The 1,053,414-nt window shown below is 35.7% G+C and overlaps 231 protein-coding genes, 14 long non-coding RNA genes, 6 other non-coding genes and 30 pseudogenes across 419 annotated transcripts in view; 149 read left to right on the top strand and 132 right to left on the bottom strand.

The window, feature by feature from the left end:
• The window catches only part of LOC104742860 (putative trehalose-phosphate phosphatase J), a 3,029-nt gene extending 148 nt beyond the window's left edge, over positions 1–2,881 (bottom strand). Inside the window, exons 1-11 of the mRNA XM_010463930.3 lie at positions 2,099–2,881; positions 1,857–1,997; positions 1,705–1,776; positions 1,519–1,614; positions 1,368–1,424; positions 1,166–1,267; positions 995–1,072; positions 821–890; positions 649–719; positions 446–538; positions 1–308 (exon numbers count right to left, since the gene is read on the bottom strand). The exon at positions 1–308 is cut by the window's left edge and continues 148 nt beyond it. Of these exons, the coding sequence (XP_010462232.1) occupies positions 258–308; positions 446–538; positions 649–719; positions 821–890; positions 995–1,072; positions 1,166–1,267; positions 1,368–1,424; positions 1,519–1,614; positions 1,705–1,776; positions 1,857–1,997; positions 2,099–2,377 (1,110 nt within the window). The 5' untranslated portion in view covers positions 2,378–2,881 and the 3' untranslated portion in view covers positions 1–257. The remainder of the gene's footprint in view (positions 309–445; positions 539–648; positions 720–820; positions 891–994; positions 1,073–1,165; positions 1,268–1,367; positions 1,425–1,518; positions 1,615–1,704; positions 1,777–1,856; positions 1,998–2,098) is intronic.
• Positions 2,882–16,316: 13,435 nt separating this feature from the next.
• LOC104757447 (PLAT domain-containing protein 3-like) lies at positions 16,317–17,154 on the top strand. The gene is made up of 2 exons (XM_010480192.2): positions 16,317–16,487; positions 16,575–17,154. The coding sequence occupies exons 1-2, from the start codon at positions 16,419–16,421 to the stop codon at positions 17,037–17,039; spliced, it is 534 nt and encodes a 177-aa protein (XP_010478494.2). The 5' UTR covers positions 16,317–16,418; the 3' UTR covers positions 17,040–17,154.
• A 367-nt stretch (positions 17,155–17,521) lies between these two features.
• LOC104742853 (inactive TPR repeat-containing thioredoxin TTL3-like) lies at positions 17,522–20,563 on the bottom strand. The gene is made up of 4 exons (XM_010463917.3): positions 18,999–20,563; positions 18,547–18,915; positions 17,973–18,306; positions 17,522–17,886 (listed from the first exon to the last, which is right to left on the bottom strand). The coding sequence occupies exons 1-4, from the start codon at positions 19,937–19,939 to the stop codon at positions 17,755–17,757; spliced, it is 1,776 nt and encodes a 591-aa protein (XP_010462219.2). The 5' UTR covers positions 19,940–20,563; the 3' UTR covers positions 17,522–17,754.
• A 1,459-nt stretch (positions 20,564–22,022) lies between these two features.
• LOC104742847 (succinate dehydrogenase [ubiquinone] iron-sulfur subunit 3, mitochondrial-like) lies at positions 22,023–23,601 on the bottom strand. Its single transcript, XM_010463904.3, has 5 exons — positions 23,372–23,601; positions 23,189–23,304; positions 22,873–23,111; positions 22,446–22,655; positions 22,023–22,366 (listed from the first exon to the last, which is right to left on the bottom strand). The coding sequence occupies exons 1-5, from the start codon at positions 23,550–23,552 to the stop codon at positions 22,180–22,182; spliced, it is 933 nt and encodes a 310-aa protein (XP_010462206.1). The 5' UTR covers positions 23,553–23,601; the 3' UTR covers positions 22,023–22,179.
• A 5,155-nt stretch (positions 23,602–28,756) lies between these two features.
• LOC104742836 (uncharacterized) lies at positions 28,757–30,303 on the top strand. The gene has a single exon (XM_010463895.2). The coding sequence runs from the start codon at positions 28,943–28,945 to the stop codon at positions 30,035–30,037; it is 1,095 nt and encodes a 364-aa protein (XP_010462197.1). The 5' UTR covers positions 28,757–28,942; the 3' UTR covers positions 30,038–30,303.
• Positions 30,304–33,024: 2,721 nt separating this feature from the next.
• LOC104742827 (uncharacterized) lies at positions 33,025–34,344 on the bottom strand. Of its 2 annotated transcripts, none has more exons than XR_760577.2 (4): positions 34,151–34,344; positions 33,778–33,943; positions 33,454–33,616; positions 33,025–33,209 (listed from the first exon to the last, which is right to left on the bottom strand). It is a non-coding gene; the product is annotated as an uncharacterized LOC104742827 (long non-coding RNA). The 2 variants fall into 2 exon arrangements; XR_760576.2 differs by having other exon boundaries at positions 33,025–33,206.
• Positions 34,345–34,578: 234 nt separating this feature from the next.
• Positions 34,579–36,430, top strand: LOC104742818 (uncharacterized). Of its 2 annotated transcripts, XR_015571983.1 has the most exons (8): positions 34,579–34,895; positions 35,094–35,156; positions 35,248–35,313; positions 35,441–35,527; positions 35,643–35,736; positions 35,833–35,928; positions 36,014–36,118; positions 36,233–36,430. XR_015571983.1 is itself a non-coding variant. In XM_010463875.3 (7 exons), the coding sequence occupies exons 4-7, from the start codon at positions 35,444–35,446 to the stop codon at positions 36,040–36,042; spliced, it is 303 nt and encodes a 100-aa protein (XP_010462177.1). In that variant the 5' UTR covers positions 34,579–34,895; positions 35,094–35,156; positions 35,248–35,313; positions 35,441–35,443; the 3' UTR covers positions 36,043–36,430. The 2 variants fall into 2 exon arrangements, 1 of the variants encoding a protein (XP_010462177.1); XM_010463875.3 differs by having other exon boundaries at positions 36,014–36,430.
• Positions 36,431–36,956: 526 nt separating this feature from the next.
• Positions 36,957–39,911, top strand: LOC104742792 (uncharacterized). Its single transcript, XM_010463846.3, has 8 exons — positions 36,957–37,238; positions 37,333–37,415; positions 37,645–37,892; positions 38,234–38,392; positions 38,502–38,658; positions 38,759–38,901; positions 38,979–39,014; positions 39,155–39,911. The coding sequence occupies exons 2-8, from the start codon at positions 37,340–37,342 to the stop codon at positions 39,647–39,649; spliced, it is 1,314 nt and encodes a 437-aa protein (XP_010462148.1). The 5' UTR covers positions 36,957–37,238; positions 37,333–37,339; the 3' UTR covers positions 39,650–39,911.
• LOC104742803 (U-box domain-containing protein 38 pseudogene) lies at positions 39,855–41,931 on the bottom strand (annotated as a pseudogene). The gene is made up of 2 exons (XR_015571980.1): positions 41,786–41,931; positions 39,855–41,675 (listed from the first exon to the last, which is right to left on the bottom strand). The product of XR_015571980.1 is annotated as a U-box domain-containing protein 38 pseudogene (transcript).
• A 366-nt stretch (positions 41,932–42,297) lies between these two features.
• On the bottom strand, positions 42,298–43,637 carry LOC104742783 (short-chain dehydrogenase RED1). The gene is made up of 2 exons (XM_010463835.3): positions 43,073–43,637; positions 42,298–42,982 (listed from the first exon to the last, which is right to left on the bottom strand). The coding sequence occupies exons 1-2, from the start codon at positions 43,413–43,415 to the stop codon at positions 42,468–42,470; spliced, it is 858 nt and encodes a 285-aa protein (XP_010462137.1). The 5' UTR covers positions 43,416–43,637; the 3' UTR covers positions 42,298–42,467.
• A 13-nt stretch (positions 43,638–43,650) lies between these two features.
• On the bottom strand, positions 43,651–44,094 carry LOC109129815 (uncharacterized). Its single transcript, XM_019238639.2, has one exon. The coding sequence runs from the start codon at positions 43,992–43,994 to the stop codon at positions 43,770–43,772; it is 225 nt and encodes a 74-aa protein (XP_019094184.1). The 5' UTR covers positions 43,995–44,094; the 3' UTR covers positions 43,651–43,769.
• Positions 44,095–49,857: 5,763 nt separating this feature from the next.
• Positions 49,858–53,291, top strand: LOC104742762 (transcription factor TGA1). 3 transcript variants are annotated; one of them, XM_010463814.3, is made up of 8 exons: positions 49,858–50,287; positions 51,308–51,492; positions 51,593–51,673; positions 51,751–51,810; positions 51,893–52,034; positions 52,121–52,392; positions 52,479–52,706; positions 52,818–53,291. In XM_010463814.3, exons 2-8 carry the CDS (start codon positions 51,319–51,321, stop codon positions 52,968–52,970), a joined length of 1,110 nt encoding a protein of 369 aa, XP_010462116.1. In that variant the 5' UTR covers positions 49,858–50,287; positions 51,308–51,318; the 3' UTR covers positions 52,971–53,291. The 3 variants fall into 3 exon arrangements, with proteins under 3 accessions (XP_010462116.1, XP_010462125.1, XP_087330437.1); XM_010463823.3 differs by lacking the exon at positions 49,858–50,287 and adding an exon at positions 50,789–50,950; XM_087474311.1 differs by lacking the exon at positions 49,858–50,287 and having other exon boundaries at positions 51,288–51,492.
• On the top strand, positions 53,264–54,908 carry LOC104742755 (large ribosomal subunit protein uL29c). The gene is made up of 2 exons (XM_010463795.2): positions 53,264–53,862; positions 54,548–54,908. Exons 1-2 carry the CDS (start codon positions 53,524–53,526, stop codon positions 54,728–54,730), a joined length of 522 nt encoding a protein of 173 aa, XP_010462097.1. The 5' UTR covers positions 53,264–53,523; the 3' UTR covers positions 54,731–54,908.
• Positions 54,909–55,052: 144 nt separating this feature from the next.
• Positions 55,053–61,739, top strand: LOC104742747 (transcription factor MYB53-like). 6 transcript variants are annotated; one of them, XM_019238637.2, is made up of 10 exons: positions 55,053–55,666; positions 56,554–56,635; positions 57,005–57,084; positions 57,468–57,594; positions 58,331–58,391; positions 59,016–59,231; positions 60,056–60,123; positions 60,258–60,578; positions 60,667–60,796; positions 60,887–61,739. In XM_019238637.2, exons 8-10 carry the CDS (start codon positions 60,446–60,448, stop codon positions 61,500–61,502), a joined length of 879 nt encoding a protein of 292 aa, XP_019094182.1. In that variant the 5' UTR covers positions 55,053–55,666; positions 56,554–56,635; positions 57,005–57,084; positions 57,468–57,594; positions 58,331–58,391; positions 59,016–59,231; positions 60,056–60,123; positions 60,258–60,445; the 3' UTR covers positions 61,503–61,739. The 6 variants fall into 6 exon arrangements, 5 of the variants coding, with proteins under 5 accessions (XP_019094182.1, XP_087330460.1, XP_087330467.1 ...); XM_087474334.1 differs by having other exon boundaries at positions 55,138–55,666; positions 60,056–60,578; XR_015571972.1 differs by lacking the exons at positions 60,667–60,796; positions 60,887–61,739 and having other exon boundaries at positions 55,158–55,666; positions 60,258–60,396.
• A 3,071-nt stretch (positions 61,740–64,810) lies between these two features.
• LOC104742741 (uncharacterized) lies at positions 64,811–75,812 on the top strand (annotated as a pseudogene). Its single transcript, XR_015571965.1, has 39 exons — positions 64,811–65,050; positions 65,149–65,505; positions 65,593–65,680; positions 65,765–65,813; positions 65,921–66,028; positions 66,125–66,214; positions 66,305–66,560; positions 66,691–66,712; positions 66,834–66,946; positions 67,028–67,324; positions 67,444–67,468; positions 67,542–67,655; positions 67,796–67,900; positions 67,981–68,181; positions 68,255–68,345; positions 68,414–68,499; positions 68,600–68,641; positions 68,743–68,790; positions 68,888–68,945; positions 69,115–69,196; positions 69,281–69,350; positions 69,438–69,487; positions 69,666–69,738; positions 69,876–69,924; positions 70,011–70,111; positions 70,198–70,279; positions 70,389–70,597; positions 70,719–73,111; positions 73,189–73,317; positions 73,413–73,538; positions 73,624–73,670; positions 73,755–73,906; positions 74,015–74,118; positions 74,247–74,458; positions 74,572–74,778; positions 74,860–75,007; positions 75,103–75,233; positions 75,320–75,409; positions 75,506–75,812. The product of XR_015571965.1 is annotated as an uncharacterized LOC104742741 (transcript).
• A 1,509-nt stretch (positions 75,813–77,321) lies between these two features.
• LOC104742730 (dof zinc finger protein DOF5.7) lies at positions 77,322–79,081 on the top strand. Its single transcript, XM_010463766.3, has one exon. The coding sequence runs from the start codon at positions 77,867–77,869 to the stop codon at positions 78,830–78,832; it is 966 nt and encodes a 321-aa protein (XP_010462068.1). The 5' UTR covers positions 77,322–77,866; the 3' UTR covers positions 78,833–79,081.
• Positions 79,082–81,649: 2,568 nt separating this feature from the next.
• LOC104742719 (pentatricopeptide repeat-containing protein At5g65570) lies at positions 81,650–83,917 on the bottom strand. Its single transcript, XM_087492503.1, has one exon. The coding sequence runs from the start codon at positions 83,915–83,917 to the stop codon at positions 81,752–81,754; it is 2,166 nt and encodes a 721-aa protein (XP_087348629.1). The 3' UTR covers positions 81,650–81,751.
• A 150-nt stretch (positions 83,918–84,067) lies between these two features.
• Positions 84,068–87,595, top strand: LOC104742694 (pentatricopeptide repeat-containing protein At5g65560). Of its 4 annotated transcripts, none has more exons than XM_010463729.3 (3): positions 84,068–87,039; positions 87,142–87,273; positions 87,369–87,595. In XM_010463729.3, exon 1 carries the CDS (start codon positions 84,068–84,070, stop codon positions 86,885–86,887), a length of 2,820 nt encoding a protein of 939 aa, XP_010462031.2. In that variant the 3' UTR covers positions 86,888–87,039; positions 87,142–87,273; positions 87,369–87,595. The 4 variants fall into 4 exon arrangements, with proteins under 4 accessions (XP_010462031.2, XP_010462046.2, XP_010462038.2 ...); XM_010463744.3 differs by having other exon boundaries at positions 87,142–87,308; positions 87,438–87,595; XM_010463736.3 differs by having other exon boundaries at positions 87,142–87,308; positions 87,396–87,595.
• A 308-nt stretch (positions 87,596–87,903) lies between these two features.
• On the top strand, positions 87,904–89,708 carry LOC147949347 (uncharacterized). Its single transcript, XM_087492490.1, has 5 exons — positions 87,904–88,003; positions 88,144–88,347; positions 88,466–88,864; positions 88,937–89,161; positions 89,246–89,708. Exons 1-5 carry the CDS (start codon positions 87,979–87,981, stop codon positions 89,524–89,526), a joined length of 1,134 nt encoding a protein of 377 aa, XP_087348616.1. The 5' UTR covers positions 87,904–87,978; the 3' UTR covers positions 89,527–89,708.
• Positions 89,709–89,766: 58 nt separating this feature from the next.
• Positions 89,767–90,978, bottom strand: LOC109131722 (uncharacterized). Its single transcript, XM_087492492.1, has 3 exons — positions 90,707–90,978; positions 90,336–90,584; positions 89,767–90,222 (listed from the first exon to the last, which is right to left on the bottom strand). The coding sequence occupies exons 1-3, from the start codon at positions 90,762–90,764 to the stop codon at positions 89,918–89,920; spliced, it is 612 nt and encodes a 203-aa protein (XP_087348618.1). The 5' UTR covers positions 90,765–90,978; the 3' UTR covers positions 89,767–89,917.
• Positions 90,979–91,153: 175 nt separating this feature from the next.
• On the bottom strand, positions 91,154–92,358 carry LOC147949346 (uncharacterized). Its single transcript, XM_087478574.1, has 3 exons — positions 92,097–92,358; positions 91,739–91,969; positions 91,154–91,629 (listed from the first exon to the last, which is right to left on the bottom strand). Exons 1-3 carry the CDS (start codon positions 92,131–92,133, stop codon positions 91,361–91,363), a joined length of 537 nt encoding a protein of 178 aa, XP_087334700.1. The 5' UTR covers positions 92,134–92,358; the 3' UTR covers positions 91,154–91,360.
• A 4,080-nt stretch (positions 92,359–96,438) lies between these two features.
• LOC104742686 (O-fucosyltransferase 38) lies at positions 96,439–99,725 on the bottom strand. 8 transcript variants are annotated; one of them, XR_015571947.1, is made up of 11 exons: positions 99,435–99,724; positions 99,257–99,350; positions 99,065–99,132; positions 98,697–98,785; positions 98,415–98,592; positions 98,184–98,312; positions 97,669–97,843; positions 97,335–97,548; positions 97,058–97,242; positions 96,881–96,976; positions 96,439–96,778 (listed from the first exon to the last, which is right to left on the bottom strand). XR_015571947.1 is itself a non-coding variant. In XM_087474287.1 (11 exons), the coding sequence occupies exons 7-11, from the start codon at positions 97,821–97,823 to the stop codon at positions 96,643–96,645; spliced, it is 786 nt and encodes a 261-aa protein (XP_087330413.1). In that variant the 5' UTR covers positions 97,824–97,843; positions 98,184–98,312; positions 98,415–98,592; positions 98,697–98,785; positions 99,061–99,132; positions 99,257–99,350; positions 99,435–99,725; the 3' UTR covers positions 96,439–96,642. The 8 variants fall into 8 exon arrangements, 7 of the variants coding, with proteins under 7 accessions (XP_087330413.1, XP_087330411.1, XP_010462011.2 ...); XM_087474287.1 differs by having other exon boundaries at positions 99,061–99,132; positions 99,435–99,725; XM_087474285.1 differs by having other exon boundaries at positions 99,435–99,725.
• Positions 99,726–101,409: 1,684 nt separating this feature from the next.
• Positions 101,410–106,029, top strand: LOC104742672 (putative inactive ATP-dependent zinc metalloprotease FTSHI 4, chloroplastic). Its single transcript, XM_010463693.3, has 17 exons — positions 101,410–101,931; positions 102,100–102,355; positions 102,591–102,966; positions 103,057–103,315; positions 103,419–103,550; positions 103,639–103,713; positions 103,786–103,911; positions 103,989–104,098; positions 104,187–104,265; positions 104,339–104,476; positions 104,562–104,673; positions 104,779–104,942; positions 105,033–105,138; positions 105,224–105,300; positions 105,387–105,530; positions 105,614–105,770; positions 105,867–106,029. The coding sequence occupies exons 1-16, from the start codon at positions 101,659–101,661 to the stop codon at positions 105,755–105,757; spliced, it is 2,571 nt and encodes an 856-aa protein (XP_010461995.1). The 5' UTR covers positions 101,410–101,658; the 3' UTR covers positions 105,758–105,770; positions 105,867–106,029.
• Positions 106,030–111,634: 5,605 nt separating this feature from the next.
• LOC104742662 (beta-D-xylosidase 4) lies at positions 111,635–115,786 on the top strand. Its single transcript, XM_010463681.2, has 5 exons — positions 111,635–112,641; positions 113,050–113,337; positions 113,569–113,738; positions 113,827–114,683; positions 114,817–115,786. The coding sequence occupies exons 1-5, from the start codon at positions 112,216–112,218 to the stop codon at positions 115,404–115,406; spliced, it is 2,331 nt and encodes a 776-aa protein (XP_010461983.2). The 5' UTR covers positions 111,635–112,215; the 3' UTR covers positions 115,407–115,786.
• Positions 115,787–115,933: 147 nt separating this feature from the next.
• LOC104742652 (magnesium transporter MRS2-2-like) lies at positions 115,934–118,882 on the top strand. Of its 2 annotated transcripts, none has more exons than XM_010463670.3 (12): positions 115,934–116,264; positions 116,359–116,659; positions 116,784–116,813; positions 116,997–117,150; positions 117,260–117,381; positions 117,455–117,529; positions 117,625–117,852; positions 117,926–117,970; positions 118,060–118,104; positions 118,202–118,231; positions 118,317–118,436; positions 118,544–118,882. In XM_010463670.3, the coding sequence occupies exons 2-12, from the start codon at positions 116,420–116,422 to the stop codon at positions 118,628–118,630; spliced, it is 1,176 nt and encodes a 391-aa protein (XP_010461972.1). In that variant the 5' UTR covers positions 115,934–116,264; positions 116,359–116,419; the 3' UTR covers positions 118,631–118,882. The 2 variants fall into 2 exon arrangements, 1 of the variants encoding a protein (XP_010461972.1); XR_015571938.1 differs by having other exon boundaries at positions 116,032–116,264; positions 117,455–117,537.
• A 1,710-nt stretch (positions 118,883–120,592) lies between these two features.
• LOC104742642 (uncharacterized) lies at positions 120,593–124,525 on the top strand. Its single transcript, XM_010463660.3, has 2 exons — positions 120,593–121,083; positions 122,046–124,525. Exon 2 carries the CDS (start codon positions 122,233–122,235, stop codon positions 124,159–124,161), a length of 1,929 nt encoding a protein of 642 aa, XP_010461962.1. The 5' UTR covers positions 120,593–121,083; positions 122,046–122,232; the 3' UTR covers positions 124,162–124,525.
• Positions 124,526–124,625: 100 nt separating this feature from the next.
• Positions 124,626–127,466, top strand: LOC104742631 (uncharacterized). Its single transcript, XM_010463648.3, has 5 exons — positions 124,626–124,756; positions 125,228–125,668; positions 125,968–126,042; positions 126,139–126,252; positions 126,344–127,466. Exons 2-5 carry the CDS (start codon positions 125,252–125,254, stop codon positions 127,259–127,261), a joined length of 1,524 nt encoding a protein of 507 aa, XP_010461950.1. The 5' UTR covers positions 124,626–124,756; positions 125,228–125,251; the 3' UTR covers positions 127,262–127,466.
• A 1,661-nt stretch (positions 127,467–129,127) lies between these two features.
• Positions 129,128–130,949, bottom strand: LOC104742620 (NAC domain-containing protein 104-like). Its single transcript, XM_010463638.2, has 3 exons — positions 130,641–130,949; positions 129,625–129,905; positions 129,128–129,503 (listed from the first exon to the last, which is right to left on the bottom strand). The coding sequence occupies exons 1-3, from the start codon at positions 130,786–130,788 to the stop codon at positions 129,366–129,368; spliced, it is 567 nt and encodes a 188-aa protein (XP_010461940.2). The 5' UTR covers positions 130,789–130,949; the 3' UTR covers positions 129,128–129,365.
• Positions 130,950–137,567: 6,618 nt separating this feature from the next.
• On the bottom strand, positions 137,568–140,194 carry XRCC2 (homolog of X-ray repair cross complementing 2 (XRCC2)). 8 transcript variants are annotated; one of them, XR_015585001.1, is made up of 10 exons: positions 139,738–140,194; positions 139,363–139,532; positions 139,200–139,267; positions 138,865–139,019; positions 138,463–138,600; positions 138,286–138,376; positions 138,137–138,173; positions 137,947–138,050; positions 137,806–137,849; positions 137,568–137,730 (listed from the first exon to the last, which is right to left on the bottom strand). XR_015585001.1 is itself a non-coding variant. In XM_010463621.3 (10 exons), exons 1-9 carry the CDS (start codon positions 140,069–140,071, stop codon positions 137,826–137,828), a joined length of 1,029 nt encoding a protein of 342 aa, XP_010461923.1. In that variant the 5' UTR covers positions 140,072–140,186; the 3' UTR covers positions 137,568–137,730; positions 137,806–137,825. The 8 variants fall into 8 exon arrangements, 4 of the variants coding, with proteins under 4 accessions (XP_010461923.1, XP_010461929.1, XP_087348610.1 ...); XR_015585003.1 differs by having other exon boundaries at positions 137,947–138,039; XR_015585004.1 differs by having other exon boundaries at positions 137,947–138,026.
• Positions 140,195–140,882: 688 nt separating this feature from the next.
• LOC104742588 (protein TUNICAMYCIN INDUCED 1) lies at positions 140,883–142,913 on the bottom strand. Its single transcript, XM_010463611.3, has 3 exons — positions 142,469–142,913; positions 141,966–142,322; positions 140,883–141,867 (listed from the first exon to the last, which is right to left on the bottom strand). Exons 1-3 carry the CDS (start codon positions 142,592–142,594, stop codon positions 141,058–141,060), a joined length of 1,293 nt encoding a protein of 430 aa, XP_010461913.1. The 5' UTR covers positions 142,595–142,913; the 3' UTR covers positions 140,883–141,057.
• A 157-nt stretch (positions 142,914–143,070) lies between these two features.
• Positions 143,071–143,144, bottom strand: TRNAV-AAC (transfer RNA valine (anticodon AAC)). The gene has a single exon. It is a non-coding gene; the product is annotated as a tRNA-Val (tRNA).
• Positions 143,145–143,344: 200 nt separating this feature from the next.
• LOC104742571 (uncharacterized) lies at positions 143,345–144,333 on the top strand. The gene is made up of 3 exons (XM_010463588.2): positions 143,345–143,430; positions 143,569–143,793; positions 143,880–144,333. The coding sequence occupies exons 1-3, from the start codon at positions 143,379–143,381 to the stop codon at positions 144,176–144,178; spliced, it is 576 nt and encodes a 191-aa protein (XP_010461890.1). The 5' UTR covers positions 143,345–143,378; the 3' UTR covers positions 144,179–144,333.
• LOC104742579 (uncharacterized) lies at positions 144,189–145,268 on the bottom strand. Its single transcript, XM_010463601.3, has 3 exons — positions 145,119–145,268; positions 144,753–144,974; positions 144,189–144,662 (listed from the first exon to the last, which is right to left on the bottom strand). Exons 1-3 carry the CDS (start codon positions 145,141–145,143, stop codon positions 144,352–144,354), a joined length of 558 nt encoding a protein of 185 aa, XP_010461903.1. The 5' UTR covers positions 145,144–145,268; the 3' UTR covers positions 144,189–144,351.
• Positions 145,269–145,443: 175 nt separating this feature from the next.
• TRNAV-AAC (transfer RNA valine (anticodon AAC)) lies at positions 145,444–145,517 on the bottom strand. Its single transcript has one exon. It is a non-coding gene; the product is annotated as a tRNA-Val (tRNA).
• A 129-nt stretch (positions 145,518–145,646) lies between these two features.
• Positions 145,647–147,546, top strand: LOC104742550 (soluble inorganic pyrophosphatase 6, chloroplastic-like). Its single transcript, XM_010463568.3, has 6 exons — positions 145,647–146,268; positions 146,361–146,521; positions 146,633–146,733; positions 146,817–146,998; positions 147,071–147,169; positions 147,251–147,546. The coding sequence occupies exons 1-6, from the start codon at positions 145,960–145,962 to the stop codon at positions 147,341–147,343; spliced, it is 945 nt and encodes a 314-aa protein (XP_010461870.1). The 5' UTR covers positions 145,647–145,959; the 3' UTR covers positions 147,344–147,546.
• Positions 147,456–151,040, bottom strand: LOC104742559 (putative sphingolipid transporter spinster homolog 2). Its single transcript, XM_087474241.1, has 14 exons — positions 150,819–151,040; positions 150,190–150,321; positions 149,923–150,024; positions 149,704–149,808; positions 149,541–149,616; positions 149,345–149,419; positions 149,149–149,251; positions 148,928–149,068; positions 148,760–148,836; positions 148,573–148,686; positions 148,327–148,446; positions 148,109–148,237; positions 147,877–147,955; positions 147,456–147,775 (listed from the first exon to the last, which is right to left on the bottom strand). The coding sequence occupies exons 1-14, from the start codon at positions 150,926–150,928 to the stop codon at positions 147,678–147,680; spliced, it is 1,461 nt and encodes a 486-aa protein (XP_087330367.1). The 5' UTR covers positions 150,929–151,040; the 3' UTR covers positions 147,456–147,677.
• Positions 151,041–151,514: 474 nt separating this feature from the next.
• LOC104757428 (pumilio homolog 18 pseudogene) lies at positions 151,515–152,546 on the top strand (annotated as a pseudogene). Its single transcript, XR_015570284.1, has one exon. The product of XR_015570284.1 is annotated as a pumilio homolog 18 pseudogene (transcript).
• A 189-nt stretch (positions 152,547–152,735) lies between these two features.
• LOC104742542 (uncharacterized) lies at positions 152,736–153,378 on the bottom strand. The gene has a single exon (XM_010463558.3). The coding sequence runs from the start codon at positions 153,376–153,378 to the stop codon at positions 152,818–152,820; it is 561 nt and encodes a 186-aa protein (XP_010461860.1). The 3' UTR covers positions 152,736–152,817.
• LOC104742527 (protein trichome birefringence-like 12) lies at positions 152,736–155,587 on the bottom strand. 2 transcript variants are annotated; one of them, XM_010463540.3, is made up of 4 exons: positions 154,870–155,587; positions 154,455–154,592; positions 154,118–154,367; positions 152,736–154,008 (listed from the first exon to the last, which is right to left on the bottom strand). In XM_010463540.3, exons 1-4 carry the CDS (start codon positions 155,433–155,435, stop codon positions 153,727–153,729), a joined length of 1,236 nt encoding a protein of 411 aa, XP_010461842.1. In that variant the 5' UTR covers positions 155,436–155,587; the 3' UTR covers positions 152,736–153,726. The 2 variants fall into 2 exon arrangements, with proteins under 2 accessions (XP_010461842.1, XP_010461850.1); XM_010463548.3 differs by having other exon boundaries at positions 152,736–153,985; positions 154,870–155,460.
• Positions 155,588–155,650: 63 nt separating this feature from the next.
• On the top strand, positions 155,651–158,740 carry LOC104742502 (phosphoglycerate mutase-like protein 1). 6 transcript variants are annotated; one of them, XM_010463515.2, is made up of 10 exons: positions 155,651–155,992; positions 156,380–156,449; positions 156,578–156,685; positions 156,790–156,869; positions 157,081–157,243; positions 157,500–157,574; positions 157,725–157,813; positions 158,062–158,181; positions 158,271–158,315; positions 158,402–158,740. In XM_010463515.2, the coding sequence occupies exons 2-10, from the start codon at positions 156,390–156,392 to the stop codon at positions 158,508–158,510; spliced, it is 849 nt and encodes a 282-aa protein (XP_010461817.1). In that variant the 5' UTR covers positions 155,651–155,992; positions 156,380–156,389; the 3' UTR covers positions 158,511–158,740. The 6 variants fall into 6 exon arrangements, 4 of the variants coding, with proteins under 4 accessions (XP_010461817.1, XP_010461825.1, XP_087330353.1 ...); XR_015571919.1 differs by having other exon boundaries at positions 155,756–155,992; positions 157,500–157,622; XM_087474227.1 differs by having other exon boundaries at positions 155,908–155,992; positions 156,310–156,449.
• On the bottom strand, positions 158,735–163,952 carry LOC104742517 (fatty acid amide hydrolase). Of its 2 annotated transcripts, none has more exons than XM_019238601.2 (21): positions 163,789–163,952; positions 163,501–163,635; positions 163,278–163,387; positions 163,138–163,198; positions 162,847–163,037; positions 162,639–162,768; positions 162,445–162,522; positions 162,222–162,369; positions 161,974–162,086; positions 161,820–161,895; positions 161,418–161,489; positions 161,170–161,221; positions 160,787–160,867; positions 160,618–160,701; positions 160,419–160,522; positions 160,203–160,295; positions 159,831–159,899; positions 159,614–159,678; positions 159,386–159,447; positions 159,156–159,251; positions 158,735–159,046 (listed from the first exon to the last, which is right to left on the bottom strand). In XM_019238601.2, exons 2-21 carry the CDS (start codon positions 163,577–163,579, stop codon positions 158,987–158,989), a joined length of 1,824 nt encoding a protein of 607 aa, XP_019094146.2. In that variant the 5' UTR covers positions 163,580–163,635; positions 163,789–163,952; the 3' UTR covers positions 158,735–158,986. The 2 variants fall into 2 exon arrangements, with proteins under 2 accessions (XP_019094146.2, XP_010461835.2); XM_010463533.3 differs by having other exon boundaries at positions 163,501–163,599.
• A 459-nt stretch (positions 163,953–164,411) lies between these two features.
• LOC104742494 (uncharacterized) lies at positions 164,412–165,464 on the top strand. 2 transcript variants are annotated; one of them, XR_015571906.1, is made up of 2 exons: positions 164,412–164,876; positions 165,065–165,464. It is a non-coding gene; the product is annotated as an uncharacterized LOC104742494 (long non-coding RNA). The 2 variants fall into 2 exon arrangements; XR_015571904.1 differs by having other exon boundaries at positions 164,460–164,876; positions 165,031–165,464.
• A 1,263-nt stretch (positions 165,465–166,727) lies between these two features.
• Positions 166,728–168,816, top strand: LOC104742479 (uncharacterized). The gene has a single exon (XM_087474201.1). The coding sequence runs from the start codon at positions 166,981–166,983 to the stop codon at positions 168,529–168,531; it is 1,551 nt and encodes a 516-aa protein (XP_087330327.1). The 5' UTR covers positions 166,728–166,980; the 3' UTR covers positions 168,532–168,816.
• Positions 168,817–169,854: 1,038 nt separating this feature from the next.
• Positions 169,855–174,965, bottom strand: LOC104742462 (uncharacterized). Its single transcript, XM_087474192.1, has 8 exons — positions 174,150–174,965; positions 173,948–174,073; positions 173,659–173,856; positions 173,349–173,576; positions 172,043–173,206; positions 171,655–171,942; positions 171,071–171,521; positions 169,855–170,971 (listed from the first exon to the last, which is right to left on the bottom strand). The coding sequence occupies exons 1-8, from the start codon at positions 174,774–174,776 to the stop codon at positions 170,121–170,123; spliced, it is 3,933 nt and encodes a 1,310-aa protein (XP_087330318.1). The 5' UTR covers positions 174,777–174,965; the 3' UTR covers positions 169,855–170,120.
• An 869-nt stretch (positions 174,966–175,834) lies between these two features.
• Positions 175,835–180,411, top strand: LOC104742451 (oligopeptide transporter 4). The gene is made up of 5 exons (XM_010463464.3): positions 175,835–176,546; positions 176,922–177,019; positions 178,552–179,115; positions 179,204–179,456; positions 179,530–180,411. The coding sequence occupies exons 1-5, from the start codon at positions 176,070–176,072 to the stop codon at positions 180,325–180,327; spliced, it is 2,190 nt and encodes a 729-aa protein (XP_010461766.1). The 5' UTR covers positions 175,835–176,069; the 3' UTR covers positions 180,328–180,411.
• A 2,103-nt stretch (positions 180,412–182,514) lies between these two features.
• Positions 182,515–183,802, top strand: LOC104757419 (F-box/FBD/LRR-repeat protein At4g26340 pseudogene; annotated as a pseudogene).
• Positions 183,803–184,240: 438 nt separating this feature from the next.
• LOC147949345 (uncharacterized) lies at positions 184,241–185,317 on the bottom strand. Its single transcript, XM_087478571.1, has 2 exons — positions 185,261–185,317; positions 184,241–185,167 (listed from the first exon to the last, which is right to left on the bottom strand). The coding sequence occupies exons 1-2, from the start codon at positions 185,315–185,317 to the stop codon at positions 184,241–184,243; spliced, it is 984 nt and encodes a 327-aa protein (XP_087334697.1).
• A 1,090-nt stretch (positions 185,318–186,407) lies between these two features.
• LOC104757410 (fructose-1,6-bisphosphatase, chloroplastic-like) lies at positions 186,408–187,952 on the top strand (annotated as a pseudogene). The gene is made up of 4 exons (XR_015570283.1): positions 186,408–186,467; positions 186,780–186,971; positions 187,056–187,452; positions 187,534–187,952. The product of XR_015570283.1 is annotated as a fructose-1,6-bisphosphatase, chloroplastic-like (transcript).
• A 376-nt stretch (positions 187,953–188,328) lies between these two features.
• LOC147949344 (uncharacterized) lies at positions 188,329–189,509 on the bottom strand. Its single transcript, XM_087470790.1, has 2 exons — positions 189,453–189,509; positions 188,329–189,357 (listed from the first exon to the last, which is right to left on the bottom strand). The coding sequence occupies exons 1-2, from the start codon at positions 189,507–189,509 to the stop codon at positions 188,329–188,331; spliced, it is 1,086 nt and encodes a 361-aa protein (XP_087326916.1).
• An 8,398-nt stretch (positions 189,510–197,907) lies between these two features.
• On the top strand, positions 197,908–199,085 carry LOC147949343 (uncharacterized). The gene is made up of 2 exons (XM_087474188.1): positions 197,908–197,964; positions 198,060–199,085. The coding sequence occupies exons 1-2, from the start codon at positions 197,908–197,910 to the stop codon at positions 199,083–199,085; spliced, it is 1,083 nt and encodes a 360-aa protein (XP_087330314.1).
• A 1,010-nt stretch (positions 199,086–200,095) lies between these two features.
• On the bottom strand, positions 200,096–201,627 carry LOC104742431 (uncharacterized). The gene is made up of 5 exons (XM_010463448.3): positions 201,515–201,627; positions 201,165–201,221; positions 200,998–201,084; positions 200,711–200,880; positions 200,096–200,405 (listed from the first exon to the last, which is right to left on the bottom strand). The coding sequence occupies exons 1-5, from the start codon at positions 201,534–201,536 to the stop codon at positions 200,307–200,309; spliced, it is 435 nt and encodes a 144-aa protein (XP_010461750.1). The 5' UTR covers positions 201,537–201,627; the 3' UTR covers positions 200,096–200,306.
• Positions 201,628–202,736: 1,109 nt separating this feature from the next.
• LOC104742425 (KH domain-containing protein HEN4) lies at positions 202,737–206,934 on the bottom strand. Of its 2 annotated transcripts, XM_010463434.3 has the most exons (7): positions 206,190–206,934; positions 205,019–205,972; positions 204,630–204,899; positions 204,041–204,469; positions 203,793–203,869; positions 203,596–203,707; positions 202,737–203,061 (listed from the first exon to the last, which is right to left on the bottom strand). In XM_010463434.3, exons 1-7 carry the CDS (start codon positions 206,781–206,783, stop codon positions 202,897–202,899), a joined length of 2,601 nt encoding a protein of 866 aa, XP_010461736.2. In that variant the 5' UTR covers positions 206,784–206,934; the 3' UTR covers positions 202,737–202,896. The 2 variants fall into 2 exon arrangements, with proteins under 2 accessions (XP_010461736.2, XP_087330297.1); XM_087474171.1 differs by lacking the exons at positions 202,737–203,061; positions 203,596–203,707; positions 203,793–203,869 and having other exon boundaries at positions 204,047–204,216; positions 204,290–204,469; positions 206,190–206,900.
• A 164-nt stretch (positions 206,935–207,098) lies between these two features.
• On the bottom strand, positions 207,099–208,848 carry LOC104742417 (fructose-1,6-bisphosphatase, cytosolic). Its single transcript, XM_010463423.3, has 4 exons — positions 208,489–208,848; positions 208,144–208,319; positions 207,663–208,059; positions 207,099–207,581 (listed from the first exon to the last, which is right to left on the bottom strand). The coding sequence occupies exons 1-4, from the start codon at positions 208,814–208,816 to the stop codon at positions 207,181–207,183; spliced, it is 1,302 nt and encodes a 433-aa protein (XP_010461725.1). The 5' UTR covers positions 208,817–208,848; the 3' UTR covers positions 207,099–207,180.
• A 28-nt stretch (positions 208,849–208,876) lies between these two features.
• On the bottom strand, positions 208,877–210,972 carry LOC104742408 (beta-ureidopropionase). The gene is made up of 6 exons (XM_010463412.3): positions 210,654–210,972; positions 210,385–210,492; positions 210,107–210,295; positions 209,792–210,019; positions 209,483–209,707; positions 208,877–209,395 (listed from the first exon to the last, which is right to left on the bottom strand). The coding sequence occupies exons 1-6, from the start codon at positions 210,768–210,770 to the stop codon at positions 209,030–209,032; spliced, it is 1,233 nt and encodes a 410-aa protein (XP_010461714.1). The 5' UTR covers positions 210,771–210,972; the 3' UTR covers positions 208,877–209,029.
• A 295-nt stretch (positions 210,973–211,267) lies between these two features.
• On the top strand, positions 211,268–213,592 carry LOC104742394 (uncharacterized). Of its 2 annotated transcripts, XR_760524.3 has the most exons (3): positions 211,305–212,631; positions 212,957–213,110; positions 213,330–213,592. XR_760524.3 is itself a non-coding variant. In XM_010463398.3 (2 exons), exon 1 carries the CDS (start codon positions 211,305–211,307, stop codon positions 212,625–212,627), a length of 1,323 nt encoding a protein of 440 aa, XP_010461700.1. In that variant the 5' UTR covers positions 211,268–211,304; the 3' UTR covers positions 212,628–212,631; positions 212,957–213,592. The 2 variants fall into 2 exon arrangements, 1 of the variants encoding a protein (XP_010461700.1); XM_010463398.3 differs by having other exon boundaries at positions 211,268–212,631; positions 212,957–213,592.
• A 143-nt stretch (positions 213,593–213,735) lies between these two features.
• Positions 213,736–215,212, top strand: LOC104742384 (peptidyl-prolyl cis-trans isomerase FKBP12). Its single transcript, XM_010463389.3, has 5 exons — positions 213,736–213,954; positions 214,276–214,309; positions 214,492–214,553; positions 214,660–214,712; positions 214,944–215,212. The coding sequence occupies exons 1-5, from the start codon at positions 213,867–213,869 to the stop codon at positions 215,043–215,045; spliced, it is 339 nt and encodes a 112-aa protein (XP_010461691.1). The 5' UTR covers positions 213,736–213,866; the 3' UTR covers positions 215,046–215,212.
• Positions 215,213–217,987: 2,775 nt separating this feature from the next.
• On the top strand, positions 217,988–219,427 carry LOC104742357 (transcription factor SAC51). The gene is given in 3 exon segments (XM_019238576.2): positions 217,988–218,128; positions 218,217–219,231; positions 219,233–219,427. Coding segments are annotated over 2 exon segments (1,050 nt in total). The 5' UTR covers positions 217,988–218,128; positions 218,217–218,259; the 3' UTR covers positions 219,311–219,427.
• A 395-nt stretch (positions 219,428–219,822) lies between these two features.
• On the bottom strand, positions 219,823–223,203 carry LOC104742367 (root phototropism protein 3). Of its 4 annotated transcripts, none has more exons than XM_087474157.1 (7): positions 222,823–223,203; positions 222,513–222,733; positions 222,353–222,422; positions 221,651–222,268; positions 220,710–221,558; positions 220,329–220,607; positions 219,823–220,243 (listed from the first exon to the last, which is right to left on the bottom strand). In XM_087474157.1, the coding sequence occupies exons 2-7, from the start codon at positions 222,650–222,652 to the stop codon at positions 219,944–219,946; spliced, it is 2,256 nt and encodes a 751-aa protein (XP_087330283.1). In that variant the 5' UTR covers positions 222,653–222,733; positions 222,823–223,203; the 3' UTR covers positions 219,823–219,943. The 4 variants fall into 4 exon arrangements, with proteins under 4 accessions (XP_087330283.1, XP_087330285.1, XP_087330278.1 ...); XM_087474159.1 differs by having other exon boundaries at positions 220,325–220,607; positions 222,823–222,977; XM_087474152.1 differs by having other exon boundaries at positions 219,823–220,239; positions 220,325–220,607; positions 222,823–222,977.
• Positions 223,204–224,588: 1,385 nt separating this feature from the next.
• LOC104742350 (pentatricopeptide repeat-containing protein At5g64320, mitochondrial-like) lies at positions 224,589–227,050 on the top strand. 2 transcript variants are annotated; one of them, XM_087474139.1, is made up of 2 exons: positions 224,630–225,954; positions 226,110–227,050. In XM_087474139.1, coding segments are annotated over exons 1-2 (1,239 nt in total). In that variant the 5' UTR covers positions 224,630–224,717; the 3' UTR covers positions 226,112–227,050. The 2 variants fall into 2 exon arrangements, with proteins under 2 accessions (XP_010461655.1, XP_087330265.1); XM_010463353.3 differs by having other exon boundaries at positions 224,589–227,050.
• A 399-nt stretch (positions 227,051–227,449) lies between these two features.
• Positions 227,450–228,253, bottom strand: LOC104742341 (classical arabinogalactan protein 1). The gene has a single exon (XM_010463343.2). The coding sequence runs from the start codon at positions 228,066–228,068 to the stop codon at positions 227,658–227,660; it is 411 nt and encodes a 136-aa protein (XP_010461645.1). The 5' UTR covers positions 228,069–228,253; the 3' UTR covers positions 227,450–227,657.
• Positions 228,254–228,989: 736 nt separating this feature from the next.
• On the bottom strand, positions 228,990–232,147 carry LOC147949342 (uncharacterized). Its single transcript, XM_087474120.1, has one exon. The coding sequence runs from the start codon at positions 231,886–231,888 to the stop codon at positions 229,609–229,611; it is 2,280 nt and encodes a 759-aa protein (XP_087330246.1). The 5' UTR covers positions 231,889–232,147; the 3' UTR covers positions 228,990–229,608.
• Positions 232,148–232,533: 386 nt separating this feature from the next.
• Positions 232,534–235,579, bottom strand: LOC104742332 (bifunctional riboflavin biosynthesis protein RIBA 1, chloroplastic). The gene is made up of 7 exons (XM_010463333.3): positions 235,063–235,579; positions 234,474–234,819; positions 234,147–234,368; positions 233,737–234,059; positions 233,509–233,638; positions 233,131–233,427; positions 232,534–233,041 (listed from the first exon to the last, which is right to left on the bottom strand). Exons 1-7 carry the CDS (start codon positions 235,119–235,121, stop codon positions 232,805–232,807), a joined length of 1,614 nt encoding a protein of 537 aa, XP_010461635.2. The 5' UTR covers positions 235,122–235,579; the 3' UTR covers positions 232,534–232,804.
• A 1,536-nt stretch (positions 235,580–237,115) lies between these two features.
• LOC104742327 (dicarboxylate transporter 2.1, chloroplastic) lies at positions 237,116–239,830 on the top strand. Its single transcript, XM_010463326.3, has 4 exons — positions 237,116–238,242; positions 238,561–238,874; positions 238,967–239,415; positions 239,511–239,830. Exons 1-4 carry the CDS (start codon positions 237,439–237,441, stop codon positions 239,624–239,626), a joined length of 1,683 nt encoding a protein of 560 aa, XP_010461628.2. The 5' UTR covers positions 237,116–237,438; the 3' UTR covers positions 239,627–239,830.
• Positions 239,831–239,893: 63 nt separating this feature from the next.
• LOC104742307 (dicarboxylate transporter 2.2, chloroplastic) lies at positions 239,894–242,398 on the top strand. The gene is made up of 4 exons (XM_010463303.3): positions 239,894–240,920; positions 241,038–241,351; positions 241,502–241,950; positions 242,056–242,398. The coding sequence occupies exons 1-4, from the start codon at positions 240,150–240,152 to the stop codon at positions 242,169–242,171; spliced, it is 1,650 nt and encodes a 549-aa protein (XP_010461605.1). The 5' UTR covers positions 239,894–240,149; the 3' UTR covers positions 242,172–242,398.
• LOC104742317 (uncharacterized) lies at positions 242,314–246,919 on the bottom strand. 3 transcript variants are annotated; one of them, XR_015571867.1, is made up of 3 exons: positions 246,693–246,842; positions 242,653–246,575; positions 242,314–242,538 (listed from the first exon to the last, which is right to left on the bottom strand). XR_015571867.1 is itself a non-coding variant. In XM_019238566.2 (2 exons), exon 2 carries the CDS (start codon positions 246,524–246,526, stop codon positions 242,741–242,743), a length of 3,786 nt encoding a protein of 1,261 aa, XP_019094111.2. In that variant the 5' UTR covers positions 246,527–246,575; positions 246,693–246,919; the 3' UTR covers positions 242,591–242,740. The 3 variants fall into 3 exon arrangements, 1 of the variants encoding a protein (XP_019094111.2); XR_015571868.1 differs by having other exon boundaries at positions 242,653–246,551; positions 246,693–246,799; XM_019238566.2 differs by lacking the exon at positions 242,314–242,538 and having other exon boundaries at positions 242,591–246,575; positions 246,693–246,919.
• Positions 246,920–249,087: 2,168 nt separating this feature from the next.
• LOC104742299 (protein EXORDIUM-like 2) lies at positions 249,088–250,201 on the bottom strand. The gene is given in 2 exon segments (XM_010463292.3): positions 249,088–249,860; positions 249,863–250,201. Coding segments are annotated over 2 exon segments (756 nt in total). The 5' UTR covers positions 250,128–250,201; the 3' UTR covers positions 249,088–249,369.
• Positions 250,202–254,476: 4,275 nt separating this feature from the next.
• LOC104757390 (uncharacterized) lies at positions 254,477–256,332 on the top strand. Its single transcript, XM_087474092.1, has 6 exons — positions 254,477–254,843; positions 254,941–255,153; positions 255,226–255,321; positions 255,409–255,554; positions 255,656–255,875; positions 255,971–256,332. Exons 1-6 carry the CDS (start codon positions 254,706–254,708, stop codon positions 256,160–256,162), a joined length of 1,005 nt encoding a protein of 334 aa, XP_087330218.1. The 5' UTR covers positions 254,477–254,705; the 3' UTR covers positions 256,163–256,332.
• An 83-nt stretch (positions 256,333–256,415) lies between these two features.
• LOC104742288 (metacaspase-3) lies at positions 256,416–258,306 on the bottom strand. Its single transcript, XM_010463284.3, has 5 exons — positions 257,654–258,306; positions 257,220–257,550; positions 256,998–257,115; positions 256,725–256,889; positions 256,416–256,651 (listed from the first exon to the last, which is right to left on the bottom strand). The coding sequence occupies exons 1-5, from the start codon at positions 258,063–258,065 to the stop codon at positions 256,592–256,594; spliced, it is 1,086 nt and encodes a 361-aa protein (XP_010461586.1). The 5' UTR covers positions 258,066–258,306; the 3' UTR covers positions 256,416–256,591.
• A 3,243-nt stretch (positions 258,307–261,549) lies between these two features.
• LOC147949341 (zinc finger BED domain-containing protein RICESLEEPER 2-like) lies at positions 261,550–264,024 on the bottom strand. Its single transcript, XM_087470789.1, has 6 exons — positions 263,869–264,024; positions 263,632–263,711; positions 263,382–263,520; positions 261,890–263,339; positions 261,767–261,800; positions 261,550–261,655 (listed from the first exon to the last, which is right to left on the bottom strand). Exons 1-6 carry the CDS (start codon positions 264,022–264,024, stop codon positions 261,550–261,552), a joined length of 1,965 nt encoding a protein of 654 aa, XP_087326915.1.
• Positions 264,025–274,837: 10,813 nt separating this feature from the next.
• LOC147949340 (putative LRR receptor-like serine/threonine-protein kinase At1g51820) lies at positions 274,838–283,132 on the top strand. Of its 2 annotated transcripts, none has more exons than XM_087492448.1 (17): positions 274,838–275,254; positions 275,637–275,694; positions 276,440–276,717; positions 276,870–276,945; positions 279,292–279,327; positions 279,441–279,965; positions 280,035–280,519; positions 280,594–280,738; positions 280,835–280,906; positions 281,004–281,075; positions 281,154–281,225; positions 281,317–281,504; positions 281,594–281,844; positions 281,933–282,059; positions 282,163–282,231; positions 282,323–282,509; positions 282,602–283,132. In XM_087492448.1, exons 7-17 carry the CDS (start codon positions 280,156–280,158, stop codon positions 282,963–282,965), a joined length of 1,911 nt encoding a protein of 636 aa, XP_087348574.1. In that variant the 5' UTR covers positions 274,838–275,254; positions 275,637–275,694; positions 276,440–276,717; positions 276,870–276,945; positions 279,292–279,327; positions 279,441–279,965; positions 280,035–280,155; the 3' UTR covers positions 282,966–283,132. The 2 variants fall into 2 exon arrangements, 1 of the variants encoding a protein (XP_087348574.1); XR_015584985.1 differs by having other exon boundaries at positions 274,905–275,254; positions 281,594–281,827.
• A 3,386-nt stretch (positions 283,133–286,518) lies between these two features.
• LOC104742264 (uncharacterized) lies at positions 286,519–290,135 on the bottom strand. Its single transcript, XM_010463256.3, has 5 exons — positions 289,979–290,135; positions 289,615–289,679; positions 289,244–289,308; positions 287,158–287,401; positions 286,519–287,066 (listed from the first exon to the last, which is right to left on the bottom strand). The coding sequence occupies exons 4-5, from the start codon at positions 287,388–287,390 to the stop codon at positions 286,742–286,744; spliced, it is 558 nt and encodes a 185-aa protein (XP_010461558.1). The 5' UTR covers positions 287,391–287,401; positions 289,244–289,308; positions 289,615–289,679; positions 289,979–290,135; the 3' UTR covers positions 286,519–286,741.
• Positions 287,644–288,618, bottom strand: LOC104757365 (glutathione S-transferase T2-like). The gene has a single exon (XM_010480102.2). It carries the CDS (start codon positions 288,616–288,618, stop codon positions 287,644–287,646), a length of 975 nt encoding a protein of 324 aa, XP_010478404.2.
• A 2,573-nt stretch (positions 290,136–292,708) lies between the features above and the next one.
• Positions 292,709–294,274, bottom strand: LOC104742256 (uncharacterized). Its single transcript, XM_010463243.3, has 2 exons — positions 293,379–294,274; positions 292,709–293,219 (listed from the first exon to the last, which is right to left on the bottom strand). The coding sequence occupies exons 1-2, from the start codon at positions 294,148–294,150 to the stop codon at positions 292,840–292,842; spliced, it is 1,152 nt and encodes a 383-aa protein (XP_010461545.1). The 5' UTR covers positions 294,151–294,274; the 3' UTR covers positions 292,709–292,839.
• A 265-nt stretch (positions 294,275–294,539) lies between these two features.
• On the bottom strand, positions 294,540–300,484 carry LOC104742237 (calmodulin-binding transcription activator 2). Of its 4 annotated transcripts, none has more exons than XM_010463221.3 (13): positions 300,085–300,484; positions 299,737–299,856; positions 299,495–299,610; positions 299,322–299,410; positions 298,865–298,907; positions 298,587–298,719; positions 298,335–298,457; positions 298,040–298,248; positions 297,368–297,874; positions 296,307–296,995; positions 295,508–296,090; positions 295,071–295,394; positions 294,540–294,975 (listed from the first exon to the last, which is right to left on the bottom strand). In XM_010463221.3, the coding sequence occupies exons 1-13, from the start codon at positions 300,122–300,124 to the stop codon at positions 294,838–294,840; spliced, it is 3,114 nt and encodes a 1,037-aa protein (XP_010461523.2). In that variant the 5' UTR covers positions 300,125–300,484; the 3' UTR covers positions 294,540–294,837. The 4 variants fall into 4 exon arrangements, with proteins under 4 accessions (XP_010461523.2, XP_010461536.2, XP_087330205.1 ...); XM_010463234.3 differs by having other exon boundaries at positions 297,368–297,862; positions 300,085–300,436; XM_087474079.1 differs by having other exon boundaries at positions 298,040–298,239; positions 300,085–300,436.
• A 497-nt stretch (positions 300,485–300,981) lies between these two features.
• On the top strand, positions 300,982–302,805 carry LOC104742221 (ubiquinol oxidase 2, mitochondrial). 2 transcript variants are annotated; one of them, XM_010463210.3, is made up of 5 exons: positions 300,982–301,287; positions 301,408–301,598; positions 301,677–301,805; positions 302,025–302,513; positions 302,639–302,805. In XM_010463210.3, the coding sequence occupies exons 1-5, from the start codon at positions 301,095–301,097 to the stop codon at positions 302,696–302,698; spliced, it is 1,062 nt and encodes a 353-aa protein (XP_010461512.1). In that variant the 5' UTR covers positions 300,982–301,094; the 3' UTR covers positions 302,699–302,805. The 2 variants fall into 2 exon arrangements, with proteins under 2 accessions (XP_010461512.1, XP_010461503.1); XM_010463201.3 differs by having other exon boundaries at positions 300,998–301,287; positions 301,405–301,598.
• A 165-nt stretch (positions 302,806–302,970) lies between these two features.
• On the top strand, positions 302,971–305,619 carry LOC104742204 (serine/arginine-rich splicing factor SC35). Of its 2 annotated transcripts, XR_760484.3 has the most exons (9): positions 302,971–303,170; positions 303,283–303,361; positions 303,475–303,554; positions 303,648–303,714; positions 303,970–304,110; positions 304,282–304,476; positions 304,565–304,838; positions 304,924–305,042; positions 305,224–305,619. XR_760484.3 is itself a non-coding variant. In XM_010463174.3 (8 exons), exons 1-8 carry the CDS (start codon positions 303,095–303,097, stop codon positions 304,927–304,929), a joined length of 918 nt encoding a protein of 305 aa, XP_010461476.2. In that variant the 5' UTR covers positions 302,971–303,094; the 3' UTR covers positions 304,930–305,195. The 2 variants fall into 2 exon arrangements, 1 of the variants encoding a protein (XP_010461476.2); XM_010463174.3 differs by lacking the exon at positions 305,224–305,619 and having other exon boundaries at positions 304,924–305,195.
• Positions 305,591–307,301, bottom strand: LOC104742215 (uncharacterized). Of its 2 annotated transcripts, none has more exons than XM_010463188.3 (2): positions 306,372–307,301; positions 305,591–306,255 (listed from the first exon to the last, which is right to left on the bottom strand). In XM_010463188.3, exons 1-2 carry the CDS (start codon positions 307,241–307,243, stop codon positions 305,616–305,618), a joined length of 1,512 nt encoding a protein of 503 aa, XP_010461490.2. In that variant the 5' UTR covers positions 307,244–307,301; the 3' UTR covers positions 305,591–305,615. The 2 variants fall into 2 exon arrangements, with proteins under 2 accessions (XP_010461490.2, XP_087330196.1); XM_087474070.1 differs by having other exon boundaries at positions 305,591–306,268; positions 306,372–307,274.
• A 1,139-nt stretch (positions 307,302–308,440) lies between these two features.
• On the bottom strand, positions 308,441–309,802 carry LOC104742194 (uncharacterized). The gene is made up of 3 exons (XM_010463168.2): positions 309,490–309,802; positions 308,845–309,001; positions 308,441–308,700 (listed from the first exon to the last, which is right to left on the bottom strand). Exons 1-3 carry the CDS (start codon positions 309,664–309,666, stop codon positions 308,558–308,560), a joined length of 477 nt encoding a protein of 158 aa, XP_010461470.1. The 5' UTR covers positions 309,667–309,802; the 3' UTR covers positions 308,441–308,557.
• Positions 309,803–309,955: 153 nt separating this feature from the next.
• On the top strand, positions 309,956–314,151 carry LOC104742186 (protein LNK1). 4 transcript variants are annotated; one of them, XM_087474044.1, is made up of 8 exons: positions 310,012–310,311; positions 310,757–310,853; positions 311,170–311,693; positions 311,804–312,113; positions 312,416–313,015; positions 313,176–313,309; positions 313,503–313,638; positions 313,732–314,151. In XM_087474044.1, exons 2-8 carry the CDS (start codon positions 310,830–310,832, stop codon positions 313,831–313,833), a joined length of 1,830 nt encoding a protein of 609 aa, XP_087330170.1. In that variant the 5' UTR covers positions 310,012–310,311; positions 310,757–310,829; the 3' UTR covers positions 313,834–314,151. The 4 variants fall into 4 exon arrangements, with proteins under 4 accessions (XP_087330172.1, XP_087330170.1, XP_087330174.1 ...); XM_087474050.1 differs by having other exon boundaries at positions 310,076–310,311; positions 311,174–311,693; XM_087474046.1 differs by lacking the exon at positions 310,757–310,853 and having other exon boundaries at positions 309,956–310,311.
• Positions 314,152–314,234: 83 nt separating this feature from the next.
• LOC104742175 (uncharacterized) lies at positions 314,235–315,664 on the bottom strand. The gene is made up of 4 exons (XM_010463146.3): positions 315,360–315,664; positions 315,057–315,174; positions 314,652–314,799; positions 314,235–314,553 (listed from the first exon to the last, which is right to left on the bottom strand). Exons 1-4 carry the CDS (start codon positions 315,564–315,566, stop codon positions 314,340–314,342), a joined length of 687 nt encoding a protein of 228 aa, XP_010461448.2. The 5' UTR covers positions 315,567–315,664; the 3' UTR covers positions 314,235–314,339.
• An 88-nt stretch (positions 315,665–315,752) lies between these two features.
• Positions 315,753–317,480, top strand: LOC104742166 (uncharacterized). Its single transcript, XM_010463140.3, has 3 exons — positions 315,753–316,524; positions 316,686–316,931; positions 317,154–317,480. Exons 1-3 carry the CDS (start codon positions 315,781–315,783, stop codon positions 317,286–317,288), a joined length of 1,125 nt encoding a protein of 374 aa, XP_010461442.1. The 5' UTR covers positions 315,753–315,780; the 3' UTR covers positions 317,289–317,480.
• A 90-nt stretch (positions 317,481–317,570) lies between these two features.
• On the top strand, positions 317,571–318,574 carry LOC104742158 (small ribosomal subunit protein eS28z/eS28y). The gene is made up of 2 exons (XM_019238524.2): positions 317,571–317,696; positions 318,168–318,574. Exon 2 carries the CDS (start codon positions 318,169–318,171, stop codon positions 318,361–318,363), a length of 195 nt encoding a protein of 64 aa, XP_019094069.1. The 5' UTR covers positions 317,571–317,696; position 318,168; the 3' UTR covers positions 318,364–318,574.
• Positions 318,575–319,789: 1,215 nt separating this feature from the next.
• LOC104742148 (uncharacterized) lies at positions 319,790–322,004 on the top strand. 2 transcript variants are annotated; one of them, XM_010463125.3, is made up of 7 exons: positions 319,790–319,959; positions 321,018–321,148; positions 321,242–321,304; positions 321,380–321,427; positions 321,517–321,570; positions 321,652–321,712; positions 321,799–322,004. In XM_010463125.3, exons 2-7 carry the CDS (start codon positions 321,059–321,061, stop codon positions 321,843–321,845), a joined length of 363 nt encoding a protein of 120 aa, XP_010461427.1. In that variant the 5' UTR covers positions 319,790–319,959; positions 321,018–321,058; the 3' UTR covers positions 321,846–322,004. The 2 variants fall into 2 exon arrangements, with proteins under 2 accessions (XP_010461427.1, XP_087348532.1); XM_087492406.1 differs by having other exon boundaries at positions 319,807–319,959; positions 321,380–321,570.
• Positions 322,005–324,952: 2,948 nt separating this feature from the next.
• LOC104742142 (peroxidase 71) lies at positions 324,953–326,655 on the top strand. Its single transcript, XM_010463115.2, has 3 exons — positions 324,953–325,436; positions 325,583–325,745; positions 326,012–326,655. Exons 1-3 carry the CDS (start codon positions 325,017–325,019, stop codon positions 326,413–326,415), a joined length of 987 nt encoding a protein of 328 aa, XP_010461417.1. The 5' UTR covers positions 324,953–325,016; the 3' UTR covers positions 326,416–326,655.
• A 3,658-nt stretch (positions 326,656–330,313) lies between these two features.
• Positions 330,314–332,045, top strand: LOC104742132 (peroxidase 70). Its single transcript, XM_010463106.3, has 3 exons — positions 330,314–330,959; positions 331,062–331,221; positions 331,559–332,045. The coding sequence occupies exons 1-3, from the start codon at positions 330,540–330,542 to the stop codon at positions 331,972–331,974; spliced, it is 996 nt and encodes a 331-aa protein (XP_010461408.1). The 5' UTR covers positions 330,314–330,539; the 3' UTR covers positions 331,975–332,045.
• Positions 332,046–335,566: 3,521 nt separating this feature from the next.
• On the top strand, positions 335,567–337,078 carry LOC104742125 (peroxidase 69). Its single transcript, XM_010463096.3, has 3 exons — positions 335,567–336,120; positions 336,229–336,388; positions 336,494–337,078. Exons 1-3 carry the CDS (start codon positions 335,695–335,697, stop codon positions 336,901–336,903), a joined length of 996 nt encoding a protein of 331 aa, XP_010461398.1. The 5' UTR covers positions 335,567–335,694; the 3' UTR covers positions 336,904–337,078.
• A 1,965-nt stretch (positions 337,079–339,043) lies between these two features.
• On the bottom strand, positions 339,044–339,529 carry LOC147949339 (calcium-permeable cation-selective channel WeiTsing pseudogene; annotated as a pseudogene).
• Positions 339,530–345,770: 6,241 nt separating this feature from the next.
• LOC104742115 (uncharacterized) lies at positions 345,771–347,615 on the bottom strand. The gene has a single exon (XM_087492385.1). It carries the CDS (start codon positions 347,300–347,302, stop codon positions 345,974–345,976), a length of 1,329 nt encoding a protein of 442 aa, XP_087348511.1. The 5' UTR covers positions 347,303–347,615; the 3' UTR covers positions 345,771–345,973.
• Positions 347,616–348,531: 916 nt separating this feature from the next.
• LOC104742106 (non-specific lipid transfer protein GPI-anchored 31) lies at positions 348,532–350,041 on the top strand. The gene is made up of 3 exons (XM_010463079.3): positions 348,532–349,110; positions 349,322–349,348; positions 349,679–350,041. Exons 1-3 carry the CDS (start codon positions 348,747–348,749, stop codon positions 349,834–349,836), a joined length of 549 nt encoding a protein of 182 aa, XP_010461381.1. The 5' UTR covers positions 348,532–348,746; the 3' UTR covers positions 349,837–350,041.
• Positions 350,042–351,378: 1,337 nt separating this feature from the next.
• On the top strand, positions 351,379–359,061 carry LOC104757356 (phosphatidylinositol 4-kinase beta 1). Of its 2 annotated transcripts, none has more exons than XM_087492379.1 (16): positions 351,379–353,712; positions 354,036–354,227; positions 354,336–354,384; positions 354,958–355,090; positions 355,232–355,679; positions 355,824–355,907; positions 356,002–356,121; positions 356,693–356,762; positions 356,887–356,984; positions 357,120–357,224; positions 357,528–357,581; positions 357,692–357,835; positions 357,931–357,984; positions 358,099–358,173; positions 358,285–358,368; positions 358,488–359,061. In XM_087492379.1, the coding sequence occupies exons 1-16, from the start codon at positions 352,156–352,158 to the stop codon at positions 358,587–358,589; spliced, it is 3,369 nt and encodes a 1,122-aa protein (XP_087348505.1). In that variant the 5' UTR covers positions 351,379–352,155; the 3' UTR covers positions 358,590–359,061. The 2 variants fall into 2 exon arrangements, with proteins under 2 accessions (XP_087348505.1, XP_087348508.1); XM_087492382.1 differs by lacking the exon at positions 351,379–353,712 and adding an exon at positions 353,820–353,864.
• Positions 359,062–360,158: 1,097 nt separating this feature from the next.
• Positions 360,159–362,635, top strand: LOC104742089 (NAC domain-containing protein 82-like). The gene is made up of 5 exons (XM_010463058.3): positions 360,159–360,318; positions 360,664–361,093; positions 361,192–361,469; positions 361,552–362,019; positions 362,103–362,635. The coding sequence occupies exons 2-5, from the start codon at positions 360,937–360,939 to the stop codon at positions 362,289–362,291; spliced, it is 1,092 nt and encodes a 363-aa protein (XP_010461360.2). The 5' UTR covers positions 360,159–360,318; positions 360,664–360,936; the 3' UTR covers positions 362,292–362,635.
• A 240-nt stretch (positions 362,636–362,875) lies between these two features.
• Positions 362,876–366,115, top strand: LOC104742081 (glutamate--tRNA ligase, chloroplastic/mitochondrial). 3 transcript variants are annotated; one of them, XM_010463049.3, is made up of 13 exons: positions 362,876–363,242; positions 363,321–363,439; positions 363,525–363,646; positions 363,736–363,918; positions 364,020–364,138; positions 364,234–364,282; positions 364,378–364,479; positions 364,583–364,685; positions 364,781–364,844; positions 364,952–365,066; positions 365,187–365,287; positions 365,407–365,563; positions 365,658–366,115. In XM_010463049.3, the coding sequence occupies exons 1-13, from the start codon at positions 362,992–362,994 to the stop codon at positions 365,889–365,891; spliced, it is 1,719 nt and encodes a 572-aa protein (XP_010461351.1). In that variant the 5' UTR covers positions 362,876–362,991; the 3' UTR covers positions 365,892–366,115. The 3 variants fall into 3 exon arrangements, 2 of the variants coding, with proteins under 2 accessions (XP_010461351.1, XP_087330151.1); XM_087474025.1 differs by having other exon boundaries at positions 362,932–363,242; positions 364,010–364,138; XR_015571818.1 differs by having other exon boundaries at positions 362,933–363,242; positions 365,182–365,287.
• Positions 366,116–366,563: 448 nt separating this feature from the next.
• LOC104742069 (photosystem I reaction center subunit N, chloroplastic) lies at positions 366,564–367,420 on the top strand. Its single transcript, XM_010463031.3, has 3 exons — positions 366,564–366,914; positions 366,990–367,115; positions 367,207–367,420. The coding sequence occupies exons 1-3, from the start codon at positions 366,615–366,617 to the stop codon at positions 367,294–367,296; spliced, it is 516 nt and encodes a 171-aa protein (XP_010461333.1). The 5' UTR covers positions 366,564–366,614; the 3' UTR covers positions 367,297–367,420.
• Positions 367,421–367,573: 153 nt separating this feature from the next.
• LOC104742060 (putative methyltransferase PMT26) lies at positions 367,574–372,009 on the bottom strand. The gene is made up of 9 exons (XM_019238501.2): positions 371,579–372,009; positions 370,032–371,130; positions 369,802–369,951; positions 369,336–369,606; positions 369,096–369,206; positions 368,841–369,015; positions 368,477–368,749; positions 368,155–368,349; positions 367,574–368,072 (listed from the first exon to the last, which is right to left on the bottom strand). The coding sequence occupies exons 2-9, from the start codon at positions 371,085–371,087 to the stop codon at positions 367,844–367,846; spliced, it is 2,460 nt and encodes an 819-aa protein (XP_019094046.2). The 5' UTR covers positions 371,088–371,130; positions 371,579–372,009; the 3' UTR covers positions 367,574–367,843.
• Positions 372,010–374,275: 2,266 nt separating this feature from the next.
• LOC104742043 (protein trichome birefringence-like 14) lies at positions 374,276–376,428 on the top strand. 3 transcript variants are annotated; one of them, XM_010463006.3, is made up of 4 exons: positions 374,276–374,547; positions 374,880–375,100; positions 375,217–375,412; positions 375,563–376,428. In XM_010463006.3, the coding sequence occupies exons 2-4, from the start codon at positions 374,935–374,937 to the stop codon at positions 376,197–376,199; spliced, it is 999 nt and encodes a 332-aa protein (XP_010461308.1). In that variant the 5' UTR covers positions 374,276–374,547; positions 374,880–374,934; the 3' UTR covers positions 376,200–376,428. The 3 variants fall into 3 exon arrangements, with proteins under 3 accessions (XP_010461308.1, XP_087330126.1, XP_010461314.1); XM_010463012.3 differs by having other exon boundaries at positions 374,290–374,547; positions 374,850–375,100; XM_087474000.1 differs by lacking the exon at positions 374,880–375,100.
• LOC104742012 (uncharacterized) lies at positions 376,377–378,290 on the top strand. Of its 2 annotated transcripts, none has more exons than XM_010462973.3 (7): positions 376,377–376,753; positions 376,858–376,972; positions 377,097–377,255; positions 377,481–377,518; positions 377,604–377,703; positions 377,838–377,901; positions 377,992–378,290. In XM_010462973.3, the coding sequence occupies exons 1-7, from the start codon at positions 376,559–376,561 to the stop codon at positions 378,041–378,043; spliced, it is 723 nt and encodes a 240-aa protein (XP_010461275.1). In that variant the 5' UTR covers positions 376,377–376,558; the 3' UTR covers positions 378,044–378,290. The 2 variants fall into 2 exon arrangements, with proteins under 2 accessions (XP_010461275.1, XP_010461283.1); XM_010462981.3 differs by having other exon boundaries at positions 376,453–376,753; positions 378,020–378,290.
• LOC104742027 (3',5'-bisphosphate nucleotidase 2) lies at positions 378,266–380,449 on the bottom strand. Its single transcript, XM_010462991.2, has 8 exons — positions 380,161–380,449; positions 379,951–380,026; positions 379,766–379,839; positions 379,467–379,672; positions 379,172–379,385; positions 378,998–379,087; positions 378,746–378,899; positions 378,266–378,554 (listed from the first exon to the last, which is right to left on the bottom strand). The coding sequence occupies exons 1-8, from the start codon at positions 380,224–380,226 to the stop codon at positions 378,391–378,393; spliced, it is 1,044 nt and encodes a 347-aa protein (XP_010461293.1). The 5' UTR covers positions 380,227–380,449; the 3' UTR covers positions 378,266–378,390.
• LOC104742038 (uncharacterized) lies at positions 379,913–380,654 on the top strand. The gene is made up of 3 exons (XR_015571816.1): positions 379,913–380,046; positions 380,128–380,243; positions 380,332–380,654. It is a non-coding gene; the product is annotated as an uncharacterized LOC104742038 (long non-coding RNA).
• Positions 380,655–380,986: 332 nt separating this feature from the next.
• LOC104742002 (putative 3'(2'),5'-bisphosphate nucleotidase 3) lies at positions 380,987–383,646 on the bottom strand. Of its 2 annotated transcripts, none has more exons than XM_010462962.3 (8): positions 383,158–383,646; positions 382,635–382,710; positions 382,464–382,537; positions 382,163–382,368; positions 381,838–382,051; positions 381,658–381,747; positions 381,420–381,573; positions 380,987–381,326 (listed from the first exon to the last, which is right to left on the bottom strand). In XM_010462962.3, exons 1-8 carry the CDS (start codon positions 383,221–383,223, stop codon positions 381,136–381,138), a joined length of 1,071 nt encoding a protein of 356 aa, XP_010461264.1. In that variant the 5' UTR covers positions 383,224–383,646; the 3' UTR covers positions 380,987–381,135. The 2 variants fall into 2 exon arrangements, with proteins under 2 accessions (XP_010461264.1, XP_087330112.1); XM_087473986.1 differs by lacking the exon at positions 383,158–383,646 and adding an exon at positions 382,830–383,069.
• A 1,006-nt stretch (positions 383,647–384,652) lies between these two features.
• LOC104741992 (3'(2'),5'-bisphosphate nucleotidase 1) lies at positions 384,653–387,018 on the bottom strand. The gene is made up of 7 exons (XM_010462950.3): positions 386,504–387,018; positions 386,184–386,259; positions 386,007–386,080; positions 385,700–385,905; positions 385,304–385,619; positions 385,065–385,218; positions 384,653–384,957 (listed from the first exon to the last, which is right to left on the bottom strand). Exons 1-7 carry the CDS (start codon positions 386,753–386,755, stop codon positions 384,788–384,790), a joined length of 1,248 nt encoding a protein of 415 aa, XP_010461252.2. The 5' UTR covers positions 386,756–387,018; the 3' UTR covers positions 384,653–384,787.
• Positions 387,019–387,180: 162 nt separating this feature from the next.
• On the top strand, positions 387,181–389,808 carry LOC104741974 (E3 ubiquitin-protein ligase RGLG3). Of its 4 annotated transcripts, none has more exons than XM_087473974.1 (11): positions 387,181–387,538; positions 387,634–387,711; positions 387,820–387,904; positions 387,988–388,128; positions 388,221–388,334; positions 388,410–388,587; positions 388,665–388,770; positions 388,854–388,972; positions 389,094–389,241; positions 389,352–389,408; positions 389,518–389,808. In XM_087473974.1, the coding sequence occupies exons 2-11, from the start codon at positions 387,643–387,645 to the stop codon at positions 389,599–389,601; spliced, it is 1,101 nt and encodes a 366-aa protein (XP_087330100.1). In that variant the 5' UTR covers positions 387,181–387,538; positions 387,634–387,642; the 3' UTR covers positions 389,602–389,808. The 4 variants fall into 4 exon arrangements, with proteins under 4 accessions (XP_087330100.1, XP_087330099.1, XP_019094035.1 ...); XM_087473973.1 differs by having other exon boundaries at positions 387,183–387,538; positions 387,615–387,711; XM_019238490.2 differs by having other exon boundaries at positions 387,186–387,538; positions 389,091–389,241.
• Positions 389,809–389,835: 27 nt separating this feature from the next.
• On the bottom strand, positions 389,836–397,302 carry LOC104741965 (DNA polymerase delta catalytic subunit). Of its 2 annotated transcripts, none has more exons than XR_015571799.1 (30): positions 396,733–397,302; positions 396,530–396,640; positions 396,345–396,451; positions 396,105–396,264; positions 395,824–396,019; positions 395,593–395,728; positions 395,366–395,503; positions 395,066–395,143; positions 394,797–394,888; positions 394,577–394,643; positions 394,417–394,488; positions 394,255–394,341; positions 393,661–393,780; positions 393,479–393,577; positions 393,257–393,364; positions 393,060–393,155; positions 392,860–392,925; positions 392,704–392,760; positions 392,478–392,576; positions 392,328–392,407; positions 392,117–392,230; positions 391,854–391,968; positions 391,619–391,791; positions 391,413–391,484; positions 391,092–391,166; positions 390,910–390,999; positions 390,664–390,824; positions 390,377–390,444; positions 390,209–390,296; positions 389,836–390,086 (listed from the first exon to the last, which is right to left on the bottom strand). XR_015571799.1 is itself a non-coding variant. In XM_010462914.2 (30 exons), exons 1-30 carry the CDS (start codon positions 397,016–397,018, stop codon positions 389,999–390,001), a joined length of 3,288 nt encoding a protein of 1,095 aa, XP_010461216.2. In that variant the 5' UTR covers positions 397,019–397,302; the 3' UTR covers positions 389,836–389,998. The 2 variants fall into 2 exon arrangements, 1 of the variants encoding a protein (XP_010461216.2); XM_010462914.2 differs by having other exon boundaries at positions 392,489–392,576.
• A 1,389-nt stretch (positions 397,303–398,691) lies between these two features.
• On the top strand, positions 398,692–405,045 carry LOC104741956 (protein CHROMATIN REMODELING 24). Its single transcript, XM_010462902.3, is given in 23 exon segments — positions 398,692–399,015; positions 399,114–399,239; positions 399,457–400,442; positions 400,548–400,678; positions 400,760–400,814; positions 401,043–401,171; positions 401,344–401,451; positions 401,544–401,599; positions 401,674–401,764; positions 401,893–402,024; positions 402,096–402,173; positions 402,418–402,627; positions 402,713–402,784; positions 402,886–402,966; positions 403,053–403,171; positions 403,504–403,615; positions 403,691–403,759; positions 403,850–403,944; positions 404,048–404,179; positions 404,284–404,352; positions 404,441–404,576; positions 404,687–404,801; positions 404,804–405,045. Coding segments are annotated over 23 exon segments (3,249 nt in total). The 5' UTR covers positions 398,692–398,903; the 3' UTR covers positions 404,839–405,045.
• On the bottom strand, positions 405,014–407,162 carry LOC104757347 (proline--tRNA ligase, cytoplasmic-like). The gene is made up of 3 exons (XM_010480078.3): positions 406,895–407,162; positions 405,446–406,799; positions 405,014–405,352 (listed from the first exon to the last, which is right to left on the bottom strand). The coding sequence occupies exons 1-3, from the start codon at positions 407,108–407,110 to the stop codon at positions 405,288–405,290; spliced, it is 1,635 nt and encodes a 544-aa protein (XP_010478380.1). The 5' UTR covers positions 407,111–407,162; the 3' UTR covers positions 405,014–405,287.
• Positions 407,163–407,380: 218 nt separating this feature from the next.
• On the bottom strand, positions 407,381–411,210 carry LOC104741937 (protein kinase STUNTED). 2 transcript variants are annotated; one of them, XM_010462875.3, is made up of 10 exons: positions 410,443–411,210; positions 410,262–410,344; positions 409,902–410,133; positions 409,213–409,812; positions 408,870–409,118; positions 408,615–408,778; positions 408,446–408,525; positions 408,225–408,372; positions 407,952–408,101; positions 407,381–407,848 (listed from the first exon to the last, which is right to left on the bottom strand). In XM_010462875.3, exons 1-10 carry the CDS (start codon positions 410,648–410,650, stop codon positions 407,615–407,617), a joined length of 2,148 nt encoding a protein of 715 aa, XP_010461177.2. In that variant the 5' UTR covers positions 410,651–411,210; the 3' UTR covers positions 407,381–407,614. The 2 variants fall into 2 exon arrangements, with proteins under 2 accessions (XP_010461177.2, XP_010461193.2); XM_010462891.3 differs by having other exon boundaries at positions 410,262–410,341; positions 410,443–411,146.
• A 1,351-nt stretch (positions 411,211–412,561) lies between these two features.
• Positions 412,562–416,501, bottom strand: LOC104741926 (uncharacterized). Its single transcript, XM_010462864.3, has 2 exons — positions 413,180–416,501; positions 412,562–413,091 (listed from the first exon to the last, which is right to left on the bottom strand). The coding sequence occupies exons 1-2, from the start codon at positions 416,109–416,111 to the stop codon at positions 412,718–412,720; spliced, it is 3,306 nt and encodes a 1,101-aa protein (XP_010461166.2). The 5' UTR covers positions 416,112–416,501; the 3' UTR covers positions 412,562–412,717.
• Positions 416,502–417,286: 785 nt separating this feature from the next.
• LOC104757337 (DNA topoisomerase 3-alpha-like) lies at positions 417,287–424,161 on the bottom strand (annotated as a pseudogene). Its single transcript, XR_015571789.1, has 24 exons — positions 423,730–424,161; positions 423,354–423,532; positions 423,177–423,249; positions 422,963–423,085; positions 422,736–422,857; positions 422,582–422,654; positions 422,363–422,482; positions 422,092–422,175; positions 421,823–422,002; positions 421,601–421,729; positions 421,330–421,404; positions 420,728–420,817; positions 420,494–420,598; positions 419,853–419,887; positions 419,499–419,628; positions 419,337–419,389; positions 419,160–419,259; positions 419,012–419,050; positions 418,756–418,834; positions 418,563–418,634; positions 418,393–418,464; positions 418,062–418,229; positions 417,813–417,933; positions 417,287–417,715 (listed from the first exon to the last, which is right to left on the bottom strand). The product of XR_015571789.1 is annotated as a DNA topoisomerase 3-alpha-like (transcript).
• A 651-nt stretch (positions 424,162–424,812) lies between these two features.
• On the top strand, positions 424,813–426,993 carry LOC104741908 (farnesylcysteine lyase-like). The gene is made up of 5 exons (XM_010462841.2): positions 424,813–425,386; positions 425,576–425,749; positions 425,875–426,234; positions 426,323–426,498; positions 426,587–426,993. Exons 1-5 carry the CDS (start codon positions 424,853–424,855, stop codon positions 426,846–426,848), a joined length of 1,506 nt encoding a protein of 501 aa, XP_010461143.1. The 5' UTR covers positions 424,813–424,852; the 3' UTR covers positions 426,849–426,993.
• Positions 426,994–427,190: 197 nt separating this feature from the next.
• Positions 427,191–427,979, top strand: LOC109129709 (uncharacterized). The gene is made up of 2 exons (XR_015571792.1): positions 427,191–427,437; positions 427,561–427,979. It is a non-coding gene; the product is annotated as an uncharacterized LOC109129709 (transcript).
• Positions 427,980–428,296: 317 nt separating this feature from the next.
• On the bottom strand, positions 428,297–430,089 carry LOC104741897 (increased DNA methylation 1-like). Its single transcript, XM_010462827.3, has one exon. It carries the CDS (start codon positions 430,087–430,089, stop codon positions 428,425–428,427), a length of 1,665 nt encoding a protein of 554 aa, XP_010461129.2. The 3' UTR covers positions 428,297–428,424.
• A 167-nt stretch (positions 430,090–430,256) lies between these two features.
• LOC104741887 (histidinol dehydrogenase, chloroplastic) lies at positions 430,257–433,056 on the top strand. The gene is made up of 13 exons (XM_010462817.3): positions 430,257–430,464; positions 430,599–430,711; positions 430,806–430,858; positions 430,942–431,014; positions 431,123–431,224; positions 431,320–431,421; positions 431,514–431,585; positions 431,667–431,729; positions 431,821–431,862; positions 431,951–432,010; positions 432,092–432,202; positions 432,320–432,490; positions 432,577–433,056. Exons 1-13 carry the CDS (start codon positions 430,389–430,391, stop codon positions 432,949–432,951), a joined length of 1,413 nt encoding a protein of 470 aa, XP_010461119.2. The 5' UTR covers positions 430,257–430,388; the 3' UTR covers positions 432,952–433,056.
• A 117-nt stretch (positions 433,057–433,173) lies between these two features.
• On the bottom strand, positions 433,174–434,944 carry LOC104741877 (vacuolar protein sorting-associated protein 20 homolog 1). Its single transcript, XM_010462807.2, has 6 exons — positions 434,621–434,944; positions 434,242–434,394; positions 433,991–434,143; positions 433,676–433,759; positions 433,440–433,581; positions 433,174–433,348 (listed from the first exon to the last, which is right to left on the bottom strand). Exons 1-6 carry the CDS (start codon positions 434,720–434,722, stop codon positions 433,323–433,325), a joined length of 660 nt encoding a protein of 219 aa, XP_010461109.1. The 5' UTR covers positions 434,723–434,944; the 3' UTR covers positions 433,174–433,322.
• Positions 434,945–435,058: 114 nt separating this feature from the next.
• On the top strand, positions 435,059–437,407 carry LOC104741868 (serine/threonine-protein phosphatase 7). Its single transcript, XM_010462795.2, has 6 exons — positions 435,059–435,231; positions 435,604–436,004; positions 436,098–436,592; positions 436,678–436,824; positions 436,919–437,026; positions 437,120–437,407. Exons 2-6 carry the CDS (start codon positions 435,609–435,611, stop codon positions 437,213–437,215), a joined length of 1,242 nt encoding a protein of 413 aa, XP_010461097.1. The 5' UTR covers positions 435,059–435,231; positions 435,604–435,608; the 3' UTR covers positions 437,216–437,407.
• A 2,254-nt stretch (positions 437,408–439,661) lies between these two features.
• Positions 439,662–443,594, top strand: LOC104741859 (ultraviolet-B receptor UVR8). The gene is made up of 12 exons (XM_010462782.3): positions 439,662–440,100; positions 440,293–440,479; positions 440,568–440,714; positions 440,804–440,885; positions 441,262–441,417; positions 441,772–441,945; positions 442,192–442,263; positions 442,441–442,512; positions 442,623–442,741; positions 442,931–443,016; positions 443,107–443,159; positions 443,293–443,594. The coding sequence occupies exons 1-12, from the start codon at positions 440,007–440,009 to the stop codon at positions 443,371–443,373; spliced, it is 1,323 nt and encodes a 440-aa protein (XP_010461084.1). The 5' UTR covers positions 439,662–440,006; the 3' UTR covers positions 443,374–443,594.
• Positions 443,595–445,193: 1,599 nt separating this feature from the next.
• On the bottom strand, positions 445,194–447,565 carry LOC104741852 (amino acid permease 4). Its single transcript, XM_010462778.3, has 6 exons — positions 447,269–447,565; positions 446,821–447,115; positions 446,645–446,738; positions 446,351–446,565; positions 446,136–446,275; positions 445,194–446,041 (listed from the first exon to the last, which is right to left on the bottom strand). Exons 2-6 carry the CDS (start codon positions 447,113–447,115, stop codon positions 445,385–445,387), a joined length of 1,401 nt encoding a protein of 466 aa, XP_010461080.1. The 5' UTR covers positions 447,269–447,565; the 3' UTR covers positions 445,194–445,384.
• Positions 447,566–451,619: 4,054 nt separating this feature from the next.
• LOC104741841 (putative glucan 1,3-alpha-glucosidase) lies at positions 451,620–456,241 on the bottom strand. Its single transcript, XM_010462767.3, has 6 exons — positions 454,050–456,241; positions 453,428–453,701; positions 453,213–453,348; positions 452,653–452,863; positions 452,314–452,520; positions 451,620–452,183 (listed from the first exon to the last, which is right to left on the bottom strand). Exons 1-6 carry the CDS (start codon positions 455,607–455,609, stop codon positions 451,815–451,817), a joined length of 2,757 nt encoding a protein of 918 aa, XP_010461069.2. The 5' UTR covers positions 455,610–456,241; the 3' UTR covers positions 451,620–451,814.
• LOC147949338 (uncharacterized) lies at positions 456,157–459,149 on the bottom strand. The gene is made up of 2 exons (XM_087473861.1): positions 458,046–459,149; positions 456,157–457,986 (listed from the first exon to the last, which is right to left on the bottom strand). The coding sequence occupies exons 1-2, from the start codon at positions 458,046–458,048 to the stop codon at positions 456,184–456,186; spliced, it is 1,806 nt and encodes a 601-aa protein (XP_087329987.1). The 5' UTR covers positions 458,049–459,149; the 3' UTR covers positions 456,157–456,183.
• A 125-nt stretch (positions 459,150–459,274) lies between these two features.
• LOC104741833 (uncharacterized) lies at positions 459,275–460,598 on the top strand. The gene has a single exon (XM_010462754.3). The coding sequence runs from the start codon at positions 459,378–459,380 to the stop codon at positions 460,401–460,403; it is 1,026 nt and encodes a 341-aa protein (XP_010461056.2). The 5' UTR covers positions 459,275–459,377; the 3' UTR covers positions 460,404–460,598.
• A 3,228-nt stretch (positions 460,599–463,826) lies between these two features.
• LOC104741822 (UPF0725 protein At5g63820-like) lies at positions 463,827–465,480 on the bottom strand. The gene is made up of 6 exons (XM_010462745.3): positions 465,344–465,480; positions 465,055–465,168; positions 464,760–464,958; positions 464,540–464,667; positions 464,361–464,438; positions 463,827–464,280 (listed from the first exon to the last, which is right to left on the bottom strand). Exons 1-6 carry the CDS (start codon positions 465,458–465,460, stop codon positions 464,050–464,052), a joined length of 867 nt encoding a protein of 288 aa, XP_010461047.1. The 5' UTR covers positions 465,461–465,480; the 3' UTR covers positions 463,827–464,049.
• A 106-nt stretch (positions 465,481–465,586) lies between these two features.
• Positions 465,587–470,181, bottom strand: LOC104741805 (beta-galactosidase 10). The gene is made up of 18 exons (XM_010462729.3): positions 469,616–470,181; positions 469,273–469,368; positions 469,071–469,183; positions 468,923–468,989; positions 468,741–468,833; positions 468,507–468,650; positions 468,249–468,337; positions 468,000–468,105; positions 467,826–467,913; positions 467,614–467,732; positions 467,361–467,525; positions 467,095–467,279; positions 466,900–467,009; positions 466,703–466,812; positions 466,488–466,595; positions 466,282–466,392; positions 465,976–466,196; positions 465,587–465,896 (listed from the first exon to the last, which is right to left on the bottom strand). The coding sequence occupies exons 1-18, from the start codon at positions 469,796–469,798 to the stop codon at positions 465,776–465,778; spliced, it is 2,229 nt and encodes a 742-aa protein (XP_010461031.1). The 5' UTR covers positions 469,799–470,181; the 3' UTR covers positions 465,587–465,775.
• Positions 470,182–471,706: 1,525 nt separating this feature from the next.
• Positions 471,707–477,964, bottom strand: LOC104741790 (beta-galactosidase 6). Of its 4 annotated transcripts, none has more exons than XM_087473830.1 (17): positions 477,626–477,964; positions 477,242–477,512; positions 475,537–475,632; positions 475,311–475,423; positions 475,059–475,218; positions 474,447–474,590; positions 474,269–474,363; positions 474,074–474,179; positions 473,918–474,002; positions 473,550–473,833; positions 473,271–473,452; positions 473,100–473,191; positions 472,798–472,907; positions 472,587–472,694; positions 472,375–472,488; positions 472,135–472,280; positions 471,707–472,031 (listed from the first exon to the last, which is right to left on the bottom strand). In XM_087473830.1, the coding sequence occupies exons 2-17, from the start codon at positions 477,500–477,502 to the stop codon at positions 471,890–471,892; spliced, it is 2,238 nt and encodes a 745-aa protein (XP_087329956.1). In that variant the 5' UTR covers positions 477,503–477,512; positions 477,626–477,964; the 3' UTR covers positions 471,707–471,889. The 4 variants fall into 4 exon arrangements, with proteins under 4 accessions (XP_087329956.1, XP_087329963.1, XP_010461014.1 ...); XM_087473837.1 differs by having other exon boundaries at positions 474,074–474,172; positions 477,626–477,730; XM_010462712.2 differs by having other exon boundaries at positions 477,242–477,732.
• Positions 477,965–479,821: 1,857 nt separating this feature from the next.
• On the top strand, positions 479,822–480,525 carry LOC147949337 (uncharacterized). The gene is made up of 2 exons (XR_015571762.1): positions 479,822–479,950; positions 480,276–480,525. It is a non-coding gene; the product is annotated as an uncharacterized LOC147949337 (long non-coding RNA).
• A 774-nt stretch (positions 480,526–481,299) lies between these two features.
• LOC104741758 (NAC domain-containing protein 102) lies at positions 481,300–482,717 on the top strand. The gene is made up of 3 exons (XM_010462676.2): positions 481,300–481,494; positions 481,598–481,887; positions 481,974–482,717. Exons 1-3 carry the CDS (start codon positions 481,335–481,337, stop codon positions 482,373–482,375), a joined length of 852 nt encoding a protein of 283 aa, XP_010460978.1. The 5' UTR covers positions 481,300–481,334; the 3' UTR covers positions 482,376–482,717.
• LOC104741768 (uncharacterized) lies at positions 482,687–485,651 on the bottom strand. 4 transcript variants are annotated; one of them, XM_010462693.3, is made up of 6 exons: positions 485,323–485,635; positions 484,631–484,697; positions 484,499–484,537; positions 483,198–484,329; positions 483,042–483,116; positions 482,687–482,952 (listed from the first exon to the last, which is right to left on the bottom strand). In XM_010462693.3, exons 4-6 carry the CDS (start codon positions 484,086–484,088, stop codon positions 482,833–482,835), a joined length of 1,086 nt encoding a protein of 361 aa, XP_010460995.2. In that variant the 5' UTR covers positions 484,089–484,329; positions 484,499–484,537; positions 484,631–484,697; positions 485,323–485,635; the 3' UTR covers positions 482,687–482,832. The 4 variants fall into 4 exon arrangements, with proteins under 4 accessions (XP_010460995.2, XP_087329934.1, XP_019093977.2 ...); XM_087473808.1 differs by having other exon boundaries at positions 484,631–484,700; positions 485,323–485,582; XM_019238432.2 differs by lacking the exon at positions 484,499–484,537 and having other exon boundaries at positions 485,323–485,651.
• Positions 485,652–486,662: 1,011 nt separating this feature from the next.
• Positions 486,663–490,823, bottom strand: LOC104741733 (diacylglycerol kinase 2). Of its 2 annotated transcripts, none has more exons than XM_087473792.1 (8): positions 490,701–490,823; positions 489,033–490,197; positions 488,446–488,821; positions 488,294–488,370; positions 488,033–488,152; positions 487,612–487,776; positions 487,320–487,457; positions 486,663–487,142 (listed from the first exon to the last, which is right to left on the bottom strand). In XM_087473792.1, exons 2-8 carry the CDS (start codon positions 490,143–490,145, stop codon positions 486,993–486,995), a joined length of 2,139 nt encoding a protein of 712 aa, XP_087329918.1. In that variant the 5' UTR covers positions 490,146–490,197; positions 490,701–490,823; the 3' UTR covers positions 486,663–486,992. The 2 variants fall into 2 exon arrangements, with proteins under 2 accessions (XP_087329918.1, XP_010460950.1); XM_010462648.3 differs by having other exon boundaries at positions 490,476–490,779.
• Positions 490,824–491,321: 498 nt separating this feature from the next.
• On the top strand, positions 491,322–493,469 carry LOC104741742 (putative E3 ubiquitin-protein ligase ARI15). 2 transcript variants are annotated; one of them, XM_010462659.2, is made up of 3 exons: positions 491,322–491,495; positions 491,593–492,501; positions 492,585–493,469. In XM_010462659.2, exons 2-3 carry the CDS (start codon positions 491,600–491,602, stop codon positions 493,306–493,308), a joined length of 1,626 nt encoding a protein of 541 aa, XP_010460961.1. In that variant the 5' UTR covers positions 491,322–491,495; positions 491,593–491,599; the 3' UTR covers positions 493,309–493,469. The 2 variants fall into 2 exon arrangements, with proteins under 2 accessions (XP_010460961.1, XP_087348493.1); XM_087492367.1 differs by lacking the exon at positions 491,322–491,495 and having other exon boundaries at positions 491,507–492,501.
• Positions 493,470–499,013: 5,544 nt separating this feature from the next.
• LOC104757327 (putative E3 ubiquitin-protein ligase ARI13) lies at positions 499,014–500,764 on the top strand. Its single transcript, XM_087478570.1, has 2 exons — positions 499,014–499,921; positions 500,021–500,764. The coding sequence occupies exons 1-2, from the start codon at positions 499,017–499,019 to the stop codon at positions 500,406–500,408; spliced, it is 1,293 nt and encodes a 430-aa protein (XP_087334696.1). The 5' UTR covers positions 499,014–499,016; the 3' UTR covers positions 500,409–500,764.
• Positions 500,765–501,872: 1,108 nt separating this feature from the next.
• On the top strand, positions 501,873–503,354 carry LOC147949336 (putative E3 ubiquitin-protein ligase ARI13). Its single transcript, XM_087478566.1, has 2 exons — positions 501,873–502,224; positions 502,321–503,354. Exon 2 carries the CDS (start codon positions 502,327–502,329, stop codon positions 503,254–503,256), a length of 930 nt encoding a protein of 309 aa, XP_087334692.1. The 5' UTR covers positions 501,873–502,224; positions 502,321–502,326; the 3' UTR covers positions 503,257–503,354.
• A 2,067-nt stretch (positions 503,355–505,421) lies between these two features.
• Positions 505,422–507,431, top strand: LOC104741726 (putative E3 ubiquitin-protein ligase ARI14). The gene is made up of 3 exons (XM_087492354.1): positions 505,422–505,578; positions 505,653–506,537; positions 506,647–507,431. Exons 2-3 carry the CDS (start codon positions 505,660–505,662, stop codon positions 507,311–507,313), a joined length of 1,545 nt encoding a protein of 514 aa, XP_087348480.1. The 5' UTR covers positions 505,422–505,578; positions 505,653–505,659; the 3' UTR covers positions 507,314–507,431.
• LOC104741719 (protein KOKOPELLI-like) lies at positions 507,384–509,162 on the bottom strand. Its single transcript, XM_010462626.2, has 3 exons — positions 508,958–509,162; positions 508,789–508,866; positions 507,384–508,693 (listed from the first exon to the last, which is right to left on the bottom strand). The coding sequence occupies exons 1-3, from the start codon at positions 509,057–509,059 to the stop codon at positions 507,395–507,397; spliced, it is 1,479 nt and encodes a 492-aa protein (XP_010460928.2). The 5' UTR covers positions 509,060–509,162; the 3' UTR covers positions 507,384–507,394.
• A 3,805-nt stretch (positions 509,163–512,967) lies between these two features.
• On the bottom strand, positions 512,968–516,900 carry LOC104741709 (putative LRR receptor-like serine/threonine-protein kinase At5g63710). 2 transcript variants are annotated; one of them, XM_010462614.3, is made up of 11 exons: positions 516,411–516,900; positions 515,677–515,832; positions 515,461–515,590; positions 515,302–515,373; positions 515,066–515,209; positions 514,904–514,969; positions 514,741–514,811; positions 514,522–514,665; positions 514,084–514,425; positions 513,599–513,993; positions 512,968–513,516 (listed from the first exon to the last, which is right to left on the bottom strand). In XM_010462614.3, exons 1-11 carry the CDS (start codon positions 516,421–516,423, stop codon positions 513,196–513,198), a joined length of 1,854 nt encoding a protein of 617 aa, XP_010460916.1. In that variant the 5' UTR covers positions 516,424–516,900; the 3' UTR covers positions 512,968–513,195. The 2 variants fall into 2 exon arrangements, with proteins under 2 accessions (XP_010460916.1, XP_087348474.1); XM_087492348.1 differs by lacking the exon at positions 516,411–516,900 and adding an exon at positions 516,069–516,367.
• Positions 516,901–520,509: 3,609 nt separating this feature from the next.
• On the top strand, positions 520,510–524,941 carry LOC104741698 (uncharacterized protein At5g08430). The gene is made up of 9 exons (XM_010462607.3): positions 520,510–520,768; positions 521,273–521,352; positions 521,889–522,079; positions 522,339–523,218; positions 523,449–523,552; positions 523,780–523,839; positions 524,048–524,098; positions 524,202–524,272; positions 524,400–524,941. Exons 1-9 carry the CDS (start codon positions 520,647–520,649, stop codon positions 524,575–524,577), a joined length of 1,737 nt encoding a protein of 578 aa, XP_010460909.1. The 5' UTR covers positions 520,510–520,646; the 3' UTR covers positions 524,578–524,941.
• Positions 524,942–525,434: 493 nt separating this feature from the next.
• LOC104741684 (uncharacterized) lies at positions 525,435–525,952 on the top strand. The gene has a single exon (XM_010462587.3). The coding sequence runs from the start codon at positions 525,435–525,437 to the stop codon at positions 525,861–525,863; it is 429 nt and encodes a 142-aa protein (XP_010460889.1). The 3' UTR covers positions 525,864–525,952.
• Positions 525,953–526,108: 156 nt separating this feature from the next.
• LOC104757317 (putative F-box/FBD/LRR-repeat protein At5g62970) lies at positions 526,109–527,805 on the top strand. Its single transcript, XM_087492344.1, has 3 exons — positions 526,109–527,038; positions 527,122–527,280; positions 527,377–527,805. Exons 1-3 carry the CDS (start codon positions 526,109–526,111, stop codon positions 527,677–527,679), a joined length of 1,392 nt encoding a protein of 463 aa, XP_087348470.1. The 3' UTR covers positions 527,680–527,805.
• Positions 527,806–528,621: 816 nt separating this feature from the next.
• LOC147949335 (uncharacterized) lies at positions 528,622–529,489 on the bottom strand. Its single transcript, XR_015574605.1, has 3 exons — positions 529,347–529,489; positions 529,132–529,226; positions 528,622–528,677 (listed from the first exon to the last, which is right to left on the bottom strand). It is a non-coding gene; the product is annotated as an uncharacterized LOC147949335 (long non-coding RNA).
• Positions 529,490–531,088: 1,599 nt separating this feature from the next.
• LOC104741674 (pyruvate kinase, cytosolic isozyme-like) lies at positions 531,089–533,724 on the bottom strand. 2 transcript variants are annotated; one of them, XM_087492316.1, is made up of 4 exons: positions 533,462–533,724; positions 532,845–533,115; positions 532,184–532,645; positions 531,089–532,099 (listed from the first exon to the last, which is right to left on the bottom strand). In XM_087492316.1, exons 2-4 carry the CDS (start codon positions 533,100–533,102, stop codon positions 531,287–531,289), a joined length of 1,533 nt encoding a protein of 510 aa, XP_087348442.1. In that variant the 5' UTR covers positions 533,103–533,115; positions 533,462–533,724; the 3' UTR covers positions 531,089–531,286. The 2 variants fall into 2 exon arrangements, with proteins under 2 accessions (XP_087348442.1, XP_087348445.1); XM_087492319.1 differs by having other exon boundaries at positions 533,384–533,509.
• Positions 533,725–533,844: 120 nt separating this feature from the next.
• LOC104741666 (transcription elongation factor SPT4 homolog 2) lies at positions 533,845–535,874 on the bottom strand. The gene is made up of 5 exons (XM_019238410.2): positions 535,637–535,874; positions 535,418–535,509; positions 534,695–534,750; positions 534,293–534,354; positions 533,845–534,184 (listed from the first exon to the last, which is right to left on the bottom strand). Exons 1-5 carry the CDS (start codon positions 535,724–535,726, stop codon positions 534,134–534,136), a joined length of 351 nt encoding a protein of 116 aa, XP_019093955.1. The 5' UTR covers positions 535,727–535,874; the 3' UTR covers positions 533,845–534,133.
• Positions 535,875–538,035: 2,161 nt separating this feature from the next.
• LOC109127608 (defensin-like protein 6) lies at positions 538,036–538,669 on the bottom strand. The gene is made up of 2 exons (XM_019232595.2): positions 538,511–538,669; positions 538,036–538,292 (listed from the first exon to the last, which is right to left on the bottom strand). Exons 1-2 carry the CDS (start codon positions 538,563–538,565, stop codon positions 538,129–538,131), a joined length of 219 nt encoding a protein of 72 aa, XP_019088140.1. The 5' UTR covers positions 538,566–538,669; the 3' UTR covers positions 538,036–538,128.
• Positions 538,670–540,542: 1,873 nt separating this feature from the next.
• LOC104741656 (serine/threonine-protein kinase SRK2H) lies at positions 540,543–542,831 on the top strand. 2 transcript variants are annotated; one of them, XM_010462556.3, is made up of 9 exons: positions 540,543–540,974; positions 541,165–541,239; positions 541,321–541,422; positions 541,519–541,572; positions 541,658–541,750; positions 541,844–541,936; positions 542,024–542,128; positions 542,221–542,319; positions 542,402–542,831. In XM_010462556.3, the coding sequence occupies exons 1-9, from the start codon at positions 540,855–540,857 to the stop codon at positions 542,732–542,734; spliced, it is 1,074 nt and encodes a 357-aa protein (XP_010460858.2). In that variant the 5' UTR covers positions 540,543–540,854; the 3' UTR covers positions 542,735–542,831. The 2 variants fall into 2 exon arrangements, with proteins under 2 accessions (XP_010460858.2, XP_087348431.1); XM_087492305.1 differs by having other exon boundaries at positions 540,590–540,974; positions 541,658–541,936.
• A 69-nt stretch (positions 542,832–542,900) lies between these two features.
• LOC104741641 (TOM1-like protein 5) lies at positions 542,901–546,895 on the bottom strand. 2 transcript variants are annotated; one of them, XM_010462535.3, is made up of 11 exons: positions 546,450–546,895; positions 545,681–545,740; positions 545,287–545,400; positions 544,988–545,066; positions 544,789–544,887; positions 544,593–544,706; positions 544,327–544,487; positions 544,167–544,242; positions 543,963–544,048; positions 543,584–543,877; positions 542,901–543,455 (listed from the first exon to the last, which is right to left on the bottom strand). In XM_010462535.3, exons 3-11 carry the CDS (start codon positions 545,385–545,387, stop codon positions 543,098–543,100), a joined length of 1,368 nt encoding a protein of 455 aa, XP_010460837.1. In that variant the 5' UTR covers positions 545,388–545,400; positions 545,681–545,740; positions 546,450–546,895; the 3' UTR covers positions 542,901–543,097. The 2 variants fall into 2 exon arrangements, with proteins under 2 accessions (XP_010460837.1, XP_010460846.1); XM_010462544.3 differs by lacking the exon at positions 545,681–545,740 and having other exon boundaries at positions 546,450–546,861.
• Positions 546,896–548,868: 1,973 nt separating this feature from the next.
• LOC104741609 (DEAD-box ATP-dependent RNA helicase 31) lies at positions 548,869–552,264 on the top strand. 2 transcript variants are annotated; one of them, XM_087492255.1, is made up of 10 exons: positions 548,941–549,086; positions 549,205–549,744; positions 549,899–550,005; positions 550,238–550,293; positions 550,387–550,611; positions 550,710–550,916; positions 551,022–551,204; positions 551,284–551,499; positions 551,605–551,787; positions 551,942–552,264. In XM_087492255.1, the coding sequence occupies exons 2-10, from the start codon at positions 549,608–549,610 to the stop codon at positions 552,167–552,169; spliced, it is 1,542 nt and encodes a 513-aa protein (XP_087348381.1). In that variant the 5' UTR covers positions 548,941–549,086; positions 549,205–549,607; the 3' UTR covers positions 552,170–552,264. The 2 variants fall into 2 exon arrangements, with proteins under 2 accessions (XP_019093943.1, XP_087348381.1); XM_019238398.2 differs by having other exon boundaries at positions 548,869–549,744.
• Positions 552,265–552,346: 82 nt separating this feature from the next.
• LOC104741618 (uncharacterized) lies at positions 552,347–553,683 on the top strand. Its single transcript, XR_015584923.1, has 2 exons — positions 552,347–552,923; positions 553,156–553,683. It is a non-coding gene; the product is annotated as an uncharacterized LOC104741618 (transcript).
• Positions 553,684–554,391: 708 nt separating this feature from the next.
• LOC104757287 (F-box protein At2g15640 pseudogene) lies at positions 554,392–555,324 on the top strand (annotated as a pseudogene).
• A 504-nt stretch (positions 555,325–555,828) lies between these two features.
• On the top strand, positions 555,829–558,106 carry LOC104741623 (uncharacterized). The gene is made up of 8 exons (XM_010462516.3): positions 555,829–556,283; positions 556,369–556,504; positions 556,590–556,659; positions 556,745–556,838; positions 556,923–557,136; positions 557,222–557,363; positions 557,451–557,621; positions 557,715–558,106. The coding sequence occupies exons 1-8, from the start codon at positions 556,019–556,021 to the stop codon at positions 557,904–557,906; spliced, it is 1,284 nt and encodes a 427-aa protein (XP_010460818.2). The 5' UTR covers positions 555,829–556,018; the 3' UTR covers positions 557,907–558,106.
• Positions 558,107–558,747: 641 nt separating this feature from the next.
• LOC104741632 (cyclin-dependent kinase E-1 pseudogene) lies at positions 558,748–561,284 on the top strand (annotated as a pseudogene). Of its 3 annotated transcripts, XR_015584717.1 has the most exons (3): positions 558,800–559,006; positions 559,368–559,435; positions 559,551–561,284. The product of XR_015584717.1 is annotated as a cyclin-dependent kinase E-1 pseudogene, transcript variant X2 (transcript). The 3 variants fall into 3 exon arrangements; XR_015584716.1 differs by lacking the exon at positions 559,368–559,435 and having other exon boundaries at positions 558,748–559,006; XR_015584720.1 differs by lacking the exon at positions 559,368–559,435 and having other exon boundaries at positions 558,829–558,879.
• A 1,033-nt stretch (positions 561,285–562,317) lies between these two features.
• LOC104741603 (putative flavonol synthase 5) lies at positions 562,318–563,991 on the top strand. The gene is made up of 3 exons (XM_010462490.2): positions 562,318–563,044; positions 563,151–563,478; positions 563,558–563,991. The coding sequence occupies exons 1-3, from the start codon at positions 562,629–562,631 to the stop codon at positions 563,804–563,806; spliced, it is 993 nt and encodes a 330-aa protein (XP_010460792.1). The 5' UTR covers positions 562,318–562,628; the 3' UTR covers positions 563,807–563,991.
• Positions 563,992–567,313: 3,322 nt separating this feature from the next.
• On the top strand, positions 567,314–568,820 carry LOC104741592 (putative flavonol synthase 5). The gene is made up of 3 exons (XM_010462480.3): positions 567,314–567,880; positions 568,012–568,339; positions 568,417–568,820. Exons 1-3 carry the CDS (start codon positions 567,465–567,467, stop codon positions 568,645–568,647), a joined length of 975 nt encoding a protein of 324 aa, XP_010460782.2. The 5' UTR covers positions 567,314–567,464; the 3' UTR covers positions 568,648–568,820.
• Positions 568,821–569,900: 1,080 nt separating this feature from the next.
• On the top strand, positions 569,901–571,372 carry LOC104741581 (putative flavonol synthase 5; annotated as a pseudogene). Its single transcript, XR_015574604.1, has 3 exons — positions 569,901–570,323; positions 570,469–570,796; positions 570,919–571,372. The product of XR_015574604.1 is annotated as a putative flavonol synthase 5 (transcript).
• A 1,124-nt stretch (positions 571,373–572,496) lies between these two features.
• LOC104741572 (putative flavonol synthase 5) lies at positions 572,497–573,987 on the top strand. Its single transcript, XM_010462460.3, has 3 exons — positions 572,497–573,072; positions 573,250–573,577; positions 573,672–573,987. Exons 1-3 carry the CDS (start codon positions 572,651–572,653, stop codon positions 573,900–573,902), a joined length of 981 nt encoding a protein of 326 aa, XP_010460762.1. The 5' UTR covers positions 572,497–572,650; the 3' UTR covers positions 573,903–573,987.
• Positions 573,988–575,322: 1,335 nt separating this feature from the next.
• On the top strand, positions 575,323–576,881 carry LOC104741561 (flavonol synthase 3). The gene is made up of 3 exons (XM_010462450.3): positions 575,323–575,837; positions 575,911–576,238; positions 576,421–576,881. Exons 1-3 carry the CDS (start codon positions 575,458–575,460, stop codon positions 576,637–576,639), a joined length of 927 nt encoding a protein of 308 aa, XP_010460752.2. The 5' UTR covers positions 575,323–575,457; the 3' UTR covers positions 576,640–576,881.
• A 1,022-nt stretch (positions 576,882–577,903) lies between these two features.
• Positions 577,904–579,890, top strand: LOC104741553 (putative flavonol synthase 5). The gene is made up of 3 exons (XM_019238365.2): positions 577,904–578,574; positions 578,755–579,082; positions 579,170–579,890. The coding sequence occupies exons 1-3, from the start codon at positions 578,159–578,161 to the stop codon at positions 579,398–579,400; spliced, it is 975 nt and encodes a 324-aa protein (XP_019093910.1). The 5' UTR covers positions 577,904–578,158; the 3' UTR covers positions 579,401–579,890.
• Positions 579,891–580,675: 785 nt separating this feature from the next.
• Positions 580,676–582,481, top strand: LOC104741542 (putative flavonol synthase 5). Its single transcript, XM_010462429.3, has 3 exons — positions 580,676–581,414; positions 581,562–581,889; positions 582,027–582,481. The coding sequence occupies exons 1-3, from the start codon at positions 581,011–581,013 to the stop codon at positions 582,255–582,257; spliced, it is 963 nt and encodes a 320-aa protein (XP_010460731.2). The 5' UTR covers positions 580,676–581,010; the 3' UTR covers positions 582,258–582,481.
• An 861-nt stretch (positions 582,482–583,342) lies between these two features.
• On the top strand, positions 583,343–585,050 carry LOC104741531 (flavonol synthase 3-like). Its single transcript, XM_010462419.3, has 3 exons — positions 583,343–584,040; positions 584,172–584,499; positions 584,621–585,050. Exons 1-3 carry the CDS (start codon positions 583,655–583,657, stop codon positions 584,837–584,839), a joined length of 933 nt encoding a protein of 310 aa, XP_010460721.1. The 5' UTR covers positions 583,343–583,654; the 3' UTR covers positions 584,840–585,050.
• Positions 585,051–586,670: 1,620 nt separating this feature from the next.
• LOC104741522 (putative flavonol synthase 5) lies at positions 586,671–588,922 on the top strand. 2 transcript variants are annotated; one of them, XM_010462409.3, is made up of 3 exons: positions 586,671–587,876; positions 588,005–588,326; positions 588,449–588,922. In XM_010462409.3, exons 1-3 carry the CDS (start codon positions 587,455–587,457, stop codon positions 588,701–588,703), a joined length of 999 nt encoding a protein of 332 aa, XP_010460711.1. In that variant the 5' UTR covers positions 586,671–587,454; the 3' UTR covers positions 588,704–588,922. The 2 variants fall into 2 exon arrangements, with proteins under 2 accessions (XP_010460711.1, XP_087348308.1); XM_087492182.1 differs by having other exon boundaries at positions 586,792–587,876; positions 588,402–588,922.
• Positions 588,923–589,024: 102 nt separating this feature from the next.
• On the bottom strand, positions 589,025–590,541 carry LOC104741513 (putative inactive flavonol synthase 2). Its single transcript, XM_010462398.2, has 3 exons — positions 590,050–590,541; positions 589,451–589,778; positions 589,025–589,356 (listed from the first exon to the last, which is right to left on the bottom strand). Exons 1-3 carry the CDS (start codon positions 590,427–590,429, stop codon positions 589,141–589,143), a joined length of 924 nt encoding a protein of 307 aa, XP_010460700.1. The 5' UTR covers positions 590,430–590,541; the 3' UTR covers positions 589,025–589,140.
• Positions 590,542–590,699: 158 nt separating this feature from the next.
• LOC104741497 (glutamate-1-semialdehyde 2,1-aminomutase 1, chloroplastic) lies at positions 590,700–592,851 on the bottom strand. Its single transcript, XM_087492178.1, has 3 exons — positions 592,498–592,851; positions 591,492–592,310; positions 590,700–591,380 (listed from the first exon to the last, which is right to left on the bottom strand). Exons 1-3 carry the CDS (start codon positions 592,675–592,677, stop codon positions 590,958–590,960), a joined length of 1,422 nt encoding a protein of 473 aa, XP_087348304.1. The 5' UTR covers positions 592,678–592,851; the 3' UTR covers positions 590,700–590,957.
• Positions 592,852–593,024: 173 nt separating this feature from the next.
• Positions 593,025–594,572, bottom strand: LOC104757277 (fatty alcohol:caffeoyl-CoA acyltransferase pseudogene; annotated as a pseudogene).
• A 1,941-nt stretch (positions 594,573–596,513) lies between these two features.
• On the top strand, positions 596,514–599,913 carry LOC104741488 (uncharacterized). 2 transcript variants are annotated; one of them, XM_010462368.3, is made up of 9 exons: positions 596,514–596,875; positions 597,243–597,634; positions 597,754–598,054; positions 598,144–598,374; positions 598,465–598,808; positions 598,902–598,979; positions 599,140–599,214; positions 599,414–599,517; positions 599,629–599,913. In XM_010462368.3, exons 1-9 carry the CDS (start codon positions 596,617–596,619, stop codon positions 599,630–599,632), a joined length of 1,788 nt encoding a protein of 595 aa, XP_010460670.2. In that variant the 5' UTR covers positions 596,514–596,616; the 3' UTR covers positions 599,633–599,913. The 2 variants fall into 2 exon arrangements, with proteins under 2 accessions (XP_010460670.2, XP_087348295.1); XM_087492169.1 differs by having other exon boundaries at positions 599,140–599,218; positions 599,418–599,517.
• Positions 599,914–608,048: 8,135 nt separating this feature from the next.
• LOC104741476 (nucleobase-ascorbate transporter 6-like) lies at positions 608,049–612,002 on the bottom strand (annotated as a pseudogene). Its single transcript, XR_015584881.1, has 14 exons — positions 611,878–612,002; positions 611,570–611,715; positions 610,995–611,093; positions 610,721–610,897; positions 610,507–610,607; positions 610,294–610,369; positions 610,121–610,182; positions 609,849–610,021; positions 609,607–609,702; positions 609,418–609,491; positions 609,269–609,330; positions 609,013–609,171; positions 608,522–608,563; positions 608,049–608,415 (listed from the first exon to the last, which is right to left on the bottom strand). The product of XR_015584881.1 is annotated as a nucleobase-ascorbate transporter 6-like (transcript).
• Positions 612,003–613,596: 1,594 nt separating this feature from the next.
• LOC104741467 (uncharacterized) lies at positions 613,597–615,027 on the bottom strand. Its single transcript, XR_002034098.2, has 4 exons — positions 614,846–615,027; positions 614,619–614,769; positions 614,008–614,530; positions 613,597–613,883 (listed from the first exon to the last, which is right to left on the bottom strand). It is a non-coding gene; the product is annotated as an uncharacterized LOC104741467 (long non-coding RNA).
• Positions 615,028–616,421: 1,394 nt separating this feature from the next.
• LOC104741402 (uncharacterized) lies at positions 616,422–622,024 on the top strand. Of its 11 annotated transcripts, none has more exons than XM_087492027.1 (17): positions 616,455–616,889; positions 616,989–617,114; positions 617,302–617,524; positions 617,609–618,015; positions 618,119–618,574; positions 618,762–619,088; positions 619,165–619,251; positions 619,336–619,381; positions 619,474–619,669; positions 619,783–619,877; positions 620,068–620,219; positions 620,357–620,409; positions 620,528–620,710; positions 620,787–620,948; positions 621,026–621,087; positions 621,178–621,280; positions 621,379–622,024. In XM_087492027.1, exons 1-5 carry the CDS (start codon positions 616,554–616,556, stop codon positions 618,305–618,307), a joined length of 1,281 nt encoding a protein of 426 aa, XP_087348153.1. In that variant the 5' UTR covers positions 616,455–616,553; the 3' UTR covers positions 618,308–618,574; positions 618,762–619,088; positions 619,165–619,251; positions 619,336–619,381; positions 619,474–619,669; positions 619,783–619,877; positions 620,068–620,219; positions 620,357–620,409; positions 620,528–620,710; positions 620,787–620,948; positions 621,026–621,087; positions 621,178–621,280; positions 621,379–622,024. The 11 variants fall into 11 exon arrangements, with proteins under 11 accessions (XP_087348125.1, XP_087348137.1, XP_087348122.1 ...); XM_087492015.1 differs by having other exon boundaries at positions 618,677–619,088; positions 619,351–619,381; positions 620,330–620,409; XM_087491999.1 differs by having other exon boundaries at positions 616,422–616,889; positions 618,119–619,088; positions 619,351–619,381; positions 620,330–620,409.
• Positions 622,025–626,455: 4,431 nt separating this feature from the next.
• Positions 626,456–628,639, bottom strand: LOC104741394 (protein LOWER TEMPERATURE 1). Its single transcript, XM_010462255.3, has 6 exons — positions 628,361–628,639; positions 627,566–627,611; positions 627,179–627,302; positions 626,952–627,016; positions 626,758–626,861; positions 626,456–626,656 (listed from the first exon to the last, which is right to left on the bottom strand). The coding sequence occupies exons 1-6, from the start codon at positions 628,475–628,477 to the stop codon at positions 626,621–626,623; spliced, it is 492 nt and encodes a 163-aa protein (XP_010460557.1). The 5' UTR covers positions 628,478–628,639; the 3' UTR covers positions 626,456–626,620.
• Positions 628,640–628,909: 270 nt separating this feature from the next.
• LOC104741379 (nuclear transcription factor Y subunit C-4) lies at positions 628,910–630,454 on the bottom strand. Of its 2 annotated transcripts, XM_010462234.3 has the most exons (2): positions 629,551–630,454; positions 628,910–629,170 (listed from the first exon to the last, which is right to left on the bottom strand). In XM_010462234.3, exons 1-2 carry the CDS (start codon positions 630,321–630,323, stop codon positions 629,167–629,169), a joined length of 777 nt encoding a protein of 258 aa, XP_010460536.1. In that variant the 5' UTR covers positions 630,324–630,454; the 3' UTR covers positions 628,910–629,166. The 2 variants fall into 2 exon arrangements, with proteins under 2 accessions (XP_010460536.1, XP_010460545.1); XM_010462243.3 differs by lacking the exon at positions 628,910–629,170 and having other exon boundaries at positions 629,547–630,429.
• A 25-nt stretch (positions 630,455–630,479) lies between these two features.
• Positions 630,480–631,875, top strand: LOC104741370 (mediator of RNA polymerase II transcription subunit 30). Its single transcript, XM_010462222.3, has 3 exons — positions 630,480–630,902; positions 631,219–631,311; positions 631,623–631,875. The coding sequence occupies exons 1-3, from the start codon at positions 630,528–630,530 to the stop codon at positions 631,719–631,721; spliced, it is 567 nt and encodes a 188-aa protein (XP_010460524.1). The 5' UTR covers positions 630,480–630,527; the 3' UTR covers positions 631,722–631,875.
• Positions 631,828–635,672, bottom strand: LOC104741360 (CBS domain-containing protein CBSCBSPB1). Of its 2 annotated transcripts, none has more exons than XM_010462211.2 (15): positions 635,265–635,672; positions 634,960–635,111; positions 634,653–634,824; positions 634,416–634,548; positions 634,164–634,334; positions 633,974–634,052; positions 633,748–633,861; positions 633,429–633,495; positions 633,153–633,258; positions 633,006–633,064; positions 632,808–632,917; positions 632,602–632,717; positions 632,433–632,518; positions 632,246–632,335; positions 631,828–632,136 (listed from the first exon to the last, which is right to left on the bottom strand). In XM_010462211.2, the coding sequence occupies exons 2-15, from the start codon at positions 635,100–635,102 to the stop codon at positions 631,948–631,950; spliced, it is 1,635 nt and encodes a 544-aa protein (XP_010460513.2). In that variant the 5' UTR covers positions 635,103–635,111; positions 635,265–635,672; the 3' UTR covers positions 631,828–631,947. The 2 variants fall into 2 exon arrangements, with proteins under 2 accessions (XP_010460513.2, XP_087348109.1); XM_087491983.1 differs by having other exon boundaries at positions 633,970–634,052; positions 635,265–635,670.
• Positions 635,673–636,568: 896 nt separating this feature from the next.
• LOC109129695 (uncharacterized) lies at positions 636,569–636,894 on the top strand. Its single transcript, XM_019238350.2, has one exon. The coding sequence runs from the start codon at positions 636,569–636,571 to the stop codon at positions 636,776–636,778; it is 210 nt and encodes a 69-aa protein (XP_019093895.1). The 3' UTR covers positions 636,779–636,894.
• Positions 636,895–637,035: 141 nt separating this feature from the next.
• LOC104741351 (gamma carbonic anhydrase-like 1, mitochondrial) lies at positions 637,036–638,815 on the top strand. The gene is made up of 2 exons (XM_010462200.2): positions 637,036–637,557; positions 638,197–638,815. The coding sequence occupies exons 1-2, from the start codon at positions 637,173–637,175 to the stop codon at positions 638,571–638,573; spliced, it is 762 nt and encodes a 253-aa protein (XP_010460502.1). The 5' UTR covers positions 637,036–637,172; the 3' UTR covers positions 638,574–638,815.
• A 411-nt stretch (positions 638,816–639,226) lies between these two features.
• Positions 639,227–639,682, top strand: LOC104741343 (uncharacterized). The gene has a single exon (XM_010462188.3). It carries the CDS (start codon positions 639,227–639,229, stop codon positions 639,590–639,592), a length of 366 nt encoding a protein of 121 aa, XP_010460490.2. The 3' UTR covers positions 639,593–639,682.
• Positions 639,683–639,721: 39 nt separating this feature from the next.
• Positions 639,722–641,122, top strand: LOC109129694 (uncharacterized). Its single transcript, XM_019238349.2, has one exon. The coding sequence runs from the start codon at positions 640,595–640,597 to the stop codon at positions 640,955–640,957; it is 363 nt and encodes a 120-aa protein (XP_019093894.1). The 5' UTR covers positions 639,722–640,594; the 3' UTR covers positions 640,958–641,122.
• A 456-nt stretch (positions 641,123–641,578) lies between these two features.
• On the bottom strand, positions 641,579–642,758 carry LOC147949334 (uncharacterized). 2 transcript variants are annotated; one of them, XR_015584878.1, is made up of 4 exons: positions 642,625–642,758; positions 642,462–642,543; positions 642,221–642,334; positions 641,579–641,714 (listed from the first exon to the last, which is right to left on the bottom strand). It is a non-coding gene; the product is annotated as an uncharacterized LOC147949334 (long non-coding RNA). The 2 variants fall into 2 exon arrangements; XR_015584876.1 differs by having other exon boundaries at positions 642,484–642,543.
• An 853-nt stretch (positions 642,759–643,611) lies between these two features.
• LOC147949333 (uncharacterized) lies at positions 643,612–644,219 on the top strand. The gene is made up of 2 exons (XR_015584875.1): positions 643,612–643,728; positions 643,936–644,219. It is a non-coding gene; the product is annotated as an uncharacterized LOC147949333 (long non-coding RNA).
• LOC104741322 (F-box/LRR-repeat protein At5g63520) lies at positions 644,151–647,492 on the bottom strand. Of its 2 annotated transcripts, none has more exons than XM_010462170.3 (10): positions 646,847–647,492; positions 646,535–646,639; positions 646,332–646,424; positions 646,116–646,238; positions 645,767–645,868; positions 645,620–645,659; positions 645,228–645,383; positions 644,929–645,116; positions 644,740–644,861; positions 644,151–644,659 (listed from the first exon to the last, which is right to left on the bottom strand). In XM_010462170.3, exons 1-10 carry the CDS (start codon positions 647,168–647,170, stop codon positions 644,263–644,265), a joined length of 1,650 nt encoding a protein of 549 aa, XP_010460472.1. In that variant the 5' UTR covers positions 647,171–647,492; the 3' UTR covers positions 644,151–644,262. The 2 variants fall into 2 exon arrangements, with proteins under 2 accessions (XP_010460472.1, XP_010460463.1); XM_010462161.3 differs by having other exon boundaries at positions 644,929–645,119; positions 646,847–647,289.
• A 3,570-nt stretch (positions 647,493–651,062) lies between these two features.
• Positions 651,063–654,291, top strand: LOC104741308 (heavy metal-associated isoprenylated plant protein 7). Its single transcript, XM_010462138.3, has 5 exons — positions 651,063–651,386; positions 651,497–651,797; positions 652,349–652,551; positions 652,896–652,986; positions 653,551–654,291. Exons 1-5 carry the CDS (start codon positions 651,378–651,380, stop codon positions 654,051–654,053), a joined length of 1,107 nt encoding a protein of 368 aa, XP_010460440.1. The 5' UTR covers positions 651,063–651,377; the 3' UTR covers positions 654,054–654,291.
• A 4,617-nt stretch (positions 654,292–658,908) lies between these two features.
• On the bottom strand, positions 658,909–662,448 carry LOC104741297 (recQ-mediated genome instability protein 1-like). Its single transcript, XM_010462116.2, has 8 exons — positions 661,814–662,448; positions 661,554–661,724; positions 661,243–661,388; positions 660,752–660,888; positions 659,905–660,413; positions 659,702–659,812; positions 659,485–659,616; positions 658,909–659,343 (listed from the first exon to the last, which is right to left on the bottom strand). Exons 1-8 carry the CDS (start codon positions 662,354–662,356, stop codon positions 659,194–659,196), a joined length of 1,899 nt encoding a protein of 632 aa, XP_010460418.1. The 5' UTR covers positions 662,357–662,448; the 3' UTR covers positions 658,909–659,193.
• A 1,519-nt stretch (positions 662,449–663,967) lies between these two features.
• Positions 663,968–667,527, top strand: LOC104741282 (DEK domain-containing chromatin-associated protein 2-like). The gene is made up of 11 exons (XM_010462103.3): positions 663,968–664,541; positions 664,645–664,678; positions 665,093–665,172; positions 665,320–665,379; positions 665,466–665,579; positions 665,656–665,736; positions 665,808–665,873; positions 666,118–666,541; positions 666,659–666,756; positions 666,852–666,882; positions 666,989–667,527. The coding sequence occupies exons 1-11, from the start codon at positions 664,194–664,196 to the stop codon at positions 667,195–667,197; spliced, it is 1,545 nt and encodes a 514-aa protein (XP_010460405.2). The 5' UTR covers positions 663,968–664,193; the 3' UTR covers positions 667,198–667,527.
• A 374-nt stretch (positions 667,528–667,901) lies between these two features.
• LOC104741271 (fatty alcohol:caffeoyl-CoA acyltransferase-like) lies at positions 667,902–669,027 on the top strand. Its single transcript, XM_010462087.3, has 2 exons — positions 667,902–668,511; positions 668,860–669,027. The coding sequence occupies exons 1-2, from the start codon at positions 668,077–668,079 to the stop codon at positions 668,932–668,934; spliced, it is 510 nt and encodes a 169-aa protein (XP_010460389.1). The 5' UTR covers positions 667,902–668,076; the 3' UTR covers positions 668,935–669,027.
• A 5,172-nt stretch (positions 669,028–674,199) lies between these two features.
• On the top strand, positions 674,200–676,300 carry LOC104741264 (glutamate-1-semialdehyde 2,1-aminomutase 1, chloroplastic-like). 2 transcript variants are annotated; one of them, XM_087492045.1, is made up of 3 exons: positions 674,200–674,505; positions 674,683–675,472; positions 675,584–676,300. In XM_087492045.1, exons 2-3 carry the CDS (start codon positions 674,852–674,854, stop codon positions 676,004–676,006), a joined length of 1,044 nt encoding a protein of 347 aa, XP_087348171.1. In that variant the 5' UTR covers positions 674,200–674,505; positions 674,683–674,851; the 3' UTR covers positions 676,007–676,300. The 2 variants fall into 2 exon arrangements, with proteins under 2 accessions (XP_087348171.1, XP_087348174.1); XM_087492048.1 differs by lacking the exon at positions 674,683–675,472 and having other exon boundaries at positions 674,217–674,505.
• A 289-nt stretch (positions 676,301–676,589) lies between these two features.
• Positions 676,590–678,130, top strand: LOC104741256 (putative inactive flavonol synthase 2). Its single transcript, XM_019238331.2, has 3 exons — positions 676,590–677,050; positions 677,376–677,703; positions 677,780–678,130. The coding sequence occupies exons 1-3, from the start codon at positions 676,671–676,673 to the stop codon at positions 677,852–677,854; spliced, it is 783 nt and encodes a 260-aa protein (XP_019093876.1). The 5' UTR covers positions 676,590–676,670; the 3' UTR covers positions 677,855–678,130.
• A 111-nt stretch (positions 678,131–678,241) lies between these two features.
• Positions 678,242–684,339, bottom strand: LOC109127154 (uncharacterized). 2 transcript variants are annotated; one of them, XM_087492035.1, is made up of 16 exons: positions 683,721–684,339; positions 683,215–683,437; positions 682,730–683,121; positions 682,485–682,655; positions 681,869–682,398; positions 681,693–681,773; positions 681,463–681,581; positions 681,092–681,277; positions 680,875–680,996; positions 680,655–680,761; positions 680,386–680,441; positions 680,075–680,292; positions 679,443–679,946; positions 679,097–679,138; positions 678,821–678,975; positions 678,242–678,694 (listed from the first exon to the last, which is right to left on the bottom strand). In XM_087492035.1, exons 1-5 carry the CDS (start codon positions 684,108–684,110, stop codon positions 682,294–682,296), a joined length of 1,281 nt encoding a protein of 426 aa, XP_087348161.1. In that variant the 5' UTR covers positions 684,111–684,339; the 3' UTR covers positions 678,242–678,694; positions 678,821–678,975; positions 679,097–679,138; positions 679,443–679,946; positions 680,075–680,292; positions 680,386–680,441; positions 680,655–680,761; positions 680,875–680,996; positions 681,092–681,277; positions 681,463–681,581; positions 681,693–681,773; positions 681,869–682,293. The 2 variants fall into 2 exon arrangements, with proteins under 2 accessions (XP_087348161.1, XP_087348160.1); XM_087492034.1 differs by lacking the exon at positions 679,097–679,138 and having other exon boundaries at positions 681,191–681,277.
• A 1,558-nt stretch (positions 684,340–685,897) lies between these two features.
• LOC104757248 (nucleobase-ascorbate transporter 6-like) lies at positions 685,898–688,628 on the top strand (annotated as a pseudogene).
• An 89-nt stretch (positions 688,629–688,717) lies between these two features.
• Positions 688,718–689,874, top strand: LOC104741164 (GDSL esterase/lipase At5g62930-like; annotated as a pseudogene). The gene is made up of 5 exons (XR_015570172.1): positions 688,718–688,735; positions 688,842–688,983; positions 689,094–689,150; positions 689,264–689,409; positions 689,535–689,874. The product of XR_015570172.1 is annotated as a GDSL esterase/lipase At5g62930-like (transcript).
• Positions 689,875–698,392: 8,518 nt separating this feature from the next.
• On the bottom strand, positions 698,393–701,179 carry LOC104757240 (arginine-specific demethylase JMJ20-like; annotated as a pseudogene). The gene is made up of 10 exons (XR_015584870.1): positions 700,874–701,179; positions 700,460–700,763; positions 700,235–700,379; positions 700,056–700,125; positions 699,907–699,973; positions 699,763–699,819; positions 699,557–699,668; positions 699,066–699,251; positions 698,755–698,901; positions 698,393–698,624 (listed from the first exon to the last, which is right to left on the bottom strand). The product of XR_015584870.1 is annotated as an arginine-specific demethylase JMJ20-like (transcript).
• A 706-nt stretch (positions 701,180–701,885) lies between these two features.
• LOC104741171 (uncharacterized) lies at positions 701,886–705,450 on the bottom strand. 4 transcript variants are annotated; one of them, XM_087491949.1, is made up of 10 exons: positions 705,148–705,450; positions 704,358–704,749; positions 704,114–704,236; positions 703,703–704,003; positions 703,374–703,604; positions 702,855–703,285; positions 702,661–702,738; positions 702,427–702,501; positions 702,138–702,267; positions 701,886–702,051 (listed from the first exon to the last, which is right to left on the bottom strand). In XM_087491949.1, the coding sequence occupies exons 1-9, from the start codon at positions 705,407–705,409 to the stop codon at positions 702,157–702,159; spliced, it is 2,004 nt and encodes a 667-aa protein (XP_087348075.1). In that variant the 5' UTR covers positions 705,410–705,450; the 3' UTR covers positions 701,886–702,051; positions 702,138–702,156. The 4 variants fall into 4 exon arrangements, with proteins under 4 accessions (XP_087348075.1, XP_019093841.2, XP_087348079.1 ...); XM_019238296.2 differs by having other exon boundaries at positions 702,161–702,267; XM_087491953.1 differs by lacking the exon at positions 704,114–704,236.
• Positions 705,451–709,617: 4,167 nt separating this feature from the next.
• Positions 709,618–711,328, top strand: LOC104741179 (cytochrome P450 94B1). The gene has a single exon (XM_010461976.2). The coding sequence runs from the start codon at positions 709,683–709,685 to the stop codon at positions 711,204–711,206; it is 1,524 nt and encodes a 507-aa protein (XP_010460278.2). The 5' UTR covers positions 709,618–709,682; the 3' UTR covers positions 711,207–711,328.
• Positions 711,329–717,613: 6,285 nt separating this feature from the next.
• Positions 717,614–719,316, bottom strand: LOC104741190 (UPF0235 protein At5g63440). 4 transcript variants are annotated; one of them, XM_019238336.2, is made up of 5 exons: positions 719,068–719,316; positions 718,362–718,476; positions 718,115–718,268; positions 717,938–718,034; positions 717,614–717,835 (listed from the first exon to the last, which is right to left on the bottom strand). In XM_019238336.2, exons 1-5 carry the CDS (start codon positions 719,180–719,182, stop codon positions 717,717–717,719), a joined length of 600 nt encoding a protein of 199 aa, XP_019093881.2. In that variant the 5' UTR covers positions 719,183–719,316; the 3' UTR covers positions 717,614–717,716. The 4 variants fall into 4 exon arrangements, with proteins under 4 accessions (XP_019093881.2, XP_087348200.1, XP_087348208.1 ...); XM_087492074.1 differs by having other exon boundaries at positions 718,362–718,468; positions 719,068–719,282; XM_087492082.1 differs by having other exon boundaries at positions 718,346–718,468; positions 719,068–719,260.
• Positions 719,317–724,644: 5,328 nt separating this feature from the next.
• On the bottom strand, positions 724,645–725,962 carry LOC104757218 (dof zinc finger protein DOF5.6 pseudogene; annotated as a pseudogene).
• A 145-nt stretch (positions 725,963–726,107) lies between these two features.
• On the top strand, positions 726,108–726,661 carry LOC147949332 (uncharacterized). The gene is made up of 2 exons (XR_015584879.1): positions 726,108–726,373; positions 726,503–726,661. It is a non-coding gene; the product is annotated as an uncharacterized LOC147949332 (long non-coding RNA).
• Positions 726,662–730,382: 3,721 nt separating this feature from the next.
• Positions 730,383–731,010, bottom strand: LOC147949331 (uncharacterized; annotated as a pseudogene).
• A 2,295-nt stretch (positions 731,011–733,305) lies between these two features.
• LOC104741216 (uncharacterized) lies at positions 733,306–740,266 on the bottom strand. 8 transcript variants are annotated; one of them, XM_087491959.1, is made up of 15 exons: positions 739,882–740,266; positions 739,610–739,738; positions 739,366–739,500; positions 739,001–739,289; positions 738,840–738,920; positions 738,696–738,752; positions 738,534–738,614; positions 736,088–736,356; positions 735,536–735,915; positions 735,111–735,411; positions 734,782–735,012; positions 734,275–734,693; positions 734,081–734,158; positions 733,847–733,921; positions 733,306–733,583 (listed from the first exon to the last, which is right to left on the bottom strand). In XM_087491959.1, the coding sequence occupies exons 8-15, from the start codon at positions 736,344–736,346 to the stop codon at positions 733,476–733,478; spliced, it is 1,851 nt and encodes a 616-aa protein (XP_087348085.1). In that variant the 5' UTR covers positions 736,347–736,356; positions 738,534–738,614; positions 738,696–738,752; positions 738,840–738,920; positions 739,001–739,289; positions 739,366–739,500; positions 739,610–739,738; positions 739,882–740,266; the 3' UTR covers positions 733,306–733,475. The 8 variants fall into 8 exon arrangements, with proteins under 8 accessions (XP_087348085.1, XP_087348084.1, XP_087348088.1 ...); XM_087491958.1 differs by having other exon boundaries at positions 739,415–739,500; positions 739,882–740,244; XM_087491962.1 differs by having other exon boundaries at positions 739,372–739,500; positions 739,882–740,230.
• A 181-nt stretch (positions 740,267–740,447) lies between these two features.
• LOC104741227 (uncharacterized) lies at positions 740,448–744,507 on the bottom strand. Its single transcript, XM_087491947.1, has 11 exons — positions 744,352–744,507; positions 743,830–744,109; positions 743,042–743,433; positions 742,798–742,920; positions 742,387–742,687; positions 742,058–742,288; positions 741,539–741,969; positions 741,345–741,422; positions 741,111–741,185; positions 740,845–740,951; positions 740,448–740,734 (listed from the first exon to the last, which is right to left on the bottom strand). Exons 1-11 carry the CDS (start codon positions 744,418–744,420, stop codon positions 740,731–740,733), a joined length of 2,091 nt encoding a protein of 696 aa, XP_087348073.1. The 5' UTR covers positions 744,421–744,507; the 3' UTR covers positions 740,448–740,730.
• Positions 744,508–744,678: 171 nt separating this feature from the next.
• Positions 744,679–750,116, bottom strand: LOC104741250 (ribonuclease J). Its single transcript, XM_087491944.1, has 17 exons — positions 749,825–750,116; positions 749,284–749,515; positions 749,053–749,176; positions 748,807–748,863; positions 748,410–748,601; positions 748,253–748,330; positions 747,939–748,121; positions 747,647–747,727; positions 747,472–747,537; positions 747,285–747,377; positions 747,053–747,178; positions 746,731–746,844; positions 746,375–746,470; positions 746,193–746,290; positions 745,684–746,108; positions 745,131–745,606; positions 744,679–745,023 (listed from the first exon to the last, which is right to left on the bottom strand). The coding sequence occupies exons 1-17, from the start codon at positions 749,991–749,993 to the stop codon at positions 744,931–744,933; spliced, it is 2,703 nt and encodes a 900-aa protein (XP_087348070.1). The 5' UTR covers positions 749,994–750,116; the 3' UTR covers positions 744,679–744,930.
• A 2,771-nt stretch (positions 750,117–752,887) lies between these two features.
• LOC104741145 (putative inactive leucine-rich repeat receptor-like protein kinase At3g03770) lies at positions 752,888–756,269 on the top strand. Its single transcript, XM_010461938.3, has 7 exons — positions 752,888–753,362; positions 753,550–754,709; positions 754,797–754,933; positions 755,025–755,268; positions 755,358–755,569; positions 755,670–755,798; positions 755,886–756,269. The coding sequence occupies exons 2-7, from the start codon at positions 753,602–753,604 to the stop codon at positions 756,093–756,095; spliced, it is 2,040 nt and encodes a 679-aa protein (XP_010460240.1). The 5' UTR covers positions 752,888–753,362; positions 753,550–753,601; the 3' UTR covers positions 756,096–756,269.
• LOC104741137 (adenylate kinase 4) lies at positions 756,218–758,359 on the top strand. The gene is made up of 6 exons (XM_087491935.1): positions 756,218–756,608; positions 757,073–757,218; positions 757,332–757,451; positions 757,544–757,711; positions 757,814–757,903; positions 758,000–758,359. The coding sequence occupies exons 1-6, from the start codon at positions 756,491–756,493 to the stop codon at positions 758,096–758,098; spliced, it is 741 nt and encodes a 246-aa protein (XP_087348061.1). The 5' UTR covers positions 756,218–756,490; the 3' UTR covers positions 758,099–758,359.
• Positions 758,360–758,748: 389 nt separating this feature from the next.
• On the top strand, positions 758,749–761,229 carry LOC104741128 (O-fucosyltransferase 37). The gene is made up of 6 exons (XM_010461916.3): positions 758,749–759,467; positions 759,550–759,718; positions 759,816–759,905; positions 759,985–760,268; positions 760,376–760,634; positions 760,737–761,229. Exons 1-6 carry the CDS (start codon positions 758,827–758,829, stop codon positions 760,971–760,973), a joined length of 1,680 nt encoding a protein of 559 aa, XP_010460218.1. The 5' UTR covers positions 758,749–758,826; the 3' UTR covers positions 760,974–761,229.
• A 1,786-nt stretch (positions 761,230–763,015) lies between these two features.
• LOC104741118 (4-coumarate--CoA ligase-like 9) lies at positions 763,016–765,663 on the top strand. Its single transcript, XM_010461904.3, has 6 exons — positions 763,016–764,188; positions 764,304–764,493; positions 764,610–764,755; positions 764,838–764,905; positions 764,991–765,093; positions 765,239–765,663. Exons 1-6 carry the CDS (start codon positions 763,130–763,132, stop codon positions 765,362–765,364), a joined length of 1,692 nt encoding a protein of 563 aa, XP_010460206.1. The 5' UTR covers positions 763,016–763,129; the 3' UTR covers positions 765,365–765,663.
• Positions 765,664–768,779: 3,116 nt separating this feature from the next.
• LOC104741077 (cyclin-dependent kinase G1) lies at positions 768,780–771,806 on the top strand. Of its 12 annotated transcripts, XM_087491896.1 has the most exons (5): positions 768,799–768,958; positions 769,245–770,843; positions 770,917–771,260; positions 771,442–771,494; positions 771,600–771,806. In XM_087491896.1, exons 2-3 carry the CDS (start codon positions 769,640–769,642, stop codon positions 770,922–770,924), a joined length of 1,212 nt encoding a protein of 403 aa, XP_087348022.1. In that variant the 5' UTR covers positions 768,799–768,958; positions 769,245–769,639; the 3' UTR covers positions 770,925–771,260; positions 771,442–771,494; positions 771,600–771,806. The 12 variants fall into 12 exon arrangements, with proteins under 12 accessions (XP_010460188.2, XP_087348012.1, XP_087348006.1 ...); XM_087491886.1 differs by having other exon boundaries at positions 768,796–768,958; positions 771,442–771,806; XM_087491880.1 differs by having other exon boundaries at positions 768,796–768,958; positions 769,245–771,260.
• Positions 771,807–775,785: 3,979 nt separating this feature from the next.
• LOC104741067 (uncharacterized) lies at positions 775,786–777,024 on the top strand. Its single transcript, XM_010461844.2, has one exon. It carries the CDS (start codon positions 775,849–775,851, stop codon positions 776,752–776,754), a length of 906 nt encoding a protein of 301 aa, XP_010460146.2. The 5' UTR covers positions 775,786–775,848; the 3' UTR covers positions 776,755–777,024.
• A 489-nt stretch (positions 777,025–777,513) lies between these two features.
• LOC104741039 (transcription factor GTE10) lies at positions 777,514–782,943 on the top strand. Of its 5 annotated transcripts, none has more exons than XM_087491833.1 (11): positions 777,552–777,838; positions 778,094–779,299; positions 779,391–779,439; positions 779,512–779,670; positions 780,068–780,138; positions 780,311–780,383; positions 780,468–780,548; positions 780,637–780,752; positions 780,844–780,910; positions 780,999–781,129; positions 781,219–782,943. In XM_087491833.1, exons 2-11 carry the CDS (start codon positions 778,097–778,099, stop codon positions 782,509–782,511), a joined length of 3,243 nt encoding a protein of 1,080 aa, XP_087347959.1. In that variant the 5' UTR covers positions 777,552–777,838; positions 778,094–778,096; the 3' UTR covers positions 782,512–782,943. The 5 variants fall into 5 exon arrangements, with proteins under 5 accessions (XP_087347956.1, XP_087347962.1, XP_087347959.1 ...); XM_087491837.1 differs by having other exon boundaries at positions 777,555–777,838; positions 778,201–779,299; XM_087491830.1 differs by having other exon boundaries at positions 777,514–779,299.
• Positions 782,944–782,956: 13 nt separating this feature from the next.
• On the top strand, positions 782,957–784,946 carry LOC104741019 (nucleoside diphosphate kinase II, chloroplastic). Of its 2 annotated transcripts, none has more exons than XM_010461782.3 (7): positions 782,957–783,359; positions 783,536–783,592; positions 783,691–783,777; positions 783,920–784,000; positions 784,098–784,210; positions 784,295–784,344; positions 784,655–784,946. In XM_010461782.3, the coding sequence occupies exons 1-7, from the start codon at positions 783,102–783,104 to the stop codon at positions 784,720–784,722; spliced, it is 714 nt and encodes a 237-aa protein (XP_010460084.1). In that variant the 5' UTR covers positions 782,957–783,101; the 3' UTR covers positions 784,723–784,946. The 2 variants fall into 2 exon arrangements, with proteins under 2 accessions (XP_010460084.1, XP_010460092.1); XM_010461790.3 differs by having other exon boundaries at positions 783,047–783,359; positions 783,539–783,592.
• On the bottom strand, positions 784,934–785,846 carry LOC104741032 (uncharacterized). Its single transcript, XM_010461797.3, has 2 exons — positions 785,342–785,846; positions 784,934–785,269 (listed from the first exon to the last, which is right to left on the bottom strand). Exons 1-2 carry the CDS (start codon positions 785,812–785,814, stop codon positions 785,131–785,133), a joined length of 612 nt encoding a protein of 203 aa, XP_010460099.2. The 5' UTR covers positions 785,815–785,846; the 3' UTR covers positions 784,934–785,130.
• Positions 785,807–787,695, top strand: LOC104741000 (uncharacterized). Its single transcript, XM_010461760.3, has 2 exons — positions 785,807–786,826; positions 786,917–787,695. The coding sequence occupies exons 1-2, from the start codon at positions 786,015–786,017 to the stop codon at positions 787,545–787,547; spliced, it is 1,443 nt and encodes a 480-aa protein (XP_010460062.1). The 5' UTR covers positions 785,807–786,014; the 3' UTR covers positions 787,548–787,695.
• Positions 787,603–789,894, bottom strand: LOC104741009 (uncharacterized). The gene is made up of 10 exons (XM_010461772.3): positions 789,723–789,894; positions 789,615–789,640; positions 789,375–789,465; positions 789,085–789,294; positions 788,859–788,981; positions 788,693–788,750; positions 788,492–788,565; positions 788,240–788,328; positions 788,073–788,146; positions 787,603–787,899 (listed from the first exon to the last, which is right to left on the bottom strand). The coding sequence occupies exons 1-9, from the start codon at positions 789,801–789,803 to the stop codon at positions 788,077–788,079; spliced, it is 822 nt and encodes a 273-aa protein (XP_010460074.1). The 5' UTR covers positions 789,804–789,894; the 3' UTR covers positions 787,603–787,899; positions 788,073–788,076.
• A 431-nt stretch (positions 789,895–790,325) lies between these two features.
• Positions 790,326–791,367, top strand: LOC104740990 (RPM1-interacting protein 4). Of its 2 annotated transcripts, XM_010461749.3 has the most exons (3): positions 790,326–790,585; positions 790,697–790,909; positions 791,003–791,367. In XM_010461749.3, the coding sequence occupies exons 1-3, from the start codon at positions 790,577–790,579 to the stop codon at positions 791,024–791,026; spliced, it is 246 nt and encodes an 81-aa protein (XP_010460051.1). In that variant the 5' UTR covers positions 790,326–790,576; the 3' UTR covers positions 791,027–791,367. The 2 variants fall into 2 exon arrangements, with proteins under 2 accessions (XP_010460051.1, XP_087347950.1); XM_087491824.1 differs by lacking the exon at positions 790,326–790,585 and having other exon boundaries at positions 790,676–790,909.
• A 407-nt stretch (positions 791,368–791,774) lies between these two features.
• LOC104740981 (zinc finger CCCH domain-containing protein 67) lies at positions 791,775–794,747 on the bottom strand. Its single transcript, XM_010461739.3, has 6 exons — positions 794,105–794,747; positions 793,780–793,848; positions 793,206–793,325; positions 792,821–793,120; positions 792,432–792,710; positions 791,775–792,213 (listed from the first exon to the last, which is right to left on the bottom strand). The coding sequence occupies exons 1-6, from the start codon at positions 794,516–794,518 to the stop codon at positions 792,049–792,051; spliced, it is 1,347 nt and encodes a 448-aa protein (XP_010460041.1). The 5' UTR covers positions 794,519–794,747; the 3' UTR covers positions 791,775–792,048.
• A 304-nt stretch (positions 794,748–795,051) lies between these two features.
• On the top strand, positions 795,052–795,685 carry LOC109127525 (major pollen allergen Ole e 10 pseudogene; annotated as a pseudogene). The gene has a single exon (XR_015584617.1). The product of XR_015584617.1 is annotated as a major pollen allergen Ole e 10 pseudogene (transcript).
• A 1,500-nt stretch (positions 795,686–797,185) lies between these two features.
• LOC104740972 (major pollen allergen Ole e 10 pseudogene) lies at positions 797,186–797,956 on the top strand (annotated as a pseudogene).
• A 1,276-nt stretch (positions 797,957–799,232) lies between these two features.
• Positions 799,233–800,101, top strand: LOC147949330 (major pollen allergen Ole e 10 pseudogene; annotated as a pseudogene).
• Positions 800,102–802,869: 2,768 nt separating this feature from the next.
• Positions 802,870–803,632, top strand: LOC104740955 (major pollen allergen Ole e 10 pseudogene; annotated as a pseudogene).
• A 1,276-nt stretch (positions 803,633–804,908) lies between these two features.
• On the top strand, positions 804,909–805,777 carry LOC147949329 (major pollen allergen Ole e 10 pseudogene; annotated as a pseudogene).
• A 2,765-nt stretch (positions 805,778–808,542) lies between these two features.
• On the top strand, positions 808,543–809,483 carry LOC104740965 (major pollen allergen Ole e 10 pseudogene; annotated as a pseudogene).
• Positions 809,484–810,563: 1,080 nt separating this feature from the next.
• Positions 810,564–811,424, top strand: LOC104740945 (major pollen allergen Ole e 10 pseudogene; annotated as a pseudogene). Its single transcript, XR_015584645.1, has one exon. The product of XR_015584645.1 is annotated as a major pollen allergen Ole e 10 pseudogene (transcript).
• Positions 811,425–812,207: 783 nt separating this feature from the next.
• LOC104740936 (major pollen allergen Ole e 10) lies at positions 812,208–812,725 on the top strand. Its single transcript, XM_010461685.3, has one exon. The coding sequence runs from the start codon at positions 812,268–812,270 to the stop codon at positions 812,604–812,606; it is 339 nt and encodes a 112-aa protein (XP_010459987.1). The 5' UTR covers positions 812,208–812,267; the 3' UTR covers positions 812,607–812,725.
• A 420-nt stretch (positions 812,726–813,145) lies between these two features.
• LOC104740928 (protein GET4) lies at positions 813,146–816,174 on the top strand. Its single transcript, XM_010461672.3, has 12 exons — positions 813,146–813,659; positions 813,827–813,906; positions 814,091–814,169; positions 814,323–814,404; positions 814,484–814,643; positions 814,762–814,852; positions 814,939–815,022; positions 815,197–815,243; positions 815,337–815,465; positions 815,552–815,636; positions 815,776–815,856; positions 815,936–816,174. The coding sequence occupies exons 1-12, from the start codon at positions 813,612–813,614 to the stop codon at positions 815,945–815,947; spliced, it is 978 nt and encodes a 325-aa protein (XP_010459974.1). The 5' UTR covers positions 813,146–813,611; the 3' UTR covers positions 815,948–816,174.
• Positions 816,175–816,224: 50 nt separating this feature from the next.
• On the bottom strand, positions 816,225–820,291 carry LOC104740920 (uncharacterized). Of its 2 annotated transcripts, none has more exons than XR_015584636.1 (11): positions 819,845–820,291; positions 819,280–819,496; positions 819,071–819,163; positions 818,890–818,991; positions 818,623–818,790; positions 818,458–818,546; positions 818,266–818,387; positions 817,913–818,123; positions 817,131–817,415; positions 816,791–816,938; positions 816,225–816,704 (listed from the first exon to the last, which is right to left on the bottom strand). XR_015584636.1 is itself a non-coding variant. In XM_010461661.3 (11 exons), exons 1-11 carry the CDS (start codon positions 820,036–820,038, stop codon positions 816,325–816,327), a joined length of 1,980 nt encoding a protein of 659 aa, XP_010459963.1. In that variant the 5' UTR covers positions 820,039–820,291; the 3' UTR covers positions 816,225–816,324. The 2 variants fall into 2 exon arrangements, 1 of the variants encoding a protein (XP_010459963.1); XM_010461661.3 differs by having other exon boundaries at positions 817,942–818,123.
• A 129-nt stretch (positions 820,292–820,420) lies between these two features.
• Positions 820,421–823,899, bottom strand: LOC104740909 (MA3 DOMAIN-CONTAINING TRANSLATION REGULATORY FACTOR 1). The gene is made up of 4 exons (XM_010461651.3): positions 823,382–823,899; positions 822,854–823,070; positions 822,566–822,663; positions 820,421–822,395 (listed from the first exon to the last, which is right to left on the bottom strand). The coding sequence occupies exons 2-4, from the start codon at positions 823,068–823,070 to the stop codon at positions 820,602–820,604; spliced, it is 2,109 nt and encodes a 702-aa protein (XP_010459953.1). The 5' UTR covers positions 823,382–823,899; the 3' UTR covers positions 820,421–820,601.
• A 1,850-nt stretch (positions 823,900–825,749) lies between these two features.
• Positions 825,750–828,143, top strand: LOC104740907 (putative pectate lyase 22). Its single transcript, XM_010461637.2, has 3 exons — positions 825,750–826,231; positions 826,476–827,222; positions 827,580–828,143. The coding sequence occupies exons 1-3, from the start codon at positions 826,107–826,109 to the stop codon at positions 827,944–827,946; spliced, it is 1,239 nt and encodes a 412-aa protein (XP_010459939.1). The 5' UTR covers positions 825,750–826,106; the 3' UTR covers positions 827,947–828,143.
• A 610-nt stretch (positions 828,144–828,753) lies between these two features.
• LOC104757199 (GDSL esterase/lipase At5g63170-like) lies at positions 828,754–830,509 on the top strand. The gene is made up of 5 exons (XM_010479929.2): positions 828,754–829,032; positions 829,145–829,275; positions 829,373–829,609; positions 829,708–829,954; positions 830,216–830,509. Exons 1-5 carry the CDS (start codon positions 828,795–828,797, stop codon positions 830,377–830,379), a joined length of 1,017 nt encoding a protein of 338 aa, XP_010478231.2. The 5' UTR covers positions 828,754–828,794; the 3' UTR covers positions 830,380–830,509.
• A 3,228-nt stretch (positions 830,510–833,737) lies between these two features.
• LOC104740894 (BTB/POZ and TAZ domain-containing protein 1) lies at positions 833,738–836,153 on the top strand. 3 transcript variants are annotated; one of them, XR_015584608.1, is made up of 6 exons: positions 833,738–834,099; positions 834,208–834,347; positions 834,663–834,969; positions 835,145–835,488; positions 835,778–836,056; positions 836,099–836,153. XR_015584608.1 is itself a non-coding variant. In XM_010461620.2 (5 exons), the coding sequence occupies exons 1-5, from the start codon at positions 833,965–833,967 to the stop codon at positions 835,962–835,964; spliced, it is 1,113 nt and encodes a 370-aa protein (XP_010459922.1). In that variant the 5' UTR covers positions 833,738–833,964; the 3' UTR covers positions 835,965–836,153. The 3 variants fall into 3 exon arrangements, 2 of the variants coding, with proteins under 2 accessions (XP_010459922.1, XP_010459926.1); XM_010461620.2 differs by having other exon boundaries at positions 835,778–836,153; XM_010461624.3 differs by having other exon boundaries at positions 833,824–834,099; positions 834,666–834,969; positions 835,778–836,153.
• A 3,241-nt stretch (positions 836,154–839,394) lies between these two features.
• On the bottom strand, positions 839,395–840,154 carry LOC104740883 (uncharacterized). The gene has a single exon (XM_010461612.3). The coding sequence runs from the start codon at positions 840,062–840,064 to the stop codon at positions 839,639–839,641; it is 426 nt and encodes a 141-aa protein (XP_010459914.1). The 5' UTR covers positions 840,065–840,154; the 3' UTR covers positions 839,395–839,638.
• An 84-nt stretch (positions 840,155–840,238) lies between these two features.
• Positions 840,239–840,310, bottom strand: TRNAT-UGU (transfer RNA threonine (anticodon UGU)). The gene has a single exon. It is a non-coding gene; the product is annotated as a tRNA-Thr (tRNA).
• A 223-nt stretch (positions 840,311–840,533) lies between these two features.
• Positions 840,534–842,437, bottom strand: LOC104740873 (putative inactive purple acid phosphatase 29). Its single transcript, XM_010461600.2, has 3 exons — positions 841,844–842,437; positions 841,206–841,606; positions 840,534–841,118 (listed from the first exon to the last, which is right to left on the bottom strand). Exons 1-3 carry the CDS (start codon positions 842,136–842,138, stop codon positions 840,642–840,644), a joined length of 1,173 nt encoding a protein of 390 aa, XP_010459902.1. The 5' UTR covers positions 842,139–842,437; the 3' UTR covers positions 840,534–840,641.
• A 274-nt stretch (positions 842,438–842,711) lies between these two features.
• On the bottom strand, positions 842,712–843,311 carry LOC147949328 (uncharacterized). The gene is made up of 2 exons (XR_015574578.1): positions 843,182–843,311; positions 842,712–843,051 (listed from the first exon to the last, which is right to left on the bottom strand). It is a non-coding gene; the product is annotated as an uncharacterized LOC147949328 (long non-coding RNA).
• An 813-nt stretch (positions 843,312–844,124) lies between these two features.
• LOC104740851 (uncharacterized) lies at positions 844,125–845,507 on the top strand. Of its 2 annotated transcripts, XM_010461578.3 has the most exons (3): positions 844,125–844,311; positions 845,075–845,261; positions 845,451–845,507. In XM_010461578.3, exons 1-2 carry the CDS (start codon positions 844,168–844,170, stop codon positions 845,228–845,230), a joined length of 300 nt encoding a protein of 99 aa, XP_010459880.1. In that variant the 5' UTR covers positions 844,125–844,167; the 3' UTR covers positions 845,231–845,261; positions 845,451–845,507. The 2 variants fall into 2 exon arrangements, with proteins under 2 accessions (XP_010459880.1, XP_010459871.1); XM_010461569.3 differs by having other exon boundaries at positions 844,126–844,311; positions 845,075–845,454.
• Positions 845,321–851,805, bottom strand: LOC104757169 (uncharacterized). 2 transcript variants are annotated; one of them, XM_087491751.1, is made up of 13 exons: positions 851,667–851,805; positions 847,845–849,758; positions 847,629–847,757; positions 847,434–847,544; positions 847,301–847,347; positions 847,097–847,215; positions 846,922–847,007; positions 846,588–846,788; positions 846,280–846,486; positions 846,041–846,188; positions 845,813–845,943; positions 845,640–845,729; positions 845,321–845,542 (listed from the first exon to the last, which is right to left on the bottom strand). In XM_087491751.1, the coding sequence occupies exons 1-13, from the start codon at positions 851,676–851,678 to the stop codon at positions 845,447–845,449; spliced, it is 3,291 nt and encodes a 1,096-aa protein (XP_087347877.1). In that variant the 5' UTR covers positions 851,679–851,805; the 3' UTR covers positions 845,321–845,446. The 2 variants fall into 2 exon arrangements, with proteins under 2 accessions (XP_087347877.1, XP_087347878.1); XM_087491752.1 differs by lacking the exon at positions 851,667–851,805 and having other exon boundaries at positions 847,845–849,552; positions 849,635–849,758.
• Positions 851,492–853,158, bottom strand: LOC104740863 (RAF-like serine/threonine-protein kinase PRAF). 2 transcript variants are annotated; one of them, XM_087491772.1, is made up of 3 exons: positions 852,870–853,129; positions 852,481–852,787; positions 851,492–851,860 (listed from the first exon to the last, which is right to left on the bottom strand). In XM_087491772.1, exons 1-3 carry the CDS (start codon positions 853,033–853,035, stop codon positions 851,803–851,805), a joined length of 531 nt encoding a protein of 176 aa, XP_087347898.1. In that variant the 5' UTR covers positions 853,036–853,129; the 3' UTR covers positions 851,492–851,802. The 2 variants fall into 2 exon arrangements, with proteins under 2 accessions (XP_087347898.1, XP_010459891.1); XM_010461589.3 differs by lacking the exon at positions 851,492–851,860 and having other exon boundaries at positions 852,168–852,787; positions 852,870–853,158.
• Positions 853,159–853,746: 588 nt separating this feature from the next.
• On the top strand, positions 853,747–857,330 carry LOC104740836 (DEAD-box ATP-dependent RNA helicase 30). Its single transcript, XM_010461549.3, has 10 exons — positions 853,747–854,015; positions 854,109–854,590; positions 854,672–854,851; positions 854,954–855,115; positions 855,206–855,360; positions 855,512–855,604; positions 855,698–855,783; positions 855,870–856,096; positions 856,589–856,816; positions 856,910–857,330. Exons 1-10 carry the CDS (start codon positions 853,960–853,962, stop codon positions 857,035–857,037), a joined length of 1,797 nt encoding a protein of 598 aa, XP_010459851.1. The 5' UTR covers positions 853,747–853,959; the 3' UTR covers positions 857,038–857,330.
• A 1,537-nt stretch (positions 857,331–858,867) lies between these two features.
• LOC104726917 (histone deacetylase 6) lies at positions 858,868–861,474 on the top strand. Its single transcript, XM_019238233.2, has 6 exons — positions 858,868–859,579; positions 859,912–860,352; positions 860,448–860,590; positions 860,761–860,851; positions 860,958–861,088; positions 861,177–861,474. Exons 1-6 carry the CDS (start codon positions 859,040–859,042, stop codon positions 861,247–861,249), a joined length of 1,419 nt encoding a protein of 472 aa, XP_019093778.2. The 5' UTR covers positions 858,868–859,039; the 3' UTR covers positions 861,250–861,474.
• A 30-nt stretch (positions 861,475–861,504) lies between these two features.
• On the top strand, positions 861,505–862,816 carry LOC104740827 (uncharacterized). The gene has a single exon (XM_010461537.3). It carries the CDS (start codon positions 861,612–861,614, stop codon positions 862,602–862,604), a length of 993 nt encoding a protein of 330 aa, XP_010459839.1. The 5' UTR covers positions 861,505–861,611; the 3' UTR covers positions 862,605–862,816.
• A 3,378-nt stretch (positions 862,817–866,194) lies between these two features.
• LOC104740803 (protein LATERAL ORGAN BOUNDARIES) lies at positions 866,195–869,135 on the top strand. 2 transcript variants are annotated; one of them, XM_010461518.2, is made up of 2 exons: positions 866,195–866,510; positions 868,336–869,135. In XM_010461518.2, the coding sequence occupies exon 2, from the start codon at positions 868,369–868,371 to the stop codon at positions 868,927–868,929; it is 561 nt and encodes a 186-aa protein (XP_010459820.2). In that variant the 5' UTR covers positions 866,195–866,510; positions 868,336–868,368; the 3' UTR covers positions 868,930–869,135. The 2 variants fall into 2 exon arrangements, with proteins under 2 accessions (XP_010459820.2, XP_010459810.2); XM_010461508.2 differs by having other exon boundaries at positions 866,195–866,514.
• A 4,039-nt stretch (positions 869,136–873,174) lies between these two features.
• On the bottom strand, positions 873,175–873,916 carry LOC109127520 (uncharacterized). The gene is made up of 2 exons (XR_002034090.2): positions 873,531–873,916; positions 873,175–873,409 (listed from the first exon to the last, which is right to left on the bottom strand). It is a non-coding gene; the product is annotated as an uncharacterized LOC109127520 (long non-coding RNA).
• Positions 873,917–875,181: 1,265 nt separating this feature from the next.
• Positions 875,182–875,300, top strand: LOC147949327 (5S ribosomal RNA; annotated as a pseudogene).
• Positions 875,301–877,626: 2,326 nt separating this feature from the next.
• On the bottom strand, positions 877,627–878,281 carry LOC147949326 (uncharacterized). Its single transcript, XM_087470788.1, has 4 exons — positions 878,199–878,281; positions 878,055–878,062; positions 877,764–877,936; positions 877,627–877,638 (listed from the first exon to the last, which is right to left on the bottom strand). Exons 1-4 carry the CDS (start codon positions 878,279–878,281, stop codon positions 877,627–877,629), a joined length of 276 nt encoding a protein of 91 aa, XP_087326914.1.
• A 1,807-nt stretch (positions 878,282–880,088) lies between these two features.
• On the top strand, positions 880,089–882,744 carry LOC104740796 (arginine-specific demethylase JMJ20). Of its 5 annotated transcripts, none has more exons than XM_010461495.3 (9): positions 880,089–880,466; positions 880,599–880,733; positions 880,840–881,002; positions 881,103–881,220; positions 881,330–881,399; positions 881,487–881,567; positions 881,657–881,713; positions 881,814–881,925; positions 882,240–882,744. In XM_010461495.3, exons 1-9 carry the CDS (start codon positions 880,257–880,259, stop codon positions 882,674–882,676), a joined length of 1,383 nt encoding a protein of 460 aa, XP_010459797.1. In that variant the 5' UTR covers positions 880,089–880,256; the 3' UTR covers positions 882,677–882,744. The 5 variants fall into 5 exon arrangements, with proteins under 5 accessions (XP_010459797.1, XP_087347776.1, XP_087347778.1 ...); XM_087491650.1 differs by having other exon boundaries at positions 880,101–880,466; positions 880,599–880,746; XM_087491652.1 differs by having other exon boundaries at positions 880,125–880,466; positions 880,599–880,752.
• A 4,655-nt stretch (positions 882,745–887,399) lies between these two features.
• LOC104740784 (small ribosomal subunit protein uS19v pseudogene) lies at positions 887,400–888,172 on the top strand (annotated as a pseudogene). The gene has a single exon (XR_015574576.1). The product of XR_015574576.1 is annotated as a small ribosomal subunit protein uS19v pseudogene (transcript).
• A 102-nt stretch (positions 888,173–888,274) lies between these two features.
• Positions 888,275–889,439, bottom strand: LOC104740767 (uncharacterized). 3 transcript variants are annotated; one of them, XM_010461463.2, is made up of 3 exons: positions 889,185–889,439; positions 888,604–888,787; positions 888,275–888,504 (listed from the first exon to the last, which is right to left on the bottom strand). In XM_010461463.2, exons 1-3 carry the CDS (start codon positions 889,381–889,383, stop codon positions 888,474–888,476), a joined length of 414 nt encoding a protein of 137 aa, XP_010459765.1. In that variant the 5' UTR covers positions 889,384–889,439; the 3' UTR covers positions 888,275–888,473. The 3 variants fall into 3 exon arrangements, with proteins under 3 accessions (XP_010459765.1, XP_087334648.1, XP_019088161.1); XM_087478522.1 differs by having other exon boundaries at positions 888,744–888,787; XM_019232616.2 differs by having other exon boundaries at positions 888,417–888,504; positions 888,577–888,787.
• A 502-nt stretch (positions 889,440–889,941) lies between these two features.
• On the bottom strand, positions 889,942–890,588 carry LOC104740761 (uncharacterized). Its single transcript, XR_760219.2, has 2 exons — positions 890,250–890,588; positions 889,942–890,147 (listed from the first exon to the last, which is right to left on the bottom strand). It is a non-coding gene; the product is annotated as an uncharacterized LOC104740761 (long non-coding RNA).
• A 2,008-nt stretch (positions 890,589–892,596) lies between these two features.
• Positions 892,597–894,606, top strand: LOC104740744 (uncharacterized). The gene is made up of 6 exons (XM_010461431.3): positions 892,597–892,930; positions 893,301–893,453; positions 893,578–893,724; positions 893,819–893,971; positions 894,061–894,183; positions 894,388–894,606. Exons 1-6 carry the CDS (start codon positions 892,793–892,795, stop codon positions 894,463–894,465), a joined length of 792 nt encoding a protein of 263 aa, XP_010459733.1. The 5' UTR covers positions 892,597–892,792; the 3' UTR covers positions 894,466–894,606.
• LOC104740753 (uncharacterized) lies at positions 894,595–897,280 on the bottom strand. Its single transcript, XM_010461443.2, has 5 exons — positions 897,013–897,280; positions 896,404–896,473; positions 896,105–896,238; positions 895,341–895,799; positions 894,595–895,191 (listed from the first exon to the last, which is right to left on the bottom strand). The coding sequence occupies exons 2-5, from the start codon at positions 896,428–896,430 to the stop codon at positions 894,777–894,779; spliced, it is 1,035 nt and encodes a 344-aa protein (XP_010459745.1). The 5' UTR covers positions 896,431–896,473; positions 897,013–897,280; the 3' UTR covers positions 894,595–894,776.
• Positions 897,281–900,654: 3,374 nt separating this feature from the next.
• LOC104740733 (uncharacterized) lies at positions 900,655–902,938 on the bottom strand. Its single transcript, XM_010461420.3, has 5 exons — positions 902,420–902,938; positions 901,953–902,022; positions 901,463–901,861; positions 901,032–901,366; positions 900,655–900,943 (listed from the first exon to the last, which is right to left on the bottom strand). The coding sequence occupies exons 1-5, from the start codon at positions 902,501–902,503 to the stop codon at positions 900,731–900,733; spliced, it is 1,101 nt and encodes a 366-aa protein (XP_010459722.1). The 5' UTR covers positions 902,504–902,938; the 3' UTR covers positions 900,655–900,730.
• Positions 902,909–904,601, top strand: LOC104740724 (glutaredoxin-C1). Its single transcript, XM_010461409.3, has 4 exons — positions 902,909–903,348; positions 903,891–903,979; positions 904,130–904,228; positions 904,319–904,601. Exons 1-4 carry the CDS (start codon positions 903,245–903,247, stop codon positions 904,402–904,404), a joined length of 378 nt encoding a protein of 125 aa, XP_010459711.1. The 5' UTR covers positions 902,909–903,244; the 3' UTR covers positions 904,405–904,601.
• Positions 904,602–907,280: 2,679 nt separating this feature from the next.
• LOC104740623 (uncharacterized) lies at positions 907,281–911,702 on the top strand. Of its 6 annotated transcripts, none has more exons than XR_015571750.1 (19): positions 907,281–907,421; positions 907,653–907,762; positions 907,887–907,945; positions 908,085–908,212; positions 908,295–908,343; positions 908,460–908,521; positions 908,608–908,738; positions 909,016–909,156; positions 909,250–909,382; positions 909,526–909,626; positions 909,792–909,911; positions 909,989–910,108; positions 910,216–910,301; positions 910,389–910,439; positions 910,534–910,603; positions 910,709–910,920; positions 911,070–911,145; positions 911,320–911,451; positions 911,525–911,702. XR_015571750.1 is itself a non-coding variant. In XM_087473762.1 (10 exons), exons 4-9 carry the CDS (start codon positions 908,201–908,203, stop codon positions 909,299–909,301), a joined length of 447 nt encoding a protein of 148 aa, XP_087329888.1. In that variant the 5' UTR covers positions 907,281–907,421; positions 907,653–907,762; positions 907,887–907,945; positions 908,085–908,200; the 3' UTR covers positions 909,302–909,341; positions 909,521–909,582. The 6 variants fall into 6 exon arrangements, 2 of the variants coding, with proteins under 2 accessions (XP_087329888.1, XP_087329892.1); XR_015571748.1 differs by having other exon boundaries at positions 909,521–909,626; positions 910,537–910,603; XR_015571745.1 differs by having other exon boundaries at positions 909,521–909,645; positions 910,537–910,603.
• A 533-nt stretch (positions 911,703–912,235) lies between these two features.
• LOC147949325 (glutaredoxin-C1-like) lies at positions 912,236–912,833 on the top strand. The gene is made up of 2 exons (XM_087473757.1): positions 912,236–912,548; positions 912,663–912,833. Exons 1-2 carry the CDS (start codon positions 912,374–912,376, stop codon positions 912,746–912,748), a joined length of 261 nt encoding a protein of 86 aa, XP_087329883.1. The 5' UTR covers positions 912,236–912,373; the 3' UTR covers positions 912,749–912,833.
• A 295-nt stretch (positions 912,834–913,128) lies between these two features.
• LOC104740664 (uncharacterized) lies at positions 913,129–914,375 on the bottom strand (annotated as a pseudogene). Its single transcript, XR_015571740.1, has 2 exons — positions 913,996–914,375; positions 913,129–913,803 (listed from the first exon to the last, which is right to left on the bottom strand). The product of XR_015571740.1 is annotated as an uncharacterized LOC104740664 (transcript).
• Positions 914,376–914,470: 95 nt separating this feature from the next.
• LOC104740674 (uncharacterized) lies at positions 914,471–916,056 on the top strand. The gene is made up of 5 exons (XM_010461354.3): positions 914,471–914,660; positions 914,888–914,992; positions 915,193–915,448; positions 915,570–915,647; positions 915,780–916,056. The coding sequence occupies exons 1-5, from the start codon at positions 914,622–914,624 to the stop codon at positions 915,905–915,907; spliced, it is 606 nt and encodes a 201-aa protein (XP_010459656.1). The 5' UTR covers positions 914,471–914,621; the 3' UTR covers positions 915,908–916,056.
• LOC104740684 (uncharacterized) lies at positions 915,972–916,631 on the bottom strand. The gene is made up of 2 exons (XR_760211.3): positions 916,533–916,631; positions 915,972–916,388 (listed from the first exon to the last, which is right to left on the bottom strand). It is a non-coding gene; the product is annotated as an uncharacterized LOC104740684 (long non-coding RNA).
• LOC147949324 (U6 spliceosomal RNA) lies at positions 916,521–916,623 on the bottom strand. The gene has a single exon (XR_015586408.1). It is a non-coding gene; the product is annotated as a U6 spliceosomal RNA (small nuclear RNA).
• Positions 916,632–918,987: 2,356 nt separating the features above from the next.
• On the bottom strand, positions 918,988–921,035 carry LOC104740594 (protein WHAT'S THIS FACTOR 1 homolog, chloroplastic-like). Its single transcript, XM_010461250.2, has 2 exons — positions 920,857–921,035; positions 918,988–920,592 (listed from the first exon to the last, which is right to left on the bottom strand). The coding sequence occupies exon 2, from the start codon at positions 920,563–920,565 to the stop codon at positions 919,087–919,089; it is 1,479 nt and encodes a 492-aa protein (XP_010459552.2). The 5' UTR covers positions 920,566–920,592; positions 920,857–921,035; the 3' UTR covers positions 918,988–919,086.
• Positions 921,036–921,124: 89 nt separating this feature from the next.
• On the bottom strand, positions 921,125–922,222 carry LOC104740587 (dihydroneopterin aldolase 2). Its single transcript, XM_010461238.3, has 3 exons — positions 922,095–922,222; positions 921,583–921,797; positions 921,125–921,499 (listed from the first exon to the last, which is right to left on the bottom strand). Exons 2-3 carry the CDS (start codon positions 921,786–921,788, stop codon positions 921,301–921,303), a joined length of 405 nt encoding a protein of 134 aa, XP_010459540.1. The 5' UTR covers positions 921,789–921,797; positions 922,095–922,222; the 3' UTR covers positions 921,125–921,300.
• Positions 922,223–923,747: 1,525 nt separating this feature from the next.
• Positions 923,748–924,980, bottom strand: LOC104757143 (putative F-box/FBD/LRR-repeat protein At5g62970 pseudogene; annotated as a pseudogene).
• Positions 924,981–928,818: 3,838 nt separating this feature from the next.
• LOC104757134 (uncharacterized) lies at positions 928,819–930,665 on the top strand. The gene is made up of 4 exons (XM_087470787.1): positions 928,819–929,101; positions 929,161–929,340; positions 929,413–929,834; positions 930,027–930,665. Exons 1-4 carry the CDS (start codon positions 928,819–928,821, stop codon positions 930,663–930,665), a joined length of 1,524 nt encoding a protein of 507 aa, XP_087326913.1.
• A 1,798-nt stretch (positions 930,666–932,463) lies between these two features.
• LOC104757123 (putative F-box/FBD/LRR-repeat protein At5g62970) lies at positions 932,464–934,027 on the bottom strand. Its single transcript, XM_019231451.1, has 3 exons — positions 933,116–934,027; positions 932,895–933,035; positions 932,464–932,796 (listed from the first exon to the last, which is right to left on the bottom strand). Exons 1-3 carry the CDS (start codon positions 934,025–934,027, stop codon positions 932,464–932,466), a joined length of 1,386 nt encoding a protein of 461 aa, XP_019086996.1.
• A 552-nt stretch (positions 934,028–934,579) lies between these two features.
• LOC104757113 (uncharacterized) lies at positions 934,580–937,949 on the top strand. Of its 2 annotated transcripts, XM_087491611.1 has the most exons (9): positions 934,586–934,906; positions 935,107–935,498; positions 935,618–935,918; positions 936,008–936,238; positions 936,329–936,672; positions 936,772–936,849; positions 936,993–937,067; positions 937,311–937,417; positions 937,643–937,949. In XM_087491611.1, exons 1-8 carry the CDS (start codon positions 934,648–934,650, stop codon positions 937,413–937,415), a joined length of 1,785 nt encoding a protein of 594 aa, XP_087347737.1. In that variant the 5' UTR covers positions 934,586–934,647; the 3' UTR covers positions 937,416–937,417; positions 937,643–937,949. The 2 variants fall into 2 exon arrangements, with proteins under 2 accessions (XP_087347739.1, XP_087347737.1); XM_087491613.1 differs by lacking the exon at positions 937,643–937,949 and having other exon boundaries at positions 934,580–934,906; positions 937,311–937,505.
• LOC104740573 (uncharacterized) lies at positions 937,899–943,743 on the bottom strand. Of its 3 annotated transcripts, XM_010461225.3 has the most exons (9): positions 943,496–943,743; positions 939,789–940,155; positions 939,219–939,252; positions 938,946–939,137; positions 938,760–938,849; positions 938,604–938,669; positions 938,419–938,510; positions 938,287–938,334; positions 937,899–938,175 (listed from the first exon to the last, which is right to left on the bottom strand). In XM_010461225.3, the coding sequence occupies exons 1-9, from the start codon at positions 943,500–943,502 to the stop codon at positions 938,058–938,060; spliced, it is 1,014 nt and encodes a 337-aa protein (XP_010459527.2). In that variant the 5' UTR covers positions 943,503–943,743; the 3' UTR covers positions 937,899–938,057. The 3 variants fall into 3 exon arrangements, 2 of the variants coding, with proteins under 2 accessions (XP_010459527.2, XP_010459519.2); XR_015584572.1 differs by lacking the exon at positions 943,496–943,743 and having other exon boundaries at positions 938,760–938,839; positions 939,789–940,895; XM_010461217.3 differs by lacking the exon at positions 943,496–943,743 and having other exon boundaries at positions 939,789–941,033.
• Positions 943,744–944,240: 497 nt separating this feature from the next.
• LOC104740552 (uncharacterized) lies at positions 944,241–945,790 on the top strand. 2 transcript variants are annotated; one of them, XM_010461187.3, is made up of 6 exons: positions 944,328–944,440; positions 944,575–944,638; positions 944,803–944,902; positions 945,011–945,128; positions 945,227–945,379; positions 945,506–945,790. In XM_010461187.3, the coding sequence occupies exons 3-6, from the start codon at positions 944,895–944,897 to the stop codon at positions 945,662–945,664; spliced, it is 438 nt and encodes a 145-aa protein (XP_010459489.1). In that variant the 5' UTR covers positions 944,328–944,440; positions 944,575–944,638; positions 944,803–944,894; the 3' UTR covers positions 945,665–945,790. The 2 variants fall into 2 exon arrangements, with proteins under 2 accessions (XP_010459480.1, XP_010459489.1); XM_010461178.3 differs by lacking the exon at positions 944,575–944,638 and having other exon boundaries at positions 944,241–944,440.
• A 3,565-nt stretch (positions 945,791–949,355) lies between these two features.
• LOC104740542 (dof zinc finger protein DOF5.6) lies at positions 949,356–951,312 on the top strand. Its single transcript, XM_087473707.1, has 2 exons — positions 949,356–949,610; positions 949,997–951,312. Exons 1-2 carry the CDS (start codon positions 949,563–949,565, stop codon positions 951,056–951,058), a joined length of 1,110 nt encoding a protein of 369 aa, XP_087329833.1. The 5' UTR covers positions 949,356–949,562; the 3' UTR covers positions 951,059–951,312.
• Positions 951,313–951,451: 139 nt separating this feature from the next.
• LOC104757104 (GDSL esterase/lipase At5g62930) lies at positions 951,452–953,207 on the bottom strand. Its single transcript, XM_087473719.1, has 5 exons — positions 952,948–953,207; positions 952,419–952,559; positions 952,246–952,322; positions 951,980–952,144; positions 951,452–951,860 (listed from the first exon to the last, which is right to left on the bottom strand). Exons 1-5 carry the CDS (start codon positions 953,125–953,127, stop codon positions 951,692–951,694), a joined length of 732 nt encoding a protein of 243 aa, XP_087329845.1. The 5' UTR covers positions 953,128–953,207; the 3' UTR covers positions 951,452–951,691.
• Positions 953,208–955,698: 2,491 nt separating this feature from the next.
• LOC104740534 (two-component response regulator ARR6) lies at positions 955,699–957,730 on the top strand. Its single transcript, XM_010461157.3, has 5 exons — positions 955,699–956,104; positions 956,214–956,290; positions 956,384–956,461; positions 956,558–956,628; positions 957,262–957,730. The coding sequence occupies exons 1-5, from the start codon at positions 955,954–955,956 to the stop codon at positions 957,455–957,457; spliced, it is 573 nt and encodes a 190-aa protein (XP_010459459.1). The 5' UTR covers positions 955,699–955,953; the 3' UTR covers positions 957,458–957,730.
• A 175-nt stretch (positions 957,731–957,905) lies between these two features.
• On the bottom strand, positions 957,906–959,705 carry LOC104740524 (uncharacterized). The gene is made up of 3 exons (XM_010461145.3): positions 959,325–959,705; positions 959,159–959,225; positions 957,906–959,076 (listed from the first exon to the last, which is right to left on the bottom strand). Exons 1-3 carry the CDS (start codon positions 959,403–959,405, stop codon positions 958,205–958,207), a joined length of 1,020 nt encoding a protein of 339 aa, XP_010459447.2. The 5' UTR covers positions 959,406–959,705; the 3' UTR covers positions 957,906–958,204.
• An 890-nt stretch (positions 959,706–960,595) lies between these two features.
• Positions 960,596–961,570, bottom strand: LOC147949323 (uncharacterized). The gene is made up of 3 exons (XM_087473730.1): positions 961,217–961,570; positions 960,865–960,995; positions 960,596–960,757 (listed from the first exon to the last, which is right to left on the bottom strand). Exons 1-3 carry the CDS (start codon positions 961,461–961,463, stop codon positions 960,653–960,655), a joined length of 483 nt encoding a protein of 160 aa, XP_087329856.1. The 5' UTR covers positions 961,464–961,570; the 3' UTR covers positions 960,596–960,652.
• Positions 961,571–965,280: 3,710 nt separating this feature from the next.
• Positions 965,281–969,849, bottom strand: LOC104740500 (nucleobase-ascorbate transporter 6). The gene is made up of 14 exons (XM_087473704.1): positions 969,068–969,849; positions 968,788–968,922; positions 968,193–968,290; positions 967,924–968,100; positions 967,725–967,825; positions 967,529–967,604; positions 967,359–967,418; positions 967,077–967,261; positions 966,835–966,931; positions 966,634–966,720; positions 966,489–966,547; positions 966,306–966,397; positions 965,978–966,216; positions 965,281–965,792 (listed from the first exon to the last, which is right to left on the bottom strand). The coding sequence occupies exons 2-14, from the start codon at positions 968,894–968,896 to the stop codon at positions 965,574–965,576; spliced, it is 1,599 nt and encodes a 532-aa protein (XP_087329830.1). The 5' UTR covers positions 968,897–968,922; positions 969,068–969,849; the 3' UTR covers positions 965,281–965,573.
• Positions 969,850–976,547: 6,698 nt separating this feature from the next.
• On the bottom strand, positions 976,548–977,433 carry LOC104757086 (rac-like GTP-binding protein ARAC10; annotated as a pseudogene). The gene is made up of 5 exons (XR_015570081.1): positions 977,406–977,433; positions 977,107–977,212; positions 976,916–976,979; positions 976,760–976,824; positions 976,548–976,667 (listed from the first exon to the last, which is right to left on the bottom strand). The product of XR_015570081.1 is annotated as a rac-like GTP-binding protein ARAC10 (transcript).
• Positions 977,434–981,869: 4,436 nt separating this feature from the next.
• LOC104757078 (F-box associated ubiquitination effector family protein) lies at positions 981,870–983,006 on the bottom strand. Its single transcript, XM_010479791.1, has one exon. The coding sequence runs from the start codon at positions 983,004–983,006 to the stop codon at positions 981,870–981,872; it is 1,137 nt and encodes a 378-aa protein (XP_010478093.1).
• A 2,903-nt stretch (positions 983,007–985,909) lies between these two features.
• On the bottom strand, positions 985,910–988,399 carry LOC104740489 (rac-like GTP-binding protein ARAC10). Its single transcript, XM_010461109.3, has 8 exons — positions 987,880–988,399; positions 987,337–987,424; positions 986,994–987,103; positions 986,819–986,882; positions 986,665–986,729; positions 986,506–986,571; positions 986,307–986,419; positions 985,910–986,210 (listed from the first exon to the last, which is right to left on the bottom strand). Exons 1-8 carry the CDS (start codon positions 987,982–987,984, stop codon positions 986,174–986,176), a joined length of 648 nt encoding a protein of 215 aa, XP_010459411.1. The 5' UTR covers positions 987,985–988,399; the 3' UTR covers positions 985,910–986,173.
• A 2,041-nt stretch (positions 988,400–990,440) lies between these two features.
• On the bottom strand, positions 990,441–991,323 carry LOC104740480 (uncharacterized). The gene has a single exon (XM_010461096.3). It carries the CDS (start codon positions 991,153–991,155, stop codon positions 990,634–990,636), a length of 522 nt encoding a protein of 173 aa, XP_010459398.1. The 5' UTR covers positions 991,156–991,323; the 3' UTR covers positions 990,441–990,633.
• Positions 991,324–992,266: 943 nt separating this feature from the next.
• LOC147949322 (uncharacterized) lies at positions 992,267–992,947 on the top strand. The gene is made up of 2 exons (XR_015574564.1): positions 992,267–992,559; positions 992,665–992,947. It is a non-coding gene; the product is annotated as an uncharacterized LOC147949322 (long non-coding RNA).
• A 953-nt stretch (positions 992,948–993,900) lies between these two features.
• LOC104740474 (bidirectional sugar transporter SWEET5-like) lies at positions 993,901–995,725 on the top strand. The gene is made up of 6 exons (XM_010461084.3): positions 993,901–994,271; positions 994,380–994,416; positions 994,526–994,742; positions 994,885–995,046; positions 995,135–995,254; positions 995,345–995,725. Exons 1-6 carry the CDS (start codon positions 994,229–994,231, stop codon positions 995,483–995,485), a joined length of 720 nt encoding a protein of 239 aa, XP_010459386.2. The 5' UTR covers positions 993,901–994,228; the 3' UTR covers positions 995,486–995,725.
• Positions 995,726–995,875: 150 nt separating this feature from the next.
• LOC104757066 (uncharacterized) lies at positions 995,876–997,414 on the top strand. The gene is made up of 4 exons (XM_087473693.1): positions 995,876–996,180; positions 996,504–996,749; positions 996,836–996,917; positions 997,024–997,414. The coding sequence occupies exons 1-4, from the start codon at positions 995,963–995,965 to the stop codon at positions 997,357–997,359; spliced, it is 882 nt and encodes a 293-aa protein (XP_087329819.1). The 5' UTR covers positions 995,876–995,962; the 3' UTR covers positions 997,360–997,414.
• A 964-nt stretch (positions 997,415–998,378) lies between these two features.
• LOC104740451 (CASP-like protein 4A2) lies at positions 998,379–999,828 on the top strand. The gene is made up of 3 exons (XM_010461054.3): positions 998,379–999,197; positions 999,287–999,422; positions 999,501–999,828. The coding sequence occupies exons 1-3, from the start codon at positions 998,602–998,604 to the stop codon at positions 999,693–999,695; spliced, it is 927 nt and encodes a 308-aa protein (XP_010459356.1). The 5' UTR covers positions 998,379–998,601; the 3' UTR covers positions 999,696–999,828.
• Positions 999,829–999,836: 8 nt separating this feature from the next.
• Positions 999,837–1,003,416, bottom strand: LOC104740444 (peroxisomal membrane protein PEX14). Of its 2 annotated transcripts, none has more exons than XR_015571716.1 (12): positions 1,003,144–1,003,415; positions 1,002,714–1,002,955; positions 1,002,576–1,002,615; positions 1,002,308–1,002,486; positions 1,001,736–1,001,925; positions 1,001,519–1,001,608; positions 1,001,284–1,001,357; positions 1,000,994–1,001,060; positions 1,000,833–1,000,903; positions 1,000,673–1,000,717; positions 1,000,513–1,000,581; positions 999,837–1,000,385 (listed from the first exon to the last, which is right to left on the bottom strand). XR_015571716.1 is itself a non-coding variant. In XM_010461044.3 (12 exons), the coding sequence occupies exons 1-12, from the start codon at positions 1,003,214–1,003,216 to the stop codon at positions 999,969–999,971; spliced, it is 1,536 nt and encodes a 511-aa protein (XP_010459346.2). In that variant the 5' UTR covers positions 1,003,217–1,003,416; the 3' UTR covers positions 999,837–999,968. The 2 variants fall into 2 exon arrangements, 1 of the variants encoding a protein (XP_010459346.2); XM_010461044.3 differs by having other exon boundaries at positions 1,000,994–1,001,039; positions 1,003,144–1,003,416.
• An 852-nt stretch (positions 1,003,417–1,004,268) lies between these two features.
• On the top strand, positions 1,004,269–1,007,383 carry LOC104740436 (1-deoxy-D-xylulose 5-phosphate reductoisomerase, chloroplastic). Its single transcript, XM_010461033.3, has 12 exons — positions 1,004,269–1,004,527; positions 1,004,666–1,004,865; positions 1,005,062–1,005,148; positions 1,005,359–1,005,484; positions 1,005,572–1,005,634; positions 1,005,732–1,005,881; positions 1,005,987–1,006,054; positions 1,006,154–1,006,268; positions 1,006,346–1,006,450; positions 1,006,540–1,006,652; positions 1,006,799–1,006,945; positions 1,007,026–1,007,383. Exons 1-12 carry the CDS (start codon positions 1,004,431–1,004,433, stop codon positions 1,007,192–1,007,194), a joined length of 1,440 nt encoding a protein of 479 aa, XP_010459335.2. The 5' UTR covers positions 1,004,269–1,004,430; the 3' UTR covers positions 1,007,195–1,007,383.
• On the bottom strand, positions 1,007,376–1,008,443 carry LOC109127151 (E3 ubiquitin-protein ligase SINA-like 11 pseudogene; annotated as a pseudogene).
• Positions 1,008,444–1,009,774: 1,331 nt separating this feature from the next.
• Positions 1,009,775–1,013,062, top strand: LOC104740429 (1-deoxy-D-xylulose 5-phosphate reductoisomerase, chloroplastic). Its single transcript, XM_087473684.1, has 12 exons — positions 1,009,775–1,010,122; positions 1,010,333–1,010,529; positions 1,010,726–1,010,812; positions 1,011,022–1,011,147; positions 1,011,237–1,011,299; positions 1,011,393–1,011,542; positions 1,011,661–1,011,728; positions 1,011,816–1,011,927; positions 1,012,017–1,012,121; positions 1,012,204–1,012,325; positions 1,012,478–1,012,624; positions 1,012,709–1,013,062. Exons 1-12 carry the CDS (start codon positions 1,010,029–1,010,031, stop codon positions 1,012,878–1,012,880), a joined length of 1,443 nt encoding a protein of 480 aa, XP_087329810.1. The 5' UTR covers positions 1,009,775–1,010,028; the 3' UTR covers positions 1,012,881–1,013,062.
• A 1,577-nt stretch (positions 1,013,063–1,014,639) lies between these two features.
• Positions 1,014,640–1,016,050, bottom strand: LOC104740422 (uncharacterized). Its single transcript, XM_010461008.3, has one exon. It carries the CDS (start codon positions 1,015,727–1,015,729, stop codon positions 1,014,947–1,014,949), a length of 783 nt encoding a protein of 260 aa, XP_010459310.1. The 5' UTR covers positions 1,015,730–1,016,050; the 3' UTR covers positions 1,014,640–1,014,946.
• Positions 1,016,051–1,016,701: 651 nt separating this feature from the next.
• LOC104740406 (uncharacterized) lies at positions 1,016,702–1,021,798 on the top strand. 2 transcript variants are annotated; one of them, XM_010460995.3, is made up of 12 exons: positions 1,016,702–1,017,628; positions 1,017,726–1,017,846; positions 1,017,943–1,018,055; positions 1,018,165–1,018,263; positions 1,018,349–1,018,418; positions 1,018,834–1,018,889; positions 1,020,063–1,020,113; positions 1,020,311–1,020,415; positions 1,020,570–1,020,608; positions 1,020,746–1,020,833; positions 1,020,930–1,021,132; positions 1,021,255–1,021,798. In XM_010460995.3, the coding sequence occupies exons 1-12, from the start codon at positions 1,016,951–1,016,953 to the stop codon at positions 1,021,504–1,021,506; spliced, it is 1,875 nt and encodes a 624-aa protein (XP_010459297.1). In that variant the 5' UTR covers positions 1,016,702–1,016,950; the 3' UTR covers positions 1,021,507–1,021,798. The 2 variants fall into 2 exon arrangements, 1 of the variants encoding a protein (XP_010459297.1); XR_015571712.1 differs by lacking the exon at positions 1,018,834–1,018,889.
• Positions 1,021,792–1,022,928, top strand: LOC104740400 (uncharacterized). Its single transcript, XM_010460976.2, has one exon. It carries the CDS (start codon positions 1,022,328–1,022,330, stop codon positions 1,022,691–1,022,693), a length of 366 nt encoding a protein of 121 aa, XP_010459278.1. The 5' UTR covers positions 1,021,792–1,022,327; the 3' UTR covers positions 1,022,694–1,022,928.
• A 1,077-nt stretch (positions 1,022,929–1,024,005) lies between these two features.
• On the bottom strand, positions 1,024,006–1,026,224 carry LOC104740391 (hypersensitive-induced response protein 1). The gene is made up of 6 exons (XM_010460966.3): positions 1,026,028–1,026,224; positions 1,025,351–1,025,556; positions 1,025,108–1,025,228; positions 1,024,933–1,025,024; positions 1,024,747–1,024,843; positions 1,024,006–1,024,648 (listed from the first exon to the last, which is right to left on the bottom strand). The coding sequence occupies exons 2-6, from the start codon at positions 1,025,537–1,025,539 to the stop codon at positions 1,024,281–1,024,283; spliced, it is 867 nt and encodes a 288-aa protein (XP_010459268.1). The 5' UTR covers positions 1,025,540–1,025,556; positions 1,026,028–1,026,224; the 3' UTR covers positions 1,024,006–1,024,280.
• Positions 1,026,225–1,028,094: 1,870 nt separating this feature from the next.
• Positions 1,028,095–1,030,413, bottom strand: LOC104757058 (protein NRT1/ PTR FAMILY 4.7). The gene is made up of 4 exons (XM_019238128.2): positions 1,030,263–1,030,413; positions 1,030,055–1,030,160; positions 1,029,709–1,029,926; positions 1,028,095–1,029,636 (listed from the first exon to the last, which is right to left on the bottom strand). The coding sequence occupies exons 1-4, from the start codon at positions 1,030,290–1,030,292 to the stop codon at positions 1,028,287–1,028,289; spliced, it is 1,704 nt and encodes a 567-aa protein (XP_019093673.1). The 5' UTR covers positions 1,030,293–1,030,413; the 3' UTR covers positions 1,028,095–1,028,286.
• Positions 1,030,414–1,034,921: 4,508 nt separating this feature from the next.
• On the top strand, positions 1,034,922–1,035,935 carry LOC104757053 (uncharacterized). Its single transcript, XM_010479756.2, has one exon. The coding sequence runs from the start codon at positions 1,034,922–1,034,924 to the stop codon at positions 1,035,933–1,035,935; it is 1,014 nt and encodes a 337-aa protein (XP_010478058.2).
• Positions 1,035,936–1,037,221: 1,286 nt separating this feature from the next.
• LOC104740381 (uncharacterized) lies at positions 1,037,222–1,040,579 on the bottom strand. The gene is made up of 5 exons (XM_010460955.3): positions 1,040,030–1,040,579; positions 1,038,719–1,038,852; positions 1,038,095–1,038,242; positions 1,037,502–1,037,608; positions 1,037,222–1,037,417 (listed from the first exon to the last, which is right to left on the bottom strand). Exons 1-5 carry the CDS (start codon positions 1,040,328–1,040,330, stop codon positions 1,037,376–1,037,378), a joined length of 732 nt encoding a protein of 243 aa, XP_010459257.1. The 5' UTR covers positions 1,040,331–1,040,579; the 3' UTR covers positions 1,037,222–1,037,375.
• Positions 1,040,580–1,041,895: 1,316 nt separating this feature from the next.
• Positions 1,041,896–1,045,524, bottom strand: LOC104740373 (LRR receptor-like serine/threonine-protein kinase FEI 1). The gene is made up of 13 exons (XM_010460943.3): positions 1,045,081–1,045,524; positions 1,044,832–1,044,967; positions 1,044,645–1,044,716; positions 1,044,470–1,044,541; positions 1,044,264–1,044,335; positions 1,044,109–1,044,180; positions 1,043,950–1,044,021; positions 1,043,741–1,043,847; positions 1,043,472–1,043,648; positions 1,043,055–1,043,387; positions 1,042,698–1,042,952; positions 1,042,468–1,042,601; positions 1,041,896–1,042,387 (listed from the first exon to the last, which is right to left on the bottom strand). Exons 1-13 carry the CDS (start codon positions 1,045,163–1,045,165, stop codon positions 1,042,160–1,042,162), a joined length of 1,815 nt encoding a protein of 604 aa, XP_010459245.1. The 5' UTR covers positions 1,045,166–1,045,524; the 3' UTR covers positions 1,041,896–1,042,159.
• Positions 1,045,525–1,046,485: 961 nt separating this feature from the next.
• On the bottom strand, positions 1,046,486–1,048,930 carry LOC104740363 (tubulin beta-2 chain). Its single transcript, XM_010460932.3, has 3 exons — positions 1,048,219–1,048,930; positions 1,047,858–1,048,127; positions 1,046,486–1,047,346 (listed from the first exon to the last, which is right to left on the bottom strand). Exons 1-3 carry the CDS (start codon positions 1,048,610–1,048,612, stop codon positions 1,046,655–1,046,657), a joined length of 1,356 nt encoding a protein of 451 aa, XP_010459234.1. The 5' UTR covers positions 1,048,613–1,048,930; the 3' UTR covers positions 1,046,486–1,046,654.
• Positions 1,048,931–1,053,414: the final 4,484 nt, after the last annotated feature.

The following is a 1,053,414-nucleotide window of genomic DNA, read 5'->3' as shown; positions in this document are numbered from 1 at the left end:
AAAGATAGAAGGCTACAAAAATATATATATACCCCCAAGTTGATAAAAGTTCCCTGTTTTTCTTGTTCATATAATCTCTTTTTCTAAAAGAAAAGAATTATGATGAACAAGATCAACCTATATGAGGATCTTGTACAATGTTCCATCATAGGTTAGGGATGTACATATTATCTATATATATATATGCACCTATGGTTACGATTATTATTTATTTAATTAAAAAGACTACTAAATGTACTCCATTGCCCCTTCCACGTTTATTGCTGCGTTTGTTTCCACTCCACCAACCGTCTCAAGAAATCCATCACCTGTACATATACATTACACGAAGGTCATTATAACTGCGTAACTCGTACGTATATACATACGGTTTGATACATCTATTATTTTTAGGTTAACTAAAAAAATCTATTTTGTTTTTGCATAATAGTATATAAGTACTTGCCTCAGGTGGGTCTTGCAAAGAATACGACGCACTGGTGTCTTTGGGGAACTTGGAGACAAGAATGCCAAAGCCTTGTTCTCTCTCTCGTAGCAGCTAATTTAGTTTAAAACGCAATTAGTGTATGACATTTGGTTATATATATCGGGAGTATTATTCACAATAACTTCGAATAATTACAACAACAACAACAAAAATTTGTATACCTTAAATGCATCTTCATCGGTTTTGTCATCACCAATGTAAATCGGAAATACTTCGTTACAGTTTTCAAATCCTGCAACATATACAGAGTTCTAAATTTAGAATTGAATATTCTAATTTTGAAAAAGGCACATTCATGAGCCATATTTATTGTTTGATGAAAAAGAGTCTCACCGAGTGACTCCAACAAAAACTCAAGAGCCTTGCCTTTGTCCCATTTAACCATAGGTCGGATTTCAAACACCTGTTTAAAGTACAAATTACTTTCCAAATCATATGAATTTAATTATAAAAACTAAGATACGTTAATCCAACATCCACCAACAAGAAGATGTCACGTCATAATACCTTTCGACCTTGAGACAGTTTCAACGTCGGATAGTTCTTTACCACCGACCGAACTTTTAAAGCCAGTTCGCTCCATTTCTGATTTTTAAAGAAAATTATTCACCGTATTAGTTTCGATTTTTTACAAACATACATTAATCGGATTTTTTTTTTCTACTTTTTTTCTCTTACCTTCTCGTCGACACAACGGAAGTGAACAGAAAGACAGAACTTGTTGTTCTCCACTTTGGCTCCTGCTGTTGATTTGGTTTTCTCCACTAATTGTTTATAAACCTGAAGAAGAAACTTTTTAATTATATTTGAAGTACTAAAAGATTAAATACACACAGAGAGATGATAAAACAAAATTTAATAATAACACAAATTTATTTACCTCATCTATCATGGGAAGAAAGTCACCGGCTGGTTGGTATAAAACAGATGGTTTATCCTAAAAGCCAAAAAGTAAATTTTTGATTAAACAAAACAAAACTAAGGGAATTCAGGATTAAAATTTAACTACTCATTGGTGTGTAAGAATTTACCTTATTGTATCTTGAGAAACCTTTAGTTGGCCCCTTAATGTCCATTCCATGGCTTCCAGCATAATACAGTTCTGCTAGCTTCACAAAGCTATAAACCTACAAAAATAAAACATATCAGATTTTAATTGGTTCATTAACAAATTTAGTAACAAAAATGAGAAATAAAAATATTTATACAAAATGTACCTTGTCAATGCATCTACCAGTGACTATAGAAGTTGGAAAAGACTTGGCCATTTTTTTCACTGTTCTTCTCATCTGTAAACACACAGAACAGATATTAATATCTACAAAAAGATAGAGAGTTGAGCAACAAAAAAAAGATTAATTATAACAACCTTGCTAGACATGAAAGCTCTGTCTGGATCATCGACGATGGGAGAAAGAGTACCGTCATAATCAAGAAACATGACGATTTGTTTTCCTCTTGCAGCTTCAGTGACACGCTCGAACATGTCTAGTGCTGATGGATGTCGTTTCTGGTAGGAATCAAATAATACTTATTTTTAGCAATTAATGCAAGAAACAGAGTTTTTTTTTTTAACGGACACCAAAAAAGTGTGTGAAGGAAGGAGCTTACGATCCAAGAATTGAGTTCTTCTTGTGCGGAGAGAGAAGGAAGTGATTTAAGATGGGTAGGAGAAGAAGCTCTCATGGAGTCAACCCAAGAGGTAAGTCTTTGACTTTGAGCTCCATTGATCTCAAGGTTTTTGAGGAGTTTTTTCTTGGAGATTGAGATGTAACCAGGAGCAGTCGGTGGCTTTTGAGCGGAAGGAGTAAAGACCGAGGAGTTGGACACTGTAGATACAGTTATGATCCCTGTCTTTGCGTCTGATACGACGACGTTTTGGCTCACCATTTTATAAAAAAAACTATGAAACAGAGGAAATTAAAACAGGGGATTTCCCGAACAGAGGAGGTGAAGTGAGATTGAGTGTTCTTCTCGACAATAATCAGAATCTTGAATTGAGAAAATCGGAGACTGAAGAGAAACGGTAGTTGTTGAGAACAAAGGAAGGAAGGAAGAAGAAGTGAAGTTGCTCTGTTTTGTTTTTAGGAATCTGGTAAGTGTTTCTTGAAGTGTTCGAAGAGACGAGAGAAAGAGATAGTGTGGGAAAGATGCGAGGACCAAGAGGTGGGTTTTATAGAAGAAGCACAAAGCCATCACAGAGAGAGAGAGTCTTGTATACAAGTTTACAAGTGGGAGCCATGGGACCGAGGTTCTTATGTGGGGGACCTACAAAGCCGGCCCAGGCTTGTTGAGCCTTGAGGGAGGAGGAGGAGGTGGTGTGACTCTTCTCTTTGTCTTAATGGTGCCTTTATAATGCCACGTGTCCCCAATGCAAAGGAAGCACCCACCTTCACCTCTCCCTCTCTCTGTGTCTTTTTATTCGTCTAGGTCGTATTCGTATAATATGTTTTTTAATAACCTCACGACGTCGAATCATATGATATAAAAATAAAACTGAAATAATCGAGTTGTTTTTTTATAATTTCACTAACCAATTAATGTCCACATCAACATAGATATCAACCGTTTTTAAAATTTAATGAGACATTTTTTATACCCATAATATACAAACCAAAAGCTTTCACGATCTACATATATTATTATTGTATTTATACACATGGATGGAACACATACTCTAAATTATTCCCCAAAACAAAAAAAAATTGCTTCGTTTTCAATAAATAATTTACTTTTTATGATACATTATTGAAATCCGAATACTAAATTATATACAACATATAAGTTGCCTTGGCAATAACCACACCATCTAAGCTTGACGACTTCACCGATTTCATAAACAAATCAAAATGACTGTATGAGCCGGACCCCTTGTGAAGTTGTGATGCATGATACAGCTACACGTACGATACTTAAAAATGACATTACATTTTATTAACATAAAATCATCATATTGTAATAAACCAATATCTCTCTCGAACTTTCTTTTATACCTAACTTTTGTTCACGAATTGACAGGAAAAATAGTTTATGGAAATTTTTTCAGAAAAGATACAAACATTTTTTTTCAAAAAAAAAATATTATTATCGTAATTATTGAAAATTTCGAACATACAAAATAAGTTTTTAGAGCTATCGAAGCAATCGTTCAATAGACACTAAACCTAAATTTATAATCGAGAAATAAAACTGTATCATCCTGTAATATATTTTTTTTAATGTGCTTCGTCATGGAATACGAATATATTTTTTTTTTACAGGATTAAGAAGGCTAATATCCATACAAAGATGCGAGAAACGAGCAATCCCGTGCTTTAATAGGATTGACCCTTCGAGAAAGTTTTAGTCGATCCGGGTTTCAGCATTGGTCTCAGAACAGTTTGAATTTGATTGTAAGTTGTAACGCTTCTTGTTTTTTTTGCACGTGGATATTGGACCGTTATCTGTTCATTGGATTTATCTCGCGACCCCATTCGGTTTTGGTACTTATCAAATTATGTTGTCTTTATTAGTGATAAGTTTTGGGTTTTGTTATAACATATCAGACTGTAACTGAAACGGTGTGTGTCATTCTAGTGAAATATACATGTGTCATCGCATGCATGTGTGTAAAATATGCAAATGTGTGCATTCACATCTACAATGCTTATTAGATGTTAGAAAGAAGCTTTATGAAATTTAGTAAGGGTGTAATTATTTGTATAATATATAATTAAAAAGTGTAACTCGAAGACGCCCCTTGTCTTTGAAAACCAAAAGCACCCATTTTTGTGCTAACCTCAAAACCAGCTGCGGCTGCAAAGCATATTATATCATTTACTAGTGATATAATTGCAAAATTTTCCACTATCTCCATTCATATTCAAATTAGTTTGACAGTATAACTTTTATTTCATTCCGTTTAATGCTAACAACATAAATGGACTATATATGTTTTTTTTCTTTTTGTCAACACAGCTATATATAGATATGGTTTTCTGCATACGAAAATAGTAAATCTGTACTAGTACTATTTGATATTTCGGTATATGTAAGTGTATAACTTGAAAACGAAAAAACAATACTAGTAGTCTTTTATAAATGGGTTATCCTAAATATATACTATATCATATACGTGTGTTTGCTAAACCTGTGGACTCTCTGTATTACTAATACGCATGTAATCAAATCGAACCCGTGGATCGCGTGGGAATATGCTCTTACTAGTTTACTACATCCCTATTATTGGATTAAAAATAATACTCGGTCAAAAGAAGTATGGGTTTGACATTGGAATGAACAAACTCGAATGTTTTTTTATTATTTCTAGAAACTCGGAGAAATGTAAATGTAAGTTTAAAAATAGAAAAATGGGCAGTAAATTTACTTAGGGGGGAGGAGGGAGAGTCGGTTGGTCAAGAATTCAATATCTTACGAGGAATCTGTGTGTTATTCAAGGAAAGTTCAGTCTTCTGTTTGATCACGTTTATGGTTTGAAGCTAGCTGGTCAATGGCACGATCACACGAAGCCAATAGACTATATTATTTGTTTGACTATAATGCCGAATAAGATACTTGGAGATGGGAAAGGAACGTTTGACTTTAATTCTGTTCAACACACTAAGAACATTTAAAGATACTACTAGCTTCTAACATTTTTATCAAAACCATTTAGTTTCAATTGAGTAATGAATCTTTATAACACCTCTTTTGAAGTTTTTATCTTCGGGATTAAGAAAAAAACCGAATTTTCTAATAAATGCTTACCAAACGCGGATTCATAATTCAACATAGCCAACAAACCTTTTTTGAATTAAAACTGATTGTTCAGTCAGATTGAAAATCTATTCGTTAGGGAACTCTTTTTCCAATAAGCTATATATATTCGTAATATACACCAAAATCAGAATAAACGGAACTTTTAATATAATTTCATCTAATGAACTTAAGATTCCGTAATATTTGCTTTATACTATATCATATACGTGTGTTTGTTTGAAGATTATATTATATGCATTATGAAAAAAGAACAGTCAAACCATCAGAATACTAGATGGACACATTGGACAGTCTCTCAAGGAATCATCTCTTAACAAGATTAATAAATAAGTATTTTTGATTTCTTAGGATCTTATTCGTTTTGCCATGTGCCTCTAATTTTTTTCCGATTCGATGTATGTTGAAAAAATTACTCGAGCCTGATGTGAACGCGATCAATTCAAGGATATATTTGTAAAAAAATCATTCCGGTTTTGGTTTAAAGCTAACATTCATAGAAAGTTTTTTCTTTTCTTTTAACAAGGCTTAAAATAGTTCAAAAGTTTAATGTGAAAAAGAGGGATATTATTGTTGATTATTTGAATTACTTGTCATCCAAGATATATAATTCAGATATCTAATTGACGATGACGTAAGCAAGTATGTAATGTTTGAAGAAAGAGGCTTCACGGGCGATCCTATTCCCATAGATTCGGATTCTTTCGATCCTTTGTTTCAATTTTGCTTATGGAATTACACTTTTACACATATTATATATCAAACTATTATTTGGTTTTTGTTAAGAAATCAAACTATATTTTTTATTAGTATAAGGACTAAGGTTCTGAGTCTTCTGACTGGTACCCAATTTATTACTAAGTTATAAAAACTGGAAAGCAAACCCGTGTTTTCCGGCTGAATCAACGCCTTTGAACATCTTCTTACATTGTTATTCGTTTAAATTTAGGTTTAATTGTTTTTCATTTAAACATCTATAATCTTTTTCGGCGACGATTCAACATATAACTAATGTCTCAAAAAGTTAGATTGTGAATTAGTTAGCTACACGTGCATGCACTTCCCCGAAGTTTACGAAACTTCTCTTGACCTTATAGATGGTGCTTCACTTATACTGATGTTTTTTCCTCAACAGAAATTTTTCTTATTTGACGAAAAATGTTTATTTAAGAAAACAGTTACCTCATCATAAATTGGGGTTATACATAGTTTTCAAGTTTTCTATTCGGTTGTATCAATTATTGTAACTATAGGTTGTTGTGGAAGTCAATTGAAGTGTCAGGATAAATCGCCGGCCATGGACCGGACCGAGAGTCCAAAAAGATTCAAAAAGGTTCATAACGTGTCAGGAGCTTGTCCCTCGCTGCCCAAACCATATGACTCGTCTGAATCTGTCCCTCTTTCTAAACCGACACCACACGTGTGGACCGTGTGGTCTACTTCGGTACGTGTCCCTATTGAAACACAAAGCCCTCTCTAGTGGTCGGCAGATTCTTTAGTTCTATTTTATTATCTTCACACAAGAAAAAAAAAAAACATAGCAAGTATAAAAAGTAATACTAAGAGATGCATTCATCGTACGTGCACGCACCAAGTCCACATGTTCGGCTCTTCCCGACTGATCCCATCAATAGGTTACAGACTTTGTTGATAGTTTTCCAGAGGGTAATAATTTTTCCCCCGAAAATAAGATGGTTTAGTTAAATTTAAATACTAGTGTTCTTTCATTGTAAAGTCAAATAAATTACTGTTTAGTCCATATCATGGAACTAATACGTAGAAAACAATATTTGAAAAACATTCTGAATTACATGTATTCAGTTGCCTACTTGTATACCCAAAATCCCTAATGATTATGGTACATGGAAGCTTAAAACTAGTGGCAATAATAGAAGGTCAAAATCAGTTGGGGACATTCAACGTGTCTAAATTGACATGAGGTTTTTGGCATATTGGCCAAGTTATTGCTATTTCCTTTTCTATGTAATTAAAAGAGAGAAAAGTTGATGTAAGAACGGAAGCTGAATTACCGGCTGTAGCAGTGGCTGAAGTACTACGTGACCGACTTCTTGATGTACAACCTGAAGAACTTCCCAATAAACTGTCTGAAGTACTTTTTGGAGAGAACCAGCTTGTACCAGTTGAGGAGAACTACGATATCCTTCCTATATGTACAAGAATCAGAGTCAAACATACTTTGGAGCTGACCACTGGAACTAGAAGTGATGCGGACCTTCAACGGGCTGAAAGATCATATCGTTGGAATGGAACCGTTGCACTCTTTTTCCCTTATCTAGGGTTTTTCCCAATGGGTTTACCTAGAAAGGTTTTTTCCAATGTGGAAGATCAAAGAAAGCCACCCTTGTTTCGAGCTAGTTCAAGGCATGGTTCAGGGAGCCCTTCCGCAAGTAAATCCTCACTCAAAATGGACCTTTCCATAAATGGCTCAAACCAAAGCATCCTTTGGCGTCCTGGAGAGCTTCTATATCACTTGGAGACTTCACCACACATCTTAGGATGCACCCCACCTCACTTGATTAGGCGGATCAAGTTAAACTGCAACTTTCCTTATTTGGATCTGTTTGTCTTTATGACACATCGGTCTTTTCCTTATTCAATGGTACGCCTTTGTGAGACTCTCAAGAGCATCCAGAAGCTTCCTAGAATGTATCTAAACGTCCCAAGAAACCACAACTTCAGCCCCAAGTTATCAAGACTCAAGGAGCATCACAGCTTTCCCAATGTGGCCGATATTCTCATTCAATTCCCAAGATCATGATTTTCATTAATTATTGTGATTTCTTTCTTTATTCTAGCATTTAGAAGTTGTACTCGAGCCCCTTTATAAGCTCTATCACTTTGTATTTTGGGAGACACGTTTTTGCATAATAAGAAATTTCAGTTTGCTTCAACACCTTGTGTTTTGAATCAAATCCTTGTTCCTGCGAGTTCTAGGTAGTTTGTGGAATCAAACGACTTAGGTTTCGTGTAGAGTCTCTGATCCTTGCGAGGAATAGCCCTTGGATCATATTCTCTAGCCCTCGGTGTTGTGGAATCAGCATCAAACCGGTTACTCTCCATCAGATCGCTTCCGCCCAAGCTTCTAAGTCTTTGAGTCCGTGAGTCTTGTCTTGGTGGATTCTGAGGCTTGTATCATTGGTATCAGAGCTTAAACGCTCCTATCTTACCAGGTTATTTCGTTCCTTGTTTTGTTTTTTGTTTTTATTCAGTTTTAAAATTTCATACAAAAAAAACCAAAAAAAGTCTGTTTTCGTCTGTTTTATTGCTTGAATTTTATAAAATTGAAAAAAAATCATAAAAATTATTTTCCTTCTGTTTTAGCTTATATAAAGTCTTAAAAAACCCATAAAAGTTTTTGTTATTAATTTTAAAATTCGTTTGCTATTTCTGATTTGAATTCTGTTCCGATCTGTCTCAGTTTTTGTTGTTTGACTTAGTTCAGATATCTATTGATCTCTCTTGTTTATCTTTGAATTTTGCAAGGAACTATGGGTGACGAAAATCCTATCACACTAGAGACCATCATGACTGCGCTCACTACTATGAACGTCAACATGACAACCATGTCAACACGGCTCACCCAACTGGAGCAAATGAATCAGAATGCACCACCACTTGGCCAAGGAAGGAACCTGCAGCCTGAAGTTCAAGGAGGCAACTATGATCCTCATCAAGAAGAGGAACCACCAGACTTACAACCTCAACAGCAGCACGTGGCCTTTGATCAACCCAATCGAAGAGCTCAAGGAGACCGAAACCGTGTTCGTGAAGATGAGAGAAACCTACCACCTGAAGTGAAGCTCACTGCACCTACCTTTGCAGGAAAAATTGATCCTTCAGCTTACTTGGAATGGGAAAAGAGGATGGAGCACCTCTTTGAGTATTATCACTACACAGAGCCAAAGAAGATAGCCTTAGCTGTTGCAAGTCTCACGGATCATGCACTAGCTTGGTGGGACAGAGAAGTAGCTGAGAAGAGGAGGCTTAGATACCAACAAATCACACGCTGGCCTGACATGAAGTTTGAGCTTCGCAAAAGGTATGTACCACCTCATTACTACCGCGATTTACTAAAACAATTTCGTGCTTTGTTTCAGGGATCTAGGAGTGTAGAAGAGTATTATGAGGAATTTGAACTCATAAGAAGCCATCTCGAGCTTGAGGAGACCGAGGAGTCTCTCATGTCCCAGTTTGTAGATGGCCTCCAAGATCGAATACAACGCAAAGTGGAGACGCAGCCCTACCACTCCCTACAAGAAGTTCTACACCTCGCCATGCAACGTGAGCAACAAATCAAAAAGAAGACAAATCCTCGGACTAAAGCCAAAGACACCTCGTGGAGCCAACCACAACCCACAACGGTTCAAGCACCACCTCCGCAAACTATAGACAAAGGAAAATCCATTGTTGTTGATTCTCGTTTCAAATCAAATGTTCACCGTGCTGAACAAGGTAAGTCCTCTAACCCTCAAAGATCACATGAAATAATTTGTTATAAATGCCAAGGCAGGGGACATGTGGCAAAAGAGTGCCCCAACAAGCGAGTCATGGTGATCACCACCGACGGTTATGACTCACAAGATGAAGTTGATCCATTGCAAGCCGATGCAACCACCATCTATGCCGATGAAGGCGAGCTGCTAGTCATACAAAGAGTACTCTCAGCCCAACAAACAACGAATGAGCCCGAACAAAGAGAAAACTTGTTTCATTCTCGTTGCACCATCAAAGATAAGGTATGTCACTTAATTGTGGATAGTGGTTCCTGCACTAATATTGCTAGTGTTACTCTTATTGAGAAGCTAGGACTCAACACCACTAATCACCCGAGGCCGTATAAGCTCAAATGGCTTAATGACAAAGAGGAGATAAAGGTGTCAAAACAAGTTGAAGTGCCATTCTCTATCGGAAAATACCAAGATCAAGTCTTGTGTGACGTTGCACCCATGCAAGCTGGGTATGTTCTACTTGGTAGACCTTGGCAATATGATCGTGATGTCCAACATAACGGGCGTACCAATCACTATTCGTTTTGCCTCAACAACCTCAAGTTTACTCTTGCGCCATTAGACCAAAAAGAAGTTCGTGCAATGCAAGCAAAATCAAAGGTATGTGCTAATACACGGTTTAGTTGCTATGTTGATAAGTCCTATTTTCCTCCAATCACGGATATGATGCACTTGTCTTTGCCAAAAGACCCACTTTCAGATTTTGGAGCTAAAAAGGAGCAACTTATAACACCCCATGGTGTATCTATCACGGTGAACCACACGCCTACACTAGAGTTGAATGCTGCAAAAGGAGTCTACCACTCAATGCTGCTCCAAGATGAACCACCTGATGCACCAATCCGCCATCAAACAAAGCAATACCAAGGTAAGACTTTAGAGTCCCAAAACCGCATGAAAGCTAACTTGCTTTCTCTTGGTGCAGATAAAATAGTTTCGAGGTCGAAACTCATTCAAGGGGGAGGGGATGATGTAAGAACGGAAGCTGAATTACCGGCTATAGCAGTGGCTGAAGTACTACGTGACCGACTTCTTGATGTACAACCTGAAGAACTTCCCAATAAACTGCCTGAAGTACTTTTTGGAGAGAACCAGCTTGTACCAGTTGAGGAGAACTACGATATCCTTCCTATATGTACAAGAATCAGAGTCAAACATACTTTGGAGCTGACCACTGGAACTAGAAGTGATGCGGACCTTCAACGGGCTGAAAGATCATATCGTTGGAATGGAACCGTTGCACTCTTTTTCCCTTATCTAGGGTTTTTCCCAATGGGTTTACCTAGAAAGGTTTTTAATGAGGCAACCTCCTTCCACATATCTTCCTACACATATTCCAATGTGGAAGATCAAAGAAAGCCACCCTTGTTTCGAGCTAGTTCAAGGCATGGTTCAGGGAGCCCTTCCGCAAGTAAATCCTCACTCAAAATGGACCTTTCCATAAATGGCTCAAACCAAAGCATCCTTTGGCGTCCTGGAGAGCTTCTATATCACTTGGAGACTTCACCACACATCTTAGGATGCACCCCACCTCACTTGATTAGGCGGATCAAGTTAAACTGCAACTTTCCTTATTTGGATCTGTTTGTCTTTATGACACATCGGTCTTTTCCTTATTCAATGGTACGCCTTTGTGAGACTCTCAAGAGCATCCAGAAGCTTCCTAGAATGTATCTAAACGTCCCAAGAAACCACAACTTTGGCCCCAAGTTATCAAGACTCAAGGAGCATCACAGCTTTCCCAATGTGGCCGATATTCTCATTCAATTCCCAAGATCATGATTTTCATTAATTATTGTGATTTCTTTCTTTATTCTAGCATTTAGAAGTTGTACTCGAGCCCCTTTATAAGCTCTATCACTTTGTATTTTGGGAGACACGTTTTTGCATAATAAGAAATTTCAGTTTGCTTCAACACCTTGTGTTTTGAATCAAATCCTTGTTCCTGCGAGTTCTAGGTAGTTTGTGGAATCAAACGACTTAGGTTTCGTGTAGAGTCTCTGATCCTTGCGAGGAATAGCCCTTGGATCATATTCTCTATCCCTCGGTGTTGTGGAATCAGCATCAAACCGGTTACTCTCCATCAGATCGCTTCCGCCCAAGCTTCTAAGTCTTTGAGTCCGTGAGTCTTGTCTTGGTGGATTCTGAGGCTTGTATCAAAAGTTGATGTGGATTTTTTTTTGTTTTTTTTGGAGAAAGAATTGTAGGTGATGTGATTTTTTGGGGGGAATTATAAGAAAGTAGAAGGAATGCGCTGTAAAGAGTTGCGATGAAGTGAGATATGAGAGTGTGATTACATGTAAAGAAGCTTATTCGACGTCGTTGGTTTAGTGTGTGTTTCTTATCACTTTCCTATCTTTTCTTTTTCTGTCGACGCATTATGGAGCTAACACGTTTCGATCCTTTGTTTCCCATGTATTATTATTGTAAGCTTTAGTTTCCTATAAACTATGAAATTCTATTAGAGTAAAACCAAAATCTGATAGTTTCATCAGTTTTATAAATGATAATATCACCGTATTTTAACTCGAAATCTGCTGGAGCAAGAACTAAATATCTATCATCAACTCGAAAAAGTTTATAATTATTGAAAAAAACATGCACACAAATAATAGAAAAGAATATCGAAAATCATAGCAGAAAATATATTCAAGCAAAAAAAAAAAACGTACATATATTCTTTACCAACAGTTTTAAGAAATAAATATTCGTGGACCATAACAGTTCCATATCACGTGGAATAGGAAAAAAATATACGACATGATATAAAAGAATTGTATTCCATCTATAGCGAAGAACTCTATTATGTGAAACAATACCTATTTGGAATCAAACTTGGTAGAATCCGTATACAAATATATCATTTACAAATAATTCTATTGTATTTATTTTTTACATTTATATCTCTTTGAACTTAAAAATAACTTTCGGTGTGTATTAATCAGTTTAATTCTGAATATTTATGAATTAAGAAGTAGAGAAGAGAAAAAAAAAAAAAAAAAGAAAGAACAAAGACAGGTAAACGGAAACAACTGCCAAAGCCTAACGGTATCGCTGCCTTAAAGAAAAAACGGTTACTTTCGGTCGTGGATATGGGCCCACTTTCCCACGGCTTTCCTACGCTTTCTGACTCACTTCCTTCATGGCCCACTGGCCCATAACCATTATTTTAGATTAGTATTTTTTATAAATACAAAATTTAAAGTTTTAAGTTTAATCAAAACAGATTGTTTTTTTTTCGTTAGTGGATTGAACAAGAAGACAAACAAACTTTAAGTATACAATCATCATATCAATTAAGCAGTAATACCAAATCTTTAATACATAATGTATATTTAACTAATGGCTTTTTAAGATGTTATTTTTCCCTCTTGTTAATTCTATCATATATTTTTAAAAAGAAACTTGCAAGAGAATGGAAAATGAATTGCCACTTATTGTCGGCCCACACATACACTGCTAAAAGAGAAAGAAAAAAAGTATATTGAAAAGAAAAGGTATGATTCTTTTGTCATTATATGATGAGTCGCTTTTTTTCTTGCTTCGTATATCATTTGCTTTATAAAATAACCTTGCTTTTGAGTAAATATATATAATATATGAAATTTCATTTACTATAACAAAAGGAAAAAAAAAAGTTTTTTAAAAAATCAGAACCCAAATATCTATAAAACCCGTAGTAAAAAAATTATAATCATTAATAACCATACAGTAATTACCCCTTATCCCTTTGGGTATAATTAGGGATGATGACAATCCAATGCAATGATAAAACATCGATACATTCCGCAATCCGCATTATCAACCAAATTACTTTATATTGTGGCTTATCCTATAATAAATTTTTAAAACTAAACTGGCAAATGCTTCCACAATGTTATTTACTATTTTGTTGTTGTTATTATAGTTTGTCTTTTTCATTTTATCCCTATACACTAAAAAGGAAAATTATCGACTTATCGTATATGCTTTTTGTTATCGACTTATCTTGTGATGACTGATGAGGCATCTCTAGTTTCTAACAAGTCTAAAGCTTCCATATCTTTATTTTTTTCTGTTTTGAAAACAAGCTCCCATATCTTCAAAGAACCTTATCTCATGATCAGAAGTAACATTTTTTAACCATAGTAGATGGAAAATAATGAAGTTAGATATATAATTAATTAATGTAAGTAGGTAGTGTCTTTAACTAATATTATAAGAATACAAATATAACCATTCTACCTTTAAGAATCTGAAGACGGCGTGATATATCTGAAATTAAAGAGACAATCTAGCATTACCACGCCCAAATCCGCATGGTCTTGCAAAAGTATTTGAAAAAGCTAGCATCTAATTTTCTTTAAGCCATCAGAATATTCGAAGAAAATCATGAAAGTAATCTGAACAAACGAGAAGATTTGTTTATCTTAATTAAGGGTAGAAGTAGAACATTATAAATTTTCAAAGGTCGTTGCATATTAAGTATGCATTACAAGTGGGTGTCTTTAAAACGATATCAGATTCTGATTTGATGGAATCCTCAACGGTTCACAAATCACCTCTTCGAAACTATTTTCTTCTTTTTTTTTTTAATAAAGAAAAACATTTAGAAAGGCATTCGAATATAATTTAATCAAATCTGATGTGTGCTTTGGGACAATTTAATATGGGCCGTGTAATTTGGTGGATGCACAGTTGCACACCCCAACTTGGTTTCAGTTGGAATATGCTCGGAGTTATATATATGATAACGAGTCCATATCGTAAATTTTTAAAAGGCATTCGAATATATATGATAACAAGTCCATATTGAAAATTTTATGCTCGGAGTTTCGAAATAAGAAACTCGTTTGGTGAATAAACTAATGTTTTCTGTTGACAAACAATTAATATCTTAAGAGCATATTGTAAGTGCAAATCATAAGGAGCATATGCTTTGACAAAAATTTGGCATATGCGATGTTTATTATAACTAATAATTTTTTGGGCAATATGCTATGTTTATAATTATTTTTTTTCAAAATTGATCTATTTAATAAGACATTAAAACTATTATCATAAAGTCCAAAACAAAACCCAAATTCTGATCTGGGTTATTAATATAAGCCCAATTTAATTTAAGAAATTGGGATACAGTTGACAAAAAAAAAAGGATAATTGATTTAAAAGGACATTTTTTCTTCAATTTGTCCCACTATGCTTTTTTTATTTTTAAGTTTGATAGAGTAGGTTTTAGAATACAGAAAAACTCAATTATACCCTTAATAACTCTATTATACTCTTAATTGTAGAAAAAACCAAAATTTCTTTTTTCTGTATTTTTTTTTTGTATACTTCCTATATTTAATCAAAAAATCAATTATCCCTTTTAAATCCATTTCCTCATTTTTGTATACTTTTTAATTTCTTTTTGTATATTTTTTTACTACTCGCCTACCAAAAAGAAAAAATATCTCGACATTATTCTCTCTCTCAGACGATATCGATCAATATTGTAACCCACCGGCGAGAATTGACTCCGGTAGCTTCTCCCACCGGCGAGGATCGACGACTCCGGCAGCTTCTCCCACCGGCGACGACTCCATTCATTTTGGCCGATACATTTCTATACACCACATGTTACATAGATTTGCAATATACTGCAAAATGAACTCTTGAATGAAATTTAGGTTGGAAAATGTTGAAAAACCTTGAACAAAATCGATTAAAAATGTTTAATGTTTTCAGAACACGTTTTCTAAACATGTTAGAACGTAATCTTAAGAATATATATGATTAGCATAATTTCGGGATTACGTAAATATTTTGTTTCCTTAAATTTCGGATTCAGTTTCCTTGTCTAACATAGTGTAGAATATACTTTCTAAATTATGAAGAACATAAAGGAAAGTGTAGAATTAGTGTTCTAATTTTCGCAGGACACATGATAAAATGTAGATTTCATATTCCGACTTCAGTAGAATATGTATAAAGTGAAGAAAACAAATTCTAAAATTTGTAGAATATAGAGTTATGTGTAGAATATATATTCTAATTTCTGTAGAAGAGATACAAAATCCGACTTCTAAAAGTTTTAGAAGATATATTTATTCTAAAGTTTTCAGAACAAGTAGAGTGCGAAGAATTTGTAATCTACATTATTTAGAACATGTACAGTATGTAGAATTTATAATCTAATATCTTCAGAATATATACAATTAGTAGAACATGTATTCTAAATATTGCAGAATAATTTTTTTTCAATGTTAAAACACCAAATTTTCATCAAAAACACCTTATGGTAACCTCTTTCTTATTTCTACAATTTGTTTTTAGGTGATTGAAATTTTAAAATTGCTTAAAAGTTAGTTTCATTTTTTTAAAGGGTAATTTAGGCATAGTGGCAAATTTAGCGTAGAAGGCATAATGGGACAAATTGAAGAAAAAATGTCCTTTTAAATCAATTTTCCCAAAAAAAAAACTATTTGTCGGAAAAAATCAAACAAGTCATTTAGTTCCAACTGTATATAGCTACACTATCGGAATATCCACAATTCCACATAAACTATTAATAACTGTATTAATCTTCGCTTAAGCGAACAAGTAAAAGATTTACAATAAATTTCAACGTTTACAACATTCTTCTATTTCATACAGTTTAGTTCTACGAAAACCAAAAAGAGACGATGTCACGGAGCAGCTCTACCGTCCTCCTCAGTCTCCTCCTCCTCACCGCCATCGCAATCGCTCTCGCCGTAAGTCTCGTCCTTGCAAAATGCAAATACGCACTAACGCACACACAAATTACATTTTAATGATATTGATGTGTTATATGTAATTAGTTGGACAATGATGAAGACAAGTGCGTGTTCACGGTTTACATACGAACCGGTACGGCATGGAAAGCCGGTACAGACTCGGTCATGAGCCTCCGTGTTTACGACAGTTACGGTCAAAACGCGGTTATCTCCGATTTGGTGTCATGGGGAGGTTTAATGGGTCCATTTCACGACTATTTCGAGAGGGGCAACCTCGACATTTTCAGCGGTTTAGGTTCTTGTCTCTCAGGTCCGGTTTGTGCGATGAACCTGACATCCGATGGCTCTGGTGATCATCACGGTTGGTATTGCAATTACGTGGAAGTTACGATGAGTGAGAGCCGTCGGAAGAAAAGTTGTTCTCAGGAGAAGTTTAAAGTGGAACAATGGCTGGCTCGTGATGCTTCTCCGTGTGAGCTGTCGGCTCTTAGAAATCATTGTTCGGACTTTGTCAAGAATCAGCGAGTCGTTATTCCCACGTTGATGTAATGCGTGATTATTAATTATTTATAACTTTGGGGTCAAAATGTGATGTTTCCGTGTGTGATTGAGAATTTGTGGGTTTTTTTTTTTCTCTCTCTCTAATAAAAAACATAAAAACGAATGTGTTATTGTACTACAATGCTTGACATTTTGAGTGATCAATGTAGTATATATTATAGGAGACGAACATGGAGAGCATGTTACATACATACAATATATTTGTAATTACTAGAGTGTTTTGAGAAATAGCAGTACATAGGAGTTATTCACGATTTTGGTATTGCAATAATCTCATGTTAGAAATCCTAACTGTTGATTTTTTTTGGTATGGGGTACATTGGTCGAGGTCCACTGTAAAGCCAAGTTTTAGGAGTCGAACACTCCAGTGCAAAGACCGGCATAGGTAGCTGTAACCACTTGCCTAGTCTAGGCATAGGAAAACTTTGGTATGTATTTTTTTTTTTTTGGTTTGTTACCATAGACAAATGTTTGATTGTTGTAAAGCTAAATACAGTATTCCCCACAATCTCATTCCTATACAAACAATTGAATCCATCCAAACCCAAAAATATAAAAATTAAAGAATCCACACAATTTTGTCATTTAGTTGTCCCTCGCCGAATAAAATCGAATATGCAATATTCCGGCCATTTTTTTTTCTCAGTCCTGCATATATATTATCCCTCACGGTGATTGATCTTTAATATCACCGCCAAAATTCTCAAGAGTCTTGTCCACGGCGTTTCATTAGTTGTTGTTGAGCTTCTGATAATCCTCTTGTAACTTGCTCATCCTCCGGCGTCTCTTTCCTCAATATCTCATAATCTCCCACCGCCAATTCCCACTTTCCGATCTGCACCCGAAATTATTTATAATTACACAAAAGTCCCAAAATTTTCTCATTCCTTTCAAATTGACCCCACTAGTTTTAATTGTTACCTTAGAGTTACAATCGGCTCTTCTGAGTCGAGCCTTGCCGTATCCCGGACGTACGGATAGTGCCGCCGTGCAGTCCTCGACAGCTTTATCGAATTGACCCAATTTTGTCCGGCAAGCCGCGCGGTTACAGAGCAAAACGGAGTTTCGCGGATCGTTGTCTAATCCTTCGCCGTAAGCGGCGCAAGCCTCCTGGTACCGCCCGGCTTTAAACAGCTCGTTTCCTCTGAACCTAGCTTCCGCAACCGCATGTGCTCGCCGTGATACCATGATCACCTCTCGGTTGTTCCCGTCCAGCTTGCCGGCGCGTTGGATCGCCTCCACCGCCTCGTCGAATCTGATTATAAAACCAAACATTAAACCAGGATTTTCAAATTGAAAGATTTAGTACCGGGATTCATACAATAAAACCAGTAATAAACCGGGATTTCTAAATAAACAGTATATAGATTTATCTGGTTATTACAAGAAAACCAAAACTTGTAACAGTAAACCGATACTTCAAATGTGAGACCGGTACTGGTTACTATCATAAGCCAAGAACAACAACTGTAGAGAAGAAGAAAATAAAACAAACCTGCCAGAGGCTAAGTGAACCTGAGCACGGACGACCAAGAAACCAGCATAACCAATGGGTCCATAGTACCTAGTACTGGTATCCACATCGAAAACAGGACATCTAGACAAAGCTTCATCAGCTTCTTGATGTCTATGCGTCTTCAACAAGGCTTCTGCTAGCAATGCATATACTTGTGGGGCTGCATCAGCTCCTGCAGAGATTGTTTTATTTGTCTCTGTGATCAAACCATTCCAATCTCGTAGTCTCTTAGCTTCTGTGCACTTGTTGAGTTTTGTTTGTACAGTTTTCGCCTTTGCAATGTCTTCAGTATCAGCCTCTGGACCAGAATGCTTAAAATGATATATTGATTTCTCCACCTCTCCTAACCTATAGGAATTTTGTAAGGTTTATTATATAGTGTTTATAATATACAAAAAAAGAGTTATGATTTGTGAGGTTTTTTGGCTTACCTGAGGTACAAGTTACCCAACCGATGATGTGCTCTATGGTAATGAGGCTCAATTCTGATTGCTTCTCTGCATTCAAAAACCGCATCAAGAATTCTCCCGAGTGCTGTCAAAGCTGCAGTCTTGTTGCTACGATAAGCAGCTGTATTGGGATCAATCGCAATGGCTGCATCATACAATGCTAACGCCTCTGCGAAATTCCCATTCTTGTAATCTTCATTCCCCATGATCTTCAACGTTTCTGGATCCATCCTTGTTGAGATTGCTCTACACAAAGATCCTGATTGATCTTGACTTTTTGTTGCAGCGGCCGACATCGTAGTCCTCTTTACGCCATATCCATTGTTATTACCGTAATGTACACCCGCCGTAACTGGTCCTGTCTGATTCAAATTGCCAAGGTTTCCATATAACATTATATTGCTAGAAGATGCACGAACCAATCCATTGGCTCCTCTTGCTTTCTGATGATCGGTGATCATGCTTTCAAGCTCACCCGATAAACCAATGGCTTCTCTCGGCACTTTCCTCTGCCCTCCTCCTCGGTATGGATCAACGCTATTACTATTGTTGTTATAACTACTCCTTTGTTGTTGTTGTTGTTGATGACTCTCGTAGCTCCCTAATTGATGGTTATTAGGGTATTGATTTGCCGAGGGTTTTGATGCAACTACGGATCTCTGGTTCTGGATCTTGTGATTCTGGACTGGCTTGGCGGAAACCTTCTTGTGATCATCGCGAGGCTTCTTTAACGCGGTTCCTGGAGATTTAGTGAATTGAATGTTGCTTGTGGCGGTCGCAGCCGTAGATGTGCTTTTCTGGCTACCGTTATCGGCTGCGGTAGATTTCTTGGGCCACAAGCCACGTCTACCAAACATTACAGTCAATAAACCACAACCTGATCTTCTTCTCTCCGCCGCAGCGGCCACCATGTTCTCCTCCATCTCAAGAACCGGCCTTGGAATTCTTAAACCCTATCCCTCCCAAAAGAACAATTAAATCAAGATTCAGAAATAAAAGAAAAAGAAGAAGACGATGGTGAGACTTGAAACAAAGAGATTAATGGCGATGAGAAGATAGAGATCTCATGTTTTTAAAAAGAGGAATAGAGGAGAAAGATGTGATTAGGCTTTTCTCGGCCGGACGGTAAAGAGGAACGAAGATTCTTCCGTTTCGTGTTTTTTTGTATTGGTGTGTCATTAATTTTATATTAAGTGTCATCATGATTTTTTGGTTTTACTATATGGAAAGGAAAAATTAAAAAAAAGTTAGGTGAAAAAAGAAAGGAAAAGAAACGACTGGATTACTATATGTTTATGCATTTTTTGTTATTCGATGTCAAAATGAGTTGGTAGTGAGTTTGAAAAATTGATGACAATTCATTATTGGTTAAATTCACCACAACTCTAATTCTGTTTTTCATTTTTTTTCTCTCTGTCAACTCTTTACTCTTTTTGTTTGTTTGTTTTTTTGAAGAAAAAAGAAAAGAAACTATGGTTGTTGCGTGCTGACTCGGTCGTGTAAGAGAGAGAGGGAATATTTAGAATGAGAGTGGGAGATTTGTCCGTAAATTAATCCGTGTTTTTCTCCAATTTATTCCACATTTAGATTTTATGGAGAGCACGTCTTTTCCTTTTATGCACCAAAACGTGTTTGATGATCTTTTCTAAAATGTTATATACTTCTATATATATAAAAAGTTAACTTTTCTATTTTATTTTCCCTCCACATCACCATCTACCTAAGGAATGTTATATATATTTTTTTCACTAAAAAGTACAATTTTAAATATTTATTTATTTCATATTTATTACTTATAATGAATAATAGCAATCAATAAATAAAAAACAAGTTAAGTAAACTTAATTAAATTTTAGGTAGTAAACCAATAATATAAATTTGTTTTAGTAAATAATATAAATAACTATATAAAAATGGATTAAGTAACATAAATGAAAATTTTAATATAGTAATAATAATACTATGACAGTATACTATGAATTTATTTTAGTAATAGTGTTATTACTAAAAATTATCATATTTCAAAAAATTAGAATGGATTAATGAGTTTTAAAATCGAAGTAAGATTGTAAGGCATAGTGGAGTAAAAAAAAATTTATGGAATTGTATCTATAAAATTATAAATAAAATTGAATCGAAACATTAGTTTTAAGAAACATATTCTACAAAGATTTAGTATTAAATTTTACTTAATAAAAAAAGATTAATTACTCAAACTTAATTTAAAATTTTTGATCTAAAACAAAGACATTATAAGGGTCACACTTTTTTGGGAAAACTACGAAAAATAATTTTGAAAAATAATTCATCTAAAAAAAATTAATGGTCTCAACTTATAGAACAAATGATATGAAAGTGTTACAAAAGTGGCATGTGATTTGTGTAACATATCTCATAAAGCATATCATCAACAAGCGCCACAATTCTATAATATGATAAAAAAAAAAAAAATATATATATATATATATATATATATAACAAATTTGAGATTTCATCAATTTTATCAAATACTTTTAACATAAAACACTGGCAGAAATAACATATATAAAGTACACTATAGTTTTTTAGAAGACAAAGCTAAGGTTGAATTACAAAATTAATATCTGAAACTAACATATGAGATTTTACAAAAATATATAACTTAGATTAGTGAACGGATATTTATTGTCGGGTTTAACCGTTTCACCATCTAAGCATTCTTGAGCTCAGATCTAAGTATTCATTGTCAATGTACACTATGTTTTGTCTGGTTTCCATTTTTGCAGTTAGTGGATTAGACCACTTATTATTTACTGTTCATCAAACAAAATCTACACTTGCAGTCTAAAAAAACATAAACGCAACGGACCAACTACAGACCCTTTTTGCATACAAATAAAACTAGAATGTATATCCACACAAAAACAAAACGGTCTAATTTATATACGAATTTGTCCGTCCCAACCGCAATTACCAGACTTTTAATGTGTATATAAATATATACTCAAAAGTTTGAATGATCATATCTGAGCTGAAAATTTTATATTGATAGCAAATATAACAAATTTTAGTATCAATAAAAAAAGAGACACGTATTGAACATTAAATTTTTATTGCATTGCATATAAAGAGAGAAAGCATTAACATATATGACCGGTCCGGTCCGGACTGCGTCTTGTTCAAGCTAGACACTCTCAGTTCTATCGACAGGAATACCGAACAAATGCCTAGACTTCATTCTCAGAATGGCACCAGCCGGATTAAGTCCTTTAGGACATGTGGCCGTACAGTTCTTGATTGTTCTGCATCTATATACTTTGGTTTCATTCTCTGTTATCGCCTGAAGCCTCTCTTGTGTAAACTCATCGCGGCTGCGATAAACATAGAAAAACGAAAATGAAGTCAATGGACCTGAATTTAATTTAGACCGTTTAACTGCAAGTTTTATACCTGTCGCTGATCCAACGGTACGCTTGTAGTAATGCCGCGGGTCCTGGAAACTCCTCAGGGTTCCACCAGTAAGAAGGACATGATGTGGTACAACACGCGCACAATATGCATTCGTATAGACCATCTAGTTTCTTCCGGTCATTTGGTGACTGCCGGTGTTCGCGTCCGTCTTTTGGCGGCTCCCTCGTCTTTAGCCACGGCTCCATTGATCTATAATTTCAAAGACACAACACAGTATAGTCCCAACATGCGTTACGTTTATGTAGAGAAAAAATTTAAAAGTATATACTAAGCAAATTCCTCATAAAAAATATATACTACATTATTTCGTATATGTTTTTAATTTGTCTCACATTTTCCACAAATTTGCGTCAACAAATCCAAAGACCAAGATCGATTAGAGATTCTAGAAAGTAGCTTCACTTACTTGTATTGTTGGTAAAAATTAGTGAGGTCGACGACTAGGTCTTTGATGACGTACATGTGAGGCAATGGAGTAATTATGGTGGGCTTCGACGTGTTGGGGTTTATGGGTTTGAGACATGCGACAGTATTGGTACCATCAATATTCATCGAGCAAGATCCACATATACCTTCTCTGCATGACCTTCTGTAACTCAAACTCGCATCTTCCTCTGCTTTTATCTTCTGCAACACGTCCAAAACCTATAGCAAGTGCAACACATATCAAAATGAATACTAATCCTATGGAATTTGATCAAAACAATTTTTTAGTTAAGTACCATGGGACCACAAGTGGAAAGATCAACGAAGAAAGATTGAAGAAATGGTTTGGAGTTAGGCTTATCAGGATTCCATCTGTAAATCTTGAACTCCTTCTTAACTTCTTTGTGTTGGCCTGTTGGATAAAATAAATCAACGATAAAGAATTGACCATTCTATATAGCTTTAGAGTTTAGTCATACCTTCTTTGTCTTTTGTTATTTCATGGGATTTTAGAGTATCTTTGGATAAATCTTGAGCCGCTTTATGGCCTTTTAAGATCGGAAAATCTCCACCGCCACCGCTTAAGCTACTGCTCAAACGTACTTTCACTGCTGTTGGACTGCAGATCCTCTGTCGCAGAATACGCAACACAGTCGACATTTTCTGTTTGCTTTTGATCAAAAGCTGTTTGATTTGATCAATCGCACGGAATTCGTTTCCATCAATGTGAGCAAGGAAAACAGAGACACACGGTGCATGGCGATATCGACACGTGGACAGCCTAGAGGATGTTGTTCAATGGCACGTGTGCGACAACGTGTTCGAGTACAAACTAAGCCCATTAAGATAAAGCCCAGTAATAATCTTAAATGATTTAGGCTTGAGGACCGGGTCTCGTATCGGTCGGATTGAGATGTGGTCCTCTTTAACTCTTAAAGACCCCCGTTACTTGAGGATTTTGACAAATGACAAATACTACTAAGGTCTTTAGTCTTTGTTGTGTGTTTGTTTGAAAACAAGGAGCATTGTCAATATGCATCGGATCGTGAGCTTTTACTATAACCAACAAAAACCAGACAAAGAGTGTATTGCAACAGAGAAAGTCAACGATCTAAATTTTAATCTTGAAAGAGAGGTGACACGTGGCATGTCCTCTTTGTCTGGAGCAGGACCACTACCTTTGACCAATCCTTCTTCATTGAAGATACATACTCACTTCTGTTTTGAATCTGCTCGTCTGCTTGTTTGAAATTTCATCGTACATAATGAATGTATATCGATACAATTGGTGTAATTTTTCAGTTAAACTATTGGTAAATTATATAGCAGATCTTGTTTATATACTACGTACTACAGCTGATTTGAATATAATTTGTTGAATTGGTCTCACGTGATTCGTAATTATATCAGCTATCATTAACAGTAACATACTATAACAATAACACTGATGTGCTCACGAAAAGTTATACTAATTTTTTTATTACAAATTAATTATCGCGTCGTCTCCAAACACCTTGTCTCATTTAGCTAGCTCTAGCTATAGTACTCGCAACTCGCCAAAAATTTAAAAAAAAAAAAAAAAAACATATCAGGAAAAATAAAGTTATAAAATAGATATTGTATGATCTTAAATGTACTTAATATTCTGTAAATTTAGATATTATGATATCAAGTGTGCAATCTAGGCGATTGATTGGATGTCAAAGAATAAAAACCAGTGAGGAAACCAACAAAACCTAACGGACAAAACAAAATATATTCTTATAAGTGGAAGCTAGGAATATAGTTTTTTTTTTTTTTTTTGCGTGAACAAAATAGTATAATTATATTTTGCTTAACTGTGGGCGACAGCTTATACATTCTCTTAAAAAGGAAAAACAAAAACATATACTTAACGTATACGTAAATAATTATTAGAAAATATAATCCTATATATATAGCCATTGTAGTTTTCATTTGTAGACTTGTAGTAGTGGGCAATTGTCGCTATAAAAAACAACAGTTATATAGATTTTACCTGGGGGAATTCAATATGGAATCAACAAGGCTATTATGGTTAAGAACTTTTTCGATAATATAATAAAAAAATTACGGTTCAAATTTTAGGGAAAACACATAACAGATCAACCATCACTGAAAGGTGAAAGCTAAACATGGATTAATTATATCTCAATAATACATTTATGTTTAATCCTGGGTAAAAAGCTTGAGATAAATAAAAAATTTAGACATGTGTTAGCACCGGTCAATATCAACTATCTTTGTATTAATTAATAATTTTTAGGGGACCATGCATAATAAGGTAACCTGTAACAGTGTCATGGGTTATGTTAAGTGTATTTAAATTGCGATATTATGGAGGGAAGGGTCTAATCAAATCTAATACTATCTCTTTTGACATGTCACGAAATCTTTATGAAAACTGTCCCTACAGCCACCGTTTCTGTATGTATATGTAAATTATGTATATTGCTTTCGTATATAGGTATATTTTTTTCAGTCTCGTCAGAAGTTATTATCATCATTCCAACTTCCAAACATTTTTGTTGTTTACTCTTTTTTTTTATATACTATAATAGAATATATACTTTGTATTAAAAAATATTCAACGGTTAGTATGGGTTAACTAGTTTAATTTGTTAAAGCAATCCAATAAACGGGATACAATTAGGTGAGTGATTTGATAGCTCTATCGCCACAAAAGTAAAGTTTATGGTCCGATTCAGATGTAACCTAACATTTTATGTTAAAACTGTATATATGTCGTGTGTGTGATGTTGTTGCCTCTAATCTCATATTAATTTAACTTTTGATAGAATTATATTTTATTCCATATCAAAGCTCGTTCTATAACGTAACTAGGTACTGAAAACCCCGATATGTTTCAGTCAATCTACATGGTCAACCAAACCATCGGACTACTTACTAAAATATGTAGTTGGGATGTTATAAAACTTCTATATGGTATTTTATACTCCCAACTACAAATTGTAAACACGTTTAAAGTAACGTTGGCACCGGAATAATAAATCTAGAAAGTGATTACTCAAGACAACATGTTTTGTCTGTTGACATATATTCATCAATAATGTGTTTAAGTTTAACCAAAAAAAAATCATTCAATATAGAAATTCGTTAGAACGTCGATAATACTATATAGTTTGATTATAAAAATCTTATTTTATAAAGTTAAGCACTAATAAATAAAGTTTTTTTTTCAAACAAATAAAAGGTACGTGGAGATGTTAGATCTCGGGATTTCACTCGAAGATATGGTCTTAAAAAAGGCAAATATAGGCAAGTAGACAACAGCTATGAAATAGTACGACAATGACCTCAACAAGTACACAGCCACCTCTAATTTATCTATAAAATTAACATAATAAGGTTGTGAATGGTTGCGGTTGGGGCAGACAAATCTATCTGCGGATCAAATCGTTTTTTGTTTACCATTCATTGTGTTTAGTCCGCAGTAGTGCGGTCTACAGAAAATAGAAACAAGACCGCAGCGGACCAACTGCGGACCGTTTTTCTCTACAAATAGAGTTAGACCGCAGCGGTCTATTGTCCACACTTAAAACAGAGCGGTCTGGTCCGCAGACGAATTTGTCCGCCCCGACCGCAGTTACCATTCACACTCTAAATAACTAAATCCGTTGTAAAAGAATAAATTTTCTTTTGAAAAATCTGCTGTTTTCGGGAAAAATTACAGTATTGAAACATAGATAAATAACATTAACACAAAACTGTATACTTTATTTGAATTATAAAAGAATTCATCGGCTGTATACAAAAAAAAAAAAAAAAAAAAAACTGGTTAATATTTTTAGAAACTAAAAGTACAGAGAAAAGGCTTCTTTGAAATTTCTTTTGTTTGTAAAGAGGAAAAAGTTTGCTGGATTTGCACCTTTGACTGTAGTTCGTAGGTGTGCGGTTGAATTATCCCCAAATTATCTATCTTGTTTAGAGAAGATGTCGCATACAAATAATAATATAGAGGACCTACCATTCCAAAACAAAATTGAAATTAAGATTTAATTGATATGATTATTATCAATTAATTTGAAAATTATATCTAAACTAACCTTTTTGCCAAACATAAAAACCGACTAATTTTTCAACGGGGTACAATCTACTGAATATCTCACCAATAGAAACTTATATTTATTTCCAGACATTACAGAATAAGAATGAACAAAAAAAAATACGATTAAATTAGAAATGCGAAAAAAAAAATTCAGGAAAAATACACATAATTAATCGGGTCTCACCGGTTATTGACTCGGTCAAAGGCTGTGCTCTCTTTGACAACTTCTGTTACATGTCTTTGTGTAAAACAATACCAAAACTAGAAGATACCCCGTGCTTTAAGCACGGATCAACATTTTTAAAAAAATTTATAATATACAATAAAAGTTATTGTTATATATTTTTAAAAAAGTTATTTTGTTTGAGATAATATTTATTTTTAATTTTTCTGTAAATCTTTTAGTCTATTTGAATACTAAGTATTTTGGAATATTATAATATTTTATTTTTGACGTATATTACAGTTTTATATTGTTTGTTTGTTGTATTTGCATCATTATTTTGTGAAATATAAAGTAGTAAATTTAATATTATAATTGTGAGAAAATAAAAATTATTAATTTATCATCTATATAAATTTAGTTTTACCAACCTGCCAATATGGAAATTAAAACATATATTTTTCATAGATTGATTAATATATCTTCGTTTTAAAAAATTCAAATCACAACATATATAGTTAAAATTTATTTAAATTAATTAATTAAGCTTAATTAAAGTTTTCTAATGGCAATTGAATGTAATTTTTTATCCATTTTAAGGTTAGTTTTATATTTGTACTTTCCAATTAATATAGTAGTATGTTGCTATTTCACATGTAATTACGCATCTACGATCGATAGTTTAATACTAGCCTCTCGTTAAAATTCTACTTTAGGAACACCTAGGCACAAATAATTCTCTTACATCTAAACATATGTTTTACATGTAATTTTTTTTTCAAACACAAAAGTATGAGAAGAAAATGAAAGAGTTGTTATCAAAAAACGAAAAAAAAAGAAAGGAGTTTTTTATTTTACGACTGTTACCATTTGTTTGTGTATAGAAAATACTATTAAATACTATATTTTTGTATAACGTTCTAATTTGTAAAACCCGATTAAATATTTAAATTCATCAGACGCTCCAATAATCAAATAATATAAATATTTTTCCTATTAGTCAATATTTGTTAACCCCGTCTACAATTCCTCTTATTCCATTCACATACGAAAACAACATTTCGAAGCACTCATTAAAAGATACCAATGATAATGAAACTGATTATATAAGTTTAATATATAAACAAAATTTTGTCGATGCTATACTGTAGTCTCAACTCTCAAGGCGAATCACCTATTTTTTTAAGAACATTTTTTTATATATGTAAACATTAACAGGATTGCCATTTGAACAACCCATCTATGAAAAATTTAGGTAATTCAATAGTATTTATGTGATGTAGTAAACTATAGTAATTATTTTTGTTGTAGTTTTTTAAAGTTACCCTAATTTCAATGGGTTAACACGTAATAGGTGTGTCAATTACGAAATTAAAAACTAAAGAATCTTGTGAACGATCAAAATCTTTACTATCACCTCCTCTCTCTCTCTATCTCTCATCAGTCGAATTTTTTATACACCAAAATGTAATTAACCCTAGTTGCATGTTTCAAAGTTTCAAAGTTTCAAGTTTCAAAGTAAGGAAAAAAAGTGGGAACAAAAGGTAAATAGTGAAAAAAAGTTTTAGAGTTATATAAAAAGATTTTGTTTTTTAAATATAAAAAAGCTGTCCACTTTTTATTGGCTTTTTCTCTCCCACACAACCATCAATTCCTTTCACACTCTCCTCCTCTTTTGAGTTTCTCTACAACCCAAAAAATCATCATAACCTCCTCCTTCATCATACCCATTCTTCTCTCTCTCTCTAGCTATCTCTCAAGTCACAACCATCACCTATCCTTTCTCTCTCTATCTCTGCCATGGATTCCGGCAACAGTAGTAGCATGCAATCATCAAGCGGCGGTGGTGGTGGGGGAGATCAAGATGAGTACGACTCACGCGCCGATCAATCACTCTCTGCTTTATTCAACCACAACAACACAACCACCGTCTCCTCCAACATCGCCGTTCCAACACAGCTTGACTCTCTTATAGCTAACTATTTTAACACTTCTTGGTCAACGGATAATCCTCTCTGGTCATCAACGGCTACAAAACCCACCGATGATGGCTGCTCTAGACCAGTACCACCACCGATCTCATCAGAACCAGTCTTCTTCACAAACCCACTCCAACAAAATCTGAGAACAGTTCCAAACACAAACACAAACACAAACACAACTAGTCCCAGTTGTTCCGTCCCAACCGACAAGAAAAACGGTCTTGCGACAACACGGGATCCAAAGAAGAGATCTCGAGTCTCGAGACGAGCGCCTACGACTGTTTTGACCACCGACACATCCAACTTCAGAGCCATGGTTCAAGAATTCACCGGTAATCCTTCAACTCCTTTCACCGGATTATCATCGTCTTCTCCGTTTCCAAGATCAAGATTTGATCTCTTCGGTTCTTCTTCTTCCTCGAGACCCTTGAAACCCTTTCCTCACAAACTCATCTCTCCATCGACGGTGAATCATCATTACCTTCCTCCTTCAGAGTATCATCATCATCATCAACAACATCAGAATCTTCTCCTTAATATGAACACGCAAAACATCGCATACCCTTTTCTCAACAACCAATCTCCCAACAACCCTTTACCGGATCAGTCCCTTCTATGTGAAAAGTCGAAACCTTCGAGCTTGAGAACGAGTAATGGTTTTGGACACGTGGACGTTGGTACAAACTTTGAGGGGCTTCACAACATTATCGTCTCGTCGTCATCGATGACACAGCCAACCCTAAATAATACTAATAATATCCATGGATCAGACAAGAATACTGAAGCCGAGAATGATAATGATCTGTTAAGATCATCGGATGGTTACACAGCACCTGTTGCTTCTGGATCGGAGAATAATCTAGCGGCGGTGAGAAATGAAGGTATGGTGGAATTATCATGGATCTCTTCTTAGGATTAGTTGTTTATCTAACTTTTTTTACATTATGGTCGTATTTATTTTATTACTTACCATAATAAAAAAAAAAGTTTTAGAAATCTTAGCCAAAAACATATGATGAATATTGGAAACATTAATTAGTGTAATGGAAAGATTTTGGAATCATTTATCATGTTCTAAAGCTTCTATGGTCTCTAATTAACAATGACTTTTTACATATTCGAACAATGTTTTTTTTTGTATTTTCTTATAAATGTTATATATCGGCTTTATTCCTTTTATTGGACTGGATGTTTATATATGTGATTTTGAACGTCGGCTCATAGTGGCATGAGGTATCATAATCAATGGCTTCATAAGTATTGATATTTTTTTCCTTTTTTTTTGTCAACAAGTATTGATATATTTGTAAATACAATTTGAAATTTGAATTACAATTTTAAAAAAAGAAGCATGTGCCTATGGAGGCCGAATTAATCTTACAAGGGACCCAAAAAAGATGGCATGCATCTACTTTTGGCAAAGAAAAATGTTGAAAGTTTCTTGTTACTAGGGCTACGTATGAACCCTAAAACAGAAGCTTGGACTGTTACTAGAACATGAAACTGCAAATAACTCAAACTATGAAACATTATTAATTTATTTGCCTATATAAAGTAAATATGTAGCGAGAGAGTGATTGGTGGCGAGATCTAGGGAATCGTTAGCCGCCGCTTATCCTAATTTCATCATATTTATTTGAAACTCACATGACACTTCTCGATATATTCATTCTTTTTTTTTTCTTTTAATATTTTGTAGTAATACACATAAGCTAAATAATGGATGTAAGAAAATAAATAAAAAATCATAAGCGAATAATGTAAATTCATCGTCATTATAATCCAATACGTCATTTATCCCTTTCAAAGACATCCGATAGAAAAACAAACGTCATTCGATACGTCAGACCGTCATGTCTCGTAATTTCTTTAATTAATATAATTGTCGCCATTATTAAAAAAAAAAATCCATCAAACCAAACTTCGATGGTTACATCTATTGGGAGATTTCACGTTACTAATCAAAATTGCTTCACACAGACACAAAATCCAAACTGTTTATTTGATTATTATGACTTCTTCAGCTTCTTCTCCTTACATTGTTTGTGCTCTTACAGAAATGGGTTAATAATTGCTTAATAATGTAATAATGTTTTTGAACTCATCATCAGTCTCTTATACATTATTTCGTAATGCTCCATCATCATGGATGAAATCAATACCCATTTTCCCGCCAATTTATTTTACCAGTTTTGTTTTGTTTTTTTTTTAAGTTAAAACAATATGTCAGTTAGATTTGCGCTTTCTCCACTAAGACGTGAAACGGTAGCGTTTCGAGAAAGTAAGCTTATATATATGTATGTAAATTATTTTCATGTTACAAAAATCCTTTTGGCTGATATATATAACAAGATCTTCTTCTTCTATTATTTCTGGAGCTTGTGGGATATATATATATACTTGGTTTTATTTTCGCTTCGCTAACTCATAATATCTCTGCCATTATTCTCCACTTAGTTATTTTTTACACACGCTTTTAAAAAGAAAAAATAAAGAAGCAACTCAGAAAAAGGAAAAAACCTTTTTGATGTATCTATCAATTTATGAATTATGAATACAAATTTAATGATTGATATATAAATAAACATGGATTTTTGTGAAATTAAAACTATCTTTATTCGTACATACATCTCTCCTTGTGGAGATTGGAAATCCAAATGATTAGGCAAAGGATTTTTAGAAGATTTAGGGGGCAAACAGAGATAGAGAGAGAGAGAGAGAGAAAAACAAAAGCAGTTTTGTTGTTTTGCAATGATGTTTCCACGTTGATATGCATATATTGTAAGTCGTATGAGTTTGAATCATATCGAAACTGTCTTCTATTCAAGAAATTATTGTTAATATTCTATTTCAAAATTATATAAATTACGTCATACGAGTAAAAACAATAATTTTTTTTTGTTTTTGCGATTACATATTTTCTAATTTTCGAACTAGGGATTCAAATTAATATTCTTTGTATTTTAAAAGAGTGGTTGTAGAGATTTTTGTTTTTTATTTTGTTCAAAGTGGAAGTAGAGTATATAATGCGTTTTCCATAGGCAAGACAGGACAGGCCTTTTTAGCAGTAGCTATGCCCCCACTATTTTTTACTTTACTGATTTTGTAATTTTGAAAAGGTGAAAACCTTTTTATTCATTACCATCATCGATCACACTATTTTTTATATATACAAGTATACACACGTATATATAAAAACCCCACTATTGATCAACTTTACGTGAAATTGGACCCTAACAACGTTTTAAACTTTTTAAATAAAGAGATTAGGATCGTTTTCGAATTTTGGTAATTAAGGGGGCCATTATGGTCGAAATCAGGTAAATTGGACAATCATGTCCATAAAAAAAGTAGGGGAAATGTCAACTCCGATGCTAGACAACGACAAAGATTTTTAAGCAGTATTCAATGTGTCATTGAAATAAACTAATATTTCCGAGAAGATGTTATTATTAATCGTGAACTTTGATTATACTTTCTCCCCAACTCTATAATCAGCTGCAGTATACAGAGTGCATATCGGTATTTATAGTTACGATTTACAGTTGTGCCGTTGTGGTGTTAAAAGTTAGCACACTGAAGAAAAAGTAAGATAAAAAAATAGGTTAAAATTGATCTGGTTTACATTTTTTTTTTGTCAGTTTTTGTCAGTTTTTTATAATTTTCACTTGCGGTTTTTTTGTTTGTTTGTTCTTCTATATTCTTTTAAAAAAATTTGACTATTTGAATTTTGCAGTATTTTTTTCACTTTTTTCACTTTATTTTAGTTTTAACATCCAAAATTTTATGGTCTGGTGAATGCGGTTGGGGTGGACTAAACCGATTTTCTTTCTGTATTTTTTTGCAAAATTTGTGAATGGTAAAAAAAAAAAATTTGTCACCGTCACCATTCAAAACCAATTTTTGTTGTTACCATGGTGAACCAGAAATGCTTTAGAATAACTAAATTATACAAAGAAAGTCCAAAACTAGAAAACTTCTTTGTACATGAACCAAAAAGTGTATTAAGTGTATAGAATGTTCGAGGTGTCTTTGCCACTTGCGATCCGGGTCCGGGTCAAAATTATCTTTCTTAATATAACCTGCTATATAATAGTTTGACGGAGAAAATGTCATTGTATGTTTCAACGTAGAAAAACCAAAGCTGTTGTAAACATATAATAAAGATGTGTATTTTTTTTGGGATCAATTGTAACCAACAGCATTCAAAAATAACTAGCCGAGCTTGGAATCGGAGAGTTAAAAAAAGAAAAAAACATCACAAAAATATAACGACAAAGGAGATCACGAATATCAAAGCAATATTATAATAAGAGAGATAAAATTTACCTTGAACATAAACTGAGGATAATGGCGGTGAATCTGGCCAAATAGCTTGATTTGCTTTTTCCTCCTTGCTGGATGGGTTGTCTTGCTTTCTGCCTTGATTGAGAACTTCGATCATTCATAGCTGGCCGTGAAATGTTTATCTCTGTTACTTCTCGTCGCCTTCCTGTAAATTGTAATTGTATTCAGACGTCAGATTTTTTCAAAGACCTCAACTATCTATTTTTTCATTATGAACCCAGTTTTCAATATCAACAACAAATAACCGGACATAGATAGGCTTTAACAAAAATACAAACAAAATAAAGGGACAAAACATCAACTTACTAATAATTCACCTCCGGTTCTCTTCTTGATTACGATGCATATATCACGCCAGAAATTTCTCTAAACTTTTTTCATTCTCTGTTTTTTCTTTTTTCTCCAGCGTTTATTGAACGTGTTGGTATATTGACGAGCCTTCGAATTCTGGTTTTATCCTTGCAGAGAGAACCTGCAAAAAGAAAAAACAGAGGAAAACAATGAGTTTAGACAAAAAAACTTTTATATTGCGTAGAATTGAAACTAGTCATCATGTTTTAGTGAGAAATAAGAGAACACGTTCTAATAATATAAGGTTCATAAAAACATTTAAAAAACAAATGCTTCGAGATACATGGCTCATAGAAAATATTAAAGAGAAACATCTAATAACTCTTACCAAATCTTGAAGCAGAGTTTGACTACGAGAGAGAGTAATCTTGGACGAAACTTTGCTCTCTCTTCTCTCTCTCTCTCTCTCTCTCTATTTTGTTAACCAATGAAATACAGAACTACAGAAGTCTTTCTATGAGAATGGTAAAGCGATAATACAGAACTACAGAAGTAAAGAGAACAAGAAGAAATAATTTTGTGAAGTAGGTTTATGGGCACGACTCACTTATATAGGCAGCTTGGCTTTGGTTCTTTCAACGGCTACTTTTTTTTACTAACGTCTATATTTTGTTACCGTTGTAATATCTGAGTCTGAAATATGTTACCGTTTGTAAGAGCATGATTACTGGGCATTTCTCAGAGGATTTCTTTAGCATTTGGGCCCAAAAAAATAATAAACAACCCATAAATGGGTCCATTAACAAGAGAGTCGGTTCTGTCGGAAGCATTTCGAGCAACAGCTTAAGAACGATACGTGGCGTCTCAAGAGTGGTTGGTGCGTAAATATTAAAGAGGGTTTTTTTTTTCTCATTTCTTTTTCTCTTTCTCCCCCACTGTCTCTCTCTTCTCTCTCATTTCTGAAGACGACACAAGATGCGATTCCTGATGAAATCGGAGAAATCGCCGATGGCTTCGAGATCGGCGAATGGGTTATTAGATCTAACAACGACGGCGGCTGTTTCTGATCGACATCAACGGTGGTGCCCTGAAGCTAACGGCGAGGTCCAACCCTAACGAATCGGAGGGAGAAGGTTCGTTTCTCTTGTCTGATTGATTGCATGTTTTTCTTTTAGCTTCGGGTGGTCTTTAATTGTTAGGGTTTCGGATTAATCCGATTGATTGTTAGGATTTCGGATTAATCCGATTAGAGTATCGATTAGGACGTAGCTAGAGTGTTATTGTTATTACTTGCTAAACATTTTGTTTGCTGGTTAAATTGATTGTAATAGGCATCTCAAGATAAGAAAAGCTTGGATGTTGGTGCTAACCTTTTAATTGGGAACCTTGACCCTGTAAGTATCTTGGCGGGTTACACTCTGATTTTTGTTACTCTACAAATGTAACTTATTCTCGTAGCTGACCAGGTTTTGCTTTGTTTTCTAGGATGTGGATGAGAAGCAGTTGTATGATACTTTCAGTGCATTTGGTGTGATTGCTTCTAATCCTAAGGTATTGTTTCTTATTTCTTTAGATTTCAGTTCATGATTCTTGTTCTCTTTAAGACATCATCGTTCCACTGCGGAAAATAATGGTCTTATGATTTAGAGACTCTCATGTTGGAATATTTTCATTTCAGATAATGACAGATCCCGATACTGGAAACTCACGAGGTTTTGGTTTCATCAGCTATGACTCCTTTGAGGCATCTGATGCTGCTATTGAGGTAATTATCTGCTTCTTTTATAACTCTCAGTTCTATGATATTTGCTTGGGTCCAATATATTTGTTCACTTAATCCAATGGTTGTATATTCCTCGAGCGTTGTCTGACTGTTGCAGGCAATGACTGGACAATATCTATGTAATCGTCAAATTACAGTCTCTTATGCATACAAGAAAGATACCAAAGGAGAGCGTCATGGTACTCCAGCTGGTTAGGCTCTTTATACTCTTCTCTTGTCTTAATTTTTGTATTCAGTTTCTTCTCTCCATTATTTTCAACACAACGCATTACTTTTGGGAAATGCAGAGAGGCTTTTGGCTGCCACGAATCCAACTGCCCAGAAAAGCAGACCCCATACACTATTCGCAACTGGCCCCCCATCCAATGCTCCTCACGTTAATGGTTATGCTTTAAGCTTTTTGATCTCAGTATCATTCTTTTTTTTCTCAGTGTTTTAATGATTTAACTATTTTTATCAATGTTTCAGATGCTTCCCACAATTACCTATTGAGATAATCTTTCAACAAGTGTTGCTGCAAAGTTTGTTCATACATCTCTAAACAAGAATCGTTGTTCAATCAACCGTGTATTGGTATATCCCTTTAGCAGCTTGGTGTTTCTACTATTATTCTCTATTTGCCATGTTTTCTTTACTCTATTATGTTCGACTTAAAGCGATCTTCTTCTTTTTTTTTTGCCTATGGAGTTTGGCCAAACCGAAAACTGCTTTTGGAGTTGTGATCTTCTGTTGTTGTGAATCTTATTCCAAATTCTATTTAATATGTTTAATATTTTGAGTTTTATAAAATATGTTTATTATTCTGAATTTTGTAAAATATGTTTAATATTCTAAAGTTTGTAAAATATTGTTTTCTATTTTATGTAATATAAAAAAATTAAATAATTGTTTTATCATTTTAGATGATTAAAGTTTGATAATTAATAAACATAAATTAAAAAATTATTATTTAAATCTTTAAGTAACTTTCTTTGGGTTTCTCTAGTAATAGGGTGATTTTGCTTAAGTTCTTTTAGAGTTACTTTACTTAATTTATGATTATTTATATAATAAATTAATTTGAGAGTAACTATGGTGGGTTACTCCACTAATGATGGTCTAAGTGACTTGACACCTAGAGTAAAAGTGCATCCCTACAAAAGAACGTTCACAATAGGCCTAAACGGCTATTTTCTCTAACGTCTATATTTCTTACTGTTGTGAAATTTGAGTCTCAAATATATTACCGTTTGATGTCAGTGACTTGACACCTACAGTAAAAGTGAATAAGTTATATACACAGCAATAATAAAACGCTCGCAATAGGCCCAAACGGCTAAAGTAATAAAAGGCCGAATACAGAAGAAGCCCATTAGATCAAATTGAGGCCCAAATTGATTTTATAGCTAATCACATTTTTTAACATCTGATCACATGTTTTAGGTTTTTGAATCATTTTTTCTTCTTTTGGACAAATATTTTTTAATTATTATGTTCTTTGTATATTACAATATTTTAATCAGTAAAATAAAAAAATTGAGTGGGAAAATGAAAAAATGAGATCGAGAAACAAAAGGAAATTGCGAAAAATGAAAAATTAATGGCAGACGACGGAGTTAGGACAAAGAGAACGCCTTCCTAGGGTTTGGTTCACGCTCCGCCGTAAAGATTTGTTCTCCGCCGCCGCGTCTTCCCGTCGGTTAAGTAAAAAAAGGTTCTTGCTTTGACCAATCTTGTATCAGTATCTATCCAATTCGTGTAAACACCATTCAGGGTTTCAGCTTCGTCCTTCCTTTTTTATCTTCTAGGGTTGGGATGAGTAGTCCATTCAGTGAAGAGATACTGATTGATAAGCTCGCTAAGCTCAACAGCACTCAGCAATCTATCCAAAGTATCCTTTTTTTTTTTTGAAAATTCTAATTCATTGCCCTAAAATTTCAATTTTGTTGTTTGATTATATCTGCGTGTATTCGTATTATGCAATTCTGATTGTTTGGTTCTTTTGAACCCTTTTTTGGATAAGTAAGTCTCTTTGTTGTTTGATTTATATATCAGGGTGTGTTTTGTATTTTGCAATTCTGATTGTTTGGTCCTTGACCTTTTATTCTCTCTGGGATAAGCTCTGTCACAGTGGTGTATCGTCCATCGTAGTGAAGCTGAGTTAGTGGTTACTACATGGGAGAAACAGTTTCACAGTACAGAGATAGCTCAGAAAGTGCCTCTCTTGTATCTTGCTAACGACATTCTTCAGAACAGCAAGCGTCAGGGTAATGAGTTTGTGCAAGAGTTCTGGAAAGTTCTCCCTGGTGCTCTCAAAGATCTTGTTTCCTTGGGAGATGACCATGGAAAAAGCGTGGTCTCACGATTGGTAATAATAATGATTATAGCGGAATTGGCCTTTTTGTTCTTTTGTTGCGTTTCTACTGCTTAATTAGCTTACTGATTGATGATTTTATGCTTTTGAATGGTTTTGATACTTAATATAGCTGGCTTAATCATCAATCTTATGGGGATTTGATGTTGATATATTTACTCAGGCGATTTGATTACTTTATAAGTTTGTCCAAAAAAAAAAAAAGAAGTGACTTGTGCATTGTTTTCTAGTACTGCTAAAATGCGTGAATCTGTTAAAAATGTTTGAGTTTTTGAGAGTCTGTAGCTGATTTAACCAGGTTTTGTTCATCGATCTTTTGTTTTCATGATTACTAGGTTACGATATGGGAAGAGAGAAGAGTCTTTGGTTCTCGTTCAAAGAGTCTTAAAGATGTAATGCTCTCAGAAGAAGCTCCTCCACCGCTTGATATCTATAAAAAACGATCACGGGGATCCAAATCTGCGAAACGAGATTCAAAATCTGCTGCCAAAACGGTAACAATTTTTCTTTCCTTGTTTCTCTCTAATCCATCCTGATTTGTTCAGGGGTCCTTTTCTGAGTCTTAATTAGATTCATTAGCTATTTGCCTTTCTTGGCTACCAGAAATTATCGACTGGAGGTGTGACGGAGAAGATAGTATCTGCATTTAATTTGGTTTGCGCAGAGAACTCAAACGAAGAGACTGAGATAAACAAATGCAAGTCTACAGTTAAACGTATCAGAACGATGGAGAAAGATGTTGAAGACGCCTGTTCCACTGGTAAAAACATATTAGCAAACATTTTGACGTTTTATGTAATCACATTTATCATTCGGGATTATTAAACACATACTGGTTCTCAATGTTGGATTGTCTTCAGCAAAAGACCCAAGGAGAAAAACATTGGCAAAAGAATTGGAAGAAGAAGAAATCACTCTCAGACAATCTGTTGAGAAACTCAAATCTATTGAAGAAAACAGAACATCCCTTGTAAAACATCTTAGGGAAGCGCTACGCGAACAGGTGAAGGTCTTTCACTCTTGCAAGCTCAATAGTTTGCTTAGACATTTCGCTTTCTTACTGAGTTTTGTGTGTGTCAGGAATCTGAATTGGAGAATCTTCAATCTCAGATACAGGTAATTAATGATTTCTGTTACCTTTATGCCTAGGACTGTCATGTCTGAATTCGGATCAGATCAATCTGCTTGTGCCTGAGAACTACTTGGTATTCTTTTCTTGAATCAAAACTTTATTGTGTTATGGCTTAATTCATCAGGTAGCACAAGTGCAAACAGAAGAAGCCCAAAACATGCAGAAACGGCTCAATAATGAAACACCGGTTAACAGTAACAACGGATCATCTGGCCAATCAGCAAAAGCGACTCCTGCCTCGATAGCTGCAATGGCAGAAATGCTAACTTCATCTACAAATTCATCAATGATTATGCATTCTGTTCTGTCTTCATTTGCTGCCGAAGCTACTACACAGACTTCTGGTTTAACCAAATCGAATAGTGCAGACACAAATGCATTTGCTCCTCCAAACCCCCAGTATCACATGATCCCAAATCCAGCCGCATCGCAGCAGTTTATACCATATGGATTTGGTAACATTCCGCTAATGCCACCTGGACAACTACCACCCCCGCCTGGATCACTGCCGCCGCATATGATGAGTAATCAACAAAACGCAGCTCAGCAACAATCGCAACAAGGTCAGAGTTTTCAACCACCGGGTATGATGTATTTTGGACCTCCACACCATTCTTAAGGTTAGTAGTAAAAAAACAAACAAAAAATCTTTGTTTTAGCTGTAGGTTAGTTTCTGACTTAGTCTCTTTGTTTTTTTATTTTGATGATGCAAATGTAGAGAGTAGATCTTTGTACCGTAAGCTGTTGAGTCGAATTTTACATCTTTGTAACATAATTAGACTTCAGTTGTTTATTGTCTGCGTTAAATTTATATTTTGTATGCATTTAGTTTCAAATGGATTCATAACCTTGAGAATTTTTATACAAAAATATTTACATCAGTCATGTTCTTTTCAATTTTTTTTCCAAGTCAAAAGTTACAAAAAATTTCAATCATAAACATTTTTTTCAATGTCTATACAAACAACAAATTGGAAATGCCACACTTAGAAGCCAGATGAGTTCTGAGTAACCATTCTGTTGCTACCACCAACTCGGAACCTAGACCGAATCGAACCATTTGAGTCGATAACTCGGTTCCAATCAACTGATCCTTCGCCGTCGTCTTCCTCATCTTCCGGCACTCTCTCTCTCATCAGCTGAAGAATCTTCTTCGCTTTCTCTCTAGCTCTCTCTGTTCCTCTCTCTTCCACTACCTTCAACACATCAACAGCTCTTGCCTCCTTCGCTAGTCCCTTGAACCGAAGACTCTCATGGCTTAAAGCAAACAATGCAGCCACACAATTCTCACGTGCCGAAGAAGAAGAACGACCCGCCCCCGCCCCCGTAGCCTCCTCTGCCTTCTCCTCCCGTAGCATCCCCACAAGAATAGCAACCGCATTCGCATCAAGCATCGCTGATCGTCCTTCGCTACAACAAGCTAAATTACAAATCACCAACAACGCTCTGCTCGCTGATTCACCAGACCTAACCATCGAGAAAAGCGCTGGAACAGCTCCAAGCCTAACGAGCTTCAACCTATTCGTCTGGTTCAAGGACAAATGGTAAAGCGCAAGAGCCGAATCATGCTTCGTTCTATCACTATCAGCAGCTCGTAACGCATGAAGCAATGGCTGAAGCGCTCCTAAAACCCCAATAGGCATTTTATTATCATCTTCAAGAGAGAGACTAAAGATTGTTCCAGCTGCATGTTCTTGAGCTTCTCTGGATCCTGATTTGAGAACATCAATCAAAATGGGAACAAAACCTAACCGAACAATGGTCAGTTTGTTCTTCTTGTCCAAAGATAGATTCACAAGCGAAGCTAACGAGTTCGTCTGCACTAGAGAGTATCTCGAAACAATCATAGTCTTCAGTAACGAAAGAATCCGAGGAGAACAGAGTGAAACCCTAGCTTCATCTTGAGTACGAGTCATCTTCCTCATCATAATCAAACCTTGTTCTTGATCAAATATATCACTACTCTTAAGCTTGTCGTAAATCACCTCGTCCTCTTCTGGATTGTGTGTTAGGGTTTCGATTTCGGCGGAGGAAGAAGAAGATGATGGAGACGGAGAGAAGCAAGCGGGTCGTGTCGTTAAAGGAAGAGGAGTGTGTGGGCTCTGCTGAGCGACGATTACAGATTCATCAGAAGAGCTTGTGGAATTGAAGTCTCTCCTTCCCATGAGTTCGGAATCAGCGTGGTGAGTTGTTATCATCGGAGCTCTGTGAGCTACAGCTCTGAGAAGCTCTTGCTCGGAGACACGAATCTCAACTTCCCGTGGAGGCATCTGTTGCCGTAGGTTTCTTTCGACGGTTGAGTAATCAGGTGGCTGTGGACGTGAGAGGCCAACGGTGTCGCACCAAGTATCGATTGTTGATTTCATGTTTAGATTAGAGATGATGTTGGAGAAATCGGGTTGAGAGTTAGAGTCGTCGTCGTTGCCGTTGAGTTTGGGGATAAAGTTTAGGTCGCGACAGACTTGAACACAGAGACGTTCAAAGGTTTGACCGGATGAGACAACAACTGGGTCAGACATTATTGATTTTGAAATCGGACAGAGGAATTCGACAGGAGGTTGTTGTTGTTGAGGTTCTTGTCGGGAAGATGATGATGACGATTTGTGGCTGAAAGGGTTCCATCTGAGCCGTCCGCTTTTACCCATCTGCAAAAATCAACGGTTAGAAATCGGTGTTAGTGAGTAGTGTTTTTTTTCCGAAAAGGGTTTTGTAGAGAAATTTAGGGATTTCAATTCATCATCCTTCTTCTTCTTGCCTTGGAGATTTTTCTGAGACGAAGAAGAGAGGAGAGAAGAGGAGGGTCGTCTTCTTCCTCCTGAACTGAAGGACTTTGTGGCCTACTGACTTTTTTTTTTCTTTACTTTTGTGTTTTTTTTTTTTTGTTTTGAAGTGATGATGATTAAAATTATAACTTGGACGTTATGAATATTTTTTTACGAAAATGTTGACCGTACATTATACATAATACGTGGACCCAAGTGAATTTCATTGTTCATACATTCTGAAAAAGCTTTCTTGCTTTCTTTTTCAGGCTAATTTGTTCACATACCTACTACAAAACATTTGTTTGGAATGTAATTTCTGTTTTTGGAATAATATCCCAATTTTTAAAAAGAGGTGAGAGAATAAAATGATTTGATTTTTCACTAAACTTGCCATTCTTGCCATTCTTAGCTTAAGGAAAGAAAAAGAGTTTCTTAATTTAGCAGGTAAGCTTTTTTACATTGTACTTCTGACTGATTGATGACGCATTGTTGCCTTGTTGGATTGCATAAAACATAATCTGATATTTTCCGTATAAATGTTTGTACCAAAGTATAAGGGTCTAGACGATCTTGGCTTCAGTGCTTTACGATATAAACATGGTTAGGCAACATATTCACTTGTTGGATACATTTCAAACAGTTTCTTTTATAACCAAGGACACTACTCTCTCTCTACTCAGGTTTGACACCCTTCTTCATAAAGCTCTTAGTCAACAGGAAATCTTTGATGAAGATCGGCATATGGTGCATGATCGCCATGACGGTCGACAACCTTCCTGTAGAGAACCAAGCCGGCGGATTATTCTTGAGCACAACGGAAACAGTCTGTTTCGCAAATGTCTCTGTAGGTATTGGCTTTATGTTTTGCGACAGAAACACTCTCTCACGGATAGCTTCCTCAAACGGTTTGTAGAGTTTCAATTCAGGTAAAATATTGAAACTCGATAACCCTGAGTTAGCTATGTTTGATTGAATACCTCCTGGAACAATGTTGATCACATCAATCCCAAATGGCTTAAGCTCCAACCTTAATGTATCTGTAAGAGCATGAAGAGCAGCTTTTGATGCAGTATAAACACCAGCCCATGGTCCTGGTGCCATTATGCTTATACTTCCTATGTTCACAATCTTTCCCTTTTTCTTAAACGCCATGTGAGGTACTACAGCTTGAGTCATCCTCATAGAACCTGCAAAATTTCATTAACTCATCACTGAGTTGAGTCAGGAATTTTAACAAACACCTGGTGAGCACAAATGAAGAAATGTTTAAAATTCACCGAAGACATTGGTGTTGAAGGTGTTAGCCATGGCTGAGATTGGCATCTCAGCGAGAGGTCCGATACACTGAACTCCGGCGTTGTTAACCAATACATCGATCTGACCAAATTCGTCGATAACTTTAGAGACAACTTTACTCACGCTCTGCTCCGATTGAACATCGAGCTCCTCCACGAAAAACTTGGGATCTTTCACCAAATCGATCATCGTGCTCTGCGATCGACTCGTCGCCACCACTCTACAATTCTTAGCCGAGAACTCACGCGCTAGCGCGTGGCCGATTCCTCCTTGAGAACATCCCGTGATGAGCACCACTGGTGTATCATCGCCGCTGCTTCCCATTCTCTCCCAAGGTTTGGATAATGGAGCAACTACGAAACTATGATACTTAAATTACGAGAAATCGAGAAATTTAAGGGTCGAATTGCAAAAATCACGCCAGGAGTTTCTCAACACAGTAAAAGTATGAATGATAGTTTCAAAATTTTAAAATTCTTCCCCAGAAGTTTGTCCACGTATGCAATTAAGTCCCTGAGATTTGTTTTTTAACAATTTTACTCTCAGTGAATCGCCCGAGAAGAGAAAAACATTTTGATTAATTCACATAGTCATACTTAAAGTTATTTACATAAAACTTCACAAGGCAAATAGATTAAGATTAAGAAAACGTAATTAGCTATAAACAAAACTTGAGAATCAAGCAGAGAAGAAGCCATGAGAGATGGCGAGAGCGAAGTCATGAGATTTAGCTTCAAAGTTGTTCTTCAAACTCTCAATCTTCATCTTGTTGATAGCTACAGTCATCTTCGCCGGAATTATTTTCTTCCAATCGAATTCCACCGGCGTTGCTGAGTTAGAACCCGTCGTAGGCCTCATCCTCCTCTCGTACTCCTCCGCAACCAAAATCGCTATATCCGCCATTAAATCGGTTTATCTCCGGTTATCTGATCACTTTAATGTTCGGTTATCTCTGGTTTTATAAATATCAGAACAAAGGGTTTATTTATAGTGCATTTGACGGGGGAGGTAATGGATAAGGTTGGGTCAATAGTTTCTCTCTAATGATAATATCTTTTTTATTAATTTAAAATTTTGGTTAATGGTTTTTTAAATAATGGGGCCGAATCTGTTGGTACAGGTAGTTTTCGTGAGAAGGTGGGCTTGGTCGGTTTTAGTTTATTAATAAAATATTGTTTTTTGTGTGGAAGCTTCTGTTGAGTGGTCTCCAAGTCCAAGGTCCGTGTCATCTACGTATTGATCTGATCACTAATTATGTTTAATTTAAAATATAAAATACAAAGGTCAATAAATCAGTCAAGCTGTTTGAAGTTTGTGATCCAAAGTCCAAACTTAAAGTTCCTTCAAGCCCAATAGCAAGATTAGGCCTAATAATACTTGCTTGTATTATTATGGGCCTGTTTTCACGAATATGTAACTTACAAAGATTTGCTGATTTGGTGCTGTTATTATTTTGTAATGTTGGGGTTTAAACAGAGAAGTTGTTTAATTATGATACTTCTTTTAAGAGAAATCGAGAATTATAAGGGTAGAATTTGCAAAAAATCAGAAGTTTATCAACACAGTAAAAGGTGATGATGAATAGTCCTTGAGATTTGTTTTTTTTTTTTTTACTTTTTACTCGCAGTGATTCGCCGGATAATACAGAGTCATTATCATAGTAAATAAACTGAAAGGTTACATGTTTTGATACATAGTCAATATTTTGCATAAGACTTTTCACAAAGCATAGATTAAGATTAAGAAGACGGAATTAGCTTTGAACAAAACTTGAGAGGATTAAGCAGAGAAGACGCCATCTCTGGCTGCTTGAGAAAACTCAGATTTAGCTTCGAAAATCTTCTTCAACCTCTCAAACTTCATCTTGTCAATTGCTGCAGTAATCTTCCCCGGAATTTGTTTCATCTTGTCAATTGCTGCCGGCGATGATTTCGAAGTTGGTATGTCCGCCATTGAATCGGTTCCCTCCGGTTATCTGATCACTTTTTGTTGTTTGGTTATCTTTGGTTTTGTTACAGTTCAGAAGTACATATATGATATTCAACTTGTAATAAGGGTTTTATTTTATAGTTGCATTTGTGTGGAAGCTTTGTGGAGTGGTCTCCAAGGTCCGTGGCATCTACGTATATAAGGATCTGGAAGCTGTTCACTTTTTAGTTTTTACTATTATGGGGGGTTTCAAATAAAAGTTTCCTAGTATATTTTTGAATTGTTGACCACATAATCTATTACAATTATCTGATTACTCCCTCTATATCATAAAAGTTGATGTTTTATGATTTTTTTTTCTTGTATCACAAAGGATGATTTCTTTAGTGTATTTAATGCATTTTTATTCTTAAAATCAATAACTAATTAATATTTTTACTTTTTATAATAAATAATTAAATATAACATGCATTTGAATGACAAGTGTAAGAAAAGTATGAGTAAATGAGTATTAAAAGGAATATAAAACAAAAGTAAATAATAATAATAATAATACAACATTTATTATTTTTCTTAATCTTGGTGAAATCCTAAAAAAAATCATCTATTATGATACAGAGGAAATATTTTATACTCATTCATAGTATCCTCACTTAATTTGGGGATTTGAGATTTTAAACTATAAACTGCAGTTAATTAAACTCAAAATACTTCTAGAAGTTAATTAAACTTAAAGGCCAAACCTAAGTTGCTCGAAGCCCAATATCAAGATTTAAGCCCAATATTACTTAATTCATTTTATTGTTTAGAGTATTATATTATGGGCCTGTTTGTAATAAGGAAGAGCATACATTCTTTGAAAATGGATATGTAAATAAATATATATGAACATAACAATTTATCATCTTCGAAGACGTTAAGGTTAAAAAGCTAACTTTCATGATGATATTTGATTACTTGACGAGTTATATCACTAAACTATATAGGGTCTTGGCGATTTATACACATATCATTATATCAAATTTTGAAATTCCTGGAATATTACAGTATTTAATCAATGAACATGATCTTTTCCCCAAAAAACAAAATTCGATGAACATGATCAATATACGAAGATATGTTTTTTTGTTCGACATAGTAGTAGTGTGACAATGTGTCGTATTTATGATACAACAAAAATAAAAATAATTCCAATGTAAAATACGAAAAAAGAAGAAAAGGTAAAGATAAAATTAAAAGGAAACAAAACGTAGAGAAGAAAACGAAGCAATCTTAAAACGTGATAGTTTCCAATTCCTTTGGTGTACTTTCACTTCTTTCTCTTTTTTTTTTGTTCCTGCGAAACTTCTCTTTGTTGTTTTTGACTATTAGTATGAAAATAAAGAAAATATTTGACAGCAGAAACAAAAAAATTGAAATTAGTATTCTGAAAAGTAGAACTGTACTATATCCCATTCTCTTTTCCAACCCACCTTTCCTAGTCAATTTTTTCTCCAATTTTCTCGAATTCTTAGCGTCTTTAGAAAAGGAGAAAACGATCTTTCAGAATTATCCGAACATATACTTTTGTATTATGATCGTGTTCGTGTACGTATCACGTATGAGTATTATTATCTGAATACTAGTAAATATATATGTTTCAAATACGATATTTCTAAAAAAGGATCCAAAATACATTGTCGATTTTTTCTTTCCCTTGGACAGGTCATACGCTGAGGCGATTAAGGAGTCTCATATTTGTTTTGTCGACAATTAGGAGTCGAATCTCTATTGGACAACAAGTACAGTAGCTCATGTTATTTAAAACAATAAGTATTATCTAAAAATATTCACTGTTAAATCCAACTTATTAAAGCACGACACCTTTACACCTAAGTGGATATGTGGGATCTACTTCTTCTACCCTATAGAAGTCTTTCCGAGCCCCGTAGGGGCATGGATCCCTTGACTTAATTTATTGTTAATCCCTTTTTAATATACTAATTTGTTGGGTAATCTTTCTTTTCTTTATCGAGAATCTCTTCTCGAATAATTCTTAAAGCACTCGAATTCTTTAACAAAGAATCAGATCTAGAAAAATGTGTTAATACGATTTGGTGTTTGTTTGCCAATACAAGGCAATGAAATATCGCAATGTTTATATTTACGTAATAGATTAATAATGTTTAAGAAAAAGTACTTAAAGAATATAAAAATGGCTAATCAAGATACATGGTCGTATGACGCAAACAATGATCCAAAACGTCTTCTCAATCACCAATCACATCTATGCATATATAATGAATGAATCAGATATGGTCTAATGATGGGGGCCAAAGGTTGCTTTACTTCTACGTTCTAATAACGTCCCTAACCAATTTTTTAAGAAAATTTGGTATGATTTCACATATAATATTTCGTTAATTATCCCATTAATAAAGTTTGCATCTCCTTTTAATCGCATCGCATGCACGTGCCATTGCATGGATCCAATTTTATCAACATGTACTCTCACAAAATCGTAAATTTCTGATTTAAACTCGACAGTCACTTCTGACAAAAGAAAATAAAAAAGCTCTAGTCTATCTATGTAAGTATAATTGTTAAATATCAATACAAAAAATGTATCGACCAAAATATATTACGCCAATATTACACCGTGAGCTATTTGTATTTTGAAGAAGGAAAAAAAAAAGCTAGTTTCATTCCACGATTGTTTAGTTACGTTACTCTAAATTTCCTTTTTTTTTTGGTTAGAATAATATAATATTGGTACACGTATGAAATATATATTGTTACAATGATATGAAATCATCGTTTATGCCAATAATATGAATAGAAAAGAGTGAAAATCCGAACACGAGGTAACCACTCGTGGTGGCAAACCACTTTATAGGATAGCACTAGAGAATAATTCTACAAATAGGCAAAAGCTAAGTGTTTATGCGTGACGTCTCTTTTTCTATTTTATCGAATTATAATGCCTATATGGTTTTGCATAAATCCAATTCGAATTAATATTGATATATTTTAATAAGTGGATAGAGTGTGAAATGGAATTTCACCAATATCAATCATTCACAATGGATCATACGTCTAAAAAAGCCACCATCACTTGAGTTGTGTAACTTTATAGACACATCATTTGCACTCGTAGTTCCACAAAAAAAAAAAAAATCGGGTTATTAAAAATGTTATTTACTTATTAAACTTATCTTGTTGTAGTTAGTTTCCTCCTACTAGACAATCCAATATTAGATCATGCATCTCTTTATTTGTTTTTAAATCATCTTTATTGTACCTAATATGTGGAGCTTATCTTCTCTCTTTCTCTATATGCATGTCCATGAAACATCTTACGTCATGTTATTGATCGTAACCCTTACTGCCATATACATTATTTCGATAAATTAATTCCGTTTACATAGAGACGGCAAGCATCTACAAGAAAATAAGTGAAACAAAGCTACACAAAAAGTAGATGCCTGTAACAGTTCGTCATCTCATTTGATTAGTTCTAATTCTAAGCTAAATCCAATTTATGAATACTGATGGGGTTGTTATGGCCTAAATCGATGTGTAGGAATCAACGAAGACATGTACAACTTTTCATTATGTCCACAACCATATAATTATTAATTAATGATAAAATTCATAATCAAAGATGCACAATGTCTCCTATGGAGCTTGAAGAGCCAATCTGTTTTAATAAAACCACTTAAAAGGCTGCAATATAAATATGAATTAGGTGATTCCTTCACCTAAATAAACTCTACTAATCTTAGCCTGTTTAAACTCCCAAAGGCTAATAATCGTTTAATTAAAAAATATGCTCGTATCCTACAGTTATGGTCTTTATTAATATTAACAAGAAGAATAAATGGATGGTTTTTTTTTGCATTTTCCACTAATTTGTCACAAACCCGGTTCGCTAGCTAATGAACAAATTGACCAATATCGTCTTGAATTTTACATTAAAATAAACGTTGCTTGTTTGAACTGTTCATTACTTCATTTGGGTCGGTCTTGCTTAACTAATATTAATATCATCAGCATGTAATAAACTATATAGCTAGTTGTTAATAAACAAATGTTATAAAATTTTTGTTTCTTAAAAATAATTTCCAAAAGAGTCTGAACATATTAAATGAGACAGCTATGATATTTGGATAAACATTAGTTTTTATTTAGTTTATAAATAGCTTGTTGGGGATAAAAAGGTTTTGATTACAGGATTAACTAGATTAATTAGAAGTAGCCGTTAATACGTCATTAGAATCGAAGCAGACTCTCTGGGGGTTCCTCTATACTCCTATTTGCGTTGCCCACGAGTAGACAAACACGCGCTCATCTCTTCTTTTTGTTTGGGTGTTTGTTTAACACGCACTAGAATTGAGCGCGTGTATTTTTGCTTACCGTCAAACGAATTTTAAGTTATCGCCGACGAATGCGTAGGTTAGAGAGAAGCATACATGCGCAAGATAAGCAACATAGAAAGAAATAAAAACAAAGAAGAGGAATACATTATAAAAAGTGAGAATTTTAGAAGAGAATAAAAAAATGGATCTACCTGGTGCGCAGCACATCAGCGTGCGAGGTAGTGGAGACATGACAATTTGTGTTTAGAAAATATATATATATATATAATCAAATTATTTTATCTTCAGAAAATATTAAGATTCGATTGGTATCAGTGTATCATACATATTAATTCACTGCTAATCAGAGTTTTCTTACAAAAGTTATTTGGGACCATCAAACAAAAGTTTTAATGTGAAAAAAACCGTATTATCTTTTCACAAACAGATAAGTTCGGTGTGTTTCTTTTATAAAATTGAAAGTGGCTGAGAAAATTAGTAAAGAAAAATGTAATAATTTAGTTTTGACTAAAACTGTAGCTGAGGAGTTATGCTTGAGGACAAAACTCACCGAGAAAGAAAGAAAAAAAAAATAGAGATAATATTTAAAATATAAAAATAAGAGCGTCAAAGGTCTTCTCATTTAAGTTGTCGTGATTCTTCATCTTTCTTCTTCTTCTTCTACTTGAAGATGATGAGACCTGAGTTTCTTACGAGACAGAAGGAAGAAGAGTTTTTAAAGTCCCTTCTTCTGTTTACGGTCGGGTTCCTACTCCAGTTCCAGTCTTCTTGGCTTTACGTCCGATCTTGTCGCTGAAAGAACCTTCTTTCTTTCTTTCTTTCTTCTTTTTCTTTCTTTCATGGTTTTTGCGACAAAAGTTTGCCTTTCTTTACAAAACTTTCTGCCTTGACGCCAGATAACATCACAAGGTTCGCCCCTTTCAGATCTCTCTTCTTATCCGTATTCATGGTTCTTGTGAAAGTGAGAGACATATGAGAAGTCAGATTTCTTGGCGTCGTTTATATGAATCAAAATCTCTTACTTTGACTTTTTACTCTGTTGTATTCTAATCTTGTTATATAGTATCACTTAAAAAGATTAGTTCATCGATGTGTATTATTAACTTGGTGTTCTTGGTTGCTTAATATTGAAGCTTGAAGGAACTGATTCGAATATTTCCCTAAAAATTGTAATTTTCAATCTTTCTTTTATCTTGAGTTCTAGATATGTGTGTGGTTTGACTTCATGATTGGTTTTTTGCTTCTTTTTTTCTTGATGTTATCTCTTACTATTTTGATTTCACCTTTCGTCAATCGTCACTAGTTGCGTACAAGAATTTAATAAAGCAATGAATGGAATTTTTCCTGTTTTTTTGGGGAGTCGTTTAACTGTTAAACTATATGTTTAGTTGGTCCACACATAGTGCTGTTATATATAAAGTGACATTCCAATAAGTGGAAACTTGACTTCTGAACTTTTTCTTTCTTTCTTTGTCTGCTTAGCAAAAGTTTTATCCATATTCTCTGTTTGACACCTTCCAAACACTATTGGATAGATTTGTAGGCGGATGATGAAGAGTTAGTTTTGATGATGTAAAAGTTAAAATCCTTTATGTTCTGTTAGCTGTCATTTCAACATATGTTTCACTTGTAATCTTTTGGTGTTCCCCTAGGTCTTAGGGAATCTCTTCATGCCCTCCTCTCAGATATTTCTTTCTTTGTATAAAGTCTTTGGAGGTGATTTTGTTATTCCTCATGTTTTCTTAGAAGAATTTGGTGAAGAAACGTTACAAGTTCTACTATTTGCTTTACTTGTTTGACTTTGTGTGTGATCTAACTTTTGATTGAAACCTAATATGCTTATCCTTTACGATTTTGTTCTTCATTTTCTTGGTTTAGATGCTTTCACACATTGTTTTTAAAAACTTTAATATTTTTCTTAATCTCCAGTTGAGGAAAACATGAATTCGACATCGACACATTTTGTGCCACCGAGAAGAGTTGGTATATACGAACCTGTCCATCAATTCGGTATGTGGGGGGAGAGTTTCAAGAGCAATATTGGCAATGGGAATATGAACACACCAAGCCACATTATAATACCGGCCAATAATCAGAAACTAGACAACAATTTGGTACTTCTTTTTACTTCATTCAATCTCTTTATGGTAAATTTTCTTGGTTTGTTATTAGAATTCTAAAAAATATTTCGTCTCTTGAAATCATATCTTCTAGTCAGAGGAAACTTCCCATGGAACAGCAGGAACTCCTCACATGTTCGATCAAGAAGCTTCCACGTCTAGAAACCCCGATAAGGTTAACTATTCACAAACGCTTCTCTTAATCACAATTTTTCTTCGGATTGTATAGACTGAATCTTTATATCGTTACAGATACAAAGACGGCTTGCACAAAACCGCGAGGCTGCTAGGAAAAGTCGCTTGCGCAAGAAGGTATGACATTACTATCTTCCCTTTAGTGATTTGTTTCTGTTTGTTTTATTCAGCTGAGAGATTTAAATGTTCTTTTTGGCAGGCTTATGTTCAACAGCTTGAAACAAGCCGGTTGAAGCTAATTCAGTTAGAGCAAGAACTCGACCGTGCTAGACAACAAGGATTCTACGTGGGGAACGGAATAGAGACTAACTCTCTCGGTTTCTCGGAAACCATGAATCCAGGTTTAGTATCAAGAACAATGAGTTTTCCTTTTCTTGATCGAGAATCAAGATTTTGATTGGTGAAACATATATATGATTTGTTGCAGGGATTGCTGCATTTGAAATGGAGTATGGACATTGGGTTGAAGAACAGAACAGACAGATATGTGAACTAAGAACGGTTTTGCATGGACACATTAACGATGTGGAGCTTTGTTTGCTAGTTGAAACCGCTATGAAACATTACTTCGAGCTTTTCAAAATGAAATCAACCGCTGCAAAAGCGGATGTCTTCTTCGTTATGTCAGGGATGTGGAAGACTTCAGCAGAACGGTTTTTCTTGTGGATTGGCGGATTTCGACCGTCGGATCTTCTCAAGGTAAACAAAGAACAATCTCACTCACGTAGTGTTGTTATTGTATCCGAGGATGACAATGTTTGGATGTTTTTATTTGGTTGTTATAGGTTCTTTTGCCACATTTTGATATCTTGACGGATCAACAAATACTAGATGTATGCAATCTAAGACAATCTTGTCAGCAAGCTGAAGACGCGTTGAGTCAAGGTATGGAGAAGCTGCAACACACACTTGCGGATTGTGTTGCAGGGGGACAACTCGGTGGAGGAAGTTACATTCCTCAAGTGAATTCTGCTATAGATAGATTAGAAGCTTTGGTCAGTTTTGTTAATCAGGTAAATGATCTAATCTGATCTCTTTTTTTAATATTATTAACCAATCAAACACATTTTAAGACACTAGTTAGTATTAGTTTCTTGATTTTGATTTGTTTGTTTGTTTATTAGGCTGATCACTTGAGACACGAAACATTGCAACAAATGTATCGGATCTTGACCACACGACAAGCAGCTCGAGGATTATTAGCTCTTGGTGAGTATTTTCAACGGCTTAGAGCCTTGAGCTCAAGTTGGGCAACTCGACATCGTGAACCAACGTAGATATGAGTTTTTTTTTTGAACCAAGAGAATCAAGAAAAATGAAAGAAAGACCTCAAGAATGAAGAAGATGAGTGCATCTGAAAACACACAAAACAGAGGATTGATTACTCTGAATAAATTAGGGGGGTTGCTGCTGATAATTATTTTTACTCTGCGGCCGAATCAGAAAAATTTGAAAAACAAAAAAAACAATGTATTGATATAAGTTGTAAATATCAGGAAAAGATGGGGTGCAAAAATTTGTACTTTGTAGCTTTTTTTAAAAGAGAGAATGTTTGTTTGATTGTAAACATTTCAGATTATCAAATATTTGATTCCAAATCCCCCCTATAATTTAGTGAATTACATAAGTGTGTGTGTTATGAGCTATTTGCAATTTAGAAACTTTAGGCTCCAAATTGAAATTTGAGATACTATTTGGAACGTTTTGTAATTAAAGGTAAATAGAGGGGCAAATAGAAAGATATAAGAAAAGCCTTATCCTTCTTCTCTTCATTATCCTCAAAATCGCTACAGAGTGAACTCATCTTCAACTTCTTCCGCCATAGCCACAATGCTTAGTCTCTCAATTGCAACGCCGGGGACGGCGGCGATTTTCCGTAGAGGAACTGCTTCGTCGACTTCAACTTCATCTTCGTTCCATGGAGTAAAGATCCAGCAGCAGGTTTCTGCTCGCGTGCCCGCGGCGGCGGCGGTGGTTTCGTCGTCTCGTAAACCGGGGGTGGTGATGATGTCGAAAAGAGAGGCGGAATTGAAAGAGATAAGATCGAAGACTACGGAGCAGTTACAAGAGGAGGTTGTTGACCTTAAAGGTGAGCTTTTTATGCTTCGTCTTCAGAAATCGGCGAGGAATGAGTTCAAATCTAGCGACTTTCGTAAAATGAAGAAACAAGTAAGCTTTTTTCTTTCTTCTGTTGGTTCGTTTCGTTTGTTAAAAAGTTCACTCTTTTATGAATAATGAGAGTCGAAATTGCTTGAAATTCACATTGAATTTGTTCGATTTTTGTATATATGGAATCGATTCTGCAGAGTCTTTGAAAGATTCAGTACGTTTGGGATTTGTGGTTTGTTGATGAAACATTCGAATTATCACTATGGAAACTGTGAATTTGTGTGTGTTCTGCAGATTTTTGTGAACTTGAAACTGTAACAATGGGTAACATTGCTAAGTTGTCAGGACAATATATTTTGTGATATGTAATACTGTGTTTATAGATTAGAGCCGAGAGATTTCATGTTCTTATGTAGAGAGTATTGTATAGTATAGAGTTTCTCCTATGTTCTTTAGACATGAATCTTGAGCTTGTTGCAGTGTCTTGTTTCTTAGACATGAATCTTGAGCTTGTTTCAGTGTCTTGTTAATGGACCAAATTAAGCTTTAGATGAAAATTACTTGGTTTGGGTTACTGATTACCGGGATTTCAATGAGACAAATGAATCCTGAAGCTTTGAGCTATGTTTTTGTTCAGTCATTTAAGTGGCTAACTAAATGCAGTAATGGCTTTACCTTTGTCTCTTTTTTTTTTGGTGGTGGTTCTAAAGATATGTTATGTTTGGTTGTGGGTAATAATATTCAGGTAGCGAGGATGTTGACAGTAAAAAGAGAGAGGGAGATCAAAGAAGGGATAAAGAAAAGGTTGTCGAGGAAACTTGACCGACAATGGAAGAAAAGCATTGTACCAAGACCACCTCCTTCTCTGAAGAAGCTTCAAGAGGAAGAAGCTGCAGAAGAAGCAGCTGAAGCTGCCAAATCTGCTTGATAAACCACACCACCATCTATTCTCTCTCTCTCTCTCTCTCTCTCTTGTATTTTAACCTCGAGATTGTTTGTTTACTCCCTGTTGCTGAACCATCTTGTTCTTTTTTTTGTTTGGTGTAAACATGAATGAAGTAGTTTACATGAATTTTCAGTAAGTTAAATTATCTTTTTGCGATCAATGTTTCATCAAGAGAAAGTTTAAATCCTTTTGGAATCACTATGTTGAACAAAATAAAAATATAAAATACATTTTAGTACCAAAACAATCGTGTTATTTTCTTTTGTCCTGTATAAATCCTGTTTCAACAAAAAAAAAAAAAAAAAGGTAAAAGTCCAAAGAAATTGGCGGGAAAATTAGGAATCAAGAGGGCGTGGCTTAGAATGCGAACAAGTTTATGGGGCGTAGATGAGGTATTCGGTGGTAAATTCCGGCGGGATGAGGTGAAACACGGAGGAGGTAAAGTGACCTGTCTTTACAGTTTCATTCTTAATAGTACGGTTATGTTTCCGAATTCCGATGATATTTGGGTGGGCATCGAACCCTAGATTTCACGATTGAACGAAACTCAGCGATTCACTGTGTAATTTTGAATCCGCGGGTTAGTACTTCGTTTATGCAAATCGAAAAGTAGTAGAAAAATCTCATCTTGGTTCGGTGAAATATGTATAGTCTCCTAGAGACTTCTTAGTTTTGCATTAGTCATGGGTTTGGTTTCTTGTTTACTGTTATTGCCCTTTTCCTTCATCGCCTTAGTTAGTATATATATGTATATTGAAGTATCACATTATTTCGGGAGTTGCAATTTGGGGATACTTCTCTGTGGGGATGACTGCCAGGGATGGAGCTGTTCTACCTTCTTTATTTTGGACTTCATATGGAACACATATGTATAGCTATCCATCGAGAGGACAAGGGCGGTATGAGTTCTTCTTACAGGTATGATCTTGTCGTTTTCAGGTATTCAAGAAACTTGTTTATTTGCTAGGTTGTTAGTTATAGATGTCTTTGATATGAGATGCTCTTGTTAACTAGCCGTGGTAGATTCTCACATGTTCTACTGATTTATCACTGACCATTTTAATGGGATAACAAAACTTGTTGAAATAGCAGTACATCTGGAGACCACGATGATAACACACCTAATATCTTACATCTAAGGGTTAAGTCAAAAGAGAGAAACATTTCTATCTGCCCACAATTATATTATATATGGTGACCAATGGTCAACACTGTTGATTTTTTTAATGCAAAGTTTATGATTGATTTCTCCGGTTCATCTTTGACAGCTGCACTGTCCTGTTCACACTCATCAGTTTACACTTAAAATTGATTTTTATCCTGCATTTCAAACCAACAAGTCGTCAACTTTTCAGCTTATTTTTTCTTTCTGAGAAACAATACAATAGGGTCCAATGTAGAAAGCTTTGTCAAATAGGCAGTGTTTTTAATGTTAAGTACAAGAGATTAAGACAAAAAATACATATCTAAAGGTGATTTATGAGGTTTTCATTATGAATTGCTTTGTATTTTTTTATTGGATCTGTTTTTATGAAGACCTGTATTATTACCAACTCCAGCCATGTGCTTTTGCACAGCTTTCTATAATGCTTTTGACACCCATTATTTTATTATGTTAGCGTCATACGTATAGTTTTCATGCAAAGATCTTGGTACTTCTGGATCACAACATGTGACTTGCTTTTCATGCTAAAAGCTTCCTCTGTGTTTGTCTTGATGTTATGCTTTCTGAAAAGTCCAAACCCTTTAAGCCTGTTTTACTTTAACTACTAATTCCTTAAAAGCATAAAATGTTACTTCTGCAGGGTCTTTTGGATTTTCTTATTGTCTTCTTCGTGATGCCTGTGAAAGAATTGATGAACACGATCGACTCTCTTAATCTCAGAGGTTTGTCAATGATTTTGCCAAGAAAAATTCTGTTCCTTCACTATTACTAGTTACAGTGCAAGTTTTGATTCTCTTCATAAAGTAACTGTGATTGCTTCAATAAAAGCAGTTATAACATGGTTTCAAGCTTGCTTTCCTTTCATAACTTTCTGGTTTTTGACTGGGTTTGAGCAATATACAGAATATTGATATTGATTGGAAAGTTTTCTATGTTTTTTCAGCTGAGCTTTTTTTTATATTCTCCTCTTGATTAATGTGAAACCTGGAACTCTTAGACTTGTTGTAAAATAAACTGTCAATGTAAATGGTCTTTTTCTTTCTTTGCTTTCTATCTTGTACTAACTTTGTCTCTTATTTGTGCCTTTTCAGCTTCTTGGATCTTCTGTAGAGAAATCCTTGTTCGGCTTTTATGGATTGGTTCTAAGAAATCTTATTTTGATAATGCAAAGGTACAACCTTCTACTCATGCTTTTCTGTAGCATCGTTATTATCTACAATTGGGGTGAGGTCAATACAGATTGATTTCATGACATGAGAGGATTATTAACTTAAAAAGTTTCGACTGCTGAAGAAAATATATCTCAGTGGCCATATATATGCCTCTTAGCCTAGAAATGTTTAATCTTGTGAATAGAGTTGTTTTTACCTGCATGTGGAATAGATCAAATCTCATAAGATATCAATAGGTGCTATGTGACACAGTCCAGTTGGCTAATTTAACTTGACCATGCGTAGAGCCATTAATAGTTAATACTGGGTTGGTAAATACAATGTTATACATTGTTTAGTGTTGCTTCTTCTAAATTTTGTTCTGAATACAGTGTTGTCTTAGGACCTGTTGCAGGTATAATTCATCAATCTCCGCATATGTTGATAGCAGAACATATTTGATCAAATGCACCTTTTAAAGCCTGATCCGATACAGGATCTCCCTCTGGTCTTCGAGCAACTCTGGTAACGTAAGTGATTATACTCATCTTTTCTTGAATTTATTGAAGATACTATTTCTGATGCATTTAGTTCATCCGAATTTGGCATCATAGGTATCCTAGTTATTTTATGTAATGGTAGATACTACTGATGCATCTAAATTGATTCTATATGGAGCTCTGATTAAGATAGCAATGCCATTGTCTACTTCTCTATCTTTCACTGTCTTGTAGCTGTAAATTGGTGTCATCAATGAGAGAACTTTAGCCACCTAAAACTACATGTAGTGGTTGATGCCTAAGAAAACAACACTTAAGGCCCACACAATTTGGTTGATATAATACTAGAGAATGACTTTAGTTTATAAAATCGTAATACATTGTTATTCTTCCTGTTATCTCTGTCCCATGTCATTGAGGTTTCTTGTGATGGTGTATTTCTAGCAAATGTAACGTTTGAGGAAAGTTTCAATGCTAGAAGATTCTGAGCGTTGGTTCTTGTCTGTATTTATTGATTTAATAATCAGATAACTTATATATAATAAATAAAGAATTTAAATCTTTAGATCAATAGCTAACAAAACAGAATGTTGAAATTCTCAACCATTATTAGATTATTGTATGATCGGAATTACCAAACAAAGTCTGCTTCCATGTGAACAGTAGGAAAAATCCTAAGCAGTTGAAAATTTTGTACTTGAAATTAGATTATACGTGTGTACACGTGTCTCATTTTGTTTTAGTCACTGGCTGCAATCTCTTTCAGGATCCTTACCGATGCTGATGAACCAAAACAAGCATCTTGGAATTCTCTTAATTGTGTAACTGTAAGTACCAACAGTTTAATAAGTATATCACTGTCATCCACAAAGTTGGATAGTGATCTCTTGGATTTCAAGTAGCAATTGGGTAGAAAAATACTTTGGATATACACTGTATATGACTGTATGTGTATCTGACTGATTATGTCCTGAGCTCGATGCATATACTCTTCACATTCTCAGAGAATATAGGGAAGAGGTGAAAGTTTTTTCAAACTTGGCTTTGAAAGTCAGGGTTTAGATGTGTTGGTTAGGAACTTAGGAGAAGAAGCAATTCATTTTGTTTAGCTGACATTTACAACTATTTCTTTTATATTAGAGGAAAAGAACGGTTTAAGTGACATAGCGTATCTCAAAATCTATTATTTTAGTATGCCTTACTTATTTCTTTAATATAAATACTGTACCTGCTGCCTCTAGTGAGATTGTGGTCCACTCTGAGAAACCCTAGATGAACAAGCAACTCAAGTCTTTCTTTTTCCTAGAATATTTTCATAGTCAACAACGCGAAAATAGCATCTGTTATATACATGGAAATTGACAGTTGATCAAAACGCTCTAGTCATGAAAGTTATTATCTAAGAATTTGTTTCTTGAGGGCCAATTGTTTTTCATTTGGGAAAATTACAGGAAACCCTATGATGTTACTTTATTGAAAAGACAGAGAAGAACAAGACAAGAAATGCCATTTGGTCCAATGCAGAGGCAGTGGGGAGAAAGGCTTGTAGGTTTCAAAGATGGTGGATATTTAGATCATTTTCTGCACCAACCTCTCCCCTAACAAGCTCCTTCCAATTTTCAACAAAACAAAATGTGTCAACATCAAGCCTGTCACCATTATCAACAGTAACTTCTCTTCTCATAATACCAATACTTTACATTGTTACTTTGTCGTTTATATATTTGTTTGTCCCCTGTTGCTGTATATGCATTTTCCGTAATTTTGGTTTCAGTGAAGTGCAAAATTATGTGCTTGTGATTGATCTGTAGTATGATAGGATTTTATGTAGAGCTTATATATTTGATCAAAAAATGGATACAAAAGTCAGCTAGATAAGCTCTCATGTATGTATCCTCATATTCTCTCTGAGTATCTGTTGCAGGTTTCTTTGTTTAGTATACTTTTTCTCACCAGAAAAGCATTTTTGAGTAGGAAAGCTCTGTAAGTATTACCTAATTTAGCTATATCAGGACTTGCTCAAGATCAAAAGAAATGTCGTGAACAAGACTTTAGGAGTACTTATAGTTTCCTCATTTGACCAATTTTGCTTTCTTTATTTTGTTTTCCAGTAAGTATCTTAAGACTCTTGGACTTCAGCTATTTCATTTCCAGAGACAAAAATTAGGGCTCATGGCTTGATACAAAGGAAATACAAAAAATTTGTTATATATTAGAGAATACCAAATACATAAATGAATTATGAAATGGATGACACAAGGAAATGTCTCTTTTGGCCAGCCTTGTGGTGACATCTGTTGTTTGCTTGATTAAAAAATCATTTATCTGTTTGTTTTGTCAGCGAATGATTATAAAAATGATTTGATTATGTTTGCTTTCTCGTCAAATTTCTATACCGTCCCTTGTTCTCCCCCACCTAAACCTTTCTGTAGAAACTTTGGAATCTTTTCTGCTGCAGGCAATGTGGCTGATCATGTTATTATGTTTGCAGGTCTCTAATTAATGATATTAACCTGAAGTCACAGGATCTCGGTATCTTGAATTGTGTCCGAGAAGAAGGTTGGTCGTGTTGCTTTTGAGTCAGGACTGCAAGTGGTTATGCCATACGTATATGTGTGAATAAAGAATAGAAAAGCATAGAAAATGGAATTTGAAGGGTGAAAGTGACATGCGTTGTTTTGTTATGCGAATAGGAAAGAACCACGTGGTGAATAGACATTGAAGAGAGAGGGAAGGTCGACTTGATATAAATATAGAAATAAGAAGCAGTTAGTGGTTGCGAAGAAAGGAGACAAGCGACCAAATCTTTGAAGAAGTATTAGTAAAGAGAAGGTAAAAAACAAGAAGGGAGACCGTTGTTAGATACAGAAGTTGATCAAACATGGGAAGATCTCCTAGCTCAGATGAAACTGGTCTGAAGAAAGGTCCATGGTTACCTGAAGAAGATGATAAACTCATCAATTATATTCACAAACATGGCCATAGCAGCTGGAGTGCCCTTCCCAAGCTCGCTGGTACTATCTTTAACGCGTTAATGAAACCTGGTTTTTTGTTTGATTATATATATGAGTCTATTGTGAATATCTGTTTCTATCTATGCAGGTCTTAACAGGTGTGGGAAGAGTTGTAGGCTACGATGGACAAACTATTTGAGACCAGACATTAAGCGAGGAAAATTCTCGGCTGAAGAGGAAGAGACCATCCTGAACCTTCACGCGGTTCTTGGCAACAAGTAAAAAACCCTTCTGATTCTTGATATTATATGGGATTATTCTTGCTTCGTGACACTCATTTAGAATGTTGCCGGTAATGATTATATAAGGTGGTCAATGATTGCAAGCCATTTACCTGGAAGAACAGACAATGAAATCAAGAATTTCTGGAACACTCATCTGAAGAAAAAGCTGATCCAGATGGGTTTTGACCCCATGACCCATCGGCCAAGAACTGATGATATCTTCTCAAGCTTATCTCAGCTCATGTCTCTGTCTAACCTGAGAGGACTTGTTGATCTGCAGCAACAGGTTCCAATTGAAGAACAAGCTTTACTGAATCTCCAAGCTGAGATGGCTAGGCTCCAGCTGTTCCAATACCTTCTTCAAACTCCTCCTCTTATGAGTAGTAGCAGCATTAACCCTAATGACTTAAACATTCTCAATCTCCTCATCAAAGAAAACTCCTCCAATACCAGTAATCTCGACCTCCGTGGCCTCACTTCTAATCTTCAAGACTTCAACAACAACCTCCCATCCCTCAAAAACATAGACGATAATCACTTCAGTCAAAAAACTTCTCCAATATGGTTTCATGAACCACCGAGCTTAAACCAAACTATGTTGCCTTCTCATGATCCTTGTGCTCAGAGTGTAGATGGTTTCGGTGGCAACCAGGCCTCCTCAAGCCATGACCAAGAAATAGCAATCACAGATGTTGTATAATGGCCTGATCAGCATCTATTTGATGACTCCATGTTTCTAGACATTCCGTATCAATCTTAAGTAAGGTATGCATGTATATGTTTCAAAAGAACCTTGATTGGATTTGTTTGGTACTGTTGTGCTTGTGCATGTTGGTTCAGTATCTCCACGTTAATTCATATAATGTAAAATTTGTGATAGTGTCTTAGAATGTACATGTTGTTTGTGTTCTTCATAAGAACATTCTATATGTTTGAATATCTATCGTCCTTGCCGTACGTATATAGTATATAGAGACCAACCAACGATTGTTCAGATGATTATTTCTAAATTCGTGTAGTAAAAAAGTTCTTGTTTTTTTCTTCAATTTCATAATCATTGAAAGTTTGTGTGTTACATTGAAAGTTTTGTCCAAAAATGTGATCCAAGTTTGCTGAGTCGTTTGACATCACATTCACAAATGCGACAGAAATAACCAGTCTGTTTAAGCTGAATCTTTGACATCACATTCCTAATAAACACTTGGGATAGATTCAAGCTGTTAAGTATGACTTCAGTACGGCCAACTTCCTCAAGCTAGCTTTCCATCATTTATCATCAGATACATGACAGCCATCGGATCACTTCAAGAAATGCATTTAACAGTTCAAATAATACCCATTAAGAATGCAATAGTTAGAAAAAAGGAAATAGCAAACTAATTTTTTTTTAAATAGGAAAAAGGGGAATATGTAATAAACTAATAATCTAAATAGGAAAAAGAAAATAAAAAAGAAATAGATGAAAAAGAAACAAGTAAATGAATCTAACGGTTCAAAATTTGCCAATAAAAGTATATGGAGCGTAAGAAAAAAAAAAAAAAAAAGGAAAATACTAATCAGGCGCCAGGTGGACAAAAGAGTCAACGTTGTGTTGTTTGACTACCGACTTATGACTTTAATCACAAGTGTTGAAACCTAAGATGATATCAAATCACGACCGTCAATAGCTTTTCTGACCTGATCTATAAGAGCATCATTAGTAAGGGGTACTCTCTAAGTTACTCTCAAATTATTTAAACATATAATTAATATTAATTTAAGTAAAGCAACCCTAAGAGTATTTTTGCAAAATCATTTTTTTACTAGAGAACCAAAAAAGGTTGCTCATTCTTAAACATATTTTACAAGTTTTGTATGTTCTTTAAACTATGTAATGTCAAAGGAAAAGAATGAAAAAAAAAACTGTTTCCCAAGTTTACATGTTGTAGCAGCCTTGGCACTTCACATCCTACATTAAAGTAAACAACAAACGAAACAACAATTAGACAGGTAAATGAAAATCAGACTGGTAAATGGTAGAGAAAGAATCATGCTTTTACGGGTGTTTAGAGATGATCACAGATTGCTTTTGTGAAATCTGTTGTGGTTGAGGAGCCTCCTAGATCAGCTGTTCTATACTTTCCCTCGGCTATTGTGTTGATGATGGCGCTGTGGATCTGCTCTGCTTGTTTGTTGAGTTTCAGATGCCGCAGCATCATCAATCCACTAAGTAAAGCTGTCGGGTTCGCCAGGTTCTATACAACACCATAAAAGACAAAACATCATACTTTGGATAATTAGCTTAGGATTGAATCAAGTCTTGACTTTCAAACATTGGGCTGATAAATCTAAATCCAATATGTTTGAAACTTGATGTGTAGATCAGACTCGTTAATCCTAAATACTTTATTGGCCAGTTATTAACATCATTCAAGTAACGATGATCCAACCAGAACCGTTCTACAATATAAACTAGACAGTAATCCAATCTACAATGAAAGTCTCAGCATCTGAATGTTCTACCAAGAAAATGAAGAGAAAGAGGTGACAAATCTTCTCTCAGGAGCACAAGTTATATCATACTAAGTTTATAGATAACAGTCAGACTAAACTCACTTAGTTTGTTTCACTACTTTTGATAACGAAAACGCAGAACCATATAAGATTTCTTATCATGGTTTCGAGGCAGAACAATATAGGAAGAAAAACCATTTGTGCTAATCTTTCCTTCTTTCCTTCTCAACAAACACAAACAGAACAACATAAACAAACACTAAGGCCATGAATGGCTACTGGTTTATAGATTTTGGTTTTTAGTTTTTGGATTTTAGTTTTTGATTTTTTTAGTTTTTTGATTTTTGGTGTAGATTTTAGTTTTTGCAAAATCTTGAATGGTAACTTGATTAGTTTTTGGTTTTTATGTATAATAATTATTTTTAAAATAGTAAAATAATAATTATAAACTTTTATTAAAAGATAGAAAAATATAATGATGTGATTTTTAGAAAGAAAAAAAAAGTGTCACACTAAAAAGTAAAAACCCACAAAATGTGGTTTTTAGATTTTATGAAAAAATTTGTAAAATCCACCAAAATCTGGTTTTCCTAAATTCTAGGAAAGCTATTTTTTCATAATCGTGAATGGCTTCAAAAATAGATTTTGCAGAATCTAAAGCCAAAAACTGATGCAAAATCAGGTGCCATTCAAAGCCTAAACAGTTGGGATCGGTTCTGATCAGAACAACATACATAAACACTAAACACTCTACTAATCTTACACAAACACAAACATAAGATAACAAGAACATAAAAAGCTACTCATTCATAAAAACGATATCATACAATCAGAGTAATTTAACCGTAACCCTCAATCCTCCAAAACAAAATTTCAAAAGCAAGTGAATATCAATTTAATCTCAAAAGCAATGAATCAACGCCTAATAAGTTAAATCGACAGAAAACTTTCCTCCACCGTCAGTTTGTCTTCAGAACCGAAGCGTCATCATCTTAGGGTTACACCGCTTGTTCTTCGCCATCGCCTCTGCTTGCCATCATCATCCTCCATATTTAGTCGGAAAATTCATCAGATTCGGTCTGAATCGATGGAATTTCCCGGTATTCGCAAGAATCGCCACCCAAATCGTCTTTCACCCGACAGATAAGAGAGAGAGACTCGGAAAGAAAAAAATTGGAGATAAAAAAAAAATTGCCTTTTATATTTCTTCTGGAACCAATGGCAAAACGCCACGTCGGGTTTCTCAGGGTGTTGCTTCAGTTACTATCAGAAGCAGCGATACTCACTAAAATGGACTCAAAAATGGGTTTAATATTCTGTTTTTGGGGCCCAACAAGAGAGTACTCCTAAGAGTATTCACCACTAATGATGGTCTAAATAATGTGAATCTCCTCCTCTGAAAATTGGAAAGTGAAAATAAGGAAAACCTAGGGTTATTAACATCTAACGGTCCAATAAATAGACCGACATATACCTTTGTCTATAAATAATACTAATGCGCTCCACACTACCCTTATAAGTTTTAACACATCTCATCATCACATCTTCCTATCTTTTTTTTGTTGTTGTTGTTCTGCTTCGTTAGTTAGTAGCAGTATAGGGTTTCTGATCGATGTTGTGTTTGTGTGATATTCTTCTAATTAAACCCGACGGGTCTCTGATGTTGTTGTTTCCAACTCGATCTCAACACCTCTCGTTCGGACTAGTGAAATCTTCTTCTAGGGTTTGCCGTTTGGGTTTCCGTCAATCGCATCAGTAGTAGCTTTTTAATTATTATTATTTCCCTCTGTTATATCTATCTTCTTCTTCACGAACGAGACTCTAATTTGTTTTTTCTTTTGTTCGTCTTGCAGGGTTTATTCAATCTATGTTGATCCGATCCGATCCGATCCGATCCGATCCGATCATCACCGATCGTTCTAGGGTTTGGTATTTTCTTTTACTCTCTGTTTTTCTTCTCATTACTTACTTGTTGTTGTTTTTTTTTGTTGCTTTAGGTTTTTGTGGAGGAGCGTCCTACGATTGATCGGTGATGGCTTCTAGGGTTTATTTTCGAAATTGTCATCAAGTTGCTTTTTTTCATAATGATATTGTTCACGTGAATTATGCTCTGTTATTTCAGGTTATGATTGATACTTTTGTCGATGAGGGTGATGTCTCAGGGAGACAAGGACACGCTTCGCTTCTTCTCTGTGGTAACGTCTTCAAGGGTTCTGTTCTTCCTCTTAACTCTTCTTGTATTTACTCTCTATTCTTCCTTAATTACATGTTATTTAGTTGTTGCTCTGTTATTTCAGGTTATGGTTGATGCTTTTATCGATGAGGGTGATGTCTCAAGGAGACAAGGATACGTTTTGCTTCTTCTCTGTGCTAACGTCTTCAAGGGTTTTGTTTCCTCTTTTATTTACTCTCTGTTTTTTTTTTTATTAATTGGTTCCTTACGGTGCTTTCTTCTTCTTCGTCTTGCAGGTGTTTCGGAAGCTAACTATGATCGGATCATTGCATACTCTTCTCCTGGGTACGTCTTCAAGCTTTCTCACGGGTTTTATTAACATGTGATCATTTTCTTTTGGTATTTATAGTTGTTTCACGTCACTCTATCGTTTTGGTATTAATAATACTCAGGTGTGGCTTCTCATGGCTATGCTTCAGATCGTACATGATGAGCAGCTAGTGAAATTTTGATGGCTGGAGAAGAAGAGCCGAGATGTATCTTGGCGGTTTTGCCAATAGGTGATGCGTTTTGGTGTTTGTTGTTGGTTTCACTCTATCATTACCTACTTATCATTTTGTTAAGTTGTTGGTTTACTTGTTCCTCTGTTATTTCAGGTTATGGTTGATGCGTTTATCGATGAGGCCGGTGATGTATCAAGGAGACAAGATACGTTTCGTTTCTTCTCTGTGCTAACGTCTTCAAGGGTTTTGTTCTTCCTCTTAACTCTTCTTTTATTTACTCTCTGTTTTTCCTAATTACATGCATGTGATTTACTTGTTTATCTATTATTTCAGGTTATGCATGGTTGATGCTTTTATCGATGAGTTTGATGTCTCAAGGAGACAATGATACGCTTCGCTTCTTCTCTGTGGTAACGTCGTCTTCAAGGGTTATATACTTCCTCTAAACTCTTCTTTTACTCTATGTTCTTCCTTAATTACATGTTACTATTTACTTGTCGGTTTTTGTTTTGTTGGTTTAGGTGCGTGGAGAAGGATCCTACAATTGTTCAATGATGGCTTTTGCTGAACGTTGTCACTCTCTTCTAAGGTTTGGTTTCTAAATCCGATATTTTTATTATGTTCTCAAGAAGAGATAAGGACACGGCTTTGCTTCTTTTCTATGCTAAAGTCTACAAGCGTTTTGTTCTTCCTCTGACACTTTCTTCTTCGTTTTGCAGGTGTTTTGGAAGCTTCTCCTGGGTAAGTCGTCAAGCCTTTTCACGGGGTTTGTTAACATGTTTTCAGGTTCTCTTTCTCTTTGTTTTTGACTGGATTGTGCAGCCACTGTATTTTGATTTGGACTTGTTCTTGGATGTTTCAGGTTCGTTTCATATATACGAGGGATTGTTTTGTAATGAAGCTGTTCACGAAACAGAGGAAAGCCCAATATCAACAATTCCAGCCCAATAAACAATGACTACCTACGAAGCCTTGGTATTTTATTTTTCTTTTTTTTTAATAATAATAATTTAGAAAATTATATATTTAATGGTTTTTTTTTTGTTCATTGTAAAGCGACGAAGAAGAAAAAGAAGAAGAAGGAGAGATGATAGAGTGGAGTGGAGACGATTCGTAATCGTACGGAGTTAGAAGAGCCCTTAGACGATTCGTAATCACATGTCGCCATGATGATGTTGGAGCTTCTTCTCTCCGGCGATAGATTGAGGAGAGGGGATCATCATCTCATCGGAGATTTGGGTGTGGTGGATTCGTTTTTTTCCCCGGCAACGGTGTTGTGTACTTGAGTGTATCACTCTAGGATTTGGGGGGTGGATTCATTCTCAGCGAGGCTATCAATTATCAATTCTACAGGTTTCTATTATATACATTTATCAATTTTTACCAAATCATGAATGTTTCCCTCTGTTGTGATGATATTCGTTTCTGTGTATTTCAATATTCCCTGATGATATGCTCTCTCTTTGTTTCAGGTTGGTGTGCCGGTTTATGCAGCAGGTAATTTTTCGTCTTCAGAAATGCTTCAGGTAACCTTTTGTCTTCCAAAGTCATTTGACTCTCTTTGTGACAGGTAGATAAAAGGCATGATGGACAAACTAAAAAGACAGTGAAGAAGTTTCTGAATCCAACACAAGTGTTACTAGTTGTTCATGCCAATGGCTACCTGGACAAGAAGCTTCTGCAGGTACGCTGTTTATTATGTATTCTATATTTTTCTAGAAGAAGATATTCGAAACATCCTGTAAACGAATTAGTTTCAGAGCCGGACCTGTATTAGTCATAATACTAATTAAGATGAGCTTATTTATTATGTACTTCCTACAGCTCTGGTGACAACATTCATTGTAGAGATAGGAATCACAGAAGCCATTCTGACTAAGCTAAATGGTGCTGCAAGAGGTGGTGACTCCTGCTTTGAGTGTCAAGGAGGTTTGTGTTCTTCTTCTTCTTTGATTAATTATGTCACAGAAAGTTACTTAATTAACGTTTTGCGTTTAATTGGGTGTCAGTAATAGGCATCTGGAAAGGCGATTTAAATAGTATGAAGAAGATTCAAAGCAGAGCAGAGCAGAGCAGAGCAGAGCTAGGGTTTATGATTGATGACCCAGAATTAGGGTTCTCTTTGTCTTCTAATTGATGAATGAATATGGTTTCCATAGCGTTTCTTCTTCTTCAACTTTCTCTCATCTGATTTGATCGACCAACTAAAGGTAATACAAATTCTAGGGTTTACTTTTAAGACCTCATTCTCGTGTCTTGTCTTCTAACTGTTTGAGTATCTAGGTTGATGAATTTGCAGGAAGATATTGGTGCCAAGTGATGATCGGAGGAGCCGGATGATGGCGTTTCTTCTTCTGATTTGACCGACCGCCAAGTACAGGTTTCATAAATTCTAGGGTTTTTTTTTTTGGTTTTAATCTAATTCTGGTATATGTTGTGCAGGTCACCGAGATGGATTGAAGAAGAATACTCAAGTCTGCAGATGGATTGAAGAGTGAGAAGAAGAAGACTTCAGCAGACTGCTTAAGGTAAGTTAACTCTGTTCTTCTCTCTTTCTTGCTTCTTTTCACTTGGATTTTCAGTTTTTTTTACTAACTTATACTAACCAGCATACACATAAATCTTCAGTGATCCTAATGGAAGTTATAAGAAGACACTCTGAATTCGGAGGTTTGTGTTACTTGCTCTTAGATGAAGTTGGTAATTTTATAATATTTGGTCTCACTTCACTTCTTCTGATTCTTGGATGCTTTTTTTTTTTTTTTTTTCAGTTACTGTTCGTGAATCTCCCATCATCTCCTCCATGGCAACATTTAAAGGTCTGATTGACAACTAATGTTTTTGCTGCAACTTTTTTGGTTTCTATTCTCTTGTCTTGTTTTTTTCTTTCTGATATGAAATCCATTTTTTTTGCAGGATCATTTGTGGAGAGCTGGTGACGTCTTCTTTAATCTGCTGAGGTCACTCGAGACAGGTTGTGTGTCTTCCTCCTTGTCCACTTCAAATTCTTCCCATCCATAAGTTTTGAGCCTAATTCAGTCCCGTTAAAGTTTATTCTTCGTTAAACTGACTAATATCTTCTTCTTCTTCTTCTTTTTTTTAATGGATTTTGTTGTTGCTTCTCCCTTCTCTAAATGATTCAGTCTTACACAACGATGGTCCAGTCCTATTCTGTAGATTGGATTGGGGTTTGTTTCTGGAGTCCAGAGACGACGACAATATTGGGTGAGATACGTTTCTCCACCTTTTTAATTCTCTTTAAATCTCTCTTGTTATGTTTGGTAAGTAACGAGTTTGGTCTAATTTTAGGTTTTAACAAGAAGAGCTAACAATCAGTATACGTGGAAAGGTCTTGCCTACAGCTTTGAAGGAGCTACAAGTGAGTTTTTTTCGTTTCTCTTTAAGTTATTGATTCAGCCTTGATAATTTAACTGTATGGTTTTAATCTAATTCTGTATATGTGCAGATCAGAGAGATGGATTGAAGAATGAAGTAGAAGACTCAAGTCTGCTTTAGGTATGTTAATTCTGTTCTTCTCTCTTTCTTCTTTTCTCTTGGATTTTCAGATTTACTAACTAATACTAACCAGCATACATTACACACACATGTACGATAATTTGAACTTTCTCATGCATACATTCTTACTCTTCCCTTTTTTAGCTTTGAGCAGTGTTTTTTTAAATTATATGATCAGGAACCCATGGTGTCGTCGACGACAACACCAGTTATGATGACATGAAGTATGCTTTGTTTGCTCTTGTGTGCAGGTAAATAATAACTATGCTTTCCCCTTTTTCACAATTCATTAAGCACGAGTATTAAAATCTATGCTATATTTTTGTCACCAGAGGCTCATCCATTGGACTCACATACATCATTTGTGTGATTTCATTCTCTTGTGCAGACTGTCCGTTTTAAGAATGAGAAATGCCCTAGACCAATGTGCTATACAAGTGAGTCCTTCCTTGCAACAGTGTTTTCTGTCTTCTTCTACTGTATATGCTTCCTGTCGTGGTCCAACAACTTTCTGCTTTTTTAGGGCCTACGGAAGTGAAAAGGAAGACACCCCAAATTGTGATGTCCCCGAATTTGAGATTCCATAGGAAGCTCGTGATGTGTGCTTCATGGCAAGATTTGAAGGTCTGATTGCCAACTAATGATTTGCTGCAACATTTTGGTTTCTACTCTCTTGTCATGTTTTTGATATGAACTCCATTTTTTTGCAGGATCATATGCGGGGAGATGGTGATGTGTGCTTTGCTGAGGCCACTCGAGACAGGACACGCTTGGATTCTTCTCCGTGCTAAGGTTTTGTTCTTCCTCTTAACTCTTCTTTGACTCTCTGCTTTTTTCTTTTTCCTAATTACATGTGTTATTTACTTGTCGTCTTTTTTGTTGTTTTGTTTTGTTGATTTAGGTGTGTGGAGAAGGATCCTACAATGGACTAATGATGGCTTTTACTGATCATTGAGCTGAGATGTTTCTTGGCGGTTTTGCTAACAGGTGATGCGTTTTGGGCTTTGTTGTTGTTTCACGATCTATCATTACCTACTTATCATTTTGTTAAGTTCAAGTCTCTCTTCTTCATCATATGCTCAAGTCTCTCTTCTTCTGCTACCTAAACAGGTTTGTCTACTTTTCATGCTTTGAGCCTTTGGCTTTACTCTATTATTGTTTAGCATTCAGTTGCTTGTTTCAGTTACAAGTTAGTGAGAATTCTTAGATTAATTTTATTATTAATTGATAGATACCTTTAGGGAAGGATGGTCTTACAACGTTTGGCTAAACCTCAAAGCTGAAACCTCTTGCGATTTACCAAGACCCCAACCATGAAGACGATTCTACTCTTATGCCATTTAAAACCCAAATTCGAAGCCTTTTTTATTGGTTTTCTTACCCTCCCAAACCATGAAGGAGCAGTTAAATCGAATGAGTTATGTAATTTTACTCAAAACGGAGAACGCCCCACAAGGTGCTCGACACAATTCCTCAATACCCAAAATGGGTCTCCGTTGTTTTTTTTGCAAAGACCCTGTCACGTGGCCTGTACTTGACATCTTCTTCTATACCTTACTCGGTTGAATTTTTTCCTTTCCCGCTTGTCCTCTGTTTTCTCTCGCCAAGAACAAAACCTCTCTCAGACTCAGTACCAAGAAAACGCAAGATCAGATCATAGAGAGCCCTTACTTGCTATTATTCTCTTCTCCAACATGGCGCCTCCTGTTCTAGGAGATGTTAACTGCGAACAAATCTTCAAACGCGCCAAAGATTCCTACTTTGCGAAAGATTACGTCAAGGCGTTGGAGGTAATAGAAGATCTGTCTTTTCGTCCAAGGGGAAGACAGGGAGCATATTAATGCGCTACAAGCTCACATCTTTAATGACCTAGGGCAAAAAACAGAGAACACTGATGTGAAAGCTGCATACTTCTTGGGTTGTGCAGAATGCGTTTCGATATCTCCTGGGTTGTCATCGTTGGCGGCAATTTCACTCTTCCTTCTGGCAGAACAACTTGGGTCATCCGTGTACTACAAGAAATCCGTGCGCAAAGCAAAAGAAACTTTGTACAATCCTAGAGTGAATTTGAATTTGCAGGAGGACCCAGAATTTGCCAAGAGAGAAGAGAAATCAATGATGTCTGTGATCCATAATGGAGAGTCAAGAATTGCTGAATCCAAGACCAAGACACGACGAGTAGGAGTAGCAAGGAAACAAGAAAAAGGTAGGGATACAAGGAAGAGCGAGCCTGATTTCATCAAAAGATTGATCTTGTATTGGGCAGGTTTGAATGTTGAGACCAAACGGAACTTTATGAAAGTAAGCACTGTGGAACTTATGAGTAACGTTGAGGGATTATATGGTAGTGAAGGACGATATGCGTTGGAGCAACTTCTTACTTTTGCAAGGGATGAGAGAAAATGGAGATTCTGGATGTGTCGTTCTTGTTCGACCAAGTTCTCTAGTGCTGAAGAATGTAAGAATCATCTTGAACAAGAGCATCGTGCAAAATTTACACCTGATTTGACAAAGTGTATGCCCCAAAGGATAAGTAAAGCCTGGGCTCGTAAGATATCTGTTGGAGGTTGGGAACCAGTGGATACAGCAGCTGCCATCGAACTGATCAAGAATCGTTTGGAAGATGTGAAAGCATTTGCCTATGAGAATGGATGGTCCAAGGGCTGGCCTTTAGCTGCAGATGAAGAGCGCAGTAAGTTACTCAAGGAAATTCAAATACTCCTTGTGTCGTTTTGGGACTGTAAGATTTTCTCTTGTAGCATTCGAGACTTGGTGATGCAATTTACGGTTAAGCATCTTGAAAAGCTTCAAGTTTCCAAGCATACTCTTACTGATTGTCACCTAGTGGAGACACCTCAGATTATCTGTTTTTGTGAATCTGGCGAACTCAACGAAATCCCGCAATTTCTTAAAAACATCAAGTGTGAAAGGGATGATGGTACAGATGTGGTTTGCAGAGTAGTCGACAATTTCTGGGATAGTACTCGAGTTAAAGAAAAGCTCGACTTTGACCCTCAGGTTTCAGTTCTGCTCCTGGATAAGAGACTGCTGCAATGCAAGATTGCTCGATTCGATGATGAAGGGACAATCAATGTCTTTAGAAGATGAAGGGACTATGCCAATGCACATGCTCAGGGAGGTTATATCTTATCCTGGTTAGTCGACAACTCTGTAGAAGATGAGATTTTTCGATTTCCCATGCCTATCAGGATGCACAATCTTGATATTTGGGTGGCTGTTCTGAAAGCCGTTCAGTTCACATGTAGGACTTTGACAACCCAATATGTAAAGAAGTGTCAGCTCCTAGATTATGATGCAGCTCTTACCACCGCCGAAAATTTGTGTATTGGCGAAGATGTAAAGAGGAGGAATTTACAGAAAGATCAATGGAACAGTTATGCATCTCTTCTATGTGATACATGTGAAGAGCATTTAAGGAGAGACGCTGGAAAATCCCTGGATACAGAAGTATTCTTGTGTGCAGTACAAGATGTTTTCAAAGGAGCAACATTTCCAACATTTGATTTTCGCATTTGCATGAATGTTATACGTGAGCATAAAGATCTTAGTGATGACATTGTGATGAAGTCCATAAACCTTCTGAAATTAGTGGTCACCAACAAGGTTCATTTCTTATCTGAATTTTAATTAACAACAGGATATCATAAAATTGTTTATCTTAAAGTGTCAATTGATTGCAGGTTGCTCTAAAAGATTCAAAATTTTTACTGGTTGAAAGTTCAAGGATTAATTTGCTGAATAGCCTCACCAGACTTTCTGTTTTTGACTATCGCTATTACATTCTTCGACCAGTAAAAGAACTCATCCTGGTTGGTTTGATTTTCTACAGAGAGCTTCATTTCATTTCATTTCTGATTGGGTCTTTCACATGTTCCTTATATTATATTTGATGTCTCGTGTGTAGGATGGTATTATACATATGGAACACAAAGCAAATTTAGCTGCAGCAGAAGCAGATCTTATATCCGAGGAAAAACAAGAGGAGAAGATGAAATTACCATCGAAGAAGAAGAAAAATAAAAACAACAAGGTCTTTGAAGTTCTAAATTTTTTATTTGCTTCGCTGACTTTTTGGTTATTCAATTGTAAGAAGGAATGTCTTCATGGTGCAACAGAGAACTTCAACGAGCATGCCTAGTCACCTTGATAAGAGTGTTGAACAGTAAGTACCTCACGATTCTTTTTTGTTATGATGATATATTGTTTTCTGGTTGTTTCTAAACACATTGTGTACTTACATCTCTAGTGAAAATTCTGTCAACCTTGAACTGGGAAATACACCTCCATCAGTAAAAGCGGCCGAAGAAGTTCTTATGGAACCAGATGATACTTTTTCAAGTGAAAGGGGTCTATCGGAAATGACATCCAATATTAACAATCAAGAGGAAGCTACCAAAGGTAACCTGGTTGTAAAAGAGCTTCTCAATTGTGAGTATTCTAAAAGCTCTATAGCCTATATTGTTTTGAGATGTATAATTCTTATTTCTTTATCTTGTCGTCTTCAAGATATGCAAATCATGCCTGGAGAAGATTCATCGTCAGAACACCTGGGCTCAGTACATGAAGAAGCTACAACAAGATATAATTCAGTTCTTGACATGGTTCTTAAGGTAAAGCAATCATCAACAAAAATAAGATTTCAAAACCTAAACTATGTTTAACGGATTTAGACCATTCTTTATTTTCATGTATTATCTCTTTACTTCCTTATTTTGTTTGAATTTGTGCTCTACTGCAGGCCCTCTGTAACATTAAGGTTCTTAAAGAGGATCTGGAGCACAATCGGCAACCATTTTCTGACAACTTGGAAGAACAAGTTCCTCGTGCATTACGAGATTTCTTTGCTGCTTTTGTCTCGGCCCGAGACTCTCGGGGGAGATAGAATACGAAGGACTCTACAGTTACCTTTCAAGCGACTTACTTGCTTCCCTAGAAGAAGTTCATTCCACGGTTTGTACGGAAGATAAATTTAAACATTGCATATTTTATTTTCCAAACAGCTTTGTTGTTATCTTAAATGCCATTCTAATATCTTTTTTTTTGTCCTTTTGTTTCCTATTTAGCTAAATGATGCTGGGGAGGTAGTCGTAGCCATCCTTGAGTTTTGGCAATGCTGGAAAAGTCCACAGAGAGAAAGCTTGGTAACTCGTCTTTTTACAATTGAAGAATATGAAAGAATGAAATGTAGCAAATGCAGAAAGATGCCAAATTATCCAGAGCAAAGGTCTTATGGCGTTGTTATGGCTGCAGATTCAATCAGAGACCTGAAGGTATATTTCATTTATTTCACTCTCTGTCTTTCCTACAGAAACTGGTACTACTTCTTAAGAAGTTGTGTTGTGGTTATGCAGTGTGCTTTTGGCAATATAAAGTTTGAAGACATCATTAAAGTGATCCGTATGGAAGATAAAATGTTATGTGACATTAAAACAAGAGGGTGTGGAAAGGCAAACTTTGTTCGTCATACTATAAGTAGATCCCCGCCTATCTTCACAATTGGTAACTTTTGAAGATGATTGTGATCTTATCTACTCATTTCATTTGTTGTGGTATGATTATATAATGTTGTTGTTTTTGTTGGTTTGCGACATTAGTGTTGGAATGGGAGAAGAATGAAACTGAAAAAGAGATATCTGAAACGCTAGAGGCTTTAGACTGGGAGATAGATATCAGCAGGCTATACGAAGGCGTAGAACCAAACACAGTTTACCGGCTTGTGTCAATGGTAAAATATGAAACAGGGTCACAAATGTTTGTGCTACTGTTCTTCTGTATCTCTTCTTCGTTACAGTCTTAAAATATGGAATGCAGATTGGTTGTGGTGAAGAAGGAGAATACAATTGCGTGGCTTATAAAAAGAACCGATGGGTCAGTCTCAGACATGAAACTCTAGCAGAAGAGGTAAGACGAAAGAGTTGGATTTGCCTTTTTTTTGAGCTGAAGTTAGAATTTTTATGGGTCATAAATGAGTGATATGTGGTGATGTTATCCTTATAGGTTGTCGGTAAGTGGAAGAGTGTGGTTAAATTCTGTGGAGAATGGAGGGTTCGGCCAGAGGTTCTGTTTTATGAAGTTGTCTGATCGATGGCTTTATAAAGTGACATAGGAACCCAACTTTGATGTATAAAACAGTGGCAAGTCAGAAGCTGTGTTCATCATGTGAATAGATCAGTTGAGTTTTCTTCTTTTTGGCCAGATTCTTATTAAACCGAAAAAGAAGTAAATGTTTTATATCTAGAGGGCTAACAACTTTTAGATGGGCTTCTAATAAAGCCCAATATAATTTAGATGGGCTTCTTCTTTCTGTTCTGTTTCAAGATCCGCGTAAATTATTATATAGTCTCGAGCGAGCTCATATAAATCTCGTAAAGTTATTTTTTTTTTTTTTGTAAAATAAAAACTGGCAAATTACGGCTGGAATAAATGGGAACAGCACGTAAATCAGGCGATATGCTTCTACGACGTTTTTGATAACGATATTACATTTGACCAATCTTTGATGGAAACTTCGTCTTTTACCTTAAGTAATTTTCTTGTCATGTCTCTTTCTCACTTTTAACCTATCACACATAAATATATAACCTAATATTTTTAAACGCCGTAATAAATTTACATAGTTATTGTATTGTTGGATTTTTCAGCAGTATATCTCAGTTGTTAAAATTATAAATTCGCTAGTTTATATAGTAGTTTTTTTTTTTTTTTTCCAATAGTTTATATAGTAGTTTTATTTCATTATTATAGCTAGCATGCATCTAGATTTTGTTAAAATTTTTTGTTGTTGTTGCATTGCATGTCTCAAGATTATTAAAGATTAACAAACAAAATCGGTGTTAGTTGTACATTTTGTGGATGATCGGTTTAGTCTCACGAGAGATCCATTCCTCAAGGGGCTCTCACATGTTTCCCATTTTGTCTTCTCCGTTCTCTCGTGTTTCTTCACAGATGGAGACGTTTAATATATCAATCATCGGAACACAATCTCCTCTCTTTTTCCATTTTTTTAATATAATATATACACACTTGTCTGTATTGGCCACATAACTAAAACCCAATTGAATCTGGCTTTGATGGCAGTTTACTTTGAACAAATGTCAATTACTTTTAGCTATAACTGAAGGGTATATATTAGCGATACAGAAACATGTCAGAGAGTTAATCTAACGTTACTTTCTTACTAAACCCTACTTCTTCTTCTTCTTAGGCCCTCTAGATTACAAATCTCAAATTAATTAACTTCCTTAAAAACATAACTTAGAAAAACTTCCTCAAATTTAATTATATATATTGACGATTTGGACTCATATAAAATCCAAAACTTTCAGCTAGCTTGTATGCACCCTGAATCACGCCTACATAATACGTATTGATACTTATCCATTTACTCGATTCCTTGGCTAACGCAAAATTTCTAGTTCTTATATATGTTTTGTTCCAATAGTTTTGGTTTCCTTAATAGAGTTGCATACGCTTGACAGCTATATATAAGTATAGCTGTATGTAAATGAAAGAAAATATTATTTGTGATTGTATATATAGTTTTTACGTATAAAGATGGTGGTGCAGTGCACACTTCACACATATAAAAAAACGTTACCTCAACAATAGAAACAAGACACATAACAAATTCTATCCGATTCGTTCCGATCAACTGCACAGTTTTATATGTTCTTCTGTCTTTTCTGCCACTTCATGTCTCTCTCTCATCTTCTCTTTTTGTCTCTATTATCTCTCACTCATGCCTCTCTCTCTCTCTCTCTCTCGCTCTTTATCTATATAAGTACAATGTACATATACAAACATTAACTACAAAGAGATTTTATGAAGAATTTAATTAAACAGTTTTAATAAAGGTGGCGGTTTACGATTATTCAAGTCTATAACTGTGCGAAGGAACAAGAACACCAAGACCAGAGTATACAAGTACAACAGAAATAATATTTGTATTCTCAATATGAAAACTATGATATACATGTTTTGACGCATTAGATTAATTTTATTATCCGTAATGATCATATCGAACACAATTATCACAGTTTTGATTAATAATAACATTTTCAAGACAAAATACATACTATAAATTTTTTAATTTATTTTTAAATATATAAAAAATGCCAAACAAAGTTTTCAAACATAAGCCCGACAGTATATATATCACCCATATACATATATGCTCACATATATATGATAATAATAATTTATCTATATAAATAAGTATAGAAGCATACGAAACCCTTTTACCGACTGTTGTTGTTGTCTCTCTCCTCTCATACTTTACTTATTACATTCAAAAGCAGGAACCCCCAAAGCTTTCTTCTTCCTTTCATTTTTGCTCTCTCCTCCCCCATCATCATCATCATGTCCTCCCATACCAATCTCCCTTCTCCCAAACCGGTTCCAAAACCGGATAACCGTATCTCCGGTACATCCCAAACCAAGAAACCACCGTCTTCCTCCGTGGCTCAAGACCAACAAACCCTAAAATGTCCCCGTTGCAACTCTTCAAACACAAAGTTCTGTTACTACAACAACTACAGTCTCTCTCAACCTCGTCACTTCTGCAAATCTTGTCGCCGTTACTGGACACGTGGCGGCGCCTTGAGAAACGTCCCCATCGGTGGTGGTTGTCGGAAAACAAAAAAATCCATCAAACCTAGTACTACTTCCTCCATGAACGCAGTACTCCCTTCTTCGTCTTCTTCTTCTCAGAGGTTCTTCTCTTCAATCATGGACGATTCTTCCAAATTCTTCCCTCCTCCGACGACTATGGATTTTCAGCTCGCCGGTTTATCTCTCAACAAGATCAACGATCTTCAGCTTTTGAACAACCAAGAAGTTCTTGATCTTAGGCCTATGGTCTCCTCGGGTCGAGAAAACACACCCGTTGATGTCGGGTCGGGTTTATCTTTAATGGGTTTTGGAGATTACAACAGTAACCCTTCACCGACGGGTTTCACAACCGCCGGAGCAAGCGACGGTAACTTAGCTTCTTCTATAGAGACTTTGAGCTGTTTGAACCAAGATTTACACTGGAGGCTTCAGCAACAGAGGATGGCTATGCTTTTTGGTAATTCCAAGGAAGAAACTGTTGTCGTCGAGAGGCCGCAACCTATTCTTTACCGGAACCTCGAGATCGTGAACTCGTCATCGCCGTCGTCGCCGACAAAGAAAGGAGATAATCAGACAGAGTGGTATTTTGGTAATAATAGTGATAATGAAGGGGTGATTAGTAATAATGCTAATACAGGAGGAGGAGGAAGTGAATGGAACAACAATGGAATTCAAGCTTGGACTGATCTTAATCATTATAATGCTTTGCCTTGATTCTTGGTAAGTCCAAGAAAACTATATATCTATTAATTTTATATATTTGTTTGTTATGTGTGTTGTGATGTAATGCCAAAACTATTTATGTTTGTAGTCTTTTTTTTTTTTGTTTCTGGTGTTCTTGTAGACAGCTTTTGTTGTTGTTGTTGGTTACTATTTTAGTACTTTAAGTTTCAATCTGTAAACAAAAAAACAAAATTGGGGGATAAATTAATTCAAGAATGGAGAGAGATACTTATATTATAATAGATTCTCTATATTGATGATTTGTCTACATTTAAAATAATTTAAAGTTTGGAACAGAATTTACTGTGTTTAATTATTGAAAAGCCCTTGGTTTGGTGGTGAAAATGTTCACTTAATGACTTATTGGATGGTTGTTATCCCAAGGATAATTATAATTTAAAATTTCTTTAAGAAGTCATTTTCACTAAATAGATAATGTCTCCTTGGGATTGGTCATAGTTCCTTTGAATAAGTCTACTTGAATTTTTTGTTTTAACTGAGCACAAATTATACAGATGACACAGACATTGAGCCAAGCAGAATAATTCACCATCATGTGTCATATACCCAAGTGAAAATAAAAATAAAACTCTTGTGTATTATTCGTTAAAACATCGATATTTGTGCGGTAAATAAAAATATAGATTGATGTTACATTAAAAATGTGTCAGTGAAGTGTGGTCTAATTAATATGTAGAAGCATATAGGATCTTAGGCGACACTGAACTATGTCGAGTCTCTGTGAAACATAGAGATCAGGCCTTAGCCATCTTTTGCAGTCTCTCGTTAGCATCTCTCTAGAATATAAATACATCTGAACACGCATATATACGTATATGTTTGTTTGTGTAGTAGGTATATGTACTATGTACATCTCTTATCACTGATCTCTATAGAGCAAGGCCTGCAAGAACTAAAGCATAAGTAGGCATGTGAGAACAGACTAATTGAACTTAGTTGTTTCAACTATTGCGCTAAGCTGTCAAAAGTATTCACAACTTTGGATTTTCTTAAACACTGTAGATGCAAATTAAAAATTGTAGAATGATAATGAGTCGTCTGGTTTAAAATTTTAACCTTTGATTTGATATTTTGGGGGTTTTTTTTTGTTGTTTTTGTCTTGATAATGGGGTCTACAAGTTGAACTTTGGACTATAAACGAGAAAAACACACATCTCTTAGTTCCCTTTTGTCATATTGTGAGTTCTAGAAGAATATTAATTTGTACACTAATAATCTATAAAGTTTCTACTTTACTTGTTTCATCTCTGTTTATTTAGCCATGCATGCGACTATGTAATTAATCTTCTGCCTTTACCGTTTAATGGTACAAAAGTTAGAAAGCTAAAATACAAAACAATAAAATATTTAGAGGACTATGTTTCTTTCAATTTTTGTTCTTCTGCTGAAGACTGAAGAGTGATCTATAATCTATATAAGAATTACTTTTTAGGTTCTGAACACTTTCTTTTTACAAAGTTTCGATCTCTTAAAAGCCAATGTTGGCACTTTGCATACTACAACATCCTTTAAAGCTTTTTAACACTCGCTATTTGTAGGTTTGCTTTATACGATATTTCATCCTAAGAACTATCTTTAGGATATCTTGACTTTTTTTTGTTTTCTTCTCTTTGACACATCTTGTTAATTATCCTTAAAAGGTAATATAAAAAGATCAAGAATTAACCTTTTCTTGCTTTTGGTCGACGGACGAGTGACGACCGTGATCATAAACAAGATAAATAAAAGGCCAGTGAGCTCAAATATGACTTTAAAAAGTGTAATATGATAAAATAAAACAAATAATAATAACAGAAATATTTTGATGATCATCATTTAATTAAACGGATAGATGGCGAAGGAGCATGATGAATGTGAATACAAGTGATATCATGTAACTGCCTTTTGTATCATACAATATGAATAGATTTAATATGTCGTTATTTCACGGCTTTGCCACAACAATCTAAAACCAATGGCGAGGAAGCTCACGATTTATACGACTCGTGATTGAAGGAGATAGTATAGTTTTATATTTTATTAGTTTACCAATGTATTTATCACCTCTATATTATTATTTAATCATTTACGTTAGATGGTTAGATATATATACGCCCTAGTTAAATGCAACATTTCAGGTTTTAATATACAAAATGCAACATCTATGTATCTATATATATGTTTACTGTATATGCATGTATCATGTATTGTGAAGTTTTGAAGTAACGTGGGGGAAAGTAGTAAATCAGTCCACTTGGCAAGATAGGAAAAAAAAGTGGAAAAGGTTTAGAATCTTTAGATTGTTATTTCAAACGAAGTAAACAAAACGGAAGAATATATGGATAACACCAAAGCCTTACAACTTTTTTGCTTTTCTTTAGAATCAAGTTTTTGTACATTTGGCCGTCGAACCGAACACCAATACAAAATTTGACATGGCCTTATCACACAATAACGTCTTCTTTTCTTCTTGGTCATGATGAAAAAAGATAAGACGAAAACTTCCAACAGAAAACGAGTTACATGTTTACTATCACATCATTGCCATTTTCTTCTTGGTAACCGATATTATTTAGTAATTTTATTTGGAGTTATGTATATAGGCAAGGCAACACAAAAACTCCAAAAAGTTAGCTTCAAAATTTATATATCATTTTATAGTATAAAATTCGACTTTGGTTCCAATACTCTCAATCCAACTGATTAAGTTATATAACATCTGACTTATCATTATTTTAAACGAGGACTTTTTTTTTGCCATTTGATCATAAATTACGTTTTCAACATTTTTTACTGATTATTTTCTGCTTTTGTTAAAGTATAACAATATTGTCATTTCATAGTTGGGCTTATGTTCATTTCACAGTTCAAATGAAATGTGGGCTTAGACCGAATACAAACCCGTACTTTTTACCAATAATCTCCACACGAACAAGACCCATCTCTGAAATGATGAAACCTCTTTGAATCTCTACAGATAATTTCTCTGTTGATAACTCTTGATACGATCTTGATCCAACTGTGACAATCAACACAAACTCTAAGGTTCTTTAGAATCCTTATATTTCCACCAACGTTTCTCCAAACTGCAAAGGCTATGGCCAGTTTCTCGCTATGTTGATGCAAAGATCTCTCTTTTGCAGTCTCCTCCATGTCTTGATACACACAGCTCTTGTCTTCAACATACCCGAAATCTTTAGCCTTCCTGATTAGCTCTTCAAGAGTTTCAAGAACCTTCTCCGAGTTTGGATGCAAAAACAAATCTCCAGCCATGAATGTATGCGTCTCCCTATCGACTTCAACCCAACTCATCGCTGGATTCTTCTTCAGCCTCATCTCCTTCATCTCACTCTTCATCTCAATCACTCTGTTCCACTTCCCCGTGGATGCGTATAGATTTGACATTAGAATGAGAGTTCCTTCATCTCCAGGTGCTATCTCAAAGATCTTTCTCGTTATCTGTTCTGCCATTTCTACCTTTCTATGAATCTTACAGGCGCTAAGCAACGTCCTCCAAAGAACCAAGTCAGGGTTTATCACCTCGTTTATTAGCATTTCAGCCTCCTCTAATCTCCCTGCCCGTCCTAGCATATCTACCATACAAGCATAATGATCATTTGTCAACATGATCTTATCTTTTCTGAAGGAGTCGAAAATTGCACAACCTTCCTCAATTAATCCAGCGTTATTACAAGCCAAGAGTACGCTCAAGACTGTTACATCATTCGGTCGCATTCCAAGATTTATCATTCTTTCAAACAACTCAAGTGCTTCGTGTCCAAAACCGTTCTGTGCATAACTATAGATCATTGTGTTAAAAGATATAACATCAACTTCACTCAAGGTATCAAAAACCAACCTTGCCATGTCTGAGTATCCACATTTCCCATATAAATCAATGAGCCCTGATCCAGCATACTTATCTCTATCAAAACCATATTTACTCACTATACCATGAACTTGTCTGCCTTCTTCAAACATTGCGAGATTCGAACACCCCCTGAGAGCACTTGACAATGTAAAAGAGTTAGGCTTCACTGAATCACGCATCATATTTCTAAATTCAGTAAGGGCCATTTCTTCTCTACCGTTTTGGACAAGCCCCGATATAAGAGACGTCCAAGTCACCTGATTTGGGTACTCAATACACTTGAAAACCCGCAAGGAATCATCAACTAAACTGCACCTCAAATACATTGTAAGAAGAGAAGTCTGTGAAGCAAGAGGAGACTCAAAACCAGACTTGATCATAAGTCCATGAATCAACTTGCCATTACCTATATCCTTCAAGTTCCCACAAGATATCAATACACTAGCGAAAGTATACTCATTAGGCTGAACTTTCTCAACCAACATACTTTGAAATGCCTTGACAGCTTCAGTATCCTCACCCTTCTGCGAGTAACCAACGATCAAAGCTGTGATCAAAACCACGTCTTTCTCCTCCACACGGTCCAATACTAACTCTGCCTCCCTCGTTTTACCAAACTTTACATACATATCTACAAGGGCACTTCCAACGAACACGTTTGAGACTTCCAAACCTAGAATCACTGCAAGTCCATGACTTCTCCGGGCTTCTTTCTCAAGACCCAAATCAGAAAAAGCCTTGAAAACACTAGACAACGTGTACTCATCTGGCAAAACATTATTCGTGATCATCAATCTATACAATTCAACAGCTTCCTTGCTTCTTCTGTGCTTAATGAAATAAGCAATTAGAGAGTTCCATGTTACAATATGTCTCTCACGCATTTCATCGAACACCTGACGTGCGTAACCGATCTCGCCACACTTTAAACTCGCGTCGACGAGTTTGCTGCCTGAGAGTTCGACCGGAAACCCAGATTTGAGCATCTGGGTTTGGATTTTCTTGAGCCCTGATATCGATCTTTCGTCTATGCATTGTCTGAGAAGCGGAGAGAAAGTGTGCGTCGTTGTCAAGGAGGAGTCACATGCGACGCAGAGAAGCCTAAACTGACTATGGATAGAAGATTCCGGCGAACAGCTTTTGGTAGCAAAGGAGCTGAGAAATCTAGAAAAGGCGATTAATCCGCCGTTATAATCTCTTCTCATCACCGGCGGCGTATTATTTCTCCGACCATCGCCTCAGTCTGTAGCTCATATCGGCCCATTAAAGCTCATCAAGGCCCATAAAGGTGTTTAAATTGAACATATATTAGGCCATTTAGGGCCCATAAGATAAACCCTCCCCAATTCTGGGAAATGTCCTCCTCCGTTCCTCACCCTCTGTGTTTTCATCACCGGAGAGATCCACAACGGCACGGGTCATCGATGATCCGTATAATACAACCACGGCGCGACGCGGGCTTGACTGATTCGATCTCCGCCGTCAAAATCCTGATGATGATGAGATTCTCGCCTGATGCTACGGTTCCTTCTCTTTTCACTCGCCGGCGGTTTTGCTCCGTGTCTCCGCTAATTCCAACACTTCCGGCGGAAGAATCTGACCCAACGAGTGTTCCACACCGTCTACTCTCAATTCTCTCTAAACCCAATTGGCATAAATCTCCATCCTTGAAATCAATGGTTCCTGCGATAAGCCCTTCCCACGTCTCCTCACTGTTCTCGCTCGATCTAGATCCCAAAACAGCTCTTAGTTTTTCTCACTGGATCTCACAGAATCCGAGATACAAGCACAGTGTATATTCATATGCATCTCTTCTTACTCTTCTCATCAACAATGGATACGAGGGTGTTGTGTTTAAGATCAGGTTATGGATGATAAAGAGCTGTGATTCAGTAGGAGACGCTTTGTTTGTTTTGGATTTGTGTAGGAAGATGAATAAAGACGAAAGCTTTGAGCTTAAGTATAAGCTTACTATTGGGTGTTACAACACATTGTTGAATTCGTTAGCTAGATTTGGATTGGTAGATGAAATGAAGCAGGTTTATATGGAAATGTTGGAGGATAAGGTTTATCCCAACATTTACACATATAATAAAATGGTTAATGGGTATTGTAAGCTTGGGAATGTGGTAGAGGCGAATCAGTATGTGAGTAAGATAGTTGAGGCTGGGTTGGATCCTGATTTTTTCACATATACCTCTTTGATTATGGGTTATTGTCAAAGGAAGGATTTGGATTCTGCTTTTAAGGTTTTTGAGGAGATGCCTTTGAAGGGATGCAGTAGAAATGTGGTTGCTTACACTCACCTTGTACATGGTCTTTGTGTAGCGAGGAGGGTTGATGAAGCTATGGATTTGTTTGTGAAAATGAAGGATGACGACTGTTATCCAACAGTTCGTACTTATACAGTGCTTATAAAGGCTTTGTGTGGATCAGATAGGAAGTCTGAAGCTCTTAAGTTGGTTAAGGAAATGGAAGAGAAAGGCATTAAGCCGAATATTCACACGTACACGGTGCTAATTGATAGTTTATGCAGTCAATGTAAGCTCGAGAAAGCAAGAGAGTTGTTAGGTCAGATGCTAGAGAGAGGGTTGATGCCAAATGTAATCACTTACAATGCATTGATTAATGGGTATTGTAAGCGGGGGATGATTGAAGATGCGCTAGGTGTTGTGGAGTTGATGGAATCACGTAACCTCAGTCCGAATACACGCACATACAATGAATTGATAAAGGGGTATTGTAAAAAGAATGTTCACAAAGCAATGGGAGTGCTTAATAAAATGCTGGAACGTAAAGTACTTCCAGATGTGGTCACTTACAATTCATTAATCGATGGGCAGTGTAGATCTGGTAATTTTGATACTGCATATAGGTTACTTAGTGTGATGAATGATAGAGGATTAGTTCCAGACCAGTGGACATATACTAGTATGATAGATTCTTTGTGTAAAAGCAAAAGAGTGGAAGAAGCTCGAGACCTGTTTGATTCTCTCGAGCAGAAAGGTGTAAACCCAAATGTGGTGATGTACACTGCATTGATTGATGGATACTGCAAGGCGGGTAAAGTAGACGAAGCTCATCTTATGCTTGAGAAAATGTTGAGTAAGAGTTGCTTGCCAAATTCGTTGACTTTTAATGCCCTGATTCATGGCTTATGTACCGATGGGAAATTGATAGAAGCGACCTTGTTGGAGGAAAAAATGGTGAAGATTGGTCTACAGCCTACAGTTAGCACAGATACAATATTGATTCATAAATTTCTAAAGGATGGGGATTTTGATCACGCTTATAGACGTTTTCAGCAGATGTTGTCCTCTGGAACAAAGCCCGATGCACATACTTACACAACATTTATTCAAACCTATTGTAGAGAAGGGAGACTGCAAGACGCTGAGGGTATGATGACAAAGATGAAGGAAAATGGTGTTTTCCCGGATCTGTTCACTTATTCCTCTCTGCTTAAAGGTTATGGAGATTTAGGACAGACAAACTCTGCATTTGATGTCCTCAAGCGCATGCGTGATACTGGTTGTGAACCTTCTCAACATACATTTTTGTCTCTGATCAAACATCTGTTCGAGATGAAATATGGGAAGGAGATAGGCAGTGAACCAGGACTCCGTGTGATGTCGAACATGGTGGAGTTTGAGATTATTGTTGAGCTTCTTGAGAAAATGGTTGAGCACGGTGTAACCCCCAACGCCAAATCCTATGAAAACTTGATATTAGGGATCTGTGAGATTGGGAATCTCAGAGTTGCGGAAAAGGTGTTTCATCATATGCAACAAAACGAAGGAATATCTCCTAGTGAGTTGGTATTCAATGCGCTTCTTAGGTGTTGCTGCAAGCTGGAGAAGCATAACGAAGCAGGAAAGGTTGTAGATGATATGATTTGTGTTGGTCACTTACCACAACTAGAGTCTTGCAAAATCTTGATATGTGGGCTGTATAAAGAAGGAGAAAAAGAGAGAGGGGCTTCGGTTTTCCAGAGTTTGCTTCAATGTGGTTATTATGACGATGAATTAGCGTGGAAGATCATCATTGATGGGGTGGGGAAGCAAGGGCTTGTAGAGGCGTTTTATGAACTATTCAACGTTATGGAGAAAAACGACTGCAAGTTTAGCCCTCAGACATATTCACTTCTAATTGAAGGACCTCCTGATAGCACATAAAAGGGGATGTGTTATATCAATTTGCCAGAGGATCATGCAAATTCTATGGAACTCAACTCAGGATCTTTTTTAATTTGATGCATGACTCTGACCTGAAAAAAATCTGCAAGTAGCCTTGTTTCTTGTGATATTGCTACAGGTCATTCAATAAGGTAGCGTACAGAACATTCATATGTGGTATTACTACCATTCCATTCAATTTGACGCTGCTCTAGTCTCTCGTTACTGACAATATGGTGTTACTTGGTTTTCAGGGTCAAACCATGGCATAGCCATTCGATGGAATCATCTTTGATCTTTTGACTCTGAGACACACAAAGGAGGAGGGAATATTACAGCGAAAGGCTCACTTGCTTGTTATTAAGGCACATCAGTGTTTTTTTAAAGTACAGAGCTTTCTTCTTGGTTCATCTTTGATTAGGTATGGGAACAACCTGACAGTTTAACATTTGTTTTTTGTCTTGTGTTGCTTATAATATAGGTGATCCGTTGATTCTCTCCTTTGCAGAGAAGATGAAAAACAAACTAATGTGGGCTTTAATTTTTGTAGACGTCCGAGGAGGAGACTGTTTATTTGATAATTTGTTTCCGCCCGGACTCGAGTAATTTTTTGTAGTTTTCCTTTGGTATTTTGTTTAGTCCTTTTTTACAATTTTATTACAAACAAACAACATAAAGAAAGATTCACACACTAATTAAATAAATAAATATATATATATATATGTATCTGTTTGTTAAAGTGTGATTCCAAAGACCCATCTACTCTGTTTTTTTGTTTTTTTTCAGTTCAAGTCGTGTCTTTGTAAATTGATTGTCAAGAAAATAAGAAAAACTCTTGTTTTCTATATTTTTATTGAAGAAACAATAAATAGATATAATAATAAAATACTATATAGATAGATGGATTACATTACGGCTCACAAATGGACTTATTTGACAACTAACAGGCCCAGCCCAGCCCAGCCCAGCCCATTAAGCTACTCTAAATAATACATGCAGCACAGATGAATGTAAAACCCTGGCGTGGCGTCTCTCTCTCTCTCTCGAAATTTTCTCATTAATCTTCGTCTCTAAAGATCACTTCCAAGTCAATGGAAACCACTAGGGATTTCTACCGTAAGATCTCTCAATCTTGCTCGAAATTGTTGTTATATATATATATATATATATATTTGGTTTCGATCCGTCAATAATTAAAATTTTAACGGATCGATGATCTGATTTTTTTTTTTTTTTTGCTAAACCTCTCTCGCTAGCGAAAAATACAAGGGTGTTCTGGGACGTAGAGGATGTCTCAATCCTTGATCATCTAAATCCTGGTTTGGTTTATAGTAATATCTACTCGGATCTTGAGGATAAGGGTTTTCAATGTAATGGCATCTATGCGTTCGTTGATGGTAATGTCTCGGAAACTTTGAGAAATTCATATTATATTTCCCGAATCTATCTCAACATTGGAGGTGAGAATTTCCTTTACCTTTTTTATTTATTATTGTTTTTACTTATATTATATGTGTGTGTGTGGTCTAGTCTACATCTTTCCGTTCCGTTGATATACAAATTATTTATGTATTACAGGAAGTAGATATCAGAGAGTTTACAACATGTCAGTGCGGACTCTTCTCTGGGCAGTGAGAGAGAGAGAGCATTTTATGGAATCAAATTTGATTATATTTTCAAAAAACATTGACGAGCAGTTGACAAGTCTCGTTGAGAGTATCAAAAAGAAAGCTGATTTCGATATTGTCTTCCTAGATCCTAGCAGCATATTAGAGAACAGTGCTGGAACCCCCCCTGTCTTCGTCGAGCATATCAAAGACGTTAGTTACCGTTGCGGCACTTGTAATTCTTCTTCTATAACCAACCCTAATTTTACAAAGCCTAGTCTCTCATCCAACCCCGTCGATAAATTACTCGATAGCCCCAACGTCGAAACATTTTTCAGCAATTTATCCCAGCCCATCGGAAAATTCGCTAGTAAGGACAGACCTCTAAATTTGTTTTTTTTTTTTCTGTGTATTGTTTATATATAATATTTCATCTTTGCAGACGCGTACACAGAAGTCTACTGGTTCGTCGATGATTCGTCAATCATTAACCAACTCGATCCTGGTTTGGTTTATCGGACTATCACATCCGGTCTTTCGAAAAAGGGCTATAAGGGAAGCAATATGGGAATGATCCACGCGTTCATTGAGGATAAGAATACACTCTCCAAAGAAGTGCTGGATATATATTTGGAAAACCTAATCTTTACCTTTACCTTTTCCAAAGGTGTGAATCTATCTTTTGTCTTGTTTTTTTTTTTCTTTTTTTTTAACGCCTTGGTCTTGATTGATTTGGTAAATACTATTTCAGGAAATAAATATGCAATGTTACATGAAATTCTTCCTTGGGCACTGACAAAACGTGCTCTACCAACCAATTTGGTTGTACTCTCAAGAAACATCAATGAAGAGGTCTCAAGGGTTCTTCAAAGTTTGAGAAAGGATGGTAGGTTCAATATTGTCTTTCATGATCCTACTACCCTGTTACTTGCATGTGTTGGAGAACCCATCAAGAAGGACTCTAGTTACCGCTGCCCCTCTTGTAATTCTATTATTGGCAGGGCAGGCCAAAGTAGCTCGCAAAACCAATAAGATCTCAAGAGGTGGAGAGAGTATTCTCCTCTTTAGACTCGTTTGTATTCATCAATGTTATGAGCTGTGTTGGTCTATGAATAAATTATTACTAAGTTAAGTTTGTATTCATCGTATGGTTTGACATCAATGTTATGAGCTGTGTTGGTTGAGATTAATAGAAACAAGTGTGTTCGATCAAATAACTGAGCTATATCTGATCATTCATCACCTGCCAGTTAAGGGCAAGATAGTCTTCAATAAAGAGTAAAAACGATATTTCAATTATTATTTTTGTTTTATGGAAGAAAAGACTACCAAAGATAATCCAATATCACAGTTCATAAACAACATTAAACATGATGAAAATACATTAATTAGTCTCCTCCTCCTCTTCAGAATTGCTTCCTAGCTAGTCCTCGGATGGACCAACAGCATCAGTATCAGCACAAGATTGTGAGCTTCCGCCTCCATCACAAAGCAACTCCCAAAGCCATGCTGAGCTTTCAGTAAAAGGCATCAATTCTGATGTACGCTCTGGTAAGACAACTTTGGCATCAAAACTCCCGAAATACAAACTTTCAATAATTTCGAGGGTCCTCTCTTCTTTGATGGCTCCTTTTGAGAGTATAATCAAATTTGAACAGGCAGGACTATTCACTGCCCACAAAAGAATGTCCACTAACATCTTATAAACTCTCTCATATCCATGTTCCTCTGCAACGGACATCTCTCTAGATTAGATTAGAGATCTCTATCTATATAAGCAGATAAGATATAAAGAGAGGACGAGGGATAAATTAGGTAAAAAGGAGGAATTCATATTCTACCTTTGGGTACGAAATTTAAACTGACCCCGGCAGCCTCGTATCTATCTATCAATTCTTGTTTCGTGGAGGGGGGAAGAAGGGTTTTCTCATCTTCGGTGTCGTACAACGAGATTGACAAAGGACCATTATAACAACCCTTTTCAGCAAGAGCTGATTTGATCTTCTTAGAAATCAAATCAGGATCACATTCAGCAGTAGGGATTGGGAAATCCACCACGTCCCAGAACACACCTGTGTTCTTGTTAACCTCTGCCCACCACGATATCAAAAATAATAATTCATTACAATCGATTCAAAATTTTACAATCAGATGAGAGATTCTAACCAAAACAATTTCGAGCAATACATAGACATAGATAGGGATCTCTTACTGACGTGACGATGATTCCAATGAGACCTGGCGGGTTCCTCGACGGAATCGGAAGACATGGTTTCGATCAAGAGACTTGTCTCAACAACAAGCCAGTACCAATCCTAGTAAAGAGACCTGTGCATGGCCGCATATCTTGAACCTCTCTTCTTATTAGGGTTAGTTCAGACTTCAGATAGTATCTTATTGGGCCTTGTAGATATCAGTTAAACCCTGTTGCCTTAATCATTGCGGCGTAAAATAATACACACAGTACTACTAGCTAGGGAGTACGTTGTGAATATAATGAGTCAGAGAGATGATAAACCCGTAACGATTTCAACTGCGTCAGGAATTTTAGATTGCATAAGAAAAGTGATAATCTTTTAGAAACTGGATTCCTCATAACATCTAACACACAAATCATCAGCTCACATATTTATAAAACAGCATCAGAATAACAAAAACGTTTTCTCTTAGTCCATAAAAGATTATTGGGATTAAACGATATTTCAATTGTATATATATTTTTCTGTTTTATGCAAAGAGAAAGACAAAATGATCAAAAAAGCAAAGAGAATAATTCAATCACAGATTATATAACTAGTCTCCTCTTCATATTGCTAATTGGCAAGGGCATGAGAATCACCACAACACTTGAGCTTAATCGTCAACACTAGAGTTGTGAGCTTCCGCTTCCTTGTGATGGTAGGCTTTCACAAAGCCTAAGCCAAAGCCATTCGGAGCGTTCAGTAGGAGGTATCACTTCAGATGCTTCAACATTGATACTGAAGGAACGCAAATAGCCAAGAAAAGCCAACATCTCTATCTCTTTGAGGTATTTAGAGAGTATAATCAAATTGGACCATTCACCCTTTTTCAGTACGCACAAACCAATGTCCAAGAACATCTTATGAACTCTCTCATATCCATGAGCCTCAGCAACTATATATAACAACGGAGATCTCTAGATTAGATTTAGATATATCTCTATATATCTATATAAGAGAGAGGAGGGATAATAATTAGGTAAAAGGAGGAATTCATATTCTACCTTTGGGTACGAAATTTAAACTGACTCCGGCAGCCTCGTATTTATCTATCAATTCTTGTTTCGTGATTTTGTCATCTTCGACGTCGTCGTACAACGAGATTGACACAGGACCATTATAACAACCCTTTTCATCAAGAGCTGATTTGATCTTCTTAGATATCAAATCAGGATCACATTCAGCAGTAGGGATTGGGAAATCCACCACGTCCCAGAACACACCTGTTTTACCCTCTGCCCACCATGGCAATCAAAAATATTTCAATACAATCCATTCCATAACTCGTTTTTTTTTACAATAAGATGAAATCATAATCTTCTTCTATATAGAAAAAAAAAACAATTTCGAGTCGGATCTTACCGGCGTGTACATCCTTAATCTTCCGCGTCCGCGACATGGTTCCGACCAAGAGCGAGAGGATGATGTTAAGAGACTTCTCAGTAAATAAAAACTAGAGTCCTAGACATCTGCGGCCGCAGATCTTAAACCTTTTCTATTTAGGGTTAGAAGTTAGACCCGATAGTAACATGACGTATGTGAAACTGTTTACAAGGGTGAAACTGCTTGTGCTAGTAAATATGTGAAACTGTTTTGAAATGTTTTGGTAAAAATTGTGAAACGTAGCGGTTGGGTATGGGTTCATCCAGCCTTAGCAGCCCCCACTCAGCCCATCTAAGAAATAATCAACAAGAGATTCCAGAAGGGTTGACCAACCAGATAGTTCCAATTGGGCCGCCCACTAGACGACGAAAGAAGCGGTCACCGACTAAATTTCGAGGTAGTATGCCTTGAAGTTGAAATGTCCCATCAACTATAAATAACGGGATCGATATACAAATAAAAAAAGCAACCGGGAGCAGGAGTCTGGATACAATCCGATTCTAGTCCTAAGTGTTGTGAGTCATATTTTCGAGAGTATAGTTTTGTAATTAGTTTATTGTACTAATTAAGTTATGAGTGTTTCTTTACTTGTGTTGTAATATGAAATGTGAAAGTGTTTATAATCTCGAGATTATTGTACTAATTAAGTTATGAGTGTTTCTTTACTTGTGTTGTATGTTTATTGTATGGCATTTTAAATTTCTCATCATTGTATTATATGTGTTTTTATAATAGCTATTTTTATTTCTTGTTTTTATTATTTGCAAACAATTTATATATTTTATTTGAAAAAAACAAAATCTCAATTTATTATAAAATTTTATTTAATTTTTACTATTTTAATTTCATTTGATATTGGTGGGGTAAGATGTTGTAATTTTATTAAACAAAACTATTGTAGAGGATAAAAATGATGTATGTGTTGAATTATGATGTGGAAGAGAGAAGATGATGTGGAGTGATAAAAAAAAAGTGGGTATTATAATATGATATGTGAAAGATATAAGCAATAAACATTACGATTCTCATGTTCAAATTGTTATTTCTCTCATGGTTCCAGCATCAATACACCTAGGACTATAACATTGTCGACTGAGAAGAATGTGTTATGTGGCTTTGTGGAAAGGCATCGCGGAGCAGTTTATAGATTGTGGATTGTAAGTGTAGTTTGAAATCTTGAGATTCTTGAGCGCAAATTTAAGGATTACAACGATGAGTGCAAATCCAGTTAACTTGATGTCCATGTTCATTCGGGGCCCTCCTCTATTTATAGCTGATGGGACGTATCAGCTTTTTGCCTCGGGATTGATGTGATGCTGTTTTTCATTCTAACCGCTAAGGCGGTGGTCGTTCGTATTCAAGCAGTCTTTTCAGAGCGGATAGAAAGCATGCGCGAGGAGGCATTTTCTTCATCACACTTAAAAACAGACATATATTACCTTAATAATATTAAAGTAAAAGTGTGTGTTTAATGTCCTACATCGGCTTAAATATTTAGATAATGATTCAGATTCATATTATATATAAGATCAAAATGAATCTAAACCCGAATGAGCATGAAGCTTCACTTAATAATCTAAATTTAAAATTTATATATGATTAGTTTGGTTTTCAAAGGTTGACTTTTTTAATTTTATAATTTATAATAAGAAGTTTAAAATATTATAATTGATATATCTAAACTAAATAAATTGTCTAAAATTATGAATATTTAAACATATTAAAAGTTAAAAATAACACAAACGGATTATATTACATGGCAGATTGTATGATGGAATGAGTTTAAATCGATATTATTAAAAATTAGCTTATCATTAATATGATACTTAAACACGGATTAAATCTTTATTTTACTATTTTTTAACAATATTAGTATAAAATAAGTTGGATAAACTGATTTAATTAAGATTAGTATATGCAATCACAAAAAAAAATTAAATAAACTCCAATAAATCAGTAAATTCCAAAAATAATTCTAAATTTAAAAGTAAATAAATAAAAGTTTAAAATCTAGTTTATGAATATCTTTCTCACATTTTCATATTTCTAAACGCTCAATTGAAACTCAATAAATCTGAGTCAACAAAAAATACAAGGAGGGGGGGAGTGAGAAGTTCTTGTAGGGGTCATAGAAACAATTTTACTAAGTTATGGTCGCGAAACAAAATTAGTGAAAAATAGCAACATACAATGAAAAAATTTGCATAAAAGTTAAAAGAGGGGTTATGGCTTAATTTATGTTGTAATGTAGGGGCGTCTCATTTTTTTCTTCTCGATTTCCTTTAGGGTTCATCATTTTTGCGGATTTCAATCTCTCTTTTTCTCATGGAACCCGTGGAAGTTGATGTATTTTTGGATGGGAACACACTCAAACTGGCAGATTTTCGATTTCAACAACCCTCTTACTTACCTGGTGTTATGACTGCGTGGCTTCAAACCCATAACGAGAGATTTGAAATTGATGTGCACTATAAGTACATTTGTGTGGATCAACACAAGGATTTCATTACTGAGGAGCAGTTATATTACTATGAGTTTAGCAATTACTCTGTGGATTGGACCCCTGTCAGACAGCATCTCTGCAAAGAATGTAAAAAATAAACAAAAATGAGGACCACTAGAACACATAATGCATTATTATTGGTTGTTAAAATTTTTTAATACTTTTAATTTCATCATAACTATTTAACCTTAGTTTTCATAGTTAGTAATTCATAGAATCGCAATATATGTCAAGTATATCGATAATATTTTGACATGTGTGAAAGGAAAATTTATTTAATAATTATAAGAAAATTAAGAAATCCTAAAAATAAAAAGATTACAATTAATATTTTTGAAAGTATATAAAACCAAAATTAATATATTATATTACTAATTCTAACAGGAAGTTATCTATTAAATTACTAATTTCAATAGGAAAATAAGTGCAATTAGTAAGGAAAATATTTGCAATTTAATTGCAATTATTATTTATTATAATCATATTGTAAAAATAATGTTATACAGAAAGTGATGAAAGTATGAAAAGATTTAATATGTGAAATTAGTGATTAACGTAATGTAAGAAAAATAAGATAATCAAAATAAGAAATTAATGTAATTTTATTAAGTTTTTTAATCGGTGAATGATTTGATAGCGTATTCAACATTATGTTGTTATATAAACCTTGTCATGTGTTATACAACAACTTTGTTTCAACATATTAGTAAATTATAAGAAATTAAAAATTAAAACAATTTAATGAATATAAAAAGATAGTTCATATATGTATATAAAAAATAAAACTAATTCTAATTTTAAATTACTAATTCTATAAACAAAATTAAGAAAATTATATAATTAATTACTATTATACCATAATTAAATAAATTATACTGTTAATTATTAATCCTAAAAGAAAAAAAAATTGTAGGTATTCACCTTTACATAAACAAATAATTTTCTCATAATAACGTCTTTGAATTTTTGGTTAATTTATGATAATGTTGGACAAGTAGTAAAACTATTACTTATGATTACAAAATATGAAACAAATATATTTAAGATATTGTTACTTTTTCAAATATGAGATAAAATTAATTTTCAGTTTTTTTTTGATAATGATGTTTTATGAATTTTAGTTTTTAAAAAATATTAAGTAAGATATAATTTTGATATAATGCACTTTTTTATATATGAAAATTATAAATGTTACTCATTGGGATTAATTGAGTGCATATAATTAAAATCTAATTATATTATCATGTAATAATATACAAAAAAATTGTATTGAAAGATAGAGTGTATGAATTCTAAATCCGGTTTTTAAAAAAATCAAATAAAATAAACTAATATTTTGAATACAACCTAAAATTTTACATATTTTTCTTATATCCATGCAGATTAGTATATATATCTATATATATTTTCTTTCCCCAAGATGAATATATATCAAGCTCTTGCTTGCCAATTATGACCCCGCAAGATCTTCAAATTGCGTGCAAGCTGCAACGATATAAAAAGGACAACTACAGCGATCTAAAATAAAGCTAAGAAGAATGTCTCCCATCATTCACCTATATTAATGCACCCATAGATGAATTATGTATTCAAAAGCAGACACACTTGAAATGAAAAGAAAAAACACACGTACACCAAATCCACATAAACGCAGATTTGGATCAGTACTAAACTATGATGTTTAGTAGATCTTCTAAGTTCTAACCAAATTTAACACGCTCTTCGTTCAGTAGATCTTGTAACACTAGAAATATTTTGTCTGGATCAGTACTAAACTATGATGTTTTGTTCTTGTTTCCATTATAGCTTACAATAGTCTGGAAGAAATTTTTGAATCTTTGTATGCCAAAGAAAAATTCCATGGCTATTGTAATTGTAAAATACATGATCTCGTACATGTCCCAGGATTAATCTGAGAAATATGTGGTAACTCTACCTACGGTGGCTATGCCCATCTAATGATACAGAACAAAAATTGAATGTTTTGAAGAAACCAAAAAAAAAAAGTTGGAAATATATTAGTTAGGGTTCTCTGTGCTGCTTTGAACTGCAAATACACTCTGGGTATGGATTCTCATAAAAGGCTTCTTCGGTTCTAAACCGCGCACGTCCTTTGATCCCCTGTGTTGGTCCTTTCCTTCTTCTCGGTGCACCTTGCCTGCAAAACCGATCAAAAGAATGTGTTTCTACATCAAAGATGATTTTTTAAAAAAGGTTTCTTGTCATTCTGACTTGTATAAGCAAACATATGATTTATTACCTGTCTTGAAGCATTTGCTTCACAAGATTGGACAACTTAGGTCCCTCTCTTGACTGTCCTCTCTCCATCTTACTGAAGAGTTTCACTAATCCTTTCCTGCATACAAGACGGAACTTGTCATGGGCTGTAACAACATGAGTAAAAAGATGAAAACAATTTCAAGGTAGAAGATAGAACCTGTCTGGAGTGATAGTCCTGCGATGACCTAGAAATCTGCGGTGACCTTCAACGGCTCTTGCCATGTTTCCAGAATGTGAAGGAACAAACACATCACTCTCAACTGAAATTATATAATCAAGAGCAGCCGTTTTAGTCGCATGGCCTGTGAAACCTTTCAACTCGCCTTTCACAGCTAGTGTTTCCTACAAAGTCCCGAACATGAAACAAAACATTATATCATCTTTAGATTGCCAGTAGAGTAACATGGAAGATTAAAGAGGTGGTTTGAACAGACCTTAAAAACTAGATTTGGGAAGCGCGACTTAAGCTCAGAGAGTCTATCATCACCCCCATAGATTTCCCCTGCTGCAATATAAATGACTGTTGACTGAGGATATCCCAGACCTTTCAGAAATATTCCCACTTCTTTTGGAGTCAACGGACAAAGGCCTTCCTCTCTCTGCTCTGTTGAGTTTATACTTTTGATCTTCCAATGGCTTGTACTTTCCCTGTGATCAACCAGTGATATTAAGCTTAAAACCCCGTAAATTTTAAGATTAGATGAGTATATATACTCTTGATCTTTCATGTTTACTGTTAAGATTAGATGCACAGAGTAATTTTATTACCGCATCACTCTTAGTTCTTCGGACTCAGCATCCGTGAGACCATAGGTACAACCAGTGAAAGCCAACATGTCTTTCTCATATCTCAGGTGCAATGCAATGTATCTCCCAGCACGTGCCTTGAGTCTCTCAACCAGCTTCTGTGGTGTCACCGTCATGATTGCTCAGAACCCAAAGTCTACAGGAAGCCCCATAGGACACCTCTTAAATGCATAAACTACTGAGACTTATGTATGATAGATAAATATGTGTTCACTTTTCTATCAAGCTTCTCTGAATAAGGCCTCTAACACATCCTACCAGTTATTGATATTTCAATCATTAGATGATGAAAACTCATTGATCCATACGATGGAGTACAGAACTTCTATAATAGCTATTTAGTACCCAAAGAGAAGATAAACTTGATTTTTTATTCTATGTATGCAAAGGAATAAGATTTTACTACAGCCAATCTATGTTGTGTGTGGATGATTACACAGAAGGGCAGTAAGAATTAACAGTAAAAGGGACCAAACCTGTCCAAGAGTTTCAATGGGAGGAGAGAAGCGGAGACCACGATAGAGTACACGGCATCTCAATCTCTGAATGTCAATAGGCAGGTCATTATTTGCAAGACGAGAATCTGATTTAGCGACATGTATGACCTGCATTTGTTGTTTTTCTGTCAGTTATTAATAACATGGCTATGCTACAAAATGAGTACAGAGGAGATGAGTGAAACAGTATGAGTCAAATATGCTTAAGACCTTGTAGTCCTTCCACAAGTGTGTCATTTCTTCATAATATCCAACACTAGACCAAGAAGTGAAATGTTTCCTTGCTCTAGGTAGAGATTCCACTTCCTTTGGAAGCTTCTTAATAACCTTCACATCTCTCTTCAGGGATTTGATGAAATGCTCCTCGTCAAAAATATCTGAGAAGACACTGAGGAATATTGAAGTGTAAGTTAGCAATACAGTAATAAATCTCATAACCGCTAACTTAGAGCCAGAAACAACAAAAAAGCTGAAATTTAAAGTTACAAAAACCTTGAATCTTGCCAAAACGAACGCTTATCCAGCTCAGGAATGACTAAAGTTGCATTCATGATGTGGGCAACAGCCACTATATCTGCTATCTGTACAATATATATATATATATATATATATATATAGTATGCTTATCGAATCAGTTGAGATTTGTCACAATCATTCAAATCTACTAAACAAGTAACATGAAAACATCAGCTCAAATGGTTTCTGTTTTGATATATGTGCCAATATAGAATTACTATATATGTACAATATAGTATGCTTATCGAATCAGTTGAGATTTGGCACAATCATTCATTTTCTACTAACACAAGTAACATGAAAACATCAGCTTAAAATAGTTTCTGGTTATAGTACTAACTTACACCAGTGCGCATTTGGTTTAGTCCACCATTACTTCTCACTGTTATATAGTGATCTGATTCTGAAAATTCTGCAAAAGATAACAAACAATCGTGTGGGAATTAAGATCAATAACACAAAGAAAGGACTCTGAAATCAAATCTCAATTCGAACAACAAATCTCAATTCATCATGTACAAGATCCATCAGAATACCTTTGTATTTAGGAGTAGGATTGGCACATGGATGCAAACCAAAGCTGAAAGGAGGATCCCAAAGTTGAGTATTTTCATTCGATTTCTGCAAATTCTGAAAGCTCAAAAAACCAAATCAAGACTCTTCATTTCTTCATTCAAATCCAAAACCCACGAAGAAACACTAATAAAAATTTACCTTCCTAGGAGGCAAATACGGTGGCGGAATCGATTCTGAATCGATTAGATCCCGATGATGTTGGTCATCGTCGGTTTGTATGTTTGTGGAGCTGAAGACAAGAACCCAGATGGTAAAAGCAAAGATAAAGATCAAGTAGAGAGATATAGCTTTTATAGAGAAGAGTCTAGTTAAAGAAAAAGATGAGACTATCGAACGAGATGAGCTTCTGTGTTTCACCATCTCACCCCCCGATGAACAAACAAAGACAGATCTACAAAGACTACAACGGTCTCTTTACTCCTCCGGTCCGGACATTAAGCTTTTTGCTCGTTTAAATCCGGTTTGGTTTCAAAATTGCTGTTTTACCGGAAATTTCGAATTTGACAGTGTCCGGTTCTTGCATCTACTTTAAACGGTGCGGTGCAATTCAATTACTGTAAAACGCACCGTTTGGAAATATCCTGAAAAACGTGGGTATCATGTACAAAAGGTACCATGTCTTATTACAAAAAATCTTTTTATTTTTAGGATTTACAAAAATATTAATTGTAACCTTTTGTATAAGACATGGTACCTTTTAGTGATATAATCTTTTTATTTTTAGGATGGTAATCTGGATATTTTTGAAAATAAATTCTAAAAATAAAAAGATTACAATTAATATTTTTGAAAGTATATAAGACAAAAAGTAATCTATTATATCACTAATTCTAATAGGAAACTTATCTATTAAATTACTAATATCAATAGGAAAATATGTGCAATTAATAAGGAAAATATTTGCAATTAATAAGGAAAATATTTGCAATTTAATTGCAATTATTATTTATTATAATCATATAGTAAAAAGAATTCTATACAGAAAAATGATGAAAGTATGAAAATATATAATGTGTGAATTAGTGATTAACATAACGTAAGAAAAATAAGATAATCAAAATAAGAAATTAATGTAATTTTTTTAAGTTTTTCAATCGGTGAATGATTTGATAGCGTATTCAATATTGGGTTGTTTATGCTCTTGGTCACGGCTGACAACGCGTTCGCTCCAACAATAAACTTTTTAACACAGAGTGGGTACAATGTGTATCTTATAAAATCTACACACTCGCTGGCCAAAGTGATTGGGAAGATCTAGATGATTAGTCGAAGAAGATTGATCTCTGCTATTTAAGAATTTTTGGTTGTCCTTTTTTAAGAGTCTGTTATGTTGTCTAGTCTTTGACTAAATGTTTAGAAATGTTTATAGATTGGTGGTATATAATTTATAAATACTAGTTAAAATCTTATGTTTTTTTAGTGATTTGTTTTTAAATTTCAAAATCTTCAATATGTTTGAAATGGATTTGAAAGTGAAAATATGATGATTTAAATCCAATGAGAAAACATGTTATTTCATAATTCATGTGTTTTGATTTTCCAATTATATATGAATTTACAATTTAATAAACCAATAACACCCCTTATTTAATTTATTGAGAAATCAGCAAATATTTTGAGATTTAAATGACATTTCGAAAGTTCGTATTTTTCCGTTCCAAATTTGAAAATTGATGTTTTTTGACAATTTTCCCAATTCTAAAATTACTTAAACTATATTGTTATCAGTAATTTAACATTGTTATATATATATATATATATATATCTGTTTGTGGATATATGTATAATATCCTATAAACACTTAGAACACTTCATATTCTAACTCTTTCTCCATTGGCAGAAGATCAATACTCGTTGTTAAGAAATTCAGTCACTGAATCAGATTAGTACTAATAATGTACATTATCAAAGCCAATGAACTTCTCGTTGGTATTATTTCTATATATTGATTTCGTATACTCCATTTGCAAAAATATATTGCAGTTCAGTGGTTACGAGAGTCTGTATCAGTTTACATTGTCAAGAGTTCGATTCCATAGAATCTCTATTCCTTTTTTTATAATTTATAAAAATGACGTCGTTTTAAAGTTTAAACAGTTTGAAAATTGTGCTCGGTTCGATAGCAATAACAGGTTGGGTATCAAAATTACTGATCAGTGTATCTCGGTTACGATAGAACCGGGTAATCTATTAAAAACGCACCGTTTTGATCGTCTCTTCCAATCTCCTCCGTGAAGAAGAACCCACCAGCTTCAAAATTTCACACCTCTAGAAATTTTTTTCTTTCCTATCGTTAGAAATTGAGGGAACAGTAAAGTGAGGAAATTTTTATCCTCTCTGATGATTTGATTTCAATCCAACAATGGCGTTTTATATCTCGAGTTCATTAGCTCCGACCCATTTCTCCAAACCCTTAAACCCTTCTAATACCCTCTTCCCCTTTCAATTTCGGGGTTCTCTTTCTAGCTTCGTCCGTCGGAGAAAACCAGCGGGAGCTAAATTAAACTCCAAAGTCAATACCTTTCCTTCACGTAGAGATGGGTTGTTGATTACTTGTTGCAGTACATCGAGCTTTGAGTCTACTGAGTCTTCAGTTTCACAGGAAGAAGATGCTGAGTCGAATCTCTTATTTGAGGTCTATCTCTTTCTTTTTTTTTATCTCAATTGCAAATCATGTCAAAGTTTAGGTTTTTCTAGAGTGGGAAGTTACAAAATCATTTAGGATTTGAATTGTATACTTTGTAGATAAGAGTGTATGTTGCATTCGGTTTAGTGGAGTTTTTTAAAAGCTTTGATTTTGCAGAGATTAAGGGAAGCTGAAGGAGAACGACTTAGCAACATGGAAGAGTTAGAGAGAAAGGCTAATGTACAATTAGAAAGGCAGCTTGTGATGGCTTCAGATTGGAGTAGAACATTGTTAACTATGCGTGGGAAGTTAAAAGGAACAGAATGGGATCCTGAAACCTCTCACAGGATCAATTTTAGTGATTTTATGAAGCTCTTGGATTCCAACAGTGTTCAATACATGGAGTATTCAAATTACGGACAGACCATATCAGGTTCCAAGTTACAGAATAATCTATAGTTGCAATGTTGGTCTATAGTTCTGTTTTCAGCGTTTCAGTGTGACTAGGCTCTTTAGTTGCTCTGCCAGATATAATTACTATGTGTCTTTCCGGGATGATATCAATATGAACTACGTCTTTGATACATTGCATCATGCCTCTCAAAGCTAGAATATGGTGTCAAATTTGCTCTTTGATACATTTTGCTTAAGTTTTGTTGTTGGTGCAGTGATATTGCCTTATTATAAAGATGGGGAGCCCCAAGGATTAGAAGAAAACTCGAACAAGGAGATAATTTTTCGTCGGCACATTGTGGACCGGATGCCAATTGATGGTTGGAATGATGTATGGAAGAAGTTGCATCAGCAAATAGTCAATGTGGAGGTTTTTAATGTAGATGTGGTTCCAGCTGAAGTCTATACTACAGTTGCCACTTTTGTGGTTTGGTCTATGAGACTTGCCCTCTTTGTTTCGCTTTACGTTTGGATCGACAGTATCACAAGGCCAATCTATGCCAAGTTAATCCCTTGTGATCTTGGAACCCCTACTAAAAAGATAAGGCAGCCCCTCAAGCGTGAAGCACTTGGTTCCCTAGGCAAGAGTCGGTATGTTTAGAAATGTACTACTTCCTTCGGTATTGACCACTTCTGCTCAAGTTTGTTGGATCTAAGATCATGTTTGATTCTCTCTGTCAGGGCAAAATTTATATCAGCAGAGGAGAAAACTGGTGTAACATTTGATGATTTTGCGGGTCAGGAGTATATAAAGAGGGAACTACAAGAAATTGTGCGGATTTTAAAGAATGATGAGGAATTTCAGAATAAAGGCATCTATTGTCCGAAAGGTGTTCTTCTTCATGGACCTCCTGGAACGGGGAAAACTCTGTTAGCTAAAGCTATTGCCGGAGAAGCTGGTTTACCTTTCTTTGCGGCAAATGGAACTGACTTTGTCGAGGTGTGTGATTGATTACGTCAGCATGTTTAACTGTGCTAAGTATCCTGGTTTCTTAAGGTCTTGGTTTTAAGGAGTTATCCTTATTTCTCTTTCAATCTCTCAGATGTTTGTAGGAGTGGCTGCTTCTCGTGTTAAAGATCTTTTTGCTAGCTCTCGGTCATTTGCGCCATCTATAATCTTTATTGATGAGATTGATGCAATTGGAAGTAAGCGAGGTGGACCTGATATTGGTGGGGTAAGAATGGCATGCTTTCTTTGTTCTGGAAATTAGAGCTTGCTTTAAGAAAATTAACTTTCTGTTAAAATGTGTTACTAACTGATAGGGAGGAGCAGAGAGAGAACAAGGTTTGCTTCAAATATTGACTGAGATGGATGGATTTAAAGTTACTACATCACAGGTAATGTTTTTATTTGCTGTAAAGTTTCTGTTCTTGTAAATATTTCGTGCTATTAATCATGGATCTTGTCAGGTATTAGTCATAGGTGCAACAAATAGGTTAGATATTCTTGATCCTGCTCTCTTAAGAAAAGGGCGTTTCGACAAAATCATAAGGGTTGGTTTACCTTCAAAAGATGGTCGATTGGCCATATTAAAGGTACTTAGTTTAGCTTTCCCAATCAATGATTTTTGGATTGCTTTGTGCTTTAGCTAAAGGCTTTCGTTTTGTGAAAGGTCCATGCTAGAAATAAATTCTTTCGGTCTGAAGATGAGAAGGAGGAATTGCTGCAAGAAGTAGCTGAGAACACTGAAGATTTTACTGGAGCAGAACTCCAGAACGTTCTGTAAGACATAATGCAGAACTTTTAACTGTGTTTAGTTTATTGCAGATGTAAAAACGCAAAACACTGATGTTTGGGTAATTGTTTACAGAAATGAAGCTGGAATCTTGACTGCTAGAAAAGATTTAGATTACATTGGAAGAGAGGAACTCCTAGAGGCGCTTAAGAGGGTAATTAGTGTTTAATTTCCAGCTTATCAACGCTTAAGTCTGCTTTAGCAAATGCTGATTCCACTAATTACAGCAAAAAGGAACATTTGAGACTGGACAAGAAGATAGTACTGAAGTTCCAGAGGAATTGAAGTTGAGATTGGCTTACAGAGAAGCAGCTGTTGCTGTTCTTGCTTGTAATCTCCCGGATCAGTACCGTCCAATTAGCGAGGTTGATCAAGAAACTTGATTTCAGTTTCTTTCATGTGTTATATTAGATTATAGTATAACTAAGACCATTGTGCTTCTCTCTGCAGACTGACATAAACTCGATCCGAAGCCAACCAAATATGCGTTACGCTGAAACTTCAGGAAGAGTTTTTGCGAGAAAGTCAGATTATGTGAACACAATAATCCGTGCATGTGCTCGTAAGTTATAAAGCCAAAAAAAAAAGTGAAGAATTTGCTTTCACGTTCCATTATAGATCACAAAAATCTCGGTCACTTACTTCATTCCCTTGTTTGTATACACAGCCAGAGTAGTTGAAGAAGAGATGTTTGGAATAGAAAACTTGTGTTGGATCTCTGCGAAGTCTACTTTAGAAGCTTCACAGCGAGCGGAGTTTCTGATTCTTCAGACGGGAATGACTGCGTTTGGAAAAGCTTATTACCGAAACCAAAGAGACCTCGTTCCAAACGTAAGTTTCATTTATGACTTTCTGCCTATTCATTTTAATTAGCTCTTGAGAATCTCATAAACCACCAATTTTGGATTCTCCTTCATGTAGCTTGTTCCGAAACTTGAGGCATTACGTGATGAATACATGAGGTTTGCTGTTGAGAAATGCTCATCAATCTTACAAGAGTATCAATCAGCACTTGAAGAAATCACAGGTTTAGAATATCAAATGTTTCTTCGTTATATTTACAGACATCATCATACACTCAACGATCTTAAAGATTGTAATAATATTTTCAGATGTGCTTCTTGAAAAGGGAGAAATCAAAGCTGATGAGATTTGGAACATTTACAACACAGCTCCACGGATTCCTCAAGTTAGTTATCTCTTCTTTCTCCCCCTCTGGCTCTTCTCTCCCTCTTTCGGTTTTTCTCAGATCCTTTTAATTCCTGTAAAAAACAGAAACCTGTGAGACCTGTCGATGAATATGGAGCCTTAATCTATGCGGGAAGATGGGGAATTCACGGAGTATCGCTTCCTGGAAGAGTAACATTTTCACCAGGAAACATTGGTTTTGCAACATTTGGAGCTCCTCGTCCAATGGAGGTAATGTAGTAAACAAATGAACTCATAGATCATAACAGCAAACGTTGTTTTCTCATATCCTCTTGTGTTTATGTTATATGCAGACCCAAATCATCAGCGATGACACATGGAAACTAGTGGATGAGATATGGGATAAAAAGGTTGAAGAAATAAGACAAGAAGCTGTAATTCAAGTTGAAGAAGAAAAGAAGAAACCTCAGATTTTGATGGCAACCCATTTCTTTTAATGAAATCCCAATTGTAAGTTTCTCAGATTCTCTCAGTTTCATTTAACATCGATGAGCATATTTCGGGAAATACTAACAGGAATTTACTGATTTGTCTCTGTTTGTTCAGTTCAGTTTTGCCGTTTCAAGAACATCATATGAACAAATCTCTCCAGGTGAGAGACTTTAGAGATTTGTAATGTATTCTGTAAAACAGAGGGATCTGTAGAAAACTGTTGTTGGAATCAACTAGTTCATTTGTTGAGAAATGTCAAATGTGATCATTTACAAAATTGATTCTTTTTTACTGTTTTGTTATTTATTTAGTTGATGCACTTTTGCTTGGATGTAGTGCATGGACATACCAAAACAAAATAAAAGTAGATACAATCTCATCCCATTAAAAAAGAGCAGATTGCTTTTTTTCTATTTTCAAATATGTTGATTTTTTTTTTGTGATGAGGAATTTGGATATCATTATCTGTATTAACAATCATAGAAACGTTGAAAGAGATTGTCAATTTGAACACTTACCTAACCAATGGCGACAATAAAGTCGCAGGTCGATATCAAAAGTTCGAAAACATAATCTTCTTCGTCATTATTTACATGTGATTTTTCCTTCTTTTTTCTCTTAGCTTTCTACATTTTTTAAGTTTTGCGATTCATTTTATATTTGTATACTGCAATTATGTTTTTGTTTTGGTGCGTTATATCAGTGTTGTTCTTCTCTGTTATGATTTGTTTATGTAGTGTAGAACTGTAGATGCATCATTTTTTTGTACGATATAAAACTTTTGTTTAATCTACTAAAGTTGGGCCAAAGATTGAACAAGTTGCTTAAATTCCAAGTTATCCATAATGAAAGCTTTAAACTCTTCTATGATCTTAACATGATAAGATGATAATAACTTTAAAGTGGACCATATATACGTATGTTCTTTTTTCACTTTAATTTGTAATCTCAATTTGGTTCGAACGGGGTCCATTCCATATTTGGGGATATGTTCTTCTTCACTCAATCGTATCGATCATATATTCTTACTACTCATTTAAATAGAAAATCAGGTTTTGCTGGAATTCCGAATTTCTTCGGATTGGTGTTAATAAGATTATCCATCAATCATTATCGATAATTTATTCACGTCCAACCAAGACTAACAAATTTGAACATCTAAATCAGGCCTTAATGAGTGCTCAGTGTAATTTACGTTTCTTAATCAAAGGTAATCAATTATAAGGAAAGAGATGGTTTCAATAGTAACGATTAATATATAATCACCGACATATATAAATTAGCAAGAAACATACATTAAAAAAATAAAAATCTTAACATACACATAAAAAAAAGGTATAGAGAACTTTATTTTGCGTCGACTGAGCAACCACTGCTAGGAGAACATGGTCATCTAGTGAGTGGTGACACTACTACTAGTCTTATTGAAGTTGTTAGTGTTTGTCCAAAAAAAAATGAAGTTGTTAGTACTTTAGTATCATTCATTATATGTTTAAGGACTATATTTTATACGGCTATGTAATTATTTTTTGTTATCATCATTGCATTATTTGAAACTAACATAAATTTATTGAGTGGGTGTGATTCTTTTTATTTCGTGGCAGGTTTGTGTTATATAACATACGTCTTTGTGTCAATCATATAATGCATAATCAAACAAAATTACGTAGGGTATATTTACTATAATAATCATACTGTTTAAATTAATGATCAAATAAAAAATATGAACGTTTTTGATAGGTAGACGACTTTAGAGTAACAACATCATAAAATGGCTGAAAAGTTTCAAACGGATTTTTTTAACAAATAGTAATATGTTATCCAATAACAAGCTTTATTTATCTAAAATGTAAAATATATGTTACTTTCGATGATATATTATTTTATCAAATATAACGTTATTATGTACAGTATAATCTATACTAGTATTTTTGCAGTTTTCTGCTCAAAAATACTTTTTGAAAAGTTTTTACATTTAATGCATTGAATTTAATATTAGTTACCAAATTTTCAAAATTAATTATAGGTAAGATTTTTAAAATAAGGAAATATTTCTACCTCATTCAAAAATAAATATATGATTCTCTTTCATTTTTTATTTGAATTTATATTTCAATTATCTTGAATTATTCTACAATACATTTAGTTAATAAAAATTGTGATTTTTTTCTGCATATGATGTAATACAAAACTTTAAAAACAAACATATATTACTCAATAGATGAATAAAAAAATACGGGTACAATATCTCACATCGTCTAAAAAAGTTGGGCAATGGTTCAGAGTCATACTATAAAAGAGACCAAAATGATTACGAATATAAATGAGTCGAAAAACTTGATTTATCAGGCATTAAAACTTTTAAAACTTTTATTTGGTTCATTCTGGTTCTTTATTTTAAAGATTTTTAAAAGATTAAATATGATAAATATTTAAAACTTTTAAAAAGTTAAATATGATAAATATTATACCGTAGATACACAATAAATATTAAAAATTAAGATGATATAGTGTGAGTTAAAATATCTCGGGACGAGATTATATAGCGGGACGGGTTTTATTGATATTTATATAAATTAAAAATATCATTAATTCGGTGTTACAGAAATAAAACATCATTTTATTATTTTGTTAACACTGTTAGTACCATAGAATAGACATATCTAATTAATTTTATTAAATAAATATTATGTAAAAATAAATTATTTTACAGTATGATATGGTTTATTTAACAATTATTATTTAATTATATAATATATTTAACCAACAAATATAACTTATAATTTAAATATTTTATTTATAAATAATTTTGCCTCGCGGTGTACCGCGGGTCCTAATCTAGTAATATATATAACCACTGCAAGTGTTATTGTACATAGATATATAGGCTTTATTAGATCATAACAAAGAAATTTAAATAATTATGATTATGAACAGGGTTACATAATGGGGGCATGCATCTTTCTATTTGATATTAAGAATATTTTGGGTATGTGAAATGCGACCAATTACAATAATTGACAGTAGTTATGTCTTCATCGATCACCTCACCTGCTCTAACTATAAATAATATTGTCTAAAAAGTCACATGTCGTGTACAATAACATCATCTACCTTAGTTATATTATTCAAAGAGTAGGTCAATTTTTGTTGTAATAAAATGAAAAATAAAATCTTGACGACGTCATAATATTAAATCAATTGTTTTTTATAAAGAATATAAATAAATAAAGAAAAAGTAATTTCTCCGACAAGTTAAGATTCTAGTGGTGAAATCATGCAAATTATTATATTACGCATAATACAATTCGTATAATGATAAGTAAAAAACGACAATATAATTGAATAGAGTTCTTAAAAATGAAACATGACAAAAGGTACACATTTGAATTTTTACCTAAGTTTGAAACTCGAAAATTACAAAGTTTATCATGAAATTAGTAAAATAAGTGAGCAACCAAGCGTATAAATCAATTTGTAAATCAATGTGTTTGTGTGTGTGTGAAATAACACATGCATTTCAAAAAACATTATGCGAAAAAAGTTTACAGAAATATATGAAATTAAATGATCGAGACATTTGTTGTAACGTATTTAAGACGTAAATAACCTAATTGATTTTCTTTATGTCCTCACAAATTGCTAACACGTAACCATGCAACTTTAATTTGTTTTGGAGTCAGTTTGTAATATCATCCTCAATATGTATGTCCCAAATGCCGCAAACCTAACTATATATCCATTATTAAATAAAGCGAGATTGATTTTGATTTTGATTTTGATAAGTATGGTGATTGGAATTCATAATCAGACCAGACTTAGCTTTATTGTAGCAAATTAGCAACTGACAGTAAACTAGTACTATAAAATTAACATACTCATTATTGGATTCTAATTATTTTAAAACCATAAAGTTTTCTCTAATAAAAGGAGAAGTATTCTAATACTTGCATGTTTCATGTAATATTAAACAATAATTAATAGCTGCAGACACTTAGCAATCATTATCTTTGTGAATTTGGTTTAATCTAACGAATAAAGTGTAGATGATCCCCTTCGTTACTTGTGAGTGAAGTATGTGTCCTACGCAAAGTGCAAACAAATAAATCTAATCATTTCTTCTTCATCCTTAATCTCTCTAATAATACTTGTTATGTATGTAGGTGGGTTTATACATATATATATATATATATATATATATATCTGTAAATCACTAATTTCAAAAACCTAAAAATAAGTTGTTACTACTTAGTACAGACAAATGACAATCATACTTGCAACTTGCAACGTTGTTTTCCTTTTTTTTTTTTTTTTTTTTTTTGATTTGGTTTTATGTGAATTATGGAAATTGTATGTTTCTTGGAATCTTGGTCAGCTAACAAAAATAAAAGCAGACATTTTGCCCCAAAAAAAAAAAAGAAAATAAAAATAAAAGCAGATGCATGCATTGGATGTCGATGTGGAAACTCGATCGTTTATTTGCTCTATGTTTTTGTAATACATTTTCGTACTAAAAAAAAGAGGATAATTTATATGGGGGTTTATTCCACTTTTGTAATTCGTTTCGTCCATTCTGTTCTTCAGATATAACCAAAATATATACATCTTAAACCGCAATCAAATTAATTTGAAGAGTTTACAACTTTTGGTGAATGTTGCAATGACCAGAAAAACGTGTTCAGTGAAATTCATATATATCGTAGACCCACATGATATGATGGTACTATCTCACTCATCTATAAAACTCATATACATACGTTAAGTTAAATCCAAGTGGTGCATATATACTTATTTCTTATATTCTTTATGAGAGTAAAAGTACAAACATTTGTTTTCGTATGTTACGTGTCAAATCAACTATTCGATTTAGTTAAGAAAAAACTTAGCCAAAAGTAATGAAATTGAAAACTATATAAACTACGAAGTAATAACACTATACTAAAGGTTTTAGGATTAAAGAATCTTCTATTACTAGATGGATAATTTTGTAGTAGATTTTATATCGTAGTTTATCTTTCAAAAGGTTGAAATCATGCATGCTCCCATGAAGTTTTATGTTATCCAAATGAGTAAATTAAAGGAACTATAAAAGTATAAAGTATTATAAACGGGGTTAACCTATATTATATGTAAAATGTGAGGCGAGTCACGCGCAAGAAAAAACCTTAATTAGTGACAGGCTGTCATGCAAATGAAAACAACTGTTTGAAAGTCGAAACCATTAAGGTTCACGGACTCGAAACAACAAAGAGAAGCGCAACTTGCTCTTTGCAGGACCTCGACAATTTTTTTTACCATTTGATTAGTCATACGACACCGTCACGGGTCACTACAAAACACTTTCTCCTTATTGGGATCTATGACTTTTCTTTTACTCTTTTGTTCAACCAAAACCAATACAAAAAGAAAACAACATTTTCCACCGTAAAATGGTGATGAAATTAATAGAAAACTAGAATTTGCACATTTAAATAGTGATAGTTTTTTTTAGGGGCATTTCACTGACTCACACTGTTATTATTAAAAGATGTGTTTATATGTGGGATCATCAACTGGACCACGTTAAACTAAGTGATCTCACATAAGTTTCAGTATTTCAAAGTAAGTCTTCAAAACATATTGTCTTTCTTGTTTACACGCAATAGCCAATAGCCTTGATCATTTTCAACCAAAAAACGACTTCAGCAACCTCTCCCATTCATATATGCACACGACAAAGTCCAAAGTTTTTGACTCTAATCGTCTTGAGTTGAGTATCCAAGCCACATATATCGAATTGACCATACCCCAACGCTTAACCAAATACAGTTAATGATCACCAATTTAAAAAGATATTGCTACAACCCTTCTTGATAAGAATCTAAAATGCTTTTGGACGTGAAGATATAGGCAGACCCAAAATCTAAAGATTATATTGAAAAAGAAAGCATTTAAATATGGGGTCACCTGAAAACGAAATTGTATATATACTTACAATTCATATTTATTTATTTTAATACCCAAAAAGGTAAGTTTATACGGTGAGACAAAAGGGAGAAGAAGTAAATTTATACGTAGAATATTCGATGTACAGCTTTACATAGAAAGCTAAAACCCCACTCGCATAGTCGCATGCTTTCTTTCTTTTTTGTTAAAACTGTATAAAGTAAAATCAGACGTATCATTTAACAAAAGACACAGAGGTCATAAATCCTAATACTATCCACAAGCTGCAAAACACCGTATGGTCCGTATCATTATTTCTTTCCTCGAGTATCGTATCATCTTTTTCACGTAATCTTAATTATAATAGAGCATGCCAAAAAAATATTAATAAATGTCGACAATAATGTATACTAACCACAGATTCTTTAGTGAAAGAGCGTAGCCTCCCTAGCGCTTTTATACCACTCTTTATTACTATAAAAACAGTATCACTAACCACAAAATAATATCCCACGAAACCTAAACACGCATTTACGCAATGGGCTCTTCTTCACCATCCTCTGTTTCCTCTGTTCTTCTTTCCTTTCTCTGTTTCTTCCTCTACGTTTTAGATTTATCAAACGCTCAATCTTCATCCCCTGTTTTCGCCTGCGACGTTGCTGCTAATCCTTCTCTTGCCGCTTATGGATTCTGCAACACCGTTTTAAAGATCGAGTACCGAGTCGCTGATCTGGTCGCTAGGCTCACCTTGCAAGAAAAGATCGGTTTTTTAGTGAGTAAAGCTAACGGCGTGACTAGGCTTGGGATTCCGACGTATGAATGGTGGTCGGAAGCACTTCACGGCGTTTCTTACGTCGGACCCGGCACGCATTTTTCCGGCCAAGTTCCCGGAGCCACGAGTTTCCCTCAGGTTATACTCACCGCTGCATCTTTCAACGTATCTCTCTTTCAAGCCATTGGCAAGGTAATAAAAGTTTATCCATTTTCGATTAAAACATTTTATTTTATTTTCGTCCTTTGCTTTTATTTTTCGTTTTGGATAATAGCAATATCTTACTTATTATGAAACTGGGTCACTCGTATTCTCTTTTTTTTTCGCTCTTTCGTTTGGTACAAGTTAACACTTTACAACACGTTATACGACGTCGTTTTCGTACTTATAACCAATACTGAATATCCCACATTGAATTGTTTTCAGTGCCCATGATGATTGTATGGTTAAAGATTCGGTGTATTTATTTTTTCTATTAAATCAACCGGATACGGTTTTTTGATTTTAATGTATCTATATTGGTTTCCTCAATACAATTTTAAACCGGATTGGATACACATGACTTGTTATGGATGACATTAGTATTACGTCTTTGTTAAGGTTGTCTCGACGGAAGCGAGGGCAATGTACAACGTGGGATTAGCTGGACTAACGTATTGGTCACCGAACGTGAACATATTCCGAGATCCTAGATGGGGAAGAGGACAAGAGACTCCAGGAGAAGATCCATTGCTCGCTAGCAAGTATGCTTCAGGTTATGTTAAGGGTCTTCAAGAAACTGACGGTGGCGACCCTAACCGCCTCAAAGTTGCCGCCTGCTGCAAACACTACACTGCTTACGACGTCGATAATTGGAAAGGCGTAGAACGTTACAGTTTCAACGCCGTGGTAAAATATCTAAAACATTTTTCATTGTTTTAAAACTGTTTTTGTCACAGTAAGAATTGGGAAGTCTGATAATTTGGTATGTTTGGCTCAGTTGTTGGTATGGTTTATTTGGTTAATCCGGTTCAATGGTACTAAATCCGGGTTGGGTACATCATTTGGTTAGAGTAGACTAAACACAATTTTAGTGTTTTAACTAACTGTTGTTTTGTGCTTTTGTTTGTGATGGAGTAGGTGACTCAACAAGATATGGATGATACGTACCAACCACCTTTCAAGAGTTGTGTGGTTGATGGGAATGTGGCGAGTGTTATGTGTTCTTACAATCAAGTAAACGGCAAACCGACATGCGCTGATCCGGATCTCCTCTCTGGTGTTATCCGCGGTGAATGGAAATTAAATGGGTAATGTTCTGTCTGATCCGATCAGTGGGTTTTTAAACTCTTTAAAGGTTTGTTTAGGTTTTGATTGTATCCTTTTTCTTTCTTATAGGTACATTGTTTCAGATTGTGATTCAGTCGATGTATTGTACAAGAACCAACACTATACCAAGACTCCAGCGGAAGCTGCAGCCGTATCTATATTGGCAGGTTTAGATTTGAACTGTGGTTCGTTCTTGGGTCAACATACAGAGGAAGCGGTTAAGGCCGGTTTGGTAAACGTGACAGCTATCGATAAAGCGATTACGAACAACTTTTTAACCCTTATGCGTTTAGGATTCTTCGATGGAGATCCAAAGAAGCTAATGTACGGAGGGTTAGGTCCTAAAGACGTATGCACAACTAGTAACCAAGAGCTAGCTGCAGAAGCAGCAAGACAAGGCATTGTACTACTCAAGAACAATGGATGCTTACCGCTTTCTCCTACATCAACCAAAACGCTAGCCGTGATTGGACCAAACGCTAATGTCACCAAAACAATGATAGGAAACTACGAAGGCACACCATGCAAATACACAACACCACTTCAAGGTTTAGCTGGGACAGTATCTACAACATATCTACCAGGCTGTTCCAATGTAGCTTGTGCTGTGGCGGATATAGCCGGCGCCACGAAACTAGCTGCGACGGCTGATGTGACTGTGCTTGTGATCGGTGCAGATCAGTCAATAGAAGCAGAGAGCCGCGACAGAGTTGATCTGAATCTTCCAGGACAGCAATCAAAGCTAGTGACCGAAGTGGCTAAAGCAGCAAAGGGACCTGTCTTGCTCGTCATTATGTCCGGTGGAGGTTTCGACATTACATTCGCTAAAAACGATCCAAAGATCGCCGGAATTTTATGGGTTGGTTATCCCGGAGAAGCCGGTGGTATCGCTATTGCTGATGTTATCTTCGGCCGTTACAATCCAAGTAAGACTCTGTTTCTATTAGCCTAAACCGGTGTCGATAACCGGTCTTGTAATTGCAATTTTGATAAACCGGTGATGATAACCGGGTACAGTAATTGCAATTTTGATAAACCGGTTTTGGTTTGGTTTTGTAGGTGGAAGGTTACCGATGACTTGGTATCCACAGTCGTATGTAGAGAAAGTTCCGATGACGAACATGAACATGAGACCCGACAAAGCAAACGATTATCCGGGTCGGAGTTACAGATTCTACGCCGGAGAAACAGTTTACGCCTTCGGAGACGGACTCAGCTACACAAAATTCAGCCACACCTTAGTCAAAGCTCCACATCTCGTTTCACTCCGGTTAGAAGAGAATCACGTTTGCCGATCATCGGAGTGTCAATCGCTTGACGCGATTGGACCACACTGCGAAAACGCCGTTTCAGGCGGTGGATCTGCGTTTGAGGTTCAGATCAAGGTAAGAAACGGGGGAGAAAGAGAAGGGATACACACGGTGTTTCTGTTCACGACGCCGCCGGATGTTCATGGATCGCCGAGGAAGCATTTGTTAGGATTTGAGAAGGTTCGGTTGGGGAAGATGGAAGAAGCGGTGGTTAGGTTTAAGGTAGCGGTGTGTAAAGATTTGAGTGTTGTGGATGAGGTTGGGAAGAGGAAGATTGGTTTGGGTAAGCATCTTCTTCATGTTGGAGATTTGAAACATTCCTTAAGCATTAGGATCTGATTCTTAATTATTTTATTTCTTTCTTTTTATTTTGAGAAAGAAAAAAATTAAAAGAATATGCTTAAAATTGTGCAAGTTGGAAAAAAGAGGAATAAAAAAAGAAATTGTGAATCTCTTATATATATTTTTGTGAATGTGTTTTTTTTCTTTCTTTTTTTTTTCAATTTCTTGGTCAAGCAAAAAGCTCATGTAACCAGAAAAAAATTAAAATTACTATTGGAAATATCTTAAGCACACAAAAAAAGTTAGATTTATATATTTGATAGTATTAATTTGGGGTAGTTTCTTTTTTTTTTTTTTGTTAAAATTTTGGGATAGTTTCAAATAATATTTGGTTATTTAACCTAAACTAACCTAAAATAATATTAGTTATTCAAACAGATATTTCGCAATTTCGAGTAATTATCCTGCTATTTTTTTTTATTTGTTAGGATAATTATTATGATTCAAGCGAATAATCTCTAAATTATTTATTAACCCAAAAAATCGGATATACCGGTCGGATACGGCGACATCTTGGGTGGTTCAGATAAATCAGACTCCAAAAACGCACAAATTACACCGGTTTACTTCGGTTATCTACGGTTTGAGTTGAACATAAGATTCACCTCTAACAGAAGATCTCACGTTTTCCTTTTTTTCTGAAACTGTTAAAAACTCGGAAAGCGAAAAAAAACACAAAACACAACACAAAAAAACCAAACCTAAACTAAACTAAAAACAAAATCTAGAAAGAAAGATTTGCAAAAATCTTATTAATGAAAAAAAAAAGAGAAGAGAGAACGAGAATTAGCTTTTTTGAATCCATTAGGGTATTGTTTTCTCCGTCGAATTCGCATGAACACTTGAGCTCAAAAGGTTAGATTCTTTCTTTATTTTTATTCCTTCTTTAACTTTTTTCAAAATTTGGGTGTTTTTTGTTTATGGTTGGTGGTTACTGAATTTGTATCAGAACGGCGTGGAAGTGGACGGTGTTGAAGAAAGTTTTTTTTTTTTTGGGGAGGGTAAGAGAGATGGCGCAAAACGGGTATGTGGTAGCGGCGGATCCTTCAGCGGTTGTGACGGTGAAGAAGAAAACGCTGAATTGGGCACTTATTGATGCTATGGGACAGAGCACATCTCAAGATTTCGATAAGTATGCTATCATGCACCGTGTCCAGATCCACGCTCGCGATCTCCGCATTCTCGACCCTAATTTATCTTACCCTTCTACTATTCTTGGCCGTGAGAGAGCCATTGTTCTCAATTTAGAGGTTTTGATTTCTTTATTTTTTTTGGTTCACTGTGTGATTACTTGTTTTTATTTTATTTTATTTGTTCCTAGTGTGATTAGTTTTTTCTTTTTTTTTTTTGGTTTGTGTTATTGGGCTGATGCAGCATATTAAGGCGATTATCACTTCCGACGAGGTTAGTTTACTCTGTAATTCCTTTTTCACTTAGATTTTATAGGGTTTTGCAGTTGAAAGATTTGGTCTTTGAGTTGTTTGGACAGGTTTTGTTTAATATCTCATAATACTGTAATAAGCCAAAATTTTGTCAATGGCAATGAACCTTTTTGTCTTCTTGTAGTAATGACTTGGTTCACTACAGGTTTTGCTTCAGGACCCGTCTGATGAAAATGTTATTCCAGTTTTGGAGGAGCTTCAAAGACGCTTACCCGTTGGCAATGCAGCACAGCATGGTCAAGGAGAAGGGAAAGAGATCTCAGGTGCTCAAAACGACGCTGATACTGGTGAAGAAGATGGTATTTTCTCCCTGAGACTCTTGGCTGCTTTTTTCTAAAACAACTAATGTCCTTCCTTAACTTGTTTTGCCTTTTCGTATATTGAAATGTCTGCTTGTTGCAAATATAGAATCACCATTCGAGTTTCGGGCGCTGGAAGTAGCTTTGGAAGCAATCTGTAGCTTCTTAGCTGCAAGGACAACAGAATTAGAAACAGCTGCTTATCCTGCTTTGGATGAGCTTACCTCAAAGGTAGGGACCTCATCATTTATTACTATCACCAGTGATTCAATTTTTAACAGCGATTTATAAATTCGTCTTGTAGATTAGTAGCCGTAATTTGGATAGAGTTCGAAAGTTGAAGAGTGCCATGACTCGGTTGACAGCTCGAGTTCAAAAGGTGAGCAGGTATCTTTTCTTTTGACTTTTGAGTATATGTAAAAAAGTTTGTAATAGGAATAAATAATAAAGAAGCTTTTCATCACCTTTTTGCAGGTAAGAGATGAACTCGAACAGTTGCTGGATGATGACGATGATATGGCGGATCTTTACCTTTCAAGGAAACTTTCTAGTGCTTCTTCACCGGTTAGTAGTGTTGGTGAACCAAATTGGTATCCTACTTCCCCAACCATAGGTTCTAAGATTTCAAGAGCAAGTAGAGCGAGTTTAGCTACAGTTCGTGGGGATGAGAATGATGTTGAAGAACTTGAAATGTTGCTCGAGGTTGGTTAATTCTCCACGAAACCTTTTATCTACATGCAAAGTCTTAAGTACTAACGTTTTGATATCTTTGCAGGCATACTTCATGCAGATCGACAGCACTTTGAACAGATTAACAACAGTTATCCCCTTGCTCCTTTTTCTTTCTGTTCTTTTGTCGCAGACTTTTTTGACTTATAAAACAATTCTTAATGTTTTATTCTGATGCAGCTACGTGAGTACATTGATGACACAGAGGACTACATTAACATCCAGGTACCAAAAAACGAAATCTCCAATCTGTTCCTGAAATATGAATACTCTCAAGTCATAGTAAATCTGACACCTTAAACTATCGGTTTTGTTTTCACAGCTAGACAATCATCGGAATCAGCTTATTCAGGTACGTGAATCTTGAAAGCTTGAAGCAGTTTTTTCTATGTCATGATCTTGAGCTTCTTTTCTTGATCATCTTGAAAATCTTGCAGTTGGAGCTTGTGTTAAGTTCTGGAACCGTTTGCTTATCAATGTACTCACTTGTCGCTGGAATTTTCGGGATGAACATTCCATACACATGGAACGACGATCATGGATACATCTTCAAATATGTACGAAACCAGAACTCGATTCCCATTAGAATAAAACGAAGAACTCTTAATATTAACTTATGTTGATCTGTTTTTTATTGTTGTTGTTGTTGGTGGTGGTGGTGCAGGTCGTGGGCTTGACGGGGACAGTTTGTGGACTCATGTTTGTCATCATAATGTCGTACGCTCGGTACAAAGGACTGGTGGGATCTTGAATATGGGTAGAGGAGAGAGAGAGAGAGAGAGAGATTGTGAAGGAGCAAGGCCAGATATTGTTTTCAATTATTATTATACTTGTGGTCGTTCTTAGTTTTGAACGAGCTTCACAATCGTTTTAGATCATTAAATTAAAAGAAACAAAAAAACATATTAAAAAGAAGAAAGGAAAAACGAAGAACACAAAAAAAAACTGCAGAAGCATTGTGACTTGTAAATTGTAAAGATAAGCTTTACTCTCGATTCCTTTACTATTAGAGCATAAAAAGCAAATTTAGTGGTTTTTATACATCTGAGTAAAGGAGTCGTAAACCAAATTAGTCGAAAAGGAAGATTAAGTTCTTAAAACTTTCTTCAAGCTTGGCAATGTTGTTCACTAAAATTGGCAATGTTGTTCAAGTCGTTAACTAAACTTGGCAATGTTGGCATGTTCTTGCTAATGTATTAGAGGGTTGGGGTGGGCTTGGGCCTTATGTTGTTAATTACCCAACAAATTTAAACTGAAAAAAAAAACCATCTATGAGCCTAGTAGAGTGATGTTATCAAGATACTAGTAGCCCCGTAGTAGGTATAGTTAAAAAAAAAAAAAAAAAAAAAAAAAAAAAGGTATAGTTTGTTCTGAAATAAAAATGTATGCATGCAATGCAGTGCGAAGGAACTACCTAACCTAAACCATCCCTATATGGCTAATGTGTGATGAAGTCAAAACCAAAAAAAATGGTCTAAAATATAGCAACAAGGCTTTCGTGTTTCCACATACACACAATTATTTAAGTAAAAAAAACAAGGTCGACGTCAGCCGTTCGCGTGGAGAGTTGAGGCCGAAGCTGACGGAATCGCCGACTCAACTTATTATATACTGTATAATATAGTAAAAGATTCCTTTTATTTTATTGTCTTTTTTTGTACTTTTTCTTTAATATAAAATTCGTTAAAATTAAAATATTATGATAGATTCTTCCACTCTGCAAGGAACCTCATTGGCTGACGTAATAGGATTTGCCTCTTGGAACAACATAAAAATCAAAATCAAATTTTTTTTTTCTTTTTAAAAAAAAAAATACCATTCGTCCGATGGTTGTGGTCCTTTGCGACAATGTTTTCATCACACCACGACAAAAAGTTTTATATCATCAATCGTATTAATACATGGTCCGTACTTTAAATAAAGTTTATATCAAACATAAAAATCATATTGTATAAATAAAGTTTCAGTGCTTTTTAGTTTTCGTTTTGTTAGAAAGTATATATATATATATATATATATATATAATATTTCTCTCTTTTTTTTTTTTAAGATAGTCATCATTTACTTTTATTTTCTCTCAGTTTTAATTACACATCATAACATAATTATGAACAGTCACATTGAACAGTCACATATGTTAGTTTTCTACTATACATAAAGAGGTTTAGCTATATGTCTTTTGCTCGAACAGAAATGTGAACATTTTTCACATATAGATGTCTAGATGTAAGTACAAGAATAAAAGTAAATAAGCCAAAATCACATAATTAGTCTTTAATCTCTTACAAACTTTACAAGTGCTTCGCATTTGGATAGTGGAATCTTAATTAAACTTTTTAATAATACTAGGTTAAATGATGCCAGCTAGCTAATTCTATAGTATATTTTTTTACTCCAAATCCATGGCACGAGAAAACAATAATCGTTTTCTTTTTCTTTGTCTCGTTTTTTCCACAAAAAGCGACACATAAAATGACAAATAAAATAAAATAATACATACATCATCAATTATAAGTTTGCCAAGACTGATTCAGCTGATATCATCATAATTAAAAAATTCCAAATTTTTAAAACCCCCAAGCTGGGTTCATATAAAAATGAGGATGACGTCATAAACAATTAAGAAAAGGAATCAGTTCTGACCGGTTAAGACGGTAACCGGTTGGTATATTGCTTTTAATTTATAAGAATCACAGAAGTGACTTGTCGCAACATCACTACCACTCAGCCAAAAAAAAAAAAACAAACAGGAAACGGAAAAGAGGGGCATAATAGACTTTTTCAGTATAAAAGACGGCGTCGTTTTCATCGAAAAGCAGTTTATAATTAGAATTTCCCAAAATAGAGCGTTGTCTCATCCAATCAGAACCGTTACTATCGACGGAGACAGAGGGTATTTTGGGTAATTCGTTTGGATTCCCTCACTCGCGGTTATAAACGAGAAGGGAAGGCATACAACAAACATAACACGCTCTCTCTACTACTACAATAATATCTCTCTCTCTCTCTCTCCTTCTTCCTTCTCTCTCTCTCTCTCTCTCTCTCTCTCTAGTTGTGTAGCCCGCTAATATATCGACACCTGTTTCAGTCTTTTTTGTTTTCTTTGGTTTCTTCTTCTTCGTCTTCCTCGATATTTTAGACGAAACAGCAGATTCTCAGTTTACGAGGCTTTTGCTTACGGAACCTCTCTCTCAGATCCATCAGGTTTTTATTTTTCCTTTCTCAGTACTTTTGTTTCTTTGTATTATTACTGATTGATGGAGTTGTAACTGATGAACCAGAATGCATGGTTTTTTTTTCTGCTGATGTTATTTGTGTGTGTAATTGTCGCATACTCTTTTTAGGGTTTTTTTTCCTTCACCTGCTTAAATACTTTAGAGTATGGTGATTTCTTTAATGATTGGTTATGTTAGTTTTTTTTTTTCTTACTTTGGTGGTTGCACAGTCAATTTTATATAGTTTTGTTAGTGAATTTTATATATTTTTCCTCAAAGTTGGAAACTTGTGTGTTGATATAGAGATTCAGAATCTTGTTGATTCAAATTCCATGGTGTTTTTTAATATAACAATTAGTATTTCCTTAGATCTTGTTTATTTATGTTTGGATCTTTTTGTTTACAATGGAAAAAAAAAAAAAAAATCCTGAGGGTGAGGGGGCATTGTTGTTATCACTTATCACTTATCAAAGTTGACTTTCCAATTTATATTACAAGGTTTCAAAAGTCTAATATATGTAATTCTTATTTTGAGCTAACAAAAATTATTGAGTTTCACTGTGTATATTTAATCTGTAAACCAATCTTATCTTATCCTTTCTGTCCCTTCTGCTTTTATCTTTTTTGTTTGTGTGGGAAATTTCGAATTTTAAGTTGAGCATAGAAAGATGTACTCTTCACGTTTCACTTTTTACCTATAAGGCTACAATGTTGCCAGCCACCATAAGTTATTTTGGTTGGTACTTGGTCCTTTTCAGACACAGTTGTACCCAATTATTGGTCTTGGTCCTGTACTTTGCTATCTCTTTTACTTCCTATACTTCAACTTGTGTTATTAACTCACATGCTTCTTTTTTGATGATTGATTAGTCTCATGTCATTTGTAGTGTTATTGCTCTTCTTGTTTCAAGCTTTCTTCTGCTGACTAGATGATTTTTTTAACTGCTGCAGGAAAGGTCTTGCTCTTAACACCATTCTTGAAGATGGACAGGGCAGATACATGGGGATTTGTCAGTGGTGGGAGATGTTTATATCTCAAGTTGCTTTTATGTTTATAGCTTCTTTACAAAAGGTGTTCCTAAGTATTTTGTTGTTTTAGTCGTCAGTTCTGCATCCTTCTTCTATATCTACTCTTCATATGGATTTAAACGAGAGTGTTGTTCACTATTCTCGTGGCAATGGTATTTCAAAGCTTGACAATTTCGGTGATACTGCTCTTAGCTTGAAATGTCTTGGAAGCAGTGCAGCAGGGAGATTAATTGGGAACTCTCACCATAACCATAAGCTTTGTTCTGATGTTTCTAATTGTCCTGATGGTGGCTGCCGGTTGGTTCTCGGTTTGGGTCCAACACCGCCTTCCTACTATTACAATGTCAAGGTTAATAATGATAGTAACAAAAGGTCAGCTTCTTCCGGGAGTGTTCAGGAACTCTCATCAGGAGGAGGTAACTCGATTCTGCAACTTGGTCCTCCCGCTGTGTCCATGGATACTTTCAGCGGACTTGATTGTTCGTTGTTGACATATTCGGATACTAATGTTTCCCAAGCTGTAGTTGATGAGGGTTCTACATCTGCAAGGCGATCAGGCGGCTATATGCCATCACTTCTTTTTGCTCCAAGAGCGGAAACTGTTAGAAAACCTTCAAGAATGCAAGAGTGTAGTACTAATTTTGGAACTGATGCCTATACTTCACAACTGAGCCATGAGTCAGAGTTCTCTATAGGAGCTTTCTCTGATAGGACGGCATCTGCCACGTCTTCTCAGCAAAGGATAAGCAACCCGAAGAAGTGCAAGTTCATGGGATGTGTGAAAGGAGCTAGAGGAGCTTCAGGGCTCTGCATTGGCCATGGAGGTGGGCAGAGGTGCCAAAAGCCAGGCTGCAACAAAGGTGCTGAGAGCAAAACTACTTTCTGCAAAGCTCATGGAGGAGGAAAGAGATGCCAACACTTGGGATGTACAAAGAGCGCTGAAGGGAAAACAGATTTCTGCATATCTCATGGTGGTGGAAGACGTTGTGGATTCCCTGAGGGATGTGCTAAGGCTGCACGTGGCAAATCCGGGCTCTGCATCAAGCATGGTGGTGGCAAAAGGTGTCGGATTGAAGGCTGTACACGAAGTGCTGAAGGACAAGCAGGGCTTTGTATTTCCCACGGTGGTGGACGGCGTTGTCAGTCTTCAGGCTGTACAAAAGGTGCTCAAGGAAGTACAAACTACTGCAAAGCTCATGGTGGCGGGAAACGCTGCATATTTGCGGGATGTACAAAGGGAGCAGAAGGTAGTACTCCGCTGTGTAAAGCACATGGTGGAGGAAAACGTTGTATGTTTGATGGTGGAGGTATTTGTCCTAAAAGTGTTCACGGTGGGACTAGTTTCTGTGTAGCTCACGGTGGTGGGAAGAGATGTGTTGTGACCGGGTGCACAAAGAGCGCTCGTGGACGGACTGATTGTTGCGTGAAGCACGGTGGTGGGAAACGGTGTAAGTCTGATGGTTGTGAGAAGAGTGCACAAGGTAGTACTGACTTCTGCAAGGCACACGGTGGTGGGAAACGTTGCTCATGGGGAGGGGACTGGAAATGCGAGAAGTTCGCTAGAGGAAAGAGCGGTTTATGCGCTGCGCATAACAGTATGTCTCAGGATAAAGCTGGAAGCAAGATTGGTTTGATTGGACCTGGACTATTCCGTGGCCTAGTCTCTACTTCTTCCCATACCACAACAACTGCAACTACCACTACTACTACTACTACTACTACTACTACTGATCATTCTCAATCTGGAGTCAGCGTGGTCTCTGATTGCACAGACTCCATTGATCGCCCTCTGCCACCACTGCATCATCAACCTGAGAAAAGACAGAAGCTGATGATACCAATGCAGGTTCTTGTTCCTCCATCAATGAAGTCCTTAAGCTTCTCAAACAGTGAGAGACCCGAAATGGAAACAAACAACAACAGTAGTGGCAGCAATGGGAGGAACATCTTTGACTTTATGATTCCTGAGGAGAGAGTTCACGGCGGTGGGCTAATGTCTCTGCTTGGTGGTAGCATGAAACAACAAACACTCCATTGATGGAATTTGTAAGCTTCTCTATGTGTGTAACAAAGCTAGAATCTGTGTAAAGCTTTATGTAATATGTATAGTTTCTGGGGTTTTTTTTTGGGTCCTTATGTACATTTCATGGGTCTCTGTTTTTGTTTGGTCCAGTCTTTAAGTATTCACTTGACCATCAAGTCGATGGCTCGAACCCTAGTCCTTTGTTTATTTGACTATTGTTGGGAATGTTGCAATGTAGTAAAAGTGTTCTATGTTTTGTTTTGTTTTCAAGAAAAAACCGGAGCTTACCGAAATCATTTCGGTTAAAATAGTATATTTTGGTTTTAGTTTATATCAACCGGTTTAGTAGAAAGTCAAAGAAACGCCGTTAAAGTTAAAATACAGTCAAAAGCCAAGTCAAGCCATGGATCACGGCACCTTAACTTCGCCGTTACCTTTTCCGTTAGCCTTTATATATACTCTGAGACGGTTAAGCTAACGACACTCGTCTCTTTGAAACTGATCTTTCCCTCTTCTCTCTCTCTCTCTGGAGATTTTTTTTTTCAGAGCAAGCTTCGTGATGCGATCGGATCAGAAGAGCACGAATTAGCTACTCGATCTCGATTTCTAGGTAAGCGATCTTGATTTCGAGCTTTGGATCTTAGCTCTATCGCGATTGAATCTGTGTTTTTCCCCCTTTCCCGATTCCGCAACTACTCTAGGTTTTGGTTTTACGATCGCGAAATTTTGGTTTCTTCTTGTTCGTTTCTACTTAGATCGTTCTCGCTTTCGATTTCGTCAAGTTGTTTGATGAAGATTTGGTAGATTTTAGCGTTTTCTCGTGAATCGTGAAAATTTGGCGGGAAAATGTTTCTGCGGTGGTTGCTTACGCTTGATTGAATCTGAAACTTATCGTCTTGTGCTCTCGATTACGTTCTTCAGATTGTCAAAGTTTTATCGGAAAGCTTTTAGCGGCAGGGAGAAACAGTGACGAAGTCAAGACTTCTCTGTTGATTTGTTGTTTGTTTTGAGTTAGATTGCAAATTCTCTGGTGATTTTGATTTTAGAATGTCTAACTTTTCAAGTCTGTTGATCCACAAAGGAATTCTCCTACTGTAGCGACGTGATGGACAAAGACGAGCCGTTTGTTTACAATGAGGTTGATTACAAGACGCCGAAGCAGAGCCCTCGGACTTGGCCGATGGATAAGATCCGGCAGGGACGTTTCCAGCATAAAATGTCATCGCTTTTGAGTCCTGCGACTCCTAAAAGGAATTACAACATTAGCAATACAAAGTCACTCCTGCTCCACTGCTTACGTGACGCAAAGTCAGATCCACTCCCTCGTAGGCGCTTTCCGGTTTCATGCTCAGATGAAGGAGTCTTGATGGATGGCGTTCTAGTCACATCAGCCACTAAAAAGAAGGTTTTAGAGTCTCCTTCCATCTCTCTTGGAGGAACATCACTTTCTTCAATCTCCCGGAGTCAGCACAAGAAGGATACAGAGTTTAGCAGTCCTATAAGCGATTCAGGAAGTAACCAGGTTCGTCTTTATTATGTCTCTGTTGTTTAAATACTCGTAAGAACATCACTGAGTTACTTAAGAAACATAGAGTTTGCTAGACGTCAGTGGTTTGATGTCTATTCAGGACTGTTTATAGATGAGAGGAAGCTGAATCAGATAAAGTTAGAAATATCTATTTGTGTTGAACATGATTACAAGTACAGAGATAATGTTGAATTACAATGCCTTACTATATTCAAGAGAAGCAAAGATTGTGTATCCCTTTAGGCTCATAGTTAGGTGTTGAAATGTATGTGTTTTGTTTGGTGATTTTGCAGGAAACCACTCTGTCTCAGCAACCTTCTTCAGCTGGCAAGGGAAAGATGTTGGCATATAGTCCTTGTACACCAAAGGTTTTTTACTTGACAACTCATTCTGTATCAGGATTTCTGAAGAATCATAAGCTCATATAACCAGTTCTCATTTGCTGTGATCTCTGTGTTTATTAGGCTGCTAAGCCATCAAAGCTGCAAGCTTCTGCTGAACCATTCATCCTCACACCAAGACAAGCTACTCCTTTTCCACTTCAGCAACACCCATTTAATCCGCAGTTTCCAAGAGCTGTAAGTTGATCTCAAACCCACACTTTTTTCTTCTAAGATAAACCTTTTTGTGTCAGAAACTAACAACTCAAGACTCCAATTTACTCTGCAGAATCCCCTGCACCTGCAGCCATACCCATACTTTCACCGGCCTCGACCTCTGATCTATCTTTATCAGAGACCACCACCACTTCTTCCGCTCCTACCCCATGGATCTGACCCTTATAAGCTAACCTCTGAAAAGGACTTTCCTCCAATTCTCTTTGCCAGCCAAACACCTACCAGAAGAAACCGCCGCATAGACTCATTTCCCACAACACCTTCCTCTAGCCAGCCCAACAACACCACCAGCGACCCAGTACCTGTACAAACTCCCATATCTACTACTGCTACAGCCAATCTCGGCAGCAGTACAACCACTGCGGCTCATGGCTCCTCACCTTCTGTTGACGGACTCGACACAGTGACGCAAATACCAGACTTGTCGTCGTCACCTTCTGATGGAATCGAAACAGTGACGCAAATACCAGACTTGTCGTCGTCACCCTCTGATGGGATCGAAACAGTGACACAGAATCCAGCCTTATCTCCACCGTCTGATGGACTTGAAACAGTGACGCAAATACTAGACTTGTCGTCGTCACCTTCTGATGGACTTGATACAATGGCGCAAATACCAGACTTGTCGTCGTCACCCTCTGATGGAATCGAAACAGAGACGCAGAAACCAGTCTTATCTCCACCGTCTGATGGACTTGAAGCAGTGACGCCAAAACCAGACTTGTCTTCACCTTCTGTTGGAGTAGAAACAGTGACGCCAAAACCAGACTTGCCTTCAACTTCTGCTGGACTTCTAACTATGAAGATAAACAAAGAGTGGTCACCTTCTGATGATGGACTCCCAACATTCACACAGGCTCAACTTGATTTCATGAAATCACATCACAGGCTCTTCCCAGATTATGTTTTCGGGGGCTACAAATACAAACAGAGAATGCCCTCTTTCAAACATCAGGAGGAGCACCAGTAAAACAGAAGGTAACATTCTCTTCATAGAACACTTCTATTCACCCCATATATTTCTTCCCATCCATCAAACTCTTTTCAGCTTTTCATATGATTGTTAAAAATTTACAAATAGCTATTAGATAAACAACATTCCAAAGAAAAAAACAAGTCCTTGAAAAATATATGCACTCTGTTTTTTAATCAGAAATGAATATTTCTATTAGTTCTATTGGTTTGCTATTCTCATTCCGTGAACCAACTAAACCCTGGCTTTTCGGCTGGGTAAGCTTCAAACCAATGAATGCTTGATCCAACCAAATGACCCCTTAAGAAATCCACACTTTTTGGCTAACCAGACTAGATCTTGATATTTGCTATGGTATGTAAATTTTTCCATACCCAATTATAATCGTCTCTGGTCTGAGACATACTGTTTTCGTTAGAAATATTCGGTTTTCTGATTATGAGTTAGGTATATTTAAAAACAGCAATACCATGAAAGTTCTCCACCCCAAACTATACAAAGTTTTAAATCCCAACTTGAAATCTTTTAAATCTTTTAGATTTTTTTATTCTTATCTTATTTTATATGTTCAAGGTGCTTGCATCATGCATGAGTCAGTGCTTGCTAAGCAAGCACCCATAAAAAAAAATATATATACATTTACTGGAAAGAATAAAAATTAATAGACGTAGAAAGACAATGTTGCTTGGCTCGGCGACACAAGACAACTACTAAACCCAATCAAAGATCTATAGAAAGAGACTATAACTTGGAGAAAAAGGCTCTCAATTGCCCAAACTCTCTTATATATAATAGCAATCCTACCCTAACCCGGATCAGGTGTAGGCCACACCGTATATCAAATTTTTAAGGCCACACTTGAAAAAATCTATGTACTTCAACATAATTTGCTTATTATATATTCAAATTTAATTTGTATTCAAAACCTTTTTGTTCTTTTTAAACTTAGGACTGACTCATCAAAAACAGAATTTTGTTCACTCTTATCACAAAAGTTACCTTTAGTTTATTTCTCACATCTGACTTCACAAAGAGATACTTCTCGAGTATTAGATGTTAGCTATGTATTAGAATATAACATCCAAAAGAAATCTGATTCTACGATATATTGGACACCTAAACTTACGGCCACAAGTTATTTTTGGAAGAATTATTTTCCAAGCTGCCTGTCCCCTTCCATATAAAATATAATTTGTATTTGTTGTTTTGTTTGTTGAGTTAGAAACTAGAATCATACTATAAACTTTCAAGAAAGAGAAAAAAAAAAAAAAAGGAAAAACCGAAAAGGCAGTTTGGTCTCTATAGCTTTATAAACACACTATTAGCCTTTCCCCATGATTATTCGCCAACATGGGGGGCTTATTTTTTTAAGTCTCATTTGCATGCATCCAGTGGTAACATAATCATTATTTCCCATTATATAAATCTTCTAGTGTTTTGGATCTTGTTAGTCAAAAACTCTAATCCGTTTCTACCAATAATAATATATATCTAATAATTATCATCGTTCAAAGGATGAGAAGTAGGCTGCAATTTTATCCCAGTCTAGTAGATGTGGTTTTTCTCCTAACCTTAGGTACAATATTAGGCAAAAAGACGAGATATATTCTAATTTTAAATTTTATTGTGAAGCCTACACAAACCAATCAGTTTAGGGTTATGATTGAATTCAGAATAATCTATAACATATTTTTTGATTGGTAAATCTTAAAAATACACCGATCGATGAAGGTATTTTTATCATACTTACAAGGATTTATTTGTAAGTTTCCATTGTAATATTTGCGATAAACTTGTTCACAATATAATTGCTAATTTCTCCCATATTATAAACAAAACGGCTAACATAATTAATTAGTTCAGTATCAAAAATAAAAAAGATATATTTGAATTAAAAAAATAAAAATACAACAAGACTAGAGAGCTTCTTCCTTTTTTCTCTTCTTGCTTGCAAATTGAGGATTGCTAATCTTACAACATATAACTTGTAAGAATGATGTCATTCTCATTCTCCTTTTCCTTTTCTTTTTTTTTGGTACAAAGATTTTAGAAATAATTGCCCACTAAACCTTTTCTTTTACTTTGGTGCTTCTGTCTTTTATTACGGTAAGCTTACTTCGTCAAGATCATCTAAAGACAAAAACACTTCATCCAAACATGAGAGTTCTGTCCCATCATCATCCTCTTCCTCGCTGCAATTTTGTTCATACACTCTGCATACCACCCACTTGCTATAATCCTGCACACAAAGATCCATGCCACGTGGATGTCAACTTCTTATTTTATGTTAAAAAGAAAATGTAAATTTGAAGTTACAAGAGTTGACAACTTTTAGGCTTATGAAACAAAAGGGTACTCACGGGTTTGTGACTAGAACTAGAAGAAGCACGGCTTGATCTCTTAGAAGATCGACTAGATGAAGAAGAGGAATCGGGGAGGGAATATTCTTGCATTATCCAGTTAGTCTGAGAATCTCCGAGATAAAATGTTAGATACTTTTTGATACCCACTTTTTTGTGTGTGGAGCTTGTGTATATTGGCTCGTCCAATCCCATTGATCCCCAGTACCCGTTGCTTGTTACCCTGTCTTGTGTCTTTCTACTATAGAAGTACCATTGTCTCCCTTCTCCCAAAGCTTTCCCTGTAGTTTATACGTAAAAAAAAAAGTTTTTGATAGCAATTAGCATATAGTTTTGACGATTTATCCACAAAATAATATTCGATGTTTTTAGGATATGCATGCTAGTGATCTAACTAGTTAAGTGTTTGATAAAACATCACTTATATTCCTAAATATGTGTATTTGTTTGTATGTATGTCTACGTACATATTTTGGTGAGTGTGCATAATATATATATGATTGATTGTGTTGGTGTATCATGAGATCGAATGATTGAAATTGGTGCACATGTATGACTAGTATGAACAAAGCAATGCTAATAATGGTTCACCAATTAATAGATTCCTTCCAAGAGAATAAAAAAGAAAGTTATTAGGTAAAGATTGGTACTATTAATATTTGTGTGTATGGCAAGATTTTGGAAACAAAAACAATCCTTAAAAAGAGCAACCCAACAAAAGTGTACTATTAAAAAGAAAGCAAAAAGACAGATTGGTTACTTAAGTTGGTGACAACAATCAATCTGTGTCCTTACATTTGGATCAACATATATATATAGCCAACTATACTTGTACATACATGATACACACTTACATGCATACTAAGCATAAATACGGATACATATTTGACAACATATACATGCATGTTTAGTAAACTATGGGGTGAACTATATGGGATCATTGTGATCATGTTGCATGATGCATATATATACATATATAGATAGGGAGAGGGAGAGAGATATGCGTATGTACATACCGGGAAGGTCCCAAGGATCGTAGGGGTAAAGATCGAGGTCGGGTATGACGTCAGGGTGACAAGGCAAGAGGGAAGCTTTCCGGTGGAGGAAGTGAACGACGAGCTCTTCGTCAGTCGGAAAAAACCTAAATCCCGGTGGCAGATCCATTGATGACGATATATATGTGGTTGCGTGTGTGTGTGTGTGTGTGTGCGTGTGTAGAAGAAGATTATATAGAGAAGATGATGTGGAACCAGAGGAAGTGTGTGAAAGAGATTGAGGTATATATAGGAGATATAGAAGACGCAGAAGGTGGAATTTGGAAGTCATGTACTTTTTTATATATGGCTTCTTTAATCCAGTTGCACACACACACAAATTAATTTAATTATCACCTTTAAATTTATTAATTTGAAATACGAAAATCAAAAAGAAATGATAAAGGAAAACAAAAGAGAATGATGGTAATTATAAAGATGAAAGCAAGCAAGTGTAATGGAACTAAGGGGGGGGGGGGGGGGGGGGGGGGGGGGGGGGGGGGGGGAAATGACTAATCATCGATGTCAAAGGACATTTGAAAGCTTATTTTCCAAGAAGTCGTCGGCTTAAGTGGATCTTACAATTTCGGCTGCCGTTTTTATTCTTTCTATTTTTGCTTTTCTAGAGTTATTCTTTTGTGTTTCCATATTTTGTAACAGTTTTTGGGTGAATAGGCCAAGGGTCTATTGAAATCGGACTTTGATGATGGAAAAGAAGAATTAATTCTCATTGATATGGTTGTATTTTTCTTACGGCTTATCATAAAGTATTCGTTTCCCCTAGATTTTAATCAAATACAGTATATAATCTGTATCTAATACTCTTTTTTTTTTGTCTATAACAAATTAATTGATCTATACATCGCTAGACTATGAATTTCGTTAGTGACAGCACAATGACTTATGCCTTGTTTGGCTGCCCATTCAAGTGGTTCATCTGAATCTAGTGAACTGGCCAGATGTTTTTTTTTTGAGCATCATCCAAAATTATTTTGATGAATCAAAATTTTGATTAATTCGATTAAAATTTTATAACTCTTTTAGATGAATTAAGTTAGACCATTTGGATGGAAATGGTTCATCTAAAAATATCAAATGACAAATATACTTTTATAATCCAAATAATTAATTTGTCTACAAAATTATAAATGATATAAATGATATTTATACAAAAAGAATTTCTCAAAATATCACACTTGTTATTTTTTTTTGTTCTTTATTTGTTAGTATCTACAAAGTTCATAAGATACCTCATGCATCCCATCTAGCTCTTATATTCGCATCATTCGCTAGATCTGCTGGTATATAATCTTAACTCCTTACAGATAAAGTGATGATGTCTCTGTCTATTATCAAAACTAAATTGGTTTTTTCATAGTAGATCCTTAGAGAATGTTGTTTCCCAAGCAAGTGCATCCATTGTGCCATCATATACTACAAATTGATCATAAACACACAAAAAAATTGATTTGTTTTTCCGTTTATTAAACGATAATCTCATATTTGGATTCAAAATTGTTAGTTTGATATATAGTTTTATAAGATTACCGCATGATAAATGAAAAAAACAAATCAAGAAAACGAGTGAAATACGTGGGAAGATAGTTAAAGGCAACATATTTACAAGATGTGGTTTTTGTTGTTGTGATTTTAGTTCTTTTTTATAGCTTTTTCGTTTTGTTCAATTTTTCTATAGTTCTAACTTTTTTGTTGACATGTTTTGATACATGTATAAACAAAAAAAATAAAGATTAATGCTGAAATTGGTTAGAACCTAGTTTTGGATATATATTTTTGGTTAATAAATTTTTTAAAAAAATTAATATGGAAAAAGAAAGATTGAACAAAAAGATAACACATGTGTTAAATTTACTAATTAATTGGCTGAAAAAAAGAAAGAAAGAGGTGGGCGGAAGCAAGAGAGGTGTTGAGGATTGGATACTTCCACGCAAAAAAGAGTGAGTATCTTTCTTTCTTCTTCATCTTCCACCACTATGAAGAAGATTCTTATCCACTTCCTTCTTCCTATATACTATTTCTGTATTTTTATATTTTAAGTTAATTCATTCCCAATTTGTATATTATAACAACAAAATTAAGGTAAATTTTTTAAAAGTAGCACTAACTATCTACATACACTTCCCCTCCAAATCGTGGTGGAGAGTATTCGTGGGGGACGCAGACAAATTTGTATTTTCTTATTAAGTCGGCTTTTTATCACCCTGGGGTCGTCATTAATTTGTTCTTTTTCTGTTTTTATTTAATGAGTGTATGTCAAGTCAGAGCACATATGTATTTTTGCTTGCTTTCATTGATAGATAGCTGCTAATTATTGAGGTATTTTGTAGTTATATTAATTTTGAAATAGAGTTTATACTACTAGTAAACAGTTTTACTGATACAATGTTTGTTTCCAAAGGAAAATTCATAAAACCATCTTTCTAATTTAATAAGTTGAACTAAAAAATTATGAAGAAAAATTAGTACTAGCTTGATTTAAAATACTTCATTAAGAAACCGAAGTACCTTACTATATAGACATAATAATAAAAGACAAGCATTAAAAATAAACAATCAAGAAGCAAACTAACGATTGCACATGCACTATTTTTTATCTAGAATTTTGTAAATTAATCACCATAATTAAAGGTCATTAGTAGGTTTCTTCGTTTTAACGGTTAGATTGCTATATCATAGTATATAATGTAGTCCACAGTTTACGCCAGAACCAGAAACAATAATATTTGGCTACAAACCAAAAACATTTTCAATTGAGAGAGGTCGAGGACGATGAGGACGAGGAGTGATGATGACACTTCATGCTGAGATCATGCACACCGCTGTGTTCCACGTGGCGCACATGAGAATGGGTTTGGTCGTCAACCATAGCTTTGTGGGGCTCCAACTCTCTCTCTCTCTCTCTTTGCCTTCATTTTGAGTTTTGTACCTTTCTTTGTACCCATCTACTTATTTTTATTACCTTTTTTTTTTTGAAAAAAAAAATCTTTTATACACATGAAATTTGAAGTATATAAATACATTCAAGTATTAAAATACAATTCGTTCGAAAAAAAAAACAGCAGTAGGTAAAACATTTTGGATCATATGATACTTAAATTCTCAAAATATAAACGCTAAACTATCATATAATTGCTGACCATAAAACCAAAAAATATATTCAAATGGTTTTATATAGTTTACTATCGCCGCCAGATTACCTCACAAACTCGACTATTAGGATAACACGTTTGTAAAGTATTGACAAAATCTCAATACTCTTATCATCGTATTACAAAAATTACTTCTATAGTTCATTTTATTGGCGATTACAAAAATTGCTTATAACTATTACAATTTAGATTTAGATATACTTTCAAATAACTATTATTAATATGTAACGTTGTTGAAGGTCTTTAATGATATTTTTTTTTGTTTTGCTGTTGAAGCATGTTCCATGTATGTATAATTTAAACAGAACGTTAACAGATTTTGGCTATTGAAGACATCATCTACCTTAACCATTTGTAAGGTATATAAAATATAGTCCATATTTAATAATACACATATGACGGTTTTTCTTTAAATATAAACTATAAATAGTCGTATGTATTCGAACTAAGATGTGTAATAATAAAACAAACAAAGTAATGCATATTTAAGCAATTAAAAACTAACACACTTGAGTTCACATCACATACATCCTCGTGAGATCGATAACTATATCAACTAATTCTCTTTAAAAGAAATAAATGGGTGCCTTGGAGGCAAGGCAACCTCAGATTCATCCAAGTAATTAACCCCCTATATATATTTCTATATAAATACTATATGTGTTCATTACTTGTACATTGAAGAAAACTTTAAAATTGATCAATCTTTTCTCATATGCAGTCTCCCTCAAGTAGCAATCAATGGCTTTTGTTATAAAATTGAGATCCACACAAACTCAAACACTTCCCAAAGATTGAGACTTGAACTGATTTTTTTTTCTTCTTTTTGGACCCACTTTTTCTCTTAAAACAATTGACCTCTTACTATTTACTTGCTTAAGATAGATAATTGACTTGTTGTTATTGCTATTACTATTATTCTATTATTGTTTTCACTGTTCCTTTTTTGCTAACTATTGTTTTCACCGTTAATATATACTATATTTCTTAAAACTTACTAAGCAATTCATCAGATTAATTAAAAAAAAAAAAGAAGAAGAAGAGCATAGGAGTGTAGGCAGCCCCAATGAATAGGAGGAGTGTGTGGGTGCTCCTCAACTTTGCTTCAGATTTCTCCAAAGGTTTTAAAAGTTAATTTTCAAATATGTAGTAATATATAACAAAATGTGAACATCAAATTTCTTAAAAAGGGCAAAATGGTCAAAACATATAAGTTGCATTGACGATGATCTATTGCTTACGCTTACGCACGCACATGCCCACCCCACACACACGCGTGATCTAAAGATCTTTGTCTTCTTATTTATAGTTTGTTTGTCCTCAATCCTCATTAACTTAATCGGACTTAATATTATAAATATATTCTCATTAGCCTTATTAGATCATTTTATGTTATGTTATTCCCACATACATTATGTTATTGCTTGCATTTTTATTAATCCACTAAAAAGCATATCAAAAGCTACTAAATTAAAGGTGGGTATTTAGTGATAGACTTCAAAAAGTATATCCAACATACAACGGAGTGAATTCGACGACAACATGTAATACAAACTGGACGATCATAGATTATTCATATACAGTACATGTTTTCTAAAGTAATTTACTATTTTTGTTTTAGCAAGGACTTGAATTTATTAGATTGAGAACAAAACATATAAAAAACAATAAATTCTGATTAGATTGCTTCAAAGACACCAAAAATTAGAAAAAAGTAAAACTTATTCTAATAGAAATAGACTAAGATCTAAACAAATGTGGTCATAACCTTAGGCCTTACTTGGTACCAGTCTCGTCTCGGATCACATCTCAGATATATATAGGACTTTTACGTATAAATTAAAGAGATACAAAAATCAAACAAATAACATATACAGGAAAAATACCATTATATATTTGTTAGCAACTGAACATAGTTTTTTATATGACCGATCAAGGAAAAACTTAAATGCTAATACAAACTGTTGCTTATATACATTTTACCAATACAAGCTGCTTTTTTTTTCTTTATAACACTCCCGAAAATTATTAGTTTTGTTTAATAGCAATCGCAAAGATAAGACATATTACAAACAAACAAATAGATAAATCTTTCTAATGGAGAAGTGTGAAAGAAATGTGTAACTAACGTCTTAGATTAACAGGGGGACTACGTGGTGTCTAATAATGGAGAAGTATGAAGTTGGTACAAACAATTAAAAAACAAAACAAGCAATGAATCAAATCAAACTTTGTGAGATAAATTGTTAAGTCTTATTTTAATAAAAATTTTAACTAATGGGTGAGAGAGAGGAAAGGAGGAGATTGGATATAATTTCGGCTAATTATTTGGTGTATAGACAAATTAGAGGTAAACCATATCAAACAAATAGAAAGTTAGGCAAGAGTCAAAGTCAAAAGCCTTTCATACCCACACACACCACATGCCCTATCTTTATTTTTATTTGCGAATTTGCTCTCATTCTTCTTATCTTTAATTTCACTCTAAAACACCATATCGGTCTTGCAAGTTTGTGCATCACCTTTTTTTCTTTTTTCTTTTGGTAATAACATTAGTAAGTTATCTTTATTGATGCTACTTAAACTTAGGAGATAAGAAGATAAAGACACCTGACTTCGCAAAATTGTTAGCTTCTTTATGAGGCCACGTCTCTTTTAAACGATAAAAGTAAACCCGTTTTACTTCTTTATCGACTTAATTTCAGCTGAAAGATACTACACATCTCCCAAATTTTGTAGACATGAGTTCCAGTATATGCATATACTAAGAAGAAATGCTCAACCAAAATTACGCCATGCGTCTTAGTTTCGATACATGTAATTTGTAAAAATACATGTTTTTGGAAACAAAAGTACATAACAAAACAAGTAAATTCATAATCTATCTGATTCACTAAATTATTTTTTTTTTTTAAATCGAGAAAAAGGATAAATATGAAGAATAATACCTGTGGAGATCAATCCACGCAATCTTAAAAGGAAGGATAGTTTTTTTGAGTTCCACATCACACATCATATCTAACACTTATAAGCTTTTTAGTGGAAGTCCTATGAATATGATTCTCATATTTAAATAAATATATATATATATATATATATATCAAAGTTTATTACTATTGTTTTTAACTCATCAAGTATCCCAAAAGATTTGACTACTCCCACTCCTTGTAAAACCTAATTATTACAGAAAACAATAATGATCCCTAAATCTAAGTTTATCATACTAATTAAGTATCCTTAAGATGGAGATAAAACATATATAATATGAGACAACAAGACTCTTATGATAATTGCCCATAGATAAATGCGGTGAAAACGAGATATAAAATTTGCGGAAAAAGAAAAGTAACCACCAAAGAAGACTGATGACTGTACAGAGTCCACAAGCAAAATGCTTATATAATAATTTGGATGTCGAAAAATTGTAACACGACTCCTTCCTATAGTGCTAAGACCTGTAGTGATGTCCCATTAAGGATCACTTTCAAGTTTGTAGGAAGGTAAAAGTTAAAAAGGAAAGTATGATTTTATCTAACAATGAGGTATAACATTAACACGTGCAGTTGCCATTCCAAAGACTTTGATGTCAAAATCATGAAATATATTTAGAAAGATATTACAATCCAATTCAATTCCAAAACGTGTGTGTGCGTCTGTAAGTATGATTTTCTTTCTTTTTCTATCCAAGATAAGGTTACCCGTTTATTGTAAAAATAACCTAATCAAGTAAAGATAAAAATAGAAAGACAAATTTTACTTTTAAAGATTCAACTTTTGCTGTCCTTATTTTTCCTCTTTCTGATATAAAAGATATATATAAATAACTTTACATTTGGCGACTTGCTGCATACCGCTCAGCTATTAGCTACTTTGAACTCACAATGGTTTATGGTTTCTACAAACTACACATCACAAGCATGTGTATTAGTAATTATGTGAGTCTCTAAGAGAAAGAGAGAGACAGGTTGGACGAATACCTGAATAGAAGAAATCTAAGTCACGAGACAATGACAATGCCAGACTGCATGAGACAATGAAGCAAGACAAAATTATGAGTAATGGTTAAGAGTAAAATCGTTTTGCTAGACTTGCAATGGTTGTGACAAGTTTTTACTTACATCGTCTACTATGAATTGGTCTATGCTGCTAAGTTGCGGTTGTAACCATTCAAGTGAATATGCCGACAAACTTTCTTGTCCTGTTTGCAAAGACTGATGATCAGCTGCACAAGTAAGTAATCTTTGGTTGTAATGTTAAACAATGTTAGACATAAGGAGAAAGCGAAAGCTAAAACAAAAATACTCTAACCTGATTGTCGTATGATTAACTTATGTGTCACAAATGCCTGCAATGGCCACAAAGGAGGGTAAGTGACGACGATCTTAAAATGGTTGTGTGTAAACAATGCAAAGCGTTCCAACAATAGGCTTTGTAAGGGTTCACATCAGAAAAATGACCTGCCAAGAAGAAGGCATGAATTCACGAAATGGAATTTGCTGAGCTTTACTTGCAACATTCCCTGACAAATCATCGTTTAAGGAGAACTTCCTGAAATTTGCAGGAAGTTAAAAGATGAAGCAACTATAACAACACAAAGGAAGCCGTAAACAAAGTGTGTGGTCAAACCAACTAACCGATTATTCTCATTTGTTGGGTATTTCTCTTCGTAAATTGTAGCCTTAGTGGCAATTACTACAAGTGAATGCACCTGCAGTAGCTTCTTCATCTCTTGCACTATCGTCTCCACCACATTCGTAAGAGAGAGACTTTTCCTATATAACAGAAAATATAAATGTACGTCTCACATATTCAGCATCAAACTTGAAGTTCCTCAAAGTCTCCAACAAAGTGAATTAAGTAAGCCAAAGACAGAATCTAACTAAAGCAACCGAAGTTGAATAGTAATAGAGAAGCTGTCTCTTTACATTGATAAACCATATGAATTTTTCAGATTCCACACTTTAAACTAAGCAGCTTCAAAAAGACTAGACTATAACCAGAGTCTCCTCTGGACTGTCATTATGTAGATATCTAACCTGTTATGTGTCTCCAACGCCAATAACGACGACAGACGATCAGTCCAGTGGAAAGCACCAATGCTGGTGAAAAGATTGCAAAAAAGTTAGCCCAATTCTCCATTCCGCTTGCTAGATAGTAGCATCACTAGCGTACATAAAACCCTACTACGCATCTGCGAAAGTAACATTAAACTAGGTTATCTAGCCACATGGCATCAATAGTAGCACCACCCATGTATACATTTTCTAACTTATGATGGATTTGTTTCAGCATGTAGCGAATAAAAAGTAATCAAACCGAATAGCATATGTAGATCAAACCGAATAAGAAACCAGCAGATTGTAAGACAAACCTGTCAATCATAAGCACTCCGACTTGACTACCACATGATTCCTGTTGTCGGATCCGATAATCCAATGTCTGCAACACAGTGGCATAACGATACAAACTTATTAACAGGGTCCAAGAATCCAACACAAACCACACAATGGATACTTCCAAACACAAAACACTACCTTGAGACAGGACAAAAGTTCAAGACTATCATAGCAGCGAACATACAGAAACCTTTTCATGCATGAAACATATAACTCCTCATCAAACGAAGTCTTTGACTTCTCATGTGCAGATCTGCAATCTCTTACATTTGACTCTTCAAGTTGCCACCATGTTCCATTGCCTATCCCTGATAAGCTAAAAGAACTTCATTAAACCCTTTTCGATTTATATAACATACTTTAACACTACACTAGAACCTAAACTACCAAACATCACACTACCAAAGCCTATATGACTCAGATAATCTCAATTTCATGAATATGGAATACTTGACTGCAAAATCCAAAGCATACTTCAGTAAGACTAACGGAAGAGTTTGAGAAATTGCATACGGTTAGCTTGAAGAAGACGATGCTTGAGCATTTGAGATAAACGGAGAACATCAAAGCGGCAATCCAAATCGAGGAACAAAACAAGTTTCCCTAATCCACCATAGTGAATGCCGTTCCACGTCTTAGGAAGAATACAAGTGATCGCAGCTTGAATCAGGATCTGAGTTTTCGCAGACGGTGATGCGCCGGTGACCTCGACTACGTTTCCGGCGCGTAGTGGCACACGGTGAAGTGGCGGGAGAAGCAAGAATGCACGGTCTTTGAGAACCCTTGATAGCATCTGCTTCGCTGTCTCGTCACCGCGAATCCAATCACGCGCTCCGTCTTCTCCCATCGCGCTCCGTCACGTTAGTCTCGGTCACACTCTTCGGACGTGAGAGTCTCGGTGACTAGACGACGGAGGTGATAGCAAATTTATATATGGGCTTTAAAAGAGTGATGAATGCCCATGGACTTTACCTAAATAAAACTTATATGAGCTTTATTAAAATATTATTTTAGGCCCATAAATCTATATTAATGTTTTAGTCCCCATAAAGCACTAGGCGGTATGTGAGCGGTAACCCAGCGCCTAACGCACGTCTAATCATGATTTTAGACGTTTTTAGGTGGTTTAGACTGTAAACAAACATTATATATATAATATTATATGTAAAATTATGTAAAAATATATGTTAGAAGAAATAAATAGTAATAAATCATAAAATAAAATTAATAAAAATACATTTATTTAATTTAGATTAATAAATTATAAACATTTATAAATTATGTATATGAATATAAGACTTAAAAATTTAAATATATATAGTTAAAAATAAAAAAATATACATCAAAATAATATTATATAATTTAGACGATCTAAACAGTCATTTAGGTGTCTTTCGTTTAAGCGTCTGTCGTTTAGGCGTTCAGTACGTCTAGGCGTTCAGTACGTCTAGTGCTTAGGCGGAGGCGGCCGCCTACACAGCTTTATTGAACACCGGTATTTTGGACTTTTAACTAAACAAAATTAATATGGGCTTTAAAATATTATTTTAGGCCCATAAGTCTATATTAATGTCTTACTTTTCAGTTTGGTCTCCATATTTTGTCATCATCCACATTTATCCATGAATTTAACGATATCATTATCAGAGAGGTAGAAATCAAATCAAATTACAGTATGTATTGAGTTTCACCAAAAAGGAATAATTACAAGTGGCAGTGAAGTTTATAACATACACTTCTTCTGCGATATAATAAGTAATGTACAAGAAAGACAAGACCAAAAGCTTAAATTTTTTTTCATAATACATGAACTACATATTATGTCCACAAGATTTACAAGGTGAAAGGGCTTGGAGGAGGCTGAAACGTATCCTCCATTGGTATCGACATAGTTACATTTCCTGCAATCACATTTTGTGCAACGGTATCCTCAATTGGTATCGGATCAACTCGCATTACGTTCTCTGGGATAACTTTCTCTCCATCAACTTTAGCAAGAACCTCAAAATGCATTCTCATTGTCTCAGGCTTTGTTCGCCACTCTGGATACCTTAAACCTTCAAGATCTGCTTCCTTGAGCTTCTTTTCTACACCAAAACCAATCTTCATATACGTTTGAGCTCCAACATCCGCTTTCAACACCTTAAAGGAACCTTTTTCCTGAGCTTTAGAACCCAAAACAGAGGTCAATAGCTTCTCAAATCCGAGTAAGTTAGCGTTGGAGCCGTTGATTGAAGTAACTGGCCACATGGTTGTAAACTCTCTTGGGGTAAGAACAATAGTCATGGCTCCGTCAACTGTTGAGAGACTGCTTCTGGTTTTAGACATGGAAGATAGTTCCACAAGTCCTGGAGCAAGACGTTTAAGTTTGAGTTTGTTGTCAGGAGATTGTGACGTTGATGCAAGAGAAGTAGGACCAACAATGCGGAGAGAAAGAAGTGGAGTTTCCTGATCACTACTTGAAGCACGTCGAAGCTGTTCAGCTAAAGACAAAAGACCAGAGGCAAACTCATTTGAGCTTTGATTTAACGGAAGTGACAAATCAATCGGATGACGCAAACTAACTGATCTAGCTCCTTTCACCGTTACCACAGCACCATCTGCTAATATAACTTTCTTCAAAACACCAGCATCCACATCATACTGCATAACACATTGACATATAAAATCAATAAACAAAAAAACCAATTCCATTTTGTTAAAAACATAACCAATGGAAAAAGCTAAGTCTTTTAACTTACAGGTAAAGAAAGGCGCATATTGTTAGCATCTTGGATCCAAAGTTCCATAGGACCAGCAAGTTGAAACGGAGCTAAAACAGGTAAGACATCATTAGACTTCTTCTTGTTCTTCACAGGAACTACACCATTCTCATCCCTAGAACCAACGGGTTGTTCTACATGGAAAATAGGGAGATCTACGTACTCCCATCGGTTAACATCTTCAAGAAGCCTAAAGGGAAGAACTTTGTTGTCGATTTCAAGATCAAACTCGTATGAAACAGCATGACCTACCAATGCATCCCTTACATCAAAACCAGAAATCTTCACTTCCTCCGATTGAAATCCAAATCCTTTTACAATTGATTCTTTCAAATCCTATTAACAAAAAAGTAAACATTTTTCAAAAGAATACAAAGTCAGCAAGGTGAAAAGGTCAAATTTTTCCTATTCTGATGAGCAGTAATAAAACTTTCTTCATCAATATCTATAAAAATTCAATAAAAAGATGGTAAATTTCTTACCGAGATAGCTTTAGGGTAAGGAGGATTAGACTCAGGAGACGAAATCAAAGCTGTAGAATATGGAACAATCGTGAATAAGATCAGAAACAGAGGTCCAACAACACAAACCAATGCTCTGTAACCCATTTGAACAAAGTAAAATAGAAATCAAGCCCACGCCTTAAAAAAAAAGACTAAACCCTCCTGGAGATGTATATGATTTACGAGACTAATTGCGATTTGCGAGAGAGAGAGAGAGAGAGTTATCACAAAGAATGAACGAAATTTGAAGCCTTTTGATTGCGCAAAATTAGAAAAGGAACCCAAATTTGGGATTTGTTGTGTTTGTATTGGTCTGAAGAAGGACGTAGATGGTTCTGGAGAGTCATTTAAAAATGGCGTGTTTGTTTTTGTTTCTCATGGAAGGAAAGAGATGATGACGTGGAGAGTATTAACCAATCAGAATGAAGAGAATGATGTGGCGCGAGATCAAACAATTGAGTTACGTGGTTGGTGGATGAGTCACGCACGAAAACGGTTTAATTTAATATAGCTGTAATAACCTAACGACGTCGTGCAGATAACTAAAAATTTACGTTAATTGAAAAAAACAGAAAAAAGGATGGCTTCGCCCGGGTTCGAACCGGAGACCTTCAGTGTGTTAGACTGACGTGATAACCAACTACACCACGAAACCATTGCGCAAGATGTCGTCATCAACAAATTTAGACCTTCAGTTTGTTCACAAAGCGACCTTTTTATGCTTCAATTTAGGCTTTAACGGTCTGTGCTTCAACAACAAGAGATGGCCTAATTGATATCTACAAGGCCCAGCCCAATAAGACACTATCTGAACTAACCCTAATTTAATAAGGTTTTTTTTTTATAACTAGGATTGGTTTATTGTTGCGACTTGCGAGAAGTCTCTTTCATGGAAACCATGACTCCCGTGAAGAATCCTTACTGGGACGGTGTACACGCCAGTAAGATCCCTCTCTGTATCTTGCTTGACTCTAAATTCTACGTTTGGTCTATATAGAAGATTATTTTTGATCTGTGTCTCATAGTAAAAACATTTAATGGATTGTAATTAATTGAACTTTTGATATCGTGGTGGGCAGAGGGTGACACAGGTGTGTTCTGGGACGTGGTGGATTTCCCAATCCCTGCTGAATGTGATCCTGCTTTGGTTTCTAAGCTGATCAAATCAGCTCTTGATGAACAGGGTTGTTGTAATGGTTCTGTGTCAATCCGGTTGTACGACGTTGAAGATGAGAAAACCACGAAACAAGAAGTGAAAGATAAATATGAGGCTGCTGAAATCAGTATCAGTTTCGTACCCGAAGGTGAGTGTGAATTCCTCTCTTTCTCTTTACTACTTATATAGATAGACATGTATCTTCTTAATCTAGCTCTTCGTTGATATGTATAGTTGCTGAGGCGCATGGACATGCTAGAGTTCATAAGATGTTATTGGACATTCTTTTGTGGGCACTTTCCAGTGTTGAAAACTCCAATTTGATTATACTCTCAAAAAAACTCAAGGGAGACTCGAAGACGGTCGGTGTTCTCGAGGGTTTGCATTTCGACGGTAGGAAAATTCTCTTATCAGAGTGTGCATCTAAAGTGCTATCTTCTACTGAAACCTCAGAATGGCTTTTGATTAGGCTTTGTGAAAGCCTACCATCACAAGCAAGTGGAAGCTCTGATGTTTGTTACCAATTAGTCTAGACTAATGTACTTTTGTGTTTTATGTTATATATTAAACTGTGATTGATTCTTTTTGGTTTCGTTCATTTAGTCTTTTCTTCACCTAAACCAAAAGATAAAATAAAAACTTATGTAGCTAGTCATTTATTCATAAAAGTCTAAAGATATTGGCCCCTTTTGTCTTTCTTGAGATCTTATTGGTTTCGGGAGCTACTTTCGCCTTCCTTGATTATAGACTTACAAGTACTGCAGCGGTATCTTCCGTCTTTGATTTGCTCGATGGCGACAGGGGTTCCAACACTGTTATCTAATATGCTGGTAGGATCATGGAAGACAATATTGTAATCACTACTTTTTTTCTTGATAGCTTCGATAAGACTTGTGAACTTCTCGTCTTTTCCCATGTCTTTTGAGAGTATAATCAAATTTGCTCGCATATTTTGCTCTCTCAATGCCCAGAGAAGAGTGTAAACTGACATGTTGTGAACTCTCTCATATTTAGTTCCTGGAATAATAATTAATACTCTAGATTAGATTAGTTTAGAGAGACACACACAAACCAAAACAAAAAGAGATTTAATGAATTCTCTCTCACCTCCGGGGAAGCGAATAAATCGGATTCCAGATCTAGAATATGAATCTCTCAAAGTTTCCGAGACATAATCATCAACGATCGCTACGGTCGACGACGTGTAAGGACTAATTGCAAAACCCTTATCCTCAAGTTCCGACATGATATTACCATAAACCAATTCAGGATCTAGGTGACTAAGGATTGAGACATCATCTACGTCCCAGAAGAGTTTTGTGTTTCCCCCTAGCGAGAGGTTTTAACAAAACAGAGAGACAAAGAAGTCAAATCCTCCGTTACATTTTTTTTAAATTGACAGATCGAAAATTACTACAACCCCCTAAATAAATGTAGACCAACAACAATTCGAGCAAGAGTGAGAGATCTTACCGTAGAAATCTCTATTGGTTCCCATCGACACAGAGCTGAGAGAGAGATCTTACGGTGGGATGCTTTAGTTGTTTTGCATCGACCCAGACTTTAGACGTGATCTCTTACAGATGAACAATAATGGGAAAATTTCTCAGCCTTATCAAAAATTAGGGTTTACTGATCTGTCTATTATATAAGAAAAGGCAGAGAGTAGCTTATTGGGCTGGGCCTGTCAGGTGTCCAATAAGTCCAGTATTGTGCGGCGTAATCCTCTGTTTGAAAGAGAAGCAGGACCAAGAAAGATCTTGCATCGGGCAATCCCTAGAAAACAAAAAAAAAAGGATGGCTTCGCCCGGGTTCGAACCGGAGACCTTCAGTGTGTTAGACTGACGTGATAACCAACTACACCACGAAACCATTGCGTTAGACTTTAACAAATTTGAATCTATTATATTCCAGTACAAACTGTGTATTGTATATTGTAGGGATTTGTGTGCAACTTTGTATCCGTAACTGATCTTGATATCAAGGGGAGTAATTAACTTCAGTATCAGTTTTGATTCAAAAGTTTTGGATAGGGGAATTAAAAAATGTAGTAAAAAAGCAGTGTAATGAATCATCGAGTTGGGTATTTGGTTTATACGCATACTTGATATAGTACTCCTAGTATATTCTTCTTTAAAACATAAAAACAAAACTTTATGATTCTTGTGTATGTGTCCTCTACGTGAAAAAATAAATAAATTAAAGGAGCTAGTCAGTGTAACGAAAGGCCACCCACTTTCTAGAGGAAAAAAAAAAGAATTAGATCAATCACACACACACATACACACAAAAAATAGTGGATTCCTCCACGAAAATGGCAGCCACTAGAGTGCTAACAACAGCTGCTGTAGTAGCAGCATCCGCTGGCCAAACAACGACGTCGTGTTTATTCACAAATCGACCTTTTCTTCTTCCGACAACAACACGTAAAGCTTACGGCTTTAACGGTCTCTGCTTCAACAACAACAACAAGAGATCATCATCCTTAGTGGTGGTGAAATCTTCTAATAAGAGACCCTTTTCTTGTAATGCCATTTACAATCCTCAGGTTCAGACAATCCAGGAAGGCCAATCTGATTCCCTAGATTACAGAGTTTTCTTTCAAGATGGCTCCGGTAAGAAGGTAATAATAATAATTAATCTCTCTGTTTTTAATTACGTTTTGTATCTCTTCTCTGTGTTGATCGATTTGTTATTGATGAACATTTTGGTTAGGTATCTCCATGGCATGATATACCATTGCATTTAGGAGATGACGTTTTTCACTTTATAGTGGAAATCCCTAAAGAGTCCAGAGCTAAAATGGAGGTTGCTACTGATGAATCTTTCACTCCTATTAAGCAAGACACTAAGAAAGGGAAGCTCAGATATTATCCGTAAGAATAAAAAAGAGTTCAACCAGTTTTTTGGCATTTGCATCATCTTGTGATGATTTGACTAGCTAAAAGGATTTTTTTCTTGTTTTTTGGTTATATTTATATACACAGTTACAACATAAACTGGAACTATGGATTGTTTCCACAAACATGGGAAGATCCAACTCTGGCAAACTCTGAGGTTGAAGGTGCTTTTGGAGATAATGATCCTGGTATGTTATAAGATTTATGGTTCTAGATGGGTATCATGCTCTGAGCTTAGCTTATTTTGGGTTCGTGTTTGTTTTTTTTGTAGTTGATGTTGTTGAGATTGGTGAAAGTCAAAGGAAGACTGGTGAGGTTCTAAAGGTGAAGCCTTTAGCTGCTTTAGCTATGATTGATGAAGGAGAGCTAGATTGGAAGATTGTTGCCATTTCTTTAGATGATCCTAAAGCTCATCTTGTGAATGATGTTGATGATGTTGAGAAGCACTTCCCAGCATGATCTCAAAGAACCTAGAATTCATTTCTTTATGGACTTTGTGTTTCTGACTCGAGATGTTGCTCTCAGGGTACTCTTACAGCTATTAGAGATTGGTTTAGAGACTACAAGATCCCAGATGGGAAGCCTGCTAACAAGTTTGGTCTTGGAAACAAACCAGCAAATAAAGTAATATCCTTGTCGACTTCTTTTCCTATTTGGTTTATAGATTCCAAGGAGCTTATTCTGGTCTTTATGTGTGTTTTATAGGATTATGCTTTGAAGATCATTCATGAGACGAATGAATCATGGGCTAAACTTGTCAAGAGATCAGTTTCTCCTGGAGAACTTTCACTTTTCTGAAACAGTTTCAAGATAATCTGAGTAATGTTCTCATCCTTGAGTGAAAACTTTTTCTTTCTTTTTTTTTGATGAAATTTGAACAATTGAGATGCTTTTTAGCTGATTGAACGAATGAGAAATAACATCAACATATCATATTTTATGTTCCTGAACTGAGTTGTGATTGAGACATATCAATGTGAATCTGAAAACTTACTAAACAACTACGTTTCTGTAGAGAGGAACAAGGTACATATATATATTTCATGCATATTTCTTTTGTACAAGTTTGATAAAAGAGATGAGAATATACCATAAAATTCTCAACAGTTACATTTGAGGTTTCTTTTTGGTCTCATGCTACCTCAAGAAGAGGTGCAACGGTTGATTCTCTGGTCACAGCCTCAGGCTCGGAATCTTCGTTATATCGGTCCACACTATTCAGGAAAATGCCTGTAGAGTCACAAACGCAACAAATCATTATTCATTACTACCACATTAAACTAATACAAAAAAGTTGAATTTTGAGTTCCTAGTGTGGCTAAAAACCGAACCTATGGACCAAATTGCAGCAGCTGGAAAGAGAACGAATGTAAGAACAAGAGCAGTTACTCTCCAATTGTTCACATGGTCCTGCATGAGGCAAAATGAGAAAACATACATAAGTCGGATACAGTGATGGCTCAAACTAATCTAGATGGAAAATTGCATTCATCTAAAGCTTAATTAGATTAAGACATTGGATTTGTTAATCATGATTTTGTGGATACAACTGAGAAACCAAACCTGAAGAACTCCGACGAGTGGTGAGGAAGGTACATCTCCAAAGATATGGATAGAGACAGTAGACATCGCCATTGCTAGTGGTCTCAAACTTGGTTTGACACAATGGAGAACTACGAAATTCACAGGACCCTATACAACATGAAACAAATCAGAAGAAATAGAATTTGTATAACATAACAGAATCAAGTAAGTATATGAATGGTTGAAATCGAGATTACCTGTGTGGCAAAGATGAGAAGTTCACCAATAGCAAAAAAAGCTAAAAATGCATACAAGCTCTTGAAACAGAAAGCAGAAAAGCAAAACAGTGCTCCTACAAATGTTGAAACTGAAAGAAGCTGCAAAATACAGAAACAAGCGATCAAGTACTAGTTTTCCAAGATCATAAGTTGTAGCATTTGTGTTCAGAATGTGGAATTTCTATCTATGTGAGGATAATATGTCTTCCAAGTTAAGGATCTTACCTTGAAAGCATTTGAAATTGTAGCATCCATGTAATCTAAAATCACTCCTCCTGATAATGTGCCAACGATTCCGCATATAACTGTGACCCCTCCAAATATCAGATCAGCGTTTTCCTGCAATGGGATAAAGGCATAAAGTGATATGCTTCTACACATGGAAACAACAAAAGCTCTGGTAATACTTTACCATCTTGTATATGTTATAACCAGCCTTTGGACCAAAATATGAATATGCGCCTAAAACAAAGTTGTAAGCAATATACCCTGAAGAAAATAAAGAAACAGTTACAGGTAATCGATAAATCATACAATTGACACATATACTTTTAAACACACGAGAAGGAAAAATGGTTACCAAGAATGTTTGTAACATAAACCTTATCAACCAAAAGCAATTTCAAATCTTTCAGGACAGATGAAAACCCATAGCTGACTGGCAAGACGTTTAAGTTATCTGTATCATCTGGAGCGAAACCTGTATCATCTGGAGCGAAACCTGAAGATACAGGATACATTAGAAATAGCTCAACTCCACAGGGACATAGGGTGTGTGTATTTGCAACTTCAAACACGCACCTTTCAAATGCAAGGGTTTGATAACAAAACCTAGAACAGCAAAAGGAAGCATAAGTATTGCTTCTCCCCAAAATGCTGCACGCCAAGGAAGGACATTCCCCACCTACAAGAAAACAGAAAGAGGTCACTGAAGGTGGTGTAAACCTCGAAAAATATGATCAGAAGAATCATGACATGAATAACAAAAATGACTCACCAGTCCACCATATACATAGCCAAAAGCATAGCCTGCCGGAATGCACATGTAGAATAAAGCAAGCCACGCTGATTTCTAGTTCAAACAAAAACAAAAGTGCCTTGTGAATAATCAGCTTCCTTCCTATAGACAATGCATCACCATCCTTTTCTAAAACCATGGATCGCGAGAAGAAATATATTCCAAAAGCAACTACCTGATCATGTGGAGCATTATCGTCGATATATGGGGCAGCGAGACTGACAAATGATGCCTCACCAACACCAACAAACCTGAATAAGGTGTAAAATGGAGATGTAGATGATTTTGGATATGTAATATGAAAGAAATAGATGAAAAGCTATAGAAACTACACCTACATGCGACAGATTGTGATGGACCAAAAATCAAATGAAAGACCGCAGCCAAGCACAGCGAGAGTCCAGATCGATAATCCAACTCCGATAAGTCTAAACGGATTAACTCTGGAACACATAACAGAAAGTGATATAAATAACCTTAGAGATAATGAAATGTAGATCCAAATTCAATAAAAATGATGCCTTTGCACTCATAAGTTTGGGGAATCCAGTTCACACCTCTTTGCTAGTGAAGCAAATATAGGAGAGGCTACAAGAAGCCCAACCATGAACGCAGATGACAGAACTCCATCTTCAAAATTGCTCAAGTTGAAATCCCCCCTGTGCAGGACAACCATGGGCATTATGACTAACAACAAAGAAAACCCAATACCAATATCCTCAGACTATCATATGTTTTCACACAATATGGATAGATGATCAGCTCGAGTACCACCTCTAGCTTAAATTAAACGGTAATGGATAGCAAACAAAAGGGAAACTTACTGAATTCCGGTGCCAGATGAACATGTACCAGTTGAGGTGCAAGTACCACGACTCCCATTGATACCATTACTTGCTATAGCTCCTCGATCTATATAATTGATTAAGTTGACAACACAAAACACAACGAGAAGCCTGCAGAGATAAACCACATAATAAGCACAAGAATAAGAGCAACTCAATGCTTATCAGTAAACAAAAACATTACATATTCAAACCTCTCTATTTCCTCAAAAGATCAACAAAATAGTAAAGTGTTATACAACAACAAGAACAAGAACTGCATCTCCATTCCCAATTAATAATAGCCAAATTCTTATTCTAAGCTGAAATTATCGATTTTTTTCACAATCAATCTAAACTTGAGTATGTATACGCAAATGAAAACAAAAAAGATCATGACTTTTTTTATTTCATCAAGACATCAAATGTTACAGAACTGCCTTAAATAGAACCAAAACCAATTAGACGATTTCAAGTGAAAACAGAAATGTTTTCCTAACAACTTCATTCACATCATCAACTACAAAAGCTTGCTTCTTTCAAACATATCGCCCAATTTTTTGCGAAAAAAGTTTGGATTTTTTTGGACCTGAGAAAACAAAATGCATACAATGGAGTAAAAATTTTACTTTTTGGGGGTAAACCATGAAGGCTCTGCGATCTGATCCTTGAGCGAATCTGAATCCCTCTCCATGATTCTAGGGTTTTTACCAAGGTCACCTTCTCCGTCAACATCCATGGGAAATGGGATAAAGCTCCTCCGTGGTTGTCTGAGAGAATTCCGAATTTTGGATATTCCATGCGGAGGGGTATTTTCGTAATAATCGTTTGAATTAATCAATAAGAAACAAACCAACAAAAAAAAAAATATACAAGTCGGTTTTTTTAAGTTTTGTTTTTTCCTCTAATTTATTTCTTTTTTTCTTCCCATTAATTCTTTTTGTAGGTTTTGTTTTTCAATTTAATTTTTTTTTTTCTTGTAATGATAAATCTTAGATCTAAAGCGTAGTATGTAATTTTTCAATGAAGGTTTAATTATTATCTTTTCCTAAAAAAAAATATAAAAAAATTAACGGCTAACTTGGATATTACTCCCACGTTCCATCTAAAAGAAATATAAAAAAATGATTTTATTTAGTTGTTAAAATTACTTTTTAAAATTATTTAACGATAATCTCGATATAATTTTCTTTTCCTACAAAGAATCTCTCAAGTCAATCTCTACTACATTCATATATTCTCCTAAAATCACACACCTACCTAGTCATGATAATCAATTCACTAGTATAACTTACTTAACATACCGAACGATTCCTTCTCACACGATGTCTAGACAAAACTATAATCTTCTACAGCTTCGCATGCGTTTACATACGTTACTCACATCCATGGAAGGAGAAGCCGGTCCCAATGAGTTTAACGATATGATCACAAGGAACAACGGAAGCGAGTTTAGTAGGTTTGTGTCATTCTTAACGTCACAATCCGACTACTTTTTCGAGATTGTCAATGATAGACAAGGATCAGGACGTGTAAGGAGACTCTTGGGAAAATTTCAAGAGACTGACGAAATCTTATTGAACGCTATCGTGCATAGGTTCATTGATATTATGACAGGGAAATATAGCTACCTCGTTGCGTTAACCGCTTTTAGAGTCTCGAGGAGCTTCGAGTTGTTTAGACGTACTCTCCGTGACGCTCTTTACTTAGCGAGCGATGTAATCGGGTGCATCGCACTTAACCAAATGATTACCGAGTCAAAAGGTTTCTTCAGAGATCAGTTGCTTCACGAAATAGCGGATAACGCTGATTGGCTAAGCATGGACGATTCAGGAAACTTTGTGGTACAACACGTGCTTAACTTGCGTGACTTGGAATGCACGAACCTTGTAGCGTTTCGGCTTTATAGTCACTACGTTGCGCTTTCGTCTGAGAAACGTGGTAGCTACATCGTGGAGCAGGTTCTTGAGTCTGGATCGATGATAGCTTTGTATTTGGTCGTGAGTAACCTTATAAAGTGTGGTGGATTCACGTTGTCGAGGCTGGCTCGGCATGAGTTTGGGAATTATGTTGTGAAAAAGGCGTTGAACGTCACACGGCGAGAGGGCAGGTTTGATTTGTTTTTGGGTCTCGTTAGGATGTTGAAGGTGAGTCCGTTTCTTGATCTCTTGCGTGTGTCTCAGCACGGAAGGAACATTGTGGCCATTCTCGATTCAACAACTATTATGTAATTTTTCAAATTTTCTTTAGTTTTGTAATAGCTAATATAGGGTTTGTTCGATGTTTAAGGATCTTATGTGATACGATGATATGTTATATGTTACACAACTAGTATGAATAAAATATCTTTATGCCTAGACCCAAGTAGAAGCTAGTATTTTGTTTCTCTTCTCTACTAACCAAAGACAATAGTGCTCTTGTCTCAAAATCATTCATCACCAATTAGCAATTCTCTCTGTTTTGTATATCACATAACAAAGATTTGGTTTCGTAAATCTAACAACATGTTGCAGTATCAGTCTTATTGTCAGCTCAAGACACAAATGTACTATGAAATGCCTTAAACGAAACTGATCAGACAAACGAAAACATAGATATTAAAAAACAGAACATTGGAGGAGATTCTTCCTACTCAAACCCAATGATTCTCTTCAATCCAGGAAACAACCCTGAAAACGAAGACATAGAAGAAGACATCGAAGAAGAATCGATGGTTTTGTCAGAATCAAAACACTCAAGTTCAACCATTTCTTTAACAGATCTAACAGATAAAGGCTGAAAATCACCAGCCCATTCATCCACAAACTCTCTAACAAGACTCAATCTCTCTTCTTCTCCAATCTTCCTCCATTTGTTCCTCATCTCATCTTCTTTCAAACCCATATGCTTACAAAACTCTCCCCAAAGAATCTCACCGCTCTTCTTCATCGCTTCTCGTCTCTGTTCCGAGGCTGTGTTCGCTTTCCCGATTTCTCTAGCTAAATCTTTCGCTAGCTCCGAATCGCTCATAATCTTCTTCTTCCTCTTGGGCCTCCTTAGCCGCATGTTGCTGATGATTTCTTCGTCTTCATCGTCTCTCCTTGCGCACTGAATTCGGGTTACGGGTCGGGTCAACCGAAGCTGCTGAACATCGAGATGCCGAGAAAAGCAAGTCTTTTGGGGAAGAAGGTGAAGTAATCTCAGCGACATCTTCTTTTGCTTCCTTCTCTCTCTCTCTTCTGCCCTCTGTGTCCCAAATCCTTAAATTTAATATTTTTATCGACTAATTTTATTCTTTTTAAGTCCAAAGGTTGAACCTTTATGCAGTTAGAAACAGAACTCTTTAACATAGTATGTATCACACAATACAAGTTAAATCTTTGTGTTTCGTGAAGGTGTGTGTCTTGGAAAATAAAGAACAAAGAAATCATACAAAATTTCATCAAAATATGAATCATTTACAGTTAAAACCAAAAAAGGTGGAACCTTTTGCGACGTTTTGAGCTTTCAATATGCCCAAGCAAGTCTCTGTTCTCTGACTCTGACAGGGTCTTTTCTTCACTCTGTTTTTAAGTTGGTGAGAATCAGTTCTGATAAGATATCGACCCATGTGTCCGGAACACCGGGTAGGCACCAATGCATACAGTCTTGTCCCCATATTGCCACCGCGTCCTGCTTCCCTAACCAGATAGCTGGATGAGCATCTGCTCTGAATTCACTTAGATGAGTCAGGTCAAGTAACTTGATCTTTTTGGTTTGCAACTCATTCTTGATGATTTGGTTAATCCTTCTTGCTTCTTTGTTCACTCCATTGTTCCTGGGATCAAACCACAAGTCAAGCTGTCTAGGTCTTAGCATCAACATCATTTTTTTTTTTTTTATCAGAATGCAAAACTATAGAATCCAGAGAAAGAAGCAAGGAGTTGCTCAGTTAAGCTCGTTGGCATACCTGGTTTTCTTCGAGTGGTTTCTCAAGTAAACAACTTCCATTTTGGTTCCAATCACCACCATAAAAGTGCCTTGGTGATTGCAAGCGCCAGAACTTAAGGGTCTTTTCTGGTACTTCTCTTTGGATATAAGAAACCATATGTTGAAGAACTACTTCAAATCCTTGCAATATATCAAGAGGAGGATTTATCGGCTTTCCCTTTCGATAGAAGACTAGAGGTGTCTCTTTAGGAAACTTATCGTACCCCCACCTAAACCCAAAAACCACATCCAACTACTCTGAATAATTTCTCCACAAAGTTACAAGCATTATAAAGTTAAGGAGATAATTATTTTACCAGTGGCCAGAGTTAAAAATGAGAACATCGTAGAAGCTGGTAACATTGATCCACTCATTTGCAGGAACATCAACATCAACTCGATAAATTCCTTTCACTCCATCTTGATTAGCTTCAGCAGATGACTTCGGCTGCCACCTTTAATCATATCAGTTTAGAAGAACTACAATTCAACATATAAAAGAACACATACATTATGCTTTCAACTTTCAACTCTAATAGATTTGAAATCTAAGAGCTTCACAATTCAGTAATGGCCAGTAAACTGGAGAAGTAATTTGAAGTTCCTCATACAATTCTACATATCAAGCCTACAAATTGGTAATCTAAAACCCAAAATCCTAAGACTGAATTCAATATCTAAATCAAAAGTGTGATCCTTGAAGAGCTAATATACAAAAGATTTCAATCTTACTGATATTTAGAGAGGAGAACAGATCTGTGATAAGCAACAGTGACATTGAACTTAGGGAAGTAAGCTCCACGCCAAGCTTTTTTCTTCTTCCACTTGACAGCACTTGGATCAGCCACTCTAAGTATACACAACCACGAAACCAAGAAGTTCTCATTCAGAGAATCCCCAACAAACCCAACATTCTTATTCCTCATCATCTTTAGAAACCGGGTCGGGTCAATTCGACTCAACCCGCAGCCATTGGGTACCCATCTCCATGAATTGATCACGTCCATGTTTTCCCGTTTGTTCCGTAAGCAATTCCAAGCGTTTCTGTGGAAAGGGCAAGTCTCGTCGTACAAAGGTTTCGGAGTTTCTGGATTGAAGACCCATCGGCCGGAGAAGAGATCGCACGGCGGAGGAGAGACGAGGTTTGAAGAAGCGATCGGACGGCGGAGAAGGAGTAAGGAATAGAAAAGGAGTAAGAGAAGAGAAAGGAGTAGAAGACGTGGAAGAAGTGATGATCGGAGCTTCGTCGGCATCGTCGTGTAGATTCGTCTGGATCCAAACTCCATCGATTCATTCATTCTTTCACACGAAGAAGACACACGCGGCTAAACCGGTAATTTGTTCCGGTTCGGTTTGATATAAATAAAATCCGGTTTAAATTCCACTTCCGGTTTTGGGTTTGATTTTTTACTTTGGTTTAGGGTTAAAATTGGGTTTAATTTAGAAGCTTATTCGATTGTGGTTATCAGTTATACTAATTAGTTAAAACTGAAAAATTAAAAAGGATAAAGATATGGATAATAATAAAATTTTGGATGGTTCACAAAGTTGGTATCTGATGAGTTTTGTTTTTGGCTTGGTTCGTATTTGTACCATACGAAGCGGACCCAGATTGGTTGGTCCGTATACGTGGTTAATACTGTATTATTATTATCGACGGCTCTCACCATTTTTATTAGTTTAAATTGTTTTCATTGGTCCAAATGATATTTTAAAGATTTAATTGATAAATTTATATTTATTAAAAAAAACTAATTACCCAACTAATCCAGTCTCCTCATACTTCTCCCATCATCATTCACATCTTCTTACTTTCCTCAGCCTCCTCTGGTTTACTTCTTTCGATTCTCCTCCTGTAAGTTAACAAATGTGTATATATATTCATATGCATCTGTTATATTCGTATTCATCTATGCGAATGATTAGTTCTGTGAAAAGTTTTTTTTTTTTGGGGTAATTTTTGGTAATTTTAATGGCTTGCATTGTCTCGCGTATGCTGTGTGATGTTTTGGCGTTAGATTTAGATTTGGATCTTGTACGATTTTGATTCAGCTGGTAGTTTCATCCATTGGCTTTTGGTTATCTTTCAATTCGATCTTGGTGTCCTGATTTTTACAATTTTATGTCTCTGATTCGAGTTTTGTCTGAAAAAAAACGAAACTTTAATTGTAGAGCAGTGCGCATTGACTTGTAAGAATTCTAGCAGAAGCTTTTTCATATCCTAGTTCCTGTATTGAATCAGTTTTGCAGAAATGGAGACTGGTGCTGGTATAGGTCTGTACCCTTTGCACCGTTGCAAAAACATTTACTTAGTGAGTGGTGTGTTTTATCTTTTTTGAGTCTATCATTTGGAAGTTTCGTTATGATGTTAGGTTTGTCTTTTGAGGTTTTGAGGATCAGAATTTTGGGGGGGATGACATTGAATACTTTTTTTTTTCAGGTGAGACATGCTCAGGGGATTCACAATGTTGATGGGGAAAAGAACTATAAGGCCTACATGTCTCAGGAGTACTTTGATGCAGAGTTGACCCAACTTGGCTGGAAACAGGTATGTAGAAAAAGAGCTGCACTTGCACCACTTTATCCAAAATGTAAATAAGATTCACCTTTCCAACTTCAGTTACTGAATAGATAGTTTCTCTTGGGTGACAGGTAGATGGTTTGCGTAAGCATGTTCATTCCAGTGGACTTCACAAGAAGATTGAACTGGTCATATCGTCTCCACTGATGAGGTATATTTGTGATTACAAAGGTCTTCGTCTAATTGATCTACTTGGTTAGGAATACTAACAGCGTAGTATGTTCTTAGACTAACAGATTTTGCTTCAGTTCATTTGTGTCATTATATTATAAAATGAACATTTTATATTTGAGCAGGAAACTTTATTTACATTAACCTTCGAAGATTTTAAAATTGTTAACGATGTTCTGTTTTATATGTAGAACATTGCAAACTGCTGTTGGTGTTTTTGGTGGAGAGGGCTACACAGATATGAGTGATGTACTACCTCTAATGGTAGCTAATGCAGGAAATAGTAGCCGTGCAGCTATATCGAGTTTAAACTGCCCACCAATTATTACAGAGGAGTCCTGCAGAGAGCATTTGGTATGCCTTTTCATTGTAATACATATATTCAAGAGAGAAACTAAAATCAGACATAATTGCGTTTATCTATCACTCCTACTCATCACTTGAAGTGACCATGAACAAGTTTTGCAGTATTTTTTTTACTCCCACTCACTAGTTTTGCTGTTCTATTCAAAATCTTAGATCTTGTCTCTACGAGAAGGGAAAGGATATAGATAATTATTCTTAGCTGCTTCAAGTTTTCACTGTTGTATTCCATTTTTTGTGGACACAGGGAGTGCATCCATGTGATCAGAGGAGAAGTACCAGCGACTATCAGTTTCTTTTCCCTGCAGTTGACTTTTCACTGGCAAGTATAATTGAGAGTCTTAGATGTGCCTGGCATTGATTATTACTTGTAATCTTCTGGTTGCCCAAATTGACTACTAGCAGCGTACAGCTACGCCAAGCAACCTATAAGTGCTTCCAAATGACTCCTCACATTTGAATTTGCCTTCAGATAGAAAGCGATGAAGACAAGTTATGGAAGGCTGATGTTAGAGAAACAATTGAAGAACTTGCAGCTAGAGGAAAAAAGTTCCTCAACTGGTATTTTCTCTTTTCCCTTATGTCCGGAACGTGAAAAACTTAGAGAAACATCCTCTTTGCTTCCTCGACACTGTTAGTTTGATAAGTAGAAGTTGGCATCAAATAGGATCAATCTCTGATGAAAGAAGATTCTTTCAATGTACTATTGTTCCATGTAGAATTTAAGTAATCTCCATTAGTCCTGTTTGACTTCTCGAAAATGCTGATGGAACAGAACTGCATATGATTGGCTGGTTTTGGATTTGTAGGCTATGGACAAGGAAAGAAAAAGAGATAGCTATTGTGACACACAGTGGTTTCTTGTTTCACACATTGAATGCACTACAAAGCGAGTGCCATCCAGATGTTAAGAAGGAAATTTGCGGCCAGTAAGATCCACACCCTTCGTGAGGAAATTATTATAAGTGAAGAATTTCAAATTATAATTGAGGTTTTCTAATTTGCATTTGATTTGCAGCTTTGCTAATTGTGAGCTACGTTCAATGGTCATCGTCGATAGAAGGTTTGGAGTTTCTTGATCCATTTTTTTGCCATGAGATTTGAAGATGTAGCCAATGATAGTCTAATTAGTTTTTCATGTATTCACAGTATGTTGGGATCGGACACTTCGGTGACTGATTATCCAGGAAAGATTCCAAAGGGGATTGACCTTCCAAGTGATGCTGTTGTAGATGATAACAACATCAAAGCTGAGTGATTCTTTATGGACACTTCATTTTCTTCAACTTTCTATCTATCTATATACACAAACCCCTTCTTTGTTGTATGCAACTCTCTTATTAGTCTTACTATCGACTTAAAAGATACTTCGCTAGTTCGCTTAATTGGGACTTGAGTGATAATTTTGTGTTTTGGGGTAAAACAATAACGAATGGAAATGTTTAAAAACGCTATTATATAGTATGGTAATCCACATTTTCATTTGTATACACACTTGTACCATTGCAATTCAAATATTTATAGCAAACGGAAATACAGACTTGATCGAAACCAATACACATCTTTTAAAACTATTCATAGTCAATGCAGAAAATTCCAACAGGGTTTACAGCACAATAATCGTCGATTTGTCGATCAATTGACATGTTAACTTGTATAATGCAAACATAAATAATATCCCACCAGCCAGAGACAATCCTTGCCTTTTCAGTTCTCTGGAAGATCCTTATGAATTCAGTTTGTATTGAGAATATCGTAAAAGACAGCAGGTTTCTTGGTAACTGGAGCCAATTCCTGAAATACCCAAAATCTATTCAAGATCCGGACCATAAGTGAAAGCTCTTTACTAGATCCTGTCGGCCTAATCTGCGTTCTAAGATGTGCAGAGAGAGAGAAGGAGTACCTCAACCGCAGCAGCTAAACCAAGGATGGTAGCTTCGGCCCAAGGTCTTCCCATTATTTGTAATCCTATCGGAAGCCCTTCCTTATCATAACCAACCTGCGTTGATTTTTATTTACCAATATGTTGCAAAAGAGAGTGATCAATCAGAAAAAAACATAAAGTTATTGCAAAAATGAAAAAAGTAACACGATAGTCTAAGCTTTGTTTAGAAAGATACAAAGATTGCTTACCGGGACAGATATGGCTGGGAAGCCCAGGAGATTCGCAGCTAGAGCGAAGCGCATTATATTAGCTAGAAAAGAAGCAATATGAAATATCATAAGTTGAAAACTCTGATATAAATGTCTATGAGATTCGCAGCTAGAGCTTTCCACACATTATATTAGCTAGAAAAGAAGCAATATGAATATCATATGTTGAAAACTCTAATAAGAAGTTAAGAGTTTTGCTTCACAAACTTGTCACTTGAAGATTGGTTTCTCCATTTTTGAGAGCATCAGGGGGTATCAATGGAGCTGTCATACTGTATGTACAAGACAACAGTTCACACGTAAAAGTGAGAGAAGTTTAAGCAGTAATTGTTTGTGAACACATTGGAAGTAATATAGGGATCTTCGATTCACTAGATGGTTTGATAAGATATGATTTATCTATGCATCAAATTATTTTACGAACCCAGCTGTAGGAGTCACAATGACATCAACGTCTTTGAAGATATTCATGTGAAACTCCATCAATCTTCGCCTGCAACACAAAATTTATCAATATTGGTATAAGAAAAATCAGGAAATGACGTATGTGCTCCCTGAAGCAAGCAGCCTCTAGAGTCAATCATCTAGTCATAATCCTACACTTCCAGAAATCCGACTTTTAGCTCGAGACTGGTGCGGAGTTTAAAACGAGTATAGTTACCACCAAGTGCTTTGTGGAAGAATCATATGAGAAATTTACCAAGAGAAAATCATTCTGTGCCACTTCAAGCAAAAACTTATTCCTGTGATTTTAGAAGCAAAAGTGAAAGCTCTACAATTTTCTATTGCCGTTTACCTAAGACATTGAGCAGCAATATAGTCTGAAGCAGAGAACGAACGGAAAATCGCAAAGCTGGTACGAGTGTCATAAGTTAGTTTTGAATTTTTCCTGAAACATTAGACAAAGGTGAGAATTTAGACCAAAAAACAAATTATTTTTGTAGATGATAGAAATAGAAAGGGGATATAGAGATATACTGCTGATGAAATCAGAGAAAGCCTAAAGACATACCCAGCCTCACAGTAAGAAGTAAGAGAAGCCAGTGTTGGAGACCCAATCGACATAACATGGGCTGCACGCATCTCTTCTAATTCAGGAACCACTATCTCCACCACCTGAAACAAAAGTCCATATAGAGATTGTAGCTAAAACAATATATTGATCGAAAATCCGTAGAGTGAGAGAGACAAAATAAAAATGATCAGCTTACTTTGCAACCATGATTGTTTGATAGGAGCTTAAGGATATCTTCACATTTGTCAGAGATGTCAGTTGAATTAACATCATTAAACCACTGCATGGATATAAAAAAAGCATTAAAAATTCCACTGAAGCAATTAAATCTAACTCAGATCAACTAGCAAGGATAGAATATTCACCGCTGTATATTTCCCTAGTCGTAGAGATCCTATAGCATTGCTTCCATTGTGAGACAATAACTTTGGGAAACAGGGAGGGGTCTACAGAATAATTGAAAAGACCAAATCATACGGGAACATATTGTAAGATTATATGCCATTATCAAATAAATACATACCACACCATTATCATTACATCTAGAAGTGCTTAAAACTATACTTTTATATCTGTAGTTATTTTTCTGAAATCCTTGTGAATACAGCAAGTAAAAGAGACATCATACTTTCTTGGGAACAGAAGATGTGTATAAACTGAGACATTTCTACAAACGACTATATTTCAATCTTTCTCATTAAGGTTTGATTGAGTGCTGTCTAGTATATATTATAGCTGGAAAAGTTACCGGTCTCAAAGTGATTCTATCATCAGATGAAGAACCCAAGATTGCAGCATACCTGTAAACATACACAAAGCTGCATTAATTAAAAATCCAGGTTTATCCGAAGATCTGAAGTAGATAATGTGTGGTTTTGATTTGAACAGATTTTGTTCGTTGGTTGTACCTCTACTCAGTTGTATTGTTAAATGCTTTACAAAGAGGCCAAAATTTGAAAGAATAAAACAATAACGTCTAAACAAAGTTAAACTTACACCAAGAAGGTATCTTCCAAAGATGAAGCAAGGGGACCAATAATTTCCACTGTTCCACCTTCACATAATGACCTGTAGAGATGACACTGGTCAAATCGGAAATCATATGCCATACATGCTAAATCTTTTTTTTTTTTTAACAAACTAGGCCATACATGCTAGATCTTTGTTCCAATCAATGTGCCAATATTTCATTCACGGAAGCATATAAGACTAGCCATACTACGTCTGACTTCTCATATTTTTAAACAACAAAATGTAACAAGACGTACATATATGGACGGTGGACACAAGAGTTCGAATAGATATTTACCTAGATGGTTTAGATAGCAACAAGATGAAAGCAAAAGTAGAAACTTGTAACACCCAAGGAAGGGAAAAGACGTAATGGTTCTCTCTTACCCTGTCATATCTGTCCGACCATATGTTGTTTTCAGTCCCGTTATACCACAAAGTGATGCAGGGACGCGAACAGAACCTACAATTCCAGAAATACTAAACCTAGTGGGTATGCAGATCATAGGTCAGATCAAACAAATAAAAATAACTTTGGTACCTCCACCATCTGTTCCTAGAGCAGCTGAACAGAGTCCAGAGGCTACAATAGCTGCTGAACCTGAGGAAGATCCACCCGTGTACCTTTTAGTATCATGTGGGTTTCTTGTGGTTCTGCAATGCCGCATACCAGAAGATAAAAGATATGTGCAAGAAACATGTTGAAAGTGAAACCGTATCAAGTAACAAAATAGTGTTATGTCTATCCGCAATAAATAAGACTTGTGTGTCCTCTGCTGAGTAGCTTACCCGTAATTTGAATTGTTCCCTGTGGTTCCCATGCCTAACTCATGCATATTTGCCTTTCCAAGTAAGATTGCACCACAAGATCGTAATTTTGAAACAACTGCTGAATCCTTCTCCACAGAACGACCCTCATGCAGCCATGTTGTTCCACCTTTAATAAAAACCCTATGACAGGTCTGCGGTATCTGGATTTACTTTCAATAACATATAAGAATGACATACTAACCATTTGTTGGATAGGGTAAGCAATCAATATCGTCCTTGATTGTCACAAAAATTCCATCCAACACAGATATTGGATTTCCTACACAGCTCAAACCCAAGATGATCAACACAGATCTCTACAATCACGTCTAAAACCTCACTGAAGATGAAAATATAAGCAGATACAAAATGAATCTCGGAATATGCATAGTTTACCTTCTTCAAACCTCTGTGTAGAAGCTTCAGCCTGCTTAATGACTTCATTGGCATCAAAGGTAATCAAAAATGGTGTTGGAGGCTTGTCATAGCTAAACTCCTCAATGATTGAAATAATCCTTTTTGCTACCTAGCAATCAGCAACAACAACCTCTATTTGTGCTAAAAAAAGAAAGAGTAGCAAAACAAAACAAAACAAAAGACTAACCAGCAAAGGAGTTGTCAGCTTAGATCTATAAGCATATGCAAAATCACGAATCTTCCAGTACCGGAAGGATAACATAGGATCAGCATGCAAGCTACGAGAAGGATCATATTGAGGAAGACACTTTAAGGCAGTTTCCAATCTCTCTATAGGACTTCCATCTTCTCTAACAACGACAACATCAAGCTCCGGTTCTAGATTAAAAAAAAATCAAAGACACAATCATCATTCTTTTTGAGGTTTATATAAATGATGATTACTAATTGACATAAGCATCTTTTTCAATTTATTTACCTTGAGATGGGAACTCAGGTCTAAACATGGGCTCTTCTGGTATAACTCTGTTGCGAAAAATCTACAAGGTCCCCAACACAGAAAAACACACATAAATTATGTAATCAAATACAAAAATGTCAGTCTGATGGAGAACAGACCTTAGTCATGCCATTGTCTTTTTTCAAATAATCTACAATCAATGAGCCAATGAGAGGTGCTTCAAGCAAATTAACAAACAACTTGAACTTAAAGCCAGTTAAATGAGGGCCTGCAAAAAAAAATACACAAGAAGCATATCAATCCATAATCAAACCAAAATTAAGCTAAACCCATAGAATTTATTTTAATCTGCAAATAAATTGTAATAGAGAGAAAGCAAACCTTTGATCTCTTCAGCTTTATATTTGACAGTAGAAAAATCAACCTCGCTTGCTCGTTTCATAACCTCATACTTACCCATCTTCTATAGACTATAGACCACTGGGGAAAAATTAACCAACACAATTGGATGAGAATCTGTTATCCAAACATCAAAGTGACGGTGACGAAACGGATGAAAAATTTTCGAGAATCCAATGTAATCAGAAACAAACGACAAGGCAGCAGAAACCAAAGAAGAATCAGGAGCGAAAAGGAACAAAATGGTTATAGAGGATTTGGATTGCGAACCTGAAAGGCGAAAGGGGAATCTGAGAAACACGTTTGATCTGATTTGACGGAGGATTATTACTAAATGAAGAATGGCGTGCAGCGGATGGATGAGCGGTGAAGTTGTTGGGAACTTGAATGTTGTATATACATACATATATGATATATCCTCTCCCCCCTTCTTTAACAAAACTGCCCTCTTATTCTGTACATATTATAACTTTGGCCCCTTAACTAATTGGCAATTTCAAATTATCGGTTTTGTATTCAAATTGGATTCGGTTTTGCTTAGTTTGATTCGGTTTTGGTTTCGATATGGTTCGATTTTATGAGAACTAGGCTTTTTTAATCTATTTTGTAAGGCAATTTTGGTTATGGGATTTGGTTTAATTAAGTTGAACAAAAGGTAAATTCGAATTTACGTTCCATTTGGTATATCGTTTCATATATAGAAAACAAATTCGATTTCCTTTTTTTCGTTTATTAGATTCTGTAAATTTTGATTTTTTAAAAATGTTCCAATATTATGGCAAGAAAAGTATCCCTAGTAGAAGAGGCTTTTCAAGTAATCACAAGTATGCTCGATTATCTAAAGAAACGTATAATGTCAATCATTTTATGTGTATAATGGAATTTTTTTGGCTGAGATGAATAAAAGTATAAAACACAGGTGTTGGACTATATGCATCTTTGCCAAAATTTGCTTGGTTGACTTATCTACAAACAGAAAGAGGACTCTCTCTCTTCTCTCTCTAAATTTTCCAGAGAGAGGAAGTCTTCTCCGATAATCTATCTTGGCTCCGGCAACGACCAGCTTTTTCAGTGGTGTTGGTCGGCTTTCTTCTAGCGTTGTTGGCTCCCATAGCAACGTCGGCTAGCTTTTCTACAGCATCGGTGGCTTTTATAGCACCGTTGGCTGGCTTAATTCCGGCATCGGTGGCTCCTTAGCACCATTTGGCGCGGCCCTTGGCTCCGGCATGCATCTGCTTTCTATGGGATGATGTCCGGCTTTGTTTCTCCGGCAACAATGGCTTCTTTAGCATCGTTTTGGTCGGCTTTCCTCCGGCAGCGGTGGCTACCTTAGCATCGTTTAGGCCGGCTTTTCTCTGGTAGATCTGCCGCCTCTCTTTCGACGGTGTTAGGTTTTATCTTTTTGTTGTCCCATCTAAATCGGTTCATCTTCGGATCTGCTTTTGATTGTTTCTTTCATTCACTTGGTTTGATTTGAAGTAATTGATGATGTTGCATGTTTCTATGCCGAAGTTTGATGGATCGGTGGAGTTTGTTTGGCTTGCAGATTTATGATATCGATTCTTCCTTGGAGATTGGAAAGCTTTTTACTGAAGACGAAGGTGATGAAACTCTGCCTTGGGGTCAATTTCTCAGCAAAATTGGAATCCGCTGCTTTTTCTGGGTGTAACTTTCCGGCGATTTCGACCGGAATCGAAGTTTTCCGGTTATACTTCCGTCTGCCGGTGATCGGAGACTCCATCCTTCGGCTTCCCACGTGTCAACTAACATGTCCTCTCTTGCCACGTGATCTGTGATTCACGATTTCTTCAGTCTAAAGGAAGAATTATATTTGGGCCTGTGGACTTTTAGTTTTAGTTTGGTTGTATTGTAGAATTGTTTTTTGGCTTGTAAATTTGGCCTGTTTAATAGGCTTTTCTCAATAATAAAGACTTATCTACAAACAACCACGAGAGACGACTTGATTTATGACTCATCGAGCAACATCGTACCGTGCCGATTAGTCCATATACAGTGTATGGATTATTAAATTCCGAGACATTGTTATTGGATGAAACTATATTAAACATTTATAGCACAGTACAATATCTAACATCAAATTCAGATGAACAGTGTGCACAATACTGGAATACGAATACTACTAATCAAGGCTGGCAAATAAAGTTTCTCGTATTTTATTGTGAATAATATACAGGGATTTTTTTGGGTAGGAATGTTAAGTAAATAATATACAGTTTATAAGAAAATAGTTACACTAGTTCAAAAACATAAATATTTGTTTTTCCTAGTACCACCATGATTGCACCTTACTTAGGCATGCTGGTGAAATTTCGTCTATTTTAAGTTTGAATAATTACAACAATTTAACCATATATAATAAGTTGCAAGTTGGCAATAAACTATGGTGTATATTAGCAAACAATCTGGCCAAAAACAAACAATTGAGAAAGTGGATTATACACGGTGACAAAGTTAAATTATCGTCTTTTATAGAGTTGATGTTTAGATTAGGAAAAATATCTAGGTCACATTATTGAAATACATACAGTAAAACATACTAAATTTTTGAACCTTTTACAATTACTATTATCTTCTAAACACACAAAGAAAAAATATCTACTTCTAGATAACCCAAAAAACACAATCATAAAAACAAATCTAAGGTTTGATCAGGCGAAAGATCGACGACAACGACTTTAATATTTTCCTTTTTCTTAAGTAACTATTTTATTTATCACTTAACCTTATAATATCTGCTTCACTAATCACTAGTGTTAAACTTAGGCCATGAATGGACACTGCTTTTAAATTGAGTTTTTGGATTTAGTTTTTAGTTTTTAGATTTTAGATTTTAGTTTTAGATTTTGGTATTAGTTTTTTAAATGAAAAATCTCAAAAAAAAAAATTTTGGTTTTTGAGAAAAATTAACGTAAAGAATCAAAAACTAGATTTCCTAAATTATAGAACAATTGAAAATCTAGAATCGTGAATGGAAGACTATAACAAAATAGTTTCCCTAAATTTTAGGAAAACTAAAATTTTAAAATCTTAATTGGTATAAAAATGAGATTTTGAAAAACAAAAACCAAAATCTCTTTCAAAATCTACAAAACATTCAAGGCCTTAGATTAGATTACCAATAAACAACGTCGAAGTATCAAAAAAAATTGGGTTTGGGCCCATCATCACAGAAACAGCGTCTCAAAAAAAAGTCATATAAATCCGTGGAGAGAGATTCAGCTAACGTTACAGACCGTCATATAAACTCTATACACCGCCTTAAAACTCATCAAATCTGACAGGCCACGTGTAATTAAGCAATAAGGTCACGTACACCATCCTGTCAACTAATAAAAACCATTTCATCACAGTACAGTCTTCTCCATTTCTTTCTGATTTCTCTGCTTCTTCATGAATTAATTTAAAAAAAAATCCATACCAAAAAAAAAAAAAAAAAGAGAGATGGAGAAATTCTCGTACAACTCGTATCCAGAATCAACCGACTCGTCACCAAGATCTCGCGAGATCGAATTCGATAACCCACCGCCATGGGATGATCAGAACCCGAACCAAAACCCGAACCAGAACCAGAACCAACAGAGCTACAAGGTGAGGTTCATGTGCAGTTACGGCGGAAAGATTCAGCCGCGTCCTCACGATAACCAACTCACTTATGTTAACGGAGAAACTAAGATCCTCTCCGTTGATCGCGGGATTAGATTTCCTGTTTTAGCTTCCAAACTCTCCGCCGTTTGCGGCGGCGGAGGCGGTGGTGATGATGTTACGTTTAAGTACCAGCTTCCAGGAGAAGACTTAGACGCTTTGATCTCCGTTACTAACGATGATGATCTAGAACATATGATGCACGAGTACGATCGGTTGCTTCGTATGTCTTCTAAGCCAGCGAGGATGCGTTTGTTTCTCTTCCCTTCTTCCGGTGGATTTGGTTCTCAAGGCTCCACTCACTCGGATCGAGATCGCTTCGTCGAGGCGTTGAACACTGTTCCTAGACTCTCTGATTCGGAGAAATCAGTTACAGCTCCTCCTCCTCCTCCTAATAATGCTGATTTTTTGTTCGGATCGGATAAAGTCGTAGCTCCGCCGCCGCCAATAACACCGCCTGAGGCAAAATTACCGGTTCCGGCGGTATTAGAGCCTCCGTTATTCAACGATCCGCGTGTGATTCAACCGGAGATTCAAAGACAAATGCAGGAGTTTCAGAGGATGCATATTAGGGATCAAGAACAACAACAACAGGAAGCTGTATACAGGAGGAAGAGTAACGAAGACGGTTTAATTGAAACCACCGGAGGAGGATACTTCTCTCCGCCGTACGCTCAAAATCCGCCGCCGCAGCCGATGATTACTCAAACGAATCCGCAAGCTCCTTCTCCTCCGATGACGACTTTCTGGCAAGGAAACCACAATCCAGGAGGAGTGTTTCCGACGACAACACCGGGATTAGGATTAACAGAGCAACCAGTGTACATGATTCCAACTCCGACTCCATCTCCGGTATACCACGCGCCACCGCAAGGCATGATGAGACCAGTAAACCAAGGCGGTTATTATCCTCCGGTACAGAGAATGGTTTCAGATACATACAGGGAACAACACCAAACACCACCATACAACGTGGCTCAGCTACCAATAGGAACGAAGGCACAACAACAACAACAACCTCCTCCGCCTTTTACTTCCGTTGGTGCTCCTCCTCCACCTTTTACTTCCGTTGGTACTCCTCCTCCACCGCAATACTCAGCCGTTCCACCGCCACGACAAGTCGTAGGATTACCACCAGATACGTCAGCTTATACTCAGGTGAGTTATGCAGGAGGAATGGGGAAACAAGTTTACTACACGGAGGCAGCACCACCACCACCGGCACAGTACCATGGGATTGGCTTACCTGTGAATGGAATGGGAGAGGTGAGAAGTGGACCGGACGGGAAGCTAATTGCTATGAACATGGCAACTAAAGTTTCATCTCAGAGTTCAGATTCGGCTGTTTGATTAATGAAAGGTATCAATCATCGTTGGAAATCAGATTATTGTTAATCCGTTACAAGTTTCCCATTCATCATTATCATATATATATATTATATTATAGTGTAATTGAGATCACTTTTGGAATTTGCATGTCTGATAAATAATGTTTTGTTTTTTTTTATCTATCTATATGCTTTTGTTTATATAAATCGTAAAATGTTCTTTGAATTCTGTAACTTCCATTAACTTTTTTGTTGTTGCTCTGAAACTCTGAAGTGTATTTTGTTGCTAAATCATGTCTCTTGTGCATTGGCTTGCGTTTATATGACAACCTTTTTTATGCCTTTCTTTACCTTTTTCCCTTTTGGCCTTTTGTCTATGACTTTGGATTTTATTTATTATGTTAAAAACAAATAAAGATATTTTCTACTATTTCTTTTCTTTTCTTTTGTATTAGTGGTATGTATATATTTTGGGTTATTATTACACATGAAGAGATTGATTGATGAGAAATGAATATCATTATGTTGTGGAAGTATGTATATAAACATTTCAAACTCAATAATTGGCTTCTTTATAATATACACACTCTGTGTGACAGGATTTTTTTTTAGTTAAGTGGTTTTATACTAGAAGATCTCAGCGACCATCTACGAGTTTTTCTACAAATATATATACTACTTAATGAGATTTAAATAGAAATGGGTCCAAGAAACTAAACTATCAAACTCAGGGACAGGTGTTGTGGGAAAGAAAAAGGTGCTGTGCTGAACCTTTTTTTTTTTTTAAGAATCCTTGCAAAAGAAAAGTCATAGCTTTAGGTCACGCACTTATCGCCATGTCATGAGCTTGTTTGTTGCATCCTTCCCGAATCAATAAACGACGACACCCAGTAATCAATCAGTATGTATCACCATCATCATCATTGAATCGAAACAGAAAACCCCCCAATTAAATTATATGATATTGATATCCAAAACAGGTGTCTCGTATGCACTAGTCTATGTCACTGGAAAGTCTTCACTTTATCATTTTTGTTTTTGTTTTTGTCGTCTAATAATCCACATTACTCTGTCAACGCATGAAATTCCTGAATTTTGTTTCATCCTAGATTAGAACCCTAACTGTGTACATTATACTTCATTGCAAAGAACAATCAAGCACCAATTAGATTTATAACTTACATATCCGATTTTATATCTTTCCAGCTCATATAAAACCAGAAACCCGTTAACATATGTATGTTCGAGATATATATATATATATATATATATATATGCTTCTGTACAAAACCCTTCATACAAAATTTTCATATATCCCCTCAATATGAGCACTTATAACAAAGAATGACTAACAAAAGCAAATATATCTTATCTTATGAAGAGAAACATATGAAATCCATAGTTTTAACATACTATTCTGAATCTGTAAATATAACCAACACAACAACTTGAAAAACAAAATTGATGAATTATCATATAACAAATCATCTCTTTAGGACAAAGTGACAATGTGAAATCTTTCGGTGACAGACCGATGTAGAGCTAAAAACTTGTGATTCAGATCCTTCAAGTTTTCTTCACCAGTTATGGTGATACTTGGATTAGCTTGCGTTAATGCTCCGTATTCTTGAAATTCAAAAACAGATCACCAACAGCAGTTTCACAAGCTGTCTGACCATCTGGTCCCAAAGACTTGAGGAGAGAGTTGGTGAGCTTCAACAAAGAGACCATTTGAAAGATCCTGGCACAGAATTTACGCACCTGACCTCGCCTTGCTTTGTTCTCGGGCATATTTGCAACTAGTTCTTTAATCAAATGACTCAGTTTCTTCAGATGGGTCTTCATTGTTTTTTTCGAATCTTCTAGGGCGGTTTCGTTTATAGGAACCAACGATCTCAGAGTTTCAGAGATCAACTCAAGAGCTTCCACTCTACGGAACTCAAACTTTGCATTCCCACTTTTCTCCAGCAGGAAACCAAACAGTTTGTGTCCAACCCATGGTCTCCTTCTAAACACTTCCTCAAGAAACTCTATCTTCATTTGAGACTTCCTGGTATCAAAGTACCCGGCAACGACACTGCGAAACAAATCCAAGATCTTCTCCAACTCAGTTTCTGAGAATTTTCTCGAGTCAATTATCTTCATAACCCAGTAAGTTGAGTTCTGGCCAAGGTTAGTGATCATCTTGTGTCGGTTCCACGCAGCTGACTGCTTCTTCTTCGAAGGATCAGCTACTGACTTACTCTTGAATGGTTTCACAGCCAGTTTAAGATTCTTCTCCAACAAAGAAGCAAGTGCAGAAAATTCCATAGATTCATCCTTGGGATACTCTTTAGCCTTGAAGATCTTCTTCTGGATGATACCCCATATACGTTGTAAAAGCTGCAGACTACTTTCTGCAGTGCTTGGGTTCACAAGTGCCTGAGCTAAGTTTACGTACACTGTCATAACTTGTGGATTATCTGTTAAAACATCACCAAAACCACAAAAGTACAGAATTTAGGAGAGACTACTATAGTGAATTTCATCATGCCAAATCATTTGTTTTATGATGCACGTACCTGGGTTTTCATGGAGATAGATTTCAAGAAGGGAGAGGACACGGAGTTTAAACAAAACAAGCTGGGATTGAGCAGTTTCGCCGCCAGCTTGATTCCTCTTCTCCTTGAATATCTGGGCAAGGTAAGTGTCCATGCGGAACATTGCATCATCATCCATTCCATCATCATCATCCGAATCATCGGAATTATCAGGACCTTCTCTGTCAACTGCCATAGGGACAACGCCGGTTACTGTTTCAGAATCATCAGTCTGCTCGTCACTCTCACCAGTCTCACCCATTTCCTCGATTTCTTCTTCTTCATCTTCAATAGCAAGACAATCTTCATCGTCATCAAGATCCTCAGAGTCTTGGTCCTCCTGATGTCTAGCCGGTTTTAGATCTTTCTTGATCACCCGCAACATTCTCAGCACTCCATCCGTGGTGACATCTTGACAAAAGTACTTGAAAAACTACAAGATACATAAAGTTGAGATTGAGCCTATCGGAAACAATAGAACCAAAGGATCCAATTGAATCTCATTTTAGCCCCCAAGGATCAGTTTGACTAAAAAAAAGAATTTGTTTACTTGGCTAGCTTATTACCTGCTCAATGGAAGATCGCATTGGAGCTGAAGAATGTGGCAAGAGAGAAAGTAATGTGTCCAAGAGGACATCCATGACTGCTGGTTCATCTTCACCGTCTGCCTCACCTTCCCCATCACTTTTCGGAAGATCAAGTGAACTGAAAGCTTTGTCACAGCATACTGAAAGTTCACTAGCAGCTTCTGAAAACTCTCCCGGATGGAGTAGTATTTGAAGCAACAGCTGAACGACCAAGTGCCTCAATGCATGAAATTTATTTGCATCACCAGATGATCCACAATCTTTTTCCTGCCACATAATAAGATTTCACAACTTAAAACTCAGAAGCACATCAACATTATTTTGGTAAGATTTCAACTTACAGTAGCAAAACGAGTAAGAAACTTACCTCCTTAGAAAGTTTACTTTCTGTCTCTTGTAATTTTTTGAATGCCTTTTCATCTGCTTCATTCAAGGAACGGAAGAGGGAAACTGAGGGAATATTCTGCAACGTGCTAAGGAATTTCATAAAGTACGAAACAGGATCATCGAGCTGCTCCAGGCCGTTTCCTTTAGATACTGGATTCTCGATCTTTTGAGAATTTGACAGCAATAGCTGAAGCTGTTCGATGCACATTTTGCAAAGAGCAGCGGGAGTAGCTGTCTTTGGCCACTTAAATTTCTCCTGCAACTCAAATGATGTAACTTCAGTGCCCAGAGAAGCCAGAAATAGACCTTGTACAGCAAGAAATTTCAGGATCTGCTTTTGAACTCGCAGTTTCGCCTCGGGGGACAACTTAGCATGTTTTAAGATGCCAGGGAGAGATTCAATGACCCAGCTTTTCAGCACATCCGAGTTTCCATTTGTTCCAACTGAATCCTTCTCCTCGTTTGAACCTATCTCAGAATTATCATCCGTTGTTTGACTCTGATCTGAATTCAAAGAGCAAGGCTCTAGGGACCATTTCATATTTGAAGGTTCCTCAGGAACATGCTGTTCATCCACAAACAAATTCATCAAGTTCTGGATAAAAAGTGTACAACCATCTTCAGTTTCGAACTCTGCAGCTAGACCTTTAACAGTTTTTGTACGCGTAATAGTATCAAATTTTCCTTCACTGTGTTTCTGAAGAGCCATTGTAACAGCCACCCTCTTGGTATCGTCTTTTACCCAATCCATTAACTGCACAAGAAAATTGGTTGCAACCTTATGCAACCATGATTCCTTTGTGGAGAGTATATCCATGAGGCACTGAACAAATTTGAACGATAATACATGTTGGACAAAACTTGCAGGAAGCTTTGGAAGAAGACGAAGCAGGATATCAAACGCCAAATGCTTGCGATCATGAGATGAAGGAAGTAGGACTCCATCCACAAAAAGTTCGTAAAAGTTCCTGATGTTATTTGTGGCTTCTTCTTCAACGGGACTGGACTTGCGGTTGCGTTTTTGCTTTTTAGAGGAACTTGAAACAGATGTGACATCTTCGCTTTGAACAACGGCTTCTGGTAAAAGCATATCGCATATCACAGACCATAAGCTATGAACACGAGGCTGGCAGAAAGTAGATTCCTGTAAAGTTCACAAAAATATCCCTTAATAGTGGAAAAAAGATGTTTTGATATTAGGATGTTACAAACTCATGAAAATCTCATGACAGGATCTTAATATGTTCAACCATTCTACATAGCAAAAAGATTGGCATGTGTTGTACCTTCAAGCAATTACCAATGGCAGAGAGATGATCAGCAGAAAAAAACTTCGCAGAACTGAAAGGAACTGGCAGTAGCTTGCTAAATATAGGATGATCAACTGAAATCTTTTCACGGAGTTTAAGCGCTAAGAGCAAAGCATCCGGGTTTCCCACCTCGGTGGCTTGTTCAAACCATTTATGAAGCTCTGGAGCTTCCATAACATGAGTCACGACAGGTTCAATAGGCAACTGCACAAACAAAAAACTTCACAAAGTGGAATAAAATTGCAATAAACTTTGCATGCACAGAAGAATGAACCTATTTATATACCTTATCAACAAGGTCTAGAAGAACATGAACAGCTGGTTCCTGCAAGTAACGCTTTTTTGCAGCAAGACCAATAAGAGCGTTGGTAAATTCTTTCAGAATCTGAGAATCGTTATCAGATTGCCAATCTTCAATCAGTCTTCCAGAACGTGCAAGTGCACCATAAGCAAACAATCGACCTAATAAGCATTCCTTTATATCCTGTCTCAATTGCAATTCAAAAGCATGTCAGTCTCCCTCTCTCTCTAACAAAAATCACATAAAACGAAGCACATAAAAAACTCATACTTACTTGTCCCTTCATGGATGAAGATATAGACAAAGACTCAACAATGAGGTTCAGCAAAGATTCCAAATTAATGCTAGAAATAACGCTAAGAGGTAATGTCAACCCCAAGGCAAATCCTTGTCTTGCGCACTGTTAACGAAAAACACATTAGCAAAAGCAAAAAGAGTCAATCAGTAATTGCTAGTGTAAGCAGAGGAAGAGATACCTCTCTTGAAGAAGAGACACCACGGATAAGCCTGCGTAGAGCATATCTAAGATGAGGAGCACAGTTATCCAAACCATCGTTTTTCTCAGCTTCAAGCATCAATTCACCATCAGCAGATTCTTTATCAGGTAACATCTCGTATTGTTTCTGAATCTCTTGCAACTTCAATACCAACGACTCAGCAGCCGCTTCTCTAACAGAAGCATCAGAAGAAGCCAAATCTGTAAAATAGTTAAGCGGCAACGAGGAAGAAGAAGAAGAAGCGGCGGCGGCGGCGGGAAGAGACTCGTCATCTGCTTCCGCTTCATCAGAGTTCGAATTAACAGCCACGGGTTTAGGATTAGGCCGCGGAGCTAGTAGTACACCATCGTTTTTCTCAAGAGCAGCTGCTAGTTTCCTCTCTTTATCAGAAGCTCTTCTCTTTTTCTTCTTCTCCATATCCTTACCGGAGCTCGCAACACCGGGAGCAGTATCAGCTTCCGCCGCCGCCGTCGCCGCCGTGTCGGAATCAGTATTCATCTTATCAGTCTTCTTGGGTTTTTTCGTCTTGACAATGGAAGAATCGGTGAGACTGTTGTTCTCCAACACCTCCGTGGAGTCGTCGCTGCTTCGCTTCTTACTACCCATTGGAAAAAAAAAAAAAAGGTTCGATTTTTAAGGTTTGGGGGAATTGGGGGAAGAAGAGGAAACCCTAGTCGTCAAGTGAAGCCTTTCGTTTTTAACGAACGACCGTCAACCAAAAGGGTTTTAGGGTTTAGAAATTAAATAAATTAATTAATTATATAACCAGTTAACCACGAAAAACCGGTTTCATTTGTTCTATTAATTTGTAATATATATATATATTTTTTTTTTTGTAAGAGAAGAAATTTAATTTAATTTTTTGTAAGAGAAGAAATTAAATAAAAAATATAATAGAAGAAATATTATTGAAGCCCAACTTCATTTGGAAAATTAAAGTCCTCGATGACAAAATTCACTAAAACTGGTATGAGCCCTAAGCCTTAAGCCCAATCCATGACAGGAGTTTATTTAAAGCCCATATTTAGCTATTTAGTATTATTTACTTACCGGGGTAATCATCATAGTCACTCGCTTGAAACAAAACCACTAGCATTGTTTGAATTGATTATAAAGATTTTGACTGCAGCATGGGTCACATAAACAATGAGTACTTTTGGTTGGATGATGAACCAAGTACTAATGCAGTAACCGAGGCCGAGATGGTGATATATACAAATTTTAAGTTTCAAATAATTGACAGAAAACTAAAACTAACATATTATTTCGATGAACGTTTGAATGATAATATTCATTCATGGATCATTCGATATATCAGATTGAAGAAAGAAAAGTTTGTTTAACTTTAACCTATGGAGTACTTAGCGAGATGGTGATATATACAAAATCAAATCCAATGTGAATCCTTGGAAACTTTTCATAGTTTTTTTGCCGTATTCTAAGATTCAATATCATCTATCCACATCAGAAAGGTTCCTTCAACTGTTATTATATCTTTTTAAAAAAATAATAATATTACAAAAATCATTTAATTTTACGTCATAGTATGAAAGCAGAATTTTGTTGTTTTCTCTTCTTCTTTTTTGCCACTAGTTTAGTACTACCCTACTAATCACAAAAATAATAACAAAAAAAGTCTAATTGGTCCAAACATCATATCATCTAACGATGTACATATAATTCATATAGTTGACTCATTAAAGATCCAAACAATAATAATTCAATTAAAATAATCTAAAACAATTTATCTTCATTCTCCAAAAAAAACAATTTGTATATATTATAAAAAGAGAGAGATATGGTTCTCTCTTGTCAGTCTCACACATAAAGATTCCTCGTCTTACTACTACCTCTCTCTTTCTCTCTTAACTCAAAGAAACACAGTGCCTCTTCGCCGGAATGGCCATCGCCGACGAATTCTCCGATGAAGACACATCGCCAATTGAAGAAGTCCGTCTAACGGTAACAAACACAGACGACCCAACACTACCTGTATGGACGTTCAGGATGTGGTTCTTAGGTCTAATCTCATGTTCTCTCCTCTCGTTCCTCAACCAATTCTTCTCGTACCGAACCGAACCGTTAGTAATCACTCAAATCACGGTTCAGGTCGCTACGCTCCCAATCGGTCACTTCTTGGCCAAAGTGCTTCCCAAAACCCGGTTTGGTTTACCAGGCTGTGGATCCACCCGGTTCTCGTTAAACCCGGGTCCGTTTAACATGAAAGAGCACGTTTTGATATCGATATTTGCGAATGCGGGTAGTGCGTTCGGATCCGGGTCGGCTTATGCGGTTGGTATCATCACAATTATTAAAGCTTTCTATCGCAGGAATATCTCTTTTGTCGCCGGTTGGCTCCTCATCATCACTACCCAGGTTTCACACTTTAATCATTTTCTCAACTTGTTTAATTATATAGTATTCTATAGTTAATATTACTTTACCGAACGTCACCAAATAATTTACAAGATAACAATAAAACGAGCTGATAGATTATGACATTTCAAGAAATTTACATGTCTTACTATTGATACTGAAATAAGTAACTTTTTAACTTCTTCAGCATGATTTCGTTAGGAAACAAAAAAAAAATTGCATGAAATATAGGTAGAGACTTTTTTGGTTTAAAAGGGAAATTTGTCGGTTTAGGGTTATATCATCAACGATGCCCCATTCTTGATTTGTTTATTTCATTATTAAAATGTTATGGATGTGTAATTGATGTGAAGTGTTGTTACACAAATATGGTAGGTGTTGGGATATGGATGGGCTGGTTTGCTTAGGAAATATGTGGTCGAACCAGCTCACATGTGGTGGCCTAGCACTCTGGTTCAAGTATCATTGTTTCGGTAAGTTTTCTACGTACTCTTTAATTTTCATTAGGTATATATATAGTTTACTAATTATTCCATTTAAACTGATAAAGCTACATAATATGCGGGAGAAAGCAACTCAAATACGATTACTTTTATTAGTTTTAGTCTTAACCCCAAAGTAAAAACATTTTTGTTCTTTGCATCACGGGGTAAAGCTGCATGCGTGTCGAATAGTATAAATAACAAGCCTATCCATATCTCATTTCCCCAAAAACATTCTAAAGATTTCTTCGACAAAATTTATAGCAAGATTTAGTTTTCCGAGTTCGGAGCATTCGAGTTTTGACTCCATTTGCAGGAGCGCTTTCATTGACTTTCCTATATTATTTTCCAATTTTCAAACTATTTTCTTTTGTAAATTTAAACTCTCTCGGAAAAATCATAAGTATATATGATGGTGTTCAGAACTTAAAAGAGTGATTTTTTCCATAATAGATCAATATAGAAAATAAATTGCTCTCTATAATACATTAATACTCCTAGTGAACACTAGCCAAAATTATGGTCCATGCTTGTGGGCTATCCTTTGATCGATCATGACCACTTCGTAGTTCTTATCCATTTCTACAAGATTGACCGAAGGCATAACATACACACTTAATGAAGTATTCAATATTTTCGTAGAAGATGGATATTGATATCTATCATAACTTTTCCTAATTAAGTGTTCAATATGAATCCACGTGATCACTACGTGAGTCAAGCTTTAGACATGGCGGGATTTTTGCGGCTATGTGAATATGAAACGTTGAAACTTTACTCCTTCACTCAGTGGTCCACAAGATTAATAAACACTTGCACATCTTTCATAACCATGACGAAGGAAAAGATGTATATATACGTTAAAGGTCAAAAAAAAAAAAAAAATCATGTTTAAGATGAAACACACGCTATCGTTTTATAATTAAGTCTTTTAATTCTTGTTTTGTCGACAAACTGAGTTTTTGAATTTACAATAACAATAAATGGAGTTAGTTGTTTAATCTGTGGTTGTAGTGGAGGTTGCACATGGTGGGTCTATGCGGTATGTATAATCTATGGAAAGACTTTGAAAATTTTAGATGTTGACATCTAATGATACTAGTGATGACTAATTAATTATATGTATACTGTAAATAGTAAAGTAGTTTCCACAAAACTAGGGAACAGTTTCTAATTCTAATCATAACTTAAGAAGAAGTAGAGTGACATTAAGAAACGTAGTCAAAGTCCTACTAACGCGTCGTAGACTTTCAAAACCCAAAACTTCCAACTTATCACACAATATGTCAATATCACCACACAGTGAATTGAATAATATTTCGTCACTAAATCAAAATATCCACGCCTGTAGCAGTATAGAGTAAGAAATCCAATTCTTTTTGGTTAATAAATTTGCTATAAGCATTTGATAATAATCCATATTTGCTTATAGATATTACAAGTGAGTTTACTCTCCATAACAGCTATATTATATTTCACATAGCGGATTGTTTTAAAATAAAAATTAAAAATTGCATGGATAGGGCATTGCATGAGAAGGACGACCAAAAGATGACGAGAGCAAAATTCTTTGTCATAGCATTAGTCTGCAGTTTTGGATGGTACATAGTCCCTGGCTATCTTTTCACAACACTCACAAGCATCTCATGGGTTTGTTGGGCATTTCCAAGATCAGTCACCGCTCAACAGATCGGTTCGGGAATGAGAGGTCTCGGTCTTGGAGCCTTCACACTCGACTGGACTGCGGTTGCCTCTTTCTTGTTCAGTCCACTTATCAGCCCATTCTTCGCCATCGCTAATGCTTTCTTCGGTTATGTTCTCTTGATCTACATCGTGTTGCCTATAGCCTATTGGGGATTTGATTCTTACAATGCTACGAGGTTTCCTATATTTTCGTCCCATCTTTTCACATCAGTTGGCAAAACATACGATATTCCTGCGATCGTGAATGATAAATTTGAGCTCGATTTGGCTAAGTATGAGCAACAAGGAAGGATCAACTTGAGCATGTTCTTTGCTCTTACCTATGGGCTTGGTTTCGCCACCATTGCTTCTACACTCACTCACGTAGCTCTCTTCTATGGCAGGTAAAGTAAGCAACATAGCAGTCTTTCGTAACTGCCTAAGTGATATATATGTAATCAAATCATTTATTTGTTTTCCATGCATCTACAGGGAGATTATAGAGAGGTTTCGAGTTTCATATAAAGGCAAAGAAGATATACACACTAGGTTAATGAAGAGATATAAAGACATCCCTTCATGGTGGTTTTACTCGATGTTGGCTGTTACACTACTTATCTCTCTTGCGTTATGTGTTTTCTTGAACGATGAGGTTCAAATGCCTTGGTGGGGACTTGTGTTTGCAAGCGCGATGGCTTTCATCTTTACACTTCCCATAAGCATCATAACCGCAACAACTAACCAAGTAAGCAATATCAATCCATGTGTAGCTTATATTGCAAGGAACGGCCCTATTCATTTGTTTATCTGTTTTGTAGACACCGGGGTTGAATATAATAACAGAGTACGCAATGGGACTCATTTACCCGGGACGACCTATCGCAAACGTATGCTTCAAAGTCTATGGATACATGAGTATGGCACAAGCTGTCTCTTTCCTAAATGACTTTAAACTTGGTCATTACATGAAGATCCCACCAAGATCCATGTTCTTGGTTCAATTCATCGGTACAATTCTTGCCGGAACAATCAACATAACGGTCGCATGGTGGCAATTAAACTCTATCAAAAACATATGTCAAGAGGAACTTCTACCTCCCAACAGTCCATGGACATGTCCTGGTGACCGTGTTTTCTTCGATGCATCGGTCATTTGGGGATTGGTCGGACCAAAACGGATCTTCGGTTCTCAAGGAAACTATGCGGCCATGAACTGGTTTTTCCTCGGAGGCGCGTTAGGACCAGTCTTAGTGTGGTCATTGCACAAAGCGTTCCCAAAACGTTCGTGGATTCCACTTGTGAATCTCCCTGTTCTTCTAGGAGCAACGGCAATGATGCCACCTGCGACCGCAGTGAACTACAATTCGTGGATATTGGTCGGGACGATATTCAACTTGTTTGTGTTCCGGTACCGGAAAAGTTGGTGGCAGAGGTATAACTACGTTCTGTCAGCGGCTATGGACGCCGGTGTAGCTTTCATGGCGGTTTTGTTGTACTTCTCGGTGGGGATGGAGGAGAAGAGTTTGGATTGGTGGGGAACAAGAGGTGAACACTGTGATCTAGCTAAGTGTCCAACCGCTAGAGGAGTAATTGTTGATGGTTGTCCGGTTAAATAATTTAAGGCTGGCATGGGTGTGTGGCAAGAATGTATGATACAGCGTAACATTAATAAACAAAGTAACTAAAAACTTCAAAACAAACGATATATATAGTCCAACTATAACCGTAGCAAAGAAATTAATTATTCTTACAAGATTTGGTTTCAATATACAATAGCAACTTCTCCTTTCTACATGGTTCAATTCAAAACAGAGGAAATTAATGACATAAGATACATACATGAGATCGAAGTGTAGAAAGAGATGCATCCATATATAATATTTAGATCAGTGTATATCGTTCAGGATTGATTTTCTAACTTCCTCAAGGCTTTGCAGTTTTCATATATAATCAATCATCTTACAGATGATTATAAACGGGATTATATTCAACGAAAACAATATGTAGTAAACCTATCTACATAATAACCAATAAAAACACATATATAAGATGATGAAGTAGTGAGATATACAATAATCAATACCGATAATAGATTTTCGAGTTCACTTCCTCCAGAAAACATCGAGTCTTGCTTCCTATGTGAAAATATGGCTAATTGTGACCCAATGGTTGATAAAAAAAAAATTAGAAAACCGATTTCAATTCACACAGGTCTTATAACTTATCTACACAATGTTTTTCTAAACAGCAGATGATTTCATATATGTTGTTGGCCTAAACCATTCGGTGTGGAATTCTACCTACCATATACCACATATCAAGATCAGGCTGGTAAAGCTATAAATGTGGACTTCGTAAGGGACCATTGGTTGGATTTTGAAAGCTTGCATAACCAAAATTTTTAAAAATAGAGTTTGATTGGTTCTTTGGTATATGCAGAAAAGCAAACCTATAGAAATACATTTTACTAATGCATATATCACATGGACTTGTCTTGTTTTTTATTTGGTGTGTTGTCTTTCTAATAACATCCAATGAGAGTTTGATGGATGAGACAAATAAGAGTTTTTGGAAGAACAGTACCTTTAGTTTTACGGGTATCAGCCATGTATGTGTCCGTAGTCACTCCCTCTTTGTTCTCTTAGTAAATGAATTGAAAATGAATCTTAACATAACATAATCACTAATATGGTATAACATTATCACTAACATAACATAATCTTAACGTAACATAGTCACTAACATAACATAACATTAATTAAGATTAATCTTAACATAATCTGAACAAACCATTCAATCACTAATATGGTATCTTAAATAAGTGTTACGGAATCTTAGCTATCCGATTACTATATCGACTGACTAATCTAGATCCTAAATACATGTGATCTTAATAATTCAGTGACTAATCTTTAATTATCAGTCAGATGGTTACCGGAGAGCCAGTGGAAGTCGCCTGAGACAATATCTGAAAATAACCAAAACCAGATCTCAATCGATAAGTAATCAATCAATATACAGTAACGAATCAAATCACACTAAGCACCAAAAGTTTTATATTACCGGAGATGGAGTTGCAAAAGGAGATGTAGCGGGAGGAGTGATGTATCCGGGGGAGTTGACCGGCGGGGGAGCAAGTGACGGAGGCGTCGAGTTTGTGGCGATTATTATATTGAATTCATATACTTTGTATCATTTTTGCACAACATTTGATCTGTTTAAATATCATTTGTTACAAAACACATTTACATAATAAATGGGGTTAATTTTTTCTAGTGATGGTTATGATATGAGAAATTAAAATAAATTTTATAATAATAAAAAATTACTAGCTTACTAGATTACAACAAAAAACATTTTTTTCCTTCAAGCAATAGACTTGACGTTAAAAGAAATTACTAGATTACAATTTAATTGTTTATTCCATTATAAAATTAATTTTAATTTAATTTAATTTAATTTATTGGAGTATAATTAAAAAAAATTATCTTAAAAAGATAATTTATCTAATATATATTTTAATTAGTTTTTATAATAATAAAAAATAACAAAAGCATTTATAAAAACTAAACAAGTAATAAAATTTCACAAATTTTGTTTTCTAGATTTAGTTAGTTTTCCTTATTTCCTTAAATATATATGTCTGGAAACATATCTTTTTATAATTAATTTTCCAATTTTGTTTAATACGTGTCCAAATCTGCATCTATCATATACCTTGAGTGACAAGGAAATTCGTATCTCCAAACAATTCCTGTAAGGTTTTCTTCTTACTTGTCTCGACATCGGCTTTATACGTTCTGGCAAGGCTTTATCTTTCCTTCTTATTTGGGTTTGCAGTTCCGGATATGGACATGATCAGTTTCCTTCCAGATGATTTGCTATTGCGAATACTGTGGCTTCTTCCAACAAAAGACGTCATGGCCACAATGCTTGTCTCGAAAAGGTGGCAGTCTCTTTGGTGTTTAGTGTCAAGGATTGTGCTCGATGATCTCAAGTATCATAATGATGATGCCGACTATAAGAACTTCACAGAGTTTGCTTACAGGGCTTTGATGAAAAACAAGTCGCCGATTCTAAATTGTTTAAATCTCTGCCTTGGTCCTAAGTGTCACCCTGTGGATGTTGGAATATGGATCGATACTGCGATTGCTCGCCGCATGCGTCGGCTCATAGTTAAAATCCGGCCAGGGCCACCAATCAATTTGCCGAGTAGCCTATACACATGTGAAACACTAGAGGACTTAAGGATCGCAAATTGCCTTTTTTCGGATGTTTTTTGCAGCCTTCCGTTTCTCAAGAGTTTGTCTCTTATGATGATGGGTTACACATGTCTTCATAAGCTTTTACACGGCTGTCCTAATCTTCAGTTTCTTCGAATGTCGGCTGTGATAGACGAAGAACACGAGGGTGAAGACATCACTATCGCTTTGCCTTGTTTACGACATTTAGATTTATGGGACTCGAGAGACAAGAGCAAGGGCGGTGTGTATATGATAGAATGCCCTCGTCTTGAGTACCTTAAGATTGTCGATGATGTTGTCTACGACTCTCGTCGAATTGAGAATATGCCCAATTTGAACGAGGCGCATGTCGACATCACTCAAGGAGTTACTCACAGGTTTCTGAGAGCTCTTGCTTCAACCCGCCGCCTTTATTTATGTGCATCACTACACTCAGAGGTCCCTAGTATGGTCATCTGCTTCTATAGGCTTGTTCATCTCGAGCTAAGTACATGTGCGCAAGGTTGGTGGGAGCTTCTCACTCAAATGCTCCAAAATTCTCCCAAACTAGCATCTCTCAAACTCACTGATGAACATGAGCTTCATTTTCCTAGTGAAGAAACTCCAGATTGTTGGAAGCAGCCGAGTTCTATTCCCGACAGTCTTGAAACTTTCGCATGGATCGGTTACAAAGGCAGACGAGGAGATTTAGAGGTGGCGAACTTCATCATAAGGAATAATGCTACACGTTTGAAGACTGCAACTTTCTTGCCACAATCCAATGATGTTGAAGCCAAATATAAGATGCTCAAGGACTTGGTATCTCTGACTACGCCTTCAATTCCGTGTCAGCTTCTTTTCGACTGAAAAATTACACAAGAAACAGCAGAACAAGTGCAAGACAATACTGACTCTCTTTATCTCTCTCTTATTTTTGGTTGTAAAGGTTTAAGAATATTCTAATTGTAAATCGCAAGCTCACAAAAAGATTTGTATAAAAGGAAACATATTCAAACACACCTGCTTAGACTATACTGATTTGTTAACAAACCTTGCATTATTTGACTAGAATGGGAAATAACCCCAAGTCTTACAAACGATTACCCTCAATAAGACTTCAAACATAGCTTCTTATATATGACTGACATTGACATATTTGTTCATGTAACTATGTAAGCTTTGATATCCCGTATCAAGAGCATATCAATCTTACAAAACCACAAAGAACCGAGTCAAACTAGCTCAAAGGTTCATATGCAAAGCCCAGCTAATATTACTACAAGTGCCAAATTTAGCAGCATTAGTATTAATCGCGCAGATAAACTAATCCGTAGTCGTCAATACCCCTGAAAAAGATGATGTTTGGATTTGTTTTTATATCCTCACATGAGCTAGCCTGGACACAAAAAGCTTCAGCCTTGGGGTTGGGGAGGAGCAAGATGCAGCGATCTCCAATGTCAGTAGTGTAGACCGCGTTTCCTTTCTCGTCTATTTTGAATACCATGAAACGTTGCGTTTCCACCCTCCCCTTCCTACGGCAATTGCTCTTGGTGTACCACTTAACCAGAAAAGTTTCACCGGTGGGTCCAAATTCAACTAAGTGTTCGCTCGTGCAATACGAATTCAAGAGCTCCCACTCTGATTGCACCATTTCAGGAATGTTCAGAAACCGCAACTGGTTCAGCTTGTGGTTGTGAGTGTCTTCTCCAAGATTCCATGATCCAATGTAGGCGCCTCCGGAAGCAGGCATGGAGAACATCTCATCTCTCGTGGAGTACATGACACGAGAATTGAAAAAAGACGGGTCTGTGATTCTAATGTTGGTCCACTCGGAGTTTTTACGAGCCGGTCTACATAGGCTGAGCTGAGGTCCCAAGAACTTGACAGCCACAACACAGTCCTCATCCTCAGGACAAGTGGAAGACATGGCCATGTTGGTTACAACTTGGGTTTGGCAATGAGGCAAAGTTACAAGAGGAGGCAGTGAAATGCGTTTTCTATTTGTATCCGGCTCATTTGGGTTTTGATCATCTTGGAGACACACTACACCTTCCTTCAACGTAGCAACCCATCCACTGGATGATCCTATCGGTCCCGGTTCCGTCACCAACTCACCGTGAGGATATTTAAAAATCTCGAGATGTCCGACATCCCCATTCCTCAAAGTAGATCTGGTGGAACTGGGAAGGGTTTTCATAAAGGAAGTTGAGAAGGAGCGAGCGGTGAGGTTTCTCTGCATAGTAAGTAATCACAAACATGAGAAGGATCGGAGTACTACTATGAGAGAACATTGGAGAGAGAAGAGAATAATTAAGTAAGAGCTTACGAGTGCAAGGGTTCGGAGGGAGGAAAGCTTCGAGAGGCGGCTGAGAAGCAGAGACATGGCTCTTGGTAGAACTAGGACGAAACCGTAGCTAGCTAGCTAGTAGTTATTGTAATCAATTAATGGACAAGATTATAATATAATCTTGTCCATTAATTGATACAAAGATATTGTCTTGCCCACCAAGTCTCCCAGCTTATAACGAGATCGGGCTCTCTACTCACTGTTGGATATGGGCTTTGCCCCCAACATTTAGGAAGGCCCAAGCAGAAGATTTCATGAAGATTTGGGCCTAAAGTCTTGGATTTAGCCCAACAGGCTGCAGGGGCAAAATCGTCATTTTACCAGGAGACAGAAGAAACCCTAGGTCAAGGTCTCACTATAAATACCTGACGTCATTGTCAGGAAAAGGGATCCGAAATTCTGGGCAATTAGGGAGAGAAAAGGCTTTTATTTTCGTATTAGCGTTTTATCTCTGTAACTGTCATTTTCCTGAGAACCCTTCTGTAAGATTCTTACGTTAAATAAAGGGCTAGTTCCGATTTATTCCCACAAATACTCGTATTATTTATACCGTTGATTTCATACATCAACAATTTGGCGCCCACCGTGGGACCATTGTTGGATATGGGTTTTGCCCCCAACACTTAGGAAGGCCCAAGTAGAAGATTTCATGAAGATTTGGGCCTAAAGTCTTGGATTTAGCCCAACAGGCCGCAGGGGCAAAATCGTCATTTTACCAGGAGACAGAAGAAACCCTAGGTCAAGGTCCCACTATAAATACCTGACGTCATTGTCAGGAAAAGGGATCCGAAATTCTGGGCAATTAGGGAGAGAAAAGGCTTTTATTTTCGTATTAGCGTTTTATCTCTGTAATTGTCATTTTCCTGAGAACCCTTCTGTAAGATTCTTACGTTAAATAAAGGGCCAGTTTTACGTTAAATAAAGAGCCAGTTCCGATTTATTCCCACAAATACTCGTATTATTTATACCGTTGATTTCATACATCAACACTCACTTTTCTTTTAGTATCGATCGTTTCTTGTTAATTTTGTTAATCGATCAATAGTATCATCAAGTTAACAACATTATTTGAAACTAAAGCAAAAAAAAAAAAGAAGCAAATGGGGATTTAGAATGACTGCAAGATATGAAGTCTATGCCGATCTATTTGGCTAAGTACATAAAGCCAGACTTCAAACCTCAAGTCGTCTCTGACCCATTGCTCCACAAGAATTCTTTATAAGAAGAATATTTCAAGTAAACTGTATGAATCTTCAAAAGAAGAAACTTTTCTATGTTTATAATCATTTGTGTAGCTGTAACAGAACAATCTGTTTGTATCTGAACATATGAATTGATATGCCAAAATCTCCTTTGCTCTGTCTGAGCTAACTTAGCACTGTTTCGATAATTCAAGTTAATTTTGGTATTCTTAAGTCTTGGAAACTCTCTCAGTGAGACTTATCAATGGATTTTGAGGGTTCCTCTGTACAATACAAAGACAGAGCTCTGATTGAAGATTGAATTTTTTGAAGGGGCAAATGTAGGAGATGATGATCTTGTGGTGTTGCTTTACCACTTAGAACATGCCTGCAAAAGAATCGCTTCTCTTGTCGCCTCTCCTTTCAACTTTTCACTCGGAAAGCTCTCTGTTAAATCCTCCTCTAGTGGGTCAGACCGAGATGCGCCTAAGCCGCTCGATATTGTCTCGGTCTGTATATCTCTTTACCCTTTCTTCCTTTGTCATGACTTCGTATATAAAGATCTTACAATTGTTGTTCTTCTGTTTTTGCAGAACGATATAGTCTTGTCCTCTCTTAGAAACTCTGGGAAAGTAGCAGTAATGGCTTCCGAAGAAGACGATAGTCCAACTTGGATCAAAGATGATGGTCCTTACGTTGTGGTTGTAGATCCTCTAGATGGATCACGTAACATTGATGCTTCTATACCCACTGGAACTATATTCGGAGTTTACAATCGCCTCCTTGAGCTTGATCATTTACCTGTTGAAGAGAAAGCTGAGCTCAATTCTTTGCAGAGAGGAAACAGGCTTGTTGCTTCCGGTTACGTACTCTACTCTTCAGCCACTATATTCTGCGTTACACTTGGCTCGGGAACACACGCCTTCACGCTAGATCACTCAACAGGGGAATTTGTCCTAACCCATCAAAACATCAAGATCCCTACTCGAGGTAAACAGCTTCTAACGGCACATGACTTCTACAAAATATGTATTGATCATTGACCATTTCTCCTTGTATCATCAACAACAGGACAAATCTACTCAGTGAACGATGCGAGGTACTTCGATTGGCCAGAAGGTTTAAGGAAAGTACATTGACACAGTGAGACAAGGCAAAGGTCAAAACCCGAAAAAATACTCGGCACGTTACATCTGTTCTCTAGTGGCTGATCTTCACAGGACTCTCTTATACGGTGGAGTTGCTATGAATCCAAGAGACCATCTTCGTTTAGTATATGAAGGAAACCCTTTGGCTTTTCTGGTAGAACAAGCTGGTGGCAAATCCTCTGATGGAAAAAGAGGGATACTTTCAATACAGCCAGTGAAGCTTCACCAGAGGTTGCCTCTGTTTCTTGGGAGCGTAGAGGATGTTGCTGAGCTTGAAAGCTATGGAAATGTGCAGCAGACTGTGAATCCTGGCTATGAAGTTTAAACGGTTCCTCTGTCACAGTCTCTATTAGATATATCTTGTTTATTATACATTTGGTATTAGGAAGGTTAGATCCTACCATATATCGAGGGTAGGAGATTTCAACGAGAGCACGTATTACATGGAAGGAGACACAGACCACCCTGTGTCTGAGACGGTGTTTGTGAAAACTGCATTCATTATATGTTTTGGAAGACATCATCCTCTAAATTGGTTAGATTTTGGTCTAAATGGTGCCGAGATTGTCTTCAACCCTTCAGCATAAACCCGGAGTCATAAGAAAAATAAATTGGAGACAAGACTGAAGAAGACTCATTAAATTATAACAGATGAGCCGGTTGGTGCTTGCTGCACCAACCTCCAAGAATATAATTGAAAGAAAAACTCAGATGATAACTAATAGTCTAACTTTGGTGCAGTTTGGGGTGGAATATAGTAAGGGGCAGGATAAGTGCCAAAATTAATAGACGGGTAGTAGTTGTGGAGATTGACTACTCCGCGGTAGTCTTGACCCAAGAAAAAGACGCAGTTTGGGTATTTCGGAGCCCGGAGACAGAAAGGTTCAGTATCGGAGAGGAATATGCTGAGATCTCCAATGTCGTTAGTGAACACCGCGTTTCCATCCTCGTCTATTTTGAATACCATGAAACGATGCGTTAGCATTCTCCCTTTTAAACGTATGCATCTCTTGGTGTACCATTTAACCAGAAAAGTTTCGCCAGTGGGTCTTGATTCCACCAAGTGTTCCCTCCTGAAACACGAATCCAACAACTCCCACTCTGACTGCACCAACTCAGGAAAATCTTGAAACCGCAACTTTTGAATCTTTGGGGTGTCTCCGTCTCCAAGATTCCATGATCCAATGTAAGTACCTCTTGAAGAAGGCATGGAGAACATGTCATCTCTTTTGGAGTACATGACATGTGAGTTGAAGAAGCTCGAGTCTGTGATTCTGATGTTGGTCCACTGAGAGTTTGTTCGTGCAGGCCTACATAGGCTGAGCTGAGGTCCCAAGAACTTGACAGCCACAACACAGTCCTCATCCTCAGGAGAAGAGGAGGACATGGCCACATTGGTTACAACTTGCGTTTGGCAATGAGGTAGAGTAACAAGAGGAGGCAGTGAAATGCGCTTTGGATCAATATCAGACGCACATGGGTTTAGATCATCTTGGAAACACACTACTCCATCCTTCAACGTAGCAAACCAACCATTTGATGCTCCGATCGTTCCCATTTCCTCGACCAGCTTCATAGGTACCTTCTTGTCCGTAAGAATAAACCCATCACTAGGATTCTTATAAATCTTGAGATTTCCGATATCCCCATCCCTCAAAGTAGATCCACAATGCTGAGCACCGGCGACGAAACATGGGAAGGTGGTTTGAGAAGAAGAAGTTGAGAAGGAGCGAGCGGTGAGGTTTCTCTGCGTAGTAAGTAATCACAAACATCAGAAGAAGGATCGGAGTACTATCGTCAGAGAACATTGGAGAGAGAAGAGAATAATTAAGAAGAGCTTACGAGTGCAAGGGTTCTGAGGGAGGAAAGCTTCGAGAGGCGGCTGAGAAGCAGAGACATGGCTCTTGGTAGGACTAGGACAAAACCGTAGCTAGCTAGTAGTTCTTGTTGGGGGATCGGATACGAAACGAGAGAAAGAGAAAAAAGGGAAAGAAATGATAGGGTCAATTACAATATAATCTTGTCCATTAATTGATACAGAGATATTGTCTTGTCCACCAAGTCTCCCAGCTTATAACGAGATCGGGCTCTCTAATCACTTTTCTTTTAGTATCGATCGTTTCTTGTTAATTTTGTTAATCGATCAATGTTATCATCAAGTTAACAACATTATTTGAAACCAAAGCAAAAAAAAACCTTAAAAGATAAAAGACTTATCGATAAAACTGTCATCAAGTGTTTTGCCGAAAAAAAATAATAAATAATATTTCTACCACACCGTCACAAGCTAACGGTAGTTGTTTTAGTTTTTAGACATGTTTAGAGTAAGATACGTGCTAGAGAATGGATTGAAATTCATTTTATTTATATTGTATTTTTTATATAAAATTAGATAAGGCTCATGTAATAACGCGAGTAAAAATTTAAAAAAATTATTGAGAACAATTAGATAGTAATATACATATTTTTAGATTTTATCTTGTAATATTTTAATATTGACTATGAATCTTTCATATTTCATTTTAATACTCTCTCAGTTCCATTATATAAGAGTTTTAAGGCTTTTTTTCTCTATTTTATTATATTTTCTCAAATTTCTATATACAAATTTTATTAATATAACAATTTATGACTATTTCAACTATATAGTATATTTTTGGGAAAATAATATATTTTCCTACAAAAAATATCACATCAACCTAGATATGGCTCAATCTTTAATCACGTGCTAGTTGTCCCCTGAAAATGTAAGTTCTCCATCTATCTCTCCCGTCCCCACATATTTGGATTTAATCGGTTTATGAACTAAATCCGAGAGAAAACCACTCAAACTGATACCAAACCAGTTATGTCAATTTATTGACTTTTTAATAATAGAAAAAAGACCCAAGTCCAAGTGCGTCCCTTTCTTCGTCTTCGTCATTCTTCTCCTTCCTACTAATCCTAGATTTTGTTTATTTGAAAAACAAAAATTATTAGTTTATGTCTCTCTTGAACTGTTATGATGAGTTTTGAATTTGTATCCTTAAAAGTTAATTCATGTCTCTCTTTAACGTTTGCTAAGAAAAAGAAGATCAAAGTGAGTTTTCGCAGAGATATTACAGTTCACAAAACAACAATCTAATCAGCCAGACCAAACATCTCGATTATTAAATTTGTTTTATGAACTCTTTCTATATTCATTCGATTATTTATCTCAAAATCAATTAAAAAAAAATATAAAACCCAGAAAAAAAATCAACACAAACCACAATAACAGATTTAGCGATGAATTCTCGATTTGGGTTTAATCAAAGTCGATGAAGCTCTGATTGTGAAGCAGATCAAAGCGTAGAGGTAGAAGAAGACAAAGAGATGAACCACTGCGAAATAGATCTATAGCCAGTTAGCCATCAATCAACATCACTGGTAACCATCATCGGAGAAAGCCAACCGAAGGAAATCATCATGTTTTTTTTCTTTTTTCTTTTAATTTGTTTTAATTAATTGAATTCGGTTTTAGGTTAGATCTGGTTTATTATTTTATTTAGTTGGTTCAGTAAATAGTAAACCGAGCAAAACCAATTTTTGTGGGTAATTAGGTGAAAACTATGTTTCAAAAGAGATATAGATCTTGAACTATGGAGTCAGAAAGACATAGATTGAAGAATATTTTCTCGGAGATATAGAGCGCGTGGTAATAGATTGAGCCTATCTTGCTTGATATGATACTTCTCTTGGAGAAATAGATCGTTTTCTCGTATATTTTCCTATTGGTTGAAATTTTATAAATGACATAATATTTTTTGTTTATTAATCTTTGTGTTTTTACCCAAAAATTCTTATAGAAAATAGAATACCATTTAAATATCTATACTATTTTAATAAAACATATCTTAAGTTTAATTATACATTTCATCTTAATGCATATAACTAAATATTTTATATCAAACACAATTAATAAATCATATGAAGTCTATATCTTAGTAAGAATTAAAAATACAAATAAATGTTTAACATAATTCGAAAAAAAAAACTGAATCAACATTATTTAAGATATATTTCTTATGTTGTTACCTCATAAGTACTAATTTTACCTCATGTTATAATCAATTTTAAATGAGTGAAATTTATAAAATAAAAAGATATAAAAAGATATAGAGACATCAAATAACTGAAAATTCATTCCTATATAACTATAATCTATTTCGAATTATCTTATTTTAACATATGCATTACAAAAATACATGTATTGAAATTATAAAATCAAACATAAAAAAATATTAAAGATATTCTTAAATGAATTTTAAAAATGATACATATTAATATTTGAAAAAAATTTAATCTAAAAATTTTATCGTTAGGCATTTAGTTTAGTAATTACATTTAACTATCTGTTTCATCAGAAAACCATAATTCACTTCTTCATGGATTAGAGTTAAAATTTAAATTAAAAAAATAATAATATGAGCATCATATGAGATAATATGTATATTGGTTAATATTTTAAATTTAACAATAAAAATAATCAGTAAAAAATCAGTTAACATCCATAAAAATTTTGGAAATCCAAAAATATCCTAAATATTATTCTTCTATATGTCATAATTTCATAAGTAATACTTTTGTCACTTTTCATTAATTAACCAAAAATTCATTCCTACAAACTCATTTTTCTAATTTTCTTTTTTCAGGTTTCTCATATTACTACATGAAATAAAATCTTTAAAATAAAACATGTAAAACTATACTAATACACATCAGGTATTGGAAATTTTTCTTTTTAAGTTCATTGTTCTTTTAAGGTTTTGTGTGCTTACTTAGAATAGAAATTTATATTATATTGGTAAGTACAATTTATATACTACTAAATTATGTTAAATAACTTATGTTATTTTTTTAAACTTTGTTATTCATTATTTATTGATTAATATACATGCTTAATTAATTTCATTTTTGCTTATACATGTTTTTATTGAGAACACATGTATAATATAATTAGCATACAATGAAATTTTTTTGTTAGTTTTCCTTTTTGATTTAGAAAAATAAAATTTTTAAAATATAAACATGTAAAATTCTGTAAATATAATTAGTTGTTCTAGTATGTTTAAAAAAAGGAAAAATTTGACACTTGTCATCATCTAATCAATATATTTGACACGTGTCACGATCTTTATTGAGAACACATGTATAATATAATTAGCATACAATGGAAAATATATTGATTTTGTTAGTTTTCTTTTTTGATTTAGAAAAAATAAATTTTTAAAAATATAAACATGTAAAATTATGTAAATATAATTAGTTGTTCTACTACGTTTAGGAAAAGGAAAAATTTGACACTTGTCATCATCTAATCAATATATTTGACACGTGTCACGATCTTGTTAATGAGTAATTTTAACATCAGACTTTATATAATAAGATGTAATTTATGTTATTGTTTTTAAAAGTTTTTTTGGATAAAACATTATATAATTAAATCATATGCTAAATATGAATGCTTGAAAAAAAACACATTTTTTGTAAGTTTTATATTGTTAATCATGTTAGAGAAGTACCTGTGCTATAACATTGGTTAAATTTATTTCGTAGTCTATCTTGTAACCCAATATTTAAATTGTAATCAATCAATCTATCAATTTCTTAATTTGTAATATTGTGTTTAAAGATCTTTGGAAACAATATGATATAGGACTAAAATCTTCCAAAAATACAGTTTGGAATATCCATGATTTTATTTGTCACCATTAATATATCAATTATCAATTTGGAATATCCCTAATATTTAGGTGTAACCATTAATATTAATGTATAACCTATTTGTAACCATTTGTAACCATTTATTAAAAATATAAAATTTACAAAAATTATGTTGTGTAATTCCCTTTTATTAAAAAAGATGATACAATTACAAGTAGTAATTAAGAATTGTCATGAATGATCCTCCTTTGAAAACATACGTAACTCTCAAAGGATACGAGAATGGAGGGCACAAGTCGACTCTCTTAATATTCTTTAATCCACGCCTTGTTTAAGATGAAAAGGATAATGAATGAATCACCGTCGTCCTCCGCCGTTTCCGCTTTCACATCCGCCGTTTCCTCATTGGCATCGTTATTCATCCAACACTTTTCTTTGGTTATATTCTTTTTTGTCAAGCTTGAGTATTAAAATTCATCTTCTTGTTATTAACTTATATCTTTTCAGATCAGTTTGATAGTGAATGCATGTAAGTGGAGCTAGAATCATATTTAGATATAAGGTAATCTCAAGGTCTTTTGTTGCTTGTTACTTGTTAGTACACTATTACTTGTTAATACCATTGATCGATTAACAAAATTAACAAGAAACGATCGATAGTGATATCAAAATTAACAAAATTAACTCATATACACACCGCCCTTGCTCTTGTCTCTCGAGTCCCATAAATCAGTGGCCACTTCGCACTTTCAAGTATGTAGAGGTTTCAGGTTCGATTTTCGGCTAAAAATATATTTTTAACAAAAAAAAAAAAAAAAAAAAAAAGGCAAAGCGATAGTGATGTCTTCACCCTCGTGGGCGGACCCAGCAAAAATAATTGATGGTGGCAGATTACTGCAAGGTGGTATCGAACCATCAACCTTGAGCATATTTTACTTTATTCTCAAACCATTTTACTACTTAGCCTTTTGTACATAGTGTAAATTCTTTTGATATTTCAATTTTATTGGTGGCAACTGCCACCACAAACCATAACGTAGGTCCGCCTCTTACCCATCTTCATAAGAGACAAACTCTTGAGAAACGGAAGGCTGCAAAAAAACATCCGAAAAAAGGCAATTTGCGGGCGTTAAGTCCTCTAATGTTTCACATGTGTATAAGCTACTCGGCAAATTGACTGGTGGCCCTGGCCGGATTATAACTAAGAGCCCAATTACTAGGCCTACCAATTACCATTAGCCTAGTTAGGTCTTATCGCCTCGGCGTTTTCAAAATGGTAGGATGGATTTTATTAGGGAAAAAATAATTTGCCAAATATTTTGACAGTTACTTCCAAATTGTAGATTTTCTTTTTCCCACACTTTCGAAATTATAATTTCTGTAACTTTTCTTTTCAAACCAATTGAAAATTTTATAGTTAAATTCTAAATAAAATTCAGTTTCTAATTCGAAATTAGAAATATTGATAGCTAATTAACTGAAAAAAAATGATACGATTAAAAAAAGGAAACAATGATGATATTTCACACATATATTATACTTTTCCATTTTCTATTAGAAAAGTCGAGTTACTTCGTACCTTGACTGAAGATTCCTAAAGGGGGCTGTAAACTGTAATTGTATAAAATATTATTAACAAAGCAACTGAAATAAATAAAATCATACGATTAAAATAAAAAACGATAAAGAGCTCTAATAATAAATTCTTTTTTTTTCTTTTTTTTTTCGCTAATTTTGTGAGAGTGGCTAAAACGCAGAGTATCGTATCGTATAATTCAGTCTTTTATTTATTTCCATAGTCAACTTCATCTAATTTGAATTTTGAAAGCCTCCGGACAAACAACATCGCAACCTACTACACCGGTGGTATGTATTCCGGCAATTCCTCTCGCTTTACACATATCTCTCTTCCCGTTATCTGAGATCTAGATCTGTGCGTTTTTCATGTAGAAAACGCCGAGATTCTTAACCAAACCATCGGCGATGTCTTTACTACTCCGCGTACTACACCGGTGGTAAAGATCTGGCGATTTCTCACTCTTTTTTTCACGTTAGGTCTTATCAGCCTCAGACGTTTTCAAAATAGCGGGATGAATTTTATTCGGGAGAGAATAATCTATATATACATTTTTGAAGTACATTTTGGGTTCTACCCTTTTATTTGTACTTATTTACAAAGTCAATATGGAAATAGAAATTATGAGATATTTAACCACACATTTTATTGTGTATTGAAGATATTCCATTTCTAAATCCTTTGCAAACAAATAAAACACAACAATTTGATTCTTATTTTGTTTTCCAAAACCTGTGAGCTTTGATTTTTAACGTAAGAAGAATTTCAATTCACATTTATTTAAATATTATAATTAATATATATAAATTTAATAAAATTTTAAAATATTATGAATGTGTAAAATTAAAAAACTATATAATATGGTTATACAGTAGATGAGTTATAAAGAGGACATGTTGGAATTAATAAAATATCATTAAACTTGTGTTAACACGGGTTAAATCCTCATTTTATTATTTGTCAACACTGTTAATATTAGAATATTTGACATATAAAAATTAAGTTGATTTAACTAAGATTGTGTAAAATAATTAAATCATTAGGAAAAATGTGACTTAATCATAGCATATAAATGACTTACTATGTATTTAGATCCCTTATTTTTTTGTTATAATAATCTATATTAACATTTTTGAAGTACATTTTATGTTATGCCCTTTTAGTTATAGTTATTTTAAAAATATTATTTACAATCTTAATCCTTAGAAAATTTTCCAAAATAACGATAACATCATATTTTGTTTACTTAATATTTTATATTCCATTCATAACACAATACTGCAATCAATATTTTATGGAAACAGAAACAATAATATATTAATGACACTTTCTATTATTTTTTGAATTTTTTGCTTCTATTCTATGGAAACAGAAAACTATAATATTTTATGGAAACAGAAACTATAATATATCACGTGACGGGTTATATAGCAGGACGGATTTGAGTTGATATAAATATAAATTAAAATATTATTAATTCTGTGTTCATCATGTTATTATTTTATTAACACCATCAATATTAGAAGATTTAAAATTTTAATTAAATTAATAAAATTACGATTATGTAAAAAAATATATCATGCAATATACCACGAATTAACTCTAGAATTAACAATCTAAATACAATTATACGATCTCAAACACTAAACAAAAATCAACAAACAATTATAACTTAAAATTTAAAAGTTTTAGTTTAATAAAAAATGGTTTCGCGGTGTACCGCGGGTAAAAATCTAGTTTGCTAAATATTTTGACAGTCACTTCCAAATTGTAGATTTTCCTTTTCCCACACTTTCGAAATTATAGTTTCCTTAACTTTTCTTTCCAAACCAATTGAAAATTTAAAGTTAAATTTTAAATAAATCCAGTTTCTTATTGGAAATTAGAAATATTGATAGCTATTAACTGGAAAAAAATATAGGATAAAAAAAGAAAACAAAGATGATATTTTCACACATATATAATATATTATACCTTTCCATTTTCTTTTAGAAATGAAATATTGTTAACAAAGCAACTGAAAAGAATAAAATCATACGTATTAAAAAAAGAAATGATAAAAAGCTCTAAAATAAATTCTCAATTAAAATTTAAAATCGTGACATGCAATTGTTTATGTCTTTTTTCGCTACTTTTGTGTGTGGCCTAAACTATAATAGATTACACATAGTTTAGTCAATATAGTTTAGGTATATCATAGTTTAGTATGTGAATTATAAAGAAGCAACTTACACAAAATATGTACCTGAACTATGCTCATTAGGTACATATTCATAGTTTAGGCCTACTTTTATTTGTGGCCTAAACTATAATAAAATTAAACTTTTTTTCCTATTTTGTGGAAGCTCCATATTTCGTACGGTAACCATCTCATTCATTCTTGATAATTAAAGATTATGAATCTAGCATCTAGATTAGTCACTGAATAGTAATTGAATAGCTAAGATTCTGTAACAAGTCATGACTTACGATACCATATTAGTGATTGAATAGTTAGGATTTCGTAACAATGATTAGTTAAGCTCTCATATAATTGCTCAGATTATGTCCCTTGACAGCATACTGTACACACATACATGCATTTTTAGTGAACAATGGGATCATTGTCATATCGAGAGAGAGAGATAGAGAGAGAGAAGAGAGTATGGATTACGTTAGGGTGAAAAGGCGTCAAGGGACAAGCTTTCTGGAGGAAGTGAACTCGAAAATGTATTAATGTATATTGGTATCTTTTAAGGTTTTTTTTTTTGCTTTGGTTTCAAATAATGTTGTTAACTTGATGATAACATTGATCGATTAACAAAATTAACAAGAAACGATCGATACTAAAAGAAAAGTGATTAGAGAGCCCGATCTCGTTATAAGCTGGGAGACTTGGTGGACAAGACATAATCTCTGTATCAATTAATGGACAAGATTATATTGTAATTGACCCTATCATTTCTTTCCCTTTTTTCTCTTTCTCTCGTTTCGTATCCGATCCCCCAACAAGAACTACTAGCTAGCTACGGTTTTGTCCTAGTCCTACCAAGAGCCATGTCTCTGCTTCTCAGCCGCCTCTCGAAGCTTTCCTCCCTCAGAACCCTTGCACTCGTAAGCTCTTCTTAATTATTCTCTTCTCTCTCCAATGTTCTCTGACGATAGTACTCCGATCCTTCTTCTGATGTTTGTGATTACTTACTACGCAGAGAAACCTCACCGCTCGCTCCTTCTCAACTTCTTCTTCTCAAACCACCTTCCCATGTTTCGTCGCCGGTGCTCAGCATTGTGGATCTACTTTGAGGGATGGGGATATCGGAAATCTCAAGATTTATAAGAATCCTAGTGATGGGTTTATTCTTACGGACAAGAAGGTACCTATGAAGCTGGTCGAGGAAATGGGAACGATCGGAGCATCAAATGGTTGGTTTGCTACGTTGAAGGATGGAGTAGTGTGTTTCCAAGATGATCTAAACCCATGTGCGTCTGATATTGATCCAAAGCGCATTTCACTGCCTCCTCTTGTTACTCTACCTCATTGCCAAACGCAAGTTGTAACCAATGTGGCCATGTCCTCCTCTTCTCCTGAGGATGAGGACTGTGTTGTGGCTGTCAAGTTCTTGGGACCTCAGCTCAGCCTATGTAGGCCTGCACGAACAAACTCCCAGTGGACCAACATCAGAATCACTGACTCGAGCTTCTTCAACTCACATGTCATGTACTCCAAAAGAGATGACATGTTCTCCATGCCTTCTTCTGAAGGAGACTACATTGGATCATGGGATATCGGAGAAGACATTCACAACCGCAAGGTACAGAAGTTGCGGTTTCGAAACCTTCCCGAGTTGGTGCAGGCAGAGTGGGAGCTGTTAGATTCGTGTTGCAGGAGCGAGCACTTGGTGGAGTCAAGATCCACTGGTGAAACTTTTCTGGTTAAATGGTACACTAAGAGAGACGACAGCAACAACGGGAAGATGAAAACAGAGCGTTTTGTGGTGTTCAACATAGACCAGGAAGGAAACGCTGAGTATACCACAGACATTGGAGAGATATGCATTTTCCTCTCAAAAGCTGAATCTTTTTGTCTCCCGGCTAGCTTGTATGACGGATACGATAACTATATCAATTTCTTTGGAATCGATCACTGCGGAGCATATGCTATCGACAATAGTTTTATAACTATTCAGGATTCTAGTCTTACGGCACCTTATTGGATTCCACCAAATATAGACTAATAGTAAGACCATCCTCCAATGGTAAGAACTCATGAGGTATTATTGTAAGACCAAATTTTCTATTATTGTATTATGTATTTTGTCAATGTTTAAGAATCCATGTGGAGTTGTTAAGAAAAACCTTCTCATTCATCTCAGTTTGAATGTGCATGTACATCTTAGGCTGGCTCTCCATTTGGTCAAGCCACTTAGCTAACAACTAGGGCACGACGACGAAGAAGGTAAGAGGAGCAGCCAAAAAGCCGCGATCTGCTATCATTAGCTTCTATCCTTCCATTAACCCTTCTTCTGATCAAATTCTAGCAATCCGCTATACCCAAAAATCGAACGATTCATGTTTTAATATATGTTTTTAATGTGAGGTTAACCACAGGTCTGAGCCTCATCTTCCCAGTTATTTACCTAGAAAGTTTGTTATTTTTACAACAACGAGTGGTCTATTCACATATGAAAACGCTAGAGAACTTAAAGCTCTTACATTGCCTTGTTTTGATGTTCCTTGTTGTCTCCCGCTTCTAAAGAGTTTGCGTCTTATGAAAATCATGTCTTAATAAGCGCCTTTTACCCGGCTTTTCTAATCTTCAGTTTTTTTCGAATGTTGTATCATGTGATAGAAGAAGAACACGAGGGTGAAAACAGCACTATCGCGTTGCCTTGTTTACGACATTTAGATTTGCGGGACTCGAGAGACAAGTGTAAGGGTGGTGTGTATATAATAGAAAGTGTAAGGGTGGTGTGTATTATAATAGAAGCTCCTCGATTGTTAATGATGTTGTCTACAACTCTCGTCGAATTGAGAATATGCCCAATCTAGAATTTGATTATGGTTTTATGAACTTAAAAATTATAGACTCACTTTTATTAAAATAGCTCAATTCTTAAGAGATATGTTATAAAAGACCAATCCTAATCCTATTAGAAAACACTTTAAGTTTAGATACCTCCTAAAATCCTTATCACTTTGAATCATAACTTAAATAGGATTAGTATAGCTTATTCCTCAAGCTAAGTTCAAACTTAAACCAACCTTACATTATTTGACTAGAATGGGAAAGAACCCAAGTCTTACAAACGATTACCCTTAATAAGACAGACAGACTTTCAAACATGCAGTTTCTGGTTCTGGAAAACAAATATTATTTGATAAAAACACCCCAAATTCTCAGCAACATCACAGCTGGATAAATTTTAAGATAAAAAACAAATAAGAAATGAGAAACTCTAGGCACCAATCCCGGAACCAGAGTTCTTCCTGCACTCTGCCAACATGTCCATGTAGAACTGGCATTTGCTAATCTCGCTTCCGTAGCTGCCGATGCACTGCATTCATATATTTTTAAAAGAAGAGTAATCAATGACTTAGCCTTAGATTTTATTCAATGCTCGAAAATAAAGTGGCACTAAAGGGAAACAAGCGAAGCTACATGCTTCACTTAGGAGTAAAATAAAAACACCAATCTTTTATGTCAAAGCACCACTAAACCCATAATCACTGAGCTATGTTATATGTTCAGCAAAGAACAAAAAAAAAAACTAATTTAAATGTTGCAAACGAACTAGAATCTAGGCAAAATCTGAACCTAACAGGATACAGAGAGAGAGAGAGAGAGAGATTAAACACTTACATCTTGGAAAGCCTTAGCATGGATGTCACAAGAACTAGAAAACATGTTGCTTCCAGCAGGGGCAGCAGATGCAGAAGCAGCCTCAACAGCTTCATGCTGAATGGTTCGTGGACCCATCACGGAATCAACAGCCCTGTGCGCAACAGCACTTCCAGTACCAAAAGCCATACCTAATCATCCCCAACAAACAAACAAACAAACAAACAGGTCACGAAACACTATTCCAGAGAAAATATAGACCTAGAAATGATGCAAAACAAAACTCAATAGACAAATCTGCGTCATACCCTGAGCAATGGTTGAACCAATGCCAGAGAACATGCCACCACCACCACCGCTCGCAGGGACTGTAGCTGGGGGAGGTGCACGGTTTACTGAAACAAAAAACCCAAAAACAAGTCAAATGGAATCGTCATAGTTAAGAGCAAAAAAGAAAAACAGACAATTATCATACCAGATTGAGGAGCTGGGCTGCGTGCAGCAGCAGGACGAGGGCGAGGAGCAGATCTTCCTGCAAGAAAACGAACGAAGACAAATATTATTATTAAAGAAAAAAAAAAAAAACCTTCCCCTATCTCGAAATTTCTATAAACTGTAAACCAAACAGAGGCCTACTAAATAACTTAACGATGATGATTTCATTATATCTAATAACAGAGAGGACAAAGGTAAACCCTAGATCGGGTGGGATAATACAAGCAGCACAAACGAGGACCAAAAACAGAAACACAAGAAGGTTTCGTAATTAACGAGAATGAAAAGTATCGGATTAGATCTGAAATCGGAAAGAAAAAGAAACATTACCTCCTGAGCTACGGCGACCCATTTTTTGTGATAGAGAGGAGAGAAATGAAAATGAGAAAGAGAGATTAAGGAGATTGTCAACAAATAAAGCTAGCTATTAGGCAACAATATCATGTGGAGGCGGGTTATTTATATATGAAGGAAACGAGACGAGGTCAAGACCACACGCGGATATGTATACGTGTTCGATTCTCATTGGTTGTAAGTTGATAATCTCGTCGTATGTTATATGTTTTGTTCATGTCCCAAACCTAAAAGGCTAAAAGTACATAGAAAGGCCCAATAGTTCTCATTTTTGTTGTTTACATGTCCATTAGAATTTACTATTATTCGAATGAATATTCGTAATCATCTTTTTGGGGCAGTCACACAAATTTTAACTTTCGACTTCAAGGAAAATCTAACATTTCAGAGTACACCAACCAATTGAAGCAAAAGATTTACACGTAATTTTGACAAGATATTATACAAAAAAATAGCGCATCGAAACAGGAAATAATAATAGCTTTGTCTTGAATGCTTTTTTTTTTGGCTCTCCCCATCTGGATTCTTTCTGAGAACCTGTCTGGTTGTTGTAATAACTCCATGGAAGATCTTCATCTTTTGGATGGTAACCAACAAATGTAGTGTATAATAAAACATACGAAACTGCGCAAACAAACACTCATACAGTCTAGATAGACCCGTCTGGTTACACTGGATTCTTTTTACCCATGAAATCTTTGTATTATTATTATCATTGATTAGATTACTGATTGTGAATAGAGTAGAGCAAATATGTTTAGAATCTTTAGATTCAGCTCATTTGGTAGTTTTGAACCAGAGAGAACTGAGAATGTGATTGCCTATAACGTGAAGGGTTTCACAATACCATCAGTGAGAGGTAACGGATAACAGTTTATTGGCTTAATTTGATTCTGGAACTCAATGTTATGTTTCTACCATTTTCAATTTTTCATAGCTAAAGAAGGTGAAACAAGCTTAAAAAGAAAGAAAAGATCAACTAAAAAGCAATTCTGCGCAAGTTTCCAACACTCCAGAGAGCAAAAACAAAAACACAACATATGAACCCCTTCATTCTCAAGTTTTCCTTTTGTAAAGATTATTCTCTACGGTATATTTTTGTGAAATTGCGGTTTCTATAGCAATGATCTCTTCCTCTATAGCTCATTTCATTCCAATCTCAATTCCATGTAGTAAAATGTGTGATACAATAGGAAAATTTTAGGCAAGGCATTGAACTGATTCCATCAAAGTACTTAAAATGATAATGATGTTGTACAAAGTGTTCAAGGATCCAAACGAACAAAAAAAAATAAAACAAGAAACATGCGGGAGCTCGTTTTTCTTTTTGTTTTCTGTATGATGACAACTATGTGGTTCTAGTTTAGGTTGTATTTTCTGGACAATGAGGTTTCCCCTGTAAGGATGAAGGCATGCAGGAGGTTTTGAGCAGCTTGGGTTTGATCAGGTGTCCCTGATATGACAATGATCCTGTCACTTGTTCCTAGAGAAGGTTCATGTACTATGACCCTCGCACCAGATATCTGATTGAGCAAACATCAAATGGTATAAGCTACGCTTAAGCTGTTATGACACTATCTATTTGATTTTGTAGCTGATCATCTCAGACTATATGGGCTTTATATTGTCTGCGAAGATTTCGTTTTTAAACAACGACCAAGTTGTAACACTTAATAGTGGGGTTATAAACAACGGTTGGAGAACTTCAGTGGAGTTTTCGTGACTTAAAACAGTTTTTTGAGTAAAGTTATCCATCAGAGAGGATAGTCCTATTGACCTATATTAGTGGTGGCAGGATTGTTTGCACCATGTAAAAAGATTTTACGTATAAGGAATTTCTTTTCTCATGCTTTCTTTTTAGTAACCCTAGTGTTCACTTCCGTTTTCTTCTCAGCCGTTCTTGATTCTTGGTATATGATTATAAGAAATAAGAGCAGCCAATGGAAGCTAAAACCTATGGCTGCTTTTGTGGAGCAAATAAATCATGGTCTAACCTTCCTTTGGATGACACTATGGGGCAAACCAAGAAATGATTTGTAAACGAAAATATGGCGTACCTGTTTCAGTTGCTCCAGATTGTAGCCATGCTCTCCATACACAAAGCTCATAGCATTTTCTGGAACTGTAATTTCCACGGTTGTGTTTGTAACGATGGCAGATTTGTGTCCACTAGAAAAGACCAAGACAGTATGTAAATTACACAAATATCAGGGTAATAATCTCACATAACTGTCTATAACTGTAGTGCTTTTACCTGCCAAGTGCCTGGCCAGCCCTTGCAGAAGATAATCCGCCACTGGCATCAGATATGCCTCTTGGAGCTACTGGTGGCTGCATAAAAACTATGTGTATCAGGTACAGAAGTTAAATAGAAGCACAAATGTCCAAAATCTGTGTGTGTAGGGGAAGAATTAACTCTCGAAATCCCTCAGTGAGTATCAACATGTATTTACGTACACCAGGAAATAGAGAATGGGAAAATACAGAGAGATGGAGACATACCGGGGACACCCACAAACGAGATGGGGCTTCAGTTAAGTGATGGGAGATATCACTGTGGTCCACGGTGAACCGCCGACCAAAATTAGGAGAATAGCCTGCTGCGGGATTAAACCTATCAGGAAACGGGTCTTCTGGTCTTATGTAAGGATCTATGCCAACAGGTCTGGAGTAGTTAACTGAAGAATGAGAGCCATTTAAATCCTCAGATCTTCTGTGCAGATTTGAAGAGATGGTAGGTGGATTACTAACGGATTGATGAGACCCAATAGACATAGGATTATCTGATTGTCTATGGTAGATTCTCTCTGTAGTTAAGGTGGAACTGCTCTTGGTTACCGAATTTTTCATTGAGTTCGAGAGAAAACTGTCTCGCAGCCTGCTCGTAATATGGAAAATGGCTTCTCTCACATTAGGGAACTCTCCTGCAATCTATTGGCCAACAAAGAATGAGTCTATGACAAACAACTTAAGAAAATGGTGCTTCGAAAAAGAATATTATGAAAATTACATTTCACAGTGTCCTTTAACATTCAAATGTTCAAAAAAGAGAGAAAATAAGAAGAAGATTAAGGTTCAAAGATCTAAGTACCTGCACAACTTGATCACTCTCTGAAACACATTTTGGGTTCTGCTCAACTTTCAAAATTTGAATTGTTGCCCCAGTCACTTTCCGCATTTCCGAAACAATAACACCTCCTTTTCCCAGCAAACAACCAATCTGGCTTGTTGGGACAACAAGCCGTGCAGTGATAGATGTCATTGGGCCATTGTCTAGGATTTTTTTAGTGGCAAGCTCAAATAATCTAGAAAAAACAAGCATAATAGCTTTCTGGGCTGGCGAGGTTTGACATTCAGGGTTCTACATGATGAACGAGCAACAATTATTAAAGAAGAATAGTCAATAGATAGGACAATATTACCTCAGCATTTACGAAAACGGGAAGAGATAAAAAAAAAAAATAGAAGAAGAAGACCAACCTCTGGTGCAGTTACTGCAATCAAACGTTCTTCGCAGTCAGCAAGTGTATTTCCCACATTTATGAAGGCACCTGTTTCGCTATGAAGCATCCTGATAACTTTACCCCCAGTCCCGATAACTCCGCCAGCATTTTCAGTGGAACAAAGTATCTTAAAAACCACATCTTGGTTCACAACATCCACTTCTGATAGAGGTGGCTTACTGGTGGCAGCGTTAGTCATTGGAGCAGACGTATTTATGCTGTGAGGATGTGAATCGAGAGTTGAATAACGATGTACAAGAAAATCAGCACTTGGCCGACTAAGAGTTTCTTGTGGGATTGTTTCAGTAGGCCTTCCAAAACCATCACGTGGAAATGACTCAAAAGCCATGCCCATAGTATCACGACGTTGAACCATCTCGAAAGGCCTATAAAAGAAATCATGAGAATCATCCCTCTCTCTATACTGTCGAGAAACATCTCCCCTGACAACATCAGAAGGCCTGTATAAAGCTTCTCGAGGATCCACATCAATATGCCTGCGTAAAGCATCTTGCCGGTCCGCCTCCATATGCCTGCGTAAAGCATCCTGTCGGTCTGCCTCAGCATGCATGCGTAAAGAATCTTGCCGGTCTGCCTCAACATGCCTGCGTAAAGTACCCTGAAGATTCACCTTGATATGCCTATGATGCAAAGCATCACGTGGAAGCGGCATCACATCATTAGGCCGACCTAAATTGCCCCGAAGAAACATCTCGTCTTTTCTCTGTCTATAGTCGTAAGGGTTAACATCAACGGACCTAGGAAGTGACTCCTGAATGATTGTTTCTATAGGCCTATGCAAAGATGCTTGGAACTCTTTTTCAAGGGGTCTGTTTCCAACCAACCTTATCTTTTCAACTGATTGGCAACTTTGCAGGCAGCGGGAGATAGATACAAGAGCTTTCTTCACAGCGATAGCACTTCCTTCAATCTGCCATGGTTGATGACTCAATATGAGAATACATTACAATCTGAAAAATCAAGCATCTATAGAGTGCTAAACCAACATTTCAGCTCAAATGCTCTAATGACTGATAAAACTTGAATCCAAATCCTAAACCGGAGAAGGGCAACTAAGACTCCAGAACTCAATATAGTAAATTACATAGCAAATTACGAAACTTTTTGTATCAAAATTGAATGCTTACCTCCACCATCTCGTCATCAGCGTCAGCGCACATCGGCAAATTCTCAGTGCGTATCGCAATTTTGCAGCCAGTTTCTTTCCTGATACTCCCAACCATTTGACCACCTTTGCCTATCACAGCACCCGCATGGCTAGACTCAGTCAACAATCGGCACACGGCCGTATCACTACCCGCTTCCGCCCCTATAAGTTCGAAAACTCTAATCAAAGCTCCTTGTGCTTTAGATACCTCAACTTCCTCCTCCTTCTCCGACACATTGTTATTAACACCAAATTTAACCCTAGATTTCGAATTCACTTGTGCGATGATCGTGATGACCCGATCCGGAGATCCAAACGGAGGCTCCTCGACCCGTATCTTAGCTCCGGTTGATTGTTGAAGCTGTTTGATTACGCTTCCAGATTTTCCAATCACCGCACCGACTTGCGGCAAAGGACAGAGCAATCGAAACGCCGCATGTCCCACCGGAACAATCAGAGGCGGGGGCGGCTGCGTGTGATGCGTTTTGACCCTCTTCGAAGATCCCAAACCTGAACCTGAATCGAACGCTCCAGATCTCTTCTCTGTTTGAAAATTAAAGCTATTTCGCTCCATGCTCTCAGATCTCTATCTCTCTCTCTCTGTATCTCGTCACGGCGGTTCCCGGCGCAGAGGGGGACTCGGGAGAAGTCTTCGGGCGGTCTTTAACGCTAAGTTGCTAACTTGCGCTGTATAACCGTAACGTTTATTTATTTATTAATTTATTGACAAACCGAACTATAACCGCATTATGTAACGAACGGTTATTTGTCGGCAAACCGAACCGTACTTGTTTAATCCTTCTCGCCAAGCTTAAACCGAAATCTATACCAGATTATCAGGTCGATCTTGGTACAATAGAGAGATACACGGATCTAAAACCATACCAAATGCTATAATCAAACAAGATCTTTAATCTGAATTTATTATTGTTTTTACTTTTTACACATACAGTATGAAACAGAGGAACCGTTTAAACTTCATAGCCAGGATTCACAGTCTGCTGCACATCTCCAAAGCTTTCAAGCTCAGCAACATCCTCTACGCTCCCAAGAAACAGAGGCAACCTCTGGTGAAGCTTCACTGGCTGTATTGAAAGTATCCCTCTTTTTCCATCAGAGGATTTGCCACCAGCTTGTTCCACCAGATAAGCCAAAGGGTTTCCTTCATAGACTAAACGAAGATGGTCTCTTGGATTCATAGCAACTCCACCGTATAAGAGAGTCCTGTGAAGATCAGCCACTAGAGAACAGATGTAACGTGCCGAGTATTTTTTTGGGTTTTGACCTTTGCCTTGTCTCACTGTGTCAATGTACTTCCTTAAACCTTCTGGCCAATCGAAGTACCTCGCATCGTTCACTGAGTAGATTTGTCCTGTTGTTGATGATACAAGGAGAAATGGTCAATGATCAATACATATTTTGTAGAAGTCATGTGCCGTTAGAAGCTGTTTACCTCGAGTAGGGATCTTGATGTTTTGATGGGTTAGGACAAATTCCCCTGTTGAGTGATCTAGCGTGAAGGCGTGTGTTCCCGAGCCAAGTGTAACGCAGAATATAGTGGCTGAAGAGTAGAGTACGTAACCGGAAGCAACAAGCCTGTTTCCTCTCTGCAAAGAATTGAGCTCAGCTTTCTCTTCAACAGGTAAATGATCAAGCTCAAGGAGGCGATTGTAAACTCCGAATATAGTTCCAGTGGGTATAGAAGCATCAATGTTACGTGATCCATCTAGAGGATCTACAACCACAACGTAAGGACCATCATCTTTGATCCAAGTTGGACTATCGTCTTCTTCGGAAGCCATTACTGCTACTTTCCCAGAGTTTCTAAGAGAGGACAAGACTATATCGTTCTGCAAAAACAGAAGAACAACAATTGTAAGATCTTTATATACGAAGTCATGACAAAGGAAGAAAGGGTAAAGAGATATACAGACCGAGACAATATCGAGCGGCTTAGGCGCATCTCGGTCTGACCCACTAGAGGAGGATTTAACAGAGAGCTTTCCGAGTGAAGAATTGAAAGGAGAGGCCACAAGAGAAGCGATTCTTTTGCAGGCATGTTGTAAGTGGTAAAGCAACACCACAAGATCATCATCTCCTACATTTGCCCCTTCAAAAAATTCAATCTTCAGTCAGAGCTTTGTCTTTGTATTGTACAGAGGAACCCTCAAAATCCATTGGTAAGTCTCATTGAGAGATTTTCCGAGACTTAAGAATACCAAATTTAACTCGAATTATCGAAACAGAGCTAAGTTCGCTCAGACAGAGCAGTTTGTTACCTGCAAAGTCAATGAGAGTACAGTAACCATCACCATCACCTCCGGTTATAGTCCGACCAACGGCGAGGGACTTAAATGAAGCAGACTCACGACCAGACGCCGCCATATCGCGACGGTTAATACCGGCGGTCGGAGTTGAAAGAAGAGAAACAGCGATTTGTCTTAGCGGGTAAAGATTGAGTCTTGGCGGGGAAATTGGAGTTGGGTACTGAGTTAAGGTGAGAGATTGCATTGTTCTTCTGCAATTAGAGCAACTGCGAAACTCAATCCCATCTGGGTACGCTTCAAAATCTCGGATAACTGATAAGAAAATGACGAATCTCTCCATAGCATCGACTTACGGTTATTTTTGGAATTGAGATTCCGGTTTAGTGATGAACCGGTTCGGTTATAAAAGCAAAGGAGATGCCTTTTTGGCATATCAACTTACTTATTCATATAGTATTCAGATACAAACAGATTGTTCTGTTACAGCTACACAAATGATTGTAAACATAGAAAAGTTTCTTCTTTTGAAGATTCATACTGGAAATTTTCTTTCTTATGAAGAATTCTTGTGGAGCAATGGGTCAGAGACGACTTGAGGCTTGAAGTCTGGTTTTATGTACTTAGCCAATAGATCGGCATAGACTTCATATCTTGATGTCATTCTGAATCCCCATTTGTCTTTGTATTGCCTGCAGAGATTGAGATCCATGTCTGAGATCATTAACCCATCTTTGTAACGGGACAGAGACGGAGTGCAAGAAGCATCCGGTGCAGAGAAATGGCTTGACCCATAGAAATGTCCGAAATCATTGTGTTGCGGTTTCTCATCGCCTGACGTAAAAGGATTGGGGAATACTTCGGTTCCAACTCTGTTAATGGATCCAACAAAGTAACTGTTTGCTATCGCCGCATTTCGTGCCTGAGATTTTAAGGAACATATTGAATTGTCAGACAAGTTTTTTTACAGAAATACTGGGATGAAAAGATGGAGAATCAAAAGGTAAACCTCAATAGGCCACATTGGTTCACTGAGACCACCAACAGTTGCAGAAGGGTTGAAGACAATCTCGGCACCATTTAGACCAAAAGCTAACCAATTTAGAGGATGGTGTCTCCCATAACATATATTGACTGCAATTTTCCCAAACACCGTCTCAAACACAGGGTGTCCTGTGTCTCCTTCCATGTAATACGTGCTCTCGTTGAAATCACCTACCCTCGGTATGTGGTTCTGTCACCACCGAGCAAGCCAATAGAAATTAAGCTGACTAAAAGAGAGAATAAGACGAAGCAAAACATGTAGGGAAAAGTTTACCTTTCGATGTTTGCCAATGATATTTCCATTATTCCCTATAATCACAGCGGTGTTCCACATCACTTCACCATGATCAATATCTCTTTCAAGAATAGGACTCACAATCACCATGTTATACTTTTTAGCGAACTCTTGAAGAAACTTTGTAGATTCGCCATCAACAGGCTCTGCAAACTCACACCATCTCTTCTCCCTAGTGCAAAATGCAAATGGCATGGTCCAAGCTTCCTAAACCATTCCTCCACCAAGACACAATTAGAAACAGTTAAAAGAAATAAACTTTTCTATCAAAAAGAAAGCAAATGGAGGGCAAACCTGCAAGCAGAGTATGTTAACACCAGCAACACCCGCAGCATCGATTATGGGCTTCAACTTGTCGAAAAGTCCACGTTTTTGGTCAGAGAATGGAGCAGTTGTGGGAAGAGCTACGGAGTTTTGAATGAGACCAACTCTGACCACTCGAGGCATTCTCATTTGCTCTTTATCAGCTGAAAAGCTAACAGCCTAGTAATCACAAAAGATCAGAATCAATAACATTTTCTCAACTTATTTAAGGTCAATGATTTGATCCTATAACAAACGAAGTAATCAACCTGGAGATCAAAATCATGTTTTGAAGATAAGGCTTTTGCAGACTCGGGGAGAACAATCTGCTCAAGAGATCCCCCACAGTTACGTCCAAGTAGCAATCGGCTAACCTCCTGCAAATCCAATCCAATTCATAAAACACTTTAAACCCACTACTAGTAATCCATATAATCATCAATCGAATCAGAGGCTAATCAAGAACCCTAATTTTAGTAACTGGAACAAATTTTCACGAGATCAATCATAAAAAGAAAAAGAAAGAAACACACTTCACCTGATAAAGTTCCGGCTTGAGATTCGCTGATAAGAGTTGATGCAGCGAATCATAGCCACAAATCGATCCGTCTGCAGTTGTTGTTTCTCCGTTTTCTGAGATCATCTTCTTATCCATTTCTCCACGAGTCTTTCTTTACTTTCAGGTTCGATCAAGATGATGACGATGACGATGACTTTTCTATGACAACAAACAATGATCAGTTTGGTCACTTTAATTTACTAATTTTCTGGGAATCGGAATCTAAACAAATCGAGTTTGTCACATGCGTGATTTGGCGTGGCACTGGCTTTGCAACGGCTGTAAGATTTATTTTGATGTACATATTATATTATTAACTTCTGAAATTTTACGAAGGATTCGGGCTTACATGGACCGCTGTAATCAACTCAATAGGCCCATATTAAAGATTTTATTTTTTATAAACATTAATTTGGGCTTTAAGGCAATGACGTATGTAAATACCAAAAAGACCAAAATGCCATTAACAAAATCGATCATGTGAATGTAGTAGTTGTTTCCGGCTCATGTAACGACGGTGGATTCAACTCAATTCCTTTGTTCGTCTAGATCTGTATTTTGACTTATTTTAGCAATAAGATTAATTTATTTTATTTTACCGGAAAGAAAAAAAAAAAAAAGAGAGAAGATATGGTAGGCGGACGCGGCGGAGCTGGTGGTTGTGGTAACAGAGCGGTGGCGGATCGATGGCTTGTTACATCGGAAAAACTTCTAGCGTCTAGTGATCTTCAAGGAGCGAAGACATTTGCGATCCGCGCATGCGAAGCTGACCCGACCCGAGCAGAAGCTGCTGACTACATCCTCGCAATCTGCGACGTTCTTCTCGCCGGAGAAACCCGTTTAGGTCATTCCAACTTGCCTGACTGGTACGCCGTGCTCCGACTCGGTCGTTTAGCTCAAAACCCTGAACACGTCGCCACTCAGTACCGTAGACTCGCTCTTCTCCTCAACCCTTCCGTGAATCGCCTCCCTTTCGCCGATCGGGCTTTCAAAACCGTCTCTGATGCTTGGTTCGTTCTCTCTGATCCGTCTAAGAAGTCATTGTACGACCGAGAATTGCAACTGAGTCAACTCGGCCAATCTGGTTTCAATCCCCAAACCCAACAATCTCAGTGGAACCCTAGCAATTGCAAGGCTGGGACCTCGACTGATCCTATGGCCACGAGCTTCTGGACCGCTTGTCCTTACTGCTTTGTGCTCTTTGAGTACCCTAAGGCTTACGAGGAATGTACTTTGAAATGTCAAGAGTGTAGAAGAGCGTTTCAAGCTGTGACTATACCAAAACCTCCAGTGGATGGGAAAGATAACGAAGATGTTTACTTTTGCTCATGGGCTTTGTTTCCATTAGGGTTTTCCGGTGAATTTAAGGCTCCGAGTTGGTCACCTATTTCACCTCTCTTTGCTTGCCCTCTGAAAAGGGTGGATGATGATGAATCAACACTGAAGAAGAGAAAGGAACCAGCTCCTCCTAGGGTGTATTATGACGATGATGACATATATGTGTCGATCTCGGATGAAGATGATGAAGATGATGATTGGCAAAATGGGGTACAAGTGAATAAGAAGGCTAATATTGGGAAAGGGAAAGAAACATTGGTGAGAAGTGACAAGAGACATCATGGAGTTGAGAAAGTCCAAAATGTAGAAAGTATCCGTAGTGCTGGGGCTGTTGGTTCCTCATCGGGGGTTATGTCTAAACCAGTGAATTACATTACTAGAAAACGAATGGGAACAGGAGCTAAGAACCTGGGGAGGTTGGATTTGAATGTGGAGTTCAGTAATGAAGTGGAAGAGCCTGCTGTGGCAGGTGGGAGAAACGAAGGCAATGGGGTGGGAAGTAACAGGGAGGTAGATCATATGGAAGGGATTGGGTTCTTTGAGGGGCTTGATGAATTCTTGAATAGTTTGCCCATACTTTCTGTTGTTGGAGATGATAAGATCAAGGCTACTTAGTGAAGTAAGGCTTTTTCTTTTTTTTTTCTTTATTGGTTTAGGTTTGCGATGTTCCCCTGTAGGCCTTAGCTTTTACGTTTCCTGTTGATGTTTAACTGTAGTTGAAATACTGGCATTTTGATTCCTTGGAATCACTGTAGTTTGAATCTGTTGATGTTATTTTGGCCAAAAATTCGAATGTTTTCTTCCCGGTATATATAGTTTTCTGCTTCTGAGTTCTGACTTCTGAGTATGGTATTAAGATACATATTTTTCTCGGTTTAGAGTATAAGATCTTATTAGCCAAGTGCTTTCTTTTATGTGAAAAGTGAGTTACTTATTCCATTCAGGTTTCTTTTGTTGCACAAGAATTTATGTTCCTCCAACTCAAAAGGCCATAGTGCAAAATATAGATGTTTACATGTCGTGGTTGCTGCTTCTGTCTGTGTTCATTCACTAGAGACATTTGTGAGTTCTTTGCTTTCTGGGCTGACAAATGAAGAGGTAAAGTGACGACACACACATTGCTTGCTTTTTTCATCCTCTTTTTCTATGCTATGCTTTGTGTAAGGGAAACAAGTAAGTTATTAAGCTCTTTGTTGATCATTTCTCGCTGGGGTCTAAGGTAAAGACCTAAATGGCTTTGTAGTGAGGAGTGACTCTTTCTGTGTAATCATTGTAGCTAGGTATTATCTCTTTCTTACCTGTAATGAGAGTATGCAGAAATAAGAAGATACAGAAGCTATTCAAGAATGCTATGCGCATGTTATTTGTGCTTATACTCGCTCCAGCTGTGCATTAGGGAAGGTTCTATTGTCATATTGATACAAAGCTTGTTGAAGCCATCAATGATGATGAAACTGTCAAGGCTACAATGACCACCCACACAACTACTACACAGTACACACATTAAAATATTTCTGTACAATCTTTTTTCCTCTAATTGTGATGAAGACAGGTTCGTTTTATCTATCTTGCCTTGTCTTCTTGACCATTGTTTCTTACTTAAATTAACATACAGATGAATCCGGATATTGAATCCGGATGTCAAAAACAGATATCGGTAGTATTGGGCTCGATTGTGCCTTTTTTAATTCGGGCCGAAATGTTGTGGAATTGGGCTTCTGATTATTATCAGGCCCAGAGCAATCAGAGCGGTGATAAATAAACCAAAAAAATGGCAAATGCTCACTCAGAATCAGACTCAGACCCCCCGAAGCTGAGACAAAAAGCAAAAACAAGTGTTAAAAGAGAGAAGAGATGGGTGTGGAGAAGGAAGTCATCAGACCCGGCAACGGTCCTAAACCCACTCCGGGTCAAACCGTCACCGTCCATTGCACCGGATTCGGTAACTTTCGTCTTCTGCATCATTTCTTTTTTGTATATTTCCATGGTAGCCAAAAAAAACCGATCTATACAAATCTGCTTAGGTGAAAGAGCTAATTAATTTGATGTGGTTGGTAAAGTCACCTGTTTTGTTTTTATCTGTGGTGAATTTGGATTTAATTTAGGGTTTATGTACTCTCCTCCTTGTGGGCGATGTGATTGAGTAACCCTTTTAGGTCATACTTAATCTGCAAATCTTGTTTGTTTTGCGATCTCTTGTTTAGGTTTTTAGGTTTAATGGAGAATCTTCTAAGAACCTTATCTCTGTTTGTTTCTTTTTCAGGGAAAGGTGGTGATCTATCCCAGAAGTTCTGGAGGTAAATGATTCTTCATTGTAATCCTTGATTACGTTTACTTGTTCTTGCATCGTTCCACACACTAGTTGCTTATTGTGTGTTGCTTTTTGGTATTGGATTAGTCTAATTTGTGTTTTTTGGCTTTTTGGTATTGGATTAGTCTAATTTGTGTTTTTTGGCTTTTTGGTATTATGATGATATAGTACAAAGGATGAGGGGCAACAACCTTTCTCGTTCCAAATCGGTAAAGGTTCTGTGATCAAAGGTATACTCTGTTTCATGGTTGATCATATCATATGGGTATATAGCTATGATTTCCTTTGTTGGAGAGATATAATCTGATTCCAACTTTTTTAATATTTTGCTTACAGGATGGGATGAAGGCGTTATGGGAATGCAGATTGGAGAGGTTGCTCGTTTGAGGGTATGTTTACCCCTTTTCTCATCATGTTCCTCTTTCCTAAGTTCTTAGATATTCATGTTCATGTTATGGATTTTAAGCTTTATGTCTAATGTTGAAGCATGTTTGTTTCTGACGATAAGCTCACTTAGAGATTGCAATAGTATATAGAAGTCATTTTTGTGTGTGTGTGTCGTTTATATATATTTCGTGGTTTCTAACATCTTTGGCTTGCTGTTTTATCTGTTTCTGCAGTGCACACCGGATTACGCATACGGCGCTGGTGGGTTTCCGGCATGGGGAATCCAGCCAAACTCGGTTCTCGACTTTGAAATCGAAGTACTGAGCCTGCAGTGATGATCTCCTCACAGCTCAAAAACTGTGGGAAGATTATTAATCTATACTTGAATGTTAAAATTATTGCTTCTGTGATCTTGAGAGACAAACTTTATGATGTCATTGCTCTTTTCTAAAAACTCTTGGATGACGTTTTATCTCAATAAAAGACCCGTCTCGTGTTTCAATCGAATGTTTGTATTACTGCTGTTTATGGAGTATGTGACTATTGTTGTGTGTCCTCTTTACATTTTCCTAATAAGTGTGGATGCTAAGGATATATTACAACATAATTTCAATTCTAATTATGTTGTAATAATTCATGTGTATGCTTTGAGTGTGGATAAATTGAATTACTCCAATAAAATAGAGATTTTAACTATATGAGTTGGTGAAAATTATATTATAGTATTTATTCAATCAAAATGCTAAATATAAAAAGCAGAAAAGAATAAAAACTAAAACATACTTTTCATTTAAGTATCAGATCCAAAAGACCAAAACAAGAATGGGTCTCAAAGATTGTAATAAAGTATAATCAAAAACAACGAAATTTGAAATGAGCACTTGTATAATTTCTCTTAACACAGTATAATTACTATTATTAAAATCAAATCAAAGGAAGAAAAAGACGAAAGTAAGAAACTTTATTTCAGACAGAACATATTATAAGTTAAACAAAAGAAAGAAAAAGAGAAATGGCGAGAGAGAGAGAGAGAGAGAGAGAGAGAGAGAGAGAGAGAGAGAGAAGTCGTGCGGGTAATTAAGCACTTAAAATTCCCGTGCATTTCTTTAATCATCACTTATTCTCACTTTCTTCTTCTTCTTTTTCTTTTCTTCATTTTCATTTTCATTCTCATTCTCTTTTTTACTTTTCTTTTTCTTTTCACCCACATTCCCTAATCACATAAAGACTTTTTTTATGATATTAGTATTTAAAAGAAATGAATTCTACATAATATATACTATATTATTAAAAAAAAACGAAAGTGTTGGAGCTAATTTTGGCGTTGTATAAGCTAGATGCTAAATAGTCAATTAAAATTAAATAATAATAAGGGTGGTTAGCTTTTATTCTTTTCCGCCACAATGGGTGTTTGAAAACACAACACGCACCTGAACATATGTATTTTAAAATCCTATAATTAAGGATGAGCTTGAGCACACACACTTTCACTAACTTAGCTTTCAATGAAATTAAAGATGGAGTAGTAACCTGAAAATAGTAGTAATTTATTTAGAAATTAATTAAGGATAAAAGCTCGACCATACACACTTTCACTAACTTAGCTTTTAAAATAAATAAGAGAAAACGTATGGACTTTTACTTTAACGAATAATCAAGAAAGTATATAAATAAAATAAAAAATTATATTGGTTAGGAACAAAATATATACTATTATTAAACCATAAAGTATAACCTGAAATTATGGACCGTGAGACTTTGTCATCATAAATACCATAATTACGTATATACACGTTCGGCCCCCTTGTCCCATTTCTTTCAAGCAAAGCACAATAAATATTTGCCACCGTTTTAATTTACAAGATTAATTTCCAAGTTAACATTATATCTCTTTTTTTCTTTTCTAAAAAAATGTTAAAATTTCCAATTTTATAACTCAAAATATGTAACCTTTTACGTATATTAATTCATTTTATAAAGTAAATTTAAATGTAAATATATTTCTGAAAATTGACTAGATACCGAACCAAACCAAACCAAAAAATTGTAGTATATAACGCACAAGATGAAGGGTGATTTAGGAAAAATAAAATATAGAAAAGGGTAAAAACGTCAAAAAATCTTTTTATAAAGCCTTGTTACTCTTGTTGCCACTCACCTCTTTAGAAAAAACATTTCGTAAAAAAAATAAAAATTTCGACGTTTACACATTATTGCTCGTTGGTCACTTTCATCTCTCTCTCTCTTCTTATCCCTTCCCTTTTCCATTGATTCAGCTCAAAACAAAAAACCCAAAAAGAGAGTCTCATCGTTTTCTCTGGATCTGAGCGAAAGATCGTTCCTTTCATCCTTTGTAAGGTATCAAAATTCAATCTTTCTCCTCTTTTATAGTCTGTCTCAATGTTTTCTCTGTTTGTACATCTTAGTGAAATGGGAAAAGTTCTGTAATTTAAGCTTAGAACATTGTGATTTGTGTATATTCTGAGCTGCCGTAGTAAAACGTAGCTTAACTTTACTTAGATTGAAGCCTTGATGAATACACTCTGCTTGCTAGTTTACTGGATGTGAATTAGGGGCCTTATACTATATTTTTCATCAGATACATATAAATCTCTGTCCTTTACTGTTGTGAATCTCTGGATTTAGCCTATTTGTGGTTGTTGATGAGATGCTTCCTTCGATTTTGCAGAGATACTAAAGCAGATTGAATACAAAACAGCATGTGTATTGCCTTATACCGTAAAGTTTTGAGCTTGAATCTATATTGCCGTGTGATTCTGTAAATTGTTTCACCTTTCAACCAAACCCTTCAAGAGTCAAGTCCTCTCTTCTTTCTTTATTCATCTTCCCTTTTGTTTTCCTATAAACGCTTTTGAAAATGGGATCCCAACATTTCTACGTGTACCATTGTGAACAAAGAATCAGCTAGACAAAAAACGCTCACTTCACTTCCACAACAAAAAAGTTTCCTCCTTTGGTTTGGTGTTCTGTCTACTTTTTTTTTTCATTCAAGATTTCCTCAGAGTTATGGTTTGTCAATCACCTGGTAAGACAAGATTTCGAGGATTGAAGTACGAGACAGGAAACGCTAACAAATCAACTATTGTAGTGAGAGTTATTGAATGCTATCAACCGATGGATAATTGTCAGGTTTGTACCATACAACAATGCTCTCTCATTCATCACACTTTTTAGCTTATAATAGTTTTGGTCTTTTAACACTGTCTGCCAATTTTTTGTGTGTGTGTTCCAGGCTGAATACTTCAGACTTCTACTTAAACCAGTCACGTAGTTGGTTCGTGATCCTTCGCCATATTTTCAATCTGAGTTTTTTTTGTTCGTTCGTCTTTCTTTTACTATCTTTTCGATAAGGGCACAAGAAGTACTGCATTCACCCAACTGAGCAACTTAACAGTCGGTATGCTAATTCTCCCTCGTTACTCCTCTTATAAAACTGTTAACTTTATCTTTCTTGAGCTGATTTTGGCCTCTTCTTTGTCCTGCAGTGTAGTACTTTTTACAAGTTCCCTTGAGTTAATCTGCAAGAGCATGCCTCTAGATACAAGGCAACGGGATTTGCCTCTAGGCTTAACTCAAACTTGCTTTGAGGATATAGGAGTTCGGTCTGTCCATCCTAGAATTCCTCTCCCTGAGCTAGGGAAACTATATGCAGCTGAGCTTCAGGCTCGCTGTTTCCAGCCACCGCCATTCCAGTCTTTACTGTACAGTCATGATAAGGAGTCTTTTGGAAAACGATTCTCACGGTCTGACATGCGGTCTTGGTGTGCTGCTGCTGCTGCTACTGCTACTACTACTCCACATGGAGCATTAGAGTCTTCTCAGAAAAGACTTATGATATTCGATCAGTCAGGAAATCAGACTCGTCTATTACGCTGTCCATTTCCTCTACGGTTTCCATCTCACGGAGCTGCAGAACCAGTCAAACTCTCTGAGTTACACGGTCTAGAGAAAGCTTTCAGGGAAGATAATGAAGAGTTTGATGAGAACCATTCAAATGGAAAAGAGTCAGAAATGCATGAAGACACTGAGGAGATCAATGCGTTGCTATATTCAGATGATGATTATGATGATGATTGTGAGAGTGAGAGTGATGATGAAGTAATGAGCACTGGTCACTCTCCTTATCTTTGCAACAAAAGGGAATTAGATGAAATCGATGGTCCTTGTAAAAGGCAGAAACTACTGGATAAGGATAACAAAATCAGTGAGTCATCATCACTTGTGGGCACTAAGAGTTCCACAAAACTCAATGGGTCGTCCTTTCTCAAGGACAAAAATCTCCCTGAATCAAAAAACATCTCGACCAAGGAAGACAGTGGTTCTGGTCTGAGCAGCGAGCAGTCGAAGAAAGACAAGATCCGTACAGCTCTGAAAATACTCGAGAGCATAGTCCCCGGTGCAAAAGGAAACGAAGCTCTCTTACTTCTGGACGAAGCAATTGATTACCTAAAGTTGCTGAAACGAGACTTAATCTCCACAGAGGTTAAGAACCAAAGCTCCCACCACTCACAAGCAACCAATCTTGTTGGTTAAAAAGACAACATGGGGAACAAGAAATCTGCAGACAGATAAGGCTTGAAGATTCTCACGAGTTAAAACGTGTGAAGTGGTTTTTGGGTACGTATCCTCTGCACCAGCTTTTCTAGCTGTATATAGTGGACTACTTTAAGTATATATGCTTGTGCAATTTCAAAAAGTTAAAGAAGAAAAGATGTCACTTTCTTCTTCTCTCTCTCTCTGTGGAAAGAAAAGCCAAAGTCGTCATGGTCATTGATCGACAATGATTATCTTTTTTGGCTGAGTGTGGATGGTGAAATCAAAAGGTAATATTCAAAGTCTCATCTCTCAAACTCGCGTGGTCTATGAATCTCCCCCTCCCCCCTAAGGTAATAAAAATTACTCTGACCCACACTCTCTTTTGTCCATATGATGACTAAATGGGTCCATGTTTTTATGAATATGTCATGTTCATGTCATTGGATTTTAATGTCTGTAATAATGCAAACTATTCCTTTGTCTTTTTGCTTCAACCCACATGTTACTGTGTGTTTTGTTGTATTCTCAAATGATTTTGTGTAATAAACCTGTGAGTTTCATAATCTTTGATGTCACTTATTCCATATTAGAAACCAAAAAGCATTACAAATTAGGACCAAACAAAAGCTTTTTCTTCCCAAAGAATCAAAATCAACAAGATACAAAACCCATCACTTCAAGAAATTGAGTTCCTCCATCGTCTTGGTTTCCTGATGGGTTGATGATCAACACCAGCTTGTTCTCCCCCGGAGGACATGTCATGGCTCTCATGTCCACTCATCTTAGTAAGTTTACTTAGCTTCTTCCAACCACTAGTCCACGCGGAAGAAGACGGTGTGTTCTTCACTTTCCCCGTCTTCTCAAACTGTCGTTGCATCACTTCCATCTCGTTCTGAAGCTCAACGTACTTAGTCTTCACCGTCTCTAACTCAAATTTCAAAGTGTTAATATCCTTCTTAGCCGCAGCCCACCCTTCCTGCTTTCAAAGTCACAAAAATAATTTTCAAAAAACATGGAATTTGTTTTGGAATCTTGATGAGTCTTTCTTTTCTCTTACTTGCCTGAAAAGATTGTGGTGTTGCGTCAATCAATGTCTTACGATTAGGGATCATTGGTTGATATGTTCCCATTGCTTCTCCTAACGTGGTTGACTCCTTGAGTGATGTATTGGCCAAGGCGTTGCTTATTTTGACTTGCTCCGAGAAGAGAACTTGAACCACCACTCGCAATGGCAACCTCTCGTTCTGAGCCGCGTGCATACACGCATCCATTGATAGCTTTTGACAGTCCATCACTCTGCATAACCGTTTCCTCTCGTGCTCCGACAATGTCGGATGCGCCTATCACAACAAAATACCAAAATTACTATTTTTAATTACAATTAGATATCAAAATTACAATTAAATTAGGAAATTTACCAAAATGACCTTTCGTATATATACCTTGAGATATGAATCGATAGCTCTGTAGAGTCCATCGTCACAAGTCCGAGCAGACTCAGGCAAAGCCTCAGCCAAAACCTGAAACTTCGTCAGCGGAAGATTCCGATCTCTAGCAACTTCAGTAAGATAACTATCAACAAGCCTCGCAACTCTCATCTTCGCGTTCTGAGTATTACTACCACCACCACCATTACTATTCCCTCTCGGGATACCGGCGTCGGCGTACATAGACTGCGACGGAGACGGAGACATTCGACTCGGACTCGACCCTTCTGTCTGTTCTTGAACAAGAAAATGTTCAAGCAATCTCTGAACAAGATCAACATCGTACATTGTTGTCTCTCCTTTGTTGTTGTTGTAACCAGGAATCAAAAGATCTTGAAGCGTCGCTTGTTCGAACTGCATCCCTACACGTTTCTCTAGCTCCGTGATCAGCGCCGGTGCTACTTTAAGCATGTTGGCTGCTCTGAGTAGACGGAGGAGGAAGCTACAAGAGACTGAATCTTTCTGCGGTGGGATTATACTTATTAAGGATTCGACGATCATGCGTTGGTCTTTTGGGGTGATTCCGAGTCCGGCGAGACACGCGACTGAGTCTTGATGTCCGTTTGTTTTTCCGGCGGAGAGAACCATGTGTAAACCGCCTTTCCAATCTGGACCAGAGCTTCCTCCGCTGCTGTTGCTTCCACAGCTTACACTCATTTCGTCTCCTCCTAAACCTAATCCTCCTCCTCCTCCAATGGTGGCTGGTGCTACTGCAACTCCTCCTTCTTTTATTAAACCCGGAAGCCATTTTCCGGCGTAATGCATTATTACAGCTCCGAGGAGTTCAAATCTCATACCTTTCACCTGTTTCAAGCGCCGTAGTTGGAGGATTGAGATATATGTGTTTGTGAAAATGCTTGTGAGAAAAGAAAATAATACATGTACAGGTACGTTACCTTGATAGCAGTGATTACACGAACGAAATGATCGATTCTTAAGATAGAGACATCTTCAAACCACCAATCTGGAGGAACAGGTTGGTTGTTGTTATTAGTGTTGTTCCTACTCGGACTACAGTAAAAACTTGAATCCTTTGATTCGTTCCATCTCGGACTTGAACTTGCGAAATTTGTTGTTGAGGGAGATGGAGTTTTCCCTGTGTAAGCCCATCTAATACCTTTTGGGTTACTACAAGCTTTCCAAGCAATAGATTCACTACACCTTCTTACAATCTGAAGATTTTCAGCCCAAGGTGAGAGTTTCTCACAGCTTTTTAGGACTAAGATCGAGTCTCTCCATGAAGACAGAACCACGTAGCTGAGGAAAGCTTCTGTCTTGAAGATTAGATTACCTTCTTCAAGATCCTCTGTCATCTCAAGATACTCTGCTGCACAACGCAATCCTGATATGTTAGTTGCCGTGAGATCCACGGGAACTCCGTAGCAGAATTTGGATGCAAGCTCAAATGCTTCTGGTCCTCCGGGTAGATCATCAAGAATAAGAATCGTCGGGTCAGGATCTCGTGACTCGTAGATCAATCTGTTCATCTTCCCGCTACGTGACAGCAACGGATACTGAAGAAATGAAAACAGAAACACTTTAAATCCATTAAAAAAAAAAAAAAATTCTGAAGTTCCAACTCAAGAACATGAATTTACCTTGTGTAGGTGGAAGTTTATGTCACCGATTTTAACCAGAAGATCGCTGGGGATATCCGTAGCTACAAACCTAAATCAAAAGAAAAGGTTTTTGATATAAATATTAACTTCCTTAACAAGGAAACATGTTGTTTTGCAGTGACTGTAGTGAAAGTGTTACCAAGATTGGCCTCTAAGCTCAAAACCATCAGTCTTGACGCCACCATGCTTGTTAGAACTCAAAACTCCATCACCTCCATACTCTCTTCCTCCTCCTCCTCCAACCCCAACCCCGCCGTCGCTCTCAGATTCCCACATCATTCACAAAAATTTACTCTCTGTACTCTGTAGTTGGAAGCAAGAGAGGATATAGAGAGGATGAGAAGATCAAAGTGAAACCAACTGTTCCAAGAGTTGAAGAGATTGATTAGTTTTGATTATAAAGATGAAAGAGAGAGAGAGAGAGAAGAGAGAGGAGATATTATCCCCACATGGGATGCTTGTAGAATTGGAGTTTTCTCTGAATAGTCTATTTTCTCAGAGAGATTATCAAAACCAAAGTCACTCATATATCTACAGGCTGTGAAGTAATGGGCTTAAAACTCTCTGCTTCTCAATTATCATAATTTTTTTTGAACTTTCATTCAGTAATACAATTTTTGCCCATTCTTATCATATAATTCAAGATATTATTCTATCTGTCATTTTTTAGAATATACATAACATTATTAGATTATGACAGTTGTAATATGTTATTTTTCAGTGAAGATATGAGTTGGTTAAGAGGAGGAAAACAAAAGAAAAAGAAAAACAAACAAATGGGAGGGACACAAGTTGGGGAGTGAGTGTCATTAACTATGACAAAGCCTCGTTCCTTCTTCTTTCCCTGTCTGTTTTTTATAATGTTGCATCCTCTCTATGTACAATGCATTTAACTTCCTTCTTTTTGTAACTTTGCTTCCTTTTCCTCTTTGAGGTTTCTCTTATGGGTCCATTTCCCTAACCTTCTCAATTTTGCATATATCTCCTCTCACTTTCTTTCAAGTTATTCCTCACTGTCCCTAATCTTCATGTGTTTGAATGTGGCTAGATAGAACAAATTTTTGCGAGTTACAAAAGTAAAGTTAAGACAAACAACACTTTAGTGACTTGACAATTTTATATCCAATCATCCAAACGCACTACTTGGTGCATCTAGTAGAGATATCAGTATCGTATTTCCGGGCTTACTTACCATATATCATACTATCAATTTTGAGAATTTATTACTTGAGATATTAACTTGACGAGATTAATATATATATTCACAATAGTTTCAATGGTTGTTGGTTGATGACAATAAAAAATGGAAGGAAAAGTTAGAGGAAAATTAAAAGAGAGCATTAAAAACAAAGGGTTGTTCATACATACATAAATGGGGAGATAGAGATAGAGACGAAGTGGTCCATAAGAATGTCAGCTATGTATATTTAGTAGCAATCCTTCTCATTGCGACTATATGTAGATAGAATAGAACCATGATTTTCATCAAATTAACTTAGCATTTTTTTGAATGGGAAGTTGTAGATATGTGTTAGATCTTATTAGTGTGATTAATATAAAATATCTAATTGTAATTCATTTGGCACAAATACTATCAAATTAGTCAGTTTCGAATAATATTTTTTTCCGAGTAGTTAGAGTAGAATGATTGAAGCACGTTTTTAAATAAAACTATTTTAGTCATTAGCATATTTTTGTTTTAAAGTGTTTTCAGTCACATAGTATGATAAGTACTATCAAGAAGAAACATTGACATATGATCATATGATTGAAGGTCATATTCAAGAACCAATCCAATCACCACGTTATAACTCTTACCTCCACATATAACCCATGGCCATAATTATAAAATGGCCACATATTGATTGGATTGTTGTTACGAAAGGTTAAAACATATAAGCTCAATATGTTTTTTTTATCTCTTAATAGTACACAAAGTAATAATGTGATCTTATTATATATATATATATAACCCACACATTTATTGGCATTACATAAACAACAAAAAATGCATTATTGATGATGGTAGTAGTATAGTAGTGGTGATGAAAAAAAAAAGGTGCCACATCGCCTTCATATGTTAAAAAGCTACAACTAAAATTGTCGGTTCCAATCGGACCGGCTCTACTCATCCTACGGCTGATAGAAACCATTTCTGATAAAATCTAACGGTCAGGATTTAAAGAAGAATATTCAAACCCTCCCATTCAGTTAGAAGGTTTCAAAGTCTATAAGGGTAAATTGGTAATACGAACTGTTCTGAAGTTCTTCTCGTCTCTCATCGGAACGGAACCTGAGAGAGTCTCTCAGTAAAATCCTCATTGAGAGATTTAATGTGGCGTTTATGGTTATGCTAACAAGATCAAAGCTTGCTCTAAGCGTGAGCAGAAGATCACAGTCTTTTCTGAGAGTCTCCTATAACACGATTCTCTCATCTGGAATCTGCGGCGGCGCCGACGACGATGGCGGCGGTTCCGATTCACCCAACGAATGGGAGAAGCTTCTTAAACCATTCGATCTCGATTCTCTCAGGAACTCAATCCAAAAGATCACTCCTTTTCAGCTCTGTAAGCTACTTGAGTTACCTCTCGACGTTTCTACATCAATGGAGTTGTTCTCATGGACCGGTTCTCAAAAGGGTTATCGTCACTCCTTCGATGTGTACCAAGTTCTTATAGCTAAGCTCGGTGCGAACGGTGAGTTTAACACGATTGATAGATTGTTAATGCAGATGAAAGATGAAGGAATCGTTTTTAGAGAGTCTCTTTTCATTTCGATTATGAGAGATTATGAAAAAGCTAAGCTTCCTGGACAAACCACGAGATTGATGCTTGAGATGAGGAATGTGTTTTCCTGTGAACCCAGTTTTAAATCTTACAATGTTGTCTTGGAGATTTTGGTTGCTGGTCATTGTTATAAAGTTGCAGCTAATGTGTTCTACGATATGCTTAGCCGAAAAATCCCTCCAACGCTTTTCACATTTGGAGTTGTGATGAAAGCTTTGTGTGCTGTTAATGAGGTGGATTCTGCTCTGTCTTTGCTTAGGGATATGACGAAGCATGGATGTGTACCAAACTCTGTGATTTATCAGACTCTTATACATTCGTTATCAAAGTGTAATAGAGTGAACGAGTCGCTTCAGCTTCTTGAGGAGATGTTTCTGATGGGGTGTAACCCTGATGCTGAGACGTTTAATGATGTTATCCTTGGTCTTTGTAAGTTTGATCGGATTAACGAAGCTGCTAAAATGGTGAACAGGATGCTGATCAGAGGTTTTGCTCCTGATGATATAACTTATGGTTATTTGATGAATGGACTTTGTAAGATTGGTCGTGTTGATGCTGCAAAGGATCTTTTTTTCAGAGTCCCGAAGCCAAATGTTCTGATCTTCAACACTCTTATTCATGGGTTTGTGACTCACGGAAGACTTGATGATGCTAAAGGTGTTTTCTCAGATATGGTAACGTCTTATGGTATTGCTCCTGATGTCTGCACGTTTAACTCATTGATCTATGGATATTGGAAGAAGGGTCTTGTGGGTATAGCTCTGGAAGTTCTTCGAGACATGAGGAATAAAGGATGTAAGCCTAACGTCTACTCTTATACAATTTTAGTTGATGGTTTCTGTAAATTAGGAAAGATAGATGAAGCCTACAATGTTATGAATGACATGTCTGCCGATGGACTGAAACTCAACACTGTTGGTTATAACTGTTTGATATCTGCTTTCTGCAAGGAACGTCGAATCACCGAGGCTATAGAGATATTCAGAGAGATGCCAAGAAAAGGCTGTAAACCCGATGTGTATACATTCAATTCGCTGATATCTGGACTCTGTGAGGTCGATGAAATAGAGCATGCCTTATGGTTACATAGAGACATGATATCTGAAGGCGTTGTTGCCAACACTGTTACTTACAACACGCTGATCAACGCGTTTCTAAGAAGAGGCGAAATCAAAGAAGCTCGTAAACTAGTCAACGAGATGGTTTTCCAGGGATCGCCACTTGATGAGATCACCTACAATAGTCTGATAAAAGGGCTGTGCAGGGCCGGGGAGGTGGATAAAGCGAGAAGCTTGTTTGAAAAGATGTTAAGTGATGGGCTAGTACCGAGCAGCATCTCCTGCAACATACTTATAAACGGGCTCTGCAGAAGCGGGATGGTAGAAGAAGCGGTTGAATTTCAGAAAGAGATGGTTCTGAGAGGATCGACACCAGACATTGTGACGTATAACAGTCTGATAAACGGTCTGTGTAGGGCAGGTAGGATCGAAGATGGTGTGGCAATGTTTAAGAAGCTTCAGGCTGAAGGAATATCGCCTGATACGGTGACGTACAACACTTTGATGAGTTGGTTGTGCAAAGGAGGTTTTGTTTATGATGCTTGCTTGCTTCTGGATGAAGGTATAGAAGATGGTTTTGTTCCAAATGATAGAACATGGTCAATTTTGTTACGGAGTCTTATTATCCCACAAGAAACATTGGATAGACGAAGGTTTTATAATGCAGTTTTCTGAAACTAGAAAAGAGAAGTAGTCTGTTTGGTTAGAATAGTAACTGTGGAATGTGTATTACTGTCTTAGTAACTGTGGAATGTGTATTACTGTCTTTGTCATAGTGTATTATACGGACCTCAATTATTATTCAATCAAGGTCTGTCAAGGCCCCTTTTATATGGTCGTTGGGCTATTTTCTTTTACTAGAAGGCTAGGCTAGTAGGCTGAATGAATGAATATTATTATTATGTATACAAAAATATTTGGACAATCAATTAAGGCATGTTACCATATAAGTATTTGTCAAGTTAACACTTTTCTTGTAAATATTGCAACTTGTATCTATGTAGTTTTGTAGTTGTAGATCATGATTTTGTATCGCTTTTTAGTTTATACTAAGTCATTGGGACAATTAATTTAGGCATGTTGCCTTGACTTTCCTTTTAATATTTTATTCATGATTATGAATTATGATTTCGTTTACCGTAATTTTTCTTCATGTTCATAAAAATATTTTAGAATTCCATTATTCAGAATTCTATTTGTAACTGAATAAAATATTATATTTCTATACGAAATTATTCTGAAAATCTGATAAATAATCATAGATAAATAAAATATTGGATCATAGATACAACGCTCATAAGATCAGCCGAAGAAACAAAGTAAATAATCTAAATATTAAAAATAAGGAATCATCTCTAAAGCAAAAACTCATAATAAGAAGGTAGAGTATATATCATAAAATAAATAAAATAAAATAAATAAAATAAGAGAAGAAAGCTTCTAGATAACCAAAACGGCAGCGGTTAACATAACAGCCACAGATCCGAAGACACCGTAAGTGTTGGAAACGGCGGCGCCCATAGAAGGACCAGGAGCTTCAGTGGGAGAATCGGTGATCGCAGAGGGAGATACAGCTACGGGAGAATCAGAGACAGGAGAATCAGCCGTAGGAGGAGATGGAGGGGAAGCGGATGAATCTGGAGTCAATGCGGAAGCTGTTGGAGAAGGAGAAGGCGAAACTTCAGGGGAAGGAGTAGTGGTCTTCTTAGGAGAAGGAGAAGGAGCTGGAGAAGAGATCCGTCTTCCTCCGACGTTAGATGGAGCTGGAGCTGGAGAAGGAGATTGAGCAACCGTGAAAGAGATGAAAAGAGCGGCGAAGATAACAAACACTAGAGATTTAGAGAAAGCCATTGCTTAGAGAGAGAGAGAGATTCGAGTTTAAGCTGGGTTTAGGTTTTTTTTTTTTTTTTTTGGCTTTGCTTTGTAGTTTGTTTAAAACTCGGAGACGAGGAGGGTTCTTTATATAGAGAAAGAAGAAGAGGGTTGCGGTGTATTAAGGTGTATGGTGTAATCTTGACCGTTGATGTGATAATACTAGGACCGACTTAAAATCGAACGGTTGATATATTATATGTTACAGAATTTAAGAAAAAAAAAGCCCATAAAGGGGTGGGTGGGGACAAAAGACTAATCAGAAGGAAAAAAAGAGAACGCGGTTGGCTCAAACCCTTCTCCCTTGACTACGGCGCTAACGGCTCTATGACAGCTGTTAGTTACTCAATCACAAGCGTACACGTGTTCGGTCTTATTAACGCGTGATTGTGTAACATGACCGTTGTGTTGTGTTGTGTCCTAATGATAAAAATTATTTATTTTTATTATTTTCTGAAACGGTCGAGTTATTTGGAAGCTTTGGTTCCACGCGGACACATGGTCCACTCTGTTTTTCCTCTTTTCTTTTTTTTTTTACTTTTCCTTTTTTTTAGTTTTTTTTTTTTTAATATGTCATAAATTTATTAATTTTACATTTCTACTCGTGTAAAAATTTTAGATTTATATTAATTTTGATATCGTCCGTTACTTAACACAAGAATGCTTTTATTTGATCTGATTAGTATATCAACCCTGGAAAGACTTTGAATTGAAATTTTCCGAATTGTAAGCGGTGACTTTTATTGAGTTTATTGTTAAGTAACTAGTTTTGTTAATCATTACACCTTTAATTGAAGTTTACTTCTCTAAACATAACATCTTGGCTCCAGATACGTGTATGTCTGTAACATGTGAATCAGAGGATCAAGAAGTTGTAAAAACGAAGATGCAGCCAATATAGAAAAGAACTTCTTTTCTTATTAAGAATCACTTAAACAATCTTACAAGATATGTTTAATCAGATTTACACACAGTCAACACGACTTGCCACTGACCAATTCTTAATCTAACCAAAATCCCTAAGAATTCTAAAAGCTTTCACGCTTAGTTCTCTAAAATTCTTCTTGATTGGTCAAACAACATGTTTGTCCAATAATACAATATATAGGAACTCTCCTATGACCTACTTTCCTAAACAAGGATAAGTCCAAATCTATTAGCCAATATGATAATATCTTGTCCTCTAATTACCAGGCCTTCAAAAGTATTGCCACGTCATCCAATATCCGTGACTCCTCCAAGACGCGTAAACATATTCCAGAGTCCTACAACACAGCCTTGTAGCACCAGAACGTCTTCATGCTTTCATTCTCCCCCTTTTTATCTGAATGTGACAACTCAAGCTCCAGATGTGAATAGTACTATAATCTTTCAAAACCATAAGTCTTAGCTACATTCAGCTATGACATCACCATCATCACCAATATCACCATCTCATCATACTCCCCCAGCGTGAGTGCACATTCATATAAAAACAAGGATGAAGACATATATGCAGGGGGACACAACAAGCTTCCTATCATGCCTTGTACCAAAAATAATCTTCAAGAGCTTTTATAATGTTCTTAGGTTCAACCTGTGAAACAAAACAATGTTGCAGCACTCCTTGAGAATTTAGCTGAACATGACGAACGGTTTGCTCAACAAATGCAACTGCAGCAGACTGATTCTTATGACCTTGCAACTGTTTAGATATAGCTAAGACTCCTGATGATTCATCATTCCAATCATTACTATTTGATCTAGTTGATTCAGCTGTGACTTTTTCTTGTACAGATGGTTCTGCAACATGCTTCTGTAGAACCTGAGATTCAACCCCAACATTATCTTCAGTGACTATCTTCGAGAGATTGCAACATAGGTTGATTTCCTCAGTTTCCTGGATTACTTGATTATATTGTCTTTCATTATGTTCAGAAACCTTACTGTACAGATCCTTTTTAGCAACCCAGACTTTGCAAAAGTGAGATGGATCGATAAAGCACTTCCTAGCCATCCAAAGCTCCTTGATCTTGTTCTTAAACTTGTAACACAAAGATCTGACATGACCACTTTTACCACAATGAAAGCATTCATAACCCCTTCGTCCTCGCTTGGATTTAGTCCAACCTTTTCGCTCACACGAAGATATATGTTGATGTCGTGTGTTCCTGGTTGGTGCTACAGGGGCTTCCTGTTGAACCACTTTTCCCAGAATACTTGTCTCAGCTTCATGATTTATATTGCTTTTAACAAAGCTTACTGATTCATCACGAGACAACAGCTCAACAGTCTCCTTTTTGTGATAACCCAGACCTTGATGCTGAGATCCTACAATTCCCATAGATAGTATCTCATCAAGCTTCTTGCCACCATTATTCAACATCCTAATCTTCTTGTGATTCTCATTCAGCTCTCTTTCTAGGCTTGTTGCTTTTTCTTTTTCTAAACCATACATCTCCTGTAAGTTCTTCAATTTCCTCTCAAACAGCTCCTTTTCATTAGGAGGAAGTTCATCACCGATTAAAAATTCAGGCTTCCTTTCTTCCAGCATTTTAACTTGGGCTTCTAGTTTCAGCTTTTCCTTGATAAGTAACAGCTTTTCATTACACAGCTGAACCCAATTGTCATACAAAACACAGTAGCTTTCTTTTGTAATTGATTCTTCCTCATCATCATCGGAACTTTCATCAGCTATATCATCACTTTTAGCACTGTATGCAAAAAGATTCAACATTCCTCCTTCTTCTTCTTCCTCATCACTCTCTGATTCTGAATCACTAAAGCTAACATATGCTTTATTATTTCCTTTCACCATGTTTGGACATTCAAATTTTAAATGTCCAATCCCTTTACATTCAAAGCACTTCATCTCTTTGCGCTTAACCATTGGACACTCAAGTTTGTAATGACCAAAACCACTACATTCAAGACATTGAATCTCTTTTCTCTGATCAGATTTTTCTTTCTCAGATATATTTTGCCTAGAACAAGACCTCTCTGTAGCACTTTGATTCCAGTGAGCTAACCCTCGTCCATGTCCTTTTTCAACACGTTTGAGGGCTTTTCCAAAGTTTCTTGCCATCAAGAACATGTTATCTTTTATCTCTTGCAACTGATCACTCCTGTCATCTGCCTTGAATGCAATTCCTTTATCATGAATTCTCAGTTCTTCAGCAACTTCCATCTCCTCTGATCTTAACATACCAATGAGATCCTCAAACTTCAAGGTGTCTGTGTTGCCAGATACCCTCATAACTGCTTTATGAGCTGCATACTTAGATGGTAGACATCTAATTAATTTCTTAACCAGCTTGGTATTCTTATAAATCTTACCAAGATTCTTTGCTTCATTAGCAATAGCACTCAATTTTGCACTAAATTGTGAAATTGACTCTTCTGGATCCATCCTTAAGACTTCAAATTGAGATGCAAGTTGGTCTAATCTTGTTCTTTTGACACTTGAGTTTCCTTCATGAGTCTTCTGCAGAATGTCCCAAGCTTCTTTAGCTGATTCACAACCTTGAACAAGCTTAAACTCATCATCATCAATAGCTCCAAAGATAGCATTAAGAGCCCTAGCATTGTATTTAGACAAGTTCTTTTCTTCTACCGTCCATCGTGCCTTAGGTTTAGTGATCTTGTCACCAGCTTCGGTTTTCTCATAGGGAGGTTCCCATCCTTCTTCCACAGCCGTCCAAGCATCCTCACCTAGATTTCGGATCAGCTGAACCATGCGCACTTTCCATCGACCATAGCCTTGTTGATCCAAGATCACACCCCTTTGAAGCATCATCAACTCATTACCCGACTGCATCATTATCCCAAGATCTCAACCTGTAGCGAGTATAGAGCTCTCGTCGGTTGACTGCTCTGATACCAATTGTAAAAACGAAGATGCAGCCAATATAGAAAAGAACTTCTTTTCTTATTAAGAATCACTTAAACAATCTTACAAGATATGTTTAATCAGATTTACACACAGTCAACACGACTTGCCACTGACCAATTCTTAATCTAACCAAAATCCCTAAGAACCCTAAAAGCTTTCACGCTTAGTTCTCTAAAATTCTTCTTGAACGGCCAAACAACATGTTTGTCCAATAATACAATATATAGGAACTCTCCTATGACCTACTTTCCTAAACAAGGATAAGTCCAAATCTATTAGCCAATATGATAATATCTTGTCCTCTAATTACCAAGCCTTCAAAAGTATTGCCACGTCATCCAATATCCGTGACTCCTCCAAGACGCGTAAACATATTCCAGAGTCCTACAACACAGCCTTGTAGCACCAGAACGTCTTCATGCTTTCAGAAGTCTCAAGATTCTCCATCGTCGGATACAAAGCAGCATCTACCTTTGTTGTAAGCTCGTCCAAGATCATGTCAAGCTTCTGCACCTGAAACTCGGTTGATTGAATCGGATCATGTGATGTTGAGATAAAGAATGCAACTTAAAAGGCTTAAAACACCTCCCACACTTTTATTATGGTTTAAATGTTAGAAAAAAACTTTTACAAGTACTCAACCAAATGATGGCACAAGAATTGTAGGAAAAAAATAATAATCAGATAGTATTAGATTAGAAGATAAACCAATCTAATCAAAGTTTCTCAGACAGATCAAACGTCTTTGTCTTGGTTCTTCTGTGTCAATTTCTTTCCTCGAGTTTGAAGTATATCATCATATCTCTGTTTTTTAATTCGTTTCGGTACCCCCTGCTTTTCAAGCTTAGGACTCAGTTTCAGACTCAGTAGTCTTCTCCACAACATCGCCATTGAACTTCAAGCCATACATGTGACCCATCTTGGTCCGCTTTGTCTCCAAGTATCGCTTATTCTCCTTTGTGATGAGACTTAAGAGAGGGACTCTCCCAACAATGGCTAATCCATATCCCTTCAGGCCAACGTATTTAGCTGGATTATTCGTCATCAACTTCATCGTCCTCACGCCTAAATCCCTCAGTATCTGCAATATTCAAGGAGAGAATTAGTGAAATAATACCCCAACATACATGTTTTCTTTATTGGATGGTAATGGGAACTTGGTTAATATACCTGTGCACCAATCCCATACTCTCTAGAATCAACAGGAAGTCCTAATTCCTCATTAGCTTCAACCGTGTCTCGACCAGCATCTTGCAGATTGTAAGCTCGAAGCTTGTGTCCTAAACCAATCCCTCTTCCTTCATGTCCGCGAAGGTAAACCAACACACCGCGACCAGTAGACTCGATCTGCTGCATGGCAAGAGCTAGCTGGTTCCCGCAATCGCACCTTGCAGACCCAAATATGTCTCCTGTGAGACATTCGGAATGAACCCTCACGAGAATCTCTTGACCGTCACTAATCTCACCCTGCCACAAGTTTCAGACAAATGGATTATTGGCTAATAATCTCACAGGACAACGAGGGACGTTTCTAAACATTGTTCTAACCTTAACCATTGCAATGTGCTCTATTCCGTCTAATATGGACCTATAGCAGTAAGCTGTGAAAGGTCCCCACATTGTCGGGATCCGAGCAGCAGAAGAACGCTCTACAAGTTTGTCTCTCTTCCTTCTATATCTGTTCTTATTTAGACAAAGTTTAGATCTTTAGCTTCAAGAGAAACAGAGAGATGATAACAACAGACACACAAAGCCTTGAAATTCACAGTCCTTTACCTGATCAAATCTGCGATGGATACAATTTTTAGGTTATTCTCCGCTGCAAATTCACGGAGTTTTGGTAATCTGGCCATGGAACCATCATCATCAACAATTTCACAAAGTACTCCAACAGGATCTAGTCCAGCTAAAACAGTAAGATCAACAGATGCTTCAGTGTGTCCAGCCCTTTTCAGAACCCCGCCTTCACGATACTTGAGGGGGAAGATGTGACCTGGACGGTTGAAATCCTCAGGCTTAGAATCTCTTGATGCAAGAGACAATATCGTCGTGGCCCTATCACGAGCTGATACTCCAGTAGTTGTACCATGTTTGGCATCCTATGAAGATAACGTATGACGAGCAAGGAAATTAGATAATCACTAGAAGGACCAAGATCGGAGCTTTTTTGAGAGAATAACACCTACCACAGTCACTGTGAATGCAGTACAGAGCTTTTCTTCGTTCTCCTTCTGATTCACCATAAGAGGAAGGTGTAATCTCTCGAGATCATCTTCTTTCATGCTCACACAAACTATCCCAGTTCCATGTTTCACAATAAAAGCCATAGCCTCAGGTGTTGCCAATTGAGCAGCCATTACCAAATCCCCTTCGTTTTCTCTATCTTCATCATCCACAACCACCACAAACTGCAACATTACCGCCAAAACCAATCAATCAATCAATCAATAGCGTAAAAACCAAACAAACAAGAAAAAATTGATCTTCTTGACAAAGCAAAATGAAAAACGAACCTTTCCTTGACGTATATCTTCAATGGCCTCAGGGATAGAAGAGAAACCTGGAGTAGGTAAATCCAACTCAAAGTCATCATCTTCAGAAACAAAACCATTGGCTGGTGCAGGAGCTGAATCAGCAGCAAGTGTTCCAAGTGAAACAGGATTAGCCTCTTCTTCTTCAGTCCGATCATCAATGAGAGATTGAGCGTTCCCGTTGGTGAATGAGAGCAGATCATCTTCTCTAGAGATCACTGCAGCTTTAACTTTTCCAGTGGTTTTAATAGCAAATGATGAAGAGTGTTTAGATGGTAAACTAACACGGTGTAGTCCATGGAGCAATGTGGTAGAGCTTTGACTCAATCTACACCAGAATCATACAAACCCATTAAGACAAAACGAGAGAAGAAGCAATTACAAATCACAATCACGGTCCATTCTAATCAGAAATTCTAAGGTCAATGAAACGCAATTACAAATCCTTAGATCACGATCTAAGCTGTGACTTCGGATTGCATCTCTTAATCAAATCACCCAAAATCAATTAACCAATGAAGATTAGACAAAAGAAGAGATTTGGAAGAAGAAGAAGAAGAAAAAAACTTACCTTGAGCGGGAGAGAGATATGGTGGAAGGAGACGATGAAGAGAGATTGATCGAAGACATTGTTATGTGGAAATAAAAAATCAAGAGAAACCCTTATTGAAAAATCAAAACTTTGGGTAGATTTCGTCTAGTCCAAGATCTTTCCCACTTGGGTTATTCGATTAAGAGAGATCGGAGGTTTTATGAAGGAAGATGCGGAGGAAGGAGAGAGGATGGGTGTTAGTTGCGGATGACGATAGCGATTAGCTAAGCTCTTTTCTTTTTTTAAATGGCGGCGCAAATTGGTTCAATGAAGAAGAAGAGAAGAAGGATTTTGATTTTATATATTATAGTGTAAGAAGGAGATAAGACCCACCCACTTGCTTGGCTCTCTTGTCTTCTCCAACCATCATCTGATCTCTCATAGCAGCTGACCTTTTTAGACTAATTCTTTTTCATCTTACGTTGTTTTTTTTTTTGTTACACATGTTTCATGTTCATGTATGTACTGTAACTACCACAAAACTAAGATAAGTCTCGTTGTACGCGATTAGGAAAACTAATTTATGTTTTCATCTAAGTCAATACTTTTGATTCTACAGATTGACACAGATATCACATTCTATATTGTTTTTACCGTGATCTAACGATCATGCTAATAATAATAACTCGATAAACATATATACACATGTTTCCCCTTTACAACTCGGAATCGGATTACCATCATGTTCTTCTATTATGCTTGTATGGTATGAAGAAAATGTCAACAAAAAAAATATATATATTAAAGGGCTTGGACCATCCAAGATTTCCAAATCAAATCAAATCTCCCAATAATGTGTATACAAGTGATAACTATAATATATAAGAAAAAAAGTATAATATTATGATTGTATGAGTGGCAGTCCATTCCCATGAGATACCAACCGCACATTGTTTATATGTTTCCCATCCTCGCTTCTTGGTTGGAATGGTCCATGCATTATTTATTATGTATCCGTGCTTCAAGGGAAAAAAAATATGTATATAGTACTACTACTACTATAAGTTTTAATTTGCTTAATCATGTAAATGTAATAGTATAGTTTAATAAACGTGGATTGATTCTGTGACTCTGCATGCGTTGTTGGTATTCATAAGTCATAACACGAATCGAAAACGATGGTGAAATCTGAATATCTGATGACGGGATTTGTATTTTATATTTAATCAACAATTAAAGAAATAGCCAAACTAGTTGCTTTAGTACCTACAAAACAAAACAAGAAAAACTCATAAGTCATAACTTATAAGGATTAGAGAAGAGACAAATAATTAACTTTTAAGCAAGAAACTCACTTAAATAGCTAGTCAAGGTCGGCCATTAGGAGGAAAACAACCAGAATAAACTCCAACTATTTGTGAAACGTTTTTTTATACCTAAATTTCAACATTCTGCAAATAACAATCTGAATTGTATTTAAATTTAAATTGTTATCTAAACTATATAAAATGTTGTCAATTTCAATATTTGTTCGAATAATGTTAAATCAGAGTTTAACGATATTGAGTTAGACGATATGTGACATCTACATGGCACTGGTACGTAATGACTAAAACTAAGTTGTTTTTGTCATTTTTAGATGTGTTGTGGCAAGAAACAAAGCGTTTGACAAAAATGGAGTATTGGAGTCAGTTTTTGGATGTGCAGTGAGACTTCATTTTTCATCATTTCTTGTTACAAAATACCCAAAAATGACCAAAAGGACGTAATTTTGATAAGTCCCAATGCTACGTTGAAGTCATGGACCGTCGGACTCAACATCATGATTTAACATTGTTTGAACAGAGTTTGAAATTGACAACATTTTATATAGTTTAGGTAGCAAAATTGAATTTTAATACAGTTCAGCTTATTATTTGCATAGTGTTAATATTTAGATATAAAAAGCTTTTGACAAATAATTAGTGTTGATTTTAGCCATTTCTCCGCCATTGAAAATCACCATTTTTATCAAATCCAAATAAACATCTCCAATTCTAAGTGAAAAGGTGAATAATATATATTATATACTTCTTTGAGAAGATTAGTACACACCATATGTATGGAATAGACAAGCCCATCTAACTCATGTTTCATGTTTCATGTTTCCCATCCATCCAATTTGATATGAGTTGTAATCGCACTTAAAAATAAAAACTGATTCGGTTCAATCGAATATGGTTCCGGTTCGAATAGTCCGGTTAAAATTGAAGAACCGAAGATTCAGTTTTAATTTCACTTTCATCATTGACACATGATTCACATCCACTCATCATCCTCTGTTGTTGTTACTCTCCGGCGAGAAACACACTAAAAACACACACACACACTTCGCCGTCACAGTCTCTTTCTCTCTCTCTCTAAATCACCGGAGCGATGAAGAGTTTCGCTCTTCACTCTCTCTCCACCACCGCCACTTCCACCTTACTCTCTCATCACCATCCCTCTCGTCTCTCTCTTCTCCGCCGTACATCCTCGAGATCTCCGCCTTCAACAATCTCCCTCCGATCTCAACCTCTCTCCTTCCCTCTCCTCAAACCAATCCCCAGATTCTCCACACGAATCGCCGCCGCACCACAAGACAACACTCCTCCTCCTCCTTCTCCTCCTCCTCCATCAACTCCGTCTCTTCAACTCCCACAAGGAGCAAAACTCATCCCTCTGATCCTCTCCGTCTCCGTCGGTCTCATCCTCCGATTCGCTGTCTCTGTACCTGAAGGAGTCACACCACAAGGCTGGCAGCTACTCTCAATCTTCCTCTCAACAATCGCAGGTCTCGTCCTTAGTCCTCTCCCAGTTGGAGCTTGGGCTTTCATAGGCCTAACCGCTTCAATCGTCACCAAGACTCTCACTTTCTCAGCTGCTTTCTCTGCTTTCACAAGTGAGGTCATCTGGTTGATCGTTATCTCTTTCTTCTTCGCTCGTGGATTCGTTAAAACTGGTCTTGGCGATAGGATCGCTACTTACTTTGTTAAATGGCTTGGTAAGAGTACTTTAGGTTTATCTTATGGTCTTACGCTTAGTGAAGCTTTGATTGCTCCTGCAATGCCTAGTACTACCGCTAGAGCTGGTGGCATTTTCTTGCCTATCATTAAGTCTCTGTCTCTCTCTGCTGGAAGTAAACCGGGAGATCCTTCTTCCAAGAAACTAGGGTCTTACCTGATTCAATCTCAGTTCCAGGTTAGTTAGTCCCCTTTGAATCATGAGTTGACTTATCACTTCTTGTGGCTCCAGTGCGTAGTTAGTAGTGCGTGTGATGTGATTCTGAGAATAAGTTTGCAACTTTGTCCGATTTGCGTCTCAATCTGAGGGCTGCTTTGATGTGTTATGTTGTTTTACTCAGCCATATCTTGTGCTGTTTCTACCATTAATACTGAACCTTTTACTCTCCCTCGAGGCTAAACATATGAAAGTTTCTTTCTTTTTTGTTAGTATATGACTTGAGAGAATTTTGAAACTACGGTTCTGCTTCTCTAATACTGTTTTGATCTTTGACAGTGCGCCGGGAACTCTAGTGCTCTTTTCTTGACTGCTGCAGCTCAGAATTTGCTGTGTCTCAAGTTAGCTGAGGAGCTTAGAGTAGTGATCGCAAACCCGTGGGTTTCTTGGTTTAAGGCTGCTAGTTTACCCGCTATCATATCACTTCTTTGTACTCCATATATCCTCTACAAGCTTTATCCTCCTGAAACCAAGGACACACCGGATGCTCCAGGTATTGCTGCAATGAAGCTCAAGCAAATGGGCCCTGTCACTAAAAATGAATGGATCATGGTTGGTACAATGCTTCTTGCTGTCACTCTTTGGATCTGCGGGTAAGTCGTAGATAACTCTTATGTTACTTTTGTATCAGTAACGTTGGTTTAAAAAAATCTGAGCATATACATGGGTTGATTATCATATTCAGGGAGACCCTCGGAATACCAAGTGTTGTAGCTGCTATGATTGGTCTCTCCATACTTCTTCTGCTTGGTGTACTCAACTGGGACGATTGCCTAAGCGAAAAATCAGCGTGGGACACATTAGCTTGGTTTGCTGTCTTGGTGGGAATGGCAGGACAGCTCACAAACCTCGGTGTTGTAACATGGATGTCTGATTGTGTAGCCAAAGCTCTCCAATCTCTCTCCTTAAGCTGGCCTGCTGCGTTTGGACTTCTCCAAGCAGCTTACTTCTTCATTCACTACCTTTTTGCAAGCCAAACGGGTCATGTTGGAGCGCTCTTCTCAGCTTTCCTTGCTATGAATATAGCAGCAGGTGTTCCGGGGATTGTAGCTGCACTTGCTTTAGCTTACAACACCAATCTTTTTGGTGCTTTGACTCATTACAGTAGCGGTCAAGCCGCTGTCTACTATGGAGGTAAATATCATCATCCAAGAACAGAACAGAGCTCTATTTGGTGTGGTTAATAAGTCTCTTAACTTAACGTTTGCGTCTTTTTATTTTTCTTGCAGCGGGTTATGTTGATCTGCCTGATGTATTCAAGATTGGGTTCGTAATGGCGACGATTAATGCGATAATCTGGGGAGTAGTTGGAACTTTCTGGTGGAAATTTTTGGGTCTCTACTAAGGAGCTCCCCCAGAAGAAGTTGTTTCTTGAAGCTTTTGCAAAGACGGATACAATTCTTTGTTGTCTTCTCATTCAGTTTGAAGGCTTCATTTGTTTTTTTCCTACTTTAGTGAACCCAGACAATTCTTTGCCACATAGATATACACAGAGCTCTAATCTCGATTTGTTACTCTTATGGAAATATCGTATCTCTTCTTCTTTTCAGAGCAAATTCTTGACAGTGAAAATAAGTTAAGCTCCACAACCACAAGCATCACTCTCATAATTGTCCTTGATGTTTTCGTATGGTACAATTCCCCACCATTTTGTTGTTGTTATTCAATTATGAATAACGAGGACCCAAATAACAACAACGTTATATTAAAAACTTTTTCATAAATGTATCTATACAACACAACACAACCAAACCATTTAAAAAAAAAAAACAGAGAAAAAAACAGAGGAAAAAACAGAGGAAAGAATAAAATATTAATTTCCCTCCACCGGCGAACACAACTAAATCGGAGAAAGAACTCAGCCGGCGATGGAGAGTTTGGCACTCCTCCGTTCTCTCTCAGTCTCCACTTCTTCATCAGCCACACATCTCAACTTCCGCCGTTATCACCCCAAATCATTATCATTCAACTCATCCCCAACGCTCCGATCACTCTCCATCTCCTCAACTCGATTCACACTCCACGCCACCGCCTCTTCCTCGCCGGAGAATCAAAACGAACCTCTTCCTCCTCCTCCTCCTCCGCCTCCGCAACAGCAGCAAGGAGCGAAGCTCATCCCTCTGGCAATCTCAATCTCAATAGGTCTCATAGTGAGATTCATAATCCCAAGACCAGAACAAGTAACCTCACAAGGATGGCAATTACTGTCGGTGTTCCTCTTCACAATCTCAGGTCTTGTCCTTGGTCCTCTACCAGTAGGTGCTTGGGCTTTCATTGGCTTAACCGCTTCAATCGTCACAAAAACGCTTCCTTTCTCAACCGCTTTCGCCGCTTTTACAAACGAGCTCATTTGGCTTATCGCCATTTCTTTCTTCTTCGCTCGTGGTTTCATCAAAACTGGTCTTGGCGACAGGATCGCTACTTACTTTGTGAGATGTCTTGGCAAAAGCACTCTTGGTTTGTCTTATGGTCTTGCCTTTTGTGACATGCTTATGGGTTTGATTATGCCCTCTACCATGGCTAGAGCCGGTGGCGTTTTCTTGCCCGTCATTAAATCTCTCTCTCTCTCCGCCGGAAGTTATCCCGGTGACCCTTCTTCCAGAAAACTCGGTTCTTTTCTTATTCAAACCCAGTTGCAGGTAACAAAAACCAATAGATTACTCAAAGATTCAATTTTTAAATAAAAATCAGATGAGTGATTTGTATAGCTTTGGTCTTACGTCTTAGTTTAAGGGTGTCTTGATGTTGTGTGACAGTGTTCAGGAGCTTCTGGTGCGATTCTTCTGACATCAGCTGCACAAAACTTGCTATGTCTTAAACTAGCTAGAGAAGTTGGTGTTGTAATTTCGAATCCATGGATCACTTGGTTTAAAGTGGCGAGTGTTCCTGCGTTTGTTTCTCTTCTTTGTACTCCTCTCATTATCTACAAGATTTACCCTCCTGAGCTGAAACACACACCAGAAGCTCCCGCTGCAGCTGCTAAGAAGCTTGAACGATTAGGTCCCATCACGAAAAACGAATGGATCATGCTCGCCTCTATGGCTTTCACCGTCTCTCTTTGGGTTTTCGGGTAAGGTTTCTTGCAGCAAAACAAAATGCATTAGAGTATCATCTTAGAGATTTAGCATAACATACTTATAGAGCCGTCCTGATCTGATACCAGTCTACGTTTTATAAGAAGAACCGGTTTATAATAGTAAGATATCGTGACTTCTTGCAGAGAGGCAATAGGAATAGCAAGCGTTGTATCGGCCATGATCGGTCTATCAACGCTTCTGCTGTTAGGAGTCATAAACTGGGACGATTGTCTCAGTGACAAATCAGCTTGGGACTCGCTCACTTGGTTTGCGGTTTTGATTGGTATGGCTGGACAGCTAACGAACCTCGGTGTCGTTGCTTGGATGTCGGATTGTGTGGCAAAACTGCTACAATCACTCTCCCTGACTTGGCCAGCTTCATTTATTATTCTCCAGGCTTGTTATCTCTTGATACATTACCTATTTGCAAGCCAGACTGGTCACGCAGGAGCACTCTATTCCCCTTTCTTGGCGATGCAAATCGCTGCTGGAGTGCCAGGGGTTCTAGCAGCACTTTGCTTGGCTTTCAACAACAATCTCTCTGGTGCTTTGGCACATTATAGTGGTGGACCAGCTGCTTTATATTACGGAGGTCCGTTTTCTTCTTTCATCTCCTTACGTTATTGTGAATTAATCGACCATTTACAATTTAAACACTTTTTTCTTACAATGATTTCTTGGCCTGGATCTGCTGCAGCTGGATATGTAGATCTGAGTGATATGTTTAGACTCGGGTTCGTGATGGCTCTTGTACAAGCGGTCATCTGGGGAGGTGTTGGATCTTTTTGGTGGAAATTTTTGGGTCTCTACTGAATGAATTATACGGAAACGAAACTAGTCCCTAAGCATTTAATCCGACCAAATTCAGAAACCATAGTTTCGGCTTCAAGAGTATCAGTTGAAAAATATCGGGTAATTCGAGTTCACTGCGAAATACCAGTTTTTGAACTGAATATAATAAAAATGTGTAACCTTAGATTTTAGAACTTGGAACAACGCAACCCGTTTTACATCCTGAACGAAACTTCAAATTGGTCCAATTTCAGTTACATTTCAACGGAAGAAACCAAATTTTTGCACAAACTGACACAATATTATACAGGCGAAGGCCTAATTTTCACCGGAGTCCCGCAATATGAAAAATCTAGAAGCTCTGCTACGTTATTTCCTGATCCTGCAGCTGTAATGCATAACCAATAAATAACATAAAGTCAATAAGAAACACCATAAAGTATGAGCATAGGTTTAGTTAAAAAGAAAAGAACCGCGTTTTCGAGTTTTATACAAAGCAAACCTTTGCGATAAAAGCCAATACCAAAAACTACAGGAGACTAGAGAGTATTAGAGTAACATAGAATCCAGAAAGATTCACAATCTTCCTTTCACACAAACATAGTTAGCTCTGGTCGGCTGAAAACATTGTTCTGCTCATCTTCAAGCACCGGGTAAGCAGCAACAAGCGTGTCCTGAGCACCAATGTATAGAGAGTTGTAAATCTTCCAGTACACTTCGCGGACTTTACGTGCTGGATGAAACAAACCCTGCAAACAATAGTTCAGAATTACAGCTGCACCTAATGCAACTCGCATTCCTTCAATGGCTTCCATCACCGCGTTAATGACGTGGGGAGATGTCTCAAATATGTTGGGCCAAATGAAGTTAAGCAAGTGAACCAAAGCGTCTTCACATCCCAAACCAGCTACACCTAATGCCATATGTTTCACGGCTGAAGCGGCGGTTTGTCTGTGAACCAAGTCTCTGTCCATGAGCGCATCCTCTAGCAACGGTGTGACTGCGTATATGTAATCTTTGCCCATTTCTCCAATGTACTCGAAGAGGAAGGAAAGAGATTTCAGAACACCATTTTGGACGTTTAGCTCTGGAACACGGTACTCATTCATCAAAGCAGGTAAGACGGTGAAGGGAGAGCATGTTTCAGCGACAATGGCGATGGCGACCGTGGTGCAAACACGGTTCTGACGTTCTTGGACTTTGAGGTTGTTCAGCAACGTGGCAAGAACGTCCTGTGGTCCAATGGCTTTGGCGATGTACCCGAAAGTGTTGACCGTGGCACGACGAATACCTTTCTTATGAGCCTTGAGCATTTCAAGAAGCTCAAAACAGATTCTCATCCATTCTCTGGCTGGAACAAACTCAGCACCACGATCTGCAATCCTACCAACCAGGTCAATACAATTCTCTTGCACTTTCTCGTGTCTGTTCTTCAAAATCGGGGTCAGTCTCGGAAGCAGATCCTTAATAGGAGGAGTCATCTTTGTCATACCAATCACATTGACTATAGCCTTCAAAGCTCCAAGAATTGATCCCAAGACTTCTGGGTACTCTTCTCCAAGATATTCATACAAGACAACACCAAGATGTCCCATCAACTGTTCCTCTCCACATTGCTTCATAACAACAGCAATTCTAGAAATCAGATCAGCAGCTTGTTGTCTGACCTTTGCACTCTTGTTGTTTAATCGCCACTTGATGGTACCACATATCTGGGGAAGATAAGGCTTTACTCGCTGACCAAGAGCATTCACTACAGCACCAAATCCATTAAGCATCACATTAGCATCGTCACTAGTCTGTTCTTGGAAAGCATAAAGAATGCCATCTATAAGCAGTTCCTCCAATCTCGAATCAATATCAGATGCTCCTAAGTTTGTGACAACCTTGTCAATGGTTTCCATAACCATACGTCGATATGGTTCACTCTCATCCTTGAGATCTTCAACAACTCTTCCCACAATATCTGCAACACCAACCTTGTTCGCAATCTCCACGGTAGTTTCAACAAGCTGCTTGTAGTTTCTCCTTTCCAGAGCCATTCTCCTAACCCAGAATTGCTTGAAAAACTCAGGCAGAATATCACTGCGAATATAATCCGGTTCAACACCCTCTGTACTTACACACTGTTTCACCACCTTGAGGACAATCTTCTTCATCTCTTCATCCGGCGACTGGAACTCACGAATCAATATAACCATCACCTCTTTTGTATAGTAGCTCGCATATATAGCATCCATCAAGGGGATGATAAAACCAATCGCCTTCAAGAAAGCAGCTAAAACTTTACCACGGTGTGACCTAATACCTTTCCACAAAGGCTTCAGAACAGAATCAAAGCTTTCAATACCATATGGAGCAGCAGCTTCAGCAAGCGCAGCCAGTGACAAAGCGGTAATAGTCCTAACCTTCTGGTTTTCATCGCTGAGACCATGTTCGATAATCTCTACTAACGACCTTAAGTGAGGCAGGACGGCACAGCCAATTAGTATTGCAATCTGCTGAACAATCTTAATTCCAGTGTGCCGTGCCTGCCATGACTTTTTACTCTGGCACACGGCTTTCAGGAAAGGCAAGAGTGCTGGGATTCCAAGAGCTGAAGCCACCACACTGAAAGCTCTCGCTGTGGTGTTTCTCACATATTCATCGATGTTGTCAATATCAGGACGCATAGCTGCAATCATAGTGGCTAAACCAGCTGCTTTGCTAAGGTTAGAAATAATCTCCCTCCCTTCTACCCGAGCATAATAATCTTCATCAATCAGCAAAGGCTCAATAACAACAAGGATTTTGTGGACGTAAGGCCTTACCATCTCATCCAGTTTGTACAGAATCCTATCAATCACTTTGACCAAAAGATGCCTCTCTTGATCTTCCAAAGTGGGTTGCATGAGCAATGGCAAAATTTTATTAAACAAAGGACCAGCACCAAGCTCACGAGCCTTATCAGTAAGCTGCCTCAACGCTGTTTTCCTCTGGGCAGGAGTTCCGTTTTTAACCTTTAACAACAGTTTCATTATCTTGCGTTCTTTCTGCTCTTCAGGAGTCAGCTCTTCTTCGTTCTCTTCATTCAACAGAGAACCAAAATACTGATAATCCTCTGGTTTCATAAACGGCAAACCACCAGGAACCTCTTGGGGCACATCAAACTGTTGCCCGCGGTTTTCCTCGGGAATAACATAGCCTGGAGTTGCCATGGGTGTCGGGGTTGCCTGAAGTTTCCTCGCAGGGGTTCTGATGGGAACATATGAAGCAGGCGGATCCAAAACCTTATATCCATCTTTAGGAAACATGGCATCAAGCTCTTCATCAGACAATGGTCTGTTTCTCTCCTCGATATCCTTCTCCCACCTTTTCATATTGTGCATCTCGGGGGTCATAGCACCACCGAAAATTAGCTGACTCGGAGTGGGAGTAGCCATATCAGCCCCACCGATTGGGGTAACACCAGGAGTGTAAGCTCCACCAGGAGTGACACCACTCATAGGTGTAGCACTCCCCATAGTGGCTGGAGTTTCGTCCCACCTTGAACGTTGGCGTTTAGGGGTAGGTGTGGCAAGCCCTTTTGGAGTACCGTCCCAAGTAACACCTGAAGGAGTTGCGCCGGGAGTAACACCACCATCAGAATCAGTCACACGACCAGGTGTAGGAGTTTCGTCCCACCTGTTCCTTCGTCCAGCAGATGGTGTGGCATCAGAAACTCTCCCTGGAGTTGGAGCATCCCATCGTCCAATCCCTGGAGCTGCATCAGTCACATCCCAATCTGAACTTTCTGCTTTAGCTTTCTTTGAAGCAGAACCTTCTTCTTCAGGGCGATCCCACCTGTTTCTCCTCTTGGAAGAAGGAGGAGGAGGAGGAGGAGCAGAATCCTTCTTATGCTTTGCAGCTTCTTCTTGCTCTTTCTTTTTCTTACCAATAAGCCTCATAGTTTCCTCTTTCTCCCTCTGCAAAGAAGTCTCCTGCATATGGTCCGCGTAGGTTCGAACACTCGGATCCGGCGTATTCTCGCCCATAGCAAACGCATCAACTCTATCAGGAGAAAGAACCCGATTAAGTCTCCTTCTCCTATAATCATCCTCACGTTCCGAAATACTCTGCCTAGGTCTAAATCCCACATCGTCATCTTCGTCGTGAGGACGAGCCACGTCGTCGAGAATAGCCCTAGGAGCAGTGTAAGACGCGAGACGCTGAGCCACAAGAGAACCAGTGGCGTCCAGATTCGGATCCTCTTCATCGTTAGGCGCGATAGAAGACAAGTAGGTTGCACGGTCCTCACCTGCGTATAGATCGCGATCGAAAGTCAAAGAAGTGAGAGATGCTTCCATGTTCCGTCTCTCCTCTTGGGTTTTAGCGATCTCTGGATCTAGATCCGCCATTATCGATACTCAAACGAAGCTTTCTCTAACGAAATAAACGAAAAAATAACTGAGAAAACAAAAGCAGTAGCAAATCAGAAAACAACAAAATCGAAACCGAATCAAATCAAATACGATAGAGCAACGAATTGTTGTGTATGGAGATGGAGATAAGAGAAGAACTCACCGTTTAATCGGAGCTCGTCTGCGGATGATTGTAGAGCGCGATAAGAAGAAGAGGAATTTAGGGTTTATCCCAGACGACAGATAGAGCCGGAATAAAAACAAAAAAAGATACACTGTATATAATTATATATATTGGGAGATCAAACCGACCAATTGAAGGAGTCGGTTCTTAGTTTGGGCTATATTCATAAATTGGGTTCGTTATAAACAAACAAATCTCAAAGGCCCAAAAAAAACACCAACTACCATATCCAGATATATATGTATATGTAATGGTTTGTCACTTGTGGTAAACTATAGAACTGAGCCGCTTAAACAAATTTTGTTACCTACTTACCTGATAAGTGATAAGTGATAATGCTAAACTTTGTACTTGACTATGGATGTGGATGTGAATGGTTGCAGTGGTTGGGGCGGACAAATCCGTCTGCAGACTGGACCGCTTTTTATTTACCTTTTAGCAAATGTAGTTTGCAGTGATGCAGTCTAAATAAAGCAGAGACAAGACCGCAGCAGACCAACCGCGAACCGCTTTTACATACAAATAGAGTTGGTCCACAGCGGTCTGTAGTCCACCTTAAAAATGGAGTGGTTCAGACTGCAGATGGATTTGGACGCCCTGACCGCAGTTACCATTCGAATATAAGATCCGTAAAACTTTTACGGTAAAACCAAATAGATGTTCGTGTTTAGACTCTAAACTCTTATGTGATATTTGAATATGATAAATATAGTATAATAGTAATATTTTCATCGGATCATCCCAAAATATATTACTTAATTAGAGAACATTAATTTATTGTTCACTACATCTGCGTAAAAGCTGTTTACTTCATTGCTGCGAACCTCCTTAGTCATTATTATGTTGGCTAAACTTGAAGATGAAAAGAACGGTTTCTTTCACTCCCAAAGTAAACAAAAGACTCCTTACGACTTCCCAATCATTAAACAAGGACACGAATAAGATGATTGGGTTTGAAAATGGGATAAAAATTTACTACAAGTTAAGTTTAACTGTGTTAAATCGCATGCGCAGGTGTTTCAGAAGAAGAAGTTTATCTGCTGCTTTGGTTCTACCATATTAAGGTTGTTGCCTTGTTATCTCTACTTATGGCTTAAGGAGTTGTCCTCCTTCGATTTGGTTTTGATATTATCTGTTTGTATTTCTAGTTTAGTTTATTGTCTCCCTTTGATAGGGCTTAGTTTCCGGGGAATTTCCTTTTCCTCCGGCAGTTGACTCTGGGGACTTCTAGTTGTCCGCCGGGTTAAGTGTCCCTCTTTTGGAGTTTGTAATTCATCTTTGGTTTCAAAACAACTAATAATAAAATTTCAGATGACAAAAAAAAAAAAAGTTTAACTGTGTTTTTCTAATAGTGAGAAAAAAATAAACTATATATTTCCATAGGAATTTGAGAATTTCATATATACACGACGACACCCTTAAAAAAAAAGTGAACGCGTTGATAAATTTCCCAATAGTTAATAGAGTACTGAATACTGTTACACACAAGCCAAGCTTGTTATAAAAATCTATTATGTCGTAATCCTATACTATTAAAGTGCCTTTAGTTTAGCATTATCCTCACTAGCTTGGCTATTCTTTTTGTTTAACTCCTGATATAGCCGAAAGTCCGGATCCACTACAACTAAATCAGGTTTGTTAATATAGATTATTGATACAAATGGCAAGTTAAAATGTCATGGTCGAAATCATTGTATGTGAAACTACTGGAACAAGAATTCATATATAAATGCAAAGATTGAATGGACTATATATCCAGAATCTACTAGACGAGCATTTGCTATACTTAAATGTTTCAAAGTTTCCTTTTAGCATAAAGAACGGAGGCAATGGAGAAGAACTTCACCAACCCCACTAACCATTTTCAGATATTTTTTGAATAACTATTTAGCCATTGGATCACCTTTTTTCACCCAATAAATTAGATATTCTACGCTCGTTTCACCTTTCAAATTGTAATATGATGGTTTGAGGTGTTTTCTTCTTTAAAAGACTCCGATGTTTTCCAAATAATTGTTTTCAAAAATTTTGATTGATTATTATAGTAGTACTTTATTTCTTAACTTACTACATCTACCTTACAGAGAACGTATTACTATGCATTAAGAATATCAAAAAACTTGTGATAATACGAAACGAGTATGTATTAAGCAATAAATTTGGTCTCCTAGACCCCAACATCACTGAGAGCTGTCTACTTTTAAATACTCCTCCCCATCTTCCTTTGTATTGCTATCCACTTTATTACACAATTAAATAGCATCAAATACTAACATTATTATATACACTACATCTAGGCATCTCTACCCACCCAGTACCCACTCATGTAAAAAAGGTCAGAATCCTTTAAATAAAATGATTAGATTTGATCATCAAGCAAAACCGAGTGCCTTAAATTTTAATAAAGTAGAGAAACAAAATGATTTTTTTTTCCTTATTTTTATATGCATATATTTTCCACATTTCCGAAGCACAATTTTTTTACACGTCACAACAAAACGACAAAAGAAAAGAGAGAGTGAGAGCCCTATCCACAATCCAAACCCGAGATCCAAACCCGAAAGTTTTTTTTATACACACGCGCCGTGCATCTTGCCATCTAAGATCTCGTCATCGCAATCGAAATATGCCACGTGTCATACTCACATCCCTTGGATCAAACAAGAGTCTTGCACGTCGAACTCTGCGGATCCCACATCGCCGGCAATAGATATTTCCTACCGGCGAGTCCACGTGCGTTGTAACTAGACCCGGTGGTTTTGTCAACGAGTACCCGACCCGCATAACCCGGGTAAGAACCCGACCCGAATATCCCAGGACAAGCGGAGACAGCTTCAAGCGGTGCAGTTGGTGGGCCTTGGAAATACCCGTTGTTAAACGGATTCGTGACGGTGTTAGCAAGAAGCGTGGCGAGGTTTATAATCATTCCGTCAACTCCAACGTCACCGTTAGGAGCGACCAACGGCGGCGTTTGTGGTCCGTAAATAGGCTGGTGAAACGGCCAAGCGCAATATCCAGGGCACTGCGTCTCTGAGTTCCCGACCCAGACGTAAGCAGCGCCGTTAGCCGCGCGACGCGGTTTCGAGCCGGATGATCCGTGAGTCCCGCATCGGTTCATACAGAACCCTTCGACGGTAACGTCTTTCACCACGATGAGACGGAAGGAACTGCGGCGGAGGAGGAGGAGGAGGCGTCTTTGGAGTTGAGCGAGCGGATGAAGTCGACGATCACGGACCGTTGGATCGGTGTGAATTTCCCGTACCAAACGAGATTGACTGTGATGTTACCTTTCAAGAGAGCTCCGTTGTGGTATTTGAGTACAAGCGGCTGCTCTTTGACCAACGCGGCGGCGGAAAAGCCTGTTGTGGCGAAGAGAAGAGTGAGTAAGATGGCAAAACTGTAATTAGAAGCCATTGAGAAGGGTAGATATGAAATTGCACAGAGAGATATCAGAGGTTTTTGTTTGAGGTTTATAAGTGATGATGATACAGAGTGCTACTATTTATACCAGAGACGATTTTTATTTTCATTTTTGAAACCGGGAGATGAATGTGACAGCTGTAGTGGCTAAGGTGTCAATGTCAAAGGAGTGACACGTGGAGAGATATGAATGGGTAGAGAATGGTGTTTGACAGCCTGTAAGTTTTCTAATAGTGTGACGTGGTTTAGTCTCTCTACTTATTATAACGTGTAATAAATTTAAGTGATGCTTAGCCGATAAATTCGTTATCAAACAAACAAGTTAATTAATAAGGTTTTTTAGTGTAAGATAATCTTATGCCATGGGGAGAGACAGATTTTTCCATGCGCATTTTTACAACAAATGCAAAAAAAAAAAATCTAAAAAAGGGATTTATGAAGATAATATTTTTTGTGTGCATGTATAATGTTTTTTTTTTCCTTTTTACATATGCTTTTTTCGTTTGTATTCGAGCGGTCATAACATAACTCATAAGTATGTCATAACTATTAACTTTAAAAGACTATAAATACAAACCGAGTAAAGTTTAAATGCAAAAAAACCAACTCCAAAAAGTTTAATGCTAGAAATTAATTATAAAATACAGCTAATATGAGTATTAAAATGTAGGTATTAGGTCAACATGGTTTTTAAAAGACATTGGTTTGTAACTTGTTGATCTGGTTTTCAATACCAAGATACATTCAACACGTATATTATCAAAAACCAGTTTCAAGGTTTAGATGGATTTTAAAAACAAACAAACCAAAATCTTTTTTTCTATTGATACTTAACATAAAACAAATATAACTTGCCAACAATTTGGGTTTTTAAATTTATAGTATTACCTTCAAGTCTTTAACGATGCCTGAAAATTTGTCAAAAATTAAATATCACTTCTTAACTCTTTCTTCATGAGGCATGGTATTGGACATGCTCTATACGCAAATACATTGAACAGTAATTGTTTGACCATTAGTAGAAGAAAAGTCCATTACTCGAAACATTTGATTCTGTATTTTAAGATTGTCATTAAGATCTTAGGATTATTTAGGGAAGGTTCCTTTGTATTCTTAGGGGCGGCCACTGATTTTATGAAAGGTGCAAGTGACCTGATGATACCGTGTGTGTGTGTGCTAAATCAACTTTACTTGGGGGAGGTCCCTTGGCTCTACGTAGGGACCATTATTTATACGTATTTATACCTACGCACAGTGTATATAGGTACATACAGTTATATACTGTAAAGTTGTAGGCTGTATCTATAGAAATATACGGGTGCACTTGAGTAGTTTCAGCCGTGTAGCTAAGCAAAGATACGAAGCGTACGAACCACGCCCTTATTACAGTCCATTATTGCCTTTTACATCTCTAGGGTCCATGGACTCTTTCCTTTTAACTTTATTTTGAAAAGAAATTCTATAATTTGGTTTTTCAAAAAGTTCTAAATTTGGATTATACTGGTTTTTATTAATTATATTGTTAGAAATTTTAAAGAATATTTATTTCAGTGGGTGGTGGGATATAGAAAGTATGTATTCCACACGTTTATTTTGTATTACAATCTTTTTGACATAAAGAGTATTTTACTTTCTTTTAAAAAACGTAATAGAGGAGCTCAAAATAATATGTGCATCCAAGAAAAGGAAAAAAAAAACGAGGATGAGGCCCATATTCAAGTACTATTTATTAAAACTAAAAAGAAAGTTACGTCACGTACGTGTCAGAAGTACTCCATAGTCATCATAGCTAGGATTCGTAGTCATCCACTTAGCTCTTCCTCTAGTCTACAAATGTATTTTCCACACGTGAGATTTTTCTACTCCAGTTATGTGAAAAATGAATAGCATAAAAGATACAAGAGTTATGCAATTATACTTTGTCGTGTACATATATTTGGATGAACGCATCGGTTACTTTTGCTATAGGATCATATAACCACTCTTTGGTCTGTTCTTCTTAGGTCACCATATGGGTTTGGTTCTTGTTTCTTTTGAACGCAAATACATTGCACATTGGCGTTGGACGCAGAAAAAAAAAAAACCATTTATATACTTACTATATCGTGTTGTTTGACTTTTTAGCATTTGAAACACAATGTTTTGCGTCCGAGGCCAACTTATGTGTATGTCGAATGAAAAACAAGTACGTTCAATCGTTCATGATTAATATAAAAACTAGAGCTGAAAATAATATCTTTGAAAATGTGGTCGACGTTCCAAATTCACGAGGATAATAAGATAAATGTATATAACCATTTATATACTTATATACTTATACGTACAGTTCCTTACTTCCTTTTACCCATCATCTCAAACTTTTTCGGTTTATGTCACTGGATAATAAGATAAATGTATATAACCTGAACTGATATAGTACTAATCCTTAAAGTGTCACGAGTATTATACAGATATATAGTTTTCTCAGTCACAAGATTACTATACTAAAATGATATTTAACGCGAAATTAATGAATTCATATTTACGACAAAGACTGTAAGTAGATATAAGAACCCATAAAGAAATATCTAATCAATCAAATCAAATAGGAGAAAAATTTAATACCCCAAAAAGAAAAAAAAGAGTAAAAGAGAAGGCAAGGGAGTCTCACGTGCGGATGGGATATTTGCGTAGTCGGCAAGGAAAGCGACAAAACGGCGGTGAAAGCCACGCGCTTCGCGTATTTAGTCTTTGTCATATCTCATCCACGATTATCCTTTAGCGTCGTGACACATCATGTCTTCTTAACACAAACGTGTACTATTTTCCTATGTTTGTCCCAATTATTTTTTGGTAGTGACGATTTTAAGAGATATCATCTCTCTCACTAGGCCGTCTCAATTATATACGCGACCTATTCTATTATTAACCTACATTCTCGTTTATTGCAATTACTATACATTGTGATAATAAACGGAGATATCTCAAAGACAAACGTAAAAAAAGGTTAGAGTTCATAAAAATTGGAAAATAACTAGAGCCGATTGCATCATGGTTGGCTATAGCCTACTTGCTAAGTAATAACTATTGGATGTGTGTTTGATGATTGCCAAGTACATCAATAATGTGTTATACACATAAGCACACGAGGATTTGAGATTTTTTTTTTCTTTTTTGAGACCCATGCATGCACATAGGGACGATTATAATAATTGCCGTATATATGGGAAAATTAGTCAACAAAGTTCGCCGACTAAAAAGTTTTAAAAATGCTCATTCCCCTCCAACTCCTAACTTTTTGTGTTTTGACTTTGAGGAATGGATTTTGGCCTTTTGGGAAGATTTTGTGTGCCGACCCACTTTGGTTCGTCCTATTTATCGTCTTTCTCATTTGTTATTTTCTAGGTAATATGGAAAAAAAAAATTTGGATCCATTGGAAAACAAGATTAATTATTGTTATTTGTTAATGGAAGTCGAACATATCAATCCGTGTTTATAAATTAGTTTATAAAAGGTGTATTCTCAACAAGTATAATCTGTTTAAGGTATTGAAATGGATGTTTTATCTATGGAGCGGGGGTTTTTTTTTTTTTTTGGTGGCACCAGTTTTTTAATGTCCACTGGTGAAAGCAATTATTTATGTGTTCGTACGGAAATAGCATGCTCAATAGTGAAAATGACAGAGCATTAATTAAATCGTAGTAATTTCAACCGCGAATCATATATGAACATTTTCAAAAGAAAAAGGTGAACATCTTTTTGTCTTTTATATCACTCGACTCGACTCGTCGTATAGAAAACATGATAATGATAGTCATAGCTCGTAAATAATTATTATCTCTGTGTACATATTGAAGCGGACGTATGCCAAACTTACGATACTGTATTTGTTTTCTTAATTCCTAGACTTAGAAAAGTGATAACGATGTATTAAGATTTAAGACATCAGAAGAATAGTATTCCACTCTACACATATGACCAATTTATTTTCAAACTAAAGATCACATATATACAAACCAAACAATCTTATTTCGCGAATTAAAAACAAAACCCAAATATTATTAACGATTGATATAAACAATCAACAAGTGGATATATAATATATCAATGGGATTAGTTACAATCTTGTGACGAACTATGAGCTTATAATGCCGTGGACCGACCGACCAATTTTTTTTTCATGTTGGTTAGGTCATTAGTCATTAGGACCAACCACTTACGTACATATTTTGCTAAGTGGACTTCTTAACACCTAAAAGAAGTCCATTGGATTTTACTTGGAAGCTTCCCTATATTTTTTGTTTTATTTGGGATTTCAAATGAGGTTTTTTTAAAACATTAAAAATCAAAGGTTAGACAGATTATTAGGAATGGTTTGTAATATTATAATTGATATCTAGAAGTAAAATCCCAGTGTGACGTCAGCTATCCGAGCAGCATAATGGGCCTTTAGTATATCAGCCCATTAGTTTCAATTAGAAGCCCAATAAAAGCAGTTGGTCTCTAGCTTCTTCTTAACGGTCTTCTAAGAAGAAGAAGAAGAACAGTGTGATCTGACAAATCAATCCAATTTAGCAGAGGAAAGTGAAATCATGGTGGGTTTGAAAGGGATTCTAGGGTTTGATTATGGAATAGTTCAGGCGCCATTAGGACCAGATATATCCGGACCAGAGCTTGTAGCAGCCGTCGCTAATGCCGGAGGGATTGGTCTTCTCAGATGTCCTGATTGGGTAAATTTTTTTTGCAAGTTTTAGTTTTTTTTAGTTTTTTTTTTTGGTTTCTTCTGATTTATGTGAAACTCTCTCAATCAATCAATCAATCTATCAGGAGTGTCCTGATTACTTGAGGGAGCTTATAAGGAAGACAAAGACATTAACAGACAAACCATTTGGGATCGGTGTTGTTCTTGCGTTTCCTCATGATTTGAACATTAAGGCAATCTTAGAAGAGAAGGTTGCTGTGTTGCAGCTTTACTGGGGTGATTGTTCACTGGAGCTTGTTGATCTTGCTCACCTTGCCTGTGTCAAAGTTGTTCCTCAGGTACTAATTTCTCACTAACTTTGCAGTCTTTTTTTATATTAGAGAGTTTGGTTTCTTGATATCTATTTAAAGGTGGGGAATGTCGAAGAAGCTAGAAAGGCTGTTGATGTAGGAGTAGACGCCATTATTGTCCAAGGGTATGAAGCAGGTGGGCATGTAATTGGAAAGGTAAGAACTAATCTTTAATTCTTGTTTCATATAGTTTGAAGTTTTGATATTTCATCCCCAACAAAAAAAAAAAAAAAAAAAAAACAGGATGGTCTCTTTTCATTGTTGCCAAGAGTGGTGGATTTAGTTGGGGAAAGAGATATCCCTGTTATTGCTGCTGGAGGAATTGTGGATGCACGCGGTTATGTTGCAGCCTTGTCACTTGGTGCTCAAGGGGTCTGTCTAGGCACAAGGTTGTGTTCTCTACTTGCTCTTTTTAAATTTTCTACATGTTTGTTCTCAAGTTTGATGATTAGTTTTTTGGGCTGAGTTAGAATCTTCGTTTTTTCTTTAGATTCGTGGCGACTCATGAGAGCTATGCACACCCAATATACAAAAGGATGTTGACTGAATATGAAAAAACTGAGTACACAGATATATTTGGAAGAGCGAGGTGGCCTGGTGCGCCGCAACGTGTTCTGGAGACACCTTTCTTTGATGACTGGAGATCTCTTCCGGCTGATGAGAATGAAGTTAACCAACCTATTATTGGACGTTCCACCATACATGGCGTTGTAAGTTCTTTTGCTTTACTTTCTTTATCCTCCAAATATGGTCTTTATTGCATTTATTGAGTATGGTGGGTGAGTTTCGTTTCACTTCACTACAGGAGAAGGAGATAAGAAGATTTTCAGGAACAGTACCGAACATGACCACAACAGGCGACTTAGAGAGTATGGCCATGTATGCAGGCCAAAGCGTAGGACTTATCAAGGAGATTTTACCGGCTGGAGACGTAGTGAAAAATCTTGTGGAAGAAGCTCAGCTTCTGATCCTCCAAAAGTTCACCAATGCTTCATGATGCAGTACTGCCGCCTCAAAAATCATGAGACAACAAAAACACTTCGAATAGCCTCATCTAATATAATAAGGTAACCCCTTCTGTTGTATATCATGTTGTGATCCATTCCTCCTTAAACCACCAGACTGTAGACCTTATGGTATTGAATATAAGTATAACTCTTTTAATTACAGTTTTCTCCACACAATTTTCGTTTCATATTCAATTTCTAAGTGGCCTTAATACTGTTTAAGGAAACCTCATGCTGAGTTCATACGCATAAATTTTTATAGCCTTTATTGCTGGAATGAAAGAGAGAGAGACTTAACAGTTTTGTTACAGACATCACCACTAGATGATACAAGGCACATAGAAAAAGTAGGTGTTTATGTGGTTAACGTTTCCCAGCTATTTGCAGAATAAGGCAGTGTGTATTTGGACAGCATTAATTCAAAGTATAAACTTTGTAGCGTACACGTCAAATTCCTCAGATGATGTAAGCAGTGGCTCCTGCAAGCAACTCGGGAATTAAGAATATTGCAAGTTTCAGACAATACAAGTTTTTAATATATATATAACATACCGCGGATGCATCAGAGTCCTCGTTCAAGGCGAGGCGAGACTGGGCCTCTCGTATTGCAGAACACATAAGGTTAAGCAGGTGGCCATACGTGGGTGACGGTCCAGCTGTCTTCACCGCCTTTATAAAGCTATAAGTCATGGCTCCTGTGTTTTTCCCCGTGAACACCTGAAACAGCGCCAAAAAAGATCCTTTAGTTAAGATGCAGAGAGGTATGTGTGATTAGTTAGTTGCATGATGATGATGACCAGGATAATGGAGGATTTTAAAACATACAGGAGTGTAACCACTGGTTTCATCATCGTCACAAGCACTGAAACAGAAAGCTGCTCCACCATCTGTTCCTTTGTAAGCTCTGACTGATCTATGATCTTCCCACTCATAAGAACCATTCCTGATTTCTCACAAAAACACGTACGCACACACCAGAAGATTATTTTTCAGATTCAGTCAAGTTGGAACTGATCGAGCAGAATTAATGATTTAATAAGTTTTTACCTCTCCATCCTGCAAATGAAGGGTAAATCAAGGACAGTCCCGCTGTTACAAGCGTCAATGACAGCGTGAAGCTTAGCTCCATGGACGAGCGGCCTCACGAGTATCCGGTTAATCTCGTCATCGATGATTTTTCCTTCAGTTTCATGGTCTAAAGGGGCCAAGGTTTCATCTTGACCGTCAATCTCGTCTCCATTGTAGTCCTTCTGCTGAGATCCATGACCAGAGAAATGAAACACAAGTGAGTCCCTCGCTCTGTTCCCTTCAACTAACCATCTCATTGCCTTCCTAATGTTTCTCTTCGTTGGTATTCTCTGCGGGCTGGTTTCATCTTCTGCAAACAAAATAACACAACAGTCGATCATCATCATCAGGAAGCAATCAAGAAACATAAAAAAGTTAAGAGAGAATATGGTGGGGGAAAATTGAAAACCAACCTGTGAGCATGAGAATAGAGTCAATAGGGAAACCCATTTTTTGAACCAAGAAACATCTCATGGATTTAGCATCACTGATGCAACCTTCCAAGCTGTAGCTTTTTCCCTTATAGTTCACGCCGCATAAAACTGCTCTCTTCTTCCCAAACGGCGAGGGAAGAGGCTCGAGCAGCCGCGGCGGTGGTGGCGGTTGAGCCATCATTTGTTGTGGATGATGCTGATGTTGCGGTGGTTGATGTGGTCTAAGTAGCTGTTGAAACCCATTAATTATGCGTTGCGCACCGCGTGCTACGTCCACCAGCGAGTAGACCTGCGTGACGTTGTGGCAGGTTGGGCATTGGATGGCACGGACGTCTGGTTGAACCAACATCCGTCTGCCGCACCGGCACCGTACTTCTCTCCGGCTAGCCATGTTTTGGTTTTTCTTTTAACAATTGCAACAAATTCATTTTGAGTGATCAGTTTATAAAGAGAAATGGTATGATTCGTTATTATCTCTATTCATGAAAAGAATCAAAATGTGGAATGTGGATTTGTCCACGCAATTAAAGCTTATATAATGTGGATTCGTTATGTGAATCAATTCGAAAAAAAAAGTTTTTTTGTAATAATAGAGGAATAAGATTCTATATGAAAGATTTTTTTTTTCTTTTTTGGAATTGATATCTCTCCAATATATATGATGCAAATACAACAAACACAAACAATATAAAACTGTAACAAACAAATTAGCAATATATATATATTATTATTCAAAAAATATATATAGTCTTAGCAAACAATTGCAATATTAAAAATAAGTACTCTCTCAAACAAAATATATTTATAAAAGAAATATAACAATAATTTTATTATTATATTATAATTTTTGGAAAAAATGTTGATCTGTGCTATATAACAAGGGATATCTCCAAGTATCCTACTATATTAATTGAGAAGTACAAATATGAAACTAACCTTAAAATGTGTAAAAAATTACGTTCAAATGCCATTAGAAAAAGCTAATTAAACTTAATTAACTAATTTAAATAAATAGAATTAATTAAAAATTAAAAAAAAAACTCACATATCAAATATTAAAAAATCTTTAAAAAAATATTTTCTCTCTCTAATAAATTATGGACAAAATTACTATTTAAAAAAAAATATATATATAAACCAATCAGAATTTTAAAAAGTAAGATTTGATATCCAAGTATACAATACAATTATTTTTAATAATTAAATTCAAAATTTTTGTTAAGATTTCAAATTATAATTCTCCTATCATGTTTATTTTATTTTATTTATAAATTGTTTGGAATTTTCATATAATACTTATAATTAATAAAATGCATATTTTTTTCTGCATATGTTGTGATTTGAATTTTTTTTAAAGAAGATATTATTCAATGTATGAAAATGTGTGTTTTAATTTCCACATTGGCAGGTTAGTAAAACTAAATTTATATAGATGATAAATTAATAATTTTTATTTGTACACAATTATAATATTAAAATTACTATTTTATATTTCACAAAATAATGATGCAAATATAACAAATAAACAATATAAACTGTAATAATACGTCAAAAATAAAATACTATAATCTTTTAAAATAATTAGTATTCAAATAGACTAATAGATTTATATAATAATTAAAAATAAATATTATTTCAAACAAAATATTTTTTTTAAAAGGAAAACAATAATTTTTATTATTATTTTATATTTTCTTAAAAAATATTGATCCGTGCTTTAAGCATGGGATATATCCTAGTATCTATTAATTCTACTAACAAAGTCACTTCTTTACAGTTTTGCAATTTGATTTTTTTTTTTCCTTTTCAATTCAACACAATGAGTTCTTATATATAATATTTTCCGAAGTTAATACAAGTAGCAATATGTATGTAGCATGGCTGGTAATTTAAATTATTTTCTTTTACATCAGATTTAAATTAATAAGTTATAAGCTTACCATTTCATAATAATATAAATCCAGAGAACAATAATTTTTGGTAATATTTTATACCTCTACTAGTATTCATTTATCTTGTTATAATTAATGATTACAAAGTTTAATTATTATTGGCTTGTTTAGCAGATACTTTAGTCAATTCTATATTAGATGAGGATCCGCCCGATGTGCGGGTTTAAAATTTTATAAATTAAATTAAATTTAACAAAAATATATTAAAATTTGTTATACGTTATTTATAAATTTTATTTTTGTAATAATATACTGATTTATATCCATTTTACAATTTTTTTTTGTATGTTACTACTAAAAGTATATTTTTTACAGCTAAATATACTTTATGTTACAAATATATTCTTTATCACCACCTAGAAAATGTCTATATAAACACATTAAGCCAATTTTTTTTACTTTCTGAATAGTTTTTTAATTACTAAAATTGTTGAATTAATAAATATTTTGAATAAAAATATATTACATAATATACTAATCAATGATGTATCATCACAATAATGTATGACCACAATGGAGAAAACATCGGCTCCGCCCTCATCCTTTATGGAACTTTGTGTCCAACCTCTTCCACCATGGAGAGAACTTTGACTCTGCCTTCCTCCCTTGGGGAGATAACCATGTGTTCAACCTCCTCCACCTTCCTCTCTTAGGGAGAACATTTGTCCAACCTTCTCAACCATATAGAAAACCTCGGCTCTGCCCTCCTCTTGTGTGGAGAGAACATGTTCACGTCTTTTTGCAATCTCAAAATGACTTGCCCCGACAACCAATGAAAGTAAAAAAAATTTTCTAACGTTACAAAATCTTTTGATAGTAACTAATGTTAAATTCCTCACTGTATTTATGGAAGTGTCTTTGACACACCATGATGTAGCCTCTATCACTTTAACGCCTCAACCGCCACCTTGCTTAGTGAGCTCATGTCCACTCTCAGTCCATTGAAAATAAGGAAAAATTACCTACCTATTAAAAAAATAAAGAAAAAAATAAGGGAAAATTATTTTGGTTTAAAAAATAAGGAAAAATTAACTTCCCACTCTCAGTCTTGTCCACCTTGGTTTTAAAAAATAAGGAAAAATTAACTTCCCATTAAAAAAATTACCCAATTAAACAAAGTTTTTTTTTGGTAGGACCAATTAAACAAAGTTGAAAGCAGTGTTTTGAATAAATTATTATTTAAATATGAGACGATCTATCTTTATATAATAGTGAGTATTTATAAATTTAGAATTAATAGTTAATTGTATATTTTCCTTAATCCCTTAGTCTATTTTTTTGTTGAATTAATAACTTAAAATTAAAAATAAAGTAAATATTATTATAATTTCGAATTTTATGAAATATATATATATATAATCTCTTTTTAATTTTTTTTTTAAAAAAATATTTTTTATAAATTCTGTAATTTAAAAACAAAATATTTTATTTTTGTTGTAATCAAATTCATTCTATTAAATATTAACATTTACACATGACAAAATCTCAGATTGATATAAACTTGACACATGTCAAAATCTTGTTAGTGGCTAACTTTTAAAACCCAACTTTATATAGTAAGTTATTATAAACCATGTATATTTAGGGAAACAATTAAATCTACTTCACTTAGTAATTCTAAAAACTACATGCATACCATATAAGATCACTATCGTATTTAGTAATCACAAATATGATGATCTCTATGATTAGAAAGGATAAAATGTCGTGATATTCACTATATTTTTTATTAGCCCTGCGAATTCGGGTAGTTCGGTTTGGTTCGGGTCGGTTATTTCGATTATCGGTTATTTACTGAATTTTCTAATTGTTCCGAAAATAACCGAATTAATATACGGTTCGGTTCGGGTCGGTTACCAGTTATTTACATAATTGATTGTTGCTTCCGAATTGAACCGAATTACAAGTTATAAACAACATAAATTAGCAAAAATCATGCAAAATGTCCATACATGAGCTGGTCTTAACCACAAATAAGTTCAGTAGTTCATACCACAGCATAAAAAGTTCAAGTTCAAACAAGTAAAAACTTCAAGATCAAAAAGAGACAATAGGTTCAGGTCATAACATAGAGTAAAAAGAGTGAAGAGGGATACATAGATTGTTTCCTAGCCACTGAGATTGTGTGATCGCAACTCACACAGCAGCCGGTGGTTGGTCAAAAGAAGGAGAAGCTACACAAGAAAACAAATATTCATAAGCTTGAAGCCACATGAACTGAATGAGATAATGTAAAAACAGATTCAAAACTGTAAATGATTACCTAGTGAGTCATGGAAATCCAATTCTTCAACCATTTGAGCTAAGTTAGCAACCTTTTCAGCATCCATATTGTTTCTCAGCCACTGTTGTAAACAAAGCAAAGCTTCGATCATATTTGGTGTTAGGCAACTTCTATAAGGGTCTAAAATTCTCCCACTTGTACTGAATGCTGACTCAGAAGCAACTGAAGACACTTGAACGGCAAGCACATCCCTAGCAAGCTCAGCCAATATAGGAAACTTCACACTATTACGCCTCCACCATGATAGCACATCATAATCCATTCCCAAGGCATTTTTCAAACGTGGCACACGTTTCTCCATCAAGTATATGTCCAACTCGCTAGTAGCTTCCTCATTCGCAGTTTCATTGTCCATCTCTGAATATAGACAGTCTCTATCATACCCATCATCATCTGACAAATCAAAAAGCACATCATTTGCTTGTTCAGAACCCCCCATATCACTCTTCGATCCACCATGAGAAGAGGTGCTTTGCTTAGAAACGTACTCTTCATACAAATTCTTCATGACAATCTTAATCGAGGATCTTAGATGCTTACTCTCCTCATTGTCTTTACCGTAGAGCTTGTCGAAGCAAACATATGCGAATTGCATCTTATTCCTTGGATCAAAGACACTTGCAATGATCACTAATGGATTCATGTTGATAAGTCCATCCCAATACTTTTCAAACTTAGCCCTCATGGCCATTGCTTGTTTCTGTTGGAGCGGATCATTATGGTAGCTTAATGAAATGAGATGTTGCTCGATGATGACTATCTCATTGTAGCAAAGTGAAGATGTCACTGTCTTAGATGCTGAAAATGACAAAGTGCAATTGAAAAACAATTTCAGAAACTTCACCAACCTGTGAATTTCATCCCAGCTAACAGAAGTTGGAGGCCCAATCCTTTTCTCTCCCTTCTCTCCCTCCTCTTCTATCTCAATGAAGTAATCATTGTACAGTTTTTCTTCTGCCAACAACTTGTCATATGCATCTCTGAACTTCAAGGCAGATGTCAGCATAAGGTAAGTCGAATTCCACCTTGTAATACAGTCCAATGTAACACTTCCTCTTGTTGCCTTCCCAAACATAACTCGAGATTGAAATGATTCCAGTCTTTGGGTCGATGATCTCACATACTTAACTGCGTTCCTAATGGCAACTACACTCTCATTCACTGAAGCTAAACCATCTCTCACAATCAAGTTAAGAATGTGAGCACAGCATCGCATGTGTAGATATGCACCATCTCTAACTAATGTTTGAGGTCCCTTTAGCCTCAAAGCATTTGTCATCAACCTTAATGCTTTATCATTACCCTTGGCATTGTCAACTGTCACTGTAAAAACACTCCCAATTCCCCAGTCCTCTATATACTGAATAAGCTGTGCAGCAATGGTTTCTCCCTTATGGTTTGTGACAGGTTTGAAGCTTATGATCCGCTTCTACAACACCCAGTTTGTATTAATCCAGTGGGCTGTCACCACCATGTAACTCCATGAAGTAGTAGGAGCTGTCCATATATCTGTAGTGAGAGATACTCTCTTCTTATCACAAGCAAACATCTTCTTCATACAATCTTTTTCTTGCAGGTACATTGCAAAAATGTCGGTGGTTGCTGTCTTCCTACAATGTACTGTGTACATTGGCAGTACATTCAAACAAAATCTCCTAAACCCCTTTGATTCCACAAAAGAAAACGGCAGCTCATTGAGTACAATCATCTCATTGACTGACCTTCTAAACAAGTCTTTATCATACTTCATTGCCGTGACTACACCACTACTATCGCCAGCCAAAACAGACTGAGACCCACTCTATTTACAAGCCAAGTACAACTTACATCTTTCCAGGTGATTCTTCATGGGAGTTGTTCCGGTTTTCTTGCTGCAACAACCAATCTCCTGCCCACAGTACCGACAATTGCTGACTGGTTCTTCAGAATCTACATTCCTCAACGAAATGTGTCCATACTTCTGATCTACGAGCAGGTCTTTTCCTTGGCTTTGGTGGCACATCGCAACTTGATTTTCCAGTTGATCCCCTCTTCCTCTTTCCAGCTTCATCAGGTTGTTCCACTTCTTCCACTTCATCAATGAAATCATCATTGTCGTCGTGAAAGGAAACCATCTGTAGACTTGAACAAATGTGAGACTGTTAGTAACAAAATCAAACATAAATCAATACATAGTTCTAGTTTTATCAAAAGGGAGAAACATAAGTAAAACCGAGAAAGGGAGAAACATAAGTAAAAGTCCTAAACCAAATCGAAATCTCAAATAAATTGGAACCCTAAATTAATTTCAACAGCATAGAAACTCCTAATTTAACCATAATCTCATATCAATTTCAACAGAGAAAGAGAGAAACATAAGTAAAAGTCCTAATAAACCCGATAGAAAAGATTTGGAGTAAGAACTTACACTTTTGAATTCTGAGTTCTGACTTCAAACAAGGAACTCAACGATTGAACGAAGTAAGAGACTTCGACTCACAATTTGGAGTTTACTGAGACAGAATCAAAGGGGAAAACGGAAAAGAAGAAGATGAAATGAAAATTGGAGAAAAAATCTAGAGAGTGAAGAAGAATGTGTCAGCTGTCGAAAAAATATGAGACTAGGGTTAAAAAAACTTTTATACCATAAACCACAATTTTCGGTTATCGGTTAACTGTTTGGGTTACCCGACCGAACGGACCCGAAGACATACCCGAAATCTCTACAGGAATTATGCCGATTGAACCGAACAGAAAAACACTAACCGAACCAATTTGTCCAAATCTCGGTTCGGTTCGGTTCGGACAAACCGGTTCGGTTATTTTTCCCAGGGTGATTTTTTATATTGGATATGCTGGCCTAATGCAAACTATATGTTGGGCATAATTTTAATTATATATATATATATTAAAATAGATAAATTATATTATATTTATAATATATTCTATAAATAATGGAAAATTATATATTTTCTAAAAGTTTTTTTTTAAAACCGACAATTACGGCAAATATTGAGTCAACATGTACCATAACGAAAAAATATTATGCCGATAAAGATCGTAACGGCAAATATCGTGCCAATACGGCTTTAACCGGACCTTGGTACTAACTATGCTTGTAAGGAAACAACATTGTCAAGAAAAAATATTCGAGTTGATCTCATCAAGAAAATATTAGAAAATAATCTTATTTTGTGAAGACAATATTCGAAATGAAAATATCTCTTGAAGAGGCGGTTATACGAATACAAATCCCATGAAAATTAGGGTTAAAGATATTTTTTTATAAAAAGGGAGCTACCTCGATATAATAGGGAGGAAATCGAGAGTAAAGACAAGATATTTCACGAAAGCACAAGACACACGATTCAACTCTAGAACGCGACTAGGGTTTATAAATTGATTCGATGCGCTTGATTTTTTTTACTTTGCAACCAATACTTTGATTCATAAAAATACTATTCGACTGTATTTTCTAATTTTCCGTACACTCTTAAAGAATCGATTATTTTAGCCAAAATACTATATAGTCTGAAAATATTAACTTATTATTATTATTATATATATATATATTTATTTTGGAAACATTAAACATTTATTTGGAAAAGTGAGTATCATTTATTTATACTCGTTGATCAATTATAAGAGATAAATTTTTGGTTCATAATCTCTTTGCGTTCAAAACCAGCCGTTGATATATGTTTAAAAAAGAGCTGTTAAGTCGAGTACGTAAGCTAAAAATTGGTCTTTCTCATCAAACTATGTTTGAGGCGTAAATCACCATTCCCGTTTAACAACCTTAGGAATAGCACAAACATAACCAAAAAAGAAAAAACTATCAATAGTAAATTACTTATTTTCTTTCTTTTTTTCTGCCAAAAAAAGAAAAACAAAAGTTATCATTTCTTATATAACACACTAGAAAAATGAAATAACAAAAACAAAAAGAAAAAAATATATATATTTATATGTAAAAAAAAAAGAGCAAGAAAAAACATATAAAAAACTGGTTTCTCTGATAAAAACTAGTGTGTTGTTTCAGACAAGATGAAGAATAACAATAATACATGGAGAGGAGGAATTGTTGCTTTTCTCTTAATAGTCTTCATATTATCCATTTTCATCATCAGAATTGACTCCGCTAGATTACCTCCTGGTGTCCCCGAAGTTGTTTGTAAGAGTGGTGACGTAACACGTAACCCTAACGGAACGATGCCGCCGTGCAATACGTTTAGATGGGGTGAGAGTGACTGATCCAGAACAAAAATTTATATGGGGCACAAATAATTTATTATTAATAATATTAAATATATAAAATAAAATATTAAATACAATAATTTAAAATTTTACTTGTATTTGGTTTTTTAACTTATTCAAATTGCATTGTAAATATATTTGGAATGAGATTATTTGTAAAGATATATTATTTATACATATTTAAACTCTTTAAATTTTTGTGAAATAGTTTAAACTCTTTGTAATAAGATAAATTACAAAAAGCTATAGTATGTTATACTAATTTACTAGTTTTGTAATATTTCTACAAATATACAGTAGAAAAAGAAGGATAGTTGTTGAGAAAAAAGTAGAAAAATAAAATTTAATTGATTTTTTTTAATAATAATAGGAAAACATTCAGTACTAAAAAAATAGGACAACATTGATCGTACGTTGGAAAGAAACACAAAAAAAAGCAACCAATAAGTTCAAAGAGTAGTTTCGAACTCGTCATCTAAGAAATTACATGGGGCACTTAACTACCAAACAAGCTATGAGGGATAATTAAACAATGGTAAAAACTAGTGTGTTGTTTCAGACAAGATGAAGAATAACAATAATACATGGAGAGGAGGAATTGTAGTATGTGCTTTTCTTTTAATAGTCTTCATCTTATCCATTTTCATCATCAGAATTGACTCCGCTAGATTGGGATACCACGTAGGTGTACTAAACGACTGCGATATACAAAACGACGTAGTTTCATTAAAATTAATTTGTTTGCAAAATGAAAACCTTATGAGTCGAACCGCTGACCTCAACGAATACATACTCGACTAAATACCAAACTGCTACAAGAACTCTCGATGTAAATCGAAACTTATTTATATCTATACACTCGTCTTTCTTCTTCCTCATCAACAATTGATAGCAGGAGAGAACAAACAAAATCATGTCATTGACGAATAATCAGAACTCTCGACGAACCATTTATAAGAAAAATCAGTTTCGTTTCCTAAGCAAGTAAGCATCATCAAAGCTCAACAAATCAAATAGTTTACATAATTTAGCAAAAATTAAACACCTAAAACCCCCTTAAATCAAGTTGAGGTAATATGAAAACTTGAAAACGCCCAATTTTACAGGTCTCGATAAGGAATTCAAACACCAAGTGTTTCAATAACATAAACCCAGATGGAAATATTTCCTAAAGATACCAAAAGATAAAATTTGAAAAACAGAAAGAAAAAAAAATACAACTTTACAAAAAATCTTAGATGAGATGACGACGGAGCAGACATTAAAAAAGAAAAAGATGAATCAATGACAGTTCTTGGGTTATTAATTTCTATGTCTCTGCAGATTTGTTTCCTTCTATCAATGGTCCACGGAGAAGAAGAAGAAGAATCGAAAAGCGCCTATATATATAAGTATGTGTGTAGTTAAAACGAGAAGTTTTGTAGCACATTTGGTATTGGGTCGGGTGAGTGTATTGAGAGGTCACCAGTTCGACTCTTTATGTTGTCTTTAATTCAAACAAATTAATTTTAGTGAAACTACGTCGTTTTGTAAATCGCAGTCGTTTAGTTCACCAACGTGGCATCCCAGTCAGCTACACTAACGATTTAATTAACGGCATCTTCTGATTTGTAGGTTTTGGCCACATTTATATAGTTTATGTAGTAAATTCAAATTATATATTAGTTCATGTAGTTTTAAGCACACTTGAAAGTTTTGTGTAGGAATACGATAAAGCAACTAAGTTCATGGGGGAATTGGCCGTTTTCCCGCTCATAAACTAACAAAAAAGATTGTCTATCTCAACTAGTGATGTTAATTTGGGGATTAAGCCTGCATGTCTTAACCGGCTCAGTATAATAGTTTTAGACTTGAACCTGTTTAGAAAACAATTTTATTTAGATGGGTATTCACTTTTAAGCCCGTTTATAAACTGGTCTTAACGAATTTGAAATGGGTAGCCCGATTGTTATTTTTTTATTTTTTTTTTATTTTTTTATTTTTTTTTCTATTTTCGAAGTAAAACATTGATGTTTTGATTAGGTTTCCTAAACACTTCAGTCCTTCACGATTTTGATTCACGATGAATCCTCTCCACCGTCACGACGACTCAATAATTTACTCTTTGATCCCCCCGAATCCTCTCCACTAGCCCTGCGAGTTCGGGTATACGGGTCGGGTCGGTTTTTTTGGTTATTCGGGTATTCGGGTTTTCAAAAAATCCACCGAACATAACCGAACAAAAAATCGGTTCGGGTCGGATCAGGTTTCGGGTCGGATGAGAATTGGTTTTGGGTTTATCCGGTTTAAATCTTAAAATCGATTGAAATCGGTATAAATCTGGTTTGAACCGGTTAAATTACGGTATAATCTTTGTATTTATTAAAAAAAAAAAATTCGGGTTTCGGGTCGGGTACCGAACTAGATTTTCAATCCTTCCGAATAAAACCGAACCCTAAATTTGGTTGAACCGAAACCCGAAATTTTCGGGTCGGGTCGGGTCGGTTTAAAGTCGCAGGCCGACTCTCCACCGTCAAGATCAGAAGTCTTTTAATCCACTTTTAAAGGTCTCTCTCTATTCCCTCATTTCGATTTGAAAACCCATCTTTTGTTTCTCTCTCTGCATTTCTATTGATTTGCTTGGTGTTGGTCTTGTTCTGTGTCTATCACTTGATGTTCCTCATTGTTGGAACTCTACATATGAGATGCTTGCAAGAGCTTTAAAGATTATAAATGTATTTGTTAGCTTGCAATGGTATAACATGTATTACAAGATATTACTGTCAGAAAATGAATGGAACTGTGGCAAAAAAATTTGTGAGTTGTTGAAACCGTTCAGTGTCATCAATATACATTTTTCACGATCAAAGTATCCCACTACCAATTATTATTTCAAAAAAAGTATGGAGAATTGAGCTATTGTTGAGGAAATTTGCATCTTGTGATGATGAAGGTGTTGAAAAGATGGCTCAGAAAATGCAGAAAAAGTTCTCCAAGTACTGGAAAGCTTACAACATAATTTTGCCAGGGTATCTGTTTTTGATCCAAGAATGAAACTGCAGATGATTGAAATGACTTATGAGAAAGTGGATCCAACAACTTCTAAGTTGAAAAAAGATGAGCTTAGAGCGAATTTGGTTAGGCTCTACAAAGATTATCAGGCTAAGTCTATGGCAAATGATTTAGGTGTTTCAGCAGCTCCAACTCCACCTGAGTTTGTTTCTGAGTCTCCTTTTGATAATGATTTCGATAATGTAAAACTCTTACAGTAAGAGTAGTGTCTTTACTTGATAATGATGTTAATCTTTCTGAGTCTTGATCAAAAGGTCAATTAAAACCCAATGTGTACGTAATCCACCACGATCTAGTGCTATCGTTGTACCACTTCAGGATCGAATCTACAGACCAAACAATTGCACTATGAAATTATCAAGGTCAAATATAGCTAAGACAAAAGAAGTTTGAGTTTGAAAGTCACTAACAAAGCAGTAAATAAAAGAGTGTTTTAAATCAATAAATAAAAGCATTGGGTGCAGGGAATCATTAGGGATTATGATCACGAATTTAGATGATTAAATAAGAATGCATTAAACACAATTCTTGAACTCAAATCACGTTTGTAAAGCTATCCTACTTCCGCAGCGATAACTATCTAATTTTACAATGGTAATCCTTAATTCATAATGCACCATCACACTAAGAATCAATCTCGCTCCCTATCTTGCTGTTGGCTGAGTCATTGGTCATAAGCTCCAAGAAACGCAAAGTTGAAACATGCCAAGTCATTGAGCTGAGCTGGCTATGAATTTTCACAACAGAGCTTAATCCAAGAGCTAGATGAATCTAAGTCAGTCTTTAGTTGTACTCTGGTCCGTTTCTTTTGTTATTTTATTGTTTTGATTGTTTTTATCTGAATGTAATTTAGTGTTGTTTTGTAGTGAGCTTTGATCGAATAAAATAAATGTATGTTGAAATCTCGTTATTAGGTCATGTTTATAGGCATATCAGATGGGGTGGTCTTAAGCCATTTAAAAATGAAAATAATTGAATAATGGACTTAAGATCAGGCTCATTGATCTTATTCTAGAACTGTTTTTGGGCTTGATCTTGTGTGACGTGTCTCTCTCGGATTGGAGGACTTGATTGAGAATATATGGAATAAATTTGGACATTAATCTATGTATTAATCAAATAAAATGTTTGTCTTGTTTAATTAATTAAGTAATATGTTTGTTTGTTTTTTTCTAAATTTTATTTACAATGTTTTTTTTTGTTAAATAAAAATTTGACATTGTATTTTGAATTTTAGTAAAAGTTTTATAAGTTTGCAATTAAAATGTTATTTTATAAATTTATATAATTGTAATATGTTTAAGAATATTAATAAACATTATATTATTAAATAGTACTCCCTCTGTTTCACAAAAAGTGTCATTTTAACACTTTTTTCTTGTTACAAAAAGAATGTCATTTTGGGTTTCCAATGCAAATTTTAAGATTAAATTTCTTTTCTATCCCTATTATTTGAGCTCATTAATTAGAAAGAGATTTTTTTTAGTGTATTTATAAAGGGTAAAATAGAAATTTAAACAATTTTCTTAATTTGTGTGCATTTTGTCAAAATGACACTCTTTGTGAAACAAAGGGAGTATTAAACATTCTTAATTTTTTTATTAAACATTAATCTATGTATTTATTAAACATTCTTAAATTTCTATAAGAATATTACATTATTAAATATTAAGATCTTAAACATGTTCTCCCAATAACTAACTTCTTAACAAAAGTTCTTAACTACTGATCTTACATTATTTTCACAATATTTATACTCTAAGAACACCTTAAACTGATCTCCCTATAAACATGCCCTTATAATTTCAGTAGCCAGATCATATGCATCAAAAGTGTTGTTGAATTACTCGAAAGAACTTAGGTGAGCAAGGTGATCCTTAGCCAACGACAGTTGAAGTTGGGGCACCTTGTGAACATAATCGGACTAAAACCTAATGCTTGCTAAGATTGATTAGATTCAAACGACAGTTTAGGGTTTATCCAATTCTTTGCTTAGATAACTAATACTGCGACAGTAGGTTAGTTTTATATTTGAGATTCGAGTTCAAGTACGGTTCCTAAAGCTATTCCAACCCATCACCTAATTTCGTGATCATAACCCTTGATTGATTCCCTGCGCCCAATGCTTTCTCTTGATTTAACAAACTCTTATTTATTTTCTGTTTTAATTATGTTACTTGCAAAACAAACGTCCTTTTTCTGTTTTAATTCTGTTACTTGCAAAACAAACGTCTATATAATTTCATAGTGTATCGTTTGGTCTATGTGGATTCGATCCTGAAGTGCTACGATGACACCACTAGATCGTGGTTGAGTGTGCTTTGGGTTATTGATTTAACTTTAGATCATATAGTCGAAAACAAATCTCTGAAGGTTAACTTCTAGACTCTTCAAAAAGGGTCCAAGCGAAAATCACCTCTCAAAATATAAGTCTTTCTTCTCATGAAGAGGAAAAAGGGGGATAATCTCTCCACATAAGTGGAATTAAATAAGTCGAAGCAAATTATCTCAAAAAGAGATCAAAATACACGACCCAAAGGCCGAAAGTTTAGCGAATACATTTATAGCAAAGACTGCCAAAAGGGTTAAAGATCTCTAATGAACCGTGAATGTTTTCAATGTTTAGAATGCTAATTTGGTATATTAAAAAATAGCTATAAAGGATATTAAATCCACCAGGCTCAATAGTTTAAAAATGAAATAGTGGACCATTAACTGGAAAATCCTAAAGTGATCCATCTCATGAAACCCTAACATCCAGTCGAAGCCATGGGATCGAAGGAGTGTGTGGCTGGTGGTCGGCGGTGAGCCGATGGACGGCAGAAAATCTCGATGGGCTGACGGGACAGAGAATCTCATCGTTGACAGTATCATACGGCATAGTACATGAAATGTTCTCGCACACCACATGGTCCGGTGGAGTTCAACTGTGTGATAGGTGGATCTCTGGCTCATAAACTAACAAAGAAGACTTTCCATGAATTTTAATCTTCTATCCCCCTTTTCCTTAAAACAATTTCTCAAAAACCCCCACTTATTCTTACTACCCCTTCTTTAATGAAAGGACACAACTACCCCTCTAACAATTTTTAAAAGAAAATTGAACGTACAACTACCCCAGTTGTACCCAATTGTACCCAATTGTACCCCGTCTAGTGGGATTCGAACTCTGGGCGCGCGCTTGCGCATGGAGCTCGCAACCACTGAGCTACTGTGTTTTTCATTGAACACTTACTGGTTTAATTATATTTAACTTAAAACAACCTTCATTAAGGGTATTATTGTCTTTTTCTTATTGGGGGGGGGGGGTTTTGAGAAATTGTTTTGATGTATATATTTACTGTTTTTTTTTCCAATCATACAATTAAAAGAAAACTTTTCGGTTAGCTGCCCAAACCGGAGGGAAAGGATTTACAAAAGAAACTTCAGAGATAAGAGAACATGAAGCATGGGCAAGACAATCCGCCTTCGTATTTGATGCATGCGGGATCATAAAGATAGAGAATAGTGGGAAAGACTTGAGCGAGTTAAACTCATCAAGCAAGTTGGAGAAGGACGACCAATATTCAAAAGACTGCACCATAGTAGAGTAACTCAGCACAATCAGTATCAAAACATTGACAAGCGATCCTTTCAACACGTATCCGCTCAATGGCCCACAACAACATTTTTAACTCCGAATGCAGGGGAGGGGCTCTGTTTTAGACACTTGGCCCCCAACAACAAGGTTCGCTCCTCACCAACGCAACACCACCAGCCCAATCATGAATGCACATTGGTTGCTTTCCAAGAACCATCAATCTGACAATGAGGTGAAGAAACCTAGATATCTGAATACGAAGATGGAGCTGACATGACTGCCATAAAAGAGAGCGCCTATTCCCATGCTAAATTATCGTCCAAAGTCTGAGTAATTATATCATTCGCCTCTATCTCTTAACCTTGATTTTTTGTATGGCCTTCCAAATTGCCAATAAAATCCATGGTAATTGAAGAAGTTGATCAGGATTGCCCTGTTGAGAGGAGTCCCTCCAGAAAACAAAATTTAAATTTGAGTACACCGACTCATATGGTAAACCCTCTGACAAGACCGGAGTCAGATATAAATTCTAAACTTCATACGAATGAGGACATTCAAAATAAAAATATGATTAATAGTTTCAACCATAGAGTCACATCTTTTACATCAAATATCAAATTTAATATTTAATGTAGATTTTGGACGATCTATTTGAAGATTTCGGATATAAACAATCCATAACCCAATTTACTTAATTTCGGATTAATTTCTAATTATGACCCGACCCGAAAAAGATTTTGTACTTCTCTTTTACTAATATAGAGATTAGAGTTTCTCAACTGGGGAGTACTCTTTAGGGTACTCTCACAATTGGGTCCTAAAATACCGGAAAATCGGTATATTCATACCCCAGCTAAGGGGGTGTGTTGAATTCCTACCCCAACTATGACACTAAGCAAATCCATACATTAAGTTGAATAAAATTCAAATTCGCTGCATCAACTCGAGTAACTGTGTAAAAACATACACAAGTCGTAACGGTGTTAAGAGACTGTTAGCGGCTGCTTACGTGAAAGCCACGTAAGAAACGACGTCGTTTTGAGAAACAAAAGAAAGAGCTTCTTTTGGTCAAAACGACGTCGTTTCATATGTCTTCTTCCTCTTTTCTTATTTCCCGACTCGGGTTTCTACCTGAAAAAGTTGATGTCTCTTTCTCTGTCAGTAGTGGTGGGGTTTCTTCCCCTTTGAAGTACATATGGGTCCAACGTGTCGGTAGGAGATCTCCGCTGCATTCACTTTGGTTTGAGGACGCTGGTAGGTAGCGACGGTTGCTTCTCGTGGCTCAGCCGCCGTGTTGGTTATTGTGTGTACGGCGGAAGTCAACAGGGAAGATGGTGGGTTAACTGATTTGTCTGAGAGGTTAATAGCAGATCCTTCTGGATCTGGCTGGCTCTCGCGGAGGGTCTTAGGTGGTGGAGCTTTCCGATTGAGCCATCAGCCTCAATCATCTCCTCGACCTGCTTTCTCCAGACCGGTTGAAGGGGATTGGATCAGAAATCGGAGAAGAGTCAGATCTGGGAAGGAAAGGTTCAGGCTGAAGCTATAAACGAGAGCCGTATCCTGCTGAGAACGGGAGCCGTCAGCAATGTGTCGTGATGTCAGAAATGTTGCTTTACCGGGAGAGCTGTGACGGGTTGGCTGGTCGATGAAAAGGTTCGGATTCCAGGAGTCGGAAGCTTTCCGCTGTTCACTTAGTACTTCGATCCGCCGCAAAGTTGCGGCTCTTGCTTCTGCCGGTTTTAATGGTTGACCTCTATGTGTCAGCGGTGTCAATAGGTTTCAGAGCTTCTTTTCCGGTGATGACTTGTTTTTTCTGGTTTCCTTTGTTTCTACAATTTCATGTAAATCGGCGGCCCAGCCCAATTTCAGTGGGCAATTTTAATAAAGGCTTTTTGAAAAAAAAAGAAAAAAAAAAAAAAAAAGAGAAGATAGAAACGACGTCGTTTTGATCAAAAGAAGTTCTTTCTTTTGTTGCTCAAAACGACGTCGTTTCTTACGTGGCTTCCACGTAAGCAGCCGCTAACGGTCTCTTAATACCGTTACGACTTGTGTATGTTTTTACACAGTAGAAATTCAACATACTCCCTTAGCTGGGATATGAATATACCGATTTTCCCCTAAAATACCAATTAAAAATCCATTTTTGAGTCCAAGAATGAGAGTATCATTACTTTCGGAGGCAATTGAGCAACTCTTTGAGGGCGAATTCTCATTAGTACACGGATAAATATAAAAGATATTTTTTTTTTTTTGTCCCTTTTGTTCTTTCATTCTTCCCCCGACTCTCTCTCTTCTCTCTCGTTCGGAAAGGGGACGGAAGAGACCGAGGAGGCAAAAGCGGCGCATCTGAATCCCAAAAACGAGCATGGAGCGGAGGAACTGGCCTAAGTTTGGTGACGCTGCTAATGAGGAGGCTGGTAGCCATCTCACTATGGTCTCAACCGAAGAGATTCTTCTCGAACGACCCAGAGCTCCTGGTAAATTCCTTATCTCTCTGATGATCGGTCATTTGAGATTCATGGGATTATTAGAATCAATTTTGCTAGGATAAATTTCTCACCTTTAAAGATGGTGTCTATGATCTGTTCTAACTTGGGATTGTATCTAATTTCATTGTTTGATTATGGGTCATGTACTGATTCAAGAACAATGGTTAGTTTCTCAAATCTCCATCTCTCTAAACCTTAATAATTCGATTGTTAGTTTTTTACATCATCGTGGTGGTCTTAAAGTTTTTTTTTTGTTGTCGGAATCCGTAGGCTGAAGTCGAATCAGCTGTCTCAATTTTGGTATATTATATGTATTTGGTTCCATATGATTTGGTTTTGCTTATTATGCCTTATGTTGTTCAATTTGTAGGATGAAAAGAGGATTGGCAGCGAAGCCTATGGCTCTCATCAAGAAATTGCGCAAAGCGGTAAAACTCCAACTTTGCAAACTATATGTGTCTTGTTATTGTGTCACATTTGTTATTAATCTGTAATCTCCCGACATTACTATAATTTAGTTATAGGGTCTGCCTTTTGGTTGGGTTCGATTATTATAACAACACTCTGTTTTACTTTAACATTAGTCTTATTTGTTTTAGTCTAAGACTATTGGAGTGAGGTGACCAATTAGCGAATCACATTTTAGCCGTGAGGCTACTTCTTTGTGTGATTGGTCAGTATGTCACCAATAGCAGTTTATTCTTGTTTGTAGTCCCATTCCTGAGTACGAGCTGACATTGTGCTCTCACTTTTGTGGCTGCTAACTGTACACCTAAATGTTTCAGCTTTACATAATTCTCTTACTTGATGATGTGAAGCTTTTAGTTTAGATTGTTAAATCTTCAAGCTTTTGTCCTGTGAAATGTCTACTTTTTGTTTTTTTTTTTAAACTGATCCTTGTGTTTCAATGAAAAGTTCCTTGTCAATGTTAGTAGCGCTTTCTTGATCAGTCTATTAACATGTGAATGACTATCTGTATGTATAGCCCACTGAATATGGTGTTAGTTAGGGGCTTCTAGTGCAGTATTAAGGGTTAAGGATTAAGTTGCTATGTTTGATAGAGGATCATTTCAAAGATGAGTACTTATGTAGCTAGGTTAGTACTGTTTAGTACAGAGTTCACTGCTTATTAGGTAATCCCTGATCTAAACGGTATGTGATGTGATAATTTAGGTACCAAAGCGATGATTCAAAAGCAGCAGGAGACGGTTTGTCACAGCTGGGTAAAGGTGCGGTTCTCATGTTGTGCAGGATATGCCACAAGAAAGGAGATCACTGGACCATCAAAATGCCCTTACAAGGATCTAGCTGCACCAACTGATGTCTTCGTCGACAAGCCACCCTCATAACGTTTTCTTTAAGATTCTAATTAAAAATTATCAGAGGATAAAAAAGCATCTCCTGCGATTGAATCGGCGGAGGCCAATCGCGAGAATCGAATCAGAATCCTGGTATATACTCTCTATCTGGGTCTGTGGTTGGTCTCTGTTTGGTACTAGATGATTCATTTCTAATCTTGTAGACTGAGATATTTCACTAGCAAAGATCATTTGCTTGTTGCAATCAATGTCTCATTTGGTGTATTTATCTTTGGAATATACAGGACGGAGCTTTGTCGTTTCAGTGGGCAGAAGATTTACCCAGGAAGGGGAATAAGATTTATCCGATCTGATTCTCAGGTTAGCTAAACTCTTTTTTTTTTTTATGAATCCCCTGAGCTTATAAGATTTGATGTTTTTGGTCTTTAGTCTTTGATATGAGCCGACTTTGATCTAGTGATTGGAGCCGTGATTGAAACTAGAACAAATCAAAACCATTACATCATTGGAACCAAAACATTAATCAATACCATTAAACCAAAACATTAATCAAAACCATTAAACCAAATCATTAAAACCATAACTCGTATCATTACTCCCCTCTTCCACTTGAAGCTTGTCCTCAAGCTTCAGCTCATGGCATGTCCTCCTCTTCGACCTCGTGTGAATATTTCATCACAGTTAAAGCAAAGACCTTTTGCTCGTCGCTCTGCCATTTCTGTGGTGGTCATTTTCTTCAAAAACAGTTGTTTAGGAGCTTGTTTCTCTTCTGTTTGTTGTGGCAACTGAGCTTCCTTGTCTTTTCCACCTTTGAAGCTCTCACGATTTCCTGTCCTATGGAACAAGATCGAGTGTTGAGCTGTTGGTGCCAAATGTCCTCCAAACGTCCGTGTCCGCTTGTCATTATCAATCTTGTATTCATTATCTCGGGCATATTCCATTGCTTCAAATATTGTCTCTGGCCTCAAATACTCAACTTCTTTTCTCAAAGAATCAGTTAAACCCACACAGAACTGCCATAACTGCTGATCCCCCGATAGCTTTGTTTGCCTTACCAAACATTCTTCAAACTGCTCACAATACTCATCTACTGTCCCTGTGTGTCGTAGGTTACTTAGCTCACCCATAGGATTCACTGCATCTGCTCTGCCAAATCTACTTTTGCAGTTTTTCTTAAACTCTCTCCAACTCAGTCGATATGTAAATTAACCTCCGCATATTAGTATACCAATGATGTGCCTTATCCGTCAACACAAAGGTTGCTTGACGCACTTTCGCATCATCGTTGTATCTCTTTGATCCTCAAAGTAGTCTTCACACTTCTGCAGCCACTCGACAGCATTCGTTGACCCATCATATCCTGGAAATTCCATCTTAGACGGTGGAACCACAATTCTCTCAGCCTCCCTTCCTCCACTCTCTCTTCCTTCAACTCCACTTTTCCAACCATTCCCCTTGTTTTCCCTAAAGTCCCCCGTCATGTGGGTTGATCGCTCCTCTTGGGGAAGGTCCCCAATGGGCCTCACCGACCATTCTCCACCTCCATCTTGCAATCGGTGTCCCTGTTCTCTTCCCCTAGAGCGTTGTGCCCAAGGTCCACTAGAGGAAGTGCCTTTACCCTCTCCGCCGTTGGTTTGGATATTTTTTTCTGCCTTAGAAACCGATGGTGAATCTTTTCCTGCCTTAGAATCCCGTGGTGAGTCTTTTTCAACCTCCTCTGCTTCCACTCCCACCACCGAAGCCAAAAAACGAATTTTACCCAAGACCTCTTGCTTATCTGCTTTCATAACCTCCCTGATTTGGGTCTGCTCTTCTCGAACCTCTTCCATCCTAGACTTATTCTGCTCTCGCTCCTTCTGTTGGTCCACCCTTATGGACTCAAGGGCGGCTTGGTGTGAGTTTGAAGTCTGGCGAAGTTCACCCAAGTCAGCTTGCAGACGTTCGAACATCTTCTTAACTTCCTCAAATTGTGATGTGGTCATCGCCCCTTCTCCCATTGAACCAGCTTGCTCTGATACCAAGATGATATGAGCCGACTTTGATCTAGTGATTGGAGCCGTGATTGAAACTAGAACAAGAGATTAAAACTAAACCTTCCCTTTAACCCAAGTCTCTTTCTAGAGAATTAGGTTAATTGTTGGAGGCTGAATTCTTATTGATCATAAGGGGTCTTTATATAAGACCCACGTACAAACCGACTTAGCGTAATTAGAAAAGGAAAAGCACCAAAACCTTAATCTAATGTTAAAAGGAAAGACTCCCAAACCCGATACTAAAACCAAAACCATTAAACCAAATCATTAAAACCATAACTCGTATCAGTCTTATAATGGTGTTGGGGTTTTTTGTTTTTGTTTTTCATGGTTCCATCAGGTTTTCTTGTTTCTTAACTCAATTAAATACATTTGAAAAAGATTTATGTTATTGGGTCAAACAACTTGTGCAACAAAATTTACATGCATGATCCTTGTCCCCTACAAACATGTCATTTTCCTATTTTTATAATATCTTAAAATTACTCACGCACTGTGATCTTCTTTATTTATATATTACTCACGCACTGTGATCTTCCTCAGTTTCGTTTTTGTTTTCGAAAACACACTATATTAGTACTCCAGTTCCTGTGTTACCGTTTGAGAAAGAAAAAAATGATGAGAGATTATTTTCTCTTTTTCATGTGTCATACGATTATGATGTGTGTTCTAGGAGGTGTTCTAGTCAAATCCCAAAATCAAACCGCCGGTACGTACGTATCCTTTTAATTTTGTATAATAACGTTTTCTTTAAGATTCTGATAAAAATTATCAGAGGATAAAAGCATCTTCTCATTAACTAATTATGGTTTTCTCTGCAAGGTTTTATCAACGTCGCTTGCGGTTTGCCTTCCGTCGAATCTCCTTACGAAGATCGCTGGACTAATCTGACATATACAACGGACGCCAAGTTGGTACAAGGTATGCCAGCAAGGGTTGATAAGGTTTTCAATCGGACATTCGTAAGCAGTCTTTGAACCTACGATTCTTTCCAAATGGAAAACGAAATTGCTACAAGATTAACGTCAAGCAAGACACACAGTATCTCATAAGAGCTACATTCTTATATGGAAATTATGACGGGGAAAATGTTATCCCGACCTTCGAACTCTACCTGGGCCCCAATATTTGGGCTAAGGTGTATGCTAATGATACCGTTAAGGAGGTGATCCACTTCACGAGGACCAAATCTATACAGATATGTCTAGTTGATATAGGTTCAGGCTCACCGTTCATAAACACCTTGGAGCTTCGACCACTGGATCGAAAGACGTATCGGACTACAAGTGGTTCACTGAAGAAGTTGTTCCGGTTCTATCTTAGTAATTCAACAGATACTTCCATTCGGTAAGAACCATTTTGATAAAATACTTAATTGGTGTACTATTTTGATCATCTCATACAAGATCTTCGCAGGCACCCAGATGATCCCCACGATCGTGACTGGCGCAGTTATTTCGAGGAAAAGCTCTGGTTACAAATAACTACGGGTCTCAGCTTAACCACTAATAACGAGTATGATCCGCCAGAAAGGGTCATGCAAACGGCAGCAATACCTATAGATGCCAACTCCACGTTGGAAGTTGAGTGGTCTGGAGAGTCTCCTACGACACAGTTTTACGTCTACCTATACTTTTCGGAGCTTCAGATTCTACAAGCAAACGATACAAGGAGAAGGGAATTCGATGTGTTTCTGAATGGAGCATCTTTTCATGAACCTATTTCTCCTGTACCACTACGCAGCACTACCGTGCTTAATGATGTTCCAAAGCTATGCACGGATGGGAAATGTGTATTGCAGCTTAAGAAAACATTACGGTCAACTCTTCCTCCTATTCTTAGCGCCTTGGAGGTATACACTGTCATGGATATCCTGCAATTGGAGACGAATGATGATGACGGTACATACTATATATATTTCCTTTCAGTGTATATATGTGTGTGTGTGTACTGATTGCTTTCTCTATAATGACAGTTAATGGTATCAAGGATGTTCAGGATACCTATGATTTGAGAAGAATCACTTGGCAAGGAGATCCCTGTGTCCCGAAACAGTTTTTGTGGGATGGTCTAAACTGCAACCAATCAGATAATTCTACACCACCGACAATTATTTCTTTGTAATATACCATTCAATCATTTATATATCTTGTAGTTTTTTTTTTTTTTTATCATGTGTCAGACTACTTATCGTACCATCTTCATCTCTCCTGCAGAGACTTATCTTCAAGTGGTTTAACGGGGGTGATCGCGGAAGCAATTCAAAGTCTAGTTCACCTTCAACAATTGTAAGTCTCTAGCTTCTCTGACCCAAACCTATATGTATATGTATTTTTCATGAATCTGATCTGGTGGTGTAACTTTCCTTTTGTTAATTTATGGTAGAGACTTGTCAAACAACAGTTTGAGCGGAGGAGTACCTGACTTTCTTGCTGACATGAAGTCTCTGTTTCTCATGTAAGCATTTCCCCCACACCACCTTTCCTTTTGGTTATAGCTTTTTTATCATGTGTTTTGATTTTCTTACTCTAACAGAAACCTAAGTTACAACAATCTTAGCGGCTCGGTTCCCCAAACAATTATCCAGAAGAAAGGAATGAAATTAAAGTATGGTGTACATATATACTTTTCTATTTTACATTTTCCGGTTTATATATATATATATATAGATAGATTTAACATATTACGTATTCTGCAGTGTTGAAGGAAACCCACTTCTCATTAAGGAAACCGGACCATGCGTAGAAGACAAGGGTAAAGATCACTTAAAAGATATCGTAGTACCAGTCTCTATAGCAGTGGTGGTTACTTCCCTTGCCATTATTGTATCAGCACTGGTTGTTCTCTACTTCCTCTGCCGACAGAAAAGGTCACCAAGTGTCCAAGGTATTCTTAAATTAAAGAAGAACAACATATTAATTACAAGATGCAATATCGATGACTGGATATCTTTTTGACTTGTACGTATAACGTAGTCTCAGGGCCACCATCAAATGTGCAAGAATCGGATGGTCTACCCACTGGATCATCTGAACTGACTGTAACGACCAGAATTGCGAGGTTTACGTACTCACAAGTCACTAGCATGACTAATAACTTCCAAACAGTCATCGGGAAAGGAGGGTTTGGAAGCGTTTATCTTGGATTTGTCAACGGTGCAGAACAAGTAGCCGTGAAGGTCCTCTCTCAATCATCATCACAAGGAGATAGTGAGTTCAGAGCCGAGGTTACGTTTTTCCTCTCTCAAACCTAACCTCTTTAATGAAAACGTCCATGATTTATACATAAAACAAAAAATCTGGTTTGGTGTTTAGGTACAGCTACTGCTCAAGGTTCATCACAAGAACTTGGTAGGATTTTTTGGTTATTGCAATGAGGGAGAGAATCTGGCACTCATATATGAGTACATGGCAAATGGGGATTTAAAAGAACATATGTCAGGTAATATTAATTAGACAAAAAACACGTACGACTGATTTTTGTTTTTTTGGTCCTCTATGTTATCTGTCTGGTGGTTTGACACAATAAAAATAAAAAAACACAGGAAGAAGGGGTGATAGCTTTATTATGAACTGGGAAAATAGACTGAAGATAGCCACCGAGTCTGCTCAAGGTAGTTATTTGGAGATTTACCCTATAAACTTTTGTTTGTTTATTTATTTGCTTAAACCTTTGTGAATGCTAATATATATTTTGTGGCACAGGACTAGATTACTTACATAGCGGTTGTGCTCAGGCAATAGTTCACAGAGACATCAAAACAACCAATATTTTGTTGAATGAGCATTATGAAGCCAAGGTGGCTGATTTCGGGCTGTCAAAGTCACTCCCAATCAGAGAAAGCCATGTGTCAACCATTGTCGCTGGAACTCCAGGCTACCTCGACCCGGAGTATGTATAATATTTCAATTTACAAAATATATTTGTTTCTTGTATTTTACAAAAAAAAAAAAATAAGATATTTGTTATTTGTGTTTTTACAGATACTACAGAACGGGACGGTTAACTACAAACAGCGATGTGTATAGCTACGGAGTTGTACTGTTGGAGCTACTCACGAACCAACCCGTGGTTGACCAAAGCCGTGAACAGGATCATCATATTGGAGGGTGGGTAGGACTAAAGCTTACCAATGGAGGAGACATAAGCACAATCATGGATCCAAGACTCAGAAATTATAATTCTGGCTCTGCAAGGCAATATGTTGAGTTAGCGATGGCTTGCCTAAATCCATCTTCCTCGGAAAGACCGACCATGTCTCAGGTTGTTGATGAATTGAAGCAGTGTTTGGCATCTGAACTCTCAACAAGAGCAGGACCGAGTCGTGACACTGACATGGACAGTTAGTTCCACAGATACTGAAATAAAACCCGGCGGCAGCTCGATAGATTATTTTCTATTTACAGAATGTTTCAATTTTCTCCACAAACTATCTTCAATGTCTTGTCAGACGCTACCAACCTTTTGTCTTGAATGCTCAAGTGAAATAATTAATTGAAATTCTCTTTTGGATTTTTTTTTTTTTTTTGCTAGTGCGATATCCCATATTGTTGATTTTAGTAATTTGTTGTTTGTTTTGATTCCCGAGATTAAAAAACAGAGAGTAAGAGAACTTATTTCTTTTAAACTTCTATCATTGAAATTGCATACATCTTACTTGTTTTCATACATACTTATAATCAAAAGCAAGCTAACAACTCTCTGAAACACACCATGCTTATTCTCTTGCACACTCAACAAAAACACTTAAGTAGATAAGCTTACCTCTAGATCAGCCTAGTTTCATACCTAATACAAAAGTTTGATCATTACCTTCCCCAACCTCTTTGACCTGCAACTACTAGTTTTTTCACTTGGTTTCTCTGATTCATTTAGTTTGATTTGGGTACAAAATAAGCATCAGTCGACACATATATATATATATATATATATATATATATATATATCTCAATATTAAAAAAGATACAGCACATGGGTGTATTTCAATTTTGGTGGAATCAATCAATTGTTGGAGAGAAGAACACATGTTCTGACCTACTTGATTTGGGTGCCTTGACAATTTTGTCAGGATAGGTGGAGTTAGACTTCCCCACTCTAGAGCCAAAACCACTTCATTAATTGTTTTTTTCTTTCTATTGGATAAATAAACAATCAACGACAACGACAACGACAAGTGCTTAATTTTGTCACGATGAAGAGCAGTCTTCGTTTTTTTCTATATAAAAGGATCACATAAAGATGATTTGATGAAAATCAAGACTATGTTTAAAGCGTAAATCTCCTTTCTAATTTCGTAACCTTAAAAAATAGCACAAACATAACAAACAAAAAACTTAAGACTATTGATAGTAAATTCCTTTTTCTTTGCTGCCAGAAAAAGAAAGAAAAATATTCTCATTTTTTATATAACACACTAGGAAAATGAAATAACAAAAAAAGACAAAAAAAAATTATCAAAAGAAAATGTAGAAAAAGTTTTCGTGATTAATCTCTGGTGTGTTGTTTCGGACAAGATGAATAATACATGTGGAGAGGAATTGTAGTGTGTTAATAATACTCTTCATCTTATCCACTGTTTAATCAGGATTGACTCATATAGATTAGCTCCCGACGGTCCAATTGTTAAGTGTAGGAATACTGTCCGTCTTGGTCCTTAAGCGGTGCAATATTTCATGATGATGAGGCGAGCTGGTGTGTGTGTATGTATGGTGCGCTAATATAACATGGAATATTAAATACTGTAGTACTATTAAGTGTCAGCTAATAAAATAAAATTAATAAATGTTACGAGAAAACTTACTGTAACTAGTATAATGTATTTGTTTCGCTAAAATAATATAATATATACCGTATGTTTCCTAAATTTTTATGCAATTTCACATGAATTTAAAAAATATATATATTTATTTAGAACAAGAGAGGGTCTATATATTCAAACCATCATTTATGAAAAGAAAAAACAAGTCATATGAAATACTCTTGAACATTTGTTATAATAGGCCAACACAATCGGATATTTTGAAAAGGACATTATTTTGTCTTACCTACACAACTAACAAGTGTGATGTTAAACACCACATCTAAGGGCATGTGCATCCATTGTCCCTCAATTTTTGTCCTTCAATTATTTTATTTATATTTTGAGAGTTTCTTAAGTTGTGTTTAGTATTGGTGTCTTTCAGGGTGTGGTCCTTCATAGTATTTTTAACTAAAAAAATTAATTATTTAAATAAATATATAAAAACATATTAAAGTTTTAATTTAAATAAAACATATAACATTGACATTAAAAACATAAGAAAATTACAAACTTACAAAAACTTGAAAAAAACAAAAACTACAATTAAAACATGAAAGATAAAAAAACATAAACCATACAAACATCAAAGATAAAAACATACAATTTATTAAATTCATAGAATTTTTTTAACTAATCTTCATTATCTGGAAGATGTCCAAAGTTAGTCCAAATATGCTCAATCAAATCTTTTTTTAACCGTTCATGGACTTTTTTATCCCGAATTTCTGTAAGACGAGTAATCGTAGTGCTCATATTGGAACCCAAAGTGGCGGTACCGACGGTATATGTTTGATCGACATCTTCTCCGTGTTGAAATTCAGAAACAATGTTTCGGTAACTGTATGTTCCTCTTTCATCCTCGATAATCATATTATGGAGTATTATGCATGCTCTCATAACATTTGCTATTTTGTACTTATCCCATAAACGAGATGGATTTTTAATAACGGCGAATCTAGCTTGCAAGACTCCAAAGGCACGCTCAACATCTTTCCGCACAGATTCTTGTTTTTTAGAGAAGAGAGAATTTTTGATACCTTGTGGGAGCCGGATAGATTGTATAAAAGTTGCCCATTTGGGATAAATACCATCGGTGAGATAGTACGCCAAATTGTACTCTCTTCCGTTGACAAAGTAGTTGACCTCCGGAGCTTTACCGTTAAGAATGTCATCAAATACATTTGATCGATCTAGAATATTAAGATCGTTCATAGTACCTGGAGCTCCAAAAAAAGCATGCCATATCCAGAGGTCGTACGAAGCTACTGCCTCCAACACGATTGTTGGTTTTCCGGTTGATCGTGAATACATCCCTTTCCAAGCTGTTGGACAATTCTTCCACTCCCAGTGCATACAGTCAATGCTCCCAACCATCCCGGGAAATCCACGTTTTTCATTTTCATAGAGTAGTCTTTCAAGGTCGTCGGGTCTGGGACGTCTTAAGTATTCATCGCCAAACAACTGGATTATTGCGGCCGTAAACTCGTGCAAACATTTCCGAGCTGTTGAACCACCAATTCGTACATACTCATCAACTGTGTCGGAGGCAGTACCATATGCCAATTGGCGAATTGCTGCAGTACATTTCTGTATAGTTGACAGACTAGCCCGACCGGTTGCATCATAGGATTCACGGAAATACTCGACTTCTGTAGAGAGACGTTGCACAATACGCATGAACAATGGCCTGTGCATGCGAAACCGTCGCCGAAATAAATAGTCAGGATATGTTGGAGTATCACTGAAATAATCATTCCAAAGATTATTGTGGCCTTCTTCTCGGTTTCTTGGGATAAAAATCCGTTGCCTTGGCTCTATCGGTTCTTCATTGAGACCAGAATTTTCGGCATAATTATCAAAATAGGCATCAAAATCATCATCCATACCATCTCTTTGGTAGTGATAATGGTATGATGAACCAGCCATATAAAAAAAGAGAAGTGTAGGAAAAAAGAGAAGTGTAAAGATGTTGTTTTGTTATTGAGTAAGAAATTTGAGTTGAAAAGAAATAATTGAAGTTGTGATCTTCTTTGGTTTGGTTGGTATTGTGTTAGAAAGAAAGAAAGAAAGAAATGAGAAGTGGTGATCTTCTTTGGTTGGTTGGTATGAGAAGTTTTGATTTGGTTAGAAAGAAGCAAATATATACGCAAGGAAGAAAGATCCGTGATACTTCAAATACAAGACCCGTGATACCAAATACAAGACCCGTGATACCAAATTGTGAACTTTTACAAGACCCGTGATACCAAATACAAAAAATGCCAAATAATTACATACAAAACGTGATAGCAAAATGACAACAAAGTTACAATACACCAATAACTCATGTTGATCCGTGAGACCTAGCCAAAACATAAGCTACCAATGCCATACCTACTATTGCTACCAAAGCTATCAATTCAAAACCAATTATTAACCTATTTCGGATCTTCCCTATCTCAAAAACTTCCTTCTCGATCCGTGACAGTTTCTGCTCTGTTTCATCACTCATGTGTGATCCGTAGTCAGTCGATAATGCTAAGTTATCTACCTTCTGAGACAAAACTTCACATTGATTGCCCATCTCTCTCATCTCCTCCATGACAGCTTCATCCCACCACTTGTGAATATGCATCTCTCCATCATCAATATTCCCACATGTGAAGAACCTACAATAACATATATAATTAGCAATTTCGAATCATAAACAGTTAAAACAAACCAAAATCATACAAAATAATTAGCAATTTCAATTCATACCGTCTATTGTTACTTGTAGATAAGAGGGGCTGACCACCACAGTAGCAAACCTTCGGGAATCCGAACTCAACCTCAGGTTGAGGAGGGTAAACTCTCGCCTGCGAATTCATGAAACTACTCTCAGCCTCATCCATCCGAATCAAAGCTTCTATTTCCCTTTGCTCAGTGTCGTTTGAGTATTGATCATATTGATCTGAGGAATCAGGCTGAGAGTAGCTGTAGTCGTGGCCCATCTGATTTGATACTAAACAAAACAAACATAAAACACATTCAATCTTAAGCCGAGTTGGTGAAACTAAAACATACAATTCATAAAACGAAAATCATACAAAGTTAGATACTAAACAAAACAAACATAAAACACATACAATCTTAAGCCGAGTCTTGGAAACTAAAACATACAATCATAAAACAAATGCTGAGCTTTGAAATACGAACTTAGATACTAATAAAATCAAACAAAGTTGCAACAACAAGTTGATCAGCTTAGAAATACTGAGCCACTATCTTATCCTTGATAAGTTGATCAGCTTCACTAAGTGGCTCTAGTTTGGCAAGAAGTGTGTCTAATATGCCAAGCTTCTGTAGCTTCTCTTTTTCAGCCATGTCCACCCTCTTTACTTCGAACATACTCTTGTACTCAGCGAGAGCCTTCCCCTTAGCATTGTTCCTCTTGGCCTTTGCAGCCTTCACACCTTGAGGCCTTTCCTCAAACACTTGCTCACTGTGTGTTGACTCGGATTGTGAAGCTGGCTCGGATTGTGAAGGTGGCTCGGATTGTGAAGCTGCCTCGGATTGTGAAGCTTCCTCGGATTGTGAAGCTGCAGCCGGTTTCCTCTTTGTTCTGACCGAGGTGGGAGCATTGTTTATAGCGTTCAGGTTGATCCACTTCTGCTCAAACCTTAACATTAACCAGCAATGCTCCATTGTAAAATTCATATTTTGTTCAGCGAAGTAGATGTCGTGAGCCATCTTTAGTACATCATTCTCTGAGTGTCCACTGCTGTTGAGCCTCTCTGATGCTGCATAAGCCCCGCAAAACTTGTTGACGCACTCATTGATCCTAAACCACCTTTGCTTACAGTTAATGTTCATCCCCTGTTCACCATTAGCCACAGCATGGGGAGTGTCCGCATAATATTTGTTTACCCTCTGCCAAAAGCTTCCTCCCTTCTGTTGATTGGCAATGATCGGGTCCTTGGACGTGTTCAGCCACGCACTGATGAGAATTTCATCATCCGCCGGATTCCATTTCTTTCTTTCCTTCCTAACAGGGGTCTCTTGAGAAAGAGGTACATCCTGCGACTCTTGAGAGCTCCAAGGAGGTACTTCAGGAGCTACATTGTCGCCTGGCGATGAAAAACTCTCATAAGGAGAGTTTTGTTGGTTATGCGACTCTCCTTGACTGTTTAGAAGCTCTAAATAACTAGAGGACTGACTAAATGGAGTGTAAGAACTCATAAGAAGAAGAGTTTTGGATGATGAGGGTTCGGAAATCTTGTTGGTTTAACAAGGAGAGAGATAGAAGATGATGGATAAACATTGAAGGGGGGTTTGGTGTTTAAAAGGTGAAAAGATAAGAGTAAGAGTAATAAGTTACCAACTATCTCTCAACTACCTAAAGTCTAATCACAATTTAAGACATTACACAGCTATAGACAACTATAGAACTACACAACTACAAAGCACAGTACAAAATATTTACGGTTTTCCTATATAAGTTTTATCACAACTAAATTATACTGTTGTGATCACAACTATATAAGTTTGATCACAACTAAATTACGGTTTTAAATATATCACTATTACACGCAATTATACTGTTTGATCACAACTATATAAGTTTTATCACCAACCAAAGTAGCTTTAATCTTAGAGACAAAACCAAAGCAACCAAAGCAATTTATGATCAAGACACAACCAAAGCAACCAAAGCAATTTAAAATCAAGACACAACCGAAGCAAGCAAAGCAAAACATGATCAAACTTATATTGTATAACAATTCATATAAATTTTTTAAGCGAGCATTAACAGAAATAAAGAATAGGAAAACTATTACACAACCAAAACAAGCAAAGTGTTTACCTGTGACTCAATGATTCTCAACTGCTCCGTCACTTCCCGTGTTGTGTTGCTGTCTTCAAGTGACCCTGAGGAAACTCATGACCACCAAAACAATATGCAAGCTATAGTCAGTTTAACTTTAACGAAACAACAAAATCAAAACAAAGTAGCTTTAATCTTAGAGACAAAACCAAAGCAACCAAAGCAATTTATGATCAAGACACAACCAAAGCAACCAAAGCAATTTAAAATCAAGACACAACCGAAGCAACCAAAGCAAAACATGATCAAACTTATATTGTATAACAATTCATATAAATGTTTTAAGCGAGCATTAACAGAAATAAACCATAGGAAAACTATTACACAACCAAAACAAGCAAAGTGTTTACCTTTGACTCAATGATTCTCAACTGCTCCGTGACTTCCCGTGTTGTGTTGCTGTCTTCAAGTGACCCTGAAGAAACTCATGACCACCAAAACAATATGCAAGCTATAGTTAGTTTACGGACGAACCATATACAAAACAATAGAAGACCAGACCTACCGAATCAGATGAACAATTGAAAATTCTTCAAAATTAAATCCAAAACCCTAAACTAATCAAAAACAACACTAAATCGATATCAGAATAAAAAATCGAAACCCAGAACCCTAATTCGAACTCTAATAACAAATCACAGACCCTAAATCGAGAAAGAATTTCGAATCCCAAAAGTTGAAACCCTAAATTCGCTAATGGCTGAAGAAAATTACCTCCTTTCACTTGGAAACAGGGGGATAATCTTCTAGATGATACCGCGGATGGATTGGTCGGACTAAATCTCCAGTTCCTTTCACCGGCAAAATGAGTCGCCGTCGAGAGAGATAGAGAGAGAAGAGAGAAAGTCACAGGAAGAAAATGAAGTCGAACATTTGATTTCTTCGTTTCCCCTACCAAAAAAAAAAAAAAAATCTCTCATCGCCTGCCACGTGTACGGACGGACGGAGTAAACAACGTCCGTAAATAAGAAACGTATCTTCGAAAAATACCAAATTTACATTTAAATTAAATCATTTAATTACGAAGGACGGTGCATCGGACTACCGATGCATATGCCCTAAGACTATTTACATTGGTTTAGAATTACAACACCCTACTTTTCACCTTTCAACACTCCACATATTTTCTCCCTTTTCAACATCATAATTCAACACTCATTTTACTTTTATATTCTACAATGGTTTTAAGAAAATATTTAGAATATTTTCTTTTATAATTTTGTATTGAATTATTACATATTATTAAATGAAATTTTGCACTAAAATAATTAAGAATCAAATAAATTTTGTTTTCGTTTTTATTTAATATATAAAATAATTAATATATTTAAAATATGATTTTTTTATATCCAAATCTAATGAAACAATTGTCTATTTATAAAAAATGAAAAATGAAAAATTTTGATATAAATTATTTATATATAAAAGTAATTAACTTTTAAATAATTGAGTTTAAATAATTGGGATGAAAAAAAAAAGAATCAAGAATTTTGATGACCAATAAAAACACAACAGATGACAAAGAATACCCCACCAAACAAAAATTCACGGTGTTGATAAATTACAATTCCAAATTTGCCACATACTTAACAACATTTCTTACAACAACTATTGCACCACTTTCAACTGTTGAACAATTTTTTCAACATACCCATTGTAAGTAGTCTAATGAAAGAGTTCGTGGGTTGTTGCCATAGTCTAGACCCTAGAGATCGATTTAGTGTATTAAAAGCCTTTGATTGTAAAGGGAAACAAAAAGTACAGTCTAGAGATTATTTTGGTAATCATAAATACGATGATTTATAAGATTGTAAAAAATAAATTGTTTTGATATTAACTAATGTATTTAAAGGATTTTCTTTTTTAAAGTCAAATAACAATTTAATATTTTTATTTTTACAATATATAATATTAAATGTATATATGTAATATTGCAATTGAATGACCAGATCAAAGCTAAATTATATTCACCTTCCACTTTATGTCTCTATATAACATTCATCGTGTATAAACATTTTTAATCACAAACAAAAATATGAAAATGATTATCAACTTGTCTCCAATAAAAATAGTGGTTACTCTACTTTTTCTTACATTTGGTTTTGTTCATAAATTAGCAATTTTTGATTTGTTCATAACTTAGCAATTACATTTGGCTTTGTTCATAATAGTTTTTGTATCAATTTTCTAAAATTTAGAGTACTTTTTTTAGCTATGAGATTTTTTGGTTAATTTATGGAGCTTTTTTTTTTTGCTAAATAAAAGATTTTTGATTATTTTATTATAACAAGGCCTCTTTTATTAAGAGGCCTCTTATATCAATTATAAGGTCTTTTGCTAACTTTAAGTTTTTGTTTGCTAATTTTGGGGGTCTTTTAAAATATTTATAGAGCCTTTTATTAATTATGGATCTATTAATTTTTAAAAAAAATCAGCAGAATGGGCCTCGAAAATTTGAGGCCCAATATGAATGTGTCATAGGAATTAGTGCAGGGCCGGGCCTGTTATAATAGTATGTGGTTCTCTTAATACTCTTTGTCGTATCCACTTTCTTCATCAGAATTGACTTATATATATAGATTAGCTCCCGTTTATTGTAGCAATGATGCCGTTGGTGCATACTACTTACTAATACGGGATGGTGAGGCGTTGCGTGGAGTATCATATGGTTTGCTAATATGACATGGAATATTATATTACTACAGTTCAGTTCTAAGTATTTTTACTGTATAACTAGTGTAATATATGGTTTGTTTCTCTATATTGTATATTTGTATGTATCCTAAATGTTTATGCAATTTCAAAATTATATAATATATATATATATATTGTCAACTATATAATATATATTTCACAACTATCATTTTACCAAAACAAAATATTTATTCAAACCATCATTTACAAAAATAAAAAATAAAATAAAAAAGTCATGTGTAATTGCTTTAAAATTAAGGAAACATACAATATATTTTTACTGTTTAACTAGTGTAATATATGGTTTGTTTCTCTATATTGTATATTTGTATGTATCCAAATGTTTATGCAATTTCACAATTATAATATATATATATTTTTTTTTTGTCAACTATATAATATATATTTCACAACTATCATTTTACCAAAACAAAATGTTTATTCAAACCATCATTTACAAAAATAAAAAATAAAATAAACAAAGTCATGTGTAATTGCTTTAAAATTAAGGAAACATACAATATATAATGCCGTCAAAAACAAAAGCCATGGGAATTGCATTCCAAGAATAGGAGGTTTTTGGGAAATATTTGAGATTACGAGGGATCATAAGCCGGAACAAAAGGGTCCGATTAAATGCCAAAAGAGAAGATTAATGCCAAATGTTCATTTTTTTGTTGTTGCACAATATAAAGGAAAATGAATATTTGGCATTTAATCTCATTTTTGTGGTTGGTATAAGAAATACTCTGCTGCCAACACAGTCGGATGTTTTAAAAGTTCACAAAGCACATTTTGTTTTGTTTTTGGTCTTACCTACGTACACAACAAAAAAGTGATGCTGGAGAAATTAAACACCATACAGTATAATGTAAAATTAACTAGGCCTCTAGTGTATATAGTGATTCACTAGGAACGTAATAAGAGAGCAAAAGCTGGCGAGAAGAATGGCACCAACGAACATAAGAGCCGTTGAGGTCAGGCCAGTCAGAGGAAGAGCAGTGTGTGTAATGGTGAAGCCAGAGTGAGAGAACTCGTTCTTGCTCCTCTTCTTTCAGTTCTGATATCATCTTCTCCAACACTTTCTCGAGCTCTTCTCGTTCCGAGCTTCTCAACACCGGTTTATCTGCTCCGTTGCTGGCTCGACACAACAATGGAATCCACGAAACAAGCATCTTCTTATTTGTCTCATCATCTCTCGTCGATTTCTCTTCATCTCTTTCCATCTCAGTGTCCTTCTTTGCTTCTTTGAACAATAAAGCTACACATAAAAAAAAAAAAAAAAAGGGAAAAAAATCAAAAAATAATATCCTGAATAAGTAAATAGCATCATCCAATTTTTCTAAAACTGGAAAGAGATTATTCTATTTACCATATTCACGAAACAGTAATATTAATAAGTTAACAGAAGGAAAATTACCAGAAATTTGGACCAAAGAAGATTGAAGCCGTGGCTCAGAAGAAAGAGCGAGCGAAGCCAAGTTAGAAGCCGAAGCCCATTTCTCAACGGCTTCACCGGCGAATCCATAAACCGCCATCTTCTCCACCAACCAAAGAAGCTCCGCCGCAAGTTTCTCAGCCGACTGATCCGCCGTCTCTTCTTCACCACCCCAACCAGTGAGTCCATCTCCCACGGCTCTAACCGCAGCTCTCACCATCCGGTTTAATCCATAACCAACCGGTTCACTTATATCTCTCCGGTTATTACACTCAACCGTAACCGCCGCCTCTAACCGGCTAAGCGTTCTACTGAACGACGCGTTTAAAACCCTACGGTTCAAATCAAACAAGGCGAATCCGTGATTCTCTTCGATTAGTCTCTCCGCCAAGGATCGAACCACTTGGTACTTTCTAGAACTAACCGGGATTTCATTCATAGCTGACAGCAACTGCCAAATCGCTCGACCGATTCCTGATTCTTCGCAATCGCTTATCATCTCAAGCTTCTTCTTCTTATTCTTCGTCGTCATCCTCCTCGTCGGATTAGGGTTTGCGAAAGAGACGACGACGGAAGGAAAAGAGCGCAAGAAGAAGAGGAAACATGCAACGAGAAACATACGGAGTTTCTCGAGAAGCTTTGATTTCCCGGAGACATGAATGAGAGATTCATCGGCGAAAACAACGACGGCGATGATTATGTTGCGGAGGAGCTGAGGAACTACAGCAGCTGCTGATGATACCTTCTTCTCCATTCTTCTCTCTCTCTTTTCTTTCTTCTTTCTTCTTTGTAACTGATTTGATTTTTCTTCTTCTCTTTCGTTTGGTCGGTTATAAATATATGATCAGACAGCTCTTTCCTTTTTTATTATTATTATTATTATATACGCGTTTTTCTATTTTTTTTACTTCGGTTTATAGTTCAAAATTGATTCTGCAATGCCTTAGAACCGGAAGAAACAGATACGCCAGAGAATCAAACATGTTTTGCTTAATCATCTCTCTATTCTTACATATCAAGTAAACTAACTCAAAACTACAATAACGTTTTCTTGTTAACACTCTTTAGAAAAGAAAATACTATATAAGGATTAAGTTTAAGAAGGAAAAAAAAAAAAAAAAAAAACCCCTCTAGGGACCACCATTTGTAAACAATGTAATAACCTAACTGGTTTGTGTACAAAAGGCATTTTTTCCTAGGCGACAGGAATCTATAGGTAACATTACATACAACTGAAAAAAAAAAAAAAGAACAAGTCTCTCTATCCCCGGACCAAACCCCCCAAACTAAATCAATCAAATCCGTCACTCTCAACACAAGCTATGTGGAGAGATTTCTATTCCAGCTGTATGTATTTACATGGAAACCTAAACATTAAAAGTTAGAAAGCATTGTTGTATACCAGATGGATGTTTTTTTTTATGTACGATGCAGTGATCTTTTATTCAAATGCAAGAGACATGAAACTGTCGTCATCCAGAAGAGAATCAATGTCGATTAAATCGTCTTCCTCGGTGTAATTTGCAGCTTCCTCTGTGTTGCTATTGTTGTTTTTCAATGCTGAGCTAGAAGAAGAAGCCTGCTCATGAAAAAATTCACAAAAGGAGAGTCTCAAGTTTCAACTATTTATTTAGGTGTATTAATTAGTCTATATTCAGATACGCAATTGTTTACCTCGTTCTCACGGAAGCCTTCTACGACAGTCAATAGTCTACGGTATTGAGCCCTTGCCTCTGGATATTGAGCCATAGACTTCACTCGGGTTAGAGCCTTTTGAAGCCTTTCCTCTGTTTGTTTCCTTCCTTCCTTGAGAAAATCATAGTCATCTTCTTGTGGGGCAGGACATACAGGTTCCGGTGGCTTGGTGATTGTATCACGTTTGAAACCGCGTAAGCCACTACCTTTACGCCTCCATCGCAATATGATTTTCTCAAGTAATCCTACGGACCAAATAATGGCTCGGTATTGTTTCCGGACTTGATGTCCTCTCACATGAGCCTGATAGGTTATCAATAAAAAATCCAACAATGTGACACAAGCAAAGACAAAAAATAATAACTTAAACTCAACATCTTCAACTTGAATTTTAAAAAGTGTTAAGTTAGTCAAACCTGAATCTTGACGATTCTTTGTCGGATCAGAAGGAACTCCTTTCTCTTCTTCCAACCACGATATTTTTTCTGGATTTGAACTGCAGCAGCATGAACAGCACCATTACTGTGCCCTGGCTTCTTCGTCTTCGCAGCTGCAAAAGAAACAGCTAACTCGTCGGATATATCAAATTCGTTGTCACCACCAAGTTCAGAGAGCTGTTTCCGCTGGAACGACTGCATCCTGAACACTTGATGAAGACGATCAGCTGCTTGTGTAGCATTAAGGACAGCAGTAAGTGAATCCTTCATCGAAAGTGTTTCTGGTACATCACCATAACTCATAGGCGTAGCTGTTCGCTCAGCTACTGTTAGAACAGCTTTTGCTCCAGAGGAGTCAGCGGAGCTGTTTTCTTTAGCGTCCACTGTTAGCTTTTCAAGGTAGCTAGTGAGGGATGACTCTGCAAGGAAACCCGATATTCCCCTGTGTCCATTTCCATAAGCCAAGTCCGCAGCTGTTTTACCCAAAGGATGTTCTGGAGATGGGTCCGCCAAAGCTCCAGCATCAGCACCCAGAGAGACAAGTACAGCGACAGTATCCTCTCTGAAGTTTAACAATACAGACAGAGTTAGTATCATTATGGATATACGAACCAACAACTGTCAGAGTAAAAAACAAAACGGTCAAAAAGAATTTTAAGAGCTACAGCTCAATCATATATCATTAGAAGACTGAGAACTTTTAGACCTATGATGAATGATGAGAAGTTTTTTAATGAAAAAGAAAGCAAGTGAAGGAAGATAATGCTGAGGTCCTTGCCTGCCACTGAATGCAGCCCAATGAAGAGCAGACCACCCATTTGCATCGCGGAAGTTGATGCTCACTCCTGCTGCTAATATTGGCTTTATCCCCCAATCGTACCCAAGCGCTGCGGCAAGATGTAGAACACCCTGTCCATCTTCATCTAATATATTCGGACCCTTGCCCTCTTCAGTCACCTTATGGATGAGCCAAAGATATAACTTATCTTCAAACTCTTCCCTAATCAGTCGCTCTTTTGCTTCCAGCTCTGTTAAATCTTTCTCAACTGTTCCGGGAAGAAGCGACTCTTTCTCATCCTTTAGCAACATGATTTTGCTGATTTTTCTTCGTTTCTCCCCAACATTTTCAAATATATGGTGTTCCTCAACAGAAGATCTGAGAGCCAGCAAACTTTCAAACCGCAAATGAAGCGATGCTTCAATTGTATTGGCACCATAAATATCAGTAGCATTTAACTTTCTGGTAGATCCAGGAAGGAAATCGAATTCTCGTACTTCACTGCAAGAGAATCTGTCAGAACATGTAATATAGAATGGGACTCGACCGACTTCATGTGGCGGAGCGTGACAACAAAGAACACCATCTACTAATATCTCAGCTGGAACCTCCACTTCTCCAAACATGCATGACCAGCTGTAGCTATTTACTTCCTGAGGACTCAACAGAAATGTCCCAATAACCATTACCTGATCGAAAAATTGAAACGGTAGATGAGAAAGGAGTTATCTCTCCTTGCAAAAACCTTCAAAGCAAAAAAAAAACCGAAAAATAAAACCTGAAAGGGTAATACCGGTTCATTAACAATACATACAACAGAACAGCAAAATGAAAGTGCTACTCCTAAGCATATATGGGCTTACCACTTGCATAAAGATTGGATTATCGGGTAGAAAAGGTGTTCTATGAAAAAAAGCTTCGAATGTTTTAGCAGAGAAAAGAGTGAAACAAAACCAAATTTACAAAAAGAAAGAAAAAATGGGCAAATTGGATTAGCCAAAAACCATCTTAACTGAATGCTACACCATAAAACCATATCTCAAAAATAACATAAAAATTACCTCAACTTCTGAGTCTGTCTGAGTCCATTTGGGCCAAAAGTCGATCATAGTGAAGCGCTGATGCTCGGACAGAGAAGGACTTAAGGAAGACCCAGCTGCTGCAGTTTCATATTCAACAGAAGTCCATGCAATACCTCCAGACGAAGACTGCATCTGCAAGTCCTCCATCTCCCCAAGTTCTTTACTAACCCACCGAGAAAAGCTGTCAACCTTTTTCAAACTATCCTCTTTTTTTAACAATGCTTTTCTAAGAGGTAGCGTTTGGTTTGCACTTGCTTCATATATAAGATCCTCGGGGCCTACTTTAGGTATATATGCGGCTTCATTATTAGTAAAAGGAGCTTGAAAACTACTAGGCTGCTGATTTTGACTGCCAAGAAGACTGGAAAATGTCCCCATATTTTCATGCCCTCTTTGCCCAAATAAGGCAAGATCGGTAGTATCAGTCATACCAGAATGCGAATCCATGGGCCATTTTTGCAATGGCACGCTTTCCTGAACAGGCATCTAGTAGAGAAGAGAATCTTAAAATCAGATCTTTTCAAAGAACCAACATTCATGATGAGAAAATGCATGCTTGAATAATTAAGTAAAAAAATACCATAAGAAAGACAGCATAGATTCTATATAGATTTAAAATGAATAGCTTAGATATAAGCATGCATATATCACCTGCCAATTTACTTGATTTTGAAGAGGCTGTGTCTGAGTCAACGGAGCATTATAAGGTAGATTCTGGTATCTTGCCAATGAATTCTCAAAGGAAGCATCCCATGCTGGGACATCACCTGATCTTTGGGAGTCACTTTCTTTTACTCTGATCCCATGAACCTGCGAAAGAATTCCAATGCCAGGAGCTGACGTCCAACCATCTGGATTTCCTAGGAAGAGAAGAAGACATTCTCAGCAAACATGCTGAAATTTGGTAAGGCAAGGTAGCTTGTAAAGCAGAAAGCAAATGTGGTACCCAAAACAGAGGCCGTATTATAAGAATTCATTGTGCTAGCATTCTGATGATGTATTATCTGAGGAACAACAGTCTGAGGTTCAGGATTTGGTTGCAAACTGGAACTTGCTTGACGACTATCCCCTGCGTCAAAATGATATTAGTTTGTGTTGAAGCAGAAATACAATCAACCACAGAGGCTCATCAGTGAAAAAAACTACATTCTTAAACAAAAGATACAAAAGCAGATTATATAAGAGAGAAATTATATACCAGAATCAGCATCTTCACATAATGGTGACAATATGCTGGATCGGGTTGCTGTTGAATCAACATTTACAGAGCCGGTGCCACTCAAAGAATTTGAATGGTTTTCTTTAGTTCCACCGGTACTCATCCGGTTACCCTGTATAATAGCATGACGTAGAACATAAGATGACTACATCAAAACCACCCGTAGGAAAGACAGTATCCACTTACAAAGGATGATATAATGTTGAGTGATGGTATTTTAAGAACATATTAGTACAGTACCAAAATCAAAGTTATACCTTAACCTCCAAGTAGTGAACAAAAACAATATGCATCAGATCCCTGTATCCATATAACATACAAACATTGGACATCAGCACAAACACTGAAAAGTAACACCAAATGAAGAAAAGTACTAACAAGCACATTTCATCCCAGAAGACAGGAATTTTAGAGATCACTTGAAATGGCCTCCTTTGGTTTAGCCTTGTATGAACATTATTATCGATTCATCTCACAACCTAGTCTCAAAAATTACAATAATATTCCTCTCTCTGTTCTTTCGAGCTCATGTTCTGCTAATAAAATTAAAAGGCCATTCCCATGACACTAGAAGACTACAAGGCACACTTTACATGGTTCGATTTAAAGAAAAAAATGCAGTGAACAAAGCAGAGAAATGCAGAAAGATAAACGTTTATGATGCTAAACAGAACAAAAACATATGAAATAAGGACAAAGATATAATAGACTCACTGTTCAAGCATCCAGTAGCACCGCCTCTGGAAGTTCTCATTATCTTCTCCATGGGCGTAGTAACAATGTAACACATCAATGCTTCCTACCTATATAAAGTTAAACAATGTTACTACTCTCAAGGTGAATCTGCACTAATATTTAGCGAGGAGACATGAATGGAAAATATTAACCTTCAGCTTTTCGTGAGCCTCTTTAACCGTTTTCCCATCTTTCTTCTTCCTCCAGTTGTGCCCATCTTTTCGGAAATATCTGAGCACCTTCCTATCAAAGAGAAAGAGTGAACCACCTACAAGAGCAGGGAAATTTTCTGTCAATTTAGAGAATACAAAACCGCAATAAATTTGTTGCACAACACACAAAAACTTGTTAACTAATTTAGGAGAAATGGGGGAAATCAGGAAGAAAAACATACTGGGTGGTCGGTTGGGAGGCTCGGAGGCAATATGAAACTTTTGATGATTCCGAAGAATTTCACAAATCTCAGCAGGTCTCAGCCACCTGTGTTGTGCTTCTGACAACAACTGCTTGATATCTACAAAAGTTCACAAAATGGTAAGAAACACATTAAAAAGCTACCGAAATCAGCATACACTTCCCATAGCTAAAACATTCATTAACACTCTCTTGCACTAACCAATATCAATTAAAAAAGAATATCAAATGCAACAGAGCAATCTAACTAATAGTGATCAGATCCAAACAACTAAAGTAAAAAAACACGGCAAGGAAGATAGTAAAAAAAAACGCGTAGAGAGAGAACCTAATCGAGGAGCAAATCCGAAAGATCCGCGATCCGCCATGGAACATAAACCCAACAACAAAAAAAACCACCAGAGAGAGAGAGATCTCTAGCTGTCGCAATCACAAACGAACCCTAAATCGATCTGGGGTTATGTAAGAAGTGAGCTAATATAAAGCTCTGTATAAAATTTTTTTTTTTTTCCGAGCTTTTCCAGGTGTGAAAGCGATTCGATGATTTCCTTTTTCTCTTTGTCTTTTTGAGGGAGGGAACAAGAGGAAATCGGAAGGAAAGCGCCGATATGGTGGTGGAGGAGGTTCGTTTTTTTTTTATAAAAAGGATCACATTTTTATCCACTAAGAATTTTACACGTGGCCACATGGGTGTGTGTTGAAAATTTTGTTCAATGTGTGTGTTTCCTTTCTATTGCAAATTATAATCTTAAACTAAAATGTTGAAAATTAGTGAAAATGTTTTAAAAATTGTACTATTATTTACATTGAATACTAAAAATGATGATAAGATGTATCTAATTAAATTGTTAATATAAGTAATGAAATTAATAAATGCTGCAGTTGGAAAAATGACACATTAAGGAAGTTTACAACTTTCCCCTTTTAGTGACTTATCTTATGAAGTTAATTATTTAAGGTAAGCCGAATTAAAACCAATCCAAAACATATTGGACCGGGCTGTTCTGTCAAGACCAAGATTCACGTGCGCTATGAACGTTTCACTTCAAGATTCGGACAAGCTGAATGTGCATCCGTTCATGTACTCCTCAAAATCATTCACATCAAAAGATAATATTTCTTAATACTAAAGCAAGCAAACAACAGTTGAATATTAGCCACGTGTATTCAGCAGCATTCGCCGCGAAACAGCTGATCTCACGTCGATTTTTTTTGTTCCTCAACTACTTTACACACTATCTTAGTCTATCTTTCAAGAAAAAAAAACAGCGTTGGATAAACCTCTTACCTGAGATCTGAGAAGTGAAAATCTATAAGTATACGAGAGAGTGCCGCCAGATGAGTCAACTCGTTAGGAGAACAGCTTTACGAGCTCTGATTGTTTGCGGCGGAGGAACTTGTAACATGTCCGTGAGGTCTGTTTCCTCTGTTTTTGTCATTAAAAGACCGGATGAGATAACAAAACGGATGCAAATTCATGATTGGTGCGGCGGTTTTGGCGATTTTAAGATCGGTTCTAAACATGTGCAAGGTGTGCATATTTGTAGATGATCCTCATATGTATACAACTTTATAGAAAATTGTACATGAGTCCCCAAAAAGAAGATAACAAATAACTAACTAGGATTTGTATACTCTCAATTTCAAGTAGGGAATCTCAGCTTGAAGTGGAGGAGGATGAGTTCTGCATCGACGATGGAGAAGAAAGTTGAAAACTCGACGGTGAAGAAGGATCAAAACGGCGGTGGATCGGTGGCGGTTCCAAGCTATTGGGGAATAGAGACAGCAAAGATGAAAATTACTCGGAGAGATGGATCGGACTGGCCTTGGAACTCTTTTATGGTAAATAAATTTATATACATCCCAAATTTACGTAGACAAATTAAGCATTTTAATATGAATTATGTATATTTTGAACAGCCATGGGAGTCTAGTCAAGCAGATTTGTCGATAGATTTGAAAAAGCATTACGTTCCCAAGAATATCGCCGACAAAATCGCCTACCGGATTGTCAAGCTCCTCCGTATTCCCACCGATTTATTTTTTCAGGCATGACCCTAGTCCAAAATAAAACGTTACATATCCTTTTCATTGGTTGATTTCGTTATTTCGGTTTGGTTAATTTGGTTTGTAATTATGTATGAACTTATTTTTCTCACCATAGCTCACATACACGTTTGTATGGATTCACGGTTTCACGTGACGTTCAAATGTCTTACATTTTTCTCCCTTAATGTTAACTATACATATATGTTGTTTGGTCAGCAGAGACGATATGGATGCAGAGCAATGATGCTAGAGACAGTAGCTGCAGTACCAGGAATGGTTGGAGGAATGCTACTCCACCTAAAATCAATCCGAAAATTCGAACATAGTGGCGGTTGGATCAAAGCATTACTCGAAGAAGCAGAGAACGAGAGGATGCATCTAATGACGATGATGGAGTTAGTCAAACCTAAATGGTATGAGCGTCTTCTAGTGATACTTGTGCAAGGGGTTTTCTTCAACTCGTTTCTCGTTTGTTACGTGGTTTCGCCGCGATTAGCTCATCGGATTGTTGGATATTTAGAAGAAGAAGCTATACATTCTTACACCGAGTTTCTTAAAGATATCGATGATGGGAAGATCGAGAATGTTGCCGCGCCCGCCATTGCTATCGATTATTGGAGATTGCCTAAAGATGCTACGTTGAAAGATGTTGTTACTGTGATCCGTGCTGATGAAGCTCATCATCGTGATGTCAACCATTTTGCTTCAGTAAGTCTTGAAACACAAACTCTGTGACAATTATGGTTACAAAAATCATGGCTTTGAGAATCAGCGAGTCTCGTATATACGTGGATGTGTGTTGTAAATTTGTTAATATCGTGAGTTGTTTGCAGGACATTCGCAACCAAGGAAAAGAATTGCGAGAAGCAGCAGCTCCGATTGGTTATCACTAAACCAATTTCAAAGAGTCTTCTACTTAGATAGTTTTCTTATGAATTTGGTTGAATGTACTAAACATTTAAAAAAGGGGGTTTCAGATTATAAAATTGCGTCTCAACCATTACAATCGCTTATCAATACTGTATGTAGCAGTAGCACGATCGATTTTTAATCACAGAACGCGATTTGAAATAGTCGCAGCTAAACCGGTACGAATCAGAAGTCGGTACCATCCGGTTCGATTTGTAACGCTTCTTAAGGGTATAAATGTAATTAACAATATCTTATAGGGGCAAAATTAAAAGTCCCCCCGCATTGTAGATTCCATTGTTTTAACCTAATTTTTTTCACTTGTCGCTCTTCTTCTTCTTCTCTCTCTCGCTCTTTCTCACTCCGCCGGCGGGAAAACCATGTCGCACTTCGGAAGGTCAGGTCCACCGGATATCAGTGACACATACTCACTCCTCGTCCTTAACATCACCTTCCGTAATCTCTCAATCCCTCTTTCTCTCAACCTCGTTACAATATATGTTGATTGTCACTTGTGAACGAACTGGGTTTCTAAAGAGGTTAGGGTTTGTTATTTTTTTATGTGTAGGTACGACTGCGGATGATCTCTATCCTCTATTCGCAAAGTATGGCAAGGTCGTTGATGTCTTTATCCCCAGAGATCGAAGGTTCCGATTTCTTCTCTTCTTTCTTCTTACTTGAGAAATTAGGGTTTCTTCGTTTCTGATATTATTGAATCAGTCAGTTCGAGTTTTGATACGGATGTGTTAATTTTGTTTAGGACTGGTGATTCTCGTGGTTTTGCGTTTGTTCGGTACAAGTATAAAGATGAAGCTCACAAAGCAGTGGAAAGGCTTGATGGTAACTTTATCCAAATCTTTGTTATTCTTTGTTTGTTGTTATATGAGTTTTATGCTATTAGGTGGCTGGATTTAACATGACTTTTTGTTTCAGGAAGAGTTGTTGATGGCCGGGAAATAACTGTTCAGTTTGCTAAATATGGCCCTAATGCTGAGAAGATGTAAGCTTCTTCTCTCTTAGGCAATGATTGAGTCAAGTTTCTTGTTTTACTTGCTGTTTTTATTTCGGTATACTTGTAGAAACTAGAAAGATTTTTACCTATAATCTTATATGCTAGTTACTCTTTATTTACGGGAGTTCACTATGAATGTTTTCTCTTGAGAGACCGTATCCGTAGTTTGAGGAATTGGAACCTCTCTGAAGTAAAAGCTGCATCTGTTGTTGTATGTTGATTAGTTTGTATTTATTGTGTCAGTTCCAGAGGAAGAGTTGTGGAACCACCACCAAAGTCACGAAGGTCAAGGAGCCGTAGTCCTAGGAGGAGTCGTAGTCCTCGGAGGAGCCGTAGTCCGTCTAGACGCCGTAGTCCTAGAAGAAGCCGCAGTCCTCGGAGGAGGTAAAGTTTCTTCTTTAATCTGAATTCTTTTGATGAGGAGGTGAACCACAGAGAGTTAATGGTGATGCTATTTACTCAACTAGCTTTTGTTACTTGATTTATCAAAGTATTTCATCTCAGACCAAGAACCCTTGGTTGAATAAATCTCTAATCGAGTTACATAACATCCAGGTCCAGAGATGATTATAGGGAAAAAGACTACCGGAAGAGGAGCAGGAGCCGAAGCTATGAGAGGCGTGAAAGGCATCAGGAGAAGGATAGAGATCATCGTCGGCGCAGTAGGTCTCGTAGTGCCAGCCCAGATGACAAACGCAGAGTCAGAGGCCGTTATGATAATGAGAGCCGCAGTCACAGTCGCTCCTTGAGGTTTCTTCCATTGTGAACCTCTTTTCATGTTGTTGTTACCCACAGTACTATGTTAAAATTATCCTGATTTCAACTTTTTGACATGCAGTGCATCTCCTGCTCGCCGCAGCCTCAGCCCTAGAAGTTCCTCCCCACAAAAAGCCTCTCCTCCTAGAGAAGTTTCTCCTGATAAGCGTAGCTATGAGAGGTCTCCATCTCCTCGTCGCAGCCTCAGCCCAAGAAGCCCTTCTTTGCAAAAGGCCTCTCCTTCTAAGGAGATTTCTCCTGAACGGCGTAGCAATGAGAGGTCCCCATCTCCTGGTAGCCCTTCTCCCCGGGGCAAAGCTGCTGCTGCTTCTCGAAGCCAATCTCCTTATGCTGCGGTGGGTTACAAAAAGCACATTGCCTTAGATGTGTATAACAAATAACTTGATGTCTGAATTGTGCTTGTTTACATTTTTTTTGCAGGAATGATAGCAGCCACTTGTGAAGAAGACATGATGTATGAAAAACATGTTTGCTTGTATTGATGATGTTTCATCGTCAAGCACTGGAACGTCTACCCTCTGTAGTATTACTTGCTTTCTGTAGGTGCCCTTAAACTACTGACTGTATCTTTGTTTCTTGTTATCTTTCGGGTTTAGTGTCTATGTGCAAGGATTATTAAGTGTCTGAACAGGCCTTTTAGACTGGTTTGTTTAAATCTTCTTCGGTTTGGAATTCACAGCATGCTAACTCTATTCCATGGCTTGTCTTGAATTTTTCTAGTCTGGTTCGAGAAAAGAATTGACTGGGAAGATGGAACAACCATGTTGAGATTGTAGCTGTTGATGCTGTTTATGAAACTGTAGATGCTCGATGCTGTTTATGAAACCGTAGATGATGATCGATGCTGGTCACAGCATTCTGCTGAAACTCCCCCTTCCATACATAGTAGCATATCTCGGTCTCTAACTTATTGCTCCATGCTTAGGAGTTCCTGGTTCGTTGAGTTTTCAATCTAACTACTCTTTTCTGTTTAAGATTCTTATCGAAAGTAACTAAAACAGAGATGAGATCACAAATAGCTAACTTTCAGTTGAGTTTGTTTTGGTCTCTGTCTATACGAAGGTAGAAAATTGAGATCACAAAGAAGTAATATAACATGTTCTTGTTTTTGATTAAGCAATGGTGAGATTAAGAAGCTGTGTAAACTCTAATCTTCTAGTCTCATGGTAAAAAGTCTTATACTTGTTTGGCCAATAAGTCAACCAAATAAACCCTTTAATCTCCCACTCCATTTTTCTCCCCAATGCTCCTTTCCCAATCTTCCACACAACAGTTTCTCCATACTCATCCCCTGCAAATATAACTCCTCCTCTTCTCGTAAATGACCGATACGCCCTTGCATACCGATCCTTGAACCAAGACCTCGGGCTCATTATCGAAAACCGTGATGGCTTTGTTGAGAAAACCTCTCGTCCACCAACACTGCTATCGTACAAGATCCAGTTTAGATTAGCTGTGTAGCCGAGCACAGATTGCTCGAATTTCCATGGGGTCATTGTCATGGTCGAGGCTTCTCGTCCAGCGACCCTTAGGCCTAGGGAGTTTGGTGGGTCGAAGGAGCCTTCAATAGATCTCTCGACTTCAAACTCTCGTCCCGGGTTGTTTGATGATTTGCTGACCGAAACGCTTATGAAATCGGTTTGGAGAGTTGGAGTTAGTTGCAGAGAGATCCTTGATGGGAAATGCTTTTCGTGCTCTCCTGCTCCTCTTCTCGACATCAGTTTCTCGTTCACAAGTTTTATTACATCGTATCTGCATCCATTAGCTATGAATTATTAATTGATAGCCAAAAATACCTTTGTAAGAAAAATAGAAGTGTCAACAATTTTAGACCATTTTATCAAAGAGTCTTTGTACACATGGGGTACCTGATGTTGTCTATCTTCACGATCACATCGATCCACTTGTCTCTAACTATGACTTTGTGATTGAACTGCATCACACCTTCAAGCTGATTAAACTTGAGAGAGAACAACAATCTCGAATCAGCCATTGGATTGCTCGATCTCTCTACTTCCATGGCTTCAACAGGACAGTACAATTGCACTTTCCACAATCCATAAGCCGAAACAGCGTAAGAGAACAAAGGGCTCGTTGTGTTCTTGGTGGACTGAGAACGACGCTGCTCAATGATCCAATTTGTAAACGCTAGATTCACCGTTCTCATCCACTGCTCTTCCAAATTAGACCCTAGAAGCTTCATCAGAGATATCGTCGCTTGCCTTACATGACAAGTAACCAAATGGTTCTTGAGGGTATTGAGGCAGTTTTCACGGAGATACAAAGGAGCTTCGTAGACGCAAACGACGAACGAGAGAGTGAGAATCACGGCGTTGAATATGTCTTTGAGACGGTCGATCTTCGATGAACCAGGGTTAGGGATTTTGATCGTCGAATAGTTAGAACTTTTAGATGTATAAGTTAAGACAGATTCGACGAAATTGAAGAGAAGAGAGATGATTGTTTGTTCATCGAAAGGGTTTGGTGAGTTTGGTTTGACGTTGAGCTCTTGTTCAGTGGTCCAAAGATACAAAGGAGAATGATTATTGGATTGGACGATGATGGATAAAGTGAGAAGTGTAGGGTTAGGGTTCTTTTGTGCTATGAGGTTTAGGGTCGAATTCGGAAAATCAGAAGTGGAAGGGCAAATGCAAAAGTAAAGAGAAGTTGTGCGCCATTGAGTGATCTGTGGTATGTTTTGTATCCAAGTGAATACATCAGGGAACTTCTCGGACATCATTTTTTTTTTTTGTTTATAAGGTTGTGTTTGAGTTTTGTCTGCGTATACACGTATATATAGATGCACCGTGCACGTTATACTGCATCTGTACGTTAAAGGGGGGTCCTGAACAATGAATTATGTGCAGGATTTAGCAAAAAAGAAATATGAAGTGATAAGCTTGAAATTACCTAAAAGTGGAATAATAAACTTGGCCATTTCGTAGGAATATACTTTTACATATTTATCCATGAAAGGGTTTGGATATACTCGTAGTATAATTTTGTGAAAATATAATTGGTTTGCAAGCCAATCTACATCTTGGGGCGAATTAGTGATATTTAATTTTACCATAACTTAAATGTTTATTTCATTTTACTTCTGTTAATTGCTAATTTTTATATATCTATATTTTCATAATTACGAAAATATATTTTTTTTGAATCGGAAATTTGATTGAGTTCTTCAAAATTGGTATGATAGAGATGTTTTACTGTGCTATGGTATGCATGAAAATTGACAAGAGTTGACTAGGAACAGTAAAATGAAATTCAGATTCTTTGTCATAATCAGAAAGGGTTTATGTTCTTGCTTTTATCCAAAATATACAAAGAAAATTTGTAAGAAAACAATTATTAGCCATAGATTCTTTTTTACCACTTTCGCAGCGTGAAGTAAACAACAATGGCCCTTTGCATTAATTTTTTTACTTTACGTATTTCTTTGGTTCACCCCTATCTAGTCATCTACACGGTGATAGTTTTCAGATGCAATCCACATATTTCTTACATTACTTAATCGAGCCCTTTAAATTTTAAAATTTAATGATTAATCAAAACTATCAAAACTTCCTTCATTGGTAATTTATCTTTACTGCATTTAGTAAAGAAACGAAATTAGATAATCTATATGAGTTTCCACAAAATGAGATAAGATTAGATAATCTAGAGAGACACCCACACGCTAAAAAGCATGAACCATCACTACTTTCTAATTTGGTCATAATCCTCTTTTGTTGCTTTTATTCTCTTTTTGTGAAATTAGTTAGATGCGAAATTGCTTCTTCTCCTGTCATATTTAACGCAGTTTCTTGCACCACACGTCTGGAGATGCGCGTTTCTGAATCTGTCTGGCATCGCAGCACTGTATGCATACGTGTGAAACCACACATTTTCGTATCGGTTCACATTAGGCCCATGTAAAAAATTAAGGCAAGAGTGTACCAATATAGCCAAAATACATTTATCTTCTAAGTGATACAGAAAATGTCTCCACAAACTCACAAGTACAAAACTTTACAAGTGAAACAAAAGCATCAGTAATTCATCATCATCATCATCCATTCACACGGCTTTTTCCCAGCCGCTCTTTGCCGCCAAGCGTTTGGATTATAGCTTCCAAGAGTTTAATCTCGTTATCGCGTTTGGAGATCTGTTCTTGCATACCTCGAAGTTCTTCCATATGCAGCTTGAAAACCTCTGAAAACATGAGTTACAAAACAAACATATGTCTCGTTTTCATCAAACCAGAGAATATGAAAATGCATATAAACGTGCATGGACACCCAAGAAGCGGATTAAATCAAAAAGAGGTGTAAGTGAGTGAGGTTATAAACAACATACTTGTGGTGTTCTCAAGCTCTTTTGTGACCTCTAAGGCACGTGATTCAGCAGCTTTTTGAGAAGACTCAGCTTGGCGTTTCTCTGACCGAGCATGAGCAGCAGCTGTAATGGCAGCATCTAGTTCTCTTTCTAGTGTTTGTACCCTTTGCTCAAGAACCTAAAACAAAAACATTGAACAGAGTAACGAAAATCTGAAACTATCACTTATCTTGGACACTTATTGGTAAAAACCTCAAGGTCCAGCCTTTCAGGATCTGGTGATCATTTCAACCAACAATACATCGAAAAATCAAACTAAAAACTCAATCTTCTTCCAAAAAATCCAGAAATATATAACAAAAATGTAACAATTACTACTGATCCAAAAAGTTACTAGTGACCAGAAGAGATCAGGTTTGGTGCAATATAGTGATTAAGTCCCCAAGATTCTAAATTCCTGAGCTCCAGTTTTACCAAAACAACACAATGCTACTAATAAGTTCCAAAACTCACCATCCAATGCAATTCCAAATTCACACTGAGCTAGAGAAGTACTAAACCTAACTAACTAATCAAATCCAGAAATCACCGAAGCAATCATCAAAATTCAGCCAATCAACCTCAATAAACTCGAAATCAGTCACCGGAAAAAAGGATGAAACGGACCTTGATTGTTCTGGATTGCTCGGAGACGAGAGAGGCTCTAGAGAAAGTGTCTTCTTCGACGAAGACTGCTTTCTTAAGAAGAAGTTTCTGAAGAGAATCGAGATTCGATGCCATCTCCGTTATATTCTCCAACGATCCTTTCCATCTCTCATCACTCCCTCCGATCTGCTCCTCCATTGGGAAGAAGAAGATCAGAAAAGATCTCTCTCCCGGAGAATAATATTTCGCCGGCAAATCAAAAAAACTTGACTCCCACAGATCGATCGGAAAAAAAACACAAACAAAACTAAAAGATTCTTTGGGCTTTCTTCGGCCCATATAACCCAAAAGAGCAGTTGTTCTTTTTTTTAACCGCATGGCCCATTACGAAGGGGAAGCCAATAAGATGAGGAGGCGTGTCCAGTTTCGAGAACGTACTTAATGACGTGTACCAATAATAAGACTGGAACTGATAGGATCTCACGCTGCTCTCTCGTCCACAAGTTCTGATATTTAAAAACACACCAGCTCGTTAAACCTTTTGATTGCGTTGACACGTGTCGGTATCATGGTCACTTGTCTTTTGATTCTGCCGAAAAATACAAACAAATAATTTAAAAAGTTTTTTAAAATAAAAAAAAAATAAAAATTAGGAAGCCTTCATCTTCTTCATCTGCCGAACATCTCTAGAAAGTCCTAATCACAAAAGTTTCTTGAAGTTTTTTTTTCGATCTAGCTTCGTTACAATCGCTTGGGATCTACTCTGTGTTGGTAAAATTATTTTGTATCGGTGAAGTTTTTTTTTGGGAGTTTGCTTGCTAGTGGAAGAATCTGTTCTCACAGGTGAGCTGCTTATTTGTTTGAGACTTTTAGGGTTCATTTCATACGTTTGGTTTGGTGTGGAATCTATTTTCGATTGAATTTGATTTTGAAATTCCTGGTTTGAGTAGGAAGCTGAGCTGAGGATTTCTCAGATTTGATTGTTCCTTGTTTTAGTCTCATTTAGTGGGGTTTTAGTTGTAATGATGATAGGTTAACTCGATTTTGTTAGATATTACGAACACAGAAATGGATGAATCTTAGTAGAAGTGAGGATCGGTCTCTGGTTGAGTAAGCCTTTTAGATTTAAGGGGTTTTGGATTACCATTTCTTTAGGATTTTAATGGGTTTTGATCCTGGATAAGAAAGATTTAAGTTTTTCAGTTTTCAGTTTTAACTTTTTAGGGTTCAGTGTCTCTGTTATTGGAACTTTCTTCCAGCTGTTTAATATCTTATGTTTCTTATCCAGAAGCTGTTACTAGTAGTTTCGGGATAATGTCCATGGTTTTAGTGGTCATTAAAGAGTCTTGAAGTTGGGAGGAATGTCGGGCTTTTACGTTGATGAGGTGAGTTGAGTCACAGTGATATGACCAGTGACCTCTATGAGACTTTTGTTGTTTGCTCTTCTTTGTATGTTCCTGTGGAAATTACTGTTGTGAATTTCTCACTGTTTGTGGGTTCAAGATCTTTTCAAAATGCTGAAGGACAATTCTGCCATCTCATATTTTACTTCTTGTTATCGCTATCACTTGGATGTGTATTAGTTTTTGGGTTTCTATCTTATATTATATAGTTGGTTTGAATGCTTCCCCCTAGCTTTTTTTTCTTCAACTTGCTAATGTTAATTTGGTAGCTGAAGTTTTTTTCTTTTTTTTTTTTTAGCTAGATGATGATGGTTATAGTCCGAATGAATTGCATGGGAATGATGATGGTATAGTGCCAGACTCGGTGTATGGGGATGGAGGTCAGTTTTCAGTTCTAGTAAGTAGCAGAAAGAAACGAAGAAATGAAGATATGGGTAGCGGAACAAACCGTTTAAAGAGTAATACTTTTATCAAGAGAGAGGACGATATGTTAGGAAGAAATTCATGGGCTAATAAAAACAGTGGTGCCTCTACGGTGTCAGGCAAAGATGTTCAGGATATGACATTGGAGAATGCGAACATTTCAGATCATGGTTTCACTGGTGGCAGCGCAGATGTGGTTGAAAACTTCTCCACTGCAGATCCTATGTTGTGTGACAATTCCGCTACAACACATGATGTAGCGTATAATTATTCCCTCAACAACATTCCAAATGCTGAAAATAATCTCAATTTTTTCGACAATGGAGACAAAGAAAGCAATGATCTTTTCTATGGCTGGGATGACATAGGAAATTTTGAGGATGTCGACAACATGCTTAGGTAAAACTTAAAGATATTCTCATTTAGAGTCACACATTGGGGGATCATCGCTTATAGGAGAAACATGTTATCATTGTCATTAGCTTACACTTAAATCTTGGACCCTGCAGGAGTTGTGATTCAACTTTCGGCTTGAATAGTCTTAATAATGAAGATGACTTGGGCTGGTTTTCTTCTGCTCAGCCAAATGAGGAGACAGAAGGTGCGATGACAGATGATTTAAAACCAGACAAAATGTTGGAAAGTCAAAGAACCTCTATGTTGCAGGTTGAAGACTTTTTGAACAATAGTGAGTCCAACCATACTTTGGAAGATGAGTATGTATATACTGTTGCGGGCAATTCAGCTCAAGGAAAATCATCAGAAAATTTATCTGATACGAGTTCGCAAAAGATGGATATATCGATGCTAGATGTAGAGGTTAGTCAAATTTTTTTTCCAGAATCTTTACGCCTTCACATGCCACCACTAATTAGATGTGATGTTTCCTCTATGATGACTTTTTCTTTGCTACTTGCTGCATCTTTGGCGTACATTGCTTTATTATCCTCAGGCTCAGTTAGTCCTTTAGATATGAATATGTTGATTTTTACAGGTTTCCGTCCATCATGGTTTATGGTTTCTTTTACGGCTAGTGGATATTCTCTTAGATAAATATTTGTCAATGTTGAAGTCTTGATATAGTTCCTGCAATTTCATATGTTCCACTTTTTGTTTTACAGGCAAATTTTGAGAAGAAACAGATTGATCATCTTAATCATTTGCATGGGTTTTCCGAGAACAGTTCTACTTTACAGAATAGTGGTATTTCCAGGGAAATAATGGACACAAACCAGTATTACCCTCCCTCCGAATTCCAACAGCGAGGAGTTCCATTCTCACATGTCAACTGTGAGCAGCCTTCCGATCAAGTATCAGCATGTGAAAGTAAATCGGGTATCAAATCCGAGAAAAACGCCAACACTTCCTCTGCTTCAAATGAGTCATACACATCAAATCAGGCACAATCTGGCGAGAGCTTACAAGGTCAAACTGTTGATGATCGGTGTAGGAGGGGATTCGAAACGAGAGTTAACCTGCAGCCCGGGCAAGATATGCCTCCTTCTTTTGCTGCTAGTACCAGGAAGAGTAGTAAGAAAAACCCCATGGTGTTTCCTGATGCTGCTCCTATCCAGAAGATTGGGCTTAAGAACGACCACAAAAAAACTGCAGCTGAATCGGAAACATCTAACATGCAGGGAAGTTCTTGTGTTAGCTCTGTTGTAGATGATATTTCACTGGAAGCAATAAGTTTTCGCCAGCTTCAGAGAGTTATAGAACAGGTACAACTTGTCAATAGATAATAGATGATATAAGGAAAATATTTACTGCGAGTTCTGTATGTGATCGGTAAAACTTTGCTGGTCCTTTGTGATTGTTATCAAAGTGTATTTATCTTACATTTTTCTTTTTACTTGGTTGATGTACACCTGCTTGCTCCAGTTGGATGTTAGGACAAAGCTTTGCATAAGAGACAGCTTATACCGATTGGCAAAAAGTGCGGAGCAGAGACATAATGGTGGAAACAGACAGGACACAGGCGCAGGGTCGCATCTCGTGACTGGTGAAACAGACAAGTAAGCACCACCCTGCATCCTTATGTCCTGTTGCTAAGAAAGAATCTTAACGTCTAACTTTATATAGGGTTAGACTTAAGTCTTGGACAGATTTAATAACGCTCTTCTTTAGAAACTTGCGCTTGGGTACTTGAACTCATCCTTCATTTCTTGTAGATTCTAATCTTTGATCTCTCTATTTGGTCTCATCCAGGTATGCGGGATTCATTGATATCGAAACTGATACAAACCCGATAGACCGATCCATAGCTCATTTACTGTTTCACAGGCCCTCAGACTCATCCCTTTCATCAGATAACGATGTTCTCACATATAAATCTCATCCAATGGTAAATTAAACAAACCCTTAAATCTCACACAGCCATTTTAACTTGCAAACTGTGTTTCACAGTATCTCATTTTCGCCATCACAATCTCCACAGATTCCTCAGCCCAATAGTAGTCCGAGCCTGAGGATAGAGAAACAAGAGGAAACTCCAGAACTTAGACCAGAAGCAGAAGTTGTAACAAATGACAGCAACTAATGATGTCGACACAAAAAACTGGCTCTTTCACTGCTGAAGCATTCGAGATATGATTGTCAACATTAATCTCGATTTTGGCTAAGCGAAATTGCTCGGGCTAGTTACCAAAATCCTGACTGCTTCTTTCATTAGAATCATGGATGTAACACAGTTGTATTAAGTGTTGGGATTCGGTTCAAACCGGGTCTTTGAGATATGTACTTTGCCTTTGTAATATGTTCAAATTGTCAAGTAGGGGAAGAAATAGAGACGGCAATTCTGTAGATAAAGATGTTAGTTTTTTTTGTAATGCCATGAAATATTCTGCTGTGTTACCAATTTTGCTGCTTTTCATGATATAAATTACTAATAAATTTAGGGTTCCAACTTTTGACGCTATCCTTGTATTACCTGGATGCCAATGACATTAATTGTGTACATAAGATTAAAACTTTGTGTCACAAGCAACGTTACAGAATTTGGATGGTACAATGTCGTAACAGGAGAAAGACAAGTTTTGAAACATTCTAATCAAAAGTTTGCCTAAGCTGCATCTCGGTTTCACTTTTCCAAGAAGCATGAGAGGATTGTCCTCTCATTCTTTTGCTCTTCTCTTTATCTTTGATCGTAGATCCTTTCTTCTTCGCGTCTACGTCTGATACTGGCCGGTCACCACAAATCGGGCATACCATTCCTCTTGCGCTTGTATATGTTTTTGGTACACCGCATTGCAGACACATCCTGAACACATCAATAGAAATTCTAATTAAGCTGAAACACTTTAGCAAATTTAAACTTAAACAAAGAATGAAGAAGAGACCACCAAGGGTTATCCATACCTCAAGAGATCTGCAGATTCTTCTGCGTTAGGAATGGTTGCAGTAGATATCCGCTTTCCACCACTCACTGAAGATGGTGGTGCATCGATATCGTTTCTTACTCTCTCATGAATTCCTACTAGTTGAGGTTTTGCTTCCATGACAACACCTAACAGGCCAATACTCCAAAACCATCAGTGCTTAGATAGAGAGCATACAACAGTTCCATAAACAGAACTGCGAAACCGGATTAGATAGAGCTTACAAACAAAACTGCCTGGTTTCTTATCTCACATTGTTTATGCTTAACCTGCCAAAACATTCTTCTAGAGCTACATCCAAGTTTCATATCTACATATTCTAGTTACCACCAACATATCTTGTGAAGCAATGTGAGACAAAGATGCAAAAGCAAGTTGTTGTTACCTTTTGGTTTAACTTTCTTCTTTTTGCGACTAATACGCTTTGCATGCTCTGCATCTCTAGCTGAAGCTTCTGCATCCGCTTCTGTGCGGTTGTTCAGAAACTCCGGTGGCCCCGAAATCTGCAAAATTTTCAATTAACCAATAAGTTGATATACTAGACTTCCAAATTCCAACTCCAACGAACCCTAACAAGGTTTTCACTATCACAAGATCTCTCCTTATGCTCTCAAATCCAAAACCTAACTTAATCTAGGAAACGATGAAATTATAGGGGGTAATAAGAAAGATCAAAGAGAATGATGACCTGAGAGAAAATGTCGTTAGCTGAAGGAAGACCGGAGTCTTTAGCGGAAGAGGCAGAAGCGGAGAAATCAAACACAGACGACGATTCATATCTCCGAACACCATTATTACCCTCATCTTCATCGGAGTTCTCGTAATCCCCAATAGCTCTCTCTTCTGCTTCATCTTCTTCCGCAGAAGAGTAGCCTTGAAGCAGCGTCAAGCTCATCTCCTTCTTCCAAAGTTCCTCCTCCGATCTCTCGCCGCAAACAAACAACTTTTGTTAATTTATGCTTTTAGCCCCTTTAGATCAAATCGGTTTCCCATTACCCGGCTGAAACCAAACCGGAATTAAAGTATGTTTGTTAAACCGGATTATCCGGTTTAGCTGGAAATTATTTATAAACCGATTTGGTCTGCTGGTGCGGCGAAGAACCTTGAAAATGATAAGAATCTTACCGAGCTTACGGTTTACTCCTCTGCTCTCTGCCGCTAAACCTTTTTGCTCATCTTCTCCGGCGAGAGAGCCACCGCAATTCGAGGCTAGAATTACACCGGTGGCGGTGTCTAATTCTCTCCTCAGTGTAACTCCCAAGACTCCACTGTTCCTTAGAACGCCGTCTCACGCAACTTGTCTATCCGAAGTTTGGAAATGGCACGATTGGGCGAAAGATCTTGCCACGGAATCTTCGACTGATTCTGAAGATGGCCTTGACTCTATTATACTCCACCGTGAGCTAAAATGGCTTATCGAAGACTCGATCGAAGACGATCCTTTAGTGATTCTTCACAGAAGTGAAATAATCGCGGACGACGGGGGGAAGAATGTGAAATTGAGAGTTTCGTTGGAGGAGCTTTACGAATTATGGAGACAGAGGATCGAGAACCGTCGGCCGTTTCAATACGTCGTCGGATGCGAACATTGGAGAGATTTGGTGTTGTGCGTCGAAGAAGGTGTTTTAATTCCGAGACCGGAGACGGAACTGATCGTTGATTTGGTGGAGGAGCTTGTAACAAGAGACGGACGGTTTAAGAAAGGTTGTTGGGCTGATCTTGGGACAGGAAGCGGTGCAATTGCGATCGGTATTGCTAAAGTCTTGGGAAGCCATGGGAGAGTTATAGCTACAGATCTTAGTCCGGTGGCGATCGCCGTCGCTTGCCACAATGTGCAGAGATACAACCTTCAGGTTAGTTGTGTTCATGGAATTGGAATCTTTCAATATCAAAATTGTAATGGATTTGAAGCTTTTGGTAGTTTCCTGTAACATTCTTCATTTTGGTTTTTGAGCCCTTGAAAGATATGGCTTTGGTGTCTTCTCATCGTTGTGATATAATATGAATAATTCAGGGGATGGTTGAGGTGAGGAAAGGATCGTGGTTTGAGCCTTTGAGAGATTTAGAAGGACAATTTGTGGGGCTTGTGAGTAATCCACCATACATACCAAGTGATGACATTCCAGGACTACAAGCTGAAGTTGGTAGACACGAACCAAAACTTGCATTGGATGGTGGTATCGATGGAACTGATAGTCTTTTTCATCTCTGTCATGGGGCTTTTCGGATGCTTAAACCCGGTGGCTTTTTCGTTTTCGAGGTACCTACCCTTTCTTTTTCATTATCTTTCATATGTTTCTTCTCTCTGTGATGATAGAACAGCCGAAGTTAGTATAGGAAGAAGATTAAGATTGCTACTTGAGATTGGTCAATTACTCAATTTTCTTTATATGTTCACTTGATTTGATGGTGTTTGCATATGTAGTCATGATATATCACGTCCACCATGAATGATTGATCCTTTTGGTTTATGATGATGCAGACCAATGGGGAGAAGCAAAGCAAGATGATCGTTGATTACATGATGACCAATGATCTCAAAGACTGTTTCTCTGATTTGAAGATAGTTCCCGATTTTGCTGGAATCAATCGGTTCGTTACTGGCTTTCGTCTATGAGGAGTGAGGACATTACACAACTCGCTGTGGTGCTATATCCCAATACTTGTAGGACTGATAATTAAATTACAGTCTATCTGTACTAATTGAACTAAAATAATTCATGTGCATGGCTTTCTAAAATAAATTGAACAAAATCATACGAGAAGATTGTAACTTAAATAAATAAAATACAGCTTCGAAATGATTTAATATTTGAGTGATCCAATACGGATTAAGGTAAACAAATTGTAGACTGATACAAATATGGGCTTTATAAAGCCCAATCGAGTTCACATTAGGTCGTTAGGTTTGGCCCATTTATGCTATATAACCACTACTAATAAATTCTTCACTCGTCTTTCAGCATTTTAGGGTTTATTTTGGCAGAGTCGATTTCACCTTAGCTTCCGCCGCATCCGTCTACAGGTTCGTTCGTTGTTCCGTCTCTCTGATAATATATCGTCTATCTTCCGGATCGTCCTCTGAACATGTTTCTAGAAGCTATCATCTCTGTGATTTTTCTAGATTTTGAATTTCTTAGATTTCTCCCTGTTGTTTGTATATTATTGTTCGTTCTACATATATTTTTTAGATTAACTCGCTGCACGATGATCGATCGTACTAGTATAAGGCTTTTAGTTGAGAATGATCTGTGGAACACAAGAACAATATAGATTATTGATAAGTTTTTTAAAATCCCTCGTGTTGTGAATTGATTCTAGTGACTTTTGTGTTGATTTAGTGATTTGATCTGTAGAACAGTAACAATTATGTATTCTTAAGTCGTAATCCAACTATTTGGCCTTGTTAATATAATCATTTGGTTCTTTCATAATTTTGATTTGAGCTGAGATTTGTATAAAGGTATTGACATTGCGACATTTTGTGTGAATGCAGAATGGATTCTCAGATCAAACACGCCGTGGTCGTAAAGGTCATGGGTAGGACCGGTTCTCGTGGTCAGGTGACTCAGGTTAGAGTCAAGTTTACTGATTCAGACCGTTACATCATGAGGAACGTGAAAGGACCAGTCAGGGAAGGAGATATCCTTACTCTCCTCGAGTCCGAGAGAGAAGCTAGAAGACTCCGTTGATTCCATTATCTCCTCATTCTCTTCCAGCCGTCTACATTTTCATGGTCTCTTGTCTTGTTTCATGGTCTTTGTAGTCCAAGTTTTATTTTTATACTTTTGCTGCTTTGTTTTAAATTTATTACTTGAGGTTTTGTTAAAACAATGTTTGAATCTAGGCATTTATCCTTATGACATAATGAAAGTGTGCTACTAGTAATGTTAATCAAGCAAATCCCTATTGTCGGGTCCTAGTTTTTTTAATTCGGTCAAGTAAATTCATGATTTGTGATATATATATATATATATATATATAAACCTGTTTTAACAAATTTTGCCCATGTCGTGTCATGGTAAAAAAAAAAAAAAAAAGTATATATCAAGCTTATCTTCGACATAAATCAAGCTTTTCGAGATAAGAACGTTAGGGTCAAATTTTCTAGCTGAACAACTTTTAACACCGTTTAAAATACTGTCCAGACAGCAAAAGGTAAACATGATTTGGTTACTCTTTTGTTAAAAAAAAAAAAAGATTTGGTTACTTTTTTTCTTTTTGTTTGGTTACTTAAAATCACACGTTGACAACAACAAAACAAAAAAAAAAACAACTAATGAATCACACATGTCACTAAACAGAAATGAATTAAATTGTAGTACTTTTTTTATATATTTATTGTTTTTGTTAGTCTTTACCAATTCACACCATTTATCTGTTTGACAAAACATATATTTACCATTTATGTGTTAAAAATGGCTAGAGATTAAAATTATCAGAAAAACAAAAATTTTAAGTTATGGAAGCATCTACATGGACATATTAAATAAATACTACTAAAATAAAATGAAAACATAGATATTTTTGATTTATTGGCTTAATGGTTTTAACCATTTAACTCATCCAAATAAAGAAGAATATTTTGCAAATTTTGAAATACTACAAATACCTAAAATGACATACCAAATAACAAATACTTTATATATCAAATTTAACTGTTTTTACTGTTGTTTTAACCGCTAAAAAATCTTAACAAACCATTAAAAAACAATGGTTTGATCTAACGAAACAACAGTTTTTATTGTTAATAAAATCTTACAAAAAATTTTTTTTTTGAAAAACAAAACAATTTGAAAATTTGATTAGTGAAAGCATTTGAAAACATAGACTCCAATTGTAAACTAGGACCAAAAAGCAGAAATCTTTGGATCATCTTCTCAGTTGATAAACTCATAAACATCTAGTAACAACAAGTGAAAGGAAAGAAAAAAACAGAGAAATATAACTGTTACAGACTTACAGTATAAAAAAAAAGTAAAAAACCAAAAACGCTTTTAACGTCTTTTAATTATTACATTCAACGGTTTAATAAATTTTGTCAAAAAGGAATCCTAAATCACACGTGTTTTTTTAACCTTCGTTTTAATTAATGATAATTACCAATTTAACCTCCTCGTTCTTACCCCAAAATCATATCTCTATCATTCTCTGTCTCCCACACATCTCTCTCCCTTTATATATTTTCCAATTCACACCAACAACAACAACAACAAGATCTCTCCATTGACAACAACGACGAACTCTGAGAGCCCCTCCCCATCTCAATCCTCTTCTTCTTCCTCCTGGTGCGTTCTCGTTTTTATAAACCTTATGATGATGATGATGATGATCTTCGATCGATTGTGATTTCCTGATTCTCTCCATCGCTATGTCATTTTTACAATCTCATATACGCATGAATCTGATTGTTTTATCTCTCTAGGGTTTTGATTGTGTATATCTTTGATTTGAATTTGGGTTATCTGATTCGCCCGTCGGTTTTGTTGTGATCTGATCTTTGTTTTAGGTTGAATTCTGGGTTTTTTTTTTTTACAATCTTTGTCTATATACATTGTGGAGATCTGACTTATAGATCCTTGGTTGATTTTGATCTCAATCTCGAAATTGATTTGATCAATCATTTATGTTCCCTGTCATATATGGATGGTGTTTTGTTTACGTATATAGAGATCGTTTTGGAGGCTTTGTCTATGTTATGGAGTATACACTCATTAGGGTTTTGTTTGGCTGCCTCGAGTGCTCTTTGTTCATAGTTAGGCTCGTTCATGTTCTTGAGCTGTATACTTTTTTCAGAACAAGTCGTTTGGTGTCACAGGATTGTGTGAATAGTATCAAATAGGAAGCATATCATTTTTTGATCAAACAAGATCCTTGTGTTTTTCTTATCAACTTCAATTAATTATTAATTGGCTTCCTTTAATTGATATCTGTTCTTCATTGATGAACCCTCGAGAAATCCGCTTTTGTTATTGGTTCATGACTTGTGTGACTAATGTTTGTGTATTATGTATATGTGTGCAGCATTTTCTTTAGTGTTTTGTTTGGGTGCCTCGAGTTTTATAGGTTGTTCATAGTTAGGCTCGTTTGTGTTCTTCAGCTGTATACATTTTCAGAACAAGTCGTTTGGTGTCACAGGATTGTGTGAATAGTATCAAATAGGAAGCATATGATATCATTTGATCAAACAAAATCTTTGTTTTTTTTCTTATCAAGTTCAATTAATTATTAATTGGCTTCCTTTAATTGATATTTTGTTCTTCATTGATGACCCTCGAGAATCCGCTTTTGTTATTGGTTCATGATTTGTGTGACTAATGTTTGTGTATTATATATGTGTGTGCAGCATTTTCTTTTGGTTTTTGGTGGCGTTGAGACATCATCATAATGTCTAGCGCAGGGGATGTGAAAGACCAATCAATGGAAGGAAACCTCACCAATGAAGTGGAGAAGTCAATGCCATCATCACAGCAGGAGGTTTTCATCTAGTTCTCACACTAGATAATGTTCGATAACCATAATTAATATGATACCATGATCGAACTCTTTTTTTTTAATTGCATTGTGTAGGAGGCTGTTGTAAAGAAGAAGTATGGAGGGCTCATGCCAAAGAAACCACCACTCATCTCTAAGGTGAGTTATTATCTGGTTTAATAAAGGAGATTTTGGGTTTTTAGTAGATATTTATGAGATGCGGTTTTGTATCAGGATCATGAGCGAGCATACTTTGACTCTGCTGATTGGGCTCTTGGAAAGGTAATATATTGGAAGTGTGGTCTCTTTTGGGTTGTCATATATATTAGCTCTCTCAGTTCTCATGGTTTGCTTATTATTGTCTTAAACAGCAAGGTGTTGCGAAGCCAAAGGGACCCCTTGAAGCTCTTCGTCCTAAGTTACAGGTAAATTGAACTTGAACCACGTTTCAGCTGAATTCTCTGTGGGTTTGCTTCCACTTCTAAGATCCTGTCCCGCTTTTGCAGCCAACGCAGCAACAGACGCGTTACAGGAAGTCTCCAATGACTCCATCTGAGGGTGGTGAAGGTAATTTTCTTCATCTTATCATCCCTATCTCAAAGCAATTTACAGACTTTGCTGATCCATCATGTTGCTTTGATATTGTATTACAGATGGAGGAGCTGCTCAGGCTGAGGGAGGTCGGGGAAACCAGGCGTAGAGAGATTATAATGTGTGAAAACTCTTTGTGTAAGAATTCTGTTATAATCGGATATTTTGCTGTCCATTTTGAAACATCAGATATGGCTTACATTAAAACTTAATTTGATCGCATTGCGGCAATTCAGAAATGATATAGTTTAGCCCTTTCGGTCTGGAATCTCTGGTATTATATATTACGCTAATTGTTCATCATGATTGGCTAATGTTTACATAGTTTATGAAGTTATCGTGACTCCTAATTGAAAAATGATGCTACTAAACATGCGTTAACATTAGAGTCAGAAAGGCCAAGTGGTAAACTTTTCCTCCATGCAACTGAAGATATCTCTTATGCGAGGAGCTCTTAGTTTATTTATTGTTATTAGTTGGTAACTATTATTACTCTTGCCACTATCGGTAGATTACTAGTAATTCATTTGTTACTGTGTAGTAGAGTTTTGTTTGACAAGTCCCAGAAAATATGGATGAAAATGTTAGTTTTTGGATCATCTCATCATTATTTTTTACATTTTTATGAAAGCCATATCTTCGTAAAATAAGATTTGAAAATTTCGTCGATTTGTGAGATTATATAACAAAATCTTCGTAAGAATAACCTACATTTTTATCATTTTGTAAAGTTAATATATATGATCGTAACTTCTTTTATAGAAAAGACCTATAATTATATCGCATATTATTTTTTAGTTTCGTATGATACATCTACATTTTAGGAGATCGGTGATAAACTTACACATGAAATAGCAATTTTGATAGCTTTTTGCAGGAAACGAAAAAAAAACCTTTTTATATTTATCTATAGGCGTTGGAGTTAATCAAGGCATTCGACAACAGTCTTCAAACAAAACAAAATATGATATTGAACTCTTTAGTCAGCTATTTCATCAATTTTGTCTCAATAGCAAAGTCTAAAACCTTTTTTCCGCACAAAAACAAACTCAACTTAACCTTTTCCTGAAAATCCGTAAGCCCCATGAAGTGAAAAAAAATTTGTATGGTTGGATAGAGAGCGAGTGTTCATAAGAGTCTATACTATAAGCAAGCTAACCAACCAATACAACACATAGGTTCGCAGATATTATAGTCCAAAATATTGATGCCATAACACAATCGTGTGTTCACTGAAACTTCAAACATATGACATCAAACAAAAAAAGAACGAAAAAGCCGGAAGATAAGGAAGATTTTGTAACATATGGAAGTCGGAGATACTTCCAAAACTATCCCACTAATTGCCGGATTCCGCAGTCTGATCCCGACTCCTCTTATTATGACTTCGCTCAAAGTCAGCTTCCAGAACATTTATCAATTTCGATCTCTATTCTTATAATGTGTCTTTTTTTCGTCTTATAATGCATTTATTTGTATGCATATAATCACAAATTTTATTGAAAGAAACTATATGCATGATGAAAACAATTTTTTTTAAAAAAAATATAGAACAGTGGATAAAAACAACGTAATTGACCATGTATATGCATGGTGCATATACGCCGCGGCCGTTTTGTTTACATTGTGTGTACGTACACCGTTAATACAAAAAGCGTAGTACAATTTCATTTGTAGTGCAGTGGTACATAAATTATCGTCATATATCTACAAATTTACAATATTTTAATACATGTAAATTTGAATATGATTACAAATTTACAATATTTTAATACATGTACACGCAAATAGTAAACAATCCTAATTTGACACAGTCTTGCTCATAATCTCAATCTAATTTTCATTGGTAGAAGAACTAATTAATATAAGAAAATCCGTTAAACCGAGCTTTTGACCAAAAAAAAAGAAAAATCAATTATTTAGAGAGGATCAGACAAATAAAGCTCATAATATGCTTAGGATCGATGATCATCTAGATCTTATCTCATACAGTCAGCGGTCATGGTTCTGAGGAATAGAACAATAATACTATATATGAGTCTGTACCAAATATATAATCTTCATCTATCTTAGTCATGATTCTTCGTGTAATCAACTTATATGTGAAATAGTACTAGTCTTTGGAGATAAGAATGTGGTTTTGTTCCCATATTAGGTATTTTGTGAGTTGTATAAGTTAAATTGTTTACCACTAGTCGTCTGATGAACAAGATAATGTTTCTGTAAGGGACCTAGATATGTAGAAACTTCTTAAGAAAAATTTCTTCCCATCGCTTTAACCGTTACTTTTTTTTTAATGCGTTAAGTTCTTCATTAGTCTTTCTTTGGCTCATTGAAAACAAAATATGGTTCGATATAAGAAGAAGGTAGTTCATGCTTTCTTTGGCTCATAGCTATGATTTCCAAACCATTTTCAAAAGATCGAATATATAAGAATCGTAAATCTCAAGGAAAGAAGCTTTGAGTTCTAATAATTAGTTAAAGTTAGCTTAAACGTATATAAACTATAAACTATATATATTCACCGTGCAAGATTAGTAAAATTAAAGTTAGCAAAACCTGTATTTACCGGAAGAGTTCTAAGATAAATTTCCATAGTTTGTAGAAAAACCAAATTTTTTTGATATTTAAGACATCTCTACACTACCAATTATGATTCTAATCACACTTTGTAACCGAATCAAGTTAGATAGATGTTACTTCATTTACTGCCAGTAGTATTAAGGTGCGATATTATAACCTTTGGGTATATTCATATGGAAATCCACTTGTCAGACTTATGCACTGAAGTTTTAACTTGTTATTCGTTCTAATCCTCTTATGACATCCACCTACCACAAAATATGGATGTATTCTGATTTCCCAATAATAAAAAACAATTATCCTTAATTTCTTATTATTGTATATTTGCTATAAATCAACTAGACTTGAACCAGAATTCAAAACTCGTACGTAAACAATATTTCTGTCATACATTACATACATATATTACAGAAACGATCAAAACGAACAAATCCAAAAACAAATTGCTTTTAAAGTCAACGAGTCGACCAGCTCACACCGCACTGACCAGCAACACGCGCTTTTGAATCTCTCACTAACCGATGTCGTTTTATCAAATCACCACAAACACTGAAGCCGGTTTCATTGACTCACACGTCACTCTTTTGACTTGTCAATCTCCTCTATATATAGTAACTAAAACGAGCTAACTCTCTACTCACTAAAACTTAAAACACACACTTCATCTTCTTTAAAACCCTAAAATATAATTTACAAGATGGGTTCGGTTAGATCATTGTGCTTATTCATAACCTTCCTTAGTTGTCTCATCAGCTCGGTCCATGGCCAAGCCGCCATAAGGCCGGGTCCTGTTACTGGCACAAGGATCGGGTTTTATGCGACCACGTGTCCTACAGCTGAAACCATCGTCCGAAATGCCGTGAATGCTGGTTTCAGTACCGACCCCAGAATCGCACCCGGAATATTGAGAATGCATTTCCACGACTGTTTTGTCCAAGGTTGTGACGGTTCGATCCTTATATCCGGAGCTAACACCGAGAAAACCGCCGGTCCGAACGTCAATCTCCGTGGATTTGAAGTCATAGACAACGCCAAAACGCAACTCGAAGCCGCGTGTCCAGGAGTTGTCTCTTGTGCTGACATTTTAGCCTTAGCCGCTCGTGACACTGTCGTCCTCGTAAGCCTTTATTAACTCATAACAAACGTTATACACATTATGCTCCTTATTTCGTAAACACATATGCATTAATTAATGTTACTTTATTATTTTATATCATTATATGTATATAACGTTTATACGTGCATGGGTTAATTTGCATGCAGACGGGAGGAACAAGCTGGCAAGTACCAACGGGACGTAGAGATGGTCGAGTTTCTTTGGCGTCGAATGTTAACAATCTCCCTGGTCCCCGTGACTCTGTTGCCGTTCAACAACAAAAATTCTCGGCTTTAGGACTTAATACCCGTGATCTCGTCGTCCTCGTTGGTCAGTTCTTTAAACTTAATTAACACTTTCAGAACTGTAATAATTACCATTAATTCAAAAAATAAAAATAACTATAACGTTAGAAAACTCTCTTCATGTGTTCAATGAATACTTGGCAACCGTCAAGCACCTAAACCGTCTGAACGTCTTAAACGCATGAAGAGTTTCTTAACATGCGCATTAAGAGAAAAACAAACTATTTGCAAATCTTTAGTGATCAGAATAATAACAACATATACTAAATTACTTTGTACATAATTTAACAGGAGGACACACGATCGGAACAGCAGGATGCGGTACATTCAGGAACAGGCTTTTCAATAGCACTGGACAACCCGCGGACCCAACCATAGACCCAACATTTCTGGCGCAGCTTCAAACACAATGTCCCCAAAACGGAGACGCTTCAGTGCGCGTTGATCTTGACACTGGAAGCGGTACCACTTGGGACACTTCTTACTACAACAACCTAAGCCGTGGCCGTGGAGTTCTCCAGTCCGATCAAGTCCTTTGGACCGATCCAGCCACTAGACCCATAGTGCAACAATTGATGGCTCCTAGAAGCACCTTCAACTTTGATTTTGCGAGGTCGATGGTCAGGATGAGTATTATTGGTGTGGCTACGGGGGCTAATGGGGAAATCCGTAGGGTTTGCTCTGCGGTTAATTAATCTACTGATTAAAATCCGTCGTGATAAAACTTTCATGACGTTAAGTACTTGTTTCGAGTGTGATTTTAATTTCAACAATAAATAAACTATAAACCACTAGAAAAGGACACAAGAAAAAAACCCAAAAGTGGGTGAATGAAATTTGTATCTATAAGGTGTTAGTATTCGATTTCTTTTGGTTTGGTTTTTAATGTTATGTCTTCACAAAAATATTATACTTATATATATTGGCTTCTTTAATTTTATAATCTATCAAAACATATCTTATGCATGTATCATAAGTAATGATTTAAAATTGAGTATGGATCCAAAATAAACAGTAAACAAAGGGAAATAAATATCAACAAAAAAAAATAGCGAGTAATTTGGAGAAATATCTTATTTTTTTTTTTTTTCGGAGAAATATCTTATAAATTTGGAATTATGAACCTAAAATCAGGATAATACGTACGTACACCCTTTTCAGTAATTATTATATTTTAAATCAAGAAAACTTATAAAACAGTTGAACCAAATTAAACAGCAGTCCATATTAACATACCCAATAATAAGTTGTTTAACCTAAAGGTATATATGGTCACATAACAATGATGGATTCTTGACTTTTTAGTTTTAGTCTTCTAGATCACAATTATTAATATATAGCTTAAAGGATTGAAGACTGGTCAATCTCTTGAAATTCAGAATATCATATTCTCAACTCTCAAGTATCAATGATCAAGGACGGCCAAATACTCTTGTAGTCTTGTCTGCCAATCATTCGTTGCATTCTGAAAATCTTTGGTCTAACTTTTTTTTTTTTATTGGACATAAGAAAATTTCGTTTTTTTTTTTTTTTTTTCTCATAAACGTTTAATTTACTAACTAAATGATAACATTAGAATATAATACGTCAAATTAAAAGATGATAAAAAAGCGAAATCTTAAGTGATTTGTAATCAAGCTTTGACGACCCAAAAAAAAAAAAAAATTGATATGTAACCAGGCAAAGCTAATTAATCTTCAACTTGTCACTGTCATTTTTTCTCCCATGCAAATGCATGAATCAGTTAACTTTGGCAATCCTATAATGGCTATTATAGTTAATATGGTGTACGCGTATTAATAAGTTTGATTTGTGATGTATTAAGTGAATGTATTAGCTGTATTGATTTAGACCGAGCTAATAATTCTTTTCACACTTCAAACTTCAAAGAACAAACTTATTAGATTTACAATTGATGTCTTGTTCACAATGTTTTGAAAATCGAATTGGATAAGAAACGGTATTATTGTTAATTAGATATACATAACTATATAAATATCCAAGTCAAATGATCAGAGTCGGTTATTATTTATGTATGATAGATATAAATATATATATACACCATTTGATATATATATCCATAACATTCTCTATTTTGTTTGAAACGTAATATTTTGTTCTAGCTCTTTGAATATTATATATAATAATATTAAAACATTCGACCAATGGAAAAAACTACTTTGTTTTTTTTTGTCCTGATCACAATCTGATTGACCAGAATAGATAAATTCATGTTCTCCAAACACTGTGGTACTGGATCAATGTTAGAAAATGATATAAATATACAATTGACATGATTTTTAGCCAGTGTCAAATTTATATACGGACTCTGATTATAAATTATATATGTTAATATAGATTTTAGTCCAACATTTTATGGCATATATATATATTAAAAAAAAAACTGTAAGATGGCGTGGCTCACGCGTCTTGCCATTTTATTTAAGATTCGAAGCAAAAAAACTCCAAAACGGTTCGAGTAGAAGACAACATCCGTGTAAAAGGTCTATTATTTCAACGATTCCACTGATTTATATCGTTTTCAATTGTACTCCAATAATTTTAGGATTAAAAAGAAAAATAGAACGAGACAATCCAATTGAGTCATTGACTATTGATATGCATGCATATCTCCACCACTAAAACATTGTTTTTTTTTTTTGTCTTTTTGGACAACGTTTCTGATATAGTGATATTTGATTAATTATTGCAGTCTACCTCCTCGATTGATTCTGTGCAGATTCTTTTTCCTGGTCTCATGAATTTGTAGTGCATAGTTTTTTTTAAACGTGCACATTACAATCAAAGAACGATTGATTTGATTGGTGTTCATGTTTTTTCCAAAATACGAAATATTCCCCGAGACAAAATTTGTTGACTTTTGTGTCAGAACACATAGAACTGAAAGTTGGGATTTCTTCGTATGTAATACAATCCAAAAGACTAAAAAACAGAATTTTTTTTGTGTTTATTGTCGTATACCGTCTACTTCCAAATGAAGTAGTTTTGGGGTTTTAGATTGGCTAAACTAAAATTATTTTTTTAAATATTAGTATATAGGAAATTTATCATGCATGCATGAGGTACTTTTGGGTAAGTTCTCGTTAATAATTGTGTGTTGAAAATTTTAATATTAATGATTGTGTAAGTGATTTAACAATTGATGTTGAATGGGGCAGTCCTCGTGCCTTCATAGAAAGAAAACGCGTAGAAATTAAAAAAAAACAACAACAACAAGTGCTTAGAAAAGGAAAGGTTATAACAAGACGTAATTACCAGAGAAAATGGCCGACAATTCTCTTACTCATAATTTTCCTCTTTTTAATGGGGAATATATATACTATTTTTAGTTTATGAATAACGAAAAAAATATATTAAATTTCGAATATATTTCAGACATACCATAAATTATGAAATCTTAAGTAAATTAGATATGGACGCACAGTATATGTGAAGTATAAACGTTAATTTATTTTCAAACTTTTTAATTAGTCTCGTGACATCAATCTTTTGGCCTACTTGATCAACTTGTTGCAGTATGTATAAATAAATTAATAACAAACAATCCAACTTTCTTAACTTCTTATTTTCTTATATTTCTTTGTCAACACATACTCTTTCTTCTTCTTAATTTTTTTTATATTTTCCGTCAATACAAAATCCATAAGAGTAAAGCATAAATATCAATATATCAGTTTCGTGATTTTGACATGAATTTGTATGTATTTGTTTCGTTTAAATGCAATTGCGTATTTTATTAGAGTATGCGTTGTGAATTTTCTATTTTAATGTTAACGTTGTAAGAGTTAAATAATAAACCCAACTAAAAAGTAGGGGAGATAGATAAATTAACATATGCTCGTTAATATATTGACAATAGACGTGAAAGTACGTGGTATTATATTCCGTAGACAAACATTCGCTAACAAACACAAACTGGTTGTCAGAATCTTATTAATTCTTATCCGTTGCATAGTAACTAGTTTAACTTTTTTATTTTATTTTGTGTGTGTGCAAACAGTGACTAGTTTAACTAATCAATGCAATGAGATGTTTTTAGTGATGCGGAGACATTACGGTTAAAAAATGAAAGGTAATAATATGATTGGAAAATTGTGGTTAAGTGATACATAGTTTGAAACGGTATAATGTTGACTAGTAACAATATGGAGAAAAGTAAAGCAAAAGATGTAATTACAGATTAATGACAATCGAAGTGGTATGTTAGATGTTACGTTTCTAATCAAATATATCAATTATAGCTCAAGTTTAATAATTACGTATAGTCGTTCTATATCTAAATTAAAAAAATTGAACATATCTTTTTCTCTCTTGTAATGGTATAGTATAATAGTACTAATTACTTGAACATATATCTTATTTGTGACAAAACTAATTCACGAGTCACCACTACTCTAATAGGGTTTCAGATTATAAAAATGTTTTCCAAAGATTATCTATAAGCCAAATAGCATTCGAAATAGGTTAAAGAAAAAGAGAGAAGAAACTCACAAATCTACGTATAGGTAGTTAGGTACATACATGGACCATATTCATTTGCTTAAATACACTATCAACAAAACAAATCAGTACAAAGAAAAAAGATTATAAAATTATAATTCCAGTAAAACGTAGCTCCAACTAGTTAATGAGTAGCCCGGCATTGCTTACTCATCTAACTATACGAATCATTCACTATTTTCACTATAAATACACACAATAATATCAAACTGTTAAACACAACAAATCAAAAGTAATAATCCGAATTATTATTACATATATGCACCCTTTGGTCATAAAGTAATTAGAAGACACCAAAATGGGGAATGTTACTAAGTTTAATCCTCGCTTCCTTCTCTTACCGTTATTCATTGTCCTAGCTGCGACTGCAACCGCACATGCCAACCAATTCCTCCCAAGGCCTCGGCTCGGGTATTACGGTAATTCATGCTGGAATGTAGAATCGATAGTGCGGTCTGTGGTCCAGTCAAACTATCTTGATAATCCAGCCAATGCTCCGGGCATTTTGCGTATGCACTTTCACGATTGTTTCGTCCAAGGCTGTGACGCCTCCATTCTCCTAGCCGGACCTAACTCTGAGAGAACGGCGATTCCAAATCTATCGTTGAGAGGGTTTAACGTCATCGAAGAAGCTAAGACTCAGCTTGAGATCGCTTGTCCTCGAACAGTCTCTTGTGCTGATATTCTTGCACTCGCTGCACGTGACTTCGTCGTTATGGTATAAGTATAACCTACTTTTTTTTTAATTATATATAATTAAGTCCATAGTTTTATAAAAATATAACACGTAATTAAATGGAGGTTTTATATGTATCGGTAGGCCGGTGGACCATGGTGGCCAGTTCCATTGGGACGACTTGATGGTCGGGTTTCGCTAGCCTCGAATGTCAATTTGCCCGGACCAACCGACTCCGTTGCCGTGCAGAGGCAGAGCTTCGCCGCAAAGAATCTTAATACCCAAGACCTTGTTGTCCTTGTTGGTACGTAAACAAAGTTTGTTTTAGCCCTCGTTGGTTTCAAACATTTTTCCCCACCATTTTGGTTTATATGTGAAAATTTTACTTTTGTGAAATATTTCTGAAAATATACACACGTACCACAAACACATGGCGTTACATATTAAATGTATACCATATTGCTACTCCAAATTTATATACTTAACATTATCCAAAAATTTCTTGCATCTTAAGCTAGCTTAGCATTAATCAAGTTGTGTAATAAATAATTTTTTTATACATAACAAAGTATATATATAATTTTGAAATTCTTTCTCTCGAGATGCCTTCTAATTTAGATAGAGCGTTTGGTATATAACAGCTGGACACACGATAGGAACGGCCGGGTGTGGTGTGTTTAGGAACAGGTTCTTCAACTACAACAACACAGGAAGTCCGGACCCAACCATCGCCCCGAGTTTCGTCCCTCAAATTCAATCTCAATGTCCTATCAACGGCGATCCCGCCACTCGTGTCGTGCTGGACGCGGGAAGTGGAGACCAATTCGATACGTCGTACCTTAACAACTTGAGGAATGGTCGAGGTGTCCTCGAGTCTGATCAGGTCCTATGGACTAATCCCCAGACCCGACCCATCGTGGAACAGCTTTTAGGACTAAGGTTTCCATTTCTGTGGTTCGGAATAGAATTCGGCAGGTCGATGACCAAGATGAGTCAGATTGAGATCAAGACGGGTTTGGATGGGGAGATTCGTAGGGTTTGTTCTGCGGTTAACTGATCAATATAAAATTAATTAACCGTTTTGATATGCTATAAATTATGAATAAAAATGGAAATTATAAAGTTCAATAGACTCTCCTGCTTACTAGATATAATAGTTTCTAACAAAGGAACAATAAACCGGGTTAACATTTTCTATCAGTGTGATTATACGTGTTTAGTTACGTCGATGTGAGTCTGAGGGAATAAGTTTTTAAATCACATGCACATACGGAAAAGAACATGTTATGTAATTGTAGACTCTTACGAAATTTAAACTATCTCTTGTTTAATTTATATATCTGGTTGTTAATAATGAAAAGAACAATTGGACTAAAAACAGAAATAATAGAATAACAGTTAGGTTAATATATGTACGCTAAAAATAACATAACGATTGAGTTAATACATCTAAAGTCTAAACATGTACATATCAGTTTTTAACTCGTGGCAATGAAAGTTAGGATGACGAGATTTCCGCCAATTTCCGGCAGAAAACTAGGCGATATATGAATGTAAGTTTCCATCTCATATGTGCTCAATGATGGGTGAAATTTGTCCTTTCTGATTTTTAAAAAAAGAGAGTTGGACCGATATGAATTAAAATCATGTGTCATGTTTACTCCTATACAAAAGTTACCTCCTTATACATGAAATATGAATTTTGGTTCCTTTCTTTATCTTTTATCTATAAATGTAAATGTAAATGCAAAGTGAATTTTACAAAAAAAAAAATTAAGTACAATTAGTTAAGTGAAGTCAATAAAAGTTGGAACGATTCAGTTTGAATACACAGTTCGAAATGAATCTAATCATTGGTTGAAAATGATTAAAAGGAATAATAGTAGTAGTAAGGATGATTATATAACAGTGGTTGACTTTGACAATAAAGAAAAAAAGACAAGTCAATGATATTATGCCATCGAAGTAAATTGTCCCTTGGTGGTTTCATTAAACAGGACATCCTCAGTCATTATATGCTCTCTTATTTGTTTGCCACCGACTGTCGTGGCTTATCTCTTTAACATAATATAGCTTTTTAGATAATTTATTCAAGGAAATTTTGTTAAAACATTCATACGGTTTTCATAATATTAGTAGTATTTTCTTCAAATGATTATCTCTACGCAGCAAATTTGTAATTTCATTGTATACAAATTTCGATCGAATTCATTTCATAAAAGGAGATACAAAAATAATTCTCTACTTGACTTTTATGATTTTAAAATAATTTAAAATCAACTAAAATAAATCTCATTAAAATATTTTTTGGTACATACTCTTCCTATCAATATTTTGTGGTTAGTTAAATAGTTTATTGACCAAGTCTATATAATCATTAAACATCATTATCTTGCTCCCCCATTTGATTTCCTTTGACAAAGTATATATGCATAATCGTATATATAGTCGATTTTTGTAATCACATTCATAACATCAATATGTAGATTCATAAACGCGACTACAAAATATCATATGTAAATGTAAAATTTATATTTTTAAACATGAATAAATGAATATCTACGTGTGTATGTGTCGTGCATGTTAGTCTATAAATAAGTTATTAAACGATTCACAAATCTAGAAAACTTTGCAAACTACATACATTTCCAAACCATTAACAAAGAAAAAAAATGATATTTCTATAACTTCGATTACTTCAAGCTCTTTCAAATGTTTTATCTTTTCTGACGACGAAAATAAATATACAACCAAAAGACCTACAACTTCAAGCTAATTAATAAAAAAAAAGAATGATTAAGTGCATACAAGTTGTGATTTAACGGCTACACACGTGGTTTCGTCATCAGAAATTATACATTTGCATGCCAGCTGCGAGTACATATATATATATATATATATATATATTATATAATGTTATGTACTTATGTTATTACTTGTTACTCGTTAATTACTTCAGTTTAGGTAAGTGATTAATTAACTAAGTAAAGCCATCAGCATCTATATTTGTTTTGTATCTTCCCCATGCATGCACAAAACTACTACAGTAGAACCTCTATAAATTAATACTCTTTAAATTAATACTTACTATAAATTAATAAATTCTTCCGGTCCCGAGTTGGGCCGGTGTAAAAAATGATACATTTCAGATAAATTAATAAGATAATAATTCTTTTGGAAATCTTATGTAAAAATATAGTCCCATCAATATCATAAATTAATAAGCAAATAAACTAATATATATATATATATATATATATATATATATATCTAAGAAAATCTAGTGAGATATGACTCTATTATTGTTTGCCTATCTAAAAAAATCTAGTAAATATGACTCTATTATTGTTTGCATATTCTTGAATTTGCATTTTTATTAGAGCTCATCTCTAATTTTTTTCATTGTTATCTTCTCAAATCGAATCCAAAAATTATAGAGAGTCCTAAATGCGATAATTGTTTATTTAGTAACTGGTTCTAAAGATACCTTAATAGCTTCTTCGACTTCATCATTACCATGAAAGATAGTAGTAGCAATTTTTTTCTAAACTCTAAACTTCTAACATTTATCATTTTTACCTAGATAATATAGTAAACAATTAACATTCATCCTATTACGATAGCCAAGATTATAAATTAAAAAAAAATTATTTAAAAATATGAATGATAAGAAAAATATATTATTTTGTAATAGAAAATTTTTAAAATTATAAAAATGATAAAAACTCTTCATAATAGGATGAATGTTAATCGATAAATTAAAACCTCTATAAATTAATAAAATTTCAAATTCCCGACCTTATTAATTTATAGAGGTTTTACTGTATTGTCCAACGGTTCAAACCTAAAAGATATTATGGCGGTGAATACTTTCAAATTTTTAATTTTTTTCATTGAATGAATAGTTTTACCAGCTAATCCAAAAGAATAGAGAAACAAATATACCATTATATATAATAGACGATTTGATAAGAGAAACAGTCAACTATGCCCGTTACATTTTCTGATTTTCATTATCCCTAACCACAAAATGTTCTGACCAAAACTTTGAAACTATATTATCGCCACGCAGTTCATCGAGCTAATCTATGAAGCAATATTTGACCCTAATATATAGAACATATATACATCACTATTGTGGTATCAACTTGTAAGTTGTATCGGAGAATTTCCTTTTAAAGCCAATTGACCCTAATTATTTCATCATAAACAATTTGCGTTTACTGTTTCTTTAGAAGATTTGACAATTTCCCTTAAAAGTATTGTAAACCCCATTAATCAAGTACAAAGTTTGCAAGTTTAGCTAAATGTTCAAATAGCACTAAGTGATTTGTTCTCCAAAAAAATTAAGATGCTTTTCGTTTATACCATTCACCGTATATATTAGTTTTCATATTTTTGAACATGAACTATTAATCCAAATGATTATAGCTATAGGTGCGACTTGAACAAACTTTGATTCTCTTACCAATCATCTACAACATAAAACCAAGATAGCTTCGCTCAAAAGGAAAAAAAAAATGTGTATAATAGATGTTCAATGGACCGACTATTATACACCATTATATATGCAAACTAATTATTATATTAATGATTACTAAATCAACTTAGAAAATTTCCATAATTCTGCGTCGTGTGCCGAAGTTGCTCGATACAATTGTTATTCCTACGACTTTTTTTGCCTATATATACAAACCCTTTAACACCAACATCAAAACACACAACAAATAGCAACTTCTATAAAGCACAAAGAGTTTCTTATTTACTAAAAAGAAAAATGGGTCGTGGTTACACTTTGCTATTCGTTCTAGTAACGTTTTTGGTGTTGGTTGCAGCTGTAACCGCACAAGGGAACAGTGTCTCAAACCGCGGTGGTGGTCGAAGACCACGAGTTGGGTTTTACGGGAATAGATGCCGAAACGTAGAGTCTATCGTGAGATCGGTGGTTAAGTCGCATGTCCAGTCGAACCCGGCTAATGCACCTGGACTTTTACGAATGCATTTTCACGATTGCTTTGTCCGTGGCTGTGATGCCTCGATTCTCCTCGCTGGTAACACCTCGGAGAGAACCGCAGGTCCCAACCGTTCATTGAGAGGATTCGAAGTTATTGAAGAGGCTAAGACTCGGCTTGAGCTTGCTTGTCCTCGAACCGTTTCTTGTGCTGATATTCTCACCCTTGCTACCCGAGACGCCGTCGTTTTGGTAATATACTGAAATTATTAGACCCATTACATATATATCACCTACAATCAAGGATTCTATTCTAGTATGGTGCCGTGTTTAACGGTCATTTAATATTGGTTTATGCAGAGCGGTGGGCAAAGCTGGAAAGTGCCATTGGGACGTCTCGACGGCCGAATCTCGCAAGCCTCAGACGTGAACTTGCCCGGACCAAGCGACCCCGTCTCTAAGCAGAAGCAAGACTTCGCTGCTAAAACTCTCAACACATTAGACCTCGTAACTCTTGTTGGTACGTTGTAATTGCATATGGTTTGAATGTAACACTTTATAATTAGCCGTTGGTTCGTATATTTATTTACCACTAGCTAACTTAGTGAGTTTTGGTTATGACCAGGGGGACACACAATAGGAACTGCTGGCTGCGGTCTAGTAAGGGGAAGGTTCTTTAACTTCAACGGGACAGGACAACCTGACCCATCAATCGACCCGAGTTTTGTGCCGCTGATTCAGGCTCGATGCCCTCAAACTGGAGGCACCCGAGTCGAGTTAGACGCTGGAAGTGTTGACAGGTTTGACACATCGTTCCTAAGGAACGTGAGGTCAAGTCGCGTGGTTCTCCAATCTGATCTAGTCCTATGGAAGGACACCGAGACCCGAGTCATCATTGAAAGGTTATTAGGCTTACGCCGACCATCCTTGAGGTTCGGAACCGAGTTCGGGAAGTCGATGGTCAAGATGAGTCTCATAGAAGTTAAGACTGGATCAGATGGGGAGATTCGTAGGGTTTGCTCTGCGATCAATTAAGAATAAAAGCACAAATGTGTGGTTTGTTTTTAGTTTATGAATTTGTTAACTAATAATCATTTGTTTTATATAATAAGCTTGATATAGCATTATTTTGTGGTCGATGGTTACGTTTTGATTTAAGATTGTACTTGTAACAAAACTGTGGTATATAAAAGTGTTATTTGTTTCTTCACTCGTGTACGGAAGAATGAACGAACTTGTCAAGGAAGAATAGTGTTGAATATGTTTGATTAATGGAAGCTTATCTATACTCCATCAGTAATGGATTAGCAAATTCATTAAATTAATCATTAGTTTTGATATACTTTATCCAAAATACTGGAGTTGGTATTTAATTATCTGAAAAGATTTAAATATTATATGTTGTTGGGTCTATTTTTGCCTTTTTGGATTAGAGAAGTTAAACCTCTTGTGGATTCCAGTGAAGTATACGATCGCTAGTCATTATTCTTTTTTTTAAACAAAACAGAGCCTTACTTTCATTCAACTAAACATAGTAGCATGGTTACAAAGGGTAAGAGTTTCCAAAGCAAAGCTTGATAGGTAAACATGTGCAACAAAGGTAGAGATACATAAATCGACCAACATGTCCAAGAGATGTTGAAAATTTAAGCAAAAGAGCATCAAACTGCAAGCTAAATCCAGGGTTGTTGACACCACATTCGCTGATACAGCGGAAGAGTGGTAGATTGTCCTTATCGAAATAACATTGGGACATTGAAGGTGTTTCCATGGCCGAGAGACTAGATGGTTTGCTCTGCTCATTGGCGAAGAGGATGGTGGATGGAGAGTAAAGGTTGAACATGGCTTACTTGAGGAGATTCCGGTAACCAAAACCTGTGGAGCTATGGTCATAATGCCGACACTCATCAAACTTTGCCAAGGGGAAACATATTTCCTGACATTGATGAATTGAACTTGGGAATAAACAGGTCGCAGGGAAGGTATGTAGAGGAGACCGCTAGTCATTATTCTAAGTTTGTTGTTTTTATCGAAAATGCCTAATTAGAAAATTGGATGTTTTTTTCCGGGGGGTCAAAGAAGACGAATTTTCCAATAATCATTATGTAGCAAAATGATGTTTTTGTTGATTAATAATAATACAAGGTTTGGGTGTTTCATTTCTGAATTGCCGTTACGCGCTGTTGTCATATTCAACGCAACATCCACGCACTTAAAAATCGAAATTAATAACTTATGGGCTATCCAATGTGTGTGGATTGATTCATAAAAAAGGTGGACTATGATCAACCAAGAATATGCATCATCAAAGTTTTTTGCAAGATATTGGATCGATGGAGAATGATGTTTACGGATCATCAGTTCGATTTTGTGCCAACCTAAATTAGGCCAAAAGAGGTCAACATGCCGAATGATAGTAAATTCTTTGCAATACTCCTTACTTCGCTTCAAATAGTGATGATATCTCAAAATTATGCATGGCCCAGCAAATGAAAAGTTTGGGCTTTTAGGGTTCCTTTAGTTATTGGCCTTTTTTTTATTTGGGCTTTTAGGGTTCCATCAGTTTGCTACGCGATAAATTGAAACAATAGGTGTTTTTGTTTTCTTTTGCAGTTCTTGTATGAGTTGTATATCACACATGTTTTGCAGATCAAATACGATTCACGTACACAGAAAGGATTAAAGGTCACGACTAAGAGAAACATATTGTTTGGAGCACACACAAAAATACAAAAAGTGACACCTATTGTTTTTTTTTTTTTTTTTTTTTTTTTTTTTTTTTTTTTTTTTGTATACTCTCCTACAGTTGAAATTAAAAAAAAATTACTAACGGATGACCCCTAGTAACATCCGCTAACAAATCCAAACGAACAACATTAGGACAAACATCGAAAAAAATCGAAAGCCAATGTGTAAAGAAAATGCATAGTTAGCTAATTTAACTTCTCTCTATAAGGAGAGATTCGAACTATCGAGTCCCTTGAGAAATTCCCTACTGTTTTGATAAACAAGTTATACGATAAGAAAAAAAAATTAACATTTTTAGTCCAAATTTTAACATATCACAACAAAACGTACGTAAAAAAAGTGGATTATAGCCAGGGCTTGGTTGATGGATCGTATTGACATGGAGCGTAATGTCTTGGGTGAGGCTCTGTTTTTCTCCGCCACAACTCTAGACCGTCATCACTCGCGGGGTTGCAAGCTCGACCTCCCCCGATGAATTTGCTCGCGGATTTTTGAGTTCTCGGAAAGCGATGTACAGTACCGTGGAAAGCCAAACAAGCCAGACGGGAGCAACGATAAGAGAAAAGATGGGAGAAATAACAGATACGAGCAAGAGAGGTGCGAGTGAGCCAAATAGATGGCTAATATGTCCCACGAGCATACGAAACCAACGGCTGCGGAGCTTGATCTCGTAGATACGAAGAAGAGCGTAGATTAATATGAGAACCCAGTAACAGAGGAAAGTGGTTCGATAAGTTTCGAACAAGACAAATGCAGAGGAAGTTGTACTGGCTCCGGCAGCCGATGGGTCGCCGAGCTGGAGAAACCCAAGAACTACAGTGTTCATTGACACCATTAACTTGTGCACTGCATCGGAGTATAACTCATAATTTTGCTCCTCCTCTCCAGACCTCTGAACGGTTGTAGTCGCCATACTGTTTAATCTTCCCTTTCTTCTCCTCTGGCCTCTGGGATTTGTCTGTTTTTATAAACATTTTGTTGGAAAAGTCACAGTTAAGCCGACGTAGTCAACAAATATAGTACTTGTGAGGATTTCTTTCTCAACGATCGTACTTGTAGGCAGTGGCGGATCCTGAACGGAATTTAGTATGGGGCAATTTCAAAATTAGTGACTAATTTAGGGGTATTTAAATAATTTTTATATTAGTTAGGATCAACAACAATATATAGTATGGGGCATTATTAAAACAAATGACTAAATTAGAGGCCTTAAAATAAATTTTATACTAGTTAGCTTAAGAAAATTTTAAAATTAGGATGGGGCACTTGTCTTTTTACTGAAAATGCGAAACTACACTTTTAATCGGATGTCCCCGAAGGGACGGCGAAACTACACACATACTGTTTCTTCGAAACCAAAAAAAAAACTACACATACCTTCCGATTGCATTACGAGATTTGATTCTAATAGCATTGCTATCATTTCACGTTATATGGTAAGCTAGTTTCGACTTTGAATTACAATTGCGAAATTTTAGAGAATACAATCACAATCATAAAAACACGATCATATTATTAGGATATTTTATAGCTAATTTCTATTTATTACTCAACCATTTAAAAACAAATTTATATTTTGAAAAGATTGTATACTTACTCACCAATATTTTGAAAAACCCTATATTCTTCTCAAGACACTGTAAAAACTTCTAATTTAGAGATCTAATTTCACTGAACACGATAAACCAAGAATAACTACATGAGCATAAATTATGGTATGAGGTTTGCAAAACCATGGTAACTAGTGCAAATGCCAGCTAATGATGTTGTCATATCTTTTTATAAATTTATTATTATTCTCGGCATTGACTTCATTTGCTTCTTTTACTAATGAGTTTTTTAAAAAACTGAAGATACATGCTTTTGTTACTTGGAGAATTATTAAGAATAATTTGGTTTGAAGGCTGCTACTATCAATTTTGAAGTTCCAAAAATCAAAATGGTGAAAAGTAGGTCGATCTGAAGATCAAGAAGGTTTGAACAGGGGGGGGGGACAGGTTTTAAGGTCAATTAGAACAGGGGGGGACAGGTTTTAAGGTCAAAGATGATTTGAACATCATCCAGAAGAAAGGTTGTTGCATCAAAATTGGTAGTGTTGTCAACGAAGTGACGAACACAGTACTCGTGAGGATTTCAAATCCAAGCGATAAAACAACATATATATATAGTCTTTTTCAATCATCTTCACAATATTCTTTTGTAGCTAATCCTTCCATCCTAACTGATTTGACCGATTTTATAGAAAATTGTAAGGAAAAATAAAATATTGTTAAGAGGAAAATAAAAGTTTTACCCACTCGATATTCAAATTACTTACCAGATTTTAATGAGAACTGGAAAAACAATGAAAGCTTGCCAAAAATAAAATAAAAAGGCAACAATATGTTTAAGTTTAGGTTACTGTATCGCCTTGCTTGGAAATACAGTAGTACGTAACCTATACTTTGAGCATTACAAGTGTTCATTAACACCCGTAACCGAAAAAGACAAAAAGTCTTTAAACAACTCGAGCATTACAAGTTTAACTCAATGTGAAACAAAAAAACATTGCGCACCCAAAATAATGCTTTATTTTTTTCCCGTCAAAGAAGCTAGCATTCGCTTATGGCATCCAATTTTGAAAAGTACATGTTTTTTTTTTTTTTTCTTAACATCTAAGCAATTTTTATTAATATGAATCAGAGTATACATGCTCATCAATGAGATTGCAAATACAACCCATGAATCAGAGTATATGTTTATTTATCATTTGGCAGAAATAAAGACAAACATATTTTAGTGTTATATAGTTATCCTCCGGCCAAAAAAAAAAGTGTCATATAGTTATCCTTATTAAAATTATATAAATATATGAAGATGGGTTTTTATATTGGTCACTTACAACGGGTTAGAAATAAATTATGGGCTTAATAAGTTAATTAACTGAAAAGAACTAAAGTCATAACTATAAGGCATTTTTTTTTTTTTTGGCAAACTGACATAAGACATACACTTATGTTAATTAAATAAAGAGATTTTGATAACTTTCTCTTTGTTAAGTCTTTCTCACTTTTTAATTCTAACTAGATTAAGATCTGTGATCTAGCAGGGTTGAAATTCATTTTATTTATATTGTAACTTTTATATAAAATATAATTTATGTGATTGTTTTGAAAATCTTTTTTGGATAAAATATTATGCAATAAAATCATATGTAAAATATGATGACTTAAAAAAGACACTTATTTTATAAGTTTTATATTGTTAATGATTCTAGATAAGTACATGTGCTATAACACTGGTTAAATTTTATTTTATACAAATTTTATATTTTAAAATAAAATTTTAATATGTTGTATTAGTTTATGTATATGAAGTTATTTCAATAATGTATATTCTATGACTTGAATATCATTATAAGACATAATTTTGTAAATTTGGTTTTTAAAAAGCGAGTTATTATATTATGAGTAATTTAATATATTTTATACTTTTTGTTTTAATATACTTGGTTTTTTGAAATTCTTTCATATTATAGTGACATATTATTGACATTGCTATAACAAATCAATTTAGAGTGTTTATAGTTTCTAACTTTTATATGAAGTTTCAATATTTTAAAAATGTTTCAAAATAAATTATTAAAATTTTATTATATTATATAAAATTATAAAATTCAACAAAAAATATGAAATTGAATTTAAATATTCAAATTTTGACATGTTACTCAGTAAAATTTGTAATTCAATAGACATTATTTTTAAAGAATAATATTACTAAATCTTGAATATTTTATAGATTGAACAATTTATATTTGTTTTTTAAAATTCAACTTATGATATATCCGGAAATAAAACTATTTTTTATTATAATAAATAATATGATAATTTATTTGTTTCACAAAATAGACATATATATAAATGAGAGGTGAAATATAATGATAATTAACAAATTAATATGTTAAGTTAGATATCATAAGATTTTATTTGATGAATAATTTAATAAAGAAAATTAATATAGTAAGTTAGATTATATCAAATAAATTAAGGTTGCACCCACTATTTAACTTGTAATCAACTAATCTATCAATTAATCTATAACCTATTTATAACCAACTTATTAAAATTATCTATAACCTATTTGTAACAAACTTATTAAAATTATATAGTCTATAAAACAATGTTGTGTACTTTCCGTTTTATTATAAAGGGGATAACTAATAAAAATGATATTGTGACAAATTTTTCCTTCGATGTTTTACTAAACAAATTGATTATATCAAGTTAAAATTAATTATGTTTATTTTCAATTTTTATTTACTCTATTTTGGTTTAAAATTTTCTAAAATTGCCTTCTCTTTAATACTAGAGATCAATGCCATAAAAGAAAAAAAAGATCAATCTTCTCGAGCAGAAAAAAAAGAGTAAAAATAAAAGACGAACAACCAAAATTTCATGAAAAAATCATTCTTCTTTTATCAACACTTTTGTTTTTCTCTAACAAAAAAAAAAAAAAAACATTTTTGTCTTGTTTAAAACCGAAACGTTTTGTTTTTGATGGCTTCTCCTTCGCACGGCTCTGAACTCAAGCATTACAAGTTTACAACAATGTGAAACCACAACCCCTCATATGTTTCAAATTCAACTATACATCATATAACCTACACAAACCAAAACAAATTTCAGATTTAAAGAAACACTAGACTCACTTTGATGCCAGAAGAATCTCGGGTTTCTTCGCCTTGCTTGGCGTGTTAACACTCGAGGATCCATTAACAGTCTCTGCAGATACGGTCTTTGCAGCTGTCCGTGCGCTTGTATCGAGGTTAACCAAACTCCTTGTAGCTAAGTAGCTAAAATCGCCTGCGGATTCAAATTATGAGAGGCTCTTGCGTACAATAATCTTACTGTATTCGAAGCTGCATCTTTTGTTAAATTTGGGCTTATCTTGGGTTTCTAACTAAAAATCATTTGGCAATTAGTAGATTGACCCTAACTCTTTATATATTAATGATAATCTCTTTAAACTTCAGATGCGGGACTTGGTTTGTATCCCAACAATCCCCTCTTCAAACTAAGAACCACATGTGGGATATTAACACGCCTCCTCGAGATGATAACTCCATCTCGAACCGATCCCACTTGGACCGACAATAAACCCCTTCTTGGGTCCCCATTACTTGGGTTAACAAGAGGCATGTTCATATCCACTTTTCTAGGTCCACCAGAATTTTTAACCTTGGGCTCTGATACCATGTTAATTTGGGCTTATCTTGGGCTTCTAACTAAAAACCAATTGGCAATTAGTAGATTGACTCTAACCCTTTATATATTAATGATAATCTCTTAAAAGGGACTTAGTTTGTATCCCAACATCTTTGACATCTCCAGTACTCAATATGGATTAAGGAAGCAATGACCAATTAATCCAAATGACTATTCACCGTATATATTAGTTTTCATTTTTTTGGACAGGAACTATTAATCCAAATGATTATAGCTATATGTGCGACTTGAACAAATTTTGATTCTCGATCTTACCAATCATATACAACTTAAAACCAAGATATCGTCGCTCAAAAGGAAAAAAAAAAGTGTATAAATTATAATAGATGTTCAACGAACCGACTATTACACACCATTATATATGCAAACTAAATCAACTTACAAAATTCCCATAATTCTGCGCCGTGTGCCGAAGTTGCTCGATACAAATGTTATTCCTACGACTTTTTTAAGTTTTTTGCCTATATACAAAACCCTTTAACACCAACATCAAAACACACAACAAATAGCAACTTCTAAAAAGAAAAATGGGTCGTGGTTATAATTTGCTACCCGTTCTAGTAACGTTTTTAGTGTTGGTTGCAGCTGTAACAAAATTGTAGTATATAAAAGTGTTATTTGTTTCTTCACTCCTGTACGGAATAATGAACGAACTTTTCAAGGAAGAGTGTCGAATATGTTTGATTAATGGAAGCTTATCTATACTCCATCAGTAATGATTAGCAAACGCATAATTTAATCACTAGTTTTGATATACTTTTATCCAAAATACTGGAGTTGATATTTAATTATCTGAAAAGATTTAAATATTATATGTTGTTGGGTCTATTTTTGGATTAGAGAAGTAAACCCTCTTTTGGATTCCAGATTTCCTGTGAAGTATACAATCAATCATTATCGAAATTGACTTATTAGAGATTGGATGTTTTGGTCAAAGAAGAAGAATTTTCTAATTAAATCACTTTTGTTGATTGGTATCAGTTGAACAAGAATCGAGAGAGAAAAGGTTGTTAAACTCAGATTCTCATTAATTATCAAAAGAGTTTGTTACAAGATCTTTATGCTGTACATGTGATCTTAACCGGTATTAACCAGTGTTATTGATAAACTAATTAAGCTAACAAACCAGACATTCCAGCGCGTAACTAATTGGGTGTTTGATTTCTGCCCAATGCAACACCCCCGCACTTAAAAAATCGAAACAAATAACTTATGGCCTATCCAATGTGGCAATGTGTGTAGATTGATTCATAAAAAGGTGGACTATGATCAACCAAGAATATGCATCATCAAAGTTTTTTGCAAGTTATTGGATCGATGGAGAATGATGTTTACGGATCATCAGTTCGATTTTGTGCCAATCTAAATTAGGCCCTGGCCCATCCCCATTCTGCTGATAAGTTAGCCAAAAGAGGTCAGCATGATCATAAAATTGATGAATGATAGGAAATTCCTTGCAATACTCTTTACTTCTTTAGCTTCAACATAAACCATGATGTAGTTACAAAGAAAAATAGTAATGACGTCTCCAAATTATGCATGGCCCAAACAAATGAACATTTTGGGCTTCTAGGGTTCCATCAGTTGTTGGCCTTTTTCTCGATTTGGGCTCCTTTTTGTTTTGTTTTGTTTTGCAGTTCTTGAATTACAGATATTTTGCAGATCAAATGTTAAGTTTGATTTCTTACCGTAGCCCAAATTTTAACCAATCACAACAAAACGTAAGAAAAACAAAGAGTGAATTTTTTTGATTAGTGAAATTTAAGACTTAAAACTCAAGAAACAAAAAATCCAAGACAATTGCTACAACCGCAAATTAAGATCATCCTTGTTCAACTAAGATCATACAAGTACAACACTAAGAAGTAAGAACCATTCACCAGCACAAACTTCTCTAACCCAAACCAATTAATCCTCAGAATGTCTTAAAACAACTCAAGTATCACCAACAATGAGAAACCACAAAGATTCTTCTACATCAATCTGCAAATTTCTCATTTTGTCCCCCTCACATGTTTCAAATTCAACTATACATCATAATAACCTACACAAACCAAAAAACAATTTTCAGATTTAAAAGAAACACTAGACACTCACTTTGATGCCAGAAGAATCTCAGGTTTTTTCGCCTTGCTTGGCGTGTTAACATTCGAGGAACCACCATTAACAGTCTCCGCAGCTACCGTCTTTGCAGCAATCCGTGCGCTTGTATCGAGATTAACTAAACTCCTTGTAGCCAAAATCGCCTGCGGATTCAAATCATGAGATGCTCTTGCGTACAATGATCTTACTGCATTGGAAGCTGCATCTTTAACATCTCCAGTATTCAACGGGCTAAGCAAGCAATGACCTAGAATCCTTAACGTAGGTTGAAACAACTCCCATGGAAGTGGAATCCTCACTCCTCTTCCTCCAATACCATCAGAGCTGCTAGAGTGTTGTTCTTCGTTCTCTCTAATTGCTAATCTATCAAAATCCTCTTCGATCTCAACGCTACGTCCACTACTACCATTGAAAGAGGATGAATCTCCGAAACCATTGGTTAGTGCTAAGACTTTGTCTTCGTCTCCATCGATTTTTTCTTTGCAATCGCAGTCTTGACCAGCCCAATCAGCAGAGAATTTACAGAATTCGAGCTTAGACCAAGCAGGCATCTGTGAGATCTCTTTGAAATAGCATTGTAGTCCTACACCAACGATGCTAGCTCGTTTAGTTGACTTAACGGCGATCTGAGGCTCAAGCTGCGGAGACAAGACTCCGACGGAGGACGTTGGATTCGAATCACGAGATCTGTTAACGCCGTTTCTAGGTGAATGGTAAAGAGATGGCTGAGAGAGATCTGGGATGTGTACGAGTATAGGTTTACCTCCGCGAGATTTAACCTCGGCGGCGTAGATTGCGAGAAGCACAGCTTCGAATCCGGAGAGAGACGGAAGGGAAGACGAATCTATGGAGTGAATTCGAGATAAGTACATTCCGACGAGTAAAGGGAGGAACGAGAGGACGACGAGACGAAGCGGTGGATCGGAAGAGAGGTAGGTTTCGTATAGCCATTGACAAAGCGGATCAGATCCAGAACCAGAAGATGGATTACAAAGAGAAGACGAGATCAACGAGTAAGCAGCGCGAGACGAGAGTAACGATAGCGCCGGCCGATCGGAATCAGCTAGAGAAGAGATCGGAGTTACGTCGCCGTTTTCCGAGAGGAGAGATGAGAGAGAGAGGATGCGAGAGCGTTGCTTGGAAACTGACTCCCACCAAGAATGCATCGGATCTCGATCGGCGGCGGCGGCGGAGGGGGAGATTCCTGAGACGGCAGTAGCGGTTGGTGTGGTAACGGATTTGAAACGGTGAGGAGTGGAGGAAGAGGTGGAGGATGACGGAGAAGGTGAGCCGCCTAGAGGCTTCACGGAGAAGTCCATGGTGAAATTGAGTTTGACTTGGGTGGGGAGACAAAAGGGAAAAGTTTCAGCTAGATTCTAGCAAACACCCGATTAACAAGGATGATCGAAATAATTTGTTTTCTTCAACAAATTAGGACCACTGTAATATAATTTGTTTCTTATGGGGCTAGTTTCGAAAGATCATAGAAGTTACGGGGTGGTTTTTAATATTTGTTTCTACAAGGCCAGGTTTGGTGGGCTTCGAGTTCACGGCCCATTTGTAATAAGACGTCGGTAGGTAGCTTTCTTTACGATCCGATTCTGTGATCTTTTTACACGTCGACCAAATCAAAATCACCCAACCGGATTCTTTTTTTATTTATATTTTAGGAAATAAGATTTGTTGCTTTTAACATACAATGGTAAATCAATCCTCGAAATAAAATACAAATGCATGTGTAGGGCAAAAGATTGAGGAGTAAGTCATACAACATATGCCATTTATAACTATCTCTCTCTCCAAACTCATGTTCAAGAAGTAACTTACTTTTCTGTGTAGGTGAATCGTGGAAGCTAAATATAGTATTTATCTTCTTCTTTTTTCTTTACGTTTCTTTTAGTTGTGGACATTATACGTTATCAACATAAAAGCAATCTTGACTTGCTACAATTAAGTATTTGCATTCAGATTCAACTAGTTTCAATGACTTAAGTCGGTGGTTTAAGGTATTGAATGATACACAATCATTTCACTATTTACGTGGACTCATGGATTACCGATCGATCACCACATAGAAGTTGAAAATACCAAACATTAAAGAAGGCTTTTGAAAATAAAACATTTCCTTAAATGATTATTGGTATTTGCAATATTGACCACAGAAATTAAAATTGATTTCTCGATATCGTTTGTATAACAGTTGATTACTCTATTGAGTGTTTTGTTTTTAGAAAATACCCAACTTTTTAACACTAGTGTCATTAGTTTGGAATCCCTATAATTGTTAGAAATATATACACCGCAAATTTCGCCTAAAAAGGAAAGGAAGCCAATGAACAAGAACTCGGAGGTGCGTTCATAATTATTAGCTGTATCTGTATGTAGTATGAACGCCAATAATTTTTTTCTTAGTAAATGAAAATAGAAAATCTAATCAAATTTCCAAATTAGTTTTAAGAAGAAAAAAAATTATAAAGAAAAAAAAAAAAAAAAAAAAGAGAAAGCAAAGGAAAGATGAAAGGGCAGGTCTCTTCGTAAAAGACCCCACGATCACGCATCCATATGAAAATGCATGACACGTATACCTTAAACGTCATCGTTTTTTTGCACATTACCCCAAACCCTTAAACCGACCTACACTACATAAATTACTTCTTCCTCTTCACTCTTTCCACTTCCCACCATTAAAAAAACCTCTCTCTCTCTCCGAACTCTCTCCTCAAAAAGAGCAAAAAAGAGAGAAGAAGAATCAAATCCCACACAATGGCCGTTACACTCTCCTCAACCGTGACACCTCTCCTTCTCACCATCCTTCTATCTCTCTCATCCGTCTCAGTTCTCAGCGCATCTCACCACCACGTGGCGGCGCCGGCTCCGTCTGTTGACTGTTCGACTATCATACTCAACATGGCTGACTGTTTATCCTTTGTTACGAGCGGAGGCACGGTGACGAAACCGGAAGGTACTTGTTGCTCTGGGCTTAAGACGGTTCTCAAGACTGACGCTGAGTGTCTCTGTGAAGCGTTTAAAAGCAGTGCTTCTCTTGGAGTTACTTTGAACATCACTAAGGCTTCTACTCTTCCTGCTGCATGCAAGCTTCACGCTCCTTCTATTGCTAACTGTGGATGTAAGATCTACTCTTTTCTTTTACTTTTTTCTCTTCCGACTCTGTGGATCTCAAGTTTTTTTTTTTTAAGCGGTTTCTTAGATCTATATTTTTTTTCCATTTTTTCAGTTAAATTAAGTAATTTTTTTATAAACCAATTTAAAGATTATTTTTTTGTTTTCTTTATAGACTAATGTACTTACAAGTCTTTTTTTTTTTTTTGTTCTTGCAGTATCTGTTGCTCCTACTGTTGCTCCAGGTATTTTATATTTCTTCTTTATTGATTTTTATTTATTTTGTTTCTTAATTTTACTCTTTAATTTTTTGTCTCATGCAATGCTTTGCTTTATTGTCTTTTTTAAATGTCAATTACAAATATTAAAAAAGGAATTGTGGATTGTTTTGATATTCTTGGTTCTTGCTTGGAACATATAGTTTGTGTGGATGTGGTGAAACCCTTTTTATGTTTTTCAAAAACGATTCCAACTTTAATCAATTGAGATTCGCTGTATTTTGTGTTCACTATGAGTTGATTGATTTCAACTTTTTTATGAGTTTGAAGTTAGTAATTTAGAACCTAAATTTTCAGGTCTTGCTCCAGGAGCAGCAGCTGCTGCTGGACCTTACTCAGCCGGAACTCAAGCTCCAAACCCGTCTCCAGGGAACGATGGATCTTCTTTGATTCCGATCTCGATCACAACCTTATTCAGCGCCGTATTGTTCGTATTGTTCTTCTTTAGTATGTAAAGAACCTGAGCCATTTTTCACCAGTTAGATTTGGCTGTATGAAATTGGTTTTAGGGTCTTTTTAGAGTTAAACTATGTGTGTGTTTTTTGGCGTGTTCTGTTTTTTTTTGGACCATATCGGTTTCTCTGTTACTCTTTTAGTTTATGTTATTACTTTGTCCCCCACATTGGTCCTAATTTTTATTCGAGCTATCGGTTATTATTATTCCTCACTCGATTTATTATCTCTCTTTCAAGGTAGTAATCCTAAAAATAAAAATTACCTATGGTTGCAAAAGAAAAGAAAAAAAACTTAGGATAATATCGTCACTTTAATCTGTAATTCTACTCAAAGTTTTATACAGAAACAAAATTTCAAGAAATCAAAAGCTGGACAAACGGTTGTCTTTTTTTTATTTGAAAATTCATTGTCATTATAATGACGTCATTTTAGTAAATGAAAATTGGAAATTTGTTTAGAAAAGGTTTATGCAAGGCACCATCACTGAGCTGCTGAACTTCCCTTAAACAGGCTTTTCAGTTTTCACACCTTATGAAATAAGTATCTGTCTGTCTGTCTGGAACGATATGGTCCACACCTAGCACATATATATACCGTCACTCAGAACCGTATGTCCCAAAATATGTTCAAAAGTTCCATATTTCTTTTTCTTACTGTGCAGTTTGACTATTGTACCATTTCCAACTGTATTCTATCGAACGAGTAGAAAATATCTCTAGGCCAAACGCATCAGTTAAATGTTTTGCCAAAATGCATGATCCTCCCCCCTATCATCTGTTTCTAATTGTGTATCTAGTTTGTATAAGTTCCCGCATCCAACCCACACATGAAACTTTTCCTTCAAAAGCCTCATAGGGACACTGCATTATGCCAAAATTAGTCACATATGGTCACATCACATGTCTTTCCTTTAGAGCATTTAGGACATATATATGCAGAGATGGATTTGTAAGGGCGAAACTCATTTCAGGAGTTATGGTCTTGCAAGCCTAAACCATGTTCTTGAATTTACATGATGACGTACATTTTTCGGTCTTTTAAGTGTTACTGGGGCTACGCCACCTACTACCATGGCCCATGGGCTACTTATATATCTCAACAGATAAGTCGTATGATATGAGGGTAAGAGAGGTTGGTGATTTAGTTGATGATCACATTGTATAGAATCAGTGAATCACAAAACAAAATTAGTGTAGTGTTGTAAATATATACCTGAATTACCTATCCGGGTAATTTTTTTGTAAATTTGAAATCGTTTTTTTTTAAAATAAATTAAATCTGATGTAAGGGAAAACAAAATGTTACGTGACATCGTGTAAAAGAATATTATGCTTTTTTTTTTTTTTTAACTTCCGTTTTCTTCATGTGATTAAATTAATTACTAATGATTAGCTTTTTTTATCAAATTCAAATTCAAAAAAATCAATCAATGTTAATGATAAAATCAACTGTCGATGAAAATTACTAATCTGTCGGAAAGTGTCCGTCGTGGACAAATCACGTTTATTTCCTTCCCCCACGAAGATTTTCAACTTTTCTATATGATCGCGTGGACTTTCCAGCGCACGTTAGATCTCTCACCTCCCTTCGCCATTTATATTACTAATAATTAAATTTTTAATTAGTTCGTATTACTTCTACACGAATTTACTAAAGACCAAAAATTAAATAATTAAAAAAACTAAAAAGTTAAAAAAAAAATAACAATTTCAAAGTGTTGCGAATAATAATAATAATAATTACTTTCCCCTCTCTCTCTCTCTCTCTTTGTCTGCCACCAACAGCCGAGGAGGACGACGACCGTATCCACCACAAACCGCTTCCGGCTGAGACGACGGCGATCTACTCCGGCCGGTTATGCTTACTTGATTCCGCTTCAAATTTTATTTGAAATTTTCAAGCGGATAATCTCGGAGAGCAGGAAGAACGGGATTATCATTTGATATATAGCTGATCGCTTGGTTCTTTTCCTGAGATTTAGTTTTGGTTTCTGGGGAATTTTTCCGATCGCCTTAGGTTTCCGGCGATTGGATTGAGTAGGATACGAGGAATCTCTCTCTGCGGTGTTTTTAATATTCTTCTCGCGATTTAGGTTTTGCTGGCGTCGGAGAGTTTTAGCTTCGTTGATATAGGGCCATTGGGATTTTGAGCTTTTGGAGGTTACATAAAGGTCTATTTTGAGTTAAGGTTTTACGAATCCATCCTAGGGTTTAGTTATCGTTGGAGAGAGGTTCTTTGATTTGGTTCGAGATTTGTCCTGGATCCGTCTTCTCAGACGGATGATTTGCGTCTGTGAGCTTGGCCTTACCTGATTCAGGATGCCTATGGGACGGTTTCTATCTCTAGTCCGAGGAGACTCGGCTGAGTCACCTCGTGAGATTACCTCGCATAGTAATATCATCGGCGATACTGGTTCTAATGGTTGGCTTATTAGGTTTTTCGATTCTGCCTTCTTCTGTGAGTGGATTGCAGTTAGTTATCTGTACAAGCACCCACATGCTGGTGTTAGGGATTACTTATGCAATAGGATGTATACACTTCCCTTATCTGGTATCGAGAGTTATCTGTTTCAGATTTGTTACATGATGGTGCACAAACCAAGCCCATCTCTTGATAAGTTTGTGATAGATATCTGTGCCAAGTCACTGAAAATCGCACTCAAAGTGCATTGGTTTTTGTTGGCTGAGCTGGAGGACTCTGATGATAATGAAGGCATCAGCAGGATTCAAGAGAAGTGTCAGATTGCAGCTACTTTGATGGGTGAGTGGTCTCCTCTTATGCGTCCGCTGAATGATGTCTCAACCCCAGGTAGCAAGAATCAGGTCCTGAATAGACTTTTGTCGTCAAAACAGAAGCTCTTCTCGTTAACGTTATCTCCTCCCACCCAGAAGTCTTTGTCATTCTCACCTTCGCCAGGGACCAACGTACTGGATGATGGTAGTCAGTTACCTTCCGAGGACAATAAGATTTTCAAGAAATTTATCCCAAGTCCTAAATTCAGAGATGCTTTAATGTTTAGAAAGTCGGTTGACAAAGATGATGAAGAGAGTGAAAAGGAAGGATTCTTCAAGAGGCTCATGAGGGACAACAAAGTTGAGGGTGATGATTCAATACCTAACTCAGAGGGTTTCTTTAAGCGCCTTTTGAAAGACAATAAATCAGAAGATGAGGACATAACAAACAGTTCCGAGGGGTTCTTCAAGAGGCTCTTGAGTAGTAAAGGAGAAAGTGAGGAATTGACGTCGAGTTCAGATGGGCTGTTTAAGAGGTTGTTACGCGATAATAAGGGAGATGAAGAGGAATTGGGTGTAAATTCAGAGAGTTTCTTCAAGAGGTTGTTACGGGAGAGTAAAAACGAGGACGAGGAGTCAAACCCTAACTCAGAAGGCTTTTTTAAGAAACTATTCCGTGACAGCAAACCTGAGGAAGACAAAGTTCCTAAAGAAGTGGATGATGAAGACAAGGATGGTTTCCTTAAGAAACTTTTCAGGGACAAAAATGATGACAAGAGACCTGGTAGTGAAAAGAATGAAACCAATGGAACAGTGGATGCCGATAAGAAATCTGGTGAAGAGGATGAGAGGGAGGGGTTTTTCAAAAAGTTCTTTAAGGAAAAATCTGATGACAAGAAAGACATTGTCAAGGCCGATGATGGGAATGAAAGCGAGGGTGATGAATCTCCAGAGTTTTCTCTGTTCAAAAGATTATTCCGTATACATCCCGAAGATGCAAAGCCTGCTGTAGAAAATGAACATAGCAGCAATGGCTTAGTTGAAAGCAGTCCTGGGACAGAAAACTTTTTCCGCAAGTTGTTTAGAGATCGTGACCAATCTGTTGAAGATTCTGAACTGTTTGGATCTAAGAAACACAAGGAGGTATGTCTCTTTATTTGACTTTGTCTTTTCTGTTTCTATTTTATTGCAGACACTAGTTACGTTTGCACTGTTTTGACAATTACTTTTCATTCGATCCATATCTTCAGATTTGTTTGTCAAGATTCTTGTAGGGAACAATCCTCTATCTCTTTGTAGGGAACAATCCTCTATCTCTACTTCTTATGAATTTTACTTGATACAAATGTTGGGTGAAACAGGGTGGTTGTTCGACTTCAGTTGATTATTTATCTATGATGGACATAGTTTCTTCCATATGTGCTTGATTCATCTCATACCAATGTTTCTTATTATTACCATTGCAGAAACGTCCAGGCTCACCCAAACAGCGGGATGATACTCCATCTGGTAAGCCCCCGCTACCAAACAATACTGCATCACAGTTCAGGAAAGGGGCTTACCACGAGTCGTTGGAGTTTGTACAAGCTTTATGTGAAACATCATATGGTTTGGTAGATATCTTTCCCATAGAAGATAGGAAGATTGCTCTTCGGGAGGTGATCCTTTCCACCTGACTTTTCTCATATTGATTATTAAGTTTGAGGTGTCAAATTCTATCTCTGTAGCAGTTTATTAAATTTTATATTTCTTTTGTTTGGTTTTAGTCTCTTGCAGAGATCAACTTTCATTTATCGGAAGCTGAAACCACTGGAGGTATTTTTTCTGGAATTAGAGTTTAAGAGGAGTTATTCTTTGGGGGTTTACTTTATTTGTGTAGTTCAGTTATATTGAGCCGGCATACATTAGTCTGGTCATGTATGCTTTCTCTGAAATAGTATTTGAACTTTTCTTGCTCTGTTTATGTTGCTGAGAAGCTGAGAGCTAGATTATGTTACTTGTCTTGAAAGAACTAGTATGTCGTATATCATTTTTCGTTGCACACATGAGTCCAATGTACGATAGATGTTGGTCATTGTTTTCACTGATTAGGCTTTCAGAACATACTGCAGTCTTCCCACTGTTGTTTGAAGAATATATTTATTTTATTCTTGTCTCGTTTTCATCATTTATTTTTCTCTCTTGTATAGGATTTTCTTTGGACTTGTGTTTTCTTTCGTGAGAGAATAATGTGGTCCAATCTTTTTGGCGTCTAAACATTAGCATTTTAAAGGATTATTGGATTCTTAATATTATTTTTTTTGTCATTTTCTGTTGTGGTAAAATGGTTATGTTATCAGATACGAAATTTAAATTCATAATTTTAAATAAATTCAAATAATCTTCCAGGAATTTGTTTTCCAATGGGGAGAGGAGTTTATCGCGTGGTCCATATTCCTGAAGACGAATGCATTCTTTTGAATTCTAGGGAAAAGGCACCATATATGATCTCAGTAGAAGTTTTGAAAGCGGAAACACCCAGGTAAATATAATTTTCTTACCAATTACTGCTTTTAACAGGAAGTTACCTTCTTTTTTGTATCCCTTAATCATACGAAATGTAAAACTTTTCATAATAACACTACCCCATTGTTCTTTTTGTTTCTGATACTTGTTGCGGCAGTGCTAAGGATACCTCTAACTCCCAGAAGCTTTCTAAAGGGGGCATTCCATTGGCAAACGGTGACGCCTTTTTGCAAAAACCTCCTCCATGGGCTTATCCACTATGGACTACGCAAGAAGTTTATCGCAACAGTGCTGACCGAATGTCGTTGTCCACTGCCCAAGCAATTGATCAAGCAATGACTCCTAAGTCAGAGGTGAAGGCGAAGCTTGTCAATGTAAGTCTCTCAGTGGAGAATCGTACTTCAGCTCTTGACTCATTGAGCGATTCACTTGATGATGTCATGGCTGAGGCCCAAAGGACGGGGCTGAACACTGATCTTGAATGGGTAAGGGTGGTCGTGACGGCTGACCCAGGACTTACAATGGAAGGCATTCCTGATCCATCAGCCCCACGTAAAAAGGAACATCGTCGTGTTCCAAGTACTGTTGCCATGGAGGAAGTAAGGGTGAGTGTTTCCGACATGCTATGCACTTCATTTTCTTATTTAGGCGTCCATGGTAAGAAAAAGTCAAGATATTGAAATTGTATGTGTTCTGTTTGGTGGTTTTTCTCTACCTGTCATTAATCCTTAATTAAACCACTTATGCAGGCTGCTGCAGCGAAGGGAGAGGCACCTCCAGGCCTTCCACTTAAAGGGGCTGGTCAGGAGGATTCATCGGATGCACAACCAAGGGTGAATGCATATTTAACATAATATAGATCATCCTCTTCTTTTTCCTGTTTTATATGTTGAACCTTATTTATTTATGTTTTGTGTTCTTTAACAGGCCAACGGTGGAATGCTGAAAGAAGGTGATGCCTTATCAGGTGAACTTTGGGAGGGAAAGCGAGACAGAATTTGTAAAGCTTCAGTATATGGAAAATTGCCTGGTTGGGACCTGCGTTCTGTAAGTGCTACAAAAATCCAAACCATTCATCGTTTTTACTTCTGTTTCCAAATGGGTATAATCCTCTAAGTTAAGTTCTTTTGTTGATGAAATAGAATCTGTATATGTTTTCGGCCTTGAAGGCCTCAATTAGTTTGATATAGTACCCAACGGTTTCTGTTTGTCTAAAGGACTGTAATTTGTGATTCCAGAATGTCTATTAAGGAATATTAAGGTCTAGTGTGATCTCGATTTTAGTGAAAAATACCTATGGACTATTTGACACTCATCCGATCTTTTTGATCATAGCATTTTTCTCTTCTAAGCCTGCAACAATGTAGAGATCAAAGTTATGAATGATGCATGAGTCTATGGACTATGATAACTTTCTGAGAGACATTGTTTATATACGCTTTTTGCTTTTTGCTCTCTTTCCGGCTGAATTTTGTGTTTGATGACATTGAAAAGCTGATACCAAAGATGTTAGATACGTTCCATGCTTAATCTTTATTGAAATGTGTCCTTGTGTGTTGACTATTTCTCCAAATGCTATTCTTTCTATCTCTATTATTAAGTAGCTAAATTTTCTCAGATTATTGTGAAGAGCGGTGACGACTGTAGGCAGGAACATCTTGCTGTGCAACTCATTTCTCACTTTTATGGTAGGTGATACTTTTTTACTTCTACCAGTATCTTAATATCCTATTTCTTAGTGTACTTGCTTATTCTGTTATTTAAGATAAGGATATTTCTCCTTGTAAAGTAACTGTTTTGTTCATGTGCTAGATATATTCCAGGAAGCAGGTCTACCCCTCTGGTTACGTCCTTATGAAGTCTTGGTTACATCTTCTTATACTGCCCTTATAGAAACAATTCCAGATACGGTAATTATGTAAACCAGAACTCTTTAATTGTACTAGCAACAAAGTTTCTGCATATCTGTTTTGTTGCTACGTTTTATCCTGTAATCAATCTTTATACATTGAAAGCGCATATAAAAGGTACCATATTTTCTGTAGGCTTCTATTCATTCTATCAAAAGTAGATATCCCAACATAACGAGCCTACGTGATTTCTTTGTTGCAAAGTATAAAGAAAACTCTCCGAGTTTTAAGCTCGCCCAGGTATGTACTGCTGGTAGGTCTTAATAGTTTCATTCAACCAGAACGTTGGTTATTTTGTTTCAGGAAATTGCTTGATTTCAGTATGTTAAACATGTTATTGTGAAACGGGAGAGGTGCCGAAATTACAGAAATTGCATTCTCTTGAGAATATATTTTGCATTTGATTTTCAAAATAGTTTCTTTCTGAATTATTTTGAGGAAAGAAGCTGCTTGGTTCGAACTTTGAGGATTATGTGCATAACTACCAACTTGTGCCGGATGCCATGTTGTGTATATAACCTTCTGAAATGGCTTCTTATGCAGAGGAATTTTGTCGAGAGTATGGCCGGATATTCTTTGGTCTGTTACCTTCTGCAGGTAAATTGGGTTTACTCGCTCTGATGCCATTGTTTTGTTTCAAGGATAGCATGCATTGACATTTCATTTTATTGCTTTTGTCCCCCTGGGTTACTTGCCTTTCCTTTTAGGTAAAAGATCGTCATAATGGAAATCTTCTCTTGGATGAAGAGGGTCACATTATACACATTGATTTCGGTTTTATGCTTTCAAATTCTCCTGGTGGCGTAAACTTTGAGAGTGCCCCGTTTAAGTTAACTCGTGAACTTCTTGAGGTAAAACACTTCAAAGTTCTTTTGGTCATGTTTCCTTCTGCGAAGCAGTTGAATCCTTAAGTCTAAATTTACAAAAAAAAACTTCTCACATCCAGGTCATGGACTCTGATGCTGACGGGGTTCCAAGTGAGTTCTTTGACTATTTCAAGGTATCCCCATGGCTTGTCCTCTCACCTTTCACATTTAAGTCACTTAAGACGACTTTTTCCATCTATAGCAGTTATGTGAAATCGCAGTTAATTTTTTAATATCTTCCTAATTAGGTGCTATGCATTCAAGGATTCCTTACATGTAGAAAGCACGCCGAACGGATTATTCTCTTAGTTGAAATGTTACAGGTTCATATTCTCTAGTTTCTTTTTATTAACCAGAATCAGTTATAAATTTTATGGTAGCAAAGCCTAATTATTTACCTTGTGAATTACATTTACTGGTGTTGTTTCTATCAGGATTCGGGTTTCCCTTGCTTCAAAGGTGGTCCACGAACCATTCAGAACCTAAGAAAACGGTTCCATCTAAGTTTAACTGAAGAGGTAAGTGTTTTTTAATCTCCTTCGAATATATACACATAACTGTTTCACATGGATCCGCTACAGTTTCCTCATTCCTTTGTTTGTTTGTTTATTTTGTTTTGGGGGAATCACAAAACCAGCAATGTGTCTCTTTGGTGCTCTCTCTCATTAGCAGTAGCTTAGATGCTTGGCGGACACGGCAATATGATTACTACCAACGAGTCTTAAATGGAATATTGTGATGTTCCAAGTTAGGGTAAAAGAACTCGCAGCATACATTTGTATGTTGGGTTAGCTCATAAAACGATATGTTTTTTTTCTGAGGAACCCATTTCATAGTAGCAATCAGAATCCTTCCAAAGGCAGAAAAAGAAATGCCTGAAGAGAGAGATCGAACGTGAAAGAAGAAACCGGTCACACGTAGAAGAGAAGTCTACAAGTTTGTGTACAGAAGAATATGATTTTTGCAGAGGTTTGATTGTTATCTTACTTACTTGCTCTACTTGTAGGAGAAAAGAAGGCAAAAAGCCTGAAATTTTCTTCCTCTCCCCCAAAAGCTCAAAACAAAACCCTTTTACAGAGGACCAAAAAAAAGGGTAACGTTTTGTTTTTTAAAATTTGTTCTAGTCAAAACGGATGATTGTGATCTTATTGTATAAATTGTGTATTATCTTTTATTTTTTCTTTGTTAAAATTAGAGTCCGAGCAAGAAAACGAAACAGAACATATATACATTACTTGTGTATATGTGTGTCACGCTCACCATATACTCTTTTTTTTTTCCATAATCTCGCAAAATGATTCTTTGACTGATGATTCTAAGCCAAGTTATCAAATGAAAAGTTTCCATACTAGGGAAATCAAGTTGTCAGAGAATAAATTATAGTGGTAATTGATTTTGTAGGCTATTATTTTAGTAAGTTTCTGGAACATCTCGGATATATACAAAAGGATTATGGAACGTACGTAGTCACGTACCGTATAAAAGTCTACCGTTTACTTTCTTTCACTGGCAGATTTTCTTGAATCTAGTTAAGGTAAGCATTCCTAAAGAATATTCCAATTGCATTTTACATTTCACATCGAAGAAAATATTAATTATCTTTTATGTTAAATCGTGGAGGGGGAAAGTATTTAATAAAATAAAATAAAACTATAGTGGACGAAAGGGCAAATCTGTCTGAGGTGGATGATGTCATCGGGCCAATGAAGGATGCTATAGCTTCGTTTCCTTAGCTTTCAAATTTATTTATAAATTTGATTTTCATACATATCTTCAATTCAAACTTTGACAAGATAACTCAATTTTCAAATAAATATATTCATAAATCTTAAACCAAATTTCAACATATATATATACATATATACTCAGATTTTTACTTAATTTATTTCCAATTCCCTTTTAATTCCAAGATGTATCCAATTATTATTATTTGATTAAATTCCATTTTCAAGTAAATTTTACACAAATAATTTAAAATGCAAAGTTGAATACATCTCTCCTTTAGCAATCTCCGTTTTGAATGATAAGATCAAAAATTATATTCTGTTAAACAAAAAAAGAAAGAAAGATCAAAGCTATATATTTTAATTATCACAAATCTTCAAATTATTGGAAACCAGTAAGTAACACATTGAAAAAAGTAGACTGAACTATCAAAAATCGAATTACTTTACAGAGTACAGACCATATTATGCCAACACTGTAACTTTTCGAGTACTGTATAGTGTATAGTGTATATATATTTTGGTTTTTTGGTCTCATTATGACATTTTTATTATTTAATTGCAAAAATAACCACAAAGCTTTTATATCTCTAATGATAAACGCGTAAAATAGAATTAGATCTATATAAACCCTAAACTCCATCAGTCACTAACTCTTCCCCCTGGCTTCTCCTTCAAGCTATACTCTCATTCTCTCTCCTCCGACCACAGTCGTCTGTTCCTCCGCTTCACCTTCTCCTACGGGTGCGACTTCTCATCTCTTTTCATCTCCTCTGTTTCTTCTATTACATAACTCTTTTCTTAACTGCTTCTTCTCACTCTAGTATGGTTCGGTTTCCGATGTGGTCTCTCGTCTTCTCTGTTTCTTTGATAATGGGTTTTCATCTCCTGGGTTTGATCTAACCTATATCAATTTTGATGCTTTCCCCTTGATCAAAGGCTTAATTTTTTACTGTGGAAATTATTTGCTTACCAAATTTTGATCAGTAAAAAAAAGAAAAAATCACAAAATCAAAACCGAACCCTAGAATTTCTTGTTACATTTCCATTATTAAGTAAATTTTTCTTGTTTTTTTTGATGTGTGTTAGGTGTTTCTTTTTGAGTTGTACAGCAGATGTCTGTTGATATCTGCAAGAAGAATCCATCGTTTCTTTGGTGTGACTGTGGTTATATGAGCAGAGCAAGGTTGTTGTGGTGCTTTCAGACAATCTTGTTCAACCATTCTACTTTTACTTGAACCTTTCAAACCCCTTGTCTTCTTCTTTCTTCTCCCTAGCTTCTTCACAATTCTCTGTTTGGTCTTGTTACTGTGAGTTTACTAGTGAGGGAAGTTACTTTAGTGTAGTGAAAGTTTGGGTTCAATGGTGAAAACTAACTTGGCACCTGGATTTCGGTTTCATCCGACTGATGTTGAACTTGTGAGATACTACTTGAAGAGAAAAGTTTTGGGGAAAAAGTTCCAAGTTGATGCTATTGCTGAGATCGACATTTACAAGTTCGAACCACCTGATTTACCCGGTAACGATCAATTCTTTCTTTTACACTTGTTTTGAATTCTGGGGGGTCTTTCTTATTTATCTCTCTCAACTTAACAGAGGCTTCTTTATATTGTGCAGAGAAATCATGTCTAGGGACTGGTGATCTAAAATGGTACTTCTTCTGTCCAAGAGAAAAGAAGTATCCTAAAGGCGGTAAGGCTAACCGCTCGACTGAATGTGGTTACTGGAAGACCACAGGGAGAGACAGAGATGTTTTATACAATAACCAAGTCGTTGGGAAGATAAGAACTCTGGTTTATCACTTTGGGAAAACACCTCGTGGTGATCGGACTGATTGGGTCATACATGAATATAGACTTGAAGACCAAGTACTCGCTCAAAAGAATGTTCCTCAGGTAATGAGTTTTTTGGTTAACGAAAGCTCATTTTTTATATACTGATTTCTTGTTAAGTCTTACTCAGTCTTATGCTCTGCAGGATAGTTATGTGCTTTGCGTTCTGTTTAAGAAAAATGGGCTTGGACCAAGACATGGTTCTCAATATGGAGCTCCATATAAGGACGAGGATTGGAGTGGTGATGAAGAAGAAGATACTCAACACCTTGTAGCTGCAGTTCCTTCTGCAGTAAACGCTGGTCCTGGTCCTGGTCCTTGCAAAGAAACCAGTCTAGTTGCTACGACCTCACAATCGCACGCTGTTAAAGATTGTTTAACAGCAGGAGTGATATCAGAATCTTGCGTCTCTGATGTACCGCCACTAACTGCCACAGTGCTTCCACCTCTAACAAGTGACGTTGTAGGTTACGCTCCAATGTCTTCTACACCTCTTCTTGAGGTTCCTCAGGTACCCCACGATGATGACGATGAGTTAAATTCGATGCTAGATCTCTTTTCTGTTGTGAATGAAGAGTGTTTACTTTTCGACGATTTGGACTACCAAAATGAGGTAAAGTCTCTTGCATCATTGCTTTTGATGAATCAGATCATTCAGTGTTCCTTTTGGTTGATTGGTTCTGAATTAATCTACAGGTAAGAGATGAGCCTGGTGTTTATGTAAACGAGGAGGAAGCTCCAGTAGTATTAGGAGATGGCAATTTCAGTGGAATGTTTGACCTGAGCGACGAGCAGGTCATGGAGATGGAGGATCTGATACAGCCGCCCTCTCCTCCTCCTCCTCCGGACACTCAAGCTAGTAATCCCGATGAATCAAGAAGCTAACAACGGTCAGAATTAGGAGGAGCGACCATTTAGTATTATCTTTGTTGCTCTAGTATGGAAACAGAGACCAAACATAAACATATGAAGCAGCTTTTTAATAACCAGAGTGAAGAATGTTTTTCTTCTTCTGTCGACATCTCTGTGTGTACACGAAAAGAAGAGACAAAACAAAAGAATCAGAGTAACATGGAGACCGTGAGAGATGTGTGGAGCCAGCTATTTCTATGTTATGTTTCTCCAAAACTACGTTGTTGTATGTGTAGTCTTAAAATTTTATCATCATCTAATTGTGGGAAAGACCTTTTTGCTTTTTAACTTGTGGTAATATTCCATGGTTTCTCTTAGTTTAGTTTCAATGATAAATTGATAATCAGAATTAATCTTATGTCGCGGAATGTCAAAAAGAAGAATTATTCTCCAACTGAAACCCTCCGACTACAACAGAGGTGACGTTGACTCCTCCGGTCAACGAAACACATGATGATTACGTCATCACTCCTAACGACGTCGTTTATTCAATTTAGGGAGCATAGAGTTAGAAAACATAATATGGGGATGTAACTTTAAAACTAAAAAGTGACGAGGGGCTTTTATCGAATTTATTGGTTTACCAAAGCATAGGACTTTCTTCTTTCCGATTAAAAATCCTTTTTTATCCTCTCTGAAAAATCAAAACTTTCAGAGAAGAAATCAACCAAAAATGGCGAGCCTTGTCTTCAATACGCCGTGGCTCAGGGTTAGGTCTTTACCAGAGCTTGCTCCTGCTTTCCTCAGACGACGTCATTCTTCTTTATTATACAGTTCTCGTCGAAGCTTCGCGGTGGTTGCTTGTTCTTCTTCACCCGGCAGCAATAATGGTGGGTCTGTCAGAGTTCGTTTCGCGCCTTCTCCCACTGGTAATCTCCATGTTGGTGGAGCAAGAACTGCTCTTTTCAACTACTTATTCGCCAGGTTCGTGTTTGTGATCTGCTTTTTTGATTAGAGTTTTTGGGGTTTGTGACTGAGTGATGGGAGTTTTTAACAATACAGGTCTAAAGGAGGGAAATTTGTGTTGAGAATTGAAGATACGGATTTGGAGAGATCAACTCGTGAATCTGAAGCTGCTGTGCTTCAGGATCTTTCATGGTTAGGTCTTGATTGGGATGAAGGTTTGCTTTTTCTTTCTTCTGTATGTTAACTTTAGAGGGTTTTGTTCAACGGTGATGTAATGCAAATTGGGATTGTAATTCGCAGGTCCTGGTGTTGCTGGAGACTTTGGTCCGTATCGACAGTCTGAAAGAAATGCTCTTTACAAACAATATGCAGAGAAGCTTTTAGAATCTGGTCATGTCTATCGCTGCTTTTGCTCCAGTGAGGTGAGGTTCTTCAAATTCGTTTTAGACCCTACTATTGCTTGTTGTCTCTGTAGGGTTTTTGAGTCTAATTAAATGCAATGTTTATACAGGAACTTGTAAAGATGAAGGAGACTGCAAAGTTAAAACAGTTGCCTCCAGTTTACACTGGGAAATGGGCAACCGCTACTGATGGTGAGATAGAGCAAGAGTTAGAAAAGGGAACGCCTTTCACTTACCGGTTTCGTGTGCCAAAGCAAGGGTCTTTGAAAATTAATGACTTGATTCGTGGCGAGGTATGTTTTCTGTGGTTACTCTTAATCGATGGTTAGATAGGATAAATGTTAAAAGAAACCACCTGGTTTGGTTATTGACCATGTGTGATAGTGTCTTGAAGGTATGTTGGAACTTGGATACTCTTGGAGATTTTGTGGTAATGAGGAGTAATGGCCAACCTGTTTACAACTTTTGTGTTACGGTAGATGATGCTACCATGGCTATTTCACATGTTATAAGGTTACTAACTACTCCAGTGTCTTCCTTTGGAACTTGTTATTTTAACATGTTTGAACATGATCTTTGATCTAATCAGTTAACAACTTTCGTTTCAGGGCTGAAGAACATTTGCCTAATACTTTGAGGCAGGCTCTAATTTACAAGGTAAGCACTAAATTTTGTGTGTTTCTTTCAATTGCTTTAGAAAGATATCAGGGGAAAAGAATTGATTTACTGCTGTCTGCATCAATCAATGGTAGGCTCTGGAGTTCCCGATGCCTCAGTTCGCCCATGTTTCTTTAATTCTAGCCCCGGATAGAAGTAAGCTGTCAAAGCGACATGGGGCAACTTCTGTAGGCCAGGTGTTTATAGCTATCATTGCCTTTAATTTGTGTTGATCATAGATTACTCAACTGTTGATTCTTCATCTAACTTCTGCTTTATGTTCCTTTGAATATAAAACAGTACAGAGAGATGGGATATCTGCCTCAGGGAATGGTTAATTATTTGGCACTCTTAGGATGGGGAGATGGCACTGAAAATGAATTTTTCACACTTGAGGATCTTGGTACATTATTCTTGTTGACTATAACTTTGCTTTGTATAATCTTTACCGTCATCCGTTTCTGATTTATTTGCTGACTGATTGTTCTTGATTTGCAGTTGAAAAATTCTCGATTGAACGTGTCAATAAAAGTGGTGCAATTTTTGATTCTACAAAGTTAAGGTATAGAATTTGCTTAGCTGTTTAAATTTTCCAATCTTCTTCACTCTGTTTGTTCTCTACTTTTTGCTAATAAATAGCTTTAATGTGGCGTAACCATAAACTCAAAGATGGATGAATGGTCAACATCTGAGGGCACTTCCAAATGAAAAACTAACAAAACTTGTGGGTGAGCGATGGAAGAGTGCTGGTATCTTATCAGAATCCGAGGGGAGTTTTGTAGATGTAAGGTTTCTAATCATGACTCCACACTTTCTTCTGATCCTAATATAAAGTCGTGGATTTAGGAACAACAGATATTTTCTGTACAGACTTACCGAATTTGAGCTTGTTGTTGAAGTACAGGAAGCAGTCGAGCTTCTCAAGGATGGGATTGAGTTGGTGACAGATTCAGACAAAGTACTGTTGAATTTGCTTTCATATCCTTTACATGCTACATTGGCTAGGTAATTATCAAACCGTTTGTGCCTCCTGCACCACCTCTTTCCTTTCAATAAACATTTATTTTACTGTTTTCTGGAGCTCTGAGCTTGTGGTGATTTGAATTTTGCTGCACCTGATGCAGCCCTGAAGCTAAGCCTGCCGTGGAAGACAAGCTTCATGAAGTAGCAGCCAGCCTCATAGCTGCTTATGACAGCGGTGAGATTCCAAGCGCTTTAGCAGAAGGACAAGGTGCTTGGCAGAAATGGGTGAAAGCCTTTGGCAAATCACTGAAACGCAAAGTTAGTCATCTCCCTAATCCAGTTAATACTGAAACAAAATCTGCTTAACTTGAGTGAACAAACCTTACAAGAGATTCTCTGATGCTGGTTACAGGGTAAAGCACTTTTCATGCCACTACGAGTGTTGTTAACGGGAAAACTCCATGGACCTGAGATGGCCACTAGTATTGTTCTGATTCACAAAGCTGGAAGTCCCGGTATAGTAGTCCCTCAAGCTGGGTTTGTATCCATGGAGGAACGGTTTAAGATTCTTAGGGAGATAGACTGGGAAGCTTTGAACAAAGGTGGAAGTGTGCCTATTGAATCTACAGCCACAGTGTCAACCTGAGAAAACTTTCCTTTCCATTTTTCTTCAATTTTTCAGTTAGTTGGTGAGAAAGACAGCCAGAGATTTTGATTTTCTCGTGCATTTCTTGTTTCCCCAAAGAAATGGCACAACGAAATTTGTAGATTATAATGTATCATCAGCAAAGCAAACTTAGGAACAAACCAGAGAGCTTGTAACATTATCCAGGCCAGTTTAATTGCTTTCAGTGCTTTGTTTTCTTGACATATTGTTATTGTTTATTTTGTTCTTTCTCTCTTAAGAACAAATTAAACATAGGCTTTGCCAATTAGAGCCATAGTCCAAAGTCTCTCACCTAAATCGGGTAAAGTTCAGGTTTTTTTGGAGCTAAACCGGATCAGACTAGTTTCAGGCTTGACCCGAGTGGTTTCTGATAAAACTGAGTGCCAAACAGAGACTTTGGAGTTTTGTTGTGTGGTGGGGACTCAAATGAATCTAAACCACATAAACACTTGAAAGAGAATCTGAAAGACTTAAACTTCAACAGCATCAAACTTAGAGTAATAAGAAAAGGTTTGGACTTTTGCCAATAGGACTGAAGGGAAATCTCACCTTATCCACACTCCAGCCACAATCCCTTATTACATCTACTCCACGTCATCATCATCCTCATTCAACTCTAATACTAAAATCTAATATTTTCCTTCATCACTCACCAATCAAACTCAAAAACTCTTGATCAAACAAAAAAAAAAGAGATCTTTAATGGCGGCCATGAACTCGAGTGTTCTCACTTGCAGCTATGCAATCTCCGGTTCCGGCTCAGTAGAGCTAAACCAGAAAGTGGGTTTGGTGAATTCATCAGTTGGGTTTGGTCAGAAGAAACAGATGGTCATGCCTGTGATCAAAGCGCAACGAGTTGTTGGTGATGATGTTGATGGATCTAATGGAAGAAGATCCGCCATGGTTTTCTTAGCAGCTACACTCTTCTCCACTGCTGTTGTTTCTGCTTCGGCTAATGCTGACGTCTTTGATGAATACCTCGAGAGGAGCAAAGCCAACAAAGTAAGTCATTAAAAAAGTCTCTGAATCTTGACATCTCTAAAGATCTTACCTAAATGTTGAAATTTTTGATTACAGGAACTTAATGACAAGAAGAGATTAGCAACAAGTGGAGCAAACTTTGCGAGAGCATTCACTGTTCAATTCGGAAGCTGCAAGTTCCCTGACAATTTCACTGGCTGCCAAGATCTTGCCAAGCAAAAGGTTTGTCTAAAGTGTTTTTTTTTTTTTTCTCTGGAGAAATAATCAAATTTAAGAGATTATAATGTTCTTGTTCGTTTTTCTATGTTTGCAGAAAGTTCCATTTATCTCAGAAGATTTGGCTTTGGAATGCGAAGGCAAAGACAAGTACAAGTGTGGTTCCAATGTTTTCTGGAAATGGTGAAGTTTGTTTGTTATCTATTCTTATATAAATCCAACAGTGTATCTATCTCTCTCTCTATTCATGAAAATTCTCATGTTCATTTGAATTTATCAAAGCTATAAACTCTATTGAGAGAGATTAGAAAGTATTATCGCACAAGCGTTGATGAAAGTCTAGTGAAACTGGTTAGACTTAGTTCATCTTAAGATAAAAATCTGATTGAATATACAATGTTCATCAGATACATAGTAAGTTTTGGACTTAACTTAGTTTTGTTCAAGTTAAAATATACCCGGAGTTTATTCCAACCAAGCATATAGAAGAAACCAAAGAGTAATACATTTTAAACTGTAATCTAACTTTACCAAAGAACCTCAACAAAGTTCTTCACCTTGGAGAACATAAAAAATGTGCAAATAGTACAAACAAATGACTCAACTCAGACTCGACGCTAAAACAAAAAACTTCCTAATAAAACGACCCAAAAAAAAAGAAAAAGATGACAATGAGTTAATAAGAGTGTGTTTGTTTATACGTACAAAAAGAGTGGGACTTGAAGTAAGTCTTCTCAAGCGATGGCGTAAGTGAGAGTTTCTACTTCATTGGGTCGCCAAAATGACTTTTGAACAGCGAGCAAACCTTCTTTTTCTTTAGAATAAGTCATGCGAACTTCCCATTTCATTGCTTTCACCATTGCTTCCACTTCCTGTATTGTTTCCGCATCGTCCCGAACTATCAGTTTCCCTTCCGGTCTCAAAACCCGATCCACTTCCGCTATCACCGCCGTTAGATTGCACCTGTAAAGTCGAATAAGAGTTTGTTATTTATTATGTTCCTATTGTTTGAAACAGAGACTCACTCTTTCTTACAGAAACAAACCTTTGTTTGAGTTTGGAGAAAAGATGGTCGGCGTGAAGAAGATCGTATGATCTCGGGTAAGTACTGAAAGATTCACACCAATCGTGGTAGATACCGAAGAGTCCTCGTTCATAGATTATTGCAAGTGTGTCTGGTGAATCTATTGGAACCACATTCATGACCCACACTTTCAAATCTCTTAGGGCTGCCGCAAAACTGCAACAAGAGAATCAACACGAACATTAAAGATGCAGGAAACATCAATACACTGTTTCTTGATTGCCTGTAAATTATCTAGATACGAATGAAAGCGGTAAGCGTAAGCAAATCATGTTTTACTTACCCTCCATAAACAGCTCTCATGTCCATCACATTTCTAACAGATGCCCAGTTGATTCCTAAACCTTTAAGGTATGATTTGGTCACTACGCGTTTCCAGTGCTCATAATCAGCACTGAAATCCTCTGGTGCTGCTTTTCCGTAAACTCCAGTTTGGGAACTCGATAACCAGAACGGTGCTTTCTCTAATCTCGCTGGCCATTGCTCGGGCCACTGAGATCCACGTTGCGTTTTGTCTTCTGGCGCGGTGTGCATGCATGCTTGAAGCGGCACTTTCCTACAAAAACCACACGACAAAACATGTATTTGTAAACGTAGACCGCCGATTTTTTAAGCACAGTTACAAAATAATTGACAAAGAAATATACCAAGATGCATTTGGATCATCAGAGTCGGCACAAATTGGAGGTTGCGGTTCTGATCTCTTTTTGTAGCACTCATTTGAGGTTGGCTTTCTGTAAGTAGCAACACCTACTCCGTTGATAGTGTCTTTGTTAATAGATACAAGTTCCCAGCACATTTTCTTTATGAGTTCACTCATAGCTGCAAAAGAGGCCAACATGAGGTGTGAGAAAATATGCTCCAATGCAATTATATAAGAAGCATAACGGTTTTTTTACAACCTTTCCAAATTTCAACATCTTCGGTCTTCTTCTGATAAACTGGAGTAGCAGACCACACAAAGAAGCCACCAGGTCTCAATACACGGTTAAGCTCTAGAAGGAGTTTACCACCTGCCATGTATTGTGCACACAAACATCAGAAACAGATAACAAAAAGTTTGACGAACCAATAGAAAGAGATGTTTAAGATCCAGAAGTTTTCCATTCAAAGACTACATCAATCGTGGCTATGCTGCTAACCTTCAATGTGCCATGGCACTCTACAGCGAGCACAATGAACTATGTCAAAAACTCTGCCGGGGAAAGGTAGCCTTGTCGTGCCCATAACTGCAGAAATGGCAGGAATACCCCTCTCAAGAGCAAACTGCACTTGAGCTTCATGTTCATCTTTAGGTGCGAGGGACATAGTGATCACATCTCTGTCAAAAAGGAAACCTCCAAAGCTTGCAACACCACATCCAACATCCAGGATCACACGAGAGCGATTACCCCATGCAATAGCAGGGACAGACTGAAAGCAAATTTTCATCAAAAGGGGAACTTCATAAGCACAAATACTACCCTCAAAGTAATCAAAGTACAAACCGATACAGGCTTTTTAACAAAATAAGGGAGTAGAAAACAAGCGGTTGCGTAAAAGAAACACGGGTATGGGTTATAGCACGAATTCAGACTTTCTAACAAAAAATAACATCTGAATACCAACCTCCTGTATGAAATCGATGTAATGAAGAGCACCATGCTTGAATTGGGTTCCTCCACCAGGAAAAGTTAGATACTCACCGGTAACTTTAACCCAATTTTGATGCCCCTTATACTCAGCAAGCTTGGTATGAGGGACGTTGGTGTACCAGATCTGCATAAATGAAAATGGTGGTATTAGGTTCTTTGTAAATTATAAATACCTAAATAGGAAAGAGAACAAATTCAACAGACCTTTTCTCGACTTTTGGGCCACTCAATTGGCCGCTTGTATCCTTCAGGCAAAGGAACAAGGCAGGTGGGTGGGCTGTCTGGACAATGCCTCTCACGATGCTCATAATGTTTAGTACTCGGAAGACTCCTAATGGCTTGCACATTATCGAGACACGGAATATAATCCGGTCCAGCTGTTGTATTGCATAGTGCCCATTTGTAATCAAGTTTATCCCCAGAACCCTTCTGAGCTTCTTTCTCATTTTTGGACTCTGTTGCCTGGGTTGAAAATGAACCATTTTGTGTCGTAGTTTCATTCAGTAGCTCTAATTGTGCCCCAGGAGGCGAAAGATCACCTGAGGTCTCGTTTTTAGGTTGACCCTCCTGAACATCCACATTTGTCTCAGTGTTTTCCTTGTCAGTCTTGGTTTCAGTATCTTCGTTGCCAGTTTTGGTTTCTTTATCATCATCACTGGATTTTTTCTCACCGTTATCAGACTCAAACTGCTTTTGGTTTTCACCATCCTCACCCGACTCATTATCCTCGGTTTCAGGTTTAGTTTTCTTTTCAGTTGTGTCAGGGTTTTCTTCATCTGGGTTGTCTTTCAAATCTTTCTTCTCATCTGAATCACCTCCTCCATCACCATTTTCTGACTTGGAGTCATCATTTTTATCTTCCCCACCTTGGGTCTCACTTTTTGTCTCACCAGATGGAGTAGACTCTTCTTTCTTCTCCTCTTCCAGGTTCTCTTGTTTACTCGAACTCTCATCCTCTTTGTTCAAGCTTCCATCACCATCTCCTTTTTTATCCTCGTTCGGTGTTTCACCAGATGAGTCTTCAGACTTCTGACCATTGTTGCCTTCCTCTGCAGGTGGAGGTGGGGTCATCTGTTTCTTTATCCCATCTTTGTTATCCAAAGAAACCTCATCAACACTCTGAGCAGGTCCAACAGAAGATGACGTCATCATCCAGATCCCAACCAAGCATAGTGCCACGAAAACAACTACTGTCACCGTCGAGCAATAGTTTGACGAAGGCCTCCTGTTATCTATCCTAGTGTACCTTGGCTGCGCCATGCTTCTGATTTAAGCAACAGAAGATAACAATTCGTGTACACGCCTATAGAGAAACAAAGAAATTGGATGATAGGCGAGCAAAATAATAAGATCTCTATATCATCAAATCATATTTCTTGAAGATGCAAAGCATATATGAGCTCGATTATCTCTAAACTTCAATCTCAATTACAAACTCGTTTTGATTTGAGTTCTGGATAAGAGCAAAAGCTAATGGGAACGAAAGGTAACGTTCAACAGATCTGCTTAAAAACACTAGCCATTAAAGTTTTAACCCAGATTACAAGACCAGCCATCAAACGAAAAAACTCAAGAACAACAACAAGAAAGACAACAAAAAAAAAATCAATAAACAGATTAACGAAGAGAAAACAACAGATCCGGAACAGATCTAGGGTAGAACCATCATTATTCTCACATCATCGAGATCATCACTAAGCAGCAACATAAGGTTAACAAAACAAAAAAGAGTAAATGTACGTAAGGCGGACCTGATACAGGCGAGAATCAATGAGAGAACGGAAGAAAGAGATGAAAATCTGAATCTCAATTTCGAGCTACGGACGGAGCCATTTTCATTCACTTTCTCGAGAAAATTCGAATGTCACGGGGGTATGCTGAGAGATGGAGGAGATAAAGAAAGGTGTGTGTAATTCATTAATTACATATATAGAAGATGGTTAAATAAATTTCAATTTATTTGTTGATCTTTTACGAATTTCTTTGATTAATCCACAATAAAAAGAAAAAAATCTTAATTAATGAACAAATATTGAATTAAATTTAAGAATTAGGGGACAAATTTTTTAAAAAAGGCTTATATATTTAGATGGGATTTGCCACCATCACAATAAGCGGAGAGAACTACGGAGTAGCCGTCAATTTAGTAGTGGTCGAAAAATCTCTAAATTACTTCCATTATAATTAAATTCGTTTTAGTCAATTGCTTAAGACCTTTGCATTTTTTATTTTTTATTTTACTAATTAGAATTACTAATCATGATGATATAAATCAAGTTGTTGAGGAGTGGTTACTACGGCATGATTTTTAGCTAAAAAGCTAATTCACACTTTTAAAAACTTTACTCTATCATTGAACTTTTTTTGTTTGTTTTTGCAATAGTTACACTTTCATAGTTGTTTGTTATAGCTATCTTCAATCTCAATCCAAGGATATATTTAACTTGTTGGGAGGGACCAAATGTTTTTAATCAAAATCAAGAACCTATATAGTTTCCCTTTTGATCGACTAACGTGTTTTTGTTTCATTGCTTGTTTATTATATATGCCCGATACGATAGGGAGATAGGTATGTTTCCTCTATTTTTATAACTCATCTTTGGAGGAGATAGTAATACTGAAATACATCGTTTTCATTTGTCAACTACTAAAATAACACATCTAACTTTATGATGTACGTACTTGCATATACAAAACAATGCTTATGATTGAGATTTGAGACATGCATATACAAACAAGTTAATAAACGAAGTACCAGTATTAGACATTGAACACAACATGTCTATTATATATGCCTTTTAACAAAAAAAAAACATGTCTATTATACTTCATTGAGAAGAATTTAATACACCGGTTTGTTTAGTTAAAATTATTCTACAGTACTTTTAAAATTCACGCGAGTGTTGCCGGATCATCTTAAATGCGATATTAAGAAATTGAACGATGAATGTTGCAGTGTCGGTGTTAGAAATCCACGCCTCCGAGAAGTTTCCAGCATGTCAACGTAAACTAACTGATGTTTTACCATAAAAATATTTAGGCGATGACTCCACGTCTCCACCGATACCTTCACAGACAAATATTACGAATATCTATGCATCAAATAAAAAATAGGGTTAATTAGGAGAATACCACAATTTCGAAAGTTATTTAAGAGAATACCACAACAACATTTTTTCATTGTTTTAGTGTTAGATAGAAAGAGTGAAATATTTGGTGTAATTTTTTAAAATAGCATGTAATATTTATATTTTACATATTATATTGAACTAAATAATGTTTAATTGTAAACCTAAACCGACAAATAATCTCGTTTTAATTGTAAAATTTAAACCCTAACCATCTAATTTCATTTTAATTGTAAAATCTAAACCCTAACCATCTCATTTGTGAACTCAAACCGACATATAATTTCGTTCTAATTGTAAAATCTAAACCCTAAACATCTTATTTGTGAACCCAAACCGACATAAAATTTCGTTCTAATTGTAAAATTTAAATCCTAACCATTTCATTTGTGAACCCAAACCGATATATAATTTCGTTCACAAAACAAAAATTACATGATATTTAAACAAATAACATGTAATATATGTAATGGGTATAAAAGTAATTGTATATGAGGAGAGAGAATACATTGTGGGTTCTATGGTAGTTTCTTAAATACTTTTGAAAATTGTGGTATCTAGTGCATATTCTCTAAAAAATATAGGCTTTGAATAGTCGTACAGTATGGTGTAGACTATAGACTAGATAATGTATATCACTATTTTGATATGCAAAACATTGGAATGTGGTATAGAGAAAACTAGTATGAAGTTTATAATGGTACGAAGTTTTTGAGAAATAAAATAAAAAATGCAAACTAATAATGAATTTACATTGGTATAGAGTTGTATGCTTAAATACATATTAGTCTGAAGATTTTTAGTATGTAACAATACATAGTGAATGGTAAATTAAGTGTGGACTAATCCAATTTTAATCCGGTCCAGAGTAGACTATACAACCATTCAAAACTGGAATCATGTTTCCAAAACATATAAACATTGAATAAGTATTATACGTACTAGTATTTAATATCCTATGTTTTCAAAGTTTAATTACATTGACAAAGATGAATAGTAAAAAAAATTTCGTAATGACAAATAATATTGTTTTAACTATTCCTTTCAACAGTTTGTTTGATTGGTACTGAACCATCGTGTTCCATTATGGTTCTTTTATTGTAAAATTATCTTTTGTTTTTTTTTTGTTTTCTTATTCTCGAAGGTTCAAGATTGGTGTTTTATTGTTTAAAGTTATGACGAGATTTATCTCCGAAAAAAAAAAATTATTAACTAGTTAAACCACCCAGAAATTAACGCATCTAGATTTACTTTCTCTTTTTTTTACTTTTGCATTTTTTCTGGGAACAAATTTAAAGCGTAAAAAAACAAAAAGAACATGAAGCACCAAAATTATTACTACCAACTTTATTATTGCGCCGAAAATTCAAGAAGGGCAGCAAAACAAAAACAAGAAAATAAATAAATCAAGAAGACAAAAAGAAAACAAACACATCAACGATGAGTCACTCGTACTGCGAAATTGATGTAATTGTATATTGAGGAACATGTGAAAGATCCAAAAATTTGGAGGTGGATTCGTAATTCCCAGATCTCTCTCTACACTTCACTGCTCTCTCTTGGAAAGATCCGATCATCATCAATCGTTTCTGGTAAATCATTCTATCTTCTTTCTCTTTTGAAATTTTGGAAATCACGCAAGAGCTCCATTAGCGCGATTTTGATTTTGGGTTTAAGCGTTAAAAGCGTTTTTTTCTTTTCCATGGGTTAGTTAAATTAAATTTCCTGATTTTGTTTTGTTTCCTGATTTGGATGACTTCGGATTGAAGAAGAAACTATATCATTATAACACATCGACGTTACAAGTTCAATTGCCAAAATTAGGGATTTTGATTGTTACGTTAAAGATAAAAAAAAAAAAAATCTTGTTTTTTTTTTTTTTTGCTTTTGCCAGATTTAATGACTGACTAAGAAGTTGTTACAGCTATCTTTGTTGAGAGAAGAGAGTTGATGTTATCTCTGGCATTCATTCTAATAAGATGTTTGGTGGGAGAAGTCACATACTCAAAGGCAGTGTATCACTTGCCTTGGTTATCCTCATTCTTCTTGTTGTGATTCTCCTTGTTTCCGAGGAAAACCGTCTTAGTACTTCTTATCTCTTTGACATTAAAAGTCAGTTTTCACCTTCTTCTTCTTCTTCTTCAGGTATCTTTTTATATGCTGTTCCTCCTAGCTTTTAGTGTTGGTTATAATGATCCAAACTTTTTGAACTCTTGTTATCTTAAGATATTATAGTCCTATTTTGGTTTTTTCTGTTTCAGTTTGTAACTTTGCAAAAGGGAAATGGGTTAAAGACAGGAAGAGACCATTGTATTCTGGTTTTGAATGTAATCAGTGGTTATCAACCATGTGGGCTTGTAGAATTATGGGCAGACCTGATTTTTCATTTGAGGGTTACCGGTGGCAGCCTCAAGGTTGCAACATGCCACACTTTGACAGATTCACTTTCTTGACAAGGTATGGTAACACACTGTGACACTGTGACTTTTGAGTAATGTATATGATTTAAGTAGATTTGGATTTTGTGTGAATGTGATGTAGTGGAGCAAGTGTTTCAAAATATCTCAGAACTGCTTACTGCAACTTTCTTTTTTTAATATTTTCCAGAATGCAGAACAAGACGATAGCATTTATAGGAGACTCATTGGGACGGCAGCAGTTTCAGTCCCTAATGTGTATGGCCAGCGGTGGTAAAGATAGCCCAGATGTTCAAAATGTAGGGTGGGAGTACGGTCTGGTGAAAGCCAAAGGAAACCATTGGGTGATGCACGTAAATGGAACACGGGTTCAAGGTGAATACCTCAAGGATATTAAAAACGCAAAGGATTTTACAATACACAGCGTTGTGAAGTGGCTTGATGCAGAGCTTCCATTGCATCCACGGTTGAAAGCTTTCTTTAGAACGATATCTCCGAGACATTTTAAAAACGGAGATTGGAATACAGGGGGAAACTGTAACAACACAGTCCCTTTGTCTAGAGGAGGCGAAATCACAGGCGATGATGGATCTATAGATACAACAGTTGAGAGTGCTGTGAATGGGACTAGGATAAAGATTCTTGACATAACTGCACTTTCTGAGCTAAGAGATGAAGCTCATATCTCAGGGTCAAAACTCAAACCTAGAAAACCAAAGAAGGCTAGTAGTAACGTGACTACAACTCCGGTTATCAACGATTGCTTGCATTGGTGCTTACCTGGGATCCCTGATACTTGGAATGAACTTTTCATTGCTCAGATTTGAAGTCTCCAAACATCACCAAAGTTAGCTCTGTTTTGATTCTTTGTTATAGAAAGATTTTTTTAATTCTTTCTGGAGAAAAAGAAAAGGTTCCAGCCAGTTCTTACAAATAGGGGTTTTAGAAGGTTTTTGGAACTGATACATTTACAGATATATATGATTCATATGTGTATCCAAAGTGTAATGATTACAACAATCTGTTTTTTCTATGGAAACAAATCATTTTTGTTAACCGAAAACCCGGTACGAGTTCGGTACGGTTAAAAATTTAATAATTGGAATTGGACCGGTTTACGGAGTAGAAGAAGAGAAGACTCTTTTAGTCTTATGTCAAAAACTCGTCGTCAGAAATTTTCAAAAAGATGGCGAGTTTCGAGAAATTCGAACCCATATTCGGAGAAGTAGTACCCGAACGATCGGATCCGGGTACGGGTCTTCTCCGGCGATGTCTCTTCCACGTCTACGCTTCCGATTCGTATAACTTAACAGTCCATGTCACTGACTTCGTCTCCGGCGTCTGGACGACGATCCTCTCCGTCTCGAAGCTAGATGATATGGTTCGTTTACTCCTTTCTTTTTGTTTGATTGGTTAATCTCAGTGGCTTGTTATTGGGAGGATTGCTCTTGATTTTTTAACTTCGCATACTTGATTTGAAAACAGAGGGATACTGTTGGGATTGGTGGTTCGTGGTCTGAGTTCGTCGATTATACTGTAGCTTCTTTGAAATCAGATAATGTGAAGCTTCTTCTGCTTGGACCAAATTCAGTTTCTAATGGTAAAGTTTCTTCACTGTATTTGTTGTGTTGAATATGATTTGTTAGCTTATGTTTACAAAGCATTTCATTATCTGTGTTGGTATTCTTAGTTTTGTGTGTGTTTCAAATCACATAATTGTTTAGGTGTTGAGATTGCGCGATTAGTTTCTCAGAAGGCCAAAGGAATGCCTCGCATAATAGTTACTCTAACAAAGATGGTGGACTCATCTGCTGCTAGTGAGGCAATGGCTAATCTGTCTTTCGAGTTGTTCAGAGAGTTCAAGAGCAAGCAGCACTTACAAGGTATAAGAATTGTTACAATGAGGTTATTTGGCTGTTCTTGCAAATAAAAAGACTAGACACTCTTCATAGTAGTAGAGAATGCTTATTTACACTATCGAATGTACTATAATATGGGATCCTGGCTTCCGAGGCTGGATTTATTTGGGAAGATAGTGTTAACCGTAAATAAGGGAATTGGTTTTATACTCTAATGTTTTTTCCTTGTACACTTATTTTTTCAATCAGGAGAAGTGAGTTCGTCAGCTGCAGCAACTGATGAAAAGGTATCTTTCGACTGGAAGTTCTAATGGTGTTTCTCTAATCAACAGTTCTTACTTTGGTTGAAAAATCTCGCGGCATTGTGATCAGGATAAGAGGGACGGTGGTACCCATAACCAACTGGAACGAAACTTCTCTGGAAAGCTAGATGTTATGGCTCCATCAACAGATAACCAGCAAGACTCTCCTGGTTAGTCATGTTTAACCACATTTCTTCAACTCTTTGCCCAGAAAATCTTATATGTAAACAATAATCAAAAGTCTTATATGTATACAATGATCATCAACATCACCGTTTTTATCATTTGTATCTTCTGGTTGCAGCCAAGAAATCCTCCCGAGAAGCTAACACAGCAAAACCTGTTAAACGAGTTCCTGCTCACCGAAGGTATATACATATCATATCCTATTGGAATCTCATGCAACATCCATATTAGTATCGATAATCTTGGTCTGAAAATAGCTATGGTTTTTGTAGAACGCGTAAACGCGGTGCTCTTTTGCAGGATTCAGAAGAAGAGGACGGGTGATTGGAACAGAACATAATCTTAGACGACATTTTAAATCCATCATCAGCTCTTAGTAACAAACTGAATCGCCTGGGATGTATACTTATGCTGATGATAGTTTCTCAGGTCCTTTTTTCTCCTCTTTTGGTGATTTGATTTTGTAAAAAGAATCTGGAAGGTTAGCGTAGATTCCTTGTGGACACATACTACAGTATAAGCAATTTTTGAAAGATGAAAAAGAAATAAAGTTGAATCTTCCTTGGTATCATTTATTCATTCATATCTGATGTATCCAATTATATGAACTAAATATTTACACCACATACCAGTTCAGACCAATACAAATATTATACAGTTTCAGTTGTGTCTCAGAAATAAAGATTCTCCTCTTCCATAGATTCTCTAACTGCCTTCAAAATCCATGGCTTGAGTTTCTTGGTGGTAACTATGATCCCTGTCTCATGAGCAAGATACTTTCCTTTCGAGAAGTCTAGAGATTTCCCTGCAGCATCGCACACTACGCCTCCAGCTTCTGCACAAGGTTATGTTGTTCACTTCTGTTTATTAATAATAGTCTTCTCGTAGTTTTCATTATACATTAAAAGTGACATAAGTGGGTATTAAATCTAGATCCCATTATGTGCTTGGCAACATAGCGAGCAACCAATTGCTTTGAAATGTGCATTCAGGCAACAGTTTTTTGCATTGAAAAGGGTTTTGTACCTATGGTGATGATTGAACCAGGAGCATGGTCCCATATACACTCGCGGTATCCACTGAGCGTGAAACGCAAGTATATTTCTGCGTCTCCTCGGGACAAAGCTGCATACTTAGCTTGGCTATCAATCCTTACAGGTAATGCTTTGATCCCGAGTTTCTACTCTAACCGTAAACAGATTGTCTTAGTAGTAAGAATTCCACTTGGTTATAGCCAACATAAGAGCAGACTGTAATAGAAAGAATAAAGTATGTTACCTTTGCAATGGTACCATGGATGAGAATTGGTTTATGGTATGATTCCAAGAATTTCGCTTCTTCGAGATTCTCATTGCTACTCACTTTCACCTGTCAACATAGCTTTCACTCTCTTTAACACTACCAGAAAATTGCAGATTTATCATGGTTTAGCTTTGGATAGGTAAATGATACCTTCTGTGGCGGAGAATTTCCTTTGAGAGGTTGCACGTAAGTCCCTGAACCCGTTGTAGCAAAGAAAAGGCAGCCAACATCTTCGGGGGAAGACTTATCAGTCTCACCAACCGCAGAAGCCACGGGAAGATTCGGGCAAGCCATGACACCGAGCACCACTTTGCCTTCCACAAGCAAGGCTAATCCCACGGCGTATTGCTCTCCTTTTACAAATCTTAAAATGCAGAGAAATTCATTAATCCGGTTTCTAAGGTAAAGCATAGTGAAAGCACACAGATTACAGAGATTTGTTTACCCTTTGGTTCCATCTATAGGGTCAAGAATCCAGTGGCAGCCGCTACAACCGCCTTCTGATTTACCGCAGTCTATAGCGTTTAACACATCATCTGTGGATAGAGGAGAGCCAGCGTACGACTCCTCAGAAGCTAGAGTATCTTTCACAAGCTTTGTAATACCTTCTAGGAATTCCTCACTTCCCTTCTTTCGCAGATCTCCAGTTTCCTGTAACAATTTTTCCCAGACATAAGTACGAGAAAACCCGAGTAACATCTATACTATAAAACCTTGGATAAACGTGTTTCTGAGTAATTTCACCTCTTCGGCTACTAGTGACAGTTTTTCAGGTTGGAGTTCCCTCTCCAATACAAGACTAACCACAGCTTGCGAGCCTGAAGAAACCATGAAGTTAAGACATTTCTTGATTGATTCTAATGAGCAACCGACTCTAGCAAATCCGAAAGTTGAATTTGAATGGGTAAAGCAAACGAGGAGGTACAAACCGTAATCAGCTGCAGTAACCGGACTTCTATCGGATTTTTTCCATACTTGGGATTGCAGCAGAGTCTTCTGCACTTCCTGATTCATTACATTATAAGGTTTGTTTAGTTTCAACGATTCATACAAGCTCCATGCTTTGATTTTCTAGGTCCAAATTGTTACGGTATGTGATGGTATAGTTCAATGGAAGATAAGAAAGTAGTTGTAGTTACCTGACTGAGACAAGCAGCTAGAGAGACGGCTTTCTTTGCAGCGGCTAGCTCCTTCTCATAAGACATTGAAAAGCTTCAAGACTGTATGTCTATAAAAAAAGCTTACTAGTATGGTTTTATTTAGCCAATTTATAGACATTATTATTATATATTTGTGCATGCCACTGGCAGTCGCAGATGTTATAGTCCAAGACTCGAAGGGAGGACATAGTCAACACTGATATATAAAATAGAGTTTCGTGCGGGACGGAGTTAGTGGTGCAAACCGTCTTCCACGTAATGCCAGAACAAGTTGACGTTTAAAAAGAAGAAAATTAAAAGATAAGGAATTATAGAATATGTAGACGTAATATTATCATTTAGAATATTTCACGGATTTTTGTATCGATTTGCATATTGTAATAATAGTCGTTAGAAAACAAGAGTGGTCATTGTCCATAGATCGTTAAACACTAAACAAATTGGATAATCAATACACTAATAAGCTCTCTCTATATGATTTGTCATTTGATATATTATATAAGAAGAAGAAGTTTCGTGGAAGATTCGACCGGAGTGTAAATCATTATCATAATTGTGAAGTGTTCTTCTTCTTTGTGTTAACTCTTAAAGAAAGAAAGGTCTTTTCATTTTGTCCTTTTTTATATGCGACAGAGAAAGGCATCATCTTTTTTTCTATTGTCGAATTAACTAAGTCCTGCACGTAGCAATCGATAGCTACGTTTCACAATTCTTACCAAAAAACATTTCTAAATAGATTCACATATTTCCGATTATTATTAGCATAAAATAAACTTAATTCAACGAGCTTTCTTAACACCAAAACTAAAGATAAATTAGTGTTTTCTTATATATCAAAGGTGAGGTATTTTTTTTTTTTTTTTAATAAATAGACTGTGTGAAAAGAACACAGATACAGACAGAGTATATATACCCAAAGACAACAACAATAAAAAGTATATTACAGTTTGCGTGTTAGTGAAGTTTAACAGAAGCAGCTTTCTCTTCTTCCTCTTCTTCTTCTTTAATTGATTCTCTTACTGCTTTCAAAAGCCTTGGCAACAGTTTCTGCGTCGTTACAACAATTCCTCTCTTGTAATCAAGATACTTTCCTTTCGAAAAGTCCAACGGATCCCCAGCTGCATCAGTCACTTTCCCTCCCGCTTCTGCAATTTCACACACAAGCATTTGTGTGATCATTGGTTCATGAACAATGGACCAAAAGCTAATGTGGATAAGAATAGCTAAATGGGTTTTACCTGAAACGATGATTGAGCCAGCGGCGTGATTCCATATTGATTCGGGCCTTGGTTTGCGAGTAAACCTCAAGTACACCTCTCCATCTCCTCTAGATAAAGCTGCATACTTTGTCTGACTGTTGATCTTGATTGGTGAGTCTTTTATCCCCAGTTTCTGTCACCAGGACAAAACAGAATCAAACTCAGACCAAATTAACAGGAAGATATATAGATACAGAATGTAAGGAAGATGTTTTACCTTAGCAATGGTGTTATGGATGGGGACAGGTGTGTGGTATGACTCGAAGAAACTCGCTTTCGCGGGATCATCTACGCTGCTTACCTCTACCTAATAGCGCATATTGATAATTTCTTTAGCAATATATATATATATTTTGATGTAAGACAAATTGAAACAGAGTGGTTCTGAGTGATTTACCTTCACAGGAAGAGAGTCAACACTGAGAGACTGGACATAAGTCCCGGTGCCAACCGAACCATAGAAAAGGCAACCGACTTTTTCAGGTGAAGACTTGAGTGTGTTACCAGCAGTTGATGCCAAAGGAAGCTTAGGACAAGCCATTACACCAAGAACTACTTTGCCTTCCACCAACAATGCTAATCCTATTGCATATTGTTCTCCTCTTATAAATCTACAAATTGGAATTTCACAAAAATTATCAGTTTCGAGTTCTCTTATATATGATAGCATTGTGCTTAAGGAAACATCAATAAGATTAGAGTAATTGAGGGGGGGGACTCACCCTCTAGTGCCACCAATAGGATCCAAGATCCAATGGCGACCCTTAGGACCACCTTCTGATTTACCACGGTCTATAGCGTTGAGCACATCGTCGGAAGACAAAGGAGAAGCAGCATATGATTCATCACTTGCAAGAGTATCTTTCACAAGCTCTGTAATGCGAGCCAAAACATTCTCAGCAGCAATCTTCCTTAGCTCACCAGAATCCTACACACATATATATCACATAAACAAAATCAGCTTATAACTTCATTATTATAAATAAGAAAAAGAACCTGCAATTAATGTTTTTTTTGCATTACCTCTTCAGCGACTAAAGAAACAGGTTCGTTCTTGAGTTCCCTTTCTAGTACAAGGCTAACCACCGCCTGCGAGCCTGAAAATAAAAGAACATGTCTTTGTTTTTCATTCATCAGACAAGAGACGATATGAAAAATCTAACATTTAGAAAAAGAAAGAGAGGGGGCTAAAACCATAATCAGCAACAGTAACAGGACTATCATCAGATTTGTTCCAAACGTCAGTTACCAACAGAGATTTCCTCACTTCCTGTTAAACATAACAAGCATAAAGCAAACACATTTCACTTTAGATTAGAACAACCTGACTCATCAAGTCTCTGAGATGAGTTAGTTAGTAGTAATAGAGGTACACAAATCAAAACCCACTGAAATCTCAGAGATATACACAACAAGATTGAAAATTTCAGATCCCCCCATTTTCATTTTGTGATAAAATCAAAATCCGGATAGCAAACCCTAATCAGAAAACACTCAAACTCAGTTGACAGTTTCCAACATTTTTCTTACTCTCTACTTTATTTTATTTATTTCCACAAAAAAAAGAGTTTAAAGAAAACATCTAACTTCTCATGAACACACAATCATCCCCAATGTCAACGACCCAAAAGATAACAAAAAAAAAAAAATGTAAATCGAGAAAGAAAAGAAGAACATATGTGTACACGATCCATTAAAGAGAGGATAGAGATCGTACGTTGCTAAGACGAGCGGCGAGAGAGACAGCTTTCTTTGCAGCAGTAAGCATTTCATCGTAAGACATTTGAATGAACGAAGTTTGAAGAAAGAAACGAAGAAGAAGGAATGAAATGAAAAATCTCAGAGGATTCGATTTTATATGATAAAACCTCTCGAGACTCTGAAGCAACTTCTTCTTCTTCTTCTTTCTTCTCAATTTGTTTTTTAATTGTTTTATTATTGTTTCTTGGTTTTATTTATATAGTACGTCAATAAATTAGTAATTTTTGTTTAGTTTATTTATGTTTTGGGTAGGTATATATATAATAAAATAATAAACATGTTCCAATCTCTACCGTTGTGGAAAAGTAGGCATAGTAGTCCTCTACCGTTAAGAGTTAGAGACAAATGAAAATTTCTCAAAATTAATAATATAATTTTAGTATAAGTTTTTTTAAAATGTTTTTATATATTCTGAAGATTGCAAATTGCCTTTATCTTGTAAGTTAGAGAAATCAGAATGAGGAAAAACATAAATAGATAAACAATCCAAGAATGAATTGGTCCAATGGGAAGATATTTCTCCTTTACAAACAGAGATTTTTTTTTATTTATATTTTAAAGATATATATTGTTTTAGATATTTTTCCAGCAGTAAATGTTAGACTTATTTTGTATTTTTTTTTTTGTTAAGATATAGTATATGATTGTTACTTTTTCATTTTTTTTATATATCACCAAAATGATCAATTTTGGGTTTGTGGATATGTTCAACTTAAAACTTTTTTTTGATATGCTTTTTATTCGAAAGAGATTTTGCTTTATTACAATTCTTATTATTTTTTGTTGTAAAGAAAAAGAATCATAGGGAGAATAGGTTCTTCTTTTTATTTTATCGCCACTCGTCGTCAGATAAATTAATTAGAGCTACACTAACAATTAAATTATGTTGCAAATTGCTTTTTAAGATAATTTTAAATGACGTGAGAACACTTGTGTGGCTCCTCCGTCTCTCCTCATTTGAAAACAGGTTCTTGTGTTGTCATTAACACAAAATATCTTTCATAACAGGGATTAAGACCAAAACATACGGTACGGATTAGTATTATATAATTCGCTTTTAAAATGAGATTATATGCACTTTAATGTGGATTTGAGATTTGTACTCGTCCATATTTTTTATAAAAAAATAATTTGACTAGACCATATAAATGACTTTCCTAAGAACTCTTCATCGTGAATGGGGATATATTATTTGGGAATAAAATCGCGAATTTTAGCTTTTTTATTTTCTTTTCTTGTGGATTAAAAGTATTTTATATGTCACGAAACATATAATACACTTTAAATTATTTACATATATATATGGAAAGATTCTACTTGACGCGCTTACTTCCGTATTAAGATAAAAAAAAAGTGGTGTACGCGCTCTAGACACGTCGGTCAATGATAACCTTAAAAGGCCTTTTCCGGCCCAAATTTCCCCAAACTAAACATTCTTCTGCCCATTATACTTAGCCCAAACCGGAGATTCATGTTTTTTTTTTATTTGAATTACGACGAAGCTATCCTCACTTTTAGTTGAAAGGAAGTGAAACAAACAACCAGTTACTGCTGGGAAAGAAAACAAAGAAGGAGAGAAGAAAGAATCAGAGAGCTGAAGCTTTCTCTTGCTCAGCTATGGACTCACGAACTGCTTTCAAAAGCAGTGGCATAAGCTTCTCATTAGCAACGATAATCCCTGTGTCCAAATCTAGATACTTCCCTTTCGAGAAGTCCAGTGGCTTTCCCGCTGCATCCGTCACAATTCCACCCGCCTCTGTGCACACAAACCAAAAATCCGATATTACACTTATTATCAGATCACATTCGCATCTCGGTGTTGTAACATAAAAGAGAGAGAGAGACAGAGAGCTTTATGTTAACCTGTGACAACTATAGCACCAGCGACATGGTCCCAAATCTTTTCACGGTATCCTTTATGAGGAAACCGTAAGTATATAGCTCCATCTCCTCTAGATAAAGCTCCATACTTTGCTTGGCTATCGATACGTACAGGTGGTGCTTTGACACCGAGTTTCTGTACATAACAAAAGATAATAACACGATCAAATGGATGCACAATTGTTTAGTTTCTTCACTAGAACCACAGAGATGCTATTTACATTGGCAATGGAGCTGGATAAGCCGTGTAGAGAGTGAGCTCCTTCAAATGACTCGAAGAACGATGCTTCTTCAGGATTCTCAACCTTAGAGACTTGTACTTTGACGGGAGACGATTTTGAATCTAGGAGCTGCATATATGTCCCTGAGCCAATCGTAGCAAAGAAGAGGCATCCAATTTCATTGGATGAAGAGTTGTTGCTGTTGGTTCCTGCTATGGATGCTAATGGCAAGTTTGGACAAGCAAGCACACCTAAAACTACTTTCCCTTCCTCGAGCAATCCTAGTGCTACTGCGTATTGATCTCCTCTCAGAAATCTAATATCACCAAACACGTTCAATCACTTTACCAATCTTTCTTTGAAATAAGAAGATTTGTAGATACTTTTAAAACTTACCCTTTAGTGCCATCAATAGGATCCAAGACCCAGTGTCGACCATTTGGACCGCCTTCAGATGATCCATAGTCAATGGTTCTGAGTAGATCATCTGTGGACAAAGTAGAACCATCAAACGACTCCTCGGTAGCTAAAGTTTCGTTCACGAGTTTCGTGATGCGCTCAAGAGTATCTTGAGAACCGTCCTTGCGTAGATCGCCTGAGTCCTATAGAGATCATTTAAGACAATGTAAGTCCTAAAACATAAAACTCAAGATAAGCAATGTAAGTGACATCTAACAAGGTCTTATTAAACTGTTTCATTAACCTCTTCGGCCACCAATGATAAGGGTTCAGAATTGAGCTCTTTTTCTAAGACTAAACTAACAACTGCTTGTGAACCTGAAACTCAACCCAAGACAGATTAAAAGCTTGATTTCATCACAATCTTAGTAAGATTCAAAGAGATCAACTTTTATAAACAGGGAAAAGTTAATAAACTAACCATAATCAGCAACGGTCACTGGACTTTTATCAGATTTTGATTGAACATCTGATTGCAACAGAGCCTTTTGAACTTTCTGAAACAAACCCAAAACAAACAATGACAGATTCTAGCTGTTAAAGAATCAAAGACATGCAAAGAATCAAATGAATCATTACACTATATCACTAGAATCTAAATCCCAATTACAGATGCAATACACAACATTTCAAACGAAATTAGGAAAATTACAAAATGGGTATACTAAAGAATCAAACTTTAGAATCTGGGTAATGATTAAATGTGGGGAAAAAACTGAGAAAGAAGAAAGAACCCCTAACCTGACAGAGACAAGCAGCGAGTGAAGCAGCTTTCTTAGCAGCATCAAGCTCTTTCTCGTAAGCCATCGATGATGAAATAACTCTGAGAGTAACAAATGAAGGAGGAAAAGACTTGATTCCGAATACAGAAACGAGACGGTTTGGTGAATCTCTAGGTCTCGTCTTTACTGATGCAAATGATTGAAGCGGAGCCTTGGCTATTCGAAAACAATTTATAGACATATCTTTCGCCTTTTCAAGAAGATAAATCATTTTCTGATTTGCAGAGACATAATTATTACTTTTCTAAATTTCCCATTTACACCCTCGTACTTATTTTATTCTCTTAACTTAAACCATAAAATTTATTTTATACCAAGAAAGACCCAAATTGATCCGTTGGCTTAGGGGTCCAATGTAGCACCAATTGAAAGAACAAAACCAAACGGTGAAAATCATAAAAATCAAACCTTTAATGATGTTTGTAGTAGACTGGTTGTTGAGTTTTGTGCTAATGGCTGGCTGGCTACTCGCACGTGGATGTTGTGATTGAAAACATGGTGAACTTATAGGTGGTGAAGATATACAAAAAGGCTTTTTGATGATTATAATAAAGCCCAAATGATTCTGGGTTTTATATTTTGGTAAGCCCAAATCATTTTCTTCGGACAAAAGCTTCAGCTTTTGCCACGTTGTCCACGTTAATCTTTTTTGTTTTTTTGGGGTTTAGGATAAATCATTAATGGCGCAGAAGAGAGACCAAATAAAAATGGTTCTAGATTGATGATGGCGTGTGAGAGAGCAAAATACGCTTTTGATTATTTGCCGCCGCAAGCAAAGGGGGGTCACGTTCCACTAACTTTCAAGATTCAACAAAACCCACTCTTGTGTTTCCTTTTTTTATATTTCTTCATATTCCTCTTTTTGTGTTATCTTTTTCAATAAACTAATCTTCTGTAAGAAGATAATCTCCAGGAAAAAAGATTTCTTTTTACAAAAAAAAAAAAATAAAGATTCTGTGAGAAGAAGTCTTTTTGGGTTTTCAACAACCTCCAGGTTGAATATATATGCTTTGGCACTTAGTAACAGTGGCTTTTAAATTCTGATTTTTGATTATTTTCTTCTCAAGAAGATTGGGGCTTGTGCTACAGAGTTTTGCAATGAACAGAGGGAATAAAAGTAATCAGCAACCTTCATATATCGCTGATCATTTCAGCAGCTTGGATCAGGTCTCATAACTTCACCAATCTATTTCTTTGATTTCTTGATTATTGAATCTTTTTTTCAAATTGATGAGTTGGATAAGAAGTATCTTGTTGTGCACTTTGCTATATTAGGTGATAACTTCTTTGAGAGAAGCTGGACTTGAATCTTCAAATCTGATTCTAGGAATTGACTTTACCAAGAGTAATGAGTGGACAGGTAATTTTTGATTTTTTAAGAAAATGCTTCACATGTTGATGAGACGACTCAATGGTTTTAGACTTAATGTTATGAATCTCCAGGAAGATATTCATTCAATAGAAAAAGCCTTCATGCCATTGGTAAAAGACAGAATCCATATGAGCAAGCAATATCTATAATTGGTCGTACTTTGTCTCCCTTTGATGAAGATGATCTTATACCTTGTTTTGGTTTTGGCGATGGTAAGTTTTCTTACTAACTTGCTTTCAAGATGAAGTAGATTCAGAAAAGTTCTGAATGGCTTCAATGTATGTATCCCCTCCTCTTCCTGCAGCAACAACACGCGATCAATATGTATTCAGCTTTTATCCCGAGAACAAAAGCTGCCAAGGATTGGAAAACGCTGTTAAACGATATAGAGAGATTGTTCCACATTTGAAGTTATCTGGTAATTTCTCTTACTGCAAATTTATCATAAGGACTCTTTTATAGTAAAAGATTAATCTGTGTTTTTGCTGCACAGGACCTACCTCGTTTGCACCGGTTATTGATGCTGCCATCAACATAGTTGAGCAGAATAACATGCAATACCATGTTCTCGTCATTATTGCAGATGGTCAGGTTACAAGGAATCCAGATGTTCCACTTGGTCGACTTAGTCCACAGGAAGAAGCTACTATGAACTCTATAATGGCAGCTAGGTAACTTACTACTCAATAAGCTTAGATTCATGATAATGTAATTTATATTCATACTAATTTTCGGTTAAAAATTCCAGCCATTATCCATTGTCAATCGTCTTGGTTGGAGTAGGAGATGGACCATGGGATACAATGAAACAGTTCGATGACAATATCCCTCACCGTGAGTTCGATAACTTCCAGGTAGATTATAAGAGAACCCTGAATAGCAATTGCATATTTTCTCGATATGGTGATTCGTGACAAAACTCTGTTCCGTTTTATAGTTTGTAAACTTCACAAAGATAATGTCGGAGCACAAAGATGCGGCTAAAAAGGAGGCTGCTTTTGCACTTGCAGCTCTCATGGAGATCCCTTTTCAGTACAAGGCTACATTAAGTCTCAAGTAAGTGAGAGTAAAGTTTATACCTTAACTTCTTGTATCACTGTTTATAAAGTTTTATTGCATTAGATTCTTGGAAAGTTGCAAACCAAAACCAACCTACGATTGTGCTTATGAACAGTAGAAAACCAGAGCGCAGTTCTTATCTGCACCATAAGCCACTCCCGCCACCACCGGAGGTTATAGAGCGTGACAATGCTATTAGATCGGTGCCACATCCTATGACAGAAACTGCAGAGAAAAGTGACAGAACAGGTCCTGCTACAGCGCCGGTAAATTCTCTTGTTTCTTTTTTTTTTCGCCTTTGTTGGGTCTTCTTTTGTTAATGAGTACACACTCAGTTTCTCTGACACTGAGATTTACATTCATTTTTAAAAATAAGGTATGCCCGATTTGCTTAACGAATCCAAAGGACATGGCTTTTAGCTGCGGTCATACGGTAAGTGAAATTTATAAACAAAAAAAAGTACACTTTTGTATTTTCTATGAACTGTGCTGCTTCCAGATTGGTTTTGTGACATTTCTGATGCTTTCGATTTCAAATGAAGACATGCAAGGAATGCGGCGTGGTTGTCACAACATGCCCAATGTGCAGACAACCTATAACAACAAGGATAAGGCTGTACACTTGACTCAGTAAAACTCTGGGAAACTCAAGGACGCTAGAGATGAGGCAAAAGACATATGGTTAACTGGTTACGCACTTGAGATTCATGTTCATACTTGTGTAGCACCTTGTACAGTCCAACCATAAGAAAAATAATACCTAAATCTTGAGTTGTAGTTCGTATGTATTTGCAGTGGCCGTGAAGTTCTATGAATTTAATGAATTCCCCAAATTCTTAGCCTGCCGAAACTAGGAGATATGCAAGACAACGAATTCCCTCTGTATTAATCAAAAGCTACGTACAAAGAAGCAAAAGATGTCCTTTTTATAACATCCCAAAGCCTATTAAGACCTACAAGTTCTAAACATACGGAAGATTTAACAGCAAAGAAGCCAATAGAGAGCTCAAAACAACCTTCTATTTAGAAGCTCCAGCGTTCGAGTTGTTGCTTGGCCACAGCCATGTCTTTTTGTGCTTTCATTCTCCGGTAAAATATAGGACAATCTCGACTGTCAAGACCAATAAGAAATTATGATAAAGTTGGATCAGAAGTCAGAACCTATGACGGTATTATTACCTATCCAAAGACTAATCTATTTAATATAGATATGGGAAAGATATATAAGCAAACCTGGTGCACAAGACATCTTGATGGAGAGAGCCTTGACACTCCTGGCACTGGGTCCACAGCCTCCCAAAAACTTCTTCTAGGTCCGCCACTGAATTTTCACGAAATATTTAAATATTCCTGATAGATCAAGTCTATAGAAACGAGAATAACGGTAGCAATGTAGCATACCTTGAGACACGTTTTTGCAGTACAACTCGGCTTCTCTTCCCTTGCAACTTGCGCATAGTGTTCCATTGCTGCTTCAAGTTAAAGTGAAAATTGATAAGCAGATACCATATATGGAATCAGATAAACAAGATTGCAAGAACAAACAATCAAATGATAAGGAATTTGGAAGACATAGAAACAAATACAGATCAGGAACTGAGAATCAAGGATCACGTTGAACTTGCAGGATCCTAATATTCTTCAAAAGTGAACATGAACAATAACGTAGGCAAGGAACCACAATGTACCTGATCGGAACTTTGCAGCCAACACAGCTCAGTTGTTTCTTAGCAAATTTCATTATGCCGCTGTTTGAAGGAGTAGCAATTGATATTGACCTAGTGTGACTTCCGTGGAGAAGTTCCTTGCTAGCATTTTTCAAGACTGGCTCAAAAATCCTAAGCAGTGGCTGAAAAAAACATCTGCTTTATCTTCCAATTACCAGAATAGAGAGTATAGAATAAACTTATAGACAAACCCCACTTCAAACTGACCTTGCTAATCTGATTCTCCAAGTAGTAATTTGGGTCTATAGGGATGTTATTTTGTAGCACGTAGATAGGATCTTCTGACCGTTCATAAGCCTATTTGATATCAAATGAGATAAGCACGGTAGAAGATAATGACCTCAAAAGTTTATGAAAAACTATAAAAATAAGGTTGACACGAAAGCTACCTTGGCACCTTTAGCAGCTTTTATAATAACATACGGCACTCGATCCCCAACATTTGGCGCTGTAGCAGCATCCCTCTGTCACATATGAAAGCAAACACTGTCATATTTCACATGATAGGTCATCAGACACCGTAAAATAGATCTCAGCGTCAGAGAAACCTCTGTACATATATTCACCAAAAGAATGAAGGAATGAAAATCTCCCTAGACACATTTGTACATGTTTCTTGACAAAAGGAAACGGTCAAGAGTTATCTTAAAATATAATGAAAATGCTTTATCATGTCAATGATAGATGAAAAAATAAAGAGTACCACAAACCTTACGCATGCGTTCAGCAAGTTCACCATGAGCTGATTTAACTTCATAATCATCTCCTGCTTTCGTTAGACCCTATGATTTGAGAAACACATCAGGAGCATTATAGGTTGATTCTTGTGTTAGTTTTCACAGATGGCTTTAATCATGACCATACGCTTTCAGGCAATACAACTTCAAATGAAAATAAATCAAGCACAGCATATTACCTTTGTAATCACCAAAAGTGATAAGTCAATACGGTTCATGAGAAGATCCGAAATGGTTTTCTTAACATACTCAGCTGCGCCTGGAACATCTCTATCAATAAGAATTTTGTTAAGACTCTCAGTCACGAGGTTCTTAACCAGTAAACAATTATCTCTTCGTACTGTCTCGATTCCTGCCAGAGATATTTAGTCAGAAAATAAATAAGAGAGAAGCTGTGAAATTACAAAGATTTACCTTTGGTGTCCATTTTGTCAAACTGTTGAGGATTTGTCCATAGCAAACCAGCATACCTCTTCTTGTTAATCAGCAGATAGGGGAAATAAACCTTTTCAAACTCCAATTTGATGGGCTTTATTGACATCATACACAATCAAGAAACATAGAACGATTCAGCCTTGTTATATTTTGTTTTCAGGAAAATCACGTAATCTTGCACCTCTACCCCAGGGATTAGGGAGAAGTTTATGATATACTCCTAGCAGAAAAAAGTTACTTACTTTGATAAAAGTTCCGCTAATATGTTCCGCAGCTTCCCTCCCCAAGTTCATCGCAGTTTCTACATCCGATACTCCAAATTGCACCATGACTGAATCCGTGTCTCCATAAATGACCTAATACGTCATTATCCATCAAGTTCAATAAATATAAGAAGAAACATATACCTCACTCTGTCTTTTCCATACAACAAGTAATTATTTGAAAATTTACCTCTGCATTGTATTCATACCCGCCTAGTGTTGTGAATTTATCTTCCACAAGTTTCTTCGTTTGTTCAATCATCTGACGACCTTCAGAAAGATACAAATCCATCAGAATAAACCTATAAGGGTACATGTCTAGAAAAGTTGCAGTGCTTACAAAAGAAATACCATAGCTAGTTACACTTGAGGATATTTCTAAGCATGGTAACTGCCCAATAGTGGCTCCCGTAAACCCATAGACAGAATTTGCACTGATCTGAGACAACAGTAGAAAGCAAATGTAAAAGAGCAGTTTACACGAGAAATATTGTTCAAAATTTTCAGAACATTGAAATCATTTTCCTGAATGACTAAATTAAATAAATTGACAGTAAGAAGTTCACCTTCAATGCCAACTGCCTACCGTCTAAAACAGCCTTTGCAAGGGGGTCCTTAGCCTCCTAAAATGGACAATGCCAGTTACAGTAGTAGTAATTGAAAGCTGTACACAGATACGCACATACTGCAAGAGTTTCTTCAGAATCAAATGTTTAGTTTACCTTTAAATCTGCTTTGGCTCTTTTACGGGCAGTAAGAAGCTCTTCGAGAATTTCTGGAAGTATACCCTGAAATGGATTATTTGCTTTGTTTATAAACTGTTGTATTCCCTGAATTAATGAATTGGTCGTGTTTCCTGAAAGAAATTATTCAACAGGATTTGAGGTACTTGAGGATAGTTAATTTAACTAAATGTCGCAACCTTTTGCAAGCTCTGCTTAACAAATGTGTCCCCTGATGGAGTTCTAGTGACATGTTCAGGTGGAAGATTCAGTTTGCGTACATCTTCAGGTGTCACCTTCAAAGACAAGAACATGGAATGCTCCCAAATTAAGAAGGTGTATAAACAACAGATGATAAAATAACTAGCAGTTAAAACGGAAATATCAAAAGAATTACCAAGGTGCAGTAGCACAGATTATATGCCATCATAATTGACGGGTACAGTGAAGCAAAATCCAAAGTTGCAATTGGTTTTTCATAGAAACCTGTTCTTGCTTCTAAGACCTGAATATCATTTGAAACATCCAAAACAGCCGACATGTCAGAACAGTGGAAGTGTTGAACTAATACAAAGGACAGGCGAAAAATAAATGTTAGACCCGTAAATCACCAACTTACAGTTGCGCCTTCATAAGTTCCTTGTTCGGACCCTGACTGTTTAGCATTCGGAAGAACCATATTTTTCTGTTTAGCTTTCCTAAGAAGCTGAGATAGAACCTAGAAGCAATATTTGAGACACTAAATATCAGCCACCTTAGTAAACTTAAAAACATATCCAGAAACTATTAGTTGAGAAATACCTTGATACTCTGTCCTCTAGCAAGAAGGAAGGAAATAGGGACACCAGTTACACGAGCCATTTCGACATAATTATATATAAACATCAGTTTGTCCAGAAGCCTCTGAGGGAGATATGCATCCTGTAACAGCAAAGAGGAACGTGGTGACTTCTCTTAGTATTCAGTTGATGGACTATTAATAGAGAGATAACAGAATTAGTGTCTGAACATCCTTTCACATTTCCTTCAAAACACATTATTCTGTGTCACTAATATCGCTAGCAATTGTCAAAAGTCCTTCAAACCTACATCACATTCATAATGCCCAAAAACCTCATTATGAACCCAAATGATTAAGTAAGGCTTTTTACAATGTTCTTATCTACAAGGGTCCTCTTGCTACACGTACACAAGTATAAGCAGAGAAGTAAAAAAGAATAATAAACACATCGATGTTCATCTTTTACACTAGGAAGGGTGGGAGTTGGACAACATGCAATAGGACTTTGAGGTAGTTAGACAAGCTTGATAGCTAGTTAGAAAATCTTAAATTTGTGTAATAACAGGCAATGCAAGAGGACAAAGGCAGCAATAATCCAGAATAAACGAAAGTACCTTCAAACAATAAACAGCAAGACGCCTCCTGGTTTCCGCATTCCCATTTTGGAGATCAGTTATTATAGAATGATGGACATCCTCTTTCTGAAGAAGAAAACCAGGTAAGCCACATGGAAAAATAGAAATAACAAGCAATTCAACATAATTACTCGGTTTCACCTGCTCGGAAAGAAAGTGAGCTGAGACAGAATTCAGCGAATAAGAACTTAATTTGTGGTCTCTATGTATTGCCTACAATAATTACATGACGAGTTAGGTTGATGTTACAAACAAACAATCTAAGGATGACTAAACCAAAATGATTGTTGACGACAGAAACCTGAATCAGGTCAAATTGAAATCTTCCTTCAATTGTGGTTTCTTTACTTTCCCTTATCCCTTGTTGTCTGAAACATGACACATATTAATATGGAAAGCAATATGATATCATAACATGCGAGGTTGAAGAACTCATGAGCCACAGAAAGTATGAAGCATAACAGAAAAAATAAAGAAGAAAGTGAGGGAAAATTGCAAGCAACCAGCTACTCCTACATCACCTCGATGAAAATGTTGAGTCTCTGATCCGGACCCTACTGTTCTTTACACGACCAAGAAGAGGAAATTCCTCTATTCCTAGTGTTGCAGCTCTCTGAGAATAAAAAAAACAGAATATTTTATAGGTAATAGATTCATCACATATACACCATACAGCACAGCGGCGCATAGCAATAATACATATAGAATGCTATGAGAATGAAAAGCACGCTTCTGCTAACCATAGGTGATAATAATTTGTCAATAAAAGTAAAAGATAATGTTCAAGTACCTCAATCAGGTAAGGTAAATCGAATTTGCAGATGTTATAACCAATGATGATATCAGGATCAACATCACGAATCAAATCCTGCAGCCAATACATCTTATACATCAGCAGAAAACATGCTTCACTAAGCCCACAACAATATTGCAGTGGCAACATAAAGTTTACTGAATCTTTTTCACGGAGTCTTCCCAGATTTATGAAACTGTAATAGAACTTACTTTTGCAAGCGAAGGTGCCAAAAAACAGATAAAGAGAAAGTAAAGCACATCTAAGAATGAAAGAGGATAAAAGCAAAAACAGTACCCTCCAAGCAAGCAAGACTTCTCTTTCTGTTTCAAAAGACATGACATCTACGCCTACGATTGGAGCACATGACTTAAGAGTCATGACATTGCGTACAAATGGGTGATCCTCTCCCTGAAGAGTAACAAGGTTCGCTATCTAGAAAAAGCAAAGAGAATGTCGTTTCAAAGGGAGTGCGAACAGAGGTAATAAGTAAGGGATATCATAATATAACAAAAACAGCTAACCTGGATTACAGGATCATGCTTAGCCTCAGGAAAGTGTCCTTTACGACCTGCGCACTCAATATCAAAACTTAGTACACGGAAGGGAGCCATTTTTGAGTATTCACCTTCTGCAGCATGACTGATTAGATCTGAGTACCTAAACCCCATGTTAAAGAAAGCCACGACATAATATAGAATATGTTACTAGATAAACAAATTATTGCCCCAGAAAATAAATTCAGATGAGGATACAGGCAATGGAACTCCAACTGGCAGTATGACAAAGTCCTTGCATTCTTCTTATATTTCCCAGTAGGTACTTCAATCCAATTTCCTCCGACAATATCACGATCAACCATGAAACGTAGAACGAAAAGAATATTGCTCTCAAATGTTTGGAAGCTCTTCATACCCAATCCATCAATTTGTAAGCCTCTATCAAGGATACCTACCAATTAAATCATTGCAATTACAAAAATCAGTAAAGGAGATAGTAGTAAACCCATAAAGCACAAACATTTTGGGAGTCATACCGCGACAGCTGGCTACCATAGTCGGTAATGCAACTGTAATCTTCAGAAAATTTTGGGATTTTTGCTGTTGGTAATACATAATGCTTCTTTTCTGCACCATTTCTATACGACGGACAAACTTCGGGACCTTGGCATTTTTATTGGATTCCCTCATCCTTCCCTGAATGAGTCAAAATGAGCTTTAAAACAAAACAACATACCTCGAGAATAGTCATCTATTTGGCCTGCATATTTAAATACCTCGAGAGTCTGATGGAATTGAGAAATATCGTCAGGTCCCATACCAGGAGGGCAAGCAATGTAGAAGTAGGGCTCAAATCCATGAACAAAGCAACATACACTGTTACCTGACAATATACCACAAATGTAAGCTCAGATCCAACGAAATCGTTTCCCCATGTTGAACAAAGAGCAAAAACACTAACCTTCTTTGGTAACCCCAAACATCCTAATGATTGGAGCTTGCCCTGAAGAACCCGGTAACAGCTCCTTATGAGTCTCCGAAACTATAGAGTCAATCTCCAATTGTTGGAAAACTAATAACATTTAAATCGAAGTGTTCAGCAATTTCCCAGCAAAATCACAAGATGAAGAATAACCCAAAGACGAATTAAGAAAAACACTCAACTGATACTCTGCGAATTTGAGAGATAAGCAGGTGAGAGCGGAGGTCGAGCCCAAGCGGAAGAACGCGATTCACGCTCCTCGATGTCACGGAGAATTAGGGATTCTTCGTCGTCTTCGCCGTACAAGAGAGCCTCGTCAAGAAACACGTCTTCTTCCACCATAAAATCATCTTCTAGGGTTCCGATGGCCGGAGATGGTGTTGAATTACCGGTGGCTCGATGCTTTACCGCCGGTGGGGGATTTGACGGAGGCGGTCGCTTTTTGGAATTGCCGCCGCCTCTATTCATGTTTTTCGGGTGAGCGGGAAAAAGATGAAGAAGAACGTGTCAGTAAGAGCCCTCGCGAAGGTCTGAGAGAAGAAGAAGTGAAGAGTATAGAGACTACTGTGAGTAAATTCCCGCCAGTTTTAAGGGTTTTGCTATGTGAGAGTGAGACTAGAGAGAGAGAGAGAGAGAGGCCATGTTTTTCCCAAACCGAACTCGAAGACCCGAGGACCCGAACCTAAACGATGCCCACGGGTATACATATATAGGAACCAATGGTGTAAAAAGCCTATAACCGAACCCGCCCCAAACCCGGATTTCGGGTCGGGTCGGTTCCGGTTCCGGTTCAGGTCCTCGGGTCCGTTTTTTTGCCCAGGACTACTAGAGAGAGAGAGGCCATGTTTTTTTAATGTGAGAGATTTTTATTTGGGAATTTTTCTTTAAGTCCCTAGACAAATGCTACTATTAACTTTGTTTTGTGGTCGCAATTATTTTGAATTTAATCTGATGACCAAATGAAATATGTTTAAGTGCTTCTAAGTATGAAGTTTTTTTTTTGTCTTGACATTATACGTATGAAGTTTGAAGTCAAAGAATATACGAGTAATTGTAAAATTAATAGAGACAATCTTATAAGAGAGGTCTATTGTGTGATATAAACTGAATCGTTGTTCATTGTTTACCCGGTCTTCAAACCTCTCCTTTAGGGATGAATCATGACACGTTTATACGGTTTGATTCATAGACGTCTACTATTCGACCTCTTTTTAATACATTTTGGTATTTCGTTACTAAGACAATCGATGGTAACACTTTAGAAGCTAAAGGTTGCGGAGTCAAATTCATTAGTGGAGCTTGGTTTTATGGCAAAAACACGATTAGAACATGCGTATATCATCTCTCAGTCAGGTCGGACCTATTTTGTGGTTATCCGATCGTCTCCTCAAAAGGTACAACTCACAACCTCTATCTCTTATTGTATCTCGGGGGCTTAATGTGGTTTGGTTAATAAAGCAGTTTTGCACTACTCCTTCATTCACTAGATAAGAGGTAGAGCAACCCAATTAAGAGATAAGTCTTGAATGTGAACTTGCCCATTTATATATCGATATTGGTTGTTACCACCAAAGGTATATTACTCCAAATTTCTCTCGTTATGGTAACAACATACTAGTAGTACTAGGCTCAATCATCATATTAAGGAATAAAGCTCTCATCCAAAAGCCATTCTCAAAATTTTTGCAACAACATTAGTATAGATAAGATTAATCACCTCCACATCATCCAAAGCCATCTTTACAGATGAAAATTTGAAAATAGATAAGAACAATGCGGAAACGCCTCACCTTTGTTCCACATAGGTATCCACACACACACACACGGTCTCCTCGAGTTCCACTTCAAACTATCGATTTAGAGAAGTCTCTCTTTGAGCTTTTACGTAGATTGATTCTTTACAAGTTATTTTATTTTTTTAATCAGTTGAATCAAACGAAAACTGTACCACTATATGCTTGTTCCTATCGTCTAAACAATTTAGCAATCAAATTTTTCATTTTTCTTCTTGTAAGAACAACGCAACCAATTTCAAAAAAATATGACTCCACCACCATAACAATTTCAAAAAAATATTGTGTTTTACATAAAAAGAAATAAATTAATATTTTGTTGACAAAAAAAAAGAAAGCTAATAAAACATTTATTTTTAGGTTAAATCAGAGAGAGAGAGAGAGAGAGAGAGCCATTTGTATCGGAAACTGAGAAAATCTTCAAATTTCAAAAAATCAGAGGAAAGGCGGGATTCCAAACATTCTCTTCGTCTTCTTCTCAGACTTTTCTCTCTCGATATATTTGAAATCGATCCTTACGAAAACACAAAACTCATCTCCACAAAACAGTGTTGTAAGCAATGGCGGACAATACGGCCAGCCATAGAAGAAAACCTCAGAGCTTGAACGATCGACACTATAGTATCCTCCAGGATCTTTCTGCGCCTCCTAAACAGCCTCCCTCTTCTTCCCGTACGATTATTCTCTCCTCTATTGTTTTGTTCTGTGTTTTCTGATTCGTTTCTGTCTTCGATTTTGATTTTTGAGTTTTATTTTTTGGGGGGTTTCAGATGGAGAAACGAACAAGTCCATGATTAAGCTTGCTGGAAGACGTCGTCTCTGCAAGGCCTTGCCTAAGGAAGACTTATCTGATTTAGATGACGAAGATCCTGATTTGGTCGATTTCGATTCCCCAGGTACTCCTGATTTTTAGGGTTTTTGTTTACCGAAAGAACTGAGTGTTCCCATTGATGATGTATTCCGATTTTGTTCTCTACTAGCTTTATTTTGAAATTAGGGTTTATCGAAATCTGGGTTTTTGTTTGATTTCCCTTCTTTTACAGTTGTTACTAAATTGCGTCAGATAAAGTTGTTTACTCGATTCCGTTTGTCTTTTCATCATGTTTGAATCAGCTAAAGGGGAGTCATCATCACTCGAGAGCGATGGAGCTAAGAACGATTTCACATCTTGGGATGAATCAGAGGAAGCTAAGACAGAGCTGGGTGAGGAGCCTAACTTTTCCATAATCACAGACTTTGCTTCGCCTTCACCTCAGTTGAAGCAAAAAGAGGAAAGACAAGATGTTGGAGGAAGGAACGAGATCATGGATATTTTGGATGATCTCACTTCTAAGCTTGGGACAATGTCAATTCAGAAGAAGAAAGTTAACCAATTTGATGCCGGTGGAGTTAATAAGAGCCAGGTTGATAATCTTGATTTTGAGGACGCCAATTCCTCGTTTTCAGATCTATCCAAGTCCTCGTCAGATGTGGTTACTACATGTAATGCTGGCGTTGATAGTCTCAAGGACAAGCAAGGCAATGCTGCTGTTGCCATCCGGGAAGAGGAAACTAGTGATGAGTTTTCAAGCGAATGGGGAGAAAGAGTTTCGAATGTTGGAAAGCAAAGCTCATTTTCTGGACAGCACTTTTACAATAAGTCTGAAGATAATAGGCAGGGATACAATCTTGACCGTGGGAAGGGAAAACACAAAGAAGTCGGCCAAAGTCTGAAGACTACTAGACATATAGAGGCAAGTGAGAAGCTAAGAACAGTCGGACGGTCGAATGCCGCCAAGCTAAGAGACTTAGAGGATGATGATGATGAATGTGTCATTTTGACTGGGGAAAAGGCAGCTGAAATGAAAATTCATCCTGGAAAGCCTAAAAAGCCAGCTCCGTCCCACAACACCGAAAGACATGGTTATGATGAGAGATTGTTGGAGGATGAAGGGTCTATCACTTTTACTTCCCTTAACTTGTCTTACACATTGCCTGGAAACATTGCAACAATGTTATATCCACATCAGAGGGAAGGGTTGAAGTGGCTTTGGTCCTTACACACACAAGAGAAAGGTGGAATACTTGGAGATGATATGGGGTTAGGTAAAACTATGCAGGTAAGTAAATCTGCAATCTACACTTTTTTCTTGTTAACAATTCTGTATCTTTGATTTTCTTGTTAACAATTCTGTATCTTTGATTTTTGTTTATTTGGATGGCAGATCTGTAGTTTTCTTGCTGGTCTGTTCAACTCCAAACTCATCAAGCGTGCATTGGTGGTGGCCCCCAAAACCCTACTGCCTCACTGGATGAAAGAACTAGCTACCGTGGGACTTTCACGAATGACTAGGGAGTAAGAGCGATTTTCTTTGATTGATATACTGAACTGGTTTTTAAATATAGTATACTCATTGTCTTTCTTTCCCTTTTACAGATACTATGGCACTTCGACGAAAGCCCGGGAATATGATCTCCACCACGTTCTGCAGGTTCATGTTCTTTCTTCCATTGTTATCCTGAGAGATTTCACTGTTTTCATTTACATTTGACTTGATTTGTTACACTATTACCCTTTCCCGTAGTACATCATATTTATTTGTATAGAAGCATATTTTCATATTGCTCTTAAAAGATTAAACTGATAAATACAGAGTTAAATGATGGTTGTTTTGAGAAATGGGATGGGTTTTCAACTTGGATATCTCTAACTTTTGTAGGGTAAAGGTGTTCTTCTTACAACCTATGATATCGTTCGGAACAATACAAAGGCTTTGCAAGGTGACGACCATTATACTGATGAGGATGACGAGGATGGAATCAAATGGGATTACATGATTCTGGATGAGGTAAACATATTTCAATCTTTTATTATTTGTAACATCTCTGACTCTTTGCACTAATAGTTGGTATAATGTGTATGCACTATTATCTATCAAGCGTAAAGATGTTAAGACTAGTGTAGGTTTTGACTTTTTTTCCATACCGATATCAGTATGATGTATTTTCTCTTACTTCTAGGGACATCTTATTAAGAACCCCAACACACAAAGGGCCAAGAGTTTGCTTGAGATCCCAAGTTCTCACCGTATAATTATAAGTGGTACCCCAATCCAGAACAATCTCAAGGTATTGTTTTGAGGCTGGTCCATATCTTTCCATTTATTATTTATTCTTGCAATTCTAATTCTGCCTATTGATTCCATCTTCATATTTTACAGGAACTGTGGGCTCTCTTCAACTTCAGCTGCCCTGGGCTACTCGGTGACAAGAATTGGTAACCATCTCCTATCTACAAATTTGTCAGTGTACAATTTACCAGCTTTGTATATCTAAGCCTTGCTTTAACAGGTTTAAGCAGAATTATGAGCAGTACATTATTCGTGGAACTGACAAGAATGCTTCTGATAGAGAACAGAGGATAGGCTCAACAGTAGCAAAGGTGACTAGTTAGTTCAAATATGCTTGAGTAGCTTTCTATTCGCTTGTGACATATGTTGCTCCAGTTTGTGTAGGCTGTAGAACTTACAATTTTTATTTTTTTCGTGTTTACTCCTTTTTGATTAATAGAACTTGAGGGAGCATATTCAACCTTTCTTCTTGCGGCGCCTTAAGAGTGAAGTGTTTGGTGATGATGGTGCAACCTCGAAACTATCAAAGAAGGACGAAATTGTTGTATGGCTACGGCTAACAGCTTGCCAGGTGAAACTCTTAAATAGACGTTGATCTATTCTTCTCCTATGGAATTACTGATACATATCTCTTTGTTGCAGAGGCAATTATATGAAGCTTTCTTAAAGAGTGAAATTGTTCTGTCAGCTTTTGATGGTTCGCCTCTAGCAGCTCTAACGGTAACTTGAAGCTCTCTTCTTGTGTTTTATTTGTTTGATTAAGTATATATGTCCATGTGTTCGTTAAATAAATGTAGACCAGTTTCAGATCTTTATACACTTTGCTTAATTCCCTTTAGGATATATATTTTACATGGAATAATGGCTTCCTCTCTGTTTGTAAATACGTCAAGCGTATATTTCCTGTTTAAAATCTTGTTTGTTCATATATGACGGCTTACAATTATTGTTTGTTATGTAACAGATTCTGAAGAAAATATGTGACCACCCACTTCTGTTAACTAAGAGGGCTGCTGAGGATGTCCTAGAAGGAATGGAATCAACACTAACACAAGAAGAAGCAGGCGTGGCTGAGAAATTGGCAATGCATATAGCAGACAATGTGGATACAGATGATTTCCAGACCAAGAATGACAGCATCTCTTGCAAATTGTCATTCATTATGTCACTACTGGTAAGATCGCATTTATGGTTCAATTGGTGATATTAATTTTTGATGTTTGTCTGTTTGACTGACATCTTTTCTACATTGTTCTCAGGAAAATTTAATTCCAGATGGACACCGTGTTCTAATCTTCTCCCAGACGCGGAAGATGCTTAATCTCATTCAGGTTTTGCTACTAGCTTCTAACTTCACTTATACCAACAAAAGAAAACGGTTTTTAGAATATATTGAAGGTTTTTTTTTATGTGATACGCTTGGAATTTTCAGGATTCTCTTACCTCCAACGGTTATAGTTTCTTGCGAATTGATGGCACTACAAAAGCCCCCGACAGATTGAAGACTGTTGAAGTGGGTTTTTGTTTCTCTCTCCTCAGACACATTACATTTCATTTGTCTTCATACTAACAATTCTATAAAACCTTAATATTGTCTAGGAATTTCAAGAAGGTCACGTGGCTCCTATATTTCTCTTGACTTCTCAAGTTGGTGGTCTCGGACTTACTCTGACTAAGGCAGACCGTGTGATTGTGGTTGACCCTGCCTGGAATCCAAGGTGCGTATTTCTGTTGACTATTCTTTCAACAGCCTAAGTCTAAACGTTATGAAAAAATCTATTGTTATTATCAAATCCATCTCTATCTTGTTGAAGATCAAGTTTGCTTCCTGTTGAAGCAGCACAATTTTGCTTCCAGTTTTAGTTAGATGCTTATTGCCGGATCTCTAATAGGATATTAATTGTATATGATGTAACACTTGTGTGCTTTGGTTTCTATGCTTTATCTTGCCTAGGAAACTTGATGTAGTCTAATTCCAGTGCTGGAAGCTGTTAATATTTTTAGTTTCTTGAAAGTACTTTGATCACTTGATTTTCTGTTATCTATGCAGTACGGACAACCAGAGCGTCGATCGAGCATATAGAATCGGGCAGACAAAGGATGTCATCGTCTATAGGTTAATGACCTCAGCAACTGTTGAAGAGAAGATATACAGAAAACAGGTATGTGACATATTTTTGTTATTTTGATATATATGATCAGTAAATGAGTTACCCTTGGTATATGCTTTCTTTTAGGTATACAAGGGAGGTTTGTTTAAAACTGCGACTGAGCATAAAGAACAAATCCGCTACTTTAGCCAGCAGGTGAATTCTGCTGTAAATGGTAGTCTAAGTGCTTCCAAGCGTCTCTTTTATTTGTTTCTAATTGTTTATACCAAATGATATCTCTCTTAGGACCTTCGAGAACTTTTCAGTCTTCCCAAAGGAGGCTTCGATGTTTCACCTACACAACAACAACTATACGAAGAGCACTATAACCAGATCAAACTGTAAGCTAACTCTGAATTCTGAGCAAAAAAACTGTGTCATGATGCTTTATTTCGATTTGAATTTTTCGAATATGAATTCACTTATCTTTGCTTGTTTTGACAGAGATGAAACTCTAGAATCCCATGTAAAGTTTCTTGAAACTCTTGGCATAGCTGGAGTTAGCCATCACAGCTTACTTTTCTCCAAGACAGCTCCTGTTCAAGCGATACAGAAAGATGAAGAAGAAGAAATAAGGTGACTCCTTGTTCTCCAAACCAGCTGTTTAGTTATAGATTTCCTTCATCTTTAAATCCCAGTCTTTAAATCCCAGTTTCTGATTTGTTCTTCAACTTAAAAAGGAGAGGAACAACGTCGTTCTTGGGATACCCATCATCATCAAGTATTTCACAAGACACCGTAATCAATGGGTATATAACCACCAACAGCCTTTTGTCAAATTTTTGTTTTGGTCTTTTTGTATATTCTCTCATCGATTTCGAAAACACTTTCTGGCAGGGCTGACTATGCTTTCAAGCCAAAGGATGTGAATTTGAATAAGACAATCAACATTTCCCCAATCGACGACAAGGAATTGTCAGAAAGCGAAATCAAAGCAAGACTCGGTCGTTTATCGATGCTACTCAAAAACAAGGTAATGACATCAGTGTAAAGCTTCAGCATTATCTTAAGTCTCTGACATCAGTGTAAAGCTTCAGCATTATCTTAAGTCTCTGTTTTTGAGTTTCATTTTTCATCTTACAGAGTACGGTCTCAAGGCTACCAGATGGAGGAGCAAAAATTCAGAAGCAGATTGATGAATTGACTAGAGAACTAGGAGACTTGAAAGTAGCAAAAGGGCCTCAAGTTATTGACTTGGAGTAAGTCAGAAGATGCACAGAGGATTGAATATGTAGAAAAAGACAGAAATCAAGATGCAAGAAATGCTTAGGACCATCATGGCAACACTCGGGTTTTTTCTTTTTGTTTCTTTCTTATCAAATTTGGTTTTACTTATGACTTGCTGCAAACAAGATACAAAAAGGAGTGTGCTAAGCCAGATTTTATCTTTTAATCTGAAACGCATAAAACTATAATCAGTAAAATGAAGATTTCAGCACAAATTGTCTTTGATTTTGGTTCGTTCCTTTTAACAAATGCAACCTGTGTAGAGATTTCAAGGCTCTCTATTACAGTATCAATGAATAAGACCAAAGATATGTTGGTGTCCCGATGGTTTTTGTTATTCGAATATGGTGGAATCACTTATTTTAAGGTTTCACTAACCCAACCACGAAGAATAAAATTACATAATAGTTAGTATATGAGTCCCAATTTTGCTTATGACACTAAAAGAAGAGAGAGCTTAGTAACTTCTTCCCCAGTAGCTCCACTTCTTTGCAGGCTTTCCTGATGCGAAGCATAGAGTGTCTGCAGAGAAAAAAAAAAATCAAGAGATTAGTTTAAACGAAGGCTTGTCAGATTAATTAACCGATTAATTAATGAATGTGTCAGATAAAAAACCTTGTCTTAGTTCAGGCTGCTCAAGGGGAGTACACAAAGTCTTAGCTCCTCCTCCTCCTGTTTCATCACTTCCGCTACGCTTCCTCACATCCTTCTCCACTTCAACTTCGTCACACCATGGAGCTAAAATTAGTTTCTTTTGTCTCAAAGCTTCCTCAAATTCCTCCCAAGTTTCAACCTTTTGAGTACATTCTTCCAACTTCCTCTTCGCCACATCATAGAGGTTTCTCTGGATTTTCTCCAGCAAGTTCTTGACTTGTTCAATCAAGTCCCCTCTCTTGACATCCATCTTAGCTCCAGTGTCACGCCTCACTATTCTCACTTGATCATTGGCCAAATCTCTTGGTCCAATTTCAATTCTCAAAGGAGCACCCTTAAGTTCTTGATCTGCATACTTCCAGCCACAAGAATAGTTGTCGCGGGTATCTGCTTTAGCACGGATTCCAGCCTCACGCAAGGTGGATACAACAGCTTCACAAGCATCACAGAGTACTTGGTCATCAACAGCACCTTTGATGGGAACCTGGATCACAACAACTTTAACAGGTGCCACTTTTGGAGGGAATACTACGCCTTTGTCATCTCCATGAGTCATAACCATTACTCCAATCGATCTGGTACTTATTCCCCACGAGTTCTGCCACACCATGGATCTCTTTCCTTTCTTATCTTCAAAGGTGATGTCAAACATCTTTGCAAAGTTTTGTCCTAAACAATGTGACGTTGCAGCTTGTATACCACGACCCGTGCTTGGGATAAAAGCCTCAATGCTTTTGGTTTCAAGAGCACCAGCAAACTTTTCATTCTCACTCTTGGTACCTTTGATAACAGGAACTGCAAGAAGCTCTTCATACACGCGGCTGTAAATGTTCAAAACATCAAGCACCTCTTGCTCTGCCTCTTCTTTGGTAGCAAAAGCAGTGTGTCCTTCTTGCCAAAGGAACTCACGGCTCCTGACAAAAGGCGTAGTGTCGCTAGACTCCCACCTAACAACATTATTCCACTGATTAATCTTCAATGGGAGATCCCTGTGTCCTCTTATCCACTTGCTCAAGTAAGGATAGATCACAGTCTCACTAGTTGGACGCAGAGCAATTGGAGTTTCCAAATCAGATTCACCAGCTCTTGTAACCCAAGCAACCTCTGGAGCAAACCCTTTAATATGTTCCTTCTCCTTCTCAAGAGAACCACGTGATACAAACATAGGGAAATAGTATTCCTCCACGTCCATCTTCTCGATTTCACCATCGAAGAACCTTCGTATAACATTCCAAATCTTCATTGCTGATGGCTTGAGAATGTAGCATCCCTTTACCTGCTCGTAGTATTCTAACAATTCACCGAATCTACAAACCTGAACGAGAGAAAATTCAGATTGTGAGGTTTTAATTAATTGGATAGAAAGAAGAAATATGCATCATGAAACCCTAAAAAAAGAGAGATTGATACCTCAGAATACCAATTCCCAAAGTCTTCATCTTTCTTTACAGAGATACCGAGACGAGTTTCTTTCTTCATCTCTTTCCTTTTCTTTCCACTCGATTTAACAACAGAGGCTTCTCCAGTAAGTAATTGATTTGTCTCAACCTGCACAGAATCCTCATCGGAGATTTGGGAACCTAAACTAGTACTAGTACCCAAATCGTCTTCCACTGAATTCACCATGTTCTTTCCGTCGTTAAAGGTCTGGTTTATGGAAAAGTTACCCTCTAACAGCCGATACAAAAAAAAAAACCTAGCTTGACGCGTACTCCTTATATAGCAAGCTGGACCGACAAAGATGAAGAAGCGAAACAATATAACAAGTTGGGCTTTGTCATTCTGGTCCGGTCTTTTCTTTAATGGGTTATATTATAAGTTGGGCTTTGTGTTGTTTATGGGCCATGTCTATATTGGTAAGACACTGTTTGTGTTTTCTCTCAAATATTTTAACTCTTAAAAACAGAATATGAAAATCACCATTAATACTTTAAAACATTTCCTACTCGTGACAAAACAAAGTACACAAACAACCACTTTTGGCCTCTCTACAAGAGCTATTCACTCTTTTTCCTAAATTGACACATCTTAAAAAACTTAAAAAATCTCAGAAAATTCGATTACAATTTACACAACTTACAAATAGTCAAATTCTTGGGATTTTTCGTGGGGTTAAAACTAGTAAAAATATTAGTTGAAGTTGAAGCTAGCAGTGCGACTCCATCTCCCTTTCAAGTATTCTTCAACAGAGATACTACTAGCTTCAGGGCTACTATCAGAAGCTGCATCATCTTCCAAATCTAGCAATGCAAGGTTTATATGTGATTCTATGTTCGTCAAATACGCGTTTTCTTCTTCTGAGGTTCTCACTTGTTGCTTTCCCCACTCTGTTGCTTCTTCGTCTCCTTGTAAGATCTTTAAGACCTGTGTTTGAAAGAAGAATACCCCAAAAGAGAGAGACCAATGAGGACAAAAGAGTAGAGGATCTATAGCAAGTAAGATGAGATAAATGGTCTGTACAACTTACGAGGCCAATTTGCGGACGGTCATAAGGCGTGCGTTTGATGCATAGCGTGGCAGCTAACAAAAGTTTCTCGATTAGATCGTTACTGTTATCATTTTCTAGACTTGGATCCAGTAACTGAGCAAACTTTCCACTCTCCAAAATTGGGTTTGCCTGGGAAAGAGGTACAACTTAATCATTTCATATACATACATGAGAGAGTTACATTGCAACGGCAAATTGACAAACTTATGGTATGAAGTAGAAACATGTGACATTGTGAACAATAATGCTTACCCACAAGACAAGGCTCTCCTGGCCTTTAGACTGGTCGATGCAGATAGGTTTTCTACCCGATAGGAGCTCGAGCAATACAACGCCAAAAGCATAGACATCTATCTTGTCGGTTACTTTACCGTGCATGAAGTACTCTGGTGCTAGATAACTGTCAAAGAAGGAGATATAAGAGGAAGATTGACAGAATGAAGGTGTAATTGTGTAAAGAAGTAAGTAGATACCCAAATGTCCCGGCAATATCCCCACCGGACACGTGCTGTGAAGCACTTGAAGCCAGACTGGCAAATCCGAAATCTGATAGCTGAACAAGTGTAATTCAATGTCAATACATGAATCTTTTGTAAAATCATCTATAAATAAACTCAGATTAAGATTGAGATGTAGCAGTACCTGTGGCTCAAAATCATCTGCCAAAAGAACATTAGAAGATTTCACATCCCGGTGAATCACTTCTGGATCATGAGTATTATGTAGATAGTCTATTGCCTCAGCAACACCCACTGCCACTTTATACCTCTCCAGCCAGCCAAATTTTTTTGCATCCTTTCTACTACCTGAATCAAGTAATGAGAACAATCAAGATAGATATCTCTCTAGTAAGACGATATGAGAATTCAGAGGGAATATCAAATGTAGTTTGCTTACCATGAAGGTTCTCTTCAAGACTTCCTCGTGGTAGATAGTCATACACCAACATCAAATTATTATTCTCAAAACCGAAACCAAAGAGAGATACTATATTCTTGTGATGTACACTTGTAATGACTTCAATTTCCAGTATAAATTCCTTCAACACATCCAGACAAGGCTTCAATATTTTGACAGCTAGTTCCCTCCCATCTGGTAGGTCTCCTCTATAAACATAACTATTTCCACCTTCTCCAATCAAGTTCTCTGGGAACATAAAAAAAGATGTAACCGTAAGCAAAGGGTGAAAATCAAGTAAGACCAAAACCAAACACAAGTTGGAACATGGAAAAGGACATACCGGATGAAAAGTTTGAGGTAATTGTCAAAACTTCGTCGTATGTGAATAATCTACATGTGGAAGAGTACTTTTCATGTAGACCCTCCAGCTCTTCCGGAATGATGTTTGATCCAATACAGGGAGAGAAAGGAGACTGCGTAAGCTCAGAACCAGATCGTGAAACGGAAGCATCTTCACCATCAATACTAGAAGAACAATCTTCATCACAATTAGAGTCACTCCGTTTCCTATCTAGATAGATTACAGCTTCTGAATGCCGACCTCGCAGCTTCGAAACCCACTGAAGTACAGCCTTCTTAGCAGAAACTTTGGTCCAGCTTTTTCGATGACTGTAAAGCCCGCGAAGAAAATGCCAACCTGGTCCTGAATCAAGGGAACCTGAATCAGACCCATTTGCGTTTACTGGCACCAAAGCCAACGAATTGTCTACACCTAAGCTATCAGGAGACTGCAATGAGGAACTACGACTAGTTCTTGTCCAGCGTGAGCTCGTTCTTGCAGGACTAAAATTGTTTCCAATCTTTGCCGCTTCAATAGCAACAATGTCCGGTGAGCCACAAACTAAAGAGGGAAGATTCATGTGTGGACCACCATCTGCACCTGCAAAGCCCAAACCTTTTTACATTTAGAACTAACAGAGAACAAAACCAAACAACCTGAAACCATCACCATTAATATCAGAAACATACCATTAGTATTAGGTACTCTACGGAACATAATTTTGCCACTCTTAACAGCAAAAACAGAGACATCTTTTGAAAGATTCCTAGCACAATACTTGGCTAAAGAAGCTGAAGAACGGATAGTATGATGTCTCCTAGAAGAACCAACGATTAAACTTGTTGCTCCACACGATTTAACTTCTTGAACAAGAACTTTCCTAGCTGACTTCCCTCTGAAAACCTTTAGCTTCAAATCAACCTGTTTACCACAACAACATCCATCGATTTCACTTATTAAAAACACTAAAAAATCCCAATTATAAAAATAAAAACATGAAATTTAAGTTAAAACCGTCACAAATTAGCTTAAAGTGAAAGACTTTGAACCTGTTTTAAGTTACAGAAGCTTTCATAAACACCAAGCATAGTATCAAAACTCCTAACCAACGATATAAGCGACGTTGAGCCTTCTACACAAAACCCAAAAATCAAAAATTAGTAACAAACTTATAAAAAAAAAAAATCTCAGATCGAAAAGGGCAAAAAAGCTAGGGTTTAAAAACAAAACCTAGAGGGTAATCTAAAACGTGAAGAGCAACGATTCGATCTCCAGGACGAGCAACATTAACCAAATACCATGTAAGCACTTCTCGACTCCATTCATCTGGCTTAACACCAACGATTAACAAAGCGGAACCTTCCACCACCGTAGTAGCTTCTTCGACTCCGGCGACTTCGCCTCCTCCTCCTCCTCCTCCTTCTCCGGTAGGTTTCATCTAAAAGCAAAGACGATTCCTCCACCACGATTAAAACACACACACACACTGTCTCTCTCTGTCTATAAATCAAAGTGTCTTCTATAACTATAATCTCTCAGTAAGTAGTAGTAACAGATCCTCTCTCTCTCTCTTCTCTCTCTGTGTGTGTCTCGTGTGTGTGTGTGTGGTGTGGTGGTATTGTCGTGTAGCTCTTGGGGGAAAGAGGAAAGAGCGAATCACGTTAACTGTCTCCGGGAGAAAAGTGGGAGAGAGAGAAGAGAAGAGATGTTTTTGTGTCCTCTGGTTTGAATGAATCTCAACGTTGATTTTACCCTTAATGATCCGATTCTTACTATTTTAATTGTGTTTTTGTGATAATGGGAAATAAAAATAATAATTTAAGCACGAGGAGAAGAGAATAATAATGAATGGGGGCAATGGAGAACATCGCCATCATCATATGCAATTCTCTTTTTTTTTTTTTTTTTTTTTTTTTTTTATGATCAAATAATATATTTTTCTTCTTCTTCGCTTTGGATTCTTATTTATTATGGTCTGATTTTTATCTCTTTTTATATAAGTAGTAGTAGTATAATTCAATGTCATTATCATATATTTCTCATCCTCGAAAAAAAAATATATCATGCATGTTTCATTTTCAATAAAGTGTAGCTAACTCGCACTTTTTTTTTTATATATATAAAAGAAAAGAATGGCTAAAAAAGTAGAGGACAAAATAGATCCGTCGGTGAAGAGACCTAATAAATTAACCTAAAAAAAAAAAGAAGCAAAGAGACGTAATGTTTTTTTTTTTTGTTATATAGTATGGTTTAATTTGTATTTTTTTTGTTTTCATTAAAATACTTTGATACATAACTTACAAACACACTACATTCATTTATGGAGGAAAATAGGGAACTTATAAAACATGCCAATAAAAAAAGACGACCACGGGATTAGATTATACTATATGACGTTGATATGTAACTTACATTGGGATTTGGGAGTCACAAAAGCAAAACACAGAAACTCAAATCATTCTCTACATAGTATATGATCTCGTCTTTTAAAATCATTAATTTCATTAATTATTTGCTAAATTTTACATTAAAAGTTTTAGGTAACAAAATATATATACTGTACTATCACCCGACCATTATTAAGATCGCAAGATAACACCATGCTATATTATTAACGCACGCATGATATAAAGATTGGGCCATCATGATAAATTATGATTTATCATCGCTAAGATATTTACTCTCGCAGAATGACTCATATTGTATATAGTTTTATGCGATTATAATCAGAAAAAGGGAGGCGTCTTATAAAGATGATCTTCTCAATTAACATATTCTATGCTTTATTTTGAATTTTCAGTTTGAATAAAAAGGAAAAAAAAAAAGAAAAATAATACCTTTAAAACTTTCGTGGTGTAAGAATAAGTCTTAATATGTGACTCGAATCTTTTAGTTTGATTTTAAAATCATATCCATCATACAGAAGCGAAGACCAAGAGGACTAATTTGTATAACAAAAAAAAAAATTGAAGGAAAATACAGATCCACATTAACTCACTACAACATAACTTAAAATTAAAAACTAAGATGATAAGATATAATTTTTGGTGGGCACGATTCAGAATAGCACGTGAAATATTATATTTATAAGAAATCCAGCTAACCGTGATCTACGCTAATTATGATTTTACAGAGCAAAAGTGACTGTTTATCATTGGTCTGTTCTTTAAATAATAATTCTAGACCTAATCACTATGGAAAAATAAAAAGTAATTAAACAATACATTCCATAACTGATGAAAGGGTCATTACCATTTCGAGGATTTGTCCTAGTAGGACGAAAATTTTCGAGATTTTGAAACCTGTGTTGGACAATTTGCGGAAGCATGTCCTTGTTTCTGACAATGTATGCAGACAATAGCAGAAGCATGTCCTCATCTACATGCTGCTACATATCTATTAGGAGCTAGGAAAAAGGGTTATATATATCTTTTGATATAGCTGCTTGCTGCGTATAGAATTTACAATAATTATTCGCCATATACAACAACAATGTACAGTGGAGTCATGGCGTAGTACTAGTGTGCGTCAGTTCTGTATCCAATTGTTCCTCTCCTTCCGATCTCTCAGACTCATTCAGCATGAGAACAACTTGTCGCATCGATGGTCTCGCTACAGGAGACACACTCGTGCAAAGCAGTGCAATCTTCAACACAGTGAGCATATGCGAGACGATTTTCTCGTCTTCTAGATTTAACCTAGCATCAAGAACTCCAGAAGACAATGCATCTCTTCTTATGTAACTTCTTACCCAATTCACCACATCTCCTCCTTGATCTATTGGTTGAACTGGCGCTTTTCCTGTTAGCAGCTCCAACAGAACCACCCCGTAGCTATAGATGTCAGACTTCTCTGTCACTTTCATGGTGTATGCATATTCTGCAAAATTGTTAAAACAGTTTTAGTCAGTCCCCTCTCTGGATACCAAATTTCACAAACAGAAGCAAAAAAAAAAAAAAACTTTTACCTGGGGCAATGTAGCCATAGGAGCCAGCAATGGCAGACATGGATTTTGAATGTGGCATGTCAATAACTTTTGCTAGTCCAAAATCTCCCACATGAGCTTCAAACTTGTCGTCAAGCAGGATATTATTTGATTTTATGTCCCGGTGGAAGATTCTTGGCTTGCAATCATGGTGCAAATAAGCGAGACCCTGAGCTGCACCTAGAGCAATTTTAAATCTCTTAGACCAATCCAAGTCCCCTGAAGGATCATGGAGTATTTCTCCGAGGCTTCCCTTGGGCATGTACTCGTACAGAAGCAGATTTGATCCTTGGTGATTGCAGAATCCATGTAGCTTGACGATGTTACGGTGCCTGATATTCCCAAGAGTTAGAATCTCTGCTCTAAAGCTATTATCCACATTGTTGTTGTTCCCGCCTTCATGGTTTGATGCCAGCTTCTTGACAGCTAGAGTGTACCCGGCCGGAAGAACCGCCTTGTAGACAGTTCCACAAGCTCCTCTCCCAACTACAAAGCTCTCATCGAAATTATCAGTGGCTGCAACTAAATCTTGGAATGTGAATCCTTCCTTTGGAGGGAAGTATATGTCCAAAGACATTTCCGACAGTTGGCCATCTTGAGCAGAAGAAGCAACTGTCCTCACCGGTCGTCTCATGAGGTAGACAATGAGAGCAATCAGCATGAGAGAGACCCCGCCAATCGCAGCTGCAGTGATGGCTATGATTTTACTGGTACGCATTCCTCCGGTCTTCCCAGTTGACTGAGAAGGTGCGGAAGGCTGTGTTTGGATACACTGGTTGAGCGGCGGGCCGCAAAGCCCTTCGTTACCGATGAAGCTAGAAATGGATATGTTACGGAGAAGTGGAATAGGACCAGTCAAGTTGTTGTATGAAAAGTTGCAACCAAGCAAGCTGGAGAGATTAGCAAAAGAACCTGGTATTTCCCCTGACAAATTGTTGTTGTTGAGGAGGAGGAACTCAAGCATAACAAGATTACTGAGTTCAGGTGGTATTTCTCCTGTAAGCTTGTTGTAACTGAGGTTCAATGCTATCTGCAAACCAGTCAGACTTCCCAACTCCCGTGGAATGCTACCACTGAACAAGTTTCCGCCCATTTGTAGCTCTGTCAAGCGAGATAAATTCCCTAGAGCCACAGGTATTGTACCCGAAAGATTATTGTTTGAGAGCTTCAGAAGCTCAAGCTGGTAGAGGGAACCTACTTTACTTGGTAAGGTTCCAGAGAAATTGTTGCAGCACATGTCTAGTCGTTGAAGCATCTTGCAGTTGAAGATTTCAGAGGGGACCTCTCCAGTAAGCTTATTGGATGAGATATTCAAGGTACCGAGCTGTGAAAGTGTGCCAATCTCTCTAGGAAGCTCGCCCGTGAAACCATTATCTGCTAGCTGCAACCTTTGCAAGGCACTGCAGTTCCCGACCTCCCTGGGGATGGAACCACGGAATCTGTTCTGTCCCAACTCAATGGCTGTCAGATTAACCAGTTTACAAAGGTTAGATGGGAACCGACCAACGAGGTTGTTTCTGGCTAGACGAAGTTGGGTTAGAGTTTTGCAAGTAGTGATTCCAGTAGGTATGTTGCCAGAGAGGTTGTTTGCACCCAAGTTCAAGATGATCATATTGGAATGCAGGCAGAGGTAGCTTGGAATCCTTCCTCTGAGATTGTTATCGGACAGATCAAGCACCCAGAGATCACTGTACCAGCCAAGTTTTGAAGGTATGGTCCCGCTAAGGGAGTTCTGAAACAGCTGCAGCATGTAGAGTCCTCTTAGGTACTGAAACCCCAGGGGAATAGGACCCGTTAAAGCATTGATGGAGAGATCAAGCTTTGCTAGATTCTTCAAAGTAGTAAGCTCCACAGGGATGGTACCTGTGAGTTGGTTCTCAAAAAGATGAAGAAGCTCAAGCCCCTCTATGTTCCCTAACTCCAAAGGTATCTCTCCGGTCAAAGCGTTCTCTGAGAAATCTATCTCAATTGCATATGAGAGATTACCAATCTCTCTAGGAATCGTTCCATTCAACTTATTTCTGTATAGGTAGAGAAACTCCAGTGACACAAGGTCCCCGAGCTCTTTCGGGATTGGCCCAACAAGCTGGTTCTTGTATAGAGCAAGAGTTTCTAAACTTGTGCAGTTGCTAATCTCCCTGGGGATAAACCCTGTGAACTCATTTTCCCAAAGAATCACCTGTGAAAGGTTCTTGAGCATTCCTATCTCTTTCGGTAATTCACCACTCAACTGGTTCTGTGCAAGACCAAGCATGACCAAGCTCTCACATCCACCAATCTCAGAAGGCAAACTTCCAGAGAGCATGTTCTGACCGGCTCGGAAGCTTGTCAGTCTCTTGAGGTTGCCAATGGAACGCGGCAATTGTCCACTGATGTTGTTGCTGTAAGTCACCAGTTGAGAGAGAGACAAAAGGTTCCCAATCTCCACAGGAAGAGAACCTGAGATCCTGTTGTTGTATATAATCAGATTCTCCAAAGAAACAAGCTTCCCTATTTCCACAGGTATCTCACCTTCAAACTCGTTATTGTTTAGTTTCAGAATCTCCAAGCTTGAACAGTTCACAATGTCCTTAGGAATATTCCCAGACAACTCATTATATGATAGATCCAGTTGCTGCAGATGAACCAATCCACCTATGCTCGGTGATAGCTTACCCGAGAGAACCATCGACGACAGATTCAGTGACAAAACCTCTGGATCACTCGAGTAATTACTGCAACTCACGCCTGTCCAGCCACAAGGTGCAGAATCACTTGAATTCCAGTTTCTCAAATTCTGCATATCATCCACAAACTTGCTCTTGATGTCAAGAAGATATTGACCTTCTAAGTTCAACCCTCTTGTCTCAGAGATCAAAACAATAAGAAGAAGATATATGAAAAAAACAGCAAGCCTCATCATTTCCGTTACCATTCATTCATACACAGAATCCCTTAAACCTTCCTTCGAAGACATCAACTAAGATGTAAATATTTCTGCAAAAACCCTCTCTTTATATATCTCTTAAAGATTAGATACCATACGACCATCCAAAAAAACTCAAATCATCTGGTATAACAAAACATATTTGAAAGAAAGAACACAGACCTTAAACCATGGATCTGAATTCAAGTCACATACCTCTAGAGATTCTACGAAAAGGAAACAACCTTTGAAACTGGTTTCAGGAAAGGAAAAAGAGAAATAGAAAGAGGTGCAGACCTTTTTTTCTCCTTTCCAGGAAAACAATATTTAAAGGAAATGGTCAAGCTATGATTAGTTTTTTTGATCATTGAAAGCTTTGAAGTTTGAAATTTGCTCATTAAAAAAAGTCTCTAATTCGTACTGGCCTGTCTTTAAATATTAGTTTCAGAAGCCTATCAGCTTTGCTTTTGTTAATTTCAAGTAAAAAAGAAACTAAATATTCGTTTTGTCTTTGAAGCAACAGAAAAAAGAAAGCCAATAATATATGAATTAGTCAAAGTGAAAACCAGAAGGCTCAAAATGATTTGACCTTTTTGTAAAATTGAAGGTATATGTAACTCAAGTACTTAAATCAAGATGATAGAGATGGCCGACACGGCATGAGAACTTGGCTTTCCTTCTTCTCTCACGATCTCATTCTCATGCATTATTCTATTGTAAATTATCAATTATAGTCCAAGCAAAACAGTTGTTTCAACTTTCAATCTATAATTCTATATACATACAGAATCACCTGATAAGAGGGATAAAACAACAACCAAGATAACCAGTGGAGAAGGGACAACAAGCTCGACTATAAACTATAGTCCAAGAACTAATGCTACGAGAAGCTTGTCAATTTGAGATCAAACTTCACTTTTGTATGAGACTACGTACTGAGAGGAACCCACTTCACCATTCACAGAAAGAAACCAAATAACTGTTCTCGGCTACCAAATTATGCTTATGCCAAAGATTGGTATAACTAAAGCTTCACTCTTTCAATCACCTTTTCATGTAATCACATTAACTTAAAAAAATCGAAGAAAAATGGATCCACATTAACTCACTACAGCAAAACTAAGAATTCATAACTATTTAGAGATTAGATGTAAAATTGGTGGGCACGATACACGGATTCAGAATAGCACGTGAAATATTATATTTGATAAATCCAGCTAACAGTACAGTGAACTACGCAAAATTACGAATCCCAGAGCAAAAGTGGCGGTATATTATTTTTGTGGTCACTACAGAAAATACAAAATTATAAGCCCAAAACAAGTAATTTACTAAAATACATAGTACGTAGGCTTAGAAGAAGTTACCGTTATGAGTTACGATTACGACAAGCGTTAGCAAAATGTGAAGGATCCCCACATGTGAAGCACCTTATACCACTCACTGGCTCTCCAGTTGCCGAGACGAAGCTTGTTCCACTGCCGCGTCGTCCTCCACCACTTTGGCCGCTTCTACCTCCACGGCCACGACCACGGCTGCCACGTCTACCGCTTCCACCGCTATTAGACCATGTTGTTGCATTCCCACTACTGTTGCTGATGCTATCTTCCCATCTGTTAAAAAGCAGTGCATACAATGGAAAAGATTTGAGTGATGCAAAAGGCAAAAACGGATTTATGCAAAGAATCTGTGGTAAACCCCGACTCTTACGCAAAGAAACTGCAGCCCTGTGTCTGACATGAGAAGAATTTTCTTCCCCTGTTAGCTTCTGTGCTGGCTGTACGAAGAACACACGGTGCTCCACAAGTGTTACATGATACTGTACTCTCATCTGCATTATGACAAACGATATTCGAATGCAATTACGTGTCAATAAGGAAGACTTGATCTGGACAATTTGCTTGAAATTACCTAATTGATGATATTTTATCTCCTAAAATATTATATAAGGATCAGTACCATTTATCGGATTTGTTCCAGTAGGACGAGAATTTCGAGATGCTGAAGCCCGTGAGGGACAATTAGCAGAAGCATGTCCTCGTTGCTGACAATGTACGCAGACATTACTCTGTCTTGTATTGCTTCCTCGGATAATGTTTGGAGGTACAGTATCTGGAGCTCTCCTTGCTGCAAGAATAAATCATTGATTCTTTTTAGCCTAAATGTTCTTTATTCGCAAGACACTCTACTTAAGTTCTTGAATTCTCATTTAGGACAAATGATGATGAAAGAGGCTTTGTATGATCTCTAATACAAAAGTATATGTATTGTCTAACTACAAAGCACTAACCTTGAGAACGGGATCCAGTTCCACATATGTCTATCAACTGTTTAAGAATGTTATCACAGCCACCGACACAACCTGATCACAAAATTACCATATGACCATTTAGAAGAAGATCACGACGACACGTTGAGGCATTAAAAAATAAGGCAACAAATTGGTTGCAAATGTTTTACCCAAGTGATTAACATCAAAGCCTGGTGGAATTCCAATTTGACGGAACTTGAAAAGTATCTTGTAGACTGGGCCTACAGAAATTGAACTATTTAGTAATAAAGACAAATCTTTCACATATAAATGCTGTGTCATTCAAGTGTAATATAGTTCTTGGATTTCAATTCACTGATACTAACGAATCTGTGGCCATACCTGGACCACAGGATTGACAAGCATTAGTAGTGACAGATGCTTCCAGTGTCGGTCCAGGAAGCCAGACTGCATTTCGACACTGAAGAGAGGCAAATATGTTAAACTATTTAATAGAAGCAAGCAAAGAAGCAGAAACGAAGAAATACTGAAATGTCAAATGATTAGATCATAATTTTCAGAAATAAGGCTACAATACAGAGAGCAAAAAGTATAAATCTGCAACAAATCATGTGGTAAAGAGCTTTGAAATTCTGACCTGAGGATAATTCATGCATCCAACCATGAAATTGCCATCCTGCAAAGACAGGGCATAGAATGTTTATCCTGCGGTTCCCATTAACAAGAGGAAGAAGAACAATTCATATTTCACATAGAATATATTGTTCAGACAAAATATATATTACCCGGTTCTTCCTGAGTGCCATATCTGATTCATTGCAGAGATTGCATCGTCGGACAACTTCACCAGCTGTCTGATTTTCACCTTCATCAGTGTTATTAGATCTGCACATGCAGTATCATATTATAATTACGACAAAACGGACTTTAGAAACACAGTACTGACAAGGTAATGAGACCACCTTTCAAAGAAAATTGTCATTGCTTCTAGGAGCTTTGATTTTTTTACTCTTGCCTGCGAGAATTAATCATTCAGTTTCAGCCTACTGTTAGCAACAGGTTCAGAAGTAATAGATTAGGCCATAGAGAGAAGGCAAAAAATCTGTTAAAAACAATTGACTCACATCTAAGAAACAAGCTTTCATTTGCTGCAAACATGTTTCAAGAACTTCAGCTTTAGTCTTCCTCCCAACACTAACTTCATTCATATCATGTTCCATGATAGCTCTGAGATTTGGTTTCCAAAGTTCATACCTGCAGAAAAACATCAAAAGGTTGGCAATAAGAAGATTGACACACATCAAACTCTTAAGTGGCTCTTCAACAGGGGCTTGATACAAATCATGTCTCTCCAAATCGATATTTAATAGAAGGAAATATGACTGAAAGCCACAAAATATAATGATATACAAAGGAGCCTCCGAGTTGTTTGGAAGGTAGAAAATTTGTTGTTACATCACAAGCAGACTTATACATACCCCATGTCATCATATCCCATCACAAGCGCCTCACCCTGAAATGAAATCAGTACAGTAAGCTAACTTCAGAAACGTTGAACAGAACATATAAAGGGCTAGAAACATATATATATATATATATATATATATACATATAAATTATGCCAAGGAGAGAAGTCTTGCTATTACTCCAGCAAATAAAGTTAATTCAGATGTTTTATATGCTGTAGAGTTCAGACAGTCCTACCACTATATATAGATACATAGTTTTGCTATAACCAAATAAAATTCATCAAGATGTTTTATATAATTTAAAGTCCAGACAACAGTATCACAATCTGCTAATTGTATAGGCTGAAGTTGGAGATAAAGGTATGTTTCCCAAGGATTATATGTTTTCAACCTTAACTTAAGGTCCTTAAGGCTATGAGTGATCCTAAGAACTTATAGGTATAATGCTGGTCTAGTAAACAGACTTATATATGGTCACCAGCAGTTCCTGATTCTAACGTGTAGACGTTTATCAACACCCAAAAGCAGTTGCAGCCCTAGACTACATGCTGCCATAGTAATACACTCTAAAGGGTTAAAATCAAAATATTTTGTATAGAAATAAATAAGACAGGATAGATTCAGAAAGTTTTGACTATCATATCACCTACCAGGTGGGTTGGAGAAAACCGTGTATTAGCATCTTTTGTAGCATAACCCCGATCAAGAAGTTTCTTTATGTGGTCGTGCATTGTCGCATCGGTGCCAATGCCTGCCTAACATTCACAAGAAGGTAGGATAACAAAGAGTTACAAACACGATCGGATAAGAATTTTAGGGATAGGTAAACAAGAATATGCAAACACCACCTAGGTAAGCAAAAACAAGCCAATTTTTTTAATCACCTTGTCCATACAACTCAGTAAGTCAGCTTCACACAATAGCGGTGGTGGCCTTGTTACAGCTGAATCAAGAGTCAAAGTTGTTGGGATAAACTGCATATTACCAAGAAATTCAGAGACGTCATTAATAGTCCAGGCTGTAAGTACTAAGCAGTAGGACAGGGGTAAAAAAAACAAATCCAAAAAGTGAATGTTAATAAGAAATTCCAGCAGTAAGACAGCCTACAGTTTTGGGGAAAAATGTAAGCCACTGATAGAAACTCCATTATGTCTGTCTGAGGAAGAGTCTAGTAAATTTAAATATAGAAGACAGTCAAGATATGACTAGAAAATTAGCTCCCTGGACACAGTTTTATGCCAATAAACAAGCAGCCTCGCCCATTAGATAGAGCAAACTGTGTTTGCTTCTCCACATTTCTAGCAATTACTATCTTTCGGCCACTTTTATAATAACAATGACACCAGTTTCACTTGAACTAGAAACTACAATGCAAAGTAATGCCGTTCAATTGCATTATAGTTTAGTAGTTAAGGAAGGTAACTTACAAGCAAGGACAAAGTAGTTTATTCAAAAGAAACTTAGCAGAGATACAGAAATAAACAACCTGCTGCCCTTTTTCATACACGGGGATCACTGAACCTCCCCATGACTCAAAGCGGTACACCTCCAGGTAATTTTTCTAGTCACAGAAAGAAAATTGAGGTCAGTATCAAATTAATTAGTAAAAGAACAAGTAGGCAAAATATATACTTCCAACAAACAGCAGCTTTACATTTATTTTACTACCGAAACAGTAAGCATCTTAACAGGCAAAGTAGCTTCATAATGTATTCCACAGAAACTACAACTAAAAGGTAGTGAGTGAAGAGTCTTACAGCTAATATTGCTCTCCCAGATGCAGAAAAGCGCTCACCAGAAATATCAATTTCGACGGTAGTTTCAGCAGCTACTGCTGGCTGGGAAACACATGCTAGGTAATGGCGGACAACTAGCTCATATACATTCTGAAATTGTGGGAAAAAACGTTGGTTCAAACGGAGAAAAACAAGATCATACCTATGCTTAGGAATGTTAACGAGACCAACAGCCATACTTACAAGGTGATCTCTGCTCCAGTTAGACTCTCCGCTAGAAAACTTTGTTGGGTGAATGGGTGGGTGAGCCTTGTCATCATGACCACCATTACCAGGGTTTCTCCAGAGCCCCCCTTCGGGTTCCAATAGTCTTTGTGCATATGAACCCCATGCAGGATGTCTTGTTTGTTCCTCCACCATAGCCTAGACACAACTAGAGATCCTAAGAGACTATCTAAGGAAATCATAAACTCCAAATCAACCATACTTGCTCATGAGAAAAAGTTACTCACACGTAGATCTGTCCTGCTCGAAAAAGAATCAGTCTCTGTACGAGGATAGCTGATGAAACCAGCCTGATATAATTCTTCTGCCACCTATCCAGACATTTCTGATATATTAAACAGTGAGATGTAGTTGTAATTCAAAGACCTATCAGCCTAGAAGCAGCACAAAACTCTACCAAGATACAATAAAATTTAGATTACTTTAAAAAAATGCAGTCCTACTAGCCAAAGAATCCTAGGAAATTTATCTGAACCAGGCTAATATACTCATTCGGACCTTCATGGTGTGCTCTGAACTCAGGCGGAAGTATCTTGAAGCACGTTTTTCAAGTTCAATGGTGTTCAAAGGATAAGGAGGATATTTGAATCGTTCCCTTGGATGTGGGACATTCATTACCTGGATGGAGATTATTAGGAAAATTACACAATTTAACTGTAAGATGCAGTATCGGATGATAAAATTCCCTCTGATAAGATGTTTTCTTTTTTAACTCACGGTGGCAGTAGGTTCTTCAACACACATCTCATATAATACGACAGCTGAAGCATAATCGAAGAGATGACCACGCCTGCAATAGAAATTATATCAATGTCACTTTTAAGAAGATTAGATCGGGAACAAATATAATCACTGCAGTTGATAATAATACATCCAATTAAAGGTGGCAATGCCTTCTTCTGATTGGTGAGAACAGTTGATTGTCCAAAACTCTTCTGGTTCATGTGCCTGGATCTCCCAGTATCGCTCTACAATAAATCCAAGTGTAGGAAACTGCAGTTGAGGCAGAGAAATATTAAACCTAGCTGCATTAAATGGCTCTGATATGTAAAATAGGACTGATATTTCTGAACTTCATCGATACTGGTTTTGCATTACCTGACAAGGACCATAACTTATAACACGACTCCTCTCCTCACCCGTGGAGTCAATAGCAAACCTATCTCTCAGAAGCATAGTCTGAAATCTAGTGAAAGAAGCACCAATGCGTAGGTCTATTTCCTAAAGTATTCAAAAATAAATATTAGCTAACACAAATTTATAGAAAATACCAACGCACATACACACAACAGGAATTTCAGGAGAAAGTCACTTGTCTAGCATCTACAGCCTCAGCAAACAGTTGATTAGGATCTCTAAGATTCTGAACTGCTTCGTGAATTTCCCTAGCAATTCCAACGCCAACGCATCATTAGAGTTGGTATAAACGTTTGAGATAGAGTGATCAGTAGAAGATATATGAAAAAACAAAGTGTTCAGCAATCTCTACCTGGCAATTAACGCAGAGAAATGAGCCCTCCGTATAAAAAGATTATGTTTGACAGCTCTGCAAACATCAACAACTTCAAATGCAATGTTTTCACCTTCCCTATCACAATCAAGCCACAGCACAAGCCAGTCGCTTTTCCTCGCTTCATCCTCCAACGTCTTCTTAATATCCTTTTTGTCCTAAATCGCTCAAAACCAGAATTAATCAAAACTTGGAAATCAGAAAACCCCAACTTAAAATTATAAACCAGAATTCCCCAATTTCTACAGTTGCGATTACCAAAACAAATCAGACCCAGGCAACAATTCCTAGTTCGAGAATCAATGACTAAATCAACTACCCAAAATTGCACAATCACGCACAGGACATCACTTACCTCGGGAACGTGTTTCAGAACCGGAGCTTGGTACAGATCTGCCGGGTCGCAGGAGTGCCATTTACGGTAGCGATCGGAAAACTCAAGCTCCATCAGGTGCCCGATGACGGAAGTCATTAGCATACGACATGGCTGGCCATTAATGGCGTAATCGAACTCGAAGATTTTGTTGTACCGAGACCTACCCTCTCGAGTCCGGAAACTTCCATTGGACAGAATCCCCGCCACTGACTTCGCCACAGACGGTTTCTCCGCCACGTTCAACACCGTCACGGGGCCACCGCCTCTTCGCGACATCGCCGGAAGAAAAAAAACCCTAACGGTTCGTAATTTCGTTTTTTTGTTTTTTCAGTAGCCTAATTTTCCCGCTCTTGTGTGTAGCCTAGCTTCTCTAAGGGCATCGGCAATGGGGGAACACTTTAGGATGTTCTTAGAGTAAAAATATTATGAAAATAATCTAAGATCACTAGTTAAGATCTTTTATTAAAAAGTTAATGATTGGGAGAACATGTTTAATATCATAAGATTTAATAGTATAATATTTTTAAAATATATTACATTTATAAAAACTGTAAAAATAACATTTAAATTGCAAACTTATAAAACTTGTACTAAAATTCAAAATATAATACCAAATTTTTATGAAACAAAAAATCATTAAAGATTAGAAAAAAAACAAACATATTACTTAATTAAAACAAACAAACATTTTATTTAATTAATACATAGTTTAAATCAAATCCTTTTTTAATTTGTGAAAAATTGTTTGCAAAAAATTGTATCCAATCACACCTTGCCACGTCAGCTTAGAGCTGAGCCTAGATCAGTTCTACATCAAGAACTGGAAAACATGTTCTTATGCCACTATTCATTATATTTATAATTTTAATGGGCTAAGAACACACCAAGTGTTCTTCCATTGCGGATGGCCTAATGGTGTCTTCGACGGAAAAAGTATTGAGGAATTACAAATAGATCCACATTCTGCTATATTGGGCCCGGCCCAATTGTCAATTTCTAAGCACACTTGCAAAATTAAGGCCTGATAAGGCCCAATAAGGCCTTATGATAATTTACAAAATCGGTATAAGAGAGAGAGATAAAGTCAACGAGTTGACTAAACATGAAAATTTCTCCGATAGCTTTCTCCCTTCTCCTCACTCTTATATCGCCGGTTCTTCTACGTTGCTCCGGCGATTTCACCGGTAGCGTCGAGGATGAATCTCCGCCGACCGTATGTATAGTCGGGAGTGGGATCGGAGGCTCATCCGTAGCTCACTTCCTCCGTAGCTACTCTGTTTCCACCGGCTTAAATCGAGCCAAGATCCTAATGTTTGAGCGTCACGAGATAGTCGGTGGACGTATGAGAACAGTTACTGTCTCCGGTGATGTTTTCGAGGCCGGTGGTTCGATTCTGCATCCGAAGAACTATCACGTTAAGGATTTCGTCGAGAGGTTTAATCTGACGGTTCGATTGCCGACTCCGATTGAAGAATCTTCAGCGATTGGAATCTGGGATGGGAAGAGTTTTATTGTTAAAACATTCGGTTCCCGTATCAAATTCCCGTTTTTGGATACGATCGTGTCTTGGTTGAATGATCTCTACTTGTTCTTGCGTTATGGGTTCTCACTGTTGAGAATGAGCAGCTTCATTGAGGTATTTAAAACTTGAACCTTTGGTTTCATGCTGAATCTGTAGTAGGGATGAATTAGTTGTTGTAAAGTGATTTACTTGGGAATAATGATTTTGAGGATGTGTTCGTGTGACTTGATTTGCGTCTAGGTGTGTGTGTGTTGTGTATCCTTTTGTATGTTGACTGATGTAGATTTTTATGTATGTATGTAGAATACAGTTGATAATTTCTTGAAGTACTATGAAAGTTTAGAGTCAAGACCTATCTTCGACAATGTTGAAGGGATGCTTAAATGGTCAGGATTGTACAATCTCACAAAGCTCACTCTACAAGAGAAATTATCTGAAGCTCAGCTTTCTCCTTTACTAGTCAACGAGCTGGTTACAGTAAGCTTTCTCACGATTTCAGCTAAAAGTGTTATTTTTGAAGCCATTTTTACCCCTTATTGCTATTGTCAAATTTTCTCACACTACAGTACAGTTGTTTAGCTTGTTTAATTTGTTGACTCCAGGTTATTACAAGGATAAACTATGGACAGAGTGTACTCATCAGTGGACTAGCAGGTGCAGTCTCCATGGCGGGTTCAGGTGGTGGTTTATGGTCTGTTGAAGGCGGAAACTGGCAGATGGCTGCAAAGCTGATTAATCATTCAGATGTTACATTACACCTGAACGAGAAAATTGAATCCATATCACATCTCGGTAAGTATTACGAGCTTAAGTCCACAAAAGGAAACAGCTTCAAGTGCGATGTCACGGTAGTTGCCACACCATTAGACGAGGTGGATATACAGTTCTCACCCGAGATCTCAATTCCAAAGAGGGAATTACAACACACACACGCAACATTCGTGAGAGGACTTTTAAATCCAGTAAGTATTATTCATAGTGGAGTTTTAGCTCTAACCTGATCATGATTCTGATTTCCAACTAATTTGTGATTGTTTTCTCTCTGAAAAGGGATATTTTGGGATGAAATCAGTTTCTGATGTTCCAGCTTTGGTGGGAACACTTGAAGATCCTCTAATTCCATTCTCAAGCATCTCAATTCTAAGGAAGTATAGTGACACAGATATGACATACAAGATATTTACGCGACAAACTGCATCAGATTCATTGCTTGATGAGCTCTTCAGGTAGTTACAACACAACTCCTGTCAGATTCATTACTAACTTAGATCTCTTCAGTTTTATTGAAGCTTGAATTCCTTTTTTCCCAAACAGTACGAGAACCGAAACCATTCGAATAGACTGGGGTGCATATCCCAAGTACCACGCGCCTGAAGTATTTGCACCGTTCATATTAGATGATCATCACTTGTACTATGTGAATGCTTTTGAAAACGCAGCAAGCACAATGGAGACAAGTGCAGTAGCTGGTGAGAACATTGCCAGACTCATAATATCCAGATTCATGACAAAAGAATCATCATCTTCATCCTCGGACAAAAGAAGCTGTAGTTCTGGTCTGCACTCAGACTTATAAGCAACTCTTGACTGTGATCTTTGAAGAAGAAAATGATGTTGTGTATATAGACACATAAAGCTGTAAAAACTGTAACCTAAGCGTTATGATGAAGGTTTGTCATATTCTTTTCGAATATTAACAGATAGATTCACGCATACAAAAACAGAGGAAGTTAGGTATCCTTTTATTACGACAATAACAGAGGAAGCAACATCACTTTGTCCAATCACATAATGACACATCATTATATTTTTTATTTTTTTTACTAATTGTGCATTTTCATAAATTGGTTTTCCACTCGTGGTTTCTCTTATTAATATTACTAATTAATGAAAAATTCCTATAATCAATGTATAATATTTATTTATTAATACAATGTACAGAGTCCTGTAAAGATCCCATTTTTTCAGGAACAGACGCGTCTTCTTCTTGTTCTTCTTTGGTAAAAGAAATCAGAAGCGAAGAAGAAGAGGTCAAATTCGATTCGATCGGAGAAGATGGGTTGCTTCAGTTGCTTCGACGGAACCCAAAAACAACAGCGTAAGGAAGAAGAGAGACAAGCCTCCGCTGAAGCTCGCGCCAGAGCCGCCGAAGCTGCACAGCGACGGTTTTTTTAAAAAAAATCTCTTCTCTCTTATATTTTCGAATCGCCTCTATTTAAAAATTGATCCTTTAGGGATTTAGAATCTTAAATTTTTTGAAATTGTAGATATTTGATTTTGTAACGCAGGAAAGAGCAGTTTGATAAGTCTGCAGCTGGAAGAGCAGCACAAGCTCAATTAAAGCAAATGGCTAAACAATCTGCAAATACTAACAAAGGAGAGCCTGTTCTTAAGGTTTCTCTTACTTTCCTCAATTTATTATTATGTATCATCATCATCATCATCATCAAGTTAAAGTTTGCTTATTTAGCTTTTTCTTTGGTATAAATTGCAGTGGCAAATGACGTAACTATGAAGTCCTGGTTTCATAAGCTCACCCGAATTGTGAGATTGTTCCATTGTAAATTGTGTACACTTTTATGTTTGCAAGTCTTTTTAATGTGAATGGGAGGCTTATTATATTCTTCCTTGTTCATCTTATTATCTTTTGAATTTGCAATAAACGTAAAAAACAGAGTTCAATGTTTAAGATCATCTCTCTGTTTTATTGTGAGCTTTGTTAGAGAATCTCAAGTCAAATGAGCTGATAGCTTTAGTTTCGGCGACATGTAACATTCATTTATGCTTTTGTGATTTGTGCGAATGTCTGATACGCTTTTTAGTTCAATGATGGAGCTTTGTGTTTTTGGTGACATGTTTATGTGTTTTTATACCTGAGCAAGCTTAAGTAAAGAGTCTCAGCATCATCGAGACAATACTCTTTGTAATACATTTTCTTGGTTTCTCTGAAGATTTTGTATACAAAAACAGGAAAGAGAAGATGGATTTACTCATTTGATTTAGATATACTCACATGTCTAATTAAGAAACAGAGTCACACATGTTACTAAAGACAAAGATGTACCAAGTTATATATGGACATCAAGAGATGTTGTTACTACACATTTTTCTCCGCAATACAGTACATGAAAAAAAAAAGACCAGGAGACTTGTTATTCTGTGAGGCTTGACTCTTGTGCTGAATCATCTTCTCCTCTTTCCTTGTGAAGAAACTTACCACACATGACAGTTCCAACAAAATCAAGCATCCCATGTTTCACAAACTCCAGCCTCTCCGAACTTTCCATTACCGAGAACCCAAACCGCTGAGTCCAAGTGGTCACAACATTTTGTGCAGCCGGTAAGACCAGTCTACGAACTCCCATCTGAGACATTTGCTTCTCCAACTCATCCATAAGCACTCTGCACATCCCACTTCTCCTGTAGTTTGACAATGTCGCCACCAAAGGGATCTCGACTACATCTTTATCCACTCTCACTGCAGCCACTGTGACAGGTTCGTTCTCTTTCTCTATCAAGACCGTGTAAAATCCTCGGCCAACGCCATTTCGATCTTTCTTGAATATCAGCTCCTCAACAAGGTCTCTCCCAGAGAAATGATCTGTGGTAGGCTCAAACCCCTGGTGAAGTATCTCGACAGCAGATTCTAGCTTGGACTTTTGCTCATCATCATAGTGTTCACCATCGTTTGGAGCTCTCATCAATGTCCAGACCAAATCATCATTGTCGCCTACTGCAATTTTGCATCCTAGGAGATTCTGAAGCGCGGAAAAGGCTCTGTTGCACTGACTACTACAGAACCAGCCTTTACGGGAAACAAAGCAAGGCTTTTCTTTCAAACACTTGAGATGGAATCTTCTTTGGCACTGCTCACAAGTCATCAACTTACTGTTCGAAGGTGATTCCGTTGATCCACAGATATCGCAGCAGCAACAAGGGCAGAACCACATGTCTTCCTCGGGGAGGCTGGACATACCGAGGCAAGTTTGGTGAAAAGCTGAAGGACAACCATCACATAGAAGCAAATCTCCACCCCAGTGACAAACACAACACACATCACAGTTCATGTCCGGATCACGATCTTTTTTACAGAACCTTAGAGACTCTTTGTCAAGTTTGTTCTTCTGCTGCTTCTTTTCCATCACTTGTAAGATCTTCTTTAGAGATTTCTCTACCTTCGCCCTCCTTATATCTTCACTCGCCGTCTTCCTTCTCTTCCTCTGTTGTTGGTTCAATCCATCAACATTGACAACGGGTCTGATCTTCTCTTTCTCCCCATTAAACGCAGCCGTATCACAATCCTCCACTTTATTCATTACCTTCTTCTTCTTCTTCTGTTGTTGGTTGGATTTGGATACATCAAAATCTGGATCGGGTTTGATCAATTCACCAGACGAATGCTTCTCTTTATCCGGAACTGTGCTATCGATATCGAGATCATCAACCCTAGACCTTTTCTTGTTCTGCTTCTGTCTCTGGTTCAATACATCTAAACAGGCAAGTTTTCGTGGAGAGCAAGACAAGTCATCATGTTTAGGAACGACTTGTTGTTGTTGAGAGTTTTGGCGGAGACAAGCCTTGACTAAAGAGTAAAACCACCTTCCATTGGGAGACTTTAAACGCAACTCTCGCTTATTCCCTTTGAGATAGTAAGAGAAAACCCAACCAAGAGCCGAGAGATGTTTCTTAACCTTCATCGACAATTCCGATCGTTTGCCTTTATCGCACTTGTTTCCATCCTTTATCATCGAAAGCCACTGCTCCATTGATCCTGGACTTAGCTCTGCTTCCATCGGAACAATATTAGACGAATCCATCATATGAGACATCCGAGAGAGAATACAAAACAATGACCTAGGGTTAGAGAGCAAACTGCTGATATATATATATAAGGCTCAAGAAGAAATAAAAAAAAGGAAATTTTCTAATTTCCGAATTTTAAAAACAATTTTAATATATGCTCCAAATATTATAAGCAGAAAAAAAAAAGGCAAATTATAAAAATACACGTGTGACGTGTGTTAAGTAACTAAACCCTAAAAAGTCAAACTCGTCTGAAAAAAAAATTAGAGTCTGTCGCCGGCGACACTGAATCGAACCACGGAGCAATCCGGTGATGTCACTCAATCTGTCTCGTCTTTCACTTCTCTCATCCCCTCGTATCTCAATTTCAACTCACGCTTCTCAGAAAGGTCACTCTTTTTTTCCAATTTGGTTTCCAATTTCGACGTTTTGTGATTGCTTTGGTGATTCGATTGCAAGATTCAATTTTTATTTTTGGGGTTTAATGGATAAACGAATTTTAATTCTCTAGTTGCGTTTACAGGATACGTTAGATGCTCGTCGATGAAGTCGTATAGATTATCTGAACTTAGTTATTCACAAGTTGAGAGTTTGAAGTCACGCCCTCGCATTGACTTCTCATCTATTTTCACCACTGTAAGCTTTTTTTTTTTAACTTCTTCCTTCCTTCTTGCTTGAGACTTCTCTTACCCCGTGACAATGAGCTCGCTCGTCTTGTGTTGTTTATTAGGTGAACCCTATTATTGATGCTGTACGTAGCAAAGGGGATGCTGCTGTCAAAGAGTAAGTGAAGTGTGACTCAATTCTTTACTTTTGAAGTCACTGTGTCTTTCCATTTCATTTGATTCTATGCCAACACGTTTCAGATATACTGAAAAATTTGACAAAGTTCAGTTGAATAACGTGGTTGAAGATGTATCCGAGCTTTCTATTCCTGAGGTAGTAGATTAACTTTGTTTATACAAGTTTCCTAAACCAGTTTTTATCTGGAATATCTGAAAATGATGTTCCTTTCTCTGTATCGATCCATGCCTTTTTTGTTTCCAGCTTGATTCCAATGTAAAAGAAGCGTTTGATGTTGCGTATGACAACATTTATGCGTTTCACTTTGCCCAAAAGTCAACTGAGAAAAGCGTTGAGAATATGAAAGTAAGTCAATTCAGTTTTACTCATTACGTTTTTTTAAGTCTTCTTTACACAATGAACTTGATGTACTAATCTTCTTCACTTGTTAACTTTGTTAGGGTGTCAGATGTAAGAGGGTTTCAAGATCTATTGGGTCTGTAGGTCTTTATGTGCCTGGTGGAACAGCTGTTTTGCCATCAACTGCTTTGATGCTTGCAATTGTAAGCTCTCATGTTTATTACTTTTTCCTTGTTCATTGTTATTGTAATTTTGTGATAATCTGGTCTTTCTTACTTTATCTTCTCTCTCTCAGCCTGCTCAGATTGCTGGATGTAAAACAGTTGTCCTTGCTACTCCACCATCTAAGGATGGTAGCATATGCAAGGTAGTACTCGATATTACTCACTTTTTTTTTGTTAATTAGCGATCTTGTCACTTAGCTTATGGGTTTGTTGTGTTGTTTCAGGAAGTTCTGTATTGTGCCAAGAAGGCTGGTGTAACTCACATACTCAAAGCTGGTGGAGCACAGGTATGGTTGTGTTGGTCTTTTCCCCCTATGTTTATATGCTGGTGATCGTTACTCTCTCTAAGATTGTATAAATTTCAATTTTGGTTTGCAGGCTATAGCTGCCATGGCCTGGGGAACAGATTCTTGTCCTAAGGTAAAAACAACGATTAATGTGTTTCGGTAGCTACATCAAACATTCTGCCAACCAACCACACATGAATTTGCTTTGGTTATTATGGCAGGTTGAGAAGATCTTTGGTCCTGGGAATCAATATGTTACAGCGGCTAAGATGATTCTTCAAGTACAGATATCTTTCCTCAGTTGCTACTGGTCCTAATTTGTTGAACTACTCTTTGATTTTTTTTCTTCCCTGTTACTGCAGAACAGCGAGGCAATGGTTTCCATTGATATGCCTGCTGGTCCTTCAGAAGTCCTAGTCATCGCTGACGAACATGCTAGTCCAGTTTACATTGCAGCAGACTTACTTTCTCAGGTACTTTCATAAAAGAAGTTGCAAATTTCGATACATAGTTTGTCTCCACCTTATTTGTTTTCTTCAGACCTACAGGGAGCGGCTAACTTATACATTTCTTTTTTGGTTTCTCTGAAGGCTGAGCATGGTCCAGATAGTCAAGTTGTTCTTGTTGTTGTAGGTGATGGTGTAGATCTCAAAGCCATCGAAGAAGAAATTGCCAAGCAGTGTAAAAGCCTTCCTAGAGGAGAGTTTGCTTCAAAAGCACTAAGTCACAGTTTCACAGTGTTTGCTCGAGATATGATTGAGGTACCCCTCCCGTTTACGATTCACCCTTACTGTTACTATCTCAAAACAACATCTGTAACATCACTCTTTGCTCTTCAATTATCCAGGCAATATCTTTCTCAAATCTGTATGCACCCGAACATTTGATCATCAATGTCAAAGACGCTGAGAAATGGGAGGGACTGATTGAGAACGCAGGTTCTGTTTTCATAGGGCCATGGACTCCAGAGAGCGTTGGGGATTATGCGAGCGGGACAAACCACGTTCTTCCAACATACGGATATGCAAGAATGTACAGTGGCGTCTCTCTCGACTCTTTCCTGAAGTTCATGACTGTACAATCTTTGACAGAGGAAGGTCTGAGAAACCTTGGTCCTTATGTGGCGACTATGGCTGAAATCGAAGGTTTAGATGCACACAAGAGAGCCGTCACTCTCAGACTCAAGGATATCGAAGCCAAACAGCTTTCCCAAACAAATTGAGATTCAGATTCAGACAAACGAGGCAAAACTGGTTTTTGTATTGTGTTAACATATTTGGTTCCCTAAGATTGGTTGGTTGATAATAAAATAAGAGATGTTCGGAAACTCTTACCATAGTCTAGCTTTTCATTATTTAACCACCTTCTTACAACATAAGGGATATGCGAGAATGTTCATATATATGACTGTACAGTCTTTGACAGATGAAGGCCTGGAAAGTAATTGGTGAATGTTGACTTTCGATTAAAACACAATAGGATTCCAAATATACAAATTTGACAGTGACTTCAAGAGCAATAAAGGCACACAAAAGAAAGTGCTAAAAGAATGATAAAATCGTCTGTCTTGCTGGCTGATCAGTTTCTTCTAGCTCAAGCCGGCAAAGGTTCTTCAAGAACTGCACGGGAAAGAAACAAACCAAACAAAATATGTCTTGAGCCTAGTCCTTACAAGTCCTAACAAGGAGAAGAGAAGACCAAAGGATATACCTTTTGTTTTAGTGGCGGATTCAGCTGGTTTGATTTCCGCATTGGAAGCGACAGGGGCTTTTGTTGGCACATCCGGAAGATCCAGCTTGTCAGATTCTTCGGACTCCTTTGTAGGCACTTCAGGCATCTCATCGACAATAAGCTTTAAGCAAAACATGCATCACCATGAGTCTCTCTATCTAGTAAAGATAATAATAAGCAAGTTTGTTTTTGAAAAGGCATGAAACAAAACATACCTGACTTTCTAGGTTGTCAAATTCTGCTAATATATCTTCTTCATCCTCTTCTGATAGTTTCTCTCCCAATATAGCATTCAGCTCCTGATATTCAAAAATGTTATAATCATCAAACACAAAAGCTCGACAAAACGACTCAATCTAGACAGCTCAGAACAAAATGTAAAAAGAGGTAGTAGGAAGCTGCTAGTGAACTTCTCTGTATACCCGGGAATCAACAATGAAGATATTCAAATTCTGACAAAGCAGATACCATAATACTGAATCATAAACGCAAACACTAAAACGATAAGATTCCAAAAGTTTTTGACTCACATCTTGATAAGCTTTAGCATCAGCAGTATCATCCATTAGTTTTTGAACATCATCAAGGTCCAACTCGCTTTGAATGGCTTTAATAGCACTATTACCCTGTTTTAAACTCTCAAACACGGCCTTTTGTTTGCTCGTAAGTTCAATATCTGCCAACTGAAAAGATAACACATGAAAGTTTGAGAATTTCACATGAAAGAGATGATGCTGGATACAAATAATAAAACACAAAAGGGGGAGAAAGAAAGAGTTACTTGTTGTTCAACATTGATGACCCACTGATCAACTTGCTTCAATAAATCTTCCTGAGTTCGTTTCTTCCTCAAAGCTAACAAAGCCCTGTCCTTTCTCTTTTCTCGGATTAAGTCTCTTGCAGCTTCCTTTTCCGCTTCAATCACTTTCTCAAGCTAAAAGTATCAAAATTTGAGAAGATTGGAGGTTTGGTTAAAACCAAAGAGATGATGAGCCAAAAGAAATCAAAAGCTGGAGTCTTTTTTCAATCACTACTACTAAAAACACACAATCAAAACCATCCCATTGGACAACAATTTTAGGAAATTTTGAATGAATCAAAACAAAACTAGATGATGACAATCCATAGAGATGAACAAGTATGAGAATTAAAAAAGAAACCTTTTGCTGATATTGAGCAAGTTTGCGTCTTTGGGTTTTGAGAGATAGAATCGCTCGATCAACCTCCGTGATCTGTGGTTTCTTCACGAATAAATTTCCCATCTTTCTTTCTTTCTTCACTTATCGGTCGAGTCCACCCAATTTAACAAAATCAAACAATTCGAACGAGCAGATATAGCAAGATCCAGACGAGATATCGATTAAGTTTCTATAGATTTCCCAAAATTGCTTCTCTCCAATTTCAAACCAAAGTCCAATTTTTGTTGTTTCCTCTCTCTCTCTCTCTCCCCTTTTCAGTTGGATCAAACACAAACCGGACCGAGCCAATCTAATTGGAGATGGAACCGATTTAACCGGATTGATTTCATCTACACTGAAAAATCAAAAACCGAAATCGAAGTAAGCGTTTTATAAAACCGGCCGGTTTGGGATGAGTCTGATTTTGATTACTTTGGCTGGCTCAAAACGTCGTCGTTTGAGAGCATGTAGTGAAATCTAAAGCCAGACAGATCCTAAATCTCGTCGTTCTCGACGACGGAACTCAAGGACAGCTAGGTCCAAAGATCGAAAGCTTGGAGGAATCTTGTAGAATTGTCTCCACATCTTACCCTGTGAGTCTCACTCTATTCCGAATTGTTCTTTGTTGTCATTTGGTATTATAACTACTTGGAATCATAATTCGATTTTTTTGTACTTTTTTGCTCTTCTCTTGAGTTTTAAAGTTGTATGAATATATCTAGATTTGATCTATGTTCTCATGGATTGGACAATTAAAGGGTGTTGCTTTAATTCGATTCTTATATCCTAACTCGTCACTGAGCTATCTTCTGCTTTCTTTGATCGCTTTAAAGTGGAAATTTTGCTTCTTTCTTTGGTTTCATCTTAAATGTATCTGTGGTTTGAATTGATTATATATGTTAGTATAATAGTATTAAAAGACTTGCCTTTACCAATCCTTATAAATTGTGTGTTTGCCGTTTTAGTTTGAATGGAACCTGTTACACCATCTCCCATTATATGGCCAAATGGAGGTGAACTCACGAACGAGTGGGTACATGGGCTTATGTCGTCTTTCGAATGGTCTTCATGGAATCTACCTCCTTCCCAGTTACCTTCACTATTGCCAGTCAACGTCTTTGATTCCCTCGTCCTCACCGCTTCCAAAATCCTCCACAAAGAGCGTAACTGTGTTCATATCAATGATCTTGATTCTGAATCAAACGTTGTTGTGGTTGGTGACATTCATGGTCAGCTCCATGACCTTCTCTTCTTATTGAAAGATACTGGCTTTCCTTGTCAAAACCGGGTTTATGTTTTCAACGGAGATTATGTGGATCGTGGTGCTTGGGGACTCGAGACCTTCCTTGTCCTCTTGTCCTGGAAGGTTAACTCTTTAACTTAAAACTAGCTATTTTGCTAATGGTTCAAAATCTTAGTTTTTTTTTCCTTAAAGCTTATTTCTTTTTGGTTTGTTTAGGTTTTAATGCCGGATAGAGTCTACCTTCTCCGTGGTAATCATGAGTCAAAGTATTGTACATCCATGTACGGTTTTGAAAGGGAAGTGCTTACGAAATACGGTGACAAGGGAAAACATGTGTACCGCAAATGTTTAGGTTGCTTTGAAGGTCTTCCTTTGGCTTCCATAATTGCAGGACGTGTTTATACAGCACATGGAGGGCTTTTCCGTAGTCCAGTCTTGCCTAAGAAGAGAACAAAAGGGAAAAAGAACCGTCGTGTAGTTCTTCTAGAACCTGAGCCGAGCTCTTTGAAACTCGGTACTTTAGATGAGTTGATGCAAGCTCGAAGATCAGTTCTTGATCCTCCTTGGGAAGGTTCAAACTTGATTCCTGGGGATGTTTTATGGTCTGACCCTTCAATGACTCATGGCCTTTCCCCAAATGAACAGAGAGGCATTGGTCTTCTTTGGGGTCCTGATTGTACAGAGGATTTTTTGAAGAAATACGAACTAAAGGTGAAACCAAACTAAAAAATATTGATACTAGTTTGTTTCCCCAAATACTGATTTGGATCAAATGTTTTTACTTCTGTTGATGCAGTTAATCATCAGATCACATGAAGGTCCAGATGCTAGAGAGAAGAGAACTGGTCTTGGTGGAATGGACAAAGGATATACAATAGATCACACTGTCGAATCTGGAAAGCTTATCACTATTTTCAGTGCACCAGACTATCCACAATTCCAAGTATGTATTTTACGCCTTCCGCAATTTGAATTTTCTAAAAATCATATAAGATGCAGATCAAATTAATCTTTTTGTTTCTTTGTGTGTTGTGTAGGCAACAGAAGAGAGGTACAAAAACAAAGGAGCATATATTATATTGCAGGCTCCTGATTTCTCTGATCCTCAATTTCATAGTTTCGAAGCTGTTAAACCGCGACCAAAGGTAACTAAATTTTCACCATTCTTGTAATGAACCGGTGTGAGTTTTTTTCTTTGTGTTGTTTTGATAAATACATTCGGTTTTTAAAATGTGCAGGCGCATCCGTATTATGACTTTGAAAATGTGATTGATTCTGATGATGAAATGGATAAGTCGGCTATGGATACCAACGACGAACAACCAAATCGCTAACCAGTCTTGGAAATAGCTGAAAAGAAGAATCTTGAAATGAAGTTTTTTTTTTTACAGTTGTTGTGATTAATCATTATTATTTGCAAAAAGGACCATGGAAGCAAATGTAGAGAAAAGAGATGAAGAAAATCATTTGTAGTAGAATTAACAATTTATTCAAGTTATGGATGGACGATGAAGAATTACTAACCAGCTTCAGTCTCATTTAATTAGTTCTTAGTTCCTAAACCTATGATTTAAACCGAAAAATTCAAATGAAAACCGCCTTAAAGGCACATGAATTAGAGAGATGAAGAAAATCATTTGTAGAATTAACAGTTCAAGCTTACCTAAATCTTGAGGTTTTAGAGAGGTCTCAAAACTGAGTGGTGAATCGAGTAGCAGATTAGTCAAATGGATGGAAGTTTGTGGGTCAAGTTATGTGTATGTCGGCATTATAGTTTTCGCTCTGGGATCTTGACAATACTAGAATCTTATCCAAGAGAAATTTATGTGGTTAAGAAATTCTAAGTAACAAGACAGCTTATTAAATGCCGAATAGGGTAGCAATTTGTTCAGATGAATGTAATGTCTTCTTGTGAAATGACAATATGAAGTGGTGGTTGATGCTACCTATCGTATGGTTCCTTACTGCACTTTGAAGCATTTATTTATTGCAATTATTTTCGATTTTTCTCGAGTGCTACTAAACCAATAATGGTTTTTTTGTTTCTCTAAAGAGAGAACGAATCTGGCAGGAGCGTGAAGCAGCTTCATTCTCAAATGGCTAGCTCAAACTCAAAACACATTAAAGCTACCTCTAGCATATATCTTATGGATGATTCTCTCCAAGGGTCTGTCACGGGGCATCTCAAGTAATTTAATAAAGCTTAAAGTTTAACTGTCCTGTCAACCAAATAGTTTCATCACATGATCTTCCCCATTTCATCACCGATATGGTTACAACATTTTTGAAAACCACCCCTGAAATGTTATCTAACCTTGACCCTTTGTATCGGATGTTGTGGAGAAGCACAACCCATGTGAGTGGGTGTTGGTTTTCACTGTTGTGTACTTTGTTCATCGACAATCATCGACATGTACTCATAACCACAATGTTTTTCTATTTTTATGTGCATAAATGTCTCTAAACAGTAATTGTATCACTTCATGTCAATCCTAAATTATTATAGGTGTCTAATCTTGTCTCTCTAATAAAACCTTTCTAACTGTTTAAGTCACATGCTTTGAATTGTAGATGATTTTGCATGTAATCACCACTTATAATTTTTCCATAAAACTGAATGATTAATGACGTTTATTTCATAAGATTATAATTTCAAAAGATAATGCAACAAATATGTGTGAGAGAGATGAGTCGAAGCCATTTGAAAGAGGTCACAACAAATGTCAACATTAGAGACTATCTCGATCTAGAGTTTTGTCTCGTTGACTTAAATGCCAAAATAGGACAATACATATGATGCATGTATTAGGCAATTATGCAAAAATATCTTCATTCATTTAATTTTCTTACTTAAAATGTTACAACTTGTCACTGACAAGCATATATAATGTTGGTTTTATTTCAATTCGTATACAGGGTGATATTGCAGGGTCTAGTTAATTCGGATGAAACAAGAAATTCATCCATAACTTTCTTCCATAACTTTCTTCCATATTAGAAATGAAGAAATTACAAATTACAAGAGAGGATTTTACCTATAGTAAAGTAAGACCTTGGCAAAAAGAGAATAAAAACAACGTTACAACATATAGAGAGAGTGAGTTTAGACTTGGGTAAAGTTACTGAATCCAAAGCAACATGAAGTTACTGAATCCAAAGCAACATGAAGCAAAAATGATATATGTGATATATAGAGAAAAAGACAAATTGAATATGTCACAATTGGATTATGATTTCAAGAAAACAATATTTTGATCGAGCAGTTTCTCTATGCATCCACACGTGTGCATGACTAGGTTCATTATGATTGTCGATTATACGATCTATTCGCGTTACACGTACGTGTAAATGAGTAAAACACACTTCAAAACTCAAGTTACGATCTATGTGATGTAAGTATGTGTCCATTGCATGTAGTTACGATCATGTGCTTGTCTTGTGGTTGTGGTAAAAACCGACTCTCTGATGATCAGTTACGTTTTGATTAAATTTGTATTCCGTACCAAAAAAAAAAAAACGCATTACGTACAAAAAAAAATAAACAGAATGCAGAATCTCAGTGAGACAATTTAAAACATAAAGATCTTTATTATAGCATAAATTTCCCTTTAACGTAAAAATTCAAAGAGAAGAGTAAATGAATCAACAACAAGAAAAATAGTTAATGCGAATGTAAATGAAACGGCCTCAATTAAATTTTTCTTTTTTAAAAACGTTGCAGGTGAGGTCCGTATTTGGATTTATTATATGAAGAAGGGACCCTTTTTGCAATTAAAGCCTGTACGACAAAAAGTAAAAACTCTGCGGTAAAAAAAAAACAAAATAAAATTAAAAAAAAAAAAAGTCAAAAAAAATAGTGACAGGTGCAAATCTCCATCGCGCCTTTATTACTGTCTACCGCTCACTCGTCAGTCGTCACTTCTCTCTCTTCTCTTCTCTTCTCTTCTTCTTCTTAAGAGGATAGTGAAAGAGAAGCTACAAAAATTTCCCAATTTATCAAAAAAAAAAAAAAAATTAGAAATTTCATACTTTTTTTTTTTCCGCAAACTAACAAAAACAAATTGATTCCTTCAAACTCAAAATTAAAATATCTTCTCAATTGAGTCTGTAACTGTTTTGTGATCGATGGCGGAGGAGATGGTGGCTGATGAAGTTACGGCTCCTCCTCTTAAGGTTCTTATCATCTCCGCTGGTGCTAGCCACTCCGTCGCTCTTCTCTGTACGTCTCTCTCTCTCTCTCTCCCTACCTCTTCACTGATTTTGTCGGTTATCGATTTCTCTTGATCACTGGAATAATTCGACGGCTGTGTTCTTTTCGATTTCTCTTGATCTGACTGACCTTTTTCCCCCCCTAACTCCGATTAACTTGTGTTTCTTTTATTTTTGATTTTTTTTTGTTTTGTTTTTGTAGCTGGTGACATTGTTTGCTCTTGGGGTAGAGGAGAAGATGGACAATTAGGTCACGGAGATGCAGAGGATCGACCTTCTCCAACGCAGCTTAGTGCTTTAGATGGTCACCAAATTGTGTCCGTTACTTGTGGTGCTGATCACACTGTTGCTTATTCTCAATCTGGCTTGCAAGTCTACAGTTGGGGATGGTTTGTTTGTTTCCTTTCTCTTCATATTCACTTTTGTTTCCTTCATATGTTTTTTTTACCCTACCATGTGTGTTTTGTATCTCTGTAGGGGTGATTTTGGGAGATTAGGCCATGGTAACTCAAGTGACTTGTTTACTCCTTTGCCAATCAAAGCTTTACACGGTATTCGGATAAAGCAGATTGCTTGTGGGGATAGTCATTGTTTGGCTGTTACAATGGACGGAGAGGTCCAGAGGTATTGTTTATCAGCCATCTCATTTCAAGTATATTTAAGTTATTATTGTGTACATTGCCTTGTAAACATTTTTTTATCTGTCTATAAAGTTGGGGGCGCAACCAGAATGGTCAACTTGGTCTGGGGGACACAGAAGATTCTCTAGTACCTCGGAAGATTCAAGCCTTTGAGGTTTGGTGTCGTTATATAGTCTTTCTTCTATTGCCGTAATGTTAACATCTTTTTGTCGTTGTAGTTTCCTGAACTTACTATAAAGACAATATGATTCACAATTGGGTCCATTTATGCAACTTGATAAAAATATTACTGTTACTATTTACTAATTAAGGGTCCACATCTGGTGGAGATGTCTTCAACATCATAAAAATTAAGTTACCGAATGTAAAAAGTGGTAACTATTGACTACAACTATGCCTTTTACTATCTGCAAACCTAGATAGAAGGTAGGATAGGATCTATTTGATAATTGCTCTGACTAGGTAAGTTAGAAGATGTACTGATTAATCCCTAATGTTACATCAACACTTCAAACTTGTGATGGGTGCAGGGAATTCGAATCAAAATGGTTGCTGCTGGTGCAGAACACACTGCTGCGGTTACAGAAGATGGTGATCTTTATGGATGGGGTTGGGGTAGATATGGAAATTTGGGATTAGGTGACCGGAATGACCGCTTGGTTCCTGAAAGAGTTACATCTGCTGGTGTAAGCTATCTGACTCCGATTCTTTATTTGTTTGTACTTTTCTAACTTTTCGTTTAAGATTCAAACGAGCCTTGCCCTAGACAATGCGCTAGACTTTGCTGGTTTAGCTGTATAAATCTGATTGATGAGGTCACAAATATATGCCATCTAGTTTCACTTGCTGAGTCTCAGGGAATGGACCATAAGACGTTTAGAATCCTATGAACAGAGAAAAAACTTATTTTGTGTATTATCAGGCATTCGATATTCAAAATCTGAATAGTGGTTGACATCAAGTTTAGTTCATGGATCATTGATATCATGCATCGCCGCCTTTTTTACTTTAAAACTTTTCCTGATGCTCTACAATTTCAGGGTGAGAAGATGTCCATGGTTGCTTGTGGATGGCGGCATACAATATCAGTTTCCTACTCTGGAGCATTATACACATATGGATGGAGCAAATATGGACAGCTGGGACATGGAGACTTAGAGGATCACCTTGTTCCTCACAAAGTGGAAGCACTGGGCAACAGTTTTATCTCCCAGGTTTCACTTAGACTCTCTATAGCCGTCCTGAAATACATATTTGTACATCTGAATTATCCAACAGATGGGATAGCAATGATATTTGGATTAGAAGTGTTCTTATTCTAGCTGTGTGAATAAAGTTGGTAAAGTTTCTGAGAGTTATTGCCTGCTGAAGAAGAATTGGCTCATTGTATATGTTTCTGCTGGTTGTGTTCGTCTGGTTCAACATCTTTTGGACTTTTTTTTACTTTTTTTGTTCTTCAGATTTCGGGAGGTTGGAGACATACAATGGCATTGACTTCAGATGGAAAACTATATGGATGGGGTTGGAATAAGGTCAAAAATTTCTTGTCTTTAGTTATTATCTGGACTCTATACCAGAACACATTCATCTGATATTTGCGTTCAGTTTCTTTTATGCATGCAGTTGTATGGTAATTTAAGAAAGCAACAAATCCCTATATTGGGTTACTTAAGTAACTCATCTCTAATTGCCTCTCTTCTAACCTGCAGTTTGGGCAAGTAGGAGTCGGCAATAATTTAGATCAGTGTTCTCCTGTGCAAGTGCGATTTCCCGATGATCAGGTATGTTGTCTTACAATGACCCGTACAAAAATTAACCAAGCAGCTTGTCACATTGTTTGTGAACCTTGGTTCTTTTCTAATGCACACAAATTTTTGTGAAACTTCCATAGAAAGTAGTTCAAGTCTCATGTGGATGGAGACATACTTTGGCTGTCACTGAAAGAAATAATGTGTATGCTTGGGGTAGAGGTACAAATGGACAGCTCGGCATTGGAGAGTCCGTTGACAGGTAAAAGTGTGATCATCTAGACGCTCATAAATCTCTGTGTTGTTCCATTTTGCATATCATGGTGTAATGAACATAAATATGAAAGTTGGCCATCTAGATCGGTGTTTCCACCAAAATCATTGCTTTACTATCTCATTCACTACCCAGTATTGATAATGGGAAATGGATATTTGGTTTCGTGTTTAATAGGAATTTCCCCAAGATTATAGAGGCACTGAGCGTGGATGGAACAAGGGGACAACATATAGAATCTTCCAATATTGATCCATCTTCAGGTATTTTATAGAAACATCACTTTTTAACTATTCGTCAAACAATACAACAAGTGATCTAATGTTTCAATTCTTCCATGGCCTTGTTGCCAGGGAAAAGCTGGGTGTCACCTTCAGAGAGATATGCGGTTGTTCCTGATGAAACTGTAAGCTTCTTTTTTTTCTTTTGTTTCTAATAAAAAGTTTAACCAGATGAAAGCAAGCCTTCCAAGATCTTGGGATTGTTTTCGATAATTAAGCAAATATATAAGTGTGATTGTTTGTGGTTTTGTTTGTTAGGGTCTAACCGATGGTTCAAACAAAGGGAATGGAGGTGATATCAGTGTCCCACAAACTGATGTCAAGCGTGTACGAATTTGAGTTTGAAACAATTTCCTTCTTTTTTTTCTCGGTTCTCTTTTTCTTCGGTTGGGTTGGAAGGTTTTTCAAATGATTTCTTTTGGGTTGAGGTTTGTTCTAAAGTATGTCTATCCAGTTTGAGATTCGCTTTTTTCTTTTTGGTTTGTTGTTTTTAGATTGTAACTTGTACTGCTTCCTTATATTGACTCTTTTTATTACATTGGGGAGTTTTAAACTGTAAACCGTGTACTAGTCTCTCTAGTGTCGGTACTTTTTTTTTTCCTTACACCCATAATAATGTCGTCTGGTTCCATGTTTTTTCCTAGAAGATGTTTTTTTTTTCGTATGTTTGAGATAGTAAGTGTTACAATAATTCTTAAAATATGTGAAAATTGAAGAAAAAAATCAATATTCGTTGAGTGCTATATAAATAATTAAATATACAAAATGAATATCAAAACTAAATAAGATAATAGTAACAGTATTAACTTTACTTTAAATTTTATGTAAGAGTGAAACGGAAACGAGAACGAGAATTAAAGTTATGTGTTTAGTGTTTTTGGTGTTATCTCAACTCAATCAGAAAAGTAGAACATGAAGAAATTATATAGACTATTCTATAAGAGATGGATACTTCAAAATTCGAAGTCAAACAAAAAAAAATAGAAGATCCTATACATTATACGCCAACGTAACTTAGCTAATGTTTTTTTTTTTTTTGTCGTTAGTGAAAAAAAATTCTATTGGTTGATTATTAGTTGGGTGATTCTCCTCCTCTTTAAAGCAAAACCATCCAAATTGCTCTTTTAGTGTTTCTCTTTATGTGTCGGGTTACTTTCTCAATTATTCGAAATCGATATGTCATTTAGATTCGATTCCATGTTATTTACCTTTTTTTCAGTTCCAAGTCGCATCTTTTAAACTTTCTAATGATTCGTCATGTCTCTCCTCCACGAGTTTTCCATTCCCAACATTTTCTTGCTTTATTTTCCCTCAATTTTCATATTATGCATGACCAAAAAAGCTTGGCCCTTCTTCTCCCATCAATATTCTGAAATGAAGTTGGCATTGGATTACATCTTAGATTGGAGAATGTTTGTTGATGAGTGAACAGAAGAGCTTCTCTCATAGTTCAAAGTGCTTCTAGGGATCGGACTCTAGTGTTCAATCTTATATGGCGATGGGTTTCCCGGTTTGGTTGCATGAGTTCTTTGAATCTGAGAGACTTTTGTCCTCTGCTGTTTAGTGCTCCCTTAGCTTGTATCTCCCTTTTGACTTTTTGAATGTCACATTTTTAATTTAATGGTTTGGTTCGAATAAGGTGTTGTGTTGTAACTTGTAAGTACGTGACATCCACAATTCATGTATACCAATAATACGTTCAGATGTTTTTTTTTTAAAACAAATGACATCAAATCTGAGTTATTCTATAATTTAGTTCAAAGTGCTTCTAGGGATCGGAATCTAGTGTTCAATCTTATATGGCGATGGGTTTCCCGGTTTGGTTGCATGAGTCTTTGTCTCTTTGAATCTGAGAGACTTTTTGTCCTCTGCTGTTTAGTGCTCCCTTAGCTTGTATCTCCCTTTGACTTTTTGAATGCCACATTTTTAATTTAATGGTTTGGTTCGAATAAGGTGTTGTGTTGTAAGTACGTGACCACAATTCATGTATATCAATATATAGAAAGTTCAGATGATTTTTTATAAAAACAAATGACATCAAATCTGAGTTATTTTAAATTTATCTGATACATAATTTTATTTATAAAAGTCTCACTAGTTTGTTTTCTTGAAATCCATATGTGGTTCAGAATTATTTTTTTAAGTAAACAACATATTAATTTTACCTTCAGAACACATGATGTATGTGTTTATATATTAAAATTATACGAAACGAAGAAACTTTTACATTATTCACATTTCCCCAAATGAAATATATATTAAAATTAGCCACCAAATTTGTATCTTTTGTTTGTTTTCCTCCAACACTTCTTCTTCTTCAACTTCAACTTCAACTTCATCATGGTTTTGTTTAATAAGTAGACTTGAACGGCTTGTAAACCTTAAGGTCAAGCATTACTCCGGCGATGGAACCAACTCCTGCGACCAACGTGACCATCAAACAACCAGCGCTCAACAACTGCAAACAAACCCACTTCATACTCCATCTCTCAACCTTCCTTTGTTTTATATACATCTCCACCGGAAAATAAACCGTCAAAGGCCAAAACCCTAACGCTCCTAAAATACCGACGACGTCGTTGAAAAACGGCATAAGCATCGATATCACGGTGGTCAAAACCACAAACCCGCTCCGATAAACCGTTCTGAAAACGTTGACCTTGTACGGTGATTTCAAACCGGGGATTCGGATTTCGTGTTCCTTGGTTACCAAGTCACTGTCGGGAAACCTAGCCGCAGCTTGTTTTTCAATAAAGGCGAAAATGGGCTGAGCAAAGACTTGGTAAGCTCCTACGAGGTGGACTACAATGGCAGCGTTGGCCACGTCGAGAAGCCAAAACGGATTGTAGAAACCAAAACCGGTTAAAAGGTTTCCCGGTGCTGCATCTCCAAAAGCTGCATAGCCCATACAACCGCATAGCAGGTAAAACGTCGTTGTAACAGTGATGCTGATTCTTGTGGCGTTCTTCATCGTTTTTGATTCCGCTGGAGGAGATCTTACAGTGTCCTACACGAAAACACCACCACCCCCACAAGTATATGTCAGTTATTTTTGTAAAATCTTATAGTCAGACTCTTTATACTATTTCACTTTATCTTACCTGAATCTCGATAAGAACAGCAGAGTATGAATAAGCAAAGGCAATATCTCCAAGTGCTTGAAAGGTTCTCCATATCTTTTGTGTCTGAGTCACTGCCCCTATGCTAATCCCTGTGAGACTTCCCTTGACAACCCCGTTTGCTGAAACCCATAAGAGTTAGTTAAAGTCTTGTTGATTCTTGAGAAAGAGTCTTAAAGAGTTTTTATTTATTTTACCTGCGACTTGAATGATTCCGAGAGCTAAACCGATTGCGGAGTATGTGAAGGACATGATCGCAGCAACAATGGAGAGCCACCAAATCTGATCAAAATCTTTGATCTGAGAGAGCAAAATCTCGGTAACACCAAACATGATCATGTATGGATTGCTCGACATGTGACACGGGTTCTTCCCACCGCTCTCGTGGAAACAGTTGGACCTCTTGATCGCCCTACAAAGCTCACCAAGTTTTTATAAGGCTTTTTGAATCATTATTTTTAGTTCCAAGAGAAAGAGAAAAAGAGACTCACATCATGCTTATAGATGCTGCGATTGTGTAACCTATCGTGATACCGAAGAGATTCAAATACTGAATCAAACCACAGATCTTGAACCTAAACCCACCTGACAGGAACAGAGCATTTCAAAACAGAGCAAAAACAGAGCATGCACATAGAAAAAACAGAGAATCGAATGTTGTTGATACCTAGGATTGATCGGACAGCATCCATGTAAGTATAGTTTCTCTTCCCAGAGACAGGATCTCCAGTTCTGTAGCAGTCGCTAAGAAGAGTAGAACAGTAGTAAGTGACAAAAGAGAACAAGAACATCACAACAGGACCTGCGATCCAACCGAGTTGACCAATGGCCCATGCAAGCGATAGGACACCAGATCCAATCACCGCCGTTATAATATGAGCACTCGCGGTCCAAACCGTCCCTGAACGTTTAAGCTTGCCATCGTCATCGAAACATTTGAAAGCTGGCCGTGGAGCTTCCATCTGCAGGTTTTGTTAGGTAAGAAATCAAAGTTATCATCAGAGGTCTCACTAGTTTTGAAATACTGTTAGTTGACTAACGACTATTGGCGGTTATAGTTTTTTCTATATATACAAAAAAAGAAATAAACAAGTAGTTGTTATATATACTAGTACCTTCTCTTATGGAGATTATTAAGCTTTAAGACTAGGGCTATGCACAAAACTTAACCCACACACAAAAAAAATGCTATGCAGAAAAATAAAGAAATATAGAGAAGAGAACTAAGGAGAGAGCAGTTGCTGCTGCATTTTTGATTGTTTTTGGTTCATCATCTTTTATAAGCCATCAAAAGTGGGGAATCTTTTTTTTATTTCTTATAAATAATAGTATATATATATACAGGTCAGATTTGTAAAATTCGGCCACATAAGCCATACACATTTATATCATTGTTTATATTATGTGGGATTAAATGCACTCTTTGGCTAAATGTTCAATATATATTGAGAATATATATTTTTTTTTTTGAAATGCTTTTGTTTTCTCTATTCTTCAGTGAAAGATACGTTAAAAAAATCAAATGCTTGCTCCATACCTTTTGGATTCGATCTAATCACTCGTATTAATTAATAATGAACAAAATTCATTCTTAATTCAAATGCTTCCGATCGAACCCTAGGCTATTAAGTATTAATGAACATTTATATATTAGGGCATCAGCTAAATTAGGTTTATTTTGTTTATAGGAATATATTCTGCATTATCGCATTATAATTTTGATTCATTACCAATATTCATCGATTTCAAATTAGTATGATCTGAAATATCTTCGAACATATATGCATACATGTAGAGTAATTCATACGGTTCATGAAGGGAGGGTGAGATATTTCCTCTTAAAAAAAACTTAGAATGATTTGATAGAGGCCTCCAGAGTATTTATCACGAATTTCGATCGGACAATTTTGCTAATGAATTTTTTTTCTTTTTTTTTTTTTGGTTTTAGACGAATGATTCGTAATTAAGGTAAAACACTAAAACTTAATCAATGTTACAAAAAAGAAAAAGTGTGTTTGATATACTTGATTAATATGTACTGTTAGTTGTACGAGAGTTTAAGTTCCGATCGACAATAAAGAAAAGGTGATAAGTTGTCAATTGTTGATTTCGGCCACAAATATTCTTGGTTTAAACGAACAATATGTAAAGCAAAAAAATGCATGATATTGATATATAGAGAAGACAGAATCGAATTTTGTCATGCAAGTGCTATTAATTATCCACCATTACTATTTTTTAAAGAGTATCTTTGAATACTTTATAAAAATACTCGTTTTGAATTCCAAGATTCTTTTGTTTGTTTTTTCTTTTCTTATATTCACTAAACTAGTATTTCACCCGCGGTTGAGATCAAAAATCTCGGCCACAGATCCTTCTCCAAAATCAATTCGTTTCTTGGTTAGACCGATTGTTTATGAAATTTGTGTGAGAAAATATTGTTTTGTAAAATTGGAAACTTAATATTAATTAAATTAATTATAAAATTAATACTTAATGTTAAAGAGAGTGGTTCCAATTTTTTTGGAAATTTATTTAGGATGGGAAATCTTGTTTTCAAAAATAGAAACTTAATATTAATTAATTAAATGAAAAACAAATTAATAATTAATATCAATGGCATTCTTGTAAATAGGTGGCAACTATAGGATTTATTTGATAAATGTACTTGAAAAATATATATATAGATTATTTTATTTTAAATTACGAGATTCATGAACGGAACATTGTTTCGACTTTCGAGTATATCTTCTTTTACCTACAAGACTACAAGAGTTAGGTTAAGAAGTTACGTGACTCTTCTTATTATTATTACACGGAACTTTGGCATCTTATTTCACCTACACGGATCTAACATTATTTAATACCGACATATGTACTTTAGACTACATACTTGAGTTTCTAAAACAGTAAACAGCAACAAGTTAAATGTTTATAAGTCGTTGTCTGAAAAATCAGATCTATCCCACAGAATCTGATCTGATTGATTTTAAACATGCATGACTCTAAAAGTTGTGCGAATCTTCTCATTAGTAAAACCTAAAACGTAATGTTAGATTTTCAATGGGTTGATTAGGTAAAAAGTAAAGGATTTGAAAATAATTAGGCAGCAATTAAAGATTAACATTATTTGCAAGTGTGGATAGAGATATTTTGAGCAAAATGGTTATGGTTGGCTAGACCGGTCTGACTAGAAATCAAATTCTTTCGACATAACCAGAATTTTATTGATTATGAATGATACCACGCAATCTGAATCGATTAGATCCCGATGTTGTTGGTCATCGTCGGTTTGTATGTTTCTGGAGCTGAAGACAAGAACCCAGATGGTAAAAGCAAAGACGAAGATCAAGTATAGAGATATAGCTTTTATAGACAAGAGTCTAGTTGAAGAAAAAGATGAGACTATCGAACAGATCTACAAAGACTACAACGGTCTCTTTACTCCTCCGGTCCGGACATCAAGCTTTTTTTTTTTGCTCGTTCAAATCCGGTTTGGTTTCAAAATTGCTGTTTTACCGGAAATTCGAATTTGACAGTGTCCGGTTCTTGCATCTACTCTAAACGGTGCGGTGCAATTCAATTACTGTAAAACACACCGTTTGGTAATATCCTCAAAACGTGGGTATTATTATTAATTGAGTGTATGCACAAAATGTCATTTTTTTACAAATTACAACATGCCAAAATTATAAGATTGTTTGCCAAAATTTGTTTTTGTTATATAAATATCTTTAATATTCTAAATAAATATAACAATATAAAAATAATCTTACAATAAAAAAACGAAAAAAAACAATTAATGAGAGTTAGCGAGGTTTATTATTATATTATAATCTTAAAATCTCGATTTTCTAATATATAAAAATATTAATCAATTAATGAGAATTAATAACAATTAGAGTAATAGAAAGATATTCAAAGATTTTCTTATATCTCAATCTGTAAAATTACCTACAATAATGAAGAAATCTATAAATCATCTATTATTTTTAAAAATATAGTCTTAACACTTTTGGCATGAATGTCTCCAATTTAAAGAACCCTCACATCTACTTATTAATATTTTTGTAATTTTTTTAATATTGTTAAAGAGCCTCCTCACATGTGCAACACATATGCAATGGAGGTGATCGAAGATGTAGTGGACATCATAAAATAATGCCTATGGTAATTATGAAATGCTAATCTCTGGTTTTGGCTTTGAAGAAATTCAGTTATCGAATCAGATAAGTATTAATAATACGGCTTTCTTCATATACATAATCAAAGCCAATGAACTATTCGTTGGTGATTAGAGCAGAGAACATAGACCACTGTTGCTTACCCTATCGTCATTAAGCCAATACCATTTTGCACTTGAACTGCGGTCAAAGCAGGTGTAGTGACCACAATTGACGTCTTCACCATGGTGAACTATAACACCATATAGAATGTACTGGATGTACTAAGTTACCGTCTCTCATCCAAGAAGAACGACAATGGGAAATGGTAAAGTGTAGTTCGTCTCAAATGAGGGAATTTGGTAATTTCGTTGGCGCAAATCACAGTGAGGTGTTTTTGGCCAATGCTTGGGCAACATATATCAAATAAGGAAAGTTTATGATGCTTTTCTTACTGATTTCCCTCTATATACTGGATAAAATATGCTGAGTTTAAGGCTGAAGTAGGCTCAATGGAAAAAATATTAAGTGTTTATGAAAGAGCACAGCAGGCAGTTAATTGATTCAAAAGATTAAAAACAGACTCATAAGAAAAATATTAAGGAGTCTGTTTTTAATCTTTTGAATCAATTTCCTTAGGAGTCTGTTTTTAATCTTTTGAGTTTGTTATATAAGTATGTAGTTTTGATTCGGTCATCTCTTGAGTCTGTCATATGTATCTACGTTTGATTAGACTAATTAATGTTTTGCGTTTGATATTTTTTTCCTTCATAAATTTGTTCTTGGTTGAAAAAAGATAAATTTGTTGTAATCTGCGATGTTTTAAAGATTTTGTTAAAGAGTTTGTTGTTATCTATGACTTTTTAAAGAGTTTTATTGTTATCTGAGATTTCTTAAAGAGTTTGTGATTTAGTTATACAAGATAATAAGATCCAATATTTACAATTAGAAGTATTTGAATCTTGTTTACACTTTAACATAATTCCATCAAACAACACCAAACAAAAAAAAATTGTGTCATGTGATTGTACAAGTAACTAAATATATCAAAAAAAACAAAAATGCAAAAGAGGGTCTTGGTCAATCTTAGCATTGCCATGCATTAAAAATACACTAGTAAATTATCTACCAAGCCATGAAGAGTTTTCACTGAAAATGTACATGTTTGCTATATCATTCCAATTTCAATAAAACGCACCATTTCAAATCACCGGTTCGTTATCAAAATTACTGTACCGTTCATAGAATCCGAATTAAGTGTATTCCGGTTACGAGAGAACCGGTAATCTCTAAAGACGCTGCGTTTCGAGAAACTTCTTATAACTTTTTTTTTATATCAAAGATAACCAACAATCCGAGCGACTTCGATCGAAACTGTTAGCTCTTACAACTATTTTAAGTCTAAAATTCCGAAAATATATTTAAAGAAGTGTGCAATTCCGTCGCCGGAAAAGTGGATACTCGACCACTCTAACCGCCAAGAGCGAGAATGGTTCAATCACAGAATCTTTACGGTCCAGTCTTGGTCCACTCGAACACCCGGTTTGCGGATGGTCAGCACCTTTGTACCCGAGGAAGCTACAAGCCCGCCCATTCGCAGTGGTCCCATCTCAATCTCTGCCTTCTGATTCAACGGTTCGACAAGTGCAGATTTCGGACCCGAGCTGTGCCCCAAGAGGATAATTCTGTCGATCAAGCATTGGGAAGAGAGACGAGCTTGTGGAGGAGCTAAGTTTGTTGATGTAAGAACACCATTTGAGAAGACGAAGCGGCGATGGATGTAAGCGCCTCGCCTGAATTCAAAGCTTTTGCCGTCGTCGATGTAGAGTTCACCAGCTGCTTCTTGAGAACTGTTCAACGCTACTACCTGAAGGATTGTGGATGTTAGATCACATAGTTTTATCATATGGATTTCATCTTTCAGTACCGAGCGATTTACTTTGTTCATTGTGCTGATAGCATATGATATAACAGTGCGATGGAAGTGTGACACGTACCAAAGTGTAAGGATCATTGTCCATTTGAGAAGAACTTCGTCGAAACCGGTCCTTCCTTGGGATGATAGTTCCTGCCTTTTGAAACGCAGGAATGCTTTCTTCTGGAGCGTCCATCTTGTGAGTCTTGCCTCCAACGTAAGTCTTACCGTTTCTCAGGTCAAACCATGATTCTTTTCCAGGCAAATACACGGAAGCATGTGTTGTTCCCTAGTTTTGCATAAATGACGACAAGAAGGAATGTGGCAGGTTTGATTATTTCTCTGGAGATGATAATTAAGTATAGAGACACCAAGGCAAAGATAAAATTCAGTAGGAAGTTGTACTCAAGTGCTCAAGTACCTTAGTGTAAACTCCTTGAACCAGTAGACCATCACCAACCATGAAAGCTTCATCGTTGCTAAAAGTAGCTTCATCTTGCGGGAATTCCATCCATAATGGGCGTACCACAGGAACACCGGTAACGTTTGCTTCTCTAAACAACGTGTAGAAGTATGGGAGCAGCATGTAACGAGTGTGTATGGCATCTCTCATGAGTTCTGTGTTCCGTTCACTGAAACAAGATTACATTAATTTGATTCGAATGAGAAAGTGCAAAATTTATAAGCCTGCAAATCAAAGGCAGAGAAACCTATAGACAACCATTGAAATGCGCACTTGTTGTAACTAATGGGTTAACTATTGATAAAATCAACTGACTAGAAACTAGAGTGCAACACCAGGTTCTAATATCTGCTATCTTATTCACTTGTCAGTCCAGTTTCATGATCCCTGCTTAATAAAGTAATCTCCTTTGTCTGTTTGTCATCCTTCAAACAAATATTTATAGACCAGACCTGGAGCTATTGTACTCAAATAATACGTATTGACAAGGAAAACATAAGTACTGTATCACATCTTACCCAAACAACCAAGGCTCTCGTCTTTTGGTGTCATGATGAGCATGGCCCCTGAAAAATGGATAGTAAGCACCCACTTGGTACCACCTAACTAATAGTTCTGGTTCAGGATTTCCAAAGAACCCACCAATATCAGCTCCTGCAAAAGAAAAGAAAGCTTCCATTAGATTTGAGAATAAAAGAACTTTAGCAGAATTGAACACAAGAAATTCTTGTACCCGAGAATGTAATTCCAGTAAGACCAAGAGTTAATATCATTGGAATGGAAACTCTAAGGTGTTCCCATTCGGCTGTGTTATCCCCAGTCCATATTGCTCCGTATCTTTGAGTGCCAGGAAAGATTGCCCTTGACAATACAAAAGGCCTATCCTTTCCTTCTCCACGCATAACAAGTCCATCGGAAGTCGCCATGTGAAAGTAATATCCATAAGCATTATGAACTTCCCTGTGTTCAACACCACCAACATGTAATGCATCTCTTGGCATAGTAACCTAATCAAAACAAAAATTCAGTCAGTATTCATCCCAACGATACTATTTACATAAATAAATGTTAAATGTGGGGAAAGAAGGAATATTCTCTACATAAACCAACATAGGTTAAAATAAGCAATCATAGCTTACACTCCACTCTTGAAGAAGTCACAGAGATGAAGATTCGATGTTAAAAACAGACAAAGACACAATGGATCTTAAAATACTTGCTTTAGTAGTGAAATATTTGATAAAAGGTGTCAGATCATGTAAGTTAAGTGATGTATAAAATACCCAACCAGAGTTCAAACTTATCCATAATTGTACTATAGACAAACTAAGGACCAACCAGACAGAAAGTTATACCTCTGGACCATTGAACACAGAAGGCTCATTCATGTCATTCCAGATGTATAATGAAGGAGTTGAACCAGCATAATTCTTATACGAGAACCTTCCACCCCACCATTCTCTAATCTCTGGACTCAACATATCAATGTAAGACGATGAACCAGGCCAACACCAACCATCAAAGTCTTTTCCAGATGAATCCTTAACATAGTGTCCCATGTGAGTAGCCTCCTTATGTAGGAAGTAAGAGTCATCCCTCTTGATATGAGGATCCACAATGGTCACCATCTTCCTACCCTTCGCAGCCAACTTCTTTTGCATCTCCTCTGGATGAGGAAACAAGACACTATCCCATGTAAAGTATCTCTTCCCATCTGTATGCTCGATGTCAAGCCAGAGAACATCATAAGGAATATCATGCTCATCGAATTTCGAGTCCACTTGTGCCACATCCTCCTCATCTTTGTAGTTCCACCTACATTGGTGATAACCAGTGGCAAACAACTGAGGCATAGCTGAAGTACCTGTCACGCTTGCATACTGCTTCACAACATCCTTTGGCTCAGGCCCAACGAAAAAGAATGTATCCACGATCCCTGCCTCACTCATCCATAACGTGTCGATTCTACTCTGACTGGAAGGCAAAGAAATACCACTCTCTGCATCCCATCCATTAGCCAACACATCAATCTGCATTTCCGCAGCATTCAACCAGAAAAATCCACAAGTTTTACCAGATTTCCCATGTGAAACCATGAACGGAATCGAGCCGTACAGACCAAATGGTGATTCATGATCGTATTCAAAAACATCTAGATTAAACAGCCTATATGGTTCAGATTCCTCAACTCCAGGACCCTTGGTAGGCTTCAATGCGAAGCTAGTGGCGTGTTCAGGGATTCCATAAACGAAACTGGAATCATAAAAAGAAACATCAAAACTAATAGATTGAGGACCAAATGGTCTAGAGTCTGTATGAGTCCTAAATTTCTCTTCCCAGTTATCTCCTTCAGTTTTTTTCCCCAACTGCTCAAAATCAAACAATCCATGAGAATTCAATGACACGACGCGACGACGATCACCTGATTTCTCACGCACATACACTTCAAACGGATCGTGCCGCACCACCGCCTCGTAGCCGTCGGATACATAGACTACTGAAGACGGACTAGTGTCTCCGGAGATCGTCTCCGTGGCTAGTTTCTGAAGCCAGATCTTCTTCTCCTCGAACTCAGACACTACCACATCAGGAACTCTGAACCTCTTCTTCGGCGGGTTCAGCGTATGGTCCTCATCGACTCTCAATCGCACGATCCCATCCTTATAAACCGTGAGAGATAGAACCAACGGCTTGATCTGATCACCATCTTCTTGATTCGGTAGAAGCTTCGCTACGAGATCTCCATCGGTGATGGAAACATCGCCGACGATTAAAGAACACGCGCCGGGAGTACGGGATCGAGCGCGTTTACAGAACGGAGTTTGGTCACAGCTGCGAAACTCCTCCTTCTTCCATGAAAGTGTTGTTTGCGAGCAGAAGCAAATGAGTGATAGTACAAAGAGAAGAGATCTCATTTTGGTTCCTCGTTCATGGAAAATTCTTAGATTGAGGAAGTGAGTAAACAAACACAAAAACTGAGGAAGATGGTCTTTCCGGGTCGGGTCTCGACTAACCCGACCTGCTTATCAAATTTTAAGCCCTTCCGGCCCAAACGCGGCCCAAATTCCGGGTATGTGATGTTAAGCTTCTAGAAACACAGAACTCTGAGGAAGATGATCTTTATGGGTCGGATCCGACTAACCGACCTGCTTATCAATATTAAGGCCCATAGGGCCCAAATTCCGGGTATGTAAGTTTTCTAGATCTGTCTTCTTCAAGCAAAACCCTAATTTTGGAAAATTAGAATCGTGAAAGAGAAGACGATGCCGGAGAAGACGATAATAACGACGGAGAGTTCAAATTCGTCACCGTTGAACCCTTCTTCTACGCGGATTATATGCCATGTGATAAGTACCGAAGTAGCTTATCAAGGAGATAACAGAATTTGAGATGAGAAGCAGAAGAAATAGAGGTTGAGGTGAATAAATCAGAGGGAAGAAGGAAGAAGAAGGAGAGAGACGATGAAGGAAGAAGATGACATTGTTTTGATTAATTTCGATAATGTTTTACAGAGAATGGAAGTGAGATTAAATACAAAGAGACTTCTAAGTATTTTGGGCTTAAACAATAAACTAAATAATCAAGCCCATTAAGGCCTATTAAGCTTCTTGAGGTCGTATCAATACTTCCCTCTCGAAGAATCAACTTGTCCTCAAGTTGAAAGTCTCTCGCTAGTCTGCACAGTCCATGCTTTACACGATCATCTCTCGAGTTGGATAATGTCCCTGGAGTGATGTAGTAGTTTCTCAACCGTTTCTCATAAACCTGCAATGACGACACTCTCATGATCACAATAATTGTGATCACCCAAGTGCATAAGAGACATACACCTATGATCATCTTTACTTCAGTCCAACCCCACATCGCTTTCTTTCTTTTCTCTTTCTCGCTATAGGCACAATGCTCAGGCAATCCAGTTAGGCACCTAAACCATGAAACTTCTTCACTTGGTTGTAGCTCCGGTGGCCTCAACTTGTACATAATGGGATCATCCTGCAAATCTTTTTCTTCCCCGTCAGACTTGAACACTCCGATTTCAAAACATCTTACAATTATGTCTTGAATACCAGCTTCCCATTTTGTAGCCTGCTTATCACGGATTTGACCTTGAAGGAAATACCACCTCTTTAATTCGGATAACACTATAGTCATAACATCTAGGCTTCTATCCTTTTTTCCTCTATCAAATACCAACCATCTACACCTACTACTACTCGCCCCTGAAAGATCCATCTTGTCCTCAAGATGAAGTGACAAGCGCTGATTGTTCTGTAGCAGCGATGCTAAAGCTTCCAAAATTACCCAATTACACTCACTATCTAGCTTTTGTGTCTTCTCCTTGGGTCCATTTAGGAACATGTAATGACTTTGCTGTATCTTCTGGCTTGACACTAGAAACTCCTTACCAAATGTTTTGAATCCCCAAAACTCAGCAATGTCCAGTTCAATATGTATACTACTCTTCTCGAACCAATCCCACAGAAGCTGACTATCTTCTAAACCACCACACTCGCATACACGATTAGCTTTTCCATGATCCATTGGTTCTTTAATGTCGTTGCAAACTTCAATATTAGCATCGTGAACAATTATATCACGACCAAAGCAAACCACTAACCAATCTAGTTCAACTTGTGCAGCTGAGATTCCACCTGGTTCCCAATTAAAGTTAGCAGGTACAAGGTTGTAATGTAGTGTCTTGCCTGTTCCAGCTTTACTTGCAGAAGTAAGAACCTCAGCTTGACGACATTGCAGATCCTGAGATGTTGCTTGAAACTCCTTGACCCTACTAATGAATTCCTGAATCCTTCGTAGAAGTAGATTATGATTCCCATTAGACCCTTCACCGATTGTTCTTCCATTAACATCATGGACAACAAGACTCACTTCCCCAAGCTTACAATATATTTTCAGTCTCCTCCGTAGATGCTTAGCAACATCAACCATTTTATCAAAACCAGAAGATTCCACTAACCAGTCATGTAGAGCTTGGCCAGCTAAGAACCCACCAGGTTCCCATACTTGGTTATCTTGAAATAAATCATTGAACAGATTCTTTTTGGTACCCACTTGAACAGAGAGACATCTGACATAAGCCACAAACTTTTCCAACAGCAGACCTGAGTCATTCTTTGTCATAATTGAAACGGTATCAAGCTTGAAACTCTCTTCTAAGCTGTTTCCATGATTAGCTAATTCTGCACCAAGCTTCCCCGACACATAATTCTTAGGAGGGAACCAAAGTAATTCCTCTTCTTTACCCGCTCTCTTCTCTTGAGAAGGACCCTTCTCCTGCAATTGTTTGAAATGAGTTCTAGATTTTGCAGAACAAGTATAACCAAATCGCATACCATAGTTTGCCAAACATGTTGCCAACGCTGAACTTCTCTTTCTTGATCCCCTCTCGCATTCGAATCTTCGTTTCATTCCATTATTTTTCACCTTTGGTAACGGCTTTGGAGATGTTGCATAAACTTTGGAATCCGGTGTTGATGCCGAGATAAGGTCATCAACACTCACATTCAACTGATTCAAAGGAGGGAACGCAAACAATTGAGAGCTGTTTTTCACCTTTTTCTTAGCAACTACCCAAGAGTAATGCTTCGATCTGAAGGAGGCTATCACCACTCGATATCTTTCTCTTGACCTTCTTTTCTGAAACTCGTGGAATCGATGCTTGAAAAGAGCTCTTCGAGTTCCTCTTTGTTGCTTTTCCTTTGCCATAAGAACTGCTATCGAACGGAACCTATCATCACCTAGGTACAACTGATTCCGTGGTGAACGAACTCGGAAGGCCAGATGCAAAGAGTGATAACGATGATCCTTCTTCATATTTCTTTTCCGAGCCTTGTGATAGCTTTGCCTGAAGCGCATCCTTCGCTTTCTGAAATTTTTAGCAACAAATGGATCCTTAAAGGTCCAATCTGTGTAATAAGCCTTTTGGACTTGAACGCCCACCACTTGTTCAACAGATGTCCCAAAAGAGATTTCTGAGGTCCTTTGCGGTGTAGGATCTGAGGGTGGAAGATATAGACTCGTCGTGATGGTTTGTTGCCGAGATGGTGGAAGATCCGGATTCACCATGGTGATTTGAGGAACCGATGATGGAACAGATGAACTCGCCGTGTCGCGTAACCAGCGCACATATTCATCGTACTGCGCCCTCAGCTTCACCCGGAGCTGTTCGATCGTCTCGCCAAGCTCGGCAGAAGACGGCGACTGAACGAGATGAGCAGCTTGAGTAGTATAGTTCTCCATTGTTTTTTTTTTTTTTAAACTCTCAATGAAAGCACCAATTGATAAGTACCGAAGTAGCTTATCAAGGAGATAACAGAATTTGAGATGAGAAGCAGAAGAAATAGAGGTTGAGGTGAATAAATCAGAGGGAAGAAGGAAGAAGAAGGAGAGAGACGATGAAGGAAGAAGATGACATTGTTTTGATTAATTTCGATAATGTTTTACAGAGAATGGAAGTGAGATTAAATACAAAGAGACTTCTAAGTATTTTGGGCTTAAACAATAAACTAAATAATCAAGCCCATTAAGGCCTATTAAGCTTCTTGAGGTCGTATCACCATGTATGTAATAAGCAGTTCTCGCAGTACACTTGTCCTCGATGCAACTTCCGATACTGTTCTCTTCCTTGTTACAAATCTCACAGCGTCCAGTGTACTGAATCATTCATGAGAGAAAACGTAAACGATGAATTGAAGCAAGTTCGATCTGATGATCAAACCAAAACGAAGATGCTCGAGATTTTGAAAAGGTTTCACGAAGAAGAAGAAGAAGATGGGGGAATTGATAGCATCACGGATGATGACGATGATGAAGGTTCAATCTTACAAAAGGAGATTATGAAGAGGATTATGAACGGAGATGAAGTTAGTCTTGATGATTTGAGCTTAGAAGAGAGAAAAGGTTTTCAAAGAGCTTTAGCGTCTGGAGAATTAAGTAAAATGATTGAACCATGGGAGCCTTGGTGGTTACGTGCTTCAGCTCGAACGATCTCTCTTGGACGCGGAGGTACACAACTCGTTCAGTGTGTTGAGGAGGAAGAGGGTAGAGTTGTGAGTGAGGTACCAAGAGGGCCTGATACACCTTTGATCTCACTAAGGAAGCTTAGCGCAACGAAACCATCTCCTCTGTTACCAATCCATTTGATTGACATTGTATACAGTTATTGCTTTACTCTCCGTATCTACAATGGAGAGTGGGAATCAGATTCGTTAGGTTCAGCTACAATGGTGTTGAGTGTTTCATCTGTTTTGGGTCAGAACTCACAACCTGAGACTATTAAGGAAGTGTTGTCCTTTTGCTTAGAACAGACTTGCTCTTCGGGTTATAAAGACCTTGGTGGTGGTCTTAAGTTCGGTTTGAACCTGGTTGATGATGTGATTTGTTTGCTTTCTCTTGGCTCTGGAGCTATTGTGTGCTTGCTCTGTGATCTCCAGAGGCTGATTCATTGTGCAATACTGGAAGTAAAATCATCATCAGGTCGTGATATGAAGAAGAGACTAAAGCTTGCAGAGAGGAAAGTGTTCTTTATGATGTGTTGGGTTAATGAGCAGAGTTCTGAAGTATGGCAAGCTTTGGAATCGTCTTTAAGGGCAGAGAAGAACTCGGTGGTTGAGCTAAATGAGGTTCCAAAAATGAAGAAAACAGATGAATTCCGAAAAGTCGGTGGCGTGGTGATTGAGGAGATAGAATGAGAGTTGTAATGTTATAGTTATAGCTTTGATAATGTAAGGTTTGTTAACAAATGAATGAATGAATATCTTGTGGTGTTGTTCCTAATTGATACTGTAAGACTGTAAGGTGACAACAAAATGTATTGCACATTGGCAGGTAGTCCTTGTTTGGAATTTTCATATAATACTTATAATTTAAAATGCATATTTTTTTTGTATATGTTGTGATTTGATTTTTTTTTAAACGAAGATATATTATTCATTGTATGAAATGTGTGTTTTAATTTCCACATTGGCAGGTTGGTAAAACTAAATTTATATAAATAATAAATTAATAATTTTTATTTACTCACAATTATAATATTAAAATTACTATTTTATATTTCACATAATAATGATGCAAATATAACAACAAACAATATAAAATTGTAATAATACATCAAAAATAAAATACTATAATATTCTAAAATAATTAGTATTCAAATAGACTAATAGATTTACATAACAATTTTAAATAAATATTATCTCAAACAAAATAACTTAAAAAACAATAATTTTAATTATTATATTATAATTTTTTTTTAAATGTTGACCCGTGCTTTAAGCACGGAATATATCCTAGTGTCTTTATTATAAGAGAGATATGACCTAATTCCAATTCCGATATCAATGTAGTTTATAGCTTGATGATGAAAAATGAAAACTGTGTTAAGTTAATCAGTGGAAAAAAAATCTGTTTATTGTTTTCTGAGTTGTAACAAAGAAATACAAACAAACAAAAATCGGACTGATTGGCAAGTGTAAGAGAATATCCAATTAACCAAACTAATATCCAATGTCGACTTCAGGAATCGGACTGATTGGCAAGAAAACTGAGTTAAGTTAATCAGGAAAATCGGACTCCGTAGGAAACAGCAAACAGTACGCAAAAGATTGACCAATACAAGAATGTGGAGTAAAATTGGTACATCTTAGCCAATCAGCAGCCTCTCCGGGGTACTCCTTTTCAAATATCTTAGGAGATTTAGTGACGGAAAATACTAAAATTTTTGCTGAATGCATTGTAATTTGCTTAATGCTTTTAAAAGCCATATGAAGTCGATACTTCTTGTTCTTTAACCATCTTACCTCTATACATAGAAGTTCATTGGATATCTCATAGGAAGAAACAGGAATCTTGGTAAGATACAACATCTGATCCAATTTCACCATGTTACCCAAGTAGAGGTTCGTAAACTCCATGGCATATATTGTCAATCGTTCCCTCTTTTCTTCTGCTTAACGCTAGAAAATGATCTATGTGGAACCTTATGCACATAACTTGTATCTATCTTAACATTTTTAAGTACATTTTTGTGACATTCTCTCTTATCTTTGTATCCAAACAAGTCCTAACTAAATTCTCTACAATCCTTACAACCAAACACAATCATTTCCTTATTTGATAATATTAATTTCCTAAGATCTATCTACCTAATTTAAAGCAATATATTATATTAAAATAGAATTCTCCTTTCACTTTTATTTAATCTTATATTTAATTATTTGAATTACTATTTAATACATAAAGTTAATTAAATTTTAGATTTTTTTTCAGCATATGATGTGATTTGAATTTTTATAAACAGATATATATTTTAAAAATCGTTTTAGGATTTTTGTAACCAAACAAATATTTCCAGATATATATTATTTTACATTTGAGTTATTTTAATATATAATGAATATTTATAATTAAAAGCTAAAATAACACGCAATGAAATTATATTGTGCGAATGATTTGGATCAATATGAATATAAATTAAATTATCATTAATTTGGTGTTATACAGATAATTTATCATTTTATTATTTTGCTAACATTATCAATATTAGAATATTAGACATATTAAATTAAGTAATTTATGATAATGTAGAGAACAAATTATTTTGCGGTAAACTGTGGGTTAAATCTTATAATTAACAGCCAAATACAACTATATAATCTTACACTAAACAAAACTAACACATAAATATAACTTAAATTTTGATCTATTTGTTATAAATATTTAAATTAATTTATTCAAAATGCTCGGGATTATTGATTTATAAAACAAACAAAAAATAAAAGAAATGGACCGTGGTACACCACGGGGTAAATCTTAGTATAGATTTTCAAAAACTAAAACCTATTATAAAAAAAGAAAAAGAAATTTCTGACTCTTCTTCCACGTGATGTGCACACGTTGCTATTAACTCGAGTCATGAATATAATCTATAGTTTTTATATACGTAAAAGTTTAATTTAAAATTGGAAACAGGCTTAATTTAAGAGATGGTAAGAATTCTGATTGGTTATATAGTTTTTGGGCAAAACAAAAAAAATTACTCGTTTCTTTCTTTCTCGCAACTTTCTCTCTCTTTCTCACTCGGAAGAACGACAGTCGGTGATGGTGAAATCGAAAATAAATGCTGCGATTTCGGACTAATATCCAATGTCGACTCGAGGAATATTCATTCACAGGCTTGTAACTTGTTACCTTTTAAAAGTGATCTCTAGAAACTGTTAGTCCTCTAGTGATCTCTAAAGACAGAGAGTACTGTTATAAGAAGATGCGGTAAAGAAAAAGTGTTACTAACATGTGGGTCTGATCCTCCACATATTTATAACATAGGTATCTTTGGCAATACTTCCAGCATCACTGAACAAAGTCTGAAAAGGGAAGACAGAACTGCAAGCCGGATCCATCGCGTGCAAAGTTAAGTAGACGTCGTAGTAAGAAGTGTAGATAAAATTATACTTTTCCCAGCGCACAAACTTTAAGTTTGTTCCCTGAAAACCAAAATATGAACAAATTAGAGGAATCAAGGCACAGTGTTCATGAGCAAGGAAGGATGTTCTAGAAACAAGGAGATTGATTACAAGACATAAATTAAAAGAGAGAGAGAATATTATAAGAGTTACCTTCTCAAAATTGTAGCAGTAGAGTCCAAGCCTAGCGTAAAGGGTGCAATCATAATCATAGCGCTGAGGAGCCCTAACGAGTCCATCAGATCCAAAATCAAAACCCTAGGAAACTCAAAACCAAAACCATCCAGATAAGAAAACAACTAAGAGATCAAACAAACATGAGGAAGACCTAAGAGATCAAACAAGCCAGTTGGCAGTTTCTCTTTAACTTTTTCCTTCTTTTCCTTGCCTTTGGTTTTCTTGCGATTTCAAGCTTCCCGAATTCACATGCCGCTCTGACTTCCACCTCCTCCTCCATATCTAGCCAAGCCCTCAAATCTCTCTTGCGTTTCTTCTTTTTATTATATATCCATTCCCAAAACGAGTACGTGTATTATGAGAAAACAGAACAATTCCGAAGAGGCGGTGGCGTGGTGTAAGGGTTGTTAACAAATGAATATCTTCTTGTGGTAAGGTGTGTGTGTTAACAAACAAGTTTGGTTACAGCTTGTGTTATTGGTTATCATACAAATTACGATTATGCATTGCAAACAGATAGCCAGCAGCACTTAGCGAAGGTTAATATACATACAAATCCCAATCGTTTTAGTCCCTAGAGTTTGTAGACATAAAGACAAGCCAAACACAACATTGGTGCATCTATAGTCACTCATATAACATGATGATAAAAGTTACAAGGAAATAGCAATATTGGTGCTTCTTTTTGTTCTTAAATTACTCACGAAAAAGCAATTTCAAGACACATGTGTTCTGGTTCCCCATCCATGGTTTTCCTAATGATAGCTCTGTGATCAACAGCGATACCACATGAAGAAACACCTTTATACTTGTAACTTATGTAGAATATTGCATTCTCTGCGTGGAGCTTCTCACGTGCCTCAGTCATGTAATCTTCTTTAGTTTCTACAACTACCTTCTTGATCTCCAAGGGAGGGGAAGCCAGCAATACCTGGAGTCGTCACATTGGCAAGTGTAAGAGGAAACAGATAACAAGTCTGGCAGAGAATGATTGCAAATTCAACGACTTACAGGGTATATTGCTTTAAAGAATGCGATTTCAATGAATAGATGCAGCCACTCATTCTCAAGCAGCTCTGCTTCTTGCACCTGTGATCGATGATGCACAAACAAAAATACATTTATCTACATTTAACTGGCATCAACAAGATTTAAACTCCACTCTCTGGACATATATATATCTTAATTACCACGTAATACTTTTTGTTGTCACTGGAAAATGCCTCATCATCAGACAACCATTTAGGCATTTCACCTGTGTAGAATTGATCTATAGCATCCTCATTCCGGTCCCAATATTCATTCACAGGCTTGTTACCTTTTAAAAAGTGATCCTCTAGAAACTGTTAGTCCTCTAAAGACAGTGATATAATTAAGAAGATGCGGTAAATAAAAATCATCTTTACGTACATGAGGGTCTGCAGGCCAAGATCCTCCACGTATAGATATCGTCCATCGTACATCCAGCATTACTGTAAACAGCCTGAAAAGAGGAGAGGACAGAGTTGCAGGCCGCCGGATCCATTGCCTCCAAAGTTATGTAGAAGTCGACGCAAGCAGAACACAAAGCATTATACTTTACCCAGCGCACAAACTTAAAGTTTGTTCCCTGACAACCCAAAATCAAAACAAAAAGGAAATTAGAGGAATTAAGGCAGGGTTCGGCTAACAAGAAGACATAAAGAGGAGGAATCGTAGAGTTAACCTTTTCAAAATTGTAGCAGTAGAGTGCAAACCTACAGTAAAGGGTGATATGATAATTATAGTCACCAACATCAGGCTTCCTTATTCTAAAATCAGAGCCTCCATAATCAAAACCCTTGGAAAGTCAAAAATCAAAATCAGAACCAAAAAAAAAACCCTGGAAAATCGAAACCCCCCCTGATGGAGTGATGGTGAAGTAAAGTAGTATCCATGAGACGAGAACGAAACCTAAAGAGATCAAAATCAATTACACAAACAAAAACATCATGAGGGAAGAGGATTTTACATACATAGGCCAGATGAGAATATTTCTTATCCCAAGCCCTTAACTTTTTCTCTTTTTTCCTTTCCGATGCTGTTTTTGAGACTTCAAGCTTCCCGAATTCAGTTACCCGCAAGACCTTCATCTCCTCCAAGCCCTAAATCTCTCAGATAATATTAATCAAGTTATATTACAATACACTATGGTTTTAACATATATATTTATATATATATATATGGTATGTCTTTATTATAAGAGATAAATGACCTAATTGATGGAAAAGTGAAAACTGTGTTAAGTTAATCAGTGGAAATTTCTTTGTTTATTGTTTTCTGAGTTGTAACAAAGAAATACAAACAAACAAAAAAAATTATCTTCCTTTGATAGCTTATGAATCACACATCTTCAACTTTGCTTGCAGCTAACGTTTTTGCATCATCTTAACTTCTTCTTGCGTAGCTTATTGCACCGCCGAAACTTTCCTTTTCGATAACTTTATCTTCATGGGATTGCCGCCTTTCTCTTCAAAGATCACCAGCTCATTCCCGGAAGGCTTAAACCATGATCGTGGTACATGATACCTAACCCCAAACAACAACAAAATGTTTGAACAAAGAGAGATGTAATGAAAACACACACAAAGATGATGACAACTCTTACCATCTCTGAGATGGCTCTCCACATCCAGTTAAGCATTTATCCGGCATGAATTTGCCTCTGTAATCGCATTCTTTAACGCATTCGTCATTCGGGGTGTTCTTTCTAGCAATCCTGGGCCAATATCTACCAATCTCTTCTCCGTTTAACCATGCCATGCCTTTCCCCATACTGATCATATCAAGCCCAACCGGCTCACTCCCAGAAGGTTGGTCTATGACAACCTACCAAAAAAAGATCAGATCTTTAGAGAGGAAGACAGAACTTTATCTTCTACGATCTTGGTTCTTGTCCAAGATGTTACATTACCTTATACCAAGTCAAAGGCTGTTTCTTGGGAGGTTTTGTAGTCACCGTCCATTTCACTGCGCCGGAGATGCCTGGCTTGGACAGTTCTAGATGCTCTCCTTGTACGCCGAGCTGCAAGATTTCATGGGAATGGTGTTGAGAGACTCATTAAAAAGAAAGAATCACTTGGAGCGCATGACAGGTTTCTAGGCAGAGGATTATATAACCTTGTAGGACCATTTGCTATTTGTCAAATTCAATGTGCCCTTGTTGAAACCTTTGATTGAGACACTTGTAAGCCCAGCTCCAACCCATTCGTAAAAGGATCCTGCATTCTGTAGCAGAGGAAGTTACGCAATGTACGAGTTCGGATGATGAAGCAAAACTGCAATGATACATGCATGGAACAGGATAACTCGAAATTTTGTGTTCATAGAATTACCGAAAGACCAACAGTCATGCTAAGCAAATCAATATTATTATCGCCCGCTTTGAGAGAAACTGATTTCTTGAGTTTGAAAGGCACATGAGTCCCATTCCCTGTCGCAGTTCCTAGAAACCAGTAGTCACATTTACGCACAATCAATTAGAAAACCAAGTTCAAGAATTAACAAAATGGCCGCAAGTGTTGGAAAGTACCTAAGTACTCTTTGTTGATGAAAACATGAAGAGTATGTCCCTTTGATTCTATAAACAGAACCGGGCGGTTACCCTTGTTCAGGAACTCTTCATTATCACTGACTTTTATACTGCAGCAGAATGAATACATTTGCTTCAGGTTCTGTCTCGACGAATTCAATCAATTTTTAACAGTAACAGGATTCAGGTACTGACCTTGTAGTGTACCAAAGATAGTCAGTTGTGTCCTTTGTGGTGTTGATGTGGTCAACAAGTTCATTTTTCACAAAATCTGCTTCTCCCCAAATACCCGGTTTCTCCGAGAACACTTCCCATTTCAGACCTGATGAAGATTTCAAATCTTCAGGTACCATTTCAACCTTGGAGGACTTTGAAGTTACCTGTTGCAAAATGTAAATTTAGCCATTTGCTAAGTTGTGTTTTCGTGTTATGTCATTGTCCAAACCAGTTATTGTTGTTACCTTTGCTGTGTTGAAAACCTCTTTCTTGCAGTCAGGTAGAATGCTAACCGACCAGGCAGGCAAGTGGTATGACGTGTTTCGAAACATCACTGTCTTGTCACTTTTATCATCCAAGTTTGACAGAAACGCAGCACAAGTTCCCGAAGAGTCTGTGTACACATCAGCCTGAAAATCGAAAGCAAATCATCAGAAAGAAAACATTCTGACAGAGACAGAAGTCTTTCGTGGGGGGGTTTAAAAACAGAAAGTGCACCTCGAGTGAATGGCCTAATGTAATATTTTGATGCTCGCCACTGATCAGCAAGTTTTCAGAGAGCATTATAGCTTTGTGAAGATCCTTAAGGTGTCCCCATTTTGGTAATCTAGGCAATCCTGATAAAGGAACAGGACATAAACATTAGTTATAACCGTTGAAGAGTTATCTCAGTACATAGTGATCTTTTTCGTTACAAAGTACAAACTCACCATACTCATCAATCGGAGCTTCATAGTCATAGCTCGTAGTGATAAAAGGTCCTCCTGAAGTACGTCCAAAATTCGTTCCTCCGTGATACTAACATACAACCAAAATCCATTTAGATTACAAACTGATACAGAGCTAACTAACTTCCTCGTGATGAAGAAACTACCAAATATTACCATGTAGTAGTTGTGAACACTTCCACCTTTCCCGAAAAACCGAGCAACAGAGTAAGCTACATCCTCTGCTGGTCTGTGAGGGTCTCTGCCTCCAAATGTTTTAAACCTGGAAGGAAAGAATAACTCTTTTTCAGACCGCGAAAATCAGATTCACTTGCTAATAATGATCAAGAAGCTCCTAAAGACTCCAACTTTGTATGAAACTGAATTCAAGGAAATGTTAGCGGAACCAAAGATCAGTCTATTTACCATCCAGGCCAGTTCTCAGTCCAAATCTTGGGTTTATCTGGCGTATTAGGTGTGAATTGGTCACAGTAAAAGCCATTGCAGGTACTAATCTGCAAAAGTAAATAAGAGAAACCCATCATAACCTGACACAATTTGAGAGATTTTTCACTTGAGTATCAGAAAGCATCAGCTAACATGTCGATACAAGAAAGTATGCAATGAATCAAAAAGATGAAGGTATGTATAGATCTTGTGGTTTCAGATTCGATAAAGACTTACCACAGTCGAAGGAGCATCCCATTGCTGGCACATCATCCATGGAACACCAATGTTCTGTGAGACAGCCATAGAAGCAGACCATTGAGCATACCTTTTCCCACCTTCTCCGTAATCTTTCTCATAATACCCGTACTCGTTTTCCACCTAATGAAATCACAATATTAAGAAAAAACATTCTAAAAAGGTAACAAAACAATGCTGAAATTGTTGTATATATGTTGTCATTTGTCTTGCCTGAGACAAGATTATTGGACCGCCCTGTGGTGCAAAAAGCTTCTCTTTTTTCAACAAGTTCACTATATAAGTCGTGAAACTCTCCATGTAATGCTGAAACCAAAAATTCCACAGAGCAAAGAATTTTAAGTATCAGTAGAAAAGAAAAAAAAAACAAATTCCGAAATATTATCCTTTCTAACCTTCCATGGTTCATTATCCGCCCTGAAGACAGTTCCTGGAACGTAATGCAGCCAAACCGGGACTCCCCTATAACCCCACAAGATTCAATTTACAAAAAACTTCAAAAGAAGGACAGACAAAGAAGGGATTACATAGAGAGGGCATCACCCATAATTCCACTCGGCTGCAACAAAAGGACCAATTCGTAGAATCATATGCATTCCAGCTTCCTGAACAATCTTGATGAACTTCACTAGATTATACCGACCACCAAAGTAATACTACAAAACCAACAACAAACTAATTACTGATGGGACTCTAAACTCAACAAACATCTGAGAGAGTAATAACTGAAAAGACAAGTACCAACCTTTCCAGGAGATGGCTCATGGCCATTCCAAAAGACATAAGACTCGATTGCGTTGCAGCCTCCTTCTTTTGCTGTTTGAACAAGCGATGGCCACATCTGCAATAGAACCAATTTAATCCTCAGGAAGATTCCCAAATTAACCAGATTCAAACCCAATGTCTTTTATTCTAGAATCTCGAAATTTTTTCAACTAGACCCTCACAAGTTCGAAACTTTATTCGATTCAAAGTGAGCAGAGATCAGAAATCCAAAAAAAGCTTTGAACTTTAGCATTCACTAAGCGGAATTATCAAAGACAGAAGAAAAAAAAAAGGAAGAAGAAGAAGAAGAAGTCAATACTAACAGCTGGAACGCTTCTGGGATAATGAATGGCGGCGGAGATAATGAGCTGACGGCGATTGCCGATGGAGAGAGAACGGTGGTCGTAGGTTACATTGGCCGCCTCGATAGCTCTCCAAGACAAGAGAAACACCATGGCCACCACCAGAATCGCGGAAGAAGCAATGCTTTCAGTAACCCGCTTCATTTTACTTTAGATCTTCGTCTTCGCGTAAGAGTGTTCTTCTCTCAAAGTGACTAAAACCCTCACTTTTTTCAATTAGGAGGGAAACACAAAGATTTATCCTTTAAGGGCATCCATTAATATATTTTCTTGGTTTCTGTGTGGGAGTGTACAAGAGAGAGAGTGTGTGTGACCAAATCACACTCTTCACTTATCATTATTTTTTATTTATTTTATTGTTTTGCTATTAATATATACATGTATACATCATGTATGCAGTTGAAGCTAATTTTGTTTTTTTTTTTTGTTAAAGGATATTTGAAGCTAATTTTGTTGGTAATTAATAGTAGTTAAATTCTGCCTAAGACACATTCCCTAATCTTTTGAACTGTAGTCTTTTATTCGCTACCGTATAGTTCACATTTGATCTAGTTCGTCACGTAAAAAGTAGAGTTTGAGTTTTCTTTTTCAATGATAAAAAATAACAAATACCATTTTTTACACATACACGCTCAAACAAAAGATAATTAAGAAACTGGCGTGGCACATTAGTCATGGACCATGGTCCATTAGATTAGCGAAGAAGTAAAGCCAACTTCAAGAAAGAAAAAGACATAGAGAAAGTGACTGTGAAGTCTTTATGCTTTTTCTAATTTCATCCTAACCAAATCTGACTTTCCTACAAAAAAAAATTTCGAAAAGATCTAAACCCTTTCTCCATTCTTTCGCCACGTAAATTAAAAATCGTCACCGTCGAAAGACAAAGACAATAAGCTTTACGCATGCATCTAACGATCGAGAACATCAAAATATTGTTTTTCTTTTTCTTTTGTTCATTTAGAACTTTTTTATAGTTGGTTATTTGATTCGTAAGGCATATATGTATTACGTTATCATAAAAGGGAACACATCACATGCACATAACAAACCAAAATTAAATGAAGCAAGATTTGATAATTTGATACGGCAGATATTTTTTTTTTATCGACAGAGATTTTCATAAAAACGCTGCACTCCACGTTTTCTGGTACATTCGTGTCTCCACGTTACCTTTCTTTTCTCTCTGTATTTAACCAACCAACCAATTTTCTTGTGTTTTTGATACTGTAAAATATTCTTCTCTCTGGTTCTAATTATTACCACTACCGTTTCTGCCTAATCAATTAATAAGGGAAAAACTTTTTATTGCTTGGAGTTGGATCGTAGTTAAAATGTGGGTCGTCTTTTTTTCTTTTTCCCTAACCCCAAACAAATAAATACTACAATTGCCGAAAGGGTTGAAATCTTAAATTTTACAGGCCCCACAGTTACCGAAGTACTCTGCCTCTTCTAGTTAAACCACCAAACTTGTGGAGCGTGAATAACACTTTCTCATGGACGCTCGTGTTTTACAAACGTTCGGTGGCGTTACAATAGTTAAAACGGCGCGTGAACATTTGTTGAGAATTTTGGTGTCGGTGAAGAGACAACCTCTAGATTCGCCGAACCAACAAAGTCTCAGGCTCTCTAGGCTGGACCTTTCTGTACATACTTGGGATACGACCGTGATCGGTGGATCTCTTTTTTTTATTATTTCTTTTTTCATCTCCACAAAAACATAACCTAATTTTAGCTTGGAAGTTGTCACCATTGTTTATCTTCTATGGATAAGTATTTGCTTTGAAACGAAGCTGATAGTTGATTCTTTTGAATATTTCAATCTTTTCAATTTCAGTACTTTCAATAGCCGTCTATCAGTTTTGGCCCCAAAAAAGTGATTAAAGACAACTATAAGTCTATAACGTATGGTTTAAGACCAGAATATGTAAGATATGGTATGACCGTATGAGCATTGTGGAAGACGTACTGTCTCACTATCAGGTAAAAGAAATTTGTGAAACTGATGTTGATATATTCTGATAAATAATATATTCTTTTAAAAAACTACACCTAGATTAAAAACCTGTATATTAATTTGGTACGGCCTGTGTATTCAACGAGATTTATATCAATGATACAATTATAAACGTGAGTGAAAATGTCATATCAACACGTATACACAACTTGTATATTGAATCACCCAATAAATATTATTGTTCACTGTGGTTTGATACCAAAGAACATTGAAAAGAATATTCAGGATAGTTGAGACTGAGCTCGGTTCGAACCAGTAACCGATATTGTATTCAAAGATATCCCAAGAGGATTACCACCTTCCTCTTCCAATACCATCAACAAATTTCCAGATGGTTTTAAAAACTCTCGTGGGATATGATACCTGCATTAACCAAATCCAAGTCCAGATCAAACAACAACAAAAAGTAAAGTTCAGTTAACATAATCAAATATAATTTTGTGTCTCCAGGGTCTGTGATGCTTACATAGATTGAGAAGGACGTCCAGCAGGAGTAAGAAATGAGACCCAATAACGACCAATGCTTACACCATTCACCCACATTTCTCCTTTACCCATACTCGACATGTTTAGTCCCACTGGCTCATCTCCACTCGGCTCATCAAACATCGTCTACATATGCACATTTTTCACATTTGTCACCTATACATATTCATAAATTACATAGTACTTTTTTTTTTTTACAAATATATCTAGCTAGGCATACCTTGTACCAAGCGAGAGGGTGATTATTAATGAGTCCAGCATTATTCATACTCCACTTCACTCTGTTTAAATTCTTCCATTGATGTAACCTAACTTTTTCTCCAAGCAAACCCACCTTCACAACACATATATAATTAGATTTTGTATCAAGTATCAATGCAATCTTCATTCAGTTCATATGACTCATAGAATGAAAGTTCATTGCTGTATTACCGAGTAACCCCATTGAGATCTACTCAAATCGATGGTTTTTGTCCCACCACAGCTAATTTGTACTTTGGTTAGTCCATAAGACTTCCTCTCCATGTAAGCCCCAGAGTCCTTTTATTCACATGATTGAGTAAGAAGTGATAAGATTATACTGCTCATTTGTGTATTACAAGAAAATAATAAACCGGGTTATGTTTTAAGCAAAAGTCCTTACCGGTAGACCAACCATGCCGCTGAGGATGGATATACTGTTTTGTCCATTGGTTAAGCTAACCTGAACTTGGCGTTTAACTACCCTTATGTCTCTACTTCCATGTCCAGATCCTACAACAGCAAACTTATATATAATATGTTCATATATGAATTATTGAACACTTGGGTAATCGAGCTATAGTACTAGAGAGTCAAATATGTGTATCTTGCAAACTAATAAGTACAATGGACAGTCAAAATTAACACCAAACGCAAAGTTAGCAACCCATTTTTCTTCCCAAGTTACTTTTAATACTTATGTACCTGCTAGTGCACTGTTGACGAACACGTGAACAACATGTCCTGATGATTCAATGTAGATAGACGGGTTTGTGCAGGGTGAATCCGGCTTAAAGCTTACATTGGAAAAGCCAAACTTGCGTTAGTAAAGATAAATAAACATTAGAATTATAATGAATATATCTTATATTTTACCTTGTAGTGTACCAAAGATAATCAGTTTTGTCCTTAGTCAAATTAGTGTGTTCCAACAAAGCATTTGTCTTCAAAGCTGTGCCTGAGAATGCTGGGATTGTTTCTCTAAACACTTCCCATTTGTCGGGAACGTTGAATACTTGAACCGGCGTTGCAAATCTCACATTCTTGGGCACATTCACCTTTAATTCATTAAGCGGTTTATATGCTTAGTAAGTTGGTAATTACAACTAGGATGATCAGAAAGTTTGTAAAGAAGAATAGAAAAGATAGACTTACTTTTGCTGTTTGGTAAACTAGGTTTTTGCAGTTCTGAAGAATACCAATTGACTTGGGACTCAAGCTATACGCATTGTTTCTGAATTGTACTTGACTGACTTTAGCCGCGTCGTTGTTCACGAGAAACGCAACGCATCCACTTCTCGCATCTTCAAAGACATAAGCCTGTTGCAATGGTCCTAGAGAGAGCATCGTTTGCTTCCCTTGAAGCAGAGGATTTGCAGAGGCTTTAATCGCAGCATGAAGTTCCTTCAAATGACCGTACTTAGGCTGTCTTAAAAGACCTGGCAGCAGACACGAATCAATATCAGAATCAAATTATCGGGTTCTTTTGAGCATAGAACATGTTTAAGAGCTTTAGACCAAACCGTATTCGTCGAGAGGAGCTTGATCGTAGTATCCTGTAACGAAATATGAAGATGAAGTCCTTCCAAAGTTTGTTCCACCATGGTACTGTATTGAAACATGGTTGTGAGTTCTTGATTATACTATTGCGATTATTTAATAAAGATCTTATTATTTACCATGTAATAGTTGACGTAGCTTCCGTTTTTGGCGATGAAAAGAGCTGCATGGAAAGCAATATCCTCAGCAGATCTAATATAAGGCTCTGCTCCATAAACCTGAAAGCTTTTTTTTTCATCACACAAAAAATATACTACTTAACTTTTTGTACAAGGAAACAAATCAAAATTAGACACAATTAGGTAAACCCTTACAAGGATGTCCAGTCCTCAGTCCACATTTTCGGCTTATTGGGTGAGTTTGGTCCCGGAAACGTCTCACCGCATGTCATTCCGTTGCATGTATTGATCTACAAATTTAAAAACATCCATCTTTTAACAAAATAAGAAAGAGTGATCTTAGATATATTAAGTAAACGGGTATGGTACTAACGACGGGATCAGGAGCATCAGGCTGCTTGCACATGATCCATGGCACTCCAGTCTTAAGCCCGACCGCCATTTGTCCTGCCCACTTGACGTACGCTTCTCCTTTCTCATGAAAAGCCGCCATCACGTTTTTGTACTCGTTCTCGATCTATACGATTAAAAAACCACAACATATTCACATCATAATTACAAGCTAACCGGATCCAGGTCCGGTTTGATTTGAGTTCACAAACGTTAACCGAAGTTCTAAACCAAATCAAATCCACAAGGACGTCTGATTCTAACCAATCCGGTTAAAATATTAGTCAACAGAAAATCAATTTACTCCCTACCTAATGTTCAATTAATTATCATCTAATCACCGACTAATCAATCATGGTAATTGATTGATTAGACACGATACCTTCCTCGAAAGATTGATTAGCGGCCTACTAAATTCATTGTTAGATTGTGATTTTACTTGGTTAAGTGTCTCAATTGAACCGGCTCAAAGTCACTGGTTTTGAAGTCATGATTGGGTTGTATTTCTAAGCATTGGTCGGTTAATGTAAGTAACTAATCTTATTGGTTTGATTGTGTTTGATTTGATGACATTGAATCAGATGAAGAAAGCTACCTGGGAGAGAATAATTGGACCACCCTGAGAAGCATATAAGCCCTCAGATTTCATCATATTCACGATCTTAGTTGTGAACTTTTGCATGTGGAACTTGAAGGGCTCGTTGTCGGTTCGATATACCATACCGGGTACATCTCGTAACCAAAATGGCAATCCCCTAGAGAACCAAACCGGTAATTAATCATATACGTTGACTATACCATAAAATATAGAAAAGACCAATAATAATTGTCAGTTGATTAGTCGTACCCGTAGTTCCACTCGGCTTCGATGAAGGGTCCAATACGTAGACAGACATAGAGACCTTGCGATCTTATCTCTTTAATAAACTTCACCAAATCGTTTCTTCCACTAAAATCATACTGCAAAAATTCATTTAAATTCCAAAAAAAAATGATATGTTATAATTTCGTAACCATATACTAAAAAAAGAAAATGAACATTTGTATTGAGAGAAAAAAAAATTGAAACCGACCTGACCGAGCTTAGGCTCATGGAGGTTCCAGAAAACGTACGTCTGGATCACATCGATGCCTCCTTCCTTTGTCTTTTTTATCAGAGATGGCCACATCTGCACAAGAAAATACAAAATTTACATTTTATTTGTTAAAACGCGCTATTCTTTATATAAAATTGAAATGATAATAAAAATTAGCTGTCTTTGGATCCCATTGATTAGAGATTTTAATGTAATGAGATTTGTTCACGTGATTGTGTTAAAGTTGTCAAAGACCAAATGATGGTAACTAGTACTAAGACACATAAATAATCAGTGATCATCATCACATGTAATTTAATTAAAATATTGTTATTTGGCTTAGTTTCAATTGTTTTTTTTTTTTTTTGACATTTTGACTTTTTATTTAAAACTAGTATAATTATTCACTTAATTATTCGTTTTTTTATCGAAACCATGAGAAGAACATTAAATGAAGCACAGACGACGGATCTGTGTCTAGTTATTAGTTTTAGATCAGAAAAATGAATGAATACGTTTTTATTAATTGATGTATTTCGATTTAATTAATAGCAGTGTTTAATTTAAATGATTAAGGAATCGGTAACTTTATAGGAGTGTTAAGGAAGTAGACATCTCTGACAAAATTAGAAAGAAAAACATAAAAAGAACCAAAAACTGTGTCGTTTTGAGACCCGTGACTGTTTTCTATCATCGGTAGAGTCAAGGGAGTCAAAGCGTTTGTGTGTGTTTGGATTTGGATGATATCTCTGTCTTAATCTTGAAAGTGAAGTTATAACAAATCTTGTGAACCAAAAAAAAATATAACCTATTTAAAAATTAATATTTGACAGATCAATTCCGTTTTCATTACGTAATGCATGTCTTTTTCGTTTTGGATAATATATATTTTTTTCATTTTCATAAAATTAGAGAATTTTAATAATGCAATTACTGATTAAAATAAATGATGCCTTTATGAATCAACAATTTTAAAAACTAGAAATAGCGACGTGTAAGATGTAAGAAAAATAATAATATTAATAAAAAAAAGTTGGTGTTTAAAAATGCTCAAATAAATCAAAATTTTGAAGGAATGAAGTTATGAAATCATGAATGTGTGCTAATAGAATATCACACGTTATGAACTTCTGATTAGTTAATAAAACCGATCCTTGCTAACACTTTAATAAAGAAAATAAACCAATGTATATATAACCCAAAAAGAAAAAGACATTTCTTAATTTTTACGAAAGAAAAAAGTTTGTAATATAGCGAAAATAAGAGTTGAGTTTCTCACGCAACAAAAAGTACATGACAATAAAGTGAAATCAAATTCTCATTAATTTAAAGAAACTCGTGAAAACAGAATTCGGTTACAAAAGTTAGTAATATACAAAAAAAAGCCACGATTTCATATCTTTATATGGTTATGGTTTGAGATATTATATCAACAAAACACTAGTTTCATATATATCCAAAATTAAACTACGGTTTGTGTCACATATATGTATATATTAGTTTTCTTTTGATAGAGGAGTTTTTGTCATATTACATCAATAGATGATGATGATGATATGACACAAAAGGTTATGGTCCAACCATATTTGCCTAAAATGTTTTTTTCTTTTGGGTTAAAGGTTTGCAAGAAACGTTCATTAGACAAACATCACATTAACTAATCACATGTATCTATAGTTAATGTAATGATGGAAACATTTACCTCGGGTGTGCTGCGAGGATAGTGAATGGAACCGGAGAAGAGAAGTTTCCTCTGTCCATCGATAATCAAAGACCGTCCATCATACGTTACTCCTTTCGCCGCCGTAGCAACACCGCCGGAGAATACAAGAATCGTAACCAGAAGAATCAAACACAACCCCAAGACTCGACCCAACTCCATCTTCTTCCTCTCTCTTACTGATGATAGTAATGTTCGAATACGTGTGTGTGTTTGTGTGATATATATACACACATCAAGCATGTGGGTGTACCTATTGGTGCATTGTATAAAAATCCAAAGAAAGATTTATGATTTGAATACAGTGTGACTAAAATATGTAAGCGTTGAAAAAATCTTTTTGAGATTTGAGATGTGGAAGCTAGCCTTTTCTATATATATATATACACGAATCGATTGACTTTTGCAATAATTGGGAAGAGATTGGATCCTCTGTTGAGGTGTTTATATAAGCCTTTTCGCCTTTGTCTTACGATTCTACGAACTTATTCATTTACTTAAATACCCTTTCTATGTTGGAGTTACCTATCTATATTAACTTACTATAAAGTAAAAAAAGATAATCAACTTACTAGTTCTTATCCAGTGAATGAATAATGTTGAATCTAATTGGGTCAATTCAACACTAAAATGAGTAAGTTGAATACAATTTTTTTCCCAATATATATTTTGTTTTACAGTACAAGATTTAATTTCCAAAATCTCATTTAAAAAAAAAAAAAAAAAATATGTTAAATAACACACTACTAGAAAAGAAAATAACTGTTGAAGAAAATAATTACCTTGTTCCTGTAGAAAATCTCTGAAAGTTAAATTAAAATTTGGGAAAAAAGTCGAAACAAAGGTAATGATTGAGGTTTAGCGTATACGACACTGGAATTTGGAACTTGGAAGACAAGACTTGGACCCAAGAGCACAGCCTTCACGTTAAGATAATATGGGTCTTCTATTGGGTTGTAAGATATATATCGTTACGGCTCATATGGGCTTTTAAGTCTTGATGCATTACCTTTTTTTTTTTTTCTTTTTTTCTAGTTCATAAATATCTCTCAATCCTTTTGTTTTTTGTTAATATAGTAATATACAATCTATACTAATAAAAGTACATAAAAGCTATAAGATTCTTAAGCTGTCACATAAGATTTAAAATAACCAATATGGATTAATCATCTCACTGATTAACATTTTTGAAATTATAATAGTTATATATATTAAATAAAATATAGTAGTTTTCTATATTATTTATATTTTTTAGAAAAAAAACAGTAAAATATATACTAAATAAAAGTAGAAGCTATAAAACTACTTCAGCTGTCCACATAAGATTTAAAACAACCAATATGGATTAGCATCTCACTAATAAATATTTTTGAAAAATATAATAGTTTTTTATATTAAATAAAAGTAGAAGCTATAAGCTCCTAAGTTATCCATATAAGATTTAAAACAACCAAATTAGTCATCTCATTAATTAACATTTTTGAAAATATAGTAGTTTTCTATATTATTATTTTTTTAGGAAAAGGAAAAGGTAAAATATATAGAAATAAAATATATATGTATAACGTTCCACATCAGCTAGAAAAATTTAGACAATGACTAGGAACCATTATAAATAAGACTAATATGCTTTCAACTAGCAATGACAATTATTATGAAAATTTGACAATGAAAATGACGAGAAAAAATAGAAAGAGAAAACAATTAAAAAAAAAACACAAAGACACAAGTGGTGACGATCAATTAAATATGAAAACACAAAATTAATTCATGATTCTAAAAATGTTTTGTTTGTTTGGTGGTCTAAAAAGTGGTTTAGAATATGCGAGGTCACCAGTTCGATCCGCCTCGCTTGGACGTCGACTTAATTTCATAATTTTTTAATAAGATTTGATTAGTTAACACAACTAATTTTTATATATTTTTTTAAAAAATGTATATCTGAACTAAAAATTATGCCTTAAAAATAATTTATAGTTTTTTTATAAGATAATATTTTATAATTGTCATAATCATATATAAATTTCACTAAAATACATTAAATGAACTTTGTTTGATTCTAATTCCTAACGTCTCTCAAATTTTAAACAACCGTTAGCACGAACATATGTCGGTATCTGTAAATTTTGATTTCGACTCCATTTGCCAACATCTTGAAACATTACTTTTTTTTTTGTATTTTTTCTAGTTCATAAATATTTCTCTACACTTTTGTTTTTTGTTAACATATACAATTTGTAAAAACGTTTTATTTTTCTTTTGAATATAATTTAACATTAAATTCAAAAAAAAAAAAAAAAAACATATACAATTTTTTTAAAAACATATATATTATATATATGCATAAATATCTTTGTATCTGCACCTTTTAAAATATTCAAGAAAAACACATAAATATTTCACCCTGGGCGTTCGGTATAAACCGAAGAAACCAAACCGGACAATCCGAAATTTTCGGTTATCGGGACAAACCGAAGAGAGTAAGTTAAACCGATCGGCGCAATTGTTTCGGGTAATCGGATTTCGGTTCGGTTCGGTTCGGTAATCGGACCGATCGGTTTATTAAAATCTGCAGACATATATAAGCCTAACCCTATACCATTAACCCTAATTTTCTTTCTCTTCTGCTTCACCTCTACCTCCTGCGATTCCGAGAGAGAAATATCAATTCATCTCTTCTATTTCTTAAGGGTAAGCTCTTCTTCTTGGTAATTAATTGATTGATTCTAGGTTTGATTCTTTGCTCTGTAACCTCTTCCTATTTATTGATAATTTCATATCCGTTTTGGAGAACTCTAGGGTTTGAGTTTCAACTTTCAAATCAGAGATTATCCATTAATCTTCTGGATTTTTTACTTTGTTGTGTTTGTGTTCTTGTTGTTGTAAGTGCTAAATAGATACATCCATCCTTTATTAAACTTTTCAATTTTCGTTGTTATGAGATCGAAATTGTTGTTTTTTGCTGTTTGATGATTTTAGTTATACTGGTTGATGTAGTTGATTTTCGTGATGGTAGGGAAAAAAATGCATGCCCAAGAACTGTCCATCTTTGCCGTCTCAGCTCAGCTCGCCGTCATAGATCGCCGATGCACATTATCCTTTTTGGAAAACCCTAATGGATCTGTCCATTTGGACTTGTAACTATTGGACTTGTTTTCAGATTGATTTAATTTGTTTTGGGCCGGGTATATGAGGTCCATTGTTATTTTGGTGGGTTGTAAACTTTTTTTTGTAAATTTAGTCCATTATCTTAACTTTTTTGTTTATTCGGTTAGAATTAACCGAATTAGAAAACATTCGGTTTAAATTCGAAACTGATTTAAAATCTAATAACCGACCCGAACAAACCGAGTACCGATTGACCCGAACCGAATTCAATTTCGGTTCAATTCAGCAGAATTTTTCAAAAACCGAATTTTCTCTAAACCGAATAAACCGACCCGAATAACCCGAACCCGCCGAACGCCCAGGGCGATAAATATTCAAGGAAGGAATTGTCAAATGTTGGTCCACGAGACGGTCGATTAATCGCATCTTTCAGCTTTTTTTTACATAAGCCGTCGTGCGACTAAGATGACGTCATCAATTTTCAGTGACGTACGCAATTACTTGAAAGAGACGAAAAAAAAATCATCTGTGGATAAGCTCACAGTAATTTACTCTTCTCACACATTCATAGTCCACTCACAAGTCAAAGTTTCACGAATTAGCCAGAGGCCCAGAAAACAAGCTTCGCTACACCGAGAAGCACTAGATCACAACCACAAAAAAGGTTTCGTGCAAGATGACGGAAGCAATGACATCATCACCATACTCTGTATGTCGATCAGCCAATAAATAAAAACCACGTGTACATCTAAGCTGGCTGCGCGGTCAACGTTGAAAAAACAAAACGGCTCGGGGTAATATCAACACGTGTCTAAAGGAAGACTACACACGTGTGGTTCATTGAACCTCTCTTCTCTCGCTTTATAAAAGCTCCATAGACCTTTGCTCTCTTCTCCTCGATTTCAATCTTCGAAATAAAACCACAAAAACATCCGATCAAAGGTTTATAATAAAACAAAAACAAAAAATGAAGGCGGAGTTGAATTTACCGGCGGGATTCCGATTTCATCCGACGGATGAAGAGTTAGTTAAGTTCTATCTTTGTCGGAGATGTGCATCGGAGCCGATTAGTGTTCCGGTTGTCGCAGAGATTGATCTTTACAAATTCAATCCATGGGAGCTTCCAGGTTAATAATAATAATAATAATCTCAATCCACACTCGGTTTACCTATCGGTTTACCTATCTGTTTATCAGCTCCGGTTTTTGATTTTTGATTTTGATTTTGCAGAAATGGCGTTGTATGGTGAGAAAGAGTGGTACTTTTTCTCACATAGAGACCGGAAATACCCAAACGGTTCAAGACCAAACCGGGCAGCTGGAACCGGTTATTGGAAAGCTACAGGAGCTGATAAACCGATTGGTAAACCGAAGACGTTAGGGATTAAGAAAGCATTAGTCTTCTACGCGGGGAAAGCTCCTAAAGGGATTAAAACGAATTGGATTATGCACGAGTATCGTCTCGCTAATGTTGATCGATCTGCTTCTTCTACTACCAACAACAAGAAGAACAACTTGCGAGTAAGCTTTTTTTTTTTTATCATGATGAATTGATGATGATGAATTGATGATGATGAATTGATGATGATGATTTGTTGATGTTGCAGCTTGATGATTGGGTTTTATGTCGGATTTACAATAAGAAAGGAACAATGGAGAAGTATTTACCGGCGGAGGAGAAACCGACGGCGATGATGATGATGACTACGTCAGATTCGAGGTGTTCAAGTCACGTGATTTCACCGGACGTCACGTGTTCTGATCATTGGGAAGTTCAGAGCGAGCCTAAGTGGTTTGAGCTCGATGATGCGTTAAACGCGTTTGATGATAATAAGTCCATGTTTGGTGGTGGTGGTGGTGGTGGCTCCATCGAGTTATTGCAGAATGACGCTTTTGTCCCTCAGTTTCCGTACAGTTCCGATTTCGCAGCTCCGTTTCAGGACGACGACTCGCCCGAGGAGCAAAAACCGTTCTTGAACTGGATGAGTTTTGCTCCTCCTCAGGGCTGAATTATGAAAAAAATTGAAGCTTTTTCAAGAGTAATCGACGACCACCGCGCCGTGTCGGATTCCTGACCCGGAAAACCAAATCGGGTCATACAATTACGGAATCGGGTTGTTGGATTTCAGAGACTTAACCAACTTAACAGATTCTGCGTAATTGTGGGGTGAATCACACTCTCTCATCAGCAAGTTTCGATTTTTTTTTGGTTTAGTTTCACAAAGTTAGGTACAGAGGAACTGTAAAAGTAAATGTAACCATTATGAATCATATATATATATATATATATATATATATATATATATATATATTCATCGTATTCAATGAAGCATGAGCTTGTTTTTCTTATATATATGATGAAGCAATGTACACTTTTTTTCTCCAAGAGAAGTACACAGACTTACGCATGGAGAGAGAGAGAGACAGAGAGACAGAGAGTGGAAGAAGAAGAGGATGATGATGAATTCAAGGGCTACTGTGAGAAGCATTCGAACGAGAAGCCCAAATACCAAACACAAGAAACCAGAAGATGAATAGGATTGCCCAGTAGCGTGCAGGACCATACCTGATTCTAGTGAGCACAACCTGTTTTCAAAGTTTAAGGATTAGTATGACGTAGGAATTACAATTCTATCAGATTGAAGACATTAATTACTCGAGAGATTTTTACTTACAAATCTGAAGAAGATGACTATTGTTAAAGCACAGAGACCACCAAGAAGGATGTGAAGTCCGCTCCTAGCAGTTTTCTGCGTCAATAACAAATTAAAGTACCGTTAAGACTACCAATATACCAGTCAGAGAGACACACGTTTAGTTAGATTGCATACCTTTCCAACACGAGGGGCAATGAGCCAGACCAAAGTAACAGTGAGTAACCCTGTAGCAAGTAGGATCCCGGTACCTTCCACAGCCCATTTAGTTGCACGGCTTTCCATAGGCAAGATATCAAAGTTGACAACACCTAAAGGTTGTTCGGGCATAACCTGAGAAGCCGCAACAGAACTATTGTTGTTGTTGTTGTTGTTGTTCAGGGAATGGGGACCAAACCATGATGATATCTCACTAAGTCGTTGCCTTCGAATGGTAGCAACTTCATCTGAATCTATGGTTGAATCTGTATTCACAGGTAACACAAGGTCTGGTGCCGTGTAATCTCTCAAGGCAATGACCACTTTGTTGAAATCAGCAGTCTTTATATTCTCTGCAGGATGTCCACAGATTTCACACACGGTGGATCCGTGGTTGAGAAACCATTTGAGTGCACAAGCATAGTGTACCAAAGCAAGCTCGTTTTTGCAGGAACATCCAAGCTCAAGCAGTGCATCCTGATGCTGCTGGATTCCCATTTCTATATCATTTGTGCAAATGAAAACTTCCCCATCAGGACTTGTTATTTCGACGAAGCCTGATTCCCCTCCATTGCTTTTGACGACAGAATTCTTCAGCTCAGTCTCTGTAGCTTTGCTAACATCATCAGTGGTTTCTTCTGCATTGCTTTTACGAGCTTCTGGAACCGGAGGAGTAATCCCAAGAAACCCTAAAGCAGCATCTCCTCGTCTGTCAGATTCTGCAGAATGGCATACACGACAAGCTGGTAAACCTGAGTCACTGTCTGTACTGTAACGCGCTTCAGCAGCTGGTTCTTCGTTCTTGACGGGTGGACAATCGTGATCATTGACTCCACAATTTGTTGTCTCCAACTGATTCTCTTTACCCATCAAACCCGAAAAAAAAGAAAAGTTCTATTTCTTCACACAAAGACCAAAGAAATTCACTAGATGAAAATTATACGTTCAACTTATGGACAATAGAAAGGTCTTCCCATTTAGACAAGAGAAAACTCAAGATCCAATAAAACAAAGGACCTCACTAAATCTAGTATTGTACTCTAATATCACGTTGAAAGTGAAACAATCTGTAGAGAGAGATGGTCTACTTTGCATTCTTTCAAACGAGCTCCTGCAGCAGGGAAAACATAAAAAAAGACGTCATAAACATAAAACATCAGATTCTCAACATGAAACTATGAAAGTAGGAACAAGCTTACGGAACATATGACTTTAAACAAACAATATATATATATATATATATATATATTTGTATATATATAAATGAAACCAAAGCTTACATGTAAAAGGGACAATATATAAACTGAAGCAGCTAGATCCTGATATAGTGGTCAAGTAATATAAGGCTTTTATAGTAGGAATGTGAAAAGAATGCATCATATATAATCAATTAGATCATGGATCCACTCAACCTTTCGATGTCAGATCAATAAGATCATGGATCCACTCAACCTTTCGATGTCAGAAGAGTCAAAAAACCTGCTGAGATCAAATCGAAAACAAAAAGAAAGTGAACAAAAGAAATGACAAAAATGATGTCTGAAAACAATAACATCATGTTTCAGGTTGTAACTGAGCAGGAAAGATAGCACCAAAGCCAAACACAAGAAACCACTAGTAAGTGTATAAAAATATACAAATATACATAAGCAGATTAAAAAGCAGCCATTACACTAATTTTTTAACCACAAGCAGATTTTAAGCAGCCATTACACACTACAGCAGCATTAAGCAGCCCTCACTCCAATATTTTTTAACCACAACAAGTTAAGATTAAAGCAGCCATTAATCTAAATTATATTTAACAGAAGCAAAATTAAGCAAACCATTAAATCCTTTTTTTTATAAGCTCTCCACCAAATTCCCACCATTGATTTGAATGAACAGCAACTCAAAATAAAATTAAAAAGGACAAATTTTTTTGTTCTCTCATGAACTCATGGGTCACCGACTAAAAACAGAGAACAAAGTCACGAGATCAAACAAAGACTAAAAAGATCTGTTAAAATGAGAGATCAAACAAGTGCGAATCTGAAGCAAGATTTGAACATTCTGGGTTAATAAAACATTGAATCTAAAAAGGGTTTAGAGTAAACAAACAAACCTCAGGAAAAAAAGTTCTGGAGGAATTGAGAAAAAGTTAGAGACTTTAGAAAACGCAATCTCTCTTCATTATCTGGGTTTGCTCGAATAATGGGGGAATTTTTTCTGGGAAAATGCTCGTATGTATGTATCTGATGAGGAGTTTAAGCGTTCAGATTCGAAAGGAGTTCTTGCCACTACACCAACCTTTCACATGGTGCGGAGAGCTGAGTGGTTTTTAGATTCTTTTTATTTTTTATTTTTTTTTTGCTTCTATACAATAACGTTTTTATTTATAAAGACGAAAGAAATAAAAACTGTCCAGATTTTCACATATTAAAAAAGAGAACCAAAGGAAAAAGATAATGATATAAACTAATAAATTTTGGATTGAATTTTTATTTTTTGTGAATTTATGGTTTAGTTGATTTTGTGGGGAAAAAAATCTTGACTTCATGTAGAAGATATAGCCGTTTTTATTTTTCTTTCTTCAAATAGTTTGGAAAGTGAAAACTGAAAATAAGCAAATTTTATTCTCTTATTAAAACCTTCTATTAAAGAGTTCATATAATCTAGCAAGAATTAAAAGAAAATTTGATTAATTTCCTAAAAATTACAGATCCAAGCATTTATAGATTTTTATTGTGTAAACTAAAATCAAAAACCCTGCTATCCGGATAATATTGTAAATTTAATGACATGTCTCTTTTTGGCTCTTATTTTTTCTTGTTATTTTTTTTTTTTTTTGCTCTGACATTTAAAAATTATTTTGTTTCTTTCTGTAGATATTTTTTTTTTGTTTCTTTTTCTTTGAAAGAAAATGAGCTGTTTTATTTCTTCAATTTTCAGGATATATGAAATATGATAAATTACCACTAAGTGCATTGCAATTGTACTAGCATTAACGCATCAGATCCTTACGTATTTGTGTGTTTAAAGGCTAATAAAACAGTAAGATGATGGATGCCTACCACCACCTATTCCTAAGATATTTTTAGTATTGCACCCAATTATGTTAATTGCACTAGATAAGCCTGCCCAATATCTACGATAGTTAAATGCAAGATTTTAGCAAGTTTTGGCGAAAAAATACCATTGATTCCCCAAACACTTTATTCCGTGTTTGGTGTAACATGTTTTCAAAAATAGAACATGCTAATTCATAAACAGCAACCTTAAGTTTATAGTAAAAAGGTAATTTTTTTCTTTTGATTGAGAAAGAGAAACAATGAGACAATGTAATGTAGGCCAAGGGTCTGGCATTTTAGGCGGTGGGTCTAGAAATACAAGTACTTGAATCGAATATAACACATGGAGCGTATTAATGTTAATAACACAAATCTCATATCAGAAAAACGGAGATGGGTAAATTAAGCCTTTGTATTCTTCTTTAGTGGCTTTTGTATTACCCTAGAACTAACCAGTGTATGTATATATAATCCAAGTTTTTTTCTCTAGCTAACACATTTTGACGCCAATCTCAGTGGCTTTGGTATGGGCACACTCTATACAATTGACACTCTTCACAAACACCAAAGGAAAAAAAAAAAGAAACCAAAAATTAAGGCTAAAAAGACAAAAAAATCTCTTACCCGTGGCTGGCTTTCTAGTGGGTAAGACAAGATTGTAAGTTAAACTCTTCTTCTTGTTAGCAAAATTTGGTGAGAGGTTGATTTGTATTTTTTTTTCTTTCTAGGAGAGATGGAGAGCCATTTGTTGTAGAAGTACTTTCTTTTGAGATGCATTTATAACTCCTTTGCATTCTGCATCCAGTAACACCTCATTCATTATGGCTGCAGCATGCCCTCGTGGTTCATCTGATGCTCTTCTTAGCATAAACACCTGCACACAAACCCAACCCTTTAGATAATCATCATCATCATTTCCAAAAGAAAAACAAGTGTTTATCCCTACCAGCTACTACTACATACAATTTGTGGTTAATGTTTTCAAAACAAGTTTTTCCTGTGTACGATTGGTCTTAAGGTTTTGCCGATTGATGAGAGCGAAAGGATATACCTGACCGTGGTGAGTTATCTCCAAGCAGCCAGGTTGCTGAATAAACGGTTCTCCATCTATTTGAACAGGGAAAGGACTAGAAACATGTATTCTTATGACATTTCCCTGTGCTAACCTCCTAGCCTGAGACAGACCAACCTGTAAGGGACAATCAAAACGTTATAAAGTTATTGAATCAATTCAATTAACTCTTTTAGCCTCACGTTGAATAGAAATGAATGATGGTAATACATTTTTGGGTTTGAAAACGTATCAGAAAAAAGAGTAGGAGCAACTCAAATTGAGACTAGACCTGTAGTTTGCCAAGGTGCCATGCTCCACGGACACATACCACCTCTAGCGTTTTGTCATGCATACACTGAATGGTAAAGTTATCATCGTGTTCATAGTCATTTTGCCAAAGATCCACTCCGCCCATATAGCTTCCAATGTTTAGTACTATTAGACCCTCTGAATCCTGAAAGGAAAAACAAAGTAGACACATCAGTTTCTAAAGACAACAACAATACTGTTAGCCATTTTGATAATGTCTATCCCAAATCCAGAAAATCAAAAGCTATCTCTCCTGCTCAGTTTTTAGCTAATAGTGGTTGGGTTTCGATTTAGCAAAGAACAAAAAGGCACACCATTGAGGACAGTGATACGGACAAATCCTGTAAGGATACATCACACAAGAGAGGGAATGAAGGACTAATTCCATTTGACAAAGATACCTTGGGAATCTCAATGTCTTGTCCATCAACTTCAAGCCAAACTTGCCATGGTAGATCGGCACATGCTCTATCCATGATATCCCTCGCACCTTCTTTAGCATATCGTAATTTATTTACAAACTGCATAAGAAACATGATAAATATATCAGATATATCTTTTATTGAAATAAGTTGCTTATCGGGTTGAGCCACAATTCCGACACCACAAAAGATAATAACACTCAATATATGTTGCAGGTAAAAAGAACACAATAGCAGTACCTGACTACAAAACTTCTCAGGACATTCTTGACGCATCATATGAAATTCATATGCAACTTTGGCGTCGCACCCGATACCTAAACAAAGGAAAGGTCAGCTATTTTTCATGATCCATTACAGGGACCAAAACATAGAATGCTTCAGTAATGTACCTAAGTAATTCATCATATACTTGTGGCCTTCTCTTGCTGGAAATTTTTCTGTGCCGTCTTCTGCAATTTTAACACTCCATCGATCCAACATTGTAACTGCAGCATGATCAATGTCTTGCAAAAACGTTCTTAAACTTCCTTGTCCATCAACTACTGAAATTCCTCTTCCCCACTGCAAAACTCTAGATAGATCATTTCCTGTGCCCAATGGAAGAATTGCAACAGGTGGAGGGGATTCGAAATTGCGCTTCTCGATGGCATCAAGCACCCAAGCAACTGTTCCATCACCCCCACATACCAAAACTCTAAAGTACTTCACTTTGCTATATAGGTCTAAACCAGCGTCTGGCCCTTGACAAGAGCCAAGTTCAAAGACCTGTCATTCACGAAGCAATGATCACTTACTGACATTATACCCAATAGATTCAATATGTTCAAAAGTAAACAATCTTGTAAACGTCATTAACAACACAAGAAGATAAAATTGGAAGGCACTTTAAAAATATCAAAGCCATCACTAGCTACTGACATACTTTGTACAATATCTATAGTGGATTTCTGAAAGAAAAAAGAAGCTTATTTGGTACCTGGACTGGATTCAATAGCATGTTAAGTCTCCTATGAAGAAAAGGACCGAGTTGACCTCCGCTTTTGGCATTAATAAAGACCAAAAGCGGTCTTGCATCTGGGGGCATATCAACCAAGGAAAACTTCTTCATTAGATTAAAAGCAGGAGGTTTATTTTGTTTGTGCCCACCTAAACCATTTTGCAATCCCTTAGCATTAGACATGTCCGAGACCTTCTTTAAGCAATCTATGCTCCGATCTCTGCGTAGTTTCTTCACAACAATCCCATTAACAACAGTTTTCACTGGATTGCTGGCTGAATCCTCCAATAGCTTACCATTCAAAGATTGGCCATTCCCATTTTTTCCCCTGTGGCGCTTTCTTCTCACCTGCCCTCGTATAGATGCCAACTCGTTTCTAATAGTACTCAGTACTCCATCGACACCATTTGCTTCATTGACTTTAACATGTACTGGAGAAAGGATAACCCTTCTGAGAGAGCCAAGATAACAAGCGTCACCAGATTCCTTAGACATAATCATGTGACACTTAACATGTATAAGCCGCTGACACCAAAGACAGTGCCACATTGGTGAAGCTTCAATAAAAGGAATACCACACGGTTCATCACAATAAAAGCAAAAAGCAGTCATATCAGCATTATCATCCATATTAACCCATCGCTCTGACCAATGATGTCGAACATGGTCAGATCCAGCCTGTGCAACACATTTACAGTCTTTCGCAGCAGAGCCAGAGCAATAAAAGTGAGCTGCAACACCGCAAACAGCACAACGGTGGACAGGGATAGTCAATGCTGCCTTGTTAGAAACGTTCTGAGCAGGAACAAGAGAGTAGAGACAAACACAGCAAGTGGATGGTTGAGGACCATAACCATAATCATCAGTCCATTGATGATGAGAAAGTGGAACTCTTAGTCTTTTCCAAACTTTCTTCTTCTCTCTAGCAGCAGCTTTAACCCAATTTAAAGAAGTGTTTTTTTGCCATTTGAGAAATGTGTAGATAACTGCTAGAATCCCAAAAGATCCAGTTACAAGCCATCCAAATATGAAAGGACTGTCAGCACCAGAACTGATCAACCACTGAATCAGAGAAAACCCCACTTCCATCATTGCAACATTCCTATTATTAACTTATGAGCTTTTTAGGCCTTCTTCAAGAAACCTGCAAGAGATGACACCACAAATCAAAAACACCGTAACGATTAATATATTTTCTAAAGCTAAACATGAAACGCAATTTCGTGCCAATTCAACTTTGTTCTGTTCTCAATTCCACATTGAACAGTCTAATCCAGAATTCGTCTATTTAAAACACCAAAAACGAAACGAGATCAAGCAATTAGGAGATACACAGAACAAGTTCATCATAGGAATCGAGATCGAAAAACAAAAAATCGCAGATCTGACGCGAATCCTAACTTAGAAATTCAAAATCCGTACCAGGTGAGAATCGAAATCGAAATCGAATTGAAAAAACGAACGGAGATCAGGAAGGCGGATTGAAAAAAAAAAACCCTAGAATCTCCAAGAACCAGTAAATTATTTATTTCTCCAATATTTTTTTTTTGTGTTCTTTTTTTTCTCCTCCTCAAGAGACAGCGAGAGAGAGGAGAAAAAAGAGAGAGAGAGAGAGAGAGAGAAAGAGAGAGAGGAAACAACACAAACCACTTTTTATAACGAAAGGTGAAAAGCAAAAGGCGGGATTTGGGCTAAAACACGCAACAAAACGTGCCTTTTCCTCGCTGCTGCACCACACTGCTGCAAGTTGCAATACGACGTGCGAGCCACGGGTTCGTCGGCGTTGGCTCTTCTCATGCCATTGTGCTTATTCTATTGATTTTACCATTTTACCCTTTTGGTTAAATCTTGTGACGTCACTTGCATGTTAAACCAACCAATCGCATTACTTTGTTATATATATATATATAAAAAGTCTAATACCACCACATGCATTATTAGATTGTTCACCAAGTCAAAACAAAAAACAAATTTTAATTATTAAGTCAAAAATATTGGTAACTTTTAACATACTATTTTTTAATGACTGACTTTTAGATTTGGTTAGTTTTTGCTTTTAATTATATCTACTTTTTAACAAATTTATTTAATCATTAAGAAAAATAAAGAATCATAATAATGTTGAATTAGTATTAAGCTGCAAAAAAAGAAAGAAAAAATCAACGAGAACCATTATTGGCTATTGTTAATTAAATATATATTAAAAAAAATTTAGAAAATTTCCAGGCCAACTTTATTATTAATTAAAAAAAAAAAGAGCTGATAATTAGTGTAGAAGATATACAATTCGATATCTCCAAAGGAAAAAAAAAAAGGAAAACCCTAGAGATTTAGATATAAGAAATCTCTCTCTCACAGTTACAGAACGCAATAGACAATATTCTCTTTTTTACCTTCGGCGTCAAGTTTTGTTGTTGCTTAAGGCGAAAGCTATCATCATCAGTAATAAAGCCTTAACCCTATTTCTCAATCCTTTATAACCTTTTTCAGTTTTTTTTCTTCTTTTGTTAATCCATTGAATTTTCTTGAATCTCAAAAGCAACCGCATGGAGAACGATGGAGAGAGACCGTACTCTGTTCTAACGAGAGATGAAGTTGAAGAAAAGATGAAGAAACAGATCGATGATATCTCTGGAATTTTCTTGATGTCAAAGTCCGATGCGACCGTACTCCTCATGCGTCTCCGATGGGACTCGCTTTATGTTTCAGATCGTTTGGGGGAAGACAAGGAGAAGCTGTTGACTGAATCAGGTTTGAAATCAGTTGCAGTACTTGATTCGAATCTTGATTCATCATCTGATGATGATGTTGTTGTCTCTTGTGGGATTTGCTCTAAGATTGGTGGTGAGTTTTATGAGTTTTCTGGTGAGGGTAAAGTTGATGATGTTGATGTTGATTTGATCTCCACGCCCTTTTGTGCTCACACGTTCTGCAAAAGTTGCTGGAGCGAGTATCTCGAGAAGTGCTTCTTCTCTGTGGAGGAAAACAAAACTGCGATCCCTTGTCCTCATCGAGGTTGTCGGTCTGTGGTTGGACCGGACACAGTTGAGAAACTGACCTTACGTGATCAAGAGATGTACAAGAAGTATGTTCTGAGATCTTACCGTGAGGAGAACGGTGTATTGAAGATCAAACAGTGTCCTGCACTGAACTGCGATTTCGAGGTTGAGTTTGATCTGGAGAAAGAAGATGACGAGCATAGCTTAAACGTGGTGTGTCTCTGTGGTCATGTCTTCTGTTGGAGATGCAAGCTTGAGTCACACAGACCAGTGACCTGCAACAACGCTAATGATTGGTTGTCTAGAGACTTGAAGAACTTATTAGAAGAATCAAACATATCATCGAGCCTCTCCTGGGTGGACAAGAACACGAAGACTTGCCCTCATTGCTTTCGGCATGTGCAGTTTCGTAGTTTTGGATGGAGCAATATCGTAACTTGTGCCTGCAGGTTAATTTCACCCTAAATTTTGCAATTCGCAAATAAGTTTGATCATACTAATTTGTGTTTTTTTTTTCTTTCTTGATTTTTAGTGGTCAATTCTGTTGGAGGTGTTTGCGGCCAGCTGACGGTCACGTATTTGGAGCCTGTGTTGCTACAAAACTTGAGAGCAGAGCAGGACCAGGGATTTCGTGTTTGGATCTCTGGGATGCGAGTCAGATTTCACTGGCGCTAGCTAAATCCGAGCTAGAAGCTTTCGAACCGACTGAGTTGAAGGAGGAGCAAGACATCAAGGTAATAAGAGAAGGACTCATGCTCATTGTTCAGTGCAGACAGTTTCTTAAATGGATCTGTGTGTACGACTATCTCCACACAGATTGTGATATGGCCAAGAGAGAGTACCTGCGATTCCTGAAAGATCACGCGGCTACCCTTGTCCAGAGTTTCTCAGAGACTGTAAAGAAGGAAGCAGACAGGGCCAAAACTCTTGGTTGCGAGAGGGTCAAGTTATCCACTGACATAAGCAACATTGGGAACTACTTTTACCATTTCGTCAACACTTTGCGAGATGGTTTGGTCGAGGTGAAGGCCAAGTCATACGACAACTATGGTGGTCCTTATTGGTTGTGTGATCGCTGCACTTATGGGAACTCTTGGTTCAGCAAGAAGTGTATCATGTGCGTTGATCCTACTGCAACCAATGTGTCCTGTGATCCTACTGCAGCTAATATGTACTGTGATGATACTGCATCTGATGTGTCCTATGATGATCCTGCATCTAATGCAGACGAGCTAAGTGATTCATCTCTTTATTAGGTTTCTGAAAAGATAAACAAAAGATTTTAGGAGAGAGGAAGAACCTTGCTATTTAAGTTCTTATGATTCTTTTTTTTCTTTCTTTCGTTCTGTTTTAGGAGGTTTTTGTATTGGACTACCAAATTTTAAAGTCGAAATTGATTTTGTTTTTTCTTTCTTAATAGTTGTTCACTGTTACAATGCTTTGTGATAGGCAACGTTTCTTTCTACCTTTATGGCCTCTTATGTTCTCAAACTGCAGAAGAGAAAATGTGGTTCTGTTGTTGTCTTTTATCATGAATTTGCATGACCAGTGGGATCACATCCTCATTAAAGGAAACAGTGGATTCTCTAAAGAGAAACTGAAGGAGACATATGCAGGAAACTGCAGGGGGGAAGTGTTTTAAGATTATATATACGTTCAAGTGCAGAGTTACAGTTTTGCCTAGGGTCTAAACACAGTAATGTAAGTGCCAAGTTTGGTGGATTCTAAATACAGGAAAGCTTGTTGTAGAATGAGTTACAGTGTCAGTACAACGTTTCTTCTACCTTCATGGTTCTTATGTCCTCAGACTCCATGGAAAAAGATGTGATCCTGTAGTTGTGTACTTGTGTTGTTCCATTCCTCGCTCTATACTAGTTTTGTTCTCAAGAACTGAAACCCCTGAAGATACTTGTATCACTGTATAAACCGAATTGGACAAAAGAAAAACAGAACAAGAAGTGACGTGCATCTACATGAGCAATGAGATCACATCATCATTACTCATCAGAATAACACTGATCTTTTTATTTACACGCTCTTGATTAATTTTGGATCATTATAGAGATTAAAATCCCTTTGCCTTTAATTTACACAGTCGAGATACAACCAAAACTGTGTAGGGATTTTCACAATAAGATTTTAAGATGCTTGGTTTATGGAGACAAAGAACTCGCTTTTGGTGCCATGATCTATCCATGTCTTTAAGGTGAAAACATGGCTAATCTTTTTTTTTTTAATGAGATTTATCAGTAAACAGAGATAAATGGAAAGATTCTAAGCTGCTCAAATACGTGGGGGAGCTTCAATGTTTATAAGCAGATTTGAGATCGGCTGATTAGAGATGGTGCAATTTTACTTTTTCTTGTAAGAACGTGTTACAGTATTTGAAGTCTCACCAAATTACAACATTTAGGGGATGTATCAAACTTGGTATTTTAGAAGATTTTGGAGTATTTTTAAATTGTCTGTTATTTAACTGGTGATTTTTAAAAGTCACCTGAAATCCTATGTTATTGGATATGAAATTGATAAAAATATCACCTCAAATCTACTGTTATAATCTCTTGTTATTCAATCAATAATTTATAAATCTCACCTCAAATCTACTGTTATTCAAAAAATCACAATTTTTTATAAAAAATCTATTGAATGTGATTCTAGGAGACTTTTCTAACATTTTTAGTTAAAAAATATGACTTATATCACACATTTGAAGGAGCAAATATGACTTAGTTAAAAAAGTGATGTAAGTGATTTTGCTCCTTTAAGAGCATTCCCATCCCACATACTGTGGGGATGGATATCAGAAAATAATAATAATAAAAAATAAAAATAAGGAGAGAGAAGATTAAATCTTCATATCAAATGTCTCTGCAGAGACACTCAAGAGATGGGGATGAGAAAAAAACGTCCAGCTGTCTTATTTTTACTGGTCATAGACAATAAATTTAATTAAATAATAAAATAATATATATATATATATTAGAAAAAAAACTTTGAGACACTCCAAACTAAGATGACCAATGGATTTGCTCTAAAGGTGAAGGAGATTTTACTTCACTTACATCATACCTTTGAAGGAGCAAATATCAATTACATAAAAAAAAAAAAAGTGTGATATTTTTTTAAAAAAATATCAAAATCACCTAAAATTCAATAATCAAATCTCAACAAATCTTAAAATCCAAATCTCACCAAATCCTAAAATCCCAAATTTAATAACCAAATCTCTTAAAATTATACTCAAATTTCTCAAAATTCCAAAATATTAAAATCCCATAAATCTCCTAAAATACCAAGTTCAATACATCCCCTTTACTTTAGAGGTTTAATTTTTTTATAGGAGCAAAATTTTAATTTGTATATATCACAATTAAATTTGTATCCAATGGGCCTAACTTCTATTTAAAAAAGGAAAAAAAGCTGAATTATAAGACGGTTTAGCAAAAACAGAGTACTTTTGGTAGTTTTACAATTCGATATATCTTATATAATATGAGAAGGTTTTTCTCAACTTTTGCTAAGGAGATGACATTTGGCTTACTATATTTCTGACACCTGTATTTTTTTGTTTGGACATAATTAACTATGAAAAATACTTAGGTTCACCCCTTAGCAAAAGTTGAACCTTTGGGGTGAATCTTTGTATTCACCTCCTCCTCTTTCAACCAATCAGATTGTTCTATCTAATATTTTATTTAAAAATATATCAAAACTAAGCAAAACAAATTAAGGAAACAAATTCTGTATACTTTTATTTAAGGAAAGTTAAATATTGACTTGGTTTAGATTTTACAATTAAACGAGGTTATATATCGGTTTGAGTTTATAAATGACAATTAGGGTTTAGATTTTAAAAGTAAAACAAAATTATGTCGGTTTGGGTTTACAAATGAGGTGGTTAGGATTTAGATTTTACAATTAGAATAAAATTATATGTCGGTTTGGGTTTACAAATGAGATGGATAGGGTTTAGATTTTACAATTAGAACAAAATTATATGTCGGTTTGGGTTTACAAATGAGATGGTTAGGATTTATAGTTTATAATTAGAACAAAATTATTCTGAAATTCCTAATATGAAAACTTCTAAATTTTATGTAATTCAAAAATACCATAACGTTTGAAATAATTAGTGAGAATAGAACAAAATAATTATAGATAGATCAAAACCATCTCATATTCTTACGTAATTTTCCAGAAAGTAAGCTCAAAATTTTAATTTTATATAAACAATTTTCTTAAGAAAAATTTAACTAATTTACTTAAATAATACCTACCTACCATCTTACTTAAATTTGATTCCGTTTGTGTCCGTAAAAATTATAGAAGATTCAAACACAGAAATTAAACCCAAGAATTCAAACCTATAAATTTAATTAAATGTTGGTATATAGTTCCAAGATGAAACCAACGACTGACTGATATAAGGTGGCTTTAGATTCTTGGGAGTTGCATATGTTTCTAATTAAAGAATGAAGAAAATGTAGATAGGTTTTTTTTTTTTTTTGGTTTTATGGATCTGTAGTTAATTAGGTCTACACTATAGTTAATGGACAATACTTGGGTTCACCCCTAGGGGTGAACCTATTCATTCACCTCCTTATAAAATAAGGAAATAAAATATGTATACATTATTACAAAATTTAAAATTTAAACCGTTCTTTTATAAATCCAAACCGACATATAATTTCATTCTAATTGTAAAATCTAAACCCTAACCATCTCATTTGTAAACCCAAACCGACATATAATTTCGTTCTAATTGTAAAATCTAAACCCTAACATCTCATTTGTAAACCCAAACCGACATAATTATGAACATAATCAGTTATATTTTGATTTGAAATCATACCATCTTTTATGCATTGCCTTATACCCACTATTTTCCTCAATTTTCATTTTTGTTTATATTATTTCTCATTTTAAAACTTATTATTTTGAAATACTTGTGAATCTATGATCATTAATATTTGATTTCAATCCCTTTGCCTTCTTAAAGGCTCAAATATTTTTATAAAGTTTAGTTTTCTAAAAACAACCTATTACCATACAAACACATCCTCTTTCAGACTATTGTGAAAACTAAAACATTTACTTTCTATTCTATCATCGATTCAATCTCCAACGAACAACAAAACACCCGTAACAATATTATCGTTGTTCGGATCATCCATTTTCGGGAAGTTCCTAACTTTAGAAGAAATATTGTCTTATTAATTCTTGAATATTTTTTCCAAAAATATAAATTATTTTCTCTATTGTTCATCTTTTGATGATTGACGCAATCATTTTAAGATATTTATAAAATAAAATAAATAATGTCATGTGTATTTGATTTTAAAAGAATTTTAATATATAATGATGTTAGGCGACAGGCGTCATATTCTTAGAGTAAGAGTTGAAAGAAATCTTACTATATTATATCATCTAATAATAAAGTAAAGTTTTCACTTGAAAAGCTGCAAAAGATTGTCATTTGATGTTCTCTTCTTTCACAAGTGTCATTTTGTTTCTTTTAATTTTTAGTGTAACAAATTTATTCAACTGAATTTACATAATAAAATTTTTGCTTAACAAATAATTTGATGATTAAATAGTTTAAGGATATATGATTATAATATATATATTTGGGTTGTATAGGATAATGTCGAGTAATAATTGGCTGTTTTATTTTCACACTTTAATATAAATAATTCACATGATCTTGATATTATATTATTTTATTTCATTTTCAATCCATTTAAATTAAACTAAAGTATATTTTAATATATAATATCTAAATAACTAAATGAGAATTGAATATATTATTTTCATAAAGAGATAACGGTATATATTTCTGTTTAAAGAGAGAAGTGAATATATATTTAAATTCATGATTTGATTAGCTAAGATGCCCGTTCATAGATCTATATTTATAATATATAACTTTTGAATATATATAAAACAATAGACAATTTTAGTTATTAATTCACAATAATGTATTTTTATAAACCTTACACTTTTTTATTAAATTTTCTATTACGTCTCATCAATCCCATATGTTGTACTAATTAACTTTCATTTTCGTAACTCTCATAATATTTATAGTAATGCAATGAATGATTAATAATAGTATTTAGAAATATTACAAATAGAAAAATATATTAATATGTAATGAATGCATATCTATAACTTTCACAAATTTTATGTGACTCCTATAACAATAAAATATTCCCTCTGTTTTAATTTAGTTGTCGTTTTAGGTTTTCAATGAAAATGCTCTCTTTCTATGATGGGCCATGTAAAGTGATCTCTCTCTGGGATATGATATGGTTCATTTTGAGACAGATTATCAAGAGATTTTTAAGTGTCATAGATGAGTCAAAAGATTGGCCAGCGTTTACTTCGGAATTAGATTCTTTTCAGTCTTATCAAAGGAGGTTTTCTATATTTTGTATTGGATGTATACCTAGATTGAACAATGTCTGTGTTGTCCGTCTTGCAAAAGCGGCTCAAACACGATGATCTTTCTTTTCCTATGTAAATTCCCAGGTTCCAGAATGGTTAGCTCGCCAGGCTATCCTATTTGAACCGACTTAATAAGATATGGTGTTTTGAGGTAAAAAAAAAAGATGTCGATGATAAAAAAAATTAGAAAAAAATATCTAAAAACAATGTAAACTAAATCCGTGCGTAGCACGGAATGACTACTAGTATATATATATTCTCCATAGGCGAGTAAAAAAAGTAAAGAAAACCCTAAAAAGTCGAAGCTGCAGATCATCTAGAGACGATTAGAGAGAAAGCAAAAAATTAAGCGAAGAACGATAACTCTGATCACCTTCGATTCTTTTGTTGATTGAGGCGCAAGCTACCACCAGTAAGCCTTTCAACTCTATTCCTCTTTACAAATTTATGCATCTCTCTTTGTTAAGTCACTGATTTGTGTTTCTCATAATTTTTTTGTCAACAGGCAAAAAGCATGGAGAAGGATCAAAAGAGTCCGTATCATGTTCTGAGGAAAGATGAAGTTAGGGAAAAGATGACGAAACAGATCGATGATATTTCTGGAGTTTTCTCGATATCAGAATCCGATGCTATCGTACTTCTCAAGCATCACCGATGGGACTCGATGAAGGTTTCAGATTGTTTGGTTGAAAACAAGGAGAAAGCTTTGTGGGAATCAGGTTTGAGATCAGTTGACCCTGATCCCAATGGAGAATTATCTCATGTTCTCTGTGGGGTTTGCTTCAAGACTCCGAATGAGGTTGATGGTGATCTAGTCTCCACGCCCTTTTGTTCTCACAAGTTTTGTACAGCTTGTTGGGGAAACTATCTTAAGAAGTTTTACTATCCTGCTGAGAAAAACAACCAAACTGCTATCTCTTGTCCTCGTCAAGCTTGTCAAGCTGCTGTTGGACCGGACACCATTGAGAAACTACCCGTACCTGATCAACATATGTACAAGAAGTATATTATAAAATCTTACCGTGAGGGAAACAAGGTATTGGATATCAAAAAGTGTCCTGCATGGGCTTGCAGATACCTCATTGCGTTTCAGAAGGAGAACAATGATGGTGATGGTGAGGAAGATTGTAGCTTAAACGTGGTGTGTCTCTGTGGTCATATCTTCTGCTGGAGATGCATGCTTGATTCACACAGATCAGTGACCTGCAACAACGCTTCTGATTGGTTGTGTAAAGATTTGAAGATCTTATCGAAGATATCAGATGATAAGTCATCGAAGCTCTCCTCGATTCCAAAAAGGAAAAATGTGGTTCTCTCTCCCTCCAGAATAACCATCACAAAGACTTGCTGCCCTCATTGTTATCGTTCTGTGGACCTGTATGGTGAACAGTACTCCCTGTTCGTGACTTGTACCTGCGGGTAAAAACTTCTATTTTCCTAATCGCAGTTAATTAGATTTCTCTGTTTTGAAGTATTTATCATACTAATCTGTGTTTTTTTGTTTTTTGTTTTTATTAGTGGTCGTTTCTGCTGGAGGTGTATGGACTCAGAGGAAGAACACAAAACGGCATCAAGATTATATAATTTCTGTAATTTACAGAGGGCAGTCCAGAGAGAAGCAGAAGGGGATGATTCTTGTGTGGAACACTGGAAGTCGTGTGAGGTTTTAGTGGAGAAAGCTAAATCCGATCTAAAAGATTTTGAGGAATCTATCATCGAGAAACCGAGTTACTTGACCGAGAAAGACATTACGATTATAAGAGAAGGGCTAATGCTGGTTCTTCAATGTAGGCAAGTCATTCAGTGGAGCTGTGTGTACGATTACTACCACGCGGAGTATGAGACCTCTAAGAGGGAGTACCTACGATTCTTGCAAGCTAACGCGACCTCAGTTGTCGACAGTTAATCAAATACTCTAAAGGAGGAAAAAGAAAGAGCCTTGTCAGATACTTCTGAAGAGTTTTGTTGCGTGAAGCATAAGGTATCTGTGGAGACAAGCGACCTTGGTAACTATTTTTATCATTTCATCAAGACTTTACAAGAGGGTTTGGACGATGTGAAGGTGAAGGCCTACGACGACTATGGTGGTCTTTTTTGGTTCTGCGATCGCTGCACTTATGGGAACACTTGGTTCCATAAGAAGTGTCAAGTGTGTTGTGACGATTCCGCAGCTCCTCCGGAGCTAAGTGATCATTTATCTTTTGGAGATGTAATGAACTAAAGCTACAGCTGGTTTTAAGATTTCCGAATTGGTGTTTTGCTTGATTTTAATTTTAGTTTAATTCAAGTGGTTTTTTTTTATTAGTTTGATAGATATTCTAGTAATTGCTAATTGGTATGGTCTCAACTCTGAAGACGTTACTACCGAATTGGTCTCACTTTTTATTTATTTTTACTTCATCTAGTTTAGAATCTCCAGAACCAATCATACACAACTCGTTGAAACTTCTCCTAACAACGTACGTCTAGACCATAGTACTCACAGCAAATTCGTAAAACTGTGAAATTGGTCGGAAGAGATCGCAGAAAAGTGCGTGGGAGTTTAAACAAAAATTGAGAGGACCATATGAACCTGAGTAGGGTTTCTAATTCGTTTGTGGAGAGTTTAATTTCTTTTCTCTCTCATTTCAATTCGAATTTGTCGAAGAATAAGGTTCAAAATTTTGATATTTTCTTTTGCCATGCCATAACAAGTTAGCAATGGTTTACCCCGTGCATAGCTCAAGTCATCACCTAATTTATCTTTAAGAAATCAAATAGACACTATAACCATTGTTTCTGTTTTAAAAACAAAAAAAATACCAAAATCATTACATGTAAAAATGTTACAATTATAAATTAGATTATAAATCCCTATATATATTCATATAATCTTCTTATTTCAATAGAAACTCATATAAGAAAAATAATTATATACTTTGTAACTAATCCTGTTTTGAATAAATTCACAAATGTCTCTTTTATATTGTGCACACATGGCGGATTATCATCTAATTATATACTTTCTAAGTTATTTATTCAATATATCAGATTTTGAATTAATATGAATATATGAAGTAGATTCTAAATTCAATAAGAATAAATTTGAGAAGACATTATTATATAATGAATCCAATAATAGGGGATTTGACAAAAAGAATGAGCTATTTTAAAATACTTAGTCGAATTCACACCTCCTTAATTAAGTTTCTTAAATATATATATATAAAAAGATTTAGGAAACTTAAAACTTGCAACCTAAGTTTTTATAATTATTTTCTTTAAAGGTGTTATGTCTTTATTACAATTATTTTCCTCTATAAATTTATATTGACTATTTGTAACATATAATATACATACATCTACTTTTGAGACTAGTTTTTATATGTTCTTGACTATTTTTGGAAAATAATGTCTTTTTCCAAATTTAATTTGCAACAACTATTGCCTATTGGGAAACATAATGTTGAATGAAATAAACTATCTATAGGTTGTAACTAAAAAAAAAACAAAATCAACCTAGACCTAAACATAAAGTTCTTAGATATTGTAGTTAATATAAATCACCATTTTCTAGCAAGATAAGGTCTAATGGGACCACTTTCCTAATAAAAAATTGGGTTACCAAACTATAAATAGTAGTGCAAACATAAGAAGTTTGTAACTCACAATCCCCATAAGAAGAGAGTTGGAAATCTTCTTTACCTTCGATTCAATTTTGTTGTATTAGGTGCAAGCTACTAGTAAGCCTTATTCATATTCTTTATAAATTTATTTTTCTCTTTTTTTTTTTTTTTTTAATTTACTGATTTCTCTTTCTGATTTTTGTTATTCTCAAGCAACCAATGGAGAACGATCAACAAAGACCTTACTCGAGAGATGAAATGAAGGAAGAGATGAAGAACCTAATCAATGCCATCTCTCGCACCATATGCTTACGGCAAAATGAACCGACCGTAGTCCTCATGCATCACGGATGGGAGTCGAAACATGTTATAGAGGGTTTTGTTCAAAAAGGGAATGAATTCTATACGGAAATTGGTTGTTTGGAACCAACTTTGATTGATTCGAATCAAGATTTCTCTGTTTCATCTTGTGGTATTTGTTCTAAGACTGAAGATGAATTTTATATGTATAGTGATGATGATGATGATAGTGATGATGATGATAGTGATGGTGATGATGATGATGATGACGATGAGAAGAGTAAGGAAGATGGTAAGGACAAGGGTGAGGGTGATACTGATGTTGTAAAATTCGAAAGTGAGGGTGATGGCGAGGATGAGGGTGCGGGAGAAGGCGAGGGCAAGGGTGAGGGTGAGGATGAGGGTGCGGGAGAAGCCGAGGGCGAGGGTGAGGTTGAGGATGAGGGTGAGGGTGATGGTGATGTTGAAGATGTCGAAGGTGAGGGTGATCAGGTTGATGTTGAAGATGTCAAAGGTGAGGGCGAGGGAAAGGGCGAGGGTGAGGATGAGGGTGATGGTAGAGTTGAACATGTCGAAGATGAAGATGATGATTATGATTATCCTTTCATCTCCACGCCTTTTTGTTCTCACAAATTCTGCAAAACTTGTTGGAGAGAATATCTTGTAAAAAATTACTACTCTCGTGAGGAAAACCTAACCATAATCTCATGCCCTGATCAAGATTGTAGAGCTGCGGTTGGACGACTAACGGTTGAGAAACTAGGAGTACATGATCAAGAGATGTACGAGAATTATCTTCTGAGATCTTATATCGAGAACAAACAACTTGATGCGCCTGACTGTAATTAGACTATTGACCATATCTGAATTTACTTAAGGGACAAGTTGTTCTTTTATGAAATGCATTAATCTATTTTTTTTAATAATAAGCGAGGATTTCAAGCTAATGTTCAAAACTTATAAAACATCATGTTCTTAACATTGAAAACATTTCTAGTTAGGCATCGTGATTAAAATCGTATGAATAATACACAAAATATATTTTATTAATATCATGAGAAGTTTTTGATCATATATATTTTTTTTTTTTGTCGGCCAACAATTTCATTAAGTAATTAGCAAATACATGAGAGTTAATCAGTTACATAAAACATACATTTACAGAATCCAAGAGATTTTGTCTCGCTTCCTTAGCTAAGTTGTCTGCCAAGCTATTTGCTGTCTTTGGTATGAACTTGAATATGTGGACATCATTGACCATTATGAGGATATCTTCCAGATGTCCCTATATATCTCTAGGACCCGGAGAATTTCTTCTATGTGGAATTACATATTCCAAATATTTATAGTACGTGACAGTGAGATTCTGATAGCTCAGCTTCTTCATTTGGATCATCGCCTCTTTTAGTACCTATTGAGCAGGTAGGTTCTATAGAGGATGACCCCTTGAGAACGTAGTTTCCTTGTGAATCATGGAGCGTCCAGCCAATTCCTGCTCTATGATTTGGGGTTTATCCAAGAGGCATCTGTACAACATCGATAAGAAGTAATATGAGAGGGACTTACTACATGGCCATTGGATGTAGGAACCTTATTCTGATCATTCCCTTTCATATCTTGACAGTGAGTTGGGCTTTGTGCTTCTTTCCATAAATTGTAGTCTAGGAGATCTTGGAGAATTATATCAGGTATGTTCCATCTCTTGTTCCCAACAATAATTATATACGTCCACACCGCATAAACTACATTCTGGCAAGGTCTTGAGATGCCTATGAATAAGAGCTTCTCCAACTGGAAGGGCATTGTGCAGCGCTTTCCACCAAAAGTGTTTTATTTTAAAAGGAGCCGATAGTTTCCAAATAGACTTACGTACATAGTGAATTTATTACTATAGACTCAGAGGATTGGCTTGATAAGTGTTTTGTGAGTTGATGAGAACCTAATTTGACTATATATTGGCCATTATTGGTGAAGATCCAAGTGGGTTTGTCAGGAGCAGTTGTCATCCTTGGCCTTATACGCTTAATTATTGGGATATCTTTGGGGTGGATGACTTTTTGCAACTCTTCCTCATTCCATCCTCTGGATCCTGGCTTCATAAGACCTGAAACCGTGAGTTGATTAGTAGCATTATGATTTAGACCTCTAGCTGGTCGAGGAGGATTTTGGTCCTGCCAGATTCTGATTCTATTACCATCTCCTACTCTCCATTTTAAACCCTGGTTCCTTTAACTTTGTAAAAATTTAATGTTACTAAATAACTTCTATGTATGTAAAAACTAAATTCGCACCAAATATTTATTACTAACCATTTTGTACTTAAAGTTTTAATTTCGAACCAAAATCATGATTGAAATAGTATAAAGTATACTAGAAATTTGAGTTTTTTATACGATAACAAAATAACCACTAAAAATTATAAATTAATTATTTTTAACTTTGTATAAATTATTTTTAACTTTGTATAAATTCAATGTTACTAAATAATTTTCAAGTATATATAAAAATATTTGCTCCAAAACGTATGATTAAAAAAGTAGAATAAAAACTAGAAATTTGATCTTCCAATACTATGATAAGTTTTTAACTTCTAAAATACCATAAATTAATCGATTCTTTTTTCTTTGTAGAAATTCAATGTTAATAAATAATTTTCAAATATATATACTAAAAAATAAATTTCGCGCCAAATGTCTATTTGGTGATACATAACTATTTAGTAAATGCCTAAATGATATTGATCATACTGTACTTAATTATGTAACACCCTAAATTAGGATTAATTCAACGTTATGTATACCTAAATCTACATAATGTTGAATTAATAAACTTATTTCTTTTACCCAAAAATAATAATAATAACAATCTTATTTATAGGTTATTCCAATAAAGAAAAAGAAAAAAAAAAATCAAGATAAAGTAGACCCAAATATAACCTTTAGATATTGTAATTAAAATATAGATTACCATCTTTTTAAAGCAAGATTAAGGTCCAATGGGCCAAATGTAAAACTGAATTAGCAAAAAAAAAAAAAAAAAAACAGTATAACTCCGATATTCCCAAAGGAGACAAGAGGCAAAAAAAAAAAAAAAACCTAGAGAGACAGTAAAGGACGATAACTCTTCTCCTCACCTTTGATTAGATTTTGTTGTTTCAGTCGCAAGCTACTCGTAAGCCTCTCTAACCCTTTTCCTTACAAGTTTTATCTTTGTCGATTTTGTCTTTCTGATTTTTGTTATTCTAGAAAACATATGGATTACGATCGAGAGAGACCCTACTCTGTTCTAACGAGAGATGAAGTTAGCGAGAAGATGAAGAAACAGATCAATGACATCTCCGAAATCTTCTTGGTTTCAAAGTCCGATGCGACCGTACTCCTCATGTCTCTCCGATGGGACTCGCTTCGTGTTTCAGAGCGTTTGAGTGAAAACAAGGAGAAATCGTTGACGGTTTCAGGTCTGAAACCAGTTGTAATTGATACTAACCTAGATTCATGTAGCGAGATTAGCTTTGAGACTGATGCTTATGAGTTTGAGGATGATGATGCTGCTGCTGATGATGATAATAACGATGATGGTGATCTAATCTCCACGCCGTTTTGTTCTCACAAGTTCGGCACAACATATTGGACAGAGTATCTTGAGAAGCACTTTTACTCTGTGGAGACAGTCCAAACTGCAATCTCTTGTCCTGATGAAAACTGTCGATCTGCGGTTGGACCGGACACGATCGAGAAACTAACTCTAAGTGATCAAGAGATGTACGAGAGGTACGTTCTGAGATCTTACATTGAAGGAAACAAGGTCTTGATGATCAAAGAGTGTCCTGCAACGGATTGCAATTACGTCATTGAGTTTCACCAGGAGAATCATGACGATGGTGATGACTATAGCTTAAACGTGGTGTGTCTCTGTGGTCATATCTTTTGTTGGAGATGCAAGCTTGAGTCACACAGACCAGTGACATGCAACAACGCTTCTGATTGGTTGTGTAGGGACAAAAAGAATCTATCAGATGAATCTTTTAGCCTTCCCTCCATCAATATCAATACCAAGATAATGACTTGCCCTCATTGTCTTTGTCCTGTGGAGTCTACAATAACGCCACAGTTCTTGACTTGTATCTGCAGGTTTCACCCTAATGAAACATTTATATTTTTGTTGCAAATTACATAGAATTAGATTTTGTTCTATCATCTTACTCTCTTTTTTTTTTTGTGTTATCTTGCTTTTTATTAGGCTTAGTTTCTGTTCAAAGTGTTTGCGGTCAAAGGAAGACCACAAGTATGGATCCTGTGTTGAATCAGACGTGGGGGTTTCATGTGAGGAACGCTGGGGCGTGTGTCAGAATTTACTGGAGCAAGCTAAATCTGATCTAGAAGCTTTTGAGGAATCCAACATCAAGAACCAAAGTAACTTGAAGGAGCAAGACATTATGATTATAAGACAAGGACTGATGCTGATTGTTCAATGCAGACGAGTGCTTAAATGGTGTTGTGTGTATGACTATTTCCACACAGAGTATGAGAACTCTAAGAAGGAGTATCTACGATACCTTCAAGAAAATGCAACCGTCGCTCTTCAGAACTACTCGAACACTTTACAAGAGCAAAAAGATGTTTTCCTCACTACAACTACTTATAAAGAGTGTAGCTTCTTCAGGCATACCATACCTAGAGCCACAAGCAACATTGGTAACTACTTTTATGATTTCATCAAAACTTTGCAAGATGGTTTGGTCGATGTGAAGGTGATGTCTTACAACGGCGGGGCTGGTCCTTTCTGGTATTGTGATCGTTGCACGTATGGGAACACTTGGCTTGCTACGGAGTGTGAGATGTGCTGTGATGATACTGCCTCTCTTGTGGAAGAGCTAAGTGATTTTTCTCTTAACAAGGCTTCTTAAAAAGATATAACAAAAGATTTAGGATATATGAAACTATCAACTTGAATGATTTACAACTGTTTTGATATGTAATAACCGCTACTATTTTTCATCATGGTCTTGAATATTTCTGGTCAAATAATGTGTTTTTCCAAACTTCACACGTCCTCTTTTGGGAATCTTCAAACCACCACCGTGACGCTTCTTCAAGTTTTTCAACCACGGTGTTCTCTTGGCATGACTCTGCAGCGTATCATGCTTTGGTTTCTTCGTGTTCTTTCTGTGTCTCTTCCATACATCCATTAGTGTATGTGTAGTAAGTCCTCCTCTATGATGCGTATGTGTAGTAAGAAGACCTCTAGATTTTGACGTCGTCCCTCTCTTCTCATCTGGTTTCTCTATATGCTTTTGGTGAAATGTACTCTTCGAAGCTGATGGCTTATTCTTGTCGAGGTGATGATGATGATGGTGGTGATGGTGATGATGATGGATTACTTTTCCTATCTTATTCTTTAATCTCTTCAACATCCCCATTGCATTTATCTTCTTTTTTGAAGTATCTCTGTTTCTAGCCGGAGGAGAAGCGCTGTCTTCAGAGTCAGGTTCATCACTCTGTGATGGATATAATGATTCTGACTTAGAATCAGTGTCACTCTCTGCTTGAGTTTCCCAGTTTGATCCAGATATTGAACCTGTTTCACCATCTGATTCTTGATCATTTGAAACTTCTTCGTCTTCCGACTCATAACTTGTCCCAGACTGAGTTTGTTCACCATCTGTTTCATACGAGTCATCGTCAAACGTTTCTGTTTCTTGATCCATCAACGTTGGTTTCATACTAGTCATCTTTTGTGACGTTCTGTTACTTTGACTTGGCTTCTTGAAATCAATGGAACTCACAACAAGCGGCGTTAACGGCTGCGGTCCTGACGTAAGCCGAACAAACTGATCATTATCATGGCTTCCAACTGTTACCTCTTCACCACTATTCACACTAGTCCGACTCCTTGGCATGTAATTGCTTTTTACTACTGCACCAGACGTAAGAGCTTGAAAGTTTTGTCTCCGATCTTCAATGGGAGGAATTACAGAGGACTTGCAAGAACCTGTTCTATCATCAGAACCCATACGGCTAGTAACAAAACTCAAAGCTGAAAGCTGTATATCGATTTGTTCGATTGCGTTAGCGACATCTTTTGTTACACCACCCTTACTAGGACTGCTTTGAACCAGATTAACTCTCGGATCTCGCTTAAACGATCCTTTCATCTCTAATAGTTTACCACTTGGCGTAGTGTGAGAGCCGTTGATCCGAGACGACATCGCAGGTGGCGCCACATTCGGCGGTCTTGGTCCGTGAAGATCCATTCTAGGAAACAAAATTAGTTCTGTTGGAAGTATCTGTAACAAAAAGTTACCAAAACTGAGAAACAAGGATACAAAAGTTGGTTCATAAGTAAAAATTTTACTCGATATAAAAACTGACGGTTACTTGCCTGTGATTGTGTAACTAAAAGTTCATGGGAGGCAAAATCGAGCAACCTCTTTAACAGAAACTGAGTGTTCTCATCTATCTGTGAATAACCATAATGTTAGATTTACTCGATGATATAGAAATATGATTCTGATGTTGAAGATGAGATATTGATGAGAAAGTAAAATTACCTTATATGACTCGGGAACGTATTCATTCCTTGCATTTGATTCGAGAAGACTGTACAATCTTCTCAGAGATTGAAGATTACGCTCTACGTTGTCGGGCTCCATCAAAATGTGATTCAGGAAGAAAAACGAACAAGAAAAAAGAAGAAGAAAGTGATTTGCAGACAGAGTGAAGAATAAGAAGAAGAAGTAAAGAGATACGAGTAATGGAGTCGAACGAAATAAGTAACCAACCGATTGCATATAATATTTTGCTTTCGTGTCTGAAAAGCAACGTTGGTTCGTCGGACAACAACGACACCGTTTAGGTAAACAACGTTTTATTTTCCTTATAAATAAGTTGAGGTTATTTATATAAATTTAGATATTCATTCTTCTAAATATTGGGCTTGTTCGTTTGGTTGACGCTGGCGGCTGCGGCAGTGGCAACGTTTATGTTTTTAACCGCTTTAAAAATATTAGACGCAGGTCGCAGCGTTTGCCGCAGCGTCATAACGCAGGTACTTGCGGCAAGCAAACGAACAACCATACTTACGTCTCCCGCAGCCGCAGGTACCCGCGGCAGCCAAACGAACAAGCCCAATATCTTGATTCGTCAGCCGCTCATTTTTTTTTCCTGCAATCTGCATAGAATCAGAGGAGCTTTAGGGAGTCTTAATCTGAAAAGTGAAATAATCTTAAGAACAAAAGGAATGGTTTGTTGTAGGCTCTGCTTCGCATTACAATTTCTGTCTGATTCGGCTACGACTATTTAAGAGAAAGAGTTTGCTTCGAAAAAAAAAGATTTCCATTCTTATTAGTATCTTCTAACTGATTGTTCTTTTAATTAAGTCTTCATGGGATGTTAAAAACAAAAATTACAAGTCTTCGTGGATCAAAAAAACCTTTGACCTAAAAAAAAAAACCAACAGTCATCATGGGAAAAATAAGTCAAATATATACTTTGACTAATCTTACAATTTAAGTTAAGTTTTGCTCATACAGAATAGCTTACCAACTTTTTGAAACTCTAATTTACTGCTCGAGTCTATGTAAAACTATTTAACACATCCTGATGAAGAAAATAGCACTATTTCATATACCCTCGCAAATCACGTCCAATCTCGCCCTCTCTTTCTTACATGATCTTTTCATGAAAAATAACAATCAATCACAATCTATGAATTTAAACTCTTTTTTTCTTTTTCTTTTTGTCTTTCAAATTGATATGTTGTATAGTATGTAACACCCCAAAATGATTGGTTTCCAGTTACGTGTGTAATAGCATTCCAACTTGACGAGACTTTTATTAAATATTTGAGGAAAACCATCCTTTCCATATCATTCACGTGCAAAGGTTTCTCTTGCTCAATTGGTTTAACCCTTGTTTTTCTCTTCCTTTTTCACCTCAATTATATAGATAATATATAGGTCAATGGCTGTACTGATAAAAATGTTGGAAAATAAAATCATAAACCGAAACTCAAAGATGTGAAAAGCGAACAATTCGTGAATCCACAGGTACATAGTACTCCCTCAATCTTACTTATATATCCTCCCAACTCCAAGATGCCTTAACAGATTGTTGTTTCCAAAATTAATACATATCAGAAGTAAAATAAAACATCTCTGGGACTGGAAGTGTGTAAAAACAAGATTTGCATGCATAGATCCAGATTTCTTTTGTTTTTGTTTTCCAGTATAAAGAACGGCTACACAAAATCTGCGTACAAACAAAAAAAAAAAGGTTGGAAACTCTTCAAAGTAAACAAAAAAAAGGAAACAGTGAAGAGGAAATCAATAGTGCATATATATATATTCTAATGTACATAATTCTAGCTATATAAACTCTGTTACATGGTCATCAATAAAAGCTTCTGAAACATGGGAAAAGACTTTGAGACAAAATGCGATAAAATAGGTTGAGGGGAATGAAGCCTGGTCCGAGAATCATTTAGAGTTTTGGTGTTTCGTTAAAGAATGACTCTCCATGACCTCGAGCCAAACAACATTCCTCTAAACCCTAAATCGCTTAACAATAAGAAGAAGCTGAAGAAGAAAAGACTGAGCAACTTTATCTAAGAAGAAGAAGAAGAAAGAAGCATGTGACAGAGAAAAGAAGTGGTTTCTTCTATTTATAGAGAGGACAAAAGATCTAAGCCCTAGATTTATCTTTTGCATTTTCTTACATTGATTTAGTAATTTTGGTTTAACAGTTTTAGGTTAATTTTGGTTATTGTCTTTATTTGGTTTGTGTAGGGTTACCTAAAATAGAAATTTACAGTGTAATCCAGAGTGGTAAAATCCGACATACTCCGAGTTAGTACATCCAAAGTTCAAACCATTTCCATGACTTAATTCAATCTCCTTTTTTCAAAAAAATTGTCTTTAATTGTTTCTTGTGTATATTTAATATCAGTCATTTCCGAGGCCAACAGCAATCTTCCTCTTCTTTAAAATCTCTGTCAAGTCTCCGAAACCATACCTGCACATGTTGTAATATATCTATATCAATCTTTAGAGCATGTAGTAATTCGTTCTTACCATATTACAAAGTAATAGTAGTTTTGACCAATTTTGTTATAATTTCTCTAGATAGAATCAAAGGTTACATGCTATATAGCTATAGGATTTTTTTTTTTAAAATTATATATTTTCTGAACTTCAATGTGCATATTTATACACATACATAACGGTAAAAATGTGCATACACATACATAGTATTGAATGCAAGACAAGTACCTTGGTTCCGATTTATTATTACCTTATTATTACTTTTGGCTACATCTCAACAACTTTACTAAATTTTTTGTCTTTTTTAGTTATAAATCAGAGTAGTTGTTTTCTTTTACGTTTCTAAGGTTCTTTGACCTATTCATGTATACTGGTGGTGGTATAAATTAAATGACTGACTTTGCGATGATATAGGTTGTCATTAGTAACAAGATTGTGTTAAATCAAGTTTATATATTTACTCTTTCTACTATTTTGAATCATGTTTAATCATATAATGCTTGCAATATTTTCAACATGATGCAAATCATATATGGTAGACACACATATATAGCTTGTAACGTTTTTCTCCCTATATTGATTGCTTATTTAAAATTTTGACTTCAATTTTCTCCCATTTGGGTTTATTTAGGGTAACGTCTGAGAGGCTCAGGAGAAAATACTGAAGAACACGTCACAAGAAACCAAAGAGATAAAAAAGGAAATCAAGATCTGGAACGTTGGTTTATAGATGAATCGGACGGTGGAAAGCAAAGTTACCACCTGGGAACCGGACATGTCGGTGTCAGCGGAAACCAAGCACCAAGAACCGAGAAAAACAGCCCGGTTTACGAGGGACTTTAGAAGGAAAAAAGGGTGCTCTCTTTTTCACTGACTGACTGCTTACGTCTGTTTTCTCCGGTCCCCAGTTCTTGCCTCTCCACCACCACCTTCTTCATTAAACGCACACAAAGGTACAAGTACAACAACACCAACACTTTTCTATATATTTTCTTTTTTTGAATTTGTGTGTGTGTGTTTTTTTTTTTTTTTTCTAACATCAGAGTTCAAGAATAAGTCCTAATCCATGAAAGTTCTGCTGTTATGAACTCTTAAATTCTGAATCCATGTCATAAGGAAAAATGTAAGCCAGAGATAGATTTGTTTTCTTTTGTTCTGTCACACTGTATTTAAATACTATTATCCCTTCCAATATAATCACTAGGTTATTACATGAGAAAGTGGAAAAAAAAAACCATTCTCTATTTTATAATCAAACATTATTTAGCCTAATAAACACGTAACTTTATTTTTTTGTTCGTTTTTACTTATAGCCTATTTTGAATATCAAGCAATGTTATATTTTGGGGAAAAATGTATGAATAAAAAGTCAACGGTAAAATTGAGAAATCAACCAAATTTGGAAGACTGGGTCACAATTCTATTTTTAACTTACTTTGCGTGAAACGACGACGTAATATCATTTTTGGAAAAACAGAGTAAGCTCTAAAAACAGAGCGAATTATAATGCACTGTCACCATAACGAAACAACAATGATCATCATTATTTTACTACAGTATCCAATTCATATATATATATACAAAACACAACTATATGTTATACTATGTATAATCACACGATCTATTACACAAATTAGGTTGTGTTTCCCCACCTGTTTCAATACAATTAGCAGCTTAAAATACTTTTCTAAGTTTTATCTTCTATAATGCAAAGTTTGCTTTCAAAGATCTCTCTTTCTGTTTCTCCTTCATCTTGCTGTTGATAATCGGATAGATTCTTGATCAACGGTGGTTTCTTCTTCATCCCAAGTAGCAGGCAAAGTCGGAAGCAATAACGCTTCTTTGTTCCTAACTTCTTCAAGTTGTTCCCATTCAGTCCATTTCTCAGCCAAACCACCAGTCCCTTGAAGCATCTTCACTACTTCAGACATCGCTGGTCTATCTTCTGGTGCCCCTTGTGTGCAGAGAAGAGCCACTTGAACTATGGTTTCAACTTCTTTTGAATCATATGTAGTCAAGTTGCTATCGACAATGTCTCTAAGTCTCTGTTCTCTTAGCAACTTCTTTATCTGTTTCATACAAAAAAGCTAATAGTTTCAGTCTTTTCATACAGAAGGAACCTTTTTTATAAGAGTAGTCAAAGAGTCTTACATGATCAAGCAAGAGAATATTTTCCTCTTCTTCCAAGCGTGAGAAATCGATTGCTCGCTGACCAGTAACGAGCTCAAGAAGTGTTATACCGTAACCAAAAACATCAGTTTTCTCAGATGATTTTCCTGTGCAGAGATACTCTGGTGCGATGTGACCCATTGTGCCACGGACTTGAGTTGTGACATGAGTCAGTGATGTGTCCACAAGCTTAGCTAAACCGAAGTCCCCAAGAACAGGCTCGAAATTGTTGTCTAAAAGTATGTTTGCAGCCTTGAGATCACGGTGTATGATCTTAGGGTTACAATGTTCGTGTAGATACTCTAAACCGTGAGCTGAACCAAAAGCTACACGCTTCCTTGTTGGCCAATCTAACCCTTCTTCTCCCGCTTTTAAATCTATACAATGTCACATGCACAAAACACATTACACAATTCTGTTATTTGGTTGAGGAGTTATAGAGAAACTAAGTATGAAAAATATAATACCTCTTAGTCGATATGCAACACTAAGATTTTCCATGTATGGATAAACAAGGATTCTCTCAGAGGAAGTTGTGCAGAAGCCAATAAGGCGTAAGAGATTCTTATGAACCGCAACACTTATGAGCTGAATCTCTCTTTGGAAAGCAGCTTCTCCACCAGGACTGAAGTAATCCGCAAGGCGTTTCACTGCAACTTTTGTTTTGTCTGGAAGCAAACCTCTGTATACTTTACCAAATCCTCCTTGTCCTATCAAATTGCTCTCGTTGAAACTATCTGTTGCGAGCTGTATTTCACGTAAAGAGAATCTTCTAAGCTGTCCAAAGGAAATCTTCCTGTCATCTTCACCTGCATTGTTCAAAGGAAAAGGATTTTGGATTAAGAGTTCGTAATGATCTAATGAGATGTTTGACTATATAAGTATATGTAGTTTTAATTATTTACCAGCTACGTCGAAAAAGATGTCGTATTTGGTTCTACGGAGGCGATGATGATGGTACATAACAATAGCTCCAAGAAACAAGATTATAGAAGCAACACAACTTGCAGTTAAAGTGATGTCTCTTAGCTTCTTCTTGGAGGATGTGACTGCACATAAAGATACTAAGAGTTATGCCTGTTCTGTTTGTATGTGAGTTGGATGAAGAAGACAGAATCAAGAACCTGGAAGACGAGAACTCGAAGAACAAGGCTGATTCAAGCTTTTACCACATATGAGATTAGTTCCTGAAAAACTGAAGAAAAAATCACAAAGGTAGTTTTAGTATTGAGAAGTCACTGTGACTAAACTAAAACTAGATTCAGGTGAAAAAAGTAGATTTTATACTCGAATGTTGGGATTGAGAAGAACTGTGTTGGGATGCTTCCTGTTAAATTATTTGATGAGAGATCCCTGTGAATCAAATTACATTGTTTGATGTTAGCCAAAAGATCTCAAAAGAGTCACATGTCAAAGATGGTTCATAGAGAGAGTTTTGTATGGACTTACAAGTGCTTTAAATTCGAGAGCTGACTCCAGCTTGCGGGTATCGAGCCGCTGAAACTGTTCATAGATAGGTTTAAAGTCTGTAGATTAACCATTTTCCCAAGATCATCTGGTAAAGCACCATATAAACTATTGTTCTGTAGCTCTCTGCATACATATAAACTGGCATCAAGAACGATATTATGGTTAATGGAACCTAAAATAGAATCTTGTATAGGAAATGGTTTGTGATCTCTTACAAAGTAACCAAGAACTTCAGTTTTCTAATAGCTGGAGAGAGTGTTCCTGTGAATCCGTTTGAGGCAAGATTTCTACAGATTGATACAAAAGAAGTTTTCAACATAATGCAAAATCTTGGTAACAAAAAGTTGAGAAGTGATCTTAAGAGTACTACTTACAGAGCCACAACACTCTGGCCTCTGCATGTGACATAAGACCAACTATAGCAAGGGCTCACAAAATCGCGTGTCCATTTTAGACGGTTGCTCGAATCATTAAGTGAATCTCTGAGCTGCAACAAAGCTCCTCCTAGCAAATGAAACAAGAAGTAATTACCAGTCAATACCATAAAGATCATTTGATTTATAAAACAAAAGGCTGATATATAAGTATACCTTCGATGTCTGGTTGAGTTGTTGAATAAGTGACTCCCACAAAAGCTAAGGCTAGGAAGCATTGTAAGATCAATTTCTGATTGTTCCATCTAAAGCAACCTTTTTGAATGAATCCTCTTCGAGTTCTTAGAGGATCAAGAAACCTTTCACTGTTCCCTGCAGTTTATAAGATATTATAAGAATCGTCACATACTAAATCAATCAAACTCACTTCTTTTCTGTTGTAGAATCTATAGTCTAAATTGGATCAAACTTAATAATTAAAAAAAAAGTTAACTTATTTAACAAGAAACACATAACCCTTGTGATCAAACTATGTTAACTAAACATAAGTAAGCAAATAAAAGAAAAGACAGAATCGTGGGTCTAATTATTATGTCTTCAAACTTAACAGCTTTGATTGTTTTTTATGTGAAACATTGGGAGATCAATCCATAACTTCTTTATCAAAGCTCATTCGAACCAAAGAACATAAAGAAATGAAAGCTTATAAGCAACAAGGAGCAACAAGTTTTATAATCGTGTCTTTGACTATTTGCTTTTGATGATTAGATACCCTCTCAAAAACCTCTCTGTGTTTCATCCAAATATATACCAAAATATTTGTAGCTTGAAGAAACTAAAAGAAGCAATAAAAGTTTAATATACTACATAAAAACAAACGTGATTTATATATATAGTGGAGAAAATCAGATATTAAAGTGCAAGCAAAAACAAAGCTTTTTAAGTAGTACCTGAATGAGCCATAGAGAAGCTGGAAACACTCTAAACACACAAAGAGAACAAAAACATGGGTTGAAGAGAGAAATGGAGGATTTGTATAATAATGAAGCCAATAAAAGCAAACAATAATGTAAAAATCATCTTAAAGAAAGATGACTCTTTTACAAGTTAGTGCCTTTAATGGACCCACAAAAGGTATTTTTCATTATATATTGTTTTTTTTTTTATCTCTGTGATGTAAAAGAAGAAGAAGAAGAAGAAGAAGAAATAAAAATGCTGCTTTGAGGGAAAGAGAATCCCACTAAGTTGAAACATCTTTGATTTCTTAATGGAGATGTTTTTTTTGTTCTTCTTTTGCTTCTTCTTTATTTTGGGTGATCTCTTTTGCAAGTGTGGGACTTGGGGATGTGATTGGGGCAAAAAGGATATAAATTTTAACAAAAAAAAAAGGATATAGATGAACCTAAAATAAACAGAAAATAATAAAAGAATGATTTGAATGAATCAGTTAATGAAAAGAAGCCAATGACTTAATTAAGTGTACTTGATTATGTTTGGGAAAATGGCTTATGCTTTAGGAAGAGACAGAAGCATGTGTAAGAAGGTTCCACTTGTTCAGGATTATTATTCCAACCATTCTCTGGATGATAGCAATGCAAAAGTGCGTTTTTGTATATATTCCTTTCATCGAAAGAAAACAAAAAAAATATATTTATATATACATACTCAAATTTATTTGAACAATATCTTGATAGAAGTAGAAATTCCTAAAACGTTTTCTTCTTTAGAATTTAGGGTATAGATATCTAAAGTCTTTTTTATACTATATAAGTAGCTATAGCTAAAACACAATCGTGCATCTGCATGTGCAGTAGTAGTATAGTAGTGGATCACTTGAATTTGGGACGGTTAAGACTGAAACAACACTTAGTTATAGCTATATCGTAACTACCCATTTACTTGAGTAAATGATAATTTCAAACGTTGAGAAGTTTACATTTTTGACATATAAAAGGTACGTGATTCAATGATGACAAAAAAAAAAAAGGTACGTGATTGATCTTATAGAAAGCTTTTTTTTGCTCTATCTTCACAAATATGTTTAGATCTTGTTATTCGTAAAACAAACTTGTAAAAAACTAATGTAGATATTTCAAAGAAAGTTAGGTGAGCAAAAAAATAACATAGTGTGAGGAAGAAGCAGACTAAGAATATTAAAAAAACGGAATAATGATATCATCACTATGAAAAAATATGCTGGAATTTGGACATGTTCTTTATATGCTCTACTCATACGATTCTTCACCACATTGGACTTTTGTTTGTTCGATGTGTAAAAAAAGATCTGATCATCATATCGCAATCTGGAAACGTATATTTTTCTAAAGTGAAATTTTATCAACATTCACAAATCACAAATTCCGGTATAATTTCAATTTTTTTAATCCAGAAAATAGATATATGTTATAACATTTAAAAACCAGCATACTAGATTGATTCATTTATCAATACAATAAAAGAAGAAAGAGTTTCTCTCATTTGTTGACACATCAGCTTTTTAGTTGAAGGAGGAATTGACACATCAGTTAAATTGTATAACCAATCAAATTATAACAATTAATACACCTCATCTTTAATTTGCCAACATGTCAATAATCACAATTCCAAGAAAATTAAAACCCAACAGAAAACAGTGACAAATGATCGATTAGATTTTAGCTGGTTCTATGTCTCTTCCAATGACATATATTTTCATGAACAAATCCTTTATTTTGTATTGTTTATGACTTTGAAATTTAGGATTATATATTAAGCGGAACATTGATTTCGACGGAATAGTTCCTAGCGTATTGAGCTACGATTGAGAGTGTATCCTGCTTTTTTAAGAGAAAACAAGTGTGGCTGGGTTGTCTTTACTTCAATCCATGCAAGTTTAATCTCTATGTAAATATCTGATGCTTGTCCTCCATATAATAAAATATGAATTTATTCTGTGTATTAAGGTTTGTAACGTGAATTCTTCTTATATAAAAACATAATCATGAGATTTGACTACCTTTTGTTTGTTTTTTATATTTATATATTTTTTGCGTGTTTTGTAGTTCCAACTCTGCTGTTTGATCGTATTTATATATTATTTTCCATGAACTGGCTGGACGACCTGCTTCTTGGTCGTTTGGTGACGAGAAGGTAAGCAAAGTAAACTTAATGATGTATATTCTAATGGTAGAGAGAAGTGTCACTCGTGTATACCATTCCCTGTTGTGTTTGGTGCTTTCAAATGGATTAGGATTAACAATATTAGCTTTGCTTAATGTGTCGTTTGATACTCTTAATTATTGATTTTGTGTTTAAATACTATTTTCTTTGGCCAAATTAAAAATGTTTTTTTCTGAATTATATTTAGTTGATGACTCGAATAGATTCGTTAGATTATTTTCTTTACAATAGTTTGGTAGAGCAAACATGGCAGAATCTCACACATGAATTAATTCTTCAAAAGAATTTCTTCAAGATTTCAGTGTCCTTCCTATCCTTATTGATTCATATTTGCAAGTTCACTGCAATTCATTCTTTGGTATGTCCTTCAAGTCACAACTCACTATGGTAAGATCAGACAGTTCAAAATCGAATTTCTTCTCTCATGAAACCAGAATAACCGTTCATGGAGGATGGGTTAAGTCTCTGGTTCAACTCACGTCCTTAGGAAGTTGTACTGTGTTTTCTTCTTGCTTAGGTCTTCTGTACTTATTTTTGTTTTCATTAGTTTGTCAAATTAGAGTAAAAAACAAGGATATCGTAGATGTAAACAAGGTTTTCCCCTAATATATTTTATATTCTAACAAAAGAAAAGTAAAGTAAATTGCACTATATTATAAATTGAAATTATAATAGACAACTACCGTAATTTAGATGGATTTGGTTTCTAAAGACAACTCACAATTGATGCCTTCTTGGTTTTACACGGTAGTTATATTTTTGGGAGTTGAGAGGAATAGTTTTGGAAGAAAAAAATGGGATTTCTGTTAAGTCAAAGTCTCTGTATGCATAAGAGAAGGATGATGAAGGTGTGAATATTACTTGCGGTGGAGAACGGAGGAGCATAAACCTGATTACCTGAGTGGAACACTTAACGTTGAGTACTTCATTAAGAAGGTAAATTTTTGTTCTCTTTTTCATTTAGAAAATAGCGTTGAGTCAAAATGATTCCATGTATATACAGTTTCGTCATTTTAAATTTTTATATGAAGGTGAAAGTCTGTTTATGATTTATTTGTGTTTGATTGTGGTAGTTAAAAGGTTTTGTTTGGATTAACAAAGCTTCAAAATATAAGAATGAAATTAATAAACTTTGCTGCATCCTAGCCAAGGTTTATATTTGAAAATTTGGTATATAAGTTTGTCAGAAACTAACTTATCAACATTTTTTCAAAGTCTGTTTAACTTGATATATATATATAGTGCTATTTCTTGATATATATATATATATATATATATATATATATAGTGCTATTTCACAGCCAATGCTTATTTTCTGGTATAGCTTGCTCTATATATAATTTTTTGTTAGAAAATAATTTATTAATAAATTATGTAGACAACTTATTGTTATTATATCAAAGACTTAAATTTCTTATAAGTAATGAACTGGTTGGACAATTGTTTTGTCATGTAGATATTGAAATCTCTAAAAAAGGGTTTTGGAATGAGAAATATATGAATGAATTTTACAATCTAAAAATATGAGTATAAGTAAAATTATAAAAATGAGCAAATACAAAATACTAAATTCTAAAAACATTTAAAAATTTAACTACTCATACTTACATTACATCAAACAAAATAAGCTTAGAAATCTATCCCGCGGCGTAGCGCGGCTATTTACCTAGTCTATCTTACTAATAGAGATCTCACGTTAAATTTTCAGTAATTTGTTCATAAAAATCTTATATAGTTTAGTAAATTAATTTTTTTTTTTTTGGCTAGAAGTAAATTAATTTTAATGATGAACTTGTTCTTTCTAGCCAAGAACCGGGTTAAAGAGTGGTTGGGTCAGTAAATAACTCAAATTATAAAGGGTTAAAAGGTCTTTCACTAATTTTGTTTTTTGTTTTTAATTAAGGAAAAGAAGAATGGAAATTGCTTTGGGTTTCGAGTAAAAAGGGCTGACAAGATTAAGACGACTCCGTCACCTCACAAGTAGAGTGAATCGAGAAAGAGAGTGACTGAGAGAGAGAGAGAGAGCGATGGCGAAAGATATGGATGTAGTGGAGATTGTGGAAGAGGAGGACGACGAGGAAGACAAGGAGGGCGAGGACTGGTGCTTCGTCTGCAAAGACGGAGGAAGCCTTATGCTCTGTGACTTCAAGTGAGTCTCTCTTCCCCTCTCTTTCTCATTACCGGATTTAGCTACCACTTACTTAAACTCTGATGAAGGATACCATAATGCTGATTTTGGTTTGAGGATTTTTGTTTCTTCTTTGCATGTTTCTTGTTTTTATGTTTTCTGGTGGTGAAGGGTGTTTGTTTGTGTTGTGTTCTTTCACTAGTAAAGTTCTTCTTTTTCATTCAATTTTGGTTTCTTTTTTATTTTTCTGTTGATTCTTTCATGTGAATGCACTCAAGTAGAGAGACAATTGTGTACCGTTCTGTAATTAAATGTGCAAAGGTGTTTCCTTTTTCTCTAGGTTTACTGATTAGGAGCTTAATTAGTTTACCAAATTGTCTTATTCAGTTTGCTATTGTAAGATTTTGCATGAAAATTAACAATCTTGTTATGAAAAAAGATCGTCAAGATGAATGTTTTGTGAGTCTTGTGATATTTATATGTATGCATCTATTGGTGCACCTCATTTGTGCTTGCTTATTTCAGGGACTGTCCAAAAGTTTATCATGAAAGTTGCATTGGAAAGGATAGCCCAGCAAGCAAGATTGGAGACTCGTTCATCTGTAGTAAGTGCTTATGTTCCCCCTTTATATACTAATTATTATCATTTTGGAGTAGCATACATGCTTTCTTTGGATTGTGACTTAGCTTCTGTCAGTGGTCTCTTCTTAACTACTTGAATGTCTTTATGTCTGGAAACGAGAGAAATTGGTTTCTGGATTCCTTGATTTCTGTTTCCGGTTGTTTTGTAGATAACCATTAGCATCTAACAAGAATAGAGTTTGTGCTTCTTTTTTTTTAATCATTGTGTAAGATTTTCCCCTGTATCTGTAGGTACATTGTTTCTTAAGGCTCTGAAACCACTTGTAACTCAAATTTCAAGGTTTAGATCAATAGTCCTATCACTTAGCGTACACTATCCAGTCTATATATTCGAAAACTAATGTACTAACTTGCCTAGGCCCTTGTGTCTGTTAGAATTTCCGAACACAGTTGGGGAACATACGTTTGAACTTTCATATTTGCAGTCAGAAGGCTACTGTAATTGTCATGCTTGCTTTCTGGAGGGACTAATGTTAAATTGTAAACTTTTAATTTTCAGAGTGGCACAGTTGCTACTTGTGTAGGAAGACACCAAAGCTATGGTGTCTTTGTTGCCCACATGCTGTATGTGAAGACTGTGTTACTCATGCTGAGTTCATTCAACTTAAAGAGAATAAAGGGTTATGCAATGAATGCAAGGAGTTAGTCGAAATTTTGGAGGAAGTTCAAGCATATGCTCCTGCTGCTGGGGTATGTTTCAAACGGCCATAACCGTATCAATATAATGTCTTATTATTTCCTTTTTACCCAATTTTGGATAGTAGTATTACTTTTACAGTTTTTCTCGAATAAAAAAAAATTATACACGGATATTAACTACTTATATATGTCCATCTCTAAAGCTTGTCTATAAATCATTGCTTGCTTTCTTTTTATTATAATGCACCAGGAGATTTAGGGAGTTTTGTTTGTTATTTTCTGTGCTGAACATTCCTTTGCTGCTTGGCAGGATAAGCTTAACTTGAAAGATCCGGAAACAATTGAGTGTCTGTTTCTTGAGTATTGGGAAATAACAAAAACGAAAGAAGATATAACCTATGACGATGTCCGCGATGTCTGTGCTTCAAAGCCACGAAAGAAAGGCGTCAAGTCAAAGTACAAAGAGGATCCCCAATTTTCACTTGGTGATGTCCAGACTTCAAAGTCAAGAAAGAAAGGCGTCAAGCTGAAGCACAAAGATGATCCCAATTTTTCACTATCTGACCATGCGGTCGAGGATGCAGGGAATTATAAAACAGTGGGCAATAAAAAGAAAATGGAGTATATCGGATGGGGTTCAAAGCCCCTGATTGATTTCCTAACGTCCATAGGGGAAGACACCAGAGACGCCATGTCACAACATAGTGTGGAGTCAGTTATCCGCAGGTACATTCGTGAGAAAAACCTGCTTGACCGCGAGAAGAAGAAGAAAGTTCATTGTGATGAGAAGCTGTACTCTATCTTCAGGAAAAAGTCTGTAAATCAGAAGAGGATTTATACACTTTTAAAGACTCACTTCATAGAAAACCTTGAAGATCAGGTTGAGGATTTCCTACCTTTGGAACATGGCTTCAGTGAAAAGAATGAAAAGGTTTTATTGCCGTGCAAGAAGCAAAAAACTGAAAGGTACGATGAGGAAACTTATGAAAAGGAAGTGGAACCTGAAATGCGGGCAACTGGTTTCGCAACGATCAATGTAGATAATATAAAGCTTGTTTATCTACGTAAGAGCTTAGTCGTAGAGTTATTGAAGCAGAATGAGAGCTTTGGGGATAAAGTGGTGGGAAGCTTTGTGAAAGTGAAGAATGACCCTAGGGACTTTATAGCGTACCAGATCTTGCAGGTTACAGGTAACCAATTCACGCTTATTAGTATCTGCTTTCTGTTGTAGGCTTTGCTGTTTTGTCTTTCTATCTTCTAGACTTTTAGATAATTCTGACTGTTTTTTCTCTCCCATTTGTTAGATGGCAGCTTATGAGACATTTTTATACTGTCAAATTCTATGAAAGTTCTCTCATCCATTTCATGATCACTACACCACAATCTCTGTCACACCTGATATTATTTTCCGTTTCTGTAGGCATTAAGACTGTTGATGACCAGAGTAAGGATGTGCTTCTTCATGTTGCTGGTATGGCAAGTGGCGTTCGCATTTCCAAGTTGGATGATTCTGACATAAGCCAGGTGAATCATGTCTGAACTTAATTCATATATCACCATTATATTTCCTTCAGTTTGATTTTGCTCTCTTTCGCATATTGGGAATCTTTTTTCTTGACAAATCTGCTGCAAGTACTGAGAAAGTATCTTTATAGTACTCCTCCTAGATGACTTCTTATTATAATATTTTATTTGGCTTTCAAAAGCTTCCTAAGAGCTAAAAATTATACTTCTCCACTTTCCTTTTTCAGGAAGAGATTAAAGATTTGAAGCAAAAAGTGATGGATGGCCTTTTGAGACAGCCAACTGTTGTAAGTTCTTAAAGGAATCTAAATTTTTGTCTGTATATCACAAGATTTATTTCTCTGTTTATAAAATATTATCTTCATTAACATTGTTGAATCCTCTGGTAAGACAGAGAGGTAGTTAAATCGTTGGCATTTGCATCCTCAAAACCCAAATCACGTTCCTGTCTTTCAGGAGCTAAAAACTCACCAACATTTTTTATATATATGACAGGTGGAGATGGAGCAGAAGGCTAAGGCTCTCCATGATGATATAACAAAACATGTGAGTATCTCTAGTTATATACGACAGTTAACAAATGTTACAGACTCTGTGTTTTGGTGCTGCATCTGACACGTTCTTGTGTAAATATCTTTGGAAAAATCAGTGGATTGCAAGGCAGCTTAACATTCTGCAGAGACGCATCAACTCTGCCAATGAGAAAGGATGGAGAAGAGAATATCCTATTTTAAGATTCAATAAAGAGAAACAGTTATCTTTTTTTAACACAGTTTCATATAATTTGACATGATGACAACATTTTGAAACACCTTAACTCTTTTCCCTTTTGTTGGACTGATTCTACATTAGAGGAGTATCTAGAGCAGAGAGAAGTTCTCGAAAAACCTTCAGAGCAGGAGAGATTATTAAGAGAAACTCCGAAGATCATTGAAGACTACATCGAGATAAAACAAGAACCAGATAGCAGCAAACAAGGGGATATCAGTATGACTCATGAGGCGGTGGTGATAGCTATCGACTAACCAAAGGATTATTCAGAGCATCTTTACAAGGAAGAAAGATCAATGCTGACTGTTGTAGATCTTTTTGTTCTTTATCGGTTGAATGGAAGTTTTCTCTTCTCTTCCATTAGAAAACTTAAGAAACTCGGCTAATATGTTTGATGTAGCTCTTTCTGGAACTTGGTAGCTTTTGCAGACAGAAACAGGAAGCTAACTATGTTTTTGTATGATGGTCATGTATGTTGTAGCATCAAAGTGACATGGGATGTTTCATGTTCATGTAATGTAGTATATGCCTAGTGATATGTTCTGCTCTTTTAAGAGTTGCCTTGTTGGGAAACAAGAGGAGGCTACTTAATAGTCCCAAACTTTGAAAACCCTAAAATATTTCCTATCTGTTTTTTAAAAATCACATTGCTTTGTATTCACAAAGTTCTTCGGTCGGACCTTTGTCATTCATCTTCGTCACCGTTGTTTCTTCAGTCACTTTCGTCTTCTTCTTCGTCACCGTCGTAGCTTCATTCATACGTAATCGGTGAGTTCCGTTTCTGTGTTTTAAGTTTGAAAACAAAGGTTTGAGGTTTGAGATGATTAATAAAATTATGGGTGATTTGAATTCGGAAACTGATTTTTAGAAAACCCTAGTCGAAATCGTGATGGATTCATGAGCTTTTGTTTCAATAAATGAAGATCCAATAAAATATTGCAGATCAGGTGTTCGACAAAATGTCTAAATGAACTTTTGACATATGGTTAAGCTTTTGCTTGTGGTACAAGTTTCAACTGGATGATGTATGTTTCGTATGATTCTTTATCCTAAAGCTTATGAATCCTTAAATATTTCAATGTCAGGGTGATTTTAGCCAAAAAAACAAAAGATGGTCTTGTTGTTACTCAAGGACATAGTTCCCGCGGCACAGAACAACATAAACACGCGTTTCATCATCCTCGACAAAGCAAGATCTCCTCCAACAGCAGCCAACAACGGGAAGAACTGTATCGCGTTGGCTGCAGATGAGACGGCTGCGGTTCACATACAGCTGTGGGGAGATGAGTGCGAGGAGTTCGAGGCAGGAGATATCGTGAAGCTCACGAATGGGATATTCTCATACGTGAGAAACAGTGGGCTCATCCTCAGAGCTGGGAAGCGTGGGAAGATGGAGAAGTTGGGAGAGTTCACTGTTGCGTTTGTCGAAACGCCAAACATTAGTGAGATCCAATGGATTCCTGATCCTGAGAATCCCAAACGCTATATTCAGAGCGCCGTCGTTTCAGCTTATTCCCGTATCTTCCCTCCTTTGCCTTAGAGAGCTTCACGATAACTTTTTTATTTACTACTATGTATTAATTAAGGATAGTTCAATATTTCTTTTGGAAAAAGGTAAGTTTTTCATGACTCAATGCCCTTATATATAGAAACAGAGTAGTCATTATCCGATTCCTTTGATTCCCGTTTGGCTAGGTTTGACAAAGTGAAGATTTTCTAGGGTTTAGGGTTTAGTCTCGGCACTTACATTCCTACCGGTGAGCTAGGGGTTTTGAATACGAAGATATGGACAAGATCATTGGGTTTTCTGATGATGAATTGCTCGTGAAGATCTTATCGTTTCTTCCAACTAAAGATGCGGCAAGCACAAGCATTTTGTCGAAGCATTGGAAGTTTCTTTGGATGCGGGTGCCAAAAATTGACTTCAACGAGATGAGCATGTATTCTTTAGTATCTTTCTGTCAATATATCATCTTAGAGGAGGATAAGAGAAGAGACTATTTAAGCAAGTCTGGAAAAAGCCATATGATGCGGCGTTTTATTGACAGGAATCTGCCATTACATAGCTCTCCGGTCATAGAGAGCTTGCGTCTCGAGCTTTTCACTGAGGCGTTTCAACCTGAAGACATCAAACAGTGGGTTGAAATTGCAATCTCTCGTTGCATTGAGGAGCTAAGCGTTGCTTTTTCTAGTTTCAATGGAATAATTAATGCAGTCATGCCGAGTAGCTTGTATACTTGCAAATCACTTGTGACGTTGAAACTAAAAAAACACATTCTCGTGGATGTTCCTCATGCTTTTTGCCTCCCCTCCTTGAAAACTTTGCACCTTCGACGTGTGATATACGCAGATGAAGAATCTCTTCAACGGCTTTTATCTAATTCCTCTGTTTTGGAAGATCTTGTTCTGGAACTATGTCCTGGTGACAATGTGAGAAAGTTTGCTATTATCATCCCGTCATTGCTTAGTTTATCCTTTGACATATCTGCTCAGTGTACTTCTGATGGGTATATCATAGATACTCCTTCTTTGAAGTATTTCAAAGCTTTAGATAGAAGTGATAGTACTTCTACTTCCACATGTTTTATTGTGAAGAATATGCCTAAGCTGGAGGAGGCACAGGTATGTGTTGGTCACAATGTCAAGAAGCTTCTCCAAGCTGTCACATCTGTCAAGCGTCTTTCACTGTTGGTAGAAGACAACAACAGTGCAGAGGTGATCATTTGAATCCATTGATAATCATAATATTCTAGTCTTCAATAATCTCACTATATATATATATATATATCACGACTTAGATTAATACTGAATCGTCCTTTGTACAGGCTGTATATGGTGATGATTTTGTCTTCAATAAGCTTGAGCATCTGTATTTTCATATCTATGGGACATTTTGGTCCAAGTTACTATTCCAATTGCTCAATGCTTCTCCCAAACTACGAGACTTCACTTTCAATGTAAGTTTCTTCCATAAACTATTATTTGTTTTGGGTTCTAATTCACTGTATCGTTTGATCTAACTCTCATTCTTTTTATTGAAAAAAACTCCCAAGGATGATCTTCTTACATATGATGGTATTATGGGTGCATCGGTTTGCTGGAAGCAACTGAAATTGTCGAGTCTCCAGACTTTCAAGTGGTTAGGTTGCCATAGATCCGTAGAAGGGAAAGATCTGGCGACATATATCTTTAGAAATTCTTGCTTATTGAAGACTGCAACAATCTCGCTCCCAGAAACGAATCTTGAGCTGGAGACGGAGGTGAACTTTTGGTTCCGTGGTTCACCCACATGCAACCTTGTATTCACTGAAGACTCGGACTATGGTGAAAGAAATCTTTGGTGGCAATCTATTTAAGTTTTTGTTGCATTTGATTTTAGATGATTTTATCGAGGAATTAGCCAACCTGTTATTGTGCTAACTTAAACTATAATCATAAGAGCAAGAGTCATAAGTACATGAATTCATAATCTTATAAGCTAAAACAGCAAAGTAAAGAGAAGAAATGCCCCACACAAAAAAAAAAAACACTATTCAGGAACCTATTCCCTGTTCTTTATTTCATCAAGAAACACTAACCAAAAATAAAATTCAAGATACTTAGTAGAAAAATCACTTAACCACACAGATCTTGATAACCGAAGCAGCTCCAATACGGTGTAGAGCCACCACAGCGTCACCATGGTTACACAGTCCTTTCTCGGTCGTCGCTGACTTCAAAGCTGACTCAATAATCTCCTCTGTAGATTCACTATCAGTTCACTATCGTAACAAAACACAATCTAGATCCTAGTTCATAAGTGAGATGAACACAATTCAAGGTTTACAAACTTGTAAAGAAACAAGTCAAGAAGAAAAGAAGAGAAGAGAAAGAGAGAAACCTTAGTATCAAGCATAAGAGCAGCGAGAATGCCGGTATTAAGCATAGCGGTGCGGAGATTGTCAAGAGTCTCTTGATGATAGTCATGGCTTCCATGAGAGAAATTGAAACGAGCAACATTCATGCCGGCTCTGAGCCACGTCCTTGTATAAACGGGAGGCACATTACCCGCCAATACATCATCATTCATTTCATTGGATATCTCATGGTCGTTTTCTTAACACAAAATAAAAAGAAAACATGTGCTGAGGAATCCAACCATCTATATAACCATTTTTGGTCAACTACCATCTACATAACCTATCAGAGTATTAATAATTGGAGAAAAAGAGCACATTAATAATGGAAAGAAGAAGCTACGGATTGTTTTGGTGAGCTCAAACAGGAATAGTTAAAGAGAGGGGGATAAACATTCTTACCGAATCTTAACCACCTAGCCGCCCAGCTTCTACTTGGATCCATCACAGAGATTATACTGCAAAACAATCTTAACATCAGATAGCTAGAATTATGAATATATCAACTTAGACAAAGAGACACAAACCACTAATACTCTCACTTCAATTTCTTAATACAACTCTTAAAGCAGCAAGCTTTGGGATATTTGCCACTAATTATGTAACAATTGAATAACTAATTCAACATTCAACAGGAATTTGAATTCAAACAGAGCTCAGAAACAAAAAAAAAGCAACAATCTGTGATTCAGAAAGCAACAATCTGTGATTCAGAAAGTAGTCTAAGTTCATCCTTAAGCAGAATCACTCCAAAGTCGAGAACTTTTCCACAACTATACTACATACATTAAAGCAAATCTTATGAAACCCTAGAAGAAGTGAATTGAAATTTGAAACAGTACCCATCAACGCAAAGACTTTTTGCCTAGGGAAGAAAAAGTAAAGTAAAGGTTTAAAAAATTTATGAAATACCCATTGAAATTAGGGTTAGTAGTGACCTCCACGATACGTTCGTGATCCTCTTCCATCTTGAAGAAAGGACAGTTCTCGCAACCAGCGTCCCTGAACTGTTTGAACCAAAATCAAAACAACTTATCAAAACACCATATAGCTTACTAAAGAAAGAAAGAAAAAAGCAAAACCCTAATAAAATAGAAGAAACAGAGAAAAGAGTAGAAGAAAAAAACCTGGTCATAATAGGTCTTGACGAGTCGGCAACAAAGACAATCGCTAAGCTCATGCCCGAAACTAGTCGGAATTTGGGCTGGTGATCTCTCTTCCCAAAATCCCAGTTTCTTCTTCTCGAAGCTTCTTCCCCAAGTTTTTTCTTTTTTTTTTTGATACGGGGAAACGAAGAAGACAGAGGAGTCGTCGTTCCTTGGGCCGTATTTGTTTTTTTTTATTATGTGCTTTAAAAATCAGATTAACATCCCCATTAAACAACAACACTCGAATTAATTAATTAGATTATTAATATACTAATTAATGAACTGTTAAAGTCGGCGACAGTGTTGTTTATAAAAGAGTGATTGAGCGAGCGGCAAAAAAATTTACAAGAACTTTCCAATTCTCTCATATGTCTAATTAATTATCCCATCTATCTTTCCCTCTAAATCCCATCAATTTTCTTGCTGTGTTTTGCTTTTTTTTTTTTTCAGATAAACCTCTCTCCTTTTTTTCTTCCTTGGGTTGATTCTTGTTCCAGTTTAGCGATTGATCTCAATATTATTGTTTGTGCAGGATGAATACAGAACCACTTTCGAAACGTGAACAGTAAAACCTCTATAAATTAATAAAAATTATAAATTAATAAATTTTGTTGGTCCCAAGTCGGTCAAGTGTGAAAAATAGTAAAATTCGATAAGATAATAAGATAATAATTTTTTTGAAATTCTCTCGTAAAATATGATCTCAATAATATCATAAATTAATAATCATGTAATTTTACATATATATATATATATATATATATATGTTGATATAATAACTTATGCTTTAAAATTTGATTTTAATCCAAAAGCTCATATCTATAAAACAATTATTATGTTATATTTTCAAACTATAATGATATAAAATACTCAATAACATGTCATAAAAATAACTAATGTTTTTTTAATTTTTTCAAATATCTAGATATCCATCATTTTCATTTTGATAGTTTTATAAGTGATTAAAATATGAAAATTGATATTATTATCCATAAATTTAAGTTTATGTATATCATTTGTATAAGTGATATTGTTTATAGTATGTGTAATTTATGGTCAATTATGTTTTCTAAATATTAGAAATTTAATTCTAAAACCATAAAATTTATAACATCCAAAAGTCTAATCTTCTTTTGCTAAAATTATCTCAACTAATAATTTTTAAAAATTTAAACAATTAAAATATATATCTATAAATTACTATAATTATTAATTAATATTACTATAAATTAATAGCATGCCATAGTACCAACATTATTAATACTATACATCTCTCTTAGAATCTTCCGGTCTCTCACTCAGTCTCTCACTATGCAGGTGTACATATGGCATAGATCAGAACCGAAAAGGCCTTTCAGATTGGCTGGACACGCAGCATCGGTGAACTGTGTGACTTGGCATCCACGTAACTTGCAGATGCTGGCGTGATGGCGGATGCATTAAGATTTGGGGACGTGCAACAGCTTGAACAAGCATGGTAACAGATGATGATGATGCTAATGACATAGACTGGAACTTTTTTCAATATTTGATAGAACAGAGAGATACATTTTACATTGGCCATTCTTTAACCACCTCCGGATGTTTGTTTTTTTTGTGAGTGTATCTAGTATATAATATAGCCAAATCATGTAACAAATCGTTTGTGGGACTATGGGACGTACACTTTTTTGGTGGCCTTGATCTACTTAAGTTTTTGTTGCATTTGATTTTTAGATGAGTTTATCGAGGAATTAGCCAACCTGTTATTGGCTAACTTAAACTATGATTAATAAGAGCAAGAGTCATAAGTACATGAATTCATAATCTTATAAGCTAAAACAGCAAAGGAAAGAGCAGAAATGAAAACACTTTTCAGGAACCTATTCCCTGTTCTTTATTTCATCAAGCAACACTAACCAAAAATAAAATTCAAGATATCACTTCACCACACAGATCTTGATAACCGAAGCAGCTCCAATACGGTGCAGAGCCACCACAGCATCACCATGGTTACACAGTCCTTTCTCGGTCGCTGACTTCAAAGCTGACTCAATAATCTCCTCTGTAGATTCACTATCAGTTGCTTTTGCAGATCCTTCAGCCAAAACCGGAATCAGACCTCTATATATCAAACTATGCCTCGCTGGTGACTCATCGCTGCAACTCCAGTTAAAGGTATCGCTGGTGAAAACTGGAACAACCACTGATAAGATTGGAACAGCTGGTCTGTACTTAGCCACCAGTTTAGCCGTTGTACCTCCTCGGGTCAACACGATAATGAGTTTGGCTTTGGCTTTGTTTGCAGTTCGTACAGCTGATGATGCAAGACTCTCAAGTGTGCTCATTGGAAGTGGAGTTGCTCTAATCATCTCCTTGAAGATTGTGTTGTAGTCAAGCGATGATTCTGCCTCGATGCAGATTTTAGCCATTGTTTTCACTGCTATCTCAGGGTAAGCTCCTGCAGCACTTTCTCCGCTGAGCATCACACAGTCAGTGCCATCGAGAACCGCGTTTGCTACATCAGTGGCTTCAGCTCGTGTAGGTCGTGGTGATTTGATCATAGACTCGAGCATTTGAGTGGCTGTGACCACTGGTTTACCCGCTAGGTTACACTTGTAGATCATCATCTTTTGAGCCAAGAAGATCTTCTCGATTGGAATCTCCATCCCAAGATCACCACGAGCAACCATGAATGCATCGGTTTCACGCAAGATCTCATCAAAATTCAGCACTCCTTCTTGGTTCTCAACCTTCAATAAGATTTAAAAATTTTAATCACAAGCCTACCTTTAAAACAACTTTAGCCACAGATGAAATAAAGTGTAACTTTGTACCTTAGACATCAACATGATACTTTTAGAATGTGATCCAAGTACTTTCCGGACGTTAACAAGATCTGAACCTTTGCGAACAAACGAAAGAGCAATCATATCGATGTGGTTTGGAACACCCCATTTAAGAATATCTTCTACATCCTTGTCAGTCAATGTTGGGAGATCAACAACAACACCAGGGAGATTCACATTCTTTCTTTCACCTAGCATCGCTGTATTCTCACATCGACATATAACAGTCCCAGACTTTGGATCACATGAGACCACAGCAAGACTTATGCTTCCATCTGCACATAGTATGGTATTTCCCGGCTTCACATCCACTGGCAACTTTTTGTAGCTCATGGAAATCGTTTTTTCATCACCCTTGATGTCATAATCAGTGGTGATTGTGATCTCCTGACCTTCCTTTAGTTGTATAGGGTTCCCATCTTTCAAGAAACCGGTACGAATCTCAGGCCCCTGTGATGTAACACTCATATTATTTTTACTGAAAATGGTTCTAACACATACATAGACTCCAACTACCTAATGTTTCTCTTAAATAACATATAAGATCTATCAATCAAGATCCTGGTTCATAAGTGAGATCAACACACAATTCAAGGTTTACTACAAACTTGTAAAGAAACAAGTCTAAAAAGAAGAGAAAGAGAGAAACCTTAGTATCAAGCATGACAGCAGCGAGAATGCCGGTATTAAGCATAGCGGTGCGGAGATTGTCAAGAGTCTCTTGATGATAGTCATGGCTTCCATGAGAGAAATTGAAACGAGCAACATTCATGCCAGCTCTTAGAAGCTTCTCAATCATTGTCACAGACCGAGACGCAGGTCCTAACGTACAAACGATCTTAGTCTTTGGAGTCCTCCCATCATTAGGTAGCTCCTTGAGTATCCCTTCTATGTCTATGTTGGACATTTTTTGCGTTACTCTACACAACAACAAAAAAAACACTACTCAGACTCCTGCTATGAACATTTGGAACATCATAATATACCCATCAATACAAAATCTTCGATAAAAGAATCAAAAACCTAAGATCAAGATCCATCTTAACTGACAAAACCCACACAGAAAAAAACAGACTTTACATCGATTCATCGCACAAAGAGAGATCACAACTGATCAAAAAGTCCACCAAACTAGCGTAAAAGACGGGATTTTTATAGATTTAGACGAATGAAATGAATGTTGTTTACCAGTGATCCGATCGATATAGAGACTAGATCTAAAGAATTGCGAAACTTTGAAAAAACGAAGTGATGATCGGATAGTACCTGAAAACGCAGAGGTTGCTTCTGTGGTTTTTTTGTTTGGAGTGTGATGAAAGCCGCCGGAGACTCTCTGAAGGTTGTTGTTCAAGTTTATAACAGCCACGTGGAATTTATTAAACTGAGTGAGACCCAATTACAAAATTTCATTTACCTATAAAAAAAAAATAAAAAATGTATCGCGGACTTGTTCGTTTATTTTGTTGTTTGTATATCTATTTTATTTTTTCTAAATCGTTGAAAATTAGTTACAGAATCAATTGTGGAACGAACATGCCTATGAGTCATATAATAGGATTATAAATGCCATTATTCTAACAAGAAGAATATGCTTTTGGATCTAAATTCTAATTCTAAAGAGTTGTGTACTCTTTCGAGAAGGTCTAAGCTTTTCATATGTAACGCAACCTTTTTTAGATTTAGACTTGTCTTCTCTAGATCTTGACTACACAAGTTTCTTCTTTCAGTTCTCATTAGAAGATTTTTGTTTTTTTTTGTAAGACTTAAGGAAGAAACCTAAGGAGTCTTGACTTGTACGAGACTTTCATCATGGACCCATCACAAGATTGAAGAAGATACAAAATTAAGCAGCACTTTATCAAATGTGTACATGAAGCTTAAAATGAGAAAGAGCACTACTTGGTCTTGTATTCTTGCCTTCTTCATGATGGTTTTGCTTCACATGCGTTTCGGCAGAACATATTGTACATGCTCTTCTTGGCATAGGATCTGCCAGTGAATCAACACAACGCACAGTTTGAAAAAAAACAGAAATCAAACATAACTTAAGCTAGTAAGCTACTAATGTGTTGCCAAGTCTAGTTTCAAATCGTTTACCTGCATTTCCTCAGGGAGTGGCTCTGACACCGCAAGAGTGTAGCAACCAGGAGCAAACTTCCCTGTCAAAATTTAGCAACCTCATACGATCAGCAAATCAAACAAGGAGCCAAAGTGTCTTGAATCTCTTTAGATCTAAAGTCCATATTCCACTTTTTTAACAGATTTAGGCTCTGAGCCATGTTCTTCTATAAACAGGAGACACATTACAAGCGTCATCATTCATTGGAGATCTCATGGTCATTTTCTTAACACAATGAATGCAACAGTAATCTAACCATCTATATAAACTATGAGAGTATAATAATTGGAGAATAAGAGCACATTAATGGAAAGAAGAAGCTACGCTAGTTTGGTGAGCTCAAACAGGAATAGTTAAAGAGAGGGGATAAACATTCTTACCGAATCTTAACCACCTAGCCGCCCAGCTTCTACTTGGATCCATCACAGAGATTATACTGCAAAAACAATCTTAACATCAGATAGCTAGAATCATGAAAATCTCAACTTAGACAAAAACACACAACCCACTAATTCTCTCACTTCAATTTCTTAATACAACTCTTAAAGCAGCAAGCTTTGGGGGTATTTGCCACTAGTTATGTAACAATTGAATAACTAAATCAACAGAATTTGAATTCAAACCGAGCTCAGAAAAAAAAAAAAAAAGCAACAATCTGTGATTCAGAAAGTAGTCTAAGTTCATCCTTAAGCAGAATCACTCCAAAGTTGGGAACTTTACCATAACTATACTACATACATTAAAGCAAATCTTTTGAAGCCCTAGAAGAAGTGAACTGAAATACCCATCAACGCAAAGACTTTTGCCTAGGGAAGAAAAAGTAAAGGTTTAAAATTCATGAAATACTAATTATGTAACAATTGAAATTTGAATTCAAACAGAGCTCAGAAACAAAAATAGCAACAATATGTGATTCAGAAAGTAGTCTAAGCTCATCCTTAAGCAGAATCACTCCAAAGTTGGGAACTTTAACATAACTATACTACATACATTAAAGCAAATCTTTTGAAACCCTAGAAGAAGTGAATTGAAACAGTACCCATCAACGCAAAGACTTGCCTAAGGAAGAAAACTAAAGTAATGGTTTAGAGTTCATGAAATACCCATTGAAATTAGGGGTAGTGACCTCCACGATACGTTCGTGATCCTCTTCCATCTTGAAGAAAGGGCAGTTCTCGCAACCAGCGTCCCTGAACTGTTTGAACCAAAATCAAAACAACTTATCAAACACCATATAATAATCTTATACAAGAAAGAAAGAAAAAGGCAAAAGCAAAACCCTAAAAAGATAGAAGAAAGAGTGAAAAGAGTAGAAGAAGAACCTGGTCATAGGTCTTGACTAGTCGGCAACGAAGACAAGCCCTAAGCTCATGGCCGAAACTAGTCGGAATTTGAGCTGGTGCGCTTCCCATTATCGCTTGTTTTTCTCAATCACTTACCTCTCTCTCGATCTCTCTTCCCAAATCCCCCAGTTTCTTCTTCACTTCTTCCCAAGTTTTTTAATAACCACTTGGAATCGGAAACGAAGACAGAGGAGACGAGTCTTTTCCCTTTTCCAGTGATTGGGCCGTATTTGGGCTTTTATTTATGGGCTTTTAATATCATATTAACCATCCATTAAACAACACTCGTTATCAAACGCATCAACAAGTGTTACTAATTTTGGTTTGATTGATCATTACTTGTGATGGTTTGAATGTTTAATCTCATCGCTAATTCTATATATCTTCTTTGTTAAGTCTCTTTCGATGAGACGGCTGTTAAATTTTTATTCTAGAGCAAAAAAAATCTATGAATTTTTCAAGATGAAAATATTACCGATGCTAAAGGAGTCAAGAAATGTTTTTTGCCTCTTGATTTTGAAAAGAAGCTTAAGAATGAGCTTGAAGGGAAAGCTCTTTCAGATTCTAGTACAGATACATTAATGATGATTTCATAATGTTCCTCCAATCTCTGAAACATTCATATATAGAAACAACTTAATGGATGTGGTATAAGTATATAAGTAAAGTCTATTGAAATCACAGACTAAACCACAACCCTCATCAAAGAGATCAAAAGTAACATTACTGGATGGGTGCATAGTCGTATTACCTGTACAATCTCCGAACGATGAATCATCAATCAGCTCACAATCATGATCACAGTATACAGACATCTCACGATCATCAACATTATGAAAGCGACAATTTTCCTATCATGTACTAATGTCCTTTCTAACATGAACTCCAGCCTCCTTTTTGGGATGACTAAAGGAGGAGGAAGCAAGCTTTTGAACTTTTCCACAATGGCGGGCTTTGAAGCTGCAAACTTTTGATTGTCTAGGTTAACTACCATTTGTAAGTCATTCTTCTTCTTTGCGTTGATACCAAGAGGAATGATTTTGTCTTCAAGAATCGGTTGAGCACTCTCCCACTTTCCTTCATCGTGTTTCTCAAACAACTGCTGCTCTAAGAGCAAGAGAATCAAATCCCTTTTATTGGGAAGTTAAGACTGCTCCACAACAGTAACGCTCAAATCTAAATCATCTTTTTTTCTATTTAAAAATTCAAATTATCACAACAGAAATTTAATTTTAAACATAATATAAAATGCTTTTTTCTCTAAAACACTTAATTACTATTTTCTTTTAATCAATATTGACACTTATGGTTCTAAAATATTAGAATTTTTACATTTAATACTTTTAGGGAAAATATTGCTTCTCACCAAAAAAAAATTGTAAAAAAACAATATTTCATAAAAATTGTGAAAATATTTGTTGAAATTACTCTCAATCTACCGATAATAAAAATTACAAATTATAAAAACGGCCTGTAAGGCCAAATAACCCCTAGCTAGTTAGATGTTAAAAAAAAAAAACAATGGAGTTAATATTTTGATAACATGCTCACTATAGACAACGTTAAAAGAATAAAAAATGGCTTGCCACCGTAGAAAATTGATAACTCTGGTGATACTATCGGGAATCAGTACATAAACTGTTTTAATAGTCCATCAGAAAGAAAATACTTTATGCCCTTAATTACCGAACCGGAAGATATGATATTTGTTATGCTTACGATAAATAAAAAAATTTTGCAAAAAAAAAAAAAAAAGTAAGTAAATTATATGTTTTTTTTCTTTCAAATGATAACAATAATTAATAAATTAAAAGTTTACTCTATGACTTTTATGTTCAAATTTATGGTTATTAGCCAATTAGTTTAATGGATATGCGATGTGGTGTTGGCTCAAAAGTTTTTACTAATACCACAACTATAAAACATGATTTAATTAATAGTAAGTATAAATATATATAACGTCCAAAATTTGTCATGAATTGGGACTAATTAATATTTATTGATAAAATTAAGGATGTCATAAATTAAACAAACATTGTAGTTTTATTGTTATGTGAGGCATGTTATGAATATGCGGGGGAGGCATGTTATGTAAACCAACGGTGAAGTCTGAACTACTCTCTATGATGCTTCACGTCAAGAGCTATATCTAGATTTAAGCTAAGAGATGGTGCTTGTTCCAAATGGATTCAGAGATGAATTTTTCCCGGAAGCAAACACTTGTGGGACATGATAAGCTGGTGGTCAATCATGCTCTGGTTATTAACATTAGTTCCAGTTTTTAAATTTCAATCAACTTAATCCAAAAAAAAAACAACAAATAAATGTTTGTTTCTAGATCAGCGTAATCATATATTTTGTTCATCTAGATTAACATAAAGAGAAACATTATTATTATTATTATTATTATCAATATTGGAAATGGAAAAGAAAGAAAAAGATACATTTATTGGATTAATAAGAAACAAAAGTTAGCAAAGACGAGTGCAGTAGCAGCGGCGATGAAAGCCATGACAGTGACCACCGGAAAAGCCCTCGGTACGGCAAATCATGGCACAGTTGTGGTCGCTCCAACACATGCGCTTGAAGTGATGGCTCTTTGATTGGCACATCCTTCCCTCAATCCCAATCTCCTCTAATTAATCACGCAAAATTAATGGATATATCAAATGCAACATATATGTTATAAACACTCTGTGCATTGTAAGTTTTACGTATACTGATTTGAAAACATATGTATTTGGCTTGTGGCTCGTTTACACAGCAAAGAATATGAGTTTAACAAAGGTTTAAAACTCATGTATAATTGCTCTTAAACCGAGTTTAATTTATATACGTATAAATAAAACTTACGAGATGAGAAGAGAACGAGAAGCAAGAAGAAGGTTGCCAAAAACTTGTTCTCCATTTAAAATCCTACGATATTAGAGAAACTTTTTTTGTTTTTCTTGTATATATTGAAAACGTAAGTAGTGAATCGAGCAGGAGCTACCTCTCCATGACTCCATATATATAGTAGAGTTTCATATCTAGTTTGGTTAGGGTTTTTTGTTTTGTTTGGTTACATAGTGTAGGTAAGATTATTTTATTAACAAATATATTTTGACGATTTGTATTAAAATCACCTAAAAATCGAGTCTTAAACAATTTGTTGATCTAGTTACTTATATCTTACTCTTTCCGTTTGAAAGCAAAAAAAACATTTAACTTTGTTTAATTAATGATCATCGTCTATTCGTTTTATAAGAAAGTATCTAGTCTATCTATTTTTAGTATAAACAATAATAATAATTTTAATGTGTCTATTAGTTTGGACATAGAAAAATGTCCATGTATGACATTTGAAACAGAGAGAAAACTGTAGTACTCTATGTTTATTGGTTCGATGCTATGAATATGCGTGGGATAAACGATGAATTGCATACACACAATATAACAAAACAAAATGCAAAAAAAGTAAATGTTTATCAAATATACTTCCATTAAACATTGTGAACTTATTAAGATTGGCTAGAGGGACAATGGTCGGCGAATAGCAACAATTTAACACAAGTAAAGAAAACTTGAACTTTCTTATGGGGAAATGGTTTACAGAGAGGGCCAGTCACGTGCGTTGTCTCTACTGGACAGTGGGAACTGAACTGCACAGTTTACCACTCACAGTCGGGCACAGTCTCACCCCTCACCCAAACGCACTTTGCTAGTCACGTGACTTAACAACATTACTTATTTACTTACTATATCAAGCCAGACAAATATATGGGCCTTAAGCCAACTAGAGAGATGTGAAACGTTACTAAAGCCCATACTATGTGAAACATACATACAACCAAGAAACTCCAATTTCGGCCCTTGACAACTATAAGAAGAAAAAAAATCAACTTCTGTTAATCTTAAACTTTAAATGCATTTATGCACATTTGAACTCCAATGATGATGCAACAATTTTTGCGTTTTTACGTTAGCAATTATGCTTATTGAATGTGATAATATGTAAACAAAAACAAACACAAAAATACAACTGTGGACTGGAAACAACTAATTTCCTACTTGATGCGTTACGAACCATGATTGATTACAGTTTGCAGATACTCTTTAAATAATGATGCGTCTACTATACTATACCAACTACAACAAATATAGATCTCACCATTTAAAAAAAAAAATAGTTTCATTTGTATTTGTAATAGGCTTAATCTACATTACAAATTCAAAGAGTTATCTTGAAAAGAATACAAAACAATATTATCCACAAGCCTAAAATTATTGATCACCATTCTTTTGAATTTATTTAACGTATGAGAGAAAGTGTATGTAGATTGTAGAGCAACCAACCCCACGTGGTTGTCAATAGATTGGCCCATAGTTACGGAAAACAACTTCACATGATGAGATGTATATCCTTTTATTATTATGGGGTCATACATATTTTTTTCATCAAAACCTTATTATATAATACAAGGTTTGACAATTGAACCATGTTATATTTATTACAACATGAAGGATGGTTATGTATCAATCAATAAGTCTTTGTCATGTGATGGCCGGCTTGACTGCTCCAAGTGTAAGTAAACTCGTAGTTATAAAATAATGTAAATTAGTAGTAACGTATGTAATTTATGACTAATCCAAGTAATCAATGGGGTTTGTCTCTTTTAAACCGACCTTGACCATGCGACCAACACAAGAAGAAGATTAAACAAATATTATTAGCATCCATCTCTGTAAACAAACAGCTGAAATATATTTTGAACGTTATAAATTGTAATTTATTGGCATAAATCTAACGAGTAAAGTAAGAAACAAGGGAAGACTAGTTTATATTAGTATACAATTAGATAATTATTAAAATACAATTACAGAGAAAGATTGATTAATGACCGTTAGATTAAACAGAAGCTGGTCATCGGAACTAGCAAACCCTCTTCACGTGCCTCACTTCCATACCCATCTCCTCCGTTCACTCCTCCATCATCGATACTTACACCAAATACATACATACACACCGTTACATACACCATGAGTGTAAGTATACGCGCAGGTGTGGGAGCACTCTCAGATCCCTATGAAACTAAAACGCTTTATAAGAAGAAGATGAACCATTTTCTAAAACTCCAAGTGTGAGTGACACATTTCTCAACGAGATCGTGCTCCTACACAACACACAGTCACAGACACAACTTTGGAGAAGGTAGAGATGGACAAGTATGAGGTAGTGAAGGATTTGGGAGCTGGGAATTTTGGTGTGGCTCGTCTTCTTAGACACAAAGAGACCAAACAACTTGTTGCCATGAAATACATCGAGAGAGGTCGCAAGGTTTGATCTTTATTTTCTTCTCTCTTGTGTTTCTCAGAAAAGTTTTGTTTTTTCTTCTTCCTTTATTATAATCATCAAAGGGTTTGCTTTTTTAGACTTGAAGTTACTTTGATCAGGTGAAAGTCTTGAAATTTTGGGATGATTGAGGATTATGATTTGAGATTTTGATTGTAATATGTTTGAGTTGCAGATAGATGAGAATGTGGCCAGAGAGATTATCAATCACAGATCACTTAGGCATCCAAATATCATCAGATTTAAGGAGGTTTGTTGATTTTTGTGTGTATAGTCTCTTAGTACTTGTTACTGTGATTAAGGAACATTAAATACAGAGTAATTTTTGTAGGTGGTTCTGACTCCAACTCATCTTGCTATTGTGATGGAGTATGCTTCTGGTGGAGAGCTCTTTGAAAGAATCTGTAATGCTGGTAGATTCAGTGAAGCTGAGGTGTGATATTATCATCTTCTTTCTCCGAAATTTTCTCTGACTTGGTTTGACTGATTCTTGATTTATGAATCTTCTCCATCTTGCTATTTTTCTCAGGCTAGATACTTCTTTCAGCAGCTGATTTGTGGCGTGGATTACTGTCATTCCTTGGTATTTATACATCCCAAGTCTCAATGAATGTGAAAGGAGAGATCTTTGCTTCGTTTTGTATTAATCTTTTTATTTGTTTCTGTAGCAAATATGTCATAGAGATCTGAAGCTTGAGAATACACTGCTTGATGGTAGTCCTGCGCCACTTTTGAAAATCTGTGATTTTGGTTACTCCAAGGTCATTCATTCATTCATCAGTCTCTATTTCTTCTTTTGTTTCAGTATTGCTTCCCATCATTTTGATCTCATAAGTTATATTCTTCCTGTGCAGTCATCTCTGCTTCACTCTAGACCTAAATCAACTGTTGGTACTCCAGCTTACATCGCACCTGAAGTTCTTTCCCGAAGAGAATATGACGGAAAGGTAATGTTACTTATATCTTCTTCAATGGTTTGATCCTCATTTGTCATTTGTCACTTGTTAATAGTGTTTCGTGTTTGTGTTATGTAGCATGCGGATGTTTGGTCTTGTGGTGTGACTCTTTATGTGATGTTGGTTGGAGGTTATCCGTTTGAAGACCCTGATGATCCAAGAAACTTCAGGAAAACAATCCAAGTATTAACCAACTCTTCAAATTCCTCATAGCGTCTTTGTCACCTCAGTTCTTCTACTTAAGTGTTTTATGATGCTGTGAAAATGTTCTGCAGCGTATAATGGCTGTTCAGTACAAGATCCCGGATTACGTTCACATATCGCAGGAGTGCAAACACCTTCTCTCTCGCATATTTGTCACTAATTCAGCTAAGGTACAATCTCTCATTTTTTCTGAGTTTAAGCTGTCTTTCCTATGTTTCGATCTTTTGATGAGATGTCTTAAAATTTTGTCAGAGAATCACACTTAAAGAGATCAAGAAGCATCCATGGTATTTAAAGAACTTGCCAAAGGAGCTTACAGAGTCTGCTCAAGCGGCGTACTACAAGAGAGAAACCCCGAGCTTTTCCCTCCAAAGCGTAGAGGACATAATGAAGATCGTTGGAGAAGCAAGGAATCCAGCTCCGTCGTCTAATGCTGTCAATGGATTTGATGAAGATGAAGAAGATGTGGAGGAAGAGGTTGAGGAAGAAGAGGAAGAGGAGGAAGAAGAAGAGGAAGAGGAAGAAGATGAATACGAGAAGCATGTCAAAGAGGCACATTCTTGCCAAGAGCCTCCCAAAGCTTAATAAAATGTCTCACTCTGTTGTTTTAATATTCAATCTCCTTTATCTTTACCTTAATGTGAATTCAAAGTTTCAAAATTTATCTACGCAATTGACTAAATCAGTTACCGTACAACATAAAGGCAACATTTGAACAGTAACAATACATGAGCAGGAACAGTAACACAAGTTTGAAGTGGAAGGAAGTACCTTTACTCGTATACATAACCAGATCTCATCGTTCGTGCTATATTCTAAATTCACAACACTAGAGAGGGAGAGAAGGAGAGAGCAGTACACACAACACAAACTTTTTCCATCTGTAAATTACCTAAAGAAACGAGCGTGAAAGAATACATATATATGATGATGAGAGCTTTGTTTGTTTCAGTCACTGAAGTCTATGCTTCCACTGCGTGAGCTGCTGCCATCGCGGCTATGCAAAGAAAGGCCTCTCATATGACCTGGTAAACCGGAGGCACCGTCAACTTTCTTCTCCTTGAAGAATTTTTCCCTCTCAACGTGTTTTGCAGGTGGTGGTGGAATCACAACAGGTGGGGATTGCGAATGGCTATCACCGGATTGCGAACGACTATCACCACCACGTGATGCCTCCTCTGATGGTAATGGACGAATAAGTGGACGGTTAAGTCTTTCGTTATGGATTGCTGATCCAGGTAAGCCTTGCGGAGGTGATGGCTCTTCTTCATCCTCAGGCATTGCTCTAGCTTTCCCTTTTCGCAATCTGAAAGCATATATTCACATGGATCCTTAGTCTTAGCATCATGTATAATCATTTTTTGTTCCAAGAACTTATGAAGCAATCAACTATGTAATTTCCGATTCGTGATTAAGTAATTTGAGGGGACAGACCTTCTGAATAACTGCTCAGGCTCTTCTTCCTCATCTTCTTCCTCAAGCTTAAGATGGGCTTGGTTAGAAATGGAGCTGCTTAATTCGGTATTTTTTGCTTCAGAAGCCTTTAGCTCGGGTTTCTGGTGACCATTTAAGATAGGACGGACAGGTTCGAGATTGGAATTATATCCATTGGATGTGGTAGACCTGCTAGGAACTGTGCTTCTACCAGACAGTAATTCTTCATGTCTATTGAGAATTCTCTGAAGTTGCTCATTCAATTCAATTGCTTTAGAAACTGCTTTTTCATCCCTGCATAAACAAAACTGGTTGACATACTTGAAAAGACAAATTCTATTAACATACCCTCTAAACCAAGAGAGAAAAGAGATTTTGCCTTGATGTCATGACGAGGTGCATTACGCGCTCTTTCTGAAACGAACATTGCTCGACAAGATCAAGAGTAAACTCATCTTTCGCCCCCTGGATTAATAAAAGTGGATCAAACTGGAGTCATTCTAGGTTGAGTAATTAGAAAGGGAGCTTAAGAATGTCTGTTTATTGGAGGTAACTATACAAAGTCAAGAGGTATATTATCTACCTCAGGATTTTGAGAATCGACTGCGTCAAGCACTTCCTTCAAAACTTCTAATGCAGTACTAGCCTTTTGTAAAATGCTATACGAAAAGAGATAAAGACAGCATTAAGTCTCTTAACATTAACCAAAACTTTTGATAACTGACATGTGGGGAAGAAGATACCTCGAAGGAGAGACAGTTTGAGATTCTCGCTGCTGAGTAGTAGCAGGCACCTCATTTCTAGCAGATGCAAGTTGTTCATTGAGCGTATTTCTTGGAACAGCTTGAGCAGTGACCACGACTGGTGTAGCATTAGGTCTCTGAGTAAATTTAACTCCTGCGTGCTGAAGGTAACAGAAGATAACAAAAAGAAAAGCTCTCAGTCTTATCTAACTTCGATTCTACAACAACAGAATCACAGAATTCGAATGTTCATGTTTCAAACTCACCACTAAATCACAGTATGCTGTATAATACTGAGGGAATTTTCCTGAAGCGCCACCAAGGGATGTTTGAGTTGCATCAAGAAGAAGAAAAATCCTCTCTCTTACAGGCAAATCCGACTAAACAACATGCAAACTAAAATAAGCAGCTTAACTCTCAAATTGGTAGACAAGTAACATCCAGAAACAGAGATGGACATACTTTTTTCTTTACTATCTTCACAAGTGTAGGGAGTACACCTGTATCTATAACCTGCTTATGAATATTCTCTCCAATATTATTCATCAACATCTCCAGTAACTGCAAGAACAAAGAAAACAACAGGTTATGTTACAAAAGCGTTCAGAAGTATGACATTTTCATAAAGCATATTAAGATAGATCTAGACCAGGGAACCTACCTGGACAGCATATAATTGAGTATTTGGGTTCTTGCTTCCCAAGCGTTTTTTAATAGCCTTGATAACATCTTTTGCTTGCCTGTTTACAATAGAAGAATTCGTTATCAGAAGAAATAAAGTAAAAGTGTGTCGAAGACAATGCAAAAGTAAAGCATTTATTTATCTCAATCATTGAGGATGATTAAACATCATACCAACAACAATTTAAAATCAGTAAAAATATCATTTTTTTAAGCTATATATTATGCACTAGTGTCCTGATTATATTAGAAAATTGGAAAATTCCTGGGTCATCATACCTTTCATCTCGAGCAGCTAGTTCACAGATCTCAATGTTTTTGGCCCAGTCCACATCAGCAAGCTTCTCACTTGTTGCAGAACTTACAAGCTCCGCAGCCATTTTTTTTTGTTATCTGCATGAGACAGAGATAATTAGCACCTAAAGATTCTCAGCATGACCAACCAAGACACATTTTGCTGATTTCAAGATCAGATACTTAGTTCATGCTAAGGAAAAGAACAGCAAAGAGAAAAGATGTGATATAAACTATGCTAAACAAGAACATGAAGAGCAGCCAAATAAGTCTGGTCGAACAGAACATAAAGGTTCAACAGATCATATAAGAGGCATTTTCTCTCGGTTATTGAAGCTTTTATGCATTGATTGGGAGCTAGATCGGTAACGGAACCTACATTTGACTGTTAAATGGGTTTTGCTTCCAAGTATAGTTTGAATGCACAATAGCTGCTAAGCTGCAATCAATGAGATCATGTCAGAAAGAGCAAAAGAAATCAAATATTACTATCTGGCTTATATCTCAGCCACACAGAATCATCAACTGAATTCTCAGAGAAAATACTAGACTCAGGACACATATATTCCAAATTAAGCAATTTAAAGCCTAAACTCCTTCTCCCTCTCTCTCTTTTCTTCCATCTACTTCAATCAAAAAACCCCATAGAGCCATGAGCATCCCCAAGATAGTTAAAAAAAGACAACACAAAACACACTTGGCAACTAGAGAGCTAAGACAAAAGCTTTCAACTTGAGCATGAAATGTTTCAGAGAACAGTCAATCTCAAAACCAAGAACAAATGTCTAAGAGGACAATAATTAATTAAACCACAAGACAGAGAAAACAAATAAGAAGCTGGACCTCCTTACCGATAAAAAGAAAAAGTTATAATTTTTCCCTATTTTTAGTCTCTCTATATCGAAGAGATCATTAAAAACGATAAAGGTTCATCCTTTTGATCACAACAACACATACCCAAATCTAGGAAAGAGACACACCAACCCGATCACGAAGAAGACGGAATACATTTTTGTATATATATATTAAAAAAACAGACAATTTGATCCAAATATATAGATAAAAATCTAGCAGTCGAAAACAATCAGAGCCCAAAAATAGATCTTAGAAACGGAACAAGTGGATAACAAATTAACAATAAGACTCACCTGAGAAGACGACGGAGAGGATAACGAAGGAGATATAAAAAAAAAGTTAAGCAAGAGTTTGATAAACCCTAATCAGCTTTTGAACATTTCAAAGAGACGTAAAGAAGACGAAGAAGACGAAGACAGAGCCAGATCGGTGTGACACGGCAAAAGAAAAAGAAAAAAATGAAAGACGAAGCCTTTGTGTTGCGCCTCTTCTTCTTTCACCGATTTTAATCAGATTGATTAATTACCTAAACTAATCGTAAAAAACAGTGATTCTTATTTGTACTGTTTACTTTTTAATTAGAGATTAGTATAATAATCTTACAGTTAATTAATTTTTATTTATTAAAAGAAAAAAAAAAAGGTAAAAAAAAGGAAAAATCAAAGGCTGAAGCAGGACAGAGCACCGCCATGAGGGATCTGTCTTGGTAAAGTGTTGTTTGGCGCGGGGAAAAGAGATTATATTAAAGTCACGCGCTTCTCTGCTTTTACCAGAACACTGACAGCCTGGTCGACTGCCACGTGTTATTCTCCCTTTTTATTACCACATCCCATATAAACAAACAAATCTCTCGGAGTAGAACTTTTTACTTTTCATGAATGGCCCGTGATTTCCATTGGTATCCAATAGATGTCCCGTAAAATTTAATATCTGTTAATTTCTACCCCAAAAAAAAAGAAGGATGCAGTAATTTTTGTAACTCTTCATTTTCTGAAATCTTTTACTTTGATATTTTATTATTTTGGCAAAATTATATTTTCTCAACAACATGTTTTTAAACATAATTCACTACCGGTAAATTTCATATACATATCAAATTCATTTAAAAATTATTATCTACCTATAATTTTTTTGGAGTCAAAACCTCATGTAGTTAGCCAACTTTAAAAACTCTTAACTACCAAGATTGAATTGATAATTAGAAAAAAATAAATTTGATATTTATATAATATAAAATACCAATGTCCAATTATTAGTAATATCTTCATAAATGAATTTTAATTTACAATTGATTAATGTCTATTATATTTGATACAATTTATATATAGGTGTTATGATCACTCAAACGTAAAAATCATCTTAGTATTGAATGAATCAATGTACATTTTTTTCAATCTTCACCAATTTTAATATATACTTCTAATGTGTTGTGTATTGCTCGTCTTTAATATCTATGATCATGTATGTAAAATAACATATTTTCCAATAAAACATTCACATAGATATGTATTATGTACTTGAGATTGAAACCAATAATGAGTTTAACAATTCTTTTCCACTCCAAAGAACATCCTTTTAGTCGGAACCTAATATGATATGAGGTTCATCCGCAATCTTTCCATTTTTTCCAAATGTTTGATTTAAGATTGCGATAAACATGTTTTCAAGACTGAAAATAATATAAAATATAAAACCTAGTAGTGTATGTTATATCAATCAAATTAATCATATTGATTATGTTATTCTTTGTTTAATTGTGAATTGGTCATGTATAACTGAATTGTTTGTGGTTTGCTTGTTTGTTGCCAATAATCACACTACAAATCAAGCATCATGTGTCATTGTACTGATTTTGGTCATATTAGGAATAACTAATGGATTTATAAACTTATGTTATTACAAAAACTAAGGAAAAATAGATTTGATAATACATAAGATCAAATAGGGTCCAAAATTATTTGTAATTTGTTCATAAAAACAACACTTTGCTCTTATTTAAATTACCTCATTTTTTCCCATTCATAATAAATTGTAATGTGTGAAATAATCCAAAAGATATTAAATCAGTTTTGCGTATTGTATAATGGTATTAGACAAAATCTACAAAGTTCAGGTGAATCTAAGAAACCGATTTATGTTTTATATGCATATGCATTTTCGTTATTTTTATTTGAAAACAATATGTATTTTCATTATAAATTAATACATTAATAAATAACTGAGATACATACAATCTGATTTTATCATTTATTTCCGGTGACAATATTGATTCTGTCAAAATCGTATCCCTCTTTCTATCAAATTATAATTAAGTTGACTTTTTAAGTGAAAAACTAACAAATTTTGTCAGGAAAAACCTATACTGTAAAGATTTCTATATTATTATTATTTTTTATCAACAAGTAAAGATTTCCATATATTTCGGCAAAATACTGGAGAATAAAAAAGTGGAGAAATTGATATTGAGTAACGAATACTACTACAGTATTGATTACTGAAGTTGTGAATGATTACAAGAGTTGCAGTTGAGTCGAGTGAATTATTAGGTGGGTTATAATTATAAACATGTTAAATCGGTTAGGTCTAATAAATCATCTAGAACAACCATTAACCATAATTTTATGGTTCAAAGCGTTAATGGGAAAAAACGGTCTGTCGTTTCCACATTCCATGACACAACGATACCTCGTCGTTTTGGGATTCCTTTCTTCCAACAATACAAAGCCAAAGAACGACCTGCCGTTTTCATATTTTTAAAGAATAGTAGTATACGTCGTCGTTTTCGGGGGTTCTTCACTGAAACTCAGTGACTGAACCCTTTCACTTGCCTCCAGTTTTTTTTCCGGTCACCGGCGACGGCTAAACTCCGTAATTACAAGTTAAAGTCATGCCTTTGAACTTCCCTCTCCGAATACGATTCTTCACTCCGGGTACTCATCTCTCATATTATCCCTCTAGCTCCGTCCCTTTGCTCTTCCGTATATTCTCATCTAGATTGAATTACTTTGAATTCGGGTCTCGCATCAACTTCTCAACTCGTCCGAACAGAGACCAACCCGAATACGAACGGCGAAGTCGAGATGGAGGCTCGTCAAAGAGCTTGATCGAAGACGAAGAAGAACTCAGCAATTGGGTTAGCGGTTTTAGAACATCGCGTGGACTTGTCGCGAGTGACGATGACGATACGGGTTCAAAATTGGAGGATCGTAGCAGAGGGAGAAACCAAGAGAGGAGAGGAATACGCAACCAAGTTGATTCCTTTAGGGATAATAAGCGGTATGGTGGAAGTGGGTTCAGTGGTCGGATTCAGGGGAAGACTAGTGAAGTTCGTAAGAGGAATGAGACAAGTTTTAGGAGAGATAGAGGTAGAGAAGATTACAAGAGTTTAGGGAAGCGGGATGATCTTCATCTTGAAGACGAAAGTAGTGATGAGGATGTGAAGAGTTTAGCAATGGGAGGTATTGGGGATTTGCTTAGTGAAGAAGATGAGGAAGAGGACGAAGATTATGAATTTCTTAAGAAGAAAGCTGTTTCTGCTTTTGGGTTTGATAAGGAGAATGCTGATAATTCTTATTTGACTAAGACAAGGTAACGTTGTTGTAAATCTAGCTTCTTTTGTGTGCTGTTGAAGTATTTAGAAGACAGAGTTAGGTTGCTGCAGAAGTTTTCATTAGTTTTACTCTGATCACTTGGTACCGTTTTATTGAGAGTTGATGTATATGGTTAAATGTTTTTTTAACAGGTTCGATCAGTATCCATTGTCTCCCTTATCGCTAAAAGCAATGAAGGATGCTGGATACGAGACAATGACTGTTGTGCAGGAAGCTACTCTTCCTGTAATTCTCAAAGGTATGTGTTCTCTTATATGTTTTTAAGGGTGCTTATTGAATCAATGATGCAGGAAATTGTGATTCTACCATGGTGCTTTATATGATCACGACCTGTTTCACCCTAGGCCTAAGCAATCCAGTAGTAGAAAGAAAAGCTTACAAACTTTGTGAACCTCAATTATACAAGGATTTGATAACTTTAAAACGTTTCTTTAATTCTTTGGGTTCTTTGGCATTTCTACTATTTTCAGGCAAAGATGTCCTAGCTAAGGCCAAAACAGGAACTGGGAAAACTGTAGCGTTTTTGGTGAGACCTACCATACACTAAGTTGGCCAATTTGGTAATGGATCGAACTTGTATTTGGGATCTGTGCTTATTCTGCTGATGTTTATTTTTAAGCTTCCATCAATTGAAGTAGTTGTCAAATCTCCTCCTACAAGCCCGGGTAATAAGCGACCCCCAATTCTTGCGCTTGTGATATGTCCAACTAGAGAACTTGCCAATCAAGCTGCTACAGAAGCAAACACCTTGTTAAAGTATCATCCAACTATTGGTGTTCAAGTTGTGATTGGAGGCACAAGACTTGGTTTAGAGCAAAAGCGCATGCAAACAAATCCTTGCCAGGTGAATATTGTTTCCTTTGGTTAATTTAGTTAAGGCTCATCTTTTGAGCAAATCCTTAAAGTTCGTCTTCTATCATAACTGTGATTTGAAACTTTCAGATTTTAGTGGCTACACCTGGAAGGCTCAAAGACCATATCGAGAACACGCCAGGATTTGCGACAAGGTTAAAGGGTGTGAAGGTCCTTGTGCTTGATGAAGCTGACCACCTTTTAGACATGGGTTTTCGCAAGGACATTGAGAGGATAATTTCAGCTGTTCCTAAGGAGAGACAAACTTTTCTATTTTCTGCCACAGTACCTGAAGAGGTCTGTCTCATTTTCTTGCATAATTAGTTTGGTTTTGGTTTTTGTTGCGATAGTACCTTGTTGTCATGGGTCTTGATTTGTGTTGTTTCTTTTTCTGGTGTAAAGGTTCGCCAAATATGCCTTGTTGCTCTGAGGCGGGATCACGAGTTTGTTAACTGTGTTCACGAAGGCACTGGTGAGACACATCAACAGGTCAGACAAACGCACATGATTGCATCTCTGGACAGACATTTCTCTCTTTTGTACACGCTTCTACGCGGACACATAATGGACAACGTGGACTATAAGGTATAAAAATCTTCCCAGCGCTTGTCGCAGACCCTTGTGACTATTGTTTTCTCTTTCTGACTAACTCATGTTCCTGAAGGTCATTGTCTTCTGTACGACTGCTATGGTTACAAAATTAGTGGCTGATCTACTTGGTGAGCTAAACTTAAATGTGAGAGAAATCCATTCTAGAAAACCACAGAGTTACAGGACAAGGGTTTCTAATGAGTTCCGAAAATCCAAGGGTTTGATTCTGGTAACTTCTGATGTATCTGCTAGAGGAGTCGATTACCCTGATGTGACCCTTGTTTTACAGGTAAAGTCTATCATACAATATTATAAAACTCTTACCTAAACTTCAACTAGACACTGTGTTTCTTGGAGTTTTACAGAAATTGTATACATTTGTTTACTTCTACAGGTGGGATTGCCAAAAGACAGAGAACAGTATATACACAGACTCGGTCGAACCGGGCGAAAAGGAAAGGAAGGAGAAGGCATATTGTTGTTGGCACCATGGGAGGAATACTTTCTATCATCTCTTAAAGACTTACCAATCACTAAGTCTTCTCTGCCAGCAATAGACCCCGAAACTGTGAAAAAGGTTAGCCTTTTTCATCACCAAATCACACTGATATTGGCAAAAAGCCTTTTTGCTTCAATAAGACCACATTAAGAATCTAATTGTTTACCAATACCAATCTCTTAGCTTCATTAGCTGATATGTATGAGAAACTTTGCAATTGGAACACAAACAGGTGCAAAAGGCTCTTTGCCATGTGGAGATGAGGAACAAGGAGGCAGCGTATCAGGCTTGGTTGGGTTACTATAACTCACAAAAGATGTTTGGAAGAGAGAAAGACAGGCTTGTGGAGTTGGCAAACGAGTTTAGTCGTAGTATGGGACTTGACAATCCTCCAGCTATACCAAAACTTATCCTTGGTAAGATGGGTCTCAAAAATGTTCCTGGTCTCAGAGCCAAGTAGAAGAATTATACTTATTGTATCTTTTGTATGTTGTTTTGACTTTGTATGAAATTCTTTTTTTATTTAAGTTCATCATATTTATTTTGTAAATAAAAGCTGGCGGCCAACTAAGGGCATGTTTATCGGGGGGTTGTAAGGGGGGTTTATAGATTTTTGGTGGGTTAAAATTAAATCAAAAGAAAATAAAATTAAGAAGAGACTCTCTTATATTACAACCAGAAATCGTTCATAAGAGACTGCAACGTGTCAAATTTTCGTTGGCCAACAGAATAATAGAAAGGGAAAAAAAAATTTTTTGCCGACAAACGAGATTAATTTTCTCTCTTTCTCTCTTTCTCTCCCAATAAACTTCTCTCTTTCTCTCCCGTTCAAAGTCTCGATCTAAAGAAAGATCTGCAGATCAAAGTCTATCTTTCTCCCGATCAAAGTCTCGATTTGTAATGTTTGTGTTTAGTTTATGGTGGGTTGGTTGTAGTATTATCCGATTGATAAGTGATGGTTTAAAGGATTAGGGTTCTTGAGAACCATGTGATCCGTTGCTCTCTTCCGCCATATCATCCCTCCACTCGCTAAAGCTTCCCCTGACTCTATCTTGATCATTGTCTCTAATCCTGTTGATGTTTTGACTTACGTTGCTTGGAAGCTCTCTGGTTTCCCGGTGAATCGGGTGCTTGGATCTGGTACTAACCTCGATTCTTCTCGGTTTAGATTCTTAATCGCAGATCATCTCGACGTTAATGCTCAGGACGTACAGGTCAGTTTTGTGTTGGAGCTTCAATTTTATATTTTCTTTTAGTTTCAATTGGGATTAGATGATTGATAAAAGGTTTGTGCTTTTTGGTAAATACTGATTAAGGAGTAATTTTGTATGATAAAAACCTATGCTTTAGTGGTTTTATACTGCAATTAAGGAGTGATCACTGATCAGGTGATAATAGCTCATAATGTATTGTTGAGACTTGAGACGATCAGTTGGTTTTGTGTAGGCATTTATTGTAGGAGAGCATCCACCAAAGCGTAGTTGGTAGCGCCTATGAAGTCATTGGACTCAAGGGTTACACTTCTTGGGCCATTGGTTATTTTGTTGCTAATCTAGCTCGCACTATTCTCCGTGACCAGCGCAAGATACATCCTGTCACGGTTCTTGCTCGTGGATTTTATGGTGTCGATGGGGGTGATGTCTTCCTCAGCCTCCCGGCTTTGCTTGGACGCAATGGTGTGGTCGCTGTGACCAATGTGCATATGACTGATGATGAGTCTGAGAAGCTGCAAAAGTCGGCTAAGACTATATTGGAGATGCAGAGCCAGTTGGAACTTTGAATAAACCACATCGCTCTGCTTCAGTTTTATAACTGTTGTTTTGTTATGATCATCAGTCCCATGGATGATAGTGTTATTGTTGCTCTTTTCATGTTATGTAAATGCTTCTTTTTCATGGAGATTGGAGAATAATCCCAACTTGAGTTCTATTATGAGTAATGACGGAAACATAAGAATGCACTGATGGTTTAAGAGATGATTAGTTACAACTTACAACACAGACTTGAGTGTGAGTTAGATCAATCGACACGGTTGATAATATGAGGCTTTAATGACTGCGTGATGTAGTCATATTTCATTCATTAAAATAGCACAAAAACCCGTTTTCTTATGAGGAAAATCCATTCCTTTGAAGCTTTAGCGAGTGGAGTGAAAAAAATAAATGCTTGCAACATGATTTGGTTGAGAATATTTGGGCAAAATTTGGAGCAAATCAGTATTAAAATTAATCATTCTCTCCATTTATAAATTGCATTTCTGTTGTAATATGTATTAATGTTTTTATTATATTGTGTATGTTTGAAAATTAATTAAAATGCATTATTTTCTAATTTTATAAAATCTTAAATGTTTACACATTTATATCACTTCTATTCTAAATTTTAAAAAACAATATTTTCAAAAATAAGAGACCCAAAATAACAACCTACCAATAAATAAGAAAATTTTATCTAAGAGATCATGGGTTCTTATATTTAAAAAAACACACAATTAATTCATATAAAATTTAACAACCCCCTACTAACATACTACCGATAAACTTGCTCTAAGACGTTAAATTAGCCCAATTCTTTTGTTAACCGACTAAAATCGGAAAAATCGAAGTGTATCTCTACTTGCTAGGGTTTACCCAATATCTCTACTTTTTAACAAATATTTTTTCTTTGTTGAATCGGCAAATCATGAGTTCATCATCTCCCATATCGTTGACCAGTTCCTTGGCTAAGCTGCGCCTCCTATTCGCCATCGTAGAAAACGGCAACGAAAATGATGATGGAGATTTGACGTGGAGAAGGATCAAATGTCCCATACGACATGATGTTAAGAGTGATGGGGTATGCATCAATGGGGTTTTGTATTACTTGGGTGATACGTCAGATTGTTGTAATGATGCTCATGTTGTGACGTCTGATTATATGATAGTATGCTTTGATGTTAGGTCTGAAAAGTTCAACTTTATTGAGGTAGAAAGGTTTTGTCGATTGATTAACTATAAGGGCAAATTAGCTGTGATCTATTGGGAGGATGATGAAGACATTGATCAAGATATTGATGAGTATTTGGAGGAAAATCTCGACGTTGATGCCACTAATGAGTTGCGTGTGTGGGTTTTAGAGGATGTTGAGAAACAGGAATAGTCGAAGTATGAATACACTTGGACCGATGATAGGTTCTTCCGTCGTCAGGTTTCCATCGCTGGTGCGACTGCTTCAGGTGAAATAGTGTTTTCGACGTGCAAGTATACATCTAAACAACAACCGTTTTATGTTTTCTACTTCAATCCCGAAACGAAGACTCTCCAACGTGTTGAAATCCAAGGTTTTGGTGAAGCGTTCAAGAAACCTTGTAGTGTTTGCACCTTTGTAAACCACGTAGAGGATCTTGATCTTAACGATTTAGAAGTACTCAAGTCAGTCCATCCTTCACTGGAGAAGGCAGAATATGTAGAAGATTCAGAATCAGACTGAGAAGTGAGAAGGGACGTCACTTTCTGCTCTTAATTATCTATGCTTCTTTTTCGTTTTTTTTTGTCAACCTAATTTATCTATTCGTTTATGCTCTTTTGATATTGTACCCTTTTCATTTTCAATAATAAAAGTAAGTTTTATTTCAAATCCGTGTGTTCTTCATTGAAATCGATGCTTGGAGATTCAATATCTTTGATTCGTTTCCTATTGGTGTGGATTCGTTTATCTCCTTGCTAATGTTATATATGAATCGAAGATCATGTACAACTTTTTTTCTAGGTTTTTGTATTAACAAGTATCTGACAGTCTTTTCTGAATGAATTTGAATTCGGTTTCTTTAGTAGTAGGCCATGCAAACATAATTTACAGGCTAATGTAGTCCGAGCATGATGGCAGATCATAAAATAGCTCCTACGCAATGACTAATTAGAACATGGCAACGCTATCAGAATATGTGAAAGAACTTTGTAAGTTGTAACAATATTCTGGTACGAAGTTTAAGTCGCACTCAAACTTCTAAAAATTCATATATGTTCCTTTTGATTAATTATCGGATTCTTTGGTTAAAAAAGGTGTTTAGTATCCTAATTTCGTAGATAAGATATACACGTGGATGTTAACCCCAGAACTGGAGTGACAAATCAAAGCACATACGCAACATCAGCGCGTGACTAACAAACACCTTCAGAAACTCAGTTCGTCAATACCGGCTTAGCGCGTGGAGTAAATCAATCGAAAGTGCTAACACACACTCTCTCTCTCTGTCTCTCTCTCTCTCTAGGTGTCAAGTGTCTCTCTTTCGTTGTCCAAAAACACCGACCAAATCCTCCGTCGTGTTTGCATGGCGTTTGCTCCGATTCTCCGCCGGGCCTCCGCGGCCAAGAACCTCATATCGTTAGCTAGACTCGCCGTGGGCTCTTCATTCTCCTCCAGGTCTCTGTCAACCGGAGCCTCCGGAGATGATTCTCAATCCATGGGTGGGTATCACGTGAGCTCCGGCGGATTCATGCGTGGAGCCGTGTATCGCGAACCCAATCAGCCTCTAACCATCGAAGAGTTTCATATCCCTCGGCCTAAGGTCAATGAAGTTCTCATCAAAACCAAAGGTAATGAATCAATCTGAATTTGGTCTGAATCAGTCTGGAGAATTCGAATTATGAAAGTTGAATTCTTTTCTAATTTTGTGGGAAGCTTGTGGGGTTTGTCACTCTGATCTTCATGTGATGAAAGGAGAGATACCATTCTCTAGTCCTTGTGTTATTGGTCATGAGATCACTGGTGAAGTTGTTGAACATGGTCCACTTACTGATCACAAGATCATTAAAAGGTTCTTTCTTTTTTCCTCTTCAACAGTAACGGAATCATATGTTTTTGTTTAAATATAATTCTGAATGTCTCAACTTTATGTTCAGATTTCCAGTTGGGTCTCGTGTAGTTGGAGCTTTCATTATGCCTTGTGGAACCTGTTCTTATTGTGCTAAGGTGACTAGGAAATTGTAGTTGCTTTCATTAGATTCTTTAACCTGACAACTGTAACTTTGTAGCTGATACGTTTACTTGGATACAGGGCCATGATGATTTATGTGAAGACTTCTTTGCCTTCAACAGGGCGAAAGGAACTCTTTACGATGGCGAAACTCGTCTCTTTTTAAGACATGATGGTAAATTTGAAGGCTTTTTAAAACAATAAAGGGGCCATGTATTGTTAGGAGAACCGTGATTGTTTTACCTACATTTTCCTGCAGATTCACCAGTGTATATGTACAGTATGGGAGGGATGGCTGAGTACTGTGTCACACCAGCTCACGGGTTAGCTCCTCTACCAGATTCTTTACCCTACACTGAATCTGCGATTCTAGGGTGTGCTGTTTTTACAGCATATGGTGCTATGGCTCATGCTGCTGAGATCCGTCCTGGAGATTCTATTGCTGTTATTGGAATTGGTGGTGTTGGTTCCAGGTATGTTATATCTCTGGCATTGTCTCAACCTTCGGTTTTAATTGCTTCTTGTATGACCATAACCATCTTTGAGTTGTTGCTTCAGTTGTTTGCAGATAGCGAGGGCTTTTGGAGCCTCGGATATAATTGCTGTGGATGTTCAGGATGATAAATTGGAGAAGGCCAAGACACTTGGTGCTACTCATATTGTCAATGGTGCTAAAGAAGATGCTGTTGAAAGGATTAGAGTATGTTAGGGTTTGATTAAGGCCTCTTTCTTGTAAAGATAAACCTTTGATTGATAGTAATATGAAAAAATGTTTATTCTCTCGTAGGAAATAACCGGTGGGATGGGTGTTGATGTTGCTGTTGAAGCCCTGGGAAGGCCCCAAACTTTCATGCAGTGCACACTAAGTGTGAAAGATGGTGGAAAAGCTGTGATGATTGGACTCTCAAAAGCTGGTTCTGTTGGAGAAATTGACATAAACAGACTTGTTCGTAGGAAGGTTTGATTTCTTACTTTCTTGGCCTATTTACTGGTGCTGACCATGATGTTGAATCTCTTTCTTTTTTGTTTTTTTTTTCCAATATTTGTGAAGATAAAAGTGATAGGGTCATATGGAGGAAGAGCAAGACAGGATCTTCCTAAAGTAGTGAAATTGGCAGAGTCAGGGATTTTCAATCTAGCAAACGCAGTTTCAAGTAAATACAAGTTTGAAGATGCAGGAAAAGCATTTCAAGATCTCAACGAAGGCAAAATCGTGAGCCGAGGTGTTGTTGAGATACTATAACAATAAATAGCTATCTGGTTCTTGTTTGGTAATGACTTGATCTGTTTTTTTAGTAGCTAGCGGCTACAATCTTACAGACAAGTTTTTCTTACTTGTGTTTGCTTTCATTGTGCATTGCAAATTAGCAATGTCTTCCAAGTTGTCCTTTTTGAACATTGTTCTTGTCTCTTGATAATCAATAAAGAAGCATGTCTGTGTAACCCGTTTTGATATTTTTTTTTCAACTAGATTCTTCCTGCTCTAAGCTTAAATAATGAGATCAATATGACAACGTTATACAGTACATGATTTAGCCTTAACATGAAGATTGAAGCCTCTATATAAAATCAAATAGAATTTTTTTTTTTGAATACCAAAATAGTCGAAGACTTGAGTACTATACTGGTAAAAATACAGTTACTAGACAGTTAAAAGAAAAAGAAAAAAAAAACTGTAGTAACTGGACATTCAAATTCATAGTTTTACTGTATTTATTTATTTTCAACAGTTATTATTATTATTAATTTTTTTTTTTAAAAATCAGTAATTGTGTTTCTAAACTGCTTTTAAAAATTAATTTCTTCCCTCTTTCACAATTTTCTGATTTCTGAAATATCTAAAAACTAAAGATATATCAAATTATTTCCAATTCTTAATTGCTTTTAAATCCATATTTGAATAAACTTCTTTTTTATTTTATTTCTGTAATATCTAAAAACTAAAGATATATCAAATTATTTCCAATTCTTAATTGCTTTTAAATCCATATTTGAATAAACTTCTTTTTTATTTTATTTCTGTAATATCTAAAAACTAAAGATATATCAAATTATTTCCAATTCTTAATTGCTTTTAAATCCATATTTGAATAAACTTAAAAGATAAATAATACTAATAGTCATGTTGTGTGTTGTTGGACCAAGTGGCTAAAATAACAAAATCTAGTTTCCATTCTCGGCGTCTCGGCTGCTTCTTCATAACGTCACCGTTTTTGGTAAACTCAATCTTTCTCCCTTCCGTCTCACCGGAATTCTCTCGCTTTTTTTTGTCTCCCGTCTCCTCCGACGTTCTCCAAGCTTCAGCTCCTCCTCCTTCCAACATTTATCTGCTCGCCTTACCCGGTCAGATCCTTTTACGTATCTATCTTTTATTTCCCTGATCGTTGATTTATAAAATAAAAATAGATCGTATAGTTCTCGACCTTATTTTTTTTTTAATTGGAATTTGAATTTGGTTTCGAAATTTTAGGTCTTTTGATTAGGTTTAGGGCAACGTAGCTCTGGGTATTGAATTTTAGGGTTATTGGTCTCTGGAGCTTGATAATTTCAGCTTTGTTGTTAAAGTCTCGTTTTTTTTCGTTTCTGGATCTAGATGAGATTTGATTAGACGTCAATTGCTGAAAAATTTGGAGTCTTTGTGTCTGAATTTGTTCATTAGGATGTGAATTGTATTTATCAGCTAATTCTGAAACGTTCCTTTTAGACTTTTGGTTTTGTGTAGGGTAGGTTCTATGACAAGTCCTAGATCTTATTCTGTGATGTTTCTTGCTTGTAAGTAATTTTGGATCACTTTATTGAGTCTCTATATCTCTTTTTATAGATAGATTAGGTTACATGTACGGTTCCAGAGACTCATCTTCTTTGGCTGATTTTGTTCAAATTTCAGGAAAACTACAAAGTGTAAACCTAGATGGTTTCGTTTTGTTAGATAGACTCTACTCTTTTTCCGATTCACATGGTAAGGACATTGAGGTAGAGAAATAAAAGCAATGGGAGATGGGAGTTCCACTAGGTCCAACAGCTCAAACAGCGGTAGTGAGAAACCAGAATGGCTGCAACAATACAATCTCGTTGGTAAGATTGGTGAAGGAACCTATGGTCTTGTTTTCTTGGCTAGAACCAAGAATCCGCCTAAAAGACCAATTGCCATCAAGAAGTTTAAGCAGTCAAAAGACGGAGATGGAGTTTCCCCAACTGCTATCCGCGAGATCATGTTGCTTAGAGAGATTTCCCATGAGAACGTCGTGAAGCTTGTGAATGTCCACATCAATTTTGCAGACATGTCTCTTTATCTTGCCTTTGATTATGCCGAGTACGATCTCTACGAAATCATCAGGCACCACAGAGACAAAGTAGGCCATTCGATAAACACATACACAGTTAAGTCTTTGCTCTGGCAGCTTCTCAACGGGTTGAACTATCTTCACAGTAATTGGATTATACACAGAGACTTGAAACCCTCGAATATCTTGGTTATGGGAGATGGAGAAGAACACGGAATAGTGAAAATAGCTGACTTCGGGCTTGCAAGGATATATCAAGCTCCGTTGAAAGCGCTATCAGATAACGGAGTTGTGGTCACAATCTGGTACAGAGCACCAGAGCTGCTTCTTGGCTCAAAGCACTATACAAGCGCCGTCGACATGTGGGCTGTTGGATGTATATTCGCGGAGCTACTTACTCTCAAACCGTTGTTCCAAGGAGCAGAAGCGAAGTCGGCTCAAACCCCTTTCCAGTTAGATCAACTCGACAAGATATTTAAGATCTTAGGCCACCCGACGATGGATAAATGGCCTATGCTAGTTAACCTCCCGCACTGGCATAACGATGTTCAACACATTCAAGCTCACAAATACGACAGCGTTGGTCTCCACAACGTAGTTCACCTGAATCAGAAAAGTCCTGCGTATGATCTCTTATCCAAAATGCTTGAATACGACCCGCTAAAGCGGATCACGGCTTCACAAGCACTAGAACACGAGTATTTCCGAATGGATCCTCTCCCTGGACGTAACGCGTTTGTAGCCACCCAACCGATGGAGAAGAATGTGAATTACCCTACTCGTCCAGTCGATGCAAACACGGATTTCGAAGGCACTACAAGCATCAATCCTCCTCAAGCAGTAGCAGCAGGAAACGTAGCAGGGAACATGGCTGGAGCTCATGGAATGGGCAATAGATCGATGCCAAGACCAATGGTTGCACATAACATGCAGAGGATGCAACCTCAAGGCATGATGGCTTATAATTTCCCAGCGCAGGCGGGAATGAACCCGAGTGTTCCGCTGCAGCAGCAGCGTGGGATGGCTCAACCGCACCAGCAGCAACAGCTAAGAAGGAAGGATCCTGGAATGGGTATGTCAGGTTACGCACCTCCTAACAAAACCAGACGCCTCTAATGATTTTTATAAGGTGAAGTCGATATCATCAAACTCGGGTGGGTTTAGATTCTGTGTGTTTGCGGCAGAAGAAAGCGTTGCGATTTGCTTTATAGAGTAGAGTTAGATTGTAATGCAGCATGTGGTGTGTTGCTATATTCATATGGATGGATTGGATTCTGTAGTTTCTGTAAAAACATATCCTCTCAAGTGTTTGTTAATTAGAGCATCATTTCTCTTAACATCATTTCTCAAATAATAGTAAATTGGAGATTTGCTCTGGCAAGAATATATAATATCACCAGTGTGACCAGACAACGTTTCTCTGATAATACAAATACCTACGGAGTGAGATAGTTATTACAAATACAGTTTTGGTGATATTTTTAACGTTTTATGAAACTTGGTTTTCTTGCCACGCCAGTGTCCTATCACCAGTGTGACCAGACAACGTTTCTCTGATAATGTCTACTTACCCACCTACATACATTAGAATCTAATACAGTGTTAGTAATACTATAAGATTGTAGATCGTCAATCATAGAGCTAAAACCACTTCGCCCGACATAGTTGGTCTTTCTTTTTATTTGTGTCAACGAGACAATTGTTTTTTATCTTTCAGCTTAATCCACATGCGTGGCGTATTTAATCTATTCAAGCTTATTTACATAACGCTTATCTACCAGCTATGCAGTAATAAATTATAACGAATGTAATATTTTTAAAATCAAGGTTTTGTCTTTGTTTACCTACCATCATCAATTGACCATATAAATATTAATGTATATATAGAGATATAGATTAATGAGAAAATGTGGACCAAAAGAATAAACTAATGAGAAATGTTTTGTTTTTAAATTTTAGAAGGAAGAAAAAGAGAGTTAACATGCTTCTTTCGGCATAAATACAAACAGGTTTTCTCGATCCGATAGCCATAGAAACTGTTATTATGCTTATGCATCGTGGGAGCTAGTCACAAACAGCTTTTTTACTTATGGTAATTAAAGACATAAATTAGGTTTAAGAAGATTAATGTGTCATGTGTTGATCTTGGTAAGTCAACGCGGTATATATTTTACGTAAACAACTTGCTCGCAATCAGTTTTTTTTTATTTATTTAACTATCTAATTAATTAGTTAAATATATGTCCAGTGTGATGTTTTAAAAATTTGTACTAGATAGACGACGTATCAACGACTTTTCATGCCATAGAATAATCATTATTAGGCTGGACTGTAACGTACTAAACGTGAGTTACGTTTGCTATACTAATTGCGTCTATCTCTATAATTTCGTGGATAAATTAGTATATATAATTCTAAAAGATCCAGCCTAATAATGGTTCCATTCATAATCGAGGTAGAAAATTTTTTCATATCTATGTTAATTTCATAATTTGAGCTCGTTCATATCTAAAAATCGTTTAAATGACCTCGATAGTTATACAAAAAGTTTAATAACCTCTCGAACAGTAACGGGGTCGTTGTGCCACACCATCACGAACTTACCCTATTTAAATCCCCTCTTAGCCTTCTCCTCTTTCTCACACCATAACGGCAACAAAGTTGGATATTAGAGTGGAGCAATGGTAGACGAGAGAGACCACGATACATCTTCTTCATCTCTCCCATCTTTGAGCAACCATTTGGCAGACACAACTCTCGGAGGAAGCGCGGACGTTCCCGTCATTGACCTAAGCGTTTCTGATGAAGGGTTCATTGTGCGTGAGGTGGTGAAAGCGAGTGAAGAGTGGGGAGTCTTTCAGGTGGTTAACCATGGGATTCCGACGGAGCTGATGCAGCAGCTACAAGTGGCTGGGAAACAGTTCTTCGACCTCCCGGAGAAAGAAAAGGAAGCTGTGGCGAAAGAGGGAGGCTTCGAAGGATACAAAAGGAACTATCTAGGAGGTATAGACAATTGGGACGAACATCTGTTTCACAGACTCTCCCCACCTTCAGTCATCAACTATAAATATTGGCCTACGAATCCTCCCCAATACAGGTACGTACACGTTTTACGTTATTAATTGAAAACCAAATGGATTAACTCTCATGTTTTACGTTAAAAAAAAATATTGTCAAATTTAAATGTTGAATTGTCGTCTCAGGGAGGTGACGGAGGAGTACACAAAGCATGTGAAGAGGCTGACGGAAAAGATTTTTGGTTGGCTATCAGAGGGACTAGGGTTACCGCGTGTGGCGTTGAGTCAAAGCATAGGTGGCGATACGGCAGAGTATGCGCTTAGGATCAATTTCTATCCGCCAAGTCAACATTCGGAATTAACCATAGGAGCTGCGGCGCATAGTGATATGGGTGCAATCGCACTCCTTGTCCCCAATGAGGTTCCTGGACTTCAAGCCTTCAAGGACGAACAATGGTTTGACCTTAACTATATCGACTCTGCCGTTGTTGTTATCCTCGGCGATCAACTCATGGTATAGTTGACTTTAAAAAAAAAAAAAGATTTGCAACAATGTTTTTGTGGTTTGATTTATAGATTCAAATTAATTTCAGAGAATAACCAACGGGAGGTTTAAGAACGTGTTTCACAGAGCGAAGTCGGATAGGGAAAGAGTGAGGATTTCTTGGCCTATTTTTGTTGCGCCTAGGGATGATATGTCCGTCGGACCTTTGCCGGAGCTTACCGGAGACGATAATCCTCCTAAATTCGAGACTCTATTATATAAAGACTATATTGACAAGAAGATAAAAGGTTGGGCGCTCGAAGGTCTCCACAGTCTACTGAAACCCCCCCAAAACTAATTAAGAAACAAATTGAGTATCATCCAACAAGATCATAATAAATGATCATGAAATGTTTCAAGTGATCCTATCAAATTAAAGTGTTCAAGAGTTTTTTCTTCCCGTTTCGTTTTCGAGTTACGTTTTTATTTACGGACAAGTGTTTAATTTGACCAGAAGATAATGTATGGTTTGAAGGTTTCTTCTTTGAGGTTTTCTTCTATATATATATATATATATATATATGCTGCATTAAACTATTTAGGGAAAAGAAAAAAAAAAGATGTGGAAAATTTAAGTGTTTATTAATTTTTATGATTTTAACTAAAGTAGTATGTTTGGGTTTGGTTTGATTATAAATTTTATATATTACAAAGTGTAACTCTGCATAGTAAAAAGTCATACAAGAAGACAAAAACTAGGTTTGACTAATTAAGAAGAATATGTGTCAAATTTTGTTACATCAAGGCAGAGGTGTGACAGGTGTCTATCCAAAACCATAGATGCATAAGGTCTATAGCAAGCAAGGATGATTGTCTATGAGGTTTGAATGCTAGATGATAGCTAACAAGTTGATGTAGTTAAAACCCTTCAAATTTGGTCCAAGTCTGCTTAATAACGTACAGAACCATATAGTTTCGTATATAGTCGCCACGGTTTATGATTGGCCGCCTAGGACCAAAGTTTGATAGAAAGATTTGCGAAATTTTAAATTTGTGTTTTTGTAATAAGTGGTTTCTATTCGATTTTCGTTTACATGATTTGATCTGATGCATAGTCTCCTTGCTTGTTTTGATGTTATGGTAGCTGATTCTGACCTCGTTCATTACTCTGAAATTTTCATGGATGAGTCATTACTGATTTTAGTGAATTTTCAGTTGAATCATAATGAATTTGATTGAAAGACTTGCAAAGTTTCAAGTTTTGAGTTTCTGTAATATGTGGTTTTGGTTTGGATTCGTTTACATGATATGCTCTTTCAATTTGAGCTAGCTTTACCTTGCTGATTTTGCATCCTTTAAATCAACATATATTCCTTATGATAATCCATCAGACTTCTCCTTCTGGTTTGTAGGACTTCTGGAGAAACCATGGAGCTCATATTGGTGTAGCGCTTATGGCCACTCCTGGTTTGGTAGTTGGGGACACAAGTTCTGTCGTGGAAGTTATGGTGTGACCAAGAATGATTAGGAGAAGTCAAGCTATCCTAGGAATATGTAAGTTGGTTTGGTTATTGATACTCATTAAGTTTCTAGAGTGTTGAGTAATGTCATTTTGGTTCTCAAACCAAACCAAGAAAATGCAAGTGAAGTTAAGAATGGAAGATTAGTTTAGTTTAACTAATGGAGTTGTCGGAATAATATCTTTAGTAGTCCTTGAAGTTGCTTGTAAGACTAAGCGAGTTGGTTGTTATGTAGTAGTTAGTAGAGTTGTTGCTACAATCTCTAGCGTTAGTGTGTACTGCATCAAAATTATGAAGCAATGTATGAGTTTTTCTTTTACTCTCTAGTTGTACTAAATCTCTATCAAGCAAACACAAAACAGAGATATACGATAAGCAAGTTTCCTCAAGATGATTAATACTATGAAAAACAACATAGAGGTACTCCAAAGATATGATTTTGGTGGATTTAGTTTTATTTCTCTAATTTTGCATAAATTGTAAACGACATTTGTAACATTATAGATTATATTAAAAACACATTTTCTATATAAATTAATTTTTTACTTTTTTAGACATCCATATTTTATGATCACAAATGGAGGGAAAACAATTAATAAAAAAAAAGTGGAAGTTTTAGATTAAATTAATAGTCAAGACACTCGTTATAATATAACTAATGAGTACGGTGTGTTGGAATACAATCTAAGTCCCACATCGAAAATTTTAAAAGACTTTCATTAATATATAAAGGGTTAAGGTCAATACACCAATTGTCAATTGGATTTTAGTTGGAAGTTCAAGATAATCTCAAATTTAATATGGTATCAGAGCCCAATATTCAAGTTCAGGTGAATTTAGAAAAGTTGATACAAACATGTGTCTTGTTAACCCAAGAGAGCCAAAAAGAGATTGACCTTCAAACCAATTGGCTTTATTGAGTTTGATTATATGAGATCTGAGATCTTTTCTTACGCATATGTGGTTGGAATTAGCTAGAATTATAAGTTCTTGCTGTCGGAGTCGATTTCTTTTCAAATTGCGTAGGTGAGTCTGACCTCACGTATTTGAGAAACTTTAAGGGACTCCATCATCACTATAGATTTTGATTCTCATAGAGTGATTTTGATTCTACGAGAAACTTTAAGGGATTCCATCATCACCAATTGAAGGTCTATCCCTTTTTGGTTTGATAACTCCATCTCGAGTAAGCGTGTTAAGATCCTACATGTAGTTCTTGGTTTGAAGGAGAGATTGTTGGGATACAATTCAAATCCCACATCGAAAGTTAAAAAAAACTATCATTTATATATAAAAAATTAGGGTCAATCTACTAATTGTCAATTGGTTTTTAGTTGAAAATCCAAAATAAGTACAAAATTAACACTGAATCATCAATCATATACCTAAAACCACCTTGCCGACATAGTAAACTCTACATGCGTAGCATATTTAATGTATTCAAGCTTATTTACATAACGCTTATCTACCTCAGTATAAATTATAAGGAATGTAATATTTTTAAAATGAAGTTTTTGTCTTTGTTTACCTACCATCATTAATTTACAATATAAAATTGTATATATAATATAGACTAATGAGAAAACGTGGACCAAAAAAATTAACTAATGAGAAATGTTGACCAAAAATATAAACTAATGAGAAATGTTTTATTATTAAATTTCAGAAGACAGGAAAAGAGTCACATGCTTCTTTCGGCATAAATACAAATAAAAGAAGGACGTTAGTCTGCAAAAATCTCCCACGATAAATAAGTTACACAACTTGGAACTGTTATTCTGCATCGTCGAAGTCATAAAACAGTTTTTATAGATCCAGTAGCCATAGAAACTGTTATTATGCATCGTGGGAGTTAGTCACAAACAGCATTTTTACTTATGGTAAAGACATAACTAGGTTTAAGAAGATTAATATGTGTCATGTGTTGATCTTTGTAAGTCAACGCCGTATATTTTTCGTAAACATTTGCTAATTGCAATCGTTTTTTTTTTAATTCTTATTAGTTAAATATATAAATGTTTAGTGTGGTATTTAAAATTAGTAATAGATAGACGACGAATCCACGAATTTTTTAATGCCATAGAATAATGATTATTAGGCTGGATTAATTGTAACGTGAGTTACGTTTGTTGCTACTCACTATTATATATTGTCTCTCTAATTTCGTTGATAAAGTATTATAATTCTACAGCTTAATTAATAATGCTTCCATTGATAATCGAGGTACGAAATTTTCATATATATGTAATATGTTAGTTTTATAATTTGAGGTCTTTATATATAAAAATACGTTTATTGATTAGACCTCGAGGTTTACAAAAATGGTATACATGAAAATTAATACTAACAATGAACATATTTTTATATAAAAATGGTTATTAATTTCCATGTATGCCACATCCTCACGAAGTTACCTTATTTAAAGCCCCTCTAAGCCTTCTTCTCTTTCTCACACCAAACCATAACGGCAACAAAGTTGGATATTAGAGTGGAGCAATGGTAGACGAGAGAGACCACGATACATCTTCTTCATCTCTCCCATCTTTGAGCAAGCAACTGGCAGACACAACTCTTGGAGGAAGCGCGGACGTTCCCGTCGTTGACCTAAGCGTTTCTGATGAAGGTTTTCTGGTGCGTGAGGTGGTGAAAGCGAGTGAAGAGTGGGGAGTCTTTCAGGTGGTTAACCATGGGATTCCAGCGGAGCTGATGCAGCAGCTACAACTGGCTGGGAAACAGTTCTTTGACCTCCCGGAGATAGAAAAGGAAGCTGTGGCGAAAGAGGAAGACTTCGAAGGATACAAGAGGAAGTATCTAGGAGGTATAAACAATTGGGACGAACATCTGTTTCACAGACTCTCCCCACCCTCAATCATAAACTATAAATATTGGCCTAAGAATCCTCCCCAGTACAGGTACGTACGTTTTACGTTATTAATTCAAAACCAAGTGGATTGACTCTCATGTTTTACGTAAAAAAATATATTGTCAAATTTAAACGTTGAATTTTCGTCCATATATTTATTTTGGAACATGGTGGTATCAGGGAGGTGACTGAGGAGTACACAAAGCATATGAAGAGGCTGACGGAGAAGATTCTTGGTTGGCTATCAGAGGGACTAGGGTTACCTCGTGTGGCGTTGACGCAAAGTATAGGTGGCGATACGGCAGAGTATGTGCTTAGGATCAATTTCTATCCGCCAACTCAACATTCGGAATTAACCATAGGAGCTGCGGCGCATAGTGATATGGGTGCAATCGCACTCCTTGTCCCCAATGAGGTTCCTGGACTTCAAGCCTTCAAGGACGAACAATGGTTTGACCTTAACTACGTCGACTCTGCCGTTGTTGTTATCATCGGCGATCAACTCATGGTATAGTTGACTTTTTTTTTTTACTTGGGATTTGCAAATGTTTTGTGGTTTGATTTGTAGATTCAAATTAATTGCAGAGGATGACCAACGGGAGGTTCAAGAACGTGTTTCATAGAGCAAAGACAGATAGGGAAAAATTGAGGATTTCTTGGCCTGTTTTTGTTGCACCTAGGGATGATATGTCCGTCGGACCTTTGCCGGAGCTTACCGGAGACGATAATCCTCCTAAATTCGAGACTCTAATATATAAAGACTATATTGACCAGAAGATAAAAGGTTGGGCGCTCGAAGATCTTCCAGTCTACTGAAAACCCTCAAAACCAAGAAACAAATTGAGTATCATCCAACGATCGATGTCATAATAAAGGATGATATATTGTTTCAAGTGATAGTATCAATGTGTTCGTTGATAATTGTTCTTTCTTCTTTTGGAGTTTCTATAAATGCAATATATGATAATATGGTTTGAGGGTTTCCAATATGAATCCGTGTTCGTTAATTTCTTCTATACATGGTGCATATGGTGCATTAAACTATTTAGGGAACAGAAATATATATACTATATATGTGGAAACGTTAAGTGTTTATTACTTTTTATGATTAAACTAAAGTAGTTTGTTTGGGTTTGGTTTTCTAAAAGATTTTATTACAAAGTGTTACTCTGCATAGTAGAAAGACAAAAACTAGGTTTGACTAATTAAGACGAAGATGTGTCAATTTTGTTTAGTTAATTAAGGTGGAGGGGTCTATCCAAAACCATAGATGGTCTCAACCAAGCAGAGAATGATTGTCGATGAGGTTTGGATGATGTTAACAAGTTGATATGTAGTTAACCCTTTAAATTCGTCTACAAGTCTGCTTAATATAACAGAACCGTATAATTACGTATATAGTCGCCACGGTTTATGATTTGGGCGCCTAGCACCTAAGTGGCCTCGATACAGCTGCCTAAACTGTGCTCTAGACTAATTCATGCACTCTCTGTTTGATTGCAACATGCAAGTTTATTGTAATTTTGTCCAATGTGATGTAGACATTTGATCTTATATCTCAATTATACGATGGACCCACTGCGTTTTTCATGGCAGAGAACAATTATTAGGCTGTGGCAGCGTTTACCAACTACTAGTTGACTACTTGGTTTGTTGATATTTATAAGTTATACGTCCGAGTAATGGCTCCATCTACGATCGAGATGCGACAAGAGATATTTATCAAAAAAAAAAAAAAAAAAAAAATAGGTGTATTTATATACAACATGCAGTTTAATACCCCTAGCAATTTAATACAATTTTTACAAAATGTCTAATACAAAAGAAAATTTGAATCATACTTCGATTGAATTCTTTTTTTTATGTCTTTTGTAGAGAGGTTGGCAATTTTTTCCTTTAAATATAATTTATTAATAAAATTGAATATATAATTTTTAAATGTAATTTGATGTGTTTAGAAATATTATTGAGATATTATCATATTAAATCTAATATAAAACTCTTTAAGAATAAAAAATACAAGATATATACTTAAAGGCTTCTCTTCTCCGTTTCATACTAGAGTGAAGCCATGGAAGACGAGAGAAACCACAACACATCTCCTTCGTCTCTCCCGTCTTTGTGTAGGCAATTGGTGAGCTCAACTCTTGGGGGTGTCCTGGGACTGGACATTCCCGTGGTTGATCTAAGCGTTTCTGATGAAGAGTTCGTAGTGCGTGAGGTGACGGAAGCGAGCCAAGAGTGGGGAGTTTTTCAGGTGGTCAACCACGGGATTCCAACGGAGCTGATGCAGCAGCTGCAAGTGGTTGGGAAGCAGTTTTCGACCTCCCGAAGGCAGAAAAGGAAGCTATGGCGAAAGGGGAGGACTTCGAAGGATACAGGAGGAACTATCTAGAAGGTATTGAGGCTTGGGACGAACATCTCTTTCACAGACTCTCACCACCCTCAATCGTCAATTATGAATATTGGCCTAAGAATCCTCCCCAATACAGGTAACGTACGTACCCGTACGAGTTATTATTTGAAAACCAATCAGCAATAAGGTGGACTGACTCATGTTTATATATGTTAAACTTTGCTTCATTAAGAAATTACCAAATTTTAATTTGTTGATATATTGGGACGTGGCTGTTTCAGGGAGGTGAATGAGGAGTACACAAGGCATATGAAGAAGCTAACGGAGAAAATTCTTGGTTGGTTATCAGCGGGACTAGGGTTATCCCCCGTGGCGTTGTTGCAAAGTTTAGGTGGTGAAACGGCAGAGTATTTGATTAGGATCAATTACTATCAGCCGTCTCCAAAATCGGAATTAGCCTTAGGAGGTGCGGCGCACACCGATATAGGGGCAATCACACTCATCATCCCCAATGAGGTTCCTGGACTTCAAGTCTTCAAGGACGAACAATGGATGGACGTTAACTATATCAACTCCGCTGTGATTGTTTTCATCGGCGATCAACTCATGGTCTCATGCATTGACTTTTTTTTTTTTTTTTTTCATTTAGTTATTATGTTATATATACATATATAGAGTTTATTAGAGTTGGAAATGTTCGAGAATTCATTTTTGGATTTAATTAATTGCAGAGGATGAGCAACGGGAGGTACAAGAACGTGCTTCACAGAGCAACGTTGGATAAGGAAAGATTGAGGATTTCTTGGCCGTTTTTAGTTGCGCCTAGGGATGATATGTCCGTCGGACCTTTGCCGGAGCTTACCGGAGACGAGAATCCTCCTAAATTCGAGACTATAGTTTATAAAGACTATTTGCAGCAGACGATGAAAAACTGGGCGCTCGACAAGCTATATAGTTTATAAAGATTCATCTCTACTGAAAACCCTATGATTTCCTCAATAATTTATGATCAGTACTGTCCAAGTGTTCGTATATAGTATCTTTTTTTTTTTTTTTGATCAAATGTTCGTATATAGTATCTAACTGTTTTTTTTTTTTTTTTTTTTCCTTTTTTTCGTCTTTTGTGTCGTCAATTTATTTGTTTCCTTTTTGAGTTACGTCCAAATGATTATTGTTCTTTCTTCTGCTTAGTTTCTTCTTTGGGGATGGTACATTTAACTGTCGATCTAATTATATTCACGAAGAGGAAATTTTACTTTTTTGTTAACATTTAAAACACGACGACCACATTTACACGTCATCTTTTTAACGGACAATTTTACAGGCACCACATACTGATTTGAGAGCGTATGAGGAGACTTTGCTATTATAGAACATATACATATATATATAGAGTTACTCCGGTGTACTATATATGTTAGTGTGATAGTGTGGTGTCTAGACTAGACAGTCTAGTATACATAATTAATAAAGACTATTAATTTGAACTGGTTAGTAACTAAATTACGATATTTAATTTTTACAAAAAAATATTAAGATATTATATTCACGTATAGCACAACTGCACAAAATAAAACGAAAACCATTTATTGTTAACTAGTGCACATTATAAAACACATGATCAGTTTAACTTGCTGTATTTGTTTATGTTGTCATCAATATGATGGCGTAAAGCTAGACCATACCATATATCTATGCGGAGCAGAGGTGTCTATCCAAAACCATAGGTAAGGTCTGAAGCTAGCAAAGGTTAATTGTCTGTGAGGTTTGATGCTAGAAGATATCTAACCAGTTGCTATAGTTAAAACCGTCTGAAGTCGTCTAACTCTGCTTAACAACAGAGACGTATAATTTCGTATATTGTCGCCACGGTTTATTATTGGGCGCCTAGCTAGTAAGTGTCCTCTAGGCAGCTACCTACACTGTTGTTCTTTAGAATACTGATTTTAAAACTAATTCATACACTGTTTATTCAATTTGATTGCAATAAGTTTACTGTTCTTTGTTAATTAATAAAATGTCCAATATGTGATGTAGACATTTTATCTTATTTCAATATATATTACGATGGACGCATAACGTTTTCCATGCCATATAACAACTATTAGGATGACATGAGTTGTATTTATTTTCGTTGATAATTCATAATTCTAAAAAGTTACATCCAATAATGGTTCCGATTATAACCGAGGTGGGAGATTTGTATGTGAATTTCAATTTTTTGTTTGTTGTTTTAAATACCTCCAATAAATAAAGGGTAAATAAACAACCAATTTACAAAAATGGTATAAACATGCATGCAATCTAATACATCGATCACACTGCCGACACCAATGAATTAAAATCCTGATAGTAGGTTTGTGCATAACAAACTTACCCCCTATTTAAGCCCCTTTTAGCCTTCTCTTCTCCTCTCACACCTATCACTATAAGAAAAACCAACTTCGACACTAGAGTGAAGCCATGGAGGACGAGAGAAAAAACAACACATCTTCTTCATCTCTCCCATCTTTGTGTAAGCAGTTGGCGAGCTCAACTCTTCGGGGAAGCCTGGAACTGGACATTCCCGTCGTTGATCTAAGCGTTTCTGATGAAGAGCTTTTGGTGCGTGAGGTGACGAAAGCGAGTGAAGAATGGGGAGTTTTTCAGGTGGTTAACCACGGGATTCCGACCGAGCTGATGCGGCAACTGCAAGTAGTTGGGAAGCAGTTTTTCGACCTCCCGGAGGCAGAAAAGGAAGCCGTGGCGAAAGAGGAAGACTTTGAGGGGTACAAGAGAAACTATCTAGAAGGTATTAGGGCTTGGGACGAACATCTGTTTCACAGACTCTCCCCACCCTCAATCATCAACTATAAAGATTGGCCTAAGAATCCTCCCCAATACAGGTATACGTCCGTTTCCTAATAAAACAGTAATATCATGAGTTAGAATTTTTGAAACCAATTCGTAATGATTTAGACTGACTCATGTTTTAGGTTATAAATTATTTCCTATCAAAATCTCAAATATAATTTAAAAGTTGGAATTTCGTTGATAATTTGGGACATGCATGGCGGTTTCAGGGAGGTGAATGAGGAGTACACAAGGCATATGAAGAAGCTAACAGAGAAGATTCTTGGTTGGTTATCAGAGGGATTAGGGTTACCTCGCGTTGCGTTGACGCAAAGTTTAGGTGGTGAAATGGCAGAGTATGTGATTAGGGTTAATTACTATCCACCTTCTCGAGAATCAGAATTAGCCTTAGGAGCCGCGGTGCACACCGATATAGGTGCAATCACACTTCTCGCCCCCAATGAGGTTCCTGGACTTCAAGTCTTCAAGGATGAACAATGGTTGGACGTCAAGTATATCAACTCAGCTGTGGTTGTTATCATCGGCGATCAACTCATGGTCTCGTTTATTATGTTTCTTCTTAGTTTTTATATTTTCTTATTTTGTAGTTGGAAACGTTTAGGATTTGATTTATGCATTCAATTAATTGCAGAGGATGAGCAATGGGAGGTTCAAGAACGTGGTTCACAGAGCAACGTTGGATAAGGAGAATTTGAGGATTTCGTGGCCGGTTTTTGTTGCGCCTAGGGGTGATTTGTTGGTCGGACCTTTGCCGGAGCTTACCGGAGACGAGAGTCCTCCTAAATTCGAGAGTGTAGTTTATAAAGACTATTTGCACCAGACAATTAAAAACTGGACGCTCGACAAGCTTCCTCTCTACTGAAAATCCTAAAACCCCATAAACAAAGAACCCTTCGATATATTGAACTGTCAAAGTGTTCGTATCTAATTTTAATTTTATTTTTACTGTTTTGGTTCGCTTTTCCTAGGGTATTTCTCTTCTATTATATATATGGTACGTTAAAGTGTTCAGTACATTCACAAGTACGTATGGTTGTGTACTTGTGTTGTGTGCGTTGAATATTTGAGTGATTGTGTGGTTTTTTTTTTAAACCACCTAAATGTTCAATATTCAAAAAAAAATACCACCTAAATGTTCAACATTCACAAGTACAAGTATTAATTTAAGTGGTTGTAATTAATTGTTGAACATTTAGGTGGTTTTTTTTTTTTTGTCGTCAAAAACATTTAGGTGGTTCAGTGGTTGTATCTTTGATATTCACGACAAACAAATGTTACTTTTGTAACATTTAAAACACGACGAACACAACACTGTCAGCTTTGTTTAGCAAAAAAAAAAAAACACTGTCAACTTTTTAACGGACAATTTAACAAGCACCACATATTGATTTGCGATCGAATAGTTATTAAGTTTAGACGAATTATTTAGTGTTATAAAGACTCATAATTAGTACGTACGTTTGAGTGGGCAAGGCGATCGGGAATAAGACTTGTTGATATTTAACTCTGGTACATATTATGCGAAAAACGAATAAGATCTAAGGTTGTTTACTGTCTTTCAAAAAAGAAAAAAAAAAGAGAGACGAGTACGGACTCTGTCAATTTACTTTATAGTATTTTTCTCAATGATATAAAAAATATGTCACGCACATTGTGTAGATGAAATTATTTAGTTCGTGATTTCAGGAAAACGAGATACACGATCTAGATAATAATCTTCTAGAAAAGAGTAATAATACATTAATACCTATTACTGAATAAATTATTTTTTTCTTTGTTTTGACGTTAAGCTAAAATAGTTCAATATCTATTTTTATAATATTCTTTTGTACCTAATGCACCATAATTGTATGACGATATTACCATTATTATCGTTTTGCGTACTATTTTATTTTTCTTTTCTTGAAAAGTTGGTTAGAATTTAATATTGAGGGAAATAACCACTTCTATATTTTAACGTTAAAAGATATCTGCTTGATGTTACAATGTAATTTACTTAGTTTGACCTCAAAGATAAATGCATTTTAACTTGTTGTATTAGTTTACGTTATATTATATCAAAGTATAACAAAATCCTCTCTTTCTAGATAAAAATGAAAATCTTTCATTATTTTAACAAGTGCACATTACACATGATTTAAAAAACAATGAAACCAATTCTCAAAAACTTAAAAAAAAAAAAATATATATATATATATATATATATATATATTTTATAATGTTTATTTCTTTATCGATTTTAAAATTATATTATCGCAAGCAGTGTACCAGACAACCAGAATCAATATCCTATCTAAAATTCATACCTTCTTTTCCAATCAACGTTACGTACGTCTCTAAACCATTAAGCTAGCTATATATAACGAACCAAATCCGCCCATAGCTAGAAGAGATTAAAAGTACTAAAAAAAACCACCATGGAGACAAATGCAAACCAAGAGAATGCTTCGCTGGATATCCCTGTCATTGATCTAAGTAACCAGGATGAAAAGCTTGTGGCACGTGCGGTGGTCAAAGCGAGCGAAGAGTGGGGGATTTTTCAGGTGGTCAACCACAGTGTCCCGCCGGAGCTGATACGACGGTTGCAAGAAGTGGGGAAGGAGTTTTTCGAGCTGCCCGAGACAGAGAAGGAGGCCGTAGCGAAGCCAAAGGACTCCATGGACACAGAAGGATACAGAACCATGTACCATAAAGATCTAGAAGGTAGAGACGCATGGGTTGATCATCTCTTTCACCGTATCTGGCCACCATCCAGAGTCACTTACAGATTTTGGCCTAAGAACCCTCGAGAATACATGTAAGAAACATTCGAACTTAGCATTAATCATCCAAATACTTGGAATAAATCGTTTTACTATGGATTTCAACAGTGAAGTGACTGAGGAGTATGCAAGTCACTTAAAGAAGCTATCCGAGAAAATCATGGAATGGTTATCAGAGGGATTAGGGTTAAGGCGTGAGGCATTGAAGGAAGGTCTAGGCGGCGAGACGGTGGAGTATCTAATGAAGATTAATTACTATCCACCGTGTGCAGATCCTGATCTGGTCGTGGGAGCTCCTGATCACACTGATGTCAATGGAATCACACTCTTAGTCGCTAATGAGGCTTTAGGACTTCAGGCCTTCAAAGATGACAACTGGATCGACGCAAAGTGCAACCCTTCTGGGATCATCGTCATCATTGGTGATCAAATCCTAGTAAGAAGTTTATGAACTTGAGAGACCATAGTTAGTTAGCCATTATGTGTGTTCCATAGGTTTCATAGAACCATGCATACATGCATGGGTTTTTAAAGAAGTTTCATATGAAATTTTGGGTTAATTTTTTAAAACAAATTTTGGTTAATTTTTTCTTGGGTAATATATTGTGGATATTGCAGAGGATGAGCAATGGGAAGTATAAGAGTGTGCAGCATAGAGCGACGAGGGATAAGGAGAAGACGAGAATCTCGTGGCCGGTTTTTGTGGAATCTAGCCTTGATCACGTTTTCGGACCTCTGCCGGAGCTAATCTCCGGCGAGGATAGTGCTCCCAAGTTTAAGCCTTATGTCTACAAAGACTTCAAATTTCGTAAGCTGAAGAAGCTTAGTCTCGACTGAGATGAAAATCTCATAACAGAGAAACAGAGATGAGTGAGATCATGAAGAAAATCTGTTTTCTTTATTGGGTTTATTGCGTCTGCTACAATAATGAGTGTTGAAGTTTTATCTAAATATCAAATTACAGCATTGTGTGTTTGTCATGTCTCTTGTGTGTTTACGTAATATAATTAAATTTGGATTGTAACGTTCTATCCACATTATCTGTTATCAAATAGCAATAATACAAACAAACCTATATACTTCCTTTTGTTACAATTCAAATATCATTTTAGGATTAGAATCTTGTTTCATAATAGTCTTCCATTTTCAATGCAGGTATTTTGTAAATATTACAGTTTTATTCTTACTTTTTTTAGTTTATTATTACTTATATCAAATAAAAGAGTGTATTAATTAAAGATTAAAAAAATTCATTATTTTTTATATGTGTGAAATTATTTACAACTATAAATAATTTGAAACGGAAAAAATAAATACTTTTTTTTTGTCTTCAACCTAAATAATTTCAGTACGTATTATATTATATATTATATAAATTTTGGTGTACCTGATGCACTAGTCTTCACTCTAGGTTTTTTATGACAATAGCACCATTGTAATTTTGCATTTTGTTTTCATTCTCTTGTTCTATTAATATTGCCAACGAGCAACACAACATTGTAATAATCTTATTATATTCTTGGAAAGTTGGTAAGAATTTAACACTTAGGTAGACAACCAAACATTTAGAATAAAATAAATATCTGTGGAAAAGTAAGATCATTAGGCAAAATAAAAATAATCATGTGGTCGATACTAGAATGACATTCAAATGTAATTTATTATGATTAAATGGGTCTAAACGGCGTGGCTTCGCTGTCGGTCTTACAGTAGTAATTAACCTGAAGAAATTGGTCTTATTTTATAGATAAGCTTAACTTGCTGTATTCGTTTACGTTGTCATCAATATGCGACGTAAAGCTAGACCATACTTATGTGCCAAAACCATATATAGCTGCATAAGGTCTGAAGCAAGCAAAGGATGACTGTCTATGAGGTTTACTTCTAGAAGATAACCAGTTGATGTAGTCAAAACCGTCTAACGTCGTCTAACTCTGGTTAATAACAGAACCGTCTAATTTCGTAGATAGTCACCACGGTTCATGATTGGGCGCCTAGCACCTACCTAAACTATGTTCTTTAGAATACTCATTTTAAAACTAATTCATGCACTCTTTGTCCCGTTAATTAAATATCCAATGTGATGTAGGCATTTGCTCTTATTTCATTTATACGATGAACCCAGAGAACAATTACTTATTAGAGTGTGGGAGCGTTTGCCAACTACGTACTAGTTGTCTTTATTTTTGTTGATATATTCGTAATTCTAAAATGTTACATCCGAATATTGGTCCCATTTATTATATTAATTGAGATGATCGTACTTATACCCTATTTAAGCCCTTTGTAGCCTTCTCTTATCCTTCTCACACCTATCACTATAAGGAAAAACCAACTTGGACACTAGAGTGAAGCCATGCAAGACGAGAGAAACCACAACACATCTCCTACGTCTTTCCCATATTCGAGCAAGCAGTTGGCGAGCTCAACTCAGGGAGGAAACTCCGACGTTCCCGTGGTTGATCTAAGCGTTTCTGATGAAGAGCTTTTGGTGCGTGAGGTGACGGAAGCGAGCCAAGAATGGGGAGTTTTTCAGGTGGTTAACCACGGAATTCCAACGGAGCTGATGCAGCAGCTTCAAGTGGTTGGGAAGCAGTTTTTCGACCTCCCGGAGGCAGAAAAGAAAGCCGTGGCCAAAGAGGAAGACTTCGAAGGATACAAGAGGAACTATCTAGAAGGCATTGACGCTTGGGACGAACATCTGTTTCACAGACTCTCCCCACCCTCTATCATCAACTATAAATATTGGCCTAAGAATCCTCCCCAATACAGGTACGTACGCTTTCCTAATAAAATAGTAATATGAGTTAGAATTTTCAAAAACCAATTTGGCAATATATTAAGTAGATGACTCCATGTTTTTTTTTTGTGAAACTTCGCTTCCTTAAGAAATTGTCAAATTCAATAGTTGGATTTTTGTTGATATTTTGGACGTGGCGGTTATATATACAGGGAGGTGAATGAGGAGTACACAAGGCATATGAAAAAGTTAGCTGAAAAAATTCTTGGTTGGTTATCAGAGGGATTAGGGTTACCAACCGTGGCGTTGACGCAAAGTTTAGGTGGCGAAACGGCAGAGTATTTGATTAGGATCAATTACTATCCGCCGTCTCCAAAATCAGAACTAGCCTTAGGAGGCCCGGCGCACACCGATATAGGGGCACTCGCACTCCTCGTCCCCAATGAGGTCCCTGGACTTCAAGTCTTCAAGGACGAACAATGGTTGGACGTTGAGTATATCAACTCAGCTGTGGTTGTTTTCATCGGCGATCAACTCATGGTACTCTTATTGATAAAAGATATATTTTTAAAATTTAGGTTTGGGAACGTTTAGGAATATTGATTTGTGGGTTCAAATTGATTGCAGAGGATGACCAACGGGAGATTCAAGAACGTGCTTCATAGAGCAACGTTGAATAAGGAAAGATTGAGGATTTCGTGGCCGGTTTTTGTTTCCCCTAGGCATGATATGTTGGTTGGACCTTTGCCGGAGCTTATAGGAGACGAGAATCCTCCCAAATTCGAGACTTTAGTTTTTAAAGACTATTCGCAACAGACGATAGAAAACTGGGAGGTCGACTTGCTATATAGTTTATAGAGAATCCTCTCTACTGAAAATCCCATGAACAAAGAATCCTTCAATACAATTATGATGAACTGTCCAAGTCTTTCGTATCTACTTTTTTTTTTTTTTTTGGATAAGGCGAAGATGAGAATCTCGTGGCCTGTTTCTGTGGAATCTAGCCTTGAGCTAATTTCTGGCGACGATAGTGCTCCCAAGTTTAAGCCTTACGTCTACAAACACTTCAAATCTCGTAAGCTGAAGAAGCTTAGTCTTGACTTGACTGAGAAGAAAATCTCATAACAGAGAAACAGAGATGAGTTTCTCATCATGTAAAACTTGTTTCTTTATTGGGTTTATTGCGTCTTCTTCAATAATAAGTGCTGAAGTGTTATTTAATTATCAAATTACAGCATTGTGTGTCATGTGTCGTGTCGTGTTCGTAATTTAATATGATTAAATTTGGATTGTAATGTTTTAACCACATTATCTGTTATCAAATAGCAATATTACAAACTACCCTAAATACTTTTTTTTTGGTTAAGCCTACCCTAAATACTTTCTATTTATTTTTTTTTTGTCATCAACTTAATTAATTCAATACCTATTACATGTAGTAATTAACCTTAATAATAAGATGAGTATAACTTGTTGTATTAGAACACTTGCATCGGTAAGTTGAAATTGGACATCTAAGTAATAAAAAACGACTTTCCAGAATCTCTTTCAATGTAAGGTAAGTGATGTCTTACCTTACATTTTCATCAATAGACGTAAAACAAAGGCCATACTTATGAAATGATCTTCTATTCCAAAAGAGAGTATGACAGTATGCGTTGAAGTGATTTTTTTTTGTTGAAAAATTGTAAAGTGTTTTTTTAATCAGACAAAAAGCAATTTCTTACGGAAAAAAAAAAATTAAATCCACGAGAAGGGCAAACTTAGATTTGATAATATTTATGTATCAAGGGCATCACCATCTACAACCCTATTAATACCAAATCTTATCGCAACTTACCCTCCGATCAACGTCTCTACACCATTATTTATACGTACACGATAGAAATGAGTAAAACATTTTTTATTTATTGGGTTTGTTGCGTCTACTTTAATAATAGTAAGGGTTAAAGTGTTATCTAGTAGTACACTCATGATTAAAGTACACGCAATAATTTTTGTAGAAAAAAGTAATAATACAAAATAGCTAGCGTATAACCTAAATAATTCTTGTTAAAAATATTTGAAGGATAATTCTTTATAATTTGTCGCCAAGCTAAAATAGTCCAATACCTATTTTTATATAATTTCCGTGTACCTAATGCACTATTATTTCCCTCACGAATCACGATGATACCATATTATTCTCTTTTCATTTCTTGGAGAGTTGGTAAGAATATAATATTGAGGGAAATAACCAATTATTTAGAAGTTTAAAAAATATATCATTGATGTTACATTCAAATTAATGTAATTTACTTTTAAAGTGAGTGTGCTATAATCTATTTATTGAACATGTTTATAGGATTAAAAAAATTTAGCTCAAATATTTAAGTCCCTCTAGCCATCTCCTCTTTTTGCTCACACCTGCCTTTGATAGGTGACCTATCACATATAAGGAAAACCAACTTAGCCACTAGAGTGAAGCCATGGATGACGAGAGAAACCACGACACATCTTTGTGTAAGCAATCGGCGAGCTCAACTCCTCGGGGAAGCCTGGAACTGGACATTCCCGTCGTTGATCTAAGCGTTTCTGATGAAGAGTTCCTGGTGCGTGAGGTGACGAAAGCGAGTGAAGAGTGGGGAATTTTTCAGGTGGTTAACCATGGGATTCCAACGGATCTGATGCGGCAGCTGCAAGTGGTTGGAAAACAATTCTTCGACCTCCCGGAGGCAGAAAAGGAAGCGGTGGCGAAAGAAGAAGACATTGAAGGGTACAAGAGAAACTATCTAGAAGGTATTAAGGCTTGGGACGAACATCTGAGTCACAGACTCTCCCCACCCTCTGTTATCAATTATAAATATTGGCCTAAGAATCCTCCCCAGTACAGGTACCTTTCTAATAATATTAGATAATAAACCAAAAACCAATTCAAAATAATTCATGTTTTTACGTTATAATTTATTTCGGCCTAACAAAACTCATATTCAAAAGTTAGATCTTTGCTGATATATATATTGGGGCATGGCCGTTTCAGGGAGGTGAATGAGGAGTACACGAGGCATATGAAGAAGCTAACAGAGAAAATTCTTGGTTGGTTATCAGAGGGACTAGGGTTACCGGCCGTGGCGTTGTTGCAAAATTTAGGTGGCGAAACGGCAGAGTATGTGATCAGGGTCAATTACTATCAGCCGTCTCCAAAATCTGACTTAGCCATAGGAGCCGCTGTGCACACGGATGTAGGAGCAATCACACTCCTCGTCCCCAATGAGGTTCCTGGACTTCAAGTCTTCAAGGACGAACAGTGGCTTGACGTTGAGTATATCAACTCAGCTGTGGTTGTTTTCATAGGCGATCAACTCATGGTCTCGTTGACTGTTCAATTTTTTTTTTTTTTTTCTGTTTGTCCTTAATTTAGTAATTATGATAAAATATATATTGTTTTAAGTATATTGAGTTGGAAACGTTTGAGAATTGATTTGTGAATTAAAATAAATTGCAGAGGATGAGCAACGGGAGGTACAAGAACGTGCTTCACAGAGCAACGTTGGATAAGGAGAATGTGAGGATTTCGTGGCCGGTTTTTGTTGCGCCTAGGCATGATTTGTTGGTCGGACCTTTGCCGGAGCTTACCGGAGACGAGAATCCTCCTAAATTCGAGGGTGTAGTTTATAAAGACTATTTGCACCAGATCTTTGAGAAATGGGCGGTCGACAAGCTATACAGTTCATAAATCGTCTCTATTGAATTACTCCTGCGAACAAAGAATCCTTCAATAAATTAATTATGATGAACTGTCCAGTTCAAATGATTATTTGCACCAGATCTTTGAGAAATGGGCGGTCGACAAGCTATACAGTTCATAAATCGTCTTTCTGTTCAAATGATTATTGTTTTTAATTTTGTCTTAAAGTGTTTTTGGACACATAATAAATGATAGTTCTCACAATTAACACATAATTTGTCTATTTTAATGTTATTTTAGGGTATTTGTTGTTTACGTATATAAAAGAAATATAAAATAATAAAATTAAAATTAACTCAGTAAGGACTCTCTCAGTTATAGTTCTCAATGAAATTAAAAAAAATATGTCATCCACACATTGTGATTAATGCACGATCGAGAACGAGATACACGATGTTACACTGTATCCTAAAAAATTCTTTCTGTGTCGATAAAATAGTTCAATACCTATTTTTATATTTTTTTTGTGTAACTAAGTGCGCTATGACCTTTTTCCAAAAAAAAAAAAAAAAAAAAACTAATGCACTAGGCTATGACTGTGTTGACTTGAACACATGTAAAAAGTTTTTGTTAGTTTTTAAAAAAGATTTTATAGTTTATATATGTTTTTAGTACAAGATTTTTTGTTAAATGATAATCCCTCTATTTTATAAAAAACATTATTTTAAAAAATTTTCTTTGTTTCACAAAGAGTGTCATTTTACAATTCCAATGCATTATTTTATATTTCTAATGTATTTTTTACATTAGATTTTCTAATAAATATAAATTTATCTTTAATCTATAACTAAATTAATTCATTAAATACTTATTAAATAAAAACATATATATATGTATTTTTAATGTTTTTTTAATTTGTGTGAAATGTGTCAAAATATAAAACAGAGAGTATATTTTTACTTTGTAGGTTTTGATATTATAAAAGTATAATGTCATTTTACCAAGGAAAAGTGAAACTTCCTCTTAATTTGTATAGGGTTCCCAATTTCCTTGGTCCGACTCTGATATTACGAGGATGATACCATTATTATATTAATTTCATATTATTTTCTTTTCATTTCTTAGAAGTCGGTAGGAATTCAATATTGAGGGAAATAACCAATTATTTAGAAGTTAAAACATCTGATTGATGTTGCATTCAAATATAATCTACTTACTTATTAGGTTAATCTACATGCTTATTCAGTTTAACTTGATGTATTAGTTTTAACGTTGTCAATTAAAGTTATATATTAGCGCAAGCAGTGTCCCACGAACAACAGGAAACCCCAATCATACGCCACCTCTCCCCTATGTAAACTCATACTGCAACTTCTCTCTCTGATCAACTTAAGTCTCTAAACCATTAAGTTATATTACGATCCAAATCCGCCATTATTTCCACAATGGAAACCACAATGGAGATAAATACAAACCAAGGCATTTCTTCGCCGGACATCCCCGTCATTGATCTAAGTAACCAGGATGAAAAGCTTGTGGCACGTGCGGTTGTAAAAGCGAGCGAAGAGTGGGGGATTTTTCAGGTGGTTAACCACGGAATCCCAACGGAGCTGATAAGACGGTTGCAAGAAGTGGGATCACAGTTCTTTGAGCTTCCGGAGTCGGAGAAGCAAGCCGTAGCAAAGCCAGAAGACTCCATGGACATAGAAGGATACATGACCAAGTACGAAGATGTAGCTAGAAACGCATGGGTCGATCATCTCTTTCACAGGCTCTGGCCACCATCGAAAGTTAACTACAGATTCTGGCCTAAAAACCCTCCGGAATACAGGTATATATAAGATCGATCCACTCATTGCTAATATATATATCGGTCTTACTCTTAATTAAGTTACATGTTTATAAAACTTAGACTAAATCTTTAAAAACAATAACTTTTTTACCACGCGCGGGTTATGACAGGGAGGTGAATGAGGAGTACGCAAGTCACATGAAGAAGCTAGCAGAGAAAATCATGGAATGGTTATCAGAAGGATTAGGGTTACAGCGTGAGGCGTTGAAGGAAGGTCTAGGCGGCGAAACGGTGGAGTATCTGATGAAGATCAATTACTATCCGCCGTGTCCGGATATGGATTTAGTCCTTGGAGTTCCTGGTCACTCCGATATCAATGGTATCACACTTTTGGTCGCTAATGAGGCCTTAGGACTCCAGGTGTTCAAAGATGACCACTGGATAGATACAAAGTATACCACTTCTGGTATCATCGTCATCATTGGTGATCAATTCCTAGTAAGAAAGTTTATGAACTTGATAGACCATAGTTAGTTAGTTAGCCATTATGTTTATAAACCATGCATGTGTTTTTAAAGACGTTCCATATATATTATTTTTGGAATTGTGGATATTGCAGAGGATGAGCAATGGGAAGTATAAGAGTGTGCAGCATAGAGCGACGAGGGATAAGGAGAAGACGAGAATCTCGTGGCCGGTTTTTGTGGAATCTAACCTTGATCATGTCTACGGACCTTTGCCGGAGCTAATTTCCGGCGAGGATGGTGCTCCCAAATTTAAGTCTTACGTCTACAAAGATTACAAATTTCGTAAGCTTAATTGGCTTACTCTTGATTGAGAAGAAAATCTCATAACCAAAAATAGATGAAATTAGATGGATGACCAATATATAGTTTCCTTATTGGGTTATTGCGTCTGCTTTAATAATGAGTGTTGAAGTTATTTTTCTATATAATTTATCAATCTCAGCATTGTGTTTGTGGTGTGTTGTACGTATTTTAAAATAATCAAATTTGGATTGTAACGTTTTAATCGCATTATTTTATCTACGTTGATCTCTCGTTTACTATTTTGTTTTTTTAGCTCTCAGGTAAGTGTTGTTATTCGATAGCTTTCACGTTTCCTTTTTTTTTATTTTTGGACAAACTCTTTCACGTTTCATTTTTCCCAATTATTTGAGACAAAATTTTTGCTATCTTTCTTCACGTAAATTCATGGATTTTACGTGGATTTTAATTTTTGCTAATTTTAAATTTCCACGTGAGATTAGTCTTGAAATTTAAACCAAGACTTGTAAGTTCTTTCTTCCTAATTCCTAGACCAAATCATGTCGGTCTCGGACAGGATCCTTATACAAGCAGAGCCGGCCACAGATACAAGCGAAGCAAGCACTTGCTTGCGCCCGCTTATTTATTAAACATATTTTGGCCCTATAATTCTTAAAGTATATTTAGTCTAGTGGTAGTGTTTAGTTAATTCTCACCTTCACTTCATTGGTTTGAATCCCAAATATTCTCTTTGTTTATGCTAATTGTTCTCACCTTCACTTCCTTGGTTCATCTTCTAAATTTAGATTTTATTAGGTAAACTTTCTGTCTTTGTTGTGATTCTCTATAACATAGTTTTAACGTTGTGTTTCTTATTTATGTTTGTTTCCATACTTTGTTTATGCTAATTTTTGATATTTTTTTTAGTAAGATGTCTTCTAAAGGAATGATAAGCAAGTAAAATTGCAAGAAGAATCATTTTCACAAAATAAAAATATAACGATCTTTAATATTTTTACAACTTTTAGTGTTTTTGTTAAACAAATCCAGTTTTATTATTTAGTTTGACAAAAAAAAAAATTAGTATAAACATGTGTAAAGCAGTCTCTTTTTTGGTTCGCTTGTAGCCAAGTAAAACATAGCGCCGAAGAATGACAGTATAGAAAAGAAGAAAAAATGATTTTTTTGGTTGGTAATCTCATTTTACATATAAAAATAAAAAATAGGAAAAAGAAAGAATTATCTTGGTTGAAGTTAAAGCACAACATTTTTACATAATCTTGCTTGGTAATTCATTTCCAGAACTACAAATCTACAATACAAATTGAAATTCCAGAGCTTCTAATGATTTACCAAGGCAAACCAATGTTTGGATTTTTTGGTAGGCAGAACTCAGTCACTTTCAAGAGATGCGCAATAATTTATGTACGTTCCAAATAGTTACGACCACCTATAAAGTTAGGCGCTAGTACAATTATTGTGTGGTTACAACTTTTTAATGTCGGACCATTATCACATAATCCAAATGTCAGCGCGTGGTGTTTCAAGAATCATATTACTTTTTAACCCAACGAAATCTCCCCACTTGCTAACTAATGATTGCTGACAATGTTGTTTTGTTTTTCAAAATCTGTCAAATATATTATTTCAATATATAATTTAATTTATTTGTTTATTTTAAGAAAAATAAAAACCAGTTACTATGTGAAAATAATTTTTCAGAAAAAAATTATAAAATGTGGGAGAAAGAGTTGTTGAGAATCGAATTCTCATCTTTACGCTATTACAATTATTGTAGTTACAAGATTCTTTTGTTGGGCCATTATCACATAATCCAAATGTCACATGGTGGTGCTTTCAGATCTTAATATATAGCCATCAGCTTCCAAACTTCGAAAGTTCGAATCATCTTCAGCCCAACAAAATCTTACCATACTTATCCATTAATGCTTGCTTACAAAAATTTTTTTGTCATCATCTAATCAACCTATTTGACAACACAGTACTATTACCAAACAAAATGACAAAACAAGAGAGAAGCCACTTTTTCATTTTCCTTGTAGAAAAAAATTAATGGTCATTCTCATTATCGTTTTTTTTTGTTTAATCATGTATAGCTACAATACAATATTACTTTCTAGATTCAATGATATTTTAAAAATATATTTCAGCGGAATGCGGGTATTTTCCTAGTAATATACTGTATATATTTTTATATGCCTGTTATTCAAAATTTTAGAAATATGTAGTAAACATACAAGACTGATAATATTGGAGTTCACTCGAATGGAAGTTTAAGGGGCCTACGGTACTTAAGTCTTTGCATGTAATATAGGCCTGAACTTAGCAGGATTATATATCTCCAACAATTTGCTCCAGCAATGATCTGATGATGACCACATCCGAATTAGCATCCACAGAAACAGGCTATGACATCCTCTGCTTTTCCTTATCTACTATCGCTCTATGCAACACATTCTTGTACTTGCCACTGCTTAGCCTCTACCAAATTCCACAAAATTTTATCGGTCCAAATTAACTTCTCCTTTGACATATTTGAAACGAGAGAAACCACAACACATTCTCGTTCCAAAAATATTATCTTCTCCTTTAATTTAATGCTTCTCTTCTCCTTCTCACATCTATCACATATAAGAAAAACCAACTTGGACACTAGAGTGAAGCCATGGAAGACGAGAGAAAACACAACACATCTTCTTCGTCTCTCCCGTCTTTGCGTAAGCAATTGGCGAGCCCAACTCTTGGGGCAAGCATGGAACTGGACATTCCCGTCGTTGATCTAAGCGTTTCTGATGAGGAATTACTGGTGCGTCAGGTGACGAAAGCGAGTGTCGAGTGGGGAATTTTTCAGGTGGTTAACCACGGGATTCCAACGGAGCTATTGCGGCAGCTGCAAGTGGTTGGGAAGCAGTTTTACGACCTCCCGGAGGCAGAAAAGGAAGCAGTGGCGAAAGATGAAGGCATTGAAGGATACAAGAAGAACTATCTAGAAGGTGGTAAGTCTTGGGACGAACATCTGCTTCACAGACTCTCCCCACCCTCAATCATCAACTATAAGTATTGGCCTAAGAATCCTCCCCAATACAGGTACGTACTTTTCCTAATATAATGGTAGACTAACTCATGTTTTTAGGTTATAATTTATTTCATAACAAATTAAATCTCAAAGTCAAAAGTTGTCTTTTGGTTGATATATTGGGACGTGACGGTTTCAGGGAGGTGAATGAGGAGTACACAAGGCATGTGAAGAAACTAACAGAGAAAATTCTTGGTTTGTTATCAGAAGGATTAGGGTTACCGTCAGTGGCGTTGACGCAAAGTTTAGGTGGGGAAAAGGCAGAGTATTTGATTAGGGTTAATTACTATCCGCCGTCTCCAAAAGCAATAGGAGGTTCGGCGGCGCATACTGATCTAGGGGCAATCACACTTCTCATCCCCAATGAGGTTCCTGGACTTCAAGTATTCAAAAACGAACAATGGTTTGACGTTGAGTATATCAACTCCGCTATGGTTGTTTTCATCGGCGATCAACTTATGGTACTCTTATTGATTCTGTTTTTTTTTTTCTATTCTTAAGTTATTATGATAAAGAAAATATATATATTAGGTTAGGTTTGGGAACGTTTAGGGGTTGATTTGTGGATTCAAATAAACTGCAGAGGATTAGCAACGGGAGGTTCAAGAACGTGCTTCACAGAGCGAAGTCGGATAAGGAAAGATTGAGGATTTCTTGGCCTGTTTTTGTTTCGCCTAGGCATGATTTGTTGGTCGGACCTTTGCCTGAGCTTACGGGAGACGAGAATCCTCCAAAATTCGAGACTTTAGTTTATCAAGACTATTTGCACCAAACGATGCAAAACTGGGCGCTCGACAAGTTATATAATAAAGAATCCACTCTTCTGAAAACCCATTAACAAAGAATCCCTCAATCCACCTCTTTGGAGTTTCATAACCAAAAAGAGATGAGAGAGGATATCATGAGTTATTGGTTCTTTCTTGGGTTATATATTGCGTCTGCTTTAGCTAATAATGAGTGTTGACGTTTTCCTCTAATAATCAATTTACAGCATTGTGTATGTTGTGTGTTGTACATTTTCATATAATCAAATTTGAATTGTAATGTTTTAACCGCATTATTTGTTCTGCTTTGATTTATTGTTTATTTTGTCTACTACTACTCAATATATTTCTAGATTCAATGATGTTTAAAAAGTATGTATAAAAATACGTTTGAGTGTAATTAATGCGGGTATTCTTCTAGTAGTAATATAGTATTATCTTTTACATGCCCATTATTCAAAAATTTTAACAATATGAAGTAAACACACAAGACTCATCATTATATTTGAGTTCACTCGACTGGAAGTTTAAGGAGTCTACGGTACTTAAAGTCCTTGCATGTAATAGGCTTGAACTTAGCGGGATTATCGCCGGTAATTAGCTCCGGCAACGGTCCAATGACCACATCAGGATTAGCATCCACAAAAATCGGCCATGACATCCTCTTCTTTTCCTTATCCACTATTGCTCTATGCAACACGTTCTTGTACTTGCCATTGCTCAGCCTCTACAAAATTCCACAAAAATTGATTATTTTAAAAATCAACTGATATAGAGATGTATCATTAAATTATCATTAAATCATTAGGAGACAAACAAACCAGAATCTGATCGCCAATGTTGATGGTTATGGCAGTGGGAATGTAATGGACATCGAACCAGCGATCGTCCTTGAAAATTTGGAGCCCTGAAACTTCATTGGTGACGATGATTGCGATCCCAATGATATCAGTGTGCTCAGGTACTCCCAGAGTCAAATCCGGTTTGGGGTCAGGAGGATAGTTGTTGATCCTCATTACATACTCGGTCGAGTCGCCGCCAAGACCTTGTATTAAGGCCTCACGTGGTAGCCCTAGTCCCTCTGATAAATACCCCAAAACCCTCTCTGATAGCTTCTTAGTCTCCTTTGTGTACTCCTCGATCACTTCCCTATAATCGTCATGTCCCAACAATCAAACGGATGATAAATGGCTAAAATTATTTTATTTTATAATGTTTCATGTTTTGAAAATGTAAATTTTTTTAGCTCAAATACTTTTTACTATTAAATCATAGAGTAACTCTTATTATATTTATATGACATACATTTCAATTATTTCTTTCAAAATTCAACGTAAACATTTAGATCTTAAACTAATTTAGCCTATGCTATTTGTTCCCTAACGATACAATAAATTTGTAGCCAAATATTAGTTAATACCTGTACTGAGGAGGATTTTTGGGCCAGTAACTAAAATTGATACACGAAGGTGGCCAGATTCTGTGAAAAAGATTCTCGGTCCAAACTTCTCCTTTGACATACTTGAGATTCGTGGTGTAACCTTCGAAGTCTTTGGAGCCAGCTTGTTTGGCTACGGCATTCTTCTCCGTCTCCGGGAGATCAAAGAACTGTGCACCAACGTCCTTCAACCGCCCTATCAGTTCCATCGGGATTCCATGATTAACCACGTGAAAGATCCCCCACTCTTCGCTCGCTTTCACCACCGCACGAGACACTTGCTCTTCGTCAAGGTTGCTTAGATCGACTATTGGGATCGTCTCGGCCAGAAGAGATGTGTGTTGGTCTCTCTCGACCTCCATTATTGTCGCTGAAAATAATGGAAGGTGAGAGGTATAAGTGTGGAAATTTGTGGAAGTTTGTGATGAGTAGCAGCACAGGCCATGTCCAGTCACAGTATACACCACCTAATCTACTAACTTTTATGCAACTTTTGTTTATTTTATTACATATACATTCACGTTACTAAGATTATGATCACCCACTACCATAAGCAACTTGAAATTCTTTATATATTATTAAATCAAAAACTACAACAAAAAAAAGTTGTTTGTGTACATCGAGACAACATATGACTAAAATATCAATTTATTTATTTTTGAGCAATAAATCATTAGGACACAACATCATAAACCATTACAATAACAGGAACGGATGATTTCATAAGTCAAAAATCCCAAGCACTACCGATGAAACAAAAAGATAAACAAAACTCAACTCACTACACAATAGTTGCTATTTCATCCGTTCATCAACCCGTACACAATCCCCAAAACAGAAGATTGTGAAAGATACACTCAGGGTTGGCTTACAGAAGATTCTAGAACACTCTAGATCCTACTGAGGACCCTCTCGGCCGCAGCAATAGTGAACTCTATATCCTTGGGACTGTGAGCCAAGCTTGTAAACCCGGCCTCGAACTGAGACGGTGCAAAGTAAACACCTTCTTCCAACATTCCCCTGAAAAACCTACCAAACTTTTCGGTGTCGCTCTTCTTTGCATCTGCAAAGTTGTAGACCGGTCCTTCTGCGAAAAAGAAACCGAACATACCGCTTATGTAACCACCGCACATTGGATGCCCTGTTTTCTTTCCTGCTTCTAAGATTCCGTTGGTTAGCTCCTTTGTGATCTTGTCCAAATACTCGTATGTTCCTGGCTGTTGTAGCCGCTTTAGAGTGTGAATCCCTGCGGTCATTGCCAGTGGATTACCACTTAGAGTCCCAGCTTGGTACATCGGTCCTGCTGGCGCAACCTACAAAGAAAAGAACACAAACATTGTTTATATATAGTTTTCAAAACCAGAAAACAGAACGGCCACCACCCAGTTTCAAAGCTTCTTATAAGTTATAGAGCCAGAACTCACCATCTCCATAATATCACGTCTCCCACCATATGCTCCCACAGGAAGACCCCCACCAATGATTTTTCCAAGAGTTGTCAGATCAGGCGTGATCCCAAAGTATTCTTGGGCACCACCATAGGCTAAACGAAAGCCTGTCATAACTTCATCGAAGATGAGAAGAACACCGTTGTCCTTTGTCAGCTGGCGTAAACCGTTGATGAATTCCGGTGTAGGAGGGATGAATCCAGAGTTACCAACAACAGGTTCAAGAATAACCGCAGAGATCTCGCCTTTATGAGCCGCAAAAAGCTTCTCAACAGCTTCAAGATCGTTGTACGGAGCAGTCAACGTATCTGAAGTAGCTGCTTTAGGGACACCAGGTGAGTCCGGTAGCCCTAAAGTAGCAACACCACTACCAGCTTTAACAAGGAAAGCGTTAGCGTGACCATGGTAACACCCTTCAAACTTGATGAACTTCTCTTTGTTAGTGAAGGCTCTGGCGAGACGGAGCACACCCATACAAGCTTCAGTACCAGAGTTGACAAAGCGAACCATTTCAATGCTTGGAACAGCTGATATAACCATCTCAGCTAAAACATTCTCTAAGAGACAAGGAGCACCAAAGCTTGTTCCTTTCTTCATCGTCTCAGCTAAAGCCGCGAGTACCTCATCATCAGCATGACCAATAATAGCTGGTCCCCAAGATCCAACGTAGTCAATGTACTCATTTCCATCAATGTCCCACATCTTACAGCCTTTAACTGAATCGATCAAAACTGGTTGACCACCAACAGATTTGAAGGCTCGAACAGGGGAATTCACACCTCCAGGCATTAGATTCTTTTCATGAGATTTAACAAAAAAAGATCATTTTTTTCCATTAGTCACGAAGAAACTAAACTAATTGAAATTCGAAAAGAGACAACTTTGCATTCCTGAACTAAGGATTGATCATTTTGGCGAGACTATAATTCACGAAATCAATGATTTTAGAATCAATCAAATGAAAAGGGCGAAATCAATATACCTTGGCAGCATTGAAAGCTTCCTCTGATTTCTGAAGAGTGAAACTTTTCTTCTTCTCGTCGACGGAAACAGACATCTTGATGCAGCATCGGTTAAAAGAAGAAGAAGAAGCTTTCTTCAAGATCTTCGAGTAGCACGAAAAACCTAAAGCAGTTCCCGATCCTGTAAGCGTCGCCGACATCTTTGCTCTGAAAGTCGCGGTCGGAGTTGTTGGGAATCCAATGTAGCGGGTGGGGCTTTTCTTTATTTTCAGAGGAAGAAGAAGAGAAGAGTCAACAAGATAAGGTGATGCCCACCCACCGGGTTTTTATATTTACCCGGTCGGGTTACCCAAGTCTCTCAAATCATTTATTTTAATTTATTTTATATTTCTGGTATTTTAATTTAATTGAAATTTTAAAATGTAGTATTATATACGACAAGTATTTGTAATATCACAAAACACGTCATCGTTCATCATTATTTGTTTTTTAAATTATGATCAATTCAAAGATATACATACATACACCATGCATGAATAAGATTTATTCATATATCCATAAGTCCTTGGAAGACTTTCATAGCCGAACCAGGAAGTCCAAGCAACACATTGATACTCTTTGTGTCACTGCCGCATGGCAAGAACAGAATCACTTCCTTCTCAGGTAAACCAACCGGTCCAGACACAACCGGTTCACCCCAACCGAAATCCTTTGTATGAAACGACAGTTTTGACCACGACGTGATAGGCTCGGCCTAGCTCGAGTCTCCTTGAAGTAATCAATCGCTGACCTCATGAAACCGTCGTTGACCATTTCAACGGCGCTTTTAACCAAACCCACAGAATGAGAAAGAGGGTTTGTGGTTACTTCACCTGCCTTTGTAACGCCTTAAGTGAACACAATCCCGTTTCCGGAGTATCCTTTAGGAAGTTCCGGAACGGCCTTGTAGGTCCTCGAACTCGTTGTGTGGGAAATCGATCTTTGGTGGAGTTTGTGGTCGGAGAAGTGTGCGGTCCAAGAAAGGTGGAAGAGAGAGAGGAAGGCCACGAGCAGTCTCGGCCCAAGAGTTGAGGAACTCCTTGGCTGCGATACCATCGAACATATTGTGGTTCATGCCTAGTCCTAGCACGAATCCTCCACATTTGAAATTTGTTACCTAACAAACCAAACAAAATTAAGTTGTATGGAAGCATAGTATACAATATATATATATGCGATCAACTAAAAATGATTAATTCAGTCGTATTAACGAATGTTCTGCCCCAAGAAAACAAGAGTATATCCAAACATTATATGTTGATTTACATATTGGCAAATAATAATCCTGATAAATTATTTGGTCGACATTCACAATAATCTTCTAAATCGTCAATTTGGATTTGACTAAAAAATTATGTATTTGTTAGTGGGAATAATATTATATATGGGTTTTCTTTCTTATTATTAATTAGCGTATTTATGCATATGCATGATAATGAATCAATATTTAACACTCCTACTATATAATATACTTATTTGAAACCAATATCGGACCAACCTAGTATAGGTCATGTTCGTTCACTCACACAAAAACAGCAACCAAAAATAGTAATCAAACTCCTCACCTGAACAACCACGGGAGGGATCTCAAGAATATTCCTGAGTACCGGGAACGTCGTAAACCAGCTTTTCAAGAGTCTCTGGTTGATCAATCTCCGACATAGCCTTCTTTATCTTTTCTATCCCACAATTGGCATCAGCTTCCACCACGACAACTCCTTCTCCAGTGCAATCCACAGCGATCTTTCCTTCGGGGCTGATCGTGAGTCTCCCGGCGGCAGGATAGTAGTGAATTAACAAGAACCTCGGAGAGTGACTTCTTGATAACTTCATAGGATTCCTCGTTGGATCTTGAGTTTGATTTGAAGTAGTAGAAAGTTTTGACGATGATAGCGATGTTTTGATCAAGATTTGAGAGATAAAGACCTTTCGGAGTTTCAGAGCCTGGAGAGACAAGAACAGGTTCCTTTCGGGTTACAATGAGCTCGAATGAGTCGGCCATTTTTCAAGGAATCAGGGTATATATCTTCGGTAAAGAAAACTCTAAAGATGTAGTTTTGGAGAATTGAGGATAGATTTAATTTTCTAGGAGAATTTTATGAAAGGGGTTAAGTAGAGGCTAGGGTTTGAGGTTAATTATGGTACAAGCAAAGATTTCAGCAAATGGTAGAAGAAAGAAAAGAGAGAGCGAGCGAAAGACGTCTTGAGGAACACATGTTAATCTGACGACTTGAATACTTTTAAAATCTGGTATGATTAGAGGTGTTGTGACCAGTTTGATCGGTCAAATAGAACTGACTATGTAATTAAGCTTGGTTCAAAATAATCTTGCATGCATTACTAAAGTCACTGTTAAAAATGATAGGTTGACTGATCGTTTGTTTTTTTTTACCAGACTGATCCCATCTAAAATTGGGCGAATGTGATGCCGCTATTTCAAAAACTCAAAATTTTATCTAGTGTAATTTTGTTTAAACCGCAGAAGTGAGAAGTCTATGTAAAGGGGTCTATTATGTTGATTACGTTCAGTTCATAAACAAGGTCGCATTTGGATGATAGCTTTTCTTTAAATGTAACGATTCTTTCGATATATTGTGATTTAGTAGCATCAGTAGAATATTGTATAAATAAATAGCATTAGTTGTACCATCCCTATAGGCTATAGTTTTGTTTATTGAATGTAACTTGGCGTCAAGAAAAACTGAATTTACTTCTCCATCAAATCCAAAACTTTCATCAGGTAATTCTTTTTTTTTTTTAACCTACAAAAGTTTCAACTTTCAAGTTCACCATTCCGTTCATGATACAACAAGCCACAAATCGGTAAAACAAAGAAGTAAAATTCCCCACAGTATCTGGCTATCAAATAAAACAAGGATTAATAAACCTAACAGGTAACAGCTACACAAGAATAAAAAGACACTTAAACTACATAATCAGAGTCAGACTCACTATAGAGATTACACAAAGTACAAAGTAAAGATTCGACACACTCTAAATTTTACCTCTGATTCAAACAAAAGTTGTGTCACAATTGCTGCTTTCCTTCACATCAGATTTTGAGAGAAGAGGATCAAAACTCCCAACCTTAATCCTTTTTCTCTTCTTCTTCCTTCTCTTCGTCACTTTCAGCCTCGTCTCCCTCTCCTTTTTCTTCTTCCTTCTCTTCGTCAAGAGGATCAAGGATATGTTTTTGATCAAGAAGAACAACAATTTTTTCATATTTGGAAACCTCTAAAAGATACATATATTCACCAGGGAGTTTTCTCGTTGATCCCTCTGTAACTTCAGTTGGCACTCTTCAGCCGTGCCAATGAGCTCATCCTGCAAGACCAGTCAAGTTACATGAGAGCCTAGATAAACCAAACCAGATGGAGGAGCTCCAAAAAAGTCTTAACGGGGATCATTTCAATAAAAGCATGGGCATATAGGTTTTGACTTGCCTTTCTTCCTTTTGTTGGGAGGCATTTCTCTCCGAGAAGGGTACGAAGCTACTCTATAGTCAAAGACTGAAAGTTTCACACTATGAGATTTCAAAGATTTTGATTGAGACGGGTGCATCATTATCATTTGAAGTTTTAGTAATTTATTTTTAACATTTTAACTAAAATTCTTTTATCAATATCTATGATGCATTAATTTCTGTTGCAGATATTGGAAAATCAAATGTTCAAATCTATACTAGTATTTTTTGAAATAAGTCATTGATTTCATAAGAATGATAATGTAATGACATTGTTGTATCCATATATATATGCATATATTGTGGTTCGAAATTTAAAAAACGGACATACTGTATATTAAAATGAAAAGTTTCTAACATCCCACATTGGGTAAAATGTTTAGAAAATGATTAAAAGTAATATTATAAATAAAATAGTATTAAATAAAAGTTATTATGTAAGTAAGTCAATGACAAAAGGCCCACTAGATGAGACCTGACCTTTACTGGATTATAGAAATAAATTTAACGATGTCGTAAGTCCACACCTTTACTGGATTTCACTGAAGCCCATTAGTTTGGTGTATATAAAAAGAAAGAAACCCTAATACGGATCGAGGGACTTGTGTCTGTTATTAGATTTTTAGGGTTAAGAGGGATGAGTAATCTCTTCTCAATGTGGTGGGAGGAACCGGCGAAGGCTGCTAAAATAGTGGTATGGTGGGACATGAAGGACTGTCCGATCCCAGAGGGTTATGATGCTCGTCTCTTCCGTCCGAGTTTAGAAGCGGCATTCAAGAGTGTTGGCTACTCTGGTCCTGTCTCCATCACTGCCTATGGCGACCAAACACAAACCGCTGATCACATCCTGCGAGTGCTCTCTTCCACTGGAGTCGCTGTTGCACATACCAGACCCGGTAAGTCCAAATTTTATCGATCTCTGGAAATTTCCTCTAAACTGGAAGTAGCACTGACACGGGAACAGGTTCGGTAGTACTATAATAAAACTACACTCTTTTTTGTGTGTTTTTGCTCTGTTCTGTTTATTTCTTTTATTTAATAAACTCACAAATAAAATAATAATTAGTAAAATAATTTAGCAAACGCTTAATAAGTTAATAGCTGACTTAATCCTTTTTTTTTTCCTTGGTACTTTCTGGAACAGAAAGCACATTTCACCTCACTTTTTGTGTTTTTGCTCTGTTTTGTTTTGGTTAAGCAAACGGTTAATACTTTAATTTAGCTAAAGTAATCTCTTTTTCTTTTTTTTTTTCCTTGGAACAGAAAGCACAAACGCACTCATGTATGCGGATATGGTGGAATGGCGAGGTAAAAATCCTGCTCCGGCTTCAATGATGATCATATCCAATCAGGTGCACACTGTCTTCGCTTGGGATCTGGCCCGGCTACAACAACGGACGCTATACAACCTTTTTCTGGTTTCTTCAATCGAGTATCGGTTTATGACAATCCTGAAAACTTGTAGAGAGTGGGTTTGGGAAAAATTACTAGGCTACGCGGATGATGAGTCCAGAAGCGCACCACTTGTTCAGGAGAAGCGCAGTGACACGGGCGAGTTATCATCTGCCACGCTTTACTGCAAATCTTGCAACTTCGATTCCCAAAGCCCTGAAATTTTCAGGAAGCATCTCTCGAGTTATAAGCATAAACGACAAGTACGTATCCTCTATCTATCTCTCTCTCTAAATATATATACTTGTATATCATCAATTGTTTCATTGTCTACTACATATTTTGAGCAACTACCTCTGTTTCCACTCTCTCTGTCAAGCAGGAGGATATAGACCCTACGGATACAGCAGTTGACTGTGTAACAGAGGAGTGGGCAAAGGAATACCCGGCGACGCCTGAATACGCGACAGCTCAGATAGCGGTGTGGTGGAACTTGTTTCAATGTCCGATCCCCAAGGGATACGATGCTCGCCGGGTCCGGCCGAGTTTAGAAGCGGCATTCAAGAATCTTGGCTACTCTGGTCCTGTCTCCATCACTGCCTTTGGCGACCTAAACCGTATCCCTGATCACCTCCTGCGAGGGCTCTCTTCCACTGGAGTCAATGTTGTGCATTCCTTTTACGGTTAGTCCATCTTTTGGAATTTAGGGCGGTTTAAAAATATTCATCGTCTATGCCTACTGATCAATAGCTGCTTTCCTTTGTTGAAACAGCTAACACATGCACTGTAATTTATGAAGATATCGAGATTTGGGTAGATTCTAATCCTCCTCCGGCTACTATAATGGTCATAACGAATAGTTTGGAACCGGTCTATTCACCTTGTCTTGTCACGCTACTACAAGTGCACAAACACAAGCTTTTTCTGGCTTATTCATGGAGGCCTCGCAAAATGTCAGCCCTGCTCACTTCTGCCGAGTGGTTCTGGGAAAGCTTACTTGCAGGTGTTTATTTTGTCTGTCCTCTCATCGATCATCCATCCAGTACTGTTTGACATAACCATTAAACTAATTACGATAATTTCTTTTCCACAGTTTCAGAGACAAAAAAACACGTTCTTCAGAAGTGCAGTACAAGTCAAAGTTTTGCCACAGTTTCAGAGACAAGAAAACACGTTCCTCACAAGTGCAGTAAAAGTGAAAGTTTTCCCACTCTTTCAGAGGCAAGAAAACACTTTCTGAATTGCAGTGAAATTGAATTTTTATGCACAGTTTCAGAGACCAGAGTACACGTTCGTTCAGAGTTAAAAAGCCACGTTTATCAGAAGTTCAGTGAAAGTGAATCCACCTCAGTATTTTATTGCGAAATTTGCTACTGTTATTACGAAAGCCTTGATGATTTCAGGACGCATCTCTCAACTGAAGAACATACGCGACGAGTAAGTATCCCTCTCTCTCTCTCTCTCTGTCTCCTTGTATCATAATTAACATTGTTTCATTGTTTAACTGTTTCCACTCTCGTCGTCAAGCAGGATGGTCGTTTTATTGGGTATTTTCAACCCAAGGAGAATGTTCATTCGGCCGAGTACGATCCACAGGCTTGGCGAGAGGCAAGTTTTTTTTTGTTAATGTTAAACTAAAGATTTGTTGCTAAAAGGCACTAAAACATTAATTGAAAGAAGAAAGTGTGCTTCTTGATTCTGTCGTAGAGACAGATTAAAAAAAAAAAAAAAAAAAGTCCCATGTTTCATTCGTATACAATGTTGTTAGGTACACGAGATGAGACGTAAGTTGAAGAAGCAAACTAAATCAGCCGAGTACGATCGAGGGCATTGGCTCCAACAGGCAAGTTTTTTCTTAAATGAAAACTAAATATTTTCAACAGATAGAAAGCATGTAATTGGTTTACTGGCTCTGTTTTGTTGCTACAAAGGCCCTAAAACATAGAAAAAAAAAAAAAAGTGTGCAGTAGAAGGGACTGAGATAAATAAATAAAAGTCCCATGTTTCCAAATGCTCATGTTTCATTGTTTGATATGTTGTAGGAAGAACGTAGGAAAGCATTCCGGACTATTTTTCCTCTTCGTTTACGTCTTACTAATCGTGGACGTAGTAGACCTCGACGAAAATCTCAAACCTGCAAGAAAGAGTAATGTTTTTTATAAATATATATATTAGTAATTTAAAATTAAGCCTGAAAGTCTCATGTTGTCACTTTTCCAAGGGCTCATTGTTTCATTATTTGATATAATCTTTGTAGGTAGAAGAGATCAAACGTAGGAGGAAAGTATTGGGGACGGGTTTTCATTTACGTCATACTTTAATCGAAAATCTCAAACCTACAAGAAAGAGCGGTGTGAAATTGTTACCAAGTCCGTCATCACTGTGTAATTTTTCGTTTGTAGTCTTTCAATTTGAAGCACTATTGTATTTTTCATTTCGTTTTGCTTGTTTAAAAACAATGCTTATATAAAGCAAGTTACTGATGGTAAACTGAAGGTTGTTGTTTTTCAAATTTATTTGAATGCCATAGAAATCTTTTCAAGTTTCAACTTCGAAAGGAACGCCATCAGAAAACCTCCTCCCTCTTCTATATCTTGGCCCATACGGAGAGTTCAACACCCTCACCGTTTGATATACACAGTAAGCAAGCCATTACATAATGGGACGTGTACATAACGGGACCTTTTCACCTTCTGAATGTTCCTTCCTTAACCGCAGCGTTTTTAGACATTTTCCGGCTAAACGCCGCGTTTTGTAGAGGAAGTCTCTAAGCGAGTTAGAGAGTCTCTTTTGTGCTGTTGTCGTCGACTCGTCTCTACCGGAAGTATGATCAAATTAGCTGCTATGATTATCTGTTTATATGGGTTGAAAAGGTCTGAGTAAGAAGATCAGACGAACTGTTTGTATGGTTGTCTGTTTGAGATAAGGCTGATGATTTCTGAACTCTTGCCTACAGGATCGATCTTGGACACCTCTACACGCTGCTGTATTTAGATCTTATAGTTGGTCAGCTAACGTATGTTGTGAAAAAAAGATGGCTTTTTCTTCCTCCTCCTCAAAGTCATCTTGTTTATGATAGGCAACTGTTTCTTTTATCCTATTGGTCATGTAACCTTTCTGTGAAGTGTCTGTGATCCACATTTCTTCTTCACTCATGTGTTAGCCTTATAGTTAGATGATTTTTTGCAGGATACATGAAGAATTGTGTTTATATAACATCTTTGAAGAGGTGAAGTAAACTTAATTCCCCGCTTTTAAGAAGGTAAATCAGCTGGTCTTTCCCTCAATCTGTAAGCTCTTCCTTCACCACGTCTTTAATTCACATTAGACCACCTCGCTTGAGTGCATTCAAGAACCCGGTGAAGTTATCTTTGTTCCCAGTGGGTGGCATCATCAAGTATCTCTCTCCCTCTTTCTCTTTCCCTCTCATTGTATTTACACCAACATTGTGTTTCTAATTTTCTATATAAGGAAATATGAAACTGAACTAAAATATGAAGTTGTCTGCTTGAGTTTCAGTGGGATTTACTGTGGAAGGACTTACAAGGACACTGAAGAGTCAGTAGAAGATATATGTGATGATTTTGAAGCTATTTTCCAGCGCAATCTTGCTGCCAACAACACAGGTTCATGCATCAGGACTAGGAAGCATGTTAGGAAGCTTCCACATTTTAAATAGAGAAATTCCACATTTTGATATGGTTCTCTGCATTGTAAATGTTAGGAAGCTCAGTCATCAGGAGGACTAGGAAGCATGTTAGACTCTTCGAATCCATCGTCAGCCTACATACTGGCTGCTGGCTGCACTATCGCCTCTCTCAGCCTCACGACCATCCTCAAAAGTGTCCTCGTTGCGAGTCAACACACACTAAGTTCTGTTACGTACACCAACATTGTTCTTGTTGTTGCTTCTGTTGTCATGAACATATATCTACCATTGCGTTTAACAGTTTTCTTTTTCTTGTATATAAACATATCAACTCACTTGTTGTGTGACTCTCTTGTAGATCATAGAGAAGGCCGCCGAGGGACAGGAAGTACGAGTAATCGACACAGATGGGATATTAGAGCTTGTGATAGGATTTGCTACCGCCTCTGCCTACTACTGAAACTGAAACTCATAAAGATAATGATGAAGAAGAAACAGACAACGTTGAACAGTCGTAACATGCAAATAAAGTTTTCGAGTTGTTTATCTTTTTAGCTTAAAATATATATATAGGAATCGAAATTCGTAAACTAAATTGTGCACCATGCATGTAGAGAGATTAGGTCCATTACTTTCGTGATTTACAAAACATAGAGGTATACGACCCACAAAAGTAGAGAGGAATATATTCTACAATTATACTAAGAAAAAAAAAAAAAAAAAAAAAGGAATACTAGACCTTATTTTATATACTTTTTTCTCGTCGAATATTATTTCAAATTTTCAACCTTTTTGAAAGCATAAGGTTTGACATCTTGACATATAACAAAATAGGTATCTCAATTTCTCAACCTTTTTGAAAGCATATGTAATCCATTCCATTTTCACTGATAAATTAAAGATAGGGTATAGAAATATTCAAAATTCGTATACATATGGTTGAGTTGGACTATATACTACATAATCAAAATTTTCGTATATTAGACACGTATTCGGATCATGGTGTTAATGAACATTCAAGAAGAAACACACTATTGTTGGTTTGTGATCTCAATTAGACATAGCCTCAGTTCATTAATGTGATGGTTTAGTGGTGATCATCACTGTAAATGAATACTAGCTATTGTGTTTGATCAGTTACGTTGGTTTGGCTTAAGCATGAAGCTGTTAGTAAGTTGGAATAATTTTTGATATGCTTCTACTGCTTTCCTTAATTAGTACCACCTATACGAAATTGTAAATTCCTTAAGAATACTCGATTTACTAGCTAGTACTCCATCTGCCTAACGCTAGCAAATCACACAATTCTCTCGAGCTTTCGACATATTTACCTATATACTCTATTTTTTTCAAATGTTGTACATTGTATATCAACATCATATGTTATCTCGTACGTTAAGACTCATAATTTCATGATGATGTAACGAACAAATAACGAGTGATGCAATGCAATGGAACAAAAGATACGCGGGCGGGATAGATACAGTTTTATTATCTTTAAAAAGTGGGTCTCGCTAGCTAAATTGTGGAGATATATATATATATATATATATATATATATATAAATGTGCCAAAGAAATTGTCTTATTCTCTCTTCACACTATTCTCGATGCCCTTTTATTCCTCTTTCCTTTCTTTTTAGTATTAGTTTTTAGTTTTTAAAAAAAAAAAAATATCATGTGATGAATCAACTATGAAGTATTCTCCCTAGATCCTTACAATCTTCAGTTTCCCACTTGTCACATAAAGTTACGAAGCTTTCTCTTTAAGGTTATTTGTATTTTCGGGTCATTACCTAATTACCCAATACAATTGTGTGATGCGAATGATTAACAGTATGTAATGTGTCCTCTAAATGAAGTTTGTATTCGTGTAATCTAGGTTATGACTAGGTCTGGGCTTTGTTCACACAGTATTTTTCTCGTTTTGACGACCAATCCTACATATTAAGCTATTTTTATCATTCATTTGATTTGTAGGTATCAAATCTCTGTCGTAACATCATATATTGTAAATTTGTAATATAAACGCTTCATGGGGATCTCTTAGAATCTGCATTTTGTAATGTGTAATTTGGACAAAACACCAAACTAATTATGTTTTTTTTTTTTTTTTCATTTTCTTAAGTATCAAAAGACTGTGTAGTGCACCCAAAATTCATGGAAAACCTAGCTAATCTCTTCCGTATCTTTTTGATGTATTGTTTAGTTCGGCAAACTCTTAAGGATCTTGTATTTTCTATTTTATTTGTTCTTATTGAACTTAAGTGAATCGCAAGGGTTAATTAATATGTATATATGTATTCCACCACAAAATATGCAATCTCAAACTCGCTTTAATTTGATTATTTGATAACTAAACTGTTTCTTAATTAAATGAATTTTCATAAATACACTCAATGTTATTATTAGTACTAGGATAGTACCCGCGCTACGCCGCGGGATTGTTTTATATTTTGGTTTTATTTTATTATTTTTAGATAATTTTATATGTGTTTGTAACTAAAAAACATTATTAATATATTTTTTGACAATGTTCATTGATAATATTTTTGGTTTTAGGTTTTTGTTAATTGACCAGACTTGATCAGATATCACATTTTATTTTATTTTATTTAAAATGGACCTCAAATTAATTGTTATAGAGATTTAAAACAAGGAAACCTTGAATTTTTGCAAATGCTTCGGGGAGCAATCAGTTTCCGACCAGATTAATCAAGTCTATCAATTTTAGAACAGACGGAGGATTCTATCAATTTCTTTTCAAAAAACTATATTCAAAACAAATAACTCAAACCAACATAAAAGATATTTTCTTTTATATATAGGAAAATTAAGCTAAGATTTTATTTAAAATTTTATAATGATAAACATATATTAATACAGTCATTTACAGTATTATTAACTGAAATGAAAGTAAAAATAAGTAATTCGTGATGGAACTTAGTCGACGGCATGCTATTTTGGTTTTCTTTATGGATCAAACTTAAAACATTGTTTAGAATAATAAAATAAGATTTTTGTTTTTTTCTTAAAGTAAAATAATTTTCAGTAAAAGAAAACATAAAAAAGAAAATTCATAATCTTGTATTTTTGGTAGAAAGATGTTTACTATATTCCAATTCTACAAGTTTATAAAATGCTCAATCTTATTTATCTTAAACTAAATAATTATTAAAAATAGTTCACGGTGTAGCGCGGATCTTACCTAGTATTCTTAAATATTGCAAATTAACCAACTTCAATTCTACAAGTTTTTTCTCTTTTTTTTCGTCAATTTTAATATGAAGAATTCCCGTGAAGATTATATATTCTCCAAGACTCCAACCATAATGAAAATCGAGATCTTAGCATATATATAAGTATTCTTCTCTTATTAAAACAATCTGTACGAGAATATATCAATACAATATTTGGGTCAGGATGACTACACCTACGATACTATCAACTCAGTCATCCCTTAATACGAGTCTTTTTCGGCTAGTTTCTGAAATTGGTTGTAAACCAATCACGTTATTTTTTCTTTGTTTTCACATTTACTCATCGGTTGGGCTGATTTGAGAAGAATATGAATTTGTGGACTCCACTACAACTTATTTTAAGTCTACTAATCTTAAAAACTAAGCCCAACAAAATAAAATCAAAATGACATGGAAAAAAGAGATTTATTGTAGGTTGAAACATGTTGAGTTGTATTATTTGAAATGTTTTTATTGACTAACGATTTTACTGAGATGTCAAGCTGAGAAGAGCCTAAAATGCTGAGTTGTCAGATGAGGAGAGCAACACATTCTAGTTTTATTGTATTGATACTGGCAAGACTACTTCGAAGTTTGAGCCTCGAAGGTTATTAATCCATGGAAGCCGGCTAAGGGAGAAACTTTTACATACAAAAAAAAAAGAAAAAAGAAGAGAGTTATTCAGAGACAAAAAGAAAAAAGAAAAGAAAACAGATTATAAATAACCTCTTTTCTTTGATGATCAGTTAAGGGAAATACTTTCCTAACAGTTAATGCATCGTTAACCACATTTAACATTTTGCAGGATAGTAATTAATAGTATTATATTTTTATTTAATAAGGTTTGAAAAGAGAAAAACAAATTCATAACTTTAGACTATTTTTATCCTACCGTCGGGTAAATAATCTGGTTAATTAACAAGCGTAATGCTTAATCTAAAAAAACGAAATCTGTTTATTGAAAAGCACTTTTACCAATGTTTTCAAAACCGGACCGGACCGGTGGTCGAACCACGTTAACCCGCGAACCGGCAACATGTCTGGGTTGGGTTAATATCAAAACCCAAAAGAAATTGAACCGATAAAAAACCATATCAACCTGCCAAAAAACCAAAAACCGGTGAACCATTTAACCGGATAAAACCAGGTTCTACTTTTTTTTGGTAAAAATGAGTGCAATTAATTTAATTAATTACCTTTTCTAGTTTTTTTCTTAGCAAATTAGCAATAGTAAGATTTATTAGAGAATGAAGATTGAATGTTCTACACTCTTATCTCTTATTGTTTTTAAATTTGAATTTTTAAAATATTTTATTAGTACTGGTTACACTTTGAGTTTGTTACACTTTGAGTTTATTACTTTTTAAGGTTTTTTTAAAACATTATGATTATTGAAGTATTTTATTTGGCATATCCAATTATATCATAGTTATAATTATTGAAAAAAATAGAAAACCTATTCATACCTATTATTTATAAAAATATCATCAAAATCAATTAAACCCAATTGACCCCAGTCGAACCATATTGACTCATGATCCAGAAGCTTTCCGGTTCAGTTACCGGTCCGGTTTTAAATACATTGACTTTTACTTACAGCTCTCAAACTTGTGTCTCTTCTTTATCATCGGATCAAACTCTTTAACCTTTATTTCGAAATCCAATAATAAGAAAATATCAAAAGTGGTTTTGTTAACTCTTTGAATAATTTACTAATGATTCAGGGCAGTCAGAAAAACAAAAAACTTGAACCATATTATTAACAAACAACACATGTAGGAAAAGTGACATGTGGCAAGAGAATATATATTTTGCTTGAGAGGAGCGAGCGAGTGGAAACCCATCCCATTACTAGTCTAGTCTCTAGTCCAGTCCCAGTAGGCAGTAGTGGACTAGACACAGACAAAACTTACGATAAAAATATTAGGAATTGTCTCTCACTTTTGTCTCTGTTGTGTGACGATCAAGCCGCTATTTCTGAACCCATCCGACGGCTCACCTTGTTCGTTTAGGTCCCATGGCTTTAGTCGTAACCGTTGGATTTGGTAAAGACGATTTGGTCAAGTTGACGTAGACCCACCCTAAGAATGTGGGTCCGAAGATTTTGGAACCACCGACGCTTTCTTTTTCCTCCTTCTCCGCCACACCCGTATCTCTATACACTTATTAACTTATAGAGAGACATTTCAAAATGCTTAATGTATCAATAATTGAATTACCGAGAGATACATTAAGCATTTTTCTTCGAAATAACGTTTTATTAATTTGAAATGATTTATAGTAATATATAAAAGACCCTATATAAAATACTACAGTATTAAACTTGGAAAAAAAAAAAAAAAAGAAGAAAAAAACATATAAGTGTGTGAACTAATAATAGTATTAGTAACTTAAGTAGTAGAAGTAGCTTTGAGTGGAGACAGCAATCCCGAGGAGAAGAAGGGTCTTCTTGTCGCTTCCTTCTTAAACACATCCCAACCCCCAAACTCTTCCTTGCCTTCTCATCTCATTTCTCTTCTCCTCCCTCTCCCTCTCTCTCTTGATTCTGTATATTGTCTCTCTTAAAATGGGTCTCACTTCTCTTCACAATGTTTTTGTATATTGTCTCTTTTCCAAATGAAGATATATAGGACTTCAACCAATTCAAGCTAAATTATTTTGTTAACTATAAACACAAAAATGACAAAATATTATGAAGATCTGTTTGTGTTTTATACGTACTTCATTAAAATTTGAAATTTGGCGGCACTCTAAGGAATATATTCCAGTTGGGGATGGATGCCGGAAAAACAAGAAACCAGGTTCCTCTAAATCCTCCTCCTCCACTTCTTCCGGCAAAAAGCCATCCAACATCGTTACCACTAATACCACTGATCTAATTAGCAAATTCTCATCAAAATTACCAAAACTCACCTCTAGGATTTTCACATTTTGGTGGGCTCAACTCCGGAGCACAGTAACGTTGGTTTCTTGGAGAGCAAGTATGGGGGGGGGGTTTACTTTCGCAGAGCCCTAGACCTACTGATTTCCTGGACAGTAATTAAGTATGATCTTATGGGAGGGAATAATGACAACGACCTGGTCATGGTTGATCATGGAAGTAACGGAGATCATCATCATCACAATAATCATCACATCACAAGGGTCTGAATCACACGGGTTAGATCTTAATAACAACAATGGTGGATTTTAATGGGATTTCTCCGGGAAGCAATGGAAATGGAGGTGGTCTCATGGATATCTCGGCATGCCAAAGACTTATGCTATCCAGTTATGACCATCTAACATTATAATCGTCAAGAAGATCATCAAAGGGTAACTACAATAACGGATGTGAAGCCAAATCCGAAGTTGTGTTATCGCTTGATTGGCAGCAAGATCAATGCTACGATCCAATGGTGGTAACGGAGGCGTAGGAAAATCTGACGATGGTGGCTATATATATATATCAACGGTGTAGGTTCACGGTTTGATGAATGGCTCCTCGACTAAAACAAACTCCTTGGTTTGATAAATTAATCAGAACGTTTTTCTCTTGTCGTAAGTAATGAGTAGTAGTAGAGAAGCAATTAAATTTATGTACCGAGGTTTGTTTGCTTAGACAGTCTTACTTATAGTTACTTTCGTAATTATTATCGCTAGTTACGAGAGTAATCTTGATTAGGGTATTCAGAGAGATACTGTATATCGGTTTTGTGTGTGTTCGTGTGGTTGAGGTGTAATGTTACTTGATATATATACTGCTATATATTTGTCCACTTTACTTTCAATAACTAAGCTTTCATACGAATTAAAATAAACAAGTTAACATATATTCTTATTGTCATCAACTAGTAGAGAAGCAATCAAATTATATCTGACAGTGAAGAAGATAAGAAACCTTCAGATTGGAATACATCGCAAGAAGAAATTGAAAGATAGAAAAGCTAGTGCAGGCACATAAGTGTTCCACAACATAAAGTAAGTACACCATAAGTTCATTACTCTCAAGATTGAATTGTGTTCATGAATTTATATCAAAAGATCAACCTGTTGATGAATTTAGGGAATGATCGATAATGATCAAAAAGGAAGCATCACTCTGCATAACTTTGCCGCCCAGCTTCATCAATTGGTGGTGCAGTTATAAGCACAATCAACATTGTAGGTGAACATTTCTACAAAACAGAGTCATTAATGCTTCAGAACCATTCACATAAAGGAAGAAGATGCAAGTGAGAGAGGATCATAGAAGCATATAAAAAAAAAAAAAAAAAAAGAAACCTTCAAATGCTGAACGATTCTTCTGACATTATCTTTGGTACTCTGAGCCCTAAGAAAAAGAGAGTAGAGAGTAGAAAACACACTGAGATATAAGGCACACCAAAGCAACTTACAGTGTCAAGAAGAAGAGCTCTCATCATCTCAAATCTACATATTTTCATACTTGAACCAGTTCTTTCATTTCAGAGAACACTGATCATCCATGAAAATGTCATCAACAAACTGACACATCCTAGACTTATATATATGTCAAAACATTCAGAACTGAATCCAGAGTTACAGAGTAGGCACTAAGCAACACAAACAGATGTGTAATGTACTTAGAGAAACACATGGATCCAGAGGTACTCAAAGACCTATCAGATTCACACTCAAAGTCATAATCATTAATCACAATCACTACAGCAGATCTTGAAGAAAACAATCCAATCAAATCTCAAATTCAACATTGAAGACTCGAGAAAGAAAGAGAGGGAAAGAAGAGTACTGACGAGAGGGAAAATGTGATGAAGCAAGAAGCGAGCCCATCGGGGTGTCGTAGCAAGAATTGCAGCTAACCGAGAATAGAGAAGAATATCATGAAGCCTGCAGCTATCTGGACAACCCTTCGACTGCCAACTCGTGTCAAGGCCCATAATCCTGCATTTTCTCTGCAGTAAAGAGCAAGAAAACCAACTTTCATACCAAAATATCTAGAGAAATTTAATAATATCAGATCATTAGTTTAATCATCTCTGAGATGCTTACACAGAGACAGAGGAACCAGCTCCAGTGCCAAACAACGACCCTGATATTAGAATCGCAACTCCCTGTTCCACAAAACATAGCATAAAACACTTCAGAATTCGATCAATATAGATTCAGCAACATCAGAACTTCAAATGTAGCTGAGTTACCTGCCAGCCAACACCGCGGCTGAGAATAGATGGCGTTGCACTTGCGTATATCTCGAGACAGAGACAAAAGCACCGGTTGACGTTAAAGTTCAGCCAGACACAGAAGAAACAAGAATGAATAAACAGAATAACAGAGCATAATCATTGTGTTTTTGAAAGATTAAAACGTGAAGAAGATAATCACAGACCTCAACTAGAGAAACAGAAGAAGCCATCATCATTGCAAAAGCTTCTCCAGCATCAAACGACGGGGCACTCCACTGGAAAGGCCATGGAACTCTTATCCTGAGTTTAAAAAACTAATGTTAACAATGAATCCAATGAGATCACACTTATCTTTTGATAACTCTATTTCTTCATGCTCTTTTGTTCTGCTTAATACTACAAAATTATGGTGGAAATGTCACTAGAGCTGCGTTGTAACCACTTACCATGGGGCAGCACCTATGATTCCAGCACGATCTGTCCTGCAACTTGTTTGTGTAGTTGGTGCAGCACCATTGTAAGCGCCACCAACTGTAAGAAGATGAGCATAGATCCACACAATCACCACAGCGAAACGGTCAAACACATTTTTCCCTGATTTGATCACATGAGGCAGGTACTGCAGCAGGAAACATGAACACATGAGATCAGGTAACCGTAGTAATTATAGCTTTTGATTTTGGCAGTTAGACAGGTTTTAATCTGCTAAGTGAGTTACCTGTGAAACGAATACTAGAATAAGAAGCTCAGGCAGTCCAATCTCTCTATGCATTTAGCAACCTGAAATGTAAAAAAGGGATATTAACAAACTGAAGAAATAAAGAGTTTCTAGTCTGCTCATAAGTGCTCATTAAAACTGTTTGTGTTTCAGTGCATTTAGAGTAGACTTACCCCCGGGAAACCAAACTCATACAGCCCAAAACCAACGAGACCCACCAGGGGAACAGCTGAAATAGGACTTAAGAACCTGAAAATGATATACAAAAGAAATTAACAACGCCTCGTCATTAATGCAATGCTGAAGACATTTTCTGAGAAAGCTAATGCTGTGGAAGCAAATCAAATATCTGAGAGATTGAGACCATATTTTTTCTCCAGACTAACCTAACAACATTACGCCAGAGACCACTGAAACCAAGAATCATCTGAAGGGTAGAAGCAACAATCAAGGCGCCTTGGGTTGCCCGCATTATCCTCTCAAAGCGCTAAAAACAAAGCAAAACATATTCTTTGTTGTTATAACAGCACCAAGATAGGGTCATAGAGATGATGAAATCAAACATGATAAACTAAAAGAAAGCAAGTCATAAAGTCATACCTCAATAGGATTTGAGGTATCACTGAATCTGCCAGAGAGGATGATTGAAATGGTTGTCGGTACAAAGGTGTAGGAAGCTCCAATAACAGCAGGCAACCTAGTCCCGAACAGCGTTTGGAGCAATGTGTTGATTCCAGCAACAAAGAGAATAGTCTGGATCACCTTTGCCTTCTCTTCCTGAAATTACACAAGATCAAATTCATTTACAGTTACAGACACCAATTAATTTGCTTACTTCATTATTATTATTAAGTAAACGCTGTTGAGGACTTACGTATCCGCCTCCCATTTGGGGAACAAGAGCAGTAGGTATGAGCACTGTTGTGCCAAGCATCACAAGATAATGTTGAAATCCAAGAAGAATAGCTTTCAGCTGAAACACAAGCATGAAGAAACTATCTAAGTATTTATGGAAGCTACAAAACTCCAAACCAACTCATTGCAACACACTGTCTCTGGATTTGGGGTTTAAACCGATTAATCCACCAAAGAAGCTAAAACATTGAAACAAGTCTAGATGTGTGATTGAACATATGGAAGAGATTAAAATAGTAACTCATTATCATTCAAACATTACCCCAGAGAGTGATAATAAAAGAAGACAAACCCCACAAATTTAGCAACAGATTAGGTAAGACTAAGAAGAGTGAAGAAGAAGAAGAAGAAAAAGACAAATCTAACGAGAATCGAACAAGCTCTTACAGGTAAAACAAGAGTTCGTCGTCGACACATTGTTCAAAAGTAAAATCCCACCGACAAAGAAATCTCTAAGAAACAGAAGAAGAAGAAGAAGAAGCTTTACAAACTTGGAATCTAGAAGAAGAAGAGAGAAGAGAGAAGAAGGCTTACGCCAAGGGGGAGGACTGGTGATACAGTAAGAAATGTTGTGGAGTTGATCTTTAGGAGGATGAGGTTGAGGTTCATCTGCTTTGGGTGCTGGAGCTCCACCCCCTGCCATGTTTAACCTCTCTTAACCTCTCTTTCTCTCTATATCTCTGCTATAAACAATGAACAGAGAGTAAGAGAAAAGCTCTCCACTCCCCCCCCCCCCCAGATCGGGGAATCTAGTTGCAATGTGTAAGCTAAGCACAAATCAGTGCCAAATAAAAAAGAGAAAAAAAAAAATTGACAAATCGGAAGGGTGGTGGTAAACTCACATCAGTGGCAGCTTCTGGGAAAGAGAGGAAGAAGACGACGAACGAAGAAGAAATAAAGAGAGTAAAAAAAAAAAGTAAAACTTAATTTCTCTGCAAAACTCGAGGTGTGTGTAACGGGAGTAAAAAATAATAATTATGAATGTAGTAATGGGACAACATATATTATTGTTAGCAATTTCATCTTTTAAAATGCAATTAATGAACAATTTATAACGCGGTTCTTGATTTGGTAAATTGAGTTATAGACCTAATTGATATAGATTTTTTTAAAAATATTCCTTTTTTCTACTACATATAGAGTTTCAATTTATAGAGTATAAATTTATTTTATTTTATTTTTGGGTGGTCAATAATAGTAATCATGGATTTTGAACAGAAGCAGTGAATCAGTTAAAAAGAGCGGTGCTCAAAATACCGCCGTATGAGTTTTTGTTTTTGTATATAAAAATTAATGTATACTAGTAGTATAGTTTTTGAAAGAATTGAGAGAGAGAGAGAGAGAGAGAGAGAGAGAGAGAGGGGGCAGCAATAAATGATTAATTAATTAATAAAGAGAAGAAAAAATAAATGATGAAAGGGACGTGAACAAAGGAAGAGACGAGAGGAATCTTTTTCTTCCTTTACTGAACAATATTATGGGTAGGTTCATAACACTGTTTGTTTTTTTTTTTACACAAATTAAAAAAAAAAGTTAAAATTATATATTTACCCCTATTTAATAAGTAGTTAATGATTTAAATTCAATAAAAATAGTTTTGGGTTTAAGAGTAAAAAAAGAAAATTTAGCATTAAAACACTCATTGGAAAATGTAAAATGACACTCTTTATGAAACAAAATTTTTTCTCTCAAATGACACTCTTTGTGAAACCGAGGAAGTATGAATTAATTGTGTACTGTTTAAATTCTAAGAACTCTTGATCTCTTAATTAAAATTGTATCCTCCAATGGTAGTATATAATTATGAATCTCTTATTTTGAAAATATAGTTTTTTGAAATTTTAAAAGTTTAAATAGATTAGAAGTTGTATAAATGATTAAACTATGCAGTAAAACCTCTATAAATTAATAATGTTGGGACTAAGACATTTTATTAATTTATAGTGATATTAATTTATCTGTAAATTAATTATTATTATTTTATAGTGTAAATTAATAATTATTAATTTACAGGTATATTTTTAATTATTTAAAATTTCTAAAATTATGAATTGAGACAATTTTTGCAAAAGAAAATTAGAATTTTGGATGTTGTAAATTTTATGGTATTGGAATTGAATTTGAAATAATTAAAAAATATTATTGACAATAAATTACAAATATTATAGACAAATTTACTTATACACATGACATACATATTCAAATTTATGAATAAGAGTATCAATTATCGTATTTTACTAGTCTATCAAATTATCAAAATGTAAATGATGCATATTTAGAAATTGAAAATTTTAAAAAGTTTTAGCTATTTTTATGAAATGTTACAGAATATTTTATATCATTATAGTTTGAAAATACAACATAACAATTGTTTTATAGATATGAGGTTTAATAGAAACATACTTTACTATATCAGTATATATATGTGTGTGTGTGTAACTTTACATGATTATTAATTTATGATATTATTGGGACCATATTTTACATGGGGATTTCAAAAAAATTATTATCTTATCGAATTTTGTTATTTTTTACACTGTCCCGACTTGGGACTAACAAAATTTATTAATCTATAGTGTTTATTAATTTAAAGAGTATTAATTTATAGAGGTTTTACTGTAATTACAAAAAGCTTACATCCTGAAGAAAAAAAGACAAATCTGAGTAAATCTACAATTACAAAACTAAACTGGTAAGACAAGTGTTTGAAACTGTAACCTGAACTATAATGACAAACAAAGCAGCATACACAATCTCCTTGTATGGTTCTAGCTTCATACGCAAACCATTCACTTTCACAATGTTTCTTTCTTCTCTTCTAACCCTCACACACATTAATTTCGATGGTCTGCATCAAAGAAACAGAGATATGTAATGTCACTTATGCAGAAAGAAAGAAAAAAACAAAATCGATTAAGATAAAGCATAATTATAAGCATAATTGTAAGTTCAAACGCTAGAAATATGTGCACCATCCAATGCTAGCGGCTTGGGAAATGCTCATCAGAATCCAATGTTGCTGCTAGCACGAGAGATGGATAAGCCGGCTCCACCTTACTCACAACATCAGACTCCCCTACACACTTCCCCCAGGGGTGACAAAAGCTAAAACCAAAGTGCCGGAGCAAATCGTCTTTCACGGTTTCAATCACCATGTCTCATTAACTCCTCCACACTTCGCCAAAGTCGCAGCCTGAACAAAAAAAACTACAAACAACAAACAACTACACACAAGTCAACATAAACTGAGCCACCAACAGAGCCACATCAAAGCCTCAAACGGATCCGCTCTGAAACCTCCACAACACCACCGCTCTGAAACCTCCACAACACCACATCATACCACAACTTTCTCAACAGCTTCACAGATTTTTTCAGTTTGAGGCAGATAAGCAGAGCAGCCATTGCAGTCCAACAAGCTGTAGAAGTGAGGACATCCGTTTTCTCTTTAGGGAGGAACAAGTCGAGAACCCTTTTTCCCCGGACTTCAGCCAACTGAATCAGATGAAGAAACATTAGCCTCTATTTACTTGATGTGTCAGCTTAAGTTACCATAACAAAATAAAACTTGTTTAAGTTTTACCAAGTAGAAAGCAAGCATCACAAGAGGCAGTGTGAATCTAAGAAACACCAAAAGGATTAAAACAAGAGAACAAAATAAAAAGCCGTGTTAGACTTGCAGGATGCCAAGATTCGTCGTTCTCAACATGCCCATGGTTCTGTGGCTAATTCTCCTGCATAACCAAGCAAATTCGTATGTGGTTCTGCAAATGGTTTATTGAACTATAATGAATTGAAAGCTAAACTCACCAGCCATGGTAAAGTACAAGAATAGAGGAATAAAGAAGATGTCCCACCACATTGTTCAACCTCGGATCATTTGAGAAGCTACCAAGTCCACTGCAATATGATCAACAACAAAAATTAATTTTTTTTCTCTCCTTAAGCTAATTTGTAAAGTTCTCTAGTCTTTTTTTTTTTTTTTTTTTCTCTCCTTAAGTAAAGTTTTTTTTAACCTATCTCTTTTCTAGAGGCTTGAAAACAAAACAAAACAAATAAAGTGAGATTTGTGTTCAAATAAGTAAAACTTTTAATAATTTTCTTGTTGAATTTTCTTCTTGCTTCACTTTTTGAAAGAAAAAAAAAAAAAAAAAAAAAAAAAAACACATTATTATTATAGCTAAAATGAATTAACAACTTTCTTACTTTGTTTACCATTGCATTGATACCATATGATACTCATTTGAAGTCGAGTATGTAATCTAAAAAAATCTTATATTAAAGAAGTGAATATCTAAAATACATTATTATTATTTAAGATAAAACTGAAGTGTTTTAGTCTTCTAGATAAAATAAATTCCTTGTGATTCCTATTGACACAGATGTTATTCTTTTGTAGACCAATAACCCTGCATTTTCTCTGCAGTAAAGAGCGAGAAAACCAACTTTCTTACCAAAATATCTAGAGAAATTAGTAATATCAGATCATTTATCATCTCTGAGATGCTTACACAGAGACAGAGGAACCAGAATGTTAATTTATATAGTGTGAAATTAGTAATATCAGATCATTCGACATTTTTTAAATGATTGGATAAGACTTTCAAAGTACAATTGTTCTTTACACAAACAAAAACAAAAGAAAAGAATTCCATCTTATTTTTCTTTTGCAAATGTTTTTGTAATCTACGTTTTCTAATCGTATTGAGATATAATCACATTTAATCTACTATGATGTTTTTACAGAACACTTGATCTATCTCTTACTAAATAGCATGTTATTTTGTTTGTCATGCTCAAAAATAGAATGTTATTAAAAAAAAAAAAAATTTGCATGTCTTTTAGAACAACATAGGGGAATATTTTATAGGATATATATGGGAAAGAATGTTAGTTACAAAAACACTACTCGCTCGTTTTCGTGTGGTTTGCACTAAAAGCTCTATATTCATCTACCTAATAAAATAATTGTTCATGATCATTTGTCGCAATTACCAGATATATAATTAGTATGGTGTAGTCGAAAATGTTACTTCCAAAATGTTACTAGACCTCAACATTTTGACAAGCAAAAAAACTTATTTCAATATTTTACCGCAGTCAGGTGAATATATAACTTCTGTTTGGGCCTAATTTCTAAGATCCATTAAGGGTTTGTAATGGCAAATTATTAACCCATTAATAGTGGTGTCTGATGAAAATTAAAGACAACATCACCTCACCAGTTGTTCAATCAATTACTGTGACGTCTCCTTTTATTCTTCGGTTAATAACTGTGACTATTCAAAAAGGAGATAAACGTATAGAAGTTAACTACCATTTTAGCCCTTTAGTAAGGGCATTGTTTCCTCTTTTTTCCATGGGCAAAACAGTAAAAGACAGTATTAAGAAAAAAATAACAAACTTTGTGCTGTGGACGTGAAAGTACAGCAGAAAAGAAAGAAGGAAGAAGAGAGAAAGAGAAATCCAAAAATCTCAACCGGCATTAAACCCTAGTTACGCTCGAGACGGTGGTAGAATGGGGAAGAAATCGAAGACGCCGGGAGAAGGCCGTAAAGACGGTGGTAGAGACGAAGAGGCGACGAAGCCGATTCACGACTTAACCGAAGCTAAGGTGAAGACGAAATCGACGACGAAAGGAGAAGGCCGTAAAGACGGTGGTAGAGACGAAGAGGCGGTGGTAGAGACTCAGCCGATTCACATGGACCGTGCGAGCCAAAAAGAGAAGGCGAAACGTGCTTCTTCTTCCGAACCACCGCCGGTTCATAGTAAGCGTAAGAGGAGTTCTCAGGTCACTCCCAATGCTGAGGATTTGTTGCCTCCATCCAAACCGATTTGTAATTTCTCTACTCAGGTACGTTATTCATTAGAGAATCTATATATTACTGATTCACTATATGGTTGGTTTGGATAAGATTTGAGAAAAAGATTCTCCTATTATATACCTTCGTAGGGAGTTAACGAAGAAGAAGCAGCGAAAGAGGATCAGGATGAGGAGATAGAAGAAGCGAAACCTGATTCCGAGGATGAGAGTGCGAAAGGTGCTTCTACTTCGACACCAAAAGACAAGCGAGCCAAGGTATGATGTTAGTTCTCTACGCATATTTGAGAAACCTTCGATCATCACTGTTTGATTATATGAGATCTTTCCTACTCTTTCTTTACGCATATATGTGGTTGGTTGGTATTAGCTAGAATAAGAAGAGAGAGATGAAACTTAAAAGTTGATTTTTCTTACGCATATGTTTTCTTTTTCTTTCTTGTAGTTAGCTGTTGAGGAACGTGTGAACCACTTCTGGTGGGATTACGATAATAAGGAGATCCCGAGTGATCTTAAACACGATGAGGTATATCAAAAATTTCTAGACGCTCTTAAAAGTAAAGGCTTGCGAGGACCAGTGGTGATACATGTGTTTGTTGGTTACACCAACTCAAACAAACCAAAAATGGGGAAGCTTGTTGAAATCATCCATGCGAACCCATTTCCTAGTAAGTTTGACTTTTATTTGTTGTGAAAAACATTTGACTTTGATTTTTTTGTGAACTAGAATTGACTTTTTTATTTAATTTCAGGACCAACGCACAGAGATACAAAGGGCAACCAGGCTTCAGACGTCTGTCTTAAAGGCGAGATCGATAAGTTCCGTGCAGATACGTCTAACAATCGTCATACAGCCAATCACATCTTCATCTCAGGGGACACGGGTTTTAGATCACAGATGAAGACATTTCTTGATGACGGTTACACCGTAATGAACGTGGGTGATCGACTTGTAGTAAATGGACCTGATGATGTTTTTACCCGCCTTGCTCACCAATGGGAGTGGAGACATTTTCTGGGCCTTCCTCCTGACAAAGTTCACCAAAACCCAAGTTCGAAGAGAGAAGCTCAAAAAAAGAAAGAGAGAAGTCAAGCCCACAGGAAAGGACTAGAAGAGAGATCTAAGCAAGATAAGAATATTCGAGTAGCACGTGCAATGGTAAAGAACTTTTTCTAATATATAATCTTTCTTTCTAATATATACTCTAATATATATAACATTCGAGTAGTGATAATAATAATTTTTTTTTTTGGTGAGGCAGGACGAGAACACTCCCATCCCGGGTAGCCTGAGGAAGGTGGATCAACCCAATCCGGGGGTTGAGATGATCTTCAAGTTAGATGTGCAAATCCAAAGAGCCGTTTTCGCTGAAATTGGAGAGGAGTTCATCCTGATTATTGCTAAAGATATTGAAGATGCGCTGCAACTTATACATATAAAGGAGTTTTAAGTCACCGAAGGAGTCTACTAAACTCGAACAACTCGTGGACAACAAGTGGAGGGTTTTACTATTGAATAAAATAGATAGAAATATCTTTGTTGAGCTCGAAAATTTGAGGAAGATTTAGTGATCGTGATAGTTTTCTCTCTCTCTTATCTCCCGTACTGTTTCGTTTCGTGTTCCATCCACTATTGTAATAACAGTGTTTGAGACTTAGTATCTTAATTTGGATTGTGGTTGTTTTGTGAGTTGGTAGCTTTAATCGACGCTGCCTGAGTAAGTCCTTTTCTTATATTGGCGAGATCCTTCTTTTTTCTTTTCTTCTTCCCTTGTGTAGTGTTAACTTTCTTTGGAAAACGTTGCTGTATAATGTTACAGCTAGTGTCCAGAAGTGGTATAATTGTTAGAGGCAATATTTGTTGTGTTCTTGAGAAGATATTGAATAGTCCTAGCCTTGCTGCAGTTGATGTACAGTTGATGCTCATGCTGCTCTGTCAAGTTGTCCTGTGAATTGTCCCTTTGTCTCACATGGAAAGAACGGTCTCGGAAGTCTTGAGGAAGATTGTGAGGAAGTACAGCGGAATGAGACCCGAAGTCATTGCTATAGCCACTGCAAATCCAATGGCAGTCCGAGCTGATGAGGTCAGCGCAAGGCTGTCTGGTGATCCAAGTGTTGGTTCTGGAGTTGCAGCTTTAAGGAAAGTTGTTGACGGGAACAACAAAAGAGGTCGACCAAAGAAATCACCTTCACAAGAAGATGCCCCAAAAGAAGTAGATCGGACTTTGGAAGGTAATGTCTCACTTACACATTTGTAGGTGTATACTCGGGTTTTACTTATGTAATCTAACATGCTTCACTCATGCAGATGATATTATCGATAGTGCAAGACTACTGGCTGAAGAAGAAACTGCGGCATCCTAAAGCAGATGATAAGGAAAGCAGCAGAAACATGGTAGTTTACTGTTTTAAAGCGGTAGACTTGTTGGTTTAGTGCTTTAGTTCAGGTTAATGAAACAAAGTATTTTTACATGTTCAGAGGTTTTTGTTTCAGGTAGATGTAATTCTGTAGTTCTATTGAAACGGTAAGTTTCTATATGGGGCTAGTGGATCCAGTCTTAAGCTTCAGATTTTGGATGTACAAGTTTGTTTCCTTTATGTTTTTGTTTGTTAACAGCGGTGAAGGGAAAATGGAGAGACAGTTTAGCAATGGGAGGTATTGGGGATTTGCTTAGTGAAGAAGATGAGGAAGAGGACGAAGATTATGAATTTCTTAAGAAGAAAGCTGTTTCTGCTTTTGGGTTTGATAAGGAGAATGCTCTAGTAGCGGATCAAGCAAAGAATGCAGATAACTCTTATTTGACTAAGACAAGGTAACGTTGTTTCTTTTGTGTGCTGTTGAATTATCTACAAGACAGAGTTAGGTTCCTGCAAAAGTTTTCATTACTTTTTACTCTGATCACTTGGTAAAATGTTTCTTTAACAGATTCGATCAGTATCCACTGTCTCCCTTATCGCTAAAAGCAATCAACGAGACAATGACTGTTGTGCAGGAAGCTACTCTTCCTGTAATTCTCAAAGGTATGTGTTTCTCTTATACTTTTTTTAAATGGTGCTTATTGAATCAATGTTGCTGAAAGAAAACAACACCATGATGATTTAGGAAGTTGTGACACCTTAGCAAATCCAGTAGTAGAAAGAAAAGCTCACAAACTTTGTGAACCTCAATTATAACTTATCTTAATTTCCTTGGCATTTCTACTTTTTCCAGGCAAAGATGTCCTAGCTAAGGCCAAAACAGGAACGGGGAAAACTGTAGCGTTTTTGGTGAGACATACCATACACTAAGTTGGTGTTCAAGTTGTGATTGGAGGCACAAGACTTGGTTTAGAGCAAAAGCGTATGCAAACAAATCCTTGTCAGGTGAATATTGTTTCCTTTGGTTTATATAGTTGAGGCTCATCTTTGGAGCAAATCCATAAAATTCCCTTTAATATCGTATCTGTAACTTCCATAAAATTCCCTTGATGAAGCTGACCACCTTGAGAGGATAATTTCAGCGGTTCCTAAGGAGAGACAAACTTTTCTATTTTCCGCCACAGTACCTGAAGAGGTCTGTCTCATTTTCTTGCATAATTTGTTTGGTTTTGGTTTTTGTTACGATAGTCCCTTGTTGTAATGGGTCTTGATTTGTGTGTTTTTTTTTTTTTTTTTTTTTTTCTGGTGTAAAGGTTCGCCAAATATGCCTTGTTGCTCTGAGGCGGGATCACGAGTTTGTTAACTGTGTTCACGAAGGCACTGGTGAGACACATCAACAGGTCAGACAAACGCACATGATTGCATCTCTGGACAGACATTTCTCTCTTCTGTACACACTTCTTCGCGAACACATAATGGATAATGTGAACTATAAGGTATAAAACCAGCGCCTAATATTGCAGACCCTGATGACTATTGTTTTCCCTTTCTAACCAACTCTTGTTCCTGAAGGTCATTGTCTTCTGTACAACTGATATGGTTACAAAATTAGTGGCTGATCTACTTGGTGAGCTAAACTTAAATGTGAGAGAGATCCATTCTAGAAAACCACAGAGTTACAGGACAAGGGTTTCTAATGAGTTCCGATTCTAGAAAACCACAGATCATTAAAAGGTTCTTTCTTCTTCAACACTATAATGGAATCATATGTTTTTGTTTATAATTCTGAATGTCTCAACTTTATGTTCCAGTTGGGTCTCGTGTAGTTGGAGCTTTCATTATGCCTTGTGGAACCTGTTCTTATTGTGCTAAGGTGACTTAGTGAATTGTAGTTGCTTTCATCCGATTCTTTAATCTGACAACTGTAACTTTTTAGCTGATACTTTTACTTACTTGGATACAGGGCCATGATGATTTGTGAAGATGGTGGAAAAGCTGTGATGATTGGACTCTCAAAAGCTGGTTCTGTTGGAGAAATTGACATAAATAGACTTGTTCGTAGGAAGGTCTGGGTTCTTACTTTCTTGTCCTACTTAGAATATTCACTGGTCCTGACCATGATATTGAATCTCTTTCTTTTTTGTTTTTTCCAATATTTGTGAAGATAAAAAGTGATAGGGTCATATGGAGGAAGAGCAAGACAGGATCTTCCTAGAGTAGTGAAACTGGCAGAGTCAGGAATCTTCAATCTAGCAAACGCAGTCATATTGTCAATGGTGCTAAAGAAGATGCTGTTATGTGCAACCATTGGTCTTGGCATCGATCTATTGCCCATTCCATGAGCTCCTGCCATGTTTCCTGCTACGTTTCCTGCTGCTACTGTTTGAGGAGGATTGATGCTTGTTGTGCCTTCGAAATCCGTGTTTGTGTCGACTGGACGAGTGTAGGGTAATTCACATTCTTCTCCATCGGTTGGGTGGCTACAAACGCGTTACGTCCAGGGAGAGGATCCATTCGGAAGTACTCGTGTTCTAGTGCTTGTGAAGCCGTGATCCGCTTTAGCGGGTCGTATTCAAGCATTTTGGATAAGAGATCATACGCAGGACTTTTCTGATTCAGGTGAACCACGTTGTGGAGACCAACGCTGTCGTATTTGCTGTCTTATTTTATTTGCTCAGTGATTGTCTCAACCCCTAGTTGTTGATTAACGAAAACAAAGTTGTTTTAGGTAGATGAAAGTTTTTCTTTTTTCTCTTCTTCTTACAAATGTAAAAATGTCATTTTCATAAATTACAAAAAAAAAAAAGAAATGGAAAACGGGAATATGTGTAGGCTCGTTTTTTATTTTTAGAAAGAAGTTATCAAACATATATTGGACTGTTTGACCATTATAAACTAGACTTTCAAGGATTTTGCTTTTTATTAACAAGAAAAATTGGTATTCTCTTCGATATAAAAAAAAAAAAAAAAAAAAATAGTTAAACTTGATCAACAAAGTTGTTTTTGCTTGAAAAGATGAAGGAAGTAAACTATACTATAGTGTCAAACTGATAAAGAAGTAAAACGTTTTTTAAAACAAACTTTTATTAAATGTCGACGCAACATGGCAATCACACAGGGAACAAAAAAAAAATGAAGATTGATTTGGACACCCCGCACTGGTGGCCACAATTTAATAATATCACTACAAAAAAAACGTAGACTCGGTTCAAACGCTGTAAAGGTTAAAACATTTTTGTGATGTTACGTTTTTTTTTCTACTATGTTTAGGTTTGATACGTAAATAATTCAAATTATTATTATTGATTAATGGAGATAAACTTATAATATAGATCTCTAATGTGATGTGATGTAAGTAGAGTTGTTTATTGTAAGTCTGTATGCATAATCTTTTGTGATGCGCGGAATTGAACCGTCGTTGCAAAATTGTTTGTATAAATGTATGTCAATTTTTAAAAATACTAATACAGATAGCTAGATTTGCTCTCTATCGATGTTAAAACCATTAACTACCAAAAAAAAATTGAAAGCATCTGCTACTGACGCCAAAAAAAAAAAAAAAAAGTACGCATACATTTACAAGCAGCATGTAAATAAGAATATAATCAAATCAAAATTAGCCTTAGTGGAATATTACACATAGCCACATAGGTTGTTTTAGAATCTTTCACTTAATTAGTACATCTATTAGTACTAATTAGTACAAAGGCTATTATTAGTAATGTAATCATTAATTATAAGGTCCAGCACGTGATGACATAAGTGGGGTTTATTGAATAATGAAATTTGATTCTTGGGGGTTCTCGAAGATCTTTTGAATCAAAGGGAATATCGAATAATATACGATAGCTGATAAGGTCCCAATAGCATAATATTATATATGCAATAGACATCTTAAAAAAAAAAAAAAAGCATTTGTAAAGCATCTTAAGGAGTTGGCCCGTATATATATATATATGCCGGCCAGAGACCAAGATAAAAAAGTGTCGAGAAGAGGAGATGCAAAGAGTCTCTTATATTCATGGCTAAATCCCAATTCTGATCGAAACGCATAAAATCTTGCGGTTTTTCTCGATCATATTTCGAACCATAAATTTTATGTTTTAGACATTTTTCATTGTTGTAAAACTCGATTTTTACTAATAAAAAAATATATTTTCATAATCGATAGAAGTACATACAAATTTGTGCCATATGTATTGTTGATAAATAATGGTGAACTATCAAAGATTATTGTGTCCCATATGATTGCACGTATGTTGGTTCTAAACTTCTAATTATATTAATTGAATCAAAGCTCTATACAAGTCTAATGAGTTGTAGCTAGCTAGGTAGAAAAAATAATTTCATTACATGATGAGGGCAACGTATTTGGTTGGAGAATCCGCCAATAAAGAGACATGTGTCGGATAAGATCGAACACGTTGATGAAATCCTTGAGCCGAAATCTAAAACAAAAAGATACATGCACGATTCTTATTAACTCACACTGTATGTCGAAAAACAAATAATTATACACTTTTTGTGACGACTAGTTGTCTAGTTCAAGTGGATCTTTATCAGTTTTTGAACACGTGGTTCTCATGGTTTGAAACTTGAGTTTTCTTTCTTCTCATAATGTAAAAATCTGATTACTCTTTGTTCCATTGACTTTTTTTTTGTTCAAGCTCGTGCTTCCTGAAATTCATCCACAGTTTTCTTTTCTAAAGTACACGTTTACTTTGTTTTAGAGTTATCTACATTTTTATGTAATAAATATTTTTTATATTTAATACATTGATGTTTTGAGTTGCTGTTTTCCATGTATAGTTGTTAATAAATTTATGATTTTTTATGAGTGAATAGGGGAAATGTATATATTTTATAAATAATACTCTTTCTGTCTCATAAAGAAAAGATTGATGTTTTGATAATTTCACACATATTAAGAAAATTTTTAGTTTTTATTTATAAATTAATTTATAATTACTTTTTTTGTACAGAGAGAAAATATAAACCAATAACAATTCAAAAATTTAAATATTTTCAATGATTATTTCTTGAAGTTTACAAAACATCAATCTTTGCGAAACAAAAAAATATCCCAAAATATCAATCTTTGTGAGACAGAGGAAGTACTTCTTAAAAAAATATTTTATAAATAATATATAAATTAATAGTTAAGAAATTAGATGAAAACTCAAAACATTAGTCTATTGGGAATATATGGAAAAACAAAATGGTGCATCCCCTATATAATATTACGTAATTACACAACTTTTTTTTGGTAAACTATATAATAATTATAAGTTATAAAGTTATATTATTATTTGATTCATTAGTTGGTTACAAAATATGTTATATATGTTGTAACCATTAGTTATATGACCTAGGTTTGGGATATTCTAAAAAAGAATATTCCAAAGAATAAAACAAAATCTCCAAAGAGTATATTTACATAAGGCAAAAAATCTGATAAATTAATTACTCTTAAACGTGATTTCTGATTATACAATCAAAATGAAATCTTATCTAACACCTATCCAAATTTGTATAAATCATTGACATCTCTATTCACCGGAATACACCGTATTCATACAAAAAATAACATTATTTGTTTAGTTTGGATTTACAGGTAAAAGGAAAGTATATTAATAAAATTAATACATTAACAATTTAAGTATATTATTTATATAGTCTGGATTCACGAGTTCACTTGATTATTGTAATCGAGATTTACGGGTTCCCTTGATTATTTTAAGTGTATTATTAATAATAACAAGGAATCTTGAACATAAACCATAATATCTACTGAAAATTTACATTAATCATTTACATTATTATTAACCAATTATTTCAAAAAAATAAAACCACTTTAAGGAATAAAATGTATAAACAAATTTAACAATATAAACAAACTTTTTACAAAATCTTCCGAATTAACAAGTGTAAGCGATATATGAGTTTAAGTGTAATAGATTATATGATAAGTTGAGTTATAATTTTTATAACGGAAGATAAATTAAATGTAAAATGTTAAAATTATATGATAAGATTGTTTAAAAATTAATAAAAAATATAAAAAATTATTTTAATATACAAAATATGTATATATATATAATTTTGGTATAAAATGAAGTTCAATCTGTGCAATAATCTGTGCTATTGCACGGGTACTCATTTAGTACAAATTATTTGGTTATCAATGATTAGATTGATAGAGAAGACATTATTAGTTAGTTCATATGCAAAATATGGGGAAAATGTATGTGTATGGAGCCACACGTTGTGACCAGAAAACGGCGCCGCTTGGAGAACGTCGGTCCATATTAATACAAAAGCTCAGAATCATTAACTGCGAGTTCCCCTTCTACTGTTTTAGTAAACTGTCCACAAGTGTTCATTTAATACATTCATAACGACAGATACAAAAAAAAGAATTGCCTGCTTTTTTTTTTTTGATGTAAACTGCTATCTCTTTTATTTTTTCATTCTCACGTTTTCATTCTCACCGTCCAAAGAGAGAGATCTCGTGGTTTTGAGTCCAGCACACAGATTTTTATGATGCTAAAAAATGGAACTCGTTATAATATCAGCATAAATGTGATGTCGAAAGTAAACTAAATTTATATAACAAAATATATAGAACTGTTAAAGTTCTCATGTTTTCAGGAAATCAAATCGCAAAAGAATTTACAAGGAGTGTATTGAAACCATGATTTTGGAAGATTTGATGAGATTTAAGAAATTTGGAATTTTGAAAGATTTTAGAGAAGTTGATATGATTTATTGTAAAATTCTTTCAAATCCCACATAAAACCATGAGATTTGAATTTCTCTATTTTTAACTAAACAAATCCCACCTAAATCCTATAGAATCTCAAAAATCATTAAAATCAAAATCCACAGACTGTTTTGAATAACATGGATTTTAAAGTAGATTTTTAATCATCAGTTCAATAACAGTGAATTTTAATAGACTTTTTAAAATACATAATTAAATAAAACATAGTATTTGTAAATTTCACACAAAGCACTCAAAATATCAAGTTGAATACACACATGCTTCACTTTCTGTTAGGTGAAATGGAATTTTGAAATCTTTTTATGTCTCACTTGCGGGTCAAAACTTGTTTTGCGTTGCCTACTTCTTTGATTATTTTAGTTAAAATAGCCCGCACTACCGTCTGGTTTTGGTTTGGTTCGGTTCATATATCAAAAGATGAAATTCATGTTACAAAAGTCACTCTAAAAATCTTCGATGAGACCCAAACCAGATTCATAAATCAAAAGTGTACCATGATCCAAAGGATATGTTTTGATCAAGAACAAGAACAATTTTCATATGACAAATTCCTCCTATTTGGAAACCTCTAAAGATACATATATTCACCAGGGAGTTTTCTCAATCTTGATCCCTCTTAACTTCAGTTAGCACTCTTCAGGCGCGCAATGAGCTCATCCTACAAGACCAGTCAAGATTCATGAGAGCCTAGATAAACCAACCAGATTGAGGAGCTCCAAAAAGTTTTAACAGAGATTTCAATTAAAAACATGGACTTGCCTTTCTTCCTTTAGTTGGGAGGCCTTTCTCCTTGAGAAGGGCACGGAGCTTCTCTACAGTCAAAGACTGGAAGTCTTTTTCGCCAGTGCGACTGCTTGATCCTTCTGTGCAGATCAAAACATATTTTGTTTTAATCCAAGTAACATGTGAACTTCTTGAATATTAAATCAGATATAAAAGTACAAAGAGATGACCTTGTCTAGATACATTAGCAGCTCTCTTAGCTGGGTTTCTGTCGTCCAGAGCCCTATTTGCAGCCCTAAGATTAAGAAAAAGTAAAAGATGAACAAACCATTTGTGTAGCCCATTAGGAGGAATGGACAATTTCTCATAACAGTGTAGAAGTTTCAGAATTTTTAGTTAGTATTAATAGTCACGCAAGGAAGGTAAGAACAAATGGAGATGAGATGTGATTAGTTACCTCTTTTTAGGACCATCTTCAGCGGTTCCTTTGGCCTCTTTGGAGCTAGATTCGCCTTTTTGTTTCTTTAACAAGAGAGATCTGATTAGTATATTCTGCAGGTTTGTTTTGATATCTTGTCCTTCTGGATATATGACCAAATGACAAAGTAAGATTTCTTTTATCAGACAAGAGTTAAACAAACAAAATTTCTGAAGGAAACAAGTTGTATTACTGAAATGCATCTGAAAAACCGGCGACTCTTAATTACTTATTACACTGTATCCAATTTCTCAATCAGAGAGAAAATGAAAAAGGAATTACTTTAGGAGATTGCTTGCAAGAAACAGTCTCTAAGAAAACAATGCAAAGAAAAAAACAAAATGGGAGCATTTAGAAAAGTAATACCTGGGGGAGATGTGTCATGCTCACAAATGTAGACCCGTAAGCTTCCCTGAAATCTTACACAAAAGAAAGTTACTAAATGTATTAATTCAGCTTCAAGAGCGATAGCTGCACAAATAGATGAAACAATTTCATGGAAAAATTCACTCGCTGGACAAGCTACCAAGAATCTAAGATTATGCGAAGTAAGTACATTCACAGGAAGATAAGAAGGATCTATCAACAACGAAATTGTCAAACTAGAGAGTGTAATCAAAGTACAAATATAACGGATTAATAAAATAAAAAATAAAAAAAGCAAAAGCTTTTCATTCCGACTCCAACTTTTTATGGCAGCACATCGATACAGACTCAAAGACATCTCTGTTTTCAACTTTAGTGAAGTACAGTTAAACAAAATAAGATCGATACTCAAGAACTGAAGCAGTCAATTCATATCATCATCATTACAAAATCTCAAACCTTTAAGGCAACATAAATCTTCATGACACTGGCAAAATCCAAAGAAAAAGCATAAACTTTGTACAGTGTGGGAATCTTAACTCAAATTTCACAATAACCCATCAGACTGATTACATTCTACCCAAAAAAAAAAAAAAAAAAGATCTGGGAACTAGAATCGAGGGAGCAAGATCTGATTCAGTACCAATGAGTTATTATTGTTAACCAAATTTTGTATAAGCATAACAAAGCCAATCACTTTCTTCAACCCAAAATCCAGAATAAAAAAAATAGGTTTTAAACTAATAACAACAAAAATTGGCGGTAAATAGTTAGTTAATTCGAAGTAAATATTACCGGATTGGAAGAGACGACCGTAGAAGAAGACAAGAAACCGCGTGAAGGAAGGTCAGTAAGAAACTTTGAAGCAGTTTCATCAGAAGATTCAGGTGGCTGCGACGATGACGCTTCCATTGCCAAAATCCACTGATAAACCCTACCCCAGGCTAGATGATAGATGATAGATGATGAACCGAGAACGAGAGAAGGAAGAAGAGCAGCGAGAGAGAGAGAGAGAGAGAGAGAGAGAGGGAGAGTCGCCGTACCGTAATACTGATTGCGTCTATTGGACAGAGATATGTGGGCCTTATTGGGCCTTAAGATAAGTTTAACTAAACCAGAAATACAAATTACCTTCATGTCCCGTACAAAGGTTTCTTTTCAAGTGGTAGTAGTAGCCTAGCTAGTTAAATCCGATTGATTACATGAAACCAAACTAGATATATCATTTTGATCTACAACAAAAAGTTAAAGATTTGAGTTTGCCTGAGATTTACAAGCTCTACAAACCTATCATCTGTTTATTCCCATGTTAAGAGCATGACTAAAAAAAAACACAATAACATAAATTAGAATATGCTGCACATTAGATTATATATATATATAGTTAAGCAAGTCTGCAGTTTTGTTTGCTGCAATAACTTATAAGTTAACAGGAAGAACAAAAAGAGACTTTTTGTTTGTTTGTTCTCTCTCTCTCTCTCTCTCTCTCTTTCCAAGTAAGCAGCCATTAAATCACAAACAGGCTATATAAGAACCAGACACTTGCAAAATTCAACGCAGGATCGATGATGATTATATCTCTCAGCTTCTGTTTCCATAGCTCAACTGCACAACATTGTACACATGTATTGCAAATGTGTTAAAGAGTCAAAAAATTGTGCAAAGTTTTTGTTTATGAGTCTCAAGAAATGAGCAGAGGATACAGTAACTGAGAAACGATCTATACACTAGTATTAGCAATTTAGCATATTTGATGAAGCTGATACATTACTCTAGAACAATCAAAGCAAGCTCATGAAGAATCTTAAGAAACCCCAGATACTCTAATTCAACAAGCTACATTGCTGCAACTATGAAACAAGAAGCTACATTGGTACAATTCCTCTAAGACTAATCAAAAGCAAGCTCATGAAGAATTATCTTAAGAACCCTAGATAACCGAATTCAACAAGCTACATTGCTTTCAAATTATAAAATTGGCTTACCCCTGGCTATCGAGATTTCCATGGCCGCTACTTCCTCCACTTCCATAAGACACATCATCACCGCCACCGCCACCACCAGCTGAGTTCTGCCAAACGCTTTGCCATGCCTGAGAAGGAGGCTGAGCATAAACACCGCTAGGATCCATCGCCGGTCTTCCAATCATCATACCTCCAGGAACAGCCGGTTGTCCCATCGGCGGATAATAATAAGGAACACCACTGGCGGCTTGAGGCACCATACCTCCTCCTCCTCCTCCGAGAGCCGCAGCCGCAGCAGCATCTTCCTCCTCCTTGATCTCTTCCCTAGGAACAATATCAACAAGGAAATCGAAGATATCGGTTCTAGTAATCGCAGCAGCGATATCATTCTTCTGAAGCGTACGGCGTTTGTTCTCTTCAGCGTGAAGCCAAGATCTAATCGTTAGCTCAAGGATGAAAAGCTCACATGCTTTAGCGAATAGAATCGGCGCTTCCGCGGAGATCATACGCACATCTTCGTCAGCTTTCATGATTTTTTTGATCCGAGCTAGAGGAAGCTGATGGTTTTTGAAATCGTTCACCTGCTCGATCTCTTGTCTCTGGTAAGTCCAGAACATTTGAAGCTGCTGCTGTTGTTGCTGGAGGAGGTGGTGGTACGTCGCTCCTCCTCCTCCTCCGGCGATGATTGATGTGGATCCAGATGGAGGAGGAGGGATTACGGTTGTGACGGCGGAGTTAGGAGGATACGCGGAGGTTGGTGGTGGTGGTTGGTTGTTGTTGTTGTTGTTGTCCATTGGATCTATGCGTTGTGATTGGATCAAAAAAGATCAAAGAGCGTTTTAGATTGTTTTCGTCAAATGGATTGAAGTAATAGTGGATAAGGTAGACAGCGATGTAGCTGATTTGTTTTTTTTCGTTATATTATATAGTTTCATATAACGATGTCGTATTAATAAGTTCCATTAAACGACGCCGTAAACTAAAGCGTGTTCGCTGCGATGGAGGAGGAGAAGCAGGTCTCGATGACGACACAGGAGCTGGCGATGGAAGGAGAGAAGCATTTGGAAGAAACGATTGAAGCGGCGTTTCAGATAATTTCAGCTATGAATGATGAGCTTTGCAATCCTTCCTTGTGGTCTACATCAGCTACAGCGAGTTCTGCCATGACGACGACGACGACGGGTTCTAATGGCACGGCTCTTGTTTCAGCCGATGCGGCTGCGATTGATGAAACATCGCATCATTCGGAATCTGGTGGTGGTGGTGGTGGTGGAGGAAGTGGGAATAGTGCTTTGGATGAGGCGAGTCTTCGATATAAGAACTCAGTGACTTCGCTTCGTGCTGTTCTTACTGCGATTCCCAATTCACAGAAGGTATTTAATGTTGAAAAAGCAGAGGTCTGCGATTTCAGTGATAATGTGATGTTACTAACTATTTTGAGAAGTCTCTTGTTCTGAGATTTGTTGCTGGACTGAGGAAATTGGAATTTCTAGGGCTTATTTGTAATCAGTAGAGTAACTAACACCGTCCTGCTCCAATCATAAGTGTTAAGCATGTGTTAAGAGTTTAGATGAAGGATGTATTGCTTGTAGAGTATCTTCTTCGTTTGTTGTGAGCTTGCCCTACACCTTTGTAGCTAATTCAAAATAAGAGCTTTTTCAGATTATGATTTTGTTCAATCCATTACAGGCAAAAGCATCTGAAACGGAAAATGGTTTAGGATCTCCTGAAAGTGAAGATGAAATCGAAAATCTGGAGGAGCAAGCTTTAAGTCTCAGAAAGGTAGGCTTTCTGCAGTTTCTATGTCTCTTTCATTTTTCTATCAGAGTGTTAATTTGTTGCTAGTACCATATTGGCATAGATTTCTGTACATTGCAACTTACATAGCGAACTTGTTTCTGATTATGTACTGTAGTACTAAGTGTTCTTTGTTCCACTTTGTAGTTTGTAGTGTAAGTGTAAGTATCATCATTAGCTTAAGCAGTTCTAGAACCATGGAAATGTTAATCATTTCTTGAATACCTTTTAGTCATCTGTTGGTTTGATTTCTATGTTAATAACCTATGAAAACGCCGAAACTGTTGTGCATGCAGGAGATTGCAAAGAAGAATGTCCATGTCAAAGAACTTATCGATAAATTTCGGGAACTTATAGCAGATATCTCGACATGGCAAAGCCCTTGTTCTGTTTAAGTTTATTTTTTTTGTTGACTAAGATTCTGAGCCTTATTCTTAAATTCCTCATTGATGTATTAGTTTTAAAGATATATTGCTATTTTGATATCAAGAAACCAGAAAATCTCAAAGTTACTTTGTATATAAAATATTTCAGACAAAATCTTCAAAACCTGGGTCTGCATTTCCTTTTTTGTTTGTATTGATCTGTTAAAGAAATACTTTTTGTAGTGTTTTTGAGAAGTTAATTTCCGAATCTTTTGAGATAAGCCATAAAACCAAGACCAGCTACTAATGCTGCACCAGCCGCAACTCCACTATAAGCAGCAGCCCAAGCGTCTGACTCTACGTACTCCATTGATTCTGCTGATACTGCTGCTCTTCTCCTTCTTCCTTTGCCTTCTCTTGAATCATCCAAATGTAATCTCAGACTCTACAATTTATAACGATTCAATCACCAATTCAGTAAGCAAAAGGGGCTGATGTTCTTCATTTATAACAAACTAAAGCAGGAGTAAAGCTTCCTTTATAACTATTTTTACCTTCCAGCCAATTGATTTTGCATGTTCAATGGCTGCTTGAAGGTCACTATCTGAAGCCAACAACACTTTATCGTTGTCTTCATCTTCATACTGCAGATAACCATCATTATAACATTTAGGAACTGGCAAGAGAAGACTTAGAAAATGATTGCGTCATTATCTTTTGTAACATCAAATGTTTACATACCAAAATTTGGGGTAAATTATCTGGATCGATATCATCCCCTACCCTCTGAATGATGGCGGTTATCACTTCTGTCAAACTCCGAGTGTCTGCAATTTAAGAACCAATACAATTGAGTAAACGCAAGATTATAACAGTTTGACTGGCGAAAAAGAACCAAGATTATGTGTACCGCTTATGAATCTGTGTTTTCTGTGTCTTTTGTCTTCAATCTTGAAAGAAAATGTATTTGCAAATGGGAAAGATTTCCCTGTATCAGTTTCCGAAACAACTTTCATGGAGCTCTCACTGAAACAAATTGTTTTCCAGTCAGTAAAACCACGGTTTTGTTTGAAAAGATACTCGATTAATAGTGTTTAAGCAAGACTAGATAATAACCTCCTTGAGTCCTCGTCGTCCTCATTAGGAGACAACGCCATTGCTGAATCCCAAAACTTTTGCATCATTGTGTTTGTTGCCTCACTATCTATTCCGGCAGTAGTTCCAGCCTGTACACATCAAAAAACATGTTTCTAGAAAACAGTGGCTTTGCTTTAAACGAAATAATTTACAGAAGTTTCAAGAAGCGGGAGTTACTGTGGCAACAGCAGCGTGAGTGACATGGATTACATCGACAACTGCAACTACATCTCCTTCTGTAATCAGAAACCCTTGTTATTTACATATGTTGGCCTTTTTTAGTTTTCGTAAGACTTTACAATGAAAACGCTTCAGAATTTTAACCTTTGTCTGTAACAGGAAGGTGTAAGAATTTTCCCTCGTGCATGATGTGCAGCGCTTCAACAATTGGTGTGTCAACTACCGTTGATTCTGGATTCTCAGTCATAACCTATGCATTAGTGAATGAGAACAAACTATTAAGCTCAAGAAATTGAAAATTGCTCCATCACTAAACTGGAAATAGGTATTTAAGAGTTGAAAAATTGATTCAAAACTAAAAACTAGAAACTTGAATATTAAGCCACTGAATCTGAGAAGGAGAATAGTCTTTAATCCTACCTTTTCAACTAGAGTCTCAGATGGAGGAAGATTTTCAGCCACAACCCGCATCAGTATATCCTTGGAACTAGATAAATGGAAAACAAAACTCTTTGAAAGTTAGTGACAAGTATCCAAAACGAAGACAGAAGCGTTTACCCAACGCATAATCTTAGTTCAGGACTGCGAATAAATAGGAGCATAAACAGTTCTGTTCAAGATCCCTATCACTTAGCTTAGTACAAACACTTGAACCGGGAATGGGATGAATGTAAGGCTTTCAGAATCTATAGGCTAAAGGATACAACTTCAAAAGCTTTCAGAAAGGAGGAGAACTCACGTAAATATTCCTCGAAGCTTGTCCTCAATCATTACCACTGCACAACTTGACTGAAATTCAACCATCTTTTTAGCTACTGTCAACACTGTATCGGTCGGTGAGACTTTCAAAACCCTGAACAAAAACCAGTGTTAAGTTAAAAACAACATAATTGATGGGAAAGAAAACAATACTACCACTCAAGATCGTAATAAGAATCTAATTAGAAAAAGAAGAGATTACCTACTTTGTATCATCTGGTATAATTGTTGATAAAGAAGGTCTAAACATCCGGTCTCGTAGCGTTTCAATGAAGGTGTTGGGAACTACATGAAAAAATCAACATACTGGACGTTCAAAATCTGATAAAATAAGAAGCAAAAGCAGTGTTAAGTTAAATGAAATGACTGCAGGACAGGGTTCAGCTCCTTGCCCACCTGAGGTGTTTGTTCCCCAGCTTTTTTCAACACCTTCAACAGCAGCAGCTATTGCCTTACCTTTCTCAGCGGCCCTCTCCATACGAGCAATCGCATCATACAAACACTTTGCTATATCTAACAAAGCAATAACTTCACCATTTTCAACAACAGGCAGATGTCTGAATTTTCCTGTAGTAGGTAAGGTTAACATTAATGAATCATACACAGGCATCAGATGAACATCAGGAACTTAAAAACAATAAGACAAACCTTGGACCATCTTTTGGAGGGCTTCAACAGCAAGTGTTTCTGAGAGAACAAACATAGGGTTCTTCGTCATAACCTTGGAGACAGGTGTTTCCTCAACATTAAGTTCCTGAGAAATCACTCTTGTAGCTATGTCCTGCAAGTGCCATAAGAAAGAAAAAGACATAGTGACGTTTCCTTCCAATGTGTTACTATAAATCTTTAACAACGCTTGAGGGGAAGCCATAGTTAGTGACGAACCTTATCAGTAAGAATCCCACAAAGCATTTCATTAGAGTCAGTTAACAACAAGGCATCAACTCGTCGTGAAGCCATCCTTTTACAAGCTTCATATATAGTCGTTGTTGCTGGAACTGTAAGAGCTTTTGATAGCCTTAACCGTTTAACAGTTCGCTCGCCTCCTGTTAAACCCCTGATCACAAACCCCAAAGGCATCATACATTTAAAGAAGATCACATGTACTTATTTCTAAAGGAACCAAAATCAAGGCCTAGAAACCAACATCACAAGCTAAACGTTCTCAGGAGGAAGAAGAAGAGAGACTTACAAAGGGGAACGAGAAACAGTGAGAGATCTGCGGGCAGTGTCGGGAAGTCGTTCGCCAATATCCATAGATTTCTTCTTTCCGTGCAATGAAGCAGCAGTCGTAACAGATAAGCTCCGTCTTGATGATCCGCCTTGGTTTGCCATTTTCTTCTACTGTATAGAAAAATTCAAACCCTCGGAATCGTCAACGCTTACCGAAATCGATTTTGATTAAATGTCAAATGATTGACAAATTTGAATAAGGAAAGTTCTGCGAAAACGCAACGATTCAAGGGGGAAAAAAAACACTTAAGAATCACAATTTACCAGGCGAATTCGTCGGGGTTAATTAATGGATTCTCTTCTGGGATTATTGAAAAAAAAAATTGAGCTGAAACGAAGTTGGGAATCCTAGTTGCGTTTCGTAGATGCTCTCTCTCTCCTTTCTCTCAAATGTTCGTGAGAAAGATAACGGCAAGAAAGAAAACGACGATTTCCGAGAGAGAAAAAGGATTCTCCCGGGAAAGTGATGGGAAAATGAAAAGGAGAAAGAAAAAAAATTAGAAAGATGATTTTTTTCTTTTCTTCTTCTTCTTCTCTGTAAAAACGTGTTTTTTTAATTTTGTGCTTTTCCCCCAATCGGATTCTTTTGATTTCGATGCTCTCTGTCGAAACTTGGAGTTGGACGACGACGCTACCTTTTTTTTTTTTTTTTTTTTTAATTTGGTATTTTGCTTCTTATTTTGGCAATATATTGATGTTAAATTATTGATTTATTGACAATTCTATCCTCTGTTTGTAAACTAATGGCAAGTGGATCGGAGATTTGTTTCTCATTTGGCAAGGGGTGGTATAGTCATTATTACACACGAGCTGATTTGATACTTTCTGTATTATTTTTTTTAGTAATTACTAATTGGATTTGTCTTTACTCTTTCTTTTTAGTAATTGGATTGTTTTTGACTACGACAGTAAATTCAAACTGATTTTTTCTTTAATAAAAGTATAAAACAGACAAATTTTAATTAAGAGATTAAAAACACTATCTGGATAAAAACGTGTAGATTAAAAACCAAATGAAAATCAAACTATATCCACTCTGTCTGACTCATTTTTTTAATATATTTAAATTTTCAAAAAAAAAAAATTTTGGAGTCTTTGACCAAAAGAAAAGAAAATAAATAGTTGTCACAACAATTGTGACAAAAAAAAAATAATTAATGTCACAACAATAACCAAAGATTTGTTCTAATTAAATTTAATTTTTTTTTAAAAACAATAACCAAAGCTTTGTAGCTAAAATAGCCTACTGGGCCGAAAACTCAAAAGCCCATACCAAACACCCCAACACCAGCTTAAGATATTCACGTTGTTCGAAATATTTTCCCCCAAAAGAAATTAGTATTCAATTAAACCTAATGTATTTCCACGTGGACACCAACGATTGGTTCACCAGACCATTAGCTTTCACATCACACGAGAAGCTTCGTTACTAAACTAAAACCAAAAAACTCCAGCTCCTTCCCCACTCTCTCTCTCTCTCTCTCTCTCTTTCCCTCTCCAAATTTTTGCGTTTTAATCTCTCTCTCTCTCTCTCTCTCTCTCTCTCTCTCTTTCTAGAGCTCGAAGTTATGGCGGATTGGGGACCAGTGTTGATCGCCGTGATACTCTTCGTAGTTCTATCGCCGGGATTACTTTTCCAGATTCCGGCGGGAGGTCGAGTTGTCGAATTCGGGAATATGCAGACCAGTGGCGCCTCCATTCTTGTTCACGCCATCATCTTCTTTGGTCTCATCACTATCTTCACCATCGCCATTAACGTCCACATCTATTCCGGTTAAACCGTGTACCCAGACCTAAACCGGTTCTGTTTGGCTTTTTTTTATTTGATTGTATGATCTGGATTTGTTTGTAACATTCTTGGATTTGTGAATATAATCAAAAATTTCTTATGGTATACAAATCCACCATTATTTTTATGGTATCAATTTGTGTGGAGTTTGTTTGTGATCTGGTTTAGTTTTTAAGTCCTACTTGACTTGACACAATAATAATTACTAAAATTAAGCTGATAAGGCTTAGTAAAACGACGACGTTTGTTCACCTAATTGGGCTTATAGCATTGATCCGTTAAGAAGCCCAATTTGTATCACGTTCAATTTCAGGTGAATCATTCGACGACCACTCTCTCTCTCTCTTTTTGCAAATCCTTGAAGAAATCCAAAATCAATAGCAATGGCGACTTCAATAGCTCGACTTTCTCGGAGAGGAGGAGTAGCTTCTAACCTGATCCGTCGTTGCTTCGCTGCGGAAGCGGCGTTGGAGAAGAAGACGGAGGTGCCTAAGCCGCAATTGACGGTGTCGCCGTCGCCGGATCGGGTGAAATGGGACTACAGAGGCCAACGACAGATCATTCCTTTGGGACAGTGGCTTCCAAAGGTAGCCGTTGATGCTTACGTGGCGCCAAACGTTGTGTTGGCCGGTCAGGTCACACTCTGGGACGGCTCTTCTGTTTGGAACGGTGCCGTTTTGCGCGGCGATCTCAACAAAATCACCGTCGGGTTTTGCTCGAATGTTCAAGAACGGTGTGTTGTTCATGCCGCGTGGTCCTCCCCCACAGGTCATGGCTCTCTTCTCTCCATTTTTCGAAATTTGTGTTCTGAGTATATGAATCAGAGACAATGTTGATTGGGATTTAGGGTTTTCTTATCCAGTTATCAAATGCTTTATAAAAGGGTGTCAAAAACATAGACGAGTATGTATGTAAATGCGTAGTTCTTTAGGTGATTAGTGCTACAGGAATCAAGAAACTGGACTGATGGTTAAGCTTAATAACGTGGGTTGAATAGATTAGGTTTCCTAGCAAAAAAAATTATTGAAAACAATGTCTCAGTGTGGTTCTCTAGTTACTCGTGACTGGAAATGGGGGTTTGTGATGATGATGTGAGCTTGTTTTTGATTTTATGATGATTAAGCCTGTGAGCTTCTGTTTGCTCCCAAGGTTGAAGCGAGGGTTCATGTCAAAGTTTTAAATAGAGAGACCATCCTTGTTTGACTAGGCTCTGCAGAATTCTCTATGAGGATACGCACAATATCTATTCAATTATGTTTCTGCTCACATTGATGAAACTACTTGTATATCTTGGTTTTGCTTTACAAATTGCACTGAATATTTACTCTTTTCTGTAGTTCTTACTTGTGATTTGATAAATTACAAATTTTGATTCTAGGGTTACTGTGTCTACTTTAAAATTTTCAGGATTACCAGCAGCGACAATTATCGACAGGTACGTGACAGTGGGTGCATACAGTCTTCTGAGATCATGTACCATCGAACCAGAGTGCATCATTGGGCAACACTCAATACTGATGGAAGGATCTCTGGTCGAGACTCGGTCAATTCTGGAAGCGGGATCAGTTGTGCCGCCAGGAAGAAGGATCCCGTCAGGTGAACTATGGGGAGGCAATCCAGCAAGATTCATAAGAACCTTAACCAACGAAGAAACCCTAGAGATCCCAAAACTTGCTGTGGCCATCAACCATTTAAGCGGAGATTACTTCTCTGAGTTCTTACCTTACTCAACTGTCTACTTAGAGGTAGAGAAGTTCAAGAAGTCCCTTGGAATCGCCGTTTAGAAGCTTCTGTCGTCTTTTTCGGGTTTCACTTTCGTGTGCTTATCTATCATATCATGAGGTCTCTCTCTCTGCATATTGCAATAAGTAGCTGAAGAACATCAAAACAAGTCCGGCTCTCTTTTCTTTTTGGCTATCAAATGTTTGTTTGTCTTCTCGTTTGTTTTGGGTTCTTTGTAAAATTCCATTTACAACTGATTTTGGCTGGATATTGTCTGAATGATAATGGCGACCACTTCTGGTTATGTTGTATGTGAGCAAAGCAAAGATTTGCTGAGATGCATAACTAATTATATAAACAACACAAATAAATGAACTAAATTGTTTTTAGTTATTTGGGTTAGATCATTGAAAGGAACACTTGAAACGTTTTGACATTCAGTTTGACAGAATAAAGAACTTAGGGTCAAACTTATGTGATAGAGTTTTTACTCAACATGAGTTACTTTTTGAAAAAACCATTTAACATTCTTCTTCCGTTGCCTATAGGGTTATAAACATATAACTCTTCTCTAATTAATTACGTAAATTAACACCTGTTTGTTCTCACTCTATATAAATTATAACATTCTCAACATAACCAAATCATCCAAGCATCAAAGTGAAAAGAAGCAAGAACAATAAAAGAAAGAAAGATATAAGATTTGATTAGAGAGATGGAAAGCAAAGCAAGAGTTATGGCCTCCTTAGTCCTAGTTGTAGTCGTATGTGCCTTGGTTTTGATCACTCCAAGAGTAGTAGCTCATGATCAGAAACCACCGCAACCAAAATCTCCACCGAGTTCTCCTATCGATTTAGAGAAATGTTGGTCATCTCTCTTCAACGTCAATGGATGCGTCCTCGAGCTAATCAAATCAGTTTTCAGTGGCAAATTTGGAAATTTTGGAGTTGCGTGTTGCAAGGCATATTCGGCAATTGATGCCAACTGTTGGCCTCATATGTTTCCATTGAACCCGTTCTTCCCACCTCTTCTTAAAGACAATTGTGCACGTATCATTCCCAATTTGCCCGCACACAAGTGAAATCGATAAGAAAGTGGACCATCATTAGCTTAAAAATTAATATTTGTATTCATGTTCTAAGTCTTATTATGTCATGTCAACCCCAATACTCAAAATACTTTTTTTATATATAGAATCTATTGATTGAGCTAGCTTTTACTTGGACAACTAAACTCTATCTTGAACTTACGAACTTCGATTTCCATAATAAAAATAAAGTAAACCTAACAAAGTGAAAATTATACTTTGCAGCATTGAAGTTGATAATCAACTTACATGTGATGGGGGGGAGTTTGTGAAGTTAATTAGAGAGGCAAATTCATACGAATTTACGTTTGAATTAATCTGCAGTTGTAATTGTATCTAGTAGTATCACTTTAGAGACAGTAATAAAATTAGGTGTTTTTTGGTAATATCGACATTTTCATTAGTTACCATGGAAAAGATTTTTTTTTTCGCATTGTTTCCTTACCTTACGATCGACGTAAAATCAGATAACTTATAAGAATTTCACTTTTAAATTGGTCTAGCTAACTTAGCCTTTATATACCTATCATATTTTATCCAGCACATAAACTTGGACCTCCTTTAGCTACCTTAACCGGGTTTGGAACTAAACTCCTAAACCAGGAAGAGGTTACTTAAAGTGTGTGATAGAATAAATCTATAGAGTAACTGATTCATACATATCTAATTTTAGTCAGTAATTAGTGATTTAGTTCTCACGTTTCAAAACTGAAACAAGAACACACATTATACTACATGTTAGTCAATTTAACTCAACTTTACTTTTATCAGTTTAATTCATTAAATCCAAACATGAGTTACATCTTGAAACGCGAATTATATTAATAGTGATTCGTAACTCTTCTATTTATTTTGATAACAAACTTGTTTCAAGAACCTATAAATTCTAAGTTTTTTCGTGAATCCAAATCCATCCAAGCATCTAAAAGTCTAAAGCAAACCAAAACAAAACTAGAAAAGAGAAAATAAGTCTAAAAAAGATTAATTTATAAGAAAATGGGAAGCAAAACCATTGTGTCAATGATCTTGGTTGTATGCCTTTGTGCTGCTTTTTTTGTCGCTCAAGGAGTAGCTCAAGTGCAACTGCCTTCATTGACTCCCGGGCTTTTCCCTCCCGGTTCACCTATTGATCTGGTAAAATGTTGGTCGTCTCTTTTTAACGTTCAAGGATGTGTGCTCGAGATCTCCAAATCTATTTTCTCTGGCAAGTTTGAAAACGTTGAAGGTGCATGTTGCAAAGCATTTTCGAGTTTGGACGCAAATTGTTGGCCTCACATGTTTCCGTTGAATCCGTTCTTCCCACCTCTCCTCAAAGACAACTGTGCACGCATCAACTCCAGCTCACCCACACACAATTGAAAGCAAGAATGGTTCTTAGTCTCTACGCTTATAGTTTAGCCGTTGGCCTCGGAGTCTAATAAGCTTAAATGTTATTTTATATTGCCGGCGAAGTGTGAGCTCATTAAGAGAGCTCTCTAATTAATTTATATGTTTTTCTCAATAAAGTATTCGAAATTTTTCTTATTTATAACTCTTACTAGTATTAGACCCGTACGAACAAAGTAGTTTTTAGAAGATCAAAGGTTTAAAAAATAAACGTGAAATAGACATAGATAATTAGTGTTATATTCTTTTCCTTCTCACTTCTCAGTTTATATTGTTGTTTTCTTGACATATAGTTCAAAAATGCTGTGATTTTTGAGCCAAGTAAAGCATATCTGTAACAATGAATTATTAAAATAAAAAATAAAAATACTTAAATACAATTTTAGAAGAAAAAACTATTTTATTATATATAAAAATGAAATATTTGTCTCGACACATGGATCAATTTCTTCAAAAAAGTTTCTTTTGTTTTTCTATTCAGCTTTGTTATAAAACCAATCCCGCTTTTGCACAAAAAAAAAAAACCAATCCCGCTAAGACTTGTGACTAACTGATCGGTTTTTTCCAGCAACATTCAATAGTCAATAGTCAATACTAACGTTTGGAAGACCTTTTCTTAATTTTGTTTCCTTGTCTTTTCATATTTTGCCGTTATTGTGCTGGTTTTGCTACACGTTACCCAGAAAATTATTTTTCCATCCATACCGTAACGTAACTAATAATCACCCACCTGCAAGAAATATAAAAAAAGTTGGATGGGTGAGATGAAAGATAGATTATAGCTAAAAATGACAAATAGAGTATATGAAAGTCAAAGCTCTACCTTTTAGTTGTTACAAAAATACTGAATGAATACAATGTAATGCAAATCTCAATCATGTAAGTTACTAATTTAATTACAAAAGTAGAAATATAAGTTATCACGTGGACTCTATTGATCATTGAAAATCCAGATATTAAATCTTCATAAGTCACATAGTTGTCTTACGAAAACATATCAGTTTCGAAATAGAAAAACTACATACACTAATATCATATATCTCTTTCACTCAGAAAATCTTCTACATGATCACATATTCAAGGCTGACTCTATTGCTAAAAATAGCCTCGAGGTGTTTGTAAACGCTACTCCACTGTAGTTTCTAAAAAAATCTCGTTATGACCAAAAAAGATCAAATATTCAAGTAAGCATCTGAATAACAAAAGGTTGAGATTAGAAGTAGATAGTACTCTTACTTTCATCATGTTCACCAACCCTCGTTGGTTTTCATTCATGTTCCGTGATGCATCTTGGTAGTTTAGGAAACAAATATCCAAAACACATGATTTGTTAGCTTGAATTATATCTCCCTGTCAAAACGAAATCAAACAATGCTTAGATTTTTCTACTTGAAATAAGATCTAAATCAAAGGAAAAATAATGTGCTTCTAAACTACACAAGTATATGTTAACACACAAATATCATATTTTTAGTACCAGATTTCAAAGATCTACGAACCAGAAAATTATTATCAGTAGATAACCATGTGATATGACAACCGGGAACAACATCTTCAACCTGAGCATGTACAACCAGAGAGAGAATCAATATGCCATAAAGAGAGAAGAAAATGAATTTGAATAAAGAGTACTCATAAACCTAGATCGGCTTATTTGCTAACTTTGGCAAATATGAAAAACACGAAAATAAAACGGCGAAGAAGAGATGAAAACATAGAAGAAGCGATTTGATGGGAGTTATATAGGAGATGAATCGGTTTAAAATCGTTACATGTTTAATCTTGAACGTGGTGGTAGTGGTGTGAGCAAATATAGGAGTTTATTGTTTTTGCAGTTTTTTTTTTTAAATATAGATTTTAAAAAGTAGACCTAATTTTCCGTTACAATCACATCGTAATATTTTTTTATTCCGGCGGCAGAACGACGTTAACACCCACGTTGGTTTCGGATTCGCCTGACCTGCGGTATCATTTTTACCGTCGTGCTGTAAAAGGTAAAACAGAGAATGAGAGATCGAAGAAGAGTAACAGAGAAGAAAAGAAAATATGGGCCTTATAAATTACGAAGCCCAGTGTTATTATGTTCATAATCAGTTTGTTATTTTTTTAACATAATCAATTTTTTTTTCTCACGATCTCAATATCAATATCACTTTACAATTGTATTTTAATTAATGAAAATATAAAATAGAAATCTTATGTGGCATAATTTCATTGGCTAGGTGACTTGTGCTTTATAAGATAAAGGATGAGTATGACCTGATCACAAATTGATTAGTATAACCAACTTGGGAAAAATGGGGAAAACATTGAGAATTGTTTATCCAATTACTGAGTAACTACGTTTAATTCAAGAGTTTAATTTGTTAAAAATTATATATCAAGAGTTTAATTTGTAACTACGTTTTAAAAAAGTAGGTCAAATTTGAAGAAAGTAATGTTAAAAATTCAACCAGAGATCAGTCAAAGATGATGAAGGATTTTTACTAGTCAAGTAAATGATGAGGTTAAAAATAGAAGTAAAGAATTTGTTTTGACCAAAAAAATTGCTATGACACAATAATCGGCCATGTAACAATGCAGGTAATTCCCCTAATATAAAAAGGAGAGTCCGAGCTCTCTAGATCATCACATACAATCTAAATAATTTGTTAACAAGTGACAACAACAACAAAAATTATTGTGAAATAAAAAAGAAAAAATGACTCACAAGCTTGTCTTCTTAGTCGCACTCATTGCACTTTGTATGCATTTTCTCTTCCCTTTTCTTTTATTACTTTTGAATTTTACTTTCTAGTAACCAAAAGTAATCAACCCTCTCGCATCATCATTTTTGTTTTTTGTTCACACTCAACGTCGTTGTAAGATCATCATTGTAATGTGTTGAGAGTTATGGTCATTTAAATTTGGTTTCGTTACTGAATTTGTTGTGTTTTCTTTGTTTTGGAAAGGTTTTGCTTTACGTGATGCAAGAGAGATGCCTAATAAGGCAACGCTGCCGTCGGAACCTGGTTATCCCCCGCCTGGTCATGGGCGTCCTTCGCAGCCTGGTCATGAGGAGCCGTCGCTACCACCAATACAGGATGATAAGACAGAGATACACAAGGGGAACCGGCCGTCGCCTCCACCACAAATGATGTAAAAGAATTGACAAAAGTAAAACTGATTCGTCAAAATGTCTTCCAGGAAATTATCTATATCACTTGAAATAAAAAGAGTTACGTAGTTAAACTTATCAATCTCTTAATAACATAAAAAAAAACAAACAGACACCTTAACTAAGAAGTATACGAGACAATAAGATATACTGAACTATAAACGTGAAGACATCTTCTGATGCTCACTTCTTTCTTTTCTTCTCCATCCTCTACGAATAAGCTGCGTCCGATTTCACTGTTGCAGAATATACCACCAAATGGTAACTCCGGGAAATTCTCCAAAAACGGTGAGCAGTCTGCATTTTGACGACCAAAGAAGGAGTCACCGCGTCTGCTACCAACGAAAACAAAACCTCCAACGACTTCTGGCTTATTCGGCTTAGACTTGAGATTTCTAAGCTGAGAAGAAACAGCATTTAGTGATGCTTCAGCCACTTTGAGATCAGGGAGGTATACTTGGAAATAGTCACCGGTTCTGATTTCAGCACCATTGACTAAAAGATCCTGCTCGTCAGCTCTGAGTAAACAAAAAAAAAAAAAAAACTTACATGGGTCAAATTAACTGATTCATGTTATGAAACTTGTGAATCTTATTACCCAGTCACTTGATGAAATACAAGTGAGGCCATGATCTTTGGCTTCTCCTCCAAACCAATTGAATATTTCCTTCGTTTTAGTACTCCGAGATATGGATCATTCTCCCATAGCTGGTTTCCTAACTGTAATTTCAAGTCAGTTTAGTAACCAAATTTTAGAATAAATAAGAGATTGGATTCAGATGCTTACAAAATCATTTATGTCATCTAAAATTTGATCGCCATTGAGAACTTCTGCTTCTCCTCCTCTTTTGGCAGTCAGAAGAGTAGAAGGACATCTAGGGCGGCGACTAACACGGACATTAGCCGCCTTGTACCTCAGATCAACTGATGACATTGCTCTTGATATTGCAGTGTCAAAGTGAATTTTTCCAGCCTCTGCTTCATTTAGTTTAACAAATTCATAAAGACTTAGGTAAAATGAAAAGACCAAATTTCAGTCGGAAACACATAACAAGCACAGCTTGAAAGAAAGATGCAGAAACTTACGAGCGGGTCTGTGTCTATCTCTAGCAAAGATTAAACCTGCGAGAACTCTGCTATCATCTTTGTGCAACTGAACATTTCTTCGTTCATTACCACATTTATGTAGAAACTCGCCAATTTGATCACCCACTATAATAGTTTCTGCAGGCATGGCATAATCTGCAATGCAAACAAGTTTTCAAGCAGAGCAATAACTATATATTACCATTTTCAGAGTTCTAGCCAGAGCAAAAGAAGTGAAGAAAGTAGGTAGGTAACCAACCAACACAAAAGAATGAAATGTTTCAAGAAATAGTTAGTTTGGCTTTTAATAGATTACACTTGTCATGAAGTAACATTGAAATGATGTAACATAGCAGTATTCATACAGTTGCACAAAAGATATACACACATACCCAGTTTATGAAGAATAGGTTCTGTGGCATGAGTATCCTCCTACAAATTCACCAAAGCAGCATGAAACCACCAAAAAAAAATAGCCATGAAACTGAATAAAATCCACAAGTATAACAGAAAAAGGAAGCTAGAAAAGTATAGTTCACCCCAAAGAGTATAAGACAGGCTGGTGCAGCATGACCTGAAACCACGGATACATAATTTCTGATACCCATCACAAACTTGTCTCCTATATCCGCTTCAGATTCCTGTAAAAAAATATCAACAATCGCAGTCTACCTATTAACATGTCCACTAAACAAGATGTTCGATTAATTGTAATTTTTGTTACATATGTGAAACTATGACTTCCTATATTTGTTCATATAAGCAAATGAAGCAAATTCATTGGAGACCATAATAAATTAGCCAGAGAACACAAGCTCTATGAAGAAAATCAGAGTTGAGAAAACCAACAGAAAGCTATACTGTTTAGAACATTTAAAAAAACATTACCCCTTTTGCTTGAATTACAGGAATAACGTCGACTTTGATTCCTGGTAAGTATCCAATCGTCAACAGTATAGCGAAATTTGCAACAACGGACAAGCCATCATCAGTTGTGACATGATGTTTGACCTGTAAACGTGATAGAAGAAGGTAAACATAAGCCAAAAAATTTTAGAAAACAAAAACCACACAAAACAAAATGATAAGAAAACAATAAAAAACCTCTCCAGGATTGTCATTGCATGCTTCTTTTCCTAAGATTCCAGCAACAACGGATACAATAATAGGAACCCTTGATCCCACTCTTTCAGTTATCTACACCATGTGCATTATGAACAGCATTACAACGAGTGAAAAGAAATCAAAATTACTCTTTTGAAATGATAAAACAGAGGTGGAATGGGGAAGAAGGGAAACAAACAAACCAGTGTCAAAGTTTCTTCCATGTTCCCACATGTAATGTTTGCGATCACAAAATCTGGTCTAATTGGCTTAGACAAAACCTTATCAAGTACTTCTTCTCCAGCTCTCTACATACCAAATCAAAACCGTGTCATTCTTTGTTATCTATAAGTAAGAAATGTCACCTTCTCAGCTTGCTAACAAAGTAACAATCTTTTTCAATTTATCACATTACACTTTCCTAAGATTCCAATTAAAACTTTGTGAAGCCTTACCAATAGCTCTAAGACCAAACCATGAAAAAGTTTGAATTTTTACAATCAAAAGAAACTTACAGTTTGATTAGGATTACGTGAGAAAGCAGAGACCATTTTGGGGCGAGAGAGGATTCTATTGCAGACGTTGTTCCAGGATCGGTTGACACAGGAAGCGAAAGCAAACGATTTCGCCGGCAACCTCAAGAGAATGTTATGAAGAAGGTCATCGTTCATGGAGGCGATTAGAACCATATCAGCCATATCTATCTTCTTCTTCGATTTCTCACTCGTTCCCTTTATCATCTTCTTCTTCGTTGAGACAACACTTCCGCCATGGGATACAAAGTTTTCTTCCTCCGGCGAGTTTATTTGGGCTTTTTGTTTGTTATAATAAAAGTCCATTGGGCTTTAATAAAAAGGCCCAATGTTTCAAAACGAATAATGTACGGAAAATATGAATTTGTAATCGGAAGTTATTCGGACATTGATCATTTGACAAAACAAAACAAAAGAAGAAACCCACAAAACTTGAGATAAGAAATCTTATCTTTAAATGTGTCACACACTGTACTAGTTTTGGATACAGACACAAAGTATCTTTTTTTTGTTCATTATCTTTTTTTTTTTTTAAATGTGTCCCTGAAAATCAGAAGAATCTTTTCCAGTCTCTCAACATTTGTTTGATTGTTTCATTGATATGTGTTACTGTAATTTATTTCTTTCTTATAAATGTGTATTTGATTATTTCTGAAAAGTGTTATGATGAAATAAAGCGACTCGTTTAGGAGTACATGTTGGATGGTAGTATTTCATTGTATAAGTCTCCGCTGACCTAAGTTATGCTGTCACAAACAACACAAAATTAAAGATCACGTGTAAAAATATATGCTACGCTAATCTTTAGTTTAATGTCATCACCTACCTTCACCAATATATGGTAAACTAAATTGTTTGAGATTCTTCGTTTATGACATGGGAAAGTAAATTTTGAGTTTGGTTACGTACAGAACTCCAACATACATTCTCATTAATGTTTTGAGCAAATTTTTCTATTTTATGGATTAGCTAAGTTGGTTTGATCACTTGTATTTTATATTGACGACACCATTAGAGATTTTTACTTCTCTTACTGAAATATATATATATATATATATACACACAGAGGACTTTGAAAATAGTGTTGTTCTGTTTTTCATCTCAACACAAAAGTTTGCCCTTCCTTTCTTTCGTACTTAGTGAGTAGCTTTGCAAAAGTTTGAACTTTTAATGTTTCGACGACATAATGTATAAAAGTTTTTTTATCGACATGTGGTTGCCATATCGTAATTAGAACCTAAGAGGTATAACAACAAACTAACATTTTAGGCCAAGAAACATTTCTTTATCGCATTAGAGAATTAGAACTTAAGCGGATCATATTAAACACATGTTGCGCAAATTCAAATCACCATGTGATTCTACAGTTTTCAATACAGTAAAAACAAACATTTTTCAATTTCTTTTTTTTTTTTTTTAAATTTCACCCATATCTACAGTTCTATATATAGTAAAGAAAACCAATCCATATGTATATATAGTGATTATCTCATTCATGCTACTTGAAAGGCAAAATGGTAAATTGTATGGTAAAAAGTGTCTGGTAGACAGTTAAAAATGGATGTAACGCCAAGCCAACAACTTACTCCGTTAACTTCGAGGTGGGCACGACAAGGGCCAACAAAAACGACCGTTACGTCATTATTATATATGACGTGTCGTCGTCGGCTCTTGGATTCGTTTGCCTCTCTGTTACAAAAGCATTTAAAGTTTTTACCAGATCCATCATCATTTACATCACTCTCTGCCATTAAAAGGAGACAAACCAAAATTGATATTTGTACCAGCAGAAACGACTTTATATGTATTTTCTTTCATTATCTAACCGGAATATGTTTTAGAAAAAAGAAGAGTATATCCCGGTTCTACTCGTACCAATTTACCAATTGTGTCTGTTGTTTTCGGTTTGACTTGGTCTTTTCCATTACCGAATTATATAAGTAGATAATCTAAATAGTATTAGCACTTGCGTAATAATTTATTCTCTGTACAATTTCACGTGAGTTCTGTTCTGTAATTTATAGTGTAACTGGATTATAGAAGATAATAAATTCATTAAGATGTAGAGAAAAAACAAGAAAAAGGAAAAAAACGAATGTAATTAAGTCTTAAGACTTAAGAGATACTCTTTTATTATATACTGTATGTAAATGTAAGTCGAGAAAAAGAGAAGAATCCAAGTCGGCAAAGTCCATGTGTAAGCCTCGGGAATACAAATACTTGTCCCACAGTGCGATCCAAAGTTCCTGCTCCACACGTGTGAAGTCCTACTCAGCGCCACGTCAGTATTCATTGCATGGGGAATTTTTTGAGGTGATGATCTCTTATTATTATGATCTGATAAATGGATGATTTATCATTCGATTGCTTGGAGAAGTCACTCGAGGTTACACTGTCAAAATTTTGAGGATGTAATTATTAAAGTTTTTATCTACCACTAGCTAGTGTGTCTCACTCAATTTGGAGATGACCCAAAACTTTAAAAACCAAACTTATATAAGTATATCTACTCGGCACCACGTCAGTAGGGGAAAATGTTGAGGTGATGATATGATCTGATAAAATGGTAATTATCATTCGATTGCTTGGAGAAGTCACTCGAGGTTACACTGTCAAAATTTGTGGATGTAATTTTTAGAGAAAAACAAAAATTATTAGAGTTTTATCTACCACTAGCTAGTATGTCTCACTCATTTTGGAGATGACGACCAAACTTTTAGAACTAAACTTATATAAATATATCAAAACTTTCTTTTACTGGACTAGATTCAAGTTTCGAATTTTTGAGAACCACGTAAATTAATCGCACTTGGTTCATCCAAAATATACATTTGATTAACTTTGACCCCAGAAAGAATAGAAAAACGAAGACTCAATGATAATCAATGAACTCGTCGTTTACTTCTATACTATCTCCAACAGTTTTTCCTATTTTTTCTCTATAATAAAAAAATTTTATAATAAAAATAAGTTTTACTCCAATTTATCTCTATTTTCATTTCTAAAATAGATATTGTTATTTTTTCTTTTATCTATAGAGGAATCTTTGTAAAAAAAATAGAGGTAAGAATGTAGATAGATGGGAATAAAACTCACCTATGTAATAGTCTCTATTATAAAGACAAAAATATAAAACCATTGGAAATACTCTTATATAACGGAAATTTACTTAAATTGCTAATTTCAACACGCATTAAATATTATTTTCAAATACAATCAAGAAAATTCATATGTTTCAAAATAGCTAACTTTCATGCATGTAGAATTAAATTTGATAGAAACATATATCCATAGACTAGTTCTCTCGGTTCGAAATCTTGTTAAGAGAAAATTAACCATATGTTCAAACTTAAAAGCAATATTTGATAGGTATACGTATATATGTTGTACAATAATAAAAAGCAGTATTCGTGTGTATATATATGTAATAAAAGTATACACTATATATGCATTAAAAGATGTGCTTTTTTATGAATGAGAGGAAAATATGTGAAATTATGTCACCATTGTTCTTCCCTTTTGAGGGTGAATTTTAAAACAGACGCTCGTTGGTACTTTAGGTTTAGCCACAGCAATAGCCCATAGGTATTAGTTGTTATCAAGAATGCCGTGTTCACTTCATCATGAACATCTCATGTTTTAGCAACATGCATTTTATTCCACTAATCAAATTGTATACTATATGATTATTTATTTATATTTTTGAAAAGAGACTAAACAAATGTGCTATAAATTGGAAGAGGTCATGCTATTATTACATTTTTATTTTACATTAGCTAGATGGATCGTAGATGTAACAGTGGTTATCTTATCTTTACTTTTTACTTCCATTGGTTATCTTACTGCTAATCCGTAACAATTAATACGAAGTTATTATTTGCATATTTGTGATTGAAAACTTGCGATGATATTCTAAAATCAAAACTTTTTTTCCTTAATGTTCTTTATATTTTAGACTTACTTTTAAATTTGTGTAAAAATAATAATAATTTTTTAAGGTTTTCTCATTTGCAACGTTCGATTTGACTAGATTTATAAAATGTAAAGTAACATACAGCTATATATATTTATCATACGTAAGTTATAATGAAGATGAAAATACATGATTGGACAATCCACTAACTGTCAATCTCGAGAATTAGAATTGTGCTTTGACAGTTTTAACTATATATAGAGAAACACAAATCGCGTGAGTATTAGCCTATTAGGTTTATTTTTGACTGATAAACAACTAAACGAAATATTAAATAGAAGTACTAAAACAAAAAAAAATCAATTAAATAATATGAGATTCACGTATAAGTCATGTTAAAAAGAGATAAAACAAAATAATTTACATTTCTTTTCAGATCTTGAGGTCCACAGTTCCACCTTCGTAACAACACACCAAGTGGTTCTTTAGAGAGAGAGGGCGTGAGAGAGAGATTTATAAGCCTCTCTTTGGGTGCATTACCATATTTTTTTTGTGAACATAGAAACACTCAAACCTCAAAAACAAATAAAACAAACAAATATGGGAGAGGTTCAAGAAAATCCCAAACTCTTATATCATCTTTTTCAAATCTCCATGATTTTCTTCTGATTAAAAGACTCTAATAATTTTATTTTTGTTTTGTTTTGGGTTTTCATCAGGAAGAGAAGAAACCAGAAGCAGTAGAAGAGAAGAAAATGGAGGAGAAGAAACCAGAAGAGGAGAAAAAAGAAGTAGAAAAAAAGAAAGTGGAGGAGGTAGCTGAGAAAAAAGGAGATGATTCTGAGAAGAAACCTCAAGAAGGAGGAGGAGAACCTAACAAAGATTCCAAAGAAGATTCTCCTCCGCCGGCGCCTGAGGCTCCAGCACCGCCTCCTCCTCCGCAAGAGGTTGTCCTTAAGGTTTACATGCACTGTGAAGGATGTGCTAGAAAAGTCCGCCGTTCCCTCAAAGGCTTCCAAGGTATGTATGTGTAGAAAATACATACTGTATATATGAAAAAATTAATAAATATTCTTAAAAATATATACATATATATGATTTTTGCGTGTATATATATAAATATATCTATTTTATTGCATTCTGAAACATAAAACATTTCGTTTTTTCATAGAATAGTTCGGAAAATCTAAATTTTTAATATTATATTGTAATTTTTCTCTCGACAAATTAAATAAATCATACGTTGATCTTGAATGATGTTGTAGTATTAGTACGAACTTTCCGATTATATACCCAAGTCACTTACTGAAACTATATCTTGTTTGTGTCAACTATAGTTTTTTTAGTTAATTTCGTTCTAAGTATAGTTAATATTCGTTTGATCCTACCAAAAAAAAATAGTTAATATTCGTTTGTGTGTAGGACCACATAAAGTTTGAGTGTATATATGATAGTATATGTAAATAAATAAAAATTACTTTAAATTCTGTTTTCGGTTTTTTATAAGCTAATGATATAACTTATATACAAAAATGGAATTAATTTTGAATTTTTGGTTTATTTTTAATTAGGAGTGGAAGATGTGATGACTGATTGTAAAACGGGGAAAGTGGTGGTGAAAGGTGAGAAAGCTGATCCATTGAAAGTATTAGCCAGGGTTCAGAGGAAGACCCACCGTCAAGTTGAGCTTATATCTCCGATTCCTCCACCGTCTCCGCCCCCGGAGAAGAAAGCAGAGGAGGAGAAACCTAAAGTGGAAGAGAAGAAAGTGGAGGTAACCTTTTTTTGGTCTAAAGGCTTTCAATTTCTTTATTGTAAAAAGCATATATATTTTTGTTTGTTTCATAAATTGGACATACAACTTTTTGGATTATTCATTTGTTCTCTTTATCATTTTTTTTTTTTTGGGTAGGATAAATTAATTTATTTTCAATTAAAAAGGGAATATTCTCTTTTCAGTGATTTCACATGGGAGTGTATTGGTAGGATTTTGTATATTTTAATTTGATGGGTTTCTGATATAAAATAGAATTCTTTATATGAAAAAATATTATGTATGTGGGATTTGGTGTTAAGTTGTCATTTTTATATTAATGTTTCGGCGTAATTTTTGATCAGCCTCCGGTAGTGTTGACGGTGGTACTGAAGGTTCACATGCACTGCGAAGCTTGTGCGACGGAGATAAAAAAACGGATCATGAGAATGAAAGGTTAGATTTAAAATTTCACTTGAGCAAATATATAAATATATATATATATATATCTTTAATTAGAACTAGATTAGAAAAATAAATCTTATATGTCGAAAAAATATTAAATTATAAAAAATTATATTGTTATGATTTTATTTTCTTTTTCTGCGAAGAGCAACTCTTTATACTTTTTAAGGAAATTTACTAATAAAGGTAATCATTAAAATGAAATAAAACTAAAGTTATTTTTGGATTTTAGTCTATTCTTCTCTGTCCAATTTATTATCGGTAGATAAAACGTTTCAATATCTTGCAAAATCATGCACTTCTTTACTTCTTTTCACCAAACTTTATACTATTATCTTTCGTTAGTTGCATCAAAATTTGGTCCATTCAATTTCAAAACAAGATGATATTGCTTCCACTTTAAATCACATACACACGTACGTGTTATCTATTTTTTGTTCATAATTATCTTATTTGCTGACAACATTATACGTAGTGGGGTCAAAATGTATTTGGTCCTTCACTTTGATAGTAAAGTTTCTTATAAAGTTTTGTTTTAAATAAATAACTTTTTAGGAGTGGAATCTGCTGAATCCGACTTGAAGGGTTCTCAAGTGTCTGTGAAAGGAGTGTTTGAACCTCAAAAGCTCGTTGAATACGTTTATAAGCGAACTGGAAAACATGCAGCGATCATGAAAATCGACCCGCCGCCTCCACCGCCACCCGAAGAGGCAGCAGCGGAAGCAGAGAAGAAAGAAGAAGGAAAGGGAGAAAACGGTGGGGGAGAATCCAAAGGCGAAGAAGGGAAGAAGGACGAAAATGCAAAGACGGACGAAGAAAAGAAAGAAGGGGATGGCGGTAAAGAAGAAGGCAAAGCGGCAGAAAACGGTGGAGGCGGTGAAAGTGGGGGTGGCGGTGAGGAGGGAGAAAAAATTGTGGAGGTGAGAAAGATAGAGAATCCTTATTACTACTACTATTACCAACCGCCGCGTGTGGCGGTTCCACCAATGGAAATGCCGCATGCTTATCCGCCTCAATTATTCAGCGACGAGAATCCAAACGCATGTACCGTAATGTAACAAAGAAAAACGCAAATGCTATAAAATGGGTATAATGGGGAATATTTTGAACAATTTTGATGAAGTGGGGTTCGTCGTGGCCTTTGCTGTCTCTCTTAGCATGCATGTGGTTTTCTTCTTAATGTGTTTGTGCAGCTAGCTTTTTTTCTTTAAAGTGTAATTTTACGTTAAGAGCAACTCTGGAATTGTGAGTTATTGTTAATGGCTATAAGCAATAAAATAAATAAATTTACTACCACTAGAAATTCATTTTTACTATAGGTTGCTGCGTAGCTAAATTTTTTTTTTCCTTAAAAAAGCTAGAAAAGCAACCTTAATGAAATGGAAATTTTTGACCAGCACCAAATTTGATACTATCACCTCACCCATTTTATTAAAAGTAGCTAGTATCTTTCACACATTAAATATGATAATCTAAACATTGGTGTAACTCGTGTTTTGAAGTGTTAACTACTAAAAGTTAGGTAAATATAACTCGCATAGTTCCAAGTCACCATTGAACTGCAGTCTTTGTATTGGCAACAACTACACTAAAATCTAAATGCATTAACCAGACTGTTCAGTATATATGGTATCATCAGTAGCATACTTTACACCACTCCAATAATGTGAAGTCAATATAGTTATACATTTGGTTCACTGGACATAAGAATTATTTGGGAACTTGTGGAAGAACAGTAGAATGTTTAATCCCTTACAAAATGGTTGCCTAAATAGCTAAATATTGTAACCTAGATTTGTTATAAGTAACCTAAATAGTGTAACCTAGTATAAACCCCTTTCTACACTTTTCCCCCATAAAAAGTAAAAAAAAACGTTATTAAGAGTTAGGTGAAACACTATTTTCTTGCCGCTGTACAAAATGGTTGGTCCATTTATTGAATGAATTAAAGTTTAAAAAAAAAAAAACGAAAATGCAGCCTTATCTTAGACACATGCAATTGGTGTTTTGTCAATCGTGTTATGATTATTTCATTTTTTGTTTTGTTTGTGGGAATAAAGTTTTTATGATTATTCCTTGTGAATTAATTTCGTGTCCATCATGCCTTGTTATAAAATTTAATGGTGGCACGTAGTATCAATCAGTCATCTAAAATAATTTAATCACGAATCCTATGTTTTTAATTTTTTTCTTTCGTTTTAAGAAAATGCTGCTAAACTACAACAACACTTCAAGAAACAAAGGAAATACAACTTATAAACTTTTTAAAATACAAAATCTAGTAACACTGTAATGTCTGATTTAAAAATGAAAAAATTATAAAGTGAAATTTTGAAATTTCAGTATTAGTTTTTCTGACATACAGTTCTATAAAATCAAGAAACAAAATCGAGTGGCTAACAGTTCGCCGCGCGTAAATGACACGTGCAACCAGGTCGTGACGTCTTGGCATCGTAAGCGGGAAGAACATTCTATTCCCACCGGAACGTAGACTCTAGAAATACACGTGCCTACGGTAGCGCGTGGAGCGTGAAGGTAAAAAGAGAGAAGGAGAGAGAGGCCGTGATGTGACGGTGTTAAACACACGTAGAGCCCACGTGATGGGTCCGTGCCATCTCTGAGGACGTACAGTTTTTTTTTTGGTTGTATGAATGAATGAATGAATGAGAGAGCCCACGTGACCCGCCACCACTTCCCTGTGCTTTCGTACTCAACTTTTGTCGCTTCTTTTTTTTTATTCGTTCGACTCACCGTTTTTTTTTTCTCTTTGTATAATATTTACTCGATTCCTCTTCGAAAAAAAAAAAAATTAAAGAAAAAATAGTACGTTACTCTTTTACTTTTGTTAACTAGCCAGTAGTAAAAAAAAAAAAAAAAAAACTAACCTTCTTTTGTTCATAAAAAGCTATCCATTCTTTTTTGTGTGCAGTCAAGTAAAATATTCTTTCACTTAGAGTTAGAACAAACTTTTATAATAAAAAACGGTAAATAAATTATATACAGAAAAGGAATTGAGTATTCAATGATGACTAAATGCTACAATATCATATGTCGGTAGCTCAAATTCATTTAAGGAAGTTGAAAATGTGGCGGTAACTGTTAAATTATTGGTCAGTGTTTATATAAAAGAAGTAAGAACCAATTCAGAGACAATCAAATCAAAACAAAACGAATTTTCTAATATAGCTCACGAGGTGTTCTCCTTATTGATGGTAATGGTACTTGGTCTAATCTTATGTATTTTATTTGTTTTAGTGAATATAAATTGATTGCTCATATTTTTGTCGTGGCTTATTAATGATCTTTTACAACGTTATCTATTTTAAGTTTTCTTACAAGTTTATTCAAGTTGCATATATATCCTGATAAAGTTTTATGTTAGACAAGAAGAGTCTAGTTTTATTTCTTCTAGGGGAAAAAGAGGAAATATGGTGTGGATGGGTTATAGCATTTATTAATTTTGTTGGTCCTTTTTTTCTTTCTGTTCACCTTTGGGACCATACATTCAACAATGTCGAAATCATGTTGACACGCAGAGGCATACCATAGATACATATACGTTACAAGTAACGTTCTTGTTTGCATGTACTCATTACGTATACGTATTAACGTAGACATAAATAATCGTTTTATGTATACGTTACCTAAACAAACAAATGGTCAACCAAACCAAGCATGCTTCGTTTATTTTTCTTTAAGAACACTTGTTGCAATAAATATATAATTTCTTTCTAATAAAGCACTGATATATAGACAATAGCATTCTTAAATGTGTTTATATATATTCAAAATGTTACTCTCTCAATGTTGGCAGTTTAGCCGATTCGAAATTTATGTCTCATATCCAAATAAATATACAGACAAAAAAAGTAAGTTACAATTTTTTTATTTTTGGGTTGTAGAAAAAGAACGATAATAACAACGTTGTTATCATATTGAGACACTTGACCGGTTTTCATTAAACTAGTTTAGGTTTGATTGCGACCGAACCGTATTTGAATCGACCATTTAACCCAATCACTAAAAGTGTTGGGTCCATCAACATCTTTTTGATACACTTACCTGAGTTTCATACAACTCTAAAAACTAGTTAATAGATCCATCCCTATTACCAATAATTTCTTTCAATTATCTTTCGACTTTATATTTTGGCGCCGAGTGGTGCTAAGCAAAATAATATATTCTCCTTTCGTTGTCATGTTATACGTATACTGATTTATCTTCAATTTCTCTTATTTATTTTGATAACGATTACATTATTATATCTTTGATTTCTTGGCATTTTTTTCTCGAATTTGTTTGAAAAAAGCTGTTGATAACGAGCCATTCAACTCACGAATCATAATACTATCGAAATCTAGTTTATAGATTAGGCATTAAGCCAACCTTTAGACCTTGACTTCTAAACGTATATTTTCGAGTTTCAGAGCTAAAATCTTAAATTTTTTAAATAAATTTAAATAAAGACGTATGGAAGCGAAGCGAGCACAATATTTTTGTTGGAGACCACTCACTTTCTAGATTTAAAACACATTAAGAAACACGATTTGTTTCGTATACACTGCTACGGTTTCTTTTCATTTCCTCTACTTTTGTAGTTGTGTTTTTACGTATACAAAAACTTGAAATGAGTTTGATAAATAAAAATGAATAAGATAATTCGAAAGCCTACACCCACAATGAAAGATGTAGGCCCATAATATAGAAAAAATAGAAGATCATGTTGCTCAACTGTTTTGTTAAAAAGTCCACTAGTTAACGAGTTCCATATGTGAATACTATTAAAACACAGCACTTGTGTTGTTGCACAATCATGGAGAAATGTGTAGGTCTTGTGACAGAAGAAAACAAATCATATAAATTCATCTGTCGAAAATGATAACATGATTTCGATTTTTATCATCAAGAATTTTGTTGAGATTTAGACATGAGCCAAAAATCTTTAGAACAATCATTAATATAATACTTTTAAAAGAAAGTAAAACTTTTCTAACAAAAGAAATGTTGATAAGAAAATAATTGAAAGGTCTTTTTAAATCCCATCACTTAGTGGGGTGCAAAAGCAAAGGAGCATAGATGGATGGATGAAGATGACCTATATTTTTGTGTGCTACGATGTAGCATTACATCTATTATAGTGGCTAATTTCGTTATTCTTTTGATTCGTGTCAACTTTCATATTGTTTCTTTTACGTCTAGTGGCACTCTAAATGGCTTCTTTATGTAGATGTAACCTGACTCTGGACGAAAAAAACTAGTGTTAAAAATTAGTTAGGCATCATCAAAACGTTTGGAGTAGATTAATCGAAGAATCATGATCTTTACATTAATATCCCATTTAGGCAAGAAAAGACTTTGACATATTCATTGACCGATTTGATTCATTGGGACCCCTAATATGATTTTGGCTACCTTACCTAGCTAGACCAATAGTATATAAAATCCGAAACGATTGTTTTTTTTTTTCTTTTAATTAGAACAGAAGAAAAAAAACGAATAAAAGACTTTGATGTATATTCAAAAGGAAACTACCGAAAGAACATAACACTGTGTTTTTTTCTCGAACAAGAGTCAGAGTTAAATTCGGCCAAAAAAGAAGAAAAGACTCGACCTTCAAATCAAACAAAACTTATCAATCCCCGATTCTTGTTTTTTCCCATAATGGACAATCGTTGAATATGCGTCACCAAATCATATAAGAAAATCTATTGGCAGGAAACAAAAACCGGAAAACTTTTTCAAAAAGTTTAAACTGATCACAATGGGTGATGAATGATAATTGAGGTGAGAATGAGATGTTTATCTACTATTAAGTTGTTAGTGTCTGTAAAACATAGATCACCAAATAGCAATATTGCTATTATCTGTACAATAGTATTTTTCAACGATTTACGCCATATCAAGATCACCAAATGACTCATAACAATCTGCCATATATAAAACCTTTGTTTTGTCCTCTAAAACATACAAATTCATTTAAATTTTTTTACACATCTAATCTACTTGTTTGAAAAGAAAAAAAGAACTACTTAATTTCTATAGATTTATCTTAAAGAGAGCAGAACTGGAATCAGGGAAGTATAATACCCGCCGGATTCAATTAATTACCAAATTGAAATACCCGGTTTAGTTGAACCAGGAAGTAATTCCTAAGCAGAGATATAAATGAAGTCAAGTCACCAAAAGCTCTCACTGTTTTCAAGGGGATAGAACAACAACTGGATTTAAGCTTGAGGATGATTTGATTCTTTCAAAGAGTAACCGAGCATCGGTTAACGAACATCCCTGATTCATTTCAATTGCTACCGGATATTGCGACGATCTGTTCATTTCTACCACCATTATTCCCTGCAGTAACATAAAAATGAACAATTTGTAAAAACATGTCTTCCTAAGCCTAGTTTGGTTTGTCTCTGATTGGGTCGTCTTCACACTCAGTCCTAATGAGCTTGTATGTAAACTAGTCTTCTACATACAACTTAGGTTTACCTCGAAGTCAGCGAGAAACAACTGGAAGCGTTTCAGTTTCTCTTTCATCATGGCATTTACTGATGTTGGTGCTGAAGAGGAAAGAGCAGCTGTGACTTCCATGGATGAATGACCTATCCTGTTTTGTACAACCTGCAGAGGGAATAACATGGACAAGATGGGTGATCTTAATTCTCTAATTCGTCAAAAAAATTGCGAAATGAGGGATAGGACTTACGTCGTTATGGAGCAAGATCTCACAGATGAGACTACCATCATCGACGTAACATAGAAGCTCATACGTAGATTGTTGCTTGAACTGGAATTTCTTCACTCCGGTTAGGAAGCACTGAAAGAAAATAGATACTTTAGTTACAAAGATTGGAACCCTGATCGATAGAAGACAGAGTCTGAGAGTATTTTGATAAGTGGTGTTAGTACTTTGATCCTTCCTTGAACAGAATGCATGGTATCTTTCTTTACTGCCCATTTCTGAGACAACTCGGCTAAGTAAGTGAAAGGCTTCTCTGTATTTGTAAGCACAGAAGGTCCTTCCAAATCGATAACCATATTACTGACTTCTACATCTGCTACATCGCCTGAACCTGAACCATGTACATGAGACGTTGTGTCCCTTACACGACCAGTGTCAATATGCATTTCTTCAACAAATGAAGTCACGTTAGATGTTTGTTGATCCAATGTATTTCTACCAACGCTGTTGGAAAAAGATCTTGTACCACTGCAACTAGTACCAGCTGTGGATGCTGCCCGGTGAATGTTACTAGAAGTTGAGTGTATATCAGAAAACGTTCTTTCCCCGTGCGCAGAAGCAGTATCAATCTGCATATGTTCAACCCTTGAAACAGTAGCTTCCACGTTGGTAGAAGCAGGAGGCTCATTCATCACCCGCGAACTAATGTGAGTTCTGGTTACATTTACGGGTATGCCTGCCATAAGTGTTTTGGTTAAAAGAGAGTTAATAGTCACAAATAATCTCAAAATAAAGTGGTTGTCTCATGTTACTGAAAGTATCTAAGGACAGATATTGTTGTCTCAGAAAGACACAAGATACGTGTTTAATTGTAGGAAACACAGGACGAAGGATGATTGTGCTCTAGTATGTTACAGTTAATGATATAAAGGAGAATCCTATAATTACTCTGGTTCAGGGTTGACATAAATGAACACTTTGGCTAGTTTTATAAACTCTACTTTTGAGACATGCAGCTACTTTTCTTGTTGACATGTAGTTTTTTCTAAACAAGAAGATTAATGACATCCCTACCTTGAACATTGACCTGAGCGTTAGTAGCATTGGCCGAAGTAGAACTATCTACATGATTACCAGTATCATTGCCATTTAGCGACCATGCAGCTAGAGTTGCTCTGGTTGCCAATGAAGGAACCACTCCTCTCCTTGTTCTGCAAAAGTTAAAATCAAATCAAAACTTTGATAAAAGGGTAAAACTTACAACTGCAATTAGAAAACACAGTTGGTAGTGTGTTATAAACTGAGTTTTAACGTATATCATGCATCATCTTTTCACAGAATCGAAATGCAGAATTCACTAAACTAGTAAATCTTAAGGCATTCTCCAAACCAGTCACTCTTCTACAGATCAAAGCAGCCGTCGCCAAAGAAATCGGTGAAACAAACTCGTTGCAATAATAGATACAACTGAAGAGACATACATCATGACACAACTTTCGAATATGAAGTGAGCGGGAGAAAAACCGAGTTCTGAACAAAGTAAACCATTCTTTGAATAAATCAACCTTTTCCCTCGTGGAAGTTTGTTTACTTCAACAACCAGACGCTTTCTTGCTTCTTCAAGTTCTTCAACCATCCCTCCTAAAACTTCTACAATTTCAGGTACTAGCATTAAAAGTCCATGCCGAATTTGTACACTAGATACAACAATCTGCATGTAACTGATATTGTCAGTGCTTTTACTAGAAACACAAACATGTATAAATAATCTTAAAGGTTGCACATTGGCCTTAGGACAAGTATCAGATACTAGTTTTCATCCCAAAAGTTAATCTACCCATTTTAACAACTACAATTATCAACTAGAAACACACACCTTTAAACCAGCAGGAGACAAGACTTGAAGATCTTTAATAGGTCTGTATTCCATACCAAAAACGCGTTGAACACCATCTGTCATGGACAACTTAAGGCCCCTCTTAAGCCCTGCATTAGCATTTTCATACCTTCCTTTGAGTGGACATCCAATGTTAACAATCTCATCAACCTAAATTCAAACAGAAATGTTCAGCCAAAATCACACATTATATAAACAGTTCCAACAAAAAAAGGGTAAAAACCAAAAAATCAGATAACCTGAAGCACAAACGGACCAGGGAGTTCTATACGATTCATAGACGCAACATTCCGAGGAAGAATCCCACCTCCGCATATATTCATATCAGAAAACATGAACTGCTCAAAGCAATGCTTAGCTTTCGCTGCAACATCGAGGCGGGAAAATTGCGGAATCGAAATTTCAAGTCCAGAAAGACAAGAGACCCACCACTCTCTCTTCAATTTAATCCCTAATCGAGAAAGAATCTCACTGATCGGCGATTCATACTCATTACCGCTCACCAAATCCGACTCTGTCTCCGACAAATCAACCGGAATACTAGAATCCGGCGGTGTGGGAGGCGGATTACCAAAGACGTCGATAATCTCAACTTCCGATACATCAATTGCTTCGCCGGGATTAGGGTTAGAATTCGAAGCTACTGAGGTTTCCGGTTGTTGTACAGCTGAGGCAATACCACCGCTCCGAGCAGAATCACCAATTCCGCTTGTTCCAGTTCCATCTTCGTCTTCTTCTTCTTCGTCGGAGGAGTACCGGAGTTGCAGCCGTCGTCTACGCATTTCGCCGACTAAATTTAGGGATTTTTTTTGGTTTTCCCTCCAAATTCAATTTTTTTTTTTCTTCTTTTTTTCGAAAAAAAAATGTATTGGTCAGAAAGAAAGAAAGGCGGAACTTAATTGGGCCTAATTTCTACGCTCCATTAATTTTCATTAGACAAATTATTGGCCCATTAATAGTGTAATGAAAATTAAGAACATCACAGTTGTTCAATCAATAACTGTGACGTGACGAGGACATCTCCTTTTATTCTTCGGTTATATTTGTGACTATTCATAATTATATTTTTGACAGCAAAAAGAAGATAAATGTTTACAAGTTAACTAATTTATTATTAGTGAAAATTAGAACAAATTATTTCCACAAATAGATGAGCTGGGTGGCATTTCATTAATGAATGAAGAGAATTGTGTTATGAATTTCCCATTTATCCAAAATACAAAACAGCTTAATATTTTAATTTTTTTTTTGTAAGTTCCTTTTTTATTCATCATATAGATAGCAAATCTTGAAATAACCCAATTACCATTTTAGCTTTTTAGTAGCCATTGTTTCCTTTTTTTCATGGGCAAAAAAGGAACACACAATATTAAAAGAATAACAAACCCTTTCACTAGTAGGGGGCTGTGCTGTAGAGTGGGGACGTGAAAGTACACTCTGCAGAAAGAACGTGGAAGAGAGTATATTTTATTCGACGACATCCGCTAATATCTTTTATTCTTCAGTTATACTCATTATGTTTTGGTTTTGGAGATTATAAATACTGTTATTTATTCATTATTTTCTGACACCAAAAAGAAGATAAATCACAAGTTAACTAATTTATTGTTGTGCAAAATTAGAACAAATTATTTCCATAAATACGAGCTGGATGACGTTAATGAATGAATTTATATGAATTTCCATTTATCTAAAATGCAAAACAAACTTTTTTTTTAATTTCTTTATTCATCATACGCAATAAACAAAAAGATTTGGTCATGAAGAACTCGTCAGCCATACCACACACGCAAATGTTGAATTAAGACAATTACCATTTAGTAAGCCATTGTTTTCTTTCTTTTTTCTTGAAACCAAAGGAAAGATGAGGTAGGTTTACTGTTTAAGAAACCAAAAGCCAAGAAGATGAGATATGTTGACTGTTTTTCACATATTTTGGCTTTAAAATTGTTGAGCAAAGACATATTAAGAAGGAATCAAAACCCACATCAAAGCTAGCCAAGTGGTAAGAAGATGAGGTATGTTATTTATTTAGAGACTCGATCATCACTAATTTACTATAATTTGGCTTTTAAAATTTTGTATAGAAGACGCATATACAAAAGTTCATTGTTAATCACCCTCATCATATGAGTATTTTTTTTTGGTTTTCCCTCTAATATCATTTTTTTTTTCTTTTTTTTTGAAAAAGTTTGTATTGATCAGAAAGAAAGAAAAGAAGTGCGGAACTTAATTGGGCTCGTTAGGAATAAAATTAGGCCTGTTATAAAATTGGGCAAATTATAAAATTAGGCTTGTTATAAAATTGGGCCAGATAAAATTAGGCCTGTTATAAAATTGGGCCGAGTATGTTGTATGTAAAGTATATATGATGTGTATGTATGTATATAAAATGGGTTAGTTTTGCCGCGAGCTTGATTTTGGTGAAAATTTTGGGGGTTGACGAAAGAGCCCGCCTTTGTGTTCCTGAAAATTTTGAAAAAAATCCCCAAATTTTTGATTCTTCTTTTTGTGTTTCTTCTCTTCTTCATAATCTTTGAATTAGGGTTTTCGAGTTTCCCAATTCTGATATTTTTTTTTCTCTTTTACCCTTTTTCCCCATCTTAATTTGGGTCTAACATGGCGACTGAAACCCTAGAAGAGAAGAAGATACCGGAAGTTGAATCTCCGGCGAAGGAGGAACAAACTGTTGCTGCCAAGGAAGAAAAAGCGGATTCGCCGATAAAGGATGAGGCGGAGAAGAAAGAGGGAGAATTGGAGGAGAAGAAGGATAAAGAAGACGATGTAAAAAGTGAGGAGGAGGAGGAAGAAGAAGAAGAAGAAGGAAGTGGAAGTAAGAAATCGTCGGAGAAAGAAACGGTGACTCCGACTAGTGACAGACCAACGAGGGAGAGAAAGAAGGTTGAGCGTTTCTCCTTGTCTACTCCTATGCGGGCTACACCCAGCAAGTCTGTTTCAATTGGAAAGGTTTGATCTTTTTATGTAAAAATTTGATCTTTTGTCTTTCGTATTTGTGAGAATTGGAACCAATTAGTTATGGGTTTCTGTCTCTGTGTGTTTAATTTTGTAGGGTCGTGGAACACCTCTCAGGGAAATTCCCAATGGTATGTATACGAATCTGTTCTGTTTGTGATTGTTTTGATTGAGTTCTTGTGAAATTTTTGATGTGTAGATCTAATTGTTGTTAGGCAGAATAATGAAAACATCTTTGCTGGTTTGGCACATCTTAGATCTAGAAGATGATGAAATAGCTGCTTTGAGATTGTTTCTGTCTTCATTTCTATGCTTTATAGTAGATAGAACCATTTCATCATTCCTTAGATTCTATTATTTCGTTCTGGTGGAATATCTCATATTGTAGCTTCCACAATAAGCCCACAACTTACTCTGTCTCTGATTTCGCAAGTTTCTCTTGTTTGTTTATCTAATTGGAGGGTTAAAATTTTGGTTCTTTTGGTGAATTCTTGGTTACATTTATTTACAATTAGAAAGCTTTCTGATAACGTTGGCTTTTTCAGTGGCTCATAAACTATCCAAGAGAAAAGCTGATGACAACCTGATGTTACTACACACCATTCTCTATGGGAAGAAAGCAAAGGTGCTTTAAAAGTTGCTTACATTTGATATGTATATTTCACTTGCAAGCTTTTGTCTCTGTTAATATGGATGTTGTCTTGGAATTTTTATTGTCGCTTTGCCAGAGTACATAGGTACTTAAAAGCGTTTTGTGAATTTTTCTCTGCAGGCACAGATGGTTAAGAGAAACATTGGTCAATTTTCTGGCTTTGCATGGTCAGAGAATGAGGTATAACCCATTTCAAGATTATTCTGTTAGAGGGATGTGTTTGCTGTTTTGCCTTCTGGTAAATCTTGTATTTTAATGTTTCTCAGGAGGAGAAGCAGAGAGCAAAAATAAAAGAGAAGATTGACAAATGCATAAAAGAAAAATTGATAGTTTTTTGTGATGTGCTTGATATACCTATAAACAGAAGCAACATGAAAAAAGTAAGTTATAACATGATGTGGTCTATCTATTTATTGTACCTTGTTCTATATTCTAAGAAATCCTCTATACTTCCAGGAAGAACTAGCTGTCAAAGTGCTTGAATTTTTGGAATCTCCCAAGGAAACAAGAGATGTTATAATAGCTGATCAAGAAAAGGTACTGTTGGATTCTGTACATTAGTTCTACATATTCATTCCCAATGAGAGCATTGAGTTCATTTTTAGCAGGCCAAAAAGCGCAAGAGTACACCAAAAAAGGGGAAATCTGGAGAATCTTCAGACACCCCAGCCAAGGTTTGTACTTTGTTGATCATCTTAATTATCTTATTTGTATACCTTGTCTGCTATTGGCGCCTTTTAGCTTGTTTTCTTAGACTTTCTGCATATGAGTGATGTTAAATTTTCATTTTTAATGTGTATGGTCGGATTATAATCATTTGCATGAATATGCTTTTTCATCTGTGTGACTTGATTTATTAGCTGTTGATCACGGGTTGTACTAATATCCTTTCTTTGTGTATGTTTTGTCTCTACGCAGAGAAAAAGGCAAACAAAAAAGCGAGATCAGCCATCTGACACGGAAGAAGGCAAGGATGAGGGAGATGCTGATTCTGAAGGAACTAATGATCCTCATGAAGAAGATGATGCGGCGCCAGAGGAAGAAAGTGACCATGAAAAGACTGACACTGAAGATGAAAAAGACAAAGCAGAGGATGAGAAACCATCCAAAAAGAGAAGCTCATCGAAAAAGACTGTAGAGGAGAGCTCAGGGTCTAAAGGTAAGGATAAGCAAGCTTCTGCTAAAGGTTCCGCAAAATCTGGTGAAAAGTCCTCCAAACAAATTGCTAAGTCAGCCTCGTCCCCGGCTAAGAAGCAAAAGGTTGATCCTGTCGTGTCTACTTCTAAAGAGAAAAGCAAGAAACAGCCGAGTAAGCCACAGGCTAAGGGATCTAAAGAGAAAGGTTACAACCATTCTCAGCTGCTTCTGATGCTTAGACTCGTTTGATTTATGTTTTTAAAGAAATTATTCCATCTGATTCCTTTATTATTTGTTATCTTCTATCATGGATTGGATACAGGAAAAGCCACTAAGAAAGGCAAAGGCAAAGAAGAGCCTACCAGAGAAGAGATGCTTGAAGTGGTGTCCAAAATTCTGAAGGAAGTAGACTTCAATACGGTAAGATGGTTTGATTTTCCCAAATTTGAATATAATGGAATGGTCTAAAAACCTTGAATAGATGTTCTCACACAATTTGTTTTTCTTAATAACAGGCAACACTATCAGATATTCTGCAGAAGCTAAGTACGTTCTTGCTTATTGCTTTTACATTTTATTTCGCAATTTGTGTTTATACTTTCCAAATGTTCAGGAGCTTTTTGCTAACATATGCTGTTTGTGATAACGTCAGGCGAGCATTTTGGTGTGGAACTATCACATAGAAAACCAGAGGTAAAGGATGTGATCACAGATGCCATAAATGCAATGACTGATGATGAAGAAGATGATGAAGAGGAAAAAGCTGAGGCTGGAAGTGACAAAGAGAAGGAAGAAGAAAAAGGAGAGGGAGACGAGGCTGAAAGTGACGAAGAGAAGGAAGAAGAGGAGAAAAAGGATTAAGGTTTGGAGTTTTGTTTCTCTTCTCTCAAAATCTGATGTGAAGGAAAGCAGCAATTGTCACACAACTTTTGTGTGAAATCAGAGGTAAAATTTAGAGTGTGTCGAATCTGTACTTTGTACTTTATGTAATCTCTATAGTCTGACTCTCATTATGTAGTTTAAGTGTCTTTTTCTTCTTGTGTAGCTGTTACCTGTTAGGTTTTATTAATCCTTGTTTTATTTGATAGCCAGATACTGTGGGGAATTTTACTTCTTTGTTTTACCGATTTGTGGCTTGTTGTATCATGAACGGAACGGTGAACTTGAAACTTTTGTAGGTTAAAAAAGAAAGCCACTCTGTATCTTCTGTTCAGGCCAAAAAAAGAATTACGTGATGAAATCTTGGATTTGATGGAGAAGTAAATTCTGTTTTTCTTGACGCCAAGCTACATTCAATAAACAAACTATAGGGATGGTGCAACTAATGCTATTTATTTATACAATATTCACTACTAAACTCGAAAGAATCTTATATTTGAAGAAAAGCTATCATCCAAATGCGACCTTGTTTGTGAACTGAACGACCCATTTACATCCGCTGAAGTCAGTTCTATTTGACCGATCTAACTGGTCACAACACCTCTAAGGCTCTAATCATACCAGATTTTAAAAGTATTCAAGTCGTCAGATTAACATGTATACCTCAAGACGTCTCTCTCTCGCTCTCTCTTTTCTTTCTTCTACCATTTGCTAAAATCCCTACTTGTACCACAGTTAACCTCAAACTCTAGCCTCTACTTAACCCCTTTGATAAAATTAATACCCCTAGAAATCAAATCCATCCTCCATTCTCCAAAAAATACATCTTTGGATATTTCTTCACCAACACTACCCTGAAAAATGGCCGACTCATTCGAGCTCATTGTAACCCGAAAGGAACCTGTTGTTGTCTCTCCAGCCTCCGAAACTCCTAAAGGTCTCCATTATCTCTCAAATCTCGATCAAAACATTGCCATCATCGTCAAAACAGTCTACTACTTCAAATCAAACTTAAGATCCAACGAGGAATCATATCAAGTTATCAAGAAGTCACTCTCCGAGGTTCTTGTTCACTACTATCCTGCCGCCGGGAGACTCACGATCAGCCCCGAAGGAAAGATCGCTGTGGATTGCACCGCAGAAGGAGTTGTCGTGGTCGAAGCTGAAGCCAATTGTGGAATAGAAATGATAAAGAAGGCTATAACGGAGATTGATCGACCAGAGACTCTTGAAAAGCTGGTTTACGACGTTCCCGATGCTCGGAGTATTCTTGAGATTCCTCCAGTGGTTGTTCAGGTGAGGAGTTGATACTATTTTTGGTTGCTGTTTTTGTGTGAGTGAACGAACATGACATACACTAGGTTTGGTCCGATATTGGTTTCAAATAATTATAGTATATCGTAGAATTCGATTAAATATTTATCATGCATATGCATAAATACGCTAATTAATCAAGAAAAAATAACCATGATAATATTTCCACTAACAAATACATAGAAAATAGTATTTATTATCCAAATTGACGATTATTGTGAATTTGTGATTGTCGATCAAATAATTTATCAGGATTTTTATTTGCCAATATGTAATTCAACATATAATGTTTGAATATACTCTTGTTTTTTTTTTTTTTGTTTGTGGCAGAACATTCGTTATCAGAGAGAAAGAGAGGAAAACGCTGAAAAAGTTTGTTATTCTTATTCCTTATCAACAAAATGAATCTGTACACAGACTTATATACAATTGTCTTACTACTCTAATTAGTAAACAATAAAGGTATATACATTGGTTAAGATAACCATAGTAAACCAACTAAACCAATCTTCATATCTAATACCCCCCTCAAGATGTGCATTGAAAAATGTTTTGAATGCTCATTTTGGACTTCAAATGTTCAAACTGAGGAGAAAACAATGGTTTAGTCAAAATGTCAGCGACTTGATCTTCTGTGTCGACATGGAGAAGCTTCAAAAGACCAGCATCCAAGCGATCCCTGACTGTGTGACAGTCTACTTCGATGTGTTTTGTCATTTCGTGAAAAACTGGGTTAGTGGCAATATACACAGCTGCAGTGCTATCGGAGAACAAGATAGGAACAGCCGCAGTGTAAACACGCAAATCCCGAAGTAAAACGCTCAACCATACCATCTCACAGGAAGCTAGAGCCAAAGCACGATACTCAGCCTCTGCAGATGAACGAGATACAGTGGGTTGCTTCTTTGATCGCCAAGAAATTAAAGAATCACCAGCAAACATTGTGAAACCAGTCGTCGAACGTCTACTATCTAAGCAACCTCCATAGTCTGAATCAGCAAAACCTTTCAAGGTAAGATCAGCAGTTGCAGAGTAGAACAATCCCTGACCAACAGTACCTTTAATGTAGGCCAACACTTGATAAGCAGCTGACAAATGAGGTGTGCGAGATGCTGACGAGTATTGACACAATTTGTTGACCGCAAAAGTTATATCTGGTCGAGTAATGGTCAAATACATCAGTTTCCCAACAATTCTTCGATATCGTTCCCTATCTGTAAGCAATTCTCCCTGCTCTTTACATAACTTCAGATTGGGAATCATTGGCAACGGAGTAGGCTGACAACCTAACATACCAGTGTGAGATAGCAGTTCTAATGCATACTTGCGTTGACACAAAGAAATACCAGTTGAATTTCGAGCAATTTCCCGGCCTAAGAAATATTTCAAAGGACCCAAATCTCGCAATTTGAACGACTGTTTCAAAGCTGCTGTCAACTTAGTAGCCTCAACTTCCGAAGTACTAGCAATGACAATGTCATCAACATACACCAAAACTGCAACAAACTCATCCCCACCAACTGGTTTGACAAATAAAGTCTGATCACCATGCCCTTTAAAGAAACCAAGACTCAATAGTGAAGAAGAAAACCTCTTATACCACTGCCTAGATGCTTGTTTAAGACCATAAATGGATTTAAGTAGTTTACAAACAGCATTCTTAGGGAGAGTGATACCTTTTCTATCAGCATATCCTTCAGGCAGTTTCATGTAAATCTCTTCTTCCAGTTCTCCATTCAAAAACGCATTTGATACATCAAGCTGTGTGAGAATCCATTTCTTCGAAGCAGAAACTTTGAGTAACAGCTTGATAGTAGCCATTTTAGCAACTGGGGAGAACGTTTCAGTATAGTCCAACCCTTTCTTTTGAGTAAAACCCTTAGCTACCAACCTTGCTTTATATCTCTCAAGACTACCATCGGCCAAAAACTTCCAAGTAAAGACCCATTTGCATCCGACAGCTTTCTTACCCGGTGGCAAAGAAGTAACCATCCATGTATTCGTTGCCTCCATTGCACCAATCTCTGTATCAACTGCTCCACACCACTCTTTCGATTCCTGTGCCTCAGCATAAGTTGTGGGAATAGGAATATTGGTGATATGATTGATATAAGAGAGATGAGAAGGTGAAATGTTTGAGTAAGAAAGAGACTCCGAAATAGGATACTGAATATTTGAATCAAGAGAATAACAATGATAGTCCTGTAAATGAGTAGGAACTTTCTTTGTTCTTTTAGAAATTTGTGGTGAAAGATCAGAAATTTGTGAAGGAGAAGAAATTTGAGGAACTGGAGAAGGAATAGAGAAAATAGGGGCTTTATTACCTGAAGGCATAGAATCAGAGTGTGTGAAGAACTTCAAAGATGTGTCATTCTCTGGTTCTGCATTCATGGGAAACACTTCTTCATGGAAAATAACATTCCTGGAGATGAAAATTTTATTAGTCTCCAAGTCCATGAGTTTGTATCCCTTATAACCTGCAGGATAACCCAAAAACAAACAAGCTTTAGACCGAGGCATGAATTTGGTTCTCTGTTTTGGTGAAGTAGACCCGTAGCACAAGCAACCGAAAGTCTTCAATTGATTGTATGCAGGAGGCTTTCCAGTAAGAACTTCATATGGTGTCTTGTTGAAGAGAAGCTGTGAAGGTGTTCTATTGATGAGAAACACTGCAGTCAAGATAGAATCACCCCAAAAATGCAGAGGAAGCTTCGCTTGAAACATGAGAGCATGAGCTACATTGAGAATGTGTTGGTGCTTTTGTTCAACCACTGAGTTCTGTTCTGGTGTCTCTGGACAAGAATGGAAAGCTTGAATCCCTTTTTCATGATAAAAACTTGAGAAATTCAGTTCTGGTGCATTATCTGATCGGACAGCTTTAACTCTGACATTGTATTGATTCTCAACCATTTTAATAAATCCTGGGAAGACTGTAAGAACCTCTGATTTGTTTCTTAGCAAATATACCCAGGTTGCTCTTGAATGATCATCCACAATTGTCAGGAAATATTTAAAACCTTCAATAGTATCAACTGAGAAAGGCCCCCAAATATCAATGTGTAATAACTCAAAGTTTGAATTACAAATGTTATTTGGAGAGGGATAAGATAGTTTCTTCTGTTTTGCCAGGTGACAAATATGACAATAAGCTATTCCTTTATTCTTATGTCTAGTAGTGCCTAAAAATTGAGAGATAACATCCAATCTGCTGAAAGCAGGATGCCCTAATCTTTTATGCCACATACTGACATCTACTACTGCATTGACTGAGACTTCCAAATCTGCATTGTCCAATACGTAGAGATTCGCCACTCTCCTACCCTTTCCAATTGTCAATTCCTTGGTAAGATCCTGGATTTCACAAGAACATGGATCAAATATAACTCGCAAACCAAGTGAACTGACGCTGATGAGATTCAATCGAAATTCCGGGATAAACAACACATTCTGAAGAGTAATGTATCTGTTAATCCTAACTGAGCCAACACCACTGATCTTAACTGTTGAGCCTGTTGGCAAGTTCACATAACTCACAATAGAAGTATCCATATCCGAGAATAAACTTCTATCATGAGAGACATGATGAGTAGCCCCAGAGTCTATCACCCATGTTTTAGGTGCAACTGTGGTTTTAGCTACAGTCAAGATACCAATAAAACAGTAGGTAGAGGGTGAAAAATCAATACCAGTGTACTCAGGGTTGGAAGAGGAACCAGCTTCATTTGATCCTTGAGTGGTCTGAGTCTGTAACTGTGAACTGAATAAAGCAATAAACTGTTGGAGCTGATCCTTACTGAGATTTCCAATCATACTTTCCATAGTAGGAGATTCTGAATGAGACATGACTGAAGTTGGAGTAGGATTAGTCATGGTCACTTGTGCTGCTACAGGTTGCGGTTTAACAGGTTTGTTAACATTCTTGTTCTTTGAAACGAAACCTGGAGGAAAACCATGCTTCTTGTAGCACCGTTCTGCAATGTGACCAACACGATTACAGAAAGAACATATTGGCCTGCCTTTGTGAGGACCATTTTGGACATAGCAGACAGCAGTATCAAGTCCAGTAGTATCCATTTCTGAAATTTGAAAAGCAGAAGGAGCAACATTTGAGTTGGAGAATCCTTTCTGACTATCATCTTGATCTAGCATCTTATAAACCTCTGCCAAGCTTGGTAAAACCTTCTTCATTATGATCTGTCTACGAATGACAGCATAAGATTCATTCAAACCAGCAAGAAACTTGACTATCTTAGCTCTCTCTGCCTTCTTTTGCAGACGATCAGCTTTACCACAAACACAAGGTTCATCAAGTTCTTCTGTATTTTCTAAAGTACTCCAGAGTGTCTTCAGCTTTGTGTAATACGCCATCATGTGAAAACGATTGTATAAATCACGCCATATATCTGAAGCATCCTTCATCCTCAGGATACTCCGATAGATCTCAGGTGAGACAGAGTTTAATAGCCATGATTTAACCATGCTATTGCAACAAGACCACAAAGGGAAGCTTGGGTCCGATTCATCAGGACGAGCTAAGCTACCATCAATAAAACCTAGTTTTCTCTTGGAATCTAACGCAATACGCATAGCAGCATCCCAATCATCATAGTTTGTACCATCTAAGCGAATAGCAATTAGAATCAAACCTGGATGATCAGCGCTATGCATATAAAACGGAGAAGGAGCTTGATCGGCAGATCCCATGAGATGATGGCTCGCGAAGCTCCGGAAGCTTTAGATCTAGCAATCGGAGGAGAGTTCGGAGGAGAATCATCAACATCTTCTGCTTTCGGCATCTTCCTAGCAGCGGAACTTATAGTTGACTTCGAACGAGCAGGTTTTCGTATACCGCGAGCTGCAACCATGATGAAACAAGATGATCGGAGCTCAAAAACGAAGAAACCAAGTCAGAATCAATGGAGATTTGAGCTTCTGTGCTCTGATACCATATCAGAGAGAAAGAGAGGAAAACGCTGAAAAAGTTTGTTATTCTTATTCCTTATCAACAAAATGAATCTGTACACATACTTATATACAATTGTCTTACTACTCTAATTAGTAAACAATAAAGGTATATACATTGGTTAAGATAACCATAGTAAACCAACTAAACCAATCTTCATATCTAATATTCGTTAGTACGATTAATCACTTTTAGTCGATCGCATACATTGTATTATACTATGCTTCCATTCCATACAACTTTTGTTTTGTTTGTTAGGTAACAAATTTCAAATGTGGAGGATTCGTGCTAGGACTAGGCTTGAACCACAATATGTTCAATGGTCAAAACTCAAAAGCGCCGTTGAATTGTCAACGACGGTTTCATGAGGTCAGCGATTGATTACTTCGAGGTGACTCGAGCTAGACCGAGCCTAACGGCTACGCTTCTGATCACGTCGTGGTCAAAACTGTCGTTCATACAAAAGATTTCGGTTGGGGTGAACCGGTTTTCTCTGGACCGGTTGGTTTACCTGAGAAAGAAGTGATTCTGTTCCTCCTATGTGGCAGTGACACGAAGAGTATCAATGTGTTGCTTGGACTTCGTAATTCGGCTATGAAAGTGTTCCAAGATAGTGTATGTATGAAAATTCCAATTCAATTAAAATACCAGAAATATAAAATAAACTAAACCCGACCCGGTATAATTGGGGAAATATAAAAACCGGGTTGCTGGGCATCGCCTTATCTTGTTGACTCTTCTTCTTCTTCTTCTTCTTCTTCTTCCTCTGAGAATAAAGAAAAGCCCCACCCACTTACTTTGGATTACCAACAACTCCGACCGCGACTTTCAGAGCAAAGATGTCGGCGACGCTAATAGGATCGGGAACTGCTTTAGGGTTTTCGTGTTCCTCGAAGATCTCGAAGAAAGCTTCTTCTTTTAACCGATGCTGCGTCAAGATGTCTGTTTCCGTCGACGAGAAGAAGAAAAGTTTCACTCTTCAGAAATCAGAAGAAGCTTTCAATGCTGCCAAGGTATATTTGATTTCGCCCTTTTCATTTGATTGATTCTAAATCATTGATTTCGTGAATTATATAGTCATCGCAGAATGATCAATATGCAAAAGTTGTCTCTTTTCGAATTTCAATTAGTTTAGGTTCTTCGTGACTAATTGAAAAAAAATGATCCTTTTTGTTAAATCTCATGAAAAGAATCTAATGCCTGGAGGTGTGAATTCCCCTGTTCGAGCCTTCAAATCCGTTGGTGGACAACCAGTTTTGATCGATTGATGGAAATGAGTACATTGACTACGTTGGATCTTGGGGACCAGCTATTATTGGTCATGCCGATGATGAGGTACTCGCGGCTTTAGGTGAGACGATGAAGAAAGGAACAAGCTTTGGTGCTCCTTGTCTCTTAGAGAATGTTCTAGCTGAGATGGTTATATCAGCTGTTCCAAGCATTGAAATGGTTCGCTTTGTCAACTCTGGTACTGAAGCTTGTATGGGTGTGCTCCGTCTCGCTAGAGCCTTCACTAACAAAGAGAAGTTTATCAAGTTTGAAGGTTGTTACCATGGTCACGCTAACGCTTTCCTTGTTAAAGCTGGTAGTGGTGTTGCTACTTTAGGGCTACCGGACTCACCAGGTGTCCCTAAAGCAGCTACTTCAGATACGTTAACAGCTCCTTACAACGATCTTGAAGCTGTTGAGAAGCTCTTTGCTGCTCATAAAGGCGAGATCTCTGCTGTTATTCTCGAACCTGTTGTTGGTAACTCTGGATTCATCCCTCCTACACCGGAATTCATCAACGGTTTACGCCAGCTCACAAAGGACAACGGTGTTCTTCTCATCTTCGATGAAGTCATGACAGGCTTTCGTTTAGCTTATGGTGGTGCCCAAGAATACTTTGGAATCACGCCTGATCTAACAACTCTTGGAAAAATCATTGGTGGGGGTCTTCCTGTGGGAGCATACGGTGGGAGACGTGATATTATGGAGATGGTGAGATCTGGCTCTATACTTAGAAGAAGCTTTGAAACTTGGTGGTGGCCGTTCTGTTTTATGGTTTTCAAAACTATATATAAACAATGTTTTGTGTTCTTTTCTTTGTAGGTTGCGCCAGCAGGACCGATGTACCAAGCCGGGACTCTAAGTGGTAATCCACTGGCAATGACCGCAGGGATTCACACGCTGGAGCGGCTACAGCAGCCAGGAACATACGAGTATTTGGACAAGATCACAAAGGAGCTAACCAACGGAATCTTAGAAGCAGGAAAGAAAACAGGGCATCCAATGTGCGGTGGTTACATAAGTGGTATGTTCGGTTTCTTTTTCGCAGAAGGACCGGTCTACAACTTTGAAGATGCAAAGAAGAGCGACACCGAGAAGTTTGGTAGGTTTTTCAGGGGAATGTTGGAAGAAGGTGTTTACTTTGCACCGTCTCAGTTCGAGGCCGGGTTTACAAGCTTGGCTCACAGTCCCAAGGATATAGAGTTCACTATTGCTGCGGCCGAGAGGGTCCTCAGTAGGATCTAGAATGTTCTATATAACCCAACCCTGAGTCTAGTTTCATAATCTTCTATTTTGGGGTCATTGTGTAGGGGTTGATGAACGGATGAAATAATTATTGTGTAGTGAGATGAATTTTGTTTATCTTTTGTTTCATCGGTAGAGCTTGGGACTTTTCTTTTGTTTCATCGGTAGAGCTTGGGACTTTTCTTTTGTTTCCTGTTAATGTAATGGTTTATGTTGTGTTCCTAATGATTTATTGAGTTGTATACTTGTATGTACAATAATCATTTCAAACGGGGGAAAAAAGACTTTCTAAAATCACTAGCCTAATGACACAAACAACGTTTTTTTTTATTGTTGTAGACTTGTAGTTTTTGATTTGATATGTAAAGGATTTGCGTAAGGTAGTAGGTGACTGATTAGTGATAATGGTAGTAAAGTGAATGTTTTGTGTACTGAACATATCATAAATAAACAAAAATTGCATAAGTTAGTAGATGATTAGGTAATGTAGTGAATACTTTTGTGCATAAACAAATAATATTGTATTATTCAAACAATAGGCGTGACAAATAAAACAAACAAATAAGGTTGAAAAACCGGACTGGCCTGTGCTACTCATCACAAACTTTCACAAATTCAAACTTATAGTATACCTCCCACCTCCCCATTATTTTCAGCAACAATAATGGAGGTCGAGAGAGACCAACACACATCTCTTCTGGCTGAGACTATCCCAATAGTCGATCTAAGCAACCTTGACGAAGAGCAAGTGTCTCGTGCGGTGGTGAAAGCGAGCGAAGAGTGGGGGATTTTTCACGTGGTTAATCATGGAATCCCGATGGATCTGATAGGGCGGTTGAAGGAGGTTGGTGCACAGTTCTTTGATCTCCCGGAGACGGAGAAGAATGCCGTAGCCAAACAAGCTGGCTCCAAAGACTTCGAAGGTTACACCACGAATCTCGAGTATGTCAAAGGAGAAATTTGGACCGAGAATCTTTTTCACAGAATCTGGCCACCCTCGTGTATCAATTTTAGTTACTGGCCCAAAAATCCTCCTCAGTACAGGTACTAACTAATCTTTGGCTACGAATAAATTGCATAGCTAGTTAGGGAACAAATAGCATAGGCTAAAGTATTTTAAGATCTAACTGTTTTACGTAGAATTTGAAAGAAATAATTGAATTGTATGTCAAGTGAATAGTTACTGAATGATTTGATTAGTAAAAAGTAAAAAAAAAAAAACATTTTAAAAACATGAAAATATTAGAAAATAAAATAAAAACTTTTCATCACCTTTATTACTTCGTTTTCGTATCCAGTTCATTTTGCTGATACGTTTCCATGTTAACCATTTATCATCCGTTTGATTGTTGGGACATGGCAATACTAGGGAAGTGATTGAGGACTACACAAAGGAGACTAAGAAGCTATCAGAGAGGGTTTTGGGGTATTTATCAGAGGGATTAGGGTTACCACGTGAAGCCTTGATACAAGGTCTTGGCGGCGACTCGACCGAGTATGTAATGAGGATCAACAACTATCCTCCTGACCCCGAACCGGATTTGACTTTGGGAGTACCAGAGCACACTGATATCATCGGGATCGCAATCATTGTCACCAATGAAGTTTCAGGGCTCCAAATTTTCAAGGACGATCGCTGGTTCGATGTCCACTACATTCCCACTGCCATAACCGTCAACATTGGCGATCAGATTCTGGTTTGTTTGTCTCTTAATGATTTAATGAAACATCAGTTGATTTTTAAAATAATCACATTTTTGTGGAATTTTGTAGAGGCTGAGCAATGGCAAGTACAAGAATGTGTTGCATAGAGCAATAGTGGATAAGGAAAAGAAGAGGATGTCATAGCCGATTTTTGTGGATGCTAATCCTGATGTGGTCATCGGACCGTTGCCGGAGCTAATTACCGGCGATAATCCCGCTAAGTTCATGCTTATTACATGCAAGGACTTTAAGTACCGTAGACTCCTTAAACTTCCAGTCGAGTGAACTCAAATATAATTATGAGTCTTTGTCTCTTGTGTGTTTACTTATATTGTTTAAATATTTAAATAATGGGCATGTAAAAGATAATACTATTACTAGACGCATACCCGCATTAATACACTCAAAAGTATTTTTATACATACTTTTCAATATCATTGAATCTAGAAATGTTTTATATTCTTTTCGAAAATCCACACGTGACGAGTAGTAGTAGTAGACAAAATAAACAATAAATCAACGCAGAACAAATAATGCGGTTAAAACGTTACAATTCAAATTTGATTATATTAAAGTGTACAACACACAACATACACAAAACACAATGCTGTAAATTGATTATTAGAGGAAGACGTCAACACTCATTATTAAAGCAGACGCAATATATAACCCAAGAAAGAACCAATACTTTGGACAATACATCGTAACTTATTGAGGGATTCTTTGTTAATGGGTTTTCAGAAGATCAGTGGATTCTTTATTGTATAACTTGTCGAGCGCCCAGTTTTGCATCGTTTGGTGCAAATAGTCTTGATAAACTAAAGTCTCGAATTTTGGAGGACTCTCGTCTCCGGTAAGCTCCGGCAAAGGTCCGACCAACAAATCATGCTTAGGCGAAACAAAAACAGGCCACGAAATCCTCAATCTTTCCTTATCCGACTTCGCTCTGTGAAGCACGTTCTTGAACCTCCCGTTGGTCATCCTCTGCAATTAATTTTGAATCCACAAATCAACCCCCTAAACGTTCCCAAATCTAACCTAATATATATATTTTATCTATCATAATAACTTAAGAATAGAAAAAAAAAAAAAAAGAATCAATAAGAGTACCATGAGTTGATCGCCGATGAAAACAACCATAGCGGAGTTAATATACTCAACGTCAAACCATTGTTCGTTTTTGAAGACTTGAAGTCCAGGAACCTCATTGGGGATGAGAAGTGTGATTGCCCCTAGATCGGTGTGCGCCGCCGAACCTCCTATTGCTGTTGGTGACGGCGGATAGAAGCAAATATAAAAAATATAAAAAAATAATCTAATTGATAGAAGAACCATTCAATTTACAAATATTTATGAGACTCAATAAAGTGATCCAAAATTACTTACAAGCAAGAAACTTCACAGAATAAGATCGAGGACTAACCTACCCTACACAAAACCAAAAGTCTAAAAGTAAAAGGGACGTTTCAGAATTAGCTGATTAATACAATTCACATCCATATGAACAAATTCAGACCCAAAGACTCCAAATTTTTCAGCAATTGACCCAGAAACGAAAAAACGAGACTTTACAATTATCAAGCTCCAGAGACCAATAACCCTAAAATTCAATACCCTGAGAAACGTTGCCCTAACCTAATCAAAAGACCTAAAATTTCGAAACCAATTTCAAATTCCAATTCAAATTCCAGTTACTGTAAAGATAATTCAAATGCCAGAGCAAAGACTTAACTGTGTACGTGTTTATCGAGTGGCCTACTTTGTCTCTGTGGTGCCTGATGATTTCGTAGAGATCGTACTCGGCATAATCAAAGGCAAGATAAAGAGTCATGTCTGCAAAATTGATGTGGACATTCACAAGCTTGACGACGTTCTCATGAGAAATCTCTCTGAGCAACATGATCTCGCCTCGCGGATAGCAGTTGGGGAAACTCCATCTCCGTCTTTTGACTGCTTAAACTTCTTGATAGCAATTGGTCTTTTAGGTGGAGTCTTGGTTCTAGCCAAGAAAACAAGACCATAGGTTCCTTCACCAATCTTACCAACGAGACTATACTGTTGCAGCCACTCTGGTTTCTCACTACTGCTGTTTGAGCTGTTGGACCTAGTGGAACTCCCATCTCCCATTGCTTATTAGTAGTATTCTCTACCTCAACGTCCTTACCATGTGAATCGGAAAAAGAGTAGAGTCTATCTAACAAAACGAAACCATCTAGGTTTACACTTTGTAGTTTTCCTGAAATATGAACAAAATCAGCCAAAGGAGATGAGTCTCTGGAACCACCTAATCTATCTATAAAAAGAGCTATAGAGACTCAATAAAGATAAGCCTCAACTATATAAACCAAAGGAAACAATATTCACCTGGCAAGGATTTGTTTGCATGCGCTTTTGCTCTAAACCAAGTCTTGTGCCTCCAATCACAACTTGAACACCAATAGTTACTTTAACAAGGTGTTTGCTTCTGTAGCAGCTTGATTTGCAAGTTCTCTAGTTGGACATATCACTAGCGCAAGAATTGGGGGTCGCTTATTATCCGGGCTTGTAGGAGGAGATTTGACAACTACTTCAATTGATGGAAGCTTAAAAATAAACATCAGCAAAAATAAGCACAGATCCCAAATACAGGTTCAATCCATTACCATATGGCCAACTTAGTGTATGGTATGTCTCACCAAAAACGCTACATTTTTCCCAGTTCCTGTTTTGGCCTTAGCTAGGACATCTTTACCTGGACAAAACAGAATAGCAAAGAAAAGGTATTAAAGAAAAATAAATAAGTTATATATTTCTACTACTAGATTGCTAGAGTGAAACAGGTTGTGATCATATAAAGCACCATGGTAGAATCACAATTTCCTAAATCATCATGGTGTTGTTTTCTTTCTGCAACATTGATCCAGTAAGCACCATTTAAAAAAAATATAAGAGAAACAACACATACCTTTGAGAATTACAGGAAGAGTAGCTTCCTGCACAACAGTCATTGTCTCGTATCCAGCATCCTTGATTGCTTTTAGCGATAAGGGAGACAGTGGATACTGATCGAGTCTGTTAAAGAAACATTTTACCAAGTGATCAGAGTAAAAAGTAATGAAAACTTTTGCAGTAACCTAACTCTGTCTTGTAGATAATTCAACAGCACACAAAAGAAACAACGTTACCTTGTCTTAGTTTATCTGCATTCTTTGCTTGATCCGCTACTACAGCATTCTTCTTAAGAAATTCATAATCTTCGTCCTCTTCCTCATCTTCTTCACTAAGATATTATGAAACATGCAATGAACTGCCAAAAGAAGACCATAGAGAGAAAGAGACAAGTCTTAACACATGCCAACTCTTTAGTTCATAAACGAATATCAATAATACCATAGTTGCTACCTGAAACAAAAACCTCTGAACATGTAAAAATACTTTGTTTCATTAACCTGAACTAAAGCACTAAACCAACAAGTCTACCGCTTTAAAACAGTAAACTACCATGTTTCTGCTGCTTTCCTTATCATCTGCTTTAGGATGCCGCAGTTTCTTCTTCAGCCAGTAGTCTTGCACTATCGATAATATCATCTGCATGAGTGAAGCATGTTAGATTACATAAGTAAAACCCGAGTATACACCTACAAATGGTTCAGAGGTAATCAATTGGTTCTTCCATGAAAATTATGCTTTAAATTGAACACTTTGTTACCAGATGAAAGTTGAATAGGCTATCTACCTACCATGAGTATATAAATCTTTGGTGAGAGACTTACAGTATTGTGTCTAATACCAGTAGACTTCCCAATTCTCTGATCACTCGTGATTGGTAAAACTTGTATGTATCAAGAACATTCATCATTTTCATTACTCGTGATTCATTGCCTGGGATTACCTTGAGTAAAACATTAAACCGAGAATAGATATCAGCGATCCCAGCCTCCATTTTATTACATGCTCTGAAGCATATATGCATGTACATATTCATATAATATCTCTCTATTACCTTCGCTGAGTAATCCTTGGTAAGTTTGAATGCGTGACTACTCCCATATGATGCAAGATTCAGGGCAGCGCGTGGTTCTGCCTGATTAGAGTCATTGTCAAATAAGGGTAACAAGTAAATTAGCTTAGGAAGTCGAATTAAAACAGCCACTCCACAAGTTGACAAGATTAACTTACTTGTGATCCAGTCGTGACAATCAGCAAGTCCTTAGGAGCATATGCTTCAATGTCTTGGACTTTCACCTGGGTAAACATTAGAAAAGGATAAACGACAAACTGAAATTGGAAAGCAGAACTTGTTATTGTCATCAAACCATTAGACCGATATCACCGACGCCAGCCTCCATTTTTATTACATGCTCTGAACACCGAGAGGGTTGTACAGAGTCCTCCAAGACCAAGAGAGCTACCAACTCCTCCTGGTCGACCTGATCTTCTAAATCTAACAATTCTCAATACACAATAGGGTCCATTCAAATAAACTTTTCAAACTCTCTCTCTTATAACAAGGGGCGAATATGTTCACAATCAAAATCCCAATAAGAAAAGAAGCAAAAGTGACGGAACACAGGAGAGACAGGGATGAGTGATAACTATCTCTATTACAATAAATTCATGGCGACATATATCTCCCTCATACTTTTGTTGGCCACCACGACTCTGTTGGGTTCTTCGAAAGTAATATCCTCAATCGGTGATTTAAGTCTCTGGAAAAGAAAAAAACTCTGTTAACAAAGCCTTAATATTAATTATTAAATAAAAAAAACACAGCTTATTATAAAATAACCAATACATTGCATATAAACTGATGTAAATCAGCAGCATTCGCAACAACTATTTCAACTGAGTCATTGTTGATGTCAATGACGACTGGCTTCTGGGTGTGGATCACAAGTTTAACCTTCATTTCGACTCTTCCACCATCTCGTTCACTTATGCTTGAAGGTATCTCAGATTTTTCATCCTGGCCAGACATAGAAGAAAACTTATTGCTTGTTTGAAATAAGTTTTTTAAAAAATTCTTTGAAATAGAATTACCTCGGCATTTGCTATTAACCTCTTCCTAGCCTCCACAGCTTTCTTCCTGCGTTCTTTCCGCTTGATTTTACTTTTGTTTTTCTTGGATATAGCTTCTTTCTTGGCATTAGGGTTTTTGTAAACTCTCTGTTTACTAAGCCCTAGAAAAAGTCTCCAGTTGTCCCATTTGTATTCAAGACCGCCAAGATTTTCACGTCCTTCACTAAGATTCATCACCACATAGCCAGCTTCCATCAAAATCTTTAAATTTTCACTAAATCCCTTATCAGATGAAATGAACAGGTGATTCTCCAAGCCAGGGCTGTGAGAGTCATCCTTCAGGAATTTTTTTATCTCACGTTTCATAGATTCATCCGCAGCCTGATTGTCGGTTGTAGGTCTGTCTGTTGGTCCTGAAAAGATCAAACAGATGTTTTTTACCTAATAAAAAACCCCAGGTAATTCACAAAAATAGCACACATGTAATTCACACAGATGACACGTACTAGGACACTTGTTGGCATAGAATATTTCAACATCCCTCCCCATGTTTGGTTTATTCGAATCTGTGTATCCTACAAAGGCACGGATCTTTATGGGTCCATGGAATCCTATGGCTTGAAGTGCGTTCTGCATCCTGTTGTACACTTGGTTGTGTTCCAAGTCTGTGGGAACCTCCTTGTTATCGTAGTCCCACCATATATTATTACGACGTTGGTACTTGTCTAACTACAAGAAAGAATGAAAAACAAAGAACATCAGGCGCTCTCTTACTCAGGGTACATTATACTAGCGTCGATTAAAGCTACCAACTCACAGAACAACCACAATCCAAATTAGATATCAAGTCTAAATCAACAATTCTCAATACACAATATGGTCCATTCAAATAAACTTTTCAAACTCTCTCTCTCTCTCTTATAACAAGGGGCGAATATGTTCACAATCAAAATCCCAATAAGAAAAGAAGCAAAAGTGACGGAACACAGGAGAGACAGAGATGATAAACTACCTTAGCTTTAGGGCCTTCTCCCGAAGATATGGGAGCGGTCTCTTTTCCCGTGGGAGTCGATTCCGGTGAGGATCGCTTACTAGGAACCGGCGACGGTTGGGAAGAAGAAGCACTCGCACTTTCATCCTTCTTCTCCTGATGCGGCACCTTAGCTCGTTTCTTCTTCGATTTGGGAGTGGTCTCTTTTCCCGTGGGAGTCGATTCCGGTGAGGATCGCTTACTAGGAACCGGCGACGGTTGGGAAGAAGAAGCACGTTTCGCCTTCTCTTTTTGGCTCGCACGGTTGGGAGATTCCACCTTGGCTTCTGAGTTGTCAACCTCGTTCTTACTCGCCGGTGGAGTAGAACCACCCTTACGGCCTTCTCCCGTCGTCGATCCCTTCTTCCCCATGCTCGAGTGTAACTAACTCAAACCGAAACAAAATCCAAAAAAGCGAAGAGGCGATTGTGAATCTTAAGCTTTTGCAAGAAGAAGAGAGAAATAGAATGAAAACAAAAAAAAAGCAAGCTAGGGTTTAATGGCGGTTAGGATTTTTCGATTATACATTTTCTTTTCTCTCTTTCTCTCTACCTCCTTCTTTCTTTCTTTCTGCAGAGTGTCACTCCCTACAAGACGTTCCTTTTTTTCCCATGAAAAAAAAGGAAACAATGGACTTACTAAAGGGCTAAAATGGTAATTGGGTTATTTCAAGATTTGCGTGTGTATCTGTATGATGAATAAAAAAGGAACTTACAAAAAAAAAGAAATTAAAATAATAAGCTGTTTTGTATTTTGGATAGGCCTGGGCAAAATAACCGGATCCGAATATCTGATCCAAAAAACTCCGATCCAAATCCGTATCCGAAATTGTAAAATACCCGAACGAGTTCTAAATCTCTAAATCCGAAAACCTGAATACGAACCCGATCCAAACCGAAATCCGAACGGCTATCCGAATATACCAACATTATTAATACTCTCTCTGTATCACAATAGATGATATTTTAGGATTTTTACATGAATCAAAAAAAACATTTGATGTATAGCCATAAATGTATTATTTATTTATAACAACATATTTTTATAATTATTAACCAATAGTATTTCATCAAACTTTTAAATTCTTATTTAATGATTCTTGAAATTTGCAATTTCTTAGCATTAATTGATTAAAGTATACAGAAAATCATCCTTTCTGATACAAAATAAAATCCTACAACATCATCTATTCTGATGCAGAGGGAGTATATAATAGTAATATATTAGTAATATTTATAATTTTAATAATATAAGTGTTTAAAATATTTAGATTTTTAGATATCTTTGACAATTTGAAGTATTTAAACTGTTTATTAGTAAATTTGGATAGAAAATACTCTGAATTTTTAGATATATTTCGTATTACTGAATAATTTAGACTAAATTAGATACTAAAATTTTGAGTTTTGTGAACTTTGGGTAATCCGAACCCGAAATAGCCGAACCAAACCTAATCTGAACCCAAAGTCTAGAAATATCCGAACGGGTCCTATACCTCTAAACTCGAAAACCCAAAAACTCAAAATAACCGAACCGAACTCGAACCTGTATCCTAATGCCCAGGCCTAATTTTGGATAAATGGGAAAATCATAACACAATTCTCTTCATTCATTAATGAAATGCCATCCAGCTCATATATTTGTGGAAATAATTTGTTCTAATTTTCACTAATAATAAATTAGTTAACTTGTATACATTTATCTTTTTTTTTGCTGTCAAAAAAAAAATAATCACAGTTATTGATGTATATACCCGAAGAATAAAAGGAGATGTCACGTCACAGTTATTGATTGAACAACTGGTGATGTTGTCTTTAATTTTCATCAGACACCACGCTCTTTCTTGGTCAAATATGTGGAGGTCTTGGTACAAAAAAAAAAAAACACAATTCAAAGTTTTTTGTATCTGAAAGGACAAATTTAATGACTTTTGTTTTTTTTTTTTGCATAGAAATATAAAATGGTCGTGTAAATACTAAAAAATAGTAGTATAATTAAGTTTGTACTAGCATTTTAAAAATTTCCTACTCGTCGTATAAATCAACCTTTTGGATTAATGCAACCCCCACTGGCTTAATTCATTTACGCCTTTCTATGGTGATCATCATCCCTTGTCGTGGCATACATTGTATTATAAATATTACTATCATTTATAGATAATGCACGTTGTGAACTGCGATAGGAATAATTGGTTCGTCCCCTCTAATTTTTTTCCCATGCATAACGACTTTGTAGTGCGGGATTACAATGGTGCTGCACACCAACTTACTACACAAAACAAGTTGGTGGGGATTACAATGGTGCTGCACAAACAAGTTTCCGGACAGATCGTGTTGGAATCATATATAGGTGCTCCCCCATGGTAAGTGATTTTTAATGACATTTCCACTAGAATTTTGTAGTATTAAGCAGAACAAAAGAGCATGAAGAAATAGAGTTATCAAAAGATAGAGAAATGTGATTCAAAACTGTGATCTCGTTGGATTCATTGTTAAGATTAGTTCATTGGCGTTTCCAGTGTGGTGCCCCGTCGTTTGATGCTGGAGAAGCTTTTGCAATGATGATGGCTTCTTCTCTGTTTCTCTAGTTGAGGTCTGTGGTTATCTTCTTCATGTTTTAATCTTTCGAAAACACAATGATTATGCTCTGTTTATTCATTCTTGTTTCTTGTTTCTTCTGTGTCTGGCTGAACTTTAAAGTCAACCGGTGCTTCTGTCTCTGTCTCGAGATATACGCAAGTGCAACGCCATCTATTCTCAGCCGCGGTGTTGGCTGGCAGGTAACTCAGCTACATTTGAAGTTATGATGTTGCTGAATCTATATTGATCGAATTCTGAAGTGTTTTAATTTATGCTATGTTTTGTGGAACAGGGAGTTGCGATTCTAATATCAGGGTTGTTGTTTGGTACTGGAGCTGGTTCCTCTGTCTCTGTGTAAGCATCTCAGAGATGATTAAATTAATGATCTGATATTATTAAATTTCTCTAGATATTTTGGTATGAAAGTTGGTTTTCTTGCTCTTTACTGCAGAGAAAATGCAGGATTATGGGCCTTGACACGAGTTGGCAGTCGAAGGGTTGTCCAGATAGCTGCAGGCTTCATGATATTCTTCTCTATTTTCGGTTAGCTGCAATTCTAATATATATCAACAAATGAAAGAACAATCTTTTGCTTGAAATCTATTCTGTACTAATGATCCATCATATGCTAATGTAGGAAAATTTGGAGCTATGTTTGCTTCAATTCCCGTACCCATCATTGCTGCTTTATACGTACTGTCTCTTCTATGCGTACGTGGGAGCTGGAGGTTTGAGTTTCCTTCAGTTCTGCAACGTAAACAGCTTCAGGACCAAGTTCATCTTAGGCTTCTCTGTCTTCCTTGGCTTGGTCCATCCCTCAATATTTCAATGAGTACAACGCAATCAAAGGATATGGTCCAGTCCACACTGGGGCTCGTTGGGTATGTGGTAAACAACTCATTGTTACTTCTTTTCTTCCCATTGAAATAGGTTTTTGGTAAAGTGATCTAGTAAGGCCTAAAAGTACGTACTCCACCCAATCTGTTCATAGTCTTTGGCGTGGCCTGAGCTAATGAAATTCTTTTTCTCTTTACATAACGACGATATATGGTGAATGTTCCGTTCTCCTCAGAGCCTTTTGTAGCTGGCAGCGTCGCCTTCTTCTTGGACAACACATTAATTGCACAAGAAATAACTCTTGGATAAGGAAAGACCGAGGAAAGCACTGGTGGGACAAGTATAGATCGTTCAAGGGTGATACAAGAAGTGAAGAGTTCTACTCTCTTCCTTTTAATCTCAAGGCACTCGAGAAAGCACTTGATATGTCAAAGTGTGAGCACATTCAAACAATCTTTAATTACCAGCTTGAATCAATTCTGGCGAGAGATCAAATTCAGATTACTGTTCAATTATTTGAGTTCATAACCCATAAGTTTTGTCTTTCTCGTCTAACTTGTTTTTTTTTTTTTTTTTTGTATAAATTTAGTTATGACGATTATTATATTCTAAACAACTGGGAGAGTACTATATCAATCTTCTTTGAGTTCTCATATATAAAAATGGAACAGTACCTAAAGTATCCTATTTAATTTAGATCTGAGGGCTGCTTGAGTATATGTTTTTATTTGAACAAGTTTGGAAACTATGCGTGCATGTTCTAATTTTGAAAACACAGATTTAAGTAAGCTATTCATACATAATATATACAAGGAGAGCCAAACTTACAATTAGTTGTGATGTGGCGCTTGTAAAATATGCATCGATCAACCTGGAAAACACAACATGATTCATATTTAATATGAGGAGTGTGGTTTTTTTTTTTTTGGTTTTTAAAAATAAAATTTTTGCAAATTCCCTTCTTATTACTCCCTCCCTCAACTCTCTCTCTCTCTCTCTCTCTCTCTCTCTCTCTCTCTAGTCAGGCCCAGTCCATATGGGTCGGCCCAGAAGCGACTGGTATTTGTAATAATCTCCGGTTTAATGAGTAAACCGGAGGGAGACAGAGATGATGAGGCCGGAGATAGTTCTGTTCGGCGATTCGATAACGGCGCAGTCGTTCAGATCCGGCGGTTGGGGATCTTCTCTTACCGACGCTTACTCTCGCAAGGCTGATGTTGTGGTTCGCGGCTTCATCACATTTTCCCTCTCGTCAGTACTCTTCTTTCCCTATCTCTCTCTCTTTCTTTCTCGAGTCTTCAATGTTGAATTTGAGATTTGATTGGATTGTTTTCTTCAAGATCTGCTGTAGTGATTGTGATTAATGATTATGACTTTGAGTGTGAATCTGATAGGTCTTTTGAGTACCTCTGGATCCATGTGTTTCTCTAAGTACATTACACATCTGTTTGTGTTGCTTAGTGCTACTCTGTAACTCTGGATTCAGTTCTGGATGTTTTGATATATATAAGTCTAGGATGTGTTTGTTGATGACATTTTCATGGATGATCAGTGTTCTCTGAAATGAAAGAACTAGTTCAAGTATGAAAATATGTAGATTTGAGATGATGAGAGCTCTTCTTGTCAGTGGAGTTGCTTTGGTGTGCCTTATATATCAGTGTGTCTACTCTCTACTCTCTTTGTTTAGGGCTCTTCGTCTCCTCCTGTTGCTACGACGATATTCTTTGGTGCAAACGATGCAGCTCTTAAAGGAAGAACCAGTGATAGGCAACATGTGCCGGTGGATGAGTACAAAGATAATTGTCAGAAGAATTGTTCAGCAGTTGAAGGTTTCTTTTTTATATGCTTCTATGATCCTCTCTCACTTGCATCGTCTTTTCTTGACAATGTCTTCCTTTTTGCGACTTTACGAAAAAACATTAATGACTCTGTTTTGTAGAAATGTTGATTGTGCTTATAACTCCACCACCAATTGTTGAAGCTGGGCGGCAAAGTTATGCAGAGTAATGCTTCCTTTTTGATCATTATCTTCCTTGCATTTTTTTTTGTTTTTCAAAACATTTGTAGTCCGATACATCTTATAAACGAGCTGTGTGATTGCATTTTTACATCGAAAGCTTTTATATGGTGAGAAAGCTTTGAAAGAGCCTGAGAGGACGAACGAAACAACGGGAATCTACGCACAACATTGTGTCTCATTAGCCGAGGAACTCTGCCTGCGGTGTTTCAACTTATGGTCAGAAAAAGTACCTAAGGTCTGTGTCTAAATCTGACCCCAAAATGTTGTTGGTTTTCAAAAAAAACTCATCTCCTGAATGGAATCATATATTTGCTGTTTGTAAATGTTTCTTGCTCGTTTGTTGTTGTTGGCTATAACCAGTGATGGATTGCATCTCACGCCTGAAGGCAACGGAGTAGTTTTTGAGGAAGTCTCGAGAGTTTTTAGAGAAGCTTGGCTCTCTCCTGAAGAAACGCCGTTTGATTTCCCTCATCATTCGCAGATCGATGGTGAGAACCCGTCGAAAGCTTTCGAAGAGCGTTGCTTATAGAGATAGATCGATCATTCCCTAAATTCATCAACAGGTTGATCTTTTGATATAAAATTCATGAACACAATTCAATCTTGAGAGTAATGAACTTATGATGTACTTACTTTATGTTGTGGAACACTTATGTGCCTGCACTACCTTTTCTATCTTTCAATTTCTTCTTGCGATGTATTCCAATCTCTTCTTAGTCTTACCTAATCATTTGTGGGGTTTGTCTTCTTTTATTATCACTCTCTGGGGTAATGTTTGAATGTTAATGGCTTACTACTATTTAATCTCTTCCATATGTTCAATGACACATCTAGACTTGTTTTCCCCTTAAATGTTTTAGCTTCTTTGGTGAAATGTCTCTAGAAGTTAATAAGTGTATATATACGGATGTGGCGGAGAAGGAGGAAAAAGAAAGAGAATTTTAAGAGTTCTACCACATTTGTATCACTGTAGCTTCCCAAATACCGCATTCTAAAACTCTTTTCTACAATACCATAAGCATTAATTCGAATGACCATAACACCCTCAACCAAAACTAAACAAAAACAATTTTTTTTTATTATTATTCTTCTCTCTCATCTCCCCTCCCACGACACTCAATTTTTTTTCTTAATCTCTCTTTCTCTTTATCTTCTTCACCTTTATTAAAACTCTATTCATTTTCTTTATCTCTTTCTCTCTTTATCTTCTTCACTTTTATTAAAACTCTACTAGATTTTAGCTAAGAGTTCAATTTCTACAGATTTGTAGATCAATTTATGATTAAAAACATCATTCTCAGACTTGACGATGTGTTTTTTTGAGTTCCAAAAGTATAATTTTTGTTTTGATAGATAGATCTATTTCCCAAACAAAAGGTTCTTAGGAGTATAGCTTGTTTTGACTAAGGATTGTTAGTTTTTATTGGGTAAACATGTTTAAATTCGCATTTCTAATTTTGTTTTCTTGATTCACATTTTCTCCCACTTAATTAATGGACATATTTCTCCGTTAAAATCCATAGACCAATGGACCAGTTTCTTAGCGGTGGACAAGTTTACACACTTTTATATATAGACAATTTTAGAAGAAAATAAATCTTGTCCACAGATATAAAAATGGACAACATTGAAATTTCTGAAGGACAACATAGAAAACATTTGATGGACAACATTTATACTCTTTACATATAAGATAACTCATATGGACTTTCCAAAATAAATAATTTGTTGTTAATAATTACATTAAAATTAATCATTATTTTTTTGAATTTTTATGTGTTAAAGTTGTATATTTTCTTATTCATATGTATACTGTTCGGTGGACGAAATATAATATTTTGATAGACAAAATTTATATTATTTAATTTTATTTGTCTTTTGGTCCACGAGGTTCTTCAAATAAATATCTTCATCATCCTTTTATTCCTCTTCTACTACAGAAGTCAAAACTGATCCATCCTTTTGTCCACCATAAATCACACGCCATCTACAGTGTCACATTAAATGCCAAAAAAAGCTTTTGTCCTTTCCCTGCAGCTCTCCTCTTTCTCATGTGCTGAAACAGAATAAAATAAGACATAAATTAATAAATAATACAGCCCCAGACTATTTTATCGCTTTCATTGACACATTAAAGCGAGGTTATTTTCGTCTTTTCAAATACACGTTTTTGGTACATCGAAAAAGGTTTTTCCATTTTGGCAGAATTGGAAACTTTATAACTCAATGTGCCATACTTAACAAAATTCCGAAAAAGAAAGCGTCGGTGGTTCCAAAATCTTCGGACCCACATTCTTAGGGTGGGTCTACGTCAACTTTACCAAATCGTCTTTACCAAATCCAACGGTTACGACTAAAGCCATGGGACCTAAACGAACAAGGTGAGCCGTCGGATGGGTTCAGAAATAGCGGCTTGATCGTCACACAACAGAGACAAAAGTGAGAGACAATTCCTAATATTTTTATCGTAAGTTTTGTCTGTGTCTAGTCCACTACTGCCTACTGGGACTGGACTAGAGACTAGACTAGTAATGGGATGGGTTTCCACTCGCTCGCTCCTCTCAAGCAAAATATCTATTCTCTTGCCACATGTCACTTTTCCTACATGTGTTGTTTGTTAATAATATGGTTCAAGTTTTTTGTTTTTCTGACTGCCCTGAATCATTAGTAAATTATTCAAAGAGTTAACAAAACCACTTTTGATATTTTCTTATTATTGGATTTCGAAATAAAGGTTAAAGAGTTTGATCCGATGATAAAGAAGAGACACAAGTTTGAGAGCTGTATGCAGAGTGATGCTTCCTTTTTGATCATTATCGATCATTCCCTAAATTCATCAACAGGTTGATCTTTTGATATAAATTCATGAACACAATTCAATCTTGAGAGTAATGAACTTATGATGTACTTACTTTATGTTGTGGAACACTTATGTGCCTGCACTACCTTTTCTATCTTTCAATTTCTTCTTGCGATGTATTCCAATCTCTTCTTAGTCTTACCTAATCATTTGTGGGGTTTGTCTTCTTTTATTATCACTCTCTGGGGTAATGTTTGAATGTTAATGGCTTACTACTATTTAATCTCTTCCATATGTTCAATGACACATCTAGACTTGTTTTCCCCTTAAATGTTTTAGCTTCTTTGGTGAAATGTCTCTAGAAGTTAATAAGTGTATATATACGGATGTGGCGGAGGAGGAAAAAGAAAGAGAATTTTAAGAGTTCTACCACATTTGTATCACTGTAGCTTCCCAAATACCACATTCTAAAACTCTTTTCTACAATACCATAAGCATTAATTCGAATGACCATAACACCCTCAACCAAAACTAAACAAAAACAATTTTTTTTTATTATTATTCTTCTCTCTCATCTCCCCTCCCACGACACTCAATTTTTTTCTTAATCTCTCTTTCTCTTTATCTTCTTCACCTTTATTAAAACTTTATTCATTTTCTTTATCTCTTTCTCTCTTTATCTTCTTCACTTTTATTAAAACTCTACTAGATTTTAGCTAAGAGTTCAATTTCTACAGATTTGTAGATCAATTTATGATTAAAAACATCATTCTCAGACTTGACGATGTGTTTTTTTGAGTTCCAAAAGTATAATTTTTGTTTTGATAGATAGATCTATTTCCCAAACAAAAGGTTCTTAGGAGTATAGCTTGTTTTGACTAAGGATTGTTAGTTTTTATTGGGTAAACATGTTTAAATTCGCATTTCTAATTTTGTTTTCTTGATTCACATTTTCTCCCACTTAATTAATGGACATATTTCTCCGTTAAAATCCATAGACCAATGGACCAGTTTCTTAGCGGTGGACAAGTTTACACACTTTTATATATAGACAATTTTAGAAGAAAATAAATCTTGTCCACAGATATAAAAATGGATAACATTGAAATTTCTGAAGAACAACATAGAAAACATTTGATGGACAACATTTATACTCTTTACATATAAGATAACTCATATGGGCTTTCCAAAATAAATAATTTGTTGTTAATAATTACATTAAAATTAATCATTATTTTTTTGAATTTTTGTGTGTTAAAGTTGTATATTTTCTTATTCATATGTATACTGTTCGGTGGACGAAATATAATATTTTGATAGACAAAATTTATATTATTTAATTTTATTTGTCTTTTGGTCCACGAGGTTCTTCAAATAAATATCTTCATCATCCTTTTATTCCTCTTCTACTACAGAAGTCAAAACTGATCCATCCTTTTGTCCACCATAAATCACACGCCATCTACAGTGTCACATTAAATGCCAAAAAAAGCTTTTGTCCTTTCCCTGCAGCTCTCCTCTTTCTCATGTGCTGAAACAGAATAAAATAAGACATAAATTAATAAATAATACAGCCCCAGACTATTTTATCGCTTTCATTGACACATTAAAGCGAGGTTATTTTCGTCTTTTCAAATACACGTTTTTGGTACATCGAAAAAGGTTTTTCCATTTTGGCAGAATTGGAAACTTTATAACTCAATGTGCCATACTTAACAAAATTCCGAAAAAGAAAGCGTCGGTGGTTCCAAAATCTTCGGACCCACATTCTTAGGGTGGGTCTACGTCAACTTGACCAAATCGTCTTTACCAAATCCAACGGTTACGACTAAAGCCATGGGACCTAAACGAACAAGGTGAGCCGTCGGATGGGTTCAGAAATAGCGGCTTGATCGTCACACAACAGAGACAAAAGTGAGAGACAATTCCTAATATTTTTATCGTAAGTTTTGTCTGTGTCTAGTCCACTACTGCCTACTGGGACTGGACTAGAGACTAGACTAGTAATGGGATGGGTTTCCACTCGCTCGCTCCTCTCAAGCAAAATATCTATTCTCTTGCCACATGTCACTTTTCCTACATGTGTTGTTTGTTAATAATATGGTTCAAGTTTTTTGTTTTTCTGACTGCCCTGAATCATTAGTAAATTATTCAAAGAGTTAACAAAACCACTTTTGATATTTTCTTATTATTGGATTTCGAAATAAAGGTTAAAGAGTTTGATCCGATGATAAAGAAGAGACACAAGTTTGAGAGCTGTAAGTAAAAGTGCTTTTCAATAAACAGATTTCGTTTTTTTTTTGGATTAAGCTTTACGCTTGTTAATTAACCCGACGGTAGGATAAAAATAGTCTAAAGTTATGAATTTGTTTTTCTCTTTTCAAACCTTATTAAATAAAAATATAATACTTTTAATTACTATCCTGCAAAATGTTAAATGTGGTTAACTATGCATTAATTGTTAGGAAAGTATTTCCCTTAACTGATCATCAAAGAAAAAAGGTTTTATAATCTGTGTTTTTTTTTTTTTTTTTTGTCTCTGAATAATTTTTTTTTTCTTTGTATGTAAAAGTTTCTCCCTTAGCCGGCTTCCATGGATTAATCACCTTCGAGGCTCAAACTTCGAATTAGTCTTGCCAGTATACTAATAATAACATTGAGTGTATTTATGAAAAGTCAGTTAAGAAACAGTTTAGTTATCAAATAATCAAATTAAAGCGAGTTTGAGATTGCATATTTTGTGGTGGAATACATATATAATATATTAATTAACCCTTGCGATTCACTTAAGTTCAATAAGACCATCGTTACCGTTAGTAACCCTCACGTTGTTTTAAAAAACAAAAATTATTATTTTATTCATTTATTATCTTTTATTAATTGTAACCATTATGTAAGTGACAGCTGTTAATTATTTGAGAGAAACGATTTTTGCTATAGCAATTTGAGTATCCATTCTTTTCTTTTCTTTTCTCTTTCATCACTATATTAATTTTTTATTAATGAATAACTTGCTTAGTAACTCCCACTAATGATGCCCTAACAACAAATAAAATAGAAAATACAAGATCCTTAAGAGTTTGCCGAACTAAACAATTAATACATCAAAAAAGACACGGAAGAGATTAGCTAGGTTTTCCATGAATTTTGGGTGCACTACGCAGTCTTTTGATACTTAAGAAAATGAAGAAAACAAAAAACATAATTAGTTTGGTGTTTTTTCCAAATTACACATTACAAAATGCAGATTCTAAGAGATCCCCATGAAGCGTTTATATTACAAATTTACAATATATGATGTTACGACAGAGATTTGATACCTACAAATCAAATGAATGATAAAATAGCTTAATATGTAGGATTGGTCGTCAAAACGAGAAAAATACTGTGTGAACAACGCCCAGACCTAGTCATAACCTAGATTACACGAATACAAACTTCATTTAGAGGACACATTACATACTGTTAATCATTCGTATCACACAATTGTATTGGGTAATTAGGTAATGACCCGAAAATACAAATAACTTTAAAGAGAAAGCTTCGTAACTTTATGTGACAAGTGGGAAACTGAAGATTGTAAGGATCTAGGGAGAATACTTCATAGTTGATTCATCACATGATATATATTTTTAAAAAAACTAAAAGCTAATACTAAAAAGAAAGGAAAGAGGAATAAAAGGGCATCAAGAATTAGGAGTGTGAAGAGAGAATAAATCACACAAGATAAGACAATTTCTTTGGCACATATCTATATATACATTTTTCAAGTACATTTAGCAAATAAATCCTAAACTTGCCACTTATTTACAAGACTGCCATTAGTATTTAAATTTAATTTATAAAATTTAAACTAAAATATTAAAATGATTAACCGACTTACCAAAATCGGAACTGATATTAAATATATTAATTACTGTTACAAATCTAATATTAAACACAATTTTTCATAAAATTCGGATCCTAATTTAATTAAGTTGTTGTTTTGGAAACATAATTATTATACTTTCAAAAAAAAAAAAAAATTTTCACTTTAGAAATTAAGTTATACATAACTATAGTAAGAGACTAAATAGTTTCGGAAACATAATAATTAACTTAATTATTTTCAATTAACATATAACATTCAATTAATTTTTCTAAAATGTCTTAATTCTGATTTTTTAAAATACAAAAATAATAAAAAGTTACATTCTCTAATATTAATATGAAATAGTTAAATTCACACAAAAAATAATTGCATTTATTCATAAGGATGACTTTCATTGATAAATACCAAACTGTTATTATCATTAGCTATTTTGGATTAAAATTGTTTTCTAGATTTGTTAATATCACAATTTATAATTTTAAATTACTACATTAGCTATATTGGATTAAAATTATTTTATAAATTCGTTAACATCATAATATAAAAAGTTAAATTACAAAAACCAAGATTTGGTTTTGACAAAAAAAAAAAAAACAACAAAGATTTGGCATTTTAAGTTATCTTTGATAAGGTTTTCTATTTGTGGGTCAATTATATTTTAGAAGATATTCTATAGAATAATTAATAATTTGTAAAAATATATATTAATTGTATACACAAATAATTCTTAAACAATCAGCCTAATCAATAAAATAATTGATTTTTGATCTTAAAGGAGGATCTGTGGCCGAGATTTTTGATCTCAACGCATTGATCTCAACATATTTAAAACTAATTTTTACTTTCACGGATTTCATATGATGAATTTTTGTGGATTATAAATCTTTGAACATGTTGCCTAACCCGCCTAGCATGACGGGTTTAGACTATAGAACCAACACTAAAACTATTAGTTTATCACATATATACTATGGATTTGTAATCATAGTTTAGAAAATTAACTTATAAATTATTTAGCATATGAACTACAAAATACTACACATACTATAACACATTGTTAATATTCAAAAAAAAAATACACATAAAAATATACAATAAAATACCATATAGGCATATACCTCTGTTTAATTCTAGAGAACAAAACAAATCTAGAATTTTTATATTCTATCTAATAACAAATTTAATGTAATTAAGTTATAAACTTTGTAAAAGTGTAAGAAGAAGAAAAAGAATTGTAAACAAAATTATAAATTAATTAGAAAAAGTTAATTAATTGAGAATTTAAAAACTAAATAAATTAAAAATTATTATTTAAAATACAATAATTTATATTTAGCCTCGCGGTGTACCGCGGGTGAAATCCTAGTATATATATATATATATATCTCCACAATTTAGCTAGCGAGACCCACTTTTTAAAGATAATAAAACTGTATCTATCCCGCCCGCGTATCTTTTGTTCCATTGCATTGCATCACTCGTTATTTGTGCGTTACATCATCATATCATCATGAAATTATGAGTCTTAACGTACGAGATAACATATGATGTTGATATACAATACAACATCTGAAAAAATAGAGTATATAGGTAAATAAATATGTAGAAAGCTCGAGAGACCCACTTTTTAAAGATAATAAAAGTATATCTCTATCTCGCCCGCGTATCTTTTGTTCCATTGCATCAGTCGTTATTTGTTCGTTACATCATCATACATATCATCATGAAATTATGAGTTATCATATGTTATTTGGACGAGATAACATATGATGTTGGTATACAATGTACATTTGAAAAAACAGAGTATATAGGTAAATATGTCGAAAGCTCGAGAGAATTGTGTGATTTACTAGCGTTAGGCAGATGGAGTACTAGCTAGTAAATCGAGTATTCTAAAGAAATTTACAATTTCTTATAGGTACTAATTAAGGAAGGCAGTAGAAGCATATCAAAAATTATTCTAACTTACTAACAGCATCATGCTTAAGCCAAACCAACGTAACTGATCAAACACAATAGCTAGTATTCATTTACACTGATGATCACCATTGAACCATCACATTATAATGAACTGAGGCTATGTCTAATTGAGATCACAAACCAACAATAGTGTTTCTTCTTGAATGTTCATTAACACCATGATCCGAATACGTGTCTAATATACGAAAATTTTGATTATGTAGCATATACTCCAACTCAACCATATGTATACGAATTTTGAATATTTCTATACCCTATCTTTAATTTACAAGTTAAAATGGAATGGATTACATATGCTTTCAAAAAGGTTGAGAATTGAGATACCTATTTTGTTATATGTCAGGATGTCAAACCTTATGCTTATCCAACGAAAATTTGAAATAATATTCGACAAGAAAAAAGTATATAAAATAAGGTCTAGTATTCCTTTTTTTGTTTTTGTTTTGTTTTTCTTAGTATAATTGTAGAATATATTCCTCTCTACTTTTGTGGGTCGTATACCTCTATGTTTTGTAAATCACGAAAGTAATGGACCTAATCTCTCTACATGCATGGTGCACAATTTAGTTTACGAATTTCGATTCCTATATATATATTTTAAGCTAAAAAGATAAACAACTCGAAAACTTTATTTGCATGTTACGACTGTTCAACGTTGTCTGTTTCTTCTTCATCATTATCTTTATGAGTTTCAGTTTCAGTAGTAGGCAGAGGCGGTAGCAAATCCTATCACAAGCTCTAATATCCCATCTGTGTCGATTACTCGTACTTCCTGTCCCTCGGGGGCCTTCTCTATGATCTACAAGAGAGTCACACAACAAGTGAGTTGATATGTTTATAAACAAGAAAAAGAAAACTGTTAAATGCAATGGTAGATATATGTTCATGACAACAGAAGCAACAACAAGAACAATGTTGGTGTACGTAACAGAACTTAGTGTGTGTTGACTCGCAACGAGGACACTTTTGAGGATGGTCGTGAGGCTGAGAGAGGCGATAGTGCAGCCAGCAGCCAGTATGTAGGCTGATGATGGATTCGAAGAGTCTAACATGCTTCCCCCTGATGACTGAGCTTCCTAACATATACAATGCAGAGAGCCATATCAAAATGTGGAATTTCTCTCTCTCTCTCTCTATAATTGAAGTGTAGAGCTCCAACTAACAATCAAATTACGAAAAGGAGATAAACTGGGAAAATAAAGACATGGATCTGACAAATTGAGATAAGTCATGCATGAACCTGTGTTGGCAGCAAGATTGTGCTGGAAAATAGCTTCAAAATCATCACATATGTCCGTTAGATTCTGCGCCACTGCTGAGGAACACGACTTCAGGGTTTTGTGTTTGTCAGAGTAAGACTGCAGGAGAACCATGTTGCCCAAAGAGAACCGTGACATGAAGAGGAAAAAGTCATTCAAATTCATTCCTGTAGATGATAATAGAAGCGAAGGGGTTAAAATAAGGATGTTTCATGGTCATATATACAAAACTCTGAGGGATTTTCTTGAATCTACTGTTCGATTATACATTCATAAGAATACATTCAGTCAACACTTATTCACTATGACACTATTGCACAGTGAGTTCTCCAAACATCCTACACAGATAGCTGTAATCTCTGCTTTAAATATCTCAAAGATATAGAAACTTTTCACTTGAAAGATCTCAGAAAGAAATGTAGAGCTCCAACTAACAATCAAATTACGAAAAGGAGATAAATCACGCATGAACCTGTGTTGGCAGCAAGATTACGCTGGCAAATAGCTTCGAAATCTTCACATATGTCTCTGACGTCTTCTATTGACTCTTCAGTGTCCTTGTAGCCCTTCCACAGTAGATCCCACTGAAACTCAACCAAACATGACTACTTCCTATTTTAGTTCAATCTCATATTTCCTTGTATAGAAAATTAGAAACACAAGTCGCCAAGTCATTACCACCCAAGATAGGTTGTATGCATTGAGCCAATTGTGGTTTATAGATATCGTGTCTTCCTGTAAAAAAAAATATTCGAGAAAATTCAAGAAAACAATGTTGGTGTACATACAATGAGAGGGAAAGAGAAAGGGGGAGAGAGATACCAAGTTATAACCCACTGGGAATAAAGATAACTTCACCGGGTTCTTGAATGCACTCAAGCCAGGTGGTCTGAATGCAAACCACAAAATGTGAATAAACACGTGGTGAAAGACGAGCTTACAGATCGAGGGTAAGAAGAGCTGATTTTTACCTTATTGAAACCGGGGAATTTAGTTTCATTCACCTCTTCAAAGATGTTATAAACACAATTCTTCATGTACCTGAAAAAAATCATCTAATGATAAGGCTAACAACACCTGAGAGAAGAAATGTGGATCACAGACAATTCACAGAAAGGTTACATGACCAATAGGATAAAAAAACACTTGCGTGTCATAAACAAGATGACTTTGAGGAGGAGGAAGGAAAAGCCATCCTTTTTTACCACAAACATTAGCTGACCAACTATAACATCTAAATACTTCAGCGTGTAGAGGTGTCCAAGATCCTGTAAGCAAAAGAGTTCGGAAATCATCAGCTTTCTCCAAAGGCCAAAACACTCAAAAAGACAACAACACAAACAGTTTGTTTGATCTTCTTACTCATACCTTTTCCAATCAGAGCAGCTAATTTGATCATGCTTCTGGAAACTATCTCTATCCTCATGCATATGGTCAAATTGATAGATATTAAGCCAATCATCAGAAAACAGCGGCGGCGTTTGGTAGGCTATATAGCTTGAATATTCAGCACAATCTTACAAGCGTGACCTCAGATATGCCACCTTGACAAAGTGCCAATCTTTCAGATACAAGACAGATTCCTTGATAGAATCATTGGCCCATTGCTCCACAAAGTCACTAACAGACATTTCTAATCTTTTCTGATCTGTGAACTCTCTCGTATCACAATCTGCAACCTGTAGATAACACACACCACCAAGTCAATGAACAAACAATTCATTCCCAAAACCAAAAAAAGATTCAATTTAATGCTACTAATAGTCTTATGAAAGCATGAACCTTTTACCTGGACTTTAGATATTCCGAAGAGAGTGGCAATGAAGTGGAGATTAGGGCGTCCATTCTTACCGACCCAATCTTCACGAGCTCTCCAATCGTCAGTGAGACCGGAGATTACTACTGGCTGGTTCTTGGCTAAGTATCTCTCTGCAAAAGCGTCGTAACTCAAATCTTTACCATTGATTTTCTCAATTTGCCCTATAATCTCTATTCTCCCATTTCCCCCCAACTCTCGGAAATTTTCGTCGCTCCCACCGGTGTAGAACCTCCGATCAAAGTCGCCGGTAAAGTTGATATGAAACGCGGTGTTTAGTTAATCTAAAACGCTGCGGTTAATGAATTGGTACGGCCCATTTCTTGACCCAATATGTAATGGCTCACTATCGATCAAACGGTGACGTGTTGAATTCCGGAACCGGATGGGTCAATGTCCTTTCTTATATGGTTATTATTGGTCGTCATAGTCTCTCTTTGAAATAGCCAGTCAACAAATTGTCACTTCCATATGCGATTGTTAAGAGTTCTACAATCAATTTTCATAGTTACCATTTTAATGGCTTGACTGACATATATAGAAAGTTAACAGAATGAAGATAAAGAAGGGTTGGTGATTTTGTCTTTATAAATAGAGAAAACTTTGTTCCCACTGAGTAAATAATATAAGCATTATATATCATATTTATATATACATAAAAGTTTTCAAATTAAGAAGAGAAATGGAGAAGAAATTGAGTGTGGTGGTGATGATGATGATGATGATCGTCTTGGCTGTAATTGAAACAGAAGCAGTAAATCATTTGTGTACATTCAAATGTGAAATCACATGCCGCGATCCAGAGTTCAAGTCAATCTGCTTTAAAAAGTGTATGGCCAAATGCATCCTTCAATCTTCATCCACAAATACCTTTCACTTAACTTGACACTCGCAGTAAATCTCTTTCTCTTTAAACTGTTTTTTTGAATGTATATATGCATGTATGTATGTGTGTGTGTCTTGTGTAATAGTAAAATTGACATGGTTTGAAACTTGAAAGATTTTGGCATTCAATAATAAATTTGAAAAACAATAGTGCACAGACTGAAACATAATAATTGCACAGAGATGACGACTTGGTAACAATTTAAAGTATGACGTAAATGAAAACCCGTCCCGAATACTTTCCTCCTACGTTTGATCTTTTCTACCTACAAGATTATATCAAATAATGAAACAATGAGCCCTAGGAAAAGTGAAAACATGAGACTTTCAGGTTTAATTTTAAATTACTAACATATATTTATAAATACACATTACTCTTTCTTGCAGGTTGGAGACTTTCGTCGAGGTCTACTACGTCCACGATTAGTAAGACGTAAACGAAGAGGAAAAATCGTCCGGAATGCTTTCCTCCTACGTTTTTCCTGCAACATTGTATATCAAATAATGAAACATGAGCACAAAACAGAGTCAGTAAACCAATTTCATGGTTTCTATTTTCACATTTGGGGACCCCAACTGTTTGATGAGAAAATAGCATTCTATCTGTTGAAAATATTTAGCTTTCATTAAGAAAAACTTGCCTGTCGGAGCCAATGCCCTCGATCGTACTCGAATGACTTAGTTTCCTTCTTCACCTTACGTCTCATCTCGCATACCTACAACATTGTATATGAATGAAACATGAGCATTTTGGAAACATGGGACCTTTTTTTTTTTTTTTATCTCTGTCTCTACGACTGAATCAAGAAGCACACTTTCTTCTTTCAATTAATGTTTTAGCAACAAATCTTTAGTTAAGATTAAGAAAAACTTGCCTCTAGCCAACCCTCTGGATCGTACTCGGCCGAATGAACCTTCTCCCTAGATTGATAATACCCATTAATATAACCCTCCTGCATGAGGACGAGAGTGGAAACAGTTAAACAGGTTAATGCTCAAATGGTTAGACAATGAAACAATGTTAATTATGATACAAGGAGACAGACAGCGAGAGAGAGGGATAACTTACTTGTTGTGTATGTTCTTCAGTTGAGAGATGCGTCCTGAAATCATCTAGGCTTTCGTAATAACAGTAGCATATTTCGCAATTAAATGTTGAGGTAGATTCACCCCTATCACTTTCACTTTTACTGAACTTCTGAATAACGTGTCTAAATGCCTCTGAACAAGTGGAGAAAACGTGTACTCTTGCCCCTGAAACTGTGGAAAAACTTCCACTTTTACTGCCATACTGAAGAAGGTGTTTTCTTGCCTCTGAAAGAGTGGAAAACCTTTCACTTTTACTGCACTTGCGAGGAACGTGTCCACTTGTTTCTGAAAGAGTGGAAAAACTTTCACTTGTACTGCACTTGTGAAGAACGTGTTTTCTTGTCTCTGAAACTGTGGAAAAACTTTCACTTGTACTGCACTTGTGAAGAACGTGTTTTCTTGTCTCTGAAACTGTGGAAAAGAAACATCGTAATTAGTTTAATCGTTACGTCAAACAGTACTGGATGATCGATGAGAGGACAGACAGACAAACAAACACCTGCAAGTAACCTTTCCCAGAGCCACTCGGCAGAAGTGAGCAGGGCAGACATTTTGCGAGGCCTAGATAAATAAGCCAGAAAAAGCTTGTGTTTTTGCACTTGTAGTAGCTTGACAAGAGAAACTGGATAGACCGGTTCCAACCTATTCGCTATGACCATAATAGTAGCCGGAGGAGGATTAGAATCTACCCAATTCGCAATATCTTCGTAAATTAGAGTTTCTTTGTAAGCTGTTTCAACAAAGGAAAGCAGCCATTGATCAGTAGGCACAGATGAATATTTTTAAACCGCCCCAAAATTCCAAAGATGGATAACCAAATGGACTAACCGTAACCGTTATGCACAACATAGATTCCAGTGGAAGAGAGCCCTCGCAGGAGGTGATCAGGGATACGGTTTAGGTCGCCAAAGGCAGTGATGGAGACAGGACCAGAGTAGCCAAGATTCTTGAATGCCGCTTCTAAACTCGGCCGGACCCGACGAGCATCATATCCCTTGGGGATCGGACATTCAAACAAGTCCCACCACACCGCTATCTGAGCTGTCGCGTATTCAGGCGTCGCCGGGTAGTCCCTTGCCCACTTCTCTGTTACACAGTCAACTACTTTCTGCGTAGGGTCTATAGCCTCCTGCTTGACAGAGAGTGGAAACAGAGGTAGTTGCTCAAAATGTGTAGTAGACAATGAAACAATTCATATACAAGTATAGAGAGAGAGAGAGATAGATAGAGGATACGTACTTCTCGTTTATGCTTATAACTCGAGAGATGCTTCCTGAAATTTTCAGGGCTTTGGGAATCGAAGTTGCAAGATTTGCAGTAAAGCGTGGCAGATGATAACTCGCCCGTGTCACTGCACTTCTCCTGAACAAGTGGTGCCCTTCTGGTCTCATTATTATCATCATCCGCGTACCCTAGTACTCTTTCCCAAACCCACTCTCTACAAGTATATATATATATAGAGAGAGAGATAGAGGATACGTACTTCTCGTTTATGCTTATAACTCGAGAGATGCTTCCTGAAATTTTCAGGGCTTTGGGAATCGAAGTTGCAAGATTTGCAGTAAAGCGTGGCAGATGATAACTCGCCCGGGTCACTGCACTTCTCCTGAACAAGTGGTGCCCTTCTGGTCTCATCATCCGCGTACCCTAGTAATCTTTCCCAAACCCACTCTCTACAAGTTTTCAGGATTGTCATATATTGATACTTGATTGAATAAACCAGAAAAAGGTTGTATAGCGTCCGTTGTTGTAGCCGGGCCAGATCCCAAGCGAAGACAGTGTGCACCTGATTGGATATGATCATCATTGAAGCCGGAGCAGGATTTTTACCTCGCCATTCCACCATATCCGCATACATGAGTGAGTTTGTGCTTTCTGTTCCAGTACAGAGGAAAAAAAAGGATTACTTTAGCTAATTAAAGTATTAACCGTTTGCTTAACCAAAACAAAACAGAGCAAAAACACAAAAAGTGAGGTTAAATGTGCTTTCTGTTCCAGCCAGTACCAAAGAAAAAGAAAAGGATTAAGTCAGCTATTAACTTATTAAGCGTTTGCTAAATTATTTTACTAATTATTATTTGGGAGTTTATTAAATAAAAGAAATAAACAGAACAGAGCAAAACACACACAAAAAAAAAAAAAAAAAAAAAAAAAAGAGTGAGGATAAATGTGTTGTTTTATTATAGTACTACCGAACCAGTTCCCGTGTCAGTGCTACTTCCACTTTAAATATATAGAGGAAATTTCCAGAGATCGATAAAATTTGGACTTACCGGGTCTGGTATGTGCAACAGCGACTCCAGTGGAAGAGAGCACTCGCAGGATGTGATCAGCGGTTTGTGTTTGGTCGCCATAGGCAGTGATGGAGACAGGACCAGAGTAGCCAACACTCTTGAATGCCGCTTCTAAACTCGGACGGAAGAGACGAGCATCATAACCCTCTGGGATCGGACAGTCCTTCATGTCCCACCATACCGCTATTTTAGCAGCCTTCGCCGGTTCCTCCCACTTCCTTGAGACGACGAGACTGCTCATCCCTCTAACCCTAAAAATCTAATAACAGACACAAGTCCCTCGATCCGTATTAGGGTTTCTTTCTTTTTATATACACCAAACTAATGGGCTTCAGTGAAATCCAGTAAAGGTGTGGACTTACGACATCGTTAAATTTATTTCTATAATCCAGTAAAGGTCAGGTCTCATCTAGTGGGCCTTTTGTCATTGACTTACTTACATAATAACTTTTATTTAATACAATTTTATTTATAATATTACTTTGAATCATTTTTTCTAAACATTTTACCCAATGTGGGATGTTGAAACTTTTCATTTTCAATATATGTCCTTTTTAAAATTTCAAACCACAATTTATGCAGATATATGGATACAACAATGTCATTACATTATCATTCTTATGAAAACAATGATTTATTTCAAAAAATACTAGTATAGATTTGAACATTTGATTTTCTATATCTGCAACAGAAATTAATGCATCATAGACATTGATAAAAGAATTATAGTTAAAATGTTAAAAATAAATTACTAAAACTTCAAATGATAATAATGCACCCGTCTCAATCAAAATCTTTGAAATCTCATAGTGTGAAACTTTCAGTCTTTGACTATAGAGTAGCTTCATACCCTTTTCGGAGAGAAATGCCTCCCAACAAAAGGAAGAAAGGCAAGTCAAAACCTATATGCCCATGTTTTTATTGAAATGATCTCCGTTAAGACTTTTTGGAGCTCCTCAATCTGGTTTGGTTTATCTAGGCTCTCATGAAACTTGTCTGGTCTTGCAGGATGAGCTCATTGCGCGGCTGAAGAGTGCTAACTGAAGTTAAAGAGGGATCAACAAGATTGAGAAAACGCCCTGGTGAATATATGTATCTTTTAGAGGTTTCCAAATAGGAGAATTTGTCATATGAAAAATTGTTGTTCTTCTTGATCAAAAACATATCCTTTGGATCTCTTCTGATTATCAGAAATGATGGTACACTTTTTGATTTATGAACCTGGTTTGGTTTGGGTCTCATCAAAAAAAATTTGTAACATGAATTTCATATTTTGATATTGAACCGAACCAAACCAAAACCAGATGCCCGTGCTGAAACTAAATATGACTTTTTGGACTGTTTTAAGCTTTAACTAAAAATAATCAAAGGAGAAGTAGGCAACGCAAAATAAAATTTGACCCGCAAGTGAGACATAAAAAGATTTCAAAATTTCATTTCACCTACCAAAAAGTGAAACATGTAAATCTTTTTGCGATTTGATTTCCTGAAAATATGAGAACTTTAGCAGTTCTATATATTTTGTTATATAAATTTAGTTTACTTTCGAGATCACATTTTATGCTGATATTAAAACGAGTTCCATTTTTTAGCATCATAAGAATTTGTGTGCTGGACTCGAAACCACGAAGTCTCTCTTTGTACGGTGAGAACGAAAAAATAAAAGAGATAGCACTAGCAGTATACATTAAGAAGAAAAAAAGCAGGCATTCTTTTTCTTGTATCGGTTTGTCGCTATGAATGTATTAAATGAACGCAAGAATGAGACACTTGTGGACAGTTTCTAAAACAGTAAAAGGGGAAACTCGCAGTTAATGATTCTGAGCTTTCGTACTAAAATGGACCCACGTTTTCCAAGCGGCGCCGTTTTCTGGTCACAACGTGAGTGGCTCCATACCATACACATACATTTTCCCCATATTTTGCATATGAACTAACTAATAATAATGTTTTCTCTCAGTCTAATCATTGATAACCAAATAATTTGTATGCACCATTTTGCTTTTCCATATATTCCCAATAGATTAATTTTTTTAGTGTTTATCTAATTTCTAAATTTTTAATTTTATATATTATAAAAATATATTTTCCCCTGTGCACTCATAAAAATATCATACAGCTATTAACAATTAAGGAAAAGAGCTACTCAAAACACCAATCTACTAGGAGTCTAGGAATAAGAAGATTTACTACGTAAAAAAAAATCTAGACAACTCTAAAACTAAGTAAAAGTGTACTTTAGAAAAGAAAACTGTGGATGAATTTCAGGAAGCACGAGCTTGGGCAAAACAAAAAAAAAAGTCAATGGAACAAAGAGTAATCAGATTTTTACATTATGAGAAGAAAGAAAGCTCAAGTTTCAAACCACGAGAACCACGTGCTCAAAAACTGATAAAGATCCAACTTGAACTAGTCGTCACAAAAAGTGTATATTTATTTGTTTTTTCGACGTACAGTGAGTTAATAAGAATCGTGCATCCATCTATTTGTTTTTGATTTCGGCTCAAGGATTTCATCAACGTGTTCGATCTTATCCGACACATGTCTCTTTATTGGCGGATTCTCCAACCAGTTACTTTGTCCTCATCATGTAATGAAATTATTCTTCTACACCTAGCTACAACTCATTAGACTTATATAGAGCTTTGATTCAATTAATATAATTAGATGTTTAGAACCCAACATACGTGCAATCATATGGGACACAATAATCTTTGATAGTTCACCATTATTTATCAACAATACATATGGCAAAAATTTGTATGTACTTCTATCGATTATGAAAATATATATTTTTATTTGTAAAAATCGAGTTTTACAACAATGAAAATATGTCTAAAAACATATAATTTATGGTTCGAAATATGATCGAGAAAAACCGCAAAATTTTATGCGTTTCGATCAGAATTCGGATTTAACCATGAATATAAGAGACTCTTTGCATATCTTCTTCTCGACACTTTTTTATCTTGGTCTCTGGCCGGCATATATACGGACCAACTCCTTAAGATGCTTTACAAATGCTTTTTTAAAAAGATGTCTATTGCATATATAATATTGTGCTATTGGGACCTTATCAGCTATCGTATATTATTCGATATTCCCTTTGATTCAAAAGATCTTCGAGAACCCCCAAGAATCAAATTTCAAATTCAATAAACCCCACTTATGTCATCACGTGCTGGAACTTATAATTAATGATTAGATTACTAATAGCGTTTGTACTAATTAGTACTAATAGAAGTACTAATTAAGTGAAAGATTCTAAAACAACCTATGTGGCTATGTGTAATATTCCACTAAGGCTAATTTTGATTTGATTATATTCTTATTTACATGTTGCTTGTAATTGTATGCAACCAACAACCTTACAATCAAATGCGTACTTTTTTTTTTTTGGCGTCAGTAGCAGATGCTTTCAATAATTCAATATTTTTGCATGTAATGGTTATAACTTTGATGGAGATGAGCAAATCTAGCTATCTCTCTGTATTAGTATTTTTAAAATTGACATATATCTATACAAACAATTTTACAACAGATGGTTCAATTCCGCGCATCACAAAATTTATGCATACAGACTACAGTAAACAACTCTACTTACATCACATTAGAGATCTATATTATAAGTTAATCTCAATCAATAATAATTTGAATTACTTACGTATCAAACCAAAACATAGCAGAAAAAAAGTAACATCACAAAATGTTTAACCTTTTCAGCGTCTGAACCGTGTCTACATTTTTCTTGTAGTGATATTATTAAATTTTGGCCGGAGACTTGCCCACCAGTGCGGGGTGGTACTAGCTTGTCCAAATCAATCTTCATTTTTTTTGGTCCCTGTCTGATTGCCATGTTGCGTCGACATTTAATAAAAGTTTGTTTTAAAAAACATTTTACTTCTTTATCAGTTTGACACTAGTTTAATTCCTTCATCTTTTCAAGCAAAAACAACTTTGTTGATCAAGTTAAACTATTTTTTTTTTATATCAAAGAGAATACCAATTTCTCTTGTTAATAAAAAGCAAAATCCTTGAATGTCTAATTTATAATGGTCAAACAGTCCAAGTGTCCAACATATGTTTGATAACTTCTTTCTAAAAGTAGCTTCGATGTTTGACAAAAAAAAAAAAACGAGCCTACACATATTTCCGTTTTCCATTTCTTTTTTGTAATTTTTGAAAATGACATTTTTTACATTTGTAAGAAGAAGAAGAAAAAAAGAAAAACTTTCATCTACCTATAAAACAACTTTGTTTTCGTTGATCAAAATTAGGATTGAGACAATCGCTGAGCAAATAAAATAAAAAGAGTGACAATAAAGAAAAAGAATGAAAAAGATAATAACTTTATTAATTATGTCGTGTTCTGTACCGAAGTCATATGGTCGGAGCCACAACTTTTTATTCTGTTTTCATTCGCCTATATATACAATAGTTCCTTTACAGACCAAGAACATATACCAAAACAAACATAATTAACTTACCCAAACAAGAAACCAAAGAATTCCAAAATGGAAATGTTCAATGCATTATTTCTCATCCTATTTCCAGTCTTAGGGTTCATATTCATCTTCTCATCATTTTCAAACAACAAAACCCTAAAACCCAAAACCACATCATCCTCTAAACCGACGTCGTATCCACTCATCGGTTCTATTCTCTCATTTAACAAAAACCGTCACCGTCTTCTTCAGTGGTACACCGATCTCCTCCGTCTCTCTCCTTCTCAAACTATCACCTTCGATCTCCTCTTCCGTCGTCGGACTATTATCACTGCGAACCCAGAAAACGTCGAGCACATTCTCAAAACAAATTTTTGTAACTTCCCTAAAGGCAAACCTTTCACCGAGCTACTCGGAGATCTACTCGGCGGCGGAATCTTTAATTCTGACGGCGAGTTATGGAGCTCTCAGCGTAAACTTGCGAGCCACGAGTTTACTATGCGTTCTCTTAGGGAATTCACTTTCGAAATCCTCCGTGAGGAAGTTCAAAACCGCCTCATTCCGGTGCTTTCCTCCGCCGCGGACGGTGGATGTACGGTTGATCTTCAGGAGGTTTTGAAGCGCTTTGCCTTCGATGTTGTTTGTAAAGTTTCGTTGGGTTGGGATCCAGATTGTTTGGATTTGACTCGACCCGTTCCGGATCTTGTTAAGGCTTTTGATGTAGCGGCGGAGATCAGCGCTCGCCGCGCCACGGAGCCGGTTTACGCCGTGTGGAAGCTAAAGCGTTTGTTCAACATAGGGAGCGAGAGGAGGCTGAGAGAAGCGATCATGACCGTACACGCGTCTGTCTCCGAGATCATCCGTGCCAAAAAGAAAAGCCTCGATATCGGTGGTGACGTATCGGACAAGCAAGACCTCTTGTCGAGGTTTCTCGCCTCCGGCCACGGGGAAGAAGCCGTGAGGGATAGTGTCATAAGCTTTATTATGGCGGGAAGGGATACTACGTCGGCGGCGATGACGTGGCTGTTTTGGTTGTTGAGTCAAAACGATGACGTAGAGAAAAAGATACTTGAAGAAGTGAGAGGCAAAGGATCTTTAGGGTTAGGGTTCGAGGATTTGAGAGAGATGAGTTACACGAAAGCATGTCTCTGTGAAGCAATGAGGCTTTACCCACCAGTGGCTTGGGACTCAAAGCATGCAGCCAACGACGACGTTTTGCCAGACGGAACACTTGTCCGAAAAGGAGACAAAGTTACTTATTTCCCTTACGGTATGGGAAGGATGGAGAAGGTGTGGGGGCAAGACTGGGGCGAGTTTAAACCGAACCGGTGGTTTGAGGAAGAACCAAATTACGGTTCTAAACCGGTTTTGAAAAGTGTGAGTTCGTTCAAATTTCCGGTTTTCCAAGCCGGACCAAGGGTGTGCATAGGGAAAGACATGGCTTTCACACAAATGAAATACGTGGTTGGTTCAGTTTTGAGTCGGTTTGAAATTGTACCAGTTCGCAATAACCGGCCGGTATTTGTTCCTCTGTTAACGGCTCACATGGCTGGTGGGCTAAAGGTGAAGATCAAGAGGAGAGTGCAAGTATAATCCGATCGATGTATATAATAATAATTTGTTAATTGATCAAGTCATGTCCTTATAAAAATATCCAACTAATATGTAAAATGTGTGGTTTATGTATTAGATCAAATAAATATGTTTATGATTCACAGTGTACTTGTGAATAGATAATGATATAAAATATAAATGGTGCTATCGAAGTGGATCCGATATATTAATCAGTTTGATAGAGACATAGGTCACAAAAAGTATGTATATTAAACAATTTACAAACTGAGTACAGTAACCATTGGTTCTATTTTTATACAACGAGTTTACAGAAAAATCACCTAATAATTATCTTACAAGATTTTGTCTAATTGGTCGGGATAACACAAGTTATACACTAGAACACTCATCATCACCAGAACACTAGAAGTTATATGTTTGATACCCAACTTCAATGAATCTATTCAAATTTGCTTTAAATTCATTGTCTCCTGATATGAAGATCTGATTGTGTGTGTAACGATTATGAGAGCTATTTTTAAGAAAACGATCTATCTCATCTTTAATACACACATCGGCAGCTTGATTGTCCATTGTCACTCTTTCACTTGGTCCTGAAATGAAATCAAACATATTCAATATATGATTTTATTAAATAAAAGACGCATGTAATTCACCAAAAGAATTGAAATACTTACTATTACATTCGTTGGCATAAAAGATTGTAATGTCCTTCATTTTTGGTTTATTTAAGTCTTTACAACCAACAAAAGCAAAGATTCGTAATGGTCTTTGAGTCTATCCACTTCCACTCGCAATTAACATCGGCAATATGTGCAGTTTTGGTTCAAGACGTTATTTCCAGAGACTCTTCAGCACGATAACAAACGAAAAGCTCACAACCGATACAGTTCATTCTAAACTGTCTCTCCATTTTCCCTTCACCGCTGTTAACAAACCAAAACATAAAGGAAATAAACTACTACATCCAAAATCTGAAGCTTAAGACTGAATCCACTAGCCCCATATAAAGACTTACCGTTTCAATAGAACTTTTCCTCCCTTGCTGACATTTAACCTAGCAAGGTGCTTCTTCTTGTCAAGTACATTCGATATTGTTAATATATATGAATTAAAATTCTCATTTAGGACACGTTAATAAATACAACCAAATTTCTAATTCATAAAAATATAACATTTCAAATATTATAAAAGACAATTATCATAAATGATACCAAAACAAATTGTGTTTCCAAAAGAGTTTATAGCAAAATAAAACACATGTATACTATTACTATATAGTGATCTGTTTTTTTTTTTTTGTTGCGTTTTCGGTAATAATCAATTAGTAAACGTACAATTATCCAAGTGACTCTTTGATGGTCAAACTAATTGTAATAAATATTTGTGAACGCAAAGATTGTCAAAGGTACATTACTATTATTATACGTAAGAGTTGTTTGACTTGGGATATTAAAATACGAGTCTATCTTAATATTCTTTTCAGAATATATATCACTCTAATTTTGGTGTTTGTTTATATATATTGATTATTGCCTCATTATGAAATTTGGAAGAACAGCAAAGCTATCACATCTACCTTTTTTTCAGAATATATCATCACTCTAATTTTGGTGTTTGTTTATATTGAAAAAGGATAAATCACCCAGCAAAACATGAATTTCCTCTTTATTGATCGATTGACCACTTTATATAGCAAACACCACAACAAGAAGTATTATGCTAATGTCTTCTCTCTCAACCTAACGAGCCGAATTTATAAAGGCTGCAAATGGTTGCACAATTGAACAGGTTGAAGGAGTTGAAAAAAATTATTCAACCAAATTTCACCATTTGATTGGAAGAGGTTGAAGAAGTTGGAAAAATCTATTCAACCCATTCAACCTAAAAAGTTGAAAAAATAAACTAATCCTACAGCAAAAATGTTCAACTTGTTCAACCACTATTTTGGAGATGAATGGGTCGAATATTTTCCAACTCAAATTTATTCAACTCATTTTTTCAATTTTAAGCAACCATTTGCAGCCAAAGTTCTAAAAACGGCCAAAGAAACGTGATCATCTCTTCCTTCTTAGTTTATACACGTTTGATAATGAGCTGGAGACATATCATATTGTATGTTCTTATTATATAGGTGTTCTACTTCTAATTCATATGTATCCAACATCTCCAATTATTGCGAGTTCAAATTTTGTCGAAGCTACATATATTATATATATAACACGTTGTAAATTAGGCTCTAATTAAACGTGAACCTTTATGGGAATAAAGCTTAAAAATACCCCATCTATTTTTTATTTGGAAGTTTAATACTTCATCTTTTTTGGTTGGAAGAAAAATACCTCATTTAATTAAAACGTGTGATTTAATACTCAAACTAATAAATATTATTAGTTTCATACTTACGATTTTTTGACAAAAATAAAATTCCGTTTTTACTCTTACTATATCAATTAATAATTAATTTTAAAAGACATGGTATTAATTTATGAACAATTCTTGGGTTCACCTCCACTTAATTAAGAAAACAAATTATTAATTAAAGAAACAAAATATGTATATCATTCAATTTTAAAGTTATTAATTCTAAACATTAATTATATTATAGTTTTTAATTCTAATATGTAAATAAAAATTACTTTTTATAAACCCAAACTGACATATAATTTTGTTTAATTGTATAATTTAAACCCTAATCAGTTTTTATAAACCCAAATTGATATATAATTCTGTTTAATTGTAAAATCTAAACCCTAACTACTCTTTTATAAACCCAAACCGACATATAATTTTCTTTAATTTTAAAATCTAAACTCTAACCACTCTTTTATAAACTCAAACCGGCATAAATTTGTTTGATTGTAAAATCTAAACCCTAACCACTCATTTGTAAACTCATTTACAAAATAGTGGTTAGAGTTTAAATTTTATAATTAAACAAAATTATATGTCAGTTTGGGTTTACAAATGAGTGGTTAGGGTTTAGATTTTACAATCAAACAAATTTATGCCGGTTTGAGTTTATAAAAGAGTGGTTAGAGTTTAGATTTTAAAATTAAAGAAAATTATATGTCGGTTTGGGTTTATAAAAGAGTAGTTAGGGTTTAGATTTTACAATTAAACAGAATTATATATCAATTTGGGTTTATAAAAAATGATTAGGGTTTAAATTATACAATTAAACAAAATTATATGTCAGTTTGGGTTTATAAAAAGTAATTTTTATTTACATATTAGAATTAAAAACTATAATATAATTAATGTTTAGAATTAATAACTTTAAAATTGAATGATATACATATTTTGTTTCTTTAATTAATAATTTGTTTTCTTAATTAAGTGGAGGTGAACCCAAGAATTGTTCATAAATTAATACCATGTCTTTTAAAATTAAGTACTAATTGATATAGTAAGGGTAAAAACGGAATTTTATTTTTGTCAAAAAATGTAAGTATGAAACTAACAATATTTATTAGTTTGAGTATTAAATCACACGTTTTAATTAAATGAGGTATTTTTCTTCCAACCAAAAAAGATGAGGTATTAAACTTCCAAATATAAAATAGATGAGGTATTTTTAAGCTTTATTCCCGAACCTTTATTTGAAAATATCATATACTGTACTACTAGTTTTTATAAACAACTAGATAAGGACCCGCCCGATGTGCGGGTTTTAAACTTTTGTAAATAAGATTAATTTTAACAAAAATATATTAAAATTTGTTGTATGTTATTTATAAAAACATGTTTTGCTATAATACACTGACTTATATCCATTTACAGATTTTTGATTTCTGTTATCATTAAAAGTATATTTCTTTACACCTAAATATATTGTATGTTACAAATATATTCTTTATCACTACCTAGGAAAATATCTATATATGTCTATTTATTTTAGCTTTTGCATAGTTTTTTTAATCACTTAAATTGTTGATTCAAGAAACTTTTCGAATAAAGAATATATTACATAGTATACTAATCAATGATGTATCATCACAATAGTGTATGACCAACCATGGAGAGAACCTTGGCTCCGCCTTCCTCCCTTATGGAGAGAATCATGTGTCCAACCTCCTCCACCATGAAGAATACCTTGGCTCCGCCTTCCTCTCCTGGGAAGATAACCTTGCATGCGTCCGACCTCTTCCACCATTGAGAGAACCTTGGTTTTGCCCTCCTCATGTGTGTAGAGAACATGTTTACGTCTTTTAGATATCTCAAAGTGGCATGCTCCGGCAACCAATGAAACTAAAAGCCCTTTTCCAATGTCACAAAATTTTTTGATAGTAACTAATGTTAAATTTTCCAATGTATTCAAGGAAGTGTCTTTGACACATCATGATGTACGTAACCTTTATCTCCGAGCTCCTATGGATCTATCAAAAACAGTTTATAGTTTTCCAATCTATCTATCTATGTTTGTAGTAAGCTTGTGTATGATTAGCCTATTTTATCCAACCATTAGGTGTATTTTTTTTACATCTAAGTATATTGTATGTTACAAATATATTCTTTATCACCACCTAAGAAAATATCTATATAATCACATTAACCCAACTATTATACGTCTATTTATTTTCATTTTTGCATAGTTTATTTAATCACTAAAATTGTCGGTTCAAGAAACTTCTCAAATAAAAAGTATATTACATAGGCCTTGATTGGTAGTGTATATAAGTGAGCATATAGATTTTAGAAAGCCAATCATGTTTTGTTTAGAAAGCATAAAGGGAGCATAAAAGGCTTTTAAATGCTCTACAGCTCAATGCTCCTAAACGAAGCATTTCCCAAGCATAATGGTTTTAAAGTTATTAAAATACAATTTTACCCTTATTAATCACCTAGAGTTTACTGTATTTGTATATTTGAAATATTTAATGTGTAATTTTGTCTAAATGCTAATAGTTGTACCAATCACATATCATTGTTAATATATGATAGCATACAGCTTATGCAGCATACTGCTCATGCTGCATAATGCTAATGCTCCACCAACTGTTGTTCCAATCAAAGCCATAGTATACTAATCAATGATGTATCACACAATTGTGTATGACCAACCATAGAGAGAACCTTGGCTCCGCTCTCCTCCTTTATGGAGAGAACCTTGTGTCCAACCTTCTCCACCATGAAGGGAATCGTGGCTCCGCCTTCCTCCCTTGGGGAGATAACCTTGCAGGCGTCCAACCTCTTCCACCATGAAGAGAACTTTGGCTCTGCCTTACTCATGTGTGGAGAGAACATGTTCACGTCTTTTAGCTATCTCAAAGTGGCACGCTCTGACAACCAATAAATCGAAAAGCCCTTTTCCAGTGTCACAAAATCTTTTGATAGTAACTAATGTTATATTTCTCAATGTATTTGTGGAAGTGTCTTTGACACATCATGATGTAGCCTCTATCTCCGAGCTCCTATGGATATATCAAAAACGGTTTATGTTTTTCCAATCTATCTATCTATGTTTGTTGTAAGCTTGTGTTTGATTATCCTACTTTATTCAACCATTAGGTTGATGGGGTTCTACTCTTAAATTATTTTGTTAGATGAAAAATGTGAGACTGATTTATGTTTATGTAGAAGTGAGTATTTACATTTTTTAGAATTAATAATTAACTGTACATTTTTCTTAATCCCTTTTCTATTTTTTTGAATTAATAACTTAAAATTAAAAATAAGTAAATAATGTTATAATTTTGAATTTCATGAAATATATAATCTCCTTATAATTATTTTTTTAAGAAACTATTTAATTTTTGTAATTTTTTGATAATTATCTTTTTACATTATTAATATTGTTTAAATAAGTTTTTTTGTTTTTTTGTCATTATCTCAAATTAATCTTATTAAATATTAACTTTTACACATGTCAAAATCTCAGATTAATAACTTGACACGTGTCAAAATCTTGTTAATGACTAACTTTCAAAACCCAACTTTATATAATAAGATGATTACGATATTAAAACAGATACGATATGAAAAGATTTTGATTGGTAGTCCAAATTCAAAACACCAAAAACTAAGTGAGGGAGATTTGGTTTGGAAATGAGATACACATCAATGTAGGTCCTTTTCAAGGTTTTGTTTAATTATTAGGTAGGTACACACAAATTTGACCCAAAGAAAACAACTAACGTGACAACGATTATTTAAAGTTTGTGATTTTTTTTGTTTTTTAGTTCAATAGATAAACAACTTCAGAGGACAATTATAATAACTTTCATCATAATAATCATAAGGGATTGTAGAAAGAGTAGTGAAAACAAAGAAGAGTAGCTAGGTCTCTTCTCAAGTAAAGCAGAGCTTTTAGTTAATGTCGTTCACCAACCACAAACCGCAGATTTTACGGTACGACAGCCTCAAGAAGCTTTTCATACACTTGTCTAGCAGATAAATCCTCGACCTGATTCAGGGGGAACATAAATCAAGAATAGGTAAATTCATTCAATCCGACAACCTGTTTTTTTTATCACCATTTCTAGAGGTCCTTGTGCCATAAGTATATAAGCCAAAAACCCTAATTATCTAGACTCTAGAGCTAAGAAAATCAATAAGCTTTTTTAAGAATTCCAGAAGCTCGTTGTTAGCTTCTCCACGAGCTGCTGGTGCAGCAACCGTTACACGAACATCATCAGCATTTACCCCTGCATAGAGAAAAAGCATGGACCAATCAAATTGTTAAACCGAAGATCCATGTCTAGTGAGTAAGAAAATAGATTCTGTGTCAGCATATGACTATGTTTTACTTGTGATTGCTGAACGTTGTGCACGGTCTTCCACTTCTATTGCAACCTGAACAAGTCCTCCGTCCAGTTGTGAGATGCAGGGAGGTACAGGTGCATCCTGTGTTGCCGCCATAACAAGTTCATTATTTAGTTTTTGATCTTGCAATTGTATAAATTATTAATAAAAACCAGTTGTACCTGTGGGTTAGTTTCTGCAGCAACAGCACTAAGTGCTCCATCAACAATGTAAATGAAAGACGTTGTTTCCAGAGACTCTTCAGCACGATAACAAACAAAAAGCTCACAACCGATACAGTTCATTCTAAACTGTCTCTCTATTTTCCCTTCACCGCTGTTAACAAATCAAAACATAAAGAAATAAACTAGTACATCCAAAAATCTAAAGCTTAAGACTGAATCCACTAGCACCTTATAAAAACTTTACTGTTTCAATAGAACTTTTCCTCCCTCGCTGACATTTAACCTAGCAAGGTGCTTCTTCTTGTCAAGTACATTTGATCTGTAGGTCTTCCTCTTGGGCATCTTCTGCAACTGGGTATCTTGTAAAGAATCTAAATTAGTATACAAACACTATACAATGATACCATATATGTTTTTCAATCACCACAACTTTTCCATGTTACACACTCTTAATCTAAACTCAAGGAGTACCAAACCAATAAGAAAGATTCAGGAAATAAGTAAATGTACAGATTTACATGAAACATGCAACGAGATGCCAAAAGAAGACCATAGAGAGAAAGAGACAAGTCTTTAACACATGCCAACTCTTTAGTTCATAAACGAATATCAATAACACCATAGTTGCTACCTTAAACAAAAACCTCTGAACAGAAACCATGTGAAAATATCATTGTTTGAGTCTTTGAACCTAAACGTACTTTGTTGTTAACCTTGATTAAAACAACAAGTCTACCACTTTTAAACAGTAAACTACAATGGCCAATCAAAGATTGAAACTTTCAATCATAATTCGAATTCAATGTATCTAGAAACTAAAACACAATCAAGCAAATCATTCCACATAACGCCAATTCGATGTGAGTAAGTAGGGTTCCACTCAAAGTTCAAGCAACTAAACCCTAATAAATCGGATAATTAGGAATCAGGTGGAAATAGTAGAAACGAACCGGTGATGAGAACATGAGAACCACAATGTTTGCAGTAATAAACGAAGAGATCGGAGTCGGGTCCGTCCGGCGCCGCGTCTTCGCTCGAATACGTATGCGTCGTTCTCTTCGGCATCTCTTCAACGTTCGTCGAACCAAGTTGAAACTCAGCTCTCACTTTGCAAAATAATATCTTTCACATTGCCACGGCGGCGACCCTATATTATTAGATCGACGGTGAAACACCGAACCGGCTGGCTACGTTGCCTTAAGGGTGAAAACGTCACTTCGCACTTTTAACTTTTGGTTCAATGTATTAGATTATCCGGTTGAATCTTAACCGGATTAATCAAGAATTAGTGTTTGGATTTGAATCAAACCAAGCAGAACCAATTAAAAAAAGACCCACATTATCATCCAAAACTGAACAAAATCCGGTTTATAAATGTGGTGTAAGCCAAACCGAATGTAAAAACCAACCCAAAAAGACTTGGCAAGGCTTTCTTTTACCTTGTCATTTGGATTCTGCTTTGATATCTTCTACTCACCATTCGGTTATCCGATTTATCGGTTCGGTTTTTTTGGTTATTCAGTTTTCGGTTTTCTAAAAATCACATCAAATTGAACCAAATAATAATATATTTTTTCAATTCTAACCGAAAAATTATTGCAAATGATATTTTCTTCACATGTACAAATAATATTAAATTGTATAATAGTCAAATTAAGCTTGATTATACATTATAGAGGTACAAAGCAAAGAGAGTTGAGTAATGTGAACAAAACAAAAAAAATCAAAATGCATTATCTTTTTTCGTATGCATAATTCGATTAAGAATCAAAATGCGTATGCTCCAAATTTTAAATTAAATTATAAAATTTTATATTACAAACTTTAGAAAATTATGTGAGGTGTAGAATATGATGTTTGATGAAGACTTTTGATATTTATAGAGAAATTTGTTTTTGCTTTATGTTTTGTTTATGCAATAATATTTATGTTTTGATTGTATTTTTCATCTTTATTGTAAAACATAAATTGTATGGCTATATTAATACATTGAAGTGTATCGTGGGAGTTATATTTTAAAGAAATAATACACAATAAATTATTATTATGATTATTATTAAATCTTGAAGTTATTTAAGAATTAATACAAAAATTGGCACCGACTGAATATAATCATGGATCTTCAGAATTTATCTTATGGCAATTTTATTTTTGTCTTGAAATTATTTACTTTATCTAATAAATAAATTGATCATACCAAAAAATGATATTTTCGCAAAAACAATAAAGAAATATTATATTTTATATCTATTATTATTTTAAAATAAAATGAATTGATAATATGATGTAAAAAAATGTGAACTAATTATTAGAAAATATTTAACTACAATGAAATATTATAATTTTTCATAATTTCATATCTTGATATTATTATAGACTGAAATTAATTGATCTTTTGTTGCAATTTTTTTTATTTATATTGTATTATTTACTTCCTAACAAATGATAATATTATGGTAATTATATAAAATATTGATAAATGATACCTCATCAGAAAATATATAATTACTAAATGGATATTAAAAAATGATATGATTTTTTAGTATAAAAGTATAATTAAATTTATTGAATATAAAAAACTAATGTATTTAAATTTGAGAAGAATAACACATATCAAAAGAATAGACCACCACTTATCAGCTTATTAGAGCATGAATTTGAAGAAACATTACTTTATTATGTAGGATTGTGTATTACAAGTACAGAAATAAAAAAACTAATTTTATTAGGATAAATGAAAATTTATAACAATTATTTAACACCATCCAGCTCATATTTATTTGTGTAAACAAAAGTTCTAATTTGCACCATTAAGAAAATAGTTAACTGATGAAAATTTTGTATCTGACCAAGCTGGATAATAGTAATATTTATCTTCTTTTTCCTGTAAAAAAAATAATGAATAAAAAAGACAACAATATTATAATCTCTCAAACCGGAGAATAACCGGAGAATAAATGATACTGGCGGATTTTATCGTCACGTCACCCTTATTGATTGAATGTTTGCTTTTAATTTTCATTCCGCCAAATTATAAGTTCATAGACACTATTTATGGGCCAATAATTAGGCCCATACAGGTTGAAGGTTAAGCGCATTAAAGTTACATACATTTAATTTGTATTTAATCAAGAATTAGTGTTTGGATTTGAATCAAACCAAGCAGAACCAATAAAAACCTACATTACCGTCCAAAATTGAACAAAATCCTGTTTATAAATGTGGTGTAAGCCAAACCGAATGTAAAAACCAAACCAAAAGACTTGTCAAGGCTTTTTTTCTACCTTGAGCATTTGATAGCTTCTACAGAACAAAATCATCTTACATGTTACATACATATAATATAATGAATGCCCTCTGTTCAGTTTAAGAAACTTGGAGATGATGATTCTTTTGGGCAAATGACATTACTTAGGATGTAGGTGTGCCTAACTCTGACAAAATGTTGTTCATATCCTCAAAATGTGGCCAACTCGTCTTGCTTCTTTCCTCAGCCTTGCACTCCTGCAAACAAAAAATGTGTAGATCAATCTTATAGTTGCCAATTTTAAACATGAATCTCAAATCAGCAGCTGCATACAGATTCATATGTTCAAGAGACGAACCTCGTATTTTTGAATAAGTGACGCCCAGAGAGACTTGCATTGTCCCGGGCTTCGGTCGAACCCTTCAGCTGATAGGTTTGAAGAGATCTCTTCCCACAATGCCATTCTACCTTTCACCACTTGAAATCTACTGTGCAGCTCTCCACGCACTCTGATTATCTTCTTTATCTCCTCCGGTTTCCATTTGTTCTTCCTCACACGTTTTGATGATGACTTAGTTTCAGAATCTGAGGTATCATTGTCGTCTCTGCTGCTTTCCTTCTCCTCTGACTTATTTTCATACCTTCGCTGAGTAAAGAATTATGTCTTCCTTGGTAAGTTTGAATGCATGGCTACTCCCATATGATGCAAGATTCAGGGGAGCGCGTGGTTCTGCCTGATCAGAGTCATTGTCAAATAAGGGTAACAAGTAAATTAGCTAGGAAGTCGAATTAAAACAGCCACTCCACAAGTTGACAAGATTAACTTACTTGTGATCCAGTCGTGACAATCAGCAAGTCCTTAGGAGCACATGCTTCAATGTCTTCGACTTTCACCTGCGTAAACATTAAAAAAGGATAAAGGATAAACTAATATTAGAAAGCAGAACTTGTTATATAATCATCAAACCAACATATGGCAGGTGTTGGCGCTTTGTATGTACGAACAAATTCATTTCAACCTTAGTTTATATGCTTTCAACAGATAACAAGAATATGACTCTGCACAAAATCCTTACCAACGTGACTCCTTTTGAGAGTAAAGCTTCACGATCAAAGACTTTCCCATCCAATGGTGCCTCATCAATCTGTTAATAATCAAATTGATCTCATGCAGCTTGATAACTATACAAAGGGACAGGAATAATTCATGAAGGGGTTTACTCTACCTTCCAATCTCCAGTGTGAAGAATATTACCATCAGCGAAGCGGAGGAATAAACCACTACAATCAGGAATAGAATGTGTAACTCAAATGGTCCAGCCATAAATCTCCTTCGAGTGCTAAATGTCTTAATTAAGTCTAGATTGAACGAAGATTCCGTGCTCCTTCAACCGCTTCTTTATAAGCTCTTGCACAGACAAACAAAAAGTTTTGTGAGTGAAAATGCAAAGAGAAGATTAAGCGGTGATATGACATATGCAACTAAATTCGAAACGGTGGACTTAATTCGAGAGCTCTGCAATTTTCAATTAAAATTGAAAAACCCGGTTCTTCATTAACCGGTTGATTTTGAACCGGACGGACCAACGGACCCTTGAAATTAAAATCAATTAGACCAACTCCAATAGTCAATGTTGGTGCAAAACTAAAACTAACTCCAATAGTGCTTCAAATGTTGCTCCAAATATAGAGAAATGAGTAGTAATACTTCAAATTTGGAGCAACACTTTCTTATTTACAAAATGCTTTTTGAATTTTGATTTGTTATCATTTTACAGCTAAATAAAATTATATAATTAATAATTATACATAGATAAATTTATATTAAAATCATAGTTATTAAAAATCATAGTTACTAAATATTATAAATGATGTTTAAATAAAAATGTATAAGAATATCTTGTATTTATGTTTTGTAATGAATGTTTTTTAAAAATAATATCATAATTAGTGTAAAACTATCTCTAATTATCTCTAATGGTGCTTCAAATGTTGCTCCAAAGTCCAAATGTAGAGAATTTTCTCTATATTTGGAACAACACTTTTTTATATACAAAGTGATCCCTCAATTTTGATTTGTTATCATTATATAGCTAAACAAAATTATATAATTATTAATTATTCTTAGATAAATTCGAGAGATTGGAGAGAGATAGTGAGAAAACTATTGTGAATGTAAAACATCCATAAAGACAATTACAATAAATTCTTAATTAAAATTGACAAAAAACGGTTCGGCACCACCACTCTCCATTACTACATCTTCCTAAAATTTTCCACGTCCCCGTCCTTCATGCTTCTAGGTATGCGTGTAATCTCATCTGCCTACACAAAAAGATTATTATTATCCACAATTATTTTATAAATTAATAAAAAATTATTTGAAATAAAAATACCTTTGCAGTTGCTACTTTAGTTGTTTTACAAAAATTTTGATGAATAAAAATTAGAAAATATTAAAAAGATAAAAAGAGATGAGGAAGCGTTTCTCAAAGTGCTTATTAAGCAACAATTGCTTACACAAATTCTACAAATGAACTTTTATTATTGGTTTACACTTATTTCAATTAAAACACTACCTCAACGTTGATTATAGCCTCAACGTTGTGAGTAATTTAATAAGCTACATAGAATTTTATGACTCATTATATAAAAGCATCTGTTGATCAGTTCCATATATGATCAAATATTGCAGCTGGTGATCAACATGCACTCTCTAAATGTCTTTTTCTTGCTTGGTGATGCTGCATTGAATTCTCTGGTAATATCTCAGATACTAACAAATGAAATATGTATTTATAATCTCTAATCGATCCTTATTTGGTTTCTGAATTTTCATAATTACAGAGCTTTCCATGCTTCAGAATTGCTTACTTATTCCTCTGGACAATAGCTTATGTTATCTTCCAATGGGCCCTCCACTCCCTAGCCCATATATGGTAAATAATTTCATACAAATTCCACTGATTAGTTTTTTTACAGTAATCAATCGCAACTTTGACACTATGTGTTTATTAACAGGTTGCCTTACCCATTCCTGGACTTATCATCACACTATGCTCCACTATGGTAACTTGAAAGCTTTTTATAATAATGTTTTTCAATGCCTCCTTAATTTGTTTCATTGGAAAATGTAGGGCTGATGACATTTAAATAATGGATTTCCACAGGTATTTCTCAGTTGCAGTGATGCATTTTGCCATGCTACGGAGCCTTTGCCTTGTTGATGAATCTAAAACATCGGCTATTATAAAGATGGTTTCCTGAGTCTTACCAGTATTTTATTTAGCTATTTTATTTATAAGAAGGAGAATAAAATGAATAATGTGCATCGAAATTGCATTAGAACAGAGTTCGGTGTGTGCAGATGTTGAAATATTTGACCTCTCTCTAATCCAAAATCATTACAACATTCCAATTCAATCCCTCTACAAATGATGAGCCTAAGTCTTTGGCATGCCGAGATATCCATGAGACCACCTCCATTTCCATTGCTTCCCGGAGAAATCCCATTAAATCCACCATTGTTGTTATTAAGACCAACCCGTGATTTAGACCCATGTGATGATTATTGTGATGATGATGATGATGATGATCTCCGTTACTTCCATGATCAACCATGACCAGGTCGTTGTCATTATTTACTCCCATAAGATCAAACTTGCTGTCCAGGAAATCAGTAGGTCTAGGGCTCTGCGAAAGTAAACCCCCCCCCCCCCCCCCAACACTTGCTCTCCAAGAAACCAACGTTACTGTGCTCCGGAGTTGAGTAAGACCCCATAATCCCACCAAAATGTGAAAATCCTAGAGGTGAGTTTTGGTAATTCTGATGAGAATGTGCTAAAGCCATAAGATCAGTGGTATTAGTGGTAACGATGTCAGATGGCTTTTTGCCGAAAGAAGTGGAGGAGGAGGAATTAGAGGAAGATGGTTTCTTGTTTTTCCGGCATCCACCCCCAACTGGAATATTCCTTAGAGTGCCGCCTTTGGTCCAGTAATAGCGACAAGTCTTGCAGAAGTAAAGAGGCTGAGAGAGACTATAGTTATTGTAGTAACAGAACTTAGTGTGTGTTGACTCGCAACGAGGACACTTTTGAGGATGGTCGTGAGGCTGAGAGAGGCTATAGTGCTGCCAGCAGCCAGTATGTCGGCTGCTGATGGAGAAGTCTTCGAAGAGTCTAACATGCTTCCTCCTGATGACTGAGCTTCCTAACATTTACAATGCACAGAAATCGTCGCTACCACCGGTGAAGAACCTCCGATCAAAGTCGCCGGTAAAGTTGATAACGACAGCTGAAGAACAAAAGAGAGACTCTCTAATTCACTTAGAAACTTCCTCTCGATAAAACTAAAACGCCGTGTTTAGTTAAAAATTATTCTAAAACGCTGCGGTTAATGAATTGGAACGGCCCACTTATTGGCCCAATATGTAATGGATCAAACGGTAACGTGTTGAGTTCCGGAACCGGATGGGTCAATTTTATATGTAACTAAAAATCTTCTAATATTATTTTCTACTTTTAATGGTGTTACATATGGTTATTATTGGTCAGAGTCTCTCTCTTTGAAATAGCCAGTCAAAAAATTGTCACTTCCATATGCGATTGTTAAGAGTTCTACAGTCAATTTTCAAAGTTACCATTTTATTGGCTTGACTGACATATATAGAAAGTTAACAGAATGAAGATAAAAGGGTTGGTGATTTTGTCTTAATAAATAGAGAAAACTTCGTTCCCACTGAGTAAATATAAGCATTATATATCAAATTATATACATAAAGATTTCAAATTAGGAAGAGAAATGGAGAAGAAATTGAGTGTGGTGGTGATGGTGATGATGATCGTTTTGGCTGTAATTGGAACAGAAGCAGTAAATCATTTGTGTATATTCAAATGTGAAATCACATGCCGCGATCCAGAGTTCAAGTCAAACTGCTTTAGAGAGTGTATGGCCAAATGCGAGCATCCTTCATCTACAAATGCCTTTCACTCAACTAATTCACACTCGCAGTAAATCTCTTTTTCTTTAAACTGTTTCTTTAAATGTATATATGCATGTATCATGTATGTATGTGTGTGTGTGTCTTGTGTAATAGTAAAATTGACATGGTTTGTAATATATGTTGACAAATAATGCAGGATGGAGACTAAAGGGATGGAAGAAATGCGAGTGTAGAGAAGATAGTTCAAAAATTCTAGTTGTGGATACTTTACGTTTTCTTTTCTTTTTTTTCTTCTACATGTAAACGGATATCTATAATAAAATGAATATTAATAATAATATTAAGTTTCTTTAGATTCATGTGAAAATAGGATCGATGAACAAATATTTTAAGTGATATTATCATATTTCAATTTTAAACAAAGTACTTTTGGAGAAACAGTGGTGGTGTGGTTTGCCGCCACATGGTTTCACTCTTCATGTCCACATGTTCGACTATATTGGCTCTCTTTCAGATGAAGTCTTAATTTTCGTAGTCAAGAAGAATCTCGGCTCGGTTGTGTTCGGCCACTTGTATTCTTCTAGGTTTGTTTAAAATTTTTGTCATTTAGTTTGTATCTAGATATGGTTGTCTTCGTTGTGATCGATCTCGGAGAAGAAGCCCATCATCAGGTCATTCTTTTTGTGGTACTAGCTAGTATCACTATCGGTATAACACCGGTAAAAACAAAACAAAAAAATTGCTGAGTTTGTTTAGTCAGGTTTGACAATGACACCAAATTATGATGATATCCCCAATTTTGGGATTTTTGGGATTTAGTCCTACTCTTTTATAAAGTGTGAGCCTTTTTATTTCATACTGGTCTACTGGTCTACGTACTCTTTAATTATTTGATTTATTGTTATCTTTCATGCATGGGATCGTAAGTACCCCTTCTAGGTTCATTGCTTTTTAAGTTTTAACTAATAGAACGAGACGACAAAGAACAAGGCAAAATCAGGTGATCAGTATAATCTTGTTATTACTCTCATGAGAAAATGAAAGGATGCATGATAATACGGTGAGTTTAAAGGATAAACGGTGCAATTATATTTATCAATAATTGACTTTTATCAATAATAACAATTAGTAAAAGGTATATATATGGAATTTGTATATATTAGAATTTAGAAAACAATAAATTGATAATAGTTTAAAATATTGTTTGTGATCGATCATGCATGTGCTGTAACAGACATAAGAAGATAATTAGCATCTTATTATATGTGTGCACAAATAAAAAAAAGCATCTTTTTTTTTTTTAACATTTATTTTCATTTATTTCGAAAAAGAGTTTATAAAGTTACAGAGAAATGATCCACATACGGATACATTTATGAACATAAATAAGGAACGATACAACAAAAAAAGTGAATTTAACGATGCTTCTTGTCTAGAAGAGCTTACTCGCTAACAGATAATCAAATCTGTTATTTTTCTTCTTCGTGTTTGAACCCAAGTCCACCCCAAGTCGTTGCGACTCTTGGCTATCATCCAACTATGAAAATACCAAATTCACTTCGCAATCGTTTAAAACACCAACCGGCAGAAGAAATTGCAGATGATCATTCGCCGGAACCAAACTCTACTGAAGAGATACATAAACTGATAATTATAATAATTACTAATACTAATATAATCCACAGACTTCAATCTTCACTCCAATATCAAGTTTTATCTTGAGACTTCTTAGCCTTCAACTTACGTTAATTGGTAGATAAATTATCTACCATAATGATTTTGGGATCCCATACTCATCGATCAAACTAGTGGAAACGACCACGCTTGAATGATTTAGGAATAACCACCATTGCAAAGCATCATAACGAATAGTCACTATGAGACCCTACCAACGATGTCCCTTGAGGAAGCCTCCGTGGATGTGTGTCAAAGCTGCTGACGTTACAAGGAAACCACCATCGCACTCAAGACAAACAGAATCACTTAATTGTACAAACTAGAGAAAAGATTAAAAACCCGGTCCATATTGAAGAAGATGAAGAGACATATGTGTAGATACATAATTACAAATAAGAAGACAGGGCACGGTACCGACACAAAAGATGCATCGGCCACCGGCCAGATTGGATCGGAAAGAAAAAACTCTCAGATTCCAAAAACCGTTAAAAAAAAAGCATCTTATTATATAAATCTTCGTTCTTAAAGTTATTAATTCACCAGATCGTGGCACGTGTTAATTTTAACAATCAGAGATTAAAGTTAAAAACTCACCAGATCATGACACGTGTCAATTTTAACAATCAGAGATCATAGTTAGTAAATCATCAGATCGTGACACATGTCAATTTTAAAAAGTTAGTAACTCACCATATTGTGACACGTGTTAATTTTAACGATCAGAGATCAAAGTTAAATACTCACTAGATTATGACATTTGTCAATTTTAACGATTAGAGATCAAAGTTAGTAACTCATCAGATCGTGACATATGTTAATTTTAACGATAAAAAATCACAGTTTTCGAGCTTGGTAAAACAAAGCATAATATAATTGTAATCTTCTTATATTAAAAACAAAAGAACTAAAATAAATATATTATGTGCCATCCATATCTCTGTTACAAAGATTCTCAACCACTACATGGTAAAATAAATATACTATGTGTCATCCATATTTGGTAAAAAAAGTTCTTTATATATTTTTGAAAAATTGTTTTAGATTTAAGATTTATTTTTTCAAACAATTTTTAAACCCGCACATCATGCGAGCCCTTATCTAGTTTCTGTTTTTTTAAATACATATAAATTGAATATATATCGTTATAAATTGAATATATATTGTTTTTACCTAAATATTTCACTAAATAATTTTATAGGTGGTGTGGCAGCCTTATAACAATTGTGACCTTAAACTGTCGGAGAAGTATGCATCTCAGTTGCCTATGGTCTTTTCACGCACACCATGTTCGTGCTTTAATGAAGGTGCGTATAATCGTCCAGATGTGTGTTTTAAGCAATTAGGATTAGAGAAGTCGCAAGTCAAAACATTGTGGCCAAAGATTAAGAAAAGGGGGAAATTGAAACTGAGCAAACACAAAAACAAAAATTGGAAATATATCAAATCTTACTATAAATTCGTGGCTGAGGAGTAGACTAAGCGATATGAAAATTTTATCTGTGAAATTGCTCGAGATGAGGTGACGAGTGTTCTTGAGGTGAGTTGATTATTTAAGTTGTTTTTTTTTGTTTGTCTTTGTGTACTTCGTATTATTGTCTTTGTCTCCTTAATAACAAAGTTTTATTAGGGAGGAAGAGTTGTAAGTGGTGGATATTCTACTTGTCATTCTTTTCAAATTAAACATGAGAGGCCTTATTTGGTCGAAGAGTATGAAGAGGTGATTTTGAATTCTTGATTTAAAAATCAACTTTGATCAAATAACTGAAGAAGGAACAAAATTAAATCAAGAATTCAAAATCACCTCTTCATACTCTTCGACCAAATAAGGCCTCTCAGGTTTAATTTGAAAAGAATGACAAGTAGAATATCCACCACTTGCAACTCTTCCACCCTAATAAAACTTTGTTATTACGGAGACAATGACAATAATACGAAGTACACAAAGACAAACAAAAAAATCAACTTAAATAATCAACTCACCTCAGGAACACTCGTCACCTCATCTCGAGCTATTTCACAGATAAAATTTTCTTATCGCTTAGCCCACTCCTCAGCCACGAATTTGTAGTAAGATTTGACAGATTTCCAATTTTTGTTTTTGTGTTTGCTCAGTTTCAATTTCCCTCTTTTCTTAATCTTTGGCCACAGTGTTTTGACTTGCGACTTCTCTAATCCTAATTTCTTAAAACACACATTTGGACAATTATACGCACCTTCATTAAAGCACGAACATGGTGTGCGTGAAAAGACCATAGGCAACTGAGATGCATACTTCTCTGACAGTTTAAGGTCACGATTGTTATAAGGCTGCCACACCACCTATGAAATTATTTAGTGAAATATTTAGTTAAAAATGATTTATATTCAATTTATGTGTATTTAAAAACAGAAACAAGAGTTTAAGGTCTTATGTCTTTTTCTTCCATCTCTTGAAGCTTCTTTTGGTAGTATCCCATAGACTTTACGTTCTTCGTGTCTTTATTTGGATTACTCAATGCCTCCATCCACCCCAAAATCAAGGGAATCCGGATGGTAGAGAATATAGAGGTGATGATCCACATCTTTCTCTAAGGCATGGAAACCGCTCTAATGCAAAAACCTATAAGAAAAAAGATAAAGAACAATAATTGTCATTGTACATCATTGATTTATTATGAATCATATTAATTAGCTTTTGTTTTTTTAAAGAACTTACCATGAGAGCATACGAGAAACCACATAAGCTTGTGAAATTCCCAACTTTCTTCACTTTTTCTAGAGATTCTTTCATATTCGCCAACATAGCTGCTCCCCAAGCATAGTGGTTGACATTGTTCAATCCAAGAAGTGGTAGGTACATGGGAGAAAAGAGCTGCTGTTGTTTGGGAGAATGACTTCTCCCAACAAGAAGAGGAGATAAGCCGGCTCTAAGTCAATCTCCTCCCCTTGTGGTACCATCTCAAATTCCAGCTTCAATCTTGAGAGATCAATCCGGGACTTCATCATTAATGACTCAGCCCTCTCTTCAGTTATCTGAAAATGATGCATGATTGTATCCTTGAAAGTGAAGCCCTCTCTTCATTTTCGACTGAACTTTTTAAAAATTTATATTTAAATGACTCTTAACCCATACTTCGTACGCAGGGGCGGACCCAGGATAAAAATTGAGGGAGGTCAGTTACAGGGGAAAAAATATTAATTTGACAGATAGGGGGTTTGAACTCGGGTATGGGGAGGTCAACAGTGCAGAATTTACCATATGTTCTACTGAAATTTTACGTAATTACATATAAAAACAAATTATTTATCCAGTTTACCCAAGTTAGGTGACCTACCTCCTTCCTTAGTAGGTTCGCCCCTGGTCGTACGGGTAGAATACCAGTTTCTACAGAATAAGCATTGTTTTAAACAAGCAAAACGAAATGAAAAATACAATAGTGCTTCAATTTGAAACATAAAGGCTACAAACGAACGGTTGATCTTTTCTACCTACAAGATTATATCAAACAATGAACCCTGAGCACCTGAAAAGTGAAAACATGAGACTTTCAGGTTTAATTTAAAACTACTAATATATATAATACTAGAAAGTAGCCCACGCGATGCGTGGGTTATGTGTGCATTATTAATTTGAAATAAAGAATCAAGCTTCTATTCAATTGTATATGAAATATATATGTAATTATTAATATATGCCTTGAAAATTATTTTTCAACTATAATATTTTAATATATAAATTTTATATGATGCTTCATAAAAGAGTCATTTTGAGATAAAAAAAAAAAAGTTAAATTACACAGAATTGTTGAATATATTTAGACAATATGTTACTATAATAATAGGACCAATGTTTTAGTTACCGAAAGATCAATTTAATTTGGTATTTTCGTTAAGTAATTAAGATAAATTATATTTATTTACATTTTTGTCTTTTTTTGGAAAAAACTGATAAGTAGTCTAAAAAGAAAATTGTTAGACCTTACTATATAACTACTTGGATAGATAATTTAATGTTTTTTTATATATTAATTTTACTTTCATCATCTAAAATTAATACTTAACAACAAATAAATTTAAAAGAAATATCCTCTCTTGTAATCCATTTTCAATAATATTCTTATATATATACCAAAAAACTAAATTCTAAACCATAAACTTCAAATACTAAACATTATCTCTCCATCACTCTTGAATGAACTTGCCTCAATTTTTTTTTTTTGTTTTGTGAATGATTTCGTAAATAAAAAAATTTGTCTTTTATATATTTTATTTATGTACCATTTTTTTTTCTATTGCTTGCTTTTTTTATGACTCACCTCTGTATAATTAAATTTTATTTTGCTCGGTCCAAATGTTTGAAGTGTCATTGATATGCTTCCATCTTCATGGATAGTGATTCTCCACAATCCAGCCTGGCCAGTATTGTAATATGAAACAAAATCTCTTTCATCCAACAAAATGAAAATGTTGTCACAAATCATAATCCGGCCTTCTTTCCATTTATCACTGAAAATTTTAAACAGTACATTAGTTTAAAATTATGTGGGACTGTATTAAATGGTTATATTAGACAATACTCCCATGTTCGTGATTAATCCATATTTTAGGATTTTCAAACATATTAGAAACTGACTTTAGTTGCATTATTTTTTTCGATTAACAAATTTCAAACAAAAATATTCAGTTTCTTTTTTGAAGTTTACAATTTGTCACTAATTACTTATTAAAAATATATAGAAAACCTAAATTTTTTTTTTTTGTGCAACATTTTTTCTCTCTAGAAAATTGATTAATAAGGAATGGATGGAGTAGATTTTAGTGAGGAAAACATATTGTTTAATGGGGAAAAAATTATTTTACAAAATATACCTTGTCAATGCATCTATGTAACTATTCTACCAAAAATAAAATTTACGTAACTATAAAAGTTGGAAAATACTTGGCCATGTTTTCACTCTTCTTCGCATATGTAAAACACATAACACATGACATATATCTTGATTATGGAGAAAAAGAGTAAATATATTTTGATTAATTAGAAGGACCTCTTGCTACATATCAAACCTCTGTTTGATCATCGAGGATTGGAGAAGAGTACCATCATATCAAGAAACTTGACAATCTGTTTTCCTCTTGCAGCGATGATGATAAGTTAGAACAGGTTTAAAATTTAAGAGTAAATTTGAGTCCAAATATTTAAGTAAATGTCTACCTATGGCTATATATACATACAATACTATTTGAATGTTAGATAGATGTTACTCTTACGTTCAAAATATTTTATTGACAGTTACAAATTTGGGAATTATGGAATTTGGTGTCATAAGTTTTGTAACATAAATATTTGCAACGGAAATCTTTTCATTAGATTAAATACAGTTCAATGCATAGTTATTGAAATTATAAAAACGCATCTCTCTTTAATGCATGGTAAAAGAAATTTGTAACCCGCTACATGATATTAGATATAAAATTTTAATATATTTTCCATGACTTCTAGTATAATATAAACATTATACTTTCTTGCAGGTTTGAGAATTTCGTCGAGGTCTACGTCCACGATTAGTAAGACGTAAACGAAGAGGAAAAATCGTCCGGAATGCTTTCCTCCTACGTTTTTCCTACAACATGTATATCAAATAATGAAACATGAGCATTTGGAAACATGGGACTTTTATTTATTTATTTATTTATCTCAGTCCCTACAACTGAATCTAGAAGCCACACTTTCTTTTTTCAATGTTTTAGGGTCTTTTAGCAACAAAACAGAGTCAGTAAACCAATTTCATGCTTTCTATTTTCACATTTGGGGACCCCAACTGTTTTATGAGAAAATCGCATCTATCTGTTGAAAATATTTTAGTTTTCATTTAGAAAAACTTGCCTGTCGGAGCCAATGCCCTCGATCGTACTCGAATGACTTAGTTTCCTTCTTCACCTTACGTCTCATCTCGCATACCTACAACATTGTATATGAATGAAACATGAGCATTTTGGAAACATGGGACTTTTTTATCTCTGTCTGTACGACTAAATCAAGAAGCACACTTTCTTCTTTCAATTAATGTTTTGGGGCCTTTTAGCAACAAATCTTTAGTTAACATTAAGAAAAACTTGCCTCTAGCCAACCCTCTGGATCGTACTCGGCCGAATGAACCTTCTCCCTAGATTGAAAATACCCATTAATATAACCCTCCTGCATGACGACGAGAGTGGAAACAGTTAAACAGGTTAATGCTCAAATGGTTAGACAATGAAACAATGTTAATTATGATACAAGGAGACAGACAGCGAGAGAGAGGGATAACTTACTTGTTGTGTATGTTCTTCAGTTGAGAGATGCGTCCTGAAATCATCAAGGCTTTCGTAATAACAGAGACACATTTCGCAATAAAATACTGAGGTAGATTCACTTTCACTTTTACTGAACTTCTGAATAGCGCGGCTTCTTGCCTCTAGATTAGAGGAAAAAACGTGTACTCTAGTCTCTGAAACTGTGCAAAAAATTTCACTTTTACTGCAATTATGAAGGTGTTCTCTTGCCTCTGAAAGAGTGGAAAAACTTTCAATTTTACTGCACTTGCGAGGAACGTGTCCACTTGTTTCTGAAAGAGTGGAAAAACTTTCACTTGTACTGCACTTGTGAAGAACGTGTTTTCTTGTCTCTGAAACTGTGGAAAAACTTTCATTTGTGCTGCACTTGTGAAGAACGTGTCCACTTGTCTCTGGAACTGTGGAAAAGAAACATCGTAATTAGTTTAATGGTTATTTCAAACAGTACTGGATGATCGATGAGAGCACAGACAGACAAACAAACACCTGCAAGTAAGTTTTCCCAGAGCCACTCGGCAGAAGTGAGCAGGGGAGACATTTTGCGAGGCCTAGATAAATAAGCCAGAAAAAGCTTGTGTTTGTGCACTTGTAGTAGGGTGACAAGAGAAACTGAATAGATCAGATCCAACCTATCCGTTATGACCATAATAGTAGCCGGAGGAGGATTAGAATCTACCCAATTCGCAATATCTTCGTAAATTAGAGTTTCTTTGTAAGCTGTTTCAACAAAGGAAAGCAGCCATTGATCAGTAGGCACAGATGAATATTTTTAAACCGCCCCAAAATTCCAAAGATGGATAACCAAATGGACTAACCGTAACCGTTATGCACAACATAGATTCCAGTGGAAGAGAGCCCTCGCAGGAGGTGATCAGGGATACGGTTTAGGTCGCCAAAGGCAGTGATGGAGACAGGACCAGAGTAGCCAAGATTCTTGAATGCCGCTTCTAAACTCGGCCGGACCCGACGAGCATCATATCCCTTGGGGATCGGACATTCAAACAAGTCCCACCACACCGCTATCTGAGCTGTCGTGTATTCAGGCGTCGCCGGGTAGTCCCTTGCCCACTTCTCTGTTACACAGTCAACTACTTTCTGCGTAGGGTCTATAGCCTCCTGCTTGACAGAGAGTCGAAACAGAGGTAGTTGCTCAAAATATGTAGTAGACAATGAAACAATTCATATACAAGTATATATATATATATATATATAGAGAGAGAGAGAGAGAGAGGATACGTACTTCTCGTTTATGCTTATAACTCGAGAGATGCTTCCTGAAAATTTCAGGGCTTTGGGAATCGAAGTTGCAAGATTTGCAGTAAAGCGTGGCAGATGATAACTCCTGAACAAGTGGTGCGCTTCTGATCTCATTATTATCATCATCCGCGTACCCTAGTAATCTTTCCCAAACCCACTCTCTACAAGTTTCTAAGATTGTCATATATTGATACTCGATTGAATAAACCAGAAAAAGGTTGTATAGCGTCCGTTGTTGTAGCCGGGCCAGATCCCAAGCGAAGACAGTGTGCACCTGATTGGATATAATCATCATTGAAGCCGGAGCAGGATTTTTACCTCGCCATTCCACCATATCCGCATACATGAGTGCGTTTGTGCTTTCTGTTCCAGTACCAAAATAGAGCAAAAAACACAAAAAGTGAGGTTAAATGTTTAGTTTTGTATGTATATATATACTACCGAACCCGTTCACGTAACAGTGCTACTTCAAGTAGGGTAAGGATAGTGGAAATTTAAACTCTAAACTCCAGAGATCGATAAAATTTGGACTAACCTGGTCTGGTATGTGCAATAGCGACTCCAGTGGAAGAGAGCACTTGCAAGAGGTGATCAGGGGTTTGTGTTTGGTCGCCATAGGCAGTGATGGAGACAGGACCAGAGTAGCCAACACTCTTAAATGCCGCTTCTAAACTCGGACGGAAGAGACGAGCATCATAACCCTCTGGGATCGGACAGTCCTTCATGTCCCACCACACAGCTATTTTAGCAGCCTTCGCCGGTTCCTCCCACCACATTGAGACGAGACTGCTCATTCCTCTAAACCTAAAAATCAAATAACAGACACAAGTCCTTCTTACCAAAGAAAATAACAGACACAAGTCCTCGATCCGTAGTAGGGTTTTTTTCTTTTTATATACAATATACACCAAACTAAATGGGCCTAAAGTGATTTTCCTAATTCAACTCATGCTTCTAAAAGCAAATCTTATTATATAAACCTTGGTTTTCAAAGTTAGTAACTCACCAGATCGTGACACGTGTTAATTTTAACGATCAGAGATCAAAGTTAAAAACTCACCAGATCATGACACGTATCAATTTTAACGATCATAGATCAAAGTTAGTAACTCATCAGATCGTAACACATGTCAATTTTACAAAGTTAGTAACTCACCTGATCGTGACACGTGTTAATTTTAACGATCAAAAATCAAAGTTAAATATTTGCCAGATTATGACACGTGTCAATTTTAATGATTAGAGATCAAAGTGAGTAAAACAAAAATCACAATTTTCAAGCTTGGTAAAACAAAGCATAATATAATTGTAATCTTATTATATTAAAAACAAAACAACTAAAATAAATATACTATGCGTCATCCATATCAAAGTTTCACTGTTACAAAGATTCTCAACCATTACATGGTAAAATAAATATACTATGTGCCATCCATATTTGGTTGTATAATTATACTATATAACCTAGCACATTAAATTTTATATCTTTGTTTGCACAAAAAAAAAAAAAAAAATATGTCTCTATGGTTAGCCAATTTCGGACACTGAATACTGCAACAAGATTTGTGAAGGCACATGCGAAGAAAACGAAGATCATGGAGAACCGATTGGTATTCTTAGGAAAAAAGCTTGAACTAATATTTTATTATATTACAAATCTTATTATATAAAGTTGGGTTTTCAAATTAGCCACATGTCAAGTATACTGATGAAATGTTGACACGTGCCAAAAATTATTATTTTCAAAACAGCTAATTAAAAAAATAATATTAAATCTAAATAAAATTTACATGCTTATCCAAAAAAAATTCTAAATCAAAAAGAAAAATTAACAAAACTAATATATTTTCCATTATAAGCTACTTATGTTATACGTGTTTTCTCAATAAGATTTTGACATGTATAAACAAAAAAATAATTCACTAAGCATGTATATTATTATTAATAAATTATGTCAAAAGAATAAGTTGAGAATAAGTTGAGAATAATTAATAAATTATCCTCCTCTCTAGGATATTGTCGCCCTACTTTTTATTCGGGTAAAAATAAGTTGAGAATTTATGATTCGAGAATATTTGAGACGAGGTTTAAGTTGTTTTGGTAAAATTGGATACTTCTGAAGATTAAATAGGTCGTTGATCCTTAACATGATTATGACATATGTCATGTTTTGGATTGTATATAAAGGTTTTCTATTTTGTATATCTGAATTATCTAAGACTTATATATACCATCATGATTATAATTTTCAAATTTTTATTTTTATTATATTATATTAAATTTCTTTCAATTTCTCAATTTTTATTGGGTTAGTCATAAAATCATTGTAATTGAGTAAATAATTTTCACCAGTTGGTTATCCAAAATATTTGGAGTAAAAAAACTTCATGGTTAAAGAAATTATGTCACAAAATAATTTTAGTAATTATAAGAACTATAATTATGCCAAAATGAAAGTAAAGCAACATAAAATTTGTTTAATTTGTTTAGAAGACATTTTATAGGTGGTGATAAAAAGCATACTTTAACAATAAAATAATTTTGGGTGTAAGAACATATTTTTAATGGTAAAAAATAGAGTAAAATTGTATGTGGTTACTTATTAGATGTTGCTTTGATGAATTTGTTGCATGTAAAATATTTTGTGAATAAGTTGTGAAACGTTTTTGAAATTTGACAATAATAATATTTGTAATGATGAATATTTGGCAAAAGTTTTAGTGGGATATAATTTAGCTTTAAATTATTATAATAAATGTTATAATATATTAAAAATATAGAAATATAAATAAATGTATGAAGGTAAATACAAATATTCTCTAAGTTAAACTATTTATATATTTACTTTAGAAAAAAAAAATTTCTTTATATATTTTTGAAAAATTGTTTTAAATTTAGGATTTATTTTTTCAAACAATTTTTAAATCCGCACATCGTGCGGGCCTTTATCTAGTTCATTATACAAGAGAAAGGTCTTATACCAGAGTTGACGGGTCAATTGGAGCCATTCTATCCCTCCAAGCTGCCTCTAGATATGTCCTCAACGACATGCCAACAAAGACCTAGGTATAATAAAAACAAATGAAATTTTGTTCTTTTAGCTTCTCTAATGAAAATTGATGCTGCATAATTTTGTTCATTACCACCCAAGATAGGTTGTATGCGTTGAGCCAGTTGTGGTTAATAGATATCGTGTCTTCCTGTAAAAAAGATAATCGAGAAAATTCAAGAAAACAAATGTTGGTGTACATACAATGAGAGGGAAAGAGAAAGAGGGAGAGAGATACCAAGTTATATACTTGATGAGGCCACCCACTGGGAACAAAGATAACTTCACCGGGTTCTTGAATGCACTCAAGCCAGGTGGTCTGAATGCAAACCATAAAATGTGATTAAAGACGTGGTGAAAGAAGAGCTTACAGATTGAGGGAAAGACCAGCTGATTTACCTTCTTAAAAGCGGGGAATTAAGTTTCCTTCACCTCTTTAAAGATGTTATATAAACACAATACTCATCTAACTATAAGGCTAACACATGAGTGAAGAAGAAATGTGGATCACAGACACTTCACAGAAAGGTCAAAAGGTTACATGACCAATAGTAAAAAAAAAAAAAAAAGACTTGCATGTCAGACTTTAAGGAGGAGGAAGAAAAAGCCATCCTTTATTTACAACATACGTTAGTGACCAACTATAAGATCTAAATACAGCAGCGTGTAGAGGTGTCCAAGATCGATCCTGTAGGCAAGAGTACAGAAATCATCAGCTTTATCCAAAGGCCAAAACACTCAAACAGTGTGTTTGATCTTCTTACTCAGACCATATAAACAAACCGATAATCAGAGCAGCTAATTTGATCATACTTCTGGAAATTATCTCTATCCTTCATGCATATGGTAATTGTCTAGATAGATATTAAGCCAATCATCAGAAAACAGCGGCGATACTCCTGCATTCAGCACAATCAACTCTCACATTGATTACATATATAAAGATATTGGTTCTCTCTTTGCTTCACTTAATCTAAAGAGAAAGTAACTTAAACCTCAGATAAGCACCTTGACAAAGTGCCAATCTTTCAGATACAACACAACAGATTCCTTGATAGAATGATTGGCCCATTGCTCCACCAAAGTCACTAACAGACATTTCCAATCTGTGAATTCTCTTGTATCACAATCTGCAACCTGTAAACAATTCATTCCCAAAACCAAATAAAAAGATTCAAATTTTTGTTATTTCCTTTTTAACGAAGTTGGCCTATGGGAGCTAAAAGCTAACCAAAGCTACTAATAATATAGTCTTATGAAAGCATGATGAACCTTTTTACCTGAACTTTACATTTTCCGAAGTGAGTGCCAATGAAGTGGAGATTAGGGCCTCCATTCTTACAGACCCAATCTTCCCGAAATCGTCGGTGAGATCGGAGAATACTACTGGCTGGTTCTTGGCTAAGTATCTATCTATCTCTCTGCAAAAGCAGCGTCGTAACTCAAAAATCTTTACCATTGATTTTCTCAATTTTACCTACTCCTATTTCCCCAACTCTCAATATTTTTCAAGGGCTTGCCCTCTTCTGAGAATGAGAATCTCCGATCAAAAGTCGCCGGTAGAGACGAGTCGACGACAACAGCACAAAAGAGACTCTCTAACTCGCTTAGAGACTTCCTCTACAAAACGCGGCGTTTAGCCCGAAAAATATCTAAAAACGCTGCGGTTAAGGAAGGGTGAAAAAGTCCCGTTATGTACACGGCCCATTTGTTGGCCCATTTGTTGGCCCATTTGTTGGCTTGCTTACTGTGTATATCAAACGGTGAGGGTGTTGAACTCTCCGTATGGCCCAAGATATAGAAGAGGGAGGAGGTTTTCTGATGGTGTTCCTTTCGAAGTTGAAACTTGAAAAAGATTTCTATGGCATTCAATAAATTTGAAAAACAACAACCTTCAATTTTAAATTACAAATAACATTACTACCATCAGTAACTTGCTTATATAAGCATTTTAAACAAGCAAAACGAAATGAAAAATACAATAGTGCTTCAAATTGAAACATACAAACGAAAAATTACACAGCTTCCACGACTCATAGTGATGACGACTTGGTAACAAATTTCACCGCTGCTCTTTCTTGTAGGTTTGAGATCCGTCCCCAATACTTTCCTCCTATGTTTGATCTCTTCTACCTACAAGAAGATATCAAATAATGAAACAATGAGCCCTTGGAAAATTGACAACATGAGACTTTCAGGTTTTATTTTAAATTACTAACATATATTTATAAAATACACATTACTCTTTCTTGCAGGTTGGAGACTTTCGTCGAGGTCTACGCCCACCACGATTAGTAAGACGTAAACGAAGAGGAAAAATCGTCCGGAATGCTTTCCTCCTACGTTTTTCCTGCAACATTGTATATCAAATAATGAAACATGAGCACAAAACAGAGTCAGTAAACCAATTTCATGGTTTCTATTTTCACATTTGGGGACCCCAACTGTTTGATGAGAAAATAGCATTCTATCTGTTGAAAATATTTAGCTTTCATTAAGAAAAACTTGCCTGTCGGAGCCAATGCCCTCGATCGTACTCGAATGACTTAGTTTCCTTCTTCACCTTACGTCTCATCTCGCATACCTACAACATTGTATATGAATGAAACATGAGCATTTTGGAAACATGGGACCTTTTTTTTTTTTTTTATCTCTGTCTCTACGACTGAATCAAGAAGCACACTTTCTTCTTTCAATTAATGTTTTAGCAACAAATCTTTAGTTAAGATTAAGAAAAACTTGCCTCTAGCCAACCCTCTGGATCGTACTCGGCCGAATGAACCTTCTCCCTAGATTGATAATACCCATTAATATAACCCTCCTGCATGAGGACGAGAGTGGAAACAGTTAAACAGGTTAATGCTCAAATGGTTAGACAATGAAACAATGTTAATTATGATACAAGGAGACAGACAGCGAGAGAGAGGGATAACTTACTTGTTGTGTATGTTCTTCAGTTGAGAGATGCGTCCTGAAATCATCTAGGCTTTCGTAATAACAGTAGCATATTTCGCAATTAAATGTTGAGGTAGATTCACCCCTATCACTTTCACTTTTACTGAACTTCTGAATAACGTGTCTAAATGCCTCTGAACAAGTGGAGAAAACGTGTACTCTTGCCCCTGAAACTGTGGAAAAACTTCCACTTTTACTGCCATACTGAAGAAGGTGTTTTCTTGCCTCTGAAAGAGTGGAAAAACTTTCACTTTTACTGCACTTGCGAGGAACGTGTCCACTTGTTTCTGAAAGAGTGGAAAAACTTTCACTTGTACTGCACTTGTGAAGAACGTGTTTTCTTGTCTCTGAAACTGTGGAAAAACTTTCACTTGTACTGCACTTGTGAAGAACGTGTTTTCTTGTCTCTGAAACTGTGGAAAAGAAACATCGTAATTAGTTTAATCGTTACGTCAAACAGTACTGGATGATCGATGAGAGGACAGACAGACAAACAAACACCTGCAAGTAACCTTTCCCAGAGCCACTCGGCAGAAGTGAGCAGGGCAGACATTTTGCGAGGCCTAGATAAATAAGCCAGAAAAAGCTTGTGTTTTTGCACTTGTAGTAGCTTGACAAGAGAAACTGGATAGACCGGTTCCAACCTATTCGCTATGACCATAATAGTAGCCGGAGGAGGATTAGAATCTACCCAATTCGCAATATCTTCGTAAATTAGAGTTTCTTTGTAAGCTGTTTCAACAAAGGAAAGCAGCCATTGATCAGTAGGCACAGATGAATATTTTTAAACCGCCCCAAAATTCCAAAGATGGATAACCAAATGGACTAACCGTAACCGTTATGCACAACATAGATTCCAGTGGAAGAGAGCCCTCGCAGGAGGTGATCAGGGATACGGTTTAGGTCGCCAAAGGCAGTGATGGAGACAGGACCAGAGTAGCCAAGATTCTTGAATGCCGCTTCTAAACTCGGCCGGACCCGACGAGCATCATATCCCTTGGGGATCGGACATTCAAACAAGTCCCACCACACCGCTATCTGAGCTGTCGCGTATTCAGGCGTCGCCGGGTAGTCCCTTGCCCACTTCTCTGTTACACAGTCAACTACTTTCTGCGTAGGGTCTATAGCCTCCTGCTTGACAGAGAGTGGAAACAGAGGTAGTTGCTCAAAATGTGTAGTAGACAATGAAACAATTCATATACAAGTATAGAGAGAGAGAGAGATAGATAGAGGATACGTACTTCTCGTTTATGCTTATAACTCGAGAGATGCTTCCTGAAATTTTCAGGGCTTTGGGAATCGAAGTTGCAAGATTTGCAGTAAAGCGTGGCAGATGATAACTCGCCCGTGTCACTGCACTTCTCCTGAACAAGTGGTGCCCTTCTGGTCTCATTATTATCATCATCCGCGTACCCTAGTACTCTTTCCCAAACCCACTCTCTACAAGTATATATATATATAGAGAGAGAGATAGAGGATACGTACTTCTCGTTTATGCTTATAACTCGAGAGATGCTTCCTGAAATTTTCAGGGCTTTGGGAATCGAAGTTGCAAGATTTGCAGTAAAGCGTGGCAGATGATAACTCGCCCGGGTCACTGCACTTCTCCTGAACAAGTGGTGCCCTTCTGGTCTCATCATCCGCGTACCCTAGTAATCTTTCCCAAACCCACTCTCTACAAGTTTTCAGGATTGTCATATATTGATACTTGATTGAATAAACCAGAAAAAGGTTGTATAGCGTCCGTTGTTGTAGCCGGGCCAGATCCCAAGCGAAGACAGTGTGCACCTGATTGGATATGATCATCATTGAAGCCGGAGCAGGATTTTTACCTCGCCATTCCACCATATCCGCATACATGAGTGAGTTTGTGCTTTCTGTTCCAGTACAGAGGAAAAAAAAGGATTACTTTAGCTAATTAAAGTATTAACCGTTTGCTTAACCAAAACAAAACAGAGCAAAAACACAAAAAGTGAGGTTAAATGTGCTTTCTGTTCCAGCCAGTACCAAAGAAAAAGAAAAGGATTAAGTCAGCTATTAACTTATTAAGCGTTTGCTAAATTATTTTACTAATTATTATTTGGGAGTTTATTAAATAAAAGAAATAAACAGAACAGAGCAAAACACACACAAAAAAAAAAAAAAAAAAAAAAAAGAGTGAGGATAAATGTGTTGTTTTATTATAGTACTACCGAACCAGTTCCCGTGTCAGTGCTACTTCCACTTTAAATATATAGAGGAAATTTCCAGAGATCGATAAAATTTGGACTTACCGGGTCTGGTATGTGCAACAGCGACTCCAGTGGAAGAGAGCACTCGCAGGATGTGATCAGCGGTTTGTGTTTGGTCGCCATAGGCAGTGATGGAGACAGGACCAGAGTAGCCAACACTCTTGAATGCCGCTTCTAAACTCGGACGGAAGAGACGAGCATCATAACCCTCTGGGATCGGACAGTCCTTCATGTCCCACCATACCGCTATTTTAGCAGCCTTCGCCGGTTCCTCCCACTTCCTTGAGACGACGAGACTGCTCATCCCTCTAACCCTAAAAATCTAATAACAGACACAAGTCCTCCTTACCAAAAAAAAAATAACAGACACAAGTCCTCGATCCGTAGTAGGGTTTCTTTCTTTTTATATACAATATACACCAAACTAAATGGGCCTAAATGATTTTCCTAATTCAATATAATTAATTATTTGCAGTATTTTTATTTAGCTGTTTTTATAAGCAGTAGAATAGAAAAATGTGGATCGAAATTGCATCAGAACATATGTATGTAAAAAAAAAATACCAGACTTGAGGGGTCAATTGGAGCCTGTCCATTCCTCCAAGCTGCCTCTAGATATGTCCTCAACGACATGCCAACAAAGACCTAGAGGTAAAATAAAAACAAATGAAATTTTGTTAACTTTATTGAAAAATTGATGCTGCATAATTTGAGAAAACTTTGACGACATGACATAGAATGGCTATGGGGAAAAAAAATTGCTACCAGGAGTTGGTAAACTATACAAAACATAGTCAAAGCTAAAATATGAGAGAAGAAGATGCATTAAAAGCATTACATTAATTTGGATTTAATCAAGAATTAGTGTTTGGATATGAAATCAAACCGAGCAGAACCAATATAAACCCACATTACCATCCAAATTTGAACAAAATCCGGTTTATAAATGTGTTGTAAGCCAAACCGAATTTAAAAACTAAACCAAAAAAGACTTGTCTAGGCTTTCTTCTACCTTGAGCATTTGGATTCTGCTTTGATAGCTTCTACAGACAAAATCATCTTACATGTTACATACATATAATATAATGAATGCCCTCTGTTCAATTTAAGAAACTTGGAGATAGATTCTTTTGGGCAGATAACTTAAGATGCAGGTGTGCCTAACTCTGACAAAATGTTGTTCATATCCTCAAAATGTGGCCAACTCGTCTTGCTTCTTTCCTCAGCCTTGCACTCCTGCCAAAAAAAAAATGTGTAGATCAATCTTACTTGCTTTTTATCTTTTAAACATGAACATCAAATCAACAGCTACATACAGATATTCATATGTTCAAGAGACGAACCTCGTATTTTTGAATAAGTGACGCCCAGAGAGACTTGCATTGTCCCGGGCTTCGGTTGAATCCTTCAGCTGATAGATTTGAAGAGATCTCTTCCCACAATGCCATTCTACCTTTCACCACTTGAAATCTACTGTGCAGCTCTCCACGCATTCTGATTACCTTCTTTATCTCCTCCGGTTTCCATTTATTCTTCCTCACACGTTTTGATGATGACTTAGTTTCAGAATCTGAAGTATCAGATGGATCATTGTCGTCTCTGCTGCTTTCCTTATCCTCTGTTTTAGGCTCCGTATCAGTTACCTTATTCATAGTTTCGGTTTCACCCGGTGAAGGTGGTGATGATGGATTGACAAACGATTTCCAAAAATCGTCAGACTCTTCTGAGGAACTCCCAACGGGCATGTCACCTTCTTCTGTGTACGTTGATGCCGCAGTTTCTTCTTCAGCCAGTAGTCTTGCACTATCAATAATATCATCTGCATGAGTGAAGCATGTTAGATTACATCACTAAAACCCGAATATGCATCTACAAATGCGTAAGTGAGACATTTACCTTCCAAAGTCCGATCTACTTCTTTTGGGGCATCTTCTTGTGAAGGTGTTTTCTTAGGTCGACTTCTTTTGTTGTTCCCGTCAACAACTTTCCTTAAAGCTGCAACTCCAGAACCAACACTTGGATCACCAGACAGCCTTGCGCTGACCTCATCAGCTCGGACTGCCATTGGATTTTCAGTGGCTATAGCAATGACTTCAGGTCTCTTTCCGCTGTACTTCCTCACAATCTTCCTCAACACTTCGGAGACCGTTCTTTCCATGTGAGACAAGGGACAATTCACAGGACAACTTGACAGAGCAGCATGAGCAGCTTTGTGAAGTGCATCTAAAAGTCTTCCTTTGTCAAGCCACATGCACCGCGTTGTGATTCTTATTTTTCCTTTCAAGGTGTTTTCTGAGACTCCCGGACGCATGATTTCCATGCTGGATTATAGAAAACCATACAAAGAAATGAGTAATTATCTTTAGGTAATGCATTGGCAGAGAATTCTAACAATTCAGATTTACCTCAGAACTATAATGCCATCAGAAGAAATTCTTAGTCGTTCATCAATGCATAGTTCACTTGATGTGCCAAATGCTTTATCACCATCACTGTACATCAACTGCAGCAAGGCTAGGATTATTCAATATCTTCTCAAGTCATTTACCCCATCAAAATAGAACACAACAGTGACAATAAAACCAACCTGCAAATTCTCCCTCCCAAGAGAGCTAAATCCATTGGACAAAACCCTTCTATTTCTCAGGTGAGATACTCCAAGCATTTCTCCATTTTTAATAACCTGAAGTTGGGGAAAGTTAAGAAAAAAAGGGGAACATTCAGCAAAAGTTGACCTAGGTTCAGTACCAGAGACAAAGCGTTTATTTATTTTATATTTCAGAGATAATAAATTGATTCTTCCACGAAAATTATGTTTTAAGTTGATCATGGTCGAGGCACTTTGTTACCAGATGCAATTTGAACCTATTTCATCACAACCCATAAAGATGATGCATGCTATCTACCTACCATGAGTATATAAATCTTTGGTGAGAGACTTACAGTAGTGTGTCTAATCCCAGTAGACTTCCCAAGCAACTCATGCTCCTTAAGAAACAAAAGTTCTCCATGTATAGGTAGAAAATGTTGCGGCTTAACTATTTTAAGAACCTCTTCCTTCAAAACAAAATTCACGGAAAATTTAAAATCATTAGAAACAAAATTCTCCCCTAGACACATAATCAAAATGAAATAAATATTGCCTTTATTTCTTTACATATGCCCTAAAAGCCTAATATTGTTGAAGTGGAAAGAGAAAAAAAGGCAAAGGTGGCAACAAAGCTTGTACGTATCAAGAAACCTTAGGAGAAAAGCAGCCGCTTACCAATTCTCCACGGTAGGCATGACCAGATGTGTGCAGCATTTCATTCTTACCCATGATAATATTTGGCCCAATATCTGCTATCCGATTCATCATTTTCATTACTCGTGATTCATTGCCTGGGATTACCTTGAGTAAAACATTAAACCGAGAATAGATATCAGCGATCCCAGCCTCCATTTTACTACATGCTCTGAAGCACATGTACATATTCATATAATATAATCTCTAATACCTTCGCTGAGTAAAGAATTATGTCTTCCTTGGTAAGTTTGAATGCGTGACTACTCCCATATGATGCAAGATTCAGGGCAGCGCGTGGTTCTGCCTGATTAGAGCCATTGTCAAATAAGGGTAACAAGTAAATTAGCTAGGAAGTCGAATTAAAACAGCCACTCCACAAGTTGACAAGATTAACTTACTTGTGATCCAGTCGTGACAATCAGCAAGTCCTTAGGAGCATATGCTTCAATGTCTTCCACTTTCACCTGGGTAAACATTACAAAAGGATAAACGATAATCATCAAACCACATATCGTTGGTGTTGGCGCTTTGTATGTAAAAACAAATTCATTATACAAGAGAAAGGTCTTATACCAGACTTGACGGGTCAATTGGAGCCTTTCCATCCCTCCAAGCTGCCTCTAGATATGTCCTCAACGACATGCCAACAAAGACCTAGATAAAAGACAAAATTTTGTTCTTTTAACTTCCTAAATGAAAACTGATGCCATAATTTGAGGAAATTTTGGTGACAGGACAGAGAATCGTGGAAGCTGAAATCTATGGGGGAAAACATTGCTACCAGGAGTTGGAAAATTATCTACAATCTCGATGGAAAATTGGCAAGACTTGGTCAAAGCAAAAATATGAGAGGAAAAACACATACCAACTTTCGACCAGTTAAATCAGCAGCAGCTTTTATACTTCCCAAACGGTGTATATTAGAGGCAAACTGAGTTGTGATTACTCTTCCCTTGGCCGCCATCACATTCCTTACGAGAGCATCTGCTACCACCTTTTCACTAATCGTCCTTCCAGGTGACAACACATTTGTTGAATCACTCATCATCTGTGTAAGAGATGGAAAATTGTTTTAAATTTCTCACCTAGTACTCAGTAGTCAGTATAACCATTCTCAATCTTAGTCATCTGCTTTCAACATCAGATAATAAGAGTATGACTCTGTACAGAAATCCTTACCAACGTGACTCCTTCCTTTGAGAGCTCCTCCAAAGCTTCACGATCAAAGACTTTTCCATCCAATGGTGCCTCATCAATCTGTTATTAATCAAATTATCTCATGCGGCTTGATGACTATATAAAGGACAGAAAATAATTTATGAGGGGGTTACTCTACCTTCCAATCTCCAGTGTGGAGAATATTACCATCAGCGCAGCGGAGGAATAAACCACTACAATCAGGAATAGAATGTGTAACTGTAATGGGCTCTATCTCAAATGGTCCAGCCATAAATCTCCTTCGAGTGCTAAATGTCTTAAGTCTAGATTGAACAAAGATTCCGTGCTCCTTCAAGCGCTTCTTTATAAGCTATTGCACAGACAAACAAAAAGTTTTGTGAGTAAAAACGCAAGAGAAGATTAAGCATGATATGACATAGGCAACTAAAATGACAGTTCTAACTGATACATTTTGAACTGAAGCTATACATCTAAGCTTAGTAGCTGTTAATAAATAACAAAAAGAAACTTATTGAAACAGAAAAATAAATGTCAAGAACCAAGGTGTAAATCACCTCCATGGTGAAGGATGATGCGAATATCGGTGTATTAGGGTCCAATGCTGGGATAACCTGCTCATGAAAAAGAGTATTGGTTAAGGAAAAGGGCAGAAGCTAAAAATGGATAGAGGAAAAGAACTGCATTATACACATATGAGGCTCAACTGTTAACTAAAAAACAAAACCAACTCAATCTAGAAATCTCCAAATGGTCTATGGGGCTTATTCTGGCCTTTTTCTAGGAATGGAAGAAGACTTTACCCAAGGCAACGCACCAATGTGATCTTCATGACCATGCGTTATAACAACAGCTTCAATTTTGTGTTTCCACCGTCTGATAAACCCTGTGTCTGGCATTATTTTCTGGACACCAGGCTCATCGTAGCTGTATCATCATACAGCAACGTTTTCAATAGAAAGTTACATACCAAGGAAAAAGAAGAAGGATGTCGCCAATATAATAAACAAGATGCATATGTCTCAAGGACTTACTCAGGGAACATAATACCAGCGTCGATTAAAATGTAACGATCATAGTTTCCAACAAGCATACAATTCATTCCAATTTCACCAAGGCCACCAATGGGAAGAACACGGAGAGGCGGTCCATCGGTTCCTTCATAAAACCGTTCCATTTTACGTTTGACAGAGTCCTCCATGCTTTTACCAACTCCTTCTGGTCGACCTGATCTTCTACGCGGTGTCTTAGAGGACGAAGATGTGCCTGATACATAGAAACAAGAAAACCAGAATCAACAATTATATAAGAACAAAGCAACTCAATACACAAAACAACCACTTGATTAATCAGACCATTACATAACACACCAAATTCAGAGAGTATACTCGCACAATCAGAGTGATAATCTCCAAAGAAACTATATCCAAATCGCCACTATCAACCTAAAATCCCATAAAGTTTCAATTTTTTTATACTTGAAAGCCATTAGAGTAGTAGTGGAAAACTTAAACTGTATAAAAAAAAACCCAGGAACTCAATAGGAAAAGGAAGAGGAGAAATGAAACAACATACCAGAAGATGCAGGAGCAGAAGTGACGGAACACTTAATTCGAGAGTTTGGCCGGAAGTTGAAAGTGTGAGGACATAGGGAGAGGGCACTAAAAGCAGCCATTTTCGCTGGTCTGCGAACATCAGAATAGATAAAAGACGACGAGAAACCTTGCAAAGAAGCAGGTTTCATCGAATCGAAGCGGGAATTGGAGAGAGAGATGAGTGAGAGAAGAAGAAAACTATTATCTGTGACGACATAAACCTTTCTCTCTTATCTCGGATGGGAGAGACGATAAACCTTTCAATTAAAATTGAAAACCGGTTCTTCGTTAACCGGGTCATTTGAACCGGACGGACCATTAATTTCAATTGGAATGAACAAACTTTGTTTTTTTTTTTTTTCATCACAGCAGAATACATAATTTGCCTCAGTTTATGGCATTTACCACCACGACATATACTTCTCTAACTATTTTATTCTTCATACGTTACGGTTAGCAGTTAAAAAAAATATTAGATTAGTGCTATTTTACATGAATTTTTAATTATTTCCCCACTATTTTTTTTCTTAAATGCATGGTTTGTGTTGTAGATAATATTAAAATATCATACAAATACAATACAAAAACTAAATTTTTGTTTATATTTCTCATATTCGATTAATAAAACAAAATTTTATCATTTTTATTAAGATATTAAAAAAAATCTTAAATAAAATTAATTTAATATTACTCCACTCTCGATTTAATTTTTGGATCCACCACTCTCGATTTGTGGTTGTTTGGGAGTATTATCTTACATAAATTTAATTTTTGGATCCACCACTCTCGATTTGTGGTTGTTTGGGAATTGTTTGAATGTAGTCTTATCCAACTCTGTTAACTAATTAAATATAACAAAATTTATTATTAAATGAACCAACATTTTTACCCTGCATATTAATTGAAGGAAATCAGCAGTATCTTTAGTCGTAATATGTATTCACACATGTAATTCACAAAAAAAAATATAAATATTTACTATTACATTTGTTGGCATAGAAGATTGCAAGGTTCTTCATTTATGGTTTATTTGAATTGGTGTAACCAACAAACGCAAGGATTCGTAATGGTCCATGAAATCCTCCAGCTTAGTGTCGTGCTTAGTAAGAGAGATGAAGGGCAAATACCCTTAGCCACACAAATATAAAAGAATTAAAATGTCACATTTTTAAAAAAATAGCTTTAATATTCACTCTTAAATAGTGCTTTAAGACTTTTTATTTGAAAAAAAAAAAGTAAAACTAACTTTTATATAAAAAAATTGTTTTTTTATAATATTAACTCATTAAATCTCCTTTTTAATGAAAATATTTGAAAATGATAATATTTCCTTTTTAATATATTAAAATATATATTTTCTAAAAAAATATTTATATATACAAGGGCATAATTTTAAAATTTACCCTAAACTTCTATTGATTTTAGCATGGCATTGCTCGATCTTTAAGTGTATTCAACAAAAGAGCAGTTGGCGACATAGTAGATAGCATCGAAGCCAATAAATGAGTTATTAACAAAAATATTGTTAATATGAATGAGAAATTAGGACGTACGTTAATAAGTACAACCAAATTTCTAATTCATAAAAATATAACATTTCAAATAATATAAAAGACAATTATCATAAATGATACCAAAATAAATTGTGTTTCCAGAAGAGCTTATAACAAAATCTAAAACCCATGAATACTACTATAGTGATCTGTTTTTTTTTGTTGTTGCGTTTTCGGTATTAATCAATTAGTAAACGTACAATTATCCAAGTGACTCTTTGATGGTCAAACTACTTGAAATAGATAGTTGTGAACGCAAAGATTGTCAAAGGTACATTACTATTATTATACGTAAGAGTTGTTTGACTTGGGATATTAATATACGAGTCTATCTTAATATTCTTTTCAGAATATATATCACTCTAATTTTGGTGTTTGTTTATATATATTGATTATTGCCTCATTATGAAATTTGGAAGAACAGCAAAGCTATCACATCTACCTTTTTTTTTTTTAAACACCATCTACCTCATTCATACGCAGAAGCTATTTACATACATATTTATATATACTATATACACCATCGCTTTCGATATTCATATACATATTTTTTGTTAAATAACTAACGTTGATTTTATTCTTCTTTGGTCCTCAAAGTATACTATAGTATCAAAATAAATGTACATAAAGTTATTCTATCAGAAGTTCAGAACTCAATGATTAGGAAATTGATTTTAAAAAGAGATATATATATATATATATATAGCGTCCCTGTTCTATTGTTATATTAATACAATCAACAGTGCATTGTATGAAATACATTCAAACTAAATAGCTATTTTTTATATTATAAATCAAAAGACTTATCACACAGACACACACACCACAATAATATAGCCGAACTTATTCTCACTTAAAATGGCTTGTTAATGTAAGTATTTTGAGTTCTAGTAGTAGTTTATAAAATCAAATGTGAATTGAAGAGTCAATTAGGTAGACATCTTTGACTCTTTAGAACACTCGATATAGAAGCAGTAGAAGGGACAGGCTGTGTGACTTAATGATGGAGGCCTAGTGTACCAGATAATAAAATAAACTCTCAATTCCCGAAGCCTCAACCAACCATCTAATCTTCATTTAAAACTTCACCCACCGGTCCACCACTTTTTTAGCTTCTGAAATAAGCTTAATGGTTCTTTACTAAATATAATAAGCACTAAGATTGATTATTACTAAATGACAATATTCTATGCCCATTATCCCATATGTAAAATAATTTGATGCCCATACATAAAAATATTATATAAAAATTAATATGCTACACACAAAAAAATTACTATATAATATCATATGTAGTTATTGTTTTTATTTGTTCTCCATCGTTGTTAAATCACAATAATACGCACTGTCATTATTATTCAACTACATATGATGACTACTCCTATTATCACGACACCACATTTAACACCTTCTCCTTTGTTTTCTTCCGGAATCACTTGGTCCCAAATTATATGCATACAAATACAAAAGCTTCCACACAATAATGTCGTAGTATATGGAATAAAAAAAATTATCAATAGTAATAAGTACTACTCTACTTGTTTAATAATTGTATACATTATGCAGAAAGCTTTTGTCTTTTTAGTTATAAAGATAATTTAATTAGTAGCATGAAATAAAGTCACTTTCTATAGGTATGAGTGTTTTAACCCCACAAAATTTAACTCATGCATATCGAAAAGAAAGATTCTTGTATTTAAACACTACTGTGTTACTACTACTCTCTCACTTACCTATTCTATCTATTCTCCCTAACAAAAACCCTGAAGTGAACAAACAAAAAGAGCTCTTTTTTTTTTAATCTCTTTCACGCGTTGAAGATTCTTTGCTTTGTATCTTCTGCTTACACGACCACTGCTATGTGTCGGTGACTGAAAGAATTTGTTCTCTTTTGCCTCTGATTTATCGATATGTTCCAGTCTTAATGTCTAAAGAAATAAGTGTTTGAAACTATTAAAATTTAAGGTACTACTACTACTACTCTGCTTTCAAGATTACTCTGTTTTTCAATCTTGTTTTCAAGATTACTCTGTTTTTCAAACTTGTTTTCAAGATTACTCTGTTTTTCCTCTTTTTGTACTATTGGGTTTGTTCCGGATCACAAAACATTTTAATGTTGAAGTGACTCATCTCTGTTTCTTTTGTATTGTAGGTTCATCAAATACTCAGATCTTGTCTGAGAAATTAAGTTGAAAATCTGACATATGGGTTTCTTTAAATTCATCTTCTTGTTATCTCTCCTATGGAGTTTCTACAGTTTAGGCTTATCTCAGCTACAAGCTTCACAAGCACAAGTTCTTCTCCAGCTGAAAAAACACTTAGAATACCCACAACAGCTAGAATCTTGGTATGATCACAAGACAAGTTTCTGCTACTTACAAGCAACACCGTCGATGAACATCACTTGTTTCTCCAACTCAGTCTCAGAGCTAAACATCTTCGGTGACAAATCATCAGAAAAAGCCAAAACCTTTGAGGGTTTCCCTATCTCCAACGTCACTTTATCTGATAGATTCTCAATCGAATCATTTGTCACTACACTGTCAAGACTAAAATCTCTTAGGGTTCTTACTCTAGCTTCTCTAGGGATTTGGGGTCATCTCCCTGATAAACTTCATCGTTTATCTTCACTTGAGTATTTAGATTTGAGTAATAACTTTCTGTTTGGATCAGTACCACCTAAGCTATCTACAATGGTAAAGCTTGAAACTTTCAGGTTTGATCATAACTTCTTTAACGGCACGTTACCTAGCTGGTTTGATTCGTATTGGTATCTCAAAGTTCTTAGCTTTAAGAGTAATAAGCTATCAGGAGAGATACATCCTTCATTACTCTCGTTGTCTACAATTGAGTATATCGACCTGAGGGGAAATTCTCTGAGTGGTTCACTTCCTGATGATCTGAAATGCGGAAGCAAACTTTGGTTCATTGACATTTCCGACAATAAGTTAACGGGAAAAGTTCCTCGTTGCTTAAGCAGCAAGAAAGATATGACGCTGAGATTCAATGGAAACTGTTTATCACTACAGAAACAGCAGCATCCACAATCTTTTTGTGTTAAAGAAGTTCGTGCGGAGGAAGAAGCTGAAGCTGTAGCAGAAGCTGAAAATGGATCAGGAGGAGATAGAAAATGGAAGAAAGGAGCTATAGTAGGTTTGGTAGTTGGTGTATCAATGGCGATATTGGTTGTAGTCTGCTGTGTATTCATCTTGCTTAGAAGAAAAGGAGTAACAAAGAAGCATTCTCACCATAAGACAGTCCATGATAATCATCCTTCTATTGGATTTTCCTCTGAGATACTCTCAAATGCAAGTAAGGTTTTTCTCTTCTTAAAAACTCGCAGTTCTTGAATATTGAGAATAATGATTTGACTTACTATACTTTTGTGATTGTGATTAGGGTACGTTTCTGAAACATCCAAGTTTGGCTCAGAGGATTTACCAGTATGTAGACAGTTTAGCTTAGAAGAGATAGTGAAAGCTACAAAGAACTTTGATAAGACCATGATACTCGGTGAAAGCTCATTATATGGCACGGTATGAAGTTCATTGAAACCTTTTTTAAATTTCAGTATCATCAACCTTCTTTAGATAGATTCTGAGACTTGTTGCTTCATATCTTTTTCAGCTTTACAAAGGAAATCTTGAGAATGGAACAAAAGTGGCTATAAGATGCTTACCTTCATCAAAGAAATACTCAATAAGGAATCTAAAACTGAGGTTGGATTTGCTTGCAAAGCTTAGACATCCGAATCTTGTTTGCTTGTTAGGTCATTGCATAGATTGTGGAGGAAAAGATGATTACAGCGTCGAAAAAGTCTTCTTAATTTATGAATACATTCCAAATGGAAACTTTCAATCTTGTCTCTCAGGTTGGTTCAAAATCTTGTTTTAAAACTTTAAAATCTTTTTGCAGTCTTTTTAACAAAAAGAATACTAAAGTTTTCGTTTTTTGCGGCAGATGATAGTTCAGGTAAGGGTATGAATTGGTCAGAGAGGCTAAATGTTCTGACAGGTGTTGCAAAGGCTGTTCATTTTCTTCACACTGGAGTAATTCCTGGATTCTTCAGTAATAGACTCAAGACTAACAATGTCTTGCTTAACCAACACCGATTTGCCAAGCTGAGTGATTATGGTTTGTCCATTGTCTCTGAAGCAACAAGACATAACACAGTTAAGCTCGTTTCTTTAATGTTTTGATCCTAACATTGATGATGGCAAAACAAGAGCTAGTAAACACTGATCACTCTCATGGTAACATTTTCTAAATCAGGAAATAGCAAAATCATGGCAAATGTCAAGGCTAGAAGACGATGTTTACAGCTTTGGATTGATTCTTCTACAATCAATCGTTGGACCATCTGTCTCAGCTAGAGAAGAAGCATTTCTACGAGATGAACTGGTACGTATTCCGCAAAGATCGTAGTCATGACAAAACAAGATTTGGTCTTTTTTCTACTAACTAAAAATGTTTTACTAATTCATTAAGGCATCGTTGGAGAGCGAAGAAGGGAGGAGAAGAATGGTGAATCCTACAGTACAAGACACTTGTCGCAACGATTCTTTAGTAAGAGTGATAACTCTGATGAACAAATGTGTTTCCCCGGAGTCTTTAAGCCGACCATCCTTCGAAGATATCTTGTGGAATTTACAATATGCTTCTCAGTTGCAAGCTGCTTCTGATGGTGACCAATGTTAATATTATGATCCATAGCTTTCTTCTCTTTATTCACTTTTAGAAAAGGAAAAAACTTGTGTATGCTTTAAAGATTCGGGTATTATTGTGTGTATGAAAGGTCCCCTATTATTTATGTAACCATTGAATAACATTAACTCTTTTATTAAATCCTAAAAGTTTTGTTTTTGGACTTAAGTCACATGAATGGCAATAACTGTAAATTAATGTGAGTTTAAGGGGTTGTTTAGTATCCTTTACACAATTACAAGATCAAAAGGCCCGACCCGAGTTTTTAAAACCCGACCCGGTAACTGCTATATCCTTTTTGACTTGTGAGAAGCAAAACCCTTGTGTCGAGAAAAACGAAGACTTTTTTTTGAGCTAAAACAAGAGCAGCGAGCGAAACTAGATCAGCTATGGCGACCGGTGGTGCTGCGGCGGATTTGGAAGATATTCAGACGGTGGATCTCATGTCGGAGCTTCTCCGCCGTTTGAAATGTTCGCAAAAGCCTGATAAGCGCCTCATCTTCATAGGTTAGTAGTAATCTCACTAAATCGGTACTTTCTCGGATACGACTAAATTCGCATACGCTTCGTTGTGGCAATGGTAGATCCATGATCTTATTTGTTTCTTTTTGTGGAGAATTGAACTTTGTTTATGGTGAAATTTCGAAACTTTTTGGTGGGTAATTTTAGATCTGAGAAGATTTGTATCAGTGAGCTTGAAGTCTAGTTAATGTTTCGTATCATTGGAATTATTAGAGTTTCTTCTCAATTGGGTTTGCTTTGTTTTATAGACCTGAGACTTTGCAGATCTACTACGATTATACTTTTTGGTTCTGTTTCCTGAGTTTACAACCATGGCATTGTGATGTATATGGTTCTTGTGCTGTATTTTGAAAGTCTGAATCTTTCGTTGTGGGAAATCAAGTCTGAACCTGTGTGATTGCTTGAATGGGATGTTGAGAATGCTTTGTTGTTACTGTGAATTTTTGCAGGACCTCCAGGGTCAGGGAAAGGTACACAGTCTCCAGTAGTGAAGGATGAGTATTGTTTGTGTCACTTATCCACTGGTGACATGTTAAGAGCTGCTGTTGCTTCTAAAACCCCTCTTGGTGTGAAGGCGAAAGAAGCTATGGAAAAAGTCAGCTCCTTTTATCTTTCGTTGAGATATATTCTGTTTGGTTGTTCGTTTCCACTTTCGCTAAGTTAGGTTGTTTATCGGATAGTTATTCTTTGTGATTGTTTTTTCTTCAGGGAGAGCTTGTCTCTGATGATTTGGTTGTTGGTATAATTGATGAAGCCATGAACAAGCCAAAATGTCAAAAAGGATTTATCCTTGATGGCTTTCCCAGGACTGTTACTCAGGCAGAGAAGGTACTTCACAATACAAGACTACTCTCTCCTTTGTTCTTTTGGTTATTATTGTAACCAGTTCCTAACTATGGTGGTTTGTCTTTTGTTTGCAGCTCGATGAGATGCTTAAGAGGCGAGGAACTGAAATCGACAAAGTTCTCAACTTTGCCATTGATGACTCGATCTTGGAGGAAAGAATAACAGGGCGATGGATCCACCCTTCGAGTGGCAGGAGTTACCACACAAAATTCGCGCCTCCCAAAACCCCTGGAGTTGATGATGTAAGATTTACAATGACTCTTAGATATCTTTCATCTGGTTATTCAAACCCCCTCCCAAACATATGTTAACCAACTGCTTCTCTTCATTATTTGATATTCAAGATTACCGGGGAGCCTCTGATCCAACGCAAAGATGATAACGCTGAAGTTCTAAGGTCGAGGCTAGCAGCTTTTCACAGTCAAACTGAACCGGTATTATTTCCTTACTTCATGTATCTCCAGGCTTATTAAAATGGAAAGCTGTATCTTTAGCATTCATGTTCATGTTCTTTTTTCCCTTGCTCACAGGTGATTAATTACTACGCAAAGAAGGATGTTCTCACAAACATCCACGCCGAGAAGGCTCCCCAGGAAGTTACATCAGAGGTTAAAAAAGCATTGTCTTGATGATCAAAGAATCTTCAAGCAAATCATCTCCTCTGGTTAGAATCCATTCTTTTCCTTACTACAAGAGAGAGACACATCTATATATCCACTCATCTGCGGAATGACAGTTCTTTTAGTACTTGCACTTTGCCTTTTCGACTAATATTCAAAATCTGGAGAAGAATTTTTACTCCTGAATATTAATCTGTTGTCTCTTGTCTGAGACAAGAGTTTTTTCCGGCATTTTTCGCAGTCTCTTTACAAAATAAGTAATTTGTCTAATCGTTTTTTTTTCTCGGAATCTGATATTGATAAGTGCTGGTACTTCAACAAGATATGAGATAATCATTCTCTTTAGTAAAAAAGCTAATCAGCATACCAGACTGCGCTAATTTTAACCAAAACGATGATTGGTTTACAAACTCGCAGCTTACTTGTTAATGTGATAATAACTTTTTGCTATACACTTGGAAAGTTGAGACGACTTAATCAGCGATTTTGATGTGCGAAGATTTTAGCAATTGTTTGAAGGGGTTAATTCTGGTAAAATAGAATTACGGCCTTTATTTTTGATAAAATAATAAATACAGGGAGCTTTTTGAAAATTATAAACTCGGTTCGTTAGTACACTGCCTCTTTATTTTCCCGGGAAAACAAGAATCAGAAGTCTCTCTGTAACTGAATCGCTCTCTCTCTTCTCTTTGCACAGTGAGAAAAGCTTTTCTTCGACGATCGAAAGAGCTGCATCAATGGCGAAATCGATGAGAACACTCAAAAACCCTTTCTTTACATCACATCCGCCATCTCCGTTCCTCCATTTCTCCCTCCTCTTCTTCACTCCCCCGAAGAAATCAAGTCCTCGATACCTAAACCACCATCACCAAACTCGATGCCCGCCTCCACAGTTCTTTCTTCTTCTCATCTCACTTTCTCTCGTTTTCTCGGGAATCTCGTTCCTCACAACATCGTCTTTAGACCATGCGTCGTCAACTTGCGTCTCTCCATCTTCCACTTCCTCTCTCAAATACTTCATCTCTGACGTCGACGACCACCATCAGATGTTGACTTCACTCGCTGTCACCGGAGCTTCCGCATTGATTCCGTTACCGACGAGAGGTGGACACTCCGGGAACATGACGAAGGAAGAGAGAGAGTTTTGGAAACAGCCTAATGGTGAAGGATACAAGCCTTGTTTGGATTTTAGTTTGGAGTACAGGAAGAAATCGTTTAGGGTTTCTAAAGAGAAGAAACGGTTCCTTGTTGTTGTTGTCTCTGGTGGACTTAATCAGCAACGGAATCAGATCGTTGATGCTGTTGTCATCGCTATGATTCTTGAAGCTGTTCTTGTTGTTCCTGTTTTGCAGGTGAATCGAGTTTGGGGAGACGAAAGGTAAAAGAAAAAAGTTTTGTTTTTTCGTGGGGGTGTTTGATTTGAGTTACTGATTCAATAGCTTTTGTGTTTTTGTTCTCAGTGAGTTCTCAGATATTTTCGATGTAGAGCATTTCAAGAAGACGCTGAGATCAGATGTGCGTATTGTTTCTTCTCTACCTTCAACGCATCTTATGTCTAGACAAACAATTGAGAATCAGATCCCTTGGGATGTTTCTCCGGTTTGGATCCGTGCTAAATACTTCAAACAGGTTTGATTCTGCTGCTGTTTACTACTGATTTAGCTCAGGTTTATGTTTTTTTTTTCTCTGACTCTTGATTTTTCTGGATGTTAAACTAAAAATGTAGTTGAATGAGGAAGGGCTTTTGGTGTTGAAAGGCTTAGACTCAAGGCTAGCTAAGAATCTCCCTCCTGATCTTCAGAAACTTCGATGCAAGGTACAATTTTTTTGAAAACAACCCTTTGTTTTTCAGTTTCCAAATGAGAAAAGTGATGGTTTGATTTGTTTCTTTGTAGGTTGCTTTCAATGCACTGAGATTCGCAGCACCGATTGAGGATCTCGGGAACAAGCTTGCGAGAAGAATGTGGATTGAAGGTCCATATATAGCTCTACACTTAAGGCTAGAGAAAGATGTATGGGTAAGAACTGGTTGTCTGACTGGTTTAGGCTCAGAATTCGATCGAATCATAGCAGAGATCCGAATGACTCAGCCTCGATACCTCACTGGTAGACTAAACATGACATATACAGAGCGTAGACTTGCTGGTTTTTGTCCTCTCAATGCATATGAGATTGCAAGGTAACTTGAAAGGAAGAAACGGACATAAAAACCTGACTGTTGACTACTTGTATATATTATGGTTTGATGGAAACTTAAAAGTTTGAGTCTTGTTTTTTGGATGAAAGGTTGTTGAAGGCCTTGGGAGCACCTAGGAATGCATCGATATATATTGCAGGAGGAGAGCCATTTGGTGGCGCAAGAGCATTAGAGCCACTAGCTAAAGAGTTCTCTAATTTGGTGACAAAGGAAACATTGGCTCATAAAGGCGAGCTCTTGCCTTACACCAATAGATCCTCAGCATTAGCAGCTATTGACTACATTGTATCACTTAGCAGCGATGTTTTTCTTCCTTCCCATGGTGGAAACATGGCAAAAGCTATGCAGGTAACACACACAAGAAAAAAATATATATATATCTTTGGAGATTATTATGGTTGACGGATTTGATTTTCCAAAGTTTTGTTAATATCTGTTCTTTTCTTTCAGGGAAACAGAGCTTATGCAGGACATAGGAAGTTTATAATGCCTAACAAGAGAGCAATGCTTCCTTTGATGGAGAATTCTTCGGTTTCGGAATCTGAGTTCAGTCTTGTAATCCGGAAGCTTCACCGTAAAACTCAAGGACATCCTGAGTCACGTAGAGGGAGGAGAGATCGTGACGTGATAGCTTATCCCGTCCCGGAGTGTATGTGCCGCCATGGAAAACACAGGTCTGTTCTGTAGGTTTCCTCTCAGTCAGGCTCGTTGCGCTTCTCAAGGCAGTAACTGTCACACAAAAAAAAAGTTCCGTTGGTTTCTTCTTCTAGCTCAGGTACCTTGCTACTCAAGGCTACACCTGTCACAGAAATGTCCAGCTGCATCCACTCGTCGTTAGACACGTGTACATATAACTCTACAGTAGAACGTACATAAATAGAAAACTTCATTCATTCATTCATTCTTTCTTTTTTTAAATAAATAGTATCACTCGTGCGAACAATGATTAAATGACACCAGGCTCATCGTAGCTGTAACATTATACAGCAATGAATTCCAATTAACACCACACATAGGAAGAAGTAAAGAAAAAAGAAGGATGTCGCCAATATAAACAAAGATGCATATGTCTCAAGGACTTACTCAGGGAACATAATACCAGCGTCGATTAAAATGTAACGATCATAGTTTCCAACAAGCATACAGTTCATTCCAATTTCACCAAGGCCACCAATGGGAAGAACACGGAGAGGCGGTCCATCTGTTCTTTCATAAAACTGTTCCATTTTACGACGACGATAAACCTTCAATTAAAATTGAAAACCGGTTCTTCGTTAAACAACCGGTTAATTTGAACCGGACGGACCATTGAATTGGAATGACCAAACTTTGTTTTTTTTTTTCATCACAGCAGATTACATAATTTACCTCAGTTTATGGCATTTACCACCACGACTTATACCTCTCTAACTATTTTAGTTTGCATACGTTACGGTTAGCAGTTAAAAAAAAAATTAGATTAGTGTTATTTTACATGAGTTTTTAATTATTCCCCCATTATTTTGTTTTTTTCTTAAATACATGTTTTGTCTTGTATATAATATTAAAATATCATACAAATACAATACAAAAACTTAATTTTGTTTATATTTACTTTGTTAACAAAGTCTATATTCGATTAATAAAACAAAATTTTATCATTTACGTTAAGATATTCTAAATCAACAGTTATATAAGAACACAAAACAACCACTCTAAAATCTCATTAAGTTTCAAACTCTCCTTAAAACAATTCAAAAACATTATTACAAAAACATTAAAACAATACAACCATCTTCACATAGATTTCTCTGATGCTTTTATTCGGCAGTAGAACTCTCCATTTGTTGTCCTAGAGTTCTTCGAAAGTAGTAAACTTCATATGTGCTTTAAGTCTCTGAAAAAAAAAACAAAACTCTTTACTAATTAAAAAAAATAAAGCATTATTAAATAAACAAATTACACTTACCCTGCATATAAATTCTTGGAAATCTCGAGCATTTGTAGCTATTATAACTATGCACTCATCTCTAATAATTATACTTAAATAAATTTATATTAAAATCATAGTTATTAAAACCATAATTACTAAATATTATAAATGATGTTTAAATAAAAAATGTATCATTCTCTATCTTTAATTTATGTATTGTAATGAAATTTTGTTTTTAATAATATCAGAATTTATTTGATATTTGTTTAGAATTAACTAAGTGAGTAAAAGTTTGAAAGTTTTAAAAGTAAAGGACTGTTATAAATTAAAAGAGAATATTAAGATAGAATATAATTGAATTATTTTTTTTGAAACAAAAATTAAAGCCAAATGTTGCTTCAAACTCTATATTTCTTGTAAAATTATCTCTAATGGTGCTTCAAATTTGGAGCAACACTAATCATTTATCTATATTTGGAGCAAACTTTTTTATTTACAAAGTGCTCCTTCAGTTTTGATTTGTTATCATTTTCTAGCTAAACAAAATTATATAATTAATAGTTATACTTAGATAAATTTATATCAAAATCATAGTTATTAAAAATCATAGTTACTAAATATTATAAATGATGTTTAAATAAAAAAAATGTAGAGCGTCCATAATTGAAAACTTCATTCATTCATTCTTTTTTTTTAATAAAAGTGACTCTTGCGAACAATGATTAAACGAGACACGTGTAAATTACTTAATGGCTTATTTTGATGAACGTTTTTTGTATTTTTTTTCTTTAATAGTCAAATATGGTTGGTTGAAATTATAGCCACGTAATACATGAGTTTATGTGACTTCAATCATAACCAGAAATTGAAATATCGCTAATGAGCCATTCACCGCCGACGAAAAAAGATTATCTCTAACAGCATTCAAAAAATGCAGACGGAAAAAAACGACGGCAGCCGTCCGATTAACCGGAGCTCCTCCGGCTATAATAAACAGACAGGGATATATCACAGCCTTCGTCCTTATCTTTCACTACCTCCTATAGATGAACCTCTCTCCACAACCGAGTTCGTGCTTTCTCTCCTCCTTAAATCCTCACCACCAGCAACCGCCGGAAAAAACATTGAATCCTTAAGCTACCTAGTTAACTCAACCTCTGGTGATAACCTCACTTACGGAAAGCTTCTTCGTGGAGTTCGTTCTCTCGCTGTATCTCTCCGGGAACGATTTCCTTCTCTTTCCTCTAGAGATGTCGCTTTTATACTCTCTCCGCCTTCGTTGCACGTGCCGGTGCTTTACTTGGCGTTAATGTCGATCGGTGTCGTGATGTCACCGTCGAATTCGATTGGATCTGAGTTGGAAGTGAGTCATCAAGTCGAAGTCAGCAAGCCAGTGATTGCGTTCGCGACATCGGAGACGGTGGAGAAGCTTCGCTCTTCTTCTTCTTCGTTCCCTCTCGGAATCGTTCTGATGGACTCTCCTGAGTTTCTCTCCTGGTTAAACCGGTCGTCCGTTAACCCGATTCAGGTTCGGGTCAACCAATCGGATCCTGCAGCGATTCTTTTTTCGTCTGGAACAACCGGACGAGTCAAAGGCGTTATGCTTACTCACCGTAACCTAATCGCTTCGACCGCCGTGTCTCACCAACGAGCTCTCCAAGATCCGGTTGATTACGATCGTGTTGGACTGTTCTCGCTTCCGCTCTTCCACGTGTTTGGGTTCATGATGATGGTTCGAGCCATCTCTCTTGGAGAGACATTGGTGCTTCTAGGCAGATTTGAGCTTGAGGCTATGTTAAAGGCGGTGGAGAAGTATAAGGTTACTGGTATACCTGTATCTCCGCCGTTGATTGTAACGTTGGTCAAATCAGATCTAACGAACAAGTACGATCTTCGGTCATTGCGTTCCCTTGGCTGTGGTGGCGCTCCCCTTGGTAAAGACGTTGCAGAGAGGTTCATCCAGAAATTCCCAGACGTTGAAATTGTACAGGTGACTAGTAGTATTAAAGCTACATTCATGACTTTTGCATATAAGAATGGCATTTTTATGATTCTTGGAATCTAGTTTTGCCCTCAAGATTTTTGGTTCTGGTGATGTGTCACAGGGTTATGGCTTGACAGAGAGCACGGGGCCAGTGGCATCAACGTTTGGACCTGAAGAGACGATCAAATATGGCTCTGTTGGTCGCATCTCTGAGAATTTAGAAGCTAAAATTGTTGATCCATCTACCGGAGAAGCCTTGCCACCGGGAAAAAACGGTGAACTCTGGATCCGAGGACCAATCATCATGAAAGGTATCCATAAAACATATGAAATAGTTGAGGAACATGCAAAAGTCTAGTACTCATGATTTTTTGGAGTCTAATGTCTTCATCAAGATTTTGATCATTCTTGTGATTGATGGGCACAGGTTATGTGGGAAACGAGAAAGCGAGTGCGGAGACAGTAGATGAAGAAGGGTGGTTAAAGACTGGCGATCTCTGTTATTTTGATTCGGAAGGTTTTCTATATATTGTTGATAGGCTAAAGGAGCTAATCAAATACAAGGCTTATCAGGTGAAGTATACGAGTTAGAAGAAGAGAGTAGTATTTGGAGTTGGGGTTTATTATATTAATCAAAAGTATCATCATCTTATAGGTTCCACCAGTAGAGTTGGAGCAGATTCTTCACTCGAATCCAGATGTGGTTGATGCTGCAGTTGTTCCGTGAGTCTTTTTAAGACTTTTTCAAATTTTTGTAACTTGTTGAAATGTGTGTTCTGATACTGACATGGCACTTATCAATTCAAAGGTTCCCTGACGAGGATGCAGGAGAGATTCCAATGGCTTTCATAGTGAGAAAACCAGGAAGCAGTCTCAACGAGGCCCAAGTCGTTGATTTCGTAGCTAAACAAGTAATGCGCTCGTCGTTCCTCTAGAATGTTGTTGGTTATATTATATTTCTTTATTCCTTAGTAGTATTGTTCTTCTTCTTGCTATATATGTAAAAAGAACAGAACACTTAGAGAGTTGATGTTTTTTGGTTTGCTTCTTGTGTAGGTTGCTCCGTACAAGAAGGTAAGACGAGTTGGTTTCATTAACGCAATCCCAAAAAATCCTGCTGGCAAGATTCTGCGTCGGGAGCTTACTAAAATCGCTGTGGAGGGTAATGCGTCTAAGCTTTGAGATAACCGGACCGGTTCAAATCTAATTGTATCGGTTCTTAGTGAATTTGAGAACAACTTACCGATTCAGACAAAATTCTCTATTGTAGTGTTTTTTTGCTCTCATTTCGAGTTCTTCTCAAATGAGAGTAGTATAAACTATAAAGTATCTCAACAATTTTTAGATTAAAAAAAAAAAAAATCAAAATATTTTCCATTTTATCAATTTAAAAATTGAAGGTTACGCAAGATCGGTTTTACGAAAAAAGGTTATGCCAGATCGATGACTCAGAAACATACAAATTTTAAAATTTTATTTTCTAACTATCAATCTACTCATTTTATTGTTATTAGAAATAAATTTATAAATGTTCACTCTATTTCTTCCATGAAGGGCACATACACTTAAAAATAAAATAATTAATACTTTTTTAAAGGTGAAGATATTTTATATTTTTTTCATCAGAGGTAGAAAATGTTTCTAAAGTAATTTTAATTGAATAGATCTCTACATTTGATGAGATACTAAAAAAAATTATTGGATAAGAAGTAATTAAGTTCTTTAATTTTTTCAATATAAAAATATAAAAACTAACTCAGTAAAATAAATATCTAGATATTAATGAGATATTAAAAAATTATTGAGTGAGTTATATTTATATATCTCCTTTAAATTCATTTTATTTTATGTTTTATTTGAAATAGATATTTTTATTTATGCTAATGAACTTTGTAAAAAAAGAAGATAATAAAGTAAAAGTTAAATTCATAAATGTTAATACCTAATAGGGTGAGTATAACTTATAAGCAAAAACAGAATCTGAAAACAAATAAAATATAGAAAACCTTTAAAAATTTTTTTTACATTTATTATCATTTTAATTATAAACAGAAGTAAATAAGTTTATACATTTCATAGGATGAGAAGTAAGTTTTATAGCTTTTCTCTTTCTAATCTTCCTTGTAACTGGTTTCGATTTTAATGCTGTGAAATAAATCTCTATGACCAGAATCATGTTTCACAATATATATAGTTCCAACAATGAATCCCGACTTTTTTCTAACATTCAAAGCCATCAACACAGAAACGTCTCCAAGAATGAAAATCTGAAGTTGAAGTAAGCCTATCAGAGACCAAAACCAAACATGCGTGGTCATTGCTATGTAGATGATACACATTTAAATTACAATCGTTAAAAACCAATGATGAGATCACGGGACTGAACACTAAACCATCATATATTTTAATACTGTATATGAACCATCGGAATACGTGGCTGATACCAAGTGCCCAGTCTAGTTGTAGACAGGGCGACTTATATTTCAAGGTGCGAAATGCAATGGGGCTGTACAGGTTCGACAAGGACTGGGACATCATTATGGATGCAGAAGTACATGGAGGCTGGGTACTCGTAAGGAAGACCGTGAGATACACCCCAATCCCGCTTGAGGCTTTCGTACACTACAGGTTTCTGTGGCTCACCATGTGAATGTTACTCATATATACAATGATATAAGTAATTGAAAATCAAAGTTGGTTGTTAATATTACATATAATGAAACCACTTTATTTTCATCAGTAGGAAACCCCATTGCTTCACGCAATTGTTTGTATATATATGTGGTTTTAATTTTTTATTTTGTTCTTGAGTTATTGGCTAAATTAAGCAGCTAGAGGAAAAAAAATTAGCACAGTGCACAGGTCCGAAGTAGTATTACTTTTAGTCATCACAAAGTAGAAAAAGAACTAATTAGCGTGCATACATAGGCAATATAATGAACGACTCACCATGCACGCTTATGCATTGCCATTTTGTTAATGTTAATAATAGTTAAATGGGTGTGGTTATAAATATCGATTCCCAACTTCATTTTTATGCATCTCAAACACAAAAACACTCAAAGACAACTTATCACACAAATTTTATAGTTCAAGCTTCATCATATTTCTTTAACCATGGGATCCATATTGACGAGTATGTTGGCGGCCCCGCGTAATTTGTCCAAGTCACTAGTGCAAGACGACAAAGAGTTTGGGGAGGTGGCAGAAAAACTAAACACCCTAATCGTGTCAACCCTTGGAACATTCTTCTCTAAGGTCGAAGTGGCAACCGATCTGTCACTGTCAATGCTAGCCACGTCGCCGGAAACAAAAAAGTTTTACGCGCACACTCACTTGCGTGGACTATTTATGGAACATTATTGGGAATCACCATAGTTGCCAAGAAATCAGGTACAACCGTACAAGATTTTTGTCAAGAAAACTAGTACTTTGGTGTAAAAGGTTTCTTATGTTAATTGCAAACTTTTCTTACCGATTGAGGGAGAAACAACATGCGTATCCACCAAAGAGCTTTCGGGTTTGCGCTGGGATTGGTACTCTTCTCTATTTTGCCTGGTACCGCATCGAATTCATGTGGTTTTTGGGCAACAAAACCAAAACATAATACATAACATATACGATTTTGAACTACTCTAAGTTATTTTTTTTTGTACATTTCTAATATAATATTTCGTCTTTAAAGTTGGTAATTAATAATCCTTGAAATCTCAAATTTGACTTACAAATATTTGTTAATTTTTTTTTTTTTTTTGCTTATACTTTGTCTATGTTTTGCTTATATATTGCTTATTTTTTTGTTAATTTATTCTCATTTATTTTTTTTATGAAAACAATTTTGTATTGATAGATTTTTTTTATATATTAAAAGTTAGAACTTGAGAATTTTGATTATTTTCGTTTAATGTATTTTGATAACTTTTTTTTAAAAACGCCTTCTAATTTAAATAGAGTAGAAAATACATGGAATCAAATAAAAACCTAACGTGTAAATTAAAAGTACTTTGATAACAAAAATTTATATTTAGAAATTTAGTGAGGTTAATATACTAGATGCTTTTGTGTATTCTAATGACAAAATTCAAATTTAGAAATGTATTGAGGTTAATATATTCATAAAACTCATACTATTCCCCTTCTTTACCGATGACAAGCAAGCTCGTGTCCCTCTGGGTTTGTCGAAGGCCTTAATCACGTCGAAGAGATCGAAATGGAATCTGATTTCTCAAAGCACCAATTCATTACTGACACACACACACTTGCCTGGACAATTTATTGCACATTCTTAGCGATTGCCAAGAAATCAGTAAGTAAATGAGAGAATTAAAAATTAAATGAAAGATTTGGTATTAAAGTTTTTTTTTTTTTTTTGTTACAAACTTAAACCATACAAAGATAATAGTAGTATTAACATGAATGGAGACTAATAAATAGCATCGTAAATTGTCACCGTTAAACAAATATTGAATGAATCGAACGGTTGTGTTTAACCGACTTTGGATTCATATATGAGATCCAACGGTGTAAAAGTCGTAGCTCATGTTATTTTAGTACACCCGCAAACATTATATAATTTATGGGGAATTAAAAAGAAAAAGGAAATTATTGGAGCCGCCGACCTTTGGGGCTTTTTTATAACTAAACAGAGAGACAAAAATTTTAAAACGCGTCTTTGCATCTCCGAGTAAAAGCTTGACGATATTGCCTCGCGATCTCCATCGAGCTCGTAGATCCATCTACTCAATTCCCGTCTCCCGTTTTCTAATTCGCCGTCCGGTAAGACCTTCCGGTACTTGTGAATCGGAGAAGAGAAAAGGGGGAAAATTATTATCGCGTTTCCTTGGAATTGAGTTTCTAGGGTTTTCGTGATTTTGATTTCGTTGAAAAAAAAGTAATTAAACAGCTATTTCGAATCTGCTTATCGTGATTTGATTTCTGGGGTTTTCGTTAATTGGGTTGTTGTTTCTAGGGTTTTGTGTGTTTTCTTTATCATCATCCTTTTTTGTTATTTTTCTATATACGATTCAATTTTTTCTCATTGGGAAGAATACGATGGCGGCAGGGGGAGTTGATGTCTCTAGAAGCTCTGTTGCTGCTGCCAAAAAAGACTACGACTTTTACAGGAATGGTTCTCGTGATTTATATGTTCGACAGAGTGGTGGCAGAGATGCTGAGAGGCGTCATGTCAAACGGCCTAACGACCAATATCTCAATGGGCGTCACCGATCTCGGTTGGCTTATGAGAAAGGGCAAGTTCGAGAGGAACCCGAGGTTCAGAGACCTCTTGAGAAAAGGAGAAAGTTTTCACCTATTCTGTGGGACAAAGGTCCGTCTTGTGAGAAGAAGAAGACCAAGTCCCCGTTCCCTGTTCCAATTGCAAATTTGATATCCAATCAGGGTGTTGATGTAGCTGCTACTGTAAAGACTTCTTCTTTAAAGGATCAAGTCAGTGTTGTGATGTCACCAGTACAGCCGTTAGAAGCCCGGTTGTCTGAGAAGTATCCTGTTGATGATTTGGAGGAGGGTCAGTTGGAGGAAGAACAGGTGATGCAGGAACCTGTAAAAGAGGGTTTCTTGGAGGAAGAACAAGTGATGCAGGAAGCACCTATGAAATCGAGGTGGGGGTCCCCTAAGGAGGAGTTAGTTTCTCATGCTGATAATATTTCCAGGACAAGCAGATGGAAGAGGAGAAGTTTGACTCCTGAGTGCGGGGAAGTAATGGTGTCTGAAGAACATCATTCATCTGGATCTGGCAGTGGATCTCACAGCGCAGAGAAGCTTAGCGCAGATGATTATTCTGATCGTGAGTGTTGTAGTTCTGATCATGTTGAGGTAGAAAATGAAGATCCAGCTTCTTTAGATCAGCGAGGTATGAACATGCTGCTTGGGAGCAGATCTGTGAATAACTATCAGAAGCTTAACAAGATAAACGAAGGAACGTATGGAATTGTTTACAGAGCAAGGGATGTGGAAACAAAGGAGATTGTGGCACTTAAAAAGATCAAGATGAAGGAAGATCGGTTCGAAGAAGAGTATGGGTTCCCTTTGACATCGTTGAGGGAAATTAACATACTTCTGTCATGCAATCACCCTTCGATTGTGAACGTGAAGGAGGTTGTGGTTGGAGGAAAAAATGATAATGATGTTTATATGGTCATGGAACACTTGGAACACGACTTAAGGGGAGTAATGGATAGAAAGAAGGAACCTTTTAGCACTAGCGAGGTCAAGTGCTTGATGATGCAGCTGTTGGAAGGTTTGAGTTACCTCCACACGAATTGGATTATCCACAGGGATCTGAAGCCATCTAATCTCCTGATGAACAATAGTGGGGAGTTAAAAATATGTGATTTTGGGATGGCGCGCCAGTATGGAAGCCCTATCAAGCCGTACACCCAGATGGTTATTACTCAGTGGTACAGGCCACCTGAACTTCTTCTAGGAGCAAAAGAGTACTCTACAGCAGTTGATATGTGGTCAGTTGGTTGCATTATGGCTGAACTGTTGTCTCAAAAGCCTTTGTTCCCGGGCAAGAGTGAACTTGATCAGCTTCAAAAGATCTTTGCAGTCCTTGGAACACCGAACGAGTCAATCTGGCCTGGATTCTCATCGTTTCCTAATGCTAAAGCCAAGTTTCCTTCACAACCGTACAATATGTTGCGTAAGAAGTTTCCAGCTATTTCATTTGTAGGTGGTCAAATTCTTTCTGAACGTGGATTTGATTTGCTGAACAGTCTTTTAAGTTTGGACCCTGAGAAACGTCTAACAGTGGAAGAGGCTCTCAACCATGGTTGGTTCCATGAAGTCCCTCTCCCAAAATCGAAAGATTTCATGCCGACATATCCTCCAAAGCGGTGCTGAGGGAAACTATTATCATTTGGAGGAGAGGATGTCAACATGGGCGGCACACAGGGAAGTCGACTGGTCCTATTTTGGTTTATTCCTTTTTTATACTCCAAAAAGACTTTGTTTCATCTATTTCTTTAACTCTGTGATTTGCCTTGTTGCCTGGAGATTCAGGGCATACTACTGTACGATTTATACGGATTCATGTGTAAATATGAGTGTTCCGTGAAAGGTGTGTTTCTCTCTTTTCGTTTAGAACCCTAATGAGATGAGTTATTGTTATAAAAAGCAGCTATATACACAGTCTTGAACTGAAGAGATATTAGTTTTCCTTTTCAAAGTAATTGATGTTGGGTTGGTTATGATTTATGTCCTCATATTTCTTTGTGCATTGTTTTGTTTTTATTCATGAGGTAAACGCAAAGAGTTTTTTCACAAACGTGGAAAAGGGAAGTTGTTGACATCAGTAAGTTTATTTTGGTTACTTTTTATTTACTACGCTCTAATATAAAAAGCTAGTTTGTTGTTCGATGTCACTTTGTCTTTGAGTTCGTGTTTGGTCTGTTGGCAGAGAGAAGAAGATAGTTCCTAGTGCACATGCGTTAACATATTAATGGTTTTGGGATATCAGCTTTTGAACGAAGCTGAGTCAAATAAAAATTAAAAAATGTCTTCAACACTAATACCTGTCCTCCTTTCTTGTTAACTCTTTTTTTTTTTTTTTTGTAAACAACCATAAGTTAATCGATTCAATGACGAATAAAAAGGGTTTCCAGCATCACCTTGGTTACTTGTTACCATGAAAATAAAGGACTGTTTCACAACATTGATCATTATGAGAAAAGCTTCTTTTGTGAGGCAATCTGCAAAATGTGGATAGCATGGTCTTGGTGTCTGCTCCCAGTTTCTGATCGTTACCAATATGTAATTGTGCAGTTTCAGCTATCTTTTACCCTGTAACAAAGCCTCTTTCTAGTGAGATAACTATTTGTAACAAATCATTATCTTGATTGTTTTAATGTTAATGTGGATGGCCGATTGAAGGAGAGAACACAGAAATAAAATAGAATGATTGCCACATCATCTGATTTCTCTAATGATAATATCAACTTACACATAATTATAGAAAGCAAGAATGATACTGCTAAAATGGAGTAATAGTTTATTCAGATATAGGATAAAATAAAGTAAAGGAGTGCTCTAGTCATGGGTCCTCCTTTCCATAACTGTACAAGTGTCCAGACAAAATGACCAGTTTTCAACGCCCATATCGAGACATCACACATTAGCTTTTTAACTTTATTACTGACTCTGACACCATCAGATCCACACGCGGCGACATTTCATTTAGCCACTTTTCCCAATTAGGGTTCTTCGTCGTGGTTTTGAGGGTGATTCAGATCACCTTTTTTACTTGTGTTTTCGAGCCTCTATATTTTTAGTATTTTCATATCTTTCTTGCGGTATGTCAGATTATCATTCGCTGAACATGCCCCAATTCATTGTCAGATTAAGTACTTTGGTCTTACTTTTTAATTTTTTTTCTTTTATATAAAATTATATGGTGAGCATTTTAATTCGGAGGTTTTTTGAACGAACATTCAATATTGAAATATCAGTTGGTTGCTTCATATCAAATATATGCCAACATATTGTCCGCAATTTTTTTTCTTTTGTCTCTATTTTGTTCCAAATTTTGCAAGTTACTTTTTTTTTTCTTCTAAAAAACACTCCGTATACTATATTATTAACAGATATGTTCAATTACAAAAAGGTACAAACTACAAACCAATAATACCAACAAGAGTTCTACGATATCGAAAAAGTGGAGCTTACATATGTACACGTTATATATAGTAAAACCGTTAAATTAATTATTAATATTTATTCTTAATTTGAATGAATGAATAGTCGATTTTTAATATAATTTGGAGATTAATTATGGCTTTTGTTCAAAGAAAGATAGTATTAGTTTAGTTCTTAATGGATAAGATTGCTTTGTCCCCATCTGCATATTAAATCGTTGGATGGATCATACATTATAATAATCAAAATTTATAATTTAATATACACGGCATAAGAGCTATGTTGTCATGTTAATTTATCAGTTCCGTCAACTATTATCGCATATAAATAAAAGGGATCGTAGATAAATACGAATTTCAGTTACTTTGTTTAATTCTTAAAATATACCACCTAAATATCACTGGGAAATTAGTGTTCTTAATCAGATCAGTAAACTAGTCATCAGAAGATTTCTTGAGAAACAAAATATTGCAAGAATAAATAAACTATGTAAAATGCATGACTTCCAAAGGAATTGGTTGAATAAGTAGTTTAAAAAAAAAAAGTTAAATTCGATAGATGATGGTAAGGTGGTTTATGTGAAACTGTTGGCTAGCATCATTATATAGTAATTAATTAGGTACAATACAAAAGAATCAGCAGATGAGAACTGAGGGTGAGAGCCAATGATTATGTGACCAATGTTTTAATTAATTAATTTAGTATGTACGTATATATCAGTGCCTAATTAAGCCAGATATAATTGACCTCATCAAACCCTTAAAAGATTGTATATGTGTGCATCATATCCTTCTTTTTTTAGAAAGTGAAATGTTTTTTATAATTGCATTTACTAAAACTATCTATATGGGCGTAATTAAAGTGGAACCACTCAAATCATCTATACCCAGTGTAAATAAGAAACGACCATATTGGCTTCCCTAGTTAATTTCATTTTTGGATTATAATGTGTGCTTATATTGCTAAAAGTATTTATAATAATGAGAAAATGAAAGATGAGATCGGATGTTAAAGAATCAAACCTAACTCCCATGTCTCAACATCAGTCATCAGTTTCGTCCCACTTTCACGTTGGACAAATCTAGGATAGACTATTTATTAAGCCTGGTTAAATTAACTAATGAGGTGTTTGGATTAATTATAGTCAATTGATAAGCTAATTACATGTCTCTACGTGTCCTCTTGCGTGTTACCATGCAAAGTACAACGCAACACAAACCCCATCAGCTTTTCTTGATGCCATCGCTCCTTGGAACTCCCTACCGAATCTACTTTTCTTTTGTTTATTTTTATAACATCTTCACTCTTTTGTCCATAATTATTTCCCAATGGGGATAGAACCACCACTATGTGTATAGTCTGTTTGCTAATATTTCAATATTACTACTACTACTACCAAATTACTCCTAATGTTTTTGTTTTCTAGACTTGAACGTAGACCATAATTAGAAAGAAGAAAACAAATTTGTTTCACACTTTCACCTAAGATGATCACAAAATGTATATATTACAATTATTAATTTTTTATAAAGTGATTAAAGAGAGGAATTTATTATTTGCACAAATATATGTTCCATGTGTCCATTCGTGACTAGTAATTCCGTAAATGTTTAATGTATTATAAGTTGTTAGATTTTTATAAGAATTATATATAAACGAAACATTGCATATTTCATGTATTATATACGCCGTTCAGTGTTCTTCTTTTCCTGAAAAGAGGTGACCTAACTCCATTGGCACAAAATTCGTCTTTAGACATGAGATCATCGATCTTGTCCCCTTAATCAAGATTTGAGATCTAGAGTCACGATCACCTTTAGTTAATTAAGATTCCACTAAATTAAATTCAGAATTGGTCAATGATAATGTATGAGTGAACCCTCATCTCTTGGACCATGCCTAACATTACCTTTCTTTTCTTCCTATCATCGATATACACTATATTTTAACCAAAATTTGGCATTTATTCATGATTGAAAGTTTGAAACCACATACGACTTTTAGACTTTTTTTTTAAAACCTAAAACTACATGTTGGAACGTAGGAAATTCGGAAACAGTCAGTAAAATGTTAACTATTATTTTCTTTAATAAAGTTATATATATTCATATAATGTTTCTCTATATTCATATATATGAGTTTCTTTCTGGTTGCTATTGTGTACAAAAACATTATAACCAGAATCCACGTGCATTATACATCATGAAAACATGCTGAAACATTGGTTTACTTTCCTTTTGACAATGTCATTTACTATTTGAAAAATTAAACTCTAGAAATTCTATATTGACAAAGCGATCGAATCCGCAACTTACCGGTAATGTGCATACGTAACCTAATATATAAACCTACTTTTTAAATTTAAAACAATTGATGAACAAAATATCTGTTTTTTTTTTTCTAGGCCAAACAAATCAGTTCGCTTGAGTACGAAAGTATATAGTAAACACAAGCGTCATAGTGAATATTAAATATGAATATAATACTTTTAAGCGCAGATTCTGTGTTCAATACGACAATATCCTTCCTTGTATAAACATCAATAATCATAAAAATCTCGTATCCGATTTGGTGCTAACATTATATTACCTTCACCCGAATTGAAAAAATCGAAGATCAAGAGAAAACGGTAGGCTTAGAATGGTCAGTCTGACAAATTAAATATGGAACTTCTTCATTTTAAATAAATATTAGCCTCAATACTAATATTTTTAATAACTAAATTTTTAATAACTAAATAAAATGTAAAAAAAAAGAATATTATATATCAGTGATCTCACGCCATTTTTGAATAATACGTAATTTACATGTCTTTAAACAGAAGAAAATAAAGACCATGTGCAAGTGCAACGGTGATAAGCGTATTCTAGACAAAGACACGCGTATCAACCAAACACTTGTCACCCTCACAGTCCCTATATAAACCCTTCACACCTCTCTTCAGTATTCTCCAAAAGCTCACATTAAAACCTAAACTAATCATTTCTTGTAAGAGAGATAAAAGAGAGAGATCAATGGACGGTAGGGGTGGTTGTTGCATAGCCAGATATGGCGGTTACGGTGGTCGTTACGGTCTCTCCAAAGCTGATCGAATCATGCTTCGGTTTCGTCCCATTGCTCCTAAACCGGCCGGTAACGGAGGAAGTCTCTCTCCCGTCACCGGAAAACATAGCTCCACCGCAACTACCAGCGGCGGAAGCTCTGATGTTTCTGGTAAATCTGGGAGAGGGAAGAGAAAGTATCAGAAAGAGAGTTCCGCCGGTAACTCCCGGAGGTGCAATAATAAGAAAAAGAGAGATCTCGCCGGAGACGCTGCTACTACCACGGCGGTTACGTTGTCTCTTTTACCAGAGACGCCTGAGAAACGTGTTTTTCCAGATCTGAATGCTTTCCCGGTGGAGAATAATAAGCAGAAGCGAAACGGTCCATTGTGGCTGAGTTTCAACGGCGGTAATGAGACGTTAGCTCCGTACAAGACGGCGGAGATATCGCGAAGGACGGTGGTGGTTTCGTCTTGTGTGACGGTTGAACGTGTGACCGACGCTTGGATCGACGGTTATGGATTAGGGAAGACAGATGATGAGAGGAAGATGAATCTTGTGAAAGACACGTGTCCTGGTTTTACATCGGACGGTTTAGGGAGAGTCACGTGGACCAATGAGGCGTACAGGAAGATGGCTAAAGAAACTGGTGTACCGGAGATTAGTTACGATCATAACGATAATTTTCACGTGATCGTACGGTTGGTGATGAAGGAGAGACCGATGCTAACGTACCCGGCGTTCACATGCAGAGTGAGATTACAGTACACGTGTCAAGATCGAGAAAGAGGATCCGTCACGGTGCCTTGTGACGTTTGGAGAATGGACGGCGGAGGTTTTGCGTGGAGGCTTGACGTTAAGGCAGCTTTGTGCCTGTGACGACGTTCTTTCGATTACCCGCCGTTGGATATTCACATTCATTGTGAAAATTGATGAACGGTCCAGATCGTATTATATACATGGCCTTCGTAAAACTAAAAATAGCAAGTGCTAGTGAGCTTTGGTTATTTAATTTTCACCTTGAACATATGTTTCTGTTTTTTTTTTTTAATTTTGTTTCCTTTGGTTAAGATTATTGTTTATAAAATACTCTTTTGTTGTCTCTCGTGAGTTATGAAATGATAATCTGAAGTTTAAATTTTAGTTAAACCTCAAAAGAAAGTTTAATGAAGTATTCGTTTACATACATTATGTCAAACACGACATTATATGACAATTATAGTATTTCACTAATGGGCAGGCTTATGGTATTCATTAATGGGCCTTGAGAAATATTGTAAGGGCCTCAAACTCAAAAAAAGATTCACTGGCACGTGTTATTCAAACGCCTTTTTATAAGGCGCGTTAAGTGGATAAAATAGTCAAAAATGGTAGAGACAATGTCGGTCGGTAGCCGCGTCTATTCCACGCGCTGTAGGAACACGTGTAATTTATTTGCAATATGGAAAATTTAAAGATATTTTCCTCAAATTAATTAGAGATCCAGGATTCACTAGATTGCGCTCGTACACCTCACAGCCGTTAGATCTAAATATCGACGGTAGAAAACGAACGGATATTATCAGCCGTTTAGATTTTGGTTGGCTGTGTAATTGAACGGTTTAGATTAGGTTAAAGGCGGCGGGTTGATCATCTCTTGAGATCTATAAGTAGAGAAGCAAATTGGTTCGTTATTCCTCCGTAAGTCTCTCTCTCTCCTCTCACCTCTTTCGTTATTTCGAATTTGTTTTTTTTTTTTTTTGGGCATTAGAAGCGATATCGCGAAGCTCTCCGATCTAGGGTTTCCCAAATCGATTTTGGTAGTTTTTTTTTTCTTTCTATCTACTCAGTCGAGGGTTTTTCTAGGGTTTCAATTTAGCTTTCTTCCCCCAATTGCTGTTGAGGAAGATATCTCTCACTCGGTGATTTTGAATCTGTGGGAGAGAAGGAAGGAAACTTAGACCAATTTGCGAATTTGATTTTGGTAAGTATACGTTGTGCAATTCATACGAATACCATCATCGTGTTGATTTGGTAATCGCATCTTTGTGATTCTTTTATTCGGCGAATTGTGGTATTGGCTCGATACCAAGGAGGGCTGATTGTGAAAAAGGATTGATTGAACCTCTCCAAAGGGGTTACCAATAGATTCATTGTTGAATCAGAAGCAAGAAAAGCATAGTTAGTTCTGTATTCTCTAATTCGAGTCTTTAAAATCCTGAATTTGAATGGCTTATAGTGAATGATGGGTAAAGCACGGAAACACCCTAGAGTGAAATCATCTGGATTAGTTCCTGATTACTTGCAAACGGCGGTTGAGCCTGATGACTTTGCTTACTCTGGCAGAATCGATTCTCAGATGAAACATTTAGAGGAGACTCCTCCATTGAAAAGGAGACGTTTTGGTTTGAATGGAGATAGCTATGGTGTTCCTAAAGAGGTTTTCTCTTTGGCCAACTTGTCGAGGTCTGAGAGAAAGAATTTAGTTCACAAGTTGAAGATGGAGCTTCAACAGGTCAGGGACCTTAGTAAGAAGATTGCGTGTTTCAGTTCAGACACTGTGCTGTTGTCACCATACAACGATATTCAAAGCTGCAGTGATGGGTCTAGGAGGATGCCATCTGAAAAGTTTGGTACGTTTCCTGGGTCACAGGGGAAAAAGCGTCCTGCTGTGCGCAATGATAAGCAGCGGGCTAAGAAAGGTCCATCTCGATTGGATGTTCCAACAAATTCTACCGTTGCTTCAGTGATGAAGGAGTGTGAAACGTTACTCAATCGTTTGTGGTCACATAAGTTGGGGTGGGCGTTTCGTACTCCAGTTGATCCAGTCATGTTGAATATTCCAGACTATTTTACTGTGATTAAGCATCCAATGGATCTTGGAACGATCCGGAGCAGGCTGCGTAAAGGTGAATATTCTAGTCCTTTGGACTTCGCAGCAGATGTGCGTCTTACGTTTTCAAATTCTATAGCTTACAATCCACCAGGGAATCAGTATCATGCTATGGCTCAAGGTATCAGTAAATATTTTGAATCGGGATGGAAAAGTATAGAGAAAAAAATACCTGTGACAAAACCACCAGTCGTTCCAGTAACCAGTTCTGCTTCTCTAGACTCTGAAATCCCTTTTGAAGTTGCACCATTGAGAAAGAAAGCAGCTACAATGAACGAGAACAAGCAGAGGGCGGCACCTGCTAAGTTGGTCATGACAGATGATGAGAAGAAAAAATTAAGCCAAGATTTGGTGGCATTAGAAGAAGATTTCCCTCAAAACATTGTTGATCTCCTGAGAGAGCAAAGTGGCAATGATGGTCAATCTGGAGAAATTGAGATTGATATAGAAGCGCTTTCTGATGAAACCTTGTTCAAGGTTCGAAAACTCCTGGATGACTATTTAAGCGAGAAAAAGAAATCGTTGGAAAAGAGCGAACCTTGTGAGATGGAGGTAAATAATCTCTCTGATTAATTTTACTTTTTGTTTGTGAGCTCTAGTAAATCTTAGACATTTGACTTTTGGTTTAATTTCTCTGTTACAGATCGTTCATGACTCTGGATTCAGTAATTCCCCACTGCAGCCTAGTAAAGGTAAGTTTTTGCTTTTTAATTCGATTTCAAAAATGGTTTCCTTCAGTAATCTGATGCATTCCTTAATCACAGGTGATCTGCAAATTGACGAGGATGTTGACATAGTTGGTGGGAATGACCTCTCTGTTTCAAGCCATCCTCCTCCTAAGATAGAAAAAGATGCTGCATGTAGAAATAATGAAAGCAGCAGTTCGAGTAGCTCTAGTAGTGAATCAGGCTCTTCATCAAGTGGTTCGTGTTTATGCGAGCCTTCTTCTAATTCCTTAGAATAATCATTTTTTCTCCTTAAATAGTGCACTGATTTGTACAGTATGTAAGAATAGCTAAGATTGGAAATAAAGTAACTTTTCTGTTCGAATGATTAGTAGTGGACTCCTGAGTCTTGTTTTGTAATTTGAGCCTGTGTCCCATCCCGTATTTTCTGTTTGATGCTTTTTCTCTGCTCTACTAATTGTGGACATCCTCTTGCTATAGAGGATAGTTTAGTTAGTTTCTGTGGTTTATCGTTTATGACGGAGGAATCAAGTTCTTACTGTGGTTTTGTAAAACTGTAGAATCGATTCCTTTGCTTATTTTTTCCCCTTAGGAAGAGCTTTTTATACTGATGTTTTCTGTGATTATCTTTCAGATTCTGGTTCTTGTAGTTCCTCTGGGAGTGAAACAGATTCTAATAAAGCTTCAAAACCTACAAGTAGAGAGGTATATTTAATGGTGGAATAAATTATGTTATAGAGTCTCTGTGTTGGTTATTACTCTAATTTTTCTCTGCAAGATTTTTAATTTACCCTCAGCAAGATTTCCATGAACTATTTGCAATCATAAAAGTGAAATTTACTACAGAAGAATAAGTATAGTCTCCTCTTTAATTTAGGATAAAAAGGAACCAGCAGTCTGTATAAACAGAACGGAGGACAATTGCAACAGTGAGAAGATAGTTGTAAATGGTTAGTTTCTATCCAATTGATGTATGCAAGTTAGAATGCTCGGATAGATAAGTCTTCCCGAATTTCATTCTTTATTCTCTGTAGATTCTTTGAATGAATTGGGTCAACTTGGGCATGCTGGTGGGGAAAAGTCGACCGCCATGGATGCACTAGTTGTTCCAGATGGTAAGAAATGAAAGTTAAGGAGGTTGGAGATGGTAAAGGCTGTTTATTTTCAGATCATGATTTTTCCTGTCGTGCTTTGGTATTATAGAGGAAACAGCTCCACCTGGGAGGCAAATTTCTCCAGATAAGCGCTACCGCCAAGCTTTGTTGAAGAATCGTTTTGCTGATACCATTATGAAAGCTCGGGAGAAGGCTCTTACCAAGGTTAAATCTTAAGTGTCCGATCTACTATGGTGAAATAGCTCTTCGTAATGTGGAAAGGCTTAATCAAAACTTTTGATGCATCAAATTTCAGGGTGAAAAGGGGGATCCTGAAAAATTGAGGATAGAAAGAGAGGAGTTTGAAAAACGGCTAAGAGAAGGTTGGATTTTTGCATTAAGTGTGCATATATGTACCTCATAATTTCTAACCAAATTGCTTGTTAATTCTTGCGATTTTGTCTTGATTAGAAAAAGTACGGTTACAGGCCGAGGCCAAAGCAGCTGAAGAGGATAGGAGAAAAGCCAAAGCAGAAGCTGCAGAAAAAGTGAGGAGGGAACGAGAGCAAGAGAGAGAAGCTGCACGTCAAGCTTTACAAAAGGTATAAAAGACTTTTCAAGTTTCTCCTATTATTCAGAGTCCTATCTTGGTATGATGATATTGGTAAATGATTTTTCTGGTTGGTTGCAGATGGAAAAGACAGTGGAGATAAACGAAGGTATACGGTTTATGGAAGACCTCCAGATGTTTAGAGCTACAGGTTCCGAGGGTGATCAATTACCGACTTCCATGGACGAGATGAGTCCCAAGTGTAGTGAGGATATGTTGGGTAGTTTCAAGATGGAAGGCAGTAATCCATTGGCACATCTAGGTCTGTATATGAAAATGGATGAGGATGAGGATGAAGAAGAAGACCCGCCACACTTTAGCCAAAGAGAAGTAGAAGACCATCTCACTGACGGAAGTGGAAAACAGGAACTTAGTCCTCACAGAGTAGAGAGAGAGGACCAACTTGTTAGCGGAAATGAAGAACCGGTAAGCCAAAAGGTACATGATAATATGGACCAAGAAGATGAAAAACCCATCAATCCAAATGAAAGAGAAGAACAAGTGGGGAATGTGCCAGAACAAGAAAGTAGAGTTGTTGACAAGGAAGAGCAAGAAACTGAATATGTCGACATGAGAGAGCAAAAAAACGAAGTTGTTGACATGGGAGTGGAAGAAGAATATTCCCTTGACAGAAGTGAAGGACGCACACTAAGTCCTCACAGAAAAGAGGGAGACGACCAACTCGTTAGTGGAAATGAAGAATCGGTAAGCGAAAAGGTACAAGATTATGGGAACCAAAAAGATGAAAAACCCATCAATCACAACGAGAGAGAAGAATTAGTGGAGAATGTGCTAGAGCAAGAAAGTGGAGTTGATGACAAGGGAGAGCGAGAAAGTAAAGTTGTCGAGATGGGAGAACAAGAAAATGAAGTTGTTGACAAGGGATTAGAAAAAGAAAATTTGCTTGACAGAAAAGAAGGACAAATACTTAGTTCCCACAGAGAAGAGGTCGAGGACCAACTTGTTAGTGGAAATGAAGAATTGGGAAGCCAGAAGACAGATAATGAAAATGAAGAATATGAAAACCCCATCAACCAAAATGAAAGAGAAGAACAAGTGGCGAATGTGCCAGAGCAAGAAAGCAGAGTTACTGAAAAGGAAGATCAAGAAACTGAAGTTGTCGACATGGGAGAGCAGAAAAGCGAAGTTATAGAAAAGGGGGTTGAAGAAAATGAAGATGTTGACACGGTAGTGCAAGGAACTGAAGTTGTGAAGGGAGGGAAAGAAACTGACCTTGTCGATAATGGGGAGGATGTTGTCGACAAGGCAGAGCAGGAAACTGATGTTGTCGGCAAGGCAGCAGAGAAAGAAACTGACCTTGTGGAGGACAAGGGAGAGGAAGAAACAGAAGATACGGACGTAGAAATTGATTGATAATTCTTTTGATCGGGTCTTGTTAAAAGCAACAAGAAGAAAATAAAAAGTGGGAGAGGGGATGTTGCGCGTTGATTCTTTTATATCATATGTGATGTGGCGTGGTGAAATGGGCTAAAGCAAGCAAAAGAAAGGGAAAGCCACAGACATCTTAGAAGACTCTTCGTATTAACATCACTATACAAGACAGAGGATGAGTCTGTTTTGCCTATTTTTCAACCAGACTCTGTTGACAATGATTCTTAATTGATGAAGAAGAACGAAATAGAAAAAAAACCAATTTTGCTGTAAGAAAGATGATGTCGAAAAGCTGAGTTTGATATAAAAGCAGCAAATTGTGATTTAGAGAATGTGTAAAGTTATTACCTCTTTAGAAGCAACTGTACATGAAAATACTGTTTCCATTAAAACGAGACTCTTTCTCTTTGTTTAGTCACATTTATTTTCTGACCCCTATACTTTTTGATTGATCAACTGAACCCAAAATCCTCTACGATTCTGGATAAAGGGTAAGTATGTCATTTTAAGTTGGTCTTCTTATTAGATGAAGCAGAGGGCAGTGAGAGAAGCTGAAACAAAGCGAGAAAAAAATGGTGGGAGTCGCTGCTGTGGTTAGTAAATGGACTCTCTGTGTCGCTTCGTCGTCGTTGTCTTCTTCGCCGCCGGAAAGAAACTCGGCAAATCTCAATCCATACTGCTCTCCGGCCAAGGTTAACCTACGCACTGAGCTAGCCGCATTTCGTCCTCAGTTCCGTCTCTTCTCACGCGATTCATCGTCTCGCCGCCGTCTTCGCGCTTCCAGCTCCGCCGACTCCGGAATCTTCCTCCCTCACCTTGTCGCTTCTATGGTAGCTATTTATCTTCACTTCTTAGTATTTTTTAGTTTGGTTTAGTTGTGTATTTGTTTTCAAATTCACCGAGAGTAATGATTGAAATCAGGAACTTAGGATTCAAATTTGATGAATCTCATTGCAATTTACTGGGATTTTGATGCTTATTACGTTGTTCTTCTGTATTGTTTCAGCAGGAAGTTGAAGAGACTTATATCATGGTTAAACCTGATGGTATACAACGAGGCCTTGTAAGCTACTTTGCTTCTCGTTTTCTTAGGCAAATTCTGTATGGAGCTTTTGAATGTGATAGGTATTTTGGTTTACAATTCTGTATTGATGTTCTTAGGTTGGAGAAATCATCTCTCGTTTTGAGAAGAAGGGATTTAAACTAATTGGACTTAAGATGTTTCAGTGCCCAAAAGAATTGGCTGAGGTTTGATACTCTCATTACTCACTTATGTAATTGATCATATCATCAGTAGTTTAATGAGGTTATTTAGATGCTTCTCAAGGTGATTTGACTAGAACATGACTTAACATTTTATTTGATTGACAGAATAATCTTGTGTTGGCAGGAACATTACAAGGATCTTAGTGCTAAATCATTCTTTCCTAGCCTGATTGAGTACATCACTTCAGGCCCAGTTGTGTGTATGGTACGGCTTATCAATATACTCCTATTTGACTTTCTCGGATTTTCAACTTGTGAATTAGATTGATTAAATTGCTTGTGATGTTTTAAATCTTGTAAAGGCTTGGGAAGGTGTTGGTGTTGTTGCTTCAGCCAGGAAGCTGATAGGGAAAACAGATCCTCTCCAAGCTGAACCTGGTACTATTAGGGGAGATCTTGCTGTACAAACTGGAAGGTTGGATTCTTATTACCTTTGTTGTTGAATGTAAGCATTTAAGATGATTCTCATGGTGTATCTATTACATTATGCTATTTGCAGGAACATTGTGCATGGTAGTGACAGTCCTGATAACGGCAAGCGTGAGATTGGTGAGATTTCTTGTTTCTCAAAAATTGTTCACCAATCTTTTGTCATTGAGACATTGACTACGCCTTATTTAGTGGCATTAATGAAATTTGGTTTAGTATGCAAATCAAGGTGCTTCATATTTGTTCTTCAAATAAAGTGAACACATAAAGCCACTTCACTACACAAAGTGTTTGGATTCGCTAAGTGATTAATACTATTTCCATAGTTCTTCATTGTCTTAGTTTGGCCAAGTATTCTCTCTCATTCCTTAGTTTGCTAAACTCTTAGTTTTCATCTGCTGACATTTTGGTTCTTGTGGTTTTGGTGTAGCTCTGTGGTTCAAAGAAGGCGAGCTATGCGAGTGGGATTCAGCTCTAGCTTCATGGCTAAGGGAGTGAATCATTGAGAAGACAGATTCAATTTATAATGGTCTAAAATTTCTTTGACTCCTTTCTTGTCACTGAGAATGAGCTTTTGGTCTTTTTGTTCTTGATTTTGGCGGCAATGTCATAACTGCCAATTTATGGCTTATCCTATTTCTTCTCATATCTTAAGTGATCACTTTCCAATGTAATCCAGTTGAGTTATAGATTCATACGTATTTGGTTCTTTGTTACAAAAACATCTCGAGTTATAGATTCATCTGCATTTAGTTCAACGTTACAGGAACAACTCCAAAATCATTCATCTTCACTCCTACACCGCGCAATGTTAAGTTTTTCTAAGGACCAAAGCTAAGAACATCAAAAGGAGGAATGTGCAGACCTACACAAGACAAGAGAGTGGCTTTACAAGATTGTTCACATCTAAGACCGGTTGGTATATGGAATCTCAATATCCTCAGGAGGAAGTTCCCAGTGATCGTCTTCTTCATCTTCTCTGGATACATTCCTGCTCTTGTGAGTTTCTGAAGTTGATTGTGGCTTTGGTTTAGGGATTGGTCTCCTGTAAAATCAAAATCTATTGACTCAAACTTCTTCTTCAAGTGTGTTTAGAGTTAAAAAAAAAAAATCTGACCTTTTCCGATACTTCTTAGCAGCTTCTTTAGTCTTACGCTTCTTCTTCTCCTGAGAGCTCTCAAAGAACCGTCGTCTTCGAGATTCCTGCAACACACCAGCTCTAAAACACGACCTCTTGAAATCATTCACCAGCTGCTCCTCCGATTCGCCTTCTTTAGGCACCACCTCGACGTTGTAGTAACCAGACTTGAAAAAGACGAGATTCGCATTCGCCAGCGAAGGATACGCCACGCGGTTGCTGACGTCATCGTTACCGGCCGTTAAAACCCTCGTCGTCATCGCCAAGCACTGCAATGATGATGATTTCGCGGACACGGAAGACGGAAGAAGCGCGATAGGTTTCAGACTCGACGGAGACGGTGGTGGTTTCGCCGAGACAAGAGACGAGAGGAGATCGGAGAGAGAAGCTATCGATTCTAGCGCCATTTTTTTTTCCCTGTCCTGTCTGAATAAAGTGATTACTCCTTTCATTCTTATTATAATGTTTTTTCTTCTTAATAGTAGTAATTAGTTTTACTAATCAGAGTGGTTTATGTCTTAAGTGAGTTTACTAATTTGGTTTCCGACTAAAACGACGACGTCTTAAAGCATTGATCTTTGAAGCTTCTTCTCTCTTTTTGAGAGTCTTCTCTGTATCTCTTTGTTTTTTTCTCTGGTTTGGTTTGGTAATTATGTTGAAAACGACGATTTCTCCGATTTTTTCATCGTTTAGAGGTAAACCCAAGACGTCGAGGTTTATTTTTCAAGCTTTTAATAAGGTTGTTGTTGTTCAAGATGATACTACTGCACCAAGTGTTCGACGAAATGCGTCAACCAATCTTACGACTTTACACCAAGGTCCACCAACCTCTGCCTACGTTCATCTTCCGTTTTGTCGTAAACGCTGCCATTATTGCGACTTCCCAATCTTAGCTCTAGGCTCTTCTTCTAATGTCTACGAGGAAGGTAAAGAAGATGACCCACGTATTACAAACTATGTGAATCTTCTCGTTAGAGAGATTAAAGCGACAAGAACTGATTTTGATGCGAACCCGAATCTAAAGACTGTGTTTTTCGGGGGTGGGACACCTTCTCTTGTTCCTCCGAGGCTTGTTTCTTTGGTTCTGGATACATTGAGTTTGAATTTCGGGTTGAGTCCAGATGCTGAGATATCAATGGAGATGGATCCAGGGACCTTTGATGGTCAGAAACTGAAGGAGTTGATGGAGTTGGGAGTGAACAGAGTGTCTTTAGGTGTTCAAGCTTTTCAAGATGAGCTTTTGAAAGCTTGTGGGAGAGCTCATGGTGTCTCTCAAGTGTATGAGGCTATAGAGTTTGTTAAAGAGTGTGGAGTTGAGAATTGGAGTATGGATCTTATATCTTCTCTGCCTCATCAGACGTTGGGGATGTGGGAAGAGAGTTTGAGATTAGCTATTGATTCACAGCCCAATCATGTTTCTGTATATGATCTCCAAGTGGAACAGGGTACAAAGTTTGGAAACTTGTAAGTATTTTATCCAAATTATGCTTACTGATGCTTTAGATTTTGAGTGTATTTTGAGCAGTAACGATTTGAGATCATGAACTTGTATAGGTACACTCCAGGACAAGCTCCTCTTCCTTCAGAAACACAATCTGCGGAGTTTTATAAAACAGCATCATCAATGCTTCGTGGTGCAGGTTATGAGCATTATGAAGTCAGCAGTTACTCAAAAGGTGATTTCAAGTGCAAACACAACTTGATATACTGGAAGAACAAACCGTTCTATGCTTTCGGTTTAGGTTCAGCGAGTTATGTTGGAGGGTTGAGGTTTTCGAGGCCAAAGAGGCTTAAGGAATACACAAACTACGTGGCTGACTTGGAGAATGGTGCAGCAAACTGGTGTGGAAACGGTATTGTTGATCTCAAGGATGTCGCGACAGACATCCTAATGCTATCTTTCAGAACATCTAAAGGGCTTGATCTTAAGGAGTTTGGAGAAGCTTTTGGCAGTGAGGTAGTGAACTCTATCTGTAAAGTGTATGAGCCTTATGTGGAGAGTGGGCACATTGTTTGTTTGGATGATATGAGAAGAGAAGTGACGAGTGATGAAGTCAAAGCCTTAGGTTTAAATGACGAGGTGACGATTGAGGATCATGTGAGGTACCTTAGGCTTAAAGATCCAGATGGTTTCCTCCTCTCTAATGAGTTGATATCTCTAGCGTTTGGCGTGGTAGCTCCTTAAACTTTGAAGTTACTAACAAAGAAAGGTTGTTTTTATGCATCCTTATTATTATAGATTGTGTTTCAAATTGGATGTTTTCATTGATATGTATGAAGGTCCGATACAATTACAATGGAATTAATCACTAATCCTACTTCTGTGGACGGAATCATCTGTTTCTACAAGCTTACAGTATGTAATCCATCTGAGATCCATAGCAACTAACTTCATAACCACAAAGAAACACTCTCTTTTGGGAATCCGTAGTTTGGCTTGAAAAGGAGAAGTAATGTGGAAGATTTGTGAGTCACCATTCCAAACCAATATCGAATTTGAACACGTTTTGCTCTCTCATGAGCAGTCTGAAGCTCACCTGACAAAATGTTAAAGAAAGAGAAAGAGTAGACTTTAGGAACTGAAATGATTCGATAGGCTAAGGCAATGTTCAAGAAAGAGAAATAGTAGACTTTAGCTCAGCAAGATTCTCAGGCTGTCTAGAGAATGATATTTGTACATATGTAATAAGCCAGTGTTTGAGTGGATTACCATCTTATGATGGTTTTGGTTTCTTTCCACTTTTTATAATCCGACGCAACTCTTGTGTTCCGGTTCTCTTTTCTCTGTTAAAGACAATAGAAACAACAAAGTGACCAAAGACTTCTGAAGAACAGAGCAATGATGGGAAATAAAAACAAGTAACATGATACGGGTACCTTTGATGTAAGAAGACTAGAAGATAAAAGAGTGGGAGTAGCATCAAGGTCAATATTGATATTGCGAGGTAGAAGACACCTGATCTCTTCTGCACGTATTAGCATAATCAGATGTTAATGGTAAACTAATATATTTATTTTACTGGTTAAGCATGGTAAAAGAAGTAAAAATTAAAACAGATTTGCTTTAAGAAATCACTAACAAGCTCATTTAGCACACATAAGTGACTTCAACAGGTTAACAGATCTTACCTTGCCTCCTCTAGGAAACGGCTTATCTTTTCCAGTGCAGGTATGAGCATCACAGAATTGGCGCAAAAAGTGTTCTTCAGTCATGAAATATCAAAACCAAAGAGGGTGATTTAGGCACACTTGAGAGAACTTATTTGAGAAAACATCTAGTATTCAATGAGCAAAGATTCACTTGGAAGGCCTCACAGTAAGGAAACGTACCATGAAGACGGCTAGCTGAGGAACCTTGACTTACTGGGAAACAATTATTGGCAACGCTCTAGATAAACAAAAGAAGGAAGAAACAAGTATCATTAGTATCAAAATAGAGTATCAAGATGTCATGGATCCAGAGCAGAAAAAAGCAAAGAAATATTGAAAGAGAAACCTCGCAGAGATGACGGTTTTTGGCAACAGCTGCAGGGTTGCACTTGGTCTTAGGTTTCTTAGAGTTCAATACAAAGTCACAATGCAATGCACCACACAAGTCGGCCAAACACTTTGTATCACTCTGAAACAATCAAATAAGTTTTCTAGTAATCAGTCTCAAAAAGCGAGTTCCTTTGAAAACACACATAAGCCAGACCACCAAGGTAAAAACAGAATCTACAAACCGTATTCAAAAGATTATAATGTCTAGTGGCAAAATGCTTGTCAATGAACTTCTCTTCATTGAAACTTTTCTTGCAGTAACCACACTTCCATTCGAAGATATCGACATGAATCTTGTGTTGTTCCTGATCTCTGTATAAATCATTATCAGGATGAAGCCTACATGTCTTTGGAATTTGATATCTTTCTCGTTCCACAAACGGCGTCAAATACTGCAATCATAAATCAACCAAATTATAGGAAACTAAGGGATCTTGCAACCAAACTCAATATGTGTGAAGAGTCTGCTTACATCTTGTAGAATCTGCCAAGCAGCTCGACTTCTTGCTCGGGAACAATGTATTTCTGGAGCAATACCTCCTACTTCTTCTTCGTTAACCAATCTATAATTCCATTACAAGACATAACAAATATTAGCAGCTGCAAAATAAATCTTACACAAAACTACAACAAGGGTAGTTGAAAGTTTCTGTTTTTATTTAAGTAACAGAGACAAGAGTTGAGAATCTAGTGGGATTTGTGAGAGATTCACCTATTAGATTCAGATTCTTCGAATCCCTACAAATAAGAGATCAGAAGAAGCGTTAAAAAGACTGCAAAAATCGCTGAATCAATGAAACAGGTGAGAATCTTAAAATACCTGAGCGAGTGATTGGTGAAGAAGAAGAAGAAGAGTAGAGAGTAGAAGAGTCACGGGGAGTGATTCCCAAAGTCTTCCCATCGAACTTAGTAGCGATAAAGTTTTTTTGATGTGCCGGGAAATTAATAAATCTCTCTCTCTCTGCAAATATTTCTAATTTGTGTTTCTTTTTGGGTGATGGAGAGAGATATCACTGCATCCAAACAGTGAGATTTCGAGACACTCTATTAGGCCCAAGCCCAACAACGCGCTCTTGGGCTCTCACTACGCCTCTTTCGTTTTTTTTTTTAATCCAAGAGTAAACTACAGAATTAATTACTGATAAACTACTTTTTTTTTTCCCCTCTCATTAAAGAGACTTTCTCAATAATAATACCACACGTTTATATTTTACTATCTTCACCAAACATTTCTTGACAATATATCAAAAACAAATTTGCCTTCTGAAAAAATGGAAAAATAATCGACCTTAGCAAAACCATTAGCAAATCAGCTTAAAAAAGACGTCTCAAATAATACCACGTTTATATTGGTATTGTTTCAACGCTTGTTGACACTTTTTAAAAGTTTTGTTTAAACATAATTTATTTAGGTAGTACGGTTGAGGTTAACTACGCGGGAAAGAAGAAGATATGTAATGTATAATTAAAAAAAAAAGGTTTGATTTGGTTAATGGCTTAATGCTGTTGTCAACGACGACGACGTGTTCCCCTCTTATGTTTCTCCCTTCCTCTCTCTCTCTCTAATCTCTATATTACAACTTCATTTCCCTTTTCTCTTCTCCCACATTTCTTATCTCTGTCTCTAGTCTCTAGATCTTGATATTTTCCTACTTGCTTTTTTTTATCTCAACAATGGCGACGGTAAGAACAACAATCTCTCTTTTTTTTGTGCATCATTTATGATGATCATTCTCCTATAAAGTCTCTAGCTTTCTTCTTTATCTCTAGTGAATGTTCTGTTTTGTGGTGCAGGAAAATAAAGGGAAGCCATTACCAAAGTTTGGTGAATGGGATGTGAACAATCCCGCATCAGCAGAAGGATTCACTGTCATTTTCAGCAAAGCTAGTGATGAGAAGAAGACCAAGAAAGCATCCGGCGCTGGCCCTAACAGTATGGCTACACCTCAGAGAAACCAAAACTCTGATCAAAACAATCACAATGATTCCCAAAACCCAAAAGCTAAGGTAGTTTACTTTTTCTTTTCACATTCTGACTTTTATGTTTCTATTTCCAAAGAACTCAGATTGCTTACCACCTGATTTATGTTTTCTGCGCAGAATAAATGGTTTTGCTTCCGTTAAATCCTGCCATCTTCTGAAGAATCCGAGAAGGCGTAGCGAAGCTGAAGAATTGTTAGCAGAGAGATGATCTCAAACAAAGTGAAACAAAAGGGTTAAAGACCATTACATCTCAGCTTTCTTCTTCTGTCATCTGCTGATATATTATACTTGTTCAGTATACTTTTTTGTTCCTTTCTTTTTATTTGCCTTGCCAACATTTTGCCCCACAATGGATATAAATTGTATCTTCTGACTCCATCCATGAACTTGGTTTCTGATGGAAATAAGATTATGAGACAATAGTCCTTCTCAGACATATAATGTTATTCTTCATATCAATGAAACAAGATTATAATAAGCCATCTGTACAGCCTTCCAATAGATTCAATCTCCCTAAACCCTAACAATACTAACATTCGAGTTTTACTAGACGAGGTCGCAAGCTTAACTCTATACGTTTAGATTGCGGTTTTAGAGCTTGACACCTGAACCTGCAGTCAAAAAGATGCTGAAAACAAAATATCTGAAAACTGGGATCACAATATTTGATCCTGCCATCTATCTGAAAGAATCCGAGGCCATGTTTAGGGCTTTGGTTTCCGGTTAAAGACACTGCACCAAATAATCATAGCAGAAACATGTGTCCTGACATAGAAGCAGGCATAGCTATCTAAGTAAATATAATGTAGTTGTTTGGTTCTCCATTCTCTCAAGCTTTCTGAAATTACTTCAGAGAAAGAGCCACCAACATAAAGGAAGAAGTACAAAACATATAACAGGTCATGCTTCCATTAGACTGAACCTTAAGAGTGAAAGAGTAGATAGTTACAGTTAAAGAGACAGAGAGAACAAAAATTATTCGGTGAGAATCCTGTAAACAAGCATTGATTTGCCACAGATAGATATAGTTTGGAGACTATAATTTACCTAAATGTTTCTCATAAAATCCAAACCCAAAAGAAGAAATTGATCCTAAGAACTGGAAAGCCTATCATGGTAAAGAAAAAAGTATCTCCCCTACGCAGGCTTCTGTTCATGTGATGTTAATGCCAGCTGTCATCTTCATTTCCGTTGGCGCCAGCTTGAGGACCTTCTACGGTTAGGGAGCTGCTAGACGAGAATGTAGGCGGTATGGAATGATCAAATCTACAAGCTGGACCAAATTTGCATATACCATATCGGCTGTAGTGTGTGCACATGCTCTGATCCTGAAAGTACAAAGAAATAAAGGAAAAGGGGTTTAGAGTGTGAATAAGAGAAGTGTGTGATTGATCATAAAGCTTGTCTTGAAACAAATTCACCAGAAAGATCATGTTATGTAGCATCAGCAAGGAGGGAAGAAATTAAATTTTACGAACAAAATTTCTCAGTGGTTTCCTAATATTAGCAGAAATGAACAGCATGGATGGGAAAAAAAAAAACTCACAGGTCTTAAGGGCAAGCCCTTGTCATTGAAAGAGGATGGAGCTTGCTTCGGCAACCTATTTTTCGGATGATGGTATTTGCATTTATATTTGAACTTACAGTCCCCAGTTTTAAGATAATAAGTGCACTCTGGTTGATCCGGACGTTCTGGGAATTCTTCAACAGAGCTCTGCTGTTGGTATTGTGAGAATGAACTAGTTTCAGCTATTGAATTGTTAATGTTCATCGAGTATGTAGAAGGAGGAAGCACACTCCTTTCTGGTGGATAGGGAGAAGACGCCTACACAGATAAAAATTATTGATTTTAAAAGTCAAGTACTATAGTTGTTAACATAAAGCGAAAAAAAGCATTGAAATAAGTAATGCAAAGGCAGAGCTGGTGTTATCTACCTGATACCCATTCCACTCTGAAGCTTGAGGTGAAGAAACTCCACGATTTTGAGGGAACATGGCTGGAATAAAAGGAGCAGTACCAGTACCGTTCATATGTCTCGATGAAGACCAAGAAGTTGAACTGACTTGGGGTAGTGGGGCCTTCGGGGAAAATGATCCAACGGATCCACCGTTATTACCACGGAACATGGGAGAATCAACTCCTCCAATAGCAGTAGGATCAGGATGATTAAATTTGCAGTCAGATCCAAACTTGCAGGAGCCATTGCGCATGTAGAAAGGACACTCTTTCTCTCCCTGTCAATAGCTTACACTATTATAGCTTATCCATAAAGCTGTTGCAAACATAATTCTAGAGCGTGTAAACCAATTAATGGAATACCGGTCGGATAGGAAGGCCAAGGAAGTTAAGCTCTGGTCGTGAGGCCAGAGAAGTCTGTTCTTTCATGTGGCTGAATCTGCAAGACTCTCCATATTTGCACCCTCCAGTCCTGAAGTAGTACTGCAAAACTCGAAATTAAGGGGCATATGTAGGATATCAGAAGACAAAATTTAAAAAGTAAAAAAAGGGAATAAAAGGAGAGAAAAAACACAAACAAGGGAGGTTAAAAGAGTGTAGTTCCCATAGAAATTCAGAGACTGATATACTATTTCCATAAACCATGATAATATATATATTTGGATTTAAGATAAAAGAAAACTACTTATGATCCACCTTTTACAAAACAAGAGCACCTAAATCATCAAAGAATAACCACACCAGAAAGCTTAATTGTTCACTGTCTGGCAAATACACAATTCTCTTAGCTGAGAGAGCTTTTGTAATCACAGTATAAGACAATAACATAACCCGACTAGCATACAAGTGTAAGATGTTTGAACGAAGTGTGAGCATAGTACCATAAAGGATACAAGAAAAGACTGCGCCATTACAGAGTAAAGGAAAGAAATTTAACCTTGCACTCCATCATCAACTTAAGATTATCCACATCCTCTTCCCTTTCCCGTACTTTCTCCCTACCAATCTTCCAATAAACAAAACATTAGAATAGCTAAAAAGGGGATAACAAGAAGATCATTTCCTTTTATATTAACTCCTTTTCCCTCTTATACTCTCCCTAGACAATTCAAATCCTAAACCAACAGAGCAGAGGCAGAGCAATAGAAAACGAAGCAACTCAAAACTAAAACAAAAATCTCAATCAAGCTTTCCCCTTTTTGATTGAATAAACATAAGACTGATACGAACATGCAAAGATGATCAAGTAAAAAGAGAAATACTTGAAGTCTCCTTCGAAGAGGGTGATTGAACTTGCAACTTGATCCATATTTGCAACTCCCAGTTCTCATATAATACGAACAATCCTCAGCATCAGGTCTCACTGGATACACAATCATTCTCTTCTCAACGTTATTCTCACGCTCCCTCCTCTCTTCTTCTTCTTCTTCCTCCTTCTGATCGCTGCCTAACGCCCTTGACTCTGTTTCTACATTACCCTCACTAATTGGCACACTCCGCTCATTCGCAGAATCATCATCATCCAAACCCACATTCCTAAATTGATCATTTAGCTCCTCAGTACCCTGATTTTGATCAGAACGATCCCGATCGGCGACGGTGACGGTGACCTCATCGGAGGAAGATCGAGACGGTTGTTTCGGATCCGGGTCGGAAATTTCTTCAGGCTTGTTCATGATTTTACTCGAAATCACATTACAATTTTTTACAGAAAGCCCTAAAATTTACAACCGAGAAGAGAAGATCAAATCAAAAAAAGGGTAAAGAAACAAAACGAAGAGACCCGAAGAAGAAGACGAAGAAAAGAAACAATCAAAGTTTTAATTTTTATTTTGTTCTAATCGTGTTTTTGGCTTTATGGGGGTTAGTTTCGTTCTTTGTTATAAAGCGACACAAGTGAAAATTAGAGTGAAAATATGTACCTATCGTGTAATAAAATTTAAGTTTTAAAACGCGCATATATATTTTATTCAAAATTGCAATTAAGACCCTGAAGTTTTCTCATGGCTCGCACATATTGTAGAATTTTGATATTCGGTACTTGAATTTGCAATGTTTACAAATAGTGCCCTATGTGATAAAGCAACTCTTTTATCAAGATGAGATCCTATTAAAAAAAAGTCAGACTTCTTAAATGATCCATTAAATTATATTCTATATCTTTTAGATTTTTTATTTATGAGTCAAAAACAAAAAAAGAAATGAAAAATTTGATGAAAGATTTATTAAACTCTATCATATCCAATATAAATCACTCTGTGAAGAAATATCAATTGAATCATCTACCATCTACAAAATCAATAATGGTCACACAAACAAAAATAATGTCTCTATCATTGACGTTTCTCTTGTTGATCCTCGTATCTACAGTCTCCGTGACCTCAGCACTAAGAAACCTCTCGCGGGCAGCTGAAAACAGTGGAGTATGGTGCGTGGCGAATAATAAAGCAACAGATCAGCAGCTACAAGACACTATAGACTGGTGTTGCAGCGACGAAGGAGGATTCCGTGATTGTAAACCGATCAATCCCGGTGGAGTTTGCTATGAACCAAATACACTAAGAGACCATGCGTCGTATGTAATGAACTCGTATTACCAGGAACTTGGTAGCACCAAAAAGCAATGCGATTTCAGCGGTACTGGCACTACAGTTCGTCACGACCCAAGCCATGGTGATTGCGTTTACGTATCTTATTAAGATATGCATGTATATATATATATATATGTGTTGGAAGTTGTTAATTAAAGCCGAAGCTCCAAAGTCCAATTAATTTATAAAATATTATATAAGCATCAAACTTCTCTAATATATATATATAAGTTATTCTGTTGTATCCCAAAATCAAGAAATCTTCCTGAATCACCAAAAGTATAACTCATAACTCATAAAAGAACAAAATTCTGATACATGGCAACTCATATAGTTGGATCATGCCTAGACCAGAATATCAAGACCCGACGTCGTCACCTCACCTGGTCGGTGCCCTATCGTATGAACTACGGTGATTCGAAGGAATCGTAGCAAAACCTCCCAGAAAGCTTCAAATCCCCAAACACCGGATCAATCGTACGTGGCTTCTCCTATATCATTACGAACCTAGGGTTTGAGGTCATAGTGAAAAAAAAAAAAAAAAAAAAAAGAAATCCATGTATCCACCTTGTCAACAAAAAAAATGATGATATGTACTCCCTCTGTCTCACAAAGATTGAAGTTTAGTATTTTACACACATATTAAGACAGAGGGAATATATGATTAATTTATAATTTATTATTTTCACTTTTCCACTTTCCAATTTTTACACTCCATACACTCTACAACATCAGTAATCATTAAAACAAAAATTATTAAAAATATTCAAAACATCAATCTTTGGGAGACAAAGAAATTTCTCTAAAACTTCAATCTTTGTGAGACAGAGGAAGTATTAATTGTTATACTAGTAATGATCGTTGTTTACTCTCATGTTTTTTTTTTTTAATCCAGATGAGATTCATTAAATGATTCATTAAAACTCCATTAAACTATATTATATAGTATCTTTTAAAATTTTATTTATGATTTAAAACAAAAATGAAATGAAATTTTAATGATAGACTCATTACACTCTGTTATTCTATATCTTTGAACATTTTGGTGCAGGGAAAATCTTCATCACTTTTACTCTTTTTTTTTTTGTACATCATGATTCATGCAGCTTCTACTTCAGAAAAGTAAAAAATAATATAAATTCTATAAATTTGGAACATAATATTTGAATTCGTGTTTTCCATGTTTAAACAAACCAAGATATGGTAATTTCTAATCGGAAATATATATTTTTGAAATGGAACAATTTATAAAGAATTGGTGTATTGAATCTTAGAGGGGTGTATTCAACTTGATATTTTAAGTGACGTGTGTAAAATTTACAAATACTATGTTATTCAATTATGTATTTTAAAAAGTCTATTAAAATCTATTGATATTAAACTGATAATTTAATAATCAACTTTAAAATCCAATGTTATTCAAAACAGTTTGTGGATTTGGACTTTAATGATTTTTAGCGATTCTGGAGGTTAAAAATAGAAAAATTCAAATCTCATGGTTTTAGGTAGGATTTGAATTTTTTTTACAATAAATCATATCAACTTTCATAAAATCTATCAAAATTTCAATTTTCCTAAATCGCATAAAATCCTCCAAAATCATGGTTTCAATACACCTCGCTGATTCGTCACCTTTTGAGTCTCTCTTCCCAAGAATTTGAAAAAGTCTTTTGTATATTTTCCATCTTGAAAAGTCTTTAGTATATATTTCCATGTACTTGCAAAAACGTACCATTAACAGATACTTACTCCATATGTAATTTCCATATCATTGTGATTCCCAAATCCTTAATTTGTCTTCGATCATAAACTCACTGATTAGTTCTCCATTGCATCTCTATATAAGAACCTCGTAATCACACTGAAATGATATACGCACAACATTACATTCTTACAATATATAATACACATTACAAAAATTCTTTATCTTTTTTTTTTTGTTCCAAATGTCATCGCAGCTGTTAACATTCTTTCTCCTTCTATCTGCTGTGGCGATTCCTGTCGTGACTAGCAACAGACAATGGTGTATAGCGAAGTACACTGCGTCGACCGAACAGTTACAAGCTAATATCGATTATGCTTGTAGCTTTAATAATGTTGACTGTAGACCGATCCAGCCCGGTGGAAGTTGCTATGAACCTAATACTTTACTAGACCATGCATCGTATGCCATGAACTTTTATTATCAAAATAATGGTCGTATCGATAGTGCTTGCAGTTTTGGCAGAACGGGCTGTTTTATTTTTAACGACCCAAGTCACGGTTCATGTGTCTACTACACTTGAAGAAGTTTTTCTTTAAAAAAAAAAAATTATTATACGAAGAGTGCTTAACGTACTCATCGCTTTAATTATCTTCGGATTTGTTGTATTCTCAAACTAAAGATAAATAATATAATTGATTTGAGGTTTTCTTTAAAAAAAAATACGATTCATATTTTGTAGCGATGATGCATTTTTCTTTAATGTGGTGAAGACATGAAAATATGAGATGGTAGTGGAATAGTGTCGATTTTTGTTGAAACATGTCAAGCATGACAAAGCAACTAGTATTAATAATGATGCCAAGAAGAAATTGTATTCTTACAAAATTGGTTTTCATCTCTGATATCTAAACTTTGAGTGGTTGTAGATCTCTCCTACCATCTTTCATTTGTAAATTTCCTATATTCACAATACTCTTAACATGAAGTTTCTTATATTTATTTGTTTATGATTTGCTTATAATAAACAGTCATTTAATTACTAGATCAACTCTTTTTATTCTTTTTAATCAATAACATATATTACGTCAAATATCAATATGCAATGAAGAAGTACTAGGATTATAACACACGTTGAGGTGTGTTCTACTAATTGCGATATACACATACAAACGAATAAGTGGCCCGACGTATTTATTACTTTCGTTTGAACTGAACAAGTCAATAATACCTAACAAATTTTAATGATAGACTCATTACAGTCTGTTATTCTATATCTTTTAACATTTTGGTGCAGGGAAAATCTTCATCACTTTTACTCTTTTTTTCGGACATCATGATTCATGCAGATTCTACTTCAAAAAGTAAAAATAATATAAATTTTATAAATTTGGTACGTAATATTTGAATTCGTGTTTTCCATGTTTAAACAAACCGAGATATGGTAAATTCTAATCGGAAATATATATTTTTCAAATGGAACAATTTATAAAGAATTGGTGTATTGAATCTTAGAGGGGTGTATTCAACTTGATATTTTAAGTGACGTGTGTAAAATTTACAAATATTATGTTATTCAATCATGTATTTTAAAAAGTCTACTAAAATCTTGTTATTAAACTGATAATTTAAAAATCGACTTTAAAATCCACTGTTATTCAAAACAGTTTGTGGATTTGAATTTTAATGTTTTTAGTGATTCTGGAGGTTAAAAATAGAAAAATTCAAATCTCATGGTTTTAGGTAGGATTTGAAATTTTTTTACAATAAATCATATCAACTTCCATAAAATCTATGAAAATTTTAATTTTCCTAAATCGCTTAAAATCCTCCAATACACGATTATACACCTCTCTGATTTGTCACCTTTTGAGTCTCTCTTCCCACCAAGAATTTGAAAAAGTCTTTTGTATATTTTCCATCTTGAAAAGTCTTTAGTATATATTTCCATGTACTTGCAAAAACGTACCATTAACAGATACTTACTCCATATGTAATTTCCATATCATTGTGATTCCCAAATCCTTAATTTGTCTTCGATCATAAACTCACTGATTAGTTCTCCATTGCATCTCTATATAAGAACCTCGTAATCACACTGAAATGATATATGCACAACATTACATTCTTACAATATATAATACACATTACAAAAATTCTTTATCTTTTTTTTTTTGTTCCAAATGTCATCGCAGCTGTTAACATTCTTTCTCCTTCTATCTGCTGTGGCGATTCCTGTCGTGACTAGCAACAGACAATGGTGTATAGCGAAGTACACTGCGTCGGCCGAACAGTTACAAGCTAATATCGATTATGCTTGTAGCTTTAATAATGTTGACTGTAGACCGATCCAGCCCGGTGGAAGTTGCTATGAACCTAATACTTTACTAGACCATGCATCGTATGCCATGAACTTTTATTATCAAAATAATGGTCGTATCGATAGTGCTTGCAGTTTTGGCAGAACGGGCTGTTTTATTTTTAACGACCCAAGTCACGGTTCATGTGTCTACTACACTTGAAGAAGTTTTTCTTTAAAAAAAAAAAATTATTATACGAAGAGTGCTTAACGTACTCATCGCTTTAATTATCTTCGGATTTGTTGTATTCCCAAACTAAAGATAAATAATATAATTGATTTGAGGTTTTCTTTAAAAAAAATACGATTCATATTTTGTAGCGATGATGCATTTTTCTTTAATGTGGTGAAGACATGAAAATATGAGATGGTAGTGGAATAGTGTCGATTTTTGTTGAAACATGTCAAGCATGACAAAGCAACTAGTATTAATAATGATGCCAAGAAGAAATTGTATTCTTACAAAATTGGTTTTCATCTCTGATATCTAAACTTTGAGTGGTTGTAGATCTCTCCTACCATCTTTCATTTGTAAATTTCCTATATTCACAATACTCTTAACATGAAGTTTCTTATATTTATTTGTTTATGATTTGCTTATAATAAACAGTCATTTAATTACTAGATCAACTCTTTTTATTCTTTTTAATCAATAACATATATTACGTCAAATATCAATATGCAATGAAGAAGTACTAGGATTATAACACACGTTGAGGTGTGTTCTACTAATTGCGATATACACATACAAACGAATAAGTGGCACGACGTATTTATTACTTTCGTTTGAACTGAACAAGTCAATAATACCTAACAATTTTTAATGATAGACTCATTATTACACTCTGTTATTCTATATCTTTTAACATTTTGGTGGTAGGGAAAATCTTCATCACTTTTACTCCTTTTTTTTTGGACATCATGATTCATGCAGTTTCTACTTCAAAAAGTAAAAAATAATATAAATTTTATAAATTTGGAACATAATATTTGAATTCGTGTTTTCCATGTTTAAACAAACCGAGATATGATAAATTCTAATCGGAAATATATATTTTTCAAATGGAACAATTTATAAAGAATTGGTGTATTGAATCTTAGATGGGTGTATTCAACTTGATATTTTAAGTGACGTGTGTAAAATTTACAAATATTATGTTATTCAATCATGTATTTTAAAAAGTCTACTAAAATCTTGTTATTAAACTGATAATTTAAAAATCGACTTTAAAATCCACTGTTATTCAAAACAGTTTGTGGATTTGAATTTTAATGTTTTTAGTGATTCTGGAGGTTAAAAATAGAAAAATTCAAATCTCATGGTTTTAGGTAGGATTTGAATTTTTTTTACAATAAATCATATCAACTTCCATAAAATCTATCAAAATTTCAATTTTCCTAAATCACTTAAAATCCTCCAATACACGACTAGGGGTGTCAAAATGGGTAGAAACCCATGAGTTTACCCTGTTTGTCTATTATTTAAACGGATATGGGTTAAGTTTTTTTACCCATATAAATAAATGGGTTTTGATGGGTTCGTGGGTTTATCGGGGTAAACCCATTAGGGTTTTGGGTTACCAATGAGTTGATTGAAAAAATAAAAATAATATATATATGCATATAATAGAATAAAGATATATATTAATATGTAAATATTTTTCTTTTTATAATTAATTTATGTAAAATATCTAAAATATATGTTAAATTTTTGGGAAAATTCCCGATAAAAACACCGACCATTTAATATTTGCCAAAAAAAAACATAAACTTTTTCCGTTGCGAGAAAAATACGTAGACTATTTTTTAGTTGATAAAAAATACACGAACTATTATTTTTTTCCAGTTTATCCTCGTCTCCGTTACGACCGTTAACGGTATTGTGACGGCGTTACTATTTTTAAAAAAAGTTCCAGAAAAAAACACAAACTATTTATTTTTTGCCATAAAAATACATGAACTTTTTTTTCTTTGCCTGAAAAATACATAATTTTCATTTTTTTTTCCACTAACAATGTTAGAGATCATAACTTTCTCTATTCTCTTGAACTTCATACAAGTTTTCACTACTATTTATGATAACTAAATTCAAGAACAAAAATACACAATTAGATTAATCGATTTCCAAATTTCTCAGTTAGTATTATTTTTGCATAAATAAATGGTGAATCTGGTTAGGTTACAAGAGTTGATGTCCCACAAAATGACTATAATCTACGATCTCGATCAAGTTTGTGTACACCAGCCCATTTGATGATTTACACTCGCTATAAGCATCATAAAAGGTACTAAAATAAAGAGATGAATATTTTTGAAATGTATAGAAAGGTCTACAAAGGTGGAGATCTCATAAAATTTTAGAGAAGTGTTGATGAAGTTTCAAAATTTGTAAAGTCAATATAAATCCAAAAACAACACTAATTGAGAAATTTCGAAATCGATTAATCTAATTGTGTATTTTTGTTCTTGAATTTAGTTATCCTAAATAGTAGTGAAAACTTGAATGAAGTTCAAGACAACAGAGAAAGTTATGAGTTATGATCTCTAACATTATTAATGGAAAAATAAGAAATGAAAAATTATGTATTTTTCATGCAAAGAAAAAAAAGTTCATGTATTTTTCTGGCAACAAATAAATAGTTTGTGTTTTTTTCTGGAATATTTTTCAAAAATAGTAACACCGTCATAATACTGTTAACGATTGTAACGGAGACGAGGAGAAACTGGAAAAAAATAATAGTTCGTGTATTTTTTACCAACTAAAAAATAGTCTGCGTATTTTTCTGGCAATGAAAAAAGTTCATGTTTTTTTTTGATAAATATTAAATAGTTGGTGTTTTTTTAGGAATTTTCCCTTAAATTTTTCTACTTTGCTAAAAACAAAAAAAAAGGTAAACAATAATATATATGTCAATGATCTAAAAAGAATGTGAAATTTTTTAATATCTAGATATTAACTTTTTAAGCTTAAAAACATTGGTTGGTTTTCTAATTCTATTTTATATAAATATATTATGGATTTAATATCAATTATTTTTTATTATTTTATTTATATATGGGTAACTCATATAACCCATTTAGCCATTGGATTTTTAATAATTGGGTTTGAGTATATAAATTCAACCCATTATAATAGATGGGTCGGGTTGAACCTGCCCACAAAAATCTCTAACTCATGTGGGTATGGGTCGGGTCGGGTCAGATTATCCATTTTGACACCCCTAAATACACCTCTCTGATTTGTCACCTTTTGAGTCTCTCTTCCCAAGAATTTGAAAAAGTCTTTTGTATATTTTCCATCTTGAAAAGTCTTTAGTATATATTTCCATGTACTTGCAAAAACGTACCATTAACAGATACTTACTCCATATGTAATTTCCATATCATTGTGATTCCCAAATCCTTAATTTGTCTTCGATCATAAACTCACTGATTAGTTCTCCATTGCATCTCTATATAAGAACCTCGTAATCACACTGAAATGATATACGCACAACATTACATTCTTACAATATATAATACACATTACAAAAATTCTTTATCTTTTTTTTTTTGTTCCAAATGTCATCGCAGCTGTTAACATTCTTTCTCCTTCTATCTGCTGTGGCGATTCCTGTCGTGACTAGCAACAGACAATGGTGTATAGCGAAGTACACTGCGTCGACCGAACAGTTACAAGCTAATATCGATTATGCTTGTAGCTTTAATAATGTTGACTGTAGACCGATCCAGCCCGGTGGAAGTTGCTATGAACCTAATACTTTACTAGACCATGCATCGTATGCCATGAACTTTTATTATCAAAATAATGGTCGTATCGATAGTGCTTGCAGTTTTGGCAGAACGGGCTGTTTTATTTTTAACGACCCAAGTCACGGTTCATGTGTCTACTACACTTGAAGAAGTTTTTCTTTAAAAAAAAAAAATTATTATACGAAGAGTGCTTAACGTACTCATCGCTTTAATTATCTTCGGATTTGTTGTATTCTCAAACTAAAGATAAATAATATAATTGATTTGAGGTTTTCTTTAAAAAAAAATACGATTCATATTTTGTAGCGATGATGCATTTTTCTTTAATGTGGTGAAGACATGAAAATATGAGATGGTAGTGGAATAGTGTCGATTTTTGTTGAAACATGTCAAGCATGACAAAGCAACTAGTATTAATAATGATGCCAAGAAGAAATTGTATTCTTACAAAATTGGTTTTCATCTCTGATATCTAAACTTTGAGTGGTTGTAGATCTCTCCTACCATCTTTCATTTGTAAATTTCCTATATTCACAATACTCTTAACATGAAGTTTCTTATATTTATTTGTTTATGATTTGCTTATAATAAACAGTCATTTAATTACTAGATCAACTCTTTTTATTCTTTTTAATCAATAACATATATTACGTCAAATATCAATATGCAATGAAGAAGTACTAGGATTATAACACACGTTGAGGTGTGTTCTACTAATTGCGATATACACATACAAACGAATAAGTGGCCCGACGTATTTATTACTTTCGTTTGAACTGAACAAGTCAATAATACCTAACAAATTTTAATGATAGACTCATTACAGTCTGTTATTCTATATCTTTTAACATTTTGGTGCAGGGAAAATCTTCATCACTTTTACTCTTTTTTTCGGACATCATGATTCATGCAGATTCTACTTCAAAAAGTAAAAATAATATAAATTTTATAAATTTGGTACGTAATATTTGAATTCGTGTTTTCCATGTTTAAACAAACCGAGATATGGTAAATTCTAATCGGAAATATATATTTTTCAAATGGAACAATTTATAAAGAATTGGTGTATTGAATCTTAGAGGGGTGTATTCAACTTGATATTTTAAGTGACGTGTGTAAAATTTACAAATATTATGTTATTCAATCATGTATTTTAAAAAGTCTACTAAAATCTTGTTATTAAACTGATAATTTAAAAATCGACTTTAAAATCCACTGTTATTCAAAACAGTTTGTGGATTTGAATTTTAATGTTTTTAGTGATTCTGGAGGTTAAAAATAGAAAAATTCAAATCTCATGGTTTTAGGTAGGATTTGAAATTTTTTTACAATAAATCATATCAACTTCCATAAAATCTATGAAAATTTTAATTTTCCTAAATCGCTTAAAATCCTCCAATACACGATTATACACCTCTCTGATTTGTCACCTTTTGAGTCTCTCTTCCCACCAAGAATTTGAAAAAGTCTTTTGTATATTTTCCATCTTGAAAAGTCTTTAGTATATATTTCCATGTACTTGCAAAAACGTACCATTAACAGATACTTACTCCATATGTAATTTCCATATCATTGTGATTCCCAAATCCTTAATTTGTCTTCGATCATAAACTCACTGATTAGTTCTCCATTGCATCTCTATATAAGAACCTCGTAATCACACTGAAATGATATATGCACAACATTACATTCTTACAATATATAATACACATTACAAAAATTCTTTATCTTTTTTTTTTTGTTCCAAATGTCATCGCAGCTGTTAACATTCTTTCTCCTTCTATCTGCTGTGGCGATTCCTGTCGTGACTAGCAACAGACAATGGTGTATAGCGAAGTACACTGCGTCGGCCGAACAGTTACAAGCTAATATCGATTATGCTTGTAGCTTTAATAATGTTGACTGTAGACCGATCCAGCCCGGTGGAAGTTGCTATGAACCTAATACTTTACTAGACCATGCATCGTATGCCATGAACTTTTATTATCAAAATAATGGTCGTATCGATAGTGCTTGCAGTTTTGGCAGAACGGGCTGTTTTATTTTTAACGACCCAAGTCACGGTTCATGTGTCTACTACACTTGAAGAAGTTTTTCTTTAAAAAAAAAAAATTATTATACGAAGAGTGCTTAACGTACTCATCGCTTTAATTATCTTCGGATTTGTTGTATTCCCAAACTAAAGATAAATAATATAATTGATTTGAGGTTTTCTTTAAAAAAAATACGATTCATATTTTGTAGCGATGATGCATTTTTCTTTAATGTGGTGAAGACATGAAAATATGAGATGGTAGTGGAATAGTGTCGATTTTTGTTGAAACATGTCAAGCATGACAAAGCAACTAGTATTAATAATGATGCCAAGAAGAAATTGTATTCTTACAAAATTGGTTTTCATCTCTGATATCTAAACTTTGAGTGGTTGTAGATCTCTCCTACCATCTTTCATTTGTAAATTTCCTATATTCACAATACTCTTAACATGAAGTTTCTTATATTTATTTGTTTATGATTTGCTTATAATAAACAGTCATTTAATTACTAGATCAACTCTTTTTATTCTTTTTAATCAATAACATATATTACGTCAAATATCAATATGCAATGAAGAAGTACTAGGATTATAACACACGTTGAGGTGTGTTCTACTAATTGCGATATACACATACAAACGAATAAGTGGCACGACGTATTTATTACTTTCGTTTGAACTGAACAAGTCAATAATACCTAACAATTTTTAATGATAGACTCATTATTACACTCTGTTATTCTATATCTTTTAACATTTTGGTGGTAGGGAAAATCTTCATCACTTTTACTCCTTTTTTTTTGGACATCATGATTCATGCAGTTTCTACTTCAAAAAGTAAAAAATAATATAAATTTTATAAATTTGGAACATAATATTTGAATTCGTGTTTTCCATGTTTAAACAAACCGAGATATGATAAATTCTAATCGGAAATATATATTTTTCAAATGGAACAATTTATAAAGAATTGGTGTATTGAATCTTAGATGGGTGTATTCAACTTGATATTTTAAGTGACGTGTGTAAAATTTACAAATATTATGTTATTCAATCATGTATTTTAAAAAGTCTACTAAAATCTTGTTATTAAACTGATAATTTAAAAATCGACTTTAAAATCCACTGTTATTCAAAACAGTTTGTGGATTTGAATTTTAATGTTTTTAGTGATTCTGGAGGTTAAAAATAGAAAAATTCAAATCTCATGGTTTTAGGTAGGATTTGAATTTTTTTTACAATAAATCATATCAACTTCCATAAAATCTATCAAAATTTCAATTTTCCTAAATCACTTAAAATCCTCCAATACACGACTAGGGGTGTCAAAATGGGTAGAAACCCATGAGTTTACCCTGTTTGTCTATTATTTAAACGGATATGGGTTAAGTTTTTTTACCCATATAAATAAATGGGTTTTGATGGGTTCGTGGGTTTATCGGGGTAAACCCATTAGGGTTTTGGGTTACCAATGAGTTGATTGAAAAAATAAAAATAATATATATATGCATATAATAGAATAAAGATATATATTAATATGTAAATATTTTTCTTTTTATAATTAATTTATGTAAAATATCTAAAATATATGTTAAATTTTTGGGAAAATTCCCGATAAAAACACCGACCATTTAATATTTGCCAAAAAAAAACATGAACTTTTTCCGTTGCGAGAAAAATACGTAGACTATTTTTTAGTTGATAAAAAATACACGAACTATTATTTTTTTCCAGTTTATCCTCGTCTCCGTTACGACCGTTAACGGTATTGTGACGGCGTTACTATTTTTAAAAAAAGTTCCAGAAAAAAACACAAACTATTTATTTTTTGCCATAAAAATACATGAACTTTTTTTTCTTTGCCTGAAAAATACATAATTTTCATTTTTTTTTCCACTAACAATGTTAGAGATCATAACTTTCTCTATTCTCTTGAACTTCATACAAGTTTTCACTACTATTTATGATAACTAAATTCAAGAACAAAAATACACAATTAGATTAATCGATTTCCAAATTTCTCAGTTAGTATTATTTTTGCATAAATAAATGGTGAATCTGGTTAGGTTACAAGAGTTGATGTCCCACAAAATGACTATAATCTACGATCTCGATCAAGTTTGTGTACACCAGCCCATTTGATGATTTACACTCGCTATAAGCATCATAAAAGGTACTAAAATAAAGAGATGAATATTTTTGAAATGTATAGAAAGGTCTACAAAGGTGGAGATCTCATAAAATTTTAGAGAAGTGTTGATGAAGTTTCAAAATTTGTAAAGTCAATATAAATCCAAAAACAACACTAATTGAGAAATTTCGAAATCGATTAATCTAATTGTGTATTTTTGTTCTTGAATTTAGTTATCCTAAATAGTAGTGAAAACTTGAATGAAGTTCAAGACAACAGAGAAAGTTATGAGTTATGATCTCTAACATTATTAATGGAAAAATAAGAAATGAAAAATTATGTATTTTTCATGCAAAGAAAAAAAAGTTCATGTATTTTTCTGGCAACAAATAAATAGTTTGTGTTTTTTTCTGGAATATTTTTCAAAAATAGTAACACCGTCATAATACTGTTAACGATTGTAACGGAGACGAGGAGAAACTGGAAAAAAATAATAGTTCGTGTATTTTTTACCAACTAAAAAATAGTCTGCGTATTTTTCTGGCAATGAAAAAAGTTCATGTTTTTTTTTGATAAATATTAAATAGTTGGTGTTTTTTTAGGAATTTTCCCTTAAATTTTTCTACTTTGCTAAAAACAAAAAAAAAGGTAAACAATAATATATATGTCAATGATCTAAAAAGAATGTGAAATTTTTTAATATCTAGATATTAACTTTTTAAGTTTAAAAACATTGGTTGGTTTTCTAATTCTATTTTATATAAATATATTATGGATTTAATATCAATTATTTTTTATTATTTTATTTATATATGGGTAACTCATATAACCCATTTAGCCATTGGATTTTTAATAATTGGGTTTGAGTATATAAATTCAACCCATTATAATAGATGGGTCGGGTTGAACCTGCCCACAAAAATCTCTAACTCATGTGGGTATGGGTCGGGTCGGGTCAGATTATCCATTTTGACACCCCTAAATACACCTCTCTGATTTGTCACCTTTTGAGTCTCTCTTCCCAAGAATTTGAAAAAGTCTTTTGTATATTTTCCATCTTGAAAAGTCTTTAGTATATATTTCCATGTACTTGCAAAAACGTACCATTAACAGATACTTACTCCATATGTAATTTCCATATCATTGTGATTCCCAAATCCTTAATTTGTCTTCGATCATAAACTCACTGATTAGTTCTCCATTGCATCTCTATATAAGAACCTCGTAATCACACTGAAATGATATACGCACAACATTACATTCTTACAATATATAATACACATTACAAAAATTCTTTATCTTTTTTTTTTTGTTCCAAATGTCATCGCAGCTGTTAACATTCTTTCTCCTTCTATCTGCTGTGGCGATTCCTGTCGTGACTAGCAACAGACAATGGTGTATAGCGAAGTACACTGCGTCGACCGAACAGTTACAAGCTAATATCGATTATGCTTGTAGCTTTAATAATGTTGACTGTAGACCGATCCAGCCCGGTGGAAGTTGCTATGAACCTAATACTTTACTAGACCATGCATCGTATGCCATGAACTTTTATTATCAAAATAATGGTCGTATCGATAGTGCTTGCAGTTTTGGCAGAACGGGCTGTTTTATTTTTAACGACCCAAGTCACGGTTCATGTGTCTACTACACTTGAAGAAGTTTTTCTTTAAAAAAAAAATTATTATACGAAGAGTGCTTAACGTACTCATCGCTTTAATTATCTTCGGATTTGTTGTATTCTCAAACTAAAGATAAATAATATAATTGATTTGAGGTTTTCTTTAAAAAAAAATACGATTCATATTTTGTAGCGATGATGCATTTTTCTTTAATGTGGTGAAGACATGAAAATATGAGATGGTAGTGGAATAGTGTCGATTTTTGTTGAAACATGTCAAGCATGACAAAGCAACTAGTATTAATAATGATGCCAAGAAGAAATTGTATTCTTACAAAATTGGTTTTCATCTCTGATATCTAAACTTTGAGTGGTTGTAGATCTCTCCTACCATCTTTCATTTGTAAATTTCCTATATTCACAATACTCTTAACATGAAGTTTCTTATATTTATTTGTTTATGATTTGCTTATAATAAACAGTCATTTAATTACTAGATCAACTCTTTTTATTCTTTTTAATCAATAACATATATTACGTCAAATATCAATATGCAATGAAGAAGTACTAGGATTATAACACACGTTGAGGTGTGTTCTACTAATTGCGATATACACATACAAACGAATAAGTGGCCCGACGTATTTATTACTTTCGTTTGAACTGAACAAGTCAATAATACCTAACAAATTTTAATGATAGACTCATTACAGTCTGTTATTCTATATCTTTTAACATTTTGGTGCAGGGAAAATCTTCATCACTTTTACTCTTTTTTTCGGACATCATGATTCATGCAGATTCTACTTCAAAAAGTAAAAATAATATAAATTTTATAAATTTGGTACGTAATATTTGAATTCGTGTTTTCCATGTTTAAACAAACCGAGATATGGTAAATTCTAATCGGAAATATATATTTTTCAAATGGAACAATTTATAAAGAATTGGTGTATTGAATCTTAGAGGGGTGTATTCAACTTGATATTTTAAGTGACGTGTGTAAAATTTACAAATATTATGTTATTCAATCATGTATTTTAAAAAGTCTACTAAAATCTTGTTATTAAACTGATAATTTAAAAATCGACTTTAAAATCCACTGTTATTCAAAACAGTTTGTGGATTTGAATTTTAATGTTTTTAGTGATTCTGGAGGTTAAAAATAGAAAAATTCAAATCTCATGGTTTTAGGTAGGATTTGAAATTTTTTTACAATAAATCATATCAACTTCCATAAAATCTATGAAAATTTTAATTTTCCTAAATCGCTTAAAATCCTCCAATACACGATTATACACCTCTCTGATTTGTCACCTTTTGAGTCTCTCTTCCCACCAAGAATTTGAAAAAGTCTTTTGTATATTTTCCATCTTGAAAAGTCTTTAGTATATATTTCCATGTACTTGCAAAAACGTACCATTAACAGATACTTACTCCATATGTAATTTCCATATCATTGTGATTCCCAAATCCTTAATTTGTCTTCGATCATAAACTCACTGATTAGTTCTCCATTGCATCTCTATATAAGAACCTCGTAATCACACTGAAATGATATATGCACAACATTACATTCTTACAATATATAATACACATTACAAAAATTCTTTATCTTTTTTTTTTGTTCCAAATGTCATCGCAGCTGTTAACATTCTTTCTCCTTCTATCTGCTGTGGCGATTCCTGTCGTGACTAGCAACAGACAATGGTGTATAGCGAAGTACACTGCGTCGGCCGAACAGTTACAAGCTAATATCGATTATGCTTGTAGCTTTAATAATGTTGACTGTAGACCGATCCAGCCCGGTGGAAGTTGCTATGAACCTAATACTTTACTAGACCATGCATCGTATGCCATGAACTTTTATTATCAAAATAATGGTCGTATCGATAGTGCTTGCAGTTTTGGCAGAACGGGCTGTTTTATTTTGAACGACCCAAGTCACGGTTCATGTGTCTACTACACTTGAAGAAGTTTTTCTTTAAAAAAAAAAATTATCATACGAAGAGTGCTTAACGTACTCATCGCTTTAATTATCTTCGGATTTGTTGTATTCCTAAACTAAAGATAAATAATATAATTGAATTGAGGTTTTCTTTAAAAAAAATACGATTCATATTTTGTAGCGATGATGCATTTTTCTTTAATGTGGTGAAGACATGAAAATATGAGATGGTAGTGGAATAGTGTCGATTTTTGTTGAAACATGTCAAGCATGAACATGTCAAGCATGACAAAGCAACTAGTATTAATATTGATGCCAAGAAGAAATTGTATTCTTACAAAATTGGTTTTCATCTCTGATATCTAAACTTTGAGTGGTTGTAGATCTCTCCTACCATCTTTCATTTGTAAATTTCCTATATTCACAATACTCTTAACATGAAGTTTCTTATATTTATTTGTTTATGATTTGCTTATAATAAACAGTCATTTAATTACTAGATCAACTCTTTTTATTCTTTTTAATCAATAACATATATTACGTCAAATATCAATATGCAATGAAGAAGTACTAGGATTATAACACACGTTGAGGTGTGTTCTACTAATTGCGATATACACATACAAACGAATAAGTGGCACGACGTATTTATTACTTTCGTTTGAACTGAACAAGTCAATAATACCTAACAATTTTTAATGATAGACTCATTATTACACTCTGTTATTCTATATCTTTTAACATTTTGGTGGCAGGGAAAATCTTCATCACTTTTACTCCTTTTTTGTTTGGACATCATGATTCATGCAGTTTCTACTTCAAAAAGTAAAAAATAATATAAATTCTATAAATTTGGAACATAATATTTGAATTCGTGTTTTCCATGTTTAAACAAACCGAGATATGGTAAATTCTAATCGGAAATATATATTTTTCAAATGGAACAATTTATAAAGAATTGGTGTATTAAATCTCTCTTTCCAAGAATTTGAAAAAGTCTTTAGTATATATTTCCATCTTGAAAAATCTTTAGTATATATTTCCATGTACTTGCAAAAACGTACCATTAACGGAAACTTACTCCATATGTAATTTCCATATCATTGTGATTCCAAATCCTTAATTTGTCTTCTGTCATAATAAACTCATTATTGATTAAACTCTCCATTGCATCTCTATATAAGAACCCCGTAATCACACTGAAATGATATACGCACAACATTACATTCTTACAAAATATAATACACATTACAAAAAATTTTGATCTTTTTTTTTTTGTTCCAAAATGTCATCGCAGCTGTTAACGTTCTTTCTCCTTCTATCTGCTGTGGCGATTCCTGTCGTGACTAGCTACAGGCAATGGTGTATGCCGTTACCAACTGCGACAGACCAACAGTTACAAGCTAATATAGATTATATTTGTGGTGGCCAGAATGTTGACTGTACACCGATCCAGCCCGGTGGAAGTTGCTATGAACCTAATACTGTACGAGACCATGCGTCGTATGCCATGAACGCTTACTATCATAGTCATGGTCGTATCGAAAGTGCTTGCAACTTCGCCAGAACGGGCTGTTTTGAATTTCACGACCCAAGTCACGGTTCATGTATCTACTACACTTGAAGAAGTTCTACTTTTTTTAGAATATTATATGAAAAGTGCTTAACGTAGTCATCGCTTTATCTTCTTCGTATTGTTGTATCCCCAAACTAAAGATAAATAATACTCTATCCGTTTCAAAATATAGGATGTTTTAGTAGAAACACATATTAAAAAAAATTACTTTTAAAAAGTTTAACCAATCATACTTAAGACTGCATAATATAAAATATAAAATTAATTTAAAAGTTGCATCCTATATTATGAAACAAAAATAATCCTCTAAACATCCTATATTATGAAACAGAAAGAGTATAATTAAGGTGTTTTTTTTATTAAAAAAAGAGATACGATTCAAATTTTTATAGTGATGATGCCTTTTTCTTTAATGTGGTGAAGACTGAAGACATGAAAATATGAGAATGAGATGGTAGTGGAATAGTGTCAAATTATTGTTGAAACATGTCAAGCATGACAAAAGCAACTAGTATGAATATTGATGCCAAGAAGAAATTGTATTCTTGCTTACAAGATTGATGTGGTTTTCATCTCTGATAACTTTTGAGTGGTTTGTAGATCTCTCTCTCTCTTACCATCTTTCATTTTGTAAATTTCCTATATTCACAATATACTCTTAAACATGAAGTTTCTTATATTTATTTTGTTTATAATTTGGCTATAATAAACAGTCATTTTATCACAAAAACAACTCTTTTGTTTTCATAACTTTTACTTTTTATTTTTTTCTCTCCTAGGAATCAACTTTGTTTAAGATAGTAGTATGTAATAACTAAAGAAATTCCATAAAATTGGGAAATTTGGGTTTTCTATTTTTCCTTTTAAAAAAAAAAAAAAAAACAATATAATTAGGGTAAAACTAAAAAACTAGGAAGACGCACGAAGCTGACAAGTTTCTCTGTTTAGTTTCCGTACTTGGGGATCTGTCTCTCTGCAAAATAGATTTAAGTGATTAACCAAAGAAGAACAGAGAGAGATTTTTTTTGGAGGACGAAACCATCGATAAGATCCATGTCGACGAGAGAGAGGACCAAACGTGAGTTACCTCCCGTTCAAGAGGTACCTCCCTTCTTCTACTACTACTCGGAGATCTCCGATTTTTCAATTCATTCTCTCCAATTCTTCTCTTATTTGGTTCATTCCACTCTGTTACTAATTGATTTAAGGAGATAACATAGATCCTTCTTAAATTTGTTTTTTTTTGGATTAAAATTCGTATTATATAGCATATTGATAAATTGCGGAAAGTGGTAGAGGAAGGCAATTACTATGGAGCATTGCAGATGTATAAATCCATCAGTGCAAGGTTCGTTCTTTGCTCTGTTTCCTTCTAATTTACCCAATTTGTTTTTTTTTTTTTACTTGATTGATTCTGCATTGACCCTTTTTTGGAATTCATGTAGAGATTGTTTCTTCATTCTTATTTGGTTGCATACATATGATTGGATTTGATAAAAAAAGATTAGCTTTTTTTTTTTTTTGGTTTGCAGATATGTTACGGCTCAGAGATTCTCTGAAGCTCTTGATATCCTCTATTCAGGGGCATGTATTGAACTTGAACACGGCCTGGTTTGTTCTCTTTCCTTCTTTTGTTGTTTCTATTTTGTACTTGGAACTTTGAGGGGGACATGTTTATCACAAATAAAGACAACATCTTTGTTTCTCTCTCGTTGCACTTTTGTCACTTGTTTAGTTAAAGTAGAGGTTGTTTCAAAATCTCAGGTGAATTGTGGAGCGGACCTCGCTATTTTGTTTGTGGACACACTAGTTAAAGCCAAGTCTCCTTGCAACGATGAAACTCTCGGTTAGTTTCATCCAATATATAATTGCTTTTTTGACCTATTGCTGTTTTCGGGTATACTGAATATATATTTTACCGTCAGATCGTATCAGGGGTATGTACAAATTGTTTCCTCGTGTTCCCGTACCACCTCATTTGGTAGACGTGAGCGACGATGAAGATGTCCAAAATCTTCAAGAATCTCTTGGGGAAGCCAGATCACGTGTTGACAACTTGACTTCTTTCTTGAGAGCTGCTATTAAGTAAGCCAGAGCTATGTGTATTATTTTTTTGCTTATTCAACTGGCACTGTCCATCGTTGTTTTGTGTGAACATGTATCAGTTATATCATATTTTGCTGTTTCTTCTTCTTCCTTTTAGATGGTCTGCAGAGTTTGGAGCCCCAAGTACTGGCTATCCTGAGTTGCATGCTATGCTGGGTGATTATCTCTACACTGAGTGTCCTGAACTTGTAATCCTCTTGTTCCCATTTCTTATTATAAAGTCAATACATTTTCATCTTTCTTGATGAATCAATTTTTAATATATTTCCTGCAGGACATGGTCCGGATATCTCGACATTTTGTTAGAGCTGAGGACCCTGAGAAGTTTGCGTCTATGCTGGTCAATTTTATGGGAAGGGTCAGTTCACTTCCTTTCAAGTTGTCTCATCTCTTGGTTTCTGTATTAGTTGTCTTAAGTTTTAGAGTAGAGTAGTTTTTACACTAGGATAGAAAGTTCAAGAATTGTCAAATGTGATCTCTTCTTGTGGCCAAAAAAAATATGTGTGTTTCTTACTTGAATACTATTCTACAGTGTTATCCTGGAGAAGATGACCTCGCCATTGCACGAGCAGTTCTCATGTAAGTTCATGCTTTATAGCTGGATACATAGATAGCAGAGTTTGCGGGGAACTAAAGAAAGTGAGTTGAGTTTATTTTTTTCTTGCATGATAGGTATTTATCTATGGGTAACATGAAAGATGCAAACTTTATGATGGATGAGATTAAGAGACAAGCAGAGACAAAAAATCCCGAGCTTTCGGAATCAAAGCTTATCCAATTTATCTCATATCTTCTGGAAACGTTAGTTACCTACTTAGAACTTCTTCTTCCTTTTAGTCTTTTCAGCTCGTTGTTGTTTACCTAAAGAAATTTGTTACCCAATACAGGTTGCAGAGGGATGCATTGCCTCTTTTCAATATGTTAAGAGTAAAATATAAGTCAAGCATAGATAGAGATCAGCTGCTTAACGAGGTATACAGTTGTTAGTTACTAATTTCTTCAACAAAATGCAACTCTTTTGTTTGGTTTTTGCATGTTTTAATCCTTGTTGGTTCCATATATTTCTCCTTCACTTTTGATGAAAACCCGGAAATTGTGTTATATTTTGAAGTTGCTGGACGAGATTGCAGAGAGGTTTTACGGTGTGCAGCGTAAGAATCCTTTGCAAGGGATGTTTGGAGACATCTTCAAGGTAAAATAAATTCTTATGTATATCTCATATCTTGATGTTACTTTGCTTTAACCATTGAAACTCTGTTTGCTCTGTGTAGATGATGGGCTGAGGAAAAGTGATAAAAGAGGCAATAGGAAAAGAAAAAAAAAGTCCTTTGTGATTTGTTTATTTGGCAATGTACAAATAATGGATAGCTCTGGAGAATTCTCCAGATCATAAGTTATTTCTCTTTTCCTCAAGTGGGTGAAAGAGTTTTGTTCTTTGTAACATTATACAATTTTTGTTCGTCTTCACTACATTTTCAGGATAAATGAAATTGAATTCAATTTAACATTACCATCATTTGTCAAACTAAAATTTCAGACACTATGGAATGGGAAGACTAGTAGGCAAATGTTTCTTTAGATTCAAAGCCTCTTGCAGTAATACTATTTAAGACAGATAAATTGTGTACCCACGAAACGACAAAATAAGTAATACAGAACGTCAAGAATCTCGAACAACAGTTGAAGAAGAGAAGCAAGTACAGAGCCTTGACATGGTTGTGGCTTTAAGCAAGTTAGATTGTGCTGCATCAAGTAATGAATCAGCTTCAAGGGATTTCTCGAAACAGGACTTAGCTTCTTCCCACCTCCGTTCAGCCACAAACACAAGTCCAAGGTTGTTGTATGCAGGTGCATAACCCGGTTTGAGTTCCAACGCCTTTGAGAACATTGCTTTGGAGACTTCGTACTGCTTTTTTTGTCGATACAGGTTCCCAAGGTTAGAGAATATCGTGTGAGCTTGATCCTCTGTTGACACAGCCAAGGCTCGCTTGTACACTTCCTCGGCTTCTGAATGTTCGTCTGATAAATGTAGTGAGATACCTAATAGCCAACACATGAAGCTAACATAAGAGTTATGCATCAAACTTAAAATTGTGGAACCACATCAATTTGCTCCTCAAGCTTACCGAGATTTGACCACACATAGCTACATTCTCTAGAACGACTCACTGCTGCCTTGAGGTATTTTTGGGAGACCTTATATTGTTGAGAACAGAGACTATGAAGACCGAGCTGGTGCCACCGGACAGCATCTTCAGGATCCTCTGTTATAGCCTAATGTAAATAAGAAGAGAATAATGAGATTAAAAAGAATTCCCAATGTTCTCTTCATTATCTATGTGTGTCTGTACTTGTGACCAAACCAGAAGAAGTGCCAATGACTTATTTAAGGAAATCAGTCTTCCTCCTATTCTACCAAACATCTGAAACTGACTTCATAAGTATCGCAACAGAGTAAGAGCATACCTGCTTTAAGCTGTAAACAGCCCGCTCTTCCATCTCCGTTAATTCATTTCGGTCAGCAACAAAAGCAGCTGCAATTTCATGCTGTGCTTTGTGAACCATGGCAAGCCCTGCCCAAGCAATGGGAGGGTCAATTGGAACAGATTCTCCTTCTCTTATCACTGAAGCCATCTCGTTGCCAGCCCATGAAAGCTGGTCGCTTGCATCCTGAGACCTTTCCGCATCTTTGATTCGTTGGACAGCAACAGCAAATCTAGTAGCCATACAGTTGGGATCAAGCTTGGCTGCCTGAAAAAGAAAAACAGGTAAATTCAATCAACCATAACCAAGACTGCTGTGTAAGCCAAAGAGTTTACAGCCAGAATCTTATTATCACAAAATCAGGGTTACATTTTGAACAGCCGCCATCAAGGTGGAATGGCTCACTTGGACAAGGTATGATTAAGCTACATAAGTCTCTTCCTCCTATGCATTTGGATCATGTTTAGTTGACTGTATGCCTAGTGCAATCGAGACCAAAGAACTTGGACACAGAACCACAAGCAAATGTTCGGTAAAAACAAGAATATTCAAACCAAGGTTATTTTATATTTCATCACATAAGAGGTTAATATGCCCAACCCATTCAGAGGAACAGCGTCCACCCTAATCCTCCCAAATAAACGTATAAAGATCGGGTAGGTATGCATTACTTTCACTAAGTTCCAAATATGTCTTGAGAAAAAGTGAAACGGAAATCAAGTAAAGAAACCTGTCTGTCTAAGATAAGGAAAACAATGAACAACCTCAAAACAAAGAAGTGAGCCAAAAGCACCTTCTCCAAACATTTGCTAGAACTTCTGTGATCACCCATCATATAATATGAATTAGCAAGATTCACCCACGTATGGGCAGACATTGGATCTGATCTTAGAGCAGCTAAGAGACATTCCTTTGCGACATTCATAGATGCCTTCTGATCTTCGGAAGCACCAGTACCACCATTAGCCCCGGCACCTGACATCAATTGAAAACACATTTACAAGTTACAAGTGGAAAATACAGTATTACATAAGTACTCTATCCTCTGATTTTGCATGTGTACTTTGCTAAGGCAGGCTGAGAAGAAAATTTAAAGGTTCTTTGATAAGAAACAAACCAGCGACAGTTGAACTGTGTTTGCAGAGAAGCTCAGCAGCATAATTAATCAAAGCGGCAGGATGGTTATGGTCTTTCAGTACCAAATCTTGAAAACATTTTGCTGCAAGCTCCATATCGCCACTGGAAGACTTGTTCATTAGAGAGAAGTATCACGATAAGTTAGAAAATTGAGGGGAAGAAAACTTCTCACCTTTGAAGATAAGCAACTCCAAGGTTTGCAAGGCAATCATAATTGTCAGGGACAAGCGCCAACAAAGATGACAAAACCGATATGGCACTCTACAAATCAACAAAGCAGAACAATATCACAAAAGGAATCACATTAATAATCAGACAACATGGTGAAGAATATTACCATCAAACAACCAGCTTTGAGAAGCATTAAGCCAAGGGTATTCCAAACGGCAGCCTGTCGAACATCTAACTTTATAGAATCCTTTAATTTTGATAGAATTTCCTCAAGCTCGTCTCCCTCAAGCTCTTTAAAAGTGTCTGTATCCCCAAAACCATCCAAAAGAATACACTACAATGTTTACAAAAGTGAAATATTAAGCTTTGTATACGGAGCTCGCTAATACAAGACTTCAATACGCTGATTCAGACACATAGATCAGATCATCACCTGTCCATGGTGAATTTGAACTAACAAGAGTAGTTCTGGTCGAGCAATTTCTGGCTCACAACCCAGTAAGATCTCTTCAGCTTTCTCATATTCTGGTATCGCCTAAAACCCTCTAGCAGTTAACTTAAATAAAATGATAATTATTCTAAGATATATCATTGTAGCCGCAGCTCAAGCCTACCTTTTGAGATTGGCCCAGTCTTTGGAACATTAGACCAAGAATAAAATGGGCATGAGCATTTTTGGGCATCTTCCTTGCAACATGAATCAGACCCTATAAAGAGAGCAGGGTTAGCAGAATTTAAATAAAAGCATCATCATCATCATGAAACATTAGACCAACAACCAACTGGGATAAGTACTATAAAATCATGAGCACCATCATCATACCATTTTGAGGTTACTGATTTTTTCTTCCCGGGATGCAGGGACCCCTTGATTAGCCTGATCACCATCTGCATCAACTCCACAGTCAGAGGAACCTTCAATCTTACTTCTCGAGCGGCATTTCCCCACCTTGCTGCTCTTTTTGGCATCTACTTCTCCTGGTTCCACCTCCTTGCATGTTAATGTACCTCCCTCTTGATAATTTTCCTCGTTATTCAACCTACAAACACACAGTGTCAAGTCAAGAACCCTGAAGAACCTCTCTTAGCTTCGCCTACCCAACAAAGCATTAAGAATCAAACCCTACTTATCCAAAAACATAAAATCCCCCATTTCTAGAGCCAGACTCCTACTGAACGATATCCAAAGTCTCCATTTTTATCATTACGGCATAAAAAGACATCATTTTTTCTAAACCCAAAACAAAAAAAATGTCACTCACAAATAAGTTTTCTTCCGAACAGAGGAAACAAAAGAATCATCTCAGCAAAGCAAAGTTAGTCAAAAGGCACAGAAAGATAGTTTCAGCAGAAACACAAACAACTCTATAGAAGCAGAAGAAGGATACCTAGCGATGGGAATAGTAGGGATTTGAATTGATGAGTCAATATCATCAGCCTCAGGAGGATTGAAATTGAGGTCAGCTAAGACTACAAGCTTTGGAGGTCGAGCAAGAGGAGGCCTTTCAATAGCGGAAGAAGATGCAGGAGAGTCAACGCTCATGGGTTCGTGTTTGACGGCTATCGTCTCCGGCCGGTCCATCGATGTTCTGACTTAGTGCGCCGGAAAGTAAAGTCGAGTTCAAGCCAAAAATAAATAAAAATCAAAACAAAAACATTTGACGAGGGTTGTGTTTGGCAACAATGATTAGTCTATCCTTTGGTTGCACTACCCTAATCTCGCGACAAAAAGTTCCCTTTTTTATTACAACTCTCAATATAGCAACTAATTTTTTTTTATAACTTTGTTTGTTAATTTAGAATTTTAGATTCACAAGGATTTCAATTCATTGTATTTTTTGGTGTATAACAGATTAACAAATACTTTTACAATGTAACGAAAATCCATCAGAAATTAGAACACACTAAAAAGATATTAGTACAAAAGACAAAAAAAACACAATAACAAGAAAGAAACACATGAAAATATAAACATCTCATGTTTATCTACCAAGTACCAAACCCAATTCATACATTTTATATATATGATGATATTAATTACCATAATATATAAAGAAAGTGAGAAAGTAATATAGTGGAGCTTACACAAACATAAGAAGAAACTGAGAAGGGAATCAGTCATCATCACTCTCACTCACTCACTCATCACTGAGTTGCAGAAATCGCAAACTCATGAAGGATCCAGCCATTGTCCATGGCACGGCTAGCATACAACTCAAACTTCTCTTTCGCATTCGGTATATCAAGTGACAAGTCATCCAGGCTATCTTTAACACGACCGAACCCTTTCGTCATTTGGTTAGTTGTAATCAATCCTTCACCAAAACACTCCTCAAGCAGATTCAGTAACCGATCATTCTGCTTCTCCATTGCCATCACCAAAGCTTTCTTCACTACTTCGTGGTTAAAAAATGGCATCCCTAGATCGCGGATACATTGACAAGCTTCTGATGTTACTCCTCCCGTTTCGTATTCTTCTAAAAGTTTCAAGATTTTGTCCTTTGCATCTTCCACTATCCATCCGGTTCCACCACCCCAGCTTCTCAGGAGTCTCTCTCCTGCGTGTCGGGCTGAGATGAGAGTCCTGGCTGAGCGGACTGTTTCGCTTCCGGTTGATTTTGGAGGTAGCTTCGTTGAGATCTCTTCAAGGTTAAGTGGAACTAAGACGTCGTCAATCACAGCTCTAGCTAAAAACAGGGCAAGTTCGTTTGATGCGTCCATGATGTCTAAAGCGGTGTCTTCTGCGGATTCCAGGAGCATAATGAAACCGTTTATGAAATCTTCGGTTGAGAATAACTCCATGTGAAGAGCAGAGAGAAGAACCGAAGCCATTTCCTTTTCTCTGTTTTTCCTATCTAGAGCAAGAGTTATGAGCCTCTTCAGAAACACTGGGTTATATTCAGGTGTCCCTAAATCTTGAAGACTGCGGATTAGCTCAGGAATGTCATCTGATAAGAAATATTCCTGAATTATGTTCACTGTATCCTTCTTGTACTGTTTTAGCTTTCCGTCTTCACTTGATTTCCCTTCATCTTGATCAGAGGTTACCTTAAATGAATCATCAAGCCAGCCTCCAGAAATAGCCTTTGGAACTATAGAATTAAACAGCTTTTTGGCAGATGGGATATCTAGAGCAAGGTCATCAAGACTCTCTGCTACTCGGTAGAATCCTTTCACCATTTGACTCGAACTGATGAGACCTTCTTCAGCAGCTTCGTTCAACAGCTTTAGTATACGTGACTCAGCGGATTGAGATTCCATAGCCAGAACCAAAGCCCTCTTCACGACCTCGTGATGGAAAAACGAGACGCCTAATTCCCTGATGCATCTACAAGCTTCGTAAGTGTCTCCGTTTTCCACGTATTCCTGTAAGATTTCAGATATCTTTTTCTTTGTTTCTTCTACTGTAGTGTGAGTACTACCTCCCCACTTCTTCTCCACTAGTTCTGCATGGTGAGGAGCTGAGAGATAGCTCTTTTCTGCAGTCACAATTACCTGAAACCCTTTGGAAGATTCTGGAAGAATTTTCTTAGATCTAGTCAGAAAAACCGGAGGGAGAATTTCGTCAACGATAGCCCGTGCAATAAACAATGCAAGGACATTAACAGCATCAAGAATGTCCACTGCTAGGTCATCCACAGATCTGAGAAGTCTAATAAACCCATCCCTAATTTGATCAGGTAAAATGACATCAACATACAATGCAGAGAGTAGCACAGAAGCCATTTCCTTCTCCTTATCATGCCTGTCCATGGCCATAGAAACAAGTCGCTTGGTAAAGTAAGGATGATATTCACTTGAACCAAGTTCCCTGAGGTCAGATGCCGCCACTTTCACATCCCCGGTGCTAAAGTATTCCTCAATGATGGAAACTACAGCCTTTTTGTAATCATCCAACGGGTCTGATACAGGTGAATCAACAAGTCCATCATATGCGTCCTGTTAAATTGTATACATGAATCACAAACGCATAAATAAATTGTATACATGAATCACAAACGCATAAATCAAACTATTAGTAAAGGTTAAAGTCAGCTGATGCTAGATATAAAATTCCTAAACAAACAAGAAAAAGTATCCAACACAAAATAAAGGCGCAAAGTAAGTACCTCTCCACTATCGTAATTTGGATCATTCTTATCAATACAGCAGTCACCGTCATCAGTGTCAAGAAGCTTTCCCCAAGTTCCTTTTCCACCAGCACCCTCTACAGATATCAATACCACATAAGTAAACCATAACAATTGAACTCTTTTACTGAAAACTAAAGTCTAGAAACTGCTTTCATTCAAGATACTTTCAAAGGGAACAGATAAATAGTCATCTCGCTCACTACAAAGGATATATTTACCAAGAAACAATCACAAAAAGGTTAAAAAAAGTTCAAGTTTTTTTACCCTTCTTAACACGAATATGCTTCCCTGAGTGTGTCCGTCGCACATGCCTCAGTGGAATCCCAGCTACTGGCCCTTTGCCACCAGTGGGTGACTTAATGTTCAAATCAGCAAACAGAGTATGAGATTTCGGCGATGATGACAAACTTTCAGCATTCTGAGTTGCTATTTCAAGCTTTTTCCACTGTCCATCAGTCAAGATTCCCTCACCCGATGCCATCTGTAACAATAAAACGATCATTATTAACTCATAAACACATAAACTGAAAACCAAAGAGAAAAAAAATTGACTCTTTCCCCCAAAACCCCTAATAACGATCAGCAAGAACATGAGGTATCACTACGAAATTTCCCACCTTTATCAGTAAACAACACTAATAAAACCAAGAACAAGAAACCCACAAGTGCTATTTCCAAGATACTACACAAGAGACCTTAAACAACTGTTAAAAAGAACAAATCGATTGAAGTAAACAAAACACAAGAATACAATCACAACTATATAAAGAAACAAAATCTAATATTTCATGCCTGTGATCGTAAGAATACAAATCCAAATCGGGAAACAAAGTCGTCTTCTTTACTGCTTGGCTCGGATCTCGAGCCAAGACAGGAAAGACAAGTAATCGGATCTCCAGCACACCGGTAACCAAAAAAGAAAACGACCGGAAAAAGTATCAACGTCAAGTAAACAAATCGATAGTAAGTAGATGATAACGAACGATCAATCGAATCGCAAAGATTCAAAAAAAGTCACCGATTCCTTTAGACAACGACGAGAGAGGATTTGGATTAGGATCACCAAAAAATAAAAAAACACACAAAACAAAACAATAAAATAAAGTTTAGTGTTCTCTTCCTTTATATACGATGGGACACGTCATCAACCATGTACGTGGAGGGCTTAGATATTTCCTTTTTTAATTTTAGTTTATCCAGAACAACGGGCCGTGTTGGATATATATAAAGGCCCATTAAATTAGATATTTTGGGCTTTTGAATGAAAAAAATTGTAAGCTTGCATGGTGGAATGATTACATCACGTCATTATGGCATCATGTATGTACATAAAGTCTTTAAAAGAGATATGGATAAGTTTATTTTATATATATTTTTTTTTTGGAAGAACTTAATCCGTTTTGAAGATTATGATTTGATTGATAAACTTTAATTTTGTTTCGTTATTTTAGTGAATGTAATGTATGGAAATTATATATTTTAGAACACTGATGAATGAGTAGAAGAAGTTGGCAAGTAGTTTTCAAGCAAAACCGTCACATGCCTTTTGTCTGGATTAAGTCTCTGTTTCTCTGATCCGACGGTTCCTTTTACATCTACCACCTTAAATTTAAATCGAACGTCTCTAATGGTTTATAGAAATGTCAATTCTCTCTTTTTTTCTTGTTTTCTGAAACAAGACAAGTCAATTTTCGCAAGGAAAAAAAATGAAATCTGAATTGATGTCATATGGAAGAGAAGACTTTTGATGGTGGTGAGCATTTGTTCGAAACAGTGATTTGGATTACTTGATAATCCAAATGATAAAGCTTCGTTTTGACGATGAGAATACCTAAGCTAATGCATGTAAAACTCTATTTAATATGGTTGAATTAGATATGATCGATCATACTCAATGATTATTGAACTTGCTTAGTCTAATGCTATCTTTTGTATTTTATAAATCATGTAAAACATAGTAAACAAAAAAAAAGATATAGGTTAAACATAGTAAACTATAACGTTATAGTTATAAGTATATATTTTTGCATTTCAGCTTTGAGAACATTCTGATACAACCAAAAAAAAAAACAAGAACATTAATGTCGGTTCTCGATCTTTGTCACGTACGAGAAACATAATCATTTACTACTAATCGAATGAATGTCCAAAACTTTCTAAAAATTTAGGATATACAAAAAATTGTTATGATTGATTTCTGCAATTGATGTACAAAATACACATGATTTTGCTTGAATGTATGATAAAAATCACTTGACTAAAACTCATGATCGACTATATAGGAAGATAAAATGTCGGTGAGACTCATATAATTGTATAAGTTGATAAAATATAGAATTTATTAAAAAGTGTGGAAGATATATATAGTGATGCAAGTACTTCCCATGTGCATTGATTGTCATCAATACATGATTTTTAAACCAGCCAAAAATTTCAAAACAAGTCTGATTGTTGGATATGAATATACAATTTCTTTATGGTTATAAAAGAATTTATGAAATTATTATATGAGCGTAATTTATTGAAAGATTGGACACGAAGTCGAAGCACATGGTTCGGTGGTCCCAAAATCAAACCTCTATGGGCCAGTGTCGGCTCAGTTCTCCTATTCCATTGTTTTTGGTGGGTCTTCTTTTCTCTTTTTTATACTTTTCCTGCGAACAACAAAATATTTTTGAGACACAAAAATAAATCACTGGAAGAAAAAAAAAACTAACACTCTAAAGATAAATTTATCAATTATATCATCTTATTGTAACAATAAGATTCTTGTATTCTGTGGTAGCCACGCCCGGTCTAGAGGATAAGCGGCCTTGGCCAAAAAAACTGCCATTAACCCTTTTATGTGTGTTTTTTCTAAAATGTATCTTAACTAATACAAGTTCAAACATTTTTTAAAGCTAGTGTTAATTATGGGTTATATGAACCTATGATCAGCTAATCTTTTTAACTTTAAGAAAAAGAATACAGTATGAGCTAACTGTTAGGCTATTAATTATAGTTCAACGGTAAAGTTATAATAAATGTACAAAACTAAACCGTATTACTAAAAGTACACTAACACACTGTTGACTTTTGCTTCACCCTACATAAGTGTTCACCAACATTTATCTTTAAGTTCGTTGAGATTTAATAACGATCGAGTTCTGTTTCTTTCTCCAAGCTACGTGACAATTGCGCTAACTGTTAACCTGGATGTTAATTGTTACATAGTGGGTTGTTAGTGTACATTTTCATTTTGAGTAGGTAATGAGCCCTATTTCTTCTTCTCTAAATGACTTAGGTTGATTCCATTCTCACTCGCTAAACAAAATAAGAAGAGGAAAAAGCTAAAAGCAAGGGTGGGTCCAATTTCACATCAAGTTGCATGCGCAATAAATCACCCGAAGTGTTTCATATGCTATATAGCCTCTAGCTTTGCTTTGTCTTTCTTCCTTCACTCATATGTTTCGTCCCAACTCTTATTCCTGTACACCTTAAGAAAAAAGTTATCAACAACAAATACCCAATAAACGCAATGCTACATTCTTCATATCTATCCTTCACACTTCTTGTCTTTTTCTTCTGCTGCATTTTGTTCTCCACGCTCGCTTCGTCTTCGCCCGTTTCCGACCCTGAGCTCGTTGTCGAGGAAGTACACAGGTATTGTAACAAAAATGTAACACGTACGTTGGTATTTAATCACTCCAATGTTTCGCTTGAAATATTGTTTCCATGCTCTTTCTGTTGAAGGCTAGTTACGATCTTCATCAGTCATCACAAACTGACTTGTTGTTACTCTATTGCTGCATTAATAGCTGTGACCACTAATTACGAGTGCGCCTAATTACATACGTCCAGAACAATTAATGCTAATAAATTATCTGTTGGTTAATTAATTCTTAAGGAAAATAAATGAGTCGATGTCAAGAAGGAAGCTAGGGTTCTTCTCTTGCGGGACAGGTAATCCAATCGATGATTGTTGGCGATGCGACAAGGACTGGGAGAAAAACCGAAAACGGTTGGCTGATTGCGGAATCGGTTTTGGCAAGAACGCAATTGGTGGTCGTGATGGTCAAATCTACGTGGTGACTGATCCTGGAAACGACGATCCAGTAAACCCTAAACCCGGAACACTAAGATACGCGGTTATTCGAGATGAACCGCTCTGGATTATTTTTAACCGAGACATGACGATCCAACTAAAAGAAGAGCTCATAATGAATTCTTTTAAAACCTTAGACGGACGAGGAGCATCCGTACACATCTCTGGTGGGCCGTGTATAACCATACAATACGTGACCAACATCATCATCCATGGTTTACACATACATGATTGCAAGCAAGGTGGGAATACGTACGTACGAGACTCACCAGAGCATTACGGGTGGAGAACGATATCCGACGGTGATGGTGTGTCCATCTTCGGAGGGAGCCACGTGTGGGTTGATCATTGCTCGCTCTCGAATTGCAACGATGGGTTAATTGATGCGATTCGTGGATCAACGGCTATAACGATCTCTAACAATTATTTGACGCATCACAACAAGGTTATGTTATTGGGACATAGCGATACGTATGCACAAGACAAGAATATGCAAGTCACTATCGCTTTTAACCATTTCGGAGAAGGCCTCGTCCAAAGAATGCCAAGGTATTTTATCGAAAATAGAATTTTTATTTTTAGTATACTTATATATGTGGATATATGTGTAACCAACTATAAAAAGTCAAGTATATATTGTCGGTTGGGCTTACTCTTAAAAGAAATAGCAAAGCCAAAAAATACAACAAAACTAAACTTTAATACGTTTTTCCTTTATCAAGATCTAAGATGGATCAACCGAAATAAGTATGCTGTCTAAATCAATTGAAAAACAGTTGGGGTTAGTTGAGCTAATATATTAATCTTATATGTAGATCAGTATCAGATAGATAAGTTACTCTATAGTCTATAAGTAGAACATGAAAATTAATTTTAACAAACTAATGTGAAGTTTTGTGGATATAGGTGTAGACATGGATATTTCCATGTGGTGAACAATGACTATACACATTGGGAAATGTATGCAATTGGAGGAAGTGCTAATCCTACCATCAACTCTCAAGGCAACCGTTTTCTTGCTCCTGATGACTCTGATAGCAAAGAGGTAACAAAGCACGAAGATGCGCCCGAAAGCGAATGGCAAAGCTGGAATTGGAGATCCGAAGGAGATCTAATGCTTAACGGCGCATTTTTCACGTATTCTGGCGCTGGACCAACTAAATCTTCAAGCTATTCAAAAGCTTCAAGCCTAGCCGCGAGACCGTCCTCTCATGTTGGTGAAATAACTGTAGCTTCGGGTGCACTCAGCTGCAAAAGGGGCTCCCGCTGCTGATCATAGCCCACCAACGTGTATGTGTGCATCGTGAGCGTGTGTATATATATATATACATATATATGATTACTGAAATCCAGTACTTGAAAGCTAAGTATGTAATAAATTACATTTTATGGTTGTGTCGGCAGAGTTATTTCACTTTTGGTAAAACTTAACACACTTATAAACTGTTTATACTATTTTTTGTTAACTAATACTCTCGTTTCAAAAATTAACAAAACTATTTTACATTTATAATGTGACTTTTCAAACTTAATTTTAATTATATCCCTAATATAAAACTAAGAACATATGAATTTAAGTTATTAATATGATTTAATTAGTGATATAGTATTAAAAAGGGACATGTTTGGAACTTTCTGTACGTAAGAAGAATCTGAAGATGTTTGAATTGAGTTAAAAAGACACTTTCATAAAATAGATGAAGAATTTAAAACGACTTGTTAATTAACTCACGTTATGTGCATCAATGCATGTTACATATTTCTCAATATGATAATACAAATATATAGAATCACGTCCATTAAGGAAAAAAACTATGATGTTTAGCATTAAGTCGTGTGAACCGAATCAAACTGCCTACATCTAATAGCCAACATGATAACAGAATTCTATAGAAAAAAAACACAAGAAGGGTAAAAACAAATCACCGGATAAATTCGATTCGGTTCACCTCTTAAAAATTAGTTTATTTAGTAACAGAAATACTAACCATGGCGCCATAACAATTAACAACTATGGTTCGTTCGTTAATCAGTTGCCGGCTCTACAAATAAGCCCAAAGCCTTTCTAAAACATATATTGAATTCAGAGGCAAGCAGAATATATCAACGCATACAATAAAAATGAATTATATAGCTATTCACACCACAATAGTATTAGTCTATGTTATATCAGTTTCTATCGTCCATGCCGGAAATATAACCGCGGTTATAGCGTTCGGAGATTCGATACTCGATACGGGCAACAACAATAATCTCTTCACTCTAACTAAGGTTAATTTCTATCCGTATGGAAGAGATTTTGTAACTCGGATACCCACAGGAAGATTTGGCAATGGAAGGATTCCTACAGACCTGATTGGTAATTTTCTTTTACAATAAGAAAAAAAAAAAACATTTTCACCATTTTACTTATTAATTAAGAAGTGAATTCATCATTCAATTTTATTTTTTTGGGTGAAATATGAATGCAGCCGAAGGTTTGGGAATAAAGAATATTGTACCAGCTTATCGTAGCCTATTCCTTCAACCCAATGATATCTTAACCGGTGTTAGTTTTGCTTCTGGTGGTTCCGGTTTAGATCCAATGACCGCCAGAATTCAGGTAATTAAACTAATTAAGATATAATGTGATTAGCTTTTTTTCATCTAATAATCTATATTGACGACTAATAATATCATATTTATTGGATCAAAAATAGGGAGTGATTTGGGTGCCAGACCAGTTAAACGACTTCAAAGCTTACATAGCAAAGCTAAATAGCATCACAGGAGATGAAGAGAAAACAAGATCAATCATATCGAATGCGGTATTTGTTATTTCCGCTGGAAATAACGATATTGCCATCACATATTTTACAAATCCAGCAAGAAACATGCGTTACACTATCTTCTCATACACTGACTTGATGATTTCATGGACTCAATCATTCATAAAGGTATAATAATTTTTGCGAGAGTTAAATTCCAAATTTACATAATTTGACATAAAATTTTAATTTTTTGATCATATGAAAAATATATATATTGATAATAGGAATTATATAATTTGGGAGCAAGAAAATTTGCAATTATGGGAACATTACCATTGGGTTGCTTGCCAGGAGCAAGTAATGCTCTTGGAGGGTTATGTCTAGAACCCGCAAACGCAGTGGCTAGACTTTTTAACCAGAAGCTAGCTAACGAAGTCAACAACCTCAACACGTTGCTCTCAGGTTCTCGTTCCATCTACGTCGACATGTATACTCCTCTTCTTGAACTCGTCAAAAACCCTCTAAGATCAGGTAAATTTTAAATCACCAAAATCTTAGTGTATTTTTAAAACAAGTTTTTTTTCAATATTTAAAGCTATGAATGGTTAAGCTATATGAAGCGAGAGAGAGACCAAAAAACATATTACAAAAGTGTAATGTGTTTTTTGGTAAGTTTTGTCCGCTCCGTTTCATATAGTGTGTGTAACCATTTAAAACATGAATGCAATCATTTATTTCGAATCAGAAGTTCCTGATTTTTTTTCTCAAAATTTTTTTGGTAATTTCTTTTAGGATTTACCTCGCCAAGTAGGCCTTGCTGTTGTGCTCCGGCGGCTCCTATACCATGCTTGGATGCATCTCGTTATGTGTTTTGGGACATTGGACATCCTTCGGAGAGAGCTTATCAGACTATAATTCCTCCGATTATCCAACAAATCCAACAAAGCTTCGCTTGATTTTGGGTGTCTTCGTCTATTCGACAATTATCTAATTTGTTGTCAACATTTAAACAACTGTTATTCTATTTATGTGTATAGAAAAGAATTTATTCTTCTTGTAAGTGTTAAATATTGCTTATTTTTTATCTATGTTTTCTCTATGTACAATCGTTGTTTTCATACTCCAAGTCCATGCCTTCAAATATTTTCTTCAAATTTTGGGCCCTATTCAAAGGGTTAGACCCAATTCCTTCGGAGCTCACTTGTAAATTACACACAGCTTCAACAAAATTGAAGCGTTTGTTATCTAATCATGAATGAAGCCCACAAATTTGTTTTTTTTTTATTCCTTTTTTGACCAAGTTCAAAGACTATTTTAAAAGGCTAGCTTGAGAAAACTACCCGCCACGGCTACATTGAGAATTTGTGATCAGCCAAATTATCTATTTTACTTTATTCTACTTTAATTTAATTATTTTGTGGTATTTTCAATTATAAAAATATAAACATATCCGATTAGCATAAAAGTTTAGAAGAACGAAAAAAAAAAAGAGAGATAATTTTCCAAATAGTAAGGAGTCAGCGCCTCGTCGACGTTCTTGGCTCCGAAGACCAAGGGAGGGGTGGTCAGGTCAACGGTCACCCTGGTTTGTGAATTGGTCAACCATCCTATTTATGTGTTAAGCATCTTTTTCTTTTCTTTTTTTGTTTGAATGTTTTTTTTCCAAACTGTCACTACCAATATTTAGTAGATTTCTACCATTTTTATTAGGGTTAAGTACATCATGATTCATGATACTTTGTAAATATAAAATATATATCCAAAAAGTCCAAACTCTAAAGATAAGATCGGAGTACTATATAACATACACATCAATCTCCAGTGCTTCAAAGAGTGATCAAGTGGAATATAATCAGTTTAGAATTAGAAAGTGTTCAGTAATATTTTAATTCCCAAATGCTAAAATTTGTTAGCAAGAATCTTATTACATGAAATCATCAAATCCATTAGTTTATTAACACTTTTCACTTTTGTCTTCCGTGGAAACTTATCCACAAGTTTTGGATTTTGATGTTTCGTTTTCTTAAAGAGCCATTTGTGAATACTTAAAAGTTATAACAACAACATGAGTAATTTATCCAACATATACATACTTGTAGACTTAATGAAAGGATAACAACCCCCAGCAGCTTATAATAAAATACGTAAATGTTATAAAACTAGAAAAGTGTACATAAACAAAACTACAACAACTCTCAAGGCTTAAAACAAATTTTGCAATGTGTAAGTTAGAATATTCATGGCCTTGTCAGCTTGTCTAAACTAGCTATGGTCAACACATATGCTCGGATACCTAAAACGTTCGGAACATATGTAACGGTGTTTAAAGTCATAATTCGTTAAATTGGTTCAGATTCATATTTGTCAATGTCAGATAATTAATATTGATACGTCGTACGCGCAACATCAAAGTCTATAAATTTTCCATTTTCATCACGTGTCATCATGTCAATGGCTAAGCTTGACTGTTATGAATGGCGCAAACCACCAAATCTGCCAACGTACACAATATTCACGATGCACTTTATTTCCTTCCACGATATTCAATTCTTCCAACTTCTTTGATGTTGTGACAATTTAATAGACCAGAATAAAGAAAATTTAGTGGCATGAATGGATAAATCAGAGAATGGCAAGTAGCCAGACAAGAGGGGCTTGAGAGTGGATGAGGATCAACCAGACACGTAGACGAGGAGGTGGCTCTTGGGAAGAGGCAAAGGTCGGTTAACTTTCAATAACCGGCCTTTCTCAACTATAAAATAACCATATATCGACACTTTTTCTACATTACAAGGCAAATATTTTTTGACCGGTTTTATCACTTTTGCCCACGTAAGATCAATAGAAAACGTATACATTCGTGACTTCATGGGGACAAACGATCCTACATGGTACCAAAAGTAATACTTGTTTTGTTGTCATCCCAAACATTATATCAAAAGTAATAATACTTGTTTTGTTGTCATCCCAAACATTATATGAACTTTTTAGTGGAAAGTAAGAAAATAATAGTATATGGGTGTAATGTTGGGAATATAATAGAGTCGACAACACTGGTGTACATCGAAAGGTCTAATTAAACACTAATATAATGATCATGATCTATAGGTTAGATCCTGTTGGTATAATCAGGTTGGGAATAAGAAAATATTTGTTAGGAGGCACTGCGGCTATTTGACAATGCTTGAGACATATTAACGCTATTGAATTTTATAACAAGATATATTACAAAACACTTTATACATATGTAACCGTAGTTAGATCAATGTAACTCATCAAGAGTTTCAGATATGATCAGTTCTGATTGAAGAAATAAAGTTTTTATTGAATTTTAACCAAAAAAAAAAGTTTTTATTGAAATTTTTTTTTTGTATCAAACTTTTCCGACTGGGAACAAAAAATGATATTTATCATCTCAATAATTTTTTTTTTGGTGAATCATCATCTCAATATATATTTTTTTTTCAACATCATCTCAATAATTTTGTAAGGCTAAGAATTTTTTTTTTTTAAGAATCTGTACATTTATTAGTCAATTAACAAGCGTAAACGACATAAGTCCACATGGGCTTTTTTTTTTGGTTGTTGTTGGGTTTGTTTACATTTATTTAGGGGTTGTATGTTGAAATAATGATTTTGGAAAAATTTGATATATTTTAAAGAAGTTGATATGATTTATAGTAAAATTCTTTGAAATTCCACCTAAAACCATGAGATTTGGATTTGTGTATTTTTAACTAAACAAATTCTCTCAAATCCTCCAGGATCCCTACAACTTATTAAAATCCAAATTCACAAACTGTTTTGAATAACAGTGGATTTTAAAGTAAATTTTTAAATTATTATTTCAATAATAGTGGATTTTAAGAGACTTTTTAAAATTCATCATTGAATAACCTAAGATTTGTAACTTTTACACAAATCACTTAGTTTTTTTTTTTTACAACAGTAATTTTTTTGTCTTTGATTAACACTATTCTATTTTCTGTTTGGTACATAATTTTTTTTTTAAGTAACAATAAATAGCCAAGCTAATTATTATGGGTATTATCTGTATGATCAAAAGACATTAACACGGGGAAAACAAAACCACAACCTATTATTTGAATCTGGAGTTTTATATATCATAATGACTTATAATAAAATTGATACAGTTAAAAGACAGCCGCAAATTATTTATCATGAGTCATGAGACTTATCTAACATACATACACATACAATACAGATCTGAGAGCCTTAAACTCCTGATAATACAGTTCACTAATATAATATTGTTACAAATTTATTCAGAATAACAACAAAATACAGAGAATCAGATACACGAGAACGAGTGTGTGTATAACAAAATAAAAGAAAAAAGATATTTTATCTATAAAGAAAGCCACGTGTAAATCAGAAAAGGACCAAAGGCTTCGTTGAGCTGTCTATAAAACACAGAGAAGCATGCCTCTATGCTTCTCCATCATTCAATTAAGAACTCCTCCCACCCAAAATTAAAAAGCCACGTACCCATCACTCTCTTTCTCTCTTAACGCAAAACGATGGCTATAACCGCTACTACAAACGTCGGCGACGTTTCGTTAAACGCTGATAAAGTTTCATACGATCTTGTGGAAACTGATGTTGATATCATCACCTCTGGTCGTCGTCGTATTCCTGCACACTCTGGTATCCTCGTAAGTTTTCTTTTTCCCCGATGAAACTTTTTACGTTCTTCATATGATCAAACTTTTTGTAGGGTTTGGTTTGTTAATCTTTGGTTTTGTTTTAAAAAAAAAATGCAGGCTTCAGCGTCACGGGTACTAACGAACATCATGGAGAAGCCTAGGAAAATCCACGGCGGATCATCCAAGAGAGTTATCAAGATTCTAGGTGTTCCATGCGACGCCGTTTCAGTTTTCGTCAGATTCCTCTATTCACCAAGGTTCGTTCGTTTATTCATAGTATCACCTTTAATCAAACTAAATACATCCTCTTAAACTTAAACCTTTTTACCTAATTCGACTTTTCAACTTTATGAATGTTTAATACCAATTTTAAAAGTAGTACCTCACAACCAGCTGATGTCCAGATTGTGATTGATTTTGTTTAAAAATGTGTGAAACACAACACACATAGGTTAGACGAAACAACCTAGAACCAAATTTGAAAAGTTCAACTGGGATGTCTTTTTAAAATCTTTTAATTATCAAAAGTTTACTGCGCAATGACTAAAATACCCTGACTTGTCTTTGTTTAGTAGTCTCACCGAGAAGGAGATGAAAACGTATGGGATCCATCTACTGGCTTTATCACACGTGTACGTGGTGACTCAGTTAAAACAGCGATGCACTAAAGGCGTTGGTGAGTCAGTAACCGTCGAAAACGTGGTCGATGTTCTCCAGCTGGCTCGGCTCTGCGACGCACCTGACCTCTTTCTCAAGTGTATGCGTCTTATTCAGTCCAAGTTCAAGACCGTTGAACAGACCGAAGGTTGGAAGTTTCTTCAAGAACACGATCCTTTTCTTGAACTCGACATTCTCCAATTCATCGACGAGGCTGAATCGGTAATTTTTACTCATCACAAGACCTTCTTTTGTAAAAACTTGGTATTCAAGAAAACTCTGTTTTGTTGTTTGATCCTCACGGTTCGATCCGTAACCAATATTTTGATTACTAGCATTTTGAATTGAATTTATTCGAATTAGCTTCTAATCATAGTTTTGGGTAAATTTCTTGCAGCGGAAGAAAAGAAGACGGAGACACAGACGAGAACAGAATCTGTATATGCAATTGAGTGAAGCCATGGAATGTATAGAACATATATGTACCGAAGGTTGCACACTAGTCGGACCATCTTGCAACTTAGACAACAACAACAAGTCAACATCTCAAGTCAAAACCGGTCCGTGCAGTGCCTTCTCTACTTGTTACGGTCTCCAACTTCTGATACGTCACTTTGCAGTATGCAAGAAACGAGTAGATGGCAAAGGTTGTGTCCGTTGCAAGAGAATGATTCAACTCCTTAGACTCCATTCTTCCGTCTGCGACGACCAATCTGAATCTTGCCGTGTCCCTCTTTGCAGGTAAAATTACCGACATTTTAGAATCATTAAAAACCACATTTTAAATGTTCACTTGATTTTTTTCTTTTCTTTTTAAAACTTTCGGCGCCAATTATAATTGTTGTATGTATTGTGGTGGTAGGCCTACTTATTAGATGATGAGTCGTGATCGGACGGCTGGAAATATTTTGTTTTGTTGAAATTGTTATAAGATATTTGTTTTTTTTTTTAAATCAAAAGATATTTTTGAAAGCATAAAAATCTGATATCGTTGTCAACTTTTTTTTTTTTTTTTTGGTGATTGGAATAGGCAATTTAAAAAAAGAGGTGAAAAGGACAAGAAAATGGTTGAGGAGACGAAGTGGAAGGTTCTGGTGAGAAGAGTTGCGTCCGCGAAAGCCATGTCTTCGTTGTCACAATCAAAAAAGAACAAAAGCGAAGTGTTATTTAAAGAAGAAGCAGAAGATTTCATTAGAATCCGGAACAAGTTAATATGAATATTGTAAAATATATGGCATTTTAGATTGTACAATGAGTGTTTGTTAGAAGCCATTATTAGAGTTGGAGGTTTTGTTTGTTTGTAATTTGTCTTTTCGACCGGTTGATTGGGTTAAATTTGTTGATGAGTAACCCTTTCAACCTGTCTTTGTTTGGTCAGATTTTTATATAAATGTGTTATTGGTTAATGGTTACAACATAGTATAACTAAGGTTTTGGAGAATTTGTGGTAAAAAATATATATATATACAGAATTGTTGAATCTCGGTGAAAACACGCTAACAACAGTACACATGGGATTCAAAGGATTATCGAATCTGAATAATTTCGGTATTAAGTTAAGTTTGGGTTGGTATAATTCATTTTTGACAAGATGTATCATGTATCACAGATCATCATTCTTTTGTCGCTGATTGGTCTGCTAAATTATATGCGTAAACCTGATTGCATCTGAATCATTAAAAGATCTAATTGATATTCAAGTTGGATCGGTCTAATCAATCACAGTAGTATCAACTATGCATGATCACATAATGAGAATTTGGAAGGAACGAAAATAGAAAATACATTTAAGAGATCAAAATTGACCAAGCGGTCGTAGTCACTGATATGGTGGAAAGGTTGATCATAATTGAGGAGGATTCGAAAGCAAACAAAGGCAAATTATTAGAAACAAACATGTGCTTAATTATAAAAGTTAAAAACAAGATATTTCTTTAATCATTCTTTCGTCGACTGGCAAAAAAGGAAAGACGCGTGGGGAACAGATGAACCACGCATTCTGGTTTCGTGTCTTACATTTCTACTCATACTGCTTAACTACCAGATGAATGCATTTTACTTGAAAATATTCATATCATATTCACAGTCAAATTCTTGTCATTCTTTTTAAAACCCTAAACCATGTTATAAAAAAAAAAAATTGAGAAAGAGATTAGGAAAAATAGGGCAAGTTTAATCACTAAATTTTACTTGCAGTTATTAGTAGTAGCACTCTTAAACAAATACTATCAATCAAGATTTTAATCTATTTTCTTTTACATGCATAAAACTTATTTTTAAATTTTATTGATGAAACTATATCATACATGAAACATAGAATAAGATTCTTTTTTTTTTTTTAAGTTACATATATAAAAAGAAAAACAACATGAAATAAGTACCATGTCCATGCATGTGTGATAAGTGACAAATTGACAACCCGTCAAGCTTTCTGAGTAGTGGAGCCATGCAGCCACCGATGTTTTCATACTAGACGACAATAATGATTCCGTATCATGATAAAATACAAGTGACCAGATATTCAACCACGTATGAACTAAAGAGAAAACTAAAACATATACAAAAGAAGAAAAGGAAACGGCTAAAATACTATTTATATTGTATGATATTTTGAGTTTGTTAATAGTATCTGATTTATAACTTTAATTCCACTGATGACATTCTTGTTTGTCGCTCTGAACACACAAAACTTAAAAAAAAAAACACGAAACTTAAACTTTTGGATACGTTTCTTATTAACTTTACTAAAGTCATATTTCTATCTAACCCTATAACATTAAACTTATTCCTAAAACCATCCACGTATCTAACCCCAAGCTTAAAAGAGAGAAGAAAGAACAAGAAAAAGGTAGGATCAGAAATATAGATGGGGATCAATTCCAAAGCTATTGCTTCTTTGATCTTAGTTATAGCATTATGTGCTGCCGTTTTGAGCACACTGGGACTGGGAGTAGCTCAAACAGAGCCAACAATATCAAGTATATTTTTCTCCAATTTCTCTCATCAATCCGGTAAAATGTTGGTTATCGATCTTCAATGTCCAAGGATGTGTACTTCAAATTTACAATTCAATTTTTCTGGCCAATTTGGACACATTGGAGCCGCATGTTGCAATACGTTTTCGACCATAGATGCAAACTGTTGGCACCAAATGTTCCCGTTGAATCCGTTCTTCCCACATCTCTTCTCAAGGATAGTGCCTAATTCACCCGTATGCAATTGAAGATGAGAATGAAGTTTTTAAATGACACACTTAGCTTGTAGGTGTTAGCCTTGAAGTCTAAGATATTATCTCTTTTGATTCTCTGTGACGATTCTCTAGAGTTTTGTTATCGATGTTAGCAGAAACAAAAGTGAGATACTGTATATAGCAAAAGTTATATTTTTGTTATTCTTGAACTCAATTATGTTATGCAGTACAAAGGAAAAAGATAAAGAGTTATCAGTTTGAAATTTTGAATGTTAATGGACATCAACCACTAACATCAAAGAAGATGAACGAAGCATATATCCAATCATCTTGGAACAGTAATCAGAGGAAAATCCTCTGTTCATCGAGAAAGAACAGATAATCAAAGGCTTTGAACAATGCCAATAAGTAGGTTCAAGATCATCATAACCCATTATTCTCTAAGGTTGCAGCCTTGGCACATGAGTCATATCCGACAAACGAGAATGTCAAAAAAACCGATGCAGTTAAACTTCAGAGTTGGAACAACAACCCTATTGAAGCAGGGAAAGCAGAGAAACACAAACTTTCGTAAGATGTAAAACTTGGAATGGTTAGTGTCATTCTTCTGATGTGAACTACTACAAGTTGCAATGGCAAGTCTTTGAGCGCCCACACAGAGAGATTACTATGACTCACTAACTATGTCTGCAAACTCTGCATTAGTGCGTTTTGAAAATGTCAAACAATTTCTAGCTACACAAATAAAGTCGAAGATCGGTATCCTCTCTATCTATCTCAAAACATAAAGTTGGTAAAGAAGTCGAAAATCCATCAGATTGTTCATACTTGGAATGGTTAGTGTCATTCTTCTGATGTGAACACAAACTTGGAAGCAGAGAAACACAAACTTTCATACTTGGAATGGTTAAGTGTCATTCTTCTGATGTGAACTACTACAAGTTGCAATTGCAAGTCTTTAAATGCCCCACACAGAGAAACTACCATGACTCACTAACTATGTCTGCAAACTCTGCATATGGGAGTCTTGAAAATGTCAAACCATTTCTACCTACACAAATAAAGACGAAAATGGGTATCCTCTCTATCTAACTCGAGACATAAAGTTGGTAAAGAAGTCGAAGATCCATCAGACTGTTCATCAGCTAGTGATCAAATACCAAACAATCTGAGGATACCACCCATCCGCATCAACCGATATAAAACTTTCTAAAACACGAAAGGTAAACCAATACTTGGATGACACAATGGGATACTTTACCCTATAAATCTTGTAAGATTCCACAAGAATGCAATGTGAGTCAGAGTATCTCAGTTAAAAGCTTACAGGAAAAACACAAACTTTGAACATCCAAGCAAACTTAAGAGACTTAAAAATGCCATCTTTATACTCTCAAATCTCAGCAATAACAATACATATTGTGAATCCAGAATAATTCAAACAATTGACGTTATAATAAAGACATAACACAGCTTTTCTTATTAGAAATGTGTTGGCAAAACAAAACAAAAGAAGAACACAGATGACTAATGACAATGCAATGTTGTAATCTGTAATATGGGAATCTCAAAGGCTATTCAAAGAAACTTTTTGTTCCAATTCAAAGAAAAAGGTTCATCCTTTGAATCCTAATCTTAGACAAGACATGAAAGGAATGAAAATCTCACCGGAATAGCAAATAAAAAGAGAAGCAGCAAAATCTAAGACTTGCGACCAAGCTGTTTCCTGAGTTTCCTATACTTGTGCTTGTTCATCTTCTTCTTTCTCTTCTTCTTCACACTATCAGCATAAATCACAATCTCCTTCGCATCTTTCTCCTCATCCTCCTCTTCCTTTGTTTCAGCTAGATCCAGACCTTGGATCTTATTATTGGGATTCAAGCATAACCCCATAGAGAAACTTGGGTAAAAACGCATAGGTTGGTTATCGAATTCATTCCGGGAGACTGTAATCACAGGGTTAACTAGAGAAACTGGATCGGGCTTCTCAAAAGCAGACTCGATGTTGTTGTTGTTGATGAAGAAGGGCTTCTGGTATGTGAAGAGAGATGGAGTAGTACTAGTAAGCCTCTGGATTGAATTGAAGCAAGACTTGTTCTTGATGAATCTATGCATTAGATTCGCCATTGCGGATCCAACAAAAAAAAAACCCTAAGAAACCACAAAACAAGAGAGAGTGACGACGGATGAAGATGAACGAGACAACGTCAGGGGTTTTTCAGTTTTGGGTCTTTTGGCTTAAACGACATCGTTTCAATGGTAACGACGTCGTTTCTTCATGAGGGAAAAAAAACTAAAAAGTGCCCGCACGCAGGATCGAACTACGGACCTTCAGTTTACAAGACTGACGCTCTACCACTGAGCTATACGGGCTACTTGTTTATCATTTCTCACTCTTTATATATATCTCTCATTTCTGATAAGCATACTAATCATAGTCATATTATTTGAATCAAAACCAAAATTAGCTGATGGAATGTTACCAAAACTTATTTGAACTAGTATGTAGATCAGATTGCAAATACTGTAATCAAGATTCATCATATATTTGTATTTGAAGGTCAATTACATCAAAACCGAGCTTCAACTAACTCAATGAGAAACTGTTTTTATTTTATTAATTTGGTTTATCCGTATCTATAGAACCAAACACCAAACATTTTTTAGTAGACAGATCAAAACATAACCATATGAAATGATAAACTCATAAACGAGGAACAACTAATCCGTTTGCAGAACTGTTCCAAAGAACCTGAGCGTCAATAACAGAGAGATGCTTATCATCAAGCCTCTTCCATGTCCTAATCGACTTCACATCTCCCCAAGTACCTTTCCCCTTCTTATTCAAATCAACAACCACAACTCTTGCTCTTCTCTCCCATCCAGCTAACCCATAAGCATGATACCCAAATCCACCACCATAACATAGATTCAACCCTTTGAGTTTACCACAGAAGTCGTTGACATGGTCGTGACCAACAAACACAGATTTCACATCTCCTCTAGCTACCAATGTTGTGAAGAAACCTGAGTTTGTTTTAGCCGCTGATGTAGCTTCTTGTCTCACTCCTTTTGTAGCGTTCTTTGAGTCGAAACTCCAAAACTCCGGTAATGGAATGTGAAAGTAAGCTAGTCCTGGTGCTTTACCTTCTTGAGGATTAGGCTTTGCATTGTACTCTCTCTGCAATAACAAGAGTCAAAACAACAATGTCATCAATATCAACAAACAAGACTGTTTCATCTCATCATTGATGTATTATATATATACCTGGAGACGTTTTGAAGTGCGCTCAAACCAAAACTGCTGAGAAGTTTTGATCCAATCATAAGTACTGTCCATGTCAGGAACACTAGAGTAATCTCCACTATCGAGAAAATAAAGATTAAGAACAGACTTGTTCTGTAGATTGGAATCAGAAGCTCCATGGACTTTGAGATTGTAATTACCAAAACCATCAATGTAATGAGCAGCTTCAGGAGGATTCACTTGAGATAAAGTGTTTGGAAGCTTCACAATGTGTTCCATGAGTCCTTGTCTTGTCAATGTAGATTCTTGATCATGGTTTCCCAACACAGCAACCCAAGGGATCTTAGACTCAATAGCAGGAGCAAACGCTGCGTTTAGTGACTTCACTGCGTCTTTAGCATCAGACCCATAAATATTATCACCTGAAACCAAAACCAAAACCCCACAAAGGTAATAAAATTGCATTAAATTCAAAATCAGGGTTTATGCAAACAACCATAAAGTTCAGATTTTTACAAATAACACAACCATAAAGTTCAGATTTTTACAAATAACACAACCATAAAGTTCAGATTTTTACAAATTATAAATCGGATTTGTGGTAATCGACAAGGAAAAGATTAGGGATTTGTTAAAAATTTGGGATTTTTTTTTTTTACCGGTGAAGACGATGAGATCAGGCTTCTCGGCGGCGATGACACGTGACATGAAGATGGTGGTGTTGAGGTCAGAACAGTGAGGTTTCTGGCTAGGAAGAACATTGTTACACGGGGTTGTGGCACCGTTTGCGTAATGCATATCAGCAACCTGAAGTATCTTGAACTCGCCGTTCGCACCGAACCTGAGTTCCTGACGACGAGCTGATGCTGGAATCGGAGATAAACAGAGACATGACAAAGAAACAGAGAAGAGAAAGGAGAAGAGTAGGCTTATGTTTCTTTGATTGTTCGCCATTGTTTTTTTGGTACCAAAGAAAGACGATTAAGCGGACTTTTTATGGTCGTGTCTCAGTGTGTCCGGAAGAAGCCAAAACGAAAGAAAGAACAATTGACTAGGAATGTTTTACTTTTCAAAGTCGTTTGTGTAATTTATCTTGGCGTGATAATTAATCAGGAGTTTAATGACACACAACTACCAAGTTCCAACCATATTTTACTTTTAACACAAACATAACTCGATTCAGAGTCATTATGTAGAGATTACATTTAAGGCTTCTCCGGAGTTATGTTTTTACTCTGTACATGACTAACAATGAGACTTGTAGTTGATTTATTACTTGGTTTTTATTATATGGTTGGTTTTTAAATTCGCATATTGTCAAATGTTTAACATCAAGAAAATATGGGTTGTCTTCGTGCTTTCGTTTGGAAGCACTTACGTATTCGTGGGTTTAGGAGGTAACGAAAATTTCCGAGTAAATCAGTACTAAAAAAGAAAGAAAAAAAAAAAAAAGCACTAACGTATTCGTGGGTTTAGGACGTAACGAAAATTTCCGAGTAACCAGTTAAAAAAAAAAAAAAACATTCGTTTCAAAATAAAAGTCGTTGATTGACTTGGAATTATTAATGCTATAGGCTATAGCGACCAATACATTTCATGAGAATTTTACATACGTAACAGTGATCAAAACAACGAATACAAACTTGAACATTATCGAGTTATTTTAAAATATAATAAGATATATAATAACCATTGAAATGGATCGGACCAGGAATGCTTATTCCCCCATTTAGCTTCATTAGTGGAATCGAGAACTTCATCAAGGTGACTTATTAGCCAGAACAATACCTTCCACCATCATCATCAACATGATCAATCTCAGTGAGGTAAACCTCGATCAAGAACACAAGCTTCTGGTGATAAAGACCTGAAGCAAGAAACATGACTTATGTTATGTATATATGCTTTCTAAATCTATTTCGCTATCAAGCTATATATATATATTGTAATGTAGACATACAAAAACTCAGAGACTTCAAGACTTGTAGTAGACGTACATATATATGTGTGGAGGTAATATAAAGAGAGGTTTTGTGTCGTTGTTTCGAGAAGCAAGGCCGTATTGTTATATTCCCGCATGCGACGTTTCTTTCTCACAGGAAATGGGTGTGGGAAAGAAGAAAAAAGTATAAAGAGTTAACCTTTATAAAGGTGTGTTTGGCCTTTTTAAAATAACAATGTGATAGCTTTTTCGTTTTACCCTAAGTTTTTTACGCAATGTACAGCCTTTACAACTATTCACATCACATATATTTGCAAAGATTGATAGTCAATATTTTATCTATAACTGGCTTCTTTAAATCACGATTAGAGAGTACTGTATATTAAACAACAGTGACAGTGAACGACATCCAACTTAAATAGCTAGCTAGTGGAATAAAACATAGGAACATTAAATCTTATATGTAGATATGCGTGAAATATAATTAAGAAGACTCTTCCATTAGATTAATTAAATTTATGATATACAAAAATGCTAATTTTACTTTGAGAAGATTATAAAAACTGTGATATATGTATTCGCAAGATCTTCGATGTTTTATAATTTATAGTATAGTCTTATAGATAATCAAATATCTGTATTTTATCAATCGAAGATCAGATGCACTATACAGTGTGTATATTTTTTGTTCGAATTTATTTTGTTTTTAATATTATAGGTTTCAAGAGTAAGTCACGCGCGGGAAGGTAGGGAGTGGCCCAATGGGCCTACGCGTAAGAACCACTTCTCTTTACAATATCTAAAGTAAAAGGGCTCACTAGACATAGCACTAGGGTAAATTGCTTTTAACTTCTTCTTTTTTTTAACAGTAATTAAGACAAAGATTACTTTTCACTATTTACGATTACGCAATAGTAATGGGCTAAACATGGATAAAAGCCCAGTAACAAAAACGCAGTGTTTTGATAAACCTGCTGCTGCTGGTTGTTTAATTTATTTTGTCTGTCGTCCTCCACGAAGAAAGAAGAAAGGGAGAGAAGAATGTTACAGTTTCCGACGTTGATGAGTCAGTTCCCGTCGTCGACGAAGGAAATACCGGCGTCTTATTTGCTTCCTTTACAGTGGCCTCAACCGCAGAACGAGGAGATGCTTCTCGCCATGGAAGAAGCTGAGTTTGAAGAAAAGGTATCTTCTCTCTCTTCTTTCGGAATCTGCTGATTTCAGTTTTCGAGTAGTTACTGAAGCATACTTGTTTCAATCTTAACTCCTTTAATTTCCATGTCATTAGAGCTGATTTTGAATGTGAACCCTTAATTTGATGATAACCGGATGATAAATTATCAATCTTTATTTCGATCCGTGGTGGTGATATTTTATTTGTTTTTAGGCAGATCGTTTTCTATATCTCACATTGATACCATGATGCTATAACCGATGAACTACTGTTTCTGGATCAAAAAGTTTGAATATTTAGTGGATTCCAATGCTGAGTTGTGATTCTAGTGTTGTGGTTTTTCTCAGTGTGTAGAGTCCATTTGATATAGGCATTTTTGTTCATTTGACTATCATTTTTTTATAGTTTTGGTTAGACCTGCAAACATGTATAAGTAGACGAGAAGATCTGTGGATGATCTAGAAGTTTAGTATGGTTTGGTTCCTAGATTAAGTTTGGAAAAAGAATTTGAGTCTATCTGTACATTTGACTACCATTTTCAGTGTTTCAAATGTAGTTCCGTTTTCCTGAATCATTAAAAAAAAGAGTGAGGAATTAAGCAAAGAGGAAAAATTGATGTTTCAGTTACTGATTTGGAATCAGCCATTGTGAACTTTAGACAAGATTAATCTTTTCTCAAACATTATTTACTAGAAGCTTAAAACCTCACCACCTGTCTCCTTGTCATGTCAAGACAAGTTTTAAGTAATTCTTGTGGTCTCTGGTTTGGTGCAGTGCAATGAGATCAGAAAGATGAGTCCTGCTTTACCGGTAATTGGAAAACCAGTCGTTGACAACCAACAAGAAGAGGATGATAATGAAGCAGAGGATGATGATGCAGACAATGCAGAGGAATCTGATGGTGAAGAGTTTGAGCAAGAAACCGGATAAAAAAACTCTTGAGGCTGGAAACACACACAAGGTTCATAATTCATGGAACTAAGATTGAACTTTAAGGCTACGTATCTGAACCTTCTTGTGCTAAAACCACTGTGATTCTGACTTTTGAAGCCATTTTTGATTTTTTGTTTGTTCTGTTATTTTCAATCACTTCTGATGATTTTGGGATACATCAATGTTTGGTTTTCTAAATTTGATACACACTTGTTAGGTCATTGATGGGACAGCTTCATAAAACAGAATCTCTGGCCGGACCTTCCTTTCTCCACAGTATCTGACCACATTCTTCCAGTTACCAACAACCTATATGTCATTTCACCGCATATATTTCCATCACCTCTCTCTCGCCTATCTGAATTCATTATTCAACTCAAGCAAGACAAGCAGTTTCGTCTTTTACCTCTCCTTCAAAAGCAGTGCGTCTGAGTTTGACCCACCGGTTCTTTTCATAAACTATGCAAATGTGCTCTTCTTCTTCACCACAACCAACCTGCGTCACATACGTTGAGACTGTAACAGAGACATAATGAAGAACGATAGGACAAATATTTGTGACCTTGTTTCAGATTTTACCATTGACACAAGCCGGTACTTAGTGTTTGGTTCTAAGCCTTCGTATAGCCTGCTGATGTCTATTTCCCACTCCAAAGCCTTTGTTGTTTCAAATACTTCTTTCTCAGTTTCGCTCTTCTCCCATTCCAAAACTAGTGTTGCAAACCCACATAACACCAATATTGCTATATAAAAAGCGTAATAAATGAAATGAGTAAATAAGATAGAAATCATGGTGGTCCAACTTACCGATTATGAAGATAGGTGGGCGTTTACTTATAATGTGATGAACAAAGTTTGTCTTTCCACATCCTCCTGTTTTAAGGTCACAGAACATTTTAAATTCCATGCGGATCACCTTAATGATATCCACAAACTCCATATTCCCAAGAGAACACTGCATATTTATAAGCAAAGAACGACGTTATAGATGTATTAAGGGGAAGTACCACTTCTGTAGGACAAAGAGGAAAACAAATGAAACATACCTTCAGGTCTCTGACTGAATCTGCAGCCATAACAATGCCATAAGAACTTTGCTCTGGATAATCTGACTTCCTTCTGCATCTGGTACAACTCATTTTTTCATTTTCCTCCAACGTGAAAAGGCGAGTTACCAAGCTTTCTCTTTCCTGATTTTTCCAGCAATGCCAAAACTCAAGGATGGCTACAAGTACCTCAGCAGCTTTACTTGACTGAAAAGATAGAACATAAGATGACTTTAAAATAACAGTTAAGCTTATTGAAACAACTAATAACAATACCATGCTAAGAAGCTTATCTTCACCGCACGTACCATGTAATGAACCTCTTCTAGGTAAGCAAGTAAGTCGCTCAACAGGCCACTGTAGATTCCCTCATCATTTTTTATCACCTCTGACACAAAAGCGTCAAAGAATTTTTGTAGCGCAGAAGGAACTTGTTCTTCCAGGTGCTCATGAAATGGTTGCCTATTGCGCATCAAATCTTCTTTGAAAATCTTAATGTTCAAGATGGCCTGCGATACAGTATGTTTTTGTGTACTTATCAAAGAAAATAAGGAAGTACAGAGGTATGGAACGAGCTGAATCAGAAGATGGGAGTTTAGGTATTGAATCTTGTGTTGGTTGCCTGGTTGGTAATTGCTTTACCTTTAGCGTCACGTCAAAAGCTGAATTGTATCTGGTTGTAGCTTCTGCAGCTGCTGGCTCTGAATCTTCTCCAAGGTTTTGCAAATCTTGAAGATGGCGAACAAAAGAAATAAGAATTATGAATCCCAAACAAAATTATTCAAATTATTGGTCAATTGAGAAGCTTTCTAATAACCAGGGTCTAACTGGTGATGCTCTTCCTCTTGAATTTCATTTCCTGGTTCCATAGAATCATCTTCCACCGTCTTTTGTGATGAAGATGTATTTTCCGGTTCAAGGTTGACAGAAGGTTTACTGTTACATGTACGAAGATGCTTTGCTCAGAGAGAATCCAAAAAACAAATTAAAGCATGCGAAAAATGACTACTAAGGTACTTACTGTTCAACAGTCTTATCACGCGGTCTAGACTTGCTCGTTGAGTTTTTCTGTTGCACCATGAAGACCACTCATCCTTACAACTGATTAACCAAAAAGTCAGAGAAGCAAATAGAGAGTTTAGAACTTCAGAGACCTTATTTTTCTTCTTTGATTGTGGCTTCTTCTCCTCCTCGATTAAAAGATCTGCTTCTGCTGCATCTGCTGCATCTGACTTGGCTTTGTATTCCATATTCACGATTTCATTCTAGACAACATATAAGAAACAATTCAAAGCCAAAACTAGACGGATAATGAAATATCTCTGTATATAACCGAAGTTTCAACCAACCAGCAAGAAAGGTTTCAGCAGTTGAAGGATATAAGTGCGGTTGTCAAAAGCAGAAAGCCTTGTGAGGCTGTTTAGCAATCTAATCCTTGAATTATCAATCAGCAAAAATTTTGAATCCATTAGAAGAATCTGCAAGTCATGTAGATACTTTTAGATGGACAATTTTATGTTATTATGTTGTTAATGAATATTAAAAGTTTAAAACCATGGATGAACCTTTTGGGTGACCACTGATTTGAGAAGGCATACGGACTTCAACACTTTATTGTCACTGAGAGTTTTACGTTCACGTATAAGATTCAAGCAATCTTCTATATCAGGGGAATCAAACGTCGGATGCAATGCTCCTTCCAGGATATCTCGTATTGCACACAAGAACAACAATTTTGTAGGGAAGGAATCTTCAGAAACTTCCTTTTCACAAAAATCACATACAAGAGATGAATATAAGCTCCACTGGTCTTCCGGCAGATTCCTTCTCCTTTCATCTTCAATCGTACAAAATTTCTCAACAACATTAAGAGCTGTATCAAAAATCAAGAACTGCACTTTCTTTGCATATTTGGCCCCCAGAGTCCTACATGTGAACTGAACAGCTTTCAGAACAGCCACCCAGATACTAAAATTGTGTTCCCTGATAGGTCTGGGAAAAGTCTTATCCACTGAATTGTAGTCAGTTAACCAGGATATGATATCATCTCCATGAGCATGTGCCTTGGCGTAGTAAACACTTGGATTATAAACTTTGATTGTTCCTTCATCATCAAATGGAGCATCATTGTTTTTCAGCAGTCTTTTATCCAGAAGCAGATACGAATACTGAGGATCAAAGTCGATCTTTTCTTTAACTTGAGTACGAGCCAAGACGCTGTCCACTGCTCTGCAAACCAGATCTGTACCATCATCCCTTTCACACTTGATGGTTTTAAGAAAGCCTAGGATTTGATTGAGTTCATGGCATTCTAGAAAACATATACTCTGAGGTGTTTCCACTATGTGATAATCGACAAGATTCTGTTCAGAAACTCCAAGTTTTCCAAGATGCTCAAGTGGATAACGCATCACCCAGTCTCGGATGCTACATGAGAGAATTTTACGGTTACAAAACGAGACAAGGAGCAATTTGACTTCCTTGAGTAACTTACTCCGCTCTTCATCCACAGCTATAGGCCATTCTTTGGACCATCCATTCTTAGATGCAAACGCTTTCACATCTGCGAGCCGGTTCTTGATCATTTCAACGGCAGCTACTGCGTCTACTGGTTCCCAACTTCCAACAGATATCTTACGAGCCCAATCTTTTCCTATCCTCATGACCTTACCCTTTTGTGATGAAATTTTAAAATCTGCAGCATGTTCTTGTTCAAAATGATTCCTACATTCTTCAGCACTAGAGAACTTCTTCAAACATTTAGTTCTACACATCCAGAAAGTCCATTTACTGTCTTCCCTTGCAGAAGCGAGAACTTGCTCCAAAGCATCTCGTCCCTCCGCTTTGTAATGTTCTACTCCCTCGACAAAACGTAAAAGATTTGCTACGCTTACTTTCATAAAGTCCCTTTTCATCTTAACATCCAAACCTAACCAATACGACCTCAGTCCTTTATACTCATGCTTAAGCGGCGGCTCTGGACTCTTCTTTGACTCCAAATCAGTTAGTAGCTCGCACTTCTTTGTAGAAGAAGCCTCGGACTCAGCGATGATGAACTCTGCTTTACCTATTATAGTCATAATTTCTTTGACGTTACCGTCCCTTTCTTTAATATCCGAGCAGCTTGAGTTAGTTAACTGTAAACCTTCTCTCGCTTTGCTCAGGCATTTCTTGGCATACATCACTGACTCAAGCTCTTGGGCTAAAAAGCAGAGAGAACATGCAGAGAGTGGTGATATCCCAGCGTTTTCAAAGCATTCAACGGAACCCAACCTATATGCGAACTTCAAGTCAGGGTTCTCTTGTATTTTCGCTAGTTCTAAGAGTATATAACCTTGATCGTTATGAAGAATACTTGAGTCCTCGGCTTGCTTATGGGCAAAAATCAAATCTTCAAGTATCTCCAAGGCCTTGACGTGGTTTCCATTAGCGACGAGTTCTGTAGCTTCGTCGTAGAGTTTTGCGGTCTCATCAAAATCCTTGTAAGAAGAAGAAGAAGACGACTCCATTAGTAACGATTTCTCAAGATTCTTGTGTGTTTCTTGGTCTACACTCTAACGTGATTATATGATTCAGAGAGATTTGTGAGAGGCGGGAACTATAATAACCGTTTATAAATCGCTGGCTCGTGAGAGCCACGTGACACCACAAGGCTTCATTAAAAAAACAAACAAAGAAACCCAATTTGACCATTGAGGATTTCTGTCGAACACCTTGTGTGCATTATTCGTTTGCGATTTTTCGGGAAAAATGTAAGAAAAAAAAAGAAAACCCAAAAGCTGTGTAGCTCTTTGAATATGGCGAATGGTCTTCATGTTGATGATCGAAGAATAAATTTCTTGAAAATATTTGGACTTGAAATGATCAACAATTCGCAGACGACGACGATGATACAATCACACACACAAGAGCTTCTTCTATATTTTGAAAGCAAAAAAAAAAAAAAAAAAAAAAAAAGACAAGTCAAGAAGCACGAGAGGTTGACACGTGTATGACTCTGGTTGGTTGATGCGTCTTTTGGTTTGTTTGGTTGCTGAACCATTTTTGTGCGGAAGACTCTCTCCTGTCTGTGTTGCTTGTTGGGTCTATTACATGTTCAGGAAGATGATTTTTTTTTTTTTAGTTTCCAAAGACAAAGAAAGATCGTAATCTCAAGTAAGCTAGTCCTGGTGCTTGAAAGATGAATCAAAGAATTTGAGTCTACCTGTACATTTGACTACCATTTCAGTGTTTCAACTCTAGTTCCGTTATCCTGAATCATTAAAACAAAGAGTAAGGAATTAAGCAAAGAGGAAAAATTGATGTTTTAGTTACTGGTTTGGAATCAGCCATTGTGAACGTTAGACAAGAATCTGTTCTCAAATATTATTTTACTAGAAGCTTAACCTCACCACCTGTCTCCTTTAATTGTATGCGCTTCATATTTATATCGTTTCATACAGATATTAGATTATGTGATTATAGATATGGGAGTCTTAAAAGGAGAAAGATCAGTGGGACTAGTTTTCAATATCAATGTTGTTCTGATGAAAATGTCAAGACAAGTTTGAAGTAATTCTTGGGTTTGGTGCAGTGCAATGAGATCAGAAAGATGAGTCCTGCTTTACCGGTAATTGGAAAACCAGTCGTTGACAACCAACAAGAAGAGGATGATAATGAAGCAGAGGATGATGATGCAGACAATGCAGAGGAATCTGATGGTGAAGAGTTTGAGCAAGAAACCGGATAAAAAAACTCTTGAGGCTGGAAACACAGACAAGGTTCATTGATGGAATTAAGATTGAATTATTAAGGCTACGTATCTGAACCTTCTTCTGCTAAAACCACTGTGATTCTGACTTTGCAAGCCATTTTTTTTTTTTTTTTTTTGATTTTTTTCAATAAGTTTTGGCTACATTCATTAGTCGTAGATGATTTGTGTAGTTCATATGTCTCAAAATCTCATGGTCTTTAGTTTGTACATTGAGAATAAAACATGTGGAATGGTTTTGTTGTGTGTAATTTTTTGGTGGTTATTAGATACTATTGTTAATGATGATGACATTTTCCTAAATTCAAGTTCAAAAGTGATGACTTTTAAATAATACTAGCATATACTGGGGTTTAAAATGAATAAACTTTGCTTGCTTTGGTAAAATAGAAAAAAATTGTGATACTTTTAAATTAAAAATGCTATAAAAAGAAACCATTTTACGTGTACTGTGTCTGCTGATTGATTGTTCAACAAAAATTTGAATTTGTAATATTTTAAGTAGGAAACAAAAACATTATATGGTGCTGCTACTCCAAAAGTGATATTTATCTATTATAATCATTGAGCAACTTCTAATATTTTTTGTGGAGTCCCAAGTTTTTAAAATTAACAAAGAATGGGACAAGTTGCTCACCAAATTCCTCATTCTTTAGTCTTCTTCCTCAGTCTGTCTCATTCACAAAGTTGCGCATAATTTGGAAGTCAACTAAAATAGGCCGACTAACTATTTTATTTTCCTTTCGATGGTCCTTTTTCGCCAAGTGGGATTCTTAACGTAATATAGATGGAATAAACAAAAGAACTCCGTGTGAGTGTCCTTCTCTAATCCTGATGAGACAAGCAAACAAAGAAAAGCGAATGTTAAAATATTTACTTATCAAACAAGAAAAAGCAAAAAAAAACAAAGAACCTCGTTTCGTGTGAAAATCTGACACGTGTTGAGGTAACTAATCAACCAGACTACACACGTGTCCACATCCCCGACACTGACACGAAATGGTTCTCGCAGTATTCGCCACGTATCAACCGTATAACCAAGAAAAGAACGTCGTACGTGCAAACACGTCTTAACGCCCGGTTATATTCTCCGTCAAAAAATTAATTAACTCCGCCGGTTACGTCCTCGACCGGGAAATTTGTATAGGAAAAATTTAATTCTTCTCTTCACAAAAAAAACCCAACACACCGTAAAAAAAAAATTCGAAGATCCTAAATTTAATAAATCCCAAGTTTTTATGTTTTCGTCATCATCAAAAGTATTCGTATATCTATGGCGTATATTCGATTTTTTTTTTCTTTTTTTCTAAATTGTCCAATATCCTCCAATTCAATGCCAGATGAGCCTGGAGTCTTTGTGTACACGACACGTATAGTAGCAGCAATGAGATTCTTCCGATCTATGATTGAATCTTCTAGGAACAAGATGATCCGTGGCAGGTAAACAATACCGGGTTTGTAAATATCTTCCGTACGCCGGAGACGGTGAGTTCGGCGGTGAAGGTGTGACGGAAAATGGCGATTTTGGTGATCGATCTCCGCTTGACGAAGACGAAGATGATTCGCGTTTATGCGAAGATCTCGGAGGCGAAAGAACCGCTCGGATCTTGGCTCCGGTGAGGCGGTCGTACTCTTCGACGATGTTTGATAGTTCTTCTTCTGATTTAACGGAGATTAGAGTCTCGAGATCTCCGTTTGGTAATTGACATCTTAGATCAACGGAGTAACCGCAGAATTCAAATAGTTTCTTCATCAGCTCTGTAGAAACGAAATCAAAATTAAAAAAAAAATCGGAAGTCGAGAATACGAAATTTGAAGTGGAGTGGAGTGGGAGACGAACCTGAGAAAGAGATAGAACGATCGACGGAGAGGACTCTGGTGTGACCTCCAACGTAACGGAGATTGCCGTCGGTGGAACGAGGGAGGATTCTGCCACCGTAACTGCAAAGAAATTTTAGATTACTACTTCCACTGTTGTTCTTCTCGTTATAATCAACCGCCACCATTGTTTCTTTTTAAATTACGAGGAGTTGGGAGAGAAGAAGAGGGAAGTTTATAAAATGTTTTGGTTGTGTGGTGTCTTAAACCGAGAAGAAAGGTTGCAGGTGTATGGGTTTTTATAGGAAGGGAGTGCGTGGGATGGGATCCTTCCGCGTATGGACCTTGTATGGGGCATTTTGGACAATTCTGTTATTATTCCAATAACGGAATATTCTTTTATTTTTGCTTGATTCCATTTAAGAAAGAAATCTTTTTTTTTTTCTTTTCTCCATAAAAGAAATCTTTTTTTTTCTTCAACAAAGTAGAGAGGGTCATTTATTGTAGACTGATTCTTCTAAACAAAAAACTAGTCATAGAAATAATCAAATACTGAATGCTGATTCGTTACTGGTCTCTTCAAATGTTAATGTTATATGTTTTGAATGTTGACTTTATTCAACTGTAAGAAAAAAAAAAAAAAAAAAGAAGAACCATACATGGTATATTCCAAAAAAAAAGAAACTGTATGGATCGGTGTAGATGGTAAGTCTGAAAAATCCCATCACTCTTCTCAAAAAATCCATGATACTTTCGTAAGAGGATCCAAGAAAAAAAAGAGAGAAGACAAAAACCATAGTCCAGTGGTGTGTAGCCCATTAAGTAGGTTACTCATGGGCCATGGCCCATCTCTGATTGCCACAACAAAATAAAGGAAACAAAAAAAGAACAAAAATAAAATTGGAAATTAGGGTTACTAAATTGGGAATATTACTGTCCAAAAACGAATCATAAAAAAATATCTTAGCTTTTATCTTTTTTTTGTTCCGTTTTGCGGCTTTTCGTCGTCTTCCAGCACTCAATTCGAATCTAAGGTTACTACGCTGTTGAAGAACTTAAGCGAGAGAGAGAGAGAGACAAAAAAAACAACACAAGCAATCTCTAAAGTCACGATGAGCTCCTATGATCGTAGATTTGCTGATCCGAATTCGTATCGCCAACGCTCTGGGTAAGTGAAATCAATCAATCAATCAATCAACCAATTTCGTCGTTTCGATTTCCTTCGATCTGTTAACCCTTATATTTATCTGTGTTACTCTAGCGCCCCAGTTGGTTCGTCTCAGCCAATGGATCCTTCCGCCGCACCATACAACCCACGATACAGTGGTGGTGGTGGAGGAGGATATGGGCCGTCTCATGTAATGGCAGGTGACAATTCCGGTTATAATAATAATCGGTACCCATCTTTTCACCCACCCACTAGTGGTTTCTCTGTTGGTCGCGGCGGTGGAAGAGGTGGTGGTTACGGTCAATACGGGGATAGAAACAACGGAGGGAATTGGGGAGGAGGTGGAGGGGGACGTGGTGGAGGATCGAGTAATAGAGAGCTAGATAGCGTTTCTCTTCCCAAGCAGAATTTTGGGAATCTTGTACATTTCGAGAAGAACTTCTACGTTGAGAGTCCTTCTGTGCAGGCCATGACTGAGCAAGATGTTGCCATGTACAGAACTGAGAGGGATATCTCTGTTGAAGGTCGTGATGTTCCTAAGCCTATTAAGTTGTTCCATGATGCTAATTTCCCAGGTATTTCATTTGATTGCTCAAAGTTTTTGGTTGGAGATGTGATAATTTTTATCTAATTTGGGTTCTTGGTTCAATGGTTAGATAATATTCTTGAAGCAATAGCTAAATTGGGATTTACTGAGCCAACACCTATACAAGCTCAGGGATGGCCAATGGCTTTAAAGGGTAGGGATTTGATTGGTATTGCTGAGACTGGATCTGGTAAGACATTGGCTTACTTGTTACCAGCTTTGGTTCACGTAAGTGCACAACCTCGATTGGGTGAGTATTATTATAACTCTTTATCAGTAGAATCATATTTTAGCTGCGTTCTTTTTTTTAAGGGGACATGTTTATTTATGTGTATCGTTGTGGTGTTTATAGGTCAAGATGATGGACCAATAGTGTTAATATTAGCACCCACGAGAGAATTAGCTGTCCAGATACAAGAGGAATCAAGGAAGTTCGGGTTACGGTCTGGTGTTAGAAGTACTTGTATCTATGGTGGTGCTCCTAAAGGACCTCAGATTCGTGATCTTAGAAGAGGTACTTTATTTTTCATCTCGAGTTTGTAGTATTTTCCATGTCTGGTTCTTGGATGGAGCATAAAACTTTATGATTCATTTATCTTGTCAGGTGTTGAGATTGTAATTGCTACACCTGGTCGTTTGATCGATATGCTGGAGTGCCAACACACTAATTTGAGGAGAGTGACTTACCTTGTGCTGGATGAGGCTGACAGAATGTTGGACATGGGATTTGAACCTCAAATTAGAAAGATTGTATCTCAGGTATTCTTGTACTTCCTCCAAACCTATCATGTATGTAGTGTCATTAAGAAAGGGTGCTCGACCAATGAGATTCAATCGCTCATCTTTGTTCCGTCCTATTTGTTAGATAAGAACCATTACAGATTTTGTTGAAATTGTGTCATGTTCGCAGATCCGACCTGATAGACAGACACTTCTTTGGAGTGCAACATGGCCACGAGAGGTTGAATCTCTTGCCAGGCAGTTTCTACGAGATCCATATAAGGTTTAACTTAACATCTGTTTAACTTAATTAGGATTGATTTGAATAAAGTAGTGGATGTTTATGTTGTGCACTGAAAACAATTGTGTTTCGTAGGCCATTATTGGATCAACAGATCTAAAAGCTAACCAGTCTATCAACCAAGTAATCGAGATTGTACCAACGCCAGAGAAATACAACAGGTTCTTAACTTTTCTGTAACTAGAGAAGTAATCTTTCTTTGCCTTCTTTTTATGATTTTGTGCTTATGCTTTTTCTCGTTTGATAGGCTCCTTGCACTGCTTAAACAGTTAATGGATGGGAGTAAAATTCTAATATTTGTGGAGACAAAGAGAGGGTGTGATCAAGTGACTAGACAATTGAGAATGGACGGATGGCCAGCGCTTGCCATACATGGTGACAAGAACCAATCGGAAAGAGACCGAGTTTTGGCAGAATTTAAGAGTGGACGAAGCCCGATAATGACTGCCACTGATGTAGCAGCAAGGGGACTTGGTAGGATTTACCATGTGATACAGTAGAGAGGATTAGAGTTAGACCATTTCGTTTTCTTGGGGTTAAAAGATTAGAAAAAAAAAATGTCGCCTGGCTGCCGCTTTCCACAGTTTCCTCTGGTACTAGAAAGAAAAGGAAAAGGGAGTTTCTTTGAAGAATTTGTTTCCCGCATCCATCTCCCGGGCATGGAGCTGATTGGTTTTTGAGCAGCCTGGGCGACTGACACCCGATTGCATAAATAGTGTTTTAACGACAGTCACACACACTCCTTATCCCTGCAAGTTAAGGTGGGCACATTTACTTGGAAAAATGTGTTGCTCTTAGTTTCTTGATCTTTTCAGATCTGCAGATGTAGGGATAAGGGGGTCTGTTCTCCTAGGCTTTAAAACACCAAACTCATTTACACAAATAGTTTTCTGTTCTTTTCCTGCATTTCATATCAGTCTATGATCTACACCTCTCTCAACTGTGTGTTTCTTCTTTGGCTTGCAGATGTGAAGGATATAAAGTGTGTGGTTAACTATGATTTCCCAAACACCTTGGAGGATTACATCCATAGGATTGGTCGAACAGGGCGTGCAGGAGCGAAAGGAATGGCCTTTACATTCTTTACACATGACAATGCTAAGTTTGCAAGAGAGCTTATCAAGATACTTCAAGAAGCTGGTCAAGTTGTACCTCCTACTCTCTCCGCACTAGTGCGATCATCTGGTTATGGAGGTGAAAACCCGTTTCTCTTATCTCATCTTAGTTCAACAAGTCTTTCGCTTAGTGGGTCTGACGATCTGATTCAATTTTTGTTGACTTGTTCAGGTTCTGGTGGTGGACGAAACTTCCGGTCAAGAGGAGGAGGACGTGGTGGTGGTGGTGGTGGGTTTGGAGATAAACGGTCGAGATCAACGTCGAACTTTGTACCTCACGGTGGAAAGAGGACTTGGTAGAGAGAATTAGTCACGTGATTGATTCTCTGGTTTGTCCTTAGATAAGCTTTAATTATGATAATACTTTATGATCAGTGTTTATTTTGGAGTTGAAGTTTTCTACAATCTGTTGTAGAGAGCAAACTTTTACTATTTAATTGTTACCTGATTTCTCTTCTTCTTATTCTTGAAATTATCTTAACATATTTGCCTTTTCAAAAAAAAAAATTATAACACATTTGCCTTTTTCTTAATTCTCTTAAGTAATATTGTCTTAAAAGTTAAAACTACTTCAAAAAAAACTGTTTGTGCCTTTGTGGGTTAGTTTCAGAGGCACAAGTAAACTCTAAAAGAAATTAGACAAATGTTGGCATGTAAAACTAGAACATGTTTTCGATCTTTGTCCAAAATCGTACTAGATGGAGTCCAAAATATGAAATTGTCGGAGATATCTTTCCATAAATGCTTATTATCCTATATCTTTCTGAATCAGAAATTATGTTCCTAAATCTCTCCGAATTCATAATTCTCATCAATTTCCCCATAACCAGCAGCTGTAGCATCAAAGAAGGAGATGGAATAAGGTTCTTATGTATGTCTTTGCTCTGTTCGATGAAGATCAGAAAATTGAAGCCGCCCTGGAGATGGGGATTGCTTTACGGTAATGGATCGAAGAAGTATGATGTGAATATCTCGCCGCCGAATTAAAGTTTTGAACGGCTAAGAAAATGAGATAATGGACAAATGGGAGTTCTAGATATATTAGCTCGGGTCGGGCTTTTAATGGTTTTAATTTTTTTATATTTGGTATGAACGGTTTTCTATTGGGGTTTACTCTCTAAACCAATAACACCCAGCTTTATAAGTAAAATAAGTGAGAACTATCAATTCGGGAATTTATAAGATGAGAAGCGTTTGTAGAAAAATATCTGGAACAAAGTCATAATTTGGACTCTATCTGATACGATGTAATAATAGTTCTCCTAGATAAATAGGACGTTTTCCCAAGGTAAAATTGGTAAATTCACTCCAAAATTAGGTTTAACTTATCTAAAAAAATACTTTACATTTATTTGTCAAACAGTGTCTACCGGCTACCATTAGGAAAACCAAATTAAAATGGAGCCCAAACTATGAAATCGTCCGAGATATCTTTCCATAAATGCTTATTATCCTATATCTCTCTGAATCAGAATTTTATTCCTAAATCTCTTCGAATTCATAATTTTCATCAATTTCTCCATAACCAGCGGCTGATTTAGCATCTGCGAAGGGGAATAATGTCCCTGTGTATATCTTTGCTCTGTGCGATGAAGATCAGAAAATTGAAACTGCCGTGGAGAAACACTAGAGATTGATTTACGGTAGATCGAGGAAATACGATGTGAATATCTCGCCACCGATTTAAAGTTTTGAACGGCGAAGAAAACGTGATGATGGGCAAATGGGAGTTCTAGATGTATTAGCTCGTGTCGGGTTTTTAACCTGAGTCGAGTTTTAATTTTGGTTTCATATTTGATATGATCGGTTTCTATTGGGTTTACTCTCTAAACCAATAACACCCAGCTTTATGGGTAAAATAAGTGAGAACTATCAATTCGAGAATTTATAAGATGAGAAGCGTTTGTAGAAAAATATCTGGAACGAAGTCATAATCTGAACTCTATCTGATACGGTGTAATAATAGTTCTAATGGATAAATAGGACGTTTTCCCAAAGTAAAATTGGTAAATTCACTCCAAAATTATGTTTAACTTATCTAAAAGAAAATACTTAACATTTATTTGTCAAACAATGTCTACCGGCTACCATTAGGAAAACCAAATTAAAATTAGGAAAATATGCTAATTCAGGAATCGAATGTATATGGATTCTCTCTTAACTAAAATGTTAATGTGGCTGTATATAAATAAACCTCGCTAACAATTCCTGCTAGGCTTACTTAAACAAATTTTGCTCCGAGTTAATAAAAAAACTTGGGAATAGAGAGACTCTGAGTCTGAGAGAGAGAGAGGAAGGAACCATGGAGGCAGACGAGAGCGGTATCTCCTTGCCGTCAGGACCCGACGGTCGTAAGCGGCGAGTCAGTTACTTCTACGAGCCAACGATCGGTGACTACTACTACGGTCAAGGACATCCGATGAAACCTCACCGGATCCGTATGGCTCATAGCCTAATCATCCACTATCACCTCCACCGTCGCTTAGAAATCAGCCGTCCTAACCTCGCCGACGCCTCCGATATCGGTCGCTTTCATTCTCCCGACTATGTTGATTTCCTCGCTTCCGTTTCGCCGGAATCTATGGGCGATCCTTCCTCTGCACGAAACCTAAGGCGATTCAATGTCGGCGAGGATTGTCCTGTCTTCGACGGGCTTTTTGATTTTTGCCGTTCTTCCGCCGGTGGTTCCATTGGCGCCGCCGTCAAGTTAAACAGGCAGGACGCTGATATCGCTATCAATTGGGGCGGTGGGCTTCACCATGCCAAGAAAAGCGAGGCCTCTGGGTTTTGCTATGTTAATGACATCGTTCTTGGGATTCTTGAGTTGCTCAAGATGTTTAGGGTAAAATTCTCGATTCCTTCTCTTAGCTTTGTTGGTAGAGAACTTCTAGTTGTTCTTCTGTAAATTTTAGGGTTTAAAGCTTATCTTTGTTGAGTGGTTTGAAAGCTTTGATTCTTTCATGTTCCTTAATTGCATATTACCTTTAGGATCTTGCATTAGGTCAAGTGCATCACAGCTGCAACTTATATTCTTTGTTGGTTTATTTGGGAATTTGTCAGAGACATAGCCTCTTTGTTTACATTGTATTCTGATAGCATCCTTTATAATGTTGAGTATGCAACAATGTTTCCATTGCTTACATCTTAGTGCTTTCATCCAATTTTGTTTTGCAGCGGGTTCTCTACGTAGACATCGATGTCCATCATGGAGATGGAGTGGAAGAAGCGTTTTACACCACTGATAGAGTGATGACTGTTTCTTTCCACAAATTTGGGGACTTTTTCCCAGGAACTGGTCACATAAGAGACGTCGGCGCAGAAAATGGGAAGTACTACGCTCTAAATGTTCCATTAAACGATGGTATGGACGATGAGAGTTTCCGCAGCTTGTTTAGACCTCTTATGCAGAAGGTTATGGAGGTGTATCAGCCAGAAGCAGTTGTTCTTCAGTGTGGGGCTGACTCCTTAAGCGGTGATCGGTTGGGTTGCTTCAACTTATCAGTCAAGGGTCATGCTGATTGCCTCCGATTCTTAAGATCTTACAACATTCCTCTCATGGTCTTGGGTGGTGGAGGGTATACTATACGAAATGTTGCCCGTTGCTGGTGTTATGAGGTCTTTTCATCTCTTTTGCACTTCTTCTATGTTTTTTGAGATAATTTTAAAAGTTTTTGTTCTTGAAAGGTTTGTTTTTTGTTGCCTCGTTGCAGACTGCAGTAGCGGTTGGAGTAGAGCCGGACAACAATCTCCCATTCAATGAGTATTTTGAGTATTTCGGCCCAGATTATACGCTTCATGTCGACCCAGGTCCAATGGAGAATTTAAACACTCCAAAAGATATGGAGAAAATAAGGTAATATCTCCTACTTCCCCTATTATGGTCATTGTACTTGATTTTATCTATAAGCTGGTTCCACTAGTTCACAAAAGCTTCACAATGCTCATAGCTTTTAACCACTGAGTCTCCGTGGCTTTGTCGATGAGGTAATTTGAACTTAGAGAAATGAGTTGTTGAAATTTCAGGAACACATTGCTAGAACAACTTTCGGGACTAATGCATGCACCTAGCGTGCAGTTTCAGCATACACCACCAGTAAATCGAGTTTTGGACGAGGTAATTTTCAATAATCTGTTGATGTGTATCTCACTCTGCTGTTTTAGTTTCGTCATGTTCTATTGGGACTGACTCAATATCTGTTTATCTGAATGAAAATCTTTAGCCGGAAGAAGACATGGAGACGAGACCAAAGCCTCGCATCTGGAGTGGAACTGCAGCTTATGAATCAGACAGTGACGATGATGATAAACCTCTTCATGGTTTATCAGGTCTTGATGGCCCAGCTATGGACAGGTAAAAAAAAAATGCTTCATCCTACTTACTCCAACCTCATTGTAACAAGTGAGTTTTAGAATTTAATTGATCTCTTTTAAACCTCCAGGGACTCTACAGGTGAAGATGAAATGGAAGACGATGATAACCCAGAGCCGGATGTGACTCCTCCATCGTCTTAAAACTAGCTTCTATATATTGGTGGTGTGTCTTTTGCATATGGTAATGTCGGGAGATTTAAGACACTAAAAGTTAGTAGGGGAATTGATTCTTTTGATGTTTTCTTCAGCACCCTTTTGAGTACTGTGAAAACGCTTGCATTGTTAGAACAGTGAGTGACTAGTGGCCTTCGAGTCCCAAGTTAGAAAATCAGATGTGAAAAATGCAATGAAACTTTTTTTTTTTTTCTTTTCTGTTTGTTTATTACTGTTTTACTTTTACCATTTTTCTGGTTACCAAAACGGAACAGAAACAGATTGCAATAAACCCCAAAAATAAACCATCGAAGTCTGAAATAATCAATTTGGATAATTGAAGCAGAGCCATGGCGAAGGAGCTTATTTCTCTCCAATATCTCCGACCACCACTTCACTTCTCTCGTCAATTCCTAAGCCTATCTTCTCCTTCTTCAACTCGCAATCTCCGCCGTAAACAACCGCAAAACCCAATCTTTATCCGCACCACCTCTCACCGGAACAAAACTTCTCACGACGACGACGGAATCCCAGCCGACGAGGTCAAAACCATAGCCAAATTCAAATCACGCCACAACTACATCAGAGTCATCGAAGTTTCGCGAAAGACCAATCACCCACTCGCCGGTTCTCGTCTCCTCCTCCTCGACAACCCCGGTAACATCCACAGCATCTCTTTCCTTCTCAAAACCTTAACCGATAGTTACTTCGACGTTTTCGCTACTCTGCCTCCGATCATACCTCCAGGACCCATCGGTATTCTCGGGTTCGGAGCTGGTTCAACTGCTCGATTGATTCTCGAGCTTTACCCTCCTGAGTTCACCGTCCATGGATGGGAGCTTGACCCTTCTGTGATTGACGTTGGTAGAGAGTTCTTTGGTCTCTCTAAGCTCGAAAGAGATCATAAAGATCGGATTTTTATCAACATTGGTGATGCTTTAGACCACGCTAGTGTTAAAACAGGGTTTTCTGGTATTTTAGTTGATTTGTTTAGTAAAGGGAGTGTGATCAAAGAGCTTCAAGATACAAAAGTGTGGGAGGATTTGAAAACTAGGTTGAGGAAGAGAGGGAGGATTATGGTGAATGTTGGAGGTAAATGTGTGGAAGCTGAGGATTCAGAGAGAGATGGAGGTTTGGTTATGGAGGAAACGTTGAAGGCCATGAGTCAGGTGTTTGGTGATAAGCTCTTTGTGCTAACGCTTGGCAATGGGAATGATAGCTCGGTTGCATTAACAGGTGATTTACCTGATCTTGATGCGTGGAAGAAGAGATTGCCGCGTAGTGAACTGAGAAGCTATGTTGATATGTGGATACCTTTTAGAGAATTCAGCTTGAGATATTAGTCTTTAATGATATTTGGTAAGTAAGCAGTTTAGGTTTTGTGATGGATGCTGCAATGTCTTTAATATCTCATTTTGGTTCTGTTTCAGAGAGTGTTTCAAGTGTACAAATTATTGGCTTGACCATTGTGTCTTTTATTGTTGATGAATGGCTGACTATTCTTTCCCGGGGATTGAGATTTACTCAGTAATGTTAAGTATGATTCGTTCTAGTACTTTGAAGCTAAATTCGACAAAGATCTTGTATCACTGTTTTAATCAAAATCGAAAGTATGAAGCTTTTGCAGTTTATAGTCCTGCAGGCAAGGCAAAAAGCATTACAGTCTCATTTGTTCTTCGACATCATCATTGAGCTTTCGAACGCAATAAGTAAATGCAAAAACCAAACCCCCCCCCCAATAGAAAAATCAGTTTGTGTTTTTTTTTACTTTTGACAATCTTTGTTTCATTAAGATGATTAATGGATTCAAGTTCATTCTATCATCTCAAGCTATATTTTTTTTTTGAAGAGATACATCTTAAGTGCAAGTTCTTGATCTGAGCCTGGTAATCAATATTTTACATATGTAAGATATAGACCATAGTCCCTACATCACCATTTAACATGCTAATAAAAGTTGGTGTATAATTACAGATAATAAAAAGTTACTAATAGCTAGAGATATTAAATCAAACGCATGCTTCTTGCTTACCCTAGGCTTTTTCCCATAGGATACAAATTCCAATTAGTTTGCATAGTGTCATAAGAGTTAATAAACACAGTAGGTTTATTTTCTAATCATCTTTTTCACTATTTAAAGTTATATAGAATTATAATATATTATACAAGACTGAAAGTCATAAATTTTAAATTTTCAAATCTCTACATTCCAAGCCTATTTGATCTATCACTCTTATAATACTTGATAGGGCAACTATTGAGAAATAAACTGTGAACTAAATTGGGTAGGCTAAGAAAATAACAATTGTAGCATAAATACGACAATTTCATTCATATCATAGTAAGCTAAAATTATAATTACTGTATGGGAGGTTGACGTTGTTTGACTCTAGCATGTGGTTACTGCAGCTATAAGCAATCCCGAGGGAGAATAAAATCTCTATCCAATTCTCTTTAATTGATTCATTTTTGGTTTATATAGAGAATTATACTAATAAATTCCATATCAGTGAGGATGTATATTACAACTTGTAATTCTAGTTCCAGCAAAATATTAAAATTTAAGAATTTTTTGATCATGTTAATCAAATGAGCTAGTATTTATAGTTTAATGGTTTTTAGTTACCCTTATCTGTTTTCACATAAAATTTTACATTTGGTGAAATGTAAGTGTTAATTTTAAAGAACGAAATCTATGTTTAAGTTATAAAATAAATAACTTAAACACAAAAGACATAAGTATATACAAATATGTAGGTTGATGAATCTATGTTAAACTTAACTTAGTGATATTAGTTAATTCTATCTCTTCTAAACTTTTCCTTGCTATGTGTGTTTCATATTCATGATTGTAATTTTTTTATTTATTCGGTTCTGCATACATACAAACAAACAACAAAACAAAAGGATATATTCACAAAACTATTCCTCCAAGTTGCATCATTGACCTCTCATGATATACCTCTAACTTTACCTTCCATATATAATCAGCACATGCAGATTTATTAATTAAACATTATCTTATGTGTGTGTTGTTTCATATGAGACCATATATATAAAATGTGGTTTCTAGAGATTCTTAGAGTCACATGGATTAAATTAAATTACAAGAAGAAAAATAAAATGCGAGGGACAAAGTAGTACTAGTCTAGTTTTAGTAGATCATATGTGTGAGGAGGACCCATATTCTCTCTCTCTCTCTCTCACTCTCACTCTGCAAACCCTTTATAACACTTCATACCCCCACCTCTCTCTATTGTATATTTTTTACATCCCTATATGCAACCTCTATATATATATCAATACCCACTCTAATCGATTACTTAAAGCTATTGATGGTAAAATTTGTTATGTTTTTTTCTCTATTCTTAAGATATGTTGGTTTAGTGATGAATTTAATGTCTCGAGATACAAACTTTAATTTATGCGGATCTTTTGTTATCAAGATACATGTTAGACTTATAACAAATCCACCAAATCATGAGATCATTGTTCTTCAAACAACTTTCAAATTAAACTTGATCGATTTTTAGCTATCAGAATGCCGAAATCAATAACATTGAATAATCAGCTAAGTTTTTGTATATGAGAGAGGAACTATACACACTCCAAGTACGAGACTAGTTTCCTCTTTTGGAAAAGAATAGGACCTCTATTTTCGAACCCTAATCCCGATATTAGGGTCGTCATGACATTAATATTTTTGTTTTAAATATGAAGACATTAGTTTGGTGATAAAGCCTAGATGCTTCACTTTAGTGAATTACTAAATTCCCACCACTAACCACAATCATAACTTGGACCAAAACATAATAATCTGAGGGATCTTGAAAGTATTCCAAAGGTTAATATTACCACACAAATAATTTTTCTTATTATTTCTCATTTACAATTGCATATGAATTTTCACAGTCTAATTCATCATGAAAATTAAAAGCGTTCCAAGAGAGAACGAGTCATCCCCAACTAGTAGCCTAAGATATGAAAATACAACATTAGTCTGAGTTAAACTATATAAGTATCGAACCATTTTGAGTTCTTAGACCAAGAATCTACTAACGTCATCTGATAATATATATTATTGATTCCGGCAAAAAATATATATTTGTTATTCAAATTTGTGCGAAAACTAAGTAAGAAGAAGACACTATTCCAATGTCTCAATCGGTTGTCACTTCCAATAATATATACTCTAACACAAGTAACTGTTGGTATGATACTAACCCTAGCTATAGCTTCAAAAATCTTTGGACCCCCTCATAGTTTTTTTTTCCATTACAAAAGTTCTGATTTTACTAAACCTATTTAAACTTGACTTGAGTTCACATGAAATCGCTTGACTTTTACTGATCTTCCTGTCTCTACTTTGCTACTGTGTGGTCTCAAGACTTTATTCAAGTTCATATTAATTATTTTTGATCGATTTAATCAAACTTCAGAATTATTTTGCAATTAACTGCTGTCGAATTTAAGATGTGAAGATTTTTTTTTGGGTCACGACGTACGAACACGGTGAACATAACAAGTATTACATCCACAAAATTACTATTAACAATTATTTCTTTAATCATCATATTCCAAATCAGGTTTTGTTGTAATATTCAACTAAAGTCGAGATTGATAGAGATGTTTAGGGTTTGTTGAGGCTCCGGCCATCAGTGTGATGACAGGTATATATAGAGAGATCAGAGGGATATATATATACACAAATTGATGCTTGATTAGTTAGCTTAGGGTTGATTTTGGGACTGTTAGGGAATATTGTTATCATTGAATGCATGAAGAAAATTCACAAAAGCTAAAGTTAAACAAATTAATCTAATGGGAGACAAAAGTGAGCACAGTGAAATGATATTACTATTATTCTTGAGATGAAATGTCATAGTCATTCTTTAAGGGACATACCCTCTCCTCCTCTTCCTGTTTATTAATTGTTCATTTGTTATTATTACACTTTGTCTTTTGCTCTTTCTTCTTCTTCTCCACTAAAAAATTTCTCTATTTTTTTTCCCTTTTATTTGTTTGTTTGGTTTCTTTAAATTCTCATCTTCTATACAAATCTTTCTCAATTCTTCTTGAAATTAGGGTTTCCCTTTCTTTGAGAGGGCTAAAACCCTAATATCTCTCTCTTTGACTAAAGAGTTAAGCCTACTCTATCTACTTTGGAAGCGAAATTCAAAGGGTAAGAAAAAAAGCCCTTGAAAGAGGAAGAAAGATACAAGATCCTCAAAGAACATAAAGATCTAAAGGCAGGTATATATATAAATCTATACATATACGCTTTAATTTGATGTATTTATCTAAAATAAATCCTAGATTTATGCATAGCTTCCTTTCATCAAAGACGTAGTCAATTTCTAATCTATGTTTTTATTTTCTATGTTCTACGTGCTATTGCTTATATATGTGTGTATCTACGCATTTTCACTTTCATCGTTCTGTCACTTTCTTTTGAATTTCTACTCTAATAAAGACTTAAAAAAGGTGATCTAATTGTAGCACATAAGACAAAGATATGTAAACACATGTGTAACAAACCTTCATCATAATATGTTATCTCTTTGAATTGGAATTATAACTAAGGCCAGATCTAAAGTTTATATACATATATACATCCAAATTAGTATAGACTTAAGGTCAGTAGTGGAATTGCTTCATCTCCACAAGGGAAATGAGGGATAGGAGGGAAAGCGAAGGAGAGGGAAAGATTTTAACTAACTGATTTACTAAAGACAACTTTGAAATTCCCATGACCAAGTTTAATTTTGGGGCATACAAATAGAATTTAAAGAATGGGTTCCCTTTCTTAAGTTAATTAGTTTATTTTTAACAAATCTAGGGTTGAAGAGAGAGATCGGAAGATGAAGAAGATGATAGAGCACATAAGGGCATGCACAATTTAATTAGAATGAAAAAAATGTTTGATTTGGGTAATATATGTCGTATATATATATATATGTATCGAACAAAAAAAAAGTATAATTTATATGTAGAATTCATATAAATACTAGAGGGATGATACACAATCATCTGAATCTGACATTTAAAAAAAAACTAATTTGACTTTTTTTTTGTCCAGGGAGTTTCGGTACAAACACTTCACTCTCATATAGTTTGAATTTAGTCTTCAACTGATCCACATGTATGTCGTCTTATATACGTTAGAAATAAAAGTGTGTGTGGGTACTCTGTTACGCAAATTCTAATAAATTAGCTAAATTTTCTGGATTCTACTTTTAATCATTGTCTCCTTAATTCTGGAGGGAACTTAAGAAGCTATATAGATCAGACCAGGATTCCTAAATTTATATATTATTTATATAATTTGAAAAATTCTAGCAAATTTAATTTATGTCAATAAGGTTTATTTAAGAAAAATATTCAGAGACTAGAGTTTTAATTTTAACCTTTTAAATGATAGCTTAGTTCATTGGGAAAACACATTATGTGATACCAAAGTAACTAATAGTTTCCAGCATGTCCTGGAGAATCTCGTGTTCTTAACATGTTTATTATTAAATCTTCAATTTGGTTTTAGATTTTTGTAAATATATATAGTATACATGATTTTCGTTTCCTTAGATTGGATGTTGGACATACATATTAACGTGTGTATATATATATATATATATATATATATATATATATATATATATATATATATATATATATATATATATGTGTGTGTGTGTGTGTATGTATGTATATGGTGATATAGATATTTGCAGACACAAATAAATATATAATCATAAAACGTACACATGCATATATACAATGAAAGAAAAATTAAAAACGTAGAAAGGGTTATCATGAAAGACGTAGAAATTCTTTTTTTTGTTATAAAGACGTAGAAATTCAACAAAAAAAAGGGAAAAATATAATTTAAGTTTAGCAAACCATTCTAATTTAAGTTTCAAGAAGATGAGTTATATGAAAAGAAACACAACTTGTAAACGAAATCTTGGAGTTTAGCAAATTCAGCTTATATATATATATGTAGAAGTGTCTGTGACAGTTTAAATGCGTATTTAACTTTTTTATCATGTGCTAAATGTTTTTTTAACTTAATATTAGGTGTAATTAAGAAACCAAAGAAAAAAAAAACAAATGGCGTCATCATCAAACTCATACAACTCACCATGCGCGGCGTGCAAGTTTCTTCGCCGGAAATGCATGCCGGGATGCATATTCGCGCCATATTTTCCACCGGAGGAGCCACACAAATTCGCCAACGTCCACAAAATCTTCGGAGCAAGCAACGTCACGAAGCTCCTCAATGAGCTCCTCCCTCACCAACGTGAAGATGCAGTCAACTCTTTAGCCTACGAGGCCGAGGCACGTGTCCGTGACCCTGTCTATGGCTGCGTTGGAGCCATCTCTTATCTCCAGAGACAAGTCCATAGGCTTCAAAAGGAGCTCGACGCTGCTAATGCTGACTTGGCACATTATGGTTTGTCTACGTCAGCCGGCGGAACACCTGGCAACGTCGTGGACTTGGTTTTCCAGCCTCAGCCGCTTCAGTCGCAGCAACCACCTCCGCTGAATCCTGTTTATCGGTTTTCAGGGGCGAATCCGGTGATGAATCAGCTGCCACGTGGCACCGGAGGGTCGTATGGGACTTTTCTTCCTTGGAACAATGGTCATGATCAGCAAGGAGGTAACATGTGAGTGTTTATAACTTATGTGTACTCATCCTCTCATCTCTCTCTTTCTATATATTTATGAGAGTGTGTGTGTGTGGTACGAATACTACTATATTATTTATTTAATGCATGGACTGTGTGGTACGAATGTTTTATTTATGAATTTCCTGTCGAAGTATAAATGCATGGACTGTTCTTGTTTATTTATGATATGCTATATACATTATTGTTTTTGATTATTTTTCGTTTGGTATTATACAACGTCTAAGCTAGGATGTAGTTATGTTGGTCATTTTAGGCTAACAACAAACAGGATAGCTCTACAAAAAAAGACAAACAGAATACTTATTTTCTTTTGATTTTGTAAAATTATAAGTACCTAAGATGATATTCTACCCGTTTCATTCTAATTACTGTATTTTAAAAAATTTATAACGGAAATATCGATTTTAGTAAGGTTAATATTTCCTAGTTTTTTTTTTTGGTTTTTTACTATTACTGAATATCCAGAATTTTGTTCCATGTGATTTGTGAAGCAAGGTATTCATTTATCATGAAACGGAAAAGTGTTTTCCTAGTGGCTTTGGTGGATTATATTAGTATTTCATCAAAATTTATAAATAATATATATGGTGCTGATTGTTATTTGCCTTGGTGGGTTCAATACCTAAACTAGGATGGTGGTTGGCGTGGATGCATGTTTGAGAGAAGTTAATAATTGAGGGATACTGTTTTATTATATATATTAGTTTAACTTCTTTAACTATATATATCGTAGAAAAAAAATGTGAATGATATAGAAGTGGTACTCATGGTATGATTGTTTACGTGATATATATGTATCTATTTAAGTGTGTGTATATGTAATGTATATTATTAGTTATGTATAAAAAAAATTGACGGGTAGAGCGACGGCTAGGCATGTGGATTACGAAGTTTCCTTTTCTCTTTATAAATAATATATAGTTTTGGTTATAAATTTGTTGACAAAATATATATATATATATATATATATAGTTTAGGTTATTAATATATTACTGTGGGTGCAGCCTATCCGTCATATAAAATATGATCGTCATAAAATGTTAATGCATGAAATTATTAATGATAATTACTATGGAATTCTTCTTCTTCCTTTTTTAATCTGATTATGGAGTCATCATGTGAAAAATTTTGTATACCAAATATAGTCCAAGTCATGAGTAGTGAAATTGAAGTAGCAATATATACAAAAAGGGACAATTTTGGGATTTAAATTCCGTACAAAAACAAAAGTATGTTTGTCACATAGTCCCTTTTTTTTTTGTCAACATTTTGTTTTATTTGCAATACAAGAAAGTGAGCATTTTGGAACTAAAAATGCTGTTATACAGTATACTGTATGTAAGAATATGGGGTGATTAATGACACCGTATCCCGTATGTATTCATTTATTTTTCGTAAACCTACTTGGATGCCTATTTTTTTGGTCTATACGTACATAACTACATAAGGCAAACCTTATACTATAATTTAAGTCGAAAGTTTAGTATATATAAATCATCCAAACTTGTGAATTGCAATAATTAACACTTAGTGGTATAAGTAAGCATAATTTGTCCCCCAAAAAATATTCATAATTAATTTGTCAAAAGATATATATTATACTAACATCCGTTTCTTTTGCCAAATCTAGTTAAATTTAACATGCGTAGTTTAACATGTAATTCTATATTTCAATCTTAAGCCCATAATTACCACTCTTTTTATCTAGGCCCAAACAAATACATTCACCATATCCAAAACTAGAACAACTCTTTGCCATTTTTTTTTCAATCCCATTCATTTATATATTCTGTAAGTTTTCATATTAGTTTGAGACTTTGAGCTTGAGGTGATATGCTAATTAGAGAGGCATACAGTTTTGAAAGTATCTCTAGCTAGAGACAGCTATACTCGTTAAACATCTAACAAAGACACGTTAAATAAAAAGTAATAAATGTGTTTAAAGAAAAAAGAATAACATAGCCCATGCATGGGAAATAAATGAATTTAATTAGCTGCAACGAGGAACTATGTATATCATCAGAATAAAGGTTCATGCTCTTATATTTGGACAAAAAAAAAGGAAGATAAAAAAGGTTTAATGAAAAAATTATCTTACAGCGGAATAGTGGATATGTTCTTGTATCAGATATATAATTATGCATCAAACCGATATATATGTAAAAATTATATATTATTTAAATGTTGGAAAAGGACTTTTGGATATTGTCGCGGAGAAAATAATAGGAAACTCATCGAGAATCCATCAAACCCATCAATCAATCGATGTCTTTAAAGACGTGAAAAGGAAGCAAACTCTGAGTTTCTGCCTTTGAGCTAAACTACAAAAACCAAACAAGACATTTTCTTTTTACATTGTGCATTGCGGGTCCGATCCTTTGCTACTTTTTACAATTATAATTCATCAAAAACTTAATATATACATATATCTGTATATATACACATATATCTAAAAACAAATAGAAATTTAGTTTCGACTAGAGTCAAAAATTCGAAGTCCGAGGATTAAAATCAATCTTTTCATACCCAATGGTTTTCAGATTAGTCCTACTTTGTGTTGGTCCGGACCTCGCTATTGTTAGTTTTTTTTTTTTTTTTTTCAGTCATCATCTAAAATTTTGGATCATGATGGGACCAATTCTAAGTTGTTTTGATGGAGTTAATGTAAAACATTAACATAAAATTATCTTGACAATGTCAAACGGAATGGAACATTTTTTTGGTCCGAACGGATTAGAGCTCGAGATAGATTATTCTGCTTGTTGTACACATATATAAATTCAGTTATTAAAAATATGGAAATAGTTGTATCATATATAAATATTTTTTTTTTGTTGTATAACTTTCACGAGAAATTACATATATAAAATAGATGAGCTTCCATGTTTTTTAGTTGCCTTTGTAGTAGTTGGTGCATTTGATCATATATATATGATCATTAGTCTTTTTATAAAAAAATAAAATAAAGAAAGAATGATCTTTAATCTTCCAATGATTGGTTTGCAAGAATATTAGGATTCAATAATGATAGAACAATAAATTAATAACGTTATAACCGCCGACCATTGTCTCGATAGATTCTAATAATAGTGGGTTGAGATTTGGATTTCGAATATGCCTCCTTTTAGTTCCACTTTATCTAGTAGTATAATTCTTTCACAATCATAATTTATAGTATTTCTAGATTTAAGACTGATTAAACAAAATTTTAAAGAGTGGTTGTTCTGAAAAAAAAAAAAAAACAAAATGTTAAGAGTATATATAAAGATTATTATTTTTTGGTTGCAAACTGGTATTTTCTCTCCATATAGATTTTCTGGTTACAAAACTATTATTTCCTTTATATATTCCATACTTAGTAGTGGATGTCAGATCAGTAAGTTCTTTTCACTTAAGTTTTGTTTGAGAATTTGACTCAACTAAGGAAATATATGTCTTTATCAAAAAAAAAAAACTAAGGAAATATATGAGAATGTGAAGGCATACATACATACTCCTTTCTGTAGTTTGACTGTTCCCAAAAATACGTAAAACTTTGGTAAACTGATAACTAAAATAAATGCTCACTCAAGTGTTAATTTTTAATTTGATAAATAATTTTGTGAATACCTGAAAAGAGTTATCAGACGATTTATAGTATCAAACAAAAGTCGGTATCAACAACTGCTAACACTAACCTGGTGCATGAAAATGTTAATATATGTGTTCTTTATCAGTTATTTAGAGTAACTATATATTGGTGGTATATTAAAATAACATTACTCCACTTACTTATTAGTCCACTAAAGTATTGTTGTTGTTGTTGTTGCTATTTATATGCATGCCTTTGAAAGGAAATCATGGCAACAATTATTGAGAACTCTTTTGTCAATCATAAGCACTATTCAGGATTCATTAGATCTGAATTCCCAACTATTTCAGCCATCGTGTCATACGAATAGATTATACTGAAAATGGAAAATATAATAATAATCATGATTGTTAAAGCCGCATGCATTGAACAGAACCACAAAAATGATTGATTGATAGATGGATACATACGAGAATCTGAGGATTTGAAAGAGGTCCAGTTAGATTTCTGAAAAAGAATACATGAAGTGTGTTTCCATGTATAATAATTTAAATTTGATTAGCAGTTTCTTTGTCTTAAGCAGAAAGGAGAGATGATAATGATTATCGATTAATAGAGTTTTGTTTGACTAATCTTTTGACTAAATTATACTAATGAAAAGGCAAATATTCTCAGTTGAGTTGCATTACTGAATCCAACCGACACACTTGACGAAATTCACATGGAATTAAAAATTAGGCTGATGTTGATGTTAAGACTTTTATGCCAAAGCAAATTTGTTTAGAAAAGGATCTGAAATTATTTTGAAAACGGTTCTGAAAAGTATCCATAATTATAATTTTTGAAATATCTCTACACTCGCATATCTTCCATCCCTTTAATCTTCATCCTGCATTATTTGTCACCATATATTACAAACCATGTCAATTTTACTATTACACAAGACACACACACACATACATACATGCTATATACATTCAAAGAAACAGTTTAAAGAGAAAGAGATTTACTGCGAGTGTGAAGTCGAGTGAAAGGTATTTGTAGATGAAGGATGCTCGCATTTGGCCATGCACTCTTTAAAACATTTTGACGTGAACTCTGGATCGCGGCATGTGATTTCACATTTGAATACACACAAATGATCTACTGCTTCTGTTCCAATTACAGCCAAAACGATCATCATCATCATCACCACCACACTCAATTTCTTCTCCATTTCTCTTCTTAATTTGAAAACTTTATGTATATAATATGATATATAATGCTTATATTTATTCAGTGGAAACCGAAGTTTTCTCTATTTATTAAGACAAAATCACCAATCCTTTGACCCTGATTTGTGAAGAGTTTTAAGACTTTAAAAGCATTTAAAAGTCTTAGCTCTGATTGGGAGAGACTTTAAAGACTTTTTAAAGACTTTAAAATTAATTTAAAGTCATGCTTTCTTTGCTTTATTATTTTAACAGGCTTAAAAGTCTAACTGCCCATTTTTTTATTTTATACGTACAAATTTTTAAAATCACAAATGTGAGACTTTTTTGGCTGAAAAAATAAATAATAATAAAAGTGTAGTTATTTTTTCTCTTTCTTATTTTTCATGATGATTAAAACATTTTTTTCAATCTATGTATAATTCATCACAAATATACTATAATTTATTAAAAAATAGATTTTTTTATTTTTGTTATTTTGAGATCTATTTTTCATAATTATTTTTGCCTCAACAACCATTATAACACATCATCAATTATGTCATATCTTTATATTTTTTAATTTGTTGAAAATATTTATCTATTCATTTATATGAGTTTTTGTATTTTTCAAAAAAAAATCTTTTTAATAAAATTCATTATGTTGCCATATAGATTTATTCTTAGCATGATTTATATTTATGAAAAATATACAATAAAAATAATAGTTATGTTAAAGTTTTAACAGTTAAAGTTTCTACAACAGAAGCCTCTACAGTCAAAGTCTTTACAGTCAAAGTATTTACAGTCAAAGCATCTACAGCCACAAGTAACAGCCGTTACCAATCAGGACATTTATTTGCCAATCAGGACATTTATTTGCTAATCAGACTTTTATGATTTTTCTATTTTTTAAAGTTTCAACAGCCACTTTAATTTTTTCCTTATTTATTTCCTTCTCTTTTTAAACCTTCAAAATGACGCTTTAAAATTAATAAATTTTTTAAAAATTTTTTTTCTTCCTCTATCATAATTAAAAACACTCTATAAATTTATATATTTTTTTGCACAAACTTTTTTTTACAGATTAATTATCAGCATTTTTTTCCTTTCTTTTAACATCCACTTCTTTTCACAAATTTATTATTTTTATCATTTTTTAATATTTTCTTACAATTTTGTTATTAATAAAATTACAGTCACAGCTTTAAATTTTTTTTTTTAACAATCAGATTTTAACAGTTAAAGTATTTACAGCCAAACTTTCTGCAGTCAAATTTTATACAATCAAAATTTTACAGTTAAAGTCTCTACAGCCTAAAATAATAGTTGTTACCAATCGGGTTGTTAACTTTGAAAATTGACGGTAGAACTCTTAACAATCTCATATGGAAGTGAATATTTTTTGACTGGCTATTTCAAAGAGAGAATATGACGACCAATAATAACCATATAAGAAAGGATATTGACCGGATGCGATCATACCAGCACTAATGCACCAGATTCCATCAGAACTCTGCAGTTAAACATGTTTGGGCAAGAGTAGTACTAGTATGGGTGACTTCCCGGGAAGTCCTCGTGTTGCATCCATCCCTCTTTAAAAGTTAGTTAAAAAAAAATAAAAAATCGGTTCCGGAATTCAACACATCACCGTTTAATCTACAGTGAGCCATTACATATTGGGCCAATAAATGGGCCGTACTAATTACAAGAACCTTTTAACCTTGTTCGTTAACCGCAGCGTTAAGGTCTGGACAAAATACCCGGATTCGAAGATCTGATCCGAACCCGATCAAAAAAACCCGATCTGAACCCGTATCCGAAATTGTAAGATACCCGAACGGGTTCTAAATCTCTAAATCCGAAAACTCGAACCCGAATCCGATCCAAACCAAAATCCGAACGGGTATCCGAATATACCCATATTATTAATATTTAGTAGTAATATATTAGTAATATTTATAATTTTAATAATAAAAGTGTCCAAAATATTCAGATTTTTAGATATTTTCGATAATTTGAAGTATTTAAACTGTTTATTAGTAAACTTGGGTTAAAAATACTCTAAATTTTCAGATATACTGTGTATTATTAAATAATTTAGACTAAATTAGATACTAAAATTTTGAGTTTTGTGAACTTCGGGTACTCCGAATCCGAACCCGAAATACCCGAACCAAACCCGATCCGAACCCGAAGTCTAGAAATACCCGAACAGGTCCTATACATCTAAATCCGAAAACCCGAAACCGATCCGAATCCGATCCGAACCCGAACGGGTACCCGAATACCCAAGCCTAAGAGGAAGTTTCTAAAGTGAATTAGAGAGTCTCTTTTGTTCTTCACCTGTCGTTATCAACTTTACCGGCGACTTTGATCGGAGGAGGTTCTTCACCGGTGGTAGCGACGAAAAGTTCTAGAGAGTTGGGGGAAATGGGAATAGAGATTATAGGTCAAATTGAGAAAATCAATGCTAAAGATTTGAGTTATGACGCTTTTGCGGAGAGTTAGTTAGGCTGATGTTGATGTTAATTAAGACTTTTATTCCAAAGCAAAAATGTTTAGAAACGATCTGAAATTATTTTAAACATTTTTTTTGTGGTTTGTTAGAAAATTTAAAATAAATTTATGTTACTTTTGGGTTTTGATAAACTAAAATAAAGGAATGACGTTACAAAAAAAAAGAACTAAAGAAACGATACTAACTATAAAAAAACGTCTCTGAATTAATTTTTTTTACGTTTTATGCGAATAATAACTTTTGCCGAAAAGAAAATAATTACTAACACCAAACTGATTCAAAGGAAATTATTTTCTAACTGTTTAGAAATATTACAAAATAGTAAATCAGTGTGAATATTAGAAAAAAGTTAGATGAAAGAAACCTAACAACAAGTTGTTGTCAGAAGTCTTTAAATTAACATCTGCTTGATCCATTACGGAAGTAAACAGAAAGCTTTCACCTTAATCGCTTAGCCAACAAGTAGGTTGAGCAATGTTATAAACTCTTACGAGAGTTCCATAACATTAAACTATATATATACACTCACAAACAACAATCAAATCAGAAAGGAACTTACATTGTTCGAAGGGTAAGCTGAGATACTTATTATATTGGTAACGTCCTTAAGGCGATAGCTAGGATCTGGGAAATACTACTCTCTACGTTAAAATGATCCTCTATCATGTTGCTGATTTTGTAATTTGCGAAAAATCTTGGATTCCTTGTTTTGTGAACCAAACATGCATGTGTTCGCGTTCCTCAAATTTAACATAAGTGGAGAGCAAATGCAGAGATGCTTGAAGTTTTCTGATAAAGATTTTCTGAATGTATTTACAACTCAGAAAAGTCACATACAAGTTTGGTGTTAGAATTTCCTTCATAAATATTTTATTCATGCGCGTGGAAAAGTCATCTCCGATCCGTAGTGCAATCTGAATGAAAATTCACGAGACTTATTTTTTGTTTTGTTTTATATATTTTATTTCTAACTCTGTTGCTTAGATGCATATCTATGTTCGCCAACAGTCCAACTAATGTGTCGCCAACAGTCCAACTAATGTGTAACTCTTTAAATTTGTAAAATAATAATAAGTTACAGAAAAAAACATTTGTGTTTCTCATTTACTGATTTGCAAGTTTACGACAAATCATTTTTTTGCAAATCAGCAGATGTCGCGCTATGTTCTCCGAATTTATAATACTTGTTCATCCCATATAATTTTCTGCATGAATATGAGAAATCTTGTTTTTTATTATTATTAAATCTTGTTATATATATATATATATGTTTTCTTAAACACACAGAAAGAAAAGTACGTGAAAGATTGCTGTCAAAAAACAAAAAAAGTAAGTGAAAGATTCAATCATGAAAAATTTGGAAAACTTTCTCAATGCTTTGATTCTTCAATCACTCTAGTCTTCACCCTGCATCATCACCATAAAAACCATGCAATTAATTTCATTAAACATTATATACACACATAATATGGTGATAGACACACACGAATGCTATATATATAGAAGAGAGAGAGAGAGAGAGAGAGAGTTACTGCAGAAGGGGAAGTAGAGTGAAAGGTATTTGCAGGTGGAGAGCATTTCCTTCGTACACAGTCCGTGTAACATTCCCGAAAGTAAAAGTAATGTTGACCACTGTTGCAGAAAGATCTACATTCCTCTTCACATGGGATCTCGCATTCCCTTTCTACACATAGTTTGTAGCATCCTGGCAGTAGCGGACCCAAGATTAAAATTTAGGAAGGTCAATTACAGGAAAAAAATATTAATATGACATATTGGGGGTTCGAACTCGGGTTTGGGGAGGTCAGCAGTACTAAATTTACTATCTGTGCTATTGAAATTTTACGTAAACACATGTAAAAACTAACTATTTAATTAGTTACCCAGGTCAGGTGATCCACCTTCCTCCTGAGTGGATCCGCCGTTGATGGAGGGTATACCGCATGATAATTGACAATTCAGTTCACATATATTCTGCTTTTCCTCCCATGGCAACCATCACTACTACCAAAACCAACATCATCACAACAGTACTCCACTTGTTCTCCATTTCTCTCTTCTTATTTTTTATTTTGGTTCAAAAGTTATTCGTATATATATGATGGAAAGCTCTCACTCGATGTATATATACAATATAAAGATGGAATGACCAAATCTTTTGTATTCTTTCCGTTACATGTCATGTAATTACTATGACGAGCCTTATTTATTATTGTAGCAAGTCATTTATTTGTGAAGCGTTCAAACTTTGAGTAGCGTACAAAATGCATATGGAAACATAAAACTATCATTTTGCATTTTGTAAGTTTTTTAGATCAGACTGATCACCTGATTTTGCCTTGTTCTTTGTCGTCTCGTTCTATTAGTTAAAATTAAAAGCAATGAACCTAGAAGAGGTACTTACGATCCCATGTATGAAAGATAACAATAAATCCAATAAATAAAGAGTAGACCAGTATCAAATAAAAAGGCTCACACTTTATAAAAGAGTACGACTAAATCCTAAAATTGGGGATATCATCATAATTTATTGTCATTGTCAAACCTGACTAGACAAACTCAGCAATTTTGTTTTACCGGTGTTATACCGATAGTGATACTAGCTAGTACCACAAAAAGAATGACCTGATGATGGGGTTCTTCTCCAAGATCGATCACAACAAAGACAACCATATCTAAGATACAAACTAAATTACACAAATTTTAAACAAACCTAGAAGAATACAAATGGTCGGACACAACCGAGCCGAGATTCTTCTTGACTACGAAAATTAAGACTTCATCTGAAAGAGAACCAATATAGTCGAACATGTGGACATGAAGAGTGAAACCACGTGGCGGCAAGCACACCACCACTGTTTCTCCAAAAATACTTTGTTTAAAATTGAAATATGATAATATCACTTAAAATATTTGTTCATCGATCCCATTTTCACATGAATCTAAAGAAACTTAATATTATTATTAATATTCATCTTATTATAGATATCCGTTTACATGTAGAAGAAAAAAAAGAAAAGAAAACGTAAAGTATCCATAACTAGAATCTTTTTGAACAATCTTCTCTACACTCGCATTTCTTCCATCCCTTTGGTCTTCATCCTGCATTATATGTCACCATATATTACAAAAAACCATGTCAATTTTACTATTACACAAGACACACACACACACACATACATACATGCATATATATACATTGAAAGATATAGTTTAAAGAGAAAGAGATTTACTGCGAGTGTGAAGTTGAGTGAAAGGTATTTGTAGATGAAGATTGACGGATGCATTTGGCCATACACTCTTTAAAGCAGATTGACGTGAACTCTGGATCGCGGCATGTGATTTCACATTTGAATGTACACAAATGATTTATTGCTTCTGTTCCAATTACAGCCAAAACGATCATCATCATCATCACCACCACACTCAATTTCTTCTCCATTTCTCTTCTTAATTTGAAAACTTTATGTATATAATATGATATATAATGCTTATATTTACTCAGTGGGAACGAAGTTTTCTCTATTTATAAAGACAAAATCACCAACCCTCTTTATCTTCATTCTGTTAACTTTCGTAAACTTCTATATATGTCAGTCAAGCCATTAAAATGGTAACTTTGAAAATTGACTGTAGAACTCTTAACAAACGCATATGGAAGTGACAATTTTTTGACTGGCTATTTCAAAGAAAGGATATTCGAATCTTTTTAGTATAGATATAAAATTGACCCACCCGGTTCCGGAATTCAACAGGTCACCGTTTAACCTACAGTGAGCCATTACATATTGGGCCAATAAATGGGCTGTACCAATTACAAGAACCTTTTTAACCTTGTTCGTTAACCGCAGCGTTTTAGGATAATTTTTAACTAAACACCGCGTTTTACTTTTGTCGAGGAAGTTTCTAAGTGAGTTAGAGAGTCTCTTTTTGTTCTTCACCTGTTGTTATCAACTTTACCGGCGACTTTGATCGGAGGTTCTTCACCGGTGGTAGCGACGAAAAATTCTAGAGAGTTGGGGGTAATGGGAATACAGATTATAGGTCAAATTGAGAAAATCAATGGTAAAGATTTGAGTTACGACGCTTTTGCGGAGAGATACTTAGCCAAGAACCAGCCAGTAGTAATCTCCGGTCTCACTGACGATTGGAGAGCTCGTGAAGATTGGGTTTGTAAGAATGGAAACCCTAATCTCCACTTCATTGCCACTCACTTCGGAAAATCTAAAGTCCAGGTAAAAGGTTCATGCTTTCATAAGACTATTAGTACTTTGGTTAGCTTTAGCTCCCATAATAAAAATTGAATCTTTTTTGGTTTTGGGAATGAATTGTTTGTTCATTGACTTGGTGGTGTGTGTTATCTACAGGTTGCAGATTGTGATACGAGAGAATTCACAGATCAGAAAAGATTAGAAATGTCTGTTAGTGACTTTGTGGAGCAATGGGCCAATGATTCTATCAAGGAATCTGTCTTGTATCTGAAAGATTGGCACTTTGTCAAGGTGCATATCCGAGGTCACGGTTGTTACTTTCTCTTTAGCTTAAGTGAATCAAAGAGATTGCTTTATATATGTAAATCAATGTGAGAGTTGATTGTTCTGAATGCAGGAGTATCCACACTATACAGCCTACCAAACGCCGCTGATGTTTTCTGATGATTGGCTTAATATCTATCTAGACAATTACCATATGCATAAGGATAGAGATAATTTTCAGAAGTATGATCAAATTAGCTGCTCTGATTATCGGTTTGTTTATATGGGTGGAAAAGGTCTGAGTAAGATCAGACGAACTGTTTGTGTTGTTGTTGTCTGTTTGAGTGTTTTGGCCTTTGGAGAAAGCTGATAATTTCTGAACTCTTTTGCCTACAGGATCTTGGACACCTCTACACGCTGATGTATTTAGATCTTATAGTTGGTCAGCTAATGTTTGTGGTAAAAAAAGATGGCTTTTTCTTCCTCCTCCTCAAAGTCATCTTGTTTATGACAGGCAAGTGTTTTTTTATCCTATAGGTCATGTAACCTTTCTGTGAATTGTCTGTGATCCACATTTCTTCACTCATGTGTTGTTAGCCTTATAGTTAGATGATTTTTTTCAGGTACATGAAGAATTGTGTTTATAACATCTTTGAAGAGGTGAATGAAACTAAATTCCCCGGTTTTAAGAAGGTAAAATCAGCTGGTCTGACTCTTACCCTCAATCTCTAAGCTCGTCTTTCACCACGTGTTTATTTACATTTTATGGTTTGCATTCAGACCACCTGGCTTGAGTGCATTCAAGAACCCGGTGAAGTTATCTTTGTTCCCAGTGGATGGCATCATCAAGTATATAACTTGGTATCTCTCTCTTTCCCTCTTTCTCCTTTCCTCTCAATGTATGTACAACAACATTGTTTTCTTGAATTTTCTCGAATAATTTTTTACAGGAAGACACGATATCTATAAACCACAATTGGCTCAATGGATACAACCTATCTTGGGTGGTAATGACTTTGCGACTTGTGTTTCTAATTATCTATACAAGGAAATATGAAAATGAACTAAAATAGGAAGTACTCATGTGAATGTATGCTTGAGTTTCAGTGGGATCTACTGTGGAAGGACTACAAGGACACTGAAGAGTCAATAGAAGACGTCAGAGACATATGTGAAGATTTCGAAGCTATTTGCCAGCGTAATCTTGCTGCCAACACAGGTTCATGCGTGATTTTATCTCCTTTTCGTAATTTGATTGTTAGTTGGAGCTCTACATTTCTTTCTGAGATCTTTCTAGTGAAAATTTTCTATATCTTTGAGATATTTAAAGCAGAGATTACATCTATCTGTGTAGGATGTTTGGAGAACTCACTGTGCAATAGTGTCATAGTGAATAAGTGTTGACTGCATGTATTCTTATGAGTGTATAATCGAACAGTAGAGATTCAAGAATATCCTTGAGAGTTTTGGATATATCATATATGAACATGATGATCCTTATTTTGACAGCTTCTCTTCTATTATCATCTACAGGAATGAATTTGAATGACTTTTTCCTCTTCATGTCACGGTTCTCTTTGGGCAACATGGTTCTCCTGCAGTCTTACTCTGACAAACACAAAACCCTGAAGTCGTGTTCATCAGCAATGGCACAGAATCTGTTATTGAATCTCTCGACTATAAAGAAAACCATGCTGATGATGATAGCTGCAGGCGGCGTAACTGCAAAGGAAGTGTATCTGGACTTGCGAGAAACACTGGAGAATCCACAGTTTCTCAGTTTGGTCAGAGACATGGGAAGAACTTATGCAATGGTTCACATGGAAGAAGAGGATCAGGTACTCTCTTCGGAAGAGTTATTACAAAAACTCAGTTGTTTTGCAGATCCAAAGATGCATATATGTTCTCCAAAATATCTTGTTGAACTGATAAATCATCATAATCATTTTTTCTCTCATCTCTTAGCATAAATTGTAAATATGAACTGTGAAAAAAATGTAGAAGAAGGAAATATCTATATCATCATCACTTTCACTTACTTGGTCTCCATATCTTCTTTGGCCTTGACATTTATATGTTTCTACACACGTTCAATGGAATGAGTAATATTTGTTTGTTTCTCTAGATTTATGAGGTATTGAGAGGTACTATTTTTTATGCGATGTTCAAACGTGGCTATACGAATTTGCATATACAGAACCATGCAAAAGATAAACTATATAAAGAGTAGAGAATTGACTAATTTTCTTTTTCTATTTGTAATGAAATCAAAAGGTAAGTCGACAATAATTTTTCAATCTAAAAATTTTATAAACCCTGTGACAAAAAAACAAATAAAACATAATTATTCTTTTCAATGAGATTTTTTTTTAAAATATGATCAATCTCCGGAATTGGTAACTAGATTCATTTCTTACAATCTAACCATCAAAATTGTTAAACTATTAATTTGATTATAGTAAAGGTTTATAATAAACTAATAATTCAATCATCTAACTATTTTGTTGTACTATTTATATTAATTTTTATGAATATAAAAAATTAAATAAATCATTGAAGTGAATATTACATTTTTATGGGAAACAAGATCAAATAAAACTTTAAATTTTCGAAACATTAAAACATTTTTAGTTTTCGTAAAAAAAAATTGTCAAGTGCAATGACATTTTGAATTTTTGTTAAAACAGTTTGCCGCAAAATAAACCGAATATTTTTCCTCTATTTACGTTTAGCATATGTGTTTAAATTAGCGAAAAAACAATCCATCTCTTAACATTATTCCCATAGAGCTAGAAAACGATCATCATATATTCATTTCATTAGTTTTCAATCAAAAGTAATTGCAAACAAACAATCCAAGGTTGCCCATTAGTTATTACAACACACAGATATATATAATATAAAACACTAGATTTTCAATCAAAAGTGGTAGATTTGTTCTTCAGAATACCTTGTTAAGTTGATATAAGATCATATGTAAATCAATTCAAAATAAAATTATTATAAGCAAAATTATTATTTGGGATTTAAGGTGTCAAATTTGTTTGAAATGGTTTACTCAAATTTGTACTCACCGTGTCAAATTTTCACGGAGATGTAAGTTTACTCAAAAAAATTTTCTTTTGTTCAAATTTACTTCTAATTTTTGAAAAACAAAAATCTGTTTTCTATTTAAAATTTTCAATGACTATTCAAATATATTTAAAATTTTATCAAAAAATAACTACCACAATAATCATAATAATAAGATATTTGAATAGTCATTAGAATTTTTAAATAGGAGACAGATTTTTTGTTTTCAAAATTTAAATTGGTGAATAAATTTAAAATTGTGTACAAAATTTTATTTATTTTTAAGATTATTGTGATAATTAATGTTTTAAATATACTTGAATTGTCATTAGATTTTGTAAATCATAGAATAAGTTTTGCATTTCAAAGAGTTAAATAGATAAATAAGTTTTTAATAGTTTGTGAAACGTAATTTACTTTAATAATAAAATATCTTATAAAAATGATAATTAAATAATTAACTATATTTTCTGGTTTTAATAGTTGAATAATTCTTGCAGTTTTTAAAACTAATAGAAAGAAACTTTATTATATTCTAATGACATATTTATGTAAATAATAATGAAATAAATATTTCCTTATATATTTTAGTGGCACATTCAATAAATTGAAAGACTTGTTTTTGTAAATATGTTTATCTTGAGATGTTAACTGTAATTAAATTTTCAAATCGTTCTAGCGACGACACATCAACATTTTCAATAAAGTGCTTCTCTATTAATATATAGGGGATATGTAATACTTGTTCATCCCATGAATTTGAGAAACCATTTGGCTGGCTATAGCCTGCTAATTGATCTTATCGAATTTTCTTTTACATATATAAAAAGAAAACAGTTACATGATGACAAGCCTTGAACCACCCTGATTTATTTCATTCTCTATATCCCCCAAATAACTTGTATTTCAATATTATAAACCTTGTCCATTTCGCTACAAATAGAGATAACCTAGATAAAAACAAAGACACAGAGGTACAAACAAGACTTCATGTGCGTACTTATAGTCATTTAATATCTGTATGATGGTTTCAGGTGGATAGTTGCATTTCTCGACCAGACACCAATTATGGCAGATCTTTCTTGTGAACCTTGAAATGCCGCTATACTGGACCACACAGTTCGATTCACATGATCCGTCGTCTGCCTCTACTTCCATGGCTACCATCACCACCAAAATCATCATCATCATCACCAAATTCCTCTCCATATCTCTTGTTTCTTCTTTGGCCTTATTTTATGTATTCAATGGACGTTAATTATACATGTATATATGTATGTATAACTTGACCGAACCTTTATTGGTGTTCTTACTGATGGTACACGTATGAGGCATATTTATGGCAAGCCATTTGTTTTTGCATTTCTCATGTTGGACTAATTCATATATTTGCGAAATGGTATAGACATAAATTGAAGTTGAATTTTGAGTGATATATATATCGAATGAAGTAGCTAAGTTATTTCGTAGAAATAGTTGGGATAATTTCATACGCAAACAATCAAAGACTCTTGACTCTTTTACGAAGCATAAAACATTTCAAGTTTTCGGACAAAAAACGTTTTGTCAAGTACAATGACGTTTTGAAATTTTTGTAAAATAGTTTTGCCGCGAAAAAACAGAATATTTTTCTTCTATTTAAGATTATTATATGTGTTTAAATTAGCAAAATATTTTTTTTCACAAACAATCATATTTTTTAAATATCCTGTGACAAGAAAACAAAATGTAAACAAATAAAATATAATTGATTCTTTTTATTTAATGAGATTATTTATTAAAAAAAAAACAAAACCAATCCGGAATTTGTTAACTAGATTCATTTTTTACAATCTTATCATCAAATTTGTTTATATTAATTTGATTATAGTAAACTATTAATTCAGTTGTCTAATTATTTTGTTGTTTTACTATTTACGTTAAAATTGTGATGAATATAAAAATAAAAACCATTGAAGTGAATATTATATCTTCATGGTAAAACAATCAAATAAAAATGTACATTTCTGAAGCGTAAAACATTTCAAGTTTTCGGGGGTAAAAGTTTTGCCAAGTACAACGACATTTTAAAATTTTGACTTAAAATAGTTTTGGCGCGAAATAAACCGAATATTATCCTTCTATTTACGATTGTTATATGTGTTTAAATTAGCAAAAGATTTTTTTTTTAATGTCATTGACATCTTTTATAAAGTAAAACACCCTAAATATAAATGCCACCAAACAATCCATCTCGCAAAATTATACACATAGAGCTAGAAAACGATCAGGATATACTCATTTCATTAGTTTTCAATCAAAAGTAAATGCAAAAAAACAATCCAAGCTAGGTTGCCCAATAGCTATTACAACACATGTATATATAACACTAGATTTTCAATAAAAAGTAGTAGATTTGTTCTTGAGAATACTTGAGTTGATATAAGATCATATATATAATACTTGTTCATCCCATGAAGTTGAGTAAACCATTTGGCTATAGCCTGTTAATTGATCTTATTGGATTTTTAATTTCTTTTACATATATAATAAAAAAAGAGTTACATGATGATAATCCTTGAATAACCACCCTGATTTATTTCATTTCTCCCAGATAACTTGTATTTCAATATTATAAACCTTATCCATTAATTTCGCTACGTATAGAGATATGTACCTACATATACACAAACACACAGAGACACAATCACGAGTAGATGTGCGTACACATAGTCAGAGAATGTCGGTTTGGTGGTTTCAGGTGGATAGTTGCATTTCTCGACCAGACACTGATTATGGCAGATCTTTCTGGAGTAGCTTGAAATGTCGCTGCAGTGGTTCACACAGCTCGATTCACATGATTCGTCGTCTGCCTCTACTTCCATGGCTACCATCACCACCAAAATCATCATCATCATCATCACCACGTTCCTCCTCCTCCTCTCCATATCTCTTCTTTCTTCTGTGGCCTTCTTTCATGTATCCATCCAATGGACGTTAATATATAACTTGACCAAAAACCACAATAGCAAAATCCTTTGACTCGTGGGCCAAACCGTTTTCAGCCCAAACTTGTAATTGGACTTTAGTTGTCACTTTCATTTTACAGCAAATTATGGCCACACAACACAAGAGTAATAATAAACCGGATCAGACCGAACTGCTTAATCTGTATAATTCATGCATTTGTTCTACCCGAGTTTTTAGGGTCTTAGAACCAAATATTTATTTTCATAATCGTAGTGATAAAAACTAAAATGTTATCAATTTTATCCTCATAACAAGTGTTCTAATCAAATTGGTTCACATTATATTGTGTTTTTTTTTTGTTTTTTCTTTATAATATATGAATTTAAAGGTTAAGCTTAAGAAAGTAATTAACATATATGGATCAAATTGAAATTATTATATATTTATTACAAAATCTGAAGATCAGACTAAAATATGCTATGTTAAGAATAAAACCAATAATTTTTATTATCTTCATATCTTGACATGTTTAGTAGATGGCAATATCCCATAAATAGATTACAAGATTAGGGAATATTAATTAATTTTTATAATATTTCAAAAGTATTACATTTACTCTGTCAATTTTTATAATTAATTAGTTTCCGATATTCTCGTCGATCCCTACTCCAGATTTACGATATCTCCCAAGTCCCCCCAACGCTCTATTGTATAAATATTAGTGAAGCAAACGAAGGAATCCTCACAACACCAATCTCTCTCTAATGGCATATTCTATCTTCTTGCAGAAAAATTCAAGTTTCAACAATGGCGATAAACGAACCAGAGTTTGCCACAGCCGTGGCGGTGACGAAAAAGGAGAGAACATTCAAGAAATTCTCATTCAGAGGATTCAACGTTGATGATCTTCTCAAGATGTCAAACTTTGATCTCGCTAAGCTCTTCAACGCTCGTGTTCGCAGGAGGTTCTACAGGGGACTAAAGAAGGGACCTCTGATTCTGATCAAGAAGCTACGTAAGGCGAAAAAAGAAGCAAGTGAGGAGAACAAGAAGAAGCCTGAAGCTGTGAAAACACATTTAAGGAACATGATCATTGTCCCTGAGATGATTGGAAGTGTTGTCGGAGTTCATAATGGCAAGACGTTTAACGAAGTCGTGATTAAGCCTGAGATGATTGGTCATTACCTTGCCGAGTTTTCGATGACTTGCAAGAAGGTTAATCACTATAGACCACGTATTTGTGGTTGTGGTTGTTTCCGTCGGTCCACTAGGTTTATTCCTCTTAGGTGATGAAGCAACAGGTCTGTTTTTTTATTTCAATTCAGAGAGATTTTTACTCTCTTTTTTTCTTTTGGGACCTTTTTGTTTCTGCTTTGTGATTTCTGTCTTCTCATCTTTAGAATTTCTCTTAAAGCTTTAAATAAAACTCAATACTATGAAGCAAATTGAGTACAATGACTATGAAGCAAGACGACCATCTCTACTTTAACACAAAAGTTTCACTACAAGTAATCTATTTGGTTCTTATGATCATTAGAGCACTGATGTAGATGTTTTAAAACATATATTACTTTGTTGAAATGATATAATTATAATGTTTCTTCATCCCATTTTTTCACATGATCATAAGAACTTGTTATTATTATTATTAGTATTCAACGTTTATAGATTTTAATTTCTTTGACATATATAGAAAACAAAAGTAAATTCAATCACAACAACTTCAAATATTATCTCTAGCGCCTCTTATTTCTTCAGCCATCCAGCAGTCTTCATCCTGCATTAATTGTTACCATTAAAGCCATGTCAATTTCACACTATTGACATACACACAAAAGAAAGTACATACATCAGAGAGGGAGAGAGGTAGATTTACGGCGAGCGTGAAGAAGATACGCGAAAGGTATTTTTAGGTGGAAGATGCTCGCATTTCTCTCTAATGCACCGGTCGTAACAACCAGTAAAGAAGTTCAGTTTGCATTGAAATTCACATTTGAATGAACATTTAAGACTCACTTTTTCTTCTTCTTCTTCTCTAGTACTGGCTCTGGCAGCCACCACTACAAAAACGAGCACCATCAGCACCACAACACTCCATTTGTTCTCTATTTTTCTTCTTAATCAATTTATTTGGCTTGATTAAATTATAGGGTACATCTTTATAGGTGTATATATATTCAATGAAAATCATCATATCACACATATACAATACCAAAATATGCATTTCTCAAATAGAATGCCATCTCATTATTATTTTTATTTTATAGCAAATATTATATTCCGTTTTAATGTTATTTAATTTTCTGAAATTTGATACCAAATAAATTTAAGAAAAAACAACTAAAGACTAAATTTTTTAATCTGTGAGAAAATAATTTAACTATATCATAGTTCATGTAAGCTGCCATTTTATTATTCTTTCTTAAAAAAAAAGAGAGTGAAAGAGAGATTTATTACTGCGAGTGTGAAGTTGCATAGGTGGTGGATGAGATCTACAACTTTTCAAACACCCGTCTAAGCATATCTGATGAAAGATTGAATCTCTGCAGGTGATTGTACATTTTGTTTCACATGAAAGATCTGCTGATTCTCCTCCAATGGCAGCCATCACCACCAAAACGAACACCATCATCACCACACTCCATTTGTTCTCCATCTTTCTTCTTAATCTATATGTCTACCCTCAGAAATATATATGTATTTCATTGAAAACTGTCATAGCATCTACATATATATATTGTCAACACATTCATTGTAGTTAAAAATATGTTTAATTAGTCAAATGAAACATTATTATTTCAACGAGCAAAATCAGTTATCCTTTTAAGTCAAAATATTATTCAATATTCAAAGATCAAAATTTTTTAAAATTACCAACTTTCTTTCGATATATTATATTTTTATGATTTAAATTAAATTATTACTATGTTGGTATTAAATATGGTCAACAGTCAATACAGTTTATTTTTTTTTTTAACATCTGAATATTATTAATTTGTAACAGTCAATACAGTTTATTATCAACAACTTGTTTTAGTTTGAATTGTAAAATCAAAACAAATATAAATAAGCGAATGAATTATACTTTCAAAGTGATATTTGGTATACAAAATAATATAGAATAAAATACTACCTAATTTATTCCTAAATTAAATCATACCATAAACTACAGTCAAATCAAAATCAAAAATTATCTATGAATATTGCAATTTCATTTGTTAAATTTTGATTTTTTTCTATATTTTGATTATTCTCTATTTTTAAAGTTACTTTTAAAAATCTTATAAATTTTTTGCTACATATCAAAAGGTAACGATTTGTTTTACATAGAGAAATAAAAATAAATCGAGCATGAACAATGAGAAACTATCTCTAGCAGCACTCTATGCATGCATTTCTTCCATCCCTTTAGTCTTCATCCTACATTAAAACCACATAAACCATGTCAACTCACTATACACAGAAGCATATACATATATGATATTGATATATTATATATATAGAGTGAGAGAGAGAGGTTACTGCGAATGCGAAGTAGATTGAAAGGTACTACTACTCGGTGGAGGATGCTTGCATCGCTTGTTATAGCAGATTCGAAGGCAGATCGGATGTATGGGGCCGACTCGGCCGCAGTGTTTTAAACACATCTGTTCACATGGAGTCGTGATTGCTTCTCCTCCAATGGCAGCCATCACCACCAAAACCAAAACCATCATACCACTCCACTTGTTCTCCATATCTCTCTTCCTTAATCAATTTCTTTTGCTTAAAGAGTTATATGTATATATTTGATAGAAACTCTTCATATATATATATAGAAGAAAAGGTCAAATCTTTGTATTGCTTCAACAATATATTTTCATTGAAAAACTGTCATTGTATCTATATATAGTCAACACATTTATTATTGTTAAAAATATGTTTAATTAGTCAAAAACAAACATTATTATTTCAACAAGAAAAATCAAATATACTTTTTAAGTCAAAAAAAAAAAATAATATTCAAAGATCACACATAGTTCAAAAGTACCAACTTTCTTTCTATATTATAAATCTTAAAATATTTGTATGATTTAAATTAAATTATTACTTTGTTGGTTTTAAATATGGTCAATACAATTTATTATCAAACATTTCTTTTTATCTGAATAATAATTTTAAAATATATATAAATAATTTTAAAAATATATATAAATATATATATATAATTTCAAAAATATGTATTTCATTGAAAACTGTCATAGCATCTATATATATATTGTCAACACATTCATTGTAGTTAAAAATATGTTTAATTAGTCAAATGAAACATTATTATTTCAACGAGCAAAATCAGTTATCCTTTTAAGTCAAAATATTATTCAATATTCAAAGATCAAAAAATTTTTAAATTACCAACTTTCTTTCTATATATAATATTTTAATATTTAAATTAAATTATTACTATGTTGGTATTAAATATGGTCAACAGTCAATACAGTTTATTATCAACAACTTGTTTTAGTTTGAATTGTAAAATCAAAACAAATATAAAATAAGCGAATCAATTATAATTTCAAAGTGATATTTGGTATACTAAATAATATATAATAAAATACTACCTAATTTATTCCTAAATTAAATCATACCATAAATTACAGTCAAATCAAAACCAAAAATTATCTATGAATATTGCAATTTCATTTGTTAAATTTTGATTTTTCTATATTTTGATTATTCTCTATTTTTAAAGTTTCTTTTAAAAATCTTATAAAATGTTGATACATATCAAAAGGTAACGATTCGTTTTACATAGAGAAATAAAAATAAATCGAGCATGAACAATGAGAAACTATCTCTAGCACTCTATGCATGCATTTCTTCCATCCCTTTAGGCTTCATCCTACATTAAAACCAAATAAACCATGTCAACTCACTATACACAGAAGTATATACATATATGATATTGATTTATATATATATATATATATATATATATAGAGAGAGAAAGAGAGGTTACTGCGAATACTGCGAAGTAGATTGAAAGGTACTACTACTCGGTGGAGGATGCTTGCATAGCTTGTTACAACAGATTTGAAAGCAGGTCGGAACTGTGGGGGCGACACTGCGGCAGTGTGTTAAACACTTATCTTCACATGGAGTCGTCGTTGCTTCTCCTCCAATGGCAGCCATCACCACCAAAACCAAAACCATCATACCACTCCACTTGTTCTCCATATCTCTCTTCCTTAATCAATTTCTTTTGCTTAAAGAGTTATATGTATATATTTGATAGAAACTCTTCATATATATATATATATATATATAAGAAAAGGTCAAATCTTTGTATTATTTCAACAAGAAAAATCAATTATACTTTTTAAGTCAAAAAAATATTTAATATTCAAAGATCACACATAGTTTAAAAGTACCAACTTTCTTTCTATATTATAAATCTTAAAATATTTGTATGATTTAAATTAAATTATTACTTTATTGGTTTTAAATATGGTCAATACAATTTATTATCAAAAATTTCTTTTAATCTGAATAATAATTTTTAAAAACATATAAATAAGCAAAATCAATTATACTTAAGTCAAAATAATATTTAATATACAAAAAGTTATATAAAATAAATATTACCTAATTTATTCCTAAATTAAATCATACCATAAACTAACAGTCAAATCAACATCGAAAATTATCTATGAACGTTGTGATTTCATCTGTCAAATTTTGATTTTCTATGATTTTAAGGGAGTACATAACCAGTTAACCACTCTAGGGTCGGTCTAGTAAATCGAGACGTTGAACCGAACCGGATCCGAGACCCTGAACCGGATCGAAAACCTGATGAAGACCCGTACCCGTGTGTATAAGAAACAAAGAGTCTATAAAAGGGTGAAGCAAAAAACCTCATGCCTCTCTTTTGCTACTCTATAAATCCGCAAGATTCCAAATTCCGAACTCACAATTTCTGAATTCTTTACTCTGTGGTGAGCAAAAGCCCAGATTTTTCAATCAAATTTCTGAAATTCAAAATTCCAAAAGAGTTAAAGTTCCCTTTTTCTTTCCCATCATCAATGTCGATCCGTTTCGGCTCAACCCTCGTTGCTGCTTCAGTCAACTTCAAAAATTCGACGAATTTGAGCAGTAATCGATCTCGAAACTGCAAATTCTCTGTCCGAAGTTGCGTTTCTGAATCCCAACATGCTCACAAGGTAGATAGAGAGAGAGAGACTCATGGAAATTGGATGAATGTTACTTACGAAGAAGACGTTACTTGTTTTTAATTTCTTACGCAATGGGTTTCTTCTCCGTATATGTCTTTCTGCTTTCTTGTGTGTTGTTGTCTGATGTCCTCTGTTTCAAGTTGTCCTCTGTTTTTTATAGCTCTGTCTGAGGGCCCAAAAAAAAAAGACTTCGTCTTTTGCTTATGTGGTCTCAGGATTGGGGTTCTTGACATTTCCTAGCTGTTATTAAAGATATCATTTTAGAATTATTACATTGATTGTTTAGAGTATAGTGTTGTGTCTTTTGAGGTAAGAATCGTGTGATGAAATTTTTTGTGTTGTGAAACTTGTGGTGCAGCTAGTTTTGGAAGTTAAAGAACGGCTTGCGAAAGATTGTACTAGTCTTCCGATTGGTAAATACGGAAGAGATGATGAGGAGATGATTCTTTGGTTTCTGAAAGATCGGAGATTTTCAGTTGATGAAGCCATTGGAAAGCTAACTAAAGCTATCGTATCCTCTTTCCTTGTAGACATATCTTCACTATAATCTAGAAAAGTGGCCATAGATATCGTATCCTGTTTTGGTAATATTTGATAAGGTCAGATTCTACGTGATCCTTTACCTGAAAGCTTAGAAATGGCGTCACGAGTTTAAGGTAGATGAGCTATCTGAAGATTCTATCAAAGTAGCTACTGACACAGGAAAAGCATATGTCCATGGTTTCTTAGATGTTAAAGGTCGACCTGTGGTTATTGTAGCTCCTGCAAAGCACGTCCCCGGGGTAAGTTAGAAACCATTTTTATTAAAAAAAATTATTATGTTTAAGCCAGTAATGCTGTTTTAGGATAACTGTGAAATGTCTGGCGTTTTTGCAGCTGCTTGATCCTATAGAAGATGAAAAGCTTTGTGTGTTCTTACTTGAAAAGGCTTTGAGTAAGTTACCAGCAGGACAAGACAAGATACTTGGGATATTTGATCTCCGTGGATTCGGATCTCAGAACGCAGATCTTAAGTTCTTAACTTTCCTGGTATTCCTATCTTCTTACAATGTAAATGGTTTGGTATCTAGTGGCTGAGAAAAAGATAATTCTTTGATCTTACTGTTTTCTTCTCGCAGTTCGACGTATTTTACTATTATTATCCAAGCCGATTGGATGAAGTCCTTTTCGTAGATGCTCCATTCATATTCCAGCCAATTTGGCAATTCACTAAACCGTTGGTGAAGCAATACGCTTCTCTGGTAACTTCCATTCCAAATCACTTAAGTTTTGATGTATCATTTCTAATTATTATCTTCAAAATCCGTCTTGTGGTGGCATTACTAGCTTTTTTAGCACATAGGGTTGTTATTTCCGGTTAAGCTCAAGTCCTGTTTGATTTATGGGTTTGCTCAGAGGATTTGTTGTTATACTTGATGGATTTATCTAGTTTGCTTTATGTGAAGGTCAAGTTTTGCTCCGCAGAGACTGTGAGAAAGGAGTATTTCACTGAAGAAACATTACCATCAAACTTCGGGAGCTAAAGTGGTTATAAGAGACCTTCAATTATAAGAGACCTTCAAACACTAGTTGTTTCTTCTTTTGTCGTGTCTCTAGATATGTCGATATAAATGTGTATAGATTATTGATTCTAAGTTGAATTAAAGGGAACCTTGATAGTAAAATAACTCATTGTAAAACCTCAAAAAAAGGTAACAGTATACATAGAGACAACAGCATAAACATGAAAAGCCTCCTAAAATTAAGAATGAAAAAGGGTAAACAAAACACAGAGAGATAGATCATAGAGAAGCCCTGAGAAGTCAGAATTTGAGAGGTTCTATGTTGCAGAGCTTCAAATCAGGTTAGCTCTCTTCAGGAATCTGATAGTTCTGCAGTAATAAGGCCATACAGATTCAACAAAATCCAGGTATTTCTCAATGATCCATTCTTGGAACTGTTTCAGTTTGGTGCGTGTGAGCTCTTTGTAGTCTGTGTTCTTGATGGCCGCCACTGGTCGATACACTAGAGCTTTCACGTCGTCTTTGAGCTTTCCATGGGCAATGTAATGGTATGCTACAAGGTAATAAGATGGTAAGTTTCTTATCATCTTGATGGTTTGGTTGAAGCAGAAGGCGTAAAGGGCACATAGTCCTTGAAACATTTTGATATAAAGTGCAACAATCAAGGGGCCGGCCACCCACATTGGGGATAACTCCTTTGTAACTTCAGTTCCATAGATCGCGTTAACAGCTAGGAAAGCTGGAACACTGCAAAATGGTCAAGGTAAAATAGTATAAGTAATACACATTATGACAGTTCTCGATCAGAAGTTTACATCCAGTTGATTTTCTACTATTAAATTTATCTGTTACCACATCGAACAAAGGAAAAAAGATGCTACGATGCTGGTACTTACAATAACAGTAACGGAATCTTGATAGCTGCATCTAGACTCCAAAACCAGGACCAAACTGTATTTTTTGTACTCTGGAGGCTTTCTGTCTGGATTTCTGATTCAGTTTCTGGCTTCGTCGTTTGTGGAACCTGTTCTCCTCCCAAAGCCTCGTCAATCACTTGAATAGGGGATTGTGTGCGCAGCATTGTTAACCATTTCTTAAACAGTTTCTGGATAGCAGGTTGCCCTGTGACTGAATCTTCTGTTTCTGAGGTATATGAAAACGAAGTGTTTTGTGCCTTTGGAGAGCCGTTCACATTATTTTCGTCATCATCTGAGCGGTAAGATAGCTTGACTGAGTTATTTGTAACTTTCTTCCCACCCTCACTTCCTCCTGATTCATTATTTTGGATGCCACCTTTGAAAGATGTAACTCTGAAAGCTTTGGCTTTCAATCCACCATTGCAAGGGGACCCTAAACTGCAAAAGAGTTTTACAGAATTTAATGATTCCGAGAATCAATTGCAAAGGGAATTATATATGAGCTATAACTTAATATCTATATGGTTTTCCTAAGGGATCCTAAGTCTATTATGGAGTACACCAGATCCTATGCAGTAACCGTATCTCAGTATCTAACAAGGAATCTGTCAGCTAACAGTTAGGTCTAAAGCCTACAACGAGGCATATTTCCATCCAGAATATACTAAGTATCTACCTTCCAAGAGTATTTAGAGAGTGTGAGTCTCAAACTAAGCAGGGAACTTGTTATGTGGGATTCTCACCTAAAACAACATTTTTGCTTCAATCGTAAATGCTTGTCCTTCCTCTCAACAAAGTGCACAGTCGTAACAGGTCTCCTTAAACTCAAGCCTCTGGTCCATGTTGGTGAACTCCAAGGAGACAACACATGTGAACCCTACATGAGATAACATGGGGATTGTAAACATTTATATTTCTAGAGTGGAGAGTAAAAGAAGGCTTCACAAGAGTGACCCCGAAGGCACAACACCGTTTGCAAACATGAACATTACAGAGATACAAAGACACATGGAATTTAGAACTTTTCAGATCAATGTCATACCTGCAATTTATGGGTTACTAACACCATTGTCTCTAGCTGAGCAGTAAATCATTTACTCAAAGGTCACAATCTGTCCATCATTTACAAACAAACAACATTAGTTACTTAATATTTGCATATGTAGCAACTAGCAACGACAATAAAACCAAGAAATCATCAGGTTTGCCAAATTCCAAGAAACTATCCAGGAAGAGAATTGGATTGGAAGGCAACGTAAAGGATTGAAATTGATGAGTGTAACCTCCAAAAATGATCAAAATCACAACATCAAAATGCAATTCCATAGACTAACTCAAAACAAAATTACTTAACTTGAACGAAGCAGACCAAAAAACCGAGATAAGATATCCTCGTTAGCGAACTCAAAATTCATAAATTTTCCAAATTTTCCAACAACCAATTCTCCAAAACCAGATTAGATTACACTAGAGCATAAATCTAAAGCGCAACCACAATAAACCTGGAAAAATCCTCTGGGTTTTGGTCACTTAGCAAACGAAACATATCGACCAAGAAAAAAAAGTACCCAAAATCCATTAAAAGAGATTGAAAACAATAGAATACAGCTGCGGAGAAATTGAGTGAGAAAGGGGAGCAAAAAGAACCGACCTCAATCATGGAGCTCGTTGTCTTCGTCCGTGAGAATAAGAAAGAAAGAAAGGTAGAGAATTTGTCGAAGAGAAGGTGGAAATAAGCAAAAGGGTAAGAACCCTATTGAGAGCTTTGAATCAAAAAAGTAATGAGAAAGATTGGAGTTTGAGAGGGAAGGAAGAAAGGGGGAAGCGGATAGAGATGATAGAAGAGAAGAAGGGATTGGAAGAGATAGGAAGAGAAGATTGATTTCATCAGGCAAAGCGGTTTAATATTTCTTAACGACGTCGTTTTACGTGGTATTAGTTTTTATTTTATTTTTCTTCTCCATTAAGTCACAAATTGAGTTTTCCATTTAAAATAGTCAAAATAATCATATAACGAAAACATCTAAAAAAAATATAATGACAAAAAAAAATTAAATAAAAATATAATTTCCACAACAACAACAAAAGGACTCCTTTACATTGATTTAGTGATGTTTTGTTTCTATTTTCAATATGAAATAATATTTTTCGTAATCATTTTTTAAAATACGTGATGTGAAATAACTAGATAATATTTTTAAAACTTGAAATCCTTTTTTCCTATTATTTTTGGGTAATCATTGTGTTTTTATATTTGTGTTGGTTATATAATTATTTCTGAAAATAAAACACCACTTAATTAGCTTGTCCTTTCTTGCAACAAATAGAGAGAAAAACAACTTAAATCTCGGACGGTAATCTCTCATACCCCTATTCATCAAAACAATTTCTCAAAAATCCCTCAATGATAAAAAGACAATATTATCTTTAATGAAGGTTGTTAAAGGTTAAATATAATTAAATCGGTAAATGTTTAACGAAAAACACAATAGCTCAGTGGTTGCGAGTTCCATGTGCACCCGCGCGCCCAGAGCTCGAATCCTACTATGCGGGGTGCAACTAGTACAACTAGGGTGCGACAGGTATAACTAGGGTGCGACAGGTACAACTAAGATGCGATGAGTACAACTGGTGGTACAACTAAGGGATATCCAGTACAACTGGATGTAGTTGTACGTTCAATTTTCTTTTCAAAATTGTTAGAGGGTAGTTTCGTTATTTCATTAAAAAAGAGGGTAGTGAGAATAAGTGGAGGTGATGCAGAAAAGAATTTCTGGTATAGGTGCCCAGAGAATTAAATCCTTAAATCTCTCGGTTTCGCTCAAAGTCCTTTCAATATACATATGACACTTTGATCATAATCAAGTTGTACTACGGCCCTATTGATTATAAAAATTGGTCATCAAAAGCATAGTAATTTCCATGAAGCTTGCACACTCTACTACACAAACTAAGCTTGTGTAAGAAAGAGAAGAGTCTGACGCATACTTTATCATCTCCTCTCATAAGTCATAACTTACGCTTTCTCTAGCTAGATACTGCTTGCTTTGTGAAGTAACTAAAAAGAAGAAAACGTTAGAATCTTGGTAAACAAATAATAAACACCAAAGAGACATAAACCATCTATTGATGATGAATAAAAACGTTGCAGAGACTTGCTTTATGTCCAAAGAGAAACAGTAACACCAGTCAATATATACACCCAATATAGCTCCAGCCATAATCATATGTCTTTACTTCATCATATCAATTTGTAAATCATTTCATCATATCAGTTGTGATATCAATTTTACAAGTCGAAACATATCCATCGATCGTTTACAAGTCTAGCGAGAGAGATCACGTCATGACCGGAGTGACACTCGACGACGACATACAGAGGAAGTGGAGGAATCGATCGGAGGAGCGGAGATGAAAGAGAAGCTTTTTGGACTGGATTCTCTCAACTTCTCAAGCCCATTACGCAAAAGGTTTTTCATTCCACCAAAATAGTCACAAGCCCATTAACAAATTAAGGTCTATTCCAGTATTCCATATCTCATCTTATTTTTTAATGAGTTTTTTTTTTTGGATAAAATGGTGTGATTACTAACCGGATATCGGATCCAATTTAATTTTGCATCATCATGTATATTTAGCATTCAAGCTTTTAATTTATTTTAAAAATTATAAAATTTTCTTTTATTTCTTTTTGGATTTTTAAAAGCTTTTGTATGAACCAAAGAAACCTATTATTAATCCAACAAGGTGTGGTCGCATGGTTATCAAGTTGGAAAGGAAGTATGACTAGTCTTCCTGCTTTGAGATTGATTTCAAATTAGCATGCCATAAATTTACCATGCATTTTCGTATTTGGAATGTATATAGATTTTGCCCCAATGCAGCTTAACCTGATGAAAAGACTTGCGAGAAACTCCTCTTTAGGCTAAGGGAGGGAGGGACCTTACAATTACAAATCGACTCTGTATTATACAAGCTTACAAAACTTGAAAGGAAACACAAATCAAACGAATCTAACCAAAACCGAAATTGGAAAAGAAAACAATTAGATTAGTAAACCAAAATGAACCGGGAACATCAAGTTGCTGAATTGTTTAATTGACCGGGCAGCAGCTGCCCAAAATATCCCAATTTCTCTTTGAAGATGCCATCTGCCCGCTGACAAAACAGATCTCCTTCATTTCTTAGGAAATAAATTTCCACTTTTATACTATTTCCATTTATATTTATATTTCAACCGACTAAAAGGACACCATTGACCTAATTTCCCAAGCCTTCTTCTATATAAAAACCAAACCTCCTTTTGCATATTATCCTCTCATAAACTTTAGAAGCCTCCTTTGTGTCTCCTCCTTATTCGATTCCTATGTCTTTCTATCTTTTTCTTTTTATGTTTTAGCCTCCTATATACGTTTTACTTGTCTCTTACGCGTTTATTAATACTTGTCATATCTTTAGTAGTTGGATAACAGATCTGAATCTTATGCTTAGAAAATTGTCACAAGTTTTGTTTTGTTGGTGCGTTCTATAGTTCTTTCTGTTCTAAATCTTAGCTTTTGCTAGTTTGGTCGATTCATACTTGTCCATTCCAATAGTAGATACAGTTTTATGTCTTTTGAACTAGATATGTGCAAAAATCTTCCATCCGCATGTCATGACTCTTTCGTAGGCAGAGCGGCCATCTTTTGCATAGATTGATTTATAAAGTGCCTTTTATCATGATTGACCCTTCGGTGTGTAAAAGATCGTTATTTCAATATCTTTTCAGTAATATTGAAATCGATTTTTTACCTAATGGCATATATTACTATTCTATCTATGTTTTTAACCTTTTTTAAAAAAAAATCTTTAGTACGGTTTAGCGATGATTGTGTCTAGTGCGGTTGTGCTACGTGGATAAGTTTGAAGTCCGCAAATGACTAACGCTTCCTTTGATATTTGTATAAACAATATGCCGAGGACTTGATTACTTGAACAATGAGGATTAAAGGATGACTTTGGGAAGTTGAATGTTCGGATGAAGTTTATGCAACCAAACCCTAAAAATAAAGCAATTTGAATAAAACAATTATGGACTTTTTTCAGACAAGATATTCACATTCCCCTAAAAGTAAGATACCATTACTATTTTCAGGAAGAAAATCTAATTGCCATTAACAGAAAAGTTTTGGACACTTTTCAAATTACTACGATTCCAAGAAAATGTGTTAGTCACATTGGCACCTCTCAAAGCATATTGAAGCATAATTTTTTTCTTTCAACAGTGAGTTTCTCTACACTTAAAGAACTTGAAAGTTGAAACAGATGTGTTATATATTTCTCTGTAAAAATTTGAACTGGACTTTAAAAGCAGAAAGCTGTTTAATACATCAAGACTGGTTTTGGGAAGGTGATGATAACCACATGAGGAAACTTGATATAGACCAAATTGAAATCACACCTAAAACCTGTATCACATTCAAAAGTGTACCCAGCGATTTCTTGATTGCCAGATTATTAACAGTTGACTCTGCTCCTTTAACCGTAAATGACAATGCTGTTACTAATTGTGCCGCTCTGTTCAGCTGATGCAGTCTGTATACCTACAAAATCAATAAAGGTTCCTTCAAAAAATGTGTTAAAGTGAGATATTTTGGAAGTGTTTGGTTTTAAAGAGAGTGATTTACATACCTGAAAGATGATGGGGATGACAGGAGATGATGGAGAATTGCGGTATCTAGCATACTGTTCAAATGCAAATTGAACAACGATACCAACAAGGTACGGTGCAAGAGTAGCAGATGCTGCAGGTCCAGTCCATGGCCAGACGAATCCCATTGTCACCATTGGAATCATAAGACTAAGCACTAATGTTGCTACAGAGGAGATTCTTTGTCCTAGCTGAGAAGGATTGGTTCGGTTCTGAGGAATAAATCCGGATGATTTTCTTGAACGGTCTATTATCATAAGAAAAGCAGCAACTCCACAGTAGAAGAGAGCCTCAGTGAAGAACAGTATGAGGAAGTCTGCATATAGAATAAGAAAAATTCAATGACTTTGTCTCTGCAATATTGGAGGAGAAGGTCAGAAGTAAATCGAAAAAGGGAGAAGCAAGAATTAACCTGTTAGCAAAGAGTCTTCAAAAACTGCTGAGACTATTCTTCTTAAGTAAACCGGAGGTAAAATGAAAGATGAAACTAAGACAGCAGGACCAATGAGCCAGAGAAGGCTTCCCCATTTACTTTTCGTTTCAAGAGGGACAATGATATTATTCTCGGTTTTATTCCGTTGATTATAAAACGAAATGAAACCCGGTTTGCCGTCTCCATTGTATTGGATAGAGGAACTACTGTCTTGAGGCGCAGCTTCAGGACCAGTTTGGTGACCTACTGTTTCTGGATCGTTGGGTGGTTGGTCAGTGTATTGGAACTGGTCTTCTGCAGTAGCAAGAGGCAAATAAGCTCTCTTTTGGGAGATTTTTCTTGGTTTTTGTTCTCTGAAGGAAATGTGAAGAGAACTAACTGCTCATAATGAATGAAACACGATCAGAAATCTTACTCAAAAGTCATATAACTCATACCTGAAAGCGGTATAAAACCAAAAGGAGCTTACTTTTATCACGTTTAAGGTGCAGAGGATGGTAATAATGAAGATGAGCAGGTTGATGCCTTGATGAACGAAACTGAAGTTTTGAAAAGGTGAAAGTCAGCACATATCCACATAACAACAAGAAGCACAATAAATGAAACAAACACTTGATTTCATTCCATCATAAACTAATAAGCATATTTGATCAGATGAAGTTGACATGATCTAGAGAGAACAGAGATTGCATTGTCAGAATCAACTTTTAAGTTAGAATTGCTCTTTAACTTCACTTCAAACTCACTGATAGTTCAATGTCACAAACAAAGTGTTCCTAGCTATAGATCACATGAATTTTGAATAACAAAATTGGTTCTCACTCTCTCAAACCACATTATCTAAACGAACAGTACAAGAAACATCTATCCAGACAATACACTGGGAGCAAGAAACACAGATGCAGCATAGAAAGATTGATTACAAAAGTGTGTTACCTGAAAGGAATTGCGAGGTTGAAACGGTGAGAAAAAGGATGGAATCACAGAAGAAGCCGAGGAGGACACCAGTTTAGCAGCCATGACCGGTGAAAGCAATACACAGTTGATGCCACTTAAACCCTAGCGGAGCAACAAGGGTTTGATCTATTCTATTTATCACATAAACGGGCAAAACCCCATGATATAGATAAACCCCAAAGACAAAAACTTTCGAATAAAAATCAAATCTTTTCTCCGCTACGGAAAGAGAAGCAGAGAAACAAAAATTTGAAAACTTTCCGAGAAATTAAAGAGAAAGGCTATTTGGGGAAAGTGAGGAGAGCAATGGCTTGGGCTTAGCTCAGGGATTGTTGGATGTATGTATTATTTCATTTGAACAAATCTCCATCTTACACAGACCTGTCTAGGTTTCTCTTCTCTCTTGTGTTCTAAAATCCAAAAAGTTTTGTCTTTTGTTCGTTCTCTCCTCTACTACTTCACAGGTCAATTCAATTTCTTTAAACTTTAGACCCGGTCAGAATCCGGTCCGAGTTTGATTCTGAAGTCAGCCTCTTTAAAATCCGAACTAAACCGGATAAATCAAGTTATGAATAACCGGATGGAACCGGTCGATTTGTGATTTGACTGAATCCCATATTCTTCTCCTCGCCGTCACGATTCTTTTTAAAAAAGTAAACGACAATTTCCGAATTCGATTCGTTTCTTCAATTCCTTGGTTTAGCCAAAGATTGGCACGAAACACGAGCTGAAGACATCTGTTGTCGCTGTGTCCGATTTCTGGTGGATCCTTGAAAAAGATATAGTCTTTCGCAAAGAGAAGGAATGGGTTCTATGTTCAGTGCAAACCGATTGAGCAAGGAAGAGATGGAGGTCACCATGAACAAAGCCAAAGAGATCGTCTCCTCGTACCCTGTCGTTGTCTTCAGGTCTTTTTAGTACTCGGACTTTCTTTTTTGTTTTTCCTAAGTTTTCTCAATGATTGTGTATGTGTTGTTGTGATCCGTAACCATTGATAATTTGGGTATTGTTGGAGATGCTATTGTCCACCTTCTTAGGATGTCTTCATATTTTGAGGTTTAGTTTTATCGAAAGCTCGAGTCTTTTACCATGTTTCTGGAGATTCTTCTGCAAAATCAGGTCATAGAATTGAACTGGCTTTTCTTCAGCAAACATAGAACATCTTACTACTTGGCAATTATCTCCATAAAGAAGCTAGGCAATTGTAAAAGAGAACAGTACTGGATCCAATTCTCAACTTTAGGAAGCTAGGGATCATCACTAGTTGACTAATTGTTGAAATCTCACTGGTTTTTACTAAGGTGGCAAAGTTAAGTGCTGTTAATGGTTGAGCTTCTATGAATAGAATGGATCCGTGCATGCTACTAAAGGGGTTTCAGATTTTTCCGTTTGCTCCCACTCTTTCAGCTTTTTTGAGTCTTAGTTTTGATCCATATGTTCTCTATCGCAGCAAGACTTACTGTGGTTATTGCCAGAGGGTGAAACAGTTACTGACACAGCTAGGAGCAAGTTTTAAAGTATTTGAGCTCGATGAGATGAGTAAGAAACCAAACCCACCCTGTCAACCTCAATACCTGTAGTAATGATATTCTCTAAGGTTAAAATATGATCTCTAGAGAAGCACTGTTTCATTTAGACGTGCTGAGAGAATCTCTAATACTGTGGTTTGTGGTATCATACTCTTAACAGGTGATGGAGGTGAGATCCAATCAGCTTTGACAGAGTGGACTGGACAGAGCACAGTTCCAAACGTCTTCATCAAAGAAAAACATATCGGTGGATGCGATAGTAAGAGAAAACTAGAAAAAAGCTATCTACACCTTGATTGAGTTTTCAAGTCAAAATATCTAAAGTAACTGTTCATTTTGGGTTTTGCAGAAGTGATGGAGAGTAACAAGCAAGGCAAGCTTGTGTCTTTACTTACTGAAGCTGGTGCTATAGCCAATAACTCTTCCCAGCTTTGATGGAAACTCGAAACCAGCGTCTTACTTAGGACTTCAAAGATAAAAGTATGTGAAGAAGAATGAGAAATGTATGTGTGATGTAATCAAATAAAGAAGGATCCTTGTCCTTGTTTAACTCTGTTTTATACAATAACATCAAAAGTGTGCGCTTCACGTTGCTGGTGTTTGGTTAATGGGAAAATTGATTCGAGTAAAAAGCTGTTACGAGTTTCTAGTTCTAGACCACTGGACATTACTTTGTGTTATTATTATAGCAAGACTTTTACTTCTGAAGTTGACTTCGTACAAATGTGCTGATTTAACTAAAAATCCAATCTCGAAGCAATTTGACTCGATTCAACCAGAAACAAAAAATGTAAACAACAGCTTGATACAACCGTTCTTGGAGCTTGATTCAAAATGTAAACAACAGCTTGATACTTACCAGTGTAATGCCAAGAAGTCATGGAAGGGAATCCGACGGCTGGCACAATAAAAAATGTTTTCCGGGGGTTTGCTCTCCTCACGGTGCCCATGACAATGAGTTTTCCACATGTTATTATTATTATTACCGGTAATAGCAAACCCCAAAGACTTTGTGATATGGATTTTCTAATGTCTCTGCGATAACATCCAACATGTTCTCCCTCATGTATGGACTTGGTGAGTGAGTGTGTAATAATCAAGATTCGTAACTAATTGCAGCATATTCTTGGTTTGAAACAATAACAAGGAATGTTTTATGTGGTGGTGATTGATAATGAAAGTAATTAAGCGACCTCAAGTGAAGAAGATGTTTCGCATACATAAACTGCCTCCAACTCCTCCAGGTCAACAACAATCATTTGACCTTTTTGCAGCTCTGAAGAAAATGAAAGCCATGACGCAGGTCCATTCGCAGAAGCAGACACTGCCACCTTCGCCAGTAAACCAGAGGGCATCTCCAACAACATCGTTGAGTCCTGTTAGTAAGAGGCTGAAGGCTTTGGAGAGCCAAGTCAAGGGAAGAAAGAAGAACAGCAGCAAGAAGAGGTGATCCAGAAGGGTGCATATACTACTATTTTTGCTAGCCGGCCAGAGGAAACTACTCTGAGAGCTATAAAAAGAAGAAGCTGGAGGTGCCAGCTAATATACTAGTGTCTAGTGAAATCATATGTGTTCCTTGATATTATTTTATGGAACGATAGGGTAAGATTGTTTTTTATAGAAACAATTTGAATAACATAGGCTCCTTTAATTATCTTGTTTAAGTAACAAAACATCAAATAAATTTGAACATGTTGTATATGGGAGCGGTTTAGAGAGGAGAAGAGAAGGTGCGAGAGCTCGTCGATCGTAAGATGGAAGTGGATCTAAGCAAGAGATCTTACCGTAATAATTGTAATCTTACCGTTGTGAATCTTGTGATCATTTATTATAATCTTACCGTTGTGAATCTTGTGATCTGATAGTACAGTTGCAAAAAAAAAAAAAAAAAGAAATATGCAAAATAAAATAAAAAAGGAAAAAGGCAATCCTATTTATTTTATTGTTAGGAGTGAGTAAACCCTACAAAATCTTATAAATAGTCTTTACATCATCACTCATCGGAAACACAAAAATCATATCTTTCGTCTATTTTTATTTTTTTATTTTGGTTTCTCTCTGCGAAGAGCGAAGCCGCTCTGTCGCCGCCGGTGGTTTTTCTCGAGTCTCGAGACGATGATGAATCGATGAAGCCGAAGGGATGATCTGATTGTTTGTAGTAGAGATATACGTTCTATCCAAGTTAAGTAAGTAGGCTTCCCTACTCTCTGCTTTTCTCCTTCTTCTCAGAATTTAACGGATTTCCAAAATTTCTAACATCTGATTTTGTTGTTAGGTCTTGTCTTATCCAACGGTGGAGATTTTTTTCAATCGAGGAATTAGCGAAGACGACGAGCCCTTCTTCTTCTTCTTCTTCTTCTCCTTGTTTGGTACTCTCTCTTCTCTCTCTTTTTCCATCCGATCTTCTTCTTCTTGTCTCTGCCTGATTATTGTTTTTAGGGTTTTTTTTTCTTTCGGAGAAGATTGCAAAACCATCATCGAGTCGAGACGTGTAGGAGAGATTGCGTGTCTGCTACTCTGTTCTTGCTTCCTCAATCCTCACCCACCAATTCAATGTAAGGAAAGCAGCGACCCTGATAGCCTTTGCCATTGGAGCCACGAGCAGACTGCTGTTGAGAGCCACGCGAAGCAGAGCGATTCGAACGTGAGGAGTTATTGTTACCAGAAGACTTGTAAAACGCCGCATTGGCCGTGACAGGAACCACGGATGAGGCAGAAACTTGTGCTTGAAGTTTCAGCTCATAATTAATGAGTTTCTCATGAAGAGCAGGCATGGAAGGAGGAGTATCCCGTCCTTCAATCTGTTCAATAAGAGGCTTATAATCCTCCGAGAGACCACCAAGCAGATATTCAATCTGTTCTTCGTGTTCATAGGGCTTACCAAGAGTTGCAAGTTGATCGAAACGAGCGACCAAGCCCTGAATGTACTCATCAACACTCCGAGAACCCTTCCGCCACTGTTTGATTTGTTCTCGAAGCTGTTTGATATGTCCCCACGTCGGCTTAGCGTACGTTGAGGAGAGAAGGCTCCAGATCTCCGCCGTCGTGGAAGCCTTGGAGAGCATGGGTTGGATCTCAATCGAGATCGCACCGACAAGGCTAGCAACAATAAGTTGATCTTGCCGTTCCCAAAGAATATACTCTGGATTAGTGATCATGGTCTCACCCTGTCGCACAGTAGCTTCCGGTGCAGCCGTGGTGCCGTCAGGATACCCCGCAAGACCGTAACCCGCAAGTAAGGCACGAACCTGACGGTTCCACATCAAAAAGTTGGAAGCGGTGAGTTTAGTAACATTCGACATGTTGATATTGTGAAGCTGAGAAGCAGAAGCAGGGTTGATAACATCAGAAGGAGAAGCAGCCATGGTAGACAAGATCGAAGGAGGAAGAAAGAAAGAAGAGAAGCGGCGAAAAAAATTTTTAGGTCTAGGATTTTACTGCTCTGATACCATGTAAGGAAAGCTTATGTTATACATGTGTTGGTGTTACAATATATATAGTGAGTAGGAGTAGGGTTATACAATCCCTAATTACAACATTAGTCCCTAATATATTTATCTCTCTCTTATATTCAACTCGTCTCGATCTCTCTCTTCTCCCCCACGGTTTGTCTTCCCAATTTTTGCTTCTTGTTCCGTTTTCTTCGTTTTTAATTTCTGTTGATTGTTTTTTTTCTTGTGAAGCGACGAAAGTAGATTCAGACCATGGTCGCTATGCTAGGGTTTGAAGAACTGACGAAGAAGATTCAGAACCAACACTGAGATGCCTTACAATAACAACATCAAACAAACTGGTTCCTCTTGTTACTCTCTTTTATGTTTTGTTTTCATATGTTATCCACCTTATACTCTCTTTTTTTCTTTATCCACCGTATCACCTTGACATAATTTTTTCTGTGTTTTGTTTTGTTTTTGCAGATTGAACCCTAGATGCCGACGAGCTATAGCTCTCTGGTGCTCATCCTGCTCCTCCTGAGGTACGACAGTAGCTCTCTGGTCTGGTGTGTGTCTTTACTTGTCAGACTTTAAATTTTGTAATTTGGTAAGCTTACTATTACTAAAGTTTCTCTTGTAGTTGGTTTCTGAGCTTTTTTTTTTTACTTTCCTGTGTGTTAGGTTTATAGTGCAGCCGGGAAAGTGGATTTGGTTGGATCTTCCAATCATAACACGCTTTTGGATCCTCTGATTGGAGAGAACCCCTTCAATGTTAAAGTTGCTCAAGTGGGTGAAACATGAACTCTCAGGTACTACTAGCCTATCAAAACCTTTATTGCTACTGCGAAGTTGTATTACTCTCAATTCTCACTTCTCTGTTCTATGTTGCAGCCATTTATATTGGTGGACAGCTTCTTCTCCCACGGCCCCGATGCATTTGGTCTCCATAACCCTTTCAAATCTCCAATGGTTTCTTCTTATTTTGTTTATTATTTTCGCAGTTTTGTTCTATATTCGAAGAAACTAAAGTTATGGTCTATGTTTTTGTTCTTACAGGTACCTCTTGTATGGAGATATATCTCGACCAAGACAGCTCATATGCTCGCCTTACCTCCAAGGTAACACATTCTTCCTATATGTTTGTATTTGATGACAACTCTGTTTTGTGCTTTGTTTTGAAATCATAGATTTGTGTTTGATGCAGGTAACGATTGTTAAACCATTTAGTTTACCGCTGGAGATTCCATTGGGTGTCTGCTACTCTGTTTTTGCTTCCTCAATCCTCACCCACCAATTCAACTCGTCTCTCTCTCTCTCTCTTCTCCTCCCCCCACGGTTTGTCTTCCCAATTTTTGCTTCTTCTTCTTTTTTTCTTTTTTTTGATCTCTGATGATTGGTTTTATTCTTTTTCTTTTGAAGCGACGAAGTAGATTCAGAACCAATACTAAGATGAACTACTTCGCCGTACAGTAATAGCATAAAACTGGTTCCCTTTTATGTTCTGTGTTATTATTATCCACCCTTGTACACTCTTTTTTTTTTGTTATGTATCTTATCAGAATCCAACCATATTGACTTAATTTTTTGTGTGTGTTTGGTTTTCTTTTTGCAGATTGAACCATCCAATTACCTTTTGCTACCCTAGATGCCGACGAGCCAGCTCTCTGGTGCTCATCCTGCTCCTCCTGAAGCACTACAGAGCTCTCTGGTGTGTGTGTGTCTTTACTTGTCAGACTTTGAATTTTGTAATTTGGTAAGCAGCTTACCGTAAGCTTATTATCACTATAGTTGCTCTTGTGTTTGGTCTCTGAGCTTATTTTTACTTTCATGTGTGTTATGTTTATAGTGCAGGGAAAGTGGATTTGGATCTAACACGCTTTTGGATTGGTGATTGGTGAAGATATCCTAACTGCTATGGCTACAGAGCTCTCTGGTCTTGTGTGTGTCTTTACTTCTCAGACTTTGAATTTTATAATTTGGTAAGCTTGTTACTAAAGTTGCTCTTGTGTTTGGTCTCTGAGCTTTTTTACTTTCCTTTGTTATGTTTAAGCTTGTTACTAAAGTTTCTCTTTTGTTTGGTCTCTGAGCTTTTTAACTTTCCTTTGGTATGTTTTTAGTGCAGGGAAAATTGGATTGGATCCTCTCAATCATAACACGCTTTTGGATCCTCTCAATGGAGGGAACCCTTTCAATATTAAAGTGGGTGAAAACAGCAATTCTCAGGTACGTAGTGGACAGCAAGGTACGGTATTAATTATTCTTCACATTGAATATAGTATCTTCCTAATTGTATTGGTTCCATCTGTTTGAAGTAATACAAAGACGACGAGCCCTTCTTCACATTGAATATAGCTTCTTACTTTCCTGTGTTTTGGTTTCTCTTTGCAGATTGAACCATTCCTTACCTTTTGCTACCCTAGATGCCGACAAGCTATCTGGTGCTCATCCTGCTCAAGTACTACGAAGCTTTGGTCTGTGTGTGTCTCTCTTTACTTCTCAGATTGTATGGTAAGCTTCTTACCAAAGTTTCTGTTGTGTTTGGTCTCTGAGCTTTTTTTTTTTACTTTCCGGTGTTATGTTTATAGTGCAGGTAAAGTGGATCCTCTGATTGGAGAGAACCTTTCGTATGTTGTCATGTTTTATACAGATACCCTTTGTATGGAAATATCTCGAGAAAGGCTGCTCATATGCTCGCCTTACGTAAGGTAACACATTCTTTCTATATGTTTGTATTTGGTGACAACTCTGTTTTGTGCTTTGTTTTGAAATCATAGATTTGTGTTTGACAACTCTGTTATGTGCTTTGTTTCAGCTCACAGTCAATGTCACGTCACTGCCCTCATAGTTAATGTTGTAGATGCTATTTCAAGGGGTGACGTTCCACTTACCGGTGTGCAGGTTTGAATTTCTGTTGCATTTAGCTCTATTCTACTCTCTCTTTCTCTATATATCTAGTTTTATTCATACATTTGGCGTTTTCTTTAGTATACAGCTTCTCTGAGTTAAGGAGTCTGCTTCCAGAGCAAAAAGGCCAAGGTTCGATTTTTTTATCTGTTTTTTTTTGTTCCCTTGAGCTCAATTTAGGATTCTCTTGGCAGTTTTGCTAACGAGTGAGTCTCCCTGTTGTTAGAAGGTGTTAGTGATCTAGCCCTTGGATGAGAGTCATTCGTGAAGTCAGACCAGATCAGCAGTTGGTGAAGGTATTTTTGGTTTCTGTTTCATCTCATTTGTCCTTCCACATATTTTTTCATTAGCATAATGGTTTCAATAGTAGTAACGTGTGGCTTATCATGGATTTGTTGCAGATCGTACCTGATGAGCTAGTCAAATTGATAGGTGGAGGAAAGCTACACTTCCTTGCTCAGACCTGCATTAACTAGGCTGGGTAAAATCGAAGACTGTTGGCTATGGAAGATACATTACAGAAGGAGCCAAGTGAAGAGCCAATATGTTTGTTCAGTTGACTGGTGGACTTGAGGACGCTGCTTGCATACCAAAGTCAAACTCAAAGGCCAAGGTTTGCTTTTTATTTTCCTCTCTTTCTATATGTTTTTACCCTTGAGCTTAAATTAGGATTCTCTTGCCTACCAAAACCGTTCTTTGTGCTTTCAATATTTGTATCCGTCTCAGTTCTAACTTTTATTTTTCCTCTGTTCTATGTTGCAGCCTTTATATTTGTGGACAGCTTCTCCCAGTGCCCCCATGCATCTGGTCTCCATAACCGTTTCAAATCTCCCGAGAGGTATCATATGGCTGTGCTTGGGGCTTGGTTAATTCTCTATCCATTTCTTCTTGTTGAGTTATTATTTCTCAGTTTGTTTGTTCTACATATGAAGATACTAAAATCATGTTCATGTTCTCATACAGATCCCTTTTCAATAGTACTAACGTGTGGCTTATCATGGATATGTTGCAGATTGTACATGATGAGCAAGTCAAATTGATGGGTGGAGGAGAAGTATCTAAGCTACACTTCCTTGTAGTCAGTGGATATTTCAATCTATGACATGTGGTTGGTGATGTCATACCTCTCAACATTGGAAATCAGGTAGGTGATCTGTTCTCTTCTTTTCATTATGTTGTCGTCCATGTGTCTAATCGAAATTAAAATTTATGTTTAGGTTCTTGCGCATCGAGTGCTAATATCTGGCCATTCCCTTGCCCTTGATGAGTCTAGCATGACTGGACAGAGCAAAATCGTGTGTGTTTTTCTTTCCTATCATAATAAAACTTGTTGACTTTCTCGTCCCGCTTTATGGTGATTCAAGAGGTGGTGCTGCTGCTTTGAGTGTCAAGGAGGTTTGTGTTCTTCTTCTTTGATCAGTTATGTCATAGAAAGTTACTTTATTAACGTTTGATTGGGTGTCAATAGGTATCGGAGAAACCGATTAAACTGGTAAGATGTGGAGAGCGAATGGAGGATCTTGAACCCTTTTTATCCTGATCGAATGGCTGTACGAATTCTATGAATGGCAACAGAAGCTGTAAGTTCTTCAACCATTACATTTTTTGTCTTGCTTGTGTGTTTACATACTCAGGTAAAAGGATAAGTCTATGAACTTAAACTTATATTTTGTGGCATTTATACTTGGTTCCCTCTTTTTTCTGCCGTATGCTGCATCCTTCAGTAGTCTATTCTATGATCATATGCAACTGATGAAGCCACGGTTGGAGACCATCCGGGAGGAAATGCAAAACAAGGTATGTAAACTTTTCCATTACAGCCATACATCATGTGACTCCTCCTCACTTTTGCTACTCTGCCAAATAGCTTTATGTTCACTTTCCCTAATCGATTTGCACTGACTACATGTCTACTCAGCTTTAGCTCCGAATTTTCTTATCTAATTTTCTCCATATCAGTGGAAAACATATCGGTGGAAGCGATAGTAGAAAACATTTTAGACAACCTCTCTGTCGGAGCATGGATATGTTGCTCCGAATGTCATGTTTTAAATCATGAGAAACGTATGTGTGATGTAATCAAATTAAAGAAGGATCCTTGTCCTTGTTTAACTCTGTTTTATACAATAACATCAAAAGCAGGCGATGGAAGTAAGATCCAATCAGCTTTGTCAGAGTGGACTGGCCAGAGTACTGTTCCAAGCGTCTTCATCAAAGGAAAACATATCGGTGGAAGCGATAGTAAGATAAAATTTTGAACAACCTCTCTGTCTCTGCACCTTAATTTAGACTATGGTCGAAAATCAAACCTGAAAAATTACACTGGTCATTTTGTGGTTGCTCTGTTTTTTGCAGAAGTGATGGAGACTTACAAGCAAGGCAAGCTTGTGCCTCTCCTTACTGAAGCTGGTGCTCTTTCCAATATCCCTTCCAAGCTTTGATGTAACCGCTCAAACCAGTGTATGTTATTAGATCATGGAAATGTATTGTCACTTAACCCAAATAAAAGAAATATCCTTTCTCTTTGTTAACTCTGTTTACACAAAACATCCCAAGGTTTGGCTAGATTAATGGAAAAAAGATTTGAGTTAACACTGTTCTACTCTCCTTTGCTGAACCACTGGACCGGAGTTGTTATAGCAAAAATTTTGCTTCTGTATTCAACTACGTAAATTAAGGACTATGTGCTGATTTAACCAAATCCAATCATGACTTGAAAACATAGTAATTTGAAATTCGACAATCTAGGCAACAACAATCATACAATAGCAATGTTAATATTCAAACTTCAGAGCTCAAATGCAGTTTTCTGGCATCCATAACCGAAGAAGCCGATCATAGAACGAACAAGTTGCCACAACGCTTTGCTTCTGATCTTTCCCTCTACACCAATCTGCTCCATAAGCAAGAGAATCATGCTTGTTATAACTCTCCAACACTTCACCTTTCCCATCACTAACCTTCGCTACAGCAAAACCGTTGTGCATACAAGCAGCCAACACAACACCGCTCAGAGATGGATGATGCTTGATTCTCCACACTCCTCCACCTAGAGACAACGATGTTTCGTTCACAGGTCTAGTAACAGACCTCGTGTCCCACACTCTAAGCATTTCATCATAGCTTCCAGTGAATATAGAGTAAGGATCACTTGGACTTGGAGAAATACAGCAAACACCCATTGTATGAACTTTGGAATTCTGAAAAACACGATTGTCCGCTGGATTATCTCTGATATCCCAACAGCTGAACTTGCAATCATCTGATCCAGTATAGACCAAATTAGCATTGTTGAGATCAAATGTGGCCGTCCAAACCTCAAAGTCATGCCCTTTCCATTCTTGGACTGTTTCTAGATTAGAATCAGTGAATGAAACAACTGAAGCAGAGCCATCTGATAAACCAACTACGATTGATGTTGATGATTGATTCCAATCCAAACAAAGACACATTGATGAGCTTATCTTTTCACCAGCGACTTCTCTCAGAGAGTAACCTGTTTCAAAGGATAAAACTTTACTCATATCACAAACAAGCTAACAAAACAGAACTTAAATGCACATTAAAAGCTTCAATCTTGTTTCAATAGACTACTCAATACTCATCAGCAGCATCAAAAGAAGAAGTTTTGACCTAAGTTACCATGTTCATCTACTCTAATGAGCTTACAAGATTTTAAAAACATTACCTTTAACTTCAGCGTCATCAATCTTGTAAACTCTCAAGCATCCATCAGCATCAGCTTGAGCAAGCGACACGTTTCCGCCGCCATCGTTGTCACGACTCCACCGGATATCGAAAACTCCGGCGGTGTCAATCTTCTGAAGAAGATTCAAACCAACATCTTCCCCATCTCCGACGTCAAATAGATACACAGACCCAGATCGAGAGGGAGAATCTCCTTCTTGGAGTGTGTAAGTAGAAGCTGCAAGCAAGTTTGAGTAAGGCTCGTGAGGACAGAACTCTACAGCGTCGGCGTTTCCTTCGAGATAGCAATGTGCTGCGTCCATGGCCAACTCTTTTTTTCCCGGCGGCTAAAACAAAACAGAGAAGAACAAGGCGCAAGGAAGTAGGTAACGACGTCGTTTGGGAGTTAAAACAAAAAACAAAGAATTGGTCTAATCGACCGGTTAAGAGAGATTTGGTCGGTTTAGAAAAAAATTATCGGTTAAAATTTGATCGCCGAAGATTAATGAAAACGTTCTGGTCGTCTTCTACCTTTAGAAGGACTGATCGAGAAAACGATTACGGCGGAGGGGGAGATTCGAACTTCATCTTTCTCGTTTACTGTGGCGACTCGACACCGTTAGATCAATGGAAGCGGTAGAAAAATCTGAAGAACCCATCCCAGGCGTGAGATTCTTTTGCTCTCTCTCTCTCTCTTACTACGGGTTTAGGGTTTTATCAATGCATTGATTAGGATCATACGAATTGGGATCACTTACTTGAAATTGCATTTATTTTCGATTTTACGCATTGACAAAATCCCGGATTTTGAATTTGTTGTTCTGATTGTCATTATGGAAAGTTACGGTTTTTAAAGTGGTTCATAGGTTAACTTGTTGTGTTATATGAAACAGAATTCTTCAAGATTAGCTGGGAATCCAAACTGGGGAACAGCAACTGTTGTTGGGGTCTTTGCAGGATTGCTTTATGGAGGCAGCAAAGAAGCTTCTGCTTCTGTGGTATGTCTGCATTCCATTTTTCAGATTAAAGTTGGTTACTTTTCAGGCACTAGATAGGTTTAGACGATCTGAGATTCCACTATCTTTGTGTATACTAGTATTAGTAACTGAACTGAGCTCATAAGATATCAAAAGGTTAAGGCTTTTTAGCTGAATTTTATCTCCCATGCTATAATATCGGTGCTTGTGGTTTGAAACAGAGTAAAGATGCAGAAGTGATGTTGAAGATGGGTAGTACACAGGATAAGCGTGAACAACACAGGTTGATGCGAGATGCTATGGAGAAAAGATTCATCCGAGTAACTCGTGGTTCTCTCATTGGCGGGATGCGTCTTGGGATGTTCACTGCGTCTTTCTTCAGTCTACAAAACTTTTTAGCTGAGACGCGAGGAGTCCATGATGTTTTCAATGTCGTTGGAGCTGGTTCTGCTACTGCTGCAGTATTTGGACTAATTAGTACTGATACATCCCACACTCTTTGCATCCTCTTTTTTTGGAGTTGTGGCTTATTAGATTTAAGAAGATGCTAACTTTTTGTGTCTCTAACGTATCGTTTATCTCTAATCAAATATGGCAGTGCCGGGGTCTCTTGCTTGGCGTGCGCGGAATGTGTTGCTTGGTTCAGTTCTTGGAGCCACAGTCTGCTTCCCTCTTGGTAATCACTTTGCCTCTTGCATAAATATGTCTTACAAGTTAGTACCATATTAGAGAATGATAGAGAAGCATCCAGGAGTATGTATTGGAAAGTTGGCTAGAACTAAAAGTGAAAACAACATTGATTCTACAGGGTGGTTACAAGTGAAGCTTATGCAGAAAGCAAACGAAGGCAATAACGAGGACACAAGCCACCACGGCGAGGTCACGAGTGGTGTTGGCGCAGCCATTGAGAGACTGGAACAACAGTTGAGAAAATAAGAAATGGAACGCTCACAGTTTTGTATGCTAAATTTGCTTCTCTGAAGCCAATAAGAATATAAGATACCGAAGAGAAAGACTATGTTCTTAGTGTAATTGCAACAATTTTAGAGTTATACAAAATATCAAAACGTTGATGGTTTGTTCTACTCTTGTAACATGATTCTTACACTTTCACCACTAACCCCATTGCCTTCTCATCATCATCTTCTTCAACAAAATGATAGCTTTTGTACTTTCATGGATAGTCAAAAAGTCTAGATTCTCTTACAAACACACACGGCATTACTTATCCAGAAACCCTCTGACCAACCATAGTAAAACTAAAAGGTAATGACAAAGATCGGACCCGTTGGTTTACTAAACCGATAACCTAACCGGAATCACGCTCAATACATTTCGTACCCGGAATCTGGTTAACAAAACGAATTGGTATCGCCGTAATCTGGAGAAACAGAGAATCTCTCCGACCATCTGAACTCTGCAACAACGAACCGACAAAATTGTCTTAGGTTGTTATAACAAGTTCATTGCAGATCCCCTCTTATACCACCAGTAACGTTCGAAAAATAGATGAAGGAAGAAGAGATCGTTCTGGAAAATTTTTGGAAAAAAAAATTTGGACCATTTCTCGATTTGTGCGTGTCATCCTTGCGCAGGGGCCATGCTAATCTTCTCTGTATCGTTCCAATTTTATCGGATGTCCCCGAAGGGACAATCATTTACTCTACTCTATCAATATATAAACACAGCTTCTTCTTTTTACCCGAGCGATGTGGGATTTTTGGAAACTGTTAACAACCTTAATGGGCCTATTTAGTTAAAAGGCTTTCTCCCTTTTTATTCTTCGTAAGCCCATTCAAATATTGAATTTATATGATCTCTCAATTTGTGGAACAATTTCAAATATGATGATCTCCGTAGAAACAAATCGAGATTCAAATGGTTTGGTAATTAACTAATTTATTTGCCACTTGAATTACATTTCTTACCATATAAGACTAGGAGAGACAGTGTTAACTTAGACAATGTTAACATTGGCTAAAATCTAAAGTGAAACCCATATTGATTTTGACAGTTTAGTTTATAACCGAAGCTCATGGAGAAAGCAAATGATGTCGTTAGCAAAATATACACATTGGTGAAGGTACTAAGAAACTCGACCAACTACAGTTGTGAAATAAGAACGCTTAATTCACTTTTCGATCTTGTATATATAAAGCCAATGACACTAAAATAACAACAAAAATATTATCTTATTGTGTAACAAGTTAATGTCCCATGCATTGCGTGAGTTTGAAATTAATATAACAAAATATAATTATATATTTTTAAAAGAGTTTAATAAGTTATTAAATAAATTGATTATTTAATAGTTTATATTATAAAAATATTCTTTTAAATACATATCTTTCCAAACTTGTACAAAAAGTTTAAAATTTTTCCTTCAATTATTGTTTTATAGCTTTCTTAGTTCCCTTAATAGTCTTTCCACTGTCCAAAAACTCAAGAAAACTAACATATTATTTAGATTTAGTTATAAAGATAAATATGATCCGAGATGATTAATCGAAAATTAAAAACGCTCTTTTGAGATGATTGATGAAGTCATACATTAAAATCATATAGGAAATGATTCAATTGTACCAATATAAGTGAGACCAAAACCTAACATATATATATATATATATTTACAATTCACAACAACTTGGTTTTAGTAAATTAATATAAACTATATATTATATATGTTAATTAAGTATATACTGATAAATGATACATGCTTGTAATAATATTAAAAATTGAAAAATAATTACATAATAACTTCATGTTAATTATTTCTCTTAAAATAAATACAAATTTTAAAACAAAATGGAAATACGCTACATCTCTTAAGATGACAAGTAAAACTGAAATAAAACTATCCATCATGATGTTCATAGTATAGTATTAATATATATGCAATACTAATATCCCAAAAAAAATTAAGAATGAAGACAATTTAGATGATAGAAAAATTAAATATTTCATCATATTTTAAAACAAAAATATCATACACATATATATCATATTATATCCTCCATATATATATATCATAGTGAAGTTTTATTAACATAATAGCACATGCTACATATATGTATATTAAAATAAGCTACGACAATGTTTAGTTTAATACTGAAAATTTTAGAATTTATATACAAAATTATGAGATTTGAGATATGAAAGCTAGTGAGATGTGTATCTTGCTATTTATTGGGAAAATTGTAGTTATGATCATATCATGAATCTATTATTTAATTGGATAGTAGTTGTTGCACTAATCTTAATATCAATTCATATTTCATTGTCCTAGTAGTTACATAAATTATATAAGAGTTACAAAAATGCAATAACTAAATATTAATATCTTTTATTATTTAGTTTTTTTAAATTGTCATTAATCATTCATTGCAATGCTATAAATATTATGGAAGTGACAAAAATGTTAACATAAACACAAATAAATAATTGCAGTTAATTAAAATTTAGTGTCTTAAAATAGGGATATGATTATCAATCCGAGAATTACAAAATATTTGATAGAATATGTAAGCTAATGAAATATATGAGAAAATAGTTTAACATTCCTATTTAAAATATGAATTTTCTCATATATATATATATATATATATATATGAGAAAATTCATAAAGATAATTTCATTGTGAATAAAGAACTGATTTAAAAAAATAGAAAAATTCAACGTTACTATAAATATAAATATATGGTAGGAAATTCAAGCTAATCAAATTATAATTTTAAATATACATTTAGTTCTCTATTTAAACGAAATACGTATTCAGCTATTTCTCTATAAATATTTATAAATTCTATATATTAAACTATACGCTACATATTTAAACGAAATATGTATTCAGCTATTTCTCTATAAATTGCAATTTTAGAATGAAATTGTAAAATAATTTAATAATCATATTATGTGATTTATTTCTATTAAAGTGAAGAAATAAATAGAAATTTCTTATTGGAAAATATGAAAAAAAAAATAGAAACAAAATAATTTTACAATTTTGTAAGGACAAGTTTTAAAAAAAATTGTTTCAATTATAAGTGTCAGTTTTATATGAGATTGAGTACAATTTTATATGTCAATATCAGAACATCGATGTGTATTTCCTACTCTCACCATGATTCTACACCACTCTTTGCTTCATCACTGTTACTACCAGAAGAAGAAGAAAGCTTTCTACTCCAATACTCTACACTTTCACCATTATTAACCCACGCCTCACCATCATCTTCTTCGTCGAAATGATATTCCACACCTGAATCTTCTGAATCAAACAAATTCTCAAACACATCTTCATATTCATCATCATCCAAATCACTACTAGATTCATCTCTATCATTATCATTGATATAGTCTTCTGTGTTTTTATCACCAAGTATAGCGCCTTTTCTTCTCCGTTCACGTCTATTTCTCTTACCTTCTTGAATAAGATCTACCAAACGTTCTCTGATCACTAATGTATCATCTTTCTCTAGAAGATCACCATTGTCGTTGTATGCTTCGACTAGAAACACAGAGTCTCTCGTGCCTTTTATACTCACATAGAACAGCTCTGGATGCCTCACTATCAACGCTCTTAACTTGTTTGGTAAAGAAAACTCCTTCCTGAAATGTGTCAAATGGTCTATCAGCGTTCTTTTCTCAACCGTTAACCCCAACACCTCTCTTACAACTGCGCACGCTCGCTTCTCGGCCTCAACTGACTCGTTTGCCAAACACTCAGATGCCATTTTGTAAGGACACACATCAGGTGATTCTCTGAATCTTATCAAGAAATCTTGGTGCCGCCTCTTCAAGTTTAAACCTTTACGAAGATTCAAACGCTTGAACTTCAAAGGACGATCAACAATCAAACCCCTATCAACTTCAGGACATGGCATTTGGTTCGCCAACTCTGGATCCCACGAGACAAGCTCAAGTGCTCTTCCGTAGGATGTTTCCACAGTCTTGAACTTGTCCGGATAGTCATTGCAGAGCCTTGACCTGAAATTAGGAGGGAAGCCAAAATCTGGTCCAATGTGAACAAGTTTAGACAAAAGCAACCTGCGGTGAGATGACAACATTAGCAGTTTCTGGAGCTTAGTAGCCAATTTATCAGAAATCTCAGACTTGAGATTCAATTCTTGCATTGCAAGGGATGATGCAGCCGATGTCATACGGGCACAGAGTTGAGATAATGGCTTAGTGGCATTCATAGGCAAATGTGGCGTAGGTGTAGTAAAAAGCTGGAAGATTGTGGGATACCTACGGATCATGGAGATAATTGCGCGAGGGTTCTCGATGCCGAGGTAAGATCTGCACTTGTAGAGGATCTGAATTGGTATGTAATGCTTTGGTTTGGAGAGAAGTAAAGTTTTCAACTTCTGCACAAACCGAACTCTGTTCTGCTTCACTACATGTCTGTCTAAAGATGGACTCCTAACAATCTTGTGAGCTGCACATGAGATGTTTAAAGACAGACTTCCGAGTTTCTTGGAACGAGTACTTAAGCTACATCTTCGAATCTCCAGAGGGGTTGAAGGGTGGATGAAGCTGGAGAAGAAGAAAAGCTTGTCTGAAGTAGAAGGAACCAGTTGAGTAAGTGCCATCATCTACCGATCTCTCAGAAAGTCATGATCCTAAAAAGAAAAACAAAGAAAGGATCAAAATTTTAATACAAAACTATCTAATTGTCATCCACAAAACCAAAAAGCTAATAGAAAAGTAGGAAACTCTGAAGCAAGCAGTTTCTCTTAGGCATTTATACAAACACATGGTGTGCAACTAATAGAAGATGATAGATCTCATGGGATAAACTTGCCAATTGCATAAACGACATAATAACAAACACACATAGACAGAGAGAAGTACAGAGAGATTCATGGGTTTGAAAACTTCTCTACCTTTGTGTAAATTGGAGGCTGGAGAACAATAAAGATGAACAATTTATGAATTAAAAAAAAAAAAAAAAAAAAGATTTTAGCATCTGAAACAATGCGTCAACATTTTGCAATAGAGGTCCTCATCTTTACTTTTTGTTAAAGATTGACCCCGTACATATTAAATTTGCAAAAATAAACACAAGTGATTAAGTGAAGCTGATACAATCTTATGAAACAGAGAGAGGCTACAAATGTTTACCATAAGTGGTGGGATCGTGTACGTATCAAGTACATAAAATACATTCATTCCCCCAAATCTCTCGATGTTATAAGTGTTATTTTTGGATATGAATACGAAAATTTCAAGGATACAAACTTAGACAAACAAACAGAAAACACAACAGAATTAAAAATTGAGATTACAAAGAAGTCTTGTTTGAGGGTAGTAGTAGTAGTAGTAGTGGTTTAATCAGTAGAGCGGTTTCTGAAAATCTCAACACCTAAACAATCAATAGCGCTTTGGATAAGAGGAACATTTGGCTTCCATAGCTTCAGTCGAACAGCTTTAACCTGAGGGAATGATTCCAAAGTTTTGGACGTTATAAGTTCTGCTACTGCCTCCAGAAGGTTTCTTGATGACCCTTGTACAACTTCTTTTGCCAAGCTGAAAAATTCCACAATAGATTATAATAAACATACAGCAAGCATATATGCAAATCGTAGTTACCTAGAACAAAAAATACTAACTTGTAAATGTCGACATAGCTGATGGAATCATCTAAGTTGTCAGATAGACCAGCCTTTTTGAGACACATCCAAACATCTATGTCAAGCATAAACATCTGGCCAAGTGTCTTCTCTTCAGGAATCGCTCCATGGAAACCGTAAAATTTCAAACCTCTCAGTACCAGTTTGTCCCCCATCATCAAATTCAATGCCATGTCTTTCTCCATATCGTTGTTCTGTTACAAAATAAACAACTAGTAATCAGCTTACTATACAGTCTTTAAGTACTTTTAATAAATTTTGTGATAGTTTACAACTTAACAAAGTAACAAACACACAAAACTTGGTCACTAGTCACTGATGGTCGCAAAAATGTAACAGAACACTAATAAAAGTCAACGATCGTGTTCTTCCGAGTCCCCATTTCGTCATCAGGACCCGAGAAAATTAGGTTTCTACATCACATCGATCAGTTTGAACGAAAACGAGTTATGATTAATGATTGAACTAAAGAGAAGAGTGAAGAAGCTTACGAGATTGCGACTGAGACAAAGCGGCGCCAGAGACTAAGGAAGACGAAGAAGAAACAAGATCGCGACTGAAGTGAGCACCGACGACGACTTTGATATTTCCATTTCCATCGACCAAACCAACAACATTTTGTGATGTTGTTAGGCTTGGTGGGCCACTTTTAAGCCCAACTAAAATTAATACTTTCAAGCCCAAATAAGATAAAGTATATTCGGAGGCTATAAAAAAAAAACACATTCCTTTGGTAAACCCTAGATCATTAGTTTCTGAATCAGCATCGGTTTTGCCTATATATTGTTGTTACAAAATATTGTAGTGGATTGAAAAGATGGTGACAGTGGACAATCTGGTTACATCTTACTTTCTTTTCTTCGGAGTAGTTCTTTATATCTATCTCCTTGTCGATACCTGTTCACCGTATTTTTGGAAAGAAGAAGAAGAAGATGATGATGATGATGGTGACATTGAACTTGGAGATGATGATCATTGTTGCCGCATCTGTCATGAAGATGTGAGAGCTTTCTCCGATATTATACGTTTATCAAAGTGCGACACTATTCGTTCCATGTTCTCCCAACTTAAAAGATTGACTAGATAAATCTACTAGTTTTCGAGATTGGGAAGAAGCATCCTTTTTAATGTTTTTCTTTTGTTTTTTTTTTTTTGGTTATACATAAACTAAGATTGTGTAAATTTGTTTTTTCTTTTGTAACTTAATTTCTTGTGAGATGTTATATTTTAGTCCATGAGGTTTTTATGATCGTGTGTAAATGTAATTTTCAAAAAGGTTCTGTTTAATGAGAGTGTGGGTAGGATTGTAATTTAACTTAGGAAACTAAATCTAAAACAGCATTATATATATACCATAAGATATTCGAAGTCATCCAAATCTTAATTACTTGCATTATTTTCGATAGGAGTTTGGTTTTAATGTGGAGTGGGGATAGGATTGTATTTTAAATATTCAGGAAACTAAATCCAAAACAATATCACGTCGGAAGTTCGAAGACATCCAAATCTTAGTAATTTATATATAACTAACTGCATGTCCAAGTTTCTTAGGTAATTCTATTTTTCTATCTCGAAAATATTTTTCTAATAAATTTGAGAAACCCTAGCTTAGCTAGCTAGATTTATTTTGTTGTGTGTGTGAAGTCTGTGAAGCAAGGGGAGTAATTAATGGCGTTGACGGTGGATACAGCGGATTTGGTAAGCGCCCTTATACTGATCGGTATGTTTTTGGTTTGTCTCATTGGCATATTACCGGACCTTATAGAGGAACGTCGTGAGCTAATTCTCGAGGACGAGGAAAACAAACGCCGCAAGAAATCATCGAACCACAAAAACAACTGCTCATGCGGCGGTGGTGGAGTGGATCGGTGTCCGGTCTATCATGAAGATTTCAAGGCACTTGAGAAAGCACTTGATAAGTCCAAGTGCAAGCATATTCCAACCATCTTAACCAAATTTAAGGCTCATCCGTAGGGTTTCGTTTTTTTTTTTTTTTTTTTTCACGCAGTGTAATTGCTCAACGTATCTCTTTTGTTAATTTGGTGGAATTAAGACTTCAAGAAACACTTAATGACATAAAGAAACACATAAAATCATCTGAACTAAATGCAACAAAAACTCTAATAGAAAAAAACCGGAAGATGTCATTTGCAAGAATACTCAGCGATCGATTGAAATAAGAGGTTGCATGTGGGTGAAGCACGGAAACAAAATAATTTCACCTCCGTCTCCATCTCAAGCTTCTTTTGTGGATCCCACCCTAGTCCAAACAAAAATGTTGCAGTCTTTAACTGACAAGACTTTCTTAAGATATATTTCACCAGATCTTTCCCTTCTACAGAGACATGGTTATAACCTGCCCACTTGAAAGTTTGGAGACTCGACAACAAACATTGAGGAACACTATTCAGTTGCTTCCAGCAAACCGATGTGTCCATACCGATCCCATATACAATACCTCTGTACCGTTGCCTTGTATGATTGTCAATGAAAGACGCTTGACAGATGTGACAAGCTCAAGAAGCTTCTTGATATTGTGACTAGCAGTGATATTTGCCTCCTCCAGCTTAGGCATATTCTTAATCAAGCCGAATGAACTTTTACAGAAATCTTTGACTGTGAAATAGTTCAAAGAAGGAGTATCTATCCTAAACCCTTCAGAAGCACACTGAGCAGACATGATAAAGGATAAACTAAGCAATGACGGGATGATAACAGCAAACTTTCTCACATTGTCCCCTGGATATAGTTCCAGAACAAGATCTTCCAGAACAGAGGAGTTAGATAAAAGCCGTTGAAGAGATTCTTCATTTGCGTATATCACACGTCGAAGGTGCAAAGCTTTCAAGGAGGGGAGGCAAAAAGCATGAGGAACATCCACGAGAATGTGGTCTCTTAGTTTCAATGTCACAAGTGATTTGCAAGTATACAAGCTACTCGGCAGTAACGCATTAGGTATTCCATTGAAACTAGAAAATCCAACGCTTAGCTCCTCGACGCAACGAGAGATTGCAATTTCAACCCACAGTTTGATGTCTTCAGGTTGAAAACGCATCAGTGAAAAGACCGAGACGCAAACTCTCTATGACCGGAGAGCTATGTAATGGCAGATTCCTGTGAATAAAACGCCGCATCATATGGCTTTTTCCCAACTTGATAAAATAATCTCTTCTCTCATCCTCCCCTAAGTAGATATATTGGCAGCAAAATTCACCAGGATACATGATGTTTTCATCGAAGTCAAGTTTTGGTACCCGCATCCAAAGAAACTTCCATTGCTTCGACAAAATGCTTGTGCTTACCGCATCTTTTGTTGGAAGAAACGATAAGATCTTCACGAGCAATTCATCATCAGAAAACCCAATGATCTTGTCCATGTCTTAAACAAAACCCTCACCGTAGGTTAAGTATTAGAGTTTTGTTTTTTTACCTGACAGAGAACAGTAACATCAACCAAAAGCAGAGAAGAATCAAAACAGAGGAACAGAACAAAGCCCTAAGGAAATATTCAATTTGTCAAAACCCTTGGAACGGAAGTCAAAAGAATTAGACGATGAGATTGTGAAATAAAAGAAAGAATGAGATAAAATACAGATTTGGCCTGTCGACCTTATCTTTAAATTATTCACTAGCAAAAAAATCCTAAATTATTAGCATAGTAACTTTAAAAAAAAAACTAATCAGTAAAGAATTTGTATGAAATTATTTACCATATATGAACTAGGGAGTGGAGAGCCCATTGGAATATAACATAAGCTATATTGTCCAGAAGAAGAAGTAAGCAATTCTGAAGCATGGAAAGCTCTGTAATTATGAAAATTCAAAAACCAGATGACAACAAGTTGATATCCTATTTCCGGTATGATGGTTTCTTGTTTTTTCCGGTATCCATCACCACCAACCAGAATAGTCCTTAGAGTGCCACGGCGACAAGTCTCGGAGAAGTAACGCGAGGACACTTTTGAGGATGGTCGTGAGGTGGACGTAGCCTTCTCTTCCACCGTCCATCAGAGGTTTTTGGTCTATACAGGATATAGTGCTGAAAGCAGCTTGTAAGTCTCCTGATGACTCAGTTTCCTAACATTACAATTTACAGAACCATATCAAAATGTGGAATTTCTAGACACCTTTGGTTGTCTAATAATGCATTAGTTACTTCCATGCACCACAAAAACGACGGTTCGAGATGCTTAAGATCTAAATTGCTTGAATCCAATTTTTGTTTTTTGTAATTGAACTTACATGGGACAAAACGAATACTTTTTTTTTTTAATCAAAAGAGAGACAATAATCCACATAATGACAGAACATAATTTAATTTCAATTCTTGAGTACGTGTAAAACACAGAAAGACCTTCCATTTTTATTGATTGACATTTATCTCTACAATTAACAATAGTTATTTGCTTGAAATCTTTGAAGTCTTATATTATTATATATATATAAATGTATATGTTCGTTTAGCAAAGTTTTATTGTTATATAATATATACATACTAGAAAATAGCCCACGCGATGCGTGGGTTATGTATGCATTATTAATTTGAAATAAAAAATGAAATTTCTATTCAATTGTATATGAAATGTACATGTAATTGTTACTATATGTGTTAAAAATTATTTTTTATGATATTACAGTTTAACTATAATATTTTAATATATATTTATTATATGATGCTTCATAAAAGAGTCATTTTGAGATAGAGAAAAAAAAAAATTTAAGTACACAGTATTGTTGAAAATATTTAAACAATATGTTACTATAATAATATGACCATTGTTTTAGTTACCGCAAAATTAATTTAATTTGGTATTTTCGTTAAGTAATTAAGAGAAATTATATTTATTTACACTTTTATTTTTTTTTATGGAAAAAACTGATAAGTAGTCTAAAAAAAAATTGTAAGATCTTACTATATAGTTACTTTGATAGACAATTTAATGTTGTTCTATATATTAATTTTACTTTCATCATCTAAAAGTAATACTTAACAACAAATAATTTTTTAAAAAATACCTTCTCTTGTAATCTATTTTCAATAATATCCTTATATATACAAAGTAACTAAATTCTAAATCCTAAACTCCAAATACTAAACATAGTAAACATTATCTCTCCATCCTCTTGAATTAACTTGCCTCAGATTTTTATGTTTTGTGAATGATTTTGTAAATAAAATACTTAACTTTTATAAATTTTATACTATGGAGTATTGATATACCATTTTTTCCATTGCTTGCTTTTTTTATGACTCACTTTACCTCTGTATAATTAACCATTTTGTTCGGTCCAAACATTTGAAGTGCCTTTGATATCCCTCCAACTTAATGGATAGTGATTCTCCACAATCCAGCCTGGCTAATATTGTAATATGAAACAAAATTCCTTTCATCCAACAAAATGAAAATGTTGGCACAAATCATATTCCGGTCTTCTTTCCATTTATCATTGATTTTTGTTTTTTCAATATATAATCAACAAGGCTCGATTCATAGTCAGTCCCTACTAAGCGGGGTAACACGCTCAGGACATGCACCTAGTATACATATATATGTTAAATTCCTTTCACATCCGAGGGTTAGAGACTTGTGATGTAAGAAACTTATGTAACTACAAGAGTTTTATGCTTTTGATATGGAACATTAGCTCCATCTAGAATATATATATATATACTCCAACTTGAAACAATACCATTAAATTAAGGAGCTTAAAAGGTGATAAGAGACCTTTAAACACTAGCTAGTTGCTTGATTAATTTAAAGGATATGAAGTAGACGGATACGTAAATAAACTTTGTAAAACCCTCATAGTGATTTAGTTCACATAAATACAACCTCATAATCTTTTGGTAAATAGGAAAACAAAGGAGAGAGAAGCAATGATAAGACAAAATATTTTTCTAGCTAGTTGGAGCATGATAGTTCATCTCTTCAAATGTTGGACAAGGTCTGCCAAACCAAGTTTAAATGCTATAACAACTACATTGAAAAAACCTACCAGCCACAAAGATTTCTGGAGCTTCTTTCTTTGAAGTTTAGAGTTGCTGTAGTAGAACAGAACCAATATCACATCAAACAACACAGAAGTGGCTCCAAGGGAGACAAGTATCTTGGATGGCCTGTCCTTTATCAGAAACCCCCCTATGAGGACAATTGTCCCTCCCAATAAGAAGGACAAGGCTGTGCAGCTTGAATCTTTAATTGACTGCCAGAGAGGTTCTCCCTTAGTTATTGATGTGTTGAAAGATGACCCAAAATATTGTGATATCTCCTATAATATCTCCCATATCACAGTCAATGATACGATATCAATTACATTGATAATCTGATTATGTATTTACTCTGTAATCTCTTACATTAGGAAATACTCTCTTGTATACAGTAGAACTTCTATAAATTAATACTTTTTAAATTAATATTCGCTATAAATTAATAACTTCTTTTGGTCCCGAGTTGGACCAGTGTAAAAAATGACATATTTCGGTAAATTAATAAGATAATAATATTTTTGAAAATCCTACGTAAAAATATGGTCTCATCAATATCATAAATTAATAATCAAATAATATTAATATATATATATATATCTAAAAAAATTAGTGAAAATGACTCTATTGTTATTTGCATATTCTTGAATTTTCATTCTTATTGGAGCTCATCTCTAATATTTTTTATTGTCATTTTTTCAAATCGCGATCAAAAATTGTGGAGAGTCTTAAATGCGATAATTAGTCCTTTACATGTAATTAGTTCTAAATTTACCGCAATATCTTCTTTGACTTCATCATTAACATGAATGGTATTAGTAGCAATTTCTTCTAAACTTTTCTAACATTTGTCATTTTTACCTAAACTCTAAACTCTAAACATAGTAATTACGATAGCCAAGATGATAAATTAAGAATATTCTTTCAAAATATGAATGAGAACATAGAATTGTTAAAATTATGAAAATTAAAAATCTCATCATAAATTAATAAAATATTAATTTCTCGATAAATTAATAATTATTAATTTATCAAGAAATTAAAACCTCTATAAATTAATAAAATTTCATAGTCCAGACCTTATTAATTTATAGAGATTCTACTGTATATGTAATGGCTCATTCATCAATAGAATCAACACAATTCAACAGATTGTCTCTGCGTTCCTATATGGTATCAGAGCCAAAACCATAAACTTGATTTATTTTTTTTCTTTCCTTTTTCCGACAATGAGCACCACCGCTACTGACGATTCCTTGAACCCGACCCCAACGAACCCGACCCCAACGAACCCGACCCCGACGAACTCGACCTCGACAAACCCGACTCTAGTGATCCCAACCTCGACCACAATGGAATTTCACCGCACGATCTCTCCATATGATTTGACTGCTGCCGACAATCCTGGTGCTGTGATCTCTCATCCGCTGTTGAAAGGTACGAACTATGACGAATGGACTTGTGGAATGAAGACAGCTTTAGCTTCACGCAAGATATTCGGTTTCTTGGATGGTTCGATACGACGTCCTAACATCGGATCTCTGGATCTTGATGACTGGTGGGCAATCCAGTTTTGCGTTCCAACATTTCTCATCGGGATGTTGCCAAGGACCTTTGGGATCACTTGAAGAAGTGTTTCTCCGTCACCAACAGACCACAGATTCAACAACTCAAGGCAGAGCTTGCTTGTTGCAAGCAACGTGGTCTCGCTATTGAGGCGTACTTTGGCAAGCTTTCCCGAATCTGGGACAGTATGTCTGCTTATCGACCATTGCGAGTGTGAAAGTGTGGTCAGTGCGTTTGTGATCTTGGTGCCGTTCAAGAGCAAGATCGCGAAGACGATAAAGTGCATCAGTTTCTCTTTGGACTTGATGATAGCAGTTTCCGTACTGTTCGTTCTAGCTTGGTTTCTCGGACTCCACTTCAGCCTATGGAGGAAGTGTATAACATTGTACGTCAAGAAGAGGACTTGGTTCGTCAAGCAACTCAGACATCTGCTGAGCAACTTGATGTCACTGCTTTTGCTGCTCAATCTCATTTTCGCCGGGATGACAAAGACATGGGTGTTCTGTGTAAGCACTGCAATCGACCTAGTCATCTCTCTGATAGTTGCTACGCTGTCATTAGGTATTCAGAGTGGTGGGGAGAGAGACCGCGGACTCGCACAGCACACGGTCGAGGACATGGAGGCTCTGTTGCATCTTCCAGTGCGGGTCGTGGACGTGGTGTGTCCTATGCCAATGCTGTGCAAATCTCCGCCCCTGCTACCGACCATGCCAACAGCTGTATCTTATAGCCCGGCGTGGCGGGTCTTTAATTCAGTAGATAGAAAAAATTATTAGTAATACGTAGATGAGTGAGTGAGTCCTCACTGACCTGAGCGATGAGTTTCAAAGGATAATAGCTGATCTAGAAAACCTGAAAGTCTCTATATCAGACGAGAAAGCTCAGAAAGCAGCTATTTCCCGTATTCCCAGCCGTGATCACTGACGCTGATCGTGATGGTGTTGCTGCTCTGTTTCATGCAGAGTGGGAAGGCATCAAGAATTTATTGAACAAACGGGCTCCGTCTGCCATCACTGATCGTCTATCGGGTACGTCATCTGTTCTCTCTTGGATCCTAGATACAGGTGCATCTCACCACTTGACAGGTCGCTTAGAGGTTTTATTTGATTTGAAAGCCATGGCACCAGTTATGGTCATTCTCGCTGATGGTAGGGAACATGTTTCTGTTTTGGAAGGTGTTGTTATTCTTGGGGCTGGTTTGATTTTGCGATATGTTTACTATGTTGAGGGGTTATGTTCTGATCTGATTTCTGTGGGGCAATTGATGGATGAAAACCGGTGTGTGGTTCAACTTGCTGATCACTTCCTTGTTGTTCAGGACCGCACTTCGAGGACGGTGATTGGAGCAGGAAAATGTGAGCATGGAACGTTCTTTTTCCGAAACATGGAGGTAGATGGTTCTGTGACGACACGGACAAAGGAGTCTTATGATCTGTGGCATCGACGAATGGGTCACCCTTCTGCAAAATTGTTGGTCAACTTCACAATGTTTCAGTTTCAGTTTCTTTAGAGAATTTTAATAATGCTTGCGATGTATGTCTTCGTTCAAAGCAAACTCGTGCTCCTTTTCCAAGCAGTATGAATAAAACCGATCATATTTTTCAATTGGTTAATTGTGATTTGTGGGGGCCGTATCGAACTCTAACTTATTCAGGGGCTCGTTATTTTTTAACAATCGTTGATAACTTCTCCAGCGGGGTGTGGCTTTTTCTTCTCAACAACAAAACAGAAACAACAACGCAAATCAAATATTTTCTCGCCTTGGTTTCTCGTCAGTTTGGAACTCATGTACAGAAAATTCGAAGTGACAATGGCACTGAATTTATGTGTCTTACAAGTTATCTTCGTGAACATGGGATCAAACACGAAATCTCCTGTGTTGGGACTCCCCAACAGAATGGTCGAGTAGAGAGAAAGCATCATCATATACTTAACGTCGCTAGAGCATTACGGTTCGAATCGAGGCTGCCAATGAAGTTTTGGGGTGATTGTGTTTTAACCGCCGCATATCTGATCAATCGAACTCCTAGTTCTATCCTCCAATGTGTTACTCCTTACGAAAAGTTGTACAATGCTAAGCCAAGTTATGAGCATCTAAGGATATTTGGAAGCTTATGTTATGCACACAATCAGAATCAGAAAGGAGATAAGTTTGCTTCTAAGAGTGGAAAGTGTGTTTTCTTAGGCTATCCTCACGGTAAAAAAGGCTGGCGTTTATTTGATCTGGAAAAGGATGTGTTTTGCGAAACAGTTTTCCCTTATGCCACACCATCGTCAACCGTGGCCACAAATAACGAAGATAATTCAGAAGTCGACTTATGGACTTCTCTTTCCAATGAGTTGGACTTGGAACCACCAATTTTATTAGGCCCAATTTCTACACCAGCAGCCCAACTTGTTTCTTCTTCAGTTTTGTTGGATCAAGGCCCATCTCAGGTTCCTTCTCCGCTTGTCACGACTTCTTCATCGTCGACTTCGGCACCTCCTTCACCTCCGATTCCTGATCCTTCACCGATACTCGACTCCGACCTCCCGAATGCTCCACATCCGATTCGCGAACTAGAACTTCCAACGGATCCCAATCCGACCCGCGAACCAGACCTCCCCACTGATCCCAATCCGACCCGTGATCTGTATTGATTTTGTTAGCTCGATCGAACTTGATAAATAATTGGAAATATTGTCATCTAGAGGGATTTAATAATGTTCTTGTTGATAAATGTCTTGTTATAGCCTCTAATGAGGTTCAGCAAGGTACCATAGCTCAGGATCCTCCATCATATGTGTTTAAGAACTCAGAACCAATACGGGAGGATCAAATTTAGAACGCTATCAAATTCCTTTCGCATCCGAGGGTTAGAGACTTGTGATGTAAGAAACTTATGTTTACAGGAGCTTTATGCTTTTGATATGGAACATTAATTAGTAATTTTCCATGTAGAATATATATATATATATATATATACTCCAACTTGAAACAATACCATTAAATTAATTTCAGGAGCTTAAGAGGGTTATAAAGAGACCTTTAAAGTTTAAACACTAGATCGTTGCTTGTTCTTAAGTCTTAACCAAATTTAAGGCTCATCCATAGGGTTTCGGTTTTATTTTTCTTTCACGCAGTGTAACTGCACAACGTATCTCTTTGTTAATTTGGTGGAATATAGACTTCAACCACGTCTGAAATTTTAGTTAGTGGGTGTCTTAAATTTTATTAAACGTCATATGTATCCAGAATCATTTTGAATATTAACTTAAAAACACTTAATGACTTTAACAAACACTCTAAACGAAATGCAACAAAAACTCTAATAGAGAAATTTCAAAGCTGTCAGTAATCTTGATTCGCAAGACTCCTCAGCCGTCGAGAGAATTACGATGGGTGAAGCACGGAAACAAAATTTCACCTCCGTCTCCGTCTCAAACTTCTTTTGTGGATCCAACCCTCGTCCAAACACAATTTTTGCAGTCTTTAACTGGCAAGACTTTCTTAAGATATATTTCACCAGATCTTTACATTCTACAGAGATCTGGTAGCATGTCCACTTGAAAGTTTGGAGACTCGACAACAAACATTGAGGAACACTATTCAGTTGCTTCCAGCACACCAATGTGTCCATACCATCACGTGAAAAATGTTCCTTTGGATTAAAGAAGAAAGAGTTGGAAGATAAAGGCCGCACGCGACGCGATACATTGAATTTGAACCAAAATAGTAGCCTATATCGAAGAAACTTACATCGAACTCTAATTTTCGTAGTTTTGGTGAAGCTATGAGCAACCAGTGTAGTACCTTCGACCAATATGCGTGATGGATACGAAACTTCAGATGCTCAAGCTCCTTAAAGACAATATCCTTAGCATATACAGCAGTGAGAGCCTGTACAAAGGACGGTTTAGTAATCTAAAGAGATATTAGTGAGATTGTAGAATTAAAAATTATCAGTAGATTTAAATTACCTCTGCATTGTCGTGCATGATTGTCAATGAAAGACGCTTGACAGATGTGACAAGCTCAAGAAGCTTCTTGATATTGTGACTAGCAGTGATATTTGCCTCCTCCAGCTTAGGCATACTCTCAATCAAGCCGAATGAACTTTTACAGAAAACTGTGAAATATTTCAAAGAAGGAGTATCTATCCTAAACTCTTTAGAAGCACCCATATCAGATTCAGATATCCTAAAGGATAAACTAAGCAATGACGGGATGATTACAGCAAACTTTCTCACATTGTCATATGGATATAGTTGCATAACTAGATCTTCCAAAACAGAGGAATTAGATAAAAGCCGTTGAAGAGATTCTTCATCTGCGTATATCACATGTCGAAGGTGCAAAGTTTTCAAGGAGGGGAGGCAGAAAACATGAGGAACATCCACGTAAATGCCGTTGGTTAGTTTCAACGTCACAAGTGATTTGCAAGTATACAAGCTACTCGGCATTACTACATTAAGTTTTCCCTTTAAACTAGAAAATGCAACGCTTAGCTCCTCAACACAACGAGAGATTGCAATTTCAACCCACAGTTTGATAGCTTCAGGTTGAAAAAGTTCATTGTAAAACGTGAGTTTCAAGCTCTTTATGACCGGAGAGCTATGTAATGGCAGATTCTTGTCAATAAAACACCGCATCCTCTCGCATCTTTCCAACTCTATAGAATAGGTTTCGCTGTCACCTTCCTCAGGGAACAAATATCGATGGTAAAATTCTGAAGAATACATGCTCATTTCGTACTCAAGTTTTGGCACCCGCATCCAAAGAAACTTCCATCGCTTCGACAAAACACTCGTTGTTATAGCAAATTTTGTCGGAAGAAACGATAGGATCTTCACGAGCAATTCATCATCAGAGAATCCAGTAATCTTGTCCATATCTTAAACAAAACCCCCACCCGTAATTTAAGAGACTAGAGTTTTTTTTTTTTGACCCACGCAGAAGAACAACATCAACCAAAAGCAGAGCAGAGAATATTAAAAACAGAGGAACAGAACAAACCCTAAGGAAATATTCAATTTGTCAAACCCCTTGGAACGGAAGTCAAAAGAATTAGACGATGAGATTGTGAAATAAAAGAGAGAGTGAGGTAAATAAAGGTTGGATATAAATTTAGTTTTTGGCCTGTGGACCTTATCTTTAAACATACTAGCAAAAAGATCCTAAATTATTAGTAGTAAATTGATTAAATTATTGGTTTAGAGAGGGGTAAAATTTTCAACTTCTGCACAAACCGAACTCTGTTCTGATGCACTTTCGATCCACATTTTTCCTTTTATTCATTTTATTCTCCTTCTTATAAATAAAAACAGCTCAATAAATCATGCAAAGAATTAATTATATTTATAAGCATGAGTTGAATTAGGAAAATCATTTAGGCCCATTTAGTTTGGTGTATATAAAAAGAAAGAAACCCTACTATGGATCGAGGACTTGTGTCTGTTATTTTCTTTGGTAAGGAGGACTTGTGTCTGTTATTTATTTTAGGTTTAGAGGGATGAGCAGTCGCGTCTCAAGGAGGTGGGAGGAACCGGCGAAGGCTGCTAAGATAGCGGTGTGGTGGGACATGAAGGACTGTCCGATCCCCGAGGGTTATGATGCTCGTCTCTTCCGTCCGAGTTTAGAAGCGGCATTCAAAAGTGATGGCTATTCTGGTCCTGTCTCCATCACTGCCTATGGCGACCAAACACAAACCTCTGATCACCTCTTGCGAGTGCTCTCTTCCACTGGAGTCGCTGTTGCACATACCAGACCCGGTAAGTCCAAATTTTATTCGATCTCTGGAGTTTAGAGTTTAAATTTCCACTATCCTTACCCTACTGGAAGTAGCACTGTTACGTGAACGGGTTCGGTAGTATATACAAAACTACACATTTAACCTCACTTTTTGTGTTTTTTGCTCTGTTTTGGTTAATAGCTGACTTAATCCTTTTTTCCTTGGTTCTGGCTGGAACAGAAAGCACAAACGCACTCATGTATGCGGATATGGTGGAATGGCGAGGTAAAAATCCTGCTCCGGCTTCAATGATGATCATATCCAATCAGGTGCACACTGTCTTCGCTTGGGATCTGGCCCGGCTACAACAACGGACGCTATACAACCTTTTTCTGGTTTCTTCAACCGAGTATCGGTCTTTGACAATCCTGAAAACTTGTAGAGAGTGGGTTTGGGAAAGATTACTAGGGTACGCGGATGATGAGACCAGAAGCGCACCACTTGTTCAGGAGAAGCGCAGTGACACGGGCGAGTTATCATCTGCCACGCTTTACTGCAAATCTTGCAACTTCGATTCCCAAAGCCCTGAAATTTTCAGGAAGCATCTCTCGAGTTATAAGCATAAACGACAAGTACGTATCCTCTATCTATCTCTCTCTCTAAATATATATACTTGTATATCATCAATTGTTTCATTGTCTACTACATATTTTGAGCAACTACCTCTGTTTCCACTCTCTCTGTCAAGCAGGAGGATATAGACCCTACGGATACAGCAGTTGACTGTGTAACAGAGGAGTGGGCAAAGGAATACCCGGCGACGCCTGAATACGCGACAGCTCAGATAGCGGTGTGGTGGAACTTGTTTCAATGTCCGATCCCCAAGGGATACGATGCTCGCCGGGTCCGGCCGAGTTTAGAAGCGGCATTCAAGAATCTTGGCTACTCTGGTCCTGTCTCCATCACTGCCTTTGGCGACCTAAACCGTATCCCTGATCACCTCCTGCGAGGGCTCTCTTCCACTGGAGTCAATGTTGTGCATTCCTTTTACGGTTAGTCCATCTTTTGGAATTTAGGGCGGTTTAAAAATATTCATCGTCTATGCCTACTGATCAATAGCTGCTTTCCTTTGTTGAAACAGCTAACACATGCACTGTAATTTATGAAGATATCGAGATTTGGGTAGATTCTAATCCTCCTCCGGCTACTATAATGGTCATAACGAATACTTTGGAACCGGTCTATTCAATTTGTCTTGTCACGCTACTACAAGTGCACAAACACAAGCTTTTTCTGGCTTATTCATGGAGGCCTCGCAAAATGTCTGCCCTGCTCACTTCTGCCGAGTGGTTCTGGGAAAGCTTACTTGCAGGTGTTTATTTTGTCTGTCCTCTCATCGATCATCCATCCAGTACTGTTTGACATAACCATTAAACTAATTACGATAATTTCTTTTCCACAGTTTCAGAGACAAAAAAACACGTTCTTCAGAAGTGCAGTACAAGTCAAAGTTTTGCCAGAGTTTCAGAGACAAGAAAAGACGTTCCTCACAAGTGCAGTAAAAGTGAAAGTTTTCCCACTCTTTCAGAGGCAAGAAAACACTTTCTGAATTGCAGTGAAATTGAATTTTTATGCACAGTTTCAGAGACCAGAGTACACGTTCGTTCAGAGTTAAAAAGCCACGTTTATCAGAAGTTCAGTGAAAGTGAATCCACCTCAGTATTTTATTGCGAAATTTGCTACTGTTATTACGAAAGCCTTGATGATTTCAGGACGCATCTCTCAACTGAAGAACATACGCGACGAGTAAGTATCCCTCTCTCTCTCTCTCTCTCTCTCTGTCTCCTTGTATCATAATTAACATTGTTTCATTGTTTAACTGTTTCCACTCTCGTCGTCAAGCAGGATGGTCGTTTTATTGGGTATTTTCAACCCAAGGAGAATGTTCATTCGGCCGAGTACGATCCACAGGCTTGGCGAGAGGCAAGTTTTTTTTGTTAATGTTAAACTAAAGATTTGTTGCTAAAAGGCCCGAAAACATTAATTGAAAGAAGAAAGTGTGCTTCTTGATTCTGAAGAGTAAAAAAAAAAACAGTCCCATGTTTCATTCATATACAATGTTGTAGGTACACGAGATGAGACGTAAGGTGAAGAAGCAAACTAAGTCATTCGAGTACGATCGAGGGCATTGGCTCCGACAGGCAAGTTTTTCTTAAATGAAAACTAAATATTTTCAACAGATAGATAGATGCGATTTATCATAAAAACAGTTGGGGTCCCCAAATGTGAAAAATAGAAAGCATGTAATTGGTTTACCTACAAAGGCCCTAAAACATTGAAAAAAGAAAGTGTGGCTTCTAGATTCAGTAGAAGGGACTGAGATAAATAAATAAAAGTCCCATGTTTCACCAAATGCTCATGTTTCATTATTTGATATGTTGTAGGAAGAACGTAGGAAAGCATTCCGGACGATTTTTCCTCTTCGTTTACGTCTTACTAATCGTGGACGTAAACCTCGACGAAAATCTCAAACCTGCAAGAAAGAGTAATGGTATATATAGTAGTAATTTTAAATTAAACGTTGTTTTTCAAATTTACTGAATCTTATATGCCATATTTAATAGTAACTGTTTAGTACCTATACTACCTAGTAGTATGTGTTGAGTGCAATTAAATTATCTAAATCGTTGGGCCTAAAATCAAGATACTGCATATAAGTTACTTGCGACGGATCCAACTATCTGTTACTAAAAGAATTCTTTATTTAAAACCACAGAACATCCGCCTGACTTTTGCTGTACAACAATGATCAAGCTAGTCCATTGAGTCATCGAGCTTTTTCTTCGGTATATTAGAGTTTTAATTCTGAAAAGTTTCTGTCATGGAATTTGCATTTGATGGGGGAGGTAGGCTCAACATTTGTAGAGGTCCTAAAGGAATTGAATTGGATAAACCGAACTCTGTTCTGATGCAATTTCGATGCACATTATTCATTTTTTTCTCCTTGTTATAAATTAAACAGCTAAATAAAATACTGCAAAGAATTAATTATATTTATAAGCATGATGAGTTTTGTTGCTCCACACTTTTTTTCATTCCGTATCTTTCAAAAATCATCCTTTCTACTTAAAAAAAAAAAAAACTTCCAATCGAATGCTTTTGCTTGCTCTTGCGTTGCAAGTAAGCTACTACTACCGAGGACTCTGGTAAGATTCAGGAAACCATCTTTGTAATAGCCGATGTTTTAGCTTCACCAACAACGCAAAGGCTCCGTAGCATGGCAAATGCATCACTGCAACTGAGAAATACCTGTAAAAACAAAAAATGCCGCATCATTTGAATGTCATCAGCCCTTAATTTTCCAATGAAACAAATTAAGGAAGCATTGAAAAACATTATTATAATAAGCTTTGAAGTTACCATAGTGGAGCATAGTGTGATGATAAGTCCAGGAATGGGTAAGGCCACCTGTTAATAAACAACAATACTGTCAAAGTTAAGAATCATTACTGTAAAGAAACTAATCAGTAGAATTTGTATGAGATCATTTACCATATATGGACTAGAGAGTGGAGGGCCCATTGGAAGATAACATAAGCTATTGTCCAGAAGAAGAAGTAAGCAATTCTGAAGCATGGAAAGCTCTGTAATTATGAAAATTCAAAAAAATCAGATAAGGATCAATCAGAGGTTATACAGCTAATACATATTTCATTTGTTAGAATCTGAGATATTACCAGAGAATTCAATGCAGCATCACCAAGCAAGAAAATGGCGTTAAGAGAGTGCATGTTGATCACCAGCTGCAATATTTTGATCATATATAAACTGATCAACAAATGCTTTTTATGTAATGAGTCAAAAAATTCTATGTAGCTTATTAAGTTACTTACAACGTTGAGGCTATAATCATGGATCTCAAGGAACGGAACAATGATAAACCAGAAGACACAGTCAGTGAGCAAAACTGCACCTGCATTCATCTGTTTTAAGGCGAGATATCCAATTAAGAACTCTGAACTCATAACAACCCGATATAATCGTGTTGCATGATTATGAATTTTTGATCTTGATGATACCTGAAAGATTATTTGGAAAACATATCCCCAAAAACCAGCTGGATTACTAGAGTATTGGCTCTGTTGAATTGCATTATCAGCTCCTTTGGATCTTGCTCTCTCTGAGTCTATAGCTTCAATGCTATCTACTCTATCGCCAGCTGCTCTTTTGTTGTATTGGTAACATCCGTGGAGCGAAAGAAGCGAGCCTAGCTGTTCAAAGATATCAGATTACAATGTCACTAATTATAAGGTTGATAAGCAACGTAATTAAGTTTTGAGACAGAACATTACTCCAAAATAGAGAGTGATCAGAGCAAAAGTCCACCTGCAAATCAAAACAATAAAGAGGAAAAACTGATTAGAGCCAATTACATAGACATTGGTTTTGTATCTATACTATCTATTGTCTAGAGATCGGATTCAAGAACTGTTGCTACTCTCTACCGTAATCAAGAATGTTACATTATTGCTCCTATATGCTTGTGAGGCTGCAAAATCTTTAATTCCCCACTTAACAATTCAACAATGTTTCTTTTTTTTTTTTTTTAATAAAAACAACCACAAATCTTAATTCAAGAATGTGTCAATCTCGACTCTTAATCAAGAATGTCACATTTCTTGTGAACCAGCAAAATCTTTAATTCCCAATATAAAAATTCAAGAAAGTTTCGATTTTTTTTTTCCTAAAACCCACCCAAAAACTTAATCAAGAATGTCACATTCTTTGCTTCTATGTTTATGAACCTACAAAATCTTTAGCCAAACCACATAACGATTCAAGAAAAGTATCAATTTTTTTTTCTCTTAAAAGACTCAAAAGAAATCTAAAGAGAGAGAGAGAGAGAGAGAGAGAAAGCTTACTGAGTGTAGTAGAAGAAGATGGTCGGTCCATCGACAAGGCCAATAACAATCAACATAATAAGAAGAACGAAGAAGGCAACGACACGAAAAGCAAGAAGCCAAGCTGGATGAATATTACGAAGACAAGGCCTCCAAGTCTCGTCTTCATATAAATTCCCTGACCACTCTTTCTCTCCTCCGTCTACGTCACCGTCACCGTCACCGCTACGTTTCCGGCGATAGCCTTCGTATTTGAATATAAGAAAAGCAGTGATCACAGTCGCTATAGCCATCCATACACAACAGATCATTACCCTCCAATTAAACCAGTAGCTTGATTCAGTTGTGTTCGCCGCTGTTGTTGATGGATGCCAAGCATCTTTTAACTCTGTATACGAAGATGGAGATAACATTGATGATGATGATGATGAAGCCATTATGCTAAAGTTTCAGTCTTTGAGAAATTAAAGATAGGGTTCAATGTTTGAAGGAAGAAAACAGAGTAGAGAGAAGAAACAAAAAAAACAGAGTAAAGAGAGTATGGTTTTAATTTTATTAGGAGGATTCAATAATATGTGAGAAAAGCATTTATAAAAGAAACAAAAACGAAAGGTTTAGGGAATTTGAAATCTTGAGTGGGGTGATTTTAGATTACGTGATGAAGCAAAGGGAGAGAGATTCGAAGCTTTAAACCATGTGTTCTTCTTGCACATAAAGAAGAAGGAACCATATAGACTATATATATCTGATCAGATTTTTTTAAAATATAAATAATTAAATAGTAAAGGAAAAGGGGAAAGAAAGTGAATAAAGAAGAAGAAGAAGAAGAGGGAGCTGAATTCGAAGCCAAGAAAAGAAATGATCCTTGCAAAAAAAATGTAAAAAGCCTGTGACTGTGTAAGAGAGGACACGATTCTTTGCTTCTTTGCTTTAGGAAAGACAAGTATTTTTAGTTACTTATTTCATCATATTATACCGAGAAAGAGAGAGAGATAAAGGGAGATAAGTAATCAAATGTTCAAATGTAATAACTATAAATAAATAATGGTGTTAAAAAGCATAATTTTCACTACTGAATTTTTTACAATAGAAGTTGAAAAATCCCACGTATATTTTAAAAAAAAGAGTAATGGATTCGAGGCAATCGGGTGAGGATTTATGTTTTGAAAGGAAGATATGTGTTTTAAATTTTATTTTTGGCATATACTCAAAGTTGATGCATTTGATACATGAGAATAGATATTATACACGTATACGTGGATAAATGGTTGAAGACTGTATATAGTATTATTATTTATAGATGATCAAAGGATAGAGAGAATCTATAAAGATGTGAATAAAATATTAAGGCATCTCTATGTGGAGTCTCAATCTTTTTGCAAATACCCAAAAAAGAGAGTATATAAAAAGCTAATAGCTCTCAAACAGACCACTGAGACGTATGCATTGTTTATGCGTGGTTTCTCTTTCACTATAATGCTACGTATGTACATATAGGTACCGTACATGGATATACGTATAAATTGGGAGATTCCATGTGGGGAGAGAGTACATAAATCAGAATTGGTTTGTGTTTAGTTAGGTTTTATGGTTCCACCACTCAAAAAGGGAATAAATTAATGTAATCCAAGCAAAAAGAAAAATAATTATGTGCAAAGGAAATGTTTGGGAGCTTTCTAAAAATAATGTGAACCGTTGGATCTTGAAAGATACTGATGTGTCAATGACAAATGAGAAAATTAAATGAAGGAACAGCTTTTGTTGTGGCCTATATTAATATATGCAAATTAAAAAAAATGTAATGATAGGTTGCTTTTGGTCAAAGGCAGAGACTGCGTGAAAGAATGGGACCAACCCAAACCCAAACCGAAGACTTTAAAGAGGTTTCAGAGATTACATGCAAAGAGACCACAGTCTGTGGGGTCCTTCTCTCATTCTTCTTATGAGTTTTCGAAGACATTAAATGCTTTGTACATTCTAAAAAAATCTCTATATGTTCGAGAAGAGAACAAATGTTTTCGAGTTTGAATCTTCGATGGTAAGCTAGCTCGTGAAACTAGTTGGATCACGTGATGAGGAACAATACAATTGTAGCAAATGTGGTTAGTGTGTATTCAGCGTGATTACTACTATAGTTGTCGCGAAATAAACAGAAGAGTCATCATGTGAATCAAAAAACAGAACGGATTGTTCTATTATTTGTTTGGGATATGTGTTTTTTTTTTTGGTTGAATTAAGTCGGTAGCTGTATGCCTATTTCTGGTGGGGTTTTACTTGTTTTTTGATTTTCTTGTCGATGATAATGCATGGCTTATTGCATACGATAAAAATATTCATTCATAAGAAGAAAACAAAGTACGATTTATATTAACAAAAATTCTTAATGGGCCATCATAAGGAATGCTTATTGGTAAATCCAAAGAAACAAGAAAACAAAATCTTTGTATTATTAAATACATAAACCAAAACATACGATACTAGTGGACCAACCTTGGGAAATGCTTATTGGTAATTCCAAAAGATTTTGATGCCTAATGTTGTAAGACTTTTGTCTCTTGTCATTACAACAGCCAATGCTATTTACGCATATATTTTCTTTTAAAGGGAAATCAATATACTTTAAATGTAATATATAATGACTATTACATTCACCAAATACTGTATGGTGTATCATACATCAGCGAGTCAATTTAATCAAATCTTTTTGCACCTGTTTAAAAATCTAACAAATTAGCGGCTTTCATGGCTTTGTTAAAGAAAACTTCTTTCTCAAATTGATTGTAACCATTAGCGAAAGACAAGAATAGAAAAGAGAAAAACGAATTGTTTTGTCCTTAAGATTATTTGTGAGTTGTGAAGGAACAAATTCTGTCGGCAGTCTTTTTTATTTCGTCATTTTTTTGTATTTTTCTTACATTTCTCATTAAAGTTAAAAAGACTCATATACTCATAATCTCAACTTAGAAATGTTAATATGTAATTAAATTTTCCTTTTAACTCCAAAAGGAGTTTCCAAATTAGAATCTAGACTTGGATTTGTTTGTTTGTGTAACAATATATATTTTGAGAGAAAATTAAACTAGTAGGACTAAGATAAAAAGAAACTAATAAATTCGTATATATAAATTTTGAAATTTTATTGTCATCGTATGTAACAGGTGAGGCTACAGGTCGGTCACGTAGGTTAAGAAGAGGATTCATGTGTGACAGAGAGACAGCTGTTACAAACGAAGCAAAAAGAGCGTGCAAGAGAAGACAGACAGCGACGCGTCTTGGCCGCTAAGTAAACGCGTTTGCAACAAAACTGCTGTTCTCTTCACGTTACTACTACTATACATTCCATTTTTTCAATTCGACAACACACACTTCTTGGATTTTTTTCATCTTTTCTCTCTATTGTTTTAATGAACAAACTCACAAGGTTCACTTCACAATCACAATGTAAATTTTAAATAATATAATACTGTATTACTGTATACATTATTTTCTTTATTTTTTTTCACCGTATAAATCCTATGAAGTAAACACGAAACGTTTGTTTTCATTTATCTATCTCAATAAATGTGTGTAGTTGCATTGATAAATATGACTTAAAACATAATTAGAGATATTTCTAAAATGCATTGAGAATAATAACATTTAGGAGACTGATTAGAAAAAAGCTCATTCGTGGTTCCACGAGCAAATGTACTAACTAAGAAATTTACAAAAGGGAAAGAGATTGGTACCTGTCATGGATTCACAAATTTCTTGCAAGACAGGAAAAAATGGGAAAGAAACACCCAAAGAAAAAGAAGAAAAAAAATGTTGAAACAAACGAAATAGATGATGTTTATATAACAAACCCAAAAAAAATATTGAAATGTATAAGAAAATACATATATAAGTAATATTGTAGTTTGATATTTAAGAGAGGGTGGAAAGCATGAGGAGCTTTAAAGACAATGAGAGGAGTCTTGCCAAATTGGGGTTTTACGAAAGGCAGTTAGTTAGCTTAGCTTGCATGTTTCAAGTGCTTTTGTTCTCCAAAGCAAGAATCATGTGTCCAAATTCCTTTAATTTGCTTAAAATTGTTTAACCCATTTTTTCAAGAAAACGAACCGTTTAGGTCTTTGTTATTAGTTTAAACCTTTTTAATCGAGACGCCGCATGCAATATATAAAAAATCTATTTTTTCAATAATCTAAATAGAGTCTTCTTAAAAAAAAAATTTGGGGTTACTTCTTAGAAAGATTTCAAACTATGTGCATACTGTATGTTACGTGTGAAGTTTTGTTAAAAAACTATTTTCATTTTTTCGAAAATTATATCATTTTTCCTTTTAAAAATTTCTACAACATGATGATCTAAGCAAATTTAAAAAATATAAATGTATCTACTGGGACATGTATTGGGGTTAAAGCCCATGAAGCTGAAGATCCAGGCCGTGGAAGCAATAACATATAGTGTGCTTATGGCATAAACAGGCCCAGCATAAATTTGTAAACGTTTTCGGCCTAGGGTTTTTTTTTTTACCGAACGACGCCGTTTAAGGTACTGTTTTGATTCCTTGGCCGAAGAGCAGACGCGACCGAAACCAAACCACCGTGTAGTCTCCATCTCCGCCACGATTTTGACTCGCCTGAATCATACCTCGAAGGAGCTTCACGAATCCTTTCCGTCAAAGAAGACAAGTATGTTATACCTTCCCTTGAATTAGTCCGATAATAGTTCATTAGGTTTGATCGAACCGATTACGTTTGTAATTTCGTGACCGCAATTTTAAGTTCTTCCTCTGCGTCGCCTCTCTGTTAATTGGGTTTCGAAGGGTTTCACTTTAAGCTTTGCTTCCATAGGGTGCTAACTACTCTAAACGTGATTGAAGGGTCTAAGTAAGTACTGATGATTAGCTAATAGATGTTTACAAATTTTCCATTATAATCTTGATTTTGTAAGATGTTCCCATTCAACCTTTGATTTGTAAACGTGACCCAACTGATTTTGGGAGCAACACTCTCTTTGGTTCTTGATGTTGATGTTCCCATTGAATATTCAGGAGCACAACCTCTGAATTTGGAGCATTGTTTGGTTTGAAACAAATTCAAGAACAAGCTTCTAGGTGGTTAACGTCTCTGCGTAACATAAGAGATGAAAATGTATTTTCCTATTTTTTTTCTTTTGGTATCATCATGATGATGTATGTATGTGCTTGATTCCTTGTTGGTTTTGTAATCAAAATTTTTGTGTGGGGGTGGTGTTGGCAGAGTTAAGGCAAATGCAGGAGCACTTACAAATTTCGAGGTGCTTGATTTCCTAAACTCAAGAGGTGCATCAAAAGATACTACTAGAGTTATAGCTCCAATTGCTAGATCAGAATACAAGGTAAGGTTCTTCTTGCTTTCCTTCTTCTGGTCTGATTTTGGCCTTAGAAGTAAGAGTTGTGCTTTTGCTAATAATTCGAACTATCTTTCTTTGTATAGGTCTATGATTATTTGTTGGAGACTGCTGCTTCCACTCAAACACGAGAGAGCGTTAACAAATTCGCCGATAAGTGCAAAGATTTCAAAATCGCCAAAGCTGAGATTCTCAACATCATCAATCTCCGGCCTTCTTCTATTGTCGAATTGGATCCGGTTTGTGTTTGTTTTTTTCTTTCTTGTTGTTGTTTCCGTTGTCATGAACATATCTACAATTGCATTTAACAGTTTATTTTTCTTGTATATAAACATATCAACTCACTTATTGTGACTCTCTTGTAGATCATAGAGAAGGCCCCCGAGGGACAGGAAGAACGAGTAATCGACACAGATGGGATATTAGAGCTTGTGAAGGATTTGCTACCGCCTCTGCCTACTACTGAAACTGAAACTCCTAAAGATAATGACGAAGAAGAAACAGACAACGGTGAACAGTCGTAGCATGCAAATGAAGTTTTCGAGTTGTTTCTCTTGTTAGCTTAAAAATATATGTAATCTAGCTTCGAAATGAAACTGAAATTGTACTAAACTAGATTAAGTTAAAGATGATTTAATCTTGGTTTCATATTCTATAATCGCTAAAACCGTATTCAACATAAGAAAAGGAATCGAAATTCGTAAACTAAATTGTGCACCATGTAGAGATTAGGTCCATTACTTTCGTGATTTACAAAAACATTGAGTTACGACCCACAAAAGTAGAGAGGAATATATTCTACAATTATACTAAGAAAAGAAAAAAAGGAATACTAGACCTTATTTTATATACTTTTCTTGTCGAATATTATTTCAAATTTTCGTTGGATAAGCGTAAGGTTTGACATCTTGACATATAACAAAATAGGTATCTCAATTCTCAACCTTTTTGAAAGCATATGTAATCCATTCCATTACAGCGAGGGTATAGAAATATTCAAAACTCGTATACATATGGTTGAGGTGGAGTATATACTTAGACATAATCAGAACTTTCGTATACTAGACACGTATTCGGATCATGGTGTTAATGAACATTCAAGAAGAAACACTATTGTTGGTTTGTGATCTCAATTAGACATAGGCTCAGTTCCTTAATGTGATGGTTCAGTGGTGATCATCACTGTAAATGAATACTATTGTGTTTGATCAGTTACGTTGGTTTGGCTTAAGCATGAAGCTGTTAGTAAGTTAGAATAATTTTTGATATGCTTCTACTGCCTTCCTTAATTTAGTACTAATAAGAAATTGTAAATTCCTTAAGAATACTCGTTTTACTAGTACTCCATTTGCCTAACGTTAGTAAATCACACAATTCTCTCGAGCTTTCTACATATTTACCTATATACTCTATTTTTTCAAATGTTGTATTGTATATAACAACATCATATGTTATCTCGTTAAGACTCATAATTTCATGATGATATGATGATGTAACGAACAAATAACGAGTGATGCAATGGAACAAAAGATACGCGGGCGGGATAGATATACTTTTGCTATCTTTGAAAAGTGGTTCTCACTAGCTAAATTGTGGAGAGATATATATAAATGTGCCAAAGAAATTGTCTTCGTCACGCTTAGCTTATCTTGTGTGATTTATTCTCTCTTCACACTATTCTCGATGCCCTTTTATTCCTCTTTCCTTTCTTGCTTTTTAGTATTAGTTTTTAGTTTTGTTCTGTTTTTATTTTAAAAAAATATCATGTGATGAACCAACTATGAAGTATTCTCCCTAGATCCTTACAATCTTCAGTTTCCCACTTGTCTCATATAGTTACGAAGCTTTCTCTTTAAAGTTATTTGTATTTTCGGGTCATTAATTAATTAACTATACTCAGTACAATTGTGATTTGTCTGATACGAATGATGAACAATATGTAATGTCCCCGAGAGGATTTTATTCATTTCAGAGATAGATTTTCCAGCTTTAGTATTAGATATATTCCCGAGAGGATAATATCCGTGCCGATAAACTTGCAAAATGTGCAAAAGCACGAGGTTTCTGTTTTTCCCATGTAAGCTCGCCGGTACCTAATTGGCTCTCTCTCGAAGAGAGTCACTTCCGATAACTTAATATATGGGGTTTGATCGTCAAAAAAAAAAAATATGTAATGTCCTCTAAATGATGTTTGTATTCGTGTTAATCTAGGTTATGAGTTATGACTAGGTCTGAGCTTTGTTCACTGTATTTTGAAGAAAGTTGTTTTATTATTATTTATCGTGATCTTTAATCATCAGTAAAAAATATTGAAATTCAACGTACGTCAGATTCAAATGTACGAAGCTATAATCTATAGTGCGTAGTCTTATATGATAGCCTTAGTGCGTAGTGCGTAGCCGATTAGTGCGTAGTCTTATTTTGGGTGCACTACATAGTTTTTTCTTCACTTTCTTACATATCAAAAGACTATGTAGTGCACCCAAAATTCATGAAAACCTAGCTAAAACTCTTTGGTATCTTTTTGATGTATAGTTTGTTTGGCAAACTCCTGACGATCTTGTATTTCTATTTTATTTGTTCTTATTGAACTTTATCCCACCACAAAATATGCAATCTCAAATTCACTTTAATTTGATAACTAAACTGTTCCTTAACCGAATTTTCCTATATACACTCAATGTTATTATTAGTATACTGGCAAGACTAATTCGAAGTTTGAGCCTCGAAGGTTATTATTAATCCATGGAAGCCGGCTAAGAGAGAAACTTTTACATACAAAAAAAAGAGAGTTATTCAGAGACAAAAAGAAAACAGAATATAAATAACCTCTTTTCTTTGATGATCAGTTAAGGGAAATACTTTCCTAACAAAGATTAATGCATTTGTTAACCACATTTAACATTTTGCAAGATAGTTTCATATTTTTATTTGATAAGCTTTGAAAAGAGAAAAACAAATTCATAACTTTAGACTATTTGTGTATATATCCTCCTACAGTCGGGTAAATAATCGTTTTAATTAACAAGCGTAATGCTTACTCAATCTAAGAAACGAAACCTGTTTACTAAAAAGCACTGTTACTTACAGCCCTCAAACTTTTGCCTCTTCTTTATCATCGGATCAAACTCTTTAACCTTTATTTCGAAATCCAATAATAGGAAAATATCAAAAGTGGTTTTATTAACTCTTTGAATAATTTACTAATGATTCAGGGAAGTCAGAAAAAACCAAAAACTTGAATCATATTATTAACAACACATGTAGGAAAAGTGACATGTGGCAAGAGAGAATAGATACTTTGCTTGAGAGGAGCGAGCGAGTGGAACCCATCCCATTACTAGTCCAGTCCCAGTAGTGTCCCACCATAAGTTCTCAAACTCTCAATCCCTTCTTCTTCTGTCCTTCTTTATCGTAAGTCTCAAAACACAGACAAAACTTACGATAAAGATATTATTCTCTCTCACTTTTGTCTCTGTTGTGTGACGATCAAGCCGCTATTTCTGAACCCATCCGACGGCTCACCTTCTTCGTTTAGGTCCCATGGCTTTAATCGCAGCCGTTGGATCAGATAAAGATGATTTGGTCAAGTTGACGTAGACCCACCCAAAGAATGTGGGTCCGAGGATTTTGGAACCACCGACGCTTTCTTTTTCCTCCTCCTCCGCCACATCCGTATCTATATACACTTATAGAGACATTTTATTAATAATACCAAATCACTCGAAATCAAAGTTTTTAACTTTTATCATGATCACACCAAAGCGAGGCCGTATTTAACTTTTCAAAAATCAAAATTTTGAATAAAAACAAATCTTTTGTACCTCCAAACAAAACATATTGATTAATTAATATCTACATATCAAGAAATTAAAGAAATAGTAAAAATACACAGATACTGAGAATTACTCACCGTACCCTATATTATTTCTAAAAATAGAAAATTCAAAGGAAGCTCCATAGTTCTCGTTTTGGTGTCCATATTTTAATATTAAACTTCTAATAAATGTGAACCAAACTAATAATTATATCCATTGTATTTATATTATTTTGTGGCTTAAAACTAAGATCACCTGAGTTTATAAATTAAGCATTTTTCTTCGAAATAACATTTTTATTAATTTGAAATGATTTATAGTAATATTTTAAAATAATATTAAACTTGGAAAAAAAAAAGTAAGAAACAAATAAGTGTGAACTAATAATAACTTAAGTAAGCAGTAGAAGTAGCTTTGAGTGGAGACAGCAATCCCGAGGAGAAGAAGGGTCCTCTTCTCGCTTCCTTCTTATTCACATCCCAACCCCCAAACTCTTCCTTGCATTCTCATCTCATTTCTCTTCTCTCTCTCTTGATTTTGTTCAACAACTTCTCTTAAAATTCTCACTCTCCCCCCAAACTAAACAAGCAAACAAAACACAAAAATGGGTCTCACTTCTCTTCAAGTCTGCATGGATTCTGATTGGCTTCAGGTACTTTCCCTAGCTCAGACCTCCATTGTCTTTGTATATTGTCTCTTTTCCAAATGAAGATATATAGGACTTCAACCATTTCAAGCTAAATTCTTTTGTTAACTATAAACACAAAAATGACAAATATTATGAAGATATGTTTGTGCTTTATACGTACTTCATTAAAATTTGAAATTGTTTGGCCTATTTTAAATATGTAAATTGTTGTCTTTCTAATGAATTTGTTTTGTCACATGTAAGTACAAATGCAAAAGCAAATATCAGGATTGATACAATTTAAATCTTACTCATCTTGAACCATTGTTTCTGTCGTGCATTATCATACTTCGATTATATATATAGCAATTCCACATTTGATATGGTTATGTGCATTGTGATTATGTTAGGAAGCTGAGTCATCAGGAGGAAGCATGTTAGACTCTTCGACGACTTCTCCATCAGCAGCCGACATACTCGCTGCTTGCAGCACTAGACCACAAGCCTCGGCCGTGGCTGTAGCTGCCGCGGCTCTGATGGACGGCGGAAGGAGGTTGCGTCCACCTCACGACCATCCTCAAAAGTGTCCTCGTTGCGAGTCAACACACACTAAGTTCTGTTACTACAATAACTATAGCCTCTCTCAGCCTCGTTACTTCTGCAAGACTTGTCGCCGTTACTGGACCAAAGGCGGCACTCTAAGGAATATTCCAGTAGGTGGTGGATGCCGGAAAAACAAGAAACCATCTTCCTCTAATTCATCCTCCTCCACTTCTTCCGGCAAAAAGCCATCCAACATCGTTACCACTAATACCACTGATCTTATGGCGTTAGCACAATCTCATCAGAATTACCAAAATTCACCTTTAGGATTTTCACACTTTGGTGGGATGATGGGGTCTTACTCAACTCCGGAGCACAGTAACGTTGGTTTCTTGGAGAGCAAGTATGGGGGTTTACTTTCGCAGAGCCCTAGACCTATTGATTTCCTGGACAGTAAGTTTGATCTCATGGGAGTGAATAATGACAACCTGGTCATGGTCGATCATGGAAGTAACGGAGATCATCATCATCATCATCATCACATGGGTCTGCATCACGGGTTAGGTCTTAATAACAACAATGGTGGATTTAATGGGATATCTCCGGGAAGCAATGGAAATGGAGGTGGTCTCATGGATATCTCGGCATGCCAAAGACTTATGCTATCTAGTTATGATCATCAACATTATAATCATCAAGAAGATCATCAAAGGGTAACTACATTAACGGATGTGAAGCCAAATCCGAAGTTATTATCGCTTGATTGGCAGCAAGATCAATGCTACTCCAATGGTGGTGGTAACGGAGGCGTAGGAAAATCTGACGGTGGTGGCTACGGTGGAGGTGGCTATATCAACGGTTTAGGTTCATCGTGGAACGGTTTGATGAATGGTTATGGATCCTCCACTAAAACAAACTCCTTGGTTTGATAAATTAATCAGAACGTTTTTCTCTTGTCGTCAGTAATGAGTAGTAGTAGTAGTAGTACTAGAGAAGCAATTAAATTTATGTACCGGTTTGTTTGCTTAGACAGTCTTACTTAGTTACTTTCGTAATTCTCATCGCTAATTACGAGAGTAATCTTGATTAGGGTATTCAGGGAGATATATCGGTTTGTGTGTGTTCGTGTGGTTGAGGTGTAATGTTACTTGATATATATACTATTTCCCCATTTTACTTTTAATAACTTAGCTTCATACGACTTCAAAATTTAATTACCAAACATACTTATATTCTTATTGTCATCCACTAGTAGTAGAGAAGCAATCAAATTATATATGACAGTGAAATGGATAATTAGCATTATAAAGAAGATAAGAAACTTTCAGATTGGAATATATCGTACGATTAAATTGAAGATAGAAAAGCTAGTGCAGGCACATAGGTCACAACACATAGTAAGTACATCATAAGTTTATTACTCTTGAAAAAGATCTCTAGTGATGCAGTTTTTAGGTATTTATTCACATCGAGAGTTTTCCAAATCTCAAGATTGAAATGTGTTCATGAATTTAAATCAAAAGATCAACATGTTCATGCATTTGGCGGATGATCGATTTATCTTATAAGCAACGCTCTTCGAAAGCTTTCGACGGGTTCTCACCATCGATCTGCGAATGATGAGGGAAATCAAGCGGCATTTCTTCAGGAGAGAGCCAAGCTTCTCTAAAAACTCTCGAGACTTCCTCAAAAACTACTCCATTGCCTTCAGGCGTGAGATGCAAACCATCACTGCTTATAGCCAACAACAACGAGCAAGAGACCATTTATGAAACAGCAAAAAGAGTCATTCCGGAGATGAGCTTTCTTGAAAACCAACAACATTTTGGGGTCAGATTTAAGATACAGACCTTAGGTACTTTTTCTGCCAATCATTGGTTTCTTGCATCTTAGACCATAAGTTGACACATCGCAGACCGAGTTCCTCGGCTAATGAGACACAATGTTGTGCGTAGATTCCCGTTGTTTCATTCGTCCTCTCAGGCTCTTTCATAGCTTTCTCACCATATAATGATCTGATGTAATAACACAATCACTGTCTCGTTTATAAGATGTATCGGACTAAATGTTTTGAGAAACAAAACATGCAAAGCTACAGATCAAAAGGAAGCCTTACTCTGCATAACTTTGCCGCCCAGCTTCATCAATTGGTGGTGGAGTTATAAGCACAATCAACATTGTAGGTGAACATTTCTACAAAACAGAGTCATTAGTGTTTTTCTTAAAGTCACAACAACCATTCACATAAAGGAAGACATTTCAAGAAAAGTCAATGCATATAAAAGAAACCTTCAAATGCTGAACAATTCTTCTGACATTATCTTTGTACTCTTCCACCGGCACATGTTGCCTATCACTGGTTCTTCCTTTAAGAGCTGCATCGTTTGCACCAAAGAATATAGTCGTAGCAACAGGAGGAGACGTAGAGCCCTAAGCAAAAGAGAGTAGAGAGTAGATAACACACTGAGATATCGGCACACCAAAGCAACTCCACTGACAAGAAGAAGAGCTCTCATCATCTCAAATCTACATATTTTCATACTTGAACCAGTTCTTTCATTTCAGAGAACACTGATCATCATCCATGAAAATGTCATCAACCAACACATCCTAGACTTATACCAAAACATTCAGAACTAAATCCAGAGTACTTAGAGAAACACATGATCCAGAGGTACTCAAAGTCATAATCACAATCACTACAGCAGATCTTGAAGAAAACAATCCAATGACTACCAAATTCTTTGAGTAGATCAAATCTCAAATTCAACATTGAAGACTCGAGTGAGAGAGAGAGAGAGAGAGAAAGAGTACTGACGAGAGGGAAAATGTGATGAAGCAAGAAGAGAGCCCATCGGGTGTTGTAGCCGCCGTAGCCGCGAACCACAACATCAGCCTTGCGAGAGTAAGCGTCGGTAAGAGCAGATCCCCAACCGCCGGATCTGAACGACTGCGCCGTTATCGAATCGCCGAACAGAACTATCTCCGGCCTCACCATCTCTGTCTTACTCCGGTTTACTCATTAAACCGGAGATTATTTACAAATACCAGTCGCTTCTGGGCCGATCCATATGGACTGGGCCTGATTAGAGAGAGAGGGGTAATATAATAAGCGAAATTTGCAAAAATAACCTTAATATATATCTAAATTAAGGAACTAACCATAAATTTTATTTTTAAAAACAAAAAAACCTAAAGAAACTAGAAATCACTCTTCATATATGGTCATGTTATGTTTTTCCAGGTTAATCTATGCATATTTTTCAAGCGCCACATCACAACTAAATTGTAAATAACTCATTTGTCATTTCACAAACGTTTGTAACCATTTTTATATCTATGCGCATGGTGATTGCTAATTCATTTTGTGTTTTTTCTTTTTTCTTTTTTTCTGTTTGTAGCTAGCTAGCTTTCTCAAGTATAAAGTGAAATGCTCCTCAGTGTGGAGAGATAGGTAGATGAATGTCGTAAGTTTCGTAAGTTAATGATATCCAATTTATAGTAAGTATGAGCGAAGAACTCAACATGAAGACTTTTGCTCAGTGCTATACATATAAGCAAAATGAGATAACAAACTGCTGAGCATGTACCTCGACTCTTAAGTCTTGTTTTGTTTATTACTAGCAGACCACAACTGGTTTGCCTGGTCAGCCAAAAACACAATCACTGATATGGCAAGGACAATGCAGACTCCGAGAATCCAATAAGTTCTTGCATGTGGCTGCTGCTGGTCATCTTTCTTCCTGGAGAAATAGATCATGAGTAGCAAGGCAATGATACCAGTCGCCAGAACAAAAAGGCAAATGTCTCGCTCGATCATGTTGCGTATCGAGATCCCAATAACAAAAAGAACGAATTCACCGCACAAAAAACATCCCCCGCCCAATAGAGCGTAACTGGCAGATTGCTTCAATGATCTCCTTCTTTTGTTGCTTGTCAAGACAGTGGAAGTTAGGACAAAATTTTAAAAGTATGCTGGTGTTTATCAGTATGATCTCATCCATTAAGTTGATCATCTTCCATTTTGGAAAAGAAAAAATTTTTATCGTTAAAGGGCTGACAAACCACAAGCACAAAACGTGCCAGCCAAGTAATGTTATTGAATGCAAAACACAAAACAAGAAAAGATTGTGTTATATACTGAATTAGATAATGTCTCACGCATAGCGTGGATTTGAAATTAATATAACAAAATATAATTATATACTTTTAAAGGAGTTTAGTAAATTATTGAATAAATTGATTATTTAATAGTTTATATTACATAAATATTATTTTAAATAAATATATTTCAAAACGTGTACAAAAGTTATAAAAAAATTTCCTCAATTATGGTTTTATAGATTTCTTAGTTCCTTCAATAGTTTTTACACTATCCAACAAATGCAAGAAAACTTACCTATTATTTAGATTCATTATGAAAATAAATATTATTTGAGATGATTAATCGAAGACTAAAGACGTTTTTCCGAGATGATTGATGAAGTCATATGAAAAATGATTAAATTATACTAGTATAAGTGAGATCAAAACCTAAATAGCCAATGGTAAAGGTTGTGTGTAAAAATATTAAATGGATGGCTAATATGAAAGTATGATAAAATTATTTATTTATTTATTTATAAATAATTTATTTCAATATAAACTACTTGGTTAAACAAGACTAATTATTCTTCATTCATGTTGGATTAGTGATTTTAGTTGTAACAGATTTACTTTAAAAATAAAAAAAGTTGTAACAAAATGCCCAAAAGCTTACTTTGCTTGAAGAGTTGTTTTTAGAAATTAAAAGTGGGATAATTAGTGGGGTGTGACTCTTTTTGTCAGTTGATATGTTCATAATTCTAGCTACATGATATTAAGATTGTTGGCACTGGCAGTATAATCTCTGTGATGGACCCAAAGTAGAAGCTAGACGGCTAGGTGGTTACCGATTGTTATATTAATCGCTCTCTTTACTAATTCTTTAACGATCCACTTTTCTTTCTAATCTCATGGATTCTCAGCTAACAGCGTACGTAGCTTCTTCGTTCCACTAATTTGTTCCATCATTATATTCTGATAGATTATAGATGGTAAGATTGGGATGTGACTTTAGCCTTTACCTCTCAAGGTTTTCATATAGATATTTTGGCTCCTTGTATTTGTATATGTATGCGTATATAATTCGCTGATTACATGTTCTCGCTAATATTTAGCAGGAAAGTTTGCTCCTGGTTGCTACACTCTTGCTGTCACTGTCATAGCCAAGTATGCGCATGAATTCAAGTTCCCCAAAATTAGGTTACTCAAACAAAATAATTCTCAGTTCTAACTTCTATAACCAACCAATTACACTAGATAGATAGGTTCTCTTTGGTAAACCCATTAATCCGGCTAAAATGAATATAATAGAACCGGATATAACGTAGCGGTTTGGGTTGGTTAAAACTCGCATCCCCATTCTACTAAATTCCTCTGGTTTGCTATCCGTTTTAACTTGAACCGGTTTGACTTTATAGCTGGTTTTGACTTATTTATCAATCCACCGAACTATTATTTAAAGAAAAAGAAATAAAGAAATAAAAACAGATAAATAAATAAAGATTTTGAAAGCAAATTGACAACAAAATCTTGAAGATATGCAAAATCTCTCGATTTCATTCATATTTTTTTCCCTCTTTTTTCTATATTTATTTTATTTCTTTCTAACTTATTAATATGTATATATATCAACCCAACCAGCTCTATTGTTTCACAACATCATACAATATTTCTCTTCCTCTCTATTCTTCCAACTTATTACAAAAGATAGTCTCATTCTTCGATCCATATATTAAATTAAATGGCTGAAGTTTTGCTACCAAGGAAGATGGAGATGGCCAACGATCCTTCAAAGTTTGGATCACCGGATCTTCTTCATGTTCTTGCCGTCGACGACAGTCACGTTGATCGGAAATTCATCGAGCGTTTACTCAGAGTCTCTTCTTGCAAAGGTAAAAAAACACACACATCTTTTGTTTTTCAAGAACTCATCCTTTTAAAACATGCTATTTCAATTCAGACAGGTTAACTGAATAAAACCTCTGTTTTTGTGTTCTTCAGTAACTGTTGTCGATAGTGCGACAAGAGCTCTCCAATACCTTGGATTGGATGTTGAGGACAAATCCGTGGGATTTGAGGTAAATCATTATTAACAAGAAGAGAATATGAAACTTTTGCCGTAACTATCAAGCAAATGACCTAATGGGGACTTTGCTTTGTTTTGTTTTCAGGATTTGAAGGTTAACTTAATAATGACGGATTACTCTATGCCCGGTATGACTGGATATGAACTCTTGAAGAAGATCAAAGTAAGCAAAAACATATAACATTGATTCAATTAGTTGAGTTAAAATTCATAATATTATATGCTTATCTAATCCTTGTTTTGGTAAATTTTTCAACAGGAATCATCAGCTTTTAGAGAAGTACCGGTGGTGATTATGTCCTCAGAGAATATTTTGCCTCGTATTGATAGGTATATTTTCATCTTGATCGATCTTAATGGTGCTATTAGTCAAACTTTATTAAATCTGGTGAATATCTTTGTTTGGAATTCTTGGTTGACAAACAAAATAATAAAGGATTAGATCCCAAAGTAAAAAAGATCATGCTCATATGGTTTTAAAAAGTTGATTTCTATAAACCATTCTTGGTGGTGATTGCATAGTTAATCAAAAGTTGAGATTTTGGTGATCTTTTATGGGTCCCAAGATGATTTTGTGTATAAAGATGTTTCTAACCAGCAAAATCTCTACTTTGGGATTTGATTCTGTTTTTGGTGATGTGATATATTATAATAAATAATAATTATATGATCTTTTGCTTTGCCTAATCTTGTGGTAGGGTGTTGTGAAAGCCACCTCACATGCTTTTTTATTCACTTTGCATATTTGGAAACCTCTAGAGGCCAGATTTAATAAAAAAATGGAATATGTTTTGTGGTACACACAATGGCCAACTCAATTATGACCTGGCCATCTTATGATTGTTAGCTACATACACTACAAAAACAAAAAACTTATTGATCCAAAGCTATCAAACTTTATTGAGATTGGAGTTTACTCAAAACTGATATTTCTTGTGATTTTTTTTTGTTTTTGTCATTCAGATGTCTTGAAGAAGGGGCTGAGGATTTCTTACTGAAGCCTGTGAAACTCTCTGATGTAAAAAGATTAAGAGATTCTCTAATGAAAGTTGAAGATTTATCTTTCACAAAGAGTACTCAGAAGAGAGAGCTAGAAACCGAGAATGTCTACTCTTTCGATTCACCTGTTCAATCACAGCTCAAACGCACAAAGATCTGAGCTTTCTGATGCAAATTCCATGACTTCATCTCAGAACTTAATGACTGATGATGATTCTCTCCAGCTCAATGACCTATACAATTTTCCAGCCCTTATGGTTTTTTTTGCTGATTGACTTCAGTGGGTTTATTCACATAGTAGTAATGTAAATGGTATAGAGAGGAGCAAAAGTATATTATATTCATTAGAGTAATCTTAGTTTTTTTCCTTACAAGAGATTTGTAAGCTGGTTTACTGAAAATTGTTTAAGAATCAAGCACACGTTTTCTATAAGAATTAAGTCCAAAAGATCATGAGAGTTCATCTCTCTCTGAATGGTGATTCTAAAAGAGAAGCTTATAAAGAAGATTCACCATGGCAACAAAATAACTTTTAAACCTTCAATAATGTTTGACAAGGAAGGAATAAAATGCATACCAAACACCTTAATATTGTCATAAAGTTGGAATTTGAAAAGAGAACATAGCATATCATTATTGAAACTATCTAAATGTATTTGAATTTTCTGTACCACCTTTTATGTATTCACACATCACACTCTACATCATCAACACAGTGTTTCAGACTTAAGGAACCATCGATGACATAGAAAACAAAGCTCAAAGTTCTCGAGTGCCAAAAGACAATACTATACCCACATTATCATCTTCTAAGCTAGAAAAGAACCAGAGAGTCAAAAGACTGAAGCAAGAAAACAGAGCAATCGAACAGATAACATGGTTTGCGAAATCCGCACCTCTCTCTCTTTTAAAACTTGCAAAACATGCTAGACGAACGAGCCAGCCGAATTGTTAGACCACCACCACCTTGAATACTAGTCTCAGCCTTGACTGCAATCCGTTCATAGGGTTTCCTGCACCCTGGACAACGTCCATCTCCATCGCAAATGGTCTTGTGGCAGAACAGACAAAGCCTGAATCCGCAAGGACAAGGCAGGAAATTCGAATCCGTTAAGTCCAAGTCTTCGTAGCAGATGGGACATGAAGATGGAATCGCCACAGAGCTAAAACGCTTGTCCAGCTCCGGAAAACTAAGCTGCTTAGCCAAATTAGGTAACCCCTGTGGACGAAGGTCATCATCAGGCCTCCAAGCTCTATTACTCTTCTGATTCCTTGATGCCACTCTCAAACAATCCTGCTTTGCATCTTCAACACACACAGCACCTGATGCACCACTAACCGAATCACCCACATTAGAAGACGATTGTGCAACACTCTCTTCCACTTTGGCAGACTCACGGAGATGATTCTCTTTCTCATTCTCTTCCTCAGCCGCTAATGCATCAGCAACAGCTTCCCAATCATCCACACACCCATCATCATCATCATCATCCTCTGCATTATCCTCTTCTGTTATGTTACCAGAGCAAAAGCCACTGCTCCTACTACTACTCCTGCTACTCCTCCCACTGTAGTTAGTACTTATATCTGTACCTCCCATAGAGCTATTAGAAGGTGACTCCATAAAACTCTCATGATGACCATTAGTATTCCCACCGTTATTATTATGCACCCCATCTAAACTCTCCACCACTGGTGGTTGGTTACTTCTCCGATCAGGCTTCCCACTGCGATTAACACTACTCTCCTCTTTACCTCCTCCCTTATTGCTCACCGCAACTAACAATAGTAAAATCAAACACACAGAATCAATACATACACCAAATCTAACCAAAACCAAAAGAATGAAGCAAAAACATACCTTGAGAAAGCCATTGCTCACGGCGGAGACCAAGCTTGTTCTGCTTTATCTTAGCAGACTTATTGTTCTGCAAAAACACACAATGCAATAAACAAAATCAAAACTTTGAATCAAATTTGGGGAGAAAGGGATGAGATTTAAGGAGAAACGGAAGAGATAACGTTACCCTCTTCTTCTTTCCACAATCTCTCGAGGTGCTAGGAGGAGCCGCAGTAGCAGAAGCGTTGGTGATCGAATCTGAAATCATGATGATTCGCTGATTGATTCCTGTGACGGAGTAAAGATTTACACACAGTGGTAAAGGGTTAAAGAAAAAAGGAATTGGAAGAATTCGAAATCGAAGATGAAGATTCTCAAAAACCCTAAATTCAGATTTGGTCGCTTGAGACTCGAGAGAGAGAGAGAGAGAGAAGAAACGTGAAGATTTTTTTATTATTTAATTTATTTTCTCTTTTAATGTTTTAATTTAATAAAAATCAAAAGAGAAGAGATGATATAAAGAGGATAACGGAAACTCCTCTTCTCCGCTCAGACAATTTCGCTCGATGCTGAAATGACTATACTACCCTTATTTATTCGTGTGGAATCTTCTGTAAGTCGGTGAGTGCGCACGTGCGATCTCAACGATGTCGTATAAAAGAGGTTAATATGGAAAATAAAGATATATACAGATTTACCTTTTTGGTATTATCAAAAGATCTTTGATGAAGACTTTATTTTGAGATGATTATATGCAACTTTGCAAGCTTGTTGTCAATCTTGTGAGTTAAAAAAGCAGTGTAAATGATTTCTGTTCTCTTAGTACAATTTTTTTTGGTACAATGAACAATTTTCTGTTTCAAGCGAACGAAAAAAATATGATGATTTTTTTTTAGGATGTATCGTTCTTTTTATAATATTTTTTCTCCAAATTTTTGGTATATGAGTGATGATTGATGCATTAGATGTTGAATATTTAGTTTTACTAAATGAAATAAATGTTTTTTTGGTCAACAAATTTGACATTAGTCATATTTTTAATACGTAAAAATTGGAAACTCGATAAATGACCTAATAATTTAGTAAAAAAAAAAGTGAAAGAAAATCTAGAAAATGAAGAAAATTAAATCCTTTGGATCTTTTTCTTCAGTTGTTATTAAGTTAAAAAAAAAAAAAAAAAAAGACAAAGAGCTACTTCTTCTACCACAATCAAATGGTTTTTTTTTCCTTTACAATTTGATTGGGAAAAAACATTAATACAAAGAGAAATCAAATGATCAAAAAGTCAAAAGTAAAAGAAAAAAGATAGACCCTCTCCAGGATTCCTCGCGATGACAATGTCAGGGCCGATTGCCTCGCTCGATCTTCACGAACCCTACCTTCAGTTTCTACCTTTGTAAACTCGTATCCTCCTGTTTGGGCAACCAATCATGGAGTTCTCTTTTAATTTTAATATAGTTTGGTTGAAAAAAAAAAAAAAAAAAAAAAAAAAGATAGGAAAAAAAAATGAAGTGTTTAGCTTGTAGATTCTGATATGCTTTGAAGAGAAGGCTGCCAAGCTCTAACTTTATTGGTAGCTCCTCCTGTGTTCACCCCTCTCTGCTTTTCATGTATCCTTCTCTGTTTAATCAAAACCTCTAACTTTGTTATTATTGTTTCAATCAGAGAATTAAAACTGAAATCTGATACAGAACAATTGTAGTTAGGTAATATATAATAAAAAATACCTGAGTGTCTTTGTCAGAAGCAGATTCAGATCTTAGGGTTAGTGGGTTAATCTCCTCTTCCGCTACAGAAAACTCTCCATGGATCTTCTTCATCTTTTCAGATTTCTTGGCTCTTAATCCTTTCATCACCTCTATTAATCAAGAAAAAAACTTACTTTATAATCGAATAAAGTAATCCTAACAATTTTATACACTTCATCAGTGATGATTGTAATTGAACGTGGAGCAGAAGAAACAAAACTGAACAAAGCCCTAAGAGTTAGGTTTTTTTTTTGTTTCTTGTGCCTGACTTCAAAACTAAAACGTATGTTATGTGTGATTTATGCAAGAGACTGAGTGATATATTTAATACCTTCGGAAGAGATGAGCCTATAGACATGGCCGAGTAAGAGATTATCGGAAGGACGTAGAAGTTTGATACGAGTGACACGGAGAGAACCGCCGTGAGGTACGGCAGAGGAAAGTAGGAGAGCTACGTGGTGACCGGGATAAGACTTAATCACTTCGCTAGCGTTTACTGTACAGTAAAATCTCACCGATTTACCGTCTGGTCGTTGTATCACCGTCGTTGCCGCCTCCGCCGCTTGACAGTTCCCCATTTCTCTCTCTCTCACGGCGGAGAAAAGTAGGAGAGAGAAGAGTGAGGGAGTAAGCGTAGCTAGGTAGAGGGAGGGGTCGTCTGTACTGATTGAGAATAGCTTCTTCTTACGTATTCCCTTTATATAATAATACTCATCCTTTTATTTCATACTGTATTATTCATTCATTTTGTCATCAATTATTTATTATTTTCAATTTTAATGATATAAAAAAAAGTAGTACGAATGAGGTGGTAATAATTATGTAGCTGAGTATCTCTAGTATTCGATCAACACTTAGATGGGAGAGTAGGCCTGGGCATTCGGTTAACCATTCGGTTTCGGTTCGGTTGTATTCGGTTTCGGTTATTTTGGATATAGTAATATAGTAACCATTTGGATATTTTTGAAATTTCGGTTCGGTTCGGTTCGGTTTCTTTCGGTTCGGTTTCGGTTTGGTTATTTAAATAAATAACCATAACTAACATAAATTATATTAACATTAACCAAATAAACCAAATATAACCAAAACTAACCGAATATAACCAAAATTAACCAAATATACAATAACAAAAATACAAAAAAGGGAAAAATATGGATTCAATTTTACAAAATAGTATTTAACTTTGTAAATTCAAAATAATAACATTTACATATATTGATTATTTAAAATATTTAATTGTTTTGAATCTAGAAATAATTTATATTTTAAGTTTATTTTATAGTTTTGCATAATATTAAGTATATAATATTTGATATCTTCTAGGTTTTCGGATATTTCGGTTAACCATTTAATTGTCGGTTCGGTTCGGTTCGGTTTCAGTTAGTTTGGATATAGATTTTTACTAACCATTCGGGTATTTGAAGAATTTCGGTTCGGTTCGGTTTGGTTTTTTTCGGTTCGGTTTCGGTCGGTTATTTGGTTATCGGTTATTTTGCCCAGCCCTATGGGAGAGTATCTATATATATAAAGTTACCTTTCCTCACTCCTCATGCTCCACATCAGCAACTCATTCTTTTTATTTGGGTTTAATCCTAAACACTAATCCACTATGTAGCTTCTAATCCATTCATTCATAACACTTTAAAAGCCCATATTAAACCCAAATGTTTTAAATAAATGAATATTTTAAAATAGTAAAAATAATACTATTGATTTATTTTAGTAATAATATTATTATTCAAATTTTAACCAAAAATGATCATATTTCAAAATTTAGAATGAGTTACTAAGTTTTAGAATATAAGTAAGATTTTAATACATGTGGAGTAAAAAACAATTTATGTAATTGTATTTATAAATTTCTAAACATAAAAATAAAATTGAAGTGAAATATTAGTTTCTAAGAAACAATTTCACTTATAGAAAAATAAAAGATTAATTATTTAACTCAACTTAAAAGTTTTGATCTAAAACAAAGATATTGTAAGAGTCACAATTTTTTTTTGGGAAAAACTATGAAAAAGAATCTTGAAAAATTAATCCATCTAAAAAAACACAAAATCAATGGTCACAATATATAGAGAAAATGATATGTAAGTCGTTATTAAAAAGTGACATGTATAGTATATCTCAGAATGCATATTATCAACCGGAGCTAAAATTTTATAACATGATAAATAAAAATATATATAAAACATGCTTGAGATTTTTATGATCAAATGCTTTTAACCAAAAACATTGCCAGAAATAACATATTACTAAAGTACACCATGTTTTTTTTTAAAAGACGAAGCTGAGGTTGCATCACAAAATTAACATATGAAAATAACATATGAAGGGTTTTAGACATATATATAACTTGGATTAGTGAACGGATGTCGGGTTTAATCATTTCATCATTTACGCATTCTTGACTTGGTCGGAAATTCTATTATGATAGGCGATGCACTTGGATAACTCCGTTGTAGTGACATAACAGTAAAAGTGTTCATCAAACTTTGTATATTTGCATTTAATGTGGGATATCGATATATTTAAATGATTTTTATAATTAGGTCAATGATCGACCTTCGGTGTTAGAAATTTTAAAATGATGTTTTCATTGGATATAAATATGAAATGTACTTTTCGAGGGAGATTCTTTAAATCATTTTTTGTTACTACGTTATATATTATTGATTTACCAGAAAAACATTACTGCGACACTAGACAATATATATATATTATATATATATATATATATATATATATATATATTAGTAAAATAAGTATGACTTTTATTTGGATTTATCTTTTAAACTTTAAATGACTAATTATATTTATATTCAATGATTTTTATTCCTAAAAAATTTAAACTAAAATCCCTTGCAAATAAATATAACAAATAAACAATATCTTCAATAATATATATGGGGGTATGTTAATTAGTAAAATAAGTTTAGTGTTTATATAGATTTATACTCAAAAATTTCAATAAATATATTTGAGCTCAAAAATTTATATTGATAAAAAATATTTTAAATTAAAATCCCGCACGTGCGCGGGTTCAAATTCTAGTTATTATTAGAAAGAGTCTCTAAGTAGAGAGGTATAGAATAATATGATCGTAATTAATTGCTCAATTGATTATTATGTCTTGGACTGTCCGTACAGAGCCCCCCAAGTGTTTTGCTTGGCTGGAATCTTTCAAAAAAAAGTAGATTCCAAGTAAGCTTTTTAATTAAATCTGTAAAGCCTTTGATACTACGAATCTATTAACCATTTTAATTCTTGTATATGCTAGTTTGCTAGTAATAGTAATATCACTTAGCTTAGCTTAGTTCAACCTATGCAGAGTAAATTACTAATTCACAAGTCATAACAGAAGAAGTTAATCACTAACTTTTGTAAGATACTCACTCTACTACATGCATCTCAAAAGTTAAAAGTATATATCAACGACAACTAGTAACTACTATTGGACCACTATTTTAGAAAATACTTTCACCAAATTTTAATTTCCTTCTTTATATTCTGTTTTTATCCTAGTTTTGTTTAAATAATTTCTACAACTAAACATTGTAAAAACAAATTTGGCTGCTGTTTATAACTTATTTTCTAAGATTCTTATCTATACAATTGTTTTAAACGTTTTAACCACATAAGTTAAGGTTTTCTTTGATTACTACAACACAATTTTTAACAAAAAAACATTTGAATTGCTGTCATAAAATAAAATTGAGTTTAGATAAGTGTATATAATAATAATATTCACAGTAGACATGGCGTTTAATAAACGATAATTAAATCTACTACTTAAATTAGTAATAATAGTTATATAATTCAGAAATGCGAATTCAATACAAAAAAAAAAAGATAAATAGTTTGCAGAACAACAAAAATAAACAAATTTGTTTTTGTCAACTAAATAAAGCAACTTTTTTATAAATCTATTTTTTTAAAGGCAATGATGAGCTTTTTTGTGGAAATTAAAATAACGAAAATGACAACCAAAAATGAAGTAATAATATTCCCCTCGTGCAATCAACCCTATTCACATGCTTACTGTACACTTTATCTCGATCTCCTGAAAGCCTGTGTCGTATTAAACTTTAATTATTGAACATTGCTAATTAATTACGGTGTTAATCGATCAGCCTTACAAAACAAAGTAATCTTAACCTTTTGCTTGTCCATTAATTAAGATAACATACAAAAGTTGCCTTAATGCCTCTCTATATTTTATTTAACAGAGAACAAACACCTCATGCAAGAGTGAAAGGTCGCCCTATTTTCTTAATCTTGTGCTCATAAATTATTCACCAAATTTTATTTAAAGTTTCGACATAATCAATCAATTATCTTAATTAAACTTTAAAATCAAGACGTTTGAGTGAGAGATAGATCAAAGCAAAATTCAGCTAAAAATTTGTTTAGAAACTAATCAAAATCACAAAGTAGTGTTCCCTCGGATTTACAAAGAAAAAGCATTAGAGAGAGAGAGAGAGTAAACAACAATGCTCTTAAGATTCATCATTCTTGTAAATAAGACTATAGAATTGTGAGAGATATTTAAAGTTTCCAAAGTTGTAAAAAGAACCAAGACACAGAGGCTTAAAATCTCAAGGCAAGAATGGTGAAACCCTTGAGTTTTCACCACTTTTGTTTCCAGTTATATCTTTGCTCTTCTCTTCCTTCTCCTTACCCTTTCAGACAGATGGGAAATACTTGTTGAGATTGAAAGGAAGAGAGTAGAATTCTTCACTTCTTGTATCACCTTTGAAAGATCTAAACTTGTCCCACCAGTGCTTTCCTCGGTCTTTCCTTATCGAAGAGTCTTTCTTGTGCAATGTGTTGTCCAAGAAGAAGGCCACGCTGCCAGCAACAAAAGGCTCTGAGGAGAACGGAACATTCACCATATCGTTGAACTGTCAAATATGTAAGAGAAAAAGAAATTCATTAGCTCATGCAACGCCAAAGTCGTTTCATTAGTTCAGGCCACGCCAAAGATTATGAACAGATGGAGTGGAGTTTTAGGCCTTACTAGATCACTTAACCAAAAGCCTATTTCAATGCAAAGAAAATAAGTAACAGTGAGTTGGTTACTACATACCCAACGAGCCCCAGTGTGGACTGGACCATATCCTTTGATTGCGGTGTACTCATTGAAGTACTGAGGGATGGACAAGCCAAGGAAGACCGAAAAGCCTAAGATGAACTTGGTCCTGAAGCTGTTTAAGTTGCAGAATTGAAGGAAACTCAAACCTCCAGCTCCCACGTACGCAAAGAAGAGACAGTATAAAGCAGCAATGATGGGTGCGGGAATTGAAGCAAACACAGCTCCAAATTTTCCTGCATTAGCATATGATGGATCATCAGTACAGAATAGATTTCAAGCAAAAGATTTTTCTTTCATTTGTTGATATAGAGTTGCAGCGAACCAAGAATAGAGAAGAATATCATGAAGCCTGCAGCTATCTGGACAACCCTTCGACTGCCAACTCGTGTCAAGGCCAATAACCCCGCATTTTCTCTGCAGGAAAGAGCGAGAAAACAAACTTTCATACCAAAACATCTAGAGAAATTAGTGATATCAGATCATTTATCATCTCTGAGATGCTTACACAGAGACAGAGGAACCAGCTCCAGTACCAAACAACCCTGATATTAGAATCGCAACTCCCTGTTCCACAAAACATAGCATAAACACTTCAGAATTCGATCAATATAGATTCAGCAACATTATAACTTCAAATGTAGGTGAGTTACCTGCCAGCCAACACCGCGGCTGAGAATAGATGGTGGCAACATCGTTGCACTTGCGTATCGAGAGACAGAGACAAAAGCACCGGTTGACTTTAAAGTTCAGCCAGACAGAGAAGAAACAAGAAACAAAGATGAATAAACAGAATAACAGAGCATAATCATTGTATTTCGAAAGATTAAAACATGAAGAAGATAATCACAGACCTCAACTAGAGCAACAAAAGAAGCCATCATCATTGCGAAAGCTTCTCCAGCATCAAACGACGGGGCACCCCACTGGAAAGGCCATGGAACTCTTATCCTGAGTTAAAAAAAAATAATGTTAACAACGAATCCAATGAGATCACATTTATCTTTTGATACTCTATTTCTTCATGCTCTTTAGTTCTGCTTAAACTGCAAAATTCTAGTGGAAATGTCATTAGAGCTGCGTTGTAACAACTTACCATGGGGCAGCACCTATGATTCCAGCACGATCTGTCCTGCAACTTGTTTGTGTAGTTGGTGCAGCACCATTGTAAGCCCCACCAACTGTAAGAAGATGAGCATAGATCCACACAATCACCACCGCGAATATCACAGCAAACCGGTCAAACACATTTTTCCCTGATTTGATCACATGAGGCAGGTACTGCAACAGGAAACATGAACACATGAAATCAGGTAACCGTCATAATTATAGCTTTTGATTTTGGGAGTTAGACAGGTTTAATCTGTTAGTGAGTTACCTGTGAAACGAATACTAGAATAAGAAGCTCAGGCAGTCCAATCTCTATGCATTTAGCAACCTGAAATGTAAAAAGGGATATTAACACACTGAAGAAATTAAGAGTTTCTGGTCTGCTCATAAGTGCTCATTAAAACTGTTAGTGTTTCAGTGCATCTAGAGTAGACTTACCCCAGGGAAACCAAACTCATACAGCCCAAAACCAACGAGACCCACCAGGGGAACAGCTGAAATAGGACTTAAGAACCTGTAAATAATATACAAAAGAAATTAACATCGCCTCGTTGTTAATGTAATGCTGAAGAAGACAAGTCTGAGAAAGCTAATGCTGTAACATCTGAGACCATATATTATCATCCAGACTAACCTAACAACATTACGCCAGAGACCACTGAAACCAAGAATCATCTGAAGGGTAGAAGCAACAATCAAGGCGCCTTGGGTTGCCCGCATTATCCTCTCAAATCTCTAAACAAAAGCAAAAACATATTCTTTGTTGTTATAATAGCACCAAGAAAGGGTCATAGAGATGAAATCAAATAAACAGGAAGTCATAAAAATCATACCTCAATAGGATTTGAGGTATCACTGAATCTACCAGAGAGGATGATGGATATTGTCGTCGGTACAAAGGTGTAGGAAGCTCCAATAACAGCAGGCAACCTAGTCCCGAACAGCGTTTGGAGCAATGTGTTGATACCAGCAACAAAGAGAATAGTCTGGATCACCTTTGCCTTCTCTTCCTGAATTTACACAAAATCAAAATCAAATCAGTGACACCAATGAATTTGCTTGCTCGTTATTATAATAAGTAAACTCTGTAGAGGAGACTTACGTATCCACCTCCCATCTGAGGAACAAGAGCAGTAGGTATGAGCACTGTTGTGCCAAGCATCACAAGGTAATGTTGAAATCCAAGAAGAATAGCTTCAGCTGAAAACATAAGCATGAATGAAACTATCTAAGTATTTATGGAAACTACCAGCTCATTGCAACACACTGTCTCGATTTGGGGTTTAAACCGATTAATACACAAAAGAAGCTAAAACATTCAAAGGGGGAAACAAGTCTAGATGTGTGATTGAACTGTTCTAAGTCATTATCATTCAAACATTCAGTCAGAGAGTGGTAATAAAAGAAGACAAACCCTACTAATTTAGTGACAGATTAGGTAAAGACTAAGAAGAGTGAAGAAGAAGAAGAAGAAAAAGACAAATCTAACGAGAATCGAACACAAGCTAAAACAAGAGTGTTGTAGTCTTAAGGTCGTCGTCGAGACATTGTTCAAAAGAAGAACGCCGAATAAAGTGTAAAAAAAAAACCCCACCGACATATAAATCACTCAGAAACAGAAGAAGAAGAAGAAGCTTTTAAACAGAGGAATCTAGAAAAAAGAAACAGAGGAAGAGAGAAGAGAGAAGAAGGCTTACGCCAAGGGGGAGGACTGGTGATACAGTAAGAAATGTTGGGAAGTTGATCTTTAGGAGGATGAGGTTGAGGTTCATCTGCTTTGGGCGCTGGAGCTCCACCCCCTGCCATCTTTCTCTCTTAACCTCTCTCTTTCTCTGCAATAAAACAATGAACACAGAGTAAGAGAAAATCTACTCCCCCCAGATCGGGGAATCTAGCTGCAATGTGTAAGCTAAGCACAAATCAGTGTTTTAAAAAATAAAATTGACACAAATCGGAAGGGTGGATAGATAAACTCACATAAGTGGCAGCTTCTGGGAAAGAGAGGAACGAAGAAGACGAATGAAGAACAGCAAACAAGCGAGAGAGAGAGGTTTAGGTACAAAAGGTAAAGCTACACAGACACACAGAGAAGGAAGGAAGGAAGGAAGGAAGGAAGGAAGAGAGAGAGAAGGTGAAAAAAAGGGAAAGTAAAACTTTATTTAATTTCTCTGCAAAACTCGAGGTGTGTGTGTAACAAAATACTACTACAGTAGTATAAATATTGGAGTCAAAAAAAATTTATGAATGTAATGGGACAACAAATATTGTTGTTAGCAAATTTAAGGGGGAATCCATCTTTTAATGAACAATTTATTTTTCAACGCTCTTCTTGATTTGGTTAATTGATTTATAGTACACCTCCTAATGGATATAGATTTTTTTTTTTAATATTCCTTTTGTCTACATTGTATTAGAATTTCAATTCATAGAGTATACATTTTCTTTTCTTTATTTTTTGAGTGGTCAATAATAGTAACATGGGTTTTGAATAGAAGCAATGAATCAATTAGAAAGAGCGGTGCTCAAAATACCGCCGTATGAATTTTCTAATTAAAATAAAAAAAAATACGACTAGTATAGTTTTTTGAAAGAATTGAGAGAGAGAGAGAGAGATTGGGCAGTAATAAATGATTAATTAATTAATTAATAAAGAGAAGAAAAATACTAAAAGATGAAAGGGATGTGAACAACAAAGCAAGAGACGAGAGGAATCTTTTCTTCCTTTAAAGCTATTATTTGCATTTTTTTTTTGTAAAGTCGTCTTGTCTTTTTTTCTTTTCTCGTTAAGTAAAGTTTTTTTTTTAACCTATCTCTCTTTTTCTTGTAAGCTTGAAAACAAAACACAAAAAAAAAGTGAGATTTGTTCTAATAAGTAAAACTTTCAATAATTCTCTTGTTGAATTTTGTTGCTTGCTTCACTTTTTGAAAGAAACCAAAAAAAAAGCACATTTCTTAGTGTCGGGTTAATTGTAGCTAAAATTAATTAACAACTTTCTTACTTTGTTTACCATTGCATTGATACTCATTTGAAGAGATCCATTGAAGTGTTTTTAGATAAAATAAATTCCTTTGTGATTTCTATTGACACGGATGTTATTCTTTTCTAGGCATCGTTTGAGTCATCTATATCTCTTTTGTGTTTTATATTAAGAATGAAAATAAATTCTTCTATATGAGAAGAGAATCTTATTATTAATCACTTTAGTATAGTATTGTCCAAATCGTATACATACGCATAAAAACTAGAGATAACGGAGCAAACAAAACACATATCAAAACATAAAATGTCACGTCCACCTTTTTTTTTCTTGTACTCGTCCCCGTGATCCATATATAAAAACAATCTAACGAAACAATTTGTAAAAAGATGCTTTAACGTTAAAGATGATTTGTTATCAAATTTAGTGGGACATTATATTATTATACTAATGGCCTGATAATAGCTAGGACTCAAGATTTAATCCCGTCACCAAACTTCTTAAGATAAGATTTGCAGTAAGATAAACAACAAAGCTATTCAGATATATAGTAGATGCGTATATTTTGATTCTTCTATACGTTTGAGTCATGTTTGTTCTAATTCGACGTTTTTGTCAAAACCAGTGATGCATCGTTTTCAAAATTTATTATAGTTTCGGTAATAACTATTCTACATAACTATTTTCGACCTAAATTCACCTTCTTTAATTTTATCTTTTGCCGACAATTTCCCAATATTTTTTACTTCCGAATATAATTTAAAACAGTCATGTTATATTAATTTGATACTTTTCACATTATAGATGATGGACAATTGCAAATGTTGCAACACGTACGGTTACCTGTTTCGACCCAAAATATCCTCTAAAAGATTATTCAAAAGTCTTTAAAAACAATAAACTATATTGAAAATATCATGCATGTTTTGTTGAATGGATCTCTTCAAATCTTCTTAAAAGGTCATACACACATTCTCCATGCTAAGCCTTTAAGGCAAACACAATTTTGAAACGAGTTATGCATATATATACGTTATTTATAATTTACGTCATGAGTCATCCTATATTATTAAATACAAATACACACATGATTAAGTTTGAAATATCCGACACGTGGATACGAAAAAATTTGTAATTAATTGATGATTAGCCAGCTAATTTGTTTTTGAAGGAATTTTTGCACGTGATGAAGGATCCGGCTTGAAACATGATAGTAGTAGGACTAAACCACTGATTAGCTAGTGATCAAATCTGTGAGCCACTCAACATTTGTGTGAGAGGGAGTTTTCATAGTATTTTTATATGAAAAATACCGATAATGACCACATAATCATTGAGATTGAAGACTCACAAGTTGGTGTCTAAGTTGATAATGACGCAATATTCTGAAAACTTTTTGTATTATTGTGTTAAAGACTTTTACGTTTGTCTTTAACTATCAGCCATCATGGTTTGATGTTAACTAAAAATTCGATCAGTTATGGTTTTGATTTGTTTAATTTCGAAGTTCTATTGTTATAAAACAAAATAGTTAAACAAAAATGTCCACTGTATTATTGTAGTCCGATGAATTGGGAGGTATTATTGGCTTGTTGTTGTAACTCTGAAGTGTGAACCCAGTCAAAACCGGCATAAAAAGTGTGATATAGAACTTAAAAAAAAAAAATGTTATAAAAGCCGACCAAAAAAAAATGGATGAAATGGGAATTAATTTATAGAAAAGTGGGGACTGTGGAGAGTAAGCACATGGGATGGGAGAAAAAAGCTTTCTGGCGTACTTTGGAGAATTACAACAAAACAACACCACAACTCTCTCATGTGCCTTTCTCTCTACTTTGCCCCCCTCATTAGATTTACAATATCATGCATCCTAAGTGTTTAATGGCTAACAAGTAACAACAACAAACAACAACACGATGATTGATAACAAAAAGATATATCAACAGGACAGTAAGGAAGAACAATTTTTTTGTGTGATGGTTTTCATATATAGTCATGTCGTTGGGTCTCTACTCTCTCTATTCTTTTAACACTTCTGATCTCCATTTTGTTCCACCAATGATATTCCTTTTTGTCAGATTCATAGTTAAATAAGACTCGAATAAATACATGCATGCAGATTCACTTTTATTGCAAATATTTACAAACAAAAAAAACAGGAATTTTTTTTTGACTCTAAGAAACAAAAATTGAAAGACATTATAGTAAAAATTGTTGAAGAACTTTAAAAATCTAGATATTTCATATTTGTGGTTGAATAGAGAGGGCGAGATGTAGGGTGTAAGCAATAGAAACACATGCATGCATGATGCACCCGATATTTAATCTTCAAACATTGGCTATATAAGTTAGATAAATTCCATTTTTTACTCTTTGTTTTTTTTTTGGTTAAATAAAAGTCCATTTTTACTCTTTGTAGTCCAAGAATCGAATCCTTTAGATCCACTCATGGTAGAAATTCAAAAGTACTTAAATTAGAGCTCATAAAATGGTTTGTTGGAGTTGCAATGCAATTAGTGAAGAATGTGATATGTTCGTAATTATCTTAAGTTATATGTACGTACATTCAGATTTCCTTTTTCTTACCTTAGAATTAGGCCTGGGCACTAATACCCGTTACCCATACTCGACCCGTTACTCGGCTCGTACCCGTCCCGAAAAAAAGGTACCCGCAGCTTTAGGGTCGAGTAAAGGGTATTATAATTATATTACCCGTGAGTAAGGGACGAGTATAGGGTATTAGTTTAGTTTTCAATACCCGTCTCGTTACTCGGCCCTTTACCCGTTTTGCTACCCGACCCGTAAATACCCGTTAATATTTTGTATTATTATTATTATTATTTATTATTAATTTATAGAGTTAGAGTTAAAACCTAAGTTCAACTTAGCCTAACTGAATTAATATATTATTTTTATTTTTAAAATTCGTAATTTTATAACTTTTGGAACTATATATTGCATAAATTTATGAATTTTTCATTTTTTGGATTTCAAAAGATAAAATTATTATTGCGATTATTAACATTTTTTATCGGGTATTCGTTTTCCGGGTAATAATAAAGGGCCGGGATGAGTAAAAGGTCAACTATTTTTTACCGGGTACCCGTTTTTCCGGGTACCCGTTATTTAAAGATCGAGTATGAGTAAATTTTTTCTGTTACCCGTTAGGGTCGGAACGAGTAAAGAGTCGGAGAAAATTCAAATGTACCCGTCCCGTGCCCAGCCCTACTTAGAATAAAGCAATGACATGGTTGGAAATATTAAAATTTGACAATGGCTAAAAAAAAGGGGTTCTAAAAGTGTTACTTTTTCTTTACACGCGTTGATAGTGTTATTTTCTTCTTACAGCACTTTTTTATGAACCGAGTCTACTTACTTTTTATAAATAGTAGTAATAGTATAATCTCGAGTAATTGTAGTAAGGAATGTCAAATTTTGATAAGGAAAAGAAAGGTTGGCTCATGGTTGGTTTAGATCTACGAGCCCTGCTGCCTCTTCCTTGTCTTTCTCGTTTCCCCATACCCAATCAAAAAGTTTGTGTTGTTGTTGTTGTTTGTAACTCCGATCTCACCAGCTCAAAAATAAATAAGTAATCATGTAGTAGTAAGTTGTGGTTGTTTCTAATTTATGACGTGATGTATAAGTGTCGCTTTAGATTTATCTTTCAACTTTGTCCGCTTATATTTTTTTTTTCCTTTTAAAATCCTTTATGAAAAAAATATCCTTTATCAGCCTATCATAAAGCTGCTTTCACGTCAAAGAAAAAAAACAAAGTTGCTTTTTCAAAAAGAGCCAAAAAAAAAACAGAAAGAGGTACACTTGATTTGGGCCAGTATTTGGCCCAATTATGCTCTAACCGCCTCTCGGACCCATTGGAATTTGGACGATTTATTATTATGTTCAAACGAAACTCTGCGTTTTGGTTTTTTGACCCCTCAACCCCATCGTCACTCATTGATCATTATTGCCTTTGGGACACTCACCGGTTCCAGAGTGGTTATGACACGAGCCGTTACTCATCGGAAATTTCTTAAAAATAGAAACCAATGGAAAACAAGGAGTGATGAATCAGTTCAAAGACTATTAAGCAATCTCTTAATGGCTTATTATGTAAAACACCTTGACTTTACTCAACCTCCAAATCATATCATTTTGTAACTTAATCACCATATTTAGCAAGTTAATTATTTACTCTTTGTTTGAATCAATTACACAATTCATTACATTATGGTTCCAAGCATTGAAGAAAACATATGGGAACACTCTTATTAGCGTCAAATTAATGCAATTAATACATTATCATGGCTCAGGCATTAGAGAGAAAAGTTGTTTGTGTTCTGGTGATTCTAGCTCTCTCTGTTCGTGATGATGTTTTTAAGTACAAGTCTACCACTCAAGCAATGTTGCTAGGCACTTTGAGTAACTCATTGCATGAAAAGTAGAATCTGTAACTCATGTGACAATGCATGAAACTGATGGGAGAGATGAAGCAACACTAGTGCAGAGGCAATTACCTTTGAAAGATGATCAAGCAACAATGTATCAAATGTCAGGTGGTTCTCTCAAGAGGAAGGAACCAGACGGTGGATGGGATGGATATAAGCAATCCTCATGGCAATAACAAACCTCAGAATCTCTTTGTAGGCTACCGCACTAAGCATGTAAGCGTCTTGAAATATATTTCTCACCTCCTCTCTTCTTTGACGTGTTAGAAAAGATATTATTTATTTCTCCAGCTCTCTCTATCTGACTTTGTGTTTCATATTCCTCTTTGTTTGCTTAGTTAATTTGGAGATGAAAGCAGATGCAACTGCCACAAAGTGTTCGTCCATCGGGCTCGTGAAGACGACATTGGACCGTTTTGTTCATATAATCTTGAGCAACCAGCTTCTTAGACAAAATCTGACCCCTACGTCTTACCATCATCATGTAGATACCTCCAACAGTTTCAGATTTTCAGAGGCGTGGTGTGAAACCAAGACCATCATCATCACTTTGTTTATTTGCTCTTTATCCCCCATACAGAGAGATTAGAGAGTTTTGACAGGTGAACCTTTTTTTAAAACAACACACTTGTTGTGTCACTCTTTGGTCGTCTTCTCTAACATCTATATGTTTCCAGTCCAAAAAAAAGGCAAGAAAAAGAGAGTTTAGCTTATGTAATTTTTTTTAAACAGTTCTGCTGTAAAAAAAAGAAGGAAATAGTGATGGTCTTAAAAGCATAATGGGTATGAGGTTGAGAGATAAATTTTGCCATGGTTTGTATTATGAAGTCAGCATCTATCAATCCCTCTATTGTAGATTATTATTATTATTATTCTACTTGTGCTAGTTATGGTTGAAGAAGTGATCCATATCTTTCTCTCTTGCATCGAAATCGCTAATACATTGCAATAACAGGTCTAGAACCGTTAAACAATTTGGTGTCTAATATATTGCAATAAGGATCAAGTGATTTAATGTCCAAAACCTTTTTTTAGACGATCAAATTGGATAGATATTTTTTTGTCATAAACATAATCAAATCTGAACCTAATTAAATTGTTTAAAAGCAAACCGAACCAACAAAATCTTTTTTAATTGAAATGTAATGAGGAAAGAGAGAAAAGCCTCCAAAAGAAAAAGGAAAAAAATATACTCGTTCCCCTATCTTGTCAATCTTGTTCCCCAAGACAACGAACTTGAATTTATAGGCTTTTGGATTAGCCTAAGAATTACAAAAATAAATAAAATAAGAAAGATCACTTTAATAACCAATATTCAAAATATTATAGAATGCATGGTATGCATGGTGCAAGAGGCTTTATACCAAGACAAAGAACTCTTCAATATGCTTAGTGAGATTCTCAAACGATTGCCTGTTGTAGACATCGTAGACGAGAACACAACAAGCCACATGACATGATCATGCTGGATGCACATTTTCTGTACACTTGTAGCAGTAGTAGTAGTAGAAATCTAGACAGCCAATTTAGTTTATCAATCTCTCATATATAAATCATGTTTGAACTATTTTAAAGAACTATTTTAAAGGTGTTAATTCAGATATCATCCTAAAATGGGGGGCTCTTACCACTTAGGGTTGTTTGGTATCATCCTAACAATATCAGCCGTCATTTTTGCAATTAAGAAGGAAATCATCAAGATCCGAATCGGAACACGGCGAGAGAGAGAAAATACAAAGCAAAAAACACACACCTTTGCTTTCCGCGTACGTGTCCTGTATGAGTTCATCCGCGCCGTCGTCCGCGCCTGTCGTATACAACATAATCACACTCGAAAGCCATAATGATATGCGATTTTTTGTTGTTTTTGTTAGTTTTCTTGGATATTGGGGACTTTAGTAGTGTAAAAGGAAACCAAAAGGTCACTTGATTTATTAGGGTTTGTGCGTCTTTCTCTCTTGACCAATGAGAGGGTAGGAAAAAGAAAGAATTAAAAATAAAACCCTTATTGGGTATTTTATAGCCCAATAGAGTCTAATGAGTGAACAAACTCATTAAGAGGGATTGATAGATGCTGACTGTATAATCCTGTTGAGTTTTTGAGCTACATTCAATGTAATATGTCGCGCCAATTAGCTTACGCAGTTCCTCTCCCTATCACATAGTAATGCTTAATTTACTAACCATCAAGCCTTAAAATGGGAATTGCATGAAATCTACTGTAAAAAAAGGCTATAAAACCAAACCTGTGCAGTAGTTACAGGGGATAGTCCAGGATGATCAGCCAAATAATGCTTATCTTCACGAAGATCTACACCGATGTTGTAAGGATCATTAACTATGTTATGTATCTAAACGGTTTAGAGGAATATGTTGGTAAACTATGCTAATCGGTTACTTACCTAATTTGGTACCGACAAGGACTAGGGGAACTCCTGGAGCAAAGTGTTGGAGTTCAGGGATCCACTGACTCAAAAAGAACAGTCATATAACATCAGAAACGATTCAATACTACTGACACATTTAGCGTCTTTATCACGCTCGTTTTCAACATAAGAGAAAAGGAGGATGAATCCATTATTCCAATACAAACCTTTTTAAAAACATTCTCGTAGCTCGGCTGACTAATGAGAAAGACAAGACGAAAACATCTGCTCCTCTGTAACTTAATGGCCTTAATCTGTTATAGTCTTCTTGTGCTGCAAACAAAGGAAATATGTAAACTCAAAAAAGACAAATTCCCCCAAAACATAGAATGGATTTCGCCTATCCAACAACAATCAACCAAAATCAAAGAACTTGACCAATAATAACGTTCTAAACCACTAAAGGATTCAAGACAGTTATTTCTCAGAATTGGATATATAAATTTGGGGAAAGAGTGTTCATTACCAGCAGTGTCCCATAGCCCTAAATTCATAGTGGTGCCTTCAACTACAACATTTGCACTAAAGTTGTCAAAAATATAAAATTATTATGAGTAAAATTATTATTTGAGATCTAGTATTCGTTTGTATAAAACAAAATATGTAACTGATTTTTTATTGTTATTCAAATTTGTGACTATTTTGTATAAAAATAGATTTCACCCGTGAAATATTTGAATGTAGAAAAGAATTTTAACGTGATGGAGAAATTTGTATGGACTTTAAATATAAATAATTATCAATTTTAAAAAATAATTTGTTGTTTTTTAAAAACTATTAATCTATATTAACATTTTTGAAGTACATTTTGTGTTATGCCCTTTTAGTTTTGCTTATTTAAATTTTTATTTACAACATTAACCATTCAAAAGTTTCCAAAAATAACATTACTTCAGATTTTGTTTCCTAAATATTTTACATTTTATTCCAACTAAAAAATTACAGCAAAATCAACATGGAAACACAAAATATGGTATATTTAACTACACCTTCTATTGTGTATTGAAAAATATTCTATCTCTGAATCTTTTGCAAACCACGAAAACAACAATTTGATTCATATTTTGTTTTCCAAAACCTGTGAGTTTTGATTCTTGACGTAAAAAGAATTTCGATTCACATTTATTTAAATATTATAATTAATATATATATAAACTTAATAAAATTTTAAAATATTACGAATATGTAAAATTAAAAAAGTTCAAAATACTATATAATATGGTTATATAGTAGATGGGTTATAAAGACGACATGTTGGAATTAATAAAATATCATTAAGTTTGTGCTAACACGGGTTAAATCTTCATTTTGTTATTTGTCAACACTATTAATATTAGAATATTTGACATATAAAATTAAGTTGATTTAACTAAGATTGTGTAAAATAATTAAATCACTAGGAAAAATGTGACTTAATCATAGCGTATAAATGACTTATTATGTATTTAGATCTCTTATTTTTTGTTATAATAATTAAAAATTAAAATAAAATCTCAAACACTAAACAAAACAAACTAAATATAACAAACAAATAGTCATGAATTATATTACGGATTAAAAATGAATATAAACAGTTAGCTACACAAAACTGCCGAAAATTTTAGTTTTTTTTTTTTTTTTTTTTTTGACAACAACTGCTCATGAGAGCCAGTAGGAAGAAAAATCGTCTACAAACAAAACATGATGTGGAGAGGTACGTGCTTGACGTGCCAAACATCAAATATTTATTCCTCTATTTGCAAAACATCAAATATTAATAAACAAAATACAATATAAAATATAAATAATAATAATAATTATATACACGCGGTGTACCGTGGGTTAAAATCTAGTATAGATTCAAATTAAATGGCTACAAACAGTTTTAATTTATGTAATGAATTTTGATGTAAATCTATAGTGGCATAGATGTAATTAGTATAACTAATGAGGGTTATTTGCAAAAATGTGTTTCGAGCTCTCTGACGATAACACATTAGTATTTTTTTCAAGAATGCTTCTTTATTAATATATAGGGGATTCTCTAAAGTCAAACACAATAAATGAGCTGTTAAAGTTTTGGGCAAGAATACATGTTGGTTGGTGGAAGGAAATTAAATTATCTTGTCAAACCACTTGTTTCCTATTTACTTGAACATGTGTTTACATTCTTCTTTGCCCAAAAAAAAAAAAAGTGTTTGCATTCTTTGTTTGTAAAATTACTGTTGTATTAATTAATTATATTATAATTATGCAACTTTGAATGACAAGTAACAACACTTCATCACTAGTAAGTAGTAACAGCCTCACAGTATTAATTTTGCAATTATATTGTACATTTTAATTTTAAATTGGTGATCATGAGTTATTAATTATATTAATATACTGTACAGAGGATATAAAACATATCAAAGCTTCTAAAATAATTCAAATGAAATATGTTTATATCTTAAGGTTTAATATAAAAAAAGAGGGATGTGTTTAGTAATGAATATATAAAATTGAAATATTGGTACTCAAAGTGGAAAAAGTCGTTTATATAATAATTACATGTGTTTTATGAACAATTAAATAAATGCTTATTTAAAAAAAATTGTAATTACAAACTATAAAATCAATTATCAAATTCTAATAACTTTACGGAACATATGTTTTACTTTATTTATGTGTTTTATAAAGTACTAGATAAGGCCCGCGTTATTACGCGGGTAAAATTTTTTAAAAAAATATTGAGAATAATTAAGTAGTAATATACATGTTTTTTAGATTTTATCTTGTAACATTTTAATATTGAATATGAACCTTTCATATTTCATTTTAATACTCTATAAGAGTTTTAAGACTTTTTTTGCTCTATTTTATAATAATTTCTCAAATTTCTATGTATAATTATTATTAATATAACAATTTATGACTATTTGAACTATGCAGTATATTTTTCTATTGGTTAAAGTTTTATAAATGATATAATATTTATTGTTTATTAATCTTTGTGTTTTTACCCAAAAACTCTTATAGGACAGGGAGTGCTATTTAAATATTTATACCATCATAATTAACTATATTTTAAGTTTAATTATACATTTAATCTTATGCATAGAACTAAATATTTTATATCAAACACAATTAATACATCATATCAAACCTATATCTTCGTAAGAAATGAAATTACAAATAAAAATTAAAAAGATATAATTCGCAAAAAAAACTGAATCAACATTATTTAAGATTTATTTGTTATGTTGTTATCTCATAAGTAATAATTTTACCTCATGTCATAATAAATGTTAAATGAGTGAAATTTATAAAATAAAAACATATATAAAGATATAGAGACATTCTCATCAAATAACTGAAGATTAATTCCTATAAATTATAATCTATTTCGAATTATCTTATGTTTTAACATATGCATTACAAAAATACATGTGTTGAGATTATAAAATCAAACATAAAAAAATATTACTAATATTCTTAAATTATACATATTAATATTTGAAATTTTTTAAATCTAGAATAAATTCTATCGTTAGACATTCAGTTTAGTAATCACATTTAACTATCTATTTCATCTTAAAACCATTTCTTCATGGATTAGATTTAAAATTTTAATATAAAAAATAACATTAGCATCATATAAGATTATATGTATATTGGTTAGTATTTAACTTTAATGGTAAAAATAATCAGTAAAAAAATCAGTCAACATCCACAAAAATTTTGGAAATCCAAAAATATCCAAAATATTATTCTTTTATATGTCATAATTTCATAAGTAATACTTTTGTCAAATTTCATCAATTAACCAAAAATTCATTCCTACAAACTCATTTTTTCTCAAGCTTCTCATATTACTACATGCAGTCAAATCTTTAAAATAAAATATGTAAAACTATACTAATACACATCATGTATTGAAATTTTTTCTTTTTAAGTCCATTACTCTTTCAAGGTTTTGTGTGCTTACTTACAATAAAAATTTATATTACAATGATTAATACAATTTATATATGACTTAAATTATGTTAAACAACTTATGGTATTCTTTCTAACTTTGTTATTGATTAATATACATGCTTTATTAATTTCGTTTTTGCTTACACATGTCAAATTTTATTGGAAACACATGCATAAAACAATTAGTATACAATGGAAAATATATTGATTTTGTTAGTTTTCCTTTTTGATTTAGAAAAATATATTTTTAAAATAAAAACATGTAAAATTCTGTAAATATAATTAGCTGTCCTATTACGTTTACAACAAAATAATTTTTTGACATATGTCAACATCTAATTAATATATTTAACATGTGTCACGATCTCGTTAATTAGTAATTTTGACATCAAATTTTATATAATAAGATGGTACAAATTTAATTTTGCATGAATATTTACTGCCCAAAATACTTGAATGTGATATATATTATAAATGATAATCGAAACTTAAGAGGATGAAACACAACATAATGATATATCATTTGCTCCATGATCTTTCGGAGAGACTTCAAGTCTTAAACTGTTTAGATACATTTGCTCTCACTCTGATGAAACGCATGCAAGCATTGTTTTAACTTCACATACAGCAATCCTGACGCGAAACTCGTGGGAATTATTTTTCCACGTCCAGCAGAATCAATAGTAGCCCATATTAGAGAACAATTATATTACTGATATTACTGTATATATATATATATATATATATATATATATATATATATATATACATTACCAACAATTCAAAGAAGTCTCTAATAAAGTAATAGTTCCTTATATAATTTTTCTACACCACTGGACATAATTTTTTACACCACTGGACATAACTTTTTACCAACAATTATATAATTAAGCCACGAGTAAGATGCCAAACAAAAATTAAAAAAAAAACTGATATATATTAGTTCTTCCATCAATCCAAGGACATGACAAAGGAAGCAAAAGAAACTACAATGCTAATTTTTTGGAACATAACCAAACAATCTTGGAAAACTATGACATCGCAAAGGCCATACTTGTATGCCACGATCAACTGTAATATCGGCTGATGCTCTATATTTTTCTCCTCCTTTAACAATCCACGTCATGATGTATCTCGAATTTGCCATTACAGGCACTACTTCATCACAATACACGACAACTTTCTTTTCCTCGTCGATAATGTAGAAGCTCACGGAATACGACAAACGAAGGAAATTTAAATATACTCTTAAGAACTTGCTCCACGACACAGATGTGGTCTCAATCTCATCGGTCATCCATATTTCCACCTCTAGTGTCTTGCTACTCTGATATAAGAACGAGAGACGTTCTTCTCTAACAACCGAGAGGGCCATAGTACCATCGATATAGCTTGGCTCATGATGAAAAGGAGCACACAAACGTTGAAACGTTTCTGTTGAAAAATCAAAACTGAGTAGTGAGTAGTCATTGTCTCCTTTTTTATTACACGACACCCAATAAGTATTTCCATTTAAAGACACACCATCGTGAGTTTTTAAGTAGGCTCCATGGGGGATGGTCGTATCAAGATTCCTCCATGAATTAGACCTAAACTCATAGATTTCCACTTTTACGTCGCGTTTTAAGTCGCGTCCTGATCTATACGGGAAAAACGTCAAGATTTTGTAGCTACGGAACAATTCCTTGTTGTCGTATCCAAGGGCAAAGGTTTCGAGGAACTGATTTTGCAGTTGGATCCATCTGGTTTGCCCCGAAAACGGGTTCCAAACCACAATCATGTTCTTCCTACAGATTCTGCATAGCAATATGCCATCGCAGTGAAAGGCTCTAAATAAATCGACTAATTCATTACAGTGGGGCAAAGTTAGGCGATGCCCAACTGAAGACAAGCTGATCCTTTCCTTAACTCTATCGAGAACGGAGCTCATTGAACATACCGTATAATCAGTCAGTATGAGAGCATGATACTGCCTTGCTGTTTTGTCAGAGTATTTTTTGATGAATCGAGGATCTTTGAATAAAACTTGATGGTACCATAGTTTGCAAGTAGAACGTAATCGTCTCAGAGATGTCACCGAAACCCTAGACAGTATCTCTTCTATCAAATCCTGTGGCAGATCGGAGATCATCTTTGTTACTCTCCTGATGATCAATTATGGTTTTAAGTCGTCAACCGTATAATAAATTGACACTTAAATAAATTAACACTATTGAATACATAATATTAACATATGAGACAAATACGACACATATTTTTAAGGTAAGTATATAGTATTTTCGGATAACTAACAAAAAGGTTCTTGACAAAAAAAAAAAAAAAAAAAGTTTACAAAATAATATTTTCATTTTCTAAAACTAATATGTATATCTTCCGAGATTCCCTTTTTGATACCACTAACGTTTACTTATCTTATATTATTATCTTCCAAATCTGATTATCTTCTATAAAATTCTGATCGACTTAAACTTTACCGATTTGAGTTTTGTATTTCTATTTGATGAATATATATACCTTTTAATCATATTTAACATTCTTTTTAATTTCTTAACTGATATAAAAATAGGTTGATTACTTTTTTGAGCTTTTCCATATCTTCCTTCTATTTTACATATTAAGTATTTTCCTTATCCTTTGAGGACTAATAATTTATTACATATTTTCATTTAGAGAATCAAGGTTTTGTTTATATACTCCCTCTGTCCCATTATTATATTAAAAAACCTAAGTTTTTGTTCCGTTTTATAAGAGTTTCTCAAATTTTTATGACTAAATTTATATTAATTTAATAATTTATGACTAATTCGTTTAGACGAGTTATATTAAACTAGTTATAATAATTTAATAATATATTAAACGAGTTGGGAATAGAGAGTCCATTTCTATATGGACGGATCCATGGATACCAGCACAATTCCTAAGACCAGTTATGAGTAAGAGACCTTCTCAGGACCCTTTCGTTAAAAACTTCACACCTTATCGATCGACAAACTAATTTTTGGTGCATGGATATGCTCCTTGAGCATTTTATTCTGGAGGATGCTGCTTTGGTTGGGGCTTTACCTTTCGGAAGTACTTAGAGGGAGGATTCTCTAGGTTGGCATTTTACGAAATCCGGGAAGTATTCGGTAAAATCAGGGTATGATACGGAATGCTTGGCGAAACATGGGTCTCAGGTGCCTCGGTTAGGGCCGTACATTACTCCCCTCTTAGCGGGAGTTTGGCGGGTGGCTTGTCCACCAAAGATAAAACATTTGATGTGGCAAGTCTTATCCGGATGTATATCGGTTACCGCAAATCTGAAGAGGTGGGGTATTGCATGTGATGCAGGTTGTGCTAGATGTGGGGCTGATGAGGAATGGTAAATCATGCTCTCTTTCGGTGTCCGTCAGCTCGACAGACTTGGGCTTTAGCTCAGGTGCCGTTTGGATCGGTTTCATTCCTTACAGACTCTCTGTATGCAAATGTGGATCATCTCTTGGGTTCCGCCAATCCGGGTTCTCATATTTAATATTCCAAAAATAACAAATACACATAAAAATATACACTAACATACTATATAGGCATATACCTCTGTTTAATTCTAGAAATCAAAACAAATCTAGAATTTTATATTCTATCTAATAACAAAATTAATGTAATTAGGTTATAAACTTTATAAAACGTAAGAAGGAAAAAAAATTCTAAACAAAATTGTAAATTAATTAGACAAAAAGTTAATTAATTGAAAATTTGAAAACTAAATAAATTAGAAATTATTATTTAAAATACAATAATTTATAACTTAGTCCCGCGGTGTACCGCAGGTGAAATCCTAGTGACAATATAAAAGGAAACATACTGTAGGCACTTTATATGTCTTTGGTTAAGCGCTTTCTTATACGTTAGAAAAGCCTCATGGAAGTCAATGGCAGCTTCTTCCCACTGACGTTCTGCCATTGCATTTTTCCACCACATTTGCGGAGTTTACCGACGACGTCCGCAAAACCACGATCACCTCTATCATGAACATCAAGGGCAAGTGCCTTCTGGTATAGTTGTTGCATCTATTCAAAAAGGTGTTTTGTTGTGTTTCAGTCGTAAAAAGCCAAAAGAAAATATGCAGCGATAAAATTTGCAGAATCTTAAGTAAAAAAGCCCTATAGCAGATGCTCTTTTACTTAACCTTAAAATCCTTGTTATCTTTTGTTTCAATGTAGAGCTGAAATTCATTTGCATAAACTTCAAACAGATGATTTGGGTCGGTTTGAGTTACATCGTAGACGAGAACACAACAAGCCACGTGAAACAAGCATTATCAGTAGTAGTAGTATTATATTACAACTCTTAAATTATTTTGCTGGATGCACATTTTCTGTACACTTGTAGCAGTAGTAGTAGTAGAAATCTAGACAGCCAATCTAGTAGCAGTTTAAGCTGTTAAGTAGAACTGTTATCTATTTTATTCAATTAGATTTTTGATAAAAAATTTAATCTGAAATTGTTTTTTTTATATAAATTTAGTAGTTTTAGATTTTATTCGATTAGATTTTTAAAATCTTAACTGTTAATTTTTTTAAGTATAAATTAGTTTTGATTCTAATAGATTTTTTTTTTACTTTTCTACAATTTATTTTATTTGATGTGTCCCCTATTTTTGTTTTTTAATTAATTCTATATATTTAATTAATCTTAATTAAGTTTTTCTAATGACAATTGAATATAGATTTTTACACCTTTTAAGGTTAGTTTCATATTTGTACTAAAATATGTAATCACTCTCTTGTTTGACGGTTTTGTATATGATCTTCTGTTTCTCTCCGTATAGTAAATATTTGGAGAGAAAAGCAGATGCGACTGCAACAAAAGGGTTTCGTTCATCGGGCTTGTGAAGGCTACAATGGACCGTTTTGTCCAGAGAGAAAATCTTGTCATGGTTTGTATTATATAGTCAGCATCTATTACTCACTCTTTTGCAGATTACTCTATTCTCTACTTATGCTACAAAGGAGTGAACAAGTGGATCATATTTTCTATCTTTTGTTCATACTTGAGTTGCATCAAAATGGCTAATATATTGCAATAACACAGGTTCGAAACAAATAAACATACTTGAGTTTATCATAATAAGCTCTCTACCTCCCTCTTTCCCACTCTGTATCACTCTCTGTCTCTTTCTGATTTCAAGGTAACTATTGATTGATTAGAGGCTAATAATCTCTTACATGATTCAATCTATATATATATATAAGTCTCCCATTATATCACACAATCTCAAAAGTGGAGTTTAATATCATCAGACGAGTTGGGTCAACATCATTAATGCCGAGTCACTATCCTCCCACACAGAACGTTTCTGCACAAGAAAATAAAAAACAAAGAGAAATCAGTATCCTTAGGATTCTAAATGCAGAGTTTGTGACAAGATTTCGATATATAAGTTACTACTCACGATAAACAGCCGTGACTCGTCTTTTGCTTCTTCTTCTTCTTCGTCTTCTCCTTTTGTTTAACCAGCGGTTTGATCACTTCCTTTATCGCGGAATCAAAAACTGCTTTCACATTCTGCAAAAATGTAAAACTTTTGAGGCTCTGTTAGTTCTGAAGAAAAGAACTGCCTAATAATACCATTTGAAGGCCATTCAATGTACCTGTTGAGTTTTTGAGCTACATTCAATGTAATATGTCGCACCAATTAGCTTACGCAGTTCCTCTCCCTATCACATAGTAAGGCTTAATTTACTAACCATCAAGCCTTAAAATGAAAATTACATGAAATCTACGGTAAAAAGAAGGCTATAAAACCAAACCTGTGCAGTAGTTACAGGGGATAGTCCAGGATGATCAGCCAAATAATGCTTATCTTCACGGAGATCTACACCGATGTTGTAAGAATCATTAACTATGCTATGTATCTAAACGGTTTAGAGGAATCTGTTAGTAAGTTCTCATTTGGTTTCTTACCTAATTTGGTACCGACAAGGACTAAGGGAACTCCTGGAGCAAAGTGTTGGAGTTCAGGGATCCACTGACTCAAAAACAACAGTCATATAACATCAGAAATGATTCAATACTAGTGACATTTTAGCTTCAACATCAGAGAAAAGGAGGATGGATCCATTATTCCAATAATACAAACCTTTTTAAAAACATTCTCGTAGCTAGCTCTGCTGACTAATGAGAAAGACAAGACGAAAACATCTGCTCCTCTGTAACTTAAAGGCCTTAATCTGTTATAGTCTTCTTGTCCTGCAAACAAAGGAAACATGTAAACTCAAAAAAGACAAATTCCCCCAAAACATAAAATTGATTTAGCCTATCCAACAACAATCAACCAAAATCAAAGAACTTGACCAATAAAAACGTTATAAACCACTAAAGGATCCAACAATCAACCAAATCAAAGAACTTAACTAATAATAACGTCAAGACAGTTCTTTCACAGAATTGGATATATGAATTGGGGAAAGAGTGTTCATTACCAGCAGTGTCCCATAGGCCTAAATTAACAGTGGTGCCTTCAACTACAACATTTGCACTAAAGTTGTCAAAAACTGTTGGTATGTAGTCCTGTCAAAGACAATTCATCAAATCAATCATCCACAGTTTCAAATCAACGAGAGGGTAACATATGGAAGCAGACATACATATTATAATAATATCATGAAGAAAAAGTCTGACTAATCCAGAGGGGATATAGCATAAAGCTGGACTATAGTCTATACACAAAAGCTGCAAAATAACCCCAGATGCGCCACAAATACGTCAAAAAGGGAAGTAAAAAAAAGTTTAAAATTGTCAAAAAAATGGATCTTTGTATCATGCACAATAAAGGAGCTAACTTTGGATTACCCAGATAGATTCTAAGCTGTAGTTTGAAATACCCAGATAGTTTTTGAGTAAATTGAGGATACCCGGATAATAAAAATCGGAAATTTAAGCTAAATCTGAGAAACCCAGATGAGAATCTTGATCAAAATCTTAGAGAGAAAGAGAGGTTTTTTTATAAGGAAAAAAGAACTCACAGTAGGGAATTTATTGCTGGTGTAGCAGATGAGCATACAGGTTTTACCAACGGCACCATCACCAACAGTCACACATTTGATGAACTTTGAAGCACTTGAAGCCATTTTGATTGATCTCAAACAAACATAAAGAAAGCCAAAAACAACAAGAAAGAAAGAAGAAGAAGAAGAGAGAAGCTAAAAAAAAACAAATAGAGAGAGATAAATGAAGTGATTTACTTAAAAAGAGGAGTAAAAAATTGAATTAAACCCACACAATTGAAGAACATAGAAGAAGGTAGGGTTTGTTTGTTTGTTGCTCAAATTTATTATGCCCTTTTTCTTATTTTACTTTATTTTTCTTCTGGTTGCTCTTTTCAGTATTTCCAATTATAAAATGAAATTTAGTATTTTGGTATTTGGTATTTGGTAGCTTGTTTCTTTGGTTTGAACTTGAAGATAGATAGAGATGGAGCGGTGACACTCACATGATCCATCTTTCCCCCTCTTTCCTTTTTTCCAAATTCTTACTTCATTTATTACTTGCTCTCCTTACCACAGCAACATTTGTAGTATTGGAATTTGTTTAACCAAATTATTGGTGATTCAATCTTAGTTTTAATTACTTGTGTTTATTACTTTATTGTAAGAAATTGAAATGATGTGTTGTGTTGTATTATGGTACGGCTTTACGAATCGAAGTACTATTAATAACATATAGTCATGTTAAGCCACACAGTGTGACAAGTGAAGATGGCCATATAGTCATGTTAAGCCACACAGTGTGACAAGTGAAGATGGCTTATACCATATATGCATACATTAACATGTACTGTCGAATACATGTTTCGCTATTTTTCTTTTATTTTCTATCCAGATTAAGAAACTACAAAGTGTAAATCTGATTTCTAAAAATTGTAATTTTTTGTTTTAGGATATTCATTTTATTATTACTTGGATAAATTGGCTTTTTTATATGTGGACCTACATTTAGAGAAGAAAACAAAAAACTTATCATCTAATTTACTCAATAATGTAAAATTGGCCAACAAGAGTTTCGTTGGCAACAACCACCAATAAAAATTCCCAAGATTCACAAAGTATCATAGCAACTTTTAGTACTGTTATTAAAAAATTGAATACTCTTACCAAATAGTTCCTTTTTGTTTGTTAATTGATAGTCCTGGTTTAGAAAGTAAAAAAAGTGTGTGTAATGATTTGTAGGTGGATGTTGGAGCTAAGCTTTGTGTGGACTTCTACCAAAAGCCGTAGATAAAATGATTAAACAAACATACATATTAGTTCTATAACTAGATAAGTTAATAATTATTGGAGTAATACCTACGGCTATATCGACGGCGACTCAACCACCATATAAATATGAAAATGCAAAAGTATGTTATATTAGAGAGGTGCTCACAAGGGAGGACCACGGGGACAAATTGCTCTCTCTATTCCAAAGCTGTATTAATTTAGGTTTCTTTTGCAAGTTATTCCCACCAAGAACCTCCAAAAATATATACTATTAAAAAGTAGCTGATTAATAATACGATTGGAATAACCAAACGAAAGTAGTTATCGTTAAGTCAAGTACATGTATGTCGAAGTGAATTCATAACTTTGGTCTCTAAGGGAGATTAGTAGAGACTAGAGAGAGATATATGACTAGGGAATATGTCATGCTGTTGGAAGGATAACGTCATTGAAAAGAAACAAGAACAAAACGATAAATATACATATACGTTTCGGCAAAGTAATCCAAACAAAATAAAGGAAGTGGAAAACCTAACAACAATAACCCAAAAAAATAAAAAATCACTTGATGTCCTTGATGATTGCGGGTCAAAGCAAAACATGAGAAATATGGTGAACTGAGTGGATTTGAGTTGGGTTAACGTTGAAACTTGAAACGCCATTCTTAAAGACTTAACAACTAAATAAAATTTTATTTATAGAATATCATAGTTTTCTGAAAATATATAAAACTAAAAAAAAAAAAAAACAAACTAATGCAACGGGCCCGAACACTTAATATATGGACCGCATCCGAAATGACTCGACCCCTGCGTGTTTCCACCTCTTGTTCCTATCGGTCATGATTTGCTGTTATGTTAATTTTGATCTTGTAGTTAATAATAGTATCTTATATTTTAGGGAATATAACGCTCAACATTTAACATTTTTAGCTTATTTCTTCTCCTTGATTAATCCACCATATCACAATCCTCCAAAAAGGAACGTCCTCGTACTCAAAAGAAATCCTAGTAGCTGTCCAAAACTACTACCATTGATAGAGTTCTAAGTCGAATCTAATGATTTAATAAACTAATCTTTTGAAACACATACTAGAAAAATACAGAAATCATGTCAAGCAACTAATTATATAAATAACTGATTATATCATATGATTAACTTAATCATTACTTCCACATATGCTATACAGCTAATTTACATAATTATATTAGTCACAACTCACAACCCTTTTTTTGATATCCCCAAAAAAGAAACAAAAATATTGCTTCTCTTTCAAGAAACATAAATTTCCGTTAATAAAATAAATAAATCAAAATGGGAAGAAAAAAAAAATAATAATTCGAAGTTGATACTTGATAGTCTTTTAATTTTTATATAAACAGAATTAAAAATTAAAAATAATAATTAAGGAAACGCGACAAACCCCCAAACCAATCCAAAAACGAGTCAACCCATTTTGACAGCCTTTTTTCGCCGCAGCCGCCAGAAACGCACGCAAACGCGTTTCACACACGCGCCCCACTAACTTTCAATTATCTCATCACGCCGCGGAGTCGTCAACACAGCAGGCAAAGACGGCGGAGAATTCGCCGGAGGAGCTTTACCTGAGTAAACCGGAACAGAAGCGAATCGAGTGGAGAAGCTACGCATTCCACCTAACCCGACGTACTCGTCCTCGTCGTCGTCTTCGTCGAAGTTCAAAGAGTAACTCAAAGGATCGTATTGAAACTTCTCGCTTGCGTCCCAATCGCGTCCGCGTCTTGGATCGCGATTGAATCGTCTTATGAAAGTCTTCCACCGTGGACCAGCTGCGAGTTCAGACCACTCTCGGATCTTTAAACTTGCTCGGATCCACCACCGTGGCTCGTCGCCGCCGTTGCTGTGAGTGTGAGTATTGTTGTCATCGACGGTTCGAATTCTTCCCCAGGAAGAGTATCCAACGGCGTTGGAGCTTCTTGATCGGAAACTGGGGAAACACGAGCAGCAAAGTCGATCGTACCGGGTATCTGGATCCCGGGTTGGATCCGATTGCGTAACTTCCATAGAGAGAGATGTTTTTTTTTTTGGGTCAACAATAGAGAGAAATGTTTTAGCCTCTCTGTAAATGAATATGATTGGCTCTGTCTCTGTTTATATATACACTTGTTAAAATAAAAATAAAAAAAAAAACATTTATTATACGTTATATAGATTTTTTTGTTAATTTCTCGAAAAAAACATGAAAATTTTGTGAGATAATTGTTTATACTTTTAAAAGTCAACTTCTATTTCATTAAAAAAAAAAACAATTGTATTGAATTATGTACCATGGCATTATATATGTTACAGTTTGATATAAAACACAGCACTAGAATTGTTATAATGAAAATTATTCCTAAGTAAGGATTGATACAAATAGCGTTTAGAAAAAGACATGGCACCATAAACCTCAATTATTGGATTTTAATATTTATACAGATACGTATACTTAAATTTATTGGAATGTTTTTCTAACAAATACTTTGGATTTTGGATTTTGTTCTTCGTTTTTCTATTTGAGATGTGGATCATGCATGGAAAATCAAACGGAGAAACAAGGATATGGTCGAAGAACAATTTTTTTCTATGTCAATGTCTCGTGACTGATTCGGTATCTGGACGTGATCGAATCTCTCTGGTCTAGACGTCGAGACTCGAGACAACCAAGTCAAACAAGTTTAATTGAACAAATGTGATCTGGGAGTACAAACTCACATTCGAGATTTTAGTTCCTTATTTCCAATATAATAAGGATAATAACTCTTGTTTAGCTTCGGATCATAACAGCAGTCACCCCATCGTCGACCAGGTACCAGTGTCTTTGGCATTATCACAATCACACCATTAGGAGTGAACTCCACCGATGCATTGATCATCTCCTAAATGATTGATTAATATGATCTTAGACGACCAAAATTATTGATGTTTTTTTTATTTTTATTTTTTAGAATATCAAATCAACATATAATAATAATAATAAAAAAACAATCAACATATAATAATTGTTTTTTATTTATTTATTATATGTTGATTTGATATTCTAAAAAATAAAAATAAAAGAACATCAATGATTTTGATTTTGGAAGGGTTAAATAAGTTTTTTTTTTTTACCGTGCTAACCACATTTTTCATTAAGTTTTATCAAAAAATGTGTCACCTTAAAAAGATGAATTCGATAATCTCGGTGAAAAGAACAAAAACGTTAAAGTTGTTGGCATGCTTGTGGATGCTTCCACCCATGGTATTCGAAGCTGACGCTCCAAGTTTTCACAGAGAAATCAAAAACCACAAAAGATCTATGTGCCAAGAAGATGATCATCTTTACCGGATTTTTATATCATCAATATCAACTCCTGCAAATTTCGTTAGTCTTCTTTCAGCGAAAGTGGAAGAATACAAACAAGAGTTCAATAATGTCCGCAGTATCTGGTAAGTAAACATCTTCAAGATTCCACTTTCTATTATACAATTATGGCTTGTTTTATTCTTCTTGTTTGACTCTCGATTTATTATTGTCTTATGCTATACTTATAGGGCTAGAGACTACTGGAAGGCGTGCCTCAATGGGGAATTTCTGGGCAAAGATGATATTATAGATAGACTAAATTAAGTACTTGTAGGCGGGTTTAAGGATGCTGTCTTCACTAACTTGTTTTCGTCTCTTTGTTACTTTGTTTCTAGATCTAGCTAGTGTCTTACTTTGTTACCTTCTTTTTCAACTTATTGTCTTCTATGATACTTTAATTTGTTATCTTTCAGTTACATGCGCTTAAGATTTTAAGTAATATGATCAATTAAAAACTTGTTTTTGGGATAACACAAGAAACGTTCCATCAGTTGAAAAAAATATACACTATAACCATCAATCGAGTTTACAGGCCACTCTTTATATGTTAGCATAATTATGATTAAAACATCAGTATTATAATCTTTAAGACAAATTTTCGCAAATGAAAGGGAAACCTCCCTTATACATGCAGGATTGAGAATCATAAAAAAAAAGTGTCATGCAGTTCCTTAGGCTGGTGCAAATAAATATTTTTTTATAAAACATATTTATAAGATGATTTTGGTTAATATTTTTTCCTGCATCATTTTCCTTTTTTATCTTTTAATAAAAATTTATAATCATTATTTTATTACTTAAAAATAATTATTATACATAAAAACCAAAAACTAATTAAGTTCCCATTCAAAATTTTGCAAAAACTAAAATCTACACCAAAATCAAAAGCCAAAATCCAAAAACTAAAAACTAAAATCTAAAAACTAGTTAAAAACTAGCAGCCATTCATGGCCTATATATGAGAGATGATTTTAGAATTTTCGAGTCAGCAAATCTATAGACTATAGATGCGCCTCACATTGAAAATTTGAGGCTTGTGTGTTCCATGTTTCTCTTCGGCTTGACTCATTCAATTCGTATGCAGTTTTGCTTTGCAGCTCTATTATTCATGAGGCCGTCGTGTTATAGAATGAAAGAAGTACGCACCTGATTTCATTATGATGTAGATCGAATGTTTCATAAGTTTGATGAAATAATAAAGATAGTAATTTAGTAAATGTATGTTAATGTTTGAGAAAATAAAAGAGAGAGGTATTAATTGTGAGTGAAGAGCCGGGTGTTTCTCATGCATGGGGTACGAGCGGAGTCAACGGCTTCATTGTTCAAATTTGAAACCACGTGTCTTGCGTTTGTTACTCTCTACTCAGATTCTGCTGTTTCACAGACTCGCTATTAAAATCCTTTTTGTTCATTTTTTCTTCTTCATAAAACAAATACCAAAAAAGAAAATCCATATACCAAAAAAACAAAAAACAAAAACAAAAACAGAATCCAGAAATCCACACAAAAAAAATAAACTAAAGAAGCTATTTCATCAAAGAAAAACAAAACAAACTCATCACAAATCAGAAACTAAAAAACTAAAGGCAGTAAAGAAAAATATATACATAAACAAGCATCATCGATCGAAAAGAAGAATCCAAATCATCTCAATATTTTGTGTTTTTCTTCTCCTTTTATTTTTCACAAATATATTATATTTTTGTAGAAGATAAAAGAAATCTTCTTTCGTAGTAACAAAAGAAAAAAAAAATGACGGACGCCCATACAGCCCGGACGGTCGTCGGAGTCATCGGTAAGTCCTTCACAAAATTCAATCAAACACATGCACAATTTTAATTCAATCAACAAAACAAATTAAAACTTGCTAATTTCTTGATTTTTTTCTGTCATATGTTTATAGGAAATGTGATCTCTTTCGGCTTGTTCTGCGCTCCAATGTAAGCACATGATCAATACATATATATATATATAATATTTTTGTTGTTGCATGAACTATGATGTTAAGCTAATGCATGCAATGAATAATATGTGAAATTATATATGCAGACCAACGATTGTGAAGATATGGAAGATGAAATCGGTGTCGGAGTTTAAACCAGATCCATACGTAGCTACGGTTTTAAACTGCATGATGTGGACATTTTACGGACTTCCTTTCGTCCAACCCGACAGTCTCCTCGTCATCACCATTAATGGAACTGGTCTTTTCATGGAACTCGTTTACGTCACCATCTTCTTCATCTTCGCTACCTCGCCTATCCGCGTAAGCCTTTTTTAACTCCCTAATTATTTATGTCACACGCATGATAAAACTATACAGCTAGGTTCTTCTATTATTCTATAATTATACTTTGATCGGGATAGTTTTTGATATGTGGAAGGTTGTGAATATATATATGTAACAGAGAAGGATCACAATAGCTATGGTGATCGAGGTGATATTCATGACGGTGGTGATCTTCTGCACATTGTATTTTTTGCATACAACAAAACAGAGATCTATGCTAATTGGGATCTTGTGTATTGTTTTCAACGTCGTCATGTATGCTGCTCCTCTCACCGTCATGGTATGCTGTACTTTCTAGCTAGACTACTTTTATATGTTCTCTTTGTCTCTCGTGAATAACTTACATTTAAATTAATAATGTGGAGCAGAAACTTGTGATAAAGACAAAGAGCGTGAAGTACATGCCCTTCTTCCTTTCATTAGCCAACTTCATGAACGGTGTCGTTTGGCTCATTTATGCATGTCTTAAATTCGATCCCTATATCTTGGTACAAAACTTCATTTCAACCGTCATAATATTTTCTAATCAATATATATAAATATATATATATAGAGCTAATTATCTACCATGAAAACAGGTTCCAAATAGTCTTGGAGCACTATCAGGAATAATCCAACTTATATTATACGCAATTTACTATAAAACAACTAACTGGAACGATGAAGATGATCACGATAAGCGCCATTCAAACGATGAAATCGAACTTAGCCAGGCTTAACAATTGCATCAACTATTTCATTGTGTCGACTGGTGCTTCATCGATAGGTTTAAAAGATAGAATCAAAACTGAACAACATGATTGTAACTTTTTAATTGAAATGACTGTATATGTAATTTGTTACAGTTTTAGCTTTAATTAAAGTTTAATAGAATTTACTTTATAACATTGTTTCTCGAAACTGTAAGACGATTTGATGTTAATAAGAACAGAGTAATAAACAGAGCTTCTCTCTTCTCTTGTTATAGGTGTTTGTTTAGTAAAACTGAACCTGATATGAATAAACCTGATATCAGGGGTAAAATTGTCATTTCTATCCAAGACTATTCCAATGTGGTTAGTTACCGGTTTACTCGATTCAAATTCAGAAACGAACCAATTATCAAAACCGGAATGTGCGGTTCACAATTGTGGCTTTGTTTTGTATCCCTTAAAACACGGAGGACCAGAGATACCGTTTGAGATGACGATTAAATTATGTTATCATCATCGCCGGCGGTCATCACCGCCGCACATCCACCTCCGTCGTCAGAAACGTACCAAATTCCTCTATCCTCGCCGTCGCCGCAGATTATTACCCGCCGAGACCTGTTCAAGACTCTCTCCGTATGTATCGCCACACCATCATCACTCACCGTCGCACCAGCCAACGCACGCGGCCTCTTTCAAATGCCGCCTCTCCGTCTCTCTAATCGGTAATTCACTTTTTTCGAAAACCCTAATTTTTGAGTTTCTATGTATATACAACAATGTGTATTTTGTATCTTCGCTATTTTGCTTAGCACTAAGTTAGAGTTTGATAGATTTGAAGTTTTGGAAGTGTAATTAGCTTTGAAGGCTATTGTGAAGGTGTTGTGTTTTGGTCAGATTCCAAATTTGTTTTCACATTGAATAGTGAAGAGTTGATCCAGGCTCCTGATTCTGTTTCTTGAGAAGATCAACTGACTCTGATTTGAATCATATCTATCTAATCCTTGTGAGCTAAGAAACCATGTGTGTGTTTTTTTCTTGAATCAAGTTATTACCTTGTGAGGGCTGGGGAATCTGATTACGAAAGCTTAGGGATCATCAACACAAACCCGGTGGCCAAAACATCGGTTGATAGTGGATTATCAGATAAAGGTAAGAAGCAGACTGTGAGAGCTGCGTTACAGTTAAAGGCAATGGGAGCTTGTGATCGAAACTGTTGGCTTTGGCCTTCCATTACACAGAGAGCTTATCAGGCTGCTGAAATCATTGCCTCCATCAATGGGATTAGTCGCAGGTACTATATAGTTCCATTAGATGTTACTCTTTTTCAAGTGAGGTAATATTAAAAAGTGTGTTTTTTTGTTTCTTTGGTTTTTGCAGCTATATAGTTCCCGAATATAGCTTCCTAGATGCTCGTGGTTTAGGAGCTTACGAAGGCAAGAAGCTAGATTCCATTTCAGAAGTAAGATTCAACAATTTCATCACATTTTAAACATGTAAATGAGACTATAAGAAACAAAAGCTAGCTAGGGTTGAAGAATATTAAGGTTTCACCTTCTCTGCTGCAGGTGTATGCATTGGACTCGATATCGATGAAGACAAAACCTCCTCCTATAAGCGATGGTACGCCTAACGAGAGTGTTTCAGATGTATTCGTTCGTGTGACGCAGCTCATGTCTATTCTCGAGACTCAATACTCAGAGGACACGGTCGTCATTGTTTCGCCTGATTCAGACAACTTATCTGTCTTACAAGCTGGTATTCAAGGTCTCGACCTTCGAAGGCACTCGGAGTTGTATTTTGGACCAGGAGAAGTAAGATTGTTAGATGCAAACAGCGTTCCTGTGTACAAGCAACCTGCTTCTGCTGTATATAAATGCACAAACCCACCAAACTGTGACTAATGTAAGTTTGGTTCTATTGGTTCTACAAGTCAATATACACTTGAACAGTTAAACATACATTGCGGCAAAGATATATGCAGTGGAATATTGAGATTTTAGTGAAATAAACAATTACATACACTTTTTCGAACAAAACAATTACTAAGAAACAAAAAAATTTCAAGTAACTTAACAAGCGTAGTTTACTATAGATTTCTTATCTTAAGTGTTCAAGTGGTTCTCAAGCTTAGAGTTTACATCAACAAGTCCAAGACGCGCGCAAACAACCACAATTTCTCTCTTCTAAAAATCTTATCTTCCCTCAAACTCACAAAGTTGTAAATCGAAAGGAAAAGTAAGTAATATAAGGGAAAAAAAAAAAAAAAAAAAAAAGTGTTGTGACGATGGATTTTGAAAGAATCATTTGGTAAAGACATTTTAAAAACAAAGAAAAGGCAAAATAAATAGGAGTGGGTGGTTGCTTTGTGCTTTAAACAAAGAACAAAAGGCAAAAAATTGCTTTTGATATTTTTTTTTTAACTTTAATTTAACTATTATTAATCTAAAGATAGAAGACATTTGATTCAAAAGGGGAATGCTCAAAAAACTATAAAAGATTTGACACGATTGAAATCAAAATACATATTTGATAGTGATATTCTTTATGTGTTTTTCTTAGACTACCTTTAACTTTTGTACTCATTTTTATTCAGAGTATTATTATTGGCTTATCTTTTTGATTTGTAAATTATGCCAAAAAATAAAAAAAATGGAATCATTCCTCAAAAATATGTATCCTATGGATGGTGAAAACTGAAAAGAGCAAATAAAAATCAAACAAACACACAAAAATCAATAAAACATCTTATGATTACGTCATAAACTAACGCGGTACAAAATCATTGGTTGATAACACCTAGGTGCACAAGAACATGCGTCACACTGGATCATTCAATATGCGTTATAAGCTGACGTGTCGTAACATCAATGGTTACAAAATATCTAGGTGCAGGTACAAATAGACATGCGTCACACTGGATTATTCTCGGGTTTTAATTCTCCACGAAGAAATCTAAAAAGTGAGTCTCTCTTCTCTTCTCTCTTCTATTGCCGGGAAAAACAAAAGAAATTAAAGTTTCTTTTTCCTCCTCTTCCCTTCACTTTCTCTCTCACACTAACCATAACAAACACACAAAAGCTCTCTGCAATCAAAAAAAAAAAAAATTCAAATTCCGAGATCGGAGAACTAACCGAATCGAACCGATGAAGATGAAGCGAACCGTGTCATCGAACTCAGAAGCGTATAGTTACAACGAGTCACCACACTCTCCTCTTAGATTTCATTCTCCGTTATCAGATGCCGGAGATTTACCGGAAAGCCGTTACGTTTCTCCTGAAGGATCTCCGTTCAAAATCGAGAATCCTCCTAAGTCGGCGGCGGCGACGGTATCCGACGGTAACAAGTTCAATCAATTCTCGCCTCTTCCTTCTCCGATTCCACCACCACCTCCTCCTCAGTATCCGCCGCCGCGACGACAACAACAACATCAGAGGAATACGAGAGCGCCGATTAATTCTTCTTCGGATAAGTCTCCTTCGTCTATGGTAGTGTTTAATCGCTGGGTTAGAGAAGATAATGGTACTACACAGACTACAACTAGGAAGGTTGACGGCGGAGAATTGGGAACGACGACGGCGACGACGGTGAACAGAGCAAGAAGAGACGAGTTAGTTAGTGTGACGGCGCTAGGGTTTAGAATTACCGAAGTGATTTTGTGTGTGATTTCGTTTTCGATCATGGCCGCTGATAAAACTCAAGGTTGGAGCGGCGATTCTTATGATCGCTACAAAGAGTACAGGTCTCTCTCTCTGTTCTTCTTCACTACTTTACAAAATTGAAATCATGAATCAGATCATGATCAACATAAACCTTGTTTTGTTTTTGCAGGTATTGTTTGGCTGTGAACGTTATAGGATTCGTTTACTCTGCGTTTGAAGCTTGTGACGCTGCTTGCTACATCGCCAAAGAGAGTTATATGATAAACTGTGGATTCCACGACTTGTTTGTTTTCTCCATGGATCAAGTGAGTGTTTTGCTTTAAAACATTTAGCAATTTGTGTTGATGGATTTCTAATGAATGACTTGTTCTGATGATTTATAGCTTGTTGCATATCTTCTAATGTCGGCGTCTTCATGTGCTGCGACTCGAGTTGATGATTGGGTTTCTAATTGGGGCAAAGACGAGTTTACTCAGATGGCAACCGCTTCCATCGCTGTTTCCTTCTTAGCTTTTGGAGCGTTTGCCGTCAGCGCTTTGATTTCTTCTTACAGGCTCTTCAATCACGCTTCCTCCTAGTTGTGCCTGGAACCAAATGTTACTCTATATCATCTATGTACAGTCTCTCTTATAGCTTAGAATGGTAATGTGTGATACAAGATTACAAGTTTTAATATATATGAAAATAAAGGCAAGCGAAGCAATCATCGAATGACTGAGTTTTACTTGTGTAGCAAGATATATATTATTTAATGACGGTAGGTGACTAGGTGGTGATAACTCCCAAGACCTAAATGTGTGTTTTCATACAAGCAAACCTCATAAAGTATCAAGCGAAGCTAATTATTGTTTTTAATTTCCTTCTGGGATGATATGTTGCTGTTCTGATTCTTCTTGTATCTCTGTGATCTGGATACTTTCTGATCCATCACCACCAGATTCAGAGAACTTAGTGATCTTCTGTAACTCATCGCTCACACCTGTCTGGTCATCACTAGCAGCTGCTTCTTGATCCATCTTAGGTAGTGGCTTAGGACGGCGAATGGCCTCAGCTGCTTCTGCCATGACAACTGGAGGTGGTTGTGGAGGTACCCATGACCGTTGCCTCTGGAAAGCTGCTGGTTCCATTGTACTTGTTTCATTCTGGTTAGCGGTAAAACGTGCTGCTGTTGTTGTCTCGTAGCCGAAATCCGTGGATCTAGGGTTTTTTTGTTGCCACCATTGACCATTTGAACTCTCGTCTTGCTGTGCTTGACTATTGTCCCATGGCTGATAACAAGAGAGAACACGAGTTTAAGAGATCTTGATAATAAGTTCCGTTCCACACATTTGACCAAGATTCATTACAAAGAAATCTAGCTCTAAATTAACATTCAGGGACATTTTCAGTTTGTACCTTAGATTTGGGAGCTATGCGTGGATTTGATAGTGGTTGGTTCGGATTGGGCGGCATGTCATTAATTTCCTGTAGATTTTAAGTGCAACAAGTTTGTCACAACAAAAATTTATGGTTAGTCTAAAAAAGGTGCGAAAAAGGATTGTAGCTGTCAGCTTACCCGAATGTTTGAAGGCTTCTCTCCTCTCTGGATCATAGACATTATCTGCAGCATCACCAATAATCAACTAAATGTTACAAAGATTATTAGGAATTCAAAGGATAAGATCCATTATAAATCCATGTTTCTACAACGAACTTAGAAGATTTCAGAACATTACATCCATGTATGACTTTGGATGAGGGGGCCCAGAAGAATCAGCTGGAGGCGCAGGAGGAGATGCAGATCGTGCTGTATTATCCATTAGTTAGAAAGAATAATCTAACCAAAAACAATAAACCGTAATGCAGATTGATATAGAAAGAGTAAGAGAGAGAGAACCTGAACGTGTGTCATAATCAACATTGCTGCCATATGTATAGGGTTTCTGCATCACATATCAACGTTCCTAATATTACAAAAAGCATTATGATACGTAATTCTATTAGTTAATTATCAAGTTCAAGTTGATGCGGTTATGCCATGGGGTTTACATCAGACTATTTAGGTCTATCAGCAATCAGGGAGGAAGTAAATCTGTTCTCTGTGGGGTGGTTTTGAGGTTTTCTTTGTGTTTGTAATCCCTTAATCTATGAATCAAAGTTTTATGAAACCAAAATCTTAAAACTCACCCTTGCTGCAGTGACTGAACCATTATAAACCTCTTGATCAGCTGAATAAATCTTTGAAATGTTGCTGGATTGTCCTGAAAGTAAAATACACAAATAGGATAACACTCTTCAGATCAAAAAGCTTTCACAATGACTCTTAAGATCAACCAAAACATTAGCTAACTAGACCCTCAATGAATCTTGATAAGAGTTGTTCAAACTTAAATTTGTATGAATACTGAGACTTAATACTTACCTTCGAGCTTACGGATATTATTGCTCAATGACTTCATTTCTTGTACTTGGACACCTAACAGGTGCGTTAAGTCCTCAAAATATTTCCTCTCTGAGAAGAAGCCATGTACAGATTTGAATTTAGAGGAAAAGAAGGAACATGCAATAAAAGTCCAGAAATGGTCACGTTAAAAAGAGAGAAACTCTGTCTACATTATAAACTGCAGAAACACATCTACCTTCATTCTTTGTGATCATCATTTCCTGACTAACCCTGGCTACATCAGAAGCAGCGGCAGAAGCAGCTTTGGCTGCAGCTACTGCTTCTTCAGCTAAGCTAGGTTTAGCATCAGCTTTCTTCAGAGGGTCAGCTTCTTCTTCCAACATAATTCTTTGGACCCAGGATTTAAATCTGGGTATGAGAGATTTCTGTAACAAACAAATCTCACTTAATAAAGAATTTGATTGTGTAGAAGGAGACTTATACTATAAAGTTGCATAGCGTTAAAACACATTAGCGTTAAAACACATCTAGCAATCAGTAAAAAAGGTACAGTAACAAGTTTCTGACACCCTAACAAACTCTTACGGGGATTGTTTTCATCAAAGTTCTTGGCAACTATATTCTGGTGCTCTAGTTGAAACAGAGAGTGTGAGAGTTATGCAATTCATTACTTAAGCTAAAAACAATGAATTCCTATATAGTTTGCTTCCATTTCATTAATGGCCTAACCATCAGCAATTTACTCGATGTACTAAGTAAATTCATAACATAACACACTGCATATAAATGAAGTAAGGTTGACGATACCTTAATAAAAACAGCTGTTCCGGCACCAGAAGCTGCTAGTACACCAACAGCAAGAATAGCATGGTACCAGCGAAACCGAGAGAGAAAAGCTGCCTGAGGAGTCACAACGAGTGGAGCAGGAGCAGCTACCACAGACTGCATAGCTTGTGGCTGAACAGTTGACACAGCTTGCTGTCCATCTGCTTGTAAGAAAACATAACAATTAGCTTCCAGTATAGTAAATCATCATAGGAACAACCAAACAAATACATGTCCTCGCTTAGTTTACCTTGACTTGTAACAGTAGTCTGCGAGCTTGGTGGTGGATCCTATGAAAACAGATTAAACACAGATGTAAGCTATTGAAACAAGGAGAGGGATGAGAGTTCCAAAAACAAAGAAGAAAGGAAAGGAGGAAGGTGTTTACAGGAACACGGCGAAATGCTTCGTCAATCTCTTCTTTAGTGAGACCTTTCCTCTCAAGAAAAGATCTTCTATGAATAACAGGAGATCCCCTAACTCTCGGATGCGAAAGGAACTTGATAGCGTTCTGAATTTGATCCTCCCGTATTGGTTCTGAATTCTTAAACACAGATGTTGGAGGATCCTGCTTAAATGTTTCTTGAGCTATGGTAGCTTGCTGAACCTCATTAGCAGGCTTTGCAGCCTCTGTAACAACACAGTTATGCACAAGAACATTAGTAAAAATCCTACGATGTATTACACTAAATGATTCTCAATTATAGATGGAATTAAACATTCATAACTAATAGTTCAATAAAACCCCATAACTATGCAATCGTAATAGTTCCTGAACCCAGAAAAAAAAAAAAGAAGGTTAAAGAAATAAATTGAACCTGAAATCTGGGATTTATCATCGGCGGGAGCGGGAAAATCGGAAGGAGCTGGTGGTTGCTGATGAGTTGCCATAGCAGCTCACCAACCTTGGAACAATCCAAGCGGCAAAAGAGAGTATTGATAGGGGAGAACGATGAAGATGATGAGAGAGTAAAATCAGGTTTTGCTCAAATCGAGGCGTAGAGAGGAGTTTTTTCTTTTTTCGTGTTTTGGTGACTGCGTGTGTATCTGTGTGGTGGTCACACGAAGAGGAGATAATATGGCGTCGTCTGATTTTTTTTTTTAATCTTTTTCTTTTGTGCTCTATCTTTTTGGGCCTTAAGGGCCCATTGTCTATAAGAAATACTAAAATTGTCCAACATAAAAAACGAGTGGATTGATTTAGTTTAGTTACTCTTACTAAGTTCAATATAATGTGACAATGTGCACGTCCAACGAACTAGAACCTTTTCGCTCATGTTTTATCCCAACAGGAGCACCTAAATTTCTACATATTCCGCCTTAATTGTGATCATGACTACAAATAAAGTGTGTATATTATAGATGCTGTTGTATGGGCAAGTGTAATCGCATTCGAGGTTGGGCAAGGGCATAGACAAAAAGTTGCATTCCCTTTCATGACTTGACACTTTTCCATAGGAGAAACTCTAGCTCCTTGCAACTTAACTCAGCATTTCCACATGGAACGACGGCTGCTTCAAGAACCTGTTTGACATGATTGCTTATACATGTCAAGAACTAAACTAAATTTGACATGTGGATTTGTAATTTTCTTACAGCATGTAACATGTTTAGTCAACCATATATAATTATAAACATGTCAAGATCCAAAATTAATTATACTACATGTCAAGAATCAACATAAACTAAAATTTAACATGTGGGTTTGTAATTTTGTTATAGCATAGCATGTAACATGTTAGTCAAACATATTTAATTTCATATAATAAGATATTCATATATTGTCAATATAGCCATTTTATCAATTACCACACTTAAAATTAAAATTTTCAAAATTATGAAAACCATAAAAAATCTCTTTCATAAATTAATATTTATTAGCCAAAAAAAAATTAATATGCTCCACAAAATCTTTAAAAGATAATGTGAAAGTCTAGTACCATATAAATTACGTGATATTCAGATATTATTTTTCTTTTTCTGTGATTCATCTCTCTCTCGGCTCACTATAAAGTCTCTGATTCCTTTTTTTTTTCTTTCTCTCATAATCGAGAGTACGCGCGGTTCTCTAGAAAATATTCGATTTTTTTTTAATAGAGACTGATATGATGATGACTCTTAACTCAATACCTCCCTCTGAATCCTTTGCTCTTTCTTTCTTGGATACCTCCTCCAGGTTCAATCTAACCCCTAAACTCCCAGGTACTTTTGTCAACTCTGTTTACGATTAAAGTTTCATACTTTCATTAGTTTTACTTTGGCTCGTCTGAGTATTGAATGATCCGTATCCAGTTTAGCTTCGAGAGTTTAAAATTTTTACATCTTTGGAGTGTTTCACAGGTGGATTTAGTTCGAGGAAGAGGAATCAAGGGAGAGGGTTTGGAAAAGGAGTCAAGTGTTCAGTCAAAGTGCAGCAGCAATCTTCTCCTCCTCCTCCAGCCTGGCCTGGGAGAGCTGTTCCTCCTGAGACACCTCGTCAATCTTGGGATGGACCAAAACCTATCTCCATCGTTGGATCTACTGGTTCTATTGGCACTCAGGTTTTTTTTTTTAATCTGTTTCTTGGTTTCTTCTTACTCTTTGCCAGATGAGTTTAGTTCCTTGAAGTTTGATTAAGGCATGATTGTCCAATTATTGAGTAGAAATTGTGTTGTTGTTTTTTTAGTTTGCGATCAGCATGTTACTGAGTTATTTGTTGCATCATTTTTATGGGGATAAGAACTTCCATTTCTGCAGACATTGGGTATTGTGGCTGAGAATCCTGACAAATTTAGAGTTGTGGCTCTAGCTGCTGGTTCCAATTTTACTCTCCTTGCTGATCAGGTAAATTTTTTACTCAAGTGGTGACTTACAGCTCCAATTCCTCGTTCAGACCACTTGGTAATCTGTATTATATCTCAAGTCAATGATAGTAGATAATAATATACTGTAAACTAATAGTATAGCAGGTTCTTGCTTAGTTTTATTTGTCTTCAGTGATCTCGAGAAAAAGTCTACATTATGTTTCTTTTACCCTCTTTTGAATGGTGGCAGGTAAGGAAATTTAAACCTGCGTTGGTTGCTCTTAGAAACGAGTCATTGATCGGTGAGCTTAAAGAAGCATTAGCGGATTTGGACTACAAACCTGAGATTATTCCAGGGGAGCAAGGAGTGATTGAGGTTAGTGCATTTGTTTGTTTTGAATGTAGTGTAGATTTTTTCACAAATTTTTATCATCATTGAGTTCTTACTTATGTTCATCAACAGGTTGGTCGACACCCTGAAGCTGTAACTCTTGTTACCGGAATAGTAGGTTGTGCAGGACTAAAGGTATATTCTCTAGTTCTTTGTTACTAAAACTAGATTGAAAGAATATGAAAAAAGAAAGTTAGAGATGATAAAACCATATTGTTTGTTTTTACTGCAGCCTACGGTTGCTGCAATCGAAGCAGGAAAGGACATTGCTCTTGCAAACAAGGAGACATTAATCGCAGGTGGTCCATTCGTGCTTCCGCTTGCCAACAAACATAATGTTAAGATTCTTCCGGCAGATTCAGAACATTCTGCTATATTTCAGGTATCATAATTCACATAAAAATTTTAAGGCACCTCTACTTTCATATTGAGTTAAGTTTTGGTCACGATGCAATTTGAGTGAAAACTCTTCTTTTATGGTCTCTAGTGTATTCAAGGTTTGCCTGAAGGCGGTCTGCGCAAGATAATCTTGACTGCATCTGGTGGATCTTTTAGGTTTGTTTCAATATTCTTCTCTCTGCAATAGATTTTTTTTGTTTTCTTTCTCAATTCTCATTTGCTTAATGGAAAAAGTTAATTGGATTTTGAAATTAGGGATTGGCCTGTTGAAAAGCTGAAGGAAGTTACAGTAGCTGAATCGTTGAATCATCCAATCTGGACGTCCATGGGAAAGAAAGTCACTATAGACTCAGCTACGCTTTTCAACAAGGTTAAGATCATTTTCTCTGATTTTTAAAAGTACCTTTTTGATCAAGGTAGATAAATTTCTTGATTTCTTGGAAACAGGGTCTTGAGGTCATTGAAGCACATTATTTGTTTGGAGCTGAGTATGACGATATAGAGATTGTCATTCATCCTCAAAGTATCATACACTCCATGATTGAAACAGAGGTCTTGCTTGCCTGACAACTAAATTAACTGCATTTTTTTTGTCTTTCCGGTAAAAATCTGTCTCGCATGTGTTTTGTCTTGTTCCACAGGATTCATCTGTAATTGCTCAATTGGGTTGGCCTGATATGCGTATACCGATTCTCTACACCTTGTCATGGCCCGATAGAGTTCCAACTTCTTATCCAAGACTTGACTATTGCAAGTAAGCAAACCACACATATATATATACTCTCTGAAGTGTGGAGCTAAGCTTATTTGGAGATTTTAATGACCACCAAGAAAAATTCCCTAATCTAGTTCAGTTTGGTTTTATATAAATTGAACTGAAACTGAATCGGTTATTGGCAGACTTGGTTCGTTGACTTTCAAGAAGCCAGACAATGTGAAATACCCATCCATGGATATTGCTTATGCTGCTGGACGAGCTGGAGGCACAATGACTGGAGTTCTCAGTGCCGCCAATGAGAAAGCCGTTGAAATGTTCATTGATGAAAAGTAAGAGTTCTTTAGGCATCTCAAACGAAATTCTTGAAATGAATCAAGAATGACTTTTATATTCTTACTTTTGTTTACAGGATAAGCTATTTGGATATCTTCAAGGTTGTGGAGTTAACATGCGATAAACATCGTAACGAGTTGGTAACATCACCTTCTCTTGAAGAGATTCTTCACTATGACTCGTGGGCGCGTGAATACGCGGCAACGGTGCAGATTTCTTCTGGTGCGGGTTCAGTTCTTGCCTGACAAATTGGTTGTTTGAAGAACATCAGTGGAAGTGATTTGAAAAAAATGTGGGAACAAGATTAGTGTATATAATGGGTTAGTATTACTTAATAGCGCTTGTGGGAGGATTATGAATTGTGTATATATATAACTAATGTATCTGTGATCCGAACAAGCCAAATCAATAAAGCCTCCCGTTTAAAATAAAAATCTTGTACTACTACTACAAAGTACAAACAAGGTCTTACATAGATAACTATAGTATATATTTTGAAACAACCATGAAATTGAACGTCTCTTAAGTCTTAACGGCAAACCAAAAAATATCTAAACCCACTCTCCGTCGAACATCACGATGGAAAGACTCATCTCCAACATTTCACCACACAATAAACTGTTAGGAAAAAATATGTAACTCTCTTCGGGGATTTGAGAACTCACTTCAAGAAACATCTTCATTTCTGGCGATTTGTAAGCAAGCGTGTGTCCATCAACACTAGAGGAAAGCCAGTACGAAATCTTCTCTTTTGGAGTTAATGATGCAATACTTCGAAGAGTAATATAAACACCATGTCTCTCCTTGAAACACTGAACCACAAATAATAGTTTCTCCATATCTTCATATAGAACTAAAACCTTCTCGTTGATGTTTATCCGAACAAGGGCAGACGAACGAAAGGAACAAGTCATGTTTTCGTAAAGATGGCTAGAAATATAGTGACTGTAGATGCTGGTGTATGAGCCAATGTAGTTGCAATCGAGGTTAGGGCAAGAACAGCGAGAGTAGTTGCATTCCTTTTCATGACTTGACACTTTCCCATAAGAGGAAGTGTTTGGGCAACCAATATCAGCATTTCGACAAGGAACAAAGGCTGCTTCAAGAACCTTCTCCATTGGGAAGCATCGTTTACTACCAATGGGTAAATCACACCCAGGACCAGGGCACTTGTTACTCACTTTGGCTAAGCATAAACTGCAAACTAGATGTCCATCATCACACTGATGATATGCAAAAAAACAAAGATCTAATGAGTTAGAATCAAATTAAAAATTAAAACCTTATTCGGTATAAGAATACCCAACAAAAAGAAATCAAAACCACATGAAACAAAATCAAATGCACGATTCGAAACATAACCTGGAAGGTAGGAACTGTGAGCGGCTCGAAGAAAACAGGACAATCAAGAACATCAAGATCCGACAACTTCGCCAATCGTGTTTCATTCTCTGTACGTTGCCTCTTTGGCGAGTGAATGTTGTAAACCTCCATTATCAATTACTATAAGGTTATCAAATTTGGTTTACTAGCCTTCACATATAAATAGAAGAGATGACTAAACCCTAATTATGTGTGTTTTGTCTTCCCAATAGTTAACGCATTGATGATTTGATTCAGGATCCGATTTCCAAAGAGTTAAAAGAAAAAGTTACATGCAAACATCATGACTTGGGATGGAATACGAAGAGTTTGATGGGATGAAACAAGTAAACTACAAACTACACGTAAATTAAGTTAACGTTCTTGCATTCTGTGTTGCCAAGTGTCAATTAACGCCTTCAGACTTACTATTAGCATTAATGATTAGTTGATTACTGACTCATCTACCATTATCTCTGTATCCACGAAAACACTACTGTAAATGCGAGAGAGAGTCATCATAACAGAACAGCGCTTACCCACTTTAATAAAGTAATTTATCTTTCTTTTTCCTTTTTTATGGGATAAAATTATCCTTTCGAAGAAAAGATAGAAAACAGAGCACCATCTAAAACAAATGTAAATGCATAAATAATCTTATTGAACGGGTGATCTTAATAGTCTACGACAAGATTTTTGTTTAAATAATCGAGCATACATGACCTTAATCAGAAAATAGAAAATTCTATACGTAAGTATTTTTTTGTTGTTAAAATTTACGTAAGTATTCAGTTGAGTAAAACTACATGGCTATGAAAAAACTAACAAAGTCAAACATATATCAAGAACCATATCAAAGAATTAAAAATGATAGTGAACAATATTGCTTTAACTATATATATTTATATATATATATGTTGATGAAATACTTATACAATTCAATAAGTTATTTTATTAAAAAAAAAAAAAGAAACGTTTCAATAAAATTATAACAAAATACTATTTGCATGTCAAGATCTAAATTAAATTTTGACATGTGGATTGTATTTTTGAAACAGCATGTAACATGTTTAGACAACCAGAACTAATTATAGACATGTCAATATCTAAACTAAATATTACATGTCAAGAATCAACATAATACTAAAATTTAACATGTGGGTATGTAATTTTGTTACAGCATAGCATGTAATAAGATATCATATTTAATTTCATATAATAAAATATCCATATAAAAAAAAAACAAAAAAAAACCATTGTCAATATAAGACATTTTATCAATCACCACACTTAAATTATTGGGTTTTAACTTTTAACCTTTACCCTTAATGCCCTATAATGCATAATTAGTTATATTTTTCTTTTGACAAATTATATACTATTTTAAGTAATTAATACTAACAAGAAATAAAATAGAAAATATGAACATTGTAAAAGACCGGATATGTTACCATTTACAACTTGTCGTTACCTTAACAATGGGTCGCTCTTTAGCCTCTTATAGTAAAAGTGGAATACTAATATGCTCAACGAAATCTTAAAAGAATAATGTCAAAGTCTGTTTGGTACCATTCAAATTACGATCCTCTCTACCAATCCATATTCTCTTCTTATCTGATTCATCTCTCTCTCAGCACTGTTGATCTGATTCTTTCTTCTTTCTTTGATAATCGAGTAGTGGGTTCTCTGGAAAAGATTCGATTTTTAATAGAGACTGATGATGATGACTCTTAACTCATTATCGCCAGCTGAATCCGTTGCTATTTCTTTCTTTGATACCTCCAGGTTCAATCTAATCCCCAAAATCCCAGGTTTCTTCCTCTCTTACTTGGTCAACTCTCTTTTTGATTAAAGTTTCAAACTTTCATTAGTTTTACTTAGACTCGTGTGAATTTCTCCATCTGGGTATTGGATGATCCGTATCCAGTTGGCTAGAACAATCCAGTTCTTTGTAAAGTTCTTCAATTTGAGAACTTTTAGGTTGCTTTAGCTTCGAAAGTTTTAAATTGAGTGTTTTACAGGTGGGTTTGGTTTGAGGAAGAGGAATCAAGGGAGAGACTTTGGAAAAGGAGTCAAGTGTTCAGTGAAAGTGCAGCAGCAATCTTCTTCTCCTCCTCCAGCATGGCCTGGGAGAGCTGTTCCTGAGGCACCTCGTCAATCTTGGGATGGACCAAAACCCATCTCTATCGTTGGATCTACTGGTTCTATTGGCACTCAGGTTTTTTTTTTTAATCTGTTTCTTTGGTTTCTTCTTACTCTTTGCCAGATGAGTTTAGTTCCATGAAGTTAGATTAAGGCATTATTGTCCAGTTTTTGAGTAGGACCAGACTATAAATTGTGTTATGATGACTATGCACGAAGAAGAATGAGTTTTTATACGATCAGTTTTATGGATAAGAACTTGCATTTTGCAGACATTGGATATTGTGGCTGAGAATCCTGACAAATTTAGAGTTGTGGCTCTAGCTGCTGGTTCCAATGTTACTCTCCTTGCTGATCAGGTAACATACAGCTCCAATTCCTCGTTCAGACCACTTAGAATCTATTTTATTTCTCAATTCAATGACAGTTGCATAAGTAATATAATGTAAACTAGTAGTATAGCGAATCAAACCAGAAATATCAGGTTCTTGCTTAGTTTTATTCTCCTTCTGTGATTACGAGAAAAGTTTACATTATGGTTCGTTTACCCTCTTTTGAATGGTGGCAGGTAAGGAGATTTAAGCCTGCGTTGGTTGCTGTTAGAAACGAGTCATTGATTAATGAGCTTAAAGAGGCATTAGCAGATTTGGACTACAAACCTGAGATCATTCCAGGGGAGCAAGGAGTGATTGAGGTTAGTGCATTTGTTTGTTTTGATTGTAGTAGTGTAGATTTTCACAAAGTTTCTATCATTATTGAGTTCTTACTTATGTTCATCAACAGGTTGCTCGACACCCTGAAGCTGTAACTGTTGTTACCGGAATAGTAGGTTGTGCAGGACTAAAGGTATATTCTCTAGTTTTTTGTTAGTAAAACTGTATTGAGAGAATAGGAATAAGAAAGTAAAGTGATGAAACTTGTTGTTTGTAATTACTGCAGCCTACGGTTGCTGCAATTGAAGCAGGAAAGGACATTGCTCTTGCAAACAAGGAGACATTAATCGCAGGTGGCCCATTCGTGCTTCCGCTTGCCAAGAAACATAATGTTAAGATTCTTCCGGCAGATTCAGAACACTCTGCTATATTTCAGGTATCATAATTCACATAGAATTTAAGTACCTCAACTTTTATATTGAGTTAAGTATTGGTCTTGATGCAATTTCTACCTCTGGCAATTTGAGTGAAAACTCTTCTTTTATGTTCTCTAGTGTATTCAAGGTTTGCCTGAAGGCGCTCTGCGCAAGATAATTTTGACTGCATCTGGTGGAGCTTTTAGGTTTGTTTCAATATTCTTCTCTCTGCATATATTTTTTTCTCAGTTCTCATGTGGTTAATGGGAAATGTTAATTGGATGTTGAAATAGGGATTGGCCTGTTGAAAAGCTGAAGGAAGTTAAAGTAGCGGATGCGTTGAAGCATCCAAACTGGAACATGGGAAAGAAAATCACTGTGGACTCGGCTACACTTTTCAACAAGGTTAAGATCATTTTCTCCTCAATGTTAAACTCTGATTTTTAAAAGTACCTTTTAATCAAGGTAGATAAATTCTTGATTTCTTGGAACAGGGTCTTGAGGTCATCGAAGCACATTATTTGTTTGGAGCTGAGTATGACGATATAGAGATTGTCATTCATCCTCAAAGTATCATACACTCCATGATTGAAACACAGGTCTTGCCTGACAACTAAATAACTGCTTTTTTTTGTCTTCCGGTTTCAAAGTGTATAACATGTATTTTGTTTTGTTCCATAGGATTCATCTGTACTTGCTCAATTGGGTTGGCCTGATATGCGTTTACCAATTCTCTACACCATGTCATGGCCCGATAGAGTTCCTTGTTCTGAAGTAACTTGGCCAAGACTTGACCTTTGCAAGTAAGCAAACCACATATATATACATTATACTGTCTGTTTATCAAGTGTGAAGCTAAGCTTAGTTGAAGATTCCCCAATCGGTCTTCGGTTTTGGTTTTGCATTCAGCACCTAAAACCAAAAGTTGATTATTTACGATTGTGGATTTTGGCAGACTCGGTTCGTTGACTTTCAAGAAGCCAGACAATGTGAAATACCCATCCATGGATCTTGCTTATGCTGCTGGACGAGCTGGAGGGACAATGACTGGAGTTCTCAGCGCCGCCAATGAGAAAGCCGTTGAAATGTTCATTGATGAAAAGTAAGACTTTGTTTTCTCTTTGTGCATCTCAATGGAGTTTGTGAAACGGATCAAGTTTGTTTATATTCTCACTTTTGTTTACAGGATAAGCTATTTGGATATCTTCAAGGTTGTGGAGTTAACATGCGATAAACATCGTAACGAGTTGGTAACATCACCTTCTCTTGAAGAGATTGTTCACTATGACTCGTGGGCGCGTGAATACGCGGCGACTGTGCAGCTTTCTTCTTCTGGTGCGAGGCCAGTTCATGCCTGACAAATTGGTTGTTGGAAGGACATTAGTGAAGTGTTTTGAAAAAAAAAATGTGGGAACAAGATTAGTGTAGAGAATGGGTTAGTACTTAATAGCGTTTTTTGGGAGGATCATGGGTGGTGTAAACTAATGTATCTCTGATCCGAACAACGCCAAACCAATAATATGAAACCATTTTTACCAAAGCTTTCCGTTTAAAGTAAAAATCCAAGAATAGTAAAAAGTTAAAACAAAAGCCTAATTAGGGTTCTTGAAAAGCCTACGAGGCTTCATCGGTAGAGTTTCCATCTTCTGTTGTCGTCGTCATCTGTTTCTTGAAAAGCCTCTCAACTTCATGAGTAGAGATAGCTTGCAGCATCATCACTTGTGCTACTTTTGTTGGCTTTTTGCTTGGGAATTGGCCACTCGGTTGTTTATAAAATTAATGGAAACCACAAATTGATTTGAAATATTGATTGATTAAAATATTGCCAAATACTATTACATGAAATAAAACTTTTATGTTTATAATCCTTGGAATAAAACTTGGATTTTGAAAAATTAGGCATGGATCGTATTCATATTAGAGTAGGGATAAAGACAGAGAATGCAATCTTTTTAACCAACCTACTCCCACCGCTAAAATCATTAGGAATAATTTTAACTTGTAAGTCATATCTGAAACACCTTCACACTATATTTATTAATTAAATGTTTGGCAAAGGCGATTTCGAACCAACAACAATTTGTAGTTATTATGTTTTTGAGATAAACTTACTAGGAAAACAATTTTGTCGACTCATTATTTTGTAGTTATTATGTTTTTGAGATAAACTTACTAGGAAAACAATTGGTCGGTTTATGATAAAAAGGTTTTCTAAGTTATCATAAATCGTAACTTGCAAGTCATTCTTTTTCATAATTTAACCTGATTTGTCTAGTGTTATGATAGTTTTATCTGAGCCGGTACTTCGTTTCCTAAAAGACGCATGTCCAACTTGTAGCTTATAATAATACTTTAGATTGTATTTTAGATTTTATATTAAGCAATAACGGTTTTGTTAATTTATCTTGGCTGATAAGACGATTAATTATTTTTGATGCTTTAGCTTTACGATGAGATTGTGTAATGAAATCGGACAATAAAATCTATTGGTTCTGATCTATGACATTAGTATATGATAGGAACAGTTGCACCGTACATTTTACTCTAGCTAGTCGCCTAGTCCCATTTCATCGATTAATCATAATGAAATAGGAATAATTTAACAAAATTACCAGTATATACATCACCAGATTCGTAATCCAACTCATTTGAATTTGTTGCTGATTCCACTAAACATATTTTTATTTAGACAAGACAAGACACCAAAGATGAAGTTTCAAGTTTGAATTTATAGAAGATGAATGAATCAACGAATACTACTAACTATTAAATTAAGTATATATCTTTTCTGAATACATCATTCATTTCATAGTATGTAGGTTTAGGAATTAGGATGACTCAAGTCACCTCAACCAAATAGTGTGAACACGAATCTGTTTATAGGAAAATTTTGAACCAAGAAGATCTCAAGGCAAACCAAACATTCCTACAATATCCACCTAAAACTTATAAATCCAAATTAAACAATTCCATCTCTATATTTTTCTTCAAAAAGGTATACGAGAGAGTAGAGACTCCACACGTTAATGGACCACAACACTTTCTTTGTGTCTAAAACATTACAACACTTATCCAAATTCATACACTCACATAAATTTAAGTAACAATTCAACATAATGACGACGAACCAAGTTTTATTTCAATAAAAAGCCATTATTAGTCTCCATTTCCAATAATCAAACCACCAAAAACTTATACAAATCTAATCCAAAAACCGACACATTATAAAATAAAATATTTACTTTCTCGCCCAACACTCAAGATTTTCTCGGAAACTAATAAAAGAAAAAGGTTGAGAGAGAGAGAAAATTAAAATTAAAAAAAAAAAAAAAAAAGTAAAAAAAGAAAGAAAAGTAAGTGAGAAAAAGAAAGAAAGAAACGGAAGCCCACCCAAAGTCCGCGTCTAAGGAGAGCCACGTCAGCATTAAAAAGGACGTAAATGACGACTTAGCCCATTTACATTTCTTAATATTCCAATCATATCCTTCCTATACGGCAAATTCGTCTGTCGTTTCGTTTCTTCTCCGGCCACCACCTTTGACGACGCTTCCTCTTCCTCTTCTTCTTTCTCATCGCTTTTCTTAACCGGTGCCGGAAACACGAGCTTCTCGTTCCCTTCGCTGTTGCTTCTAACGTACAAAAGATTCCTCAGCTTCCAACGTTTCGAGAATCCAGCTGAGTTGCTTTTGATCTTGCTCTGCGACGGAGAAGAACAGAGTCCTTTAAGATCATCATCTTCTGAACTCGGTTGTTTCGGTGTCCATACACAGTACGTCTCCGGCGGAACACCGTTTAGATCTTCTTCAGCTTCCGCCGACGAATCCGAAACCGCCGTCGGATGATCTCGCAATTCCTCGCTCATCAGTTTCCTCAACGCCGGTCTACGACGACGTGGCGTCGGCTGAGATTTCTCCGGAGCATTACTACCGTACGGGTTTAAAGGACGGATCTGACCGTTAAAGAAAATCTCGTCGGCTGTGGCTAGAGGTTGGGAACACACGTGGCTGGGACAGTCGAAGGCGAATTCTGATTCATCATCGTTGTCTTCGTTGTTAGTTAGGGGAGAGTCGGAGGGTTGTGGTGTATCTTCTTGATCTCTGAATTCTTCGACGACTCGAGCGGCGATTGCGGCGAGGTCAACGGTGGAGGAGAAGCTGCCGAAACTCGGAGAGTTAGAGGAGAAAGAGAGTAACCGACTCGTCTGCATTTGTTACAACAACAAAGTTTTGTTTTCTCCTCGAAGTCGAACGTTTCTGAGAGAGAGAGAGACAGAGAAAGAGAAAGAGAAAGAGAGATGATGGTACGCTGAGAAAAATATAAAGTTGGGTTGGGTCCCCCCGTTGGAATATTTATATATGGAAATTAACGGAGAAGAAACAAATTGAAATGATTACATTACGAAGATTTAATTGTTTGTTTAATTCAGGAGCCAAAGGAAAAATCTAACTTTATTTTAATTTAATTAGTCATCATAATCTAGAAGAGAGCGTAATGAACTTTAAAACTAATAATTTTGAGAATTAGTAATCGGTCAGGACTCAGGAACATAAACCATGAACTTGGTTTTGACATTTGACAAACGGAAGATAAGTCTTCCACTTAAGAAAAAAAAATCTAGTATCGGTCAAGAATATATATCTTTGGTTTTTTATGTATAAAGTACATACAAATGGAAAGAAAAGATAATGTTGTTACTTATCTTCTTCGATGTCACGTTTAATCAGACAATGACAATCACATCACGAGGTGCGTGAACTTAATCTGTTTAGTTATTTTATTTTTCTTCTGTTATAAATTGGAATACATGCAAATGTTAAAATGATGTCACAAAAATGACGTATGTAAAAACACTTAGGTTTATGGAAATGTGGTTTATGATTAAAGGAGTATCAGCCGTTGATTCCATGTTCATTTACTGTTGTGTTAATCTTGTACTGTACTTTGTTGTCGTGTGTTGTTGTAATAAAAATTGGTTTCTACTACCGCGCATCTAAACTTTTCTTCTATTATCAACACCGATCTTTTTAATCAATTATTCAGATATAATTGATTTATACTTGTGAATGCAAAACATTAATTGGACATTAGGAAAAAATGTTAATTAGCCAATCGTAATTAGTTGGGCCTTGGTTCATTATTGGACTTAGTATAAATGGGCCTCCACCAGAATTAGGTGCATGTCTTCATAGTGGTAAAATTATTCAGATCACTGTTTGATACTTTTTAGCAGCAGCAACTTGAAATATATTTATTCAGATCACAAACCAAACTCAAAGCACACCATTCGAAGAGCTTCAGCTTCTCATAAACATAAACTAGTTTTTGCTCGTCTTCTTCTTCGTCAATTTCACCACATAAAACCCTAATTTTAGATATTTAGGGTTCCTCTGAACACACTTTCATAATCTCCATCCAAGCTTTTAAAACAATGGATAATAATTACGACTATCATCAGCATCAACAACAACAACAACAATGGCGTCCAGCACCAACACAGCCAAACATATGCCCGATTTGTACAGCGCCTCACTTCCCTTTCTGCCCACCGTATCCTCCTCCTCCTCCATCTTCCTTCCCGCACAACCCTAGCTTCCCTCCTCACTTCAATTCACCTCGTCCTGGACCTCCTCCGGTTCGACCGCAAAGTCACTATCCTCCGTGGCAACCTCCTCACCACGGTAATCAATTGCGAGCTATTGCTATTGATGGTGATATGGAACCTGATCGGAGCTATAAGAGAGCTCGGATTGATGCCATCGGCGGTGGTTCTGAGAGTCCTCGGATCTCATGGGAGAATGAACGGAGATTAAAGATGGTTCGTGATCATGGTTACGGTTTAACTCCGCAGTCTCAAGGTGTTTCCGATATGGGGATGAATCATCTTCACTATGGGAGGAGTGATTATAGGAATGGAGTTCAGCAGTTTAATGGTGTAGCTCCTCCTCCTCCTCCTCCGCCTCATCATCCCCCTTATTTCGGCGGTCATAATGGTCAGCCTCCTCTTCCGGTTTCTCCACCACCGCCTTTGCCTCCATCTCATCCGCCGTCTCAGCTTCCTTCATCATCATCATCATCATCATCATATCCTCGAATGCCAAATGCTTCGGTAATGTAGCTTTTTAGTGATTTCGTTGTTACTTTGTGATATCTTGTTGTTTCTGTAGACTGTCGTCTGTACTGATGATTTGTAATTGTTTTGGTAGGCATCTTCTGTACAATTAGCACCAACTCAGTGTAAAGTGATTGATGTGTCCCATTTGCTGACGCCTCCTCATCGATCTACTCGTCCTGAGCACTTTGTAATTATCCTGCGAGGGCTACCAGGTTGTTTTTTCCGAGCCTTCTCTTTGCATGGTTTGAGTTCTTAGTTTAGGCTCTTGCTTCTTAGTTTTAATTTTTCTCATTGACTGTTGTATTCAGGTAGTGGGAAGAGTTACTTAGCCAAGTTGTTGCGTGACATCGAGGTAGAAAATGGTGGTAGTGCTCCACGAATCCATTCTATGGATGATTATTTCATGACCGAAGTTGAGAAGGTTAATTAATCCTCGTAATACTTAAAGACGTTTTTTTAAAAAGGTTCTCTTTACTCGGGACCATCAAGTTAACAGACTCTAAAGTTTTGTTGCTTTGTCAATGTAAAAGGTGGAGGAGAGTGATTCAACTTCTTCAAGCTCTGGTAGAAGCAAAAGACCTAGTGTGAAGATGGTCATGGAATACTGCTACGAACCTGAGATGGAAGAGGTATCTTTTCACAACATATATTTTGAGATAAACGAAACATGAATGGTTTCTTTTGTTAAGTTTCCTGGCACTCTTGAATTTCCAGGCCTATCGTTCAAGTATGCTGAAGGCTTTCAAGAGGACCCTTGAAGATGGGACCTTCAGCTTTGTAATCGGTAATAAATTTTCTCATAACTGCATACTAGATTGTATGACATATATCATTTTGAATTGTTATTTCCCTGGTAATTGGTATATGTGATCTGATAACATTATCTCTTTTGGTTTGTTGATGTTGACATGGTGGCTACTACTTTTCTTTTTTTGAGAAAACATTTCATCCTATATGGTTTCTTTAGTTTCTTAGTTTAAAGAACTTAATATCTTCCCAGCATCCCTCTTGTCTGCTCAAGGTATAGGGAGTAGTGTATATTACAACATGTAAGATCTTTGTTAGAGATTCTATTCATCTAGTTTAGCTGGGAACTAGGTGGTGCAATGTCCTAGCAGTTCTTTCGTTTTCTCTAACCACGGATGCAGTTTGTTTTCTGGAATTGACCGTTTCTTGCTGGTATATGTCGCTCATCTTAGTGGATGACCGCAATCTGCGGGTAGCTGATTTTGCTCAGTTTTGGGCAACAGCAAAGGTATATCCTCACTTCTTGCTATATTACCTTGTGGAGATTGGATGTTGTTTGCAGATTCTATAGAAGACTCACAATGATTTGTGAAGTCAACTAGCGTCTTTATGCCTAGTTAGTCTAGGTTTCTCAAGCGTTAGATTCATCTGCACTAAAAGTTAGTGAACTCTAACATTGTTTTTAACACATTATGTTTTCTAGTAAGTTTACAGTTCTGAGTTCTGACAATGTTTTGGTATGTTATCTCAACCTTCTCAAGGATTAGCATGTTGAGTTTAAAGTCACCTTGCATTTCCATAGATTTGAGATTATGAGTCTTCTTTTCCTCAGCGTCTTCACAATGTTTTTTGAAAACTATTTTCCTTTTTCCAAAGTTACTCCTGTATATTAGTTAGTGTCACTGACGATGGTCTTTCAAAGATATGCCTATACTCTCATTCTCTCTCTCCCTTCAAAAACTTTCTTGGTTGTGTATTTATCATTTAAGACGACATTGGCGTGGTGCAACTTGCATGATTAAGTCATTTCTCCTTTATATTGCTAATTCCCTCTTTTTATAGAATGAGTCACGTTTATGACTGTATGTATTATCTATAGTGGTATGTTCGTGCTAGTTGGAGTTGTTTTGATTTTTCTGCTTGCTTCACATTGTTTGCTAGACATAATGCGAGGTTGCCATTCTTTTAAGTTCTATAACTCTGAATTCAATGACCAATATACTCTGGAATATGTCCTTTCCAATTAATTTATAAACGAGTAGTGATACTGGCTGCTTTGGGCAATGTATGCATTACTCCTCATCCCCTTTTTTGTTGTTTGCCACCATGCTCATTAGTTTTCTTGTTTGTCTTTATGGCTTCTTGACCAGCTTTAAACTAATATCATTTGTATAAGAAACTTCAATGGAAAAATAGACTTGAATGGAAAAATTCACCTATTCCTCTTTTGGTGAATTTCAGTTTGATTCAATCCTCTTTTGCCTCGATTTTGCACAGTCTTCATTCTATTTACCTGAAATATAGACACCAAGATTCTCTTTTCTGTTTATGATTGGATGCTTGTTGTAAATGATGAATCTTGAAATGTTACTTGTAATATTTGAAACTGGTTCGACTAAAACATGGCCATTGTCCAGTATTAAATTCTTGGAAGTATCTTGACTTTCTGTTTATTTTGCAGAGATCTGGATATGAAGCTTACATATTAGAAGCAACATACAAGGACCCGACCGTGAGTTCTTGACAAACTGTTTACTCTTCAGTAACTTATTTTTTTTGTCAATCACTTTTCAGTAACTTAGATTTTGTATTTCAGTTGTAGTTTTCGTTATTTAACCTATACATATAGGAACACACTAAGATCATTATCATATTTGAATAGAATTTCATTCTCATTTCTTGCTGGTCTAAGCGTGTGTTAAATTACAGGGCTGTGCAGCAAGAAACGTGCATGGCATCACACTAGATCAAGTACAGCAGATGGCACAACAATGGGAAGAAGCTCCATCATTGTATATGCAACTGGATATGAAGGTTTGTATGCCGTTCTTTTGTTTCCAATAATGATCTCGCTATTGATTAATGGGAAGTAAATGCCAAATAATGCCTTCGTGTATGATTTTGCGTTGACATGAAGGAAACTGATCTTGTATTTCTCACAATATCTTGTGATCTTTTTCTGTAATAGTCTTTTACGCATGACCTGAAGGAGAATGGAATCCAAGAGGTAATAGAAATAAGTTCTTTATATACCTCTCTGTCAACGGTGGGCAGGGATTAGTAAATTCCTTGTTTTAACCACTATTTGAATCGTGGCCTTCATTGTATGAACCAACTTTGTTACTTCTCATATAATTGCTCTAGGTGGATATGGACATGGAAGATGATTTTGGACTGCCAGAAAGAAAATCCGATAACAATACCCAGTCAGAAGAAAAGGGTGCGGCAGAGGGTAAATTTGAATGCTTCCTTATACTGTCTTCTTATTTTCAATAAGACAAACCGATGACATTTAGCTGAGTCTTTCTTTCTGTTGATATCATCTCAGGCTCTTACAAAATGGAGAGTAAATGGGAAGCAGAATCTGGCTCCCGTACAGAAGAAGTGAAAGAACTAAGCAGAAGTAAATGGTCAAATGTAGAAGAAGATGAAACAGAGAACTCTCAGAGCGTGAGACGAAAATCAAAATCTCTTTCTAAGTCAAACCAAGAACGGAAGCGGAAAGGCAAATCTGTTTGGTGGGGAGATAAGGTATTTAAAACATACACATCTTTGCTCGTTCATTTCATCTCTAGAAGTTCTCTTCGCTTTGAAAACATGTTTTTATCTTCCGGAAAATATCTGATCATTCATGCTTTCATATCTATGGATAGGGTGGAGACGCGGGTTTTTCAATTGGTGCGACAAGGAATATGAACATGCCATCTTTAGTTATAGGCCCGGGGTCAGGATACAACTTGAAAACGAATCCTCTGTCGGAAAAAGAGAGGCTTGCACTAGCTGATGCTATTGGAAAAGCAAAGGTAAGAGTAATTTTCCAGGATCAGCTTAGAGCAGAACGTGAGTCTTTCAAAGCTGTTTTTGACAAGAGACATGTACGAATCGTTACAAAGGACGACGATTAAGTGTATGGATTTTTCTCTGAGAAATCGATTATTATATGGCCTGATTCACGACATTGTTCAGTTCCCACTTTTCCATTCACATCGAGCAATAAAATTGAGAAACTTGGGAAAAGAAAATAATTCATTATTCTGTTGTGCTTTTATTTATTTTTTTTTTTTTTTTTTTGACAACTATTCTGTTGTGCTTTTATAATTGTGATTTTGGGATGATGGATTCTTCCAATTTTTAATCTGTACATGTATAACATTAGTTAATTTTGAGAAAATAAACATTTATTTTTGAGATTATAAATTTTAATGATTTTTATTTGTGTATGCTTGTATGGTATTGAATTATTGATTACAAGTTTACAAATTCTAAATTAAAATAGGAAGGATGTTCGTACCAACCTGATCTTGACAACTAAAACCACCAATGCATCAAATAACGTAAAGCATAGGCTTCACTGATCGCTGCATAAATTTTAAATATATATTAGTGATAATATTGAAACCGTACCATTGTGAAAACCTTCCTCTTTACATGCATAAAATTTAACAACTACAAGGAATCTATCTCTATGGATGAGTTCAAAAGATTGATTATTCCACAAAACTAAATTCTAAAGATAGAAATTTTTGAGGGCAACATACGAAACTCCATAATTCTCGTTATAGAGAAGTGATTTCTACGGATGTGATCATTTTATGTCCAAAATTAGCCTAAGATTCTTTGTAATAAAAGGTTAACTCTTAGTTCCACAAGAAAATATGTAAGAAACATTTTAGATCTAAGCATTCTCTAAGAAAACAAAGTCAAACCCAAAATCTCATAAAGAATAATGGGAGAAACAGAAGAGAAAGTGAAGAACGATGGTGATAATAAAGAAGAGGAACACAGCAAGGTTGAGAAAACAGAGAAGAAGGATAAAGATAAGAAGGATAAGCACGAGGACGATAAAGATGGCGGAGGAGAAGAAGGAGAAGACCAAGAGAAGAAGAGCAAGAAGAAAGATAAGAAGGCGAAGAAAGAGAAGAACCCTGAAGATAAGAAAGATCCTCAGAAGTTGAAGACGAAGCTTCAGAAGATTGAAGACAAGATTCAAGCTATGGTCTTAAAGAAAGATGAGATTCTGAAGCTTATTCATGAGGCTGAACAAGCTAAGCCTAGTACTGCTGCTGTAGATGCACCACCACCAAGTAACTAACTGATTTCAAACACAAAGTATAAACTACAATAAGTTAACTAATATATATACTGTCAATAACAAATGCTGATGAATGTTAATATCAGCATGTATACCTTGGCTTGATATAGGGTTTTTTTTTTAATTGTTTTGTTATATATGTTTGATTACCAATCAGAGTTTGCTTGTAAATTTTGTGTAGTAAATTGTACAAAAACCATATGTTTTGGATATAATATAATACTTTTCAGCTTAATATCTATATGTTTGTAATTCTGATGTATAAGGAGTTAAGGACTATAAAGATCAGATTGATGATCAAATAATTTAAGTTGACGTTCAAATGGGTCAACTGATATTAAAAGTCGAATGTACATCACCTCTAAGATGACATGTTACTTTAAGAAAGTGGATCCGTTAACACAAGTATGATTTATATAAACCCTCCAAAACCAATTGACAGTGTTTGGTTGGTTGGATTTGCATTGATCAAAAGGCACCATAATATTGTACATTCTTTATTGGTTGGTGTAGACTACAAAATTATGAAAACTGATTTTCATGGAACTGACGTCTAACACATTAGTAGCTTTTGAAAATGATGTAAAAAGTAAAATATGAAAATCTTAAACGACGTCAACCAAGTAATTCTGAAGAAAAATGAGGGCAACATGGTAAATTAATTCTTCCACCATGAAAGTGGAAACAAGAACACTCTGCAATGTCTAATAACCCAAAAAGCTGAACTATCTTATTCTAGTAACTAGGGTTACTTGTTATCAAGTATAGAAAGAAGCACCGTGCCAAGTTCATACATCACTATCCTACAAACTATTTCATACCATGTAATATTACCATGTGAAAGCTTTGTCTCTTTGAGATGAATTATTGATCCTAAAATGTGAAAAAGCCTCTGCAAAAATTTATGACAATGTTATCGTCTAGTTTGCCTACAAAGAGAATTGCAATAATTTCATGCAGGTCTAGGAAGTTTCCTGCGAAATTTCCCTCACCCCCTAATAATAAATAGTTGAATGTGAAACAAGAAAAAGTTCTTAAAAACTAGTGTTAATTTGAGTGAGCCTAAGTCATTGATTTCTCCGCAATGTCTTATCATTATTAGTTTCAATCTACACAAATGTATAGTATTCACGTGTTCATTGATTCTTCCGTTATTGTTACTACCACTCACAACATCTATCAGGTTTTTACGTTTTTGCGAACTGATGATAGACAATGTACGTGTTAATAATATAAATTAACACATGAGAAGACTTTTCTTATTAACAAACACTATGTTATTGTTCTACTCAGTTGTTGTGGAGCTCAATTATTTCCGATACAATATCGCTTGTAATTTTCTGAATATAAAGAGTCTTCGTAAGTTTGATTTTATCACCATAACCATGGAGGATAATAATACAATTTAGTTATAAAGACTAATTATAAACCCCAAAATAATTTTTTTTTTTTAAAAACCCTCAAAATAAGATACTGTAGTTTCAGTATCCTCCAAAAGAAAAAAAAAAGAAAAAAAAAATCAAAGTAAATAATAATCACACCATAAGCTTAGTCGAAGAAAAGAGGACATAATCAGTCCCATCAACTTCACATGTTGGTGGAGGTGGACGAGCCCTGAAGAAGGCCATCTCTGATCTGAGCAGCCACATCACGAACAGCTCCTGGTCCATGCGGTATGAACACTGCAGAGGATTTGGAGCTAGCACCAATCTCCTTCATTGTGTCAAAGTACTGTGTAACAAGCACCATGTCCATCACATCTTTAGCTGTTGTCCCGGGCACATTCACAGCGAACCCCAACACACTATCGCGTAATCCGTCTACAATCGCTTGTCTCTGACGGGCAATACCCATACCTGAGAGGTACTTGGACTCAGCTTCACCTTCAGCTCGCTTTATCTGCAAGATCTTCTCGGCCTCTGCCTTTTCGTTTGCAGCAAGTCTCATCCTTGCAGCTATAAAACAAGAAGCAGAAAACTCAGATTCGAAAAGTTACAAAGACAGAGGAATAACTCAAGAGTTATATAATTGATGGGAAGTTTTGGTTAGTTACCAGCATTGATTTCGTTCATGGCTCGTTTGACATGCTCATCAGGCTCGATATCAACAATGAGAGTTTGCACAATCTCATAACCGTAAGCCGACATTGCCTACACAAGTAACAGAGATAAAAGATGAACACTCATCCTAACTTCACAAAGCAGAGAAAAGAGACCAAAACAAACAAAGATTATAATACCTTCTCGAGCTCTTGTTCAACAGCTTTCGCAATGTCATTCTTCTGCTCAAAGACATCATCAAGAATCAACTTCGGGACACTTGCTCTAATGACTGGAAAAACAAAACAAAGACTCAGAATGATCAGCTTTTTAGAGTAGAACATGTTTTTTTCTTTTATAAAGAATGAGACTTACCATCAAACACATAGGCCTGAATCTGACTCCTAGTGTTACTGAGTTTGTAGAACGCATCATTCGCCTTATTAGCTAAAGCTCGGTACTGAATGGAAGCAACAACATTAACAAACACATTGTCCTGTACAAACAAACACAAACCAAAAAAGTAACAAAGATTATTAGTACTACTAAACAGAAACTAATCAAAAGATTAATTTTCATAAAAGAGAGTGTTAGTTAAGAGATGAATCATAAATAAACCTTTGTCTTAGTCTCGCAACGAACATCTAACTGCTGAACCCTCAAAGAGAGGTAGCCAGCAACTTGACTACCAAGACACCATGGAAGAAAATGGCAACCAGGTTCAAGAACATCTTCGAATTTCCCAAAAGTCTCTTTGATCGCCACAGTTGACTGATCCACTTGAACGCAACAAAGCAAATTTCCCATCTTCTTCTTCACAAAACCTAATCCATTCAAAACAAAACAGAGTTACAAACCAACCAACCAACCAACCAACCAACCAAAAAAGATCAAATTTTTATCAAAATTTTATGAAGATCAAGAGCACTAATATAAAAACACTCAGCTCTCAAAGCTGATGAATACAAATTAAATTAGTCATTGATTGTACCCAGAACCCATATAACATACAAGATCGCTTTCAAGTTTTTTTTGAACCTAGCGATCTAATCTCAAAAGCCCAGAACAAAAACGCTCACAGATCACAATTACACACATATATGTACAAAATCTCTCAATCCCTTAGCAAAAATAAGCTTTAAACACATAAGAATCTCACAGATTTCACGTTAGAGTCGAGAATTCAGACGAAGTTTTGATAAAAACCAAAAACAGGGTTCGTTCAAAAAACATGAAAAGTAGAACGAGAAAACTAAAACCCACAAAGATGATCAGAACACAATTCTAGGGTTTACCAAAAGTTATCTTCTTTTCGTAGAGATTTTGAAGCAGAGGAAACAAAATGCAAAAACGATTTGGTGAGGAGCTCTCTTCTCTGTAGTTTGATAGAAATAGATATTTCAGTGGGCAGAGGAGAGACGGTGGTTTATAAAGAAGACCTCGCTAAGTTTTCAACTATTTCGATTTGCTTACCCTTTATTTATTGTTGTTTATATATTGTACCTATATGTTTTAATTTAGTAGGAAAAGCTCAGAGACTTTTTGAAGAGATAATAACTATCTGTATTTACTACTTATCAAAAATAGAAACAAATATCGAATTTTAAGAAAATAATCTTTTTATTACAAAAAAAATATATCTGTTCTTTTTTTATTTTGTTTTGTTGTTGTTTGTGATAAATATAAAACATTGGTCTATATTAAGAGGATTAGACAAAAGAAGTAATAGATGATCTGGTGAGTCGGTTAGCTGGACTTTTCAATTTCTTTCTGTAATTATCCTAAATCCTCCTAATACAGTAGTAAATCTACTTGAGATAATCATCTTTAAAATTTATAATCATAACAAAATAAAATAAAACGAACCACACAAGAAATTGCGTCAAACTAAAGTTTCGATTTGGTTTCTTTGGTTTGAACTCTGAATTTTAAATGAACTTTTGAAACTGAGTAATGCTTTTTGGTTTAAACTCAAAACAAGTGTATGTATAACTATGGTTTATTTGGTTAACCGAAATTTTGGAAAACCGGAACCGAATTAACTTGAAACAAATATTGTTCTTTATGAATTAGCCTACATCTTATAGCAAACTTAGAAAAAAAAATAATAATAATAATGTGAAATAGTTTAAGATTTACATCTCATATGAACCTTAAACCCTAAACTGATATATTTCATCTCAAATTTTTAATAAAATAATAATCTTAAAATATTTGTAGACTATATTTGTTTTTTTTTTCTCAATTATCCTATAATTAATTTCCATTCCATAAATTGGAATATTGAGAACGATTATATATAAGTACAAGACAATAAGAGTAATATCATCATAATCACAATCCACAATAACCTGCACCAATTTATCATGATTCGAACTTCAACCAATTATTTATATAGTGCACATAAATCTCACATATGTAGGTTTCAAACATCATAAATCAAAATAGATAAAAGATAGATTATTCAACCCACCTAAATACATATATTAATATATAACACTTTAACCAAACTAACATAAATTCCACAACTCTATTTTTCCATATAAATTTATCGTTTTTGACTCGTTTGTTTGTAGATACAGAGTTTTTTTTTAATGATTGAATAGAATAGAGTAGTTGAGGTAAAAATAAATAAATCCTTGCTGATGATATGGGCTTTGGGAAAACCATGCAAGTAAGTTTATGTATCATGCATTTCTTTTATTTTGGTAACAATTCGATTTTACGTTATATTTGTTAATTTTGCTATTAAAATTGTATAATTATATTTTGATTATTAATTTTAATACTATTTTGATTTGTTAATTTAGTAACTTAGTATTACAGCTACACATTTAGAGATATCAAAGGAGATTAAACATTTAGATATATCAAAGGAAATTTACACTCATCATCATACATGAGACTAATTTTAATAATAACCCTTTTAAGCATTTGATTTGTGAGCTTGTAAACATTTTTATCAAAATAATTTTTTTTCACATTCAAATATTTTCAGTTTTCTATTAAATTAGAAGATTTATAGTACCATATTTTATGATTTGATCCGTTGGAGAAAATTGTATTTTATTAGTATTTTATATAATGTACACTTTATTAGACCAAATCCCAAAAACCCATGTACAATTCATAACGTTAAATTAAAGATTATGTAGAAAACAATTGGTACTGTCACATTTATTTCACACGCTCTTGCTCTTGACCCGATCCAAACGTTAGAAGAAGAGAAGTACCTCCACACTCAGACTCGGACATGCAAACTGCAATAATCGAAAAATCGTGACTAAATGCATATCTGCTGCCATGATTAGAAGAACCTAAGTTGAATTTTATGGAATAATACTTGTAATAAGAATATAAGATTGATAATATGGCTTTATAATTTATATTAATAATTAATGACATATCACATATCCATGGGAGAGCATAGCATTTATGCTAGCTAAACTTATAACCCTAGCCCCTACACATCGTCTAATAAGTAATACCCTACAATAAGCTCAATACAATACACTTATTCCCACGAAAGATTCATCAATATATATGCTTAGGATCTACCCTTGGTTCGACCGGTACACATAACGGCTAGCCCAAAAGAGATAATGCAAGAAGTTGATCCCACTAAGCACACACATGAGCCAGTAAAATCTCTCGAGATGATATTGATTCAGATTCTTCCCCGAAAGCCATGGACTGTGCTGGTTTAAGCCTGTTACGAAATTAACGGCCGAGACGAGAACAGAGCTCAAGTAATATCCCATCGCAAGAGACGCCCATGAAAGAGAGGTCGCAAGGGAACGCATTGTAGAAGGAGCTTCTGTGAAGAAAAACTCCATCATACCGGCTAACGTGAATAGATCGGCTGATCCAAGAAACACATATTGTATAGCCACCCAAAGAAACGTTATAGGAAGCGGCGAAGAAGAATAAGAAGAGGAGTTGTTGCTTGAACAGCAAGCAAGAAGGACGTGTTTTCGTTTGGTTTCGACTAAGGCTGCGACCACCATTGCAACTATCGAAAGAATGAGCCCTGTTCCGATGCGTTGAAGATGAGTTATGCCGGTTTCCGTTTTTGTTGCTTTTTGAGCTAAGGGGAGAAGGAAGTGGTTGTAAGTTGGAGCTAGGATCATCGTGAAGACTACCGGGAAGACAGGTAATGCCGCGGGTGGGACGGTAAATGAACCAAGCTTGGTGTTCATCGTCGAAGCTTGTTGGACAGAAAAGGTTGATAGTTGAGCTAGACAGCAATTAAGCATAATGGTAGACATGAAAATAGGTAAAATCTTAATGACTATCGTCACGTCTTCGAGTTGTTCCTCTGTGCAAAAGAGTGGTCGAGGTAGCGATTCGCGTGATCTCACAACTTCACCAAGGAACGATCCGAGAACTTCGTCATCTCCATCGCTGTTTCGCTTGGTTTCGTTGTCATCACCGTCGTTTCTTGTATGACACGTAACAGCGTTGCTTGAAGTTCTTCGCCTCTTGCACTTAGCGTAGAAAGCAGCGGTCAAGACCTTGAATAGAGTCGTGATTGGACTTCCACTAGGAACCTTAAGGCGATAAAAGCGAGAACCAGCCAAGAAAACCGGGACCGAGATCAAGATCGCGGCCGTGGAGACACCAAAGCCATAAGACCAGCCTTTGTTGTCTTCGAGCCAGACCACGACCGTAACGGCTATCAAGGCACCACACGAGAGGCTAAATATGAAGTAGTTGAAGAAGAAGGATCTTTGTCTTCTCCCACTCGCTGTTTCATTGTCGAATTGTTCCGCTCCGTGCGGTGGTAACGAGCCTTTTATTCCTCCTACACCGAGAGCTACTAAGTATAGACCCACGAACAGAACTACACGAGACCATGGCTCGGTAGAGTGCTCGTGGGCTTGGACCGTAAGTATCATTAAGCCCTGTATGTTCCACAAAAGAGTGTGAGCTTGGACCGTAAGTACCACTTAGCTATGATTCTGTGAAGTGCTTACCAAGAATTCAATGGCGGCGCTGACTAAATAGATATGGAAAGTGGTGAAGAAAGCATCTGCCAAGAAACCTCCGAGAAGGGCCAAGAAAAACGCTGTTCCCATAAAAGAGGTTACTGCGTTTGCAGCTCCAGACGGTGAAAATCCCATCTTTGTTGACAAATACAACACTAGATTGCTGGCGTTTGCTAAGAACGCAAGGTTCTCCAACACTTCCACGCCTAAAAACGTGTGTAAATATACACTACCAATTATTACTCCATTTTTTAATTAAGAGTACTTTTTCCACAAATTAAATTAAGTACTATACTTGTTCAAGAGAGAGATAGATTAAGTACTAAAGACTCACCCAAGACAAAAGATGCGGCAAGCATACCGCCATGGCGGCCACGCAATGCCGGTCTATTTCTCCAGTCTACGTAACCATTCCACACGCTTAACCTGTTTGCTTCATCCTACACAAAATGTTGTAAAATTTATCATTAATCATTGCAACTCTTAGCTTATACTAGTCTGAACTTGGATTTGGGAAAGTTGGAGAGAGAATTGAAACTCACCATATGTTCAAACGCCTGAGACATTATCATCAAGAAACAGCTGTTTTGAGAATGAAAGTGAAGTATATGATTAATAGCAATAGTGTGTGGACATTTATATAGAGAAGGAGAGAGAGAGAGTAGTCGACAAGAGGGGAAAAAATTTGGTGTGTGGTTATTACAAACGAGCGAAAACTGTAGAGACTAAACGTACAACTTCAAAAAAAAACACAAAGAAATGTTACTGTCTTTGATGTTGACTCTGTTTTTGTATTTCCTCTGTTTCTTTCCTCGTTAACAAGGCACCGTCCGTGCATAACTGCATAGTCCTAGAAGTTTAGTTAGCTTGTTCTTTGCTATTTTTGGATTATGAAATTTTACGTTAACTGAATAAAAGACGTAACTAACTTCTTCACTCGTAAATCGTAATCAATCGACTATGTTATAGAATATTCTAGTTTTTAGTATATGGATCGATATCGACCAAATTGTTCCATTACCAATTGATTTTGAATTAGAAAATTCATATTTCTAATAAAAGCTATAATGTAGTCCACGTAAATAAACCACTATTGTATAATCAAGACTCTTATGGACGTGCGTTTGGTTAGTTTAGTGGCACTATGGAACATATGCTCAGTTGTTGGTAAGACCAAATTTACCCTCGTTATAGTTTAAGACAGAGTACGTACGGTCCACACAAGTTAAGACGGTTATTCTGGTTTAGATATAAATTGGATTGCTTAAACAGTTTTATATGTCCCCACCTTGTAAGCCCTTTGTTGATCTTTCACAAGTGATCAACAAAAATATCTTGTGGAGAATAATAATATATATCGTCGTATCTCTTTGAAGTAATTTGGAGAATTCTAAATGTAAAACCGGTTTAATGCTTTATCGGTTTGATAGTGAACGATCGTAATGTAGAAGAGGCGGTGAGAAGGACTCGATAGTCTCGATTCATCTCTCAAATCTTATTGGTTCATACGCAAATTAGAGAGAGTTGGCTCTACTATCATAAATACTGAAAGAACAATTGATATGAATATCTCATATGCAAGTTGTTTACTACATTTAACTCTTGTGATAACGATGTGTTCTTGTTTTCATTGTCACGCGCAAGTTTTAACCTAATTTAATATTTATGCACCGCATCATTAGAGCATGATTACTGGCAAGTGCTAGATGGGTTACTCTTGAAATTGAGCTCCAAACTCTTAATAAAAACCTCAATAATAATCCAAACACAAGAAAATCGCTTCTGTGAGAAGGATTAGAAGAAACACCTTAAGAACGCTACGTGGCGGTTTCTTATAGGTTGTTTTTTAAATATAAAAGCGTTTTTTTTTTCTTCCTCATTTTCTTCTTCTTTCCTCTCGACATTCTCTCTCTTCTCTGGCGATCGAAATGGCGAGAGAACAGTCGAAACCTGTTCTGAAATCGGGAAAATCAGTGGATTCTCGTCGAATCCTATGATTTTTCTGACTTAGATCTTATGGTTGGTTGTTTACCCGGAGGCGATGGCATCTAGATCGGCAAAATTGTTAGATGCGACGGTTCGTTTGTCACGACAAACGACGGTGGAGGTTGCTATATGGTGGGACAACGACGGCGGCTGTTTCTGGTGGTGCCCTGAAGCTAACGGCGAGGTCCAAATCACAACTAATCGGAGGGAGAAGGTTCGTTTCTCATGTGTTTGTAATTAGGCGAAATCGTTAGATGCGATTGATTGCATGTGGTTGTAATTAGGCTCGGGTGGTTGATAATTGGTAGATTGGTTAAATATTTGTGTTAATTTGACTTATTAGGTGTAGAATTTTAGGGTTTGTTTGATGTTTGTGTCGATTTGACTTATTAGGTGTAGATTATGAGATTAGAATGGTTAAATGTTTGTGTCGATTTATATTGCTAGGTGTAGCATATGAGATTAGTTTGTTGGAATGCTTAAATGTTTTGTTCTTAGTAGTCAAGTTGTTTTGTGCGAGTCTAGGGTTTGGTTATAAGTTTTGTTCTTAATAGCATATGTTATTGTTTTGTGCGAGTCTAGGTGTAGATTCTTGTTCTATTTTGATAGATATTGTTTTGTTTGCGGTTGTGTTCTTGTTCTGTTTTGAGAAACATAAAGTAAGTGTAGGTTAACCACGGCTTGGTTGTGTTCTTGTTCTGTTTAACATCAATGGCGAAGAACACAACCAACCGCAAACATAAAGTAAGTGTAGTAAATGAGTTGGTTGTGTTCTTGTTCTGTTTTAGTAAGTGTAGGTTAAACACGGCTTGTGTTCTTGTTCTGTTTTGAGAAACATGATTGATAGATATTGTTTGCGGTTGTGTGTTGGGATGAATTAAATTGGTGTCATTGATTATTGGTTTCGTTTGTTGGTTGTGATAAATGGTCTTAGTACTTGTTTAGGTAGATACTTGTCGAGTCATCATTGATGAATGCGTAAAACATCGAACTTATTGTATGATGGTATAGGGTTTGTAGGTTGTTTTAATGTGATAAATGTGTGGTTGTTGTAGTTTAGGTTAAAAATTAAATTTGGAAACTAAAAGGGTGAAGTTTTAAAAGTAAACTTTACCTTACTAACTACAAACCCTAAACCATTCGTTTTACATTAGTTTTCACTAAGCCTTCCCTACAAACCCAAGCTCGTTTTACATCAATCCTTTTCCTTTTCCTTTTCCGTTTAACACAAGCAATGGATCCTAGAAACCTTAATCCTTTTCCACAGACATATTTTGTCGATCTTATGAATTCGCAAAAAGACTCCAATGGTTCAGATAATCAGATTCTTCCCTCTACCTTACCTTCTCAGCCTTTCCACTTTACCTCTACCTTCTCTTCTCAGCCTGTACACTTTAGGCCTGGATCCTCATCTCAGCCAATTCACTTTAGCCCTACACCATCAGAATCTGAAGACTGTATCGATGTAGCGGTTGATGAGAATGAAGAAGACGGAGGAAGGCGAATAAGAAAGCGGTAGAGTGCAGAGGAGAATGTCAACCTCATAAGCGCTTGGTTAAATACAAGCAAGGATCCGGTGGTGAGTAATGAGCAGCGGCTTCAAAGTTTCTGGACGAGGGTTGCTGCTTACTTCAAAGCAAATGATGGATCATCTAGTCCAAATGTAAGAGGGCCTTCACAATTTAAGGCTAGGTGGAACAAGATTAACCACCAAGTCAATAAGTTTGTGGGGTGTTACTCACAAGCAAGTTCAAGAAGAAAGAGTGGAGAATCAGAGGATGATGTATTGAACTTGGCCTATGAGCTTTTCAAGAACGACATGGAGAAGCCTTTCCTATTAGGACATTGCTGGAGGGAATTGAGGCATGATCAGAAATGGATCACGGAGGAGTGTAGCCATAAAAGGACCAAACTCGCTACAGACGTACAGTGCAATGATGGGGCTGAGGTCAGGCCTCCGGGGGTTAAAGCTTCTAAGAAAAAAGGGAAGAAACCGACTGAGACTATTGATGTAGAGGATGGTTTGGTTGGTAAGCTAGACAAGATCATTGCAATGAAAGAAAAAGAACAAGCGGCTAAAGAGAGACATGGCAAAATGAGACTGCTAGACAGCCTCCTTAACAAGACTGAACTAACATCAGCCGAACAACTTCTTAGGGACAAACTGGTTGACCAAATGTTGACGAACACTTAGGTTTGGAGATCTATTCTTGTAAACTCGTGTGTTCTGTTCTTGTAAAAAATGTTTGTGTTCTGTTCTTGTGTTATGTTCTGTTCTTGTGCTGTGTTATGTCTTGTGTTTCTTGTAAAAAATGTTTGTGTTATGTTCTATTAACTCTTGTGTTCTGTTCTTTGTTTAACACTTGTTTAACTTTTTCTTCTTCTGTTTCAGGTTTTGCGACAGCATATGAAGTTGAAACGTGAAGGGAAACATGTTGTCGTGTTGTTGTCTTTTCAAGCCTTTTATGTTCAAGCCATTCACGGGTCTTTCTTATTGTTGTCTTGTTGTTGTATTGTTGTCTCTTGCAACCCGTGAATGGATTATTAGTTGTAGTCTTTTGTAACCCGTGAATGGGTTTGTGACTTGTTGTTCCTGTAACTTGTTGTGACTTGTTGTCCTTTGTAACCCATCATCACGAGTTGTGACTTGTTGTCTTTTGTAACCTGTGAATGGGTTTAGGTTTGGTTGTGTCTTCGGAAGTCCTATATATGACAATGTTTTGTTCAACCTCATTTGCTATATGTTCTTCTCATTTGTATTCTCTTATCTTTCGATTCTTCTTATCATCAAATCTTCTTATTATCATTTCATATTCTCAAATATTCATACCCATTTCAAATTAAGCCAAAACATTTTTCATTACAAAATCAAACCTTTTTCATTACAAAATCAAACCTTTTTCATTCCATAAGCCTTCTATTATACCCAAATTGCCAAAAAATGTCTACTTGGAGTTCTGATCAAGAAATTGAAGAAATGGTAGAGGAGGAGGTTGATAGTATAGTGGAGGAGATCCAATACAACTAAACTCACCCAGAGGTACCACCAGCTCCAATAATCAGAAGAGTGCACATTGAGAGAGACCGCGAAGAAGGCCACACTCGATTGTGGAATGATTATTTTAGTGATAATCCGACTTACAATAACACTATGTTCCGTCGTCGCTTTAGAATGAACAAACCATTGTTCCTTCGTATTGTTACCGCTATTGAGAATGGAGTCCCACTTCAGACAAAGGCGAGATGCTACTGGAAGGCTTGGTCTTACTGCACTTCAAAAATGTACGGCAGCTATTCGTTTGATGGCTTACGGATATACGGCAGATGCGGTGGATGAATATTTACGACTCACTGAAACAACCTCCCACAAATGCCTTCTACATATTGTTGAGGGAGTTATAAATCTGTTTGGCGACGAGTATCTCAGAAGACCTACAGCGGAAGACCTCCAACGATTACTGAATATTGGAGAACATCGCGGTTTCCCCAGAATGATAGGGAGCATAGATTGTATGCATTGGGAGTGGAAGAATTGTCCCACTGCATGGAAAGGACAATATACACGTGGATCTGGTAAACCGTCAATCGTACTAGAGGCTGTGGCATCACAAGATTTATGGATTTGGCACGCATTTTTTGGACCACCGGGTTCGTTAAATGATATCAATGTCTTGGACCGCTCTCCGGTGTTTGATGATATCCTAGAGGGCCGAGCTCCGAGAGTTAGATACGTTGTCAATGGATGGCAATACAAAATGGCGTACTACCTCACGGACGGTATCTATCCCAAATGGGCAACTTTCATCCAATCTATTACACTTCCACGGGGTCGAAAAGCAAAACTATTTGCTCAATGGCAAGAAGGATGTCGTAAAAATGTAGAACGTGCATTTGGAGTCTTTCAAGCTCGATTTGCAATCGTGAAGAATCCCGCACTTTTTTTGGAGAAAGGAAAAATAGGAAAAATAATGAGAGCATCTATCATCCTGCATAACATAATAGTGGAAGACGAACGACATGACTACAATTTCTACGATCCAACAGAATTCCATCACGGAGAAGGAAGCAGAAGTTCTCATGTGGATTTATCATATTCTATAGATACGCCAACAAATCTACATAATATGATGGGCATTCGAAATGATGTTCATGATACAGAAATGCATGATCTTTTGCAAAAAGACTTGATTGAGCATATTTGGCAAAAATTTGGTGCAACCGCACAATAAATCTTATTCCAAATTCTGTTTAATATGTTTAATATTTTGAATTTTATAAAATATTTTACTCTTCTGAATTTTGTAAAATATGTTTAATATTCTAAAGTTTGTAAAATATTGTTTTCTATTTTGTGTAATATAAAAAATTTAAATAATTGTTTTATCATTTTACATTATTAAAGTTTGATAATTAATAAACAAAAATTAAAAAAATAATATTTAAACGCTTGAATAACCTCTTTGGGGTTCTCTAGTAATAGGGTGATTTTGCTTAGGTTCTCTTAGAGTTACTTAACTTAATTTATGATTATTTATATAATTAAATAATATGGGAGTAACTATGGTGGGTTACTCCACTAATGATGGTCTTAGTAACTTTGTAATTTGTAATGGGGAATGTGTTCACAAACCAACGTTTCTGGAATAATAGCTAGCTTCAATCTGTAGCCGGTTGAACCGGTCGGAGTCAAACTACACCAAACCGGTTTATTCATGCATTAATCATGATATGTGCTAATTAATGTGCATACATATATATAAGACAAGCTTTTATGCTTTGGGTAAATGATTCCCCCATGAGATTGAGTATATCATCTTTGGGCCACCACTACCACTGCAACAACTACACTCCACTCTCTACAAAACGCTTTCTGTGGATGATAAAATTTTGTCAGGTGCAAATTTTATCCGTCGGTACGATAATATAACAGTGACCATGTTCTACAATCATCCAATTTGGGTGGTTGCCTAGTTCTTCCCGCAATTTACGATAGGCCCCCACCTTCTTTTAACCCCATTATTGAGTTCTATCATCTAGACGTTACTACATGTCTACAACGCTCTAAACCGGAATATTCCCGGTTTTGTCCCGGTTTTGGTTGAGATAATCGTAGCTGGTTTGTTTTGGGCAAAATGTCGCATGAGTTTTTTTTAATTGGATTTGGATTATGTTAGTATACAAATAAATAATAATATATCTTCTATCGAAGCAGTATATATATCGTAAATTATTTTTATAATGTGAATTCAATTACTTAGTGAAAATGAAAATAATTAAAAGTGAATAAGTATTACTAGTAGTATATATTTTCCCAAACAAATTAGGTTCTGTATATCCTTATTTGGAAACTCAGCCTCACCACGACAACCGTCCAAACACGTGCTAAACAGTCCATTTTTATAGATGTTCCGTTATTATGGTGCCAAATAGTGTCAATTAATTAATTAACTCGCACAATCTTAGTATAAGAAAGTAGAAAAAATGATAATAAAAGCAAACGGAGAAGACAACGTTATATAAAAAGAGAACTACATATATTGAATGAACGTATTTAAATAGACATTTACATTCGTTCAAGTTTATACATGAATCAAATATTTTCACAAGATTTGCATCAATATGTCTGTATTATATATCATTCCATGGTACGTGTATCGCTTGATGATTCATCAAAATTTTATGTTTTCCTTCAAGTAACATACGACCGATTGCTGCAAAGAGAGCAAATATTAAACTATATTAGTACACTTAAACCACGTTAAAACCTTATAACCTAAATATTCACCAAAACTTACGAGAAGGCATAGGATGACACAAGCAGCTGCACCTGGGAACAATGCGTACCAGAAATTCAAGTGATGGAACTTTGCTCCATCAATGAACAATAGTGGTAAACTCGCCGCTGATTAAACATGATAAATCAATATTAACTCTCACAAGTCTTAAATCAATTAATGAGAAACAAATGGATCAAGAAAATAAAAAAGGACAGAAAAATGTTAAAAGAGTGAAATGAAGGGGACAGCGGACACCGACCAAGAGTTTCAGGTTGTTCATTAGGGTAACCTTTGTCAGCGGTAGTGTAGTTATTTTCTTTATGGGCTTTTTGATTCAGATCTTTAGCAACATGGGTTATAAAACTCAGATTCAATTAAATATTTGAAATATTTGCATCATTTTCTTTTTAATAGTATAACAGTGAAAAAATTGAATAATAATTCCATTCAATCACTTGTACTTCAAGTAGACTTCTATAATTAACTAATTGGTATCTGTATATTTTGGTTCTATTTGGTTTGCTTATATATGTACTTCGTTCTATTAATCGAGATTTTTATTTTCTTTCAGATATATGTAAAAGAAAAATGAAAAAAAAAATATAATTTACCAGGAGGGTGATTGGCACGAGCAACGACCATGAATGCGATGGAAGCGGCGAGAGCAACGCTACGGGCGAGCCAACCTGGCCCGAAGAGGGAGAAGGCTACCACACCAATCGCAGCACAACCTATTTGAGCCATAAACAGATTGTATTTCTGAAAATATAAGAAACACAAAAACACAGACAGTAGTCCTCAATAAATTTGTTAAATAACTGATATAATGACAAATTTACCAATATTATAGCATCCATACTTCCTACTTTAACATAATTTGATGGCTTAAATAGGCTGTGACTGATGATTATCCAAAGACACGAAAAGTAACAAGAAAATAGTGGACCTCTTTATTCCATAGAAAAAGTGAAAGCACAAGAACCAAATTAGAAGAAAATCTTCAACTAGTTTAATGGATATAGAAGTTAGTGGGAAAATATTTCGTCTAACTACTACTATCTTTCTAATATTAACTATTTAATTCCTCTATGTTTGTTGTTACGCCATTCAAATCCTAACAACTCACTTTTGGTACTTGCGTTGTATATCTCATGGAAGCTTTTGCGTTCAACCGCAAATAATAAAATAATAGATCGCTATTATACAAAACCAGTGGTTGAAACTAGAGATTTTACCCGAGCAGTAGGAGCAGAAGGAGTGGTGAAAAGAATGGCGGAGACAGCACCAAGTGGTGCAACCGACATTGAAATCCCTTTTGGAGATAGCATTTGATCAATTCTTCCCAATATTGCCATTGCCGCAAACGCTCCTACTCACAAACAAGATTTATTATAAATTTTATAATTAAGAAACAAAAACAAATTGTATTATCACAACTCTCTTTTTTTCTAAGGGTCCAACATATATATATTTTTTTTAACAGAAATGAATCCATAAATATTACTACATGATAACATGCGTTAGTCACAAAAATCTATTACAAAAAACAACATCTGTTTTGCATGTTCCATTAGCTAATTTTTCTAAGCTTTTTTTAGTACATAGGAATATATACGTTTATTAATTCACTACGTACTACATTAGTTTAATCGATTAACGTTCCAAATTTTGTTTATTCGAATTTTCAGCATGACGTTATAAAACTAGTTAAATGAGGAATTTTTATATAACTTTAAGTTGATTTCCATTGAAATTCAGATTTAAGTTCAGACCTTAGAGATGGGTAATTATAGCTAGCTGTCACACATGAATATAATTTCATATTTATCAGAAGAAGTCAGCTATAAACCTTGATTAATATAAGCTCTCTGTCAGCATAGGGTTTGACTAAACTAAACGCAAACTAAGATTCTCAAAAACAAATTAATTACTTTGACTATATTTCCCAGCATTAAGTTACTTACAAACATAACAAATATTACATGCCACCATCCAAAAACTATTTACTATATAAATTAACGATTACTCGATATTCATACAACTGTTTGCCATATTTTTCCAGTTAATAATATTTTTTCAATTTATTTAAGACTCTTTACACTAATTGCTTAACATCATTCAAAACCACAACTTTTGTCTATTTTTTTTTTTTTTCACCACCACACCTTTTATAGTCAAATACTTATATTTTATATTAAAAATCGATAAATTGGTCAAACTCGAACGGTAGGTTCACATAAAATGACCATTTGGCCTTAGGAAAAGACACATTCTCAATCTCTCTCAGTCAGAAATTAATTTTCTAATTATATATTCTTTGTGTGTGCACCTCTCCTCTCTTCCTTTTATTTTCTTCGTTTGCTACTTTTATACCCTAATCGCTACTTGTAGTTCTTCTGATTTAGAACCAAAGTGCATCAATTTTTGAAGATCGAGAAAATATTAGTTAAAAAACTTTTGACCAAAAAAAAAAAATACTATTAAAAGTTATGATGTTAAATACTAGTAATTACTAATTAGTATATAATTTGTTATTAATGACTAACCAGCTGCAGGCCAAATGACATCACTCAGCAATAGAGCCGTAGCCGCCGCCGTCTTATCTGGCTTCCACGAGTCCCACGAAGACGCCGTCAAGTTTCCTGCCGAAGCTACCACCGTGCTTACTTGTCGGCGGTGATTTAAAGTTGCCGGAGTTCTTATTTGTCTAAAGAATTCGTTATACGTAGAGATCCCAAGAAAATGCCGGCTAGAAACGTTGGTCAACATTGGCGGTGATTTTAAAGCCGCCGTAGAAGTGAGGCTTCGGCCAAGAAGAGGCAGTGGCTTCACGGCAACAGAAGCCATGACAAAATGGTTCTTTGCGGTGGAGAATAAAGATAAGACCGCTCAAAAAGTGGGATTCTTGATCTCTCTTAAATATCTCTTTAGCAAAGTCTAAAAATACCGTTTCTCTCTGTTATCTTAACCAATAGGAGAGAGACAAGTGATACATGTTTGCATGTATTTATATACACTCACGCAAATATGTGCCTATATAGCGTAGATTAGCATATACTTTTATAATTCCACAACTATAATCTAGCAACAGTAATCGGTTTTAATATATTAAAAAAATATGCTAAATACCAGGATCATGAAATTATTATTATTATTTTAATATCATGATCATGAAATTATTGATCAACTCAAATATTTGAAATTTTTTATCTATATATTTTTTTAAGTTCCAATATTATATTAAATTAATAATTTCCTTTTGTGCTGCTAGCTAGTTGCCTTGTAGTTTTTTTTTATATGTATGAAAAATATTACAACTATCACTACAACATATAATGGACGATCGACAATAGCATATATTTTTTTAAAATTAAGACTATAGCATACTTTTAATCACTAATATATATTGGTTTACAAAAGTTCACTGTAAAGTTATAAAAAAAAACTATTAATAATAGCCAGTTTGATAATACTATAGTATAGTTTTGCAATTAATTAATTCAGAATTAGGTTATAGTTTTTTTCTGGAACAATTAGGTTAAATATAGTTCTTTTTATAAGCGAAAAAATAGACAAAATATAATTAATCTCCAAAATCTGTAGTTATAGACTCACTATGTCAGTTTATAATGGCCAAACAGAAAACCATTAATCTGATTACTTATTTATAAACTACTTTTATGTAAAAAAAAATTCGAATTTTTCAAGAGTTACGAGTAATTTTCAAAAGGTTCTCTAATCGACGATATCTCTCATTGGTCTCTTGTAATATATGTAATCAAAGTGACATAACATATTCACGTACAAATTTATGAATACATATGTAATCAATTGATATAACATGAACATTTGAAGAATGATTTTATATCAATATATATACGTGTAGATAGCAAGCATATAGGGCAAACAAAAACATTGGCCTTTTAAGAGGTGGATGGGTCTTGGAAATGTACACGAAGTCTCTTCCATTTAACGAAAGGTCATCTGATTATTCAGAAGATAATATTAAAAAATTCCAGAAAAAAAAATCAAGAAATTATCAAGTCTCTAACACAGCTTTTTTTGTAACAAATCTCAGCATTTTCTTTTATAAGAAAAATATATTATTAGTCGACCATTAACTATATTTTTGTCTTGTTATTATTTTCAAAATTATAAGATTTGCTGAAAAATACCATTTTCTTAAGAAAAAGTTTAAACTATTTTTAGTCGACCATTAAGCATTAACTAGACCAAAATTAATATTTTTAGCCGACCATTAACTAGACCAAAATTAAGACAGTATTCTGTTCTAATATTTCCAAATTTGCATGAATTTTAGAAAAAAAAAAAAACATAATCCGAATCCAATTGGTAATCTTAATCTACACCAAAAAAAAAAACGAGAGAAAGGTAAAACAGAACAAAAACAATAAATAAATAACAGAGCTCTCAAGTGTCCTCTGCTTTGAACATTGAAAATATGAGAGAATGGATCGTTTCGTTTACAATAACATTAAAGTGCACAAGAACAATGCACCTAAATAATCTTACTCCACCTTCATTTCTAATTTACATACAAACCCCCTCCATCCCAAACTACAACATTCATAACAGCAACAACAACAACAACAACAAAACCGCCGTGGGACTGAGATTTACCGGCTACTTCTAGCCGTGCATAAGCAAGCGTCCCCCTAACAGTAATCAGACTGAGAATCATCGTAGTAATCGATCGCAGAAGGAGACATAACTTCTTGGTCAAGCAACTGAGCCACCTGGTTCATAGCTGGCCTGTCCTCAGGGTTAGCGTCTGTACACCTCGCAGCTATCTCGAGCAATGCCTCAACAGAGTCTTCGTCTACATCGGTGCATCTCTTGTCCATCACATCCTCTAATCGATTCTCTTTCAACACAGTGTTCATCTGATATAACATGTTCTTAGAAAACGAATCTTATGAAAGTTAAAAACAGAACGGTTCTTGTCAGATAGATGTTTTCTTACCCATCCAACAACATTCAAGCCTCGTTTAACGAACATTGGATCTGTTGGTCTTTTTCCAGTAACAAGCTCAAGGAGAAGAACTCCAAAGCTGTAGACATCAGACTTCTCCGTTGCTCTCCCATTTTGTAGATACTCTGTTTCCAAGATTCATCATCATATAAGAAAAAGTTAGAAACTTTAGAAACTATTGAAGTCTAAGATTCAAAAAGGAAGTTGGCAAAGAACAGAACCTGGAGCAAGATAGCCAAAAGTGCCAGCTACGACGGTGGTAACATGAGCGTCTTCATCAACAAGAAGCTTAGCAAGACCAAAGTCCGAGACTCTAGGTTCTAGTTTATCATTGAGTAGAATATTGCTTGATTTTATATCACGGTGAACTATTTTAGGACTACAATCATGGTGTAGATACGCTAGACCCCTCGCTGAACCTAGTGCTATCTTCAACCGAGCGTTCCAATTCAACAAACCGTCTTCTTGAGCTCGTTCTTCAGAGATATGAAACCAAAATAACAAACAGAACAAGATCAATACACATTGCAAGACCAACAATGAAAGATAAGAAGATATGGTAGAAGTGCATTTATTACCATGGAGAAGATCGTCTAAGCTCCCAACGGTTAGATAATCATAGATGAGAAGTCTTGAAGATGGTAAGCGGCAGTATCCACGTAGGTTGACTAGATTGATGTGTTTGACACTTCCCAAAATCTCAACCTCTCGCTCAAAAACTCGGTCTGATCCTTGTCGACTCCTATCTATTTTCTTAACCGCAAAGGTTCCAAGATCGTTCATTACCATTCGATAAACTGTGCCAAATCCTCCTGAACCCACAATGTCTTCCTCATCAAGAGACTCTAGCTTCTCGATCAGCTCAGTCGAGGAGTATGGTAGATCTCCATGGAATGTTATTAGCTTCTTACCTTTTAAAACACAATTTAGAATAATGATTAGCACCAAGAAAGTAAAATAGTAAACTAGATAGTTCTCTTTTTTGTGGATCTTACTTGTTTCAGATGGTTCCTTCTGTTTCTTGACTTCTGTGTACTTCTTTACTGTTCTTTCTTTCTTTGAGAGCATCCAAATCCATAGGAACACAAAGATCACAATGAATGCAAGAGCCATTGTAGACATTGCTCCTATCAAGATTCCTTTAATCAAGCGTGAAGACCGCTTTGGAGTCTCTGTGTGGATTTCAAAAGAGATATCAAGAATCAGAAAATATAGCCAAAGGAAGTCTCAAGAATCAATGATTTAGTAAGTAATAGGATCTTGCCTGATTCATCATCAGTTTCTGCATGAGGAAGTACAACAGGGAACCCCATTGATGATCTACATGGCTTGTGAATTTGCCGGCCGCAAAGATCCAAATTACCGGTAAATCTAATCATAAACACACAAAACCACAGTCAGAAATAACATTCTAGTCTAACATTAGCACATAAGATATTTGAAACCAAAAGTTTAACAGACGAGAAATCTCACGTTTCAACACCAAATCTGCTGAGAACTCCAATATCTGGGATCTCGCCAGAGAAAAAGTTGGTTGAGAAGTTCCTGAATCAAACAAATAGTTCAAGAACTTACAAAATCTTGCACAGTTAAACATATCTAAACACAAGATTCTGTATGTAACTAACTTACAAGGAGCGTAGTCGATTCAATCGACTAATTGAAGAAGGAATAGAACCTTTCAGTGTATTGCTTGATAGATCCCTGAAAATATCCCAAAGCATCACAAATTCTTTAAAATGATTAAAGAAACCAAAATACAATAACAACAAAGTTCTGAATCTTACAATATAGTAAGAAATGTAAGGTTGCCAATATCCGGTGGGATCCCTCCTTGAAGAAAATTAGCCCTCAAATACCTGAAAACATGTTTTAAAACAGATACCAATGTTCATGGCTCAACACTAACTAAAGGTTTGAACTGGGATTTGGTTAAACATCAAACCAACACCACTAATCGAAGTTACTGCTTAAATACAAAAACTTGACTTACATAGCTCTGAGCTCAGTGCAATTGGTGATTTCATTAGGAATTGTCCCATGTAAGCTGTTCTGATGAAGTGCCCTACATAAAGTCCAACCAAATTCGAATTAAAACAAACTACTTAAAAAGATAGAAAATTTTAGCATAGAGAACAAATCTACAATGAAGTATAATAATAACTCACAGTCTCTGCAATCTACTAAGCTTCCCAATGCTAGGAGATATAACCCCTCCTAGTTGCATGTAAGGTAAGTTTCTGCACAATCCAGGAGTTTCAAAACCACGATTCAGATAAAAGAAAGAAGTTGAAAGTGGAGAGAGAATGTGGTAAAAGAAGAAGAAGAAGAAGAAACAAGAACACATTCTCTTACATAGAAACTACTCTTTGGTCTTGAGAATTACAGGAGACACCAGTCCAAGAACAAGGTGTCTCATCTGAATCTTTCCAGTTCTCTAAAGAGTTCCTCGTATCATTAAATCCACTCTTCAATTCCAAAAGAGCAAACCCTACAAAGATCAAAAATAGTTAGAAAAGAACTTCTTGATGATCAAATCTCAGATTTCTCACCAACCCAAATAAAAAAAAAAAGCAAAGAACTTTAAAAGTGTATTTGACTAACCATCAAGAGTGAGAGCAAAGGAGGAAGAAACCAAAAGGGTAACTGCAGAAGAAATCACTAAGAAAACCCAATTCGAGATACCCATTTCGCCACAGATTCCAAAAAGAGAAACTTGTTTTTAGGCTTCGATACGAAACAGTAGAGAACAAAAATCAAAGAAAAGATGAGATTTTTTTTTTATTAAATCCCCCCCAATCCCTAATTCGAGAATGGAGAGAGAGACTAGTAGTGATTGGGAATGAGTGACGAAGACTCATGATGAAAAATATTACTTTTGTTTTTCCTAAAAAGAATTCTTTTTTAATTTTAATTTTCCCTCTTCTTTTGAGAGATTTTTTTGAAAATCTGTAGGACTCTCTCACTCACCTGGAGAGCTGTGCAGAGGAGAGAGAGAGAGAGAGAGAGAGTCAAAGACCCGTTGTGATGAAACATTATTCAAAATTTGCTTATCCATCATCACACTCGCAAGTAATATAATTTGTAAAAACTACTCGCTATCGTGATCGATAAGGACACGTGTTCGTCATGTAAAGCGAGTGATTTATAGATTGTACTTGAGACGCGAGTGAAAAGCTATCTGAAACTGTGTCGTTTTGTGTTATTTACTTTGTCTGAGTCTGACTGATGAGAGAGATCTGCTGCACTGGAAAAAAAAAAAAAATGTGTAATCTGACGTAGAGTATTAAACACTAATGTCGTCTGAATTATTTTCCAATGTGTACTAGTAATAATAAATTTTCGTGCCAACATTATTTATTTGCATCAAAATCAAATTTATCTTGCAACAAAAATGGGCCGAGCTCATATAAAAGAAATGATCCAAAGCCCAAAGGCTTATTTCTTTAATGTAATTTCTTTGGGAGTTTTTTGTTATATAATTTATTTTCTTTGGGAGTTTTAATAAGATTTTTTAATCATAGACATAGATATCAATCGGTCACCATAACTGAATCGTTGGGTATCATTAACTTTGCAGACTGTTTGAACCAAAATACTAGGGAGTTGGAGTGTATTGGTGGTGGGCCTTTTGGCAGTTCAAGTGTTTAGACAACCGAGTTTTAGAACAATCGTTATAACATTCCAAATTCGTTCACAGAATAACAGAAATGGGAACGGTGAACATTCGAATGAAGTAAAATTTTAGGCGACGCTATAGTTAATGTTTTGTTATGACAAAGAGGCCATCGCTTAGTGTATTACAGAAACAATGATGAATTTGATTTTGTGTCGGACATGGAGCTGAGCCAGCAGATCAAACCCAAATTCCTTTAAGAGATATAGCAGTAACATGTAAGTGCAGATACAAAGACCAAAGCGTGCAGACAATGCAGATCTGTAAAATATAGTAATGAATAATAATACTTCAGAGGCAATCCTAAGTGCATTAATCTGGAAGACTTAGAGAGGTGCATAAAGCTTAACGAAACACCGAACCAAATTTAGGAACAAAGTACATAAAACGATCCAGACATGTCAAAATACAAGCAGAAAAAAAAAACCTGCAACTGGTAGTTGAGGTTAAAAGTAGCAAACGACTAAATTGTTTTTTAAGGCGGTTTTAACTAAATTACTCTTCAGTACTCTTCCTCCTGTTGGTTGTATTCACCTTCCTCCTCGTCCTCGTACTCTCCTTCTTCATCCGCAGTTGCATCTTGGTATTGCTGGTACTCTGAAACCAAATCGTTCATGTTGCTCTCTGCTTCTGTGAATTCCATCTCATCCATACCCTCACCTGTGTACCAATGCAAGAAAGCCTTCCTCCTGAACATAGCTGTGAACTGCTCACTCACACGCCTGAACATCTCTTGAATGGATGTTGAGTTACCGATGAAAGTGGAAGCCATCTTCAGACCAGTTGGTGGGATGTCACAGACGGTTGACTTCACATTGTTGGGGATCCACTCGACAAAGTAGGACGAGTTCTTGTTCTGCACGTTCAGCATCTGCTCGTCAACTTCTTTTGTGCTCATCTTGCCACGGAACATGGCAGAGGCTGTGAGGTAGCGTCCGTGTCTTGGGTCTGCAGCACACATCATGTTCTTGGAGTCCCACATTTGCTGGGTGAGTTCAGGAACTGTGAGGGAACGGTACTGCTGAGAACCTCTTGAGGTGAGAGGAGCAAATCCCACCATGAAGAAGTGAAGACGAGGGAATGGGATGAGATTCACAGCAAGCTTACGGAGGTCAGAGTTCAGCTGACCAGGGAACCTCAGACAGCAAGTCACACCAGACATGGTCGCAGAGATCAAGTGGTTAAGGTCTCCAACTGCACACATTGAACAAACCAAAATACGTTAGCCATAGACACATAAAACAAACACATAAACATCAACAGAGAGTATTGTTCGATTCAAAATTATATACAGATCGAGGAAACACAGCAACAGAGCTTGCAGAGGAAACTATATTGTAAACCAGACAGTATACCAAACCCATAAACATCAATGAACTATATACAGATCGCTAATGTAACAAAAAAGTACTAGCTATTTACTTAAAACTTCACCAGAGAGTATTGTTCGATTCAAAATTAGAGAACAGCTTAAGGATTTATGATGGTGATGAGCTCAACATTGATGAACAAAACAATAGCACACAAGGCAAGACAATATAGACAAGAACATGCCTCTGGAAAAAGTAACAAAACGATAGGGACTTGCAGATCAGAAACTGTGAACCCAAACAATGACATAATCACTATCTAGGCAAACGATATATAAACATAGAACAACGAATCTTAGCATTTGTGAAAACCACAATAGGATAACGAATCTTACAGCTGGGAGTAGTGAGTTTGAGAGTCCTGAAGCAGATATCGTACAAGGCCTCGTTGTCAAGAACCATGCACTCATCAGCATTCTCAACAAGCTGATGAACAGACAAAGTAGCGTTGTAAGGCTCAACAACAGTATCAGAGACCTTAGGCGAAGGGAACACCGAGAACGTAAGCATCATCCGATCTGGGTACTCTTCACGGATCTTGGAAATCAACAGTGTTCCCATCCCAGATCCAGTTCCTCCTCCCAACGAATGACACACCTGGAACCCTACAAAAGCAAATACACCACAGTTCGAAAACACTAACACAGTCATACTAAACCCTAAAATCGAACAGATCTAGAAGAAGAAAAGGTTTACCTTGAAGACAGTCGCAGTTCTCAGCCTCCTTGCGAACAACATCGAGCACCGAATCGATTAGTTCAGCTCCCTCAGTGTAATGACCTTTAGCCCAGTTGTTACCAGCACCAGATTGGCCAAAGACGAAGTTATCAGGGCGAAAGGTTTGACCGTAAGGTCCAGATCTGAGACTATCCATAGTCCCAGGCTCCAAATCCATGAGCACAGCACGAGGAACGAATCGACCACAGCTAGCTTCGTTGTAGTAAACATTGATGCGCTCAAGCTGTAGATCTGAGTCACCAGTGTACCTACCGGTTGGATCTATGCCGTGCTCGGCGCAAACGACTTCCCAGAACTTGGCACCGATCTGGTTACCGCACTGACCACCCTGGATGTGAAGAATCTCACGCATCTTCGGTTTTTTGAGAGAGATTTAGGGTTAGAGAAGAGAGACGAGAGAGAGAGAAGAGAGCTTTCTAGGGTTGTTTTGAAGAAATGCAAAAAGTGTGAGTGAGTGTGATTTGTGAAGGTCTTTTTATTATTGCTCTCTGTGTTTTTTTTGTTTTTTTTTTAATTCTCTTTTTAATTCCCAACAATTAATTATCTCTATCTCTAAGAGGCGCCGATTTTGTTTTTTTCCGAAATTCAAAATTTGAAAATGGTCCGTTTCTTTCTCTTCTGTAACTTACCAAAAATTTTCAACATCATTTATTTTAAAATTTCGAATATTAATTTGTTATTTTGTGGTCAGGATATTAAAATATAAAATACTTTTTTTTGAATTACAATAGTGTTTAATAAAAATTTTGGGCACATGTTGTTGGCAGGCTTTTTGGGCCCATACAGATAGATATATTAAGGAGGGGGTGTGTTACAGAAGATGGTATAATGGAAGCGCACATGTTGATTTGCTTGTTTACAAAGGGAAGAGAACGTGTTGTTTGCGAAAAAGACGAATTTCACTTTATCCAAAACTATTTATGTTTGTTGAATTGATGATGGTGGTAATTTAAATAAGTAAATGAACTATTTGGAGAAAAAAAAATTATAAGATTACAATGACAATGGCTTTTTTTTTTAATATATATATATATATATATAGAGCATTAACAATTGATAAAAGTGAAGTAAGACAATTCAAAAGATATGTGTTGATGTGTTTATGAGTAAACGTTTTATAACTATATAAAAATGTCAAAAATGCTTACCATATATCGCTATTTTCCTTTCAATAAACAGTTTAATACTGACTTGAATGAGATGAAGCTCTTTTGTTTAATCTAAAGTGTTTGGGTTTTCAAATTTTGACTTGAAATTTGGGCCCAACTGGTACTACATAAAGCCCATTTTCAATTACCTGACCCATTTAATTGGTAAACTGATTAAACAAGTAAACTAAATACTAATGGTATTTTTTGATGTAATTTTGTACAAAAGTAAGGTTTCTTTTTATAACTAATTTTTCAATTAATAGTAGTGATATATTGATTAATGTATAATAAAGTAGAAATATTTATGGTAAACGACAAATTTGGTTTGATTGTTTTGTTTACTACGGAACTTCTTGGTTCGAATTGTAATTAATTGTATATAGTTTTGGCTGATTAACAACTATATTTGGTAAACAGCTTGTAATTGTCATGTCTACTAATGAATTACATTTATCTTGTGACTTAACTAAACTAGGCTTATTAACAAAAATGTAGAAGAAAATGAATAATCTAAATAAAGGCTTTCCGTGAAACTGAAAACTGTTTTAACCTTTTCAAGTAAAAAGATTTGAGTGATATAGTTATCAAATATACCATTATTCAAAAAACGTAACTGCTGTATAATGCAAGTTTGTAAGTATATCAACCAATTTAAGGTATATTAAAGAAATGGTTAAACAACTACAAGCAATTTACTACATTGTTATCAATTCAGCAAAACCGATTTTGACTGAAAATCACAACAAAAATTACCAAAATTAATTTTAACGAGAACAAAATTGTAGTGATAGATTTATTAACAAGATGGTTGGTTGTCATTGTTGAAAAATGTTAAATGTACTAGTTTTCAACAAATTATTACCAAAATCAACCTTAACGAGAATAATAATTAGTATATTTAACATTTTTGAAATAATTTTTAAATGTATATTTAACGATAATAGTTGTTGAAATTTATTATATTTAATAATTTTTAACCAATTCTTACCAAAATCAACCTTAATATAATAATTTCCAACCAATTCTTACCAAAATCAGCTTTAACAAAAACAAAATTAATCCTCCCTTGTATACCTAAAAAAAGCATATACCAAGGATATTATATCATACAAATGATCATATATATCAAAATCACTCGGCTATATCATTCACTGAGGAACAAAAATATGTCATACATCTTTTCTTCCAGGGTTGATGAGCTCATTAACCTATACACCACGACATCCTTCGTCTGGCCAATTCTATATACTCGATCAACACTCTGGTTGTCCATGCTGCATAGATAACAGTTAACACTCTTCAGAATCTATTTTTCATCAATTATGATTTACAATAATCACTTTTACAATAAAAGCTTTTCTAAATCTTGCATTGGAAATGCTCTAAATTAACCATCTACTATGTAATAGTGTATAAGATCATGTCCAAGGATTAATCATGCCGTTTTTGTGTTTTGACAACTATATAAAAAATTATAAACCATTATGAGTATTTAATAGTATACAGTTTTGTTATATTACGTACGTATTATGTCAGCCGAATTATCTTAAATTTGAAATATTCCGACCAAATGGTTTCTTATCCGATGATTGGCTTTATTATTCGTACCAAAAGTTTTCTAAATCCGTATTTTTATATACTATAAGGAAAAATACAAAAAAAAATCGTACTGAGATTTGATGTCAATTATTATTTATAGAAAAATTCCCCACTCAGAAACAATGGGTTCAGAATTTCCCATACTTATTCGTAATCCTTTCTCATCTTTTATTCTTATTTTATAATTATATAATTATATATTATTCTGAAGAAAATCTTTGGAATCTGAAATTAATGGAAACGAATTACGCCTATGAGAAAATGTATACAATTCATTACGATGACTTTGTTTGCCAAATGATTTTTGTAGTAGACTCGGACCTTTCTGGTGCTGCTATGCTACTACCACTACTAACTCCCTTCGTGTTCTATCTTTAATATTCGCTATTATCCGTTTTCAAGCATATTCTCTATTACTATGTTTTTTTACTAAATGGTGTGCACTTCTATTACCGCATCTTTATTTACTATTTTTGGTTCTTTGTTCCAACACTTTGCGTTAATCTAAAGTTATTGATAATAACAATGACATGCCATTTAGTATTCTGTTACTTGTACAAGTTGAAGTATTCTAGACTTTTTTTTTTTTTGTATGCATGTCAGAGAGACATATATACGTATATATGTATATATATATTCTTTGAGTGTAATTATATATGTTTACATCATTTGATCTTTAAAGTTCTTCCAGAAATGACAATGATAGATATCTATGGCCTAGGTTTACAAAATTAGAAGGTGGTATGAACCCACTTATGAGCTAATTAATACCTTAGTTAGATCAGCTAACCCACTTGCGTAGTTCGAACTCCTAAAAAAAACATCAACTGAGATCAACCAAACTTATGAACTGATAACTCATTTTTGAGTCCCCTAGTTCATTAGGACAAAACTAGCTAGCAAACATATTAATATATGTAAGAATATACGTAAATAAAATAGTATTAGAACTTTACATAAAACCATAATTTGTTATCAGATTAACAAACATGTTCAACCTATTAATACGTACTATGTTTTGTGACATCCCATATTTCATGTATTATATTTTCTCGGGGTTTTTTAAAATTTTATAAATAATTTTCTCCATTAAGTTATAATTTAACTTGCTCGCGTACTTTTCTACGTAATCGATTTTGCAGACACAATTTCTATATTGTTTTATTACAAACACATGTGCGTGAGTAGTATATATTCAAAACTGAAGAACAAATTAAACATCGGACTTTCTTCTAACAAGTACAAGATATATACGTTCTTTTTGTCACACAAGTACGAGATTTATTAAAACATCATTCTCGTGATATATATTTAAAAGACCACATCTTTGTTTACAAAACAACGACCACATTTTCAATTGGAACAAATTCAAAAGCTACGGAATAAAGACACAAACCTAGAAAAACGAGTTCAAAATCAAAAACATTATATGCTCCTTCGATGTCATTTGTGCTGCAAGTTATTTTGGACCTCTGAAAGTGCTTACACGTGAAAGTTATACGCATGTCTAAATTGTCTATGGCTATATGGCTTTTATTGTGATTAAACAAAGTTAACTTTTGCATAATCGATTTGTTAGGATAATAATTATAGTCGTCTAAGAATTTGTTCTGCTTCAAACAAGTTGGACCAACGAAGGCAACGAAGCATAGAGTTGGACCAGATTTTAATTGAGTGGGCACTATGCAATATCATTATAATTATTAAAACTCGACATGTGGCTTAATCTTTAAAGAAAACACCAATAAGATAATTGAAAAGTGATGTAATTCCCTGTGGTCCTTGATTTTCCAGAAGGGCAACATAGAGTAAGAGAATCAGAACATTTTATATGAAAATGAAAATATTAGCGTGATCAGTTACTTTATTCTAGTAATCGAAAGGGAAAAGAAAATTGAAGAAGCTTTTCGACTGTCAAAAAGAACAACTCAAGATACTAAAAACCATTAGAAGTGAAAGATGAAGTGATTCCATAAAAGACTGAAGGGAAACATATATCATCCATCACTTCGAGAATCAAGAACATGTTCGTTTGGTTTCTTTTTGTTTTTACTAAACCAAGGCAGTACTGACATAACAATATAATCTTTAATATATAATGATATATTTTTTAATCGTAAAATGTACAAACTCATCGTTTAATATTTAACTACTAGTGAGATGACTAGTTTTACAATGTTTTTGCCACCTTTTCAACTCGTGAAATTGGTGATATACAAATTTAAACAATATAATGTTTTATCCAACACATTCTTTATCTTTATATGTTACCTAGCTACAGTAATAATTTCTATGATATCTCTTAGTTACCTACTTTCAAATATATTATTCGTCGATAGTTAGATGCATAGTACATACGTTATAACATGTTCTCGAATAAAATTGATCGTAATTCAGCCAATAG

Source organism: Camelina sativa, chromosome 2 (assembly GCF_030686135.1).
Source record: "Camelina sativa cultivar CO46 ecotype springtype chromosome 2, ASM3068613v1".
NCBI classification, from domain to species: Eukaryota; Viridiplantae; Streptophyta; class Magnoliopsida; order Brassicales; family Brassicaceae; genus Camelina; species Camelina sativa.
The sequence above is the reverse complement of the archived record's forward strand: the minus strand, read 5'-3'. Positions and strand labels throughout refer to the sequence as shown.

Excerpts from the sequence above, each read along its gene's own strand:
- LOC104757447 (XM_010480192.2), top strand. The coding sequence starts at position 16,419 with ATGTCACGGAGCAGCTCTACCGTCCTCCTCAGTCTCCTCCTCCTCACC. Across the intron at positions 16,488-16,574 it reads CCATCGCAATCGCTCTCGCC|TTGGACAATGATGAAGACAA; the intron begins GTAAGTCTCGTC and ends ATATGTAATTAG.
- LOC104742853 (XM_010463917.3), bottom strand. The coding sequence starts at position 19,939 with ATGGAGGAGAACATGGTGGCCGCTGCGGCGGAGAGAAGAAGATCAGGT. Across the intron at positions 18,916-18,998 it reads TTGGGTAACTTGTACCTCAG|GTTAGGAGAGGTGGAGAAAT; the intron begins GTAAGCCAAAAA and ends AAATTCCTATAG. Across the intron at positions 18,307-18,546 it reads GTTCACTTAGCCTCTGGCAG|ATTCGACGAGGCGGTGGAGG; the intron begins GTTTGTTTTATT and ends TTTTATAATCAG.
- LOC104742847 (XM_010463904.3), bottom strand. The coding sequence starts at position 23,552 with ATGTCGACTGTGTTGCGTATTCTGCGACAGAGGATCTGCAGTCCAACA. Across the intron at positions 23,305-23,371 it reads AATAACAAAAGACAAAGAAG|GCCAACACAAAGAAGTTAAG; the intron begins GTATGACTAAAC and ends TTTATCCAACAG. Across the intron at positions 23,112-23,188 it reads TTTCCACTTGTGGTCCCATG|GTTTTGGACGTGTTGCAGAA; the intron begins GTACTTAACTAA and ends CACTTGCTATAG.
- LOC104742836 (XM_010463895.2), top strand. The coding sequence starts at position 28,943 with ATGGATTCCGGCAACAGTAGTAGCATGCAATCATCAAGCGGCGGTGGT.
- LOC104742818 (XM_010463875.3), top strand. The coding sequence starts at position 35,444 with ATGACAGATCCCGATACTGGAAACTCACGAGGTTTTGGTTTCATCAGC. Across the intron at positions 35,737-35,832 it reads GCGTCATGGTACTCCAGCTG|AGAGGCTTTTGGCTGCCACG; the intron begins GTTAGGCTCTTT and ends TGGGAAATGCAG. Across the intron at positions 35,929-36,013 it reads CAATGCTCCTCACGTTAATG|ATGCTTCCCACAATTACCTA; the intron begins GTTATGCTTTAA and ends TCAATGTTTCAG.
- LOC104742792 (XM_010463846.3), top strand. The coding sequence starts at position 37,340 with ATGAGTAGTCCATTCAGTGAAGAGATACTGATTGATAAGCTCGCTAAG. Across the intron at positions 37,416-37,644 it reads CACTCAGCAATCTATCCAAA|CTCTGTCACAGTGGTGTATC; the intron begins GTATCCTTTTTT and ends CTCTGGGATAAG. Across the intron at positions 37,893-38,233 it reads AAAGCGTGGTCTCACGATTG|GTTACGATATGGGAAGAGAG; the intron begins GTAATAATAATG and ends CATGATTACTAG.
- LOC104742783 (XM_010463835.3), bottom strand. The coding sequence starts at position 43,415 with ATGGGAAGCAGCGGCGATGATACACCAGTGGTGCTCATCACGGGATGT. Across the intron at positions 42,983-43,072 it reads CTTCAACACCAATGTCTTCG|GTTCTATGAGGATGACTCAA; the intron begins GTGAATTTTAAA and ends GAAATTTTGCAG.
- LOC109129815 (XM_019238639.2), bottom strand. The coding sequence starts at position 43,994 with ATGGCGGATATAGCGATTTTGGTTGCGGAGGAGTACGAGAGGAGGATG.
- LOC104742762 (XM_010463814.3), top strand. The coding sequence starts at position 51,319 with ATGAATTCGACATCGACACATTTTGTGCCACCGAGAAGAGTTGGTATA. Across the intron at positions 51,674-51,750 it reads CGTCTAGAAACCCCGATAAG|ATACAAAGACGGCTTGCACA; the intron begins GTTAACTATTCA and ends ATATCGTTACAG. Across the intron at positions 52,707-52,817 it reads TGGTCAGTTTTGTTAATCAG|GCTGATCACTTGAGACACGA; the intron begins GTAAATGATCTA and ends TTTGTTTATTAG.
- LOC104742755 (XM_010463795.2), top strand. The coding sequence starts at position 53,524 with ATGCTTAGTCTCTCAATTGCAACGCCGGGGACGGCGGCGATTTTCCGT. Across the intron at positions 53,863-54,547 it reads TTCGTAAAATGAAGAAACAA|GTAGCGAGGATGTTGACAGT; the intron begins GTAAGCTTTTTT and ends AATAATATTCAG.
- LOC104742747 (XM_019238637.2), top strand. The coding sequence starts at position 60,446 with ATGGGAAGATCTCCTAGCTCAGATGAAACTGGTCTGAAGAAAGGTCCA. Across the intron at positions 60,579-60,666 it reads TGCCCTTCCCAAGCTCGCTG|GTCTTAACAGGTGTGGGAAG; the intron begins GTACTATCTTTA and ends CTATCTATGCAG. Across the intron at positions 60,797-60,886 it reads CACGCGGTTCTTGGCAACAA|GTGGTCAATGATTGCAAGCC; the intron begins GTAAAAAACCCT and ends TGATTATATAAG.
- LOC104742730 (XM_010463766.3), top strand. The coding sequence starts at position 77,867 with ATGTCCTCCCATACCAATCTCCCTTCTCCCAAACCGGTTCCAAAACCG.
- LOC104742719 (XM_087492503.1), bottom strand. The coding sequence starts at position 83,917 with ATGAGAAGAGATTATAACGGCGGATTAATCGCCTTTTCTAGATTTCTC.
- LOC104742694 (XM_010463729.3), top strand. The coding sequence starts at position 84,068 with ATGTCCTCCTCCGTTCCTCACCCTCTGTGTTTTCATCACCGGAGAGAT.
- LOC147949347 (XM_087492490.1), top strand. The coding sequence starts at position 87,979 with ATGGAAACCACTAGGGATTTCTACC. Across the intron at positions 88,348-88,465 it reads AATCTATCTCAACATTGGAG|GAAGTAGATATCAGAGAGTT; the intron begins GTGAGAATTTCC and ends TATGTATTACAG. Across the intron at positions 89,162-89,245 it reads TACCTTTACCTTTTCCAAAG|GAAATAAATATGCAATGTTA; the intron begins GTGTGAATCTAT and ends ATACTATTTCAG.
- LOC109131722 (XM_087492492.1), bottom strand. The coding sequence starts at position 90,764 with ATGTCTTCCGATTCCGTCGAGGAACCCGCCAGGTCTCATTGGAATCAT. Across the intron at positions 90,585-90,706 it reads TTGGAATCATCGTCACGTCA|AGGTTAACAAGAACACAGGT; the intron begins GTAAGAGATCCC and ends CGTGGTGGGCAG. Across the intron at positions 90,223-90,335 it reads TTTAAATTTCGTACCCAAAG|AGGAACATGGATATGAGAGA; the intron begins GTAGAATATGAA and ends TGTCCGTTGCAG.
- LOC147949346 (XM_087478574.1), bottom strand. The coding sequence starts at position 92,133 with ATGTCGCGGACGCGGAAGATTAAGGATGTACACGCCG. Across the intron at positions 91,970-92,096 it reads GATTAAGGATGTACACGCCG|AGGGTAAAACAGGTGTGTTC; the intron begins GTAAGATCCGAC and ends CATGGTGGGCAG. Across the intron at positions 91,630-91,738 it reads TTTAAATTTCGTACCCAAAG|TTGCTGAGGCTCATGGATAT; the intron begins GTAGAATATGAA and ends TGTTATATATAG.
- LOC104742686 (XM_010463709.3), bottom strand. The coding sequence starts at position 99,656 with ATGGTGAAACACAGAAGCTCATCTCGTTCGATAGTCTCATCTTTTTCT. Across the intron at positions 98,593-98,696 it reads TCGTTTTGGCAAGATTCAAG|TGTCTTCTCAGATATTTTTG; the intron begins GTTTTTGTAACT and ends AATATTCCTCAG. Across the intron at positions 96,977-97,057 it reads AGGACTATCACTCCAGACAG|GAAAGGATTAGTGAAACTCT; the intron begins GTTCTATCTTCT and ends TCTTGTATGCAG.
- LOC104742672 (XM_010463693.3), top strand. The coding sequence starts at position 101,659 with ATGGCGTTTTATATCTCGAGTTCATTAGCTCCGACCCATTTCTCCAAA. Across the intron at positions 104,943-105,032 it reads AAAGAGACCTCGTTCCAAAC|CTTGTTCCGAAACTTGAGGC; the intron begins GTAAGTTTCATT and ends TCCTTCATGTAG. Across the intron at positions 105,139-105,223 it reads AGCACTTGAAGAAATCACAG|ATGTGCTTCTTGAAAAGGGA; the intron begins GTTTAGAATATC and ends TAATATTTTCAG.
- LOC104742662 (XM_010463681.2), top strand. The coding sequence starts at position 112,216 with ATGGGCTCTTCTTCACCATCCTCTGTTTCCTCTGTTCTTCTTTCCTTT. Across the intron at positions 112,642-113,049 it reads TCTTTCAAGCCATTGGCAAG|GTTGTCTCGACGGAAGCGAG; the intron begins GTAATAAAAGTT and ends GTCTTTGTTAAG. Across the intron at positions 114,684-114,816 it reads CTTCGGCCGTTACAATCCAA|GTGGAAGGTTACCGATGACT; the intron begins GTAAGACTCTGT and ends TTGGTTTTGTAG.
- LOC104742652 (XM_010463670.3), top strand. The coding sequence starts at position 116,420 with ATGGCGCAAAACGGGTATGTGGTAGCGGCGGATCCTTCAGCGGTTGTG. Across the intron at positions 117,382-117,454 it reads TGGATGAGCTTACCTCAAAG|ATTAGTAGCCGTAATTTGGA; the intron begins GTAGGGACCTCA and ends TTCGTCTTGTAG. Across the intron at positions 117,530-117,624 it reads TGACAGCTCGAGTTCAAAAG|GTAAGAGATGAACTCGAACA; the intron begins GTGAGCAGGTAT and ends ACCTTTTTGCAG.
- LOC104742642 (XM_010463660.3), top strand. The coding sequence starts at position 122,233 with ATGGATTTAAACGAGAGTGTTGTTCACTATTCTCGTGGCAATGGTATT.
- LOC104742631 (XM_010463648.3), top strand. The coding sequence starts at position 125,252 with ATGGACAAAGACGAGCCGTTTGTTTACAATGAGGTTGATTACAAGACG. Across the intron at positions 125,669-125,967 it reads GCGATTCAGGAAGTAACCAG|GAAACCACTCTGTCTCAGCA; the intron begins GTTCGTCTTTAT and ends GTGATTTTGCAG. Across the intron at positions 126,043-126,138 it reads ATAGTCCTTGTACACCAAAG|GCTGCTAAGCCATCAAAGCT; the intron begins GTTTTTTACTTG and ends TGTGTTTATTAG.
- LOC104742620 (XM_010463638.2), bottom strand. The coding sequence starts at position 130,788 with ATGGATCTGCCACCGGGATTTAGGTTTTTTCCGACTGACGAAGAGCTC. Across the intron at positions 129,906-130,640 it reads CGATCCTTGGGACCTTCCCG|GGAAAGCTTTGGGAGAAGGG; the intron begins GTATGTACATAC and ends TATAAACTACAG. Across the intron at positions 129,504-129,624 it reads CTAGTTCTAGTCACAAACCC|GATTATAGCAAGTGGGTGGT; the intron begins GTGAGTACCCTT and ends CTTTGTGTGCAG.
- XRCC2 (XM_087492474.1), bottom strand. The coding sequence starts at position 140,071 with ATGGGAGAAGACGGAGCGCGTGATTGGATTCGCGGTGACGAGACAGCG. Across the intron at positions 138,928-139,199 it reads GGAGTGCTTATGATTGACAG|CATTGGTGCTTTCCACTGGA; the intron begins GTTTGTCTTACA and ends TCTTTTCACCAG. Across the intron at positions 138,174-138,285 it reads TCATGCCTTCTTCTTGGCAG|GCATTTGTGACACATAAGTT; the intron begins GTCATTTTTCTG and ends TGGCCATTGCAG.
- LOC104742588 (XM_010463611.3), bottom strand. The coding sequence starts at position 142,594 with ATGGGTTACAGAGCATTGGTTTGTGTTGTTGGACCTCTGTTTCTGATC. Across the intron at positions 142,323-142,468 it reads CTTACCCTAAAGCTATCTCG|GATTTGAAAGAATCAATTGT; the intron begins GTAAGAAATTTA and ends TTTTGTTAATAG. Across the intron at positions 141,868-141,965 it reads ATATGCGCCTTTCTTTACCT|TATGATGTGGATGCTGGTGT; the intron begins GTAAGTTAAAAG and ends TGTGTTATGCAG.
- LOC104742571 (XM_010463588.2), top strand. The coding sequence starts at position 143,379 with ATGGAAACCATGACTCCCGTGAAGAATCCTTACTGGGACGGTGTACAC. Across the intron at positions 143,431-143,568 it reads CTGGGACGGTGTACACGCCA|AGGGTGACACAGGTGTGTTC; the intron begins GTAAGATCCCTC and ends CGTGGTGGGCAG. Across the intron at positions 143,794-143,879 it reads TATCAGTTTCGTACCCGAAG|TTGCTGAGGCGCATGGACAT; the intron begins GTGAGTGTGAAT and ends TGATATGTATAG.
- LOC104742579 (XM_010463601.3), bottom strand. The coding sequence starts at position 145,143 with ATGGGAACCAATAGAGATTTCTACG. Across the intron at positions 144,975-145,118 it reads AACCAATAGAGATTTCTACG|GGGGAAACACAAAACTCTTC; the intron begins GTAAGATCTCTC and ends ACCTCTCGCTAG. Across the intron at positions 144,663-144,752 it reads ATTTATTCGCTTCCCCGGAG|GAACTAAATATGAGAGAGTT; the intron begins GTGAGAGAGAAT and ends TTATTATTCCAG.
- LOC104742550 (XM_010463568.3), top strand. The coding sequence starts at position 145,960 with ATGGCAGCCACTAGAGTGCTAACAACAGCTGCTGTAGTAGCAGCATCC. Across the intron at positions 146,269-146,360 it reads AAGATGGCTCCGGTAAGAAG|GTATCTCCATGGCATGATAT; the intron begins GTAATAATAATA and ends CATTTTGGTTAG. Across the intron at positions 146,999-147,070 it reads ATGTTGAGAAGCACTTCCCA|GGTACTCTTACAGCTATTAG; the intron begins GCATGATCTCAA and ends TGTTGCTCTCAG.
- LOC104742559 (XM_087474241.1), bottom strand. The coding sequence starts at position 150,928 with ATGGATGTTGACGGAGAAGGTGACCTTGGTAAAAACCCTAGAATCATG. Across the intron at positions 149,252-149,344 it reads GCTATGTATATGGTGGACTG|GTGGGGAATGTCCTTCCTTG; the intron begins GTGAGTCATTTT and ends GTTTTCTTGTAG. Across the intron at positions 148,837-148,927 it reads TTATGTTACAAACATTCTTG|GGTATATTGCTTACAACTTT; the intron begins GTAACCATTTTT and ends TATTTTCTTCAG.
- LOC104742542 (XM_010463558.3), bottom strand. The coding sequence starts at position 153,378 with ATGTCGCTGAGATTACTTCACCTTCTTCCCCAAAAGACTTGCTTTTCT.
- LOC104742527 (XM_010463540.3), bottom strand. The coding sequence starts at position 155,435 with ATGAATGAATCGATGGAGTTTGGATCCAGACGAATCTACACGACGATG. Across the intron at positions 154,593-154,869 it reads GTTCTCCTCTCTAAATATCA|GTGGCAGCCGAAGTCATCTG; the intron begins GTAAGATTGAAA and ends ATATGATTAAAG. Across the intron at positions 154,368-154,454 it reads ATTTTTAACTCTGGCCACTG|GTGGGGGTACGATAAGTTTC; the intron begins GTAAAATAATTA and ends TTTTGGGTTTAG.
- LOC104742502 (XM_010463515.2), top strand. The coding sequence starts at position 156,390 with ATGGAGACTGGTGCTGGTATAGGTCTGTACCCTTTGCACCGTTGCAAA. Across the intron at positions 156,870-157,080 it reads ATATCGTCTCCACTGATGAG|AACATTGCAAACTGCTGTTG; the intron begins GTATATTTGTGA and ends TTTTATATGTAG. Across the intron at positions 157,244-157,499 it reads AGTCCTGCAGAGAGCATTTG|GGAGTGCATCCATGTGATCA; the intron begins GTATGCCTTTTC and ends TTGTGGACACAG.
- LOC104742517 (XM_019238601.2), bottom strand. The coding sequence starts at position 163,579 with ATGGGTAAGTATGAGGTTATGAAACGAGCAAGCGAGGTTGATTTTTCT. Across the intron at positions 162,523-162,638 it reads TACACAGAGGTTTGAAGAAG|GAAATCCAATATCTGTGTTG; the intron begins GTAAACTATGCA and ends TGAGCTGTGTAG. Across the intron at positions 159,252-159,385 it reads TCCCAGCCATATCTGTCCCG|GTTGGTTATGATAAGGAAGG; the intron begins GTAAGCAATCTT and ends AAATCAACGCAG.
- LOC104742479 (XM_087474201.1), top strand. The coding sequence starts at position 166,981 with ATGGAGAAATTCTCGTACAACTCGTATCCAGAATCAACCGACTCGTCA.
- LOC104742462 (XM_087474192.1), bottom strand. The coding sequence starts at position 174,776 with ATGGGTAGTAAGAAGCGAAGCAGCGACGACTCCACGGAGGTGTTGGAG. Across the intron at positions 173,857-173,947 it reads CTTCATCCATGAAGGGACAA|GATATAAAGGAATGCTTATT; the intron begins GTAAGTATGAGT and ends CAATTGAGACAG. Across the intron at positions 173,207-173,348 it reads CCATTGGTAATTGCTTGAAG|GAATCTACTTTCTGCCAGCC; the intron begins GTACAACACATG and ends TGAACTTTACAG.
- LOC104742451 (XM_010463464.3), top strand. The coding sequence starts at position 176,070 with ATGGCCATCGCCGACGAATTCTCCGATGAAGACACATCGCCAATTGAA. Across the intron at positions 176,547-176,921 it reads TCCTCATCATCACTACCCAG|GTGTTGGGATATGGATGGGC; the intron begins GTTTCACACTTT and ends CAAATATGGTAG. Across the intron at positions 179,457-179,529 it reads TAACCGCAACAACTAACCAA|ACACCGGGGTTGAATATAAT; the intron begins GTAAGCAATATC and ends TCTGTTTTGTAG.
- LOC147949345 (XM_087478571.1), bottom strand. The coding sequence starts at position 185,317 with ATGTCTCTGCTTCTCAGCCGCCTCTCGAAGCTTTCCTCCCTCCGAACC. Across the intron at positions 185,168-185,260 it reads CCCTCCGAACCCTTGCACTC|AGAAACCTCACCGCTCGCTC; the intron begins GTAAGCTCTTAC and ends CTTACTATGCAG.
- LOC147949344 (XM_087470790.1), bottom strand. The coding sequence starts at position 189,509 with ATGTCTCTGCTTCTCAGCCGCCTCTCGAAGCTTTCCTCCCTCAGAACC. Across the intron at positions 189,358-189,452 it reads CCCTCAGAACCCTTGCACTC|AGAAACCTCACCGCTCGCTC; the intron begins GTAAGCTCTTCT and ends CTTACTACGCAG.
- LOC147949343 (XM_087474188.1), top strand. The coding sequence starts at position 197,908 with ATGTCTCTGCTTCTCAGCCGCCTCTCGAAGCTTTCCTCCCTCAGAACC. Across the intron at positions 197,965-198,059 it reads CCCTCAGAACCCTTGCACTC|AGAAACCTCACCGCTCGCTC; the intron begins GTAAGCTCTTCT and ends CTTACTACGCAG.
- LOC104742431 (XM_010463448.3), bottom strand. The coding sequence starts at position 201,536 with ATGGGTCGCCGTAGCTCAGGAG. Across the intron at positions 201,222-201,514 it reads GGGTCGCCGTAGCTCAGGAG|GAAGATCTGCTCCTCGCCCT; the intron begins GTAATGTTTCTT and ends GTTTTCTTGCAG. Across the intron at positions 200,406-200,710 it reads ATGCTAAGGCTTTCCAAGAT|TGCATCGGCAGCTACGGAAG; the intron begins GTAAGTGTTTAA and ends ATATGAATGCAG.
- LOC104742425 (XM_010463434.3), bottom strand. The coding sequence starts at position 206,783 with ATGGAGCGAAATAGCTTTAATTTTCAAACAGAGAAGAGATCTGGAGCG. Across the intron at positions 204,470-204,629 it reads AGAGTGATCAAGTTGTGCAG|ATTGCAGGAGAGTTCCCTAA; the intron begins GTACTTAGATCT and ends GTTGGCCAATAG. Across the intron at positions 203,708-203,792 it reads GCTGGCCAGGCACTTGGCAG|TGGACACAAATCTGCCATCG; the intron begins GTAAAAGCACTA and ends GGTCTTTTCTAG.
- LOC104742417 (XM_010463423.3), bottom strand. The coding sequence starts at position 208,816 with ATGGAGAGATTCGTCATTTTCTTATCAGTTATCCGAGATTTTGAAGCG. Across the intron at positions 208,320-208,488 it reads TACTCTCATTGACTTTGCAG|GGGCAAATGTAGGAGATGAT; the intron begins GTAACAAACTGC and ends AATTTTTTGAAG. Across the intron at positions 208,060-208,143 it reads AGCCGCTCGATATTGTCTCG|AACGATATAGTCTTGTCCTC; the intron begins GTCTGTATATCT and ends CTGTTTTTGCAG.
- LOC104742408 (XM_010463412.3), bottom strand. The coding sequence starts at position 210,770 with ATGGATAAGAAGATGATCTCAGAAAACGGAGAAACAACAACTGCAGAC. Across the intron at positions 210,493-210,653 it reads TCAAGCCGGAACTTTATCAG|GAGGTTAGCCGATTGCTACT; the intron begins GTGAAGTGTGTT and ends TTGGATTTGCAG. Across the intron at positions 210,296-210,384 it reads AACATGATTTTGATCTCCAG|GCTGTTAGCTTTTCAGCTGA; the intron begins GTTGATTACTTC and ends TGTGATTACTAG.
- LOC104742394 (XM_010463398.3), top strand. The coding sequence starts at position 211,305 with ATGGTAGGCGGACGCGGCGGAGCTGGTGGTTGTGGTAACAGAGCGGTG.
- LOC104742384 (XM_010463389.3), top strand. The coding sequence starts at position 213,867 with ATGGGTGTGGAGAAGGAAGTCATCAGACCCGGCAACGGTCCTAAACCC. Across the intron at positions 214,554-214,659 it reads TAAAGGTTCTGTGATCAAAG|GATGGGATGAAGGCGTTATG; the intron begins GTATACTCTGTT and ends TTTTGCTTACAG. Across the intron at positions 214,713-214,943 it reads GAGAGGTTGCTCGTTTGAGG|TGCACACCGGATTACGCATA; the intron begins GTATGTTTACCC and ends CTGTTTCTGCAG.
- LOC104742367 (XM_087474157.1), bottom strand. The coding sequence starts at position 222,652 with ATGATGTGGGAATCTGAGAGCGACGGCGGGGTTGGGGTTGGAGGAGGA. Across the intron at positions 222,269-222,352 it reads TAAACTTCCACCTACACAAG|TATCCGTTGCTGTCACGTAG; the intron begins GTAAATTCATGT and ends TCATTTCTTCAG. Across the intron at positions 220,244-220,328 it reads CAACACCACAATCTTTTCAG|GAAGGGTGGGCTGCGGCTAA; the intron begins GCAAGTAAGAGA and ends CTTTGAAAGCAG.
- LOC104742350 (XM_010463353.3), top strand. The coding sequence starts at position 224,718 with ATGGTTATGCTAACAAGATCAAAGCTTGCTCTAAGCGTGAGCAGAAGA.
- LOC104742341 (XM_010463343.2), bottom strand. The coding sequence starts at position 228,068 with ATGGCTTTCTCTAAATCTCTAGTGTTTGTTATCTTCGCCGCTCTTTTC.
- LOC147949342 (XM_087474120.1), bottom strand. The coding sequence starts at position 231,888 with ATGATGCAGTCGGGTAATGAGTTGATGATGCTTCAAAGGGGTGTGATC.
- LOC104742332 (XM_010463333.3), bottom strand. The coding sequence starts at position 235,121 with ATGTCTTCGATCAATCTCTCTTCATCGTCTCCTTCCACCATATCTCTC. Across the intron at positions 234,060-234,146 it reads CTGCATTCACAGTGACTGTG|GATGCCAAACATGGTACAAC; the intron begins GTAGGTGTTATT and ends TTATCTTCATAG. Across the intron at positions 233,042-233,130 it reads AGTATGGGATTGGTGCACAG|ATACTGAGGGATTTAGGCGT; the intron begins GTATATTAACCA and ends TGAATATTGCAG.
- LOC104742327 (XM_010463326.3), top strand. The coding sequence starts at position 237,439 with ATGAAGAGTTTCGCTCTTCACTCTCTCTCCACCACCGCCACTTCCACC. Across the intron at positions 238,243-238,560 it reads TGATTCAATCTCAGTTCCAG|TGCGCCGGGAACTCTAGTGC; the intron begins GTTAGTTAGTCC and ends GATCTTTGACAG. Across the intron at positions 238,875-238,966 it reads GTCACTCTTTGGATCTGCGG|GGAGACCCTCGGAATACCAA; the intron begins GTAAGTCGTAGA and ends TATCATATTCAG.
- LOC104742307 (XM_010463303.3), top strand. The coding sequence starts at position 240,150 with ATGGAGAGTTTGGCACTCCTCCGTTCTCTCTCAGTCTCCACTTCTTCA. Across the intron at positions 240,921-241,037 it reads TTATTCAAACCCAGTTGCAG|TGTTCAGGAGCTTCTGGTGC; the intron begins GTAACAAAAACC and ends GTTGTGTGACAG. Across the intron at positions 241,352-241,501 it reads GTCTCTCTTTGGGTTTTCGG|AGAGGCAATAGGAATAGCAA; the intron begins GTAAGGTTTCTT and ends GACTTCTTGCAG.
- LOC104742317 (XM_019238566.2), bottom strand. The coding sequence starts at position 246,526 with ATGGCGGATCTAGATCCAGAGATCGCTAAAACCCAAGAGGAGAGACGG.
- LOC104757390 (XM_087474092.1), top strand. The coding sequence starts at position 254,706 with ATGGTGGGTTTGAAAGGGATTCTAGGGTTTGATTATGGAATAGTTCAG. Across the intron at positions 255,154-255,225 it reads GTGTCAAAGTTGTTCCTCAG|GTGGGGAATGTCGAAGAAGC; the intron begins GTACTAATTTCT and ends ATCTATTTAAAG. Across the intron at positions 255,876-255,970 it reads GTTCCACCATACATGGCGTT|GAGAAGGAGATAAGAAGATT; the intron begins GTAAGTTCTTTT and ends ACTTCACTACAG.
- LOC104742288 (XM_010463284.3), bottom strand. The coding sequence starts at position 258,065 with ATGGCTAGCCGGAGAGAAGTACGGTGCCGGTGCGGCAGACGGATGTTG. Across the intron at positions 257,551-257,653 it reads CTCTATTCTCATGCTCACAG|AAGATGAAACCAGCCCGCAG; the intron begins GTTGGTTTTCAA and ends TTTTGTTTGCAG. Across the intron at positions 256,890-256,997 it reads AAACCAGTGGTTACACTCCT|GTGTTCACGGGGAAAAACAC; the intron begins GTATGTTTTAAA and ends GCGCTGTTTCAG.
- LOC147949341 (XM_087470789.1), bottom strand. The coding sequence starts at position 264,024 with ATGGTTTCCTTTCACGACGACAATGATGATTTCATTGATGAAGTGGAA. Across the intron at positions 263,712-263,868 it reads GACCTGCTCGTAGATCAGAA|AGTGGGTCTCAGTCTGTTTT; the intron begins GTATGGACACAT and ends GCTTGTAAATAG. Across the intron at positions 263,521-263,631 it reads GATAAAGACTTGTTTAGAAG|GAAGACAGCAACCACCGACA; the intron begins GTCAGTCAATGA and ends AGTACATTGTAG.
- LOC147949340 (XM_087492448.1), top strand. The coding sequence starts at position 280,156 with ATGCAAACGGCAGCAATACCTATAGATGCCAACTCCACGTTGGAAGTT. Across the intron at positions 281,845-281,932 it reads ATAGTGAGTTCAGAGCCGAG|GTACAGCTACTGCTCAAGGT; the intron begins GTTACGTTTTTC and ends TTTGGTGTTTAG. Across the intron at positions 282,060-282,162 it reads TTTAAAAGAACATATGTCAG|GAAGAAGGGGTGATAGCTTT; the intron begins GTAATATTAATT and ends AAAAAAACACAG.
- LOC104742264 (XM_010463256.3), bottom strand. The coding sequence starts at position 287,390 with ATGGGCCACGACTACAGCTACTCTCAGCCTGATTCCTCAGATCAATAT. Across the intron at positions 287,067-287,157 it reads TCTACAAGTAACAATAGACG|GTTCTTCACATGTGGGAATA; the intron begins GTATGAATTGAA and ends ATGTTATTGTAG.
- LOC104757365 (XM_010480102.2), bottom strand. The coding sequence starts at position 288,618 with ATGAGTTCTTACACTCCATTTAGTCAGTCCTCTAGTTATTTAGAGCTT.
- LOC104742256 (XM_010463243.3), bottom strand. The coding sequence starts at position 294,150 with ATGGAGAAGAAGGTATCATCAGCAGCTGCTGTAGTTCCTCAGCTCCTC. Across the intron at positions 293,220-293,378 it reads TTCTTTGGTCCAAATTTCTG|CTTTATTGTTCAAAGAAGCA; the intron begins GTAATTTTCCTT and ends TTTTATGTGTAG.
- LOC104742237 (XM_010463221.3), bottom strand. The coding sequence starts at position 300,124 with ATGGCGGATCGCGGATCTTTCGGATTTGCTCCTCGATTAG. Across the intron at positions 296,996-297,367 it reads AGACAGACTCAGAAGTTGAG|GTAATGGTTATTGGGACATT; the intron begins GTAATTTTTATG and ends TTTTTCGATCAG. Across the intron at positions 295,395-295,507 it reads AAAGAATCGTCAAGATTCAG|GCTCATGTGAGAGGACATCA; the intron begins GTTTGACTAACT and ends ATAACCTATCAG.
- LOC104742221 (XM_010463201.3), top strand. The coding sequence starts at position 301,095 with ATGAGTCAACTCGTTAGGAGAACAGCTTTACGAGCTCTGATTGTTTGC. Across the intron at positions 301,288-301,404 it reads CGGTTCTAAACATGTGCAAG|TAGGGAATCTCAGCTTGAAG; the intron begins GTGTGCATATTT and ends CTCAATTTCAAG. Across the intron at positions 301,806-302,024 it reads CCACCGATTTATTTTTTCAG|AGACGATATGGATGCAGAGC; the intron begins GCATGACCCTAG and ends TTTGGTCAGCAG.
- LOC104742204 (XM_010463174.3), top strand. The coding sequence starts at position 303,095 with ATGTCGCACTTCGGAAGGTCAGGTCCACCGGATATCAGTGACACATAC. Across the intron at positions 303,362-303,474 it reads TTTATCCCCAGAGATCGAAG|GACTGGTGATTCTCGTGGTT; the intron begins GTTCCGATTTCT and ends AATTTTGTTTAG. Across the intron at positions 304,111-304,281 it reads AGCCGCAGTCCTCGGAGGAG|GTCCAGAGATGATTATAGGG; the intron begins GTAAAGTTTCTT and ends CATAACATCCAG.
- LOC104742215 (XM_010463188.3), bottom strand. The coding sequence starts at position 307,243 with ATGATGTCCGAGAAGTTCCCTGATGTATTCACTTGGATACAAAACATA. Across the intron at positions 306,256-306,371 it reads GTGAAGATAGACAACATCAG|ATACGATGTAATAAAACTTG; the intron begins GTACCCCATGTG and ends TAATGGATGCAG.
- LOC104742194 (XM_010463168.2), bottom strand. The coding sequence starts at position 309,666 with ATGGAGGAGCAGATCGGAGGGAGTGATGAGAGATGGAAAGGATCGTTG. Across the intron at positions 309,002-309,489 it reads AGCAATCCAGAACAATCAAG|GTTCTTGAGCAAAGGGTACA; the intron begins GTCCGTTTCATC and ends TTTTTGTTTTAG. Across the intron at positions 308,701-308,844 it reads AGAGCTTGAGAACACCACAA|AGGTTTTCAAGCTGCATATG; the intron begins GTATGTTGTTTA and ends TCATGTTTTCAG.
- LOC104742186 (XM_087474044.1), top strand. The coding sequence starts at position 310,830 with ATGTCGGGCTTTTACGTTGATGAG. Across the intron at positions 312,114-312,415 it reads TATCGATGCTAGATGTAGAG|GCAAATTTTGAGAAGAAACA; the intron begins GTTAGTCAAATT and ends TTTGTTTTACAG. Across the intron at positions 313,639-313,731 it reads CATATAAATCTCATCCAATG|ATTCCTCAGCCCAATAGTAG; the intron begins GTAAATTAAACA and ends CAATCTCCACAG.
- LOC104742175 (XM_010463146.3), bottom strand. The coding sequence starts at position 315,566 with ATGAGCTTGACGCTGCTTCAAGGCTACTCTTCTGCGGAAGAAGATGAA. Across the intron at positions 314,800-315,056 it reads GAAGAAAGTTAAACCAAAAG|GTGTTGTCATGGAAGCAAAA; the intron begins GTAACAACAACT and ends TTGGCCTGTTAG. Across the intron at positions 314,554-314,651 it reads GAATCTGCAGATCTCTTGAG|GATGTGTCTGCAATGCGGTG; the intron begins GTATGGATAACC and ends TGATGTGTTCAG.
- LOC104742166 (XM_010463140.3), top strand. The coding sequence starts at position 315,781 with ATGATAAGAATCTTACCGAGCTTACGGTTTACTCCTCTGCTCTCTGCC. Across the intron at positions 316,525-316,685 it reads TGCAGAGATACAACCTTCAG|GGGATGGTTGAGGTGAGGAA; the intron begins GTTAGTTGTGTT and ends TGAATAATTCAG. Across the intron at positions 316,932-317,153 it reads GTGGCTTTTTCGTTTTCGAG|ACCAATGGGGAGAAGCAAAG; the intron begins GTACCTACCCTT and ends ATGATGATGCAG.
- LOC104742158 (XM_019238524.2), top strand. The coding sequence starts at position 318,169 with ATGGATTCTCAGATCAAACACGCCGTGGTCGTAAAGGTCATGGGTAGG.
- LOC104742148 (XM_087492406.1), top strand. The coding sequence starts at position 321,059 with ATGTCTAGCGCAGGGGATGTGAAAGACCAATCAATGGAAGGAAACCTC. Across the intron at positions 321,305-321,379 it reads AACCACCACTCATCTCTAAG|GATCATGAGCGAGCATACTT; the intron begins GTGAGTTATTAT and ends GTTTTGTATCAG. Across the intron at positions 321,571-321,651 it reads CTCTTCGTCCTAAGTTACAG|CCAACGCAGCAACAGACGCG; the intron begins GTAAATTGAACT and ends CCGCTTTTGCAG.
- LOC104742142 (XM_010463115.2), top strand. The coding sequence starts at position 325,017 with ATGGGTTCGGTTAGATCATTGTGCTTATTCATAACCTTCCTTAGTTGT. Across the intron at positions 325,437-325,582 it reads CTCGTGACACTGTCGTCCTC|ACGGGAGGAACAAGCTGGCA; the intron begins GTAAGCCTTTAT and ends ATTTGCATGCAG. Across the intron at positions 325,746-326,011 it reads TGATCTCGTCGTCCTCGTTG|GAGGACACACGATCGGAACA; the intron begins GTCAGTTCTTTA and ends ATAATTTAACAG.
- LOC104742132 (XM_010463106.3), top strand. The coding sequence starts at position 330,540 with ATGGGGAATGTTACTAAGTTTAATCCTCGCTTCCTTCTCTTACCGTTA. Across the intron at positions 330,960-331,061 it reads CACGTGACTTCGTCGTTATG|GCCGGTGGACCATGGTGGCC; the intron begins GTATAAGTATAA and ends ATGTATCGGTAG. Across the intron at positions 331,222-331,558 it reads AGACCTTGTTGTCCTTGTTG|CTGGACACACGATAGGAACG; the intron begins GTACGTAAACAA and ends GGTATATAACAG.
- LOC104742125 (XM_010463096.3), top strand. The coding sequence starts at position 335,695 with ATGGGTCGTGGTTACACTTTGCTATTCGTTCTAGTAACGTTTTTGGTG. Across the intron at positions 336,121-336,228 it reads CCCGAGACGCCGTCGTTTTG|AGCGGTGGGCAAAGCTGGAA; the intron begins GTAATATACTGA and ends TGGTTTATGCAG. Across the intron at positions 336,389-336,493 it reads AGACCTCGTAACTCTTGTTG|GGGGACACACAATAGGAACT; the intron begins GTACGTTGTAAT and ends GGTTATGACCAG.
- LOC104742115 (XM_087492385.1), bottom strand. The coding sequence starts at position 347,302 with ATGGACTTCTCCGTGAAGCCTCTAGGCGGCTCACCTTCTCCGTCATCC.
- LOC104742106 (XM_010463079.3), top strand. The coding sequence starts at position 348,747 with ATGGCCGTTACACTCTCCTCAACCGTGACACCTCTCCTTCTCACCATC. Across the intron at positions 349,111-349,321 it reads TTCTATTGCTAACTGTGGAT|TATCTGTTGCTCCTACTGTT; the intron begins GTAAGATCTACT and ends TTGTTCTTGCAG. Across the intron at positions 349,349-349,678 it reads TGCTCCTACTGTTGCTCCAG|GTCTTGCTCCAGGAGCAGCA; the intron begins GTATTTTATATT and ends CTAAATTTTCAG.
- LOC104757356 (XM_087492379.1), top strand. The coding sequence starts at position 352,156 with ATGCCTATGGGACGGTTTCTATCTCTAGTCCGAGGAGACTCGGCTGAG. Across the intron at positions 356,763-356,886 it reads ACTCATTTCTCACTTTTATG|ATATATTCCAGGAAGCAGGT; the intron begins GTAGGTGATACT and ends TTCATGTGCTAG. Across the intron at positions 357,985-358,098 it reads AGTTCTTTGACTATTTCAAG|GTGCTATGCATTCAAGGATT; the intron begins GTATCCCCATGG and ends CTTCCTAATTAG.
- LOC104742089 (XM_010463058.3), top strand. The coding sequence starts at position 360,937 with ATGGTGAAAACTAACTTGGCACCTGGATTTCGGTTTCATCCGACTGAT. Across the intron at positions 361,094-361,191 it reads CGAACCACCTGATTTACCCG|AGAAATCATGTCTAGGGACT; the intron begins GTAACGATCAAT and ends TATATTGTGCAG. Across the intron at positions 361,470-361,551 it reads CTCAAAAGAATGTTCCTCAG|GATAGTTATGTGCTTTGCGT; the intron begins GTAATGAGTTTT and ends TATGCTCTGCAG.
- LOC104742081 (XM_010463049.3), top strand. The coding sequence starts at position 362,992 with ATGGCGAGCCTTGTCTTCAATACGCCGTGGCTCAGGGTTAGGTCTTTA. Across the intron at positions 363,647-363,735 it reads GCTGCTTTTGCTCCAGTGAG|GAACTTGTAAAGATGAAGGA; the intron begins GTGAGGTTCTTC and ends ATGTTTATACAG. Across the intron at positions 364,686-364,780 it reads TTTCACACTTGAGGATCTTG|TTGAAAAATTCTCGATTGAA; the intron begins GTACATTATTCT and ends CTTGATTTGCAG.
- LOC104742069 (XM_010463031.3), top strand. The coding sequence starts at position 366,615 with ATGGCGGCCATGAACTCGAGTGTTCTCACTTGCAGCTATGCAATCTCC. Across the intron at positions 366,915-366,989 it reads AGAGGAGCAAAGCCAACAAA|GAACTTAATGACAAGAAGAG; the intron begins GTAAGTCATTAA and ends TTTTGATTACAG. Across the intron at positions 367,116-367,206 it reads AAGATCTTGCCAAGCAAAAG|AAAGTTCCATTTATCTCAGA; the intron begins GTTTGTCTAAAG and ends CTATGTTTGCAG.
- LOC104742060 (XM_019238501.2), bottom strand. The coding sequence starts at position 371,087 with ATGGCGCAGCCAAGGTACACTAGGATAGATAACAGGAGGCCTTCGTCA. Across the intron at positions 369,016-369,095 it reads AGATGTTGAAATTTGGAAAG|CTATGAGTGAACTCATAAAG; the intron begins GTTGTAAAAAAA and ends CCTCTTTTGCAG. Across the intron at positions 368,350-368,476 it reads ATGAGAGCTGTTTATGGAGG|TTTTGCGGCAGCCCTAAGAG; the intron begins GTAAGTAAAACA and ends CTCTTGTTGCAG.
- LOC104742043 (XM_010463006.3), top strand. The coding sequence starts at position 374,935 with ATGTTTGGTGGGAGAAGTCACATACTCAAAGGCAGTGTATCACTTGCC. Across the intron at positions 375,101-375,216 it reads TTCTTCTTCTTCTTCTTCAG|TTTGTAACTTTGCAAAAGGG; the intron begins GTATCTTTTTAT and ends TTTCTGTTTCAG. Across the intron at positions 375,413-375,562 it reads AGATTCACTTTCTTGACAAG|AATGCAGAACAAGACGATAG; the intron begins GTATGGTAACAC and ends AATATTTTCCAG.
- LOC104742012 (XM_010462973.3), top strand. The coding sequence starts at position 376,559 with ATGGCGAGTTTCGAGAAATTCGAACCCATATTCGGAGAAGTAGTACCC. Across the intron at positions 376,973-377,096 it reads ACCAAATTCAGTTTCTAATG|GTGTTGAGATTGCGCGATTA; the intron begins GTAAAGTTTCTT and ends ATAATTGTTTAG. Across the intron at positions 377,902-377,991 it reads CGAGTTCCTGCTCACCGAAG|AACGCGTAAACGCGGTGCTC; the intron begins GTATATACATAT and ends TGGTTTTTGTAG.
- LOC104742027 (XM_010462991.2), bottom strand. The coding sequence starts at position 380,226 with ATGTCTTATGAGAAGGAGCTAGCCGCTGCAAAGAAAGCCGTCTCTCTA. Across the intron at positions 379,673-379,765 it reads TGTCACTAGTAGCCGAAGAG|GAAACTGGAGATCTGCGAAA; the intron begins GTGAAATTACTC and ends AAATTGTTACAG. Across the intron at positions 379,088-379,171 it reads GAAATTCTCCGCCACAGAAG|GTGAAAGTGAGTAGCAATGA; the intron begins GTATCATTTACC and ends CTATGTTGACAG.
- LOC104742002 (XM_010462962.3), bottom strand. The coding sequence starts at position 383,223 with ATGTCTTACGATGAAATGCTTACTGCTGCAAAGAAAGCTGTCTCTCTC. Across the intron at positions 382,052-382,162 it reads CCTATTGGTGGCACTAGAGG|ATTTATAAGAGGAGAACAAT; the intron begins GTGAGTCCCCCC and ends TCCAATTTGTAG. Across the intron at positions 381,748-381,837 it reads TTGACTCTCTTCCTGTGAAG|GTAGAGGTAAGCAGCGTAGA; the intron begins GTAAATCACTCA and ends ATGCGCTATTAG.
- LOC104741992 (XM_010462950.3), bottom strand. The coding sequence starts at position 386,755 with ATGATTTATCTTCTTGAAAAGGCGAAAGATATGTCTATAAATTGTTTT. Across the intron at positions 386,081-386,183 it reads AGTGACCGTTGCTGATTATG|GTTCACAAGCAGTTGTTAGT; the intron begins GTTAGTTTATTA and ends GTTGAGTTTCAG. Across the intron at positions 385,219-385,303 it reads TATCCAGCTCCATTGCCAAT|AAACTCGGTGTCAAAGCACC; the intron begins GTAAATAGCATC and ends TGTTATGTACAG.
- LOC104741974 (XM_019238490.2), top strand. The coding sequence starts at position 387,643 with ATGAACAGAGGGAATAAAAGTAATCAGCAACCTTCATATATCGCTGAT. Across the intron at positions 388,129-388,220 it reads TTGTTTTGGTTTTGGCGATG|CAACAACACGCGATCAATAT; the intron begins GTAAGTTTTCTT and ends CTCTTCCTGCAG. Across the intron at positions 388,588-388,664 it reads AACTCTATAATGGCAGCTAG|CCATTATCCATTGTCAATCG; the intron begins GTAACTTACTAC and ends TAAAAATTCCAG.
- LOC104741965 (XM_010462914.2), bottom strand. The coding sequence starts at position 397,018 with ATGAATAGAGGCGGCGGCAATTCCAAAAAGCGACCGCCTCCGTCAAAT. Across the intron at positions 391,969-392,116 it reads TTAGCGGAACTTTTATCAAA|CCCATCAAATTGGAGTTTGA; the intron begins GTAAGTAACTTT and ends ATGTCAATAAAG. Across the intron at positions 390,297-390,376 it reads CTGCAAAAACGTGTCTCAAG|TGGCGGACCTAGAAGAAGTT; the intron begins GTATGCTACATT and ends GTGAAAATTCAG.
- LOC104757347 (XM_010480078.3), bottom strand. The coding sequence starts at position 407,110 with ATGGTGAATTCAGTGGAAGACGATTTGGGTACTAGTACTAGTTTAGGT. Across the intron at positions 406,800-406,894 it reads TTGGGAATTGGTATTCTGAG|GTTTGTAGATTCGGTGAATT; the intron begins GTATCAATCTCT and ends TCTCTCGTTCAG. Across the intron at positions 405,353-405,445 it reads GCAGCCTGAACTAAGACAAG|ACACTCTATGCTTCGCATCA; the intron begins GTTTTTTATCTG and ends TTTTCTCTGCAG.
- LOC104741937 (XM_010462875.3), bottom strand. The coding sequence starts at position 410,650 with ATGAAACCTACCGGAGAAGGAGGAGGAGGAGGAGGAGGCGAAGTCGCC. Across the intron at positions 408,779-408,869 it reads TCTTGAAGAGAACCTTCATG|GTAGTAGAAAGGATGCAAAA; the intron begins GTAAGCAAACTA and ends TACTTGATTCAG. Across the intron at positions 408,373-408,445 it reads GATATTGCCGGGACATTTGG|TTATCTAGCACCAGAGTACT; the intron begins GTATCTACTTAC and ends CTTCTTTGACAG.
- LOC104741926 (XM_010462864.3), bottom strand. The coding sequence starts at position 416,111 with ATGGTAACGGAAATGATGAGGCTTGCTGTTTTTTTCATATATCTTCTT. Across the intron at positions 413,092-413,179 it reads CTATGGCTACATTGCCCCAG|AATATGCATACACCATGAAA; the intron begins GTAAAAGTTTTT and ends ACAATTTTGCAG.
- LOC104741908 (XM_010462841.2), top strand. The coding sequence starts at position 424,853 with ATGAAAATTTCTCCGATAGCTTTCTCCCTTCTCCTCACTCTTATATCG. Across the intron at positions 426,235-426,322 it reads TGAGAGGACTTTTAAATCCA|GGATATTTTGGGATGAAATC; the intron begins GTAAGTATTATT and ends CTCTCTGAAAAG. Across the intron at positions 426,499-426,586 it reads TTGCTTGATGAGCTCTTCAG|TACGAGAACCGAAACCATTC; the intron begins GTAGTTACAACA and ends TTTCCCAAACAG.
- LOC104741897 (XM_010462827.3), bottom strand. The coding sequence starts at position 430,089 with ATGGATTCGTCTAATATTGTTCCGATGGAAGCAGAGCTAAGTCCAGGA.
- LOC104741887 (XM_010462817.3), top strand. The coding sequence starts at position 430,389 with ATGTCACTCAATCTGTCTCGTCTTTCACTTCTCTCATCCCCTCGTATC. Across the intron at positions 431,730-431,820 it reads TCAAAGCTGGTGGAGCACAG|GCTATAGCTGCCATGGCCTG; the intron begins GTATGGTTGTGT and ends TTTGGTTTGCAG. Across the intron at positions 432,011-432,091 it reads CGGCTAAGATGATTCTTCAA|AACAGCGAGGCAATGGTTTC; the intron begins GTACAGATATCT and ends CTGTTACTGCAG.
- LOC104741877 (XM_010462807.2), bottom strand. The coding sequence starts at position 434,722 with ATGGGAAATTTATTCGTGAAGAAACCACAGATCACGGAGGTTGATCGA. Across the intron at positions 434,144-434,241 it reads TCATCAATGTTGAACAACAA|TTGGCAGATATTGAACTTAC; the intron begins GTAACTCTTTCT and ends TTATCTTTTCAG. Across the intron at positions 433,582-433,675 it reads TTGACAACCTAGAAAGTCAG|CTTATTGTCGATGAGATGCC; the intron begins GTATGTTTTGTT and ends TTTTGCTTAAAG.
- LOC104741868 (XM_010462795.2), top strand. The coding sequence starts at position 435,609 with ATGGAACCTGTTACACCATCTCCCATTATATGGCCAAATGGAGGTGAA. Across the intron at positions 436,005-436,097 it reads TTGTCCTCTTGTCCTGGAAG|GTTTTAATGCCGGATAGAGT; the intron begins GTTAACTCTTTA and ends TGGTTTGTTTAG. Across the intron at positions 436,825-436,918 it reads CAGACTATCCACAATTCCAA|GCAACAGAAGAGAGGTACAA; the intron begins GTATGTATTTTA and ends TGTGTTGTGTAG.
- LOC104741859 (XM_010462782.3), top strand. The coding sequence starts at position 440,007 with ATGGCGGAGGAGATGGTGGCTGATGAAGTTACGGCTCCTCCTCTTAAG. Across the intron at positions 441,418-441,771 it reads AAAGAGTTACATCTGCTGGT|GGTGAGAAGATGTCCATGGT; the intron begins GTAAGCTATCTG and ends CTACAATTTCAG. Across the intron at positions 442,513-442,622 it reads TGCGATTTCCCGATGATCAG|AAAGTAGTTCAAGTCTCATG; the intron begins GTATGTTGTCTT and ends AAACTTCCATAG.
- LOC104741852 (XM_010462778.3), bottom strand. The coding sequence starts at position 447,115 with ATGGAAGCTCCACGGCCAGCTTTCAAATGTTTCGATGACGATGGCAAG. Across the intron at positions 446,566-446,644 it reads GCAGCATCTATAAGCATGAT|GGCGATCAAGAGGTCCAACT; the intron begins GTGAGTCTCTTT and ends TGAGCTTTGTAG. Across the intron at positions 446,042-446,135 it reads CTGTTCTTATCGAGATTCAG|GACACTGTAAGATCTCCTCC; the intron begins GTAAGATAAAGT and ends GTTTTCGTGTAG.
- LOC104741841 (XM_010462767.3), bottom strand. The coding sequence starts at position 455,609 with ATGAGATCTCTTCTCTTTGTACTATCACTCATTTGCTTCTGCTCGCAA. Across the intron at positions 452,521-452,652 it reads TTCAAGGAGTTTACACTAAG|GGAACAACACATGCTTCCGT; the intron begins GTACTTGAGCAC and ends ATGCAAAACTAG. Across the intron at positions 452,184-452,313 it reads ACAATGATCCTTACACTTTG|GTAGTAGCGTTGAACAGTTC; the intron begins GTACGTGTCACA and ends ACAATCCTTCAG.
- LOC104741833 (XM_010462754.3), top strand. The coding sequence starts at position 459,378 with ATGAGAGAAAACGTAAACGATGAATTGAAGCAAGTTCGATCTGATGAT.
- LOC104741822 (XM_010462745.3), bottom strand. The coding sequence starts at position 465,460 with ATGAAGGTCTTGCGGGTAACTGAATTCGGGAAGCTTGAAGTCTCAAAA. Across the intron at positions 465,169-465,343 it reads AATATTCTCATCTGGCCTAT|GGTTTTGATTATGGAGGCTC; the intron begins GTATGTAAAATC and ends TGACTTTCCAAG. Across the intron at positions 464,439-464,539 it reads ACAACAAAAAGTATTACGTG|GTGCAAGAAGCAGAGCTGCT; the intron begins GTAATTAAGATA and ends CATCGATCACAG.
- LOC104741805 (XM_010462729.3), bottom strand. The coding sequence starts at position 469,798 with ATGAAGCGGGTTACTGAAAGCATTGCTTCTTCCGCGATTCTGGTGGTG. Across the intron at positions 468,990-469,070 it reads GCAGCCGAGTGGAATTATGG|GGGAGTCCCGGTTTGGCTGC; the intron begins GTGATGCCCTCT and ends GTGGGGTTATAG. Across the intron at positions 468,338-468,506 it reads GGGATGCTCCTTCGACTGTG|ATTAGTACCTGCAATGGCTT; the intron begins GTAAGTCTTTAT and ends TTACTTTTGCAG.
- LOC104741790 (XM_087473830.1), bottom strand. The coding sequence starts at position 477,502 with ATGCTTGATGTGTGTATATATATCACACAAACACACACACGTATTCGA. Across the intron at positions 475,424-475,536 it reads ATGAGCCTAAGCTCGGTCAG|TATGATTTTAGTGGAAGAAA; the intron begins GTCGGTTTCAAT and ends GAATTTTTGCAG. Across the intron at positions 473,192-473,270 it reads TATCTTTGGTACACTACAAG|CTTTAAGCCGGATTCACCCT; the intron begins GTAAAATATAAG and ends TTCCAATGTAAG.
- LOC104741758 (XM_010462676.2), top strand. The coding sequence starts at position 481,335 with ATGAAGGCGGAGTTGAATTTACCGGCGGGATTCCGATTTCATCCGACG. Across the intron at positions 481,495-481,597 it reads CAATCCATGGGAGCTTCCAG|AAATGGCGTTGTATGGTGAG; the intron begins GTTAATAATAAT and ends TTGATTTTGCAG. Across the intron at positions 481,888-481,973 it reads ACAAGAAGAACAACTTGCGA|CTTGATGATTGGGTTTTATG; the intron begins GTAAGCTTTTTT and ends TTGATGTTGCAG.
- LOC104741768 (XM_019238432.2), bottom strand. The coding sequence starts at position 484,088 with ATGGGTAAAGAGAATCAGTTGGAGACAACAAATTGTGGAGTCAATGAT. Across the intron at positions 483,117-483,197 it reads TTGCCCCTCGTGTTGGAAAG|AAAACTGCTAGGAGCGGACT; the intron begins GTATGCAATCTA and ends TTATTGACGCAG. Across the intron at positions 482,953-483,041 it reads TAGTCATCTTCTTCAGATTT|GTTGTGCTCACTAGAATCAG; the intron begins GTAAGTAAAAAT and ends CTTTGAAAACAG.
- LOC104741733 (XM_087473792.1), bottom strand. The coding sequence starts at position 490,145 with ATGATGGAAGTGGGGTTTTCTCTGATTCAGTGGTTGATCAGTTCTGGT. Across the intron at positions 488,371-488,445 it reads GTATATGATGAATTACTTAG|GTATCGGGTGCGACGCCAAA; the intron begins GTACATTACTGA and ends TCCTTTGTTTAG. Across the intron at positions 488,153-488,293 it reads CTGAGAAGTTTTGTAGTCAG|TTTGTAAATAAATTACGATA; the intron begins GTACTGCTATTG and ends TTTCTTATGCAG.
- LOC104741742 (XM_010462659.2), top strand. The coding sequence starts at position 491,600 with ATGGAGAACGATGGAGAGAGACCGTACTCTGTTCTAACGAGAGATGAA. Across the intron at positions 492,502-492,584 it reads ATCGTAACTTGTGCCTGCAG|TGGTCAATTCTGTTGGAGGT; the intron begins GTTAATTTCACC and ends CTTGATTTTTAG.
- LOC104757327 (XM_087478570.1), top strand. The coding sequence starts at position 499,017 with ATGGAGAAGGATCAAAAGAGTCCGTATCATGTTCTGAGGAAAGATGAA. Across the intron at positions 499,922-500,020 it reads TTCGTGACTTGTACCTGCGG|TGGTCGTTTCTGCTGGAGGT; the intron begins GTAAAAACTTCT and ends TGTTTTTATTAG.
- LOC147949336 (XM_087478566.1), top strand. The coding sequence starts at position 502,327 with ATGGAGAACGATCAACAAAGACCTTACTCGAGAGATGAAATGAAGGAA.
- LOC104741726 (XM_087492354.1), top strand. The coding sequence starts at position 505,660 with ATGGATTACGATCGAGAGAGACCCTACTCTGTTCTAACGAGAGATGAA. Across the intron at positions 506,538-506,646 it reads TTCTTGACTTGTATCTGCAG|GCTTAGTTTCTGTTCAAAGT; the intron begins GTTTCACCCTAA and ends GCTTTTTATTAG.
- LOC104741719 (XM_010462626.2), bottom strand. The coding sequence starts at position 509,059 with ATGGAGCCCGACAACGTAGAGCGTAATCTTCAATCTCTGAGAAGATTG. Across the intron at positions 508,867-508,957 it reads ACGTTCCCGAGTCATATAAG|ATAGATGAGAACACTCAGTT; the intron begins GTAATTTTACTT and ends GGTTATTCACAG. Across the intron at positions 508,694-508,788 it reads TTTTAGTTACACAATCACAG|ATACTTCCAACAGAACTAAT; the intron begins GCAAGTAACCGT and ends TTTTTGTTACAG.
- LOC104741709 (XM_087492348.1), bottom strand. The coding sequence starts at position 516,096 with ATGTTTCACATAAAAAACAATCAAAGCT. Across the intron at positions 514,666-514,740 it reads TTCGAGTTCTCGTCTTCCAG|TCACATCCTCCAAGAAGAAG; the intron begins GTTCTTGATTCT and ends CTTTATGTGCAG. Across the intron at positions 513,517-513,598 it reads ATATTCTCTTGCTTGATCAT|ATAAAGAAGTTGCTAAGAGA; the intron begins GTAAGACTCTTT and ends TGTATGAAACAG.
- LOC104741698 (XM_010462607.3), top strand. The coding sequence starts at position 520,647 with ATGGCGAAAGATATGGATGTAGTGGAGATTGTGGAAGAGGAGGACGAC. Across the intron at positions 520,769-521,272 it reads CTTATGCTCTGTGACTTCAA|GGACTGTCCAAAAGTTTATC; the intron begins GTGAGTCTCTCT and ends TGCTTATTTCAG. Across the intron at positions 521,353-521,888 it reads TGGAGACTCGTTCATCTGTA|AGTGGCACAGTTGCTACTTG; the intron begins GTAAGTGCTTAT and ends TTTAATTTTCAG.
- LOC104741684 (XM_010462587.3), top strand. The coding sequence starts at position 525,435 with ATGGTCTTGTTGTTACTCAAGGACATAGTTCCCGCGGCACAGAACAAC.
- LOC104757317 (XM_087492344.1), top strand. The coding sequence starts at position 526,109 with ATGGACAAGATCATTGGGTTTTCTGATGATGAATTGCTCGTGAAGATC. Across the intron at positions 527,039-527,121 it reads AAGACAACAACAGTGCAGAG|ATTAATACTGAATCGTCCTT; the intron begins GTGATCATTTGA and ends ATCACGACTTAG. Across the intron at positions 527,281-527,376 it reads TACGAGACTTCACTTTCAAT|GATGATCTTCTTACATATGA; the intron begins GTAAGTTTCTTC and ends AAAACTCCCAAG.
- LOC104741674 (XM_087492316.1), bottom strand. The coding sequence starts at position 533,102 with ATGTCCAACATAGACATAGAAGGGATACTCAAGGAGCTACCTAATGAT. Across the intron at positions 532,646-532,844 it reads CTGTCATGCTTGATACTAAG|GGGCCTGAGATTCGTACCGG; the intron begins GTTTCTCTCTTT and ends GTTACATCACAG. Across the intron at positions 532,100-532,183 it reads GTATCATGTTGATGTCTAAG|GTTGAGAACCAAGAAGGAGT; the intron begins GTACAAAGTTAC and ends ATCTTATTGAAG.
- LOC104741666 (XM_019238410.2), bottom strand. The coding sequence starts at position 535,726 with ATGGGAAGCGCACCAGCTCAAATTCCGACTAGTTTCGGCCATGAGCTT. Across the intron at positions 534,751-535,417 it reads ACTACCCCTAATTTCAATGG|TATAATCTCTGTGATGGATC; the intron begins GTATTTCATGAA and ends TTGTTTTTGCAG. Across the intron at positions 534,355-534,694 it reads GGCTAGGTGGTTAAGATTCG|GGAAGTTTGCTCCTGGTTGC; the intron begins GTAAGAATGTTT and ends AAATTTTGACAG.
- LOC109127608 (XM_019232595.2), bottom strand. The coding sequence starts at position 538,565 with ATGGAGAACAAGTTTTTGGCAACCTTCTTCTTGCTTCTCGTTCTCTTC. Across the intron at positions 538,293-538,510 it reads TCTCGTTCTCTTCTCATCTC|AGGAGATTGGGATTGAGGGA; the intron begins GTAAGTTTTATT and ends GTGATTAATTAG.
- LOC104741656 (XM_087492305.1), top strand. The coding sequence starts at position 540,855 with ATGGACAAGTATGAGGTAGTGAAGGATTTGGGAGCTGGGAATTTTGGT. Across the intron at positions 541,937-542,023 it reads GAAGAGAATATGACGGAAAG|CATGCGGATGTTTGGTCTTG; the intron begins GTAATGTTACTT and ends TGTGTTATGTAG. Across the intron at positions 542,320-542,401 it reads TTGTCACTAATTCAGCTAAG|AGAATCACACTTAAAGAGAT; the intron begins GTACAATCTCTC and ends AAATTTTGTCAG.
- LOC104741641 (XM_010462535.3), bottom strand. The coding sequence starts at position 545,387 with ATGGCTGCGGAGCTTGTAAGTTCTGCAACAAGTGAGAAGCTTGCTGAT. Across the intron at positions 543,878-543,962 it reads CACCTCGTCATGACATCAAG|GGATGAAAAAGCAGTTTCTA; the intron begins GCAAAATCTCTT and ends TTGTTTATGCAG. Across the intron at positions 543,456-543,583 it reads CCTGAGCAGTTATTCAGAAG|ATTGCGAAAAGGGAAAGCTA; the intron begins GTCTGTCCCCTC and ends ATATGCTTTCAG.
- LOC104741609 (XM_019238398.2), top strand. The coding sequence starts at position 549,044 with ATGCCTTTGAACTTCCCTCTCCGAATACGATTCTTCACTCCGGGTACT. Across the intron at positions 550,612-550,709 it reads TGCAAACAAATCCTTGCCAG|ATTTTAGTGGCTACACCTGG; the intron begins GTGAATATTGTT and ends TGAAACTTTCAG. Across the intron at positions 551,205-551,283 it reads TGGACAACGTGGACTATAAG|GTCATTGTCTTCTGTACGAC; the intron begins GTATAAAAATCT and ends ATGTTCCTGAAG.
- LOC104741623 (XM_010462516.3), top strand. The coding sequence starts at position 556,019 with ATGGCGTTTGCTCCGATTCTCCGCCGGGCCTCCGCGGCCAAGAACCTC. Across the intron at positions 556,839-556,922 it reads TCTCTTTTTAAGACATGATG|ATTCACCAGTGTATATGTAC; the intron begins GTAAATTTGAAG and ends ATTTTCCTGCAG. Across the intron at positions 557,622-557,714 it reads ACAGACTTGTTCGTAGGAAG|ATAAAAGTGATAGGGTCATA; the intron begins GTTTGATTTCTT and ends ATATTTGTGAAG.
- LOC104741603 (XM_010462490.2), top strand. The coding sequence starts at position 562,629 with ATGGTAGACGAGAGAGACCACGATACATCTTCTTCATCTCTCCCATCT. Across the intron at positions 563,045-563,150 it reads ACGAATCCTCCCCAATACAG|GGAGGTGACGGAGGAGTACA; the intron begins GTACGTACACGT and ends TTGTCGTCTCAG. Across the intron at positions 563,479-563,557 it reads TCCTCGGCGATCAACTCATG|AGAATAACCAACGGGAGGTT; the intron begins GTATAGTTGACT and ends AATTAATTTCAG.
- LOC104741592 (XM_010462480.3), top strand. The coding sequence starts at position 567,465 with ATGGTAGACGAGAGAGACCACGATACATCTTCTTCATCTCTCCCATCT. Across the intron at positions 567,881-568,011 it reads AAGAATCCTCCCCAGTACAG|GGAGGTGACTGAGGAGTACA; the intron begins GTACGTACGTTT and ends TGGTGGTATCAG. Across the intron at positions 568,340-568,416 it reads TCATCGGCGATCAACTCATG|AGGATGACCAACGGGAGGTT; the intron begins GTATAGTTGACT and ends AATTAATTGCAG.
- LOC104741572 (XM_010462460.3), top strand. The coding sequence starts at position 572,651 with ATGGAGGACGAGAGAAAAAACAACACATCTTCTTCATCTCTCCCATCT. Across the intron at positions 573,073-573,249 it reads AAGAATCCTCCCCAATACAG|GGAGGTGAATGAGGAGTACA; the intron begins GTATACGTCCGT and ends TGGCGGTTTCAG. Across the intron at positions 573,578-573,671 it reads TCATCGGCGATCAACTCATG|AGGATGAGCAATGGGAGGTT; the intron begins GTCTCGTTTATT and ends AATTAATTGCAG.
- LOC104741561 (XM_010462450.3), top strand. The coding sequence starts at position 575,458 with ATGGAGACAAATGCAAACCAAGAGAATGCTTCGCTGGATATCCCTGTC. Across the intron at positions 575,838-575,910 it reads AAGAACCCTCGAGAATACAT|TGAAGTGACTGAGGAGTATG; the intron begins GTAAGAAACATT and ends GGATTTCAACAG. Across the intron at positions 576,239-576,420 it reads TCATTGGTGATCAAATCCTA|AGGATGAGCAATGGGAAGTA; the intron begins GTAAGAAGTTTA and ends TGGATATTGCAG.
- LOC104741553 (XM_019238365.2), top strand. The coding sequence starts at position 578,159 with ATGCAAGACGAGAGAAACCACAACACATCTCCTACGTCTTTCCCATAT. Across the intron at positions 578,575-578,754 it reads AAGAATCCTCCCCAATACAG|GGAGGTGAATGAGGAGTACA; the intron begins GTACGTACGCTT and ends TTATATATACAG. Across the intron at positions 579,083-579,169 it reads TCATCGGCGATCAACTCATG|AGGATGACCAACGGGAGATT; the intron begins GTACTCTTATTG and ends AATTGATTGCAG.
- LOC104741542 (XM_010462429.3), top strand. The coding sequence starts at position 581,011 with ATGGATGACGAGAGAAACCACGACACATCTTTGTGTAAGCAATCGGCG. Across the intron at positions 581,415-581,561 it reads AAGAATCCTCCCCAGTACAG|GGAGGTGAATGAGGAGTACA; the intron begins GTACCTTTCTAA and ends TGGCCGTTTCAG. Across the intron at positions 581,890-582,026 it reads TCATAGGCGATCAACTCATG|AGGATGAGCAACGGGAGGTA; the intron begins GTCTCGTTGACT and ends AATAAATTGCAG.
- LOC104741531 (XM_010462419.3), top strand. The coding sequence starts at position 583,655 with ATGGAAACCACAATGGAGATAAATACAAACCAAGGCATTTCTTCGCCG. Across the intron at positions 584,041-584,171 it reads AAAAACCCTCCGGAATACAG|GGAGGTGAATGAGGAGTACG; the intron begins GTATATATAAGA and ends GGGTTATGACAG. Across the intron at positions 584,500-584,620 it reads TCATTGGTGATCAATTCCTA|AGGATGAGCAATGGGAAGTA; the intron begins GTAAGAAAGTTT and ends TGGATATTGCAG.
- LOC104741522 (XM_010462409.3), top strand. The coding sequence starts at position 587,455 with ATGGAAGACGAGAGAAAACACAACACATCTTCTTCGTCTCTCCCGTCT. Across the intron at positions 587,877-588,004 it reads AAGAATCCTCCCCAATACAG|GGAGGTGAATGAGGAGTACA; the intron begins GTACGTACTTTT and ends TGACGGTTTCAG. Across the intron at positions 588,327-588,448 it reads TCATCGGCGATCAACTTATG|AGGATTAGCAACGGGAGGTT; the intron begins GTACTCTTATTG and ends AATAAACTGCAG.
- LOC104741513 (XM_010462398.2), bottom strand. The coding sequence starts at position 590,429 with ATGGAGGTCGAGAGAGACCAACACACATCTCTTCTGGCCGAGACGATC. Across the intron at positions 589,779-590,049 it reads AAAAATCCTCCTCAGTACAG|GGAAGTGATCGAGGAGTACA; the intron begins GTATTAACTAAT and ends TGACGATTATAG. Across the intron at positions 589,357-589,450 it reads ACATTGGCGATCAGATTCTG|AGGCTGAGCAATGGCAAGTA; the intron begins GTTTGTTTGTCT and ends GGAATTTTGTAG.
- LOC104741497 (XM_087492178.1), bottom strand. The coding sequence starts at position 592,677 with ATGTCGGCGACGCTTACAGGATCGGGAACTGCTTTAGGTTTTTCGTGC. Across the intron at positions 592,311-592,497 it reads AAGCTTTCAATGCTGCCAAG|AATCTAATGCCTGGAGGTGT; the intron begins GTATATTGATTT and ends TCTCATGAAAAG. Across the intron at positions 591,381-591,491 it reads GACGTGATATTATGGAGATG|GTTGCGCCAGCAGGACCGAT; the intron begins GTGAGTTCTGGC and ends TTTTCTTTGTAG.
- LOC104741488 (XM_010462368.3), top strand. The coding sequence starts at position 596,617 with ATGAGTAATCTCTTCTCAATGTGGTGGGAGGAACCGGCGAAGGCTGCT. Across the intron at positions 597,635-597,753 it reads GTTATAAGCATAAACGACAA|GAGGATATAGACCCTACGGA; the intron begins GTACGTATCCTC and ends TCTGTCAAGCAG. Across the intron at positions 598,809-598,901 it reads CTGAAGAACATACGCGACGA|GATGGTCGTTTTATTGGGTA; the intron begins GTAAGTATCCCT and ends GTCGTCAAGCAG.
- LOC104741402 (XM_087491999.1), top strand. The coding sequence starts at position 616,554 with ATGGGGAAGAAATCGAAGACGCCGGGAGAAGGCCGTAAAGACGGTGGT. Across the intron at positions 616,890-616,988 it reads TTTGTAATTTCTCTACTCAG|GGAGTTAACGAAGAAGAAGC; the intron begins GTACGTTATTCA and ends ATACCTTCGTAG. Across the intron at positions 618,016-618,118 it reads TTCGAGTAGCACGTGCAATG|GACGAGAACACTCCCATCCC; the intron begins GTAAAGAACTTT and ends TTGGTGAGGCAG.
- LOC104741394 (XM_010462255.3), bottom strand. The coding sequence starts at position 628,477 with ATGGAAGCGTCATCGTCGCAGCCACCTGAATCTTCTGATGAAACTGCT. Across the intron at positions 627,612-628,360 it reads CGGTCGTCTCTTCCAATCCG|GGAAGCTTACGGGTCTACAT; the intron begins GTAATATTTACT and ends GTAAGATTTCAG. Across the intron at positions 627,017-627,178 it reads GAAGATGGTCCTAAAAAGAG|GGCTGCAAATAGGGCTCTGG; the intron begins GTAACTAATCAC and ends TCTTAATCTTAG.
- LOC104741379 (XM_010462234.3), bottom strand. The coding sequence starts at position 630,323 with ATGGACAACAACAACAACAACAACCAACCACCACCACCAACCTCCGCG.
- LOC104741370 (XM_010462222.3), top strand. The coding sequence starts at position 630,528 with ATGGAGGAGGAGAAGCAGGTCTCGATGACGACACAGGAGCTGGCGATG. Across the intron at positions 630,903-631,218 it reads CGATTCCCAATTCACAGAAG|GCAAAAGCATCTGAAACGGA; the intron begins GTATTTAATGTT and ends AATCCATTACAG. Across the intron at positions 631,312-631,622 it reads AAGCTTTAAGTCTCAGAAAG|GAGATTGCAAAGAAGAATGT; the intron begins GTAGGCTTTCTG and ends TTGTGCATGCAG.
- LOC104741360 (XM_010462211.2), bottom strand. The coding sequence starts at position 635,102 with ATGGCAAACCAAGGCGGATCATCAAGACGGAGCTTATCTGTTACGACT. Across the intron at positions 633,065-633,152 it reads CCTTCCTGTTACAGACAAAG|AAGGAGATGTAGTTGCAGTT; the intron begins GTTAAAATTCTG and ends TTCTGATTACAG. Across the intron at positions 632,718-632,807 it reads GACGACGAGGACTCAAGGAG|TGAGAGCTCCATGAAAGTTG; the intron begins GTTATTATCTAG and ends AATTTGTTTCAG.
- LOC109129695 (XM_019238350.2), top strand. The coding sequence starts at position 636,569 with ATGGCGGATTGGGGACCAGTGTTGATCGCCGTGATACTCTTCGTAGTT.
- LOC104741351 (XM_010462200.2), top strand. The coding sequence starts at position 637,173 with ATGGCGACTTCAATAGCTCGACTTTCTCGGAGAGGAGGAGTAGCTTCT. Across the intron at positions 637,558-638,196 it reads CGCGTGGTCCTCCCCCACAG|GATTACCAGCAGCGACAATT; the intron begins GTCATGGCTCTC and ends TAAAATTTTCAG.
- LOC104741343 (XM_010462188.3), top strand. The coding sequence starts at position 639,227 with ATGGAAAGCAAAGCAAGAGTTATGGCCTCCTTAGTCCTAGTTGTAGTC.
- LOC109129694 (XM_019238349.2), top strand. The coding sequence starts at position 640,595 with ATGGGAAGCAAAACCATTGTGTCAATGATCTTGGTTGTATGCCTTTGT.
- LOC104741322 (XM_010462161.3), bottom strand. The coding sequence starts at position 647,170 with ATGGACTTTTATTATAACAAACAAAAAGCCCAAATAAACTCGCCGGAG. Across the intron at positions 645,384-645,619 it reads ACCTATTCTTCATAAACTGG|ATTATGCCATGCCTGCAGAA; the intron begins GTATGTGTGTAT and ends TTTGCATTGCAG. Across the intron at positions 644,862-644,928 it reads TAGATGACATAAATGATTTT|TTAGGAAACCAGCTATGGGA; the intron begins GTAAGCATCTGA and ends TTGAAATTACAG.
- LOC104741308 (XM_010462138.3), top strand. Across the intron at positions 651,798-652,348 it reads TTCCCTCAAAGGCTTCCAAG|GAGTGGAAGATGTGATGACT; the intron begins GTATGTATGTGT and ends ATTTTTAATTAG. Across the intron at positions 652,987-653,550 it reads ACGGATCATGAGAATGAAAG|GAGTGGAATCTGCTGAATCC; the intron begins GTTAGATTTAAA and ends ATAACTTTTTAG.
- LOC104741297 (XM_010462116.2), bottom strand. The coding sequence starts at position 662,356 with ATGCGTAGACGACGGCTGCAACTCCGGTACTCCTCCGACGAAGAAGAA. Across the intron at positions 661,389-661,553 it reads TGTCTCCTGCTGGTTTAAAG|ATTGTTGTATCTAGTGTACA; the intron begins GTGTGTGTTTCT and ends AGTTACATGCAG. Across the intron at positions 660,414-660,751 it reads CGCTCAGGTCAATGTTCAAG|GCATACCCGTAAATGTAACC; the intron begins GTAGGGATGTCA and ends CACTTATGGCAG.
- LOC104741282 (XM_010462103.3), top strand. The coding sequence starts at position 664,194 with ATGGCGACTGAAACCCTAGAAGAGAAGAAGATACCGGAAGTTGAATCT. Across the intron at positions 665,580-665,655 it reads ACAGAAGCAACATGAAAAAA|GAAGAACTAGCTGTCAAAGT; the intron begins GTAAGTTATAAC and ends CTATACTTCCAG. Across the intron at positions 666,542-666,658 it reads TAAGGGATCTAAAGAGAAAG|GAAAAGCCACTAAGAAAGGC; the intron begins GTTACAACCATT and ends GATTGGATACAG.
- LOC104741271 (XM_010462087.3), top strand. The coding sequence starts at position 668,077 with ATGGCCGACTCATTCGAGCTCATTGTAACCCGAAAGGAACCTGTTGTT. Across the intron at positions 668,512-668,859 it reads TTCCTCCAGTGGTTGTTCAG|AACATTCGTTATCAGAGAGA; the intron begins GTGAGGAGTTGA and ends TGTTTGTGGCAG.
- LOC104741264 (XM_087492045.1), top strand. The coding sequence starts at position 674,852 with ATGAAGAAAGGAACAAGCTTTGGTGCTCCTTGTCTCTTAGAGAATGTT. Across the intron at positions 675,473-675,583 it reads GACGTGATATTATGGAGATG|GTTGCGCCAGCAGGACCGAT; the intron begins GTGAGATCTGGC and ends TTTTCTTTGTAG.
- LOC104741256 (XM_019238331.2), top strand. The coding sequence starts at position 676,671 with ATGGAGGTCGAGAGAGACCAACACACATCTCTTCTGGCTGAGACTATC. Across the intron at positions 677,051-677,375 it reads AAAAATCCTCCTCAGTACAG|GGAAGTGATTGAGGACTACA; the intron begins GTACTAACTAAT and ends TGGCAATACTAG. Across the intron at positions 677,704-677,779 it reads ACATTGGCGATCAGATTCTG|AGGCTGAGCAATGGCAAGTA; the intron begins GTTTGTTTGTCT and ends GGAATTTTGTAG.
- LOC109127154 (XM_087492035.1), bottom strand. The coding sequence starts at position 684,110 with ATGGGGAAGAAGGGATCGACGACGGGAGAAGGCCGTAAGGGTGGTTCT. Across the intron at positions 683,438-683,720 it reads GAGAAGGCCCTAAAGCTAAG|TTAGACAAGTACCAACGTCG; the intron begins GTAGTTTATCAT and ends TCTTTCTTGTAG. Across the intron at positions 682,656-682,729 it reads GGTTAATAGCAAATGCCGAG|GATGAAAAATCTGAGATACC; the intron begins GTAATTCTATTT and ends ATGTCTGGCCAG.
- LOC104741171 (XM_087491949.1), bottom strand. The coding sequence starts at position 705,409 with ATGAGCAGTCTCGTCGTCTCAAGGAAGTGGGAGGAACCGGCGAAGGCT. Across the intron at positions 704,237-704,357 it reads GTTATAAGCATAAACGAGAA|GAGAAGTGCAGTGACACGGG; the intron begins GTACGTATCCTC and ends CCACTTGTTCAG. Across the intron at positions 702,502-702,660 it reads ATCCAGAGGGTTGGCTAGAG|GTATGCGAGATGAGACGTAA; the intron begins GCAAGTTTTTCT and ends ACAATGTTGTAG.
- LOC104741179 (XM_010461976.2), top strand. The coding sequence starts at position 709,683 with ATGGAAATGTTCAATGCATTATTTCTCATCCTATTTCCAGTCTTAGGG.
- LOC104741190 (XM_019238336.2), bottom strand. The coding sequence starts at position 719,182 with ATGCCGAAGAGAACGACGCATACGTATTCGAGCGAAGACGCGGCGCCG. Across the intron at positions 718,477-719,067 it reads TTCTCATGTTCTCATCACCG|ATACCCAGTTGCAGAAGATG; the intron begins GTTCGTTTCTAC and ends ATTCTTTACAAG. Across the intron at positions 717,836-717,937 it reads ACAACGTTCAGCAATCACAA|GGGTAAATGCTGATGATGTT; the intron begins GTAAAACATAGT and ends TTCTCTATGCAG.
- LOC104741216 (XM_087491959.1), bottom strand. The coding sequence starts at position 736,346 with ATGAGCAGTCTCGTCTCAATGTGGTGGGAGGAACCGGCGAAGGCTGCT. Across the intron at positions 735,412-735,535 it reads GTTATAAGCATAAACGAGAA|GAGGCTATAGACCCTACGCA; the intron begins GTACGTATCCTC and ends TCTGTCAAGCAG. Across the intron at positions 734,694-734,781 it reads CTGGGAAAACTTACTTGCAG|TTCCAGAGACAAGTGGACAC; the intron begins GTGTTTGTTTGT and ends TCTTTTCCACAG.
- LOC104741227 (XM_087491947.1), bottom strand. The coding sequence starts at position 744,420 with ATGTCGTTGAGGACATATCTAGAGGCAGCTTGGAGGAATGGACAGGCT. Across the intron at positions 741,423-741,538 it reads CTGAAGAACATACACAACAA|GAGGGTTATATTAATGGGTA; the intron begins GTAAGTTATCCC and ends GTCCTCATGCAG. Across the intron at positions 740,952-741,110 it reads GAGGGCATTGGCTCCGACAG|GAAAAACGTAGGAGGAAAGC; the intron begins GCAAGTTTTTCT and ends ACAATGTTGCAG.
- LOC104741250 (XM_087491944.1), bottom strand. The coding sequence starts at position 749,993 with ATGAAACCTGCTTCTTTGCAAGGTTTCTCGTCGTCTTTTATCTATTCT. Across the intron at positions 748,122-748,252 it reads CAAAGGAAGGAGTCACGTTG|ATGATGAGTGATTCAACAAA; the intron begins GTAAGGATTTCT and ends TCTCTTACACAG. Across the intron at positions 747,728-747,938 it reads ATTTAACTGGTCGAAAGTTG|GTCTTTGTTGGCATGTCGTT; the intron begins GTATGTGTTTTT and ends TCTTTTATCTAG.
- LOC104741145 (XM_010461938.3), top strand. The coding sequence starts at position 753,602 with ATGGGTTTCTTTAAATTCATCTTCTTGTTATCTCTCCTATGGAGTTTC. Across the intron at positions 754,934-755,024 it reads AAAGCTCATTATATGGCACG|CTTTACAAAGGAAATCTTGA; the intron begins GTATGAAGTTCA and ends TATCTTTTTCAG. Across the intron at positions 755,570-755,669 it reads AAGCAACAAGACATAACACA|GAAATAGCAAAATCATGGCA; the intron begins GTTAAGCTCGTT and ends TTTCTAAATCAG.
- LOC104741137 (XM_087491935.1), top strand. The coding sequence starts at position 756,491 with ATGGCGACCGGTGGTGCTGCGGCGGATTTGGAAGATATTCAGACGGTG. Across the intron at positions 756,609-757,072 it reads TAAGCGCCTCATCTTCATAG|GACCTCCAGGGTCAGGGAAA; the intron begins GTTAGTAGTAAT and ends GAATTTTTGCAG. Across the intron at positions 757,904-757,999 it reads TTCACAGTCAAACTGAACCG|GTGATTAATTACTACGCAAA; the intron begins GTATTATTTCCT and ends CCTTGCTCACAG.
- LOC104741128 (XM_010461916.3), top strand. The coding sequence starts at position 758,827 with ATGGCGAAATCGATGAGAACACTCAAAAACCCTTTCTTTACATCACAT. Across the intron at positions 759,468-759,549 it reads CGAGTTTGGGGAGACGAAAG|TGAGTTCTCAGATATTTTCG; the intron begins GTAAAAGAAAAA and ends TTTTGTTCTCAG. Across the intron at positions 759,906-759,984 it reads TTCAGAAACTTCGATGCAAG|GTTGCTTTCAATGCACTGAG; the intron begins GTACAATTTTTT and ends GTTTCTTTGTAG.
- LOC104741118 (XM_010461904.3), top strand. The coding sequence starts at position 763,130 with ATGCAGACGGAAAAAAACGACGGCAGCCGTCCGATTAACCGGAGCTCC. Across the intron at positions 764,189-764,303 it reads CAGACGTTGAAATTGTACAG|GGTTATGGCTTGACAGAGAG; the intron begins GTGACTAGTAGT and ends GATGTGTCACAG. Across the intron at positions 765,094-765,238 it reads TTGATTTCGTAGCTAAACAA|GTTGCTCCGTACAAGAAGGT; the intron begins GTAATGCGCTCG and ends CTTCTTGTGTAG.
- LOC104741077 (XM_087491857.1), top strand. The coding sequence starts at position 769,235 with ATGGCGGCAGGGGGAGTTGATGTCTCTAGAAGCTCTGTTGCTGCTGCC.
- LOC104741067 (XM_010461844.2), top strand. The coding sequence starts at position 775,849 with ATGGACGGTAGGGGTGGTTGTTGCATAGCCAGATATGGCGGTTACGGT.
- LOC104741039 (XM_087491830.1), top strand. The coding sequence starts at position 778,097 with ATGATGGGTAAAGCACGGAAACACCCTAGAGTGAAATCATCTGGATTA. Across the intron at positions 780,139-780,310 it reads CAAAACCTACAAGTAGAGAG|GATAAAAAGGAACCAGCAGT; the intron begins GTATATTTAATG and ends TCTTTAATTTAG. Across the intron at positions 780,911-780,998 it reads TGAAAAACGGCTAAGAGAAG|AAAAAGTACGGTTACAGGCC; the intron begins GTTGGATTTTTG and ends TGTCTTGATTAG.
- LOC104741019 (XM_010461782.3), top strand. The coding sequence starts at position 783,102 with ATGGTGGGAGTCGCTGCTGTGGTTAGTAAATGGACTCTCTGTGTCGCT. Across the intron at positions 783,593-783,690 it reads ATGGTATACAACGAGGCCTT|GTTGGAGAAATCATCTCTCG; the intron begins GTAAGCTACTTT and ends TGATGTTCTTAG. Across the intron at positions 784,211-784,294 it reads CTTGCTGTACAAACTGGAAG|GAACATTGTGCATGGTAGTG; the intron begins GTTGGATTCTTA and ends TGCTATTTGCAG.
- LOC104741032 (XM_010461797.3), bottom strand. The coding sequence starts at position 785,814 with ATGAAAGGAGTAATCACTTTATTCAGACAGGACAGGGAAAAAAAAATG. Across the intron at positions 785,270-785,341 it reads GCTAAGAAGTATCGGAAAAG|GAGACCAATCCCTAAACCAA; the intron begins GTCAGATTTTTT and ends TTGATTTTACAG.
- LOC104741000 (XM_010461760.3), top strand. The coding sequence starts at position 786,015 with ATGTTGAAAACGACGATTTCTCCGATTTTTTCATCGTTTAGAGGTAAA. Across the intron at positions 786,827-786,916 it reads GGTACAAAGTTTGGAAACTT|GTACACTCCAGGACAAGCTC; the intron begins GTAAGTATTTTA and ends GAACTTGTATAG.
- LOC104741009 (XM_010461772.3), bottom strand. The coding sequence starts at position 789,803 with ATGGGAAGACTTTGGGAATCACTCCCCGTGACTCTTCTACTCTCTACT. Across the intron at positions 789,295-789,374 it reads CTTGGCAGATTCTACAAGAT|TATTTGACGCCGTTTGTGGA; the intron begins GTAAGCAGACTC and ends TTATGATTGCAG. Across the intron at positions 788,147-788,239 it reads CTAGTCTTCTTACATCAAAG|AGAAAAGAGAACCGGAACAC; the intron begins GTACCCGTATCA and ends TGTCTTTAACAG.
- LOC104740990 (XM_087491824.1), top strand. The coding sequence starts at position 790,676 with ATGTTCTGTTTTGTGGTGCAGGAAAATAAAGGGAAGCCATTACCAAAG. Across the intron at positions 790,910-791,002 it reads CCCAAAACCCAAAAGCTAAG|AATAAATGGTTTTGCTTCCG; the intron begins GTAGTTTACTTT and ends TTTTCTGCGCAG.
- LOC104740981 (XM_010461739.3), bottom strand. The coding sequence starts at position 794,518 with ATGAACAAGCCTGAAGAAATTTCCGACCCGGATCCGAAACAACCGTCT. Across the intron at positions 793,849-794,104 it reads CTCTTCGAAGGAGACTTCAA|ATTGGTAGGGAGAAAGTACG; the intron begins GTATTTCTCTTT and ends GTTTATTGGAAG. Across the intron at positions 792,711-792,820 it reads CAGAGTGGAATGGGTATCAG|GCGTCTTCTCCCTATCCACC; the intron begins GTAGATAACACC and ends TTATCTGTGTAG.
- LOC104740936 (XM_010461685.3), top strand. The coding sequence starts at position 812,268 with ATGTCATCGCAGCTGTTAACGTTCTTTCTCCTTCTATCTGCTGTGGCG.
- LOC104740928 (XM_010461672.3), top strand. The coding sequence starts at position 813,612 with ATGTCGACGAGAGAGAGGACCAAACGTGAGTTACCTCCCGTTCAAGAG. Across the intron at positions 814,405-814,483 it reads TTGCAACGATGAAACTCTCG|ATCGTATCAGGGGTATGTAC; the intron begins GTTAGTTTCATC and ends TTTTACCGTCAG. Across the intron at positions 815,244-815,336 it reads ATTGCACGAGCAGTTCTCAT|GTATTTATCTATGGGTAACA; the intron begins GTAAGTTCATGC and ends CTTGCATGATAG.
- LOC104740920 (XM_010461661.3), bottom strand. The coding sequence starts at position 820,038 with ATGGACCGGCCGGAGACGATAGCCGTCAAACACGAACCCATGAGCGTT. Across the intron at positions 818,388-818,457 it reads GGAGTTGCTTATCTTCAAAG|TGGCGATATGGAGCTTGCAG; the intron begins GTGAGAAGTTTT and ends CAAGTCTTCCAG. Across the intron at positions 818,124-818,265 it reads ACACAGTTCAACTGTCGCTG|GTGCCGGGGCTAATGGTGGT; the intron begins GTTTGTTTCTTA and ends AATTGATGTCAG.
- LOC104740909 (XM_010461651.3), bottom strand. The coding sequence starts at position 823,070 with ATGGCATCGGGTGAGGGAATCTTGACTGATGGACAGTGGAAAAAGCTT. Across the intron at positions 822,664-822,853 it reads GCATATTCGTGTTAAGAAGG|AGGGTGCTGGTGGAAAAGGA; the intron begins GTAAAAAAACTT and ends TGATATCTGTAG. Across the intron at positions 822,396-822,565 it reads CAAATTACGATAGTGGAGAG|GACGCATATGATGGACTTGT; the intron begins GTACTTACTTTG and ends ACAATTTAACAG.
- LOC104740907 (XM_010461637.2), top strand. The coding sequence starts at position 826,107 with ATGCTACATTCTTCATATCTATCCTTCACACTTCTTGTCTTTTTCTTC. Across the intron at positions 826,232-826,475 it reads GTTGTCGAGGAAGTACACAG|GAAAATAAATGAGTCGATGT; the intron begins GTATTGTAACAA and ends TTAATTCTTAAG. Across the intron at positions 827,223-827,579 it reads CTCGTCCAAAGAATGCCAAG|GTGTAGACATGGATATTTCC; the intron begins GTATTTTATCGA and ends TTGTGGATATAG.
- LOC104757199 (XM_010479929.2), top strand. The coding sequence starts at position 828,795 with ATGAATTATATAGCTATTCACACCACAATAGTATTAGTCTATGTTATA. Across the intron at positions 829,610-829,707 it reads GGACTCAATCATTCATAAAG|GAATTATATAATTTGGGAGC; the intron begins GTATAATAATTT and ends TATTGATAATAG. Across the intron at positions 829,955-830,215 it reads CAAAAACCCTCTAAGATCAG|GATTTACCTCGCCAAGTAGG; the intron begins GTAAATTTTAAA and ends AATTTCTTTTAG.
- LOC104740894 (XM_010461620.2), top strand. The coding sequence starts at position 833,965 with ATGGCTATAACCGCTACTACAAACGTCGGCGACGTTTCGTTAAACGCT. Across the intron at positions 834,100-834,207 it reads CTGCACACTCTGGTATCCTC|GCTTCAGCGTCACGGGTACT; the intron begins GTAAGTTTTCTT and ends AAAAAAATGCAG. Across the intron at positions 835,489-835,777 it reads TGCCGTGTCCCTCTTTGCAG|GCAATTTAAAAAAAGAGGTG; the intron begins GTAAAATTACCG and ends TGATTGGAATAG.
- LOC104740883 (XM_010461612.3), bottom strand. The coding sequence starts at position 840,064 with ATGGCGAATCTAATGCATAGATTCATCAAGAACAAGTCTTGCTTCAAT.
- LOC104740873 (XM_010461600.2), bottom strand. The coding sequence starts at position 842,138 with ATGGCGAACAATCAAAGAAACATAAGCCTACTCTTCTCCTTTCTCTTC. Across the intron at positions 841,607-841,843 it reads TGATCTCATCGTCTTCACCG|GTGATAATATTTATGGGTCT; the intron begins GTAAAAAAAAAA and ends TTTTGGTTTCAG. Across the intron at positions 841,119-841,205 it reads GCACTTCAAAACGTCTCCAG|AGAGAGTACAATGCAAAGCC; the intron begins GTATATATATAA and ends TTGTTATTGCAG.
- LOC104740851 (XM_010461578.3), top strand. The coding sequence starts at position 844,168 with ATGTTACAGTTTCCGACGTTGATGAGTCAGTTCCCGTCGTCGACGAAG. Across the intron at positions 844,312-845,074 it reads AAGCTGAGTTTGAAGAAAAG|TGCAATGAGATCAGAAAGAT; the intron begins GTATCTTCTCTC and ends GGTTTGGTGCAG.
- LOC104757169 (XM_087491751.1), bottom strand. Across the intron at positions 847,216-847,300 it reads CGTGATAAGACTGTTGAACA|TAAACCTTCTGTCAACCTTG; the intron begins GTAAGTACCTTA and ends TACATGTAACAG. Across the intron at positions 845,730-845,812 it reads AGTACCGGCTTGTGTCAATG|GTTGGTTGTGGTGAAGAAGA; the intron begins GTAAAATCTGAA and ends TATGTGACGCAG.
- LOC104740863 (XM_010461589.3), bottom strand. The coding sequence starts at position 853,035 with ATGGTGGCGGTTGATTATAACGAGAAGAACAACAGTGGAAGTAGTAAT. Across the intron at positions 852,788-852,869 it reads TCGTTCTATCTCTTTCTCAG|AGCTGATGAAGAAACTATTT; the intron begins GTTCGTCTCCCA and ends TCGTTTCTACAG.
- LOC104740836 (XM_010461549.3), top strand. The coding sequence starts at position 853,960 with ATGAGCTCCTATGATCGTAGATTTGCTGATCCGAATTCGTATCGCCAA. Across the intron at positions 855,116-855,205 it reads GATTCGTGATCTTAGAAGAG|GTGTTGAGATTGTAATTGCT; the intron begins GTACTTTATTTT and ends TTATCTTGTCAG. Across the intron at positions 856,097-856,588 it reads TGTAGCAGCAAGGGGACTTG|ATGTGAAGGATATAAAGTGT; the intron begins GTAGGATTTACC and ends TTTGGCTTGCAG.
- LOC104726917 (XM_019238233.2), top strand. The coding sequence starts at position 859,040 with ATGGAGGCAGACGAGAGCGGTATCTCCTTGCCGTCAGGACCCGACGGT. Across the intron at positions 860,591-860,760 it reads AAAGATATGGAGAAAATAAG|GAACACATTGCTAGAACAAC; the intron begins GTAATATCTCCT and ends TTGAAATTTCAG. Across the intron at positions 860,852-860,957 it reads TAAATCGAGTTTTGGACGAG|CCGGAAGAAGACATGGAGAC; the intron begins GTAATTTTCAAT and ends GAAAATCTTTAG.
- LOC104740827 (XM_010461537.3), top strand. The coding sequence starts at position 861,612 with ATGGCGAAGGAGCTTATTTCTCTCCAATATCTCCGACCACCACTTCAC.
- LOC104740803 (XM_010461518.2), top strand. The coding sequence starts at position 868,369 with ATGGCGTCATCATCAAACTCATACAACTCACCATGCGCGGCGTGCAAG.
- LOC147949326 (XM_087470788.1), bottom strand. The coding sequence starts at position 878,281 with ATGGAGAACAAGTGGAGTACTGTTGTGATGATGTTGGTTTTGGTAGTA.
- LOC104740796 (XM_010461495.3), top strand. The coding sequence starts at position 880,257 with ATGGGAATACAGATTATAGGTCAAATTGAGAAAATCAATGGTAAAGAT. Across the intron at positions 880,467-880,598 it reads TCGGAAAATCTAAAGTCCAG|GTTGCAGATTGTGATACGAG; the intron begins GTAAAAGGTTCA and ends TGTTATCTACAG. Across the intron at positions 880,734-880,839 it reads AAGATTGGCACTTTGTCAAG|GAGTATCCACACTATACAGC; the intron begins GTGCATATCCGA and ends TTCTGAATGCAG.
- LOC104740767 (XM_010461463.2), bottom strand. The coding sequence starts at position 889,383 with ATGGAGAACAAATGGAGTGTGGTGATGATGGTGTTCGTTTTGGTGGTG. Across the intron at positions 888,788-889,184 it reads TATGCAACTTCACACTCGCA|TGGTGGCTGCCAGAGCCAGT; the intron begins GTAATAAATCTC and ends TCGTTTTTGTAG. Across the intron at positions 888,505-888,603 it reads GTATCTTCTTCACGCTCGCC|GATGAAGACTGCTGGATGGC; the intron begins GTAAATCTACCT and ends CAATTAATGCAG.
- LOC104740744 (XM_010461431.3), top strand. The coding sequence starts at position 892,793 with ATGTCGATCCGTTTCGGCTCAACCCTCGTTGCTGCTTCAGTCAACTTC. Across the intron at positions 892,931-893,300 it reads AATCCCAACATGCTCACAAG|CTAGTTTTGGAAGTTAAAGA; the intron begins GTAGATAGAGAG and ends CTTGTGGTGCAG. Across the intron at positions 893,972-894,060 it reads TTAAGTTCTTAACTTTCCTG|TTCGACGTATTTTACTATTA; the intron begins GTATTCCTATCT and ends TTCTTCTCGCAG.
- LOC104740753 (XM_010461443.2), bottom strand. The coding sequence starts at position 896,430 with ATGGTGTTAGTAACCCATAAATTGCAG. Across the intron at positions 896,239-896,403 it reads TAGTAACCCATAAATTGCAG|GGTTCACATGTGTTGTCTCC; the intron begins GTATGACATTGA and ends TATCTCATGTAG. Across the intron at positions 895,800-896,104 it reads AAGCAAAAATGTTGTTTTAG|TTTAGGGTCCCCTTGCAATG; the intron begins GTGAGAATCCCA and ends ACTCTTTTGCAG.
- LOC104740733 (XM_010461420.3), bottom strand. The coding sequence starts at position 902,503 with ATGGCTGCTAAACTGGTGTCCTCCTCGGCTTCTTCTGTGATTCCATCC. Across the intron at positions 901,367-901,462 it reads TGAAGACTCTTTGCTAACAG|ACTTCCTCATACTGTTCTTC; the intron begins GTTAATTCTTGC and ends TTCTATATGCAG. Across the intron at positions 900,944-901,031 it reads TCATCCCCATCATCTTTCAG|GTATACAGACTGCATCAGCT; the intron begins GTATGTAAATCA and ends TTGATTTTGTAG.
- LOC104740724 (XM_010461409.3), top strand. The coding sequence starts at position 903,245 with ATGGGTTCTATGTTCAGTGCAAACCGATTGAGCAAGGAAGAGATGGAG. Across the intron at positions 903,980-904,129 it reads ATTTGAGCTCGATGAGATGA|GTGATGGAGGTGAGATCCAA; the intron begins GTAAGAAACCAA and ends TACTCTTAACAG. Across the intron at positions 904,229-904,318 it reads ACATATCGGTGGATGCGATA|AAGTGATGGAGAGTAACAAG; the intron begins GTAAGAGAAAAC and ends TGGGTTTTGCAG.
- LOC104740623 (XM_087473762.1), top strand. Across the intron at positions 908,522-908,607 it reads ATGCTCGCCTTACCTCCAAG|GTAACGATTGTTAAACCATT; the intron begins GTAACACATTCT and ends TGTTTGATGCAG. Across the intron at positions 909,157-909,249 it reads ACTTTGAATTTTGTAATTTG|TGCAGGGAAAGTGGATTTGG; the intron begins GTAAGCAGCTTA and ends TTATGTTTATAG.
- LOC147949325 (XM_087473757.1), top strand. The coding sequence starts at position 912,374 with ATGTGTGATGTAATCAAATTAAAGAAGGATCCTTGTCCTTGTTTAACT. Across the intron at positions 912,549-912,662 it reads ACATATCGGTGGAAGCGATA|AAGTGATGGAGACTTACAAG; the intron begins GTAAGATAAAAT and ends TGTTTTTTGCAG.
- LOC104740674 (XM_010461354.3), top strand. The coding sequence starts at position 914,622 with ATGGAAGCGGTAGAAAAATCTGAAGAACCCATCCCAGGC. Across the intron at positions 914,993-915,192 it reads AAGAAGCTTCTGCTTCTGTG|AGTAAAGATGCAGAAGTGAT; the intron begins GTATGTCTGCAT and ends GGTTTGAAACAG. Across the intron at positions 915,648-915,779 it reads CACAGTCTGCTTCCCTCTTG|GGTGGTTACAAGTGAAGCTT; the intron begins GTAATCACTTTG and ends TTGATTCTACAG.
- LOC104740594 (XM_010461250.2), bottom strand. The coding sequence starts at position 920,565 with ATGATGGCACTTACTCAACTGGTTCCTTCTACTTCAGACAAGCTTTTC.
- LOC104740587 (XM_010461238.3), bottom strand. The coding sequence starts at position 921,788 with ATGGAGAAAGACATGGCATTGAATTTGATGATGGGGGACAAACTGGTA. Across the intron at positions 921,500-921,582 it reads AGCTATGTCGACATTTACAA|CTTGGCAAAAGAAGTTGTAC; the intron begins GTTAGTATTTTT and ends GGAATTTTTCAG.
- LOC104757134 (XM_087470787.1), top strand. The coding sequence starts at position 928,819 with ATGAGCACCACCGCTACTGACGATTCCTTGAACCCGACCCCAACGAAC. Across the intron at positions 929,102-929,160 it reads GATATTCGGTTTCTTGGATG|TTTTGCGTTCCAACATTTCT; the intron begins GTTCGATACGAC and ends TGGGCAATCCAG. Across the intron at positions 929,341-929,412 it reads GCTTTCCCGAATCTGGGACA|AGCAAGATCGCGAAGACGAT; the intron begins GTATGTCTGCTT and ends GTGCCGTTCAAG.
- LOC104757123 (XM_019231451.1), bottom strand. The coding sequence starts at position 934,027 with ATGGACAAGATTACTGGATTCTCTGATGATGAATTGCTCGTGAAGATC. Across the intron at positions 933,036-933,115 it reads TCATGCACGACAATGCAGAG|GCTCTCACTGCTGTATATGC; the intron begins GTAATTTAAATC and ends TCCTTTGTACAG. Across the intron at positions 932,797-932,894 it reads TACGAAAATTAGAGTTCGAT|GAACATTTTTCACGTGATGG; the intron begins GTAAGTTTCTTC and ends TTTAATCCAAAG.
- LOC104757113 (XM_087491611.1), top strand. The coding sequence starts at position 934,648 with ATGAGCAGTCGCGTCTCAAGGAGGTGGGAGGAACCGGCGAAGGCTGCT. Across the intron at positions 935,499-935,617 it reads GTTATAAGCATAAACGACAA|GAGGATATAGACCCTACGGA; the intron begins GTACGTATCCTC and ends TCTGTCAAGCAG. Across the intron at positions 935,919-936,007 it reads TGTTGTGCATTCCTTTTACG|CTAACACATGCACTGTAATT; the intron begins GTTAGTCCATCT and ends TTGTTGAAACAG.
- LOC104740573 (XM_010461217.3), bottom strand. The coding sequence starts at position 940,204 with ATGGCTTCATCATCATCATCATCAATGTTATCTCCATCTTCGTATACA. Across the intron at positions 938,850-938,945 it reads TTTTCCAAATAATCTTTCAG|ATGAATGCAGGTGCAGTTTT; the intron begins GTATCATCAAGA and ends GCCTTAAAACAG. Across the intron at positions 938,511-938,603 it reads ATGCTGCATTGAATTCTCTG|AGCTTTCCATGCTTCAGAAT; the intron begins GTAATATCTCAG and ends TCATAATTACAG.
- LOC104740552 (XM_010461178.3), top strand. Across the intron at positions 945,129-945,226 it reads TTGCTAGATCAGAATACAAG|GTCTATGATTATTTGTTGGA; the intron begins GTAAGGTTCTTC and ends TTCTTTGTATAG. Across the intron at positions 945,380-945,505 it reads CTATTGTCGAATTGGATCCG|ATCATAGAGAAGGCCCCCGA; the intron begins GTTTGTGTTTGT and ends ACTCTCTTGTAG.
- LOC104740542 (XM_087473707.1), top strand. The coding sequence starts at position 949,563 with ATGGGTCTCACTTCTCTTCAAGTCTGCATGGATTCTGATTGGCTTCAG. Across the intron at positions 949,611-949,996 it reads TGGATTCTGATTGGCTTCAG|GAAGCTGAGTCATCAGGAGG; the intron begins GTACTTTCCCTA and ends TGATTATGTTAG.
- LOC104757104 (XM_087473719.1), bottom strand. The coding sequence starts at position 953,127 with ATGGTGAGGCCGGAGATAGTTCTGTTCGGCGATTCGATAACGGCGCAG. Across the intron at positions 952,145-952,245 it reads GGGCGGCAAAGTTATGCAGA|ATCATTATATGGTGAGAAAG; the intron begins GTAAGGCTTCCT and ends TTATTACATCAG. Across the intron at positions 951,861-951,979 it reads TGGCAGAAAAAGTACCTAAG|TGATGGTTTGCATCTCACGC; the intron begins GTCTGTATCTTA and ends GGCTATAAGCAG.
- LOC104740534 (XM_010461157.3), top strand. The coding sequence starts at position 955,954 with ATGGCTGAAGTTTTGCTACCAAGGAAGATGGAGATGGCCAACGATCCT. Across the intron at positions 956,105-956,213 it reads CAGAGTCTCTTCTTGCAAAG|TAACTGTTGTCGATAGTGCG; the intron begins GTAAAAAAACAC and ends TGTGTTCTTCAG. Across the intron at positions 956,629-957,261 it reads ATTTTGCCTCGTATTGATAG|ATGTCTTGAAGAAGGGGCTG; the intron begins GTATATTTTCAT and ends TTTGTCATTCAG.
- LOC104740524 (XM_010461145.3), bottom strand. The coding sequence starts at position 959,405 with ATGATTTCAGATTCGATCACCAACGCTTCTGCTACTGCGGCTCCTCCT. Across the intron at positions 959,226-959,324 it reads ATTGTGGAAAGAAGAAGAGG|AACAATAAGTCTGCTAAGAT; the intron begins GTAACGTTATCT and ends GTGTTTTTGCAG. Across the intron at positions 959,077-959,158 it reads TGAGCAATGGCTTTCTCAAG|TTGCGGTGAGCAATAAGGGA; the intron begins GTATGTTTTTGC and ends TACTATTGTTAG.
- LOC147949323 (XM_087473730.1), bottom strand. The coding sequence starts at position 961,463 with ATGGGGAACTGTCAAGCGGCGGAGGCGGCAACGACGGTGATACAACGA. Across the intron at positions 960,996-961,216 it reads TAGGCTCATCTCTTCCGAAG|AGGTGATGAAAGGATTAAGA; the intron begins GTATTAAATATA and ends CTTGATTAATAG. Across the intron at positions 960,758-960,864 it reads CTTCTGACAAAGACACTCAG|AGAAGGATACATGAAAAGCA; the intron begins GTATTTTTTATT and ends TTGATTAAACAG.
- LOC104740500 (XM_087473704.1), bottom strand. The coding sequence starts at position 968,896 with ATGGCAGGGGGTGGAGCTCCAGCGCCCAAAGCAGATGAACCTCAACCT. Across the intron at positions 967,605-967,724 it reads CTCTGGCGTAATGTTGTTAG|GTTCTTAAGTCCTATTTCAG; the intron begins GTTAGTCTGGAT and ends TATTATTTACAG. Across the intron at positions 966,217-966,305 it reads GATATTCTTCTCTATTCTTG|GAAAATTTGGAGCTGTGTTT; the intron begins GTTCGCTGCAAC and ends ATGCTAATGCAG.
- LOC104757078 (XM_010479791.1), bottom strand. The coding sequence starts at position 983,006 with ATGATCTCCGATCTGCCACAGGATTTGATAGAAGAGATACTGTCTAGG.
- LOC104740489 (XM_010461109.3), bottom strand. The coding sequence starts at position 987,984 with ATGGCTTCAAGTGCTTCAAAGTTCATCAAATGTGTGACTGTTGGTGAT. Across the intron at positions 986,883-986,993 it reads ACGAGAATGTTTTTAAAAAG|TGGATCCCTGAACTCCAACA; the intron begins GTTTGTATTATT and ends TTTTTGAGTCAG. Across the intron at positions 986,730-986,818 it reads CCTTGTCGGTACCAAATTAG|ATCTCCGTGAAGATAAGCAT; the intron begins GTAAGAAACCAA and ends ACATCGGTGTAG.
- LOC104740480 (XM_010461096.3), bottom strand. The coding sequence starts at position 991,155 with ATGGAAGTTACGCAATCGGATCCAACCCGGGATCCAGATACCCGGTAC.
- LOC104740474 (XM_010461084.3), top strand. The coding sequence starts at position 994,229 with ATGACGGACGCCCATACAGCCCGGACGGTCGTCGGAGTCATCG. Across the intron at positions 995,047-995,134 it reads CTGCTCCTCTCACCGTCATG|AAACTTGTGATAAAGACAAA; the intron begins GTATGCTGTACT and ends AATGTGGAGCAG. Across the intron at positions 995,255-995,344 it reads AATTCGATCCCTATATCTTG|GTTCCAAATAGTCTTGGAGC; the intron begins GTACAAAACTTC and ends CCATGAAAACAG.
- LOC104757066 (XM_087473693.1), top strand. The coding sequence starts at position 995,963 with ATGTTATCATCATCGCCGGCGGTCATCACCGCCGCACATCCACCTCCG. Across the intron at positions 996,750-996,835 it reads ATCAATGGGATTAGTCGCAG|CTATATAGTTCCCGAATATA; the intron begins GTACTATATAGT and ends TGGTTTTTGCAG. Across the intron at positions 996,918-997,023 it reads AGCTAGATTCCATTTCAGAA|GTGTATGCATTGGACTCGAT; the intron begins GTAAGATTCAAC and ends TCTCTGCTGCAG.
- LOC104740451 (XM_010461054.3), top strand. The coding sequence starts at position 998,602 with ATGAAGATGAAGCGAACCGTGTCATCGAACTCAGAAGCGTATAGTTAC. Across the intron at positions 999,198-999,286 it reads GATCGCTACAAAGAGTACAG|GTATTGTTTGGCTGTGAACG; the intron begins GTCTCTCTCTCT and ends TTGTTTTTGCAG. Across the intron at positions 999,423-999,500 it reads TTGTTTTCTCCATGGATCAA|CTTGTTGCATATCTTCTAAT; the intron begins GTGAGTGTTTTG and ends GATGATTTATAG.
- LOC104740444 (XM_010461044.3), bottom strand. The coding sequence starts at position 1,003,216 with ATGGCAACTCATCAGCAACCACCAGCTCCTTCCGATTTTCCCGCTCCC. Across the intron at positions 1,001,609-1,001,735 it reads GATGATCACAAAGAATGAAG|AGAGGAAATATTTTGAGGAC; the intron begins GTAGATGTGTTT and ends GCTTCTTCTCAG. Across the intron at positions 1,000,718-1,000,832 it reads ATCCAAAGTCATACATGGAT|ATAATGTCTATGATCCAGAG; the intron begins GTAATGTTCTGA and ends GTGATGCTGCAG.
- LOC104740436 (XM_010461033.3), top strand. The coding sequence starts at position 1,004,431 with ATGATGATGACTCTTAACTCAATACCTCCCTCTGAATCCTTTGCTCTT. Across the intron at positions 1,006,055-1,006,153 it reads GCATCTGGTGGATCTTTTAG|GGATTGGCCTGTTGAAAAGC; the intron begins GTTTGTTTCAAT and ends TTTTGAAATTAG. Across the intron at positions 1,006,269-1,006,345 it reads CAGCTACGCTTTTCAACAAG|GGTCTTGAGGTCATTGAAGC; the intron begins GTTAAGATCATT and ends TCTTGGAAACAG.
- LOC104740429 (XM_087473684.1), top strand. The coding sequence starts at position 1,010,029 with ATGATGATGACTCTTAACTCATTATCGCCAGCTGAATCCGTTGCTATT. Across the intron at positions 1,010,530-1,010,725 it reads CTGGTTCTATTGGCACTCAG|ACATTGGATATTGTGGCTGA; the intron begins GTTTTTTTTTTT and ends TGCATTTTGCAG. Across the intron at positions 1,012,326-1,012,477 it reads CCAAGACTTGACCTTTGCAA|ACTCGGTTCGTTGACTTTCA; the intron begins GTAAGCAAACCA and ends GGATTTTGGCAG.
- LOC104740422 (XM_010461008.3), bottom strand. The coding sequence starts at position 1,015,729 with ATGCAGACGAGTCGGTTACTCTCTTTCTCCTCTAACTCTCCGAGTTTC.
- LOC104740406 (XM_010460995.3), top strand. The coding sequence starts at position 1,016,951 with ATGGATAATAATTACGACTATCATCAGCATCAACAACAACAACAACAA. Across the intron at positions 1,017,629-1,017,725 it reads CTCGAATGCCAAATGCTTCG|GCATCTTCTGTACAATTAGC; the intron begins GTAATGTAGCTT and ends TTGTTTTGGTAG. Across the intron at positions 1,018,264-1,018,348 it reads ACGAACCTGAGATGGAAGAG|GCCTATCGTTCAAGTATGCT; the intron begins GTATCTTTTCAC and ends TTGAATTTCCAG.
- LOC104740400 (XM_010460976.2), top strand. The coding sequence starts at position 1,022,328 with ATGGGAGAAACAGAAGAGAAAGTGAAGAACGATGGTGATAATAAAGAA.
- LOC104740391 (XM_010460966.3), bottom strand. The coding sequence starts at position 1,025,539 with ATGGGAAATTTGCTTTGTTGCGTTCAAGTGGATCAGTCAACTGTGGCG. Across the intron at positions 1,025,229-1,025,350 it reads GTTGCGAGACTAAGACAAAG|GACAATGTGTTTGTTAATGT; the intron begins GTTTATTTATGA and ends TTGTTTGTACAG. Across the intron at positions 1,025,025-1,025,107 it reads TCAGGCCTATGTGTTTGATG|TCATTAGAGCAAGTGTCCCG; the intron begins GTAAGTCTCATT and ends TTGTTTTTCCAG.
- LOC104757058 (XM_019238128.2), bottom strand. The coding sequence starts at position 1,030,292 with ATGATAATGTCTCAGGCGTTTGAACATATG. Across the intron at positions 1,029,927-1,030,054 it reads TGCCGCATCTTTTGTCTTGG|GCGTGGAAGTGTTGGAGAAC; the intron begins GTGAGTCTTTAG and ends ACACGTTTTTAG. Across the intron at positions 1,029,637-1,029,708 it reads GCGCCGCCATTGAATTCTTG|GGCTTAATGATACTTACGGT; the intron begins GTAAGCACTTCA and ends TGGAACATACAG.
- LOC104757053 (XM_010479756.2), top strand. The coding sequence starts at position 1,034,922 with ATGGAGTCCCACTTCAGACAAAGGCGAGATGCTACTGGAAGGCTTGGT.
- LOC104740381 (XM_010460955.3), bottom strand. The coding sequence starts at position 1,040,330 with ATGGCTTCTGTTGCCGTGAAGCCACTGCCTCTTCTTGGCCGAAGCCTC. Across the intron at positions 1,037,609-1,038,094 it reads TCGTGCCAATCACCCTCCTG|CGGCGAGTTTACCACTATTG; the intron begins GTAAATTATATT and ends ATGTTTAATCAG. Across the intron at positions 1,037,418-1,037,501 it reads GTGTCATCCTATGCCTTCTC|CAATCGGTCGTATGTTACTT; the intron begins GTAAGTTTTGGT and ends CTCTCTTTGCAG.
- LOC104740373 (XM_010460943.3), bottom strand. The coding sequence starts at position 1,045,165 with ATGGGTATCTCGAATTGGGTTTTCTTAGTGATTTCTTCTGCAGTTACC. Across the intron at positions 1,044,542-1,044,644 it reads CTTAGTAGATTGCAGAGACT|GGCACTTCATCAGAACAGCT; the intron begins GTGAGTTATTAT and ends GACTTTATGTAG. Across the intron at positions 1,042,602-1,042,697 it reads TTTTGGCTATCTTGCTCCAG|AGTATCTACAAAATGGGAGA; the intron begins GTTCTGTTCTTT and ends TCTTGGAAACAG.
- LOC104740363 (XM_010460932.3), bottom strand. The coding sequence starts at position 1,048,612 with ATGCGTGAGATTCTTCACATCCAGGGTGGTCAGTGCGGTAACCAGATC. Across the intron at positions 1,048,128-1,048,218 it reads GAACTGCGACTGTCTTCAAG|GGTTCCAGGTGTGTCATTCG; the intron begins GTAAACCTTTTC and ends TTGCTTTTGTAG. Across the intron at positions 1,047,347-1,047,857 it reads CAAACTCACTACTCCCAGCT|TTGGAGACCTTAACCACTTG; the intron begins GTAAGATTCGTT and ends CAATGTGTGCAG.